Source organism: Bactrocera oleae, chromosome Y, assembly GCF_042242935.1.
Source record: "Bactrocera oleae isolate idBacOlea1 chromosome Y, idBacOlea1, whole genome shotgun sequence".
NCBI classification, from domain to species: Eukaryota; Metazoa; Arthropoda; class Insecta; order Diptera; family Tephritidae; genus Bactrocera; species Bactrocera oleae.
Window position 1 is genome coordinate 777,930 of NC_091542.1, and position 982,963 is coordinate 1,760,892.

General features: G+C 38.1%; 2 protein-coding genes and 6 pseudogenes across 2 annotated transcripts; 6 read left to right on the forward strand and 2 right to left on the reverse strand.

Annotated features, from left to right (window-relative positions):
- The first annotated feature begins 49,745 nt into the window (after positions 1-49,745).
- On the forward strand, positions 49,746-600,632 carry LOC138858277 (importin-4-like; annotated as a pseudogene).
- Positions 175,120-184,507, forward strand: LOC138858261 (uncharacterized; annotated as a pseudogene).
- Positions 298,330-307,549, reverse strand: LOC138858295 (uncharacterized). Its single transcript, XM_070112794.1, has 2 exons — positions 306,493-307,549; positions 298,330-299,309 (listed from the first exon to the last, which is right to left on the reverse strand). The coding sequence occupies exon 2, from the start codon at positions 299,301-299,303 to the stop codon at positions 298,686-298,688; it is 618 nt and encodes a 205-aa protein (XP_069968895.1). The 5' UTR covers positions 299,304-299,309; positions 306,493-307,549; the 3' UTR covers positions 298,330-298,685.
- Positions 600,633-600,953: 321 nt separating the features above from the next.
- Positions 600,954-671,361, forward strand: LOC118681692 (importin-4-like; annotated as a pseudogene).
- Positions 671,362-677,255: 5,894 nt separating this feature from the next.
- On the forward strand, positions 677,256-679,337 carry LOC106626056 (importin-4-like; annotated as a pseudogene).
- Positions 679,338-692,827: 13,490 nt separating this feature from the next.
- On the forward strand, positions 692,828-770,744 carry LOC138858278 (importin-4-like; annotated as a pseudogene).
- On the forward strand, positions 749,146-751,206 carry LOC138858262 (uncharacterized). Its single transcript, XM_070112770.1, has 3 exons — positions 749,146-749,646; positions 749,895-750,390; positions 750,458-751,206. Exons 1-3 carry the CDS (start codon positions 749,146-749,148, stop codon positions 751,204-751,206), a joined length of 1,746 nt encoding a protein of 581 aa, XP_069968871.1.
- Positions 770,745-843,530: 72,786 nt separating the features above from the next.
- Positions 843,531-923,510, reverse strand: LOC138858279 (importin-4-like; annotated as a pseudogene).
- Positions 923,511-982,963: the final 59,453 nt, after the last annotated feature.

Here is a 982,963-nt window from a genome sequence, read left to right on the forward strand (position 1 = left end):
CGCCAGCGTTCATGAATGAAAATGTTGTTGGTGTGTGATTTACTACAAATTTAGGATTTGTCAATTTGGCTGCCATATTGATTTCTGGTGCTGATGCTATTTGAGACAATTGTTCTTTTTTTGTACAACAATGTTTGTATTTTGCCTATTGCCTGACGTACTTACATTTCTACGCTTAAATGTATGTAGATTTGTGCATTGTATAAGCTTACAATTAGCCAAAGAATCAGCTGTTTTCTTATGTGTGTGAAACAGCCGTGATCACCTGATCGAATATTCCTTTTTTTGACACAGAGTTTTAAATAAAAGGATGTAGTTTAACAATTTGTTTATGAACATGTATTTGTAATGAAAATAATAATGAAAACTTTTAAGAAAATTTTCGGAACAAAAGATTATTATATATTTATTGCTTTTCCTCACCATGCAATATAGGCGCGTTACCGATCTTTTTTGGGTGTTCGGTTCCCCAGGAGGCCTATATTCACCCATATAATATATACAGTTCTAAAACAATCTACTTTTCATAACAATTATAACTCTAAAAGATATATACATAAAATCAGGTACATAATTCAGGTTCATGAATATTAATTACATTAACAATATAACATTAACAATATAAGTTGAAATATTCAACTTGATTTAAACAAAAAAGAAAATAAATATATAAAAATCAGGTACAATTCAATTATAAAATAATATATTTGATAAAATTGGAAACATTTAATAACATTTCAATAGAATAAATATTAATTTAAATAATAATATGTAAATTTAATCTTTAGAAATTAAAACAACCGAAAAATATTTGAATATGTAATAAAAACATTCTTAAAGTTATAAATTTTAAAACATAACACGGCAACACACTAGCAGATTTCTGTCATTTGGACGTTTTAGTAGCAGAATAATGGTTGGCAACCCGTACAAAGTGTGACTTTAGTAGCAGAATATTGGTTGGCAACCCGTACCAAGTGTGATTTTAGTAGTAGAATTTTCGAGGCAACCCGTACCAAGTGGGATATTTTTGCGTGTGTATTAGTGAAAATCTTAGGATTGGCTACTTGTAGATTTATACAATGGATTTGTGTATGCATTACTTATTTGCGCGGTCATACGCATATTTGTACATAAGTACATACTTACATACAGAGCAGTGCGCTCACATGTATTTATTGATAATTGCTAATATATTATTATATTATATAATATAACATTTGTGCAAAAAAATCATATTTTATTAATTTTTCATCATAAAAATCGTTTATATGGCAAAAAATAATTATGTATATATGAAGTGGCATTTGTATTTTTTGCGTGCTACACATATCTACATACATTTAAGCGTAGAAATGTAAGTACCATCGTAAAGGGGGAGTAGAGAAAGAATCAGCTGATGGATGTAAACAATGCTACAGCTGAGAGGGGTCCATGGAGAAACGTCAAGTCCGCCTAGGGGTTGAGTTTCTATTGATAGCCAAGATGGCCGACTTTTAACCGGAAAATGGTTGCATTTGGCTATTTTCTCTTAATTTATAAAAAAGTTGTCCAAAAAATATTGATTATATGTAAAACTTTAATATGTTTTCAAAATAGAATAAGTTTATTTTAATATATGTTCTTAAAAAAGCGACTATTATTGGCAAATTTCAGAGTAATTACGATATATATTTATGCCTTTTTTTAACTGTGGTAACTTAATAAATAATCACCACAGAGAAATGTAAGGTGCAATTAAGCAACCATGTCAAATAACAGGATGCGGAAAATGCTTATTCAACGAAACTGAGGGCAATGTTTAAAAATTTGCAATACAATCTTCGTAAAATAATGAATATTTCATATTGCTCCTGATAAAACTGCTCAAACAAGAATTTTTATCAATGAGCAGGTGTGTATTAATGCGTTTGACTAAAAGTTGTTAATAAATTCAAATGCCAGTATTGCTATTGAGCATTGCATAACATTGTTGCGCAAGCTAATTTTATAATACTTTTTAAAAAAGAAATATATCTACCGTATTTTATTTACCCTTATAAAATGTTTTATACTATAAAGATATTGCAACTTCAACAAATTATTTATTTTAGGAGTCTATATATTTGAAAACTAAATTTAGAACTATAGAACAATATGGTAATTGATTTATGTAAAGAGTTATATGTAAAATATTGTACATATTATAATGGCTACAGGCTGAAATACAGAGACAACTACCTGATATGTCTACCGTATTTTATACTATAAAGATATTGCAACTTCAAAAAATAATTTATTTTAGAAGTCTATATATTTAAAAACTAAACTAAGAACTATATAATAATATAGTAAGTTGTATAAACTATTGTACATATATCCACCCTTAATTGCTGATATATAAAACGTAAAAAAATTTGTGATTAAATAAATCTATACTTAAATTAGAGCACTAGTAAAATTTCTTGATATAATTACAATGATAAATTTTGCTTTATTGTTTAAATGAATTATTATCACTTGTATGGCAATGATAAGTTTTGCTTTTTTGATTATATAAATTATTATTACTTATAGTATCAAATTTTGTTACAATAGTTATTTCTTCCCGTCCACTCATAGTTAAATTGAATTTTCAGTTTGCCCATTAATAAGTTATTTAAATGCTTAAAAATATGCCGCATATTTACCTATATCAACATGGTATGATATTATATATTGTTAGCATTAAACATCAATTAATAACCAAAATTTAAAATATTTATAAATAATTATTTAGGCGTTTTCTGCTATGCGCAACCCGTTTTAACCCCTCGCCACCCTAACTCACCATGGCCGCCATGTTGGTTTTATTGTGAACGTACGCCTCAGAGGTGGCGAAACTACTGTGAATGGGACTTCCCTACTCCCTTATACCATGGTAAGTACGTCAGGCTGTATCGGTTGATTGTTTGCGACTTGCTGTGTCGCGATTATCGGCGGTTGGGAGAAAGCATAGCTTCACGAGCTGTCTAGTTAGCGTTCTGCTTCGCGTACGAAGATCAACTATTCGTATATGACCGTCGGAGCCATAATGTAGCTTTTCTATGCGCCCAAGCCGGCATTCGGTAGACAATCATCATGGATGATCACACAATCTCCAAGTTTTGGTGCTTGTTCAGGAGTCTTCCAACGGTATTGTTTATCCTTTATGCATTTGAGAATATGTGATGGAGAATTTTAATAGCGACTCCACACCTGGCTCAGGTATGGCCAGAATGCGTGTTCCTTTGAGAAAGTATCTTGGAGTTAAGGCTGTGAAACCGAAGGGATCTTGCCAGAGGATTGTGAGAGGCCGTGAATTGAGAACGAGAATTCTTCGTAATTAATTTGTAATTTCCAATAACCTCTTTGAAGCTTTTTACACCTGATTCCCAGACCACTCATATGAGGAGCGTTTGGGGATATAAATTGCCAATTAATGCTTTGGGGCGCGGACTTGTGTACAATCTCCGGTGTGACTTGTTTGATAAAGTCCACAAACTGTTTTTCGGTGGCTATTTGAGCGCCGATAAATGTTTTACCACTGTCGCTCATTATCTTGGATGGAAAGCCGCGTCGTCCGACGAATCGAGCAAATCCTGCACGGAAAGCCTCCTTTGTCAGATTAGTACAAAGCTCAAGGTGCACTGCTTTTGTCATAAAACAGACAAAGACAAGCTTGCACAAGAAATGCACTTCTTTATTTGGGGCTTAGGTCAGGGAATATAAAATTCCTGGCGGACCATATGTTGCATGAGGCGATGTTTAACAACAAGCATTAATATGTGGATATAACTGATGCGTAAGTCGATACTTCTCTGGTACAATTATGGGATGGCGTTCGCTCCAAGGCGTAATAATTGTTAGGCTTGAATTGGCAAGCCGACCATTCACATGAACTAGACCTTTCGTGTCGAGGAATGGGTTTAGAACCAATCTCTTATCAATAGGTTTTGATTCTCTCAATAGTGATATATCGCTGCTGAGGTAATGCACTTGAGTATTTGCTCGGTCGAGTCGGTTTGTTAACTCTCTGGGGCATTTATTTTACGCATGGGCAGTTGTGACCAATAATCGGGAGATCCTATCAACAAACGAGGGCCGTTACACCAGAGGTTGGTGGTGGCAAGGTGCAGGGCTTTGTACCCTCTTGTTTCTAGATCAGCTGGATTGTCAGCACTGGCTACGTGTCGCCAAGTGGCTGATCCTACTAGGTCAAGTATTTGAGACATTCGATTGGAAATATACGTCTTCCAGCCAGGCTAGTACAATTTCCGAATCGGACCACAGATATAGTTTGTATTTCGCCATTGGTTAAATGGGTAAAACCTCCCTTCATACACCACTCTACTCGGTAAAATAGTGTCGCACCCTAACGCGACGCATCACATCTGAGAAGACTCACGGGTTTTCGTCTACGAGCTAATCGCCACATCATTTTGTTCTCTTCGGTTGGTCAACCCGTGCGATAAAACTACGACAGGCTGCACCTTTCAGAACTCGTAATGCTGTTTCATTTCGGACATATGATTTATCAACATAAATAGGATAAATTTCATAATAATTAATAATAATATATTTATAACAATAATATTAAAGCCGTGTTAACCTTGTATATATCGCATTTTTATTTAAATTATCCACGCGATTATAAGTGAAGTGGTGAAATGTTTTATCATTGGTGGTGTGTGCTCTCAACGAATTGGGGAATTAGTCATGGTCCTTCGAGCATCACAGAAAGGCACTATTGGAAAAAATACATATCGAAAATATGCAAAGTGCGGTAACTAGCTAAAATAAAAAAAAATGTAGTGACGCAAACAAAAAAAAAAAACAAAACTACAGAACAAAAGTGTGTTGACAAAACAGAGAAGTGCAGTGACAATATATATGTACAAGTATATGTATACATACAAGTACATATCTTCACACATATGTATATACAGAAAACTCATATGCAATAATACCAAAAAAACAAAAACAGAGATGGCAATAAGTTCAATTGTTAAAACACAAATTAAGAAACACATTTACATATGTAAATACACAGTGCAAAATTTGCAAAACATTTAAAAAAAATTAAAAACTCACAAATCGGGCGCTAAATACAATCTGCCAGAAACACAAACGAGCTCGAAATACTAAAGTACCTAAATACAAAAACATAAATAAAAGTAATTTAAATGGGCGCGAAACAAACAACAATAAACAAAAACAACACTCACTAAAACCAGGCACAACTGGAAGCGGAGAAGGAATTAACAAAAATGGAATACACACACGGACATACAATACATATATATTATCCCCTCAGAAAACCCCTGAGGGAGTATAAAGTGAGTCGTATCGTTTTGCTATTCTCTTAGTTTATCATGCATATATGTATGTAAAAATTACAGTTTTATATACATATATAGAACCGGTTATAACAAATACGTTTACCAAAAAAACGGTTACCAAACTGTCTCAGTCTTACAGTGTTTTTTGGAGGGAAAAACTGACTACAGTCGGTATAACATATATTTCCTATTAGATACTTATATATTAAAACAAAAGAACACAAATTAATATTAAGTTATTGCCTAACTACACGCTCACCTTTATGTATTCCAACGCACCTATTAACAAACACAAAAAACAAATTCAAGTATATACTTGCACATTTCTCCAGCAATACACCTTAGGTTAAAATAAAAACAAACAAAAAGCAACAAGCAGGATTGCATAAAATACGTAAGCAAAAGAATTATAAAATATGAAAGGAAAAACAAAGACGGGAAAAACAAACAAAAAATACATATATGCTTACCTATTATATCTATACTTACTTTAACATAAGTATAATAGCATATAAACATAATTGCACAAGGACCTGCAAATTTGGTTTCGCGCTCTCTTTGTAATGCGAACATCTGTACGCATATTATATGTTCAAGTATATAATCATACGGCCTAGAATCTGCCTGTCTACCCTGCGCTGGGTAAAATTAAACTACTATATAAAATTTTAATTAACATTTTAATTTAACATTCACTAAAAAGTGATTTTCATATAAAAAAATCAACATTGTGGTAAAAAAATATATTAAATATTATATAAAATTTTCTTAATTGTATTGTTTATGTAAACGCAAACAAAAAAAAACTCTCAATAAAAAAGCACATTGATCTCTTCAACGAGCTCTCAAGTGCATTAGAAAATTAACATGCATACGCACAAACAATTCGTGAATACTTGTGTACAAAATGTTTTGATCTCTTCAACGAGCTCTCAATTTCATGAGCACATAAATTTATATATATTCACAAGTCAGTGTATTTGGTTTAGGTACGCCCTTATACATCAACATAAGGACATAATAAGTATTGTTAAATTAAAAGTGCGATTCTTAACAACTTAATTAAGAAAATTAAAATGACTCTCACAACAAAATATTCAAGACAAAATACAAATTAAAACATTTATTTCGCAAGTAATTATTTTTGTAGTCCGAAAAACAACTCTTATAAACGTAAAAGAGTATTCTGTATTAATTATCATTTATATATATCGAGGTGCCCGCATGTGACATAGAAACATTTTACAGAGGTTATGAAGAACGGTCGTCCTAGCTAGATACAACAACAATATAAACAGAAGCTTATAGAAAACGCAATCGTTCACAACCGAAAAAACATACGTCATGCGAACTATACATAAGAGGGTATAAATTACAATCGTGCGAGAAGTTCAAAAACTTAAAAGTTAACGAACGAAATAATTTTTCAAGCAAATTTAATTGCTTCTATTGTCATAAAAAACACCACTCAATGCTTCATTACAGCACATACCCAGCTCACCCCAAAGCAGCGCTTATAAGAGAAGGGTTTAATTGAAAAAGCAAATCCCGAAAATCAATACTGCGAAAATTGCCAAGAAGCACCATGCTGCTCAAAGGCATTAAAACCCAAACACTACACACCGAAAATCAAAGTAGAGTACTATTGTACTACCCACAGCAGTTGTCTCCATCGAACACCGAGGAGAACTGTTTAAGCTTAGGGCCTTAATAGACCAAGGATCACAACGATCATTTATAGCGTCTAGGGCACAAAACAGGCTACAACTGCCAACAAAACTTACCAGTTTTAAAATCAATAAATAGCAAGCATTGGCAAAAGTTTTCACACATAAAGCTATTAGGCCGCGATCTCATACCACAGATAATACTAGAAGGTATTGAGAAAATTTCAAACACACTTCTGGCACAAAATACTATATTCGATTGGATTCTAATTGGACTGGTTACAGAACCAGTTTCCACATCAACAACTTAAATTGATGAAAGTTCAAAAGAATCCCTTAATTTACAATTAAGAAAATTTCGGGAGTTAGAAAAACGCTCCCTCCTATCAAGTACAACCCCAGAAGATTAGTATTGTGGTGACTTCTACAAAGCCACAACTACTCGATGAAATAATGGCCGGTACATCGTATGACTACCATCAAAGCCACAATTTTCCAACATTCTACAAATTGGCACAAAAAACCAAGTCAGAAATTCTTCTGACTACTCCAGTGTTAAAAACATAAATATATATAATTCAACCAAAACATCCAAATATATTACTAAATATTCCAAAAGAAAACTTCTGGTACACTAAATTCCTTAAATTTGAAAAGGGCAACATAAAAATACAGGGGACTCAATGGAATGCGATATCTGATCAGTTTTCATATCCTACTGAGTAAATAATCCAAACAATATTCACATCTCCCGATTCTTGGCCACAATCGCCCACGTCCATACATAATATCGTTCGCAGCATAGTTGTCCTAAAAAGTCGAAAAATCGACACCCATGTTTTTATAGTGGCTCATATTGTATTGTCCAAATTTTTATAATTATGAAACAACTAAAAAATAATGTTAACGGATCACCATATTCCCAATACGATACAGTGAAGCACCTAGACTTACCGAAAGCAAAGGTCGTAGTTATGGCGTCGATCTAAGTGCTCCTCATATGACTGGTTTATGGGAATCAGCTATAAAAAGCTTCAAATCCTACTTTAAAAAAGTATATCTCAAACATAAATATATCGAATTTACCGCATTACCAACTCAAAAAAAAGCCATTCTCAATGATTAGCCGTCACTGTACTCTCGCAGGAGCCCTCTTCAAAGGTTTCAAAAGAGCATCCATTCTGGCCATATCTGAGTCAGGCGTGGAGTTGCTAACCTTAATAAGCCGACGGTAAAGAAATTTTAAATAAACGATACAAATAATAAAGTTATAAAGAAACAACCGCAGAATACAATAAATACGAAAAGCAACTACAACCTCATAAATCCGCACAATAACATTGCCTACCTTAAAGCACTTAAATAAGCATCAAAATGCATACAAATTATATTTTAAAAATCAGAGCCGTTTTATACACTACAGGTCAATATGGATATAACATTACTCCAACACCATGTGACCCACTGCGCGCTCGGCTACTTCAGAAGCAGTATGCCGAATAAATATATATACAGTTTTAGTAAACATGTGTAAAACTAGGAAAAATATTTGCCTAGGGGTCCAGAATGGTTAAATAGGTTAAGCCTTCCTCTACATGTACACTCCACTATACCCGGGAAAATAATGGCGCACCCTAGAGAACACTTACAGGTCCTCGCCACATACGACGCACCAAACACAAAACTCATTCGTTTTTGTCTACAGCCTTATCGCCACATCATTTTGTTCTTTTCGATTGGTCAACCCGTGTGATAAAACTACGTGAAGCTGCACCTTTCAGTACTTGTAATGCTGATTCTTTTCGGACATATGCGTTACCTACATAATCACGATAAATTTCATAATTATTTATAATTATATATTTATAACAATAATATTATATTAAAGCCGTGTTAACCTTGTATACGATAAAATTGGTGGTGGGAAAATTGCGGAATTAGTCAGCCATGTTTAAATGCATTCGCACCATAGATACTAGTTTGGCTAGTAGTAACGCTACACAGTTCAAGTCGTAATAGACTTATTACTTTTAAAGGACCTACTTTTGTTTTTGCTACTAGTAAGTGGCTTGTGGTCGCAATCTCGCTTTGTGTGCGTACGTATACAGAAGCCGTGTAGTTCGACTTTGTGCTCTGGGGCATAGTTTACCCATCGAGGGATTTGTATCTGTGAGACATCATTTAAATTGCTCGCAAACTGGGACCACTTTTCTAAACGAAATGGTTTTATTTGTTCATCGCAATCGGTTCCATCTATCCATAATTCTTGTATTAGTCTTTTGGCTTGTATCATAATTGGCGAAAGCCATCCTGCGGCGTCGAAAGGTATTGCCACAGATAATAAAATTTGTCGGTTTGTTATGGCGGATAATGCTGATATTGACTCTGTAGTATATGAAGACTGGTCAGATATCGCATTCCATTGTATCCCCAGAGTTTTTGTTCTAATTTCCTTTTCGAATTTAAGGAATTTACAGTCCAACAGATTTTCTTTAAGTATGTCCTTTAAGATATTAGGGCGGTTCGCCATTATCTTTTTGAAGACAACTCCGACCTAAATATTATAATTCAGCCACTAATTACCCAACTGAATTTTTAGACTCCTTGGATGTGCCTGGTTTACCACCGCACAATTTGCAACTTAGGGTTGGCTCGACAGTGATCATGATTAGAAATTTAAACCAACCAAAACTGTGTAATGGAACACGTTTGGTGATAAGAAAACTGATGACCAATGTGATTCCCGCGTTGATATTCAAAGAATTTTAAAGAAATTTAGAGACGAGGAAGTTCTTATTCCAATGCCCTTTGAATTTAAACGAATTCAATTCCCGATTCGTCTTGCCTTCGCCATTACGATTAACAAATCACAGGGTCACGTGGCATGTTTACGTGTCGGTAAGCCATCCGCTTTATTTGTTCTTGAGCCTGGCAAAATAAACAAAGAATGTCTTTTGCCACAAGGTGCTTGAATAAAAAGAGTTAATCCGAGTGCATCACATGCTACACAACATACTTTATTTTAATCTTTTTTTTTCTGACACGTGTTTGAAGTACTTAATTTTAATTTGTATTCTCTTTCTGTATGTATTGTTGATCATAATTAAATACTTTTATATATCTATCTATGTTCATATTTATTTTGTATCATTGTTTTACCTTCATCAGAGCCTAAATTAGTTCAGCTAAAAGATAACACGACATTAATTGACTGTTAGGCAGTACGAACTTCGCCGGGCCAGCTAGTATATATTGTATATATTATATTAACAAATTATTGATTGCCTTAACTTATGCGCTTACATTTGTATACATATACTCACAACAACCACAAACTAAAAATTAAAGTTCAAGTATTTACGTGCAACGAATTTCCGACAGTAGCCCTTAGGCTTAATAAAGCAACTAGCGGGACTGCGTAACAACAAGTAAGCTAAAGACACAATAACAATTAAAGCTAGAATCTACAGCAAAAAGACAAATATACAAACATACATACATATACATTCAATCGGCAAACAATACGCAAATTGCATTTACCGATAAACCTTATAAATAAAAATTATCTTATATATTTACATATATAATTATATCCGAATATATTAACAATAACTCTTATAAACGTAAAATAGTATTCTGTATTAATTATCATTTATATGTAGATATGAAAGTTTGGACCTACCACACAATTTTAAATCATCGGCTTACGCAATATACGAAAACTGCTTAAACCAGTACAAAGAAAGAAAATCTATGATTTCTGATCAATTAAAGCTAATAAGTATATGCAATTGTACCTATTCCACATCCGAGAGTAGAGCTGCCACAAATACAGAATCACGAGGCAAGTTTAGGCATTTACCTCGAGGTGCCCGTATCTGACATAGAAACATTTTACAGAGGTTATGAAGAACGGCCGTCCTTCCGGGACATGTTTACAGCCGTATACATCAACCATCCAAAATTATCACATGCACAAAAATTGTATCACCTTCGATACAAAACTAAAGGTCAAGCAGGCACAATAGTAAGACAGTTCGCACTAAATGACGACAATTTAAATTTTGCTTGGGAAGCTCTAAAATCTAGATATGAAAACGAAAGACACTAATAAACTGAATATTCTCACAGACAGCAGGGACCCTATACTGGTAAACATATGCATTACCAGAAAAATCGTTACTTTTATGGGAGCCTTTCTAACTACCCAGTACGAAATCGCTGAAAGGGTAGACACAAAAATTATTAAAACCTAAACCTATCAAAATGACCTCAATAGAATCTTCAACAGACCCCAAGCTAGATACAACAACAATATAAACAGAAGCTTATATAAAACGCAATCGTTCACAACCGAACATAAAAAACATACGTCATGCGAACTATACATAAGAGGGTATAAATTACAATCGTGCGAGAAGTTCAAAAACTTAAAAGTTAACGAACGAAATAATTTTCCAAGCAAATTTAATTGCTTCTATTGTCATAAAAAACACCACTCAATGCTTCATTACAGTACATACCCAGCTCACCCCAAAGCAGCGTTTATAAGAAAAGGGTTTAATTGAAAAAGCAAATCCCGAAAATCCCGAGGAGAACTGTTTAAGCTTAGGGCCTTAATAGACCAAGGATCACAACGATCATTTATAGCGTCTAGGGCACAAAACAGGCTACAACTGCCAACAAAACTTACCAGTTTTAAAATCAATAAATAGCAAGCATTGACAAAAGGTTTCACACTTAAAGCTATTAGGCCGCGATCTCATACCACAGATAATACTAGAAGGTATTGAGAAAATTTCAAACACACTTCTGGCACAAAATACTATATTCGGTTGGATTCTAATTGGACTGGTTACAGAACCAGTTTCCACATCAACAACTTAAATTGATGAAAGTTCAAAAGAATCCCTTAATTCACAATTAAGGAAATTTTGGGAGTTAGAAATACGCTCCCTCCTATCAAGTACAACCCCAGAATATTAGTATTGTGGGGACTTCTACAAAGCCACAACTACTCGATGAAATAACGGCCGGCACGTCGTATGACTACCATCAAAGCCACAATTTTCCAACATTCTACAAATTTGCACAAAAAACCAAGTCAGAAATTCTTCTGACTACTCCAGTGTTAAAAACATAAATATATATAATTCAACCAAAACATCCAAATATATTACTAAATATTCCAAAAGAAAACTTCTGGTACACTAAATTCCTTAAATTTAAAAAGGGCAACATAAAAATACAGGTTACTCAATGGAATGCGATATCTGATCAGTTTTCATATCCTACTGAGTCAATATCCGCATTATCCGCAATAATAATTTCGACCCCGCAGTATGACTTTCGCCAATTATGGTACAAGCGAAAATCCTGGTCACAATTCTCCAATAATCCAAACAATATTCACATCTCCCGATTCTTGGCCACAATCGCCAACGTCCATACATAATATCGTTCGCAGCATAGTTGTCCTAAATAGTCGAAAAATCAACACCTATGTTACTATAGTGGCTCATATTGTAGTTGTCTAAATTTTTATAATTATGAAACAACTAAAAAATAATGTTAAGGGATCACCATATTCTCAATGTGATACAGTGACGCACCTAGACTTACCGAAAGCAAAGGTCGCAGTTATGGCGCCGATCTAAGTGCTCCTCATATGACTGGTTTATGGGAATCAGCTATAAAAAGCTTCAAATCCTACTTTAAAAAAGTATATCTCAAACATATATATATCGAATTTACCGCATTACCAACTCAAAAAAAAGCCATTCTCAATTCACGGCTAATCACTGTACTCTCGCAGGATCCCTCTTCAAAGGTTTCAAAAGAGCATCCATTCTGGCCATATCTGAGTCAGGCGTGGAGTCGCTAACCTTAATAAGCCGACGGTAAAGAAATTTTAAATAAACGATACAAATAATAAAGTTATAAAAGAAACAACCGCAGAATACAATAAATACGAAAAGCAACTACAACCTCATAAATCCGCACAATAAAATTGCCTACCTTAAAGCACTTAAATAAGCATCAAAATGCATACAAATTATATTTTAAAAATCAAAGCCGTTTTATACACTACAGCTCAATATGGATATAACATTACTCCAACACCATGTGACCCACTGTGCGCTCGGCTACTTCAGAAGCAGTATGCCGAATAAATATATATACAGTTTTAGTAAACATATGTAAAACTAGGAAAAATATTCGCCTAGGGGTCCAGAATGGTTAAATAGGTTAAGCCAAAACGCATTCGTTTTCGTCTAAGGGCCTGATCGCCACATCATTTTGTTCTTTTCGATTGGTCAACCCGTGAGATAAAATACGGCAAGCTGCACCTTTCAGAACTTGTAATGCTGATTCTTTTCGGACATATGCGTTACCTACATAAACACGATAAATTTCATAATTATTTATAATTATATATTTATAACAATAATATTATATTAAAGCCGTGTTAACCTTGTATACGATAAAATCGGTGGTGGGAAAATTGCGGAATTAGTCAGCCATGTTTAAATGCATTCGCACCATAGATACTAGTTTGGCTAGTAGTAACGCTACACAGTTCAAGTCGTAATAGACTTATTACTTTTAAAGGACCTACTTTTATTTTTGCTACTGGTAAGTGGCTTGTGGTCGCAATCTCGCTTTGTGTGCGTACGTATACAGAAGCCGTGTAGTTCGACTTTGTGCTCTGGGACATAGTTTACCCATCGAGGGATTTGTATCTGTGAGATATCATTTAAATTGCTCGCAAACTGGGACCACTTTTCTAAACGAAATGGTTTTATTTGTTCATCGCAATCGGTTCCATCTATCCATAATTCTTGTATTAGTCTTTTGGCTTGTATCATAATTGGCGAAAGCCATCCTGCGGCGTCGAAAGGTATTGCCACAGATGATAAAATTTGTCGGTTTGTTATGGCGGATAATGCTGATATTGACTCTGTAGTATATGAAGACTGGTCAGATATCGCATTCCATTGTATCCCCAGAGTTTTTGTTCTAATTTCCTTTTCGAATTTAAGGAAATTATAGTCCAACAGATTTTCTTTAAGTATGTCCTTTAAGATATTAGGGCGGTTCGCCATTATCTTTTTGAAGACAACTCCGACCTAAATATTATAATTCAGCCACTAATTACCCAACTGAATTTTTAGACTCCTTGGATGTGCCTGGTTTACCACCGCACAATTTGCAACTTAGGGTTGGCTCGACAGTGATCATGATTAGAAATTTAAACCAACCAAAACTGTGCAATGGAACACGTTTGGTGATAAGAAAACTGATGAGCAATGTGATTCCCGCGTTGATATTCAAAGAATTTTAAAGAAATTTAGAGACGAGGAAGTTCTTATTCCAATGCCCTTTGAATTTAAACGAATTCAATTCCCAATTCGTCTTGCCTTCGCCATGACGATTAACAAATCACAGGGTCACGTGGCATGTTTACGTGTCGGTAAACCATCCGCTTTATTTGTTCTTGCGCCTGGCAAAAAAACAAAGAATGTCGTTTGCCACAAGTTGCTTGAATGAAAAGAGTTAATCCGAGTGCATCACATGCTACACAACATACTTTATTTTAATCTTTTTTTTTCTGACACGTGTTTGAAGTACTTAATTTTAATTTGTATTCTCTTTCTGTATGTATTGTTGATCATAATTAAATACTTTTATATATCTATTCTATGTTCATCTATCTATGTTCATATATATTTTGTATTTTGTATTTACATATATAATTATATCCGAATATATTAACAATAACTCTTATAAACGTAAAATAGTATTCTGTATTAATTATCATTTATATGTAGATATAAAAGTTTGGACCTACCACACAATTTTAAATCATCGGCTTACGCAATATACGAAAACTGCTTAAACCAGTACAAAGAAAGAAAATCTATGATTTCTGATCAATTAAAGCTAATAAGTATATGCAATTGTACCTATTCCACATCCGAGAGTAGAGCTGCCACAAATACAGAATCACGAGGCAAGTTTAGGCATTTACCTCGAGGTGCCCGTATGTGACATAGAAACATTTTATAGAGGTTATGAAGAACGGCCGTCCTTCCGGGACATGTTTACAGCCGTATACATCAACCATCCAAAATTATCACATGCACAAAAATTGTATCACCTTCGATACAAAACTAAAGGTCAAGCAGGCACAATAGTAAGACAGTTCGCACTAAATGACGACAATTTAAATTTTGCTTGGGAAGCTCTAAAATCTAGATATGAAAACTAAAGACACTAATAAACTGAATATTCTCACAGACAGCAGGGACCCTATACTGGTAAACATATTCATTACCAGAAAAATCGTTACTTTTATGGGAGCCTTTCTAACTACCCAGTACGAAATCGCTGAAAGGGTAGACACAAAAATTATTAAAACCTAAACCTATCAAAATGACCTCAATAGAATCTTCAACAGACCCCAAGCTAGATACAACAACAATATAAACAGAAGCTTATATAAAACGCAATCGTTCACAACCGAACATAAAAAACATACGTCATGCGAACTATACATAAGAGGGTATAAATTACAATCATGCGAGAAGTTCAAAAACTTAAAAGTTAACGAACGAAATAATTTTCCAAGCAAATTTAATTGCTTCTATTGTCATAAAAAACACCATTCAATGCTTCATTACAGTACATACCCAGCTCACCCCACAGCAGCGCTTATAAGAAAAGGGTTTAATTGAAAAAGCAAATCCCGAAAATCCCAAAGAGAACTGTTTAAGCTTAGGGCCTTAATAGACCAAGGATCACAACGATCATTTATAGCGTCTAGGGCACAAAACAGGCTACAACTGTCAACAAAACTAACCAGTTATAAAATCAATAAATAGCAAGCATTGGCAAAAGGCTTCACACCTAAAGCTATTAGGCCGCGATCTCATACCACAGATAATACTTGAAGGTATTGAGAAAATTTCAAACACACTTCTGGCACAAAATACTATATTCGGTTGGATTCTAAGTAAACTGGTTGCAGATCAAGTTTACATCAACAACTTAAATTGACGAAAGTTCAAAAGATTCCCTTAATTCACAATTAAGGAAATTTCGGGAGTTAGAAAAACGCTCCCTCCTATTAAGTACAACCCCAGAAGATTAGTATTGTGGGGACTTCTACAAAGCCACAACTACTCGATGAAACAATGGCCGGTACGTCGTACGACTACCATCAAAGCCACAATTTTCCAACATTCCACAAATTTGCACAAAAAACCAAGTCAGAAATTCTTCTGACTACTCCAGTGTTAAAAACATAAATATATATAATTCAACCAAAGCATCCAAATATATTACTAAATATTCCAAAAGAAAACTTCTAGTACACTAAATTCCTTAAATTTGAAAAGGGCAACATACAAATACAGGGGACTCAATGGAATGCGATATCTGATCAGTTTTCATATCCTACTGAGTCAATATCCGCATTATCCGGAATAATAATTTCGTCCCCGTAGGATGACTTTCGCCAATTATGGTACAAGCGAAAATCCTGGTCACAATTCTCAAATAATCCAAACAATTTTCGCATCTCCCTATTCTTGGCCACAATCGTCCACGTCCATACATAATATTGTTCGCAGCATAGTTGTCCTAAAAAGTCGAAAAATCGACACCTATGTTACTATAGTGGCTCATATTGTAGTTGTCTAAATTTTTATAATTATGAAATAACTAAAAAATAATGTTAAGGGATCACCATATTCCCAATGTGATACAGTGACGCACTTAGACTTACCGAAAGCAAAGGTCGCAGTTATGGCGTCGATCTAAGTGCTCCTCATATGACTGATTTATGGGAATCAGCTACAAAAAGCTTCAAATCCTACTTTAAAAAAGTATATCTCAAACATAAATATATCGAATTTACCACATTACCAACTCAAAAAAAAGCCATTCTCAATTCACGGCTAATCACTGTACTCTCGCGAGATCCCTCTTCAAAGGTTTCAAAAGAGCATCCATTCTGGCCATATCTGAGTCAGGCGTGGAGTCACTAACCTTAATAAGCCGACGGTAAAGAAATTTTAAATAAACGATACAAATAATAAAGTTATAAAAGAAACAATCGCAGAATACAATAAATACGAAAAGCAACTACAACCTCATAAATCCGCACAATAAAATTGATTACCTTAAAGCACTTACATGAGCATCTAAACGCATACAAATTATATTTTAAAAATCAAAGCCGTTTTATACACTACAGGTCAATATGGATATAACATTACTCCAACACCATGTGACCCACTGAGTGCTCGGCTACTTCAGAAGCAGTATGCCGAAATTAATACATATACCGTTTCAGTAAACATGTGTAAAACTAGGGAAAATATTCGCCAAGGGGTCCAGAATGGTTAAATAGGTTAAACCTTCCTCTACATGTACACTCCACTATACCCGGGAAAATAATGGCGCACCCTAGAGAACACTCACAGGTCCTCGCCACATGCGACGCACCACACACAAAACTCATTCGTTTTTGTCTACAGCCTTATCGCCATATCATTTTGTTCTTTTCGATTGGTCAACCCGTGTGATAAAATACGGCAAGCTGCACCTTGCAGATCTTGTAATGCTGATTCTTTTCGGACATATGCGTTACCTACATAAACACGATAAATTTCATAATTATTTATAATTATATATTTATAACAATAATATTATATTAAAGCCGTGTTAACCTTGTATACGATAAAATCGGTGGTGGGAAAATTGCGGAATTAGTCAGCCATGTTTAAATGCATTCGCACCATAGATACTAGTTTGGCTAGTAGTAACGCTACACAGTTCAAGTCGTAATAGACTTATTACTTTTAAAGGACCTACTTTTATTTTTGCTACTGGTAAGTGGCTTGTGGTCGCAATCTCGCTTTGTGTGCGTACGTATACAGAAGCCGTGTAGTTCGACTTTGTGCTCTGGGACATAGTTTACCCATCGAGGGATTTGTATCTGTGAGATATCATTTAAATTGCTCGCAAACTGGGACCACTTTTCTAAACGAAATGGTTTTATTTGTTCATCGCAATCGGTTCCATCTATCCATAATTCTTGTATTAGTCTTTTGGCTTGTATCATAATTGGCGAAAGCCATCCTGCAGCGTCGAAAGGTATTGCCACAGAGAATAAAATTTGTCGGTTTGTTATGGCGGATAATGCTGATATTGAGTCTGTAGTATATGAAGACTGGTCAGATATCGCATTTCATTGTATCCCCAGAGTTTTTGTTCTAATTTCCTTTTCGAATTTAAGGAAATTATAGTCCAACAGATTTTCTTTAAGCATGTCCTTTAGGATATTAAGGCGGTTCGCCATTATCTTTTTGAAGACAACTCCGACCTAAATATTATAATTCAGCTACTAATTACCCAACTGAATTTTTAGACTCCTTGGATGTGCCTGGTTTCCCACCGCACAATTTGCAACTTAGGGTTGGCTCGACAGTGATCATGATTAGAAATTTAAACCAACCAAAACTGTGCAATGGAACACGTTTGGTGATAAGAAAACTGATGAGCAATGTGTTTCCCGCGTTGATATTCAAAGAATTTTAAAGAAATTTAGAGACGAGGAAGTTCTTATTCCAATGCCCTTTGAATTTAAACGAATTCAATTCCCAATTCGTCTTGCCTTCGCCATGACGATTAACAAATCACAGGGTCACGTGGCATGTTTACGTGTCGGTAAACCATCCGCTTTATTTGTTCTTGCGCCTGGCAAAAAAACAAAGAATGTCGTTTGCCACAAGTTGCTTGAATGAAAAGAGTTAATCCGAGTGCATCACATGCTACACAACATACTTTATTTTAATCTTTTTTTTTCTGACACGTGTTTGAAGTACTTAATTTTAATTTGTATTCTCTTTCTGTATGTATTGTTGATCATAATTAAATACTTTTATATATCTATCTATGTTCATATTTATTTTGTATCATTGTATTATCTTCATCAGCCCCTAAATTAGTTCAGCTAAAAGATAACACGACATTAATTGACTGTTAAGCAGTACGAAGTTCGCCGGGTCAGCTAATATATATTGTATATATTATATTAACAAATTATTGATTGCCTTAACTTATGCGCTTACATTTGTATACATATACTCACAACAACCACAAACTAAAAATTAAAGTTCAAGTATTTACGTGCAACGAATTTCCGACTGTAGCCCTTAGACTTAATAAAGCAACTAGCGGGACTGCGTAACAACAAGTAAGCTAAAGACACAATAACAATTAAAGCTAGAATCTACAGCAAAAAGACAAAAATACAAACATACATACATATACATTCAATCGGCAAACAATACGCAAATTGCATTCACCGATAAACCTTATAAATAGAAATTATCTTATATATTTACATATATAATTATATCCGAATATATTAACAATAACTCTTATAAACGTAAAATAGTATTCTGTATTAATTATCATTTATATGTAGATATGAAAGTTTGGACCTACCACACAATTTTAAATCATCGGCTTACGCAATATACGAAAACTGCTTAAACCAGTACAAAGAAAGAAAATCTATGATTTCTGATCAATTAAAGCTAATAAGTATATGCAATTGTACCTACTCCACATCCGAGAGTAGAGCTCCCACAAATACAGAATCACGAGGCAAGTTTAGGCATCTACCTCGAGGTGCCCGCATGTGACATAGAAACATTTTACAGAGGTTATGAAGAACGGCCGTCCTAGCTAGATACAACAATAATATAAACAGAAGCTTATATAAAACGCAATCGTTCACAACCGAACATAAAAAACATACGTCATGCGAACTATACATAAGAGGGTATAAATTACAATCGTGCGAGAAGTTCAAAAACAGAAAAGTTAACGAACGAAATAATTTTTCAAGCAAATTTAATTGCTTCTATTGTCATAAAAAACACCACTCAATGCTTCATTACAGCACATACCCAGCTCACCCCAAAGCAGCGCTCATAAGAGAAGGGTTTAATTGAAAAAGCAAATCCCGAAAATCAATATTGCGAAAATTGCCAAGAAGCACCATGCTGCTCAAAGGCATTAAAAACCCAAACACTACACACCGAAAATCAAAGTAGAATACTATTGTACTACCCACAGCAGTTGTCTCCATCGAACACAGAGGAGAACTGTTTAAGCTTAGGGCCTTAATAGACCAAGGATCACAACGATCATTTATAGTGTCTAGGGCACAAAACAGGCTACAACTGTCAGCAAAACTAACCAGTTATAAAATCAATAAATAGCAAGCATTGGCAAAAGGCTTCACACCTAAAGCTATTAGGCCGCGATCTCATACCACAGATAATACTTGAAGGTATTGAGAAAATTTCAAACACACTTCTGGCACAAAATACTATATTCGGTTGGATTCTAAGTAAACTGGTTGCAGATCAAGTTTACATCAACAACTTAAATTGACGAAAGTTCAAAAGATTCCCTTAATTCACAATTAAGGAAATTTCGGGAGTTAGAAAAACGCTCCCTCCTATTAAGTACAACCCCAGAAGATTAGTATTGTGGGGACTTCTACAAAGCCACAACTACTCGATGAAACAATGGCCGGTACGTCGTACGACTACCATCAAAGCCACAATTTTCCAACATTCCACAAATTTGCACAAAAAACCAAGTCAGAAATTCTTCTGACTACTCCAGTGTTAAAAACATAAATATATATAATTCAACCAAAGCATCCAAATATATTACTAAATATTCCAAAAGAAAACTTCTAGTACACTAAATTCCTTAAATTTGAAAAGGGCAACATACAAATACAGGGGACTCAATGGAATGCGATATCTGATCAGTTTTCATATCCTACTGAGTCAATATCCGCATTATCCGGAATAATAATTTCGTCCCCGTAGGATGACTTTCGCCAATTATGGTACAAGCGAAAATCCTGGTCACAATTCTCAAATAATCCAAACAATTTTCGCATCTCCCTATTCTTGGCCACAATCGTCCACGTCCATACATAATATTGTTCGCAGCATAGTTGTCCTAAAAAGTCGAAAAATCGACACCTATGTTACTATAGTGGCTCATATTGTAGTTGTCTAAATTTTTATAATTATGAAATAACTAAAAAATAATGTTAAGGGATCACCATATTCCCAATGTGATACAGTGACGCACTTAGACTTACCGAAAGCAAAGGTCGCAGTTATGGCGTCGATCTAAGTGCTCCTCATATGACTGATTTATGGGAATCAGCTATAAAAATCTTCAAATACTACTTTAAAAAAGTATATCTCAAACATAAATATATCGAATTTACCACATTACTAACTCAAAAAAAAGCCATTCTCAATTCACGGCTAATCACTGTACTCTCGCGAGATCCCTCTTCAAAGGTTTCAAAAGAGCATCCATTCTGGCCATATCTGAGTCAGGCGTGGAGTCACTAACCTTAATAAGCCGACGGTAAAGAAATTTTAAATAAACGATACAAATAATAAAGTTATAAAAGAAACAACCGCAGAATACAATAAATACGAAAAGCAACTACTAAAGCACTTAAATAAGCATCAAAATGCATACAAATTATATTTTTAAAATAAAAGCCGTTATATACACTACAGGTCAATATGGATATAACATTACTCCATCACCATATGACCCACTGCGCGCTGGGCTACTTCAGAAGCAGTATTCCGAAATAAATACATATACCGTTTTAGTAAACATGTGTAAAACTAGGAAAAATATTCGCCTAGGGGTTCAGAATGGTTAAATAGGTTAAGCCTTCCTCTACATGTACACTCCACTATACCCGGAAAAATAATGGCGCACCCTAGAGAACACTTACAGGTCCTCGCCACATACGACGCACCACACCACACTCAAGTCACAAAACGCATTCGTTTTCGTCTACGGGCATGATCGCCACATCATTTTGTTCTTTTCGATTGGTCAACCCGTGTGATAAAACTACGGGAAGCTGCACCTTTCAGAACTCGTAATGCTGATTCATTTCGGACATATGCGTTACCTACACAAACACGATAAATTTCATAATTATGTATAATTATATATTTACTAGCAAACCCGGCAAACTCCGTTTCGCCACCAGATGGCTTTGTTTTATGTAACATTTCGTTTGGTAATTAAAAGATGAAGAAAAATTTTTTTTTTGTTTTATATTCAAAAAGAAAAAATTTTATTTCACTTCACAACAGTAATGAATTCATTTCGATGACAAATTTTGAAGTGTTATTTAGTTGAAATTCTCTAAGTAAATGAACGTGAATCCAAAGTGAATACTGAATCGAAGCGTTATACGTGTCCGCATATTATCCGTTTCATTGAAGTGCTCTCTGGTAAACCACATTTTTTGTTTTTTGGTCTGATGTTAACACAAACAAAGCGGATGGTTTCCCAACTCGTGAATACGCCACGTATATCTGCCCATGTGAAAAACAATAATTTTCTAAATTTATCCCGCAAACACTAAGCGATTGACCTTGCGACTTGTTAATTGTCATTGCGAACGCAAGGCGAACTGAAAGTTGCAATCGCTTGAAGTCAAACGGAAGATCAGTCGGAATCATTGGTATTCGAGGAATACATACATTTTCACCTGCGTACTTGCCGTTAATAATGGTTGCCTCAATCAAATTCGGCATAAGTCTTTTTACCGACAGTCGAGTACCGTTGCAAAGTCGCGTTGGATTCAAATTACGCAATATCATAATAACTGTACCAACTTTGAGTTGCAAATCATGTGGTGGAAATCCTGGTAACTCCAGAGGGTTCAAAAACTCCGTTGGATAATTTACTACATCATCGGGATTTGTTATGGAATCAACGGATTTGTATGTCACCAAATCGCTAGCAATTTTTAATTGAATGGTGAAATTTAGTGCGTGTACATCATTATTCTTTGCGGCAAGAATTGCTCGTTGACTCAACCAAGCATGATTCTGATAATTCTCACTAATGTTTGGGAAAACATTTTCAATAAGAGCTAATTGAGAGTCTACAAATCGGCAAAAGTCGTTGGTAAGAGTAATTAATCCAGATGTCGCATCAACTGGGACTTTCTCATTCCTAAAGCTAACAATTGTTTGGAAAATTGTTCCGCACTTTGATCATTTTGAAGTTGAACTCTCATATTAGTGGTTAGCGATAATGTTTTACGGTATTCCATAAGGGTGATGCCTTCAGGCAAGCATTCAATTCATCTGCAGGCGTTCCACGGGGAATTACTGGCAACGGCTGCCTGAAATCGCCTGCCAAAAATACCATCAAGCCGCCAAAGATGTTGTTATTTCGCCGAAGATCCTTCAGTGTGAAGTTAAGTGCTTCAAGTGACTTCTTATGTGCCATTGTGCACTCATCTCAAACAATGAGCTTGCATTGCATCAACAACTTTCCCATTGCACTGGATCGGGAAATATTGCATGTTGGAGTATCAATTGTTTTTAAATTGAGTGGCAACTTAAGCGCAGAATGTGCAGTACGACCGCCATCAAGAAGAGTCGCCGCAATTCCAGATGATGCTAACGCCAAAGCTATGTCACATCTTGATCGAATAGTGGCCAAAATCAATGATGACAAATGTTTTCCCTGTTCCTCCAGGTGCGTCCAGGAAGAATAGACCACCAGTATTATTGTCCACCGCTTGCATTAATATTTTGTATACTTGTTTTTGCTGTTCATTCAGCAACGGCACATTATTTCGAACGAATTCCTGCAATGTATCAACATTGTATTGCAGCTCTCGATTTAATTCTTGGTTGAATGCATCATGCATCGATCGATTTGGCGCAATCATTCCTACTTCAATCAGTAGCTTGTTTGCAATAGTCAAGCATTGATCCTCAATCAGCTTCAATCCTTCATTGTAGATTTGATCGGTTATTTGGATGTCAGGATTATTCGTTTGGATGCGCAAGCGATGCAAGATATCTTCACATATGTCGTCTTTGTATTTGTTCCATAACTGAATTGGTTGCGAAGGAAAACATGTGGTGATGATAATTGCGAACAGCGTTCGTATTTGGTACGCATTTGATGAAACAACTGAATCCGCAAGTGTTAAATCCCAATGAGAATCGTTCTCCAGCAAACCCAATAGTTGACATGCTTCTCGATATGTTTGGCATTGGTGGCCATTCACAGTTTTCAAATGCGTAAATGATTTTGGTCCACGTACATTTACCAACAGCAGTCGCAAATAAAAACATTCATCATTTCTAGGATGAACAGTATACATGCGACCTAGTGCATCAGCGGAAAACAGATGTTGCCAATCTGGAACTGGGGTTCCTTGTTTGCGACGTTGGAATTTCTTTGTTGATTGATTCCTAGTGTAATACTTGGGCATTTCAACGTACATCAGCGTCGCTGCGAAGAGATCTGCTTCACACATTGCAAAGAAGCTAGTCAATGTTGTCGATGGTGGTCTCTCAGCTCGTTGTGCCACATTAGCCTCAGTGAAGTAAACTCTTTGGCCATTTTCCAAATGCACTGCTAAATGTACAACTGTGGGATATCTTTCATGAATTTGAAATGAGAACACAGTGCTTCATTAGTACTGACGTATCTGCCCATTTGGAAGTTGCTGATTTCGTCATTCGCATTTGCCGACGCAATACCAAACACAGCCGTGTCGCTGCCTTTTGTGACGTACTTGTACAAATATTTGATTGATTTGGCCGAATGACAACTCTCAACGTTTGCATGTGTTTTGAAAATACGTGATAGCAGTGGGCAATATGGTTCAATGAATTCATATCCGATCTCAATCTCTTGATTTTGAACTTTAACTTTGATAGTTCGACCATTATCTTCTTTTGAACGCCGACGATAAACTGGATATCCATCGTTCCCTGTGACTATTTCGGTAACTAACGGTCGCGGATATCGTTTTGTGCACTTTCCATCAGCCATGCAAGGCGATATTGGATTTAATGCACCGCACGGTCCATGAACCATCTGTGTCGTCACAATGTCGTGTAGATGGGGATCAGTGACTGGATCTGGTATTTCAACTGATATGATGTCATCTACTTCATCTGAATGTAATTTGTTCAGCAACCAAATTAGGATATGAGCATGCGTTAGTCCACGCTGCTGCCATTCCACCGAGTACGAATAACAACGTGTGTCACCAAAAACTTGATACTTAGTAAGCACATTCATCATAACCTTGAGTTTTTGCTGAAATACTCTGCCGATTATGTCATGGCGATCTTGCGGTTTTTGGCCCGGTTCCAACTCACGTTCAATTTCCGTCCACTTTGGATTGCATGTGAGCGTAATAAATAAATCCGGAGTTCCATAATTTCGCACGTACGTCATAGCGTCTTGAGCGTATTCGTGCATGTGGCGAGGGCTTCCGATATAAGATGATGGGAGAATCATCAGACGTCCAATATTCTGAACATCACCATCTGAATGAATAGCATCACGCAAGTGTATATAGTCCTCAGATCGTAGCTTTGCCTGATTGAATCGGATGAACGCTAAACGTTTGGTCTCGACTTTGACATACATGTCGACAGCGAATTGCTGGAATAGCCGACGGAACTTCAGAATGACATTCTCCTCATGTGTGCGAATCATCATAGGATACGCATAGTAATTCATTGCGCTTAGATTTTTATTCGTTGTTACGCCTGAAAATGCAAAATTAAATGAATTGTTAATGGAAACCAATAATAGCAATAATTAGTGTGTGAATATTGTACCTGAAATTGGATCGACCGTCTTCAACATGATGTCGTACCCGTCTTGCCCTTGCCAATAAATGATTGGATATTGTAACGCATCGTTCAAACGATGTGTCTCGTTTACACGATGCATGATATTGCTTCTTCGCTGAACGACAATGTCACGCGATTTAGTTAGATCGCCAACAATAATTGCAGCAACATCATTAACGGTGGGTGCATTGAATCTTCGCACATGTTCTCCTGTTGGAGTACAATCCGCTCTTATGACAAATTTGTTCGTTCCAATGCTGTTTTGAACATATTAACCACAGCATTATTAGCGTGTAAAAATGATTGCAACTGTTCAATAATTCGTCTCTTTAATTGTTGTGTTCCCTGTATATTGCTCCGCACATTCAGCTGATCAAGCATCGACGAAATGAAATATATTTGCAGAAATTGATGCGGTTCATCTAGTGTTGGCACCATTGAACCATGCAAATGATACATTTGTCCTTGTATCTGTAATTGCAAACAATCATTTGTTAAAGAATACGGTGTAACTTCTGATCGTGTGATGGTGTAGTGTGTGGTGTATATGTAGTTGTTATGTGTTGCAATTTATTGTGTTGGTGTGAATGATTGGTTATGTGTGTTGTATCTTAACCTTGCAAGTCGGCATGAAGCCGCCTTCTCGATTGATATTAGCTCCAAAGGAAGTCATGCGAAAGCAGTTATTGTATTCAAGGATGTGTTGAAGAAAATGGCTGGAATCGGGATCACTTCCATCGAACAATGGTCTCAGTGGTTCTGGTGGTGTAAGTAATGGATCCAGTTTGACTTTTCCACTTGCGCAGCACAATCCAGCCGTTTCTCTTTTGAAATTTAACGCATTGCAATATCGGCATATAGTCGTCATTGGTCCAATATCTAAATTTTCATCATAACTGTAGTTCGCAGTGGGATCATATTGGAATGCCAAGCGATTGTATGAAGCTAATCAATCGGGCATGTTCTCTTATTATATTTTGTCTTTCTACGCTTAAGTTCTGTGAATACACTTGTTACTGACTTGCATGTCTTGTGCGACGGGCGATGTTTGCACGTCGGCCTCTAGGCATTTTGGACTATGGACAGAGCAGTGAATTTAACCTCAAATGCACGATCCACATAATTTACACAGTTCAACTTACCACCTGTCTATAAAAATACACGTTATTGATTTGATGGTTTCCAATTGAAATGTTAGGAAACGAATAACTTATGTTTTTTTAGTTTTTTTTCACAATTTCAAGTGAACACAATACCAGTTTGTCACATGAAATTAAATGAGCAGAGAACAATGAGTAGCTGTCAATCAATGTATCACGCACCGGCGCCATCTACTTAAAATATTGGTTTGTAGTACATGTTATGTATCAGAGATGGCGCTGAATGTGAAAAAAGATTTTCCCGCTTTTCTGTTGAAATTTTTCCTGAATTTTCTTTGCTATAAACCTCACGGAGCCCGAGACCTTTCCAACGAATGCGACACCGTGGAAATCGGTTCTTGCGTTCTGGAGTTATAGCGTCAGGAAGGAAAACCGGACTTATTTTTATATAGTAGATAACAATAATATTAAAGCCGTGTTAACCTTGTATATGATAAAATCGGTGGTGGGAAAATTGCGGAATTAGTCAGCCATGTTTAAATGCATTCGCACCATAGATACTAGTTTGGCTAGTAGTAACGCTACACAGTTCAAGTCGTAATAGACTTATTACTTTTAAAGGACCTACTTTTGTTTTTGCTACTAGTAAGTGGCTTGTGGTCGCAATCTCGCTTTGTGTGCGTACGTATACAGAAGCCGTGTAGTTCGACTTTGTGCTCTGGGGCATAGTTCACCCATCGAGGGATTTGTATCTGTGAGATATCATTTAGATTGCTTGCAAACTGGGACCACTTTTCTAAACGAAATGGTTTTATTTGTTCATCGGAATCGGTTCCATCTATCCATAATTCTTGTATTAGTCTTTTGGCTTGTATCATAATTGGCGAAAGCAATCGTGCGGCGTCGAAAGGTATTGCCACAGGGAATAAAATTTGTCGGTTTGTTATGGCGGATAATGCTGGTATTGACTCTGTAGTATATGAAGACTGGTCAGATATCGCATTCCATTGTATCCCCAGAGTTTTGGTTCTAATTTCCTTATCGAATTTAAGGAAATTACAGTCCAACATATATAAGTATGTCCTTTAAGATATTAGGGCGGTCCGCCATTATCTTTTTGAAGACAACTCCGACCTAAATATTATAATTCAGCCACTAATTACCCAACTGAATTTTTAGACTCCTTGGATATGCCTGGTTTACCTCCGCACAATTTGCAGCTTAGGGTTGGCTCGACAGTGATCATGATTAGAAATTTAAACCAACCAAAACTGTGCAATGGAACACGTTTGGTGATAAGAAAACTGATGAGCAATGTGATTCCCGCGTTGATATTCAAAGAATTTTAAAGAAATTTAGAGACGAGGAAGTTCTTATTCTAATGCCCTTTGAATTTAAACGAATTCAATTCCCGATTCGTCTTGCCTTCGCCATGACGATTACCAAATCACAGGGTCACGTGGCATGTTTACGTGTCGGTAAACCATCCGCTTTATTTGTTCTTGCGCCTGGCAAAAAAACAAAGAATGTCGTTTGCCACAAGTTGCTTGAATGAAAAGAGTTAATCCGAGTGCATCACATGCTACACAACATGCTTTATTTTAATCTTTTTTTTTCTGACACGTGTTTGAAGTACTTTATTTTAATTTGTATTCTCTTTCTGTATGTATTGTTGATCATAATTAAATACTTTTATATATCTACCTATGTTCATATTTACTTTGTATCATTCTATTATCTTCATCAGAGCCTAAATTAGTTCAGCTAAAAGATAACACGACATTAATTGACTGTTAGGCAGTACGAAGTTCGCCGGGTCAGCTAGTATATATTGTATATATTATATTAACAAATTATTGATTGCCTTAACTTATGCGCTTACATTTGTATACCCATACTCACAACAACCACAAACTAAAAATTAAAGTTCAAGTATTTACGTTCAACGAATTTGCGACAGTAGCCCTTAGGCTTAATAAAGCAACTAGCGGGACTGCGTAACAACAAGTAAGCTAAAGACACAATAACAATTAAAGCTAGAATTTACAGCAAAAAGAAAAAAATACAAACATACATACATATACATTCAATCGGCAAACAATACGCAAATTGCATTCACCGATAAACCTTATAAATAGAAATTATCTTATATATTTACATATATAATTATATCCGAATATATTGACATAAGCGCCAGCAGAGGAGGCCGATGAAAACGAAGATGATATCGATATTGAAAACTCGGATGGGGAGGATGACGATTTGAACAACATTGCGGGATACAGTGTTGAAAATTCATATTTAGAAGAAAAAGACGATGACATTTTATCATTGAAGAAATTTTCCGAGCATACCGGAGTCGCTTTCATCCCTTACTTGGAGAAATCTTATCCAAATGTTTACAAGAGTATCGATCATCCACAGGAAGACATACGTAACGTGTCAATTGACACATTGAGCTCCTTCATTGTGGCTCTACACAAACTACAAGATTTGCAAGACGTTTCCAATGCTATTACAATCTTGATACCCAAATTAGGCCAAATTGTGCATGAAGAAGTTTCTGTTGTGTTGTCTGCACTTGTAGATTTGAGTGATCTTTTGAAAAAGTTGAAACAAATCTATTTACCAACGGTTGAACTTCGTGATGTAGTCTTCTCTTGTATAACAGAAATGCTCCAGGGCAAGGTCGCTTGCCAGTTTGACGAGTCTACTGGAGATGAAGACGAAGATGCTGAGGAGAGTGAATAGGATGAGGCTATTGTAGAGTGTGCTGCCAATATACTTGGTTATTTATGATCCTTCGAGCCGGAACGGAACAAACAACGAAAGCAAGGCGAAATCAGGCACACAATATACAAGTAAAAGCTTTCAGTTAATTTTCTTATTAGCTGTTTTTATTCTATCATTCTTTGAAAATCATCTGCCAGCTGAGGTAGTACGGAGAATATTGGTGCAATTCACATAACGTTTTGCAAATAATTATATGCAAAAAGTAGAAATTGCGATACATTTCTTTGTATTACGTGTGAGTTCGGTTATAAGTGCGTCTAAAAAAACGAAGGAACATAAAGCAGTTGGTGCAAAGCCAAATAAGCAAATAATTGGCAACTCGGAATAAGAGTCTTCGGGAACAAAAAGAAATTTTTGGAATCCAAAATGCAGCAAATAATCCAAATTATTACAAATTTTCTTTCTTCGGCTAACGGTGTAATCAAAAAGGCCACCGCTGATTTACAGGAGGCCTACAAGCGTTCTGAGACTGTACCAGCTCTTTGCGAAATTGCCGTCTCGACAATGAAGCCACAGGTGCGTCAATATTCTGTTGCACTACTTAAGAAGCATTTTGCGAAACTGCGTCAATGGAACAAAGTGCCGGTTGAGCAACAGCAAATTATTAAGCAGGGTATGCTTTATGCCCTCATGCAGGAGCAGCAAAAGTCTGGGCGTAAAGCAATTGCTCAATTTGTTGGTGTTTTGGTTCGTCGCGAAGCCAAAGAGTTTGACTCATGGATGACCGAAGTGCTAAAGTTCACCTACAGCTACTGCTCTTCTACCGATCCTAAGCAAAGCGAGCTAGGTTCGTCTTCATTTCCTATTTTGGCTGATGCGGCCTCTGATCAATTTTTGCAGCACATGGAATCGGTTTCATATTGGAATGGAATGTTCACTGCTGCAGTGGTGACCACCGAAGCAACTGGCAACATGGCTACACCTGTTATTTTCAACATTCTAATTAATATGACTTCTTTGGTGCCGTTCACATTGGGCCACAGAACAGCCGAACAAAAGTTGCAGAAGTCCATACCGTTAATTGTTAAATCCCTTCAAGCAATTGCTGTGCAGCCTGAGGTCGACCAATTCGTTTATGTTTTTGATATTCTCGAGAGTATGGCAGATTTAAATGCTAAATTGCTGAACAATCACATAAAAAAGTTGTTGGAGTTCTGCTTGGAGGCAGCAGGTAATGCCCTATTTGATAGCGCTATGCGCATAAATTCGCGGCTTACGTTGGCTGGGTCGTTCGCTTACAGAAAAAACTGATTTTCAAACGAAAGTTGATCGAGCCCATAATTTGAATTTTTTTTTCAATTTGATGGCAACTGAACCCGAAAACGAAGACGATGATGAAGAATACTTTTTGGGTGAAGACAACACGAATCCGATGACAAGGGCTACTCAAACAATGGACCTTGCACTGAGCGTGCCACCAGAGAAATTGACTCCGCCATTATTGCACCTTTTGGAGCCCGCCTTGCAGGGTCAGGACCCACTTCCACGTTCTGTTGCCTACTTAGGCATGGCCGCTATAGCCGAAGGATGCTCGGAGGCTACTTGCAACAAATATCTCGAAACCATGCGCCGGAACATCTTTCGGTTTGAGCACCCGCTTCCCTAAATTCATTTCATTTTTATCAATTGATTTTACTAGCGGTGAGTGAAATCGAAATTAATTTCGAACTTGGTTATTATGGTGGTATGGCTAAATGACCACTCATTCCCCATCATCATAAGACACTGTCACACCACATTTACCACATCAATTCACATCCACATCACCACGCCTACCGCCCATACATTCCACATCACTACACCATGCACCAACACGCACACATATACAACATCGCCACGATCACACTACCATAAAGCCATCAATCAATAGATATATAAGGGGCTACAAAACGATCCCATACGCTTCTTTTTAGCATCGATTCGCTTACGAGAGAACATCTTTCGGTTCGAGCACCCGCTTTCCCAAAATTACTTCGTTTTTACCGACTGATTTTACTAGGGGTGAGTGAAATCAAAATTAATTTCGTACTTGGTTATTTATGGTCCTTCGAGTCCTAGTGAACGGAACTATTTAAACATAAAAGAAAAAATAATAATAATTAAATAACGTGAACAAAAACTAACAGCGTGAACAAAAAATAATGTGGCAAAAACTGAACAAATAGTGAAAAATAACCGGTTCATTTATTAGAAAACAAATAAAAAAAAAACCCGTGGAGTGACAAAAACTGAACAAAAAAAAACCAAAAAGGTACAGTGACAGTTCCTGGAAAAAAAAGTGCAGTGTAATATAAAGAAATATACAAATATATATATATATATATGTTATTTGTGTACATAAAGAAAATAAATGTACGTATATATAAGTATATACATACATATGCCAAAAGCGAATTTGAGAGTTGAGTGACCGAACATATGTTCGAACACATATATAACATAAAAGAGGAAAAGCGGATAAACATATTAAATGTCCCAAAAAACAAAAACATAAAATGAAAACATACTTAAACACAAAAATAAACGGGCGCGAAACCAAAAAACAAAAAATCGAAACGCGGCGCGAATCCCAAAAATATACATAAAAACCAAAACATTAATAATCAAATATCATAGGTGGCAACACTTCAAGCTCTTAAGCTGCAATTCTTTTAGCTATGTACATTTGTGTTTTTATTTTAAAAAATTCTAGAAGTTTAACTAATTTTTATTACCGTGTTAATACAAATTTTTAGTGATTAAACTCTCAGTTTCATGATAAGTATTTTATGTTCTGTTTTTTGCGGTATTAAAAAGTTTAAACTTTCCAAATTTTGGTACCGAGTCAGCCTTTCTTTCATTTTGTTTTATTTTATTCTATTTTCTCACTTTGTTTATCTTATCTACTTCTTTATTCACAGCTGTGTTGCGTTTAGCTTTTTATTTGTTACAGTGCTTCTAAAACTGCTCGCTATATTGCTTCTTCAAATTGTCTTGGTTTTAAACTTTGATAAAAAAAAATTGTTCTTAATTGAATTTATTATTATTAATATTTTATTAACACACTAATTTATTATTAATCTATTAAATTTTGTTCTACCTACTCTTTTATTTGATCTTCATTCTTGTGGTTTATTATGTCTTGTAACTTCCCCAATTGTAACATTAAAGGCGAGTCAGATCGCTACGTTTCATGCTGGCTTTGTGATGGGCTTGCCCATATTAAATGTGCTGGACTGACTGGTAGAATCTTAGATTCTATTATCGACTGTAAGGGATTGCGTTGGTCCTGTTTAAATTGTAGATCTATTGAAATCGATCTATTTAAAGTTTATAGGGAGACACGCAATGGCTTTAACGAAATCGGTCGTGATCTTGTAACCCTCACTGAAAAATTTAGGCACTATGAAAAATTGTTCAAATCTTTTAAGTGCCTGAATGATTCTCACGAATCCTCTAAACCTGCTCCTAAGCGTAAACGTCCTTCCGATGAAGTAACACTTAGTTCTTCTGTTCAGAAAAGAACGTCTCCTCCCAATGACCTAATAAATCTCTCTTCTCCTTGCCCTCAAGGTGATAAGCCGTCAACTTCCAAAGAGCTCAATTCCCCAAAAGCTCTATCTAATAGTAATAAGTGTCTCACAATTCCAGAGGCTCCCCCTATTAACTTAGTAGCATCAGTTAATAACTTGATAGTTATTCCACCTAAAAAGTCTATATTTATTTCGAGACTTGCCAAAGATACCTTGGTGGAGGACATTAAATCTTACATTTCGTCACGTTTAAAAATCGATGATATCAATATACGTAAATTTAACTTCAATTATGATAGAAGTATATCATCGTTTAAAATAGACGTATCTCTTGAAACATTCAAAAAGATCTTAGATAGTTCATTCTGGCCACCTGGGACTTTTGCATTTATTATCAAAATGTTAAAGGTCTTAATACAAAATTTACCGACTTGTATTTAAACAGTTCCAATTTTAATTTCAATATTATATAATTGGATTTACAGAAACATTTTAAAAACCTCACATATTTGATAATGAGATTTAAAACAGCAAATTTCAAGTTTTTAGATGTGATCGACTGAACAGAATCGGTGGAGGTGTTCTATTTGCCGTGCATTCCTCTATCCCATCTGAAAATATTCTTGTTCCAGGGACCGACTCATTTGAATTTAAATGTATTAGAGTATACGTTAATAGTTGCTTTATTTATTTAACCCTATCTTATATACCACCCCATTCCGGCTTATCTGTATACATGCAGCATGCTTCTTTAATAAATAGTGCTACCTCGATGGCAAATAATGCAGATTCAATAATTGTATTAGGTGATTTCAATTTACCGTGTGCTTCGTGGAAACCATTCGATGACTATATCGTGCCGATTTGCAATCGGTCATGTTTTAATGAGTTTTTCGAAAAAATGTCCGAGTTGGGTCTGAACCAAATTAATTTGATTCCGAATAAATTTGGTAAATGCTTAGATTTAGTATACGTTGATACCTCCGCAAAGTGTTCCGTTATTCAGAGTAATCCTCTTGTTCTACCAGAGGACTCATATCATCCTGCTTTGGAAATATCTGTCGAAATCTCAGGCATTGTACGGGATAATAATCATCAAACTTCGTGCTTCTGTACTCGGTTTAACTTTGCAAAAGCTAATTTAAAAAAATTAAATATAGAACTTTCTACAATAACATGGCCTAATTATAATGGTGACATTGAATTGAGTGTCTCTCATTTTAATAATATTATTATGAAATTATTTGAAAAGTATGTTCCAATAGTAATTGTTAACAAAAACAAAAGTATAAGTCCGTGGTTTTCGAAAGAGTTATATAAATTGAAAAACAGAAAAACTCGAGCCTTTAAACATTTTAAAAAAACCGGTTCACTTGTCGACTATTCTAAATATTCGCTATTGCGTCGACAATATTTTTTTGACCTAAATACGGGCGCGAGATTAACAACAAAATATATATGCAGCAGCAAAAACACAGGGAGAGAGATGCACAACAGGCATCGTAAAAGCTGGCGATAAGGCAAAAAGAGAAAACTACAAAATCCTCAAAAAAAAAACACACACATCTATTCTCCCCAAAACCCCTTGAGGCGAGACAAAGAAAGTGTATCGTTTTAATTTTTTTTATTAATTATATATGTATGTTGTAAATCCTGTATACTGTTAACGTTAACGGAAAATTCCAAAAAATTGATATATAAAAAAAATAAAAAATCCGGTGAATATACTTATATACATATGTACTTATATAATACTATATTTACATATATATGTGTATATATGTATTTTATATTAACAAACTATTGATTGCCTTAACTTATGCGCTTACATTTATATATATTATATATGCACACAACAACCACAAAAGAAAAAATAAAAGTTCAAGTATTTATTTGCAACGAATTTCCGGCAGTACCCCTTAGGCTTAATAAAGCAATTAGCAGAACTGCGTAACAACAATTCAGCTAAAGGCACAATAACAATTAAAGCTAGAATCTACAGTAAAAAGACAAACTACATACATATACATTCAATCGGCAAACAATACGTAAATTGCATTTATCGATAAATCTTATAAATAAACATTCACTTTAAAAGAGGAGGCCATTTTAGCAATTAAGAAATTTCCTGTTGTGTTGTCTGCACTTGAAGGTTTGGGTGATCTTTTGAAAACGATCGGTTGAACTTCGTGATTTTGTCTTCTCTTGTATAATGGACGTGCTCCAGGGCAAGGTCGCTTACCAATTTGACGAGGAGCGAATACGATGAGGCTATCGTAGAGGGTGCTGGCAATATACTTGGTTATTTATGGTTTTCAACATTGTAACTGGTATGACTTATTTGGTGGCGTTCACACTGGGTCACAACACAGCTGAACAAACGTTGCAGAAGTCCATACCGTTAATTGTAAATCCCTTCAAGCATTTGCTGTGCAGACTGAGGTCGACCAATTCGTTTATGTTTTTGATATTCTCGAGAGTATGGCAGATTTAAATGCTAAATTGCTGAACAATCACATAAAAATGTTGTCGAAGTTGTTCTTGGAGGCAGCAAGTAATGCCCTATTTGATAGCGCTATGCGCATAAAAGTCGCGGCTTACGTTGGCTGGGTCGTTCGCCTTAAGAAAAAACTGATTTTCAAACGAAAGTTGATCGAGCCCATAATTTGAATTGTTTTCAATTTGATGGCAACTGAACCCGAAAACGAAGACGATGATGAAGAATACTTTTTGGGTGAAGACAACACGAATCCGATGACAAGGGCTACTCAAACAATGGACCTTGCACTGAGCGTGCCACCAGAGAAATTGACTCCGCCATTATTGCACCTTTTGGAGCCCGCCTTGCAGGGTCAGGACCCACTTCCACGTTCTGTTGCCTACTTAGGCATGGCCGCTATAGCCGAAGGATGCTCGGAGGCTACTTGCAACAAATATCTCGAAACCATGCGCCGGAACATCTTTCGGTTTGAGCACCCGCTTCCCTAAATTCATTTCGTTTTTATCAATTGATTTTACTAGCGGTGAGTGAAATCGAAATTAATTTCGAACTTGGTTATTATGGTGGTATGGCTAAATGACCACTCATTCCCCATCATCATAAGACACTGTCACACCACATTTATCACTACACCATGCACCAACACGCACACATATACAACATCGCCACGATCACACTACCATAAAGCCATCAATCAATAGATATATAAGGGACTACAAAACGATCCCATACGCTTCTTTTTAGCATCGATTCGCTTACGAGAGAACATCTTTCGGTTCGAGCACCCGCTTTCCCAAAATTACTTCGTTTTTACCGACTGATTTTACTAGCGGTGAGTGAAATCAAAATTAATTTCGTACTTGGTTATTTATGGTCCTTCGAGTCCTAGTGAACGGAACTATTTAAACATAAAAGAAAAAATAATAATAATTAAATAACGTGAACAAAAACTAACAGCGTGAACAAAAAATAATGTGCCAAAAACTGAACAAATAGTGAAAAATAACCGGTTCATTTATTGGAAAACAAATAAAAAAAAACCCGTGGAGTGACAAAAACTGAACAAAAAAAAACCAAAAAGGTACAGTGACAGTTATTGGAAAAAAAAGTGCAGTGTAATATAAAGAAATATACAAATATATATATATATATGTTATTTGTGTACATAAAGAAAATATATGTACGTATATATAAGTATATACATACATATGCCAAAAGCGAATTTGAGAGTTGAGTGACCGAACATATGTTCGAACACATATATAACATAAAAGAGGAAAAGCGGATAAACATATTAAATGTCCCAAAAAACAAAAACATAAAATGAAAACATACTTAAACACAAAAATAAACGGGCGCGAAACCAAAAAACAAAAAATCGAAACGCGGCGCGAATCCCAAAAATATACATAAAAACCAAAACATTAATAATCAAATACGGGCGCGAGATTAACAACAAAATATATATGCAGCAGCAAAAACACACACAAAAAAAAACACACACATCTATTCTCCCCAAAACCCCCTTGAGGCGAGACAAAGAAAGTGTATCGTTTTAATTTTTTTTATTAATTATATATGTATGTTGTAAATCCTGTATACTTTTAACGTTAACGGAAAATTCCAAAAAATTGACATATAAAAAAAATAAAAAATCCGGTGAATATACTTATATACATATGTACTTATATAATACTATATTTACAGATATATGTGTATATATGTATTTTATATTAACAAACTATTGATTGCCTTAACTTATGCGCTTACATTTATATATATTATATATGCACACAACAACCACAAAAGAAAAAATAAAAGTTCAAGTATTTATTTGCAACGAATTTCCGGCAGTACCCCTTAGGCTTAATAAAGCAATTAGCAGAACTGCGTAACAACAATTCAGCTAAAGGCACAATAACAATTAAAGCTAGAATCTACAGTAAAAAGACAAACTACATACATATACATTCAATCGGCAAACAATACGTAAATTGCATTTATCGATAAATCTTATAAATAAACATTCACTTTAAAAGAGGAGGCCATTTTAGCAATTAAGAAATTTGCCGAGTATACCGGAGTCGCTTTCATCCCTTACTTGGCGAAATCTTATCAAAATGTTTATAAGATGATCGATCATCCACAGGAAATCATACGTAAAGTGCCAATTGACGCATTGAAATTGTTAATTGTGGCTCTATACAAACTACAAGATTTGCAAGACGTTTCCAATGCTATTACAATTTGGATTCCTAAATTGTGTCAAATTGTACATGATGACGAAGAAGTTCCTGTTGTGTTGTCTGCATTTGAAGGTTTGGGTGATCTTTTGAAAACGATCGGTTGAACTTCGTGATGTTGTCTTCTCTTGTATAATGGACGTGCTCCAGGGCAAGGTCGCTTACCAATTTGCGAGGAGCGAATACGATGAGGCTATCGTAGAGGGTGCTGGCAATATACTTGGTTATTTATGGTTTTCAACATTGTAACTGGTATGACTTATTTGGTGCCGTTCACATTGGGTCCCAACACAGCTGAATAAACGCTGCAGAAGTCCATACCATTAATTGTTAAATTTTTTCAAGCATTTGCTTTGCAGCCTGAGGTCGATCAATTTGTTCATGCTTTTGATATTCTCGAGAGTATGGCAGATTTGAATGCTAAATTGCTGAACAATCACATAAAAATGTTGTTGGAGTTCTGCTTGGAGGCAGGAAGTAATGCCCAATTTGATAGCGATGTGCGCATTAAAGCCGTGGCTTACGTTTGCTGGTTGGTGCGCCTTAAGAAAAAATTTATTATCAAATAAAAGTTGATCGAGCCCATAATTCGAGTTATTTTCAATTTGATGGCAACTGAACCCGAAAACGAAGACGATGAAGAAGAATACTTTTTGGGTGAAGACAACTCGAATCCGATGACAACGGCTATTCAAACAATGGATCTGCTTGCACTGAGAGTGTCACCAAAGAAATCAATTCTGCCATTATTGCAACTTTTTTTGCCCGTGTTGCAGGGTCAGGACCCACTGCCACATTGTGTTTCCTACTTAGGCATGGCCGCTATAGCCGAAGGATGCTCGGAGGCTACTTGCAACAAATATCTCGAAACCATGCGACGGAACATCTTTCGGTTCGAGCACCCGCCTTCTCTAAATTCACTTCGTTTCTTCAAGCAAGATGATATCGATAATGATAACTCGGATGGGGAGGATAATTATATGGACAACATTGCGGGATACAGTGTTAAAAATGCATATTTAGATGAAAAGATAGAGTACCGTTCATCCCTTACTTTGAGAAATATTATCGTAAAGTGTCAATAGACGTATTGAGCTCGTTTATTGTGACTAGGTATAAGGCCAAAATAGTAAATGTAGATGAATCTAGCTCGCTTTTTTTAGGATCGGTAAAAGAACAGTAGCTGTAGATGAACTTTATCACTTCGCTCATCCATGAATCAGACTCTTTGGCTTCGTGACGCACAAAACCATCAAGAAATTGAGCAATAACCTTACGTACAGACTTTTGTTTCTCCTGCATGAGGGCATTAAGCATACCCTGCTTAATAATTTGCTGTTTGTCAACCGGCACTTTGTTCCATTGACGCAATTTCGCTAAATGCTTCTTAAGTAGTGCAACAGAATATTGACGCACCTGTGGCTTCATTGTCGAGACGGCAATTTCGCAAATAGCTGGTACAGTCCCAGAATGCTTGTAAGCCTCCTGCAAATCAGCGGTGGCCTTTTTGATTACATCGTTAGCCGAAGAAAGTAAATTTGTAATTATTTGGATCATTTACTGAATTTTGAATTCCAAAAATTGCTTTCTGTTCCCAAAGACACTTATTCCAGTAGTTTTTCGTTCTTTTCGCTTAAATTACACGCTTACAAATTTCCAAATTATTTGTTTCTCTTGCTTTGCGCCAACTGCTTTATGTTGCTTCATTTTTTTAGACGCACATATAACCGAACTCACACGTGAATACAAAAAAATTTATCGCAATTTCTACTTTTTGCATGTAATTATTTGCAAAAGTTATGTGAATTTTCAAAGAATGATAGAATACAAATAGCTAATAAGCAAATTTACTTAAAGCTTTTTCTTGTATATTGCCCAAAAAATTATTCGAATTGTGATCCAAATATGTGACTGATTGCGCCTTGTTTCGTTGTTTTATCCGTTCCGGCTCGAAGGACCATATATAACCAAGTATATTGCCAGCACCCTCTACGATAGTCTCATCATATTCGCTCTATTCAGCGTCTTCGTCTTCATCTCCAGTAAACTCGTCAAATTGGACAAAGAGTACAACAGAAACTTCTTCGTCATGATGCATAATTTGACCCAATTTGGGTATCATAATTGTAATAGCATTGTAAACGCCTTGCAAATCTTGTAGTTTGTATAGAGCCACAATCGAAGATTTCAATGCGTCAATTGACGCTTTACGTATATCTTCCTATGGATGATCGATCATCTTGTAAACATTTTGATAAGATTTCTCCAAGTAAGGCATGAAAGCGACTCTGGTATGTACGGTGAATTTCTTCAATGCTAAAATGGCCTCCTCTTTTTCAACTCAATATGAATTTTCAACACTGTATCCCGCAATGAGGTTCAAATCATCATCCTCCACATCTGAGTTTTCACTCTTATGGCGCTTTTACCGACTGCGCTTATGTTAACCTGTTGCTCTCGCAACCTGTTGCTACAGAGTATAATAGTTTTGTTCACCTAACGGTTGTTGGTATCACCTAAAACTAATCGAGTTAGATATAGGGTTATATATATATAAATAATCAGGATAAAGAGACGAGTTGAAATCCGGGTGACTGTCCGTCCGTCCGTGCAAGCTCTAACTTGAATTAAATTAAGATATCTTTATGAAACTTGATAGACATGTTTCTTAGTACCGTAAGACGGTTGGTATTGCAGATGGGCGTAATCGGACCACTGCCACGACCACAAATCGCCAATAATCAAAAACAAATAAACTGCAATAACTAAGCTCCGCAATAAGATACAATAGTGTTATTTGGTAAACAGGATCACAGCCCGTCCCTGCATCTGCAGTTAAATTTTTTTTTTAAGTGGGCGTGGTCCCGCCCCTAATAAGTTTAATGTACATGTCTCCTAAACCACTAAAGCTGTAATAGCCAAATTCACTAAAAGCATATGGTTTTAGAACCATAGGGTGAAATCGGGTGACAAGCCCGGCCACTCTTTATATAACGGTACTGTTAAAAAATACTAAAAGCGCGATAAGCCAAGCACCAAACACGCCAGAGACGTTAAATTTTATTTCTGGGATGGTATGAGATGACTTTATAGGAACCGTAAATGTTCGGTTACATCCGAACTTATCCCTTCCTTACTTGTTTATTTTGGGGTTGTTGTGTGCTAATTGATTAATAAGGAATATTTAAAATTATTGAATATAAAGATTAGACTGAAGAAAGTGTAGAAGGAAAATTATATAAGTCACATTGATTCACTATTCACCCTAAATGGTTAACTGATGAAAATGCCATTAATTTTCGTAGGGAAGATTGGTTGAGCCCTCCTAATGAACCAATAATTTTGAGCCAATAATTATGAATTCCATAAAGTTGGTTTCTGTAAGATAAGAGATTTACATAAGAGGTAAAATTTTTGGTCAATTTATTGAAGCTATTGTATTTGTTCAGGAGAGCCCTTCTATTACATTAGGAAATCAGTAATGGAAGGGTGCTGCACCACTTTTTAATAATAACGATGAGATAATTATTGCACTGGGTTGGCAAATATGAAATTGCGGATTTCACTCATAGATGGCTTCAGTTGAATTTTTAGGTTTGCTGGCGTAGTCCAAATGTAAAACACATTTCGTTATTTGATAGTTGGTAATTCAGCTATCAATCAGTAAAAAAAAGTTCGATCGGTTGCGTAGTTTTCAAACGCGGTTCAAAAGGAACATTTTCGTCATATTTTGCGTTTTTAATTTCGAAAAAGGGAAAAACACACCACAAGTTCCCAAAGAGTTATGTGTCTTTATAGCGAAGCAACCATAAAAGAACGGCAGTGTCAAAATTGGTTTGCCAAATTTCATTCTGGTGATTTTTCACACAAAGATGAAAAACGCTCTGGTCGTCCAGTTGAAGTTGATGACGACCTGATCAAAGCAATAATCGATTCGGATCGTCACAGTATAACACGCGAGGTTACAAAGAAGTTTCAGGTTTCGCGAACTGAAAGAAACGCATTTAACGCAACGCATTAACAGTTGTGATTTGTTAAAGAAACTTAATGAAAATTATCCATTTTTAAAACAAATGATAACTGGCGATGAAAAATGGGTTTTTTACAACAATACCAGCCAAGTCCACACACATCTTTGGTCACTCGGCAAAAATTATTGCAGCTTGGTTAGGATGTTTTGCCACATCCACCATATAGTCCTGACCTTGCACCATCGAATTACTTTTTCTTTCGATCTTAACAAGGCTCCTTGATTGGGAAAAATTTCAATAATGATGATGATGTCAAATCGTACCTGATTCAGTTATTTGCAAATAAAAACCAGAAGTTTTATGAACGTGGAATTATGATGCTGCCTTAAAGATGGAAAAGGTCATTGACAAAATGTTAAAGTCTTAGTTGCTAACCCAATATATACAAATGTAACCGCATAAGTTAAGGCAATCAATAATTTGTTAATATAATATAGATATATATACATGTATATGTAAATACAAGTATTGTATAAGTACATATGTATATAAGTATAATCACCCCAATTTTTTAATTTTTTATGTATTGGTTTTTTGCAATTCGTTAAAGTTAGGAAAAATATAAGTATATAATGCTCAAATTTTTAGTTTTTATATTTTCCTTCAATGTTTCCATACGCGTGTTTTCAACCTTATAAAACGGATTTTCATAGTTTTAACGGTATACAGGTTCTACAAACATACATACATAATTAATAAAAAACTTAAAACGATACACTTACATTGTCTCGCCTCAAGGGGGTTTTCCCTTTTTTTGCTTAACGCCTGCTGTTCCGATGCCTGTAGTGCAGCTCTCTCTCTGTGTTTTTGCTGCTGTATATATTGTGTATTTTGTTGTGAATCTCGCTCCCGTGTTTGATTGTTAATGTCTTTTTTATACTCTCGCAACCTGTTGCTACAGTGTATAATAGTTTTGTTCACCTAACGGTTGTTTGTATCACCAAAAACTAATCGAGTTAGATATAGGGTTATATATATATAAATGATCAGGATGAAGAGACGAGTTGAAATCCGGCTGACTACCTGTCCGTCTGTCCGTCCGTCCGTCCGTGAGACCGTTGGTATTGCAGATGGGCTCAATCGGACCACTGCCACGCCCACAAAACGCCATTATTCAAAAACAAATAAATTGCCATAACTAAGCTCCACAACATGATACAAGACTCTTATTTGCTATACAGGATCACAATAGCGAGGGGCATCTGCAGTTAAAATTTTTTTTTAAAGTGACCGTGGTCCCGCCCCTAATAGGATTAATGTGTATATCTCCGAAACCGCTAATGCTATAATAACAAAATTCTCTGAAAGCAAATGTTTTTAGTACCTCTACCTACAGTGTGAAAATGAGTGAATTCGGGTGACAACTCCACCCACTCCCCATATAACGGTACTGTTGAAAAATACTAAAAGCGCGATAAGCCAATCACTAAACCGCCACAGACGTTAAATTTTATCTCTGGGATGGTATGAGATGACTTTATAGGAACCGCGTTCAAAATTAGTCAGTGAGCGTGGCACCACCCAATTTTAGGTGAAAACCCATATATTGGGATCTGCTTAACCGATTTTTATCAAATTCGGTGTATAACGTTCTTTTCATATTTCTATGTTATAGTGCGAAAATGAGCGAAATCGGACTACAACCATGTATATTTCCCATATAATACCATTTTCAATTCCATCTGATTCTTTCACTTTCCAATATGCATATCAAGCAACAATGATTATATCGGTGTAAAACTTTGCGTGAATAATACGTTTAAAGTATGCCACCTTGTGACCAAAAATTGTCTAAATCGAAGCAAAACTCTTCAAGCCCCTAAGTACTAAATATGTGGACCACAGTGCCTATAATTGACCTTCTACCGAAAATATTCAGTCAATCCACAAAGAAATCTCAAACGAGTATACCATTTGACTTTGCGAGAGTATAAAATGTTCGGTTACATCCGAACTTAGCCCTTCCTTACTTGTTTTTGTATATTTTTGGGTTTCACGGCGAGTTTAGATTTTTTGTTTTTGTGTTTCAGTATTTTTTGATTTTATGTTTTTTTTTTTTTGCACATTTAATATGTTTTGCCGCTTTTCTACTTTTATGTTATATATGTATGTGTATGTGTTCGAACATATCTTCGGTCACTCAACTCACAAATTCACCTTTTGCCTATGTAGGCATGTATGTATATATATATATAGGTACATATATTTTCTCTATGTACACATATAACATATATATATATTTATATATCTCTTTATATAACACTGCACTGTTTTATCCAATAACTGTCACTGCACCTTTTTGGTTTTTTGTTTTCACTGAATGTTCACTTCTTGGCACCGCACCTTTACCACTGCACCTGTTTTGTTTTTTCCAATAAATGCGCCTATGTTTTATTCACTGTTTGTTCATTTTTTGCCACATTATTTTTTTTTCATGTTGTTATTTTTTGTTCACGTTATTTAATTATTATTTTTTTTTTTCTTTAATGTTTAATGACCCATAGTTCCGTTCACTAGGGCTCGAAGGACCATAAATAACCAAGTACGAAATTAATTTTGATTTCACTCACCGCTAGTAAAATCAGTTGATAAAAACGAAGTGATTTTGGGAAAGCGGGTGCTCGAACCGAAAGATGTTCTCTCGTAAGTGAATCGATGCTATAAAGAAGCGTACGGGATCCTTTTGTTGTCCCTTATATATCTATTGATGGCTTTATGGTAGTGTGATCGTGGCGATGTTGTATATGTGTGCGTGTTGGTGCATAGTGTAGTGATGTGGAATGTAAGGGAGGTAGGTGCGGTGATGTGGATGTGAATTGATGTGGTGAATGAATAATAACCAAGTACAAAATTAATTTTGATTTAACTCACCGCAAGTAAAATCAGTTGATAAAAACGAAGTGAAGTTAGAGAAGGCGGGTGCTCGAATCAAAAGATCTTCCGTCGCTGGTCGTCTGGTTTCAAGATATTAGTTGCAAATAGCCTCCGAGCATCCTTCGGCTATAGCGGCAATGCTTAAGTAGGCAGCACGACGTGGCAGTGGGTCCTAAACCCTGCAAGGCCGGCTAAAAAAAGTTGCAATAATTGCGGAATCAATTTCTCTGCTGGCACGCTCAGTGCAAGCAGATCCATTGTTTGAGTAGCCGTTGTCATCGGATTCGAACTGTCTTGACCCAAAAAGTACTCTTCATCATCGTCTTCGTTTTCGGGTTCAGTTGCCATCAAATTGGAAACAACTCGAATAATGAGCTCGATCAACTTTTGTTTGATAATCAATTTTTTCTTAAAGCGCACCAACGAGCCAACGTAAGCCACGGCTTTAATGCGCACAGCGCTATCAAATAGGGCATTACTTGCTGCTTCCTAGCAGGACTTCAACAACATTTTGATGTGATTGTTCAGCAATTTAGCATTCAAATCTGCCACACTCTTGAAAATTTCAAAAACATAAACTAATTGATCGACCTCAGCCTGCAAATGCGTGAAGGGATTTAGCAATTAACGGTATGGACTTCTGCAACGTTTGTTTGGCTGTGTTGTGACCCAATGTGAACGGCACTAAATAAGTCATGCCAGTTACAATGTTGAAAACCATAAATAACCAAGTATACAACTTGGGTATTTAAATTTTAATAGCATTGGAAACGCCTTGCAAATCTTGTTGTTTGTATAGAGCAACAATGAACGTGTTCAATGCGTCAATTGACACTTTACGTATGTCTTTCTGTGGATGACCGACCATCTTGTAAACATTTTGATAAGATTTCTCCAAGTAAGGAATGAAAGCGACTCCGGTATGCTCGGCAAATTCCTTCAATGCTAAAATGGCCTCCTCTTTTTCATCTAAATGAATTTTCAACGTCATGGTATCTGTGGCGAACGGCGTGAAGCTTTGCTTGCCGAACGTGCGAGCCAAGGCAGCATGAGTGTCGATAGCCTATGGACGCAGACTGATAATACCCTCTTTTTCTGTTGGAGCCAAATATGATCGCAGACGAACCGAATTGTTGGGATTCAGAGCCTCGAATAAAATTTTAATAAGCACCGACAAATATGGCTTCATTTCGTCTTCCAAATTATCACAAAACGTTTCTAGCGCATACAACATACGATCAATGTGTTTGGCTTCAGCGCCGCCCCTTCGAGATTCATTGCAGAGCTGATGCAAAAATTCGCAAAGTATAGGTAGGTTTTGTGATGCGAATTTGGTGATGTCTGATTGTAAATGTTCGGAGAATTGTCCCAGCGCAAAGAAGGCTGCATTACGAACAAGTATTAGGTCGGTGATGCCTACTTTAACAGTATTCATAATAGCCATGCTTAAGTAGGCAGCACGACGTGGTAGTGGGTCCTGATCCATCAAGGCGGGCTCCAAAAGTTGCACGCTCAATGCAAGCAGATCCATTGTTTGAGTAGCCGTTGTCATCGGGTTCGAGTTGTCTTCACCCAAAAATTATTCTTCATCATCGTCTTCGCCTTCGGGTTCAGTTGCCATCAAATTGAAAACCACTCGAATTATTGGCTCGATCAACTTGTGGTGGATAATCAATTTTTTCTTAAGTCGCACCAACCAGCCAGCATAAGCAGAACTCCAACGATAATTTGATGTGATTGTTCAGCAATTTAGCATTCAAATCTGCCATACTCTCGAGAACATCAAAAGTATGAACAAATTGATCGACCTCAGCCTGCAAATGCGTGAAGGGATTTAGCAATTAACGGTATGGACTTCTGCAACGTTTGTTTGGCTGTGTTGTGACCCAATGTGAACGGCACTAAATAAGTCATGCCAGTTACAATGTTGAAAACCATAAATAACCAAGTATACAACTTGGGTATTTACATTGTAATAGCACTGGAAACGCCTTGCAAATCTTGTTGTTTGTATAGAGCAACAATGAACGTATTCAATGCGTCAATTGACACTTTACGTATGTCTTTCTGTGGATGACCGACCATCTTGTAAACATTTTGATAAAATTTCTCCAAGTAAGGAATGAAAGTGACTCCGGTATGCTCGCCAAATTCCTTCAATGCTAAAATGGCCTCCTCTTTTTTATCTAAATGAATTTTCAACACGGTATCCCGCAATGTTGTCCAACTCATCATCCTTCCCATCCGATTTTTCAATATTGATATCGTCTTCGTTTTCATCGGAATCCTCTGCTGCCGCTGATACTCCATCATCGGGTTTAAATTGTGGTACAACCTTCTCTGTAGAGAGTATAGAATCAAACATGCATTCAATCACCTTCGGGAAAACGGAGGACAGCTCCTCATTTACCACCCCAACCAATAAGGCAATCAAATTAAAAAGAGCACAACGTACATCGAGATCCTTAGCCTTCTCGAGTAAATTCAAAGCGAACGTCATGGTATCTGTGGCGAACGATATGAAGCTTTGATTGCCGATCGTGCGAGCCAAGGCAGCATGAGTGTCGATAGCCTATGGACTGATCCATCAAGGCGGGCTCCAAAAGTTACACGCTCAAGGCAAGCAGATCCATTGTTTGAGTAGCCGTTGTCATCGGGTTCGAGATGTCTTCACCCAAAAATTATTCTTAACCATCGTCTTCGCCTTCGGATTCAGTTGCCATCAAATTGAAAACCACTCGAATTATTGGCTCGATCAACTTGTGTTGGATAATCAATTTTTTCTTAAGTCGCACCAACCAGCCAGCATAAGCAGAACTCCAACAACAATTTGATGTGATTGTTCAGCAATTTAGCATTCAAATCTGCCATACTCTCGAGAACATCAAAAGTATGAACAAATTGATCGACCTCAGCCTGCACAGCAAATGCTTGAAGGGATTTAACAATTAACGGTATGGACTTCTGCAACGTTTGTTTGGCTGTGTTGTGACCCAATGTGAACGGCACCAAAGAAGTCATACTGGCTAGTATGTAGAAAATAACAGGTGTAGTTGCTTCGGTGGCCACCAGTGCAGCAGTGAACATTTCGCAAATCGATTTCATATGCTGCAAAAATTGATCCGGGGTCGCAGCAGCCAAAATAGCAAATGTAGAACCTAGCTCGCTTTGCTTAAGATCGGCCGAAGAGCAATAGCTGTAGATGAGCGTTAGCACTTCGATCATCCATGAGGCATACTTTTTATCTTCATGACGCACCAAAACACCGAAAAATTGCGCATTAAGCATACCCTGCTTAATAATTTGCTGTTGCTCAGCCGGTACTTTGTTCCATAGACGCAATTTTGGTCAGCACTTCTTAAGTAGTACAGCAGAATATTGACGCACCTGTTGCTCCGGTGCCGAGACGGCAATTTCACAAAGAGCTGGTACTGTCTCAGGATCGTTATCCGAAGTAAGCAAATTTGTAATAATTTGGATCATTTGCTGCATTTTGGATTCTAAAAATTGATTTCTGTTTTCAAAGACTTTTATTCCATTTTTTTTCGCTCTTTTCGCTAAAATTACACGCTTAAAAAGTTGCCAATTATTTGCTTATCTTGCTTTGTGCCAATTGCTTTATGTTCTTTCGTCTTCTACACGCAAATATAACCGAAATCACACGTGAGTACAAAGGAATGTAACACAATTTCTGCTTTTTGCATATAATTATTTGAAAAAAGTTATGTGAATTGCACCAGTATTCTCCGTACTACTTCACTAGGCAGATGATTTTCAAAAATTAGCTAATAAGAAAATTTACTGACAGCTTTTTCTTGTTTACTTGTATCAGAGAACGTTTATCAGAGAATGTAGATTATTACAGTAGTTGAGCAGAAATTTTAACAGTGGCACGTGAACAGAGCTGAGCACTGAATGTAAATTATGCTCAGAAGTTTGCATTGATATTACAGCCGCATGTTAGCTTATATTTTTTTACATTTATATGCAATCATATTCATAGATATGAAATTCCTTTTCTGAATATCTATGATATCATGAAAAATTTATTACATTTTAATTAAAATATATTACTTCAAAAGAATATTTGCTGTTGCTTTTTAAATATTGCTTATGTTTGATAATATGAAATACTTTCATATAAGTACATATATATGTATATGTATCTGCTATGCTTTACTATATATGTACATACATACATAAGTATATAACATACTAACATAATATCTTAAAAATCTTAATATATTTAAATAGTAATATAAGCAAATCACACCTTTCATGATTTAAAGCATATGTATGTACTTATGTAAGTACAATTCAAATTCAAATCCAGTTATTATCATTTATCAGTAATAACATTTGCGCGCACTGCTCTATATGTACATACATACATATGTGCTTATGACATTGCCACACAAATAATGGATACAAAAACCTACATATTTTTCAATTTTAAAACATTTTTCAATTTTAAAATATTTTTCTACGACAAAATCTGCGTCAATATGTATGCATGCTCATATATTATATAACCATACATATTTACGATGATTTGTAGGCAAAGCTGTTAGAGCGACAAGGGAAACGGTGACAATCGGCGGCCCTTCGTTATTTTTATTCAGCATAAGTCGGATTTTTACCAACAACACAATGTTGTGACGCTTTGTTGTCGCGTCAGTCCTTCGACATAGTGACTTTTTGACAAGAAAACAAAAAACGTGAGCTTCGGCCATTGGTTGTCCGTGGCAACGGAGATTTCGCATCAAACAATGAGTTACATATATATGTGCATGTAGACAAATTAATAATTATAATAGGTACTTTCATATTTGTTTACATGCACACAAATTTCGCAAAAGAGCGAAAAAAAGTGGAATAAGAGTCTTTGAAAGAGAAATCAATTTTTAGAATCCAAAATGCAGCAAATGATCCAAATTATTACAAATTTGCTTACTTCGGATAACGATCCTGAGACTGTACCAGCTCTTTGTGAAATTGCCGTCTCGGCACCGGAGCAACAGGAGCGCCAATATTCTGCTGTACTACTTAAGAAGCACTGACCAAAATTGCGTCAATGGAACAAAGTACCGGTTGAGTAACAGCAAATTGTTAAGCAGGGTATACTTAATGCTCAATTTTTCGGTGTTTTGGTGCGTCACGAAGCCAAAAAGTCTGACTCAAGGATGAGCGAAGTGCTAAAGCTCATCTACAGCTATTGCTCTTCGGCCGATCTTAAGCAAAGCGAGCTAGGTTCTACATTTGCTATTTTGGCTGCTGCGACCCCGGATCAATTTTTGCAGCATATGAAATCGATTTGCGAAATTTTCACTGCTGCACTGGTGGCCACCGAAGCAACTACACCTGTTATTTTCAACATACTAGCTAGTATGACTTCTTTGGTGCCGTTCACATTGGGTCACAACACAGCCAAACAAACGTTGCAGAAGTCCATACCGTTAATTGTTAAATCCCTTCAAGCATTTGCTGTGCAGGCTGAGGTCGATCAATTTGTTCATACTTTTGATGTTCTCGAGAGTATGGCAGATTTGAATGCTAAATTGCTGAACAATCACATCAAATTATTGTTGGAGTTCTGCTTATGCTGGCTGGTTGGTGCGACTTAAGAAAAAATTGATTATCCACCACAAGTTGATCGAGCCAATAATTCGAGTGGTTTTCAATTTGATGACAACTGAACCCGAACTACTCAAACAATGGATCTGCGTGCATTGAGCGTGCAACTTTTGGAGCCCGCCTTGATGGATCAGGACCCACTACCACGTCGTGCTGCCTACTTAAGCATGGCTATGCTGAATACTGTTAAAGTAGGCATCACCGACCTAATACTTGTTCGTAATGCAGCCTTCTTTGCGCTGGGACAATTCTCCGAACATTTACAATCAGACATCACCAAATTCGCATCACAAAACCTACCTATACGTTGCGAATTTTTGCATGAGGTCTGCAATGAATCTCGAAGGGGCGGCGCTGAAGCCAAACACATTGATCGTATGTTGTATGCGTTAGAAACGTTTTGTGATAATTTGGAAGACGAAATGAAGCCATATTTGTCGGTGCTTCTTAAAATTTTATTCGAGGCTCTGAATCCCAACAATTCGGTTCGTCTGCGATCATATTTGGCTCCAACAGAAAAAGAGGGTATTATCAGTCTGCGTCCATAGGCTATCGACACTCATGCTGCCTTGGCTCGCACGTTCGGCAAGCAAAGCTTCATGCCGTTCGCCACAGATACCATGACGTTCGCTTTGAATTTACTCGAGAAGGCTAAGGATCTCGATGTACGTTGTGCTCTTTTTAATTTGATTGCCTTATTGGTTGAGGTGGTAAATGAGGAGCTGGCCTCCGTTTTCCCGAAGGTGATTGAATGCATATTTGATTCTATACTCTCTACAGAGAAGGTTGTACCAGCATTTAAAGACGATGATGGAGTATCAGCGGCAGCAGAGGATTCCGATGAAAACGAAGACGATATCAATACTGAAAAATCGGATGGGAAGGATGATGAGTTGGACAACATTGCGGGATACAGTGTTGAAAATTCATTTAGATGAAAAAGAGGAGGCCATTTTAGCATTGAAGGAATTTGCCGAGCATACCGGAGTCGCTTTCATTCCTTACTTGGAGAAATCTTATCAAAATGTTTACAAGATGGTCGGTCATCCACAGAAAGACATACGTAAAGTGTCAATTGACGCATTGAACACGTTCATTGTTGCTCTATACAAACAACAAGATTTGCAAGGCGTTTCCAATGCTATTAAAATTTAAATACCCAAGTTGTATACTTGGTTATTTATGGTTTTCAACATTGTAACTGGCATGACTTATTTAGTGCCGTTCACATTGGGTCACAACACAGCCAAACAAACGTTGCAGAAGTCCATACCGTTAATTGCTAAATCCCTTCACGCATTTGCAGGCTGAGGTCGATCAATTAGTTTATGTTTTTGACATTTTCAAGAGTATGGCAGATTTGAATGCTTAATTGCTGAACAATCACATCAAAATGTTGTTGAAGTTCTGCTTGGAAACAGCAAGTAATGCCCTATTTGATAGCGCTGTGCGCATTAAAGCCGTGGCTTACGTTGGCTCGTTGGTGCGCTTTAAGAAAAAATTGATTATCAAACAAAAGTTGATCGAGCTCATTATTCGAGTTGTTTTCAATTAGATGGCAACTGAACCCGAAAACGAAGACGACGATGAAGAGTACTTTTTGGGTCAAGACAGCTCGAATCCGATGACAACGGCTACTCAAACAATGGATCTGCTTGCACTGAGCGTGCCACCAGAGAAATTAATTCCGCCATTATTGCAACTTTTTTAGCCTGCCTTGCAGGGTCAGGACCCACTGCGACGTCGTGCTGCCTACTTAAGCATTGCCGCTATAGCCGAAGGATGCTCGGAGGCTATTTGCAACTAATATCTTGAAACCAGGCGACCAGCGATGGAAGATCTTTCGATTCGAGCACCCGCCTTCTCTAAATTCACTTCGTTTTTATCAACTGATTTTACTTGCGGTGAGTTAAATCAAAATTAATTTTGTACTTGGTTATTATTCATTCACCGCATCAATTCACATCCACATCACCACACCTACTTACCATATATTTCACATCACTACACAATGCACCAACACGCAACACATACAACATCACCACGATAAGACTACAATAAAGCCATCAATAGATATATAAGGGACTACAAAAGGATCCCGTACGCTTCTTTTTAGCATCGATTCGCTTACGAGAGAACATCTTTCGGTTCGAGCACCCGCTTTCCCAAAATCACTTCCTTTTTAACACGCTTATATTAGTTTCACTTGTATGTCTGTTTGTAACTAAACTAAACTCGATTACAAAGTATGCGCAAAATGTTTGCATACTTTTAGGCATATTTTGACATCTCAATCGGAACAAATCAACTGAACAGACAGAACAAAAATTATGATATTTAGGATAAAATTTTTTAATGGCAGATCAAAATATGGAATTTAATAAAAAATAAACAAGAATTGAATAAATGAGAAGTTATTCATTATCAAATCAATATCATTATTCATTTTCAAATTCAATCTTTCCGAAAGGAAAGTTGTCAACCGCTCTGACTTATTATCAGCGAAGTTGATGTTGAAAACGCCACCGAAGATAAGTGGAAATTTGTTACCATTGATAATCCGATTAAAATACCTAATTTCAATTGTATTGTTCAATTCAAACGAGATACTATTCCAAAAGGTGGGGTAGCTATTTACCAAATAATAACGTTACATAATATTAGTATATTATGAATCCGAATATTGAATAATTTATTTTTTATTAAATTCCATATTTTGGTCTGGCATTAAAATTTTTTATCTTAGATATTATTATTTTTGTTCTATCTGTTCAGTTGATTTGTTCCGTTTGAGATGTCAAAATATGCCTAAAAGTATGCAAACATTTTGCGCATACTTTGTAATCGTGTTGGGTTTAGTTTGGTTGCGGAATTTTTTGATTCGGTACCGCGCTCAAAGCCCGCGGTGAAAGCTATTCAATAGCTTAAAAAAAATTGTTTGAAAGAATCATAACATGAAAATAAAAATTTTTATGCAAAATACTTTGTTTTCAATATTTACTGAAAGTAAGATTAGTGTTGCGATGGCTATCGAACAACTATCAATTAATATACAATAAATATAGTTTAAAATAAAAAAATTAAAAAAAACTAAAGACACACGCTTTTAAAGAATATCGAACTAAAAAGTTGAATATAATTTTAAAAATTAACTTAAACAAATAATATATAAAAAATACTAGTATAATTGAGGAAAAAGCGTGGAGCGCTCGATATACGAAAATTATGACACAAAGCGCCTTAAGCCTTTTCCTCAATTATACTAGTATTTTTTATATATTATTTGTTTAAGTTAATTTTTAAAATTATTTTCAAATTTTTAGTTCGATATTCTTTAAAAGCGTGTGTCTTTAGTTTTTTTAAACTATATTTATTTTCAACTTTTTAGTCCTCCGAGCATCCTTAGACTATAACGGCCATGCTTAAGTAGGCAGCACGGCGTGGCAGTGGGTCCAAGGCGGGCTCCAAAAGTTGCAATAATGGCGGAGTCAATTTCTCTGGTGGCACGCTCAGTGCAAGGTCCATTGTTTGAGTAGCCGTTGTCATCGGATTCGAGTTGTCTTCACCCAAAAAGTATTCTTCATCATCGTCTTCGTTTTCGGGTTCAGTTGCCATCAAATTGAAAACAATTCAAATTATGGGCTCGATCAACTTTCGTTTGAAAATCAGTTTTTTCTTAAGGCGAACGAACCAGCCAACGTAAGCCGCAACTTTAATGCGCATAGCGCTATCAAATAGGGCATTACCTGCTGCCTCCAAGCAGAACTCCAACAACTTTTTTATGTGATTGTTCAGCAATTTAGCATTTAAATCTGCCATACTCTCGAGAATAACAAAAACATAAACGAATTGGTCGACCTCAGGCTGCACAGCAAATGATTGAAGGGATTTAACAATTAACGGTATGGACTTCTGCAACTTTTGTTCGGCTGTTCTGTGGCCCAATGTGAACGGCACCAAAGAAGTCATATCAATTTGAATGTTGAAAATAACAGGTGTAGCCATGTTGCCAGTTGCTTCGGTGGTCACCAATGCAGCAGTGAACATTCCATTCCAATATGAAACCGATTCCATGTGCTGCAAAAATTGATCAGAGGCCGCATCAGCCAAAATAGGAAATGAAGACGAACCTAGCTCGCTTTGCTTAGGATCGGTAGAAGAGCAGTAGCTGTAGGTGAACTTTAGCACTTCGGTCATCCATGAGTCAAACTCTTTGGCTTCGCGACGCACCAAAACACCAACAAATTGAGCAATTGCTTTACGCCCAGACTTTTGCTGCTCCTGCATGAGGGCATAAAGCATACCCTGCTTAATAATTTGCTGTTGCTCAACCGGCACTTTGTTCCATTGACGCAATTTCGCAAAATGCTTCTTAAGTAGTGCAACAGAATATTGACGCACCTGTGGCTTCATTGTCGAGACGGCAATTTCGCAAAGAGCTGGTACAGTCTCAGAACGCTTGTAGGCCTCCTGTAAATCAGCGGTGGCCTTTTTGATTACACCGTTAGCCGAAGAAAGAAAATTTGTAATAATTTGGATTATTTGCTGCATTTTGGATTCCAAAAATTTCTTTTTGTTCCCGAAGACTCTTATTCCGAGTTGCCAATTATTTGCTTATTTGGCTTTGCACCAACTGCTTTATGTTCCTTCGTTTTTTTAGACGCACTTATAACCGAACTCACACGTGAATACAAAGAAATGTATCGCAATTTCTACTTTTTGCATATAATTATTTGCAAAACGTTATGTGAATTGCACCAATATTCTCCGTACTACCTCAGCTGGCAGATGATTTTCAAAGAATAATTGAATAAAAACAGCTAATAAGAAAATTAACTGAAAGCTTTTTCTTGTATATTGTGTGCCTGATTTCGCCTTGCTTTCGTTGTTTGTTCCGTTCCGGCTCGAAGGATCATAAATAACCAAGTATATTGCCAGCACACTTTCCGATAGCCTCGTCCTATTCACTCTCCTCAGCATCTTCGTCTTCATCTCCAGTAGACTCGTCAAATTGGCAAGCGACCTTGCCCTGGAGTACTTCTGTTATACAAGAGAAAACTACATCACGAAGTTCAACCGTTGGTAAATAGATTTGTTTCAACTTTTTCATAAGATCACTCAAATCTACAAGTGCAGACAATACAACAGAAACTTCTTCGTCATCATGCATAATTTGGCATAATTTGGGTATCAAGATTGTAATAGCATTGGAAACGTCTTGCAAATCTTGTAGTTTGTGTAGAGCCACAATGAAGGAGCTCAATGCGTCAATTGACACGTTACGTATGTCTTCCTGTGGATGTTCGATACTCTTGTAAACATTTGGATAAGATTTCTCCAAGTAAGGGATGAAAGCGACTCCGGTATGCTCGGCAAATTTCTGCAATGCTAAAATGTCATCCTCTTTTTCATGTAAATATGAATTTTCAACACGGTATCCCGCAATGTTGTTCAAATCATCATCCTCCCCATCCGAGTTTTCAATATCGATATCATCTTCGTTTTCATCGGCCTCCTCTGCTGGCGCTTTTATCCACCGCGCTTATGTTAATATATTCGAATGTAATTATATACGAAAAATATATAAGATAATTTTTATTTATAAGATTTATCGGTAAATGCAATTTGCGTATTGCTTGTCGATGGAATGTATATATATGTATGTTTGTATTTTTGTCTTTTTGCTGTAGATTCAAGCTTTAATTGTTATTGTGCCTTTAGCTTACTTGTTGTTACGCATTCCTGCTACTTGCTTTATTAAGCCTAAGGGATAATGTCGGAAATTCGTTGAACGTAAATACTTGAACTTTAATTTTTTTTTGTGGTTGTTGTGAGTATGGGTATTCAAATGTAAGCGCATAAGTTAAGGCAATCAATAATTTGTTAATCTAATATTTACAATATATACTAACTGACCCGGCGAACTTCGTACCGCCTAACAGTCAATTAATGTCGTATTATCTTTTAGCTGAACTAATTTAGGCTCTGATGAAGGTAATACAATGATACAAAATAAATATGAACATAGATAGATATATAAAAGTATTTAATTATGATCAGCAATACATACAGAAAGAGAATACAAATTAAAATTAAGTACTTCAAACACGTGTCAGAAAAAAAAAGATTAAAATATAGTATGTTGTGTAGCATGTGATGCACTCGGATTAACACTTTTCATTCAAGCACCTTGTGGCAACCGACATTCTTTGTTTTTTGGCCAGGCGCAAGAACAAATAAAGCGGATGGTTTACCGACACGTAAACATGCCGCGTGACCCTGTGATTTGGTAATCGTCATGGCGAAGGCAAAACGAATCGGGAATTGAATTCGTTTAAATTCAAAGGGCATATCCGTTGGGATCATCGGAATCCTTGGAATAAGAACTTCCCCGTCTCTAAATTTCTTTAAAATTCTTTGAATATCAACGCGAGAATCACATTGCTCATCAGTTTTCTTATCACCAAACGTGTTCCATTGCACAGTTTTAGTTGGTTTAAATTTTTAATCATGATCACTGCCAAGCCAACCCTAAGTTGCAAATTGTGCGGTGGTAAACCAGGCACATCCAAGGAGTCTAAAAATTCAGTGGAGTAATTAGTGGCTTCATCTGCGTTTGCTTCACAGTCGATAGATTTGAAAGAATACATAGTGCCTACGATTTGATTCTGAATTATAATATTTAGGTCGGAGTTGTCTTCAAAAAGATAACGGCGGACCGCCCTAATATCTTAAAGGATATACTTAAAGAAAATCTGTTGGGCAGTAATTTCCTTAAATTCGAAAAGGAATTTAGAACAAAAACTCTGGAGATGCAATTGATTGCGATATCTGACCAGTTTTCATATACTACAGAGTCAATATCAGCATTATCCGCATTAAAAAACCGACAAATTTTATTCTCTGTGGCAATACCTTTCGACGCCGCAGGATGGCTTTCGCCAATTATGATACAAGCCAAAAGACTAATACAAGAATTATGGATAGATGGAACCGATTTGGATGAACCAATAAAACCATTTCGTTTAGAAAAGTGGTCCCAGTTTGCGAGCAATCTAAATGATATCTCACGGATACAAATCCCTCGATGGGTAAACTATGCCCCAGAGCACAAAGTCGAACCATATATTGACCTGTAGTGTATAAAACGGCTTTGATTTTTAAAATATAATTTGTATGCATTTTGATGCGCATTTAAGTGCTTTAAGGTAGGCAATTTTATTGTGCGGGTTTATGAGGTTTCGTATTTATTGTATTCTGCGGTTGTTTCTTGTAGAAGTTTTTTATTTGTATCGTTTATTTAAAATTTCTTTACCGTTGGCTTATTAAGGTTAGCGACTCCACGGCTGACTCAGATATGGCCAGAATGGATGCTCTTTTGAAACCTTTGAAGAGGGATCTTGTGAGAGTACAGTGATTAGCCGTGAATTGAAAATGGCATTTTTTTTAGTTGGTAATGTGGTAAATTCGATATATTTATGTTTGAGATATTCTTTTTTAAGGATGTTTTGGTTGAATTATATATATTTATGTTTTTAACACTGGAGTAGTCAGAAGAAGCTCTGACTTCGTTTTTTGTGCCAATTTGTAGAATGTTGGAAAATTGTGGCTTTGATGGTAGTCGTACGACGTACCGGCCATTATTTTATCGAGTAGTTGTGGCTTTGTAGAAGTCCCCACAATACTAATCTTCTGGGGTTGTACTTGATAGGAGGGAGCGTTTTTCTAACTCCCGAAATTTCCTTAATTGTGAACTAAGGGATTCTTTTGAACTCTCGTCAATTTAAGTTGTTAGTGGAAACTGGTTCTGTAACCAGTCTACTTACAATCCAACCGAATATAGTATTTTGTGCCACAAGTGGGTTTGAAATTTTCTCAATACCTTCAAGTATTATCTGTGGTATGAGATCGCGGCCTAATAACTTTAGGTGTGAAACCTTTTGCCAATGCTTACTATTTATTGATTTTAAAACTGGTTAGTTTTGTTGACAGTTGTAGCCTGTTTTGTGCCCTAGACGCTATAAATGATCGTTGTGACCCTTGGTCTATTAAGGCCCTAAGCTTAAACAGTTCTCCTCGGTGTACGATGGAGACAACTGCTGTGGGTAGAAAAATAGTACTCTACTTTGATTTTCGCTGTGTAGTGTTTGGGTTTTTAATGCCTTTGAGCAGCATGGTACTTCTTGGCAATTTTCGCAATATTGATTATCGGGATTTGCTTTTTCAATTAAACCCTTTTCTTATAAGCGACACTTTGGGGTGAGCTGGGATATGTGCTGTAATGAAGCATTGAGTGGTGTTTGTTACAATAGCAGCAATTAAATTTGCTTACAAAATTATTTCGTTCGTTAACTTTTAAGTGTTTGAACTTCTCGCACGATTGTAATTTATACCCTCTTATGTATAGTTCGCGTGACGTATGTTTTTTATGCTCGGTTGAGAACGATTGTGTTTTATATAAGCTTCTGTTTATATTGTTGTTGTATCTACTTGGGGTCTGTTGAAGATTCTATTGTGGTCATTTTGATAGGTTTAGGTTTTAATAATTTTTGTGTCTACCCTTTCAGCGATTTCGTACTGGGTAGTTAGAAAGGCTACCATAAAAGTAACGATTTTTCTGGTAATGCATATGTTTACCAGTATAGGGTCCCTGCTATCTGTGAGAATATTCAGTCTATTAGTGTCTTTCGTTTTCATATCTAGATTTTAGAGCTTCCGAAGCAAAATTTAAGTTGTCGTCATTTAGTGCGAACTGTTTTACTATTGTGCCTGCTTGACCTTTAGTTTTGTATCGAAGGTGATAAAATTTTTGTGCAAGTGATAATTTTGGATGGTTGATGTATACGGCTGTAAACATGTCCCGGAAGGACGGCCGTTTTTCATAACCTCTGTAAAATGTTTCTATGTCACATGCGGGCACCTCGAGTTGGATGCCTGAACTTGCCTCGTGATTCTGTATTTGTGGCAGCTCTACTCTCGGATGTGGGGTAGGTACAATTGCATATACTTATTAGCTTTAATTGATCAGAAATCATAGATTTTCTTTCTTTGTACTGGTTCAAGCAGTTTTCGTATATTGCGTAAGCCGATGATTTAAAAGTGTGTGGTAGGTCCAAACTGTCATATCTACATATAAATGATAATTAATACAGAATACTCTTTTACGTTTATAAGAGTTGTTTTTTGGACTAGATAAGTAATTACTTGCGAAATAAATGTTTTAATTTGTATTTTATCGTGAATATTTTGTTGTGAGAGTCATTTTCATTTTCTTAATTAAGTTATTAAGAATCGCACTTTTAATTTAACAATACTTATTATGTCCTTATGTTGATGTATTTAGGTACACCCTAATACACGGACTTGGGAATATATATATATATTAATGTGCTCATGAAATTGTGAGCTCGTTGAAGAGATCAAAACATTTTGTACACAAGTATTCACGGATTGTTTGTGCGTATGTATGTTTATTTTCTAATGCAATTGAGAGCTCGTTGAAGAGATCAATGTGCTTTTTATTGTTTTTTTTTTATACGCAATACTGTTTATTTGTTACAAGGGGTATTGCGGGATATATGCCAATGTGGAATTTGAAAAGATGTACATATACATATGCACTTATGTTATTGTATTTTTTTTTTTCTTATTGAGAGTTTTTTTTTGTTTGCGTTTTAATAAACAATACAAATAAGAAAATTTTATATAATATTTAATATATTTTTATAACAATGTTGATTTATTTATATGAAAATCACTTTTAAGTGAATGTTAAATTAAAATGTTAATTAAAATTGTATATAAGAGTTTACTATTACCCAGCGGAGGGTAGACAGGCAGATTCTAGGCCGTATGATTATATACTTGAACATATTGATTAGATAGATTGTTTGTTTTTCCCCTCTTTGTTTTTCCTTTCATATTTTATAATTCTTTTGCTTACGTATTTTATGCAATCCTGCTTGTTGCTTTTTGTTTGCTTTTATTTTAACCTAAGGTGTATTGCTGGAGAAATGTGCAAGTATATACTTGAATTTGTTTTTTGTGTTTGTTAATAGGTGCGTTGGAATACATAAAGGTAAGCGTGTAGTTAGGCAATAACTTAATATTAATTTGTGTTCTTTTGTTTTAATATATAAGTATCTATTAGGAAATATATGTTATACCGACTGTAGTCAGTTTTTCCCTCCAAAAAACACTGTAAGACTGAGACAGTTTGGTAACCGTTTTTTTGGTAAACGTATTTGTTATAACCGGTTCTATATATGTATATAAAACTGTAAATTTTACATACATATATGCATGATAAACTAAGAGAATAGCAAAACGATACGACTCACTTTATACTCCCTCAGGGGTTTTCTGAGGGGATAATATATATGTATTGTATGTCCGTGTGTGTATTCCATTTTTGTTAATTCCTTCTCCGCTTCCAGTTGTGCCTGGTTTTAGTGAGTGTGGTTTTTGTTTATTGTTGTTTGTTTCGCGCCTATTTAAATTACTTTTATTTATGTTTTTGTATTTAGGTACTTTAGTATTTCGAGCTCGTTTGTGTTTCTGACAGATTGTATTTAGCGCCCGATTTGTGAGTTTTTAATTTTTTTTAAATGTTTTGCAAATTTTGCACTGTGTATTTACATATGTAAATGTGTTTCTTTATTTGTGTTTTAACAATTGAACTTATTGCCATCTCTGTTTTTGTTTTTTTGGTATTATTGCATATGAATTTTTTTGTATATACATATGTGTGAAGATATGTACTTGTATGTATACATATACTTGTACATATATATTGTCACTGCACTTCTCTGCTTTGTCAACACACTTTTGTTCTGTAGTTTTGTTTTTTTTTTTTTTGTTTGCGTCATTACATTTTTTTTTATTTTAGCTAGTTACCGCACTTTGCATATTTTCGATATGTATTTTTTCCAATAGTGCCTTTCTGTGATGCTCGAAGGACCATGACTAATTCCCCAATTCGTTGAGAGCACACACCACCAATGATAAAACATTTCACCACTTCACTTATAATCGCGTGGATAATTTAAATAAAAATGCGATATATACAAGGTTGACACGGCTTTAATATTATTGTTATAAATATATTATTATTAATTATTATGAAATTTATCCTATTTATGTTGATAAATCATATGTCCGAAATGAAACAGCATTACGAGTTCTGAAAGGTGCAGCCTGTCGTAGTTTTATCGCACGGGTTGACCAACCGAAGAGAACAAAATGATGTGGCGATTAGCTCGTAGACGAAAACCCGTGAGTCTTCTCAGATGTGATGCGTCGCGTTAGGGTGCGACACTATTTTACCGAGTAGAGTGGTGTATGAAGGGAGGTTTAACCCATTTAACCAATGGCGAAATACAAACTATATCTGTGGTCCGATTCGGAAATTGTACTAGCCTGGCTGGAAGACGTATATTTCCAATCGAATGTCTCAAATACTTGACCTAGTAGGATCAGCCACTTGGCGACACGTAGCCAGTGCTGACAATCCAGCTGATCTAGAAACAAGAGGGTACAAAGCCCTGCACCTTGCCACCACCAACCTCTGGTGTAACGGCCCTCGTTTGTTGATAGGATCTCCCGATTATTGGTCACAACTGCCCATGCGTAAAATAAATGCCCCAGAGAGTTAACAAACCGACTCTTTTCTCACAACATTGCAGGATAATGACATCCTCGAGCGAAAAGCAAATACTCAAGTGCATTACCTCAGCAGCGATAATCACTATTGAGAGAATCAAAACCTATTGATAAGAGATTGGTTCACGAAAGGTCTAGTTCATGTGAATGGTCGGCTTGCCAATTCAAGCGTAACGATTATTACGCCTTGGAGCGAACGCCATCCCATAATTGTACCAGAGAAGTATCGACCTACGCATCAGTTATATCCACATATTAATGCTTGTTGCTGAGCATCGCCTCATGCAACATATGGTCCGCCAGGAATTTTATATTCCCTGACTTAAGCCCCAAATAAAGAAGTGCATTTCTTGTGCAAGCTTGTCGTAGTTCTGCACCACGCATAAGCAAAAGATGCGAACACAGATTATGGCATCACTTCCCCGGAATGCTCCACTTTGGTCTGCCTTCTGCATTACAGGTGTCAATTTTGTTGGGCCGTTTCAAATAAAGGCGTCCAAGTTAAGGTCTCCCACTCTCATATAAAGCTGTGTGGCTGTCTTTGTCTGTATATAATTCTTTCCAAAGTTTTCAAAGAAAAACACTCACCACCATTCGCTTTTAATACAATTGTAATTTTATTTTGTAATTGAAAGTACGGGTTTTATACACTCCCTAAATACCACAATCACTTGCGACGCAGCGCAGAGAAGAGGAAAAAAAATGTATATAAATGCCTTTAATAGCAATTTAACTGGTTCGGATCAGATCCGCTGATGTGATGAATCCACGGATGACGGTGCTTCCGCTGCGAGTTCAAAACGAAGAAGAGCCAAGCCGATTCTCGTGTCCGTGGTTTTGTTGATGGTTGGTGGGGTGATCGCCCGGTGTGTTGTGTATCCTGGGTGGTAGGGTCGTTGTGTGAGGTGTATGTTGCGTGAGGTGAGGTGGTGAATGTTGCGAGAGGTGATGTGGTGAATGTTGCGTGTCAGTGATGTGTGAGGTGTGTTGGTGTAAGTTTTCGGGACGACGTAGGCTCATTTAGCCATCCCGGCCCCCCTAGGCGAATATTAGCCTAGCAGACGCTGAAGTTGTCGCAGCGTGTATACGACGCTGCTCAGCCCAGTGGCACGGCGGGGTGGTAGCCGAAGCTGGCTACGGCGCGTAATTGCTTCGTTGCGTGGGCGCCAGGAACGCGGCTCCGGAGGGGGGGCCAAACGGCGAGGTCGTGCTGATGTGTGTCTGGGGAGTCGCCTGACTACGCCGCGGCGGTGGGATTCAGTTAGTCGACCACTGTCGCGCCTCGCGGTGCGGTGAAGGAGTGTGTGATGTTGCTCACCGCACATCTGACGATGGCCCCTTGACTCACATGCGGTTGTTGCATGGGTGTGCGCCAGACAATTCAGGCAGTGGCCATGTGCCTGGGCGATTTGCTGTCGTTGGACTGGTGGCATACCTTTAAATATGCCGCAATGTTGCAAGCGGTGTGAGCGACGACATAGCGGGCATCGGAGGCGATGCTGCTCCGCAGACAGCGAGGATGACGGGGTTAGTGGCCGGGTGCCACTACGAGGAGCGATTGGAGGGGCTGTGGTAGCCGTTGTTCGGGGTGCAGGATTTGCCCCAGGGCGTGGCACAGTAATGGGCGAACGTATTGCTGGCGTTGGTGTTGGTGTATTTCCGTCCATAATGATCTATATGGGAAAAAGTTATTTAGATTATAAGTTTGTCGCATGATTGAGTTGGAAATTTGGGCCACGTTAAGTGGCATAAATGGGTCGTTTGGTCGATCGACCTTTTACCGGATTTAGGTTTTTTTTTGATTTATTAATTTTAGCGGTTTTTGGTTCTTATCGGGTTATTATTTACGTTTGTTCGGTATTATCGGCGGTGGGTAAAAAGCATAGCTTTACGAGCGATCTCGTTAGTGTTCCGGTTTGCGTACGGAGATCGACCACTCGGATGTGACCATCGGAACCATGGTGAAGGTTTTCTATGCGGCCAAGCCGCCATTCAGTAGGGGGGAGACAATCATCGTGTACTAGTACGCAATCTCCAAGCTTCGGCGCCTTTTCTGGAGCTTTCCAGCGGTACCTCTTGTGGAGGTCCTTTAGATAATCTTCTTTCCAGCGGCGACTAAAATTGTGATGGAGAATTTGGATTCTTTCCCATCGGTTTAATAAGGATAGCGACTCCATGTCTGGCTCAGGTATGGCCAGAATGGGTGCTCCTTTGAGAAAATGCCCAGGAGTTAGGGCGGTGAAATCGGAGGGATCTTGCGAGAGGGTTGTGATTGGCCGTGAATTGAGTACGGCTTCAATTCGAATTAATAAGGTCGAGAATTCTTCATAATTAAACTTGTAGTTTCCAGCTACTTTTTTGAAGAGGGATTTAAAGCTTTTCACAGCTGATTCCCATAAACCACTCATATGAGGAGCGCTTGGGGGGATGAACTGCCAATTAATGCCTTGGGGTGCGTACTTCTGTACAATCTCAGGTGAGACTTGTTGGATAAAGTCCACAAACTGTTTCTCAGTGGCTCTTTTGGCTCCAATAAACGTTTTGCCATTGTCACTCATAATTTTTGAAGGAAAACCACGCCGTCCGACGAAGCGAGGGAATGCCGCGAGAAAAGCCTCTGTCGTCAGATTTGTACATAGCTCAAGGTGAAGCCTTTCATTAAAGTGGGAGATCTTAACATTGAAGCCTTTATCTGGAAAGGCCCAGCAAAATCGACACTTGTTGTTGTGAAGGGCAGAGCAAAGTTGCAGCGTTCAGGTGGAAGTGCTGCCATTATCTGCGTTCGCATTTTTTGCTTGTACGTTGTGCAAACTTTGCACATGTAAATGCACTTCTTTATTTGAGGCTTAAGACGGGGAATATAAAACTCTAGGCGGACTATTTGTTGCATGAGGCGGTGCTCAGCGTGTAGCATCAGTATGTGGACATAATGCAAATATAATGTGGCAAGCCGTGCTTTTTCTGGTATGATTATTGGATGTCGTTCGTTGTATGTCAGGCTGGAGTTGACAAGCCGACCATTCGCACGAAGCAAACCCTTTGTGTCCAGAAATGGATTTAGTACTAAAAGTGAGCTCTTTTTATCGATTGGCTTCGAATCTTTTAGCAATGATATTTCTCGGCTGAAGTAGCGCGTTTGCGTAGATGCGATAAGAGCGCCTTTTGCTTTTTGTAAGTGTAGGTGCGTTAATGTATCGCATTGGGGGTATATTGGAGGTGTTCCGTTAACTTTAGTTTTGAGCTGCTCTATAAATTTGATCATGTATGCAACTACTCTGAGGGCTCGGGGGAACGATGAGAATCGCTCAAGGATGTCAGTATCATCCGATGTTGCATGAAAGGAGTCGATTTTTCGACTTTCTGGGGCAATTATATTGCGCATGGACGATTGTGGCCAATAATCGGAAGATTCTGTTAACCATCGGGGGCCATTCCACCAGAGGGTGGTGGTGGCAAGATGCAGGGGTTTGCATCCTCTTGTACCTAGATCAGCAGGATTGTCAGCACTGGCTACATGTCGCCAAGTGGCTGATCCTACTAAGTCAAGGATTTGAGACGTTCGATTGGAAATATACGTCTTCCATGCATGTGGTGGTTTTTCTAACCAGGCGAGTACGATTTCAGAATCGGACCACAGATATAGTTTGTATTGTGCCATGTTTAAATGCGTTTGTACGATGGACACGAGTTTGGCTAGTAGTAGCGCTCCACATAATTCAAATCGTGGTAGACTTATTGCTTTTAAAGGAGCCACTTTTGCTTTTGTTACTAGTAAGTGGCATGTGGTCGCATTGTCGCTTTGTGTGCGAACATATATAGTTGCGCAATATGCCTTTTCAGAAGCGTCACAGAAGCCGTGTAGTTCGACTTTGTGCTCTGGGGCATAATTTACCCATCGAGGGATTTGTGTCTGTGAGATATCATTTAGATTGCTCGCAAACTGGGACCACTTTTCTAAACGCAGTGGTTTTACTTGTTCGTCCCAGTCGGTTCCATCTAACCATAATTCTTGTATTAGAATTTTGGCTTGTATCATAACTGGCGAAAGCCATCCTGCGGGGTTGTTGTACTTTCCTTTTCGAATTTAAGGAAATTAGTATCTAACAAATTTTCATGTGGTATATTTTTTAGAATATTAGGGTGGTTCGCCGTTATCTTTTTCAACGGAAACCCTGCGGTATTTAAGGCTTGTATCACTTGTGATAGTGACTCGTATGATTGTGGAAGACTGTGACTTCCAGACAAGATATCGTCTACATACGTTTGTGTTTTTAGCACTTTGGTTGCCAGAGGGAATTCTGACTTTGTGTTTTCTGCCAATTCGTGCAGTGTTCGAATGGCTAGATATGGAGCACAATTGACGCCAAAGGTAACTGTTTTTTAATTTATAGTCGCGGAGTGGACTATTGGGAGATTTTCGGAAAATAATTCGCTGAAAATCTTGATCGTCTTTATGTACGACTATTTGTCTATACATTTTTTCGACGTCTCCGTTAAATACGTATTTGAATATACGCCAATTTAAAATTAGTAGCATTAAATCTGGTTGGAGCGTGGGTCCCGTAAATAGGATATCATTTAGGGAATTCCCCGAGCTGGTGGATCTTGATGCATTAAAGACAATTCTTACTTTAGTTGTTTTTTTGTCTGGCTTTACTACTGCGTGATGAGGCAAGTAAAATGAGTAATATTTGCCATTTAGGATTTTTTCGCATGGGCTTACTTCCTCCATGTGGTCTAAATGGAGGTATTCTTCTAACACGCTATCGTATTCTGGCTTAAGCTCACCTTTTTTAAGTAAGTTTTTTTCCATACTTAAAAACTGCTGTATAGCAGAGGTGCGAGAGTGACCTAAGGCGAGTGTGTTAGGAAATTGTTGTTTTAGTGGTAGTCGTACGACGTACCGACCATTATCTGATCTAGTAGTTGTGGCTTTGTAAAAGTCTTCACAATACTGATCTTCAGGGGTTGTGATTGGTATGGGGGGGAGTTCTTCTAACTCCCAAAATTTTTTCAATTGTGAATTGAGGTATTCGTTTGAGATTTCCTCAACCTGAGTGGTCATGGTGGTAACTGGTTCCGAAACTAGTCCACTTATGATCCACCCAAAAACAGTATTTTGTGCCAGAAGTGTATTTGAAATTTTCTCAATACCTTCGTATTATCTGTGGTATGAGATCGCTGCCTAATAGAAGGTCTATTTGAGCGGGAGTGTTGCAGTTGGGATCTGCTAGCTTTAGGTGTGAAACCTTTTGCCAATGCTTGCTATTTATGTGATAGCTTGGAAGCATATTTGTAAGTTGCGGTAAGACTATAGCTTCTGCTTGTATGTGCTTATCCGCTTGGGGGGAAATTAAGGTAATGGGGCAGATTTTATTAGAGTTTGTACAAAGTCTTTTCGTTTTTATAAAATTGTTTCGATCGAGTTAGTAGCGAGAGTCATAGTTCGCATGACGTTTGCTTGTACTGTTCGGATGTGAACGTTTGATTTTTGAAGAAGCTTCTATTTAAATTGTTGTTGGTACTGGCTTGGGGTCTGTGGAAGCTTCTATTTAGGTCATGTTGAACGGGTTTCGTTCTGACCATTTTTTTATCTACCCTTTCTGCGATTTCATATTGGGTAGTTAGGAAATCTTTCATTTGTTGCCACGTGGGGAATTTTCTTCGTGATGAGAGCGATTGTTCCCATAGAAGTAATGATTTTTCTGGTAATGTAACCGCACTTTGTTTTAAACTAAAGCATTTTTTTCCTTTTTTTTTTTCTTAACTGCACGTACTGTTACATTACTGTAATTTTGCTTCTTTTTTTTTTTTCTCTTTTTTGGTAACTGCACTGTATTTCTATATGTATATGTATATCACTTAAGGTTTTTTTTTTTTTTTTTTATAAATGTATTTTTTTTTTTTTTTGTTTTGTTTTAAACACCCATAGTGCCGTCCACTAGGGGTCGAAGGACCATATATAATTCTTTCCAAAGTTTTCAAAGAAAAACACTCACCACCATTCGCTTTTAGTACAATTGTAATTTTATTTTGTAATTGAAAGTACGGGTTTTATACACTCCCTAAATACCACAATCACTTGCGACGCAGCGCAGAGAAGAGGAAAAAAAATGTATATAAATGCCTTTGATAGCAACTGGTTCGGATCAGATCCGCTGATGTGACGAATCCACGGATGACGGTGCTTTCGCTGCGAGTTCAAAACGAAGAAGAGCCAAGCCGATTCTCGTGTCCGTGGTTTTGTTGATGGTTGGTGGGGTGATCGCCCGGTGTGTTGTGTATCCTGGGTGGTAGGGTCGTTGTGTGAGGTGTATGTTGCGTGAGGTGAGGTGGTGAATGTTGCGAGAGGTGATGTGGTGAATGTTGCGTGTCAGTGATGTGTGAGGTGTGTTGGTGTAAGTTTTCGGGACGACGTAGGCTCATTTAGCCAGTCTGTTATATGACAAAAGCAGTGCACCTGGAGCTTTGTACTAATCTGACAAAGGACGCTTTCCTCGCTCCACAAGTCCGCACCCCAAAGCATTAATTGGCAATTTATATACCCAAACGCTCCTCAAATGAGTGGTTTCTGGGAATCAGCTGTAAAAGGCTTCAAATTTTACTTCAAAAAGATTGTTGGAAATTAAAAATTAATTACGAGGAATTCTCGGGATTTTTAATCCGAATTGCCATTTCTCAAGTCACGGCCTCTCACAATCCGCTCGCAAGATCCCTCCGATTTCACAGCCTTAACTCCAAGATACTTTCTCAAAGGAACACCCATTCTGGCCATACGTGAACCAGGTGTAGAGTCGCTATCCTTATTAAATCGCTGGAAAAAATTAAAATTCTCCATCACATATTATCAAATACATAAAGGATCTCCATAAACAATACCGTTGGAAGACTCCTAAGCACCAAAACTTGGAGACTGTGTGATCATCCATGATGATTGTCTACCTCCTACCGAATGCCGGCTTGGGCGCATAGAAAAGCTACATTATGACTTCGACGGTCATATACGAGTAGTTGATCTTCGTACGCGAAGCAGAACGCTAACTAGACAGTTCGTGAAGCTATGCTTTCTCCCAACCGCCGATAATCGCGACACAGCAAGACGCAAACAATCAACCGATACTACCGCAATAAAATAAAATAATCAAATGCCGTGAGACGAGCATCCGTAGCGTGACAAATCTGCATAATCAAACAAATCTTTAATACAGATTAACATGAATGTACCCTACGCAGCTGCTCAACACGACCTCAACCCTCAACTCGTGTGGTACGCCCGCGGAATGGAGCATCAATACGGCATCGACAGCCTAGATCACAACCACGGTCGTTCCACGGCTCTTAGCAGCATTGTGGCAACGCTACAACAGCTGCAGCGACTACTAGGCTAGTCCTTTGCCTAGAGGGGCCGGGATGGCTAAATTATCACTCAGTCCCCCTCACCAGAAGACACTGTCACACCAGAGAACTGAAAACAACGAGAAGGTGCAGATTCGACAGCGAACAATTTGTAGAATTTTATCAAGGAGTTCACCTCACATGCACGAGAAACAAATAACATTTTTCGCTTTTATAACAGCGGTGAATCTGTAAACATACGCTCTCTTAACATGACCAACCGACTAAGATTGAAGATAATATAAAATGTAAGCAAAACTGGGAATATTGATATGTTATTTGAAATATATTTTCTTTTATTGAAATATTATTTATTATTACTTTTAAATTATTTTATGTTAATTCATTTTTACTTTATTGTGAGTTATTAATAATAATTTAAACATATTTTGATATATTTCTTAAAATCATTCATTTACTTGACACCATTATGGAGTCACAAAAGTACAGAATTGTGTTTTGCAGTCGGCATTTCACATTCATGCTTCAATTTTTCTTTTCAAATGCATGTGTAAAAGTAGTTATGTACGTAAATATGTACTTACATATATAATATTATGACATGCATATATTATGTCGTTTGCACATTTGTATGTATTTGTATGTATATATGCACACTCAATTCTTCATGTGAAATCTCCGTTGACACGTTTTTTGCTTTTATGTCAAAGAGTCAATCTGTCGAAGGACTGACGCGACGACAAAGCGTCACAACATTGTGTTGTTGGTAGAAAATCCGAGATGTGCCAAAAAATAAACGAACGCGAGCCGATTGTCTTCGCTTCCCTTGCCGCTTTAACAGCTTTGCCTACAAATTATTGTAGGTATGTATGGTTTTATATGAACATGTATACATATTGACGCAGAGTCTTGCGAATCACGGAAAAATATTTTAGAATTGTAAAATATTTTAAATCAACAAAAGCTTTGTTGCCACTTTTGTCACTTTTTTCTGTGTTTTGTGGGCTTGCAGGGTTATCACTTTTCCCTTCTAGAGGAAACATAAAAAAGTTGTTCAATTTATGATTTCTAGCTTTTGCCATCGTCACGAAAAGACGCTTGTAGAAAAACGTATGCTCGGGGAGATGTGTAAGGCGTTTGCTTTCATGAATGAAACGACTTAGCTTATTGCTTGTGCGCCAGCGTTCATGAATGAAAATGTTGTTGGTGTGTGATTTACTACAAATTTAGGATTTGTCAATTTGGCTGTCATATTGATTTCTGGTGCTGATGCTATTTGAGACAATTGTTCTTTTTTTGTACAACAATGTTTGTATTTTGCCTATTGCCTGACGTACTCACATTTGTACGCTTAAATGTATGTATATTTGTGTATGCATTACTTATTTGCGCGGTCATACGTATATTTCTACATAAGTACATACTTACATATAGAGCAGTGCGCTCACATGTATTTATTGATAATTGCTAATATATTATTATATTATATAATATAACATTTGTGCAAAAAAATCATATTTTATCAATTTTTCATCATAAAAATCGTTTATATGGCAAAAAATAATTATGTATATATGAAGTGGCATTTGTATTTTTTGCTTGCTAATTAATTTGTAATTTCCAATAACCTCTTTGAAGCTGAATTTGAAGCTTTTTACAGCTGATTCCCAGACCACTCATATGAGGAGCGTTTGGGGATATAAATTGCCAATTAATGCTTTGGGGCGCGGACTTTTGTACAATCTCCGGTGTGACTTGTTTGATAAAGTCCACAAACTGTTTTTCGGTGGCTATTTGAGCGCCGATAAATGTTTTACCACTGTCGCTTATTATCTTGGATGGAAAGCCGCGTCGTCCGACGAATCGAGCAAATCCTGCAAGGAAAGCCTCCTTTGTCAGATTAGTACAAAGCTCAAGGTGCACTGCTATTGTCATAAAACAGACAAAGACAGCCACACAGCCTTATATGAGAGTGCCGCCACTCACTTGGACGCCTTTATTTGAAAAGGCCCATCAAAATTGACACCTGTGATGGAGAAGGCCGACCCAAGTGCAGCATTCCGGGGGAAGTGATGCCATAATCTCTGTTCGCATCTTTTGCTTATGCGTGGTGCAGAACTACGACAAGCTTGCACAAGAAATTCACTTCTTTATTTGGGGCTTAATTCGGGGAATATAAAATTCCTGGCGGACCATATGTTGCATGAAGCGATGTTCAGCCAAAAGCATTAATATCTGGATATAACTGATGCGTAAGTCGATACTTCTCTGGTACACTTATAGGATGGCGTTCGCTATAAGGCGAAATATTCGTTATGCTTGAATTGGCAAGCCGACCATTCACATGAAGTAGATCTTTCGTGTCGAGGAATAGGTTTAGAACCAATCTCTTATCAATAGGTTTTGATTCTCTCAATAGTGATATATCGCTGTTGAAGTAGTGCACTTGAGTATATGCGATAAGAGCGCCCTTTGCTTTTCGCTTGAGGATGTCATTATCCCGCAATGTTGTGAGAACAGAGGATGGGAAGTTGTGACTAATAATCGGGAGATATGATAAAATTAATATTAATTAATATTAACTTATTGCCTAACTCCACGCTTACCTTTGTGTATTCCAGCGCACCTATTAACAAACACAAAAAACAAATTCAAGTTCACATTTTCTTAATTGTATTGTTTACTAAAACGCAAACAAAAAAACTCTCATTAAAAAAAAATACAATAACATAAGTGCATATGCATACAAGCATCTTTTCAAAGTCCACATTGGCATATATCCCGCAATACCCCTTGTAACAAATAAGCAGTATTGCGTATAAAACAAAAAAATAAAAAGCACATTGATTTCTTCAACGAGCTCTCAATTGCATTAGAAAATAAACATACATACGCACAAACAATCCGTGAATGCTTGTGTACAAAATGTTTTGATCTCTTCAACGAGCTCTCAATTTCATGAGCACATAAATATATATATATTACAGGTCCGTGTATTAGGGTGTACCTAAATACAGCAACATAAGGACATAATAAGTATTGTTAAATTAAAAGTGCGATTCTTAATAACTTAATTAAGAAAATTAAAATGACTCTCACAACAAAATATTCAAGATAAAATACAAATTAAAACATTTATTTCGCAAGTAATTATTTATCTAGTCCGAAAAACAACTCTTATAAACGTAAAAGAGTATTCTGTATTAATTATAATTTATCGCTGCGATTTTATCAGTTTACACTGAGAAAAATTTTAATCAACTTTGATACAGTAGAAAAAAAGTAGATAACATAACAAAAATGTTTAATGACGACAAAAATTAAATTACACCTGCAGAAGCTACACGCGCACAAAGCAAATAAAAGGAAAAGATATTTTTGCCACCAAATTTATTTCTGAGAGTGACAGATTAACACGATAGTTCACTCGATTTTCATTTTCACTGATTCAAGACATCTCTGAACCGTTATTGGAAATAAAAAACAAAATATTGACAATAATTGGACTCGTCTCCAAACGGCTCATGATGCCATAGTAGATTATGACAGTTTAGACCTACCACACAATTTTAAATCATCGGCTTACGCAATATACGAAAACTGCTTAAACCAGTACAAAGAAAGAAAATCTATGGTTTCTGATCAATTAAAGCTAATAAATGCAATTGCACCTACTCCACATCCGTGAGTGGAGCTGCCACAAATTCAAAGTCAAGAGGCAAGTTCAGGCATCTATCTCGAGGTGCCCGCATGTGACACAGAAATATTTTATGGAGGTTATGAAGAATACCCGTTCTTCTGGGACATGTTCACTGCCGTATACATCAACCATCCAAAATTATCAAAAGCGCAAAAATTGTATCACCTCCGATACAAAACTAAGGGGTCAAGCAGGCGCAATAGTTAAACAGTTCGCACTGTGAACCTTCTCTATAATCTACATTCTCTGTCAGAACCAAGAAAACAAAAAACGTGAGCTACGGCGTTTTGGCCCATTTTACATATTTATTAAAGCAAGTGTCAATAATTGCGCCAAAATCAAAGAAATACAATTTGCACCTTCTCGTTGTTCTAAGTTCTATGCTCCAACTACACCGCTTCATCAGGGTAAATAATGACACAACCTAATACAACACACCACACCTTGGAACACAACTCGCACTCACAACATACACGGCTACACTGCACACGATGTCACCACAAAAAACAGAGTGAGCTTATTGATTTCACCGTTTACTTATTGCATGTAAATATGTATGCTTACTGACTAAAAAACTATTAACAAAAAGCCGTTTTAACAACATATAGAACGGTTACCAAACCATCATACTTTCGGGCTTAATTTATAAGAAAAACCGAAAACAGTTTGGTACAATATAGGTATATCCAAATATATATACAATAAAAAATAAATAATTATCGGATGCCCTTATGCTTATCTTTATGTATACAAACACATCCATTCCACAAACACAAAAAATCGAAAAAATATTATTCAAGTATTTACCTGCAAATATTTTCCGGCAATACCCCTTATTTTTAAAAAAAATAGTAAGCAGGATTGCCTAAAAAGCCAAATAAAGAGAATCAAACATAAACAAATCAAACCAACATGTACATATATGCAAACCTATTATATCTATACTTACTTCACCATAGGTAGGTAGGTAGGTAAAGTGGCTGTCATTCGACACACTTAGGCCTTTAGGAGGCCCATTGTGATACCACTGGGACTGTGATCCCCTCACTCTATTGGCTCCTCTCTGAACCACCCCGTACTTCTGATGAACTTCATCAGTGAGACAAGTTTTATCTGTGCAACCTCCGAGACGTCGTCAAGAAACCCACGACCGATGGTTGCGATTCTTTTCCTATATAGTGCTGCGCAATCGCATAGCAGATGTTTAATGGTCTCCTCCTCTTCTACTTCCTGACAGCTTCTACAATAGTCGTTATATAGCGCGCCAAGTCTACTTGCATGTCTGCCTATTAGACAGTGGCCTGTTAGTACTCCTACGACAGTTCTTATATCATTCCTCTTGAATTTAAACAGTCGGCATGTGCGGCTCATATTCCATTCTTGCCACGTTTGCCTGCTGGTTGAGCAGGTCAGTGATTGATTCCACTGACACTCGGATATATTAATGACATGTTTGTCGATTAGGTATCTACACGTAGCCAGAGGCATATTTATGTCCACCTTACCAGGATCTAGTTGTAGGGTGGTACCTGTTCTGGCTAGTTCATCTGCTACGCAGTTCCCAGGGATGTCACTGTGTCCTGGAACCCATTGCAGATTTACCGTGAAATAGGATGACAGATCCGCTAGAAGATCATGGCAATCCTTCACTGTCTTCGACGAAATCCTATGAGACATCAGAGATTTCAAAGCCGCCTGGCTGTCTGTATATATAAATACACTTCTTGTTGTGATTACGCTTTTTGTTAGTACAAGAAGGCTTTCTTTAATTGCAGTGACTTCTGCTTGGAAGACACTGCAGTGGTCTGGTAACCGGAAGGCGATTTTGGTATCTAGTTTAGCTAGAGCTTAGAGAAAACACCGCCGCCTACCATGGTTATCCAGCTTGGAACCATCCGTATAGAAGCTTATCCCTGCTGCCTTGTCCACTACATCCCTTTACCACTCCTCTCTGGAGGGGAAGGCAATATTGAGGACCGGATTTAGGTTCAGCTCCCTAGGATTGCGAAAATCCGTAGTTATGGGAAGAAACGGGAACTTCCTAAGTATCATAGAATACCCCTTGTTGCTGTCGACTAATAGGGAGGATTTCCTCAGTCTCAGAGCTGAGTTCGCTGCCATTTGCTTGCAATACAAATCTGTTGGCAGCAAGTGTAAAATTATGTTGAGTGCCTGGCTTGGCGTAGTTCTGAGAGCTTTACTGATGCAAATACTAGCTGCTCTTTGTATACTTTCCATGCTTCTAATCGCATATTTCTTTTTTGTAATTGGCCACCATACTACTATCCCGTAGGTCATGATCGGCCTTACAATTGCTGTGTACAGCCAGTGAGCCACCCGAGGTGTCAGTCCCCACCATTCTTTTACATGTGTAAAGCGCTGTAGCAGCTTTCTTTACCCTCGCTTCCAAGTTTTGTTTCCAAGAAAGCTTCCTGTCCAAAATTAGTCCGAAGTAGCTTGCTTTATCTCCTATCGTTAGCCTGGTGCCATTTAAAAATTTAAATTCAGTCCGCATGATACGGCCCATCGATTAATCTCGTTTAATATTGTCTGCATAAGACTAGCGAGGGTGTTCGGGAACTTGCCCCTAACCGAGACAGCCACATCATCAGCGTAGGCCACAACATGTTCCCCCTTCTTTTCTAGATCCACAAGCATTTTATTCATTGTCAGGACCCAGAGAAGTGGGGATAACACGCCTCCTTGGGGTGTACACCTACGGACAGATCTGTGCATCGTTGAAGCTCCCAGCGTTGAAATAATTGACCTGCCCAAGAGCATCTGTTCAATTAATTTCCGGAGAGGCTCAGATATGCCCAGATCTTTAAGCGCGCTCACTATGGCCTTCGGCTGGATGTTGTTGAAGGCACCTTCTATGTCTAGAAAGGCTACGAGGGTGTATTCTTTTATTTCCAGAGACTTTTCAATCTCTGCTACCACTTCGAGTACGCATGCTGCGAAACTGCCATTTTTCTTGGGTTTAGTATGTCTTTTATATGTATTTCTATTAATCTTTCCAGCGTTTTTAAAAGAAATGATGAAAGACTAATTGGTCTAAAATCCTTTGGATTAATATGTGAGCTTTTGCCAGCTTTTGGGATATATATCACCTTAACTTCCCTCCATATCGAGGGAATATAGTTCAATTTCAGTGCCCGTCTAAACATGGTTGTTATCCAGTTTGTTGTGTAGCTCAGGGACTGCTGTAACTGAGTCGGGAATAAACCGTCTGGTCCCGGCGTTTTATAAGGCTTGAAGCTGCCTATTGCCCAATAAACATTGTCATCTGGCACTATGTCTAGCGGAGAAGCCTCTGAGCCTACTTCACTCTCCAATATATGCTCCGCTATGAGGTTCTCGGAACTGTCTGGGAAGTGAGTATCCATTAGTAGGCCCAGAGTCTCTTCACTGGATTCCGTCCAGCTGTGATCTGGCTTCTGAAGGTATCCGATGCTATGTTTCGACTGTGTCATTATCTTTCTCAGTCGGGACACTTCTGCCGTCTTTTCGATGTCATTACAAAAAGATTTCCACGAATTTCTTTTTGCTTTTCTTACCTCCTTTTGGTATGCCCGAAGGTGGTTATGATAGTTATCCCACTCTATATCTTCTTGGGATAGTTTGGAAAATTGAATTGCTTCCTGCAATTTTTCTGCATGTTCTTAAGTATTGGGGACCACCAAGGAGGTATAATTCTTCCCCTACTGTACGTTAATGGACAAGCTACCTCTAGTGCTTGACGACAAGAATCTGTGAATCGTTTAACGAGGATGTCTAGGTCCACTTTCTTTTCCGGTTGGAATGGTGGAATCATAGGAATACGCTTTTTTAGCTCCTGCATGTGCATCTGCCAGTTCGTTTTCCTATGATTCCTAAATTTCTCTTCTCTAACTACATTTTCTTCAATTATACACTCAATGTAGCGGTGGTCTGAGAAGGAGTGTTCTTCCAATACCCTCCAATGTGTTATTTTATCCACCAGTTCTTCCGATACCAGTGTTATATCTAATACTTCCTGTCGGTTTCTGGTTATAAATGTTAGCGTACTACCTTTGTTACATAACAAAAGTTTACTTCCTATTAAATAATTAAAGAGCAACTCACCCCTTTCATTAATATCCTTGCTTCCCCATAGAGTATGGTGCGCATTGGAGTCGCACCCAAGTATAATCGAACACTTGGATGCTTCGGCGTCTCGTACCAGCTCTTTGAACAGCTGCGATGGTACTACTACTAGGGCTAGAGACGCTAGTTTGCTGTGGTGTAGATTAATTTGGAGAAGACGCATTAGTTATTGTCTTCTCTGCATCTTCATGAGAGTCGCTTAAAAGCCCACTCTCAGTGTAAAGTTAAGAGAGTCTGTCCGCAAGCTCAGACCCCGAAGTACACTCACCTTGATCTGTGATCTCTGCGTCGCTCGAGGACTCCACTGGATCTTCCTCGACTTCGCACTCCGATTCCGATGCTAAGTTTTCTCCTGCATCGGCGTCTGATTTGTAGGTCATGACCTTTACTTTTGTGAATCCGTAGTTGATCTCTCCGCCACTTTTCGCTAGCGGTTCTACGGATTCTTTTGTAAGAAGCAGCAGAATCTGCATTGTGGCTCGTTTCGTCTCCACACCAGATTCCGCTGCGGGGTCGTCAAAGGCCTTGACGAATCTCTATCCCCCAGTTGGCAGATTTGGGTTGCAGGCTCTTATGAGCTGCATTATTTCGTCCGGCTGCGATGGTGTAGCCGGGATCCATACCCTTGCCCTCGGTCGGGATGGGATATCTTTTCTGTCTACCGCCACTAATTTGGCTTCGGGGTAGACCTCCCCTACCTTAGCTATTGCTGCTTTATATAGCTGGACTGATATCTCGTCGTCACACGCTATCATCTTAATCTGCCCTTGATACCATCCGGCATCCGCACATGACGGGGGTGGACCTGGATTGCTTAGTAGCACTTCCAAAGCCACATTCGTCAGTGCGGCTTGCACCCATTTCCATTGGGCTCTGGGAATTTTTCCTTCGGGGTCACCCTCATCCAGTACCCCAATGACAATGCGGTTCCGGGCCACATCAGCAAAAGATCTTACGGGCGTCACGCCCTTAGTTTTCGGTCTCTTAGCTGACGGCTTAGCCTCTTCAGCGGACCTTTGTCTTTTTGTTGCCACTATCTAGCTTGAAGTTAGGTAGAACAGCTCTCGCGCAATCAATGGATTTCTGGAGCTCCTTTGTGAGCTCCTCATTGGTTGGCGGTTGCAGCTCCACCTTCTTCACCTGCGTTGCTGTTTTCGTGGCGCCAGCCTTGCCTACTGCGCCCTTAGCATTTGCCTTTGCTCCAGGACCAAGCTTCGCTCTTGTCCTCGCTTTGGCTGTTGTCGAGCTCGTGCCAAACGCTGCTCTTCTCTGGTAACAACTCGCTCCCTCCGGTCTTTTTAAAGGAGGTCCGGACTCCTTTTTGTTTTGGTTACTATTGTTGTTATTATTTTGGCTCATATTTTGGACCCACGAGTGTAGGGGAAAGTATGTCCGCTTGCGCATAGCCCCCTACGCAAGTAAGGCTATCGTATTACGGAGGGCACCAGGTATCCGTAAGCTCCGTGCGAGACTGGGCTATTAAAGGTACCCCAGCCAGGTTGATCTTCGGCACGGGTCGCATGACACCTTGATCCAGCCCTTTATATATCTCCTACCATGGTAAGACCTCCTCTCTGGATGCTGCACTATTGAAGAGTCCCGAACACCCAGATAGGAAGCCTGACCTTAGCTAGATACCTCACTACTAACGTCGTGAACCTGTGGTATCTATTTCCAGTCGGCACCCTCGTGGAGGGTTCAGCGGAGGATTTTACCAACCTACTTTACCATAAGTACATATAATAACATATAAACATAATTGCATAAATTGCAGGTATTATGCACATTATTCATTTCGCGCTCTCTTCGCAGTGCGACCATACATATTTATACAAACGCCATATAATCTATGCCTATGCTTATATACCCTCTATACATAGGGTCAGTTATACATTGAAAATTTACAATATAAAAAGTTATAAAATTACATGAAAAATAAAACAATAAACGTTGTGGTAAAATGAACACTACTAGATATTAAAAAATTAAAAATAATATATAATTTATTAAAAACAAAAATACACATATTTTCACAGTCCACATTGGCATACATCCCGCAATACTCCTTGTAACAAAAAAGCAGGATTGCGTACAAAACAAAAAAAAAACTAAAAGCACATTTAACTCTTCAACGAGCTCTCAATTGTATTAGAAAATAAACATACATACGCACAAACAGTCCGTGCATACTTATGTACAAAGTGTATTGATCTCTTCAACGAGCTCTCAATTTCACGAGCACATAAATATTATATATACTAACAAGTCCGTGTATTAGGGTGTACCTAAATACATCAGCATAAGGAGATAAAAAATATTATTGAATTAAAAGTGCGATTTTTATCAATTAAATTAAACAAAGCAATATATTCAAAATAAAACCACAACAAAATCATATTGCAAGTAAATTCAGTTTACACTGAAAAAATAAATAAAAGGTTATATATTAATAATTCATTCAGACATTATATAAATAAAGTAACAAAAATGGTTAACGGCGACAAAAGTCAAACTACACCTGTAGGAGCTACACGCTCAAAACAGGTTGCCAATTTCATTTCTGAGAGCGACAGATTAACACGATACTGCACTCGATTTTCATCTTCACCGATTCAAGACATCTCTGAATCGTTACTGGAAATAAAAAAAACAAAATATTGACAATTTTTGGACTCGTCTCCAAACGGCTCATGACGCCATTGTAGATTATGACAATTCAGATCTACCACAAGATTTAAATCATCGGGCTACGCACTATACGAAAACTGCTTAGACCAGTACAAAGAAACAAAAGCTATGATTTCTGATCAATTAAAGCTAATAAAAGCTATGATTAAAGCGATGGCACCTACTCCACATCCGAGAGTAGAGCTGCCACAAATTCAAAGTCAAGAGGCAAGTTCAGGCATCTATCTCGAGGTGCCCGCATGTGACACAGAAATATTTTATGGGGGTTATGAAGAATACCCGTTCTTCTGGGACATGTTCACTGCCGTATACATCAACCATCCAAAATTATCAAAAGCGCAAAAATTGTATCACCTCCGATACAAAACTAAATGTCAAGCAGGCGCAATAGTTAAACAGTTCGCACTAAATAACGACAATTTCAATTTGGCTTGGGAAGCTTTAAAAGCAAGATATGAAAATGAAAGAATATTGGTCGATAAACATGTAACGACACTAATAAACTTGTCTAAAATTCAAAAAGAAACCAGCGAAGAATTTATAAGACTACAATCCACCGTTTGTCGGTTTTATCGACACAAAACATTCCCACAGAGAGCTGGGGCCCTATACTGGTAAACATATGCACTGCCGCATTACCAGAAAAATCATTACTTTTATGGGAGCAATCGCTCTCATCACAAAAGACATGCCCCACGTGGCAACAAATGAATGACTTTCTAACTACGCAGTACGAAATCGCTGAAAGGGTAGATAAAAAACTAATTAAAATAAAAATTGTTCAACACGACCTAAAAAGAAGCTTCAATAGACCCTAGCTAGTAGCAAAAAGAAATTAAACAGAAGCCTTTACAAAACGCAATCGCTCACATCCGAACAGTACAAACAAACGTCATGCGAACTATGTACAAGGGGGCATAAGCTCTAGCGAGAGATTAAAAAAATTGAATATAATCGACCGAAACGGTTTAGTGAAAACAAAAAGACTTTGTACAAATTGCCTATCACATGCGCATACACTTAAAGAGTGCGAAAGCAAATTTAATTACGTTTATTGTCATAAACGACATCATTCTATGCTTCATTATAGCAATTTTTCCAGCTCACCCCCTAACAGCGCAAATATGAAAAGAGCCACGGGTTTAGTTGCAACAGCAAATCCCGAAGTGCGAAATACCCAAAATTGCCAAGAAGCACCATGCTGCTCAAGGCAATAAAAACCCAAAAGCTACACAGCGAAAATCAAAGAAGGGTACTACTACCCACAGCAGTCGTTTCCATTGAACATCAAGGAGAACTGTTTAAACTTAGGGCCTTAATAGACCAAGGATCATAACGATCTTTCATACCGTCTAGGGCACAAAATAGGCTACAACTGCCAAACAAACAAAACAACTTTGAAATTACAGGAATGGGCGGAAGAGAAGTTCAAAAATGTTTTCTCCCCAAGTGGATAAGAGAATTAAAGCAGAAGCTATAGTCTTACCGCAGCTAACAAACATGCTTCCAAGCTATCATAGAAATAGCAAGCATTGGCAAAAGGTTTCACACCTGAAGCTAGTAGATCCCAAGTGCAACACCCCGGCTCAAATAGACATTCTATTAGGCAGCGACCTTATACCGCAAATAATACTTGAAAGTGTTGAAAAAATTTCAACCACCCTTCTAGCCCAAAACACTATATTTGGTTGGATTCTAAGTGGACTAGTTACAGAACCAGTTTCCACATCAACAACTAAAGTTGACGAACATTCCAAAGAATCTTAGCTTAATTCACAATTAAGCAAATTTCGGGAGTTAGAAAAACGCCCCCTCATAACGACTCCAGAAGATCAGTATTGTGAAAACTTCTACAAAGCCACAACTACTCGATCAAATAACTGCCGGTACGTCATACAACTACTACTAAAGGCTCAATTTTCCAACACTCCACATAATGGGACAAAAAACAAAGTCAGTGTTTCCTTTGCCAATGTTCGAAACACTAATATATGTAATCCAAACATATCACCCAAATATATTAATACCTATTCCGAAAGATAATTTTTTGTACACCAATTTCCTTAAATTTTAAAAGGACAGTACAACAAAAAAACAGAGGATCCAATGAATCTGTCTAATTTTAATATCCTACTGATTCAATATCTGCGTTATCCCCAATAACAAAGAGGCAAATTTTATCCTCTGTGGCAAAACTTCGACACCGCAGGATGGCTGTCGCCAATAATGATAAAAGTGCTGATTAAAAAACTATGGCTAGACGGAACCAACTGGGACGAACAAGCGAAACATATTCGCTTAGAAAATTGATCGCAATTTACACACAATTTTACCGCAATTTCGCAGCTACAAATACCATGTTGGGCGAACTATTCCCAAATTACCAACGCAAACCAGATTGCTTCGGCGACATCTCAGAAAATCCATACTGAGCACCAATTCAAATTGATCCAGTCCTTTTTGTTAAGTTGCTGTGTGGTATGTCATCATGTGTAGTGTTTTCAAATGTTGAGTGTGGTGTGGTGCGTTGCATGTGGCGAGGACCTCTGAGTGTTCTCTAAGGTGCGCCATTATTTTCTCGGGTATAGTGGAGTGTACATGTAGAGGAAGGCTTAACCTATTTAACCATTCTGGACGCCTAGGCGAATATTTTTCCTAGTTTTACACATGTTTACTAAAACGGTATATGTATTGATTTCGGCATACTGCTTCTGAAGTAGCCGAACGCGCAGTGGGTCACATGGTGATGGAGTAATGTTATACCCATATTGACCTGTAGTGTATAAAACGGCTTTGATTTTTAAAATATAATTTGTATGCATTTTGATGCTTATTTAAGTGCTTTAAGGTAGGCAATTTTATTGTGCGGATTTATGAGGTTGTAGTTGCTTTTCGTATTTATTGTATTCTGCGGTTGTTTCTTTAATAACTTTATTATTTGTATCGTTTATTTAAAATTTCTTTACCGTCGGCTCATTAAGGTTAGCGACTCCACGCCTGACTCAGATATGGCCAGAATGGATGCTCTTTTGAAACCTTTGAAGAGGGATCCTGCGAGAGTACAGTGACGGCTAATCATTGAGAATGGCTTTTTTTTTGAGTTGGTAATGTGGTAAATTCGATATATTTATGTTTGAGATATACTTTTTTAAAGTAGGATTTGAAGCTTTTTATAGCTGATTCCCATAAACCAGTCATATGAGGAGCACTTAGATCGACGCCATAACTGCGACCTTTGCTTTCGGTAAGTCTAGGTGCTTCACGGTATCATATTGGGAATATGGTGATCCATTAACATTATTTTTTAGTTGTTTCATTATTATAAAAATTTAGACAATACAATATGAGCCACTATAAAAACATGGGTGTCGATTTTTCGACCTTTTAGGACAACTATGCTGCGAACGATATTATGTATGGACGTGGGCGATTGTGGCCAAGAATCGGGAGATGTGAATATTGTTTGGATTATTTACTCAGAAGGATATGAAAACTGATCAGATATCGCATTCCATTGAGTCCCCTGTATTTTTATGTTGCCCTTTTCAAATTTAAGGAATTTAGTGTACCAGAAGTTTTCTTTTGGAATATTTAGTAATATATTTGGATGTTTTGGTTGAATTATATATATTTATGTTTGAGATATACTTTTTTAAAGTAGGATTTGAAGCTTTTTATAGCTGATTCCCATAAACCAGTCATATGAGGAGCGCTTAGATTGATGCCATAACTGCGACCTTTGCTTTCGATAAGTCTAGGTGCGTCACTGTATCACATTGGGAATATGGTGATCCTTTAACATTATCTTTTAATTGTTTCATAATTATAAATATTTAGGCAACTACAATACGAGCCACTATAGTAACATAGGTGTCGATTTTTCGACTTCTTAGGACAACTATGCTGCGAACGATATTATGTATGGACGTGGACGATTGTGGCCAAGAATAATTATTAGTGCGGATAATGCGGATATTGACTCAGTAGGATATGAAAACAGATCAGATATCGCATTCCATTGAGTCCCCTGTATTTTTATGTTGCCTTTTCAAATTTAAGGAATTTAGTGTACCAGAAGTTTTCTTTTGGAATATTTAGTAATATATTTGGATGTTTTGGTTGAATTATATATATTTATGTTTTTAACACTGGAGTAATGAGAAGAAGCTCTGACTTGGTGCCAATTTGTAGAATGTTGGAAAATTGTTGCTTTGATGGTAGTCGTACGAAGTACCGGCCATTATTTGATCGAGTAGTTGTGGCTTTGTAGAAGTCCCCACAATACTAATCTTCTGGGGGTGTACTTGATAGGAGGGAGCGTTTTTCTAACTCCCGAAATTTCCTTAATTGTGAATTAAGGGATTCTTTTGAACTTTCATCAATTTAAGTTGTTGATGTAAACTGGTTCTGTAACCAGTCCATTTAGAATCCAACCGAATATAGTATTTTGTGCCAGAAGTGTGTTTGAAATTTTCTCAATACCTTCAAGTATTATCTGTGGTATGAAATCGCGGCCTAATAGCTTTAGGTGTGAAACCTTTTGCCAATGCTTGCTATTTATTGATTTTATAACTGGTTAGTTTTGTTGACAGTTGTAGCCTGTTTTGTGCCCTAGACGCTATAAATGATCGTTGTGATCCTTGGTCTATTAAGGCCCTAAGCTTAAACAGTTCTCCTCGGGATTTTCGGGATTTGCTTTTTCAATTAAACCCTTTTCTTATAAGCGCTGCTTTGGGGTGAGCTGGGTATGTACTGTAATGAAGCATTGAGTGGTGTTTTTTATGACAATAGAAGCAATTAAATTTGCTTGGAAAATTATTTCGTTCGTTAACTTTTAAGTTTTTGAACTTCTCGCACGATTGTAATTTATACCCTCTTATGTATAGTTCGCATGACGTATGTTTTTTATGTTCGGTTGTGAACGATTGCGTTTTATATAAGCTTCTGTTTATATTGTTGTTGTATCTAGCTTGGGGTCTGTTGAAGATTCTATTGAGGTCATTTTGATAGGTTCAGGTTTTAATAATTTTTGTGCCTACCCTTTCAGCGATTTCGATTTTTCTGGTAATGCATATATTTACCAGTATAGGGTCCTTGCTGTCTGGGATAATATTCAGTTTATTAGTGTCTTTCGTTTTCATATCTAGATTTTAGAGCTTCCCAAGCAAAATTTAAATTGTCGTCATTTAGTGCGAACTGTATTCTATTGACCCTGCTTGCCCTTTAGTTTTGTATCAAAGGTGATAAAACTTTTGTGCATGTGATAATTTTGGATGGTTGATGTATACGGCTGTAGACATGTCCCGGAAGGACGGCCGTTCTTTATAACGTCTATAAAATGTTTCTATGTCACATGCGGGCACCTCGAGGTGAAAGCCTGAACTTGCCTCGTAATTTTGTATTTATGGCAGCTCTACTCACGGATGTGGAGTAGGTGCAATTGCATTTATTCGCTTTAATTGATCAGAAATCATAGATTTTCTTTCTTTGTACTGGTTTAAGCAGTTTTCCTATATTGCGTAAGCCGATGATTTAAAATTGTGTGGTAGATCTAAACTGTCATAATCTACTATGTCATCATGAGCCGTTTGAAGACGAGTCCAAAAGCTGTCAATATTTTGTTTTTTTTATTTCCAATAACGATTCAGAGATGTCTTGAATCAGTGAAAATGAAAATCGAGTGCACTATCGTGGTAATCTGTCACTCTCAGAAATAAATTTGGTGGCACAAGTATCTTTTCCTTTTATTTGCTTTGTGCGCGTGTAGCTTCTGCAGGTGTAATTTAATTTTTGTCGTCATTAAACATTTTTGTTATGTTATTTACTTTTTTTCTAATGTATCAAAGTTGATTAAAATTTTTCTCAGTGTAAACTGATAAAATCGCAGCGATAAATGATAATTAATACAGAATACTCTTTTACGTTTATAAGAGTTGTTTTTCGGACTAGATAAATAATTACTTGCGAAATAAATTTTTTAATTTGTATTTTATCTTGAATATTTTGTTGCGAGAGTCATTTTAATTTTCTTAATTAAGTTATAAAGAATCGCATTTTTAACTTAACAATACTTATAATGTCCTTATGTTGATGTATTTAGGTACACCCATAACACGGACTTGTAATATATATATATTTAAGTGCTCATGAAATTGAGAGCTCGTTGAAGAGATCAAAACATTTTGTACATAAGTATTCACGGATTGTTTGTGCGTATGTATGTTTATTTTCTAATGCAATTGAGAGCTCGTTGAAGAGATCAATGTGCTTTTTATTGTTTTTGGTTTATACGCAATACTGCTTATTTGTTACAAGGGGTATTGCGGGATATATGCCAATGTGGACTTTGAAAAGATGCTTGTATGCATATGCACTTATGTTATTGTATTTTTTTTTAATGAGAGTTTTTTTGTTTGCGTTTTAATAAACAATACAGTTAAGAACATGTGCACGTATATACTTGAATTTGTTTTTTGTGTATGTTAATAGGTGCGTTGGAATACACAAAGGTAAGCGTGGAGTTAGGCAATAAGTTCATATTATTTTTTTTTCTTTTGTTTTAATATATTATATAGTATCTATTTGGAAATATATGTTATATCTCCCGATTATTGGTCACAACTGCCCATCCTCTTTTCTCACAACATTGCAGGATAATGACATCCTCTAGCGAAAGGCAAAGGGCGCTCTTATCGCATATACTCCAGTGCACTACTTCAGCCGCGATATATCACTATTGAGAGAAAAACAGTTTAATTGGCAATTTATCCCCCCAAACGCTCCTCATATGAGTGGTTTCTGGGAAGCAGCTGTAAAAAGCTTCAAATTCCACTTCAAAAAGGTTGTTGGAAATTACAAATTAATTATGAAAAATTCTCGGGATTTTTAATCCGAATTGAAGCCGTTCTCAATTCATGGCCTCTCACAATCCTCTCGCAAGATCCCTCCGATTTCACAGCCTTAACTCCAAGATACTTTCTCAAAGGAACACCCATTCTGGCCATACCTGAGCCAGATGTGGAGTCGCTATCCTTATTAAATCGCTGGGAAAAAATTAAAATTCTCCATCACATATTCTCCAATACATAAAGGATCTCCATAAACAATACCGTTGGAAGACTCCTAAGCACGAACTCTTGGAGATTATGTGATCATCCATGATGATTGTCTACCTCCTACCGAATGCCGGCTTGGGCGCATAGAAAAGCTACATTATGGCTCCGAGGGTCATATACGAGTAGTTGATCTTCGTACGCGAAGCAGAACGCTAACTAGACAGCTCGTGAACCTATGCTTTCTCATACATATATTATGTCGTTTGCACATTTGTATGTATATATGTACACTCAATTCTTCATGTGAAATCTCCGTTGACATTTTTTTTGTTTTTATGTCACAGAGTCATTCTGTCTAAGGACTGACGCGACGACAAGGCGTCACAACATTGTGTTGTTGGTAGAAAATCCGAGATGTGCTAAAAAATAAACGAACGCGAGCCGATTGTCTTCGCTTCCCTTGCCGCTTTAACAGCTTTGCCTACAAATCATTGTAGGTATGTATGGTTTTATATGAACATGTATACATCTTGACGCAGATTTTTGCGAGTCACGGAAAAATATTTTAGAATTGTAAAATATTTTAAATCAACAAAAGCTTTGTTGCCACTATTGTCACTTTTTTCTGTGTTTTGTGGGCTTGCAGGGTTGTCACTTTTCCCTTCTAGAGGAAACATAAAAAAGTTGTTCAATTTATGATTTCTAGCTTTTGCCATCGTCACGAAAAGACGCTTGTAGAAAAACGCATGCTCGGGGAGATGTGTAAGGCGTTTGCTTTCATGAATGAAACGACTTAGCTTATTGCTTGTGCGCCAGCGTTCATGAATGAAAATGTTGTTGGTGTGCGATTTACTACAAATTTAGGATTTGTCAATTTGGCTGCCATATTGATTTGTGGTGCTGATGCTATTTGAGACAATTGTTTTTTTTGTACAACAATGTTTGTATTTTGCCTATTGCCTGACGTACTTACATTTCTACGCTTAAATGTATGTAGATTTGTGCATTGTATAAGCTTACAATTAGCCAAAGAATCAGCTGTTTTCTTATGTGTGTGAAACAGCCGTGATCACCTGATCGAATATTCCTTTTTTTGACACAGAGTTTTAAATAAAAGGATGTAGTTTAACAATTTGTTTATGAACATGTGTTTGTAATGAAAATAATAATGAAAACTTTCAAGAAAATTTTCGAAACAAAAGATTATTATATATTTATTGCTTTTCCTCACCATGCAATATAGGCGCGTTACCGATCTTTTTTGGGTGTTCGGTTCCCCAGGAGGCCTATATTCACCCATATAATATATACAGTTCTAAAACAATCTACTTTTCATAACAATTATAACTCTAAAAGATATATACATAAAATCAGGTACATGAATCAGGTTCATGAATATTAATTACATTAACAATATAACATTAACAATATAAGTTGAAATATTCAACTTGATTTAAACAAAAAAGAAAATAAATATATAAAAATCAGGTACAATTCAATTATAAAATAATATATTTGATAAAATTGGAAACATTTAATAACATTTCAATAGAATAAATATTAATTTAAATAATAATATGTAAATTTAATCTTTAGAAATTAAAACAACCGAAAAATATTTGAATATGTAATAAAAACATTCTTAAAGTTATAAATTTTAAAACATAACACGGCAACACACTAGCAGATTTCTGTCATTTGGACGTTTTAGTAGCAGAATAATGGTTGGCAACCCGTACAAAGTGTGACTTTAGTAGCAGAATATTGGTTGGCAACCCGTACCAAGTGTGATTTTAGTAGTAGAATTTTCGAGGCAACCCGTACCAAGTGGGATATTTTTGCGTGTGTATTACTGAAAATCTTAGGATTGGCTACTTGTAGATTTATACAATGGATTTGTGTATGCATTACTTATTTGCGCGGTCATAAGCATATTTGTACATAAGTACATACTTACATACAGAGCAGTGCGCTCACATGTATTTATTGATAATTGCTAATATATTATTATATTATATAATATAACATTTGTGCAAAAAAATCATATTTTATTAATTTTTCATCATAAAAATCGTTTATATGGCAAAAAATAATTATGTATATATGAAGTGGCATTTGTATTTTTTGCGTGCTACACATATCTACATACATTTAAGCGTAGAAATGTAAGTACCATCGTAAAGGGGGAGTAGAGAAAGAATCAGCTGATGGATGTAAACAATGCTACAGCTGAGAGGGGTCCATGGAGAAACGTCAAGTCCGCCTAGGGGTTGAGTTTCTATTGATAGCCAAGATGGCCGACTTTTAACCGGAAAATGGTTGCATTTTGCTATTTTCTCTTAATTTATAAAAAAGTTGTCCAAAAAATATTGATTATATGTAAAACTTTAATATGTTTTCAAAATAGAATAAGTTTATTTTAATATATGTTCTTAAAAAAGCGACTATTATTGGCAAATTTCAGAGTAATTACGATATATATTTATGCCTTTTTTTAACTGTGGTAACTTAATAAATAATCACCACAGAGAAATGTAAGGTGCAATTAAGCAACCATGTCAAATAACAGGATGCGGAAAATGCTTATTCAACGAAACTGAGGGCAATGTTTAAAAATTTGCAATACAATCTTCGTAAAATAATGAATATTTCATATTGCTCCTGATAAAACTGCTCAAACAAGAATTTTTATCAATGAGCAGGTGTGTATTAATGCGTTTGACTAAAAGTTGTTAATAAATTCAAATGCCAGTATTGCTATTGAGCATTGCATAACATTGTTGCGCAAGCTAATTTTATAATACTTTTTAAAAAAGAAATATATCTACCGTATTTTATTTACCCTTATAAAATGTTTTATACTATAAAGATATTGAAACTTCAACAAATTATTTATTTTAGGAGTCTATATATTTGAAAACTAAATTTAGAACTATAGAACAATATGGTAATTGATTTATGTAAAGAGTTATATGTAAAATATTATACATATTATAATGGCTACAGGCTGAAATACAGAGACAACTACCTGATATGCCTACCGTATTTTATACTATAAAGATATTGCAACTTCAAAAAATAATTTATTTTAGATATATTAAAAACTAAACTAAGAACTATATAATAATATAGTAATTTGGTATGTCAAAAGTTGTAATAAACTATTGTACATATATCCACCATTAATTGCTGATATATAAAACGTAAAAAAATTTGTGATTAAATAAATCTATACTTAAATTAGAGCACTAGTAAAATTTCTTGATATAATTACAATGATAAATTTTGCTTTATTGTTTAAATGAATTATTATCACTTGTATGGCAATGATAAGTTTTGCTTTTTTGATTATATAAATTATTATTACTTATAGTATCAAATTTTGTTACAATAGTTATTTCTTCCCGTCCACTCATAAATAAATTGAATTTTCAGTTTGCCCATTAATAAGTTATTTAAAATGCTTAAAAATATGCCGCATATTTACCTATATCAACATGGTATGATATTATATATTGTTAGCATTAAACATCAATTAATAACCAAAATTTAAAATATTTATAAATAATTATTTAGGCGTTTTCTGCTATGCGCAACCCGTTTTAACCCCTCGCCACCCTAACTCACCATGGCCGCCATGTTGGTTTTATTGTGAACGTACGCCTCAGAGGTGGCGAAACTACTGTGAATGGGACTTCCCTACTCCCTTATACCATGGTAAGTACGTCAGGCTGTATCGGTTGATTGTTTGCGACTTGCTGTGTCGCGATTATCGGCGGTTGGGAGAAAGCATAGCTTCACGAGCTGTCTAGTTAGCGTTCTGCTTCGCGTACGAAGATCAACTACTCGTATATGACCGTCGAAGCCATAATGTAGCTTTTCTATGCGCCCAAGCCGGCATTCGGTATACAATCATCATGGATGATCACACAATCTCCAAGTTTTGGTGCTTGTTCAGGAGTCTTCCAACGGTATTGTTTATTGAGATCCTTTATGTATTTGAGAATATGTGATGGAGAATTTTAATAGCGACTCCACACCTGGCTCAGGTATGGCCAGAATGCGTGTTCCTTTGAGAAAGTATCTTGGAGTTAAGGCTGTGAAACCGAAGGGATCTTGCCAGAGGATTGTGAGAGGCCGTGAATTGAGAACGAGAATTCTTCGTAATTAATTTGTAATTTCCAATAACCTCTTTGAAGCTGAATTTGAAGCTTTTTACAGCTGATTCCCAGACCACTCATATGAGGAGCGTTTGGGGATATAAATTGCCAATTAATGCTTTGGGGCGCGGACTTGTGTACAATCTCCGGTGTGACTTGTTTGATAAAGTCCACAAACTGTTTTTCGGTAATTTGAGCGCCGATAAATGTTTTACCACTGTCGCTCATTATCTTGGATGGAAAGCCGCGTCGTCCGACGAATAGAGCAAATCCTGCAAGGAAAGCCTCCTTTGTCAGATTAGTACAAAGCTCAAGGTGCACTGCTTTTGTCATAAAACAGACAAAGACAGCCACACAGCCTTATATGAGAGTGCCGCCACTCACTTGGACGCCTTTATTTGAAAAGGCCCATCAAAATTGACACCTGTGATGGAGAAGGCCGACCAAAGTGCAGCATTCCGGGGAAGTGATGATATAATCTGTGTACGCATCTTTTGCTTATCAGGTGGTGCAGAACTACGACAAGCTTGCACAAGAAATGCACTTCTTTATTTGGGGCTTAGGTCAGGGAATATAAAATTCCTGGCGGACCATATGTTGCATGAGGCGATGTTTAGCAACAAGCATTAATATGTGGATATAACTGATGCGTAAGTCGATACTTCTCTGGTACAATTATGGGATGGCGTTCGCTCCAAGGCGTAATAATCGTTAGGCTTGAATTGGCAAGCCGACCATTCACATGAAGTAGACCTTTCGTGTCGAGGAATGGGTTTAGAACCAATCTCTTATCAATAGGTTTTGATTCTCACAATAGTGATATATTGCGGCTGAAGTAGTACACTCTCTGCGCCCTTTGCTTTTCGCTCGAGGATGTCATTATCCCGCAATGTTGTGAGAAAAGAGTCGGTTTGTTAACTCTCTGGGCATTTATGTTACGCATGGGCAGTTGTGACCAATAATCGGGAGATTCTATCAACAAACGAGGGCCGTTACACCAGAGGGTGGTGGTGGCAAGGTGCAGGGATTTGCACCCTCTTGTTTCTATCAGCTGGATTGTCAGCACTGGCGTGTCGCCAAGTGGCTGATCCTACTAGGTCAAGTATTTGAGACATTCGATTGGAAATATATCCCTTCCGCGTTTTTGCTCTTCATTCAATGCTTTATAAAAAGTGTTACAGTGATCGGATTTAGTTAAAATATGCGCCGTTTTGTTCGATGATCTGTTTCCATCTAGACGGCAACTTCATAATACCTTCCTCGTAGAAGCCCCTCTCCTTATTTGCGAAGAATTCGGACAGCCTCTTTTGAGTTCAACTTCACACCACCAAGTTCATTCGCCATGGACAGGAGCAGGTGGTAATCACTTGGCGCTACGTCAGGGCTATATGGTGGATGCGATGAAACCTCCCACCCGAGCTCCCGTAGTTTCTGACGAGTCATCAACGAAGTGTGTGGTCTGGCGTTGTCCTGGTGGAACACTACACCCTTCCTGTTGGCCAATTCTGGACGCTTCTGGTCGATCGCCTGCTTCAAGCGGTCCAGTTGTTCGCAGTAGATGGTAGAATTAAGCGTCTGGCCATATGGGAGCAGCTCATAGTGGATGGTTCCCTTGCAATCCCACCAAACACACAGCAAAACCTTCCTGGCCGCCAATCCCGGCTTGGCCACTGTTTGGGACGATTCACCGGCCTTCGACCACGACCGTTTTCGCTGAATAGTGTCGTATGTGATCCATTTTTCGTCGCCAGTCACCATCCGCTTCAAGAATGGGACGAGTTCGTTCCGTTTCAGCAGCATATCGCAGGCGTTGATTCGGTCCAGAAGGTTTTTTTGCGTCAAATTATGCGGCACCCAAACATCAAACTTTTTTTGTATCCAGCCTTCTGCAGATGGTTCAAAATGGTTTGGTGACTAACTCCCATCTCCTCGGCGATGTCACGAGATGCCATATGCCGGTCTAGCTCGATGTATTCCATGATTTGATCGGTATTTGTCGTCAAAGGTCTTCCGCCGGCTGGCTTATCCATGGTGTCGTATTCACCGGCTCTGAATCGTCGAAACCATTCCTCCGCGGTTCGAAGTGATAGAGGACCATCCCCCAAAACACCATTAATCTCACGGAACGTTTTTCTAGCGGATTTGCCTTTAACGAAGGAAAACTTTAAAATAGCGCGAATTTCGGCGTTAGTGAACTCCATGTTTACACGTCTATAACTGTTGAACGCAATATCCAAACTAATCATGCATAGCATTGTTTTGTAGGTTATGTCAAGATCTTTCAAATTATGTATAGTGTTGCCAGATACGAGCTCTGTAGCGCTTTGTACATAGCCGTAGCGCTTTGTAGCGCCTTGTACATATAAATTCAAAAAGAGGAAGGGAGATATTTGACAACCTTGTATATGTCTTCCATCCAGGCTAGTACAATTTCCGAATCGGACGACAAATATAGTTTGTATTTCGCCATTGGTTACATGGGTTAAACCTCCCTTCATACACCACTCTACTCGGTAAAATAGTGTCGCACCCTAATGCGACGCACCACATCTGAGAAGACTCACGGGTTTTCGTCTACGAGCTAATCGCCACATCATTTTGTTCTCTTCGGTTGGTCAACCCGTGCGATAAAACTACGATAAGCTGCACCTTTCAGAACTCGTAATGCTGCTTCATTTCGGACATATGCGTTACCAACATAAATACGATAAATTTCATAATAATTTATAATAATATATTTTTAACAATAATATTAAAGCCGTGCCTACCTTGTATATATCGCATTTTTATTTAAATTATCCACGCGATTTTAAGTGAAGTGGTGAAATGTTTTAACATTGGTGGTGTGTGCTCTCAACGAATTGGGAAATTAGTCATGGTCCTTCGAGCATCACAGAAAGGCACTATTGGAAAGAATAAATATCGAAAATATACAAAATACACATATAGAAAGCACAAACGAGCTCGAAATACTAAAGTACCTAAATACAAAAACATAAATAAAAGCAATTTAAACGGGCGCGAAACAAACAATAATAAACAAAAACAACACTCACTAAAACCAGGCACAACTGGAAGCGGAGAAGGAATTAACAAAAATGGAATCCACACACGTACAACCAATACATATATATTATCCCCTCAGAAAACCCCTGAGGGAGTATAAAGTGAGTCGTATCGTTTTCCTATTATTTTATTTTTTCATGCATATATGTATGTAAAAATTACAGTTTGATATACATATATAGAACCTGTTATAACAAATACGTTTACCAACAAAACGGTTACCAAACTGTCACAGTCTCACAATGTTTTTTTGCGGAAAAAACCGAACACAGTCGGGTATAACATATATTTCCAAATAAATAATTATATATTAAAACAAAAGAAAACAAATTAATATCAACTTATAGCCTAGCTATATTACTACGCCTATTAACAAACACAAAAAACAAATAACCTTAGGTTATAACAAAAACAAAAAAAAAACAACAAGCAGGATTGCATTAAATATGTAAGCAAAAGAATTATAAAATATGAAAGAAAAAACAAAGAGGGAAAAAACAAACAAAAAATACATATATGCATACCTATTATATCTATACTCACTTTAACATAAGTATAATAGCATATAAACATAATTGCACAAGGACCTGCAAATTTGGTTTCGCGCTCTCTTCGTAATGCGAACATCTGTACGCATATTATATGTACAAGTATATAATCATACGGCCTAGAATCTGCCTGTCTACCCTACGCTGGGTAATATTAAACAACTATATAAAATTTTAATCAACATTTTAATTTAACATTCACTAAAAAGTGATTGTCATATAAATATCTCAACATTGTGGTAAAAATATATTATATTATAAGTGCATATGCATATACAAAACCTTTCAGAACTCGTAATGCTGATTCATTTCGGACATATGCGTTACCTACATAAACACGATAAATTTCATAATTATTTATAATTATATATTTATAACAATAATATTAAAGCCGTGTTAACCTTGTATACGATAAAATCGGTGGCGGGCAAATTGCGGAATTAGTCAGCCATGTTTAAATGCATTCGCACCATGGATACTAGTTTGGCTAGTAGTAACGCTACACAGTGCAAGTCGTAATAGACTTATTACTTTTAAAGGACCTACTTTGTTTTTGATACTAGTAAGTGGCTTGTGGTCGCTGCTCAAAGGCATTAAAAACCCAAACACTACACAGCGAAAATCAAAGTAGAGTACTATTGTACTACCCACAGCAGTTGTCTCCATCGAACACCGAGGAGAACTTTTTAAGCTTAGGGCCTTAATAGACTAAGGATCACAACGATCTTTTATAGCGTCTAGGGCACAAAACAGGCTACAACTGCCAACAAAACTAACCAATTTTAAAATCAATAAATAGCAAGCATTGGCAAAAGGTTTCACACCTAAAGCTATTAGGCCGCGATGTCATACCACAAATAATACTTGAAGGTATTGAAAAAATTTCAAACACACTTCTGGCACCAAATACTATATTCCGTTGGATTCTAAGTGGACTGGTTACAGAACCAGTTTCCGCATCAACAACTTAAATTGACGAAAGTTCAAAAGAATCCCTTAATTCGCAATTAAAGAAATTTCGGGAGTTAGAAAAACGCTCCCTCCTATCAAGTACAACCCCAGAAGATTAGTATTGTGGGGACTTCTACAAAGCCACAACTACTCGATCAAATAATGGCCGGTACTTCGTACGACTACCATCAAAGCAACAATTTTCCAACATTCTACAAATTGGCACCAAGTCAGAGCTTCTTCTCATTACTCCAGTGTTAAAAACATAAATATATATAATTCAACCAAAACATCCAAATATATTACTAAATATTCCAAAAGAAAACTTCTGGTACACTAAATTCCTTAAATTTGAAAAGGCAACATAAAAATACAGGGGACTCAATGGAATGCGATATCTGATCAGTTTTCATATCCTACTGAGTCAATATCCGCATTATCCGCAATAATAATTTCGACCCCGCAGTATGACTTTCGCCAATTATGGTACAAGCGAAAATCCTGGTCACAATTCTCCAATAATCCAAACAATATTCGCATCTCCCTATTCTTGGCCACAATCGTCCACGTCCATACATAATATTGTTCGCAGCATTGTTGTCCTAAAAAGTCGAAAAATCAACACCTATGTTACTATAGTGGCTCATATTGTAGTTGCCTAAATTTTTATAATTATGAAACAACTAAAAAATAATGTTAAGGGATCACCATATTCCCAATGTGATATAGTGACGCACCTAGACTTACCGAAAGCAAAGGTCGCAGTTATGGCGTCGATCTAAGTGCTCCTCATATGACTGGTTTATGGGAATCAGCTATAAAAAGCTTCAAATCCTACTTTAAAAAAGTATATCTCAAACATAAATATATCGAATTTACCACATTACCAACTCAAAAAAAAGCCATTCTCAATTCACGGCTAATCACTGTACTCTCGCAAGGTCCTTTTTCAAAGGTTTCAAAAGAGCATCCATTCTGGCCATATCTGGGTCAGGCGTGGAGTCGCTAACCTTAATAAGCCGACGGTAAAGAAATTTTAAATAAACGATACAAATAATCTATTTCTATATATATAAAAGAAAGTCGTGTTAGTTACTCCACTTATAACTCAAGAACGGCTGAACCGATTTAGCTGAAAATTGGCAGGGAGGTAGTTTAGAGCCAGGAGAAGGACATAGGACACATTTTTTGTTGAAAGTCAATACAATTCATAAATAAAAAAAATTATATTTCAAATCATAATCATGTGTTCAAAATTCATATTAGAATCATTTGAATATTTTATTACTTCAAAAAAGAAAAAATAATAATAATTGGTTAAAGAGGTAAGCGCATACCATTGTAAAGTTTTGATGTGGCACTTACACTCGCGGTTAATGTGACAAATGAAAAGCAGATTTTTTTCTGATCCGAAATAAGTGATAATTTATTTATTGTTAACGATATTTAATTAATTTATTAATTTATTATATATTAATTTATTAATTAAATATATTATTTTATTTATATTTAAGTAATTTATTTATCGAACGAAATGATTGACGGTTACAGGATCGAAGCGAATTATAGCGCACTTGATCGATTTCGTATTGATGTGACGAACGAAACGAATGTGTTGTTTACGCGGCGCAGTGTGAACGAAAGATGTTGATGTGGCGCTCAGGCCCGTAGACGATAAGAGAATGAAATGGTATGTTGTGTTGTCCTGTGTGGTGTCATCTGGTGTGGGGTGAAATTCCTTGAGTGTTCATAGGTGTGGTGTGTTTCACTAGGGTGTGTCAGTTTTTCCCGAGTAGAGTGGTGCACTTGAAGGAGGGAGTTTAAACTCATTTAAACAATAATATTAATATTGAAGTGAAGTTTAATCAATAATGCCGCGACCAAGACGATCGAATCTTTCCGGACAAAGCCGTGATGCAAGAAGAATACGAAATACTGAAAATGAAAGGACTGAAGAAGAACAAGAAATTGCACGTGAACAGCGCCGCGATAGTATGGCTCGAATTCGTGCTTCTCAATCACGAGAGCAAAGTGAAGCAGCCCGTAAAACAGCTCGGTTGGCAATACAGAATCGTCGAACGAACAACAGAGGTCAACAAATAGATAATTTGCGACGCAGAACAAGATATTTATCAAGTGCTGATTTGAATCGAGCAGCGTTTCAATACGATTGCAGCAATGATTACAGCTTGCATCCTAGCGTTTGCATTGGGCAAATGGACGTAGTTTGCGAGTATTGTGGTGCATTAAAGTTTTCCGGAGAAACGCCTGGATTATGCTGCCTTAATGGTAAAGTGAAATTGCCATTCTTGACTCCGCCACCTGAGCCATTGTATTCATTGCTTTGTGGCGAAACACAAGAATCACGCCACTTTCTTGCAAATACTCAAAATTACAATACAGAATAACTTACTTTATCTATTGGTACCTATGTAGTATATTTGCTAATTCTGAACTCTACTCTCCCATAGAAAAAAGTATTTATAACCCAGTTAGTACTGTCTGGTTTTTATTTTGTAGATACAAGGACAGATTCATCATCGAATTGTACCTTTCGAAGGTACAAATAATAAATTTTTACAAATATATTTCATGGGCAACATGGAAGAACAACTTGATCGACGCCTAGAGATCAATGCAGGAATGAATCGAGCAATTCTTCAAGACTTGTAGTGTTGTTGGTAGAAAATCCGAGATGTGCCAAAAAATAAACGAACGCGAGCCGATTGTCTTCGCTTCCCTTGCCGCTTTAACAGCTTTGCCTACAAATCATTGTAGGTATGTATGGTTTTATATGAACATGTATACATCTTGACGCAGATTTTTGCGAGTCACGGAAAAATATTTTAGAATTGTAAAATATTTTAAATCAACAAAAGCTTTGTTGCCACTTTTGTCACTTTTTTCTGTGTTTTGTGGGCTTGCAGGGTTGTCACTTTTCCCTGCTAGAGGAAACATAAAAAAGTTGTTCAATTTATGATTTCTAGCTTTTGCCATCGTCACGAAAAGACGCTTGTAGAAAAACGCATGCTCGGGGAGATGTGTAAGGCGTTTGCTTTCATGAATGAAACGACTTAGCTTATTGCTTGTGCGCCAGCGTTCATGAATGAAAATGTTGTTGGTGTGCGATTTACTACAAATTTAGGATTTGTCAATTTGGCTGCCATATTGATTTGTGGTGCTGATGCTATTTGAGACAATTGTTTTTTTTGTACAACAATGTTTGTATTTTGCCTATTGCCTGACGTACTTACATTTCTACGCTTAAATGTATGTAGATTTGTGCATTGTATAAGCTTACAATTAGCCAAAGAATCAGCTGTTTTCTTATGTGTGTGAAACAGCCGTGATCACCTGATCGAATATTCCTTTTTTTGACACAGAGTTTTAAATAAAAGGATGTAGTTTAATAATTTGTTTATGAACATGTGTTTGTAATGAAAATAATAATGAAAACTTTCAAGAAAATTTTCGAAACAAAAGATTATTATATATTTATTGCTTTTCCTCACCATGCAATATAGGCGCGTTACCGATCTTTTTTGGGTGTTCGGTTCCCCAGGAGGCCTATATTCACCCATATAATATATACAGTTCTAAAACAATCTACTTTTCATAACAATTATAACTCTAAAAGATATATACATAAAATCAGGTACATGAATCAGGTTCATGAATATTAATTACATTAACAATATAACATTAACAATATAAGTTGAAATATTCAACTTGATTTAAACAAAAAAAAAAATAAATATATAAAAATCAGGTACAATTCAATTATAAAATAATATATTTGATAAAATTGGAAACATTTAATAACATTTCAATAGAATAAATATTAATTTAAATAATAATATGTAAATTTAATCTTTAGAAATTAAAACAACCGAAAAATATTTGAATATGTAATAAAAACATTCTTAAAGTTATAAATTTTAAAACATAACACGGCAACACACTAGCAGATTTCTGTCATTTGGACGTTTTAGTAGCAGAATAATGGTTGGCAACCCGTACAAAGTGTGACTTTAGTAGCAGAATATTGGTTGGCAACCCGTACCAAGTGTGATTTTAGTAGTAGAATTTTCGAGGCAACCCTTACCAAGTGGGATATTTTTGCGTGTGTATTAGTGAAAATCTTAGGATTGGCTACTTGTAGATTTATACAATGGATTTGTGTATGCATTACTTATTTGCGCGGTCATACGCATATTTGTACATAAGTACATACTTACATACAGAGCAGTGCGCTCACATGTATTTATTGATAATTGCTAATATATTATTATATTATATAATATAACATTTGTGCAAAAAAATCATATTTTATTAATTTTTCATCATAAAAATCGTTTATATGGCAAAAACTAATTATGTATATATGAAGTGACATTTGTATTTTTTGCTTGCTACACATATCTACATACATTTAAGCGTAGAAATGTAAGTACCATCGTAAAGGGGGAGTAGAGAAAGAATCAGCTGATGGATGTAAACAATGCTACAGCTGAGAGGGGTCCATGGAGAAACGTCAAGTCCGCCTAGGGGTTGAGTTTCTATTGATAGCCAAGATGGCCGACTTTTAACCGGAAAATGGTTGCATTTGGCTATTTTCTCTTAATTTATAAAAAAGTTGTCCAAAAAATATTGATTATATGTAAAACTTTAATATGTTTTCAAAATAGAATAAGTTTATTTTAATATATGTTCTTAAAAAAGCGACTATTATTGGCAAATTTCAGAGTAATTACGATATATATTTATGCCTTTTTTTAACTGTGGTAACTTAATAAATAATCACCACAGAGAAATGTAAGGTGCAATTAAGCAACCATGTCAAATAACAGGATGCGGAAAATGCTTATTCAACGAAACTGAGGGCAATGTTTAAAAATTTGCAATACAATCTTCGTAAAATAATGAATATTTCATATTGCTCCTGATAAAACTGCTCAAACAAGAATTTTTATCAATGAGCAGGTGTGTATTAATGCGTTTGACTAAAAGTTGTTAATAAATTCAAATGCCAGTATTGCTATTGAGCATTGCATAACATTGTTGCGCAAGCTAATTTTATAATACTTTTTAAAAAAGAAATATATCTACCGTATTTTATTTACCCTTATAAAATGTTTTATACTATAAAGATATTGAAACTTCAACAAATTATTTATTTTAGGAGTCTATATATTTGAAAACTAAATTTAGAACTATAGAACAATATGGTAATTGATTTATGTAAAGAGTTATATGTAAAATATTATACATATTATAATGGCTACAGGCTGAAATACAGAGACAACTACCTGATATGCCTACCGTATTTTATACTATAAAGATATTGCAACTTCAAAAAATAATTTATTTTAGATATATTAAAAACTAAACTAAGAACTATATAATAATATAGTAATTTGGTATGTCAAAAGTTGTAATAAACTATTGTACATATATCCACCATTAATTGCTGATATATAAAACGTAAAAAAATTTGTGATTAAATAAATCTATACTTAAATTAGAGCACTAGTAAAATTTCTTGATATAATTACAATGATAAATTTTGCTTTATTGTTTAAATGAATTATTATCACTTGTATGGCAATGATAAGTTTTGCTTTTTTGATTATATAAATTATTATTACTTATAGTATCAAATTTTGTTACAATAGTTATTTCTTCCCGTCCACTCATAAATAAATTGAATTTTCAGTTTGCCCATTAATAAGTTATTTAAAATGCTTAAAAATATGCCGCATATTTACCTATATCAACATGGTATGATATTATATATTGTTAGCATTAAACATCAATTAATAACCAAAATTTAAAATATTTATAAATAATTATTTAGGCGTTTTCTGCTATGCGCAACCCGTTTTAACCCCTCGCCACCCTAACTCACCATGGCCGCCATGTTGGTTTTATTGTGAACGTACGCCTCAGAGGTGGCGAAACTACTGTGAATGGGACTTCCCTACTCCCTTATACCATGGTAAGTACGTCAGGCTGTATCGGTTGATTGTTTGCGACTTGCTGTGTCGCGATTATCGGCGGTTGGGAGAAAGCATAGCTTCACGAGCTGTCTAGTTAGCGTTCTGCTTCGCGTACGAAGATCAACTATTCGTATATGACCGTCGGAGCCATAATGTAGCTTTTCTATGCGCCCAAGCCGGCATTCGGTAGACAATCATCATGGATGATCACACAATCTCCAAGTTTTGGTGCTTGTTCAGGAGTCTTCCAACGGTATTGTTTATCCTTTATGCATTTGAGAATCTGTGATGGAGAATTTTAATAGCGACTCCACACCTGGCTCAGGTATGGCCAGAATGCGTGTTCCTTTGAGAAAGTATCTTGGAGTTAAGGCTGTGAAACCGAAGGGATCTTGCCAGAGGATTGTGAGAGGCCGTGAATTGAGAACGAGAATTCTTCGTAATTAATTTGTAATTTCCAATAACCTCTTTGAAGCTGAATTTGAAGCTTTTTACAGCTGATTCCCAGACCACTCATATGAGGAGCGTTTGGGGATATAAATTGCCAATTAATGCTTTGGGGCGTGGACTTGTGTACAATCTCCGGTGTGACTTGTTTGATAAAGTCCACAAACTGTTTTTCGGTAATTTGAGCGCCGATAAATGTTTTACCCCTGTCGCTCATTATCTTGGATGGAAAGCCGCGTCGTCCGACGAATAGAGCAAATCCTGCAAGGAAAGCCTCCTTTGTCAGATTAGTACAAAGCTCAAGGTGCACTGCTTTTGTCATAAAACAGACAAAGACAGCCACACAGCCTTATATGAGAGTGCCGCCACTCACTTGGACGCCTTTATTTGAAAAGGCCCATCAAAATTGACACCTGTGATGGAGAAGGCCGACCAAAGTGCAGCATTCCGGGGAAGTGATGATATAATCTGTGTACGCATCTTTTGCTTATCAGGTGGTGCAGAACTACGACAAGCTTGCACAAGAAATGCACTTCTTTATTTGGGGCTTAGGTCAGGGAATATAAAATTCCTGGCGGACCATATGTTGCATGAGGCGATGTTTAGCAACAAGCATTAATATGTGGATATAACTGATGCGTAAGTCGATACTTCTCTGGTACAATTATGGGATGGCGTTCGCTCCAAGGCGTAATAATCGTTAGGCTTGAATTGGCAAGCCGACCATTCACATGAAGTAGACCTTTCGTGTCGAGGAATGGGTTTAGAACCAATCTCTTATCAATAGGTTTTGATTCTCACAATAGTGATATATTGCGGCTGAAGTAGTACACTCTCTGCGCCCTTTGCTTTTCGCTCGAGGATGTCATTATCCCGCAATGTTGTGAGAAAAGAGTCGGTTTGTTAACTCTCTGGGCATTTATGTTACGCATGGGCAGTTGTGACCAATAATCGGGAGATTCTATCAACAAACGAGGGCCGTTACACCAGAGGGTGGTGGTGGCAAGGTGCAGGGATTTGCACCCTCTTGTTTCTATCAGCTGGATTGTCAGCACTGGCCAAGTGGCTGATCCTACTAGGTCAAGTATTTGAGACATTCGATTGGAAATATATCCCTTCCGCGTTTTTGCTCTTCATTCAATGCTTTATAAAAAGTGTTACAGTGATCGGATTTAGTTAAAATATGCGCCGTTTTGTTCGATGATCTGTTTCCATCTAGACGGCAACTTCATAATACCTTCCTCGTAGAAGCCCCTCTCCTTATTTGCGAAGAATTCGGACAGCCTCTTTTGAGTTCAACTTCACACCACCAAGTTCATTCGCCATGGACAGGAGCAGGTGGTAATCACTTGGCGCTACGTCAGGGCTATATGGTGGATGCGATGAAACCTCCCACCCGAGCTCCCGTAGTTTCTGACGAGTCATCAACGAAGTGTGTGGTCTGGCGTTGTCCAGGTGGAACACTACACCCTTCCTGTTGGCCAATTCTGGACGCTTCTGGTCGATCGCCTGCTTCAAGCGGTCCAGTTGTTCGCAGTAGATGGTAGAATTAAGCGTCTGGCCATATGGGAGCAGCTCATAGTGGATGGTTCCCTTGCAATCCCACCAAACACACAGCAAAACCTTCCTGGCCGCCAATCCCGGCTTGGCCACTGTTTGGGACGATTCACCGGCCTTCGACCACGACCGTTTTCGCTGAATAGTGTCGTATGTGATCCATTTTTCGTCGCCAGTCACCATCCGCTTCAAGAATGGGACGAGTTCGTTCCGTTTCAGCAGCATATCGCAGGCGTTGATTCGGTCCAGAAGGTTTTTTTGCGTCAAATTATGCGGCACCCAAACATCAAACTTTTTTTGTATCCAGCCTTCTGCAGATGGTTCAAAATGGTTTGGTGACTAACTCCCATCTCCTCGGCGATGTCACGAGATGCCATATGCCGGTCTAGCTCGATGTATTCCATGATTTGATCGGTATTTGTCGTCAAAGGTCTTCCGCCGGCTGGCTTATCCATGGTGTCGTATTCACCGGCTCTGAATCGTCGAAACCATTCCTCCGCGGTTCGAAGTGATAGAGGACCATCCCCCAAAACACCATTAATCTCACGGAACGTTTTTCTAGCGGATTTGCCTTTAACGAAGGAAAACTTTAAAATAGCGCGAATTTCGGCGTTAGTGAACTCCATGTTTACACGTCTATAACTGTTGAACGCAATATCCAAACTAATCATGCATAGCATTGTTTTGTAGGTTATGTCAAGATCTTTCAAATTATGTATAGTGTTGCCAGATACGAGCTCTGTAGCGCTTTGTACATAGCCGTAGCGCTTTGTAGCGCCTTGTACATATAAATTCAAAAAGAGGAAGGGAGATATTTGACAACCTTGTATATGTCTTCCATCCAGGCTAGTACAATTTCCGAATCGGACGACAAATATAGTTTGTATTTCGCCATTGGTTACATGGGTTAAACCTCCCTTCATACACCACTCTACTCGGTAAAATAGTGTCGCACCCTAATGCGACGCACCACATCTGAGAAGACTCACGGGTTTTCGTCTACGAGCTAATCGCCACATCATTTTGTTCTCTTCGGTTGGTCAACCCGTGCGATAAAACTACGATAAGCTGCACCTTTCAGAACTCGTAATGCTGCTTCATTTCGGACATATGCGTTACCAACATAAATACGATAAATTTCATAATAATTTATAATAATATATTTTTAACAATAATATTAAAGCCGTGCCTACCTTGTATATATCGCATTTTTATTTAAATTATCCACGCGATTTTAAGTGAAGTGGTGAAATGTTTTAACATTGGTGGTGTGTGCTCTCAACGAATTGGGAAATTAGTCATGGTCCTTCGAGCATCACAGAAAGGCACTATTGGAAAGAATAAATATCGAAAATATACAAAATACACATATAGAAAGCACAAACGAGCTCGAAATACTAAAGTACCTAAATACAAAAACATAAATAAAAGCAATTTAAACGGGCGCGAAACAAACAATAATAAACAAAAACAACACTCACTAAAACCAGGCACAACTGGAAGCGGAGAAGGAATTAACAAAAATGGAATCCACACACGTACAACCAATACATATATATTATCCCCTCAGAAAACCCCTGAGGGAGTATAAAGTGAGTCGTATCGTTTTCCTATTATTTTATTTTTTCATGCATATATGTATGTAAAAATTACAGTTTGATATACATATATAGAACCTGTTATAACAAATACGTTTACCAACAAAACGGTTACCAAACTGTAACAGTCTCACAATGTTTTTTTGCGGAAAAAACCGAACACAGTCGGGTATAACATATATTTCCAAATAAATAATTATATATTAAAACAAAAGAAAACAAATTAATATCAACTTATAGCCTAGCTATATTACTACGCCTATTAACAAACACAAAAAACAAATAACCTTAGGTTATAACAAAAACAAAAAAAAAACAACAAGCAGGATTGCATTAAATATGTAAGCAAAAGAATTATAAAATATGAAAGAAAAAACAAAGAGGGAAAAAACAAACAAAAAATACATATATGCATACCTATTATATCTATACTCACTTTAACATAAGTATAATAGCATATAAACATAATTGCACAAGGACCTGCAAATTTGGTTTCGCGCTCTCTTCGTAATGCGAACATCTGTACGCATATTATATGTACAAGTATATAATCATACGGCCTAGAATCTGCCTGTCTACCCTACGCTGGGTAATATTAAACTACTATATAAAATTTTAATCAACATTTTAATTTAACATTCACTAAAAAGTGATTGTCATATAAATATCTCAACATTGTGGTAAAAATATATTATATTATAAGTGCATATGCATATACAAAACCTTTCAGAACTCGTAATGCTGTTTCATTTCGGACATACGCGTTACCTACATAAACACGATAAATTTCATAATTATTTATAATTATATATTTATAACAATAATATTAAAGCCGTGTTAACCTTGTATACGATAAAATCGGTGGCGGGCAAATTGCGGATTTAGTCAGCCATGTTTAAATGCATTCGCACCATGGATACTAGTTTGGCTAGTAGTAACGCTACACAGTGCAAGTCGTAATAGACTTATTACTTTTAAAGGACCTACTTTGTTTTTGATACTAGTAAGTGGCTTGTGGTCGCACCATGCTGCTCAAAGGCATTAAAAACCCAAACACTACACAGCGAAAATCAAAGTAGAGTACTATTGTACTACCCACAGCAGTTGTCTCCATCGAACACCGAGGAGAACTTTTTAAGCTTAGGGCCTTAATAGACCAAGGATCACAACGATCTTTTATAGCGTCTAGGGCACAAAACAGGCTACAACTGCCAACAAAACTAACCAATTTTAAAATCAATAAATAGCAAGCATTGGCAAAAGGTTTCACACCTAAAGCTATTAGGCCGCGATCTCATACCACAAATAATACTTGAAGGTATTGAAAAAATTTCAAACACACTTCTGGCACCAAATACTATATTCCGTTGGATTCTAAGTGGACTGGTTACAGAACCAGTTTCCACATCAACAACTTAAATTGACGAAAGTTCAAAAGAATCCCTTAATTCGCAATTAAAGAAATTTCGGGAGTTAGAAAAACGCTCCCTCCTATCAAGTACAACCCCAGAAGATTAGTATTGTGGGGACTTCTACAAAGCCACAACTACTCGATCAAATAATGGCCGGTACTTCGTACGACTACCATCAAAGCCACAATTTTCCAACATTCTACAAATTGGCACCAAGTCAGAGCTTCTTCTCATTGCTCCAGTGTTAAAAACATAAATATATATAATTCAACCAAAACATCCAAATATATTACTAAATATTCCAAAAGAAAACTTCTGGTACACTAAATTCCTTAAATTTGAAAAGTCAACATAAAAATACAGGGGACTCAATGGAATGCGATATCTGATCAGTTTTCATATCCTACTGAGTCAATATCCGCATTATCCGCAATAATAATTTCGACCCCGCAGTATGACTTTCGCCAATTATGGTACAAGCGAAAATCCTGGTCACAATTCTCCAATAATCCAAACAATATTCGCATCTCCCTATTCTTGGCCACAATCGTCCACGTCCATACATAATATTGTTCGCAGCATTGTTGTCCTAAAAAGTCGAAAAATCAACACCTATGTTACTATAGTGGCTCATATTGTAGTTGCCTAAATTTTTATAATTATGAAACAACTAAAAAATAATGTTAAGGGATCACCATATTCCCAATGTGATATAGTGACGCACCTAGACTTACCGAAAGCAAAGGTCGCAGTTATGGCGTCGATCTAAGTGCTCCTCATATGACTGGTTTATGGGAATCAGCTATAAAAAGCTTCAAATCCTACTTTAAAAAAGTATATCTCAAACATAAATATATCGAATTTACCACATTACCAACTCAAAAAAAAACCATTCTCAATTCACGGCTAATCACTGTACTCTCGCAAGGTCCTTTTTCAAAGGTTTCAAAAGAGCATCCATTCTGGCCATATCTGGGTCAGGCGTGGAGTCGCTAACCTTAATAAGCCGACGGTAAAGAAATTTTAAATAAACGATACAAATAATCTATTTCTATATATATAAAAGAAAGTCGTGTTAGTTACTCCACTTATAACTCAAGAACGGCTGAACCGATTTAGCTGAAAATTGGCAGGGAGGTAGTTTAGAGCCAGGAGAAGGACATAGGACACATTTTTTGTTGAAAGTCAATACAATTCATAAATAAAAAAAATTATATTTCAAATCATAATCATGTGTTCAAAATTCATATTAGAATCATTTGAATATTTTATTACTTCAAAAAAGAAAAAATAATAATAATTGGTTAAAGAGGTAAGCGCATACCATTGTAAAGTTTTGATGTGGCACTTACACTCGCGGTTAATGTGACAAATGAAAAGCAGATTTTTTTCTGATCCGAAATAAGTGATAATTTATTTATTGTTAACGATATTTAATTAATTTATTAATTTATTATATATTAATTTATTAATTAAATATATTATTTTATTTATATTTAAGTAATTTATTTATCGAACGAAATGATTGACGGTTACAGGATCGAAGCGAATTATAGCGCACTTGATCGATTTCGTATTGATGTGACGAACGAAACGAATGTGTTGTTTACGCGGCGCAGTGTGAACGAAAGATGTTGATGTGGCGCTCAGGCCCGTAGACGATAAGAGAATGAAATGGTATGTTGTGTTGTCCTGTGTGGTGTCATCTGGTGTGGGGTGAAATTCCTTGAGTGTTCATAGGTGTGGTGTGTTTCACTAGGGTGTGTCAGTTTTTCCCGAGTAGAGTGGTGCACTTGAAGGAGGGAGTTTAAACTCATTTAAACAATAATATTAATATTGAAGTGAAGTTTAATCAATAATGCCGCGACCAAGACGATCGAATCTTTCCGGACAAAGCCGTGATGCAAGAAGAATACGAAATACTGAAAATGAAAGGACTGAAGAAGAACAAGAAATTGCACGTGAACAGCGCCGCGATAGTATGGCTCGAATTCGTGCTTCTCAATCACGAGAGCAAAGTGAAGCAGCACGTAAAACAGCTCGGTTGGCAATACAGAATCGTCGAACGAACAACAGAGGTCAACAAATAGATAATTTGCGACGCAGAACAAGATATTTATCAAGTGCTGATTTGAATCGAGCAGCGTTTCAATACGATTGCAGCAATGATTACAGCTTGCATCCTAGCGTTTGCATTGGGCAAATGGACGTAGTTTGCGAGTATTGTGGTGCATTAAAGTTTTCCGGAGAAACGCCTGGATTATGCTGCCTTAATGGTAAAGTGAAATTGCCATTCTTGACTCCGCCACCTGAGCCATTGTATTCATTGCTTTGTGGCGAAACACAAGAATCACGCCACTTTCTTGCAAATACTCAAAATTACAATACAGAATAACTTACTTTATCTATTGGTACCTATGTAGTATATTTGCTAATTCTGAACTCTACTCTCCCATAGAAAAAAGTATTTATAACCCAGTTAGTACTGTCTGGTTTTTATTTTGTAGATACAAGGACAGATTCATCATCGAATTGTACCTTTCGAAGGTACAAATAATAAATTTTTACAAATATATTTCATGGGCAACATGGAAGAACAACTTGATCGACGCCTAGAGATCAATGCAGGAATGAATCGAGCAATTCTTCAAGACTTGTAGCGTCTGCTTCATGAACATCATGCGTTGGTCAGGTTGTTTAAGAGTGCTTTGGAGCGCATGCCAAGTGATGACTATAAAGTTGTCATCAAAGCAGATAAACGACCATCTGGAACACACGAAAGGACATTTAATGCTCCAACAGTAGACGAAGTTGCCATCCTGATTGTTGGTGAACAACTGCAACAAATATCTGAAACTCATAGATCATATGACACATTACAATACCCGCTGATGTTTTGACAAGGAGATGATGGATATTATTTTAATATTAAAATGAAAAATCCATTGAATGGTGAGTATCAGTATCATAATTTATTTCATTTATTTGTGAAAGACACTGATTTTAAATAATGCTTATTCAAAAAATGGTTAATGTCTGTATTGTTTGCCTTTAAATTTTGCCTTTGAAATGGTTAATTATAAAATTTTTATTTTCAGGTGAAGAAACTACAAAGAAAGTTAGCTCAATGAATTATTACGCATATCGTTTGATGATTCGTCAAAATGCTGACAACTATTTGCTGCGGTTTCGTCGATTGTTTCAGCAGTATTGCGTTGACATGTATGTAAAAATAGAAACGGAACATTCATTAGGTTGAACCAAGCCAAACTGCGTTCTGAGGAGTACATCCATTTACGTGATGCAGTTAGTACTGAAGGAAATGCAGCTAATATTGGTCGATTAACTATTCTGCCGGCGACATACATTGGTAGTCCACGTCATATGCATGAATATGCACAAGATGCAATGACATATGTTCGTCATTACGGTCGGCTCGATCTCTTTATTACTTTTACCTGTAATCCAAAATGGATAGAAATTATACAATTGCTGCTTCCCGGACAAACAGCAAGTGATAGGCACGACATCACAGCACGTATATTTAGGCAAAAAATTCGGTCCCTGATGAACTTTATTGTTAAACAACGCGTCTTTGGAGATACTCGATGCTGGATGTATTCAATCGAATGGCAAAAGCGAGGCCTGCCCCACGCACACATTCTTATTTGGAAAGAATTCAGCCTGACCAAATAGATGATATCATATGTGCCGAGATTCCTGATTATGAAGTCGATCCAGACCTACATGATGTTGTTAGTACTAATTTGATTCATGGACCGTGTGGTGCCATCAATCCACAATCACAACGGTGGAGACTGTCACTGGCAATGATGGTTATCCGCTGTATCGGCGTCGATCACCAGATGACAACGGTCGAACTGTCACAACGAAAGTGAAAAGAATGGATTTCGTTGTCGACAACAGTTGGATTGTTCCATATTCGCCACTTATTTCTAAATCGTTCAAGACACATTGCAACATTGAATACTGCAATTCAGTTAAGCCCATAAAATATATTTGCAAATATGTCACGAAAGGCAGTGATATGGCGGTTTTTGGATTGCAATCCTCGAATACCAACGATGAAATTTCACGCTATCAAGTTGGTCGTTATGTGAACTGTGATGAAGCGATTTGGCGTATATTCGCATTTCCCATTCACGAACGTCATCCTATTGTTACGCATTTGGCGGTGCATCTGGAAATGGTCAACGAGTATATTTCACGGCATCGAATGCTACGCAACGCGCTGAAACACCTCCAGCAACTACATTGACAAGTTTTTTTGCGATCTGCCAAAGCGATCAGTTTGCACGAACTTTGCTTTACTCGGAGATGCCACGTTATTATACTTGGAATTTTTCATCGAAGAATTTTCAAAGACGGAAGCAAGGCGATGCGGTTCCTGGGTATCCAGATGTACGTTCTACTGATGCTCTTGGTCGTATGTATACAGTTCATCCAAAGAATAATGAATGTTTCTATTTGCGGTTGTTGCTGGTAAATGTGCGTGGGCCAACGTCATTTGAGTCACTACGAACTGTTAATGGTGTAATATTCCCAACATATCGTCCTGCATGTGAAGAATTGAAGTTATTAGAAAACGATAGTCATTGGGATACGACAATCGCTGAAGCCATTATCTATGCATCTCCAAGTCAGATACGCACATTATTCGCTATCATAATTTCGACATGTTCACCATCAAACCCATGTAACCTGTGGCACAAATACAAGGATAATATGTCAGAAGATATTTTACATCAAATTCGTGTCAGTTCCAGAAATCACGATATTGAGATGAATGAGGTGATACATAATCGTGCTTTACTCTCGATAGAAGATATGTGTTACCTCATGTGCGGTAATTTATTAATCAGATTAGGAATGCCAGCACCATATCGTGAAATGAATGACGCATTTAATCGAGAATTGTAACGGGAACATGAATATGATTACCAGGAATTAGATTTAGTAGTTCAAACGAATGTACCCCTGTTGAATTACCAACAAAAGGAAGTTTATGATACTTTAATGAAGGCAATCGATGATGAAAATGGTGGTTTATATTTCCTAGATGCCCCTGGTGGAACTGGCAAGACATTCCTCATGTCATTAGTTTTAGCAACTGTTCGGGCGAGATCTAACATAGCGGTTGCAGTTGATTCTTCTGAAATAGCAGCAACATTGTTAGAAGGTTACGTTAAATCTTCAAACTATTGAAGAACCAACGTGTAATATTGCAAAACACTCAGCAATGGCCAAAGTTTTAGCGGTATCGAAAATCATCATCTGGGACGAATGCACAATGGCGCATAAACGTGCATTAGAAGCACTTAACCGAAGATTAAAAGATTTACGCAATGACTCGAGATATTTTGGAGGAGCAATGATTTTACTGTCTGGTGATTTCCGCCAAATACTGCCAGTAATTCCAAGATCTACGGCTGCCGACGAAATAAACACTTGCCTCAAATCGTCAAATCTATGGCGCTATGTGAAGAAACTGCAACTGACAACAAACATGAGAGTTACATTGCTTAATGATACATCTGCTGAAGATTTCTCGGAGCAATTGCTAACTATCGGTAATGGTCAAGTACCTGTCGATGAATCGAGCGGATTAATATCATTTCCAAATAATTTCTGTAATTTTGTCTCATCAAAAGACGAACTTATCAACAATGTATTTCCAGAAATTATTTCTAACTACAAAAATAATGAATGATTGAGTGAGCGAGCAATTTTAGCGGCTAAGAATAAGGATGTAGATGACCTAAACTACATAATTCAAAATAAGATCATTGGAACAATGCATACATTCAAATCGATTGACTGCGTCATAAATGAAGATGAAGCCACCAACTATCCAATTGAATTTTTAAACTCTTTGGACGTGCCTGGCTTACCACCGCACAATTTACGCCTAAAGGTTGGCTCCGTAGTAATCATGCTTCGAAACATAAACCAACCAAAACTGTGCAATGGTACGCGTTTGGTGGTTAGAAAATTGATGAACAATGTAATTTACGCTACGATAATGATAGGAAAATTCAAAGGTGAGGAAGTTCTCATTCCGAGGATACCGATGATCCCAACCGATATGCCGTTTGAATTTAAAAGACTTCAATTTCCGATACGTCTTGCATTTGCCATGACCATCAACAAATCACAAGGCCAATCCGTAAAAGTTTGTGGTTTAAATCTAGAACATTCATGTTTTTCCCATGGTCAATTATACGTGGCATGTTCACGGGTCGGGAGACCATCTGCGTTGTTTGTTTTTGCGCCTGATAATAAAACAAAAAATGTCGTGTATCACAAGGTACTTAAATTAATAAATATCAATGATTAATGCAGGTATTTAATTTATTTGTATATTTTTCAATTTAAAAAAAAACTGCTTATTTATTTCCATTATTATGGCGGCACAAAGTTCGCCGGGTCAGCTACTAGTAAAGTTATAAAAGAAACAACCGCAGAATACAATAAATACGAAAAGCAACTACAACCTCATAAATCCGCACAATAAAATTGCCTACCTTAAAGCACTTAAAAAAGCATAAAAATGCATACAAATTATATTTTAAAAATCAAAGCCGTTTTATACACTACAGGTCAATATGGGTATAACATTACTCCATCACCATGTGACCCACTGCGCGTTCGGCTACTTCAGAAGCAGTATGCCGAAATCAATACATATACCGTTTTATTAAACATGTGTAAAACTAGGAAAAATAATCGCCTAGGGGTCCAGAATGGTTAAATAGGTTATGCCTTCCTCTACATGTACACTCCACTATACCCGGGAAAATAATGGCGCACCCTAGAGAACACTCACAGGTCCTCGCCACATACGACGCACCACACCACACTCAACATTTGAAAACACTACACATGATGCCATACCACACAGCAACTTAACAAAAAGGACGGGATCATCACCCACACATTCAATTCACAAAACGCATTCGTTTTCGTCTACGGGCCTGATCGCCACATCATTTTGTTCTTTTCGATTGGTCAACCCGTGTGATAAAACTACGGCAAGCTGCACCTTTCAGAACTCGTAATGCTGATTCATTTCGGACATATGCGTTACCTTCATAAACACGATAAATTTCATAATTATTTATAATTATATATTTATAACAATAATATTAAAGCCGTGTTAACCTTGTATACGATAAAATCGGTGGTGGGAAGATTGCGGAATTAGTCAGCCATGTTTAAATGCATTCGCACCATAGATACTAGTTTGGCTAGTAGTAACGCTACACAGTTCAAGTCGTAATAGACTTATTACTTTTAAAGGACCTACTTTTATTTTTGCTACTAGTAAGTGGCTTGTGGTCGCAATCTCGCTTTGTTTGCGTACGTATACAGAAGCCGTGTAGTTCGACTTTGTGCTCTGGGGCATAGTTTACCAATCGAGGGATTTGTATCGGTGAGATATCATTTAGATTGCTCGCAAACTGGGACCACTTTTCTAAACGAAATGGTTGTATTTGTTCATCGCAATCGGTTTCATCTATCCATAATTCTTGTATTAGTCTTTTGGCTTTTATCATAATTGGCGAATGCCATCCTACGGCGTCGAAAGGTATTGCCACAGAGATTAAAATTTGTCGGTTTGTTATGGCGGATAATGCTGATATTGACTCTGTGGTATATGAAAACTGGTCAGATATCGCATTCCATTGTAGTTTTGTTGTCTGCCATTGATCTTTTTTTTCTCGACCGATAACCACCGACCGATAAACCACACCAAACCGTTGTTTTTTCTGGATGAAATGGCCCTTGAATGTCTTCAGTTTACTCTTTGTCCCAAATGTGGCAAATTTACTTGTTTACATACCCATTGCGCCTGAAATGGGGCTCATCGCTGAACAAAATTTGGCTCCAAAGCGTCGGATCTTCTTTTTCAAGAGCCCATAGGACAAAGCGACGTCGCTTGGGAGGTTGAGCGGGTTCAGTTCTTACAAAAGCTGTATTTTGAACGCTTTCAATTTAGGATCTCGAAGTAAAATACGCCAAGTCAATACATACGTTAGTCCGAGTTGCAGCGAACGGCGCCGAATCGCGTCTCCACAGTCTTCGTGTACACTCTCGGCTTATGCCGCTATATTTTTTTCACTGACTGCTGAAGGTGGTCATTCGATTCAATAATGATTGCTGGGTTCCAAGATGGGTGATAGTGTTGCGAATTGTTCGCTTAGTTGGCCGATTATGTTGACCATAAGTTGAGCGAAGCGTGCGAAAACGTTCTTTTCAGAACGTTAATTTTCGTAATAAAGTTGAACGATTTGTTGTTCAGGCACAAGTCTAAACAAAAACAAAGTAACAGCTTGACACGATTTACACACGATCTTTAAAAAAAAGGCTATTGAAGAAAGTACCTTCACATTCAAAACTATAAATATAAAATTTTTCATTTTATCAAATGTTTTCAACTTTCTCATTTATTACAAAATTAAATATAAAATTATTAATATAAAAAAAAGTCAACATGGTATATTTTATGTTTATTTGTGCTTAATAACAAATCGAAGAAAATTAGTATCAATAATAATAATACACCGGAAATAACGTTTTCGTATTTATTCATAAATACAGTTTTACTGTATTGCATAGTTTATAATTAATGATACCGTAGCCACAGCAACACGTAGATGGGGTCCTTTAGTGTATAAATCTATATACAAGGTGCGTTCCAAAGTAAACAGGACTTAAAAAAAAAATACAAAACAAATGGTTTCATCGGCAAAATCAATTAATTTTATTTAAAATAGTCTCCATCTTCTTCAATACTGCTTTTTGCACGGTCCAAAAGCATGTCGAACGAGTGTTTTAGCTCGTTGCCCGGTATGGCCGCCAGTATGCCGGTGCAAGCCTTTTGAATGGCCTCCACGTCTGCATAACGCTTTCCTTTCATCGGCAAATGCATTTTTCCGAAAAGGTAGAAGTCGCACGGTGCCATATCAGTTGAATACAGAGAGTGGTTGATTGTTAAAATGTGATTTTTGGTCAAATAATCGGACACAAGCGTCGATCCATCTTCCATCTTCGCAATATACGGGCCGAACACGTCGAATACGGCGTTCCAAGCGCTTCAAAACTCCAAGGTAGCGATTTTTGGGGTTTTGGCTCATTTCTCATTTATGTCCTCACAGCCACTTTGAAAACGTTGGAACCACTCGTGCACTTTGCTACGGGATAGGCAATCATCGCCATAAACTTGTTTCATCAATTGAAACGTTTCGGTATAAGTTTTACCAATTTTAAAACAAAATTTAATGTTGGCTCTTTATTCGACAAAAACATACTGACACTTAAAACGCAATAACCTTACTTCCAATAGAATGTCATGAAATTTTTACTGGAAGTCGATAAAGAATAGCAGATTCTAACGCACTAGTCGACATATAGATGGCGCCATAACTTGAGAACGGCTAGACCGATTGGGCTGTTTTTTTTGCAGTTTTCTAATGCTCTGTAGAAGGTTCTTACAGAAAAAAAAATAAGAAAATGTCTCAGAAAGATTGAAAAAATACATTTAATTTAGCATATTTTAAAAAACGCGGGTAACGAATGTCATCTTGTCTTCACAGGCATAGACTATATTGAAACAGCAACGTTTGTTCGGAAATGTGATTACTTAATTAAATTCTATCGCACTAATTTACTCGTCACAATTAAAATTACCGACTTTGACGGTAATATTAATAATACCAGTGATGATTTCATTTTAAAATAAGTATTTAATAATAATAAAATATGTATGTTATGAGTTATATTTCAGAATAGAAGTTAGATTTCATATACTAACTGCAACCAAATACGAAATGCCCTAAACTTCCAGCCAATTTCAGCACTATTGTACACGGATAAAATTAATTAACTGACTCGGTATTCAAACTATATAGACAGAAAAAAATGCTGAAACTAGTTTTGATAATAGCATATTACTAAATTTAACTGCTTACTCAATATAATTTAATTATACCCCAGCAAGGCGGGGCCGGTGTCTTCCACATGTACTATATTATATATATCTCTATTAAGTAAGAAAAGGTTGTGAGGAAAATGAAATAATGAATCTACCTTACCTACCTCTTTCATTATATTAAAAGTTATGAATAAGAAGTTAATGTTAAAGTTGTTGTAATAAATAAAAATAAAACGTTATACAGAATTAATCACCATTCACTGCTGCTTTATTTTGCTTATACCTTATTGCGTTGAAGCAAATGTAAAATTGATAAGCTAAATCGCATTGGTCCAGATAGTCTACATAGGTGCAAACAAATGCGGCTTCGTTTATAAATTCCGGATATATCGCATCATAGTAGTTAATTATTCTCTTTGTATTTATTTCATGTACTTTAATGAACCCCAGAGCTTCCAGGAAGCATTTTATGAAGCACTTCATTCGTGAAAGTGTGTCCTCGAGCAGCACCTTTAAAATAAATATAAAATTAAGTTAATTAAAAGCGGTCAAAAGCAGAACAAGCCGAAAATAGCTCGCCCTTGCAATGTAAATTAAAATAAACGAAAATATTATAAAATCATTAATTATCTACATTTTAAACGCATTTTTTTTTAATATTAACTTTAAAATAAAATAAAATAATGTTAGAGAAATAACAAAATTGTATATATTTTTCAATTCGGAAATATACGCGTGTATCTGAAACAAGGTTATTACTTAACAATACCGCTTGAGGTTATAATACAACCTCATGTATAAAAAACATGTTGTCAAGGAAATTATAATCTTAAATTGTGCCATTACACATGTTCGGTGCATTAATATTCGGAAGTAAAATTATAAGATCCTGCAATTAAATACATTGATTGACTGAGAGGGAGCTGTCGCGATTTGTATCTAGTTATCTATCTCTAACATACCACCTAAAAATAGTTTACGTAATACCAACTCAATACATCGGGCAGTCAAATAGGTATGATAGGATATTTAAGTGTCGTTTCGACCATTTAATATGTCATGATCTGTAATTTTTTTTTTTTCATTGTATTCTGTAGTGTTTACAATTTCATCATGGGCAGATATTCGCAATAACACCGTTTACAAATTATTCAATTTCATTATCAAAATAGTCGTTTTCCAATAGCAACTTATCGTGTGCTTCTGTCATTTTATGGTCGTTATAGTTAAGGTGGGAAGCGCGGTAAATAAAAAAAACTGTCGATTCTGGTGCGAAGAAAATCCACATATTATTCATGAACAACCATTACATTCACCTAATAATAAGTTTAGTATGGTTTTTGGTCTTGTGGAATCATCGGTCCGTACTTCGTTCTAAATGAAACTGGCGACACCATTACTGTCAATGAAGAGCGGTAAAGATCAATAATAATCAACTTTTTATGGCCGTAGTTGGAAGAAGGTGATCTTGACAAGATCTGGTTCCAACAAGACGGGGCTACGTGCCACAAAGCACGTGCAACAACCGATTATTGCAAGAAAAGTTTAGAGATTCGATAATTTCAAGAAATTATTGCATTTAATGGCCGATAAGAAGTTGTGATTTATCGCCATAGATCGCGGTCGTCGACGCGCAACATGTAGTGCGTTCAAGCGTCGTTTGCGCTTTACATTTTTTGCTTTTGCGCTCTGTTTCCTTTTATTTGCCACGCATTCCATGCGTATGTGTCCTATTAGGCCAAGTAAAAAGTTCGTTAGGCTTTTATCTAAAAGATGGCACTGAAAACGTGTTTATTCGCGCTAAAATTTGTCTTTAACAGTTTTTCGATTGATTGACTCAGTACGTTGTGAGCGCTCGTCAAAGATGGACACCAGCAAAGAAAAAATTCGCTACATTTTAAAATTTTGCTTCGATCAAGGCGAAAAAGCAGCCAAAGCGGCTGAAAAAATTAATTTGTGCATGTATGGTGTATGCATTAATTCGTGCGTTTTTTCCGTTAATTAAGACTTTCTTGTGAAAATATTGTTGCTAATGTTCAAAGTATTGCCCGTCGGAAGCTACGATGTTTGCCCATCTTTCTGGTAGTTTGTGGATCCCATCCCAAAAGAACTTCTCCGGCTTGGAGGTCAAGAAAGAATAAATTAAATTTCTGATACCCTGTTCTGAAGAGAAGCGTACTCCAGTGTGGGCATTCTGCATTGATCTGAACAAGTGGTAATCGGAAGGTGCTATGTCTGGGCTATAAGGTGGGTGAGGTAGAACTTCCCACCCACAGTTTTCCAAATAGTTTTTAACTGACCTTGCAACATGTGGCCGAGCGTTGTCATGATGAAAAATTATTGATTCTTGTCTGGTCGCATATTCTGGCCGTTTTTCCGCGATGGCCTTTTTCAAACGAATCAATTGTTTTCGGTAGAGGTCCCCATTGGATATTTGGCTTTGCCGTGGATGTCGATGGTTAGCCGGGCTTCACATACCATCTCTTGCGATTTGGGTTATGATAATGAATCTATTTTTCATCGCCAGTGACAATCCGATGCAAAAATTACTTCTTTTGGTGGCGTTGAAGCAACATTTCCGACATACAAAATCGACGTTCGACGTCTCTTGGCTTTAATTCATAAGGCACCCAATTTCAAAGCTTCTCGATGTAATAAGTAAAATACGATGGCTTTCGGTAGCACTTTTCTTCATGTTAAAGTAATGACTTCCCGCAAAAACACTTTATCTGGTACAAATTTCGACATTTTCAAATGAATGAAACAAATTGTTGTTCACGCTAAAACAAATGACATCTACTGAAAACGACGCGAAATGCCACAGATAAACACGACGCGAAATAATACTAGTTGATTATATAATTTGTGGACCCGATACTGTAAACGAACGTGTAGCACAAAAGTGGTTTGCTAGGTGAGGTGAGTGGTTTGCTTGCTGAGGAACTAAACATAAGCCAGAAAACCGTTTAGAACCATTTGGATAACCTTGGATTCAAAAAGAATCCGATGTGATGGACCGAATTTCCATCTGCGAATCGCTGCTCAATCGCAACAAAATCGACCCGTTTCTGAAGCGGATTGGGACTGGCGATGAAAAATGGGTCACTTACGACAACATCGAGTGCAAACGGTCGTGGTCAAAGCTCGGAATAGCGGCCCAGACGGTGGCCAAGACCGGATGGACGGCCGGGAAGGTTTTGCTGTGTGTTTGGTGAGATTGGCAAGGAATCATCTACTACGAGATGCTCCCCTATAGCCAAAGGCTCAATTTGGCCCTCTACTGTCAACAACTGAACCTCTTGAAGGCAGCACTTTAGAAGAGGCCATCTTTGATCAACAGAGGCCGAATTGTGTTTTATCAGGACAACGCCAGGCCACACACGTTTTTGGTGACGCGCCAGAAGCTCCGGGAGCTCAGATGGGAAGTCCTAATGCACTCACCTTATAGTCCGGACCTGGCAGCAAGTGATTACCATCTTTTCCTGTCCATGACGAACGCGCTTATTGGGGAGAAGTAGGTCTCAAGAGAGGCCTGTGAAAATTGGCTCTCCGAGTTTTTTGCCAATAGGAACGCAGCCTTCTACTCGTTGCCAACAAGTTTACGACTTTGACTTAAATCGGACAAATGTATACAAAGTTATATTCTTTTGAAAAATCAATAAAAAACCGAGCGAAGTTTTTACTTGACCTAATATAAATATTTGCTGCAAGGCAAGCCGTTATGTGTGATAGTAGTACAGCCGTGGGCAATACTGTTGCACTCATTTCGTGTTGTTGTGTTTTTGCGTAGGTGGTGGTGTGCAGCATGCTTTGCTTTTTCCTTAATATTTCATTAATTTCATCGTGTCATACCCTTTTCCACCACACATGGACCTACAAATATTTGCATTCGCTCCTGTATTTGTGTTTATGCGTTGAAGACCAGCCTGTTTATGCGACTCTGTCGTTACTGTACATACATTCATATGAACTATGTATGTGTGTGTGCTACTTTGCATTTGGGCGCGATTGGACTCAAACGGCGCGTTTGCTTATGCACACCAATTACACGCAGATCAACATTTTCCCACTTCGTTTGGTTGTTTTTGACTATTTTAACTAAATTGGCAAAACCTTTTCCAGATTTTTTTTTGATGTACGAAACAAATATTATATGTTCATTAGTTATGCTCTTTGTCACTTTGGCAGCAAAGTTTGTGCATTTCACATCCACTGGTATATCCGTTTGTCGCAAGCTTCTGGCGGAAGTATCTATTTAAGAAAAAAGGTTAATTACGGTTGCACAGAAACTATAGTACCCTTCTCAAGTACAAAGGCTTTTTACAAGAACTTGATTTTTCAATGTCAGTTTGTATGGCAACTATATGCTATAGTGGTCTAAACAATTTCTTCGGAGATTGCATTATTGCCTTAAGTAATAATCCATGCTAAATTTTGTGAAGATACCTCGTCAAATGAAAGAGTGTTCGATACAAGAACTGGATTCCGATCATTAAGTTTGTATGGCAGCTATATGCTATAGTGACTTGGTCTGAGCAATTTCTTCGGAGCTTTTCGTTGCCTTTAGGAATACGCCACGCCAAATGTGGTACCGATATCCCGTCAAGTCAGAAAGTTTTTCGTGCAAGCACTTATTAGCAGTTCAGACAAATGAGCAGCTTCTTGAAGAGAAACCGATGTGAGCAAAATTTTAGAACGATATCTGAAGGACTTAGGCTAAATTGATTCAGTTCATCATGCTGATCATTTATGTAAATATTATATTATATAAGGTATCCAACTTTTCCTGCTGGGTATTACCAATTTCGTGGCAAACTTAATACACCCTCTTAAGGTAAAATGAGGATCAAAAACATCACCTTGTGTTTTTTTATCAGACCAGCACCATGTGTATTTAAAAAAAAAATTTAAGAGACAGGAGAGGAACAGGTCAAACTTTGGAGAGTATCGAATCTAAGCATCAACTAGCATATATTAAATCGAGTTATTATAAAAGGAAGTAAGTCTGATTAAAATATATCTAAATGCTCCTTCCTAAGGAGTTTAATTGAATATCGTTATTGTTGTTGTAAAATTTGTAAAATTTATTATAATATTAAATGTTATTAAAGTATACATTTGTGTTAATAACTGAATAACGCTGGCAACTCGCGCTGCGTTCCTGTCCTTTCTCGTTGCTTCGTTTCGATTGACTACTCGTTGTTTCCCTTGCCACAACGTTCGTCAGCTAACGTATTGCCATCTAACGTTGACAGCTCGGCCACTCCTGATGGATCGTCTCTCCGGGACGATTTCCGTGGGCGTCGTCGTTGATGCTCTTAAATGAACATTTTGTTTCGTAATCGTCATCAGTCATACTCAAAGCGCACCATGGCTTCATGTTGTCATTCGTAAATATTCCTACGTAGCGCTTTCGCTGGTTCGGTATATCTGGTAGATCTTCTACCACATAACGATCGTTGGGTAAAACCTTCGTTACCAAATACGGACCTTTGTATGACGGATTGAGCTTATGAGATGTACCAGTTGGAGGAGGTACGTAATCGATTACTACCAGATCTCCTTCGTTATACTATCTGGGTTTATGATGTTTGATGTCGAAACGTTGTTTCCATTTAGCCCTTTCTAAGTTAATTCGTTCGGCCGCTGATTTCAGTCGGAAGTCTTCATGTTGAGTGTTTTCGTCGTCGTCGTCTGTGATAGCTTGGATTAATCGATTCGTTGTGACTTCGCGTGGCTTATAATTGAAAACTAAGCTATTGGGGCTTTGTTTCGTAGTTGCGTTGCTTTGGTAGTTTATGCTCCATTGAAGTTGTGGTAGTGCTTCGCCCCATTCTTTATCGGCTTTAATGCTGCATTTGAGTGATGCCAAAATTGTTTTATTGACACGCTCGCCCTGACCGTTGGCGCGGGGTGTGCGCACTGCTACTTTGACATGCTTGATGTCATACCTGTCGGTGAAGCTCTGAAACTCCTTTGATGTGAAAGCCGTGCCTCTGTCGGAAACTATTTGCCTCGGGCACCCATAGATTGTAATGTAATCTCGTAGTGTACTAACAACGGGAGTTGTTTTCGTATTACGTAATGCTTTTAGTATAACATATTTCGTAAAAGCACACACCATGACCAAGATGTATACATTGCTATGTTTACTTCGTATAAAAGACCCTACATGGTCAACATGTATGCATCTAAATGGTAGTAGCATCACTTCGCTAACATGGAGCTGTGCTTCCTTCTTCCCACCCGATGCCTTGTTAATGCAACATTCTGGACACGATGCAATATAGGATTTCACATACGGTCGCATACGATGTTTTCCTGTACTTTGCGATATAACCGCTGACCTTGCCATATATAGTCATCTTTCAGTTGCTTCTTTGCCGTTAAAAACTTCGATGATTTCTTTTAATGTCTCGTCTTGTCTTTGCATCGCCGATATCCAATCGTTGTCAATTTTCACTACGGGATAAATTGATTCGGCGATCCTTGTTGGTTCTACTGGTGGAAGCGTTGGACATCTGCTTAACCCATCAGCTAACGTATTCCTTGAACCTGCGCGGTGAATGCATTGAAAGTCAAACTCCTGTAATTTGAGCCACCACCTCGCCACTCGCGGGAGCAGTGGTGTTGTCGCTTTAGTGACCGCCACGGCGTTGCAGTCCGTGATCACCTTAAACCTATGTCCAATCAAATACATTCGGTAACGTTGCAGTGTTTCAACTATCGCCAGAACTTCTAATTCGTGGCTGGCGTATTTGCGTTCTGCGTCATTACACTGTCTGCTGAAATAAAATACAGGTTTCCACTCGGACCCCTCGTCGTTCTGCATTAGCACTCCGGATAACCCTGCGGAACTGGCATCCATGTGCACCTCGAGGGCTTTTGTTGCGTCATATATAGTTAAGACTGGCTTGGTTGTTATTAGACTTTTAAGCTTTTCAAATGCGTCGTTTTGTTCTTCATTCCAAACAAACTCTGCGTTCTTCTTTAGTAACAATGTCAATGGTTGTGCCAAAATGCTGTACCCTTTAACAAACTTCCGGAAGTAACCAGTTATACCCAGAAATTGTCGAAGGGCTTTTGTTGTTGTTGGTTTCGGAAACTCTTCAATTACTTTGTTTTTAATTTTCCCTGGTCGTATGCCTTTACTGTCTATATCATGTCCCAGGAAACGGACATGCTGCGCTAAAAATGTACATTTGGATGGTCTAAGCGTAAGACCTGACGCTTTCACGGCTTCAAGAAATTCTTGAAGTACCTCGATACCTTCGTCGACCGTTTTTGTGGCTATGATGAGCTCATCTACATAGTTGACCACTTTGTCCCGATGCTTAAGTGTCTTGATTAAAAGGCCAATAATTTCCTGGAAAACCATGGGAGCGTTTACCAACCCAAAAGGCATAACGTTATGCTCGAGCAATCCCTCAGGTGTTAAAAATGCTGTGAATTTTTTTGATTCTTCGTTCATTGGTACTTTATAGTAACCGGATGTCATGTCCAGTGTTGAAAAGAACTTATTGCCCGATAATCGTGAAAGTTGCTCTTCGACTATCGGCATTACATAGTTTTTCTTAACAGTGACATTCATTGCTCGGTAATCAATACACATTCGACTTTCGCCGTTGGACTTCTTCACTAAGAGGTGGTGCGTGTGGTGTATTACTCGGACTGATGATGTCGTTGTCTAGCAGTTCCTTTAAAACCTTTGACAACATTGGTGGCTGTGAGAACGGAACTTGATAACGTTTGCCCAGAATAGGCCCTGGTACAGTAACTTTTATCGTCATATGCGCATTGTTGCATCTACCGATTTGGTTGATACTTTCTGCAAAACAATTTTTATAAGTCAACAAAATATTCATTGCCTTGCCTCGTTCCTGCTCCGATAAATCGCTGGATACGTTAAGGTCTACTCTTTTAGCTTCTTGTAGATGTAGCACCCCCTTTCCATTTACCATTTGATAACCGTTACTTTGTAGAACGTCTTGACCCACTAAAATATCGTAGAGTAATAACTCGTCCTGAACTAGGTATAATGTCACTTCATGTTTGACGTTGTCGATTGTTGCAACTACGTTGACCTGACGTGTCACCTTTACTTTAGACTCGCCGAAACTCATGAAGCATCTGGTAGCTTCCTGAGTCTGCATCCTTTTGGCTGCCGTTTCCCGTATCAACGAGCATACGCTGCCCGTATATGAACGCTTCAAGTTTATTCCCATTAAGCTTCACTATTTTCATAACTGGAGGAGCCCCGTCGTCTTCCTGGTGATTGGTAATATTTGCAACTGATGCCTTTTTACTGCATATTTTAGCTTCAAGACCCATTTTTGAACATATCGTGCATCGTAGTTTCCGTTGTGGTTGCGGGCACTTGGCTGCCCAACTCGTTGCAATTGAAGCACTTTATTTGTGTGTACTTCCCATTGTATTTAATTTCGGTCTTCGTTGGCTGATTTGGTGGTATTGATATTACCGATGCACTACTGATTGCTGATATATTCTTTAATGCACCCATAGTTCAATACACATTGTAAAATTCATCGTTGCTAATGGCTTAGTTAGTGCGCTATCATTTAGACCGCTGATGATGTGCATGTTGATAGATACGTCATCCACCCTACCTTGCTTACCTATGGTTAGCATAGAGTAAAAATACTCTACATAGTCTTCGCCGTTTTTACGTTTGCGTTTCATAAGCAATTTATGAATCTCCGCTGCCTTGTGCGTTGTTGGAAAATCCGCTTTAAATGCATACACAAATTCTGACCAGGTCTGAAAAACTGATTGTGCATCCAGCCAACGTTTGGTCATGCCTTTCATTTTGTGTTGCACTGCGATCAAAACTCTGTTTTCCTTCCAGCCGTAGCATTGTTGCAATTGTTCAGTTCGCGTTATAAATTGTGTTGCTGACGTTGAACCTTTTATTGGGTCGAATTGAGGCATAATCCCTATCATATCCTGAATCGACATCCCTAACTGTATTGGTCTTCTTAAATCGTGAGCTGATTCCCAAGTTGATACACTTGACCCTGGTGACTCTAAGTCGTTGTTGATTGCAGCTTGTTGAATTTCCTCCCTATTCGGTACCGCTGTTGTGTTTTGGGTGATCGCCGCCATATCTGACGTTAAACCTGCGATAACTTCTCTTAAACTGTTGATTTGCACTTGTAGATCACTTGTAGGACTGGAACTTTCAGCTTCAATCTCGATTGAGTCTACTTCGTCGACACCTAGAACCTCTTGCAGTTTTGATAACTTGATTGCCTTGGTACCCGTCAGTGGTAAATCGTTTGCTCTTAGAAGTGTATTAAGCTGACTGACGACCTTTAGCGTATTTAATTTGATCATCTTGCGTCTTTTGTTTTGAGCTTCTAACCCGTTGCTCTTCTAACGTCGCCTTACTCGTACTCGATATTGATGTTTCGTTTTACTTTCTTGTGTTTGTACTCTTGAGTACCTTGCTCTCTCTTCTAACCAGATGCTTGCACCCGCTAATACGTTGCGTGTGTATTTCTCTTAAAATTTTATCCGTTAACTCGCTGATATAGTGACGTTGAATTGGCGTCGTTTCGCCGCTTCGGTTCAAAACTTCGTAGCAGCGCAGTTGATATTTTATAAGCAGAGAAGTTCGCGTTGCACGTTCGAGCTTGCTCATTTTCTTCTGCTTAATCGTTGTGTGCAAAAATGCCTGTCCTTTGTTGTTGCGTGTCTGAACTTGCACGCTGTACGTATGATAACCAATGTACTGTTTGTTGATTTGCGCGCGTTGCAAATACTTCGTTTGTCTTATTTCGTAAGACGTTGATATTTCGCTGTGGTGCCTTTCGCAGAATTTGCTGCTCCGTTGAAAATTCTGCAGAACAAGGGACGTTACCGTTGCGCCGTTTTGTAATTCGTGCCGTTTTGCGCTGCTCAACCCTTGGATCGCTGAAAAACCTTCCTCTCTTTTACGCCATTGCACCACTGCTACGTTTTATTTCTCTCTTTTGTAGACTATTGGATACACTGATCCCACTTCTGAGATGTACAATGACTAATATATGTTATTGATTTTATTTATTTAAAATTTGTTTATTAAAGTATACATTTGTAATAATAACTGAATAACGCTGGCAACTCGCGCTGCGTTGCCTGTCCTTTCTCGTTGCTTCGTTTCGACTGACTACTCGTTGTCTCCCTTGCCACAACGTTCGTCAACTGCCGTATTGCCATTTAACGTTGACAAATCTAAAATTATTATTAAGAGTGAGATATGTTCCATCCAGACTATCACGTTCCAACAGTTTCAACTCTTACTTCCTGTGTCGATAATTCAAAACACGGGACTTGTGTTAGAACCAAAAAGGATCACCAAGAAAGGCAACTCTTGGACCATTTACCTACTGCAAGCGAAAACAGATTAGTATAAAGTGTTTGGGGTTTAAGTTTAAGTACCCATATATCGGCAATGCAATAATTTATACCCTCAGGTAACTTGTGTATATAATTAAATATTAATTGAACGTTAATATAAGTTTTTTGATAAGGTTATGAGATTATTATGCAGAGGTTTATGAACTAATTAATTTTGGCTTATTGAAAGTCAAGTGTTTGAATGAGCTTTATTCAAGTAAATATTATTAGTCCGTTAGATTTTTTGAGAAAATTTTCAAGTCAAGGAACATAATGATAATATAAGATTTTGACGAGACATAACTATCTATGGCGGAGAAACAGTACAAAATTGGGTGGATACGGTGGCGTTATACGCAGGTGGTCTGAAATTAGGTTCAAGGAGTAAATGACATAAAAATGCCGTAATAAATAGTAAAGTCCAAGCAATGCTTTTAGTAAACTATTATGAATTCCACTATAACAACACATAACACATATGACGAGCACGTGTTTAAAATATTTAACTTTCCAATAGAAAAAATAAACCATTTCGGGCTTAAGTTTTTAATTTTAGGAGCTATTATTGGAAAACCTTTAATTGCTTTTATATTTATTATTTCGGTGCGATTGTTTATATTGTACCTAATTTTGAACTTTATGCCGCCGACCACAAATCGTATAACTGAATATTAAGTAACCGAGGGTTAGCGCAGCAAACTTGTGGGGTTATTTGAAGTCATTGGTCTTTGTCAATATTGAACATGCAATTCATGACATACGACTGGATTTAGTAGAAAAAGGTCTCGAAAATTGGATTCACCCAGTTCGTTCTTGAAAAAGAATAAATAATAATGATATATTCAGAACTTAAGTGTATCGACTGTACTTCACAAGAAAAAAAATCATTTGAAGTTCCTCAAAGCGTTGTCTTGTTACACATGGCTTCGGTATTTGTATCGGTTTTAAATAAATATTTAAGTGCTGGAGTTGAATCCATCAACCCTTACTTAAGGTTGGTACAATACCTGATCAAACAATTTCCCTTTTAATATGATTTTTTTATTGAAAGCATATAAGTATCAGTGAAAGAAATGTGTTACCAATTTCAACTGGAGGGTCCAAAAATCATAATTTACTTTGTCATACCGCAATTGAATTCTCGCTAAACATTGAAGTTGATGATATTTGCTGTTTTTTGTTAAAATATATACTTGATCTACTTTTGCACGGTTAACTGGAATCGTAAAATCCACGTTATTTTTAACAAAAACTTGCACAAAATTCGAAGGAATGAGTTATTTTAAGTATGTAAAGTAACTGTTACTATTCAAACTTCCTATCGTGTTAAAAAACTTAAAAAAATAAAATTTTCATATAAAGCACACTATTAGGATCAATTAAGAAAAGAATCCATCCAAAAACAGGAAAACGTGTCAAATATATATTCTTTTGCATGTAAATATATTTATTCGTATCTATTTATTGTCATGGTATTCTATATGTATGTACAAGTATTACTTTTAAAAGGAAAAAATTAAAAATATTTTGAGAATGTTAATAGTAAATATGTTACTTTACTTTTTTATACAGTTCCGTTCTGTGATTGAGCCCAAATTCAGAAAATAATTTTCGACCCATTTTTAACCAATTTTAGATCAGGGTCTCATTAAGACCAGTAACGCTGGAATGTTCTTACCTTTTCTAATTCTATTTGTTGTCATTACCATCGTTTTCATCAAAACTTTGCAAATTCTCATCGTCAGAAATAACAACATTTTCGAAAAGTTCATGGATATCTTCATTGTTTATGTAGTGGAATCCTTTTCCTGCGAATGTGTGGGAAACTTGGAAAAAAGTAGCATATGCAGATAATATCTCATTCATATATTCAAGCTTTTCGAAAAGGCTTTCCTATCGCCTATTTAAAGTGGTTTTTATTAATTTCTCTTACAGAGGAAGTAATGCGGTCTTTGTAGTTCTTTATTATAAACTTAACTTTCTTTTATTTCTTAATACTTATCAACTTTCGTATATTATAATTAAAATGAATTCTTCACATAATAACTTTTATATGCAGCAATGATCATCTGATCCAGCGGCTGAATTAACGATGTTGTATTTGGATGAAGAAGCATTAACATAACTTCACAGATGTGGCTATTGGTGGGGAAGTAGCTTATTATCAGAGGATGGACACATCATTACTTTTTTGTTAAAAGTGTATGCAATCCTTAACATATAAAATTTTATATTTCCTCAAACAAAATTCAAGTTCAGATTCTTTCGTTTACATAATAATCCGAGTTTTATATTATAGTCAGCACAGTACAAATACAAACGGAAACGTTATAGCCGTTAACTTCAAAATGATTGATGACATTTTTGTAGATATGAAGTGTAGTATATGAGCGCAAATCAACATAACATAGCACATGTTAAATTTGTTATTTTACTAATCATACTAGCCGACAAACGTTGTTTTGCCATACACGTTCTTTTTATACTCTCGCACCTTGTTGCTACATAATATAATAGTTTTGTTCACCTAACGGTTGTTTGTATCACCTAAAACTAATCGAGTTAGATATAGAGTTATATATATTAGGTAAAGTAAAAAGTTCGTTCGGTTTTTTTTATTGATTTTTCAAAAGATGATAACTTTGTGTACATTTGTCCGATTTAAGTCAAATATGCGCCGTTTTGTTCGTAAACTTGTTGCCAACGAGATGTCAATTTCACTATACCCCTCTCGTAGAAGACTGCGTTCCTATTGCCAAAAAACTCGGAGAGCCAATTTTCACAGGCCTCTCTTGAGGCCAACTTCTCACCATTAAGCGCCTCTTCTGGATGAGTGCTGCCTTCAAGAGGTCCAGTTGTTTGCAGTGGAGGGCCGAATTGAGCGTTTGGCCACAGGGGAGCAGCTCGTAGTAAATGATTTCTTGCGAATCCCACCAAACATGCAGCAGAACCTTCTTGGCCGTCAATCAGGTCTTGGCCACCATCTGGGCCGCTTCCCCGAGCTTTGACCACGACCGTTTGCGCTCGATGTTGTCATAAGTGACCCATTTTTCATCACAATCCGCTTCAGAAACGGGTCGATTTTGTTGCGATTCTGCAGCGATTTGCAGATGGAAATTCGGTCCATCATGTTTTTTGCGTTAGTTCGTGTGACACCCAAACATCGAGCATCCAAGGTTACGCAAATGGTTCCAAACGGTTTTCTGGCTTATCTTTAGTTCCTCAGCAATTAAATAAGTGCTCACGTGACGGTCTGTTTCCACTATTTCCATGATTTTATCGCAATTTTCGACGACAGGCCTCCCGACGCGTGGTACATCTTTGACATCGAAATTACCGGAATGGAACCTAGCAAATCACTTTTGTGCTACACGTTCGTTTACAGTATCGGGCAAAAACAAATAAATTGCCATAACTTAGCTCCACAACAAGATACAACACTCTTGTTTGGTATACAGGCTCACATTAGATAGGGGTTTAAAATTATGTCACAGTGCGAAAATGGATTAAATCCAGTAAAAATATAGAGCTCCAATTAATATAAAGGTACAAAACTTTGCACGAAAAGGACTACGACTGTTCTATCCCATCGGTGCCGAATATGTGGACTCCAGTGTTTTTTTTTGAAAATATCGGTCAATGTGCGAGATATATAATTTAAATTCAGAGATAATCCTTTCCTAATAATGATATGTCTCAATAACCAAAATGCGTTGGTTTTGTACATAACATGGATAAAATTGAGTGAAAACTTGACCTAGCCTAAAATTCCCTCGATACTAACCCCAACTACCATATCTATATGTACAAGTATATATAAAAGAAATACAAAAATTATATTTCAAATCATAAGCACGTGTTCAAAATTCATGTACGAATCATTTGAATATTTTATTACTTCAAAGAAAAAAAAAATTATAAAAACAACACATACTTAGCTACTGCATGTAACATAGGTAAGAGTAAAACAAACGTTTGTTGAAATTATGAAAATGATGATAATAAAACCAAAGCACAAATAAAAATGACGAATACAACGAAAAAAGTTATTACGGTTTTTTTTGTAGTTTGTGAGCCCTTGTTTATAATAAATATGTGTCTTGGTGTTTATTGCGAAACTCCTCCGAAATGGCTGAACTGATTTTGATGTGCTTATCTGCTAGGTCTAGGGGTGGTCCACCCTTAATATTACTTACTTTTATTTTTGGGACACTTTTTTTTATTTAAATTTTTCTTGACTTTTTCTGAAGGCTGCTGACGGCAGGCAGCATCTGTCAAACATTAAAATACACACGTTCTTATGGGCACTGTTATGTAGACAACAATAGGATTTCTCGGCAGCAGGCTTGCAGTTGTCGCAAAATTAAAATTATTTCCAATTTTTCCGCCTACAATTGACTGCGGTAGTGATTTCAATAATATGTGAAATGTAAAGTTAAGCTCTAAAAAGTCCAACTTTTTTTTCATCATAAAATATTGTAGCTCTGATATATCATATGTTATTACAAATGATAATTTTAAACAAATGATTTGAACTGTGGTCTTCAAAATTTCGCTAATTTCTTTCTCATAGCGAATTTAATATTATTTCTTTGTGCGTATCGAAAACGGCCAAAGCCGTTCACTAACGAAACAGTGCTTGATGGTATTATAAATCCATCAAGAGCTACGCTTATCGATGGAACGGTCTTGTTACGATACTTAAAAATTTGGTAATCATCTTTACCAACCTCATAATGATCCATCTACTCGGGGGTGCGCCGCCAAAATCCCGAATTATCTTTCATTTTTAAAAAACTTATATAATAAAAATTTATTACGGTTTGTTTTATTAGTATTATTCGTGAGACACTCTGTATTAGATAACGTACACACTGACCCAAATATTCATCTTAAGGTTTGTTAGAATAACGAAAATCATTGTAAAGATCTAGTATATAGGAGTGGGGATAATTCGTATATATGGTATAAGGCTAATTCGAAGTTTAATAATTGTAACGGGTGTTTTTTCTTATAGGTAAAGAACTTTAAATTTCAATAAAACAACGATGGATTATTCGATTGACATGGCCACGGCTGGCTCGGATTTAGTCCAATCTGGACGTCCTATTTTCGAAGGACTTTTTCCAACATATGTGGCCGTATATCGGCAATAACACGGCGAATGTTGTCTTCCAAATGGTTAAGCGTTTCTGGCTTATGCGCATAGACCAATGATTTTACATAACCCCACATTAAGTAGTCTAGCGGTGTTGAATCACAAGCTTTGGGGGCCAACTCACAGATCCAAAAAGTGAAATTAGGCGGTCACCAAACGTGGCTTTCAATAAATCGATTGTGGCACGAGCTGTGTGACGTGTTGCGTCGTCCTGTTGGAACCACAGCTTCTGGACATCATGGTTGTTCAATTCAGGAATGAAAAAGTTAGTAATCATGGCTCTATACCGATCACCATTGACTGTAACGTTCTGGCCATCATCTAATGCCAACTTAAAGTTCTATACCTCGAAAAAAAACACCTTTTATATACAAGGTGCAATTCGAAAATTTCAGGACTTTTATTAAAAAAAGAATATATATTTTTTTTTTTTTTTTTAATTTATTGGCCTTCGCCTATTCGTCTTCAAAATAGTCTCGTTCCGCCTGAATACAACGCTTTGAACGTTCAAGAAGGTTGTCGAATGACTTTTTTAGGTCATATGTCGGTATAGCGTTGAGGATGGCGGTCGTCGGCTTATGGATGGCATCAACGTCAGCATAGCGGTTTCCTTTCATGGCCAAATGTAGTTTTCCGAAAAGATAAAAATCGCAGAGTGCCATATCAAGTGAATAGGGTGAATGGTTGATGAAATGAATGCGATTTTTGGTCAAATTGAATGTTGAATACTGAGGTCTTTTTCGTGTTGTTTCAAAGTGTGCAGGACAAATCGAGCACAAACCTTTCTGAGGCCCAAATTTGATGTCAAGATACGATAAATCCACGCTGCGGATATTGATAATTCCGATTCCATATATTTAAGCGATGATTTCGGCTCTTTTTTAATGAATTCACGCACAATTTATGTGTTGTTTTCGTTCACAACATCTTTTGGCCGGCCCGAACGTTCGTCGTCTTCCAAGTCCTCCCGTCCCTCTTGAAAACGCTTAAACCACTCGTGAATACGGCTACGGGATAGACAATCATCGTCATAAACTTGTTTCATCATTTGATGAGTTTTGAAAAAAGTTTTACCAAGTTTAAAACAAAACTTAATGTTGGCTCTTTGTTCGATGCTCATTTTCCGACCGACACTACAAATATAATGTAACATGTAGCGCGATATCTCAGCTGTTATACAAGTCAGCTGTTATATAAATTTTATACGACAACACTGACGAACACACAATTGAGGGATAACAATTTCAGACAGATGGCGCCACTAGAAGCCGCGTTGTTTAAAAAGTCCTGGAACTTTTGAGTTGTACCTTCTATGCTCATGCTCATGCTAAGAAGTTTGATGTATTATACATATCTGTGGAATCGGGCTGCAGTGCCAACACTGATACCGAATTCCATTAGCGTACTAACACAACAAATACCTCTACACATTGTACATTCGCTGAAATCTGGATCGTTTCTAAAGAAACCTCTCATATCTCAGCTGTTATACAAGTCAGCTGTTATATAAATTTTATACGACAACACTGACGAATACACAATTGAGGGATAACAATTTCAGACAGATGGCGCCACTAGAAGCCGCGTTGTTTAAAAAGTCCTGGAACTTTTGAATTGTACCTTCATGCTCATGCTCATGCTAAGAAGTTTGATGTATTAAACATATCTATGGAATCGGTCTGCAGTGCCAACACTGATACCGAATTCCATTAGCGTACTAACACAACAAATACCTCTACACATTGTACATTCGCTGAAATCTGGATCGTTTCTAAAGAAATCCACATACAAGTACATATATATAAAAAAATACATACTTATATTAATTTTAAACATAGATTACCCTTGCATTTCTTTTGTTATATGTATGAAAGTGGTGGTAACAACAGAGCCAAGATATTTTCTAAAGAAACCCACATATTTCTTAAATTATTTAAGATACAATAACCCAACGCACATTCATAAGCACCCGTATCACTGTGTTATAATACAAGTAGATGAAGTCAGATTATAATCCCTCCCTCTCTCCATACTTGTATAATGGTTTTGTTAAACCGGTAAAATTTTACACTTGCAATGAAACGAGAGGGCTTGATAGGAACCGGTGTCAAATTTGGGCACATGCACCTACCTTATACCTACATATGTATATACATTAAAGCGGATGGATTTTTTTCTATAAAATCGCGTATGTGGAAAATAATCTATGGATAATTCTGAATAACTTTGCCCACAAGACTAAGGGTCTAAAATCAGTTTCTTAGCTTATAAATATATTGAACTCAATATATCAATCAATCGGTTGCACCGAAGCTATAAGAACTTTCAGATGGTTCCTTACAAGAAGTTAATTCCTATCATTTAGTTTGTATGGCATCTATATGATATAGTCATCTGATCTGAACAACTTTTTTGGAAATTATATTGTTGCATTAAATAATAATCCATACAGAATTTCGTGAAAATATCTCGTCAAATGAAAAAGTTTTCCATGCAAGCACTCGATTCCGATCTCAAAATAACTCATGGCAAATTTTGTGATTTCGATCGTTCAGTTTGTATGGCAGCTACATGCTATAGTGATCTGATTTGTACAATTTTTGCGGAGATTATATTGTTGCTACAAACAATAATTCATGCAGAATTTCGTGAAGATACCTCGTCAAATGGAAGAGTTTTCATAACAAGCACTTTATTCCGATCCTTCAGTTAATATGGCAGCAATAGGCTATAGTGATCCGACCTAAACAATTACTTTGGTGATTCCATTTCTGCCTTAAATAATGATCCATGCCGAATTTCGTGAAGATATTTCGTCAAATAAAAAAGTTTCGTATACAAGTACTTGATTACGATCGTTCAGTTTGTATGGCAGCTACTTGTATACTTGTATGTTATAGTGGTCCGATAAGGGTTCCAACACATAGGCAGCTTCTTTTTAAGGAAAGGACAGGTGCAAAATTTCTGATCGATCCCAAAAAATACCGACGGACGGACGAGAAGACAGTTTGACGGGCACGGCTAAATCAACTCTGATTATCATGCTCACCATTAATATAACGTATATATTATATTTTATAGGGTTTCCAAAGTTTCCTTCTGGGTGTTACAAACTTAGTGGAAAACTTAATATACCTTCTGCTCAACGCAAAACGAGACTTTATCCATAACTCGACAAGGACATGACATATGGCCATACTTTTTTTTGCTTGGGTTGGCTGGACTGTTATATGTTTACATGTCAAATTTGAGCGCGATCTGTCACATAGTTTTTTTTTTAAGGCACTATAAACAAGTCAACCTCGAGTGTGTTTTTCGAATTTTACTATGGAAATTAACGTTGAGCAAAAAGTGCTTGTTTGAAATTTTGTTATTCCAATGGAATAAGTGCGACGGACGCAATGAAAATGTTGCAGAAGGCATATGGGGAGTCTTGCCTATCAGGTGCACGTATTTTTGATTGGTATAAGTCGTTCAAGGACGGCCGTACATCGCTGAAGAACTTGCCCCATGATCTGCCAACTGAAGAGTGGAGATTCCTTAAAGACTTCGAGAACACCGCAGTAGAATCTGACGGGAGGACTAAAAGCGCCGTGATGCTACTACAAAGGGATCCATAGAACTGCTGACTGAAAGTGTCACGGACATGATGTATAGATTCAGGATTCAGATTAACATCGGAAAAAGAGATGGGTGAAGTCGATGAAGATCTCACGGAGTCCCCGAGTGACTCTTCTAATTATATACTGAGAGGGAGCTTCTGAGCGACTATCTAGATGCAGATAAGACGACAATTGTTATTACATTTTCTACATATGAATCACAGTCATAGCAAATTAGCTTCTCTAGCCCTAATTGACCGCAGGGTCACCAAAATACAAACTGTGCAAGAGTAATTCCGAAGCAAAGGTTAGGGTATGTATACTGCCTAAGAATATCCTTACGAAGAAGGAAAAAGTACCACCATCGCAGCTAATTAAAGAGCTGGTACGAGACAGCGAAGTTTCCAAGTGCTCAATTATACTTGGACGGGACTCCAACGCACAATACAAATTATGGGGTAGCAGTGACATCAACAAAAGGGCTCTTTAAGTACTTACTTTGCGTTTGTTGTTCAACAAAGGCAGTATGCCAACACTTGTGTCGGAAAAACTGATAGATAAAATAACTTTTTTTCGGATTACCTGCAAAAAATTACACAAGGATTGCAGGAAAGAGTTTAATCAAGCTAAAATATCCCAAGGCCCCAATATTACCTTTCCAGAGAAGAGTAGAAAAGGGCGAGAGGGACAAGGAGGCATTAACAAGCATTTATACGGATGGTTCCAAATTTGATAACCGAGTGGGCGGCGGAGTCTTCTTTGCTAAACTAGATACTAAAATTGGCTTCCGTCTTCCAGACCACTGCAGTGTCATCCAAGCGGAGGTTACAACAATTAAAGAAAGCCTTCTAGTAGTGACAAGGAGTGTGTAATAGGAGTGCTAACAGGTCACTGTCTAATTGGCAGACATGCAAGCAGATTAGGTGCATCATACAATGACTATTGTAGAAGCTTTCAGGGAGTAGAAGAAGGGGAGACGGTAGAAAATCTTCTATACGAATGTAAGGGTCTTTACTATCGCAACTATCGGTCGAGGGTTTCTTGACGATGTTTTAGAGGTTGCAAAAATAAAACTTTTTGTTCTGATGAACTTCATCCGAAAAACCGGGTGGTTTAGAAAGAAGGCTAGAGAGTGAGGGACTTTATTCCCGGTGGTATCACAATGGGCCTCATAAAGGCCTAGGTCCGTCGTCAGAAAGACACTCTCCAAAAATATTGTATATTTCATTGCGTTAAGCGATTAGTTTTTGGTTATTTTTAATTGCGAGAATTAGTAGTAGAAAAATATTTACATCCCCCAAACACTTAGTTATTTTTAAAAATCTATCCTTGTACACTGAATACTTCGGATTACAAAATTGAACTCAAGAACTTTAATGAAAAAAATTTATTTTTATACAAATTCGCTTGTTTACTATGAATTTATGACGATAACGTAAATAATAATTGGGTTTGATCAAGAATTTGATTTGAAATATGAAATGTGTTTTTATTATTATTACTATTATTGGAAATTTACTTTATTGAGCAATGTTGATATTGTAGTAAAGCTAATTCTGTTATATTTTATTTGCAAAATATTGCTAAGTTGAATTTCGGATTACAGTTGTAACATTCATGCCAGTATATTTTCCTAGTTGAACCAACTTTGGTGTTTGTATATTCTGCTAGTTATGCTAACTCTCCTTTTCTTAAGCATCCACGTCTCGCTGAAAACATTTTATTGGCCTACTGAAAACTGTGGGTATTCTGTTATTAGTGGGATATAATATGAAAGTCTATTTTTTTGTTTAAGTGTGATATACAAAGCTAGTGATACAATAGTATTACTGAAACAAGAACTGCTACGAAGCTTGAGCTAATTAAATTGTTTTTTGATGTTATGCGTTTTAGTTCATTTATATTGTTTAAATGAAGTTGAGGTAAATAGTTTAGACAAATCAAATTTAATTTTAATTTTCTGTTAGGTTATTTTAAAGTATTGTGGGATAGACGTGGTAGGAATTTGTTTGCCAGTTTGTATAACTAGCGTTATTCAAGGTTACGGTTTTGTAATAAGTAATATACTATTTAGTTTAAGAGATATATTATTGTAAGTGGAATTTCCAATAAAACTTTAAAGAAATATTTTTTCTTCTCTAACTAATTTAATTATATCTTGATTTACGTATTGGTAATCGCAAAGCGTTTTTTCTGCGCAAAGAATTGGTGCGATATAATGGGATTTGTCAAATTTTTGAAGTTGATTCCTCTTGCCTATTTTATTATCATCTATTTCTATGCACTTTCGAAGAATGCCGTATTTGTCGGTTTAGGATATGAAGAGGTTGGTGAATTCTAAGTAAACTCCTTTGAGATATTTTACGGTTGAACTTATAACAATATTATTGTATAGGGTATTTCCGAAGCAAATATTTTACAATCAAAAAGTTCTGCGTATTTAAGTGTTTGTAGCTCATTATAGAAAAGTAGTGTTTCAGTTTGAGATAGATTAGTAGCGAAGTCTTTCTTATTTAAAATTTGAAAATAAATGATTCCTTGTTTTGCTAATTAGTTTGCCATTATAATTTTCGCAATTTCGTCTTTAACTATACTTAACTTATTATAAATATAATGTCTGTGCGAATAATTTTTTGTTTTCCTTACTTATTTCATTTACAATCGTACGTTACTCTTTTCAGTCTGTTCATGTGTTGTGGAAAGAATTCGGTACCAGTCAGTGCCATCGGGGTCTCCTGCTATTTCGGAAAGTTGATGCTTTAATTGTGAAATTAAAATACTTGTTTTACCAATTTGGTGGTATATAGTAATACAGCCACAGTTGTGCCGAATGGGAGCCGCTTATAGTAGATAATTCCCTGCCAATCCCACCAAACACACAGCAAAATCTTTCTCGTCGTCAATCCTGTCTTGACCACCGTTTCCGCCGGCTCACCGCTTTTCGACCACGACCGTTTTAATTCAGCAGCGATTTGCAGATAGAAATTCGGTCCATGAGCTTCTTTGCGATAATTTCAAAACTGTCTGAAAAGATTTTGAAAGAAATGTGATCTTTCCAACGCCATCTAGCAGAACCCGATCGGACTTATGCAACGCGAGATATAAACAAAAATGCCATATATTGGAAAAATAATGGATTTATTTTTACTACACCTAATATTTTATATTATTAAATGATTTTAAGCCCTTCTCTATTAGAGAAATTTGTATCCTTTAAGATGGAGTTGCTTTTATTTGAGCATTTTCGTCTTTTGTTAAATTTGGAAGGGGCTTGACAACTTTCGCAAACACTTTTATAGATCTCCTGTAATATGATGCAAAACCTAGGAAACCTTTTAATTCCTTAAAGTTAGCAGGTGGAGCGATTTTTTTAAAAGCGGATCTTTTTTTAGGATCGGGCAAAATACTTTTTCCTGTAAAGATATGGCACAAAAAATTTACTTCTGTTCTGAAAAATATAGATTTTTCTAGACTACCATTTGAATTTGCTTTATACAAAAGCGCTAACACATCTTCAATATTTTTAAATGTTCTTCCTTAGTTTTTCCAATTATTATAATGTCATCGATATAAACGTAGGATTTCCCTATAATCGATTTGAAAATGTCATTGTTCATTTTTGAAAAATCGAAGGGGCATTTTTAAGGCCAAACGGTAACCTAGTAAATTAATTTTACCAGCGGCTGTTTTTTTCATATTCTTTTCCTTCATCCCGTTTTGGTGGAATGTGGATGTAAGGTCGAGTGTAGTAATGGTTTTCCACAGTGGGGATTTATACGGACTCTTTAAAGGCCTTATTGTTTAGAAGTTATGTTATCTGTTTCTACTTATAGATCGGTTCTTCACTTTTTATTCTTATTTCTGCTAATACGGTTGTGTCGATTGTCCCACTGTTGGAGGCTGGTCCAAAGAGATCCGAATATTTATTTATTATTTCCCTAACCTCTTGTTTAGAAATGTTTTGTTTTAGTGGCAGTACCACATCCTTGAGGGATATTATGTAATTTTTCCTATTTATAACTGCTTCGAACTCCTTGAGGGTATCATCACCTATGATGTCATCAAATGACTTCGAATTTGGTAAAATAAAGAAATCAACGTTACCTGATACTTGATAACTATTTTTCCGAAGATGGAAAAAGAAGTATACAGTGTGCAGCTGTTCAAAATTCCAGATTCGATCAGGTGATCATGGCTGTTTCACACACATAGGACAGCTGATTCTTTGGTTACTTGTACGCTTATACAGTGGTTACAACCACCGACTAATTTGGATTGTCAGCTGTTTGCAGACTTTTTGGCACCTAAAGGTATGTAATACTTTTTTCCTAGTTACGTTAGGAAACTAGAATTGTCAGTCGGTTGCAAAGTTAAATATAATTAGGCAATTCACAAGCTTCGCCTTATGTCTTATGTCGTATTTCAATAATCTTAAAAAATACGACACTTGTGAGCATCTCTTAATTGATGTATGTCATAAAATGTAATATTTCTACACTTCACCAGCTGGTAGTGAAAAATTAAGAATACAAAAATGCCACGAAAAAGTGAAAAAATAAAATTAAAGCTTCTTTATGTTGAAAAGGCAGCATTTTGTTCACTTTGCAACCACAGAAACAACAAAATATTTTAATATCAACACTAAAAAATGTGGAAAACGGTTGGCCTCAAGGGTTCAAATTTCGTTTTTTTCACTGATTTTGAGCTCTTCGAAATTTTTCGTTTTCGATATCTAGCAAGTAAATCAACCGATTTCGACCCGGTTTGCGGCAAACGATGTGTTTCTTCAAGGTTTAGAACTGATTAGTTTTTGGTGTTGATCGGTACGGAACGATTTTATTTTTGAGATTTCTCAAAATCTACTGGTCCGATTGGGTCCAAACTCACACAAAATTCAAGTGCAATGAAACCCTTTGGAATGCCGTTTAGTTTATTCAAATCGGTTGAGCCGTTTAAAAGTTATAAGAGGGTCACATACATCCACACACACACACATACATCCACACATACATACAGACATACGGACATCATCGTAGAAATGTTCGGGGAAGCTTCCTCGACCCTCAAAACGTCGAGATCTGTTGAGAACTCGATTTTTGCAAAATGGGGTGAAACCAATATCTTCCCGATTTTTAGAAAATTTTCAATTTTCTTAGCGGGAAGTTAAAAAAAGTAAACAGATACGCTGATAGAATAGCGCACTCTAAAACATACCTCGCCGTATTATATAATATTTATCGTATTTCAATTTTGTATGGAAAACAACAACAGTGTCGATATAACAGTCATCATAAAATAAGACAATATGACGATATGACACAATATGACACCTTGTGAATACCCTAAATATTTCACTTTTGTAGAAAAATTTTCCGATGTAAGGGCGCATAAATATAGAAAAATTAAAAATAAGTGAATAAAATAATAATAATGATAAATAAATAAATAGCGAAATATACTACGAAAAAAGCTGCAACCTCACTATACAAAAATAGATTCGCGGCACTTACGAACGAACGGTGACGAAGATTAGATATTCAAAAGTTCGACTGAGAAAGGTAGCTTATAAGTGAGAACTGCTAATCCGCCAGCAAACTATCTACGTTACGGAGCTCAAATGAATTAATAACTTAAGCTTAGCGTAATTTAAATTTCCCATTGGTCCCTTTAAGCAGGGCAATATAGACAAGACTAAAATTCAAATACCTATACAGTGAGAAAAGTTGTCGTCAAGTATTAACATTTCTGTCGGATAAAAATAAAAATAATTATTCTTATCAGTTATAAAGCTCGAAAAGTCTTGTAGAGTTCTTGAACGATATTGAAGCTGAAGTAGGTTCGGTAGAAGTAAAAGAAGCTTTAGAAGATCAGGGTTTTGGTGTAGGATCCTTGATTAATATTATCAACAAAAGCAAAGTGCACGCGAAGTACACGCCATTTAAAAATTGAAATATTTGCTACACTGTAGAATTTCAGTCGAAGATCCACATAAAAGAAATGGACCTCCTATACATGAATTGCCAAGAATTCGGTCAAACAAAATCTTACTGTACGCTTTGTACTGTGTGCATAGTTTGTGGTGAATTATATCACTCAAGATTTAACTGCTAAGAAATGTAGTAATTGTGCTGGTAATCGCACTGCACTATCGAGGTTGCCCAGTTTATAAAGAACTCATGACTAAACTAAATCAGGGCATACACAGATGGCTAATATAGTGCCAGCACCTCCAGCATAAGAAACTGCTTCTTCCTAAAACATTCCAACATTCTTAAGGAATAAGTCTTCTTATGCAGATGCATTAAAAACCAATCCCGAAAAAATGTGCTCAAGCGCGAATATGGGTAGTGTAGAAGCTATGATACTTAATCTGATACTTAATTAGAATTAGTGAAAGTTCTTATACGCAAGCAGCTTCAGTCTGTCTCAAAAATCGAGAAAAAAATATAGCACTTTGCGCTTACAATGCTAAAAATACATACTTATTTTCCGTCTTATGAACCCAAAAGGTCGGCAATTATATAACAAAATTACATGTAGGAAAAATTACCAACTGATTCAAATAAAATACCTGATCTGATCGATTTTGCAATCACCAAAATATTGATAGAACCCTTATAAACGCAGTAGTCGGTTTCGACTTGTCCTTCAATCATTCGCCAGTCATGATCGAATTATTTGAAGCTTGAAAGAAACTTGAACTTGAAAGAAAAGAAACTTCTTTATAGACCTCTCTCGAGTATGTACTAGCCTCATCCCCAATTTTCAATATATACTATTTTTAAAAAATATGAGAAAAACATTTTTTTATTGCCCATTTTTACGATACTTTAAAAATTCCTAAAATTCATGTCTCTAGACTAAAATACCCCCCAACTTATTCAATTGCTTGCTCTCAACAGCGGCTACAGTAACAACATCAAAAGATATAGTCTCCGAAATACAATACGAACCACTAACAGCTTAGTTGACTGCCTAGTAAATGAAGAACGAAAACTGCATTATCTAAATTAAAACTAAAAGATGTCGAGAAAAAATTGAGGAAAGCTTTAAATCGCCACCTTTTAAAGCGCACTTAAAAATATTTAGCTCCACCTTGACGCCAAAATCTTCTCAAAAGTATTGCCGCATCACTACCTCACATTCTCGATACCCTCACTACCCCATAAGGTATTGAGGACTATTCCCAAAGGGATAAATGAGAGAGTTGAAAGAGTATTGCTCAGCGATATTTATTGACGTCGCTAAAGCATTTGATGAAGTATGGCGTGATGAACTCATACATAAAATTATAATAAGTTTGCTAAAGAACTTCTATCAGTTGTTCCTATCATACCGTATTAACTGGTTTAAAATTAAAGTAAAAGAATTTATCTCAGAGGAGGAATTTATAGCTAGAGTTCCTCAAGGCAGCGTTTTGGGATCAATACTGTATGTGTTATTTTCCGTAGACATTCCAACGAGTGAAAAAGTACTAAACTCAACATTCGCAGACAACACCGTCATTTTATGTCGAGGCAAGTGCCCAATCAAAGCCATCAACAGACTAGAAAATCACATAACACTCGTTGGCAATGGACTGCCAAACTGACCATAAAAGTGAAAGAGGAAAAGTGCCTGCATATCAGATTCACTCTAAAGAGAGAAACATTCCCAACACTGAAATTAAACAGCATAATAATCCCTCAAGCGAGCGAAGTTAAATACATACAAATCACATACCAAATTTGGTTGACATTAGTTGGATAGTTTCTGAGATATAGCAGTTCACCTAAAGGTTGGTGGTATCACCCCTATTTTTCAATTTTTACACCTCCTCCAATAAAGCTCCTCCCTACCATCTTGTTTGGGAAATTGAATGCCTATGGCGCATTTATTTCGTCAGTTATCGCACTTTTAGCATAAATGTTATATGGGAAGTGGGCGTGGTTATTGTTTGATTGTGCCCATTTTCACAGCGTATGAAAAAGGGCTAAAAGGACTTCCTCTCAGCAAGTATGGTTGAGTTAGCTTCAGCGGTTTGGAAAATATATACATTAAACCATTTAGGGGGCGGGGTCACGCCCATCTTCAAAATAATGGGAAACTGTTATCAAATTATAGCATTGTCATCAATCCTTCACACGTCTGCAAAGTTTTAAGTTGATCAGACATTTGGAAAAATTGAGCTCTAAAATTCCATTACATATATACAACCCAGCTAATAAAAGCTTATTAAAAAGAAGGTGATCACATAAAGTGTTCAAGTTAATGAAAAAACGAATAAGTGTACGAAAGCTAAAAAGACAAAAGGTCCATACATACATACAAGCAGAGAATGTAGATTATAGAGAAGGTTCACAGTGCGGCCATTAGCAAAATATTTAATTTTTTGCAGGGGAACTGAAAACGATGAGCGTATTTCACCACCTAAAATTATTGGCCACAGTTAACATCAGGGGACTGAAAAATAGCAGAATTGAGCATTTTCAATGTTAATTGAGAAAAGTAATGCTAATTTCAATGTTAAGAAATGTACGCTTACAGATTCGTATATTTACAATACGAAAACGACTTTGCATATAATTTTAAGATAATTTCCCTATACAGGGTGACTAACGAAAGGTGCTATTGTCTAGAAAATTTTGTTTAATTTTATATGCGACACCTAATTCGGGATTACCTCAATTATCTATTTAATGGACTGCTTCAATTCAGTCAGATTTCTGGGTTTGACTTTGTACACCTCTTGCTTGACATAACCCGATAAGAAAAGACCAAGCGGTCCCAAATATTCTTATACAAATATATATGTATAATTCTGTGTGCATGTAAACAAATATTATTATAATTGTTAATTTGTCTATATGCAACGTATACAAGTATATGTAAATATGTACACCCATTGTTTCATCAGAGAACGTATATCAGAGAACTTAGAAGAACGAGAAGGTGCAAGTTCGACAGCGAACATTTGTAAAATTTTATCAAGGAGTTCACCTCACACGCAGGAGAAACAAATAACATTTCTCGCTTTTATAACAGCAGTAAATCTGTACACATACGCTCTCTTAACATAACCAAACGGCGAATATTGAAGAGAATATAATATGTATGCCAAACCGGGAATATTGATATGTCATTTGAAATATATTCCCTTTTAATGAACTATTATTTATTAATTTTTAAATTATTTTATGTTAATTAATCTTTACTTTATTATGAGAAATATATCAAAATAATTTTATATTATTACTAATAAAGTATTTTGATATATTTCTTAAAATAATTCATGTACTTGACACCACTATGGAATCATAAAAGTGTAGAATTGTGTTTTGCCGTCGGTATTTTTATATCATGTGTACATGTAAAGAAATATGAAAGCAAAATAAATAACAGCAAATATTACAGAAGATGGTGAACTCCTCGATCTCAATTTTTCAGCTCTGTTAGCCGTCCAATCGAGCATCATACAAAATTCAATTTGCTCCTTCTCGTTCTTCTAAGTTCTCTGGAGTAAGAGGAGCATTTTGACACACCATGAAACAACAAAAAACATGATACATGATTTTAATTTTTCGTTGTTAAAAAGAAGTAATATGGTATTTTTTTCGCCGTTAGCTTAAGATTTAGGTCAAGTGACTTATGAACTGCAATAAAGAATTCAATTGCATGAAAACTGGAATCGCGATAGCACGTCTTTTTCTTTATCGGTCGCATAATCACACATATAATTAATTTTCGGAACAGGCAATAGGTAATTTCATAGTACAGTCGCGCATCTCAATTTGATTTCTTTTTCTCAAAAACGCTTGAGAGTTTTCAAAAGGATTAACAAAGTTCTAAAAATTCTACGGGAAGTACGAGTTTCATCAATAATAATCAAGGTATAAATCCTGAAACAGCGGATAATCCTTAAAAAAACCCAAATTAAAAAAAAAGAAAAGCTGGAGAAAATAAAAAGTCGACGTTCTTTTAAAAAGCAGATCAATTGCGACGGTAACAGAAATAAACAAATTAATATAAAGCAACGTAATGGCCGAGCTTCATGCACAGATTGCTAACTTGATGACAACAATGCAAAGGCAACAGGAAGACACAGGATACAGCCACAATCCGAGTAACTTGGAAGAAGCATATGCAATAGCATCTACAATTCATCATCAATTTCATCGAGATTCAGTAAAAACCATCAGGGATACAATGCGCGATATAGCCAAAATAATCATCCACACCGAAAAGAGAAGTATCAAAATCAGTATAGACCGAACTTCAGTATGCTGAGAAATCAACATCATCAAGTAAAACAGCTAAAACTATAACCTTCACCAATACACATGGACGTGGATAACTCCACGCAATACATGCAGACAACCAGGAATAATAATGCTGTAAGTGCTAATTATAATAATAATTATAGTAATAAATAAAAGAGAAATAATGCAGACAGTGAAAAAAATTTTACCTCACCAAATAGAATACAAAGAATTAATCAAACAAAACAAAAGGATTTAGAATCTGTAGATTTTTTCAACTGTGAAGAACAATTTGAATCAGGCAGTAATTTTTTATGCGAATGAACGGGATGCATTGCATTCAAACAAAATGCGGCCTTACAGGTACGCCCGTAACATTGTTAGTGGACAAAGATATGAAAATCAATAAAAATAAACCTTCCAAAAAAAAAAAACACTAAATGGATATTCAGTTATAAATTCTAAAAAATAGTTACGATGTATGTTACATCATTTAACGTTTTTTGAAATTAATGAACTTAATGAATTTGATATGATTCTTGGGAAAGAAAGATTACGCCAGATAAAAGCAAAAATACATTTTTTTCATTATAGTTTAAAGTATAAAGAGAAAAAATATAAAGTAGGGCAAAAAATTAATTAAAAGAAATAGTTATACTAGGGAAACATTTCCTTTCACTATAGGAATACAGGCATCAATAAGGATCGTATCAGAAGATCCGATATGGACAACTATATATCCCATGTCTGATAACTATTTGGTCAGAAAAGAAATTGAGAAGTTATTAAATGATGGTGTAATATAACCAAGTAGGGTTCCTTTATTTCACCTATATGGACTGTCGCAAAAAAGGGCACCGATGACAAGGGTAGACCCAAAAGACGAATGGTTGTTGATTTCAAAAACTAAACTTTTACTGACAGGTATCCTGTCCCAGATGTCAACATGACTATTCAGAATTTAGGAAAGGCAAAGGTTTTTTTTAACAATAGATTTAGAATCAGATTTTCCTCAGGTATAAATTAAGGAATCTGATTGAGAAAAGACAGCGTTTTCTGTCAACGGTGCAAATTATGAATTTGTTAGGATGCCCTTCGGATTAAAGAATGCTCAATCTATTTTTCAACGATTCGTCCACGACATCCTTAGAGAATATAGAGGTACATTTGCGCATGTTTATATAAACGACGTGTTAATATATTTTCCTACACCAGAAGAACATATTAAACACCTTCACATTATACTCAACGCCTGACAAAACAAATATGAAAATTTCTGACGAAAAATCATATTTCTTCCAAGATTAAGTCGAATACCTTGTACATATTATAAAACATAATAGGATAACAGTTGATCCTAAAAAATTTTAAACAATAGAAAATTACACACAACCAAAAAATTTAAAAGAATTTAAATATTTTCTAGGACTTGCTAGTTATTACAGAAACTTTATTAAAGACTTTGGAAAAATCACTAAATTATTAACTTAATCAAAGTAATAAGATACTTATGAATTTATTGTACAAGTAGATACAGCAGCTGTAGAAGCTTTAGACAAAATAAAAAATGCATTACAAGAACAGGTTGAACATTTCCAAGCAGATTTCTCTAAACCTTTTAGTTTGACGACAGATGCTGTCATTGCAAAATTATAGTACTAATGAGAAGGGATTATTATATTCAGCACTTATATCTTTGTTTCTTTTGTCGTTTGCAACTCGAGCCGTTCAGACGTACGCCGACCGTAGTAACTTTTCGCCCGAGTATCCAGATATTAATTGGGATTTTGTGATCTATACTTATACCCTGAACAGGGTATATTAAGTTTGCCACGATGAATTGATTTAGCCATGTCCGTTTGTCTGTATATATATAAACTAGTTCCTCAGTTTTAAAGCTATCGATCTAAAATTTTGCACCTATCCTTTTCTCACAAACAAGTTGCTCATTTGTCGGAATGGCCGATATCGGACCACTATAGCATATAGCTGCCATATAAACTTAACAATCGGAATGAAGTGCTTGCATGGAAAACTCTTTCATTTGACGAGGTATCTTCACGAAATTTGGCACATATTGTTATTTAAGGTAGTTATTCAATCTCTGTAGAAATTGTATAGAAGGATGTCTATAGCATATAGTTTCCATACAAATTAAACAATCGGAATCAAGTGCTTGAATGGGAAACTCTTTCATTTGACGAGGTATCTTCACGAAATTTGGCACAGTTAATTATTAAGGCAACAATGTAATCTCCGAAGAAATTATTCAGATCGGATGACTATAGTTCTTCTGTACAGAAAAGAACGTCTGCGCCCAATGACCTAATAAATCTTCTTCTCCTTGCCCTCAAGGTGATAAGCCGTCAACTTCCGAAGAGCTCAATTCCCCAAAAGCTCTATCTAATAGTAATAAGTGTCTCACAATTCCAGAGGCTTCCCCTAATAACTTAGCAACATCTATTAAAAATTTGATAGTTATTTCACCTAAAAAGTCTATACTTATTTCTAGACTTGGCAAAGATACCTTGGGGGAGGACATTAACTCTTACATTTCGTAAAGCTCGTTAAAAAATTGATGATATCAATATCCGTAAATTTAACTTCTAATATGATAGAAGTATATATATCATCGTTTAAAATAGACGTATCTCTTCAAACATTCAAAAAGACCTTAGATAGTTCATTCTGGCCACCTGGGGCTTTTGTACGCGAATTTAAGCCTAAACTTAGAAGTCAAATTGAGGAAAACATTGCTAAATTAGCAAAAGCAACCACCGATATAAAAAACTGATTGGTAAAAATTCGCTAAGCATTTATTATCAAAATGTTAAAGGTCTTAATACAAAATTTACCGACTTGTATTTAAACAGTTCCAATTTTAATTTCAATATTATATAATTGGATTTACAGAAACATTTTAAAAACCTCACATATTTGATAATGAGATTTTAAACAGCGATTTTCAAATATTTTAGTGTGATCGACTGAACAGAATCGGTGGAGGTGTTCTATTTGCCGTACATTCCTCTATACCATTTGAAGATGTTCTTGTTCCAGGAACCGACTCATTTGAATTTAAATGTATTAGAGTCTACGTTAATAGTTGCTTTATTTATTTAACCCTATCTTATATACCACCCCATTCGGAGTTATCTGTATACATGCAGCATGCTTATTTAATAAATAGTGCTACTTCGATGGCAAATAATGCAGATTCAATAATCGTATTAGGAGATTTCAATTTACCGTGTGCTTCGTGGAAAGCTTTCGATGACTATATCGTACCGATTTGCAATCGGTCATGTTTTCATGAGTTTTTCGAAAAAATGTCTGAGTTGGGTCTGAACTAAATTAATTTGATTCCGAATAAATTTGGTAAATGCTTAGATTTAGTATATGTTGGTACCTCTTCAAAGTGTTCCGATATTCAGAGTAATCCTCTTGTTCTACCAGAGGACTCGTATCATCCTGCTTTGGAAATATCTGTCAAAATCTCAGACAATGTACGGGATAATAATTATCAAACTTCGTGCTTCTTTACTCGGTTTAACTTTGCAAAAGCTAATTTTAAAAAGTTAAATACAGAACTTTCTACAATAATATGGCCTAATTATAATGCTGACATTGAATTGAGTGTCTCTTATTTTAATAACATTACTACGAAATTATTTGAAAAGTATGTTTCAATAGTAATTGTTAATAAAAGTAAAAGTATAAGTCCGTGGAGTTATATAAATTGAAAAACAGAAAAACTCGAGCCTTTAAACATTTTAAAAAAACCGGTTCACTTATCGACTATTCTAAATATTCTGTATTGCGTCGACAATATTTTGACCTAAACAAAAAATGTTATAATAATTACTTAATTAAAATAAAAAGGAATGTTGTAAGTAATCCAGGATCGTTTTATGATTTCGTCAACTCCAAACGCAGGATTTCCAAATTTCCGTCCGCGATGAAATACAAATCTATCATTTCAAGTGACAATGATATTATACCCAATATGTTTGCAGAATTTTTCAAGCCAAACTACTGGAATAATTCTTCCGAAACTTTTTCTTATCAGCACGTGCTGTGTTCGAATACTTTAATTAACGCTCCAATTATTTCTGAAGAAGACGTCCTACTTAATTTAAATAAGTTAAAACCATCTTTTAGTTATGGCCGAGACGTGATACTCTTTCTAAAAAATAGTCCCAAATATATTTACTTGCCTTTGACAAGGATATTTAATTCCTCTCTTAAACACGGTATATTTCCTTCAATATGGAAACAGTCATTTATAATTCCTTTGCATAAAAGTGGATTTAGATCCAACATTGAAAACTATAGAGGTATCACAAAACTATCAGTTATACCTAAACTTTTTGAAGGTATCAGTACTGACTATATAACATTTTCGATTTCTCCGTTAATTTCCTCATCTCAGCATGGATTTCGTAAAGGGAAATCGACTCTAACAAACTTGCTTGAATTTGTAAACCATGTATCATTGGGTTTTAGGGAACATAAGCATACGGATGTTATATACACAGGCTTTAGCAAATCTTTCGATAAAGTAAACCTCTCGATTCTCATACATGAACTTGATGTGCTGGGCTTTTAGCCAAGATTCTTTCAATGGGTATCTTCCTATCTTTTTAAACACAACGAGTGATATTTGAGGATACACCTTCAGATACAATTAATGTTTCTTCACGTGTTCCGCAAGGTAGTCATCTTGGCCCGATTCTGTTTTTGTTGTTTATTAACGATATCCCTTCAGTAATTCAATTCTCAAAAATTTTATTATACGCTGTCGACGTAAAGCTTTTTAAATCATACACTTCAATTGAGGAAAGGTGTCTGTTGCAAACAGACTTAAACAATTTGGTTGCATGGTGTGATAGAAATGATGAGTTAATATGGACCCTAAGCTTAATTTTAGTCTTCATATTGATACTATGGTTTTGAAAGCAAAAGCTGTCCTCAGTTTTGCTAAACGTTGGTCTAAAGAATTTAGAGATCCGTATATTACTAAAACACTTTATACAACTTTGGTTAGTCCTATATTGGAATATGGCTCTGTTGTATGGAACCCTAGCTACCAAATCCATTCTGACAACTTAGAGTCTGTTCAAAAACAATTTTTACTTTTCGCCTTAGCACATTTCCGATGGGATTCTAGGGTAAGTCTACCTCCATACACTAGTCGTTTAAAACTTATTAATCTACCTACACTTTCTAGTCGTAGGGAAATGCTTGGCATAATATTTTTAGTGAAAATTTTGAATGGAACAGTTTGCAGTTCTTTTCTCCTGTCTGAAATTAAATTTAATATCCCGATATCTTTTCGAGGCAGTTTAGACCTTTACTTCTAAAATCCTGTAGATCAAAATTGGAACTAAACGAGCCATTCCGCCGTATATGTCATGATTTTAATTCTCATTCCAGCACATTTGACTTATCTGACTCACTTTTCAAAATTAAAAAGACTTTATTGTTTTCTCTTAATGAATGAAAATGTAACAATTTGTATGGAAGGTATATTCACGAAATTTGGCATATATTATTATTTAAGGCATTTATTCAATCTCTGTAGAAATTGTATAGATCGGATGACTATAGTATATAGCTTCCATACAAACTGCACAATCGGAATCAAGTGCTTGTATGGAAAACTCTTTCACTTGACGAGATATCTTAACGAAACTTGGCATGGATAATTATTTAAATAACAATGTAATCTCTGAAGAAATTATTGAGATCGGATTACTAGAGCATATATCTGCCATACAAACTGAACAACCGCAATGAAGTGCTTGTGTGGAAAACTCTTTCATTTGACGAGGTATCTTCACAAAATTTGTCATATATTATTATTTGAGGTATTTATTCAATCTCCGAAGATTCTATTCAGATCGGATGACTATAACATATATCTGCCATACAAATTGAAAATCGGAATGAAGTGCTTGTATGGAAAACTCTTTCATTTGACGAGGTGTCTTCACGAAACTAGTCATGGATTATTATTTAAGGCAATAATCTAATCGGCAAAGAAATTGTATAGATCGGATGACTATAGCATATCGGAGTAAAGTGCATAGAAGATTTATTTGACGAGGTATCTTCATGAAATTAGGAAAGAGTTATCGCTTAAGGCAACAAATTATTCTCCGCAGAAATTGATCAGATCAGATCACTATATCATATAGTTACCATACAAATTGAACGTTCGGAATCAAGTTCTTGTAAGGAGCCTTTGTATTTGTGAAGGGTTTTATAGCTTCGGTGCAACCGAATTTAACGTTTTTTCTTGTTTTGTTTTTTTTAAATTTGTTTTAATAAACATAGCGGATACCGCCGGATAACCTACATTAGATTTCGAATATATTTTCATTTTTTGGCTTGCACCAAACGCATTTAAAACGATGAGTTCAAACGGGTGTAATATTCAGTATGGTCTTTACAAAGACTTAGGAATTATATATATGGTGTGGCAGATTTAACAATCTATCAACAAATTGTTCAGATCATTCGCAGCATAGGTCATCAAATGAAATTATTAAAACAGTTAAACAACCGCTCAATTCATTCAAGAATCAAATAATCTTATTTCAAGATAATGAAAAGAATTAAGTAATTACTCAAACAATATTGTTAGATTTAGGCACACAATATTTTATAAAGACACAGTAGACTTATTAAGTAAATTAAAAGATATCATTAAACCAAACGTCACTAATGCGTTAAAAATAGAGAAATAATATTCCATTTAAAATATGAAATTATCACTACGTTTCCCAACTATAAGTTTGTGTTAACCCAAAACCAATCTCTATAAAATAGCAAAAAGAATATGTTGAAAAATATGTTTACAACACTAATATGATCGAAAACCAAATAAACAATCTATAGGGAAAACTCCAATACCAACTCGAGTAGGAGAATATATACAAATGGACATATTCCATATAAACAATATGCTGTATCCATCTCAATAGATAGGTACTCCAAATATTGTTATTGACAAAAACTAAACACAAAGATAGATTTTCATGAATAAATAGAAGAAATACTCACATAAGTTTACCCAAATGCTAAATATCTCACGTAACGTACAATGAAAAGCAGCTGGAAATAAAACCGCGCCTGGTGAAGAAATTTTCTACGCTGTTGGTGAATACAATAGGACTATTCACTCTTCCACAGGACACAAACCTGAATACGTATTTTTCAATAGGGAAAAACATACCGATATTAAGGATATTTTGGAGCAAAAACGGGATAAACTATTAGAATATCATAACAAAAACAGAAAATATACAAGTATAACATATAAAACAGGTGATATTATAGATAGCAGGACAGATCGACGTAATAAGCTTGCAACAAAATATAACAAACACAAAGTGAAAGAAGCTCGCGGGGATATGATGATCATTGACCCCCCTACTATTATACATAAAGATAGCATTAGGGCGCAAAGTACACAATACAAAGGATCAGAGTCATAAACCTTTGCTTATAAATTTAATTGGTTTAATATGCATTTGCTGAAATGATAAAAATCTTTCATCTTTATAACAAACCTTTATAACAAACCTTTCGAAAATATTAGTGCCTTATAAAAATATAATGGGAACAAGATACAGGTGCATACAATACCGTCCGAGCATCGTATCAAACGTGCCCTTAATTTTTTTGGCTCAACTTTGAAATTTATAACAGGTATGCCAGACCATGACGACGTCATAGAAATAAAATCAGGTCTTAACCAGTTTATAGAAAATAATAATCTATAAAGACAAATTAATTCACAGTTTGATAAAATCGTAGAAACTCTAGATCCAAAATCCATAATAGAAACCTTAATTATTAGGGAAGTATATAAAGAATTAAAATCAATAACAAACACAATTAATTTTGCGAAAATAGGTAAAGGAACTCTTAATTTTAAAAATATTAAAGAAATCATTAAAACAGAATCATATGAAACTCCAATAATAAATATTTTAGGATGTTCCACTATTCATGTGCGTATTACTAGTAGTGCCATTGTAACGATTTATAAATATCCAATTAATGTAAAATTTATAATTTAATTCCATAAGCATTTAAACACGGAAATTATGAACTAAAAAGTAAAATTTTTTAATGTAATGTAATAATAATTTCACAAATCCATCAAATTGTAAAAAGTATAGGTATAGGAAATAATATTTGTAAAATAGAATTAAAAGATAAATGTATAATTCCATTATTATTGAACCAAAAACTCGATGTAATGTGATAAAAGGCAATAATAATCCCTTACATATATTAGATCCTGGTAATATAATATTATAATTGATAATGTTCATATATGAAATGGACAGAAAATAAATGGTCCACATTTAATCAAATATGACCATATCACCGACATTGATAATAAAACATTTAGCCATGAACTAGAAATAAAAGATATAATATATTCCATGCTCATGAAAATGAAAAAAAAGAAATATTGAATATTTTATCTTCTGCAAGTAATTATAAATTTAGTAATATATAAAAAATGTAAAAGTTCTTAATACCTGTAGAAGAACATCCCTTTAAATTTATTTTATATCTTATTTTAATCAGTATATTTAAATATGCTAATATCTTCTGAACAAATCAAAAACTTATAACGTCACTAGGATAATATAAAGGTATAATCGGCGTATGTTCAGCCTAGCAGTCGCTGGAGTTGTTGCAACGTTGCCACGACGTTGCTGAGGCCTGTACTGCGACGAGGATGCGGCCTTAAGGAGCTGACGCCAAGTACGTGGTGCGGCGAGAGCTTGTCGTCGACGGGGTCGTGCTGCATGGCATGGCTGTGGTGTACTGAGGGCCGTGCTCTTCAAGCTCACAACGCACGCAAGGGGTAAGGTACCGCTAGTGGTAGCCGGCGATTTTAATGCGGAAGTACAGTTACAAATGGGAGGGGTACAGCTCTACTATCATCATTCGGAAATCTCGACCTAGTACTTCTTAACAACGGACGCAAATCAACTTTTATTAAAGGCAGGGCGTCGTCTTATATTGACCTCACCTTTGTAAGTTCATCCATTGTTTTACAGATATCATGGCAAGTCTCCGAAATACATACTCATAGTGACCACCAAGCCATAACGTTCGATATAAATCCGCGACAAAGGCAAAGTCCCAGTAGTGCGATGCCCAAAAATATGACAAAACGTTGGAAGATAAAAGCTTGCGATCGGGAAATGCTTGAATATGCCATTGGGCAAATCAATGAAGACACACGAGGTAACGCACAGAGCAAAACGGAGAACATAACGATATTCCTTACAATGGTCTGCAATGCCGCAATGCCACGAAAGAAAAACAGAGTAAACAAAGCATCCTCATACTGGTGGTCCGAAGAAATCGCTCATCTGAGAACTGAATGCTTCAGGCTTCGACGTAGGCAACAACGGGCTAGAGGAAGACATGACTTTGAGGAACTCCTTGTCAATTTCCGGAAAAAGCGGAAAGGACTTCATAAAGCAATAGTGAAGAAAAACGCTTTCAATCTGCTCCTGTCACAAGTAGAAAATGACCCTTGGGGAAAAGCTTACCAGATAGTGATGAGGAAACTGGGAAGATCAAGAAGACCCCCTATATCACCCATCATCCTGCGCGAGATAGCTACTGCCCTGTCTCCAAGATGTGAACCCATGCGAGTGCCAGTCTTTCGTATAAACATGGATGAAATCCCGGAAGTGTCCCATGAGGAACTGAAACATGCTGTGACAAGAATAAAGGTAGGAAAAGCACCTAGCCTGGACGGAATACCCAATTTCGTTATCAAGCACCTCACAAAAAGACAACCCGAACTGATTCGTCAAGCGTATACAAGTTGTTTGAGGGAAAGGATTTTTCCCCAAGACTGGAAGCGGCAACGGGTAGTTCTTCTACCAAAGGGTGACAAACCTCCGGAGGAACCCTCATCATATCGCCCTCTCTGCATGCTCAATACGGCAGGAAAGGTCCTTGAAACCATAATATATAAACGGCTTGAGAAATATACCGAAGGAGACTGTGGATTGGACCCAATGCAGTTTGGTTTCCGGAAAGGACGAAGCACCGTGGATGCCATAGACACTGTCACAAAATTAGCAAAAAAATTACTGGAAGGGAGTAGATGGCGATGGGGTAATAAGCAATACTGCGTTGTCATTACCCTCGACATAAAGAACGCCTTCAACTCGGCCAAATGGACGCTAATTATAAGGGCCCTGAAAGAGCTAAAGGTCCCGGATTACCTTTGTCGAATTGTTACGAGCTATTTCGAAAACAGAGTTCTGGTTTACGATATCGAACACGGTCCCGAAACATACAAAGTTATTGGCGGTGTCCCAAAGGGATCAGTTCTTGGTCCTATCTTGTGGAACATAATGTATGTCGGAGCTCTGAGAGTAGCGGTGCCGGACACAGTAAAAATAGTAGGATACGCGGACGATATTGCGGTCGTAGTAGTAGCGAAAACTCTAAGTGAAGCGAAAAACAATTGCAGTGAAGCCATAAGCCATGTTAAAAACTGGCTGGATAACGCCGGTTTAGAACTAGCAACACACAAAACTGAGGTGGTGCTAATAAGTAGTCGAAAGAAAGTTGAAAGCACTGAGATCAGCATTGATAGGCATACGATAAAATCGAGCCCTCACCTCAAATATTTGGGAGTGATAATGGACCACAGACTTTCATTCAAATAGCACCTAATCGCCACACATAACAAAGCGGCGCGGTCTGTGTCGGCAATCGCTAGGATAATGCCCAATAAGCGGAGCCCCAGACAGCAGGTGCGAAAGCTACTGACATGTGTCAGTAATTCAATAATTTTGTATGCGCTACCAATAGGGAATAGAAATGCCCTGCGAAGGAAAGCCTAACGGTAGTTCCGCAGGGAAACACAGGTCTGAGAGCAAGGGGGGGATTTAGCACGTATGCGCTGTACACTTTATATTGTACAGTGAATCGAGCATAATTGATGGTACGGGCCATCACTATCTTTCGAAGAGTAGGCATTGGGCGCATGTCACGTCGTGGAGCTGTCGGTGCGGTTGTTGCTGGTGTTGTTCGTGGCGCTGCTACGGGGGTAGCCCCAGGGCGCGGCACAGTGACAGCCGAACGCATGGTTGGCGTAGGTGTAACTGGCATTTCAGCGTCCATAACTACCTGTATGGAAAAAAGTGGACATAGTTAAGGTATAAGGTGGCAAGTTGCGATTTCTCTGGGATAACTATGGGATGACGTTCGTTATACGTCAGGCTTGAATTGGCAAGCCGACCACTCGCACGGAGTACTCCTTTCGTGTCAATGAATGGATTTCAGACTAAGAGTGAGCTCTTTTTATCTATCGGCTTCGATTCTCTTAGTAATGATATTTCTCGGCTGAAGTAACGCGCTTACGTAGATGCGATAAGAGCAACCTTTACTTTTTGTAAGTCTAGGTGCGTCTTTGTATCGCATTGGGACTCTAACGAAGACACTCCCTTAATTTTAATTTTGAGTCGCTCTATGAACTTGAGCATGTAAGCGATTGCCCTGAGGGCGCGGGGATACGAGGAAAATCGCTCAAGGATGTCATTATTCTGCAATGTTGCGTGAAAGGAGTCGATTTTTCGACTTTCTGGGGCAATTATATTGCGCATAGATGATTGGGGCGAAGAATCAGGAGATTCTGTTAACCATCGGGGGCCATTCCACCAGCGGGTGGTGGTGACAAGGTGCAGGGGTTTGCACCCTCTTTTACCTAGATCAGCAGGATTGTCAGCACTGGCTACACATAATTCAAGTCGTGGCGGACTAATTGTTTTTAAAGGAGCCACTTTTGCTTTTACAATAGTTACGCAATATGCCTTTTCAGAAGCGTCACAGAAGCCGTGTAGTTCGACTTTGTGCTCTGGGGCATAATTTACCCATCGTGGGATTTGTATCTGTGAGATATCATGTAGATTGCTCGCAAACTGGGATCACTTTTCTAAACGCAGTGGTTTTACTTGTTCGTCCCAGTCGGTACCATCTAACCATAACTGGCGAAAGCCATCCTGCGGGGTCGAAAAGTTTCGCCACAGAGGATAGAATTTGTCGCTTTGTTATGGCGGATAACGCAGATATTGACTCTGTCGTGTATGAAAACTGGTCAGATATCGCATTTCATTGGATCCCCAGAGTTTTTGTTGTACTTTCCTTATCGAATTTAAGGAAATTAGTATCTAAGCAATTTTCATGTGGTGTATTTTTTAAAATATTAGGGTGGTTCGCCGTTAACTTTTTCAACGGAAACCCTGCGGTTTTGAGGGCTTTTACCACTTGTGATAGATACATATGGAGGACAGTTGACGCCAAAGGTAACTGTTTTCAATTTTTAGTCGCTGAGTGAACTACTGGGAGATTTTCGGAAAATAATTCGCTGAAAATCTTGATCGTCTTTATGTATGACTATTTGTCTATAAATTTTTTCGACGTCTCCGTTAAATACGTATTTGAATATACGCCAATTTAATATGAGGAGCATTAAATCTGGTTAGAGCGTGGGTCCCTTAAATAGAATATCATTTAGGGAATTCCCCGAGCTAGTGGATCTTGATGCATTAAAGACAACTCTTACTTTAGTTGTTTTTTTGTCTGGCTTTACTACTGCATGGTGCGGCAAGTAAAATGAGTAGTATTTGCCGTTGATGATTTTTTCGCATAGGCTTATTTCCTCCATGTGGTCTAAATGGAGATGTTCTTCCAACACACCATCATATACTGGTTTGAGTTCGCCTTTTTTAAGTAGGTTTTTTTCCATACTTTGAAACTGCTGTATTGCAGAGGTGCGAGAGTGACCTAAGCCGATTGTGTTGGGAAATTGTTGTTTTAGTGGTAGTCGTACGACGTATCGACCATTATCTGATCTAGTTGTTGTGGCTTTGTAAAAGTCTTCACAATACTGGTCTTCTGGGGTTGTAATTGAAATGGGGGGCAGTTCTTCTATTTCCCAAAATTTTTTTAATTGTGAATTGAGGTATTCGTTTGAGATTTCTTCAACTTGAGTGGTCATAGTGGTAACTGGTTCCGTAACTAGTCCACTTAGGATCCAACCGAAAATGGTATTTTGGGCCAATAGGGTATGTGAAATTTTCTCAATACCTTCGAGAATTATCTGTGGTATGAGATCGTTGCCTAATAGAAGGTTATTTGAAGGGGAGTGTTGCAGCTTTAGGTGTGAAACCTTTTGCCAATGCTTGCTATTTATATGATAGCTTGGAAGCATATTTGTTAGTTGCTGTAAGACTATAGCTTCTGCTTGTATGTGCTTATCCGCTTGGGGGGATATTAAGATAATGGGGCAGATTTATTAGAGTTTTGCACTACTCCTCCGCCCATTCCTGTAATTTCAAAATTGGCTAGTTTTGTTGGCAGTTGTATACTATTTCGAGCCCTAGACGCTATGAAAGATCGTTGTGGTCCTTGGTCTATTAAGGCCCTAAGTTTAAACAGCTCTCCTCGGTGTTCGATGGAGATGACTGCTGTGGGTAGTAGTATTCTACTTTCGATTTCGCTGTGTAGCGTTTGTAAACGAATGACCACCCTGTGGCAAATCAATGACCATCCAGCAGTCAGCATTCAGGAGTCATCAAAGATCGACAACCTGATAAAAACGTTACTTTAACTAGCACCACTTATTTTTGTTCTTTTTATATATATCAATAAATATATCTCAATAAAGTTAAAAACGTTCGCCTTTTAACTTTCAGTTCAGAAGTGGGATGAATCTGAGTGCTAAAAGTATACGTGAACGCATAAAGGCATGTAAAGTTGTTCAAATAGGAAAAGTATAGCCATAAAAGTGCAGGAGCCCTAGCGCTCCGACATTCCCATTACGTGCAAACAAGCGGCGATTCAGCAGTTACATTTAAAAGGCTAATTTGACAATGAGTGCGAAAGAATCAGTCATGTAATCAGGCAAAACCAATCAACGTCAACTAAAATGAAGCATCAAGGCGAAACGGAAAGCTATCACATTTGTGTAAATATGTATCTACGATCTACAGCGACAACGAACCACTAAACGATCAACGAAGAGAGGAAGCAATGATAAACGATAACAGCGAACGAGTAACGTTATATCAGAGAACTTAGAACAACGAGAAGGTGCAAATTGAATTTTGTATGATGCTCGATTGCTTGGCTGAAAAATTGAGATCAAGGAGTTCACCATTTTCTGTAATATTTGCTGTTATTTAACAGAAATGAGATTTTATAACAACGTTCTCTGACAAATTACGTATCTCCCAATATAAAGAGAAAAATGAAGCGAAATGAATGAGAAAACAAAAAATACAAATGCCACTTTACATATGCATGATTATTTTTTGCCATATAAACGATTTTTATGATAAAAAATTGATAAAATATGATTTTTTTTGCACAAAGGAGGATTGATAAAATGCGAAAGATTATGCAAAAAATGATATTTTACTATTTTCATAACTTTCTAATTTCAATTGTTACAGAACTAATAATTTATGTATGTACATATGCACATCAATATGTTATATAATATAATAAAATAATATATTATCACTTATCAATAAATACATGTGCGCGCACCGCTCTATATGTAAGTATGTATGGACAAATTATAAATTTGTAGTAAATCAGACACCAACAACATTTTCATTTATGGCGCACAAGCAATAAGCTAAGTCGTTTCATTCATAAAAGCAAACGCCTTACACATCTCCCCTAGCATGCGCTTGCCTAATAGCGTCTTTTCGCGACGATGGCAAAAGCTAGAAATCATAAATTGAACATCTTTCTGATTTTCCCTCTAGAAGGGAAAAGTGACAACCCTGCAAACACAGAAAAAATTACAAAAGTGGCAACAAAGCTTTTGTCGATTTAAAATATTTCATAATTCTAAAATATTTTTTCGTGGCTCGCAAAAATCTTCGTCAATATGTATGCATGATCATATAAAAACATACATACCTATAACGATTTGTAGGCAAAGCTGTTAGAGCGGCAAGGGAAGCGATGACAATCGGCGAGCGTTCGTTTATTTTTCGGCACATCTCGGATTTTCTACCAACAACACAATGTTGGGACGCTTTGTCGTCGCGTCAGTCCTTCGACAGATTAACTCTGTGACATAAAAGCAAAAAACGTGTCAACGGAGTTTTCACATGAAGAATTGAGTGTACATATATACTTGTACATACAAATACATACAAATGTGCAAACGACATAATATATGTAAGTACATATTTACGTACATAATTACTTTTACACATGCATTTGAAAAGAAAAATTGAAGCATGAATGTGAAATGCCGACGACAAAACACAATTCTGTACTTTTGTGACTCCATAATGGTGTCAAGTAAATGAATGATTTTAAGAAATATATCGAAATATTTTTAAATTATTATTAATAACTAACAATATAGTGCCTTATAGTTGACAAAAATGTTTATAGAAAATTCAGCTAGACTTACAAAAAACAAAGGTCGCACTTATCGCATCTATCCAAGCCCTCCTTATATGGGTAGTTTATGAGAATCATCTATAAAAGCTTCAAATGTACGCTCACAAAGATCCCTCTAATTTCATAGCCCTAACCCCAGGGCATGTTTTCAAAGGAGCATCCATTCTAGCCACCACTCTACGCCAAAAGAACTGGCACACCCTAATGAAACAAACCACTGCTAAGAACACTATAGGAATTTAATATTTTATTGTCCTGTCTTAAGGGTTCAGATTTGGAAACTGTTTGACTCGTTCAGGTAACCAGCGAATATCACCCGAAAGCTTTAGATAGACTCAGGGAACGCTTCCATAATCCCAACCTGATTTTTTTGGAAGGTATTACCTCGTTATTGCTGGGCACAAGCTCCAATATTGCTTAAGCAATGCTGATTTCCATTGTCATTCCATAACAAATGGAACGAACCGCTAGACTAAAAATTGCTTCTAACTTGGCTACAATGCACCCCAGTTTTATAACGCCACTGTCAGTTTCTGCAATCTTTCGACTCCACCATAAGTCGGATTTCACCAAACAGATTCGTATATCTACCCGTTGACAAATTTCATCGTTCGCAATCACTAAGCCTTCTGGTGTTCCCTTTTCTAGCGATAAACACAAAATTATTGATTATTCTCAATTTATGGACGATGCCGCCTAGAAATACGACCTCTGTAATAATTGTCTGAGCAAAGGTCACAGAGTAGCTCAGTGTGCATCGAAACATCGCTGTCGCACCTGTAATATAACGCATCATGACAACGCAACTCTGCCTACACTTCAATTTCAAATCCTTCTCCCATTTTGCAATCGTTTCAAGCTTTGTTGACATCGTATTCAAACCAAACTCATACATACAACAACCTAGCAGCCACGCATTCGTATATGGTGACGGGCAGTTCATTTTAGCAACAGCTTTAGCTCTAGTTACAGATTTCATGTATTCGTACAAGCTTGGAAGATCTCTTCTTGACTCATGTTCCCAAGTGAACTTCATGACTGAGGAATTCGCACAAAGGCTTCACCTTCGACGAGAAAAGTATACATTGGCATTCACAGTAATTCAGTTGCCAACCGTAAAGTTCAAACAACCACAAAAATTAAGTCACGCACATCATCATATCAACTTTTGCTCCAGTTTGGAAGAATATTTTGAAGTCCTCGCTGTTTGCAAAGTTAAACTTGGCCAACATTTATTTACATTCCAACAGACATTATATGGCTGGGTTGTTTCTGAAAAATACCAGTTGAAGCACTCTACACCTTCAAAGTCATATCTGTTTTAGCGAAGACTCTATCGACACAAACGTGCACCGCCATTGTCGCCTGGCCACGCAAACCTATTAAACTTGATTATCAGATTTGTGAACGCCACTTTATAGTCACTTTATAGCCACAACACATCATATTAATATACTACTGGACGCATAATTCTGAGGCTGCAATTTAAGGCCAATCCTGCTGTACTTAGAGCCTCATTCGACATCGCTCGTCGCTGATTCCATGTAATCAAACGCCGGCTTTTGCGTTCAACACTTTATCCCACTACGTCTCGTTCATGGAAGAATACCAACGGCTTGGTCCCATGTCTGTAGTAAAGACGCATCAACACAGTTTCGAGTAGTATTCGGTGCCTTTTGGCGAACTACGACACGCTATCACCGCGGATTTCACTAAAATGTACATGCAAGGTTCCTATATTACTAAAAACAGAAGTTATTGAGATATTTCGACGAGGTCAGCCAAACTATGAACAAGGTAAGTATTACCGATAGCTCCATAGCAAATGCACTTGGCGTGACAACGAATCAGCGTAGCTACACGTTGTTGTTCACCTTCACACCAAAACAAGGATACAAGTCTGTTACAAAGCGCACAATACTGTCCATTACTCGTGCTAACCTCAAAATTAATTATGCAAGATTTATGGCTACTAAAATTAGGATGAGACGAGTCGGTGCCTCCATATGAACATTAAGCTTGGAATAGCTGTTTACCATCTCTTAACTCGCTTCCAATCTTCAATCACCAATGCCTCGCTATTGTCCACTACTAAATGCCCGCGACATTTAGTTACATGGTTTTGCGATGTACTAATTTATGCATACGGATCAGCGATTTACATACACACAGAGGACTCCGACGGACAGGTTGCAGTACATTTACTTACGTCGAAATCAAGTCGCACCAGTAAAAAGACAGTCTCTTCCAAAACTTCCACCTTCTCGCTCGCCTGTATGCTAAGGTAAAGGATACATGCACCTCTGTTCCCGTAAATAAAACAACACTATGTTACGCTTTCAACGTTCGGGCGCAATGTACTTGTAAGATGTATGTAAGATGACAAGAACTGACTGCAAGTGGACAATGGAGGTACGTGCCTTCCAAGGAGAATCCAGCCGACTTAGTATCTCGAGGCTGCCCTGCTGCTGAGTTGAAATCTTCGATATGGTCTTCTGGCCCGGGAATGTTTTTTGCTAAATGCACTGAAATGGTCAAAGCACACATAAGATATTGAGCTTGACATGGACATTGTTAACGCAGATAAACGCAAGAAGACATTTGCTATAGTTAAGAAGGCAAATTACTTGATCGATGTCATTGATGGCATAAGCTCCGTCTGGCTCTTTTTGTTCAGTGACAAATGCAGACAAAAACTTACGCCATCTGCTGACGAATTACGACGCGCATCATGTAGCATTATCTTCAATATTCAGTAACAATATTTTTCAAATGACATTCAATTGCTTCGCAAAAACCAAGCTATTGTATAAAAAGTAACTTGAAGTTTCTCACTACATTCCTGGATAATGTAAACGGTTTTGAGCTCGTGAAGGTTGGTGGACGTCTAGATTATGCAGACTTACCAAACTCTCAGAAGCAACCGATTATACTACCAAGCGATTCTCATTTTGTACTAAACATACGTTTGAAATCTACATTCGCCCTTAACAGATTATAACTTTGGATTGTCAACGTTAGATATGTTGCTCGTCGCATCGTGCGTTCCTACGTACATTGTGTTGGTTATTAGCCAGTGCTGTTACATCAGGTAATGGGACCACTGCCAGCTGCACGCCCTAAAGAACGTTGCGGAATCGACTTTTGTAAACCAATAAACACATTTCTTCGAATTCGAGGAAAACCACTTACCAAGTGGTCTCCAACTTATCAACCAACTACCATAAGCTAAAGGCCGTTAAAATAGAAGTAGAAGCCATTCTTAATTCACGTCTGCTATACTCAGCGTCTTCAGATCCTAAGGACTTTGGGGCACTGACTGCTGGATATTTTGGTCGGTGATTTATTGCGTGGCTTACCTAAGCGCTCACTAGATCTGGAGACCGTCTCAGATCTTGATCGCTACAACACAATCCCTGTTTTTGGCGACGCTGGTCGGCAAACTATATCAATGAACTGCGAGCCCATACCAAATGGACAACACCTTGAACCGATCTCATTGAGGGTACTTTAGTAATCATACATGACGACAACCTGCTACCGCAACGCTGGAGACTAGGTCAGCCGTGCTTGGACGAGACGGTCATCTTAGAATGGTGAATCCCCGAAATGCTAATGGAACCCTTTGTAGGCCAATACACAAATTAGCCATTCTTCTGATTTCTTGAAAGATAGTTCTTTTAACGGGGTATATTGGGTCATCCTAATGACATTTACCTGAGCTCCGGATAAAATTCTATCATAGTTCTCATTTGATTGAATAAATTCAGTTCACTGCTTACATGCATACACACATACATGCATTGTAGTCATAAATGTCTTGTTATTATTTTCTTAAACTTTGTAAAGAGAACAATATAGATAAACATATGATCAACTATTAAAATAAATCATTCGGTCGGTCGATGGATATCTGGTACGGTTTTTATATTTTGGTTCTTTGAACGTTGCCGTTGACTGCACACCCTCAATTATTAAAAAATTAAAAAAAGGAAAGAAAAACGCTTCTTGCTGCAACAGGAAGTGTTGAACTGCTTTAACACATTTTTTACAGAAGTTATAGGCCAATTTCGACAATTTTTGGACATAAGCAATATCTTAATGTGCAAATATTTACTCTGTAATTATTATTGATGTTTAATTTGTATACTGTAAAGTCAAAGAATCAGACGGAAAGTTTGTTATATGAAAATTAGGCGTGGTTGTCATCCTATTTTTGCAATGTCTAATAGGAACGTTTGGATAACTCCACAAATAAAATTTGAAATCGGTAGAGTAGTTCCAGATTTTGACATTTCACCTAAAGGTAGGCGGTTTGCCCTGGCACCAGATCCTAAATAAAATACATTAAGCCATTGAGGGCGGAGCTACTCCCACTACTAAAATATTTTTAGCCCACAACTGTCTATGATTACTGTGATCTCCTTTACCAAATTACAGTTTTGCATCTTAATTTGCAGTTTACTTATGTCACTATAAATATTTTATTTTATGTCGATTTGTGGACGTGGCAATGATCTGATTACGCCTATCTACGAACTCGTCATCAGTTTTTTCCCAAGGAACATGTTTTCATCTCACTTTTTACTCAAGTTATCACTTGAACGAACAGACGGATAGACGGACAAAGACATACCCATATTTGAACTACTCTCGCTATCTTGATCATTTATATATATGCACATATATAACCACAACCGTTAGGTGAACAAAACTTTTATACTCTGTAGCAACATACTGCAATAATATAACAAACACACTACCAAAACAAAAAAAATTCTAAGTTTTTATAATCCAACAACAACATATAATCCAATAGTCTTATTACAAGCAATAACGATCAAGTCAATATAAATAAAAAATAGAGAATAAAATTAACGATTTAACTACAGTCTCAAATATTTTAAAAAATACGATCAAGAAAAGATAATTTGTTTAATAAAGAAATACATAGCAACAAGTCCCCAAAATCAAGTCAGACTAATTAATGAAGAAATAATATACGGTAAATACGCAATGGGCAAAACTGAATATAATAAATGCTTTACTTCTAAACGAAATAGATCTACAAGAAGTCCATAAAATTACAAAAAAAAAATATATAACAATTCCGAGCTCGTTGAAGTAAAAATTCCGGAATTAGAACCAACCTCCCATAAAAATCTATTAATAAAGCCAGTAGTAAAAAATAAACTTATAGTTCACTTAGAAATAAATTAAAAACATGAAACCCGACATCTGAAATTCACATACCTCATATATTATTGGAATGAGACCATAGCTATAAACAACAAAAAGTACAAAAATAAGAAGAAAACTATATCGAAACCGGAAGAACCAATCATCCAAATGACACTAATAGAATTAGAGCGTCTTTAAATACTATCATTGGAATCCCTACAGGCACTAAACATAAAAAAATAGAAAACAATTTGACCAAATAAATACAGATTCCTTCTCGAGAATGGCGTTGATCCACAGCTAGTTTAGGGTAAATTTAAGAAACTATTTTCAGTCATAATTTTGTATTCAATAAAGGAAAACACAATACTTTAAAATTCAGTCATCACCTAGCTCTCGCACCGATAAAACGTCTCTTTCGCATTCCGAGTGTTTTTTCGAGTTTATTTACATTTAGTTTTTCGTACATTTGTTTCCTCTTCTCGGACTTTTGCTATACGTTCAATCCGGTTTTTTTTTCTAATTTTTTCTTTTCTACTGTTCGCTTACGGAAACTTTTTAAATAAGTGCGCATCTGTTTACACGTCGAGGCGAATCGTTTGGCCATACTAGATACGTGCCCTGGTAAAAAGAAACGGAAAACTAGTAAAAGCGTCTTGATTATGAATTTTCCAGAGCTTTCTGAGTTAAAAGTTGACAACCCAAAATTCGTAGTGATTGAAGCTACTAACACGACCAAACCACTTTCTTCCTATTCTTGATTTGCCATTTATCGTGCTATTAAGTAATTTATCAGTCGAATCCACTCTATATCTACCTCTCGAGATGGAAAGTTGCTTCTGCTTGTTAAGAATAAGCCTTACGCGAATCTCTCAACCACGTAAAGGGCACGATATTTACACAGAGGAGGAAACAGTAAATGAGCACTGCACTCAAGGTGTTGTGCCAGTGTTTAAATTTATTAAGTTTATTGAAGATAAGCCGCGGGGTTTTGTTACTAACTTTTAACCCTTACAAGTTACCGAATAAAATCGACGCTGTCTTGTGTAAACTTTTGGTACGTTAATTTATCAATTCGCCAATGCGTTGCAAAATCTGCCAACTTCTTGATCCCAATAAAAATATCATTAGCAACAAACAACACCGGCTGTTTCATCCAATAACTTATATGCTTCAATAGCATCCAATTTAACTGTTAACGCCAACAAAATTAATCCCCTAGCAACACTCAAAAAACCAATTCAGCAAAACACATCAAAAATATCACTCAATTTACAAACTCTCCGTCTTTAGAGCAAATCATTATTTCCGTTGCCAATTGGGAAATCCGCTCTAGCATTACTTAAACACGTCTCAGCGACACCAAAAACAAACGCAACTAATATCTCTCTCCACAGACTCTGATATCTCACTTGGACTCTCTTCCTACAATGAAATCACCTCTAACATGACGTCTTATATTAGCTCACCTTTGTCTTAAATAGTTTCCCCATACTCCCAAATGAACTCACCTTTCTTTCCGTCTTCCAAATTCTAATCTCCACCTTTCGAACCTCTCCCATCCCTTTCAAAATACTTTCAAAATACTTTCCAAGACTCAAGAACTAACAACATCCGAAGATGAAATTTAATACACACAAATAACAAATTTTTTTTTGTCTGCCTTATTAATGACGCTGGAACATAAACGGGTACAACAATAATTACGATGAACTCCTATTACTCATAAAAGAGCAAAATCCAGATGTTATGTGTATTCAAGAAACACATATCCCAGCTACTCCCAGCAACAACATTTACTTTCCTAACCAATACAGTGGTTATCTTTTATTTAATTTATTTATTGTACATACCATCCAAACCAATAAGCAAGGCGTTTGTATTTTAATAAAAAAATCATATCACATGAAATAATATATTTAAATTCCACACTACCAATAATAGCTCTTAAAATCCACTTAAATTTTAGCTTTACTATCAATAATACATACATACCATCCCAGCAAGTTTTTAACGAAATTTACCTAAAATATTGATTTTATCAATTATCCCGACAGATTTTGTAGGCAGGGGACTTCAATGCGCGGGTCCCACAAATCAAATACCAGTAGTTTAATAATTACTAATTTCATTTTAAACAGCAATCTATTCCTAATTAACAATGACGCCCCTACAAAGTTTTCCACCCATTCGTCCCTAACGAACGTCGACCTTTCTCTATCCTCTCCCCAGCTCTCCCCCATAACCAGTTGGAAAGCTTCCTCTATTCTTAGAGGTAGTGACCACTTCCCCATATCAATTTCCCTTCAAACAAACTTCAACTTTGACAAATATAAACACCTCCCAAAATTTATAATTTCACGCGCAAACTGGAATGTGTTTCAAAGTGAAATCCTAAAAATCTTAGCCATCCAATCGACAACATTAACCAAGCAACATCTGCGTTTACGAAACTTGTTCGCTCTGCTGCAAATAAGTCGATTCCTCAAACCAAACGCAGGTTTTCAAGCGACTTGCCTATCTGGTGGAACAAGGATATTCAATATATGCGTGATAAAAAAAATTTATACTGGAATACTTTCAAGAGATCAATGTCTGAATATAACCTTAATAATTATACAATAGCAAGCGCTCCTTTTAAAAGAGCTGTACAGATTGTTAAAAGGAAAAGTTTTGAGGTATTCACTTCAAGAGTTTCCCCTGCTTCGACTACCGCAAAGATATGGTCAGACATTGAACTTTTGACTGGAATCCCTCACAATATTGAAACAAATCAAGGTCTTTTGACCAACTCCGCAGACGTCTCGGCAACTTTCTTTTTCTTTCAACATTGGTTATCTGCCACCTATATAGCAACGAATCAAAAGTTTAGCGTGAGAAATTACTTTCTGCGAATTAGAGTTCGCTTTACAACATGCTAAAGGCAAAACACCAGGCATCGATAAGATATCTTACCCGAGCTGCCAAAAAAAGGCTATTCAGCCTGTACAAAACAATTTTCCACCAAGGACCATACCCACATAACTGGCGAATAGCTACCATTGTCCCAATTATTAAAAGTCAAGCAATGAATCTGAATAGTTCTTATAGACCCATTGACCCCCAAAAACTATTGCTAGACACTTTCATGGTTCGCAACAAAAAACTATTTTATAAGTCACAACTAAACGGATTTCAAACATCAGCACAGTACAATGGATTCACTTATTCAACTCCAACACTATGTATCTGACGCTTTCTTCACTAAAAATCACGGCACTATCCTGGTCACTGATTTGTAGAAAGCTTTTGATTGCGTAGGAATCCATGTAGTGCTAAGTCAATTAGCATCTTGGAAGACTGGTCCAAAAGTTTTTAAAATAATAAAAGCTTTCATGACCGTAAGAAAATTTTAGGTTCGCATAAACAATATTTTATCTTGTTTGCATCCTCTTTAAAATGGTATACCGCAGGGCTCACCGCTATCGGTGGTGCTATTTATTATTATTATTTGCTTTTGATAAGCTAACTGAATTAATACTCAAGGCATTAAATTCACAATGTACGCAGATAATGCTATTATTTATTTATCGGACAGCTTTTCTCGCTTATCTGCTGTTTGGAACATCCGCAACACTGCTACAATTATTTCGAATATCCGTGACCTTTGTATTAAATACAGCCATAAAGTCGCACTACTCTGGGTACCAGGACATGTTGGTATTATGAGAAATGAACATGCAGATCACGCAGCTCGGCTTTTTGAATCAGCACCAACCTTTCTAAATGAGCCACATGAAAGAAACGACCTCTGTAATATGCTACCTCTGATCGCTACGTTCACGAAATTAGACACACGGAATGGAGACATTTTGACCATCGATACTCAACCTTCAACTTTACAAAGACAAAAGTTGTATATCCTAAGAAAATATCTCGCCCACAAACTGCCATCTTCACACGCTTCAGGATTGGCCACACACAACTCATACATCAGCACCTCTTTACTGGCAAAGTAAAACCATCATGCCCTTTCTGCACATGTACGTTATCTCTTCACCACATCTTCAACGAATGCTTGGCTTTAGCGAGTATTAGGCAAAATCACAACCTTTTTCCAAATTATCAAGAAATGTTAAAAATTCTTCCATTTGTAAATATAATATTATGAGTATTTATAACCGATTGTAACCTACAAAATGAAATATAACTGAATATTTAGTTTATAACCTTAGATTTTTTCTCAGACTCGATGGCTTTAACAGCTCGTAAATTTAATACTACTTTGTATATTTCTAATAAATAATGTATATACATTCAGTTACTTAAGAGATATTTAACCGAACATTTTATACTTGGCTAGATAAGTCAAATTAATTTTTAAATAAAGTGATACAAATACCGAATTTACATCGGAAACATCAAAAAACACGGGTATTTTTTTAAGTTAGTGAAAAATACATAGTTCTTCGATCTACAAGTATAACGAATGGCACCTTTGGTTGTAATTTAAAACGAAAAAAAAACTGTCCAAAAAATTAACAGAAATGTATATATTGTACATACGAGGGCATACATTCTTTAAAGTGCTGTGGCAATAAACGTAGTATAGTGTATAAAGAAAAAAATATGGTGGTCCATTTCGAGGTTCCTTTTTTTTTAAAGAATCAAACAGAGGAAAAAGGCTAACGGTGTGGCCAAACGACCGGCCCAAAACGTAAAATTATATACTCACCGAAGTGTTCTCTCAAGAAATCCATTGACTGATGCGATGTGGAGGAAGTGGCGCCGTCTTGGTGAAATCAAATGTCGCCGAGATCACAAGCTTCAATTTCAGGCGCCAAATAGTCGGTTATCATGGCGGTATAACGGTCGCCATTGACGGGCGCCACAATAAGATACATGACTGTGATTTGGTATACAGGATCACTCAGAGAGAGACAGGATCAGGCGTGGTCCCGCCCCCTAATAGGTTTAATGTGCATATCTCCTAAACCACTAAAGCTATAATAACAAAGTTCACTAGGAGCAAATGTTTTTAGCACAGCTATTGACGGTGTAGAATTGAGTGAAATCGGGTGACAACCCCGTCCACTCCCCATATAACGGTACTGCATGCCAGACATTAAATTTAATCTCTGGGATGGTATAAGATGACTTTATAGAAACCGAATTCAAAATTTAACAGTGGGGTGGCACCGCCACCCATATCTTGGAATCTGTTTAACCGATTTCAACCAAATTTGGTACAGAACATTCTTTTCATATTTGTATATTATAGTACGAAAAGGGGCGAAATCGGATTACAACCACGCCTATTTCCCATGTAATATCATTTTGAATTCCATCTGATTTTTTCACTTTCAAGTATGCAAATCAAGCAACAATGATTATATCGGCGTAAAACTTTGTGTGAATAATACGTTTAAAGTATGCCACCTTGTGACCAAAAATTGTATGTTAAATATTTTACAGTGCCTTTGTATTCGGCTCGAAGGCCACAATTTAAACCTTCAATAAAAAATTCTGTTTTGTTTTACACTCGCTCGAATTATAGTATTTATTGGGATTTTTTCCCCCTTTTTATCAAAGTAATCACAATGTTTTCGCACAAGGTTTAAGAAAAAAAATAATAACTAAGACGCCACTAAAAGTATGCCGTTGAGTCGCGCCAAACAATATTTGCAAGAAGCGGATTTTGGTTGGTGGATCGATGAGGTTCAGAAAAAATTCTAAGGTTAGTAAGCAAAAGGAAAGCACATTGACTGCGCGTTTTAATTATTTGTAATGGTTAAACAAAAAACAATAATTTGCGAAAATTATATAACTGTATAATTACTAATACTGAATAACTGTGTATATCATAAAACGAAACTAATTCATACACCCTGGTTAAAAAACAAAAATATAAATTGAAAAATTAAATAACTGTGTGCGATCATAAAGCGAATGGAACAGATTGAGCGCTTTCCCTCAACTCTTGCAGAGATTTTGAAGAATTACTAGATAGAGCAGTTTAGGAATACAATTTTACAATCCACTCCACAACTAAACAAAAACCAATAGAATACTTTATCAAACGCAAAGTTTACATAAACCCCGAACAATATGAGGAAGCCAGACAAAATAACATTCAACTTTAACCAAGAACAAGACTTAGACGACAATACAATTCGACGCGTAGAGACTTCAATTAACGAACAAATACCAAACCATCCCTTCAAAACCACACTGCTGTCGTTCCTCGGTGAAGCAAATAATTATTTAAGTAGAGTTAGGATAAATAAAGCCATTCACAAAATATCATTAAATTTTATAGGATTCACTTGAAAATGACTATAGAGATTATAATATTTTGATAGAAAATATGAACAATGTCTTGGAAAACAACCACAGGCAAGTTGTTATGAAATGAAAATGGTTTAATACTTCAAATTAAATACAAATTAGAAATAATAAAAAGAGAATAAACTATCATTGCTTATGTCAAACATTAAGCAAAATCAAATATAATAAATTCGTGTATAATATCAGACAAAGAAATCGAAATTATGAAACAATTTCTAGAAAACGAAAACATACTATTTATGAATAAAAGCGATAGCTAGTAAAATTGCCAACTGCACAAAAATAAATAACCAACATGTTAAAAGAATCAAAAAAATAACAAATAGTATAATATTTTTAAATAAATTCAATGGATATGTAAAATTTTAAAATAAAAATAAAGAATTAAATGGATCATATTTGATCAAACATTGTAATACGAGTATTGAGATTGAAAACAAAATGTATTTTCGAAGAGAAATAAAAGAATATAAGCCATTACCAGTAATATTACAACCAAAGCAAAATAAGAGAAATTTTGTCTTTGATTCGGAGGAAATACATATAAAACAGGCTGAGTGCGCGGAAGAAGTGAAACTTCATTGGATACATAAAAGGATTAAGATCAATGTTATTATCTTATATATAAAATTCTTGTGTCATGGTGTTTGTTGCCAAACTCCTCCGACACAGATGAGCCGATTTACAAAATTACCTTTTTATTCTTATCGATTCTATACACAGATCCACAAGATGGCAATAGCATATGGTAAGTACTACTACTACATTCATTAGTAGTATAATCTCGGGTGTGCTTCTTCTTGCGAAAAATTTCTTAATCCATAATGTCCAAAAACATGTTTATGTTTTATTCATGATTTTCTATTTACATTTTGATGATTTTGTATGATTTACAATCTACTAATATTCAGTTATCCCTCAAAAAACACATTTTCATTGGTTGAAATATATGAAAATAATGTTTTTGAATCACAAAAAATTCTGATTTTGTCATTACATGTGTACATTGAATAAAAACACTCTTGACGAACTTTCGTTTTGGACTATATAATTGAATCATAAGGTTACACGGGTTGCGCCGAGTAAAGCGCGATCTATTTTCAATAAGTTTTTTTTTATATAAAAAATGAAATATTTTATCCAAATTTTTTATTAATCCCAATATACATATTTGTTAAAAAAATATTGAAAATTCGGAAAAAAGTTGCTTCCGCGTTGACAGCAAAACTTCTGACAAGATCATCAAAAGTAGAAAACAAAAATTGAACTAAGACCATTAACTAAGTATTGGACGGAGAAAAAACAAATAAAGTGAAAATTGTATTTTTGGTAGACGTTTTTACCAAAAAAGGTAAATTTCTTCGTGCAAGACTTTCCAAATTGTATCTCAAAGACCTGTGTATAAGTTCATAAAGATCGGTTGAGTAGTTCATGAGAAATCTTGACAACCGACTTTGAAAACACAGTTTTGAGAAAAACGGGTTTAAAATTTTAAGTGACTGTATACCTAACCTCGAGCGCAAAGCTTTTCAAAGATGTACTTCCAAATGTATTACTGGGCTCAACTTGAAAATTTATGTAACCCCTTAAGTTAATATTTTGTCATATTGGATTCATTCAATATTAACGACACTTTTCTCTTATAATTGATTACAAAATCTGATATAAGTCAACACGTGTTTCGAACTCCGACAACAACGGTAGTTGTTAGTATAATGTTGGTTTTTAATTAAAGCTAAAACGTTTACGTGTTTAATAAATATACGTGTTTTATTATTTTATTTAAACGTTAAGTCTAATTAATAATAATAATCGATGGTAGGTTCTGCCCCTACCATAGTTGCAAAGGATAACGACAAATCAGCGTTCGATTTCGGAGAGGGAACCTGAGCAACGGCTACTACATTCAAGGAAGGCAGCAGGCGCGCAAATCACCAATATGTTCTTAATGTCGGTCACTTATATTTAAAAATGCGGCAGACGGGATGTGTTGCTTATCAGGAAAAGTGCAAATATTGGACATTGAAACACCACCTGAACTATTGAACGACTTACTTATCGGTACAGATCCAGATTCTAGCCTGTTCCTATGGTCAATTCGTGCATTCAATTCATGTTTCCAAATGACATCGTTCGGAGCAACAGAAATTGTTCAAACTATTGCTGCAGACGTTCAACTATTTAATTCTATTTTCAAAATCAAAGGCCAAGTTTATCCCAAAGTGGGTTATTTGCTGCCAAAGCCAGCCGAATCTCATACATTTTTACAATTCTATTTTATGGGTGGCGAGGACTCCGAAAGCCCACTCGCCAATCGCGTGAATGCACGATCTGATTACAATAACCTCATTTCCTCTTTTGCCAGGCGAATTATCGGCGAGGTGGACGCTCTGTTACATGAGCACAATGATTTGTTTAAATTATTCAAATCACAAATTCTCAAGCTACAAAATGACAACCGAGCTATTGTAATCAATCCTAATACAACACCAGCTGAAGAGCATATACGTATGTTCAACACCCCTGTTGCTGATAACGTTGCTGAAGTCGTGATTGGAGACAAATCGTGATTCGAAAAAGAGATGATAGTCTTAACTTTATTACTGATACCCACCGTTCATATGACGATCTTCAATATCCGCTAATTTTCTGGAAGGGACACACCGGTTATTGCATAAACATTAAACAACCAAATCAGGTAACGGGTAATTCATTCATTATTAGGGCCATAATTAAGTTATTATTAAAGAAGAAACTGTCAAATAATTAGAAAATTTATTATTACAGATTATTAAGCGTATCATTTTACGATGTCATGAGCTTTGTCAATAATTTATGATGGACATTTATGGAAGACAGAGAGTGAACGACTACGATACTTGCGACATAACGTGCAGAAGAATATATTCCCCTGCGAGATACCATTGCGAACAACACTGATACTGCCCAAATTGGTAACTCTGTCATTCTACCTTCATCGTACGTAGGTAGTTCAATTCACTAAAATTACGTCATTGCTATTGCTACCACAAAATGCAATACGTCATTTTGACATTACAGCACGTGTTTTTTTTTTTAATTTAAGTCTTTAATAAACTCACATTTTGATTTGCCCATGGACAAAATACGTGCTGAAGACATTGATAGTTTAAGCTGAGTATAACATTCAATGCTCATATTAATGTTGAGTTATTTAGCTATGCATCTCGAAAACGGTCAACGCGTATTTTTCACGAACGAAACAGTGCTGGAATATTTTGAATTTTGTAATTGTGTGGATGCTTTTGGTGCCTTTGCACAAATACTGCTCTATTCGAAAGTACCGCGCTATTTTACATGGTTTCAATGGTGCTTTTATCTGTGACTGTTGCTGGTTAATGTCACCGTAACACTGTCATTTCAAGATAGACATATGAACGTAAAGTAAGTGGACAACGGTATCCAACCTATAAAGATGCATGCCTTGCACTAGGCTTGATAGAAGATGACAATCATTGTGACAGTATGCTTGCTAAAGCAGCATTAAACTGCACAGGAACCCAAATTCGTCTACTATTTGCTATAGTACTGACGACGAGTTTCCCAATCCGATCACAAATGTTGTGGAAGAATCAAAAAAAATCGATGAATGATTATTTATTGTATGACGCAGTGTACAGTGAAGCGTTGATTGCTATTGACGATCATTGCATTGTCATCGCAAATTTGTCCAGCAGTCATTGCAGCATGAATTCACCAAATCAAAGTACAACTGATTTAAACAATACAGATATAAATCGTGAATGTATGATACTGGCGAATTGGCAGGGATGGTCACCTGCATGTTTCACTACTAAATTATGAACAAACAACTATTTACGACCGTATTATGCTGACAGTTTCGGCGGGGCAAAGGGGATTCGTTTTGGCTAAATGAGTCTTAGTGCCTCCTCACCATAAGAACTGCCATACCACATCTACGTACATCCACATCACAACACCTACTTACCATTTATTCCACATCAAACCACCACGATCACACCACCCATAAAGATATCATATTGTACACCACACCAAAAGAAGGACAGAACTGCGGCTATTCGCAGGAGCACTCGCCTTCCATCAATTCGAATTCAGATTTCTATATGCGGCAATTAGACATTCCCTTTAATAAAATTAAAGAAATTAGTGCGGTATACCGAATTTATTGAGTTTTATAAAAGAAAATAATACTTCCAGAAAAAATTAACGGTGAGTGAAAATAATTGGAAACAAGAACACACGTTTTTTTGGACGCACCAGATGGAACTGTTAAAACACTTCTTATTTGTTAATTAATGCTGAGCTACGATCAAAAAATGATATCGCCTTGGGTGTTGTATCATCTGGCATTGCAGCAACTTTATTAGACGGAATCAAAACAACTCATTCAGCATTTAAACTCCCGCCCAACCGACGCGAGGGGCGCAATCCACATACGTGCGGAATTAGCCGAGTCAGAAAAGGCAAGAAAGTTTTTTAAGTGTTGAGATCTAAAACTGCTCAGCTACAGAAACAAAAATTTCAACAGCTAAGATTTATAGTTACGATATAATAAATTGTTACATTTTCATTTATTAAGAGAAAACAATAAAGTCTTTTTAATTTTGAAAAGTGAGTCAGATAAGTCAAATGTGCTGGAATGAGAATTAAAATCATGACATATAGCGGAATGGCTCCTTTAGTTCAAAATTTGATCTACAGGATTTTAGCAGTAAAGGTCTAAACTGCCTCAAAAAGCGAACCGGGATATTAAATTTATTTTCAGACAGGAGAAAAGAACTGCAAACTGTTCCATTCAAAATTTTCACTAAGAATATTATGCCAAGCATTTCCCTACGATTAGAAAGTGTAGGTAGATTATTAAGTTTTAAACGACTAGTGCATGGAGTTAGACTTATCCTAGAATCCCATCGGAAATGTGCTAAGGCGAAAAGTAAAAATTGTTTTTGAACAGACTCTAACTTGTCAGAATGGATTTGGTAGCTAGGGTTCCATACAACAGAGCCATATTCCAATATAGGTCTAACCAAAGTTGTATAAAGAGTTTTAGTAATATACGGATCTCTAAATTCTTTAGACTAACGTTTAGCAAAACTGAGGACAGCTTTTGCTTTCAAGACCATGGTGTCAATATAAAGGCAAAAATTAAGCTTAGGGTCCATATTAACTCCCAAATCAACATAGATAAAAACTTGCTCCAGAATAAGGTGTCTTATTACATAAGAAGAGGGGTGCACAGATCTACGGGAAAAGCACATCGTCTTACATTTATTCAGATTGAATGGCAAATCATTTCTAACACACCATGCAACCAAATTGTTTAAGTCTGTTTGCAACAGACACCTTTCCCCAATTGAAGTGTATGATTTAAAAAGATTTACGTCGACAGCGTATAATAAAATTTTTGAGAATTCAATTACTGAAGGGATATCGTTAATAAACAACAAAAACATAATCGGGCCAAGACGTGAAGAAACATTAATTGTATCTGAAGGTGTATCCTCAAATATCACTCGTTGTGTTTAAGAAGATAGGAAGATGCCCATTGAAAGAATCTTGGCTGAAAGCCCAGCACATCAAGTTTATGTATGAGAATCGAAAGATTTACTTTATCGAAAGCTTTGCTAAAGTCTGTGTATATAACATCCGTATGCTGATGTTCCCTAAAACCCAATGATACATGGTTTACAAATTCGAGCAAGTTTGTTAGAGTCGATTTCCCTTTACGAAATTCATGCGGAGATGAGGAAATTAACGGAGAAATCGAAAAGGTTATATGGTCAGTAATGATAGCTTCATAAAGTTTAGGTATACCTGATAGTTTTGCGATACCTCTATAGTTTTCAATGTTGGATCTAAATCCACTTTTATGAAAAGGAATTATAAATGACTGTTTTCATATTGAAAGAAATATACTGTATACTATATACATTTGGCACTATTTTTTAGGAAGCATGAGGGTATCATGTCTGGGCCGTAACTAAAAGATAGTTTTAACTTATTTAAATTAAGTAGGACGTCTTCTTCAGAAATAATTGGAGCGTTAATTAAAGTATTTGAACACAGCACGTGTTGATAAGAAAAATTTTTGGAAGAATTATTACAGTAGTTTGATTTGAAAAATTCTGTAATCATATTAGATATAATATCATTATTACTTTAAATTATAGATTTGTATTTCATCGCGGACGGAAATTTGGAAATCCTGCGTTTGTAGTTGACGAAATCATAAAACGATTTTGGATTACTTACAGTGTTCTGTTTTACTTTATTTAAGTAATTATTATAACATTTTTTGTTTAGGTCAAAATATTGTCGACGGCATAGAGAATATTTAGAATAGTCGACAAGTGAAGGTTTTTTTTTAAAATGTTTAAAGGCTCTAATTCTGTGGCACCCATTGGTCGTCATATTGAACGACCATTTTTGTTGGTTGGTGATTGTTGTTAACGTGGTTTTTTTTTATTATTTATTTGCGGGTTTATTAACTCGATTTATTTGAATTGAATATCATTTTAGTTTTGCTAGTATAGTCGATGGACAGGAAGCATACTTTTACGAGCGGTCTGGTTAGCACTCCGGATTGTGTGCGTGGATCTACTATTTGGATATGACCATCGGACCCGAAATGAAGCTATTCTAGGCAGCCAAGCCGCCATTCTGTAGGCGGAAGACAATCGTCATGGATTAGGACGCAATCTCCAAGTTTTGGCGCTTTGTCTGGAGTTTTCTATCCGTACCTCTTGGGAAGGACCTCTAAATATTCTTCGTTCCATCGGCGGCTGAATTATGATGGAGAATTTTAATTCTTTTCCATCTGTTTAGTAGGATAGCGTCTTCCCGTCTGGCTCAGGGATGGCTTGAACGGGTGCTCCCATGAGAAAAGGCCTGGAGTTAGGGTTGTGAAGTCGGAGGGATCCTGCGAGAGTGCGTTAGTTGCCGTGAATTGAGAACGGCTTCAATACGAATTAGTAATGTTGTGAACTTTTCGTTATTTGTAATTTCCATCCACCTTTTTGAAGTAAGATTTTAAGTTTTTTACAGCTGATTCCCATAAACCACCCTTATGAGAAGCGCTTGGGAGGATAAATTGTCAATTAGTGCCTTGGGACGTATACTTTTGTACAATCTCAGATCTTCGACGGGAAGTCGGGTCGTCCGAAAACGCGAGCAAATGGCGCAAGGAATTCCTCCTTTGTCAGATTAGTACAAAGCTCAAGGTGTACTGCTTTTGTGGTAAAACAGGCAAAAACACCCACACCACCCACCTTTCATCAGAGCGGGGGAAAGATCCAGCAAAATCGACTCCTATGATGGAGAAAGGCAGAGCGAAGTTGCAGCGTTCCGGTGGAAGTGCTAAAATAATCTGTGTTCGCATCTTCTGTTGGGGAATATAAAATTCCTAGCGGACCATATGTTGAATTAGGCGATGTTCTGCATGAAGCATTAATATGTGGATAATGTGGCAAGTCGAGACTTCTCTAATATTATTATGGGATGGTGTTCGTGTCTATGAATGGATTATTTTAGTAACGAAATTTCTCGGCTGAAGTAACGCGCTTGAGTAGATGCGATAAGAGCGACCTTTGCATTTTGTAAGTCTAGGTGCGTCTGTATCGCATTGGGAGTATACTGAGGTTACTCCCTTAACTTTAATTTTGAGTTGTTCTATGAACTTGAGCATGTAAGCGATTACCCTGGGGGCTTGCTGGTACGAGAAAAATCGTTCAAGGATGTCATTATCCTGCAATATTGTGTGAAAGGAGTCGATTTTTCGACATTAATGCTTATTTAGTTAGGTGTTTTCCCATGCTTTAAAACTGCTGTATTGCAGAGGTGCGAGAGTGACCTAAGGCGATTGTGTTGGGAAATTGTTGTGTTCAGATAATGGTAGGTATGCCATACGACCATTATTCGATCTAGTAATTGTGGCTACGTAAAAGTCTTCACAATACTGATATTCAGGGGTTGTAATTGATATTTCTTTAATTGTAAATTCAGGTATTCATTTGAGATTCCCAGATTTTACAATATTAGAGTTTTGAACTACTCTTCCGCCCATTCTGTGCTTCCTATTTTGTGCCTTGCCTTAGACGCTATAAATTATCGTTGCGATCCTTGGTATATTAAGGCCCTAAGCTTAAACAGTTCTCCTCGGTGTTCGATGGAGCGACTGCTGTGGGTAGTAGTACTCTACTTTGAATTTCGCTGTGTAGCGTTTGAGTGTTTGGTGCCTTTGAGTAACTTGGTGTCTTTTATAAATTTTCGGGATTTTGGTTTTTGGGAGTTGTTGTTACCACTAATCCTGTGGTTCTTCTTTCGGGTGATATCGGGAATTTGCTGTAATGAAGCAAGATTGTAGCTTATGCCCTCTTTTTTGGGTTTGAGTTTTTAATGCTTTTGAGCAGCATGGTGGTTCTGAGCAATTTTTGGGGTTTGCTAATGCACATAACCCTTTCATATTTACGCTGTTTGGTGGTGAACTGGAAAAATTATTTATATAAAGCATAGAAGGATGCCGTGCATGACAGTAAACGTAATTGAACTTGCTTTTGCAATCTTTGAGTGAATGCGCACTTGACAAACAGTTTGTACAAAGTCTTTGTGTTATTACAAAATTGATTCAAATTGTAATATTAATTTTTTTGAAGTTCTCGCAAAATTTGAGCTTATGCCCTCCTGTACACAGTTCGCATGACGTTTTATTTTTTTGCCTACACTTTTTGGTATTCACACTGGGTAGTTAGGAAATCTTTCATTTGTTGCCACTTGGAACATTTTCTTTGTGATGAGAGCGATTGCCCGCATAGTAGTATCCATTTTTCTGGTAATGCGGCGGTGCATATGTTTACTAGTATAGGGTCCCAGCTGTCTTTGAAATAAAATTTACAAACAATTTGAAGCAGTGGACTGAAGTAAGATCAATTCCTCACTTGTTTCTTTTTTAATCTTTGGAAAGTACATTAATATCGATATTTGTTTATCGACCAATATGCTTTCGTTTTCGTATCTTGATTTAAGAGGTTCCTAAGCCTAATTGAAATAAGCTTGTAGCTTCTGCAGGTGTTCATGGACTCTTTCGTCCGGAATCATTTTTGGTACTTTGAGATATTGAGTTGGTTTCGATTCCTTAGAATCTGCGTTCATTTAAGTAAAATTAAAAAAAATTTTATTTTGTTTCTCTCACTATACACTGATAATATTAGATAAATAAAGAGATTACCTTTTAGATAAATGATGGTAAATATATACAGTCTATATGCAGTAGTGTGTACGGTGTGGCGACGCGATGCGTAATCGACTCTCTACACTGAGCTCGGATACATGCATTTATCTGTGCATCAAGCGTATATTTGGTGTGTTTTGAATGCCAGTAAATGTAAAATCTACTCTGTTGGTAGATTAAAATTCACATAAATTTGATTGTATATAATGTTTTTAAATTAATTTTTAATTTTAATTTCTTTCTTATTGAAATTAATGCATTAAAAAAATTGAAATTAATGCATTAAAAAAATGTTTTAAGACTGACAGAATTGTATTTCAAAATCAGCTGATGGCGTGCTGCGCACGAATCTTTTTCTCATGTGTTATTAATATGAACACTAAACAATTAATTTTTCTAATCATAGTGGAATTTATATTGAAACATTCATTATTGATATTTATAATTTACGATTTTTAGTAATATTGTACGATTTTTAGTAATAATATAAATAAATACTTGAAAATAGCTCGTATTGTTTGGAGCACTGCTCAACGCATTGTACTGATACACTGTACTTTTGAGACTGTGAGGTTACTCCGTCGCCTTCAGGTACTCATGTAAATTACAACGAAAGTTGTCCCTATCTAGTCGACTCATTTGTTGGCGTTCGAAGTGCACGTACATGTTAGCGTATAATTTGCAGTTTGTTTCAAATATTTCGATAGTTGGGTACATGTGAATTTTCATAGTGTGAGTAAATAATTTTTCGTGAAGAATATATGTTCCATATTGTGTGTGCTCGCAGGTGTTTTTACAAATTTCTACGTAAACTTGCCGTAGTAGGCTTTGGCACATATATTATGTATGTATTTACAAATTTGTGAGATTTTGATGTGAAACATCTATAGCCGCACGTAAAACCGATTTTTGGCGTGGCGACGCATGCCGTGGTTTTTTACTACAGTACACATAACCTGTGTTTTACTTGAAAATAAATTATTTTTCTGATAATCAAATGTCTGACCGTGATAATTTAGAGAGTGAAAGTGATCAGCCTACTGCAAAGAAAGCAAAATCACACTATGACACTATCAAGTCATCTTAAGTTAATTATATTTTTATAATTAAAGTATATGCATTTATCTGTGCATCAAGCACACAGTAAATGTAAAATCTACTCTCTTGGTAGATAAAAATTCACATAAATTTGATTGCATATATTGTTTTAAATTAATTATTAATTTTAATTGCATTCTTATTAATTTTAATTGCATTCTTATTAAAATTAATGCATTAAAACAATTGCTTCGAGAATAAATTTATTAGGACTGACAGAATTGCCTTTCAAAATCAGCTGATGGCCTGCAGGGCACGAGTCTTTTTCTTATTTGTTACTAATATGAACATTAAAAAATTAATTAATTTTTCTAATCATAGTGGAATTTATAGTGAAACATTTAGTAATATATTGAAATAACTTGCTAAGATTCTTGAGCTTACTAATATATTAAAGCCATTTAAAATATTTTACTATTTTTCTGATTTTATTTTAATAACATATTTTCTATAAATATTTCAAATCCCAATAATCATTACAGGGATCACAAAATATTATTATTGAAACCGGACATCTTTTAACACATATATATATTTTTAGAGTAAATAATAATAAAAAAGAACGTCAAAAACGATACAGGGAGCAGAACAGTGACAAGTTGAAGCAGCGTGAAGCGGAAAGAAGTGAACGCATACATATTTCACAACGTATTGTTGGGCCATCTACCTCTTCAAACACGAGTATAATAGAACTGAATAATGAAGAAATAGATACGGCTCAAAGTTCATCTGGTTCGGAAAAAATACAACCATCATCCATTCAAAGAAACGATCATGGTAATGATCTAGATAAATTGAAGCAACGTGAAGCGGATAGAAGGAGGTGTCTACAAACTGCAGATGTGATTGCAGAATTATCTACTTCTTTAAACATCGAATTTACAAGAATAATTAACGATCCAATAATAGATGAAATAAGTACAAATTCTGGAAATATAGCTGGTTTACAAGAAATGCAGCATGTAGTAGTTGAAGTATCTCAGCAAATGGACGAAGTCAATCAAGTGCAAATACTACAGTCAATTTAGATACCATAAATCATGAATATTTTAACGATAACTTTAAAAATAATGAATTTGGACATGCTTGCTTAATCTTCGATCGACTTTGGTTTGAAAAAGATTTAAGGAAACCATCTGCATCTGGAAATATTATTAACCCAATAACTAATGAGCAAAATGTGGGTGCACTCAAAATTTGTTCTACTTGTAAATCAGCCTTAGATAAAAATAACATTCCTAATTTTTCAGTTTATAATGGATTTCACTATCCAAAAATACCGCAACATTTAAAAAAATAGATTTCATCACTGAAAGGCTTATTTCTCTTCGAATTCCCTTTATGCAAATAAAAAGATTAAGGCACGTTCAAGGACAATGCGGCATATACGGACAAATTATCAATGTTCCTGTGTATGTTGATACAATGGTACGGAACTAAGTTTTATCCAAAAAAGTACATTAATTAACAACGATGCTGTAACATGTGCTATTTATTTTAACAAATTAGTTAATGTATTAATGACAATTTTACAATCAAAGAAGTTCAGCCCTTTTGGTAAGTTTAAAGTTATTAACTACTTTTTGAGGATCGAATTTCAACATCGAGGAAGTCCACATGCGCATATTATTTTATGGCTTTATGGTAATGCTCCCACATATATTCTTGGAGAAGAGCAAAAACAAGCAATAGAAATGATTAACAGTTTAGTATCAGTATCAACGCCGGAAACATTGGGAAACATAAAATTACTTACGCATAAGCATAAATTTACGTGCTACAAAAAAATTGGCTCCGACTCTAGTCAAAAGTGTCGATTTGAAGCACCAGATTGTAAATCTACAATGATTTTAATACCGATGGAAAAAATGAGTCCACTTTACAAAGAACACTTGAAAAGATATAATGAAATTAGAATTAACTTAGAAAGTAATGACTATGACAGTATTAATGATTATTATGAAAGTAATAATTTCAGATCAGATGAAGAATACAAAGATACTTGTAAACTAAAATCTGGTGTTACAAGTAGTAGACTAAAAATATTCTATAAACGACAGGCGTCCGAAAAATGGCACAATACTTTCAGTCCATTTGTTTTTAATGCCTTAAAGACAAATATGGATTTCAGATAAATACTGAAGAATATTCTGGCGCGTCATATGTCGTCGAATATGTAAATAAAACCAACAAAGGCATTAGCAATTTACAACGCAAAATAATAGAAGTTATGAATGAGAATCAAGAATTCGATATTGTTAAAATAACTCGTAAAATAAGCGTTGACATGCTGAATAGTATTGCGATGAGTAGTCAAGAAGCTGCCTGGTATCTTTTAAGGTTACCAATGTCTAAATCGTCAGTAGCGGTTCAGTATATTAACACTTGTTGGCCTATTGAACGACAGAGGATAAGAAAAACACAAAAACAAATTGATAAACTTGATGACGGCTCTACTGATATTTGGAAGGAAGATTGGTGTTTGGTCAGAAGTATGAAACTGTGCACAATCGGATGACCGTGACCGTGAATTAGGCTATTCACCTCTGTGAGAGTACCGCTTATGCATATGCACACAAATTCTTACATTTACATACATATGGCATTCACAAGGCTAGCTTATGCTCACAAGGCTAGCTTATGCTCACAAGGCTAGCTTATACTACTGTGGGGGTCAGCAGGTGGCGGATAGCTGAACGGCCTCCAGATATGAAGGTTAGCTGCGAATATTCAATAAGCAGTCCCCGACCAAAGCAGCAGAGATGAAGGGTATAGCCTAAAAAGCTATATCTGCCCTACGAAGTTTCTGTGATAGGGTGAATCGACCCCGCCCATAAATAAGTGTCAAACACAAAAACCCCGAAAGCGTCTGACTCAGATTGAGCGGCTTACTGGGTAGCGTCTGCCTCCAGGTTAGGAGCGGCTGAGCAAACCACCTTCCAGTAGGTATAAAATGGTACGAGTAGGATCCCGGAAAAACAAAACATGTCTGGGAATAGTACAGGAAAATTAAAAGTTACGGTGCAGGGTGTAAAAAGCCCAGTGCCGGCGGTTTTGGGGGGTGAGCAAGCAGGCTCCCGACCGTCGATATCCAACGAATGCAATGATGCAATGGTGGACCACTTGGCCATTGCATCAGATACAACTACAAGTTTGAGCAAACCAGCAGAAACTGATCCATTCAGGCGAGCACCAAAACTAGCCCCGACCGCCAGAGAAAACGCCCGTCGAAAAACAAGCACGAGCTCGGTCTTCTCCGCCCGCGCTACAAAAGGAAATCCCGACGCTGCTCCAAAAAAATGATGTTGTGCAAGATTACATGCACGAATTGGGAGAAAACATAAATAAATTAACAGGTATGATGAGTCTCCCACAACGCTCCATTAATAACCAAATGAGGGAGCTTCTAAACACGATTTTGAAGCTGCATGCAAGTGCACAGAAGGATCTCGCTAAACTGAAGATTTCCAGTACACAAAACCAGCCCATACGGAATGCTGTAGTAGCCACACCGAAAAGGCTACGTGATGAGAGACAAGTGACGCGAAACACCCCCCCAAAAAGGACCAAAAGGTCGCAGGATGAAGACTTGCAAAAGGAAAAGGAGAGCGTAGAGGAAATATGCGAGAAGCCAGCTAATGTAGGGAAAAAAGAAACACCAAGAGACGAAGCTTGGGTTACAGTAAAATACAAAACCCCCAAAAACAAAAAAGCGAAGAAAGAAAATGCCAAGCTACCGCAGCCACCACGACCGGATGCGAGTGCAAACCATCAAATTGGGTGCCGGAGATGTCCCATTTTCTTAGAAGCCTGCCAAAAGAAAAGGAAATGAAAATATTACAGATCAACCTAAACCACTGCGAAGCCGCACAAGAACTGTTGACGCAAACCGTGTACGAAAGGAACGTCGATGTTATAATAATATGTGAGCAAAACAAAAACCTTCAGGTACAAGCTGAAGGGTGGAAGGAAAACACAATCGATGAGGATTTTTTCAAACTCGTATTGAATGAAGACATACCCGAATCAGAAGACACCAACCAACAGGCTAAGTTGCTTGTTCAACATATCTGGAGAGCCTGTGACGCCGCCATGAATCGAAGGAAACAACACCCCAAATGAAAGCCAGCATACTGGTGGAATAATGATATCCAACAATTGCGAGCTGATTGTAATAAAGCGAGGCGACAGTACCAGAGAAGTACAGGCACGGCAGGTCAAGATGGTTTACCCGAAAACTTCAAGGCCAAACGCAAGCAACTGAAAAAAGCTATTAAAAATAGCAAAGCTGTGTGTTTCAAAGAGCTTTGTAACAAACTCGATGAAAATCCCTGGGGCGGTGCGTACAAGCTGGTCATGTCTAAAGTTCGAGGTCCTAAAGGAAAAGCGCCAACCTGCCCAGCCCTTCTGAAAAGTGTTGTGGAAACACTCTTTCCAACACAGCCCACGCGAGAAGAAGAGCGGTTTCTCCCCGAGGAATCAAACCGCATAGCTATACCAGTAGTTACCGATATGGAGGTTATAAATGCTGCTACACGTTTCGGCAATGCTAAAGCACCGGGGCTGGATGGCATCCCAAATCGTGCTCTGAAGATTGCACTAAAGCAAAACCTAAAATGCTTCACCCAGCTATATACGAAGTGCTTAACCGATGGTATTTTCCCAAAAATATGGAAAAAACAACGTTTGGTCTTATTACAGAAGCCAAACAAAACAGTAGGATATCCTAGTGCATATCGACCACTGTGCATGATAGACACAATAGGGAAAATTCTGGAGCGGTTGATCTGTGAACGTCTTGAAGCACACCTGGAAGAAGTTGAAGATGGCTTATCTAGCAACCAATACGGGTATCGCAGGAAGCGCTCGACTATCGACGCATTCAAGAAGCTGACCGCAATAGCAGATAAAGCAATTGAAGGTACTAGGTGGATGCATGGCACAAAAGAATACTGCGCAATCATCACTTTTGACGTGAAAAATGCGTTTAATTCAGCATACTGGCCACACATAATACGAGCCTAAGAGAACCTCAATACTCCGGTATATTTATTGCGGATTATAAGATGTTACTTGTCCGACAGGCTGTTGTTATACGACACTGAGGAGGGGGTGAAAAGTTATGCAGTAGCTGGTGGAGTTCCACAAGGCTCTGTTTTGGGCTCAATGTTATGGAATATCTTATACGATGGAATATTGCGCCTCCCTCTACCAAAAGAAGCGAAAATAATTGGATATGCGGATGACATTGCTGTGGCAATGGTAGCAAAAGAGCTGCACCAAATCCAAAGCGTTTGTGTAGCTACGTCTCAGAAAATTAAAAACTGGCTCGACGCGTCAAAACTACAAACGAAAAACGAGCAGAAAAAAACTAGAGACCATTACTCTGAACATTGACGGGCATGAAATTAGAACTCAGCCATCTCTAAAGTACCTGGGTGTCATAATCGATGCGAGACTCAACTACAAGATGCATATTGAAAAAACCTGCAAAAAAGCTGCCCGAGTGATTTCGGCACTAGCGCGAATTATGGCTAACATAGGTGGACCAAATCAAGCGAGAAGGTTACTTTTAGCAAAAGCCAGCCAATCAGTTATGTTGTATGCGGCACCTGTATGGGCACAAGCACTGACCCATAAAATATATGCCAAAATGGTGATTTCAATGTTCAGACTAAGCGCCATCAGAGTAGCCAGTGCATTCCGCACAGTATCGCAAGAAGCTGTTAGCATTATATCCGGTATAATGCCACCAGATATAATGGCACTTGAGCTCAAACGAATATACGATACCAGCAAAATACTCGGCAGGTCATTGACAATAGAGGAACAAAAAGAAGAAAGACAATAGAGTCTAAACGAGTGGCAAAACCGTTGGGACGAAACAACCAAAGATCGGTGGACGCACCGGCTTATCAAAAATGTGAAAACCTGGGTGGAAAGAAAGCACGGACAAACGGACTTTTATATGACGCAATTATTAACTGGCCATGGCTGCTTTAGAGAGTACCTGTACAAGTATGGCCATGATAACGGAGTGACGTGTTCCTTTTGTGGTAATAGTAATGAGAATGCTCTACACATTTTTTTCTATTGCAAGGTACATACGAAGCTGACGGAGTTAAGGGTTTAGCACGTAAGCGTACCGCTGCGCGAGTTCGGCATATTAAAAAATATGGACCGGGCGTGGTCCCGAAAGAGGTGCACTTAGCGCACGGTATGAATCGTACATGCTGTCACTTGTGGCAGTATCTTTCAGAAGATTCCCCTTTCGGATACCAAAAAAAAAAAAAAAAAAACATACATATGTTACGATTTGCTGTGATTTGTACATAATTGCATTTTTTATGTTCTTACTTTTTGCCCTGCAATTTGTAAGTAGGTGTATATATACATACACATGTACACATACAGAATACATATTTTCATAAAAAAATTAAATTAAATTAAATCAAACTTGTTAATTGGACATTAATCTATTTTTGGGCTGGAACAATTAGCATGCCAAGTATCAAAAACGGCCAGAAGAATTGGAAGGAATTTCTTTAGTCCAATTTGTTTCCAACTATACTAAAAAACAGAAAGGGAGAGTACATCAGAAAGAAGCAGTCTCAATTTATTCGTTATAGAAATTATGACATGACTCAGGATTACAACGAGTACAGAAGAGAAATGGTGACCTTACATATACCATTTAGAAATAAAAACACAGAAATATTAGCAGATATGAAATTCACAACTATATATGATGAACACGAAAATGAAATTTTAGAAAAAAAGAAAGAATTTGAGTCAAATATTGATATTCAAAAGGCAATTGATATACAAGTATGCCGACAATTATGTCATGAAGATGAGCTAATAGATGATGAATCAGAAGTCGAGACATTACTACAAGATTTCCAAAGCCAAAAGAAAAGAAAATATCATGAGTAATGATCGTTTTTGGGATCTCGTGAGAAGCGCTAATGAAAAAGAGAAAGATTTGGTGCTACATGTCATTCATCATTTATTATCTGCAGAGAGATCACCTTTACAATTATTTTTTACTGGGCCAGCTGGATATGGAAAAACCTTTGTAATAAAATTGATAATGGAAGTATAAAACAGATTTACATACATTGCGTGTGCATCGACTGTTAAAGCTGCAATAACGGAACTAATGTTCATACTATTAACGGAACTACTGTTCATACTGCATTGAAAATATCATTGTTAAAACTAATTCCGTTGTCAATAGAAACAGCACAAAAATATCGATGCTTATTTCAATATGTCAAAGTTTTAATAATTGACGAAATCAGTATGATTGGTGCCGAGCTTTTGATCCAAATAGACGCAAAACTAAAGCAAATAACACGAAATTTTTATGAAAATTTTGGTGGTCTAGACATTTTTTTTATTGGAGATTCGCGACAACTACTTCCAGTCCGTGCAACTCCAATCTATAAGCAGTCTAAACAACGGATGATTGGACCCTTACTTTGGCGAGGATTTAAATTCTAAAAGTTAACTCAAATAATGCGTCAAGATAACGAAATGTTTGCTTCTATTCTCACCTAAATTGGCAATGCATTCATGATAATGCATCAGTTAACACATGTAACGAACACGAATATGTGAACCCCAGTGCCTATAGTTGACTTTTTACCGAAAATATCGGTCAACATAGAACAAGGCGGCTAGATCCAAAAAGAAATCTAAAACGAGTGTACCATTTGACTTTGCGAGAGTATAATATGTTCGGTTACATCCGAACTTAGCCTTTCCTTACTTGTTTTTATTTATGCTTTATTATTTATTGTTACGTACTCGTTTGTATGCATGTTAATTGTGTATATAACCGCTTTTAAAAAGAGGTTTTTAACCTTTGTACATATGTGCGTATTCATGTGCATATCTAATATGTTTTATTTGCTTGTATTTTAACAAGAACAAGGGGTATTGCCAGAAAAGTGCCAATATGAAATTTGATTATATGTACAACTGTGTGTGTGTGTCACTAACTGTGCCCTATTCCCACCAAGTATAACTTTTTTTTTGTTTTTTCGCAAGTAAATCGATTGCTTTTGTGGACTTCTTTATTTTTTTATACTCTCGCAAATTGCTACAGAGTATAATAGTTTTGTTCACTTAACGGTTGTTTGTATCACCTAAAACTAATCGAGTTAGATATAGGGTTATGTATATATAAATGATCAGGATGAAGAGACAAGTTGAAATACGGGAGACTGTCTGTCCGTCCGTCTGTGCAAGCTGTAACTTGAGTAAAAATTGAGATATATTTATGAAACTTAGTGCACATTTTTCTTGGTACCGTAAGACTGTTTGTATTGCAGATGGGCGTAATCGAACCACTGGCACGCACACAAAACGCCATTAATCAAAAAGGTATAAATTGCCATAACTAAGCTCCACAACAAGATACAAAACTTTTATTTGGTATACATGGTCACATTAGGGAGGGGCATCTGCAGTTTAAATTTTTTTTAAAGTGGGCGTTGTGCCGCCTCTAATAATTTTAATGTGCATATCTCCTATACCACTGAAGCTATAATAACAACATTCACTGGGCACAAAAGTTTTTAGCATCTTTATCGACGGTGTGAAAATGGGTGAAATCAAGTGACATTCCCGCCCACTCCACATATAACGGTACTGTTAAAAACTACTAAAAGCGCGATAAATCAAGCACTAAACAAACCAGAGACATTAAAAATAATCTCTGGCATGGTATAAGATGATTTTACAGGAACTACGTTCAAAATTAGATAGTGGGCGTGGCACCGCCACCCATATCTAGGGATCTGCTTAACCTATTTCAACCAAATTCGTATATAATATTCTTCGTATATTTCTATGTTATAGTACAAAAATGGGCGAAATCGGATTACAACCACGCCTATTTCCCATATAACATAATTTTACATTCCATCTGATTTTTTCACTTTCCAGTAATCAAATCAAACAACAATGGTTATATCGGCGTAAAACTTTGCGTGAATAATACGTTTAAGGTATGCCACCTTGTGACCAAAAATTATCTAAATTGAACAAAAAGTGTTCAAGCCCCTAGGTACTGAGTATGTGGACCCCAGTGCCTACAGTTGACTTTTTACCGAAAATATCGGTCAACAGAGAACAAGGCACCAAGATCCACAAAGAAATCTAAAACGAGTATACCATTTGACTTAGGGATAGTATAAAATGTTGTTACATCCGAACTTAGTCCTTCCTTACTTGTTTTGAATAAATTTTATTTCAATTTAAAAATTTAATAATTCCTACTTATTTACTGCAACGGTTAGTTTTTAAAATTTTTTATTATTAAGTTTAAGCCCTTTTTTAATCTATATATAATATAATATATAAAAATGAAACCCGTTTCCCGTTGTCATGCCATAACTTGAGAACGGCTAGACCGATTTGGCTGTTTTCATATTAGGAAAATGTCTCAAAAAGATTGAAAAAATTCATTTAATTTTGCATATTTTAAAAAACGCGTGTAACAAATATCGTCGTCATTCACAGCCATAAACTATATTGAAAGAGCATCAGTTGCTCGGAAATGTGGTTACTGAATTGAATTTAATCGCACTATTTTACTAATTTTTGAAAATTACTTGCCATAATTACCGACTTTGACGGTAATACTAATAATACCAGTGATGATTTCATTTTAATGTATGTATTTAATAATAATGAAATATGTATACCATGAGTTAGATTTCAGAACGCAGTATACAAACTTCGTATAACCTATTTAGTAATCTGTGGTAATCTGACACACATAACCTAACATAGCGCAAACAATTATTTTATTAAGTTTTTTATAAAGTTTGTTTTGTTTTAAAGACTAAGAAGTTTGTTGTTTGCTAATAAGTCTTTGTTAATCACGGTAAGTTCACAGCTTAATAAGGAATAAGGTGAGGAAATATCATAGAATCGTCTATTTTAAATAATTCACTTCTGTTGTTAATGTGAATGAAAACGTTAATTATCTAGATATACTCGAAATGACATCACATAATCTTTGGTTGAAAATTATTCAGAGCGATTTCAATTCACCTCAATTATGTAACAGTACACCTTTCATAATCAAAAAGATTACAAGAAATATTATTGTAGCAAGTTTTATAGAGATTAGTTAATTGAATTTGGAAATGTTTATAATTAAAAATTAAAAATATTAGTGTTAAAAATTAAGACGATCAACCTCTTTCATTATTTCAAACGTTATCTAGTACCAACTCATTTGTTTCATAATTAATGAAATAAAAAAAATCAACTTATTATATTTTAAGTTTATTTGTGTTTAATAACAAATCGAAGGAAATTAGTATTAATCATTTTCAACTTTGGAAGTGCTCTGCTTAGTTATTCTTACATTGGAATTAACGTTTTCGTTTTATTTCATAAATACAATTTTACTGTATTGAATAGTATGTAATTAATGTATAGCTTAGCGACAGCAATGCGTGGACGGGGTCCTCTAGTTAGCAATGATTTTAAATCTTAGCATTAATTTTAAATATTGTACCCATGTACAGGCGTAGGCAAAATTTAAGCCGTGTGTATGTATGTATTTCCTCGTTAGTTTCGCTATAGGAATGATGCGGGAAAAGATGTACTTTTCTGTTTATATCGTTCGTGTATTAGGTCAAGTAAAAAGTTCGTTCGGTTTTTATCTATCATGTCCTACTATACGGCGCTGAAAACGTGTATATTTGCGCTAAAAGTTTGTCTTTGACAGTTTTTCGATTGACTTACTCAGTTTGTTGTGAGCGCTCGTCAAAGAGGGACACCAACAAAGAGAAAATTCGCTATATTTTACAATTTTTCTTCGATCAAAGCGAAAAAGCAGCCAAAGCGGCTGAAAACATTAATTTAGTTTATGGGCCCGATATTGTAAACGAACGTGTAGTACAAAAGTGATTTGCTAGGTTCCGTTCCGGTAATTTCGATGTCAAAGATGCACCACGCGTCGGGAGGCCTCTCGTCGAAAATTGCGATAAAATCATGGAAATAGTGGAAACAGACCGTCACGTGAGCACTTATTTAATTGCTGAGGAACTAAAGATATGCCAGAAAACCGTTTGGAGCCATTTGCATAACCTTGGATTTAAAACGGAGCTCGATGTTTGGTTGTCACACAAACTAACGCAAAAAACATGATGGACCGAATTTCCATCTGCAAATCGCTGCAGAATCGCAACAAAATCGACCCGTTTCTGAAGCGGATTGTGATGAAAAATGGGTCACTTATGACAACATCGAGCGCAAACGGTCGTGGTCAAAGCTCGATGAAGCGGCACAGATGGTGGCCAAGACCGGATTGACGGCCAGGAAGGTTTTGCTGCGTGTTTGGTGGGATTCGCAAGAAATCATTTACTACGAGCTGCTCCCCTATGGCCAAACGCTCAATTGAGCCCTCTACTACCAACAACTAGACCGCTTGAAGGCAGCACTCATCCAGAAGAGGCCATCTTTGATCAACAGAGGGCGAATTGTGTTCCATCAGGACAACGCCAGGCTACACACGTCTTTGCTGACTTGCCAGAAGCTCGGAGCTGGCACCAAGTGATTACCATCTTTTCCTGTCACGTCCGAACGCGCTTAATGGTGAAAAGTTGGCCTCAAGAGAGGCCTGTGAAAATTGGCTCTCCGAGTTTTTTGGCAATAGGACGAAGTCTTCAACGAGAGGGGTATAATGAAGTTGGCATCTCGTTGGCAACAAGTTTACGAACAAAACGGCGCATATTTGACTTAAATCGGACAAATGTACACAAAGTTATCATCTTTACTTACCTAATATATAATGTGTAGTAAGTTTGAGACTTGATAACCTCTAAACATCTGGAAAATAACGCGTCAATGGTGGTCCCACATTTTGTTGTGGATTCTAGTGGATCACTATTCAGTTTTAAATCCAATTTTTCCGAAAGAAAATCTGATTTTTTATCAGCGAAGTTGATGTTGAAATCGTCAGCCAAGATAAGTGGAAATGTCCTAACCATTGCTAATCCGATTGAAATACCTAATTTTAATTGTATAGTTCAATTCAAACGAGATACTCTTCCAACAGTTGCGGTAGCTATTTACAAAAGTAACACTAACAGTTTTTTTTGTTTTTATTACATTATTTTTTTTATTTTTACAATTTTACCTAGTAAAATAAAAATAAAATACTTAAAAGCAAATAGTTGCTACTGTTTCCTTGGTAGGTCGGAAGGCTCTCTCCAAGCAGTTTCGATGAGTCTGCAGGCCTCCTCATTAACATGCTGTCTAAGCATGAATTCACGCCTAGATCACGGTGTAAATCAGCAGACCTAACATACTAAGGAGCATTAACTAAAATCCTTAGTACCTCACATTGAAAGTGTTGAGGCAATAGAGATATGACTTGAGCAACCCGATAGTTAGGTGTGTCATCCGCAAAGGTCGTTGTTAATAACTTGGGACAGTGGCGATATCACTGGCAATGAAAATAAAGCATTGTCCCCAACACGCTTTCCTGGGGAACACTCGTATCTATCTTTTAAGTAGGAAGCAATTATTTCGCAACATTGTTTAGGTACCATGCTTTGATATGTACTTTGTTAAAAGCTTTAGATATTTCTTTCTATTCACCGTATTTTCAACGAAATTAACAATTCGGTGCACCTGATCAATTGTTGAATGGTGGTTGCGAAAGCTAAATTGATGTGCTGATGTGAGATATTTACGATCGATTATTGGTTTGGGCCTCTTTATAAGTACATTCACAAAGATTTTGGATAAAGCTGGACCCAGATCCTTTTTTGAGCCTTGTGTTCCCGATAATATTTTTAATTTCCTTACTGGTAATTGGAGAAATGCTGATGTGTGGATCCAATCAACTATTTTCACAGTTTATCTCATACGTTGGGCATAAATAAGGTTCTCAAATGATTTGAAAATACGGCAGCTTTATGTTTATGTCCATGTACTCTCGTTTAGTTTTATTGGTGCGACATGTTTTGTTTGCTTATGCATATTTCTTGCAGCTTTCCATAGAGAATACTCAGTGAATTTATCAGCTGTAAGTCTAGATAGATAAGTTCTAAATGAATAATTTTTAAACTGTTTAATTAAATTTTTAATTAGATGCGCTGTACATTTATTAAGCTCAGTTTTGAAAGCAGAGGACCTAGTTTGCTGCCATCTCCGTCGAAGTTTTCGCTATTTACAGATAATAATAATAAGCGTAGGCAAGTAGGCCGAAATTATTGGCTTTTCGTACAGGGTTAATAGGACTCGTGAATGGTCAGATCTTAGTTTGCGCTATCTTTAATACATAAGTTGATTTTTGGCAGTTTATTGATTATAAAGATGTCAAAAAGGTCTGGTAATATCCTACCATCTGTAAGCCAATAAGTCAGTCTACCTGTAGAAACAATTGCGTCCTACTGCTTGTATAGCTTTAAGAAGTTATCGGCCTTTGGTTATAGTTAAACGAGATCCCCAATGAGTGCGATTTGTGTTAAAGTCGCCACCCATTATGTACGTATTTCGTCATATTTTTTAAATTAATTCATATACGTATCTGCTTTAATAATATGTCTAGGGGGACTATACAGAACAGTAACAAATAAAGGGTATTTTAATCTCTTCCGCCTTAATCAGTTTTTCCTCGCAGTGTTAAATATTGCTTTTGATTAATATCGCGGTCGCTCTTCGGGCTGAGTGTGGATTTTGATACAATTTATAATTTTTAAATTTTAAAAATTAATGGTTCGTGTAATGCGTTTCGGACAACATACATAGATGGTACTCAAGGGCGTTGAACCGCTGATTTATTTTAATTCTATAATCATTGTTTCTCTTTCTGTTTTAGTTTATGTTTGGGATAACGTACTACTTTTTTAATTGTATTAACATTACAGGCTCCTATACAACATTTAGCAGGCTCCTTTTCAGCATTTCTGCATTCAATAATAGAATGTTTGCCTCCACATTTCACACACCCCAGTGGTTTACTGTATGTCCAAAAGCCTGACAGTTTTTGTACTGTGAATTAATTTTTACTACACGCTTTACTAGGCTCAACTTTGACATTGGTACTAAGAATGGTTTTGATCTGGTGGGTTTTCCTATTGCCTTCGGTAGCATTGAATACTAATAAAAAATATCTAGCGGTTCCTTAGTCTTCGATTTAAGTTCATTACTTGCATTTAATACATTTAAGCCTTGAGCTTTTAGATCAATTAAAATGCATTGTGTATCACATGAATGATGCAGATTTTTTATAATTACCTTTTTTAGCCTATTATGTTTACTATCGTAGCTAAACCAAGGTATATTTTCATTTGCCAAGAATAGGAGGTGTATTTTAGAATCATTGTTCGAATATTGGATAATTTATTTTTTTTAAATTAAATTTTTATTAAGTTCCATATTTTTTTTTTGCCATTAAAAAAATTGTATATTAAGTATTATTATTTGTGATTCAGCCTCGGTTTCTTCAACTAATTTGGTCCGCTTGAGATATGCGAAAATGCGCCTAAAATTATGCAATCATTTTGCGAATACTTTAGGATTGTGTTAGGTTTAATTCCGTTACGGAATTTCTTGATTTGGTCTTTGAATAGGAGTGTTTGTGCAAAGACACCAAAACCCTTCATACGATTATACAATTCAAAAAATTAGCTGATACTAGTTTTTGATAGATTTATAACTGGCTAAATGACCACTCAATCCCCCCTCACCGTAAGACACTGTCACACTACACCAATTCACACCACACATTCCACACCTACTTACCATACATTCCACATCACTACACCATGCACCAACACGCGTACAAATACAACTTAACACCGATCACACCACCATGAAGACATCAGCCGATATATAAGGGACTGACAGAAGGATCCCGCCCGCTTTTTAGCTTTTCGATTTCGCTAGCGAACCGAGCACCCGTATCAATCGACTCCCTTTTTTTTCTTTACTACTTGTGCCAACGCGATCAGTTCTCCGAGCACCCGTAGCAATCGACTCCGACTTTTTTTTCTTCAATAATTGTGACCAAGGTAAGATGGTAAAATTAACTTATTAATTCGTTTAAATATGGTCCTTCGAGCCCTAGTGGACGGCACTAGGGGAAATTAAACATAAAAAGAAACAAAAAAAAAACAGGTGCAGTGCCAAAAAGTGAACAAAAACGAAAAAGATGATGTGACAGAAATTGAACAAAAAAAAAAAAGAAAAATATATGTATATATTTCAATAAAAACAACAAAAACCAAAAAGGTGCAGTGACAAAGGTGCGGTGCCAAGAAGTGAACAAACAAAAAAACAAAAAATTAAAAAAAAAAAAAAATTTCAAATGTGAACATAAGCGAAGTGTACCGTACAGTGTACCGTACAAAAAGAAATATTTGTACATATATACATACATACATACATATGTATAAATAGATTAGTGAAGTTGAGTGACCGAACATGTGTTCGTACATACGTACATATACACATATGAAAAAAAAAAAAAAGTGGAAAAGAGGCTAAACATATTAACTGTGCTACAAAAACATAAAAGCAAAAATTACTTCAACACAAAAACAAACGGGCGCGAAACCAAAAAACAAAAAAACTAAACGCGGCTCGAAACCCGAAAATATACAACATAAAAACAAAAAAATATTAATCTAAAACGGGCGCGAGACTAAAACAAAATATATAGCAGCCAACAACAACAAAACACAGGAAGAGAGCTGCACAATAGGCATCAGGACAGCTGGAGTGAAGGAAGTTGGGAAATAAGAAACCCAAAAAACCCTCTAAATTAAACCGCTTACATTCTCCCCAAAACCCCCTTGAGGCGAGACAAAGTGAGTGTATCGTTTTCATTTTTCTTATTAATTATATATGTATGTTTGTATTTAAATCCTGTATACCCTTAAAACTAGGAAAATCCGTTGTAACAGTGTGAACCCACGGGTACAGGAAACGTTAACGGAAAGTATATATAAAAAAAAAAAAACGGAACTAAAAATTTAAGTACTATATACTTATAAATTTTCCTAACGTTAACGGAAAATTTTAAAAAACCGATACATAAAAAACAAAAAATTGGGTTAATACACTAATATACATATATACTTATATTTACACATATATGTATATATGTATTATATTAACAAATTATTGATTGCCTAAACTTATGTGCTTACATTTGTATATATATATATACACAACAACCACAAAATAAAAAATAAAAATTCAAGTTTACTTGCGAGGAATTCCGGCAGTACCCCTTAGGCTTAATAAAGCAATAAGCAGGACTGTGTAACGATAAGTAAGCTAAAGGCACAATAACAATTACAGCAAAGAGACAAACATACAAACATACATATATATACATTCAATCGGCAAACAATATGCAAATTGCATTTGCCGATAAATCTTATAACTAAACACTCACTTATATTTTTACATATATATTATATCAGAATAAAATAACATAAGCGCAGTCGGCAAAATACCTGCGTATTACAATTTTTACTTTTCTCCACATTCTTCTCTCACCACGAGAAATATCACGCGTGCACAGTCGTACATATACGCACTTGTACATACGGCATCCGATCTGCCTATGCACATAACTCACATACAGTGGGTACAAATACATAGTTTTAATTCATTTAATTATTTAAATATCGATTATTTTAAAACTGATTAAACAGCGCGGCATACCCCTACATAAGGACATAAAAACATAAAATAAATACAAGATCGATAATTAATAAAATAAAAACAAATACGACCAGTAATTATAAAAAACTAAATTCGCGTATTTAAGAAACTTTATTCGAATTAAACACTCTTATTAACTAAAAGAGTTTGCGGTTATACACATATACGAAAGCTAAAATTAATTTTGTAAAAACAAAAAAAAAAAACTCTATTTACCTAAAAGAGTTTAGTTACATACAAGCATATAGCTTGAATTCCATCGGTAGACACTGAGGAATTTTAAATTTATTTCTTTATTTTCTAAATGAGCTCAGATTCAAAAGAATCCAAATCAACACAGTCGCTAAAAGTACCTAAAATGATTTCGGAAGAAAAGAGTCCATGTACACCTGCAGAAGCTACACGCTCAAAGCAAGGTGCTACAAAACAAAAACGGGTGAAAGATATTTCATACACCAAATTTATCTCTGAGAGTGACAGTCTAATACGATACTGCACTCGATTTTCATCTTCGCCGATTCAGGACAATTCTGAATCGGTATTAGAAATCAAAAAGGAAAATCTTGATAATTTCTGGACACGTCTCCAAGCTGCATATGACGCAATAGTAGAATCTGACGACTCAGATCTACCTGAAAATTTTAAATCCTCGGCTTACGCCAAGTACGAAAACTGCTTAGACCAGTTTGAAGAAACAAAAGCAATGATTTCGGATCAATTAAAATTAATTAAAGCCATATCACCTGCTCCACATCCGAGAGTAGAGCTGCCACAAATTCAATGTCAAGAGTTAAATTCAGGCATCCATCTCAAGGTGCCCACATGTGATACCGAAATCTTTCATGGTGGTTATGAACAATGGCCGTCCTTCCGGGACATGTTTACAGCCGTGTACATAAACCACCCAAAATTAACAAATGCACAAAAATTGTATCACCTCCGATACAAAACAAAAGGTCAAGCAGGCGTCATAGTCAAAAACTTCGCACTAAATGACGATAATTTCAATCTGGCTTGGGAAGCTCTAAAAGCGAGATACGAAAATGAAAGAATATTGGTCGATAAGCAAGTAACGATACTAATGAACTTGCCTAAAATTCAGAAAGAAACAAGTGAGGAATTTATTAGACTACAATCCACTGTTTCTAATTGTTTGTCGATTTTATCGACACAAAATATTCCCACAGACAGCTGGGACCCTATTCTGGTAAATATATGCACCGCGGCATTACCAGAAAAATCGTTACTTTTGTGGGAGCAATCGCTCTCATCTCGGAAAAAATGCCCAACGTGGCAGCAAATGAAAGAATTTCTAACTACCCAATATGAAATAGCAGAAAGGGTAGACAAAAAACTAGTTAGAGCTAAAAACGTTCAAAACGACCTCAATAGAAGCTTTAATAGACCCCAAACCAGTAGCCATAACAATTTAAATAGAAGTTTTTTTAAAAATCAATCGTTCACATCCGAACAGTATAAACAAACGTCATGCGAACTGTGTACAGGAGGGCATAAACTTAAATCTTGCGATAAATTCAAAAAATTAAATATTGTCGATAGGAAAAATTTTGTGAGAACAAAAAGACTTTGTACAAATTGCCTATCACATGCACATACTCTTAAAGAGTGCGAAAGCAAATTTAATTGCGTTTATTGTCATAAACGACATCATTCAATGCTGCATTACAGCACATTTTCCAGCTCACACCCAAACAGCGCAAATATGAAAAGAGAAACGGGTTTAGTTGCAACAGCAAATCCCGAAGTGCGAAATCCCGAAAATTGCCAAGAAGCACCATGCTGCTCAAAGGCATTAAAAACCCAAACGCTACACAGCGAAATTCAAAGTAGAGTACTACTACCCACTGCAGTCGTCTCCATCGAACACCGAGGAGAGCTGTTTAAACTTAGAGCCTTAATAGACCAAGGATCACAACGATCTTTCATAGCGTCTAGGGCTCAAAATAGGCTACAACTGCAAACAAAACTAGCCAATTTTGAAATCACGGGAATGGGCGGAAGAGTAGTCCAAAACTCAAATAAAATCTGCCCCATTACCCTAATTTCCCCCCAAGCGGATAAGCACATACAAGCAGAAGCTATAGTCTTACCGCAACTTACAAATATGCTTCCAAGCTATCACATAAATAGCAAGCATTGGCAAAAGGTTTCACACCTAAAGCTGGCAGATCCCAACTGCAACACTCCCGCTCAAATAGACCTTCCATTAGGCAGCGATCTCATACCACAGATAATACTCGAAGGTATTGAGAAAATTTCAAATACACTTCTGGCACAAAATACTATTTTCGGTTGAATCCTAAGTGGACTAGTTCCGGAACCAGTTACAACCATGACTACTCAGGTTGAGGAAATCTCAAACGAATACCTCAATTCACAATTAAAGAAATTTTGGGAGTTAGAAGAGCTCCCCCCTATATCAATTACAACCCCAGAAGATCAGTATTGTGAAGACTTTTACAAAGCCACAACTACTAGATCAGATAATGGTCGGTACGTCGTACGACTACCACTAAAACAACAATTTCCCAACACAATCGGCTTAGGTCACTCTCGCACCTCTGCAATACAGCAGTTTCAAAGTATGGAAAAAAACCTACTTAAAAAAGGCGAACTCAAACCAGTATATGATAGTGTGTTGGAAGAATATCTCCATTTAGACCACATGGAGGAAATAAGCCCATGCGAAAAAATCATCAACGGCAAATACTACTCATTTTATTTGCCGCACCATGCAGTAGTAAAGCCAGACAAAAAAACAACTAAAGTAAGAGTTGTCTTTAATGCATCAAGATCCACTAGCTCGGGGAATTCCCTAAATGATATTCTATTTACGGGACCCACGCTCCAACCAGATTTAATGCTCCTCATATTAAATTGGCGTATATTCAAATACGTATTTAACGGAGACGTCGAAAAAATGTATAGACAAATAGTCGTACATAAAGACGATCAAGATTTTCAGCGAATTATTTTCCGAAAATCTCCCAATAGTCCACTCCGCGACCATAAATTAAAAACAGTTACCTTTGGCGTCAACTGTGCTCCATATCTAGCCATTCGAACACTGCACGAATTGGCAGAAAACACCAAGTCAGAATTTCTTCTGGCAACCCAGGTGTTAAAAACACAAACGTATGTAGACGATATCTTGTCTGGAAGTCACAGTCTTGCACAAGCATACGAGTCACTATCACAAGTGATACAAGCCCTCAAAACCGCAGGGTTTCCGTTGAAAAAGATAACGGCGAACCACCCTAATATTCTAAAAAATATACCACATGAAAATTTGTTAGATATTAATTTCCTTAAATTCGAAAAGGAAAGTAAAACAAAAACTCTGGGGATCCAATGGAATGCGATATCTGACCAGTTTTCATACACTCAATATCTGCATTATCTGCCATAACAAAGCGGCAAATTCTATCCTCTGTGGCGAAACTTTTCGACCCCGCAGGATGACTTTCGCCAGTTATGATACAAGCCAAAATTCTAATACAAGAATTATGGTTAGATGGTACCGACTGGGACGAACAAGTAAAACCACTGCGTTTAGAAAAGTGGTCCCAGTTTGCGAGCAATCTACATGATATCTCACAGATACAAATCCCACGATGGGTAAATTATGCCCCAGAGCACAAAGTCGAACTACACGGCTTCTGTGACGCTTCTGAAAAGGCATATTGCGCAACTATATATGTTCGCACACAAAGCGACATTGCGACCACAAGCCACTTACTAGTAGCAAAAGCAAAAGTAGCTCCGTTAAAAACAATAAGTCTGCCACGACTTGAACTGTGTGGAGCGCTACTACTAGCCAAACTAGTATCCATGGTGCGAATGCATTTAAACATGGCAAAATACAAACTATATCTGTGGTCCGATTCTGAAATCGTACTCGCCTGGTTAGAAAAACCACCACATGCATGGAAGACGTATATTTCCAATTGAACGTCTCAAATCCTTGACCTAGTAGGATCAGCCACGTGGCGACATGTAGCCAGTGCTGACAATCCGGCTGATCTAGGTACAAGAGGATGCAAACCCCTGCATCTTGCCACCACCACCCTCTGGTGGAATGGCCCCCGTTGGTTAACAGAATCTCCCGATTCTTGGCCACAATCGCCCATGCGCAATATAATTGCCCCAGAAAGTCGAAAAATCGACTCTTTTCACACAACAGTGGATGATACTGACATTCTCGAACGATTTTCATCGTTCCCACGAGCCCTCAGAGTAATCGGTTATATGCTCAAGTTCATAGAGCGACTCAAAATAAAACTTAAAGGAGTAACTTCAGTACATTCCCAATGCGATACAGTGACGCACCTAGACTTACAAAAAGCAAAGGTCGCTCTTATCGCATCTACACAAGCGCGCTACTTCAGCCGCGATATATCACTTTTGAGAGAATCAAAACCTATTGACAAGAGAAGTCCCCTCTTAGTTCTAAATCCATTCCTCGACACGAAAGGGCTTCTTCGTGTGAATGGTCGGCTTGCCAATTCAAGCCTAACGTATAACGAACGCCATCCCATAATTGTACCAGAGAAGTCTCGACTTGCCACACTACTCATCAATTATATCCACATATTAATGCTGCATGCCGAACATCGCCTCATGCAACATATGGTCCGCCAGGAATTTTACATTCCCCGACTCAAGCCCCAAATAAAGAAGTGCATTTTCTTGTGCAAAATCTGTACAACGTACAAGCAAAAGATGCGAACACAGATTATGGCAGCACTTCCTCCGGAACGCTGCAACTTTGCTCTCGCTTTCTCCATCACAGGTGTCGACTTTGCTGGGCCTCTTCAAATAAAGGCGTCCATGTTAAGGTCTCCCACTCTGTTGAAAGGCTATGTGGCTGTTTTTGTATGTTTTACGACAAAAGCAGTGCACCTTGAGCTTTGTACTAATCTGACGAAGGAGGCTTTCCTTGCGGCATTTGCCCGCTTCGTCGGTCGACGCGGCTTTCCATCGAAGATCATGAGCGATAATGGTAAAACATTTATCGGTGCTCAAAGAGCCACCGAAAAACAATTTGTGGACTTTATCAAACAAGTCTCACCTGAGATTGTACAAAAGTACGCGCCCCAAGGCATTAATTGGCAATTCATCCCCCCAAGCGCTCCTCATATGGGTGGTTTATTGGAATCAGCTGTAAAAAGCTTCAAACCCCACTTCAAAAAAGTAGCTGGAAATTACAAATTCAATTACGAAGAATTCACGACATTATTAATTCGAATTGAAGCCGTTCTCAATTCACGGCCTCTTACAATCCTTTCGCAAGATCCCTCCGATTTCACAGTCTTAACTCCAGGGCACTTTCTCAAAGGAACACCCATTCTGGCCATACCTGAGCCAGGCGTGGAGTCGCTATCCTTACTAAATCGCTGGGAAAGAATTAAAATTCTCCATCACGATTTCAGCCGTCGATGGAAAGAAGAATACATAAAGGATCTCCATAAACGATACCGTTGGAAGACTCCTGAACAAGCACCAAAGCTTGGAGGTTGTGTCATTATCCATGATGATTGTTTACCTCCTACCGAATGGCGGCTTGGGCGCATAGAAAAGCTACATTACGGCTCCGACGGTCACATACGAGTGGTTGATCTTCGTACACAAAGCGGAATGCTAACCAGACCGCTCGTGAAGCTATGCTTTCTTCCAACCATAATAGTGACACAGCAAATCGCACACAATCAACCGATACTACCGCAATTCAATAAAATAACCAAATCAATAAGCAAAAAACCGAAAAACTCGTTAATAACCGTTTAAATAACAAATACCTAATAAAAAAATGGTCGATCAATACGATGACCCATTCATGCCACATAACGTGGCACGATCATCCATATCCTTTCTATGACAAGTCTGCATTATTAAACAACTTTTTCATACAGATTAACATGGATGTCGATACGCCAACTACTCCCACGCCAACTGTGCGGTCGGCTACCAACGTGCCACGCACGGGGCCTACCCCAACGCCCCGATCTGCAGCTGCAACTGCCCCTGCAAGTGCACCTGCAACGACACCTAGGTCAGCACCAGTTCCTCGCGGTGGCACGCGACCTTCACCGACGCTATCATCGCCGCCTTCAGAGGCACATCGTATACGATGTCCCATTTGTCGGCGCCCACATCGTCTGCAACATTGTGGGATTTTCAGGAGTATGCGACCATAGCAACGACAACAAGTTGCCCAGGCACATGGGCACTGCCTAAATTGCCTATCGCATACGCATGGGACTCAAGAGTGTGTGTCCACGGGTCTGTGCCAAATTTGCAGCAGACCACATTTGCAAAAACCGTTTCGTATGCTCTGACACAGGAAACTGCATCTCTGCTTTGCAATCAAACATTTAAAGCTCACAAAGTAGAAATAGAGGAACATAATGGGTGAACCAGTTATTTGAAAAAATTGGCAACATGCGGAAAGCACTGGAATAATTTACGGAAACGCATAAAAAAAATGATGGTGTGCTTAAATGTTTCAACTGCGGAAAAAGGGACCATATTGCACGCAACTGTAACCAGCCCAATAATCCAGTTGGACGTAAATGCAAAGCTGAGGAAGATCAAGCAAATATCAAATCAAACCAATCGGTAAAATAAAGCGAGCCAGCCGAAAAGGGCACGGGCTGGATCCGGCAAGCAAATGTCCTGTAATCTCCATTTCACAAATAAACAGGAACACGAGTAACGTTGCCATTAGTGGATATGTAGACGATAAAAAGCGCATACTGACTGTGGATACGGACGCATCACATTCCATAATTCGATCTGATCTGGTTGAGAAAGAAGTGAGATCGTTAGCTGGGGCAAAGTTGCGTACTGTAACTGGAGAAGATACCCTAGTTTTCGGAAAGGTAACGTGCGAGATCGTAATTGGAAAGGCAGCCGTGCTACACAATTTTATAGTGGCAGATACTGACTGTGGATACGGACGCATCACATTCCATAATTCGATCTGATCTGGTTGAGAAAGAAGTGAGATCGTTAGCTGGGGCAAAGTTGCGTACTGTAACTGGAGAAGATACCCTAGTTTTCGGAAAGGTAACGTGCGAGATCGTAATTGGAAAGGCAGCCGTGCTACACAATTTTATAGTGGCAGATATTTCTGACGAAGTCATAATTGGAGTAGACTTTCTATCAAATCTAGGAATCAAAATTGACATGAAAAACAGGGTTATGCCGTATAGAAATATGGAAGTACCACCTATGTTCGGTTACGATAATAAGTACAACGTTAGACGTGATAAGAACAGAGATCCGGCAGGTTCCACCAACATCAGAAGTAGTTATTTGGGCAGAAATAGATGGAGACTATGGGCCAAACAAATGGTGGATTATTGGGGTCACAAAAGAATCTACACCAAACTTACTTATAGGCAAATAATATGGCTATGACAAGACAAGATAAACTTGTACCAGTAAGAGTACTTAATGAGTGCAAGTTACCAATCAAACTCTGCAAAGGAGCTGAATTAGGGCAGTGTCAAGAAACTGAGGTCGTGATAAATTGCGAAATAGGTCTTGAGGAAGATTCCATTGGCGAAAACGATAGATCGAGCGAAATTAACGCATGGACCGAGGAACTAGAGGCAAACAATCAAACTACGGCTAAACAACTTATTTTCAGATACTCATCCATATTTGATAAAGGCGATGCCAAACCAGGAAGAACCAAAGTTGTGAAACATTTTATTAACACAGGTGATGCATCCTTTAGCCAAACTTGAAGTTGTAAGCCAGACCATACGTGATATGAGCGAATGCGGCGTAATTGAACCGTGAGTCCGTGGAGCTCACCTGTAGTAGAAGAAGAAAGATGGCAACATGAGATTTTGTGTGGACTATAGAAGGTTGAATGATGTAACGAAGAAAGGCAGTTATCCACTACCTAGAATCGATGACACACTGGACTCGTTATCAGGCACAAAATGGTTCTCAACACTTGATTTAAAAAGTGGTTATTGGCAAGTGGAGGTAAACGAAGAATACAAAAAAAAAGACGGATTTCAGCGTTGGAGATGGTCTATGGCAATTTACCGTTATGCCCTTTGGATTATGTAATGCTCCTGATACTTTTGAGAGACCTATGGACCAGGTATTAAAAGGGTTATAATGGAATACCTGTTTGGTATAAATCGGCGATATATCGTGTTGGGTAAAAGCTTCGATGAACACCTTAAGAACTTGGAAGAGGTTTCCCAATGGATAGCTAGCGCTGGTCTGAAGCTGAGTCCAAAGAACTGTTCACTTTTCAAAAAGGAAATAAGCTACTTAGGACACAAAATGACAACGGAGGGCATTTGCACACCTAATGAAAAGATGGAGGCAGTAAGTGATTAGTCCGCTCCTAAAAATTTACATGAATTGCGGAGTTTCATTGGACTGTGTACTTTTTATAGACGATTCGTTTCAAATTTTGCCAGCGTAGCTAGTAGCCTCCATGAACTCACCAAAAAGAATAGAGTTTTTAATGGAATAAAGAACAGGAAGTGGCTTTCCAAACTCTGAAGAAATGGTTAAGTACTGGGCCAATGTTAGCATACCCGGTTCCAGGATCAACGTTTATTTTGGCTACGGATGATAGTGGCTTTGCAGAGGCTATCAGAGTCATTGATGGGCATGAGAAAGTGGTTTCGTATTAGAGCCAGATCATAAGCAACCCAGACAGAAATTATTGTGTTACTCGAAGGGAATTAATGGAGTTGGTGAAGTGCATCAAACATTTTCAGAAGTACCTTTATGGCCAGCGATTTCGGGTGAGGACATATCATGCAGCATTAAAATGGCTTCTACAATTTAGAAACCCAGAAGGATCAAAGGTTGTAGTCATGGAAATGCTGATGCCATGTCCCGCCGTCCCTCTAACTGGAATGCGATCCAAGTGGAGGACACATGGGTATCACTAAAACCTTGGAGATTTTATTGGGTTGGTTGTCGTCAATCAGTTACGGAGTGGATCGCCAATTGTTTGAGTGCATTGCTCCTAAAGGGCCGCGGTCCAGAAGTCATGATCAGATGAAGCAGTATAATTCAGGTGCGCCTTTTGAGCGAGTAGCCATGGATGTAGCTGGTCAATTTCCTATTAGTAAATTAAGAAACAGATATGTTTTGGTAGTCATGGACTATTTCAGCAAATGGCCAGAGGTATACGCAATTCCTAACCAAGAGGCAGGAACAGTAGCGGATGTATTCATCAACAATGGTTTTTCAATTGAATTACATTCTGACCAAGGGAGAAATTTTGAATAAGCTCTAATACAGTAGATATGCCAGAATCTGGGTATCCGGAAAACCCGAACAACTGCACTATTGGACAGATTCCAGCAAAGGTAATTTTTGGTAATGATCTTCGACTACCGATTGATTAAAAATTTGGAATTAACGCCAACGAAGGAAGGAGTACTAAGGAATTCAATAGCATCCTAGAAGACGAGATGAGGGATATACATGCTATGGTGATACAGCGCACCAAAATTATGAGCGATAAGATGAAAGCAAAATACGACAAGGCAATAAACTCTGAGGGTTTTATTGAAGGCGATTGGGTATTGTTATATAACCCACAACGAAAGAAAGGGTTATCTCCCAAATTACAGTGTAATTAGGAAGGACCATACCAGGTTATTAAACGACTCAATGATGTAGTGTATCGCATACAAACCATTGGAAGACCAAGGAATAAAATGAAGGTGGTTCATTTGGAACAGCTTGCAGCGTTTGGTACCGCAAATAAGTCTAAATGTTCTAGTAGCGAACTTTTGTTAAAAATTTACTATATAAGGGCTGCCGGATTGTGGAGCAGACACAGTTCTAATTAGAGTGTTGCCGTGTAAAAAGTAATTAAGCTATGAGCAATAAGTTGTAAACTCGTATATCGAGCAATAAGTGTTAAGTTGATGGAATAAATAAGAGTGTATAACCATTAAATTGGGACTTTAATTTAACAATCCAGTGATCGAACTCAAGAGGACGGTAGACGATTTATCGAGAAATCCGTTACAATATTTATCACAATCTGACCAATCGACAGGTGTCAATATCTACATTTGAATGCTTTCAGAGGTTTTCCTACTCTCGAGCACGCAGCGTATAATTGGCCACGGATTTTCTAAATCTAATACACAAATCGTCATTGTTTTACCTTGTGCCTTATTATTAGTCGTCGTGAATGCCAAGCAAATGGGTAATTGTAAATGTTTAAATGGTAACGGCGAATCTGAAGGAATCATTGGAATCCGTGGTAGAAGTACAACTTAACGTTCAAATTTTCCACTCAAAATAGGGGCATCAAAAATGTTACCCATGATTTTATTTCATAGTATTTTATTTCTACAAAAAATGCCACGTCTTCACGGAACAGCAAGAAATATAAAAAAAAATATTATTTATTTATTCACATATTTCTTAGTTTTGTATATTCTCTATTTCCGTAGTAGCGTAGCAGTATGAAAGTTTAGACACTTTACACCATACACATGTCTAAAGTCTTAATAATTTCAACTATACTTATGCTATCTTAGAATCTGATCTCAGCGCCATCCACCAGGCTCAAATATATTTTTGAATATCTGTCACGACTGCAGGGCAGTCTGCCGGAATTCTATTTCAAACCGGATTCAATGTAAAACGTTCCAAAATTAACAACTACTTAAAATTAGTTAAATAAACATTTTCCAGTGGACCAAATTTTGAACATACACACGCACACAAGAAATTTATATATATATATTATAAGATTTATATAAAACTAGCCTTTCGATTTTTTAAAGCTGCTATTTGCGATGAATCGCGGACTTGTTGCATTTTTTGCAGGATATGTATACGTTTTTTCATATCTACGTTAGCTTTTGTCAACATGATGATAATAGAAAACTTGTAACTGCGTCAATTCATATTGAAAAAAATCAAAAAATGAAGCGCGAAATTTCACTTTATCTATAAAACCCGTAAAAAATAAAAGCTGATGCGATAAAAGTCATTCCAGGGATCAGTAAGACAGGTAATTCATTTACATTTATATACATATGGTAAATCATTTACTTTTTTCAGATTTTATTAAATTGATATTGAATATCTTCTTTCCAAAATAGGACAACCGCAAACATTAATGGAAGTGCAGAACGTAGAACTTTAAGTTGACATTACAATTCAAGATGGCGACCGATTTAACCGCTGTCAAGTGATCTATTCTCAGTTTCGTTTGGCAACTCATTATGAATAGACTCACTCGCGAACAACACTTGCAAATAGTGCAATTTTATTTGTAAACTAAAGGTTCTGTGTGGAATACGTATCGCGCATTACATTCATTTTATGATGAAGCGCACTTCTGGTTAAATGGCTACGTCAACAAACAAAACTGCCGCATTTGGAGGGAAACTAGACCTCAAGTGTATTTCGAAACACCGCTACATCCAGAAAAACTGACTGTTTGGTGCGCTTTATGGGCTGGTGGAATCATTGGTCCATACTAATTCAAAAACGATGATGGCCAGAACATTACAGTCAATGGTGATCGGTATACAGCCATGATTACTAACTTTTTCATTACTGAATTGAACAATCATGATATCCAGGAGCTGTGGTTCCAACAAGATGGCGCAACATGTCACACAGCTCGTGCCACAATCGATTTATTTTAGTTTTGGACCTGTGAATTGACCTCCAAGATCTTGTGATTTAACAGCGCTAGACTACTTTCTGTGGTGCTAGACTACTTTTCCATCGTTGTTTTATTGCAATTTAAGTTCTATACCTCTAAAAAAACACCCTTATTAGATTATTTCCCCTAACACCGTTTAATGAAAACATATGTATATGAAGTGCAGAAGCCTTTGAAAATGATAAAAAAAAAGAAAGAAATACATAGTAGATTGAAATATGTATCAATTATGGACGTTCTGAGGTTACTAAAAGAAGGGAGGGCCGTATTTTCTACCTTACTGCGATTACCTGTACGAAATTAATTAGTATCTTAATTTAAAGCTTAGTTATAGTATTTTATAGGAAAATATGTACTAAGTTTCATCAAGGTATCTTAGTTGGTACTATTGTTGTCACACTGAACGGTAAACGGGTCAGATCAAATGCATGTGTATTTTTGTTGGTTGAAAAGTTTCTGCGCTCGAAATGAAAAGAATCCGGGTTTTTGTTATGAAATATATTTTTTTATTCAATATAATCTTCCTTAACTTCAATACACTTATTCCAATAATTTTATACCCGTCTACGGCTATAATTGCTTCTTCATTCGACGAAAAACGTTTGCCACGAAGGAAATGTTTCAGGTTTTTGAAGAGGTAGTAGTCGCTGGGAACCCAATCTGGTGAATTCGGTGGATGCTCAAGCAATTAGTACTTTAATTCGTTAAATTTTGTCATTGTTCAAACACCTTTTTGAGCAGGTGCACTGTCTTGATGAAAATTAGTTTTTCTGTGCTGCAAACTAGGTCCTTTCTCACGTATTTTTTAATCCAACTGATCCAAAAGGCTGCAATAATATTTAGAGTTGATTGTTTTACCTTCCTGCAGATAATCAATCAACAAAATTTCTTTGCATCCCAAAAAACTGATGCCATAATCTTTTTTATGCTTCTTCTTTCTGATCGTTGTGACTTCATCTGCTTTGTAGCTGAACAACCATCGTAAACGTTATTGTTCCAATTTAATATCATGGTGGTAAATCCAGATCTCATCCATATTTATAAAACGATGCAAGACGATTTATCGAGATTTCTGCAAGAAATCGGTTTTTATCTGCGTAAACGCTCCAAATTTGGCTAAGAAATTTGTTTTCGATCCAGTTTTTGTTGAGTTGTTAACGTGTGCGGCATTAACTTTACAAACAGCTGTTTCAATAATAAGGAATAAGGTATCGTTCGCCTGAGATGCCTATGACATTAGAAATTTCACGCTTAGTCAAACCTGTGTCTTCTTGATCAACTTGAGAAAAAAATTTTGGAGCTAGTAATGTTATTTCTGAATGAGAGAGCAGAAATTTTTAAAGCAACCTTTATATACAAGTATAAGACAAAAACGTTATTTTCGGTTTAAGAGTAACACCGTGTATTTATTCCAAATTTGAAAATAATTCGTAATAATTTTCTTCAATTCTTATTAACCACGGTTAAATGTAAAATATATAATTTTGATTTTTTTATTATATTAATATTATATTCAGGTTTGCTACAAAAGAGTAGTTTTCAAAGTTATTGGTTGATAATATTTGAGATTATGAAAGACGGTATATCATTCTTCAATAATATTTATAGATTTTAATTAATTATTTTTACATGAATTTTAAAGACATAATATAATTTTTGTATTTATGAATTGTATTGACTTTTAATATAAAAAGATATCCTGTGTATGTCCCCTGGTTCTTAGCTATCTTCCACCAATTTTCAACCAAATCGGTTCAGCCGTTTTAAGTTAAAAATAGTGTAACTAACACTACTTTCTTTTATATATATATTTAAAATAAAATATATTTTAACGTATTTCTCGGTAAATCGTCTACCTTGTAACTCACAACAAGTCCCAACGTATATTTATTTCTAATCAATTCCTAACCTAATTTCAGTCAGGTCAGGTGACCTTGGGGGTCAGCGGAGAGTGGATTTTCTTGAAATTAATTTGTTTTAAAAATTTCGTTGGAGTTCCGCAATAGCTGGCTATGTGTTCAGATCCTCCGTCTTGCTGAAACATGAATTATCCGTTTTAATGACCGTCTACTAACTCTAAGTTGCGCCCATAAGTTGCAAGTCGAAAGATTTGCCTGAATTACCGTTGCAACAGCCGCGGTCATCTTTTGATACTTCAAAATTCGGCAAACATATTTACCAACATCATAATGTCCCATTTACTCGGTGTGTGCTGCCTAAATCCCGTTTGAATTCCTTTTGGAACGAAATGATGGATATCAAGGCATGGTACCGCTGGTATGGTGATTACTCACACAAAAAAAAGTTATAACGGCTTGTAAAATAAAAATAAAACTGTTTATTTACTGTTTTTTGTAGTTAAAAATATTTATTATATTATATTTATTTTAAAATTTAAATTTTTAACGAACTGTAATTTCAGCGTTGGAGATGGTCTATGGCAATTTACCGTTATGCCCTTTGGATTATGTAATGCTCCTGATACTTTTGAGAGACCTATGGACCAGGTATTAAAAGGGTTATAATGGAATACCTGTTTGGTATAAATCGGCGATATATCGTGTTGGGTAAAAGCTTCGATGAACACCTTAAGAACTTGGAAGAGGTTTCCCAATGGATAGCTAGCGCTGGTCTGAAGCTGAGTCCAAAGAACTGTTCACTTTTCAAAAAGGAAATAAGCTACTTAGGACACAAAATGACAACGGAGGGCATTTGCACACCTAATGAAAAGATGGAGGCAGTAAGTGATTAGTCCGCTCCTAAAAATTTACATGAATTGCGGAGTTTCATTGGACTGTGTACTTTTTATAGACGATTCGTTTCAAATTTTGCCAGCGTAGCTAGTAGCCTCCATGAACTCACCAAAAAGAATAGAGTTTTTAATGGAATAAAGAACAGGAAGTGGCTTTCCAAACTCTGAAGAAATGGTTAAGTATACCCGGTTCCAGGATCAACGTTTATTTTGGCTACGGATGATAGTGGCTTTGCAGAGGCTATCAGAGTCATTGATGGGCATGAGAAAGTGGTTTCGTATTAGAGCCAGATCATAAGCAACCCAGACAGAAATTATTGTGTTACTCGAAGGGAATTAATGGAGTTGGTGAAGTGCATCAAACATTTTCAGAAGTACCTTTATGGCCAGCGATTTCGGGTGAGGACATATCATGCAGCATTAAAATGGCTTCTACAATTTAGAAACCCAGAAGGATCAAAGGTTGTAGTCATGGAAATGCTGATGCCATGTCCCGCCGTCCCTCTAACTGGAATACGATCCAAGTGGAGGACACATGGGTATCACTAAAACCTTTGAGATTTTATTGGGTTGGTTGTCGTCAATCAGTTACGGAGTGGATCGCCAATTGTTTGAGTGCATTGCTCCTAAAGGGCCGCGGTCCAGAAGTCATGATCAGATGAAGCAGTATAATTCAGGTGCGCCTTTTGAGCGAGTAGCCATGGATGTAGCTGGTCAATTTCCTATTAGTAAATTAAGCAACAGATATGTTTTGGTAGTCATGGACTATTTCAGCAAATGGCCAGAGGTATACGCAATTCCTAACCAAGAGGCAGGAACAGTAGCGGATGTATTCATCAACAATGGTTTTCCAATTGAATTACATTCTGACCAAGGGAGAAATTTTGAATAAGCTCTAATACAGTAGATATGCCAGAATCTGGGTATCCGGAAAACCCGAACAACTGCACTATTGGACAGATTCCAGCAAAGGTAATTTTTGGTAATGATCTTCGACTACCGATTGATTAAAAATTTGGAATTAACGCCAACGAAGAAAGGAGTACTAAGGAATTCAATAGCATCCTAGAAGACGAGATGAGGGATATACATGCTATGGTGATACAGCGCACCAAAATTATGAGCGATAAGATGAAAGCAAAATACGACAAGGCAATAAACTCTGAGGGTTTTATTGAAGGCGATTGGGTATTGTTATATAACCCACAACGAAAGAAAGGGTTATCTCCCAAATTACAGTGTAATTAGGAAGGACCATACCAGGTTATTAAACGACTCAATGATGTAGTGTATCGCATACAAACCATTGGAAGACCAAGGAATAAAATGAAGGTGGTTCATTTGGAACAGCTTGCAGCGTTTGGTACCGCAAATAAGTCTAAATGTTCTAGTAGCGAACTTTTGTTAAAAATTTACTATATAAGGGCTGCCGGATTGTGGAGCAGACACAGTTCTAATTAGAGTGTTGCCGTGTAAAAAGTAATTAAGCTATGAGCAATAAGTTGTAAACTCGTATATCGAGCAATAAGTGTTAAGTTGATGAAATAAATAAGAGTGTATAACCATTAAATTGGGACTTTAATTTAACAATCCAGTGATCGAACTCAAGAGGACGGTAGACGATTTATCGAGAAATCCGTTACAATATTTATCACAATCTGACCAATCGACAGGTGTCAATATCTACATTAGAATGCTTTCAGAGATGTTAATTGTAGAAGATATAAACAAATAAACTAGATGGTTTTCCTACTCTCGAGCACGCAGCGTATAATTGGCCACGGATTTTCTAAATCTAATACACAAATCGTCATTGTTTTACCTTGTGCCTTATTATTAGTCGTCGTGAATGCCAAGCAAATGGGTAATTGTAAATGTTTAAATGGTAACGGCGAATCTGAAGGAATCATTGGAATCCGTGGTAGAAATACAACTTGACGTTCAAATTTTCCACTCAAAATAGGGGCATCAAAAATGTTACCCATGATTTTATTTCATAGTATTTTATTTCTACAAAAAATGCCACGTCTTCACGGAACAGCAAGAAATATAAAAAAAAATATTATTTATTTATTCACATATTTCTTAGTTTTGTATATTCTCTATTTCCGTAGTAGCGTAGCAGTATGAAAGTTTAGACACTTTACACCATACACATGTCTAAAGTCTTAATAATTTCAACTATACTTATGCTATCTTAGAATCTGATCTCAGCGCCATCCACCAGGCTCAAATATATTTTTGAATATCTGTCACGACTGCAGGGCAGTCTGCCGGAATTCTATTTCAAACCGGATCCAATGTAAAACGTTCCAAAATTAACAACTACTTAAAATTAGTTAAATAAACATTTTCCAGTGGACCAAATTTTGAACATACACACGCACACAAGAAATTTATATATATATATTATAAGATTTATATAAAACTAGCCTTTCGATTTTTTAAAGCTGCTATTTGCGATGAATCGCGGACTTGTGGCATTTTTTGCAGGATATGTATACGTTTTTTCATATCTACGTTAGCTTTTGTCAACATGATGATAATAGAAAACTTGTAATTGCGTCAATTCATATTGAAAAAAATCAAAAAATGAAGCGCGAAATTTCACTTTATCTATAAAACCCGTAAAAAATAAAAGCTGATGCGATAAAAGTCATTCCAGGGATCAGTAAGACAGGTAATTCATTTACATTTATATACATATGGTAAATCATTTACTTTTTTCAGATTTTATTAAATTGATATTGAATATCTTCTTTCCAAAATAGGACAACCGCAAACATTAATGGAAGTGCAGAACGCAGAACTTTAAGTTGACATTACAACTCAAGATGGCGACCGATTTAACCGCTGTCAAGTGATCTATTCTCAGTTTGGTTTGGCAACTCATTATGAATAGACTCACTCGCGAACAACACTTGCAAATAGTGCAATTTTATTTGTAAACTAAAGGTTCTGTGTGGAATACGTATCGCGCATTACATTCATTTTATGATGAAGCGCACTTCTGGTTAAATGGCTACGTCAACAAACAAAACTGCCGCATTTGGAGGGAAACTAGACCTCAAGTGTATTTCGAAACACCGCTACATCCAGAAAAACTGACTGTTTGGTGCGCTTTATGGGCTGGTGGAATCATTGGTCCATACTAATTCAAAAACGATGATGGCCAGAACATTACAGTCAATGGTGATCGGTATACAGCCATGATTACTAACTTTTTCATTACTGAATTGAACAATCATGATATCCAGGAGCTGTGGTTCCAACAAGATGGCGCAACATGTCACACAGCTCGTGCCACAATCGATTTATTTTAGTTTTGGACCTGTGAATTGACCTCCAAGATCTTGTGATTTAACACCGCTAGACTACTTTCTGTGGTGCTAGACTACTTTTCCATCGTTGTTTTATTGCAATTTAAGTTCTATACCTCTAAAAAAACACCCTTATTAGATTATTTCCCCTAACACCGTTTAATGAAAACATATGTATATGAAGTGCAGAAGCCTTTGAAAATGATAAAAAAAAAGAAAGAAATACATAGTAGATTGAAATATGTATCAATTATGGACGTTCTGAGGTTACTAAAAGAAGGGAGGGCCGTATTTTCTACCTTACTGCGATTACCTGTACGAAATTAATTAGTATCTTAATTTAAAGCTTAGTTATAGTATTTTATAGGAAAATATGTACTAAGTTTCATCAAGGTATCTTAGTTGGTACTATTGTTGTCACACTGACCGGTAAACGGGTCAGATCAAATGCATGTGTATTTTTGTTGGTTGAAAAGTTTCTGCGCTCGAAATGAAAAGAATCCGGGTTTTTGTTATGAAATATATTTTTTTATTCAATATAATCTTCCTTAACTTCAATACACTTATTCCAATAATTTTATACCCGTCTACGGCTATAATTGCTTCTTCATTCGACGAAAAACGTTTGCCACGAAGGAAATGTTTCAGGTTTTTGAAGAGGTAGTAGTCGCTGGGAACCCAATCTGGTGAATTCGGTGGATGCTCAAGCAATTAGTACTTTAATTCGTTAAATTTTGTCATTGTTCAAACACCTTTTTGAGCAGGTGCACTGTCTTGATGAAAATTAGTTTTTCTGTGCTGCAAACTAGGTCCTTTCTCACGTATTTTTTAATCCAACTGATCCAAAAGGCTGCAATAATATTTAGAGTTGATTGTTTTACCTTCCTGCAGATAATCAATCAACAAAATTTCTTTGCATCCCAAAAAACTGATGCCATAATCTTTTTTATGCTTCTTCTTTCTGATCGTTGTGACTTCATCTGCTTTGTAGCTGAACAACCATCGTAAACGTTCTTGTTCCAATTTAATATCATGGTGGTAAATCCAGATCTCATCCATATTTATAAAACGATGCAAGACGATTTATCGAGATTTCTGCAAGAAATCGGTTTTTATCTGCGTAAACGCTCCAAATTTGGCTAAGAAATTTGTTTTCGATCCAGTTTTTGTTGAGTTGTTAACGTGTGCGGCATTAACTTTACAAACAGCTGTTTCAATAATAAGGAATAAGGTATCGTTCGCCTGAGATGCCTATGACATTAGAAATTTCACGCTTAGTCAAACCTGTGTCTTCTTGATCAACTTGAGAAAAAAATTTTGGAGCTAGTAATGTTATTTCTGAATGAGAGAGCAGAAATTTTTAAAGCAACCTTTATATATAAGTATAAGACAAAAACGTTATTTTCGGTTTAAGAGTAACACCGTGTATTTATTCCAAATTTGAAAATAATTCGTAATAATTTTCTTCAATTCTTATTAACCACTGTTAAATGTAAAATATATAATTTTGATTTTTTTATTATATTAATATTATATTCAGGTTTGCTACAAAAGAGTAGTTTTCAAAGTTATTGGTTGATAATATTTGAGATTATGAAAGACGGTATATCATTCTTCAATAATATTTATAGATTTTAATTAATTATTTTTACATGAATTTTAAAGACATAATATAATTTTTGTATTTATGAATTGTATTGACTTTTAATATAAAAAGATATCCTGTGTATGTCCCCTGGTTCTTAGCTATCTTCCACCAATTTTCAACCAAATCGGTTCAGCCGTTTTAAGTTAAAAATAGTGTAACTAACACTACTTTCTTTTATATATATATTTAAAATAAAATATATTTTAACGTATTTCTCGGTAAATCGTCTACCTTGTAACTCACAACAAGTCCCAACGTATATTTATTTCTAATCAATTCCTAACCTAATTTCAGTCAGGTCAGGTGACCTTGGGGGTCAGCGGAGAGTGGATTTTCTTGAAATTAATTTGTTTTAAAAATTTCGTTGGAGTTCCGCAATAGCTGGCTATGTGTTCAGATCCTCCGTCTTGCTGAAACATGAATTATCCGTTTTAATGACCGTCTACTAACTCTAAGTTGCGCCCATAAGTTGCAAGTCGAAAGATTTGCCTGAATTACCGTTGCAACAGCCGCGATCATCTTTTGATACTTCAAAATTCGGCAAACATATTTACCAACATCATAATGTCCCATTTACTCGGTGTGTGCTGCCTAAATCCCGTTTGAATTCCTTTTGGAACGAAATGATGGATATCAAGGCATGGTACCGCTGGTATGGTGATTACTCACACAAAAAAAAGTTATAACGGCTTGTAAAATAAAAATAAAACTGTTTATTTACTGTTTTTTGTAGTTAAAAATATTTATTATATTATATTTATTTTAAAATTTAAATTTTTAACGAACTGTAACTAAAAAAGATTTGACACATTACTTATCTTATAGCAAGAAATGATGACCTAAAAATTGCTTTTACTTACCTTTGAAACTCTGTTAGGTATAAATTCAGGGTACGGCTTTTCACACCACCGTAGATTAATTGGCTAACCGCATCAACTAAAATATTTAGTAGACCTACAAGTTTCGGTGCTGGTGTTTTCATAATCTAAAAACAGAAAGGAATTTTTAGCAATCAAGCAAAAACTATATTAATACCAAAGTGTATTCAACAAAGTGAAGTAAGTATGTACCCTTACATTTATCCAAAAATTCACATTTTTTATTTCAAAAGTCAAAACGAATAACAATCTTTCTTGTAAATAAATAAAAGAAAATGCCGAATACTTACTCCTTGTGCAAAACAACTGAAGGAGCAACTTACCAATGTTTTATGCTCCAATTTTCAAATCGTACTGAATTGGAAAAAAGATGTGGCGGGCAACTCAGTTTGTCATCGATAATATGTGACTTACATTTTAAGGCGGAGGAAATAAAAGAATCTACCCTCAAAAGAAGACGACTAAGCCCCGATGCAGTACCTTCATTAAAATTACTTCCCACTCCTAAAGAAAATATGTAAGACACGTCATCTTATGATAAATAGAAATTTTATGTTTTTATCATTGACGTAAGTCAAGTACATATGTACTTATTTCACTTTGTTGAATAGAGCAAACGTTGTTTTGCCATTGACGTCGTATTTAGGAACTATTTTAAAATAATAATATATAATATAATAACTAACACTGAAAAAGGAATTAAAATGAAATAAACATACATACATTAAATAACAATTATTATTATTACATATATTAAATAACAATTATTGATAGCTACCTTGAATCGAAAATTGTTCATATTTCTACTACTAATTATTTCAATTTAAAATAAACAGATATTAATCACTCATCGCGATGGAGTATGTAATATTTTTAGTCAGTACGTGTTTAGCGTATACCTACAAACGAACTGGAAGGTTTGCCCGCGACAGCAATACATTTTCGACTCGGAACTTGCCATTCAAATGGTAGTTCGATAATGTTTATCATTTATTTTAAAATTACTAATCTTGTGCAATTGCAAAGCCGAGGTGGCTTCAAATTAGTAAGCACAATATCCGGAGATCTCCCTTTTAGTTGTAAATAATGCGATATCATGGCCTGCAAATCCAATAAAAAATCAATTGGATAATTCACAGATCCTTGGAATAGCAACAACATCGATAGATTGGTTTGGAATCAAATACGCTGGCAACAACTTCGAATTTAATCCGTAGACGTCCACATTTTTTTCTGTCAAAATTAATACTTCTGCCAGCCAATCACATTGTTTGCGTGTACATCGTGAAGTATATTGTCGGTGATAGTATTTTGTGAGATCATGATTGTGCCAAAGTCGTAATGATTTTAAGCAAGATGGGACTTCGTCAGCGTACGTTGAACGTGGAATAACGAGAAGTGTGTGTTCAAATTACCCACAAATATCCCTTACAATACTTCAAGCTAATGTTTGTGTGCCTTCAACCTAAATGAAAACGTTGCATCTTTCAGTATTGTGGCCATGGATGCATGTGTTTTTATACCCCGAGCAGGGTATATTAGTTTGCTAGGAAGTTAGAGCATATAGCTGCCGTATAAACCGAACAATCGGAATCAAGTTGCACACTTCATCTGGATTATTTTGAAATTTTAATGGTGCCCTTTTTGATCGTGTCATAGCGACCAATACGATACCATCTTTGATCGTATCTCAGCAATAGTAGTGAAATAAGGAATGCTTGCCAGTTCAACTATGTGTGTTAAAAACAAAATAATTCCACTTGCCTGAAACTGACAACATAATGTGGTCGTAAGTCTTTTTGTTCTTCATTTAGTTGTCTATCCATCAAAATGCTGAAGGATCAGCCATTTAAACTAATCTAACTTAAGCTAATAGTGGAACATAGCAAAAAACAATCGTTGCAAATTCGAGAATATCATACTTCATTTCACGATTTATATCAGTGTTTATTAAATCAGATGTACTTCGATAGGGTGAACTCATACCGAAATTACTGATTGTCTTAGTTGTTGCATAGAATCTTTGTGACTATTTCACAACATTTGTGACCGGGCCAGAAAACATGTCGTCGGTACTATAGCAAGTGTATACGAATTTGTTTTCCTGCGCAATGCTGCTGCAGCAAGCATACTTTGCCAAAGGTTGTTAATTTCCAGCAAGCTTAGTGCAAGGCATTCAAGGCAAGTTGCAGGTATGCTTTGCTTGTGGGGCATCCATAAAGTAGAGTATTTGTTTATTGACTTCAAAAACATCCGCAGTATTACACGTAGCGTAGTTTTTGGTAAAATACCTTGATCAACCGCGGAGAAGTATATGTTGAAAAAAGAGTAATGTTAAATTCACTATGAGAATAAAATTAACCTGACTAGATGAGAATAAAAAAGGCAATTTTTTTCCATCCCCACTCCGTAATATTTACTGGTTTAGAAGTGCCGACGGGAAACCCCAGGTGGGGATAATTGATTGATTGATAGAACTATACAAGAAAATTATAATGTACTACAATTATTATATTCAATTACCATGGTAATCCTGACAATTCCAATGAATAAATTCAATGGAATAATTGACTACCTTTTTTGTATCGATAAAGGAATCGATCGGCTTAAATGAATGTATTTGTTCATTAATTTTAATCTGAATGTTTATATTTTAATCATTCATATGCTAATTTGTTGCTGCTAAAATGGCTCGTTTGCTTAACTAAGCATGATTTTTATAATTCACACCAATATTTAATATTAATTATTTCTTAGAATTTGTGATTTGACAAAAATTTGGTGGAAATGGAAAAAGGTAAGTAGAAGCGTCAACAAGAAATTTCCCATTGTAAAAATCTACTAATGCATTTGGAAACATTCTTGCATTTGGAAACAATCCTGCAGATACTTGTATATCATTTTGCAACTCCACTCGTTAATAACGTTATGGCTTTTTACGTATCTCTATAAATTTGAAGCCTTCAGGCACCTCGGAAGAGGTTCTGACTACTACGTAACTCCTTTAATGCTCGATCGAGTTCCTCTAATGCTCCTTTGTGCGACATCGTACACACATTGTTATGTGCGCTTAAGCGCAGAATAAGCAGTACGTCAACCACTAACTATGTAGCAGCCATTGAGTCTGAATTGTATACAAAATTAATGAAATCAAAAAAGTTGTACCGTTTCCTTCTATTTATATCAATACCTCATTATGTATTTCTGCGCAAATTGCAATATCGGGATTTTCCGTTGCTAAGCGTAACCTATGAAAAATGTTTTCGACCACAAATAATGTGAAAACAGTTTGAAATAAGGATAGTAAAAAGTAATCAAATTTAATAAAAATAAATGAAATAACAGCATCAGCAAGTGTATGATCCCAATGATTATCATCATCCAGTAATTTTAAACGTTGGCAGACTTCACGGTATGTGGCGCAGATTTCACCATTGATTGTTCGTAGACAGGCGAATGAAGTTGGTTCACGGACATTAACAAACGTAAGTAAAAACATACACCATTGCTTGGGTTAACTGTGTAAATACGCTCCAAATCATCGATTGAATAAAGATCCAGATATTTTAGTGCAGGTTGTCCTTGTTTCTGACGTTGAAAATATGTAATACGACATGTAAAATATTTTGGCATTTCAGGGTAAAAATTGTTCAGCATATGTCTCGAAAGATCAATGTCGGTGGTCGTTCAGTTCTTTGCACTGCTTTTGCTGCTGTAAAATACACTCTTTGTCCATTTTCCAGGTGAAGAGCTAAATGGACTACTGGGAAGGACGTTCATGTATTGGAAATTAATATCTTCCAATCTGATATTGTGAAACATGCATACTTGCAAACATATATAATTGATTTGATCGAATTACAGTACTCCACATTACAATTTGATTTGAATGTTTCAGAAAGTAGCGCCGTATATGGAACAATCAAACTGTTGTTGACTACTACAGATTTATTTTTGACTTGCAAAGTTATTGTTTTTTTTTCCAAAGACTTTATAATCGACAATGAAGTCCATTAGCGCTTTGAGTTTCTGCTGGAATACTCGTGCTGTTATGTTGTGACGATCGCTGGCTGATTGACCTCGTAATAATAGATTAGTGAATTCGGTTCATTTCTGGTTACATGTGACACGTTGCTGGTAAAATAGAATAAATCAGACCACATTATTTCCATTTACAAATGTGTTTGTAGCAATGCGTATTTTATGATTTAATAATTTAACTAAACTTAGAGTTAGCTTACATATCCATTTGGTTTTCACACATACAATTTACTGGATTAATCTTCTTGATCATAAAATGATTTCCCTCTTCTCCTCTGCAAAATTGTAACTCTAAAGGGAATGATCAATACCTTAAAATCTGTATTGAAATCACGATGTTTTTTAACATTTGCTCAAAATTATGTCATTTAGAACAAGCTGTTATAATTTTGAATAGTCTGCAAGAAATTATTTGATATAGGATCTTCCTGAAGGTGATGAATTCAGTAGCCACCTGATTTCATTAGTTTCGGTAATTTGACCTTTCCGTTACATTCATGCAACTTAATCCTTTCGATTCTAGTAAGAACCTCAAATCATTACAACATGGACAAATAGTATTCATTGTTCCAAAATCAACCAGAGTAATCGATTGTTGCATCATGTCTAAACGCCAAACGTCAATAGGTAATTGTTTTATTTGATCATCTGGTGGTCGCTCAAAATTGATGGTATGGGTTCTTCCTGATGGGTGGTAGATCTTGCTTGAAAAATTATCATATTTATTTCCAAACGGTGACATCGCTTCTTCCGTCTCTATATTTCGAAAATTATACACCAGACTTGCTTTATGCGTACGACGACCGATATTTTGACGATTTACTGATGACATTTTTAACAATAAGCACGACCCAACTTCTAAACTCACATCCAATAAAACAAATCACGATTTAGGCTCAAAACAATGGACATCAGCTGCGTCCAATAGTTTTTATACGCTGAACAGGGTATATTAAGTTTGCCACGAAGTTTGTAACACCCAGAGGAAAACATCGGAGACCCTGTAAAATGTATATATAAATGATCAGCACGATGAGCTGAGTTGATTTAGCCATGTCCGTCTGTCCGTCCGTCCGTCTGTATATATGCAAACTAGTCTTTCAGTTTTTAAGCTATCGATCTGAAATTTGCACCTGCCCTTTTCTCACCAAGAAGCTGCTCATTTGTCGAAACGGCCGATATATAGCATATAGCTGCCATACAAACTGAACAATCGGAAGCAAGTGCTTGTATGGGAAACTTTTTTATTTGACGTAATAACTTTACGAAATTTGATCGGATGACTATAGCATATAGCTGCTATACAAACTGAACGATCGGAGTAAAGTGCTTGTATGGAAAACTTTTTCATTTGACGAGGTATCGTGACGAAATTTGGCATGAGTTATTTTCTAAGACAAGAATATAATCTCCAAAAAAATTGTTTAGATCGGATCACTATGTCATACAGCTATCATATAAACTGAACGATCGGAGTAAAGTGTCGGCTCGGAAAAAAATTTTATTTTTTATTGCTGATTCACGAAATTAGATCTGAATCAAGTTATTGTAAGGAACCTTTGTATCCGTGAAGGGTATTATAGCTTCGGTGCAACCGAAGTTAACGTTTTGTCTTGGTTTTGATTTAAAACAGACGAAAACAATTAATCAATCAAATACATTTTTTTGTTATTTGGTTTTTTTAATATGTTTGATTTTACCGACATATCCTTCTTTGTTACCGTAATATTATTGAAATTATATTTTTGTGTATGCAATCCTTACCGTGACAATAACGAACAAAACAAAAAATAATTATCCAATTTGTTATTTGGGTTTTTTAATATGTTTGATTGTACCGACATATCCTTCTTTGTTACAGTAATATTATTAAAATTATATTTTTGTGTATGCAATCCTTACCGCGACAATAACGAACAAAACAAAAAATAATTATCCAATTTGTTGCCGGCGTTCTGAAGTATTCTTATAATTATTATTATATACTTGTATGTGCGGTAACCACATGTTTAATCAATTTTTTTTTTCGAAAAACCGGAAGCATGTGTTCTTGGTTGAAAATTATTTATTTGTAAAATGGATTAGTAAGCCGGCGAAAGATTAAACGCCGACAAGTATCTGTAAATTGCTCTTCAACTTAATTATCGTAGGAGCAACCTAAAAGTGTTTTTTATTGTTTACACTTATTATTATGATAAAAAGTATCAGTTTTGTCATTAAGATATATACTAAAATGTATCAGTTCTTGTGAAAAGCATGGGAAGTTCTTCTAAATAAAGTAAAAGAATTCGCAAAGGTGCTGAAAGATGACTTTGATCCTGTCCACAACCGATTAAGCTACGGCATTAAATTTAAAAGATTTCATAATTAAGGAAAAGCAAATGACGATCTGACATCTTTAATGCCGAGGAAAGTGCACTTTTGTACAAAATTCACTATTGCGATTTACTCTGCAAAAAAATGTTATTCGTTGACAACGCTTGGTGGTTTGTGAAAACTGGTTTGTGAAAACTGAAACAATTTTTACTTGCAAATGTAAAAAGTTGGTCATATGTATGTAAGGGTGTATCAGTAAATAATATTTCCTTTCTTTCAGGGAGCAATATTTAATTCAAACTCTGAGCTGCGGAGTAGAGCTAGACGTTTAGAAGGAATACGATTTCCTTTCTTTCAGGGAGCAATATTTAATGCAAACTCTGATAGAGTGGAGGGAATACCAAACCCAGAAGGATATATCCTATGTTATGATGAACTATGAACAACATGTTTACAAATGATGAAATTGCTGCAGACCTATGCTTTACCTTTATCTGAAATTAGTCGTGCCAATGAGAATGGTAAAAAAGGTTTTTAGTCATCCCGGACCCCGGCTGAAATCATGATGGAGAATTTTAATTCTTTCCCATCTATTTTGTAAATATAGCGACACCACGCCTGGCTGAAGTATGGCCAGAATGCGTACTCCTTTGAAAAAGTGCCCTGTAGTTAGGGCTGTGAAGTCAGAGGGATCTGGCAAGAGTGTCGCTAGTTGCCGTGAATTAAGAACGGGTTCAATTCGAATTAATAAGATAATGAGTTCTTCATAATTGATTTTGTAATTTCCAGATACTTTTTTGAACTGGGATTTTTACAGCCGATTTCCATAAACCACCCGTATGAGGAGCCCTTGGAGGGATCAACTGCCAGTTAATACCTTAGGGAGCGTACTTTTCTACAACTTCGGCTAAGAAGTTTGACAAAATTCACCAACTGTTTTTCTGTGGCTCTTTGAGCTCCTATAAATGTTTTGCCATTTTCGCTCATGATTTTTGACGGAAAACCGCGTCGTCCGACGAAGCAAGCAAATGCTACGAGAAAAGCCTCCTTACTGTTGTAAAACAGACAAAGACAGATACATAGCCTTCATGAGGGTGGGAGACCTTAACAAGGATGCCTTTATCTGAAAAGGCCTAGCAAAGTCGACACCTGTAAAATAATAGGCAGAGCGAAGTTACAACGTTCCGGTGGAAATGCTGCCATAATCTGCGTTCTCATCTTCTGCTTATGCATAGTGCAGATCTTGCACATGAAAATGCACTTCTTTATTTTGGGCTTGAGTCTTGGAATATAAAACTCTGGACGGACTATTTGTTGCATGAGGCGATGTTCTGGGTGTAGCAATAGCACGTGAATATAGTTAAGGTATAAGGACATAACTATGGGATGACTTTCGTAACACGTCAGGCTTGATTTGGCAAGCCGACCATTCGCACGAAGTAGACATTTCGTGTCTATGAATGCTCTTTGCTTCTCTTAAGTCTAAATGCATCACTGTATCGCATTGGGAGTATACTGAGTTTACTCCCTTAACTTTAATTTTGAGTTGCTCTATGAACTTGAGCATGTAGACGATTACCATGGGTGCTTGGGGGTACGAGGAAAATCGCTCAAGGATGTCATTATCCTGCAATATTGTGTGAAAGAAGTCGACCAATGTTCTTGCCAATGTTTGTCCATTTTCCAGGTTAAGAGCTAAAAGAACGTAGTACAGAGGGATGACGTTAATTTATTGGATATGAAAAAATTCGCCAAATAGCTTCATTGGTACTAACATATCTTAGAGTCTAATATTGTGATACTTCATCATAATACAGTACTCAACATTGCAATGGGCTTAGAATGTTTTAGAATGTAGCCCCGAATATAGAACAATCCAGCTCTTGTTGACTACTATAGATTTATATTTGACTTCAAAACTTTGACAATGAAGTCCATTAGCGCTTTGAATTTCTGCTGGAATACTCATACTGTTATTTCGTGACGATCGCTGGCTGATTGGGGAGATAATAACAGATTAGTGATTTCAGTCCATTTTGCGTTGCATGTGTAAGTAATAAATAAATCTGATCTACCATATTGGCACACGTAGGTCATAGCATCTTGAGCATATTCATAAATAGAGTGAATCGGTTCACATTATTTCTATTTCCATCTGTGTTTATGGTATCCCGCAAACTAATATACTCCTCTGAACATAATTTTTTCTGTTTGAAACGTATGTAATTTAAACGTTCTGTTTTTATCTTAATATACATATCAACAGGAAACTGTTGAGATAATATACGACACTTCAAAATATGACTCTTCTCTTTTACACGTTTCATGAACGTAAAAATTGATTGAGGTGAACTTCTTGTTAATTTCTTGAGCTTTAAAAAAAAAAACAGCATAGAAAGCTAGGCGATAGAAGTGAAACTTCATGGATCTCGATGGGCACTTGAAATGAAAATACTCACCATAACCAGCAAGTTTTATGAGATTGAAATATTTCCCCGATAGCAGAAGCCACATTCATTATTATGGAATTTTTAAGGGTGTTAGGTTAATGAAAAAAGATAGTTGATATTTTCGCCTTCATTTATAAAAAATATATTGATTAACTTCCATACTTTCATGTTCAAGAAAAGATACAATTGATTTGTGGTATGATAATTATGAAATAATAACTCGTGATTGTAATTTTTTTTAATATCTTGAGAAAGTTGCATCTACTGTCGTGCCTGATCTGGTTGTTAAGTTTTTGGGATTATTATTCATTATTAAATTGAATTTACTTTCTAAAAATTGTACAATTGGTTGAGCTTCTTCTAAAGCAATATTGGCATTAAAATCAATTAACAATATTTATTCTGTCAGTAGAGTTATGGTAGAAAGCTACCCCACTAGCTCTTACATTGGTACGTTTGAAATGGACGACACAATCGAAGTTCAGCACATCCGTTTCCGACAATAATAAGATATAATCACATAATTGCTTAAGATATGTTTTATTTATCGAGTTTATTTTAAAAACGTTTAAGTAAAACGTATAAACTTATGTGTATTTATATTTTTAGGTAAATATTATAATATTTTATAAAATATCAGTATTTTTCTATACAAATTAAGCAAAATAATAATATGATATAAATCATCCGTTGAAACGCCTCTGTCCATGGTGGCACGCAATGGAAGTAAAGTTGAAAAAAAAACAAATGACAACTTTGCCGACAAAGAAACATACATAGGAGCTTGTATATATATTGACGCCGAATTTTGCGCAGCGTTGCAAAGTTGACAAAATTTGTTTGAATCCACAATTTTGCGACAATGTCGGTTGGGCTTTTCATAGCGTCATATTTAGATAAAATGGGCTAAATCGAAAAACTATGAAATAATGATAATAAGTAAACACATGGAGTGTGCTTAGAACATACAAAAGTAATTAAAAATTTCATATGAATGACAATTTTATAATATAATGTCAGATATAATGAATTATACGAAGTAAATTAAAATAATATTTTAAGTCTCTAATAGGCCATGTTGTCAATCCTCCTTTCTGAAGGGAGAAATTCTTCAATTTCTGATTTTTAGCATCATCGTGAAGAAGCAGCTTGTGAGCAACATACAAATGCGAGAGGATAGATGGTAAGCTTTTCAGTGGTACAAATTGTTAAATTTAAATTTTGGCTGATCTTAAATTTACTGACAACATTCATTTCATTTAAATTCATTTTTGTTTGTATCCTCGCGCATTTGCGGTAAGAATTCCATATGAAAACCAAATGTGGTTGACCAGGCTCACAAAAAAATCAGCGCAGTGCAAAATTATAAACGATCGCATTTCGTTTTGTAGCATATGCGCGTCCCTTATGAATGAATTGGTTGTCGTTGTAATAAGAAATATTTAGAAAATATGGCGTGTGCTTGGTGGAATCTTAATGGCTTTAATTTTTACAAATACCAAATCAGGTCATATCACGCATGCCAAAGAACATCTGTGCATACATACATTTGCCGTTCCCTTATAATGTGGAGAAAATTTGCTTGATTTCTTTTTAGAGTGATGTAGTTTGTTGATTTCGCTTATAGAGGGGAGGGTTCTTTTTTGACGTGGTGTAATTTAATTTTCGAATTTGTGCATTTTTGATGTTCCCTTTTAATAATTTACATTTTAGCACATCTAACATTTGCGCATTCTTTATTTATTAACATTCTGCATTAACATTAACATTATTTTAACATTAACATTAATATTAACATTTCCTGTCGCTATTTCGTTTCATTCTATACTGGAATTAAGCTCAACGAGCGCAAAGAATTTTCACTTAAAAAACTAATACAACACTAAAAGGGTATTTCTGCCATTACCTATTTCGCTCTTGGATAATATAACTAAATTTAGTGTTAGCTTACATATCCATTTAGTTTTCACACATACCATTTACTGAATTAATCCTCTTGATCATAAAATAATATCCTCCATCTGCTCTATTTGGATGAATAAACAGAGTTTATTAATTTGCTTGTTTTTCCTCGTCGCCCATAAAATAAATTTGTAAGAATTTTGGATCGGTGTCAGGTATTGGAAGTAAGGAACCTTCTTCAATGTAGATTCAAAATGGCGACCATCTTCATTATGAAAATGTTGCTTCAAATAATGTCATTTGGAAGTAAGAATAAAATTTACGGATTTTACAACTTTTATTGATATGTATCGTATAGAATAGCATAGCAGTATGAATGTTAAACACCATACACATGTCTATAGTCTTAATACTTTAAACTATAGGTACTTATGCTATCTTAGAATCTGATCTCAGCGCCATCTACCAGGCTCAAATATATGCTTTTGAATATCTGTCACGATTGCAGCGCAGTTTCCCGGTATTCTATGTAAGACGTTCTATTATCAACAACAATATACAAATAAATAAATTCGTTGTTAAAACACTATTTAGTTGATCGAATTGTGAATCAAACTAACTTCAATATACACAAAAAATGTCATAAGAATGGTCCAGCCGTTTAGAGGGAGTTCAATTACAAACACACGTACATAAGATTTATATATTATATATAAAGATTAGTATGGATTAACTTAGTATGGATATATACTAGCTTACCCGGCAAATATTGTTGTGCCATTTTCGTTATTATGCTCTTGCAACATTTAGATACAGAGTATAATAGTTTTGTTCACCTAACGGTTGTGCGTAACACTAATCGAAATAGATATAGGGTTATATAGGTATATAACGCGTTATCCAAGTAGAGATACATTTTTCAATAGCCTTCCTTTGCCAGATAACGCGTGGGTATGTCAAGCTGTTATTTTAGTTTTGTTTAGTATTCTTTTGCATTTCATCACAAAAATACTTATGCCTAAACAACCTTTACAAATTGTTCAAATTTATTACAAATATTCACGTTCGGTAAAAAATTTGTTTCGCGCGCTTAGCTCAACTTATGTACTACTTGCGTTCTATTCGCAACACAATCACCCAGTTTGTGCAAGAACTGCAGTCGCTCGACCTTCCTAAACGACATCGCTTTGCTCTATCAGCTCTTGAAAAGTTTTGAGAAGATCCCACGTTTTCGAGCCAAACTTTGTTCAGCGAAGAGACCCATTTCTGGCTCAATGGGTATATAAACAAGCAAAATTGCCGCATTTAGGACGAGGAGCAACCTGAAGAGATTCAAGAGTCATTTCATCCAGAAAAAACCACAGTTTGGTGTGGTTTGTGAGAATCAGCGATCCATATTTTTTCAAAAATGATGCGGGTGAGAACGTAACCGTCAATGGCGATCGTTATCGCACCATGATAACCGACTATTTGATATTTGAAATTTAAGATCGTGATCTCGGCGACATTTGGTTTCCCACACTTCAAATCAATCAATAGATTTATAATTATAATAATAATAATATAATAAGATAATTTCACGTTTTGGGCCTTCTGATTGGCCAACAAGATCGTGTGATATCTCACGCTTAGACTTTTTCCTGTAGAGATATGTAAAGTCTAGGCAGACAATCCCGCTTTGATTCAGTTCTTCGAGCAAAACATCACGCGAATTAGGTCGAATGTACCGGCGGGAACCAAAAAAAACAATTATTTGATTGTTGTGAATGGTTATACTTTATTTTACATTCTCCCTGTGTGATATTACAATTATTCGCTTATATTCTACAATAATGCTTACTTAGCTAAATATGCGATTTGGTAATGCGAATGAATTTGAAAGTTGAGAATACAATTAGGAAATACGGGTTGCTGACACTTTGTGTTTACGTTGCTAAAAATGCATTTGTATTCATTCTGACGAAATCAGAATTATTGGTGCAATTGGGTCAGTGGCTCCAACAAACTTGTAGTTTTTCATCATTGCTTATTTTGGTTTTGGAACGTTGCGGTGACGTAACCCCTCCCCCTCTTGATTGGAGACTCCCCTGAGTTTCCATAAGTATATTAATGTCTGAAACTTTACGATTTTTAAAAATGTAGATATAAACTATTACGGCAAAAATTATTGCAACGATAATGACAGTAGTAGCGAATGTTGTCCAAATTATTGGCTTATGTGTATTTCTGTGATATTCCAATTCTTTTATTTTATTTTATTTATATTTTCGATTTGTTGCACCATTAATTCTTCGAATGTCAGTTTGGTTTTAACGTTATTAACTTTGAAATTATTAGGTATTATAAAATGTCCTTCCAATTGAATTCTCGTATTTTCAAAAATATTTTCATTAATTTTTACATTGCAATTGTTAAATATTACTAAATTATGGCCCGATATATGCAGAGTTCTTTGATCACATGTACTATTAATGAATGTTTTTCCATAATTTTTTAATAACAATAATCCGTCTTTTATTGCAATTAACTCTGTTTTTTTATTTCTTATACTTTCACAATTGTTTCTTAGGATACATAGGTTTGATTCTTTTAGTTTCTTTACATTTATATTTTCTTGAAATGAATAATATGTATTATTTATTTTTACAACTTCTTCTGTACTGAACATTAACTCTTGTGATATATTATTAGGAAGTGGTGAAAACATTGATTTTCTAACATTTATAACTTCATTAGGTATTTGAATAACAAAAGTTATTTTACTATTTTTATACTGTGCTGTGTATAACTTTATATTTTGTAATTTAAACATGTCTATATCGTATTTTATGATTTCTTCTTTTGTTAAAATATTTTCATTCATTATATTGAGCCTAGAGGCGGCAATATTATTTTGTAATTGATCAATTTTGTCTTTTAAGATTCTTACTTTTAACAATAAATCGAAATAAATGAGTTGTTTCTCCAAGCGTCTATTTTCTACGCCTAGTCCGTTTATACTAGCTTCAATTTTTTTCCTATCATTTAAGTGTGTCCAGTTCGTAGTTTTCGTTGTGTGTTAAAATTTCAATGTTTGATTCTAAGGTGTTTATAATATTTTTTATTTCGGATAGGTCTATGATGTGTAATATTGTGTTGTAATTATGAATTAAATTTATGTTTTCTAAAAAGATTTCTGTGTAGCCTTCGTTGCTTTCGATTTTTTCCACGATGAGTGTAGCCTTAATTGTCTGTGGTGGTGTTATTAGTGTGAAAAGCATTAGTGTCCAGAGTACCTGAAAATTTAGTTGGTCTTTTTATATTTGCTGGGTGTATATTATCTAAGTGTAACTTCCTATATTTGGGTTCATTTTTATGCCTAAGTGCTCTGTAATTCTTAACATATTCTTCTTCATTTGTTCGATTGTAATCTTCTCTTTTTTTATTTCTATTATCAATTATACGTTTTTTGTGTCTTCTATAAGTTTTTGAATTTTTTCTTTGTATGGCTATTTGGTTTTGTATAGTGTACCTCAATTGATTGTTCGTTTAAAAAATCTTTAATGTTTACAGAGTTGAATTCGTTGTCCATTATAAACTTTCTTGGCTTTCCTTTTAGTGAAAAATATAGCCGTAGTTTTTCTATTATGGTGATATGATTTCGATCATCCAAGTACAGTATTACAGCGTGTTTAGAAAATTTGTCAATGAACGTTAGGAAACTGTGTTTTTTGTTAATATAAATATCTACGTGAACTATCTGATTGCATTCACTTGGGGTGTCTGTATACTTAAATTTTGGTTTAATCGGCCTTCTGTCATATTTTGCCCAACTACATATGTCACAATTGTTAATATATTTTTGAATCAGTTTCTTCAGATCCTTTTAGAATATTGCTCTCTTCAGCCCTTCATAGTTTTCTACTATTCCGGCGTGTCCTGTTTCCTTTTTGTGGTAGTTCGCTATCCACTTATAGGTTTCTTGTTCGGTTTCTAAGTCTACAGCGTGATACGAACATTTGTAAAATTTTATGCTTGCTGGGAAGAGTTCTAGTAATTTCTGCTGAACCTTGTTGTATTCGCTATCTGGTAATTCTGAAAAAATGCCTACTTTTCCGTTTTTTAGGAATCTTTTAAATATATCTGCCATATTATTTCCATCTATATTTTCCTGATTTAAGAAAATTTTGCGTTTTAAATTTATGATTTTTATTTCCTGACTTTTGTGTTGCGTAAGTATTATTTGTGTGTGGAAACGATTTACTACTGTGTCTAGGATGGGGAAATGGTCGTTTTGCTCCTCCACTTGCGAATGTATAGTGGCATTGGTACTAATGTTGTCTTCTTCTATTGAGGGATACTGATTGTTATTGTTATGAGTTGTGTTATCAGATATTGCATTGATTTCGCCAGTATTTACGTCTATTCAGATCAAAAAGTCTGCTACTTTATTTTGTTTTCCTTTGACATAACTTATATTAAAGTCATACTCACCCAATTTTAAAAGCCATCTCTGGAGTCTCGGATTTATGTCCTTGCCATTGTATTTGGACTTAAGCCAAACCAACGGTTGATGATCTGTTTCCAATTCGAATTTTCTGCCATAAACGAAAGGCCTAAAGTAATTTACTGCCCAAACTATTGCTAGGAGTTCTTTTTCTATGGTGGCACATCTTTTTTCATCTTCATTCAGTGTTCTACTAGTGAAACTGACTGGATGATTATCTTGGAGTAAGACAGATCCGATAGCATGATTACTTGCGTCGGTGGAAATTTTAAACTTTTAATGGAAATCTGGGTATTTTAATATTGGTGGGTTTACTAAAAGGGATTTTAATTTTTTAAATGAGTCGACATATTGTGGGTCTTTCAAATTTATTTTGATGTCTTTCTTTAGATATCTAGTCAAGCCGTAGGCAATTTTTGCATAGTCCTTCACGAATTTCCTAAAATATCCGGTGATACCTAGAAAAGATTTTATTTGCCTCTGTGTTTTTGGTAATTGGAGTTTTTGAATGGCCTGTATTTTTGCTGTGCCTGGTTTAACTCCCTCTGTAGTCAATACGTGCCCTAAATATTCTGTTCTTTTAGCGAAGAAGTTACATTTATCTATTTGTAATTTTAAATTATGTTTTCTCAACCTTTCGAAAACTTTATTTATGCTTGTTACATGCTCTTCTATAGAAGTGCTAAATATTAGGATATCGTCTAGGTATACGACGCATATCACGCCAATTAAATCTCTTAAAATCGAGTTCATTAATCGTTGAAAGGTTGGCGGGGCATTCTTTAATCCGAAAGGCATCCTTTTGAATTCGTAATGCCCAAACGGTGTGGAAAATGCCGTTTTCTTTCGGTCATTTTCATTTATTAGGATTTGGTGGAATCCTTTTGCTAAGTCGAGTGACGTGAAGTACTGAGCTCGGCCTAATTTTTCGAGAATAGTTTCTATGTTTGGCATTGGAAACTTATCGTCTACTGTAACTTCGTTCAGTTTCCTGTAATCAATAACGATGCGCCACTTTTTTTGTGCTGAATTATCTAATTTTTTGGGCACAATCCACAAGGGTGAATTGTAAGGTGAGTTACTCTCTGTGATTATACCGTGATCGAGCATTTCGGCTATTTGCCTTTTTATTTCCTGCTCGTGTATTTGGGGATATCTGTATATTTTGGAATATATGGGTTTATCGGTTGTTGTAACTATTTCGTGCTGTATTGTGTGGGCATGGGATAGTTTTTGCCCTTCGCTATTTTTAGATATGATAGTTTTGAGGTATTCTGCTTCTTCGGAATTCGTATCCTCTCTAATTAACTTTTTATAAAGTTTTTCGTCGGCATTAATTATTGTTTCTAGTGCATGTAGTTCGTTGATATTAAATGGGCATGTACCAACGAATTTTGTTCGTATGTTATTGATTTCAAGGTATTCGTCCTCGAGGTTTATATGTGCTTTTAAGGGCGTAAGGATATTAATACCTATTATCCCTTCAAAATTTTTTGCCTTGAACTCTGTGAGCTTCCAGCTCATTAGGTGTTCGTCATTAAATTCTTTCGGTAATTCCGTTATAATTTCATATTTAACTTGTGTTTGCCCGCTTAAGGTATTAAATGTAAAAATATTTTCTAGTTTTACTCGCTTATATTGCGGTAAACAGGATTTGTTTAATAATGATGTCGTTGAGCCAGTGTCTAGTAAACATCTAATTTTATCTTTGCCTATAGTGAGTTCTACTATCGGTAAACATGTCGATGGGTGGCTAAGTGAAAATTTGTCTGCTCGATATGTTCTACCTCCATCGGCTCTGGTGCGGTGTAATTATTAACTCTCATTTGTCTGGATAAATGATCGGGTTGCCTATATTGCCTGGAGAAGCGATCTTGTTGTATTGAGTTATGATAATTTTGCCTGTATTGTTCTGAGAAACGGTCCTGTTGTCCTGAATTATAATTGTTTTGTCTATATTGTCCAGAAGAACGGTCTTGTTGTCCTGAATTATAACTGTTTTGTCTATATTGTCCAGAAGAACGGTCTTCTTGTCCTGAATTATAACTGTTATGTCTATATTGTCCAGAAGAACGGTCTTGTTGTCTTGAATTATAGTGATTTTGGCTGTGTTGTCCTAGGGACTGATCTTGTTGGCCTGAAGTTCCAAAATTCTGCCTAAATTGTATTGAGGTACGTGGCTGTCTATTGTAGTTATTATCGTATCGTGAAATTAAACCTGTTTCTTCGAGTGTATAATAAGCTTCCCTCAGATTATTTATATTCCTACTATGAATGATACTACTCAATGTGGGTCTAAAAATGTTTTTAGAATTAGTGATTCATTGATGCTAGGAGAAAACTCTACAGGTTTTGTTTGATCGAATTCGTACTTATTGTTTAACTTATCTAAAATAAACTTTAAAGTATTGTAATAATTACTCACGTTGGTATATTTGGTGCGAATGGCTTGGTTGTAAAGCCCATGATATGTTTCCTTGACTCCGAAGTTTTTTATTAATTCCGCTTTAATTTCGTTCCGTGTTGCAGATGGACCAAGTGTCCTGATGACTTGAAGCGCTGCTCCCTGAATTTTTGTCCAGATGTGTCTCTCGAATATGAATTGCTTAAGCGCTGGGTTGTCATCGAACAGAGGAAGAATAATTTCGACTTCTCTCAAGAAGGATGAGAGATCGTATTCTTTGTTTATGCCATAGTAGGGTTTAATCCTTGCGGCTTCCTTTATAAGCTCTGTTGCCGGGACTTGGTTGGCCATTTTTATACTCTCGCAACCTGTTGCTACAGAGTATAATAGTTTTGTTCACCTAACGGTTGTTTGTATCACCTAAAACTAATCGAGTTAGATATAGGGTTATATATATATAAATGATCAGGATGAAGAGACGAGTTGAAATCCGGGTGACTGTCTGTCCGTCCGTCCGTCTGTCCGTCCGTCCGTCCGTGCAAGCTCTAACTTGAGTAAAAATTGAGATATCTTTATGAAACTTGGTAGACATGTTTCATGGTACCGTGAGACGGTTGGTATTGCAGATGGGCGTATTCGGACCACTGCCACGCCCACAAAACGTCATTAATCAAAAACAAATAACTTGCCATAACTAAGCTCCGCAATAAGATACAAGACTGTTATTTGGTACACAGGATCACATTAGGGAGGGGCATCTGCAGTTAAAACTTTTTTTTAAAAAGTGGGCGTGGTCCCGCCTCTAATAGGTTTAATGTGCATATCTCCTAAACCGCTAATGCTATAATAACAAAATTCACTGGAAGCAAATGTTTTTAGCACTTCTATTGACGGTGTGAAAATAGTTGAAATCGGGTGGCAACTCCGCCCACTCCCCATATAACGGTACTGTTAAAAACTACTAAAAGCGCGATAAATCAAGCACTAAACACGCCAGAGACATTAAATTTTATCTCTGAGATGGTATAAGATGGCTTTATAGGAACCGCGTTCAAAATTAGACAGTGGGCGGGGCACAGCCCACTTTTAGGTGAAAACCCATATCTTGAGATCTGCTCAACCGATTTCAACCAAATTCGGTGCGAAACGTTCTTTTCATGTTTCTATGTCATAGTGCGAAAAAGGGCGAAATCGGATTACAACCACGCCTATTTTCCATATGACACCATTTTAAATACCACTTGATTCTTTCACTTTCCACTATGCAAATCAAGCAACAATGATTATATCGGCGTAAAACTTTGCGTGAATAATACGTTTAAAGTATGCCACCTTGTGACCAAAAATTTTCTAAATCGAACCAAAAGTGTTCAAGCCCCTAAGTACTAAATATGTGGACCTCAGTACCTATAGTTGACCTTCTACCGAAAATATCAGTCAATCCACAAAGAAATCTCAAACGAGTATACCATTTCACTTTGCGAGAGTATAAAATGTTCGGTTACATCCGAACTTAGCTCTTCCTTACTTGTTAGTTATATATTTCACTTATTTGGTTTTTTATATATTTTATATATATTTTACTTATATAAATTTTTTTTCTATATATAATATAATATATTATTTCTTTTTATTTTGTTTTTCACTAGGATATAATTTTGATTATTGTCCTTTCGCTATGTTTTTTCCACTCGGGCTAAATTTTGATTGCAGTCCTTTTGTATACCTTAGGATATATTTTCCGCACTGGACATAACTTCGGTTAGTGTCCTTTCTTATGTTTTTTAACTCGGACTAAATTTTGATTGTAGTCCTTTTGTACTTGTATATCTTAGGATATATTTTTTGCACTGGACATAACTTCGGTTAGTGTCCTTTCTTATGTTTTTTAACTCGGACTAAATTTTGATTGTAGTCCTTTTGTACTTGTATATCTTAGGATATATTTTCCGCACTGGACATAACTTCGGTTAGTGTCCTTTCTTATGCATCTTTAGACACATTATTATTATTTTTTTTTTTAACCGACTGCGCCAATTAGATCGAATGTACCGGCGGGAACCGAAAAAAACAATTATTTGATTGTTGTGAATGGTTATACTTTATTTTACATTCTCCCTGTGTGATATTACAATTATTCGCTTATATTCTACAATAATGCTTACTTAGCTAATATGCGATTTGGTAATGCGAATGAATTTGAAAGTTGAGAATACAATTAGGAAATACGGGTTGCTGACACTTTGTGTTTACGTTGCTAAAAATGCATTTGTAGTCATTCTGACGAAATCGGAATTATTGGTGCAATTGGGTCATTGGCTCCAACAAACTTGTAGTTTTTCATCATTGCTTATTTTGGTTTTGGAACGTTGTGGTGACGTAACCCGCGTGGCATACGCCAGTCGAGATGCTCTAACGAGACATCGAAAATTGGACCCAACGGATGTACCATCTGAGACATAGCCGCGGCCAACATTTAAAAGAGATAATCTAAAATAATAAAAAATACATTCCAAAGATTGTTTTTTCAAATGATAATAAACATTTCCAATTAAAAGCTTGGTAGCTCAACATTTGGTGACCACGACGTGATCGATGGGTGTGCTTTTCATTAAAAAAGTAAAAATTACATTAAATATCAGACTAATTAGTTCGTGTGCTGCAGTGTTAGTGTTTGACAAATTTGGCGTACCGTAAACGGTCGATTCATCAAATACGTGTTTTAATTTCAATATGATTTATGACGAAAACGTGATGTGATTTTTTAAATAGCGCTACTACAGTAAATTTGAAAGCTTAAGCAAAGTAAATCGGGCGCTTCATAATGTGGTTTCTAAAAGCAGTTATTACGGTATACTGATATATTTAACCATCATCACCAGTTATTAACTACACGTTACCGCGCTGATCACCTAACCTGGTTTTACAGTTTAATTACCTAAACTATTTTGAGATGTCCTTAAATCATTCCAGTGGTTCTCCAGCTGGAGAAATTCCTGTAAATGAGAGCCCCATAAGTCAGCATTCACCTAGGGGCAGGGTTACCTTTTAGAAGTTAAAGACCCAGGCTATGTATGAGCGCCTTGAATGCATGAGTACAAATTTGGTTAATTTGAAGGCTAGTCTACAACGCGAAATTGGAAAACGTAGCGCTTCGCAACATTGCTCCACATTCAAGATGAACAACAACGAATCCCAGTATACTTTTGTGAATACAAATCAATCAGGTTTGCCACTATTATCATTACCTAAATTCAGCGGATTCTATACAGAGTTGAACAATTTTTATTCGATGTTCACATCAGTCATCTTATTTCTCAGGCACATATCTGGAGTTTTTTACTGATGAACAAGCTCACTTCACATAAACGTACGTTGCAGTCACTTGGTTACAAATAGGTTTTTACGAAAAAATTAGACAAAGTAACTTAAACAAAACAGAAAGAAAGTTGTTCAATAAACGAGTTGCTATCATGGAAATTATTGACTGCATTTTTAAAGCATTTGTCGCACCCTCGATACGAGACTGCAAATTAAGTTCTTGTCAAAATTGTCATTCAAAGCATCACACGGTTTTATATTTTAATCGTTTACCATCAGCGCCAGCTAATAGACCCGAGTTATCATTAATAAAAACTTTTGTATAAGCTAATGTCATAACTGCAACGCTACCAGCGCAGTCTGACACCTCTGCTTCCTGATCTCCATCTGATTTTGGGCTTTTAGCTACTGCAATCGTTTTACTAAAGAATTGTGTCGGAACTTTAATACTTTATCGCTCCCTATTGGACTCTAACATACAGATTTACCTTAACTGAGGTTTCAAAAATTGGAGGTGCAAACTTTCCGAAGAAAGGATACTCAGTCGATCTTGTAGTGAAGTCGCGGACTTCTGATTACTCAACAAACATTCTTGCTCTTGTCGCTCAAACGATCAGCGATAATCAACCTGGTACTTCAGTCGCCACCGATGATTGGAATGCTCCTTCGAATATCCAACTAGCCGACCCATATTTCAATATACCACAGCGCATTGAGATGCTCATCGGAGCAGGACTTTTCTTTGATCACATTTGTGTGGGGCAGATAAAGTTGGCACCTGGGTTGCCCATTCTTCAAAAAACTCGATTGGGATGGGCCCTATCAGTTGGCAACAAAGCGCTCAATTATCAACATTTATTGTAAGCTAAAGATCATCAAGTGCAATTGACCACGATACACAGTTAGACAAATTAGTACGTCAATTTTGGGAAATTTAACATGCTCATGAACCAATCACCAAAGAAGACCTCGAGTGTGAGAAACATTTTAAAGATAATAATTCACGTTTGTCATCCGGTGGGTATTCAGTTCACTTGAGCATACTTATATTAGGTAAAGTAAAAAGTTCGTTCGGTTTTTTATTGATTTTTCAAAAGATGATAACTTTGTGTACATTTGTCCGATTTAAGTCAAATATGCGCCGTTTTGTTCGTAAACTTGTTGCCAACGAGATGCCAACTTCATTATACCCCTCTCGTAGAAGCCTGCGTCCCTATTGCCAAAAAACTTGGAGAGACAATTTTCACAGGCCTCTCTTGAAGCCAACTTTTCACCATTAAGCGCGTTCGCCATAAACAGGAAAAGACGGAATTCACTTGGTGCCAGGTCCGGACTATAAGGTGGGTGCATTAGAACATCCCCTCCGAGCTCCAGGAGCTTCTGGCGAGTCACCAAAGACGTGTGTGGCCTGGCGTTGTCCTGATGGAACACAATTCGGCCTCTGTTGATCAAAGATGGCCTCTTCTGGATGAGTGCTGCCTTCGAGCGTTCCAGTTGTTGGCAGTAGAGGGCCGAATTGAGCGTTTGGCCATAGGGGAGCAGCTCGCAGTAGATGATTCCTTGCCCATCCCACCAAACACACAGCAAAACCTTCCTGGCCGTCAATCCGGTCTTGGCCACCATCTGGGCCGCTTCCCATAAGTGACCCATTTTTCATCGCCAGTCACAATCCGCTTCAGAAACGGGTCGATTTTGTTGCGATTCTGCAGCGATTTGCAGATGGAAATTCGGTCCATCATGTTTTTTGCGTTAGTTTGTGTGACAACCAAACATCGAGCTCCGTTTTAAATCCAAGGTTATGCAAATGGCTCCAAACGGTTTTCTGGCATATCTTTAGTTCCTCAGCAATTAAATAAGTGCTCACGTGACGGTCTGTTTCCACTATTTCCATGATTTTATCGCAATTTTCGACGACAGGCCTCCCGACGCGTGGTGCATCTTTGACATCGAAATTACCGGAACGGAACCTAGCAAATCACTTTTGTGCTACACGTTCGCTTACAGTATTGGGCCCATAAACTAAATTAATGTTTTCAGCCGCTTTGGCTGCTTTTTCGCTTTGATCGAAGAAAAATTGTAAAATATAGCGAATTTTCTCTTTGTTGGTGTCCATCTTTAACAAGCGCTCACAACGAACTGAGTAAATCAATCGAAAAACTGTCAAAGGCAAACTTTTAGCGCGAATAAACACGTTTTCAGCGCCGTATAGTGTGACATGATGCGACACGTAACACTAGTACTATGGACAATAACGCCATCTTTTAGATAAAAACCGAACGAACTTTTTACTTGACCTAATATTTAACTGCTAGACGCAGATTCGAGAATATTAAACGCAAACTTGGGAGAAATCCTAACCTAAAGGTAAAATACACCACATCAATGAAACCATCTGACATTCTATCCCAGAGCGCTACACTAAAGAAGCTCTTGAGGTCAAAGCTTTGGAGACATGGTCCTCAATTTTTGGAAAACGTTGAAGCGCAGTTGGGGCCTGAAATTGGCGCATTAAAAAATAATAACTTTGTTCACTCACGTCATCTAATGTTTTTACCAAAAGATCATCCATTAACGTCATTAATAATCACTCATTTTCATCGAAAGTATCACTACGTAGGTTCTCAGTGTCTACTTGTCTCAATTCGTATGCAATTTTGTCCTCTAGGTGGCAGAAAAACTATTACGCGTGTTCTACGTAAATGTATCATATACTGCAGATCGAAACAACGACTCGTCGAGCACATCATGGTTGAATTGCCTGTAAAACGCATCCACGCATCGCAGCCTTTTATGGTTAGAGAAATTGGGATTAATTTTTTGTTGTTAATGGTTATACTTTATTTTACATTCTTCCGTTTTGTTATTACAATTATTCGCTTATATTTTACAATAATACAATAAATATGCGATTTGGTAATGTAAATAAATTTGAAAGTTGAGAATACATTTATTTAGGTTGTGTCAGCGACATTAGAAAATGCGGTTCGATTACACTTTGTGTTTACGTCCTAAAAAATGCATTTGAACGTTGCGGTGGCGTCTCCTCCCCCTCTTGATTGGAGACTCCCCTGAGTTTCCCCAAGTACATTAATGTCTGAAACTTTACGATTTTTAAAAATGTAGATATAAACTATTACGGCAAAAATTATTGCAACGATAATGACAGTAGTAGCGAATGTTGTCCAAATTATTGGCTTATGTGTATTTCTGTGATATTCCAATTCTTTTATTTTATTTATATTTTCGATTTGTTGCACCATTAATTCTTCGAATGTCAGTTTGGTTTTAACGTTATTAACTTTGAAATTATTAGGTATTATAAAATGTCCTTCCAATTGAATTCTCGTATTTTCAAAAATATTTTCATTAATTTTTACATTGCAATTGTTAAATATTACTAAATTATGGCCCGATATATGCAGAGTTCTTTGATCACATGTACTATTAATGAATGTTTATTGCAATTAACTCTGTTTTTTTATTTCTTATACTTTCACAATTGTTTCTTAGGATACATAGGTTTGATTCTTTTAGTTTCTTTACATTTATATTTTCTTGAAATGAATAATATGTATTATTTATTTTTACAACTTCTTCTGTACTGAACATTAACTCTTGTGATATATTATTAGGAAGTGGTGAAAACATTGATTTTCTAACATTTATAACTTCATTAGGTATTTGAATAACAAAAGTTATTTTACTTTTTATTTATTTTATGATTTCTTCTTTTGTTAAAATATTTTCATTCATTATATTGAGCCTAGAGGCGGCAATATTATTTTGTAATTGATCAATTTTGTCTTTTAAGATTCTTACTTTTAACAATAAATCGAAATAAATGAGTTGTCTCTCCAAGCGTCTATTTTCTACGCCTAGTCCGTTTATACTAGCTTCAATTTTTTTCCTATCATTTAAGTGTGTCCAGTTCGTAGTTTTCGTTGTGTGTTAAAATTTCAATGTTTGATTCTAAGGTGTTTCTAATATTTTTTATTTCGGATAGGTCTATGATGTGTAATATTGTGTTGTAATTATGAATTAAATTTATGTTTTCTAAAAAGATTTCTGTGTAGCCTTCGTTGCTTTCGATTTTTTCCACGATGAGTGTAGCCTTAATTGTCTGTGGTGGTGTTATTAGTGTGAAAAGCATTAGTGTCCAGAGTACCTGAAAATTTAGTTGGTCTTTTTATATTTGCTGGGTGTATATTATCTAAGTGTAACTTCCTATATTTGGGTTCATTTTTATGCCTAAGTGCTCTGTAATTCTTAACATATTCTTCTTCATTTGTTCGATTGTAATCTTCTCTTTTTTTATTTCTATTATCAATTATACGTTTTTTGTGTCTTCTATAAGTTTTTGAATTTTTTCTTTGTATGGCTATTTGGTTTTGTATAGTGTACCTCAATTGATTGTTCGTTTAAAAAATCTTTAATGTTTATAGAGTTGAATTCGTTGTCCATTATAAACTTTCTTGGCTTTCCTTTTAGTGAAAAATATAGCCGTAGTTTTTCTATTATGGTGATATGATTTCGATCATCCAAGTACAGTATTACAGCGTGTTTAGAAAATTTGTCAATGAACGTTAGGAAACTGTGTTTTTTGTTAATATAAATATCTACGTGAACTATCTGATTGCATTCACTTGGGGTTTTTGTATACTTAAATTTTGGTTTAATCGGCCTTCTGCCATATTTTGCCCAACTACATATGTCACAATTGTTAATATATTTTTAAATCAGTTTCTTCAGATCCTTTTAGAATATTGCTCTCTTCAGCCCTTCATAGTTTTCTACTATTCCGGCGTGTCCTGTTTCCTTTTTGTGGTAGTTCGCTATCCACTTATAGGTTTCTTGTTCGGTTTCTAAGTCTACAGCGTGATACGAACATTTGTAAAATTTTATGCTTGCTGGGAAGAGTTCTAGTAATTTCTGCTGAACCTTGTTGTATTCGCTATCTGGTAATTCTGAAAAAATGCCTACTTTTCCGTTTTTTAGGAATCTTTTAAATATATCTGCCATATTATTTCCATCTATATTTTCCTGATTTAAGAAAATTTTGCGTTTTAAATTTATGATTTTTATTTCCTGACTTTTGTGTTGCGTAAGTATTATTTGTGTGTGGAAACGATTTACTACTGTGTCTAGGATGGGGAAATGGTCGTTTTGCTCCTCCACTTGCGAATGTATAGTGGCATTGGTACTAATGTTGTCTTCTTCTATTGAGGAATACTGATTGTTATTGTTATGAGTTGTGTTATCAGATATTGCATTGATTTCGTCAGTATTTACGTTTATTCAGCTCAAAAAGTCTGCTACTTTATTTTGTTTTCCTTTGACATAACTTATATTAAAGTCATACTCACCCAATTTAAAAACCATCTCTGGAGTCTCGGATTTATGTCCTTGCCATTGTATTTGGACTTTAGCCAAACCAACGGTTGATGATCTGTTTCCAATTCGAATTTTCTGCCATAAACGAAAGGCCTAAAGTAATTTACTGCCCAAACTATTGCTAGGAGTTCTTTTTCTATGGTGGCACATCTTTTTTCATCTTCATTCAGTGTTCTACTAGCGAAACTGACTGGATGATTATCTTGGAGTAAGACAGATCCGATAGCATGATTACTTGCGTCGGTGGAAATTTTAAACTTTTAATGGAAATCTGGGTATTTTAATATTGGTGGGTTTACTAAAAGGGATTTTAATTTTTTAAATGAGTCGACATATTGTGGGTCTTTCAAATTTATTTTGATGTCTTTCTTTAGATATCTAGTCAAGCCGTAGGCAATTTTTGCATAGTCCTTCACGAATTACCTAAAATAATATTACATTTATCTATTTGTAATTTTAAATTATGTTTTCTCAACCTTTCGAAAACTTTATTTATGCTTGTTACATGCTCTTCTATAGAAGTGCTAAATATTAGGATATCGTCTAGGTATACGACGCATATCACGCCAATTAAATCTCTTAAAATCGAGTTCATTAATCGTTGAAAGGTTGGCGGGGCATTCTTTAATCCGAAAGGCATCCTTTTGAATTCGTAATGCCCAAACGGTGTGGAAAATGCCGTTTTCTTTCGGTCATTTTCATTTATTAGGATTTGGTGGAATCCTTTTGCTAAGTCGAGTGTCGTGAAGTACTGAGCTCGGCCTAATTTTTCGAGAATAGTTTCTATGTTTGGCATTGGAAACTTATCGTCTACTGTAACTTCGTTCAGTTTCCTGTAATCAATAACGATGCGCCACTTTTTTTGTGCTGAATTATCTAATTTTTTGGGCACAATCCACAAGGGTGAATTGTAAGGTGAGTTACTCTCTGTGATTATACCGTGATCGAGCATTTCGGCTATTTGCCTTTTTATTTCCTGCTCGTGTATTTGGGGATATCTGTATATTTTGGAATATATGGGTTTATCGGTTGTTGTAACTATTTCGTGCTGTATTGTGTGGGCATGGGATAGTTTTTGCCCTTCGCTATTTTTAGATATGATAGTTTTGAGGTATTCTGCTTCTTCGGAATTCGTATCCTCTCTAATTAACTTTTTATAAAGTCCCGTTCCGTTATAATTTCATATTTAACTTGTGTTTGCCCGCTTAAGGTATTAAATGTAAAAATATTTTCTAGTTTTACTCGCTTATATTGCGGTAAACAGGATTTGTTTAATAATGATGTCGTTGAGCCAGTGTCTAGTAAACATCTAATTTTATCTTTGCCTATAGTGAGTTCTACTATCGGTAAACATGTCGATGGGTGGCTAAGTGAAAATTTGTCTGCTCGATATGTTCTACCTCCATCGGCTCTGGTGCGGTGTAATTATTAACTCTCATTTGTCTGGATAAATGATCGGGTTGCCTATATTGCCTGGAGAAGCGATCGTGTTGTATTGAGTTATGATAATATTGCCTGTATTGTTCTGAGAAACGGTCCTGTTGTCCTGAATTATAATTGTTTTGTCTATATTGTCCAGAAGAACGGTCTTCTTGTCCTGAATTATAACTGTTTGTTATGATAATATTGCCTGTATTGTTCTGAGAAACGGTCCTGTTGTCCTGAATTATAATTGTTTTGTCTATATTGTCCAGAAGAACGGTCTTCTTGTCCTGAATTATAACTGTTATGTCTATATTGTCCAGAAGAACGGTCTTGTTGTCTTGAATTATAGTGATTTTGGCTGTGTTGTCCTAGGGACTGATCTTGTTGGCCTGAAGTTCCAAAATTCTGCCTAAATTGTATTGAGGTACGTGGCTGTCTATTGTAGTTATTATCGTATCGTGAAATTAAACCTGTTTCTTCGAGTGTATAATAAGCTTCCCTCAGATTATTTATATTCCTACTATGAATGATACTACTCAATGTGGGTCTAAAAATGTTTTTAGAATTAGTGATTCATTGATGCTAGGAGAAAACTCTACAGGTTTTGTTTGATCGAATTCGTACTTATTGTTTAACTTATCTAAAATAAACTTTAAAGTATTGTAATAATTACTCACGTTGGTATATTTGGTGCGAATGGCTTGGTTGTAAAGCCCATGATATGTTTCCTTGACTCCGAAGTTTTTTATTAATTCCGCTTTAATTTCGTTCCGTGTTGCAGATGGACCCAGTGTCCTGATGACTTGAAGCGCTGCTCCCTGAATTTTGGTCCAGATGTGTCTCTCGAATATGAATTGCTTAAGCGCTGGGTTGTCATCGAACAGAGGAAGAATAATTTCGACTTCTCTCAAGAAGGATGAGAGATCGTATTCTTTGTTTATGCCATAGTAGGGTTTAATCCTTGCGGCTTCCTTTATAAGCTCTGTTGCCGGGACTTGGTTGGCCATTTTTATACTCTCGCAACCTGTTGCTACAGAGTATAATAGTTTTGTTCACCTAACGGTTGTTTGTATCACCTAAAACTAATCGAGTTAGATATAGGGTTATATATATATAAATGATCAGGATGAAGAGACGAGTTGAAATCCGGGTGACTGTCTGTCCGTCCGTCCGTCTGTCCGTCCGTCCGTCCGTGCAAGCTCTAACTTGAGTAAAAATTGAGATATCTTTATGAAACTTGGTAGACATGTTTCATGGTACCGTGAGACGGTTGGTATTGCAGATGGGCGTATTCGGACCACTGCCACGCCCACAAAACGTCATTAATCAAAAACAAATAACTTGCCATAACTAAGCTCCGCAATAAGATACAAGACTGTTATTTGGTACACAGGATCACATTAGGGAGGGGCATCTGCAGTTAAAACTTTTTTTTAAAAAGTGGGCGTGGTCCCGCCTCTAATAGGTTTAATGTGCATATCTCCTAAACCGCTAATGCTATAATAACAAAATTCACTGGAAGCAAATGTTTTTAGCACTTCTATTGACGGTGTGAAAATAGTTGAAATCGGGTGGCAACTCCGCCCACTCCCCATATAACGGTACTGTTAAAAACTACTAAAAGCGCGATAAATCAAGCACTAAACACGCCAGAGACATTAAATTTTATCTCTGAGATGGTATAAGATGGCTTTATAGGAACCGCGTTCAAAATTAGACAGTGGGCGGGGCACAGCCCACTTTTAGGTGAAAACCCATATCTTGAGATCTGCTCAACCGATTTCAACCAAATTCGGTGCGAAACGTTCTTTTCATGTTTCTATGTCATAGTGCGAAAAAGGGCGAAATCGGATTACAACCACGCCTATTTTCCATATGACACCATTTTAAATACCACTTGATTCTTTCACTTTCCACTATGCAAATCAAGCAACAATGATTATATCGGCGTAAAACTTTGCGTGAATAATACGTTTAAAGTATGCCACCTTGTGACCAAAAATTTTCTAAATCGAACCAAAAGTGTTCAAGCCCCTAAGTACTAAATATGTGGACCCCAGTACCTATATATATATTTTCCGCACTGGACATAACTTCGGTTAGTGTCCTTTCTTATGTTTTTTAACTCGGACTAAATTTTGATTGTAGTCCTTTTGTACTTGTATATCTTAGGATATATTTTTCGCACTGGACATAACTTCGGTTAGTGTCCTTTCTTATGTTTTTTAACTCGGACTAAATTTTGATTGTAGTCCTTTTGTACTTGTATATCTTAGGATATATTTTCCGCACTGGACATAACTTCGGTTAGTGTCCTTTCTTATGCATCTTTAGACACATTATTATTATTATTTTTTTCTAACCGACTGCGCCAATTAGATCGAATGTACCGGCGGGAACCGAAAAAAACAATTATTTGATTGTTGTGAATGGTTATACTTTATTTTACATTCTCCCTGTGTGATATTACAATTATTCGCTTATATTCTACAATAATGCTTACTTAGCTAATATGCGATTTGGTAATGCGAATGAATTTGAAAGTTGAGAATACAATTAGGAAATACGGGTTGCTGACACTTTGTGTTTACGTTGCTAAAAATGCATTTGTAGTCATTCTGACGAAATCGGAATTATTGGTGCAATTGGGTCATTGGCTCCAACAAACTTGTAGTTTGTCATCATTGCTTATTTTGGTTTTGGAACGTTGCGGTGGCGTAACCCGCGTGTCATACGCCAGTCGAGATGCTCTAACGAGACATCGAAAATTGGACCCAACGGATGTACCATCTGAGGCATAGCCGCGGCCAACATTTAAAAGAGATAATCTAAAATAATAAAAAATACATTCCAAAGATTGTTTTTTCCAATGATAATAAACATTTCCAATTAAAAGCTTGGTAGCTCAACATTTGGTGACCACGACGTGATCGATGGGTGTGCTTTTCATTAAAAAAGTAAAAATTACATTAAATATCAGACTAATTAGTTCGTGTGCTGCAGTGTTAGTGTTTGACAAATTTGGCGTACCGTAAACGGTCGATTCATCAAATACGTGTTTTAATTTCAATATGATTTATGACGAAAACGTGATGTGATTTTTTAAATAGCGCTACTACAGTAAATTTGAAAGCTTAAGCAAAGTAAATCGGGCGCTTCATAACGTGGTTTCTAAAAGCAGTTATTACGGTATACTGATATATTTAACCATCATCACCAGTTATTAACTACACGTTACCGCGCTGATCACCTAACCTGGTTTTACAGTTTAATTACCTAAACTATTTTGAGATGTCCTTAAATCATTCCAGTGGTTCTCCAGCTGGAGAAATTCCTGTAAATGAGAGCCCCATAAGTCAGCATTCACCTAGGGGCAGGGTTACCTTTTAGAAGTTAAAGACCCAGGCTATGTATGAGCGCCTTGAATGCATGAGTACAAATTTGGTTAATTTGAAGGCTAGTCTACAACGCGAAATTGGAAAACGTAGCGCTTCGCAACATTGCTCCACATTCAAGATGAACAACAACGAATCCCAGTATACTTTTGTGAATACAAATCAATCAGGTTTGCCACTATTATCATTACCTAAATTCAGCGGATTCTATACAGAGTTGAACAATTTTTATTCGATGTTCACATCAGTCATCTTATTTCTCAGGCACATATATTTCGATGATTTGGTTGAATTATAGATATTTGTGTTTTTAACACTGGGGTTGTCAGAAGAAACTCTGACATGGTTTTTTGTGCCAATCTGTAGAGTGTTGGAAGGTTGTGGCTTTGGCGGTAGTCGTACGACGTACCGGCTATTATTTGATCGAGTAGTTGCGGCTTTGTAGAAGACTTTACAATACTGATCTTCTGGGGTTGTAATTGATATGAGGGGGCGTTTTTCTAACTCCCGAAGTTTCCTTAATTGTGAATGAAGGTATTCTTTAGAGTATTCGTCAACTTGAGTTGTTGTTGTGGAAACTGCTTCTGGAACTAGTCCACTTAGGATCCAAACAAATATAGTGTTTTGGGCTAAAAGGGTGGTTGAAATTTTTTCAACACCTTCAAGTGTTATTTTCGGTATAAGGTCGCTGCCTAATAGAAGGTCTATTTGAGCGGGAGTGTTGCAGTTGGGATCTGCTAGCATTAGGTGTGAAACTTTTTGCTTGGAAGCATATTTGTTAGTTGCGGTAAGACTATAGCTTCTGCTATAATTTGCTTATCCGCTTGGGAGGAAATTAGGGTAATGGGGCAGATTTTATTTGAGTTTTGGTCTACCCTTCCGCCCATTCCCGTGATTTCAAGGCTGGCTTGTTTTGTTGGCAGTTGTAGCCTATTTTGTGCCCTAGACGCTATGAAAGATCGTTGTGATCCTTGGTCTATTAAGGCCCTAAGTTTAAACAGCTCTCCTCGGTGTTCGATGGAGATGACTGCTGTGGGTAGTAATACCCTATTTTGTATTTCGCTGTGTAGCGTTTGAGTTCTTTGTGCCTTTGAGCATCATGGTGTCTTTTGGCAATTTTCGGGATTTTGGTTTTTAGGAGTTGTTGTTACAACTAAACCTGTGGTTCTTTTTGTATAAGCGCTTGTTTGGGGTGATATGGGAAATTTGCTGTAATGAAGCATTGAGTGGTGTCTTTTGTGACAATATAAGCAATTGAATCTATAATTTTTAATTTTTTTAATTTCTCGCAAGATTGTAGTTTATGCCCTCTCGTGCATAGTTCGCATGACGTATTATTGTTCTGTTCAGATGTGAAAAATTGCGTTTCGTACAAGCTTCTGTTTAATTTGTTTTTGCTACTAGCTTGGGGTCTATTGAAGCTTCTTTTTAGGTCGTGTTGTACAATTTTTGTTTTAATTAGCTTTTTGTCTACCCATTCAGCGATTTCGTACTGGGTAGTAAGAAAGTCTGTCATTTGTTGCCACGTGGGGCATTTCTTTCGTGATGAGAGCGATTGCTCCCATAAAAGTATCGATTTTTCTGGTAATGCGGCAGTGCATATGTTTACCAGTATAGGGTCCCAGCTGTCTGTGGGAATATTTTGTGTCGATAAAACCGACAAACAGTTTGAAACGGTTTATTTTAGTCTTATAAACTCTTCACTGGTTTCTTTTTGAATCTTAGGCAAGTTTATTAGTGTAGTGTCATTTAGTGCGAAACGGTTTGATTATGACGCCTACTTGACCTTTTGTTTTGTATCGTAGGTGATACAATTTTTGTGCTTTTGTTAATTTTGGATGGTTGATGTATACGGCAGTGAACATGTCCCGGAAGGACGGCCATTCTTCATGACCTCCATAAAATATTTCTGTGTCACATGCGGGCACCTCGAGATGGATGCCTGAACTTGCCTCTTGACTTTGAATTTGTGGCAGCTCTACTCTCGGATGTGGAGTAGGTGCCATCGCTTTTATTAGCTTTAATTGATCAGAAATCATAGCTTTTGTTTCTTCGTACTGGTCTAAGCAGTTTTCATATAGTGCGTAAGCCGATGATTTAAAATCGTGTGGTAGATCTGAATCGTCATAATATACTATGGAGTCATAAGCAGTTTGGAGACGAGTCCAAAAATTGTCAATATTTTGTTTCTTTATTTCCAATAACGACTCAGAGATGTCTTGAATCGGTGAAGATGAAAATCGAGTGCAGTATCGTGTTAATCTGTCACTCTCAGAAATGAATTTGGTGACACAAATATTTTTGCCTTTTATTTGCTTTGTGGTAACCTGTCTTGCGCGTGTAGCTTCTGCAGGTGTAATTTGATTTTTTATCGTCATTAACCATTTTTGTTATATTATTTATTACTATATACTGTAAACTGATTTAAACGCAGCAATAAATGATAATTATTACCGAATACTCTTTTACGTATATACGAGTTTTTTTCGGACTAGATAAATATTTAAATGCGAAATAAATTTTTTAATTTGTATTTTATTTTAAATATTTTGTTGTGAGTGTAATTTAAATTTTCTTAATTTTATTATTAAGAATCGCACTGTTAATTTAACAATACTTTTCTGTCCTTATGTTGTTGTATTTAGGTACACCCTAAAACACGGACTTGTGTGTACATATATATATGGGCTCGTGAAATTGAGAGCTCGTTGAAGAGATCAATACACCTTGTACATAAGTATGCACGAATTGTTTGTGCGTATGTAATATTTTTATTTTCTAGCGCAATTGAGAGCTCGTTGTAGAGATCAATGTGCTTTTACTTATTTGTACGCAATCCTGCTTGTTTGTTCAAGGGGTATTGCGGGATGTATGCCAATGTGGATTTTGAAAATATGTGTATTTTTGTTTTAATAAATTATTTATTATTTTTAATTTTTTAATATCTAGTAGTGTTATCTTTGCCACAACGTTTATTGTTTTATTTTTCATTTAATTTTACAACTTTGTAATTTTGTAAATTTTCAATGTGTAATTGACCCAATGTATATAGGGTATATAAGCATAGGCATAGATTATATGCCGTATGTATATATATGTATGTTCGCACTGCGAAGAGAGCGCGAAAGCGAAGTGAATAATGTGCAGGTATTTTCCCTTATGCACTTTGTAAATATATTTTTGCCTATATATATTTGTTTAGTAAATATATATATAACGACATATATAGATATAATATGTAAACGTTAATTCGATATGCATATATGTATATTTGTCTGTTGTATTTTTATTTCTTTTTCTGTTTGTTTTATGTTTGATATTTAGCCTTTGCTTACTTATTGAATGCAATCCTGCTTATTGCTATATTAAGCATAAGGGGTATTGCTGGATTAATGTGCAAGTGTATACTTGAATTGGTTTTTTTTTTTTTGGTTCTTGATGGTGGGTTCTTTTAAGTTAAGATCCACTGTGTAGGGTATAAGGTTTTTACATATATATATTCCTTTTGTGCCAATTCGTGTGTTTATTCTCCAGTTGCTTACAGGTATGTTTTGTTGTTGTTTTTTGGTTAAAACTTCGCGCCCGTTTGTTCTATTTATGTTTTGTGCTAAGGTTTCGCGGCCGGTTTTGTGAATTTTTGTTTGTTTAAGATGTTTATATGTTTGTTGAAATACATATATATATTTATTAGCACTGTATATTTGGTGAGTTTTGTGTCTACATTTTAAAATTTAATACTTGTTTGTAATAATTATTAATTGTGTTTCTTAACACAGTTTTGTAAAAATCTGAAGGTGCCTTTCGGTAAGGCTCGAAGGACCATGAATAAAGCGATACACAATTTGTATGGGAGCACCCACCACTGTCTTTAAAATGCTGACACTCAATACACTCGCGTTTAAAATTATAATAAAAATGCGATTTTTCTCGTTTACCATGTACGATATTTTATTACATATAAAAGCTAGTTATTATATTGCTTTTAATACATATCTGTAAGATGGTATGTTGTGTTGTCCTGTGTGGTGTCATCTAGTATGGTCTATTGGTGAGTATGTGGTGGGCATTATTAGGGAGCGCCAGTTTTTCCCGAGTAGAGTGGTGTAATTGGAGGAAAGAGTTTAACTCATTTAAACACTCATGAACCAATCACCAAAGAAGACCTCGAGTGTGAGAAACATTTTAAAGATAATAATTTACGTTTATCATCCGGTGGGTATTCAGTTCACTTGAGCATACTTATATTAGGTAAAGTAAAAAGTTCGTTCGGTTTTTTATTGATTTTTCAAAAGATGATAACTTTGTGTACATTTGTCCGATTTAAGTCAAATATGCGCCGTTTTGTTCGTAAACTTGTTGCCAACGAGATGCCAACTTCATTATACCCCTCTCGTAGAAGCCTGCGTCCCTATTGCCAAAAAACTTGGAGAGACAATTTTCACAGGCCTCTCTTGAAGCCAACTTCTCACCATTAAGCGCGTTCGCCATAAACAGGAAAAGACGGAATTCACTTGGTGCCAGGTCCGGACTATAAGGTGGGTGCATTAGAACATCCCCTCCGAGCTCCAGGAGCTTCTGGCAAGTCAGCAAAGACGTGTGTAGCCTGGCGTTGTCCTGATGGAACACAATTCGCCCTCTGTTGATCAAAGATGGCCTCTTCTGGATGAGTGCTGCCTTCGAGCGTTCCAGTTGTTGGCAGTAGAGGGCTCAATTGAGCGTTTGGCCATAGGGGAGCAGCTCGTAGTAAATGATTTCTTGCGAATCCCACCAAACACGCAGCAAAACCTTCCTGGCCGTCAATCCGGTCTTGGCCACCATCTGTGCCGCTTCATCGAGCTTTGACCACGACCGTTTGCGCTCGATGTTGTCATAAGTGACCCATTTTTCATCACAATCCGCTTCAGAAACGGGTCGATTTTGTTGCGATTCTGCAGCGATTTGCAGATATAAATTCGGTCCATCATGTTTTTTGCGTTAGTTCGTGTGACACCGAAACATCGAGCTTCTTTTTGAATCCAAGGTTAAGCAAATGGTTCCAAACGGTTTTCTGGCTTATCTTTAGTTCTTCAGCAATTAAATAAGTGCTCCCGTGATGGTCTGTTTCCACTATTTCCATGATTTTATCGCAATTTTCGATGACAGGCCTCCCGACGCGTGGTGCATCTTTAACATCGAAATTACCGGAACGGAACCTAGCAAATCACTTTTGTGCTACACGTTCGCTTACAGTATTGGGCCCATAAACTAAATTAATGTTTTCAGCCGCTTTGGCTGCTTTTTCGCTTTGATCGAAGAAAAATTGTCAAATATAGCGAATTTTCTCTTTGTTGGTGTCCATCTTTAACAAGCGCTCACAACGAACTGAGTAAATCAATCGAAAAACTGTCAAAGGCAAACTTTTAGCGCGAATAAACACGTTTTCAGCGCCGTATAGTATGACATGATGCGACACGTAACACTAGTACTATGGACAATAACGCCATCTTTTAGATAAAAACCGAACGAACTTTTTACTTGACCTAATATTTAACTGCTAGACGCAGATTCGAGAATATTAAACGCAAACTTGGGAGAAATCCTAACCTAAAGGTAAAATACACCACATCAATGAAACCATCTGACATTCTATCCCAGAGCGCTACACTAAAGAAGCTCTTGAGGTCAAAGCTTTGGAGACATGGTCCTCAATTTTTGGAAAACGTTGAAGCGCAGTTGGGGCCTGAAATTGGCGCATTAAAAAATAATAACTTTGTTCACTCACGTCATCTAATGTTTTTACCAAAAGATCATCCATTAACGTCATTAATAATCACTCATTTTCATCGAAAGTATCACTACGTAGGTTCTCAGTGTCTACTTGTCTCAATTCGTATGCAATTTTGTCCTCTAGGTGGCAGAAAAACTATTACGCGTGTTCTACGTAAATGTATCATATACTGCAGATCGAAACAACGACTCGTCGAGCACATCATGGTTGAATTGCCTGTAAAACGCATCCACGCATCGCAGCCTTTTATGGTTGGAGAAATTGGGATTAATTTTTTGTTGTTAATGGTTATACTTTATTTTACATTCTTCCGTTTTGTTATTACAATTATTCGCTTATATTTTACAATAATACAATAAATATGCGATTTGGTAATGTAAATAAATTTGAAAGTTGAGAATACATTTATTTAGGTTGTGTCAGCGACATTAGAAAATGCGGTTCGATTACACTTTGTGTGTACGTCCTAAAAAATGCATTTGAACGTTGCGGTGGCGTCTCCTCCCCCTCTTGATTGGATACTCCCCTGAGTTTCCCCAAGTACATTAATGTCTGAAACTTTACGATTTTTAAAAATGTAGAAGTAAATTATTACGGCAAGAGTTATTGCAACGATTATGATAGTAGTAGCGAATGTTGTCGAAATTATTGGTTTGGTGTATTTCTGTGATATTCCAATTTTTATACTCTCGCAACCTGTTGCTACAGAGTATAATAGTTTTGTTCACCTAACGGTTGTTTGTATCACCTAAAACTAATCGAGTTAGATATAGGGTTATGTATATATAAATGATCAGGATAAAGAGACGAGTTGAAATCCGGATGACTTTCTGTCCGTTCGTCCGTCTGTCCGTCCGTCCGTCCGTGCAAGCTCTAACTAGAGTAAAAATTGAGATATCTTTATGAAACTTGGTAGACATGTTCCTTGGTACCGTGAGACGGTTGGTATTGCAGATGGGCGTAATCGGACCACTGTCATGCCCACAAAACGCCATTAATCAAAAACAAATAAATTGCCATAACTAAGCTCCGCAATAAGATACAAGACTGTTATTTGGTACTCAGGATCACATTAGGGAGGAGCATCTGCAGTTAAATTTTTTTTAAGTGGGCGTGGTCCCGCCTCTAATAGGTTTAATGTGCATATCTCCTAAACCGCTAATGCTATAATAACAAAATTCACTGGAAGCAAATGTTTGACGGTGTGAAAATAGTTGAAATCGGGTGGCAACTTCGCTTACTCCCCATATAACGGTACTGTTAAAAACTACTAAAAGCGCGATAAATCAAGCACTAAACACGCCAGAGACATTAAATTTTATCTCTGGGATGGTATGAGATGACTTTATAGGAACCGTGTTCAAAATTAGACAGTGGGCGTGGCACATCCCACTTTTAGGTGAAAACCCATATCTTGAGATCTGTTCAACCGATTTCAACCAAATTCGATGCATAACGTTCTTTTCATGTTTCTATGTCATAGTGCGAAAATGGGCGAAGTCGGACTACAACCACGCCTACTTCCAATATAACACCATTTTAAATTCCATCTGATTCTTTCACTTTCCACTATGCAAATCAGGCAGCAATGACTGTATCACGATAAAACTTTGCGTGAATAATGCGATTAAAGTATGCCACTTTGTGGCCAAAAATTGTCTAAGTCGAACCAAAACTGTTTAAACCCCTAAGTACTAAATATGTGGACCCCAGTGCCTATAGTTGGCCTTTTACCGAAAATATCAGTCAATCCACAAAGAAATCTCAAACGAGTATACTATTTGACTTTGCGAGAGTATAAAATGTTCGGTTACAACCGAACTTAGGCCTTCCTTACTTGTTTTATTTTATTAATATTTTCAATTTGTTGTACCATTAATTCTTCGAATGTTAGTTTGGTTCTTACGTTATTTACTTTGAAATTAGTAGGTATTATAAAATGTTCTTCTAATTGAATTCTCGTATTTTAAAAAACATATTCATTCATTTTTACGTTGCAATTGCTAAATATTATTATGGCCTGATATATGCAGGATTCTTTGGTCAAATGCACTATTAATAAATGTTTTTCCAATTATATCTGTTGTATTATTTCTTATAATTTCATTACGTATTATTTATTTTTACAAGTTCTTCTGTACTGAACACTAGCTTTTGTGATTTATTATTAGGAAGTGGTGTAAACATTGATTTTCTAACATTAATAATTTCATTAGGTATTTTAATAACAAAAATTAGTTTACTCTTTTTATACTGCGCTGTATATAACTTTATATTTTGTAATTTGTACATGTCTATATCGTATTTTTTAATTTATTTTTTTTGGTTGAATATTTTCATTCATTATATTGAACCTAGAAGCAGTAATAGTATGTTGCAATTGACCACCTGAAGTACAGAGCTCGGCCTAATTTTTTAAGAATAATTATTATGTTTGGCATTGGAAATTTATTGTCTACTGTAACTTCGTTCAGTTTCCTGTAATCAATAACGTTGCGCCACTTATTTTGTGCTGAATTTTTTTTGGACACAATAAGTGAGTTACTCTCTGTGGTTATACCGTGATCAAGCTATTTGCCTTTTTATTTCCTGCTCGTGTATTTGGGGATATATGTATATTTAGCTTTAGTTGTAACGATTTCGTGCTGTATTGTGTGGGCATCGGATAGTTTTTGCCCTTCCTGAAAGAATAAATAGCTACTTTTTGGATATGATACTTTTGAGATATTCTGCTTCCTCAGAATTCGTATCCTCTGTAATTTACTTTTTATAAAGTTTTTCATCAGTATTAATAGTTTCTAGTGTATGTACTTCGAATAAAATGGGCATGCACCAACGAATTCCGTTGATACATTATTGATTTCGAGGTTATCCCTTCCAAATTTTTTCCTTGAAAATCTGTGAGCTTTCAGCTCATTAGGTTTTCGTCATTAAATTCTTTCGGTAATTCCGTTATAATTTCCTATTTAACTTGTGTTTATCCGTTTAAGGTATTAAATGTAAAAATATTTTGTAGTTTTAATCGCTTATATTGTGGTAAACAGAATTTTTTAAATAAAAAAATATGTCTAGTAAACACATAACTTTATCGTTTCCTATAGTGAGTTCTACTATCGGTAAAAATGTCGATGGGTTGCTAAGTGAAAATTTGTCTGCTCCATGTGGTCTGCCTCCATCGGCTCTGGTGCGGTATAATTATTGTGTCTCATTTGTCTGGATAAACGAGCGGGTTGTCTATATAGTTTAGGCTACGCAGTCTGACCGGAGACTTTCCGGTACCACGGGGAGCAGAAAGCCCTTGGACTTCTGTTCAATCTGCTCATTGGGTTTGGCCCTTTGGGGAGTATCGTGGTGGCTGTGGTTTAAACCTAAATGCTGGAAGAACTGAATTTTCAGTTCGAAAAAAGAAGTTACACAAGTAACTGGGTGCCGTACCCGAAAACGGAAGAGGTTTTAGGTCGGCCTCGAATCATACCAAGATGGTAGTGTGGACCCAGACACACTGCCACTGGTATCCAAATAAATACTTGCATAAGCTCGTTTTGTTTGGGGCGCTGATCAACGCATTGTATTGATCCGTTGTGTTTTGAACACCGTGAGGTAAGGCCGTCGCCGGCAGGTACTCACGTAAATCTACAACGAAAGTTGTCCCTATCTACTTTCCCCTGCGGGTTTGGGGAAAGAATATGCCCGCGGCAAGGCATGCCTGTCGTAAAAGGCGACTAAAAGCCAATATGCACTATGACTGTTATTATATTCTTTGCCCAGTAATATCAGCATAGTATATGGAGTGATAGTGCTATAATACTCAGCTTGAACTGATATTAGAAACACTTTAAATGAAAAAGCGAATAAAAAGACATTTGAAGTTCAAGCGACAAATGTCACCAGTCATTTGAGTAATGGATAGCTCAACTGGCAGTAGTTTAGGCTACGCAGTCTGACCGGAGACTTTCCGGTACCACGGGGAGCAGAAAGCCCTTGGACTTCTGTTCAATCTGCTCATTGGGTTCGGCCCTTTGGGGAGTATCGTGGTGGCTGTGGTTTAAACCTAAATGCTGGAAGAACTGAATTTTCAGTTCGAAAAAAAGAAGTTACACAAGTAACTGGGTGCCGTACCCGAAAACGGAAGAGGTTTTAGGTCGGCCTCGAATCATACCAAGATGGTAGTGTGGACCCAGACACACTGCCACTGGTATCCAAATAAATACTTGCATAAGCTCGTTTTGTTTGGGGCGCTGATCAAGGCATTGTATTGATCCGTTGTGTTTTGAACACCGTGAGGTAAGGCCGTCGCCGGCAGGTACTCACGTAAATCTACAACGAAAGTTGTCCCTATCTACTTTCCCCTGCGGGTTTGGGGAAAGAATATGCCCGTGGCAAGGCATGCCTGTCGTAAAAGGCGACTAAAAGCCAATATGCACTATGACTGTTATTATATTCTTTGCCCAGTAATATCAGCATAGTATATGGAGTGATAGTGCTATAATACTCAGCTTGAACTGATATTAGAAACACTTTAAATGAAAAAGCGAATAAAAAGACATTTGAAGTTCAAGCGACAAATGTCACCAGTCATTTGAGTAATGGGTAGCTCAACTGGCAGTAGTTTAGGCTACGCAGTCTGACCGGAGACTTTCCGGTACCACGGGGAGCAGAAAGCCCTTGGACTTCTGTTCAATCTGCTCATTGGGTTCGGCCCTTTGGGGAGTATCGTGGTGGCTGTGGTTTAAACCTAAATGCTGGAAGAACTGAATTTTCAGTTCGAAAAAAGAAGTTACACAAGTAACTGGGTGCCGTACCCGAAAACGGAAGAGGTTTTAGGTCGGCCTCGAATCATACCAAGATGGTAGTGTGGACCCAGACACACTGCCTTTGGTATCCAAATAATACTTGCCATTTATTCTTGTATTATTTGGGGCGTTTATCAGACGCGTGTATTGATACGCCGTGCTCTTGAGCACCGTGAGGTAAGGCCGTCGCCGGCAGGTACTCACGTTAATCTACAACGCAAGTTGTCCCTATCTACTCGACTCAGTTGTAGACACTCGAAGTGAACGGTTTTAATATAGTAAATTTTCTGTTAACAGAAATCGAACGAAAGCATACAATTGCCTGGCCCGAGTTAAATCGAAGGCCATAGACAGATAAAGCATTACCGCGAGTAATTGCTTGTAAAAATTGAAGTGCTAGTGTTGTGACAAAACAAACAATAGACTGTGTTATTGCCTGGTGCGAAGGCCAGTGACAATTTAGGCACGTTTAAGATTGCTTAAAAACAATAGGCAGTGTTTTTTGCCTGGTGTGAAGTTTTGTGTGTATAGAACAAAAGACAGTGACCGCATTGTCCACAAACAGTTCGGGCACCGGTTTTGTGTGGACCGCAATAAACTGAAGGCCACTGACAACATTGTTGTAGTGCAGGTACGCGTTCGCGAGTGCCGATTACAAACTTTTGTAGTTTTACGTGCTTGTGTAGTAGGTACGCGATCGCGAGTGTACCGGACGGTCGGAGAAGAATGTCTCCACCACGAAGGCGAGGAGCGAAGGCACCCGCCGAAAGCGATGACTCGGAAGTCGTAATGATTACGGCAGCGTCATCGGCGGGTGAAGAGGAAGTGGAGAAGCCCCCACCGCGCAGAAAGGCTCGCCTGGCCACTCCACCGTTGGGGAGGTCGTGCGAGAGCGCCAGCGAGACGGGAGCGTCGAAACCCGTAGCCGGAGCAGCGAAGGAGGCAGGCGGAGGCAAAAAGAGTGAAGGAGAAAAAAGAGAAAAGAAGAAAGGTATAAAAGGGGAGCGTATTTCAAATAAGGGGGGTGTTGTTGGGGGTGGCGCTATCACCCATGTTGCAGCTATGAAAGCTGTAACAGCGGAGGTTAGCGCGTTGGTTTTCGGGGGGAAAAACATAGAGGCTTCCGAGATGAAGGGTCTTATGGAGCTTGCCTCGAAGTACGAGGCACTCCTGATGACCATAATTGCGGAGAACGCTCACCTTCGCGGGCAGGTGGATGCCCTTACGGGAGGTTGTGGGGGATCGCGTCCGACCAAACCAATGGCGGCTCCCGCGACTTCGGCGCCTGCCCCTCCAGCACCCGTGCTGAAGGCAATAGCGCCGATGTCGCTGAAGCCGGTGGAGACCTGGTCAGTTGTGGTCAGGAGTAAGGGGCCTGCAACTTCCTCTAAGGAAGTAATCAAAAAGGTGGTCAAGGAGGTGGGTCCTTCACTCGGCGTAAGGATCCATGATGTTAGGCCGATAAAGGGTGGTGGGGCGGTCATCCGCACTCCCTCCGTATTAGAGAGGGAGAAAGTGGCGACTAACGCAAAATTCGGGGAGGTAGGGTTGGACGTCAGTGTCAACCGGAAGTTGGGGCCAAGGGTTGTGGTGCAAGGAGTACACACCGAGATCTCCCATGAGGAATTCATGGAAGAACTGTTCAGTACGAATTTAAGTCCTGAGGCAAAGAAATCCGACGTTAGGTTGGTCAGTCGCCCCTGGAAGGTGGCGCCAGATGGTAAAACTAACGTCGTTCTGGAGGGTTCGGAGGAAGTAATGTCCGCCCTTTTAGAAGCGGGAAGGTGCTACATTAAGTGGTTTTCCTTCCGAGTGCGACCAGACAGCCCTGTTGCCGGCTGTTTTCGGTGCATGGGTTTTGACCATCGAGTGGCGCAATGTAAGGCCAAGTCCGATGTCTGCCGTAGGTGTGGTCAGGAAGGCCACAGAGCTGCTAGTTGCGTCAATGCACCACATTGTCTAGAGCCTTACCTGCTGTACATGGATAAGCTACTGCTACTTGCCAGTAGTAGCTCGCTTATCCTAGGAATGGATGCTAATGCCTCGTCCTCTATGTGGTTTAGTAAGGTATCCCGACATTCGTCAGGATATCAAAGCCACACTAGAGGCGAGGTATTAAGCGAATGGGTGGAGGCAAATAGTCTTCACATATTAAACGAGCCAAGCGAGTGGTATACGTTTGATGGGCCTGGGGGTGTGAGCGACATCGATGTGTCCTTCATCAATGAGGCAGCAAATAGGACCTTTAATGTTAGGTGGGAGATTAGGGGAGGGTGGGGATTGAGTGACCATAACTTGATTCAAATTACGGTTACTCCTAAATCTCCTCCCTCGGTGTATGAGAGTCCATTGCGGCGATGGCGTACCTCTGGTATCGACTGGAACCAATATGGACGATCTGTCAGGGAAGCGGTATTAGAAATACCGCTTAGTGAGTTTGAAGACTTTGGGGTGGACGAGCAAATTTCTCGGCTATACGATGTAGTGTGGGAAGTGAACAACAGTGTTCTCGGAAAGTTCGAAAGCTTCAGAGTGAGAAAACTTAAGTGGTGGACGAAAGAGCTAACGATGAAGAGGAGAGCTGTCCGGCGATTGAGACGAAAGTTTCAACGCGCTAGACAGTCAAACTCTGATGGGCTGTCCCAGATTAGGTGTGAATTTAGTTGTGTAATGAGGGATTACAAACAAATGCTAGTCAAAACTAAGGAAGAGGAATGGAGGAATTTTATAGGGGAAAATAGGAACGACCCATGGGGTCAGGTCTACAAGATCTGTAGGGGTCGTAAGAGGGAGGATATCACCTCTCTCCGCGTTGGTGATACTGTATTATCAACGTGGAGAGACTGTGCTGGGGTTCTGCTAGGAGCGTTCTTTCCTAGGGCGGAGGCTCGGGTATCTCAAACGTGTGAGGTACCTGTTCCTCCACTAGATGAAGGGGAGCTGGGATACGCCTTTGGCCTGGTCAGGTGTAAAAGATCCCCAGGTTTTGATGGTTTGAACGGAGAGATGTGTAAAAGCATGTGGAAGTTCATTCCGGAATACTTGGAGGCCATTTACAATAAGTGCGTGTGGGAGGGATATTTTCCACGGGAGTGGAAAAGGGCTAGGGTCGTTCCTCTCCTGAAGTCCCCTGATAAGATCAGGAGTGATCCTCGTTCTTATCGGGGCATCAGTCTCCTTCCAGTGCTGGGAAAAGTACTGGAGAGAGTTATGGTAGAACGACTTCAGGATCTAACGCGGGATATGTGGTCGGATAGGCAGTATGGTTTCAGGAAAGGACGCAGTGTAGAGGATGCTTGGATGTATGTCCAGAGTGCCGTTAGGGAGAACGTCAACGAATATGTCCTTGGCATATTTGTTGACTTTAAGGGAGCTTTTGACTACCTAATCTGGGATAGGGTGATTGAACGATTGGAGGAGCTCGGCTGCCCGGAAGTTACTCTCTGGCGCAGCTACTTTTCGGACAGAAAAGCCTCAATCGTAGGAATGAATGGGAGTGTTGAGATTGGGGTGGCTCGGGGCTGCCCGCAGGGATCCATCTGTGGTCCATATATTTGGAACCTTATGATGGACTGTCTGCTTGGACAACTTGAACCAGTATGCAAGTGTTGTGCGTACGCGGACGACCTTCTTCTTTTAGTTGAAGGTCACTCAAGGTCCGAAATAGAGCGAGCGGGAGGACGATTCTTAGAAATTGTCCACAGCTGGGGTGTAGGTGTTGGTGTGGACATATCAATGGACAAAACGGTTACAATGCTGCTTAAGGGCAGATTGTCGCCGGCTCGTCCACCGATTGTCCGTGTAAATGGGGTCAGCATCAAGTACATGACGCAAGTCAAATACTTGGGGTTGACCATGAGGGAAAGGATGTGTTTCACACCACACTTGGTTAGCGTGAAAGAAAGACTGCTGGCGACTGTCGGCAAGGTCAGGCGCGTTTTACGGAGTGATTGGGGCCTCGGACGTCGTGCGGTTCGCACCATATATCGTGGCTTATTTGTGGCCTGTGCCACTTATGGAGCTGCAGTATGGTGGGAATTAGCCACGACGGTCTTCGGTCGCCAAAAACTACTCTCCGTGCAGCGCTGTATGATGCTAGCCTGTTTGCCAGTGTGTCGCACCGTTTCAACGGATGCGATGTAAGTTTTGTTAGGTGCACCCCCTCTTGACCTGATTGTCATACAGCGTGCTGTTGCATTCAGGTTAAGAAGAGGCTTGAGTGTGTCCTTGCTGCAGAATAACCTGATTTCCGACCTTGACGTAGAGAGGGAAGGATATCTAGGAAGCAAGAGACTTCTAGAGGCCAGGGTTAAGATAAGGTGGCAAGACCGTTGGGACAATAGCCCTAACGGTAGGGTGGCCTATGGGTACATCCGGGACGTTAGGTTTGTAGAAGAAAACCCAGACTTCCGATTCTGTCTGAGCCTGGGTTTTCTGCTTACTGGACATGGTCCTCTGAACGCATTTCTGCATCAGAGGCACCTTTCTGACACGCCAGAGTGTATGTGTGGGGCGCGTGTTGAAGATTGGGCGCATGTTATTGCGCTCTGCCCGATGTACTCGGACATTAGAAACCTTGAAGGAATGGGGATTAGTTGGACTAATGGACGATTAGACGTCAGCGGTGTGATCTTCACTAGTCCAAATACCGAACAGTTAGGGTCGTTTGATAGGTTTGCGCGTGAATTGTTCAGGCGGCGGAGACAATTAGCTGAAAATAGGGGTTAGATTAAGGGTGAAAGATAAGGGGTAGGGATTTAATCCCTGGTCACCAGTACAGAGCAGAATGGAAGCTCAACTGGTAGTAGCTTCGGCTACGAGGTCTGACCGGAGACTTAATTCTGGTACCACGGGGAGCAGGGGCCCTTGGAGTTCGCTCCAACCTGCTCATGCGGACTGGCCCTTCGGGGAGTATCGTGGTGGTTGTGGTTGATGCCCAAATGCGGGAAGAGTGTTTTGTTCACTCAATGTGGAGTTGCACTGCAACCGGGTGCCGGACCCAATGTACGGCAGAGGTGTTAGATAGGCCTCGAACCTCACCAAGGTGTGTAGTGTGTCCATTCCACACTACCAATCGGTACTGAAAAATGCCTGGCATTTTCGGGGCGCTGATCAACGCATTGTATTGATACGCCGTGCTTTTGAGCACCGTGAGGTAAGGCCGTCGACGGCAGGTACTCACGTAAAACACACCGGACGCTGTCCCTATCTACTACCCCTGCGGGCAGGGGATAGAATATGCCCGCGGCAAGGCATGCCTGTCGTAAAAGGCGACTAAAAGCGTTTTTAAGAGAGGAAGAGGTTTTAGGTCGGCCTCGAAACACACCAAGATGGTAGTGTGGACCCAGACACACTGCCACTGGTATCCAAATAAATACTTGCAAAAAGCTCGTATTGTTTGGGGCGCTGATCAGCGCATTGTATTGATACGTTGTGTTTTTGAACACCGTGAGGTAAGGCCGTCGCCGGCAGGTACTCACGTAAATCTACAACGAAAGTTGTCCCTATCTACAACCCCTGCGGTCAGGGGATAGAATATGCCCGCGGCAAGGCATGCCTGTCGTAAAAGGCGACTAAAAGCCAATATGCACTATGACTGTTATTATATTCTTTGCACAGTAATATCAGCATAGTATGTGGAGTGATAGTGCTATAATACTCAGCTTGAACTGATATCAGAAACACTTTAAATGAAAAAAGCGAATAAAAAGACATTTGAAGTTCAAGCGACAAATGTCACCAGTCATTTGAGTAATTGTATTCTGTGCAAACAAACGGTCGTAGTAGTGTGCGGTTAGCCCACGGATCGGTCTTGTCTGAACGAGCGCCATCTGCGTCAGTGGTACGCTCGGCGGATCAGCCTACCGAAAGGCGTCTGAGGTGAAGGTGCCTCCATTACGGAGGAGGAGGGTTAAGTCCCTCGCTGGGAGCGAAGAGTCGGGGCCATCAACCGTCACGATAGACACTTCGGGAGACGAGGTGGCGAGGTCTTCGGCAAGGTGGTAGCGGTTGCGGTAAGTGTGACACCGCTGAAAAAGCGGCTGTTCACCCCGCAAAGTCGGGCAAAGGTGAGAAGGGTGTTGCGGGCGTGAATGTGGGCGCGAAAAAATCGGGCGCGAGAAAAGTGAGTTCGGGCAAGGGTGGTGTGAGCATCCGTGAAGCTCCTAAGGGGGGTGTTGTTGTCGGGGGCGGTGCCACGTTGCTGCCGAAAAACGAATTACGGGCGAATTTTGAAGTAGGAACTGCAAAGGGACTGACGGAGTTTGCCTCGAAGTACGAGGCACTCTTGGTGACGGTGCCCACCTTCGCGGTCAGGTTGACGAACTTAGAGTAGGTTGTGGAAGACATTCCTCGCTACCGGGCAGGTCAATGGCGGCTCCGCCAGCACCGATGCCTGCGCCCCCAGCACCTGTACTGGAGGCGATTGCACCGGTGACGCCGAAGCCTGTTGAGACCTGGTCTGTTGTGGTCAGGAGTAAGGGGCCCGCAACTTCCTCTAAGGAAGTCATACAGAAGGTAGTAAAAGAGGTGGGTCCTTTTCTGGGAGTAAGGATTCACGAAGTTAGGCCTATTAAGGGTGGTGGGGCGGTTATTCGCACTCCCTCTGTTTTAGAGAGGGAGAAAGTGGCGACTAACGCGAAATTCGGGGAGGTGGGGTTGGACGTGACTGTCAACCGGAAGTTGGGTCCCCGGGTTGTTGGTCAGGGGATTCATACGGAGATCTCCCATGATGAATTCATGGAAGAGTTACTTCGCTGAATCTTCAGCATGTCAGCCCGGCGTCCCTGGGGTCAGAGTGTAGGGCTAGGTCAGGGTTGCTAGTTGCGTCAATGCACCTCATTGCCGTAACTGTGCATTCAAGGGTAGGCCAGCTGGGCATTTTATGATGTCGGCTGTCTGCCCGATATATTTTGGGATTGTTGAGCGCGCCCTCGCCAGACACTGATGGGGGGGATTATTAAGATAAACTGTCAGGGGTCGTATGCCGTAATGTGCAAGTTAGGGGGGTATATGACTGAGGGGGGTTGCGGCATTGTCTTACTCCAGGAGCCCTACGCCACCAATGGTGTGGTTCGAGGTTTTCCAGGTGGTTTCAGGGACTTTTTGGACGTTAGGGCTAATGCTGCAATTGTTGTGAGTGATCCCAACTATGATTGTGTAGTTGTGGATTCCTCACAACTGGGTGTATGTGTTTCTATAGAGGGGGGGTTTGGTAGAATACTTGTTGCTAGTATCTATTGTAAATTTGGTAAGCCCTTAGAGCCTTATCTGAGTTACATGGATAAGGTACTACTACTTGCGAGTGGTAGTCCTCTTATACTTGGCATGGACGCGAATGCCACGTCTTCGATGTGGTTTAGCAAGGTATCCCGGCATACGTCTGGATACCAAAGCCACAGTCGTGGAGTGGTATTAAGTGAATGGGTGGTGGGTAAAAACCTTCACATTCTAAACGAGCCGAGCGAGTTGTATAATTTTGATGGGCCTAGGGGTGTCAGTGACATTGACGTGACTTTGATGAACTAGGCAGCAAATAGAGTGTTTCGTGTTGGGTGGGAAATTAAGGGAGGGTGGGGATTGAGTGATCATGATTTGATTCAAATTATGGTTTCTTCTCAGTCCCCCCATTTACAGTATGTAAGTCCGTTGCGGCGATGGCGTACCTCTGGTATCGACTTGAACCAATATGGACGGTGTGTTAGGGAAGAGGGCTTGGGGGTTGATGAGCAGATTGCTCGTCTTTATGAGATAGTGTGGGTGGTTAATGATAGGGAACTTAAGAAGTGTGAAAGTTTGAAGCTTAGAAAATTAAAATGGTGGACGCGTGAGTTAACCTTGAAGAGGAGGACTGTCAGGCGATTGAGGCGAAAGTGTCAACGTGCTCGACGGTCCAATTCTGACAGGTAAGCTCAGGTCAGGTATGATTTTTGTTGTGGGATAAGAGAATATAAAGATTTGTTAGTTAGGGTTAAAGAATATGAATGGAGGACTTTTGTGGGTGAAAATAGGGTTGACCCCTGGGGTCAGATCTATAAGATCTGCAGGGGTCGTAAGAGAGACGATATCACCTCTCTTTTCGTAGGTGACACTGTGTTATCTACGTGGAGAGAGTGTGCGGGGGTTCTATTAGGTGCCTTCTTTCCTAGGGCGGAGGTTCAGGTACCCCAAGCACAGGAGGTACCTGTCCCTCTATTAGATGATGGGGAGTTGGGGTATGCCTTTGGCCTGGTTAGGTCTAAACGGTCCCCAGGTTTTGATGGTTTAAACGGAGAGATGTGTAAAAGCTTGTGGAAGTTCATTCCGGAATACTTGGAGGCCATTTATGATAAGTGCGTGTGGGAGGGTTATTTTCCACGTGAGTGGAAAATTGCTATGGTTGTACCTCTTCTGAAGTCTTCTGATAAGATCAGGAGTGATCCTCGCTCTTATCGGGGCATCAGTCTCCTTCCAGTACTTGGAAAAGTATTGGAAAGAGTTATGGTGGAACGGCTTCAGGAGCTAACGCGGGGTATATGGTCGGATAGGCAGTATGGGTTCAGGGAATGACGCAGTACAGAAGATGCTTGGTTTTATGTTCAGAGTGTTGTTAAGGAGAATGTCAACAAATATGTCGTTGGCATAGTTTGATTATTTAAGGTGGGAGCGTGTGTTGCAGCGGCTGGAGGAGCTTGGCTGTCCGGAAATTACTCTTTGGCGGAGTTACTTTTCGGACAAAAAAGCTTCTCTAGTAGGTATGAATGGAAGTGTTGAAATTGGAGTGGTTCGTGGCTGCCCGCAGGGATCCATCTGCGGTCCATATATTTGGAACCTCATGATGGAGTCTCTGCTTGGACAGCTCGAGCCTCTCTGTAAATGTTGTGCGTATGCGGACGACCTTCTTCTTCTCGTTGAGGGTCGATCGCGGTTTGAGTTAGAACGGTTGGGGGGACAATTTTTAGAAATTGTAAATAGTGAAGATAGGTGAACGGGGTCAACATCAGGTATGTGAAGGAACTTAAGTACCTGGGGTTGACTATAGGGGAAAGATTATGTTTCACTCCACATTTGGTGCGTGTGGGGGAGCGGCTGCAGGCAGTTGTTGGCAAAGTGCGACGCATTTTGAGGAGTGATTGGGGCCTTGGACGTCCTGCTGTTCGCACCATTTATCGTGGCTTATTTGTGGCTTGTGCCACTTATGGAGCTGCTGTATGGTGGGAATCAGCGATGACGGTCTCTGGTCGCCGAAAACTCCTCTCGGTGCAACGTTGCATGATGCTTGCATGTTTGCCTGTTTGTCGCACTGTTTCGACGGATGCAATGCAAGTGTTGTTGGGTGCACCCCCTCTTGATCTGATTGTTATACAGCGTGCTGTTACATTCAGATTAAGAAGGGGCTTGAGTATTTCTATGCTGCGGACAGATTGGACAGACGATATTGATGTTGAGAGGATGGGCTTTCTAGAGAGCAAGAGGCTCCTGGATTTAAAGGTTAGGGGTAGGTGGCAAGACCGTTGGGATAATAGCCCTAACGGTCGGGTGACATATGAGTACATCCGGGATGTTACGTTTGTTGAGGATAACCCAGACTTCAGATTTTGTTTGAGTCTGGGATGTTTGCTTACGGGGCATGGGCTTCTGAATGCAATTTTGTATCGGAGGCACCTTTCTGATAGTTCGGGGTGTTTGTGTGGGGCGCGTGTAGAGTATTGGGGGTGTGGGGATTAGTTGGACAGATGGACGTTTAAGTGTAGGTAATGTAGTTTTTAGCAATGAGTATACTGAACAGTTAGGTATGGTTGCTCCTGAGTTATTTTAGCGGCGAAGGCGTTTAACTGAAGGTTAGGGTTAGCTTGCAGTGCGTAAGCTGAGTGATTGTATGGAGTGAATGTGGTCTAGCCCCTGGTCACCAGTCCACAGCAGTATGGATGCTCAACTGGTAGTAGTTTCCGCTAAGAGGTCTGACCGGAGACTCAATTCTAGAACCACGGGGAGCAGGGGCCTTTGGAGTTCGCTCTATGTGTTTGTGGAGAGAGGTGATTTTTTGGAAACATACGTGAAATTGCCGTGGTAGGCTTTGGCATATATATATGTGAGTATATGTATGTATTTACAAGTTTTTGTGAATTTTATCGAGTAGGTTTTGCAGTTAAAACAAGTGTTATTGGTGTAATAATATTAATTGTAATTAAATTAATTGTTTTTAAAATGAAAATGAACTCTGTGGTTTTAGTTTATAATTAATAATTTTAAAAAAAATAAAAAAATTTTTTAAGCGGAAAGATATGATTTAAGAACAAAAAAAATTTCTCTAATGGTCAATTGGTCAAATTTTTATTTTAGTTCAAAAGATATTGTACCCAGTGTGCGGAGACTTTTTTTACCTGGTATGCATACTTATGTATGTATATATGTACATTCATAGACATTTCGCCTGAATCAATTCATGTACATATTTACATACATATTTTGCATGCAGACTGATATGCAAACATTATGCGTGTTCGGTTTATTTTCGTTACTGAATTTCTTGATTCAGTCGCCGCGCTCAAAACCCGCGATAAAAATTATGCACTTTTTAATTATGTTACTAATAATATGACTACAACTATGACTGATTAGCTTATTTTTTACTAATTAAATTTTTATTAAATTCCATATCTCTATTTGCCATTAAAAAAATGGTATATTAAATATTATTATTTTTGAATCTTCAATTGATTTCTTCTGAACATATGCCTAAAAGTATGCAAACATTTTCCGCATACTTTGAGAATACTTCATATGTGAACGAAATTTTATTGTGAGTGACAAGCTTAGTATTTCCTTAACAAAAAAAAAAAAAACAGCATACGTGTGGCACTCTGAGACTGATGCGGTCAAATATTGCATACGATTTTTTTTATCAACTTTTATTAAAAATTAAAAGTGAATTGTACTTAAAATATTTTTATAATCTTACAATACATGTAGGTTATTCAGGCATTTTTATCATTGAGATTATAGGTTTATGGTAACTAAAATAAGAAACATAAGTTTAAGATTTTATATCCACTAAATATCTAGAAAATACAGCGTTAATGGTGGTCCGATATTTTGTTGTGGAATCTTGTGGATCATTATTCATTTTCAAATTAATTTTGTCCAAAAAAAAAGTTGTCAACCTCTCTAATTTTATCACCCAATTTTTCAATACTTCGGAGCAAATTTTCTTTTAAAATGTTTAGATAATCTATTTAGTTCATTGTGCTATCAATAAACACCAGCCTTTACACTCCACTTGCCGCCATGTACCCCCAAACCCCCCCCTTGCTACACAGTGGATGTAATATTTTTCTGTTCAAACTCTTGATTTTTGTTTCTCCAAACTTTAGTACTTTTTTTTCTTCCTGAAAACTTCGAACTTGTTTTCGTCAGAAAAAATTACGTTATTCCAGAACGATTTGTCCTTATTTTTATATTTTTCAGCAAATTGCAATCATAGCTTTTGGTTCTGTGTAGAGATGTGTGGTTTTTTCTCCGGTACCCAGCCATAGAGACCACTGGCATGCAACGCTCGCCTGATCGTGCTGGCACTTACGTTCAGTTCGGATGTTCTGGACATTTCCTCAGACATTTTAACAGAAGAATCTTCGTTATTCTTTTCCAGAGTGACTCTTGTAATTAATCAATACCAAAGGAAAATTTATGTTTTCTCTAGAAGTCAAAACTCTCATACCCCCTGCCTTTTAAAATATTACAAGACACAGGTGTTGAAAATCAGCACTATGTGGCTTGAGTGAGTCAGTTTACCTCTCACTAGGTCATCAGTTGATTTTTGTACAAATTAAATGGTTCCATTTAAACTCTTAAGGGATTGAAATCGTAGCCTGTAGTCTGGTTCTTATTGAACAAGTCTGTGTTTAAATTGACTGAGTAAAGATTACCTAGAATTTATTTAGTATAAATGAGTTATCATTAATGATTGATTGTTATAAAAGTAGAGTGAAAGTATTACCTGTAGGATTAGGAGCAAACCTGGTACACTTATGGCTTGTGCTGTGTACATACTCACATATATCCTCCATCACGTGGGTATTAACTTTTTAGCTTTCATTTAATTTATGAATACATATAATTGATCTAAATGATAAGAACCATTTACCTGCAATAAAAAAATAGAATTAGATAAGAAAAAAAGTATAAAAATTAATAATTCTATTTTTAAATTTTAAATCATTTATATCGAAATTTTTCATGTTTTATTTATAATAAATTGACAATTTATAACAAGCTGTCACTAAAAATCAAAAATGTCATTGATTATTTTAAATTGAATATTATTTTAAAATGGGTAATTATTTATTAACTTTAATTTATTTCAAAATTATATTTGAACAAAATGATTTAAGTTTTATTATTAATATAAAATGTTTAAAAGCACGCAATGAAAATAATACAAATAATTCTTCCACGGATGAAGAAACAAGCGAAGAAGAAGAGGAAGTAATCAAACAGACGGAGAACAACAGAATGAAGATGCGATTGGATTGGATAAGGAAGATGAAGCCTCTAATGAAAATTCCTTGATATAAGGTGACACGTTTGAATCATTTAAGAAGTTAGATGAAAACTTTCAACGTTTCCAAGAAAACCAATACTCGGTTTTTTACCATCGAGATGTGATAACGATCAAACGTTGTCGTAAAAAAGGTATCAAAATTATTTCAATTGCCCATCGAAATCTTATCGATGTTTAATTTCTATCGCATAAGTTTCTAGGCTGTTTGGTTTTTTTTTATCTAGAATATTTTCTTCTTATATAGCAAATCCTTTTTAATTGTTTATTTATTACCTCGCCTTTTGGAACAGTATCTCGTTTGAATTTAACAATCCAACTGAAATTATGTAAGTATTTCATTCGTATTATCAAAGGTGATAAATTTCCACTTATCTTGGTTGGCGATTTCAACATCAACTTCGCTGATAAAATCAGAGCGGTTGACACCTTTTTTTTTTGGAAAAAATTAATTTGAAAATTAATAATGATCCACAAGAATCCACAACAAAATATCGGACCAACATTGACGCTGCATTTTCTAGATATTTAATGGTATGATAAAAATTCCTGAATAACCTACATGTATTGTAAGATTATAAAAATATTTTAAACATAATTCCTTTCTAAATTTTAATAAAAGAACATGACTTGTTTTCTTATTGGTCACCACGCTCTAAACGTGTAACTTGAATTATTATCAAACGAAAATAATATTGCATAAAAAATAAATAAATAATTATAATTGCATAAGTTGATAAAAAATTATATGCAATAGTTGTACCGCGGCAGTCTCAGAGTGCCACACGTATGCTTTTTTTTTTTTAAGGGAATACTAAAATTCTCACTCATAATAAAATTTCGTTCATATATGAAGTATTCACAAAGTATGCGCAAAATGTTTGCATACCTTTAGGCATATCTTCAGAACAAATCAATTGAAGATTCAAAAATAATAATATTTAAGATCAAACTTTTAATATCGTTATTTTTGTTTAGATTTTTTTGAATAAATTACCGTAAAGTGGGGCTATTTGGCACAATTTTATACAAGTTTTTTTTTAAAGTGAAACTTATTTGCGCTCGTTGCGCTGTAATTCCAGTATCGAATGAAACAAAAACGCGACAGGAAATGTTAATGCAGAGAATAGTAAAAAATAGAGAATATTTGCGCTTTCTGTTGTGCTAAAATGAAAATTATTCAAAGGGACACAGCTAACCACGCGACCCCCTACAACAACAGCCTCCTTAGCAAGTTCCCAGTTGCCACCCTTGTTCCCGTAGGTCTTACACATGTTAGGAATACCACTCGATTTCTTCGCGTCTCTTATTAGCGTGCACGACACTCACTTAACTTCAGCACCCTTAGCAACACTGAACTTAAGATCACCCACTTTCTACTAGCACTTTTTCTAGCCCCAATCGCCATCTTCATCACACCCGGTGTATCTACAGGATGAACAACTTCTGTTTCAGCAGTGTCACCTTCTTACTGCTACTACTTTCATTACAATCAGTAAAGCACATAAAATCCCCCGATTTCAATAAAGGAGGTGACCTCAACCTCATCGTCTTACGCAGCGGTGACCTGTCAAAAAGCAACCCTCCCCTCTTTATAAGTGAACTCAACAAACTACACCATTCTGAAAAGAAAGCAAGCCAATTTTCACCACCTTATAAGGGAACGTCAAATGTATGTATGCGCTAATGTTCTGTGGCATGCGTGATAACGAAAATTAGAATAACAATAAGAAATAAGAAATTTTGAAGAACATTTATATAATAAGGGGAAAAGTAAAGTTAAATTAAAATAAATAATAAATAAAAAACGGTTTAATAGAAACCATACAATAAATCACCCTAGACTGTAAGTTTTATGAGATATAAATATGTCGCCGATAACAGAAGCCACTATTCATTATTCTAGAATTTTGAAGGATGTTAGGTTTATGAAAACGACAGCTGATATTTTCTCCTCCATTTATAAACTTAGAGGAAGTTGCAGGTCCTTTACTCCTGACCACAACCGATCACGTCTCAACAGGTTTCGGCGTCACGCAATCGTAGTTGGGATCACTCACAACAATTCCAGCATTAGCCCTAAGGCACAGAAACCACCAGGAAGTCCCCGAATCACACCATTATTTGCGTGGGGCTCCTGGAGTAAGGCAATGCCGCACCTCCTCTCGGTCATACACTCCCCTAACTAATAACACTAATTTGGTGAGCCCCTAGAACCCTATCTGAGTTACATGGATAAGGTACTACTACTTGCGAATGGTAGTCCTCTTATGCTCATCTCAATTTAGAACTAGCACGGACTTGGGGAATCCGACTGTCTAATTAAAACAAAGCATTGTGATGGCCCTAACTGGGGTTGACACAATGTGATTTCTGCGCAGTGCTCTGAACGTCAAAGTGAAGAAATTCAAATAAGCGTGGGTAAACGGCGGGAGTAACTATGACTCGCTTAAAGTAGCCAAATGCCTCGTCATCTAATTGGTGACGCGCATGAATGGATTAACGAGATTCCCTCTGTCCCTATCTACTTCCCCTGCGGGTTTGGGGAAAGAATATGCCCGCGGCAAGGCATGCCTGTCGTAAAAGGCGACTAAAAGCCAATATGCACTATGACTGTTATTATATTCTTTGCCCAGTAATATCAGCATAGTATATGGAGTGATAGTGCTATAATACTCAGCTTGAACTGATATTAGAAACACTTTAAATGAAAAAGCAAATAAAAAAGACATTTGAAGTTCAAGCGACAAATGTCACCAGTCATTTGAGTAATGGGGAGCTCAACTGGCAGTAGTTTAGGCTACGCAGTCTGACCGGAGACTTTCCGGTACCACGGGGAGCAGAAAGCCCTTGGACTTCTGTTCAATCTGCTCATTGGGTTCGGCCCTTTGGGGAGTATCGTGGTGGCTGTGGTTTAAACCTAAATGCTGGAAGAACTGAATTTTCAGTTCGAAAAAAGAAGTTACACAAGTAACTGGGTGCCGTACCCGAAAACGGAAGAGGTTTTAGGTCGGCCTCGAATCATACCAAGATGGTAGTGTGGACCCAGACACACTGCCACTGGTATCCAAATAAATACTTGCATAAGCTCGTTTTGTTTGGGGCGCTGATCAACGCATTGTATTGATCCGTTGTGTTTTGAACACCGTGAGGTAAGGCCGTCGCCGGCAGGTACTCACGTAAATCTACAACGAAAGTTGTCCCTATCTACATTCCCCTGCGGGTTTGGGGAAAGAATATGCCCGCGGCAAGGCATGCCTGTCGTAAAAGGCGACTAAAAGCCAATATGCACTATGACTGTTATTATATTCTTTGCCCAGTAATATCAGCATAGTATGTGGAGTGATAGTGCTATAATACTCAGCTTGAACTGATATTAGAAACACTTTAAATGAAAAAGCAAATAAAAAGACATTTGAAGTTCAAGCGACAAATGTCACCAGTCATTTGAGTAATGGGTTGCTCAACTGGCAGTAGTTTAGGCTACGCAGTCTGACCGGAGACTTTCCGGTACCACGGGGAGCAGAAAGCCCTTGGACTTCTGTTCAATCTGCTCATTGGGTTCGGCCCTTTGGGGAGTATCGTGGTGGCTGTGGTTGAAACCTAAATGCTGGAAGAACTGAATTTTCAGTTCGAAAAAAAGAAGTTACACAAGTAACTGGGTGCCGTACCCGAAAACGGAAGAGGTTTTAGGTCGGCCTCGAATCATACCAAGATGGTAGTGTGGACCCAGACACACTGCCTTTGGTATCCAAATAATACTTGCAAAAAGCTCGTATTATTTGGGGCGTTTATCAGACGTGTGTATTGATACGCCGTGCTCTTGAGCACCGTGAGGTAAGGCCGTCGCCGGCAGGTACTCACGTTAATCTACAACGCAAGTTGTCCCTATCTACATTCCCCTGCGGGTTTGGGGAAAGAATATGCCCGCGGCAAGGCATGCCTGTCGTAAAAGGCGACTAAAAGCCAATATGCACTATGACTGTTATTATATTCTTTGCCCAGTAATATCAGCATAGTATATGGAGTGATAGTGCTATAATACTCAGCTTGAACTGATATTAGAAACACTTTAAATGAAAAAGCAAATAAAAAGACATTTGAAGTTCAAGCGACAAATGTCACCAGTCATTTGAGTAATGGGTAGCTCAACTGGCAGTAGTTTAGGCTACGCAGTCTGACCGGAGACTTTCCGGTACCACGGGGAGCAGAAAGCCCTTGGACTTCTGTTCAATCTGCTCATTGGGTTCGGCCCTTTGGGGAGTATCGTGGTGGCTGTGGTTTAAACCTAAATGCTGGAAGAACTGAATTTTCAGTTCGAAAAAAGAAGTTACACAAGTAACTGGGTGCCGTACCCGAAAACGGAAGAGGTTTTAGGTCGGCCTCGAATCATACCAAGATGGTAGTGTGGACCCAGACACACTGCCACTGGTATCCAAATAAATACTTGCATAAGCTCGTTTTGTTTGGGGCGCTGATCAACGCATTGTATTGATCCGTTGTGTTTTGAACACCGTGAGGTAAGGCCGTCGCCGGCAGGTACTCACGTAAATCTACAACGAAAGTTGTCCCTATCTACATTCCCCTGCGGGTTTGGGGAAAGAATATGCCCGCGGCAAGGCATGCCTGTCGTAAAAGGCGACTAAAAGCCAATATGCACTATGACTGTTATTATATTCTTTGCCCAGTAATATCAGCATAGTATGTGGAGTGATAGTGCTATAATACTCAGCTTGAACTGATATTAGAAACACTTTAAATGAAAAAGCAAATAAAAAGACATTTGAAGTTCAAGCGACAAATGTCACCAGTCATTTGAGTAATGGGTAGCTCAACTGGCAGTAGTTTAGGCTACGCAGTCTGACCGGAGACTTTCCGGTACCACGGGGAGCAGAAAGCCCTTGGACTTCTGTTCAATCTGCTCATTGGGTTCGGCCCTTTGGGGAGTATCGTGGTGGCTGTGGTTTAAACCTAAATGCTGGAAGAACTGAATTTTCAGTTCGAAAAAAAGAAGTTACACAAGTAACTGGGTGCCGTACCCGAAAACGGAAGAGGTTTTAGGTCGGCCTCGAATCATACCAAGATGGTAGTGTGGACCCAGACACACTGCCACTGGTATCCAAATAAATACTTGCATAAGCTCGTTTTGCTTGGGGCGCTGATCAACGCATTGTATTGATCCGTTGTGTTTTGAACACCGTGAGGTAAGGCCGTCGCCGGCAGGTACTCACGTAAATCTACAACGAAAGTTGTCCCTATCTACATTCCCCTGCGGGTTTGGGGAAAGAATATGCCCGCGGCAAGGCATGCCTGTCGTAAAAGGCGACTAAAAGCCAATATGCACTATGACTGTTATTATATTCTTTGCCCAGTAATATCAGCATAGTATATGGAGTGATAGTGCTATAATACTCAGCTTGAACTGATATTAGAAACACTTTAAATGAAAAAGCAAATAAAAAGACATTTGAAGTTCAAGCGACAAATGTCACCAGTCATTTGAGTAATGGGGAGCTCAACTGGCAGTAGTTTAGGCTACGCAGTCTGACCGGTGACTTTCCGGTACCACGGGGAGCAGAAAGCCCTTGGTCTTCTGTTCAATCTGCTCATTGGGTTCGGCCCTTTGGGGAGATTCATGGTGGCTGGTGGTGGAAGAACTGAAAATTCAGCCTAACTGTTTTATCAGTTCTAAAATAAAGTTGCAAAAAGCAACTGGGTTCCGTACCCGAAAACGGAAGATGTTTTAGGACGGCCTCGAATTAGACCAAGATGGTAGTGTGGACCCAGACACACTGCCACTGATATCTAAATAAATACTTGCAAATAGCTCGTATTGTTAGGGGCGCTTATCAACGCATTGTATTGACACGTTGTGTCTTGGAACACCTTGAGGTAAGGCCGTCTCCGGCAGGTACTCACGTAAATCAACAACGAAAGTTGTCCCTATCTACCGATTCATTCGTAGGCATTCATAGCGAGCAGACGTGCTAGCGCATAATTTGAATTTTAATTCAGTCGTGTTAGTATTTGTGTGAATATTCAGTGTAGAGTCAGTGTAGTGAGAGTATATACGTGTATATGTGTTGGTAGGGTGAAGTGGTTTTTCGGAAACACACGTAAAATTGCCGTAGTAGGCTTTGACATATATATATGTAAGTATATGTATGTATTTACGAGTTTTTTTGTGAATTTTGTTGATTTATCAAGTAGGTTTTTAGATAAAACAAGTGTTTTTTGTGTTTGTTTGATTATATGTACAAGCACTCTAGCTTGTGCTAGTTTTTATTCGTATTAGAAGGCTTTGAAATTTCGTTAGGATTTCAACGCCTGCTTACTGCAAGTAGGATTTTTAGTTACAGCAGGTGTTTTCAGTGTTCATGTGATTGTGTATACTAGCACTCTAGCTGGTATTAGTTTTTTATTCGGGTTGGCAGGCTTTGACACCCATTAGCATTTCAACGCTTGCTTAGGGCAATTGTTTTGTTATAGGTAGCAGGTAGATTTGTTCAAAGTGGTTTTTGAAAATTTTTTTTTGTAAATTTCGTAGCAGGCAACTACAACGCCTGCTTGTGGGTGCGTGTAGGGTTAGTGGCGTGTCTAATACTTAAATTTTTTTTTTTTTTTATACTGTGTACAGTAGTTGTTGTTGTAGGGGATTCTTTGCACAGTCCCAGTTTAGTGCCGCGTGGGTGGTATTTTTTACCGGCTATTTGGAGTGCTGTGTTGGGCATCTGGCGACCAGTTGGTCAGTGTCAGCAAGTCCTGACCAGGATTGTTCGACAGGTACCTGCGGCTGTCCCAGTGTTGGAGTTTGTGTATCCTGTGCAAACAAATGGTCGTAGTAGTGTGCTTTTAGCCCACGGATCGATTCGGTTCAGCGCCACATCGGTTAACTCGCAACCGTTACGGGGACTTGTTCCGTCCGGCGGTCATTTGAGTGACCTTTGTCCAGACCATTTGGCTGGAGTTGTGGGCTGTACCTTTGCGAGAACGCCTTAATCGTCCGCTTGGGTCGTCGCTGCTATAAAGCGAGTCTGCGCTTGTGACACTTTTTTCAACGCGTTCAGTCGCACGTACGTGGCGGGCAGCTGTTTCAGGGTCTTGTCTGAACGAGGAGGGTTAAGTCCCTCGCTGGGAGCGAAGAGTCGGGGCCATCAACCGTCACGATAGACACTTCGGGAGACGAGGTGGCGAGGCCTTCGGCAAGGTCGCCGCCACGGCGGAAGGCGCGTTTTGGTTGCGGGGAGAAACGAGGGGTGAAGAGGGCGGGAGCGGTAGTGGTAGCGGTTGCGGTAAGTGTGACACCGCTGAAAAAGCGGCTGTTCACCCCGCAAAGTCGGGCAAAGGTGAGAAGGGTGTTGCGGGCGTGAATGTGGGCGCGAAAAAATCGGGCGCGAGCAAAGTGAGTTCGGGCAAGGGTGGTGTGAGCATCCGTGAAGCTCCTAAGGAGGGTGTTGTTGTCGGGGGCGGTGCGGTCAGCCACGTTGCTGCCGTAAAACGAATTACGGGCGAATTTAGCGGCCTAGTTTTTGGGGCCGCGAATTTTGAAGTAGGAACTGCGAAGGGGCTGATGGAGCTTGCCTCGAAGTACGAGGCACTCTTGATGACGGTTATTACCGAGAATGCCCACCTTCGCGGTCAGGTTGACGAACTTAGAGTAGGTTGTGGAAGACATTCCTCGCTACCGGCCAGGTCAATGGCGGCTCTGCCAGCACCGATGCCTGCGCCCCCAGCACCTGTACTGGAGGCGATTGCACCGGTGACGCCGAAGCCTGTTGAGACCTGGTCTGTTGTGGTCAGGAGTAAGGGGCCCGCAACTTCCTCTAAGGAAGTCATACAGAAAGTATTAAAAGAGGTGGGTCCTTCTCTGGGAGTAAGGATTCACGAAATTAGGCCTATTAAGGGTGGTGGGGCGGTTATTCGTACTCCCTCTGTTTTAGAGAGGGAGAAAGTGGCGACTAACGCGAAATTCGGGGAGGTGGGGTTGGACGTGACTGTCAACCGGAAGTTGGGTCCCCAGGTTGTTGGTCAGGGGGTTCATACGGAGATCTCCCATGATGAATTCATGGAAGAGTTACTTCGGCTGAACCTTCAGGATGTCAGCCCGGCGTCCCTGAGGTCAGATGTGAGGATGGTCAGTCGTCCCTGGAGGGTGGCCCCTGATGGTAGCACCAATGTCGTTCTTGAGGGTACGGACAAAATGATGTCCGCCCTCCTGGAGGCAGGTAGGTGCTAAATCAAGTGGTTCTCCTTCCGGGTGCGACCGGATAGCCCCGTTGTTGGCTGCTTGTCCGATGTATGAGTTTTGACCATAGAGTGGCAGAGTGTAGGGCTAGGTCAGATGTCTGCCGGAGGTGCGGTCAGGAAGGCCACAGGGCTGCTAGTTGCGTCAATGCACCTCATTGCCGTAACTGTGCATTCAAGGGTAGGCCAGCTGGGCATTTTATGATGTCGGCTGTCTGCCCGATATATTGTGGGATTGTTGAGCGCGCCCTCGCCAGACACTGATGGGGGGGATTATTCAGTTAAACTGTCAGGGGTCGTATGCCGTAATGTGCGAGTTGGGGGGGTATATGACTGAGGGGGGTTGCGGCATTGTCTTACTACAGGAGCCCTACGCCACCAATGGTGTGGTTCGAGGTTTTCCAGGTATTATTATTTATATTAAATATTCCTCCCACACGCACTTATCATAAATGGCCTCCAAGTATTCCGGAATGAACTTCCACAAGCTTTTACACATCTCTCCGTTTAAACCATCAAAACCTGGGGACCGTTTAGACCTAACCAGGCCAAAGGCATACCCCAACTCCCCCTCATTTAATAGAGGGACAGGTACCTCCTGTGCTTGGGGTACCTGAACCTCCGCCCTAGGAAAGAACGCACCTAATAGAACCCCCGCACACTCTCTCCACGTAGATAACACAGTGTCACCTACGAAAAGAGAGGTGATATCATCTCTCTTACGACCCCTGCAGATCTTATAGATCTGACCCCAGGGGTCAACACTATTTTCACTCACACAACTCCTCCATTCATATTCTTTAACCCTAACTAACATATCTTTATATTCTCTTATCCCACAACAAAAATCATACCTGACCTGAGCTAACCTGTCAGAATTGGACCGTCGAGCACGTTGAAACTTTCGCCTCAATCGCCTGACAGTCCTACTCTTCAAGGTTAACTCACGCGTCCACCATTTTAATTTTCTAAGCTTCAAACTTTCACACTTCTTAAATTCCCTATCATTAAGCACCCACACTATCTCATAAAGACGAGCAATCTGCTCATCAACCCCCAAGCCCTCAAACTCACTAAGCGGTATTTCCAATACCGCTTCCCTAACACACCGTTCATATTGGTTCAAGTCGATACCAGAGGTACGCCATCGCCGCAACGGACTTACATACTGTAAAGGGGGGGACTGAGAAGAAACCATAATTTGAATCAAATCATGATCACACAATCCCCACCCTCCCTTAATTTCCCACCCAACACGAAACACTCTATTTGCTGCTTGAGTGAGTCAGTTTACCTCTCACTAGGACATCAGTTGATTTTTGTACAAATTAAATGGTTCCATTTAAACTCTTAAGGGATTGAAATCGTAGCCTGTAGTCTGGTTCTTATTGAACAAGTCTGTGTTTAAATTGACTGAGTAAAGATTACCTAGAATTTATTTAGTATAAATGAGTTATCATTAATGATTGATTGTTATAAAAGTAGAGTGAAAGTATTACCTGTAGGATTAGGAGCAAACCTGGTACACTTATGGCTTGTGCTGTGTACATACTCACATATATCCTCCATCACGTGGGTATTAACTTTTTAGCTTTCATTTAATTTATGAATACATATAATTGATCTAAATGATAAGAACCATTTACCTGCAATAAAAAAATAGAATTAGATAAGAAAAAAAGTATAAAAATTAATAATTCTATTTTTAAATTTTAAATCATTTATATCGAAATTTTTTATGTTTTATTTATAATAAATTGACAGTTTATAACAAGCTGTCACTAAAAATCAAAAATGTCATTGATTATTTTAAATTGAATATTATTTTAAAATGGGTAATTATTTATTAACTTTAATTTATTTCAAAATTATATTTGAACAAAATGATTTAAGTTTTATTATTAATATAAAATGTTTAAAAGCACGCAATGAAAATAATACAAATAATTCTTCCACGGATGAAGAAACAAGCGAAGAAGAAGAGGAAGTAATCAAACAGACGGAGAACAACAGAATGAAGATGCGATTGGACTCACATATATCCTCCATCACGTGGGTATTAACTTTTTAGCTTTCATTTAATTTATGAATACATATAATTGATCTAAATGATAAGAACCATTTACCTGCAATAAAAAAATAGAATTAGATAAGAAAAAAAGTATAAAAATTAATAATTCTATTTTTAAATTTTAAATCATTTATATCGAAATTTTTTATGTTTTATTTATAATAAATTGACAGTTTATAACAAGCTGTCACTAAAAATCAAAAATGTCATTGATTATTTTAAATTGAATATTATTTTAAAATGGGTAATTATTTATTAACTTTAATTTATTTCAAAATTATATTTGAACAAAATGATTTAAGTTTTATTATTAATATAAAATGTTTAAAAGCACGCAATGAAAATAATACAAATAATTCTTCCACGGATGAAGAAACAAGCGAAGAAGAAGAGGAAGTAATCAAACAGACGGAGAACAACAGAATGAAGATGCGATTGGATTGGATAAGGAAGATGAAGCCTCTAATGAAAATTCCTTGATATAAGGTGACACGTTTGAATCATTTAAGAAGTTAGATGAAAACTTTCAACGTTTCCAAGAAAACCAATACTCGGTTTTTTACCATCGAGATGTGATAACGATCAAACGTTGTCGTAAAAAAGGTATCAAAATTATTTCAATTGCCCATCGAAATCTTATCGATGTTTAATTTCTATCGCCTAAGTTTCTAGGCTGTTTGGTTTTTTTTTATCTAGAATATTTTCTTCTTATATAGCAAATCCTTTTTAATTGTTTATTTATTACCTCGCCTTTTGGAACAGTATCTCGTTTGAATTTAACAATCCAACTGAAATTATGTAAGTATTTCATTCGTATTGACGCTGCATTTTCTAGATATTTAATGGTATGATAAAAATTCCTGAATAACCTACATGTATTGTAAGATTATAAAAATATTTTAAACATAATTCCTTTCTAAATTTTAATAAAAGAACATGACTTGTTTTCTTATTGGTCACCACGCTCTAAACGTGTAACTTGAATTATTATCAAACGAAAATAATATTGCATAAAAAATAAATAAATAATTATAATTGCATAAGTTGATAAAAAATTATATGCAATAGTTGTACCGCGGCAGTCTCAGAGTGCCACACGTATGCTTTTTTTTTTTTAAGGGAATACTAAAATTCTCACTCATAATAAAATTTCGTTCATATATGAAGTATTCACAAAGTATGCGCAAAATGTTTGCATACCTTTAGGCATATCTTCAGAACAAATCAATTGAAGATTCAAAAATAATAATATTTAAGATCAAACTTTTAATATCGTTATTTTTGTTTAGATTTTTTTGAATAAATTACCGTAAAGTGGGGCTATTTGGCACAATTTTATACAAGTTTTTTTTTAAAGTGAAACTTATTTGCGCTCGTTGCGCTGTAATTCCAGTATCGAATGAAACAAAAACGCGACAGGAAATGTTAATGCAGAGAATAGTAAAAAATAGAGAATATTTGCGCTTTCTGTTGTGCTAAAATGAAAATTATTCAAAGGGACACAGCTAACCACGCGACCTCCTACAACAACAGCCTCCTTAGCAAGTTCCCAGTTGCCACCCTTGTTCCCGTAGGTCTTACACATGTTAGGAATACCACTCGATTTCTTCGCGTCTCTTATTAGCGTGCACGACACTCACTTAACTTCAGCACCCTTAGCAACACTGAACTTAAGATCACCCACTTTCTACTAGCACTTTTTCTAGCCCCAATCGCCATCTTCATCACACCCGGTGTATCTACAGGATGAACAACTTCTGTTTCAGCAGTGTCACCTTCTTACTGCTACTACTTTCATTACAATCAGTAAAGCACATAAAATCCCCCGATTTCAATAAAGGAGGTGACCTCAACCTCATCGTCTTACGCAGCGGTGACCTGTCAAAAAGCAACCCTCCCCTCTTTATAAGTGAACTCAACAAACTACACCATTCTGAAAAGAAAGCAAGCCAATTTTCACCACCTTATAAGGGAACGTCAAATGTATGTATGCGCTAATGTTCTGTGGCATGCGTGATAACGAAAATTAGAATAACAATAAGAAATAAGAAATTTTGAAGAACATTTATATAATAAGGGGAAAAGTAAAGTTAAATTAAAATAAATAATAAATAAAAAACGGTTTAATAGAAACCATACAATAAATCACCCTAGACTGTAAGTTTTATGAGATATAAATATGTCGCCGATAACAGAAGCCACTATTCATTATTCTAGAATTTTGAAGGATGTTAGGTTTATGAAAACGACAGCTGATATTTTCTCCTCCATTTATAAACTTAGAGGAAGTTGCAGGTCCTTTACTCCTGACCACAACCGATCACGTCTCAACAGGTTTCGGCGTCACGCAATCGTAGTTGGGATCACTCACAACAATTCCAGCATTAGCCCTAAGGCACAGAAACCACCAGGAAGTCCCCGAATCACACCATTATTTGCGTGGGGCTCCTGGAGTAAGGCAATGCCGCACCTCCTCTCGGTCATACACTCCCCTAACTAATAACACTAATTTGGTGAGCCCCTAGAACCCTATCTGAGTTACATGGATAAGGTACTACTACTTGCGAATGGTAGTCCTCTTATGCTCATCTCAATTTAGAACTAGCACGGACTTGGGGAATCCGACTGTCTAATTAAAACAAAGCATTGTGATGGCCCTAACTGGGGTTGACACAATGTGATTTCTGCGCAGTGCTCTGAACGTCAAAGTGAAGAAATTCAAATAAGCGTGGGTAAACGGCGGGAGTAACTATGACTCGCTTAAAGTAGCCAAATGCCTCGTCATCTAATTGGTGACGCGCATGAATGGATTAACGAGATTCCCTCTGTCCCTATCTACTTCCCCTGCGGGTTTGGGGAAAGAATATGCCCGCGGCAAGGCATGCCTGTCGTAAAAGGCGACTAAAAGCCAATATGCACTATGACTGTTATTATATTCTTTGCCCAGTAATATCAGCATAGTATATGGAGTGATAGTGCTATAATACTCAGCTTGAACTGATATTAGAAACACTTTAAATGAAAAAGCAAATAAAAAAGACATTTGAAGTTCAAGCGACAAATGTCACCAGTCATTTGAGTAATGGGGAGCTAAACTGGCAGTAGTTTAGGCTACGCAGTCTGACCGGAGACTTTCCGGTACCACGGGGAGCAGAAAGCCCTTGGACTTCTGTTCAATCTGCTCATTGGGTTCGGCCCTTTGGGGAGTATCGTGGTGGCTGTGGTTTAAACCTAAATGCTGGAAGAACTGAATTTTCAGTTCGAAAAAAGAAGTTACACAAGTAACTGGGTGCCGTACCCGAAAACGGAAGAGGTTTTAGGTCGGCCTCGAATCATACCAAGATGGTAGTGTGGACCCAGACACACTGCCACTGGTATCCAAATAAATACTTGCATAAGCTCGTTTTGTTTGGGGCGCTGATCAACGCATTGTATTGATCCGTTGTGTTTTGAACACCGTGAGGTAAGGCCGTCGCCGGCAGGTACTCACGTAAATCTACAACGAAAGTTGTCCCTATCTACATTCCCCTGCGGGTTTGGGGAAAGAATATGCCCGCGGCAAGGCATGCCTGTCGTAAAAGGCGACTAAAAGCCAATATGCACTATGACTGTTATTATATTCTTTGCCCAGTAATATCAGCATAGTATGTGGAGTGATAGTGCTATAATACTCAGCTTGAACTGATATTAGAAACACTTTAAATGAAAAAGCAAATAAAAAGACATTTGAAGTTCAAGCGACAAATGTCACCAGTCATTTGAGTAATGGGTTGCTCAACTGGCAGTAGTTTAGGCTACGCAGTCTGACCGGAGACTTTCCGGTACCACGGGGAGCAGAAAGCCCTTGGACTTCTGTTCAATCTGCTCATTGGGTTCGGCCCTTTGGGGAGTATCGTGGTGGCTGTGGTTGAAACCTAACTGCTGGAAGAACTGAATTTTCAGTTCGAAAAAAAGAAGTTACACAAGTAACTGGGTGCCGTACCCGAAAACGGAAGAGGTTTTAGGTCGGCCTCGAATCATACCAAGATGGTAGTGTGGACCCAGACACACTGCCTTTGGTATCCAAATAATACTTGCAAAAAGCTCGTATTATTTGGGGCGTTTATCAGACGTGTGTATTGATACGCCGTGCTCTTGAGCACCGTGAGGTAAGGCCGTCGCCGGCAGGTACTCACGTTAATCTACAACGCAAGTTGTCCCTATCTACATTCCCCTGCGGGTTTGGGGAAAGAATATGCCCGCGGCAAGGCATGCCTGTCGTAAAAGGCGACTAAAAGCCAATATGCACTATGACTGTTATTATATTCTTTGCCCAGTAATATCAGCATAGTATATGGAGTGATAGTGCTATAATACTCAGCTTGAACTGATATTAGAAACACTTTAAATGAAAAAGCAAATAAAAAGACATTTGAAGTTCAAGCGACAAATGTCACCAGTCATTTGAGTAATGGGTAGCTCAACTGGCAGTAGTTTAGGCTACGCAGTCTGACCGGAGACTTTCCGGTACCACGGGGAGCAGAAAGCCCTTGGACTTCTGTTCAATCTGCTCATTGGGTTCGGCCCTTTGGGGAGTATCGTGGTGGCTGTGGTTTAAACCTAAATGCTGGAAGAACTGAATTTTCAGTTCGAAAAAAGAAGTTACATAAGTAACTGGGTGCCGTACCCGAAAACGGAAGAGGTTTTAGGTCGGCCTCGAATCATACCAAGATGGTAGTGTGGACCCAGACACACTGCCACTGGTATCCAAATAAATACTTGCTTAAGCTCGTTTTGTTTGGGGCGCTGATCAACGCATTGTATTGATCCGTTGTGTTTTGAACACCGTGAGGTAAGGCCGTCGCCGGCAGGTACTCACGTAAATCTACAACGAAAGTTGTCCCTATCTACATACATCAAGTACATGACGCAAGTCAAATACTTGGGGTTGACCATGAGGGAAAGGAGGTGTTTCACACCACACTTGGTGAGCGTGAAAGAAAGACTGCTGGCGATTGTCGGCAAGGTCAGGCGCGTTTTACGGAGCGATTGAGGCCTCGGACGTCGTGCGGTTCGTACCATATATCGTGGCTTATTTGTGGCCTGTGCCACTTATGGAGCTGCTGTATGGTGGGAATCAGCCACGACGGTCTTGGGTCGCCAAAAACTACTCTCCGCTCAGCGTTGTATGATGCTAGCCTGTTTGCCAGTGTGTCGCACCGTCTCAACTGATGCGATGCAGGTATTGCTAGCTGTGCCACCTCTTGACCTGATTGTTATACAGCGTGCTGTCACATTCAGGTTAAGAAGAGGCTTGAGTGTGTCCTTGCTTCAGAATAATCTGATTTCCGACCTTGACGTGGAGAGGGAAGGATATCTAGGAAGCAAGAGACTTCTAGAGGACAGGGTTAAGATAAGGTGGCAAGACCGTTGGGACAATAGCCCTAACGGTAGGGTGACCTATGAGTACATCCGGGACGTTAGGTTTGTAGAAGAAAACCCAGACTTCCGATTCTGTCTGAGCCTGGGTTTTCTGCTTACGGGACATGCTCCTCAGAACGCATTTCTGCATCAGAGGCGCCTTTCTGACACGCCGGAGTGTATGTGTGGGGCGCGTGTTGAAGATTGGGCGCATGTTATTGCGCACTGCCCGATGTACTCGGACATTAGGAACCTTGAGGGAATGGGGATTAGTTGGACTAATGGACGATTAGACGTCAGCGGTGTGATCTTCACTAGTCCAAATACCGAACAGTTAGGGTCGTTTGATAGGTTTGCGCGTGCATTGTTTAGGCGGCGGAGACAATTAGCTGAAAATAGGGGTTAGATTAAGGGTGAAAGATGAGGGGTAGGGATTTAATCCCTGGTCACCAGTACAGAGCAGTATGGAAGCTCAACTGGTAGTAGCTTCGGCTACGAGGTCTGACCGGAGACTTAATTCTGGTACCACGGGGAGCAGGGGTCCTTGGAGTTCGCTCCAACCTGCTCATGCGGACTGGCCCTTCGGGGAGTATCGTGGTGGTTGTGGTTGATGCCCAAATGCGGGAAGAGTGTTTTGATCACTCAATGTGGAGTTGCACTGCAACCGGGTGCCGGACCCAAAGTACGGCAGAGGTGTTAGATAGGCCTCGAACCCCACCAAGGTGTGTAGTGCGTCCATTCCACACTACCAATCGGTACTGAAAAATGCCTGGCATTTTCGGGGCGCTGATCTACGCATTGTATTGATACGCCGTGCTTTTGAGCACCGTGAGGTAAGGCCGTCGACGGCAGGTACTCACGTTAAACACACTGGACGTTGTCCCTATCTACAACCCCTGCGGGCAGGGGATAGAATATGCCCGCGGCAAGGCATGCCTGTCGTAAAAGGCGACTAAAAGCCTACATGCACTATGACTGTTATTATATACCTTGCTTAGTAATATCAGCATAGTATGTTGAGGAATAGTGCTATAATACTCAGCTTGAACTGATATTAGAAACACTTTAAATGAAAAAAGCGAATAAAAAGACATTTGAAGTTCAAGCGACAAATGTCACCAGTCATTTGAGTAATGGGGAGCTCAACCGGCAGTAGCTTAGGCTACGCAGTCTGACCGGAGACTTTCCGGTACCACGGGGAGCAGAAAGCCCTTGGTCTTCTGTTCAATCTGCTCATTGGTTTCGGCCCTTTGGGGAGATTCATGGAGGCTGGTGGTGGAAGAACTGAAAATTCAGCCTAACTGTTTTATCAGTTCTAAAATAAAGTTGCAAAAAGCAACTGGGTTCCGTACCCGAAAACGGAAGATGTTTTAGGACGGCCTCGAATTAGACCAAGATGGTAGTGTGGACCCAGACACACTGCCACTGATATCTAAATAAATACTTGCAAATAGCTCGTATTGTTAGGGGCGCTTATCAACGCATTGTATTGACACGTTGTGTCTTGGAACACCTTGAGGTAAGGCCGTCTCCGGCAGGTACTCACGTAAATCAACAACGAAAGTTGTCCCTATCTACCGATTCATTCGTAGGCATTCATAGCGAGCAGACGTGCTAGCGCATAAATTGAATTTTAATTCAGTCGTGTTAGTATTTGTGTGAATATTCAGTGTAGAGTCAGTGTAGTGAGAGTATATACGTGTATATGTGTTGGTAGGGTGAAGTGGTTTTTCGGAAACACACGTAAAATTGCCGTAGTAGGCTTTGACATATATATATGTAAGTATATGTATGTATTTACGAGTTTTTTTGTGAATTTTGTTGATTTATCAAGTAGGTTTTTAGATAAAACAAGTGTTTTTTGTGTTTGTTTGATTATATGTACAAGCACTCTAGCTTGTGCTAGTTTTTATTCGTATTAGAAGGCTTTGAAATTTCGTTAGGATTTCAACGCCTGCTTACTGCAAGTAGGTTTTTTAGTTACAGCAGGTGTTTTCAGTGTTCATGTGATTGTGTATACTAGCACTCTAGCTGGTATTAGTTTTTTATTCGGGTTGGCAGGCTTTGACACCCATTAGCATTTCAACGCTTGCTTAGGGCAATTGTTTTGTTATAGGTAGCAGGTAGATTTGTTCAAAGTGGTTTTTGAAAATTTTTTTTTGTAAATTTCGTAGCAGGCAACTACAACGCCTGCTTGTGGGTGCGTGTAGGGTTAGTGGCGTGTCTAATACTTAAATTTTTTTTTTTTATACTGTGTACAGTAGTTGTTGTTGTAGGGGATTCTTTGCACAGTCCCAGTTTAGTGCCGCGTGGGTGGTATTTTTTACCGGCTATTTGGAGTGCTGTGTTGGGCATCTGGCGACCAGTTGGTCAGTGTCAGCAAGTCCTGACCAGGATTGTTCGACAGGTACCTGCGGCTGTCCCAGTGTTGGAGTTTGTGTATCCTGTGCAAACAAATGGTCGTAGTAGTGTGCTTTTAGCCCACGGATCGATTCGGTTCAGCGCCACATCGGTTAACTCGCAACCGTTACGGGGACTTGTTCCGTCCGGCGGTCATTTGAGTGACCTTTGTCCAGACCATTTGGCTGGAGTTGTGGGCTGTACCTTTGCGAGAACGCCTTAATCGTCCGCTTGGGTCGTCGCTGCTATAAAGCGAGTCTGCGCTTGTGACACTTTTTTCAACGCGTTCAGTCGCACGTACGTGGCGGGCAGCTGTTTCAGGGTCTTGTCTGAACGAGGAGGGTTAAGTCCCTCGCTGGGAGCGAAGAGTCGGGGCCATCAACCGTCACGATAGACACTTCGGGAGACGAGGTGGCGAGGCCTTCGGCAAGGTCGCCGCCACGGCGGAAGGCGCGTTTTGGTTGCGGGGAGAAACGAGGGGTGAAGAGGGCGGGAGCGGTAGTGGTAGCGGTTGCGGTAAGTGTGACACCGCTGAAAAAGCGGCTGTTCACCCCGCAAAGTCGGGCAAAGGTGAGAAGGGTGTTGCGGGCGTGAATGTGGGCGCGAAAAAATCGGGCGCGAGCAAAGTGAGTTCGGGCAAGGGTGGTGTGAGCATCCGTGAAGCTCCTAAGGAGGGTGTTGTTGTCGGGGGCGGTGCGGTCAGCCACGTTGCTGCCGTAAAACGAATTACGGGCGAATTTAGCGGCCTAGTTTTTGGGGCCGCGAATTTTGAAGTAGGAACTGCGAAGGGGCTGATGGAGCTTGCCTCGAAGTACGAGGCACTCTTGATGACGGTTATTACCGAGAATGCCCACCTTCGCGGTCAGGTTGACGAACTTAGAGTAGGTTGTGGAAGACATTCCTCGCTACCGGCCAGGTCAATGGCGGCTCTGCCAGCACCGATGCCTGCGCCCCCAGCACCTGTACTGGAGGCGATTGCACCGGTGACGCCGAAGCCTGTTGAGACCTGGTCTGTTGTGGTCAGGAGTAAGGGGCCCGCAACTTCCTCTAAGGAAGTCATACAGAAAGTATTAAAAGAGGTGGGTCCTTCTCTGGGAGTAAGGATTCACGAAATTAGGCCTATTAAGGGTGGTGGGGCGGTTATTCGTACTCCCTCTGTTTTAGAGAGGGAGAAAGTGGCGACTAACGCGAAATTCGGGGAGGTGGGGTTGGACGTGACTGTCAACCGGAAGTTGGGTCCCCAGGTTGTTGGTCAGGGGGTTCATACGGAGATATCCCATGATGAATTCATGGAAGAGTTACTTCGGCTGAACCTTCAGGATGTCAGCCCGGCGTCCCTGAGGTCAGATGTGAGGATGGTCAGTCGTCCCTGGAGGGTGGCCCCTGATGGTAGCACCAATGTCGTTCTTGAGGGTACGGACAAAATGATGTCCGCCCTCCTGGAGGCAGGTAGGTGCTAAATCAAGTGGTTCTCCTTCCGGGTGCAACCGGATAGCCCCGTTGTTGGCTGCTTGTCCGATGTATGAGTTTTGACCATAGAGTGGCAGAGTGTAGGGCTAGGTCAGATGTCTGCCGGAGGTGCGGTCAGGAAGGCCACAGGGCTGCTAGTTGCGTCAATGCACCTCATTGCCGTAACTGTGCATTCAAGGGTAGGCCAGCTGGGCATTTTATGATGTCGGCTGTCTGCCCGATATATTGTGGGATTGTTGAGCGCGCCCTCGCCAGACACTGATGGGGGGGATTATTCAGTTAAACTGTCAGGGGTCGTATGCCGTAATGTGCGAGTTGGGGGGGTATATGACTGAGGGGGGTTGCGGCATTGTCTTACTACAGGAGCCCTACGCCACCAATGGTGTGGTTCGAGGTTTTCCAGGTGGTTTCAGGGACTTTTTGGACGTTAGGGCTAATGCTGCAATTGTTGTGAGTGATCCCAACTATGATTGTGTAGTTGTGGATTCCTCACACCTGGGTGTATGTGTTTCTATAGAGGGGGGGTTTGGTAGAATACTTGTTGATAGTATCTATTGTAAATTTGGTAAGCCCTTAGAGCCTTATCTGAGTTACATGGATAAGGTACTACTACTTGCGAGTGGTAGTCCTCTTATACTTGGCATGGACGCTAATGCCCGGCATACGGAGCTTAATGATAGGGAACTTAAGAATTCTGACAGGTAAGCTCAGGTCAGGTATGATTTTTGTTGTGGGATAAGAGAATATAAAGATATGTTAGTTAGGGTTAAAGAATATAAATGGAGGAGTTTTGTGAGTGAAAATAGGGTTGACCCCTGGGGTCAGATCTATAAGATCTGCAGGGGTCGTAAGAGAGACGATATCACCTCTCTTTTCGTAGGTGACACTGTGTTATCTACGTGGAGAGAGTGTGCGGGGGTTCTATTAGGTGCCTTCTTTCCTAGGGCGGAGGTTCAGGTACCCCAAGCACAGGAGGTACCTGTCCCTCTATTAGATGATGGGGAGTTGGGGTATGCCTTTGGCCTGGTTAGGTCTAAACGGTCCCCAGGTTTTTATGGTTTAAACGGAGAGATGTGTAAAAGCTTGTGGAAGTTCATTCCGGAATACTTGGAGGCCATTTATGATAAGTGCGTGTGGGAGGAATATTTTCCACGCGAGTGGAAAATTGCTAGGGTTGTACCTCTTCTGAAGTCCCCTGATAAGATCAGCAGTGATCCTCGTTCTTATCGGGGCATCAGTCTCCTTCCAGTACTTGGAAAAGTGTTGGAAAGAGTTATGGTGGAACGGCTTCAGGAGCTAACGCGGGGTATGTGGTCGGATAGGCAGTATGGGTTCAGGGAAGGACGCAGTACAAAAGATGCTTGGTTTTATGTTCAGAGCGTTCTTAAGGAGAATGTCAACAAATATGTCCTTGGCATATTCGTTGACTTCAAGGGAGCGTTTGATTATTTAAGGTGGGATCGTGTGTTGCAGCGGCTGGAGGAGCTTGGCTGTCCGGAAATTACTCTTTGGCGGAGTTACTTTTCGGACAAAGAAGCTTCTCTAGTAGGTATGAATGGAAGTGTTGAAATTGGAGTGGTTCGTGGCTGCCCGCAGGGATCCATCTGCGGTCCATATATTTGGAACCTCATGATGGAGTCTCTGCTTGGACAGCTCGAGCCGCTCTGTAAATGTTGTGCGTATGCGGACGACGTTGAGGGTCGATCGCGGTTTGAGTTAGAACGGTTGGGGGACAATTTTTAGAAATTGTAAATAGCTGGGGTTTAGATGTGGGTTACAATGCTGCTTAAGGGCAGATTGTCGCCGGTTCGTCCACCGATTGTCAAGGTGAACGGGGTCAACATCAGGTATGTGAAGGAAGTTAAGTACCTGGGGTTGACTATAGGGGAAATATTATGTTTCACTCCACATTTGGTGCGTGTGGGGGAGCGGCTGCAGGCTATTGTTGGCAAAGTGCGACGCATTTTGAGGAGTGATTGGGGCCTTGGATGCCCTGCTGTTCGCACCATTTATCGTGGCTTATTTGTGGCTTGTGCCACTTATGGAGCTGCTGTATGGTGGGAATCAGCGATGACGGTCTCTGGTCGCCGAAAACTCCTCTCGGTGCAACGTTGCATGATGCTTGCATGTTTGCCTGTTTGTCGCACTGTTTCGACGGATGCAATGCAAGTGTTGTTGGGTGCCAAGGACATATTTGTTGACATTCTCCTTAACAACACTCTGAACATAAAACCAAGCATCTTTTGTACTGCGTCCTTCCCTGAACCCATACTGTCTATCCGACCACATACCCCGCGTTAGCTCCTGAAGCCGTTCCACCATAACTCTTTCCAACACTTTTCCAAGTACTGGAAGGAGACTGATGCCCCGATAAGAACGAGGATCACTGCTGATCTTATCAGGGGACTTCAGAAGAGGTACAACCCTAGCAATTTTCCACTCGCGTGGAAAATATTCCTCCCACACGCACTTATCATAAATGGCCTCCAAGTATTCCGGAATGAACTTCCACAAGCTTTTACACATCTCTCCGTTTAAACCATCAAAACCTGGGGACCGTTTAGACCTAACCAGGCCAAAGGCATACCCCAACTCCCCCTCATTTAATAGAGGGACAGGTACCTCCTGTGCTTGGGGTACCTGAACCTCCGCCCTAGGAAAGAACGCACCTAATAGAACCCCCGCACACTCTCTCCACGTAGATAACACAGTGTCACCTACGAAAAGAGAGGTGATATCATCTCTCTTACGACCCCTGCAGATCTTATAGATCTGACCCCAGGGGTCAACACTATTTTCACTCACACAACTCCTCCATTCATATTCTTTAACCCTAACTAACATATCTTTATATTCTCTTATCCCACAACAAAAATCATACCTGACCTGAGCTAACCTGTCAGAATTGGACCGTCGAGCACGTTGAAACTTTCGCCTCAATCGCCTGACAGTCCTCCTCTTCAAGGTTAACTCACGCGTCCACCATTTTAATTTTCTAAGCTTCAAACTTTCACACTTCTTAAATTCCCTATCATTAAGCACCCACACTATCTCATAAAGACGAGCAATCTGCTCATCAACCCCCAAGCCCTCAAACTCACTAAGCGGTATTTCCAATACCGCTTCCCTAACACACCGTCCATATTGGTTCAAGTCGATACCAGAGGTACGCCATCGCCGCAACGGACTTACATACTGTAAAGGGGGGGACTGAGAAGAAACCATAATTTGAATCAAATCATGATCACTCAATCCCCACCCTCCCTTAATTTCCCACCCAACACGAAACACTCTATTTGCTGCTTGAGTGAGTCAGTTTACCTCTCACTAGGACATCAGTTGATTTTTGTACAAATTAAATGATTCCATTTAAACCCTTAAGGGTTTGAAATCGTAGCCTGTAGTCTGGTTCTTATTGAACAAGTCTGTGTTTAAATTGACTGAGTAAAGATTACCTAGAATTTATTTAGTATAAATGAGTTATCATTAATGATTGATTGTTATAAAAGTAGAGTGAAAGTATTACCTGTAAGATTGGTACACTTATGGCTTGTGCTGTGTACATACATTCATACTTACATATCCGCCATCACGTGGGTATCAACTTTTTAGCTTTCATTTAACTTATGAATACATATAATTGATCTAAATGGTAAGAACCATTTACCTGCAATAAAAAAATAGAATTAGATAAGAAAAAAAGTATAAAAACTAATAATTCTATTTTTAAATTTTAAATCATTTATATCAAAATTTTTCATGTTTTATTTATAATAAATTGACAATTTATAACAAGCTGTCACTAAAAATCAAAATTGTCATTGATTATTTTAAATTGAATATTATTTTAAAATGGGTATATAATCTTATTCCAACCTCTTGGAATTAAATCACACTCACCACTTCCTTTGTGTTAAAAATGCAACAGTTTTATTAATTTTTTGTTTTAAAATATTAAACGCCACTCAATAAAACCAAAACACTTGCGACGCAGCGCAAAGAAAAGGTATAAAAAAAAATGTAAATGTGTACAGAGAAAAAATGGATTGTCCGGCTCAGGTCCGCTGATGTATTATATTGCGACGGGAATACAACGTTGACGAGGTGTCCGCTTCGACTTCGATACGCAAAAGAGTGCCGCCGCTTCGAGTGTCCGTGGTTTTTGTTGATGGTTGGTGGGGTGATCGCCTAGTGTGTTGTGTATCCTGGGTGGTAGTGTCGTTCTGTGAGGTGTATGTTGCGTGAGGTGAGGTGGTGAATGTTGCGAGAGGTGATGTGGTGAATGTTGCGTGTCAGTGATGTGTGAGGTGTGTTGGTGTAGGTTTTCGGGACGACGTAGGCTCATTTAGCCATCCCGGCCCCCCTAGGCGAATATTAGCCTAGCAGACGCTGAAGTTGTTGCAGCGTGTAGACGACGCTGCTCAGCCCAGTGGCACGGCGGGGTTGTGGCCTAAGCTGACTACGGCGCGTAATTGCGTTGTGGCGTGGGCGCCAGGAACGTGGCTCCGGAGGGGGTGCCGATCGGCGGGGTCGTGCTGATGCCTGCCTTGGGAGTCGCCTGACTACGCCGCGGCGATGGGAGGCAGTTAGTCGACCATTGTCGCGCCTCGCGGTACGGTGAAGGAGTGTGTGATGTTGCTCACCGCACATCTGACAAAGCCCCCTTGACTCACATGCGGTTGTTGCATGGGTGTGCGCCAGACAATTCAGGCAGTGTCCATGTGCCTGGGCGATTTGCTGTCGTTGGACTGGTGGCATACCTTTAAATATGCCGCAATGTTGCAACCGGTGTGGGCGACGACATAGCGGGCATCGGAGGCGGTGCTGCTCCGCGGACAGCGATGTTGACGGGGGTAGTGGCCGCGTGCCACTACTTGGAGCGATTGGAGGGGCTGTGGTAGCCGTAGTTCGGGGTGCAGGATTTGCCCCAGGGCGTGGCACATTAACGGCCGAACGTATTGCTGGCGTTGGTGTTGGTGCATTTCCGTCCATAATGATCTATATGGGAAAAAAGTTATTTAGATTATAAGTTTGTCGCATGCTTGTGTTGGAAATTTGGGCCACGTTAAGTGGCATAAATGGGTCGTTGGTTCGATCGACCTTTTACCGGATTTAGGTTTTTTTTTGATTTATTAATTTTAGCGGTTTTTGGTTCTTATCGGGTTATTATTTACGTTTGTTCGGTATTATCGGCTGTGGGTAAAAAGCATAGCTTTACGAGCGGTCTAGTTAGTGTTCCGGTTTGCGTACGGAGATCGACTACTCGGATGTGACCGTCGGAACCATGGTGAAGGTTTTCTATGCGGCCAAGCCGCCATTCGGTAGGGGGGAGACAATCATCGTGTACTAGCACGCAATCTCCAAGCTTCGGCGCCTTTTCTGGAGCTTTCCAGCGGTACCTCTTGTGGAGGTCCTTTAGATAATCTTCTTTCCATCGGCGGCTAAAATTGTGATGGAGAATTTTGATTCTTTCCCATCGGTTTAATAAGGATAGCGACTCCACGTCTGGCTCAGGTATGGCCAGAATGGGTGCTCCTTTGAGAAAATGCCCAGGAGTTAGGGCGGTGAAATCGGAGGGATCTTGCGAGAGGATTGTGATTGGCCGTGAATTGAGTACGGCTTCAATTCGAATTAATAAGGTCGAGAATTCTTCATAATTAAACTTGTAGTTTCCAGCTACTTTTTTGAAGTGGGATTTGAAGCTTTTTACAGCTGATTCCCATAAACCACCCATATGAGGAGCGCTTGAAGGGATGAACTGCCAATTAATGCCTTGGGGTGCGTACTTCTGTACAATCTCAGGTGAGACTTGTTGGATAAAGTCCACAAACTGTTTCTCAGTGGCTCTTTTGGCTCCAATAAACGTTTTGCCGTTGTCACTCATAATTTTTGAAGGAAAACCACGCCGTCCGACGAAGCGAGCGAATGCCGCGAGAAAAGCCTCTGTCGTCAGATTTGTACATAGCTCAAGGTGAACAGCTTTTGTCGTAAAACAAACAAAAACTGCCACATAGCCTTTCATTAAAGTGGGAGATCTTAACATTGAAGCCTTTATCTGGAAAGGCCCAGCAAAATCGACACCTGTTGTTGTGAAGGGCAGAGCAAAGTTGCAGCGTTCAGGTGGAAGTGCTGCCATTATCTGCGTTCGCATTTTTTGCTTGTACGTTGTGCAAACTTTGCACATGTAAATGCACTTTTTTATTTGAGGCTTAAGACGAGGGATATAAAACTCTTGGCGGACTATTTGTTGCATGAGGCGGTGCTCGGCGTGTAGCATCAGTATGTGGACATAATGCAGATATAATGTGGCAAGCCGTGCTTTTTCTGGTATGATTATAGGATGTCGTTCGTTGTATGTCAGGCTGGAGTTGACAAGCCGACCATTCGCACGAAGCAAACCCTTTGTGTCCAGAAATGGATTTAGTACTAAAAGTGAGCTCTTTTTATCGATTGGCTTCGAATCTTTTAGCAATGATATTTCTCGGCTGAAGTAGCGAGTTTGAGTAGATGCGATAAGAGCGCCTTTTGCTTTTTGTAAGTGTAGGTGCGTTAATGTATCGCATTGGGGGTATATTGGAGGTGTTCCGTTAACTTTAGTTTTGAGCTGCTCTATAAATTTGATCATGTATGCAACTACTCTGAGGGCTCGGGGGTACGATGAGAATCGCTCAAGGATGTCAGTATCATCCGATGTTGCATGAAAGGAGTCGATTTTTCGACTTTCTGGGGCAATTATATTGCGCATGGGCGATTGTGGCCAAGAATCGGGAGATTCTGTTAACCATCGGGGGCCATTCCACCAGAGGGTGGTGGTGGCAAGATGCAGGGGTTTGCATCCTCTTGTACCTAGATCAGCAGGATTGTCAGCACTGGCTACATGTCGCCAAGTGGCTGATCCTACTAGGTCAAGGATTTGAGACGTTCGATTGGAAATATACGTCTTCCATGCATGTGGTGGTTTTTCTAACCAGGCGAGTACGATTTCAGAATCGGACCACAGATATAGTTTGTATTGTGCCATGTTTAAATGCGTTTGTACGATGGACACGAGTTTGGCTAGTAGTAGCGCTCCACATAATTCAAGTCGTGGTAGACTTATTGTTTTTAAAGGAGCCACTTTTGCTTTTGCTACTAGTAAGTGGCATGTGGTCGCATTGTCGCTTTGTGTGCGAACATATATAGTTGCGCAATATGCCTTTTCAGAGGCGTCACAGAAGCCGTGTAGTTCGACTTTGTGCTCTGGGGCATAATTTACCCATCGTGGGATTTGTACCTGTGAGATATCATGTAGATTGCTCGCAAACTGGGACCACTTTTCTAAACGCAGTGGTTTTACTTGTTCGTCCCAGTCGGTACCATCTAACCATAATTCTTGTATTAGAATTTTGGCTTGTATCATAACTGGCGAAAGCCATCCTGCGGGGTCGAAAAGTTTCGCCACAGAGGATAGAATTTGCCGCTTTGTTATGGCAGATAATGCAGATATTGACTCTGTAGTGTATGAAAACTGGTCAGATATCGCATTCCATTGGATCCCCAGAGTTTTTGTTGTACTTTCCTTTTCGAATTTAAGGAAATTAGTATCTAACAAATTTTCATGTGGTATATTTTTTAGAATATTAGGGTGATTCGCCGTTATCTTTTTCAACGGAAACCCTGCGGTTTTGAGGGCTTGTATCACTTGTGATAGTGACTCGTATGCTTGTGGAAGACTGTGACTTCCAGACAAGATATCGTCTACATACGTTTGTGTTTTTAACACCTGGGTTGCCAGAGGAAATTCTGACTTGGTGTTTTCTGCCAATTCGTGCAGTGTTCGAATGGCTAAATATGGAGCACAGTTGACGCCAAAGGTAACTGTTTTTAATTTATAGTCGCGGAGTGGACTATTGGGAGATTTTCGGAATATAATTCGCTGAAAATCTTGATCGTCTTTATGTACGACTATTTGTCTATACATTTTTTCGACGTCTCCGTTAAATACGTATTTGAATATACGCCAATTTAAAATTAGTAGCATTAAATCTGGTTGGAGCGTGGGTCCCGTAAATAGAATATCATTTAGGGAATTCCCCGAGCTAGTAGATCTTGATGCATTAAAAACAACTCTTACTTTAGTTGTTTTTTTGTCTGGCTTTACTACTGCGTGATGAGGCAAGTAAAATGAGTGATATTTGCCATTTGTGATTTTTTCGCATGGGCTTACTTCCTCCATGTGGTTTAAATGGAGGTATTCTTCCAACACGCCATCGTATTCTGGCTTAAGCTCACCTTTTTTAAGTAAGTTTTTTTCCATACTTAAAAACTGCTGTATAGCAGAGGTGCGAGAGTGACCTAAGGCGATTGTGTTAGGAAATTGTTGTTTTAGTGGTAGTCGTACGACATACCGACCATTATTTGATCTAGTAGTTGTGGCTTTGTAAAAGTCTTCACAATACTGATCTTCAGGGGTTGTGATTGATATGGGGGGGAGTTCTTCTAACTCCCAAAATTTTTTCAATTGTGAATTGAGGTATTCGTTTGAGATTTCCTCAACCTGAGTAGTCATGGTTGTAACTGGTTCCGGAACTAGTCCACTTAGGATCCAACCGAAAATAGTATTTTGTGCCAGAAGTGTATTTGAAATTTTCTCAATACCTTCGAGTATTATCTGTGGTATGAGATCGCTGCCTAATAGAAGGTCTATTTGAGCGGGAGTGTTGCAGTTGGGATCTGCTAGCTTTAGGTGTGAAACCTTTTGCCAATGCTTGCTATTTATGTGATAGCTTGGAAGCATATTTGTAAGTTGCGGTAAGACTATAGCTTCTGCTTGTATGTGCTTATCCGCTTGGGGGGAAATTAAGGTAATGGAGCAGATTTTATTAGAGTTTTGAACTACTCTTCCGCCCATTCCTGTAATTTCAAAGTTGGCTTGTTTTGTTGGCAGTTGTAGCCTATTTTGTGCCCTAGACGCTATGAAAGATCGTTGTGATCCTTGGTCTATTAAGGCCCTAAGTTTAAACAGTTCTCCTCGGTGTTCGATGGAGACGACTGCTGTTGGTAGTAGTACCCTACTTTGGTTTTCGCTGTGTAGCGTTTGAGTTTTTAATGCCTTTGAGCAGCATGGTGCTTCTTGGCAATTATCGGGATTTCGCACTTCGGGATTTGCTGTTGCAACTAAACCCGTGGCTCTTTTCATATTTGCGCTGTTTGGGGGTGAGCTGGAAAAATTGTTATAATGCAGCATAGAATGATGTCGTTTATGGCAATAAACGCAATTAAATTTGCTTTCGCACTCTTTAAGTGTATGCGCATGTGACAAGCAGTTTGTACAAAGTCTCTTTGTTTTTACAAAATTGTTCCGGTCGATAATATTCAATTTTTTGAATCTCTCGCAAGATTTGAGCTTATGCCCCCCTGTACATAGTTCGCATGACGTTTGTTTGTACTGTTCGGATGTGAACGTTTGATTTTTGAAGAAGCTTCTATTTACATTGTTGTTGGTACTGGCTTGGGGTCTGTGGAAGCTTCTATTTAGGTCATGTTGAACGGGTTTCGTTCTGACCATTTTTTTATCTACCCTTTCTGCGATTTCATATTGGGTAGTTAGGAAATCTTTCATTTGTTGCCACGTGGGGCATTTTCTTCGTGATGAGAGCGATTGTTCCCATAGGAGTAATGATTTTTCTGGTAATGCGGCAGTGCATATGTTTACCAGTATTGGATCCCAGCTGTCTGTGGGAATATTTTGTGTCGATAAAACCGACAAACAATTTGAAACAGTGGATTGAAGTTTGATAAATTCTTCACTAGTTTCCCTTTGAATTTTTGGCAAGTTCATTAATATCGATATTTGTTTATCGACCAATATTCTTTCGTTTTCGAATCTTGATTTAAGAGCTTCCCAAGCCAGATTGAAATTATCGTCATTTAGTGCGAACTGTTTTACTATGACGCCTGCTTGACCTTTTGTTTTGTATCGGAGGTGATACAATTTTTGCGCATTTGTTAATTTTGGGTGGTTTATGTAAACGGCTGTAAACATGTCCCGGAAGGACGGCCATTGTTCATAACCACCATGAAATATTTCTGTATCACATGTGGGCACCTTGAGATGTATGCCTGAACTTGCCTCATGACTTTGTACTTGTGGCAGCTCTACTCGCTGATTTGGAGTAGGTGCAATTGCTTTTATTAGCTTAAGTTGATCGAAAATCATTGCTTTAGTTTCTTCGAATTGGTCTAAGCAGTTTTCGTATTTTGCGTAAGCCGAAGATTTGAAATTTTCGGGTAGATCTGAGTCGTCAGATTCTACAATTGCGTCATATGCCGCTTGGAGACGTGACCAAAAATTGTCAAGATTGTCTTTTTTGATTTCTAATACCGATTCAGAATTATCCTGAATCGGCGAAGATGAGAATCTAGTGCAGTATCTTATTAAACTGTCACTTTCCGAAATGAATTTTGTGTAAGAAATGTCTCTACCCCTTTTTTGTTTTGTCGCACCTTGTTTGGAGCGTGTAGCTTCTGCAGGTGTGCATGGACTTTTTTCGTCCGAAATCATTTTTGGTACTTTTAGAGACTGTGTTGTTTTTGAATCTTTTGAGTCTGAGCTCATTTAGAAATTGTATGAAATAAATTAAAAATTCCTCAGTGTCGACTGATGGATAATTCAGAAAATATCTTCGTATATACTCGTATAAATGTGTGAACGAAAGCTATTGTTAGTGAATAGAGTTTTTCACTTCGAACCAAATTAATATTAATTTCCGTATATACTTGTATGTATAACCGAAAAAATTTTTTTTTTTTTTTTTTGTTGATTAGCGCTCTTAATTTCAAATAAATAACTGAAATTCCCGGATTTAGTTGTTATAGATACCGGTTCGTATTTATTTTTAATTTAATTTTATTTACCAATTTATTGAATAAATTTTTTATCTAATTTATTTTTTATTTTTTGATGTCCTTATTTAGGGGTATATAGGTATACCCTAATGCACGGACTTGTAGTTATGTATATATGTACTTGTGCAATTGAGAGCTCGTTGAAGAGATCAATGCACTTTGTACCTATGTTCTAGTAAGCACGAATTATTTGTGCTGAAAAATTTTGTACGCAATCCTGCTTGCTTGCTGCAAGGGGTATTGCGGGATATATGCCAAAGTGGACTTTGAATATAAATATAAATTTAGTTTGAACCAATATGTATGTATATTGTTCAAAATTTAGTATTATTTATATAAGATAGTATGATTTTTATTAAATAATCCGCGTTTTATTTACCGAACCGTATTTACCCTATGTACATATATAGGGTATATAAGTATAAGCGTATTGTATACTGTAAGTAATGCAAAAAAGCGAATCAAGTGTAATCGTAAAAGAGCGCGAGAGAGAAATTGGCAATAGCAGGTAATGTCGCAATTTTCAATAAGCACTGTATGTACGTATGTAAGGTTTTTATTGTATGTATAAATGATGTATAAGATATATACATATGTATGAAAAATACGATATGTTGTATACGATATTAATGATTAATATTTAATATTTAGAATACATATGTATGTATACGTAACTATGCACTGTATATAATTTTACATATATAATTGTTATATATATGTTAGAAGTAAATGAAGTACTCCTTTTGGTACTTATATATATATATATATATTTTGTTTTTTTTTTCTTTTTTTCCGTTTAACTTCGTTTATTGTATGTATGTATGTATATTTATTTTGCCTTTTATGCTTTAAGTTTGACTATACCTTTGCTCACATATATTACGCAATCCTGCTTACTGCTTAATTAAGCGTAAGGGGTATTGCCGGAAAAATTTGTAAGTATTGAAATACTTAAATTTGGGTTTTTTTTTTGTTTTTTGTATATTGTGTTTGGATACACGAAAGTAAGCAGGTACAAGTAGTCAATTATTATATTATATATATATATATATATACATCTATCGTATATATGTATGTGTATGACTGTACATATATATTACAATAAACGGTTTTTCGTTATTTGAACCCGCAATTAAAACCGGTAAGTTATACCAAATTGCCAACCGTTACCAAGATATTGAACGGTTTCTTTTGGTGTTTTATTACAGTATCTTGTATAAAATGTAAACTGTACTTCTCAATAAATATACATAAGTATGTTCATAAATATAAAAAGGGAATCGAATTGACTCACTTGATTTCCTCCAAGGGCTTTTGGGGAATTTATGTATATTTGTAATTACGTGTTTGTACGTCTACGTGTGCTTCTGCGTTTCTTCCAATTCCTGTCCTTTCCTTAGGATTTTGTGTGTGCTAGGTGTTGCTTTTTGTGGTGTTTTTTGTAACTCCGCGCCCGAATGTATATTTGTATATTATATTAAATTTGTTGTTAGGATCGCGCCCGTTTTGTTTTTATTGTTGTTATTTAAATGTAATTTAAGCTTTTATCTCTTTTTTTTTTTTTTTTATTTTTTGGTTTTAGTCACACCAATTTTTAGCCACTCTTTATTTTTTGTTGTCAATATGCACCTTTTGTATATTCAATTCACAATTCACAGCACTTTGGATGTTTTTTGTTTTTCCTTTTTGTTTGTTAAACACAGCACTGCGATTGTTCTTCTCTTTAGATAGCTATTTTTTTTTTTTTTTTCACTGTTCCACTCCACTTGCGTTTTGTTCACTTTATACATATAGCCTTTTTTTTTTTTTTTTTTAAATGTTTTTTCCTTCCATAGTGCCTCTCACTATGGCTCGAAGGACCATATATAATCTTATTCCAACCTCTTGGAATTAAATCACACTCACCACTTCCTTTGTGTTAAAAATGCAACAGTTTTATTAATTTTTTGTTTTAAAATATTAAACGCCACTCAATAAAACCAAAACACTTGCGACGCAGCGCAAAGAAAAGGTATAAAAAAAAATGTAAATGTGTACAGAGAAAAAATGGATTGTCCGGCTCAGGTCCGCTGATGTATTATATTGCGACGGGAATACAACGTTGACGAGGTGTCCGCTTCGACTTCGATACGCAAAAGAGTGCCGCCGCTTCGAGTGTCCGTGGTTTTTGTTGATGGTTGGTGGGGTGATCGCCTAGTGTGTTGTGTATCCTGGGTGGTAGTGTCGTTCTGTGAGGTGTATGTTGCGTGAGGTGAGGTGGTGAATGTTGCGAGAGGTGATGTGGTGAATGTTGCGTGTCAGTGATGTGTGAGGTGTGTTGGTGTAGGTTTTCGGGACGACGTAGGCTCATTTAGCCAATGGGTAATTATTTATTAACTTTAATTTATTTCAAAATTATATTTGAACAAAATGATTTAAGTTTTATTATTAATATAAAATGTTTAAAAGCACGCAATGAAAATAATACAAATAATTCTTCCATGGATGAAGAAACAAGCGAAGAAGAAGAGGAAGTAATCAAACAGACGGAGAACAACAGAATGAAGATGCGATTGGATTGGATAAGGAAGATGAAGCCTCTAATGAAAATTCCTTGATATAAGGTGACACGTTTGAATCATTTAAGAAGTTAGATGAAAACTTTCAACGTTTCCAAGAAAACGAATACTCGGTTTTTTACCATCGAGATGTGATAACGATCAAACGTTGTCGTAAGAAAGGTATCAAAAAGTATTTCAATTGCCCATCGAAATCTTATCGATGTTTAATTTCTATCGCCTAAGTTTCTAGGCTGTTTGGTTTTTTTTTATCTAGAATATTTTCTTCTTATATAGCAAATCCTTTTTAATTGTTTATTTATTACCTCGCCTTTTGGAACAGTATTTCGTTTGAATTTAACAATCCAACTGAAATTATGTAAGTATTTCATTCGTATTATCAAAGGTGATAAATTTCCACTTATCTTGGTTGACGATTTCAACATCAACTTCGCTGATAAAATCAGAGCGGTTGACACCTTTTTTTTTTTGGAAAAAATGATTTTGAAAATTAATAATGATCCACAAGAATCCACAACAAAATATCGGACCAACACTGACGCTGCATTTTCTAGATATTTAATGGTATGATAAAAATTCCTGAATAACCTACATGTATTGTAAGATTATAAAAATATTTTAAACATAATTCCTTTCTAAATTTTAATAAAAGAACATGACTTGTTTTCTTATTGGCCACCACGCTCTAAACGTGTAACTTGAATTATTATCAAACGAAAATAATATTGCATAAAAAATAAATAAATAATTATAATTGCATAAGTTGATAAAAAAATTATATGCAATAGTTGTACCGCGGCAGTCTCAGAGTGCCACACGTATGCTTTTTTTTTTTAAGGGTATACTAAAATTCTCACTCATAATAAAATTTCGTTCATGTATGAAGTATTCACAAAGTATGCGCAAAATGTTTGCATACCTTTAGGCATATCTTCAGAACAAATCAATTGAAGATTCAAAAATAATAATATTTAAGATCAAACTCTTAATATCGTTATTTTTGTTCAGATGTTTTTGAATAAATAAATTACCGTAAAGTGGGGCTATTTGGCACAATTTTATACAAGTTTTTTTTAAAGTGAAACTTATTTGCGCTCGTTGCGCTGTAATTCCAGTATCGAATGAAACAAAAACGCGACAGGAAATGTTAATGCAGAGAATAGTAGAAAATAGAGAATATTTGCGCTTTCTGTTGTGCTAAAATGAAAATTATTCAAAGGGACACAGCTAACCACGCGACCCCCTACAACAACAGCCTCCTTAGCAAGTTCCCAGTTGCCACCCTTGTTCCCGTAGGTCTTACACATGTTAGGAATACCACTCGATTTCTTCGCGTCTCTTATTAGCGTGCACGACACTCACTTAACTTCAGCACCCTTAGCAACACTGAACTTAAGATCAGATCACCCACTTGCTACTAGCACTTTTTCTAGCCCCAATCGCCATCTTCATCACACCCGGTGTATCTACAGGATGAACAACTTCTGTTTCAGCAGTGTCACCTTCTTACTGCTACTACTTTCATTACAATCAGTAAAGCACATAAAATCCCCCGATTTCAATAAAGGAGGTGACCTCAACCTCATCGTCTTACGCAGCGGTGACCTGTCAAAAAGCAACCCTCCCCTCTTTATAAGTGAACTCAACAAACTACACCATTCTGAAAAGAAAGCAAGCCAATTTTCACCACCTTATAAGGGAACGTCAAATGTATGTATGCGCTAATGTTCTGTGGCATGCGTGATAACGAAAATTAGAATAACAAAAAGAAATAAGAAATTTTGAAGAACATTTATATAATAAGGGGAAAAGTAAAGTTAAATTAAAATAAATAATAAATAAAAAACGGTTTAATAGAAACCATACAATAAATCACCCTAGACTGTAAGTTTTATGAGATATAAATATGTCGCCGATAACAGAAGCCACTATTCATTATTCTAGAATTTTGAAGGATGTTAGGTTTATGAAAACGACAGCTGATATTTTCTCCTCCATTTATAAACTTAGAGGAAGTTGCAGGTCCTTTACTCCTGACCACAACCGATCACGTCTCAACAGGTTTCGGCGTCACGCAATCGTAGTTGGGATCACTCACAACAATTCCAGCATTAGCCCTAAGGCACAGAAACCACCAGGAAGTCCCCGAATCACACCATTATTTGCGTGGGGCTCCTGGAGTAAGGCAATGCCGCACCTCCTCTCGGTCATACACTCCCCTAACTAATAACACTAATTTGGTGAGCCCCTAGAACCCTATCTGAGTTACATGGATAAGGTACTACTACTTGCGAATGGTAGTCCTCTTATGCTCATCTCAATTTAGAACTAGCACGGACTTGGGGAATCCGACTGTCTAATTAAAACAAAGCATTGTGATGGCCCTAACTGGGGTTGACACAATGTGATTTCTGCGCAGTGCTCTGAACGTCAAAGTGAAGAAATTCAAATAAGCGTGGGTAAACGGCGGGAGTAACTATGACTCGCTTAAAGTAGCCAAATGCCTCGTCATCTAATTGGTGACGCGCATGAATGGATTAACGAGATTCCCTCTGTCCCTATCTACATTCCCCTGCGGGTTTGGGGAAAGAATATGCCCGCGGCAAGGCATGCCTGTCGTAAAAGGCGACTAAAAGCCAATATGCACTATGACTGTTATTATATTCTTTGCCCAGTAATATCAGCATAGTATATGGAGTGATAGTGCTATAATACTCAGCTTGAACTGATATTAGAAACACTTTAAATGAAAAAGCAAATAAAAAGACATTTGAAGTTCAAGCGACAAATGTCACCAGTCATTTGAGTAATGGGGAGCTCAACTGGCAGTAGTTTAGGCTACGCAGTCTGACCGGAGACTTTCCGGTACCACGGGGAGCAGAAAGCCCTTGGACTTCTGTTCAATCTGCTCATTGGGTTCGGCCCTTTGGGGAGTATCGTGGTGGCTGTGGTTTAAACCTAAATGCTGGAAGAACTGAATCTTCAGTTCGAAAAAAGAAGTTACACAAGTAACTGGGTGCCGTACCCGAAAACGGAAGAGGTTTTAGGTCGGCCTCGAATCATACCAAGATGGTAGTGTGGACCCAGACACACTGCCACTGGTATCCAAATAAATACTTGCATAAGCTCGTTTTGTTTGGGGCGCTGATCAACGCATTGTATTGATCCGTTGTGTTTTGAACACCGTGAGGTAAGGCCGTCGCCGGCAGGTACTCACGTAAATCTACAACGAAAGTTGTCCCTATCTACATTCCCCTGCGGGTTTGGGGAAAGAATATGCCCGCGGCAAGGCATGCCTGTCGTAAAAGGCGACTAAAAGCCAATATGCACTATGACTGTTATTATATTCTTTGCCCAGTAATATCAGCATAGTATATGGAGTGATAGTGCTATAATACTCAGCTTGAACTGATATTAGAAACACTTTAAATGAAAAAGCAAATAAAGAGACATTTGAAGTTCAAGCGACAAATGTCACCAGTCATTTGAGTAATGGGTAGCTCAACTGGCAGTAGTTTAGGCTACGCAGTCTGACCGGAGACTTTCCGGTACCACGGGGAGCAGAAAGCCCTTGGACTTCTGTTCAATCTGCTCATTGGGTTCGGCCCTTTGGGGAGTATCGTGGTGGCTGTGGTTTAAACCTAAATGCTGGAAGAACTGAATTTTCAGTTCGAAAAAAGAAGTTACACAAGTAACTGGGTGCCGTACCCGAAAACGGAAGAGGTTTTAGGTCGGCCTCGAATCATACCAAGATGGTAGTGTGGACCCAGACACACTGCCACTGGTATCCAAATAAATACTTGCATAAGCTCGTTTTGTTTGGGGCGCTGATCAACGCATTGTATTGATCCGTTGTGTTTTGAACACCGTGAGGTAAGGCCGTCGCCGGCAGGTACTCACGTAAATCTACAACGAAAGTTGTCCCTATCTACATTCCCCTGCGGGTTTGGGGAAAGAATATGCCCGCGGCAAGGCATGCCTGTCGTAAAAGGCGACTAAAAGCCAATATGCACTATGACTGTTATTATATTCTTTGCCCAGTAATATCAGCATAGTATATGGAGTGATAGTGCTATAATACTCAGCTTGAACTGATATTAGAAACACTTTAAATGAAAAAGCAAATAAAAAGACATTTGAAGTTCAAGCGACAAATGTCACCAGTCATTTGAGTAATGGGTAGCTCAACTGGCAGTAGTTTAGGCTACGCAGTCTGACCGGAGACTTTCCGGTACCACGGGGAGCAGAAAGCCCTTGGACTTCTGTTCAATCTGCTCATTGGGTTCGGCCCTTTGGGGAGTATCGTGGCGGCTGTGGTTTAAACCTAAATGCTGGAAAAACTGAATTTTCAGTTCGAAAAAAGAAGTTACACAAGTAACTGGGTGCCGTACCCGAAAACGGAAGAGGTTTTAGGTCGGCCTCGAATCATACCAAGATGGTAGTGTGGACCCAGACACACTGCCACTGGTATCCAAATAAATACTTGCATAAGCTCGTTTTGTTTGGGGCGCTGATCAACGCATTGTATTGATCCGTTGTGTTTTGAACACCGTGAGGTAAGGCCGTCGCCGGCAGGTACTCACGTAAATCTACAACGAAAGTTGTCCCTATCTACATTCCCCTGCGGGTTTGGGGAAAGAATATGCCCGCGGCAAGGCATGCCTGTCGTAAAAGGCGACTAAAAGCCAATATGCACTATGACTGTTATTATATTCTTTGCCCAGTAATATCAGCACAGTATGTGGAGTGATAGTGCTATAATACTCAGCTTGAACTGATATTAGAAACACTTTAAATGAAAAAGCAAATAAAAAGACATTTGAAGTTCAAGCGACAAATGTCACCAGTCATTTGAGTAATGGGTAGCTCAACTGGCAGTAGTTTAGGCTACGCAGTCTGACCGGAGACTTTCCGGTACCACGGGGAGCAGAAAGCCCTTGGACTTCTGTTCAATCTGCTCATTGGGTTCGGCCCTTTGGGGAGTATCGTGGTGGCTGTGGTTTAAACCTAAATGCTGGAAGAACTGAATTTTCAGTTCGAAAAAAAAGAAGTTACACAAGTAACTGGGTGCCGTACCCGAAAACGGAAGAGGTTTTAGGTCGGCCTCGAATCATACCAAGATGGTAGTGTGGACCCAGACACACTGCCACTGGTATCCAAATAAATACTTGCATAAGCTCGTATTGTTTGGGGCGCTGATCAACGCATTGTATTGATCCGTTGTGTTTTGAACACCGTGAGGTAAGGCCGTCGCCGGCAGGTACTCACGTAAATCTACAACGAAAGTTGTCCCTATCTACAACCCCTGCGGGCAGGGGATAGAATATGCCCGCGGCAAGGCATGCCTGTCGTAAAAGGCGACTAAAAGCCAATATGCACTATGACTGTTATTATATTCTTTGCCCAGTAATATCAGCATAGTATATGGAGTGATAGTGCTATAATACTCAGCTTGAACTGATATTAGAAACACTTTAAATGAAAAAGCGAATAAAAAGACATTTGAAGTTCAAGCGACAAATGTCACCAGTAATTTGAGTAATGGGTAGCTCAACTGTCAGTAGTTTAGGCTACGCAGTCTGACCGGAGACTTTCCGGTACCACGGGGAGCAGAAAGCCCTTGGACTTCTGTTCAATCTGCTCATTGGGTTCGGCCCTTTGGGGAGTATCGTGGTGGCTGTGGTTTAAACCTAAATGCTGGAAGAACTGAATTTTCAGTTCGAAAAAAGAAGTTACACAAGTAACTGGGTGCCGTACCCGAAAACGGAAGAGGTTTTAGGTCGGCCTCGAATCATACCAAGATGGTAGTGTGGACCCAGACACACTGCCACTGGTATCCAAATAAATACTTGCATAAGCTCGTATTGTTTGGGGCGCTGATCAACGCATTGTATTGATCCGTTGTGTTTTGAACACCGTGAGGTAAGGCCGTCGCCGGCAGGTACTCACGTAAATCTACAACGAAAGTTGTCCCTATCTACATACATCAAGTACATGACGCAAGTCAAATACTTGGGGTTGACCATGAGGGAAAGGATGTGTTTCACACCACACTTGGTGAGCGTGAAAGAAAGACTGCTGGCGATTGTCGGCAAGGTCAGGCGCGTTTTACGGAGCGATTGGGGTCTCGGACGTCGTGCGGTTCGTACCATATATCGTGGCTTATTTGTGGCCTGTGCCACTTATGGAGCTGCTGTATGGTGGGAATCAGCCACGACGGTTTTGGGTCGCCAAAAACTACTCTCCGCTCAGCGCTGTATGATGCTAGCCTGTTTGCCAGTGTGTCGCACCGTCTCAACTGATGCGATGCAGGTATTGCTGGTGTGCCACCTCTTGACCTGATTGTTATACAGCGTGCTGTCACATTCAGGTTAAGAAGAGGCTTGGGTGTGTCCTTGCTTCAGAATAATCTGATTTCCGACCTTGACGTGGAGAGGGAAGGATATCTAGGAAGCAAGAGACTTCTAGAGGACAGGGTTAAGATAAGGTGGCAAGACCGTTGGGACAATAGCCCTAACGGTAGGGTGACCTATGAGTACATCCGGGACGTTAGGTTTGTAGAAGAAAACCCAGACTTCCGATTCTGTCTGAGCCTGGGTTTTCTGCTTACGGGACATGGTCCTCTGAACGCAGAGGCGCATGTTATTGCGCACTGCCCGATGTACTCGGACATTAGGAACCTTGAGGGAATGGGGATTAGTTGGACTAATGGACGATTAGACGTCAGCGGTGTGATCTTCACTAGTCCAAATACCGAACAGTTAGGGTCGTTTGATAGGTTTGCGCGTGCATTGTTTAGGCGGCGGAGACAATTAGCTGAAAATAGGGGTTAGATTAAGGGTGAAAGATGAGGGGTAGGGATTTAATCCCTGGTCACCAGTACAGAGCAGTATGGAAGCTCAACTGGTAGTAGCTTCGGCTACGAGGTCTGACCGGAGACTTAATTCTGGTACCACGGGGAGCAGGGGCCCTTGGAGTTCGCTCCAACCTGCTCATGCGGACTGGCTCTTCGGGGAGTATCGTGGTGGTTGTGGTTGATGCCCAAATGCGGGAAGAGTGTTTTGATCATTCAATGTGGAGTTGCACTGCAACCGGGTGCCGGACCCAAAGTACGGCAGAGGTGTTAGATAGGCCTCGAACCCCACCAAGGTGTGTAGTGTGTCCATTCCACACTACCAATCGGTACTGAAAAATGCCTGGCATTTTCGGGGCGCTGATCAACGCATTGTATTGATACGCCGTGCTTTTGAGCACCGTGAGGTAAGGCCGTCGACGGCAGGTACTCACGTTAAACACACTGGACGTTGTCCCTATCTACAAACCCTGTGGAGGAATAGTGCTATAATACTCAGCTTGAACTGATATTAGAAACACTTTAAATGAAAAAAAGCTAATAAAAAGACATTTAAAGTTCAAGCGACAAATGTCACCAGTCATTTGAGTAATGGAGAGCTCAACTGGCAGTAGTTTAGGCTACGCAGTCTGACCGGAGACTTTCCGGTACCACGGGGAGCAGAAAGCCCTTGGACTTCTGTTCAATCTGCTTATTGGGTTCAGCCCTTTGGGGAGTATCGTGGTGGCTGTGGTTTAAACCTAAATGCTGGAAGAACTGAATTTTCAGTTCGAAAAAAGAAGTTACACAAGTAACTGGGTGCCGTACCCGAAAACGGAAGAGGTTTTAGGTCGGCCTCGAATCACACCAAAATGGTAGTGTGGACCCAGACACACTGCCACTGGTATCCAAATAAATACTTGCAAAAAGCTCGTATTGTTTGGGGCGCTGATCAACGCATTGTATTGATACGTTGTGTTTTTGAACACCGTGAGGTAAGGCCGTCGCCGGCAGGTACTCACGTAAATCTACAACGAAAGTTGTCCCTATCTACATACATCAAGTACATGACGCAAGTCAAATACTTGGGGTTGACCATGAGGGAAAGGATGTGTTTCACACCACACTTGGTGAGCGTGAAAGAAAGACTGCTGGCGATTGTCGGCAAGGTTGGCGCGTTTTACGGAGCGATTGGGGCCTCGGACGTCGTGCGGTTCGTACCATATATCGTGGCTTATTTCTGGCCTGTGCCACTTATGGAGCTGCTGTATGGTGGGAATCAGCCACGACGGTCTTGGGTCGCCAAAAACTACTCTCCGCTCAGCGCTGTATGATGCTAGCCTGTTTGCCAGTGTGTCGCACCGTCTCAACTGGTGCGATGCAGGTATTGCTAGGTGTGCCACTTCTTGACCTGATTGTTATACAGCGTGCTGTCACATTCAGGTTAAGAAGAGGCTTACGTGTGTCCTTGCTTCAGAATAATCTGATTTCCGACCTTGACGTGGAGAGGGAAGGATATCTAGGAAGCAAGAGACTTCTAGAGGACAGGGTTAAGATAAAGTGGCAAGACCGTTGGGACAATAGCCCTAACGGTAGGGTGACCTATGAGTACATCCGGGACGTTAGGTTTGTAGAAGAAAACCCAGACTTCCGATTCTGTCTGAGCCTGGGTTTTCTGCTTACGGGACATGGTCGCTACCGTGAAGGTCGGAGCTGACTTCCCAGTTCATTCTGGGGGAGATTTGTGATGACGAAAGAGTTATGTCAACATTTGTTAAAGATGAGTGTGTTGAAATGTGGGTTGGGGAATCATTATTTAATATGGTTAGATTATGGTTTGAGACAAAGTTTTAAATTAAAAGTCCTCTTCTGTTGGAGTTGCGCGAGCCCCAAAGTCGGTTCCAGGCATTAAAATCGCCGGTCCACAACAGAGGCTCAGGTAGTTGCAGGAATAAATTAATAAGTTCAGCATCATTATAATCTTGTGAGGGAGGGATATATGTATTTGCAATACAGAGTGTAGAATTAAGTTTTACTTTTAAAGCTATTGTAGACAGGGTAGAGTTTATGTGTATCAATTCGTGTGGAATTACCCGTTTTATGATTATTCCAACACCTTGTTTGTTTGTATATCAGAGGACTGAACGCATTTCTGCATCAGAGGCGCCTTTCTGACACGCCGGAGTGTATGTGTGGGGCGCGTGTTGAAGATTGGGCGCATGTTATTGCGCACTGCCCGATGTACTCGGACATTAGGAACCTTGAGGGAATGGGGATTAGTTGGACTAATGGACGATTAGACGTCAGCGGTGTGATCTTCACTAGTCCAAATACCGAACAGTTAGGGGCGTTTGATAGGTTTGCGCGTGCATTGTTTAGGCGGCGGAGACAATTAGCTGAAAATAGGGGTTAGATTAAGGGTGAAAGATGAGGGGTAGGGATTTAATCCCTGGTCACCAGTACAGAGCAGTATGGAAGCTCAACTGGTAGTAGCTTCGGCTAAGAGGTCTGACCGGAGACTTAATTCTGTTACCACAGGGAGCAGGGGTCCTTGGAGTTCGCTCCAACCTGCTCATGCGGACTGGCCCTTCGGGGAGTATCGTGGTGGTTGTGGTTGATGCCCAAATGCGGGAAGAGTGTTTTGATCACTCAATGTGGAGTTGTACTGCAACCGGGTGCCGGACCCAAAGTACGGCAGAGGTGTTAGATAGGCCTCGAACCCCACCAAGGTGTGTAGTGTGTCCATTCCACACTACCAATCGGTACTGAAAAATGCCTGGCATTTTCGGGGCGCTGATCAACGCATTGTATTGATACGCCATGCTTTTGAGCACCGTGAGGTAAGGCCGTCGACGGCAGGTACTCACGTTAAACACACTGGACGTTGTCCCTATCTACAACCCCTGCGGGCAGGGGATAGAATATGCCCACGGCAAGGTATGCCTGTCGTAAAAGGCGACTAAAAGCCTATATGCACTATGACTGTTATTATATACCTTGCTCAGTAATATCAGCATAAAATGTTGAGGAATAGTGCTATAATACTCAGCTTGAACTGATATTAGAAACACTTTAAATGAAAAAAGCGAATAAAAAGACATTTGAAGTTCAAGCGACAAATGTCACCAGTCATTTGAGTAATGGGGAGCTCAACTGGCAGTAGTTTAGGCTACGCAGTCTGACCGGAGACTTTCCGGTACCACGGGGAGCAGAAAGCTCTTGTACTTCTGTTCAATCTGCTCATTGGGTTCGGCCCTTTGGGGAGTATCGTGGTGGCTGTGGTTTAAACCTAAATGCTGGAAGAACTGAATTTTCAGTTCGAAAAAAGAAGTTACACAAGTAACTGGGTGCCGTACCCGAAAACGGAAGAGGTTTTAGGTCGGCCTCGAATCACACCAAGATGGCAGTGTGGACCCACACACTGCCACTGGTATCCAAATAAATACTTGCAAAAAGCTCGTATTGTTTGGGGCGCTGATCAACGCATTGTATTGATACGTTGTGTTTTTGAACACCGTGAGGTAAGGCCGTCGCCGGCAGGTACTCACGTAAATCTACAACGAAAGTTGTCCCTATCTACATACATCAAGTACATGACGCAAGTCAAATACTTGGGGTTGACCATGAGGGAAAGGATGTGTTTCACACCACACTTGGTGAGCGTGAAAGAAAGACTGCTGGCGATTGTCGGCAAGGTCAGGCGCGTTTTACGGAGCGATTGGGGCCTCGGACGTCGTGCGGTTCGTACCATATATCGTGGCTTATTTGTGGCCTGTGCCACTTATGGAACTGCTGTATGGTGGGAATCAGCCACGACGGTCTTGGGTCGCCAAAAACTACTCTCCGCTCAGCGCTGTATGATGCTAGCCTGTTTGCCAGTGTGTCGCACCGTCTCAACTGATGCGATGCAGGTATTGCTAGGTGTGCCACCTCTTGACCTGATTGTTATACAGCGTGCTGTCACATTCAGGTTAAGAAGAGGCTTGGGTGTGTCCTTGCTTCAGAATAATCTGATTTCCGACCTTGACGTGGAGAGGGAAGGATATCTAGGAAGCAAGAGACTTCTAGAGGACAGGGTTAAGATAAGGTGGCAAGACCGTTGGGACAATAGCCCTAACGGCAGGGTGACCTATGAGTACATCCGGGACGTTAGGTTTGTAGAAGAAAACCCAGACTTCCGATTCTGTCTGAGCCTGGGTTTTCTGCTTACTGGACATGGTCCTCTGAACGCATTTCTGCATCAGAGGCACCTTTCTGACACGCCAGAGTGTATGTGTGGGGCGCGTGTTGAAGATTGGGCGCATGTTATTGCGCTCTGCCCGATGTACTCGGACATTAGAAACCTTGAAGGAATGGGGATTAGTTGGACTAATGGACGATTAGACGTCAGCGGTGTGATCTTCACTAGTCCAAATACCGAACAGTTAGGGGCGTTTGATAGGTTTGCGCGTGCATTGTTTAGGCGCCGGAGACAATTAGCTGAAAATAGGGGTTAGATTAAGGGTGAAAGATGAGGGGTAGGGATTTAATCCCTGGTCACCAGTACAGAGCAGTATGGAAGCTCAACTGGTAGTAGCTTCGGCTACGAGGTCTGACCGGAGACTTTATTCTGGTACCACGGGGAGCAGGGGTCCTTGGAGTTCGCTCCAACCTGCTCATGCGGACTGGCCCTTCGGGGAGTATCGTGGTGGTTGTGGTTGATGCCCAAATGCGGGAAGAGTGTTTTGATCACTCAATGTGGAGTTGCACTGCAACCGGGTGCCGGACCCAAAGTACGGCAGAGGTGTTAGATAGGCCTCGAACCCCACCAAGGTGTGTAGTGTGTCCATTCCACACTACCAATCGGTACTGAAAAATGCCTGGCATTTTCGGGGCGCTGATCTACGCATTGTATTGATACGCCGTGCTTTTGAGCACCGTGAGGTAAGGCCGTCGACGGCAGGTACTCACGTTAAACACACTGGACGTTGTCCCTATCTACAACCCCTGCGGGCAGGATATAGAATATGCCCGCGGCAAGGCATGCCTGTCGTAAAAGGCGACTAAAAGCCTATATGCACTATGACTGTTATTATATACCTTGCTCAGTAATATCAGCATAGTATGTTGAGGAATAGTGCTATAATACTCAGCTTGAACTGATATTAGAAACACTTCAAATGAAAAAAGCGAATAAAAAGACATTTGAAGTTCAAGCGACAAATGTCACCAGTCATTTGAGTAATGGGGAGCTCAACTGGCAGTAGTTTAGGCTACGCAGTCTGACCGGAGACTTTCCGGTACCACGGGGAGCAGAAAGCCCTTGGTCTTCTGTTCAATCTGCTCATTGGGTTCGGCCCTTTGGGGAGATTCATGGTGGCTGGTGGTGGAAGAACTGAAAATTCAGCCTAACTGTTTTTTCAGTTCTAAAATAAAGTTGCAAAAAGCAACTGGGTTCCGTACCCGAAAACGGAAGATGTTTCGGACGGCCTCGAATTAGACCAAGATGGTAGTGTGGACCCAGACACACTGCCACTGATATCTAAATAAATACTTGCAAATAGCTCGTATTGTTAGGGGCGCTTATCAACGCATTGTATTGACACGTTGTGTCTTGGAACACCTTGAGGTAAGGCCGTCTCCGGCAGGTACTCACGTAAATCAACAACGAAAGTTGTCCCTATCTACCGATTCATTCGTAGGCATTCATAGCGAGCAGACGTGCTAGCGCATAATTTGAATTTTAATTCAGTCGTGTTAGTATTTGTGTGAATATTCAGTGTAGAGTCAGTGTAGTGAGAGTATATACGTGTATATGTGTTGGTAGTGTGAAGTGGTTTTTCGGAAACACACGTAAAATTGGCGTAGTAGGCTTTGACATATATAGTGTTTTTTGTGTTTGTTTGATTATATGTACAAGCAATCTAGCTTATGCTAGTTTTTATTCGTATTAGAAGGCTTTGAAATTTCGGTAGGATTTCAACGCCTGCTTACTGCAAGTAGGTTTTTTAGTTACAGCAGGTGAACGCTTGCTTAGGGCAATTGTTTTGTTATAGGTAGCAGGTAGATTTGTTCAAAGTGGTTTTTGAAAAAATTTTTTTGTAAATTTCGTAGCAGGCAACTACAACGCCTGCTTGTGGGTGCGTGTAGGGTTAGTGGCGTGTCTAATACTTAAATTTTTTTTTTTTATACTGTGTACAGTAGTTGTTGTTGTAGGGGATTCTTTGCACAGTCCCAGTTTAGTGCCGCGTGGGTGGTATTTTTGACCGGCTTATTTGGAGTGCTGTGTTGGGCATCTGGCGACCAGTTGGTCAGTGTCAGCAAGTCCTGACCAGGATTGTTCGACAGGTACCTGCGGCTGTCCCAGTGTTGGAGTTTGTGTATCCTGTGCAAACAAACGGTCGTAGTAGTGTGCTTTTAGCCCACGGATCGATTCGGTTCAGCGCCACATCGGTTAACTCGCAACCGTTACGGGGACTTGTTCCGTCCGGCGGTCATTTGAGTGACCTTTGTCCAGACCATTTGGCTGGAGTTGTGGGCTGTACCCTTGCGAGAACGCCTTAATCGTCCGCTTGGGTCGTCGCTGCTATAAAGCGAGTCTGCGCTTGTGACACTTTTTTCAACGCGTTCAGTCGCACGTACGTGGCGGGCAGCTGTTTCAGGGTCTTGTCTGAACGAGCGCCATCTGCGTCAGTGGTACGCTCGGCGGATCAGCCTACCGAAAGGCGTTTGAGGTGAAGTTGCCTCCATTAGGGAGGAGGAGGGTTAAGTCCCTCGCTGGGAGTGAAGAGTCGGGGCCATCAACCGTCACGATAGACACTTCGGGAGACGAGGTGGCGAGGCCTTCGGCAAGGTCGCCGCCACGGCGGAAGGCGCGTTTGGGGTTGGGGTTGGCGGGCGGATCAGCCTACCGAAAGGCGTTTGAGGTGAAGTTGCCTCCATTACGGAGGAGGAGGGTTAAGTCCCTCGCTGGGAGCGAAGAGTCGGGGCCATCAACCGTCACGATAGACACTTCGGGAGACGAGGTGGCGAGGCCTTCGGCAAGGTCGCCGCCACGGCGGAAGGCGCGTTTTGGTTGCGGGGAGAAACGAGGGGTGAAGAGGGCGGGAGCGGTAGTGGTAGCGGTTGCGGTAAGTGTGACACCGCTGAAAAAGCGGCTATTCACCCCGCAAAGTCGGGCAAAGGTGAGAAGGGTGTTGCGGGCGTGAATGTGGGCGCGAAAAAATCGGGCGCGAGCAAAGTGAGTTCGGGCAAGGGTGGTGTGAGCATCCGTGAAGCTCCTAAGGAGGGTGTTGTTGTCGGGGGCGGTGCGGTCAGCCACGTTGCTGCCGTAAAACGAATTACGGGCGAATTTAGCGGCCTAGTTTTTGGGGCCGCGAATTTTGAAGTAGGAACTGCGAAGGGGCTGATGGAGCTTGCCTCGAAGTACGAGGCACTCTTGATGACGGTTATTACCGAGAATGCCCACCTTCGCGGTCAGGTTGACGAACTTAGAGTAGGTTGTGGAAGACATTCCTCGCTACCGGCCAGGTCAATGGCGGCTCTGCCAGCACCGATGCCTGCGCCCCCAGCACCTGTACTGGAGGCGATTGCACCGGTGACGCCGAAGCCTGTTGAGACCTGGTCTGTTGTGGTCAGGAGTAAGGGGCCCGCAACTTCCTCTAAGGAAGTCATACAGAAAGTAGTAAAAGAGGTGGGTCCTTCTCTGGGAGTAAGGATTCACGAAGTTAGGCCTATTAAGGGTGGTGGGGCGGTTATTCGTACTCCCTCTGTTTTAGAGAGGGAGAAAGTGGCGACTAACGCGGAATTCGGGGAGGTGGGGTTGGACGTGACTGTCAACCGGAAGTTGGGTCCCCAGGTTGTTGGTCAGGGGGTTCATACGGAGATCTCCCATGATGAATTCATGGAAGAGTTACTTCGGCTGAACCTTCAGGATGTCAGCCCGGCGTCCCTGAGGTCAGATGTGAGGATGGTCAGTCGTCCCTGGAGGGTGGCCCCTGATGGTAGCACCAATATCGTTCTTGAGGGTACGGACAAAATGATGTCCGCCCTCCTGGAGGCAGGTAGGTGCTAAATCAAGTGGTTCTCCTTCCGGGTGCGACCGGATAGCCCCGTTGTTGGCTGCTTGTCCGATGTATGAGTTTTGACCATAGAGTGGCAGAGTGTAGGGCTAGGTCAGATGTCTGCCGGAGGTGCGGTCAGGAAGGCCACAGGGCTGCTAGTTGCGTCAATGCACCTCATTGCCGTAACTGTGCATTCAAGGGTAGGCCAGCTGGGCATTTTATGATGTCGGCTGTCTGCCCGATATATTGTGGGATTGTTGAGCGCGCCCTCGCCAGACACTGATGGGGGGGATTATTCAGTTAAACTGTCAGGGGTCGTATGCCGTAATGTGCGAGTTGGGGGGGTATATGACTGAGGGGGGTTGCGGCATTGTCTTACTACAGGAGCCCTACGCCACCAATGGTGTGGTTCGAGGTTTTCCAGGTGGTTTCAGGGACTTTTTGGACGTTAGGGCTAATGCTGCAATTGTTGTGAGTGATCCCAACTATGATTGTGTAGTTGTGGATTCCTCACAACTGGGTGTATGTGTTTCTATAGAGGGGGGGTTTGGTAGAATACTTGTTGCTAGTATCTATTGTAAATTTGGTAAGCCCTTAGAGCCTTATCTGAGTTACATGGATAAGGTACTACTACTTGCGAGTGGTAGTCCTCTTATACTTGGCATGGACGCGAATACCCGGCATACGGTGCTTAATGATAGGGAACTTAAGAATTCTGACAGGTTAGCTCAGGTCAGGTATGATTTTTGTTGTGGGATAAGAGAATATAAAGATATGTTAGTTAGGGTTAAAGAATATGAATGGAGGAGTTTTGTGAGTGAAAATAGGGTTGACCCCTGGGGTCAGATCTATAAGATCTGCAGGGGTCGTAAGAGAGACGATATCACCTCTCTTTTCGTAGGTGACACTGTGTTATCTACGTTTAGAGAGTGTGCGGGGGTTCTATTAGATGCCTTCTTTCCTAGGGCGGAGGTTCAGGTACCCCAAGCACAGGAGGTACCTGTCCCTCTATTAGATGATGGGGAGTTGGGGTATGCCTTTGGCCTGGTTAGGTCTAAACGGTCCCCAGGTTTTGATGGTTTAAACGGAGAGATGTGTAAAAGCTTGTGGAAGTTCATTCCGGAATACTTGGAGGCCATTTATGATAAGTGCGTGTGGGAGGGATATTTTCCACGCGAGTGGAAAATTGCTAGGGTTGTACCTCTTCTGAAGTCCCCTGATAAGATCAGCAGTGATCCTCGTTCTTATCGGGGCATCAGTCTCCTTCCAGTACTTGGAAAAGTGTTGGAAAGAGTTATGGTGGAACGGCTTCAGGAGCTAACGCGGGGTATGTGGTCGGATAGACAGTATGGGTTCAGGGAAGGACGCAGTACAAAAGATGCTTGGTTTTATGTTCAGAGTGTTCTTAAGGAGAATGTCAACAAATATGTCCTTGGCATATTCGTTGACTTCAAGGGAGCGTTTGATTATTTAAGGTGGGATCGTGTGTTGCAGCGGCTGGAGGAGCTTGGCTGTCCGGAAATTACTCTTTGGCGGAGTTACTTTTCGGACAAAAAAGCTTCTCTAGTAGGTATGAATGGAAGTGTTGAAATTGGAGTGGTTCGTGGCTGCCCGCAGGGATCCATCTGCGGTCCATATATTTGGAACCTCATGATAGAGTCTCTGCTTGGACAGCTCAAGCCGCTCTGTAAATGTTGTGCGTATGCGGACGACGTTGAGGGTCGATCGCGGTTTGAGTTAGAACGGTTGGGGGGACAATTTTTAGATATTGTAAATAGCTGGGGTTTAGATGTGGGTTACAATGCTGCTTAAGGGCAGATTGTCGCCGGTTCGTCCACCGATTGTCAAGGTGAACGGGGTCAACATCAGGTATGTGAAGGAAGTTAAGTACCTGGGGTTGACTATAGGGGAAATATTATGTTTCACTTCACCTTTGGTGCGTGTGGGGGAGCGGCTGCAGGCTATTGTTGGCAAAGTGCGACGCATTTTGAGGAGTGATTGGGGCCTTGGACGCCCTGCTGTTCGCACCATTTATCGTGGCTTATTTGTGGCTTGTGCCACTTATGGAGCTGCTGTATGGTGGGAATCAGCGATGACGGTCTCTGGTCGCCGAAAACTCCTCTCGGTGCAACGTTGCATGATGCTTGCATGTTTGCCTGTTTGTCGCACTGTTTCGACGGATGCAATGCAAGTGTTGTTGGGTGCCAAGGACATATTTGTTGACATTCTCCTTAACAACACTCTGAACATAAAACCAAGCATCTTTTGTACTGCGTCCTTCCCTGAACCCATACTGTCTATCCGACCACATACCCCGCGTTAGCTCCTAAAGCCGTTCCACCATAACTCTTTCCAACACTTTTCCAAGTACTGGAAGGAGACTGATGCCCCGATAAGAACGAGGATCACTGCTGATCTTATCAGGGGACTTCAGTAGAGGTACAACCCTAGCAATTTTCCACTCGCGTGGAAAATATTCCTCCCACACGCACTTATCATAAATGGCCTCCAAGTATTCCGGAATGAACTTCCACAAGCTTTTACACATCTCTCCGTTTAAACCATCAAAACCTGGGGACCGTTTAGACCTAACCAGGCCAAAGGCATACCCCAACTCCCCCTCATTTAATAGAGGGACAGGTACCTCCTGTGCTTGGGGTACCTGAACCTCCGCCCTAGGAAAGAACGCACCTAATAGAACCCCCGCACACTCTCTCCACGTAGATAACACAGTGTCACCTACGAAAAGAGAGGTGATATCATCTCTCTTACGACCCCTGCAGATCTTATAGATCTGACCCCAGGGGTCAACACTATTTTCACTCACACAACTCCTCCATTCATATTCTTTAACCCTAACTAACATATCTTTATATTCTCTTATCCCACAACAAAAATCATACCTGACCTGAGCTAACCTGTCAGAATTGGACCGTCGAGCACGTTGAAACTTTCGCCTCAATCGCCTGACAGTCCTCCTCTTCAAGGTTAACTCACGCGTCCACCATTTTAATTTTCTAAGCTTCAAACTTTCACACTTCTTAAATTCCCTATCATTAAGCACTCACACTATCTCATAAAGACGAGCAATCTGCTCATCAACCCCCAAGCCCTCAAACTCACTAAGCGGTATTTCCAATACCGCTTCCCTAACACACCGTCCATATTGGTTCAAGTCGATACCAGAGGTACGCCATCGCCGCAACGTACTTACATACTGTAAAGGGGGCGACTGAGAAGAAACCATAATTTAAATCAAATCATGATCACTTAATCCCCACCCTCCCATAATTTCCCACCCAACACGAAACACTCTATTTGCTGCCTCGTTCATCAAAGTCACGTCAATGTCACTGACACCCTTAGGCCCATCAAAATTATACAACTCGCTCGGCTCGTTTAGAATGTGAAGGTTTTTACCCACCACCCATTCACTTAATACCACTCCACGACTGTGGCTTTGGTATCCAGACGTATGCCGGGATACCTTGCTAAACCACATCGAAGACGTGGCATTCGCGTCCAAGCCAAGTATAAGAGGACTACCACTCGCAAGTAGTAGTACCTTATCCATGTAACTCAGATAAGGCTCTAAGGGCTCACCAAATTTACAATAGATACTAGCAACAACCAAACCCCCCCTCTATAGAAACACATACACCCAGGTGTGAGGAATCCACAACTACACAATCATAGTTGGGATCACTCACAATAATTGCAGCATTAGCCCTAACGTCCAAAAAGTCCCTGAAACCACCTGGAAAACCTCGAACCACACCATTGGTGGCGTAGGGCTCCGGGAGTAAGACAATGCCGCAACCCCCCTCAGTCATATACCCCCCCAACTCGCACATTACGGCATACGACCCCTGACAGTTTAACTTAATAAACCCCCCCATCAGTGTCTGGCGAGGGCGCGCTCAACAATCCCACAATATATCGGGCAGACAACCGACATCATAAAATGTCCAGCTGGCCTACCCTTGAATGCACAGTTACGGCAATGGGGTGCATTGACGCAACTAGCAGCCCTGTGGCTTTCCTGACCGCACCTCCGGCAGACATCTGACCTAGCCCTACACTCTGCCACTCTATGGTCAAAACTCATACATCGGACAAGCAGCCAGCAACGGGGCTATCCGGTCGCACCCGGAAGGAGAACCACTTGATATAGCACCTACCTGCCTCCAGGAGGGCGGACATCATTTTGTCCGTACCCTCAAGAACGACATTGGTGCTACCATCAGGGGCCACCCTCCAGGGACGACTGACCATCCTCACATCTGACCTCAGGGACGCCGGGCTGACATCCTGAAGGTTCAGCCGAAGTAACTCTTCCATGAATTCATCATGGGAGATCTCCGTATGAACCCCCTGACCAACAACCTGGGGACCCAACTTCCGGTTGACAGTCACGTCCAACCCCACCTCCCCGAATTTCGCGTTAGTCGCCACTTTCTCCCTCTCTAAAACAGAGGGAGTACGAATAACCGCCCCACCACCCTTAATAGGCCTAACTTCGTGAATCCTTACTCCCAGAGAAGGACCCACCTCTTTTACTACTTTCTGTATGACTTCCTTAGAGGAAGTTGCGGGCCCCTTACTCCTGACCACAACAGACCAGGTCTCAACAGGCTTCGGCGTCACGGGTGCAATCGCCTCCAGTACAGGTGCTGGGGGCGCAGGCATCGGTGCTGGCAGAGCCGCCATTGACCTGGCCGGTAGCGAGGAATGTCTTCCACAACCTACTCTAAGTTCGTCAACCTGACCGCGAAGGTGGGCATTCTCGGTAATAACCGTCATCAAGAGTGCCTCGTACTTCGAGGCAAGCTCCATCAGCCCCTTCGCAGTTCCTACTTCAAAATTCGCGGCCCCAAAAACTAGGCCGCTAAATTCGCCCGTAATTCGTTTTACGGCAGCAACGTGGCTGACCGCACCGCCCCCGACAACAACACCCTCCTTAGGAACTTCACGGATGCTCACACCACCCTTGCCCGAACTCACTTTGCTCGCGCCCGATTTTTTCGCGCCCACATTCACGCCCGCAACACCCTTCTCACCTTTGCCCGACTTTGCGGGGTGAACAGCCGCTTTTTCAGCGGTGTCACACTTACCGCAACCGCTACCACTACCGCTCCCGCCCTCTTCACCCCTCGTTTCTCCCCGCAACCAAAACGCGCCTTCCGCCGTGGCGGCGACCTTGCCGAAGGCCTCGCCACCTCGTCTCCCGAAGTGTCTATCGTGACGGTTGATGGCCCCGACTCTTCGCTCCCAGCGAGGGACTTAACCCTCCTCCTCCGTAATGGAGACAACTTCACCTCAAACGCCTTTCGGTAGGCTGATCCGCCCGCCAACCCCAACCCCAAACGCGCCTTCCGCCGTGGCGGCGACCTTGCCGAAGGCCTCGCCACCTTGTCTCCCGAAGTGTCTATCGTGACGGTTGATGGCCCCGACTCTTCGCTCCCAGCGAGGGACTTAACCCTCCTCCTCCGTAATGGAGGCAACTTCACCTCAAACGCCTTTCGGTAGGCTGATCCGCCGAGCGTACCACTGACGCAGATGGCGCTCGTTCAGACAAGACCCTGAAACAGCTGCCCGCCACGTACGTGCGACTGAACGCGTTGAAAAAAGTGTCACAAGCGCAGACTCGCTTTATAGCAGCGACGACCCAAGCGGACGATTAAGGCGTTCTCGCAAGGGTACAGCCCACAACTCCAGCCAAATGGTCTGGACAAAGGTCACTCAAATGACCGCCGGACGGAACAAGTCCCCGTAACGGTTGCGAGTTAACCGATGTGGCGCTGAACCGAATCGATCCGTGGGCTAAAAGCACACTACTACGACCGTTTGTTTGCACAGGATACACAAACTCCAACACTGGGACAGCCGCAGGTACCTGTCGAACAATCCTGGTCAGGACTTGCTGACACTGACCAACTGGTCGCCAGATGCCCAACACAGCACTCCAAATAAGCCGGTCAAAAATACCACCCACGCGGCACTAAACTGGGACTGTGCAAAGAATCCCCTACAACAACAACTACTGTACACAGTATAAAAAAAAAAAAATTTAAGTATTAGACACGCCACTAACACTACACGCACCCACAAGCAGGCGTTGTAGTTGCCTGCTACGAAATTTACAAAAAAAATTTTTCAAAAACCACTTTGAACAAATCTACCTGCTACCTATAACAAAACAATTGCCCTAAGCAAGCGTTCACCTGCTGTAACTAAAAAACCTACTTGCAGTAAGCAGGCGTTGAAATCCTAACGAAATTTCAAAGCCTTCTAATACGAATAAAAACTAGCACAAGCTAGATTGCTTGTACATATAATCAAACAAACACAAAAAACACTTGTTTTATCTAAAAACCTACTTGATAAATCAACAAAATTCACAAAAAAACTCGTAAATACATACATATACTTACATATATATATGTCAAAGCCTACTACGCCAATTTTACGTGTGTTTCCGAAAAACCACTTCACACTACCAACACATATACACGTATATACTCTCACTACACTGACTCTACACTGAATATTCAATATATTTGAGTACCTGCCGGAGACGGCCTTACCTCAAGGTGTTATATTCTATATCCTGCCCGCAGGGGTTGTAGATAGGGACAACGTCCAGTGTGTTTAACGTGAGTACCTGCCGTCGACGGCCTTACCTCACGGTGCTCAAAAGCACGGGGTATCAATACAATGCGTAGATCAGCGCCCCGAAAATGCCAGCCATTTTTCAGTACCGATTGGTAGTGTGGAATGGACACACTACACACCTTGGTGGGGTTCGAGGCCTATCTAACACCTCTGCCGTACTTTGGGTCCGGCACCCGGTTGCAGTGCAACTCCACATTGAGTGATCAAAACACTCTTCCCGCATTTGGGCATCAACCACAACCACCACGATACTCCCCGAAGGGCCAGTCCGCATGAGCCGGTTGGAGCGAACTCCAAGGACCCCTGCTCCCCGTGGTACCAGAATTAAGTCTCCGGTCAGACCTCGTAGCCGAAGCTACTACCAGTTGAGCTTCCATACTGCTCTGTACTGGTGACCAGGGATTAAATCCCTACCCCTCATCTTTCACCCTTAATCTAACCCCTATTTTCAGCTAATTGTCTCCGCCGCCTAAACAATGCACGCGCAAACCTATCAAACGACCCTAACTGTTCGGTATTTGGACTAGTGAAGATCACACCGCTGACGTCTAATCGTCCATTAGTCCAACTAATCCCCATTCCCTCAAGGTTCCTAATGTCCGAGTACATCGGGCAGTGCGCAATAACATGCGCCCAATCTTCAACACGCACCCCACACATACACTCCGGCGTGTCAGAAAGGCGCCTCTGATGCAGAAATGCGTTCAGTCCTCTGATATACAAACAAACAAGGTGTTGGAATAATCATAAAACGGGTAATTCCACACGAATTGATACACATAAACTCTACCCTGTCGACAATAGCTTTAAAAGTAAAACTTAATTCTACACTCTGTATTGCAAATACATATATCCCTCCCTCACAAGATTATAATGATGCTGAACTTATTAATTTATTGCTGCAACTACCTGAGCCTCTGTTGTGGACCGGCGATTTTAATGCCTGGAACCGACTTTGGGGCTCGCGCAACTCCAACAGAAGAGGATTTTTAATTGAAAACTTTGTCTCAAACCATAATCTAACCATATTAAATAATGATTCCCCAACCCACATTTCAACACACTCATCTTTAACAAATGTTGACATAACTCTTTCGTCATCACAAATCTCCCCCAGAATGAACTGGGAAGTCAGCTCCGACCTTCACGGTAGCGACCATGTCCCGTAAGCAGAAAACCCAGGCTCAGACAGAATCGGAAGTCTGGGTTTTCTTCTACAAACCTAACGTCCCGGATGTACTCATAGGTCACCCTACCGTTAGGGCTATTGTCCCAACGGTCTTGCCACCTTATCTTAACCCTGTCCTCTAGAAGTCTCTTGCTTCCTAGATATCCTTCCCTCTCCACGTCAAGGTCGGAAATCAGATTATTCTGAAGCAAGGACACACCCAAGCCTCTTCTTAACCTGAATGTGACAGCACGCTGTATAACAATCAGGTCAAGAGGTGGCACACCAGCAATACCTGCATCGCATCAGTTGAGACGGTGCGACACACTGGCAAACAGGCTAGCATCATACAGCGCTGAGCGGATAGTAGTTTTTGGCGACCCAAAACCGTCGTGGCTGATTCCCACCATACAGCAGCTCCATAAGTGGCACAGGCCACAAATAAGCCACGATATATGGTACGAACCGCACGACGTCCGAGACCCCAATCGCTCCGTAAAACGCGCCTGACCTTGCCGACAATCGCCAGCAGTCTTTCTTTCACGCTCACCAAGTGTGGTGTGAAACACATCCTTTCCCTCATGGTCAACCCCAAGTATTTGACTTGCGTCATGTACTTGATGTATGTAGATAGGGACAACTTTCGTTGTAGATTTACGTGAGTACCTGCCGGCGACGGCCTTACCTCACGGTGTTCAAAACACAACGGATCAATACAATGCGTTGATCAGCGCCCCAAACAATACGAGCTTATGCAAGTATTTATTTGGATACCAGTGGCAGTGTGTCTGGGTCCACACTACCATCTTGGTATGATTCGAGGCCGACCTAAAACCTCTTCCGTTTTCGGGTACGGCACCCAGTTACTTGTGTAACTTCTTTTTTCGAACTGAAAATTCAGTTCTTCCAGCATTTAGGTTTAAACCACAGCCACCACGATACTCCCCAAAGGGCCGAACCCAATGAGCAGATTGAACAGAAGTCCAAGGGCTTTCTGCTCCCCGTGGTACCGGAAAGTCTCCGGTCAGACTGCGTAGCCTAAACTACTGCCAGTTGAGCTACCCATTACTCAAATGACTGGTGACATTTGTCGCTTGAACTTCAAATGTCTTTTTATTCGCTTTTTCATTTAAAGTGTTTCTAATATCAGTTCAAGCTGAGTATTATAGCACTATCACTCCATATACTATGCTGATATTACTGGGCAAAGAATATAATAACAGTCATAGTGCATATTGGCTTTTAGTCGCCTTTTACGACAGGCATGCCTTGCCGCGGGCATATTCTATCCCCTGCCCGCAGGGGTTGTAGATAGGGACAACTTTCGTTGTAGATTTACGTGAGTACCTGCCGGCGACGGCCTTACCTCACGGTGTTCAAAACACAACGGATCAATACAATGCGTTGATCAGCGCCCCAAACAATACGAGCTTATGCAAGTATTTATTTGGATACCAGTGGCAGTGTGTCTGGGTCCACACTACCATCTTGGTATGATTCGAGGCCGACCTAAAACCTCTTCCGTTTTCGGGTACGGCACCCAGTTACTTGTGTAACTTCTTTTTTTTCGACCTGAAAATTCAGTTCTTCCAGCATTTAGGTTTAAACCACAGCCACCACGATACTCCCCAAAGGGCCGAACCCAATGAGCAGATTGAACAGAAGTCCAAGGGCTTTCTGCTCCCCGTGGTACCGGAAAGTCTCCGGTCAGACTGCGTAGCCTAAACTACTGCCAGTTGAGCTCCCCATTACTCAAATGACTGGTGACATTTGTCGCTTGAACTTCAAATGTCTTTTTATTAGCTTTTTTCATTTAAAGTGTTTCTAATATCAGTTCAAGCTGAGTATTATAGCACTATCACTCCATATACTATGCTGATATTACTGGGCAAAGAATATAATAACAGTCATAGTGCATATTGGCTTTTAGTCGCCTTTTACGACAGGCATGCCTTGCCGCGGGCATATTCTATCCCCTGCCCGCAGGGGTTGTAGATAGGGACAGCGTCCGGTGTGTTTTACGTGAGTACCTGCCGTCGACGGCCTTACCTCACGGTGCTCAAAAGCACGGCGTATCAATACAATGCGTTGATCAGCGCCCCGAAAATGCCAGGCATTTTTCAGTACCGATTGGTAGTGTGGAATGGACACACTACACACCTTGGTGAGGTTCGAGGCCTATCTAACACCTCTGCCGTACTTTGGGTCCGGCACCCGGTTGCAGTGCAACTCCACATTGAGTGATCAAAACACTCTTCCCGCATTTGGGCATCAACCACAACCACCACGATACTCCCCGAAGGGCCAGTCCGCATGAGCAGGTTGGAGCGAACTCCAAGGACCCCTGCTCCCCGTGGTACCAGAATTAAGTCTCCGGTCAGACCTCGTAGCCGAAGCTACTACCAGTTGAGCTTCCATACTGCTCTGTACTGGTGACCAGGGATTAAATCCCTACCCCTCATCTTTCACCCTTAATCTAACCCCTATTTTCAGCTAATTGTCTCCGCCGCCTAAACAATGCACGCGCAAACCTATCAAACGACCCTAACTGTTCGGTATTTGGACTAGTGAAGATCACACCGCTGACGTCTAATCGTCCATTAGTCCAACTAATCCCCATTCCCTCAAGGTTCCTAATGTCCGAGTACATCGGGCAGTGCGCAATAACATGCGCCCAATCTTCAACACGCACCCCACACATACACTCCGGCGCCTCTGATGCAGAAATGCGTTCAGTCCTCTGATATACAAACAAACAAGGTGTTGGAATAATCATAAAACGGGTAATTCCACACGAATTGATACACATAAACTCTACCCTGTCTACAATAGCTTTAAAAGTAAAACTTAATTCTACACTCTGTATTGCAAATACATATATCCCTCCCTCACAAGATTATAATGATGCTGAACTTATTAATTTATTGCTGCAACTACCTGAGCCTCTGTTGTGGACCGGCGATTTTAATGCCTGGAACCGACTTTGGGGCTCGCGCAACTCCAACAGAAGAGGATTTTTAATTGAAAACTTTGTCTCAAACCATAATCTAACCATATTAAATAATGATTCCCCAACCCACATTTCAACACACTCATCTTTAACAAATGTTGACATAACTCTTTCGTCATCACAAATCTCCCCCAGAATGAACTGGGAAGTCAGCTCCGACCTTCACGGTAGCGACCATGTCCCGTAAGCAGAAAACCCAGGCTCAGACAGAATCGGAAGTCTGGGTTTTCTTCTACAAACCTAACGTCCCGGATGTACTCATAGGTCACCCTACCGTTAGGGCTATTGTCCCAACGGTCTTGCCACCTTATCTTAACCCTGTCCTCTAGAAGTCTCTTGCTTCCTAGATATCCTTCCCTCTCTACGTCAAGGTCGGAAATCAGGTTATTCTGCAGCAAGGACACACTCAAGCCTCTTCTTAACCTGAATGCAACAGCACGCTGTATGACAATCAGGTCAAGAGGGGGTGCACCTAACAAAACTTGCATCGCATCCGTTGAAACGGTGCGACACACTGGCAAACAGGCTAGCAGCATACAGCGCTGCACGGAGAGTAGTTTTTGGCGACCGAAGACCGTCGTGGCTAATTCCCACCATACTGCAGCTCCATAAGTGGCACAGGCCACAAATAAGCTACGATATATGGTGCGAACCGCACGACGTCCGAGGCCCCAATCACTCCGTAAAACGCGCCTGACCTTGCCGACAGTCGCCAGCAGTCTTTCTTTCACGCTAACCAAGTGTGGTGTGAAACACATCCTTTCCCTCATGGTCAACCCCAAGTATTTGACTTGCGTCATGTATTTGATGCTGACCCCATTTACACGGACAATCGGTGGACGAGCCGGCGACAATCTGCCCTTAAGCAGCATTGTAACCGTTTTCTCCATTGATATGTCCACACCAACACCTACACCCCAGCTGTGGACAATTTCTAAGAATCGTCCTCCCGCTCGCTCTATTTCGGACCTTGAGTGACCTTCAACTAAAAGAAGAAGGTCGTCCGCGTACGCACAACACTTGCATACTGGTTCAAGTTGTCCAAGCAGAGAGTCCATCATAAGGTTCCAAATATATGGACCACAGATGGATCCCTGCGGGCAGCCCCGAGCCACCCCAATCTCGACACTCCCATTCATTCCTACGATTGAGGCTTTTCTGTCCGAAAAGTAGCCGCGCCAGAGAGTAACTTCCGGGCAGCCGAGCTCCTCCAATCGTTCAATCACCCTATCCCAGATTAGGTAGTCAAAAGCTCCCTTAAAGTCAACAAATATGCCAAGGACATATTCGTTGACGTTCTCCCTAACGGCACTCTGGACATACATCCAAGCATCCTCTACACTGCGTCCTTTCCTGAAACCATACTGCCTATCCGACCACATATCCCGCGTTAGATCCTGAAGTCGTTCCACCATAACTCTCTCCAGTACTTTTCCCAGCACTGGAAGGAGACTGATGCCCCGATAAGAACGAGGATCACTCCTGATCTTATCAGGGGACTTCAGGAGAGGAACGACCCTAGCTCTTTTCCACTCCCGTGGAAAATATCCCTCCCACACGCACTTATTGTAAATGGCCTCCAGGTATTCCGGAATGAACTTCCACATGCTTTTACACATCTCTCCGTTCAAACCATCAAAACCTGGGGATCTTTTACACCTGACCAGGCCAAAGGCGTATCCCAGCTCCCCTTCATCTAGTGGAGGAACAGGTACCTCATACGTTTGAGATACCCGAGCCTCCGCCCTAGGAAAGAACGCTCCTAGCAGAACCCCAGCACAGTCTCTTCACGTTGATAATACAGTATCACCAACGCGGAGAGAGGTGATATCCTCCCTCTTACGACCCCTACAGATCTTGTAGACCTGACCCCATGGGTCGTTCCTATTTTCCCCTATAAAATTCCTCCATTCCTCTTCCTTGGTTTTGACTAGCATTTGTTTGTAATCCCTCATCACACAACTAAATTCATACCTAATCTGGGACAGCCCATCAGAGTTTGACTGTCTAGCGCGTTGAAACTTTCGTCTCAATCGCCGGACAGCTCTCCTCTTCATCGTTAGCTCTTTCGTCCACCACTTAAGTTTTCTCACTCTGAAGCTTTCGAACTTTCCGAGAACACTGTTGTTCACTTCCCACACTACATCGTATAGCCGAGAAATTTGCTCGTCCACCCCAAAGTCTTCAAACTCACTAAGCGGTATTTCTAATACCGCTTCCCTGACAGATCGTCCATATTGGTTCCAGTCGATACCAGAGGTACGCCATCGCCGCAATGGACTCTCATACGCCGAGGGAGGAGATTTAGGAGTAACCATAATTTGAATCAAGTTATGGTCACTCAATCCCCACCCTCCCCTAATCTCCCACCTAACATTAAAGGTCCTATTTGCTGCCTCATTGATGAAGGACACATCGATGTCGCTCACACCCCCAGGCCCATCAAACGTATACCACTCGCTTGGCTCGTTTAATATGTGAAGACTATTTGCCTCCACCCATTCGCTTAATACCTCGCCTCTAGTGTGGCTTTGATATCCTGACGAATGTCGGGATACCTTACTAAACCACATAGAGGACGAGGCATTCGCATCCATTCCTAGGATAAGCGAGCTACTACTGGCAAGTAGCAGTAGCTTATCCATGTACAGCAGGTAAGGCTCTAGAGGTTCGCTGTATTTGCAATAAACACTAGCGACTACCAATCTACCGAACTCCCCCTCTATGGATACACAAACACCCAGCTGTGACGAATCCAGAACTACGCAGTCGTAGCTCGGATTATTCACAACTATTGCGGCATTTCTCCTAAGGTCTGTGAAGACCCTAAATCCTCCAGGGAGACCCCGAACCACACCATTAGTGGCGTAGGGCTCCTGGAGTAATGCGATGCCGCACCCACCCTCTAGCATACAACCCCCTAACTCGCACATTACGGCATAACAACCCTGACAATTTGGCTGTAAAATCGTCCCCATTAGTGTCTGGAAAGGGCACGCTCTACTATGCCACAGTAGACTGGACAAGCAGCTGACATCATAAGATGCCCAGCTGGTCTACCCTTAAATGCACAGTTGCGACAATGTGGTGCATTGACGCAACTAGCAGCTCTGTGGCCTTCCTGACCACACCTACGGCAGACATCGGACTTGGCCTTACATTGCGCCACTCGATGGTCAAAGCCCATGCACCGAAAACAGCCGGCAACAGGGCTGTCTGGTCGCACTCGGAAGGAAAACCACTTAATGTAGCACCTTCCCGCTTCTAAAAGGGCGGACATTACTTCCTCCGAACCCTCCAGAACGACGTCAGTTTTACCATCTGGCGCCACCTTCCAGGGGCGACTGACCAACCTAACGTCGGATTTCTTTGCCTCAGGACTTAAATTCGTACTGAAGAGTTCTTCCATGAATTCCTCATGGGAGATCTCGGTGTGTACTCCTTGCACCACAACCCTTGGCCCCAACTTCCGGTTGACACTGACGTCCAACCCTACCTCCCCGAATTTTGCGTTAGTCGCCACTTTCTCCCTCTCTAAAACGGAGGGAGTGCGGATGACCGCCCCACCACCCTTTATCGGCCTTACATCATGGATCCTTACGCCGAGTGAAGGACCCACCTCCTTGACCACCTTTTTGATTACTTCCTTAGAGGAAGTAGCCGGCCCCTTACTCCTGACCACAACTGACCAGGTCTCCACCGGCTTCGACGACATCGGCGCTATTGCCTTCAGCACGGGTGCCGGAGGGGCAGGCGCCGACGTCGCGGGAGCCACCGTTGGTCTGTTCACTCGCGGTCCCCCACAACCTCCCTTAAGGGCATCCACCTGCCCGCGAAGATGCGCGTTCTCTGCGATTATCGTCATCAGGAGTGCCTCGTACTTCGAGGCAAGCTCCATTAGACCCTTCATTTCGGAATTCTCCATAATCTTACCCCCGAAAACCAAGGCGCTAACCTCAGCGGTTACAGCTTTCATAGCTGCAACATGGGTGATAGCGCCACCCCCAACAACACCCCCCTTATTTGGATTCAACTCCCCTTTCATACCTTTCCTCTTTTCCTTTTTGCCTCCTCCTGCCTCATTTGCTGCTCCGGCTACCTGTTTCGCCGCTCCAGTCTCGCTGGCGCTCTCGCATGATCTCCCCAACGGTGGAGTGCCCAGGCGAGCCTTTCTGCGCGGTGGGGGCTTTTCAACTTCCTTTTCGCCCGCCGATGACGCTGCCGTAATCATATCGGCTTCCGACTCCTCGCTCTCGGCGGGTGCCTTTGCTCCTCGCCTTCGTGGTGGAGACATTTTTCTCCTGCACTCGCGATCGCGTACCTACTACCCAAGTACGTAACTCGCGATCCGACAAAGTTCGAAATAGGCACTCACGAACGCGTACCTGCACTACAACAATGTTTTCAGTGGCCTTCAGGTTTCTTGCGGTCCACACAAAACCGGTGCCCGAACTGTTTGTGGACAATGCGGTCACTGTCTTTTTTTCTGCACACACAAACTTCACGCCAGGCAACAACACTGCCTATTGTTTGTAAGCACACACCAGGCAAAAGCACTGCCTATTGTTTGTAAGCAGTTTCAAACGTGCCTAAATTGTCACTGGCCTTCGCACCAGGCAATAACACAGTCTATTGTTTGTACGCACACCAGGCAAAAACACTACCTACTGTTTGTAAGCAATTTTTAAAAGTGCCTGAATTGTCACTGAACTTCGCACCAGGCAATAACACTGCCTATTGTTGTATTGTCACTGTACACTTGCACTAAAATTTTTTTTAGAAGCAATTACTCGCTTATTTGTCTCTGGCCTTCGTTTTACCACGCGCTAGGCAATTTTATTCTATTCTTATTTTTAACTGTTTACAGATATTTTACTAAGCTGTAACTAAATTGCTTCCACTATGCGCGAACACGTCCGTACACTTCGAGTGTTTACAACTGAGTCTGTAGATAGGGACAACTTTCGTTGTAGATTTACGTGAGTACCTGCCGGCGACGGCCTTACCTCACGGTGTTCAAAACACAACGGATCAATACAATGCGTTGATCAGCGCCCCAAACAAAACGAGCTTATGCAAGTATTTATTTGGATACCAGTGGCAGTGTGTCTGGGTCCACACTACCATCTTGGTATGATTCGAGGCCGACCTAAAACCTCTTCCGTTTTCGGGTACGGCACCCAGTTACTTGTGTAACTTCTTTTTTTCGAACTGAAAATTCAGTTCTTCCAGCATTTAGGTTTAAACCACAGCCACCACGATACTCCCCAAAGGGCCGAACCCAATGAGCAGATTGAACAGAAGTCCAAGGGCTTTCTGCTCCCCGTGGTACCGGAAAGTCTCCGGTCAGACTGCGTAGCCTAAACTACTGCCAGTTGAGCTACCCATTACTCAAATGACTGGTGACATTTGTCGCTTGAACTTCAAATGTCTTTTATTTGCGGGATGTAGATAGGGACAGAGGGAATCTCGTTAATCCATTCATGCGCGTCACCAATTAGATGACGAGGCATTTGGCTACTTTAAGCGAGTCATAGTTACTCCCGCCGTTTACCCACGCTTATTTGAATTTCTTCACTTTGACGTTCAGAGCACTGAGCAGAAATCACATTGTGTCAACCCCAGTTAGGGCCATCACAATTCTTTGTTTTAATTAGACAGTCGGATTCCCCACGTCCGTGCTAGTTCTAAATTGAGATGAGCATAAGAGGACTACCATTCGCAAGTAGTAGTACCTTATCCATGTAACTCAGATAGGGTTCTAGGGGCTCACCAAATTAGTGTTATTAGTTAGGGGAGTGTATGACCGAGAGGAGGTGCGGCATTGCCTTACTCCAGGAGCCCCACGCAAATAATGGTGTGATTCGGGGACTTCCTGGTGGTTTCTGTGCCTTAGGGCTAATGCTGGAATTGTTGTGAGTGATCCCAACTACGATTGCGTGACGCCGAAACCTGTTGAGACGTGATCGGTTGTGGTCAGGAGTAAAGGACCTGCAACTTCCTCTAAGTTTATAAATGGAGGAGAAAATATCAGCTGTCGTTTTCATAAACCTAACATCCTTCAAAATTCCAGAATAATGAATAGTGGCTTCTGTTATCGGCGTCATATTTATATCTCATAAAACTTACAGTCTAGGGTGATTTATTGTATGGTTTCCATTAAACCGTTTTTTTATTTATTATTTATTTTAATTTAACTTTATTTTTCTTCTTATTATATAAATGTTCTTCAAAATTTCTTATTTCTTATTGTTATTCTAATTTTCGTTATCACGCATGCCACAGAACATTAGCGCATACATACATTTGACGTTCCCTTATAAGGTGGTGAAAATTGGCTTGCTTTCTTTTCAGAATGGTGTAGTTTGTTGAGTTCACTTATAAAGAGGGGAGGGTTGCTTTTTGACAGGTCACCGCTGCGTAAGACGATGAGGTTGAGGTCACCTCCTTTATTGAAATCGGGGGATTTTATGTGCTTTACTGATTGTAATGAAAGTAGTAGCAGTAAGAAGGTGACACTGCTGAAACAGAAGTTGTTCATCCTGTAGATACACCGGGTGTGATGAAGATGGCGATTGGGGCTAGAAAAAGTGCTAGTAGCAAGTGGGTGATCTTAAGTTCAGTGTTGCTAAGGGTGCTGAAGTTAAGTGAGTGTCGTGCACGCTAATAAGAGACGCGAAGAAATCGAGTGGTATTCCTAACATGTGTAAGACCTACGGGAACAAGGGTGGCAACTGGGAACTTGCTAAGGAGGCTGTTGTTGTAGGGGGTCGCGTGGTTAGTTGTGTCCCTTTGAATAATTTTCATTTTAGCACAACAGAAAGCGCAAATATTCTCTATTTTCTACTATTCTCTGCATTAACATTTCCTGTCGCGTTTTTGTTTCATTTGATACTGGAATTACAGCGCAACGAGCGCAAATAAGTTTCACTTTAAAAAAAACTTGTATAAAATTGTGCCAAATAGCCCCACTTTACGGTAATTTATTTATTCAAAAACATCTGAACAAAAATAACGATATTAAGAGTTTGATCTTAAATATTATTATTTTTGAATCTTCAATTGATTTGTTCTGAAGATATGCCTAAAGGTATGCAAACATTTTGCGCATACTTTGTGAATACTTCATACATGAACGAAATTTTATTATGAGTGAGAATTTTAGTATTCCCTTAAAAAAAAAAGCATACGTGTGGCACTCTGAGACTGCCGCGGTACAACTATTGCATATAATTTTTTTATCAACTTATGCAATTATAATTATTTATTTATTTTTTATGCAATATTATTTTCGTTTGATAATAATTCAAGTTACACGTTTAGAGCGTGGTGACCAATAAGAAAACAAGTCATGTTCTTTTATTAAAATTTAGAAAGGAATTATGTTTAAAATATTTTTATAATCTTACAATACATGTAGGTTATTCAGGAATTTTTATCATACCATTAAATATCTAGAAAATGCAGCGTCAGTGTTGGTCCGATATTTTGTTGTGGATTCTTGTGGATCATTATTAATTTTCAAAATCATTTTTTCCAAAAAAAAAAAGGTGTCAACCGCTCTGATTTTATCAGCGAAGTTGATGTTGAAATCGTCAACCAAGATAAGTGGAAATTTATCACCTTTGATAATACGAATGAAATACTTACATAATTTCAGTTGGATTGTTAAATTCAAACGAAATACTGTTCCAAAAGGCGAGGTAATAAATAAACAATTAAAAAGGATTTGCTATATAAGAAGAAAATATTCTAGATAAAAAAAAACCAAACAGCCTAGAAACTTAGGCGATAGAAATTAAACATCGATAAGATTTCGATGGGCAATTGAAATACTTTTTGATACCTTTCTTACGACAACGTTTGATCGTTATCACATCTCGATGGTAAAAAACCGAGTATTCGTTTTCTTGGAAACGTTGAAAGTTTTCATCTAACTTCTTAAATGATTCAAACGTGTCACCTTATATCAAGGAATTTTCATTAGAGGCTTTATCTTCCTTATCCAATCCAATCGCATCTTCATTCTGTTGTTCTCCGTCTGTTTGATTACTTCCTCTTCTTCTTCGCTTGTTTCTTCATCCATGGAAGAATTATTTGTATTATTTTCATTGCGTGCTTTTAAACATTTTATATTAATAATAAAACTTAAATCATTTTGTTCAAATATAATTTTGAAATAAATTAAAGTTAATAAATAATTACCCATTTTAAAATAATATTCAATTTAAAATAATCAATGACATTTTTGATTTTTAGTGACAGCTTGTTATAAATTGTCAATTTATTATAAATAAAACATGAAAAATTTCGATATAAATGATTTAAAATTTAAAAATAGAATTATTAGTTTTTATACTTTTTTTCTTATCTAATTCTATTTTTTTATTGCAGGTAAATGGTTCTTACCATTTAGATCAATTATATGTATTCATAAGTTAAATGAAAGCTAAAAAGTTGATACCCACGTGATGGCGGATATGTAAGTATGAATGTATGTACACAGCACAAGCCATAAGTGTACCAATCCTACAGGTAATACTTTCACTCTACTTTTATAACAATCAATCATTAATGATAACTCATTTATACTAAATAAATTCTAGGTAATCTTTACTCAGTCAATTTAAACACAGACTTGTTCAATAAGAACCAGACTACAGGCTACGATTTCAAACCCTTAAGGGTTTAAATGGAATCATTTAATTTGTACAAAAATCAACTGATGTCCTAGTGAGAGGTAAACTGACTCACTCAAGCAGCAAATAGAGTGTTTCGTGTTGGGTGGGAAATTAAGGGAGGGTGGGGATTTAGTGATCATGATTTGATTCAAATTATGGTTTCTTCTCAGTCCCCCCCTTTACAGTATGTAAGTCCGTTGCGGCGATGGCGTACCTCTGGTATCGACTTGAACCAATATGGACGGTGTGTTAGGGAAGCGGTATTGGAAATACCGCTTAGTGAGTTTGAGGGCTTGGGGGTTGATGAGCAGATTGCTCGTCTTTATGAGATAGTGTGGGTGCTTAATGATAGGGAATTTAAGAAGTGTGAAAGTTTGAAGCTTAGAAAATTAAAATGGTGGACGCATGAGTTAACCTTGAAGAGGAGGACTGTCAGGCGATTGAGGCGAAAGTTTCAACGTGCTCGACGGTCCAATTCTGACAGGTTAGCTCAGGTAAGGTATGATTTTTGTTGTGGGATAAGAGAATATAAAGATATGTTAGTTAGGGTTAAAGAATATGAATGGAGGAGTTGTGTGAGTGAAAATAGTGTTGACCCCTGGGGTCAGATCTATAAGATCTGCAGGGGTCGTAAGAGAGATGATATCACCTCTCTTTTCGTAGGTGACACTGTGTTATCTACGTGGAGAGAGCGTGCGGGGGTTCTATTAGGTGCGTTCTTTCCTAGGGCGGAGGTTCAGGTACCCCAAGCACAGGAGGTACCTGTCCCTCTATTAAATGAGGGGGAGTTGGGGTATGCCTTTGGCCTGGTTAGGTCTAAACGGTCCCCAGGTTTTTATGGTTTAAACGGAGAGATGTGTAAAAGCTTGTGGAAGTTCATTCCGGAATACTTGGAGGCCATTTATGATAAGTGCGTGTGGGAGGAATATTTTCCACGAGAGTGGAAAATTGCTAGGGTTGTACCTCTTCTGAAGTCCCCTGATAAGATCAGCAGTGATCCTCGTTCTTATCGGGGCATCAGTCTCCTTCCAGTACTTGGAACAGTGTTGGAAAGAGTTATGGTGGAACGGCTTCAGGAGCTAACGCGGGGTATGTGGTCGGATAGACAGTATGGGTTCAGGGAAGGACGCAGTACAAAAGATGCTTGGTTTTATGTTCAGAGTGTTGTTAAGGAGAATGTCAACAAATACCGCGATCGACCCTCAACGTCGTCCGCATACGCACAACATTTACAGAGCGGCTCGAGCTGTCCAAGCAGAGACTCCATCATGAGGTTCCAAATATATGGACCGCAGATGGATCCCTGCGGGCAGCCACGAACCACTCCAATTTCAACACTTCCATTCATACCTACTAGAGAAGCTTTTTGTCCGAAAAGTAACTCCGCCAAAGAGTAATTTCCGGACAGCCAAGCTCCTCCAGCCGCTGCAACACACGATCCCACCTTAAATAATCAAACGCTCCCTTGAAGTCAACGAATATGCCAAGGACATATTTGTTGACATTCTCCTTAAGAACACTCTGAACATAAAACCAAGCATCTTTTGTACTGCGTCCTTCCCTGAACCCATACTGCCTATCCGACCACATACCCCGCGTTAGCTCCTGAAGTCGTTCCACCATAACTCTTTCCAACACTGTTCCAAGTACTGGAAGGAGACTGATGCCCCGATAAGAACGAGGATCACTGCTGATCTTATCAGGGGACTTCAGAAGAGGTACAACCCTAGCAATTTTCCACTCGCGTGGAAAATATCCCTCCCACACGCACTTATCATAAATGGCCTCCAAGTATTCCGGAATGAACTTCCACAAGCTTTTACACATCTCTCCGTTTAAACCATCAAAACCTGGGGACCGTTTAGACCTAACCAGGCCAAAGGCATACCCCAACTCCCCATCATCTAATAGAGGGACAGGTACCTCCTGTGCTTGGGGTACCTGAACCTCCGCCCTAGGAAAGAACGCACCTAATAGAACCCCCGCACACTCTCTCCACGTAGATAACACAGTGTCACCTACGAAAAGAGAGGTGATGTCATCTCTCTTACGACCCCTGCAGATCTTATAGATCTGACCCCAGGGGTCAACCCTATTTTCACTCACAAAACTCCTCCATTCATATTCTTTAACCCTAACTAACATATCTTTATATTCTCTTATCCCACAACAAAAATCATACCTGACCTGAGCTAACCTGTCAGAATGCTTAAGTTCCCTATCATTAAGCACCGTATGCCGGGCATTCGCGTCCATGCCAAGTATAAGAGGACTACCACTCGCAAGTAGTAGTACCTTATCCATGTAACTCAGATAAGGCTCTAAGGGCTTACCAAATTTACAATAGATACTAGCAACAAGTATTCTACCAAATCCCCCCTCTATAGAAACACATACACCCAGTTGTGAGGAATCCACAACTACACAATCATAGTTGGGATCACTCACAACAATTGCAGCATTAGCCCTAACGTCCAAAAAGTCCCTGAAACCACCTGGAAAACCTCGAACCACACCATTGGTGGCGTAGGGCTCCTGTAGTAAGACAATGCCGCAACCCCCCTCAGTCATATACCCCCCCAACTCGCACATTACGGCATACGACCCCTGACAGTTTAACTGAATAATCCCCCCCATCAGTGTCTGGCGAGGGCGCGCTCAACAATCCCACAATATATCGGGCAGACAGCCGACATCATAAAATGCCCAGCTGGCCTACCCTTGAATGCACAGTTACGGCAATGAGGTGCATTGACGCAACTAGCAGCCCTGTGGCCTTCCTGACCGCACCTCCGGCAGACATCTGACCTAGCCCTACACTCTGCCACTCTATGGTCAAAACTCATACATCGGACAAGCAGCCAACAACGGGGCTATCCGGTCGCACCCGGAAGGAGAACCACTTGATTTAGCACCTACCTGCCTCCAGGAGGGCGGACATCATTTTGTCCGTACCCTCAAGAACGACATTGGTGCTACCATCAGGGGCCACCCTCCAGGGACGACTGACCATCCTCACATCTGACCTCAGGGACGCCGGGCTGACATCCTGAAGGTTCAGCCGAAGTAACTCTTCCATGAATTCATCATGGGAGATCTCCGTATGAACCCCCTGACCAACAACCTGGGGACCCAACTTCCGGTTGACAGTCACGTCCAACCCCACCTCCCCGAATTTCGCGTTAGTCGCCACTTTCTCCCTCTCTAAAACAGAGGGAGTACGAATAACCGCCCCACCACCCTTAATAGGCCTAACTTCGTGAATCCTTACTCCCAGAGAAGGACCCACCTCTTTTACTACTTTCTGTATGACTTCCTTAGAGGAAGTTGCGGGCCCCTTACTCCTGACCACAACAGACCAGGTCTCAACAGGCTTCGGCGTCACCGGTGCAATCGCCTCCAGTACAGGTGCTGGGGGCGCAGGCATCGGTGCTGGCAGAGCCGCCATTGACCTGGCCGGTAGCGAGGAATGTCTTCCACAACCTACTCTAAGTTCGTCAACCTGACCGCGAAGGTGGGCATTCTCGGTAATAACCGTCATCAAGAGTGCCTCGTACTTCGAGGCAAGCTCCATCAGCCCCTTCGCAGTTCCTACTTCAAAATTCGCGGCCCCAAAAACTAGGCCGCTAAATTCGCCCGTAATTCGTTTTACGGCAGCAACGTGGCTGACCGCACCGCCCCCGACAACAACACCCTCCTTAGGAGCTTCACGGATGCTCACACCACCCTTGCCCGAACTCACTTTGCTCGCGCCCGATTTTTTCGCGCCCACATTCACGCCCGCAACACCCTTCTCACCTTTGCCCGACTTTGCGGGGTGAACAGCCGCTTTTTCAGCGGTGTCACACTTACCGCAACCGCTACCACTACCGCTCCCGCCCTCTTCACCCCTCGTTTCTCCCCGCAACCAAAACGCGCCATCCGCCGTGGCGGCGACCTTGCCGAAGGCCTCGCCACCTCGTCTCCCGAAGTGTCTATCGTGACGGTTGATGGCCCCGACTCTTCGCTCCCAGCGAGGGACTTAACCCTCCTCCTCCGTAATGGAGGCACCTTCACCTCAAACGCCTTTCGGTAGGCTGATCCGCCGAGCGTACCACTGACGCAGATGGCGCTCGTTCAGACAAGACCCTGAAACAGCTGCCCGCCACGTACGTGCGACTGAACGCGTTGAAAAAAGTGTCACAAGCGCAGACTCGCTTTATAGCAGCGACGACCCAAGCGGACGATTAAGGCGTTCTCGCAAAGGTACAGCCCACAACTCCAGCCAAATGGTCTGGACAAAGGTCACTCAAATGACCGCCGGACGGAACAAGTCCCCGTAACAGTTGCGAGTTAACCGATGTGGCGCTGAACCGAATCGATCCGTGGGCTAAAAGCACACTACTACGACCATTTGTTTGCACAGGATACACAAACTCCAACACTGGGACAGCCGCAGGTACCTGTCGAACAATCCTGGTCAGGACTTGCTGACACTGACCAACTGGTCGCCAGATGCCCAACACAGCACTCCAAATAAGCCGGTAAAAAATACCACCCACGCGGCACTAAACTGGGACTGTGCAAAGAATCCCCTACAACAACAACTACTGTACACAGTATAAAAAAAATAAAAAAAATTTAAGTATTAGACACGCCACTAACCCTACACGCACCCACAAGCAGGCGTTGTAGTTGCCTGCTACGAAATTTACAAAAAAAAAATTTTCAAAAACCACTTTGAACAAATCTACCTGCTACCTATAACAAAACAATTGCCCTAAGCAAGCGTTGAAATGCTAATGGGTGTCAAAGCCTGCCAACCCGAATAAAAAACTAATACCAGCTAGAGTGCTAGTATACACAATCACATGAACACTGAAAACACCTGCTGTAACTAAAAAACCTACTTGCAGTAAGCAGGCGTTGAAATCCGAACGAAATTTCAAAGCCTTCTAATACGAATAAAAACTAGCACAAGCTAGAGTGCTTGTACATATAATCAAACAAACACAAAAAACACTTGTTTTATCTAAAAACCTACTTGATAAATCAACAAAATTCACAAAAAAACTCGTAAATACATACATATACTTACATATATATATGTCAAAGCCTACTACGGCAATTTTACGTGTGTTTCCGAAAAACCACTTCACACTACCAACACATATACACGTATATACTCTCACTACACTGACTCTAAGACGATGAGGTTGAGGTCACCTCCTTTATTGAAATCGGGGGATTTTATGTGCTTTACTGATTGTAATGAAAGTAGTAGCAGTAAGAAGGTGACACTGCTGAAACAGAAGTTGTTCATCCTGTAGATACACCGGGTGTGATGAAGATGGCGATTGGGGCTAGAAAAAGTGCTAGTAGCAAGTGGGTGATCTTAAGTTCAGTGTTGCTAAGGGTGCTGAAGTTAAGTGAGTGTCGTGCACGCTAATAAGAGACGCGAAGAAATCGAGTGGTATTCCTAACATGTGTAAGACCTACGGGAACAAGGGTGGCAACTGGGAACTTGCTAAGGAGGCTGTTGTTGTAGGGGGTCGCGTGGTTAGCTGTGTCCCTTTGAATAATTTTCATTTTAGCACAACAGAAAGCGCAAATATTCTCTATTTTCTACTATTCTCTGCATTAACATTTCCTGTCGCGTTTTTGTTTCATTCGATACTGGAATTACAGCGCAACGAGCGCAAATAAGTTTCACTTTAAAAAAAACTTGTATAAAATTGTGCCAAATAGCCCCACTTTACGGTAATTTATTTATTCAAAAACATCTGAACAAAAATAACGATATTAAGAGTTTGATCTTAAATATTATTATTTTTGAATCTTCAATTGATTTGTTCTGAAGATATGCCTAAAGGTATGCAAACATTTTGCGCATACTTTGTGAATACTTCATACATGAACGAAATTTTATTATGAGTGAGAATTTTAGTATTCCCTTAAAAAAAAAAAGCATACGTGTGGCACTCTGAGACTGCCGCGGTACAACTATTGCATATAATTTTTTTATCAACTTATGCAATTATAATTATTTATTTATTTTTTATGCAATATTATTTTCGTTTGATAATAATTCAAGTTACACGTTTAGAGCGTGGTGACCAATAAGAAAACAAGTCATGTTCTTTTATTAAAATTTAGAAAGGAATTATGTTTAAAATATTTTTATAATCTTACAATACATGTAGGTTATTCAGGAATTTTTATCATACCATTAAATATCTAGAAAATGCAGCGTCAGTGTTGGTCCGATATTTTGTTGTGGATTCTTGTGGATCATTATTAATTTTCAAAATCATTTTTTCCAAAAAAAAAAAGGTGTCAACCGCTCTGATTTTATCAGCGAAGTTGATGTTGAAATCGTCAACCAAGATAAGTGGAAATTTATCACCTTTGATAATACGAATGAAATACTTACATAATTTCAGTTGGATTGTTAAATTCAAACGAAATACTGTTCCAAAAGGCGAGGTAATAAATAAACAATTAAAAAGGATTTGCTATATAAGAAGAAAATATTCTAGATAAAAAAAACCAAACAGCCTAGAAACTTAGGCGATAGAAATTAAACATCGATAAGATTTCGATGGGCAATTGAAATACTTTTTGATACCTTTCTTACGACAACGTTTGATCGTTCTCACATCTCGATGGTAAAAAACCGAGTATTGGTTTTCTTGGAAACGTTGAAAGTTTTCATCTAACTTCTTAAATGATTCAAACGTGTCACCTTATATCAAGGAATTTTCATTAGAGGCTTCATCTTCCTTATCCAATCCAATCGCATCTTCATTCTGTTGTTCTCCGTCTGTTTGATCACTTCCTCTTCTTCTTCGCTTGTTTCTTCATCCATGGAAGAATTATTTGTATTATTTTCATTGCGTGCTTTTAAACATTTTATATTAATAATAAAACTTAAATCATTTTGTTCAAATATAATTTTGAAATAAATTAAAGTTAATAAATAATTACCCATTTTAAAATAATATTCAATTTAAAATAATCAATGACATTTTTGATTTTTAGTGACAGCTTGTTATAAATTGTCAATTTATTATAAATAAAACATGAAAAATTTTGATATAAATGATTTAAAATTTAAAAATAGAATTATTAGTTTTTATACTTTTTTTCTTATCTAATTCTATTTTTTTATTGCAGGTAAATGGTTCTTACCATTTAGATCAATTATATGTATTCATAAGTTAAATGAAAGCTAAAAAGTTGATACCCACGTGATGGCGGATATGTAAGTATGAATGTATGTACACAGCACAAGCCATAAGTGTACCAATCCTACAGGTAATACTTTCACTCTACTTTTATAACAATCAATCATTAATGATAACTCATTTATACTAAATAAATTCTAGGTAATCTTTACTCAGTCAATTTAAACACAGACTTGTTCAATAAGAACCAGACTACAGGCTACGATTTCAAACCCTTAAGGGTTTAAATGGAATCATTTAATTTGTACAAAAATCAACTGATGTCCTAGTGAGAGGTAAACTGACTCACTCAAGCAGCAAATAGAGTGTTTCGTGTTGGGTGGGAAATTAAGGGAGGGTGGGGATTGAGTGATCATGATTTGATTCAAATTATGGTTTCTTCTCAGTCCCCCCTTTACAGTATGTAAGTCCGTTGCGGCGATGGCGTACCTCTGGTATCGACTTGAACCAATATGGACGGTGTGTTAGGGAAGCGGTATTGGAAATACCGCTTAGTGAGTTTGAGGGCTTGGGGGTTGATGAGCAGATTGCTCGTCTTTATGAGATAGTGTGGGTGCTTAATGATAGGGAATTTAAGAAGTGTGAAAGTTTGAAGCTTAGAAAATTAAAATGGTGGACGCGTGAGTTAACCTTGAAGAGGAGGACTGTCAGGCGATTGAGGCGAAAGTTTCAACGTGCTCGACGGTCCAATTCTGACAGGTTAGCTCAGGTCAGGTATGATTTTTGTTGTGGGATAAGAGAATATAAAGATATGTTAGTTAGGGTTAAAGAATATGAATGGAGGAGTTGTGTGAGTGAAAATAGTGTTGACCCCTGGGGTCAGATCTATAAGATCTGCAGGGGTCGTAAGAGAGATGATATCACCTCTCTCCACGTAGATAACACAGTGTCACCTACGAAAAGAGAGGTGATGTCATCTCTCTTACGACCCCTGCAGATCTTATAGATCTGACCCTGTTTCACTCACAAAACTCCTCCATTCATATTCTTTAACCCTAACTAACATATCTTTATATTCTCTTATCCCACAACAAAAATCATACCTGACCTGAGCTAACCTGTCAGAATGCTTAAGTTCCCTATCATTAAGCACCGTATGCCGGGCATTCGCGTCCATGCCAAGTATAAGAGGACTACCACTCGCAAGTAGTAGTACCTTATCCATGTAACTCAGATAAGGCTCTAAGGGCTTACCAAATTTACAATAGATACTAGCAACAAGTATTCTACCAAATCCCCCCTCTATAGAAACACATACACCCAGTTGTGAGGAATCCACAACTACACAATCATAGTTGGGATCACTCACAACAATTGCAGCATTAGCCCTAACGTCCAAAAAGTCCCTGAAACCACCTGGAAAACCTCGAACCACACCATTGGTGGCGTAGGGCTCCTGTAGTAAGACAATGCCGCAACCCCCCTCAGTCATATACCCCCCCAACTCGCACATTACGGCATACGACCCCTGACAGTTTAACTGAATAATCCCCCCCATCAGTGTCTGGCGAGGGCGCGCTCAACAATCCCACAATATATCGGGCAGACAGCCGACATCATAAAATGCCCAGCTGGCCTACCCTTGAATGCGCAGTTACGGCAATGAGGTGCATTGACGCAACTAGCAGCCCTGTGGCCTTCCTGACCGCACCTCCGGCAGACATCTGACCTAGCCCTACACTCTGCCACTCTATGGTCAAAACTCATACATCGGACAAGCAGCCAACAACGGGGCTATCCGGTCGCACCCGGAAGGAGAACCACTTGATTTAGCACCTACCTGCCTCCAGGAGGGCGGACATCATTTTGTCCGTACCCTCAAGAACGACATTGGTGCTACCATCAGGGGCCACCCTCCAGGGACGACTGACCATCCTCACATCTGACCTCAGGGACGCCGGGCTGACATCCTGAAGGTTCAGCCGAAGTAACTCTTCCATGAATTCATCATGGGAGATCTCCGTATGAACCCCCTGACCAACAACCTGGGGACCCAACTTCCGGTTGACAGTCACGTCCAACCCCACCTCCCCGAATTTCGCGTTAGTCGCCACTTTCTCCCTCTCTAAAACAAAGGGAGTACGAATAACCGCCCCACCACCCTTAATAGGCCTAACTTCGTGAATCCTTACTCCCAGAGAAGGACTCACCTCTTTTACTACTTTCTGTATGACTTCCTTAGAGGAAGTTGCGGGTCCCTTACTCCTGACCACAACAGACCAGGTCTCAACAGGCTTCGGCGTCACCGGTGCAATCGCCTCCAGTACAGGTGCTGGGGGCGCAGGCATCGGTGCTGGCAGAGCCGCCATTGACCTGGCCGGTAGCGAGGAATGTCTTCCACAACCTACTCTAAGTTCGTCAACCTGACCGCGAAGGTGGGCATTCTCGGTAATAACCGTCATCAAGAGTGCCTCGTACTTCGAGGCAAGCTCCATCAGCCCCTTCGCAGTTCCTACTTCAAAATTCGCGGCCCCAAAAACTAGGCCGCTAAATTCGCCCGTAATTCGTTTTACGGCAGCAACGTGGCTGACCGCACCGCCCCCGACAACAACACCCTCCTTAGGAGCTTCACGGATGCTCACACCACCCTTGCCCGAACTCACTTTGCTCGCGCCCGATTTTTTCGCGCCCACATTCACGCCCGCAACACCCTTCTCACCTTTGCCCGACTTTGCGGGGTGAACAGCCGCTTTTTCAGCGGTGTCACACTTACCGCAACCGCTACCACTACCGCTCCCGCCCTCTTCACCCCTCGTTTCTCCCCGCAACCAAAACGCGCCTTCCGCCGTGGCGGCGACCTTGCCGAAGGCCTCGCCACCTCGTCTCCCGAAGTGTCTATCGTGACGGTTGATGGCCTCGACTCTTCGCTCCCAGCGAGGGACTTAACCCTCCTCCTCCGTAATGGAGGCACCTTCACCTCAAACGCCTTTCGGTAGGCTGATCCGCCGAGCGTACCACTGACGCAGATGGCGCTCGTTCAGACAAGACCCTGAAACAGCTGCCCGCCACGTACGTGCGACTGAACGCGTTGAAAAAAGTGTCACAAGCGCAGACTCGCTTTATAGCAGCGACGACCCAAGCGGACGATTAAGGCGTTCTCGCAAAGGTACAGCCCACAACTCCAGCCAAATGGTCTGGACAAAGGTCACTCAAATGACCGCCGGACGGAACAAGTCCCCGTAACAGTTGCGAGTTAACCGATGTGGCGCTGAACCGAATCGATCCGTGGGCTAAAAGCACACTACTACGACCATTTGTTTGCACAGGATACACAAACTCCAACACTGGGACAGCCGCAGGTACCTGTCGAACAATCCTGGTCAGGACTTGCTGACACTGACCAACTGGTCGCCAGATGCCCAACACAGCACTCCAAATAAGCCGGTAAAAAATACCACCCACGCGGCACTAAACTGGGACTGTGCAAAGAATCCCCTACAACAACAACTACTGTACACAGTATAAAAAAAATAAAAAAAATTTAAGTATTAGACACGCCACTAACCCTACACGCACCCACAAGCAGGCGTTGTAGTTGCCTGCTACGAAATTTACAAAAAAAAATTTTCAAAAACCACTTTGAACAAATCTACCTGCTACCTATAACAAAACAATTGCCCTAAGCAAGCGTTGAAATGCTAATGGGTGTCAAAGCCTGCCAACCCGAATAAAAAACTAATACCAGCTAGAGTGCTAGTATACACAATCACATGAACACTGAAAACACCTGCTGTAACTAAAAAACCTACTTCCAGTAAGCAGGCGTTGAAATCCTAACGAAATTTCAAAGCCTTCTAATACGAATAAAAACTAGCACAAGCTAGAGTGCTTGTACATATAATCAAACAAACACAAAAAACACTTGTTTTATCTAAAAACCTACTTGATAAATCAACAAAATTCACAAAAAAACTCGTAAATACATACATATACTTACATATATATATGTCAAAGCCTACTACGGCAATTTTACGTGTGTTTCCGAAAAACCACTTCACACTACCAACACATATACACGTATATACTCTCACTACACTGACTCTACACTGAATATTCACACAAATACTAACACGACTGAATTAAAATTCAAATTATGCGCTAGCACGTCTGCTCGCTATGAATGCCTACGAATGAATCGGTAGATAGGGACAACTTTCGTTGTTGATTTACGTGAGTACCTGCCGGAGACGGCCTTACCTCAAGGTGTTCCAAGACACAACGTGTCAATACAATGCGTTGATAAGCGCCCCTAACAATACGAGCTATTTGCAAGTATTTATTTAGATATCAGTGGCAGTGTGTCTGGGTCCACACTACCATCTTGGTCTAATTCGAGGCCGTCCTAAAACATCTTCCGTTTTCGGGTACGGAACCCAGTTGCTTTTTGCAACTTTATTTTAGAACTGAAAAAACAGTTAGGCTGAATTTTCAGTTCTTCCACCACCAGCCACCATGAATCTCCCCAAAGGGCCGAACCCAATGAGCAGATTGAACAGAAGACCAAGGGCTTTCTGCTCCCCGTGGTACCGGAAAGTCTCCGGTCAGACTGCGTAGCCTAAACTACTGCCAGTTGAGCTCCCCATTACTCAAATGTCTGGTGACATTTGTCGCTTGAACTTCAAATGTCTTTTTATTCGCTTTTTTCATTTAAAGTGTTTCTAATATCAGTTCAAGCTGAGTATTATAGCACTATTCCTCAACATACTATGCTGATATTACTAAGCAAGGTATATAATAACAGTCATAGTGCATACAGGCTTTTAGTCGCCTTTTACGACAGGCATGCCTTGCCGCGGGCATATTCTATCCCCTGCCCGCAGGGCTTGTAGATAGGGACAACGTCCAGTGTGTTTAACGTGAGTACCTGCCGTCGACGGCCTTACCTCACGGTGCTCAAAAGCACGGCGTATCAATACAATGCGTAGATCAGCGCCCCGAAAATGCCAGGCATTTTTCAGTACCGATTGGTAGTGTGGAATGGACACACTACACACCTTGGTGGGGTTCGAGGCCTATCTAACACCTCTGCCGTACTTTGGGTCCGGCACCCGGTTGCAGCGCAACTCCACATTGAGTGATCAAAACACTCTTCCCGCATTTGGGCATCAACCACAACCACCACGATACTCCCCGAAGGGCCAGTCCGCATGAGCAGGTTGGAGCGAACTCCAAGGATCCCTGCTCCCCGTGGTACCAGAATTAAGTCTCCGGTCAGACCTCGTAGCCGAAGCTACTACCAGTTGAGCTTCCATACTGCTCTGTACTGGTGACCAGGGATTAAATCCCTACCCCTCATCTTTCACCCTTAATCTAACCCCTATTTTCAGCTAATTGTCTCCGCCGCCTAAACAATGCACGCGCAAACCTATCAAACGACCCTAACTGTTCGGTATTTGGACTAGTGAAGATCACACCGCTGACGTCTAATCGTCCATTAGTCCAACTAATCCCCATTCCCTCAAGGTTCCTAATGTCCGAGTACATCGGGCAGTGCGCAATAACATGCGCCCAATCTTCAACACGCGCCCCACACATACACTCCGGCGTGTCAGAAAGGCGCCTCTGATGCAGAAATGCGTTCAGAGGACCATGTCCCGTAAGCAGAAAACCCAGGCTCAGACAGAATCGGAAGTCTGGGTTTTCTTCTACAAACCTAACGTCCCGGATGTACTCATAGGTCACCCTACCGTTAGGGCTATTGTCCCAACGGTCTTGCCACCTTATCTTAACCCTGTCCTCTAGAAGTCTCTTGCTTCCTAGATATCCTTCCCTCTCCACGTCAAGGTCGGAAATCAGATTATTCTGAAGCAAGGACACACTCAAGCCTCTTCTTAACCTGAATGTGACAGCACGCTGTATAACAATCAGGTCAAGAGGTGGCACAGCTAGCAATACCTGCATCGCATCAGTTGAGACGGTGCGACACACTGGCAAACAGGCTAGCATCCTACAGCGCTGAGCGGAGAGTAGTTTTTGGCGACCCAAGACCGTCGTGGCTGATTCCCACCATACAGCAGCTCCATAAGTGGCACAGGCCACAAATAAGCCACGATATATGGTACGAACCGCACGACGTCCGAGGCCTCAATCGCTCCGTAAAACGCGCCTGACCTTGCCGACAATCGCCAGCAGTCTTTCTTTCACGCTCACCAAGTGTGGTGTGAAACACCTCCTTTCCCTCATGGTCAACCCCAAGTATTTGACTTGCGTCATGTACTTTATGTATGTAGATAGGGACAACTTGCGTTGTAGATTAACGTGAGTACCTGCCGGCGACGGCCTTACCTCACGGTGCTCAAGAGCACGGCGTATCAATACACACGTCTGATAAACGCCCCAAATAATACGAGCTTTTTGCAAGTATTATTTGGATACCAAAGGCAGTGTGTCTGGGTCCACACTACCATCTTGGTATGATTCGAAGCCGACCTAAAACCTCTTCCGTTTTTGGGTACGGCACCCAGTTACTTGTGTAACTTCTTTTTTTCGAACTGAAAATTCAGTTCTTCCAGCATTTAGGTTTCAACCACAGCCACCACGATACTCCCCAAAGGGCCGAACCCAATGAGCAGATTGAACAGAAGTCCAAGGGCTTTCTGCTCCCCGTGGTACCGGAAAGTCTCCGGTCAGACTGCGTAGCCTAAACTACTGCCAGTTGAGCAACCTATTACTCAAATGACTGGTGACATTTGTCGCTTGAACTTCAAATGTCTTTTTATTCGCTTTTTCATTTAAAGTGTTTCTAATATCAGTTCAAGCTGAGTATTATAGCACTATCACTCCATATACTATGCTGATATTACTGGGCAAAGAATATAATAACAGTCATAGTGCATATTGGCTTTTAGTCGCCATTTACGACAGGCATGCCTTGCCGCGGGCATATTCTTTCCCCAAACCCGCAGGGGAAATGTAGATAGGGACAGAGGGAATCTCGTTAATCCATTCATGCGCGTCACCAATTAGATGACGAGGCATTTGGCTACTTTAAGCAAGTCATAGTTACTCCCGCCGTTTACCCACGCTTATTTGAATTTCTTCACTTTGACGTTCAGAGCACTGCGCAGAAATCACATTGTGTCAACCCCAGTTAGGCCATCACAATGCTTTGTTTTAATTAGACAGTCGGATTCCCCAAGTCCGTGCTAGTTCTAAATTGAGATGAGCATAAGAGGACTACCATTCGCAAGTAGTAGTACCTTATCCATGTAACTCAGATAGGGTTCTAGGGGCTCACCAAATTAGTGTTATTAGTTAGGGGAGTGTATGACCGAGGGGAGGTGCGGCATTGCCTTACTCCAGGAGCCCCACGCAAATAATGGTGTGATTCGGGGACTTCCTGGTGGTTTCTGTGCCTTAGGGCTAATGCTGGAATTGTTGTGAGTGATCCCAACTACGATTGCGTGACGCCGAAACCTGTTGAGACGTGATCGGTTGTGGTCAGGAGTAAAGGACCTGCAACTTCCTCTAAGTTTATAAATGGAGGAGAAAATATCAGCTGTCGTTTTCATAAACCTAACATCCTTCAAAATTCCAGAATAATGAATAGTGGCTTCTGTTATCTGCGACATATTTATATCTCATAAAACTTGCAGTCTAGGGTGATTATTTTCATTTCAAGTGCCCATCGAGATCCATTAAGTTTCACTTCTATCGCCCAGCTTTCTAACCTGTATGGTTTCTATTAAACCGTTTTTTATTAATTATTTATTTTAATTTAACTTTACTTTTCCCCTTATTATATAAATGTTCTTCAAAATTTCTTATTTCTTTTTGTTATTCTAATTTTCGTTATCACGCATGCCACAGAACATTAGCGCATACATACATTTGACGTTCCCTTATAAGGTGGTGAAAATTGGCTTGCTTTCTTTTCAGAATGGTGTAGTTTGTTGAGTTCACTTATAAAGAGGGGAGGGTTGCTTTTTGACAGGTCACCGCTGCGTAAGACGATGAGGTTGAGGTCACCTCCTTTATTGAAATCGGGGGATTTTATGTGCTTTACTGATTGTAATGAAAGTAGTAGCAGTAAGAAGGTGACACTGCTGAAACAGAAGTTGTTCATCCTGTAGATACACCGGGTGTGATGAAGATGGCGATTGGGGCTAGAAAAAGTGCTAGTAGCAAGTGGGTGATCTGATCTTAAGTTCAGTGTTGCTAAGGGTGCTGAAGTTAAGTGAGTGTCGTGCACGCTAATAAGAGATGCGAAGAAATCGAGTGGTATTCCTAACATGTGTAAGACCTACGGGAACAAGGGTGGCAACTGGGAACTTGCTAAGGAGGCTGTTGTTGTAGGGGGTCGCGGCGTTAGCTGTGTCCCTTTGAATAATTTTCATTTTAGCACAACAGAAAGCGCAAATATTCTCTATTTTCTACTATTCTCTGCATTAACATTTCCTGTCGCGTTTTTGTTTCATTCGATACTGGAATTACAGCGCAACGAGCGCAAATAAGTTTCACTTTAAAAAAAAACTTGTATAAAATTGTGCCAAATAGCCCCACTTTACGGTAATTTATTTATTCAAAAAAATCTGAACAAAAATAACGATATTAAGAGTTTGATCTTAAATATTATTATTTTTGAATCTTCAATTGATTTGTTTTGAAGATATGCCTAAAGGTATGCAAACATTTTGCGCATACTTTGTGAATACTTCATATATGAACGAAATTTTATTATGAGTGAGAATTTTAGTATTCCCTTAAAAAAAAAAGCATACGTGTGGCACTCTGAGACTGCCGCGGTACAACTATTGCATATAATTTTTTATCAACTTATGCAATTATAATTATTTATTTATTTTTTATGCAATATTATTTTCGTTTGATAATAATTCAAGTTACACGTTTAGAGCGTGGCGACCAATAAGAAAACAAGTCATGTTCTTTTATTAAAATTTAGAAAGGAATTATGTTTAAAATATTTTTATAATCTTCCAATACATGTAGGTTATTCAGGAATTTTTATCATACCATTAAATATCTAGAAAATGCAGCGTCAATACGAATGAAATACTTACATAATTTCAGTTGGATTGTTAAATTCAAACGAGATACTGTTCCAAAAGGCGAGGTAATAAATAAACAATTAAAAAGGATTTGCTATATAAGAAGAAAATATTCTAGATAAAAAAAAACCAAACAGCCTAGAAACTTAGGCGATAGAAATTAAACATCGATAAGATTTCGATGGGCAATTGAAATAATTTTGATACCTTTTTTACGACAACGTTTGATCGTTATCACATCTCGATGGTAAAAAACCGAGTATTGGTTTTCTTGGAAACGTTGAAAGTTTTCATCTAACTTCTTAAATGATTCAAACGTGTCACCTTATATCAAGGAATTTTCATTAGAGGCTTCATCTTCCTTATCCAATCCAATCGCATCTTCATTCTGTTGTTCTCCGTCTGTTTGATTACTTCCTCTTCTTCTTCGCTTGTTTCTTCATCCGTGGAAGAATTATTTGTATTATTTTCATTGCGTGCTTTTAAACATTTTATATTAATAATAAAACTTAAATCATTTTGTTCAAATATAATTTTGAAATAAATTAAAGTTAATAAATAATTACCCATTTTAAAATAATATTCAATTTAAAATAATCAATGACATTTTTGATTTTTAGTGACAGCTTGTTATAAATTGTCAATTTATTATAAATAAAACATAAAAAATTTCGATATAAATGATTTAAAACTTAAAAATAGAATTATTAATTTTTATACTTTTTTTCTTATCTAATTCTATTTTTTTATTGCAGGTAAATGGTTCTTATCATTTAGATCAATTATATGTATTCATAAATTAAATGAAAGCTAAAAAGTTAATACCCACGTGATGGAGGATATATGTAAGTATGTACACAGCACAAGCCATAAGTGTACCAGGTTTGCTCCTAATCCTACAGGTAATACTTTCACTCTACTTTTATAACAATCAATCATTAATGATAACTCATTTATACTAAATAAATTCTAGGTAATCTTTACTCAGTCAATTTAAACACAGACTTGTTCAATAAGAACCAGACTACAGGCTACGATTTCAATCCCTTAAGAGTTTAAATGGAACCATTTAATTTGGTAGAGAGGTTTTTTTGGACAAAATTAATTTGAAAATGAATAATGATCCACAAGATTCCACAACAAAATATCGGACCACCATTAACGCTGTATTTTCTAGATATTTAGTGAATATAAAATCTTAAACTTATGTTTCTTATTTCAGTTACCATAAACCTATAATCTCAATGATAAAAATGCCTGAATAACCTACATGTATTGTAAGATTATAAAAATATTTGAAGCACAATTCACTTTTAATGGTTAATAAAAGTTGATAAAAAAAATCGTATGCAATATTTGACCGCGTCAGTCTCAGAGTGCCACACGTAGGCTGTTTTTTTTTTTTTTTTTTTTTTTTTTTTTTTTTTTTTTTAGGAAATACTAAGCTTGTCACTCACTATAAAATTTCGTTCACATATGAAGTATTCTCAAAGTATGCGGAAAATGTTTGCATACTTTTAGGCATATGTTCAGAAGAAATCAATTGAAGATTCAAAAATAATAATATTTAATATACCATTTTTTTAATGGCAAATAGAGATATGGAATTTAATAAAAATTTAATTAGTAAAAAATAAGCTAATCAGTCATAGTTGTAGTCATATTATTAGTAACATAATTAAAAAGTGCATAATTTTTATCGCGGGTTTTGAGCGCGGCGACTGAATCAAGAAATTCAGTAACGAAAATAAACCGAACACGCATAATGTTTGCATATCAGTCTGCATGCAAGATATGTATGTAAATATGTACATGAATTGATTCAGGCGAAATGTCTATGAATGTACATATATACATACATAAGTATGCATACCAGGTAAAAAAAGTCTCCGCACACTGGGTACAATATCTTTTGAACTAAAATAAAAATTTGACCAATTGACCATTAGAGAAATTTTTTTTGTTATTAAATCATATCTTTCCGCTTAAAAAAAATTTTTATTTTTTTTTAAATTATTAATTATAAACTAAAACCACAGAGTTCATTTTCATTTTAAAAACAATTAATTTAATTACAATTAATATTATTACACCAATAACACTTGTTTTAACTGCAAAACCTACTCGATAAAATTCACAAAAACTTGTAAATACATACATATACTCCCATATATATATGCCAAAGCCTACCACGGCAATTTCACGTACGTTTCCAAAAAATCACCTCTCTCCACAAACACATAGAGCGAACTCCAAAGGCCCCTGCTCCCCGTGGTTCTAGAATTGAGTCTCCGGTCAGACCTCTTAGCCGAAACTACTACCAGTTGAGTATCCATACTGCTGTGGACTGGTGACCAGGGGCTAGACCACATTCACTCCATACAATCACTCAGCTTACGCACTGCAAGCTAACCCTAACCTTCAGTTAAACGCCTTCGCCGCTAAAATAACTCACGAGCAACCATACCTAACTGTTCAGTATACTCATTGCTAAAAACTACATTACCTACACTTAAACGTCCATCTGTCCAACTAATCCCCACACCCCCAATACTCTACACGCGCCCCACACAAACACCCCGAACTATCAGAAAGGTGCCTCCGATACAAAATTGCATTCAGAAGCCCATGCCCCGTAAGCAAACATCCCAGACTCAAACAAAATCTGAAGTCTGGGTTATCCTCAACAAACGTAACATCCCGGATGTACTCATATGTCACCCGACCGTTAGGGCTATTATCCCAACGGTCTTGCCACCTACGCCTAACCTTTAAATCCAGGAGCCTCTTGCTCTCTAGAAAGCCCACCCTCTCAACATCAATATCGTCTGTCCAATCTGTCCGCAGCATAGAAATACTCAAGCCCCTTCTTAATCTGAATGTAACAGCACGCTGTATAACAATCAGTTCAAGAGGGGGTGCACCCAACAACACTTGCATTGCATCCGTCGAAACAGTGCGACAAACAGGCAAACATGCAAGCATCATGCAAGCATCTTCTGTACTGCGTCATTCCCTGAACCCATACTGCCTATCCGACCATATACCCCGCGTTAGCTCCTGAAGCCGTTCCACCATAACTCTTTCCAATACTTTTCCAAGTACTGGAAGGAGACTGATGCCCCGATAAGAGCGAGGATCACTCCTGATCTTATCAGAAGACTTCAGAAGAGGTACAACCATAGCAATTTTCCACTCACGTGGAAAATAACCCTCCCACACGCACTTATCATAAATGGCCTCCAAGTATTCCGGAATGAACTTCCACAAGCTTTTACACATCTCTCCGTTTAAACCATCAAAACCTGGGGACCGTTTAGACCTAACCAGGCCAAAGGCATACCCCAACTCCCCATCATCTAATAGAGGGACAGGTACCTTCTGTGCTTGGGGTGCCTGAACCTCCGCCCTAGGAAAGAAGGCACCTAATAGAACCCCCGCACACTCTCTCCACGTAGATAACACAGTGTCACCTACGAAAAGAGAGGTGATATCGTCCCTCTTATGACCCCTGCAGATCTTATAGATCTGACCCCAGGGGTCAACCCTATTTTCACTCACAAAAGTCCTCCATTCATATTCTTTAACCCTAACTAACATATCTTTATATTCTCTTATCCCACAACAAAAATCATACCTGACCTGAGCTTACCTGTCAGAATTGGACCGTCGAGCACGTTGACACTTTCGCCTCAATCGCCTGACAGTCCTCCTCTTCAAGGTTAACTCACGCGTCCACCATTTTAATTTTCTAAGCTTCAAACTTTCACACTTCTTAAGTTCCCTATCATTAACCACCCACACTATCTCATAAAGACGAGCAATCTGCTCATCAACCCCCAAGCCCTCAAACTCACTAAGCGGTATTTCCAATACCGCTTCCCTAACACACCGTCCATATTGGTTCAAGTCGATACCAGAGGTACGCCATCGCCGCAACGGACTTACATACTGTAAATGGGGGGACTGAGAAGAAACCATAATTTGAATCAAATCATGATCACTCAATCCCCACCCTCCCTTAATTTCCCACCCAACACGAAACACTCTATTTGCTGCCTAGTTCATCAAAGTCACGTCAATGTCACTGACACCCCTAGGCCCATCAAAATTATACAACTCGCTCGGCTCGTTTAGAATGTGAAGGTTTTTACCCACCACCCATTCACTTAATACCACTCCACGACTGTGGCTTTGGTATCCAGACGTATGCCGGGATACCTTGCTAAACCACATCGAAGACGTGGCATTCGCGTCCATGCCAAGTATAAGAGGACTACCACTCGCAAGTAGTAGTACCTTATCCATGTAACTCAGATAAGGCTCTAAGGGCTTACCAAATTTACAATAGATACTAGCAACAAGTATTCTACCAAACCCCCCCTCTATAGAAACACATACACCCAGGTGTGAGGAATCCACAACTACACAATCATAGTTGGGATCACTCACAACAATTGCAGCATTAGCCCTAACGTCCAAAAAGTCCCTGAAACCACCTGGAAAACCTCGAACCACACCATTGGTGGCGTAGGGCTCCTGGAGTAAGACAATGCCGCAACCCCCCTCAGTCATATACCCCCCTAACTCGCACATTACGGCATACGACCCCTGACAGTTTATCTCAATAATCCCCCCCATCAGTGTCTGGCGAGGGCGCGCTCAACAATCCCACAATATATCGGGCAGACAGCCGACATCATAAAATGCCCAGCTGGCCTACCCTTGAATGCACAGTTACGGCAATGAGGTGCATTGACGCAACTAGCAGCCCTGTGGCCTTCCTGACCGCACCTCCGGCAGACATCTGACCTAGCCCTACACTCTGACCTCAGGGACGCCGGGCTGACATCCTGAAGGTTCAGCGAAGTAACTCTTCCATGAATTCATCATGGGAGATCTCCGTATGAATCCCCTGACCAACAACCCGGGGACCCAACTTCCGGTTGACAGTCACGTCCAACCCCACCTCCCCGAATTTCGCGTTAGTCGCCACTTTCTCCCTCTCTAAAACAGAGGGAGTGCGAATAACCGCCCCACCACCCTTAATAGGCCTAACTTCGTGAATCCTTACTCCCAGAAAAGGACCCACCTCTTTTACTACCTTCTGTATGACTTCCTTAGAGGAAGTTGCGGGCCCCTTACTCCTGACCACAACAGACCAGGTCTCAACAGGCTTCGGCGTCACCGGTGCAATCGCCTCCAGTACAGGTGCTGGGGGCGCAGGCATCGGTGCTGGCGGAGCCGCCATTGACCTGCCCGGTAGCGAGGAATGTCTTCCACAACCTACTCTAAGTTCGTCAACCTGACCGCGAAGGTGGGCACCGTCACCAAGAGTGCCTCGTACTTCGAGGCAAACTCCGTCAGTCCCTTTGCAGTTCCTACTTCAAAATTAGCCCGTAATTCGTTTTTCGGCAGCAACTTGGCTGACCGCACCGCCCCCGACAACAACACCCCCCTTAGGAGCTTCACGGATGCTCACACCACCCTTGCCCGAACTCACTTTTCTCGCGCCCCATTTTTTCGCGCCCACATTCACGCCCGCAACACCCTTCTCACCTTTGCCCGACTTTGCGGGGTGAACAGCCGCTTTTTCAGCGGTGTCACACTTACCGCAACCGCTACCACCTTGCCGAAGACCTCGCCACCTCGTCTCCCGAAGTGTCTATCGTGACGGTTGATGGCCCCGACTCTTCGCTCCCAGCGAGGGACTTAACCCTCCTCCTCCGTAATGGAGGCACCTTCACCTCAGACGCCTTTCGGTAGGCTGATCCGCCGAGCGTACCACTGACGCAGATGGCGCTCGTTCAGACAAGACCGATCCGTGGGCTAACCGCACACTACTACGACCGTTTGTTTGCACAGAATACAATTACTCAAATGACTGGTGACATTTGTCGCTTGAGCTTCAAATGTCTTTTTATTCGCTTTTTTCATTTAAAGTGTTTCTGATATCAGTTCAAGCTGAGTATTATAGCACTATCACTCCACATACTATGCTGATATTACTGTGCAAAGAATATAATAACAGTCATAGTGCATATTGGCTTTTAGTCGCCTTTTACGACAGGCATGCCTTGCCGCGGGCATATTCTATCCCCTGACCGCAGGGGTTGTAGATAGGGACAACTTTCGTTGTAGATTTACGTGAGTACCTGCCGGCGACGGCCTTACCTCACGGTGTTCAAAAACACAACGTATCAATACAATGCGCTGATCAGCGCCCCAAACAATACGAGCTTTTTGCAAGTATTTATTTGGATACCAGTGGCAGTGTGTCTGGGTCCACACTACCATCTTGGTGTGTTTCGAGGCCGACCTAAAACCTCTTCCTCTCTTAAAAACGCTTTTAGTCGCCTTTTACGACAGGCATGCCTTGCCGCGGGCATATTCTATCCCCTGCCCGCAGGGGTAGTAGATAGGGACAGCGTCCGGTGTGTTTTACGTGAGTACCTGCCGTCGACGACCTTACCTCACGGTGCTCAAAAGCACGGCGTATCAATACAATGCGTTGATCAGCGCCTCGAAAATGCCAGGCATTTTTCAGTACCGATTGGTAGTGTGGAACGGACACACTACACACCTTGGTGAGGTTCGAGGCCTATCTAACACCTCTGCCGTACATTGGGTCCGGCACCCGGTTGCAGTGCAACTCCACATTGAGTGAACAAAACACTCTTCCCGCATTTGGGCATCAACCACAACCACCACGATACTCCCCGAAGGGCCAGTCCGCATGAGCAGGTTGGAGCGAACTCCAAGGGCCCCTGCTCCCCGTGGTACCAGAATTAAGTCTCCGGTCAGACCTCGTAGCCGAAGCTACTACCAGTTGAGCTTCCATACTGCTCTGTACTGGTGACCAGGGATTAAATCCCTACCCCTTATCTTTCACCCTTAATCTAACCCCTATTTTCAGCTAATTGTCTCCGCCGCCTGAACAATTCACGCGCAAACCTATCAAACGACCCTAACTGTTCGGTATTTGGACTAGTGAAGATCACACCGCTGACGTCTAATCGTCCATTAGTCCAACTAATCCCCATTCCTTCAAGGTTTCTAATGTCCGAGTACATCGGGCAGAGCGCAATAACATGCGCCCAATCTTCAACACGCGCCCCACACATACACTCTGGCGTGTCAGAAAGGTGCCTCTGATGCAGAAATGCGTTCAGAGGACCATGTCCAGTAAGCAGAAAACCCAGGCTCAGACAGAATCGGAAGTCTGGGTTTTCTTCTACAAACCTAACGTCCCGGATGTACCCATAGGTCACCCTACCGTTAGGGCTATTGTCCCAACGGTCTTGCCACCTTATCTTAACCCTGGCCTCTAGAAGTCTCTTGCTTCCTAGATATCCTTCCCTCTCTACGTCAAGGTCGGAAATCAGGTTATTCTGCAGCAAGGACACACTCAAGCCTCTTCTTAACCTGAATGCAACAGCACGCTGTATGACAATCAGGTCAAGAGGGGGTGCACCTAACAAAACTTGCATCGCATCCGTTGAAACGGTGCGACACACTGGCAAACAGGCTAGCATCATACAGCGCTGCACGGAGAGTAGTTTTTGGCGACCGAAGACCGCCGTGGCTAATTCCCACCATACTGCAGCTCCATAAGTGGCACAGGCCACAAATTAGCCACGATATATGGTGCGAACCGCACGACGTCCGAGGCCCCAATCACTCCGTAAAACGCGCCTGACCTTGCCGACAGTCGCCAGCAGTCTTTCTTTCACGCTAACCAAGTGTGGTGTGAAACACATCCTTTCCCTCATGGTCAACCCCAAGTATTTGACTTGCGTCATGTACTTGATGCTGACCCCATTTACACGGACAATCGGTGGACGAGCCGGCGACAATCTGCCCTTAAGCAGCATTGTAACCGTTTTGTCCATTGATATGTCCACACCAACACCTACACCCCAGCTGTGGACAATTTCTAAGAATCGTCCTCCCGCTCGCTCTATTTCGGACCTTGAGTGACCTTCAACTAAAAGAAGAAGGTCGTCCGCGTACGCACAACACTTGCATACTGGTTCAAGTTGTCCAAGCAGAGAGTCCATCATAAGGTTCCAAATATATGGACCACAGATGGATCCCTGCGGGCAGCCCCGAGCCACCCCAATCTCAACACTCCCATTCATTCCTACGATTGAGGCTTTTCTGTCCGAAAAGTAGCTGCGCCAGAGAGTAACTTCCGGGCAGCCGAGCTCCTCCAATCGTTCAATCACCCTATCCCAGATTAGGTAGTCAAAAGCTCCCTTAAAGTCAACAAATATGCCAAGGACATATTCGTTGACGTTCTCCCTAACGGCACTCTGGACATACATCCAAGCATCCTCTACACTGCGTCCTTTCCTGAAACCATACTGCCTATCCGACCACATATCCCGCGTTAGATCCTGAAGTCGTTCTACCATAACTCTCTCCAGTACTTTTCCCAGCACTGGAAGGAGACTGATGCCCCGATAAGAACGAGGATCACTCCTGATCTTATCAGGGGACTTCAGGAGAGGAACGACCCTAGCCCTTTTCCACTCCCGTGGAAAATATCCCTCCCACACGCACTTATTGTAAATGGCCTCCAAGTATTCCGGAATGAACTTCCACATGCTTTTACACATCTCTCCGTTCAAACCATCAAAACCTGGGGATCTTTTACACCTGACCAGGCCAAAGGCGTATCCCAGCTCCCCTTCATCTAGTGGAGGAACAGGAACCTCACACGTTTGAGATACCCGAGCCTCCGCCCTAGGAAAGAACGCTCCTAGCAGAACCCCAGCACAGTCTCTCCACGTTGATAATACAGTATCACCAATGCGGAGAGAGGTGATATCCTCCCTCTTACGACCCCTACAGATCTTGTAGACCTGACCCCATGGGTCGTTCCTATTTTCCCCTATAAAATTCCTCCATTCCTCTTCCTTGGTTTTGACTAGCATTTGTTTGTAATCCCTCATCACACAACTAAATTCACACCTAATCTGGGACAGCCCATCAGAGTTTGACTGTCTAGCGCGTTGAAACTTTCGTCTCAATCGCCGGACAGCTCTCCTCTTCATCGTTAGCTCTTTCGTCCACCACTTAAGTTTTCTCACTCTGAAGCTTTCGAACTTTCCGAGAACACTGTTGTTCACTTCCCACACTACATCGTATAGCCGAGAAATTTGCTCGTCCACCCCAAAGTCTTCAAACTCACTAAGCGGTATTTCTAATACCGCTTCCCTGACAGATCGTCCATATTGGTTCCAGTCGATACCAGAGGTACGCCATCGCCGCAATGGACTCTCATACGCCGAGGGAGGAGATTTAGGAGTAACCATAATTTGAATCAAGTTATGGTCACTCAATCCCCACCCTCCCCTAATCTCCCACCTAACATTAAAGGTCCTATTTGCTGCCTCATTGATGAAGGACACATCGATGTCGCTCACACCCCCAGGCCCATCAAACGTATACCACTCGCTTGGCTCGTTTAATATGTGAAGACTATTTGCCTCCACCCATTCGCTTAATACCTCGCCTCTAGTGTGGCTTTGATATCCTGACGAATGTCGGGATACCTTACTAAACCACATAGAGGACGAGGCATTCGCATCCATTCCTAGGATAAGCGAGCTACTACTGGCAAGTAGCAGTAGCTTATCCATGTACAGCAGGTAAGGCTCTAGACAATGTGGTGCATTGACGCAACTAGCAGCTCTGTGGCCTTCCTGACCACACCTACGGCAGACATCGGACTTGGCCTTACATTGCGCCACTCGATGGTCAAAACCCATGCACCGAAAACAGCCGGCAACAGGGCTGTCTGGTCGCACTCGGAAGGAAAACCACTTAATGTAGCACCTTTCCGCTTCTAAAAGGGCGGACATTACTTCCTCCGAACCCTCCAGAACGACGTTAGTTTTACCATCTGGCGCCACCTTCCAGGGGCGACTGACCAACCTAACGTCGGATTTCTTTGCCTCAGGACTTAAATTCGTACTGAACAGTTCTTCCATGAATTCCTCATCTGAGATCTCGGTGTGTACTCCTTGCACCACAACCCTTGGCCCCAACTTCCGGTTGACACTGACGTCCAACCCTACCTCCCCGAATTTTGCGTTAGTCGCCACTTTCTCCCTCTCTAATACGGAGGGAGTGCGGATGACCGCCCCACCACCCTTTATCGGCCTAACATCATGGATCCTTACGCCGAGTGAAGGACCCACCTCCTTGACCACCTTTTTGATTACTTCCTTAGAGGAAGTTGCAGGCCCCTTACTCCTAACCACAACTGACCAGGTCTCCACCGGCTTCGGCGACATCGGCGCTATTGCCTTCAGCACGGGTGCTGGAGGGGCAGGCGCCGAAGTCGCGGGAGCCACCATTGGTTTGGTCGGACGCGATCCCCCACAACCTCCCGTAAGGGCATCCACCTGCCCGCGAAGATGAGCGTTCTCCGCAATTATGGTCATCAGGAGTGCCTCGTACTTCGAGGCAAGCTCCATAAGACCCTTCATCTCGGAAACCTCTATGTTTTTCCCCCCGAAAACCAACGCGCTAACCTCCGCTGTTACAGCTTTCATAGCTGCAACATGGGTGATAGCGCCACCCCCAACAACACCCCCCTTATTTGAAATACGCTCCCCTTTTATACCTTTCTTCTTTTCTCTTTTTTCTCCTTCACTCTTTTTGCCTCCGCCTGCCTCCTTCGCTGCTCCGGCTACGGGTTTCGACGCTCCCGTCTCGCTGGCGCTCTCGCACGACCTCCCCAACGGTGGAGTGGCCAGGCGAGCCTTTCTGCGCGGTGGGGGCTTCTCCGACCGTCCGGTACACTCGCGATCGCGTACCTACTACACAAGCACGTAAAACTACAAAAGTTTGTAATCGGCACTCGCGAACGCGTACCTGCACTACAACAATGTTGTCAGTGGCCTTCAGTTTATTGCGTTCCACACAAAACCGGTGCCCGAACTGTGTGTGGACAATGCGGTCACTGTCTTTTGTTCTATACACACAAAACTTCACACCAGGCAATAACACTGCCTATTGTTTGTAGCACACACCAGGCAAAAAACACTGCCTATTGTTTTTAAGCAATCTTAAACGTGCCTAAATTGTCACTGGCCTTCGCACCAGGCAATAACACAGTCTATTGTTTGTTTTGTCACAACACTAGCACTTCAATTTTTACAAGCAATTACTCGCGGTAATGCTTTATCTGTCTATGGCCTTCGATTTAACTCGGGCCAGGCAATTGTATGCTTTCGTTCGATTTCTGTTAACAGAAAATTTACTATATTAAAACTGTCACTAAATTGTTTCTTCAATGCGCGAACACGACCGTTCACTTCGAGTGTCTACAACTGAGTCGAGTAGATAGGGACAACTTGCGTTGTAGATTAACGTGAGTACCTGCCGGCGACGGCCTTACCTCACGGTGCTCAAGAGCACGGCGTATCAATACACGCGTCTGATAAACGCCCCAAATAATACAAGAATAAAAGGCAAGTATTATTTGGATACCAAAGGCAGTGTGTCTGGGTCCACACTACCATCTTGGTATGATTCGAGGCCGACCTAAAACCTCTTCCGTTTTCGGGTACGGCACCCAGTTACTTGTGTAACTTCTTTTTTCGAACTGAAAATTCAGTTCTTCCAGCATTTAGGTTTCAACCACAGCCACCACGATACTCCCCAAAGGGCCGAACCCAATGAGCAGATTGAACAGAAGTCCAAGGGCTTTCTGCTCCCCGTGGTACCGGAAAGTCTCCGGTCAGACTGCGTAGCCTAAACTACTGCCAGTTGAGCAACCCATTACTCAAATGACTGGTGACATTTGTCGCTTGAACTTCAAATGTCTTTTTATTAGCTTTTTTCATTTAAAGTGTTTCTAATATCAGTTCAAGCTGAGTATTATAGCACTATCACTCCATATACTATGCTGATATTACTGGGCAAAGAATATAATAACAGTCATAGTGCATATTGGCTTTTAGTCGCCTTTTACGACAGGCATGCCTTGCCGCGGGCATATTCTATCCCCTGCCCGCAGGGGTAGTAGATAGGGACAACGTCCGGTGTGTTTAACGTGAGTACCTGCCGTCGACGGCCTTATCTTACGGCGCTCAAAAGCACAGCGTATCAATACAATGCGTTGATCAGCGCCCCGAAAATGCTAGGCATTTTTCAGTACCGATTGGTAGTGTGGGATGGACACACTACAAACCTTGGTAAGGTTCGAGGCCTATCTAAAACCTCTGCCGTACTTTGGGTCCGGCACCCGGTTGCAATGCAACTCCACATTGAACTGACAAAACGTCAGCTCTTCCCGCATTTGGGTATAAACCACAACCACCACGATACTCCCCGAAGGGCCAGTCCGCACGAGCAGGTTGGAGCGAACTCCAAGGGCCCCTGCTCCCCGTGGTACCAGAATTAAGTCTCCGGTCAGACCTCGTAGCCGAAACTACTACCAGTTGAGCATCCATACTGCTCTGGACTGGTAACCAGGGGCTAGACCCCATTCACTCCACACAATCACTCATCTTACACACTAAAAGCTAACCCTAACCTTCTGTTAAACGCCTTCGCCGCTTAAATAACTCACGCGCAAACATTCCTAACTGTTCAGTATACTCATTGCTAGAAACTACATTACCTACACATAAACGTCCGTCTGTCCAACTAATCCCCACACCCCCAATATTCCTAATGTCTGAATACATCGGGCATTCTGCAATAACATGCACCCAATCCTCCATACGTGCCCCACACAAACACCCCGAACTATCAGAAAGGTGCCTCCGATACAAAAATGCATTTAGAGGCCCATGCCCCGTTAACAAAAATCCCAGACTCAAACAAAATCTGAAGTCTGGGTTACCCTCAACAAACGTTACATCCCGGATGTATTCATATGTCACCCGACCCATAGGGCTATTATCCCAACGGTCCTGCCACCTACGCCTAACCTTTAAATCCAGGAGCTTCTTGCTCTCTAGATAACCCACCCTCTCAACATCAATACCATCTGTCCAATCTGTCCGCAGCATAGAAACACTCAAGCCCCTTCTTAATCTGAATGTAACAGCACGATGTATAACAATCAGATCAAGAGGGGGTGCACCCAACAACACTTGCATTGCATCCGTCGAAACAGTACGACAAACAGGCAAACATGCAAGCATCATGCAACGTTGCACCGAGAGGAGTTTTCGGCGACCAGAGACCGTCATCGCTGATTCCCACCATACAGCAGCCCCATAAGTGGCACAAGCCACAAACAAGCCACGATATATGGTGCGAACAGCACGGCGTCCAAGGCCCCAATCACTCCTCAAAATGCGTCGCACTTTGCCAACAATTGCCTGCAGCCGCTCACCCACACGCACCAAATGTGGGGTGAAACACATTCTTTCTCCTATAGTCAACCCCAGGTATTTAACTTCCTTCACATACCTGATGTTGACCCCATTCACCTTGACAATCGGTGGACGAACCGACGACAATCTGCCCTTAAGCAGCATTGTAACCGTTTTGTCCACCGATATGTCAACCCCCACATCTAAACCCCAGCTATTTACAATTTCTAAAAATTGTCCCCCCGACCGTTCTAACTCAGACCGCGATCGACCCTCAACGAGAAGAAGAAGGTCGTCCGCATACGCACAACATTTACAGAGGGGCTCGAGCTGTCCAAGCAGAGAGTCCATCATAAGGTTCCAAATATATGGACCGCAGATGGATCCCTGCGGGCAGCCACGAACCACTCCAATTTCAACACTTCCATTCATACTTACTAGAGAAGCTTTTCTCTCCGAAAAGTAACTCCGCCAAAGAGTAATTTCCGGACAGCCAAGCTCCTCCAGCCGCTGCAAAACTCTATCCCACCTTAAATAATCAAACGCTCCCTTGAAGTCAACAAATATGCCAAGGACATATTTGTTGACATTCTCCTTAACAACACTCTGAACATAAAACCAAGCATCTTCTGTACTGCGTCCTTCCCTGAACCCATACTGCCTATCCGACCATATACCCCGCGTTAGCTCCTGAAGCCGTTCCACCATAACTCTTTCCAATACTTTTCCAAGTACTGGAAGAAGACTGATGCCCCGATAAGAGCGAGGATCACTCCTGATCTTATCAGGAGACTTCAGGAGAGGTACAACCCTAGCAATTTTCCACTCGCGTGGAAAATAACCCTCCCACACGCACTTATCATAAATGGCCTCCAAGTATTCCGGAATGAACTTCCACAAGCTTTTACACATCTTTCCGTTCAAACCATCAAAACCTGGGGACCGTTTAGACCTGACCAGGCCAAAGGCTTACCCCAACTCCCCATCATCTAATGGAGGGACAGGTACCTCCTGTGCTTGGGGTACCTGAACCTCCGCCCTGGGAAAGAACGCACCTAATAGAACCCCCGCACACTCCCTCCACGTAGATAACACAGTGTCACCTACGCAAAGAGAGGTGATATCATCTCTCTTACGACCCCTACAGATCTTATAGATCTGACCCCAGGGGTCATCCCTATTTTCACTAACAAAATTTCTCCATTCATATTCTTTAACCCTAACTAACATATCTTTATATTCCCTAATTTCACAACAAAAATCATACCTAACCTGAGCTAACCTGTCTGAATTGGACCGTCGAGCGCGTTGAAACTTTCGCCTCAATCGCCTGACAGTCCTCCTCTTCAAGGTTAACTCACGCGTCCACCATTTTATTTTCCTAAGCTTAAAACTTTCACACTTCTTAAGTTCCCTATCATTAACAACCCACAATATCTCATAAAGACGAGCAATCTGCTCATCAACCCCCAAGCCCTCCAACTCACTAAGCGGTATTTCCAATACCGCTTCCCTAACACACCGTCCATATTGGTTCAAGTCAATACCAGAGGTACGCCATCGCCGCAACGGACTTACGAACTGTAAAGGGGGGGACTGAGAAGAAACCATAATTTGAATCAAATTATGATCACTCAATCCCCACCCTCCCTTAATTTCCCACCCAACACGAAACACTCTATTTGCTGCCTCGTTCATCAAAGTCACGTCAATGTCACTGACACCCCTAGGCCCATCAAAAGTATACCACTCGCTCGGCTCGTTTAGAATGTGAAGGTTTTTACCCACCACCCATTCACTTAATACCACTCCACGACTGTGGCTTTGATATCCAGACGAATGCCGGGATACCTTACTAAACCACATCGAAGACGTAGCATTCGCGTCCAAGCCAAGTATAAGAGGACTACCACTCGCAAGTAGTAGTACCTTATCCATATAACTCAGATAAGGCTCTAAGGGCTCACCAAATTTACAATAGATACTAGCAACAAGTATTCTACCAAACCCCCCCTCTACAGAAACACATACACCCAGTTGTGAGGAATCCACAACTACACAATCATAGTTGGGATCACTCACAACAATTGCAGCATTAGCCCTAACGTCCAAAAAGACCCTGAAACCACCCGGAAAACCTCGAACCACACCATTGGTGGCGTAGGGCTCCTGGAGTAAGGCAATGCCGCACCCCCCCTCAGTCATATACCCCCCCAACTCGCACATTACGGCATACGACCCCTGACAGTTTAACTGAATAATCCCCCCCATCAGTGTCTGGCGAGGGCGCGCTCAACAATCCCACAATATATCGGGCAGACAGCCGACATCATAAAATGCCCAGCTGGCCTACCCTTGAATGCACAGTTACGGCAATGGATTGCATTGACGCAACTGGCAGCTCTGTGGCCTTCCTGACCGCACCTCCGGCAGACATCTGATTTGGCCCTACACTCAGCGACCCTATGACCAAAACCCATACACCGGAAGCAGCCAGCAATGGGGTTATCCGGTCGCACCCGGAAGGAGAACCACTTGATGTAGCACCTACCTGCCTCCAAGAGTGCGGACATCATTTTGTCCGTACCCTCAAGAACAACATTAGTGCTACCATCAGGAGCCACCTTCCAGGGACGACTGACCATCCTTACTTCCGACTTCTGGGACGCCGAGCTAAATTCTGGAAGGTTCAACCGGAGAAGTTCTTCCATGAATTCCTCATGGGGGATCTCCGTGTAAACCCCCTGAACCACAACCCGAGGACCCAACTTCCGGTTGACACTCACGTCTAACCCCACCTCCCCAAACTTTGCGTTAGTCGCCACTTTTTCCCTCTCAGAAACAGAAGGTGTGCGGATCACCGCTCCACCACCCTTGATAGGCTTCACCTCATGGATCCTCACACCGAGTGAAGGACCCACCTCCTTAACTACCTTTCTAATTACTTCCTTAGAGGAAGTTGCAGGCCCCTTGCTCCTGACCACAACAGACCAGGTTTCCACAGGCTTTGGCGCCACCGGTGCAATCGCCTCCAGTACAGGTACTGGGGGCGGAGGCATCGGTGCCGATGGAGCCGGCATTGACCTGCTCGGTGGCGAGGAGTGTCCCCCACAGCCTCCTCTAAGGGCATCAACTTGCTCGCGAAGATGGGCATTCTCGGTAATAACCGTCATTAGGAGTGCTTCATATTTAGAAGCAAGCTCCATCAGCCCCTTCACGGTTTCCATCTCAAACGTCTTGTCTCCAAAGACCAACCCGCTTAGCTCCCCAGTAATCCTCTTAACAGCACCAACATGGCTTACCGCACTACCACCACCAGCAACAGCGCCCTTGGCTAATTCACGGTTGCCACCCTTATTATTTTTCTTCTTCACCATGTTGGAACTAACACCTATTTCTTTTCCACCCTCACTAACACGCCCAACACCTCTTGCAGCCTTAACCTCACCACCTTTATCAACACTCATCTTAGTGTCGCCCCCCTTCTTAACTGTGTCAGCAGTATCCCCTGTCTCACACGAACTACTGCTTTCACTGGAGTCAGTGAAGCGCACAAAGCCCCCCGATTTCGCCAAAGGTGGTGACCTCAACCTAACCTTTCTGCGCACCGGTGACCCATCAGTAGATGACACTGCACTATCCTCACCGGATGACGCCCCTACAACCATTTTTGCAGGGGGAGGCATTTGGGGGAGGCATCTTCAACCTAGATCCCCTACCAGGCAGGCTGATCCGCCGGTAAAAAACACTGGCGCAGAAGCCCCTGTTCCGGAAAGATCAAACAGTCGCTTACCAGGCACGTGCGATTTAACGCACTGAAGAAGCTAACTCGCGCGTAAACCCGCTCAATAGCAGTTACCACCCAAACAGTCGATTATCGCGTTATCGCAGGGACACAACTCACACCTCCAGCCAAAGGCGTGGAAGAGGTCACTCAATTAACCGCCGGACAGAACAAAGTCCCCGTAACGGTTGCGAATCGACCGATGTGACGTTGTATCAATCGCATCGTGGGCTAAAAGTCAACCACTATGACCTTAATTCACCCTGGAGTCAGCGCCTCCAATACTAGGACAACCACTAACACCCTAGAAGCAAAACTGGCGAAATCCCCTAGAAAACAGCAGCAACTGAAAACCAGACACTCAACACAGCACTCCTGAATAGGCAACCCAAGCCAAAAACACCACCACGGCACAGTCACTGAGACTACGGACGGGTCCACCTACAAAACCTGCTGTACCCTAATCTACGAATCTAATCCAGAAAAAAAAAATTTTTACAACTATCCCACACCCTAACACACCCACTTGCACAAACGCAGGCGTTGTAAGCGCCAACTACAAAATTTACAAAAATTTCTCAAAAAACCACTGTACACAAATCTACTTGCAAGCTAAAATAAAATTTTCACTCAAGTAGGCGTTGTATTCGTATTCAAAGCCAACTGAGTAATTTTGAAAAAATTTCCCAACAAAACCACTGTGCGCAAATCTACCTGCAAGCTAAAAATAAAATTTTTACTCAAGTAGGCGTTGTAATCATATACAAAGCCTACTACAATATACAAAAAGGCTCTAGTATATAAAGTACCTGAGCACCAAAAAAAACTACTCTTCAATACACTACTACACCAGTAGGCGTAGCAAATATGTATCGAAGTACCAAAGCCTACTAAGACAAGTTAAAAGGCACAAAGCCCAAAGTGCTTGTACACACAAGCAAACAAACACGAAAAACACTTGTTTTATTTAAAAGCTACTCGATAAATTCACAATTTCTCAAACAAAAACTCGTAAATTCATATATATATACTTACATATATATATGGCAAAGCCCACTACGGCAATTTTGTGTGAGTTTTCGAAAAACCACTTCACACTACCAACACATATGCACGTATACACTCTCACTACACCGACTCTACACTGAAAAATTCACAAATACTCACACGACCGAATTAAAAATTCAAATTATGCGCTAGCACGTCTGCTCGCTATGAATGCCTACGAATGAATGAGTAGATAGGGACAGCGTCCGGTGTGTTTTACGTGAGTACCTGCCGTCGACGGCCTTACCTCACGCTGCTCAAAAGCACGGCGTATCAATACAATGCGTTGATCAGCGCCCCGAAAATGCCAGGCATTTTTCAGTACCGATTGGTAGTGTGGAATGGACACACACCTTGGTGAGGTCCAGTAGATAGGGACAACTTTCGTTGTAGATTTACGTGAGTACCTGCCGGCGACGGCCTTACCTCACGGTGTTCAAAACACAACGGATCAATACAATGCGTTGATCAGCGCCCCAAACAAAACGAGCTTATGCAAGTATTTATTTGGATACCAGTGGCAGTGTGTCTGGGTCCACACTACCATCTTGGTATGATTCGAGGCCGACCTAAAACCTCTTCCGTTTTCGGGTACGGCACCCAGTTACTTGTGTAACTTCTTTTTTTCGAACCGAAAATTCAGTTCTTCCAGCATTTAGGTTTAAACCACAGCCACCACGATACTCCCCAAAGGGCCGAACCCAATGAGCAGATTGAACAGAAGTCCAAGGGCTTTCTGCTCCCCGTGGTACCGGAAAGTCTCCGGTCAGACTGCGTAGCCTAAACTACTGCCAGTTGAGCTACCCATTACTCAAATGACTGGTGACATTTGTCGCTTGAACTTCAAATGTCTTTTTATTTGCTTTTTCATTTAAAGTGTTTCTAATATCAGTTCAAGCTGAGTATTATAGCACTATCACTCCACATACTATGCTGATATTACTGGGCAAAGAATATAATAACAGTCATAGTGCATATTGGCTTTTAGTCGCCTTTTACGACAGGCATGCCTTGCCGCGGGCATATTCTTTCCCCAAACCCGCAGGGGAAGGTAGATAGGGACAACTTTCGTTGTAGATTTACGTGAGTACCTGCCGGCGACGGCCTTACCTCACGGTGTTCAAAACACAACGGATCAATACAATGCGTTGATCAGCGCCCCAAACAAAACGAGCTTATGCAAGTATTTATTTGGATACCAGTGGCAGTGTGTCTGGGTCCACACTACCATCTTGGTATGATTCGAGGCCGACCTAAAACCTCTTCCGTTTTCGGGTACGGCACCCAGTTACTTGTGTAACTTCTTTTTTCGAACTGAAAATTCAGTTCTTCCAGCATTTAGGTTTAAACCACAGCCACCACGATACTCCCCAAAGGGCCGAACCCAATGAGCAGATTGAACAGAAGTCCAAGGGCTTTCTGCTCCCCGTGGTACCGGAAAGTCTCCGGTCAGACTGCGTAGCCTAAACTACTGCCAGTTGAGCTCCCCATTACTCAAATGACTGGTGACATTTGTCGCTTGAACTTCAAATGTCTTTTTATTTGCTTTTTCATTTAAAGTGTTTCTAATATCAGTTCAAGCTGAGTATTATAGCACTATCACTCCATATACTATGCTGATATTACTGGGCAAAGAATATAATAACAGTCATAGTGCATATTGGCTTTTAGTCGCCTTTTACGACAGGCATGCCTTGCCGCGGGCATATTCTTTCCCCAAACCCGCAGGGGATGTAGATAGGGACAGAGGGAATCTCGTTAATCCATTCATGCGCGTCACCAATTAGATGACGAGGCATTTGGCTACTTTAAGCGAGTCATAGTTACTCCCGCCGTTTACCCACGCTTATTTGAATTTCTTTACTTTGACGTTCAGAGCACTGCGCAGAAATCACATTGTGTCAACCCCAGTTAGGGCCATCACAATGCTTTGTTTTAATTAGACAGTCGGATTCCCCAAGTCCGTGCTAGTTCTAAATTGAGATGAGCATAAGAGGATTACCATTCGCAAGTAGTAGTACCTTATCCATGTAACTCAGATAGAGTTCTAGGGTCTCACCAAATTAGAGTTATTAGTTAGGGGAGTGTATGACCGAGGGGAGGTGCGGCATTGCCTTACTCCAGGAGCCCCACGCAAATAATGGTGTGATTCGGGGACTTCCTGGTGGTTTCTGTGCCTTAGGGCTAATGCTGGAATTGTTGTGAGTGATCCCAACTACGATTGCGTGACGCCGAAACCTGTTGAGACGTGATCGGTTGTGGTCAGGAGTAAAGGACCTGCAACTTCCTCTAAGTTTATAAATGGAGGAGAAAATATCAGCTGTCGTTTTCATAAACCTAACATCCTTCAAAATTCCAGAATAATGAATAGTGGCTTCTGTTATCGGCGACATATTTATATCTCATAAAACTTGCAGTCTAGGGTGATTATTTTCATTTCAAGTGCCCATCGAGATCCATTAAGTTTCACTTCTATCGCCCAGCTTTCTAACCTGTATGGTTTCTATTAAACCGTTTTTTATTAATTATTTATTTTAATTTAACTTTACTTTTCCCCTTATTATATAAATGTTCTTCAAAATTTCTTATTTCTTTTTGTTATTCTAATTTTCGTTATCACGCATGCCACAGAACATTAGCGCATACATACATTTGACGTTCCCTTATAAGGTGGTGAAAATTGGCTTGCTTTCTTTTCAGAATGGTGTAGTTTGTTGAGTTCACTTATAAAGAGGGGAGGGTTGCTTTTTGACAGGTCACCGCTGCGTAAGACGATGAGGTTGAGGTCACCTCCTTTATTGAAATCGGGGGATTTTATGTGCTTTACTGATTGTAATGAAAGTAGTAGCAGTAAGAAGGTGACACTGCTGAAACAGAAGTTGTTCATCCTGTAGATACACCGGGTGTGATGAAGATGGCGATTGGGGCTAGAAAAAGTGCTAGTGGCAAGTGGGTGATCTGATCTTAAGTTCAGTGTTGCTAAGGGTGCTGAAGTTAAGTGAGTGTCGTGCACGCTAATAAGAGATGCGAAGAAATCGAGTGGTATTCCTAACATGTGTAAGACCTACGGGAACAAGGGTGGCAACTGGGAACTTGCTAAGGAGGCTGTTGTTGTAGGGGGTCGCGTGGTTAGCTGTGTCCCTTTGAATAATTTTCATTTTAGCACAACAGAAAGCGCAAATATTCTCTATTTTTTACTATTCTCTGCATTAACATTTCCTGTCGCGTTTTTGTTTCATTCGATACTGGAATTACAGCGCAACGAGCGCAAATAAGTTTCACTTTAAAAAAAAACTTGTATAAAATTGTGCCAAATAGCCCCACTTTACGGTTATTTATTCAAAAAAATCTGAACAAAAATAATGATATTAAGAGTTTGATCTTAAATATTATTATTTTTGAATCTTCAATTGATTTGTTCTGAAGATATGCCTAAAGGTATGCAAACATTTTGCGCATACTTTGTGAATACTTCATATATGAACGAAATTTTATGATGAGTGAGAATTTTAGTATTCCCTTAAAAAAAAAAATTGCATACGTGTGGCACTCTGAGACTGCCGCGGTACAACTATTGCATATAGTTTTTTATCAACTTATGCAATTATAATTATTTATTTATTTTTTATGCAATATTATTTTCGTTTGATAATAATTCAAGTTACACGTTTAGAGCGTGGTGACCAATAAGAAAACAAGTCATGTTCTTTTATTAAAATTTAGAAAGGAATTATGTTTAAAATATTTTTATAATCTTACAATACATGTAGGTTATTCAGGAATTTTTATCATACCATTAAATATCTAGAAAATGCAGCGTCAATACGAATGAAATACTTACATAATTTCAGTTGGATTGTTAAATTCAAACGAGATACTGGTCCAAAAGGCGAGGTAATAAATAAACAATTAAAAAGGATTTGCTATATAAGAAGAAAATATTCTAGATAAAAAAAAACCAAACAGCCTAGAAACTTAGGCGATAGAAATTAAACATCGATAAGATTTCAATGGGCAATTGAAATAATTTTGATACCTTTTTTACGACAACGTTTGATCGTTATCACATCTCGATGGTAAAAAACCGAGTATTGGTTTTCTTGGAAACGTTGAAAGTTTTCATCTAACTTCTTAAATGATTCAAACGTGTCACCTTATATCAAGGAATTTTCATTAGAGGCTTCATCTTCCTTATCCAATCCAATCGCATCTTCATTCTGTTGTTCTCCGTCTGTTTGATTACTTCCTCTTCTTCTTCGCTTGTTTCTTCATCCGTGGAAGAATTATTTGTATTATTTTCATTGCGTGCTTTTAAATATTTTATATTAATAATAAAACTTAAATCATTTTGTTCAAATATAATTTTGAAATAAATTAAAGTTAATAAATAATTACCCATTTTAAAATAATATTCAATTTAAAATAATCAATGACATTTTTGATTTTTAGTGACAGCTTGTTATAAATTGTCAATTTATTATAAATAAAACATGAAAAATTTAGATATAAATGATTTAAAATTTAAAAATAGAATTATTAATTTTTATACTTTTTTTTCTTATCTAATTCTATTTTTTTATTGCAGGTAAATGGTTCTTATCATTTAGATCAATTATATGTATTCATAAATTAAATGAAAGCTAAAAAGTTAATACCCACGTGATGGAGGATATATGTGAGTATGTACACAGCACAAGCCATAAGTGTACCAGGTTTGCTCCTAATCCTACAGGTAATACTTTCACTCTACTTTTATAACAATCAATCATTAATGATAACTCATTTATACTAAATAAATTCTAGGTAATCTTTACTCAGTCAATTTAAACACAGACTTGTTCAATAAGAACCAGACTACAGGCTACGATTTCAATCCCTTAAGAGTTTAAATGGAACCATTTAATTTGTACAAAAATCAACTGATGACCTAGTGAGAGGTAAACTGACTCACTCAAGCCACATAGTGCTGATTTTCAACACCTGTGTCTTGTAATATTTTAAAAGGCAGGGGGTATGAGAGTTTTGACTTCTAGAGAAAACATAAATTTTCCTTTGGTATTGATTAATTACAAGAGTCACTCTGGAAAAGAATAACGAAGATTCTTCTGTTAAAATGTCTGAGGAAATGTCCAGAACATCCGAACTGAACGTAAGTGCCAGCACGATCAGGCGAGCGTTGCATGCCAATGGTCTCTATGGCTGGGTACCGGGGAAAAAACCACACATCTCTACACAGAACCAAAAGCTATGATTGCAATTTGCTGAAAAATATAAAAATAAGGACAAATCGTTCTGGAATAACGTAATTTTTTCTAACGAAAGCAATTTCGAAGTTTTCAGGAAGAAAAAAAGTACTAAAGTTTGGAGAAACAAAAATTAAGAGTTTGAACAGAAAAATATTACATCCACTGTGTAGCATGGTGGTGGTTTGAGGGTACATGGCGGCAAGTGGAGTGTAAAGGCTGGTGTTTATTGATAGCACAATGAACTAAATAGATTATCTAAGCATTTTAAAAGAAAATTTGCTCCGAAGTATTGAAAAATTGGGTGATAAAATTAGAGAGGTTGACAACTTTTTTTTTGGACAAAATTAATTTGAAAATGAATAATGATCCACAAGATTCCACAACAAAATATCGGACCACCATTAACGCTGTATTTTCTAGATATTTAGTGGATATAAAATCTTAAACTTATGTTTCTTATTTTAGTTACCATAAACCTATAATCTCAATGATAAAAATGCCTGAATAACCTACATGTATTGTAAGATTATAAAAATATTTTAAGTACAATTCACTTTTAATTTTTAATAAAAGTTGATAAAAAAAATCGTATGCAATATTTGACCGCATCAGTCTCAGAGTGCCACACGTATGCTGTTTTTTTTTTTTTTTTGTTAAGGAAATACTAAGCTTGTCACTCACAATAAAATTTCGTTCACATATGAAGTATTCTCAAAGTATGCGGAAAATGTTTGCATACTTTTAGGCACATGTTCAGAAGAAATCAATTGAAGATTCAAAAATAATAATATTTAATATACCATTTTTTTAAAGGCAAATAGAGATATGGAATTTAATAAAAATTTAATTAGTAAAAAATAAGCTAATCAGTCATAGTCGTAGTCATATTATTAGTAACATAATTAATAAGTGCATAATTTTTATCGCGGGCTTTGAGCGCGGCGACTGAATCAAGAAATTCAGTAACGAAAATAAACCGAACACGCATAATGTTTGCATATCAGTCTACGTGCAAGATATGTATGTATATATGTACATTCATAGACATTTCGCCTGAATCAATTCATGTACATATTTACATACATATCTTGCACGTAAGTATCATACCAGGTAAAAAAAGTCTCCGAACACTGGGTACAATATCTTTTGAACTAAAAGAAAAATTTGACCAATTGACCATTAGAGAAATTTTTTTTGTTATTAAATCATATCTTTTCGCTTAAAAAAATTTACTTTTTTCTAAATTATTAATTATAAACTAAAACCACAGAGTTCATTTTAAAAACAATTAATTTAATTACAATTAATATTATTACACCAATAACACTTGTTTTAACTGCAAAACCTACTCGATAAAATTCACAAAAACTTGTAAATACATACATATACTCACATATATATATGCCAAAGCCTACCACGGCAATTTCACGTACGTTTCCAAAAAATCACCTCTCTCCACAAACACATAGAGCGAACTCCAAAGGCCCCTGCTCCCCGTGGTTCTAGAATTGAGTCTCCGGTCAGACCTCTTAGCGGAAACTACTACCAGTTGAGCATCCATACTGCTGTGGACTGGTGACCAGGGGCTAGACCACATTCACTCCATACAATCACTCAGCTTACGCACTGCAAGCTAACCCTAACCTTCAGTTAAACGCCTTCGCCGCTAAAATAACTCACGAGCAACCATACCTAACTGTTCAGTATACTCATTGCTAAAAACTACATTACCTACACTTAAACGTCCATCTGTCCAACTAATCCCCACACCCCCAATACTCTACACGCGCCCCACACAAACACCCCGAACTATCAGAAAGGTGCCTCCGATACAAAATTGCATTCAGAAGCCCATGCCCCGTAAGCAAACATCCCAGACTCAAACAAAATCTGAAGTCTGGGTTATCCTCAACAAACGTAACATCCCGGATGTACACATATGTCACCCGACCGTTAGGGCTATTATCCCAACGGTCTTGCCACCTACGCCTAACTTTTAAATCCAGGAACCTCTTGCTCTCTAGATAGCCCACCCTCTCAACATCAATATCGTCTGTCCAATCTGTCCGCAGCATAGAAATACTCAAGCCCCTTCTTAATCTGAATGTAACAGCACGCTGTATAACAATCAGATCAAGAGGGGGTGCACCCAACAACACTTGCATTGCATCCGTCGAAACAGTGCGACAAACAGGCAAACATGCAAGCATCATGCAACGTTGCACCGAGAGGAGTTTTCGGCGACCAGAGACCGTCATCGCTGATTCCCACCATACAGCAGCTCCATAAGTGGCACAAGCCACAAATAAGCCACGATAAATGGTGCGAACAGCAGGACGTCCAAGGCCCCAATCACTCCTCAAAATGCGTCGCACTTTGCCAACAACTGCCTGCAGCCGCTCCCCCACACGCACCAAATGTGGAGTGAAACATAATCTTTCCCCTATAGTCAACCCCAGGTACTTAAGTTCCTTCACATACCTGATGTTGACCCCGTTCACCTATCTTCACTATTTACAATTTCTAAAAATTGTCCCCCCAACCGTTCTAACTCAAACCGCGATCGACCCTCAACGAGAAGAAGAAGGTCGTCCGCATACGCACAACATTTACAGAGAGGCTCGAGCTGTCCAAGCAGAGACTCCATCATGAGGTTCCAAATATATGGACCGCAGATGGATCCCTGCGGGCAGCCACGAACCACTCCAATTTCAACACTTCCATTCATACCTACTAGAGAAGCTTTTTTGTCCGAAAAGTAACTCCGCCAAAGAGTAATTTCCGGACAGCCAAGCTCCTCCAGCCGCTGCAACACACGCTCCCACCTTAAATAATCAAACGCTCCCTTGAAGTCAACAAATATGCCAACGACATATTTGTTGACATTCTCCTTAACAACACTCTGAACATAAAACCAAGCATCTTCTGTACTGCGTCATTCCCTGAACCCATACTGCCTATCCGACCATATACCCCGCGTTAGCTCCTGAAGCCGTTCCACCATAACTCTTTCCAATACTTTTCCAAGTACTGGAAGGAGACTGATGCCCCGATAAGAGCGAGGATCACTCCTGATCTTATCAGAAGAATTCAGAAGAGGTACAACCATAGCAATTTTCCACTCACGTGGAAAATAACCCTCCCACACGCACTTATCATAAATGGCCTCCAAGTATTCCGGAATGAACTTCCACAAGCTTTTACACATCTCTCCGTTTAAACCATCAAAACCTGGGGACCGTTTAGACCTAACCAGGCCAAAGGCATACCCCAACTCCCCATCATCTAATAGAGGGACAGGTACCTCCTGTGCTTGGGGTACCTGAACCTCCGCCCTAGGAAAGAAGGCACCTAATAGAACCCCCGCACACTCTCTCCACGTAGATAACACAGTGTCACCTACGAAAAGAGAGGTGATATCGTCTCTCTTACGACCCCTGCAGATCTTATAGATCTGACCCCAGGGGTCAACCCTATTTTCACTCACAAAAGTCCTCCATTCATATTCTTTAACCCTAACTAACATATCTTTATATTCTCTTATCCCACAACAAAAATCATACCTGACCTGAGCTTACCTGTCAGAATTGGACCGTCGAGCACGTTGACACTTTCGCCTCAATCGCCTGACAGTCCTCCTCTTCAAGGTTAACTCACGCGTCCACCATTTTAATTTTCTAAGCCCACACTTCTTAAGTTCCCTATCATTAACCACCCACACTATCTCATAAAGACGAGCAATCTGCTCATCAACCCCCAAGCCCTCTTCCCTAACACACCGTCCATATTGGTTCAAGTCGATACCAGAGGTACGCCATCGCCGCAACGGACTTACATACTGTAAAGGGGGGGACTGAGAAGAAACCATAATTTGAATCAAATCATGATCACTCAATCCCCACCCTTCCTTAATTTCCCACCCAACACGAAACACTCTATTTGCTGCCTAGTTCATCAAAGTCACGTCAATGTCACTGACACCCCTAGGCCCATCAAAATTATACAACTCGCTCGGCTCGTTTAGAATGTGAAGGTTTTTACCCACTACCCATTCACTTAATACCACTCCACGACTGTGGCTTTGGTATCCAGACGTATGCCGGGATACCTTGCTAAACCACATCGAAGACGTGGCATTCGCGTCCATGCCAAGTATAAGAGGACTACCACTCGCAAGTAGTAGTACCTTATCCATGTAACTCAGATAAGGCTCTAAGGGCTTACCATATTTACAATAGATACTAGCAACAAGTATTCTACCAAACCCCCCCTCTATAGAAACACATACACCCAGGTGTGAGGAATCCACAACTACACAATCATAGTTGGGATCACTCACAACAATTGCAGCATTAGCCCTAACGTCCAAAAAGTCCCTGAAACCACCTGGAAAACCTCGAACCACACCATTGGTGGCGTAGGGCTCCTGGAGTAAGACAATGCCGCAACCCCCCTCAGTCATATACCCCCCTAACTCGCACATTACGGCATACGACCCCTGACAGTTTATCTCAATAATCCCCCCCATCAGTGTCTGGCGAGGGCGCGCTCAACAATCCCACAATATATCGGGCAGACAGCCGACATCATAAAATGCCCAGCTGGCCTACCCTTGAATGCACAGTTACGGCAATGAGGTGCATTGACGCAACTAGCAGCAACTAGCGGCCTTCCTGAGCGCACCTCCGGCAGACATCTGACCTAGCCCTACACTCTGACCTCAGGGACGCCGGGCTGACATCCTGAAGGTTCAGCGAAGTAACTCTTCCATGAATTCATCATGGGAGATCTCCGTATGAATCCCCTGACCAACAACCCGGGGACCCAACTTCCGGTTGACAGTCACGTCCAACCCCACCTCCCCGAATTTCGCGTTAGTCGCCACTTTCTCCCTCTCTAAAACAGAGGGAGTGCGAATAACCGCCCCACCACCCTTAATAGGCCTAACTTCGTGAATCCTTACTCCCAGAAAAGGACCCACCTCTTTTACTACTTTCTGTATGACTTCCTTAGAGGAAGTTGCGGGCCCCTTACTCCTGACCACAACAGACCAGGTCTCAACAGGCTTCGGCGTCACCGGTGCAATCGCCTCCAGTATAGGTGCTGGGGGCGCAAGCATCGGTGCTGGCGGAGCCGCCATTGACCTGCCCGGTAGCGAGGAATGTCTTCCACAACCTACTCTAAGTTCGTCAACCTGACCGCGAAGGTGGGCATTCTCGGTAATAACCGTCACCAAGAGTGCCTCGTACTTCGAGGCAAACTCCGTCAGTCCTAGCCTTTCGGTAGGCTGATCCGCCGAGCGTACCACTGACGCAGATGGCGCTCGTTCAGACAAGACCGATCCGTGGGCTAACCGCACACTACACTTTGCACAGAATACAATTACTCAAATGACTGGTGACATTTGTCGCTTGAACTTCAAATGTCTTTTTATTCGCTTTTTTCATTTAAAGTGTTTCTGATATCAGTTCAAGCTGAGTATTATAGCACTATCACTCCACATACTATGCTGATATTACTGTGCAAAGAATATAATAACAGTCATAGTGCATATTGGCTTTTAATCGCCTTTTACGACAGGCATGCCTTGCCGCGGGCATATTCTATCCCCTGCCCGCAGGGGTAGTAGATAGGGACAACTTTCGTTGTAGATTTACGTGAGTACCTGCCGGCGACGGCCTTACCTCACGGTGTTCAAAACACAACGGATCAATACAATGCGTTGATCAGCGCCCCAAACAATACGAGCTTATGCAAGTATTTATTTGGATACCAGTGGCAGTGTGTCTAGGTCCACACTACCATCTTGGTATGATTCGAGGCCGACCTAAAACCTCTTCCGTTTTCGGGTACGGCACCCAGTTACTTGTGTAACTTCTTTTTTTGAACTGAAAATTCAGTTCTTCCAGCATTTAGGTTTAAACCACAGCCACCACGATACTCCCCAAAGGGCCGAACCCAATGAGCAGATTGAACAGAAGTCCAAGGGCTTTCTGCTCCCCGTGGTACCGGAAAGTCTCCGGTCAGACTGCGTAGCCTAAACTACTGCCCGTTGAGCTACCCATTACTCAAATGACTGGTGACATTTGTCGCTTGAACTTCAAATGTCTTTTTATTCGCTTTTTCATTTAAAGTGTTTCTAATATCAGTTCAAGCTGAGTATTATAGCACTATCACTCCATATACTATGCTGATATTACTGGGCAAAGAATATAATAACAATCATAGTGCATATTGGCTTTTAGTCGCCTTTTACGACAGGCATGCCTTGCCGCGGGCATATTCTATCCCCTGCCCGCAGGGGTAGTAGATAGGGACAACTTTCGTTGTAGATTTACGTGAGTACCTGCCGGCGACGGCCTTACCTCACAGTGTTCAAAACACAACGGATCAATACAATGCGTTGATCAGCGCCCCAAACAAAACGAGCTTTTGCAAGTATTTATTTGGATACCAGTGGCAGTGTGTCTGGGTCCACACTACCATCTTGGTATGATTCGAGGCCAACCTAAAACCTCTTCCGTTTTCGGGTACGGCACCCAGTTACTTGTGTAACTTCTTTTTTCGAACTGAAAAATTCAGTTCTTCCAGCATTTAGGTTTAAACCACAGCCACCACGATACTCCCCAAAGGGCCGAACCCAATGAGCAGATTGAACAGAAGTCCAAGGGCTTTCTGCTCCCCGTGGTACCGGAAAGTCTCCGGTCAGACTGCGTAGCCTAAACTACTGCCAGTTGAGCTCCCCATTACTCAAATGACTGGTGACATTTGTCGCTTGAACTTCAAATGTCTTTTTATTTGCTTTTTCATTTAAAGTGTTTCTAATATCAGTTCAAGCTGAGTATTATAGCACTATCACTCCATATACTATGCTGATATTACTGGGCAAAGAATATAATAACAGTCATAGTGCATATTGGCTTTTAGTCGCCTTTTACGACAGGCATGCCTTGCCGCGGGCATATTCTTTCCCCAAACCCGCAGGGGAAAGTAGATAGGGACAGAGGGAATCTCCGTAATCCATTCATGCGCATCACCAATTAGGTGACGAGGCATTTGGCTACTTTAAGCAAGTCATAGTTACTCCCGCCGTTTACCCACGCTTATTTGAATTTCTTCACTTTGACGTTCAGAGCACTGCGCAGAAATCACATTGTGTCAACCCCAGTTAGGGCCATCACAATGCTTTGTTTTAATTAGACAGTCGGATTCCCCAAGTCCGTGCTAGTTCTAAATTGAGATGAGCATAAGAGGATTACCATTCGCAAGTAGTAGTACCTTATCCATGTAACTCAGATAGGGTTCTAGGGGCTCACCAAATTAGAGTTATTAGTTAGGGGAGTGTATGACCGAGGGGAGGTGCGGCATTGCCTTACTCCAGGAGCCCCACGCAAATAATGGTGTGATTCGGGGACTTCCTGGTGGTTTCTGTGCCTTAGGGCTAATGCTGGAATTGTTGTGAGTGATCCCAACTACGATTGCGTGACGCCGAAACCTGTTGAGACGTGATCGGTTGTGGTCAGGAGTAAAGGACCTGCAACTTCCTCTAAGTTTATAAATGGAGGAGAAAATATCAGCTGTCGTGTTCATAAACCTAACATCCTTCAAAATTCCAGAATAATGAATAGTTGCTTCTGTTATCGGCGACATATTTATATCTCATAAAACTTGCAGTCTAGGGTGATTATTTTCATTTCAAGTGCCCATCGAGATCCATTAAGTTTCACTTCTATCGCCCAGCTTTCTAACCTGTATGGTTTCTATTAAACCGTTTTTTATTAATTATTTATTTTAATTTAACTTTACTTTTCCCCTTATTATATAAATGTTCTTCAAAATTTCTTATTTCTTTTTGTTATTCTAATTTTCGTTATCACGCATGCCACAGAACATTAGCGCATACATACATTTGACGTTCCCTTATAAGGTGGTGAAAATTGGCTTGCTTTCTTTTCAGAATGGTGTAGTTTGTTGAGTTCACTTGTAAAGAGGGGAGGGTTGCTTTTTGACAGGTCACCGCTGCGTAAGACGATGAGGTTGAGGTCACCTCCTTTATTGAAATCGGGGGATTTTATGTGCTTTACTGATTGTAATGAAAGTAGTAGCAGTAAGAAGGTGACACTGCTGAAACAGAAGTTGTTCATCCTGTAGATACACCGGGTGTGATGAAGATGGCGATTGGGGCTAGAAAAAGTGCTAGTAGCAAGTGGGTGATCTGATCTTAAGTTCAGTGTTGCTAAGGGTGCTGAAGTTAAGTGAGTGTCGTGCACGCTAATAAGAGATGCGAAGAAATCGAGTGGTATTCCTAACATGTGTAAGACCTACGGGAACAAGGGTGGCAACTGGGAACTTGCTAAGGAGGCTGTTGTTGTAGGGGGTCGCGTGGTTAGCTGTGCCCCTTTGAATAATTTTCATTTTAGCACAACAGAAAGCGCAAATATTCTCTATTTTTTACTGTTCTCTGCATTAACATTTCCTGTCGCGTTTTTGTTTCATTCGATACTGGAATTACAGCGCAACGAGCGCAAATAAGTTTCACTTTAAAAAAAAACTTGTAGAAAATTGTGCCAAAAAGCCCCACTTTACGGTTATTTATTCAAAAAAATCTGAACAAAAATAACGATATTAAGAGTTTGATCTTAAATATTATTATTTTTGAATCTTCAATTGATTTGTTCTGAAGATATGCCTAAAGGTATGCAAACATTTTGCGCATACTTTGTGAATACTTCATATATGAACGAAATTTTATTATGAGTGAGAATTTTAGTATTCCCTTAAAAAAAAAAAATTGCATACGTGTGGCACTCTGAGACTGCCGCGGTACAACTATTGCATATAATTTTTTATCAACTTATGCAATTATAATTATTTATTTATTTTTTATGCAATATTATTTTCGTTAGATAATAATTCAAGTTACACGTTTAGAGCGTGGTGACCAATAAGAAAACAAGTCATGTTCTTTTATTAAAATTTAGAAAGGAATTATGTTTAAAATATTTTTATAATCTTACAATACATGTAGGTTATTCAGGAATTTTTATCATACCATTAAATATCTAGAAAATGCAGCGTCAATACGAATGAAATACTTACATAATTTCAGTTGGATTGTTAAATTCAAACGAGATACTGTTCCAAAAGGCGAGGTAATAAATAAACAATTAAAAAGGATTTGCTATATAAGAAGAAAATATTCTAGATAAAAAAAAACCAAACAGCCTAGAAACTTAGGCGATAGAAATTAAACATCGATAAGATTTCGATGGGCAATTGAAATAATTTTGATACCTTTTTTACGACAACGTTTGATCGTTATCACATCTCGATGGTAAAAAACCGAGTATTGGTTTTCTTGGAAACGTTGAAAGTTTTCATCTAACTTCTTAAATGATTCAAACGTGTCACCTTATATCAAGAAATTTTCATTAGAGGCTTCATCTTCCTTATCCAATCCAATCGCATCTTCATTCTGTTGTTCTCCGTCTGTTTGATTACTTCCTCTTCTTCTTCGCTTGTTTCTTCATCCGTGGAAGAATTATTTGTATTATTTTCATTGCGTGCTTTTAAACATTTTATATTAATAATAAAACTTAAATCATTTTGTTCAAATATAATTTTGAAATAAATTAAAGTTAATAAATAATTACCCATTTTAAAATAATATTCAATTTAAAATAATCAATGACATTTTTGATTTTTAGTGACAGCTTGTTATAAATTGTCAATTTATTATAAATAAAACATGAAAAATTTCGATATAAATGATTTAAAATTTAAAAATAGAATTATTAATTTTTATACTTTTTTTCTTATCTAATTCTATTTTTTTATTGCAGGTAAATGGTTCTTATCATTTAGATCAATTATATGTCATAAATTAAATGAAAGCTAAAAAGTTAATACCCACGTGATGGAGGATATATGTAAGTATGTACACAGCACAAGCCATAAGTGTACCAGGTTTGCTCCTAATCCTACAGGTAATACTTTCACTCTACTTTTATAACAATCAATCATTAATGATAACTCATTTATACTAAATAAATTCTAGGTAATCTTTACTCAGTCAATTTAAACACAGACTTGTTCAATAAGAACCAGACTACAGGCTACGATTTCAATCCCTTAAGAGTTTAAATGGAACCTTGTAATATTTTAAAAGGCAGGGGGTATGAGAGTTTTGACTTCTAGAGAAAAAATTAATTTTCCTTTGGTATTGATTAATTACAAGAGTCACTCTGGAAAAGAATAACGAAGATTCTTCTGTTAAAATGTCTGAGGAAATGTCCAGAACATCCGAACTGAACGTAAGTGCCAGCACGATCAGGCGAGCGTTGCATGCCAGTGGTCTCTATGGCTGGGTACCGGGGAAAAAACCACACATCTCTACACAGAACCAAAAGCTATGATTGCAATTTGCTGAAAAATATAAAAATAAGGACAAATCGTTCTGGAATAACGTAATTTTTTCTAACGAAAGCAAGTTCGAAGTTTTCAGGAAGAAAAAAAGTACTAAAGTTTGGAGAAACAAAAATCAAGAGTTTGAACAGAAAAATATTACATCCACTGTGTAGCATGGGGGTGGTTTGGGGGTACATGGCGGCAAGTGGAGTGTAAAGGCTGGTGTTTATTGATAGCACAATGAACTAAATAGATTATCTAAGCATTTTAAAAGAAAATTTGCTCCGAAGTATTGAAAAATTGGGTGATAAAATTAGAGAGGTTGACAACTTTTTTTTTGGACAAAATTAATTTGAAAATGAATAATGATCCACAAGATTCCACAACAAAATATCGGACCACCATTAACGCTGTATTTTCTAGATATTTAGTGGATATAAAATCTTAAACTTATGTTTCTTATTTTAGTTACCATAAACCTATAATCTCAATGATAAAAATGCCTGAATAACCTACATGTATTGTAAGATTATAAAAATATTTTAAGTACAATTCACTTTTAATTTTTAATAAAAGTTGATAAAAAAAATCGTATGCAATATTTGACCGCATCAGTCTCAGAGTGCCACACGTATGCTGTTTTTTTTTTTTTGTTAAGGAAATACTAAGCTTGTCACTCACAATAAAATTTCGTTCACATATGAAGTATTCTCAAAGTATGCGGAAAATGTTTGCATACTTTTAGGCATATGTTCAGAAGAAATCAATTGAAGATTCAAAAATAATAATATTTAATATACCATTTTTTTAAAGGCAAATAGAGATATGGAATTTAATAAAAATTTAATTAGTAAAAAATAAGCTAATCAGTCATAGTCATAGTCATATTATTAGTAACATAATTAATAAGTGCATAATTTTTATCGCGGGCTTTGAGCGCGGCGACTGAATCAAGAAATTCAGTAACGAAAATAAACCGAACACGCATAATGTTTGCATATCAGTCTACGTGCAAGATATGTATGTAAATATGTACATGAATTGATTCAGGCGAAATGTCTATGAATGTATATATATACATACATAAGTATGCATACCAGGTAAAAAAAGTCTCCGAACACTGGGTACAATATCTTTTGAACTAAAAGAAAAATTTGACCAATTGACCATTAGAGAAATTTTTTTTGTTATTAAATCATATCTTTTCGCTTAAAAAAATTTACTTTTTTCTAAATTATTAATTATAAACTAAAACCACAGAGTTCATTTTAAAAACAATTAATTTAATTACAATTAATATTATTACACCAATAACACTTGTTTTAACTGCAAAACCTACTCGATAAAATTCACAAAAACTTGTAAATACATACATATACTCACATATATATATGCCAAAGCCTACCACGGCAATTTCACGTACGTTTCCAAAAAATCACCTCTCTCCACAAACACATAGAGCGAACTCCAAAGGCCCCTGCTCCCCGTGGTTCTAGAATTGAGTCTCCGGTCAGACCTCTTAGCGGAAACTACTACCAGTTGAGCATCCATACTGCTGTGGACTGGTGACCAGGGGCTAGACCACATTCACTCCATACAATCACTCAGCTTACGCACTGCAAGCTAACCCTAACCTTCAGTTAAACGCCTTCGCCGCTAAAATAACTCACGAGCAACCATACCTAACTGTTCAGTATACTCATTGCTAAAAACTACATTACCTACACTTAAACGTCCATCTGTCCAACTAATCCCCACACCCCCAATACTCTACACGCGCCCCACACAAACACCCCGAACTATCAGAAAGGTGCCTCCGATACAAAATTGCATTCAGAAGCCCATGCCCCGTAAGCAAACATCCCAGACTCAAACAAAATCTGAAGTCTGGGTTATCCTCAACAAACGTAACATCCCGGATGTACACATATGTCACCCGACCGTTAGGGCTATTATCCCAACGGTCTTGCCACCTACGCCTAACTTTTAAATCCAGGAACCTCTTGCTCTCTAGATAGCCCACCCTCTCAACATCAATATCGTCTGTCCAATCTGTCCGCAGCATAGAAATACTCAAGCCCCTTCTTAATCTGAATGTAACAGCACGCTGTATAACAATCAGATCAAGAGGGGGTGCACCCAACAACACTTGCATTGCATCCGTCGAAACAGTGCGACAAACAGGCAAACATGCAAGCATCATGCAACGTTGCACCGAGAGGAGTTTTCGGCGACCAGAGACCGTCATCGCTGATTCGCACCATACAGCAGCTCCATAAGTGGCACAAGCCACAAATAAGCCACGATAAATGGTGCGAACAGCAGGACGTCCAAGGCCCCAATCACTCCTCAAAATGCGTCGCACTTTGCCAACAACTGCCTGCAGCCGCTCCCCCACACGCACCAAATGTGGAGTGAAACATAATCTTTCCCCTATAGTCAACCCCAGGTACTTAAGTTCCTTCACATACCTGATGTTGACCCCGTTCACCTATCTTCACTATTTACAATTTCTAAAAATTGTCCCCCCAACCGTTCTAACTCAAACCGCGATCGACCCTCAACGAGAAGAAGAAGGTCGTCCGCATACGCACAACATTTACAGAGAGGCTCGAGCTGTCCAAGCAGAGACTCCATCATGAGGTTCCAAATGTATGGACCGCAGATGGATCCCTGCGGGCAGCCACGAACCACTCCAATTTCAACACTTCCATTCATACCTACTAGAGAAGCTTTTTTGTCCGAAAAGTAACTCCGCCAAAGAGTAATTTCCGGACAGCCAAGCTCCTCCAGCCGCTGCAACACACGCTCCCACCTTAAATAATCAAACGCTCCCTTGAAGTCAACAAATATGCCAACGACATATTTGTTGACATTCTCCTTAACAACACTCTGAACATAAAACCAAGCATCTTCTGTACTGCGTCATTCCCTGAACCCATACTGCCTATCCGACCATATACCCCGCGTTAGCTCCTGAAGCCGTTCCACCATAACTCTTTCCAATACTTTTCCAAGTACTGGAAGGAGACTGATGCCCCGATAAGAGCGAGGATCACTCCTGATCTTATCAGAAGAATTCAGAAGAGGTACAACCATAGCAATTTTCCACTCACGTGGAAAATAACCCTCCCACACGCACTTATCATAAATGGCCTCCAAGTATTCCGGAATGAACTTCCACAAGCTTTTACACATCTCTCCGTTTAAACCATCAAAACCTGGGGACCGTTTAGACCTAACCAGGCCAAAGGCATACCCCAACTCCCCATCATCTAATAGAGGGACAGGTACCTCCTGTGCTTGGGGTACCTGAACCTCCGCCCTAGGAAAGAAGGCACCTAATAGAACCCCCGCACACTCTCTCCACGTAGATAACACAGTGTCACCTACGAAAAGAGAGGTGATATCGTCTCTCTTACGACCCCTGCAGATCTTATAGATCTGACCCCAGGGGTCAACCCTATTTTCACTCACAAAAGTCCTCCATTCATATTCTTTAACCCTAACTAACATATCTTTATATTCTCTTATCCCACAACAAAAATCATACCTGACCTGAGCTTACCTGTCAGAATTGGACCGTCGAGCACGTTGACACTTTCGCCTCAATCGCCTGACAGTCCTCCTCTTCAAGGTTAACTCACGCGTCCACCATTTTAATTTTCTAAGCCCACACTTCTTAAGTTCCCTATCATTAACCACCCACACTATCTCATAAAGACGAGCAATCTGCTCATCAACCCCCAAGCCCTCAAACTCACTAAGCGGTATTTCCACTACCGCTTCCCTAACACACCGTCCATATTGGTTCAAGTCGATACCAGAGGTACGCCATCGCCGCAACGGACTTACATACTGTAAAGGGGGGGACTGAGAAGAAACCATAATTTGAATCAAATCATGATCACTCAATCCCCACCCTTCCTTAATTTCCCACCCAACACGAAACACTCTATTTGCTGCCTAGTTCATCAAAGTCACGTCAATGTCACTGACACCCTTAGGCCCATCAAAATTATACAACTCGCTCGGCTCGTTTAGAATGTGAAGGTTTTTACCCACTACCCATTCACTTAATACCACTCCACGACTGTGGCTTTGGTATCCAGACGTATGCCGGGATACCTTGCTAAACCACATCGAAGACGTGGCATTCGCGTCCATGCCAAGTATAAGAGGACTACCACTCGCAAGTAGTAGTACCTTATCCATGTAACTCAGATAAGGCTCTAAGGGCTTACCATATTTACAATAGATACTAGCAACAAGTATTCTACCAAACCCCCCCTCTATAGAAACACATACACCCAGGTGTGAGGAATCCACAACTACACAATCATAGTTGGGATCACTCACAACAATTGCAGCATTAGCCCTAACGTCCAAAAAGTCCCTGAAACCACCTGGAAAACCTCGAACCACACCATTGGTGGCGTAGGGCTCCTGGAGTAAGACAATGCCGCAACCCCCCTCAGTCATATACCCCCCTAACTCGCACATTACGGCATACGACCCCTGACAGTTTATCTCAATAATCCCCCCCATCAGTGTCTGGCGAGGGCGCGCTCAACAATCCCACAATATATCGGGCAGACAGCCGACATCATAAAATGCCCAGCTGGCCTACCCTTGAATGCACAGTTACGGCAATGAGGTGCATTGACGCAACTAGCAGCCCTGTGGCCTTCCTGACCGCACCTCCGGCAGACATCTGACCTAGCCCTACACTCTGACCTCAGGGACGCCGGGCTGACATCCTGAAGGTTCAGCGAAGTAACTCTTCCATGAATTCATCATGGGAGATCTCCGTATGAATCCCCTGACCAACAACCCGGGGACCCAACTTCCGGTTGACAGTCACGTCCAACCCCACCTCCCCGAATTTCGCGTTAGTCGCCACTTTCTCCCTCTCTAAAACAGAGGGAGTGCGAATAACCGCCCCACCACCCTTAATAGGCCTAACTTCGTGAATCCTTACTCCCAGAAAAGGACCCACCTCTTTTACTACTTTCTGTATGACTTCCTTAGAGGAAGTTGCGGGCCCCTTACTCCTGACCACAACAGACCAGGTCTCAACAGGCTTCGGCGTCACCGGTGCAATCGCCTCCAGTACAGGTGCTGGGGGCGCAGGCATCGGTGCTGGCGGAGCCGCCATTGACCTGCCCGGTAGCGAGGAATGTCTTCCACAACCTACTCTAAGTTCGTCAACCTGACCGCGAAGGTGGGCATTCTCGGTAATAACCGTCACCAAGAGTGCCTCGTACTTCGAGGCAAACTCCGTCAGTCCTAGCCTTTCGGTAGGCTGATCCGCCGAGCGTACCACTGACGCAGATGGCGCTCGTTCAGACAAGACCGATCCGTGGGCTAACCGCACACTACACTTTGCACAGAATACAATTACTCAAATGACTGGTGACATTTGTCGCTTGAACTTCAAATGTCTTTTTATTCGCTTTTTTCATTTAAAGTGTTTCTGATATCAGTTCAAGCTGAGTATTATAGCACTATCACTCCACATACTATGCTGATATTACTGTGCAAAGAATATAATAACAGTCATAGTGCATATTGGCTTTTAGTCGCCTTTTACGACAGGCATGCCTTGCCGCGGGCATATTCTATCCCCTGCCCGCAGGGGTAGTAGATAGGGACAACTTTCGTTGTAGATTTACGTGAGTACCTGCCGGCGACGGCCTTACCTCACGGTGTTCAAAACACAACGGATCAATACAATGCGTTGATCAGCGCCCCAAACAATACGAGCTTATGCAAGTATTTATTTGGATACCAGTGGCAGTTTGTCTAGGTCCACACTACCATCTTGGTATGATTCGAGGCCGACCGCCGACCTAAAACCTCTTCCGTTTTCGGGTACGGCACCCAGTTACTTGTGTAACTTCTTTTTTTGAACTGAAAATTCAGTTCTTCCAGCATTTAGGTTTAAACCACAGCCACCACGATACTCCCCAAAGGGCCGAACCCAATGAGCAGATTGAACAGAAGTCCAAGGGCTTTCTGCTCCCCGTGGTACCGGAAAGTCTCCGGTCAGACTGCGTAGCCTAAACTACTGCCCGTTGAGCTACCCATTACTCAAATGACTGGTGACATTTGTCGCTTGAACTTCAAATGTCTTTTTATTCGCTTTTTCATTTAAAGTGTTTCTAATATCAGTTCAAGCTGAGTATTATAGCACTATCACTCCATATACTATGCTGATATTACTGGGCAAAGAATATAATAACAATCATAGTACATATTGGCTTTTAGTCGCCTTTTACGACAGGCATGCCTTGCCGCGGGCATATTCTATCCCCTGCCCGCAGGAGTAGTAGATAGGGACAACTTTCGTTGTAGATTTACGTGAGTACCTGCCGGCGACGGCCTTACCTCACAGTGTTCAAAACACAACGGATCAATACAATGCGTTGATCAGCGCCCCAAACAAAACGAGCTTTTGCAAGTATTTATTTGGATACCAGTGGCAGTGTGTCTGGGTCCACACTACCATCTTGGTATGATTCGAGGCCAACCTAAAACCTCTTCCGTTTTCGGGTACGGCACCCAGTTACTTGTGTAACTTCTTTTTTTCGAACTGAAAATTCAGTTCTTCCAGCATTTAGGTTTAAACCACAGCCACCACGATACTCCCCAAAGGGCCGAACCCAATGAGCAGATTGAACAGAAGTCCAAGGGCTTTCTGCTCCCCGTGGTACCGGAAAGTCTCCGGTCAGACTGCGTAGCCTAAACTACTGCCCGTTGAGCTCCCCATTACTCAAATGACTGGTGACATTTGTCGCTTGAACTTCAAATGTCTTTTTATTTGCTTTTTCATTTAAAGTGTTTCTAATATCAGTTCAAGCTGAGTATTATAGCACTATCACTCCATATACTATGCTGATATTACTGGGCAAAGAATATAATAACAATCATAGTGCATATTGGCTTTTAGTCGCCTTTTACGACAGGCATGCCTTGCCGCGGGCATATTCTATCCCCTGCCCGCAGGGGTAGTAGATAGGGACAGAGGGAATCTCCGTAATCCATTCATGCGCATCACCAATTAGGTGACGAGGCATTTGGCTACTTTAAGCAAGTCATAGTTACTCCCGCCGTTTACCCACGCTTATTTGAATTTCTTCACTTTGACGTTCAGAGCACTGCGCAGAAATCACATTGTGTCAACCCCAGTTAGGGCCATCACAATGCTTTGTTTTAATTAGACAGTCGGATTCCCCAAGTCCGTGCTAGTTCTAAATTGAGATGAGCATAAGAGGATTACCATTCGCAAGTAGTAGTACCTTATCCATGTAACTCAGATAGGGTTCTAGGGGCTCACCAAATTAGAGTTATTAGTTAGGGGAGTGTATGACCGAGGGGAGGTGCGGCATTGCCTTACTCCAGGAGCCCCACGCAAATAATGGTGTGATTCGGGGACTTCCTGGTGGTTTCTGTGCCTTAGGGCTAATGCTGGAATTGTTGTGAGTGATCCCAACTACGATTGCGTGACGCCGAAACCTGTTGAGACGTGATCGGTTGTGGTCAGGAGTAAAGGACCTGCAACTTCCTCTAAGTTTATAAATGGAGGAGAAAATATCAGCTGTCGTGTTCATAAACCTAACATCCTTCAAAATTCCAGAATAATGAATAGTTGCTTCTGTTATCGGCGACATATTTATATCTCATAAAACTTGCAGTCTAGGGTGATTATTTTCATTTCAAGTGCCCATCGAGATCCATTAAGTTTCACTTCTATCGCCCAGCTTTCTAACCTGTATGGTTTCTATTAAACCGTTTTTTATTAATTATTTATTTTAATTTAACTTTACTTTTCCCCTTATTATATAAATGTTCTTCAAAATTTCTTATTTCTTTTTGTTATTCTAATTTTCGTTATCACGCATGCCACAGAACATTAGCGCATACATACATTTGACGTTCCCTTATAAGGTGGTGAAAATTGGCTTGCTTTCTTTTCAGAATGGTGTAGTTTGTTGAGTTCACTTGTAAAGAGGGGAGGGTTGCTTTTTGACAGGTCACCGCTGCGTAAGACGATGAGGTTGAGGTCACCTCCTTTATTGAAATCGGGGGATTTTATGTGCTTTACTGATTGTAATGAAAGTAGTAGCAGTAAGAAGGTGACACTGCTGAAACAGAAGTTGTTCATCCTGTAGATACACCGGGTGTGATGAAGATGGCGATTGGGGCTAGAAAAAGTGCTAGTAGCAAGTGGGTGATCTGATCTTAAGTTCAGTGTTGCTAAGGGTGCTGAAGTTAAGTGAGTGTCGTGCACGCTAATAAGAGATGCGAAGAAATCGAGTGGTATTCCTAACATGTGTAAGACCTACGGGAACAAGGGTGGCAACTGGGAACTTGCTAAGGAGGCTGTTGTTGTAGGGGGTCGCGTGGTTAGCTGTGCCCCTTTGAATAATTTTCATTTTAGCACAACAGAAAGCGCAAATATTCTCTATTTTTTACTGTTCTCTGCATTAACATTTCCTGTCGCGTTTTTGTTTCATTCGATACTGGAATTACAGCGCAACGAGCGCAAATAAGTTTCACTTTAAAAAAAAACTTGTAGAAAATTGTGCCAAAAAGCCCCACTTTACGGTTATTTATTCAAAAAAATCTGAACAAAAATAACGATATTAAGAGTTTGATCTTAAATATTATTATTTTTGAATCTTCAATTGATTTGTTCTGAAGATATGCCTAAAGGTATGCAAACATTTTGCGCATACTTTGTGAATACTTCATATATGAACGAAATTTTATTATGAGTGAGAATTTTAGTATTCCCTTAAAAAAAAAAAATTGCATACGTGTGGCACTCTGAGACTGCCGCGGTACAACTATTGCATATAATTTTTTATCAACTTATGCAATTATAATTATTTATTTATTTTTTATGCAATATTATTTTCGTTAGATAATAATTCAAGTTACACGTTTAGAGCGTGGTGACCAATAAGAAAACAAGTCATGTTCTTTTATTAAAATTTAGAAAGGAATTATGTTTAAAATATTTTTATAATCTTACAATACATGTAGGTTATTCAGGAATTTTTATCATACCATTAAATATCTAGAAAATGCAGCGTCAATACGAATGAAATACTTACATAATTTCAGTTGGATTGTTAAATTCAAACGAGATACTGTTCCAAAAGGCGAGGTAATAAATAAACAATTAAAAAGGATTTGCTATATAAGAAGAAAATATTCTAGATAAAAAAAAACCAAACAGCCTAGAAACTTAGGCGATAGAAATTAAACATCGATAAGATTTCGATGGGCAATTGAAATAATTTTGATACCTTTTTTACGACAACGTTTGATCGTTATCACATCTCGATGGTAAAAAACCGAGTATTGGTTTTCTTGGAAACGTTGAAAGTTTTCATCTAACTTCTTAAATGATTCAAACGTGTCACCTTATATCAAGAAATTTTCATTAGAGGCTTCATCTTCCTTATCCAATCCAATCGCATCTTCATTCTGTTGTTCTCCGTCTGTTTGATTACTTCCTCTTCTTCTTCGCTTGTTTCTTCATCCGTGGAAGAATTATTTGTATTATTTTCATTGCGTGCTTTTAAACATTTTATATTAATAATAAAACTTAAATCATTTTGTTCAAATATAATTTTGAAATAAATTAAAGTTAATAAATAATTACCCATTTTAAAATAATATTCAATTTGAAATAATCAATGACATTTTTGATTTTTAGTGACAGCTTGTTATAAATTGTCAATTTATTATAAATAAAACATGAAAAATTTCGATATAAATGATTTAAAATTTAAAAATAGAATTATTAATTTTTATACTTTTTTTCTTATCTAATTCTATTTTTTTATTGCAGGTAAATGGTTCTTATCATTTAGATCAATTATATGTCATAAATTAAATGAAAGCTAAAAATGACTGGTGACATTTGTCGCTTGAACTTCAAATGTCTTTTTATTCGCTTTTTCATTTAAAGTGTTTCTAATATCAGTTCAAGCTGAGTATTATAGCACTATCACTCCATATACTATGCTGATATTACTGGGCAAAGAATATAATAACAATCATAGTACATATTGGCTTTTAGTCGCCTTTTACGACAGGCATGCCTTGCCGCGGGCATATTCTATCCCCTGCCCGCAGGAGTAGTAGATAGGGACAACTTTCGTTGTAGATTTACGTGAGTACCTGCCGGCGACGGCCTTACCTCACAGTGTTCAAAACACAACGGATCAATACAATGCGTTGATCAGCGCCCCAAACAAAACGAGCTTTTGCAAGTATTTATTTGGATACCAGTGGCAGTGTGTCTGGGTCCACACTACCATCTTGGTATGATTCGAGGCCAACCTAAAACCTCTTCCGTTTTCGGGTACGGCACCCAGTTACTTGTGTAACTTCTTTTTTTCGAACTGAAAATTCAGTTCTTCCAGCATTTAGGTTTAAACCACAGCCACCACGATACTCCCCAAAGGGCCGAACCCAATGAGCAGATTGAACAGAAGTCCAAGGGCTTTCTGCTCCCCGTGGTACCGGAAAGTCTCCGGTCAGACTGCGTAGCCTAAACTACTGCCCGTTGAGCTCCCCATTACTCAAATGACTGGTGACATTTGTCGCTTGAACTTCAAATGTCTTTTTATTTGCTTTTTCATTTAAAGTGTTTCTAATATCAGTTCAAGCTGAGTATTATAGCACTATCACTCCATATACTATGCTGATATTACTGGGCAAAGAATATAATAACAATCATAGTGCATATTGGCTTTTAGTCGCCTTTTACGACAGGCATGCCTTGCCGCGGGCATATTCTATCCCCTGCCCGCAGGGGTAGTAGATAGGGACAGAGGGAATCTCCGTAATCCATTCATGCGCATCACCAATTAGGTGACGAGGCATTTGGCTACTTTAAGCAAGTCATAGTTACTCCCGCCGTTTACCCACGCTTATTTGAATTTCTTCACTTTGACGTTCAGAGCACTGCGCAGAAATCACATTGTGTCAACCCCAGTTAGGGCCATCACAATGCTTTGTTTTAATTAGACAGTCGGATTCCCCAAGTCCGTGCTAGTTCTAAATTGAGATGAGCATAAGAGGATTACCATTCGCAAGTAGTAGTACCTTATCCATGTAACTCAGATAGGGTTCTAGGGGCTCACCAAATTAGAGTTATTAGTTAGGGGAGTGTATGACCGAGGGGAGGTGCGGCATTGCCTTACTCCAGGAGCCCCACGCAAATAATGGTGTGATTCGGGGACTTCCTGGTGGTTTCTGTGCCTTAGGGCTAATGCTGGAATTGTTGTGAGTGATCCCAACTACGATTGCGTGACGCCGAAACCTGTTGAGACGTGATCGGTTGTGGTCAGGAGTAAAGGACCTGCAACTTCCTCTAAGTTTATAAATGGAGGAGAAAATATCAGCTGTCGTGTTCATAAACCTAACATCCTTCAAAATTCCAGAATAATGAATAGTTGCTTCTGTTATCGGCGACATATTTATATCTCATAAAACTTGCAGTCTAGGGTGATTATTTTCATTTCAAGTGCCCATCGAGATCCATTAAGTTTCACTTCTATCGCCCAGCTTTCTAACCTGTATGGTTTCTATTAAACCGTTTTTTATTAATTATTTATTTTAATTTAACTTTACTTTTCCCCTTATTATATAAATGTTCTTCAAAATTTCTTATTTCTTTTTGTTATTCTAATTTTCGTTATCACGCATGCCACAGAACATTAGCGCATACATACATTTGACGTTCCCTTATAAGGTGGTGAAAATTGGCTTGCTTTCTTTTCAGAATGGTGTAGTTTGTTGAGTTCACTTGTAAAGAGGGGAGGGTTGCTTTTTGACAGGTCACCGCTGCGTAAGACGATGAGGTTGAGGTCACCTCCTTTATTGAAATCGGGGGATTTTATGTGCTTTACTGATTGTAATGAAAGTAGTAGCAGTAAGAAGGTGACACTGCTGAAACAGAAGTTGTTCATCCTGTAGATACACCGGGTGTGATGAAGATGGCGATTGGGGCTAGAAAAAGTGCTAGTAGCAAGTGGGTGATCTGATCTTAAGTTCAGTGTTGCTAAGGGTGCTGAAGTTAAGTGAGTGTCGTGCACGCTAATAAGAGATGCGAAGAAATCGAGTGGTATTCCTAACATGTGTAAGACCTACGGGAACAAGGGTGGCAACTGGGAACTTGCTAAGGAGGCTGTTGTTGTAGGGGGTCGCGTGGTTAGCTGTGCCCCTTTGAATAATTTTCATTTTAGCACAACAGAAAGCGCAAATATTCTCTATTTTTTACTATTCTCTGCATTAACATTTCCTGTCGCGTTTTTGTTTCATTCGATACTGGAATTACAGCGCAACGAGCGCAAATAAGTTTCACTTTAAAAAAAAACTTGTAGAAAATTGTGCCAAAAAGCCCCACTTTACGGTTATTTATTCAAAAAAATCTGAACAAAAATAACGATATTAAGAGTTTGATCTTAAATATTATTATTTTTGAATCTTCAATTGATTTGTTCTGAAGATATGCCTAAAGGTATGCAAACATTTTGCGCATACTTTGTGAATACTTCATATATGAACGAAATTTTATTATGAGTGAGAATTTTAGTATTCCCTTAAAAAAAAAAAATTGCATACGTGTGGCACTCTGAGACTGCCGCGGTACAACTATTGCATATAATTTTTTATCAACTTATGCAATTATAATTATTTATTTATTTTTTATGCAATATTATTTTCGTTAGATAATAATTCAAGTTACACGTTTAGAGCGTGGTGACCAATAAGAAAACAAGTCATGTTCTTTTATTAAAATTTAGAAAGGAATTATGTTTAAAATATTTTTATAATCTTACAATACATGTAGGTTATTCAGGAATTTTTATCATACCATTAAATATCTAGAAAATGCAGCGTCAATACGAATGAAATACTTACATAATTTCAGTTGGATTGTTAAATTCAAACGAGATACTGTTCCAAAAGGCGAGGTAATAAATAAACAATTAAAAAGGATTTGCTATATAAGAAGAAAATATTCTAGATAAAAAAAAACCAAACAGCCTAGAAACTTAGGCGATAGAAATTAAACATCGATAAGATTTCGATGGGCAATTGAAATAATTTTGATACCTTTTTTACGACAACGTTTGATCGTTATCACATCTCGATGGTAAAAAACCGAGTATTGGTTTTCTTGGAAACGTTGAAAGTTTTCATCTAACTTCTTAAATGATTCAAACGTGTCACCTTATATCAAGAAATTTTCATTAGAGGCTTCATCTTCCTTATCCAATCCAATCGCATCTTCATTCTGTTGTTCTCCGTCTGTTTGATTACTTCCTCTTCTTCTTCGCTTGTTTCTTCATCCGTGGAAGAATTATTTGTATTATTTTCATTGCGTGCTTTTAAACATTTTATATTAATAATAAAACTTAAATCATTTTGTTCAAATATAATTTTGAAATAAATTAAAGTTAATAAATAATTACCCATTTTAAAATAATATTCAATTTGAAATAATCAATGACATTTTTGATTTTTAGTGACAGCTTGTTATAAATTGTCAATTTATTATAAATAAAACATGAAAAATTTCGATATAAATGATTTAAAATTTAAAAATAGAATTATTAATTTTTATACTTTTTTTCTTATCTAATTCTATTTTTTTATTGCAGGTAAATGGTTCTTATCATTTAGATCAATTATATGTCATAAATTAAATGAAAGCTAAAAAGTTAATACCCACGTGATGGAGGATATATGTAAGTATGTACACAGCACAAGCCATAAGTGTACCAGGTTTGCTCCTAATCCTACAGGTAATACTTTCACTCTACTTTTATAACAATCAATCATTAATGATAACTCATTTATACTAAATAAATTCTAGGTAATCTTTACTCAGTCAATTTAAACACAGACTTGTTCAATAAGAACCAGACTACAGGCTACGATTTCAATCCCTTAAGAGTTTAAATGGAACCATTTAATTTGTACAAAAATCAACTGATGACCTAGTGAGAGGTAAACTGACTCACTCAAGCCACATAGTGCTGATTTTCAACACCTGTGTCTTGTAATATTTTAAAAGGCAGGGGGTATGAGAGTTTTGACTTCTAGAGAAAAAATTAATTTTCCTTTGGTATTGATTAATTACAAGAGTCACTCTGGAAAAGAATAACGAAGATTCTTCTGTTAAAATGTCTGAGGAAATGTCCAGAACATCCGAACTGAACGTAAGTGCCAGCACGATCAGGCGAGCGTTGCATGCCAGTGGTCTCTATGGCTGGGTACCGGGGAAAAAACCACACATCTCTACACAGAACCAAAAGCTATGATTGCAATTTGCTGAAAAATATAAAAATAAGGACAAATCGTTCTGGAATAACGTAATTTTTTCTAACGAAAGCAAGTTCGAAGTTTTCAGGAAGAAAAAAAGTACTAAAGTTTGGAGAATCAAAAAATCAAGAGTTTGAACAGAAAAATATTACATCCACTGTGTAGCATGGGGGTGGTTTGGGGGTACATGGCGGCAAGTGGAGTGTAAAGGCTGGTGTTTATTGATAGCACAATGAACTAAATAGATTATCTAAGCATTTTAAAAGAAAATTTGCTCCGAAGTATTGAAAAATTGGGTGATAAAATTAGAGAGGTTGACAACTTTTTTTTTGGACAAAATTAATTTGAAAATGAATAATGATCCACAAGATTCCACAACAAAATATCGGACCACCATTAACGCTGTATTTTCTAGATATTTAGTGGATATAAAATCTTAAACTTATGTTTCTTATTTTAGTTACCATAAACCTATAATCTCAATGATAAAAATGCCTGAATAACCTACATGTATTGTAAGATTATAAAAATATTTTAAGTACAATTCACTTTTAATTTTTAATAAAAGTTGATAAAAAAAATCGTATGCAATATTTGACCGCATCAGTCTCAGAGTGCCACACGTATGCTGTTTTTTTTTTTTTGTTAAGGAAATACTAAGCTTGTCACTCACAATAAAATTTCGTTCACATATGAAGTATTCTCAAAGTATGCGGAAAATGTTTGCATACTTTTAGGCATATGTTCAGAAGAAATCAATTGAAGATTCAAAAATAATAATATTTAATATACCATTTTTTTAAAGGCAAATAGAGATATGGAATTTAATAAAAATTTAATTAGTAAAAAATAAGCTAATCAGTCATAGTCATAGTCATATTATTAGTAACATAATTAATAAGTGCATAATTTTTATCGCGGGCTTTGAGCGCGGCGACTGAATCAAGAAATTCAGTAACGAAAATAAACCGAACACGCATAATGTTTGCATATCAGTCTACGTGCAAGATATGTATGTAAATATGTACATGAATTGATTCAGGCGAAATGTCTATGAATGTATATATATACATACATAAGTATGCATACCAGGTAAAAAAAGTCTCCGAACACTGGGTACAATATCTTTTGAACTAAAAGAAAAATTTGACCAATTGACCATTAGAGAAATTTTTTTTGTTATTAAATCATATCTTTTCGCTTAAAAAAATTTACTTTTTTCTAAATTATTAATTATAAACTAAAACCACAGAGTTCATTTTAAAAACAATTAATTTAATTACAATTAATATTATTACACCAATAACACTTGTTTTAACTGCAAAACCTACTCGATAAAATTCACAAAAACTTGTAAATACATACATATACTCACATATATATATGCCAAAGCCTACCACGGCAATTTCACGTACGTTTCCAAAAAATCACCTCTCTCCACAAACACATAGAGCGAACTCCAAAGGCCCCTGCTCCCCGTGGTTCTAGAATTGAGTCTCCGGTCAGACCTCTTAGCGGAAACTACTACCAGTTGAGCATCCATACTGCTGTGGACTGGTGACCAGGGGCTAGACCACATTCACTCCATACAATCACTCAGCTTACGCACTGCAAGCTAACCCTAACCTTCAGTTAAACGCCTTCGCCGCTAAAATAACTCACGAGCAACCATACCTAACTGTTCAGTATACTCATTGCTAAAAACTACATTACCTACACTTAAACGTCCATCTGTCCAACTAATCCCCACACCCCCAATACTCTACACGCGCCCCACACAAACACCCCGAACTATCAGAAAGGTGCCTCCGATACAAAATTGCATTCAGAAGCCCATGCCCCGTAAGCAAACATCCCAGACTCAAACAAAATCTGAAGTCTGGGTTATCCTCAACAAACGTAACATCCCGGATGTACACATATGTCACCCGACCGTTAGGGCTATTATCCCAACGGTCTTGCCACCTACGCCTAACTTTTAAATCCAGGAACCTCTTGCTCTCTAGATAGCCCACCCTCTCAACATCAATATCGTCTGTCCAATCTGTCCGCAGCATAGAAATACTCAAGCCCCTTCTTAATCTGAATGTAACAGCACGCTGTATAACAATCAGATCAAGAGGGGGTGCACCCAACAACACTTGCATTGCATCCGTCGAAACAGTGCGACAAACAGGCAAACATGCAAGCATCATGCAACGTTGCACCGAGAGGAGTTTTCGGCGACCAGAGACCGTCATCGCTGATTCCCACCATACAGCAGCTCCATAAGTGGCACAAGCCACAAATAAGCCACGATAAATGGTGCGAACAGCAGGACGTCCAAGGCCCCAATCACTCCTCAAAATGCGTCGCACTTTGCCAACAACTGCCTGCAGCCGCTCCCCCACACGCACCAAATGTGGAGTGAAACATAATCTTTCCCCTATAGTCAACCCCAGGTACTTAAGTTCCTTCACATACCTGATGTTGACCCCGTTCACCTATCTTCACTATTTACAATTTCTAAAAATTGTCCCCCAACCGTTCTAACTCAAACCGCGATCGACCCTCAACGAGAAGAAGAAGGTCGTCCGCATACGCACAACATTTACAGAGAGGCTCGAGCTGTCCAAGCAGAGACTCCATCATGAGGTTCCAAATATATGGACCGCAGATGGATCCCTGCGGGCAGCCACGAACCACTCCAATTTCAACACTTCCATTCATACCTACTAGAGAAGCTTTTTTGTCCGAAAAGTAACTCCGCCAAAGAGTAATTTCCGGACAGCCAAGCTCCTCCAGCCGCTGCAACACACGCTCCCACCTTAAATAATCAAACGCTCCCTTGAAGTCAACAAATATGCCAACGACATATTTGTTGACATTCTCCTTAACAACACTCTGAACATAAAACCAAGCATCTTCTGTACTGCGTCATTCCCTGAACCCATACTGCCTATCCGACCATATACCCCGCGTTAGCTCCTGAAGCCGTTCCACCATAACTCTTTCCAATACTTTTCCAAGTACTGGAAGGAGACTGATGCCCCGATAAGAGCGAGGATCACTCCTGATCTTATCAGAAGAATTCAGAAGAGGTACAACCATAGCAATTTTCCACTCACGTGGAAAATAACCCTCCCACACGCACTTATCATAAATGGCCTCCAAGTATTCCGGAATGAACTTCCACAAGCTTTTACACATCTCTCCGTTTAAACCATCAAAACCTGGGGACCGTTTAGACCTAACCAGGCCAAAGGCATACCCCAACTCCCCATCATCTAATAGAGGGACAGGTACCTCCTGTGCTTGGGGTACCTGAACCTCCGCCCTAGGAAAGAAGGCACCTAATAGAACCCCCGCACACTCTCTCCACGTAGATAACACAGTGTCACCTACGAAAAGAGAGGTGATATCGTCTCTCTTACGACCCCTGCAGATCTTATAGATCTGACCCCAGGGGTGAACCCTATTTTCACTCACAAAAGTCCTCCATTCATATTCTTTAACCCTAACTAACATATCTTTATATTCTCTTATCCCACAACAAAAATCATACCTGACCTGAGCTTACCTGTCAGAATTGGACCGTCGAGCACGTTGACACTTTCGCCTCAATCGCCTGACAGTCCTCCTCTTCAAGGTTAACTCACGCGTCCACCATTTTAATTTTCTAAGCCCACACTTCTTAAGTTCCCTATCATTAACCACCCACACTATCTCATAAAGACGAGCAATCTGCTCATCAACCCCCAAGCCCTCAAACTCACTAAGCGGTATTTCCACTACCGCTTCCCTAACACACCGTCCATATTGGTTCAAGTCGATACCAGAGGTACGCCATCGCCGCAACGGACTTACATACTGTAAAGGGGGGGACTGAGAAGAAACCATAATTTGAATCAAATCATGATCACTCAATCCCCACCCTTCCTTAATTTCCCACCCAACACGAAACACTCTATTTGCTGCCTAGTTCATCAAAGTCACGTCAATGTCACTGACACCCTTAGGCCCATCAAAATTATACAACTCGCTCGGCTCGTTTAGAATGTGAAGGTTTTTACCCACTACCCATTCACTTAATACCACTCCACGACTGTGGCTTTGGTATCCAGACGTATGCCGGGATACCTTGCTAAACCACATCGAAGACGTGGCATTCGCGTCCATGCCAAGTATAAGAGGACTACCACTCGCAAGTAGTAGTACCTTATCCATGTAACTCAGATAAGGCTCTAAGGGCTTACCATATTTACAATAGATACTAGCAACAAGTATTCTACCAAACCCCCCCTCTATAGAAACACATACACCCAGGTGTGAGGAATCCACAACTACACAATCATAGTTGGGATCACTCACAACAATTGCAGCATTAGCCCTAACGTCCAAAAAGTCCCTGAAACCACCTGGAAAACCTCGAACCACACCATTGGTGGCGTAGGGCTCCTGGAGTAAGACAATGCCGCAACCCCCCTCAGTCATATACCCCCCTAACTCGCACATTACGGCATACGACCCCTGACAGTTTATCTCAATAATCCCCCCCATCAGTGTCTGGCGAGGGCGCGCTCAACAATCCCACAATATATCGGGCAGACAGCCGACATCATAAAATGCCCAGCTGGCCTACCCTTGAATGCACAGTTACGGCAATGAGGTGCATTGACGCAACTAGCAGCCCTGTGGCCTTCCTGACCGCACCTCCGGCAGACATCTGACCTAGCCCTACACTCTGACCTCAGGGACGCCGGGCTGACATCCTGAAGGTTCAGCGAAGTAACTCTTCCATGAATTCATCATGGGAGATCTCCGTATGAATCCCCTGACCAACAACCCGGGGACCCAACTTCCGGTTGACAGTCACGTCCAACCCCACCTCCCCGAATTTCGCGTTAGTCGCCACTTTCTCCCTCTCTAAAACAGAGGGAGTGCGAATAACCGCCCCACCACCCTTAATAGGCCTAACTTCGTGAATCCTTACTCCCAGAAAAGGACCCACCTCTTTTACTACTTTCTGTATGACTTCCTTAGAGGAAGTTGCGGGCCCCTTACTCCTGACCACAACAGACCAGGTCTCAACAGGCTTCGGCGTCACCGGTGCAATCGCCTCCAGTACAGGTGCTGGGGGCGCAGGCATCGGTGCTGGCGGAGCCGCCATTGACCTGCCCGGTAGCGAGGAATGTCTTCCACAACCTACTCTAAGTTCGTCAACCTGACCGCGAAGGTGGGCATTCTCGGTAATAACCGTCACCAAGAGTGCCTCGTACTTCGAGGCAAACTCCGTCAGTCCTAGCCTTTCGGTAGGCTGATCCGCCGAGCGTACCACTGACGCAGATGGCGCTCGTTCAGACAAGACCGATCCGTGGGCTAACCGCACACTACACTTTGCACAGAATACAATTACTCAAATGACTGGTGACATTTGTCGCTTGAACTTCAAATGTCTTTTTATTCGCTTTTTTCATTTAAAGTGTTTCTGATATCAGTTCAAGCTGAGTATTATAGCACTATCACTCCACATACTATGCTGATATTACTGTGCAAAGAATATAATAACAGTCATAGTGCATATTGGCTTTTAGTCGCCTTTTACGACAGGCATGCCTTGCCGCGGGCATATTCTATCCCCTGCCCGCAGGGGTAGTAGATAGGGACAACTTTCGTTGTAGATTTACGTGAGTACCTGCCGGCGACGGCCTTACCTCACGGTGTTCAAAACACAACGGATCAATACAATGCGTTGATCAGCGCCCCAAACAATACGAGCTTATGCAAGTATTTATTTGGATACCAGTGGCAGTGTGTCTAGGTCCACACTACCATCTTGGTATGATTCGAGGCCGACCTAAAACCTCTTCCGTTTTCGGGTACGGCACCCAGTTACTTGTGTAACTTCTTTTTTTGAACTGAAAATTCAGTTCTTCCAGCATTTAGGTTTAAACCACAGCCACCACGATACTCCCCAAAGGGCCGAACCCAATGAGCAGATTGAACAGAAGTCCAAGGGCTTTCTGCTCCCCGTGGTACCGGAAAGTCTCCGGTCAGACTGCGTAGCCTAAACTACTGCCCGTTGAGCTACCCATTACTCAAATGACTGGTGACATTTGTCGCTTGAACTTCAAATGTCTTTTTATTCGCTTTTTCATTTAAAGTGTTTCTAATATCAGTTCAAGCTGAGTATTATAGCACTATCACTCCATATACTATGCTGATATTACTGGGCAAAGAATATAATAACAGTCATAGTGCATATTGGCTTTTAGTCGCCTTTTACGACAGACATGCCTTGCCGCGGGCATATTCTATCCCCTGCCCGCAGGGGTAGTAGATAGGGACAGAGGGAATCTCCGTAATCCATTCATGCGCATCACCAATTAGGTGACGAGGCATTTGGCTACTTTAAGCAAGTCATAGTTACTCCCGCCGTTTACCCACGCTTATTTGAATTTCTTCACTTTGACGTTCAGAGCACTGCGCAGAAATCACATTGTGTCAACCCCAGTTAGGGCCATCACAATGCTTTGTTTTAATTAGACAGTCGGATTCCCCAAGTCCGTGCTAGTTCTAAATTGAGATGAGCATAAGAGGATTACCATTCGCAAGTAGTAGTACCTTATCCATGTAACTCAGATAGGGTTCTAGGGGCTCACCAAATTAGAGTTATTAGTTAGGGGAGTGTATGACCGAGGGGAGGTGCGGCATTGCCTTACTCCAGGAGCCCCACGCAAATAATGGTGTGATTCGGGGACTTCCTGGTGGTTTCTGTGCCTTAGGGCTAATGCTGGAATTGTTGTGAGTGATCCCAACTACGATTGCGTGACGCCGAAACCTGTTGAGACGTGATCGGTTGTGGTCAGGAGTAAAGGACCTGCGACTTCCTCTAAGTTTATAAATGGAGGAGAAAATATCAGCTGTCGTGTTCATAAACCTAACATCCTTCAAAATTCCAGAATAATGAATAGTTGCTTCTGTTATCGGCGACATATTTATATCTCATAAAACTTGCAGTCTAGGGTGATTATTTTCATTTCAAGTGCCCATCGAGATCCATTAAGTTTCACTTCTATCGCCCAGCTTTCTAACCTGTATGGTTTCTATTAAACCGTTTTTTATTAATTATTTATTTTAATTTAACTTTACTTTTCCCCTTATTATATAAATGTTCTTCAAAATTTCTTATTTCTTTTTGTTATTCTAATTTTCGTTATCACGCATGCCACAGAACATTAGCGCATACATACATTTGACGTTCCCTTATAAGGTGGTGAAAATTGGCTTGCTTTCTTTTCAGAATGGTGTAGTTTGTTGAGTTCACTTGTAAAGAGGGGAGGGTTGCTTTTTGACAGGTCACCGCTGCGTAAGACGATGAGGTTGAGGTCACCTCCTTTATTGAAATCGGGGGATTTTATGTGCTTTACTGATTGTAATGAAAGTAGTAGCAGTAAGAAGGTGACACTGCTGAAACAGAAGTTGTTCATCCTGTAGATACACCGGGTGTGATGAAGATGGCGATTGGGGCTAGAAAAAGTGCTAGTAGCAAGTGGGTGATCTTAAGTTCAGTGTTGCTAAGGGTGCTGAAGTTAAGTGAGTGTCGTGCACGCTAATAAGAGATGCGAAGAAATCGAGTGGTATTCCTAACATGTGTAAGACCTACGGGAACAAGGGTGGCAACTGGGAACTTGCTAAGGAGGCTGTTGTTGTAGGGGGTCGCGTGGTTAGCTGTGCCCCTTTGAATAATTTTCATTTTAGCACAACAGAAAGCGCAAATATTCTCTATTTTTTACTATTCTCTGCATTAACATTTCCTGTCGCGTTTTTGTTTCATTCGATACTGGAATTACAGCGCAACGAGCGCAAATAAGTTTCACTTTAAAAAAAAACTTGTAGAAAATTGTGCCAAAAAGCCCCACTTTACGGTTATTTATTCAAAAAAATCTGAACAAAAATAACGATATTAAGAGTTTGATCTTAAATATTATTATTTTTGAATCTTCAATTGATTTGTTCTGAAGATATGCCTAAAGGTATGCAAACATTTTGCGCATACTTTGTGAATACTTCATATATGAACGAAATTTTATTATGAGTGAGAATTTTAGTATTCCCTTAAAAAAACAAAATTGCATACGTGTGGCACTCTGAGACTGCCGCGGTACAACTATTGCATATAATTTTTTATCAACTTATGCAATTATAATTATTTATTTATTTTTTATGCAATATTATTTTCGTTAGATAATAATTCAAGTTACACGTTTAGAGCGTGGTGACCAATAAGAAAACAAGTCATGTTCTTTTATTAAAATTTAGAAAGGAATTATGTTTAAAATATTTTTATAATCTTACAATACATGTAGGTTATTCAGGAATTTTTATCATACCATTAAATATCTAGAAAATGCAGCGTCAATACGAATGAAATACTTACATAATTTCAGTTGGATTGTTAAATTCAAACGAGATACTGTTCCAAAAGGCGAGGTAATAAATAAACAATTAAAAAGGATTTGCTATATAAGAAGAAAATATTCTAGATAAAAAAAAACCAAACAGCCTAGAAACTTAGGCGATAGAAATTAAACATCGATAAGATTTCGATGGGCAATTGAAATAATTTTGATACCTTTTTTACGACAACGTTTGATCGTTATCACATCTCGATGGTAAAAAACCGAGTATTGGTTTTCTTGGAAACGTTGAAAGTTTTCATCTAACTTCTTAAATGATTCAAACGTGTCACCTTATATCAAGAAATTTTCATTAGAGGCTTCATCTTCCTTATCCAATCCAATCGCATCTTCATTCTGTTGTTCTCCGTCTGTTTGATTACTTCCTCTTCTTCTTCGCTTGTTTCTTCATCCGTGGAAGAATTATTTGTATTATTTTCATTGCGTGCTTTTAAACATTTTATATTAATAATAAAACTTAAATCATTTTGTTCAAATATAATTTTGAAATAAATTAAAGTTAATAAATAATTACCCATTTTAAAATAATATTCAATTTAAAATAATCAATGACATTTTTGATTTTTAGTGACAGCTTGTTATAAATTGTCAATTTATTATAAATAAAACATGAAAAATTTCGATATAAATGATTTAAAATTTAAAAATAGAATTATTAATTTTTATACTTTTTTTCTTATCTAATTCTATTTTTTTATTGCAGGTAAATGGTTCTTATCATTTAGATCAATTATATGTCATAAATTAAATGAAAGCTAAAAAGTTAATACCCACGTGATGGAGGATATATGTAAGTATGTACACAGCACAAGCCATAAGTGTACCAGGTTTGCTCCTAATCCTACAGGTAATACTTTCACTCTACTTTTATAGCAATCAATCATTAATGATAACTCATTTATACTAAATAAATTCTAGGTAATCTTTACTCAGTCAATTTAAACACAGACTTGTTCAATAAGAACCAGACTACAGGCTACGATTTCAATCCCTTAAGAGTTTAAATGGAACCATTTAATTTGTACAAAAATCAACTGATGACCTAGTGAGAGGTAAACTGACTCACTCAAGCCACATAGTGCTGATTTTCAACACCTGTGTCTTGTAATATTTTAAAAGGCAGGGGGTATGAGAGTTTTGACTTCTAGAGAAAAAATTAATTTTCCTTTGGTATTGATTAATTACAAGAGTCACTCTGGAAAAGAATAACGAAGATTCTTCTGTTAAAATGTCTGAGGAAATGTCCAGAACATCCGAACTGAACGTAAGTGCCAGCACGATCAGGCGAGCGTTGCATGCCAGTGGTCTCTATGGCTGGGTACCGGGGAAAAAACCACACATCTCTACACAGAACCAAAAGCTATGATTGCAATTTGCTGAAAAATATAAAAATAAGGACAAATCGTTCTGGAATAACGTAATTTTTTCTAACGAAAGCAAGTTCGAAGTTTTCAGGAAGAAAAAAAGTACTAAAGTTTGGAGAAACAAAAATCAAGAGTTTGAACAGAAAAATATTACATCCACTGTGTAGCATGGGGGTGGTTTGGGGGTACATGGCGGCAAGTGGAGTGTAAAGGCTGGTGTTTATTGATAGCACAATGAACTAAATAGATTATCTAAGCATTTTAAAAGAAAATTTGCTCCGAAGTATTGAAAAATTGGGTGATAAAATTAGAGAGGTTGACAACTTTTTTTTTGGACAAAATTAATTTGAAAATGAATAATGATCCACAAGATTCCACAACAAAATATCGGACCACCATTAACGCTGTATTTTCTAGATATTTAGTGGATATAAAATCTTAAACTTATGTTTCTTATTTTAGTTACCATAAACCTATAATCTCAATGATAAAAATGCCTGAATAACCTACATGTATTGTAAGATTATAAAAATATTTTAAGTACAATTCACTTTTAATTTTTAATAAAAGTTGATAAAAAAAATCGTATGCAATATTTGACCGCATCAGTCTCAGAGTGCCACACGTATGCTGTTTTTTTTTTTTGTTAAGGAAATACTAAGCTTGTCACTCACAATAAAATTTCGTTCACATATGAAGTATTCTCAAAGTATGCGGAAAATGTTTGCATACTTTTAGGCATATGTTCAGAAGAAATCAATTGAAGATTCAAAAATAATAATATTTAATATACCATTTTTTTAAAGGCAAATAGAGATATGGAATTTAATAAAAATTTAATTAGTAAAAAATAAGCTAATCAGTCATAGTCATAGTCATATTATTAGTAACATAATTAATAAGTGCATAATTTTTATCGCGGGCTTTGAGCGCGGCGACTGAATCAAGAAATTCAGTAACGAAAATAAACCGAACACGCATAATGTTTGCATATCAGTCTACGTGCAAGATATGTATGTAAATATGTACATGAATTGATTCAGGCGAAATGTCTATGAATGTATATATATACATACATAAGTATGCATACCAGGTAAAAAAAGTCTCCGAACACTGGGTACAATATCTTTTGAACTAAAAGAAAAATTTGACCAATTGACCATTAGAGAAATTTTTTTTGTTATTAAATCATATCTTTTCGCTTAAAAAAATTTACTTTTTTTTAAATTATTAATTATAAACTAAAACCACAGAGTTCATTTTAAAAACAATTAATTTAATTACAATTAATATTATTACACCAATAACACTTGTTTTAACTGCAAAACCTACTCGATAAAATTCACAAAAACTTGTAAATACATACATATACTCACATATATATATGCCAAAGCCTACCACGGCAATCTTACGTACGTTTCCAAAAAATCACCTCTCTCCACAAACACATAGAGCGAACTCCAAGGGCCCCTGCTCCCCGTGGTTCTAGAATTGAGTCTCCGGTCAGACCTCTTAGCGGAAACTACTACCAGTTGAGCAGCCATACTGCTGTGGACTGGTGACCAGGGGCTAGACCACATTCACTCCATACAATCACTCACCTTACGCACTGCAAGCTAACCCTAACCTTCAGTTAAACGCCTTCGCCGCTAAAATAACTCACGAGCAAACATACCTAACTCAGTATACTCATTGCTAAAAACTACATTACCTACACTTAAACGTCCATCTGTCCAACTAATCCCCACACCCCCAATATTCCTAATGTCTCAATACATCGGGTATTCTGCAATAACATGCACCCAATCCTCTACACGCGCCCCACACAAACACCCCGAACTATCAGAAAGGTGCCTCCGATACAGAAATTCATTCAGAAGCCCATGCCCCGTAAGCAAAAATCCCAGACTCAAACAAAATCTGAAGTCTGGGTTATCCTCAACAAATGTAACATCCCGAATGTACTCACGCTGTATAACAACCAGATCAAGAGGGGGTCCACCTAACAACACTTGCATTGCATCCGTCGAAACAGTGCGACAAACAGGCAAACATGCAAGCATCATGCAACGTTGCACCGAGAGGAGTTTTCGGCGACCAGAGACCGTCATCGCTGATTCCCACCATACAGCAGCTCCATAAGTGGCACAAGCAACAAATAAGCCACGATAAATGGTGCGAACAGCACGGCGTCCAAGGCCCCAATCACTCCTCAAAATGCGTCGCACTTTGCCAACAACTGCCTGCAGCCGCTCCCCCACACGCACCAAATGTGGAGTGAAACATAATCTTTCCCCTATAGTCAACCCCAGGTACTTAACTTCCTTCACATACCTGATGTTGACCCCGTTCACCTTGACAATCGGTGGATGAACCGGCGACAATCTGCCCTTAAGCAGCATTGTAACCCACATCTAAACCCCAGCTATTTACAATTTCTAAAAATTGTCCCCCCAACCGTTCTAACTCAAACCGCGATCGACCCTCAACGAGAAGTAGAAGGTCGTCCGCATACGCACAACATTTACAGAGAGGCTCGAGCTGTCCAACCAGAGACTCCATCATGAGGTTCCAAATATATGGACCGCAGATGGATCCCTGCGGGCAGCCACGAACCACTCCAATTTCAATACTTCCATTCATACCTACTAGAGAAGCTTTTTTGTCCGAAAAGTAACTCCGCCAAAGAGTAATTTCCGGACAGCCAAGCTCCTCCATCCGCTGCAACACACGATCCCACCTTTAATAATCAAACGCTCCCTTGAAGTCAACAAATATGCCAAGGACATATTTGTTGACATTCTCCTTAACAACACTCTGAACATAAAACCAAGCATCTTCTGTACTGCGTCCTTCCCTGAACCCATACTGCCTATCCGACCACATACCCCGCGGTAGCTCCTGAAGCCGTTCCACCATAACTCTTTCCAACACTTTTCCAAGTACTGGAAGGAGACTGATGCCCCGATAAGAACGAGGATCACTCCTGATCTTATCAGGGGACTTCAGAAGAGGTACAACCATAGCAATTTTCCACTCGCGTGGAAAATATCCTGTGCTTGGGGTAATTGAACCTCCGCCCTAGGAAAGATCGCACCTAAAAGAACCCCCGCACACTCTCCACGTAGATAACACAGTGTCACCTACGAAAAGAGTGGTGATATCATCTCTCTTACGACCCCTGCAGATCTTATAGATCTGACCCCAGGGGTCATCCCTATTTTCACTCACAAAACTCCTCCATTCATATTCTTTAACCCTAACTAACATATCTTTATATTCTCTTATCCCACAACAAAAATCATACCTGACCTGAGCTAACCTGTCTGAATTGGACCGTCGAGCGCGTTGAAACTTTCGCCTCAATCGCCTGACAGTCCTCCTCTTCAAGGTTAACTCACGCGTCCACCATTTTATTTTCCTAAGCTTCAAACTTTCACACTTCTTAAGTTCCCTATCATTAAGCACCCACACTATCTCATAAAGACGAGCAATCTGCTCATCAACCCCCAAGCCCTCTTCCCTAACACACCGTCCATATTGGTTCAAGTCGATACCAGAGGTACGCCATCGCCGCAACGGCCTTACATACTGTAAAGGGGGGGACTGAGAAGAAACCATAATTTGAATCAAATCATGATCACTCAATCCCCACCCTCCCTTAATTTCCCACCCAACACGAAACACTCTATTTGCTGCCTCGTTCATCAAAGTCACGTCAATGTCACTGACACCCCTAGGCCCATCAAAATTATACAACTCGCTCGGCTCGTTTAGAATGTGAAGGTTTTTACCCACCACCCATTCACTTAATACCACTCCACGACTGTGGCTTTGGTATCCAGACGTATGCCGGGATACCTTGCTAAACCACATCGAAGACGTGGCATTCGCGTCCATGCCAAGTATAAGAGGACTACCACTCGCAAGTAGTAGTACCTTATCCATGTAACTCAGATAAGGCTCTAAGGGCTTACCAAATTTACAATAGATACTAGCAACAAGTATTCTACCAAACCCCCCCTCTATAGAAACACATACACCCAGTTGTGAGGAATCCACAACTACACAATCATAGTTGGGATCACTCACAACAATTGCAGCATTAGCCCTAACGTCCAAAAAGTCCCTGAAACCACCTGGGAAACCTCGAACCACACCATTGGTGGCGTAGGGCTCCTGGCGTAAGACAATGCCGCAACCCCACTCAGTCATATACCCCCCTAACTCGCACATTACGGCATACGACCCCTGACAGTTTATCTGAATAATCCCCCTCATCAGTGTCTGGCAAGGGCGCGCTCAACAATCCCACAATATATCGGGCAGATAGCCGACATCATAAAATGCCCAGCTGGCCTACCCTTGAATGTACAGTTACGGCAATGAGGTGCATTGACGCAACTAGCAGCCCTGTGGCCTTCCTGACCGCACCTCCGGCAGACATCTGACCTAGCCCTACACTCTGCCACTCTATGGTCAAAACTCATACATCGGACAAGCTGCCAGCAACGGGGCTATCCGGTCGCAGCCGGAAGGAGAACCACTTGATATAGCACCTACCTGCCTCCAGGAGGGCGGACATCATTTTGTCCGTACCCTCAAGAACGACATTGGTGCTACCATCAGGGGCCACCCTCCAGGGACGACTGACCATCCTCACATCTGACCTCAGGGACGCCGGGCTGACATCCTGAAGGTTCAGCCGAAGTAACTCTTCCATGAATCCAACATGGGAGATCTCCGTATGAACCGCCTGACCAAGAACCCGGGGACCCAACTTCCGGTTGACAGTCACGTCCAACCCCACCTCCCCGAATTTCGCGTTAGTCGCCACTTTCTCCCTCTCTAAAACAGAGGGAGTGCGAATAACCGCCCCACCACCCTTAATAGGCCTAACTTCGTGAATCCTTACTCCCAGAAAAGGACCCACCTCTTTTACTACTTTCTGTATGACTTCCTTAGAGGAAGTTGCGGGCCCCTTACTCCTGACCACAACAGACCAGTTCTCAACAGGCTTCGGCGTCACCGGTGCAATCGCCTCCAGTACAGGTGCTGGGGGCGCAGGCATCGGTGCTGGCGGAGCCGCCATTGACCTGCCCGCTAGCGAGGAATGTCTTCCACAACCTACTCTAAGTTCGTCAACCTGACCGCGAAGGTGGGCATTCTCGGTAATAACCGTCACCAAGAGTGCCTCGTACTTCGAGGCAAACTCCGTCAGTCCCTTTGCAGTTCCTACTTCAAAATTCGCCCGTAATTCGTTTTTCGGCAGCAACGTGGCTGACCGCACCACCTCCGACAACAACACCCCCCTTAGGAGCTTCACGGATGCTCACACCACCCTTGCCCGAACTCACTTTGCTCGCGCCCGATTTTTTCGCGCCCACATTCACGCCCGCAACACCCTTCTCACCTTTGCCCGACTTTGCGGGGTGAACAGCCGCTTTTTCAGCGGTGTCACACTTACCGCAACCGCTACCACCTTGCCGAAGGCCTCGCCACCTCGTCTCCCGAAGTGTCTATCGTGACGGTTGATGGCCCCGACTCTTCGCTAACCGCACACTACTACGACCGTTTGTTTGCACAGAATACAATTACTCAAATGACTGGTGACATTTGTCGCTTGAACTTCAAATGTCTTTTTATTCGCTTTTTTCATTTAAAGTGTTTCTGATATCAGTTCAAGCTGAGTATTATAGCACTATCACTCCACATACTATGCTGATATTACTGTGCAAAGAATATAATAACAGTCATAGTGCATATTGGCTTTTAGTCGCCTTTTACGACAGGCATGCCTTGCCGCGGGCATATTCTATCCCCTGCCCGCAGGGGTAGTAGATAGGGACAACTTTCGTTGTAGATTTACGTGAGTACCTGCCGGCGACGGCCTTACCTCACGGTGTTCAAAACACAACGGATCAATACAATGCGTTGATCAGCGCCCCAAACAAAACGAGCTTATGCAAGTATTTATTTGGATACCAGTGGCAGTGTGTCTGGGTCCACACTACCATCTTGGTATGATTCGAGGCCGACCTAAAACCTCTTCCGTTTTCGGGGACGGCACCCAGTTACTTGTGTAACTTCTTTTTTCGAACTGAAAATTCAGTTCTTCCAGCATTTAGGTTTAAACCACAGCCACCACGATACTCCCCAAAGGGCCGAACCCAATGAGCAGATTGAACAGAAGTCCAAGGGCTTTCTGCTCCCCGTGGTACCGGAAAGTCTCCGGTCAGACTGCGTAGCCTAAACTACTGCCAGTTGAGCTCCCCATTACTCAAATGACTGGTGACATTTGTCGCTTGAACTTCAAATGTCTTTTTATTTGCTTTTTCATTTAAAGTGTTTCTAATATCAGTTCAAGCTGAGTATTATAGCACTATCACTCCATATACTATGCTGATATTACTGGGCAAAGAATATAATAACAGTCATAGTGCATATTGGCTTTTAGTCGCCTTTTACGACAGGCATGCCTTGCCGCGGGCATATTCTTTCCCCAAACCCGCAGGGGAAAGTAGATAGGGACAACTTGCGTTGTAGATTAACGTGAGTACCTGCCGGCGACGGCCTTACCTCACGGTGCTCAAGAGCACGGCGTATCAATACCCACGTCTGATAAACGCCCCAAACAAAACGAGCTTATGCAAGTATTTATTTGGATACCAAAGGCAGTGTGTCTGGGTCCACACTACCATCTTGGTATGATTCGAGGCCGACCTATAACCTCTTCCGTTTTCGGGTACGGCACCCAGTTACTTGTGTAACTTCTTTTTTTCGAACTGAAAATTCAGTTCTTCCAGCATTTAGGTTTCAACCACAGCCACCACGATACTCCCCAAAGGGCCGAACCCAATGAGCAGATTGAACAGAAGTCCAAGGGCTTTCTGCTCCCCGTGGTACCGGAAAGTCTCCGGTCAGACTGCGTAGCCTAAACTACTGCCAGTTGAGCAACCCATTACTCAAATGACTGGTGACATTTGTCGCTTGAACTTCAAATGTCTTTTTATTCGCTTTTTCATTTAAAGTGTTTCTAATATCAGTTCAAGCTGAGTATTATAGCACTATCACTCCATATACTATGCTGATATTACTGGGCAAAGAATATAATAACAGTCATAGTGCATATTGGCTTTTAGTCGCCTTTTACGACAGGCATGCCTTGCCGCGGGCATATTCTTTCCCCAAACCCGCAGGGGAAAGTAGATAGGGACAGAGGGAATCTCCGTAATCCATTCATGCGCATCACCAATTAGGTGACGAGGCATTTGGCTACTTTAAGCAAGTCATAGTTACTCCCGCCGTTTACCCACGCTTATTTGAATTTCTTCACTTTGACGTTCAGAGCACTGCGCAGAAATCACATTGTGTCAACCCCAGTTAGGGCCATCACAATGCTTTGTTTTAATTAGACAGTCGGATTCCCCAAGTCCGTGCTAGTTCTAAATTGAGATGAGCATAAGAGGATTACCATTCGCAAGTAGTAGTACCTTATCCATGTAACTCAGATAGGGTTCTAGGGGCTCACCAAATTAGAGTTATTAGTTAGGGGAGTGTATGACCGAGGGGAGGTGCGGCATTGCCTTACTCCAGGAGCCCCACGCAAATAATGGTGTGATTCGGGGACTTCCTGGTGGTTTCTGTGCCTTAGGGCTAATGCTGGAATTGTTGTGAGTGATCCCAACTACGATTGCGTGACGCCGAAACCTGTTGAGACGTGATCGGTTGTGGTCAGGAGTAAAGGACCTGCAACTTCCTCTAAGTTTATAAATGGAGGAGAAAATATCAGCTGTCGTGTTCATAAACCTAACATCCTTCAAAATTCCAGAATAATGAATAGTTGCTTCTGTTATCGGCGACATATTTATATCTCATAAAACTTGCAGTCTAGGGTGATTATTTTCATTTCAAGTGCCCATCGAGATCCATTAAGTTTCACTTCTATCGCCCAGCTTTCTAACCTGTATGGTTTCTATTAAACCGTTTTTTATTAATTATTTATTTTAATTTAACTTTACTTTTCCCCTTATTATATAAATGTTCTTCAAAATTTCTTATTTCTTTTTGTTATTCTAATTTTCGTTATCACGCATGCCACAGAACATTAGCGCATACATACATTTGACGTTCCCTTATAAGGTGGTGAAAATTGGCTTGCTTTCTTTTCAGAATGGTGTAGTTTGTTGAGTTCACTTATAAAGAGGGGAGGGTTGCTTTTTGACAGGTCACCGCTGCGTAAGACGATGAGGTTGAGGTCACCTCCTTTATTGAAATCGGGGGATTTTATGTGCTTTACTGATTGTAATGAAAGTAGTAGCAGTAAGAAGGTGACACTGCTGAAACAGAAGTTGTTCATCCTGTAGATACACCGGGTGTGATGAAGATGGCGATTGGGGCTAGAAAAAGTGCTAGTAGCAAGTGGGTGATCTAATCTTAAGTTCAGTGTTGCTAAGGGTGCTGAAGTTAAGTGAGTGTCGTGCACGCTAATAAGAGATGCGAAGAAATCGAGTGGTATTCCTAACATGTGTAAGACCTACGGGAACAAGGGTGGCAACTGGGAACTTGCTAAGGAGGCTGTTGTTGTAGGGGGTCGCGTGGTTAGCTGTGTCCCTTTGAATAATTTTCATTTTAGCACAACAGAAAGCGCAAATATTCTCTATTTTTTACTATTCTCTGCATTAACATTTCCTGTCGCGTTTTTGTTTCATTCGATACTGGAATTACAGCGCAACGAGCGCAAATAAGTTTCACTTTAAAAAAAAACTTGTATAAAATTGTGCCAAATAGCCCCACTTTACGGTTATTTATTCAAAAAAATCTGAACAAAAATAATGATATTAAGAGTTTGATCTTAAATATTATTATTTTTGAATCTTCAATTGATTTGTTCTGAAGATATGCCTAAAGGTATGCAAACATTTTGCGCATACTTTGTGAATACTTCATATATGAACGAAATTTTATTATGAGTGAGAATTTTAGTATTCCCTTAAAAAAAAAAAATAGCATACGTGTGGCACTCTGAGACTGCCGCGGTACAACTATTGCATATAGTTTTTTATCGATTTATGCAATTATAATTATTTAGTTATTTTTTATGCAATATTATTTTCGTTTGATAATAATTCAAGTTACACGTTTAGAGCGTGGTGACCAATAAGAAAACAAGTCATGTTCTTTTATTAAAATTTAGAAAGGAATTATGTTTAAAATATTTTTATAATCTTACAATACATGTAGGTTATTCAGGAATTTTTATCATACCATTAAATATCTAGAAAATGCAGCGTCAATACGAATGAAATACTTACATAATTTCAGTTGGATTGTTAAATTCAAACGAGATACTGTTCCAAAAGGCGAGGTAATAAATAAACAATTAAAAAGGATTTGCTATATAAGAAGAAAATATTCTAGATAAAAAAACACCAAACAGCCTAGAAACTTAGGCGATAGAAATTAAACATCGATAAGATTTCGATGGGCAATTGAAATAATTTTGATACCTTTTTTACGACAACGTTTGATCGTTATCACATCTCGATGGTAAAAAACCGAGTATTGGTTTTCTTGGAAACGTTGAAAGTTTTCATCTAACTTCTTAAATGATTCAAACGTGTCACCTTATATCAAGGAATTTTCATTAGAGGCTTCATCTTCCTTATCCAATCCAATCGCATCTTCATTCTGTTGTTCTCCGTCTGTTTGATTACTTCCTCTTCTTCTTCGCTTGTTTCTTCATCCGTGGAAGAATTATTTGTATTATTTTCATTGCGTGCTTTTAAACATTTTATATTAATAATAAAACTTAAATCATTTTGTTCAAATATAATTTTGAAATAAATTAAAGTTAATAAATAATTACCCATTTTAAAATAATATTCAATTTAAAATAATCAATGACATTTTTGATTTTTAGTGACAGCTTGTTATAAATTGTCAATTTATTATAAATAAAACATGAAAAATTTCGATATAAATGATTTAAAATTTAAAAATAGAATTATTAATTTTTATACTTTTTTTCTTATCTAATTCTATTTTTTTATTGCAGGTAAATGGTTCTTATCATTTAGATCAATTATATGTCATAAATTAAATGAAAGCTAAAAAGTTAATACCCACGTGATGGAGGATATATGTAAGTATGTACACAGCACAAGCCATAAGTGTACCAGGTTTGCTCCTAATCCTACAGGTAATACTTTCACTCTACTTTTATAACAATCAATCATTAATGATAACTCATTTATACTAAATAAATTCTAGGTAATCTTTACTCAGTCAATTTAAACACAGACTTGTTCAATAAGAACCAGACTACAGGCTACGATTTCAATCCCTTAAGAGTTTAAATGGAACCATTTAATTTGTACAAAAATCAACTGATGACCTAGTGAGAGGTAAACTGACTCACTCAAGCCACATAGTGCTGATTTTCAACACCTGTGTCTTGTAATATTTTAAAAGGCAGGGGGTATGAGAGTTTTGACTTCTAGAGAAAACATAAATTTTCCTTTGGTATTGATTAATTACAAGAGTCACTCTGGAAAAGAATAACGAAGATTCTGCTGTTAAAATGTCCAGAACATCCGAACTGAACGTAAGTGCCAGCACGATCAGGCGAGCGTTGCATGCCAATGGTCTCTATGGCTGGGTACCGGGGAAAAAACCACACATCTCTATACAGAACCAAAAGCTATGATTGCAATTTGCTGAAAAATATAAAAATAAGGACAAATCGTTCTGGAATAACGTAATTTTTTCTAACGAAAGCAAGTTCGAAGTTTTCAGGAAGAAAAAAAGTACTAAAGTTTGGAGAAACAAAAATCAAGAGTTTGAACAGAAAAATATTACATCCACTGTGTAGCATGGGGGTGGTTTGGGGGTACATGGCGGCAAGTGGAGTGTAAAGGCTGGTGTTTATTGATAGCACAATGAACTAAATAGATTATCTAAGCATTTTAAAAGAAAATTTGCTCCGAAGTATTGAAAAATTGGGTGATAAAATTAGAGAGGTTGACAACTTTTTTTTTGGACAAAATTAATTTGAAAATGAATAATGATCCACAAGATTCCACAACAAAATATCGGACCACCATTAACGCTGTATTTTCTAGATATTTAGTGGATATAAAATCTTAAACTTATGTTTCTTATTTTAGTTACCATAAACCTATAATCTCAATGATAAAAATGCCTGAATAACCTACATGTATTGTAAGATTATAAAAATATTTTAAGTACAATTCACTTTTAATTTTTAATAAAAGTTTATAAAAAAAATCGTATGCAATATTTGACCGCATCAGTCTCAGAGTGCCACACGTATGCTGTTTTTTTTTTTTGTTAAGGAAATACTAAGCTTGTCACTCACAATAAAATTTCGTTCACATATGAAGTATTCTCAAAGTATGCGGAAAATGTTTGCATACTTTTAGGCATATGTTCAGAAGAAATCAATTGAAGATTCAAAAATAATAATATTTAATATACCATTTTTTTATTTTATTTATTTCATTTAATAAAAATTTAATTAGTAAAAAATAAGCTAATCAGTCATAGTCGTAGTCATATTATTAGTAACATAATTAATAAGTGCATAATTTTTATCGCGGGCTTTGAGCGCGGCGACTGAATCAAGAAATTCAGTAACGAAAATAAACCGAACACGCATAATGTTTGCATATCAGTCTACGTGCAAGATATGTATGTAAATATGTACATGAATTGATTCAGGCGAAATGTCTATGAATGTACATATATACATACATAAGTATGCATACCAGGTAAAAAAAGTCTCCGAACACTGGGTACAATATCTTTTGAACTAAAATAAAAATTTGACCAATTGACCATTAGAGAAATTTTTTTTGTTATTAAATCATATCTTTTCGCTTAAAAAAATTTACTTTTTTTTAAATTATTAATTATAAACTAAAACCACAGAGTTCATTTTAAAAACAATTAATTTAATTACAATTAATATTATTACACCAATAACACTTGTTTAAACTGCAAAACCTACTCGATAAAATTCACAAAAACTTGTAAATACATACATATACTCACATATATATATGCCAAAGCCTACCACGGCAATCTTATGTACGTTTCCAAAAAATCACCTCTCTCCACAAACACATAGAGCGAACTCCAAGGGCCCCTGCTCCCCGTGGTTCTAGAATTGAGTCTCCGGTCAGACCTCTTAGCGGAAACTACTACCAGTTGAGCAGCCATACTGCTGTGGACTGGTGACCAGGGGCTAGACCGCATTCACTCCATACAATCACTCACCTTACGCACTGCAAGCTAACCCTAACCTTCAGTTAAACGCCTTCGCCGCTAAAATAACTCACGAGCAAACATACCTAACTCAGCATACTCATTGCTAAAAACTACATTACCTACACTTAAACGTCCATCTGTCCAACTAATCCCCACACCCCCAATATTCCTAATGTCTCAATACATCGGGTATTCTGCAATAACATGCACCCAATCCTCTACACGCGCCCCACACAAACACCCCGAACTATCAGAAAGGTGCTTCCGATACAGAAATTCATTCAGAAGCCCATGCCCCGTAAGCAAAAATCCCAGACTCAAACAAAATCTGAAGTCTGGGTTATCCTCAACAAATATAACATCCCGGATGTACTCACGCTGTATAACAACCAGATCAAGAGGGGGTCCACCCAACAACACTTGCATTGCATCCGTCGAAACAGTGCGACAAACAGGCAAACATGCAAGCATCATGCAACGTTGCACCGAGAGGAGTTTTCGGCGACCAGAGACCGTCATCGCTGATTCCCACCATACAGCAGCTCCATAAGTGGCACAAGCCACAAATAAGCCACGATAAATGGTGCGAACAGCAGGACGTCCAAGGCCCCAATCACTCCTCAAAATACGTCGCACTTTGCCAACAACTGCCTGCAGCCGCTCCCCCACACGCACCAAATGTGGAGTGAAACATAATCTTTCCCCTATAGTCAACCCCAGGTACTTAACTTCCTTCACATACCTGATGTTGACCCCGTTCACCTTGACAATCGGTGGACGAACCGGCGACAATCTGCCCTTAAGCAGCATTGTAACCCACATCTAAACCCCAGCTATTTACAATTTCTAAAAATTGTCCCCCCAACCGTTCTAACTCAAACCGCGATCGACCCTCAACGAGAAGAAGAAGGTCGTCCGCATACGCACAACATTTACAGAGGGGCTCGAGCTGTCCAAGCAGAGAGTCCATTATAAGGTTCCAAATATATGGAGCGCAGATGGATCCCTGCGGGCAGCCACGAACCACTCCAATTTCAATACTTCCATTCATACCTACTAGAGAAGCTTTTTTGTCCGAAAAGTAACTCCGCCAAAGAGTAATTTCCGGACAGCCAAGCTCCTCCATCCGCTGCAACACACGATCCCACCTTTAATAATCAAACGCTCCCTTGAAGTCAACAAATATGCCAAGGACATATTTGTTGACATTCTCCTTAACAACACTCTGAACATAAAACCAAGCATCTTCTGTAGTGCGTCCTTCCCTGAACCCATACTGCCTATCCGACCACATTCCCCGCGTTAGCTCCTGAAGCCGTTCCACCATAACTCTTTCTAACACTTTTCCAAGTACCGGAAGGAGACTGATGCCCCGATAAGAACGAGGATCACTCCTGATCTTATCAGGGGACTTCAGAAGAGGTACAACCCTAGCAATTTTCCACTCGCGTGGAAAATATCCTGTGCTTGGGGTACCTGAACCTCCGCCCTAGGAAAGAACGCACCTAAAAGAACCCCCGCACACTCTCTCCACGTAGATAACACAGTGTCACCTACGAAAAGAGTGGTGATATCATCTCTCTTACGACCCCTGCAGATCTTATAGATCTGACCCCAGGGGTCATCCCTATTTTCACTCACAAAACTCCTCCATTCATATTCTTTAACCCTAACTAACATATCTTTATATTCTCTTATCCCACAACAAAAATCATACCTGACCTGAGCTAACCTGTCAGAATTGGACCGTCGAGCACGTTGAAACTTTCGCCTCAATCGCCTGACAGTCCTCCTCTTCAAGGTTAACTCACGCGTTAACCATTTTAATTTTCTAAGCTTCAAACTTTCACACTTCTTAAGTTCCCTATCATTAACCACCCACACTATCTCATAAAGACGAGCAATCTGCTCATCAACCCCCAAGCCCTCAAACTCACTAAGCGGTATTTCCAATACCGCTTCCCTAACACACCGTCCATATTGGTTCCAGACGATACCAGAGGTACGCCATCGCCGCAACGGACTTACATACTGTAAAGGGGGCGACTGAGAAGAAACCATAATTTAAATCAAATCATGATCACTCAATCCCCACCCTCCCATAATTTCCCACCCAACACGAAACACTCTATTTGCTGCCTCGTTCATCAAAGTCACGTCAATGTCACTGACACCCTTAGGCCCATCAAAATTATACAACTCGCTCGGCTCGTTTAGAATGTGAAGGTTTTTACCCACCACCCATTCACTTAATACCACTCCACGACTGTGGCTTTGGTATCCAGACGTATGCCGGGATCCCTTGCTAAACCACATCGAAGACGTGGCATTCGCGTCCAAGCCAAGTATAAGAGGACTACCACTCGCAAGTAGTAGTACCTTATCCATGTAACTCAGATAAGGCTCTAAGGGCTCACCAAATTTACAATAGATACTAGCAACAACCAAACCCCCCCTCTATAGAAACACATACACCCAGGTGTGAGGAATCCACAACTACACAATCATAGTTGGGATCACTCACAATAATTGCAGCATTAGCCCTAACGTCCAAAAAGTCCCTGAAACCACCTGGAAAACCTCGAACCACACCATTGGTGGCGTAGGGCTCCGGGAGTAAGACAATGCCGCAACCCCCCTCAGTCATATACCCCCCCAACTCGCACATTACGGCATACGACCCCTGACAGTTTAACTTAATAAACCCCCCCATCAGTGTCTGGCGAGGGCGCGCTCAACAATCCCACAATATATCGGGCAGACAACCGACATCATAAAATGCCCAGCTGGCCTACCCTTGAATGCACAGTTACGGCAATGGGGTGCATTGACGCAACTAGCAGCCCTGTGGCTTTCCTGACCGCACCTCCGGCAGACATCTGACCTAGCCCTACACTCTGCCACTCTATGGTCAAAACTCATACATCGGACAAGCAGCCAGCAACGGGGCTATCCGGTCGCACCCGGAAGGAGAACCACTTGATATAGCACCTACCTGCCTCCAGGAGGGCGGACATCATTTTGTCCGTACCCTCAAGAACGACATTGGTGCTACCATCAGGGGCCACCCTCCAGGGACGACTGACCATCCTCACATCTGACCTCAGGGACGCCGGGCTGACATCCTGAAGGTTCAGCCGAAGTAACTCTTCCATGAATTCATCATGGGAGATCTCCGTATGAACCCCCTGACCAAGAACCCGGGGACCCAACTTCCGGTTGACAGTCACGTCCAACCCCACCTCCCCGAATTTCGCGTTAGTCGCCACTTTCTCCCTCTCTAAAACAGAGGGAGTGCGAATAACCGCCCCACCACCCTTAATAGGCCTAACTTCGTGAATCCTTACTCCCAGAAAAGGACCCACCTCTTTTACTACTTTCTGTATGACTTCCTTAGAGGAAGTTGCGGGCCCCTTACTCCTGACCACAACAGACCAGGTCTCAACAGGATTCGGCGTCACCGGTGCAATCGCCTTCAGTACAGGTGCTGGGGGCGCAGGAATCGGTGCTGGCGGAGCCGCCATTGACCTGCCCGGTAGCGAGGAATGTCTTCCACAACCTACTCTAAGTTCGTCAACCTGACCGCAAAGGTGGGCATTCTCGGTAATAACCGTCATCAAGAGTGCCTCGTACTTCGAGGCAAGCTCCATCAGTCCCTTCGCAGTTCCTACTTCAAAATTCGCGGCCCCAAAAACTAGGCCGCTAAATTCGCCCGTAATTCGTTTTACGGCAGCAACGTGGCTGACCGCACCGCTCCCGACAACAACACCTCCCTTAGGAGCTTCACGGATGCTCACACCACCCTTGCCAGAACTCACTTTGCTCGCGCCCACATTCACGCCCGCAAACGCGCCTTCCGCCGTGGCGGCGACCTTGCCGAAGGCCTCGCCACCTCGTCTCCCGAAGTGTCTATCGTGACGGTTGATGGCCCCGACTCTTCGCTCCCAGCGAGGGACTTAACCCTCCTCCTCCGTAATGGAGGCACCTTCACCTCAGACGCCTTTCGGTAGGCTGATCCGCCGAGCGTACCACTGACGCAGATGGCGCTCGTTCAGACAAGACCCTGAAACAGCTGCCCGCCACGTACGTGCGACTGAACGCGTTGAAAAAAGTGTCACAAGCGCAGACTCGCTTTTTAGCAGCGACGACCCAAGCGGACGATTGAGGCGTTTTCGCAAAGGTACAGCCCACAACTCCAGCCAAATGGTCTGGACAAAGGTCACTCAAATGACCGCCGGACGGAACAAGTCCCCGTAACGGTTGCGAGTCAACCGATATGGCGCTGAACCGAATCGATCCGTGGGCTAAACGCACACTACTACGACCGTTTGTTTGCACAGGATACACAAACCCCAACACTGGGACAGCCGCAGGTACCTGTCGAACAATCCTGGTCAGGACTTGCTGACACTGACCAACTGGTCGCCAGATGCCCAACACAGCACTCCAAATAAGCCGGTAAAAAATACCACCCACGCGGCACTAAACTGGGACTGTGCAAAGAATCCCCTACAACAACAACTACAGTACACAGTATAAAAAAAAAAAAAATAAAAAATTTAAGTACTAGACACGCCACTAACCCTACACGCACCCACAAGCAGGCGTTGTAGTTGCCTGCTACGAAATTTACAAAAAATTTTTTTCAAAAACCACTTTGAACAAATCTACCTGCTACCTATAACAAAACAATTGCCCTAAGCAAGCGTTGAAATCCTAATGGGTGTCAAAGCCTGCCAACCCGAATAAAAAACTAATACCAGCTAGAGTGCTAGTATACACAATCACATGAACACTGAAAACACCTGCTGTAACTAAAAAACCTACTTGCAGTAAGCAGGCGTTGAAATCCTAACGAAATTTCAAAGCCTTCTAATACGAATAAAAACTAGCACAAGCTAGAGTGCTTGTACATATAATCAAACAAATACAAAAAACACTTGTTTTATCTAAAAACCTACTTGATAAATCAACAAAATTCACAAAAAAAAACTCGTAAATACATACATATACTTACATATATATATGTCAAAGCCTACTACGGCAATTTTACGTGTTTCCGAAAAACCACTTCACACTACCAACACATACACACGTACATATACACAATACGAGCTATTTGCAAGTATTTATTTAGATATCAGTGGCAGTGTGTCTGGGTCTACACTACCATCTTGGTCTAATTCGAGGCCGACCTAAAACCTCTTCCGTTTTCAGGTACGGAACCCAGTTACTTTTTGCAACTTTATTTTAGAACTGAAAAAACAGTTAGGCTGAATTTTCAGTTCTTCCACCACCAGCCACCACGATACTCCCCAAAGGGCCGAACCCAATGAGCAGATTGAACAGAAGTCCAAGGGCTTTCTGCTCCCCGTGGTACCGGAAAGTCTCCGGTCAGACTGCGTAGCCTAAACTACTGCCAGTTGAGCAACCCATTACTCAAATGACTGGTGACATTTTTCGCTTGAACTTCAAATGTCTTTTTATTCGCTTTTTCATTTAAAGTGTTTCTAATATCAGTTCAAGCTGAGTATTATAGCACTATTCTTCAACATACTATGCTGATATTACTGAGCAAGGTATATAATAACAGTCATAGTGCATATTGGCTTTTAGTCGCCTTTCACGACAGGCATGCCTTGCCGCGGGCATATTCTATCCCCTGCCCGCAGGGGTACCGTAGATAGGGACAACGTTCGGTGTGTTTAACGTGAGTACCTGGCGTCGACGGCCTTATCTCACGGTGCTCAAAAGCACAGCGTATCAATACAATGCGTTGATCAGCGCCCCGAAACTGCTAGGCATTTTTCAGTACCGATTGGTAGTGTGGAATGGACACACTACACACCTTGGTAAGGTTCGAGGCCTATCTAAAACCTCTGCCGTACTTTGGGTCCGGCACCCGGTTGCAATGCAACTCCACATTCAACTGACAAAGCGTCAGTTCTTCCCGCATTTGGGTATAAACCACAACCACCACGATACTCCCCGAAGGGCCAGTCCACATGAGCAGGTTGGAGCGAACTCCAAGGGCCCCTGCTCCCCGTGGTACCAGAATTAAGTCTCCGGTCAGACCTCGTAGCCGAAGCTACTACCAGTTGAGCAACCCATTACTCAAATGACTGGTGACATTTGTCGCTTGAACTTCAAATGTCTTTTTATTCGCTTTTTCATTTAAAGTGTTTCTAATATCAGTTCAAGCTGAGTATTATAGCACTATTCCTCAACATACTATGCTGATATTACTGAGCAAGGTATATAATAACAGTCATAGTGCATATTGGCTTTTAGTCGCCTCTTACGACAGGCATGCTTTGCCGCGGGCATATTCTATCCCCTGCCGGCAGGAGTATGTAGATAGGGACAACTTGCGTTGTAGATTAACGTGAGTACCTGCCGGCGACGGCATTACCTCACGGTGCTCAAAAGCACAGCGTATCAATACAATGCGTTGATCAGCGCCCCGAAAATGCTAGGCATTTTTCAGTACCGATTGGTAGTGTGGAATGGACACACTACACACCTTGGTAAGGTTCGAGGCCTATCTAAAACCTCTGCCGTACTTTGGGTCCGGCACCCGGTTGCACTGCAACTCCACATTCAACTGACAAAGCGTCAGTTCTTCCCGCATTTGGGTATAAACCACAACCACCACGATACTCCCCGAAGGGCCAGTCCACATGAGCAGGTTGGAGCGAACTTCAAGGGCCCCTGCTCCCCGTGGTACCAGAATTAAGTCTCCGGTCAGACCTCGTAGTCGAAGCTACTACCAGTTGAGCTTCCATACTGCTCTGGACTGGTAACCAAGGGTTGAACCCCATACGCACATTACACACACGCACCTTTCACACAAGAAGCTAACCCTAACCTTCAGTTAAACGTCTTCGCCGCTTAAATAACTCACGCGCAAATATTCCTAACTGGTTAGTATACTCATTGCTAGAAACTACATTACCTACAATTAAACGTCCGTCTGTCCAACTAATCCCCACACCCCAATATTCCTAATGTCTGAATACATCGGGCATTCTGCAGTAACATGCACCTAATCCTCCATACGCGCCCCACACAAACACCCCGAACTATCAGAAAGGTGCCTCCGATACAAAATTGCATTCAGAAGCCCATGCCCCGTAAGCAAACATCCCAGACTCAAACAAAATCTGAAGTCTGGGTTATCCTCAACAAACGTAACATCCCGGATGTACTCATATGTCACCCGACCGTTAGGGCTATTATCCCAACGGTCTTGCCACCTACGCCTAACCTTTAAATCCAGGAGCCTCTTGCTCTCTAGATAACCCACCCTCTCAACATCAATACCATCTGTCTAATCTGTCCGCAGCATAGAAATACTCAAGCCCCTTCTTAATCTGAATGCAACAGCACGCTGTATAACAATCAGATCAAGAGGGGGTGCACCCAACAACACCTGCATTGCATCCGTCGAAACAGTGCGACAAACAGGCAAACATGAAAGCATCATGCAACGTTGCACCGAGAGGAGTTTTCGGCGACCAGAGACCGTCATCGCTGATTCCCACCACACAGCAGCCCCAAAAGTGGCACAAGCCACGATATATGGTGCGAACAGCACGGCGTCCAAGGCCCCAATCACTCCTCAAAATGCGTCGCACTTTGCCAACAATTGCCTGCAGCCGCTCCCCCACACGCACCAAATGTGGGGTTAAACACATTCTTTCTCCTATAGTCAACCCCAGGTACTTAACTTCCTTCACATACCTGATGTTGACCCCATTCACCTTGACAATCGGTGGACGAACCGGCGACAATCTGCCCTTAAGCAGCATTGTAACCGTTTTGTCCACCGATATGTCAACCCCCACATCTAAACCCCAGCTATTTACAATTTCTAGAAATTGTCCCCCCGTTCGTTCTAACGCAAACCGCGATCGACCCTCAACGAGAAGAAGAAGGTCGTCCGCATTCGCACAACATTTACAGAGGGGCTCGAGCTGTCCAAGCAGAGAGTCCATTATAAGGTTCCAAATATATGGAGCGCAGATGGATCCCTGCGGGCAGCCACGAACCACTCCAATTTCAACACTTCCATTCATACTTACTAGAGAAGCTTTTCTCTCCGAAAAGTAACTCCGCCAAAGAGTAATTTCCGGACAGCGAAGCTCCTCCAGCCGCTGCAAAACTCTATCCCACCTTAAATAATCAAACGCTCCCTTGAAGTCAACAAATATGCCAAGGACATATTTGTTGACATTCTCCTTAACAACACTCTGAACATAAAACCAAGCATCTTCTGTACTGCGTCCTTCCCTGAACCCATACTGCCTATCCGACCATATGCCCCGCGTTAGCTCCTGAAGCCGTTCCACCATAACTCTTTCCAATACTTTTCCAAGTACTGGAAGGAGACTGATGCCCCGATAAGAGCGAGGATCACTCCTGATCTTATCAGGAGACTTCAGAAGAGGTACAACCCTAGCAATTTTCCACTTACGTGGAAAATAACCCTCCCACACGCACTTATCATAAATGGCCTCCAAGTATTCCGGAATGAACTTCCACAAGCTTTTACACATCTCTCCGTTCAAACCATCAATACCTGGGGACCGTTTAGAACTGACCAGGCCAAAGGCATACCCCAACTCTCCATCATCTAATGGAGGGCAGGTACCTCCTCTGCTTGGGGTACCTGAACCTCCGCCCTATCAAAGAACGCACCTAATAGAACCCCCGCACACTCTCTCCACGTAGATAACACAGTGTCACCTACGCAAAGAGAGGTGATATCATCTCTCTTACGACCCCTGCAGATCTTATAGATCTGACCCCAGGGGTCATCCCTATTTTCACTAACAAACCTTCTCCATTCATATTCTTTAATCCTAACTAACATATCTTTATATTCTCTTATTTCACAACAAAAATCATACCTAACCTGTCTGAATTGGACCGTCGAGCGCGTTGAAACTTTCGCCTCAATCGCCTGACAGTCCTCCTCTTCAGGGTTAACTCACGCGTCCACCATTTTATTTTCCTAAGCTTCAAACTTTCACACTTCTTAAGTTCCCTATCATTAAGCACCCACACTATCTCATAAAGACGAGCAATCTGCTCATCAACCCCCAAGCCCTCTTCCCTAACACACCGTCTATATTGGTTCAAGTCGATACCAGAGGTACGCCATCGCCGCAACGGACTTACATACTGTAAAGGGGGGGACTGAGAAGAAACCATAATTTGAATCAAATCATGATCACTCAGTCCCCACCCTCCCTTAATTTCCCACCCAACACGAAACACTCTATTTGCTGCCTCGTTCATCAAAGTCACGTCAATGTCACTGACACCCCTAGGCCCATCAAAATTATACAACTCGCTCGGCTCGTTTAGAATGTGAAGGTTTTTACCCACCACCCATTCACTTAATACCACTCCACGACTGTGTCTTTGGTATCCAGACGTATGCCGGGATACCTTTCTAAACCACATCGAAGACGTGGCATTCGCGTCCCATCCAAGTATAAGAGGACTACCACTCGCAAGTAGTAGTACCTTATCCATGTAACTCAGATAAGGCTCTAAGGGCTCACCAAATTTACAATAAATACTAGCAACAAGTATTCTACCAAACCCCCCCTCTATAGAAACACATACACCCAGTTGTGAGGAATCCACAACTACACAATCATAGTTGGGATCACTCACAACAATTGCAGCATTAGCCCTAACGTCCAAAAAGACCCTAAAACCAGCAGGAAGACCCCGAACCACCCCATTAGTGGCATAGGGCTCCTGGAACAAGGCAATGCCGCACCCCCCCTCAGTCATATACCCCCCAACTCGCACATTACGGCATACGACCCCTGACAGTTTAACTGAATAATCCCATTAGTGTCTGGCGAGGGCGCGCTCAACAATCCCACAATATATCGGGCAGACAGCCGACATCATAAAATGCCCAGCTGGTCTACCCTTGAATGCGCAGTTGCGGCAATGGAGTGCATTGACACAGCTGGCAGCCTTGTGGCCTTCCTGACCGCACCTCCGGCAGACATCCGATTTGGCCCTACACACAGCCACTCTATGGTCGAAACTCATACACCGGAAACAGCCAGCCACGGGGCTATCCGGTCGCACCCGGAAGGAGAACCACTTGATGTAGTACCTACCAGCCTCCAAGAGGGCGGACATAACTTTGTCCGTACCTTCAAGGACGACATTGGTGCTACCATCAGGGGCCACCTTCCAAGGACGACTGACCATCCTCACATCTGACCTCAGGGACGCCGGGCTGAAATCCTGAAGGTTCAGCCCAAGTTACTCTTCCATGAACTCATCATGGGGGATCTCCGTGTGAACCCTCTGGATTGCAACCCGAGGACCCTGCTTCCGGTTGACAGTCACGTCCAACCCCACCTCCCCGAATTTCGCGTTTTTCACCACTTTCTCCCTCTCTAAGACAGAGGGAGTGCGGATAATCGCCCCACCACCCTTAATTGGTCTAACCTCATGCATCCTTACCCCCAGAGAAGGACCCACCTCCTTAACAACTTTTTTGACAACTTCCTCAGAGGAAGCTGCAGGCCCCTTACTCCTAACCACAACGGACCAGGTCTCAACAGGCCTCGACGCCACCGGTGCAATCGCCTCCAGTACAGGTGCTGTGTCCCCCACAGCCCCCTCTAAGGGCGTCAACTTGACCGCGAAGATGGGCATTCTCGGTAATAACCGTCATTAGGAGTGCTTCATATTTAGAAGCAAGCTCTATCAGCCCCTTCACGGTTTCCAACTCAAACTTCTTGTCTCCAAAGACCAACCCGCTTAGCTCCCCAGTAATCCTCTTCACAGCAGCAACATGGCTTACCACACTACCACCAACAGCAACAGCGCCCTTGGCAAATACACGGTTGCCACCCTTATTACCTTTCCACCCTCATTAACACGCCCAACACCTCTTCCAGCCTTAACCTCACCACCTTTATCAACACTCATCTTAGCGTCACCCCCTTCTTAACTGTGTCAGTAGTATCCCCTGTCTCACTACTCGAACTACTGCTTTCACTAGAGTCCGTGAAGCGCACAAAGCCCCCCGATTTCGCCAAAGGTGGTGACCTCAACCTAACCTTTCTGCGCAACGGTGACCCATCAGTAGGTGACACTGCACTATCCTCACCGGACGACGCCTCTACAACCATTTTTGCAGGCACAGACCCATCGCTCTCAGCAAGGGACTTAACCTTCCTCATCCGTGGGGGAGGCATCTTCAACCTAGATCCCCTACCAGGCAGGCTGATCCGCCGGTAAAAAACACTGGCGCAGAAGCCCCTGTTCCGGAAAGATCAAACAGTCGCTCACCAGGCACGTGCGATTGAACGCACTGAAGTAGCTAACTCGCGCGTAAACCCGCTCAATAGCAGTTACCACCCAAACAGTCGATTATCGCGTTATCGCAGGGACACAACTCACACCTCCAGCCAAAGGCGTGGAAGAGGTCACTCAATTAACCGCCGGACAGAACAAAGTCCCCGTAACGGCTGCGAATCGACCGATGTGACGTTGTATCAATCGCACCGTGGGCTAAAAGTCAACCACTATGACCTTAATTCACTCTGGAGTCAGCGCCTCCAATACTAGGACAACCACTAACACCCTATAAGCAAAACTGCCGAAATCCCCTAGAAAAGAGCAGCAACTGAAAACCAGGCACTCAACACAGCACTCCTGAATAGGCAACCCAAGCCAAACACACCACCACGGCACAGTCACTGAGACTATGGACGGGCCCACCTACAAAAACTGCTGTACCCTAATCTACGAATCTAATCCAGAAAAAAAAAAAAATTTTTTTTCACAACTATCCAACACCCTAACACACCCACTTGCACAAACGCAGGCGTTGTAATCGCCAACTACAAAATTTACAAAAATTTCTCAAAAAACCACTGTACACAAATCTACTTGCAAGCTAAAATAAAATTTTCACTCAAGTAGGCGTTGTATTCGTATTCAAAGCCAACTGAGTAATTTTGAAATAATTCCCCAACAAAACCACTGTGCGCAAATCTACCTGCAAGCTAAAAATAAAACTTTCACTCAAGTAGGCGTTGTAATCATATACAAAGCCTACTACAATATACACAAAAAGGCTCTAGTATATAAAGTACCTGAGCACCAAAAAACTACTTCAATACACTAGTACACCAGTAGGCGTAGCAAATATGTAAATAAGTAAAAGCCTACTAAGACAAATTAAAATACACAAAGCCCAAAGTGCTTGTACACACAAGCACACAAACACTAAACACATTTGTTTTAGTTCCAAACCCTGCTCAATAACAATCTGCCAATTTTATTAATACATACATACACTCACATATATAAATATAGAACACCTGCGTGCACACACACTATTAAATATATACTATTCCCGAATCGCTCACTAACAATGAAAAACTCACATGTACACTACGAATTAACTGAAATTAATTTCAAACACGCGCTAATACGTCTGCTCGCTACGAATGCCTACGATTGAATGAGTAGATAGGGACAACTTTCGTTGTAGATTTACGTGAGTACCTGCCGGCGACGGCCTTACCTCACGGTGTTCCAAAACACAACGTATCAATACAATGCGTTGATAAGCGCCCCAAACAATACGAGCTTTTTGCAAGTATTTATTTGGATACCAGTGGCAGTGTGTCTGGGTCCACACTACCATCTTGGTGTGATTCGAGGCCGACCTAAAACCTCTTCCGTTTTCGGGTACGGCACCCAGTTACTTGTGCAACTTCTTTTTTCGAACTGAAAATTCAGTTCTTCCAGCATTTAGGTATAAACCACAGCCACCACGATACTCCCCAAAAAGCCGAACCCAATGAGCAGATTGAACAGAAGTCCAACGGCTTTCTGCTCCCCGTGGTACCGGAAAGTCTCCGGTCAGACTGCGTAGCCTAAACTACTGCCAGTTGAGCTCCCCATTACTCAAATGACTGGTGACATTTGTCGCTTGAACTTCAAATGTCTTTTTATTTGCTTTTTCATTTAAAGTGTTTCTAATATCAGTTCAAGCTGAGTATTATAGCACTATCACTCCATATACTATGCTGATATTACTGGGCAAAGAATATAATAACAGTCATAGTGCATATTGGCTTTTAGTCGCCTTTTACGACAGGCATGCCTTGCCGCGGGCATATTCTTTCCCCAAACCCGCAGGGGAAAGTAGATAGGGACAACTTTCGTTGTAGATTTACGTGAGTACCTGCCGGCGACGGCCTTACCTCACGGTGTTCAAAACACAACGGATCAATACAATGCGTTGATCAGCGCCCCAAACAAAACGAGCTTATGCAAGTATTTATTTGGATACCAGTGGCAGTGTGTCTGGGTCCACACTACCATCTTGGTATGATTCGAGGCCGACCTAAAACCTCTTCCGTTTTCGGGTACGGCACCCAGTTACTTGTGTAACTTCTTTTTCGAACTGAAAATTCAGTTCTTCCAGCATTTAGGTTTAAACCACAGCCACCACGATACTCCCCAAAGGGCCGAACCCAATGAGCAGATTGAACAGAAGTCCAAGGGCTTTCTGCTCCCCGTGGTACCGGAAAGTCTCCGGTCAGACTGCGTAGCCTAAACTACTGCCAGTTGAGCTCCCCATTACTCAAATGACTGGTGACATTTGTCGCTTGAACTTCAAATGTCTTTTTATTTGCTTTTTCATTTAAAGTGTTTCTAATATCAGTTCAAGCTGAGTATTATAGCACTATCACTCCATATACTATGCTGATATTACTGGGCAAAGAATATAATAACAGTCATAGTGCATATTGGCTTTTAGTCGCCTTTTACGACAGGCATGCCTTGCCGCGGGCATATTCTTTCCCCAAACCCGCAGGGGAAAGTAGATAGGGACAGAGGGAATCTCGTTAATCCATTCATTCGCATCACCAATTAGATGACGAGGCATTTGGTTACTTTAAGCGAGTCATAGTTACTCCCGCCGTTTACCCACGCTTATTTGAATTTCTTCACTTTGACGTTCAGAGCACTGCGCAGAAATCACATTGTGTCAACACCAGTTAGGGCCATCACAATACTTTGTTTTAATTAGACAGTCAGATTCCCCAAGTCCGTGCTAGTTCTAAATTGAGATGAGCATAAGAGGACTACCATTCGCAAGTAGTAGTACCTTATCCATGTAACTCAGATACCGTTTTAGGGGCTCACCAAATTAGTGTTATTAGTTAGGGGAGTGCATGACTGAGGGGAGGTGCGGCATTGCCTTACACCAGGAGCCCTACGCAACTAATGGTGTGGTTCGGCGACTTCCTGGTGGTTTCTGTACCTTAGGGCTAATGATGGAATTGTTGTGAGTGATCCCAAATACGATTGCGTGACGCCGAAACCTGTTGAGACGTGATCGGTTGTGGTCAGGAGTAAAGGTCCTGCAACTTCCTCTAAGTTTATAAATGGCGGAGAAAATATCAGCTGTCGTTTTCATAAACCTAACATCCTTCAAAATTCCAGAATAATGAATAGTGGCTTCTGTTATCGGGGACATATTTATATCTCATAAAACTTGAAGTCTACGGTGATTATTTGCATTTCACGTGCTCATCAAGATCCATTAAGTTTCACTTCTATCGCCCAGCTTTCTAACCTGTATGGTTTCTTATAAACATTTCTTTATATATTATTTATTTTAATTTAACTTTACTTTTCCCCTCATTATATAAATGTTCTTCAAAATTTCTTATTTCTTTTTGTTATTCTAATTTTCGTTATCACGCATGCCACAGAACATTAGCGCACACATACATTTGACGTTCCCTTATAAGGTGGTGAAAATTGGCTTGCTTTCTTTTCAGAATGGTGTAGTTTGTTGAGTTCACTTATAAAGAGGAGAGGGTTGCTTTTTGACAGGTCACCGCTGCGTAAGACGATGAGGTTGAGGTCACCACCTTTATTGAAATCGGGGGATTTTATGTGCTGTACTGATTGTAATGAAAGTAGTAGCAGTAAGAAGGTGAAACTGCTGAAACAGTAGTTGTTCATCCTGTAGATACACCGGGTGTGATGAAGATGGCGATTGGGGCTAGAAAAAGTGCTAGTAGCAAGTGGGTGATCTTAAGTTCAGTGTTGCTAAGGGTGCTGAAGTTAAGTGAGTGTCGTGCACGCTAATAAGAGACGCGAAGAAATCGAGTGGTATTCCTAACATGTGTAACACCTACGGGAACAAGGGTGGCAACTGGGAACTTGCTAAGGAGGCTGTTGTTGTAGGGGGTCGCGTGGTTAGCTGTGTCCCTTTGAATAATTTTCATTTTAGCACAACAGAAAGCGCAAATATTCTCTATTTTTTACTATTCTCTGCTTTAACATTTCCTGTCGCGTTTTCGTTTCACTCCATACTGGAATTACAGCGCAACGAGCGCAAATAAGTTTCACTTAAAAAAAAACTTGTATAAAATTGTGCCAAATAGCCCCACTTTACGGTAATTTATTAAAAAAATCTGAACAAAAAATAACGATATTAAGAGTTTGATCTTAAATATTATTATTTTTGAATCTTCAATTGATTTGTTCTGAAGATATGCCTAAAGGTATGCAAACATTTTGCGCATACTTTGTGAATACTTCATATATGAACGAAATTTTATTATGAGTGAGAATTTTAGTATTCCCTTAAAAAAAAAAAAAGCATACGTGTGGCACTCTGAGACTGCCGCGGTACAACTATTGCATATAATTTTTTATCAACTTATGCAATTATAATTATTTATTTATTTTTTATGCAATATTATTTTCGTTTGATAATAATTCAAGTTACACGTTTAGAGCGTGGTGACCAATAAGAAAACAAGTCATGTTCTTTTATTAAAATTTAGAAAGGAATTATGTTTAAAATATTTTTATAATCTTACAATACATGTAGGTTATTCAGGAATTTTTATCATACCACTAAATATCTAGAAAATGCAGCGTCAATGTTGGTCTGATATTTTGTTGTGGATTCTTGTGGATCATTATTAATTTTCAAATTCATTTTTTCCAAAAAAAAAGGTGTCAACCGCTCTGATTTTATCAGCGAAGTTGATGTTGAAATCGCCAACCAAGCTATGTGGAAATTTATCACCATTGATAATACGAATGAAATACTTACATAATTTCAGTTGGATTGTTAAATTCAAACGAGATACTGTTCCAAAAGGCGAGGTAATAAATAAACAATTAAAAAGGATTTGCTATATAAGAAGAAAATATTCTAGATAAAAAAAAACCAAACAGCCTAGAAACTTATGCGATAGAAATTAAACATCGATAAGATTTCGATGGGCAATTTCAATACTTTTTGATACCTTTTTTACGACAACGTTTGATCGTTATCACATCTCGATGGTAAAAAACCGAGTATTCGTTTTCTTGGAAACGTTGAAAGTTTTCATCTAACTTCTTAAATGATTCAAACGTGTCACCTTATATCAAGGAGTTTTCATTAGAGGCTTCATCTTCTTCCGTATCCAATCCAATCGCATCTTCATTCTGTTGTTCTCCGTCTGTTTGATTACTTCCTCTTCTTCTTCGCTTGTTTCTTCATCCGTGGAAGAATTATTTGTATTATTTTCATTGCGTGCTTTTAAACATTTTATATTAATAATAAAACTTAAATCATTTTGTTCAAATATAATTTTGAAATTTAATGAAAGTTAATAAATAATTACCCATTTTAAAATAATATTCAATTTAAAATAATCAATGACATTTTTGATTTTTAGTGACAGCTTGTTATAAATTGTCAATTTATTATAAATAAAACATGAAAAATTTTGATATAAATGATTTAAAATTTAAAAATAGAATTATTAATTTTTATACTTTTTTTCTTATCTAATTCTATTTTTTTATTGCAGGTAAATGGTTCTTACCATTTAGATCAATTATATGTATTCATAAATTAAATGAAAGCTAAAAAGTTGATACCCACGTGATGGAGGATATATGTAAGTATGTACACAGCACAAGCCAATAGTGTACCAGGTTTGCTCCTAATCCTACAGGTAATACTTTCACTCTACTTTTATAACAATCAATCATTAATGATAACTCACTTATACTAAATAAATTCTAGGTAATCTTTACTCAGTCAATTTAAACACAGACTACAGGCTACGATTTCAATCCCTTAAGAGTTTAAATGGAATCATTTAATTTGTACAAAAATCAACTGATGATCTAGTGAGAGGTAAACTGACTCACTCAAGCCACATAGTGCTGATTTTCAACACCTGTGTCTTGTAATATTTTAAAAGGCAGGTGGTATGAAGTTTTGACTTCTAGAGAAAACATAAATTTTCCTTTGGTATTGATTAATTACAAGAGTCACTCTGGAAAAGAATAACGAAGATTCTTCTGTTAAAATGTCTGAGGAAATGTCCAGAACATCCGAACTGAACGTAAGTGCCAGCACGATCAGGCGAGCGTTGCATGCCAATGGTGTCCATGGCCGGGTACCGGGGAAAAAACCACACATCTCTACACAGGACCAAAAGCTATGATTGCAATTTGCTGAAAAATATAAAAATAAGGACAAATCGTTCTGGAATAACGTAATTTTTTCTAACGAAAGCAAGTTCGAAGTTTTCAGGAAGAAAAAAAAGTACTAAAGTTTGGAGAAACAAAAATCAAGAGTTTGAACAGAAAAATATTACATCCACTGTGTAGCATGGGGGTGGTTTGGGGGTACATGGCGGCAAGTGGAGTGTAAAGGCTGGTGTTTATTGATAGCACAATGAACTAAATAGATTATCTAAACATTTTAAAAGAAAATTTGCTCCGAAGTATTGAAAAATTGGGTGATAAAATTAGAGAGGTCGACAACTTTTTTTTTGGACAAAATTAATTTGAAAATGAATAATGATCCACAAGATTCCACAACAAAATATCGGACCACCATTAACGCTGTATTTTCCAGATATTTAGTGGATATAAAATCTTAAACTTATGTTTCTTATTTTAGTTACCATAAACCTATAATCTCAATGATAAAAATGCCTGAATAACCTACATGTATTGTAAGATTATAAAAATATTTTAAGCACAATTCACTTTTAATTTTTAATAAAAGTTGATAAAAAAAATCGTATGCAATATTTGACCGCGTCAGTCTCAGAGTGCCACACGTATGCTGTTGTTTTTTTTTTTTTGAAGGAAATACTAAGCTTGTCACTATAAAATTTCGTTCACATATGAAGTATTCTCAAAGTATGCGGAAAATGTTTGCATACTTTTAGGCATATGTTCAGAAGAAATCAATTGAAGATTCAAAAATAATAATATTTAATATACCATTTTTTTAATGGCAAATAGAGATATGGAATTTAATAAAAATTTAACTAGCAAACCCGGCAAACTCCGTTTCGCCACCAGATGGCTTTGTTTTATGTAACATTTCGTTTGGTAATTAAAAGATGAAGAAAAATTTTTTTTTTGTTTTATATTCAAAAAGAAAAAATTTTATTTCACTTCACAACAGTAATGAATTCATTTCGATGACAAATTTTGAAGTGTTATTTAGTTGAAATTCTCTAAGTAAATGAACGTGAATCCAAAGTGAATACTGAATCGAAGCGTTATACGTGTCCGCATATTATCCGTTTCATTGAAGTGCTCTCTGGTAAACCACATTTTTTGTTTTTTGGTCTGATGTTAACACAAACAAAGCGGATGGTTTCCCAACTCGTGAATACGCCACGTATATCTGCCCATGTGAAAAACAATAATTTTCTAAATTTATCCCGCAAACACTAAGCGATTGACCTTGCGACTTGTTAATTGTCATTGCGAACGCAAGGCGAACTGAAAATTGCAATCGCTTGAAGTCAAACGGAAGATCAGTCGGAATCATTGGTATTCGAGGAATACATACATTTTCACCTGCGTACTTGCCGTTAATAATGGTTGCCTCAATCAAATTCGGCATAAGTCTTTTTACCGACAGTCGAGTACCGTTGCAAAGTCGCGTTGGATTCAAATTACGCAATATCATAATAACTGTACCAACTTTGAGTTGCAAATCATGTGGTGGAAATCCTGGTAACTCCAGAGGGTTCAAAAACTCCGTTGGATAATTTACTACATCATCGGGATTTGTTATGGAATCAACGGATTTGTATGTCACCAAATCGCTAGCAATTTTTAATTGAATGGTGAAATTTAGTGCGTGTACATCATTATTCTTTGCGGCAAGAATTGCTCGTTGACTCAACCAAGCATGATTCTGATAATTCTCACTAATGTTTGGGAAAACATTTTCAATAAGAGCTAATTGAGAGTCTACAAATCGGCAAAAGTCGTTGGTAAGAGTAATTAATCCAGATGTCGCATCAACTGGGACTTTCTCATTCCTAAAGCTAACAATTGTTTGGAAAATTGTTCCGCACTTTGATCATTTTGAAGTTGAACTCTCATATTAGTGGTTAGCGATAATGTTTTACGGTATTCCATAAGGGTGATGCCTTCAGGCAAGCATTCAATTCATCTGCAGGCGTTCCACGGGGAATTACTGGCAACGGCTGCCTGAAATCGCCTGCCAAAAATACCATCAAGCCGCCAAAGATGTTGTTATTTCGCCGAAGATCCTTCAGTGTGAAGTTAAGTGCTTTAAGTGACTTCTTATGTGCCATTGTGCACTCATCCCAAACAATGAGCTTGCATTGCATCAACAACTTTCCCATTGCACTGGATCGGGAAATATTGCATGTTGGAGTATCAATTGTTTTTAAATTGAGTGGCAACTTAAGCGCAGAATGTGCAGTACGACCGCCATCAAGAAGAGTCGCCGCAATTCCAGATGATGCTAACGCCAAAGCTATGTCACATCTTGATCGAATAGTGGCCAAAATCAATGATGACAAATGTTTTCCCTGTTCCTCCAGGTGCGTCCAGGAAGAATAGACCACCAGTATTATTGTCCACCGCTTGCATTAATATTTTGTATACTTGTTTTTGCTGTTCATTCAGCAACGGCACATTATTTCGAACGAATTCCTGCAATGTATCAACATTGTATTGCAGCTCTCGATTTAATTCTTGGTTGAATGCATCATGCATCGATCGATTTGGCGCAATCATTCCTACTTCAATCAGTAGCTTGTTTGCAATAGTCAAGCATTGATCCTCAATCAGCTTCAATCCTTCATTGTAGATTTGATCGGTTATTTGGATGTCAGGATTATTCGTTTGGATGCGCAAGCGATGCAAGATATCTTCACATATGTCGTCTTTGTATTTGTTCCATAACTGAATTGGTTGCGAAGGAAAACATGTGGTGATGATAATTGCGAACAGCGTTCGTATTTGGTACGCATTTGATGAAACAACTGAATCCGCAAGTGTTAAATCCCAATGAGAATCGTTCTCCAGCAAACCCAATAGTTGACATGCTTCTCGATATGTTTGGCATTGGTGGCCATTCACAGTTTTCAAATGCGTAAATGATTTTGGTCCACGTACATTTACCAACAGCAGTCGCAAATAAAAACATTCATCATTTCTAGGATGAACAGTATACATGCGACCTAGTGCATCAGCGGAAAACAGATGTTGCCAATCTGGAACTGGGGTTCCTTGTTTGCGACGTTGGAATTTCTTTGTTGATTGATTCCTAGTGTAATACTTGGGCATTTCAACGTACATCAGCGTCGCTGCGAAGAGATCTGCTTCACACATTGCAAAGAAGCTAGTCAATGTTGTCGATGGTGGTCTCTCAGCTCGTTGTGCCACATTAGCCTCAGTGAAGTAAACTCTTTGGCCATTTTCCAAATGCACTGCTAAATGTACAACTGTGGGATATCTTTCATGAATTTGAAATGAGAACACAGTGCTTCATTAGTACTGACGTATCTGCCCATTTGGAAGTTGCTGATTTCGTCATTCGCATTTGCCGACGCAATACCAAACACAGCCGTGTCGCTGCCTTTTGTGACGTACTTGTACAAATATTTGATTGATTTGGCCGAATGACAACTCTCAACGTTTGCATGTGTTTTGAAAATACGTGATAGCAGTGGGCAATATGGTTCAATGAATTCATTTCCGATCTCAATCTCTTGATTTTGAACTTTAACTTTGATAGTTCGACCATTATCTTCTTTTGAACGCCGACGATAAACTGGATATCCATCGTTCCCTGTGACTATTTCGGTAACTAACGGTCGCGGATATCGTTTTGTGCACTTTCCATCAGCCATGCAAGGCGATATTGGATTTAATGCACCGCACGGTCCATGAACCATCTGTGTCGTCACAATGTCGTGTAGATGGGGATCAGTGACTGGATCTGGTATTTCAACTGATATGATGTCATCTACTTCATCTGAATGTAATTTGTTCAGCAACCAAATTAGGATATGAGCATGCGTTAGTCCACGCTGCTGCCATTCCACCGAGTACGAATAACAACGTGTGTCACCAAAAACTTGATACTTAGTAAGCACATTCATCATAACCTTGAGTTTTTGCTGAAATACTCTGCCGATTATGTCATGGCGATCTTGCGGTTTGTGAATCTTCGCACATGTTCTCCTGTTGGAGTACAATCCGCTCTTATGACAAATTTGTTCGTTCCAATGCTGTTTTGAACATATTAACCACAGCATTATTAGCGTGTAAAAATGATTGCAACTGTTCAATAATTCGTCTCTTTAATTGTTGTGTTCCCTGTATATTGCTCCGCACATTCAGCTGATCAAGCATCGACGAAATGAAATATATTTGCAGAAATTGATGCGGTTCATCTAGTGTTGGCACCATTGAACCATGCAAATGATACATTTGTCCTTGTATCTGTAATTGCAAACAATCATTTGTTAAAGAATACGGTGTAACTTCTGATCGTGTGATGGTGTAGTGTGTGGTGTATATGTAGTTGTTATGTGTTGCAATTTATTGTGTTGGTGTGAATGATTGGTTATGTGTGTTGTATCTTAACCTTGCAAGTCGGCATGAAGCCGCCTTCTCGATTGATATTAGCTCCAAAGGAAGTCATGCGAAAGCAGTTATTGTATTCAAGGATGTGTTGAAGAAAATGGCTGGAATCGGGATCACTTCCATCGAACAATGGTCTCAGTGGTTCTGGTGGTGTAAGTAATGGATCCAGTTTGACTTTTCCACTTGCGCAGCACAATCCAGCCGTTTCTCTTTTGAAATTTAACGCATTGCAATATCGGCATATAGTCGTCATTGGTCCAATATCTAAATTTTCATCATAACTGTAGTTCGCAGTGGGATCATATTGGAATGCCAAGCGATTGTATGAAGCTAATCAATCGGGCATGTTCTCTTATTATATTTTGTCTTTCTACGCTTAAGTTCTGTGAATACACTTGTTACTGACTTGCATGTCTTGTGCGACGGGCGATGTTTGCACGTCGGCCTCTAGGCATTTTGGACTATGGACAGAGCAGTGAATTTAACCTCAAATGCACGATCCACATAATTTACACAGTTCAACTTACCACCTGTCTATAAAAATACACGTTATTGATTTGATGGTTTCCAATTGAAATGTTAGGAAACGAATAACTTATGTTTTTTTAGTTTTTTTTCACAATTTCAAGTGAACACAATACCGGTTTGTCACATGAAATTAAATGAGCAGAGAACAATGAGTAGCTGTCAATCAATGTATCACGCACCGGCGCCATCTACTTAAAATATTGGTTTGTAGTACATGTTATGTATCAGAGATGGCGCTGAATGTGAAAAAAGATTTTCCCGCTTTTCTGTTGAAATTTTTCCTGAATTTTCTTTGCTATAAACCTCACGGAGCCCGAGACCTTTCCAACGAATGCGACACCATGGAAATCGGTTCTTGCGTTCTGGAGTTATAGCGTCAGGAAGGAAAACCGGACTTATTTTTATATAGTAGATTAGTAAAAAATAAGCTAATCAGTCATAGGCGTAGTCATATTATTAGTAACATAATTAATAAGTGCATAATTTTTATTGCGGGCTTTGAGCGCGGCGACTGAATCAAGAAATTCAGTAACGAAAATAAACCGAACACGCATAATGTTTTCATATCAGTCTACATGCAAGATATGTATGTAAATATGTACATGAATTGATTCAGGCGAAATTTCTATGAATGTACATATATACATAAGTATGCACACTGGGTACAATATCTTTTGAACTAAAATAAAAATTTGACCAATTGACCAATAGAGAAATTTTTTTTCTGTTATTAAATCATATCTTTTCGCTTAAAAAAATTTCCTTTTTTTTAAATTATTCAAAAAACTAAAACCACAGAGTTCATTTTCATTTTAAAAACAATTAACTTATAGTGCTATTAGCATGCGCATCTAATATTCTGAAAAGAACTTCAAAAACGCATATAGTTTATTCATATTTTTTATTGAATCACATACCACGGATTGGATTACAGACTTTTTCTACCTAGTGTATGTACATACATACATACTTTTTATTATTATCAATGCAGGCGAAATTCGATGATCAAACTCTTATTATCGTTATTTTTGTTCACATTTTTGAATTAATAACCCTAATGTGGGGCTATTTGGCACAATTTTATAAAAATTTTTGAAGTGGAACCATACAGGTTAGAAAGCTGGGCGATAGAAGTGAAACTTAATGGATCTCGATGGGCACTTTAAATGAAAATTATCACCCTAGACTGCAAGTTTTATGAGATATAAATATGTCCCCGATAACAGATGCCACTATTCATTATTCTGGAATTTTTAAGGGTGTTAGGTTTATGAAAGCGACAGCTGATATTTTCTCCTCCATTTATAAACTTAGAGAAAGCCGCAGGCTCTTCACTCCTGACCACAACCGATTACGTCTCAACAGGTTTCGGCGTCACCTAAAACCAAACACTTGTACATTAGGAGTGCTTCATATTTGGAAGCAAGCTCTATCAGCCCCTTCGCAGTTCCCACTTCAAACGTTTTGTTTCCAAGACCCAACCCGCTTAGCTCCCCGGTGATGATCTTTCCAGCCGCAACATATCTCACCGCACCACCCCCAACAGCAACAGCGCCTTTGACAAGTTCCCGATTGCCACCCTTGCTCACATTGGTCTTACCCGTGTTGGAAATAGTGCTCGTTTTCTTCACGCCCGCATTAACACCCACTTTCACCCTCCTTCTCAGCCTTACCTTCACCACTCTTAGCAATACTCAACTTGCGCTCAGCCCCCTTGCTAACTACACCCTTGCCAGCACCAACCACCATCTTAGTTACACCCAAGTTATCCACAGGATTAACAACCACTTCTTAGCAGGCGTTGTAATCGCCTACTACGAAATTTACAAAAATTGTCCCAAAAACCACTGTGTACAAATCTACCTGCAACCTAAAACCAAACACTTGCCCTAAGCAAGCGTTGAAATCCTAATGAAATGTCAAAGCCTACTAACGCGAATTAAAGCTAACATTACTACCTACTAATACACTATCACGTGAACACCAAAAACACTTGTTTCAACTACAAAACCTACCTGCACTTAGCAGGCGCTGCAATCACAACGTAATGGCACAACTTACTAATGCCAATAAAAACTAACACAAGCTGGAGTGCTCGCACATACAATCAAACAAACACCAATAATACTTGTTTTAACTGCAAAACCTACTCGATAAAATTCCCAAAAACTTTGTAAATACATACATATACTCACATATATATATGCCAAAGCCTACCACGGCATTTTTACGAAAATCACCTCTCTCCACAAACACATAGAGCGAACTCCAAGGGCCCCTGCTCCCCGTGGTTCTAGAATTGAGTCTCCGGTCAGACCTCTTAGCCGAAACTACGACCAGTTGAGCATCCATACTGCTGTGGACTGGTGACCAGGGGCTAGACCACATTCACTCCATACAATCACTCACCTTACGCACTGCAAGCTAACCCTAACCTTCAGTTAAACGCCTTCGCCGCTAAAATAACTCACGAGCAAGCATACCTAACTGTTCAGTATACTCATTGCTAAAAACTACATTACCTACACTTAAACGTCCATCTGTCCAACTAATCCCCACACCCCCAATATTCCTAATGTCTCAATACATCGGGTATTCTGCAATAACATGCACCCAATCCTCTACACGCGCCCCACACAAACACCCCGAACTATCAGAAAGGTGCCTCCGATACAAAAATGCATTCAGAAGCCCATGCCCCGTAAGCACAAATCCCAGACTCAAACAAAATCTGAAGTCTGGGTTATCCTCAACAAACGTAACATCCCGGATGTACTCATATGTCACCCGACCGTTAGGGCTATTATCCCAACGATCTTGCCACCTACGCCTAACCTTAAAAAAAATTTAAACAATAAAAAATTACCCACAACCAACAAATTTAAAAGAATTGAGATCTTTTCTAGGACTTGCTAGTTATTACAGAAAATTTATTAAAGACTTCGCAAAAATCACTAAACCATTAACTATTCATTTAAGAGGAGAATTAGGTAGGATAAAAAAGAACCAAAGTAATAAGATACTTGTGAATTTAGATTCAGCTGCTGTAGAAGCTTTAGAAAAAATAAAAAATGCATTACAAGAACAGGTTGAACTTTTCCAACCAGATTTCTCTAAACCTTTTAGTTTAACAACAGATGCAAGCAATGTTGCCATTGGTGCAGTTTTAGCACAAAATCGTCAACCAATTGCATTTATTTCACGCACATTAAATAAAACGGAGCAAAATTATAGTACTAATGAGAAGGAATTATTAGCAAATTCACGGTTGCCACCCTTATTATCCTTCTTCTTCTCCATGTTGGAACTAACACTTATTTTCTTCCCACCCTCATTAACACGCCCAACACTTTTTCCAGCCTTAACATCACCACCTTTATCAACTCAACTTAGCGTCACCCCCCTTCTTAATTGTAACAGTAGTATCCCCTATCTCACTACTAGAACTACTGCATTCACTAGAGTCAGTGAAGCGCAGAAAGCCCCCGATTTCGCCAAAGGTGGTGACCTCAACCTAACTTTTCTGCGCAGCGGTGACCCATCAATAGGTTCTGCACTATCCTCACCGGACGACGCCTCTACAACCATTATTGCAGGCGCAGACCCATCGCTCTCAGCAAGGGACTTAACCTTCTTCCTCCGTGGGGGAGGCATTTCCAACCTAGATCCCCTACCAGGCAGGCTGATCCGCCGGCAAAAACACTGGCACAGAAGTCCCTGTTCCTGACAGATCCAACAGTCGCCCACCAGGCACGTACGATTGAACGCACTGAAGTAGCTAACTCGCGCGTAAACCCGCTCAATAGCAGTTACCACCCGAACAGTCGATTAAAGCGTTATCGCAAGGATACAACTCACAACTTCAGCCAAGGGCGTGGAAAAGGTCACTCAGTTAACCGCCGGACAAAACAATGTACCCCGTAACGGTTGCGAATCGACCGATGTAACGTTGTATCAAATCGCACCGTGGGCTAAAACTCAACCACTATAACCTTAATTTACACTGGAGTCAGCGCCTCCAATACTAGGACAACCACCAACACCCTATAAGCAAAACTGCCGAAATCCCCCAGAAAACAGCAGCAACTGAAAACCAGACACTCAACACAGCACTCCTGAATAGGCAACCCGAGCAAAAACACCACAACCATGACACAGTCACTAAGACTACGGAAGGGTCCACCTACAAAAACTGCTGTACCTAAATCTATTGAGAAAAAAAAAATTATTTTTTAGTACTAAACACTCAACTAACACTACACGCACCCACAAGCAGGCGTTGTAATTGCCTGTTACGAAATTTACAAAAATTTTCTCAAAAACCACTGTGTATAAATCTACCTGTTACTTACAACCAAACACTTGCCCTCAGCAAGCGTTGAAATCTTAATGAACGTCAAAAGTCTCCTAACCCGAATAAAACAAATATCAGCTAGAGTGCTTGTATACACAATCACGTGAACACAATAAAACACTTGCTGTAACTAAAAGCCTACTTGCAGTAAGCAGGCGTTGAAATCTCAATGAAATATCAAAGCCTACTAACGCAAATAAAAATTTAACACAAGCTAGAGTGCTCGTACATAAAATCACGTGAACACAAAAAAAAAAACACTTGCTATAACTAAAAGCCTACTTGCAGTAAGCAGGCGATGAAATTCTAATGAAATATCAAAGCCTACTAACGCAAATAAAAATTTAACACAAGCTAGAGTGCTCGTACATACAAACACACAAACACGAAAAACACTTGTTTTTATCTAAAAACCTACTCGATAAATTCACAAAATTCACAAAAAACTCGTAAATACATACATATACTTACATATATATATGTCAAATTCAAACTATGCGCGTTGATTTGATTTACGTGAGTACCTGCCGGAGACGGCCTTACCTCACGGTGTTCCAAAACACAACGTATCAATACAATGCGTTGATATCTGGGTCCACACTACCATCTTGGTCTAATTCGAGGCCGACCTAAAACCTCTTCCGTTTTCGGGTACGGAACCCAGTTGCTTTTTGCAATTTTATTTTAGAACTGAAAAAACAGTTAGGCTGAATTTTCAGTTCTTCCACCACCAGCCACCATGAATCTCCCCAACGGGGACATAACCCAATGAGCAGATTGGACCGAAATCCAAGGGCTTTCTGCACCCCTCGGTACCAGAAAGTCTCCGGTCAGACTGCGTAGCCGAAACTACTGCCAGTTGAGCAACCCATTACTCAAATGACTGGTGACATTTGTCGCTTGAACTTCAAATCTCTTTTTATTCGCTTTTTCATTTAAAGTGTTTATAATATTAGTTCAAGCTGAGTATTATAGCACTATTCCTAAACATACTATGTTGATATTACTGAGCAAGGTTCATAATAACAGTCATAGTGCATATTGGCTTTTAGTCGCCTCTTACGACAGGCATGCCTTGCCGCGGACATATTCTATCCCCTGCCCGCAGGGATTGTAGATAGGGACAACGTCCGGTGTGTTTAACGTGAGTACCTGCCGTCGACGGCCTTACCTCATGGTGCTCAAAAGCACGGCGTATCAATACAATGCGTTGATCAGCGCCCCGAAAATGTCAGGCATTTTTCAGTACCGATTGGTAGTGTGGAATGGACACACTACACACCTTGGTGGGGTTCGAGGCCTATCTAACACCTCAGCCGTACTTTGGGTCCGGCACCCGGTTGCAGTGCAACTCCACATTGAGTGATCAAAACACTCTTCCCGCATTTGGGCATCAACCACAACCACCACGATACTCCCCGAAGGGCCAGTCCGCATGAGCAGGTTGGAGCGAACTCCAAGGGCCCCTGCTCCCCGTGGTACCAGAATTAAGTCTCCGGTCAGACCTCGTAGCCGAAGCTACTACCAGTTGAGTTTCCATACTGCTCTGTACTGGTGACCAGGGAGTAAATCCCTACCCCTCATCTATCACCCATGAAAAACCTAACCCCTATATTCAGCTAATTGTCTCCGCCGCCTAAACAATTCACGCGTAAACCTATCAAACGACCCTAACTGTTCGGTATTTGGACTAGTGAAGATCACACCGCTGACGTCTAATCGTCCATTAGTCCAACTAATCCCCATTTCCTCAAGGTTCCTAATGTCCGAGTACATCGGGCAGTGCGCAATAACATGCGCCCAATCTTCAACACGCGCCCCACACACACACTCTGGCGTGTCAGAAAGGTGCCTCTGATGTAGAAATGCGTTCAGAGGACCATGTCCCGTAAGCAGAAAACCCAGGCTCAGACAGAATCGGAAGTCTGGGCTTTCTTCTACAAACTTAATGTCCCGGATGTACTCATAGGTCACCCTACCGTTAGGGCTATTGTCCCAACGGTCTTGCCACCTTATCTTAACCCTGTCCTCTAGAAGTCTCATGCTTCCTGGATATCCTTCCCTCTCCACGTCAAGGTCGGAAATCAGATTATTCTGAAGCACGGACACACCCAAGCCTCTTCTTAACCTGAATGTGACAGCATGCTGTATAACAATCAGGTCAAGAGGTGGCACACCTAGCAATACCTGCATCGCATCAGTTGAGACGGTGCGACACACTGGCAAACAGGCTAGCATCATACAGCGCTGAGCGGAGAGTAGTTTTTGGCGACCCAAGGCCGTCGTGGCTAATTCCCACCATACAGCAGCTCCATAAGTGGTACAGGCCACAAATAAGCCACGATATATGGTACGAACCGCACGACGTCCGAGGCCCCAATCACTCCGTAAAACACGGCTCCCTGCGGGCAGCCCCGAGCCACCCCAATCTCCACACCACCTACGATTGAGGCTTTTCTGTCCGAAAAGTAGCTTCGCCAGAGAGTAACTTCCGGGCAGCTGAGCTCCTCCAATCGTTCAATCACCCTATCCCAGATTAGGTAGTCAAATGCTCCCTTAAAGTCAATAAATATGCCAAGGACATATTCGTTGACGTTCTCCCTAACGGCACTCTGGACATACATCCAAGCATCCTCTACACTGCGTCCTTCCCTGAAACCATACTGCCTATCCGACCACATATCCCGCGTTAGATCCTGAAGTCGTTCCACCATAACTCTCTCCAGTACTTTTCCAAGCACTCCAAGTATTCCGGAATGAACTGCCACATGCTTTTACACATCTCTCCGTTCAAACCATCAAAACCTGGGGATCGTTTACACCTGACCAGGCCAAAGGCGTATCCCAGCTCCCCTTCATCTAGTGGAGGAACAGGTACCTCATACGTTTGAGATACCTGAGCCTCCGCCCTAGGAAAGAACGCTCCTAGCAGAACCCCCGCACAGTCTCTCCACGTTGATAATACAGTATCACCAACGCGGAGAGAGGTGATATCCTCCCTCTTACGACCCCTACAGATCTTGTAGACCTGACCCCATGGGTCGTTCCTATTTTCCCCTACAAAACTCCTCCATTCCTCTTCATTGGTTTTGACTAGCATTTCTTTGTAATCCCTCATCACACAACTAAATTCATACCTAATCTGGGACAGCCTATCAGAGTTTGACTGTCTAGCGCGTTGAAACTTTCGTCTCAATCGCCGGACAGCTCTCCTCTTCATAGTTAGCTCTTTCGTCCACCACTTAAGTTTTCTAACTCTGAAGCTTTCGAACTTTCCGAGAACACCGTTGTTCACTACCCACACTACATCGTATAGCCGAGAAATTTGCTCGTCCACCGCAAAGCCTTCAAACTCACTAAGCGGTATTTCTAATTCCCTGACAGATCGTCCATATTGGTTCCAGTCGATACCCAGAGGTACGCCATCGCCGCAATGAACTCTCATACGCCGAGGGAGGAGATTTAGGAGTAACCATAATTTGAATCAAGTTATGGTCACTCAATCCCCACCCTCCCCTAATCTCCCACCTAACATTAAAGGTCCTGTTTGCTGCCTCATTCATGAAGGACACATCGATTTCGCTCACACCTCCAGGCCCATCAAACGTATACCACTCGCTTGGCTCGTTTAATATGTGAAGACTGTTTGCCTCCACCCATTCGCTTAATACCTCGCCTCTAGTGTGGCTTTGATATCCTGACGAATGTCGGGATACCTTACTAAACCACATAGAGGACGAGGCATTCGTATCCATTCCTAGGATAAGCGAGCTACTACTGGCAAGTAACAGTAGCTTATCCATATACAGCAGGTAAGGCTCTAGAGGTTCGCTGTATTTGCAATAAACACTAGCGAGTGGATAAAATTCAAATTACACCTGCAGAAGCTACACGCGCAAGACAGGTTACCACAAAGCAAACAAAAGGCAAAAATATTTGTGCCACCAAATTCATTTTTGATAGTGACAGATTAACACGATACTGCACTCGATTTTCATCTTCACCGATTCAAGACATCTCTGAATCGTTATTGGAAATAAAAAAACAAAATATTGACAATTTTTGGACTCGTCTCCAAACGGCTCATGACGCCATTGTAGATTATGATAATTCAGATCTACCACACGATTTTAAATCATCGGCTTACGCACTATACGAAAACTGCTTAGACCAGTACGAAGAAACAAAAGCTATGATTTCTGATCAATTAAAGCTAGTAAAAGCGATTGCACCTACTCCACATCCGAGAGTGGAGCTGCCACAAATTCTAAGTCAAGAGGCAAGTTCAGGCATCCATCTCGAGGTGCCCGCATGTGACACAGAAATATTTTATGGAGGTTATGAAGAATAACCGTCCTTCCGTGACATGTTCACTGCCGTTTACATCAACCATCCAAAATTATCAAAAGCGCAAAAATTGTATCACCTCCCATACAAAACTAAAAGTCAAGCAGGCGCAATAGTAAAACAGTTCGCACTAAATGACGACAATTTTAATTTGGCTTGGGAAGCTCTAAAATCCAGATATGAAAATGAAAGAATATTGGTCGATAACCAAGTAACGACACTACTAAACTTGCCTAAGATTCAAAAAGAAACCAGTGAAGAGTTTATAAGACTACAATCCACTGTTTCAAACTGTTTGTCGGTTTTATCGACACAAAATATTCCCACAGACAGCTGGGACCCTATACTGGTAAACATATGCACTGCCGCATTACCAGAAAAATCGTTACTTTTATGGGAGCAATCGCTCTCATCACGAAAGAAATGCCCCACGTGGCAACAAATGAAAGACTTTCTAACTAGCCAGTACGAAATCGCTGAAAGGGTAGATAAAAAACTAATTAAAACCAAAATTGTTCAAAATGACCTAAAAAGAAGCTTCAATAGACCCCAAGCTAGTAGCAAAAACAAATTAAACAGAAGCTTTTACAAAACGCAATCGTTCACATCCGAACAGAATATACTTGCGTCATGTGAACTATGCACGAGAGGGCATAAACTATAATCTTGCGAGAAGTTTAAAAACTTAAAAGTTAACGAACGAAATAATTTGGTCAGATCAAAAAGACTTTGTACAAATTGCTTGTCACATGCGCATAAGTATAAAAATTGCAAAAGCAAGTTCAATTGCTTATATTGTCACAAAAGACACCACTCAATGCTTCATTACAGCGAATTTCCCATATCACCCCAAAGAAGCGCTTATACAAAAAGAATCACAGGTTTAGTGGTAACAACAACTCCCAAAAACCGAAATCCCGAAAATTGCCAAGAAGCACCATGCTGCTCAAAGGCATTAAACACCCAAACGCTACACAGCGAAATTCAAAGTAGAGTACTACTACCCACAGCAGTCGTCTCCATCGAACACCGAGGAGAGCTGTTTAAACTTAGAGCCTTAATAGACCAAGGATCACAACGATCTTTCATAGCGTCTAGGGCTCAAAATAGGCTACAACTGCCAACAAAACTAGCCAATTTTGAAATCACGGGAATGGGCGGAAGAGTAGTCCAAAACTCAAATAAAATCTGCCCCATTACCCTAATTTCCCCCCAAGCGGATAAGCACATACAAGCAGAAGCTATAGTCTTACCGCAACTTACAAATATGCTTCCAAGATATCACATAAATAGCAAGCATTGGCAAAAAATTTCACACCTAAAGCTAGCAGATCCCAACTGCAACACTCCCGCTCAAATAGACCTTCTATTAGGTAGCGATCTCATACCACAGATAATACTCGAGGGTGTTGAGAAAATTTCAAACAAACTATTGGCACAAAATACTATTTTCGGTTGAATCCTAAGTGGACTAGTTACAGAACCAGTTTCCACAACAACAACTCAAGTTGACGAATACTCTAAAGAATACCTTCATTCACAATTAAGGAAACTTCGGGAGTTGGAAAAACGCCCCCAACCAAATCATCAAGATATATTACTAAGTATTCGAAAAGAAAATTTGTTGTACACTAATTTCCTTAAATTTGAAAAGGGCAGTACAACATAAAAATACAGGGGATCCAATGGAATGCGATATCTGATCAGCTTTCATATCCTACTGAATCAATATCCGCATTATCCGCAATAACATTTTTGACCCCGCAGGATGGCTTTCGCCAATTATGATACAAGCGAAAATCCGAATTCTTCTTCACTTAGAAAAATGGTCACAATCCTCAAACAACCTTAACGATATCCGAATCTACCGATTCTTGGCCACAATCGCCCACTTCCATACATAATATCGTCCGCAACATACGAGTAATTGTCATAGAATGTTCAAAAATCGACACTTCTCTTACTATAGTGCCTCATAGTTGCCTAAATTTTCATAATCAAATACAATTCAAAATTAAAGTTAAGGAATCACCATACTTGCAATGTGATACAGTGACGCACCCAGACTTACAAAAAGCAAAGGTCACACTTATCGCATCTATCTAAGCGCTCATTATACGGGTAGTTTATGGGAAACACTTGTAAAAGTTGTAAATCTCACTTCAAAAAAGTGAGCGAAAATCACAAATCTCACTCTCGCAAGATCCCTCTTCAAAGGTTTGAAAGGAGCACCCATTCTGGCCATATCTGAGCCAGGCGTGGAGTCGCTATCCTCATAAGCCGATAATAAAGAGATTGCAAATAATTGCTGATAATACAGAAAAGGCAAATCATAAACAAACCGCATAAAAAATTGATAAAAGAAAAAATCGTAAGTACAAACACTACTTATTGTATTGCCAACTTTAAAACCAAAATTGCTTCTTACAGCTAATATTCTCGCCCTCGGCTACTTCATCAACAGCACGCCGAAATGCATAATACAGCCCATATGTGTTATACTAGGCAAAATATTCGCATAGGGTGCCCAGGATGTTTAAATGAGTTTAAACTCCCTCCTTCAAGTGCACCACTCTAAGCGAAATGCAAAATCCCGAAAATTGCCAAGAAGCACCATGCTGCTCAACGGCATTAAAAACCCAAACGCTACACAGCGAAAATCAAAGTAGAGTACTACTACCCACAGCAGTCGTCTCCATCGAACACCGAGGAGAACTGTTTAAACTTAGGGCCTTAATAGACCAAGGATCACAACGATCCTTTATAGCGTCTAGAGCTCAAATTAGGCTACAACTGCCAACAAAACTAGCCAATTTTGAAATCACGGGAATAGGCGGAAGAGTAGTCCAAAACTCAAATAAAATCTGCCCCATTACCCTAATTTCCCCCCAAGCGGATAAGCACATACAAGCAGAAGCTATAGTCTTACCGCAACTTACAAATATGCTTCCAAGCTATCACATAAATAGCAAGCATTGGCAAAAGGTTTCACACCTAAAGCTAGCAGATCCCAACTGCAATACTCCCGCTCAAATAGACCTTCTATTAGGTAGCGATCTCATACCACAGATAATACTCGAAGGTATTGAGAAAATTTCAAATACACTTCTGGCACAAAACACTATTTTTGGGTGGATCTTAAGTGGACTAGTTTCCGAACCAGTTACCACCATGACCACTCAGGTTGAGGAAATCTCAAACGAAGACCTCAATTCACAATTGAAAAAATTTTGGGAGTTAGAAGAACTCCCTCCATATCAATCACAACCCCTGAAGATCAGTATTGTAAAAACAACAATTTCCCAACACCATCGCCTTAGGTCACTCTCGCACCTCTGCAATACAGCAGTTTTAAAGTATGGAAAAAAACCTACTTAAAAAAGGCGAACTCAAACCAGTATATAATGGTGTGTTGGAAGAATATCTCCATTTAGACCACATGGAGGAAGTAAGTCCATGCGAAAAAATCGTAAATGGCAAATATTACTCATTTTACTTGCCTCATCACGCAGTAGTAAAGCCAGACAAAAAAACAACTAAAGTAAGAGTTGATTTTAATGCATCAAGATCTACTAGCTCGGGGAACTCCCTAAATGATATCCTATTTACGGGACCCACGCTCCAACCAGATTTAATGCTACTCATTTTAAATTGGCGTATATTAACGGAGACGTCGAAAAAAGGTATGGACGTACATAAAGAAGATCAAGATTTTCAGCGAATTATTTTCCGAAAATCTCCCAATAGTCCACTCCGCGACTATAAATTAAAAACAGTTACCTTTGGCGTCAACTGTGCTCCTTATCTAGCCATTCGTTGCCATTGCACGAATTGGCAGAAAACACCAAGTCAGAATTTCCTCTGGCAACCCAGGTGTTAAAAACACAAACGTATGTAGACGATATCCTGTCTGGAAGTCACAATCTTCCACAAGCATACGAATCACTATCACAAGTGGTAAAAGCCCTCAAAACCGTAGGGTTTCCGTTGAAAAAGATAACGGCGAACCACCCTAATATTTTAAAAAATATACCACATGAAAATTTGTTAGATACTAAGTTCCTTAAATTCGAAAAGGAAAATACAACAAAAACTCTGGGGATCCAATGGAATGCGATATCTGACCAGTTTTCATACACTACAGAGTCAATATCTGCGTTATCCGCCATAACAAAACGACAAATTCTATCCTCTGTGGCGAAACTTTTCGACCCCGCAGGATGGCTTTCGCCAGTTATGATACAAGCCAAAATCCTAATACAAGAATTATGGTTAGATGGAACCGACTGGGACGAACAAGTAAAACCACTTCGTTTAGAAAAATGGTCCCAGTTTGCGAGCAATCTAAATGATATCTCACAGATACAAATCCCACGATGGGTAAATTATGCCCCAGAGCACAAACGGCTTCTGTGATGCTTCTGAAAAGGCATATTGCGCAACTATATATGTTCGCACACAAAGCGACATTGCGACCACAAGCCACCTACTAGTAGCAAAAGCAAAAGTAGCTCCGTTAAAAACAATAAGTCTGCCACGACTTGAACTGTGTGGAGCGCTACTACTAGCCAAACTAGTATCCATGGTGCGAATGCATTTAAACATGGCAAAATACAAACTATATCTGTGGCCCGATTCTGAAATCGTACTCGCCTGGTTAGAAAAACCACCACATGCATGGAAGACGTATATTTCAAACCGAACGTCTCAAATACTTGACCTAGTAGGATCAGCCACTTGGCGACATGTAGCCAGTGCTGACAATCCTGCTGATCTAGGTACAAGAGGATGCAAACCCCTGCATCCTGCCACCACCACCCTCTGGTGGAATGGCCCCCGATGGTTAACAGAATCTCCCGACTCTTGGCCACAATCGCCCATGCGCAATATAATTGCCACAGAAAGTCGAAAAATCGATTCTTTTCACACAACCGTGGATGATACTGACATCCTCGAACGATTTTCATCGTATCCCCGAGCACTCAGGGTAATCGCTTACATGCTCAAGTTCATAGAGCAACTCAAAATTAAACTTAAGGGAGTAACTTCATTACACTCCCAATGCGATACAGTGACGCATCTAGACTTACAAAAAGCAAAGGTCGCTCTTATCGCATCTACGCAAGCGCGCTACTTCAGCCGCGATATATCACTTTTGAGAGAATCAAAACCTATTGACAAGAGAAGTCCCCTCTTAGTTCTAAACCCATTCCTCGACACGAAAGGTCTTCTTCGTGTGAATGGCGTCACGCAATCGTAGTTGGGATCACTCACAACAATTCCAGCATTAGCCCTAAGGTACAGAAACCACCAGGAAGTCCCCGAACCACACCATTAGTTGCGTAGGGCTACTGGTGTAAGGCAATGCCGCACCTCACCTCAGTCATGCACTCCCCTAACTAATAACACTAATTTGGTGAGCCCCTAAAACCGTATCTGAGTTACATGGATAAGGTTCTACTATTTGCGAATGGTAATCCTCTTATACTCATCTCAATTTATAACTAGCACGAACTTGGGGAATCCGACTGTCTAATTAAAACAACGCATTGTGATGGCCTTAACGGGTGTTGACACAATGTGATTTCTGCGCAGTGCTCTGAACGTCAAAGTGAAGAAATTCAAATAAGCGTGGGTAAACGGCGGGAGTAACTATGACTCGCTTAAAGTAGCCAAATGCCTGGTCATCTAATTGGTGACGCGCATGACACACTGCCACTGGTATCCAAATAAATACTTGCAAAAAGCATATATTTTAAACCACAGCCACCACGATACTCCCCAAAGGGCCGAACCCAATGAGCAGATTGAACAGAAGTCCAAGGGCTTTCTGCTCCCCGTGGTACCGGAAAGTCTCCGGTCAGACTGCGTAGCCTAAACTACTGCCAGTTGAGCAACCCATTACTCAAATGACTGGTGACATTTGTCGCTTGAACTTCAAATGTCTTTTTATTCGCTTTTCATTTAAAGTGTTTATAATATCAGTTCAAGCTGAGTATTATAGCACTATTCCTCAACATACTATGCTGATATTACTGAGCAAGGTATATAATAACAGTCATAGTGTATATTGGCTTTTAGTCACCTTTTACGACAGTCATGCCTTACCGCGGGCATATTCTATCCCCTGCCCGCAGGAGTACCTTGTAGATAGGGACAACTTTCGTTGTAGATTTACGTGAGTACCTGCCGGCGACGGCCTTACCTCACGGTGTTCTAAAACACAACGTATCAATACAATGCGTTGATAAGCGCCCCAAACAATACGAGCTTTTTGCAAGTATTTATTTGGATACCAGTGGCAGTGTGTCATGCGCGTCACCAATTAGATGACGAGGCATTTGGCTACTTTAAGCGAGTCATAGTTACTCCCGCCGTTTACCCACGCTTATTTGAATTTCTTCACTTTGACGTTCAGAGCACTGCGCAGAAATCACATTGTGTCAACACCCGTTAGGGCCATCACAATGCGTTGTTTTAATTAGACAGTCGGATTCTCCAAGTTCGTGCTAGTTATAAATTGAGATGAGTATAAGAGGACTACCATTCGCAAATAGTAGAACCTTATCCATGTAACTCAGATACGGTTTTAGGGGCTCACCAAATTAGTGTTATTAGTTAGGGGAGTGCATGACTGAGGTGAGGTGCAGCATTGCCTTATACCAGGAGCCCTACGCAACTAATGGTGTGGTTCGGGGACTTCCTGGTGGTTTCTGTACCTTAGGGCTAATGCTGGAATTGTTGTGAGTGATCCCAACTACGATTGCGTGACGCCATTCACACGAAGAAGACCTTTCGTGTCGAGGAATGGGTTTAGAACTAAGAGGGGACTTCTCTTGTCAATAGGTTTTGATTCTCTCAAAAGTGATATATCGCGGCTGAAGTAGCGCGCTTGCGTAGATGCGATAAGAGCGACCTTTGCTTTTTGTAAGTCTAGATGCGTCACTGTATCGCATTGGGAGTGTAATGAAGTTACTCCCTTAAGTTTAATTTTGAGTTGCTCTATGAACTTGAGCATGTAAGCGATTACCCTGAGTGCTCGGGGATACGATGAAAATCGTTCGAGGATGTCAGTATCATCCACGGTTGTGTGAAAAGAATCGATTTTTCGACTTTCTGTGGCAATTATATTGCGCATGGGCGATTGTGGCCAAGAGTCGGGAGATTCTGTTAACCATCGGGGGCCATTCCACCAGAGGGTGGTGGTGGCAGGATGCAGGGGTTTGCATCCTCTTGTACCTAGATCAGCAGGATTGTCAGCACTGGCTACATGTCGCCAAGTGGCTGATCCTACTAGGTCAAGTATTTGAGACGTTCGGTTTGAAATATACGTCTTCCATGCATGTGGTGGTTTTTCTAACCAGGCGAGTACGATTTCAGAATCGGGCCACAGATATAGTTTGTATTTTGCCATGTTTAAATGCATTCGCACCATGGATACTAGTTTGGCTAGTAGTAGCGCTCCACACAGTTCAAGTCGTGGCAGACTTATTGTTTTTAACGGAGCTACTTTTGCTTTTGCTACTAGTAGGTGGCTTGTGGTCGTAATGTCGCTTTGTGTGCGAACATATATAGTTGCGCAATATGCCTTTTCAGAAGCGTCACAGAAGCCGTTTGTGCTCTGGGGCATAATTTACCCATCGTGGGATTTGTATCTGTGAGATATCATTTAGATTGCTCGCAAACTGGGACCATTTTTCTAAACGAAGTGGTTTTACTTGTTCGTCCCAGTCGGTTCCATCTAACCATAATTCTTGTATTAGGATTTTGGCTTGTATCATAACTGGCGAAAGCCATCCTGCGGGGTCGAAAAGTTTCGCCACAGAGGATAGAATTTGTCGTTTTGTTATGGCGGATAACGCAGATATTGACTCTGTAGTGTATGAAAACTGGTCAGATATCGCATTCCATTGGATCCCCAGAGTTTTTGTTGTATTTTCCTTTTCGAATTTAAGGAACTTAGTATCTAACAAATTTTCATGTGGTATATTTTTTAAAATATTAGGGTGGTTCGCCGTTATCTTTTTCAACGGAAACCCTACGGTTTTGAGGGCTTTTACCACTTGTGATAGTGATTCGTATGCTTGTGGAAGATTGTGACTTCCAGACAGGATATCGTCTACATACGTTTGTGTTTTTAACACCTGGGTTGCCAGAGGAAATTCTGACTTGGTGTTTTCTGCCAATTCGTGCAATGTTTGAATGGCTAGATAAGGGGCGCAGTTGACGCCAAAGGTAACTGTTTTTAATTTATAGTCGCGGAGTGGACTATTGGGAGATTTTCGGAAAATAATTCGCTGAAAATCTTGATCGTCTTTATGTACGTCCATACCTTTTTTCGACGTCTCCGTTAAATACGTATTTGAATATACGCCAATTTAAAATGAGTAGCATTAAATCTGGTTGGAGCGTGGGTCCCGTAAATAGGATATCATTTAGGGAGTTCCCCGAGCTAGTAGATCTTGATGCATTAAAATCAACTCTTACTTTAGTTGTTTTTTTGTCTGGCTTTACCACTGCGTGATGAGGCAAGTAAAATGAGTAATATTTGCCATTTACGATTTTTTCGCATGGACTTACTTCCTCCATGTGGTCTAAATGGAGATATTCTTCCAACACACCATTATATACTGGTTTGAGTTCGCCTTTTTTAAGTAGGTTTTTTTCCATACTTTAAAACTGCTGTATTGCAGAGGTGCGAGAGTGACCTAAGGCGATGGTGTTGGGAAATTGTTGTTTTTACAATACTGATCTTCAGGGGTTGTGATTGATATGGGGGGGAGTTCTTCTAACTCCCACAATTTTTTCAATTGTGAATTGAGGTATTCGTTTGAGATTTCCTCAACCTGAGTGGTCATGGTGGTAACTGGTTCGGAAACTAGTCCACTTAAGATCCACCCAAAAATAGTGTTTTGTGCCAGAAGTGTATTTGAAATTTTCTCAATACCTTCGAGTATTATCTGTGGTATGAGATCGCTGCCTAATAGAAGGTCTATTTGAGCGGGAGTGTTGCAGTTGGGCTCTGCTAGCTTTAGGTGTGAAACCTTTTGCCAATGCTTGCTATTTATGTGATAGCTTGGAAGCATATTTGTAAGTTGCGGTAAGACTATAGCTTCTGCTTGTATGTGCTTATCCGCTTGGGGGGAAATTAGGGTAATGGGGCAGATTTTATTTGAGTTTTGGACTACTCTTCCGCCTATTCCCGTGATTTCAAAATTGGCTAGTTTTGTTGGCAGTTGTAGCCTAATTTGAGCTCTAGACGCTATAAAGGATCGTTGTGATCCTTGGTCTATTAAGGCCCTAAGTTTAAACAGTTCTCTCGGTGTTCGATGGAGACGACTGCTGTGGGTAGTAATACTCTACTTTGATTTTCGCTGTGTAGCGTTTGGGCTTTTAATGCCGTTGAGCAGCATGGTGCTTCTTGGCAATTTTCGGGATTTGCTGTTGCAACTAAACCCGTGGCTCTTTTCATATTTGCGCTGTTTGGGGGTGAGCTGGAAAATGTGCTGTAATGCAGCATTGAATGATGTCGTTTATGACAATTGAATAATTGGGGACCCAATTTGTTGGAAAACTTCTCAATATATTTCAAATGTTTTATTACACTCACTATCGCACTGAATATGTTAGGGAAAATCTCCAAGTATTTATATTATTATTTATATGTATTTTCGCATAATTACAATATTATTCAGTAACACAATTATTATAAACTTGATGTCGAAAGATATCCGGGATTGCTTTTACGAAACGATGTGACGTGTCGGTCCAATCGCCGGTGTATCTGGAAACGCTGCCGGTGTATCGGATGCCTGCTCTAGTTAGACGCGTGCGGTGGGAAGCTGTATCGAATGATGTTGATGTGGCGCTCAGGCCCGTAGACGATAAGAGAATGAAATGGTATGTTGTGTTGTCCTGTGTGGTGTCATCTGGTGTGGGGTGAAATTCCTTGAGTGTTCACAGGTGTGGTGTGTTTCACTAGGGTGTGTCAGTTTTTCCCGAGTAGAGTGGTGCACTTGAAGGAGGGAGTTTAAACTCATTTAAACATCCTGGGCACCCTATGCGAATATTTAGCCTAGTATAACACATATGGGCTGTATTATGCATTTCGGCGTGCTGTTGATGAAGTAGCCGAGGGCGAGAATATTAGCTGTAAGAAGCAATTTTGGTTTTAAAGTTGGCAATACAATAAGTAGTGTTTGTATTTACGATTTTTTCTTTTATCAATTTTTTATGCGGTTTGTTTATGATTTGCCTTTTCTGTATTATCAGCAATTATTTGCAATCTCTTTATTATCGGCTTATGAGGATAGCGACTCCACGCCTGGCTCAGATATGGCCAGAATGGGTGCTCCTTTCAAACCTTTGAAGAGGGATCTTGCGAGAGTGAGATTTGTGATTTTCGCTCACTTTTTTGAAGTGAGATTTACAACTTTTACAAGTGTTTCCCATAAACTACCCGTATGATGAGCGCTTAGATAAATGCGATAAGTGCGACCTTTGCTTTTTGTAAGTCTGGGTGCGTCACTGTATCACATTGCAAGTATGGTGATTCCTTAACTTTAATTTTGAATTGTATTTGATTATGAAAATTTAGGCAACTATGAGGCACTATACTAAGAAAAGTGTCGATTTTTGGACTTTCTATGACAATTACTCGTATGTTGCGGACGATATTATGTATGGAAGTGGGCGATTGTGGCCAAGAATCGGTAGATTCGGATATCGTTAAGGTTGTTTGAGGATTGTGACCATTTTTCTAAGTGAAGAAGAATTCGGATTTTCGCTTGTATCATAATTGGCGAAAGCCATCCTGCGGGGTCAAAAATGTTATTGCGGATATTGATTCAGTAGGATATGAAAGCTGATCAGATATCGCATTCCATTGGATCCCCTGTATTTTTATGTTGTACTGCCCTACTACTTAGGATCCAACCGAAAATAGTATTTTGTGCCAATAGTTTGTTTGAAATTTTCTCAACACCCTCGAGTATTATCTGAGGTATGAGATCGCTGCCTAATAGAAGGTCTATTTGAGCGGGAGTGTTGCACTTGGGATCTGCTAGCATGAGGTGTGAAACCTTTTGCCAATGCTTGCTATTTATGTGATATCTTGGAAGCATATTTGTAAGTTGCGATAAGACTATAGCTTCTGCTTGTATGTGCTTATCCGCTTGGGGGGAAATTATTGTAATGGGGCAGATTTTATTTGAGTTTTGGACTACTCTTCCGCCCATTCCCGTGATTTCAAAATTAGCTAGTTTTGTTGGCAGTTGTAGCCTATTTTGAGCCCTAGACGCTATGAAATATCGTTGTGATCCTTGGTCTATTAAGGCTCTAAGTTTAAACAGCTCTCCTCGGTGTTCGATGGAGACGACTGCTGTGGGTAGTAGTACTCTACTTTGAATTTCGCTGTGTAGCGTTTGGGTGTTTAATGACTTTGAGCAGCATGGTGCTTCTTGGCAATTTTCGGGATTTCGGTTTTTGGGAGTTGTTGTTACCACTAAACCTGTGATTCTTTTTGTATAAGCGCTTCTTTGGGGTGATATGGGAAATTCGCTGTAATGAAGCATTGAGTGGTGTCTTTTGTGACAATATAAGCAATTGAACTTGCTTTTGCAATTTTTATACTTATGCGCATGTGACAAGCAATTTGTACAAAGTCTTTTTGATCTGACCAAATTATTTCGTTCGTTAACTTTTAAGTTTTTAAACTTCTCGCAAGATTATAGTTTATGCCCTCTCGTGCATAGTTCACATGACGCAAGTATATTCTGTTCGGGTGTGAACGATTGCGCTTTGTAAAAGCTTCTGTTTAGTTTGTTTTTGCTACTAGCTTGGGTCTATTGAAGCTTCTTTTTAGGTCATTTTGAACAATTTTTGTTTTAATTAGTTTTTTATCTACCCTTTCAGCGATTTCGTACTGGCTAGTTAGAAAGTCTTTCATTTGTTGCCACGTGGGGCATTTCTTTCGTGATGATAGCGATTGCTCCCATAAAAGTAACGATTTTTCTGGTAATGCGGCAGTGCATGTGTTTACCAGTATAGGGTCCCAGCTGTCTGTGGGAATATTTTGTGTCGATAAAACCGACAAACAGTGTTATCGACCAATATTCTTTCATTTTCATATCTGGATTTTAGAGCTTCCCAAGCCAAATTAAAATTGTCGTCATTTAGTGCGAACTGTTTTACTATTGCGCCTGCTTGATCTTTAGTTTTGTATGTGAGGTGATACAATTTTTGCGCTTTTAATAATTTTGGATGGTTGATGTAAACGGCAGTGAACATGTCACGGAAAGACGGCCATTCTTCATAACCTCCATAAAATATTTCTGTGTCACATGCGGGCACCTCGAGATGGATGCCTGAACTTGCCTCTTGACTTAGAATTTGTGGCAGCTCCACTCTCGAATGTGGAGTAGGTGCAATCGCTTTTACTAGCTTTAATTGATCAGAAATCATAGCTTTTGTTTCTTCGTACTGGTCTAAGCAGTTTTCGTATAGTGCGTAAGCCGATGATTTAAAATCGTGTGGTAGATCTGAATTATCATAATCTACAATGGCGTCATGAGCCGTTTGGAGACGAGTCCAAAAATTGTCAATATTTTGTTTTTTTATTTCCAATAACGATTCAGAGATGTCTTGAATCGGTGAAGATGAAAATCGAGTGCAGTATCGTGTTAATCTGTCACTCTCAGAAATGAATTTGGTGGCACAAATATTTTCGCCTTTTGTTTGCTTTGTGGTAACCTGTCTTGCGCGTGTAGCTTCTGCAGGTGTAATTTGAATTTTATCCACATTCATCATTTTTTTTTGTATGTTAAAATATTTGTCAAAATTTATTAAAATTTTCTCAGTGTAAACTGTATTTGCTAGCAATATGATTTTGTTGTGGTTTTATTTTGAATGTATTGCTTTAATTTATTTAATTATTAAAAATCGCACTTTTAATTCAATAATACTTTTTATGTCCTTATATTGATGTATTTAGGTACACCCTAATAAACGGACTTGTTAGTATATATTTATGTGCTCGTAAAATTAAGAGCTCGTTGAAGAGATCAATTGGTTGTGCGTATGTATGTATACTTTCTAATGCAATTGAGAGCTCGTTGAAGAGATCAATGTGCTTTTAGTTTTTTATGTACGCAATCCTGCTTGTTTGTTACAACGGGTATTGCGGGGTGTATGCTAATGTGGACTTTGAAAATATGTACAACTATAATTGTATATGTTTTAATATGTGTATATTTAAATATTATTTTTGTTTGTGTGCAATTGAGAGCTCGTTAGAGAGATCAATGCGTTTTTGTGTGGTTCGCAATCCTGCTTGCTTGTGTTTTAACAAGAACAAGAGGTTTTGCTTGAATAGTATGCGTATGTACTTTAGTTCTTGTTAATATTTTATGTATTTATATATATATATTTTTTTTTTTTTTTAAGAGTTTGTTTGCGTTTTAATAAAAAATAAAATTAAGGAAATTTTATTTCACTTTGTTTATTCATTCGCAATTTGAAAATCACTTTTTAGTGAATGTTTAAAATTTTAATAATTTAATATTACCCAATGTTGAGTATGGTATAAAAATATAGGTAGATTGTATGCCGTATGTATGTATAAACTGGGCTTCTACAATATATTGCAATAGAAAGAGAGCGCGAAAAAGGAATTGATAATGTGCAATTCTCCGCATGCACATATATGGATGTAAATATGTACTTGGTTTTTGAAAATATATAAATATGTCGTTTGTATTTATTTTGTTTCTCTATGGATGTAAATATGTACTTGGTTTTTGAAAATATATAAATATGTCGTTTGTATTTATTTTGTTTCTCTTTCTTTGTCTTTAAATTTTTGTTATATGTTTGTGCCTTTGCTAACTTATTTTAGGCAATCCTGCTTACTGTTTTTGTTAAAAATAAGAGGTATTACCGGAAAATATTGCAAGTAAATACTTGAATTCTGTTTTTGTTTTTTGTGTTTGTGAAATATGTGTGTTTGAAAACACAAAGGTAAGCTTATAGGCATACATCAATTATTTACATAATATTTATTTGGATATATATATTGTACCAAACTGATTTTAATGTCAGCGGTATTTCGATTTTTACCGTGATCTACACCAGTTTGGTAATCTTTTTTTATATTAGTATTTAAAATATTAAGTGAAATAAATACGCTCACTTTGGTTTTCCTCAAGGGGCTTTTGGAGGGCGTATTTCTGTATATATAAATATACGTGCTTGTGCGTTTGTCCCAGTGTCTGTCCTCTTCGGCATCCAGCTGGCTAGCTCCTTATGCGTGTTTGTTGTTTGTATTTTTGTGGATAAATTTGCGCCCGTTTGCTTTGTTTTTATTTATGTTATTGTGTATACTGTGTTTTTAAGTTTCGCGCCCGTTTATTGCTTTATCTTTTGGTTTCGCGCCCGATTGTATTGTTTTTTATTTGTTTAAGATGTTTAGCAAACTTTGCACTGTATATTTATGTATTTGTTATTTTCACCGCACTTATTTTTGTCACAGCACTTCAACCTTTTCGATAAGTTATATAGGTATGTATGTTTATGTTTATTTTGTTTGGTTCGTATTTGGTCACCGCACTGTGTATATGTAACTAAATTTTTTAATGTTTTTTCACTCCATAGTGCCTCTCACTATCCGGCTCGAAGGACCATGAATAATTGGGGACCCAATTTATTGGAAAACTTCTCAATATATTTCAAATGTTTTATTCCACTCACTATCGCACTGAATATGTTAGGGAAAATCTCCAAGTATTTATATTATTATTTATATGTATTTTCGCATAATTACAATATTATTCAGTAACACAATTATTATAAACTTGATGTCGAAAGATATCCGGGATTGCTTTTACGAAACGATGTGACGTGTCGGTCCAATCGCCGGTGTATCTGGAAACGCTGCCGGTGTATCGGATGCCTGCTCTAGTTAGACGCGTGCGGTGGGATGCTGTATCGAATGATGTTGATGTGGCGCTCAGGCCCGTAGACGATAAGAGAATGAAATGGTATGTTGTGTTGTCCTGGTGTGGGGTGAAATTCCTTGAGTGTTCACAGGTGTGGTGTGTTTCACTAGGGTGTGTCAGTTTTTCCCGAGTAGAGTGGTGCACTTGAAGGAGGGAGTTTAAACTCATTTAAACAACAATAAACGCAATTAAATTTGCTTTCGCACTCTTTAAGTGTATGTGCATGTGATAGGCAATTTGTACAAAGTCATTTTGTTCTCACAAAATTGTTCCTATCGACAATATTTAATTTTTTGAATTTATCGCAAGATTTAAGTTTATGCCCTCCTGTACACAGTTCGCATGACGTTTGTTTATACTGTTCGGACGTGAACGATTGATTTTTAAAAAAACTTCTATTTAAATGGTTATTGCTACTGGGTTGGGGTCTATTAAAGCTTCTATTGAGGTCGTTTTGAACGTTTTTAGTTCTAACTAGTTTTTTGTCTACCCTTTCTGCTATTTCATATTGGGTAGTTAGAAATTCTTTCATTTGTTGCCACGTTGGGCATTTTTTCCGAGATGAGAGCGATTGCTCCCACAACAGTAACGCTTTTTTTTTATAATAGTGCCGCGGTGCATATATTTACCAGAATAGGGTCCCAGCTGTCTGTGGGAATAGTTTGTGTCGATAAAACCGACAAACAATGAGAAACAGTGGATTGTAGTCTAATGAATTCATCACTTGTTTCTTTTTGAATTTTAGGCAAGTTCATTAGTATCGTTACTTGCTTATCCACCAATATTCTTTCATTTTCGTATCTTGCTTTTAGAGCTTCCCAAGCCAGATTGAAATTATCGTCATTTAGTGCGAACTGTTTGATTATGACGCCTGCTTGACCTTTTATTTTGTATCGGAGGTGATACAATTTTGGTGCATTTGTTAATTTTGGGTGGTTTATGTAAACGGCTGTAAATATGTCCCGGAAGGACGGCCATTGTTCATAACCACCATGAAAGACTTCGGTATCACATGTGGGCACCTTGAGATGGATGCCTGAATTTGACTCTTGACATTGAGTTTGTGGCAGCTCTACTCTCGGATGTGGAGCAGGTGCTATGGCTTTAATTAATTTTAATTGATCCGAAATCATTGCTTTTGTTTCTTCAAACTGGTCTAAGCAGTTTTCGTACTTGGCATAAGCCGAGGATTTAAAATATTCAGGTAGATCTGAGTCGTCAGATTCTACTATTGCGTCATATGCAGCTTGGAGACGTGTCCAGAAATTATCAAGAATTTCCTTTTTGATTTCTAATGCCGATTCAGAATTATCCTGAATCGGCGAAGATGAAAATCGAGTGCAGTATCGTATTAGACTGTCACTCTCAGATATAAATTTGGTGTATGAAATATCTTTCACCCGTTTTTGTTTTGTAGCACCTTGCTTTGAGCGTGTAGCTTCTGCAGGTGTACATGGACTCTTTTCTTCATATATCATTTTAGGTACTTTTAGAGACTGTGTTGCTTTGGATTCTTTTGAATCTGAGCTCATTTAGAAAATAGTGAAATAAATTTAAAATTCCTCAGTGTCGACCGATGGAATTCAAGCTATATGCGTGTATGTAACGAAACTCTTTTAGGTAAATAGAGTTTTTTTTTCGAAAAAATTAATTTTAACTTTCGTATATGTGTATAACCGCAAACTCTTTTAGTTAATAAGAGTTTTTAATTCGAATTATGTTTCTTAAATACGAGGATTTAGGTTTTTATAATTACTGGTCGTATTTGTTTTTATTTTATTAATAATCGAACTTGTATTTATTTTATGTTTTTATGTCCTTATGTAGGGGTATGTAGGTACACCCTAATGCGTGGACTTGCAGATATGTAGTTATGTACTTGAGCAATTGAGAGCTCGTTGAAGAGATCAATGCACTTTGTACCTAGGTATACATGAATTATTGTGCTGAAATGATTGTGCGCAATCCTGCTTGTGTTTGTTTGCCAAAGAACAAGGGGTATTGCGGGATATTTGCCAAAATGGACTTTGAAGCAATTTTTAGTTGATAATTTTTTATATTATTAAAGTGAAACTTTTATTACATCGTCTCAAATTTTTTGGGCTGCGTTTGCATGTCGTTTTTGTAATGCTCTATACATATGTGTATATGTACATACATATGTGCCGAACAAATAATGCATACACAAACCTACGTACACATATGCGTACACATGTAAATACGTCACCGGCAAAAATTACAAACATTGTTCTACAAAAACAATAATCGTCTCAAGTAGCATAAGCAGCACACACACATGTCAATATGACAGCCAAATTGCTATAGCGACTCACGCGACGACAAAGCGTCACAACATTGTGTTGTTGGTAGAAAATCCGAGCTGTGTCGGAAACAACAAACGAACGATTGCCGATTGTCACCGCTTCCCTTGCCGCTCTAACAGCTTTGCCAATAAACCATCGTAAATATGTATGTTTATGTATGAGCATGCATATATGTATATCGACGCAGATTTTTGCGAGCCATATAAAAATATTTTAAATTGTAAAATATTTTAAATCGACAAAAGCTATGTTGCCATTTTTGTCACTTTTTCCTGCGTTTGCCGGGTTGACTTTTTTCCTTTCAAGAAGGAACATCAGAAAGTTTTTCAATTTATGATTTTTAGCTTTTGCCATCGTCGCGAAAAAACGCTTGTGGGCAAACACATGCTCGGAAAGATTTGTATAACGTTTACTTTTATGAATGAATCAACTTCGCTTGTTAAGAGTAAGCCTGCGTTCATGAATGAAAATGTTGTTGTTGTGTGATTTACTATAAATTTGGCTTCGACACATTGATTCTTTGAAATGAAACCAAAAAAACGTGAGATTTCGCATGAAGCAATTAGTATACATATTTACATACATATGTACATATGTTGTAGGTAGACAGATATACATAAAGTATGCGTTCTTTCATATTTGTTTAGATGCACACATAATTATATAGATATATTTATATATATATGAGCATATGTGCGACCGCTTGGTCTTTTCAGATGTTATCAAAGCTTTTAATGATCATGCCATTTCAATACCCTTAATAGAATATTATTCCAAAAATTATTAATTTAATGTCTACGATATTAAAATAAGCTTCACTTTTACCGTGGTTTCATAAAACCACACAATAGTTTTTTGTGTTTAGCTTTCTTTTACCAAAAACATTTTTTTTTTTTTTTTAATTATTAATTATTTGTTGCTATTTAACCGCACTGTTTAATCAGTTTTAAAATAATCGATATTTAAATAATTAAATGAATTAAAAATATGTATTTCTACCCACTGTATATGGGGTATGTGAGCCAGAGAACTTAAAACAACGAGAAGGTGCAGGTTCGACAGCGAACAATTTGTAGGAATTTATCAAGGAGTTCACCACACATGCACGAGAAACAAATAACATTTCTCGCTTTTATAACAGCGGTGAATCTGTAAACATACGCTCTATTAACATAACCAAACGGCGAATATTGCAGAGAAAATAATGTGTATATATGCAAAACTGGGAATATTGATATGACATTTGAAATTTGAAATATATTCCCTTTTATTGAACTATTATTTATTATTATTTTTAAATTATTTTATGTTAATTAATTTTTACTTTATTGTGAGTTATTATTATTATTAATATTTTGATATATTTCTTAAAATCATTCATTTACTTGACACCATTATGGAGTCACAAAAGTACAGAATTGTGTTTTGCCGTCGGCATTTCCCATTCATGCATGTGTAAAAGTAATTATGTACGTAAATATGTACTTACATATATTATGTCGTTTGCACATTTGTATGTATTTGTATGTATATATGTACACTCAATTCTTCATGTGAAATCTCCGTTGACACGTTTTTTGCTTTTATGTCAAAGAGTCAATCTGTCGAAGGACTGACGCGACGAGAAAGCGTCACAACATTGTGTTGTTGGTAGAGAATCCGAGATGTGCCGAAAAATAAACGAACGCTCGCCAATTGTCATCGCTTCCCTTGCCGCTCTAACAGCTTTGCCCACAAATCATTGTAGGTATGTATGTTTTTAACATGTATACATATTGACGAAGATTTTTGCCTGCCACGGAAAAATATTTTAGAATTGTGAAATATTTTAAATCGACAAAAGCTTTGTTGCCACTTTTGTCATTGTTTTCTGTGTTGCAGGGTTCTCACTTTTCCTTTCTATAGCGAACATCAAAAATATGTTAAATTTATGATTTCTAGCTTATGCCATCGTCGCAAAAAGACGCTTGTTGGCAAACGCCTGCTCGGGGAGATGTGTAAGGCGTTTGCTTTTATGAATGAAACGACTTAGCTTATTGCTTGGGCGCCAGCGTTCATGAATGAAAATGTTGTTGGTGTGCGATTTACTACAAATTTAGGATTTGTCAATTTGGCTGCCATATTGATTTGTGGTGCTGATGCTATTTGAGACAATTGTTGTTTTTGTACTTTACTTATTTTGCGCGGTCATACGCATATTTGTACATACATACTTACATATAGAGCAGTGCGCTCACATGTTTTCATTGATAATTGGTAATATATTAATACAAGTATATTATATAATATAACATATTGATGTACACACATATGTACATATATAAATTATTAATTCTGTAACAATTGAACTTAAACAAGTAAGGAAGGGCTAAGTTCGGATGTAACCGAACATTTTATACTCTCGCAAAGTCAAATGGTATACTCGTTTGAGATTTCTTTGTGAATTGACTGATATTTTCGGTAGAAGGTCAACTATAGGCACTGGGGTGCACATATTTAGTACTTAGGGGTTTGAACAGTTTTGGTTCGATTTAGACAATTTTTGGCCGCAAGGTGGCATACTTTAATTTTTTTATTCACGCAAAGTTTTACCCCGATATAATCATTGTTAACTGATTTGCATAGTGGAAAGTGAAAGAATCAGATGGAATTGAAAATGGTGTTACATGGGAAGTAAGCGTGGTTGTAGTCCGATTTCGCCCATTTTCACACTATGAAATAGAAACATGAAAAGAACGTTACGCACCGAATTTGGTTGAAATCGGTTGAGCAGACCTCAAGATATGGGTTTTCACCTAAAAGTGGGCTGAGCCACGCCCACTGACTAATTTTGAACGCGGTTCCTATTAAGCCAATTTATACCATTTCAGAGATAAAATTTAATGTCTCTGGCGTGTTTAGTGCTTGATTTATCGCGCTTTTAGTAGTTTTTAACAGTACCGTTATATGAGGAGTGGGCGGAGTTGCCACCCGATTTCAACTATTTTCACACCGTCAATAGAAGTGCTAAAAACATTTGCTTCTAGTGAATTTTGTAATTATAGTGTTAGCGGTTTAGGAGATATGCACATTAAACCTATTAGAGGCAGGACCACGCCCACTTTTAAAAAAACAGTTTTAACTGCAGATGCCCCTCCTTAATGTGATCCTGTGTACCAAATAACAGTCTTGTATCTTATTGCGGAGCTTAGTTATGGCAAGTTATTTGTTTTTGATTAATGGCGTTTTGTGGGCGTGGCAATGGTCCGATTACGCCCATCTGCAATACCAACCGTCTCACGGTACCAAGAAATATGGCTACCAAGTTTCACAAAGATATCTCAATTTTTACTCAAATTAGAGCTTGCACGGACGGACGGACAGACAGTCACCCGGATTTCAACTCGTCTCTTCATCCTGATCATTTATATATATATAACCCTATATCTAACTCGATTAGTTTTAGGTGATACAAACAACCGTTAGGTGAATAAAACTATTATACTCTGTAGCAACAGGTTGCGAGAGTATAAAAATTATGAAAATAGTAAAATATAATTTTTTGCATAATCTTTCACATTTTATCAATGTAGCATTTGTGCAAAAAAGTCATATTTTATTAATTTTTCATCATAAAAGTCGTTTATATGGCAAAAAATAATCATGCATATGTGAAGTGGCATTTGTATTTTTTGTTTTCTCATTCATTTCATTTAATTTTTCTCTTTATGTTGGGAGATACGTAATTTGTCAGAGAACGTTGTTATGAATTCTCATTTCTGTTAACTAACAGCAAATATTACAGAAAATGGTGAACTCCTTGATCTCAATTTTTCAGCCAACCAATCGAGCATCATACAAAATTCAATTTGCACCTTCTCGTTGTTTTAAGTTCTCTGGTGTGACAGTGTCTTACGGTGAGGGGGGAGTGAGTGGTCATTTAGCCAGTAACTGAAATAAGAAACACAAGTTTAAGACTTGGTATCCACTAAATATCTAGAAAATACAGCGTCAATGTTGGTCCGATATTTTGTTGTGGATTCTTGTGGATCATTATTCATTTTCAAATTCATTTTTTCCAAAAAAAATGGTGTCAACCGCTCTGATTTTATCATTTCGATGGGCAATTGAATCAGGTAAATGGTTCTTACCATTTAGATCAATTATATGTATTCATAAATTAAATGAAAGCTAAAAAGTTGATACCCACGTGATGGAGGATATATGTAAGTATGTATGTAAGTACACAGCACAAGCCAATAGTGTACCAGGTTTGCTCCTAATCCTACAGGTAATACTTTCACTCTACTTTTATAACAATCAATCATTAATGATAACTCACTTATACTAAATAAATTCTAGGTAATCTTTACTCAGTCAATTTAAACACAGACTACAGGCTACGATTTCAATCCCTTAAGAGTTTAAATGGAATCATTTAATTTGTACAAAAATCAACTGATGATCTAGTGAGAGGTAAACTGACTCACTCAAGCCACATAGTGCTGATTTTCAACACCTGTGTCTTGTAATATTTTAAAAGGCAGGGGGTATGAAGTTTTGACTTCTAGAGAAAACATAAATTTTCCTTTGGTATTGATTAATTACAAGAGTCACTCTGGAAAAGAATAACGAAGATTCTTCTGAATCTGAAATAATTGAAGCTTTAAGAAAGAAGAAATTTAATCAACTAAACAAGTGTTCTGGTGATATGAAGAGCACAAATTTTTTTTATGTAACCATACTTGTAATAATTGAAACTAATAAATGTACTTATACACTTATACTACTTTTTTTTATTATATTGAAATTTTTTTACGCATCCTAGAATAATTAGTCATTTTAATTAATATAGAATAATATAAAAAAAAAGTTCACTTGAAAAAACTGAAAATAATGAATTAATCCTGTATTTCCTCGTAAAATAAATTAATTCATTAATAAATAATTATCTAAAAAAATTTATTAAATTATTATTGTATGAGACTTGTGTATCACTTTTAGAATAGAATGAATATTTAAATTATAATTCACTCCGTTTTCCAGCAACTTAATATATGTATGTACTGTTAGCGTCAAAAGAAAGTGTACACCTTTTTCTCATACATTTCAGTCTTTATCTCTGTATGAAATTATATAAAAATTTTTAAATAAATTAAATATCATTTATGATGATTAAATATTGTTCTTACAAAAAATTAACAGCAATCGAAAAAAAAATCCATAAATACAAAAACGTTATGGTAATAGACCTCGCATATTTATTTTACGCAAAATAATATACCGTTATCCATAATTCTTTCTTTGAAATTTATTCATTCTAATGTTATTTAGTATCCTTGTGTAGATAGAATTTTATTTGCGTTTCTTTACGCGAAATTGTTTCGATAATTGGAAGAAGCCATAACACAGTGAAAAAAATTATTGATAAGCAAAAAGAAAAGTTTGGAGAATTAGAAGATCGGACACGTTCGGGTAGGCCAAAGCGGCTCAGTGATACAGAAATGCGATCAGTTGTGAGAGGTAAAGATAGATCCAACTGTCAGTGCCGTAAAAATGTCTGAGGAAATGTCCAGAACATCCAAACTGAACGTAAGCGCCAGCACGATCAGGCGAGCGTTGCATGCCAATGGTCTCTATGGCCGGGTACCGGGGGAAAAACCACACATTTCTACACAGAACCAAAAGCTATGATTGCAATTTGCTGAAAAATATAAAAATAAGGACAAATCGTTCTGGAATAACGTAATTTTTTCTGACGAAAGCAAGTTCGAAGTTTTCAGGAAGAAAAAAAGTACTAAAGTTTGGAGAAACAAAAATCAAGAGTTTGAACAGAAAAATATTACATCCACTGTGTAGCATGGAGGTGGTTTGGGCGGTACATGGCGGCAAGTGGAGTGTAAAGGCTGGTGTTTATTGATAGCACAATAAACTAAATAGATTATCTAAACATTTTAAAAGAAAATTATGAAGTATTCACAAAGTATGCGGAAAATGTTTGCATACTTTTAGGCATATGTTCAGAAGAAATCAATTGAAGATTCAAAAATAATGATATTTAATATACCATTTTTTTAATGGCAAATAGAGATATGGAATTTAATAAAAATTTAATGAGTAAAAAATAAACTAATCAGTATTCGTAGTCATATTATTAGTAACATAATTAATAAGTACATAGTTTTTATCGCGGGCTTTGAGCGCGGCGACTGAATCAAGATATTCATAATGTTTGCATATCAGTCTACATGCAAGATATGTATGTACATGAATTGATTCAGGCGAAATGTCTATGAATGTACACATACATATATACATAAGTATGCATACCAGGTAAAAAAAGACTCCGCTCACTGGGTACAATATCTTTTGAACTAAAATAAAAGTTTTACCAATTGACCATTAGAGAAATTTTTTTTGTGTTATTAAATCAGAGAATGTTAATGAATAGAGAAGGAGCAAATGTTAAATGAAATCTTTTTGAGTACTAATTTGTAGTTCCAGATGAGGGAACATCGAAAAATATAACTTCGAAAAAGAAAAATACACCACACAATATGCGAAATGCTATAAATAGACACAACGAATATTCCTATATGAAAAATCGTTGGGCATACCTATTTAGATTTATGTTTTCAATTTCTATGATATGACGAATTTATAATCATGAAAAGCCTTCTGAATGAATACACAAATGACAAATGTGATAACCACACATACATTCTTAAATAAACGTACGCAGATGCTTGCTTGTTCTTGCCCCGCACAAGCAATGACTTTTGTCTACGCTTTTTGCGGATTGAACGATCACAGGCAAGGAGGGATTGGGGCGCACTGCCGCATAATTATTTCAGATATATATTTTATTTATCGAATTTAGTTTAAAAACGATTATAGATATGAATTTATGTGTATTTATATATATACATATATATAATATATATTATATTACGAAAATAATTTATAAATGCATCAGTATTTTTCAATACAAATTAAGCAACATAATAATATACTAAGAATCCTCAGTTAGAACGCCTCTGTGTATGGTGGCAAGCCAACGAAATAACGGCGAGTTCGCGCAGACATTGTGTTGTTGAAAAAAGCCAAATGACGATTTTGTCGACAAATATACATATGAGCTCGCATACATATTGACGCCGAATTTTGCGCATCGTGGCAGAGTTGACAAAATTTGTTTGAATCGACAATTTTACGACAATGTCGATCGGCTATGTTGTCTCGTTTGTCCTTTTTGCAGTGGTTTGCTATTGAAAGTTGACTTATGCTCTTTTGAAATATTGCGATTACCGATTGGGCTGCATTTTCATAGCGTCGTATTTAGATAAAATGGGCTAAATCGACAAACTATGAAATAATGATAATAAGTAAACATATAAAAGTACTATATGCAGTGTGCTTAGAATATATAGAAGTAGTTAATGATTTCATATGAATGGCAATTTTATATAAATTTTATAATTTAATGCCATATATAGTGTATAATATGCAAAAATATAAATATTATTTAAACTCGCTAATAGGTCATGTTGGCAATTCTCCTTTCTGAAGTGAACATCAGACAAATTCTTCAATTTCTGATTTTTAGCAAATGTTGTGAGGCAGCAGCTTGTGGGCAACATACAAATGCGAGGGGGATGGTAGGATTTTCAGTGGTGGCTGTCAAATTGTAAAATTGAATTTTTCTCGTTTTACTCAATTTCGTTCATTCATTCATTTTATAAACTAATTTCGCATATGCGTAGGAATTCTATATGAAAACCAAATGTGGTTTACTAGGCGCACAGAAAAAATAGCGCGGCGCAAAATTATGAACGAGCGAACTTTGCTTTGAAGCAGACGCACGTTCCTTATGAATGAATGTAATGTCGTTGTAATATGAAATACTTAGAAAATAATATGTCACTTGCGCGAGTGTTTGATTTTTTGCGGAAGACATATTGAGGGACATACATATGTACATATGTGTACATATATGCAAATATATTTGGACATGCGAATGAAGGAAGGCAATTTCAAGAATATTCACATATAGATATATGAACATTGAAGCAAGTAAACAACTATAGCTGTTTCAGTTCACAGATTAGACAAAGTAGCTTGAATATCATCTGTGGTGCTGCTTGTATAGCACACTTCCTTATTGCAATGAAATGTTTTGCCTAAGTTCAAATCCTATCATATTTTTATATACTATTTTTAATTTTTAATAACCCTTTTTTATTGAATAATATTTTAATTCTATTTTCATATTATTTCCCTCATTATTTATATTTTCTTGTCGGAAGTCAATTACTTTCGTTTTTATTATTTCAATTTTTGTTTATGCGCATACCAATGAACATCTGTGCATATGTATGTATATACATTTTGCTTATAGAGTGGTGTAGTTCGTTGCGTACGCTGATAGGTGTGGTGACATTTTATTTTCGAACTTGAGCGTTTTCGATGTTCCTTCATCGTAATTAACATTTTATTACAGCTAACATTTGCTCCTTCTCTAGTCATTTACATTCTGTGATTAAATCATATCATTTCGCTTAAAAAATTTTACTTTTTTTTAAATTATTCAATAAACTAAAACCACAGAGTTCATTTTCATATTAAAAACAATTAGCTTATAGTGATATTAGCATGCGCATCTGATATTCTGAAAAGAACTTAAAAACGCATATATTTTATTAATATTTTTTATTGAATCACATACTACGGATTGGATTACAGACTTTTTCTACCTAGTGTATGTACATACAAACATACTTTTTTTTATTATCACAAATGCAGGCGAAATTCGATGATCAAATTCTTATTATCGTTATTTTAGTTCACATTTTTGAATGAATAACCCTAATGTCGGGCTATTTGGCACAATTTTATAAAAAATTTTGAAGTGGAACCATACAGGTTAGAAAGCTGGGCGATAGAAGTGAAACTTAATGGATCTCGATGGGCACTTTAAATGAAAATTATCACCCTAGACTGCAAGTTTTATGAGATATAAATATGTCCCCGATAACAGATGCCACTATTCATTATTCTGGAATTTTAAGGGTGTTAGGTTTATGAAAGCGACAGCTGATATTTTCCCCTCCATTTATAAACTTATAGAAAGTCGCAGGCCCTTCACTCCTGACCACAACCGATTACGTCTCAACAGGTTTCGGCGTCACCTAAAACCAAACACTTGCACATTAGGAGTGCTTCATGTTTGGAAGCAAGCTCCATCAGCCCCTTCGCAGTTCCCACTTCAAACGTTTTGTTTCCAAGACCCAACCGGCTTAGCTCCCCGGTGATGATCTTTACAGCCGCAACATGGCTCACCGCACCACCCCCAACAGCAACAGCGCTTTTGACAAGTTCCCGATTGCCACCCTTGCTCACATTGGTCTTACCCGTGTTGGAAATAGCGCTCGTTTTCTTCACGCCCGCATTAACACGCACAACACCCACTTTCACCCTCCTTCTCACCCTTACCTTCACCACGCTTAGCAATACTCAACTTGCGCTCAGCCCCCTTGCTAACTACACCCTTGCCAGCACCAACCACTATCTTAGTTACACCCAAGTTATCCACAGGATTAACAACCACATCTTAGCAGGCGTTGTAATCGCCTACTACGAAATTTACAAAAATTGTCCTAAAAACCACTGTGTACAAATCTACCTGCAACCTAAAACCAAACACTTGCCCTAAGCAAGCGTTGAAATCCTAATGAAATGTCAAAGCCTACTAACGCGAATAAAAACTAACATTACTACCTACTAATACACTATCACGTGAACACCAAAAACACTTGTTTCAACTACAAAACCTACCTGCACTTAGCAGGCGCTGCAATCACAACGTAATGGTAAAAACTAATACAAGCTAGAGTGCTCGCACATACAATCAAACAAACACTAATAACACTTGTTTTAACTGCAAAACCTACTCGATAAAATTCACAAAAACTTGTAAATACATACATATACTCACATATGTGTATCTATGCCAAAGCCTACCACGACAATTTTACGTACGTTTCCAAAAAATCACCTCTCTCCACAAACACATAGAGCGAACTCCAAGGGCCCCTGCTCCCCGTGGTTCTAGAATTGAGTCTCCGGTCAGACCTCTTAGCCGAAACTACTACCAGTTGAGTATCCATACTGCTGTGGACTGGTGACCAGGGGCTAGACCACATTCACTCCATACAATCACTCACCTTACGCACTGCAAGCTAACCCTAACCTTCAGTTAAACGCCAAACATACCTAACTGTTCAGTATACTCATTGCTAAAAACTACATTACCTACACTTAAACGTCCATCTGTCCAACTAATCCCCACACCCCCATTATTCCTAATGTCTCAATACATCGGGCATTCTGCAATAACATGCACCCAATTCTCTACACGCGCCCCACACAAATACGCCGAACTATCAGAAAGGTGCCTCCGATACAAAAATGCATTCAGAGGCCCATGCCCCGTAAGCAAAAATCCCAGACTCAAACAAATTCTGAAGTCTGGGTTATCCTCAACAAACGTAACATCCCGGATGTACTCATATGTCACCCGACCGTTAGGGCTATTATCCCAACGGTCTTGCCACCTGCGCCTAACCTTAAAATCCAGGAGCCTCTTGCTCTCTAGATAGCCCATCCTCTCAATATCAATATCATCTGTCCAGTCTGTCCGCAGCATAGAAATACTCAAGCCCCTTCTTAATCTGAATGTAACAGCACGCTGTATAACAATCAGATCAAGAAGGGGTGCACCCAACAACACTTGCATTGCATCCGTCGAAACAGTGCGACAAACAGTCAAACATGCAAGCATCATGCAACGTTGCACCGAGAGGAGTTTTCGGCGACCAGAGACCGTCATCGCCGATTCTCACCATACAGCAGCTCCATAAATGGCACAAGCCACAAATAAGCCACGATATATGGTGCGAACAGCACGACGTCCTAGGCCCCAGGTACTTAACTTCATTAACATACCTGATGTTGACCCCATTCATCGTAACATCGGACAATCTGCCCTTAAGCAGCATTATAACCGTCTTGTCCATCGATATGTCAACCCCCACATCTAAACCCCAACTATTTACAATTTCTAAAAACTGTCCCCCGACCGTTCTAACTCAAACCGCGATCGACCCTCAACGAGAAGAAGAAGGTCGTCCGCATACGCACAACATTTACAGAGGTGCTCGAGCTGTCCAAGCAGAGAGTCCATCATGAGGTTTCAAATATACGGACCGCAGATAGATCCCTGCGGGCAACCACGAACGACTCCAATTTCAACACTTCCATTCATACTTACTAGAGAAGCTTTTCTGTCCGAAAAGTAACTCCTCCAAAGAGTAATTTCCGGACAGCCAAGCTCCTCCAGCCGTTGCAACACTCGATCCCACCTTAAATAATCAAACGCTCCCTTGAAGTCAACAAATATGCCAAGGACATATTTGTTGACATTCTACTTAACAACACTCTGAACATAAAACCAATCAATCTATCCGACCACATACCCCGCGTTAGCTCCTGAAGCCGTTCCATTATAACTCTTTCCAGCACTTTTCCAAGTACTGGAAGGAGACTGATGCCCCGATAAGAGCGAGGATCACTCCTGAGCTTATCAGGAGACTTCAGGAGAGGAACAACCCTAGCAATCTTCCACTCACGTGGAAAATATCCCTCCCACACACACTTATCATAAATGGCCTCCAGGTATTCCGGAATATACTTCCACAAGCTTTTACACATCTCTCCGTTCAAACCATCAAAATCTGATCCTGACCAGCCAAAGGCATACCCCAACTCCCCGTCATCTAATGGAGGGACAGGTACCTCCTGTGATTGGGGTACCTGAACCTCCGCCCTTGGAAAGAACGCACCTAAAAGAACCCCCGCACAATCTCTGCACGTAGATAAAACAGTGGCACCTACGCAAAGAGGTGATATCATCTCTCTTACGACCCCTGCAGATCTTATAGATCTGACCCCAGGGGTCATCCCTATTTTCACTCACAAAACTCCTCCATTCATATACTTTAACCCTCACTAACATATCTTTATATTCTTTCATCTCACAACAAAGTCATACCTGACCTGAGCTAACCTGTCTGAATTGGACCGTCCAGCGCGTTGAAACTTTCGCCTCAATCGCCTGACAGTCCTCCTCTTCAAGGTTAACTCACGCGTCCACCATTTTATTTTCGTAAGCTTGAAACTTTCACACTTCTTAAGTTCCCTATCATTTACCACCCACACTACCTCATAAAGACGAGCAATCTGCTCATCAACTTTCAAGTCCTCAAACTCACTAAGCGGTATTTCCAATACCGCTTAGCTAACTCTCCAGTGATGAGCTTTAAAGCCGCAACATGGCTCACTGAACCATCCCCAACAACAACATCGCCCATAGTACCTTCCCGGTTGCCACTCTTATTCCTGTTGGGTTTACCCATGTTAGGACTACCACTCAATTTCTTCACAGCCTCAGAGCCGCGCGCAACACCCACTTTCCCCCCTTTACCTTCACTAACCTTAGCAACACTCAACTTCAATTCACCCCCCTTGCTAACTACACCCTTGCCATTTACAATCTTAACATCACCAACCCCCATTTTCATAGCACCCGAGTTATCTACAGGGTCGACAACCACTTTTTCAGCGATGTCACCTGTCTCACTACAACTACTATTTTCATTAGAGTCACTGGAACACATAAAATCCCCCAATTTCATCAAGGGTGGTGACTTCAACCTAGCCTTCCTACGCAACGGTGACCTATCTTCACATGATGACACATCCACTACCACTTTTGAGGGCGAAGACTCATCACTTTCAGCGAGTGACCCTCATCACCCTCCTCCTCCGTGGGAGAGGCATATTCACCTTGGATCCCCTACCAGGCAGGCTGATCCGCCGGCAAAAACACTGGCACAGAAGTCCCTGTTCCTGACAGATCCAACAGTCGCCCACCAGGCACGTACGATTGAACGCACTGAAGTAGCTAACTCGCGCGTAAACCCGCTCAATAGCGGTTACCATCCAAACAGTCGATTATCGAGTTATCGCAGGGATACAACTCACACCTGGAGAGGTCACTGGTGGAAGAGGTCACTCAATTACCCGCCGGACAGAACAAAGTCCCCGTAACGGTTGCGAATCGACCGATGTGACGTTGTATCAAATCGCACCGTGGGCTAAAAGTCAACTACTATGACCTTAATTTACTCTGGAATCAGCGCCTGCAATACTGGGAAAATCACCAGCACCCTACAAGCAAAACTGCCGAAATCCCCAAAAACAGCAGCAACTGCACACCAGACACTCGACACAGCACTCCTGAAGAAATCCTGTCAGCAGAAAAACCAATACCACGGCACAATCACTAAGATTGTGCAATGAAAACCCACCAACAAGAGCTACACTACTGTGCCTACTACCGAAAAAAGAAAAATTAAGTACTAAACACTCAACTAACACTACACTAACCCACAAGCAGGCGTTGTAACTAAAAGCCTTCTTGCAGTAAGCAGGCGTTGAAATTCTAATGAAATATCAAAGCCTACTAACGCAAATAAAAAACTAATACAACCTAGAGCTCGTTCATAAAATCAAACAAACACCAAAAACACTTGTTTAACCTAAAAACCTACTCGATAAAATTCACAAAAAATTCGTAAATCCATATATATACTCACATATATATATGCTAAAGCCTACTACGGCAATTTTGCACTTCTCACTACAAACACATATGCACGCATAAACTCTCAAATATTATTTTTTTTACACACACTACAATATTCATATATACACAAATACTTAAACGACTGAATTAAATTTTAAACTATGCGCTAACACGTCCGTTCACTACGAATGCCTACGAATGAGTCGGTAGATAGGGACAACTTTCGTTGTTGATTTACGTGAGTACCTGCCGGCGACGGCCTTACCTCACGGTGTTCCAAAACACAACGTATCAATACAATGCCTTGATAAGCGCCCCAACCAATACGAGCTATTTCCACGTATTAATTTAGATACCAGTGGCAGTGTATCTGGGTCCACACTACCATCTTGGTATGATTCGAGGCCGACCTAAAACCTCTTCCGTTTTCGGGTACGGAACCCAGTTGCTTTTTGCAACTTTATTTTAGAACTGAAAAAACAGTTAGGCTGAATTTTCAGTTCTTCCAGCATTTAGGTTTCAACCACAGCCACCACGAATCTCCCCAAAGGGGCCATAACCCAAAGAGCAGATTGGACCGAAATCCATGAGCTTTCTGCTCCCCGCGGTACCAGAAAGTCTCCAGGAAGACTGCGTAGCCGAAACTACTGCCAGTTGAGCCACCCATTACTCAAATGACTGGTGACATTTGTCGCTTGAACTTCACATGTCTTTTTATTTGCTTTTTCATTTAAAGTTTATAATATCAGTTCAAGCTGAGTATTATAGCACTATTCCTGACATACTATGCTGATATTACTGAGCAAGGTACGTAATAACAGTCATAGTGCATTTGGCTTTTAGTCGCCTTTTACGACAGGCATGCCTTACCGCGGGTAAATTCTTACCCCCACCCGCAGGGGAAGGTAGATAGGGACAACTTCCGTTGTTGATTTTCGTGAGTACCCGCCGGCGACGGCCTTACCTCATGGTGTTCCAAAACACAACGTATCAATACAATGCGTTGATAAGCGACCAAACAATACGAGCTATTTGCAAGTATTTATTTGGATACCAGTGGCAGTGTATCTGGGTCCACACTGCCATCTTGGTGTGATTCGAGGCCGACATAAAGCCTCTTCCGTTTTCGGGTACGGAACCCAGTTGCTTGTGCAACTTCTTTTTTCGAACTGAAAATTCAGTTCTTCCAGCATTTAGGTTTAAACCACAGCTACCACGATACTCCCCAAAGGGCCGAATCCAATGAGAAGATTGAACCGAAGTCCAAGGGCTTTCTGCTCCCCGTGATACCGGAAAGTCTCTGGTCAGACTGCGTAGCCTAAACTACTGCCAGTTGAGCAACCCATTACTCAAATGACTGGTGACATTTGTCGCTTGAACTTCACATGTCTTTTTATTTGCTTTTTCATTTAAAGTTTATAATATCAGTTCAAGCTGAGTATTATAGCACTATTCCTGACATACTATGCTGATATTACTGAGCAAGGTACTTATAACAATCATGGTGCATTTGGCTTTTAGTCGCCTTTTACGACAGTCATGCCTTGCCGCGGGCATATTCTAACCCCTACCCGCAGGGGGAGGTAGATAGGGACAACGTCCGGTGTGTTTAACGTGAGTACCTGCCGGCGACGGCCTTACCTCACGGTGTTCCAAAACACAACGTATCAATACAATGTCTTGATAAGCGCCCCAAACAATACGAGGTATTTGCAAGTATTTATTTGTATACCACTGGCAGTGTGTCTGGGTCCACACTGCCATCTTGGTGTGATTCGAAGCCGACCTAAAACCTCTTCCGTTTTCGGGTACGGAACCCAGTTGCTTTTTGCAACTTTAATTTTGAACTGGAAAAACAGTTAGGCTGAATTTTCAGTTCTTCCACCACCAGCCATCACGAATCTCCCCAAAGGGGCCATAACCCAATTAGCAGATTGGACCGAAATCCAAGGTCTTTCTGCTCCCCGCGGTACCAGAAAGTCTCCGATAAGACTGCGTAGCCGAAACTACTGCCAGTTGAGCTAACCCATTACTCAAATGGCTGGTGACATTTGTCGGTTGAACTTCACATGTCTTTTTATTTGCTTTTTCATTTAAAGTGTTTATAATATTAGTTCAAGCTGAGTATTATAGCATTATTTCTGACATACTATTCTGATCTTACTGAGCAAGGTACATAATAACTATGACTGTTATTATATGCATATTGGCTTTAAGTCGCCTCTTACGACAGGCATGCCTTGCCGCGGGCATATTCTAACCCCTACCCGAAGGGGGAGGTAGATAGGGACAACGTCCGGTGTGTTTAACGTGAGTACCTGCCGTCGACGGCCTTACCTCACGGTGCTCAAAAGCACGGCGTATCAATACAATGCGTTGATCAGCGCCCCGAAAATACCAGGCATTTTTCAGTACCGATTGGTAGTGTGGAATGGACACACTACACACCTTGATGGGGTTCGAGGCCTATCTAACACCTCTGCCGTACTTTGGGTCCGGCACCCGGTTGCAGTGCAACCCCACATTGAGTGATGAAAACACTCTTCCCGCATTTGGGCATCAACCACAACCACCACGATACTCCCCGAAGGGCCAGTCCGCATTAGCAGGTTGGAGCGAACTCCAAGGGCCCCTGCTCCCCGTGGTACCAAAATTAAGTCTCCGGTCAGACCTCGTAGCTGAAGCTACTACCAGTTGAGCTTCCCTACTGCTCTGTACTGGTGACCAGGGATTTAAATCCCTACCCCTCATCTTTCACCCTTAATCTAACCCCTATTTTCAGCTAATTGTCTGCGCCGCCTAAACAATTCACGCGCAAACCTATCAAACGACCCTAACTGTTCGGTATTTGGACTAGTGAAGATCACACCGCTGACATTGATTCGTCCATTAGTCCAACTAATCCCCATTCCTTCAAGGTTCCTAATGTCCGAGTACATTGGGCAGAGCGCAATAACATGCGCCCAATCTTCAACACGCGCCCCACACACACACTCTGGCGTGTCAGAAAGGTGCCTCTGATGTAGAAATGCGTTCAGAGGACCACGTCCCGTAAGCAGAAAACCCAGGCTCAGACAGAATCGGAAGTCTGGGTTTTCTTCTACAAACCTAACGTCCCGAGTGTACTCATAGGTCACCCTACCGTTAGGGCTATTGTCCCAACGGTCTTGCCACCTTATCTTAACCCTGTCCTCTAGAAGTCTCATGCTTCCTGGATATCCTTCCCTCTCCACGTCAAGGTCGGAAATCAGATTATTCTGAAGCACGGACACACCCAAGTCTCTTCTTAACATGAATGTGACAGCACGCTGTATAACAATCAGGTCAAGAGGTGGCACACCTAGCAATACCTGCATCGCATCAGTTGAGACGGTGCGACACACTGGCAAACAGGCTAGCATCATACAGCGCTGCGCGGAGAGTAGTTTTTGGCAACCCAAGGCCGTCGTGGCTAATTCCCACCATACAGCAGCTCCATAAGTGGCACAGGCGCATGACGACCGAGTCTCTCTTTCACGCTCACCAAGTGTGGAGTGAAGCACATCCTTTCCCTCATGGTCAACCTCAAGTATTTGACTTGCGTCACGTACTTGATGCTCACTCCATTTACGCGGACAATCGGTGGACGAGCCGGCGACAATCTGCCCTTATGTCCACACCAACACCTACCCACACCAACACCTACACCCCAACTGTGGACAATTTCTAAGAATCGTCCTCCCGCCCGCTCTATTTCGGACCTTGAGTGACCTTCAACTAAAAGAAGAAGGTCGTCCGCGTACGTACAACACTTGCATACTGGTTCAAGTTGTCCAAGCAGAGAGTTCATCATAAGGTTCCAAATATATGGACCACAGATGGATCCCTGCGAGCAGCCCCGAGCCACCCCAATCTCCACACCACCTACGATTGAGGCTTTTCTGTCCGAAAAGTAGCTCCGCCAGAGAGTAACTTCCGGGCAGCCGAGCTCCTTCAATCGTTCAATCACCCTATCCCAGATTAGGTAGTCAAATGCTCCCTTAAAGTCAACAAATATGCCAAGGACATATTCGTTGACCTTCTCCCTAACGGCACTCTGGACATACATCCAGGCATCTTCTACACTGCGTCCTTTCCTGAAACCATACTGCCTATCCGACCACATATCCCGCGTTAGATCCTGAAGTCGTTCCACCATAACTCTCTCCAGTACTTTTCCAAGCACTCCAAGTATTCCGGAATGAACTGCCACATGCATTACACATCTCTCCGTTCAAACCATCAAAACCTGGGGATCGCTTACACCTGACCAGGTCAAAGGCGTATCCCAGCTCCCCTTCATCTAGTGGAGGAACAGGTACCTCACACGTTTGAGATACCCGAGCCTCCGCCCTAGGAAAGAACGCTCCTAGCAGAACCCCAGCACAGTCTCTCCACGTTGATAATACAGTATCACCAACGCGGAGAGAGGTGATATCCTCCCTCTTACGACCCCTACAGATCTTGTAGACCTGACCCCATGGGTCGTTCCTATTTTATCCTACAAAACTCCTCCATTCCTCTTCATTGGTTTTGACTAGCATTTCTTTGTAATCCCTCATCACACAACTAATTTCATACCTAATCTGGGACAGCCTATCAGAGTTTGACTGTCTAGCGCGTTGAAACTTTCGTCTTAATCGCCGGACAGCTCTCCTCTTCGTCGTTAGCTCTTTCGTCCACCACTTAAGTTTTCTCACTCTGAAGCTTTCGAACTTTCCGAGAACACTGTTGTTCACTTCCCACACTACATCGTATAGCCGAGAAATTTGCTCGTCCACCCCAAGGCCTTCAAACTCACTAAGCGGTATTTCTAATACCGCTTCCCTAACACACTGACCATATTGGTTCCAGACGATACCTGAGGTACGCCATCGCCGCAACGGACTTACATACACCGAGGGAGGAGATTTAGGAGTAACCATAATTTGAATCAAGTTATGGTCACTCAATCCCCACCCTCCCCTAATCTCCCACCTAACATAAAAGGTCCTATTTGCTGCCTCAATCATGAAGGGCACATCGATGTCGCTCACACCTCCAGGCCCATCAAACGTATATCACTCGCTTGGCTCGTTTAATATGTGAATACTATTTGCCTCCACCCATTCGCTTAATACCTCGCCTCTAGTGTGGCTTTGATATCTTGACGAATGTCGGGATACCTTACTAAACCACATAGAGGACGAGGCATTCGCATCCATTCCTAGGATAAGCGAGCTACTACTGACAAGTAGCAGTAGCTTATCCATGTAAAGCAGATAAGGCTCTAGACGTTCGCTGTATTTACAATAAACACTAGCGACTACCAATTTCTCCTAAGGTCTGTGAAGACCCTAAAGCCTCCAGGGAGACCCCGAACCACACCATTAGTGGCGTAGGGCTCCTGGAGTAATGCGATGCCGCACCCACCCTCTAGCATAAAACCCCCTAACTCACACATTACGGCATAACAACCCTGACAATTTAGCTGTAAAATCGTTCCTATTAGTGTCGAGAAAGGGCGCGCTCTACTATGCCACAGTAGACTGGGCAAGCAGCTGACATCATAAGATGCCCAGCTGGTCTACCCTTAAATGCACAGTTGCGACAATGTGGTGCATTGACGCAACTAGCAGCTCTGTGGCCTTCCTGCCCACACCTACGGCAGACATCGGACTTGGCCTTACATTGCGCCACTCGATGGTCAAAGCCCATACACCGGAAACAGCCGGCAACAGGACTATCCGGACGCACTCGGAAGGAAACCCACTTGATATAGCACCTTCCCGCTTCCAAGAGGGCGGACATTACTTTCTCCGAACCCGCCAAAACGACGTTGGTTTTACCATCCGGCGCCACCTTCCCGGGGCGACTGACCAACCTAACAGCGGATTTCTTTGCCTCAGGACTTATATTTGTATTGAAGAGTTCTTCCATGAATTCCTCATGGGAGATCTCTGTGTGTACACCTTGCACCACAACCCTTGGCCCCAACTTCCGGTTGACACTCACGTCCAACCCTACCTCCCGAATTTTGCGTTAGTCGCCACTTTCTCCCTCTCTAAGACAGAGGAAGTGCGGATAACCGCCCCACCACCCTTTATCGGCCTAACCTCATGGTTCCTTACGCCGAGTGAAGGACCTACCTCCTCAACCACCTTTCTGATTACTTCCTTAGAGGAAGTTGCAGGCCCCTTACTCCTGACCACAACTGACCAGGTCTCCACTGGCTTCGGCGACATCGACGCTATTGCCTCCAGCTCGGGTGCCGGAGGAGCAGGCGCCGAGGTCGCGGGAGCCACCGTTGGTCTGCTCACTCGCGGTCCCCCAACCACCCGTAAGGGCATCCACCTGCCCGCGAAGATGCGCGTTCTCCGCTATTATTGTCATAAGGTGTGCCTCGTACTTCGAGGCAAGCTCCATAAGACCCTTCATCTCGGAAACCTCTATATTTTTCCCCTCGAAAACCAAAGCGCTAACCTCAGCTGTTACCGCTTTCATAGCTGCAACATAGGTGATAGCGCCACCCCCAACAACACCCCCCTTATTTGTATAAATCTCCCCTCTCATACCTTTCCTCTTTTCCCCTTCTCGCCTTTTGCTTCCTCCTACCTCCTTCGCTGCTCCGGCTACGGGTTTCGCCGCCCCAATGGTGGAGTGCCCAGGCGAGCCTTGCTGCGCGGTGAGGGCTTCTCCACTTCCTCTTCGCCCGCCGATGATGCTGCCGTAATCATAACGACTTCCGAGTCATCGCTCTAGGCGGGTGCTTTCGCTCCTCGCCTTCGTGGTGGAGACATTCTTCTCCGACCGACCGGTACGCTCGCGATCGCGTACCTGCACTACACAAGCACGAAAAAACTCGCGATCCGACAAAAAATTGTAATCGGCACTCACAAACGCGTACCTGCACTACAACAATGTTGTCAGTGGCCTTCAGGTTTATTGCGGTCCACACAAAAACCGGTGCCCGAACTGTTCGTAGACAATACGGTCACTGTCCTTTGTTATACACACAAAACAGGCTGTCTGTCTTTCACACCAGGCAAAAACACTGCCTATTGTGTGTAAGCAATTTTAAACGTGCCTAAATTGTCACTTGCCTTCGCACCAGGCAATAACACTGCCTGTTGTTTGTATTGTCACTGTACACATGCACTACAATTTTTAAAAGCAATTACTCGCGGTAATGCTTTATGTGTCTCCGGCCTTCGATTTAACTCGCGCCAGGCAATTGTATGCTTTCTACGATTTCTGTTAACAGAAAAATTCACTATATTCAACTGTCACTAAATTGTTTTATCAATGCGCGAACACGACCGTTCACTTCGAGTGTCTACAACTGAGTCTGTAGATAGGGACAACTTTCGTTGTAGATTTACGTGAGTACCTGCCGGCGACGGTCTTACCTCACAGTGTTCCAAAACACAACGTATCAATACAATGCGTTGATAAGCGGCCCAAACAATATGAGCTATTTGCAAGTATTTATTTGGATACCAGTGGCAGTGTGTCTGGGTCCACACTACCATCTTGGTATGATTCGAGGCCGACCTAAAACCTCTTCCGTTTTCGGGTACGGCACCCAGTTGCTTGTGCAACTTCATTTTTCGAATTGAAAATTCAGTTCTTTCAGCATTTAGGTTTAAACCACAGCCACCACGATACTCCCCAAAGGGCGAACCCAAAGAGCAGATTGAACAGAAGTCCAAGGGCTTTCTGCTCCCCGTGGTGTAGATAGGGACAACTTTCGTTGTAGATTTACGTGAGTACCTGCCGGCGACGGCCTTACCTCACGGTGTTCAAAAACACAACGTATCAATACGATGCGTTGATCAGCGCTCCAAACAATACGAGCTTTTTGCAAGTATTTATTTGGATACCAGTGGCAGTGCGTCTGGGTCCACACTACCATCTTGGTGTGATTCGAGGCCGACCCAAAAACTTCTTCCGTTTTCGGGTACGGCACCCAGTTACTTGTGTAACTTCTTTTTTCGAACTGAAAATTCAGTTCTTCCAGCATTTAGGTTTAAACCACAGCCACCACGATACTCCCCAAAGGGCCGAACCCAATGAGCAGATTGAACAGAAGTCCAAGGGCTTTCTGCTCCCCGTGGTACCGGAAAGTCTCCGGTCAGACTGCGTAGCCTAAACTACCGCCAGTTGAGCTCCCCATTACTCAAATGACTGGTGACATTTGTCGCTTGAACTTCAAATCTCTTTTTATTCGCTTTTTCATTTAAAGTGTTTCTAATATCAGTTCAAGCTGAGTATTATAGTACTATCACTCCACATACTATGCTGATATTACTGTGCAAAGAATATAATAACAGTCATAGTGCATATTGGCTTTTAGTCGCCTTTTACGACAGGCATGCCTTGCCGCGGGCATATTCTATCCCCTGCCCGCAGGGGTTGTAGATAGGGACAACTTTCGTTGTAGATTTACGTGAGTACCTGCCGGCGACGGCCTTACCTCACGGTGTTCAAAAACACAACGTATCAATACGATGCGTTGATCAGCGCCCCAAACAATACGAGCTTTTTGCAAGTATTTATTTGGATACCAGTCGCAGTGTGTCTGGGTCCACACTACCATCTTGGTGTGATTCGAGGCCGATCTAAAACCTCTTCCGTTTTCGGGTACGGCACCCAGTTACTTGTGTAACTTCTTTTTTCGAACTGAAAATTCAGTTCTTCCAGCATTTAGGTTTAAACCACAGCCACCACGATACTCCCCAAAGGGCCGAACCCAATTAGCAGATTGAACAGAGGTCCAAGGGCTTTCTGCTACCCGTGGTACCGGAAAGTCTCCGGTCAGACTGCGTAGCCTAAACTACTGCCAGTTGAGCTCCCCATTACTCAAATGACTGGTGACATTTGTCGCTTGAACTTCAAATCTCTTTTTATTCGCTTTTTCATTTAAAGTGTTTCTAATATCAGTTCAAGCTGAGTATTATAGCACTATCACTCCACATACTATGCTGATATTACTGTGCAAAGAATATAATAACAGTCATAGTGCATATTGGCTTTTAGTCGCCTTTTACGACAGGCAGCCCTGCCGCGGGCATATTCTATCCCCTGCCGGCAGGGGTTGTAGATAGAGACAGTAGATAGGGACAGCGTCCGGTGTGCTTTACGTGAGTACCTGCCGTCGACGACCTTACCTCACGGTGCTCAAAAGCACGGCGTATCAATACAATGCGTTGATCAGCGCCCCGAAAATGCCAGGCATTTTTCAGTACCGATTGGTAGTGTGGAATGGACACACTACACACCTTGGTGAAGTTCGAGGCCTATCTAACACCTTTGCCGTACTTTGGGTCCGGCACCCGGTTGCAGTGCAACTCCACATTGAGTGAACAAAACACTCTTCCCGCATTTGGGCATCAACCACAACCACCACGATACTCCCCGAAGGGCCAGTCCGCATGAGCAGGTTGGAGCGAACTCCAAGGGCCCCTGCTCCCCGTGGTACCAGAATTAAGTCTCCGGTCAGACCTCGTAGCCGAAGCTACTACCAGTTGAGCTTCCGTACTGCTCTGTACTGGTGACCAGGGATTAAATCCCTACCCCTCATCTTTCACCCTTAATCTAACCCCTATTTTCAGCTAATTGTCTCCGCCGCCTGAACAATTCACGCGCAAACCTATCAAACGACCCTAACTGTTCGGCATTTGGACTAGTGGAGATCACACCGCTGACGTCTAATCGTCCATTAGTCCAACTAATCCCCATTCCTTCAAGGTTCCTAATGTCCGAGTACATCGGGCAGAGCGCAATAACATGCGCCCAATCTTCAACACGCGCCCCACACATACACTCTGGCGTGTCAGAAAGGTGCCTCTGATGCAGAAATGCGTTCAGAGGACCATGTCCAGTAAGCAGAAAACCCAGGCTCAGACAGAATCGGAAGTCTGGGTTTTCTTCTACAAACCAAACGTCTCGGATGTACCCATAGGTCACCCTACCGTTAGGGCTATTGTCCCAACGGTCTTGCCACCTTATCTTAACCCTGTCCTCTAGAAGTCTCTTGCTTCCTAGATATCCTTCCCTCTCTACGTCAAGGTCGGAAATCAGGTTATTCTGCAGCAAGGACACACTCAAGCCTCTTCTTAACCTGAATGCAACAGCACGCTGTATGACAATCAGGTCAAGAGGGGGTGCACCTAACAAAACTTGCATCGCATCCGTTGAAACGGTGCGACACACTGGCAAACAGGCTAGCATCATACAGCGCTGCACGGAGAGTAGTTTTTGGCGACCGAAGACCGTCGTGGCTAATTCCCACCATACTGCAGCTCCATAAGTGGCACAGGCCACAAATAAGCCACGATATATGGTACGAACCGCACGAGGTCCGAGGCCCCAATCACTCCGTAAAACGCGCCTGACCTTGCCGACAGTCGCCAGCAGTCTTTCTTTTACGCTAACCAAGTGTGGTGTGAAACACATCCTTTCCCTCATGGTCAACCCCAAGTATTTGACTTGCGTCATGTACTTGATGCTGACCCCATTTACACGGACAATCGGTTGACGAGCCGGCGACAATCTGCCCTTAAGCAGCATTGTAACCGTTTTGTCCATTCATATGTCCACACCAACACCTACACCCCAGCTGTGGACAATTTCTAAGAATCGTCCTCCCGCTCGCTCTATTTCGGACCTTGCACAACACTTGCATACTGGTTCAAGTTTTCCAAGCAGAGAGTCCATCATAAGGTTCCAAATATATGGATCACAGATGGATCCCTGCGAGCAGCCCCGAGCCACCCCAATCTCCACACCACCTACGATTGAGGCTTTTCTGTCCGAAAAGTAGCTCCGCCAGAGAGTAACTTCCGGGCAGCCGAGCTCCTCCAATCGTTCAATCACCCTATCCCAGATTAGGTAGTCAAAAGCTCCCTTAAAGTCAACAAATATGCCAAGGACATATTCGTTGACGTTCTCCCTAACGGCACTCTGGACATACATCCAAGCATCCTCTACACTGCGTCCTTTCCTGAAACCATACTGCCTATCCGACCACATATCCCGCGTTAGATCCTGAAGTCGTTCCACCATAACTCTCTCCAGTACTTTTCCCAGCACTGGAAGGAGACTGATGCCCCGATAAGAACGAGGATCACTCCTGATCTTATCAGGGGACTTCAGGAGAGGAACGACCCTAGCCCTTTTCCACTCCCGTGGAAAATATCCCTCCCACACGCACTTATTGTAAATGGCCTCTAAGTATTCCGGAATGAACTTCCACATGCTTTTACACATCTCTCCGTTCAAACCATCAAAACCTGGGGATCTTTTACACCTGACCAGGCCAAAGGCGTATCCCAGCTCCCCTTCATCTAGTGGAGGATCAGGTACCTCACACGTTTGAGATACCCGAGCCTCCGCCCTAGGAAAGAACGCTCCTAGCAGAACCCCAGCACAGTCTCTCCACGTTGATAATACAGTATCACCAACGCGGAGAGAGGTGATATCCTCCCTCTTACGACCCCTACAGATCTTGTAGACCTGACCCCATGGGTCGTTCCTATTTTCCCCTATAAAGTTCCTCCATTCCTCTTCCTTGGTTTTGACTAGCATTTGTTTGTAATCCCTCATCACACAACTAAATTCATACCTAATCTGGGACAGCCCATCAGAGTTTGACTGTCTAGCGCGTTGAAACTTTCGTCTCAATCGCCGGACAGCTCTCCTCTTCATCGTTAGCTCTTTCGTCCACCACTTAAGTTTTCTCACTCTGAAGCTTTCGAACTTTCCGAGAACACTGTTGTTCACTTCCCACACTACATCGTATAGCCGAGAAATTTGCTCGTCCACCCCAAAGTCTTCAAACTCACTAATCGGTATTTCTAATACCGCTTCCCTGACAGATCGTCCATATTGGTTCCAGTCGATACCAGAGGTACGCCATCGCCGCAATGGACTCTCATACGCCGAGGGAGGAGATTTAGGAGTAACCATAATTTGAATCAATCCCCACCCTCCCCTAATCTCCCACCTAACATTAAAGGTCCTATTTGCTGCCTCATTCATGAAGGACACATCGATGTCGCTCACACCCCCAGGCCCATCAAACGTATACCACTCGCTTGGCTCGTTTAATATGTGAAGACTATTTGCCTCCACCCATTCGCTTAATACCTCGCCTCTAGTGTGGCTTTGATATCCTGACGAATGTCGGGATACCTTACTAAACCACATAGAGGACGAGGCATTCGCATCCATTCCTAGGATAAGCGAGCTACTACTGGCAAGTAGCAGTAGCTTATCCATGTACAGCAGGTAAGGCTCTAGAGGTTCGCTGTATTTGCAATAAACACTAGCGACTACCAATCTACCGAACTCCCCCTCTATGGATACACAAACACCCAGCTGTGACGAATCCAGAACTACGCAGTCGTAGCTCGGATTATTCACAACTATTGCGGCATTTCTCCTAAGGTCTGTGAAGACCCTAAATCCTCCAGGGAGACCCCGAACCACACCATTAGTGGCGTAGGGCTCCTGGAGTAATGCGATGCCGCACCCACCCTCTAGCATACAACCCCCTAACTCGCACATTACGGCATAACAACCCTGACAATTTAGCTGTAAAATCGTCCCCATTAGTGTCTGGAAAGGGCACGCTCTACTATGCCACAGTAGACTGGACAAACAGCTGACATCATAAGATGCCCAGCTGGTCTACCCTTAAATGCACAGTTGCGACAATGTGGTGCATTGACGCAACTAGCAGCACTGTGGCCTTCCTGACCACACCTACGGCAGACATCGGACTTGGCCGTACATTGCGCCACTCGATGGTCAAAGCCCATGCACCGAAAACAGGGCTGTCTGGTCGCACTCGGAAGGAAAACCACTTAATGTAGCACCTTCCCGCTTCTAAAAGGGCGGACATTACTTCCTCCGAACCCTCCAGAACGACGTTAGTTTTACCATCTGGCGCCACCTTCCAGGGGCGACTGACCAACCTAACGTCGGATCTCTTTGCCTCCGGACTTAAATTCGTACTGAAGAGTTCTTCCATGAATTCCTCATGGGAGATCTCGGTGTGTACTCCTTGCACCACAACCCTTGGCCCCAACTTCCGGTTGACACTGACGTCCAACCCTACCTCCCCGAATTTTGCGTTAGTCGCCACTTTCTCCCTCTCTAAAACGGAGGGAGTGCGGATGACCGCCCCACCACCCTTTATCGGCCTTACATCATGGATCCTTACGCCGAGTGAAGGACCCACCTACTTGACCACCTTTTTGATTACTTCCTTAGAGGAAGTTGCAGGCCCCCTACTCCTGACCACAACTGACCAGGTCTCCACCGGCTTCGGCGACATCGGCGCTATTGCCTTCAGCACTGGTGCCGGAGGGGCAGGCGCCGAAGTCGCGGGAGCCACCATTGGTTTGGTCGGACGCGATCCCCCACAACCTCCCGTAAGGGCATCCACCTGCCCGCGAAGATGAGCGTTCTCCGCAATTATGGTCATCAGGAGTGCCTCGTACTTCGAGGCAAGCTCCATAAGACCCCTCATCTCGGAAACCTCAATATTTTCCCCCCCGAAAACCAAAGCGCTAACCTCGGCTGTTACAGCTTTCATAGCTGCAACATGGGTGATAGCGCCACCCCCAACAACACCCCCCTTATTCGCAATACGCTCCCCTTTTTTACCTTTCTCCTTCACGCTTTTTGCCTCCTCCTGCCTCCTTCGCTGCTCCGGCTATGGGTTTCGACGCTCCCGTCTCGCTGGCGCCCTCGAACGACCTCCCCAACGGTGGAGTGCCCAGGCGAGCCTTTCTGCGCGGTGGGGGCTTCTCGACTTCCTTTTCGCCCGCCGATGACGCTGCCGTAATCATATCGGTTTCCGACTCCTCGCTCTCGGCGGGTGCCTTTGCTCCTCGCCTTCGTGGTGGAGACATTTTTCTCCTACCCTCGCGATCGCGTACCTACTACACAAGTACGTAACTCGCGATCCGACAAAGTTCGAAATCGGCACTCACGAACGCGTACCTGCACTACAACAATATTGTCAGTGGCCTTCAGGTTTCTTGCGGTCCACACAAAACCGGTGCCCGAACTGTTTGTGGACAATGCGGTCACTGTCTTTTGTTTTACACACACAAAACTTCACCCCAGGCAATAACACTGCCTATTGTTTGTAGCACACACCAGGCAAAAACACTGCCTATTGTTTGTAGCACACACCAGGCAAAAACACTGCCTTTTGTTTTTTTTAAGCAAACTTAAACGTGCCTAAATTGTCACTGGCCTTCGCACCAGGCAATAACACTGTCTATTGTTAGTTTTGTCACTGTACACTTGCACTACAATTTTTAAAGCAATTGCCCGCGGTAATGCTTTATGTGTCTCTGGCCTTCGATTTAATTCGCGCCAGGCAATTGTATATTTTCTGTTAACAGAAAAAATTCACTGTTTTCAACTGTCACTAAATTGTTTTATCAATGCGCTAACACGACCGTTCACTACGAGTGTCTACAACAGAGTGAGTAGATAGGGACAACTTGCGTTGTAGATTAACGTGAGTACCTGCCGGCGACGGCCTTACCTCACGGTGCTCAAGAGCACGGCGTATCAATACACGCGTCTGATAAACGCCCCAAATAATACAAGAATAATGACAAGTATTATTTGGATACCAAAGGCAGTGTGTCTGGGTCCACACTACCATCTTGGTATGATTCGAGGCCGACCTAAAACCTCTTCCGTTTTCGGGTACGGCACCCAGTTACTTGTGTAACTTCTTTTTTCGAACTGAAAATTCAGTTCTTCCAGCATTTAGGTTTCAACCACAGCCACCACGATACTCCCCAAAGGGCCGAACCCAATGAGCAGATTGAACAGAAGTCCAAGGGCTTTCTGCTCCCCGTGGTACCGGAAAGTCTCCGGTCAGACTGCGTAGCCTAAACTACTGCCAGTTGAGCTACCCATTACTCAAATGACTGGTGACATTTGTCGCTTGAACTTCAAATGTCTTTTTATTAGCTTTTTTCATTTAAAGTGTTTCTAATATCAGTTCAAGCTGAGTATTATAGCACTATCACTCCATATACTATGCTGATATTACTGGGCAAAGAATATAATAACAGTCATAGTGCATATTGGCTTTTAGTCGCCTTTTACGACAGGCATGCCTTGCCGCGGGCATATTCTATCCCCTGCCCGCAGGGGTAGTAGATAGGGACAACGTTCGTTGTAGATTTACGTGAGTACCTGCCGGCGACGTCCTTACCTCACGGTGTTCAAAACACAACGGATCAATACAATGCGTTGATCAGCGCCCCAAACAAAACGAGCTTATGCAAGTATTTATTTGGATACCAGTGGCAGTGTGTCTGGGTCCACACTACCATCTTGGTATGATTCGAGGCCGACCTAAAACCTCTTCCGTTTTCGGGTACGGCACCCAGTTACTTGTGTAACTTCTTTTTTCGAACTGAAAATTCAGTTCTTCCAGCATTTAGGTTTAAACCACAGCCACCACGATACTCCCCAAAGGGCCGAACCCAATGAGCAGATTGAACAGAAGTCCAAGGGCTTTCTGCTCCCCGTGGTACCGGAAAGTCTCCGGTCAGACTGCGTAGCCTAAACTACTGCCAGTTGAGCTACCCATTACTCAAATGACTGGTGACATTTGTCGCTTGAACTTCAAATGTCTTTTTATTCGCTTTTTCATTTAAAGTGTTTCTAATATCAGTTCAAGCTGAGTATTATAGCACTATCACTCCATATACTATGCTGATATTACTGGGCAAAGAATATAATAACAGTCATAGTGCATATTGGCTTTTAGTCGCCTTTTACGACAGGCATGCCTTGCCGCGGGCATATTCTTTCCCCAAACCCGCAGGGGAAAGTAGATAGGGACAACTTTCGTTGTAGATTTACGTGAGTACCTGCCGGCGACGGCCTTACCTCACGGTGTTCAAAACACAACGGATCAATACAATGCGTTGATCAGCGCCCCAAACAAAACGAGCTTATGCAAGTATTTATTTGGATACCAGTGGCAGTGTGTCTGGGTCCACACTACCATCTTGGTATGATTCGAGGCCGACCTAAAACCTCTTCCGTTTTCGGGTACGGCACCCAGTTACTTGTGTAACTTCTTTTTTCGAACTGAAAATTCAGTTCTTCCAGCATTTAGGTTTAAACCACAGCCACCACGATACTCCCCAAAGGGCCGAACCCAATGAGCAGATTGAACAGAAGTCCAAGGGCTTTCTGCTCCCCGTGGTACCGGAAAGTCTCCGGTCAGACTGCGTAGCCTAAACTACTGCCAGTTGAGCTACCCATTACTCAAATGACTGGTGACATTTGTCGCTTGAACTTCAAATGTCTTTTTATTTGCTTTTTCATTTAAAGTGTTTCTAATATCAGTTCAAGCTGAGTATTATAGCACTATCACTCCACATACTATGCTGATATTACTGGGCAAACAATACAATGCGTTGATCAGCGCCCCGAAAATGCCAGGCATTTTTCAGTACCGATTGGTAGTGTGGAATGGACACACTACACACCTTGGTCAGGTTCGAGGCCTATCTAACACCTCTGCCGTACTTTGGGTCCGGCACCCGGTTGCAGTGCAACTCCACATTGAGTGAACAAAACACTCTTCCCGCATTTGGGCATCAACCACAACCACCACGATACTCCCCGAAGGGCCAGTCCGCATGAGCAGGTTGGAGCGAACTCCAAGGGCCCCTGCTCCCCGTGGTACCAGAATTAAGTCTCCGGTCAGACCTCGTAGCCGAAGCTACTACCAGTTGAGCTTCCATACTGCTCTGTACTGGTGACCAGGGATTAAATCCCTACCCCTTATCTTTCACCCTTAATCTAACCCCTATTTTCAGCTAATTGTCTCCGCCGCCTGAACAATTCACGCGCAAACCTATCAAACGACCCTAACTGTTCGGTATTTGGACTAGTGGAGATCACACCGCTGACGTCTAATCGTCCATTAGTCCAACTAATCCCCATTCCTTCAAGGTTCCTAATGTCCGAGTACATCGGGCAGAGCGCAATAACATGCGCCCAATCTTCAACACGCGCCCCACACATACACTCTGGCGTGTCAGAAAGGTGCCTCTGATGCAGAAATGCGTTCAGAGGACCATGTCCAGTAAGCAGAAAACCCAGGCTCAAACAGAATCGGAAGTCTGGGTTTTCTTCTACAAACCTAACGTCCCGGATGTACCCATAGGTCACCCTACCGTTAGGGCTATTGTCCCAACAGTCTTGCCACCTTATCTTAACCCTGTCCTCTAGAAGTCTCTTGCTTCCTAGATATCCTTCCCTCTCTACGTCAAGGTCGGAAATCAGGTTATTCTGCAGCAAGGACACACTCAAGCCTCTTCTTAACCTGAATGCAACAGCACGCTGTATGACAATCAGGTCAAGAGGGGGTGCACCTAACAAAACTTGCATCGCATCCGTTGAAACGGTGCGACACACTGGCAAACAGGCTAGCAGCATACAGCGCTGCACGGATAGTAGTTTTTGGCGACCGAAGACCGTCGTGGCTAATTCCCACCATACTGCAGCTCCATAAGTGGCACAGGCCACAAATAAGCTACGATATATGGTGCGAACCGCACGACGTCCGAGGCCCCAATCACTCCGTAAAACGCGCCTGACCTTGCCGACAGTCGCCAGCAGTCTTTCTTTTACGCTAACCAAGTGTGGTGTGAAACACATCCTTTCCCTCATGGTCAACCCCAAGTATTTGACTTGCGTCATGTATTTGATGCTGACCCCATTTACACGGACAATCGGTGGACGAGCCGGCGACAATCTGCCCTTAAGCAGCATTGTAACCGTTTTGTCCATTGATATGTCCACACCAACACCTACACCCCAGCTGTGGACAATTTCTAAGAATCGTCCTCCCGCTCGCTCTATTTCGGACCTTGAGTGACCTTCAACTAAAAGAAGAAGGTCGTCCGCGTACGCACAACACTTGCATACTGGTTCAAGTTGTCCAAGCAGAGAGTCCATCATAAGGTTCCAAATATATGGACCACAGATGGATCCCTGCGGGCAGCCCCGAGCCACCCCAATCTCGACACTCCCATTCATTCCTACGATTGAGGCTTTTCTGTCCGAAAAGTAGCTGCGCCAGAGAGTAACTTCCGGGCAGCCGAGCTCCTCCAATCGTTCAATCACCCTATCCCAGATTAGGTAGTCAAAAGCTCCCTTAAAGTCAACAAATATGCCAAGGACATATTCGTTGACGTTCTCCCTAACGGCACTCTGGACATACATCCAAGCATCCTCTACACTGCGTCCTTTCCTGAAACCATACTGCCTATCCGACCACATATCCCGCGTTAGATCCTGAAGTCGTTCCACCATAACTCTCTCCAGTACTTTTCCCAGCACTGGAAGGAGACTGATGCCCCGATAAGAACGAGGATCACTCCTGATCTTATCAGGGGACTTCAGGAGAGGAACGACCCTAGCTCTTTTCCACTCCCGTGGAAAATATCCCTCCCACACGCACTTATTGTAAATGGCCTCCAGGTATTCCGGAATGAACTTCCACATGCTTTTACACATCTCTCCGTTCAAACCATCAAAACCTGGGGATCTTTTACACCTGACCAGGCCAAAGGCGTATCCCAGCTCCCCTTCATCTAGTGGAGGATCAGGTACCTCACACGTTTGAGATACCCGAGCCTCCGCCCTAGGAAAGAACGCTCCTAGCAGAACCCCAGCACAGTCTCTCCACGTTGATAATACAGTATCACCAACGCGGAGAGAGGTGATATCCTCCCTCTTACGACCCCTACAGATCTTGTAGACCTGACCCCATGGGTCGTTCCTATTTTCCCCTATAAAGTTCCTCCATTCCTCTTCCTTGGTTTGGCTAGCATTTGTTTGTAATCCCTCATCACACAACTAAATTCATACCTAATCTGGGATAGCCCATCAGAGTTTGACTGTCTAGCGCGTTGAAACTTTCGTCTCAATCGCCGGACAGCTCTCCTCTTCATCGTTAGCTCTTTCGTCCACCACTTAAGTTTTCTCACTCTGAAGCTTTCGAACTTTCCGAGAACACTGTTGTTCACTTCCCACACTACATCGTATAGCCGAGAAATTTGCTCGTCCACCCCAAAGTCTTCAAAGTCACTAAGCGGTATTTCTAATACCGCTTCCCTGACAGATCGTCCATATTGGTTCCAGTCGATACCAGAGGTACGCCATCGCCGCAATGGACTCTCATACGCCGAGGGAGGAGATTTAGGAGTAACCATAATTTGAATCAAGTTATGGTCACTCAATCCCCACCCTCCCCTAATCTCCCACCTAACATTAAAGGTCCTATTTGCTGCCTCATTGATGAAGGACACATCGATGTCGCTCACACCCCCAGGCCCATCAAACGTATACCACTCGCTTGGCTCGTTTAATATGTGAAGACTATTTGCCTCCACCCATTCGCTTAATACCTCGCCTCTAGTGTGGCTTTGATATCCTGACGAATGTCGGGATACCTTACTAAACCACATAGAGGACGAGGCATTCGCATCCATTCCTAGGATAAGCGAGCTACTACTGGCAAGTAGCAGTAGCTTATCCATGTACAGCAGGTAAGGCAGTAGATAGGGACAGAGGGAATCTCGTTAATCCATTCATTCGCGTCACCAATTAGATGACGAGGCATTTGGTTACTTTAAGCGAGTCATAGTTACTCCCGCCGTTTACCCACGCTTATTTGAATTTCTTCACTTTGACGTTCAGAGCACTGCGCAGAAATCACATTGTGTCAACACCCGTTAGGGCCATCACAATGCTTTGTTTTAATTAGACAGTCGGATTCCCCAAGTTCGTGCTAGTTATAAATTGAGATGAGTATAAGAGGACTACCATTCGCAAGTAGTAGTACCTTATCCATGTAACTCAGATACCGTTTTAGGGGCTCACCAAATTAGTGTTATTAGTTAGGGGAGTGCATGACTGAGGGGAGGTGCGGCATTGCCTTACACCAGGAGCCCTACGCAACTAATGGTGTGGTTCGGCGACTTCCTGGTGGTTTCTGTACCTTAGGGCTAATGCTGGAATTGTTGTGAGTGATCCCAACTACGATTGCGTGACGCCATTCACACGAAGAAGACCTTTCGTGTCGAGGAATGGGTTTAGAACTAAGAGGGGACTTCTCTTGTCAATAGGTTTTGATTCTCTCAAAAGTGATATATCGCGGCTGAAGTAGCGCGCTTGCGTAGATGCGATCGATGTATCCTTGCGATAACGCTTTAATCGACTGTTCGGGTGGTAACTGCTATTGAGCGGGTTTACGCGCGAGTTAGCTACTTCAGTGCGTTCAATCGTACGTGCCTGGTGGGCGACTGTTGGATCTGTCAGGAACAGGGACTTCTGTGCCAGTGTTTTTGCCGGCGGATCAGCCTGCCTGGTAGGGGATCTAGGTTGGAAATGCCTCCCCCACGGAGGAAGAAGGTTAAGTCCCTTGCTGAGAGCGATGGGTCTGCGCCTGCAATAATGGTTGTAGAGGCGTCGTCCGGTGAGGATAGTGCAGAACCTATTGATGGGTCACCGCTGCGCAGAAAAGTTAGGTTGAGGTCACCACCTTTGGCGAAATCGGGGGCTTTCTGCGCTTCACTGACTCTAGTGAATGCAGTAGTTCTAGTAGTGAGATAGGGGATACTACTGTTACAATTAAGAAGGGGGGTGACGCTAAGTTGAGTTGATAAAGGTGGTGATGTTAAGGCTGGAAAAAGTGTTGGGCGTGTTAATGAGGGTGGGAAGAAAATAAGTGTTAGTTCCAACATGGAGAAGAAGAAGGATAATAAGGGTGGCAACCGTGAATTTGCTAATAATTCCTTCTCATTAGTACTATAATTTTGCTCCGTTTTATTTAATGTGCGTGAAATAAATGCAATTGGTTGACGATTTTGTGCTAAAACTGCACCAATGGCAACATTGCTTGCATCTGTTGTTAAACTAAAAGGTTTAGAGAAATCTGGTTGGAAAAGTTCAACCTGTTCTTGTAATGCATTTTTTATTTTTTCTAAAGCTTCTACAGCAGCTGAATCTAAATTCACAAGTATCTTATTACTTTGGTTCTTTTTTATCCTACCTAATTCTCCTCTTAAATGAATAGTTAATGGTTTAGTGATTTTTGCGAAGTCTTTAATAAATTTTCTGTAATAACTAGCAAGTCCTAGAAAAGATCTCAATTCTTTTAAATTTGTTGGTTGTGGGTAATTTTTTATTGTTTAAATTTTTTTTAAGGTTAGGCGTAGGTGGCAAGATCGTTGGGATAATAGCCCTAACGGTCGGGTGACATATGAGTACATCCGGGATGTTACGTTTGTTGAGGATAACCCAGACTTCAGATTTTGTTTGAGTCTGGGATTTGTGCTTACGGGGCATGGGCTTCTGAATGCATTTTTGTATCGGAGGCACCTTTCTGATAGTTCGGGGTGTTTGTGTGGGGCGCGTGTAGAGGATTGGGTGCATGTTATTGCAGAATACCCGATGTATTGAGACATTAGGAATATTGGGGGTGTGGGGATTAGTTGGACAGATGGACGTTTAAGTGTAGGTAATGTAGTTTTTAGCAATGAGTATACTGAACAGTTAGGTATGCTTGCTCGTGAGTTATTTTAGCGGCGAAGGCGTTTAACTGAAGGTTAGGGTTAGCTTGCAGTGCGTAAGGTGAGTGATTGTATGGAGTGAATGTGGTCTAGCCCCTGGTCACCAGTCCACAGCAGTATGGATGCTCAACTGGTCGTAGTTTCGGCTAAGAGGTCTGACCGGAGACTCAATTCTAGAACCACGGGGAGCAGGGGCCCTTGGAGTTCGCTCTATGTGTTTGTGGAGAGAGGTGATTTTCGTAAAAATGCCGTGGTAGGCTTTGGCATATATATATGTGAGTATATGTATGTATTTACAAAGTTTTTGGGAATTTTATCGAGTAGGTTTTGCAGTTAAAACAAGTATTATTGGTGTTTGTTTGATTGTATGTGCGAGCACTCCAGCTTGTGTTAGTTTTTATTGGCATTAGTAAGTTGTGCCATTACGTTGTGATTGCAGCGCCTGCTAAGTGCAGGTAGGTTTTGTAGTTGAAACAAGTGTTTTTGGTGTTCACGTGATAGTGTATTAGTAGGTAGTAATGTTAGCTTTAATTCGCGTTAGTAGGCTTTGACATTTCATTAGGATTTCAACGCTTGCTTAGGGCAAGTGTTTGGTTTTAGGTTGCAGGTAGATTTGTACACAGTGGTTTTTGGGACAATTTTTGTAAATTTCGTAGTAGGCGATTACAACGCCTGCTAAGAAGTGGTTGTTAATCCTGTGGATAACTTGGGTGTAACTAAGATGGTGGTTGGTGCTGGCAAGGGTGTAGTTAGCAAGGGGGCTGAGCGCAAGTTGAGTATTGCTAAGAGTGGTGAAGGTAAGGCTGAGAAGGAGGGTGAAAGTGGGTGTTAATGCGGGCGTGAAGAAAACGAGCACTATTTCCAACACGGGTAAGACCAATGTGAGCAAGGGTGGCAATCGGGAACTTGTCAAAGGCGCTGTTGCTGTTGGGGGTGGTGCGGTGAGATATGTTGCGGCTGGAAAGATCATCACCGGGGAGCTAAGCGGGTTGGGTCTTGGAAACAAAACGTTTGAAGTGGGAACTGCGAAGGGGCTGATAGAGCTTGCTTCCAAATATGAAGCACTCCTAATGTACAAGTGTTTGGTTTTAGGTGACGCCGAAACCTGTTGAGACGTAATCGGTTGTGGTCAGGAGTGAAGAGCCTGCGGCTTTCTCTAAGTTTATAAATGGAGGAGAAAATATCAGCTGTCGTTTTCATAAACCTAACATCCTTCAAAATTCCAGAATAATGAATAGTGGCTTCTGTTATCGGCGACATATTTATATCTCATAAAACTTGCAGTCTAGGGTGATTATTTTCATTTCAAGTGCCCCTCGAGATCGCAAATATTCTCTATTTTTTACTATTTTTTGCATTAACATTTCCTGTCGCGTTTTTGTTTCATTCGATACTAGAATAACAGCGCAACGAGCGCAAATAAGTTTCACTTTAAAAAAACTTGTATAAAATTGTGCCAAATAGCCCCACTTTACGGTAATTCATTCAAAAAATCTGAATAAAAGTGACGATATTAAGAGTTTGATCTTAAATCAGAGAGCGTAAATGAATAGAGAAGGAGCAAATGTTAGCTGTTCTAAAATGTTAATTACGATTAGGGAACATCGAAAACGTGCAAGTTCGAAAATAAAACAACGAACTACACCACTCTATAAGCAAAATGTATATACATACCTATGCACAAACGTTCTTTAGTATGCGCATAAACAAAAATTTAAATAATAAAAACGAAAGAAATTGACTTCTGACAAGAAAATATAAGTAATGAGGGAAATAATATTAAAATAGAATTAAAATACCATTCAATATAAAAGGGTTATAAAAATAATAAAATATTATATAACAAGTAAGGAAGGGCTAAGTTCGAAACTAACTGAACATTTTATACTCTTGCAAAGTTAAATGGTATATTCGTTTGAGACTTCTTTATATATTTTTATAATTAGAAGTAGGAACTGTTGCCTTAGTTATTTACATTCACAGTGAAAATAATTTGAGCAATTTGTAAACTAAATTTACTCAAATTATGAGAAATCGTTCTTGTGCCTTTTGTATACGCTTATAATTGATTTTATATAGAATGAATTACAACTGTATTGAGAAGTAGGAAAAGAAATCGTTTTTGAACAATGAATAACATTTTTTATTTATTATATCGATATTATTATACATGTTTAGCTTAAAAATAATAAATATTAACAACTTTAAAAATGATATAATAGTATTATATTAATTTGTATATAATATTTACAATATTAAACATTAATTTTTGTAGAGATTCTTATACATATATCCAAATACTATATTTCTTTTTTCCTTATACTATTTAATTTCTATCATATATTTATACAATAATGTCATATGTATATAATAACAAATTATATACATATGTTATTTAAATTTTCTTAATTAGATTATTTACATATTTTTCTTTAAATTGTCTTAAGACAATGACTACTGTCAAAATTCCTATACCATTCCAATTCGATTATATTTGGAACAAAAAAATGAAGAACTATTGCACTAAGTCTGAAAACTTTAGTTCGAAATAGAGACACAAATACTATCATGGTAGCTGTGTACTGTCTCAAAAGTAATAGCATTTACATGGGAAGGATCCATGTTTGAAAATGCCCAATCAATTTGTGAACCGGCAGGTGTAGTTGAATACTCTGCACCAAGCAGGGAACTAAAGTTTTTTTCTTGGAGAAGATTTCTTATTGCAGTCCCTGTAGACATAAAAATAATGTTAAAATCTCCAACAATTAGCACATTTTGATTGCCTAACTCAGAAGTAAGGACCTCCTGAAGTTCTACAATTAATTGTCTGACAGAGAAAGCTGAATTTCTATATAGAACCATAATATTAATATTGAAACATTTAAACAAAACCGCTTCTAAAACTTTGCGGCCTGATAAATTTTCTTTACAGCCTTTGATTCTATAGAGCAAGCAATACTATGCTTTGCATATATTATAATGACCCGTTTATTTCTATTGGTTGTTTCCGTGCTATCTATCCTCAGCTCGTTAATTGGAGTAAATCCTTGTATATCAAAACTTTCGCAAGGATAACTCCAAGTTTCTACAAAACATAAAATATCTGAAGATAGCATCAAACAGTCGCTTTTTATATCACTAATGTGAGCGTGAAGACTCTGAACATTATGGAATAAAATTTGATGTCCTGATGTTCGGGAAATCATAAAATTGAAACTTGTTGTCAAAGCTTTATTTGTGTTCAATTCCCTCAGTTCCCTAAATACGGGCTCCGATTCAGAAAATTTGTTAGGAGGAAAAAAATTTCCTTTGATGAATCGACCTTCTGCAGAAGTAGCTCGACTACAAGCGACATATATTGAAGCATTAGGCATTCTGGGTCGAGTATGAACTATAACTTTGTTATATGTGGCACCCTGACTTTTATGAATAGTTATTCTCTCAGCCGGAACAACTGGAAACTGATTTCTTTCAATTGAAATTTATTCATTTCTTTTATATTGAAAAGATTTTAGAACTTTTTCAATTGGTGTCCAAGAACTTTCTAGAGGATGAGGCTGGTTTGATCGTGCTATCAAATCAACAGAAGGTTCCAAAAATTGAATCCACAGAATTGTTGGAAAAGAACCACGGAAATCAATTTGCATAAGTTGTCCAGCTGCCCCATTAACCAAGCCATCACACTTGTTTATGTTCACTGTAATCATATTATATATTTGGCGGAGGTTTTTAGTGTCAATTCATAGAGCAGTCCCTGCGTTTCAGAAGTTTTGAAAAGTTTAACTCTTTCCCAAATATTATCATTTTCATTTATACCAATTCCTTTAACTGAGTCTTTTGCAGTTGAAAGGAAAGCTTCTGTTTTGATTCGACTGAGCTTAAGGGTATTGAAATTATTTGTCTCTTCATTGGACCAAAATAAATGTATGGCATCATCGGGAACTTCTTCGAAATTAACTACTCGAGTTTCAATGATTGATATGTCCTCATTTGTCATAGTACCAGATGCCATATCGTTTAATGCAAATGCACAGGCCTGATCCTCCCGTTGTCTCATTATCTTTGTTAATTCAAAGTATTTAACTCCCACAAAGGGGAAACAACTAAAGTGATGCATGCACCATTGGGATTAAGAGAGAATATCCACCTATCTCCAACAAGTGAGAGTTGCTTCAAATCACCAAACACGATGATCGGTATACCCCCGAAGGGGCTGCCTGTTTTGAAAATTTGTTTTAATCTCTCATCAACAGAGCTAAACATACGAGCACCTACCAGCGATATTTCATCAATTATGATTAATTTTAAATCGATAAGTCTGGAATACAATGAATTCACTGTGTCATTGCTAAGTGGCCTTAACTCTCTATTCAACTGATTAACAGGTAAAGAGAATATTGAATGAAGGGTCATTCCACCTATTCCGAATGCTGCTTTACCCGTAGGTGTGCAAAGAAGTACTTTTAAGGAACTTGGATTGGATCCAGGTGTAGAATTGTAACGATGGTTAAGAGCTTGATTTATTGCAGATATCAAAAGACTTTTTCCTACACCTGCACCGCCGCCAATGAACTCATAAAATGGGCGATTTGTTTTCAGCTGGTGCATCAAATGTGTCAAATAGGTTCGTTGCTTAGTATTTAGACTTTGAACTAAAGAAAATAATTCCTCAACTGGAATTAAAGGCGGTAGTTTAATAAGTCTAATATTACAATCAGATTCAGTGCCATTATCTGTTGAATCTTCGCCATGCAAGTCTAGCAAATTTATATTTGGGTTTATTTCTGGAAGTGCCAACACTCGCAACTCATTTTCCACGATAGGTAGTTCATTTTGAGCACTTTCGTTCAAGTCTATTTCTTTATAAAGACTTTCTAGAACATTTACAAGTTCTCTTTGCTCAAAAACATCATATTTTCTTTAATTTTCCTCAATTATAATACGATGTGTTATGCAAGTCTGCTCATTATCGTTTTCAATGAGATCTTGCTGTTCATTCCGCCAAGGATAGTAAAGCATTAACATTTCGCGGAAATACTCAACTCTGGCCAAATCTGGGTTAAACCTTCTATACCGAATAATACAAGGTTTGGTACGTTTTTTCACAAAACCGCTACCGTCTTTAAGAGGTATGACAACCCCGCTTTCTGGTAAATTATCGTCTTCCCTCTCTTCTTCTTCATGATCACTATCTTGTGCTCTTCTACTAGATTTAAAATATTTATACCTAGATGCAAAATCAGCTAAACAAAGAGTTTCTAACTGATCGCATCTTTGAACATAACGGTCTAAACTACCGCCTACATGAAGGAAGGTTCTGAAGTTCCGCTCTAGGTTTTACCATTCGAACACGTTCCTCAGGTCGAGAGGTATTTATAAATATTTCTGCATTACTTGCTTCCGAAAGATGGAGCCCAATGCAGTAATATACTGCTTCTTGTGCAGATATTTCTCTGACTGATATAAATTTGTGACCTATATGTTTAAGTTTTTGCTTAATAGTATAATTTCCAGCATTTACCTCTGATATAGCTTCATTTAAGAGCCTAGAAATTCCCCTGTTGGACTTGTTAATATAATTAATTATATATGAACAGCAAGCATATGCATCCAGTATATATTGGATATCCATATTTGCTCTATGGAGTTCCAAAATCAGAGGATTATAAGCGTTTATAAAACGATCCTGTAATTTTCTTTTTAGAAAAATTTTGGGATTTGTTAAACTTGACCTAAGGGCTAACAAATAATCATCAAAAGATATAATATATTTATTCTACTATCAGATAGGAAGTGTTCAAAATCGTTTAAATTAGAAATGTCTTCTGTAGTCATATTTGAATTTAAAACGTTTTGAATTTTGAAAAAGTTTTCCTTGTGTCTTTCTGAATTTTGACTTGTTTCTGTAAGAGGTAACAGTATTTGCGTTGAAGGCATTGGTGGATATGGTATACCAAAACGACAAAACTGTTGTCCTCTTATTTCCCTGGTACTAGACCGACTGCGGTTATGCTTTTGATAACCCAAATAATTTTCTAAGTGGCTGATCGAACCATCGGTAGAAATATAATTGTCAATAAAACTAATGACATCAGGGAATGTCTGAGGATCTTGAAGGTTGATCCTGGGTGAATTATTAAGCCAATACATGCCATGTACATGCGGGAAACCTCTCTGTTGAAACTCCACTCTCCAGTAGAAATTTGTAACAAAATGCTCTCCAAAAATGCCGGCGTTATCTTTAAAAAGCTTAAGAATTTGTCGATAGTCAAAATATCTAGCACAAGTAACCGCGTCTGAACGAATTAAGCGATTTCTATCTTGGGTTGTTAAACTGTTGGCTTCCTCTTGCGAAATATCTTTAGAATCAACAGTTTTAGAGAGGATGACCAAAAACTCAACCCACTGAGATTCTGCAGCCAATAAAGTGATAAAGAAGGTTGGAAGCCCAAATTGGAGAATCATAGCGATTGCCTTTTCCTTCTTCGCTTTACAGTGCGCAGGTGAGGATCTAACGCCTTTCAAAACTTTGTAACCATCATTGTGTTGAATCAAGTTTTGAACAAAGTTTTCGTTTAATAGATTTTGGGCCGTAACTCGGTTGCGACCTGAAAACTTTCTAAGGCAAATGGATGTACTATTCTTAATTTGTAGCAGTTCTAATTTTTTGTAATCATAGAACAACTTTGGAATGGTACACGCCCCTCTGTCAAAACGGCGAATTTTAGAACGTATTATCTTGCTATACGTTTCAGAGCATGTACGCTTCTGCCCAACATATATTGTTCCAAATGACAACTCTTCTGAATTATTATGTTGAATTATGTCAATTATAGTCTAAGTTTTCTACAGGAATATTGTCCAAAAGAGTTTCTTGACCGCCTGGATTTAGCTCTGAAGGCAAAAGACCCGTGGGAATATTATTACCTAATGGATTATCATGAGAAGTTTGTGCCGCATGAAAAGATTGAACCAATCGGGAATCCTCTACAGATGAAACAAACGGAACTTCTTCTTGGTTATTAAATTCTGAAATCCAGTTTTCATTAATATGTATATTGTGCTCACGATACAGAGGGGTATTCAATAAGAACTGCAAAGCTTCCATAATCTTTGCGGGGTGTATGGTATCGATCATGTAATCATGATTTTATTCCAAATGCCTTCTTAAGTGAATTTGTATAACATGAGCCTCATCAAAGGACCTTAGTAGAGATGTCACAATATTGTTAACAGAAATTTGTATATTAACAGCACCCCTGAGGGAACTCTGACCTTGATATCCTAACGGACGGATTGTCGTAAAAGACAATCTAGGCATTATGAGACGTTCTTCAATTGGGGTTAAACCTTTCAAACAATCCGGTATTTCAGGAAAGTCTAGACCGTTAGCTAAACATATTTTTGGAACGTTCTTTTTAACAATCGCATTTTTGCAAGTAGCACAAAAATTGTAATTTCCATCTTCTGAAGGAAATTTTTGCTTTAAAAAGAAGGGGATGTAACATTCGGGTGACCTTGCGCAATAGTTTCGAAATTTATTCTGCGAACTTGGTGTGAAAACCATAAGCCGCCGCAGCAAATACATATTTCAGTAGGGCACTATTATCAGTTTCTATAACATTATTTTCTCTCGTTAATCGGATTCGTTGGGACTGCCTTTGGTTTTCAATTTGTCTATTGAGTGGGCTATCTCTACGAAGGCGAACTTGACATTGTCTAAGACGTCTCTGATTCAAAATTTCTTCCCTCATACCCCTCCTACTAAGCTATCGACGTTGTGTTTCTCTATCACGCTCCTCTCTCCTTATTTCAGGATTTCTGCTTGTATGTTCCCTTTGCATTTAATCACGAATGCGCTCTAAATTCCTATACTCAGGATTTCTTGCGCGACGTTCTCTATGATCCCTAGTGTTCGTACTTTGTTCATCATAACGTACCTCAGGATTTTCTCGACGAGATCTATGACCTCGAGTATTTCTTATTTACTCTTCAGAGCGAATTTGGGGATCTTACCGCCTTGTTCTATGTTGAACAGTATTTGCAACTTGCTCAACAGATCAAACCTCGGGGTCTTCACACCGAGATCTATGACCTCGAGTATTTCTTATTTACTCTTCAGAGCGAATTTGGGGATCTTACCGCCTTGTTCTATTGCAACTTGTACAACTTTGTATTTGCAACTTGCTCAACAGATCGAACCTCGGGGTCTTCACGCCGAGACCTATGACCTCGAGTATCTCTTATTTGCTCTTCAGAGCGAATTTGCGGATTTTCCCGCCTGGTTCTATGTTGATTTGTATTGATCATTTGTTCGGACAGACGTACATCGGAATCTAATCTACGATTAGCGTGACTTACTGTATTTTGTGACTCTCTATATAAAGAGTTTGCACGAAGAACTCTCTTACGTCTTCTGTTCTGAAGACGACTTAGTAATATAGATTTTCTACTTAATCTAGGCATGATTAATTAATAATAAGTGGATTAATATATAAAATACTTATAGATAATACTTATATAAATCAGTCCGTCCGGGTGTTAAAAGTTGGGTCCTAGGTGCTGCTCTCTTTCACTGTTTCCATGTAAGTCCTTTCTATGCTATTGCTCGTCACTGTGCATTGTACTGTGTAATACACTAAAATTAGTTTGAATAAAGCACTTTGCTTGTTAAGAAATCTAGTGAAACTGAAACTACAAACACAGTGTACTGATATTTATTATACTCTTGCAACATGTTGGTACAGCTTACGTACTTTTGTATACCTATATATTACCAGAGAACTTAAAACAATGAGAAGGTGCAATTTGAATTTTGTATGATGCTCGATTGGTTGGCTGAAAATTTGAGATCAAGGAGTTCACCACTTTCTGTATAGTTTTGCTGTTATTTAACAGAAATGAGAATTTTTAACAACGTTCTCTGACAAAATTCGTATCTACCAATATAAAGAGAAAAATGAAATTAAATGAATGAGAAAACAAGAAATACAAATGCCACTTCACATATGCATGATTATTTTTTGCCATATAAACGATTTTTATGATGAAAAATTGATAAATTATTATTTTTTTGCACAAATGATACATTGATAAAATGTGAAAGATTATGCAAAAAATGATATTTTACTATTTTCATAATTTTCTAATTTCAATTTTTACAGAATTAATAATTTATGTATGTACATCAATATGTTATATTATATAATATAATAATATCAATTATCAATAAATACGTGTGAGCGCACTGCTCTATATGTAAGTATGTATGTACAAATATGCATATGACCGCGCAAAATTATTAATGCATACACAAATCTACATACATTTAAGCGTACAAATGTAAGTACGTCAGCCAATAAGAAAAATACAAACATTGTTGTACAAAAACAACAATTGTCTCAAATAGCATCAGCACCAGAAATCAATATGGCAGCCAAATTGACAAATCCTAAATTTGTAGTAAATCACACACCAACAACATTTTCATTCATGAACGCTGGCGCACAAGAAATAAGCTAAGTCGTTTCATTCATAAAAGCAAACGCCTTACACATCTCCCCGAGCATGCGTTTGCCTACAAGCTTCTTTTCGCGACTATGCCAAAAGCTAAAAATCATAAATTGAACAAATTTCTGATATTCCCTCTAGAAGGGAAAAGTGACAACCCCTCAAATATGAGTATTAAAATATTTTAGAATAAAAGTGACAACATAGTAAATTTGTCGATTTACAATTCAAGAGACTTTTTAGAGAAAATATTCAATATTCCTCTGATTTATGTATACAGTAAACCCCGGTTAAGTATCACTCCTCCAATCCCTCTTATCTGCCGGTGTCTTGCTGCATCTCACTTTTTTTTTCTTAATTTTTTAAAGAAAACGGTAATTTTTTTTAAATACATAGAAATAATTTTTTTTGGTACCACTCGCTTAAGTACCACAATCGCTTATGTACTACAAAGCACAAAAAATCTGCATCTTTGGTTTTGGCACTTAACCGGGATTGACTGTATTTGTCAAAGAATTTACGTAAGTACGTTTGAATTTTTTGTACACACATTGACTTTACACTTGCCCATATGCGATGTATGTTTGTAAGAGTGTGTATGGCACATCTCAGATTTTCTACCAACAACACAATGTTGTGACGCTTTGTCGTCGCGTCAGTTCTTCGACAGATTGACTCTTTGACATAAAAGCAAAAAATGTGTCAACGGAGATTTCACATGAAGTAATGAGTGTACATATCTACATAAAAATACATACAAATGTGTAAACGACATAATATATGTATGTCCTGTTACATATGTTTACACATGCATTTGAAAAGAAAAATTGAAGCATGAATGTGAAATACCGACGGCAAAACACAATTCTGTACTTTTATGACTCCATAATGGTGTCAAGTACAATTAATGAATTATTTTAAGAAATATATCAAAATACTTTATTAGTAATAATTTAAAAGTATTTTGATATATTTCTCATAATAAAGTAAAAATGAATTAACATAAAATAATTTAAAAAATAATAAATAATTGTTCAATAAAAGGAATATGTTTCAAATAGCATATCAATATTCCCAGTTTGGCATACATAGTATATTCTCTTCAATATTCGCCGTTTGGTTATGTTAAGAGAGCGTATGTTTACAGATTCACCGCTGTTATAAAAGCGAAAAATGTTATTTGTTTCTCGTGCATCTGTGGTGAACTCCTTGATAAATTCCTACAAATTGTTCGCTGTCGAACCTGCACCTTCTCATTGTTTTAAGTTCTCTGATATTACTTAGCTATTCAGTAACATAATAATACATAATATTTCGTTATATTTATATTTTAGAAATTAGTAGTTTATTTCATTGTATTGAAATTAAGTTCTCGGAAAATCCCTCCGTAAATTACTTTTGTTAAACGCTTTCTAAAACAGGGGGATCTATGGTACCTATTTTGAAGGGTCTACCCATGAAGGCTAAATTAACAATAACTTACATATAATTAAGTATAGTATACACATATGTATGTAGAGCAGGTATGTAGGTTTTCTTCTTTCTGTCTTAATATCTAAACCTTACATAAGCTGCCAACGGCGCTGGGTAAAAATGTAATTTTCTTGAGTTTACAGTTCACTTCATGACCTTCATATTAAAATGTGACGTAAAACTGAAATAATAGACAGTAGCATGTAAACTGATGGGGTCGCAGTTTATCTATAACTACATAAAAAGGGTCTTTAGACTTTGTGATACTACACTACTAATATTTATTTCATGCGATTTTTTCTAGAAAGATATATTTGCTCTATACAAAGTCCAGCACTCTAAGAAACTTTTTTAGCATTGTTGTCTGGTATATTTTATAATAAGTTCAACACGATGGCTGAGAAAATATACCTAACCACTGATTATCAATATAATTAATAATATTAGAAGAGATATATGTATATAGAAATCTATATCTATCACTTTAGGTGATGCAAGCAACTCTTTGGTGAACAAAACTATACTCTGTTGCAACATAATGCGAAAGTATAAAAATGTTGCGAAAGACTTCAACATTCATTACTCGATTATAATTTGGTATCTTATTAACTTATGTTATTGATCATAGATTTATTTTGTGTCAATACTATTTTTTTCTCCGAAATGTTAACTTTTATAAAAAGAAGCTATTTAACTCAAACATAATATATGTGATATAAACTGAACCAAAAGGGTTAGATTTAATATATGGGGTTATGAGGTTGCTGTTGTACCAGAGAAGCGGAAATCAGTATATTAGGCTTATAAGGTTTAAACAAAGTCTAGATCAATTTCATTCATATGCAGTGATATACATTATTTTTAAGAAAAACCGTCCATTTAATTTCATTATATTATCAAATCGACGAAAAAAAGTATACCATAAGTAGTACATATGAGCTGGGAAAATCAAAGAACAGAAAATTCCTCCAAACCGTATATTAAAAAATGTTGAATTAAACATCCATTATTAAATGATATCGTGATTAAATTACAATCAAATTTGGTATCTTCTTGACTTATATTAAAGGCCATAAACTTAGTCTCAGTTTTATTGCTTGAAGTGGCTAAATTTTATATTATAAAGGTGTGAGGTTTAGACTTAGTATATACTAATTTCATTCTAATTCAGCGTCAAACCACATAATTTTTAAGACATCTTTTCCACTTAATTTCGTTAAAATATCACGTTGATCAACCGGAACGGTGGAAAGACGGAAATCATATATGTATATATTGGGGATAGAGAAATATATTAATTTTGACATTGCTCAGCTATACTCGAGAACATATTTTGAAGCAATTTTATATAAGTATAAAAAAAAAATTAATACTCACTGACCGACATATTCGGCATAAAACTGGTTAGAATAACGAAAAGCATTATAATTAGTATATGGAATTTGAGGGCAGTATTAACCCGATTTTATTAATTTTTTCCAATACCACATACTACTAACATGCCACAGACTAATAAAAATGCTCCCACTGTTTCATTACGGTACCTCACATATCATCACCAATCAAAGTCAGACGAATGTTCGAAAATCCTGATACTTGTATTAGTTACATGGGGGCTAAGGAAAATTTTCACCCGATTTGATCTCGTTATTAGTAAAACACGCTCTCTCATTATCATTGAGATAACTCACATATGCGGTATAAAGTCACGCGGAAGTTCAAAAATATTTATATTAGATATATGAGGGCTACAAGAACTATTGATCCGATTCAACCCTTTTTTGAAACAAAGACATACTATTATCGTTAATTTCATTTATTTATTCTATTATATGAATTTCAATTATATATCTTACACAATGGCCGATATTTACGGTAAAATGTCAACTAGAGGTACTGGGGTCAGTTTTGGTTCGCTTTAGAGAATTTTTGGTTACAAGATGGCATACTTAAACGTATTACTCACACACAATTTTACCCCGATATAATCATTCTTGCTTAAAGTGACAAAAAAAAACGTAGACGCACATTCATCGGCCAATAATATTCAAGCGAACTCGCGGCTTATTTTCTAAGCCTTTCATATTACAACGACAACAAATTCATTCATAAGGAACGTGCGTCTACTTCAAAGCAAAGTGTATTCGTTCATAACTCTGCGCCGCGCTATTTTTTCTGTGCGCCTGGAAAACCACATTTGGTTTGCATATAAAATTCCTACCGCAAATGCCCGAAAATAAAAATGAATGAAATTGAATCTGAATGTCTTCAGTAAAATTGAAGAAGTTTCAATTTTACAACAGATCCTACCATTCCCCTCGCATTTGTATGTTGCACACAAGCTGCTGCCTCACAACATTTGCTAAAAATCAGAAATTAAAGGATTTGTCTGGTGTTCCCTTCAGAAAGGAGAATTGGCAACATGACCTCTTAGCTGAAAAGCTCTTGAAATATTATTTTAATTTTTTTCATATTATGCACTATTTATGGCAATTAATTATAAAATTTATATAAAATTGACATTCATATGAAATCATTAACTACTTCTATATATTCTAAGCACACTGCATATAGTACTTTTATATGTTTACTTATTATCATTATTTCATAGTTTGTCGATTTAGCCCATTTTATCTAAATACGACGCTATGAAAATGCAGCCCAATCGGTAATCGCAATATTTCAAAAGAGCATAAGTCAACTTTCAATAGCAAACCACTGCAAAAAGGACAAACGAGACAACATAGTCGATCGGCATTGTCGTAAAATTGTCGATTCAAACAAATTTTGTCAACTCCGCCACGATGCGCAAAATTCGGCGTCAATATGTATGCGAGCTCATATGTATATTTGTCGACAAAATCGTCATTTGGCTTTTTTCAACAACACAATGTCTGCGCGAACTCGCCGTTATTTCGTTGGCTTGCCACTATACACAGAGGCGTTCTAACTGAGGATTCTTAGTATATTATTATGTTGCTTAATTTGTATTGAAAAATACTGATGCATTTATAAATTATTTTCGTAATATAATATATATTATATATATGTATATATATAAATACACATAAATTCATATCTATAATCGTTTTTAAACTAAATTCGATAAATAAAATATATATCTGAAATAATTATGCGGCAGTGCGCCCCAATCCCTCCTTGCCTGTAATCGTTCAATCCGCAAAAAGCGTAGACAAAAGTCATTGCTTGTGCGGGGCAAGAACAAGCAAGCATCTGCGTACGTTTATTTAAGAATGTATGTGTGGGTATCACATTTGTCATTTGTGTAATTACGCATAATAAGAAAATATTCAATAAACCTAATCATATGAACATATTTTCCTGATATATTTTAATTATATTAGGAAGTAAAATATGCTATTAAAAAAATTGAATTATGATATGCTTAGACTCCAATTAATAAAATAAAAAATGCACATACATAAGTTAGAAAACTAGCCTATTAAATGTTTATTTTATTATGAATTCTGGGGTTTTTACCGATAATACGGATTTTTAATTCAGAAGGCTTTTCATGATTATAAATTCGTCATATCATAGAAATTGAAAACATAAATCTAAATAGGTATGCCCAACGATTTTTCATATAGGAATATTCGTTGTGTCTATTTATAGCATTTCGCATATTGTGTGGTGTATTTTTCTTTTTCGAAGTTATATTTTTCGATGTTCCCTCATCTGGAACTACAAATTAGTACTCAAAAAGATTTCATTTAACATTTGCTCCTTCCTTTATGTAGTTTTATTATAAAATCTTTTAAATCATTGTTCTCTACCACGCGGCGCCATGAGGCGCCACAAGGCGATGTTATGTGTAATTGTTATTATAAAAAACACGAAAAGTTTTATTTTTATTTTGCAATTGAAATTACTTTTTTTACGCACATACGTAGTGCATACTTATTTTTGTGATACACTGTAGGTAAGTATACAAGTTTTTGATTTGACCACCAGGGTTAGTGTTCACTTCGTTTACACAAAGCAGCCAAAAATAGAAACACATACATAAATACGTGAATTGCCACGGTCTGTCTGTCCATGCAAACAATTCAATATGCCTACATACATGAATACGTGAATTTGCCACGGTCTGTTTGTATTGTATGTACACACGTCATATGGCATATATTCATAATTACAACAAGAGCAAATTGATTCATATATATATTTACGTATTCATTCACAAAAATAAGCACAAATGCAAATTCAAATAACACCAACAACAAATTCATTCATAAGATCGCGCGTATTCTACAAGTTGCCCAAGAGCTGCTTCTTCATAGTGATACTAAAAATCAGTCGAATCAAGTCGAAGAATTTTCTGATGTTCACTTCAGAAGAGGAAAATGGCAACTTGGGTCATTGCCGATTTAATATTTTTGTTTTTTGATTTTCATATATTATACCACATATATATAGATTTAAATTATAAAATTCATGTTAAATTGCCATTCATATGAAATCCTTTATTACTGTTATGAGTTCTAATCACATTTCATAAAATGATTTTGTATGTTTACTTAATACCATAATTTCATTGATTTTCTATTTAGCCCATTTCAATTAAATTCAATGGGGTTCATTGGCACAACCAGCAGCTCTGTGGCCTTCCTGACCGCACCCATATACCAGCCAGCAACGAGGCTATCCGGTTGCAGCCGGAAGGAGAACCACTTAATGTAGCACCTACCTGCCTCCCAGAGGACGGACATCATTTTGTCCGTACCCTCAAGAACAAAATTAGTGCTACCATCAGGAGCCACCTTCCAGGGACGACTGACCATCCTTATTTCTGACCTCTGGGACGCCGGTCTAAAGTCCTGAAGAATCAGCCGGAGTAGTTCTTCCATGAATTCTTCACGGGAGATCTCCGTGTGAACCTACTGGACACAAACCCAAGGACCAAATTTCCGGTTGACACTAACGTCTAACCCCACCTCCTCGAATTTTGAATTAGTCGTCACTTTTTCACGCTCCAAAGCGAGTGCGGATAAGTGCCCCTCCGACCTAGCCTCGTGAATCCTCAAAGTGGAGGACCCACCTCTTTAACAACTTTTTGTATGACTTCCTTAGAGGAAGTTGCGGGCCCCTTACTCCTTACCACAACCATTGAGACGATAGCGTATTTCTGGTAGTGACTAGAGCCAATATGGACGATGTGTTAGGGAAGCGGTATTAGGTAAACCGCTTAGAATGTTTGAGGGTTTGGTCCAAGGCAGTATCGTATGTCTCCTTCACTGTGTATTCCTTTTTGTATAGCACGTGTATGGCGCCATCGGTGGAGGGTAGTGCGGAATCTCTTGATAGGTCACCGCTGTGTAAGACGATGAGATTGAGGTCACCACCTTTGATGAAATCGTGGGATTTTATGTGCTTTACTGATTCTAATGAAAGTAGTAGCAGTAAGAAGGTGACACTGCGGAAACAGTAGTTGCTCATCCTGTAGATACACCGGGTGTGATGAAGATGGCGATTGGGGCTGGAAAAAGTTCTAGTAGCAAGTGGGTGATCTTAAGTTCAGTGTTGCTAAGGGTGCTAAAGTTAAGGGCGGGGGCTAAGTGAGTGTGTTGCACGCTAATGAGAGACGCGAAGAAATCGAGTGGTATTTCTAACATATGTAAGACCTACGGGAAGAAAGGGTGGTAACTGGGAACTTGCTATGGAGGCTGTTGTTGTAGGGGGTCACGTGGTTAGCTGTATTCCTTTGAATAATTTTCATTTTAACACAACAGAAAGCGCAAATATTCTGTTTTTATTACTATTCTCTGCATTAACATTTCCTGTCGCGTTTTTGCTTCATTCGATACTGGAATTACAGCGCAACGAGCGCAAATAAGTTTCACTTGTATAAAATTGTGCCAAACAGCCCCACTTTACGGTAATTCATTCAAAAAATCTGAACAAAAATAACGATATTAAGAGTTTGATCTGAAATATTATTATTTTTGAATCTTCATTCAGTCATGTTTTTTTTTAGTAAAATCAGAGAACGTATATCATAGAGAAGGTTCAATTGCGGACCAGCGTGTGAATTGTCAAAACCTAACAAGTTTTTAATAGTGGACTTCACCACTTTTGGCTCGGAAGGGGAAATTTTAACAGTGGAGAGTGAACAGAGCTGAGCATTGTATGAAAATTATGCTCAGAGACTTGCTTTGATATTACAGCTGCATGTTAGCCTTCTGGCTTATATTCTTATACGCTTATATGCAAACATATATATTGATATGAATATCATTTTGCGAATTTTTATAAATGCATGCAAAACTGATAAGACTCTAATTAATTAATTAAATCTAAGTAATTTTAAAAATATTATATATAGTCAATTTTGGAATTTAATGGTTTTATTTAGTTTTTACATAATATACTTTCCTAATAGAGATTAAATTTATTACAATATATGTATATGTACATATGTACATCTTTTATCATATTAATCTTATATATACTCATATGTATATCTGCACAAGCGCATTTGAATGTACGCATTCAGAAATTCAAATCATGATTTTATCACTTATCAATACACTTAATGTGCGCGCATTGATTTATATCTAAACGCAGATATCTATGTATACATAAAATTGCCGAACAAATAATGCATACACAAACCAACATACATACATATGTATATGCGTACACATGTAAATATGTCACCCGCAAAAACTACAAACATTGTTCTACAAAAACAACAATCGTCACAAGTTAATATGTCAGCCAAATAGGCGAAGCCCAAATTTATAGTAAATTGCACAACAACAACATTTTCATTCATGAACGCAGGCGTAGTTTTAACAAGCAACCTCGCTTCATTCATAAAAACAAATACCCTCACATCTCCCCGAGCATGCTTTTGTCTACATGCGTCTTTTCACGACGATGGCAAAAGCTAAAAATCATAAATTGAACAAATTTCTGATATTCCCTCTAGAAGGGAAAAGTGACAACCCCTTAAATATGAGTATTAAAATATTTTAGAATAAAAGTGACAACATAGTATATTTGTCGATTTACAATTCAAGAAACTTTTTAAAGAAAATATTCAATATTCCTCTGATTTATGTATACAGTAAACCCCGGTTAAATATCACTCCCCCAATCCCTCTTATCTGCCTGTGTCTTGCTGCATCTCACGTTTTTTTCTTAATTTTTTAAGGAAAACGTTAATTTTGTTTTAAATACATAGAAATTATTTTGTTTGGTACCACTCGCTTAAGTACCACAATCGCTTATGTACTACAAAGCACAAAAAATCTCCATCTTTGGTTTTGGCACTTAACCGGGTTTGACTGTATTTGTCAAAGTATGTGCGTATGTAAATATTCGAATTTTTTGTACACACATCTGCCCGTATATATGCACATGACTTGTTGACTTTGTTTCCATTTACGCATGCCACGTTGTATATGAATAAGGGTTGATTTTGCACTTGCCATATGCGATGTATGTTTGTAAAAGTATGTATGGTTCTGATTTCCCATGAAACAATGAGTGTACATATTTAGATACATACGTTGCATATAGACAAATTAACAATTATAATGGGTACTTTCATATTTGTTTACATGCACACATAATTATAAGAATATTTGCGACCGCGACAAAATCAAACCCAGAAATCTGACTGAACTGAAGCAGTGCATTAAATAGATATTTGAGGCAATCCCGACTTGAACCCTCCAGCCCGCATTAATTTTCTAATTAGGTGTCCAATATGCATAGCTGAGCATGGAGGAATAATTAATTGTATAAAATAAAATTAAAATTTTTTATACAATACAAAAAAGATTGATAAAAAGAAACTTATTACGGTTAATTTTTGTAGCACGATTCGTGAGCCGCCCTGTATATGCAGAATATCTTAAAATTATATGCAAAGTCGTTTGCGCATTGTAAATATACGAATTTGTAAGCGTACATTTCTTAACATTGAATTTAGCACTATTTTCCTCATTTAACATTCAAAATGCTCAATTCTGCTATTTTGCGCTCCGCAGGGGTAAAATTCTGGTGAAATCCGCTTATAATTTGTTTGAGGTGAGATCCTTTTAAGTTGGCGAGTCAAGAGGAACATTTTGACAATCGGCACACCATGAACCTTCTCTATGATATACGTTCTCTGGTAAAATTTAGAAGAGAATTATCAGAGAACGGAAATGAATAGAGAAGGAGCAAATCTTAAAGGAAATCTTTTTAAGTACTAATTTGTAATTCCAGATGAGGGAACATCGAAAAATATAACTTCGAAAAAGAAAAATACACCACTCAATGTGCGAAATGCTATAAATAGACACAACAAATATTCCTAAATGAAAAATCGTTACGCATACCTATTTAGATTTATGTTTTCATTTTCTATGGTATGACAAATTTATAATTATGAAAGCCTTCTTAATTAAAAAGCTGTATTACCGGTAAAAAACCCAGAATTCAAATGTAAATGTCCAGATGGAATTTAGCCCACACAACACATGAAGACGCACCCTATTAAATAAAATCAACGCAACGAGTATTGGGCTGCAACGGGAAAATCACGCCACTTCTAGCGACACACGCCATCCTAAAGCAACATGTTGCGACGTTAAATCACGCCACTTCTAGCAACACACGCCATCCTAAAGCAACATTTTGCGACACAACAGTTAAATCACGCCACTTCTAGCAAAACACGCCATCGTAAGCATCATGTTGCGAACGGGCGAGCAAGCAACACACGGCTTGGCGGAAAGCAAGCAGGCCGATCAGCAGTCATTCAGGACAGGACTGTGAAGGCGAGCACAACGCTTGACGGATGATTGAGGACAGGACTGCGAAGGCGAACACAACGGTCATCAACGGAGCTGGACACGAAGGTAAGTCACCCCGGGACGCGTAGCACACTGGCAGGGTAGTATACGCGATAGTATACCAATTATTAAACGGGAGCGCGGAAAGGTAAGTGACGTTTCGTGCGGTAAGGAGTGAATGTCTCGCAGTGAGTCGATCCTCTGGCAGGCATTTCACTCCTTAACGGGGGAGGGCCGGAAGTCACGCGTGAAGTGGGTAGTGAGTCGATCCTCTGACCTGCTCAACGCTTGGCATCGCGGCCGCTGTCACTACCCTACGTAATTCCGCGTGATAGTGACGCGCTAACGAGTTATGTGAACCACTACCCTGTCGGCACGCCAGCAACGGGTGACGCTCTTACAACGCAGTTCCAGAGATTGTGGAAGTGAAACTGTCGAAACGCCAGCAACGGGCGACGCTCCTACAACGCAGTTCCAGAGATTGTGAAGTGAAACTGTCGGAACGCCAGCAACGGGCGACGCTCCTACAACGCAGTTCCAGAGATTATGAAGTGAAACTGTCGGAACGCCAGCAACTGGTGACGCTGTTTGTGCAATTACAATAAAGTACGTGTGGTAGTGTGCAATTCTAAATAAAGTACGATTTGTAAAGAGCCCCATAGTTTACAAATTTATTGTAACGAACCCTGGACACGGCGAGTATACCTCAGCAAACCATAAGAAGCAGGGGCAGCAAAAAGCTTCGTTACAATTGGCGCCCGATCAGGGACTCGGCAAATCGTATTACAAGAGGAAGATTTCAAAACGGAAATGACAGATCTGGTGTGGTTGGACAACGTAACTAAGGAGCAACTAATCTCCTTCGCGGTAAATTTAGGCGTTGACCACATAGGCACCACGCGGGAAATTTGGAAGCGCATAACTGCACTGGCAGCCAAGGCGCACGAGGAATGAAAGTAACGTACAAAACAAAGGAGTTCGCTACACGAGACGAAGGCGATCAGAAGACACCACTTCCACCAGATCAAGGCAGAGGAACCGCGGACTTTTTCGCGGAATCATTACGACGACTGCCGCCACCAATAAGCATGCCAAATAACGGCATGTCAGTGCAACACAACCAGATGTTTACATTCGCACCTATCATCGACCAGGTGAGGAAGTGGTCCGTAAACTACGACGGCGGGAGAGACCCATTAGCGTTCATCGAACGATTGGAAGAGCTCTCCGAAGTATACGTGATAGACACAGACCTTCTTCCAAGAACCATGCCTGAGTTACCGTGCGGTACCGCTCTCCAATGGTATCGCAACAACAACTAACATTGGAAGAGTTGGAGTACCTTCAAAAGGGATTTTTTGCGATTCTTCTTACAAGCACGCTACTTCGGACGCCTCGAAGATGACATACGGCAACGAAGACAACACGTGCGGGAAAAGTACAAAGACTGGGTCCTCGCTATGCAGAACCTAATGAGACACGCTGGATATAATCAGGAGCAGCGGTTGGAAAGGATCTTCCGAAACAGCCACACCGATTACCTACTCTACATTCGGCGTCGAGATTTCGAGACACTAGCCGAACTTATTACGCTGGCAGAAGTGTACGAGGGCATCCATGAAGGACATCGGAGAACTGTACAGACGTTGCGCCGCGAGATGACGAGACACATCATAGGTATCCACGAGGTAAGAAGTGCATCACGGCCAGACCATCCACCCGTCCAGTCCGCATCAGCACGTTCACAACAGCGTCACACGGTTGCTCAACACGATACGACGGTAAACGCGCATCACCAACAACCATCCACGAACCAAACCTTTATGCCTGGAAACACATGCAGGAGATGTGGCCAGGAAGGACACTACGCTAGGAGGTGCCGTAATCCCAGAAAGATATTTTGCTGGGAGTGTGGTCGAGCGGGTGTGCTAACCAAAGAATGTTGCGGCCAACGACAGGGAAACGGGCACTGAGAAATGCGAGTTTTTTAAGAAGGAACTTCGGTATTTAGGTCACGTGATCAGTGACAAAGGCATCCACACCGACCCCGAGAAAGTAGCAGCAATCCAAGAGCTGAGGCCGCCAACTAACGTAAAAGAAGTACGACAATATCTTGGGATAGCCTCCTGATATCGCCACTTTGTACCCGACTTCGCGACGACGAGCCAGCCGCTCACCGCTTTATTAAAGAAAGGGAGACACTGGAAATGGGGAGCTGAACAACGAAAAGCGTTTGAAAGCATCAAGTGTGAGCTAAAAGAGGCTCCTGTCCTCGCATGTCCGGATTTCAGCCAGACATTTACCTTGCAGACGGACGCTAGCAACATCGGCCTTGGTGCAGTGCTGACACAGAAACTGGAAGGAGGTGAACGCGTAATAGCTTACGCTAGCCGCAAATTGAATAAGGCGGAGACCAACTATTCGGCAACCGAAAAGGAGTGCCACGCCATAGTCTGGGGAATCCGGAAAATGAGACCCTACCTAGAGGGATATAAATTCAAGGTGATAACGGATCACATGTCGCTGAATTCCATACAAAGCCCTTCCGGCCGTATAGCACGATGGGCTTTAGAATTACAGCAACATACTTTCGACATCGAGTATCGCAAAGGGAAACTCAACTTAGTAGCGGACGCACTGTCTCGTCAGCCGCTAGAGACCATACGACAAGCGACGACGGTGGCGCCACAATGCAACTGGTTGCGAAAACGAGCAGAGGAAATACGCCCGAACCCCGAGAAGTACGCGGACTACATGGAAAAGGATGGCCAACTCTATCGCCGCATTCCGTATCTATCCCAGGATGAAGAGGCTGTACCCTAGAAGCTATGTGTGCCTAAACACCTCCGCCCAGCATTCCTCGTACAAGGACGAGAGCAGCGACTGCCAAAGGCACTCTTCGAATAAATTAATATCGGCACCGGCATGACATCCACGACGTCTGAGGAAAAGTCCAATAGGATGCAGGAGACCTTCAAAATTGTTCGGCAAAATATGGAGAGGGCGACAACGGATCAAGCCCGGCATTATAACCTGAGACGCAGAAAATGGACCCCCGTGATCGGAGAACTAGTTCTCGCGAAAGAACATCACCTCTCTAAAGCCACTGAGGGCTTCGCCGCAAAGTTAGCCCCGAAGTATGATGGGCCTTATCAAATTCTCAGGTATGCCTCCCCAGTGATCGTAGAACTTCGAAAAATTGACGGTGGAAAGGAGAAAACGGTGAACATCAGCGAATTGAAACCATACCACATAGCTGTAACCGTTTAAAATAAAAAAAATAAAAAAAGAATAATAATAGAAAAAAAACTATTGTGTGGTTTTATGAAACCACGGTAAAAGTGAAACTTATTTTCATATCGTAGACATTAAATTAATAATTTTTGGAATAATATTCTATTAAGGGTATTGAAATGGCATGATCAATTTCAATTTTATTTTTGGAAAATCGGAATGGTAATGGAAAATAATGCAAGCAGATTAGTTTTCCCAGTAACACTTTCTTTATTCAACTCTGTGTTTTAGGATACCCTTAAATTAAATAATTCTTAACATATAATTAGATGATATACAAATATTAGGGAGTGAAAACAAAATTAATTACAGTCGTTAAGTCAATTTGATCTATTTTTAATTATTGTCAATTATTCTATTGTCAATACCATCTTCATCCTGAGTTTCACAGTTCATAAATGTAACCAATATTTTATGGTAACTAAAATACGTAAACAGTGACTTACATTCAATTTTTTCAATCTAGTAAAAACCGCATCGATCGTTGTACCATATCTCGTGGTGGGTATATTTCTAACATTTAACATTTGGAGATTAAATACTTCTTTTAAGTATTCAATAAGTGGAGCAGATTCTTCTTTCTTAAAGTCTGTATTGAAATCACCAGACAAAATAATGGACATTCGTGAATATATTTCTCGAGAACAGAAGTTTTGTGCTGATAACGTAGCAAATGGAGCTAGTGGAAACCCAGGAAATCCATCACATCATCTATTTTTTGATTTACTTTAATATAAATTGACGCAATTACGAATTTTCTGTTTTCATCAAATTAACAAATAGATGCACAAAAATCTCCTAATGCAGATTCGGAAGCAGTTTGACTTACACTCATGTTACTAATGTATGCTTGCATTTCTGAATAAACCCTCAATGAATTATCATTGTTTTTTAGTATAGCTACTCCACCATATCGAGAAGTACTATGTTTCTGTCTACTCACGCATTGAAAATTAGGGATATTTATTTGCTCATTATTTCTCAAATTAGTTTCACATAAAACAAGTGTGTTAATTGATTTTGTCAGACTTGCAGAAATATCTTCTGAATGAGTTCGTAAGCTTTTTACATTGAATGATACCATCGAGAATCCCCGTCGACTCATAATAAAATTTGAGAAAGTCGCTCCAATTCTATTCTCAAATTTTGTGTTTGTTTAGTAACTCGACAACCAGTGTGATGAAATTTTTTGTTACCATTTTCTGACACAATGTAAAAACCGTTTAAATCAGTGACGCGGCTAAGAGCTACGTAAACTAAATCTTGAGCATGAATTTTTTCGTAATGATAAACAACTTCACTATACGTTCCCCCTTGCGCTTTATGAATCGTTGATGCATTGAAATCTGATAATGGAAAATGTGTTCGTTTTGTTACAGTATTACGTTGACGAGAGTTAATTGGTGATGAAGTTAATAATAACTTGATTGGCACGGAGTATCTATTAATATTTAATTTCTCGATGCGATGAGCAAATTTTTTTCGGATTTTTTTCCCCACATACTTGTCCGGGAACAGTAACCACACTCTTATTAATATAGTATTGTCAAATTCAAGATGTATCAATTTCCATACATAACCGTTAGCGATTCCATCTGAAACGTTAATATTTTTTGTTATGACGTACGGTAAATCATAAAGCTGATGGACACATTCGTTTAGCTTCGTCTTCAGTAAACATCCTTGATTCGATAATATTTGTTTCCTCTAAACTTAGCTCTGATCCACTACCAATTTTTGTTAAAATAGACGAAAACACTCGATCTTCTTGACGCATAACTTCATGTAACGGATAAAATTGTAGTTTTCGCCAGAGCATATGCCCTGCGATACTTTGTTTTGGTTGCTTGTAAATTGCAGTGTCGCGTACAGGTGGAACGAGCAGTGGAAGGGAGCGAAGGGAGTTACATATATATATTTGGTATCACAGGACATACATAAGTATATAGCACATATCCAAACAAATATGAAAGAACGCATACTTTTTGTATATCTGTCTACCTACAACATATATGTACATGTATGTGTATGTGTACAGTGTATGTAAATATGTACACTAACTGCTTCATGCGAAATCTCACGTTTTTTGCTTTCATTTCAAAGAATCAATGTGTCGAAGCCAAATTTTTAGTAAATCACACAACAACAACATTTTCATTCATGAACGTAGGCTAAAAGTAAACGCCATACACATCTTCTCGAGCATGTGTTTGTCCACAAGCGTTTTTTCGCGACGATGGCAAAAGCTAAAAATCATAAATTGAACAACTTTCTGATGTTCCTTCTTGAAAAGAAAAGTGTCAACCCGGCAACACAGAAAAAAGTGACAAAAATGTCAACATAGCTCTTGTCGATTTAAAATATTTTACAATTTTAAAATATTTTTATATGGCTCGCAAAAATCTGTGTCGATATACATATATGCGTGCTCATACATAAACATACATATTTACGATGGTTAATTGGCAAAGCTGTTAGAGCGGCAAGGGAAGCGGTGACAATCGGCAATCGTTCGTTTGTTGTTTTCGACACAGCTCGGATTTTCTACCAACAACACAATGTTGTGACGCTTTGTCGTCACGTGAGTCGCTATAGCAATCTGGCTGTCATATTGACATGTGTGTGTGCTGCTTATGCTACTTGAGACGATTGTTGTTTTTGTAGAACAATGTTTGTAATTTTTGCCGGTGACGTATTTACATGTGTACGCATATGTGTACGTAGGTTTGTGTATGCATTATTTGTTCGGCACATATGTATGTACATATACACATATGTATAGAGCATTACAAAAACGACATGCAAACGCAGCCCAAAAAATTTGAGACGATGTAATAAAAGTTTCACTTTAAAATATTTGAATGAGTAAATTTGGTGACCAATCGAGACAGTCACATTCATTCAACCGCGAGCTGTCAGCAAGGCAAGACGTACCGGACATTTTAAAGACGGTAAAATTAAAATATAAGATATGAATAACGACGAGAAGTGGGAAAATAGTTTGAAGCGGTTCCGTAAACGGATGGAGGAGGAGAAGGTAAAGCTCCCCAGGACACAGGCACTGGACGCAGCCAGCACCACAGGCACTAGAAGTGCTTGCTCAGCGCGTGCAGACGCTATGCACGCGGTGTCGCGACACCTAAAACTGATACATGTCGCGACAGCGACATTCGAAGCTAACGCTAGCACCGCCAATGTATTTAAGGCCGTCAACACCACTACACAACTAACCGATACAAACCCACTGCAAGTGAAATTAAAGCACGAAAAAAACAGCCGCCATGAGACGCACTATCGCGGCCCACGTAGCCACGACGCCATGCATCGTCGGCTGAGTGGTTGTTCAGGAAATAAGTGAACCAAATCACGAAGAAGCCCACGGGAGTCCGACGAGTGGAAGAACACCACACGACAGCAGCGTCTAGCTCAGATGATGCCAGGGTACCACGACAATCACCGGTGATCGAACTCTCCTCGGACCAGGAACTGACCTTCCCACCGGGACAAGGTAGCGTCTCCCTGTACCGAGCGGACTTATGCTTCCTGGAAGATGGATCCTGGCTAACAGACACCGTGATCGACGTCTGGGCGAAGCACCTGAAGACCGAATTTGGACCAAAAGGCACGATACTCAGCCCCTTTGTTGTCTGGCAGTTGAACCAACCTGTGGGACGAGAAGAAAATTTCCGCCGCATTCACCGCTGGATCCGAAACATCGACATCTTCGGACAGCGTGTAGTTCTGGTACCACACAACATCGCTCATCACTGGTATGTGCTCGCCCTATCCAATCGCGAGCTTACGCACCACATTCCCGACACAGTGTGTTGCCAACCGCACCAGTTATGGACACCAGATTCCTGGACGAGGGGCAAGGTCACCCATGCAACCACGGCCTGGCGCGAATTCCTCCAGTGGTAATATAAGGAGAGGTACGGCCAGGAAAAACTCGATTTCCGGGAACTGCTTTTAGAGGTGCCACAACAAGAAAATACGGAGCGCCCGGATACATCTCAGAGCCTTTCACAGCGGAGATGGCAGCAAAGAAGCACGCTCACATGTTAGCTACCTTCAGACACCATCAAGACGCAACGACGACCAATGACGCAGAAGTAACAAACTCACCAACTTTGTCACAACCACCCGCGGAGGAACAGCTTCCCCAGAAGGCATAAAAGTACCCATCAATGACGCACTCGGAACAGGACTCGAGGCCTTCCCACAAATCGCCGAAAGAGTCAGGAGGAGCTTCATAGACCTCACAACCGGCACAGGAAAGCACCGGCTGAAATTTAGTACCACCTGATATCAAGTGGCCATGTATCGGTGGGGCGTACACATTCGGAGGAATAAAATCAACGCAACGAGTATTGGGCTGCAACGGGAAAATCACGCCACTTCTAGCAACTCACGGCATCCTAAAGCAACATGTTGCGACACAACAGTTAAATCACGCCAAGGTGAAACTGTCGGAATGCCAGCAACTGGTGACGCTGTTTGTGCAATTACAATAAAGTACGTGTGGTAGTGTGCAATTCTAAATAAAGTACGATTTGTAAGGAGCCCCATAATTTACAAATTTATTGGAACGAACCCTGGACACGGCGAGTATACCTCAGCAAACCATAAGAAACAGGGGGCAGCAAAAAGCTTCGTTACATCACAATAAAATAAACATTTAATAGGCTAGTTTTCCAACTTATGTATGAGCATTGCGTGAGCAATTGCTTATTGAGCAAAGGATAACATGAAACTGAAATATTATTTAATTTTTTATTGTATTAATTGGAGTCTAAGCATATCTCAATTCAATTACTTAAATAGCATATTTTACTTCCTGATATAATTAAAATATATCAGGAAAATATGTTCATATGTTTAGGTTTATTGCATATTCCCTTATTTATGCGTATTTACACAAATGCGATAATCACACATACATTCTTAAATACACGTATGTTGATGCTTGTTTCTGCTTGCCCCGCCCAAACAATTACACTTTTTGCTTTTTGCGATCGCAGGCAAGGAGGGGTTGGGGCGCACCGCCACATAATTATTTCAGATATATATTTTATTTATCGAATTTAGTTTAAAAACGATTATAGGTATGAATTTATGTGTATTTATATTTTTACGTATATTATTATCATATTACGAAAATAATTCATAAATGCATCAGTATTTTTCAATACAAATTAAGCAACATAATAATATATTAAGAGTCCTCAGTTAGAACGCCTCTGTGTATGGTGGCAAGCTAACGAAATAACAGCGGGTTCCCGCGGACTTTGTGTTGTTTAAAAAAAAAAATGAGGACTTTGTCGACAAATATACATACATACATATGAGCTCGCATACATATTGGCGCCGAATTTTGCGCATCTGGCGAAGTAGACAAAATTTGTTTCAATGGACAATTTTACGACAATGACGGTCGGCCATGTTGTCCCGTTTGTAATTTTTGCAGTGGTTTGCTATTGAAAGTTGACTTATGCTCTTTTGAAATATTGCGATTACCGATTTGGCTGCATTTTCATAGCGTCGTGTTTAGATAAAATGGGCTAAATTGAGAAACTATAAAATAATGATAATAAGTAAACATATAAAAGTACTAAATGGAGTGTGCTTAGAATATATAAGTAGAAGTAGTTAATGATTTCATATAAATGGCAATTTTATATAAATTTTATAATTTAATGCCATATATAGTGCATAATACGAAAAAAATTAAAATATTATTTTAACTCGCTAATAGGTCATGTTGCCAATTCTCCTTTTTGAAGGGAACATCAGACAAATTCTGATTTTTAGCAATTTCTGATTTTTAGCAAATGTTGTGAGGCAGCAGCTTGTGGGTAACATACAAATGCGAGGGGAATGGTAGGATCAGTTGTAAAATTGAAACTTCTTCAATTTTACTGAAGACATTCAAATTAAATTTCATTCCTTATGAATGAATTTGTTGTCGTTGTAAAATGAAATACTTAGAAAATAAGCCGGGAGTTCGCTTGAATATTATTGGCCGATGATGGCGTCTACGTTTTTTTGTCACTTGCGCGAATGTTTGATTTTTTGCGAAAGACATAATGAGGGACATACATATGTACATATATGCATATATATTTGGACATGCGAATGAAGGAAGGCAATTTCAAGAATATTCACATATAGACATATGAACATTGAAGCAAGTAAACAGCAATAGCTGTTTGAGTTCACAGATTAGACTAAATAATTTGAATATTGTCTGTGGTGCTGCTTGTATAGCACACTCAATTATTGCAATGAAATATTTTGCCTAAGTTCAAATCCTATCATATTTTTGTATACAATTTTTTTATTTTTATAACCCTTTTATATTGAATGATGTTTTAAATCTAATTTCATATTATTTCCCTCATTATTTATATTTTCTTGTCGGAAGTCAATTACATTCGTTTTTATTTCAATTTTTGTTTATGCGCATATCAAAGAACATCTGTGCATATGTATGTATGTATATACATTTTGCTAATAGAGTGGTGTAGTTCGTTGCGTACCCTGATAGGTGTGGTGAAATTTTATTTTCGAACTTGCGCGTTTTCGATGTTCCCTCATCGTAATTAACATTTTAGAACAGCTAACATATGCTCCTCTATTCATTTACGTTCTCTGGAATTATGTTTCAAATATTTTTATAATCTTACAATACATGTAGGTTATTCAGGAATTTTTATCATTGAGATTATAGGTTTATGGTAACTGAAATAAGATACATAAGTGTAAGACTTGATATCCACGAAATATCTAGAAAATACAGCGTCAATGTTGGTCCGATATTTTGTTGTGGATTCTTGTGGATCATTCATTATTCATTTTCAAATTAATTTTTTCAAAAAAAAAAAATTAGTCAACCGCTCTGATTTTATCAGCGAAGTTGATGTTGAAATCGCCAACCAAGATAAGTGGAAATTTATCAACATTGATAATACGAATGAAATACTTACATAATTTCAGTTGGATTGTTAAATTCAAACGAGATACTGTTCCTAAAGGTGAGGTAATAAATAAACAATTAAAAAGGATTTGCTATATAAGAAGAAATAAAAATATAAAAAAAGTGTGTGTGTCAGCTCCGACGCACGACTGGAGTTTACTCCTCACAAATAGTTTTTACAAATAGGCACAAAACAAGTGAAAAGTATCGGTTACAAACAGCATACAGCAGAAGCTAATTAAAGCGTATTCAAAAAGACCATCACATGTTAGGGTAAATAACCGCACTCATAAAAATACTTAGAGAATATTTATATTTTTACTTTATTTATAATTTAAATAATAATCGGTGCAATATTATACATCGAACATTTTACATTCAAATAGATGTGCAAGATTTATTTTTGAAATATTCCTTAATATAAACTAATAAAAGATCAAAAATCAGTGTTTTTTGAAGCAATAATTTATTTAGTTTGTAATTTGATGGCTTTTATGATAATAAAAACAACAAAACTAACCAAAATAGCACAAAAACTAAATTACCCCGAAAATTGAAGCAAAAAAAATATTCGATAATTATGCAAAAGAGCGAATTCCAATGATTAACGGTAAAAAATAACGATCGGTTTGAATATTTTGCTTAACGTTGTTTTGCAGCAATCAATTTTAAAGCGATATTTAAAGTAAAAAAGTAAAGTATTAAACATGGGTCGTACAAAGAAAGAAGTGTCTGCAGAAATAAAAAATTTTATCGTAAAGTACTTTAAAAGTGGATTAGCCGAAAGCAAAATAGCCGAATTAGTTGATAGGCCACGTACAACTATTCATTATATGAATAAAAAATGGAAAGATAAGAAGTCGGTTGAAAATCATCCAAGGTGTGGTCGACCTAAGGTCTTTTGTAAAACAGACGAACGTTGAAAGTAAAGAAAGCCTAAATATAGATGTGACACCCCAAACCATTCGAAATTATTTGAAAATTAATGACTACAGGGGAAGAGTTGCGCGGAAAAAGCCACATATCTCTAAAAAAAAAATAGATTGGAAATATTAAGCTTTGCAAAAACGTACATAAACAAGCCCGCTGAATTTTGGAGTAATGTGATCTTTGCAGATGAGTGAAAATTTAATCTTTTTGGATGTGATGGCAAAGTAATTGTGTACAGGAAACCCAATACAGAGCTGGAATAGCGAAATACAGTGGCAACTGTGAAACACGGAGGTGGAGGCGTTATGATTTGGGGGTGTATGTCGGCAGCAGGAGTTGGAAAAATGGAACCAATTCGCCAAATCATGGACCACGTGCAATATATTGGTATTTTAAAGAGCAACTTGCGAACTAGTGCAGAAAATCTTGGAATCGGAGCGACTTTCCAGTTTTACCAAGATAAATACAAAGCTTTGGCTTTTATACAATTGCCCTGGAGTAATTAAAACGCCTGCTCAAAGTCCAGATCTAAATCCCATAGAGCATCTATGGGATCATTTAGAAAGAAGACTAAGACAGCGTCATTTTACGAGCAAAACCCAAATGGAACAGATACTAATGGAAGAGTGGTACAGTATAGACACATCCATAACAAGAAAGTTGGTCGAATCAATACCAAGAAGTAGTCCGAAGAAAAAAAGAGCTACGCGATATTAAAAAGTGATTTTTTTGTTTTTTAACTTGGATTTTACATGAATTGTCGAATATTTTTTTTGCTTTTAATTTTGAAGTAATTCAGTTTTTTTGCTTTTTCTGTTAGTTTTGCTGTTCATCAGGTTGCAAACTAAATAAATTATTGCTTTAAAAAACACTGGTTTTTGGTCTTTTATTAGTTTATATAAAGGAATATTTCAAAAATAAATAAACAAAATGCATATGTCGAATACTTTCTTTGGCCAGTGTATATATCATTAGAAAGATTGATTCATTTATTTTATTAATATTATTGTTTTATTATCATGAAATATTAATTAAATTTATAGTGACATTATTATTAATCACTGTAACAAGAGGTTTATGGTAACTAAAATATGACACGTGAACTTCAGTAGATACATGGTTCACGAATCGTGAAAACACCGGATCAATGGTTGTACCATATCTCGTCGTCCCTAGTGTTCTATTAGAAGCAATATCTAAATCAAATTCAGATTTTAAAATTTCAACACCTGTGTCTTTTAATATTCTAAAAGGCAGGTGGTTTTGACTTCTAGAGAAAACAGATAAATTTTCCTTTGGTATTGATTAATTACAAGAGACACTCTGGAAAAGAATAACGAAGATTCTTCTGTTATTATCTGAAATAATTGAAGCTTTAAGAAAAAAGGAATTTAATCAACTAAACAAGTGTTCTGGTGATATGAAGAGCACAAATTTTTTTTATGTAACCATACTTGTAATAATTGAAACTAATAAATGTACTTATACACTTATACTACTTTTTTTTATTATATTAAAATTTTTTAACGCATCCTAGAATAATTAGTCATTTTAATTAATATAGAATAATATAAAAAAAAATTCACTTGAAAAAACTGAAAATAATGAATTAATACTGTATTTTCTCGTAAAATAAATTAATTCATAAATAAATAATTATCTAAAAAAATTTATTAAACTATTATTGTATGAGACTTGAGAGAATAGAATGGTTATGAACTAAATAGATTATCTAAACATTTTAAAAGAAAATTTGCTCCCCAATATTGAAAAATTGGGTTTAGATCAATCCTGGATCTTCGAACAGGATAACATTTCAACATCAACTTCGGTGATAAAATTAGAGCGGTTGACAACTTTTTTTTTTAGCAAAATGAATTTGAAAATGAAGAATGATCCACAAGATTCCACAACAAAATATCGGACCTACATTGACGTTGTATTTTCTAGATATTTAGTGGATATAAAGTATTAAACTTATGTTTCTTATTTCAGTTACCATAAACCTATAATCTCAATAATAAAAATTCCTGAATAACCTACATGTATTGTAAGATTATAAAAATATTTTAAACACAATTCACTTCTAATTTTTAATAAAAGTTGATAAAAAAAATCGTATGCAATAGTTGACCGCGTTAGTCTCAGAGTGCCACACGTATGCTTTTTTTTTAAGGAAATACTAAGTTGTCACTCATAAAATTTCGTTCACATATGAAGTATTCACAAAGTATGCGCAAAATGTTTGCATACTTTTAGGCATATGTTCAGAAGAAGTCAATTGAAGATTCAAAAACAATAATATTTAATATAAAATTTTTTAATGGCAAATAGAGTTAAGGAATTTAATATTAAAAAATTAATTAGTAAAAAATAAACTGATCAGTATTCGTAGTCATATTATTAGTAACATAATTAATAAGTTGCATAGTTTTTGTCGCGGGCTTTGAGCGCGGCGACTGAATCAAGAAATTCAGTAACGAAAATAAACCGAACACGCATAATGTTTGTATATCAGTTTACATGCAAGATATGTATGTAAATATGTACATGAATTGATTCAGGTGAAATGTCTATGAATGTACATATATACATATGTATGTATACCAGGTAAAGAGTCTCCGCTCACTGGGTACAATATCTTTTGAATTAAAATAAAAGTTTGACCAATTGACCATTAAAGAATTTTTTTTTGTGTTATTAAATCATATCTTTTCGCTTAAAAAAATTTACTTTTTTTTCAAATTATTCAATAAACTAAAGTCACAGAGTTCATTTTCATTTTAAAAACAATTAACTTATAGTGCTATTAGCATGCGCATCTGATATTCTGAAAAGAACTTCAAAAACGCATATATTTTATTAATATTTTTATTAAATCACATACCACGGAATGGATTAGAGACTTTTTCTACCTAGTGTATGTACATACATACATACTTTTTATTATTATCACAAATGCAGGCGAAATTCGACGATCAAACTCTTAATATCCTTATTTTTGTTCATATTTTTGAATGAATAGCCCTAATGTGGGGCAGTTTTATACAAGTTTTTGAAGTGAAACTAATTCCAGTACCGAATGAAACAAAAACGCTACAAGAAATGTTAATGTTAATGCGGAGAATGATAATAAATAGAGAAGGCGCAATTGTTAGTTGTGCTAAAATGAAACTTATTATAAGGAAGCATCGGAAATGCAAATTCAAAAACTAAATTACACCACGTCAAAAAGGAACCCTTCCATCTTTATAAGTGAACTCAACAAACTACATTACTCGGAAAATAAACCAAGCCAATTTTCACCACCTTACAAGGGAACGGTAAATGTATGTACGCGCTGATGTTCTTTGGCATGCGTGGTAACGAAAATTAGAATAATATAAAGAAATAATAAATTTTGATGAACATTTATATAATTAGGGGAAAAGTAAAGTTAAATTAAAATAAATAATATATAAAGAAATGTTTATAAGAAACCATACAGGTTAGAAAGCTGGGCGATAGAAGTGAAACTTAATGGATCTTGATGAGCACGTGAAATGCAAATAATCACCGTAGACTTCAAGTTTTATGAGATATAAATATGTCCCCGATAACAGAAGCCACTATTCATTATTCTGGAATTTTTAAGGATGTTAGGTTTATGAAAACGACAGCTGATATTTTTTCCTCCATTTATAAACTTAGAGGAAGTTGCATGTCCTTTACTCCTGACCACAGTTAGGTGCTGGGAGCGCAGGCAACGGTGCCGATGAAGTCGGCATTGAGGAGGAGTGTCTCCCACATCTTTCTCTAAGGACGTCAACCTGATCACGAAGATGGGCATTCTCGGTAATTAGCGTCATCAGGAGTGCTTCATATTTGGAAGCAAGCATCATCAGCCCCTTCGCAGTTCCCACGTCAAACGTTTTGTCCCCAAAACCCAACCCATTTAGCTCCGAGGTGATGCTCTTTACAGCCGCAACATGGCTCATCGCACAAAGTCCCCCGATTTCACCAAAGGTGGTGACCTCAACCTAACCTTTCGACGCAGCGACTCAACCCTATTCCTCCGTGGAGGAGCCATCTCCACCTTGGATCCCCTACCAGGCAGGCTGATCCGCCGGCAAAAACACTGGCGCAGGAGTTCCTGTTCAGGCAAGATCCAACAGCTACCCACCAGGCACGTGCGACTAAACGCACCGAAGTATCTTCCTCACGCGTAAACCCGCGCAATAGCAGTTAACACCCAAAACGGTCTATTAACGCGTTGTCGCAAGGACACAGCTCAGAACTCCATCTAAGAGCGTGAATGAAGTCACTCAATTAACCGCCGCACAGAACAAAGTCCCCGTAACGGTTGCGAATCGAACCTCCAATACTTGGACAATCGCCAACACCCTACAAGCAAACTGCCAAAATCCCCCAAACACAGTAGCAATGAACATCAGACACTCGACACAGCACTCCTAAATAGGCAACCCAATGAGCCGAAACCCCACCACCACGGCTCAAACACTAAGACTACGGAAGGGCCCACCTACAAAAACTGCTGTACCCAAATATACGTATTCCAAGAAAAAAAAAAGTTTTTTTTTTACAACTCTTCAATACCCTAACACACCCACTTGCACAAAAGCAGGCGTTGTAATCGCCAACTAGAAAATTTACAAAAATTCCTCCAAAAACCACTACACAAATCTACCTGCAAGCTAAAATAAAACTTTCACTCAAGTAGGCGTTGTAATCGTACAATATACACAAAAAAGCTCAAGTATATAAAATGCCTGAGCACCAAAAAACTACTCTTCAATACACTAGTACACCAGTAGGCGAGGCAAATATGGATCGAAGTATCAAAGCCTACTAACATAAATAAAAATGCACAAAGCCTAAAGTGCTTGTTTTTGCTCCACAGCCTGCTCAATCAAAATCTGACAAATTTATAATTACACACATATACTCACATATATACAAATCCACAGAAACACCTGCGTGCACACACGCTATTAAACATGTTATATGTATATTCTTTACGAACACTTAGCTTAGGTTAGGTTAGGTTAGCGGGTCGATCCTAAGAAGGATCACACTTGGACAGCTTAAACGCCGGTCCGTTGTGGTACCCAAAACTCCTATGAGCCGGATCAATAGACCCTTACATGTCGACAAAGCGCTTTGTGCCTATGACAAACTTGTTGAGATGGCCAATAACTGTTTCGGCCAGATCTTCTGGACCGCCAAAAGTATGATAGCCGAGATGTTTCAATCTCAACCTAGCAAAAGCTTTGCTAGGCATACAGCTTTGAAACTGCCATCGGGTAGTATTCTAAGCCGACCAGCGTCTGCTGAGCTCCTGCGAGGTCCATTGGTCCAGAGCGAGAATGCAAGACGTTAGTGGAGAACCAACTCGATCCCATTCCGATGTGAGCGGGGCAAGGGTACCCCCCTGGCCAGCTCATCGGCCTTGCAATTCCCAGCGACACTTACTAACACTATAAAAAATTCACATGTACGCAACGAATTGACCGAAATAAGCAGCAAACTATACGCTAACACGTCTGTTCACCACGAATGACAACAAATGAATGGTAGATAGGGACAACGTCCGGTGTGTTTTACGTGAGTACCTGCCGTCGACGGCCTTACCTCACGGTGCTCCAAAGCACAACGTATCAAACCAATGCGTTGATAAGCGCCCCAAATAATACGAGCTTTTTGCAAGTATTAATTTGGTTACCAGTGGCCAGTGTGTAGGGGCACACCGACTATCTTGGTAAGATTCGAGGCCGACGCAAAATCTCTTCCGTTTTCGGGTACGGAACCCAGTTGCTTGTGCAACTTCTTTTTCGAACTGAAATTTAGTCCTTCCAGCGTTTAGGTTTAAACCACAGCCAGCACGATACTCCCCAAAGGGCCGAACCCAATGAGCAGATTGAACCGAAGTCCAAGGGCATTCTGCTCCCCGTGTGGTTTCAACCACAGCCAGCCACCACGAATCTCCCCAAAGGGGCCATAACCCAATGAGCAGATTGGACCGAAGTCCAAGGGCTTTATGCTCCCCGTGGTACCGGAAAGTCTCTGGTCAGACTGTGTAGCCGAACTACTGCCAGTTGAGCACCGCCTTACTCAATGACTGGTGACATTTGTCGCTTGAGCTTCAAATGTTTTTTTATTTGGAATCTCATTTAAAGTCTATAATATAAGTTCAAGCTGAGTATTATAGCACTGTTTCTGACATCATTTACTATGCTGATAATTCGGGACAAAATAAATTAACAGTCATAGTGCATTTGGCGTTTAGTCGCCTTTTTCGACAGGCATGCCTTACCGCGGGTAAATTCTTACCGCTACCCTCAGGGGGAAGTAGATAGGGACAACGTCCGGTGTGTATTACGTGAGTACCTGCCGGCGACGGCCTTACCTCACGGTGTTCCAAAACACAACGTATCAATACAATGCGTTGATAAGCGCCCCAAACAATACGAGCTATTTGCAAGTATTTATTTGGATACCAGTGGCAGTGTGCCTGGGTCCACACTACCATCTTGGTATGTTGCGGGGCCGACCTAAAACCTCTTCCGTTTTCGGATACAGAACCCAGTTGCTTGTGCAACTTTGGTTTTCGAACTGAATATTCAGTCCTTCCAGCATTTAGGTTTAAACCACAGCCACCACGATACTCCCCAAAGGGCCGAAACCAATGAGCAGATTGAGCCGAAGTCCAAGGGCTTTCTGCTCCCCGTGTGGTTTCAACCACAGCCAGCCACCACGAATCTCCCCAAAGGGGCCATAACCCAATGAGCAGATTGGACCGAAGTCCAAGGGCTTTATGCTCCCCATGGTACCAGAAAGTCTCCGGTAAGACTGCGTAGCTGAAACTACTGCCAGTTGAGCAACCCATTACTCAATGACTGGTGACATTTGTCGCTTGAGTTTCAAATGTCTTTTTATTTGCTTTTTCATTTAAAGTCTATAATATCATTTCAAGCTGAGTATTATAGCACTATTTCTGACATACTATGCTGATATTACTGAGCAAGGTACATAATAACAGTCATAGTGCATATTGGCTTTTAGTCGCCTCTTACGACAGGCATGCCATACCGCGGGTAAATTCTTACCCCTACCCGCAGGGGGAAGTAGATAGGGACAACGTCCGGTGTGTTTACCGTGAGTACCTCCCGTTGACGGCCTTACCTCACGGTGCTCCAAAGCACAACGTATGAAAACAAAGCGTTGATAAACGCCCCAAATAATACGAGCTTTTTACAAGTATTAATTTGGTTACCAGTGGCCAGTGTGTAGGGTCAATACAGAGCTGGAAGAGCGAAATACAGTGGCAACTGTGAAACACGGAGGTGGAGGCGTTATGATTTGGGGGTGTATGTCGGCAGCAGGAGTTGGAAAAATGGAACCAATTCGCCAAATCATGGACCACGTGCAATATATTGGTATTTTAAAGAGCAACTTGCGAACTAGTGCAGAAAATCTTGGAATCGGAGCGACTTTCCAATTTTACCAAGATAAATACAAAGCTTTGGCTTTTATACAATTGCCCTGGAGTAATTAAATCGCCTGCTCAAAGTCCAGATCTAAATCCCATAGAGCATCTATGGGATCATTTAGAAAGAAGACTAAGACAGCGTCATTTTACGAGCAAAACCCAAATGGAACAGATACTAATGGAAGAGTGGTACAGTATAGACACATCCATAACAAGAAAGTTGGTCGAATCAATACCAAGAAGTAGTCCGAAGGAAAAAAGAGCTACGCGATATTAAAAAGTGATTTTTTTGTTTTTTAACTTGGATTTTACATGAATTGTCGAATATTTTTTTTGCTTTTAATTTTGAAGTAATTCAGTTTTTTTGCTTTTTCTGTTAGTTTTGCTGTTCATCAGGTTGCAAACTAAATAAATTATTGCTTTAAAAAACACTGGTTTTTGGTCTTTTATTAGTTTATATTAAGGAATATTTCAAAAATAAATAAACAAAATGCATATGTCGAATACTTTCTTTGGCCAGTGTATATATCATTAGAAAGATGATTCACTTATTTTATTAATATTATTGTTTTATTATCATGAAATATTAATTTAATTTATAGTGACATTATTATTAATCACTGTAACAAGAGGTTTATGGTAACTAAAATATGACACGTGAACTTCAGTAGATACATGGTTCACGAATCGTGAAAACACCGGATCAATGGTTGTACCATATCTCGTCGTCCCTAGTGTTCTATTATAAGCAATATCTAAATCAAATTCAGATTTTAAAATTTCAACACCTGTGTCTTTTAATATTCTAAAAGGCAGGTGGTTTTGACTTCTAGAGAAAACAGATAAATTTTCCTTTGGTATTGATTAATTACAAGAGTCACTCTGGAAAAGAATAACGAAGATTCTTCTGTTATTATCTGAAATAATTGAAGCTTTAAGAAAAAAGAAATTTAATCAACTAAACATGTGTTCTGGTGATATGAAGAGCACAAATTTTTTTATGTAACCATACTTGTAATAATTGAAACTAATAAATGTACTGTACTGTAATTTTTTAACGCATCCTAGAATAATTAGTCATTTTAATTAATATAGAATAATATAAAAAAAAAAGTTCACTTGAAAAAACTGAAAATAATGAATTAATACTGTATTTCCTCGTAAAATAAATTAATTCATTAATAAATAATTATCTAAAAAAATTTATTAAATTATTATTGTATGAGACTTGTGTATCACTTTTAGAATAGAATGGTTTTGAACTAAATAGATTATCTAAATATTTTAAAAGAAAATTTGCTCCCCAATATTGAAAAATTGGGTTTAGATCAATCCTGGATCTTCCAACAGGATAACATTTCAACATCAACTTCGGTGATAAAATTAGAGCGGTTGAATACTTTTTTTTTAGCAAAATGAATTTGAAAATGAAGAATGATCCACAAGATTCCACAACAAAATATTGGACCACCATTGACGTTGTATTTTCTAGATATTTAGTGGATATAAAGTATTAAACTTATGTTTCTTATTTCAGTTACCATAAACCTATAATCTCAATAATAAAAATTCCTGAATAACCTACATGTATTGTAAGATTATAAAAATATTTTAAACACAATTCACTTCTAATTTTTAATAAAAGTTGATAAAAAAAAATCGTATGCAATAGTTGACCGCGTTAGTCTCAGAGTGCCACACGTATGCTTTTTTTTTAAGGAAATACTAAGTTGTCACTCATAAAATTTCGTTCACATATGAAGTATTCACAAAGTATGCGCAAAATGTTTGCATACTTTTAGGCATATGTTCAGAAGAAGTCAATTGAAGATTCAAAAACAATAATATTTAATATAAAATTTTTTAATGGCAAATAGAGTTATGGAATTTAATAAAAAATTAATTAGTAAAAAATAAACTGATCAGTATTCGTAGTCATATTATTAGTAACATAATTAATAAGTTGCATAGTTTTTGTCGCGGGCTTTGAGCGCGGCGACTGAATCAAGAAATTCAGTAACGAAAATAAACCGAACACGCATAATGTTTGTATATCAGTTTACATGCAAGATATGTATGTAAATATGTACATGAATTGATTCAGGTGAAATGTCTATGAATGTACATATATACATATGTATGTATACCAGGTAAAGAGTCTCCGCTCACTGGGTACAATATCTTTTGAATTAAAATAAAAGTTTGACCAATTGACCATTAAAGAATTTTTTTTTGTGTTATTAAATCATATCTTTTCGCTTAAAAAAATTTACTTTTTTTTCAAATTATTCAATAAACTAAAGTCACAGAGTTCATTTTCATTTTAAAAACAATTAACTTATAGTGCTATTAGCATGCGCATCTGATATTCTGAAAAGAACTTCAAAAACGCATATATTTTATTAATATTTTTATTAAATCACATACCACGGATTGGATTAGAGACTTTTTCTACCTAGTGTATGTACATACATACATACTTTTTATTATTATCACAAATGCAGGCGAAATTCGACGATCAAACTCTTAATATCCTTATTTTTGTTCATATTTTTGAATAATAACCCTAATGTGGGGCAGTTTTATACAAGTTTTTGAAGTGAAACTAATTCCAGTACCGAATGAAAAAAAAACGCTACAAGAAATGTTAATGTTAATGCGGAGAATGATAATAAATAGAGAAGGTGCAATTGTTAGTTGTGCTAAAATGAAACTTATTATAAGGAAGCATCGGAAATGCAAATTCAAAAACTAAATTACACCACGTCAAAAAGGAACCCTCCCATCTTTATAAGTGAACTCAACAAACTACATTACTCGGAAAATAAACCAAGCCAATTTTCACCACCTTACAAGGGAACGGTAAATGTATGTACGCGCTGATGTTCTTTGGCATGCGTGATAACGAAAATTAGAATAATAAAAAGAAATAATAAATTTTGAGGAACATTTATGTAATGAAAGGAAAATTAAAGTTAAATTAAAATAAATAATATATAAAGAAATGTTTATAAGAAACCATACAGGGTAGAAAGCTGGGCGATAGAAGTGAAACTTAATGGATCTTGATGAGCACGTGAAATGCAAATAATCACCGTAGACTTCAAGTTTTATGAGATATAAATATGTCCCCGATAACAGAAGCCACTATTCATTATTCTGGAATTTTTAAGGATGTTAGGTTTATGAAAACGACAGCTGATATTTTTTCCTCCATTAATAAACTTAGAGGAAGTTGCAAGACCACAGTTAGGTGCTGGGAGCGCAGGCAACGGTGCCGATGAAGTCGGCATTGAGGAGGAGTGTCTCCCACATCTTTCTCTAAGGACGTCAACCTGATCACGAAGATGGGCATTCTCGGTAATTAGCGTCACCAGGAGTGCTTCATATTTGGAAGCACGCATCATCAGCCCCTTCGCAGTTCCCACGTCAAACGTTTTGTCCCCAAAACCCAACCCATTTAGCTCCGCGGTGATGCTCTTTACAGCCGCAACATGGCTCATCGCACAAAGTCCCCCGATTTCACCAAAGGTGGTGACCTCAACCTAACTTTTCGACGCAGCGGTGACCCATCAAGAGGTTCGGCACTATCCTCCCCCGATGACGCAACAATTACTCTTGCAGGTAAAGGTTCATCACTCTTAGCGAGAGACTTAACCCTATTCCTCCGTGGAGGAGCCATCTCCACCTTGGATCCCCTACCAGGCAGGCTGATCCGCCGACAAAAACACTGGCGCAGGAGTTCCTGTTCAGGCAAGATCTAACAGCTACCCACCAGGCACGTGCGACTAAACGCACTGAAGTATCTTCCTCACGCGTAAACCCGCGCAATAGCAGTTAACACCCAAAACGGTCTATTAACGCGTTGTCGCAAGGACACAGCTCACAACTCCATCTAAGAGCGTGAATGAGGTCACTCAATTAACCGCCGGACAGAACAAAGTCCCCGTAACGGTTGCGAATCGAACCTCCAATACTTGTACAATCGCCAACACCCTACAAGCAAACTGCCAAAATCCCCCAAACACAGTAGCAATGAACATCAGACACTCGACACAGCACTCCTAAATAGGCAACCCAATGAGCCGAAAACCCACCACCACGGCTCAATCACTAAGACTACGGAAGGGCCCACCTACAAAAACTGCTGTACCAAAATCTACGTATTCCAAGAAAAAAAAAAGTTTTTTTTTTTACAACTCTTCAATACTCTAACACACCCACTTGCACAAAAGCAGGCGTTGTAATCGCCAACTAGAAAATTTACAAAAATTCCTCCAAAAACCACTACACAAATCTACCTGCAAGCTAAAATAAAACTTTCACTCAAGTAGGCGTTGTAATCGTTTACAAAGCCTACTACAATATACACAAAAAAGCTCAAGTATATAAAATGCCTGAGCACCAAAAAACTACTCTTCAATACACTAGTACACCAGTAGGCGAGGCAAATATGGATCGAAGTATCAAAGCCTACTAACATAAATAAAAATGCACAAAGCCTAAAGTGCTTGTTTTTGCTCCACAGCCTGCTCAATCAAAATCTGACAAATTTATAATTACACACATATACTCACATATATACAAATCCATAGAAACACCTGCGTGCACACACGCTATTAAACATGTTATATGTATATTCTTTACGAACACTTAGGTTAGGTTAGATTAGGTTAGCGGGTCGATCCTAAGAAGGATCACACTTGGACAGCTTAAACGCCGATCCGTTGTGGTACCCAAAACTCCTATGAGCCGGATCAATAGACCCTTACATCTCGACAAAGCGCTTTGTGCCTATGACAAACTTGTTGAGATGGCCAATATCTGTTTCGGCCAGATCTTCTGGACCGCCAAAAGTATGATTGCCGAGATGTTTCAATCTCAACCTAGCAAAAGCTTTACTAGGCATACAGCTTTGAAACTGCCATCGGGTAGTATTCTAAGCCGACCAGCGTCTGCTGAGCTCCTGCGAGGTCCATTGGTCCTGAGCGAGAATGCAAGACGTTAGTGGAGAACCAACTCGATCCCATTCCGATGTGAGCGGGGCAAGGGTACCCCCAGTGGCCAGCTCATCGGCCTTGCAATTTCCAGCGACACTTACTAAAACTATAAAAAATTCACATGTACGCAACGAATTGACCGAAATAAGCAGCAAACTATACGCTAACACGTCTGTTCACCACGAATGACAACAAATGAATGGTAGATAGGGACAACGTCCGGTGTGTTTTACGTGAGTACCTGCCGTCGACGGCCTTACCTCACGGTGCTCCAAAGCACAACTTATCAAACCAATGCGTTAATAAGCGCCCCAAATAATACGAGCTTTTTGCAAGTATTTATTTGTTTACCAGTGGCCAGTGTGTAGGGGCACACCGACCATCTTGGTAAGATTCGAAGCCGACCTAAAACCTCTTCCGTTTTCGGGTACGGAACCCATTTGCTTTTTGCAACTTCTTTTTAGAACTGAAAAAACAGTTAGGCTGAATTTTCAGTTCTTCCTGCATTTAGGTTTCAACCACAGCCAGCCACCACGAATCTCCCCAAAGGGACCATAACCCAATGAGCAGCTTGGACCGAAGTCCAAGGACTTTATGCTCCCCATGGTACCAGAAAGTCTCCGGTAAGACTGTGTAAGCGAAACTACTACCAGTTGAGCTACCCATTACTCAATGACTGGTGTCATTTGTCGCTTGTACTTCAAATGTTTTTTTATTTGGAATCTCATTTAAAATCTATAATATAAGTTCAAGCTGAGTATTATAGCACTGTTTCTGACATCATTTACTATGCTGATATTACTGAGTAAGGTACATAATAACAGTCATAGTGCATATTGGCTTTTAGTCGCCTCTTACGACAGGCATGCCTTAACGTGGGTAAATTCTTACCCCTACCTGCAGGAGGAGCAGGTAGGGACAACTTTCGTTGTTGATTTACGTGAGTACCTCCCGTCGACGGCCTTACCTCACGGTGCTTCAAAGCAGAACATATCAATCCAATGCGTTGATAAGCGCCCCAAATAATACGAGCTTTTTACAAGTATTAATTTGGTTACCAGTGGCCAGTGTGTAGGGTCACACTGACCATCTTGGTAAGATTCGAGGCCGACCTAAAACCTCTTCCGTTTTCGGATACAGAACCCAGTTGCTTGTGCAACTTTGGTTTTCGAACTGAATATTCAGTCCTTCCAGCATTTAGGTTTAAACCACAGCCACCACGATACTCCCCAAAGGGCCGAACCCAATGAGCAGATTGAACCGAAGTCCAAGGGCTTTATGCTCCCCATGGTACCAGAAAGTCTCCGGTAAGACTGCGTAGCTGAAACTACTGCCAGTTGAGCAACCCATTACTCAATGACTGGTGACATTTGTCGCTTGAGTTTCAAATGTCTTTTTATTTGCTTTTTCATTTAAAGTCTATAATATCATTTCAAGCTGAGTATTATAGCACTATTTCTGACATACTATGCTGATATTACTGAGCAAGGTACATAATAACAGTCATAGTGCATATTGGCTTTTAGTCGCCTCTTACGACAGGCATGCCATACCGCGGGTAAATTCTTACCCCTACCCGCAGGGGGAAGTAGATAGGGACAACGTCCGGTGTTTTTACCGTGAGTACCTCCCGTTGACGGCCTTACCTCACGGTGCTCCAAAGCACAACGTATGAAAACAAAGCGTTGATAAACGCCCCAAATAATACGAGCTTTTTACAAGTATTAATTTGGTTACCAGTGGCCAGTGTGTAGGGTCAATACAGAGCTGGAAGAGCGAAATACAGTGGCAACTGTGAAACACGGAGGTGGAGGCGTTATGATTTGGGGGTGTATGTCGGCAGCAGGAGTTGGAAAAATGGAACCAATTCGCCAAATCATGGACCACGTGCAATATATTGGTATTTTAAAGAGCAACTTGCGAACTAGTGCAGAAAATCTTGGAATCGGAGCGACTTTCCAATTTTACCAAGATAAATACAAAGCTTTGGCTTTTATACAATTGCCCTGGAGTAATTAAATCGCCTGCTCAAAGTCCAGATCTAAATCCCATAGAGCATCTATGGGATCATTTAGAAAGAAGACTAAGACAGCGTCATTTTACGAGCAAAACCCAAATGGAACAGATACTAATGGAAGAGTGGTACAGTATAGACACATCCATAACAAGAAAGTTGGTCGAATCAATACCAAGAAGTAGTCCGAAGGAAAAAAGAGCTACGCGATATTAAAAAGTGATTTTTTTGTTTTTTAACTTGGATTTTACATGAATTGTCGAATATTTTTTTTGCTTTTAATTTTGAAGTAATTCAGTTTTTTTGCTTTTTCTGTTAGTTTTGCTGTTCATCAGGTTGCAAACTAAATAAATTATTGCTTTAAAAAACACTGGTTTTTGGTCTTTTATTAGTTTATATTAAGGAATATTTCAAAAATAAATAAACAAAATGCATATGTCGAATACTTTCTTTGGCCAGTGTATATATCATTAGAAAGATGATTCACTTATTTTATTAATATTATTGTTTTATTATCATGAAATATTAATTTAATTTATAGTGACATTATTATTAATCACTGTAACAAGAGGTTTATGGTAACTAAAATATGACACGTGAACTTCAGTAGATACATGGTTCACGAATCGTGAAAACACCGGATCAATGGTTGTACCATATCTCGTCGTCCCTAGTGTTCTATTAGAAGCAATATCTAAATCAAATTCAGATTTTAAAATTTCAACACCTGTGTCTTTTAATATTCTAAAAGGCAGGTGGTTTTGACTTCTAGAGAAAACAGATAAATTTTCCTTTGGTATTGATTAATTACAAGAGTCACTCTGGAAAAGAATAACGAAGATTCTTCTGTTATTATCTGAAATAATTGAAGCTTTAAGAAAAAAGAAATTTAATCAACTAAACATGTGTTCTGGTGATATGAAGAGCACAAATTTTTTTATGTAACCATACTTGTAATAATTGAAACTAATAAATGTACTGTACTGTAATTTTTTAACGCATCCTAGAATAATTAGTCATTTTAATTAATATAGAATAATATAAAAAAAAAAGTTCACTTGAAAAAACTGAAAATAATGAATTAATACTGTATTTCCTCGTAAAATAAATTAATTCATTAATAAATAATTATCTAAAAAAATTTATTAAATTATTATTGTATGAGACTTGTGTATCACTTTTAGAATAGAATGGTTTTGAACTAAATAGATTATCTAAATATTTTAAAAGAAAATTTGCTCCCCAATATTGAAAAATTGGGTTTAGATCAATCCTGGATCTTCCAACAGGATAACATTTCAACATCAACTTCGGTGATAAAATTAGAGCGGTTGAATACTTTTTTTTTAGCAAAATGAATTTGAAAATGAAGAATGATCCACAAGATTCCACAACAAAATATTGGACCACCATTGACGTTGTATTTTCTAGATATTTAGTGGATATAAAGTATTAAACTTATGTTTCTTATTTCAGTTACCATAAACCTATAATCTCAATAATAAAAATTCCTGAATAACCTACATGTATTGTAAGATTATAAAAATATTTTAAACACAATTCACTTCTAATTTTTAATAAAAGTTGATAAAAAAAAATCGTATGCAATAGTTGACCGCGTTAGTCTCAGAGTGCCACACGTATGCTTTTTTTTTAAGGAAATACTAAGTTGTCACTCATAAAATTTCGTTCACATATGAAGTATTCACAAAGTATGCGCAAAATGTTTGCATACTTTTAGGCATATGTTCAGAAGAAGTCAATTGAAGATTCAAAAACAATAATATTTAATATAAAATTTTTTAATGGCAAATAGAGTTATGGAATTTAATAAAAAATTAATTAGTAAAAAATAAACTGATCAGTATTCGTAGTCATATTATTAGTAACATAATTAATAAGTTGCATAGTTTTTGTCGCGGGCTTTGAGCGCGGCGACTGAATCAAGAAATTCAGTAACGAAAATAAACCGAACACGCATAATGTTTGTATATCAGTTTACATGCAAGATATGTATGTAAATATGTACATGAATTGATTCAGGTGAAATGTCTATGAATGTACATATATACATATGTATGTATACCAGGTAAAGAGTCTCCGCTCACTGGGTACAATATCTTTTGAATTAAAATAAAAGTTTGACCAATTGACCATTAAAGAATTTTTTTTTGTGTTATTAAATCATATCTTTTCGCTTAAAAAAATTTACTTTTTTTTCAAATTATTCAATAAACTAAAGTCACAGAGTTCATTTTCATTTTAAAAACAATTAACTTATAGTGCTATTAGCATGCGCATCTGATATTCTGAAAAGAACTTCAAAAACGCATATATTTTATTAATATTTTTATTAAATCACATACCACGGATTGGATTAGAGACTTTTTCTACCTAGTGTATGTACATACATACATACTTTTTATTATTATCACAAATGCAGGCGAAATTCGACGATCAAACTCTTAATATCCTTATTTTTGTTCATATTTTTGAATGAATAACCCTAATGTGGGGCAGTTTTATACAAGTTTTTGAAGTGAAACTAATTCCAGTACCGAATGAAAAAAAAACGCTACAAGAAATGTTAATGTTAATGCGGAGAATGATAATAAATAGAGAAGGTGCAATTGTTAGTTGTGCTAAAATGAAACTTATTATAAGGAAGCATCGGAAATGCAAATTCAAAAACTAAATTACACCACGTCAAAAAGGAACCCTCCCATCTTTATAAGTGAACTCAACAAACTACATTACTCGGAAAATAAACCAAGCCAATTTTCACCACCTTACAAGGGAACGGTAAATGTATGTACGCGCTGATGTTCTTTGGCATGCGTGATAACGAAAATTAGAATAATAAAAAGAAATAATAAATTTTGAGGAACATTTATGTAATGAAAGGAAAATTAAAGTTAAATTAAAATAAATAATATATAAAGAAATGTTTATAAGAAACCATACAGGGTAGAAAGCTGGGCGATAGAAGTGAAACTTAATGGATCTTGATGAGCACGTGAAATGCAAATAATCACCGTAGACTTCAAGTTTTATGAGATATAAATATGTCCCCGATAACAGAAGCCACTATTCATTATTCTGGAATTTTTAAGGATGTTAGGTTTATGAAAACGACAGCTGATATTTTTTCCTCCATTAATAAACTTAGAGGAAGTTGCAAGACCACAGTTAGGTGCTGGGAGCGCAGGCAACGGTGCCGATGAAGTCGGCATTGAGGAGGAGTGTCTCCCACATCTTTCTCTAAGGACGTCAACCTGATCACGAAGATGGGCATTCTCGGTAATTAGCGTCACCAGGAGTGCTTCATATTTGGAAGCACGCATCATCAGCCCCTTCGCAGTTCCCACGTCAAACGTTTTGTCCCCAAAACCCAACCCATTTAGCTCCGCGGTGATGCTCTTTACAGCCGCAACATGGCTCATCGCACAAAGTCCCCCGATTTCACCAAAGGTGGTGACCTCAACCTAACTTTTCGACGCAGCGGTGACCCATCAAGAGGTTCGGCACTATCCTCCCCCGATGACGCAACAATTACTCTTGCAGGTAAAGGTTCATCACTCTTAGCGAGAGACTTAACCCTATTCCTCCGTGGAGGAGCCATCTCCACCTTGGATCCCCTACCAGGCAGGCTGATCCGCCGACAAAAACACTGGCGCAGGAGTTCCTGTTCAGGCAAGATCTAACAGCTACCCACCAGGCACGTGCGACTAAACGCACTGAAGTATCTTCCTCACGCGTAAACCCGCGCAATAGCAGTTAACACCCAAAACGGTCTATTAACGCGTTGTCGCAAGGACACAGCTCACAACTCCATCTAAGAGCGTGAATGAGGTCACTCAATTAACCGCCGGACAGAACAAAGTCCCCGTAACGGTTGCGAATCGAACCTCCAATACTTGTACAATCGCCAACACCCTACAAGCAAACTGCCAAAATCCCCCAAACACAGTAGCAATGAACATCAGACACTCGACACAGCACTCCTAAATAGGCAACCCAATGAGCCGAAAACCCACCACCACGGCTCAATCACTAAGACTACGGAAGGGCCCACCTACAAAAACTGCTGTACCAAAATCTACGTATTCCAAGAAAAAAAAAAGTTTTTTTTTTTACAACTCTTCAATACTCTAACACACCCACTTGCACAAAAGCAGGCGTTGTAATCGCCAACTAGAAAATTTACAAAAATTCCTCCAAAAACCACTACACAAATCTACCTGCAAGCTAAAATAAAACTTTCACTCAAGTAGACGTTGTAATCGTTTACAAAGCCTACTACAATATACACAAAAAAGCTCAAGTATATAAAATGCCTGAGCACCAAAAAACTACTCTTCAATACACTAGTACACCAGTAGGCGAGGCAAATATGGATCGAAGTATCAAAGCCTACTAACATAAATAAAAATGCACAAAGCCTAAAGTGCTTGTTTTTGCTCCACAGCCTGCTCAATCAAAATCTGACAAATTTATAATTACACACATATACTCACATATATACAAATCCATAGAAACACCTGCGTGCACACACGCTATTAAACATGTTATATGTATATTCTTTACGAACACTTAGGTTAGGTTAGATTAGGTTAGCGGGTCGATCCTAAGAAGGATCACACTTGGACAGCTTAAACGCCGATCCGTTGTGGTACCCAAAACTCCTATGAGCCGGATCAATAGACCCTTACATCTCGACAAAGCGCTTTGTGCCTATGACAAACTTGTTGAGATGGCCAATATCTGTTTCGGCCAGATCTTCTGGACCGCCAAAAGTATGATTGCCGAGATGTTTCAATCTCAACCTAGCAAAAGCTTTACTAGGCATACAGCTTTGAAACTGCCATCGGGTAGTATTCTAAGCCGACCAGCGTCTGCTGAGCTCCTGCGAGGTCCATTGGTCCTGAGCGAGAATGCAAGACGTTAGTGGAGAACCAACTCGATCCCATTCCGATGTGAGCGGGGCAAGGGTACCCCCAGTGGCCAGCTCATCGGCCTTGCAATTTCCAGCGACACTTACTAAAACTATAAAAAATTCACATGTACGCAACGAATTGACCGAAATAAGCAGCAAACTATACGCTAACACGTCTGTTCACCACGAATGACAACAAATGAATGGTAGATAGGGACAACGTCCGGTGTGTTTTACGTGAGTACCTGCCGTCGACGGCCTTACCTCACGGTGCTCCAAAGCACAACTTATCAAACCAATGCGTTAATAAGCGCCCCAAATAATACGAGCTTTTTGCAAGTATTTATTTGTTTACCAGTGGCCAGTGTGTAGGGGCACACCGACCATCTTGGTAAGATTCGAAGCCGACCTAAAACCTCTTCCGTTTTCGGGTACGGAACCCATTTGCTTTTTGCAACTTCTTTTTAGAACTGAAAAAACAGTTAGGCTGAATTTTCAGTTCTTCCTGCATTTAGGTTTCAACCACAGCCAGCCACCACGAATCTCCCCAAAGGGACCATAACCCAATGAGCAGCTTGGACCGAAGTCCAAGGACTTTATGCTCCCCATGGTACCAGAAAGTCTCCGGTAAGACTGTGTAAGCGAAACTACTACCAGTTGAGCTACCCATTACTCAATGACTGGTGTCATTTGTCGCTTGTACTTCAAATGTTTTTTTATTTGGAATCTCATTTAAAATCTATAATATAAGTTCAAGCTGAGTATTATAGCACTGTTTCTGACATCATTTACTATGCTGATATTACTGAGTAAGGTACATAATAACAGTCATAGTGCATATTGGCTTTTAGTCGCCTCTTACGACAGGCATGCCTTAACGTGGGTAAATTCTTACCCCTACCTGCAGGAGGAGCAGGTAGGGACAACTTTCGTTGTTGATTTACGTGAGTACCTCCCGTCGACGGCCTTACCTCACGGTGCTTCAAAGCAGAACATATCAATCCAATGCGTTGATAAGCGCCCCAAATAATACGAGCTTTTTACAAGTATTAATTTGGTTACCAGTGGCCAGTGTGTAGGGTCACACTGACCATCTTGGTAAGATTCGAGGCCGACCTAAAACCTCTTCCGTTTTCGGATACAGAACCCAGTTGCTTGTGCAACTTTGGTTTTCGAACTGAATATTCAGTCCTTCCAGCATTTAGGTTTAAACCACAGCCACCACGATACTCCCCAAAGGGCCGAACCCAATGAGCAGATTGAACCGAAGTCCAAGGGCTTTATGCTCCCCATGGTACCAGAAAGTCTCCGGTAAGACTGCGTAGCTGAAACTACTGCCAGTTGAGCAACCCATTACTCAATGACTGGTGACATTTGTCGCTTGAGTTTCAAATGTCTTTTTATTTGCTTTTTCATTTAAAGTCTATAATATCATTTCAAGCTGAGTATTATAGCACTATTTCTGACATACTATGCTGATATTACTGAGCAAGGTACATAATAACAGTCATAGTGCATATTGGCTTTTAGTCGCCTCTTACGACAGGCATGCCATACCGCGGGTAAATTCTTACCCCTACCCGCAGGGGGAAGTAGATAGGGACAACGTCCGGTGTTTTTACCGTGAGTACCTCCCGTTGACGGCCTTACCTCACGGTGCTCCAAAGCACAACGTATGAAAACAAAGCGTTGATAAACGCCCCAAATAATACGAGCTTTTTACAAGTATTAATTTGGTTACCAGTGGCAGTGTGTCTGGGTCCACACTACCATCTTGGTATGATGCGGGGCCGACCTAAAACCTCTTCCGTTTTCGGATACAGAACCCAGTTGCTTGTGCAACTTTTGTTTTCGAACTGAATATTCAGTCCTTCCAGCATTTAGGTTTAAACCACAGCCACCACGATACTCCCCAAAGGGCCGAACCCAATGAGCAGATTGAACCGAAGTCCAAGGGCTTTATGCTCCCCATGGTACCAGAAAGTCTCCGGTAAGACTGCGTAGCTGAAACTACTGCCAGTTGAGCAACCCATTACTCAATGACTGGTGACATTTGTCGCTTGAGTTTCAAATGTCTTTTTATTTGCTTTTTCATTTAAAGTCTATAATATCATTTCAAGCTGAGTATTATAGCACTATTTCTGACATACTATGCTGATATTACTGAGCAAGGTACATAATAACAGTCATAGTGCATATTGGCTTTTAGTCGCCTCTTACGACAGGCATGCCATACCGCGGGTAAATTCTTACCCCTACCCGCAGGGGGAAGTAGATAGGGACAACGTCCGGTGTTTTTACCGTGAGTACCTCCCGTTGACGGCCTTACCTCACGGTGCTCCAAAGCACAACGTATGAAAACAAAGCGTTGATAAACGCCCCAAATAATACGAGCTTTTTACAAGTATTAATTTGGTTACCAGTGGCCAGTGTGTAGGGTCAATACAGAGCTGGAAGAGCGAAATACAGTGGCAACTGTGAAACACGGAGGTGGAGGCGTTATGATTTGGGAGTGTATGTCGGCAGCAGGAGTTGGAAAAATGGAACCAATTCGCCAAATCATGGACCACGTGCAATATATTGGTATTTTAAAGAGCAACTTGCGAACTAGTGCAGAAAATCTTGGAATCGGAGCGACTTTCCAGTTTTACCAAGATAAATACAAAGCTTTGGCTTTTATACAATTGCCCTGGAGTAATTAAAACGCCTGCTCAAAGTCCAGATATAAATTCCATAGAGCATCTATGGGATCATTTAGAAAGAAGACTAAGACAGCGTCATTTTACGAGCAAACCCCAAATGGAACAGATACTAATGGAAGAGTGGTACAGTATAGACACATCCATAACAAGAAAGTTGGTCGAATCAATACCAAGAAGTAGTCCGAAGAAAAAAAGAGCTACGCGATATTAAAAAGTGATTTTTTTGTTTTTTAACTTGGATTTTACATGAATTGTCGAATATTTTTTTTGCTTTTAATTTTGAAGTAATTCAGTTTTTTTGCTTTTTCTGTTAGTTTTGCTGTTCATCAGGTTGCAAACTAAATAAATTATTGCTTTAAAAAACACTGGTTTTTGGTCTTTTATTAGTTTATATTAAGGAATATTTCAAAAATAAATAAACAAAATGCATATGTCGAATACTTTCTTTGGCCAGTGTATATATCATTAGAAAGATGATTCACTTATTTTATTAATATTATTGTTTTATTATCATGAAATATTAATTTAATTTATAGTGACATTATTATTAATCACTGTAACAAGAGGTTTATGGTAACTAAAATATGACACGTGAACTTCAGTAGATACATGGTCCACGAATCGTGAAAACACCGGATCAATGGTTGTACCATATCTCGTCGTCCCTAGTGTTCTATTAGAAGCAATATCTAAATCAAATTCAGATTTTAAAATTTCAACACCTGTGTCTTTTAATATTCTAAAAGGCAGGTGGTTTTGACTTCTAGAGAAAACAGATAAATTTTCCTTTGGTATTGATTAATTACAAGAGTCACTCTGAAAAAGAATAACGAAGATTCTTCTGTTATTATCTGAAATAATTGAAGCTTTAAGAAAAAAGAAATTTAATCAACTAAACAAGTGTTCTGGTGATATGAAGAGCACAAATTTTTTTTATGTAACCATACTTGTAATAATTGAAACTAATAAATGTACTTATACACTTATACTACTTTTTTTTATTATATTAAATTTTTTTAACGCATCCTAGAATAATTAGTCATTTTAATTAATATAGAATAATATAAAAAAAAAAGTTCACTTGAAAAAACTGAAAATAATGAATTAATACTGTATTTCCTCGTAAAATAAATTAATTCATTAATAAATAATTATCTAAAAAAATTTATTAAATTATTATTGTATTAGACTTGTGTATCACTTTTAGAATAGAATGGTTATGAACTAAATAGATTATCTAAACATTTTAAAAGAAAATTTGCTCCCCAATATTGAAAAATTGGGTTTAGATCAATCCTGGATCTTCCAACAGGATAACATTTCAACATCAACTTCGGTGATAAAATTAGAGCGGTTGACAACTTTTTTTTTTAGCAAAATGAATTTGAAAATGAAGAATGATCCACAAGATTCCACAACAAAATATCGGACCACCATTGACGTTGTATTTTCTAGATATTTAGTGGATATAAAGTATTAAACTTATGTTTCTTATTTCAGTTACCATAAACCTATAATCTCAATAATAAAAATTCCTGAATAACCTACATGTATTGTAAGATTATAAAAATATTTTAAACACAATTCACTTCTAATTTTTAATAAAAGTTGATAAAAAAAAATCGTATGCAATAGTTGACCGCGTTAGTCTCAGAGTGCCACACGTATGCTTTTTTTTTAAGGAAATACTAAGTTGTCACTCATAAAATTTCGTTCACATATGAAGTATTCACAAAGTATGCGCAAAATGTTTGCATACTTTTAGGCATATGTTCAGAAGAAGTCAATTGAAGATTCAAAAACAATAATATTTAATATAAAATTTTTTAATGGCAAATAGAGTTATGGAATTTAATAAAAAATTAATTAGTAAAAAATAAACTGATCAGTATTCGTAGTCATATTATTAGTAACATAATTAATAAGTTGCATAGTTTTTGTCGCGGGCTTTGAGCGCGGCGACTGAATCAAGAAATTCAGTAACGAAAATAAACCGAACACGCATAATGTTTGTATATCAGTTTACATGCAAGATATGTATGTAAATATGTACATGAATTGATTCAGATGAAATGTCTATGAATGTACATATATACATATGTATGTATACCAGGTAAAGAGTCTCCGCTCACTGGGTACAATATCTTTTGAATTAAAATAAAAGTTTGACCAATTGACCATTAAAGAATTTTTTTTTGTGTTATTAAATCATATCTTTTCGCTTAAAAAAATTTACTTTTTTTTTCAAATTATTCAATAAACTAAAGTCACAGAGTTCATTTTCATTTTAAAAACAATTAACTTATAGTGCTATTAGCATGCGCATCTGATATTCTGAAAAGAACTTCAAAAACGCATATATTTTATTAATATTTTTATTAAATCACATACCACGGATTGGATTAGAGACTTTTTCTACCTAGTGTATGTACATACATACATACTTTTTATTATTATCACAAATGCAGGCGAAATTCGACGATCAAACTCTTAATATCCTTATTTTTGTTCATATTTTTGAATGAATAGCCCTAATGTGGGGCAGTTTTATACAAGTTTTTGAAGTGAAACTAATTCCAGTACCGAATGAAACAAAAACGCTACAAGAAATGTTAATGTTAATGCGGAGAATGATAATAAATAGAGAAGGCGCAATTGTTAGTTGTGCTAAAATGAAACTTATTATAAGGAAGCATCGGAAATGCAAATTCAAAAACTAAATTACACCACGTCAAAAAGGAACCCTCCCCTCTTTATAAGTGAACTCAACAAACTATATTACTCGGAAATTAAACCAAGCCAATTTTCACCACCTTACAAGGGAACGGTAAATGTATGTACGCGCTGATGTTCTTTGGCATGCGTGATAACGAAAATTAGAATAATAAAAAGAAATAATAAATTTTGAAGAACATTCATATAATGAGGGGAAAAGTACAGTTAAATTAAAATAAATAATATATAAAGAAATGTTTAGAAGAAACCATACAGGGTAGAAAGCTGGGCGATAGAAGTGAAACTTAATGGATCTTGATGAGCATGTGAAATGCAAATAATCACCGTAAACTTCAAGTTTTATGAGATATAAATATGTTCCCGATAACAGAAGCCACTACTCATTATTCTGGAATTTTTAAGGATGTTAGGTTTATGAAAACGACAGCTGATATTTTTTCCTCCATTTATAAACTTAGAGGAAGTTGCATTTCCTTTACTCCTGACCACAGTTAGGTGCTGGGAGCGCAGGCAACGGTGCCGATGAAGTCGGCATTGAGGAGGAGTGTCTCCCACATCTTTCTCTAAGGACGTCAACCTGATCACGAAGATGGGCATTCTCGGTAATTAGCGTCATCAGGAGTGCTTCATATTTGGAAGCAAGCTCCATCAGCCCCTTCGCAGTTCCCACGTCAAACGTTTTGTCCCCAAAACCCAACCCATTTAGCTCCGAGGTGATGCTCTTTACAGCCGCAACATGGCTCAACCTAACCTTTCGACGCAGCGACTTAACCCTATTCCTCCGTGGAGGAGCCATCTCCACCTTGGATCCCCTACCAGGCAGGCTGATCCGCCGGCAAAAACACTGGCGCAGGAGTTCCTGTTCAGGCAAGATCCAACAGCTACCCACCAGGCACGTGCGACTAAACGCACTGAAGTATCTTCCTCACGCGTAAACCCGCGCAATAGCAGTTAACACCCAAAACGGTCTATTAACGCGTTGTCGCAAGGACACAGCTCACAACTCCATCTAAGAGCGTGAATGAGGTCACTCAATTAACCGCCGGACAGAACAAAGTCCCCGTAACGGTTGCGAATCGAACCTCCAATACTTGTACAATCGCCAACACCCTACAAGCAAACTGCCAAAATCCCCCAAACACAGTAGCAATGAACATCAGACACTCGACACAGCACTCCTAAATAGGCAACCCAATGAGCCGAAAACCCACCACCACGGCTCAATCACTAAGACTCCGGAAGGGCCCACCTACAAAAACTGCTGTACCAAAATCTACGTATTCCAAGAAAAAAAAAAGTTTTTTTTTTTACAACTCTTCAATACTCTAACACACCCACTTGCACAAAAGCAGGCGTTGTAATCGCCAACTAGAAAATTTACAAAAATTCCTCCAAAAACCACTACACAAATCTACCTGCAAGCTAAAATAAAACTTTCACTCAAGTAGGCGTTGTAATCGTTTACAAAGCCTACTACAATATACACAAAAAAGCTCAAGTATATAAAATGCCTGAGCACCAAAAAACTACTCTTCAATACACTAGTACACCAGTAGGCGAGGCAAATATGGATCGAAGTATCAAAGCCTACTAACATAAATAAAAATGCACAAAGCCTAAAGTGCTTGTTTTTGCTCCACAGCCTGCTCAATAAAAATCTGACAAATTTATAATTACACACATATACTCACATATATACAAATCCATAGAAACACCTGCGTGCGCACACGCTATTAAACATGTTATATGTATATTCTTTACGAACACTTAGGTTAGGTTAGATTAGGTTAGCGGGTCGATCCTAAGAAGGATCACACTTGGACAGCTTAAACGCCGATCCGTTGTGGTACCCAAAACTCCTATGAGCCGGATCAATAGACCCTTACATCTCGACAAAGCGCTTTGTGCCTATGACAAACTTGTTGAGATGGCCAATATCTGTTTCGGCCAGATCTTCTGGACCGCCAAAAGTATGATTGCCGAGATGTTTCAATCTCAACCTAGCAAAAGCTTTACTAGGCATACAGCTTTGAAACTGCCATCGGGTAGTATTCTAAGCCGACCAGCGTCTGCTGAGCTCCTGCGAGGTTCATTGGTCCTGAGCGAGAATGCAAGACGTTAGTGGAGAACCAACTCGATCCCATTCCGATGTGAGCGGGGCAAGGGTACCCCCAGTGGCCAGCTCATCGGCCTTGCAATTCCCAGCGACACTTACTAAAACTATAAAAAATTCACATGTACGCAACGAATTGACCGAAATAAGCAGCAAACTATGCGCTAACACGTCTGTTCACCACGAATGACAACAAATGAATGGTAGATAGGGACAACGTCCGGTGTGTTTTACGTGAGTACCTGCCGTCGACGGCCTTACCTCACGGTGCTCCAAAGCACAACTTATCAAACCAATGCGTTAATAAGCGCCCCAAATAATACGAGCTTTTTGCAAGTATTTATTTGGTTACCAGTGGCCAGTGTGTAGGGGCACACCGACCATCTTGGTAAGATTCGAGGCCGACCTAAAACCTCTTCCGTTTTCGGGTACGGAACCCATTTGGTTTTTGCAACTTCTTTTTAGAACTGAAATTTAGTCCTTCCAGCATTTAGGTTTAAACCACAGCCAGCACGATACTCCCCAAAGGGCCGAACCCAATGAGCAGATTGAACCGAAGTCCAAGGGCATTCTGCTCCCCATGGTACCAGAAAGTCTCCGGTAAGACTGTGTAGCCGAAACTACTACCAGTTGAGCTACCCATTACTCAATGACTGGTGTCATTTGTCGCTTGAACTTCAAATGTTTTTTTTATTTGGAATCTCATTTAAAATCTATAATATAAGTTCAAGCTGAGTATTATAGCACTGTTTCTGACATCATTTACTATGCTGATATTACTGAGCAAGGTACATAATAACAGTCATAGTGCATATTGGCTTTTAGTCGCCTCTTACGACAGGCATGCCTTACCGCGGGTAAATTCTTACCCCTACCCGCAGGGGGAGTAGATAGGGACAACTTTCGTTGTTGATTTACGTGAGTACCTCCTGTCGACGGCCTTACCTCACGGTGTTTCAAAGCAGAACGTATCAAACCAATGCGTTGATAAGCGCCCCAAATAATACGAGCTTTTTGCAAGTATTAATTTGGTTACCAGTGGCCAGTGTGTAGGGGCACACCGACAATCTTGGTAAGATTCGAGGCCGACCTAAAATCTCTTTCGTTTTCGGGTACGGAACCCAGTTGCTTGTGCAACTTCTTTTTTTAACTGAAATTTAGTCCTTCCAGCATTTAGGTTTAAACCACAGCCACCACGATACTCCCCAAAGGGCCGAACCCAATGAGCAGATTGAACCGAAGTCCAAGGGCATTCTGCTCCCCGTGGTACCAGGGTTGAGTCTCTGGTCAGACTGTGTAGCCGAACTACTGCCATTTGATCACCGCCTTACTCAATGACTGGTGACATTTGTCGCTTGAGCTTCAAATGTTTTTTTATTTGGAATCTCATTTAAAGTCTATAATATAAGTTCAAGCTAAGTATTATAGCACTGTTTCTGACATCATTTACTATGCTGATAATTCTGGACAAAATAAATTAACAGTCATAGTGCATTTGGCTTTTAGTCGCCTTTTACGACAGGCATGCCTTACCGCGGGTAAATTCTTACCGCTACCCTCAGGGGGAAGTAGATAGGGACAACGTCCGGTGTGTTTTACGTGAGTAGCTCCCGTCGACGGCCTTACCTCATGGTGCTCCAAAGCACAACGTATGTAAACAAAGCGTTGATAAACGCCCCAAATAATACGAGCTTTTTACAGGTATTAATTTGGTTGCAGTCGCCAGTGTGTAGGGTCACACTGACCATCTTGGTAAGATTCGAGGCCGACCTAAAACCTCTTCCATTTTCGGGTACGGAACCTAGTTGCTTTTTGCAACTTCTTTTTTGAACTGAAAAAACAGTTAGGCTGAATTTTCAGTTCTTCCTGCATTTAGGTTTCAACCGCCGCCAGCCACCACGATACTCCCCAAAGTGGCCATAACCCAATGAGCAGATTCCAAGGGCTTTCTGCTCCCCGTGGTACCAGAAAGTCTCCGGTAAGACTGTGTAGCCGAAACTACTACCAGTTGAGCTACCCATCACTCAATGACTGGTGACATTTGTCGCTTGAGCTTCAAATGTTGTTTTATTTGCTTTTTCATTTAAAGTCTATAAAATCAGTTCAAGCTGAGTATTATAACACTATTTCTGACATACTATGCTGATATTACTGAGCAACATAATAACAGTCATAGTGCATTTGGCTTTTAGTCGCCTTTTACGACAGGCATGCCTTACCACGGGTAAATTCTTACCCTTACCCGCAGGGGGAAGGTAGACAGGGACAACTTTCGTTGTTGATTTACGTGAGTACCTGCCGGCGACGGCCTTACCTCACGGTGTTCCAAAACACAACGTATCAATACAATGCGTTGTCGCTTGAACTTTGTATCAAACCAATGCGTTGATAAGCGCTCCAAATAATACGAGCTTTTTGCAAGTATTAATTTGGTTACCAGTGGCCAGTGTGTAGGGGCACACCGACCATCTTGGTAAGATTCGAGGCCGACCTAAAATCTCTTCCGTTTTCGGGTACGGAACCCTGTTGCTTGTGCAATTTCTTTTTCGAACTGAAATTTAGTCCTTTCAGCATTTAGGCTTAAACCACAGCCACCACGATACTCCCCAAGGGGCCGAACCCAATGAGCAGATTGAACCGAAGTCCAAGGGCTTTATGCTCCCCATGGTACCAGAAAGTCTCCGGTAAGACTGCGTAGCTGAAACTACTGCCAGTTGAGCAACCCATTACTCAATGACTGGTGACATTTGTCGCTTGAGTTTCAAATGTCTTTTTATTTGCTTTTTCATTTAAAGTCTATAATATCATTTCAAGCTGAGTATTATAGCACTATTTCTGACATACTATGCTGATATTACTGAGCAAGGTACATAATAACAGTCATAGTGCATTTGGCTTTTAGTCGCCTTTTACGACAGGCATGCCTTACCACGGGTAAATTCTTACCCTTACCCGCAGGGGGAAGGTAGACAGGGACAACTTTCGTTGTTGATTTACGTGAGTACCTGCCGGCGACGGCCTTACCTCACGGTGTTCCAAAACACAACGTATCAATACAATGCGTTGTCGCTTGAACTTTGTATCAAACCAATGCGTTGATAAGCGCTCCAAATAATACGAGCTTTTTGCAAGTATTAATTTGGTTACCAGTGGCCAGTGTGTAGGGGCACACCGACCATCTTGGTAAGATTCGAGGCCGACCTAAAATCTCTTCCGTTTTCGGGTACGGAACCCTGTTGCTTGTGCAATTTCTTTTTCGAACTGAAATTTAGTCCTTTCAGCATTTAGGCTTAAACCACAGCCACCACGATACTCCCCAAAGTGCCGAACCCAATGAGCAGATTGAACCGAAGACCAAGGGCATTCTGCTCCCCGTGGTACCAGGGTTGAGTCTCTGGTCAGACTGTGTAGCCCCAAATAATACGAGCTTTTTACAAGTATTAATTTGGTTACCAGTGGCCAGTGTGTAGGGTCACACTGACCGTCTTGATAAAATTCAAAGCCGACCTAAAACCTCTTCCGTTTTCTGGTACGGAACCCAGTTGCTTTTTGAAACTTCTTTTTAGAACTGAAAAAACAGTTAGGCTGAATTTTCAGTTCTTCCTGCATTTAGGTTTCAACCACAGCCAGCCACCACGAATCTCCCCAAAGGGGCCATAACCCAATAAGCAGATTGGACCGAAGTCCAAGGGCTTTATGCTCCCCATGGTACCAGAAAGTCTCCGGTAAGACTGTGTAGCCGAAACTACTACCAGTTGAGCTACCCATTACTTAAGGACTGATGACATTTGTCGCTTGAACTTCAAATGTCTTTTTATTTGCTTTTCCATTTAAAGTCTATAATATCATTTCAAGCTGAGTATTATAGCACTATTTCTGACATACTATGCTAATAATTAATTTTGATTTCAATCACCGCTAGTAAAATCTGAGAACTTAAGAGGATCTCACCACAAACAAATTATAAGTTGATTTCACCAGAATTTTCCCCCTGCGGAACGCAAAATAGCTGAAGTAAGCATTTTGAATGTTAAATGAGAAAAATAATGCTAAATTCAGTGTTAAGAAATGTAGGCTTACAGATTCGTATATTTACAATGCGCAAACGACTTTCCATATAATTTTAAGATATTCTGCATATACAGGGCATCTCACGAATCGTGCTACAAAAATAAACAATTCTTTTTTATCAATTTTTTTTTTATTGTATAGAAAATTTTAATTTTATTTTATACAATTAATTATTTTTCCATGTTCAACCACGTATACGCGACACCTAATTAGAAAATCAATGCGGGCTGAAGGGTTGAAGTCGGGATTGCCTCAAATATGTATTTAATGTACTGCTTCAGTTAAAACAAGTATTATTGGTGTTTGTTTGATTGTATGTGCGAGCACTCTAGCTTGTGTTAGTTTTTATTAGCATTAGTAAGCTGTGCCATTACGTTGTGATTGCAGCGCCTGCTAAGTGCAGGTAGGTTTTGTAGTTGAAACAAGTGTTTTTGGTGTTCACGTGATAGTGTATTAGTAGGTAGTAATGTTAGTTTTAATTCGCGTTAGTAGGCTTTGACATTTCATTAGGATTTCAACGCTTGCTTAGGGCAAGTGTTTGGTTTTAGGTTGCAGGTAGATTTGTACACAGTGGTTTTTGGGACCATTTTTGTAAATTTCGTCGTAGGCAATTACAACGCCTGCTAAGATGTGGTTGTTAATCCTGTGGATAACTTGGGTGTAACTAAGATGGTGATTGGTGCTGGCAAGGGAGCTGAGCGCAAGTTGAGTATTGCTAAGGGTGGTGAAGGTAAGGGTGAAAGTGGGTGTTGTGCGTGTTAATGCGGGCGTGAAGAAAACGAGCGCTATTTCCAACACAGGTAAGACCAATGTTAGCAAGGGTGGCAATCGGGAACTTGTCAAAGGCGCTGTTGCTGTTGGGGGTGGTGTGGTGAGCCATGTTGCGGCTGTAAAGATCATCACCGGGGAGCTAAGCGGGTTGGGTCTTGGAAACAAAACGTTTGAAGTGGGAACTGCGAAGGGGCTGATGGAGCTTGCTTCCAAACATGAAGCACTCCTAATGTGCAAGTGTTTGGTTTTAGGTGACGCCGAAACCTGTTGAGACGTAATCGGTTGTGGTCAGGAGTGAAGGGCCTGCGACTTTCTCTAAGTTTATAAATGGAGGAGAAAATATCAGCTGTCGCTTTCATAAACCTAACACCCTTAAAAATTCCAGAATAATGAATAGTGGCATCTGTTATCGGGGACATATTTATATCTCATAAAACTTGCAGTCTAGGGTGATAATTTTCATTTAAAGTGCCCATCGAGATCCATTAAGTTTCACTTCTATCGCCCAGCTTTCTAACCTGTATGGTTCCACTTCAAAAATTTGTATCAAATTGTGCCAAATAGCCCCACATTAGGGTTATTCATTTAAAAATGTGAACAAAAATAACGATAATAAGAGTTTGATCATCGAATTTCGCCTGCATTTGTGATAATAATGAAAAGTATGTGTGTATGTACATACACTAGGTAGAAAAAGTCTGTAATCCAATCCGTGGTATGTGATTCAATAAAAATATTAATAAAATATATGCGTTTTTGAAGTTCTTTTCAGAATATCAGATGCGCATGCTAATAGCACTATAAGTTAATTGTTTTTAATATGAAAATGAACTCTGTGGTTTTAGTTTATTGAATAATTTAAAAAAAAGTAAATTTTTTTAAGCGAAAAGATATGATTTGATCATAGAATGTAAATGACTAGAGAAGGAGCAAATGTTAGCTGTACTAAAATGTTAATTACGATGAAGGAACATCGAAAACGCTCAAGTTCGAAAATAAAATGTCACCACACCTATCAGCAGCAACGAACTACACCACTCTATAAGCAAAATGTATATACATACATATGCACAGATGTTCATTGGTATGCGCATAAACAAAAATTGAAATAATAAAAACGAAAGTAATTGACTTCCGACAAGAAAATATTTATATGAGGGAAATAATATGAAAATAGAATTAAACTATTATTCAATAAAAAAGGGTTATGAAAAATAAAAAATAGTATATAAAAATATGATAGGATTTAAATTTAGGCAAAACATTTCATTGCAATAAGGAAGTGTGCTATACAAGCAGCACCATAGATGATGTTCAAGCTACTTTGTCTAATCTGTGAACTGAAACAGCTATTGTTGTTTACTTGCTTCAATGTTCATATGTCTATATGTGAATATTCTTGAAATTGCCTTCCTTCATTCGCATGTCCAAATATATTTGCATATGTGTACACATATGTACATATGTATGTCCCTCAATATGTCTTCCGCAAAAAATCAAACACTCGCGCAAGTGACACAAAAAAAACGTAGACGCACCATCATCGGCCAATAATATTCAAGCGAACTCGCAGCTTATTTTCTAAGTATTTCATATTACAACGACATTACATTCATTCATAAGGAACGTGCGTCTGCTTCAAAGCAAAGTTCGCTCGTTCATAATTCTGCGCCGCGCTATTTTTTCTGTTCGCCTGGTAAACCACATTTGGTTTTCATATAGAATTCCTACGCATATGCGAAATTAGTTTATAAAATGAATGAATGAACGAAATTGAGTAAAACGAGAAAAATTCAATTTTACAATTTGACAGCCACCACTGAAAATCCTACCATCCCCCTCGCATTTGTATGTTGCCCACAAGCTGCTGCCTCACAACATTTGCTAAAAATCAGAAATTGAAGAATTTGTCTGATGTTCACTTCAGAAAGGAGAATTGGCAACATGACCTATTAGCGAGTTTAAATAATATTTATATTTTTGCATATTATACACTATATATGGCATTAAATTATAAAATTTATATAAAATTGCCATTCATATGAAATCATTAACTACTTCTATATATTCTAAGCACACTGCATATAGTACTTTTATATGTTTACTTATTATCATTATTTCATAGTTTGTCGATTTAGCCCATTTTATCTAAATACGACGCTATGAAAATGCAGCCCAATCGGTAATCGCAATATTTCAAAAGAGCATAAGTCAACTTTCAATAGCAAACCACTGCAAAAAGGACAAACGAGACAACATAGCCGACCGACATTGTCGATTCAAACAAATTTTGTCAACTCCGCCACGATGCGCAAAATTCGGCCTCAATATGTATGCGAGCTCATATGTATATTTGTATGTTTGTCGACAAAATCGTCATTTGGCTTTTTTCAACAACACAATGTCTGCGCGAACTCGCCGTTATTTCGTTGGCTTGCCACCATACACAGAGGCGTTCTAACTGAGGATTCTTAGTATATTATTATGTTGCTTAATTTGTATTGAAAAATACTGATGCATTTATGAATTATTTTCGTAATAAAATATATATTATATATATGTATATATATAAATACACATAAATTCATATCTATAATCGTTTTTAAACTAAATTCGATAAATAAAATATATATCTGAAATAATTATGCGGCAGTGCGCCCCAATCCCTCCTTGCCTGTGATCGTTCAATCCGCAAAAAGCAAAAAGCGTAGACAAAAGTCATTGCTTGTGCGGGGCAAGAAGAAGCAAGCATCTGCGTACGTGTATTTAAAAATGTATGTGTGGTTATCACATTTGTCATTTGTGTAAATACGCATAATAAGAAAATATTCAATAAGCCTAATCATATGAACATATTTTCCTGATATATTTTAATTATATTAGGAGGTAAAATATGCTATTAAAGAAATTGAATTATGATATGCTTAGACTCCAATTAATAAAATAAAAAAATTAAATAAAATTTTTAGTTTATGTATTTTACGATTCGAACGTATACGCTCGTATTCGGATTGAGCTTAACTCCTTCACGCCTATGACCTAAGCCACTATATAAATGGAAACGCGGCCGCTTAGCCACTGTTTTATTATCTTTTGTTCAATAAGCAATTACTCACTCAACGTACTTACATAAGTTGAAAATCTAGCCTATTAAATGTTTATTTTGTTATGAATTCTGGGGTTTTTACCGATAATACAGATTTTTAATTCAGAAGGCTTTTCATGATTATAAATTCGTCATATCATAGAAATTGAAAACATAAATCTAAATAGGTATGCCCAACGATTTTTCATATAGGAATAATCGTTGTGTCTATTTATAGCATTTCGCATATTGTGTGGTGTATTTTTCTTTTTCGAAGTTATATTTTTCGATGTTCCCTCATCTGGAACTACAAATTAGTACTCAAAAAGATTTCATTTAACATTTGCTCCTTCTCTATTCATTAACATTCTCTGATTTAATAACACAAAAAAAATTTCTCTAATGGTCAATTGGTAAAACTTTTATTTTAGTTCAAAAGATATTGTACCCAGTGAGCGGAGTCTTTTTTTACCTGGTATGCATACTTATGTATATATGTATGTGTACATTCATAGACATTTCGCCTGAATCAATTCATGTACATACATATCTTGCATGTGGACTGATATGCAAACATTATGAATATCTTGATTCAGTCGCCGCGCTCAAAGCCGGCGATAAAAACTATGTACTTATTAATTATGTTACTAATAATATGACTACGAATACTGATTAGTTTATTTTTTACTCATTAAATTTTTATTAAATTCCATATCTCTATTTGCCATTAAAAAAATGGTATATTAAATATTATTATTTTTGAATCTTCAATTGATTTCTTCTGAACATATGCCTAAAAGTATGCAAACATTTTCCGCATACTTTGTGAATACTTCATAATTTTCTTTTAAAATGTTTAGATAATCTATTTAGTTTATTGTGCTATCAATAAACACCAGCCTTTACCAGAGAACTTAAAACAATGAGAAGGTGCAAATTGAATTTTGTATGATGCTCGATTGGTTGGCTGAAAATTTGAGATCAAGGAGTTCACCACTTTCTGTATAGTTTTGCTGTTATTTAACAGAAATGAGAATTTTTAACAACGTTCTCTGACAAAATACGTATCTACCAATATAAAGAGAAAAATGAAATGAAATGAATGAGAAAACAAGAAATACAAATGCCACTTCACATATGCATGATTATTTTTTGCCATATAAACGATTTTTATGATGAAAAATTGATAAATTATTATTATTTTGCACAAATGCTACATTGATAAAATGTGAAAGATTATGCAAAAAATGTTATTTTACTGTTTTCATAATTTTCTAATTTCAATATTTACAGAATTAATAATTTATGTATGTACATCAATATGTTATATTATATAATATAATAATATATTATCAATTATCAATAAATACATGTGAGCGCACTGCTCTATATGTAAGTATGTATGTACAAATATGCATATGACCGCGCAAAATAAGTAATGCATACACAAATCTACATACATTTAAGCGTACAAATGTAAGTACGTCAGCCAATAAGAAATGTACAAAAACAACAATTGTCTCAAATAGCATCAGCACCAGAAATCAATATGGCAGCCAAATTGACAAATCCTAAATTTGTAGTAAATCACACACCAACAACATTTTCATTCATGAACGCTGGCGCACAAGCAATAAGCTAAGTCGTTTCATTCATAAAAGCAAACGCCTTACACATCTCCCCGAGCATGCGTTTGCCTACAAGCGTCTTTTCGCGACGATGGCAAAAGCTAAAAATCATAAATTGAACAAATTTCTGATATTCCCTCTAGAAGGGAAAAGTGACAACCCCTCAAATATGAGTATTAAAATATTTTAGAATAAAAGTGACAACATAGTAAATTTGTCGATTTACAATTCAAGAAACTTTTTAAAGAAAATATTCAATATTCCTCTGATTTATGTATACAGTAAACCCCGGTTAAGTATCACTCCTCCAATCCCTCTTATCTGCCGGTGTCTTGCTGCATCTCACTTTTTTTTCTTAATTTTTTAAAGAAAACGGTAATTTTTTTTTAAATACATAGAAATAATTTTTTTTGGTACCTCTCGCTTAAGTACCACAAACGCTTATGTACTACAAAGCGCAAAAAATCTGCATCTTTGGTTTTGGCACTTAACCGGGATTGACTGTATTTGTCACACAGTAAGTACGTTCGAATTTTTTGTACACACATTGACTTTGCACTTGCCCATATGCGATGTATGTTTGTAAGAGTGTGTATGGCACATCTCGGATTTTCTACCAACAAAACAATGTTGTGACGCTTTGTCGTCGCGTCAGTTCTTCGACAGATTGACTCTTTGACATAAAAGCAAAAAATGTGTCAACGGAGATTTCACATGAAGTAATGAGTGTACATATCTACATAAAAAGACATACAAATGTGTAAACGACATAATATTATATATGTATGTCCTGTTACATATGTTTACACATGCATTTGAAAAGAAAAATTGAAGCATGAATGTGAAATACCGACGGCAAAACACAATTCTGTACTTTTATGACTCCATAATGGTGTCAAGTACAATTAATGAATTATTTTAAGAAATATATCAAAATACTTTAATAGTAATAATTTAAAAGTATTTTGATATATTTCTCATAATAAAGTAAAAATGAATTAACATAAAATAATTTGAAAAATAATAAATAATAGTTCAATAAAAGGGAATATATTTCAAATGGCATATCAATATGCCCAGTTTTGCTCACATATTATATTCTCTTCAATATTCGTCGGTTGGTTATGTTAAGAGAGCGTATGTGTACAGATTCACCGCTGTTATAAAAGCGAAAAATGTTATTTGTTTCTCGTGCATCTGTGGTGAACTCCTTGATAAATTCCTACAAATTGTTCGCTGTCGAACCTGCACCTTCTCATTGTTTTAAGTTCTCTGCCTTTACACTCCACTTGCCGCCATGTACCGCCCAAACCACCTCCATGCTACACAGTGGATGTAATATTTTTCTGTTCAAACTCTTGATTTTTGTTTCTCCAAACTTTAGTACTTTTTTTTCTTCCTGAAAACTTCGAACTTGCTTTCGTCAGAAATAATTACGTTATTCCAGAACGATTTGTCCTTACTTTTATATTTTTCAGCAAATTGCAATCATAGCTTTTTGTTCTGTGTAGAGATGTGTGGTTTTTCCCCCTGTACCCGGCCATAGAGACCATTGGCATGCAACGCTCGCCTGATCGTGCTGGCACTTACGTTCAGTTTGGATGTTCTGGACATTTCCTCAGACATTTTTACGGCACTGACAGTTGGATCTATCTTTACCTCTCACAACTGATCGCATTTCTGTATCACTGATCCGCTTTGGCCTACCCGAACGTGTCCGATCTTCTAATTCTCCAAACTTTTTTTTTGCTTATCAATAATTTTTTTCACTGTGTTATGGCTTCTTCCAATTATCGAAACAATTTCGCGTAGAGATTTTCCGTCTCTCTTAAAATTGATCACTAATTTTCTTACATCCAATGAAGTTTGTTTACCCATTGTCAAATTGATGTGCTCTTGGCAAATTTCCAAACGCAAATAAAATTCTATCTACACAAGGATACTAAATAACATTAGAATGAATAAATTTCAAAGAAAGAATTATAACGGTATATTATTTTGCGTAAAATAAATATGCGAGGTCTATTACCATAACGTTTTTGTATTTATGGATTTTTTTTCGATTGCTGTTAATTTTTTGTAAGAACAATATTTAATCATCATAAATGATATTTAATTTATTTAAAAATTTTTATATAATTACATACAGAGATAAAGACTGAAATGTATGAGAAAAAGGTGTACACTTTCTTTTGACGCTAACAGTACATACATATATTAAGTTGCTGGAAAACGGAGTGAATTATAATTTAAATATTCATTCTATTCTAAAAGTGATACACAAGTCTCATACAATAATAATTTAATAAATTTTTTTAGATAATTATTTATTAATGAATTAATTTATTTTACGAGGAAATACAGGATTAATTCATTATTTTCAGTTTTTTCAAGTGAACTTTTTTTTTATATTATTCTATATTAATTAAAATGACTAATTATTCTAGGATGCGTTAAAAAATTTTAATATAATAAAAAAAAGTAGTATAAGTGTATAAGTACATTTATTAGTTTCAATTATTACAAGTATGGTTACATAAAAAAAATTTGTGCTCTTCATATCACCAGAACACTTGTTTAGTTGATTAAATTTCTTCTTTCTTAAAGCTTCAATTATTTCAGATAATAACAGAATAATCTTCGTTATTCGTTTCCAGAGTGACTCTTGTAATTAATAAATACCAAAGGAAAATTTATCTGTTTTCTCTAGAAGTCAAAACTCTCATACTCCCTGCCTTTTAGAATATTACAAGACACAGGTGTTGAAAATCAGCACTAAGTGGCTTGAGTGAGTAAGTTTACCTCTCACTAGATATTCATCAGTTGATTTTTGTACAAATTAAATGATTCCATTTAAACTCTTAAGGGATTGAAATCGTAGCCTGTAGTCTGGTTCTTATTGAACAAGTCTGTGTTTAAATTGACTGAGTAAAGATTACCTGGAATTTATTTAGTATAAATGAGTTATCATTAATGATTGATTGCTATAAAAGTAAAGTGAAAGTATTACCTGTAGGATTAGGAGCAAACCTGGTACACTTATGGCTTGTGCTGTGTACATACATACATACTTACATATATCCTCCATCACGTGGGTATCAACTTTTTAGCTTTCATTTAATTTGTGAATACATTAATTTATTTCAAAATTATATTTGAACAAAATGATTTAAGTTTTATTATTAATATAAAATGTTTAAAAGCACGCAATGAAAATAATACAAATAATTCTTCCACGGATGAAGAAACAATCGAAGAAGATGAGGAAGATAATCAAACAGACGGAGAACAACAGAATGAATATGCGATTGGATTGGATAAGGAAGAAGATGAAGCCTCTAATGAAAGCTCCTTGATATAAGGTGACACGTTTGAATCATTTAAGAAGTTAGATGAAAAATTTCAACGTTTCCAAGAAAACGAATACTCGGTTTTTTACCATCGAGATGCGATAACGATCAAACGTTGTCGTAAAAAAGGAATCAAAAATTATTTCAATTGCCCATCGAAATGATAAAATCAGAGCGGTTGACACCATTTTTTTTGGAAAAAATGAATAATGATTCACAAGAATCCACAACAAAATATCGGACCAACATTGACCAGAGAACTTAAAACAACGAGAAGGTGCAGGTTCGACAGCGAACAATTTGTAGGAATTTATCAAGGAGTTCACCACACATGCACGAGAAACAAATAACATTTCTCGCTTTTATAACAGCGGTGAATCTGTAAACATACGCTCTCTTAACATAACCAAACGGCGAATATTGAAGAGAATATAATGTGTATATATGCAAAACTGGGAATATTGATATGCCATTTGAAATTTGAAATATATTCCCTTTTATTGAACTATTATTTATTATTATTTTTAAATTATTTTATGTTAATTAATTTTTATTTTATTGTGAGTTATTATTATTATTAATATTTTGATATATTTCTTAAAATCATTTATTTACTTGACACCATTATGGAGTCACAAAAGTATAGAATTGTGTTTTGCCGTCGGTATTTCCATTCATGCTTCAATTTTTCTTTTCAAATGCGTGTGTAAAAGTAATTATGTACGTAAATATGTACTTACATATATTATGTCGTTTTCACATTTGTATGTATTTGTATGTATATATGTACACTCAATTCTTCATGTGAAATCTCCGTTGACACGTTTTTTGCTTTTATATCAAAGAGTCAATCTGTCGAAGGACTGACGCGACGACAAAGCGTCACAACATTGTGTTGTTGGTAGAGAATCCGAGATGTGCCGAAAAATAAACGAACGCTCGCCGATTGTCATCGCTTCCCTTGCCGCTCTAACAGCTTTGCCCTCAAATCATTGTAGGTATGTATGTTTTTATATGAACATGTATACATATTGACGAAGATTTTTGTCCGCCACGGAAAAATATTTTAGAATTGTGAAATATTTTAAATCGACAAAAGCTTTGTTGCCACTTTTGTCATTGTTTTCTGTGTTGCAGGGTTCTCACTTTTCCTTTCTATAGCGAACATCAAAAATATGTTAAATTTATGATTTCTAGCTTATGCCATCGTCGCAAAAAGACGCTTGTTGGCAAACGCCTGCTCGGGGAGATGTGTAAGGCGTTTGCTTTTATGAATGAAACGACTTAGCTTATTGCTTGGGCGCCAGCGTTCATGAATGAAAATGTTGTTGGTGTGTGATTTACTAAAAATTTAGGATTTGTAAATTTGGCTGCCATATTGATTTCGGGTGCTGATGCTATTTGAGACAATTGTTGTTTTTGTACTTTACTTATTTTGCGCGGTCATACGCATATTTGTAAATACATACTTACATATAGAGCAGTGCGCCCACATTTTTTTATATATTATAACATATTGATGTACATATGTACATACATAAATTATTAATTCTGTAACAACTGAAATTAGAAAATTATGAAAAAAGTAAAAAATCATTTCTTGCATAATCTTTCACATATTATCAATGTATCATTTGTGCAAAAAAATCATAGTTTATCAATTTTTCATCATAAAAATCGTTTATATGGCAAAAAATAATCATGCATATGTGAAGTGGCATTTGTATTTTTTGTTTTCTCATTCATTTCATTTCATTTTTCTCTTTATGTTGGGAGATACGTAATTTGTCAGCGAACGCTGTTATAAATTCTCATTTCTGTTAAATAACAGAAAATGGTGAACTCCTTGATCTCAAATTCTCAGTCAACCAATCGAGCATCATACAAAATTCAATTTGCACCTTCTCGTTGTTTTAAGTTCTCTGATTGAACCTTCTCTATAATATAGGTAATCAGTTGACAAAAACGAAGTGAATTTAGGAATGGCGGGTGCTCGAGATGAAAGATGTTCCGTCGTAAGCGGAGCGATGCTAAAAAGAAGCGTACGGGATCCTGGTGTAGTGCCTTATGTATCTATTGATGTCTTCATGGTAGTGTGGTCGTGGTGTAGTGATGTGGAATGTATGGATGTGGTGAATGTGGTGTGACAGTGTCTTATGGTGAGCGGGACTGAGTGATCATTAATCCATCCCGGCCCCTCTACGCAAAGGACTAGCCTAGTAGTTCCAGCAGCTGTTGTAGCGTTGCCACAATGCTGCTAAGACCCGTGGAACGACGTGGTTGTGGTCCAGGCTGTCGATGTTTTTTTATTAGTTATTTGATATTTTTAACGATTGTTATCGAGTTTTTCGGTTTTTTTCTCCTTGATTTGTTTATTTTATTGTATTGCGGTAGAATCGGTTGATTGTTTGCGACTTGCTGTGTTGTGATTATCGGCAGCCGGCATTCGGTAGGAGGTAGACAATCATCATGGATGATCACACAATCTCCATGTTTTGGTGCTTGTTCAGGAGTCTTCCAACAGTATTGTTTATGAAGATCCTTTATGTATTGGAGAATATATGATCGAGAATTTAAATTTTTTCCCAGCGATTTAATAAGGATAGCGACTTCATACCTGGCTCAGGTATGGCCAGAATGAGTGTTCCTTTGAGAAAGTATCTTGAAGTTAAGGCTGTGAAATCGGAGGGATCTTGCGAGAGGATTGTGAGAGGCCGTGAATTGAGAACGGCTTCAATTCGGGTTAAAAATGCCGAGAATTCTTCGTAATTAATTTGTAATTTCCAACAACCTTTTTGAAGTGGAACTTGAAGCTTTTTACAGCTGATTACCAAAAACCACTCATATGAGGAGATATTTGGGGGGATAAATTGCCAATTAATGCTTTGGGGTCCATACTTGTGTACCATCTCCGGTGAGACTTGTTTTATAAAGTCCACAAACTGTTTTTCGGTGGCTATTTGAGCGCCGATAAATGTTTTACCACCGTCGCTCATTATCTTGTATGGAAAGCCGCGTCGTCCGACGAATCAAGCAAATGCTGCGAGGAAAGCCTCCTTTGTCAGATTAGTACAAATCTGAAGGTGCACTGCTTTTGTCATGAAACACACAAAGACAGCCACACAGCCTTTCATCAGAGTGGGAGACCTTAACTTAACTTAAAAGGCCCATCAAAATTGACACCTGTGAAGGAGAAGGAAGATGCCATAATCTGTGTTAGCACAAGCATTAATATGTGGATAAAACTGATGCGAAGGTTGATACTTCTCAGGTACAATTATGGGATGGCGTTCGCTACAAGGCGTAATATTCGTTAGGCTTGAATTGACAAGCCGACCATTCACATGTTGTAGACCTTTAGAACCAATCGCTTATCAATAGGTTTTGATTCTCTCAATAGTGATATATCGTGGCTGAAGTAGTGCACTTGAGTATATGCGATAAGAGCGCCCTTTGCTATTCGCTCGAGGATATCATTATCCTGCAATACTGTGAGAAAAGAGTGGGTTTGTTAACTTTCTGAGGCATTTATGTTACGCATGGGCAGTTGTGACCAATAATCGGGAGATTCTATCAACCAACGAGGGCCGTTACATCAGAGAGTGGTGGTGGCAAAGTGCAGGGCTTCGCACCCTCTTGTATCTAGATCAGCTGCGTTGTCAGTACTGGCTACTTGTCGCCAAGTGGCTGATCCTACTAGGTCAAGTATTTGAGACATTCGATTGGAAATATACGTCTTCCAGCCAGGCTAGTACAATTTTCGAATCGGACCACAGATATAGTTTGTATTTCGCCATTGGTTAAATGGGTTAAACCTCCCTTCATACACCACTTTACTCGGGAAAATAGTGTCGCACCCTAATGCGAAGCACCACATCTGAGAAGACTCACAGGTTTTCGTCTACAAGGCTAATCGCCACATCATTTTGTTCTCTTCGGTTGGTCAACCCGTGCGATAAAACTACGACAAGCTGCACCTTTCAGAACTCGTAATGCTGTTTCATTTCGGACATATGCATTACCAACATAAATACGATAAATTTCATAATAATTTATAATTATATATTTATAACAATAATATTAAAGCCGTGTCAATCTTGTATATGATACAATCGTATTTTTATTTAAATTATCCACGCGATTATAAGTGAAGTGGTGAAATGTTTTAACATTGGTGGTGTGTGCTCACAACGAATTGCGGAATAAGTCATGGTCCTTCGAGCATCACAGAAAGGCACTATTGGAAAAAATACATATCGAAAATATACAAAGTGCGGTAACTAGGTTAGGTTAGGTTAGGTTAGAGGGTCGATCCCAAGAAGGATCACACTTGGGCAGCTTAAACGCCGGTCCGTTGTGGTATCCAAAACTCCTATTAGACAGATCCTTACATGCCGACAAAGCGCTTTGTGCCTATGACAAACTTGTTGAGACGGCCTATATCCGTTTCGGCCAAATCTTCTGGTCCGCCAAAGGTGTGATTGCCGAGATGTTTCATTCTCGGCCTAGCAAAAGCCGGACAGTGGAGTAGAAAGTGTCGGGATGTTTCCACTTCACCCTCCTCTATACAGCTTTGACAACTACCATCGGGTTGTATTCTAAGACGCACCACATAAGTTCCCATTGGACAGTGCCCAGTGAGAACTCCTACCATGGCGGCGAGGTGGACTTTGTTCAAGACGAGAAGATCCCCCTACCTCCTGCGATCCACTCTCGGCCAGAAGGATCGAGCAGTCGCACAGGAGTTGGTCGTCGACCAGCGTCTGCTGAGCGCATGCGAGGTCCAATGATCCAGAGCCAGAATGCAAGACGTTAGCGGAGAACTAACTCGATCCCATTCCGATGTGAACGGGGCAAGGGTGCCCCCCCTAGCCAGCTCATCGGCCTTGCAATTCCCAGTGATTCCGCTGTGACCAGGCACCCAAACGAGCCTGATATTGAAGTAGCCTGATGCTAATTCTAGTGAGGACAGACACTCCTTAAGATTAGCTTTGAATGCACGGTTCGCGCACTCAGGGCTTGTATTGCCGTTCTGCTGTCGGAGTGAATGCTCGCCTCTATAAACGAAGCTGTACTTCGTAACAGTACTTCTACCGTCACCTTAATCGCGGCCACTTCCGCCTGAAAAACGCTACAGTGGTCCGGTAGCCTGAAGCAAAGAATGACGGAGAGTTCTTTACAGACCCTTCCAACTTTCGCTCCTAGCTTCGACCCATCCGAAAAAAAGCTCACCGCGCCTCTTCTCCAGCGGCTTCATCCCCTCCACATCTCCCTCGTCCCTCCGCCTCGAGTGGCCGCTGTGACGCAGTGATCCAAATTTTCAGGAATGCAGCTGAAGGAGGAGAGAATTGTGGCGTGTCCTTGTTCGAACCTCTTCAAGAGCCCAGCTTCCTTGAGCCTAATAGCACACCTCGCAGCAATACAGCCACCGGCAATGTCCACAGGTGCTATATTTAATGTAGCGTTGAGAGCTATCGTTGGTGTGGTTCGCAGTGCACCGGAGATTCCAATGAGCGCCGCTCTTTGGACTCGCTCAAGCTTTTTAGCCAGGGTGGTCTTTTCGAGCGCCCTCCACCAGACGAACACACCATAGAACAGTATTAGCTTTCAAGCAAGGATGAGCCCTAGGTATTTCACCTTCTGCGGTAACCAGCTAAAATAAAAAAAAATGTAGTGACGTAAACAAACAAAAAAAAAGTACTGAACAAAAGTGTGTTGACAAAGCAGAGAAGTGCAGTGGCAATATATAATATATGTATATGTATGCATACAAGTACATATCTACACACAGATATACAGAAAACTCATATGCAATAATACCAAAAAAACAAAAACAGAGGTGGCAATAAGTTAAAATTGTTAAAACATAAATAAAGAAACACATTCACATATGTACAATACATACAATACACAGTGCAAAATATACAAAACATTTTAAACAAATAAAAAACTCACAAATCCGGCGCCAAACCTAAATACAATCTGCCAGAAACACAAACGAGACCGAAATACTAAAGTACCTAAATACAATAACATAAATAAAAACAATTTAAACGGGCGCGAATTTAAAACAAACAATAATAAACAAAAACAACACTCACTAAAACCAGGCACAACTGGAAGCGGAGAAGGAATTGACAAAAATGGAATACACACACGTACATAAAGTACATATATATTATCCCCTCAGAAAACGCCTGAGGGAGTACAAAGTGAGTCGTCTCGTTTTCCTATTCTTTTATTTTATCATGCATATAAGTATGTATGTAAAAATTACAGTTTTATATATAATATGTATATAGAACCTGTAATAACAAATACGTTTACCAAACTGTCTCAGTCTTACAGTGTTTTTTGAGGGAAAAACTGAACACAGTCGGGTATAACATATATTTCCTAATAGATACTTATATATTAAAACAAAAGAACACAAATTAATATTAACTTATTGCCTAACTACACGCTTACCTTTATGTATTCCAACGCACTTATTAACAAACACAAAAAACAAATTCAAGTATATACTTGCACATTTCCAGCAATACCCCTTAGGTTAAAATAAAAACAAACAAAAAACAACAAGCAGGATTGCATAAAATACGTAAGCAAAATAATTATAAAATATGAAAGGAAAAACAGAGGGAAAAAACAAACAAAAATAATAACAAGAGAAAACGTTATCTTCACAGGTGCATTTCTTTTAGTAACCACTATATGTATGATTACATTTGAAAACGTGACTTGCCAACGGTTTGCATCCAAGCATTTTGCCAGTTCTTTCTAGGCAGGTTTTTTGCTATAAGCAATCTTCTATTCGAATTAACGTTAGTTATTGAGGTAAATAGATCTTTCAGACATTTACATAAATTTTAATTTTTTAAGCTGATTGATTATTCACGTTAAAAAATGGAAAACAAAAAATTGCATTTTTAATGCGCTCCAACTCGTAGAACTTATAAATATACTGGAACACGTCCACGCGCACACAACGCCGATCATAGCGTCGAATTTCAGAACGTGTAATTTTACTATAAGTTGTTGTAGTTGTCCTCTTTTTTCCGCAGTAAATCCTTGGATACGACAATTCCTGAGCATCGTCGTCGGTTGAAACGTTCCTTGGGCATCTACCTTGTCCTGGTGCCATTGCAACCCGTTCAATGGATCGATTTTCAACGGGTTCATTGTCCATTAAAGTCTCCTGACCACCTGGATTTAAATCCTCTTCCATTTCAAGTGGTACATTTTCCTGACGGGCATTAAGAAGGTCTCTTACTTCTGCCTCATCTGCAGGATCCGCAATAAATGGCACAGTTTCCTCGTTTCGAGCATTTCCCAGCCAATCACTTGACATTTGGATATTATGCTTGACGTAGAGCTCTGTACCCAGCAGATAGTTTAGTGCCTCCAATATTTTTGCTGGTTGCACTGTCTCTGTCATAAAATTTTGTTCATATTCCAATCGACGTTTCAAGTGCACTTGAATAATATGGCTGTTATCAAATCTTCGTGGAAGCATGGTGGAAGCACTGCTCCACGAATAGCACATTGTCGTTCATATCCTAAGGAGATGATGCGCATAAATGGGATCCTCGGTGATATCAGTCTTTCTTCTAGACCCGTTAAATCCTGAAGGCATTCCGGAATATCAGGAAACTCCAATCCTTCCGATAGGCAGATATTTGGTATCTTGCCCTGACAGATAAAACACTTTTCTAGCATCTTCTGAGCGCGCAAATTTTGTTGAAGTCTGACATTTTTCTAGTTTTTTCACTTGATGAGGGAACCAAGTGCCACCGCAACAGACGCATATTTCAGTGGGTCCTTTCTTTATCAACAATGCGTACATATCAAAGATATTGGCAGCTCGACGTTGACGTTCTTGTTCTTCTAGCTGTACATCAGGAGAAAGTTCACGACGTCTTCTTATATTCCTCCTGGTTTGTCTCTCGCTTTCTGAATGACGATTTGCGGGATCCGATCTATGCAATTGTACTCTTTCCAACGTTGATTCCTGCTCGTTTGCTAGTTGTTGCCTGGTTTGCTGGCGGGTCACTCTTCTTTGAGAAGAATTTAAAATTTGCTCACGACGTCTTCTTATTGGATTTTCTCGACGACTTCTCCTCAATGCTGCATCTCGTTGCCCCTCTTCTTCTCTTATTATTGCATTCTGGCGCCGTACAGAACGTTAAATTGTGTCGCGCTCCTACTCCGCTGCTTTATATTCCGGATCCCAGCGCCTGTTTGAATGACCCATTGTGTTGCGCTCCTGCTCCGCTGCTCTATATTCCGGATTGGTTCTCCTATTTAAATGTTCCGCGGTGTTGCGTTCCTGCTCCGCTGCTCTATGTTCTGGATTCAAACGTCTATTTGAATGACCTACTGTATTACGCTGCTGCTCTGTTGCTCTGTGAAGTAGGTTCTGTCGTCTAGTGGAACATGCAGAACTATCACGAGTTCTCTCCTCATTGCGGTACTCCAAATTTGAGCTGCGTAATTCTGCAATATAGTCAGCGTTCCTTTGTCTATTATTTTCCAAATTTTGACTATATTGTCGTCGGCTTCGATTCAGAGCATTGCGACGTCTTTGTTTCTGCGATTGCCTAGATACTCTTGGCATTTTCAAAAATTATTAAAAAATATTATACAAATAAAAAATATACTAAAATATTAATAACTTAAGTAATAATAATATAATTAAAAGTGTGCGTATTATTTATTGAATGTTTTAGAGCCCGACTTCACATCTGTAAACTCTTTTGCCCTTCTTGGTATCATCAAGCAACTATCGTAGGAATACTAATGTGTTAATTACAGAAAGTGCATTGTAGAGGTTCTTTTTTACCTAGGATATACTTTCTACCTAACTTGCAAACTATGTTTACTTCCTACCTACTCTTCTACCTAGGTTTTGTTTTGTACCTACCCATCAGTTAATTAGGTTTTTAAAACTGAATAATTATCTTTAGATAGTTCTCTATTATTATTAATAAATAATAATATATCTTGAATAATTAGGGATTTATTTATTTTATGGGTAATTAAATAATATTTTTGCTACTTACTCTTATGTATATAATATATTCTTAACATAATTTTCTACTTTACAAATTTATTTAGATCGATCAGTTTGTACGGCAACTATGTGATACAGTAGTCAGATCTGAAAAATTTCTTAGGATATTTTATTGTTACCGTGGCCAATAATCCATGCCAAATTTGACCAAGTAATTTTAGTTGAAATATTAAGGCGTTAACTACAAAAGGGGCATTATCGACGTTTTTTTTTTTACCTAGGTTATGTTTTCTACCTACGTTTCGAACTATTTATTTCCTACCTATTATTCTACCTAGATTTGGTTTGTACCTACCAATCAGTTAATTAGGGTTTTAAAACTGAATAATTATCTTTACAAAGGTAGTTCTCTATTATTATTAATAAATAATAATATATCTTAAATAATTAGGGATTTGTTTATTTTATGGTTAATTAAATAATATTTTTGCTCCTTACTCTTATGTATCTATTCTTAACACATTTTTTAACTTATTGTCCCAATTAGCTACATGTCACACCTTACTTTTGGCACAAGCAAAACAGTTTTTGGCAGATATAAGATAATTTTTATTGAAAGCTCAAATAATTAATTAATCTGATTTGTTTATAATATATTATTTGTAAAGTGGTTAAATCTGACAGCTGTATGCTATAGTGGTCCGATCTTAACAATTCGTTCGAAGATTGAAGTCACATTTTTATTGAAAGCTCAAATAATTAATTAATCTGATTTGTTTATAATATATTATTTGTAAAGTGGTTAAATCTGACAGCTGTATGCTATAGTGGTCCGCTCTTAACAATTCGTTCGAAGATTGAAGTCACATCTTAAGCAATAATCCATACGAAAAACTTCCATACTAAAATTTATTTTGATCGGTCAGTTTCTATGATAGCTGTTTAATATAGTGGTCTGATATGAACAATTCGTTCGAAAATTGTAGCGATATCTTGGACAATCATCATCCATGCCATATTTCGTGAAGATAACTTGTCATAAACAATTTTTTTCATATAAGAACTTTATTTAGATTGTAAGTTTGTATGGCAGCTATATGCCATTGAGAGAAATCGATGCCGGATTTCGTGAAGAACAATTTTATCTAATGAACAATTTTTCCATGCAAGAACTTGATTCCGATCGTTCAGTTTATATGGCAGCTATATGCTATAGTAATCCGATGTGAAAAATTTCTTTGGAGATTGCATTACTTCTTCTAGCAAAAACTTATGCCAAATATTGTGAACATATCGCGTCGAATGAAAAAGTTTTCCATGCAAGCACTTGATTCCGATCGTTCAGTTTGTATGGCAGATATATGCTATAGTGATCCGATCTGAACAATTTCTTCGGAGATTGCATTACTTCTTCTAGCAATAACCCGTGCCGAATTTCGTGAACATACCTCGTCAAATAAAAAAGTTTTCCATACAAACACTTGATTCCGATTGTTCAGTTTACATGGTAGCTATATGCTATAGTGATCCGATATCGGCGGTTCCGACAAATGAGCAGCTTCTTGGGGAGAAAAAGAAGTGTTCAAAATTTCAGATCGATATCTCAAAAACTGAGGGACTAGTTCGCGTATATACAGACGGACAGACGGACGGACGGACAGACAGACGGACATGGCTAAATCAACTCAGCTCGTCACGGTGATCATTTATATATATACTTTATATGGTCTCCGACGTTTCCTTCTGGGTGTTACAAACTTCGTGGCAAAATTAATACACCCGTTCAGGGTATAAAATACATATATGCATACCTATTATATCTATACTTGCTTTAACATAAGTATAATAGCATATAAACATAATTGCACAAGTACCTGTAAGTTTGGTTTTACGCTCTCTTCGTTTTGCGAACATCTGTACGCATATCATATGTACAAGTATAATATATAATCATACGGAATAGAATCTGCCTGTCTACCCTACGCTGGGTAATATTAATCTACTACAATATATAAAATTTTAATTAACATTTTAATTTAACTTTCACTAAAAAGTGATTTTCATATAAATAAATCAACATTGTGGGAAAAATATATCAAATATTATATACAATTTTCTTAATTGTATTGTTTATTAAAATGCAAACAAAAAAAACTCTCAATAAGAAAAAAAAAATACAATAACATAAGTGCATATGCATATGTACATCTTTTCAAAGTCCACATTGGCATATATCCCGCAATACCCCTTGTTACAAATAAGCAGTACTGCGTATAAAACAAAAGCAATAAAAAGCACATTAATCTCTTCAACGAGCTCTAAAATGCATTAGAAAATTAACATACATACGCACAAACAATCCGTGAATACTTGTGTACAAAATGTTTTGATCTCTTCAACGAGCTCTCAATTTCATGAGCACATAAATATATATATATTCACAAGTCCGTGCATTAGGGTGTACCTCAATACATAAATATAAGGACATAATAAGTATTGTTAAATTAAAAGTGCGATTCTTAATAACTTAATTAAGAAAATTAAAATGACCCTCACAACAAAATATTCAAGATAAAATACAAATTAAACAATTTATTTCGCAAGTAATTATTTATCTAGTCCGAAAAACAACTCTTATAAACGTAAAAGAGTATTCTGTATTAATTAGCATTTATCGCTGCGATTTAATCAGTTTACACTGAGAAAAATTTAGTCAACTTTGATACATAAGAAAAAAAGTAGATAACATAACAAAAATGGTTAATGACGACAAAAATCAAATTACACCTGCAAAAGCTACACGCGCACAAAGCATATAAAAGCCAAAGATATTTGTGCCACCAAATTTATTTCTGAGAGTGACAGATTAACACGATAGTGTACTCGATTTTCATCTTCACCGAATCAAGACATCTCTGAATCGTTATTGGAAAAAAAAAAACAAAATATTGACAATTTTTGGACTCGCCTCCAAACGACTCATGATGCCATAGTAGATTATGACAGTTTAAACCTACCACACCATTTTAAATCATCGACTTACGCAATATACGAAAACTGTTTAAACCAGTACAAAGAAAGAAAATCTATGATTTCTGATCAATTAAAGCTAATAAATGCAATTGCCCTACTCGACATCCGAGAGCAGAGCTGCCACAAGTACAGAATCACGAGGCAAGTTCAGGCATCTACCTCGAGGTGCCCGCATGTGACATAGAAACATTTTATAGTGGTTATGAAGAACGGCCGTCCTTTCGGGACATGTTTACAGCCGTATACATCAACCATCCATATTATCACATGCTCAAAAATTGTATCACCTTCGATACAAAACTAAAGGTTAAGCAGGCACAATAGTAAGACAGTTCGCACTAAATGACGACAATTTAAATTTTGCTTGAGAAGCTCTAAAATCTAGATATAAAAACGAAAGACACTAATAAACTGAATATTCTCACAGACAGCAGGGACCCTATACTGGTAAACATATGCATTACCAGAAAAATCGTTACTTTTATGGGAGCCTTTCTAACTACCCAGTACGAAATCGCTGAAAGGGTAGACACAAAAATTATTAAAACCTAAAACTATCAAAATGACTTCAATAGAATCTTTAACAGACCCCAAGCTAGATACAACAGCAATACAAAGAGAAGCTTATATAAAACGCAATCGTTCACAACCGAACATAAAAAACATACGTCATGCGAACTATGCACAAGAGGGCATAAATAACAATCGTGCGAGAAGTTCAAAAACTTAAAAGTTAATGAACGAAATAATTTTGCAAGCAAATTTAATTGCTTCTATTGTTATAAAAGACACCACTCAATGCTTCATTACAGCACATATCCCAGCTCACCCCAAAGCAGCGCTTATAAGAAAAGGGTTTAATTGAAAACGCAAATCCCGAAAATCAATATCGCGAAAACTGCCAAGAAGCACCATGCTACTCAAAGGCATTAAAAACCCAAACACTACACAGCGAAAATCAAAGTAGAGTACTATAGTACTACCCACAGCAGTTGTCTCCATCGAACACCGAGGAGAACTGTTTAAGCTTAGGGCCTTAATAGACCTAGGATCACAACAACCATTTATAGCGTCTAGGGCACAAAACAGGCTACAACTGCCAACAAACCTAGCCAATTTTGAAATCAATAAATAGCAAGCATTGGCATAAGGTTTCACACCTAAAGCTATTAGGCCGCGATCTCATACCACAGATAATACTTGAAGGTATTGAGAAAATTTCAAACACACTTCTTGTACAAAATACTATATTCGATTGGATTCTAAGTGGACTGGTTACAGAACCAGTTTCCACATCAACAACTTAAATTGACGAAAGTTTAAAAGAATCCCTTAGTTCACAATTAAGGAGATTTAAGGAGTTAGAAAAACGCTCCCTCATATCAAGTACAACCCCAGAAGAGTAGTATTGTGGGGACTTCTACAAAGCCACAACTACTCGATCAAATAATGGCCGGTACGTCGTACGACTACCACCAAAACCACAATTTTCCAACATTCTACAAATTGGCACAAAAACCCAAGTCAGAGCTTTTTCTGACTACTCCAGTGTTAAAAACATAAATATATATAATTCAACCAAAACATCCAAATATATTACTAAATATTCCAAAAGAAAATTTGTTGTACACTAATTTCCTTAAATTTGAAAAGGGCAACATAAGAATACAGGGGACCCAATGGAATGCGATATCCAACCAATATTCGCATCTCCCGATTCTTGGCCACAATCGCCCACGTCCATACATAATATCGTTCGCAGCCTAATTGTCCGCAGCATAATCGACACCTACATATGTTACTATAGTGGCTCATATTGTAGTTGCCTAAATTTTTATAATTATGAAACAATTAAAAAATAATGTTAAGGGATCACCATATTCTTAATGTGATTCAGTGACGCACCTAGACTTACCGAAAGCAAAGGTCTCAGTTATGGCATCGATCTAAGCGCTCCTTATATGATTGGTTTATGGGAATCAGCTATAAAAAGCTTCAAGTCCTACTTTAAAAAAGTGTATCTCAAACATAAATATATCGAATTTACCACATTACCAACTCAAAAAAGAGCCATTCTAAATTCACGGCTAATCACTGTACTCTCGCAAGATCCCTCTTCAAAGGTTTCAAAAGAGCATCCATTCTGGCCATATCTGAGTCAGGCGTGGAGTCGCTAACCTTAATAAGCCGACGGTAAAGAAATTTTAAATAAACGATACAAAAATAAACTCATAAAAGAAACAACCGCAGAATACAATAAATACGAAAAGCAACTTCATAAGTAAAACCTTAAAGCACTGCACTGATGCGCATGTACATCAAAATGCATACAAATTATATTTTAAAAATCAAAGCCGTTTTATACACTACAGGTCAATATGGATACAACATTACTCCATCACCATGTGACCCACCTCGCGCTCGGCTACTTCGGAAGCAGTATGTCGAAATAAATACATATACCGTTTTAGTAAACATGTGTAAAACTAGGAAAAATATACTCAAAACCACACTCAACATTTGAAAACACTACACATGATGACACACCACACAGCAACTCAACAAAATGGACGGGATCATCGCCCACACATTCAATTCACAAAACGCATTCGTTTTCGTCTACGGGCCTGATCGCCACATCATTTTGTTCTTTTCGATTGGTCAAACCGTGTGATAAACTTCATAATAATTTTTAATTATATATTTATAACAATAATAATAGAGCCGTGTCAACCTTGCATACGATAAAATCAGTGGTGTGTGCTCCCTAACAAATTGGGGACTTAGTCAGCCATGTTTAAATGCATTCGCACCATGGATACTAGTTTGGCTAGTAGTAACGCTACACACAGTTCTAGTCGTAATAGACTTATTACGTCTAAAGGGCCTACTTTTGATTTTGCTACTAGTAAGTGGCTTGTGGTCGCAATGTCGCTTTGTGTGCGTACGTATACAGAAGCCGTGTAGTTCGACTTTGTGCTCTGGGGCATAGTTTACCCATCGAGGGATTTGTATCTGTGAGATATCATTTAGATTGCTCGCAAACTGGGACCACTTTTCTAAACGAAATGGTTTTACTTGTTCATCCCAGTCGGTTCCATCTATCCATAATTCTTGTATTAGTCTTTTGGCTTGCATTATAATTGCCGAAAGCCATCCTGCGACGTCGAAAGGTTTTGAAGCAGAGAATAAAATTTGTCGGTTTGTTATGGCGGATAATGCTGATATTGACTATGTAGTATATGAAAACTTGTTAGATATCTCATTCCATTGTATATCCAGAGTTTTTGTTGTAATTTCCTTTTCGAATTTAAGGAAATTACTGTCCAATAGATTTTCTATAGGTATGTCCTTTAAGATATTAGGGCTCTGACCTAAATATTATAATTCAGAATTAAATCGTAGACAATCTGTATTCTTTCAAATCTATCGACTGTGAAGCAAACGAAGATGAAGCCACTAATTACCCAACTGAATTTTTAGACTCCTTGTATGTACCTGGTTTACCACCGCACAATTTGCAACTTAGGGTTGCCTCGACAGTGATCACGATTGGAAATTTAAACCAACCAAAACTGTGCAATGGAACACCTTTGGTGATAAGAAAACTGATGAGCAATGTGATTCCCGCGTTGATATTCAAAGAATCTAAAAGAAATTTAGAGACGAGGAAGTTCTTATTCCAAGGATTCCGATGATCCCAACGGATATGCCCTTTGAATTTAAACGAATTCAATTCCCGATTCGTCTTGCCTTCGCCATGACGATTAACAAATCACAGGGTCAATCATTGACTATTTGTGGCCTCAATCTAGAAAATGTATGTTTTGTACATGGCATGTTTACGTGTTGGTAAACCATCCGCTTTATTTGTTCTTGCGCCTGGGAAAAAAACAAAGAATGTCGTTTACCACAAGGTACTTGAATGAATAGAGTTTATCCGAGTGCATCACATGCTACACAACATACTTTAATTTAATCATTTTTTTTCTGACTCGTGTTTGAAGTACTTAATTTTAATTTGTATTCTCTTTCTGTATGTATTGTTGATCATAATAAAATACTTTCATATATCTATCTATGTTCATATTTATTTTGTATCATTGTATTACCTTCATCAGAGCCTAAATTAGTTCAGCTAAAAGATAACACGACATTAATTGACTGTTAGGCGGTACGAAGTTCGCCGGGTCAGCTAGTATATATTGTATATATTAGATTAACAAATTATTGATTGCCTTAACTTATGCGCTTACATTTGAATACCCATACTCACAACAACCACAAAAAAAAAATTCAAGTTCAAGTATTTACGTTCAACGAATTTCCGACATTATCCCTTAGGCTTAATAAAGCAAGTAGCAGGACTGCGTAACAACAAGTTAGCTAAAGGCACAATAACAATTAAAGCTTGAATCTACAGCAAAAAGACAAAAATAGAAACATACATACATATACATTCAATCGACAAACAATACGCAAATTGCATTTATCGATAAATCTTATAAGTAAAAATTATCTTATATATTTACGTATATAATTACATTCGAATATATTAACATAAGCGCGGTGGGTAAAAGCGCCAGCAGAGGAGGCCGATGAAAACGAAGATGATATCGATATTGAAAACTCGGATGGGGAGGATGATGATTTGAACAACATTGCGGGATACCGTGTTGAAAATTCATATTTACATGAAAAAGAGGATGACATTTTAGCATTGCAGAAATTTGCCGAGCATACCACCACAAGATTTGCAAGGCGTTCAAGATGATCGATCATCCACAGGAAGACATACGTAGAGTGTCAATTTACGCATTGAGCTCCTTCATTGTGGCCCTATACAAACCACAATATTTGCAAGGCGTTTCCAATGCTATTACAATCTTGATACCCAAATTGGGCCAAATTGTGCATATGACGATGTTTCTGTTGTGTTGTTTGCACTTGTAGGTGTGAGTGACCTTTTGAAAAAGTTGAAGCAAATCTCTTTACCAACGGTTAAACTTCGTGATGTTGTCTTCTCTTGTATAAGAGAAGTGCTCCAGGGCAAGGTCGCTTGCCAATTTGACGAGTCACTGGAGATGAAGACGAAGATGCTGAGGAGAGCGAATACGATGAGGCTATCGTAGAGTGTGCTGGCAATATACTTGGTTATTTATGATCCTTCGAGCCGGAACGGAACAAACAACGAAAGCACGGCGAAATCAGTCACACAAGAAAAAACTTCCAGTTAATTTTCTTATTAGCTGTTTTTATTCAATCATTCTTTAAATCACATCTGCCAGCTGAGGTAGTACGGATAATATTGGTGCAATTCACATAACGTTTTGCAAATAATTATATACAAAAAGCAGAAATTGCGATACATTTCTTTGTAATAAGAAAATAATTGGGAACTTTGTAAGCGTGTAATTTTAGTGAAAAGAGCGAAAAACTACTGGAATAAGAGAGAGAGAACAAAAAGAAATTTTTAGAATCCCAAATGCAGCAAATAATCCAAATTATTAAAAATTTACTTTCGGATAAAGATTTAATCAAAACGACCACCGTTGATTCACAGGAGGCTTACAAGCATCCTGAGACTGTACCAGCTTTTTGTGAAATTGCCGTCTCGGCACCGGAGCCACAGGTGTGTCAATATTCTGCTGTACTACTTAAGAAGCACTTAACAAAATTGCGTCACTGGAACAAAGTGCCGGTTGAGCAACAGCAAATTATTAAGCAGGTTATGCTTAGTGCACTCATGCACGAGCAGCAAAAGTCTGTACGTAATTTTTTGGTGGTTTGGTGCGTCACGAAGCCAAAAAATCTGACTCATGGATGAGCGAAGTGCTAAGGTTCATCTACAGCTACTGCTCTTCTACCGATTCTGAGCAGAGCGAGCTAGGTTCCTTTTCATTTGCTATTTTGGCTGATACGGCCCCGGATCAATTTTTGCAGCATATGGAATCGGCTTCATATTGGAACGGAATGTTCAACATTCTAACTGGTATGACTTCTTTGGTGCCGTTCACATTGGGTCACAATACAGCCGAACAAACGTTGCAGAAAGTCCACACCGTTAATTGTTAAATCCCTTCAAGCATTTGCTGTGCAGCCTGAGGTCGATCAATTCGTTTATGTTTTTGATATTCTTGAGAGTATGGCAGATGTAAATGCTAAATTGTTGAACAATCACATAAAAATGTTGTTGGAGTTCTGCTTGGAGGCAGCAAGTAATGTCCTGTTTGATAGCGCCTATGCGCATAAAAGTCGCGGCTTACGTTGGCTGATTGGTTCGCCTTAAGAAAAAACTGATTATCAAACGAAAGTTGATCGAGGCCATAATTTGAATTGTTTCCAATTTGATGGCAACTGAGCCCGAAGATGAAAACGATGAGGAATAGTTGTTGGGTGCAGACAACTCGAGTCCGATGACAAGGGCTACTCAAACAATGGACCTTGCACTGAGCGTGCCACCAGAGAAATTGACTCCGCCATTATTGCACCTTTTGGAGCCCGCCTTGCAGGGTCAGGACCCACTTCCACGTCGTGTTGCCTACTTAAGCATGGCCGTTATAGCCGAAGGATGCTCGGAGGATATTTGCAACCAATATCTCGAAACCATGCGACGGAACATCTTTCGGTTTGAGCACCCGCCTTCCCTAAATTCATTTCGTTTTAATCAATTAATTTTACTAGCGTTGAGTGAAATCGAAATTAATTTCGTACTTGGTTATTATGGTGGTATGGCTAAATGACCACTCATTCCCCATCCCCATAAGACACTGTCACACCACATTCACCACATCAATTCACATCCACATCACCGCACCATGAACCAACATGAACAAAAATACAACATCACCACGATCACACAACAATAAAGCCATCAATAGATATATAAGGGACTACAAAAGGATCCCGTACGCTTCTTTTTAGTATCGATTCGCTTACGACGGAACATCTTTCGGTTCGAACAGCCGCGTTCTTTTAATTCACTTCGTTCTTATTAACTGATTTCTAGAGGTGAGTGAAATCAAAATAATTTCGTACTTGGTTATTTATGTCCTTCGAGCCCTAGTGAACAGAACTATGGGTCATTAAACGTAAAAGAAAAAAATAATAATAATTAATTAACGTGAACAAAAAATAACAGCGTGAACAAAAAATAATATGCCAAAAAATGAGCAAATAGTGAAAAATAACCGGTTCATTTATTGGAAAACAAATTAAAAAAAACCCGTGGAGTGACAAAAAGAGAACAAAAAAAACCAAAAAGGTACAGTGACAGTTATTGGAAAAAAAAGTACAGTGTAATATAAAGAAATATACAAATATATCTATATGTTATTTGTGTACATAAAGAAAATATATGTATGTGTATATATATATACACTAGCTTCTACCCGCGGCTTCGTTCGCATCGAATCCATCAAATAAATAACTGATATCATTATAGTAGATATGGATCCATATAAAGAATATGTTTTATATATATTCCAATTCTTAGTTATGAAATTACGACGACGCGTGGTTCTTACTTCTGCATCATTAATTCTTCTTGCCTGCAATTGTTCTTGCGTTTCCGTTGCTCTTCTAGCTTCCTGCTGCTAAGCTTGTCTTTTCGAACGTACTCGTGCCTGATGAGAAGTTTCAGCTGCTCTCAAAACACGTTGTCGATCTGCTTGCTGTTGCCTTCTCAGCTCTGCTTGAACTTCACATTTTTTATTTCGTGTAACTTTAGCCTTACGCACCGGCGTAGAATTTCTTGACAGCGCCGATTTCCGCTTTCGAGGCATTTTTATATTTAATAAGAGTAACTAATAATATTTGTGTTATTTCTCTGATTTACGTTTTTATACATTTATGTTTTCTTTCATTTTTAATTTTTTCGACAAACAATCATTTCTGCCAAACTTTTTTTTTTCAATTTCAAAATTTTCAAATAATCTTCCAAAATACTTTTTTTAATAATCCGTAAAAAATTTATAAATTTTGTAATAAAAAGTATCCTATGTTCATTCTGACACCTCTAAGAGTATATGTACAAAATTTCATGATGATCTGTTAAATAGTTTTTGCGTGAAAGCTTAACAAACAAACGGACTTTCGCATTTATAATATTAGTATAGATATATACATACATATGCAAAAAGCGAATTTGAGAGTTGAGTGACCGAACATATGTTTGAACACATAAACATACATATATAACATATAAGTGGAAACGCGGATAAACATATTAAATGTGCCAAAAAACAAAAACATAAAACAAAACATACTTAAACACAAAAATAAACGGGCAAGAAACCAAAAAACAAAAAATCGAAACGCGGCGCGAATCCCAAAAATATACATAAAACACAAAACACTAATAATCAAATACGGGCGCGAGATTAACCACCAAATATATATTCAGCAGCAAAAACACAGAGAGAGAACTGCACAACAGGCATCGGAAAAGCTGGCGATAAGGCAAAAAGGGAAAACCACAAAACCTTCAAAAAAAAAACACACACACATCCATTCTCCTCAAAAGAGAGGCGAGACGAAGTAAGTGTATCGTTTTAATTTTGTTTATTAATTATATATGTATGTTTGTAAATCCTGTGTACTGTTCAAATTAGGAAATTTAAAACGCGGGTACAGGAAACGTTAACGGAAAATATAAAAAAAACCGAACGAATAATTTTAGTGCTATATACTTATATTTTTAACGTTAACGTAAAATTCCTAAAAACCGATATATAAAATAAATCAAAAATCGGGTGAATATACTTATATACATATACAAATCTTATAAATAAACATTCACTTAAGAGGCCATTTTAGCAATTAAGAAATTTGCCGAGCATACCGGAGTCGCTTTCATCCTTTACTTGAAGAAATCTTATCTAAATGTTTACAAGATGATCGATCATCCACAGGAAGATACATATACGTAAAGTGTCAATTGACGCATTGAAATCGTTCATTGGCGCTCTATATAAACTACAAGATTTGCAAGGCGTTTCTAATGCTGTTCATGCGACTTCTAATCCCGCGACATTTTTACAACTAAGTGCCGTTTCAGACAGGGATGCAAAAGAGTCTGATGTTTTTCAAATTTTCTTTTGGTGTCGCTCTGGGCATTCACACGGTCAAAAAGAGTCCAGCAACTCGAGTCTAGTTTTTCTGCATTCCTTTTCACAAAATGTTCGTAAATATTTGTGCGGTTCGACTGCGCAACACCGCGCAACACTGCATGCTGCGTATTTCATTTGTATGTTGAGATGATGGTCACACATTTTGCTTGCAATGAATTACCATGAATATGGTAGAACAATATGCATAATACAAGTACCTACCCGCTAAATAGTTTCAAAAAAATACTAAAAACGGGAATTCCCTAATCCACAAGAATGTATTGAATATCCGCTACTAATATTTTCAAGGCCAAATTTATAATAGGAATTTCCTAATCTTTAAGTATTAAAAACTCATAATTTCTTTACTCCGTATTAAAAATTCATAATTTCTTTACTCCATAATCTATATCTTAATTTTCTCCTTATTTACAATTTGTCATAATATTTCTATTATTCTATGCATACGTATTTGCATATTACATACAAAAATAGATAACAGAACTCAAATTTGCGATCGAATTCATTTGAAACCGAGCGCTCTTGCAACCATTCAAAGGATTTGAAAGTGAAAAGGAATGCTGAAAAGGGTAGCAGCGAGCTGTTACGAACAAGAACACAAAGCGTGCCACCCGAACACGAGTGGCACGGTCCCTTCGTCTTTCCTCGTCGTCCCCTCGCCCACAATAAACTGGTATGAGACTCTTTTGAGTCCCTGTCTGAAACGGCACTAAGCTCACAACCACCGCACAACATCATACAACACAACATAATACAATGCAACATCATACACCACCTACAACACACCATATCACCCACCAACACAACCATATACTTGTACAACTAACCAACCACACTATACACCGACACTTCAAGCAACATCTTTTTCGCCACCCAAAGAAACAAAAGGGATTGTAGGGACCAAAATGGCCTCCTTTTGTTTCTCGACACCCGTCCGAATAGAAAAAAACCGTAGCAGCGCAGTTGTCCGGAAGTGCCCCAAACTCAAGATTTTTCTTTAACGTTGAACAATTTAAAGTGTTATAGTGGATAAAGTGTATTTAACGTTGAAAAAAAACATTCAAAATATTATTGTATATAAGTGAAATTTTATTTCGGAAAGTATAAAAGAAAGAATAGAAGCAAAGTGAGTAACTAAATGGTCCGTCGAGCCTCCTTGAAAGGCACCTATCAAGAAAAAAAATGAAATAATAAACTGAAATCTTTTCAAAACATAAGTACTGATATACATACTATACTAAGTGGTTAAGTTAAATTACAACAAACGCGCGCGAAACCAACTAAAATATAAACCAAAAAAAAAAAACAACAGACCTAAAAATAAAAAGCGGGCGCGATACAATACTACATAAGTGAAATAACCAAACTGACAATTACTTAAAACAAAAAAAAAGATAAAACTATTGTGTGGTACGCTAAAAGTGAAACTTATTTTCATATCGTAGACATTAAATTAATAATTTTTGGAATAATATTCTATTAAGGGTATTGAAATGGCATGATCATTAAAAGCTTTGATAACATCTGAAAAGACCAAGCGGTCGCACATATGCTCATATATATATAAATATACGTATATAATTATGTGTGCATCTAAACAAATATGAAAGAACGCATACTTTATGTATATCTGTCTACCTACAACATATGTACATATGTATGTAAATATGTATACTAATTGCTTCATGCGAAATTTCACGTTTTTTTGGTTTCATTTCAAAGAATCAATGTGTCGAAGCCAAATTTATAGTAAATCACACAACAACAACATTTTCATTCATGAACGCAGGCTTACTCTTAACAAGCGAACTTGACTCATTCATAAAAGTAAACGTTATACACATCTTTCCGAGCATGTGTTTGCCCGCAAGCGTTTTTTCGCGACGATGGCAAAAGCTAAAAAGCATAAATTGAACAACTTTCTGATGTTCCTTCTTGAAAGGAAAAGTGTCAACCCGGCAAACGCAGGAAAAAGGAACAAAAATGTCAACATAGCTCTTGTCGATTTAAAATATTTTACAATTTTAAAATATTTTTATATGGCTCGCAAAAATCTGTGTCGATATAAATATATGCATGCTCATACATAAACATACATATTTACGATGGTTTATTGGCAAAGCTGTTAGAGCGGCAAGGGAAGCGGTGACAATCGGCAATCGTTCGTTTGTTGTTTCCGACACAGCTCGGATTTTCTACCAACAACACAATGTTGTGACGCTTTGGCGTCGCGTGAGTCGCTATAGCAATTTGGCTGTCATATTGACATGTGTGTGTGCTGCTTATGCTACTTGAGACGATTGTTGTTTTTGTAGAACAATGTTTGTAATTTTTGCCGGTGACGTATTTACATGTGTACGCAAATGTGTACGTAGGTTTGTATATGCATTATTTGTTCGGCACATATGTATGTACATATACACATATGTATAGAGCATTACAAAAACGACATGCAAACGCAGCCCAAAAAATTTGAGACGATGTAATAAAAGTTTCACTTTAAAAAAACAAAAAAAAATCCAACTCAGTACGAAATAGCTGAGCGAGTAGATAAAAAGGTAGTTAAGCCAAAAGGTCAGCGAAATGACTCAAATAAAAACTTTTTAAATCCCAATTCAGTAATAACACACAATATAATAGACACGTTAATAGAAGCCAAACATTCGTGTCAAATCAAACAAACCATTGGCAATCATTATGTGAAATCTGTAAGATCTTGCGAGAAATTTAAAAAAATGTACGTTTCAGATAGAAACAATCTTGTCCGACAACATAAACTTTGCATCAACTGTCTGTCCAATTCTCACGGGACAAAAGACTGTGAAAGCAAATTCAGTTGTGTGTACTGTCAACGACGACATCACTCATTGCTTCACATAACCAATTTTACAAATATGAAGCAAACTCATATACATAAGACCACGGGCCTAGTCGCGGTAACCAAATCAGCTAATCCCGAAATCCCGAATCCCGAATCTCGAAAATAAAGAGGAACACCCATGTTGCTCAAAAGCAGCAAAAGTTCAAGCGCTTCATTCAGACAATGAATACAAAATTCTTTTACCCACAGCGGTCATTGCTATAGAACATAAAGGAGATTTATTCAAATTAAGAGCATTAATAGATCAAGGCTCTTAAAGATCCTTTATATCATCAAAAGCTCAGAATCGGCTACAATTGCCAGTCAAAAATTCTAGTTTTCAAATTTCGGGAATGGGCGGAAGAATTATACAAAATTCAAATAAAGTTTGCCCAATCACCATAGTCTCTCCAAACGCGGATATACGAATAGATGCACAAGCCATTGTTCTACCGCAGCTCATTAATTTGCTTCCAAGCTATGAAGTAAATAAAAATCAGTGGGAAAAATGCTCATATCTCAAATTAGCATATCCCAACTGCCATACCCCATCACAAATCGACATATTATCGGGAAGCGACTTAATACCTCAAATAATTCTTGAAGGTATAGAGAAAATCTCTAATAAATTGTTAGCCCAAAACACAATCTTTGGATGGATATTAAGTGGCCAAGTCATAGACAAAATTAACTCCTTCACAACTCAAGTTGAAAATATTTCAAACGAATATTTAAATAATCAACTCAAAAAATTCTGAAAAGTACCCAAATCACAAAACCTTCAGAAGAAGACCTGGCATGCGAAGCCTATTACCAGTCCAGAACAACAAGAAACGAACATGGTCGTTATGTTGTGCAACTCCCATTCAAACCCACCTTTCCAGAAACGATAGCTCTAGGCCACTCGAGAATATCAGCAGTCCAGCAATTCCTAAGCTTGGAAAAAAGCTTGATAAAGAAAAGCGAGCTTAAATCAGCATATGATGACGTGATGGATGAATATCTTGACCTCAATCATATGGAAGAAGCTGCACCATATGATAAAATATCTAAAGGTAGATATTTATCTTTTTATCTTCCGCATCACGGGGTAATAAGACCAGATAAAATCACAAAAAAAGTACGAGTTGTTTTTAATGCTTCAAAGTGTACGAGCTCAGGCAAATCACTCAATGATGTACTATACACAGGGCCAACATTACAACCTGATCTCATGCTGCTAATACTAAATTGGCGCATGTTTAAATATGTTTTCAATGGAGATGTAGAGAAAATGTATAGGCAAATTTTAGTACATAACGATGAGCAAGATTTCCAGCGGATAGTCTTCCGAAAAGCAAGTAATGGTCCAATCAGCGACTACAAACTTAAAACAGTTACCTTTGGCATCAATTGTGCACCCTATTTAGCCATTAGGCTATTACATGAAGTAGAAGAAGTGGCAAAAACAAATTTGGCTTTAGCAACTTCTGGGCTACAAAAACAAACATACGTTGATGATATTCTATCAGGTAGCCACAGTTTCTCATTAGCTTGCGAATCACTATCTCAAGTGATCAAAGCACTAAATTCAGCCGGGTTCCTCCTAAAGAAAATTACATCAAATCATCCGGAGATAATAAAAAACATAAAAGGGGAAGACTTATTAGATACTAACTTCCTCAAATTTGAAAAGGCCAGTACTACAAAATCTACCAGGATTCAATGGAATGCGATAACAGATCAATTCTCATTTACAATTGAGTCAATATCTGCAATATCCGCCATAACCAAACGTCAAATACTTTCCTCGGTGGCAAGACTTTTCGACCCCGCAGGATGGCTTTCGCCAATAATGATTTAAGCAAAAATCCTCATTCAAGAACTGTGGCAAGACAGCACTGAATGGGATGAGCAAGTAAGACCCATACGTTTAACAAAGTGGGTTCAATTTGCAAACAATATACATACCATCTCGGAAATTCGAATTCCTCGATGGGTAAATTTCGCACCTGACTATAATTAAGAATTACATGGCTTTTGTGATGCCTCTGAAAAGGCCTATTGTGAAACAGTTTACGTATGAACAAAAGATCTTCGCGTTTTTGGTAGCCAAAGCCAAAGTTGCTCCCCTGAAGACACTAAGCCTGCTACGGCTCGAACTGAATGGTGCACTTCTGTTAGCAAAACTAGTCTCAATTGTCCAAACCCATCTGAAATTAACCAATCACAAAATATACCTTTGGTCAGATTCAGAAATAGTTTTAGCATGGCTAGAAAAACCACCATATACCTGGAAGACTTATGTATCTGACCGTATATCTCAAATATTAGACTTAGTTGGCCCAGCACAATGCCAACATGTTGCAAGCGCAGATCATCCATCGGATCTTGGGACAAGAGGCTGCAAACCACTTCATTTCACCAGCACTACACTCTGGTGGAACGGTCCTACGTGGTTAACAGAATCACAAGAAGTCTGGCCAAAGTCTCCCGCTCGCAATATAATAGCTCCTGAAATTCGGAGAATTGAAAACTTTCATATCACTCCTGATGAAGATGATATATTACATCGATTTTCATCATTCTCAAAAGCAGTAAGAAGAGTCGCTTACATTTTTAAATTTATCCAAAGACTCAAACAAAAGGTTAAAGGAATAACAAATGATCCTTCCATACAACTAACGCATTCCGAACTGCAACATGCCAAGGTCAGCCTTATTACATATACACAAACTCGCTATTTCATTCGGGAGAAATCAAAGTTAGTTGAAAGACGACCCCTCCATAAGGGAAGCTCACTTCTCGTTTTAAATCCTTTTTTGGACACTAAAGGATTAATCCGGGCACATGGAAGACTGGTGAATTCCAGCCTTAGTTATAACGAACGACAACCCATTATAATTCCCGAGAAATCCCGGTTTACTTATTTATTTTTAATATATCTTCACCAACTTACATTACATGGTGAGCATCGCTTGATGCAACAAATGGTCCGACTAGAATTTTTATACAAGCACAAAATACTCACGCAGATCATGGCAGTTTTGCCACCTGAACGCTGCAATTTTGCTCTTCCCTTTACCATTACTGGGGTCGATTTTGCTGGACCTTTCCAGATAAAGGCCTCTATGTTAAGGTCTTCCTCATTCAGAAAAGGGTATGTGGCTGTCTTTGTATGTTTCATGACAAAGGCAGTACACCTCGAGCTATGTTCGGATCTGTCTACTGCGGCTTTTCTCGCAGCATTTGCACGCTTTGTTGGACGACGCGGATTTCCATCAAAAATTATGAGCGACAAAAAGGAAAAACTTTATCGGAGCTCAAAGAGCCACAGAGAAAGAGGTTGTAAAATTTATTTATTAAGATACTTCATCATGAATTCAGCCATAGATGGAAGGAAGATTACCTTAAAGATCTCCATAAGAGACATCGGTGGAAAACGATCCAGAAGGAACCAAATACGGGCGAATGCGTCATCATACATGATGAATGCCTTCCTCCAACAGAATGGCGACTAGGCCGCATTGAAAAGGTCCATCGGGGACGAGATGGTCACATAAGAATAGTAGACGTACGAACACAAACTGGTATACTAACTCGACCATTACACAAACCACGCCAAGACAAGTGCATAAATAAAATCAAAATCGACAATTAATTCGTTTAACTCGAAATACTACCGTTTTATAATCCGTACATGTAAATCTAATACTAACAAACGCGATTAAAAATTAACCACAACATATATAGTTACATATACATATGTACATATGTATATATATATATCTATTCAAACCAAGGAACCAATATCATAATTCAAAATTATGAGCCAACCCATATTTTAATATATTCCTATTCCAATAGAAATGGACGTAGAAGATATCCACAGCGCTCCCAAGACTGTGAGGTCCGTAATTGCTTCGCCTAGAGCATCTGGTCCACCCGTCGCAGCACCAAGGATGCAAAGCGCCACGGCTCCGCACAGCCAATCATCTGCAGCAGCAGTCAGAGATGCAAACGAGGAGCAGTTTGATGAGCATCTGCCTCCACGAGCAGTCTATGCCGACGACCTCACGTCCTGAAGAGGTGCACTATCTTCAAGAGCATGAAGCCCGCTCAACGCCAACAGATCGCCAGAGCCCACGGACACTGTATGACTTGCTTGGCAGATAGTCACTACACCTTTGACTGTATGACCGACGGATCGTGTCAATATTGCCAACGAACGCATCATACTTTGTTCCATCGATTCCCTCGACGAGCGAATCCGTCCACACCACAGACCAGTCACCGGCACAGACAACAAGGGAATCCCGTCCAGCGCCAAAGAGTACATCGCCCGAAGCCATCCAGAGGGGCACGCTCACGGCCACCTCCACCACCCTATGGCCTTCGCAACCAGCGGCAAAGGGCAACCGGATTGAACGCCGTAGTGAGCACTCTGCAACAGTTGCAAAGCCTGCTAGGCAATTAATTCGCCTAGGGGGGCCGGGATGTTCATGCGACTTCTAATCCCGCAACATTTTTACAAGTAAGTTCACAACCACCGCACAACATCATACAACACAACATAATACAATACAACATTATACACCACCTATAACACACCATATCACCCACCAACACAACCATATACTTGTACAACTAAGTGCACTTTTACACAGGCACTCAAAAGAGTCTCATTTTTTTCAAATTTTCTTTTGGTGTCGCTCTGTGCATTCACACGGTCAAAAAGAGTCCAGCAACTCGAGTCTACTTTTTCTGCATTTCTTTTCACAAATATTTGTGCGGTTCGACTGCGCAACACTGCATCAGCCAAAATAGCAAATGAAAAGGAACCTAGCTCGCTTTGCTTAGGATCGGTAGAAAAGCAGTAGCTGTAGATGAACTTTAGCACTTCGCTCATCCATGAGTCCGACTTTTTGGCTTCGTGACGCACCAAACCACCAAAAAATTACGTACAGCCTTTTACTGCTCGTGCATGAGTGCACTAAGCATAACCAGAGAACTTAAATGAACGAGAAGGTGCAGGTTCGACAGCGAACAATTTGTAGGAATCTATCAAGGAGTTCACCACGCACGCAAGAGAAACAAATAACATTTCTCGCTTTTATAACAGCGGTGAATCTGTAATCATACGCTCTCTTAACATAACCAACCGACGAATATTGAAGAGAATATATTATAATATGTATGCCAAACTGGGAATATTTATATGCCATTTGAAATATATTCCCTTTTATTGAACTATTATTTATTATTATTTTTAAATTATTTTATGTTAATTCATTTTTACTTTATTGTTAGTTATTAATAATAATTTAAAAATATTTTGATATATTTCTTAAAATCATTCATTTACTTGACACCATTATGGAGTCACAAAAGTACAGAATTGTGTTTTGTCGTCGGCATTTCACATTCATGCTTCAATTTTTCCTTTCAAATGCATGTGTAAAAGTAATTATGTACGTAAATATGTACTTACATATATTATGTCGTTTGCACATTTGTATGTATTTGTATGTACAAGTATATATGTACACTCAATTCTTCATGTGAAAACTCCGTTGACACGTTTTTTGCTTTTATGTCAAAGAGTTAATCTGTCGAAGGACTGACGCGACGACAAAGCGTCCCAACATTGTGTTGTTGGTAGAAAATCCGAGATGTGCCGAAAAATAAACGAACGCTCGCCGATTGTCATCGCTTCCCTTGCCGCTCTAACAGCTTTGCCTACAAATCGTTATAGGTATGTATGTTTTTATATGATCATGCCTACATATTGACGAAGATTTTTGCGAGCCACGAAAAAATATTTTAGAATTATGAAATATTTTAAATCGACAAAAGCTTTGTTGCCACTTTTGTAATTTTTTTCTGTGTTTTCTGTGTTGCAGGGTTGTCACTTTTCCCTTCTAGAGGGAAAATCAGAAAGATGTTCAATTTATGATTTCTAGCTTTTGCCATCGTCGCGAAAAGACGCTATTAGGCAAGCGCATGCTCGGGGAGATGTGTAAGGCGTTTGCTTTTATGAATGAAACGACTTAGCTTATTGCTTGTGCGCCATAAATGAAAATGTTGTTGGTGTCTGATTTACTACAAATTTAGGATTTGTCCATACATACTTACATATAGAGCAGTGCGCGCACATGTATTTATTGATAAGTGATAATATATGATTTTATTATATTATATAACATATTGATGTACATATGTACATACATACATAAATTATTAGTTCTGTAACAATTGAAATTAGAAAATTATGAAAATAGTAAAATATCATTTTTTGCATAATCTTTCGCATTTTATCAATCCTCATTTGTGCAAAAAAAATCATATTTTATCAATTTTTTATCATAAAAATCGTTTATATGGCAAAAAATAATCATGCATATGTGAAGTGGCATTTGTATTTTTTGTTTTCTCATTCATTTCATTTCATTTTTCTCTTTATGTTGGGAGATACGAAATTTATCAGAGAACGCTGTTAGAAATTCTCATTTCTGTTAAATAACAGCAAATCCTACAGAAAATGGTGAACTCCTTGATCTCAAATTCTCAGCCAAGCAATCGAGCATCATACAAAATTCAATTTGCACCTTCTCGTTGTTCTAAGTTCTCTGGTTTGACTATATTTGTCAAAGAATGTGCGTATGTAAATATGCGAATTTTTTGTACACACATCTGCCCGTATATATGCACATGACTTGTTAACTTTGTTTCTATTTACGCATGCCACGTTGTATATGAAAAAGGGTTGATTTTGCAATTACCATATGCGATGTATGTTTATAAGAGTGTGTATGGTTCTGATTTCCCATGAAACAATGAGTGTACATATTTACATACATACGTTGCATATAGACATATTAACAATTATAATGGGTATAGGAGGACTCCCCCCCATTTCAATTACAACCCCAGAAGATCAGTATTGTGAAGACTTTTACAAAGCCACAACAACTAGATCAGATAATGGTCGGTACGTCGTACGACTACCACTAAAACAACAATTTCCCAGCACAATCGCCTTAGGTCACTCTCGCACCTCTGCAATACAGCAGTTTCAAAGTATAGAAAAAAACCTACTTAAAAAAGGCGAACTCAAACCAGAATATGATGGTGTGTTGGAAGAATACCTCCATTTAGACCACATGGAGGAAATACAGTACATAAGGACGATCAAGATTTTCAGCGAATTATTTTCCGAAAATCTCCCAGTAGTACACTCAGCGACTATAAATTGAAAACAGTTACCTTTGGCCTCAACTGTGCTCCATATTTAGCCATTCGAACACTACACGAATTGGCAGAAAATACCAAGTCAGAATTTCCTCTGGCAACCCAAGTGTTAAAAACTCAAACATATGTAGACGATATCTTGTCTGGAAGTCACAATCTTCCACAAGCATACGAGTCACTATCACAAGTGGTAAAAGCCCTCAAAACCGCAGGGTTTCCGTTGAAAAAGATAACGGCGAACCACCCTAATATTTTGAAAAATATACCACATGAAAATTTGGTAGATACTAATTTCCATTGAGCCAATAACAATTAAGGGATGATTAGAATACTCAACTAAAGGATCATATTGAAAACCAATACCATTATTTTTTTTCTTTCATTTTCATTTATTTTTGTTTTCTTTCATTTTTAATTTTTTCGACAAACAATCATTTCTGCCAAACTTTTTTTTTTCAATTTCAAAATTTTCAAATTTATTTTCCAAACATACATCCTCCAAAATAATTTTTTTTAATAATCCGTAAAAAATTTATAAATTTTGTAATAAAAAGTATCCTATGTTCATTCTGACACCTCTAAGAACATATGTACAAACTTTCATGATGATCTGTTAAGTAGTTTTTGCGTGAAAGCTTAACAAACAAACGGACTTTCGCATTTATAATATTAAGTATAGATTACATTGTAAATTGCATTAAACGTTTGCAACCGGAACAAATTGGGTGACATTTTTTTTTCCTAATTTTTACAAATACGTGAGTGTTTAGTGGAACGAAAAAGTGGAGCGGAAAGGTGAGAGCAAAGTTACAAAGCTAACTATGGTCCTTCGAGCCTAAAAGAAAGGCACTATCGATTTATAAAAAAAAAAAAAATACATATGTGACCTAAGTGCAGTGAAACAGTGACAAAACCAATAAATTACATATAGAGACATGTATATAAAGTGACAAAGCGGCAGTGAAACAAAAAAAGTACCGGAAAATCAAAACCGGCGTGAAGTGTAAAAACGAAAGAAGTGCATTTATAAAAAATTTAAAAAAAAATATATTTACATATGGACATATAACCAGTGCAGTTATTGAAAGGAACTGAATTATGGATATACATATGTACCGGTGAAAAGTTTCGTGCGTTTGGTCGGCAACAAAGGTCTTTTAACTTTGTGGAAAAAAAAACAACAAACAGAAAACCAAAAAAAAAATGTGGAAAATACACATATTTAATATATACTTAAAAAAGCACACAAATAAAGTGAAGAGAAAATAAAAAATAAAATAAAATAAAAGCTGGCGCGAAATCAAACCAATTAAATCATATGCAGGCGCGAAAATAACAACAATATTAACAATAAACCTAAACGGGCGCGAGCTAAAATAAAACCTAACATCCAAACAAATAGGTGCGGAGGTTACACCAATTACTACAGCAAAATCTGGAACAAAGAGGAAAGGACTACAACCCAGATAGGCTAAATAAATATGGGTATTATATATTAGCCTAAAGCCCCTGGAGGAAGGCCAAGTGAGTTGTATCGTTTCCATTATTCATTATTGTATATATAATACATATGTATGTAGTATGTTGATGTCCGATTTTATATCAGCATGTACAGTAATGTATAATGTATATTAATATATACATAATAAATCAATGCCTATAAGCTTACCATTTTGTTTTAAAAACACATCAATTTCCCAAATACAAAAAAAAAAAATTTTTCAAGCATTTACTTGCGAAAAATTTCCGGCAGACCCCTTAGGCTTAACAAAGCAATAAGCAGGTCTTCGTAAAAAAAAAAGTAAGCGAAGGCAAAATAACAACCTAAATACAATAAAAGAAAATAAAGAAGGGAAAAGAGGCAGATTTGAGTATACTTACATAATCATACGTTTATACATATACATACATACCTACATACAGTATCTAATGCACTTAGGCCTGCATACCCTAAATACATAGGGTACAATCGTGCGAAAAAGTAATCGTAACATTTCGCAAATTAAAAATATAGAACGCTTTAATAATAAATAAAAATAAAATAATTTATATATATACTCATATATGTATATTGGTTGAGCAACAACTAAATTATATTTAAAGTCCACTTCGGCATCTATTCGGCAATACCCCTTGCAGCAAGCAAGCAGGATTGCATACAATAAATCAAAGCACAAGCAAATCGTGCATACCTTTGTATACAGTGATCTCTTCACGAGCGCTCATTCGTACATTAATCCAATATATATAAACTGAACTATAGGTATACCCTACAGGACTTCCGGACAAAAAAAATAAAAAATTATTATAAATAAATAATTGCGGTTATTAATAAACTTTTGTAATTATTACAAATAACAAAATATAATACAAATACTTATTTGATAACTCAAATAAAAAATCGGTCTTAATTATATAAAAAAAAATTTTAATTCACGCACCTTTGTTTATTGTATCCGAATTAAAAACTCGTATTTATGTAAAAGAGTTTCGGTTGCAGTTATAATTTACAAAGTAGCACTTATTGTATAAAATATACATTGAGAAAATTTATTTTTTTTTAATTTTCTATTTTTCTAAATGAGCACAAATTCAAAAAAATCTAAATCTTCACAACTAAACTATTAAAAGTACCAAAACTGATTTCGGGCGAAAAAAGTCCATGTGCACCTGCAGAAGCTACACGCTCCAATCTAGGTGCGACAAAACAAAAAAGGGGTTGAGACATTTCTTACACAAAATTCATTTTGGAGAGTAACAGTTTAATAAGATACTGCACTAGATTCTCATCTTTGCCGATTCAGGACAATTCTGAATCGGTATTAAAAATCAAAAAAGACAATCTTGACAATTTTTCGTCACGTCTCCAAGCTGCATATGACGCAATTGTAGAATCTGACGACTCAGATCTACCAGAAAAATTCAAATCTTCGGCTTACTTAGACCAATTCGAAGAAACTAAAGCAATGATTTTCGATCAACTTGAGCTAATAAAAGTAATTGCGCCTACCAGGCATCCATCTCAAGGTGCCCACATGTGATACAGAAATCTTTCATGTTGGTTTTTAACAATGGCCGTCCTTCCGGGACATGTTTACACCCGTTTACATAAACCACCCAAAATTAACAAATGCGCAAAAATTGTATCACCTTCGATACAAAACAAAAGGTCAAGCAGGCATAATACTTAAACAGTTCGCACTAAATGACGATAATTTCAATTTGGCTTGGGACGCTCTTAAATCTAGATATGAAAATGAGAGAATATTGGTCGATAAACAAATATCGATATTAATGAACTTGCCCAAAATTCAAAAGGAAACAAGTGAAGAATTTATCAAACTTCAATCCACTGTTTCAAATTGTTTGTCGATTTTATCGACACAAAATATTCCCACAGACATCTGGGACCCTATACTGGTAAACATATGCACTGCCGCATTACCAGAAAAATCATTACTTCTATGGGAGCAATCGCTCTCATCACGAAGAAAATGCCCCACGTGGCAACAAATGAAAGATTTCCAAACTACCCAGTAGCAACAACAATTTAAATAGAAGCTTCTTCAGAAATCAAACGTACACAACAGAACAGTACAAACAAACGTCATGCGAACTGTGTACAGGGGGCATAAGCTCAAAGCTTGCGAGAAATTCAAAAAAATTAATATTACCGATCGAAACAATTATGTAAGAACAAAAAGACTGTGTACAAACTGTATGTGACATTCGCATTCACTCAAAGATTGCGAAAGCAATTGCGTTTATTGTCATAAATGACATCATTCTATCTTCATTTAAATAATTTTTACAGTTCACCCCCAAACAGCGCTAATATGAAAAGAGCCACGGGTTTTGTTGCAACAACAAATCCCGAAGTGCAAAATCCCGTCTTTGATGACTGCTGGATGGTCATTGATTTGCCACAGGGTGGTCATTCGTTTACAGTCGGCCTTTCTTGACCAACTTGAGCGACCTCGATCAATTCGTTGTTGTCGATATCTTCTTCTTCGGCATCGTCATCTTCTGGTAACTGACACCAGCGTTTTAACTTGTCAATTGAATAAACAGAAGAATAATGCTTTCTAGTTCGTCGAGTTTGGGGAAGATCTTCGACCACATAACGATCGTGATCAAGAACTTTGGTAACTACGAATGGTCCGTTGAATCGTGGCTTGAGTTTTCTTGACGTGCCTGTACTCGGTGGTTCATTTTCAGCTAAGACTAAGTCACCTTTTTGGAAAATACTCGGAGATCGAAGCTTTGCGTCAAAACGAGATTTCGCAGCTGCCCGTATTTCGTTAATTTGGCTTCCGTTTCACGAAGATTCGTTAATTGTATTTCATCTAATACTTCATCGTTTGCTTGTAAACTAAGAATAATTCTGTTGCGTAAAATATCACGTGGTTTATACCCATATAGCAACTCATGAGGAGTGCAACCCGTGGTACTGTTCTTCATCGTGTTTATGCACCACTGTACACAGCGTATGTTTTCGTCCCATTTTTTATCGGTAGAATTCGTCGTTTGCTCTCGGTGTACAAACTGCCGTAAGAATGTGTTTTATGTCATTTTCGAAACAATACTTTTCGAACTCTCGGGAGGTAAAAGCGGAACCTCTGCCCGTCACGATACGTAATGGCATACCAACATAACTACTTGCTTCATTTAATGCTTCGGTTACGTACCTAGTTGATGTATTTTTAACAGGATATAACATTGTAAATTTTGTGAACGAATCGACGATAACCAGGAGATGTTCCTTTACTTTTGAGCTTTTTGGAAACGGGCCCAAGTGACCCATATGAATAGTTCTGAACAGAATCGGTTCTATTTCGTTGAATGATACTGCATTTCGGTTTTCCCACCTTTACGTTTATTGTACGCGCAATCCATACACGATAAAATGAATTGTTTGACGAAGTTGCGCATTCGTGGAAACCACATGTAAGATTTCAATCGTTCTAACGCTTTTTCGACACCCATGTGTCCTGCTTTTGTATGACAATCTTGAACCACTCTATAGCGTAGTGCTCGCAGTACAACCCATAGAAGTGTCAACCTTTCGCAAAAGTCTTTCGTTCTGCAACATATACTCCTTATCTTCAACTTTACTATTTGTTTTAAGATTGTGTACAATTTTACATATGCGCTCATCTTGTAATTGCATACTAAAAAGCCAGTCATCCTCATCGATAACTGCTTTATCAGTACGCAAATCTGCTACTTCGATTGTTTGTGATTCTTCATACGGAGTTCGACTCCGTGCATCCACATGTTCCATACGACTGCCCGGTCGATGTTCTATTTCGATTTCAAAATCTTGGATTCGTAGCCACCATCTGGCAATTCGTCGTATAAGCTCTTTCTTTTGCATAATCGTTCTTAATGCGCTACAGTCTGTCTTGACTGTAATTTTTTTACCGTAGATACAATATCGGAAACGTTCTAGAGATCCTACAACAGCCAGAGTCTCGAGTTCATAACTGTGAAACTTTTGTTCGTCAACGCTAGTGGCTCTACTATAATACACTACCGGTTTAAAATCATATTTTTCGCGCTGTAATAATACACCAGCCAAACCTACTGCACTTGCATCTGTGTGTATTTAATGTTCTGTGTCGATACGATATGCTGCTAGCACTGTTCGTGACACTAATTTGGATTTTAGTTGTTCAAATGCGGCTTCTTGTGCTTTTGTCCACTAAAATTTTTCGACTTTGCGTAACAGTTTGCGCAATGGTTCTAAAATTACAGCGTATCCAGGGACAAATTTTCTAAAATAACCACTTAAACCTAAAAGTCGTCGTATAATAGCTACATTAGCTGGTGTAGGAAATTTCGATACGGCTTGCGTTTTGATTTTACCAGGTAAAATACCATTTGGCATCAACTCATGACCCAGAAATGTAATCGTGATTTTCATAAATTCACATTTTCTGATATTTAGGGTTAAGCCCGCTTTTCGTAAAACTGTTAAAACTCTGTTTAACTTTTCTAACATTTCGTCGAATGTTTGGCTACCTCATCCATGTAAATTATAAGATCATCTTCTTGTACTTGTCCTTTAATTTTTTGCATTAAGCGTTGAAAAACAATAGGCACGTTTTTTAACCCAAAAGGCATGCGCTTGAATTCATACAAGCCATCCGGAGTTATGAATGCTGTATATTTTCGACTACCAGGTGCGATTGGGATCTGATAATATCCACTATTCAAATCTAATATCGTGAAAAATTTATATTGTTTAGCTTGGTGCAATCGCTCCTCTGTATTTGAAACAGGAAAATTATCTTTTTCAATTATAGAATTCAACCGACTGTAATCTACGCAAAGTCTATCGCTTCCATTTTTCTTTTTAACTAATACAATAGGGCTTGCGAATTCGGATGAGGTTTTTGTTATAATATCGTTATCTTCGAGGTCTTTGATCATTTGCGTTACTATAATTCGCCTTGGAGCTGGCACTCGATGAGGCGCTTGCGCAATAACCTTTTTCGATTGTACGACAATTTCAAATTCAATTAAGTGTGACTTACCGATGCCCTTCAATCCATCTGAGAATACATGATTGTAGTTGTTTAGTAAATTTTGAAGTTTTAGTTGCTGATCTTCTTCACTCACATTTTCCGTTATCTTGGTCATTAACTCATCATTAGGAAAAACAGCACCATAATGACAATCGGCTATGAACTTCGATTCACCACTTTCCACCGTGAACAATAAACCTTTACGCGCTATCACGTCCTGACCCAGTAGGAAATCCGTATTTAACATGTTATCAGCAACAATATATACCAACGTATTAACCTTTACTTCTCCAATCACTATATTGAGCATACACCTCTCTTTATCATTTTTTTTTTCATTGTATATCTTCCACCGCTTATACCGTTTAAATGTATACAACACTCTTCATACTTCAGTTTCAATATATCAGCTGTTGACTTTCGAACTAAACTGCACTCACTACCGGTATCGATGAATGCTTCAAATATTATGCCATTTATGTTAATCCTCTTCATTTTGCTTCATTTCAGCTTTTCGAACGTTATGCGTAGACTGCTTAAGACCACAATTGACCGGTTCCCCTCGTTTGTGTACTGTACCACAATCAGGACATCTCGAACGCTTCTGTTTTTTTGTACATTTATTTGAGAGTGGCCTAACTCACCACAATTATAACATAACAAGCAAATTGTTTTCATCAATCGTTACTCTCTGAGGCGGTGCGTTCACTACTTTAGCTTGACTTTCAAAATAACGTTTAGGGTGGTACTTTTGATACGATTTGTTAGCCATTCTTCAACTATTTCGCGCATTTGTTTAGCATTTTCAAATCTTTGCGCCGCTATAGCAATTTGCAAATCACGATGATTTAGCCCCTGCCTTGTATATTGAATAATAGCAGGCTCACTCAGTTGAAAACGTTTTCCTAATGCATAAACTCTTAAACAGTAGTCAAATATACGTTCACCTGTTTTGCGTACCGATTCATTCATAATTCGATGCACTTGATCATTCCATGTCGTGTGTACAATTGGTAATGCATCTCACCATATGCGAGCTACTCCTTTTAATCGACCATAAACTGCTAATAAAACACATTTTTCGTCTAACTGGTAAGCGCTCATAACGCTACTGACTCGATCAATAAACTGTTGTACTGGTAACGACTATGTATTTGTTGGACCAAACTCCGGAATCATGTCTGATATTTCTTTATTTGACTGAAAACCCCTAACATACGTATTTGTAGGGCTTAATGGCGTTACGACTTGTCTATCATTTTCGTTTTGGTATTGATTATTTACGCTCGGTTGTATTACAATTGGGTCACTTATCTGCTGCCTGTTTTGCTGTAACATGCTTACCACGGAAGTCATTGATCTGCTCCTGCAACCCAGAATTCATAACTATTGGCGCTTCTATTTCATCATTCCCATATAGTTCCATTAAACGTAGTTCCAATTCCGCTCTGGTACCAGACGTAGATAACCCTTTTTCCCGCAAGATAACTTTTAATTGATCAGTTTTTAGTATTCGGCATTGTTGATTTTTATATTTGTATCGTAGATTTATATCAGTTTCGTTTTTAATATCTATTGTAACTTCTCGTTTACCATATGTTCACTCGTTCTTATGTTTTAGATTTGTTTTGACTACAAACAGAGAACGTATATGATAGAGAAGGTTCATGGTGTGCCGATTGTCAAAATGTTCCTCTTGACGGAGGGTTACTCGCCAACTTAAGAGGATCTCACCTCAAACAAATTATAAGCGGATTTCACCAGAATTTTACCCCTGCGGAGCGCAAAATAGCAGAATTGAGCATTTTGAATGTTAAATGAGAAAAATAATGCTGAATTCAATGTTAAGAAATGTACGCTTACAGATTCGTATATTTACAATGCGCAAACGACTTTGCATATAATTTTAAGATATTCTGCATATACAGGGCGGCTTACGAATCGTGCTACAAAAATTAACCGTAATAAGTTTCTTTTTAGTCAATGCATTACATACATTTTTTTTTATTGTATAGAAAATTTTATTTTATTTAAACAATAAATTATTCCTCCATGCTCAACCACGCATATGCGACACCTAATTCGGGATTGCATCATCTATCTATTTAATGGACTGCTTCAGTTCAGTCAGATTTATGGGTTTGATTTTGTACACCTCTTGCTTGACATAACCCGATAAGAAAAGACGAAGCGGTCACAAATATTCTTATTCAAATATATTATACTAGCTTTTGCCCGCGACTTCGCCCGCGTGGAATAGTGACTTCCGGCAGATTTTTGGTTCTTCCCACATAGTTCCCGTTCTTGCGGGATTTTCGGAATGGTCGAGTTCGCGCAGAATTTTCAGGATAAAACCTATGTTTTTTTTCGAGTTCCAAACTATATCTGTACAATTTTTAAACTAAATTTAATTATTTTAAAGAACTTCTGCATATACTACATTTTTTGTTTTATTATCATGTGGCAGAAGAACATATTGATTTTCGCCACAACCCGATCTTGATAACGCGACATATAACTGGCCGTGCGAAAAACAGTCTTGGCGTAAATCGATCCCCACGTGTTTGAATGTTTGCCCCTGTGATTCATTTATTGTGACTGCGAAAGATAATTTAAGCGGAAATTGTATTCTTTTAAAATTGAAAGGTAAGTCGTTGGGTATCATTGGGATGCGGGGTATGAGGACTGTTTGACCAACTGCTGGACCAGTCAAAACTATTGCAACGATGACGTTATTGCGCAGACATTTTACTTGAAGTCGGGTCCCGTTGCATAAATTTGGTGGTTTGAGATTTCTTAGTAAAATTATTGGGGCACCTATTTTTAACTTAAGAGAATGTGGGGGAAGGCCGCTTGGGTTCAAAGAATTGAGGAACTCCTGTGGGTAATGAACTACATCTTCTTGATCCATCACGGTATCAATGGATGTGTAGGCTACAATATCTCCTGGGAGTTTACTCAAAATGATATCATTTATTTCGTCAACGCTACTATTTCTTGCCGCCAATATTGCTCTTTGACACATCCATTGATGGTCCTTGTTTTCTATTTGGCTGATGTCAGGGTATACCTTAGTTACTAATTCCTCGATGTTACCCACTTTTACTCCTAAATCGCAATCAATTTCAATTTTATTATTAGAATGAGGTATTTTCCCGTCTCCTACAGAAAGTAATTTTGAAGGGAAATTATACTACCTCCCCCCAAATGTGCTCTCATATTTGTCGATAATTTTAAAATATTTACAAATTTCCATAATGGAGAACTTTTAAGGCAAGCCTTCACAATGTCTGCTCTAGTTCCCCTTACTATTACCGGTAAAGTTTGGCGAAAGTCCCCAGCAAACATAACAGTAATCCCACCCATGATTTTATCACAGCTTCTAAGATCTCTAAGAGTTCTGTCTAGAGCTTCTACGTGAGTTCTATGTATCATGGTACATTCGTCCCAGATTATTAGACTGACGTCTTGTAAAATTTTCCCTAAAGGGCCATTTTTGCGTATAGAGCACACGCTATCTTTCTCTAAAGACACAGTTAGGGGCAGTTTAAAAGTGGAATGAGCTGTGCGTCCACCTGCTAATAAGGTTGCAGCAATACCTGACGACGCTACTGCCAAGGCTAGCTTTCCTAGAGACCTTACTTTTGCTAATATAAGATTAGTAATAAACGTCTTGCCGGTCCCACCGGGAGCATCCAAAAAGAAAATTCTTCCTTCATTAAAACGAACACTTTTCATGACACAAGTATACGTTGCCACCTGGTCATTAACTATTCTTGGTTCATTTTGTGTGATATACTCATTTAATTCATTTATGTTATATGGTTTTCGCAACGCTACTTCTAACGGGTCCAGAAGCGAATTATTTCTTTTTGCTGCAGGAAGCCCATAGTCGGTTAGGGATTTATCTGAAATCTTATGAATTTTATCTTCAATTATGATTAGTCCATCATTGTATATATCATCATTATATGCTAATGTCATATCCTGATTCTCATTACGCATTCTGTTTAATATATCTTCACATAAAGCATCACGAAATTTATTCCATAACTCTAAGGGGTCAGATGGTTGGCAAAATATAAGGATAGTGGTAAATAATTCTCTTAATTTTGTAGCTGGCTCGGATATGATAGCATCGGATATGGTATTTTGCCAATGTTCATCTCCCTCCAGTAAACCTAATTCCTTTCAAGCGCCTTGGTACGTTTGGAAAATAACACCATTCACGGTTCTTAGATGTTGAAATGACATTGGACCGCGAACATATTGCAATAACATTCTTAAATAAAAACATTCAGTTTGAGTTGGATGAATGTTATAAACACGGCCTAAATTTGTGTCTTTTTTTACACCGGGATATCCCTCAACATCTTGCCCGCGTCTTCTTCTAGAAAATGAATTTCTTTGCCAAACGTAATACTGGGGAACTTCGCGATATAAAAGGGTTTTTGCAAAATCGTCGCTTTTGCAGAGATCAAAGAACGCTGTAAGTGTCGTTGATGAAGGATTGTTCACACGATCTTGGAGATTTTCATTATTATAAAAATATACTCTTTGTCCATTTTCCAAATGAACGGCTAAATGAACTACTGCCGGTAAACGTTCATGAATAGAAAATTGGAAAATTCTCCAAAACGCCTCCGAGGAACTTATATAGCGACCATTTAGGTGGATTATAGGGAACCACCCAACGATTATCCACGCTCATTTCTGTACCTTTTACACGAATTATAGCTGTGTTTCCACCATATTCTGGAGACCTGCGGGTGTAGGTTGGATAACCGTCATCTCCCGTTTGTGTTTCCGAAATAAAATGCCTAGGGAACTTTTTAGAACAAACGTTTTCTTTCATACATGGTGATGTAGAATTATGAAATCCGCAAGGACCATGTATCATATTTTTTATGACAATATTATGAAGAATCGAATCTTGTTGTATGTCAGGTATTTCAGCCGATATTATTGCATCTATAGAATCTGTTTGAACTTTGTTAGCCAGCCACAATAAAATGTGGGCGTGAGGTAAACCTCTTTTTTGCCATTCTACACTGTAAACAAAGGCTTTCGATGGGCCAAAAATATTTTTCTTCGTTAATAGGTCTATCATTTTCTTGAGTTTTAAATGAAATACCCTAGAAATTAAATCATGTCTATCATAGGATGTTGATTGGGCAATAACTCACTTTTTATTTCTGGCCATTCGGGGTTACATGTAAATGTAATGAAGAGGTCAGGTCTTCCAAATTTCCTGACATATGTCATGACATCTTGACTTTTTTCATTCATGAATCTGGGGGATCCTGTAAATGACGACGGCAATATAACGTGCTGGCCAATATTAGAAGCGTTTATATGTCCATCATTTACGATGGCATCTCTTAAATGAATGTACTCTTCTGCTCTCAATTTTTTTTGATTTCTTTTGATGAAGTCTAGCCTCTCAGAGATCATTTTTGCCGCCATATCAACACAATATTGGTTGAATAATCCTTTGAAATAATATATACTGTTAAAGTCATTTATTCTCACCATGAATCTAAATGCATAAAACTGCATACATGAAACAGTTTTAAATGTAGCCGTAGTATTCTGCTGTGGAATATTAATACAGTATCCGTCGTTTCAAAAGGGAAACAGTAAGGGATATTGAAGCGGGTCATAAGATCTATGAATTTCAGAAACTCGTTGAAGTCGACCATCTCTCGCAGTCAATACAATATCACGGGGACCTTTGTCTCCATCTATCATAAGAACAGCTACTTCATCTACTACCGGCGCATTATACCGACCTCTATGCTCATTAGGAGGTTTTACATCAGCATGAATGATAAGTTTTAAATCATTCGGTGGTCTATTTTCTAGATTGTACTTAAAACTTTGAATATACGTATTATGATCATGAAGATATGTTTGGAGAACGTCGATAAGATCGATTTGCAAGCTTGGGTTTAAATTTGAGGAATGGGAAACAAAGTATATTTGCAGGAATTCGGGTTGTGCCCCTACAGCTGGAAGTAAGTCACCGATTAAATGATAAACTTGCCCTTGGACTTTAAAAGTGGGCATAAATTTTCCCTCACGAATTTCTTTGGCAGCAAATGAAGTCATCTGAAATAATCTATTATATTGTCTTGAGTGATTTAAGAAATGCTTAGATGATGGATGTGAGCCTGATATCAGTTCCTTTAAAACGGATGTTGGTTCCGGAATTATAGGTATATTTACTTTGTCACCACTACAACACAGTCCAGGAGTTTCAGCTGCCCATTTTTTTGCTTGGCATAAGTTGCATATTTTATCCATTCTACCAATATCAATATCATTTAGCTCAGAATAGTCAACGGTACAATCATAAGCAATAGCAGCATTTAATAAATTATGTTGTCTGCGAGTTCTATTCCTAGTTGATCGGGCATTTTGCTGTGCTAATCGATGGGATCGTTCAGCGCTTGATTCCCGATCGCGGTTAGCCAATGTTCGGGCATTCTGTAAGGCCAAACGTTGAGAACGTTCAGCACTCGATTCCCGATCGCGGTTAGCCAATGTGCGGGCATTCTGTGAGGCCAAACGTTGAGAACGTTCAGCACTCGATTCCCGATCGCGGTTAGCCAATGTTCGGGCATTCTGTGAAGCCAAACGTTGAGAACGTTCAGCGCTCGATTCCCGATCGCGGTTAGCCAATGTGCGGGCATTCTGTGAGGCCAAACGTTGAGAACGTTCAGCACTCGATTCCCGTTGCCGGTTCGCCAAAGTTCGGAAATTTTGTGAGGCTAAACGCTGCGAACGTTCAACGCTTGATTCCCTTGCACGGTTTTGTTCAGTAATTGCTCGTTGTGTAACCAACCTGTGCATATTTTCATGCTCAGTTTCATTGCTGCGCAAAACTCGCAGCCGCTTTGCAGTAGCAGTCTGCCGAGAAAGCGGAGTTCTTTTTCTCGGCATTATAGTGATGAAGAAAAAAAGTAGAAAATGAAAACTTAACTAAAGCGTATCTCGTAATAAAAAAAAAGAAACGTAAGATTAAGAAGATTAATAATTATTAACCTAATTGCTTTTATTTTTAACGATTATGTCAAAAGAACAACCGTAAAATGAAAATAAGGTAAACTAACTTTATGCTTGAACTTAACCCTAATCTAATGAGAATACCTACAGGTATTATGTACCACAAAAAAAAATATTAGAAACTAAATACTATTTTTAAAACAAACAATACTATACTTATAGAAAACACATACTTATAAATTAATAATCTACATGAAAACAAAAAAGTGTTATTATTGTGTAACTAAATACTATCCTAAAACAAATAAAGTACCTACTATATAGAAAACAACTACAAAATGAAACTGTGTTTAAAAAGTAATATTACGATGATAATTATATCGCATAAACAAATTAGCGCTGCATTCAACCGTTCAGTATCATACTTTATTTCTCTGATATTTCTTCGTTTATTCTGGACGCCATTACGCTTCAATGTTTCCTTACGACTGGAAAAATATACTGCGTGCATTAGCCCTTTTAAACAAATACTCTTTTGAATCCCAAAAATATGGAGTAAAGAAATTATGAATTTTTGATACATAAATATTAGGAAACTCCTGTTATAAATTTGGCCTTGAAAATATTTAGCCCTTTTAAACAAAGATTTTTGAATCCTAAAAATATTGAGTAAAGAAATAATGAATTTTTGATACATAAATATTAGGAAATTCCTGTTATAAATTTGGCCTTGAAAATATTTAGCCCTTTTAAACAAAGACTTTTGAATCCCAAAAATATTGAGTAAAGAAATTATGAATTTTTGATACATAAATATTAGGAAATTCCTATTATAAATTTGGCCTTGGAAATATTAAGCAGGTAGGTATTATGCATATTGTTCTACCACATTCATGCTAATTCATTGCAAGCAAAATGTGGGACCACCATCCCAACATAAAAATGAAATATGCAACATAATCTAAGTGTTGCGCATTCGAACGGCACAAACAGACAGAAAAACTATACTCGAGTCGCTGGACTCTTTTTGCTCGTGTGAAAGCAGAGAATGATGCAAGCGTTTACACCATAAAACATGTTCATAACAACATCATGTTTTTAAATTTTTTAAAAACCATCACACATGTATGAGATACACGAATTTATTATGTTTACACGCTCATTCTTCTCATCACGCCGCACATGCTTGCATACAAAAATTACCGTGTAAAGGCCGCTTACGGGAAAAATCCAATTTTCGCGGATATCACCGTACGGTCTGTTGTAGCGGACGGTAGAAGCGGTGGTGACTGATCATTTACATTGCGCTCTCATAAGATAGGTCGCAACAGCTGATGCGGGGCACGGTTTTGCGTCGGTGACTGTTTGTGCCTTGAGCCGCGCGGCATGGTATCTCGTTGAGCTACACCCCCCTCCCGGCTTGCCCGCAAGTAAGTTGAAATTAAGTTATGTCAAAGACAATTTTATTCACAATGAAGTACTCTTAACCAACAACATATTTATTTGAATAAAGATTAATATTATTATGTTGATACAACTTAAACAAATTATTTCGACCAAATTAGGTACCATAAAAACGGTTTTTGTGAGTTAATCTTAAAAGATAGACATATACTATCGCAGACTGTTTTTTAGATCATTAAAAGAGCTATTATTCTTTAATACATATTTTTTGTGTATCTTGAACCGTTTTCACAGCGCAGGCAACGGAAGGCTTCAAAGATGAAATAATTTCTCCCGTTTTTTACACATTTACCACTATATCTTTGCTCCTATTGGTCGTAGCGTGATGTTATATAGCCTATAGCCTTCCTCGATAACTGGACTATCCAACACAAAAATTATTATTCAATTCGAACCAGTAGATTATAAATATTATATTATAAATATTATTTCGAAATTTCATAATTTAAAAGATCTTATCAGTTTTGCATGCATTCATAAAAATTCGCAAAATGATATTCATATCAATAAATATGATTGCATATAAACGTATAAAAATATAAGCCAAAAGGCTAACATGCAGCTGTAATATCAAAGCAAGTCTCTGAGCATAATTTTCATACAATGCTCAGCTCTGTTCACTCTCCACTGTTAAAATTTCTCCTTCCGAGCCAAAAGTGGTGAAATCCACTATTAAAATCTTGTTAGGTTTTGACAATTCACACGCTGGTCCGCAATTGAACCAGAGAACTTAGAACAACGAGAAGGTGCAAATTGAATTTTGTATGATGCTCGATTGCTTGGCTGAAAAATTAAGATCAAGGAGTTCACCATTTTCTGTAGGATTTGCTGTTATTTAACAAAAATGAGAATTTCTAACAGCGTTCTCTGACAAATTACGTATCTCCCAACATAAAAAGAAAAATGAAATGAAATGAATGAGAAAACAAAAAATACAAATGCCACTTCACATATGCATGATTATTTTTTGCCATATAAACGATTTTTATGATAAAAAATTGATAAAATATGATTTTTTTTTGCACAAAGGAGGATTGATAAAATGCGAAAGATTATGCAAAAAATGAAATTTTACTATTTTCATAATTTTCTAATTTCAATTGTTACAGAACTAATAATTTATGTATGTACATATGTACATCAATATGTTATATAATATAATAAAATCATATATTATCACTTATCAATAAATACATGTGCGCGCACTGCTCTATATGTAAGTATGTATGGACAAATCCTAAATTTGTAGTAAATCAGACACCAACAACATTTTCATTTATGGCGCACAAGCAATAAGCTAAGTCGTTTAATTCATAAAAGCAAACGCCTTACACATCTCCCCGAGCATGCGCTTGCCTAATAGCGTCTTTTCGCGACGATGGCAAAAGCTAGAAATCATAAATTGAACATCTTTCTGATTTTCCCTCTAGAAGGGAAAAGTGACAACCCTGCAACACAGAAAACACAGAAAAAAATTACAAAAGTGGCAACAAAGCTTTTGTCGATTTAAAATATTTCATAATTCAAAAATATTTTTTCGTGGCTCGCAAAAATCTTCGTCAATATGTAGGCATGATCATATAAAAACATACATACCTATAACGATTTGTAGGCAAAGCTGTTAGAGCGGCAAGGGAAGCGATGACAATCGGCGAGCGTTCGTTTATTTTTCGGCACATCTCGGATTTTCTACCAACAACACAATGTTGGGACGCTTTGTCGTCGCGTCAGTCCTTCGACAAATTAACTCTTTGACATAAAAGCAAAAAACGTGTCAACGGAGTTTTCACATGAAGAATTGAGTGTACATATATACTTGTACATACAAATACATACAAATGTGCAAACGACATAATATATGTAAGTACATATTTACGTACATAATTACTTTTACACATGCATTTGAAAAGAAAAATTGAAGCATGAATGTGAAATGCCGACGACAAAACACAATTCTGTACTTTTGTGACTCCATAATGGTGTCAAGTAAATGAATGATTTTAAGAAATATATCAAAATATTTTTAAATTATTATTAATAACTAACAATAAAGTAAAAATGAATTAACATAAAATAATTTAAAAATAATAATAAATAATAGTTCAATAAAAGGGAAAGACTGGCGACGAAATGGATCACATACGACAATATCAAGGGAAAACGGTCGTGGTCGAAGGCCGGTGAATCGTCCCAAACAGTGGCCAAGCCGGGATTGACGGCCAGGAAGGTTTTGCTGTATGTTTGGTGGGATTGGAAGGGAATCATCCACTATGAGCTGCTGCCATATGCCCAGACGCTTAATTCTACCATCTACTGCGAACAACTGGACCGCTTGAAGCAGGCGATCGACCAGAAGCGTCCAGAATTGGCCAACAGGAAGGGTGTAGTGTTCCACCAGGACAACGCCAGACCACACACTTCGTTGATGACTCGTCAGAAGCTACGGGAGCTCGGATGGGAGGTTTTATCGCATCAACCATATAGCCCGGACGTAGCGCCAAGTGATTACCACCTGTTCCCGTCCATGGCGAATGCCCTTGGTGGTGTGAAGTTGAACTCAAAAGAGGCTTATGAAAAGTGGCTGTCCGAATTCTTCGCAAATAAGGAGGGGGGCTTCTACGAGGAAGGTATTATGAAGTTGATGTCTAGATGGAAACAGATCATCGAACAAAACGGCGAACAGCTGATAACTTCATCGTAGTCAATCTGCCATCAACACAAAGCAACACTAAAACTGACCCCATCATAAACATGAGCGAAGGAGAGAACGTGCTCACTGCATTGGGAGTGCTCATAGATGAACTAATTGCTCTCACACATGGCCAAAAACAAAGGCATGTGAACCAGAATATGAAAAATATCATTGATAGGATATCGCAGCTACAAAAACAAGCACTAGCTGAATTCAAAGAGTCAACCACCCTCTCAATCATTCAGCCGAAAAGAGGCCGCACTATGCACACTGATGAACCAATAGAAGATGAGCACACGCAGCAACAAATTAAGCGAACATGCACAAACTCGCCAAAAAGTCGCGCAAATAAAAATTTGATTGGTCAAGCTAAGCGATCAATAATAACAAATGACCGCGCTATACCTCACATTTTGAAGGCGCTGTAAACCCACCATCAAAGAGACCTAAGGAAACCCAACAAAATAAAGGTAATAACCCAAATGACCCTCAAAGTCCAAAAACACTGCCGTGGAATATTGTAGCTAGAAAAGCTAAACCGCAAATCGCAAAACCTCCAAAAACAAAACCCCAGGCGATATTAATTTCTAAGAATGGAAATCTTACTTATGCCGAAATTCTTAGGAAAATTAAGTCCGATTCTACTCTCAGCGAATTCGAAAAGAAAGTTACCCGAATTCGTAAAACACAAGGCGGTGAAATGCTGCTGCAACTAAGTGGTTCAGCAATGTCAGCCAACTCGCAGGAAAGAATGAGGAAATGCCTTGGTGACCAAACAAATATAAAAGTTCTGACCCAGGAGACACTTATAGAGTGTAAAAACTTGGATGAAATTACAACCAAGGAAGAAGTACTTTATGCTCTACAGAGACAGTTGGGTAACAACGATCTGACGATTTCAGCTATAAAGAGCCTAAGAAAGTCCTACAGAGACACCCAAACAGCGCTTATTAAACTCCCAGTTGAGAATGCTAGAAAACTGCTTCAATCCAAGAAATTAAAAGTAGGGTGGGTTATATGCCGTATCAGAGAATATAGGCAGCCACAACGGTGCTACAGATGCCTCGATTATGGCCACACAGCGAAAAGCTGCGAAAACGAGGACAGGTCTAAACTATGTAGAAGATGTGGTGAAGGTGAACACCAGGCTACGGACTGTGCCAAGAAGCCAAAATGCATGCTTTGCTTGAAAGCTGGCTCCAGTGAAACTGATCACTTTACTGGGAGCGTCAGATGCCCGGTATACAAGAAAGCGGCTCAAACTCAAAAATTAATATGAGGTGTTTACAACTTAACCTAAACCACTGTCAAGCAGCACATGACCTATTAAAACAGTCAGTGCTTGAGAAGCAGATCGATGTGGCCTTACTCAGTGAACCCTATAAAATAGTTGAAGGTGCCAACTGGACGTGCGATTCGAGGAATAAAGCGGTGATATGGAAATGCAACCCTAAGTCTCCACAGCTGGAAAACCCTTACCCTTAAAATGGCTTTGTTCGAGCAACAATTAGTGATGTTAATATCTATAGTTGCTGTTTGCCTCCCAGTATCAATGACGAAGAATTTAAGAACATCATCGACTGTCTAGTGACTGATGCCAGAAGTAAAACTAATCTAGTAATAGCCGGCGGCTTTAATGCCTGGGCTATTGAATGGGGATGCAAAAGAACTAATAGTAGGGGTAAAGCCTTACTAGAAGCCTTTGCTTCCCTTGACCTTGTGCTCTTAAACACCAACCAACCCACATTCAACAAAGATGGGCGGCAGTCGGTGATAGATCTGACTTTCACTATGCCATTATATTTGAAATAAATGTCGCACACATACGGCAGAATGTACAAAATCATGAAAACCCAAAGAGCCCGAGAGCAGCAGCGGAGAAGAGAACTCCAAAACTTAACGGACCACTAGAACGCGGACCAAACAAATGCAATAAAACAAAAGTAAAAAAAAGCATAAGGGAAGGGTTTGGCGACAAACATTGCACGGGGCGGGTTTAATACCAACAGAGGTGGGGCCAAGTAAATGCAACTTGTTACTGAATGCATTGAGACTACTACAAACGTATGAGCACTCAATTCAACCATCCTCCCGACGGAATACTTGACGGTGGTACCGGGGGGAAAGGTACATGACGGTAGGAGGTTTAGTTGGATTAAAGTTCCACACTGACGTGGGGTTCAGGCTTTCGATGCTTCCTCCTCGTAAAAAAAAAAAAAAAAAAAATATGTACATACATATGTACATACATAAACTATTAATTCTGTAACAACTGAAATTAGAAAATTATGAAAATAGTAAAATATCATTTCTTGCATAATCTTTCACATTTTATCAATGTAGCATTTGTGCGCAAAAATCATATTTTATCAATTTTTCATCATAAAAATCGTTTATATGGCAAAAAATAATCATGCATATGTGTAGTGGCATTTGTATTTTTTGTTTTCTCATTCATTTCGCTTCATTTTTCTCTTTATATTGGCAGATACGTAATTTGTCAGAGAACGTTGTTATAAAATCTCATTTCTGTTAAATAACAGCAAATATTACAGAAAATGGTGAACTCCTTGATCTCAATTTTTCAGCCAAGCAATCGAGCATCATACAAAATTCAATTTGCACCTTCTCGTTGTTCTAAGTTCTCTGGCATAACCTGCTTAATAATTTGCTGTTGCTCAACCGGTACTTTGTTCCATTGACGCGATTTTGTTAAGTGCTTCTTAAGTAGTACAGCAGAATATTGACGCTCCTGTGGCTCCGGTGCCGAGACGGCAATTTCACAAAAAGCTGGTACAGTCTCAGGATGCTTGTAAGCCTCCTGTGAATCAGCGTTGGTCGTTATGATTAAATCGTTATCCGAAAGTAAACTTTTAATAATTTGGATTATTTGCTGCAGTTTGGATTCTAAAATTTTTTTTTTTGTTTTCGAAGACTCTTTATTCCAGTAGTTTTTCGCTCTTTTCGCTAAAATTACACGCTTACAAAGTTGCCAATTATTTGCTTATTTGGCTTTGCACCAACTGTTTTATGTTCCTTCGTTTTTTTAGACGCACAAATAACCGAACTCACACGTGAATACAAAGAAATGTATCGCAATTTCTGCTTTTTGCATATAATTATTTGCAAAACGTTATGTGAATTGCACCAATATTCTCCGTACTACCTCAGCTGGCAGATGATTTTCAAAGAATGATTGAATAAAAACAGCTAATAAGAAAATTAACTGGAATTTTTTTCTTGTGTGACTGATTTCGCCTTGCTTTCGTTGTTTGTTCCGTTCCGGCTCGAAGGATCATAAATAACCAAGTATATTGCCAGCACCCTCTACAATAGTCTCATCATATTCGCTCTTCTCAGCGTCTTCGTGTTCAGTAGACTCGTCAAATTGGACCAAGAGTTCAACAGAAACTTCTTCGTCATGATGCATAATTTGACCCAATTTGGGTATCATAAATTACTCACTTTGCTTTTATTATTTGTTTTATTCTTTCCGAAATAAAATTTCACTTATATATAATATAATTCATTTAGTTTCTCACTTTGCTTTTATATTGTTTTTTCGAAATACAATTTCACTTATATACAATAATATTTTGAATGTTTTTTTTTAATGTTAAATACACTTTATCCACTATAACACTTTAAATTGTTCAACGTTAAAGAAAAATCTTGAGTTTGGGGCACTTCCGAACAACTGCGCTGCTACGGTTTTTTTCTATTCGGACGGGTATCGAGAAACAAAAGGAGGCCATTCTGGTCTGTACAATCCCTTTTGTTTCTTTGAGTGGTGAAAAAGATGTTGCTTGAAGTGTCGGTGTATAGTGTGGTTGGTTAGTGCACTTTTACACAGGGACTCAAAAGAGTCTCAAACCAGTTTATTGTGCGCGAGGGGACGACGAGGAAAGACGAAGGGACCGTGCCACTCGTGTTCGGGTGGCACGCTTTGAGTTCTTGTTCGTAACAGCTCACTGCTACCCTTTTCAGCATTCCTTTTCACTTTCAAATTCTTTGAATGGTTGCAAGAGCGCTCGGTTTCAAATGAATGATCGCAAATTTGAGTTCTGTTATCTATTTTTGTATGTTATATGCAAATATGTATGCATAGAATAATAGAAATATTATGACAAATTGTAAATAAGGAGAAAATTAAGATATAGATTATGGAGTAAAGAAATTATGAATTTTTAATACGGAGTAAAGAAATTATGAGTTTTTAGTACTTAAAGATTACGAAATTCCTATTATAAAATTGGCCTTGAAAATATTAGTAGCGGATATTCAATACATTCTTGTGGATTAGGGAATTCCCGTCTTTAGTATTTCTTTGAAACTATTTAGCGGGTAGGTACTTGTATTATGCATATTGTTCTACCATATTCATGGTAATTCATTGCAAGTAAAATGTGTGACCATCATCTCAACATACAAATGAAATACGCAGCACGCAGTGTTGCGCATTCTAGCTGGTATGACTTCTTTGGTGGCGTTCACATTGGGCCACACCATAGCCGAACAAACGTTGCAGAAGTCCATACCGTTAATTGTTAAATCCCTTCAAGCATTAAATTCGTTTATGTTTTTGATATTCTCGAGAGTATGGCAGATTTAAATGCTAAATTGTTGAACAATCACATACAAATGTTGTTGGAGTTGTGCTTGGAGGCAGCAGGTAATGCCCTGTTTAATAGAGCTGTAAAAGTCGCGGCTTACGCAGGCTGGCTGGTTCGCCTTAAGAAAAAACTGATTTTCTAACGAATGTTGATTGAGCCCATAATTTGAATTGTTTTCAATTTGATGGCAACTGAACCCGAAAATGAAGACGATGATGAAGAATACTTTTTGGGTGAAGACAACACGAATCCGATGACAAGGGCTACTCAAACAATGGACCTTGCACTGAGCGTGCCATTAGAGAAATTGACTTCGCTATTATTGCACCTTTTGGAGCCCGCCTTGCAGGGTCAGAACCCACTGCCACGTCGTGTTGCTTCCTTAAGCATGCCCGATATAGCTGAAGGATGCTCGGAGGCTACTTGCAACAAATATCTCGAAACCAAGCGACGGAACATCTTTCTGTGCGAGTACCCGCCTGCTCTAAATTCAATTCGTTTCTTCAAGCAAGATTATATCGATAATGGTAACTCGGATGGGGAAGATAATGATTTGGACAACATTGCGGGAAACAGTGTTAAAAATTCATATTTAGATGAAAAGATGGAGTCCCGTTCATCCCTTACTTTGAGAAATATTATCGTAAACTGTCAATTGACGTATTGAGCTCGTTTATTGTGGGTAGGTTTATGGCCAAAATAGCAAATGTAAACGAATCTAGCGCGGTTTGCTTAGGATCGGTAGAAGAATAGTAGCTGTAGATGAACTTCATCACTTCGCTCATCCATGAATCAGACACTTTGGCTTCGTGACGCACGAAGCCATCACCAAATTGAGCAATAGCCTTTCGTACAGGCTTTTGCTGCTCCTGCATGAGTGCACTAAGCATGCCCTGCTTAATAGTTTGCTGTTGCTCAACCGGTTTTTCGTTCTATTGACGCAAATTTGGTCAGTGCTTCTTAAGTAGTACAGCAGAATATTGGCGCACCTGCGGCTCCAGCGCCGAGACGGCAATTTCGCAAAGAGCTGGTACAGTCTCAGGATTCTTGTAAGTCTCCTGTTAATCAGCGGCGGCCCTTTTAATTACATCATTAGCCGAAGAATGTAAATTTGTAATAATTTGCCTCATTTGCTGCATTTTGGATTGTAAAAATTGCTTTCTGTTCCAAAAGACTCTTATTCCAGTAGTTTATCGCTCTTTTCGCTAAAATTACACGCTACAAATTTGCCACTTATTTCCTTATCTTGCTCTGTACCAATTTCTTTATGTTCCTTTGTTTTTTACACGCACATATAACTCACACGTGTATACAAAGAAATGTATCGCAATTTTTGCAGATATTGATACAAGTATACAAGGTTTATGATTGAATCAAAATAACTAATAAGAAAATTAACTGAAAGCTTTTTCTTGTATATTGCCCAAAAAATAATTCGAATTGTGATCCGAGTGTGCGATTGATTTCACCTTGTACTCGTTGGTTGTTCCGATCCGACTCGAAGGATTATAAATAACCAAGTATATTGCCAGCACCCTCTACGATAGCCTCATCCTATTCGCTCCTCAGTATCTTCGTCTTCATCTCCAGTAGACTCGTCAAATTGGCAAGCGACCTTGCCCTGGAGCACGTCCATTATACAAGAGAAGACAACATCACGAAGTTCAACTAATCTTTTTAAAAGGATCACCCAAACCTTCAAGAGCAGACAACACAACAGAAACTTCTTCGTCATCATGTACAATTTGACACAATTTGGGGATCCAAATTGTAATAACATTGGAAACATCTTGCAAATCTTGTAGTTTGTATACAGCTACAATGAACGATTTCAATGCGTCAATTGGCACTTTACGTATGTCTTCCTGTGGATGATCGATCATCTTGTAAACATTTTGATAAGATTGCTCCAAGTAAGGGATGAAAGCGACTCCGGCATGCTCGGCAAATTACTTAATTGCTAAAATGGCCTCCTCTTTTTAAGTGAATGTTTATTTATAAGATCTATCGATAAATGCAATTTGCGTATTGGTTGCCGATTGAACGTATATGTACGTAGTTTCTCTTTTTACTGTAGATTCTAGCTTTAATTGTTATTGTGCCTTTAGCTGAATTGTTGTTACGCAGTCCTGCTACTTGCTTAATTCATTGCACGTAAATACTTGAAAATTAATTTTTTATTTTGTGGTTGTTGTGAGTATATGTATACAAATGTAAGCGCATAAGTTAAGGCAATCAATAATTTGTTAATATAATATATACAATATATACCAGCTGACCCAGCGAACTTCGTACCGCCTAACAGTCAATTAATGTCGTGTTTTCTTTTATCTGAACTAATTTAGGCTCTTATGAAGGTAATACAATGATACAAAATAAATATGAATATAGATAGATATATAAAAGTATTTTATTATGATCAACAATACATACAGAAAGATAATACAAATTAAAATTAAGTACTTCAAACACGTGTCAGAAAAAAAATGATTAAATTAAAGTATGTTTTGTAGCATGTGATGCACGCGGATAAACTCTATTCATTCAAGCACCTTGTGGTAAACGACATTCCTTTTTTTTTGCCAGGCGCAAGAACAAATAAAGCGGATGGTTTACCAACACGTAAACATGCCATGTACAAAACATACATTTTCTAGATTGAGGCCACAAATAGTCAATGATTGACCCTGTGATTTGTTAATCGTCATGGCGAAGGCAAGACGAATCTTGAATTGAATTCGTTTAAATTCAAAGGGCATATCCGTTGGGATCATCGGAATCCTTGGAATAAGAACTTCCTCGTCTCTAAATTTCTTTTAGATTCTTTGAATATCAACGCGGGAATCACATTGCTCATCAGTTTTCTTATCACCAAAGGTGTTCCATTGCACAGTTTTGGTTGGTTTAAATTTCCAATCGTGATCACTGTCGAGGCAACCCTAAGTTGCAAATTGTGCGGTGGTAAACCAGGCACATACAAGGAGTCTAAAAATTCAGTTGGGTAATTAGTGGCTTCATCTTCGTTTGCTTCACAGTCGATAGATTTGAAAGAATACAGATTGTCTACGATTTAATTCTGAATTATAATATTTAGGTCAGAGTTGTCTTCAAAAAGATAACGGCGAACCGCCCTAATATCTTAAAGGACATACCTATAGAAAATCAGTTGGACAGTAATTTCCTTAAATTCGAAAAGGAAATTACAACAAAAACTCTGGATATAAAATGGAATGCGATATCTAACAAGTTTTCATATACTACATAGTCAATATCAGCATTATCCGCCATAACAAACCGACAAATTTTATTCTCTGCTTCAAAACCTTTCGACGTCGCAGGATGGAACCGACTGGGATGAACAAATAAAACCATTTCGTTTAGAAAAGTGGTCCCAGTTTGCGAGCAATCTAAATGATATCTCACAGATACAAATCCCTCGATGGGTAAACTATGCCCCAGAGCATAAAGTCGAACTACACGGCTTCTGTATACGTACGCACACAAAGCGACATTACGACCACAAGCCACTTACTAGTAGCAAAATCAAAAGTAGGCCCTTTAGACGTAATAAGTCTATTACGACTAGAACTGTGTGTAGCGTTACTACTAGCCAAACTAGTATCCATGGTGCGAATGCATTTAAACATGGCTGACTAAGTCCCCAATTTGTTAGGGAGCACACACCACCGATTTTATCGTATGCAAGGTTGGCACGGCTCTAATATTATTGTTATAAATATATAATTAAAAATTATTATGAAGTTTATCGCACGGGTTGACCAATCGAAAAGAACAAAATGATGTGGCGATCAGGCCCGTAGACGAAAACGAATGCGTTTTGTGAATTGAATGTGCGGGCGATGATCCCGTCCATTTTGTTAAGTTGCTGTGTGGTGTGTCATCATGTGTAGTGTTTTCAAATGTTGAGTGTGGTTTTGAGTATATTTTTCCTAGTTTTACACATGTTTACTAAAACGGTATATGATTTATTTCGACATACTGCTTCTGAAGTAGCCGAGCGCGCGGTGGGTCACATGGTGATGGAGTAATGTTATATCCATATTGACCTGTAGTGTATAAAACGGCTTTGATTTTTAAAATATAATTTGTATGCATTTTGATGCGCATTTAAGTGCTTTAAGGTAGGCAATTTTATTGTGCGGGTTTATGAGGTTTCGTATTTATTGTATTCTGCGGTTGTTTCTTGTAGAAGTTTTTTATTTGTATCGTTTATTTAAAATTTCTTTACCGTCGGCTTATTAAGGTTAGCGACTCCACGCCTTACTCAGATATGGCCAGAATGGATGCTCTTTTGAAACCTTTGAAGAGGGATCTTGCGAGAGTACAGTGATTAGCCGTGAATTTAGAATGGCTCTTTTTTGAGTTGGTAATATGGTAAATTCGATATATTTATGTTTGAGATATACTTTTTTAAAGTAGGATTTGAAGCTTTTTATAGCTGTTATATGTTGCAAGAGTATAATAAATATCAGTACGCTGTGTTTGCAGTTTCAGTTACACTAGATTTCTTTACCAGTAAAGTGCTTTATTTAAACTAATTTTAGTGTATTAGTTATATAGCGTTTAAAGTATTATTATATACAGTGGCGCACAAAACCGTATTAAAAACAGTGGCGTATGTGTTTGCTATATGCATATGTGCACCAGTATACCATAGTACCTATACACCGAACAGGAAAGGAGTCATAGCAAGGACTTACAAGGAATTACAGTGAAAGAGAGCAACACCTAGGATCCAACTTTTCACACCCGGACTGACTGAATTATATAAGTATTATCTATAAGTATTTTATACATTAATTCATTTATTATTAATTAATTATGACTGGATTAAATAGAAAATCTGTATTACTAAGTTCTTCGTGCAAACACTTTATATAGATATAGTGAGCAGTCACAAAATACTGTAAGTCACGCTAATCGTAGGTTATTATCAATACAAATCAACATAGAACCAGTCGGGAAAATCTCGAGGTACGGTCTTTTGAACAAAATTTAAATACTGCTCAACATAGGGCAAGACGTCTAAATCCCCAAATCCGCTCTGAAGAGCTAAGCAGAAATACTCGGGGACATAGGACCCCGAGGTGCGATCTGTTGAGCAAGTCCTAAATACTGTTCAACAAAGAACAAGGCGGCAAGATCCACAAATTCGCTCGATCTCGTCGAGAAAATCCCGAGGTACGTTATGATGAACAAAGTAGGAACACTAGGGATCATAGAGAACTTCGCGCAAGAAATCCTGAGTATAGGACCTTAGAGTTCATTCGTGATCAAATGCAAAAGGAACATGAAAGGAGAAATCTTGAAATAAGGAGAGAGGAGCGTGATAGAGAAACACAACGTAGACAACTTAGTAGGAGGGGTAGGAGGGAAGAAATTTTGAATCAAAGACGTCTGAGATAGGTTGAAGTTCGCCTTTGTAGAGATAACCCACTCAATAGGCAAATTGAAAACCAAAGGCAGTCCCAACGAATCCGATTAACGAGAGAAAATAATGTTATAGAAACTGATAATATTGGCAATTTAACAGATTTCAAAAACATTTATTTCCAAAATATGAATAAGGACCCTACTGACGGCGGCTTATGGTTTTCACACAAAGTTCGCATATTAAATTTCGAAACTATTGCGCAAGGTCACCCGAATGTTGCATCCGCCTTCTTTATAATGCAAAAATTTCCTTCAGGAGATGGAAATTAAAATTTTTGTGCTACTTGCAAAAGTGCGATTGTTAAAAAGAACGTTCCAAAAATATGTATAGCTAACGGCCTAGACTTTCCTGAAATACCGGATTGTTTGAAAGGTTTGACCCCAATTGAAGAACGTCTCCTAATTCCTAGATTGCCTTTTATGACAATCCGTCCGTTAAGACATCAAGATCAGAGGTTGCTCAAAGGTGCTGTTGTTAATATACCAATTTCTGTTAACAATATTGTGACATCTCTACCAAGGTCCTTTGATGAGGCTCATGTTATACAAATTCAATTATACAAATTAAGAAGGCGTTTGGAATACAATCTTTGCAGTTCCTAGTGAATACCCCTCTGTATCGTGAGCACAATATACATATTAATGAAAACTGGATTTCAGAATTTAATAACCAAGAAGAAGTTCCGTTTGTTTCATCTGTAGAGGATTCCCGATTGGTTCAATCTTTTCATGCGGCACAAACTTCTCATGATAATCCATTAGGTAATAATATTCCCACGGGTCTTTTGCCTTCAGAGCTAAATCCAGGCGGTCAAGAAACTCTTTTGGACAATATTCCTGTAGAAAACTTAGACTATAATTGACATAATTTAACATAATAATTCAGAAGAGTTGTCATTTGGAACAATATATGTTGGGCAGAAGCGTACATGCTCTGAAACGTATAGCAAGATAATACGTTCTAAAATTCGCCGTTTTGACAGAAGGGCGTGTACCATTCCAAAGTTGTTCTATGATTACAAAAAATTAGAACTGCTACAAATTAAGAATAATACATCCATTTGCCTTAAAAAGTTTTCAGGTCGCAACCAAGTTACTGCCCAAAATCTATTAAACGAAAACTTTGTTCAAAACTTGATTCAACGCGATGATGGTTACAAAGTTTTGAAAGGCGTTAGATCGTCACCTGCGCACTGAGAAGCTGAGAAGGAAAAGGCAATCGCTATGATTCGCCAATTTGGGCTTCCAACTTTTTTTATCATTTTATCGGCTGCAGAATCTCAGTGGGTTAAGCGTTTGGTCATCCTCTCTAAAACTGTTAATTCTAAAGATATTTCGGAAGAGGAAGCCAACAGTTTAACAATCCAAAATAGATATCGCTTAATTCGGTCAGACGCAGTTACTTGTGCTAGATATTTTGTTACCGCTATCGACAAATTCTTAAGCTTTTTAAAGATAACGCCGGCATTTTTGGAGAGCATTTTGTTACAAATTTCTGCTGGAGAGTGGAGTTTCAACAGAGAGGTTCCCCGCATGTACATGTCCCAGGATCAACCTTCAAGATGGCATTAGCTTTATTGACAATTACATTTCTACAGATGGTGCGATCAGCCACTTAGAAAATTATTTGGGTTATCAAAAGCATAACCACAGTCGGTCTTGTACTAGGAAAATAAGAGAACAACAGTTTTGTCGTTTTGGTATACCATATCCGCCAATGCCTTCTACGCAAATACTGTTACCTCTTACAGAAACAAGTCAAAATTCAGAAAGACACAAGGAAAACTTTTTCAAAATTCAAAACGTTTTAAATTAAAATATGACTACAGAATCCATTTCTAATTTAAACGATTTGAATCTGATAGTAGAATATATATGTATTTTGAAGACTATTTGTTAGTGTAACAAAACCCAAAATTTTTCTAAAAAGAAAATTACAGGATCGTTTTATAAACGCTTATAATCCTCTAATTTTGGAACTTCATAGAGCAAATATGGATATCCAAAATATACTGGATGCATATGCTTGCTGTTCATATATAATCTATATATAGGTATAAAAGAAAGTCGTGTTAGTTACTTTACTTATAACTCAAGAACGGCTTAACCGATTTAGCTGAAAATTGGCAGGGAGGTAGTTTAGAGGCAGGAGAAGGACATAGGATACTTTTTATCCTGATAGACAGCATTCCCGTGTGACTTGACATGAAACGTCAGCCACTATAAAACGTGGTATAACAAAAAAGAATCAGACTTGGAATAACAAAACGCAAATGACAGCTATGTAATGACGTATGGATGACAATTTGATATTTGTAAGAAATCAATAATAAAACTATTTCTATTATATAAATAATTAACAATTATAATGATAGTGCCAGTGCCCTCGGTATGATTGAAAATTTGTGTTGGAGTTTGAGTGAAGTGAAGTTTAATTAATAATGCCGCGACCAACACGATCGAATCTTTCCCGACAAAGCCGTGATGGAAGAAGAATACGAAATACTGCAAATGAAAGGGCTGAAGAAGAACAAGAAATTGCACGTGAACAGCGCCGCGATAGTATGGCTCGACTTCGTGCTTCTCAATCACGAGAACAAAGTGAAGCAGGCCGTGAAACAGCTCGGTTGGCAATGCAGAATCGTCGAGCGAACAACAGAGGTCAACAAATAGATAATTTGCGACGCAGAACAAGATATTTATCAAGTGCTGATTTGAATCGAGCAGCATTTCAATACGATTGCAGCAATGATTACAGCTTGCATCCTAGCGTTTGCATTGGGCAAATGGACGTAGTTTGCGAGTCTTGTGGTGCATTAAAGTTTTCCGGAGAAACGCCTGGATTATGCTGCCTTAATGGTAAAGGGAAATTGGCATTCTTGACTCCGCCACCTGAGCCATTGTATTCATTGCTTTGTAGCGAAACACAAGAATCACGCCACTTTCTTGCAAATACTCAAAAATACAATGGTTGTTTCCAGATGACGTCATTTGGGGCAGATATTATCGAAGAACGAAGATTTAATCCGACATTTTTGTACTTATATAGAATGTAGTTAAATAATAACTTACTTTATCTATTGGTACCTATGTAGTATATTTGCTGATTCTGAACTCTACTCTCCCATAGAAAAAAGTATTTATAACCCAGTTAATACTGTCTGGTTTTTATTAGAAAACGATAGTCATTGGGATGCGACAATCGCTGAAGCCATTATCTCTGCATCTCCAAGTCAGATACGCACATTATTCGCTATCATAATTTCGACATGTTTTAAATCAAACTCAGGTAACCTGTGGCACAAATACAAGGATAATAAGTCAGAAGATATTTTACATCAAATTCGTGTCAGTTCCAGAAATCATGATATTGAGATGAATGAGGAGATACATAATCGTGCTTTACTCTTGATAGAAGATATGTGTTACCTCATGTGCGGTAATTTATTAATCAGGTTAGGAAAGCCAGCACCATATCGTGAAATGAATGACAAAGCGTGTTCACTCACCTGTTCAACCTATATCTTAGATTGATGTCTCTAATTAACGTGCACCTTTGCGGCTACATGAATCAAATAGTTGGCGCCATCTTAGCTCACCCTGTATAAGCGCTAATGGCCGCAAAAGGGTGACACGTTAAGTTCCAAAGTTTTTTTTGGTCAATTGTTTTAAAACGAAAACGACAACGGGAATAGGGCCACTTATATCGACAACGTACAAGGTGCAACAATCTAATGATATTATTCAGTGACGCGGACAGGGGTAGGCGAACCTTTATGCATCAACGTGCCATTTTTTCTAAAAAAAAAGTTTAATGGGGTCATTTGCGTGCCATCAAATAATTTTGATTTTCTGATTATTGGGAAAATAATAATTATAAATACTATCAAAACTCTTTATTAAATAAAGTAAGCAAAATAGGTACATTTTGGTATGTTTATGTTATGGTTGTAAGATGTTACTTTTAGCAAAATGCATGCTGAACTAGATTCATCTGTCAAACGGTTTCTAACCGAGTTTTTAATGTGATTCATCTCTGAAAATAATGACTCGCAGGCATATGTAGATGAAAACATGGTTAAAATAGCATGAGCCAGCTTCTTCAAACAGTTAAATGTGTCTGGTAACGCATTCCATGTTTCCAGAATTTTATTATTAGCATTTTTACTTTAATTACTTGTCGATCTTTCAGTTTCAATTAATTTAAACTCTTTCCTTGTTTCAATAAATTTTTGAATCCATATTGAACTAGATTGGAAATCAATCAGCTGCATTTCAAATTCTTCAATTTCCAACCAATCAAATCGAGAGAAGTTCAGTTTATGAAATGACGTCACATCTGGGTAGATAATGAACTTGAGTATTTCCGACAATTCTTTGAACTGAGAAAATCTCCCTAAAAATTCCTTGATTAAAGAATCGATCACAGAAATAAATTCTTCAGTAATTTTTTCTTTGTCTGCTGTCTCGTGAATATCTAAATCATTCATATATTTTTTCAAGTTTGGAAAATACTTGTAGTTTCTTGTGATAATATCGTTTCTAAAAACTTGCAGTTTTGCCTCAAAAGCGCGAACGAGATCTATCATGGCAATAATTGTATTGTTTGTCCCTTGAAGCTTTACGTTTAATGTGTGGCATATGTCTGTAAAAAACATCAATTTTGAAAGCCACATAACGTCCAATAACTGTGGGTATTGTTCAATTTTTCCCTCATTTTGCAAAAACAGTCTGATTTCTTCCAAGCAATCAACAAATCTTTCAAGGACATTCCTGCGACTCAACCAGCGAACACTATTATACATCAGTAAGCCATTATACACCGAGTTGACTTCGTCCAACAAAGCATCGAATTTTCTCTTGTTTAAAGCCTGTGACGAGATGAGGTTGACTATTTTTGTAACTACCGCCATTACATACACAAGGGATATTAAACCACTCTAAGCACACAAGACTTGTTGGTGAATGATGCAGTGGATTTCAAGAATCGAATGTCCGTCAGCTTGAAATAAACTTATGAAACCGTTTTTTTTACCCACAATACTTGGAGCACCATCAGTTGTTACAGAAACAATTTTTTTTATATCAACTTCTTTTTCAGCAAGCGAATTTTTAACTGCCGTACTTATATCTGTTCCCTTTGTAGTTGTTAGCAACGATTTTATTGCAACTAATTCTTCCTTAATGACGTTTTCTACGCAATACCGAGCAAAAACAGCTAAACGTGCAGATTTAGTGACGTCAGTGCTTTCGTCAAGACATAGCGATATAAAAGAAGCACTTTAATGTCAATTTTTTATTGATCTGTTATATTTTCGGCCAGTTTTAAGATTCTTTCTTTTATTGTATTTCTTGATAGAGGAGTATCTTTGATGCGCTGAATTATCTTATCTTAATTGTCGAAATCTTCAAAAAGAGAGGGCGCGCATGCTGACCAGGCTTCCTTCAAAAACTCACCTTCTTGAAAAGGTTTACCATGCCGAGCAATGACATTTGCAGCCGCGTAACTTGCCGCGCTTGTATTACAATTTTTGCCAACAAATTTAATCATAGACGTTGACTGTTTATTTCTGTCATTCAATGCACTTGCAATTAATTCTTTTTGTTCTGCCTCGTTTTTTTGACTAACAGATTTATGATTTGTTTCAAAATGTCGTTTAACAGACGATGTTCAACATACCACTGTTCCAGAACATAAAGCACACACCGCTTTGTCACCTTTACTAATCATGCCATATTTCTCAGTCCACCAAGTTTGAAATTCTCTGTTAAACTTAGTATCATGAACTTTTTGTTTTTTTGCTGAGCTGGCCATATTAAAATTTAATAATAATAAGAAAAATATTTAATATCAGTTTAAAATCACTCGAATAAACTTTACAATACAATTATGTCATCAAAACTCACTATTACTTTATGCGTAAGCAAACAATGCGTCATTCGCAATTGAAATCCACGGCATTATAAAAACAAAACAAACTAGCGCCGTGCAGCGCTTCCTGCTTGCCGCCGCGCTGTCCCCACCCCGCGCACCGAACACTCCGCAGCGTAGGAGCATCGCGTTCGATCGTCTTAAAATACCTAATTCTGCGACGTGCCCAAAATATTGTGCCATTGGTTCGCCTACCCTGTTATAGAGACTCATTGCATTGTCATCAGCAAGATGTAGGCGGAGAAGCTCATTCAGCATTTAAGCTACTATTAGACATTCAAAATAACAAATATGAAGGGTGAAATAAAAAAAAAACCATTGGTCCATGGCCAGAGTGTAAAATTATCATTTGTGATGAATGCACTAGGGCGCACAAACTTTCGTTTGAGGCATTGGATAGAATTTTGAAAGATATAAAAAACAACGACAAACTATTTGGTGGAACTCTTTACTTCTTTCAGGTGATTTCAGACAGATGTTTCCCGTTATTCCACGTACAACGTATGCAAATGAAATCAACGCTAGCTTAATATCATCGCGACTATGGCGTAATATTGAAAAAGTACATATGACAGTAAACATGCGCGTTCATATGCTTCAAGATTCATCTGCCGAAACTTCTTATAACAACTGTTAGATATTGTCAATGGAGGAATTGCTATGCGTTAAAATACTGGATGCATAAAATTACCGACGAATTTTTGCACATTCATTAACTCACAAAATATTCGCACTTAACTTTAGATATAGATTCGCAATGATGATAAATAAGTCACAAGTCCAAACGTTGACTGTTTGTGGCTAAGATTTGGATACAATATTCTTTTCCCACGGACAAATCTTTGTGACATGTTCTCGAGTGGGCAAAGCCTCCAGTTTGTTTCTATTAGCTAAGTACGGACTGAGCAAAAATATTGTTTACTCGATTTCGTTGGGAAATTAATCTTTGTTTATTTTTAATTAAGAATAATTTATAAACATAAACAAAGTAAACTTATTAACATAAATAAAGTGAACTTTAATCGTCTACAACTCTTCATTCCTTTTTCAATTATATTTACATCCCCAACACACAAATACTTTTAAAAAATAACGTATATGACAGATCAACGTTTGCCGGGTCAGCTAGTTAATTATATTAACCAGTCTAACAGGGGAGTTTCTAGGCTCTTAAATGAAGCTATATCAGAGGTAAATCCTGGAAATTATACTATTAAGTAAAACCTTAAACAATAGGTCACAAATTTATATCAGGCACAGAAATATTTGCACAACAAGTAGTATATTGCTGCATTGGGCTCCATCTTTCGGAAGCAAGTAATGCAGAAATATTTATAAATACCTCTCGACCTGAGGAACGTGTTCGAATGGTAAAACTTACAGCGGACCTTCAGAATCTTCCTTCAGGTTCGACTGAAATATTCGTAGCCGGTATTTAAAACCGTTATGTTCAAAGATCCGATCAGTTAGAAACTCTTTGTTAAGCTGATTTTGCATCTAGGTATAAATATTTTAAATCTAGTAGAAAAGCACAAGACAGTGATCATGAAGAAGAAGAGAGGGAAGACGATAATTTACCAGAAAGCGGGGTTGTCATGCCTATTAAAGACGGTAGCGGTTTTGTGAAAAAACGTACCAAACCTTGTATTATTCGGTATAGAAGGTTTATCCCAGATTTGGCCAGAGTTGAGTATTTCTGCAAAATGTTAATGCTATACTATCCTTGGCGGAATGAACAGCAAGATCTCATTGAAAACGATAATGAGCAGACTTGCATAACTCATCGTAATATAATTGAGGAAAATCTAAGAAAATATGATGTGTTTGAGCAAAGGAAACTTGAAAATGTTCTAGAAAGTCTTTATAATGAAATAGGCTTGGAGGAAGGTGCTCAAAATGAACTACCTATCGTGGAAAATGAGTACAGAGTGCTGGCACTTCCAGAAATAAACCTGTTTAAATTACGATAAACTCCCCCTCCAACTACACCGCTTCATCAGGGTAAATAATGACACACCCTAACACAACACACCACACCTGGAACACAACTCGCACTCACAACATAGTACACTTTTTTACAGGGACTCAAAAGAGTCTCATTTTTTTCAAATTTTCTTTCTCTCTGTGCATTCACACGGTCAAAAAGAGTCCAGCAACTCGAGTCTAGTTTTTCTGCATTCCTTTTCACAAATATTTGTGCGGTTCAACTGCGCAACACTGCGTGCTGCGTATTTCATTTGTATGTTGAGATGATGGTCACACATTTTGCTTGCAATGAATTACCATGAATATGGTAGAACAGTATGCATAATACCGAACACGAGTGGCACGGTGCCTTCGTCTTTCCTCGTCGTCCCCTCGACCACAATAAACTGGTTTGAGACTCTTTTGAGTCCCTGTGTAAAAGTGCACATACACGAACACACTGCAGACGATGTCACCGCAGAAGTTACCACCACACGCCATGACACCCCACACAATCAACAATAAAAAGGGTTATATCTTCAATTCAACACATTCGACAAAATAGCGATCTAGCGCGCAAATCATATTTTTCGCAAACCCACACTCGTTTCGCGAACGTAATTTTTGGATCCTCACCGCCTCCAGTTCTCTGCCCGAACATTTGTAGCGTCAATTTAATATATTAATATATGAATAAATAATTTAAAGTTTGTAAACTCGAACAATCATAAATTAAATTAGTTTGTTAATACTCATTACTCGGACATTTTCATTTACGATGGTTTGTGCAAGTGTTTAATTTATTCATGGTCCTTCGAGCCATTCCGAATGGCACTATTGGTTTTGTCCAGCAAAAAAAGACATTTAAACAATGGTGACAAAAAATTGAAAATACAAGACACAATAAAACAAAAACAAAAAAAGTGCAGTGCGGTGAAGCAAACAAAGTAACAAATATACAACAAAGCACAAAAATATACACATATTTGTATGTATAAACAGTGCGGTGTTATAAAGTTCAGTGACCCAAAAATATATAATATATATGTACATGCATAGCTACATATATGCATATTTTAAAATAGCCAACTTCAAAACAAAAAAGTATTCACCAATAGCCTAACACATAGGCCTAACAAGTGCAGTAAAAGACAAAAAAAAAAAACATGATAACGAACGATTTTAAATAAAGTGCGTCTAAACACAAATAAATACAAGTAAGGAGGTGCTAAGTTCGGATGTAACCGAACATTTTATACTCTCGCAAAGCAAATGGTATACTCGTTTGAGATTTCTTTGTGGATTGACCGATATTTTCGGTAGAAGGTCAACTATAGGCACTGGGGTCCACATATTCAGTACCTAGGGGCTTGAACAGTTTTGGTTAGATTTAGACAAATTTTGGTTACAAGATGGCATACTTCAACGTGTTACTCTCACACAATTTTACCCCGATATAATCATTCTTGCTTGATTTGCATACTAGAAAGTGAAAGAATTAGATGGAATTAAAATTGGTGTTATATGGGAAACAGGCGTGGTTGTGGTCCGATTTCGCCCATTTTCGCACTATAACATAGAAATATGAAAAGAATACTATATACCGAATTTGGTTGAAAGCGGTTAAGCAGATCCCAAGATATGGGTTTTCACCTGGGCGTGGCACCGCCCACTGACAAATTTTGAACGCGGTTGCTATAAAGTGTTACTAAGTGTCATCTCATATAACTCCAGAGATAAAATTTAATGCCTCTGGCGTGTTTAGTGCTTGGTTTATCGCGCTTTTAGTATTTTTTAACAGTACCGTTATATGGGGAGTGGGCGGGGTTGTCACCCGATTTCACCTATTTTCTCACCGTATGTAGAGGTTCTAAAAACATTTGCTTCCAGTGAATTTTGTTACTATAGCATTAGCGATTTAGGAGATATGCACACTAATCCTATTAGGGGCGGGGTTACGCCCAGTTTAAAAAAACATTTTTAACTGCAGATGCACCAAGAAACATGTCTACCAAGTTTCAAAAAAACACAAATGCGTACATACAAACAGAAACCTCCCCCTGCAAAACCAAAGTGAGCATATTCATTTCACTTACTATTTTATATATGTAAATACTTGTATGTATGTTTTAATACGGTTTTATATAACATTAAACCTGTAGCAGTAGAACCTTTTTACTAATATAAAAAACGATTATCAAACTTGTATAAATCACGGTAAAAATTGAAATACCTCTGACATTAAAACCTGTTTGGTACAATATATAATATATATTCAAATATAAAATATGTAAATAATTATTGTATGCCTTGTATTTTCAAACACACATATTTCACAAACACAAAAAACAAAAACATAATTCAAGTATTTACTTGCAAATATTTTCCGGCAATATCCCTTATTTAACAAACACAGTAAGCAGGATTGCCTAAAATAAGTAAACAAAGGCACAAACATATAACAAAAATTAAAAGACAAATAAAGAGAATTAAACATAAACAAAATAAACCAAACATACATATATGCATACCTATTATATCTATACTTACTTTAACATAAGTACATATAATAACATATAAACATAATTGCATAGAGATAATACCTGAACATTATTCACTTCGCTTTCGCACTATCTTCGCAGTGCGAACATACATATTTATAAAAACGGCATATAATCTATGCCTATGCTTATATACCCTATATACATTAGGTCAATTTCACATTGAAAATTTACAATATAAAAAGTTGTAAAATTACATGAAAAATAAAACAATAAACGTTGTGGTAAAATTAACACTACTAGATATTAAAAAATTAAAAATAATAAATAATTTATTAATAACGAAAATACACATATTTTCAAAGTCCACATTGGCATACATCCCGCAATACCTCTTGTAACAAACTAAAAGCACATTGATCTCTTCAACGAGCTCTCAATTGTATTAGGAAATAAAAATACATACGCACAAACAATCCGTACATACTTATGTACATAGTGTATGATCTCTTCAACGAGCTCTCAATTTCACGAGCACATAAATATTATATATACTAACTAGTCCGTGTATTAGAGTAATTAGAAGTGCGATTTTTAACAACTAAAATAAGCTACACGCTTTAAACAGGTTGCCAAATTCATTTCGGAGAGTGACAGATTAACACGATAGTGCACTCGATTTTCATCTTCACCGATTCAAGACATCTCTGAATCGTTATTGGAAATAAAAAAACAAAATATTGACAATTTTTGGACTCGTCTCCAAACGGCTCATGACGCCATAGTAGATTATGACAATTCAGATCTACCACACGATTTTAAAACATCGGCTTACGCACTATACGAAAACTGCTCAGACCAGTACGAAAAAACAAAAGCTATAATTTCTGATCAATTAAAGCTAATAAAAGCGATGGCACCTACTCCACATCCGAGAGTAGAGCTGCCACAAATTCAAAGTCAAGAGGCAAGTTCAGGCATCCATCTCGAGGCGCCCGCATGTGACACAGAAATATTTTATGGAGGTTATGAAGAATGGCCGTCCTTCCAGTTATTAAAAGCGGTTCTATCGACACAAAACATTCCCACAGACAGCTGGGACTCTATTCTGGCAAATACTTGTATATGCACCGCAGCATTACCAGAAAAATCGTTACTTTTGTGGGAGAAATCGCTCTCATCTCGAAAAAAATGCCCAACGTGGAAGCAAATGAAAGAATTTCTAACTATCCAATATGAAATAGCAAAAAGGGTAGACAAAAAACTAGTTAGAACTAAAAACGTTCAAAACGACCTCAATAGAAGCTTCAATAGACCCCAAGCCAGTAGCAACAACAATTTAAACAGAAGCTTTTACAAACCGCAATCGTTCAACCGAACAGAATAAACATACGTCATGCGAACTATGCACAAGAGGGCATAAACTACAATCTTGCGAGAAGTTTAAAAACTTAAAAGTTAACGAACGAAATAACTTGGTCAGATCAAAAAGACTTTGTACAAATTGCTTGTCACATGTGCATAAGTGTAAAAATTGCAAAAGCAAATCCAATTGCTTATATTGTCACAAAAAACACCACTCAATGCTTCATTACAGCAAATTTCCCATATCACCCCAAAGCAGCGCTTATAAGAAAAGGGTTTAGTTGAAAAAGCAAATCCCGAAAATCAATATCGTGAAAATTGCCAAGAAGCACCATGCCAACCCAAACACTACACAGCCAAAATCAAAGTAGAGTACTATTGTACTACCCCGAGAAGAACTGTTTAAGCTAAGGGCCTTAATAGACCAAGGATCACAACGATCATTTATAGCGTCTAGGGCACAAAACAGGCTACAAACTAGCCAATTTTGAAATCAATAAATGGCAAGCATTGGTAAAAGGTTTCCCACCCAAAGCTAGCAGATCAAAACTGCAACACTCCCGCTCAAATAGATCTTCTATTAGAACTCGAAAGTATTGAGAAAATTTCAAATAAACTCAGCACAACAACTCAAGTTGACGAAAATTCCAAAGAATATCTTAATTCACAATTAAGTAAATTTTGGGAGTTAGAAAAACGCCCCTCATAACAACCCCAGAAGATCAGTATTGTGGGGACTTCTACAAAGCCACAACTACTCGATCAAATAATGGCCCGTACGTCGTACGACTACCACTAAAGCCACAATCTTCCAACACTCTACAAATTGGCACAAAAACCATGTCAGAGTTTCTTCTGACAACCCCAGTGTTAAAGACACAAATATATATAATTCAACCAAGTCATCAAGATATATTACTAAATATTCGAAAAGAAAATTTGTTGTACACTAATTTCCTTAAATTTGAAAAGGGCAGTACAACATAAAAATACAGGGGATCTAAAGGAATGCGATCAGCTTTCATATCATACTGAGTCAATATCCGCATTATCCGCAATAATATTTTTGACCCCGCAGGATGGCTCTCGCCAATTATGATACAAGCGAAAATCCTGGTCTCAATTCTCAAACAATCTAAACGATATTCGAATCTCCCATTCTTGACCACAAGCGCCCACGTCCATACATAATATCGTTCTCAGCATAGTTGTCCTAGAAAGTCGAAAAATCGACACCTATCTTACTATAGTGGCTAATAGTCGCCTAAATATTTATAATTATGAAACAATTAAAAAATAATGTTAAGGGATCACCATATTCCCAATGTGATGCAGTGACGCACCTAGATTTACCGAAAGCAAAGGTCGCAGTTATGGCATCGATCTAAGCGCTCCTCATATGGGTGGTTAATAGGAATCAGCTATAAAAGCATCAAATCCTACTTCAAAAAGTAGCTGGATATTTCAAACATAAATATGTCGAATTTACCACATTACTAACTCGAAAAAAGCCATTATTCATTCACGGCTAATCACTGTACTCTCGCAAGATAACTCTTCAAAGGTTTGAAAGGAGCACCCACTCTGGTCATATCTGAATCAGGCGTGGAGTCACTATCCTATATCGATAATACAGAAATAATAAATAACCGCCAATAAATATAATGTATCTACAAGTATCACGTAATAATAAGTCGTCAAGCCAGAAAATTCATCGTAAGGGTATATCAATATAACCCCGTTATGCACAATGAAGATGCTTATCTTATCTGAGCACTAGTACCAACATAAAAATACAAAATTTTATGTAAAACCAAATTCGCCTCTTATGTTATACCTACAGATAAATATGGATATATAATTACTTCCTTATCATGCATTCCGCGCCCTCGGCTACTCCAAATGCAAGACGCCGTGATACCTGGGACATTTACAGCATATCCGTACTACTAGGCAAAGTACTCGCCTAGGGGGATGTTTAAATGACTATAAACTCCTCCTCCAACCACACCGCTTCAACAGGGTAAATAATGACACACCCTAATACAACACACCACACCTTGGAACACAACTCGCACTCACAACATACACGACCACACTGCACACGATGTCACCACAGAAGTTACAACCACACACGATGACACCCCACACAATCAACAATAAAAAGGGTTATATCTTCAATTCAACACATTCGACAAAATAGCGATCCTGCGCGCAAATCATTTTTTTCGTAAACCCACACTCGTTTCACGAACGTAATTTTTGGATCCTCACCGCTTCCAGTTTTCGGCCCAAACATTTGTAGCGTCAATTTAATATATTAATATATAATAATTTAAAGTTTGTAAACTCGAACAATCATAAATTAAATTAGTTTGTTAATACTCATTACTCGAACATTTTCATTTACGATGATTTGTGCAAGTGTCTAATTTATTCAAAACACAAATATAAATTTGCTGGACTTGCACGGGGAAGATTCAACAGATAATGGCACTTAATCTGATTGCAATATTTGACTTATTAAACTACCGCCTTTAATTCCAGTTGAGGAATTATTTTCTTTAGTTCAAAGTCTAAAAACTAAGCAAAGAGCCTATTTGACACATTTGATGCACCAGCTAAAAACAAATTGCCCATTTTATGAGTTCATAGCCGGCGGTGCAGGTGTAGGAAAGCATCAGAACAACATTCGGAATAGGTGGAATGACCCTTCATTCAATATTCTCTTTACCTGTTAATCAGTTGAATAAAGAGTTGAAGCAACTTAGCAATGACACAGTTAATTCATTGTACTCCAGACTTATCGATTTAAAATTAATCATAATTGATGAAATATCGATGGTAGGTGCTCGTATGTTTAGCTCTGTTGATTCGAGATTAAAACAAATTTTCAAAACAGACAGCCCCTTTGGTGGTATACCGATCATAGTGTTTGGTGATTTGAAGCTACTCTCACCTGTTAGAGATAGGTGGATATTCTCTCCTAATCCCAAGGATGCATACGGCACTTTAGTAGTTTCCCCTTTGTGGGAGTTATTTAAATACTTTGAATTAACAAAGATAATGAGACAACGGGTGGATCAGGCCTTTGCATTTGCATTAAATCATATAGCATCTGGTACTATGACAAATGAGAACTCATTGCAACTCGAGTAGTTAATTTCGAAGAAGTTCAAGATGATGCCATACATTTATTTTGGTCAAATGAAGAGACAAATAATTTCAATCCCAACTGAATCTATCCTTTCAACTGCAAAAGACTCAGTTAAATGAATTGATATACGACAAAATGATAATATTTTGGAAAGAGTTAAACTTTTCAAAACTTCTGAAACGCAGGGACTACCCTATGACCAGACCAGAATGCCTAGAGCTTCAATAAATGTCGCTCGTAGTCGAGCTACTTCTGCAGAAGGTCTATTCATCATAGTAAATTTTATTCCTTCTAGCAAATTTCCTGAATCGGATCCTGTCTTTAGGGAACTGAGAGATGTTCAAATATCTTTAAACATGCTTATTTTTAGCATCGACAATGCCAAGGCAGTGAAAGACACTTATACATAAAAAACACATAAATGCAATACACATGCAATATGCATGCATTCTATTCAATAGTGAATAGTAAAACCCTATTGATTTAAGATAAGAACATACACATATTTATATGTACATATTGAACACAATTGGTTCTAAAAATACATTTAGGCAATTGCTTGTGTGCATCGAAAACAACCCTTATCTCGTAAGATAAACAATGAGTAACATTTCATACACACATACACATGTATTTAGTTAGTTAAGATATTTTTTCAACACTATAATTGAACCCCACCAGTTATAAGGACTTTTAGCATTTACATACGGTTTAACATTGGTCCTTCGAGTATTAATAAAGACCTCAGCCAAAGTATTAAGCTTTGCTATTTATAAAAATTTCAAAAAACAGGGAAGAAATCCTTAATAAATAAAAATTGTAAGACGGGTGTATATTCCCGCATATTAAACTGATCACAGAAGCCGTATTAGTAAGAAACTAAACACTGTCATCATAAACTGTCATCCAAAGAAATACTCAATGGCTGTGAAGGTCAACAAGGCGACCAAATCAATATACCTCCAACGATTTCTGTGGATAATATAAAACAGTTATACACAAAAATACATACACATACGAGAAGTGTTACAAAAAAAAACAAAAAAAAAATCCAACATGGGAATAAATAGACAAAAAGTTCTTGAAGCCCAAGGGGATTTATCTGAAAATGTGTTGCACACATACAGCACTATTTCACTAAAGCCATTGAGAAAACATAAAGCTGAAGACAATATCAAAACTCTTGGAAAATACCAAAAAGAGTTCGATGCGAATCATGAAAAACTAATGGTAGATGGCATTGGAGAAGAAGACTACTTAATAAAAGATGTATATAACAATACAGTAAACAAAATTGAAGACAATGTCAAGACAATTAATGCGAGTAGTCCAGAAGACAAATCTTTAATTGAAAAAGATAAAACCAATCAAGAATTTCATGTTCAACCCCACGGCCTAGATCAAAAAACTTCCATTTTCATGAGGAAAATTGAAAATCTCAGAAGAATAATGGATGATCTAAGTATGGAAGAACAGATCAACAACAATCAGAAAAAGCATATGGAAACTGTCTTCCTGGACATTCAAAATAGTCACAGTAAATCAGACTTCAATAATGCAGAAGTTGAGGACATGTACGAAGAGATGTTTCGAGATTATTTTCGGGAACTTGACAACTGTGAAAAAATACTACAAAAAGAAGAGCCCAAAATTAATTACCGCTCTAATTTGGAATTAGAAAAATTAAAAATCCCATTATTCTACGGCGATATTAACGAATGGGCAAATTTTTCTAACGTGTTCCAAGATATGGTACATAATAACGTCTTTGCTTAAAAGGCGCAGCTGCGCGATTAATACAGGACCTGCAAGTATCGACAAAAAATTATGAAGCAGCGTGGAGTCTACTAAAGCAAAGGTATGACAACAAAAGAATTTTGTTCACAACACAGTGGGACAGAATATTGGATGAACCAAATGTAAATAGCAACAATGCGGAAAGTGTAAGACTATTATTAGATACTACAAAAGAGTGAAGATGCTGATCCATTCATTGCACGTATAATTGTTCTTAAATTAGACAAAGGAGGTCTGAAATTATACGAGCAAACAGTAAAGAAGACGAGAGAAATCCAGCAATTATCAGATATAAGATATTTTTTGGATCAACACTTTCAAACATTAAAAGCAGTGGCTGATAAAGAACAAATTTATAGCAATCGTAAACAACATATGTTCAAAGCCAGCAACACAGTGACTAATATAAGACAGTCTATCTACTGTAAAATGTTAGGTCACACTTTACAACAATGCAGGAGATTCAAAAATATATCCATTGATAACAGGCGTAAATATGTAAAGGATAACAAAGTCTGCTACAAGTGCCTAAATCATTATTGGGGAGAAATTTGCAACAGCAACATCAAGTGCAATAGATGTTATAAAAATCATCATGAAATATTACATTTCGAATCCGAAGAGAAAAATAAAACTATGTCCACAAAAAATAGTTCAAAAGGCGTTATTCTAACTACTGCTCAAACAGCAGGTGGAGACTATATATTACAACATGCACTCATAGATCAAGAATCCCAAATAACCATAATATCTGAAGAAGCAGCGCAGATATTAAAGCTGCCAAGGATTTAAAAAAATACAAAGCTCTATGGTTTAAGTGATGCTGTAGTAGGCGAATCAAAATCTACAATTCAAGTAGAAATTGAACCAAGATTTCTAAGCACACATACAGAAAACATAAATGCCGTAGTTTTACCAACGCTAACGGTTACAAAGATTTGAAAGGCGTTAGATCGCCACCTGCGCACTGAGAAGCTGAGAAGGAAAAGGTAATCGCTATGATTCGCCAACTTGGGCTTCCAACATCCTTTATCACTTTATCGGCTGCAGAATCTCAGTGGGTTGAGCTTTTGGTCATCCTCTCTAAAACTGTTAATTCTAAAGATATTTCGGAAGAGGAAGCCAACAGTTTAACAACCCAAGGTAGACATCGCTTAATTCGGTCAGACGCGGTTACTTGTGCTAGATATTTTGACTACCGCTATCGACAAATTCTTAAGCTTTTTAAAGATAATGCCGGCATTTTTGGAGAGCATTTTGTTACAAATTTTTGCTGGAGAGTGGAGTTTCAACAGAGAGGTTCCCCGCATGTACATGGCATGTATTGGCTTAATAATGCTCCCAGGATCAACCTTCAAGATGTCATTAGTTTTATTGACAATTATATTTCTACAGATGGTTCGATCAGCCACTTAGAAAATTATTTGGGTTATCAAAAGCATAACCACAGTCGGTCTTGTAACAAATATGGATATCCAATATATACTGGATGCATATGCTTGCTGTTCATATATAATTAATTATATTAACAAGTCTAACAGGGGAGTTTCTAGGCTCTTAAATGAAGCTATATCAGAGGAAAATGTTGGAAATTATACTATTAAGCAAAAACTTAAACAATAGGTCACAAATTTATATCAGGCACAGAAATATCAGCACAAGAAGTAGTATATTGCTGCATTGGACTCCATCGTTCGGAAGCAAGTGATGCAGAAATATTTATAAATACCTCTCGACCTGAGGAACGTGTTCGAATGGTAAAACCTAGAGCGGAACTCCAGAACCTTCCTTCAGGTACGACTGAAATATTCGTAGCCGGTATTTAAAACCGTTATGTTCAAAGATCCGATCAGTTAGAAACTCTTTGTTAAGCTGATTTTGCATCTAGGTATAAATATTTTAAATCTAGTAGAAAAGCACAAGACAGTGATCATGAAGAAGAAGAGAGGGAAGACGATAATTTACCAGAAAGCGGGGTTGTCATGCCTATTAAAGACGGTAGCGGTTTTGTGAAAAAGCGTACCAAACCTTGTATTATTCGGTATAGAAGGTTTAACCCAGATTTGGCCAGAGTTGAGTATTTCCGCGAAATGTTAATGCTTTACTATCCTTGGCGGAATGAACAGCAAGATCTCATTGAAAACGATAATGAGCAGACTTGCATAACAATCGTATTATAGTTGAGAAAAATCAAAGAAAATATGATGAGTTTCAGCAAAGAAAACTTGAAGATGTATTAGAAAGTCTTTATAATGAAATAGGATTGGAGAAAGGTGCTCAAAATGAACTACCTATCGTGGAAAATGAGTTCAGAGTGTTGGCACTCCCAGAAATAAGCCCAAATATAAATTTGCTGGACTTGCACGGGGAAGATTCAACAGATAATGGCACTTAATCTGATTGCAATATTAGACTTATTAAACTACCGCCTTTAATTCCAGTTGAGGAATTATTTTCTTTAGTTCAAAGTCTAAATACTAAGCAACGAACCTATTTGACACATTTGATGCACCAGCTGAAAACAAATCGCCCATTTTATGAGTTCATTGGCGGCGGTGCAGGTGTAGGAAAAAGTGTAGGAACTACACCTGGATACAATCCAAGTTCCTTAAAAGTTATTCTTTGCGCACCTACGGGTAAAGCAGCATTTGGAATAGGTGGAATGCCACTTCATTCAATATTCACTTCACCTGTTAATCAGTGGAATAGAGAGTTGAAGCCCACTTAGCAATGGAACAGCTAATTCATTGTATTACAAACTTATCGATTTAAAATTAATCATAATTGATGAAATATCGCTGGTAGGTGCTCGTATGTTTAGCTCTGTTGATGAGAGATTAAAACAAATTTTCAAAACAGGCAGCCCCTTCGGGGGTATACCGATCATCGTGTTTGGTGATTTGAAGCAACTCTCACTTGTTGGAGATAGGTGGATATTCTCTCTTAATCCCAATGGTGCATGCATCACTTTAGTTGTTTCCCCTTTGTGGGAGTTAAATACTTTGAATTAACAAAGATAATGAGACAACGGGAGGATCAGGCCTGTGCATTTGCATTAAACGATATGGCATCTGGTACTATGGCAAATGAGGACATATCACTCATTGAAACTCGAGTAGTTAATTTAAAAGAAGTTCCCTTATATTTTATATAATTTCAATGCCCTTAAGCTCAGTCGAATCCCAATTGAAGCTATCCTTTCAACTGCAAAAGACTCAGGTAAAGGAATTGCTATAAGTGACAATGATAACATTTTGGAAAGAGTTAAACTTTTCAATACTTCTGAAACGCAGGGACTGCCCTATGAATTGACACTAAAAACCTCCGCTAAATATATGATTACAGTGAATATAAACACATGCTACGGCTTGGTTAATGGGGCAGCTGGACAATTAATGCAAATTGAGTTTCATTGTTCTTTTCCAACAATGCTGTGGACTAAATTTTTGGAACCTTCTGTTGGTTTGATGCACAATCAAAAAAGCCTCATCCTTTAGAAAGTTCTTGGACACCAATTGAAAAAGTTCAAAAATGTTCAATATAAAAGAAATGAACAAATTTCAATTGAAAGAAATTAATTTCCAGTTGTTCCGGCTGAGGGAATAACTATTCATAAAAGTCAGGTTGCCAAATAAAATGCCTAGAGCTTCAATATATGTCGCTCGTAGTCGAGCTACTTCTGCAGAAGGTCTATTCATCATAGGAAATTTTATTCCTCCTAACAAATTTTCTGAATCGGATCCTGTAGTTAGGGAACTGAGGAAATTGAGCACAAATAAAACTCTGACAACAAGTTTCAATTTTATGATTGCCTGAACATCAGGACATCAAATTTTTTTCCATAATGTTCAGAGTCTTCACGCTCACATTAATGATATAAAAAGCGACTGTTTAATGTTATCTTCAGATATTTTATGTTTTGTAGAAACTTGGAGTTATCCTTGCGAAAGTTTTGATATACCATTTACTCCAATTAACGAGCTGAGGATAGATAGCACGGAAACAAGCAACAGAAATAAACGGGGCATTATAATATATGCAAAGCATAGTATTGCTTGCTCTATAGAATCAAAGGCTGTAAAGAAAATGTATTCAGGCCGTAAAGTTTAAGAAGCGGTTTTGTTTAAATGTTTCAATATTAATATTCTGGTTCTATATAGAAATTCAGCTTTCTTTGTCAGACATTTAATTGTAGAACTTCAGGAAGTCCTTACTTCTGAGTTAAGCAATCAAAATGTGCTAATTGTTGGAGATTTTACCACTTGTTTAATGTCTACAGGGACTGCAATAAGAAATCTGCTCCTAAAAAAACTTGAGTTCCCTGCTTGGTGCAGAATGTGTAAATGCAATTACTTTTGAGACAGTGCTCAGCTCTCATGACAGTATTTGTGTCTCTATTTCGAACTAAAGTTTTCAGACATAGTGCAATAGTTCTTCATTTTGTTTCCCAAATATAAGCGAATTAGAATGGTATAGCAATTTTGACAGTAGTTTTTAAGAAAATTTTTAGAAAAATATGTAAATAATATAATTAAAAAAATTTTAATTATATCTATAATTTGTTATTATATATGACATTATTGTATAAATATATGATAGAAATTAAATAGTATAAGGTAGTGAGCTTTGTAACTTTGTTCTCACCTTTTCGCTCCACTTTTCGTTCCACTAAACACTCACGTATTTGTAAAAAGTAGGAAAAAAATATTACCTAATTTATTCCGGTCGCAAATGTTTAACGCAGTTTACAATGTAATATATTTATAAATATGTTAATATTTTCTTAACAAATCAAAAATTTATAACGTCATTTGGATAATATAAAGGTATAATCGGGATGTACGACCGTGGAAAAAAGCGAAACTTCAAACTGCGACTTCCCTGTTGACGCTTTCGATGGAAAAATAGGGTCGTCGCGATCGCCCTCCCTAGTTTTGTTTATGTTGGTGTGTAGAGTTATTCTGCTGTGTGTGGGTGTATGCTGCTGCTTCCAGCAAGGTTGTGTTGGTGCGTGGTGTGTGGGTGTGCTGATGTTTCCAGGTGTGGTGTGCCAGTGGTGTGTTGTGCGGTGTTGTTGACTGCATTAGGGCGGGAAGCTGACCTCATTTAGCCATCCCGGCCCCCCTAGGCGAATGTTCAGCCTAGCAGTCGCTGGAGTTGCTGCAACGTTGCCACGACGTTGCTGAGGCCTGTCCTGCGGCGAGTATGCGGCCTTAAGGATTGGTGTCGTGTTGAGGTGTTATTGAGCTGACGACAAGTACGTGGTGCGGCGAGTGCTTGTCGCCGACGGGGTCGTGCTGCATAGCTTAACTGTGGACGACGGCTTGCATCATGGCTGCGAGGTACTGAGGGCTGTGTGACAGGGCGTCTTGGGTTTCGATGCAGCAAGGTATGATGCGGCCTGTCGCAGAGTTGGCACATGATATCGGACACGCATTCCTGCGTGTCGTGCGTCTGGGCCAAACAATTCAAACAATGCCCATATGCCTGGGCCACCTGCTGAGGTTGATTGGGTGTCATAGCCTTAAAAATGGGGCAGTGCTGCAGCCGCTGTGAACGGCAACAGAGCGGGCAGCGGAGGCGAGGCGGCTCCGAAACTAAAGTAGGAGTTGGGCGCATGGCACGTCGAGAAGCTGTCGGTGCAGTTGTTGCTGGTGTTGTTCGTGGCGCTGCTACTGGGGTAGCCCCAGGGTGCTGGCATTTCAGCGTCCATAACTACCTGTATGGGAAAAAAGGGCGAGTTTAGTTACGACTCAGTGATATAGATAATGAATCCTTTAAAATGTAACCAACTTTATTTGGTTGGTAGGGGTCGTATTAGGCCATCCATTATTGTATTAGTATATATTGTGGTGATTTATCATATTTGCGGTTTATTTCGGTTTTAGGTTATTAGACGGATATTTTTTTTTCTGCGTGTATATAATACTAGCTTTTACCCGCGGCTTCGCTCGCATCGAATCCATCAAATAAATAACTGATATCATTATAGTAGATATGGATCCATATAAAGAATATATTTTATATATATTCCAATTCTTAGTTATGAAATTACGACGACGCGTGGTTCTTACTTCTGCATCATTAATTCTTCTTGCCTGCAATTGTTCTTGCGTTTCCGTTGCTCTTCTAGCTTCCTGCTGCTTAGCTTGTCTTTTCGAACGTACTCGTGCCTGATGAGAAGTTTCAGCTGCTCTTAAAACACGTTGTCGATCTGCTTGCTGTTGCCTTCTCAGCTCTGCTTGAACTTCACATTCTTTATTTCGTGTAACTTACGCACCGGCGTAGAATTTCTTGACAGCGCCGATTTCCGCTTTCGAGGCATTTTTATATTTAATAAGAGTAACTAATAATATTTGTGTTATTTCTCTGATTTACGTTTTTTGTTTTCTTTCATTTTAAATTTTTTCGACAAACAATCATTTCTGCCAAACTTTTTTTTTTCAATTCCAAAATTTTCAAATTTATTTTCCAAACATATATAATCTTCCAAAATAATTTTTTTAATGATCCGTAAAAGATTTATAAATTTTGTAATAAATAGTATCCTATGTTCATTCTGACACCTCTAAGAGTATATGTACAAAATTTCATGATGATCTGTTAAGTAGTTTTTGCGTGAAAACTTAACAAACAAACGGACTTTCGCATTTATAATATTAGTATAGATTACTGTACGGATGCTTTATTACTTGCGTTTTCGCTGTTGTCTGCGATTGGTAGGAAGCATAGTTTAATGAGCGGCCTGGTTAGCGTACCGGTTCGAGTACGGAGGTCAACTACTCGTATATGACGTCTCGTCGGAACCATGATGTACCTTCTCTATGCAACCAAGTCGCCATTCTGTAGGGGGGAGACAATCGTCATGGATTAAGACAAAATCTCCCAGCTTTTAATTCTTTCCCATCTATTATGTAAGGACTGCGACTCCACGCCTGGCTCAGGTATGGGCAGAATGGGTGCCCTTTTAGAAAGTGCCCTGGAGTTAGGGCTGTGATCTTGCGAGAGTGTCGCAAGTGGCCGTGAATTGAGAACGGCTTCAATGCGAATTAATAATGTTGTAAATTCTTCATAATTAAATTTGTAGTTTCCAGCTACTTTTCTAAAGTGGGATTTGAAGCTTTTTACAGCTGATTCCCATAAACCACCCTTATGAGGAGCGTTTGGAGGGATAAACTGCCAGTTAATACCTTGAGGAGCGTACTTTTGTACAATTTCAGGTGAGACTTGTCTGACAAAATTCACGAACTGTTTTTCTGTGGCTCTTTGAGCTTCTATAAAGGTTTTGCCATTGTCGCTCATGAGTTTTGACGGAAAACCGCGTCGTCCGACGAAGCGAGCAAATGCCGCGAGAAAAGCCTCCTTTATCAGATTCGTACATAGCTCGAGGTACACTGCTTTTGTCGTGAAACAAACCAAGACAGCCACATAGCCTTTCATGAGGGTGGGAGACCTTAACATGGATGCCTTTATCTGAAAAGGCCCAGCAAAGTCGACACCTGTAATGGTGAAAGGCAGACCGAAGTTACAGCGTTCCGGTGAAAGTGCTGCCATAATCTGCGTTCGCATCTTCTGGTTATGCATAGTGCAGATCTTGCACATAAAAATGCATTTCTTTATTTTAGGCTTGAGTATTGGAATATAAAACTCTTGACGGACTATTTGTTGCATGAGGCGATGTTCTGCGTGTAGCAATAGCACGTGGACATAGTTAAGGTATAAGGTGGCAAGTTGCGATTTCTCTGGGATAACTATGGGATGAGGTTCGTTATACGTCAGACTTGAATTGGCAAGCCGACCATTCGCACGGAGTATTCCTTTCGTGTCAATGAATGGATTAAAGACTAAGAGTGAGCTCTTTTTATCTATCGGCTTCGATTCTCTTAAGACCGATTTTTTATTTGAGTTATCAAATAAGTATTTGTACTATATTTTATTATTTGTAATAATTACAAAAGTTTATTAATAACCGCAGTTATTTATTTTTAATAATTTTTTTTTTGTGTCCGGAAGTCTTGTAGGGTATACCTATAGTTCAGTTTATATATTGGATTAATGTACGAATGAGCGCACGTGAATGAGATCACTTTATACAAAGGTATGCACGATTTGTTTGTGCTTTGATCTTCTGTATGCAATCCTGCTTGCTTACTGCAAGGGGTATTGCCGAATAGATGACTTTGAATATAATTTAGTTGTTGCTCAACCAATATACATATATTAGTATATATTATATATAAATTATTATTTTTTTTTTATACTCTCGCAACCTGTTGCTACAGAGTATAATAGTTTTGTTCACCTAACGGTTGTTTGTATCACCTAAAACTAACTAAGGTTATATATATATAAATGATCAGGATGAAGGGACGAGTTGAAATTCGGGTGACTCTCTGTCCGTCCGATTGAGATATCTTTATGAAACTTGGTAGACATGTTTCTTGGTACCGTGAGAGGGTTGGTATTGCAGATGGGCGTAATCGGACTACTGCCACGCCCACTAAACGCCATTAATCAAAAACAAATAAATTGAAATAACTAAGCTCCGCAATAAGATACAAGACTGTTAGTTGGTACACAGGATCATATTAGAGAGGGGCATCTGCAGTTAAAATTTTTTTTTAAGTGGGCGTGGTCCCGCCTCTAATAGGTTTAAAATATTAAGAAAACACGTGAGATGCAGCAAGACACAGGCAGATAAGATATATTGGAGGAGTGATACTTAACCGGGGCTTACTATATACATAAATCAGAGGAATATTGAATATTTTCTTTACAAAGTTTCTTGAATTGTAAATCGACAAATATATTATGTTGTCACTTTTATTTTAAAATATTTTAATACTCCATTTTGAGGGGTTGTCACTTTTCCCTTCTAGAGGGAATGTCAGAAATTTGTTCAATTTATGATTTCTAGCTTTTGCCATCGTCGTAAAAAGACGCTTGTTGGCAAAAACATGCTCGGGGGGATGTGAGGGTATCTGTTTTTATGAATGTAGCGAGGTTGCTTGTTAAAAGTACGCCTGCGTTCATGAATGAAAATGTTGTTGTTGTGTAATTTACTATAAATTTGGGCTTCGCCTCTTTGGCTGACATATTGACTTGTGACGATTGTAGTTTTTGTAGAACAACGTTTGTAGTTTTTGCGGGTGACATATTTACATGTGTACGCATACATATGTATGTATGTGGGTTTGTGTATGCATTATTTGTTCGGCAATTTTATGTATACATAGATATATGCGTTTAGATATAAATCAATGCGCGCACATTAAGTGTATTGATAAGTGATAAAATCATGCTTTGAATTTCTGAATGCGTACATTCAAATACATACGTAGAAACATATGACTATATAAGATTAATATGATAAAAGATGTACATACATACATATATTGTAATGAATTTGATCTCTATTATTTTAATATAAAATATTTATTAGGAATGTATATTAGGTAAAAACTAAATAAAATTATTAAATGCCCAAATTGACTATAAATATTATTTCGAAATTCCATAATTTAATAGATTTTATCAAGTTTGCATGCATTCATAAAAATTCGCAAAATGATATTCATATCAATAAATATCTTTGCATATAAGCGTATAAGAATATAAGCCAAAAGGATAACATGCAGCTGTAATATTAAAGCAAGTCTCTGAGCATAATTTTCATTGAATACTCAGCTCTGTTCACTCGTTACTGTTCAAATTTATCCTTCTGAGCCAGATGTGGTGAAATTCACTAGTAAAATCTTGTTAGGTTTTGACAATTCACACGCTGAACCACAATTGAACCTTCTCTATGATATACATCCATACGTTCTCTGCTTCGAGCCGGAACGGAACAAACAATGAAAGCAAGGCGAAATCAGTCACATATTTGGATTACAATAATTATATGCAAAAAGCAGAAATTGTGTTACATTTCTTTGTACTCATGTGTGATTTCGGTTACATTTGCGTGTAGAAGACGAAAGAACATAAAGCAATTGGAACAAAGCAAGCTAAGCAAATAATTGGCAACTTTTTAAGCGTGTAATTTTAGCGAAGAGAGCAAAAAACCTGGAATAAGAGTCTTTGGGAAACGAAAGCAATTTTTAGAATCCGAAATGCAGCAAATAATCCAAATTATTACAAATTTGCTTTCTTCGGATAACGATCCTGAAACTGTACCAGCTTTTTGTGAAATTGCCGTCTCGGCATCGGAGCCACAGGTGCGTCAATATTCTGCGGCACTACTTAAGAAGCACTTAAAAATTTTGCGTCAATGGAACAAAGTACCGGTTGAGCAACAGCAAATTATTAAGCAGGTTAGTGCACTCATGCACGAGCAGCAAAAGTCTATACGTAATTTTTCATGGACGAGCGAAGTGCTAAAGTTCATCTACAGCTACTGCTCTTCTACTGATCCTAAGCAAAGCGAGCTAGGTTCGTTTTCATTTCCTATTTTGGCTGATGCGGCCCCGGATAAATTTTTGCAGCATATGGAATCGGTTTCATATTGGAATGGAATTTTCACTGCTGCATTGGCGGCCACCGCAGTAACTGGCAACATCGCTACACCTGTTATTTTCAACATACTAGCTAGTATGACTTTTTTGGTCATTGGGTCACACCACAGCCGAACAAACGTTGCAGAAGTCCATACCGTTAATTGTTAAATCCGTTCAAGCATTTGCAGTGCAGCCTGCAGTCGATCAATTCGTTTATGCTTTTGATATTCTCGAGAGTATGGCAGATTTGAATGCTAAATTGCTGAACAATCACATCAAATTGTTCTTGGAGTTCTGCTTACGCTGGCTGGTTGGTGCGACTTAAGAAAAAATTGATTATCAAACACAAGTTGATCGAGCCAATAAGTCGAGTGGTTTTGAATTTGATGACACCTGAACCCGAAGGCGCAGACGATGATGAAGAATAATTTTTGGGTGAAGACAACTCGAACCCGATGACAACGGCTACTCAAACAATGGATCTGCTTGCATTGAGCGTGCAACTTCTGGAGCCCGCCTTGATGGATCAGGACCCACTACTACGTCGTGCTGCCTACTTAAGCTAGGCCGTTGTAGCCGAAGGATTCTCGGAGGCTGTTTGCAACAAATATCTCGAAACCATGCTGAATATTGTTAAAGTAGGCATCCCCGACCGAATACTTGTACGTAATGCCGCCTTCTTTGCGCTGGGATAATTCTCCGAACATTTACAATCAGACATCACCAAATTCGCACCACAAAATCTACCTATACTCTGCGAATTTTTGCATCAGCTCTGCAATGAATTTCGAAGCTGCGGCGCTGAACGCAAACATATTGATCGTATGTTGTATGCGCTAGAAACGTTTTGTGATAATTTGGAAGACGAAATGAGGCCATATCTGCCGGTGCTTATTAAAATTTTATTCGAAGCTCTGAATCCCAACAATTCGGTTCGTGTGCAATCATATTAGGCTCCAACAGAAAACGAAGGTGTTACCAGTCTGCGTCCATAGGGTATCAAAACTCAAGCTGCTTTGGCTCGCACGATCGGCAAGCAAAGCTTTATGCCGGTCGCCACAGATACCATGACGTTCGCTTTGAATTTACTCGAAAAGGCTGAGGATCTCAATGTAGGTCGTGCTCTTTATATTTGATTGTCTTATTGGCCGAAGGTGATTGAACGCATGTTTGATTCTATACTCTCTACAGAGGAGGTAGTACCAGAATTGAAAGACGATGATGGAGTATCAGCGCCAGCAGAGGAGGCCGATGAAAACGAAGATGATATCAATATTGAAAACTCAGATCGGAAGGATGATGATTTGGACAACATTGCGGGATACAGTGTTGAAAATTAATTTAGATGAAAACGAGGAGGCCATTTTAACATTGAAGGAATTTGCATCCGGACTCGCTTTCATTCCTTACTTGGAGAAATCTTATCAAAATGTTTACAAGATGATCGATCATCCACAGAAAGACATACGTAAAGTGTCAATTGACGCATTGAACCCGTTCATTGTGGCTCTATACAAACAACAAGATTTGCAAGGTGTTTCGAATGCTATTACAATTTAAGTACCCAAGTTTGGTTAAATTCTACATGATGACGAAGAAGTTTCTGTTGTGTTGTCTGCACTTGTAGGTTTGGGTGATCTTTTAAAAGTGTTGAAGCAAATCACTTTTCCAACGGTTGAGCTTGAGCGAATACGATGAGGTTATCGTAGAGGGTGCTGGCAATATAATTGGTTATTTATGGTTCTTCAACATTGTAACTGGTATGACTTATTTGGTGCCGTTCACATTGGGTCACAACACAGCCGAACAAACGCCTGAGGTCGATCAATTTGTTTATGTTTTTGAAATTTTCAAGAGTATGGCAGATTCAAATGCTAAATTGCTGAACAATCACATCAAATAATTGTTGGAGTTCTGCTTGGAAGCAGCAAGTAATGCCCTATTTGATAGCGCTGTGCGCATTAAAGCCGTGGCTTACGTTGGCTTGTTGGTGCGCTTTAAGAAAAAATTAATTATCAAACAAAAGTTGATCGAGCTCTTAATTCGAGTTGTTTGCAATTTGACGGCAACTGAACCCGAAAACGAAGACGATGATGAAGAATACTTTTTGGGTGAAGACAGCTCGAATCCGATGACAACGGCGATTCAAACAATGGACCTTGCACTGAGAGTGTCACCAGCGAAATCGATTCTGCCATTATTGCAACTTTTTTGGCTCGCCGTGCAGGATCAGGACCCATTGCCGCGTCGTGTTGCTTACTTAAACATGGCCGCTATAGCCGAAGGATGCTCGGAGGCTACTTGCAACAAATATCTCGAAACCATGCGACGGAACATCTTTCAGTGCGAGCACCCACCTTCTCTAAATTCACTTCGTTTCTTCTAGCAAGATGATATCGATAATGGTAACTCGGATGTGCAGGATAGTGATTTGGACAACATTGCAGAATACAGTGTTAAAAATTCATATTTAGATGAAAAGATGGAGTCCCGTTCATCCCTTACTTTGAGAAATATTATCGTAAAGTGTCAATTGACATATTGAGCTCGTTTATTGAGGCTAGGTTTATGGCCAAAATAGCAAATGTAGACGAATCTAGCTCGCTTTGCTTAGATCGGTAGAAGAACAGTAGCTGTAGATGAACTTTATCACTTCGCTCATCCATGAATCCGACTCTTTGGCTTCGTGACGCACGAAACCACCACCAAATTTAGCAATTGCCTTACGCTCAGACTTTTGCTGCTCCTGCATGAGGGCATTAAGCATACCCTGCTTAATAATTTGCTGTCGCTCAACCGGCACTTTTTCCATTGACGCAATTTTGGTCAGTGGTTGTTAAGTAGTGCAGCAGAATATTGATGCACCTGTGGCTCCGTTGTCGAGATGGCAACTTCACAAAGAGCTGGTACAGTCTCAGGATGCTTGTAAGCCTCCTGTAAATCAGCAGTGGCCTTTTTGATTACATCGTTAGCCGAAGAAAATAAATTTGTAATAATTTGGATCATTTACTGCATCTTGAATTCCAAAAATTGCATTCTGTTCCCAAAGACACTTATTCTAGTAGTTTTTCGCTCTTTTTGCTAAAATTACACGCTTGCCCTTCTTCTCGTGCTTTGCGCCAATTGCTTTAGGTTCCTTCGTTTTTTCAGACGCACATAGAACCGAACTCACACGTGAATACAAAGAAATGTATCGCAATTTCTGCCTTTTGGATATTTTTATGTGAATTGCACCAATATTCTCCGTACTACCTCAGCAGGCAGATGATTTTCAAAGAATGATTGAATAAAAATAGCTAATAAGAAAATTAACTGAAAGCTTTTTCTTGTATATTGTGTGACTTATTTCGCCTTGCTTTCGTTGTTCGTTCCATTCCGGCTCGATGGACCAATAATAAGCAAGTATATTGCCAGCACCCTCTACGATAGGAGCACTTCCGTTATACAAAAGGAGACAACATCACGAAGTTCAACCGTTGGCAAAGAGATTTGTTTCAACTCCTTCAAAAGATCACCCAAACCTTCAAGTGCAGACAACACAACAGAAACTTCTTCGTCAACATGTACAATTTGAGACAGTTTGGGGATTCAAATAGTAATAGCATTGGAAACGTCTTGCAAATTTTGTAGTTTGTATACAGCTACAATGAACGATTTCAATGCGTCAATTGACACTTTACGTTTGTCCTCCTGTGAATGATCGATCATCTTGTAAACATTTTGATAAGATTGCTCCACGTAAGGGATGAAAGCGACTCCGGCATGCTCCGCAAATTACTTAATTGCTAAAATGGCCTCCTCTTTTTAAGTGAATGTTTATTTATAAGATTTATCGATAAATGCAATTTGCGTATTGGTTGCCGATTGAATGTATATGTATGCAGTTTCTCTTTTTACTGTAGATTCTAGCTTTAATTGTTATTGTGCCTTTAGCTGAATTGTTGTTACGCAGTTCTGCTAATTGCTTTATTAAGCCTAAGGGGTACCTCCGGAAATTCGTTGCAAGTAAATACTTGAACTTTTATTTTTTATTTTGTGGTTGTTGTGTGCATATATATATAAATGTTAGCGCATAAGTTAAGGCAATCAATAATTAGTTAATATAATATACATATATAAACATATATATGTAAATATAAGTATATTCACCCGATTTTTGGTTTTTTATACTCTCGCAACCTGTTGCTACAGAGTATAATAGTTTTTTTATATATCGGTTTTTACTAAAATTGTTCGTTGGTTTTTTTTATATTTTCCGTTAACGTTTCCTGTACCCACGTTTTCCTTGTGTTAAAATGGATTTTCCTAGTTTTAACAGTATACAGGATTTACAAACTTACCTATTTCATTAATAAAAAAAATTAAAACGTTACACTTTCTTTGTCTCGCCTCAAGGGGGTTTTGGGGAGAATGGATGTTTGTGTTTTTTTTTTTGAGTGTTTTCTGACTTTCCCTTTTTGCCTTATCTCCAGCTTTTCCGATGCCTGTTGTGCAGCTCTATCCCTGTGTTTTTGCTGCTGCATATATATTTTGTTGTTAATCTCGCGCCCGTATTTGGTTATTAATGTTATGTTTTTATGTATATTTTTGGGACTCGCGCCGCGTTTCGATTTTTTGTTTCGCGCCCATTTATTTTTGTGTTTAAGTATGTTTTGATTTTATGTTTTTCTTTTTTGGCACATTTAATATGTTTATCCGCTTTTCCACTTTTATGTTATATATGTATGTTTATGTGTTCGAACATATGTTCGGTCACTCAACTCTCAAATTCGGATGTGAACGATTGCGTTTTGTACAAGCTTCTACTTGATATGGATGCCTGAACTTGCCTCGTGATTCTGTATTTGTGGCAGCTCTACTCGCTGATGTGGAGTAGGTGCAATTGCTTTTATTAGCTTTAATTGATCGGAAATCATTGCTTCAGTTTCTTCGAATTAATCTAAGCAGTTCTCATATTTGGCGTAAGCCGAGGAGGCAATTCAGAATTGTCCTGAATCGGCGAAGATGAGAATCTAGTGCAGTATCTTATTAAACTGTCACTTTCCGAAATGAATTTTGTTTAAGAAATGTCTCTACCCCTTTTTTGTTTTGTCGCACCTAGCTTGGAGCGTGTAGCTTCTGCAGGTACACATGGACTTTTTTCGTCCGAAATCGTTTTTGTGAAGATTTAGATTCTTTTGAATCTGTGCTCATTTAGAAACAATAGAAAATTTAAAAAAAATAAATTTTCTCAATGTATATTTAATAAAATATGCGATACTTTGTAAATTATAACTGCAACCGAAACTCTTTTACGTAAATACGAGTTTTTAATTCGGATACAATAAACAAAGGTGCGTGAATTCAATTTTTTTTTTTATAATTAAGACCGATTTTTTATTTGAGTTATCAAATAAGTATTTGTACTATATTTTATTATTTGTAATAATTACAAAAGTTTATTAATAACCGCAGTTATTTATTTTTAATAATTTTTTTTTTTGTGTCCGGAAGTCTTGTAGGGTATACCTATAGTTCAGTTTATATATTGGATTAATGTACGAATGAGCGCACGTGAATGAGATCACTTTATACAAAGGTATGCACGATTTGTTTGTGCTTTGATCTTCTGTATGCAATCCTGCTTGCTTACTGCAAGGGGTATTGCCGAATAGATGACTTTGAATATAATTTAGTTGTTGCTCAACCAATATACATATATTAGTATATATTATATATAAATTATTATTTTTTTTTTATACTCTCGCAACCTGTTGCTACAGAGTATAATAGTTTTGTTCACCTAACGGTTGTTTGTATCACCTAAAACTAACTAAGGTTATATATATATAAATGATCAGGATGAAGGGACGAGTTGAAATTCGGGTGACTCTCTGTCCGTCCGATTGAGATATCTTTATGAAACTTGGTAGACATGTTTCTTGGTACCGTGAGAGGGTTGGTATTGCAGATGGGCGTAATCGGACTACTGCCACGCCCACTAAACGCCATTAATCAAAAACAAATAAATTGAAATAACTAAGCTCCGCAATAAGATACAAGACTGTTAGTTGGTACACAGGATCATATTAGAGAGGGGCATCTGCAGTTAAAATTTTTTTTTAAGTGGGCGTGGTCCCGCCTCTAATAGGTTTAAAATATTAAGAAAACACGTGAGATGCAGCAAGACACAGGCAGATAAGATATATTGGAGGAGTGATACTTAACCGGGGCTTACTATATACATAAATCAGAGGAATATTGAATATTTTCTTTACAAAGTTTCTTGAATTGTAAATCGACAAATATATTATGTTGTCACTTTTATTTTAAAATATTTTAATACTCCATTTTGAGGGGTTGTCACTTTTCCCTTCTAGAGGGAATGTCAGAAATTTGTTCAATTTATGATTTCTAGCTTTTGCCATCGTCGTAAAAAGACGCTTGTTGGCAAAAACATGCTCGGGGGGATGTGAGGGTATCTGTTTTTATGAATGTAGCGAGGTTGCTTGTTAAAAGTACGCCTGCGTTCATGAATGAAAATGTTGTTGTTGTGTAATTTACTATAAATTTGGGCTTCGCCTCTTTGGCTGACATATTGACTTGTGACGATTGTAGTTTTTGTAGAACAACGTTTGTAGTTTTTGCGGGTGACATATTTACATGTGTACGCATACATATGTATGTATGTGGGTTTGTGTATGCATTATTTGTTCGGCAATTTTATGTATACATAGATATATGCGTTTAGATATAAATCAATGCGCGCACATTAAGTGTATTGATAAGTGATAAAATCATGCTTTGAATTTCTGAATGCGTACATTCAAATACATACGTAGAAACATATGACTATATAAGATTAATATGATAAAAGATGTACATACATACATATATTGTAATGAATTTGATCTCTATTATTTTAATATAAAATATTTATTAGGAATGTATATTAGGTAAAAACTAAATAAAATTATTAAATGCCCAAATTGACTATAAATATTATTTCGAAATTCCATAATTTAATAGATTTTATCAAGTTTGCATGCATTCATAAAAATTCGCAAAATGATATTCATATCAATAAATATCTTTGCATATAAGCGTATAAGAATATAAGCCAAAAGGATAACATGCAGCTGTAATATTAAAGCAAGTCTCTGAGCATAATTTTCATTGAATACTCAGCTCTGTTCACTCGTTACTGTTCAAATTTATCCTTCTGAGCCAGATGTGGTGAAATTCACTAGTAAAATCTTGTTAGGTTTTGACAATTCACACGCTGAACCACAATTGAACCTTCTCTATGATATACATCCATACGTTCTCTGCTTCGAGCCGGAACGGAACAAACAATGAAAGCAAGGCGAAATCAGTCACATATTTGGATTACAATAATTATATGCAAAAAGCAGAAATTGTGTTACATTTCTTTGTACTCATGTGTGATTTCGGTTACATTTGCGTGTAGAAGACGAAAGAACATAAAGCAATTGGAACAAAGCAAGCTAAGCAAATAATTGGCAACTTTTTAAGCGTGTAATTTTAGCGAAGAGAGCAAAAAACCTGGAATAAGAGTCTTTGGGAAACGAAAGCAATTTTTAGAATCCGAAATGCAGCAAATAATCCAAATTATTACAAATTTGCTTTCTTCGGATAACGATCCTGAAACTGTACCAGCTTTTTGTGAAATTGCCGTCTCGGCATCGGAGCCACAGGTGCGTCAATATTCTGCGGCACTACTTAAGAAGCACTTAAAAATTTTGCGTCAATGGAACAAAGTACCGGTTGAGCAACAGCAAATTATTAAGCAGGTTAGTGCACTCATGCACGAGCAGCAAAAGTCTATACGTAATTTTTCATGGACGAGCGAAGTGCTAAAGTTCATCTACAGCTACTGCTCTTCTACTGATCCTAAGCAAAGCGAGCTAGGTTCGTTTTCATTTCCTATTTTGGCTGATGCGGCCCCGGATAAATTTTTGCAGCATATGGAATCGGTTTCATATTGGAATGGAATTTTCACTGCTGCATTGGCGGCCACCGCAGTAGCTGGCAACATCGCTACACCTGTTATTTTCAACATACTAGCTAGTATGACTTTTTTGGTCATTGGGTCACACCACAGCCGAACAAACGTTGCAGAAGTCCATACCGTTAATTGTTAAATCCGTTCAAGCATTTGCAGTGCAGCCTGCAGTCGATCAATTCGTTTATGCTTTTGATATTCTCGAGAGTATGGCAGATTTGAATGCTAAATTGCTGAACAATCACATCAAATTGTTCTTGGAGTTCTGCTTACGCTGGCTGGTTGGTGCGACTTAAGAAAAAATTGATTATCAAACACAAGTTGATCGAGCCAATAAGTCGAGTGGTTTTGAATTTGATGACACCTGAACCCGAAGGCGCAGACGATGATGAAGAATAATTTTTGGGTGAAGACAACTCGAACCCGATGACAACGGCTACTCAAACAATGGATCTGCTTGCATTGAGCGTGCAACTTCTGGAGCCCGCCTTGATGGATCAGGACCCACTACTACGTCGTGCTGCCTACTTAAGCTAGGCCGTTGTAGCCGAAGGATTCTCGGAGGCTGTTTGCAACAAATATCTCGAAACCATGCTGAATATTGTTAAAGTAGGCATCCCCGACCGAATACTTGTACGTAATGCCGCCTTCTTTGCGCTGGGATAATTCTCCGAACATTTACAATCAGACATCACCAAATTCGCACCACAAAATCTACCTATACTCTGCGAATTTTTGCATCAGCTTTGCAATGAATTTCGAAGCTGCGGCGCTGAACGCAAACATATTGATCGTATGTTGTATGCGCTAGAAACGTTTTGTGATAATTTGGAAGACGAAATGAGGCCATATCTGCCGGTGCTTATTAAAATTTTATTCGAAGCTCTGAATCCCAACAATTCGGTTCGTGTGCAATCATATTAGGCTCCAACAGAAAACGAAGGTGTTACCAGTCTGCGTCCATAGGGTATCAAAACTCAAGCTGCTTTGGCTCGCACGATCGGCAAGCAAAGCTTTATGCCGTTCGCCACAGATACCATGACGTTCGCTTTGAATTTACTCGAAAAGGCTGAGGATCTCAATGTAGGTCGTGCTCTTTATATTTGATTGTCTTATTGGCCGAAGGTGATTGAACGCATGTTTGATTCTATACTCTCTACAGAGGAGGTAGTACCAGAATTGAAAGACGATGATGGAGTATCAGCGCCAGCAGAGGAGGCCGATGAAAACGAAGATGATATCAATATTGAAAACTCAGATCGGAAGGATGATGATTTGGACAACATTGCGGGATACAGTGTTGAAAATTAATTTAGATGAAAACGAGGAGGCCATTTTAACATTGAAGGAATTTGCATCCGGACTCGCTTTCATTCCTTACTTGGAGAAATCTTATCAAAATGTTTACAAGATGATCGATCATCCACAGAAAGACATACGTAAAGTGTCAATTGACGCATTGAACCCGTTCATTGTGGCTCTATACAAACAACAAGATTTGCAAGGTGTTTCGAATGCTATTACAATTTAAGTACCCAAGTTTGGTTAAATTCTACATGATGACGAAGAAGTTTCTGTTGTGTTGTCTGCACTTGTAGGTTTGGGTGATCTTTTAAAAGTGTTGAAGCAAATCACTTTTCCAACGGTTGAGCTTGAGCGAATACGATGAGGTTATCGTAGAGGGTGCTGGCAATATAATTGGTTATTTATGGTTCTTCAACATTGTAACTGGTATGACTTATTTGGTGCCGTTCACATTGGGTCACAACACAGCCGAACAAACGCCTGAGGTCGATCAATTTGTTTATGTTTTTGAAATTTTCAAGAGTATGGCAGATTCAAATGCTAAATTGCTGAACAATCACATCAAATAATTGTTGGAGTTCTGCTTGGAAGCAGCAAGTAATGCCCTATTTGATAGCGCTGTGCGCATTAAAGCCGTGGCTTACGTTGGCTTGTTGGTGCGCTTTAAGAAAAAATTAATTATCAAACAAAAGTTGATCGAGCTCTTAATTCGAGTTGTTTGCAATTTGACGGCAACTGAACCCGAAAACGAAGACGATGATGAAGAATACTTTTTGGGTGAAGACAGCTCGAATCCGATGACAACGGCGATTCAAACAATGGACCTTGCACTGAGAGTGTCACCAGCGAAATCGATTCTGCCATTATTGCAACTTTTTTGGCTCGCCGTGCAGGATCAGGACCCATTGCCGCGTCGTGTTGCTTACTTAAACATGGCCGCTATAGCCGAAGGATGCTCGGAGGCTACTTGCAACAAATATCTCGAAACCATGCGACGGAACATCTTTCAGTGCGAGCACCCACCTTCTCTAAATTCACTTCGTTTCTTCTAGCAAGATGATATCGATAATGGTAACTCGGATGTGCAGGATAGTGATTTGGACAACATTGCAGAATACAGTGTTAAAAATTCATATTTAGATGAAAAGATGGAGTCCCGTTCATCCCTTACTTTGAGAAATATTATCGTAAAGTGTCAATTGACATATTGAGCTCGTTTATTGAGGCTAGGTTTATGGCCAAAATAGCAAATGTAGACGAATCTAGCTCGCTTTGCTTAGATCGGTAGAAGAACAGTAGCTGTAGATGAACTTTATCACTTCGCTCATCCATGAATCCGACTCTTTGGCTTCGTGACGCACGAAACCACCACCAAATTTAGCAATTGCCTTACGCTCAGACTTTTGCTGCTCCTGCATGAGGGCATTAAGCATACCCTGCTTAATAATTTGCTGTCGCTCAACCGGCACTTTTTCCATTGACGCAATTTTGGTCAGTGGTTGTTAAGTAGTGCAGCAGAATATTGATGCACCTGTGGCTCCGTTGTCGAGATGGCAACTTCACAAAGAGCTGGTACAGTCTCAGGATGCTTGTAAGCCTCCTGTAAATCAGCAGTGGCCTTTTTGATTACATCGTTAGCCGAAGAAAATAAATTTGTAATAATTTGGATCATTTACTGCATCTTGAATTCCAAAAATTGCATTCTGTTCCCAAAGACACTTATTCTAGTAGTTTTTCGCTCTTTTTGCTAAAATTACGCGCTTGCCCTTCTTCTCGTGCTTTGCGCCAATTGCTTTAGGTTCCTTCATTTTTTCAGACGCACATAGAACCGAACTCACACGTGAATACAAAGAAATGTATCGCAATTTCTGCCTTTTGGATATTTTTATGTGAATTGCACCAATATTCTCCGTACTACCTCAGCAGGCAGATGATTTTCAAAGAATGATTGAATAAAAATAGCTAATAAGAAAATTAACTGAAAGCTTTTTCTTGTATATTGTGTGACTTATTTCGCCTTGCTTTCGTTGTTCGTTCCATTCCGGCTCGATGGACCAATAATAAGCAAGTATATTGCCAGCACCCTCTACGATAGGAGCACTTCCGTTATACAAAAGGAGACAACATCACGAAGTTCAACCGTTGGCAAAGAGATTTGTTTCAACTCCTTCAAAAGATCACCCAAACCTTCAAGTGCAGACAACACAACAGAAACTTCTTCGTCAACATGTACAATTTGAGACAGTTTGGGGATTCAAATAGTAATAGCATTGGAAACGTCTTGCAAATTTTGTAGTTTGTATACAGCTACAATGAACGATTTCAATGCGTCAATTGACACTTTACGTTTGTCCTCCTGTGAATGATCGATCATCTTGTAAACATTTTGATAAGATTGCTCCACGTAAGGGATGAAAGCGACTCCGGCATGCTCCGCAAATTACTTAATTGCTAAAATGGCCTCCTCTTTTTAAGTGAATGTTTATTTATAAGATTTATCGATAAATGCAATTTGCGTATTGGTTGCCGATTGAATGTATATGTATGCAGTTTCTCTTTTTACTGTAGATTCTAGCTTTAATTGTTATTGTGCCTTTAGCTGAATTGTTGTTACGCAGTTCTGCTAATTGCTTTATTAAGCCTAAGGGGTACCTCCGGAAATTCGTTGCAAGTAAATACTTGAACTTTTATTTTTTATTTTGTGGTTGTTGTGTGCATATATATATAAATGTTAGCGCATAAGTTAAGGCAATCAATAATTAGTTAATATAATATACATATATAAACATATATATGTAAATATAAGTATATTCACCCGATTTTTGGTTTTTTATACTCTCGCAACCTGTTGCTACAGAGTATAATAGTTTTTTTATATATCGGTTTTTACTAAAATTGTTCGTTGGTTTTTTTTATATTTTCCGTTAACGTTTCCTGTACCCACGTTTTCCTTGTGTTAAAATGGATTTTCCTAGTTTTAACAGTATACAGGATTTACAAACTTACCTATTTCATTAATAAAAAAAATTAAAACGTTACACTTTCTTTGTCTCGCCTCAAGGGGGTTTTGGGGAGAATGGATGTTTGTGTTTTTTTTTTTGAGTGTTTTCTGACTTTCCCTTTTTGCCTTATCTCCAGCTTTTCCGATGCCTGTTGTGCAGCTCTATCCCTGTGTTTTTGCTGCTGCATATATATTTTGTTGTTAATCTCGCGCCCGTATTTGGTTATTAATGTTATGTTTTTATGTATATTTTTGGGACTCGCGCCGCGTTTCGATTTTTTGTTTCGCGCCCATTTATTTTTGTGTTTAAGTATGTTTTGATTTTATGTTTTTCTTTTTTGGCACATTTAATATGTTTATCCGCTTTTCCACTTTTATGTTATATATGTATGTTTATGTGTTCGAACATATGTTCGGTCACTCAACTCTCAAATTCGCTTTTTGCTATATGTATATGTATGTATGTATATATATATATAGGTACATATATTTTCTTTATGTACACAAATAACATATATATATATTTGTATATTTCTTTATATTACACTGCACTTTTTTTCCAAAAACTGTCACTGTACCTTTTTGGTTCTCTTTTTGTCACACCACGGGTTTTTTTAGTTGCTTTCTAATAAATTAACCGGTTATCTTTCATTATTTGATCATTTTTTGGCACATTATTTTTTGTTCACGTTATTTAATTATTACTATTTTTTTCTTTTATGTTTAATGACCCATAGTTCCGTTCACTAGGGCTCGGAGGACATAAATAATCAAGTACGAAATTATTTTGATTTGATTCACCTCTAGCCAAATCAATTGATAAAAACGAAGCGAATTAAAATAACGCGGGTGTTCGAACCGAAAGATGTTCCGTCGTAAGCGAATCGATGCTAAAAAGAAGCGTACGAGATCCTTTTGTAGTCCCTTATATATCTATTGATGGCTTTATTGTGGTGTGACCGTGGTGATGTATTTTTGCGCGTGTTGCAATAATGGCGGAACCAATTTCTCTGATGGCACGTTTAGTGCAAGCAGATTCATTGTTTGAGTAGCCGTTGTCATCGGATTCGAGCTGTCTGTACCTGTGGCTCCGGTGCCGAGACGGCAATTTCACAAAAAGCTGGTACAGTCTCAGGATGCTTGTAAGCCTCCTGTGGATCAGCGGTGGTTGTTTTGATGAAATCTTTATCCGAAAGTAAATTTTTAATAATTTGGATTATTTGCTGCATTTTGGATTCTAAAAATTTCTTTTTGTTCCCGAAGACTCTTATTCCAGTAGTTTTTCGCTCTTTTCGCTAAAATTACACGCTTACAAAGTTGCCAATTATTTGCTTCTTTGGCTTTGCACCAACTGCTTTATGTTCCTTCGTGTTTTTATTCTCCGTACTACGTGAGCTGGCAGATGATTTTCAAAGAATGATTGAATAAAAACAGCTAACAAGAAAATAACCTCAAAGCTTTTTCTTGTATATTGTGTGACTTATTTCGCCTTGCTTTCATTGTTTGTTCTGTTCCGGCTCGAAGGATCATAAATAACCAAGTATATTGCCAGCACACTCTACGATAGGCTTATCGGATTCGCTGTCCTCAGCACATTCGTCTTCATGTCCAGTAGACTCGTCAAATTGGCAAGCGACCTTGCCCTGGAGCACTTCTGTTATACAAGAGAAGGCAACATCGCGAAGTTCAACCGTTGGTAAAGAGATTTGCTTAAACTTTTTCAAAAGATCACTCAAACCTACAAGTGCAGAAAACACAACAGAAACTTCTTCGTCATCATGCACAATTTGGCCTAATTGGGGTATCAAGATCGTAATAGCATTGGAAACGCCTTGCAAATCTTGTAGTTTGTATAGAGCCACAAGGAAGGAGCTCAATGCGTCAATTGACACTTTACGTATGTCTTCCTTTGGATGATCGATCATCTTGTAAACATTTAGATAAGATTTCTCTAAGTAAGGGATGAAAGCGACTCCGATATGCTCGGCAAATTTCTTCAATGCTGAAATGTCATCCAAATATGAATTTTCAACACGGTATCCCGCAATGTTGTTCAAATCATCATCCTCCCCATCCGAGTTTTCAATATCGATATCATCGGCCTCCTCTGCTGGCGCTTTTACCGACCGCGCTTATGTTAAAATATTCGGATATAATTATATATGTAAATATATAAGATAATTTTTAGTTATAAGATTTATCGGTAAATGCAATTTGCGTATCCTTTGCCGATTGAATGTATATGTATGTATGTTTGTATTTTTGTCTTTTTGTTGTAGATTCTAGCTATAATTGTTATTGTGCCTTTAGCTTACTTGTTGTTACGCAGTCCTGCTACTTGCTTAATTCGTTGCACGTAAATACTTGAAAATTAATTTTTTATTTTGTGGTTGTTGTGAGTATATGTATACAAATGTAAGCGCATAAATTAAGGCAATCAATAATTTGTTAATATAATGTATACAATATATACTAGCTGACCCGGCGAACTTCGTACCGCCTAACAGTCAATTAATGTCGTGTTATCTTTTAGCTGAACTAACTTAGACTCTGATGAAGATAACACAATGGTACAAAATAAATATGCACATAGATGGATATATAAAAGTATTTTATTATGAACAACAATACATACAGAAAGAGAATACAAATTAAAATTAAGTACTTCAAACACGCGTCAGAAAAAAAAAATTAAATTTAAGTATGTTGTGTAGCATGTGATGCTCTCGGATTAACTCTATTCATTCAAGCACCTTGTGGTAAACGACATTCTTTGTTTTTTTGCCAGACGTAAGAACAAATAAAGCGGATGGTTTACCGACACGTAAACATGCCACGTATAAAAAATGCATTTTCTAGATTGAGGCCACAAATAGTCAATGATTGACCCTGTGATTTGTTAATCGTCATGGCGAAGGCAAGACGAATCGGGAATTCTATGCGTTTAAATTCAAAGGGCATATCCGTTGGGATCAACTAAATCCTTGGAATAAGAACTTCCTCGTCTCTAAATTTCTTTAAACAATTTTTGAATATCAACGCGGGAATCATATTGCTCATCAGTTTTCTGTGTTCCATTGCACAATTTTGGTTGGTTTAAATTTCTAATCATGATCACTGTCGAGCTAACCCTAAGGTGCAAATTGTGGGGTGGTAAACCAGGCATATCCGAGGAGTCTAAAAATTCAGTTGGGTAATTAGTGGCTTCATCTTCGTTTGCTTCACAGTCGATAGATTTGAAAGAATATAGAGTGCCTATGATATGATTCTGAATTATAATATTAGGTCAAGTAAAAAGTTCGTTCGGTTTTTTATTGATTTTTCAAAAGATGATAACTTAGTGTACATTTGTCCGATTTAAGTCAAATATGCGCCGTTTTGTCTGTTAACTTGATGCCAACGAGATGCCCGTAGAAGACTGCGCTGCAGCACGCTACGCTTCTAAGTGCCGACGTGCATTCCCCACTCCACCCTCTACAAATAGCTTCAACATATGTACATATGTATGTAAACTCATACATACAAATATGTTTTCATTCATCAATGTCCCGCTTGTATTCCATCTGCGTTTCACAGGCCTCTCGTGAGGCCAACTTCTCACCATTAAGCGCGTTCGCCATGGACAGGAAAAGATGGTAATCACTTGGTGCCAGGTCCGGACTATAAGGTGGGTGCATTAGAACCTCCCATCCGAGCTCCAGGAGCTTCTGGCGAGCCACCAAAGACGTGTGTGGCCTGGAGTTGTCCTGATGGAACACAATTCGGCCTCTGTTGATCAAAGACGGCCTCTTCTGGATGAGTGCTGCCTTCAAGCGGTCCAGTCGTTGGCAGTAGAGGGCCGTTGGCCATAGGGGAGCAGCTTGCAGTAGATGATTCCTTGCCCATCCCACCAAACACACAGCAAAACCTTCCTGGCCTTTAATCAGGTCTTGGCCCACCATCTGGGCCGCTTCCCCGAGCTTTGACTACGACCGTTTTCGCTCGATGTTGTCATAAGTGACCCATTTTTCCTCGCCAGTCACAATACGCCTCAGAAACTGGTCGATTTTGTTACGATTTTGCAGCGATTTGCAGATGGAAATTCGGTCCATTATGTTTTTTGCGTTAGTTCGTGTGACACCCAAACATCGAGTTCCTTTTTGTATCCAAGGTTATGCAAATGGTTCTAAACGGCTTTCTGGCTTATTTTTAGTTCCTCAGCAATTAAATAAGTGCTCATGTGACGGTCTGTTTCCACTATTTCCATGATTTTATTTGACATCGAAATTACCGGAACGGAACCTAGCAAATCACTTTTGTGCTACACGTTCGTTTACAGTATCGGACCCATAAACTAAATTAATGTTTTCAGCCGCTTTGGCTGCTTTTTCGCTTTGATCGAAGAAAAATTGTAAAATATAGCGAATTTTCCCTTTGTTGGTGTCCATCTGTGACGAGCGCTCACAACGACAAACTTTTAGCGCGAATAAACACATTTTCAGCGCCGTATAGTATGGCATGATGCGACACGTAACACTAGTACTATGGACAATAACGCCATCTCTTAGATAAAAACCGACCAAACTTTTTACTTGACCTAATATTTAGGTCAGAGCTGTCTTCAAAAAGATACCGGCGAACCGACCTAATATCTTAACGGAGACACATAAAGAAAATCTGTTGGACAGTAATTTCTTTACATTCGAAAAGGAAATTACAAAAAAAACTCTAGAGACACAATGGAATGCGATATCTGACCAGTTTTCATATACTACATAGTCAATATCAGCATTATCTGCTATAACAAACCGACAAATTTTACTCTCTGTGGCAAAACTTTCGATGCCGCAGGATGGCTTTCGCCAATTATGATACAAGCCAAAAGACTAATACAAGAATTATGGATAGATGGAACCGATTGCGATGAACAAATAAAACCATTTCGTTTAGAAAAGTGGTCCCAGTTTGCGAGCAATTTAAATGATATCTCACAGATACAAATCCCTCGATGGGTAAACTATGCCCCAGAGCACAAAGTCGAACTACACGGCTTCTGTGACGCCTCTGAAAAGGCATATTGCACCACTATATACGTACGCACACAAAGCGACATTGCGACCACAAGCCACTTACTAGTAGCAAAATCAAAAGTAGGTCCTTTAAAAGTAATAAGTCTATTATGACTTCAACTGTGTAGCGTTACTACTAGCCAAACTAGTATCCATGGTGCGAATGCATTTAAACATGGCTGACTAATTCCTCAATTTGTTAGGGAGCACACACCACCGATTTTATCGTATACAAGGTTGACACGAGTTTAATATTATTGTTAAAAATATATGTCCATATGTCCGAAATGAATCAGCATTACGAGTTCTGAAAGGTGCAGCTTGCCGTAGTTTATCACACCGGTTGACCAATCGAAAAGAACAAAATGATGTGGCGATCAGACCCGTAGACGAAAACTAATGCGTTTTGTGAATTGAATGTGTGGGCGATGATCCCGTCCATTTTGTTGAGTTGCTGTGTGGTGTGTCATCATGTGTAGTGCTTTCAAATGTTGAGTGAGGTTTTGAGTGTATTTTTCCTAGTTTTACACATGTTTACTAAAGCGGTATATGTATTTATTTCGGCATACTGCTTCTGAAGTAGCCGAGCGCGCGGTGGGTCACATGGTGATGGAGTAATGTTATATCCATATTGACCTGTAGTGTATAAAACGGCTTTGATTTTTAAAATATAATTTGTATGCGTTTTGATGCTCATTTAAGTGCTTTAAGGTAGGCCATTTTATTGTGCGGGTTTATGAGGTTGTAGTTGCTTTTCGTATTTATTGTATTCTGCGGTTGTTTCTTGAGTTTATTATTTATATCGTTTATTTAAAATTTCTTTACCGTCGGCTTATTAAGGTTAGCGATTCCACGCCTGACTCAGATATGGCCAGAAGGGATGCTCTTTTGAAACCTTTTAAGAGGGATCTTGCGAGAGTACAGTGATTAGCCGTAAATTGAGAATGGCTTTTTTTTGAGTTGGTAATGTGGTAAATTCGATATATTTATGTTTGAGATATACTTTTTTAAAGTAGGATTAGAAGCATAAGCTTAACATTATTTTTTAATTGTTTCATAATTATAAAAATTTAGGCAACTACAATATGAGCCACTATAGTAACATAGGTGTCGATTATGCTGCGGACAACTATGCTGCGAACGATATTATGTATGAACGTGGGCGATTGTGGCCAAGAATCGGGAGATGCGAATATTGGTTGGATATCGCATTCCATTGGGGCCTATTCTTATGTTGCCCTTTTCAAATTTAAGAAATTAGTGTACAACAAATTTTCTTTTGGAATATTTAGTAATATATTTGGATGTTTTTTTTTGAATTATATATATTTATGTTTTTAACACTGGAGTAGTCAGAAAAAGCACTGACTTGGGTTTGGCGCCAATTTGTAGAATGTTGGAAAATTGTGGTTTTGGTGGTAGTCGTACGACGTACTGGCCATTATTTGATCGAGTAGTTGTGGCTTTGTGGAAGTCCCCACAATACTAATCTTCTGGGGTTGTACTTGATATGAGGGAGCGTTTTTCTAACTCTTGAAATTTCCTTAATTGTGAATTAAGGGATTTTTTTGAACTTTCGTCAATTTAAGTTGTTGATGTGGAAACTGGTTCTGTAACCAGTCCACTTAGAATCCAACCGAATATAGTATTTTGTGCCAGAAGTGTGTTTGAAATTTTCTCAATACCATCAAGTATTATCTGTGGCATGAGATCGTGTCCTAATAGCTTTAGGTGTGAAACCTTTTGCCAATGCTTGCTATTTATTGATTTCAAAATTGGCTAGTTTTGTTGGCAGTTGTAGCCTGTTTTGTGCCCTAGACGCTATAAATGATCGTTGTGATCCTTGGTCTATTAAGGCCCTAAGCTTAAGTAGTTCTCCTCGGTGTTCGATGGAGACAACTGCTGTGGGTAGTACAATAGTACTCTACTTTGACTTTCGCTGTGTAGTGTTTGGGTTTTTAATGCCTTTGAGCAGAATGGTGCTTCTTGGCAATTTTCGCGATATTGATTTTCGGAATTTGCTTTTTCAATTAAACCATTTTCTTATAAGCGCTGCTTTGGGGTGAGCTGGGATATGTGCTGTAATGAAGCATTGAGTGGTGTCTTTTATGACAATAGAAGCAATTAAATTTGCTTGCAAAATTATTTCGTTCGTTAACTTTTAAGTTTCTGAACTTTTTGCACGATTGTAATTTATACCCTCTTGTGCATAGTTCGCATGACGTATGTTTTTTATGTTCGGTTTTGAACGATTGTGTTTTATATAAGCTTCTGTTTATATTATTGTTGTATCTAGCTTGGGGTCTCTTGAAGATGCTATTGAGGTTATTTTAATAGTTTTAGGTTTTAATAATTTTTGTGTCTACCCTTTCAGCGATTTCGTACTGGGTAGTTAGAAAGGCTCCTATAGGGTCCCTGCTATCTGTGAGAATATTCAGTTTATTAGTGTCTTTCGTTTTCATATCTAGATTTTAGAGCTTCCCAAGCAAAATTTAAATTGTCGTCATATAGTGCGAACTGTATTCTATTGAGCCTGCTTGCCCTTTAGTTTTGTATCGAAGGTGAAACAATTTTTGTGCATGTGATAATTTTGGATGGTTGATGTATACGGCTGTAAACATGTCACGGAAGGACGGCCGTTCTTCATAACGTCTATAAAATGTTTCTATGTCACATGCGAACACCTCGAGGTGGATGCCTGAACTTGCCTCGTGATTCTGTATTTGTGGCAGCTCTACTCTTGGATGTGGAGTAGGTGCAATTGCATTTATTAGCTTTAATTGATCAGAAATCATAGATTTTCTTTCTTTGTGCTGGTTTAAGCAGTTTTCGTATATTGCGTAAGCCAATGATTTAAAATTGCGTGGTAGGTCTAAACTGTCATAATCTACTATGGCATCATGAGCCGTTTGGAGACGAGTCCAAAAATTGTCAATATATCGTTTTTTTATTTCCAATAACGACCCAGAGATGTCTTGAATCGGTGAAAATGAAAATCGAGTGCACTATCGTGTTAATCTGTCACTCTCAGAAATAAATTTGGTGGCACAAATATCTTTGCCTTTTATTTGCTTTGTAGCTTTGTGTGTAGCTTCTGCAGGTGTAATTTGATTTTTTTCGTCATTAACCATTTTTGTTATGTTATCTACTTTTTTTCTTATGTATCAAAGTTGATTAAAATTTTTCTCAGTGTAAACTGATTAAATCGCAGCGATAAATGATAATTAATACAGAATACTCTTTTACGTTTATAAGAGTTGTTTTTCGGACTAGATAAATAATTACTTGCGAAATAAATTTTTTAATTTGTATTTTATCTTGAACTAGCTTTTGCCCGCGACTTCGTCCGCGTGGAATAGTGACTTCCGGCAGATTTTTGGTTCTTCCCACGTAGTTCCCGTTCTTGCGGGATTTTCGGAATGGTCGAGTTCCCGCAGAATTTTCAGGATAAAACCTATGTTTTTTTTTCGAGTTCCAAACTATATCTGTACAATTTTTAAAGTAAATTTAATTATTTTAAAGAACTTCTGCATATACTACATTTTTTGTTTTATTATCTTGTGGCAGAAGAACATATTGATTTTCGCCACAACCCGATCTTGATAACGCGACATATAACTGGCCGTGCGAAAAACAGTCTTGGCGTAAATCGATCGTCACGTGTTTGAATGTTTGCCCCTGTGATTTATTTATTGTGACTGCGAAAGATAATTTAAGCGGAAATTGTATTCTTTTAAAATTGAAAGGTAAGTCGTTGGGTATCATTGGGATGCGGTGTATGAGGACTGTTTGACCAACTGCTGGACCAGTCAAAACTATTGCAACGATGACGTTATTGCGCAGAAATTTTACTTGAAGTCGGGTCCCGTTGCATAAATTTGATGGTTTGAGATTTCTTAGAAAAATTATTGGGGCACCTATTTTTAACTTAAGAGAATGTGGGGGAAGGCCGCTTGGGTTCAAGGAATTGAGGAACTCCTGTGGGTAATGAACTACATCTTCTTGATCCATCACGGTATCAATGGATGTGTAGGTTACAATATCTCCTGGGAGTTTACTCAAAATGATATCATTTATTTCGTCAACGCTACTATTTCTTGCCGCCAATATTGCTCTTTGACACATTCATTGATGGTCCTTGTTTTCTATTTGGCTGATGTCAGGGTATACCTTAGTTACTAATTCCTCGATGTTACCCACTTTTACTCCTAAATCGCAATCAATTTCAATTTTATTATTAGAATGAGGTATTTTCCCGTCTCCTACAGAAAGTAATTTTGAAGGGAAATTATACTACCTCCCACCAAATGTGCTCTCATATTTGTCGATAATTTTAAAATATTTACAAATTTCCATAATGGAGAACTTTTAAGGCAAGCCTTCACAATGTCTGCTCTAGTTCCCCTTACTATTACCGGTAAAGTTTGGCGAAAGTCCCCAGCAAACATAACAGTAATCCCACCCATGATTTTATCACAGCTTCTAAGATCTCTAAGAGTTCTGTCTAGAGCTTCTACGTGAGCTCTATGTATCATGGTACATTCGTGCCAGATTATTAGACTGACGTCTTGTAAAATTTTCCCCAAAGGGCTATTTTTGCGTATAGAGCACACGCTATCTTTCTCTAAAGACACAGTTAGGGGCAGTTTAAAAGTGGAATGAGCTGTGCGTCCACCTGCTAATAAGGTTGCAGCAATATCTGACGACGCTACTGCCAAGGCTAGCTTTCCTAGAGACCTTACTTTTGCTAATATAAGATTAGTGATAAACGTCTTGCCGGTCCCACCGGGAGCATTCAAAAAGAAAATTCTTCCTTCATTAAAACGAACACTTTTCATGACACAAGTATACGTTGCCACCTGGTCATTAACTAATCTTGGTTCATTTTGTGTGATCTACTCATTTAATTCATTTATGTTATATGGTTTCCGCAACGCTACTTCTAACGGGTCCAGAAGCGAATTATTTCTTTTTGCTGCAGGAAGCCTAAAGTCGGTCAGGGATTTATCTGAAATCTCATGAATTTTATCTTCAATTATGATTAAACCATCATTGTATATATCATCATTATATGCTAATGTCATATCCTGATTCTCATTACGCATTCTGTTGGAAAAAAGGAACTTATTACGGTTTATTTTTGTAGCACGATTCGTGAGCCGACCTGTATTTACAGAATATCCTAAAATTATATGCAAAGTCGTTTGCGCATTGTAAATATACGAATCTGTAAGCGTACATTTCTTAACATTGAATTTACCATTATTTTTCTCATTTAACATTCAAAATGCTCAATTCTGCTATTTTGCGCTCCGCAGAGGTAAAATTCTGGTGAAGTCAGCATATAATTTGTTTGTGGTGAAATGCTCTAATGGTGGCGAGTAACCCTCCGTCAAGAGGAATATTTTGACAATCGGCACACCATGAACCTTCTCTATGATATACGTTCTCTGATACAAGTAATCAAGAAAAAGCTGTCAGTAAATTTTCTTATTAGCTATTTTTTTAAAATTATTTTTAAAAAATCATCTGCCTAGTGAAGTAGTACGGAGAATACTGGTGCAATTCACATAACTTTTTGCAAATAATTAAATGCAAAAAGCAGAAATTGTGTTACATTTCTTTGCACTCACGTGTGATTTCGGTTATATTTGCGGGTAGAAGACGAAAGAACATAAAGCAATTGGCACAAAGCAAGATAAGCAAATAATTGGCAACTTTTTAAGCGTGTAATTTTAGCGAAAATAGCGAAAAAAACCTGGAATAAGAGTCTTTGGAAACAGAAATCAATTTTTAGAATCCAAAATGCATGAAATGATCCAAATTATTACAAATTTACTTTCTTCGGATAACGATCCTGAGACTGCACCAGCTCTTTGTGAAATTGCCGTCTCGGCACCGGAGCCCCAGGTGCGTCAATATTCTGCTGTACTACTTAAGAAGCACTGACCAAAATTGCGTCAATGGAACAAAGTACCGGTTGAGACACAGCAAATTATAAAGCAGGGTATGCTGCAATTTTTCGGTGTTTTGGTGCGTCACGAAGCCAAAACGTCTTACTCATGGATGAGCGAAGTGCTAAAGCTCATCTTCACCTATTGCTCTTCGTCCGATCTTAAGAAATGCGAGCAGGGTTCTACATTTGCTAGTTTGGCTGCTGCGGCCCCGGATAAATTTTTGCAGCATATGAAATCGATTTGTGAAATGTTCACTGCTGCACTGGTGGCCACCGAAGCAACTGGGAACAAGAGCCGAACAAACGTTGCAGAAGTCCATACCGTTAATTGTTAAATCCCATCAAGCATCGCTGGCTGGTTGGTGCGACTTAAGAAAAATTGATTATCAAAAACAAGTTGATCGAGCCAATAATTCGAGTGGTTTTCAATTTGATGACAACTGAACCCGAAGGCGAAGATGATGATAAAGAATAACTTTTGGGTGAAGACAACAACAATGGATCTGCTTGCATTGAGCGTGCAACTTCTGGAGCCCGCCTTGATGGATCAAGACCCACTACGACGTCGTGCTGCCTACTTAAGCATGGCCGTTGTAGCCGAAGGATTCTCCGAGACTATTTGCAACAAATATCTCGAAACCATGCTGAATATTGTTAAAGTAGGCATCACCGAACTAATACTTGTACGTAATGACGCCTTCTAGGCGCTGGGACAATTCTCCGAACGTTTACAACCAGACATCACCAAATTCGCACCACAAAATCTACCTATACTCTGCGAATTTCTGCATCAGCTCTGCAATGAATTTCGAAGCGGCGGCGCTGAACCCAAACACACTGATCGTATGATGTATGCGCTAGAAATGTTTTGTGATAATTTGGAAAACGAAATGAGGCCATATCTGCCGGTGCTTATTAAAATTTTATTCGAAGCTCTGAATCACAACAATTTGGTTCGTGTGCAATCATATTTGGCTCCAACAGAAAACGAGGGTTTTATCAGTCTGCATCCATAGGCTATCAACACTCAGGCTGTCTTGGCTCGCAAGATCGGCAAGCAAAGCTTCATGCCGTTCGCCACAGATACCATGACGTTCGCTTTGAATTTACTCGAGAAGGCTGAGGATCTCAATGTACGTCGTACTCTTTATATTTGATGGCCTTATTGGCTAAGGTGGTAAATGAGGAGATGGCCTCCGTTTTCCCGAAGGTGATTGAACGCATGTTTGATTCTATACTCCTACTAGTACCAGAATTTAAAGACGAAGATGGAGTATCAGCGCCAGCAGAGGAGGCCGATGAAAACGAAGATGATATCAATATTGAAAACTCGGATCGGAAGGATGATGATTTGGATGCTATTAGCAATTGCTATTACAATTTAAATACCCAAGTTGGGTCAAATTGTGCATGATGACGAACAAGTTTCTGTTGTGTTGTCTGCACTTGTAGGTTTGGGTGATCTTTTGAAATAGTTGAAGCAAATCTCTTTTCCAAAGGTTGAACTTTCGTAGAGGGTGCTGGCAATATACTTGGTTACTTATGGTTTTCAACATTGTAACTGGCATGACTTATTTGGTGCCGTTTACATTGGGTCACAACACAGCCGAACAAACGCTGCAGAAGTACATACCGTTAATTCTTAAATTTCTTCAAGCATTTGCTTTGCAGCCTGAGGTCGATCAATTTGTTTATGTTTTTGAAATTTTCAATAGTATGGCAGATTTGAATGCTAAATTGCTGAACAATCACATCAATATGTTGTTGGAGTTCTGCTTGGAAGCAGCAAGTAATGGCCTATTCGATAGCGCTGTGGCTTACGTTGGCTGGTTGGTGCGTCTTAAGAAAAAATTTATTATCAAACAAAAGTTGATCGAGCTCATTATTGGTTTTGTTTCGGAGTTATTTATCATTGTAATCTTTAAAGTTTTTTGTTGAAATTAAGTTATGTCAAAGACAATTTTATTCACAATGAAGTACTCTTAACCAACAACATATTTATTTGAATAAAGATTAATATTATTATGTTGATGCAACTTAAACAAATTATTTCGACCAAATTAGGTACCATAAAAACAGTTTTTGTGAGTTAATCTTAAAAGATAGACATATACTATCGCGGACTGTTTTTTAGACCATTAAAAGAGCTATTATTCTTTAATACATATTTTTTGTGTATCTTGAACCGTTTTCACGGCGCACGCAACGGAAGGCTTCAAAGATGAAATAATTTCTCCCGTTTTTTACACATTTACCACCATATCTTTGCTCCTATTGGTCGTAGCTGGACTATCCAACACAAAAAGAATTATTCAATTCGAACCAGTAGTTTCGGAGATTAGCGCGTTTAAACAAACAAACTCTTCAGCTTTATAATATTAGTATAGATATTTTGTTGTGAGAATGATTTTAATTTTGTTAATTAAGTTATTAAGAATCGCACTTTTAATTTAACAAGACTTATATTAATCAAAACATTTTGTACACAAGTATTCACGGATTGTTTGTGCGTATGTATGTTTATTTTCTAATGCAATTTGAGAGTTTTTTTGTTTGCATTTTAATAAACAATACAATTAAGAAAATTTTATATAATATTTAATATATTTTTACCACAATGTTGAATTATTTATATGAAAATCACTTTTTAGTGAATGTTAAATTAAAATGTTAATTAAAATTTTATATAGTATTATGATTATATACATATAATATGCGTACAGATGTTCGCATTACGAAGAGAGCGCAGGTGCTTGTGCAATTATGTTTATATCCTAGTATACTTATGTTAAAGTAAGTATAGATATAATAGGAATGCATATACTTATGTATTTTTCGTTTGTTTTTTCCTTCATTGTTTTTCCTTTCATATTTTATAATTCTTTTGCTTACGTATTTTATACAATCCTGCTTGTTGTTTTTTTTTGTTTTTGTTATAACCTAGGGTTATTTGTTTTTTGTGTTTGTTAATAGGCGCGTTGGAATACACAAAGGTAAGTGTGTAGCTAGGCTATAAGTTAATATTAATTTGTTTTCTTTTGTTTTAATATATAAGTATCTATTTGGAAATATATGTTATACCCGACTGTGTTCGGTTTTTCCCGCAAAAAAACATTGTGAGACTGTGACATTTTGGTAACCGTTTTTTTGGTAAACGTATTTGTTATTACAGGTTCTATATATTATATATAAAACTGTAATTTTTACATACATATATGCATGATAAAATAAAAGAATAGGAAAACGATACGACTCACTTTATACTCCCTCAGGGGTTTTCTGAGGGGATAATATATATGCATTGTATGTATGTGTGTGTATTCCATTTTTGTCAATTTCTTCTCCGCTTCCAGTTGTGCCTGGTTTTAGTGAGTGTTGTTTTTGTTTATTATTGTTTGTTTTAAATTCGCGCCCGTTTAAATTGTTTTTATTTATGTTATGGTATTTAGGTACTTTAGTTTTTCGCGTTCGTTTGTGTTTCTGGCAGATTGTATTTAGGTTTAGCGCCCGATTTGTGAGTTTTTTATTTGTTTAAAATGTTTGCAAATTTTGCACTGTGTATTTACATATGTGTTTCTTTATTTGTGTTTTAACGATTTTAACTTATTGCCACCTCTGTTTTTGTTATTTTGGTATTATTACATATGAGTTTTCTGTATATATGTGTGTAGATGTGTACTTGTATGTATACATATACTTGTACATATATATTGCCACTGCACTTCTCTGCTTTGTCAACACACTTTTGTTCTGTAGTTTTTTTTATTGTTTGCGTCACTACATTTTTTTTTTATTTTAGCTAGTTACCGCACTTTGTATATTTTCGATATGTAATTTTTCCAATAGTGCTTTCTGTGATGCTCGAAGGACCACGACAAATTCCCCAATTTGTTGAGAGCACATACCACCAATGTTAAAACATTTCACCACTTCACTTATAATCGCGTGGATAATTTAAATAAAAATGCGATTGTATCATATACAAGGTTGACACGGCTTTAATATTATTGTTATAAATTTATAATTATAAATTATTATGAAATTTATCGTATTAATGTTGGTAACGCATATGTCCAAAATGAAACAGCATTACGAGTTCTGAAAGGTGCAGCTTGTCGTAGTTTTATCGCACGGGTTGACAAATCGAAGAGAACAAAATGATGTGGCGATTAGTCTCGTAGAAGAAAACCTGTGAGTCTTCTTAGATGTGGTGCGTCGCATTTTTTGGGCGACACTATTTTTCCCAGTAGAGTGGTGTATGAAAGAGGTTTAACCCATTTAACCAATGGCGAAATACAAACTATATCTGTGGTCCGATTCGGAAATTGTACTATGCCCATGCGTAACATAAATGCCCAGAGAGTTAACAAACCGACTCTTTTCTCACAACATTGCAGGATAATGACAATTTCGAGCGAAAAGCAAAGGGCGCAGAGAGTGCACTACTTCAGCCGCGATATATCACTATTGAGAGAATCAAAACCTATTGATAAGAGATTGGTTCTAAACCCATTCCTCGACACGAAAGGTCTACTTCATGGCTTGCCAATTCAAGCCTAACGAATATTACGCCTTGTAGCGAACGCCATCCCATAATTGTATCAGAAAAGTATCGACTTAAGCCTCATTTATGTCCACATATTAATGCTTTTTGCTGAACATCGGCTCATGCAACATATGGTCTGCTAGGAATTTTATATTCCCCGACTTAAGCCCCAAATATAGAAGTGCATTTCTTGTGCAATATCTGCACCACGCATAAGCAAAAGATGCGAACAGAGATTATGGCATCACTTCCCCCGGAATGCTGCACTTGGGTCGGCCTTCTCCATCACAGGTGTCAATTTTGGCCTTTTCAAATAAAGGCGTCCAGGATAAGGTCTCCCACTCTGATGAAAGGCTGTGTGGCTGTCTTTGTCTGTTTTATGACATAAGCAGTGCACCTTTAGCTTTGTACTAATCTGACAAAGGAGGCTTTCCTTGCAGCGTTTGCTCGATTCGTCGGACGACGCGGCTTTCCATCCAAGATAATGAGCGACAGTGGTAAAACATTTATCGGCGCTCAAATAGCCACCGAAAAACAGTTTGTGGACTTTATCAAACAAGTCTCATCGGAGATTGTACACAAGTACGCGCCCCAAAGCATTAATTGACAATTTATATCCCCAAACGCTTCTCATATGAGTGGTTTCTGGGAATCAGCTGTAAAAAGCTTCAAATTCCACTTCAAAAAGATTGTTGGAAATTACAAATTAATTACGAAGGATTCTCCGCATTTTTCATCCGAATTGAAGCCGTTCTCAATTCACGGCACCTCACAATCCTCTCGCAAGATCTCTCCGACTTCACAGCCTTAACTCCAAGATACTTTCTCAAAGGAACATCCATTCTGGCCATACCTGAGCCAGGTGTGGAGTCGCTATCCTTATTCAATCGCTATGAAAAAATTAAAATTCTCCATCACATATTCTCCAATACATAAAGGATCTCTATAAATAATACGGTTGGGAGACTCCTGAACAAGCACCAAAAGTTGGACATTGTGTGATCACCCGTGATGATTGTCTACCTCCTACCGAATGCCGGCTTGGGCGCATAGAAAAGCTACATTATGGCGCCGACGGTCATATACGAGTAGTTGATCTACGTACGCGAAGCAGAACGCTAACTAGACAGCTCGTGAAGCTATGCTTTCTCCCAACCGCCGATAATCGCGACACTGCAAGTCGCAAACAATCAACCGATACTACCGCAATACAATAAAATAAACAAATCAAGGAGCAAAAAACCGAAAAACTTGCTAACAATCGTTAAAAATAACAAATAACTAATAAAATAACGGTCGATCAATACGACGACCGATTCCTGCCACATACCGTGACACGATCATCCGTAGCCTTTGTATGACAAATCTGCATAATCAAACAACTCTTTAATACAGACGTCAACCCTCAAATCATGTAGTACGCACGCGGAATGGAGCATCAATACGGCATCGCCAGCCTAGACCACAACCACGTCGTTCCACGGGTCTTAGCAGAATAGTGGCAACGCTACAACAGCTGCAGCGACTACTAGGCGAATGCTTTGCCTAGAGGGGCCGGGATGGCTAAATGGTCACTCAGTCCCCGTCACCATAAGACACACCACATCCATACATTCCACATCACTACACCACGCACCAACACGCACACAAATACAACATCACCACGATCACACTACCATGAAGACATCAATAGATATATAAGGGACTACACAAGGATCTCGTACGCTTCTTTTTAGCATCCATTCGCTTACGCCAGAACAACTTTCAGTTCGAGCACCCGCCTTTCCTAAATTCACTTCCTTTTTATCAACTGATTTTACCAGCGGTGATTGGAAGCAAAATTAATTTCGTACTAGGTTATTTATAATACTTCGAGCAGAGAACATATATCATAGAGAAGATTTATGGTGTGCCGATTGTCAAAATGTTCCTCTTGACGGAGGGTTGCTCGCCAACATTAGAGCATTTCACCACAAACAAATTATAAGCAGATTTCACCAGAATTTTATCCCTGCGGAGCACAAAATAGCAGAATTGAGCATTTTGAATGTTAAATGAGAAAAAGCTATTGTGTGGTTTTATGAAACCACGCTAAAAGTGAAACTTATTTTCATATCGTAGACATTAAATTAATAATTTTTGGAACAATATTCTATTAAGGGTATTGCAATGGCATGATCAATTTCAATTTTATTTTTGGAAAATCGGAATGGTAATGGAAAATGATACAAGCAGATTAGTTTTCCCAGTAACACTTTTTTTATTCAACTCTGTGTTTTAGGATACTCTTAAATTAAATAATTCTTAACATTTATTTAGATGATATACAAACATTAAAGAACTGAAAACAATATTAATTACAGTCGTTAAGTCAATTTGATCTATTTTCAATTATTGTCAATTATTCTATTGTCAATACCATCTTCATCCTGAGTTTCACAGTTTATAAATGTAACAAATATTTTATGGTAACTAAAATACGTAAACAGTGACTTACATTCAATTTTTTCAATGTATCTAGTAAAAACCGCATCGATCGTTGTACCATATCTCGTGGTGGGTACATTTCTAACATTTAACATTTGGAGATTAAATACTTCTTTTAAGTATTCAATAAGTGGAGCAGATTCTTCTTTCTTAAAGCCTGTATTGAAATCACCAGACAAAATAATAGGCATTCGTGAATATATTTCTCGAGAACGGAAGATTTGTGCTGATGACGTACCAATTGGAGCTAGATGAAAACCCAGGAAATCCATCACATCATATATTTTTTGATTTACTTTAATATAAATTGAAGCAATTACGAATTTTCTGTTTTCATCAAATTGACAAATAGATGCACAAAAATCTCCTACAGCAGATTCGGAAGCTGTTGTTTGACTTACACTCATGCTACTAATATATGCTTGCATTTCTGAATAAACCCTCAATGAATTATCATTGTTTTTTAGTATAGCTACTCCACCATATCGGGAAGTACTATGTTTCTGTCTACTCACGCATTGAAAATTGGGGATATTTATTTGCTCATTATTTCTCAAATTAGTTTCACATAAAACAAGTATGTTAATCGATTTTGTCAGACTTGCAGAAATATCTTCTGAATGAGTTCGTAAGCTTTGTACATTGAATGATACCATCGAGAATCCCCGTCGACTCATAATAAAATTTGAGATTTCATTAATGATAGTAATCAGTGGATTTAACGAAAGTCGCTCCAATTCTATTCTCAAATCTTGTGTTTGTTTAGTAACTCGACAACCAGTGTGATGAAATTTTTTGTTACCATTTTCTGACACAATGTAAAGACCGTTTAAATCAGTGACGCGGCTAAGAGCTACGTAAACTAAATCTTGAGCATGACTTTTTTCGTAATGATAAACAACTTCACTATACGTTCCCCCTTGCGCTTTATGAATTGTTGATGCATTGAAAGCTGATAATAGAAAATGTGTTCGTTTTATTACAGTATTACGTTGACGAGAGTTAATTGGTGATGAAGTTAATAATAACTTGAATGGCACGGAGTATCTATTAATATTTAATTTCTCGATACGATGAGCAAATTTTTGTCGAATTTTTTTCCCCACATTCTTGTCCGGGAACAGTAACCACACTCTTATTAATGTAGTATTGTCAAATTCAAGATGTATCAATTTCCCTACATTACCGTTAGCGATTCCATCTGAAACGTCAATATTTTTTGTTATGACGTACGGTAAATCATAAACAAAAATTATTTTATGAGGCAGTCCACCAGCATCAACGCGTGTTTTTTGTGCAAATGCATCTAAATATTTCTGACCAAGTACCGGGTCATCACAGTTCATAATTATGTCCTCAGCAATTGACACGTATTTTTCATCATACGTCGATTAGATTGAATTGTTATAATTTTCAACTTTCTTAACTTGAAAAAATAATCGTATTCCTGATGGACACATTCGTTTAGCTTCGTCTTCAGTAAACATCCTTGATTCGATAATATTTGTTTCCTCTAAACTTAACTCTGATCCACTACCAATTTTTGTTAAAATAGACGAAAACACTCGATCTTCTTGACGCATAACTTCATGTAACGGATAAAATTGTAGTTTTCGCCAGAGCATAGGACCTGCGATACTTTGTTTTGGTTGCTTGTAAATTGCAGTGTCGCGTACAGGTGGAACGAGCAGTGGAAGGGAGCGAAGGGAGTTACATATATATATTTGGTATCACAGGACATAAGTATATAGCACATATTCACATAATATATTTATTTGCTTTGATCATTAAAAGCTTTGATAACATCTGAAAAGACCAAGCGGTCGCACATATGCTCATATATATATAAATATATGTATAATATATAATTATGTGTGCATCTAAACAAATATGAAAGAACGCATACTTTTTGTATATCTGTCTATCTACAACATATGTACATATGTATGTAAATATGTACACTAATTGCTTCATGCGAAATCTCACGTTTTTTGCTTTCATTTCAAAGAATCAATGTGTCGAAGCCAAATTTATAGTAAATCACACAACAACAACATTTTCATTCATGAACGCAGGCTTACTCTTAACAAGCGAAGTTGACTCATTCATAAAAGTAAACGCCATACACATCTTCCCGAGCATGTGTTTGTCCACAAGCGTTTTTTCGCGACAATGGCAAAAGCTAAAAATCATAAATTGAACAACTTTCTGATGTTCCTTCTTGAAAGGAAAATTGCCAACCCGGCAAACACAGAAAAAAGTGACAAAAATGGCAACATAGCTCTTGTCGATTTAAAATATTTTACAATTTTAAAATATTTTTATATGGCTCGCAAAAATCTGCGTCGATATACATACATATATGCATGCTCATACATAAACATACATATTTACGATGGTTTATTGGCAAAACTGTTAGAGCGGCAAGGGAAGCGATGACAATCGGCAATCGGTTGTTTGTTGTTTTCGACACAGCTCGGATTTTCTACCAACAACACAATGTTGTGACGCTTTGTCGTCGCGTGAGTCGCTCTAGCAATTTGGCTGTCATATTGACATGTGTGTGTGCTGCTTATGCTACTTGAGACGATTGTTGTTTTTGTAGAACAATGTTTGTAATTTTTGCCGGTGACGTATTTACATGTGTACGCATATGTGTACGTAGGTTTGTGTATGCATATGTATAGAGCATTGCACAAACGACATGCAAACGCAGCCCAAAAAATTTGAGACGATGTAATAAAAGTTTCACTTTAAAAATAATGATAATGATAATGAATAATAATAATAAATAATAAATGGAAAGATATGTGAGAGACAGCCAACGAAGGGAAATGCTAATATACAAGATATGTATGTATTACCATATATGCAGGTTCTTTTTTCAAACTATTTCTAATACATGTATGTTTTAGTGAGGAAATCCCGCCAAACGAACCACAGAAGCTAATACAAGAGTATTTACAATATATGCAACCTATTGCTATAGAGTATAATAGTTTTATTACCTAACGGATGTTTGTAACACCTAAAACTAATCGAGTTAGATATAGGGTTATATAAATTTATATAAATGATCAGGATGAAGAGACGAGATGAAATCCGGGTGACTGTCTGTCCGTCCGTGCAAGCTCTAACTGAAATTCTTTATGAAACTTGGTAGACATGTTTCTTGGTACCGTGAGACGGTTGGTATTGCAGATGGGCGTAATCGGACCAATACCACGCCCACAAAACGCCATTAATCAAAAACAAATAAATTGCCATAACTAAGCTCCGCAATAAGATACAAGAGGATCATATTTGGTACACAGGATCATATTAGGAAGGGGCATCTGCACTTAATTTTTTTTTTTAAGTGGGCGTGGTCCCGCCTCTAATAGGTTTAATGTGCATATCTTCTAAGCCGGTAACGCTATAATAACAAAATTCACTGGAAGCGAGTTTTAGAATCTCTACCTACAGTGTGAAAATAGTTGAAATCGGGTGGCAACTTCATCCACTCCCCATATAACGGTACTGTTAAAAACTACTAAAAGCGCGGTAAATCAAGCGCTATCCACACCAGAGACATTAAATTTTATCTCTGGGATGGCGTGAGATGACTTTATAGGAACCGTGTTCAAAATTAGAGAGTGGGCGTGGCACAGCCCACTTTTAGGTGAAAACCGATATCTTGAGATCTGCTTAACCAATTTCAACCAAATTCGGTACATAACATTAATAAAATCGGGTTAATACTACCCTCAACTTCCATACACTACTTATAATGCTTTTCGTTATTCTAACCAGTTTTATGCCGGATATGTCGGTCAGAGAGTATTAATATTTTTTTATATATAAAATTGCTTCCAAATATGTTCTCGAGTATAGCTGAGCAATGTCAAAATTAATATCTTTCTCTATCCCCAATATATATATGATTTCCGTCTTTCCACCTGACTTTAAGCCGTCCCGGTTGATCAAAATGTGATATTTTAATGAAATTAAGTGGATAAGATTTCGTAAAAATTATGTAGTTTGACGCTGAATTAGAATGGAATTAGTATATACCTTGGTCTAAACCTCACACCTTCATATAATGAATTCCGATTCTCTGGTAGATGTTTGCAACATAAGCTTATAACATAAAATTTAGCCACTTTGGTAGAGTTAATATCACATTCATACTTATGTATATCTCACTTCAAGCAATAAAACTGAGACTAAGTTTATGTCCTTTTATATAAGTCAAGAAGATACCAAATTTGATTGTAATTAAATCACTATTTAATTTAATAATGCATGTTTAATACTTTCTCAACATTTATTTTAATATAAGATTTGAAGGAATTTCCTGGCCTTTGAATCTATCTCCAACATATTTAATGTAGATCACACATACTACTTATGGTATAATTTTTTTCGCTAATTTGATAATTTAATGAATTTAAATGGACAGTTTTTCTAAAAATAACGTGGTATATCGCTGCATATGAATGAAATTGGTCTAGACCTTTGTTTAAACCTTATAATCCTAATATACTGATTTCCGCTCCTTTGGTACAACAGCAACCTCATATACCCCACATATTAAATCTTACCCCTTTGGTTCAATTTATATCACATATATTATGTTTGAGTTAAATAGCTTCTTTTTATTAAAGTTTACATTTCGGTGAAAAAAATAATATTGACACTAAATAAAGCTATCATCAATAATATAAGTTAATTAGATACCAAATAATAATCGAATAATGAATGTTGAATTCTTTCGCAACATGTGGCAACAGAGTATAGTTTTGTTCAACAATCGGTTGTTTGCATCACATAAAACTAACCGAGATAGAAATAGATTTCTATATACATATATTTCTTCTAATATTTTGTGATAATCAGTGGATAGGTATATTTTCTCGGCCATAATGTTGAACTTATTACAAAATATACGAGACAACAATGTAAAAAAGTTTCTTAGAGTGCTGGCCTTTGTATAGAGCAAAAATATCTTTCTAGAAAAAATCGCATGAAATAAATATTAGTAGTGTAGTATCAAAAGAAAAGACCCTTTTTATGTGGTTATAGATAAACTGCGACCCCATCGGTTTAAATGCTACTGTCTATTATTTCAGTTTTACGTCACATTTTAATATGAAGGTCATGAAGTGAACTGTAAACTCAAGAAAATTACATTTTTACCCAGCGCCGTTGGCAGCTTATGAAAGGTTTAGATCTTAAGATAGAAAGAAGAAAATCGACATACCTGCTCTACAGATGTGCATACCATACTTACTTATATGTAAGTTATTGTTAATTTAGCCTTCATGGGCAGACCCTTCAAAGTAGGTACTGTTTTAAAAGTGTTAGACAAAAGCAATTTAAAGAGGGGTTTTCCGAGTACTTAATTTCAATACAATGAAATATACTACTAATTTCTCAAATCTAAATATAACTAAATATTATGTATTTTATGTTAGTGAATATAAAAGTAATATATAGATATACAAAAGTACGTAAGCTGTGTGTACAAATTTATACCATCACAAAACTATTATACTCTGTAGCAATATGTTGCAAGAGTATAATAAATATAAGTACATTGTGTTTGTAGTTTCAGTTACACTAGATTTCTTTACCAACAAAGTGTTTTGTTCAAGCTAATTTTAGTTTACTAGTTATATAGTGTTTAAAGTATTATTAAATATAGTGGCGAGCACAACCGTATTAAAAACATTGGCGAGCAAACACATATACATATGTGCACCAGTATACCATAGTACCTATAGACCGAACAGGAAAGGAGTCATAGCAAGGACTTACAAGGAATTACAGTGAAAGAGAGCAGCACCTAGGATCCAACTTTTCACACCCGGACGGACTGAATTATATAAGTATTATCTATAAGTATTTTATACATTAATTCATTTATTATTAATTAATTATGACTGGATTAAATAGAAAATCTGTATTACTAAGTTCTTCGTGCAAACACTTTATATAGAGATAGTGAGCAGTCACAAAATACTGTAAGTCACGCTAAGCGTAGGTTAGTTTCCGATGTACGTCTTTCCGAACAAATTATCAATACAAATCAACATAGAACCAGTTCGCCTTTGTAGAGATAACCTACTCAATAGGCAAATTGAAAACCAAAGGCAGTCCCAACGAATCCGATTAACGAGAGAAAATAATGTTATAGAAACTGATAATAGTGGCAATTCAACAGATTTCAAAAATATTTATTTCCAAAATATAAATAAGGGCCCTACTGAAATATGTATTTGCTGTGGCGGCTTATCGTTTTCACACCAAGTTCGCAAATTAAATTTCGAATCTATTGCGCAAGGTCACCCGAATGTTGCATCCGCCTTCTTTTTAATGTAAAAATTTCCATCAGGAGATGGAAATTACAATTTTGGTGCTACTTGCAAAAATGCGATTGTTAAAAAGAACGTTCCAAAAATATATTTAGCTAACGGTCTAGACTTTCCTAAAATACCGGATTGTTTGAAAGGTTTGACCCCAATTGAAGAACGTCTCAAGATTGCCTTTTATGATAATCCGTCCGTTAGGATATCAAGGTCAAAGTTTGCTCAAAGGTGCTGTTCTTAATATACCAATTTCTGTTAACAATATTGTGACATCTCTACCAAGGTCCTTTGATGAGGCTCATGTTATACAAATTCAATTATACAAATTAAGAAGGCGTTTGGAATACAATCTTTGCAGTTCCTAGTGAATACCCCTCTGTATCGTGAGCACAATATACATATTAATGAAAACTGGATTTCAGAATTTAATAACCAAGAAGAAGTTCCGTTTGTTTCATCTGTCGAGGATTCCCGATTGGTTCAATCTTTTCATGCGGCACAAACTTCTCATGATAATCCATTAGGTAATAATATTCCCACGGGTCTTTTGCCTTCAGAGCTAAATCCAGGCGGTCAAGAAACTCTTTTGGACAATATTCCTGTAGAAAACTTAGACTATAATTGACATAATTTAACATAATAATTCAGAAGAGTTGTCATTTGGAACAATATATGTTGGGCAGAAGCGTACATGCTCTGAAACGTATAGCAAGATAATACGTTCTAAAATTCGCCGTTTTGACAGAAGGGCGTGTACCATTCCAAAGTTGTTCTATGATTACAAAAAATTAGAACTGCTACAAATTAAGAATAGTACATCCATTTGCCTTAGAAAGTTTTCAGGTCGCAACCGAGTTACGGCCCAAAATCTATTAAACGAAATCTTTGTTCAAAACTTGATTCAACACAATGATGGTTACAAAGTTTTGAAAGGCGTTAGATCCTCACCTGCGCACTGTAAAGCGAAGAAGGAAAAGGCAATCGCTATGATTCTCCAATTTGGGCTTCCAACCTTCTTTATCACTTTATTGGCTGCAGAATCTCAGTGGGTTGAGTTTTTGGTCATCCTCTCTAAAACAGTTAATTCTAAAGATATTTCGGAAGAGGAAGAAGAGTTTAACAACCCAAAATAGATATCGCTTAATTCGGTCAGACGCGGTTACTTGTACTAGATATTTTATTACCGCTATCGATAAATTCTTAAACTTTTGGAGAGAATTTGGTTACAAATTTCTATTGGAGAGTAGAGTTTCAACAGAGAGGTTCCCCGCATGTACATGGCATGTATTGGCTTAATAATGCTCCCAGGATCAACCTTCAAGATGTCATTAGTTTTATTGACAATTATATTTCTACAGCCACTTAGAAAATTATTTGGGTTATCAAAAGCATAACCACAGTCGGTCTTGTACTAGGGAAATCAGAGGACAACAGTTTTGTCGTGTTAGTATACCATATCGGCCAATGCCTTCAATGCAAATAATGTTACCTCTTACAGAAACAAGTCAAAATTCAGAAAGACACAAGGAAAACTTTTTCAAAATTCAAAACGTTTTAAATTCAAATATGACTACAGAAGACATTTATAATTTAAACGATTTTGAACATTTCCTGTCTGATAGTAGAATAAATATGCCTTTTGAAGACTATTTGTTAGCCCTTAGGTCACGTGTAACAAAACCCAAAATTTTTCTAAAAAGAAAAATACAGGATCGTTTTATAAACGCTTATAATTCTCTGATTTTGGAACTCCATAGAGCAAATATGGATATTCAATATATACTGGATGCATATGCTTGCTGCTCATATAATATATAACTAATTATATTAAGAAGTCTAACAGGGGAATTTCTAGACTCTTAAAAGAATCTATATCTATTAAGCAAAAACTTAAACATATAGGTAGGTCACAAATTTATATCAGGCACAGAAATATCTGCACCAGAAGCAGTATATTGCTGCATTGGGCTCCATCTTTCGGAAGCAAGTAATGCAGAAATATTTATAAATACCTCTCGACCTGAGGAACGTGTTCGAATGGTAAAATCCAAGAGCGGAACTTCAGAACCTTCCTTCAGGTTCGACTGAAATATTCGTAGCCGGTATTTTAGACCATTATGTTCAAAGATCCGATCAGTTAGAAACTCTTTGTTTAGCTGATTTTGCATCTAGGTATAAATATTTCAAATCTAGTAGAAGAGCACAAGACAGTGATCAGGAAGAAGAAGAGAAGGAAGACGATAATTTACCAGACTGCGGGGTTGTCATGCCTCTTAAAGACGGTAGCGGTTTTGTGAAAAAACGTACCAAACCTTGTATTATTCGGAATTGAAGGTTTAACCCAGATTTGGCCAGTGTTGAGTATTTCCGCGAAATGTTAATGCTTTACTATCCTTGGCGAAATGAACAGCAAGATCTCATTGAAAACGATAATGAGCAGACTTGCATAATATATCGTATTATAATTGAGGAAAATCAAAGAAAATATGATGTTTTTGGCAAAGAGAACTTGAAAATGTTCTAGAAAGTCTTTATAATGAAATAGGCTTGGAGAAAGGTGCTCAAAATGAACTACCTATCGTGGAAAATGAGTTCAGAGTGTTGGCACTTCCAGAAATAAGCCCAAATATAAATTTGCTGGACTTGCACGGGGAAGATTCCACAGATAATGACACTGAATCTGATTGCAATATTAGACTTATTAAACTACCGCCTTTAATTCTTAGTCGAATCCCAACAGAAGCTTTCCTTTCAACTGCAAAAGACTCAGTTAAAGGAATTGGTATAAATGAAAATGATAATATTTTGGAAAGAGTTAAACTTTTCAAAACTTCTGAAACGCAGGGACTGCTCTATTAATTGACACTAAAAACCTCCGCCAAATATATAATATGATTACAGTGAACATAAACAAGTGTGATGGCTTGGTTAATGGGGCAGCTGGACAACTTATGCAAATTGATTTCCATTGTTATTTTCCAACAATTCTGTGGATTAAATTTTTGTCTGTTGGTTTGATAGCACGATCACAAAAGCCTCATCCTCTAGAAAGTTCTTGGACACCAATTGAAAAAGTTCTAAAATTTTTTCAAAATAAAAGAAATGAACAAATTTCAAATTGATCAGTTTCCACTTGTTCCGGCTGAGGGAATAACTATTCATAAGAGTCAGGGTGCCACATATAATAAAGTTGTAGAAGAGAACGTATATCATGGAGAAGGTTCACAGTGCGGCCATTAGCAAAATATTTCATGCTTCGCAGGGGAACTGAAAAAGATGAGCGTGTTTCACCAGAGAACTTAGAACAACGAGAAGGTGCATTTTCGACAGCGAACAATTTGTAGGAATTTATCAAGGAGTTCACCACACATGCACGAGAAACAAATAACATTTCTCGCTTTTATAACAGCGGTGAATCTGTAAACATACGCTCTCTTAACATAACCAAACGGCGAATATTGAAGAGAATATAATGTGTATATATGCAAAACTGGGAATATTGATATGCAATTTGAAATTTGAAATATATTCCCTTTTATTGAACTATTATTTATTATTATTTTTAAATTTTTTATGTTAATTCATTTTTACTTCATTGTGAGTTATTATTATTATTAATATTTTGATATATTTCTTAAAATCATTCATTTACTTGACACCATTATGGAGTCACAAAAGTACAGAATTGTGTTTTGCCGTCGGCATTTACCATTCATGCATGTGTAAAAGTAATTATGTACGTAAATATGTACTTACATATATTATGTCGTTTGCACATTTGTATGTATTTGTATGTATATATGTACACTCAATTCTTCATGTGAAATCTTCGTTGACACGTTTTTTGCTTTTATGTCAAAGAGTCAATCTGTCGAAGGACTGACGCGACGACAAAGCGTCACAACATTGTGTTGTTGGTAGAGAATCCGAGATGTGCCGAAAAATAAACGAACGCTCGCCGATTGTCATCGCTTCCCTTGCCGCTCTAACAGCTTTGCCCACAAATCATTGTAGGTATGTATGTTTTTATATAAACATGTATACATATTGACGAAGATTTTTGCCTGCCACGGAAAAATATTTTAGAATTGTGAAATAGTTTAAATCGACAAAAGCTTTGTTGCACTTTTGTCATTGTTTTCTGTGTTGCAGGGATCTCACTTTTCCTTCCTATAGCGAACATCAAAAATATGTTAAATTTATGATTTCTAGCTTATGCCATCGTCGCAAAAAGACGCTTGTTGGCAAACGCCTGCTCGGGGAGATGTGTAAGGCGTTTGCTTTTATGAATGAAACGACTTAGCTTATTGCTTGGGCGCCAGCGTTCATGAATGAAAATGTTGTTGGTGTGTGATTTACTAAAAATTTAGGATTTGTAAATTTGGCTGCCATATTGATTTCGGGTGCTGATGCTATTTGAAACAATTGTTGTTTTTGTACTTTACTTATTTTGCGCGGTCATACGCATATTTGTACATACATACTTACATATAGAGCAGTGCGCTCACATGTTTTCATTGATAATTGGTAATATATTATTACAAGTATATTATATAATATAACATATTGATGTACATACATATGTACATATATAAATTATTAATTCTGTAACAATTGAACTTAAAAAATTATGAAAATAGTAAAATATAATTGTTTGCATAATCTTTCACATTTTATCAATGTAGCATTTGTGCAAAAAAGTCATATTTTATTAATTTTTCATCATAAAAGTCGTTTATATGGCAAAAAATAATCATGCATATGTGAAGTGGCATTTGTATTTTTTGTTTTCTCATTCATTTCATTTCATTTTTCTCTTTATGTTGGAGATACGTAATTTGTCAGAGAACGTTGTTATAAATTCTGTTAACTAACAGCAAATATTACAGAAAATGGTGAAATCCTTGATCTCAATTTTTCAGCCAACCAATCGAGCATCATACAAAATTCAATTTGCACCTTCTCGTTGTTTTAAGTTCTCTGCTTCAACTAGCTCTCAATTGTATTAGAAAATAAACATACATACGCACAAACAATCAGTACATACTTATGTACAAAGTGTATTGATCTCTTCAACGAGCTCTCAATTTCACGAGCACACATATATATACTAACATGTCCGTGTATTAGGGTAATTATAAGTGCGATTTTTATCAATTAAATTAAATAAAGCAATATATTCAAAATAAAACCACAACAAAATCATATCGCAAGTAAATTCAGTTTACACTGAAAAAATAAATAAAAGGTTATATATTAATAATTCATTGAAACATTATATAAATAACATAACAAAAATGGTTAATGACGACAAAAGTCAAACTACACCTGTAGGAGCTACACGCTCAAAACAGGTTGCCAAATTCATTTCTGAGAGTGACAGATTAACGATAGTGCACTCGATTTTTATCTTCACCGATTCAAGACATCTCTGAATCGTTACTGGAAATAAAAAAACAAAATATTGACAATTTTTGGACTCGTCTCCAAACGGCTCATTACGCCATAGTAGATTATGACAATTCAGATCTACCACACGATTTTAAATCATCGGCTTACGCACTATACGAAAACTGCTTAGACCAGTACGAAGAAAAAAAATCTATGATTTCTGATCAATTAAAGCTAATAAAAGCGATGGCACCTACTCCGCATCCGAGAGTAGAGCTGCCACAAATTCAAAGTTAAGAGGCAAGTTCAGGCATCCATCTCGAAGTGCCCGCATGTGACACAGAAATATTTTATGGAGGTTATGAAGAATGGCCGTCCTTCCAGTTATTAAAAGCGGTTCTATCGACACAAAACATTCCCACAGACAGCTGGGACTCTATTCTGGCAAATACTTGTATATGCACCGCAGCATTACCAGAAAAATCGTTACTTTTGTGGGAGAAATCGCTCTCATCTCGAAAAAAATGCCCAACGTGGAAGCAAATGAAAGAATTTCTAACTATCCAATATGAAATAGCAAAAAGGGTAGACAAAAAACTAGTTAGAACTAAAAACGTTCAAAACGACCTCAATAGAAGCTTCAATAGACCCCAAGCCAGTAGCAACAACAATTTAAACAGAAGCTTTTACAAAACGCAATCGTTCAACCGAACAGAATAAACATACGTCATGCGAACTATGCACAAGAGGGCATAAACTACAATCTTGCGAGAAGTTTAAAAACTTAAAAGTTAACGAACGAAAAAATTTGGTCAGATCAAAAAGACTTTGTACAAATTGCTTGTCACATGTGCATAAGTGTGAGGATTGCAAAAGCAAATTCATTTGCTTATATTGTCACAAAACTCACCACTCAATGCTTCATTACAGCAAATTTCCCATATCACCCCAAAGAAGCGGTTATACAAAAAGAACCACAGGTTTAGTTGTAACAACAACTCCTAAAAACCAAAATCCCGAAAATTGCCAAAAGACACCATGTTGCTCAAAGGCACAAAAAACTCAAACGCTACACAGCGAAATACAAAATAGGGCATTATTACCCACAGCAGTCATCTCCATCGAACACCGAGGAGAGCTGTTTAAATTTAAGGCCTTAATGTCTATTAAGGATCACAATGATCTTCCATAGTGTCTATGGCACAAAATAGGCTACAACAGCCAACATAACAAGCCAATTTTGAAATTACAGGAATGAGCGGAAGAGTAGTGCAAAACTCTAATAAGATCTGCCCCATTATCTTAATTTCCCCCCAAGTGGATAAGAGAATTAAAGCAGAAGTTATCGTCTTACCGCAACTTACAAATATGCTTCCAAGCTATCACATAAATAGCAAGCATTGACAAAAGGTTTCACACCTAAAGTTAGCAGATCAAAACTGCAACACTCCTGCTCAAATAGATCTTCTATTAGGCAGCGAGCTCATACCACAGATAATACTCGAAGGTATTCAGAAAATTTCAAATCAACTTCCGGCACAAAATACTATTTTTGGTTGGATACTAAGTGGATTAGTTATGGAACCAGTTACCACCACAACAACTCAAGTAGACGAAAATTTCAAAGATTACCTTAATTCACAATTAAGGAAATTTCGGGAGTTAGAAAAACGCCCCCTCATAACAACCCCAGAGGATCAGTATTGTGAAGACTTCTACAAAGCCACAACTACTCGATTAAATAATGGCCGGTACGTCGTACGACTACCACCAAAGCCACAATCTTCCAACACTCTACAAATTGGCACAAAAAACCATGTCAGACTTTCTTCTGACAACCCCAGTGTTAAAAACACATATATATATATAATTCAACCAAATCATCAAGATATATTACTAAATATTCGAAAAAAAAATTTGTTCTATACTAATTTCCTTAAATTTGAAAAAAGCAGCACAACATAAAAATACAGGGGATCCAATGGAATGCGATATCTGATCAGCTTTCATATCCTACTGAGTAAATATCCGCATTATCCGCAATAACATTTTGACCCCGCAGGATGACTTTCGCCAATTATGGTACAAGCGAAAATCCTGGTCACAATTCTCAAATAATCCAAACAATATTCGCATCTCCCTATTCTTGGCCACAATCGTCCACGTCCATACATAATATCGTTCGCAGCATAGTTGTCCTAAAAAGTCGAAAAATCGACACCTATGTTTTTATAGTGGCTCATATTGTAGTTGCCTAAATTTTCATAATTATGAAACAATTATAAAATAAAGATAAGGGATCACCATACTCCCAATGTGATACATTGTCTTAAAGTAAAATATAATATGTTGCCAAATTGCATTGTTAGAATAAAAGATGATTGCCAGCTTTTATCTCAGTTTGAAGAGGAATCCAAAGTCATATCCTTATCTCTAGGAAAGCGTTATGAAGACTTAAGTCACAATCATAATTTGATTGTAGACAATAAAAGGCATAAAAGAACCCCATTGGAATGGGTTGTATCTATTTATAATATGATATTTGGATTAATGGATAACGACGACCAAGAAGCAATATAAAGTAATTTCAAAACGTTACTTCCTAATCAACATCAGATCAACAATAGATTAAGATCGCAAATTTCTATAATCAATTCTACAGCAAACATCATAAATAAGAATTTATTTGAAGTCAACTCACAGTTCTTTAAAATTTAAATACAAATAAACAAATATCAATCAGAGATTATATAGGACATAAACCGTGACAAAATGGCCATTCAATTTCAAATGTTAGTGACATAAATTACGATATTAATGAACGAATGTGAAAAAATGCAAAAAGCAGTAATAGAATTACTGATAGATTTAAATCACGCTGTTGACTCCAACGCAGTTACAAACAGAACTGATGTTAATAAAAGACAAATTGCCAGTAAAACTCTTAATACCTGGACAACAAACCAACACACAACTAAGGGATGTATATAATGTAATGAAAACGCCTGGACTATTTGTGCATAAAAAATTAGTCATAAAGGCGGAACTATCTTTAATACAAAGTGAATCATCAGAAATATACAAATTAATAGTAATTCCATATGAATACAATAGAAGAATATTAAGAGCAAAATTAAGAAAAGAATTTTAAGTCTACAACTTTGGACTTAGTTCATACTTTTTAATATCACAAGCAGAAGTAAACAGGTGTTCGAAAAGTCTTAACAACTATTTAATATGCAAAGGAAAATCACCATGGCAACCTGCTTTAGATCAAACATGCAAACTTTCAGCATTATTAAAAAGCGGACATATCAATTGCAAATATGAAGAAGTAAATAAATCAATATTCTGGACAGAACTCTTTGAAGAAAATACATGGATCTTTAAGGTGTTTAAAAAGTCCACCATCCATTTAGACTGTCAAACAGGCAAAACTCAGATATTGAATATTCCACCACAAGTGACCCTTTCAATCAAAGCGGGCTGAACAGCAAAATATGAAGGTATCACCATATTCGGCATGCAAATATTTAAGATGCAGAGCGACATAAATCTGAAGCTGGACCCGATTGTGACAGCTATAAAAGCCATAGCAGAAGACCACATAACAACTCTTCAAATAAGCAGTATAATCCACAAAGAAAATCAAAGAAGGCTACGAAAGACATTGCGAAGATCACCAACGACGAACTAGATTTAAGGGAATTAAATTTAAGAAATCATAGCGGACACCTCTCTTTAGTGTTAATAATAATTGTAATATTATGCCTTGTAATAATATATTGCCGTTATAAATGTAAAGCGAATCATGCTGATAGAATCATTGTCAATATTCTTAATCAGTAGTAGAATATTCATAACAAAAATCCACTAAATTTAAATAATTAATTTCTTTCCCTCGGCAATATGTTCAAATCGCTTTGAACATGCTTATTTTTAGCATCTACAATGCTAAGGCAGTGAAAGCCTCTAATACATAAAAAACACATAAAATGCATTGACATGCAATACGCATGCATTCTATTCAATAGTAGTAAAACCCTATTGATTTAAGATAAGAACAAACACATATTTATATGTACAAGTTAACACGGTATACGCCGAAATACCTTTCCCACGATCTACCTAAGCTTATGCAACAACATAACTTTCGCCGTGGACAATATCCCACAGGCAAACGACACCACACGCGCAATTGTCAAAATGCTGACTCCACACCGCCGCTGCATGGGAACGTTTGGCCAGCCAGCCCACAACAACAACAATATGCAATTGCACCTGTTTTGCAACGTGACTTATTAGCATAAATTAGCTGTAAGACAAAAATGTAGTTTCTGTTCTAATTTGAATTCTGACAATAAAGGGAGCAAAACCGCTCTTCAAATCTCTATTAATGCAATAGATTAACTGGCGCCCAACGTGGGGCAGTCGCGTTCGCTCGTGTAAAAGTAGCAAATCGGTGTTTTTCGACCGTCGCGTGTGATTGTGTTGCGAAAAGGCCCTGATAAGTGCCAAAAACCCGGTTTTGTGAAACGAGAAGGCCCTCAAGTAGTGCCAGGAGCGCGACAGGACCCTTACAACAGGGATAACTTCGATTGAAGAACGCCCGCACCCACGAAGAGTGCGCAACGTTGAACCCCTAGTAGCAGTTAGCAAAAACGGACCATCCACATGCGCCGTGGGATACCCTTATTGTAAGGATAATTTATAAGCTATTTTAGTTATTAGTGCAAAAATAATAGTAATTAAATTTTTTAGAATATTTGTTTTTTCTCAAGTTATAAAGTGAAATTTTTATATCTTTCGCTTGTGTTATTTAAAACAAAAAAAAGGAGAGAAGCAAAACTCTATATTATAAAGCTAGTTTTAAGTTCATAACACATTGATAATACCTAAGGCTTGTACAGCCAATAAATTAAAACAAAGGCCGTGATTCACAACCTTTAAGGGGGACCCTCCGGTCATATAACTTAAACACAGCTCTGCGATTCACCACAAAAGGGATCCTCCAGAGACTGATCAAAATGAAACAAAATATATAAAATTTTTTTAAGTGAAGGAAAAAACGTTTGAAATGAATCAAGATTCGATTATTAGACCTCCTGTCCTTAGACAACCCCCCAGTGCGCAAGCACCACCCAATCCATCCCAGCCTGTTAATGCCACCCCAGAATTTAGGGAGATCATAAGAAATCTCATGACAGAAATCCTCCAGACAGACAGTTCAATTCTACACAGAGATAATATACGACGAACGCTTTAGGGACAATATTTCAGTAATGGACAAAGTGCCAGATGTTGTTCGTTCCTTACGGGAATTTAATGGCAAGCATACTGAATTTAGTAGTTGGAAAAAAAGCGTAGAGAGGATACCTAAAATCTACGAACAATCAATAGGTACGCCAAAATACTTCGGTATTTTGAACGTCATAAGAAATAAAATAGTTGGAAGTGCGGATGCTGCACTTGAAGCTTATAACACTCCACTGAATTGGAAAGCGATCTCTCGCTGCCTTACAACCCACTATGCAGATAAGAGAGACCTTAGCACCCTTGAATATCAGATGACCTGCTTGATACAAGGACGAAAAACAATTCAAGAGTTTTACGCCGAGGTCTACACACACCTTTTCCTCATCCTTAACAAGATATCATGCATGGAAATCAACACCGAAGCTATGCATGTACTCACCAATACATACCGCGACAAAGCACTGGATACCTTTCTAAGAGGACTATCAGGTGATCTTTCAAGGCTTCTCGGAATGAAAGAACCCTCCGACTTACCCGAAGCTCTCCACCTCTGTACAAAACTGGAGAATCAAAATTATAGATCAATCCACGCCAATAACCAATACAATATGCCAAAAGGAACAAATTTTCGCCAAATTCCACTTCAACAAAAACCCTTCATTCCTCCAAGGAAATTCCAACCACAGAATTATCCTTTTTATCCAAATCTTGCCTACATCCCTCAACCAAAGTTCCCTTCACAATCTCAGAACCAGCAAAACTTTTATCAACAGCCATCTTACCAACAACAATTCTACCAACAACCCACATACAGACAATCTCAACATTTACAACCATTTTACTTTAATAAACCTTTCAACAACCAGACATTTAATAACCCACCGCCAAGACCAATAGAACCAAAACCACCCGTACCCATGGAAGTTGATCAATCACTACAGACTAGGAACGCAAATTATATTAATAGACCAAATAACAATAATTACCCGCAAAAGCGACCACCACCGGCACAGTCGCACCAATATAACAAAAATGTTCCAAACAAGATTCAAAGAGTAAACCACATCTCTCAGAGTATTGAACCCACTACAACTGAAACTTATAATGACTATAACAACCAAGATTACAACCCCGGATACCAAGACCAACAATGGCAGGACTACTATAACACATATGAACAACAAGATCAACACGATCAGTACAACGAAAATGAATACGCAGACGTCCATTTTTTAGATTAGCCTCCTCATCGCTTCCTTATTTCGAATGCAAGACAAGCGATGGAAGAATCCTTAAATTTCTCATTGACACCGGCTCAAATAAAAATTATATACAATCTTCTCTAGTAAAAAACCCTAAACCAAACGATAACGTATTTTTTGCAAACTCCGTAGGCGGAAAAATCAGTATATCACACCACACAGAACTTAACCTATTTGGTCTTAAGGATAAAAAAATGAAATTTTTTGTCTTACCAACCCTCAAATCCTTTCATGCTATTATAGGTAACGATAGTTTGAAAGCCCTCAAAGCCGTTATTTACACTTCAAACGACTATATGCTAATCGAAAATAAAATTAAAGTCCCCATCAAACAACAAATGTCCAAATCAGTTAATAATATAGAGATTAAAACAGGACATATGACTCCAGAACAAAGAACCATTATCGAAAATCTAGTGCACCAATTTACCACACTATTCGCCGAGCCCGACAAAAAATTAACATATACTACGAGAATCGTTGGTGAAATTCGGACAACCAACAACTCTCCAGTTTATACCAAATACTATCCTTATCCAATGTCCTAAAAAAACGAAGTAGAATAAACAATATAGACTAGTAATTGATTATCGAAAACTCAACGCAGTTACCATTACAGATAGATACCCTATTCCAGAAATAAACGAAGTCCTTGCACAATTAGGGCGCAATAAATTCTTCTCAGTTATTGATCTTAAGAGTGGATTCCATCAAATACCACTAAAGGAATCAGATATTGAAAAGACTGCATTTTCTATCAATAATGGTAAATACGAATTTACCCGGCTCCCCTTCGGACTAAAAAACGCACCATCTATTTTTCAACGTACCCTGGACGACATCTTAAGACTATTGGAAAATTATGCTATGTCTATATAGACGACATCATAATTTTCAGCAAAACAGAACAAGAACACGCAAATAACTTAAAAACAATTTTTGATACATTAAGAAAGGCTAACATGAAAATTCAGCTTGACAAATGCAAATTCTTTGCACAAGAAGTCGAATTTTTAGGATTTATAGTTACAGCGAACGGAATAAAAGCAAACCCACAAAAAGTAGAAGCAATAGAAAAAGTACCCTTACCAGTAACACTAAAGGACCTTAAATCGTTCTTAGGAATGTCAGGATTCTACAGACGTTTCATTAAGGACTACGCAGAGATAGTAAAACCTCTAACTCTTATTTTAAGAGGAGAAGAAGGACGATTAAGCAGACACCTATCAGCCAAAACATCAATAACCTTAAATAAAGAAGCAATCGAAGCTTTCAATAAAATTAAAAATTCACTTACATCCAACGAAGTAATGTTACAGTACCCCAATTTCAATAAGGAGTTCCACTTGACAACCGATGCTTCCAACTATGCTATAGGAGCAGTGCTCGAACAGGACAGTAAACCCATTCTCTTTATATCAAGAACATTGTCAAAGACCGAAGAAAATTACGCTACCAACGAGAAAGAAATGTTAGCGATAATTTGGGCCTTAAAGACATTAAGAAGCTACCTCTACGGCCATGCCGCAGTCAAAATTTTTACAGACCATCAACCTCTAACTTACGCACTCAGCAATAGGAATAACAATAGTAAACTAAAAAGATGGAAAGCCATCTTAGAAGAGTACAATTACGAATTAAAATATAAGCCCGGCAAAACGAATGTTGTCGCAGACGCGTTATCTAGGACTCCCCAAAACTCACAAGTTAACTCTTTGACCGCAACTCGTCATAGCGACGAAAGTTTTTCCCAATCATTCATACCATACACAGATGCCCCCGTAAATGTATTTAAAAACCAATTAATTTTTTCAATAGGCGAAACATCCTCATATCAGTTCAAAATAATTTTTCCAACCTACCACAGACACCTCATAGTTGAACCCCAATATAACGAAGGAAAGCTGGTAAGCATTCTTAAACGTTATCTTAATCCGTCCGTAATAAATGGCATAATCCCTACCCTATTTTAGGCCAAATTCAAACAATCTACTCTACCCATTTTAACCGCTATAAAACAATATATTCAAGAAAATTGGTAACAGATTTAACCCAGGAAATAAAACAGGAGACAGAAGTAATAAAAGAACACAAAAGAGCACATAGAAATGCTACCAAAAACAAAGCACAGCTATTAGAAAAATTTTATTTCCCCCATATGAACGCAAAAATTAAAAAAATTGTAAGACAATGCAAAGTCTGTTTAGAAAATAAATACGAAAGACATCCAGTGAAACCCATATTAAAAGCCACTCCCATTCCCAACTATCCAGGCCATATTGTTCATATAGATCTTTATTTAACCAACAAAAAAGTAATATTAACGGCAATAGACAAATTTTCGAAATACGCACAGCAAAAGTCATACCCTCCAGAGCTTGTGAAGACATAAAAACCCCTTTAAGAAACATTTTAACCTCATTCGGAATTCCCGAAAAAATTGTAATAGACAATGAAAAATCATTAAGCGCAGCTCCCATAACCTTCATGTTAGAAAACCAGTACGGTATAGAAATTTTTAAAACCCCACCATACAAAAGCTCGGTAAACGGACAAATAGAACGTTTCCACTCAACCCTTTCGGAATTATTACGTTGTACTAAAGCGGAAAACACACACACCGATTTTGAAGACCTCCTAAACAGATCCTTACATAAATACAATTATTCCATTCACTCCACAACTAAACGAAAACCCATAGAAGTATTTTTCGGAAGAACGGTAGGACCAAACCCAATAAAATTAGACAGACAGGAAAATATACAAAACTTAAAAAATAAACAAGAAAAGGATCTAGCACTTCATAACAAAAACAGACAAGACTTTAAGACATTCCAAACCGACGACGTTATTTACGTAAAGACTAACAGACGATTAGGAAATAAATTATCACCCCGCTACAGAAAGGAAATAGTTAAGGAAGATAAAGGCAATACAGTAATAACAATATCAGGACGAACAATTCATAAAAGCCATATTAAACAGTAAATTTAACACATATCCATTTACAGGATTTTGCTTGCCTCGTGCAATGCAGAAACACAAATCTTTGATTATACGAACAGTAACATAGTGACAATAGAGACAGGACTTGCAAAGGTGCAGACTGGTACATTTAGACTGATACACGTTATTGACCTAGACCAATATGACAGCATACTTGACGAGATACACAATACAATAGAGCATTACGTAACCAAGAAAATCCAAAATTATCGATTCCTTTCCCAGGAAGAAAAATCCGTCCGAACATTCTTATCCCAACTTAGACCCAGGAAAATAAAAAGAGCAATAAATTCCCTCGGCACAGCCTGGAAATGGTTAGCCGGCTCCCCGGATCACGACGATTTTAAAATAATAAATGATGAAATAGATAACTTGCTAAATAATAATAACCAACAAATAATAATTAATAAATCTATATTAGAGAGAATAAATAACTTAACACATATTACAAATATAATCCTAAGCGAAGTAAAATCGAATGATGCTATAAAGTTAGAATTAGAAAGAAATATTGAAAGAAAATTAAATTATATTAAGGAAGAGTTAAAAAATATAGACTATTCAATTCAATGGGCAAAAGCCAAAATTGTAGATTCATTTATACTATCGAACGAAGAAATTAATGTTATTAAGGGAAAAGTGGAAAGACAAAAAATACCTTACATAAATATAATAGAAGCCATCGAATTTTGTGATGCAAAAATTGCATCAAATTTATCATCCATTATTTACATTGTAAAAGTTCCTATTACAAGCGAAGATAATTGTAAATCATTAATAATAAGACCTGTAAAACAAAATAATAAAGTTATTAAACTAGAATATGAGAATCTAATTGTTTGTCAGAAAAATATATTTAATATAAAGAATAGTTGTAAGAATCTAAATGATGTATCTTTATGTAAACAAGCAAACATAGAAGAAGTCACACAAAGCAGCTGCATACCGAATTTACTAAAGGGATATTCAGCAAACTGCACAACCATCAATGGGCATCATATACCAGCAATAGAAGAGATAAATCATGGCCTTATACTTATTAACAGTTACAATGGCACGTTAGAAGTAGATCAAGACGTCATCAATCTACAGGGCACATTTCTACTCAAATACGATAACGCAACCGTAACAATTAATGGTAAAAGCTACATATATAAAAGTCAATTTTTTGCAAAACCACTACCAGCAGTCGTTAATTCCGCAAATGCCACAGCAAATTTGGAAGAAGTTCTCTCGCTACAATATTTGAAAGAGCTTAATGTTGCAAACATCAGAGAAATCAATGCCATCAACACGAAGCATAAAATCAGCGTTTTTACTGAATCCATTATAATCATATTCCTATTAGCAATGGTCCTAGCAATGACACTAAAAAGGATAATTGCAAACCGAAAAGGAAAAATCCACATCCAAGTTGAGACGAAAAGCTTTCCCACGATCTACCTAAGCTTATGCAACAACATAACTTTCGCCGTGGACAATATCCCACAGGCAAACGACACCACACGCACAATTGTCAAAATGCTGACTCCACACCGCCGCTGCATGGGAACGTTTGGCCAGCCAGCCCACAACAACAACAATATGCAATTGCACCTGTTTTGCAACGTGATTTATTAGCATAAATTAGCTGTAAGACAAAAATGTAGTTTCTGTTCTAATTTGAATTCTGACAATAAAGGGAGCAAAACCGCTCTTCAAAAAACAAAACATTGTTTTTTTGTTTTTATATCTATTAATGCAATAGATTAACTTACATATTGAACACAATTGGTTCTAAAAATGCATTTAAGCAATTGCTTGTGTGAGTAACATACATATTCACATACACACATACACATATATTTAGTTAGTTAAGATAGTTTTAAAAATTGTATATAAAGCCTTCAAAATTAAATAAAAATTAGAATGCATTTATTATCACTGAATTTAACACTATAATTGCCCCCCACCAGTGGTAAGGAATTTTAGCAATCACATGCGGTTTAACATTGGTCCTTCGAGTATTAATACAGAGCTCAGACAAAATAATAAGCTTTGCTATTTATAAAAATTTCAAAAAAAGGGAAGAAATCCTTAATAAATAAAAATTGTAAGACGGGTGTATATTCCCGCATATTAAACTGATCACATAAGCCGTATTAGTAAGAAACTAAACGCTGTGTCATCATAAATTGTCATCCAAAGAAATACTCAACGGCTGTGAAGGTCAACAAGGCGACCAAATCAATATACCTCCAACGATTTCTGTGGAGAATATAAAACAGTTATACACAAAAATACATACACATACGAGAAGTGTTACAAAAAAAAACAAAAAAAAAAAAATCCAACATGGGAATAAATAGACAAAAAGTTCTTGAAGCCCAATCAGATTTATCTGAAAATGTGTTGCACACATACAGCACTATTTCACTAAAGCCATTGAGGAAACATAAAGCTGAAGACAATATCAAAACTCATGGAAAATACCAAAAAGAGTTCGATGCGAATCATGAAAAACTAATGGTAGATGGCATTGGAGAAGAAGACTACTTAATAAAAGATGTATATAACAATACAGTAAATAAAATTGAAGACAATGTCAAGACAATTAACGCGAGTAGTCCAGAAGACAAATCTTTAATTGAAAAATATAAAACCAATCAAGAAGTTAATATTCAACCCCACGGCTTAGATCAAAAAACTTCCATTTTCATGAGGAAAATTGAAAATCTCAGAAGAATAATGGATGATCTAAGTATGGAAGAACAGATCAACAATAATCAGAAAAAGCATATGGACTCTGTCTTTCTGGACATTCAAAATTGTCACAGTAAATCAGTCTTCAATAATGCAGAACTTGGAGGAGCTTGACAACTGTGAAAAATGACTACAAAAAGAAGAGCCCAAATTAATTACCGCTCTAATTTGGAATTAGAAAAACTAAAAATCCCATTATTATACGGCGATATTAAAGAATGGGCAAATTTTTTTAACGTGTTCCAAGATATGGTACATAATAACGAGCAGCTATCAAGCGCAGAAAAAATGCTACGTCTTCGTCTTTGCTTAAAAGGCGAAGCTGCGCGATTAATACAGCACCTGCAAGTATCGACAAAAAATTATGAAGCAGCGTGGAGTCTACTAAAGCAAAAGGCATTATTCCAGCTACTGCTCAAATAAGAGCAAAGACAGCAGGTGGAGACTATATGTTAGGTAAAGTAAAAAGTTCGTTCGGTTTTTTATTGATTTTTCAAAAGATGATAACTCTGTGCACATTTGTCCGATTTAAGTCAAATATACACCGTTTTGTTGCCAACGAGATGCCAACCTCATTATACACCTATCGTGGAAGGCTGCGTCCCTATTGGCAAAAAACTCGGAGAGCTAATTTTCACAGGCCTCTCTTGAGGTCAACTTCTCACCATTAAGCGCGTTCGCCATGGACAGGAAAAGATGGTAATCACTTGGTGCCAGGTCCGGACTATAAGGTGGGTGCACCAGGACCTCCCATCCGAGCTCTCGCAGCTTCTGGCGCGTCACCAAAAACGTGTTTGGCCTGGCGTTGTCCTGATGGAACACAATTCGGCCTCTGTTGATCAAAGACGGCCTCTTATGGGTAAGTGCTGCCTTCAAGCGGTCCAGCGGACAGTAGAGGGCCGAATTGAGCGTTTGGTCATAGGGGAGCAGCTCGTAGTAGATGATTCCTTGCCAATCCCATCAAACACACAGCAAAACCTCCTGGCCGTCAATCCGGTCTTGGCCACCGTCTGGGCCGCTTGATTGTATTCCAAACGCCTTCTTAAGTGAATTTGTATAACATGAGCCTCATCAAAGGACCTTGGTAGAGATGTCGAAATATTGTTAACATTGAGCAAACTCTGATCTTGATATCCTAACGGACGGATTGTCATAAGAGACAATCTAGGAATTATGAAACGTTCTTCAATTGGGGTCAAACCTTTCAAACAATCCGGTATTTGAGGAAAGTCTAGACCGTTGGCTAAACATATTTTTGGAACGTTCTTTTTAACAATCGCATTTTTGCAAGTAACACCAGAATTGTATTTTCAATCTCCTGATGGAAATTTTTGCATTAAAAAGAAGGCGGACGCAACTTTCGGGTGACCTTGCGCAATAGTTTCGAAATTTAATTTGCGAACTTGGTGTGAAAACCATAAGCCTCCACAGCAAATACGTATTTCATTAGGGTCCTTATTTGTATTTTGGAAATAAATGTTTTTGAAATCTGTTAAATTACCACTATTATCAGTTTCTATAGCATTATTTTCTCGTTAATCGGGTTCGTTGGGATTACCTTTGGTTTTTAATTTGCCTAATGAGAGGGTTATCTCTACAAAGGCGAACTTGAGCTTGCCTAAGACGTCTCTGATTCAAAATTTCTTCCCTCCTACCCCTCCTACTAAGCTGTCGACGTTGTGTTTCTCTATCACGCTCCTCTCTCCTTATTTCAAGATTTCTCCTTACATGTTCTCTTTGTATTTGATCACGAATACGCTCTAAGGTCCTATACTCAGGCGCGAAGTTCTCTATGATCCCTAGTGTTCCTACTTTGTTCAGAGTGAATTTGGGGATCTTGCCGCCTTGTTCTATGTTGAACAGTATTTACTACTTGCTCAACAGATCGAACCTCCTATGTTGAACCAGAGAACTTAAAACAATGAGAAGGTGCAAATTGAATTTTGTATGATGCTCGATTGGTTGGCTGAAAATTTGAGATCAAGGAGTTCACTACTTTCTGTATAGTTTTGCTGTTATTTAACAGAAATGAGATTTTTTAACAACGTTCTCTGACAAAGTACGTATCTACCAATATAAAGAGAAAAATGAAATGAAATGAATGAGATGATTTATGATGAAAAATTGATAAATTATTATTTTTTTGCACAAACATTTTTGCTACATTGATAAAATGTGAAAGATTATGCAAAAAATGATATTTTACTATTTTCATAATTTTCTAATTTCAATTTTTACAGAATTAATAATTTATGTATGTACATCAATATGTTATATTATATAATATAATAATATATTATCAATTATCAATAAATACATGTGAGCGCACTGCTCTATATGTAAGTATGTATGTACAAATATGCATATGACCGCGCAAAATAAGTAATGCATACACAAATCTACATACATTTAAGTGTACAAATGTAAGTACGTCAGCCAATAAGAAAAATACAAACATTGTTGTACAAAAATAACAATTGTCTCAAATAGCATCAGCACCAGAAATCATTATGGCAGCCAAATTGACAAATCCTAAATTTGTAGTAAATCACACACCAACAACATTTTCATTCATGAACGCTGGCGCACAAGCAATAAGCTAAGTCGTTTCATTCATAAAAGCAAACGCCTTACACATCTCCCCGAGCATGCGTTTGCCTACAAGCGTCTTTTCGCGACGATGGCAAAAGCTAAAAATCATAAATTGAACAAATTTCTGATATTCCCTCTAGAAGGGAAAAGTGACAACCCCTCAAATATGAGTATTAAAATATTTTAGAATAAAAGTGACAACATAGTAAATTTGTCGATTTACAATTCAAGAAACTTTTTAAAGAAAATATTCAATATTCCTCTGATTTATGTATACAGTAAACCCCTGTTAAGTATCACTCCTCCAATCCCTCTTATCTGCCGGTGTCTTGCTGCATCTCACTTTATTTTTCTTAATTTTTTAAAGAAAACGGTAATTTTTTTTTAAATACATAGAAATAATTTTTTTTTGGTACCACTCGCTTAAGTACCACAATCGCTTATGTACTACAAAGCACAAAAAATCTGCATCTTTGGTTTTGGCACTTAACCGGGATTGACTGTATTTGTCAAAGAATTTACGTAAGTACGTTCGAATTTTTTGTACACACATTGACTTTGCACTTGCCCATATGGGATGTATGTTTGTAAGAGTGTGTATGGCACATCTCGGATTTTCTACCAACAAAACAATGTTGTGACGCTTTGTCGTCGCGTCAGTTCTTCGACAGATTGACTCTTTGACATAAAAGCAAAAAATGTGTCAACGGAGATTTCACATGAAGTAATGAGTGTACATATCCAGAGAACTTAAAACAATGAGAAGGTGCAGGTTCGACAGCGAACAATTTGTAGGAATTTATCAAGGAGTTCACCACAGATGCACGAGAAACAAATAACATTTTTCGCTTTTATAACAGCGGTGAATCTGTACACATACGCTCTCTTAACATAACCAACCGACGAATATTGAAGAGAATATAATATGTGAGCAAAACTGGGCATATTGATATGCCATATGAAATATATTCCCTTTTATTGAACTATTATTTATTATTTTTCAAATTATTTTATGTTAATTCATTTTTACTTTATTATGAGAAATATATCAAAATACTTTTAAATTATTACTATTAAAGTATTTTGATATATTTCTTAAAATAATTCATTAATTGTACTTGACACCATTATGGAGTCATAAAAGTACAGAATTGTGTTTTGCCGTCGGTATTTCACATTCATGCTTCAATTTTTCTTTTCAAATGCATGTGTAAACATATGTAACAGGACATACATATATAATATTATGTCGTTTACACATTTGTATGTCTTTTTATGTAGATATGTACACTCATTACTTCATGTGAAATCTCCGTTGACACATTTTTTGCTTTTATGTCAAAGAGTCAATCTGTCGAAGAACTGACGCGACGACAAAGCGTCACAACATTGTTTTGTTGGTAGGAAATCCGAGATGTGCCATACACACTCTTACAAACATACATCCCATATGGGCAAGTGCAAAGTCAATGTGTGTACAAAAAATTCGAACGTACTTACGTAAATTCTTTGACAAATACAGTCAATCCCGGTTAAGTGCCAAAACCAAAGATGCAGATTTTTTGTGCTTTGTAGTACATAAGCGATTGTGGTACTTAAGCGAGTGGTACCAAAAAAAAATTATTTCTATGTATTTAAAAAAAAATTACCGTTTTCTTTAAAAAATTAAGAAAAATAAAGTGAGATGCAGCAAGACACCGGCAGATAAGAGGGATTGGAGGAGTGATACTTAACAGGGGTTTACTGTATACATAAATCAGAGGAATATTGAATATTTTCTTTAAAAAGTTTCTTGAATTGTAAATCGACAAATTTACTATGTTGTCACTTTTATTCTAAAATATTTTAATACTCATATTTGAGGGGTTGTCACTTTTCCCTTCTAGAGGGAATATCAGAAATTTGTTCAATTTATGATTTTTAGCTTTTGCCATCGTCGCGAAAAGACGCTTGTAGGCAAACGCATGCTCGGGGAGATGTGTAAGGCGTTTGCTTTTATGAATGAAACGACTTAGCTTATTGCTTGTGCGCCAGCGTTCATGAATGAAAATGTTGTTGGTGTGTGATTTACTACAAATTTAGGATTTGTCAATTTGGCTGCCATATTGATTTCTGGTGCTGATGCTATTTGAGACAATTGTTGTTTTTGTACAACAATGTTTGTATTTTTCTTATTGGCTGACGTACTTACATTTGTACGCTTAAATGTATGTAGATTTGTGTATGCATTACTTATTTTGCGCGGTCATATGCATATTTGTACATACATACTTACATATAGAGCAGTGCGCTCACATGTATTTATTGATAATTGATAATATATTATTATATTATATAATATAACATATTGATGTACATACATAAATTATTAATTCTGTAAATATTGAAATTAGAAAATTATGAAAACAGTAAAATAACATTTTTTGCATAATCTTTCACATTTTATCAATGTAGCATTTGTGCAAAATAATAATAATTTATCAATTTTTCATCATAAAAATCGTTTATATGGCAAAAAATAATCATGCATATGTGAAGTGGCATTTGTATTTCTTGTTTTCTCATTCATTTCATTTCATTTTTCTCTTTATATTGGTAGATACGTATTTTGTCAGAGAACGTTGTTAAAAATTCTCATTTCTGTTAAATAACAGCAAAACTATACAGAAAGTGGTGAACTCCTTGATCTCAAATTTTCAGCCAACCAATCGAGCATCATACAAAATTCAATTTGCACCTTCTCATTGTTTTAAGTTCTCTGACATATCTACATAAAAATACATACAAATGTGTAAACGACATAATATATGTATGTCCTGTTACATATGTTTACACATGCATTTGAAAAGAAAAATTGAAGCATGAATGTGAAATACCGACGGCAAAACACAATTCTGTACTTTTATGACTCCATAATGGTGTCAAGTACAATTAATGAATTATTTTAAGAAATATATCAAAATACTTTATTAGTTATAATTTAAAAGTATTTTGATATATTTCCCATAATAAAGTAAAAATGAATAAACATAAAATAATTTAAAAAATAATAAATAATAGTTCAATAAAAGGAATATGTTTCAAATGGCATATCAATATTCCCAGTTTTGCATATATACACATTATATTCTCTTCAATATTCGCCGTTTGGTTATGTTAAGAGAGCGTATGTTTACGGATTCACCGCTGTTATAAAAGCGAAAAATGTTATTTGTTTCTCGTGCATCTGTGGTGAACTCCTTGATAAATTCCTACAAATTGTTCGCTGTCGAACCTGCACCTTCTCATTGTTTTAAGTTCTCTGGTTGAACAGTATTTAAATTTTGTTCAAAAGACCGTACCTCGAGATTTCCTTGCCTGGTTCTATGTTGATTTGTATTGATAATTTGTTCGGACAGACGAACATCGGAATCTAACCTACGATTAGCGTTACTTACAGTATTTTGTGAGTGCTCACTATCTCTATATAAAGTGTTTGCGCGAAGAACTCTCATACGTCTTCTATTCTGAAAACGACTTAGTAATACAGATTTTCTACTTAATCTAGGCATAATTAATTAATGTATAAAATACTTATAGATAATACTTATATAATTCAGTCCGTCCGGGTGTAAAAAGTTGGATAATAGGTGCTGCTCTCTTTCACTGTAATTCCTTGTAAGTCCTTGCTATGACTCCTTTGCTGTTCGTTGTGTAGGTAGTATGGTATACTGGTGCACATATGTATATGTGTTTGCTCGCCACTGTTTTTAATACGGTTGTGCTTGCCGCTGTATATAATAATACTTTAAACACTATATAACTAATGCACTAAAATTAGCTTGAATAAAACACTTTGCTGGTGAAGAAATCTAGTGTAACTGAAACTACAAACACAATGTACTGATATTTATTATACTCTTGCAACATATTGCTACAGAGTATAATAGTTTTGTGATGGTATATTTTTGTACACACAGCTTACGTAGTTTTGTATATCTATATATTACTATTATATTCACTAACATAAAATACATAATATTATATTTAGTTATATTTATATTTTAGAAATTACTAGTTTATTTCATTGTATTGAAAGTACTCGGAAAACCCCTCCTTAAATTGATTGTGTCTAACACTTTTAAAACAGTACCTTTTTTGAAGGGTCTGCCCATGAAGGCTCAATTAAAAATAACTTACATATAAGTTAGTATGGTATACACATCTGTAGAGCAGGTATGTAGATTTTCTTCTTTCTGTCTTAAGATCTAAACCTTCCATAAACTGCCAACGGCGCTGGGTAAAAATATAATTTTCTTGAGTTTACAGTTCACCTCATGACCTTCATATTAAAATGTGACGTAAAACTGAAATAATAGACAGTAGCATTTGAACCGATGGGGTCGCAGTTTATCTATAATCACATAGAAAGGGGTTTAGTACTTTTGATACTACAGAAACTTTTTTACATTGTTGTCTCGTATATTTTGTAATAAGTTCAACATAATGGCTGAGAAATTATACCTATCCACTGATTATCACAAAATATTAGAAGAAATATATGTATATAAAAATCTATATCTATCTCGATTAGTTTTAGGTGATGCAAACAATCGTTTGGTGAACAAAACTATACTCTGTTGCAACATTTTGCTAAAGAATTCAACATTCATTATTCGATTATTATTTGGTATCTAATTACCTTATATTATTGATGATAGCTTTATTTAGTGTCAATATTATTTTTGTTCCTGAACTTGTTGACAACGAGATGCCAACTTCATTATACCATTCTCGTAGAAGACTGCGTCCCTATTGCCAAAAAACTCGGAGAGCCAATTTTCACAGGCCTCTCTTGAGGTCAACTTCTCACCATTAAGCGCGTTCGCCATGGACAGGAAAATATGGTAATCACTTGGTGCCTGGTCCGGACTATAGGGTGGGTGCACTAGGACCTCCCATCCGAGCTCTCGGAGCTTCTGGCGCGTCACCAAAGACGTGTGTGGCCTGGCATTGTTCTGATGGAACACAATTCGGCCGCTGTTGATCATAGATGGCATTTTCTGGATGATTTCTGATAGAGGGCTCAATTGAGCGTTTGACCATAGGGGAGCAGCTCGTACTAAATGATTTCTTGCGAATCCCAGCAAACACGCAGCAAAACCTTCCTGGCCATCAATCCGGTCTTGGCCACCGTCTGGGCCGCTTCCCCGAGCTTTGACCACGACCGTTTGCGCTCGATATTATCGTAAGTGACCCATTTTTCATCGCCAGTCACAATCCGCTTCAGAAACGGGTCGATTTTGTTGCGATTCAGCAGCGATTCGCAGATGGAAATTCGGTCCATCATGTTTTTTGCGTTAGTTCGTGTGGCACCCAAACATCGAGCTTCTTTTTGAATCCAAGGTTATGCAAATGGTTCCAAACGGTTTCCTGGCTTATCTTAATTTCTTCAGCAATTAAATAAGTGCTCACGTGACCGTCTGTTTCCACTAATTCCATGATTTTATCGCAATTTTCTACGACATGCCTCCCGACGCGTGGTGCATCTTTGACATCGAAATTACCGGAACGGAACCTAGCAAACCACTTTTGTGCTACACGTTTGTTTACAGTATCGGGCCTTGATCGAAGAAAAATTGTAAAATATAGCGAATTTGCTCTTTGCTGGTGTCCATCTTTGACGAGCGCTCACAACCTACTGAGTCAATCGATCGAAAAATAGTCAAAGACAAACTTTTAGCGCGAATAAACACGTTTTCAACGTAATATAGTATGACATACTGCGACACGAAACACTAATACTATTGACAATAACGCCACCTCTTAGATAAAAACCGAACGAACTTTTTACTTTACCTAATATTACAACGGGCACTCAAAGATCAAGGATCGCAAATAACCACAATATCCGAAGAAGCAGAGCAGATATTAAAGCTGCCAAGGATTTAAAAAAATACAAAACTCTATGGTTTAAGTGATGCTGTAGTAGGCGAATCGAAATCTACAATTCAAGTAGAAATTAAACCAAGATTTCTAAGCACACATACAGAAAACATAATGCCGTAGTTTTAATAATGCTAAGGGTCTAGAATTTCCGGAAATACCGAATTGTTTGAAAGGTTTGTCCCCAATTAAAGAACGTCTCATAGTTCCTAGATTGCCTTTTATGACAATCCGTCCGTTAGGACATCAAGATCAGAGTTTGCTCAAAGGTGCTGTTGTTAATATACCAATTTCTGTTAACAATATTGTTACATCTCTACCAAGGTCCTTTGATGAGGCTAATGTTATACAAATTCACTTAAGAAGGCGTTTGGAATACAATCATTACTACATGATTGATACCATACGCCCCGCAAAGATAATGGAAGCTTTGCAGTTTCTAGTGAATACCCCTTTGTATCGTGAGCACAATATACATATTAATGAAAACTGGATTTCAGAATTTAATAACCAAGAAGAAGTTCTGTTTGTTGCATCTGCAGAGGATTCCCGATTGGTTCAATCTTTTCATGAGGCACAAACTTCTCATGATAATCCCTCAGGTAATAACATTCCCACGGGTCTTTAAGCTTCAGAGCTAAATCCAGGCGGTCAAGAAACTCTTTTGGACAATATTCCTGTAGAAAACTTAGACTATAACCGTTTAGTTATAGCGCCAGGTGAAGGACAAAGACCAATTGACATAATTCAAGATAATAATTCAGAAGAGTTGTCATTTGGAACAATATACGTTGGGCAGAAGCGTACATGCTCTGAAACGTATAGCAAGATACTACGTTTTAAAATTCGCCGTTTTGACAGAAGAGCGTGTACCATTCCAAAGTTGTTCTATGATTACAAAAAATTAGAACTGCTACAAATTAAGACTAGTTCATCCATTTGCCTTAGAAAGTTTTCAGGTCGCAACCGAGTTACGGCCCAAAATCTATTAAACGAAAACTTTGTTCAAAACTTGATTCAACACAATGATGGTTACAAAGTTTTGAAAGGCGTTAGATCCTCACCTGCGCACTGTAAAGCGAAGAAGGAAAAGGCAATCGCTATGATTCTCCAATTTGGGCTTCCAACCTTCTTTATCACTTTATTGGCTGCAGAATCTCAGTGGGTTGAGTTTTTGGTCATCCTCTCTAAAACAGTTAATTCTAAAGATATTTCGGAAGAGGAAGAAGAGTTTAACAACCCAAAATAGATATCGCTTAATTCGGTCAGACGCGGTTACTTGTACTAGATATTTTATTACCGCTATCGATAAATTCTTAAACTTTTGGAGAGAATTTGGTTACAAATTTCTATTGGAGAGTAGAGTTTCAACAGAGAGGTTCCCCGCATGTACATGGCATGTATTGGCTTAATAATGCTCCCAGGATCAACCTTCAAGATGTCATTAGTTTTATTGACAATTATATTTCTACAGCCACTTAGAAAATTATTTGGGTTATCAAAAGCATAACCACAGTCGGTCTTGTACTAGGGAAATCAGAGGACAACAGTTTTGTCGTGTTAGTATACCATATCGGCCAATGCCTTCAATGCAAATAATGTTACCTCTTACAGAAACAAGTCAAAATTCAGAAAGACACAAGGAAAACTTTTTCAAAATTCAAAACGTTTTAAATTCAAATATGACTACAGAAGACATTTATAATTTAAAAGATTTTGAACATTTCCTGTCTGATAGTAGAATAAATATGCCTTTTGAAGACTATTTGTTAGCCCTTAGGTCACGTGTAACAAAACCCAAAATTTTTCTAAAAAGAAAAATACAGGATCGTTTTATAAACGCTTATAATTCTCTGATTTTGGAACTCCATAGAGCAAATATGGATATTCAATATATACTGGATGCATATGCTTGCTGCTCATATAATATATAACTAATTATATTAAGAAGTCTAACAGGGGAATTTCTAGACTCTTAAAAGAATCTATATCTATTAAGCAAAAACTTAAACATATAGGTAGGTCACAAATTTATATCAGGCACAGAAATATCTGCACCAGAAGCAGTATATTGCTGCATTGGGCTCCATCTTTCGGAAGCAAGTAATGCAGAAATATTTATAAATACCTCTCGACCTGAGGAACGTGTTCGAATGGTAAAATCCAAGAGCGGAACTTCAGAACCTTCCTTCAGGTTCGACTGAAATATTCGTAGCCGGTATTTTAGACCATTATGTTCAAAGATCCGATCAGTTAGAAACTCTTTGTTTAGCTGATTTTGCATCTAGGTATAAATATTTCAAATCTAGTAGAAGAGCACAAGACAGTGATCAGGAAGAAGAAGAGAAGGAAGACGATAATTTACCAGACTGCGGGGTTGTCATGCCTCTTAAAGACGGTAGCGGTTTTGTGAAAAAACGTACCAAACCTTGTATTATTCGGAATTGAAGGTTTAACCCAGATTTGGCCAGTGTTGAGTATTTCCGCGAAATGTTAATGCTTTACTATCCTTGGCGAAATGAACAGCAAGATCTCATTGAAAACGATAATGAGCAGACTTGCATAATATATCGTATTATAATTGAGGAAAATCAAAGAAAATATGATGTTTTTGGCAAAGAGAACTTGAAAATGTTCTAGAAAGTCTTTATAATGAAATAGGCTTGGAGAAAGGTGCTCAAAATGAACTATCTATCGTGGAAAACGAGTTCAGAGTGTTGGCACTTCCAGAAATAAGCCCAAATATAAATTTGCTGGACTTGCACGGGGAAGGTTCAACAGATAATGGCTAGACTTATTGAACTACCGCCTTTAATTCCAGTGGAGGAATTATTTTCTTCAGCTCAAAGTCTAAATACTAAGCAAAGAACCTATTTGACACATTTGATGTACCAGCTGAAAACAAAACGCCCATTTTATGAGTTCATTGGCGGCGGTGCAGGTGTAGGAAAGAGTCGTTTGATATCTCCAATAGATCAATTCTACACCTGGATCCAATCCAAGTTCCTTAAAAGTTATTCTTTGCGCACCTACGAGTAAAGCAGCATTCGGAATAGGTGACACAGTTAATTCATTGTACTTCAGACTTATGGATTTCAAATTAATCATAATTGATGAAATATCGATGGTAGGCGCTCGTATGTTTAGCTCTGTTGATTCGAGATTAAAACAAATTCTCAAAACAGACAGCCCCTTTGGTGGTATACCGATCATAGTGTTTGGTGATTTGAAGCAACTCTCACCTGTTGGAGATAGGTGGATATTCTCTCCTAATCCCAATGATGTATACAGCACTTTAGTTGTTTCCCCTTTGTGGGAGTTATTTAAATACTTTGAATTAACAGAAATAATGAGATAACGGGAGGATCAGCCCTTTACAATTGCATTAAACGTTATGGAATCTGGAACAATGGAAATGAGGACATATCCCGCATTGAAACTCGAGTAGTTAATTTCGAAGACGTTCCCGATGATGCCATACATTTGTTTTGGTCCTAATTTCAATGCTCTTAAGCTTAGTCGAATACCAACTGAAGCTATCCTTTCAACTGCAAAAGACTCAGTTAAAGGACTTTGTATAAGTGACAATGATAATATTTTGGAAAGAGTTAAACTTTTCAGAACTTCTGAAACGCAGGGAGTGCACTATGAATTGACACTAAAAACCTCCGCTAAATTTATGATTACAGTGAATATAAATACGTGCTACGGCTTGGTTAATGGGGCAGCTGGACAACTTATGCAAATTGATTTCCATTGTTCTTTTTCAACAATTCTGTGGACTAAATTTTTGGAACCTTCTGTTGGTTTGATAGTACAATCAATATATAAGAAAATCAATATAAATCCGGCTGAGGGAATAACTATTCATAAAAGTCAGGGTGCCACGTAATAAAGTTGTAGTTCATGTATGACCCAGAATGCCTAGAGCTTCAATATATGTCGCTTGTAGTCGAGCTACTTCTGCAGAAGGTCTATTCATCATAGGAAATTTTATTCCTCCTAACAAATTTTCTGAATCGGATCCCGTAATTAGGGAACTGAGGGAATTGAACACAATTAAAGCTTTAACAACAAGTTTCAATTTTATGATTTCCCGAACATCAGGACAACTTGGAGTTATCCTTGCGAAAGTTTTGATATACCAGGATTTACTCCAATTAACGAGCTGAGTATAGATAGCACGCAAACAACCAACAGAAATAAACGGGGCATTATAATATATGCAAAGCTTAGTATTGCTTGCTCTATAGAATCAAAGGCTGTAAAGAAAATTTATTCGGGCCGCAAAGTTTTAGAAGCGGTTTTGTTTAAATATTTCAATATTAATATTCTGGTTCTATATAGAAACTTCTGAGTTAAGCAATCCTAATTGTTGGAGATTTTAACATTTGTTTAATGTCTACAGGGACTGCAATAATATATCTGCTCCAAGATAAAAACTTTAGTTCCCTGCTTGGTGCAGAATATTCAACTCGACCTGCCGGTACACAAATTGATTGGGCATTTTCAAACATGAATTCTTCCCGTGTAAATGCAATTACTTTTGAGACAGTGCGCAGCAGACAGTGGTATAGCCATTTTGACAGTAGTTTTCAAGACAATTTTAAGAAAAATATGTAAATAATCTAATTAAGAAAATTTAAATTATATGTATAATTTGTTATTATATATGACATTATTGTATAAATATATGATAGAAATTAAATATTATAAGCAGAAAAGAAATATAATTTGGATATATGTATAAGAATCCTTATAAAAATTTATGTTTAATATTGTAAATATTATATACTAATTAATATATAATGTTAATTTTTAAAATTGTTAATATTTATTATTTTTAAGCTAAAGATATATAATAATATCGATATAATAAATAAAAAATGTTATTCATTGTCCAAAAACGATTTCTTTTCATACTTCTGAATACAGTTGTAATGCATTCTATATAAAATCAATTATGAGCGTATACAAAAAACACAAGAACGATTTCTCATAATTTGAGTAAATTTGGCTTACAAATTGCTCTAATTACTTTCACTGTGAATGTAAATAACTAAGGCAAAACAGTTCCTACTTCTAATTATTAAAATTATAAAGAAATCTCAAACGAGTATACCATTTAACTTTGCGAAAGTATAAAATGTTCGGTTACATCTGAACTTAGCTCTTCCTTACTTATTGGTCTATAAATTTGTTTAAATATCAAAAAAAATTAAAATGTCCGGGAGAAGGAAGTGCCGCGTTCACGAGTGTATTGCACAATCGGAAAGATTTTTTTCCTTTCCGAAAAACGAGGAGGACTTTCAAAAGTGGGTGGAAAATCTTAAAATCCCACCACCGCTGGTTTTACCCGCCCACAATGCAGTCGTTTGCATTAAACACTTCGAGCGAAGTGCAGTGGGCGAGAGAAAATTGAAAGCACATGCTGTGCCCACCCTCAACCTTGGTAAGTTCTTCTTCAATAATATAAAATTATATAGAGTAGTTTATATAAATATACATTTGTTTAACTTTATTAGGATTAGAAAAACTTTAAAACTTTATTTTAATTAGAAACATGTGTATAATTTATAATATAATATTAGTATGGTAGCAATATAATATATTACATACATATAGTTGTATGTGTATGTAGGCATGTATGTACAAGTATATTGAGAGTATAATTTTAGTAGCAAATATACTAATGTTCATATACATAAGTACATATATTAACAGATGTACATATATGAACATTAGTATGTTTGCTGGTACTTCTCATATAAGTACATACAGTGATGTGCGATGAAATAAAGCCAGCCCTATAGATATCTTTTAAATCAATATATTTCAAGAAATTTTCTTTTTTCAGTTTTGTTTTTATTTGTAAAAAAAATAACCCATGAATTATATATTAAGATACCAATTAAAAGACTTAAGTGTAAAATCAAAATTAAAAAATTAAAAACTTATTGAAAACTGTAATTTTGAAATCTAAAACGAGTATGGTATACTTTGCGAGAGTATAAAATGTTTGGTTACATCCGAACTTAACCCTTCCTTACTTGTTAGTTTCACTGATATATTTTAGTTCGAGTCAGCTAAAATTATATAAAATAAATAAAATAATACGATATAACATTTATATTTTAATGTAATTATATGCGTTTATATATAGGTGTTGAATATAAAATTTTTATGTAATTAGGTAATTTTGGTTACCACTGCCCCGAAGAAGATACTGCGTTAGCAGCTGGGTTTCTAGGCAGGCGATGCTGTTCGAGTTCCCTAAAAAGGACGATGTTCGTCAAAGTTGGGCAGAGGCTTGCAACATAGTCGTGTCGCCTTCCGATACCCTATTTATTTGTCGTAACCATTTTGACCCAGAGTACGTCTCTAGATTCAAAATTCTGCCTGGGGCTATCCCATGTTTCAGATTAGAGTCAGAAATAAATCGTAGCTCTTCGAGTACTGACTCTGATTGGGTGTGCCCGCCCGTCACTATCACTTATCAACGTCCTAAGATAGCTGTAGGTAGGGAGGACGATATAACCTTGAGGGAATTCAAAGAATATTCCATTTTAGAGGAAAATATATTAGGATTAGGATCAGAAAATAACAACGTAGGCTCTGCATTAGACAGCCGCGAACGCTTTTCTCGATCCGCACGGTTTTATCAAAGTAATTCGCTCAAACTTAATAAAATGATCGAAGAGTTAGAGGGGGTTATAAAACAGCTAGAAACAGAGTATAAAGAACTTAAAGATCGTGCAATAGTTGCGGATGAAACGACAAGCCCAGATGCTGTAACATTCGCTAGGATGATCGTCACAAAACGCACTTTCTTTAGTGACAATGAAAAGGCATTGGCACAAAATATTAACTATATGTCAACCAAATCTTACAGCGTGACGATTTAGGTTTCGCTTTACCAAGCAAGAGCTCCCTTTTGCGATGGCGCCCCATTAGGTATGTTGTCTCTGACGTCGATGCCAATGTCATGGGAATTTTAGGCAAAATTGCCAAAAATATGTCCGTTCTAGATCGTAATTGCGTTCTCTTATTTGATGAAATCATCATAAAGTCCGATCTAACTAATAATCGAGTTAGAGATATCATTTATGGGTTTGTAAATTACGGGGAAGGCCATCGCGAAATGAAAATAGCTAGTAAATGTTGTTTTTTTATGCTAAAAAGGTTGAGTTCAAGTTGGAAATATTTGTTTTCTTACTATATTTCCAAAGGTGGACTTCTCAGTCAAAATTAATTTGAAATTTTGATTATAAATATCGCAGCACTGAAGTCGATTGGCCTTAACGTAAAGGCTTTAATCTGCGATCAAGGTACACCAAACTCTTCAATTTTGAATTTAATGCAAATTAGTGAAGAAAACCCCTGTTACATGCACGAAGGTTCTAAAGAGTATTGCTTATATGACTGTTGCCACCTATTTAAGTCTGTCCGCAATACGTTAATGAAATATGATATTTCGAGTCCCGATGGAATAGTCAGTTTCAATGTTATTAAAAAACTATACTCTTTCGATCAGAGTAATTCACATTTTAAGATTTGTCCGAAACTAACAGAGTCCCACATATATCCCGGCGCCTTTGAAAAAATGTCTGTAAAACGTGCAACTCAAGTTCTGAGTAATTCGGAAAATAAAAATGCCAGCCAAAATCTATTCGGCGCTGACGAATATTTGAAAAAAGGTGTCACGCCTTCGCAGTTATTTGTGAAGAGAATGAACGATCTCTTCGATGATTTAGACTGCAAAAATTTTCCATCAAAAAATCCATTGAAATATCCGCTTTTAAGAAATGATTCCGGAAAGGTGCCACGCCTCTCCGAGTCAGTCTGGGTATGAATACCCATCCCACTGCCCATGAAATTCAATATATAGTGGGACGATTAATATCGTTGAAAATTTTAAGGCAGAACTTCGAAAATAAGGGGGCTAATTATGAGGATGATGACGATGTAAATTTAGATTGGAACCTAGGTCCCGAAAATCGTCATGTAGATGTGCAGGAAAGCGATCAGAAATATGAGCAACTCGGTTTGGAAAATTCCAGACGAAAATTTCGTTGAAGAGGAGGACGAAGCTGACGTCCAAGTCAAGCGGTATTACACAGGCTATGGTATCTACCAGAAAATTCTGTCTAAAATTCATTGCGATAAATGTACTGAGGCAATGACAAAGACACAGAGCGATTTCACGCTCTATTCGGAGGCCCTAATCAGAGCAAAAAACTATAGGGATGACGGTGATTTAAGGCTGGTCAATCTTAGTGATAGGGTCTTCGAAGTGTGTCGACTGCAAATGATGTGGTTCGTCAAGCTCTTCAACGAATATGCTCATTATTCTAATGTTCGTTGTCTGATGTTGTCTGCTATACAACAAAACACCGAAAAAGTTTTTCATCAATGGTTTAATAAGTCCGACAGTGTTATGCTCATAAAACCAAACTTTTAGAATATTTAGTAACAGTTCTTCTGTTTAAAAATTTCAAAATGGTTGGTGAAAGACGAAATAAATAGGGAACGACATCGTAAGCGTGATGATAAAATAAAAATACTTTAATAAGTTGCAAGTTAGGGCCCGTTGATTAACGAACATCTTACTTTCGGGTAAGTAATGAATTAACAAAATGAAAAGAATATTTACGTTTTTTACTGTTTTGCTATTTATTCTATTTACAGGTTATTTTTAATTTTCAGCTTTTCTCCTACTTTCAGTTTTATTTTATATTTCCCAGTTTTTTTAATTTTTGTTTTTATTAGTGTTGCAACTGAGCCTAGGTTTTTTAAACATTAATATTGCACTTAATCAAGATGGATTAAATTGTGTTTAAAAAAGCAGGTGAAATTAATTGACTTAATTTAGTTATTAATTTCGTAAATCAGTTTTAATTTTTTTAAATTTTATTTAATTTTTATTTAAATCCTACAATTTTATTAAAATCCTTCAATTGTTAGTTTTAAGTAAAAATATAAGTAATAAAAGTCACATATTTTATTTTAAAACAATAACGTTGTCTTTACTTTAGAAGGAATAATCATTTTGGATTGAATTCAATTCAATTTCGTGCATATACCAATATGCAAAAAAAAAAAACCTACATAAAAATAAACAGAAAAATACACATTTTTACAAACATACATCACAGGTACATATGTGCAAGTGCAAAATCAACCCCTTCATATAGAACGTAGCTTGCGTAAATGGAAACAAAGTCCACAAGTCATGTGCATATTATATGGGCACATTCTTTGACAAATATACAGTCAATCCCGGTTAAGTGCCAAAACCAAAGATGCTGATTTTTTGTGCTTTGTAGTACATAAGCGATTGTGGTACTTAAGCGAGTGGTACCAACAAACATAACTTCTATGTATTTAAAAAAAATTACCGTTTTCTTTAAAAAATTAAGAAAAAACGTGAGATGCAGCAAGACACAGGCAGATAAGAGGGATTGGAGGAGTGCTACTTAACCGGGGTTTACTGTATACATAAATCAGAGGAATATTGAATATTTTCTTTACAAAGTTTCTTGAATTGTAAATCGACAAATATATTATGTTGTCACTTTTATTCTAAAATATTTTAATACTTATATTTGAGGGGTTGTCACTTATCCCTTCTAGAGGGAATATCAGAAATTTGTTCAATTTATGATTTTTAGCTTTTGCCATCGTCGTGAAAAGACGGTTGTTGGCAAAAGCATGCTCGGGTTAATGTGAGGGTATCTGCTTTAATGAATGAAGCGAGGTTGCTTGTTAAAAGTACGCCTGCGTTCATGAATGAAAACGTTGTTGTTGTGTAATATACTATAAATTTTGCTTCGCCTCTTTGGCTGACATATTAACTTGTGACGATTGTTGTTTTTGTAGAACAATGTTTGTAGTTTTTGCGGGTGACATATTTACATGTGTACGCATATACATATGTATGTATGTTGGTTTGTGTATGCATTATTTGTTCGGCAATTTTATGTATACATAGATATATGAGTTTAGATATAAATCAATGCGCGCACATTAAGTGTATTGATAAGTGATAAAATCATGACTTGAATTTCTGAATGCGTACATTCAAATACATACGTACATACATATGACTATATAAGATAATATGATAAAAGATGTACATATGTATGTACATATAAATATATTGTAATAAATTTAATCTCTGGTATTATAATACAAAATATTTATTAGGAATGTAGGTATATTAGGTAAAAACTAAATAAAATTGTTAAAGGCCCAAACAGACTATAAATATATTTATATTTATAAGTATCACTCCCCAAATCCCTCTTATCTGCCTGTGTCATGCTGCATCTCACGCTTTTTTTCTTAATTTTTTAAGGAAAACGGTAATTTTTATATACAATTTTCATTATACATAGAAATTCTTTTTTTGGTACCACTCGCTTAAGTACCACAATCGCTTATGTACTACAAAGCACGAAAAATCTGCATCTTTGGTTTTGGCACTTAACCGGGATTGACTGTATTCAATGTCAAAGAATGTGCGTATGTAAATATTCGAATTTTTTGTACACTCATCTGCCCGTATATATGCACATGACTTGATGACTTTGTTTCCATTTACGCATGCCACGTTGTATATGAATAATGGTTGATTTTGCACTTGCCATGTTCGATGTATGTTTCTAAGAGTGTGTATGGTTCTGATTTCACATGAAACAATGAGTGTACATATTAACATACATAGTTGCATGTAGACAAATTAACAATTATATATAATGGGTACTTTCATATTTGTTTACATGCACTCATAATTATACATATATATATGTACTAGCTTTTGCCCGCGACTTCGTCCGCCACATAGTTCCCGTTCTTGCGGGATTTTCGGAATGGTCAAGTTCCCGCAGAATTTTCAGGATAAAACCAATTTTTTTTTTCGAGTTCCAAACTATATCTGTACAATTTTTAAAGTAAATTTAATTATTTCAAAGAACTTCTGCATATACTACATTTTTTGTTTTATTATCTTGTGGCATAGAACATATTGATTTTCGGCACAACCCGATCTTGATAACGCGACATATAACTGGCCGTGCGAAAAACAGTCTTGGCGTAAATCGATCGTCACGTGTTTGAATGTTTGCCCCTGTGATTTATTTATTGTGACTGCGAAAGATAATTTAAGCGGAAATTGTATTCTTTTAAAATTGAAAGGTAAGTCGTTGGGTATCATTGGGATGCGAGGTATGAGCACTGTTTGACCAACTGCTGGACCAGTCAAAACTATTGCAACGATGACGTCATTGCGCAGAAATTTTACTTGAAGTCGGGTCCCATTGCATAAATTTGGTGGTTTCAGATTTCTTAGTAAAATTATTGGGGCACCTATTTTTAACTTAAGAGAATGTTGGGGAAGGCCGCTTGGGTTCAAGGATTTGAGAAACGCCTGTGGGTAATGAACTACATCTTCTTGATCCATCACGGTATCAATGGATCTGTAGGTTACAATATCTCCTGGGAGTTTACTGAAAATGATATCATTTATTTCGTCAGCGCTACTATTTCTTGCCGCCAATATTGCTCTTTGACACATCCATTAATGGTCCTTGTTTTCTATTTGGCTGATGTCAGGGTATACCTTAGTTGCTAATTCCTCGATGTTACCCACTTTTACTCTTAAATCGCAATCAATTTCAATTTTATGATTAGAATGAGGTATTTTCCCGTCTCCTACAGAAAGTAACCTCCCCCCAAATGTGCTCTCATATTTGTCGATAATTTTAAAATATTTACAAATTTCCATAATGGAGAACTTTTAAGGCAAGCCTTCACAATATCTGCTCTAGTTCCCCTTACTATTACCGGTAGAGTTTGGCGAAAGTCCCCAGCAAACATAACAGCAATCCCACCCATGATTTTATCACAGCTTCTAAGATCTCTAAGAGTTCTGTCTAGAGCTTCTACGTGAGCTCTATGTATCATGGTACATTCGTCCCAGATTATTAGACTGACGTCTTGTAAAATTTTCCCCAAAGGGGCTATTTTTGCGTATAGAGCACACGCTATAATTCTCTAAAGACACAGTTAGGGGCAGTTTAGAAGTGGAATGAGCTGTGTGTCCACCTGCTAATAAGGTTGCAGCAATACCTGACGACGCTACTGCCAAGGCTAGCTTTCCTAGAGACCTTACTTTTGCTAATATAAGATTAGTGATAAACGTCTTGCCGGTCCCACCGGGAGCATTCAAAAAGAAAATTCTTCCTTCATTAAAACGAACACTTTTCATGACACAATTATACGTTGTCACCTGGTCATTAACTAATCTTGGTTCATTTTGTGTGATATACTCATTTAATTAATTTATGGTATATGGTTTCCGCAACGCTACTTCTAACGGGTCCAGAAGCGAATTATTTCTTTTTGCTGCAGGAAGCCCAAAGTCGGTTAGGGATTTATCTGAAATCTCATGATTTTTATCTTCAATTATGATTAGTCCATCATTGTATATATCATCATTATATGCTAATGTCATATCCTGATTCTCATTACGCATTCTGTTTAATATATCATCATATAAAGCATCACGAAATTTATTCCATAACTCTAAGGGGTCAGATGGTTGGCAAAATATAAGGATAGTGGTAAATAATTCTCTTAATTTTGTAGCTGGTTCGGATATGATAGCATCGGACATGGTATTTTGACAATGTTCATCTCCCTCCAGTAAACCTAATTCCTTGCAAGCGCCTTGGTACGTTTGAAAAATAACACCATTCACGGTTCTTAGATGTTGAAATGACATTGGACCGCGAATTATGCAATAACATTCTTAAATAAAAACATTCAATTTGAGTTGGATGAATGTTATAAACACGGCCTAAAGTTGTGTCTATTTTTACACCGGGATATCCCTCAACATCTTGCCCGCGTCTTCTTCTAGAAAATGAATTTCTTTGCCAAACGTAATACTGGGGAACTTCGTGATATAAAAGGGTTTTTGCAAAATCGTCGCTTTTGCAGAGAGCAAAGAACGCTGTAAGTGTCGTTGATGAAGGATTGTTCACACGATCTTGGAGATTTTCATTATTATAAAAATATACTCATTGTTCATTTTCCAAATGAACGGCTAAATGAACTACTGCCGGAAAACCTTCATGAATGGAAAATTGGAAAATTTTCCAAAACGCCTCCGAGGAACTTATATAGCGACCATTTAGATATTTTTCTACTTCATCGTTATTACTTTGTAACGAAAATGTGGCTTGATCAGAACCTTTATGAATATACTTACAGATGTATTTAATAGCTTTGACCGATTGACAAAACTCTACGTTAATGTGTGCATTGAAAATTCGTCATAGCAGTGGATTATAGGGAACCACCCAACGATTATCCACGGTCATTTCTGTACCTTTTACACGAATTATAGCTGTGTTTCCACCATTATCTGGAGACCTGCGTCTGTAGGTTGGATAACCGTCATCCCCCGTTTGTGTTTCCGAAATAAAATGCCTAGGGAACTTTTTAGAACAAACGTTTTCTTTCATACATGGTGATGTAGGATTATGAAATCCGCAAGGACCATGTATCATATTTTTTATGACAATATTATGAAGAATCGGATCTTGTTGTATGTCAGGTATTTCAGCCGATATTATTGCATCTATAGAACCTGGTTGAACTTTGTTAGCCAGCCACAATAAAATGTGGGCGTGAGGTAAACCTCTTTTTTGACATTCTACACTGTTAACAAAGGCTTTCGATGGGCCAAAAATATTTTTCTTCGTTAATAGGTCTATCATTTTCTTGAGTTTTAAATGATTTACCCTAGAAATTATATCATGTCTATCATAAGAATGTTGATTGGGCACTCTTTTTATTTCTGGCCATTCGGGGTTACATGTAAATGTAATGAAGAGGTCAGGTCTTCCAAATTTCCTGACATATGTCATGGCATCTTGACTTTTTTCATTCATGAATCTGGGGGATCCTGTAGATGACGACGGCAATATAACGTTCTGGCCAATATTAGAAGCGTTTATATGTCCATCATTTACGACGGCATCTCTTAAATGAATGTACTCTTCTGCTCTCAATTTTTTTTGATTTCTTTTGATGAAGTCTAGCCTCTGAGAGATCATTTTTGCCGCCATATCAACACAATATTGGTTGAATAATCATTCAATTGAAATAATGTATACTGTTAAAGTCATTTATTCTCACCATGAATCTAAATGCATAAAACTGCATACATGAAACAGTTTTAGATGTAGCCGTATTATTCTGCTGTGGAATATTAATACAGTATCCGTCGTTTCCAAAGGGAAACAGTAAGGGATATTGAAGCGGGTCATAAAATCTATGAATTTCAGAAACACGTTGAAGTCGACCATCTCTCGCAGTCAATACAATATCACGGGAACCTTTGTCTTCATCTATCATAAGAACAGCTACTTCATCTACTACCGGCGCATTATACCGACCTCTTTGCTCATTAGGAGGTTTTACATCAGCATGAATGATAAGTTTTAAATCATTCGGTGGTCTATTTTCTAGATTGTACTTAAAACTTTGAATATACGTATTATGATTATGAAGATATGGTTGGAGAACGTCGATAAGATCGATTTGCAAGCTTGGGTTTAAATTTGAGCGCAAGGATACCTGTTCTGCATGGGAAACAAAATATATTTGCAGGAATTCGGGTTGTGCCCCTATAGCTGGAAGTAAGTAACCGATTACATGATAAACTTACCCTTGGACTTTAAAAGTGGGCATAAAGTTTCCCTCACTAATTTCTTTGACACCAAATGAAATTATCTGAAATAATGTATTATATTGTCTTGAGTGATTTAAGAAATGCTTAGATGATGGATGTGAGCCTGATATCAGTTCCTTTAAAACGGATGTTGGTTCCGGAATTATAGGTATATTTACTTTGCCACCACTACAACACAGTCCAGGAGTTTCAGCTGCCCATTTTTTTGCTTGGCATAAGTTGCATATTTTATCCATTCTACCAATATCAATATCATTTAGCTCAGAATAGTCAACGGTATGATCATAAGCAAAAGCAGCATTTAATAAATTATGTTGTCTGCGAGTTCTATTCCTAGTTGATCGGGCATTTTGCTGTGCTAATCGATGGGATCGTTCAGCGGTTGATTCCCGATCGCGGTTAGCTAATGTTCGGGCATTCTGTGAGGCCAAACGTTGAGAACGTTCAGCACTCGATTCAAAAGAACAACCGTAAAATGAAAATAAGGTAAACTAACTTTATGCTTAAACTTAACCCTAATCTAATGAGAATAAATAGGTAGACCATACCTATTTACAGTTTTTATCTAAAGCAAAAAAAAAATTAGAAACTAAATACGTTAAACTAAACCCTAATCTAATAAGAATAATTAAGTAGGCGACACCTATTTAGGTACCTACAGGTATTATGTACCACAAAAAAAAATATTAGAAACTAAATACTATTTTTAAAACAAACAATACTATACTTATAGAAAACACATACTTATAAATTAATAATCTACGTGAAAACAAAAAAGTGTTATTATTGTGTAACTAAATACTATCCTAAAGCAAATAAATTACCTACTATATAGAAAACAACTACAAAATGAAACTGTGTTTAAAAAGTAATATTACGATGATAATTAGATCGCATAAACAAATTAGCACTGCATTCACCGTTCGGTAGGGAGTCGACCGCGCGAGTGAGCCGCGCGGCATGTTATCTCGTTGAGCTACACCCCCCTCCCGGCTTGCCCGCAAGTACCGCCTCTCTCCCGTCGCGCCGGCCAGCGCAGAGAGCGAGGTGGTTTTGTTTCGGAGTTATTTATCATTGTAATCTTTAAAGTTTTTTGTTGAAATTAAGTTATGTCAAGGACAATTTTATTCACAATGAAGTACTCTTAACCAACAACATATTTATTTGAATAAAGATTAATATTATTATGTTGATGCAACTTAAACAAATTATTTTGACCAAATTATCTATAATATAAAAATGAATCGCAAAATGTGTTGGTAAGCGCATAACTCAACAACGCCTGGACCAATTTAGCTAAATCTTTTTTTTAAATTTTCGTTGAAGTTCAAGGATGGTTTTTACGGCGATAAAAATTAGAATTATTGCTGGAAAAACCCTAAAAATAGCCCTTTTCTTTTTCCCATACAAATGATTTGTAACTAAAACGTAGTCAGTTTGAGCTTTATTGCTATGGTATAAAGTTCATATTAAATTACAAGCACTCACTGTTGTCTAAGCAATGTAGGTGTGTTCCTAACGTCAAAGATCATATCTATCAAAACAATGTGCGTGTGTGCGTTGGAGCTCAGAATATATAGTTGGAGGAGTTTAATGTGGCGTTCCGAAACTCGCGGACCAACAGTGTTTTATTATTTTTAATATCCAAATTTTAAGTACGGCTTAAAAGGATTTGACTTCAAGTCATATAAAATTTAAAAAGAAAAAAGTTGGCTGTTACCTAATCTACTGAGTTTGCTTTTGACGACTGATACATGAAACAAATTCGTATATAGTTTTTTGTGCAGAGTGTTTACTTAGTTAGTGTTTGTTTAGTTCGTGATTAGTGAAAAAATAATTTATATTTGATATGCCTCCTATAAGACGAAGCAATTTAGGTAGAAGAACCAGAAATGCTACAAACCAAGCTAATTACCGATCTAATCGTACTGCACAAGAACGTGACGACGGAAATGAACGTGAAAGAATTCGGATAACACAAACGCGTGAAGCGCGAGCGCGACATTCAACTAATAATCGCGCAAGTTTGAATCGAGCTGCTTTCAGTTACGATGTGTCAATTGACTACAGTAACTACCAATGTGTTGTTATTGGTTCTATGAACTCGGTTTGCTCACACTGTAAGGCATTAAAATACAAAAACGAAGCCAATGGATTGTGTTGCGCAAATGGTAAAGTGAAATTGATACCATTGGATCCACCACCAGAACCATTGTACTCATTGGTTTCAGGAATAGGAACAGATTCTATACACTTTTTGACACATATCCAACAATATAACAATTGCTTTCAAATGACTTCATTTGGGGCAACAAATGTAGTTCGGGAAAATTTTATGCCAACTTTCAAGGTATGTATTATAGCAGTTACTCATAATTATTTTAGCGAACAAAATTTTTTGGCACCAAAGTTAAGATGTGTCACTAATCTTCAATTTCTTAATCACTTATATATCACTTAGTCATCATATTATATGGGGATTTAGTTTCAGTGACACTTTTATTATATTTTATATTTAATAGATATTAGTTAAAACTAAATATATACATCCAATCCATTAATTTATACCACACCATAATATTTTTTTTTTATTTACAGATACAAGGGCAAATATATCACAGAGCAGGTTCACTGTTACCAGTGTCAGATAACGACAACAAATTCCTGCAAATTTATTTTATGGGCAATTCACCACAAGAAATTGATCTGCGTTGTGCACATAACAATTTAGTAAAGAGGTCTATTGTAGAACAATTACAAACTTTATTTCATCAACACAATCAATTGATTATATTGTTTAAAACTGCCTTGGATCTGATGCCATCCGATAATCACAAAATTGTAATCAGAGCTGATAAAACACCTGCAGGTCAACATACAAGACGTTTTAATGCACCAACTATTGATGAAGTTGCTATCGTTGTAGTTGGAGAAAACTTGGAATCCCGTGATATTGTTTTACATCGTCGGAATGATCAATTACAACGTATAAAGGAAACACACCGCTCATATGATGCACTGCAATATCCCATTATATTTTGGCAAGGTGAAGATGGCTACGATTTCTCAATAAAAATGATAAATCCCATTACAGGTAACTAAAATATCTCAGTCATTATATTATGTATTTTGAATGTTATTAAAATAAAATCTATTTACAGGTTCTGAAACCAACAAAAAAGTCAGTTCAATGAACTATTATTCATACCGCCTAATGATTCGGGAAAATGAAGATAATCACATATTGAAATGTCGGCGATTATATCACAAATATGTTGTTGATATGTATGTTAAAATTGAAACGGAGAGATTAACATTCATCAGGTTGAATCAAACTAAACTCCGATCTGAAGAGTATGTTCACCTTCGAGATGCGATTAATACTGATGGAAATGCACAGAATGTCGGTCGGATGACTATTCTTCCAGCAACATACATCGGAAGCCCTCGGCATATGCACGAATATGCTCAAGATGCCATGTCGTATGTTCGTCATTATGGTACAGCAGATTTGTTCATCACATTTACATGCACTCCACAATGGATAGAAATCAAGCAGGAGTTATTCCCTGGGCAATCACCCATTGATCGTCATGATATTACAGCCAGAGTCTTTAGACAAAAGTTGAAATCTTTAATGGATTTTATCGTAAAACATAATGTGTTTGGTGAGACACGCTGCTGGATGTATTCTGTGGAGTGGCAGAAACGAGGATTGCCACATGCACACATTTTGATTTGGTTGGTTGAAAAGATAAGGCCAAATGAAGTTGATGCAGTGATATCAGCTGAAATCCCTAATGTACAAGTAGATCCTGGATTGCATGAGGTAGTTATCAAAAACATGATACATGGTCCCTGTGGAACTCTTAATCAAAATTCACCATGTATGATGGATGGTAAATGTTAAAAACGATATCCACGGACATTAATATCGGAAACAATTACTGGTAATGACGGTTATCCATTGTATCGTCGCAGATCGACAGCAGACAATGGAAAATCAACAATTGTCAAATTAAATCAACAAGATATTGAAATAGATAATCGTTGGATTGTAAATATATGTAACCAAAGGGAGTGATATGGCTGTGATTGGAATTGGTGCAGAGAATTCCAATGATGAAGTTACCCAATACCAAATGGGCCGCTACGTCAGTAGTAATGAAGCAGTTTGGCGAATATTTTCTTTTCCTATTCATGAGAGACACCCTTCTGTTGTTCACTTAGCTGTGCATTTAGAAAATGGACAAAGAGTGTATTTTACAGCACAGAACGCAGTACAAAGAGCTGCTCAGCCACCATCTACTACATTAACCAGTTTTTTTGAGACATGCCAAAACGATTATTTCGCACAAACATTGCTATATTCTGAAATGCCAAAATATTATACCTGGAATCAATCCTCAAGGAGATTTATACGACGGAAACAAGGAAAACCAGTTCCAGGATATACAGATGTATATTCCACCGATGCGATTGGCCGGATTTATTCAGTACATCCAAGCAATGATGAATGTTTTTACTTACGACTGCTATTAGTCAATGTACGTGGCCCAACATCATTCCAACAGTTACGAACTGTTGATGGTGAATTGTGTGGATCCTACAGAGAAGCCTGTCAACGTTTGCAATTGCTTGAAAATTACGCTCATTGGGATCAAACTCTCAATGATGCTGTAATATCATCACACGCTCACCAAATAGTCTAAAGTCAAAGTACTTCATTTAAGTAAGAATATGCGTGTCGAATTGCAAAATGACCAATCTGGAAACATATTCTCTAAACAACTCATTGACATTGGTAATGGCAAATTTCCTATAGACATGTTGACTGGCTGCATTAACTTTCCTCAAAGTTGATCAAAAGATGAACTTATTCAGAAGGTGTTTCCAGATGTTTCTCAAAATTACAGAAACCATGATTGGTTGAGCGAACGAGCTATACTGGCTGCAAAAAACATAGATGTAAATGAATTAAATTTCAAAATTCAAGAACAAATTACAGGCGAATTGAGGATATATAAATCAGTTGATTCGGCTACTAATCAAGATGATGTAGTCAACTATCCACCGGAATTTTTAAACTCGCTGGATTTGCCAGGATTGCCACCTCACAATCTTCAATTAAAGGTTGGATCGGTGGTTATAATGTTGCGAAATATCAACCAACCGCGTCTTTGCAACGGTACACGGTTAGCGATAAAAAAATTACTAAACAATGTGATAGAAGCAACTATACTCAAAGGAAAGTATAAAGGAGAAGATGTTCTTATACCGCGCATCCCAATGATTCCGACTGATGTGCCATTTGAGTTTAAACGACTACAGTTTCCAGTGCGGCTTGCTTTTGCTATGACTATAAACAAGTCCCAGGGGCAATCATTAAGTGTTTGTGGTATTAATCTAGAAAACCCATGTTTCTCACATGGTCAATTGTATGTTGCCTGTTCCCGTGTTGGAAAACCATCAGATTTGTTTATCTATGCGCCAGGTAATCAAACAAAAAACATCGTATACCACAAGGCACTACAATGATAATAATAATAATTATGATTCACATGATTAACAATAAAGCGATTACTTATTTTTAAATCCTTATATATGTTTTATTTAATTATTTTTTATTCACAACGCCCTATCACCAGGGTGACGGTTCTGTTCAGGAGAATTTTTTAAAATACGTAGGCGAAAAAAATGCCAAATTACAAATCTTTTTGACAGGACGAAGTCTGTCGGGTCAGCTAGTTTACCATAAAAATGGTTTTTGTGAGTTAATCTTAAAAGATAGACATATACTATCGCGGACTGTTTTTTAGATCATTAAAAGAGCTATTATTCTTTAATACATATTTTTTGTGTATCTTGAACCGTTTTCACGGCGCACGCAACTGAAGGCTTCAAAGATGAAATAATTTCTCCCGTTTTTTACACATTTAACACTTTATCTTTGCTCCTATTGGTCGTAGCGTTATATAGCCTATAGCCTTCCTCGATAACTGGACTATCCAACACAAAAAAAAATATTCAATTCGAATCAGTAGTTTCGGAGATTAGCGCGCTCAAACAAACAAACTCTTCATCTTTATAATATTAGTATAGATAAGAATATTTGCGACCGCTTTGTCTTTTCTTGTCGGGTTATGTCAAGCAAGAGGTGAACAAAATCAAACCCAGAGATCTGACTAAACTGAAGCAGTACATTAAATACATGTAATATTTGAGGCTATCCCGACTTCAACCCTTCAGCCCGCATTGATTTTCTAATTAGGTGTCGCATATGCGTGGCTGAGCATGGAAGAATAATTAATTGTATAAAATAAAATTAAAATTTTCTATACAATACAAAAAAAATTATTAAAAATGGAACTTATTACGGTTTATTTTTGTAGCACGATTCGTGAGCCGCCCTGTATTTGCAGAATATCCTAAAATTATATGCAAAGTCGTTTGCGCATTGTAAATATACGAATCTGTAAGCGTACATTTCTTAACATTGAATTTAGCATTATTTTTCCATTTAACATTCAAAATGCTCAATTCTGCTATTTGCGCTCCCCAGGGGTAAAATTCTGGTGAAATCAGCTTATAATTTGTTTGTGGTGAAATGCACTAATGTTGGCGAGTCAGAGAACTTAGAACCAGAGAACTTAGAACAACGAGAAGGTGCAGGTTCGACAGGGAACAATTTGTAGGAATTTATCAAGGAGTTCACCACACTTGCACGAGAAACAAATAACATTTCTCGCTTTTATAACAGCGGTGAATCTGTAAACATACGCTCTCTTAACATAACCAAACGGCGAATATTGAAGAGAATATAATGTGTATATATGCAAAACTGGGAATATTGATATGCAATTTGAAATTTGAAATATATTCCCTTTTATTGAACTATTATTTATTATTATTTTTAAATTATTTTATGTTAATTAATTTTTATTTTATTGTGAGTTATTATTATTATTAATATTTTGATATATTTCTTAAAATCATTCATTTACTTGACACCATTATGGAGTCACAAAAGTACAGAATTGTGTTTTGCCGTCGGCATTTCCATTCATGCTTCAATTTTTCTTTTCAAATGCATGTGTAAAAGTAATTATGTACGTAAATATGTACTTACATATATTTTGTCGTTTGCACATTTGTATGTATTTGTATGTATATATGTACACTCAATTCTTCATGTGAAATCTCCGTAGACACGTTTTTTGCTTTTATATCAAAGAGTCAATCTGTCGAAGGACTGACGCGACGACAAAGCGTCACAACATTGTGTTGTTGGTAGAGAATCCGAGATGTGCCGAAAAATAAACGAACGCTCGCCGATTGTCATCGCTTGTAGGTATGTATGTTTTTATATGAACATGTATACATATTGACGAAGATTTTTGTCTGCCACGGAAAAATATTTTAGAATTGTGAAATATTTTAAATCGACAAAAGCTTTGTTGCCACTTTTGTCATTGTTTTCTGTGTTGCAGGGTTCTCACTTTTCCTTTCTATAGCGAACATCAAAAATATGTTAAATTTATGATTTCTAGCTTATGCCATCGTCGCAAAAAGACGCTTGTTGGCAAACGCCTGCTCAAGGAGATGTGTAAGCAGAGAACTTAGAACCAGATTTCACCACAGTCGGCTCGGAAGGAGAAATTTTAACAGTGGCGCGTGAACAGAGCTGAGCATTGAATAAAAATTATGCTCAGGACTTGCATTGATTTTACAGCCGCATGTTTCTCTTTTGGTTTATATTTTTATACGCTTATACCTATGCAATCATATTTATTGATATGAATATGCGAAATTTTTATGAAAACATGCTAAAGTGATAACATTCTAATTAAATATTGAAATTTTCAAAATAATATTTATAGTCAATTTGGTCATTTAATAATTTTATTTAGTTATTACATAATATACATTCTTAATAAATATTTTGTATTATAATTGTTACTAATAGTGATTAAATTTATTACAACATATACATACATCTTTTATCAAATAAATCTTATATAGTCATATGTATGTATATCTGCACATGCACATTTGAATGTGCGGATTCAGAAATTCAAATCATAATTTTATCATATATCAACACAATATATGTTCGCGCATTGATTTATATGTACACACATATACATATGTATGTATAAATGACATTGCCGAACAAATAGTGTATACACAAACCAACCTACATATGTATGTCTATGCGTACATATGTATATATGTCCCCCGCAAAAACTACAAACATTGTTCTACAAAAACAATAATCATGACAAGTCAATATGTCAGCCAAACAGCCGAATCCCAAATTTATAGTAAAATATACAACAACAACATTTTCATTCATGAACGCAGGCGTACTTTTAACAAGCAACCTCGCTTCATTCATTAAAACAGATACCCGCACATCCCCCCGAGCATGCTTTTGCCAACAAGCGTCTTTTCACGACGATGGCAAAAGCTAAAAATCATAAATTGAACAAATTTCTGATATTCCCTCTAGCAGGGAAAAGTTGCAACCACGCAAGCCCACAAAACACAGAAAAAATTGACAAAACTGGCAACAAAGCTTTTGACGATTTAAAATATTTTTCCGTGTCTGACAGAAATCTGCGTCAATATGTATGCATGCTCATACAGAAACATACATATTTACGATAGTTTGTAGGCAAAACTGTTAGAGCGGCAAGAATCGGTGGCAATCGGCGGCCGTTCGTTATTTTTTTTCGGCACAATGTTGTGACGCTTTGTCGTCGCGTCAGTCCTTCGACACAGTGACTCTTTGACAAGAAAACAAAAAACGTGAGCTTCGGCCATTGGTTGTCCAGGGCAACGGAGATTTCCAATGAAACAATGAGTGTACAAAATAGCGTAATTTGTAATTTTTGTAATTACGCGCAACAGAACCGATTTCACGGCAGAAATGAGACTGAATTTACTAATTGAAATATTAAATTAATATAACTTGAATTTAGTTGCAGAAGGCAACAACAACTTGCCTCTTCCTATTGTTCTAGACGCTGACATCAGCACTTAGCATTCTACCGGATGCGCGTGCAGTTGGTTGGTAACCAATAATTTAGCTGTTGCGCTAATTCTTTGAATTAGTGCAACTTCGATTGAAAAACAGGAAATGTGAAATAATATTAGTCAGCAATTAAAATTTCACCTGTGGGAATTTTTATTGCGGAGTAAGAATCTAAATATGTAATTTGTTATATTTCAGCGGAAACAAAAGGTAAGCAAGTTATTGTGGCGATTGCCGAAAATATGTAAGTATGTAATTTTAAAGCAAAGGCAAAATGATAGGTAATTTATTATGTGTTAACTCCTCCGCCCTTAAAATCGAGCGTCCTCGATCGATGAGTTAACGTAAAATTTTGGTACGTCTTCTACTCCTATTTCTATCGTGTTTCGGTTGGGTAATTTCTCTTTATTTATTTTTCGTAAAAATCTTAATTTTAACATTGTACTAATAATAACTACTATAATAATTCCTATGGAGATTACATTAATAGCGAAATATAATTGATTACGGTTTTTTAATATTCCTAGTTCTCTTAGTTCATTTGTTTGCAACTCTTTAATTGACTTTAATGATAACATTTCTTCAATTTTCTTATGTTCGGCCATAGGCTGTAAAATAGCAGGCAAGGGTTTTTTCCCTGTTATGTCTTTAGAAAAGTAAAACTTATTACCTACTTCTATAGTTGTATTAACATGTTTTATTAAGTATGTTCCATTAATTTCTATACTTTTATTTTCGAATTTAACAAAACCTTGGTATTGGTTTAAAAAGATTAAATCATTTGACATTTCTTCTATTATATTTACCGTTTGTAATATTTTCTACTGAATCTTTTGAACATATTGATAAATTATTATATGATTTACAATTTTTAGTTTTTCCATATACTTCGTTCTTACATACTAGTATAGATTCATATTCGATTTTATTTATGAATTTTCCTTTCTTTATTGGCCTAATTTCTAATGATTTGCAATCTTCTATTCTTGTTTTAGGTAAGTTTATTATGTAAATTAAGCTCTCTTTATTAGAGGCGATTTTTATATCGGCGAATTCTAGTGCTTCGTCAATATTTATAAAAGGAATATTTTCATCTTCTAAGAATTTCCTTGTTATTTCCATTTCTTTATCAGATAGAATATACGAATTTATTATGTTTGATTTTGCCCAATGAGTAGCATAAACAATGTTTATTAATTCTTCTTTTATTGTTTCTAGTTTAAACTTTGTTTCTAGTAGTAATTCATTATCAATTTCTTTCTTTTCTTGAACTAGTTTAGATATTTTATTAGTATTCTCTATTACCTCATTAATTTTTTCATTGGTTAATTTATTTATTATTACTTGCCTATTATTATTCTCTAAAACGTTATTTATTTTCTCGACTATTATATTAAAGTCGCTATGGTCCGGATTTCCCGCGATCCATTTCCATGCGGATCCTATAAAATCTAATGATCTTTTGCTGAGGAGTAGTCCAGAAGTTGTACGTTTGCTGAGGTTATCGTTATGATCGCAATCAATCTAAAAATTTCATAGTAAAAATAATACAATAATGTGCAATATTCATTATTTTGACTATTTTTTCTTACTTTCTACGTTATGCTTATTTCATATTTCTTTTCCCCTTTTTTGCTTCGAAAGGAAAAATGGAAAAAAAAATGTTGAATTGTTTTAAAAAATGGAATCAAAAATTATTGTTATTATTTTTTTCTTTTTTTGTTTTCTTTTGTTAATTTTTTTATTTTATTAGGCTTTTTTGAACCACTTTACCCGATTCTGTTAGGACTGTTGATGAGTTATTTTCTTTGACTATTTCTTTTTTGTAGCGAGGTGTAAGCTTTGTTTCATATCTCTTGTTAATTTTTACGTAGATGGTCTGTCCAGATTTGTAGTTCTTACAGGGTGTCTTGTTTTTGTTATGGTGTTCTAAGTCTTTTTCCTGCTTCAGTTTTAGTCTTTGTATATTATTTTGTCTAGTTGCTTCATACTGTTCGGGGTTAATGTAGACTTTGCGTCCAAAAAAGTTCTCTATTGGTTTCAGTCCAGTTGTAGAGTGGATTGAGAAGTTGTATTCATAAACGGCTCTGTCAAGCAATTCCTCAAAGGTCCTGTCTATTTTTTCGTTTTTTAAACATCTTAGAATTTCTGCAAGGGTTGAATGGAAGCGTTCAACCTGTCCATTTGCAGAATGAGTGTGTGGTGGGGTTTTGTAAATTTTTATTCTTAACTGGTCCTCGACCATGAAAGCTATTGAGTGCGAATTGAGGGATTTTTCGTTGTCAATTATAATCATTTGGGGTATTCCAAATGTAAAGAGAATTTGCCTTAGTGGTTCACGAATGTTTTCTGTTGATTTTGATTTAATAACTCTCGCTTGTGCGTATTTTGAATATTTATCTATGGCTGTTAGCACTAGATTTTTTTCTGCTATGAAAATGTCAATGTGGACGATTTGTCCTGGGTACTCTGGAATAGGTGTTTTTCGTATTTCTGGTTTATTAGGGTGCTTATCGTATTTATTTTCTGCACAAATTTTACACTGTTTCACGATTTTGTTAATTTTTGACTGCTTTTGTGGGAAATAAAATTTTTGAATAATTTGTTTTTTGTTCTCTATTGCGTTCCTATGTGCTCTTTTATGTTCGACTAAAATTTGATGTTCCTGTTGTTCGATTGTGTTTAAGTCCTTGAATTTTTTACTTGATTGAAAGCTTCGATGGCTTCCTTGTTCAATTGGATGAGCCTATTTTTTGATTGGTTTTTAGAAATTCTTCCTGCTTCTCCTCTCAGGAGATTAGTGAGGGGTTCGGTTATTTTGGCATAATCTTTTATGAATCTTCTGTAATAACCAGAGAGACCAAGAAATGATCTCAAATCTTTTAGTGTTTTTGGGCTTGGAAAGTCTACTATTGCTTGAACTTTTGTGAAAAATTTTTGAAAAATTCGCACTTGTCTATTTGTACTTTCATGTTAGCTTCCCTTAAGGTTTCAAAAACTTCACGGATGTTCTGCGCGTGTGTTTCCTCGTCCTTGCTGAATATGATTATATCGTCTATATAAACATAACAGGTCTTTCCTATAAGTTTTCTTAGGATATCATCTAAAGTTCTTTGAAAAATTGCGGGAGCGTTTTTGAGACCGAAAGGCAAACGTGTAAATTCGTATTTGCCATTTTTCACTGAGAAAGCAGTTTTCTCGATGTCAGATTCTTTCAGCGGAATCTGATGGAAACCGCTTTTCAGATCTATAACTGAAAATAGGCTGTTTTTACCTAGTTGGGATAGGACTTCGTTTACGTCGGGGATTGGGTAACGGTCGGCTATTGTGGTTGAGTTAAGTTTCCTGTAATTTATTACCAGTCTGTATTTTTTTTCGAGGGAAGCATCTTGTTTTTTTGGGACTATCCATATGGGTGAGTTATACGGGGACCGTGAAGGTCTTATTATGCCATCGTCTAATAATTTCTGAATTTGTTTTTCGACTTCTCCTTTTAAGGACTGGGATAAGGGTAATATTTTGTGTAAACTGGTTCGTTTGAGTTCGTCCTAATAGACGCGACAACTTTGGTGGTATAAGTTAATTTCTCATAGGGGTCAGAAAAAAGGTCATTATTTTGATGCACTATTGAGCTCATTGCTTGTTTTTGAAAATTGTTCATGTGTTCGTTTCGTATGGCTGACAATTCCTTCAAACTGTCATTACCTAGTATTGCATGGAATGACACGAGGGATGGCAAAAGATAGAATTTTAAGTTGATATTTGGCAAGTTAAAAAGATTTACATACGTAAATTTCTATTTTTCCCCCTACTGAATTTGCAAAAAAAATGTTGTTATTTTGAATTTTCTTCTTTGCTAGTTGGGGTTGTATGTAGTTTTTGTTTGACCCAGTGTCGACCAAAATTTTTAAAATTTGTCCACTCTTCGTCCTGCAGTTAAAATAGGGTAACGAAGAGTTTCTTATTCTAAAAAATAAATCTCAGTAAAATCTGCATTTTCGTAGTTATAGGGATAATAATTGGGATTTTCGACTTCGTATTGTTCGTAGGTGATAGGTGGAGTATTATCTTTATTGTCGAACGAAGTTTCGGCTTCTTCTGGACTAGCGCTTAAATGGAAATTTCTATGGGCTTTCATAGGCGGGTTTGTTAGGTTTGAATCGTCTTTTCCCAGCGTATTTGAAGTTGGGTCTATTTGCATAGTTGATGGCATTTGTCCTAATGCTAGGGTCAATGTCCATCGGCTCCGGTTTTGGTTGTGGCTTCTGGGCTATAGGCCTAGGAGGTGGGTTATAGTATTGATTTCTCTGTGTCTGCTGCTGATTATAATTGTGGTATCCCTGTGGGTATTGGTATAATCCTGTTGGTTGGTTCGGTCCATGTTGATATTGTGGTCTGTTGAAAATATTTGGTCTTTGAGGGTGTAGTTGTGGTCTTTGAGCTACTTGCTAAGACATAAATCGTTGTTGAGGTTGTGGTAAATGTGCAAGTTCCGGATAGAACTGTGGTGCTTTCGGATAATTTCGAGGTGGCAGTGGTGGTCTAAAGTTGTAATTGTTGAATCCGTTCTGTTGGTTAGCGTGAGCACTCCTAAATTTTTGGTTTTCCAATTTTAAGCACAAATGAAGCGCCTCTGTAAGGTCTTTGGGTTCCCTCATTCCTAATAAACGTGGTAGGTCGCCGTTAAGGCCTCGAACCAATGTGTCTAGGGCTTTTATCCTGTACGTTTCCGTAAGGAGTCTAATGGATTCCTGGCTCACTTCCATGCATCCGATTTTGTTTAAGATTAATGAAAGGTGGGAATATACTTTTTGGTAAAAGTCCTGCACGGAGTTTCTGCCCTGAATCAGACCTGTCATTTGGTATTCTTTTGTCCGCGTAATGTGTTGTGAGACACATTGAAATTGCCCTCCAATCTAGTGGCGTATTGTATGATTCAAGCGCGATGTCAGCGCTACCTACAATCTTATTTCTTATAACGTTTAATATTCCGAAGTATCTTGGTGTTCCTCTTGTGTGTTCGTAAATGTGGAGAATCCTTTCTACGCTTTTCTTCCAAGAGTTGAATTCGGCTGGTTGATTTTTAGTTATTTGTAGCACTATTATTTATATAGTGGCACTTTTTAGAGTCGATTTTTAGTTATTTGTGGCACTTTTATTATTTATATAGTGGCACTTTTTAGAGTTGATTTTTAGTTATTTGTGGCACTTTTATTTATATAGTGGCACTTTTTAGAGTCGATTTTTAGTTATTTGTGGCACTTTTATTATTTATATAGTGGCACTTTTTAGAGTCGATTTTTAGTTATTTGTGGCACTTTTATTTATATAGTGGCACTTTTTAGAGTTGATTTTTAGTTATTTGTGGCACTTTTATTTATATAGTGGCACTTTTTAGAGTCGATTTTTAGTTATTTGTGGCACTTTTATTATTTATATAGTGGCACTTTTTAGAGTCGATTTTTAGTAATTTGTGGCACTATTATTTATATAGTGGCACTTTTTAGAGTTGATTTTTAGTTATTTGTGGCACTTTTATTTATATAGTGGCACTTTTTGGAGTCGATTTTTAGTTATTTGTGGCACTTTTATTATTTATATAGTGGCACTTTTTAGAGTCGATTTTTAGTTATTTGTGGCACTATTATTTATATAGTGGCACTTTTTAGAATTGATTTTTAGTTATTTGTGGGACTATTATTTATATAGTGGCACTTTTTAGAGTCGATTTTTAGTTATTTGTGGCACTTTTATGATTTATATAGTGGCACTTTTTAGAGTCGATTTTTAGTTATTTGTGGCACTATTATTTATATAGTGGCACATTTTAGAGTCGATTTTTAGTTATTTGTGGCACTTTTATTATTTATATAGTGGCACTTTTTAGAGTTGATTTTTAGTTATTTGTGGCACTTTTATTTATATAGTGGCACTTTTTAGAGTCGATTTTTAGTTATTTGTGGCACTTTTATTATTTATATAGTGGCACTTTTTAGAGTTGATTTTTAGTTATTTGTGGCACTTTTATTTATATAGTGGCACTTTTTGGAGTCGATTTTTAGTTATTTGTGGCACTTTTATTATTTATATAGTGGCACTTTTTAGAGTTGATTTTTAATTATTTGTAACACTATTATTTATAGTGGCACTTTTTAGAGTTGATTTTTAGTTATTTGTGGCACTATTATTTATATAGTGGCACTTTTTAAAGTTGATTTTTAATTATTTGTAGCACTATTATTTATAGTGGCACTTTTTTTAGACTTAAGTTTTATTAATTTTGTGGCACTACTATTTTTGTAGTGGCACTTTTTTAGACTTAAGTTTTATTAATTTTGTGGCACTATTATTCTTGTAGTAGCACTTTTTTAGACTTAAATTTTAGTAACTTTGTGGCACTATTATTCTTGTAGTAGCACTTTTTTAGACTTAAATTTTAATAACTTTGTGGCACTATTATTCTTGTAGTAGCACTTTTTTAGATTAAAATTTTATTAACCGTGTAATTTCTTTTTGATCGGGCGCCAAATAGCGTAATTTGTAATTTTTGTAATTACGCGCAACCGAACCGATTTCACGGCAGAAATGAGACTGAATTTACTAATTGAAATATTAAATTAATATAACTTGAATTTAGTTGCAGAAGGCAACAACAACTTGCCTCTTCCTATTGTTCTAGACGCTGACATCAGCACTTAGCATTCTACCGGATGCGCGTGCAGTTGGTTGGTAACCAATAATTTAGCTGTTGCGCTAATTCTTTGAATTAGTGCAACTTCGATTGAAAAACAGGAAATGTGAAATAATATTAGTCAGCAATTAAAATTTCACCTGTGGGAAGTGTTAAGTGTAATTTTAGCGAAAAGAGCGAAAAAAACCTGGAATAAGAGTCTTTGTAAACAGAAATCAATTTTTAGAATCCAAAATGTATGAAATGATCCAAATTATTACAAATTTCTTCGGATAACGATCCGATCTTAAGCAATGCGAGCTAGGTTCTACAGTTGCTATTTTGGCTGCTGCGGCACCGGATAAATTTTTGCAGCATATGAAGTCGATTTGTGAAATGTTCACTGCTGCACTGGTGGCCACCGAAGCAACTGGGAACAAGAGCCGAACAAACGTTGCAGAAGTCCATACCGTTAATTGTTAAATCCCATCAAGCATCGCTGGCTGGTAGGTGCGACTTAAGAAAAATTGATTATCAAAAACAAGTTGATCGAGCCAATATTTCGAGTGATTTTCAATTTGATGACAACTGAACCCGAAGGCGAAGATGATGATGAAGAATAACTTTTGGGTGAAGACAACAACAATGGATCTGCTTGCATTGGGCGTGCAACTTTTGGAGCCCGCCTTGATGGATCAAGACCCACTACGACGTCGTGCTGCCTACTTAAGGATGGCCGTTGTAGTCGAAGGATTCTCCGAGACTATTTGCAACAAATATCTCGAAACCATGCTGAATATTGTTAAAGTAGGCATCACTGAACTAATACTTGTACGTAATGTCGCCTTCTATGCGCTGGGACAATTCTCCGAACGTTTACAATCAGAAATCACCAAATTCGCACCACAAAATATACCTATACTCTGCGAATTTTTGCATCAGCTCTGCAATGAATTTCGAAGCGGCGGCGCTCCAAACACATTGATCGTATGTTGTATGCGCTAGAAACGTTTTGTGATAACTTGGAAAACGAAATGAGGCCATATCTGCCGGTGCTTATTAAAATTTTATTCGAAGCTCTGAATCACAACAATTCGGTTCGTATGCAATCATATTTGGCTCCAACAGAAAACGAGGGTTTTATCAGTCTGCATCCATAGGCTATCAACACTCAGGCTGTCTTGGCTCGCAAGATCGGCAAGCAAAGCTTCATGCCGTTCGCCACAGATACCATGACGTTCGCTTTGAATTTACTCGGGAAGGCTGAGGATCTCAATGTACGTCGTACTCTTTATATTTGATTGCCTTATTGGCTGAGGTGGTAAATGAGGAGATGGCCTCCGTTTTCCCGAAGGTGATTGAACGCATGTTTGATTCTATACTCCTACTAGTACCAGAATTTAAAGACGAAGATGGAGTATCAGCGCCAGCAGAGGAGGCCGATGAAAACGAAGATGATATCAATATTGAAAACTCGGATCGGAAGGATGATGATTTGGATGCTATTAACAATTGCTATTACAATTTAAATACCCAAGTTGGGTCAAATTGTGCATGATGACGAACAAGTTTCTGTTGTGTTGTCTGCACTTGTAAGTTTGGGTGATCTTTAGAAATAGTTGAAGCAAATCTCTTTTCCAAAGGTTGAGCTTTAGCGAATACGATGAGGCTATCGTAGATGGTGCTGGCAATATACTTGGTTACTTATGGTTTTCAACATTGTAACTGGCATGACTTATTTGGTGCCGTTCACATTGGGTCACAACACAGCCGAACAAACGCTGCAGAAGTCCATACCGTTAATTCTTAAATTTCTTCAAGCATTTGCTTTGCAGCCTGAGGTCGATCAATTTGTTTATGTTTTTGAAATTTTCAAGAGTATGGCAGATTTGAATGCTAAATTGCTGAACAATCACATTAAAATGTTGTTGGAGTTCTGCTTGGAAGCAGCAAGTAATGCCCTATTTGATAGCGCTGTGGCTTACGTTGGCTGGTTGGTGCGTCTTGATTCTGCCATTATTGCAACTTTTTAGCCCGCCTTGCAGGGTCAGGACCCACTGCCACGTCGTGCTGCCTACTTAAGCATTTCCGCTATAGCCGAAGGATGCTCGGAGGCTATTTGCAACTAATATCTTGAAACCAGGCGACCAGCGACGGAAGATCTTTTGATTCGAGCACCCGCCTTCTCTAAATTCACTTCGTTTTTATCAACTAATTTTACTTGCGGTGAATTAAATCAAAATTAATTTTGTACTTGGTTATTATTCATTCATCACATCAATTCACATCCACATCACCACACCTACTTACCATACATTTCACATCACTACACCATGCACCAACACGCAACATATACAACATCGCCACGATCACACTACCATAAAGCCATCAATAGATATATAAGGGACCACAAAAGGATCCCGTACGCTTCTTTATAGCATCAATTCGCGTACGAGAGAACATCTTTCGGTTCGAGCACCCACTTTCCCAAAATTACTTGGTTATTTATGCTCCTTCGAGTCCTAGTGAACGGAACTAAAAAAAATAATAATTAAACAACGTGAACAAAAAATAACAACATGAATAAAAAATAATGTGGCAAAAAATTAACAAACAGTGAATAAAACATAGGCGCATTTATTGGAAAAAACAAAACAGGTGCAGTGGTAAAGGTGCGGTGCCAAGAAGTGAACATTCAGTGAAAACAAAAAACCAAAACGGTGCAGTGACAGTTATTGGATAAAAAAGTGCAGTGTTATATAAAGAGATATATAAATATATATATATATATATATATATATATATATATATAGAGAGAAAATATATGTACCTCTATATATATACATACATACCTACATAGGCAGGTGAATTTGTGAGTTGAGTGACCGAAGATATGTTCGAACACATACACATACATATTATATATAACATGAAAGTAGAAAAGCGGCAAAACATATTAAATGTGCCAAAAACCAAAAACTCGCCGCGAAACCCAAAAATATACAAAAACAAGTAAGGAAGGGCTAAGTTCGGATGTAACCGAACATTTTATACTCTCGCAAAGTCAAATGGTATACTCGCTTGAGATTTCTTTGTGGATTGACTGATATTTTCGCTAGAAGGTCAATTATAGGCACTGGGGTCCACATATTTAGTATTTAGGGGCTTGAAGAGTTTTGCTTCGATTTAGACAATTTTTGGTCACAAGGTGGCATACTTTAAACGTATTATTCACGCAAAGTTTTACCCCGATATAATCATTGTTGCTTGATATGCATATTGGAAAGTGAAAGAATCAGATGGAATTGAAAATGGTATTATATGGGAAATATACGTGGTTGTAGTCCGATTTCGCTCATTTTCGCACTATAACATAGAAATATGAACGTTGTGCACCGAATTTGATAAAATTGGTTAAGCAGATCCCAATATATGGGTTTTTACCTAAAAGTGGGCGGTGCCACGCTCAATGACTAATTTTGAACGCGGTTCCCATGAAGTCATCTCATACCATCCCAGAGATAAAATTTAACGTCTGTGGCGAGTGTAGTGCTTGGCTTATCGCGCTTTTAGTATTTTTTAACAGTACCGTTATATGGGGAGTGGGCGGAGTTGTCACCCGATTTCACCTATTTTCTCACTGTATGTAGAGGTTCTAAAAACATTTGCTTCCAGTGAATTTTGTTATTATAGCATTAGCGGTTTCGGAGATATGCACATTAATCCTATTAGGGGCGGGACTAGGTCACTTTAAAAAAAAATTTTAACTGCAGATGCCCCTTGCTATTGTGATCCTGTATACCAAATAAGAGTCTTGTATCTTGATGTGGAGCTTAGTTATGGCAATTTATTTGTTTTTGAATAATGGCGTTTTGTGGGCGTGGCAGTGGTCCGATTGGGCCCATCTGCAATACCAACGGTCTCACGCTACCAAGAAACATGTCTATCAAGTTTCATAAAGATATCTCAATTTTTACTCAAGCTAGAACTTGCACGGACGGACGGACGGACGGACAAACGGACAGGTAGTCAGCCGGATTTCAACTCGTCTCTTCATCCTGATCATTTATATATATATAACCCTATATCTAACTCGATTAGTTTTAGGTGATACAAACAACCGTTAGGTGAACAAAACTATTATACTCTGTAGCAACAGGTTGCGAGAGTATAAAAAAGACATAATTAATCAAACACGGGAGCGAGATTCACAACAAAATACACAATATATACGGCAGCAAAAACGCAGAGAGAGCTGCACTACAGGCATCGGAACAGCAGGCGTTAAGCAAAAAAAGGGAAAACCCCCTTGAGGCGAGACAATGTAAGTCTATCGTTTTAAGTTTTTTTTATTAATTATGTATGTATGTTTGTAAAACCTGTATACCGTTAAAACTATGAAAATCCGTTTTATAAGGTTGAAAACACGCGTATGGAAACATTGAAGGAAAATATAAAAATTAAAAATTTGAGTATTATATACTTATATTTTTCCTAACTTTAACGGAAAATTTCAAAAAACCAATACATAAAAAATTAAAAAATCGGGTGAATATACTTATATACATATGTACTTATATAATACTTGTATTTACATATATATGTATATATATATATATTATATTAACAATTTATTGATTGCCTTAACTTATGCGCTTACATTTGTATATTTTGGGTTAGCAACTAAGATTTCAACATTTTGTCAATGACCTTTTCCATCTTTCAGGCAGCATCATAATCCCACGTTCATAAAACTTCTGGTTTTTATTTGCAAATAACTGAATCAGGTACGATTTGACATCATCATGATTATTGAAATTTTTACCATTCAAGGTGGATGTGGCAAAACATCCCATCCAAGCTGCAATAATTTTTGCCGAGTGACCAAAGATGTGTATGGCCTTGGCTGGTTCACCTGGCCTGCTCCACGATCTTTTCGGCTCGATATTGTTGTAAACAATTCATTTTTCACCGCCAGTTATCATTCGTTTTAAAAATGGATAATTTTCATTAAGTTTCTTTAACAAATCGCAGCTGTTAATGCGTTGCGTTAAATGCGCTTCTTTCAGTTCGCGAAACCTGAAACTTCTTTGCAACCTCACGTGTTATACTGTGACGATCCGAATCGATTATTGCTTTGATTAGGTCGTCATCAACTTCAACTGGACGACCAGAGAGTTTTTCATCTTTGTGTGAAAAATTACCAGAACGAAATTTGGCAAACCAATTTTGACACTGCCGTTCTTTTATGGCTGCGTCGCCATAAACAGCACATAACTTTGTGGGAGCTTGTGGTGCGTTTTTCCGTTTGCGAAAATAAAAACGCAAAATATGACGAAAATGTTCCTTTTGATCTTACCTTTATCAACGAACGCCAAACGAAAACTACGCAACCGATCAAACTTTTTTTTACTAATTGACAGCTGAATTACCAACTATCAAAAAACAAAATGTGTTTTACATTTGGGCTAAGCCAGCAAACCAAAAATTCAACTGGAGCCATCTATGAGTGAAATCCTCAATTACATAGTTGCAAACCAATACAATAATTATCTCATCACTATTATTAAAAAGTGGTGCAGCACTCTTCCATTTCTGATTTCCTAATGTAATAGAAGGGCTCTTCTGAATAAATACACTAACTTCCATCTCACCAAAATTGCACCTCTTATGTAAATTTCTTATCTTACACAAACCAACTTTATTGTATTCATAATTGTTGCTTCAAAATTATTGGTTCATTAGGAGGGCTCAACCAATCTTCCCTACGAAAATTAATGGCATTTTTATCAGTTAACCATTTAGGGTGAATACTAGCAGCTATACAAGCAAGTGAATCAATGTGACTTATATAATTTTCTTTCTACACTTTCTTCGGTATAATCTTTATATTCAATTAATTTAAAATATTTCTTATTAATCAATTAGCACACAACAACCCCAAAATAAACAAGTAAGGAAGGGCTTAGTTCGGATGTAACATTTTATACTCTCGCAAAGTCAAATGGTATACTCGTTTGATATTTCTTTGTGGATTGACTGATATTTTCGGTAGAAGGTCAACTATAGGCACTGGGGTCCACATATTTTTACTTAGGGGCTTGAAAAGTTTTGGTTCGATTTAGACAATTTTTGGTCACAAGTTTGCATACTTACGTATTATTCAAACAAAATAGTTTTACCCCGATATAATCATTGTTGCTTGATATGCATGGTGGAAAGTGAATGAATCAGATGGAATTGAAAATGGTGTTATATGGGAAATAGGCGTGGTTGTAATCCGATTTCGCTCATTTTCGCACTATAACATAGAAATATAAAACAAACGTTATGTACCGAATTTGGTTGAAATTGGTTAAGCAGATCTCAAGATATGGGTTTTCACCTAAAAGTGGGCGGTGCCACTCCCACCCTCTAATTTTGAACGCGGTTCCTCTAAAGTCATCTCATACCATCCCAGATGTAAAATTTAATGTCTCTGGCGTTTTTAGTACTTGTAATAGCGCGCTTTTAGTATTTTTTAACAGTACCGTTATACCGATTTCAACTATATTCATACTGTAGGTAGAGGTTCTAAAAACATTTGCTTCCAGTGCATTCTGTTATTATAGCATTATCGGTTTAAGAGATATGCACATTAAACCTAGTAGGGGCGGGACCACGCCCACTTAAAAAAAATTTAACTGCAGATGCCCCTCCTTATTGTGATCCTGTATATTAAATAAGAGTATTGTATCTTGTTGTGGAGCCTAGTTATGGCAATTTATTTGCTTTTGAATAATGGCGTTTTGTGGGCGTGGCAGTAATCCGATTACGCCCATCTGCAATACTAACCGTCTCACGGTACCAAGAAACATGTCTACCAAGTTTCATAAAGATATCTCAATTTTTACTCAAGTTAGAGCTTGCACGGACGGACGGACGGACAGACAGTCACCCGGATTTCAACTCGTCTCTTCATCCTGATCATTTATATAAATTTATATAACCCTATATCTAAATCGATTAGTTTAAGGTGATATAAACAACCGTTAGGTGAACAAAGCTACTATAATCTGTAGCAACAGGTTGCGAGAGTATAAAAATAAAAGTTAAAGTTTTTACTTGCAACGAATTTCCGGCAGTACCCCTTAGGCTTAATATAGCAAAGAGCAGGTTTACGTAACACAATAACAATTAAAGCTAGAATCTACAGCAAAAAGACAAAAATACAAACATACATACATATACATTCAATCAGCAAACAATACGCAAATTGTATTTACCGATAAATCTTATAAATAAAAATTCACCTATATATTGATATATATAATTATATCCGAATATATTATATTAACATAAGCGCAGTCGGTAAAACCGCCAGCAGAGTGAAAACTCGGATGGGGAGGATGATGATTTGAACCACATTGCGGGATACTGTGTTGAAAATTCATATTGAGATGAAAAAGGGGAGGCCCTTTTAGCATTGAAGAAATTTACCGTGCATACCGGAGTCGCTTTCATCCCTTACTTGGAGAAATCTTATCAAAATGTTTACAAGATGATCGATCATCCATAGGAAGATATACGTAAGGTGTCAATTGACGCATTGAAATCTTTCAGTGTGGCTCTATACAAACTACAAGATTTGCAAGGCGTTTACAATGATATTACAATTATGATACCCAAATTGGGTCAAATTATGCATCACAATCGATCATCTTGTAAACATTTTGATAAGATTTCTCCAAGTGCGGGATGAAAGCGACTCCAGTATGCAAATTCCTTCAATGCTAAAATGACCTCCTCTTTTTTATCTAAATGAATTTTCAACACTGTATCCCGCAATGTTGTCCAAATCATCATCTTTCCCATCCGAGTTTTCAATATTGATATCATCTTCGTTTTCATCGTCCTCCTCTGCCGAAGGCCATCTCCTCATTTACCACCTCAGCCAATAAGGCAGTCAAATTGTAAAGAGCACGACGTACATCGAGATGCTCAGCCTTCTCGAGTAAATTCAAACCGAACGTCATGGTATCAGTGGCCAAAGGCCTCAAGTTTTGCTTGCCGATCGTGCGTGTCAAGGCAGCCTGAGCGTCGACGACCTGTGGACGCTGATTGATAATATCCTCGTTTTCTGTTGGCGCCAAATATGATTGCAAAATTGTGATTAAGCATGGGAAATAAGGTAACATATTCTTTTTGTGTCATTCGCGGCAGCTGAAATGGTACTAAAAGCCATTTTACGCACCCGAACCGAATTGTTGGGATTCACCAACTGCGCCGGCAGATGTGGCACCAATTCGTCTTCTAAATTATCGCAAAACGTTTCTAGCGTATAGAACCTACAATCAATGTGTTTGGATTCAGTGCCGCCGCTTCGAAATTCATTGCAGATGCAAAACTTCAAAGAGTATTGGTAGAATTTGGTGATGTCTGGTTGTAAATGTTCGGAGAATTGCACCAGCGCAAAGAAAGCGGCATCGCGTAAAAGTATTAGGTCGGGGATCCGACTTTAACAATATTGAGCATGGTTTCGAGATATTTGTTGCAAATAGAATCCGAGAATCCTTCGGCTATAACGGCCATCCTTAAGTAGGCAGCAAGATGTGGCAGTGGGTTCTGCTCCTGCCAGGCGAGCTAAAAAGATGCAATAAGGGCGGAACCAATTTTTCTGGTGGCACGCTCAACGCAATCAGATCCATTGTTTGAGTAGCCGTTGTCAACGGATTCGAGCTGTCTTCACCCAAAAAGTATTCTTCATCATCGTCTTCGTTTTCGGGTTCAGTTGCCATCAAATTGAAAACAACTCGAATAATGAGCTCGATCAACTTTTGTTTGATAATCAATTTTATCTTAAGGCGCACCAGCCAACGTAAGCCACGGCTTTAATGCGCACATCGCTATCAAATAGGGCATTACTTGCTGCCTCCAAGCAGAACTCCAACAACATTTTTTTATAATTGTTCAGCAATTTAGCATTAAAATCTGCCATACTCTCGAGAATATCAAAAATATAAACGAAGTGATCGACCTCAGGCTGCACAGCAAATGCTTGAAGGGATTTAACAATTAACGGTATTTACTTCTGTAACGTTTGTTCGGTTGTGTTGTGGCCCAATGTGAACTGCACCAAAGAAGTCATACCAGTAAGAATGTTAGAAGTAACGGTGTAGCTAAGTTGTCAGTTGTTTCGATGGCCACCAATGCAGCAGTGAACATTCCGTTCCAATATGAAACCGATTCCATATGCAGCAAAAATTTATCAGGGGCCGCATCAGCCAAAATAGCAAATGAAGACGAACCTAGCTCGCTTTGCTTAGGATCGGTAGAAGAGCAGTAGTTGTAGATGAACTTTAGCACTTCGGTCATCCATGAGTCAGACTCTTTGGCTTCGTGACGCACCAAAACACCAACAAATTGAGCAATTGCCTTACGCCCATACTTTTGCTGCTCCTGCATGAGGGCATTAAGCATATCCTGCTTAATAATTTGCTGTTGCAGTTTTAGAATGTTTGTAAGCCTCCTGTAAATCAGCGGTGGCCTTTTTGATTACATCGTTAGCCGAAGAAAGTAAATTTGTAATAATTGGATCATTTACTGCATTTTGAATTCCAAAAATAGCTTTCTGTTCCCAAAGACACTTGTTCCAGTAGTTTTTCGCTCTTTTCGCTAAAATTACACTTTTTCGTCATCATGTAAAGCATTGGAATAGCATTGGAAACGTCTTGCAGATCCTGTTGTTTGTATAGAGCCACAATGAACAATTTCAATGTGTCAATTGTCACTTTACGTATGTCTTCCTGTGGATGATCGATCATCTTGTAAACATTATGATAAGATTTCTCCAAGTAAGGGATGAAAGCGACTGCTCCGACGGTCTCCTCTTTTTAAGTGAATGTTTATTTATAAGATTTATCGATAAATGCAATTTGCGTATTGTTTGCCGATTGAATGTATATGTATGTAGTTTGTCTTTTTACTGTAGATTATAGCTTTAATTGTTATTGTATCTTTAGCTGAATTGTTATTACGCAGTTCTGCTAGTTACTTTAATAAGCCTAAGGGTTACTGCCAGAAATTCGTTGCAAGTAAATACTTGAACTTTTATTTTTTATTTTGTGATTGTGCATATATATATAAATGTAAGCGCATAAGTTAAGGCAATCAATAATTTGTTAATATAATATATATAATATATATACACTAGACTGCTTTTTTTTCTGAACTATTTTTTTTCGATCCCATGGTGAATTTTGTTGGAAATACCAAAAAAAAAATTCCTTAAAAATTTGGGACTTTAATTTTAATATTAAGTACTAGACCAAGGCCTGTAAAGATTTCCCATATAAAATACACGTAAAACTTGATTTTTTTTCTTTTTAATTTTATAACTCAGCGGCAGTTGATAGGATTATCTCACCCGTCATTAGGTATTCCTCAGAATTGAACGCTCTACAAAAGTCTCCATTGCGGTAAAGTTATAACTTGCACCTGCGGGGTAGTACGGACCCCAAACCTAATTTTTCCATGAAATTCGCGTTTTTTTTGGAACTATCTCGTAAACAACACTAGCTACACAAAATTGTAGGACATTTAATTTCCTTCAAAAAAGTCTTTGGCACCAAATCGATAATATTAATACTCTTTGAGATACAGAGATTTTAAGTTGAAGTGGTATGGAATTCTTAAGTTAAATTGTTAAATAAATTAATTTCACTATAAATTGTCATTTAAATCACCAAATATTTATATTTTACATTGCAAACGATTGAAAAATTGTATTATTGAACATTTTGATGCTGAAATAAAAATTTGTTTTTGGAATTTTCAAATTTTTTTTCCTTTTACTTAAAATTTTATGTCAACTCTCTCCTGGTTTTTATTTTATCTGTTAATCATCTACTGCACTTAAAGTTTTTATAAAAAGTGGGATAAAAATAAGCAAAACAAAGATGGGATGATTTGTACTTCTTCACTCTTTGTATTATGATACTGATAAATTTTTGTTTACGTAAAATACCAAGGCATTGTATATTATTACTCCACCTCACCTGAGTTTTACAAATTTGCCGTTTAATTGCAGCGCTTTCTTTGTTATCGCGTTCGAGTTCCGCGAGAGTAAGAACAAAGCTTCGCGACTACTGAGCGGCCTAACGTCGTTAAACGTTTTTTGCATTAAATTTGAGGTTAGGTAAACTAATTGTGCTAAAAAAATGTGTGAACAAGATAATAAAAGTATTTACCATTATTTAATTGGATTTGAAACAACTCAAATAAATATTAATAAGTTACCATCCTATCGTGACGTGTTAAGTTTATTTATTTATAAGCATCAGTCTTTGAAAATAACTATACGAAGCAGTGCTTCTAGTGTTATCAGTAATACTAACGCTGTTTGGAAAAATTTTATGATGCCGACAATTCGTCCTCAGCATAGTATTCAAAAGTTAGAAACATTTTTCTCTGACTATTTATTAATTAAAAAACATCGTCAGAGAGAGAAAAGGTCAAAAAAACAACAAATGAATGTTGAAAAGTTCAGTCAAAAACTTGATAAATTGTTCAACATCTCGAGTTCTATGGCGGTTAAAAAATTACCAGAAGGTCTTCAACAATTTTTGTGTGAATGTCAAAATGGAAAAGTAAATATCCACTCACCAGATACTTCTTTTTTGTCAGAACAGCAGGGAATTACGGAAGATAAGGAGGACTATGACAAAAATGATATTGGTAAGAAATCAAATATTTATTTAACTGTCACAATAATTTTTCACGCATAAAGGAGAGAGTTTGCTTATAATAATTTTTTCGAATCCGAAATTTTTGCAACAATAATGGCCGGGTTATAAAAAAATTACTTTCTTTTATATTGTGACGAACACGGATGATAGAACAAAATCGAATCGACGATAATTTGCAAGAAGCAACTAATTAGCGAATTCGTAATTACCAGAATGTTCTAGAAGCGATGTTTTATTGAAAATCTACTATATAAGAGCTGCCAGACTGTGCAGCATACACAGTTCTAGTTAGAGTGTTGTCGTGATAAGAACAATTGAGACATAAGCAAGAAATGGTAAGATCGAATAACGAGCAATAAGGGTTAAGTTGTTGGAATTAGAAATAAAGATAAGTGTATAGTCATTAAATTGGGAGTTTTATTTAACGATCCAGTGATCGAACTCAAGAGTGAGTTATATTTAGACGATTTATAGAGAAATCCGTTAGAATATTTTAGTTGAACTATTCTTGCGGCAATAAAAAGAAAATTATATTAAAATTAGTTATATTTATAAATTCAACTTCGGTAATATTTTATTTCAGGCTTAAAACTATCTCAAAACTCGGTGATATCAAGTCTTCTTAGTCAGATATCACATTCGAGTGGGTTAAAACGGACTTATTCGGATTTTGAGGACGAACTCCCTGTACCTCCTAAAATGAAAAAAATCAACATTTTAACTCCAGAGCTGGTATCAGCCCTAGATCGTACTCAAATTAGTGATAGAAACGCAATGTTCATTATTTCAGCTGTCATTACGAGTTTAGGACTAGATATTGATAGATCCAACGTTAGTTATTCCTCAATACGAAATGCCCGCATTTGTAAGCGAGATGAAATTGTTGATTTAATAAAAAAAAAAGAAATTGTAGAACCTTGCATAGTTCATTGGGATGGGAAAAATTTGTCTACAGGACAAAGAGTATTAAAAGCAGAACGGCTTTCGATACTCATATCAGGAACAACCACTGAAAGAATATTAGAAGCCCCGTTTCTTTCTGATGGTACAGGGATAAGTCAAGCTTCAACAGTTTTTGCAACTCTGACGAAATGGAATATTTGCGACAACATAAAAGGAATGTGTTTTGATACCACTGCCACAAATACTGGTAAATCATTATACTGTTAAAATAAATTTTTGAGATAACATCTAATACTATTTTATCAAAACATGAATTGTTGTAGGTGATTATAACGGTGCTTGTACATTACTAAAGCAAAAAATAGATCGTGATTTATTGTATCCCGCTTGTCGTCATCATATGTCCGAATTAATGTTACGGAATGTCGTAGAAGTTGCGTGGCCAGTCACAAGTGCCCCAAATATACCTATCTTAAAACGATTTCGAGATAATTGGGACAAAATTGATACTTCCGTTTACGAAATCGGTACAAATGATGAAGAAATTGCCGATATCTTGAATGTCAAAAGAGAAGATATTCTTGAATTTATTGAGAATCAGTTAAAGGTATAAATGATTTTAATTTCATATGAAGAATTTTACACTTTCGAAATTTATTATTTACCTATAATCAGTTATTAACTAGTTGTTGACATTATTTTGCGCGGATTGAGAACACATACGAAGTAATAACTTTTTAATTTTCTACTTTTTATTCAATTGACACATTTTAGATCTATTTTTGCTTGAATATTTTGTAAATTCTATCCCTTTTTTAACATTATCGAAAAACTTATTAACCGATAAAAGTTTTATTCGCGTATCTGGTTTACTTTCCAAAAAATTACATTAACTGTTGAAAGTAATTACAATTTTCTCACATTTTATTCCTTTCTCTGTTTTCCAATTAGAATAATCAACCAAGAAACGAATATAAAGAGTTGCTAGTGCTGAGCAGTATCTTTTTGGGTGGTGTTAACAATCAAGACGTAAAATTTAAAGCACCTGGGGCTTGTCATTATGCAAGATGGCTCTCAAAAGCACTTTATTGTTTAAAAATATATTTATTTCTTAAACAGTTCAAAGTATCAGCAGCAGTACTAGATATTCTACGTAAAGTCTGTTTTTTTATTGTATTATTTTACGTTAAAATATGGTTTAATGCTCCAAATGCAGTAAAAGCCCCAAATTCTGATTTGCAACTGATAAAAGATCTCATCGAATATCGAAAAATACATCCAGAAATTGCCAATGCAGCACTTGAAAAACTATCAAGATATTTGTGGTATTTGCACGAACAACTAGCTTGCTTGGCTTTGTTCGATAATACGGTGTTACCAGAAGAAAAATTGAAAATGGTTAAAAACTTAAACAGTAATGAAGTTTTCGAGAAATCGAATAAGCATTTTTCAGTGCCTTACAACCTAATTTCTTCAATTGCTGACAACAACATCAGTGACTTCGTTACTCCAAACTCAACGTTCATTTTTAAACAGTTTGACCTTTCTTATGAATTTTTAAGTACTGAACTACATACATGGGAATCAAATCCTGATTACCAAAAATGTCTTGACAAATTTAAAAACTTGAAAGTGGTAAATGATATCGCTGAACGGGGAGTCGCCCTTACTCAGAAATTCAATGAAGCTTTGACTCATAATGAAGACGAAAGACAAAAAATTTTTCAAACAGTACAAAATCATCGCTCGCAGTATCCATTGTGCACAAAATCTACTTACTCGAGGAAAAAAGTTTTATAGTACAATAATTGTGTTTATAGATGAGACTTTACTTAAGATTAGATTTTTTGTTGTTTCCCACAGTTTTGTAATTCATTGAAAACATCATTAAATGAATTGTTTTTTTTTTTTAATGAAAATTATACTTGAAAATAGTCATTTTTATTAACAACTATTTATTTTGATGAAAAATTCATAATTTATAATAAAAAGCTGATAATTTAACAATTAAGCTCAGAAATCCATAAAAAGTAATTACCACTTCAATTTAAAATCTCTGTATCTCAAAGAGTATTAATATTATCGATTTGGTGCCAACGACTTTTTTGTAGGAAATTAAATGTCCTACAATTTTGTGTAGCTAGTGTTGTTTACGAGATAGTTCCAAAAAAAACGCGAATTTCATGGAAAAATTAGGTTTGGGGGCCCGTACTACCCCGCAGGTGCAAGTTATAACTTTACCGCAATGGAGACTTTTGTAGAGCGTTCAATTCTGAGGATAGGTGAGATAATCCCATCAACTGCCGCTGAGTTATAAAATTAAAAAGAACAAAAATAAAGTTTTACGTGTATTTTATATGGGAAATCTTTACAGGCCTTGGTCTAGTACTTAATATTAAAATTAAAGTCCCAAATTTTTAGGAAATTTTTTTTTTTGGTATTTCCAAGAAAATTTCACCATGGGATCGAAAAAAAAAAATAGTTAAAAAAAAAACAAGCAGTCTAATATACACATATATATGTAAATATAAGTATTATATAATATAAGTACATATGTATATAAGTATATTCACCCGATTTTTTATTTTTTTTTATGTATCGGTTTTTTGGAATTTTCCGTTAACGTTAAGAAAAATATAAGTATATAGTACTAAAATTATTCGTTTGCGTAATTTGCGTTTTCGACGTGTTAAAAAGGATTTTCCTAGTTTTAACAGTATACAGGATTTACAAACATACATATATAATTAATAAAAAAAATTAAAACGATACACTTTCTTTGTCTCGCCTCAAGGGGGTTTTGGGGAGAATGGATGTGTGTTTTTTTTTGAGGGTTTTCTGATTTTCCCTTTTTGCCTTATCGCCAGCTTTTCCGATGCCTGTTTGCAGCTCTCTCTCTATGTTTTTTGATGTTGATTATTAATGTTTTGTTTTTTATGTATATTTTTGGGATTCGCGCCGCGTTTCGATTTTTTGTTTTTTGGTTTCGCGCCCGTTTAATTTTGTGTGTAAATATGTTTTGATTTTATGTTTTTGTTTTTTGGCATATTAATATGTTTATCCGCTTTTCCACTTTTATGTTATACTAGCTTTTGCCCGCGACTTCGTCCGCGTGGAATAGTGACTTCCGGCAGATTTTTGGTTCTTCCCACATAGTTCCCGTTCTCGCGGGATTTTCGGAATGGTCGAGTTCGCGCAGAATTTTCAGGATAAAAACTATGTTTTTTTTTCGAGTTCCAAACTATATCTGTACAATTTTTAAACTAAATTTAATTATTTTAAAGAACTTCTGCATATACTACATTTTTTGTGTTATTATCTTGTGGCAGAAGAACATATTGATTTTCGCCACAACCCGATCTTGATAACGCGACATATAACTGGCCGTGCGATAAATAGCCTTGGCGTAAATCGATCCCCACGTGTTTGAATGTTTGCCCCTGTGATTTATTTATTGTGACTGCGAAAGATAATTTAAGCGGAAATTGTATTCTTTTAAAATTGAAAGGTAAGTCGTTGGGTATCATTGGGATGCGAGGTATGAGCACTGTTTGACCAACTGCTGGACCAGTCAAAACTATTGCAACGATGACGTCATTGCGCAGAAATTTTACTTGAAGTCGGGTCCCATTGCATAAATTTGGTGGTTTCAGATTTCTTAGTAAAATTATTGGGGCACCTATTTTTAACTTAAGAGAATGTTGGGGAAGGCCGCTTGGGTTCAAGGATTTGAGAAACGCCTGTGGGTAATGAACTACATCTTCTTGATCCATCACGGTATCAATGGATGTGTAGGTTACAATATCTCCTGGGAGTTTACTGAAAATGATATCATTTATTTCGTCAGCGCTACTATTTCTTGCCGCCAATATTGCTCTTTGACACATCCATTAATGGTCCTTGTTTTCTATTTGGCTGATGTCAGGGTATACCTTAGTTACTAATTCCTCGATGTTACCCACTTTTACTCTTAAATCGCAATCAATTTCAATTTTATGATTAGAATGAGGTATTTTCCCGTCTCCTACAGAAAGTAACCTCCCCCCAAATGTGCTCTCATATTTGTCGATAATTTTAAAATATTTACAAATTTCCATAATGGAGAACTTTTAAGGCAAGCCTTCACAATATCTGCTCTAGTTCCCCTTACTATTACCGGTAAAGTTTGGCGAAAGTCCCCAGCAAACATAACAGCAATCCCACCCATGATTTTATCACAGCTTCTAAGATCTCTAAGAGATCTGTCTAGAGCTTCTACGTGAGCTCTATGTATCATGGTACATTCGTCCCAGATTATTAGACTGACGTCTTGTAAAATTTTCCCCAAAGGGCTATTTTTGCGTATAGAGCACACGCTATCATTCTCTAAAGACACAGTTAGGGGCAGTTTAAAAGTGGAATGAGCTGTGCGTCCACCTGCTAATAAGGTTGCAGCAATACCTGACGACGCTACTGCCAAGGCTAGCTTTCCTAGAGACCTTACTTTTGCTAATATAAGATTAGTGATAAACGTCTTGCCGGTCCCACCGGGAGCATTCAAAAAGAAAATTCTTCCTTCATTAAAACGAACACTTTTCATGACACAATTATACGTTGTCACCTGGTCATTAACTAATCTTGGTTCATTTTGTGTGATATACTCATTTAATTCAGTTATGTTATATGGTTTTCCGCAACGCTACTTCTAACGGGTCCAGAAGCGAATTATTTCTTTTTGCTGCAGGAAGCCCAAAGTCGGTTAGGGATTTATCTGAAATCTCATGAATTTTATCTTCAATTATGATTAAACCATCATTGTATATATCATCATTATATGATAATGTCATATCCTGATTCTCATTACGCATTCTGTTTAATATATCTTCACATAAAGCATCACGAAATTTATTCCATAACTCTAAGGGGTCAGATGATTGGCAAAATATAAGGATAATGGTAAATAATTCTCTTAATTTTGTAGCTGGTTCGGATATGATAGCATCGGACATGGTATTTTGACAATGTTCATCTCCCTCCAGTAAACCTAATTCCTTGCAAGGGCCTTGGTACGTTTGGAAAATAACACCATTCACGGTTCTTAGATGTTGAAATGACATTGGACCGCGAATTATGCAATAACATTCTTAAATAAAAACATTCAGTTTTAGTAAATGAAGTACTGCCGGAAAACCTTCATGAATGGAAAATTGGAAAATTCTCCAAAACGCCTCCGAGGAACTTATATAGCGACCATTTAGATATTTTTCTACTTCATCGTTATTACTTTGTAACGAAAATGTGGCTTGATCAGAACCTTTATGAATATACTTACAGATGTATTTAATAGCTTTGACCGATTGATAAAACTCTACGTTAATGTGTGCATTGAAAATTCGTCATAGCAGTGGATTATAGGGAACCACCCAACGATTATCCACGGTCATTTCTGTACCTTTTACACGAATTATAGCTGTGTTTCCACCATTATCTGGAGACCTGCGTCTGTAGGTTGGATAACCGTCATCCCCCGTTTGTGTTTCCGAAATAAAATGCCTAGGGAACTTTTTAGAACAAACGTTTTCTTTCATACATGGTGATGCAGGATTATGAAATCCGCAAGGACCATGTATCATATTTTTTATGACAATATTATGAAGAATCGGATCTTGTTGTATGTCAGGTATTTCAGCCGATATTATTGCATCTATAGAATCTGTTTGAACTTTGTTAGCCAGCCACAATAAAATGTGGGCGTGAGGTAAACCTCTTTTTTGCCATTCTACACTGTAAACAAAGGCTTTCGATGGGCCAAAAATATTTTTCTTCGTTAATAGGTCTATCATTTTCTTGAGTTTTAAATGAAATACCCTAGAAATTAAATCATGTCTATCATAAGAATGTTGATTGGGCAATAACTCACTTTTTATTTCTGGCCATTCGGGGTTACATGTAAATGTAATGAAGAGGACAGGTCTTCCAAATTTCCTGACATATGTCATGACATCTTGACTTTTTTCATTCATGAATCTGGGGGATCCTGTAAATGACGACGGCAATATAACGTGCTGGCCAATATTAGAAGCGTTTATATGTCCATCATTTACGACGGCATCTCTTAAATGAATGTACTCTTGTGCTCTCAATTTTTTTTGATTTCTTTTGATGAAGTCTAGCCTCTCAGAGATCATTTTTGCCGCCATATCAACACAATATTGGTTGAATAATCCTTTGAAATAATGTATACTGTTAAAGTCATTTATTCTCACCATGAATCTAAATGCATAAAACTGCATACATGAAACAGTTTTAGATGTAGCCGTAGTATTCTGCTGTGGAATATTAATACAGTATCCGTCGTTTCCAAAGGGAAACAGTAAGGGATATTGAAGCGGGTCATAAGATCTATGAATTTCAGAAACACGTTGAAGTCGACCATCTCTCGCAGTCAATACAATATCACGGGGACCTTTGTCTTCATCTATCATAAGAACAGCTACCTCATCTACTACCGGCGCATTATACCGACCTCTATGCTCATTAGGAGGTTTTACATCAGCATGAATGATAAGTTTTAAATCATTCGGTGGTCTATTTTCTAGATTGTACTTAAAACTTTGAATATACGTATTATGATCATGAAGATATGTTTGGAGAACGTCGATAAGATCGATTTGCAAGCTTGGGTTTAAATTTGAGCACAAGGATACCTGATCTGCATGGGAAACAAAATATATTTGCAGGAATTCGGGTTGTGCCCCTACAGCTGGAAGTAAGTCACCGATTAAATGATAAACTTGCCCTTGGACTTTAAAAGTGGGCATAAAGTTTCCCTCTCGAATTTCTTTGGCACCAAATGAAGTTATCTAAAATTTTTTATTTTTTTTTTATTTTGTAAAAACACCCCTTTGGGGAATTTATTTTATAGCAATCTAGTAAATTAATACTAATAAACTATTTGTTTCTGACTTAAATTTATACGGTTTTAAAATTACAAAATGCTTATCCTATGATATTCATTTCAGATGTTAAACTTATACATATGTATGTATTATAGTCACTATTTTAGTGAGACCTGAACAATGATTATTTTATTTTATAGTTCATTTTTTTTTTTTTTGTTTTTTTTTTTGTTTTACAAAAGTTCGAAAGGTTTTACTCGCTTTAATCTTCTGGTAAGGCCATCATTATTAAGGAGCTGGAGAGCCTCAATGTTGATATGTTGTTGAAGTCGTTGTGCATGACTTTGAGCATACTTTTTGATGACGGTGTCAACAGTTTCTACATTCAGATCCGTATGCAAGTTGTCATTGCGAATGTACCAGGGTGCATTAACAATACCACGAAGTACTTTGTTTTGAAATCTTTGGATAATTAATCTGTTGCTTTGACTGGTACATCCCCAGAGTTGAATACCATAAGTCCAGATCGGTTTAAGGACTTGTTGATACAAGAGTAGCTTGTTGTATATTGACAAGGCAGAATATCTGCCTAATAGCCAGTACATTTTTCTGTACTTAAGTTTTAGTTCTTCTCGTTTTTTTTTGACATGTGATTTCCACCTAAGTTTAGTATCAAGGGTCATACCAAGATATTTTGCTGTATTCTCATACGGAACTATTTTTTGGTTCATAAATATTGGTTTGTGCTGTATACGTTTATTGGTGAAATCGATATGCACTGATTTGGTTTCATTCAGCTTAATGCGCCAAGTAGTTGTCCAGCGTTGTACTTCTGCAATGCCTTTTTGTAATTTTTCTGTTGACTCAATATTATTGTCGCCAACGGCTAAAATTGCAGTATCATCAGCAAATGTAGCAACAATATTTTCGTAAAATGTTGGTAGGTCACTAGTATATAAGAGATAAAGAACTGGTCCCAATACACTACCTTGCGGAACTCCCGCTTGGATTTTTTTTAGGACAGAAAAAGCGTCCTCTTGTTTGATTCTGAAATAGCGTTCTGATATATATGATTTCAGAATTTTCGAGAATTGTGTTGGAAGTAACATTTTAAGTTTATAGTTCAATCCTGCATGCCAAACTTTATCGAAAACTTATGCTACATCAAGGAATATTGCTGAGCACACTTTTTTTTCTTCTAATGTTTTTTCTATTGTATCAGTTATTCGATGAACCTGATCAATTGTAGAGTGTTGATTCCGAAAACCAAATTGATGATTTGGAATAAGATCTTTTTCATCAATTATTGGTTTTAATCTTTTCAATAAAAGTTTTTCAAACAATTTGGACATAACCGGAAGCAGAGAAATTGGTCGGTATGATGTGGTTTCATGGGGTGGCTTTCCAGGTTTGGGTATCATAATAACTTCAGCCACTTTTCATAATGACGGTACATATTGTAGTCTGAATGATGCATTAATCAGATTGGTTATTTTAAGTAATGCTTTCCTTGGTAGTTCTCTAAGTATCTGGCCGGTGAGGTTCATGGTATTTTTAATTTCTTTTTTGATTTCAGCTAGAGTGACCCGTGGTATTTCCATATTTTCTTGTGCAATAATGTTTGGTAACAGTGTAGTGTCATCCATCGTGTTGGGTTGAAAAATCGTTTCAAGGTGTTCAGCAAATCTGGATGCTTTCTCATAGTTATTTCTAGCAAAGCTACCATCAATGTTTTTAATTGGAGGGGTTTGCATAATTGGTCTTTTCAGTCTTTTGGTAGACTTCCAAAGTGAATATTCAGTACTTGAGTCATTTGTAAGTTCACATAGAAACGCACTCATGGTATCGTTTTAAATTGTTTAATTTCGTTTCTCAATTGAGACGTTAAGTTATTCAGTCTAGTTTTATCTAGTGGGACTCTGGATTGTTGCCATTTTTTCCTCGTTTTTCTTTTTTCAAAAATTAGTTCCAATATTTCTTTAGGATAATTGTTACCTTTTGGTCTTAAACAAACTTCAGATGTATTTTGCCACGCTGAATACTGGATATCATTGGTCAGTTTTTCTACATCCAGATCTAACTGTTCTTCAGATTGTAATGGAACTGCTAATTCAATTCTTTGGTCAAGTAAAATTCTAAAGCTTTCCCAATCAGTCCATTTGTTAGTCAGATATGGGTTAGCTGGCTTCATTATAATGTTTTCACTTAAAGTTAGAACAATCGGCGAATGATCTGAATTTAAATCGAAAAGATCTTCTATTTTCATGTAATTGCTTGAAACATCTTTTATGATAAAGAAATCAATAAGATCAGGAACCTTGTTTGGGTCGGTAGGCCAGTATGTGGGTTTGCCCGTTGATAAGGTTTCACCCCCATATATTTGAACCGCTTTTAATAACTCCCTTCCTTTAGTTGTGATGAGCCTCGATCCCCAGTGCGTGTGTTTAGCATTAAAATCACCACCAATGATGAATCGTTTTCCTATGTTTTTGAAGAACTCTTCATATCTATCACACTTAATATTGTGTTTCGGGGGGCTGTACAAGCTAACTACCGTAATGTTACCATTCTTTGTTTTAATGTTTATTGCCGTTGCTTGTATATCTTCCGCTTCCAGTTTCATTTGCTCATTATGGTTGAGATTTTCATTGATTATTACCGCACTTCCTCCCCTTGCTGCATTTTCTGGATGTATAGTGTGGTAGACTTTATATCCTTTAAATCTAATGAAAGATTGTTTAGTAAAGTGCGTTTCTGATATCAGGCACACTTCTAGTTTATTTATGTCCAGGATTGTCTGTACTTCTTGGTGATGGTTGAGCAACCCATTTGCATTCCATGACATAATTTTAATTGTTTTAGCCATCAAGACCTTCTTTTTTGATTAGGTGCAGTCTTTTTAGTACAGACCTCAAGTTTATTAACCCTTTTATTGATTTTAGAAAAAGAGTCTTCTAGGTTGGTCATTTTATCAAGAATGAGTTGAAGGTTTTGGCTAATATCCCCTTTTTTGGTATCAATACCTTGCATTTTAGTACCTGATGCAGCTACAGAGGCATAAGTTGGTTTTTTTTGAACGTTGTCCGTTTTATTTTGAACGCTGGCAGCTTTTTGGGATATGTTTGTTCAAATTGGGATTATCAATCTTTTTATTTTTGATTTTTTGCAGTTCTTTGGCTACAACGCATCCCCTGTAATTCGCTGGATGTGGCTCGCCACAATTGACGCATTTTACTCTTTGGTTGTGAGGTTTTTCACAATTTACTGTAAGATGATTGCCTGCACATTTAACACATCTTGGCCCTTTGCAGCAATAATTTTGCGTGTGACCAAAGGCCTGGCATTTTTTACATTGGGGGATCAGTTTATTTCCTATCATTGGTTGGATTTCCACTTTACACCCAAGTATATGACTTATTTTCATTATTTTTTCTATGTTTTCTTCGTTGCTAAATGTCAACATAAACATATTCAATGGCTTTTTTTCTTTCCATGACAATTTATTGATAGCAGAGATAATTTTAAACCCTTTTTCAGCTAAAAATGATCCAACAACGATAGGATTACATGAGTGGTGCAAGTTTTTAGCCATTACCCTTACTGGTCTTTTTTGTTTATTTTCATATGAATAAAAATCCAAATGATTTTCTTTAAGTAGCTTAATTGCTTCTTTATAATCATTTGACTCTCTACAATTCATTTTGACTGTTGAGTCGTTGATTAATTTCATTTGAAAGGAACTTTCATTTATATGTTCTTTCATCAAGCAGTATAAGGTTTCATACGATTTGATTCCATTTACTGAAATAATGTATTATATTGTCTTGAGTGATTTAAGAAATGCTTAGATGATGGATGTGAGCCTGATATCAGTTCCTTCAAAACGGATGTTGGTTCCGGAATTATAGGTATATCTACTTTGCCACCACTACAACACAGTCCAGGAGTTTCAGCTGCCCATTTTTTTGCTTGGCATAAGTTGCATATTTTATCCATTCCAATATCAATATCATTTAGCTCAGAATAGTCAACGGTACAATCATAAGCCAAAGCAGCATTTAATAAATTATGTTGTCTGCGAGTTCTATTCCTAGTTGATCGGGCATTTTGCTGTGCGACCGCGGTTAGCTAATGTTCGGGCATTCTGTGAGGGCAAACGTTGAGAACGTTCAGCACTCGATTCCCGATCGCGGTTAGCCAACGTTCGGGCATTCTGTGAAGCCAAACGTTGAGAACGATCAGCACTCGATTCCCGTTGCCGGTTCGCCAAAATTCGGAAATTTTGTGAAGCTAAACGCTGCGAACGTTCAACGCTTGATTCCCTTGCACGGTTTTGTTTAGTAATTGCTCGTTGTGTAGCCAACCTGTGCATATTTTCATCCTCAGTTTCATTGCTGCGCAAAACTCGCAGCCGCTTTGCAGTAGCAGTCTGCCGAGAAAGCTGAGTTCTTTTTCTCGGCATTATAGTGATGAAGAAAAAACGTAGAAAATGAAAACTTAACTAAAGCGTATCTCGTAATAAAAAAAAAGAAACGTAAGATTAAGAAGATTAATAATTATTAACCTAATTACTTTTATTTTTAACGACTATGTCAAAAGAACAACCGTAAAATGAAAATAAGGTAAACTTACTTTATGCTTAAACTTAACCCTAATCTAATGAGAATAAATAGGTAGACCACACCTATTTACAGGTTTTATCTAAAGCAAAAAAAAAATTAGAAACTAAATACGTTAAACTAAACCCTAATATGATAAGAATAATTAAGTAGGCGACACCTATTTAGGTACCTACAGGTATTATGTACCACAAAAAAAAAATATTAGAAACTAAATACTATTTTTAAAACAAACAATACTCTACTTATAGAAAACACATACTTATAAATTAATAATCCACATGAAAACAAAAAAGTATTATTATTGTGTAACTAAATACTATCCTAAAACAAATAAATTACCTACTATATAGAAAACAACCACAAAATGAAACTGTGTTTAAAAAGTTATATTACGATGATAATTAGATCGCATAAACAAATTAGCGCTGCATTCAACCGTTCGGTAGGGAGCCGACCGCGCGAGTGAGCCGCGCGGCATGGTATCTCGTTGAGCTACACCCCCTCCCGGTTTGCCGGCCAGCGCAGAGAGCGAGTTGGTTTTGTTTCGGAGTTATTTATCATTGTAATCTTTAAAGCTTTTTGTTGAAATTAAGTTATGTCAAAGACAATTTTATTCACAATGAAGTACTCTTAACCAACAACATATTTATTTGAATAAAGATTAATATTATTATGTTGATACAACTTAAACTAATTATTTCGACCAAATTAGGTACCATAAAAACGGTTTTTGTGAGTTAATCTTAAAAGATAGACATATACTATCGCGGACTGTTTTTTAGGTGATTAAAGGGGCTATTATTCCTTAATACATATTTTTTGTGTATCTTGAACCGTTTTCACGGCGTACGCAACGGAAGGCTTCCAAAATGAAATAATTTCTCTCGTTTATAGCCTATAGCCTTCCTCGATAACTGGACTATCCAACACAAAAAAAATTATTCAATTCGAACCAGTAGTTTCGGAGATTAGCGCGTTCAAACAAACAAACAAACTCTTCAGCTTTATAATATTAGTATAGATATGTATGTTTATGTGTTCGAACATATGTTCGGTCCCTCAACTCTCAAATTCGCTTTTTGCATATGTATGTATGTACATACATAGATATCTATATATATATATATATATACGTACATATATTTTCTTTATGTACACAAATAACATATATATATATATTTGTATATTTCTTTAATTACACTGCACTTTTTTTTCCAATAACTGTCACTGTACCGTTTTGGTTTTTTTTTGTTTTGTTCACTTTTTGTCACTCCACGGGTTTTTTTTATTTGTTTTCCAATAAAAGAACCGGTTATTTTTCACTAATTGTTCATTTTTTGGCACAATATATTTTCTTCAGGCTATTATATTTTGTTCACGTTATTTAATTATTATTATTTTTTTTTTATGTTTAATGACCTATAATTCCGTTCACTAGGGCTCGAAGGACATAAATAACCAAGTACGAAATTATTTTGATTTCAATCACCTCTAGCAAAATCAGTTGATAAAAACGAAGTTAATTAAAAGAACGCGGGTGTTCGAACCGAAAGAAGTTCCGTCGCAAGCGAATCGTTGCTAAAAAGAAGCATACGGGATCCTTTTGTAGTCCCTTATATATCTATTGATGGCTTTATGGTAGTGTGATCGTGGTGATGTTGTATTTTTGTGCGTGTTGGTGCATGGTGTAGTGATGTGGAATGTATGGGAGGTAGGTGTGGTGATGTGGATGTGAATTGATGTGGTGAATGTGGTGTGACAGTGTCTTATGGTGATGGGGATAAGTGGTCATTTAGCCATACCACCATAATAACCAAGTACGAAATTAATTTCGATTTCACTCACCGCTAGTAAAAACAATTGATAAAAACGAAATGAATTCAGGGAAGGCGGGTTCTCAAAGCGAAAGATGTTCCGTCGCATGGTTTCGAGATATTTGTTGCAAATAGCCTCCGAGCATCCTTCGGCTATAACAGCCATTCTTAATTTGGCAACACGACGTGGCAGTGGGTCCTGACCCTGCAAGGCGGGCTCCAAAAGGTGCAATAATGGCGGAGTCAATTTCTCTGGTGGCACGCTCAGTGCAAGGTCCATTGTTTAAGTTGCCCTTTTCATCGGATTCGAGTTGTCTGCACCCAACAACTATTCTTCATCATCGCCTTCATCTTCGGGTTCAGTTGCCATCAAATTGAAAACAATTAAAATTATGGGCTTGATCAACTTTCGTTTGATAATCAGTTTTTTCTTAAAGCGAACCAACCAGCCAACGTAAGCCGCGACTTTTTTTTTTTGTGCTTGTTGAGAGTATATGTATTCAAATGTAAGCGCATAAGTTAAGGCAATCAATAATTTTTTATTTGTTGTATTGTAATATATACAATACTAGCTTTTACCCGCGGCTTCGCTCGCATCGAATCCATCAAATAAATAACTGATATCATTATAGTAGATATGGATCCATATAAAGAATATATTTTATATATATTCCAATTCTTAGTTATGAAATTACGACGACGCGTGGTTCTTACTTCTGCATCATTAATTCTTCTTGACTGCAATTGTTCTTGCGTTTCCGTTGCTCTTCTAGCTTCCTGCTGCTAAGCTTGGCTTTTCGAACGTACTCGTGCCTGATGAGAAGTTTCAGCTGCTCTCAAAACACGTTGTCGATCTGCTTGCTGTTGCCTTCTCAGCTCTGCTTGAACTTCACATTCTTTATTTCGTGTAACTTTAGCCTTACGCACCGGCGTAGAATTTCTTGACAGCGCCGATTTCCGCTTTCGAGGCATTTTTATATTTAATAAGAGTAACTAATAATATTTGTGTTATTTCTCTGATTTACGTTTTTTATACATTTATGTTTTCTTTCATTTTTAATTTTTTCGACAAACAATCATTTCTGCCAAACTTTTGTTTTTCAATTTCAAAATTTTCAAATTTATTTTCCAAACATATATAATCTTCCAAAATAATTTTTTTAATAATCCGTAAAAAATTTATAAATTTTGTAATAAAAAGTATCCTATGTTCATTCTGACACCTCTAAGAGTATATGTACAAAATTTCATGATGATCTGTTAAGTAGTTTTTGCGTGAAAGCTTAACAAACAAACGGACTTTCGCATTTATAATATTAGTATAGATGTACTAGCTGACCAGGGAACTTCGTAGCGCCTAACAGTCAATTAATGTCGTGTTATCTTTTAGCTGAACTAATTTAGGCTCTGATGAAGGTAAAACAATGATACAAAATAAATATGAACATAGATAGATATATAAAAGTATTTAATTACGATCAACAATACATACAGAAAGAGAATACAAATTAAAATTAAGTACTTCAAACACGTGTCAGAAAAAAAAGATTAAAATAAAGTATGTTGTGTAGCATGTGATGCACTCGGATTAACTCTATTCATTCAAGCACCTTGTGGCAAACGACATTCTTTGTTGTTTTGCCAGGCGTAAGAACAAATAAAGCGGATGGTTTACCGACACCTAAACATGCCACGTGACCCTGTGATTTGTTAATCGTCATGGCGAAGGCAAGACGAATCGGGAATTGAATTCGTTTAAATTCAAACGGCATTGGAATAAGAACTTCCTCGTCTCTAAATTTCTTTAAAATTCTTTGAATATCAACGCGGGAATCACATTGCTCATCAATTTTCTTATCACCAAACGTGTTCCATTGCACAGTTTTAGTTGGTTTAAATTTCTAATCATGATCACTGTCGAGCCAACCCTAAGTTGCAAATTGTGCGGTGGTAAACCAGGCACATTCAAGGAATCTAAAAATTCAGTGGGGTAATTAGTGGCTTCATCGTCGTTTAACGGCGAACCGTAATATCTTAAAGGATATACTTAAAGAAAATCTGTTGGGCAGTAATTTCCTTAAATTCGAAAAGGAAATTAGAACAAAAACTCTGGGGATACAATGGATTGCGATATATGACCAGTTTTCATATATTACAGAGTCAATATCAGCATTATCCGCCATAACAAACCGACAAATTTTATTCTCTGTGGCAATACCTTTCGACGCCGCAGGATGGCTTTCGCCAATTATGATACAAGCCAAAAGACTAATACAATAATTATGGATAGATGGAACCGACTGGGATCAACAAAAAAAACCATTTCGTTTAGAAAAGTGGTCCCAGTTTGCGAGCAATCTAAATAATATCTCACAAATACAAATCCCTCGATGGCAAAATAAAAAGTAGGCCCTTTAGACGTAGTCTATTACGACTTGAACTGTGTGTAGCGTACTACTAGCCAAACTAGTATCCATGGTGCGAATGCATTTATACATGGCTGACTAAGTCCCCAATTTGTTAGGGAGCACACACCACCGATTTTATCGTATACAAGGTTGACACGGCTCTAATATTATTGTTATAAATATATAATTATGAAGTTTATCACACGGGTAGTTGACCAATCGAAAAGAACAAAATGATGTGGCGATCAGGCCCGTAGACGAAAACCAATTCGTTTTGTGAATTGAATGTGTGGGCGATGATCCCGTCCTTTTTGTTAAGTTGCTGTGTGGTGTGTCATCATGTGTAGTGTTTTCAAATGTTGAGTAGGTGTGGGGCGTCGTATGTGGCGAGGACCTGTGAGTGTTCTCTAGGGTGCGCCATTATTTTCCCGGGTATAGTGGAGTGTACATGTAGAGGAAGGAAAAACCTATTTAACCATTCTGGACCCCGAAGCGAATATTTTTCCTAGTTTTACACATGTTTACTAAAACGATATGTGTATTTATTTCGGCATACTGCTTTTGAAGTAGCCGAGCACGCAGTGGGTCACATGGTGATGGAGTAATGTTATATCCATATTGACCTGTAGTGCATAAAACGGCTTTGATTTTTAAAATATAATTTGTATGCATTTTGATGCTCATTTAAGTGCTTTAAGGTAGGCAATTTTATTGTGCGGATTTATGACGTTGTAGTTGCTTTTCGTATATATTGTATTCTGCGGTTGTTTCTTTTATAAGTTTATTATTTGTATCGTTTATTTAAAATTTCTTTACCGTCGGCTTATTAAGGTTAGCGACTCCACGCCTCACTCAGATATGGCCAGAATGGATGCTCTTTTGAAACCTTTGAAGATGGATCAGGCGAGAGTAAAGTGATTAGCCGTGAATTGAGACTGGCTTTTTTTTGAGTTGGTAATGTGGTAAATTCGATATATTTATGTTTGACATATACTTTTTTAAAGTAGGATTTGAAGCTTTTTATAGCTGATTCCCATAAACCAGTCATATGAGGAGCGCTTAGATCGATGCCATAACTGTGACCAGGATTTTCGCTTGTACCATAATTGGCGAAAGTCATACTGCGGGGTCGAAATTATTATTGCGGATAATGCGGATATTGACTCAGTAGGATATGAAAACTGATCAGATATCGCATTCCATTGAGTCCCCTGTATTTTTATGTTGCCCTTTCAAATTTAACGAATTTAGTGTACCAGAAGTTTTCTTTTGGAATATTTAGTAATATATTTGGATGTTTTGGTTGAATTATATATATTTATGGTTTTAACACAATTTGTAGAATGTTGGAAAATTGTGACTTTGATGGTAGTCGTACGACGTACCGGCCTTTATTTGATCGAGTAGTTGTGGCTTTGTAGAAGTCCCCACAATACTAATCTTCTGGGGTTGTACTTGATATGAGGGAGCGTTTTTCTAACTCTAGAAATTTCCTTAATTGTGAATTAAGGGATTTTTTTGAACTTTCGTCAATTTAAGTTGTTTGTGTGGAAACTGGTTCTGTAACCAGTCCAGTTAGAATCCAACCGAATTTTATGCAAGAAGTGTGTTTGAAATTTTCTCAATACCTTCAAGTATTATCTGTGGTATGAGATCGCGTCCTAATAGCTTTAAGTATGAAACCTTGCTATTTATTGATTGTAAAATTGGCTAGTTTTGTTGGTAGCCTGTTTTGTGCCCTAGACGCTATAAATGATCGTTGTGTTCCTTGGTCTATTAAGGCCCTAAGCTTAAACGGTTCTCCTCGGTGTTCGATGAAGACAACTGCTGTGGGTAGTACAATAGTACTCTACTTTGATTTCCGCTGTGTAGTGTTTGGGTTTTTAATGCCTTTCAGTAGCATGGTGCTTCTTGGCAATTTTCGCGTTATTGATGTTCGGAATTTGCTTTTTCAATTAAACGCTTTTCTTATAAGCGCTGCTTTGGGGTGAGCTGGGATATGTGCTGTAATGAAGCATTGAGTGGTGTCTTTTATGACAATAGAAGCAATTAAATTTGCTTGCAAAATTATTTCGTTCGTTAACTTTTAAGTTTTTGAACTTCCCGCACGATTGTAATTTATACCCTGTTGTGCATAGTTCGCATGACGTATGTTTTTTATGTGCGGTTGTGAACGATTGTGTTTTATATAAGCTTCTGTTTATATTGTTGTTGTATCTAGCTTGGAGTCTGTTGAAGATTCTATTGAGGTTATTTTGATAGTTTTAGGTTTTAATAATTTTTGTGTCTACCCTTTCAGCGATTTCGTACTGGGTAGTTGGAAAGGCTCCCATAAAAGTAACGATTTTTCTGGTAATGCATATGTTTACCAGTATAGGGTCCCTGCTGTCTGTGAGAATATTCAGTTTATTAATGTCTTTCGCTTTCATATCTAGATTTTAAAGCTTCCCAAGCAAAATTTAAACTGTCGTCATTTAGTGCGAACTGTTTTACTATTGTGCCTGCTTGACCTTTAGTTTTGTATCGAAGGTGAAACAATTTTTGTGCATGTGATAATTTTGGATGGTTGATGTATACGGATGTAAACATGTCCCGGAAGGGCGGCCGTTCTTCATAATCTCTATAAAATGTTTCTATGTCACATGCGGACACCTCGAGGTGGATGCCTGAACTTGCCTCGTGATTCTGTATTTGTGGCAGCTCTACTCTCGGATGTGGAGTAGGTGTAATTGCATTTATTAGCTTTAATTGATCAGAAATCATAGATTTTCTTTTTTTTGGGACTGGTTTAAGCAGTTTTCGTATATTGCGTACGCCGATGATTTAAAATTGCGTGATAGGTCTAAGCTGTCATAATCTACTATGGCATCATGAGCCGGTTAGAGACGAGTCCAAAAATTGTCAATATTTTGTTTTTTTATTTCCAATAACGATTCAGAGATGTTATCGGTGAAAATGAAAATCGAGTGCACTATCGTGTTAACCTGTCACTCTCAGAAATAAATTTGGTGGCACAAATATCTTTGCCTTTTATTTGCTTTGTAGCTTTGTGTGTAGCTTCTGCAGGTGTAATTTGATTTTTTTCGTCGTTAACCATTTTTGTTATGTTATCTACTTTTTTTCTTATGTATCAAAGTTGATTAAAATCGCAGCGATAAATGATAATTAATAAAAAATACTCTTTTACGTTTATAACAGTTGTTTTTCGGACTAGCTAAATAATTACTTGCGAAATAAATTTTTTAATTTGTATTTTATCTTGAATATTTTGTTGTGAGAGTCATTTTAATTTTCTAAATTAAGTTATTAAGAATCGCACTTTTAATTTAACAATACTTATTATGTCCTTATGTTGATTTATTTAGGTACACCCTAATATACGGACTTGTGAATATATATATATTTATGTGCTCATGAAATTGAGAGCTCGTTGAAGAGATCAAAACATTTTGTACACAAGTATTCACGGATTGTTTGCGCGTATGCATGTTTATTTTCTAATGCAATTGAGAGCTCGTTGAAGGAATCAATGTGCTTTTTATTGTTTTTGTTTTGTACGCAATACTGCTTATTTGTTACAAGGGGTATTGCGGGATATATGCCAATGTGGACTTTGAAAAGATGTACATATGCATATGCACTTATGTTATTGTATTTTTTTTCTTATTGAGAGTTTTTTTGTTTGCGTTTTAATAAACAATACAATTAAGAAAATATTATATAACTTTTAATTCTTTTTTTACCACGATGTTGATTTATTTATATGAAAATCACTTTTTAGTGAATGTTAAATTAAAATGTTAATTAAAATTTTATATAGTAGTGTAATATTACCCAGCGTAGGGTAGACAGGCAGATTCTATGCCTTATGATTATATACATATAATATGCGTACAGATGTTCGCATTACGAAGAGAGCGCGAAACCAAAATTGCAGGTACTTGTGCAATTATGTTAATGTGCTAGTATACTTATGATAAAGTAAGTATAGATATAATAAGAATGCATATATGTATTTTTTTTTGTTTTTTCTCTCCTTGTTTTTCCTTTCATATTTTATAATTCTTTTGCTTACGTATTTTATGCAATCCTGCTTGTTGTTTTTTTTTGTTTTTGTTATAACCTAAGGTTATTTGTTTTTTGTGTTTGTTAATAGGCGCGTTGGAATACACAAAGGTAAGTGTGTAGCTAGGCTATAAGTTAATATTAATTTGTTTTCTTTTGTTTTAATATATAAGTATCTATTTGGAAATATATGTTATACCCGACTGTGTTCGGATTTTCCCGCAAAAAACATTGTGAGACTGTGACATTTTGGTAACCGTTTTTTTGGGTAAACGTATTTGTTATTACAGGTTCTATATATTATATATAAAACTGTAATTTTTACATACATATATGCATGATAGAATAAAAGAATAGGAAAACGATACGACTCACTTTATACTCCCTCAGGGGTTTTCTGAGGGGATAATATATATGTATTGTATGTACGTGTGTGTATTCCATTTTTGTCAATTCCTTCTCCGCTTCCAGTTGTGCCTGGTTTTAGTGAGTGTTGTTTTTGTTTATTATTGTTTGTTTTAAATTCGCGCCCGTTTAAATTGTTTTTATTTATGTTATGGGAATTAGGTACTTTAGTTTTTCGCGTTCGTTTGTGTTTCTGGCAGATTGTATTTAGGTTTTGCGCCCGATTTGTGAGTTTTTTATTTGTTTAAAATGTTTTGCAAATTTTGCACTGTGTATTTACATATGTGTTTCTTTATTTGTGTTTTAACGATTTGAACTTATTGCCACCTCTGTTTTTGTTATTTTGGTATTATTGCATATGAATTTTCTGTATATATGTGTGTAGATATGTACTTGTACCTATACATATACTTGTACATATATCTTGCCACTGCACTTCTCTGCTTTGTCAACACAATTTTGTGCTGTCGTTTTTTTTTTTGTTTGTTTGCGTCACTACCTTTTTTTCGCTAGTTACCGCACTTCGTATATGTTCGATATGTATTTTTACCAATAGTGCTTTTATGTGATGCTCGAAGAACCATGACTAATTCCCCAATTCGTTGAGAGCACACACCACCAATGTTAAAACATTTCACCACTTCACTTATAATCGCGTGGATAATTTAAATAAAAATGCGATTGTATCATATACAAGGTTGACACGGCTTTAATATTATTGTTTAAATATATAATTATAAATTTATATGAAATTTATCGTATTTATGTTGGTAACGCATATGTCCGAAATGAAACAGCATTACGAGTTCTGAAAGGTGCTGCTTGTCGTAGTATTATCTCACGGGTTGACCAATCGAAGAGAACAAAATGATGTAGCGAGCCTCGTAGACGAAACCCTGTGAGTCTTCTTAGATGTGGTGCGTCGCATTAGGGTGCGACACTATTTTTCCCAGTAGAGTGGTGTATGAAGGGAGGTTTAACTCATTTAACCAATGGCGAAATACAAACTATATCTGTGGTCCGATTCGGAAATTGTACTAGCCTGGCTGGAAGACGTATATTTCCAATCGAATGTCTCAAATACTTGACCTAGTAGGATCAGCCACTTGGCGACAAGTAGCCAGTGCTGGCAATCCAGCTGATCTAGAAACAAGAGGGTGCAAAGCCCTGCACCTTACCACCACTACCCTCTGATGTAACGGCCCTAGTTGGTTGATAGAATCTCCCGATTATTGGTCACAACTGCCAATGCGTAACATAAATGCTCAGAAAGTTAACAAACCCACATTGTCTTCCAGTATTGCAGGATAATGATATCCTCGAGCGAATAGCAAAGGGCGCTCCTATCGCATATACTCAAGTGCACTACTTCAGCCGCGATATATCACTATTGAGAGAATCAAAACCTATTGATAAGAGATTGGTTCTAAACCCATTTCTCGACACGAAAGGTCTACTTCATGTGAATGGTCGGCTTGCCAATTCAAGCCTAACGAATATTTCGCCTTGTAGCGAACGCCATCCTATAAGTGTACCAGAGAAGTATCGACTTACGCATCAGTTATATCCAGATATTAATGCTTGTGGCTGAACATCGCTTCATGCAACATATGGTCCGCCAGGAATTTTATATTCCCCAACTTAAGTCCCAAATAAAGAATTGCATTTCTTGTGCAATATCTGCACCACGCATAAGTAAAAGATGCGAACACAGATTATGGCATCACTTCTCCCGAAATGCTGCACTTTGGTCTGCCTTCTCCATCACAGGTGTCAATTTTGGGCCTTTTCAAATAAAGGCGTCCAAGTTAAGGTCTCCCACTCTGATGAAAGGCTGTGTGGCTGTCTTTGTCTGTTTTATGACGTAAGCAGTGCACCTTTAGCTTTGTACTAATCTGACAAAGGAGGCTTTCTTTGCAGCATTTGCTCGATTCGTGGGACGACGCGGCTTTCCATCCAAGATAATGAGCGACAGTGGTACCACATTTATCGGCGCTCAAATAGCCACCGGAAAACAGTTTGTGGACTTTATCAAACAAGTTTCATCGGAGATTGTACACAAGTACGCGCCCCAAAGCATTAATTGGCAATTTATATCCCCAAACGCTTCTCATATGAGTGGTTTCTGGGAATCAGCTGTAAAAAGCTTCAAATTCCACTTCAAAAAGATTGTTGGAAATTACAAATTAATTACGAAGAATTCTCCGCATTTTTAATCCGAATTGAAGCCGTTCTCAATTCACGGTACCTCACAATCCTCTCGCAAGATCCCTCCGATTTCACAGCCTTAACTCCAAGATACTTTCTCAAAGGAACACCCATTCCGGCCATACCTGCGCCAGGTGTAGAGTCGCAATCCTTATTCAATCGCTATGAAAAAATTAAAATTCTCCATCACATATTCTCCAATACATAAAGGATCTCCATAAACAATACCGTTGGAAGACTCCTGAACAAGCACCAAAAGTTGGAGATTGTGTGATCACCCGTGATGATTGTCTACCTCCTACCGAATACCAGCTTGGGCGCATAGAAAAGCTACATTATGGCTCCGACGGTCATATACGAGTAGTTGATCTTCGTACGCGAAGTAGAACGCTAACTAGACAGCTCGTGAAGCTATGCTTTCTCCCAACCGCCGATAATCGCGACACTGCAAGTCGCAAACTATCAACCGATACTACCGCAATACAATAAAATAAACAAATCAAGGAGCAAAAAACCGAAAAACTTGCAAACAATCGTTAAAAATAACAAATAACTAATAAAATAACGGTCGATCAATACGACGACTGATTCCTGCCACATACCGTGACACGATCATCCGTAGCCTTTATATGACAAATCTGCATAATCAAACAACTCTTTAATACAGATTAACATGAATGTACCCTACGCAGCCGCTAAACACGACCTCAACCCTCAAATCGTGTAGTACGCCCGCGGAATGGAGCATCAATACGGCATCGACAGCCTAGACCACAACCACGTCGTTCCACGGGTCTTAGCAGAATAGTGGCAAGGCTACAACAGCTGCAGCGACTACTAGGCTAGTGCTTTGCCTAGAGGGGCCGGGATGGCTAAATGGTCACTCAGTCCCCCTCACCATAAGACACACCACATTCACCACATCCATACATTCCACATCACTACACCACGCACCAACACGCACACAAATACAACATCACAACGATCACACTACCATGAAGACATCAATAGATATATAAGGGACTACACAGGATCTCGTACGCTTCTTTTTAGCAACCATTCGCTTACGACAGAACATCTTTCGGTTCGAGGACTCGCCCTTTCCTAAATTTACTTCATTTTTATCAACTGATTTTACCAGCCGTGATTGGAATCAAAATTAATTTCGTACTTGGTTGTTTATAATACTTCGAGCAAAGAACGTATCATAGAAAAGGTTCATGCTGCTCGCCAACATTAGAGCATTTCACCTAAACAAATTATAACCTGATTTCACCACAATTTTACAACTGCGAAGCACAAAATTACAAAATTTAGCATTTTGATTGTTAAATGAGAAAAATAATGCAGAATAATAGTAAGATAATACATATTGAAGCTAATACATGAGTATTTACAATATATGCAGGTGGGTTTTAATTGGAAAAGTACTTGTATATTATAAATATTTAAGTGCAGAAATTGCGCCAAAACGCAAGTAGTTAGATTTTTCTCTAATTGTAGTTAATATATGTTTTAGTTGGGAAATTACACCAAAATGAAAGAAAAGGAAGAAATTGTCAACTGAATTTTAGTTTTAAAAGATTTTCGACGCGAGTACATGAATTCGTTTCCGTTTTTCCGGTGTTATACCCTCGCAACCTGTTGCTACAGAGTATAATAGTTTTGTTCACCTAACGGTTGTTTGTATCACCTAAAACAATCTAGTTGGATATAGGGTTATGTATATATAAATGATCAGGATGAAGAGACGAGTTGAAATCCGAGTGACTGTCTGTCCGTCCGTCCGTCCGTGCAAGCTCTAACTTGAGTTAAAATTGAGATATCTTTATGAAACTTGGTAGACATGTTTCTTGGTACCGTGAGACGGTTGGTATTGCAGATGGGCGTAATCGGACCAATACCACGCCCACAAAACGCCATTAATCAAAAACAAATAAATTGCCATAACTAAGCTCCGCAATAAGATACAAGAGGATCATATTTGGTACACAGGATCATATTAGGAAGGGGCATCTGCACTTAAATTTTTTTTTTAAGTGGGCGTGGTCCCGCCCCTAATAGGTTTAATGTGCATATCTTCTAAGCCGGTAACGCTATAATCACAAAATTCACTGGAAGTGAGTGACGAGTTTTAGAATCTCTACCTACAGTGTGAAAATAGTTGAAATCGGGTGGCAACTTCGTCCACTCCCCATATAACGGTACTGTTAAAAACTACTAAAAACGCGGTAAATCAAGCACTATCCACACCAGAGACATTAAATTTTATCTCTGGGATGATGTGAGATGACTTTATAGGAACCGCGTTCAAAATTAGAGAGTGGGCGTGACACAGCCCACTTTTAGGTGAAAACCCATATCTTGAGATCTGCTTAACCAATTTCAACCAAATTCGGTACATAACATTAATAAAATCGGGTTAATACTACCCTCAACTTCCATATACTACTTATAATGCTTTTCGTTATTCTAACCAGTTTTATGCCGAATATGTCGGTCAGTGAGTATTAATATTTTTTTATATATAAAATTGCTTCAAAATATGTTCTCGAGTATAGCTGAGCAATGACAAAATTAATATCTTTCTCTATCCCCAATATATATATGATTTGCGTCTTTCCACCTGACTTTAAACCGTCCCGGTTGATCAAAATGTGATATTTGAATGAAATTAAGTGGATAAGATTTCGTAAAAATTATGTAGTTTGACGCTGAATTAGAATGGAATTAGTATATACCTTGGTCTAAACCTCACAGCTTCATATAATGAATTCCGATTCTTTGGTAGACGTTTGCCACATAAGCTTATAACATAAAATTTAGCCACTTTGGTAGAGTTAATATCACATTCATACTTATGTATATCTCACTTCAAGCAATAAAACTGAGACTAAGTTTATGGCCTTTTATATAAGTCAAGAAGATACCATATTTGATTGTAATTAAATCACTATTTCATTTAATAATGCATGTTTAATACTTTCTCAACATTTATTTTAATATAAGATTTTAAGGAATTTCCTGGCCTTTGAATCTATCTTCAACATAGTTTATGTAGAAAATTAAAACTTCCGTTTGGCGAAATTAGTCCACGAATTTTCCAGCTCACACATAATACTTATGGTATAATTTTTTTCGTTAATTTGATAATTTAATGAATTTAAATGGACAGTTTTTCTTAAAAATAACGAGGTATATCGCTGCATATGAATGAAATTGGTCTAGACCTTTGTTTAAACCTTATAACCCTAATATACTGATTTCCGCTCCTTTGGTGCAAGAGCACCCTCATATACCCCACATATTAAATCTTACCCCTTTGGTTCAATTTATATCACATATATTAGGTCAAGTAAAAAGTTTGTTCCGTTTTAACTAAGAGATGGCGTTATTGTCCATAGTACTAGTGTTGCGTGTCGCATCATGCCATACTATACGGCGCTGAAAACGTGTTTATTCGCGCTAAAAGTTTGTCCTTCAAAGTTTTTCGATTGATTGACTCAGTACGTTGTGAGCGCTCGTCAAAAATGGACACCAGCAAAGGGAAAATTCGCTATATTTTACAATTTTTCTTCAATCAAGGCGAAAAAGCAGCCAAAGCGGCTGAAAAAATTTATTTAGTTTATGGGCCCGATACTGTAAACGAACGTGTAGCACAAAAGTGATTCGCTATTTTCCGTTCCGATAATTTCGATGTCAAAGATGCACCACGCGTCGGGAGGTATGTCGTAGAAAATTGCGATAAAATCATGGAAATAGTGGAAACAGACCGTCACGTGAGCACTTATTTAATTGCTGAAGAAATTAAGATAAGCCAGGAAACCGTTTGGAACCATTTGCATAACCTTGGATTCAAAAGAAGCTCGATGTTTGGGTGCCACACGAACTAACGCATGATGGACCGAATTTCCATCTGCGAATCGCTGCTGAATCGCAACAAAATCGACCCGTTTCTGAAGCGGATTGTGACTGGCGATGAAAAATGGGTCACTTACGACAATATCGAGCGCAAACGGTCGTGGTCAAAGCTCGGGGAAGCGGCCCAGACGGTGGCCAAGACCGGATTGACGGCCAGGAAGGTTTTGCTGCGTGTTTGCTGGGATTCGCAAGAAATCATTTAGTACGAGCTGCTCCCCTATGATCAAACGCTCAATTGAGCCCTCTATCAGAAATTATCCAGAAAATGCCATCGATGATCAACTGCGGCCGAATTGTGTTCCATCAGAACAATGCCAGGCCACACACGTCTTTGGTGACGCGCCAGAAGCTCCGAGAGCTCGGATGGGAGGTCCTAGTGCACCCACCTTATAGTCCGGACCTGGCACCAAGTGATTACCATATTTTCCTGTCCATGGCGAACGCGCTTAATGATGAGAAGTTGGCCTCAAGAGAGGCCTGTGAAAATTGGCTCTCCGAGTTTTTTGGCAATAGGGACCCAGTCTTCTACGTGAGGGGTATAATGAAGTTGGCATCTCGTTGTCAACAAGTTCAGGAACAAAACGGCGCATATTTGACTTAAATCGGACAAATGTACACAAAGTTATCATCTTTTGAAAAATCAATAAAAAACCGAACGAACTTTTTACTTTACCTAATATTATGTTTGAGTTAAATAGCTTCTTTTTATTAAAGTTAACATTTCGGAGAAAAAAATAATATTGACACTAAATAAAGCTATCATCAATAATATAAGGTAATTAGATACCAAATAATAATCGAATAATGAATGTTGAATTCTTTAGCAAAATGTTGCAACAGAGTATAGTTTTGTTCACCAAACGATTGTTTGCATCACCTAAAACTAATCGAGATAGATATAGATTTTTATATACATATATTTCTTCTAATATTTTGTGATAATCAGTGGATAGGTATAATTTATCAGCCATTATGTTCAACTTATTACAAAATATACGAGACAACAATGTAAAAAAGTTTCTGTAGTATCAAAAGGATTAAACCCCTTTCTATGTGATTATAGATAAACTGCGACCCCATCCGTTTAAATGCTACTGTCTATTATTTCAGTTTTACGTCACATTTTAATATGAAGGTCATGAGGTGAACTGTAAACTCAAGAAAATTATATTTTTACCCAGCGCCGTTGGCAGTTTATGGAAGGTTTAGATCTTAAGACAGAAAGAAGAAAATCTACATACCTGCTCTACAGATGTGTATACCATACTAACTAATATGTCAGTTATTTTTAATTGAGCCTTCAGGGGCAGACCCTTCAAAAAAGGTACTGTTTTAAAAGTGTTAGACATAATCAATTTAAGGAGGGGGTTTCCGAGTACTTAAAATCAATACAATGAAATAAACTAGTAATTTCTAAAATATAAATATAACTAAATATAATATTATTTATTTTATGTTAGTGAATATAATAGTAATATATAGATATACAAAACTACGTAAGCTGTGTGTACAAAAATATACCTTCACAAAACTATTATACTCTGTAGCAATATGTTGCAAGAGTATAATAAATATCAGTACATTGTGTTTGTAGTTTCAGTCACACTAGATTTCTTTACCAGCAAAGTGTTTTATTCAAGCTAATTTTAGTGCATTAGTTATATAGTGTTTAAAGTATTATTATATACAGTGGCGAGCACAACCGTATTAAAAACAGTGGCGAGCAAACACATATACATATGTGCACCAGTATACAGCAAAGGAGTCATAGCAAGGACTTACAAGGAATTACAGTGAAAAAGAGCAGCACCTATTATCCAACTTTTTACACCCGGACGGACTGAATTATATAAGTATTATCTATAAGTATTTTATACATTAATTAATTATGCCTAGATTAAGTAGAAAATCTGTATTACTAAGTCGTTTTCAGAATAGAAGACGTATGAAAGTTCTTCGCGCAAACACTTTATATAGAGATAGTGAGCAGTCACAAAATACTGTAAGTAACGCTAATCGTAGGTTAGATTCCGATGTTCGTCTGTTCGAACAAATTATCAATACAAATCAACATAGAACCACGCAAGGAAATCTCGAGGTACGGTCTTTTGAACAAAATTTAAATACTGTTCAACATAGGAGGTTCTATCTGTTGAGCAAGTAGTAAATACTGTTCAACATAGAACAAGGCGGCAAGATCCCCAAATTCACTCTGAACAAAGTAGGAACACTAGGGATCATAGAGAACTTCGCGCCTGAGTATAGGACCTTAGAGCGTATTCGTGATCAAATACAAAGAGAACATGTAAGGAGAAATCTTGAAATAAGGAGAGAGGAGCGTGATAGAGAAACACAACGTCGACTGCTTAGTAGGAGGGGTAGGAGGGAAGAAATTTTGAATCAGAGACGTCTTAGGCAAGTTCAAGTTCGCCTTTGTAGAGATAACCTACTCATTAGGCAAATTAAAAACCAAAGGTAGTCCCAACGAACCCGATTAACGAGAGAAAATAATGCTATAGAAACTGATAATAGTGGTAATTTAACAGATTTCAAAAACATTTATTTCCAAAATACAAATAAGGACCCTAATGAAATACGTATTTGCTGTGGAGGCTTATGGTTTTCACACCAAGTTCGCAAATTAAATTTCGAAACTATTGCGCAAGGTCACCCGAAAGTTGCATCCGCCTTCTTTTTAATGCAAAAATTTCCATCAGGAGATGGAAAATACAATTCTGGTGCTACTTGCAAAAATGCGATTGTTAAAAAGAACGTTCCAAAAATATGTTTAGCTAACGGTCTAGACTTTCCTCAAATACCGGATTGTTTGAAAAGTTTGACCAAAATTGAAGAACGTTTCATAATTCCTAGATTGGCTCTTATGACAATCCGTCCCTTAGGATATCAAGGTCAGAGTTTGCTCAATGTTAACAATATTTCGACATCTCTACTAAGGTCCTTTGATGAGGCTCATGTTATACAAATTCACTTAAGAAGGCGTTTGGAATACAATCATTACTACATGATCGATACCATACGCCCCGCAAAGATAATGGAAGCTTTGCAGTTCTTAGTGAATACCCCTCTGCATCGTGAGCACAATATACATATTAATGAAAACTGGATTTCAGAATTTAATAACCAAGAAGTAGTTCTGTTTGTTGCATCTGCAGAGGATTCCTGATTGGTTCAATCTTTTCATGCGGCACAAACTTCTCATGACAATCCATCAGGTAATAATATTCCCACGGGTCTTTTACCTTCAGAGCTAAATCCAGGAGGTCAAAAAACCCTTTTGGACAATATTCCTGTAGAAAACTTTGACTATAACCGTTTAGTTATAGCGCCAGGTGAAGGACAAAGACCAATTGACATAATTCAACATAATAATTCAGAAGAGTTGTCATCTGCAACAATATACGTTGGGCAGAAGCGTACATGCTCTGAAACGTATAGCAAGATAATACGTTCTAAAATTCGCCGTTTTGACAGAAGAGCGTGTAACATTCCAAAGTTGTTCTATGATTACTAAAAATTAGAACTGCTACAAATTAAGAATAGTACATCCATTTGCCTTAGAAAGTTTTCAAGGTCGCAACACGATGATGGTTATTATTTGGGTTATCAAAAGCATAAATACAAAAAAAAAAAAAACATATTAACAAACGATCTGAAATAAAGTGCGTCAAAACACAAAAAAAAGGGTTCAACAAACTAATACAACACAAATCGAGCGCGAAAACTAAAACCTAAATACCTAATTGCAAACATAAACACCAACAACTTAAACGGGCGCGAATTTAAAAGAAATGATAATAAACTCACTAAAAACCAAGCACGACTGGAAGCAGAGGAAAAGGAATTGACAACTAAGAAAGACACATGCGTACATACAAACAGAAGCCTACCCCTGCAAAACCAAAGTGAGCGTATTCATTTCACTTACTATTTTATATATGTAAATACTTGTATGTATGTTTTAAAAAGGGTTTATATAACATAAAACCTGTAGCAGTAAAACTGTTTCACTAATATAAAAAACGATTATCAAACTGGTATAAATCACGGTAAAAATCGAAATACCGCTGACATTAAAACCAGTCTGGTACAATATATAATATATATTCAAATATATAATACGTAAATAATTATTGTATGCCTAAAAGCTTCCCTTTGTGTTTTCATACACACATATTTCACAACCACAAAAAACAAAAACATAATACAAGTATTTACTTGCAAATATTTTCTGGCAATACCCCTTATTTTTAACAAAAACAGTAAGTAGGATTGCTTAAAACAAGTAAGCAAAGGCACAAACATATAACAAAAATTAAAAGACAAATAAAGAGAATCAGACATAAAGAAAACAAACCAAACATGCATATAAGTTAACACGGGTAATCAATATATAAGAAATATCACTTCAACGTAATCACATATCGCTTCAACGTAATCTGCTGACGGCGCGTCTACAGTTTTGCACATAACACCATAGAAAAGTTCAGTACTGCAATAATAACGCTTCCGGCCATATTGCTGATCGAACACTTATAGTCTTGCGCGTGACAACAATAAAAATACAAGACAATAAGCGGAATTGGTTCTCGCGGCAAATAACGTGCAGCAACTAAAGTTAGCAAGCAGTGTAGGTATTTAGACGCTAGCGTCGCCTTTGTATAAATTAGTTGTAATAACTCTCCGCTGAGACCGGCTGCCCTTGTAAAGGAAAATAAAAAATTCAAAACGAAATTAACAGATCGTTTCACTTATATGCATACCTATTATATCTATACTTACTTTAACATAAGTACATATAATAACATATAAACATAATTGCATAGAGATAATACCTGCATATAATCTATGCTTATGCTTATATACAATATATACATTGGGTCAATTACACATTAAAAATTTACAATATAAAAAGTTGTAAAATTACATGAAAAATAAAACAATAAACGTTGTGGTAAAATTAACACGACCAGATATTAAAAAATTAAAAATAATAAAAAATTTATTAAAAACAAATATACACATATTTTCAAAGTCCACATTGGCATGAATCCCGCAATACCCCTTGTAACAAACAAGCAGGATTACGTACAAAAAAAAACTAAAAGCACATTGATCTCTTCAACGAGCTCTCAATTGTATTAGAAAATAAACATACATACGTACAAACAATTCGTACATACTTATGTACAAAGTGTATTGATCTCTTCAACGAGCTCTCAATTTCACGAGCACATAAATATATACTAACAAGTCCGTGTATTAGGGTGTATCTAAATACATCAACATAAGGACATAAAAAATATTATTGAATTAAAAAGGAGAACTGTTTAAACTTAGGGCCTTAATAGACCAAGGATCACAACGATCTTTCATAGCGTCTAGGGCACAAAATAGGCTACAACTGCCAACAAAACAAACCAACTTTGAAATTACAGGAATGGGCGGAAGAGAAGTTCAAAACTCTAATAAAATCTGCCCCATTACCCTAATTTCTCCCCAAGCGGATAAGAGAATTAAAGCAGAATCTGTAGTCTTACCGCAGCTAACAAACATGCCTCCAAGCTATCATACAAATAGCAAGCATTGGCAAAAGGTTTTACACCTGAAGCTAGCAGATCCCAACTGCAACACCCCCCTCAAATAGACATTCTATTAGGTAGCGACCTTATACTGCAAATAATACTTGAAGGTGTTGAAAAAATTTCAACCACCCTTTTAGCCCAAAACACTATATTTGGTTGGATTCTAAGTGGACTAAAAAGGACAGTACAACACAGAGGATCCAATGAATCTGTCTAGTTTTAATATCCTACTGTTTCAATATCTGCATTATCCCCAAAAACAAAGAGGCAAATTTAATCCTCTGTGGCAAAACTTCGACCCCGCAGGATGGCTTTCGCCAATAATGATAAAAGTGCTGATTAAAAAACTATGGCTAGACGGAACCAACTGGGACGAACAAGCGAAACATATTCGCTTAGAAAACTGATCCCAATTTACACAATTTACGGCAATTTCGCAGCTACAAATACCATGTTGGGCGAACTATTCCCAAATTACCAACGCAAACCAGATTACTTCGGCGACGCCTCAGAAAATCCATATTGCGTACCAATTCAAATTGTTCTATGTGGTAGTGCCAAATAAGTATACACAGTGAACACGCATTTCAACATGGCAAAATATAAATTATCTCGATACTCCGATTACGAAATTATTCTAACCTGATCGGAAAAAACACTGTATGCTTAGAAAACATGTATCCAATTGCACACACACTCGTCCATGCGCGACGCAATACAAATAATTAGATGATACTCACATCCTTGAGCGATTGACCGATCCCCCGAGCACTCAGAATAGTTACACACATTCTCAAATACAATTCGACAATAGAGTTTCGGGATTACCATATTACCATTAAAATAATAAACACAAAAACGCATAAAGCTTTACTATAATAACCAGTCATCGGAATAGTAAATCAATAAACACGCAAAATAAGGTTGCTTACACCGCTCATCAATACCTATGGTAGATCAAAATCCATATCGACTAAAACCAAAATCTCTTATTACACTTAACATTCTGCCCCCTCGGCTATTCTACCAGCAGCAAGCCGAAATAATGTCAACCTTTACCGCCAATATGTGTAATACTAGGCAAAATATTCGCCTAGGGGGCCCAGGATGTTAAATTGAGCTGCACACCATAACACGGCACCTGTACACCTAACAAAAAGGGCGGGATCATCGCCCTCACATCTTCATTCGCTTATCGTCCACGGGGCTGAGCGCCACATCATAACATTCGCAAAATCACATCCGTCTCGTCAACATGCCTAAGCGAGCTGCTTCCTTCTTCGTTGATACGAAACCTCCTGCGCGCAACTGCATTCGATCGACACCGCTCCGGATTCTTCTGGGATACTTCAACGGTCCTGCATGACACGTGTTCGAAGCCGGTTGCTTCATCGCATCCCCAGTCATTTCACCCACCATCGAATCTTCATCGACAATGCCAAGGCAGTGAAAGACCTACATAAAAAACACATAAAATGCATTGACATGCAATACACATGCAATACGCATGCATTCTATTCAATAGTGAATAGTAAAACCCTATTGATTTAAGATAAGAACATACACATATTTATATGTACATATTGAACACAATTGGTTCTAAAACTGCATTTAGGCAATTGCTTGTGTGCATCGAAAACACCATTATCACGTAAGATAAATAATGAGTATCATACATATTCACATACACACATACACATATATTTAGTTAGTTAAGATAGTTTTAAAAATTGTATATAAAGCCTTCAAAAATAAAAATTAGAATGCATTTCTTCTCTCTGAATGAAACACTATAATTGCCCCCCACCAGTGGTAAGGAATTTTAGCATTTACATACAGTTTAACATTGGTCCTTCGAGTATTAATAAAGAACTCAGCCAAAGTAATAAGCCCTGCTATTTATAAATTATATATAGAAGGTCTGAAATTATATGAGCAAACAGAGAACAATTATCCAACAATTATCAGATATAAGAGATTTTTTGGATCAACACTTTCAAACATTAAAAGCAGTGGCTGATAAAGGACAAATTTATAGCAATCGTAAACAACAAAAAGATCAATTTCAATTTAAGATAAATTTGAAAAACTCAAAAAGTGTCACAAAAAGGAGTGTTCTTTCTCAACTTGCACAAATATTTGACCCACTGGGTTGGCTTTCAACAATAATTATAGATGCAAAGTTATATATTCAAAAGCTTTGGTGTCTGCAATCCAACTGTGATAACCAACTCACAGAAGATCTACAGAAGAAATGGATGCACTTCATTGAAAAATTGTGTTTAATATAAAACGTACGGATTCCAAGATGGATAGGATCTTGTATGGATTCTCAGATTCAAATACATGGGTTCTATGATGATTCAGAAAGGGCTTATGCAGCAGCAATATACACAGCAAAAACAAAAGTAAACCCGATAAAAAATCGGAAAACAATTCCGAAATTACAATTAGAACTCTGCGCAGCACACTTATTAGCTAAATTGTTCAGTAAAGTGATAAAATCATACTATTAATCATACAATCTATTCTGCTATAACCTTGGGTTGGATTGAAAATTCAAAGAACAAGGACAAATTTATACGAAATCGTGTTGGAGACATCAAACAACTTACTTCTCAAGTAAAATGTAACATGTAAGCTCTAAATGCAGACATTTGGTGGTATGGTCCAAAATGGCTTCAATTATCTGAAAATCACTGAGCAAGAACATTGTTAACGACAAATAATGGAACATCGGAATTTATGGAGAATTTAATTAACAGATATTCTAATTAGTTGAAGCTACAAAGAGTTGTAGCGTACATACTACGATTTGGGAAAAAACAAAGAAATCATCAAACCACAAATTTATCTGCAGAAGAACTTCAATCAGCAAGAAACGTAATCATTAGAGAAACTCAAAAGCAGTTATTCAAAGACGAAATGAATAAATGAGTGAATGACAAACACATAAGCATATGCAAGTCAAATCATCAACCTCAATCCATTTTTAGATAAAAATGGCATTATGAGATTTGGAGGAAGACTAACAAACGCAGAGTTATCGTATTGCAAAAAACATCCTGTAATTCTAAGCAAATCCTATTTGAGTTCGCTAATAATCAAAGATGCTCATCATTCCACTCTACATGGTGGAAACAGATTAACAGAAGCAGTAATAAGGAGGCAATATTGAATTATAGGATTAAAAAATGCAGTCAAAAGTTACATACGGAAATGCTGCAAGTGCATACGATACAACCAAGTTACAGCAACACAAATGATAAGCGACTTACCAGACTTCAGAGTATCACCATCAAGTCCTTTTACCTACACCGGGGTTGACTATGCTGGGCCGTTCCAGATGAGATGTTCCAAAGGACGCGGACAAAAAACATTCAAAGGATATGTTGCCGTTTTTGTATACCTTTCACCAAAACCAAAACATCTAGAAGCTGTAAGTGATTTCTCAACAGAAGCCTTTTTAGCAGCGTTAAGACGATTTTTTTCCAGAAGAGGAAAAAGTCTTCACATTTACTCCGACAACGGAACAAATTTTGTGGGTGCCAATAGATGGATTGATAAAAAGTATCATCTATTTTGGCTAATGAACAAATAACTTGGCATTTTTCGCCCCCGGCAGGCACACATTTTGGAGGAATGTGGGAAGCAGGAGTTAAAGGGATGAAGCACCACTTAAAAAGAGCAGTTGCAGACACTAAGCTAACTTTTGAAGTAATGTCAACAGTTCTAGCTCAAATAGAAGCTTCGTTAAATTTGCGTCCTTTATATGCAGGACATTTCTTAATAGGAAAACCAATAATATCTACCCCGTCTTCGGGAACAGATGTCAATGTTTCCACGCTAAATAAATCGAAATTAACAACAAAAATGCATCGTGATTTTTGGAATCGGTGGCAAAATGAGTATTTGCACACATTCCAACAAATAATATAAAAGAAGGAGATGTTGTAATTATAAAAGATGAAAATACACAGCCTACCATATGGAGTAAAGTTGTAAAAACTTCAACAAATACTCTCGGTATGAACATACATTATTCCCAAGAAAGAAGTGCAACAGTCAGTAAACTTCCTGAAAATAGTACAATTTACCTGGACTTACTAGGAAAAATGGATGTAATTACATCTACCTGGGATTTGCTCATATATTATGATCTGAATGCATATTTCGAACAATATAATATGTTGCCAAATTGCATTGTTAGAATAAAAGATCATTGCCAGCTTTTATCTCAGTTTGAAGAGGCATACAAAGTCATATCCTTATCTCTAGGAAAGCGCTATGAAGATTGTAGCCAATAAAAGGCATAAAAGAGCCCCATTAGAATTGGGTTGGATCTATTTATAAAATGCTATTTGGATTAATGGATAACGACGACCAAGAAGTAATAGAAAGTAATTTCAAAACGTTACTTTCTAATCAACATCAGATCAAGAATAGGTTAAAATCACAAATTTCTTTAATCAATTCTACAGCAAACACCATAAATAAGAATTTATTTGAAGTCAACTCACAGTTCTTTAAAATTCAAACACAAATAAACAAATATCAATCAGAAATTATAAAGGACATAAACCGTGACCAAATGGCCATTCAATTTCAAATGTTAGCAGAGAACGTATATGACAGAGACGGTTCATGCAGAGAACTTAAAACAATGAGAAGGTGCAAATTGAATTTTGTATGATGCTCGATTGGTTGGCTGAAAATTTGAGATCAAGGAGTTCACCACTTTCTGTATAGTTTTGCTGTTATTTAACAGAAATGAGAATTTTTAACAAAGTTCTCTGACAAAATACGTATCTACCAATATAAAGAGAAAAATGAAATGAAATGAATGAGAAAACAAGAAATACAAATGCCACTTCACATATGCATGATTATTTTTTGCCATATAAACGATTTTTATGATGAAAAATTGATAAATTATTATTATTTTGCACAAATGCTACATTGATAAAATGTGAAAGATTATGCAATAAATAATATTTTACTATTTTCATAATTTTCTAATTTCAATATTTACAGAATTAATAATTTATGTATGTACATCAATATGTTATATTATATAATATAATAATATATTATCAATTATCAATAAATACATGTGAGAGCACTGCTCTATATGTAAGTATGTATGTACAAATATGCATATGACCGCGCAAAATAAGTAAAGCATACACAAATCTACATACATTTAAGCGTACAAATGTAAGTACGTCAGCCAATAAGAAAAATACAAACATTGTTGTACAAAAATAACAATTGTCTCAAATAGCATCAGCAGCAGAAATCAATATGGCAGCCAAATTGACAAATCCTAAATTTGTAGTAAATCACACACCAACAACATTTTCATTCATGAACGCTGGCGCACAAGCAATAAGCTAAGTCGTTTCATTCATAAAAGCAAACGCCTTACACATCTCCCCGAGCATGCGTTTGCCTACAAGCGTCTTTTCGCGACGATGGCAAAAGCTAAAAATCATAAATTGAACAAATTTCTGATATTCCCTCTAGAAGGGAAAAGTGACAACCCCTCAAATATGAGTATTAAAATATTTTAGAATAAAAGTGACAACATAGTAAATTTGTCGATTTACAATTCAAGAAACTTTTTAAAGAAAATATTCAATATTCCTCTGATTTATGTATACAGTAAACCCCGGTTAAGTATCACTCCTCCAATCCCTCTTATCTGCCGGTGTCTTGCTGCATCTCACTTTTTTTTTCTTAATTTTTTAAAGAAAACGGTAATTTTTTTTTAAATACATAGAAATAATTTTTTTTGGTACCACTCGCTTAAGTACCACAATCGCTTGTGTACTACAAAGCAAAAAAAATCTGAATCTTTGGTTTTGGCACTTAACCGGGATTGACTGTATTTGTCAAAGAATTTACGTAAGTACGTTCGAATTTTTTGTACACACATTGACTTTGCACTTGCCCATATGCGATGTATGTTTGTAAGAGTGTGTATGGCACATCTCGGATTTTCTACCAACAACACAATGTTGTGACGCTTTGTCGTCGCGTCAGTTCTTCGACAACGGAGATTTCACATGAAGTAATGAGTGTACATATCTACATAAAAATACATACAAATGTGTAAACGACATAATATATGTATGTCCTGTTACATATGTTTACACATGCATTTGAAAAGAAAAATTGAAGCATGAATGTGAAATACCGACGGCAAAACACAATTCTGTACTTGCATGACTCCATAATGGTGTCAAGTACAATTAATGAATTATTTTAAGAAATATATCAAAAAACTTTATTAGTAATAATTTAAAAGTATTTAGATATATTTCTCATAATAAAGTAAAAATGAATTAACATAAAATAATTTAAAAAATAATAAATAATAGTTCAATAAAAGGGAATATATTTCAAATGGCATATCAATATTCCCAGTTTGGCATACACATTATATTCTCTTCAATATTCGCCGTTTGGTTATGTTAAGAGAGCGTATGTTTACAGATTCACCGCTGTTATAAAAGCGAGAAATGTTATTTGTTTCTCGTGCATGTGTGGTGAAATCCTTGATAAATTCCTACAAATTGTTCGCTGTCGAACCTGCACCTTCTCATTGTTTTAAGTTCTCTGGTTCATGGTGTGCCGATTGTCAAAATGTTCCTCTTGACGGAGGGTTACTCGCCAACTTAAGAGGATCTCACCTCAAACAAATTATAAGCGGATTTCACCAAAATTTTACCCCTGCGGAGCGCAAAATAGCAGAATTGAGCATTTTGAATGTTAAATGAGAAAAATAATGCTAAATTCAATGTTAAGAAATGTACGCCAACAGATTTGTATATTTACAATGCGCAAACGACTTTGTATATAATTTTAAGATATTCTGCATATACAGGGCGGCTCACGAATCGTGCTACAAAAATTAACCGTAATAAGTTTCTTTTTAGTCAATGCATTTCATACATTTTTTTTTATTGTATAGAAAATTTTATTTTATTTAAACAATTAATTATTCCTCCATGCTCAACCACGCATATGCGACACCTAATTCGGGATTGCATCATCTATCTATTTAATGGACTGCTTCAGTTCAGTCAGATTTCTGGGTTTGATTTTGTACACCTCTTGCTTGACATAACCCGATAAGAAAAGACGAAGTGGTCCCAAATATGCTTATTCAAATATATATGTATAATTATGTTTGCATGTAAACAAATATGAAAGTACCCATTATAATTGTTAATTTGTCTATATGCAACGTATGTATGTAAATATGTACACTCATTGCTTCATGGGAAATCTCCGTTGCCCTGGACAACCAATGGCCGAAGCTCACGTTTTTTGTTTTCTTGTCAAAGAGTCACTGTGTCGAAGGACTGACGCGACGACAAAGCGTCACAACATTGTGTTGTTGGTAGAAAATCCGAGCTGTGCCGAAAAAATATTAACGAACGGCCGCCGATTGTCACCGCTTCCCTTGCCGCTCTAACAGCATTGCCCACAAATCATCGTAAATATGTATGTTTATATATGAGCATGCATACATATTGACGCAGATTGTTGTGAGCCACGGAAAAATATTTTAAAATTGTAAAATATTTTAAATCGACAAAAGCTTTGTTGCCAGTTTTGTCAATTTTTTCTGTGTTTTGTGGGCTTGCGTGGTTGCAACTTTTCCCTTCCAGAGGGAATATCAGAAATTTGTTCAATTTATGATTTTTAGCTTTTGCCATCGTCGCGAAAAGAAGCTTGTTGGCAAACGCATGCTCGGGGAGATGAGAGGGTGCCTGTTTTTATGAATGAAGCGAGGTTGCTTGTTGAAAGTACGCCTGCATTCATGAATGAAAATGTTGTTGTTGTGTAATTTACTATAAATTTGGGCTTCGCCTATTTGGCTGACATATTGACTTGTGACGATTGTTGTTTTTGTAGAACAATGTTTGTAGTTTTTGCGGGTGACATATTTACATGTGTACGCACACACATATGTAGGTTGGTTTGTGTATGCATTATTTGTTCGGCAATTTTATGTAGATATATGCGTGTACATATAAATCAATGCGCGCACGTATAGTGTATTGATAAGTGATAAAATCATGATTTGACTTTCTGAATGCGTACATTCAAATACATACGTACATACATATGACTATATAAGATTAATATGATAAAAGATGTACATACATACATATATTGTAATAAATTTAATCTCTATTATTATAATATTAAATATTTATTAGGAATGTATATTAGGTAAAAACTAAATAAAATTATTAAATGCCCAAATTGACTATAAATATTATTTCGAAATTTCATAATTTAAAAGATCTTATCAGTTTTGCATGCATTCATAAAAATTCGCAAAATGATATTCATATCAATAAATATGTTTGCATATAAGCGTATAAGAATATAAGCCAAAAGGCTAACATGCAGCTGTAATATCAAAGCAAATCTCTGAGCATAATTTTCATACAATGCTCAGCTCTGTTCACTCTCCACTGTTAAAATTTCTCCTTCCGAGCCAAAAGTGGTGAAATCCTCTATTAAAATCTTGTTAGGTTTTGACAATTCACACGCTGGTCCGCAATTGAACCTTCTCTATGATATACGTTCTCTGATGTTAGTGACACAAATCACGATATTAATGAACGAATGTGAAAAAATACAAAAAGCAGTAATAGAATTACTGATAGATTTAAATCACGGAATAATAAATCCAACGCTGTTGACTCCAACGCAGTTACAAAAACAAAACTGATGTTAACAAAAGACAAATTGCCAGTAAAGCTCTTAATACCTGGACAACAAACCAACACACAGCTAAGGGATGTATATAATTAAGTGAAAACACGTGGATTAATTGTGAACAAAAAATTAGTCATAAAGGCGGAACTACCTTTTATACAAAGTGAATCATCAGAAATATACAAATTAATAGTAATTCCATATGAATACAATGGAAGAATATTAAGAGCAAAACTAAGAAAAGAATTTTTAGTCTACAACTTTGGACTTAATTCATACTTTTTAATATCACAAGCAGAAGTAAACAGGTGTTCAAAAAGTCTTAACAACCATTTAATATGCAGAGGAAAATCACCTTGGCAACCTGCTTAAGATCAAACATGCAAACTTTCAGCATTATTAAAAAGGAAGTAACTAAATCAATATGCTGGACAGAACTCTTTGAAGAAAATACATAAATCTTTAAGGTGTTTCCTAGAGCTTCAATATATGTTGCTTGCAGTCGAGCAACCTAACAAATTTTCTGAATCGGATCCCGTATTTAGGGAACTGAGGGAATTGAACACAATTAAAGCTTTGACAACAAGTTTAAATTTTATGATTTCCCGAACATCAGGACATCAAATTTTATTCCATAATGTTCAGAGTCTTCACGCTCACATTAATGATATAAAAAGCGACTGTTTGATGCTATCTTTAGACATTTTATCTTTTGTAGAAACTTGGAGTTATCCTTGCGATCGATCAACTTTCGTTTGATAATCAATTTTTTCTTAAGGCAAACCAACCAGCCAACGTAAGCCGCGACTTTTATGCGCATAGCGCTATCAAACAGGGCATTACTTGCTGCCTCCAAGCAGAACTCTAACAATATTTTTATGTGATTGTTCAACAATTTAGCATTTAAATCTGTCATACTCTCAAGGATATCAAAAACCAATAAACGAATTGATCAACCTCAGGCTGCACAGCAAATGCTTGAAGGGATTTAACAATTAACGGTATGGACTTCTGCAACGTTTGTTCGGCTGTGTTGTGACCCAATGTGAACGGCACCAAAGTAGTCATACTAGCTAGTATGTTGAAAATAACAGGTGTAGCCATGTTGCCAGTTGCTTCCGGGCCACCAGTGCACCAGTGAACATTTCGCAAATCGATTTCATACGCTGCAAAAATCGATCCGGGGCCGCAGCAGCCAAAATAGCAAATGTAGAACCTAGCTCGCTTTGGTTAAGATCGGCCGAAGAGCTTTAGCACTTCGCTCAGCCATGAGTCAGACTTTTTGGGTTCGTGGCGCACCAAAACACCGAAAAATTGAGCTTAAGCATACCCTGCTTTATAATTTGCTGTTGCTGAACCGGTACTTTGTTCCATTGACGCAATTTTGTTCAGTGCTTCTTAAGTAGTACAGCAGAATATTGACGCACCTGTGGCTCCGGTGCCAATACGGCAATTTCACAAAGAGCTGCTACAGTCTCAGGATCGTTATCCGAAGAAAGTAAATTTTTTAATAATTTTGATCATTTGCTGCATTTTGGATTATAAAAATTTATTTCTGTTTCCAAAGACTCTTATTCCAGGTTTTTTTCGATCTTTTCGCTAAAATTACACGCGTAAAAAGTTGCCAATTATTTGCTTATCTTGCTTTGTGCCAATTGCTTTATGTTCTTTCGTCTTCTACCCGCAAATATAACCGAAATCACACGTGAGTACAAAGAAATTTAACACAATTTCTGCTTTTTGCATATAATTACTTGCAAAAAGTTATGTGAATTGCACAAGTATTCTCTGTACTACTTCACTAGGCAGATGATTTTTTAAAAATGATTTTCAAAAAATAGCTAATAAGGAAATTTACTGACAGCTTTTTCTTGATTACGTGTATCAGAGAACGTATATCATCAGAGAACGTATATCACAGAGAAGGTTCAATTGCGGACCAGCGTGTGAATTGTCAAAACCTAACAAGATTTTAATAGAGGATTTCACCACTTTTGGCTCGGAAGGAGAAATTTTAACAGTGGAGAGTGAACAGAGCTGAGCATTGTATGAAAATTATGCTCAGAGATTTGCTTTGATATTACAGCTGCATGTTAGCCTTTTGGCTTATATTCTTATACGCTTATATGCAAACATATTTATTGATATGAATATCATTTTGCGAATTTTTATGAATGCATGCAAAACTGATAAGATCTTTTAAATTATGAAATTTCGAAATAATATTTATAGTCAATTTGGGCATTTAATAATTTTATTTAGTTTTTACCTAATATACATTCCTAATAAATATTTAATATTATAATAATAGAGATTAAATTTATTACAATATATGTATGTATGTACATCTTTTATCATATTAATCTTATATAGTCATATGTATGTACGTATGTATTTGAATGTACGCATTCAGAAAGTCAAATCATGATTTTATCACTTATCAATACACTATACGTGCGCGCATTGATTCATATGTACACGCATATATCTACATAAAATTGCCGAACAAATAATGCATACACAAACCAACCTACATATGTGTGTGCGTACACATGTAAATATGTCACCCGCAAAAACTACAAACATTGTTCTACAAAAACAACAATCGTCACAAGTCAATATGTCGGCCAAATAGGCGAAGCCCAAATTTATAGTAAATTACACAACAACAACATTTTCATTCATGAATGCAGGCGTACTTTCAACAAGCAACCTCGCTTCATTCATAAAAACAGGCACCCTCTCATCTCCCCGAGCATGCGTTTGCCAACAAGCTTCTTTTCGCGACGATGGCAAAAGCTAAAAATCATAAATTGAACAAATTTCTGATATTCCCTCTGGAAGGGAAAAGTTGCAACCACGCAAGCCCACAAAACACAGAAAAAATTGACAAAACTGGCAACAAAGCTTTTGTCGATTTAAAATATTTTACAATTTTAAAATATTTTTCCGTGGCTCACAACAATCTGCGTCAATATGTATGCATGCTCATATATAAACATACATATTTACGATGATTTGTGGGCAATGCTGTTAGAGCGGCAAGGGAAGCGGTGACAATCGGCGGCCGTTCGTTAATATTTTTTCGGCACAGCTCGGATTTTCTACCAACAACACAATGTTGTGACGCTTTGTCGTCGCGTCAGTCCTTCGACACAGTGACTCTTTGACAAGAAAACAAAAAACGTGAGCTTCGGCCATTGGTTGTCCAGGGCAACGGAGATTTCCCATGAAGCAATGAGTGTACATATTTACATACATACGTTGCATATAGACAAATTAACAATTATAATGGGTACTTTCATATTTGTTTACATGCAAACATAATTATACATATATATTTGAATAAGCATATTTGGGACCACTTCGTCTTTTCTTATCGGGTTATGTCAAGCAAGAGGTGTACAAAATCAAACCCAGAAATCTGACTGAACTGAAGCAGTCCATTAAATAGATAGATGATGCAATCCCGAATTAGGTGTCGCATATGCGTGGTTGAGCATGGAGGAATAATTAATTGTTTAAATAAAATAAAATTTTCTATACAATAAAAAAAAATGTATGTAATGCATTGACTAAAAAGAAACTTATTACGGTTAATTTTTGTAGCACGATTCGTGAGCCGCCCTGTATATGCAGAATATCTTAAAATTATATACAAAGTCGTTTGCGCATTGTAAATATACGAATCTGTTGGCGTACATTTCTTAACATTGAATTTAGCATTATTTTTCTCATTTAACATTCAAAATGCTCAATTCTGCTATTTTGCGCTCCGCAGGGGTAAAATTTTGGTGAAATCCGCTTATAATTTGTTTGAGGTGAGATCCTCTTAAGTTGGCGAGTAACCCTCCGTCAAGAGGAACATTTTGACAATCGGCACACCATGAACCAGAGAACTTAAAACAATGAGAAGGTGCAAATTGAATTTTGTATGATGCTCGATTGGTTGGCTGAAAATTTGAGATCAAGGAGTTCACCACTTTCTGTATAGTTTTGCTGTTATTTAACAGAAATGAGAATTTTTAACAAAGTTCTCTGACAAAATACGTATCTACCAATATAAAGAGAAAAATGAAATGAAATGAATGAGAAAACAAGAAATACAAATGCCACTTCACATATGCATGATTATTTTTTGCCATATAAACGATTTTTATGATGAAAAATTGATAAATTATTATTATTTTGCACAAATGCTACATTGATAAAATGTGAAAGATTATGCAATAAATAATATTTTACTATTTTCATAATTTTCTAATTTCAATATTTACAGAATTAATAATTTATGTATGTACATCAATATGTTATATTATATAATATAATAATATATTATCAATTATCAATAAATACATGTGAGAGCACTGCTCTATATGTAAGTATGTATGTACAAATATGCATATGACCGCGCAAAATAAGTAAAGCATACACAAATCTACATACATTTAAGCGTACAAATGTAAGTACGTCAGCCAATAAGAAAAATACAAACATTGTTGTACAAAAATAACAATTGTCTCAAATAGCATCAGCAGCAGAAATCAATATGGCAGCCAAATTGACAAATCCTAAATTTGTAGTAAATCACACACCAACAACATTTTCATTCATGAACGCTGGCGCACAAGCAATAAGCTAAGTCGTTTCATTCATAAAAGCAAACGCCTTACACATCTCCCCGAGCATGCGTTTGCCTACAAGCGTCTTTTCGCGACGATGGCAAAAGCTAAAAATCATAAATTGAACAAATTTCTGATATTCCCTCTAGAAGGGAAAAGTGACAACCCCTCAAATATGAGTATTAAAATATTTTAGAATAAAAGTGACAACATAGTAAATTTGTCGATTTACAATTCAAGAAACTTTTTAAAGAAAATATTCAATATTCCTCTGATTTATGTATACAGTAAACCCCGGTTAAGTATTACTCCTCCAATCCCTCTTATCTGCCGGTGTCTTGCTGCATCTCACTTTTTTTTTCTTAATTTTTTAAAGAAAACGGTAATTTTTTTTTAAATACATAGAAATAATTTTTTTTGGTACCACTCGCTTAAGTACCACAATCGCTTGTGTACTACAAAGCAAAAAAAATCTGAATCTTTGGTTTTGGCACTTAACCGGGATTGACTGTATTTGTCAAAGAATTTACGTAAGTACGTTCGAATTTTTTGTACACACATTGACTTTGCACTTGCCCATATGCGATGTATGTTTGTAAGAGTGTGTATGGCACATCTCGGATTTTCTACCAACAACACAATGTTGTGACGCTTTGTCGTCGCGTCAGTTCTTCGACAACGGAGATTTCACATGAAGTAATGAGTGTACATATCTACATAAAAATACATACAAATGTGTAAACGACATAATATATGTATGTCCTGTTACATATGTTTACACATGCATTTGAAAAGAAAAATTGAAGCATGAATGTGAAATACCGACGGCAAAACACAATTCTGTACTTGCATGACTCCATAATGGTGTCAAGTACAATTAATGAATTATTTTAAGAAATATATCAAAAAACTTTATTAGTAATAATTTAAAAGTATTTAGATATATTTCTCATAATAAAGTAAAAATGAATTAACATAAAATAATTTAAAAAATAATAAATAATAGTTCAATAAAAGGGAATATATTTCAAATGGCATATCAATATTCCCAGTTTGGCATACACATTATATTCTCTTCAATATTCGCCGTTTGGTTATGTTAAGAGAGCGTATGTTTACAGATTCACCGCTGTTATAAAAGCGAGAAATGTTATTTGTTTCTCGTGCATGTGTGGTGAAATCCTTGATAAATTCCTACAAATTGTTCGCTGTCGAACCTGCACCTTCTCATTGTTTTAAGTTCTCTGCATGAACCTTCTCTATCATATACGTTCTCTGATATCATAGAGAAGGTTCATGGTGTGCCGATTGTCAAAATATTCCTCTTGACGGAGGGTTACTCGCCAACATTAGAGCATTTCACCACAACCAAATTATATGCTGATTTCACCAGAATTTTACCCCTGCGGAGCGCAACATAGCAGAATTGAGCATTTTGAATGTTAAATGAGAGAAACAAATAACATTTCTCGCTTTTATAACAGCGGTGAATCTGTAAACATACGCTCTCTTAACATAACCAAACGGCGAATATTGAAGAGAATATAATGTGTATATATGCAAAACTGGGAATATTGATATGCCATTTGAAATTTGAAATATATTCCCTTTTATTGAACTATTATTTATTATTATTTTTAAATTATTTTATGTTAATTAATTTTTACTTTATTGTGAGTTATTATTATTATTAATATTTTGATATATTTCTTAAAATCATTCATTTACTTGACACCATTATGGAGTCACAAAAGTACAGAATTGTGTTTTGCCGTCGGCATTTCCCATTCATGCATGTGTAAAAGTAATTATGTACGTAAATATGTACTTACATATATTATGTCGTTTGCACATTTGTATTAAATTCAATTTGCACCTTCTCGTTGTTCTAAGTTCTCTGGCATAAGCTAGAAATCATAAATTTAACATATTTTTGATGTTCGCTATAGAAAGGAAAAGTGAGAACCCTGCAACACAGAAAACAATGACAAAAGTGGCAACAAAGCTTTTCACAATTCTAAAATATTTTTCCGTGGCAGGCAAAAATCTTCGTCAATATATATACATGTTCATATAAAAACATACATACCTACAATGATTTGTGGGCAAAGCTGTTAGAGCGGCAAGGGAAGCGATGACAATTGGCGAGCGTTCGTTTATTTTTCGGCACATCTCGGATTCTCTACCAACAACACAATGTTGTGACGCTTTGTCGTCGCGTCAGTCCTTCGACAGATTGACTCTTTGACATAAAAGCAAAAAACGCATCAACGGAGATTTCACATGAAGAATTGAGTGTACATATATACATACAAATACATACAAATGTGCAAACGACATAATATATGTAAGTACATATTTACGTACATAATTACTTTTACACATGCATTTGAAAAGAAAAATTGAAGCATGAATGGAAATGCCGACGGCAAAACACAATTCTGTACTTTTGTGACTCCATAATGGTGTCAAGTAAATGAATGATTTTAAGAAATATATCAAAATATTAATAATAATAATAACTCACAATAAAATAAAAATTAATTAACATAAAATAATTTAAAAATAATAATAAATAATAGTTCAATAAAAGGGAATATATTTCAAATTTCAAATTGCATATCAATATTCCCAGTTTTGCATATATACACATTATATTCTCTTCAATATTCGCCGTTTGGTTATGTTAAGAGAGCGTATGTTTACAGATTCACCGCTGTTATAAAAGCGAGAAATGTTATTTGTTTCTCGTGCATGTGTGGTGAACTCCTTGATAAATTCCTACAAATTGTTCGCTGTCGAAAATGCACCTTCTCGTTGTTCTAAGTTCTCTGGTGAAACACGCTCATCTTTTTCAGTTCCCCTGCGAAGCATGAAATATTTTGCTAATGGCCGCACTGTGAACCTTCTCCATGATATACGTTCTCTGCTACAACTTTATTATATGTGGCACCCTGACTCTTATGAATAGTTATTCCCTCAGCCGGAACAAGTGGAAACTGATCAATTTGAAACAGAGAACTTAAAACAATGAGAAGGTGCAAATTGAATTTTGTATGATGCTCGATTGGTTGGCTGAAAATTTGAGATCAAGGAGTTCACCACTTTCTGTATAGTTTTGCTGTTATTTAACAGAAATGAGAATTTTTAACAAAGTTCTCTGACAAAATACGTATCTACCAATATAAAGAGAAAAATGAAATGAAATGAATGAGAAAACAAGAAATACAAATGCCACTTCACATATGCATGATTATTTTTTGCCATATAAACGATTTTTATGATGAAAAATTGATAAATTATTATTATTTTGCACAAATGCTACATTGATAAAATGTGAAAGATTATGCAATAAATAATATTTTACTATTTTCATAATTTTCTAATTTCAATATTTACAGAATTAATAATTTATGTATGTACATCAATATGTTATATTATATAATATAATAATATATTATCAATTATCAATAAATACATGTGAGAGCACTGCTCTATATGTAAGTATGTATGTACAAATATGCATATGACCGCGCAAAATAAGTAAAGCATACACAAATCTACATACATTTAAGCGTACAAATGTAAGTACGTCAGCCAATAAGAAAAATACAAACATTGTTGTACAAAAATAACAATTGTCTCAAATAGCATCAGCAGCAGAAATCAATATGGCAGCCAAATTGACAAATCCTAAATTTGTAGTAAATCACACACCAACAACATTTTCATTCATGAACGCTGGCGCACAAGCAATAAGCTAAGTCGTTTCATTCATAAAAGCAAACGCCTTACACATCTCCCCGAGCATGCGTTTGCCTACAAGCGTCTTTTCGCGACGATGGCAAAAGCTAAAAATCATAAATTGAACAAATTTCTGATATTCCCTCTAGAAGGGAAAAGTGACAACCCCTCAAATATGAGTATTAAAATATTTTAGAATAAAAGTGACAACATAGTAAATTTGTCGATTTACAATTCAAGAAACTTTTTAAAGAAAATATTCAATATTCCTCTGATTTATGTATACAGTAAACCCCGGTTAAGTATCACTCCTCCAATCCCTCTTATCTGCCGGTGTCTTGCTGCATCTCACTTTTTTTTTCTTAATTTTTTAAAGAAAACGGTAATTTTTTTTTAAATACATAGAAATAATTTTTTTTGGTACCACTCGCTTAAGTACCACAATCGCTTGTGTACTACAAAGCAAAAAAAATCTGAATCTTTGGTTTTGGCACTTAACCGGGATTGACTGTATTTGTCAAAGAATTTACGTAAGTACGTTCGAATTTTTTGTACACACATTGACTTTGCACTTGCCCATATGCGATGTATGTTTGTAAGAGTGTGTATGGCACATCTCGGATTTTCTACCAACAACACAATGTTGTGACGCTTTGTCGTCGCGTCAGTTCTTCGACAACGGAGATTTCACATGAAGTAATGAGTGTACATATCTACATAAAAATACATACAAATGTGTAAACGACATAATATATGTATGTCCTGTTACATATGTTTACACATGCATTTGAAAAGAAAAATTGAAGCATGAATGTGAAATACCGACGGCAAAACACAATTCTGTACTTGCATGACTCCATAATGGTGTCAAGTACAATTAATGAATTATTTTAAGAAATATATCAAAAAACTTTATTAGTAATAATTTAAAAGTATTTAGATATATTTCTCATAATAAAGTAAAAATGAATTAACATAAAATAATTTAAAAAATAATAAATAATAGTTCAATAAAAGGGAATATATTTCAAATGGCATATCAATATTCCCAGTTTGGCATACACATTATATTCTCTTCAATATTCGCCGTTTGGTTATGTTAAGAGAGCGTATGTTTACAGATTCACCGCTGTTATAAAAGCGAGAAATGTTATTTGTTTCTCGTGCATGTGTGGTGAAATCCTTGATAAATTCCTACAAATTGTTCGCTGTCGAACCTGCACCTTCTCATTGTTTTAAGTTCTCTGATTGAAATTTGTTCATTTCTTTTATTTTGAAAAAATTTTAGAACTTTTTCAATTGGTGTCCAAGAACTTTCTAGAGGATGAGGCTTTTGTGATCGTGCTATCAAACCAACAGACAAAAATTTAATCCACAGAATTGTTGGAAAATAACAATGGAAATCAATTTGCATAAGTTGTCCAGCTGCCCCATTAACCAAGCCATCACACTTGTTTATGTTCACTGTAATCATATTATATATTTGGCGGAGGTTTTTAGTGTCAATTAATAGAGCAGTCCCTGCGTTTCAGAAGTTTTGAAAAGTTTAACTCTTTCCAAAATATTATCATTTTCATTTATACCAATTCCTTTAACTGAGTCTTTTGCAGTTGAAAGGAAAGCTTCTGTTGGGATTCGACTAAGAATTAAAGGCGGTAGTTTAATAAGTCTAATATTGCAATCAGATTCAGTGTCATTATCTGTGGAATCTTCCCCGTGCAAGTCCAGCAAATTTATATTTGGGCTTATTTCTGGAAGTGCCAACACTCTGAACTCATTTTCCACGATAGGTAGTTCATTTTGAGCACCTTTCTCCAAGCCTATTTCATTATAAAGACTTTCTAGAACATTTTCAAGTTCTCTTTGCCAAAAACATCATATTTTCTTTGATTTTCCTCAATTATAATACGATATATTATGCAAGTCTGCTTATTATCGTTTTCAATGAGATCTTGCTGTTCATTGCGCCAAGGATAGTAAAGCATTAACATTTCGCGGAAATACTCAACTCTGGCCAAATCTGGGTTAAACCTTCTATACCCAATAATACAAGGTTTGGTACGTTTTTTTCACAAAACAGCTACCGTCTTTAAGAGGCATGACAACCCCGCAGTCTGGTAAATTATCGTCTTCCCTCTCTTCTTCTTCCTGATCACTGTGCTCTTCTACTATATTTAAAATATTTATACCTAGATGCAAAATCAGCTAAACAAAGAGTTTCTAACTGATCGGATCTTTGAACATAATGGTCTAAAATACCGGCTACGAACATTTCAGTCGAACCTGAAGGAAGGTTCTGAAGTTCCGCTCTTGGATTTTACCATTCGAACACGTTCCTCAGGTCGAGAGGTATTTATAAATATTTCTGCATTACTTGCTTCCGAAAGATGGAGCCCAATGCAGCAATATACTGCTTCTTGTGCAGATATTTCTGTGCCTGATATAAATTTGTGACCTACCTATATGTTTAAGTTTTTGCTTAATAGTATAATTTCCAGCATTTACCTCTGATATAGATTATTTTAAGAGTCTAGAAATTCCCCTGTTAGACTTCTTAATATAATTAATTATATATGAACAGCAAGCATATGCATCCAGTATATATTGGATATCCATATTTGCTCTATGGAGTTCCAAAATCAGAGAATTATAAGCGTTTATAAAACGACCCTGTATTTTTCTTTTTAGAAAAATTTTGGGTTTTGTTAAACTTGACTTAAGGGCTAACAAATAGTCATCAGAAGACATATTTATTCTACTATCAGACAGGAAGTGTTCAAAATCGTTTAAATTAGAAATGTCTTCTGTAGTCATATTTGAATTTAAAACGTTTTGAATTTTGAAAAAGTTTTCCTTGTGTCTTTCTGAATTTTGACTTGTTTCTGTAAGAGGTAACAGTATTTGCGTTGAAGGCATTGGTGGATATGGTATACCAAAACGACAAAACTATTGTCCTCTTATTTCCATAGTACAAGACCGACTGTGGTTATGCTTTTGATAACCCAAATAATTTTCTAAGTTACTGATCGAACCATCTGTAGAAATATAATTGTCAATAAAACTAATGACATCTTGAAGGTTGATCCTGGGAGCATTATTAAGCCAATACATGCCATGTACATGCGGGGAACCTCTCTGTTGAAACTCTACTCTCCAATAGAAATTTGTAACCAAATTCTCTCCAAAAGTTTAAGAATTTATCGATAGCGGTAATAAAATATCTAGTACAAGTAACCGCGTCTGACCGAATTAAGCGATATCTATTTTGGGTTGTTAAACTCTTCTTCCTCTTCCGAAATATCTTTAGAATTAACTGTTTTAGAGAGGATGACCAAAAACTCAACCCACTGAGATTCTGCAGCCAATAAAGTGATAAAGAAGGTTGGAAGCCCAAATTGGAAAATCATAACGATTGCCTTTTCCTTCTTCGCTTTACAGTGCGCAGGTGAGGATCTAACGCCTTTCAAAACTTTGTAACCATCATTGTGTTGAATCAAGTTTTGAACAGAGTTTTCGTTTAATAGATTTTGGGCCGTAACTCGGTTGCGACCTGAAAACTTTCTAAGGCAAATGGATGTACTATTCTTAATTTGTAGCAGTTCTAATTTTTTGTAATCATAGAACAACTTTGGAATGGTACACGCTCTTCTGTCAAAACGGCGAATTTTAAAACGTAGTATCTTGCTATACGTTTCAGAGCATGTACGCTTCTGCCCAACGTATATTGTTCCAAATGACAACTCTTCTGAATTGTCTTCTTGAATTATGTCAATTGGTCTTTGTCCTTCACCTGGCGCTATAACTAAACGGTTATAGTCTAAGTTTTCTACAGGAATATTGTCCAAAAGAGTTTCTTGACCGCCTGGATTTAGCTCTGAAGCTTAAAGCCCCGTGGGAATATTATTACCTGAGGGATTATCATGAGAAGTTTGTGCCTCATGAAAAGATTGAACCAATCGGGAATCCTCTGCAGATGCAACAAACGGAACTTCTTCTTGGTTATTAAATTCTGAAATCCAGTTTTCATTAATATGTATATTGTGCTCACGATACAAAGGGGTATTCACTAGAAACTGCAAAGCTTCCATTATCTTTGCGGGGCGTATGGTATCAATCATGTAGTAATGATTGTATTCCAAACGCCTTCTTAAGTGAATTTGTATAACATGAGCCTCAACAAAGGACCTTGGTAGAGATGTCACAATATTGTTAACAGAAATTGGTATATTAACAACAGCACCTTTGAGTAAATTCTGACCTTAATATCCTAACGGACGGATTGTCATAAAAGGCAATCTAGGCATTATGAGACGTTCTTCAATTGGGGTTAAACCTTTCAAACAATCCGGTATTTCAGGAAAGTCTAGACCGTTAGCTAAACATATTTTTGGAACGTTCTTTTTAACAATCGCACGTTTGCAAGTAGCACAAAAATTGAATTTCCATCTTCTGAAGGAAATTTTTACATTAAAAGGAAGGCGGATGCAGCATTCGAGTGACTTTGCGGAATAGTTTCGAAATTTAATTTGCGAACTTGTTGTGAAAACCATAAGCCGCCGCAGCAAATACATATTTCAGTAGGGCCCTTATTTATATTTTGGAAATAAATGTTTTTGAAATCTGTTAAATTACCACTATTATCAGTTTCTATAACATTAGTTTCTCTCGTTAATCGAATTCGTTGGAACTGCCCTTGGTTTTCAATTTGTCTATTGAGTGGGTTATCTCTACGAAGGCGAACTTGACCTTGTCTAAGACGTCTCTGATTCAAAATTTCTTCCCTCATATCCCTCCTATTAAGCTGTCGACGTTGTGCTTCTCTATCACGCTCCTCTCTCCTTATTTCAGGATTTCTTCTTGCATGTTCCCTTTACATTTGATCACGAATGCGCTCTAAATTCCTATACTAAGGATTTCTTGCGTGAAGTTCTTTATGATCCCTAGTGTTCCTACTTTGTTCATCATAACGTACCTCAGGATTTTCTCGACGAGATCTATGGCCTCGAGTATTTCTTATTTGCTCTTCAGAGCGAATTTGGGGATCTTGCCGCCTTGTTCTATGTTGAACAGTATTTGCAACTTGCTCATCAGATCGAACCTCGTGGTCTTCACGCCGAGACCTATGACCTCGAGTATCTCTTATTTGCTCTTCAGAGCGAATTTTCGGATCTTGCCGCCTTGTTCTATGTTGAACAGTATTTGCAACTTGCTCAACAGATCGAACCTCGGGGTCTTCACGCTGAGATCTATGACCTCGAGTATTTCTTATTTGCTCTTCAGAGCTAATTTGGGAATCTTGCCGCCTTGTTCTATGTTGAACAGTATTTGCAACTTGCTCAACAGATCAAACCTCGGGCTCTTCACGCCGAAACCAATTACCTCGAGTATCTATTATTTGCTCTTCAAAGCGAATTTGTGGATCTTGTGGATGTTGAACAGTATTTAAATTTTGTTCAAAAGACCGTACCTCGAGATTTTCCGGCCTGGTTCTATGTTGATTTGTTTTGATAATTTGTTCGGACAGACGTACATCGGAATCTTATTTACGATTAGCGTGGCTTACAGTATTCTGTGACTGCTCACCATCTCTATATAAAGAGTTTGAACAAAGAACTCTCATACGTCTTCTATTCTGAAGACTACTTAGTAATATAGATTTTCTACTTAATCTAGGCATAATTAATTAATAATAAATGGATTAATATATAAAATACTTATAGATAATACTTATATAATTCAGTCCATCCGGGTGTGAAAAGTTGGATCCTAGGTGCTGCTCTCTTTCACTGTAATTCCTTGTAAGTCCTTGCTATGACTCCTTTCCTGTTCCGTGTATAGGTACTATGGTGTACTGGTGCACATATGTATATGTGTTTGCTCGCCACTGTATATAATACGCTTTTGCTCTTCACTGTATATAATAATACTTTAAACACTATAGGTATAACTAATACACCAAAATTAGTTTGAATAAAGAAATATAGTGAAACTGAAACTACAAACACAATGTACTGATATTTACTATACTCTTGCAAGATGTTGGTACAGCTTACGTACTTTTGTATACCTATATATTACTTAGCTATTCACTTACATAATAATACATAAAATTTAGTAATATTTATATTTTAGAAATTAGTAGTTTATTTCATTGTATTGAAATTAAGTTCTCGGAAAACCCCTCCGTAAATTACTTTTGTTAAACGCTTTCTAAAACAGGGGGTCTATGGTACCTATTTTGAAGGGTCTACCCATGAAGGCTAAACTAACAATAACTTACATATAACTAAGTATGGTATACACATATGTAGAGCAGGTATGTAGATTTTCTTCTTTCTGTCTTAATATCTAAACCTTTCATAAGCTGCCAACGACACTAGTTAAAAATGTAATTTTCTTGAGTTTACAGTTCACCTCATGACCTTCATATTAAAATGTGTCGCAAAACTGAAATAATAGACAGTAGCATGTAAACTGATGGGGTCGCAGTTTATCTATAACTACATAAAAAGGGTCTTTAGACTTTGTGATACTACACTACTAATATTTATTTCATGCGATTTTTTCTAGAAAGATATATTTGCTCTATACAAAGTCCAGCACTCTAAGAAACTTTTTTACATTGTTGTCTCGTATATTTTGTAATAAGTTCAACATGATGGCCGAGAAAATATACCTATCCACTGACTATCACAAAATATTAGAAGAAATATATGTATATAGAAATCTATATCTATCACTTTAGGTGATGCAAACAACTCTTTGGTGAACAAAACTATACTCTGTTGCAGCATGTTGCGAAAGTATAAAAATGTTGCGAAAGAATTCAACATTCATTACTCGATTATTATTTGGTATCTTATTAACTTATGTTATTGATCATAGATTTATTTTGTGTCGGTACTATTTTTTTCTCCGAAATGTTAACTTTTATAAAAAGAAGCTATTTAACTCAAACATGGTATATGTGATATAAACTGAACCAAAAGGGTTAGATTTAATAGTTGTAGCAGAGGAGCGGAAATCAGTATATTAGGGTTATAAGGTTTAAACAAAGTCCAGACCAATTTCATTCATATGCAGCGATATACATTATTTTTAAGAAAAACTGTCCATTTAATTTCATTAAATTATCAAATTGACGAAAAAAATTATACCATAAGTAGTACATGTGAGCTGGGAAAATCAAAGACCAGAAAATTCCTCCAAACCGTATATTAAAAAATGTTGAATTAAACATCCATTATTAAATGATATCGTGATTAAATTGCAATCAAATTTGGTATCGTGGCGATATACCACGTTATTTTTAGAAAAACTGTTCATTTAAATTCATTAAATTATCAAATTAACGAAAAAAATTATACCATATGTAGTATGTGTGAACAACATTAAATATGTTGAAGATAGATTCAAAGGCCAGGAAATTCGTTCAAATCTTATATTATTATTATTATTGAGAAAGTATTAAACAGGCATTATTAAATGAAATAGTGATTTAATTACAATCAAATTTGGTATCTTCTTGACTTATATTAAAGGCCATAAACTTAGTCTCAGTTTTATTGCTTGAAGTGAGATATACATAATTATGAATGTGATATTAACTCCACCAAAGTGGCTAAATTTTATATTATAAGCTTAGGTGGCAAACGTCGACCAGAGAATCGGAATTCATTATATGAAGGTGTGAGGTTTAGACTTAGTATATACAAATTTCATTCTAATTCAGCGTCAAACCACATAATTTTTAAGAAATCTTTTCCAATTAATTTCGTTAAAATATTACATTTTTATCACCCGGAACGGTGTAAAGTCAGGTGGAAAGACGGAAATCATTTATATAAGGTTGACCGTTATTTCCCTTCCGCTTTTTTGCTCTTAATTCAATGCTTTATAAAAAGTGTTACAGTGATCGGATTTAGTTAAAATATGCGCCGTTTTGTTCGTAAACTTGTTGCCAACGAGATGCCAACTTCATTATACCCCTCTCGTAGAAGGCTGCGTCCCTATTGGCAAAAAACTCGGAGAGCCAATTTTCACAGGCCTCTCTTGAGGCCAACTTCTCACCATTAAGCGCGTTCGCCATGGACAGGAAAAGATGGTAATCACTTGGTGCCAGGTCCGGGCTATATGGTGGATGCGATAAAACCTCCCATCCGAGCTCCCGTAGCTTCTGACGAGTCATCAACGAAGTGTGTGGTCTGGTGTTGTCCTGGTGGAACACTACACCCTTCCTGTTGGCCAATTCTGGACGCTTCGGGTCGATCGCCTGCTTCAAGCGGTCCAGTTGTTCGCAGTAGATGGTAGAATTAAGCGTCTGCCCATATGGGAGCAGCTCATAGTGGATGATTCCCTTCCAATCCCACCAAACACACAGCAAAACCTTCCTGGCCGTCAATCCCGGCTTGGCCACTGTTTGGGACGATTCACCGGCCTTCGACCACGACCGTTTTCACTTGATAGTGTCGTATGTGATCCATTTTTCGTCGCCAGTCACCATCCGCTTCAAGAATGGGACGAGTTCGTTCCGTTTCAGCAGCATATCGCAGGCGTTGATTCGGTCCAGAAGATTTTTTTGCGTCAAATTATGCGGCACCCAAACATCAAACTTTGTTTGTATCCAGCCTTCTGCAGATGGTTCAAAATGGTTTGGTGACTAACTCCCATCTCCTGGGCGATGTCACGAGATGCCATATGCCGGTCTAACTCGATGTATTCCATGATTTGATCGGTATTTGTCGTCACAGGTCTTCCGCCGGCTGGCTTATACATGGTGTCGTTTTCACAGGCTCTGAATCGTCGAAACCATTCCTCCGCGGTTCGAAGTGATAGAGTACCATCCCCCAAAAAAACCATTATTCTCACGGAACGTTTCTCTACCGGATTTGCCTTTAACGAAGGAAAACTTTAAAATAGCGCGAATTTCGGCATTAGTGAACTCCATGTTTACACGTCTATAACTGTTGAACGCAATATCCAAACTAATCATGCATAGCGTTGTTTTGTAGGTTATGTCAGGACCTTTCAAATTATGTATAGTGTTGCCAGATACGAGCTCTGTAGCGCTTTGTACATAGCCGCGAAATTCAAAAGCCAAAAAAACGGAAAGGTGGATAGAGAAATATATTAATTTTGACATTGCTCAGCTATACTCGAGAACATATTTGGAAGCAATTTTATATAAAAAATAAATATTAATACTCACTGGCCGACATATTCGGCATAAAACTAGTTAGAATAACGAAAAGCATTATAAGTAGTATATGGAATTTGAGGGTAGTATTAACCCGCTTAATTTATTTTTTCCAATACAACATACTACTAACATGCCACAGACTAATAAAATGCTCCCACTGTTTCATTAAGGTACTTCACATACCATCACCAATCAAATGGAGTAAAGTCAAACGAATGTTCGAAAATCCTGATATTAGTTACATGGGAGCTGAGGAAAATTTTCACCCGATTTGATCTTGTTATGAGTAAAACACGCTCTCTCATTTTCATTGAATTAACTCAGATATGCGGTGTAAAGACACGCGGAAGTTCAAAAATATTTATATTAGATATATGAGGGCTACAAGAACTATTGATCCGATTCAACCCATTTTTGAAACAAAGACATACTATTATCGATAGTTTCATTTATTTCTTCTATTATATAAATTTCAATTATATATCTTACACAATGGCCGATATTTACGTTAAAAAGTTAACTATAGGTACTGGGGTGCACATATTCAGTACCTAGGGGCTTGAACAGTTTTGGTTTTGGGCATACTTTAAACGTATTATTCACGCAAAGTTTTACGCCGATATAATTATTGTTGCTTGATTTGCATAGTGGAAAGTGAAATAATCAAGTGGAATTTAAAATGATGTCATATGGAACATAGGCGAGGTTGTAATCCGATTTCGCCGATTTTCCCACTATAACATAGAAATATAAAAAGAATGTTATGTACCGAATTTGGTTGAAATCGGTTAAAAAGATCCCAAGATATGGATTTTCACCTGAAAGTGGGCGGTGTCACGCCCACTGTCTAACTTTGAAAGCGGTTCCCATAAAGTCATCTCATACCATCCCTAAGATAAAATTTAATGTCTCTGGCGTGTTTAGTGCTTGATTTATCGCGCTTTTAGTAGTTCTTAACAGTACCGTTACATGGGTAGTGGGCGGGGTTGTCCCATTTTCACACAGTAGGTAGAGGTGCTAATAGCATTTGCTTCCAGTGAATTTTGTTATTATAGCTTAAGTAGTTTAGGAGATATGCACATTAAACCTATTAAGGGCGGGACCACGCCCACTTAAAGATAAAAATTTTAACTGCAGATGCCCCTCCCTAATGTGATCTCGCGTACCCAAGAACAGTCTTGTATCTTATTGCGGAGCTTAGTTATGACAATTTATTTGTTTTTTATTAATGGCGTTTTGTGGGCGTGGCAGTAGTCCGATCACGCCCTTCTGCAATACCAACCGTCTTACTGTACCAAGAAACATGTGTACCCAGTTTCATAAAGATATCTCAATTTTTACTCAAGTTCTCGTCTCTTTATCCTGATTATTTATATATATATAACCCTATATCTAACTCGATTAGTTTTAGGTGATATAAACAACCGTTAGGTTGCAACAGGTTGCGAGAGTATAAAAATTCACTTATATATTGATATATATAAATATATCCGAATATATAATATTAACATAAGCGCAGTCGGTAAAACCGCCAGCAGAGTGAAAACTCGGATGGGGAGGATGATGATTTGAACCACATTGCGGGATACAGTGTTAAAAATTAATATTGAGATGAAAAAGCGGAGGCCATTTTAGCATTGAAGAACTTTACCGTGCATACCAGAGTCGCTTTCATCCCTTACTTGGAGAAATCTTATCAAAATGTTTACAAGATGATCGATCACCCACATTTGCGTCTAACAAAGGAAAAAATATTAAGCAATTGGTACAAAGCAAGATAAGGAAATAATTTGTAAGCGTGTAATTTTAGCGAAAAGAGCGATAAACTATTGAAATAAGAGCCTTTTGGAGCAGAAAGCAATTTTTACAATCCAAAATGCAGCAATTGACGCAAATTATTACAAATTTACTTTCTTCGGCTAACGCTGATTTACAGGAGGCTTACAAGCGTTCTGAGACTGTACCAGCTCTTTGTGAAATTGCGGTCTCGACAACGGAGCCACAGGTGCGTCAACATTCTGTTGCACTACTTAAGAAGCACGTAGCAAAATTGCGTCAATACGAAAATTATTAAACAGAGTATGCTTAATGCACTCATGCACTCGCAGCAAAAGTCTGTACGTAAGGCCATTGCTCAATTTGTTGGTGTTTTGGTTCGTTACGAAGCCAAAAAGTCTGATTCATGGATGAGCGAAGTGCTAAAGTTCATCTACTGTTATTTTTAACATTCTAACTGGTATGATTTATTTGGTGCCGTTCACATTGGGCCACAACACAGCCGAACAAACGTTGCAAAAGTTCATACCGTTAGTTGTTAAATCACTTCAAGCATTTGCTGTGCACCTGAGGTCGATCAATTTGTTCATGCTTTTGATATTATCGAGAGTATGGCAGATTTGAATGCTAAATTGCTGAACAATCACATCAAAATGTGGTTGGAGTTCTGCTTGGAGGCAGCAAGTAATGCCCTATTTGATAGCGATGTGCGCATTAAAGCCGTGGCTTACGTTGGCTGGTTGGTACGCCTTAAGAAAAAATTTATTATCAAATAAAAGTTGATCGAGCCCATAATTCGAGTTATTTTCAATTTGATGGCAACTGAACCCGAAAACGAAGACGATGATGAAGAATACTTTTTGGGTGAAGACAACTCGAATCCGATGACAACGGCTATTCAAACAATGGATCTGCTTACACTGAGAGTGTCACCAGAGAAATCAATTCTGCCATTATTGCAACTTTTTTAGCCCGCCTTGTAGGGTCAGGACCCACTGCACGTTGTGTTGCCTACTTAAACATGACCGCTATAGCCGAAGGATGCTCGGAGGCTACTTGCAACAAATATCTCGAAACTCACTTCTCTAAATTCACTTCGTTTCTTCAAGCAAGATGATATCGATAATGGTAACTCGGATGGGGAGGATGGGGAGGATGGGGAGGATAATTATTTAGATGAAAAGATGGAGTCCCGTTCATCCCTTACTTTGAGAAATATTATCGTAAAGTGTCAATTGACGTATTGAGCTCGTTTATTGTGGCTAGGTTTATGGCCAAAATAGCAAATGTAGACGAATCTAGCTCGCTTTGCTTAGGATCGGTAGAAGAACAGTAGCTGTAGATGAACTTTATCACTTCGCTCATCCATGAATCAGACACTTTGGCTTCGTGACGCACGAAACTACCAACAAATTGAGCAATAGCCTTACGTACAGATTTTTGCTGCTCCTGCATGTTGCTCAACCGGTTTTTCGTTCTATTGACGCAATTTTGGTCAGTGCATCTTAAGTAGTACAGCAGAATATTGACGCACCAGCGGCTCCAGTACCGAGACGGCAATTTCGCAAAGAGCTGGTACAGTCTCCGGATGCTTGTAAACCTCTTTTTAATCAGCGGCCCTTTTGATTACGTCATTAGCCGAAGAAAGTAAATTTGTAATAATTTGCGTAATTTGCTGCGTTTTGGATTGTAAAAATTGCTTTCTGTTCCAAAAGAGTCTTATTCCAGTAGTTTATCGCTCTTTTTGCTAAAATTACACGCTTACAAATTTGCCAATTATTTCCTTATCTTGCTTTGCTCCAACTGCTTTATGTTCCTTCGTTTTTTAGACGCACATATAACCGAACTCACTATACAAAGAAATATATCGCAATTTTTGCTTCTTACAGATATTGATACAAGTAAATACGATTGAATAAAAATAACTAATAAGAAAATTTACTGAAAGCTGATTGATTTCGCCTTGTACTCGTTGTTTGTTCCGATCCGTCTCGAAGGATTATAAATAACCACGTATATTGCCAGCACCCTCTACGATAGCTTCATCGTATTCGCTCCTCAGTATCTTCGTCTTCATCTCCAGTAGACTCATCAAATTGGCAAGCGACCTTGCCCTGGGGCACGTCCATTATACAAGAGAAGACAACATCACGAAGTTTAACCGATCTTTTTCAAAAGATCACCCAAACCTTCAAGTGCAGACAACACAACAGAAACTTCTTCGTCATCTTGTACAATTTGACACAATTTGGGGATCCAAATTGTAATAGCATAGAAAACGTCTTGCAAATCTTGTAGTTTGTATAGAGCCACAATTAACAATTTCAATGCGTCAATCGACACTTTACGTATGTCTTCCTGTGGATGATCGATCATCTTGTAAACATTTTGATAAGATTTCTCCAAGTAAAGGACGAAAGCGACTCCGGTATACTCGGCAAATTTCTTAATTGCTAAAATGGCCTCCTCTTTTAAAGTGAATGTTTTTTTATAAGATTTATCGATAAATGCAATTTGCGTATTGTTTGCTGATTGAATGTATATGTATGTAGTTTGTCTTTTTACTGTAGATTCTAGCTTTAATTGTTATTGTGCCTTTAGCTGAATTATTGTTACACAGTTCTGCTAATTGCTTTATTAAGCCTAAGGAGTACTGCGGGAAAATCGTTGCAAATAAATACTTGAACTTTTATTTTTTATTTTGTGGTTGTTGTGTGCATATATAATATATATAAATGTAAGCGCATAAGTTAAGGCAATCAATAATTTGTTAATATAATATACATATATACACATATATATGTAAATATAGTATTATATAAGTACATATGTATATAAGTATATTCACCGGATTTTTAATTTTTTTTATATAAATTTTTAGGGATTTTCCGTTAACGTTAACAGTATACAGGATTTACAACATACATATATAATCTATTATATAAAAATAAGTCGGGTTTTCCTTCCTGACGCTATAACTCCAGAACGCACGAACCGATTTCCACGGTTTTGTATTCGTTGGAAAGGTCTCGGGCTCCGTGAGGTTTATAGCAAAGAAAATTCAGGAAAAATTTCAACAGAAAAGCGGGAAAATATTTTTTCTCATACAGCGCCATCTCTGATACATAGCATGTACTACAAACCAATATTTTAAGTAGATGGCGCCGGTGCGTGATACATTTTTTGACAGCTACTCATTGTTCTCTGCTCAGTTAATTTCATGTGACAAACCGGTATTGTGTTCACTGTGCAATTGTGAAAAATAAGTTATTCGTTCCCTAACATTTCAATTGGAATCCATCAAATCAATCACGTGTATTGTGCAAATTTTTATTCAATTTCAACAACACGCATTTGTCTTTAAGGTGGTAAGTTGAACTTTATAAATTATGTGGAGCGTGCATTTGAGGTTAAATTCACCACTCAAGTGTATTCACAGAACTTAAGCAAAGAAAGACAAAATATTATATAATAAGTGAAAATGCCCGATTGAGAAACGCGTGAGCACACGAAGATCATTGGTATCATACAATCGCTTGGCATTCCAATCTGATCCCACTGCGAACTACAGTGATTCAAATTTAGATATTGGACCAATGACGACTATATTGCGATATTGCAATGCGTTAAAGTTCAAAAGAGAAACGGCTGGATTGTGCTGCGCAAGTGGAAAAGTCAAACTGGATCCATCTATTAAATGGAAAGCAGTCAGCGAAGCGTCAGCTTTGATAATGAAAAGATTGAGACACTTACAACAGTTTAGGAGTCAGTTAGCCGTATCGTATTAGTATTATCGTAGAGGAGACTTAAATGTCTTCTTCTCTCCCATGAAGTAATACTTTGTCCAGTGGTTCCGTGGGAGAGATTTGGGTTGAAAGTAGGTTAGGTTTAGCGGATTAAAGTTTCGCACTTCGGCTTTCGATGCTTCCCCCTACTATAAAAAACAAAAAATAAAACAAAAAAAACACCACACGATCAGAAGTTACACCGTATTCTTCAACAAATGATTGTTTGCAATTAAAGATACAAGGACAAATATATCATTTGCATGGTTCAATGGTGCCAACACCAGATGAACCGCATGAATTTTTGCAAATATATTTCATTTCGTCGATGGTGGATCAGCTGAATGAGCGATGATCAAATCGCTGCACAATTTTCCAAACAATTGTTAGCTGTTGGAAATGGAAAAGTCCCAGTTGATGCGACATCTGGATTAATTACTCTTACCAACGACTTTTGCCGATTTGTAGACTCTCAATTAGCTATTTTTGAAAATGTTTTCCCAACGATTACTGCGAATTATCAGAATTATGCTTGGTTAAGTCAACGAGCAATTCTTGCCGCAAAGAATAATGATGTACAGGCACTGAGTTTCACCATTCAATCAAAAATTGCTGGCGATTTGGTGACATACAATTCCGTTGATTCCATAACAAATCCCGATGATGTAGTAAATTATCCAACGGAATTTTTGAACTCTCTGGAGTTACCAGGATTTCCACCACATAACTTGCAACTCAAAGTTGGTACAGTTATTATGATATTGCGTAATTTGAATCCACCGCGACTTTGCAACGGTACTCGATTTTCGGTAAAAAGACTTATGCTGAAATTGATTGAGGCAACCATTATTAACGGAAAGTACGCAGGTGAAAATGTATATATTCCTCGGATACCAATGATTCCGACTGATCTTCCGTTTGACTTCAAACGATAGCAATTTCCAGTTCGCCTTGCGTTCGCAATGACAATTAACAAGTCGCATGGCCAATCGCTTAGTGTTTGCGGGATAAATTTAGAAAATCATTGTTTTTCACATGGGCAGTTATACGTTGCATGTTCACGAGTTGGGAAACCATCCGCTTTGTGTGTGCTAACGTCAGACCAAAAAACAAAAAATGTGGTTTTTCAAAGAGCACTTCAATGAAACGGATAATTTGCGGACACGTATAACGCTTCGATCCAGTATTTATTTTGGATCCCCTTTCATTTACTTAGAGAAGTTCAACTAAAAAACACTTCATTTTTGTAATCGAAATGAATTCATTACTGTTGTGAAATGAAATAAATTTTTTCCTTTCCAAATATAAAACAAAAAAAAAATGTTCTTCATCTTTTAATCACCAAACAAAATATTACATAAAACGAAGCCATCTGGTGGCGAAACGGAGTTCGCCAGGTTTGCTAGTTAATAAAAAAAATTAAAACGATATACTTTCTTTGTCTCGCCTCAAGGGGGTTTTGGGGAGAATGGATGTGTGTGTGTGTTTTTTTTTTTTTGAGGATTTTGTGGTTTTCCCTTTTTGCCTTATGGCCGATGCCTGTTGTGTATCTCTCTCCCTGTGTTTTAGCTGCTGCATACATATATATTTTGTTGTTAATCTCGCGCCCGTATTTGATTATTAACGTTTTGTTTTTTATGTATAATTTTGGGATTCGCGCCGAGTTCTGAATTTTGGTTTTTTGGTTTCGCGCCCGTTTATTTTTGTGTTTAAGTATGTTCTGATTTTATGTTTTTGTTTTTTTGGCACATTTAATATGTTTATCCGCTTTTCCACTTTTATGTTATATATGTATGTTTATGTGTTCGAACATATGTTCGGTCACTCAACTCTCAAATTCGCTTTTTGCATATATATATTTGTATATTTCTTTAGATTACACTGAATTTTTTTTCCAATAACTGTCACTGTACCTTTTTGGTTTTTTTTGTTCACTTGTTGTCAATACACGGTTATTTTTTTATTTGTTTTCCAATAAATGAACCGGTTATTTTTCACTATTTGTTCATTTATTGGCACATTATTTTTTATTCACGCTGTTAGTTTTTGTTCACGTTATTTAATTATTATTATTTTTTTCTTTTATGTTTAATAACCCATAGTTCCGTTCACTAGGGCTCGAAGGACATAAATAACCAAGTACGCAATTATTTTGATTTCACTCACCTCTATCAAAATCAGTTGATAAAAACGAACTTAATTAAAGGAACGCGGGTGTTCGAACCGAAAGATGTTCCGTCGAAAGCGAACCGGTGCTAAAAAGAAGCGTACGGGATCCGTTTGTAGTCCCTTATATATCTATTGATGGCTATATTGTAGTGTGATCGTGATGATGTTATATTTGTGTTCGTGTTGGTGCATGGTGTAGTGATGTGGAATGTATGGGAGGTAGGTGTGATGATGTGGATGTGAATTGATGTGGTGAATGTGGTGTGATAATGTCTTATGGTGATGGGGATAAGTGGTCAGTTAGCCATACAACCATAAAAACCAAGTACGAAATTAATTTTGATTTCACTTACCTCTAGTAAAATCAATTGATAAAAACGAAATGAATTTAGGGAAGGCGGGTGCTCAAACCGAAAGATTTTCCTTCGCATGGTTTCGAGATATTTGTTGCAAATAGCCTCCCAGCATTCTTCGGCTATAACAGCTATGCTTAAGTAGGCAGCACAACGTGGCAGCGGGTCTTGACTCTGCAAGGCGGGCTTCAAAAGGTGCAATAATGGCGGAGTCAATTTCTCTGGTGGCATGCTCAGTGCAAGGTCCATTGTTTAAGTAACCCTTGTCATCGGATTCGAGTTGTCTTCACCCAAAAAGTATTCTTCATCATCGTCTTCGTTTTCGGGTTCAGTGGCCATCAAATTGAAAACAATTCAAATTATGGGCTTGATCAACTTTTGTTTGAAAATCAGTTTTTTCTTAAGGCGAATGAACCAGCAAACGTAAGCCACGACTTTTATGCGCATAGCGCTATCATACTCTCGAGAATATCAAAAACATAAACGAATTGATCGACCTCAGGGTGCACAGCAAATGCTTGAAGGGATTTAACAATTAACGGCATGGACTTCTGCAACGTTTGTGCTGTGCTGTGGCCCAATGTGAACGGCACCAAAGAAGTCATATCAATTGGAATGTTGAAAATACCAGGTGTAGCCATGTTGCCAGTTGCATCGGTGGTCACCACTGCAGCAGTGAACATTCCATTCCAATATGAAACCGATTCCATGTGCTGCAAAAATTGATCAGGGGCCGCATCAGCCAAAATAGCAAATAAAGACGAACCTAGCTCGCTTTGCTTAGGGTAGAAGAGCAGTAGCTGTAGGTGAACTTTAGCACTTCGGTCATCCACGAGTCAAACTCTTTGAATTCGTGACGCACCAAAACACCAACAAATTGAGCAAAAGCTTTGCGCCCAGACTTTTGCTGCTCCTGCATGAGGGCATTAAGTATACCCTGCTTAATAATTTGCTGTTGCTCAACCGGCACTTTGTTCCATTGACGCAATTTCGCAAAATGCTTCTTAAGTAGTGCAACAGAATATTGACGCACCTGTGGATTCATTGTCGAGACGGCAATTTCACAAAGAGCTGGTACAGTCTCAGAACGCTTGTAAGCCTCCTGTAAATCAGCGGTGGATTTTTTGATTACATCGTTAGCCGAAGAAAGTAAATTTGTAATACTTTGGATTATTTGCTGCATTTTGGATTCTAAAAATTTCTTTTTGTTCCCGAAGACTCTTATTCCAGTAGTTTTTCGCTCTTTTCGCTAAAATTACATGCTTACAAAGTTGCCAGTTATTTGCTTATTTGGCTTTGCACCAACTGCTTTATGTTCCTTCGTTTTTTTAGACGCACTTATAACCGAACTCACACGTGAATACAAAGAAATGTATCGCAATTTCTGCTTTTTGCATATAATTATTTTCAAAACGTTATGGGAATTGCACCAATATTCCCTGTACTACCTCAGCTGGCAGATGATTTTCAAAGAATGATTGAATAAAAACAGCTAATAAGAAAATTAAATGAAAGCTTTTTCTTGTATATTGTGTGACTGATTTCGCCTTGCTTTCGTTGTTTGTTCCGTTTCGGCTCGAAGGATCATAAACAACCAAGTATATTGCCAGCACACTCTACGATAGCCTCATCGTATCCGCTCTCCTCAGCATCTTCGTCTTCATCTCCAGTAGACTCGTCAAATTGGCAATCGACCTTGCCCTGGAGCACTTCTGTTATACAAGAGAAGGCAACATCAAGAAGTTCAACCGTTGGTAAAGAGATTTGCTTAAATTTTTTCAAAATATCACTCAAACCTACAAGTGCAGACAACACAACAGAAACTCTTCGTCATCATGCACAATTTGGCCCAATTTTGGTATCAAGATTATAATAGCTTTGGAAACGCCTTGCAGATCTTGTACTTTGTATTGAGCCGCAATGAAGGAGCTCAATGCGTCAATTGACACTTTACGTATGTCTTCCTGTGGTTCATCTTGTAAACATTTGGATAAGATTTCTCCAAGTAAGGGATGAAAGCGACTCCGGTATGCTCGGAAAAATTCTTCGATGCTAAAATGTCATCCTCTTTTTCATCTAAATATGAATTTTCAACACTGTATCCCGCAATGTTGTTCATCGGCCTCCTCTGCTGGCGCTTATGTTCATATATTCGGATATAATTTTATATGCAAATATATAAGATAGATAGATTCTAGCTTTAATTGTTATTGTGTCTTTAGCTTACTTGTTGTTACGCAGTCCCGCTAGTTGCTTTATTAAGCCTAAGGGCTACTGTCAGAAATTCGTTGCACGTAAATACTTGAACTTTAATTTTTTATTTTGTGGTTGTTGTGAGTATATGTATACAAATGTAAGCGCATAAGTTAAGGCAATCAATAATTTTTTAATATAATATATACCATATATACTGGCTGACCCGGCGAACTTCTTACCGCCTAGCAGTCAATTAATGTCGTGTTATCTTTTAGCTGAACTAATTTAGGCTCTGATGAAGGTAATACAATGATACAAAATAAATATGAACATAGATAGATATATGAAAGTATTTAATTATGATCAACAATACATACAGAAAGAGAATACAATTAAAATTAAGTACTTCAAACACGTGTCAGAAAATAAATGAATAAATTAAAGTATGTTGTGTAGCATGTGATGCACTCGGATTAACTCTATTCATTCAAGCACCTTGTGGTAAACGACATTCCTTGTTTTTTTGCCAGGCGCAAGAACAAATAAAGCGGATGGTTTACCGACACTTATACATGCGACGTACAAAACATGCATTTTCTAGATTGAGGCCACAAATAGTCAATGGTTGAGCCTGTGATTTGTTAATCGTCATGGCGAAGGCAAGACGAATCGGGAATTGAATTCGTTTAAATTCAAAGGGCATTGGAGTAAGAACTTCCTCGTCTCTAAATTTCTCTAAAATTCTTTGAATATCAATACGGGAATCACATTGCTCATCAGTTTTCTTATCACCAAACGTGTTCCATTGCACAGTTTTGGTTGGTTTAAATTTCTAATCATGATCACTGTCGAGCCAACCCTATGTTGCAAATTGTGCGGTGGTAAACCAGCCGCATCCAAGGAGTCTAAAAATTCAGTTGGGTAATTAGTGGCTTCGTCTTCGTTTGCTTCACAGTCGATAGATTTGAAAGAATACAGAGTGCCTACGATTTGATTCTGAATTATAATATGTAGGTCGGAGTTTTCTACAAAAAGATAACCACGCTAATATCTTAAAGGACATACTTAAAGAAAATCTGTTGGACAGTAATTTCCTTAAATTCGAAAAGGAAATTAGAACAAAAACTCTGGGGATACAATGGAATGCGATATCTACCAGTTTTCATATACTACAGAGTCAATATCAGCATTATCCGCCATAACAAACCGACAAATTTTATTCTCTGTGGCAATACCTTTCGACGCCGCAGGATGGCTTTCGCCAATTATGATCCAAGCCAAAAGACTAATACAAGAATTATGAATAGATGGAACCGATTTGGATGAACAAATAAAACCATTTCGTTTAGAAAAGTGGTCCCAGTTTGCGAGCAATCTAAATGATATCTCACAGATACAAATCCCTCGATGGATAAACTATGCCCAGAGCACAAAGCCGAACTACACGGCTTCTGTGACGCCTCTGAAAAGGCATATTGCGCCAATATATACGTAGGCGACATTGCGCCCACAAGACTAGTAATTATATAATTATAAATAATTATGAAATTTATCGTGTTAATGTAGGTAACGCATATGTCCGCAATGAATCAGCATTACGAGTTTTGAAAGGTGCAGCTTGCCGTAGTTTTATCACACGGGTTGACCAATCGAAAAGAACAAAATGATGTGGCGATCAGGCCCGTAGACGAAAACGAACGCGATGCTCCCGTCCTATTTGTTAATTTGCTGTGTGGTCTGTCATCATGTGTGGTGTTTTCAAATGTTGAGTGTGGTGTGGTGCGTCGTATGTGGCGAGAACCTGTGAGTGTTTTCAGGTGTTGTGCGTTGCATTAGGGTGCGCCATTATTTTCCCGGGTATAGTGGAGTGTACATGTAGAGGAAGGCTTAACCTATTTAACCTTTCTGGACCCCTAGGCGAATATTTTTCCTAGTTTTACACATGTTTACTAAAACGGTATACGTATTTATTTCGGCATACTGCTTCTGAAGTAGCCGAGTGAGTTAAGGAAGATCATTCTCACGTACTTAAACACCTCAACAAATCCTTATCAGCTGTAAACATAAAAACATGTCTCATGACATATACACATAATAATGTATTGTAATTATCAGTAATAAAAAGTTCATAAGAACTTATCCAAATATATTTATCAGCTTAAAATAAGAACACAACAGAACAACATGAATGTTCTGTCGATAGTACAAATAGTTGTAAGCAAACCTAATGTCTTTTAGTCTTAGTATTGCCATCAAACGTAAAGGTTCAATAAATAAATAAAAATAATAAACCCAATATTATTATTATTTAACTGGGGGCTCAACCGGGATAGCAAATCAACTTGCTTTCCAGTCAGTCTTTGAAATATAAGACTTAAAAAATAAAAATCTACAGTCTTAAAGAAATACACATCAGGTTCCTGAAAAATTGGAACAAAAACAGAATTCTGAGGAACCACTAAAAACTGGAGCACAACTACGCGCACACATCGACGTACTAACTCAAACTTTGCAGCAGCAAAGCATTGAGATGCAGAATCTACTATCAGTGATTGAATCAAGCCAATCGTTTAAAGGAGTATCGATGGTCCACCCTAGATACTACAGTGCACTTCGTATAGTACTCACAAAAATAACAGGAGCAGCAGCAGATATTCTTACAAACCACAACACGAAGATGAATTTTTATTCCATAATAAATAGATTGGATTACACGTTTGCGGACCAAAGGCCACTATACGTCCTTTTAGAGGAAATGAAAAAGATCGTACAAGGAAGGAAAACCTTAGCCGAATTCCACAGTGAAGTGAGCAAAGCGCTTAATTTGGCACTATCAAAAATTGAGATGTCCGAAAACCAAAACAGTGGTTCTATGAAAGACTATGCAAACCAGGAAGAAGTAAGGACCTTCATCCTAGGGTTAAATAGCCAATATACAAGTGGGACATTGTATAGTCATAACCCTAAAGATTTGGCTTACGCAGTAGCTAGTACTATTTACCACGACAATGTGAATCGCCAATTCGAGATACATTCTAACCTGCCCAGGAGGAATGAGCAACAACGATTCCATCAACCTGATGATAAAAGGAAGGCCAAGTTTATTCACATAGAGAGGACGGACAACATCATCAATACAGACCAAACGTCAGAGTACAGAGGAATTATCAACCGCAACAACAACTTGCACCAGAATCAATGGAAGTGGACAGTTCGCAGCAGTATCAGAGGCCAACATATTACTTCAATCAACCAAGGAATCCGCCTCACCAACAAAATCCATTCGAAAGAGATAGGAACGTCTCGTCACAAAACTTCCATCAACAAAAAATGCAACGCATAAATCAAACCGCACAAGCAGACTACGATGGACATCTTGAGACACGGAGTACTTTTTTAGGCGAGTAAACAGGTTGCCTTGTATCAAAACAAAATGTGGATTAACCGACACACCCGTTACAATTTTAGTGGAAAAAGGATCAACTAATAATTATATTAGCAACAAATGTAAAATCGTTAAGTCAATACAAATTATACCTTTTAAAACAAAAACTTTACATGGCTTTTCAGTCATTAATTAAAAAAAAGGGATTGGGACATATGGATATGATTTAGTATATTATGAAATATATAAGCTAAATGAATTCGATATGATGTTAGGAGAACAGGGACTTAGAACTCTTAAAGCAGAAGTGAATTTATTTGATTATAGTTTAAAGTACCAGAAGGAAGTGACCCATAACGTAGAACAAAAAATTAATTTTACTATCAATAACCCTCAATACGAAGAAGACGTAAGAAGAAAAAAAACGTTCAAATAAGTGAAACTCTTCCTTTTACTACAACTATTCAGGCGACAATTAGGACCCAGACAGAGGAACCAATATGGACAAAACAATATCCATATCACATTGCGGATAACGACTAATTAATTCACCCACATGGACTGTTCCAAAAAAATGCGCTGACGAACAAGGTAAGCCAAAAAGGAGAATGATAGTTGATTTTCAAAAAATTAATGCTCAGACAATCACAGATAGATATCCAATACCTGATGTAAATATGACTATCCAAAATTTAGGAACAGCAAAAGTATTTTCAACTATAGATTTAGAATCAGGATTCCATCAAATTTTAATAAAGGAATCCGATAGAGAAAAGACCGCTTTTGCAGCCAATGGAACAAAGTATGAATTTGTTAGGATGCCGTTTGGGTTGAAAAACGCACCTTCAATCTTTCAACGATGCGTAGACGATATCTTACGATAATATATTGGTAAATTTGCATATGTATATATAGACGATGTATTAATATTCTCTTCCTCACCCGAAGAACGTATTGAACACGTTTCAACTATAATAAATGGACTACATAAAGCCAATATGAAAATTTCAGACGAAAAGTCACATTTTTTTCAAGACTGAGTGGAGTATCTTGGCCACATCAGTAAGCATAATAGGATTACTAGGGATCCAAACAAGATTGAAACAATAAAAAATTTCCCAGTTCCAAAAACGCTTAAAGAACTAAGGTCATTTTTAGGATTAGCTAGTTATTATAGAAAAATTTATTAGGAATTTTGCATCTATCACTAAACCCTTAATTATTCATTTAAGAGGAGATCAAGGAATGATAAGAAAAAATCAGAGCTTCAAAGTATACATAAAATTAGCACTGGATGCACTGCAAAAAATATAAATAGCACTTCAGGAACAAACAGAACTCTTTCAACTATTATGGCAGTCTTATCTCAAAATAAACAACCAATTGCCTTAATTTCAAGAACATTAAATGATACTGAACAGAATTATAGCACAAATGAAAAAGAATTATTAGCTATAGTTTGGTCACTTCAAAAGTTACGAAACTATCTATATGGGATAGCAAATTTAACTATTTTCACAGACCATCAGTCCCCCATATATTCTATATCAGACAATAATTCGAATACGAAATTAAAAAGGTGGAAAAATTTAATTGAAGAATATGGAACAAAACTTGTTTATAAACCATGACACCAAAATGTTGGAGCAGACGCTTTATCAAGACAACAAATAAATGCGACTACTGATTGTTCTCAACATTCGGCAGAAAGTTCACCTGTAGAACATTTCATAAGGGTAAAACAACCATTGAATTCATTTAAAAATCAAATTATACCTATTTATGATCCAGCCAACGTAGGCGTATCAACGAAAACAATTTTTCCAAAATAGAGTACGTCATACAATCCACTACAAAGACAAGAATTACTTAATAGAAAAATTAAAAGAAGTTGCAAGACCAACTGTCACGAACGCTTTAAAAATAGACGAGGAAATATTATTTCATGTCAAAGATGACATTATTGCTAATTTTCCAACTTGCACATTTGTAATATCACCAAATCTATTTATAGATGTTATAAACATAGACGAACAAAAGGAACTAGTAGTAAAGACACACAGACGTGCTCGCCGCAATTATAAACATAACACACAAGAAATTTTACTTAGTGTGCTTTTACACGGGGACTCAAAAGAGTCTCAAACCAGTTTATTGTGGGCGAGGGGACGACGAGGAAAGACGAAGGGACCGTGCCACTTGTGTTCGGGTGGCACGCTTTTTGTTCTTGTTCGTAACAGCTCGCTGCTACCCTTTTCAGCATTCCTTTTCACTTTCAAATCCTTTGAATGGTTGCAAAAGCGCTCGGTTTCAAATGAATTCGATCGCAAATTTGAATTCTGTTATCTATTTTTTGTATGTAATATGCAAATATGTTTGCATAAAATAATAGATATATTTTCAAAAATTGTAAATAACGAGAAAATTAAGATATAGATTATGGAGTAAAGAAATTATGAATTTTTAATACGGAGTAAAGAAAGTATGAGTTTTTAATACTTAAAGATTAGGAAATTCCTATTATAAATTTGGTCTTGAAAATATTAGTAGCGAATATTCAATACATTCTTGTGGATTAGGGAATTCCCGTCTTTAGTATTTCTTTGAAACTATTTAGCGGGTAGGTACTTGTATTATGCATATTGTTCTACCATATTCATGGTAATTCATTGCAAGCAAAATGTGTGACCATCATCTCAACATACAAATGAAATACGCAGCACGCAGTGTTGCGCAGTCGAACCGCACAAATATTTACGAAAATTTTGTGAAAAGGTATGCAGAAAAACTAGACTCGAGTTGCTGGACTCTTTTTGACCGTGTGCATGCGCAGAGCGACACCAAAAGAAAATTTGAAAAAAATGAGACTCTTTTGAGTCCCCGTGTAAAAGCACACTTACACATTTTTGGCCCAACGTGAAGGAAATGTGTAGAACAGAAACAATAAAATGTGAAATTTGTTTACAACACAAGTATGAAAGACATCCAAACAAACAACCTAAAGGAAAATCTCCAATTCCAACAAAAGTAGGGGAATACATGTAGGATTTTATTCAATATAATAGCGAACACACACGTCCGCTCGCTTTCGCGGTTACAATGCTTCTCTCTTAAAACTATAAGTATCGACCGTTACTATCCTATGATGGACGCTTCGTTCAGTCAGTAGTGCCAATAGTCTTTGTCGAGCTACCGTATTGTTCCTACAATCGGCCGTCCTGACCTATTATTCGACCTCGAATAATTAAGTCCACTTCTTTATATTTTCCGCAACTGTCATCGTTTTCTTTGGTCCTTCCGTATTTCCTACCTTTTCGACCTCGTATCTGTCATGGTTTAGTTTAGCGACTATCTTGTACGGTCCCAAATACTTCGGTCTCAATTTTGTAGATACTCCAAACTGAGTTTTCTTAATAGCTACAATATCCCCTATGCTGTATTCAAATCCTTGTTTCCGTGTTCAATTAAATGTCTTACAATTTTCTTTCTGAATTTTCTCTATACTTTCGTGAGCACTTTGTCGTATTGAGTCGCGTTCTACATTTAACTCTTCTATTTCAAGGTCTCTTATAATTTCTTGTAAATCTGGGTAGTCTGTCACACGCATGTTCAATCCTGTGAGAATTCTAAAGGGTGTCATTTTGGTGCTGCGAGGTGCAGTGTTGTTTAAAATCTGTTGTACTTTTGCGACGTGGTTATACCACTGAGTTGGGTTACTTTGACATTTCTTAGATAGCATTGGAACCACGGTCCTATGAACGCGTTCCACCTGTCCATTACCTCGTGGGACACCGGTTGCAATCAACAGGTGTTGTATTCCCTCTTTGGTGCAGTACTCGTTGAAAACGTTTGATGTGAAAGCCGCCCCTCTATCCGTTACAATTCTTTTCGGGTTGCCGAAAACTGTCGATTGTTTCTCTAATTTATCAATTACCTCTCCCACCCCGGTTGATTTCGTTGGGTACAGCCAAACGAACTTCGAAAACGCGTCTATAATAACTAAAATATGGTTATACCTTTTACATGTTTCAGTTAAAGGACCCACATGGTCGATATGGTAAGTCCCTAATGGTTCACAGGTTTTGCCGATTGGCGTCAACAAGCCCTCTTTCTTACCCCTCTTCGAATTTACAATTATGCACTCCACACATGAACTTACTACATTTTGCACTTTTTTGTTCAAGTTTGGTATGTAATAATTTCTTTCCACCAGTTCCTGTGTCTTTTTTGCTGCAAAATGACCCTGGCTATGTGCTAGCTTAATAATTTCGTCTTCCATACTGGCCGGTACTACTAACAATTCCTTAACAGGGTCACTGTACAGTAACTCATTCCTCAAAAAAAACTTCTCGTATGGTCCTACTTCCATAACTTTCCTTACCGCTCTTATCCAGTTATCCTGCATTAGCGCATCCCTTATCCTATACTTTAACGAGTTTTCTACTAACAAACAGTATGCGCGACTAAGAGCATCTACGTGTCTCATGCGAGTTCCTGACCTATGTTCAACTACATAATTGTATTCTTGCAGGTACATTGCCCACCTCATAATTCTGTCAGGTATGTCTTGTTTCTTGACCGTCATAGTGAAAGCTTTACAATCGCTTACTATTTTGAACCTAATATCTTTTAAGTATATCCGCCATTTTTTAAGGGCTTTCATAGCTGCCAGAACCTCAAGTTCAAACGTACTGTACTTTTCTTCTGTCCTCAATGTTTTACGACTCATATATTCAATGGGGTGCAATAGATTGTCTTCTGGGTCCCTTTGCAATAACACTGCGCCATACCCGAATTTTGACGCATCCGAATGTACTTCTGTTTCTGCATTTGGATCGAAAAGTTTCAAAGTGGGCGCGTTTAACAACGCCCGCTTTAGTTCTTGAATGGCTAAGAGTTGTTCCTCTCCCAGCCTAAATTTTTCTACCTGGCGAAGCATATCTGTTAGCGACTTAGCAATAACTGCATAGTTTTGTATGAACCGTCTGAAATATGAAGTCAAGCCTAAGAATCGCTGTAATTCCTTCTTGCTTTTTGGTACTGGAAACTCCCTGACTGCCCTAGTCTTTTCTTTTGAAGGAAGAATTCTACCGTTTTCTACGATGAACCCCAAGAAATTAATTCTTTTACTTAAAATTTGACATTTATCCCATCTGATGTGTAAACCGTTTTTACTTGCATGCTTTAGCACTCTTCCTAATTTCTCTCGACCTTCTATCTCATCCTTGGCGGGAATGACGATATCGTCCATGTATATTATAACGATTCCATCCGCAAGCATGTCCTGGAATATCGCTCGTATGTAGCGACAAAATACCGCCGGTGAATTATTGATGCCAAAAGGCACAAAGCAAAACTCATATTGGCCGTTTTGGGTTGCGAAAGACGTGTACTTTCGGGAACCCGGTTCTATTGGCACATGATAAAATCCGTTCTTCAAATCCAATGTATTTGTTCGTTAATTTTACGAAAATCACAACAAAACCGTTTTGTTCCGTTTTCTTTGTAACTAACACAACTGGCGATGCGTATTCCGACACACTATTCTGTATAATACCCTCCTTAAGCATCCGTGCGACCTCTTCGTCAATACGTTGCTGATCCGCCTGCGACACCCTACGTGGTCGCTGAAATACCGGTTTTTCGTTTTTCAATATTAACTTCATCTCTACTGGCCTATGACTAGGCTTCTTAGGGCAGTAACAATGAATCCTACCGCTTACTACTTTAGCATCGTGCGCTGACAGATGCGATAGATCCACTCGATCTGTCTCCTCGCATATTCCAGTTTCAATTGAACACAGTACTTCAAACTCTTCAATTAACCTTTTGTCATCCATGACTTCAGGTCCTGTTTCTACTACGGATTTAGTAATGTCCTTTTGTTCCCTGAAAACCTTACCCTGACTATCCCCGTAGTCTCTTAACTCACGGTGAGTTGACACTACCCCTTCAACACCACCATACACACCCTCAGAAGCCATCCCAATTCCGGTGTGCCTCGCTGCTATCCCAGCAGCCTTCATAGGTTTTCTGAACTCAACACTACCTTTCCTAAAAACTAACTCAACCTCCTGAAGTACGTCATTTCCGATCATTGCTGCATACGGAATATCACGTTCCCTAACCACGTGAAATGTTACGTTCCATGACAGTCCCTCTACTGTCATTTCGGCCGTAAAGCTGCCTAATGTCGTAAGCACGCCTTTGCCAATACCAAACAATCTCTGTTTTTCCCCAGTTAGATCTATCTCTCCTAACATCAATAGGGTATCATACCTCATGATACACGCAATGCATCCTGTATCTACTAATGCATAAAAGGTAAAGCCATTGATAGTGGCATCAACGAAAATCATTTCACCTTTACTGGCAGACGTTTCCACTTTGCTATCAACCGTATTTACCCGCTCACTTTTAATCATTCGGGGTCTCTGCTCTTTACACTGCTGCGCATAATGCCCCTTTTTATTACACTTAAAACAAATAATCTTACTCGATCCGGCTTCCGGACAGTCCCTCGCTATATGACCTTCTTTGTCACATTTAAAACACTTCTTTTTAATCAACCCTTTACTTTCGGTCGCAATCTGTCCCCCGTATCCTTTGGTTGCAGAAATTTGTACACCCCTAACTTTCTCGTATATGCGAATTTGTTCCTTCAATTCGCCCACTGTCTTTGCTTGATATAAAATTCCCTTGTTTGTTTTAGCGTCAGGTATACCATCTACAAAATATTCTATTATACTCTTTTCATCCAGCGATATTGGCTTACCGATTTCGATGATTGAGTATAAATATTCTTGTAAACTTTCTTTTGTTTGTTTACGTTTATTTCTTAATACCCGATGCACTTCGAACGCACATAATTTTTGCCCAAACTCATCAATAAGAGAGCGCTTCAAACTACTCCAGTCTCTTACACCCACCAATCCACGCACAAACCATTTCGCTGCCCCCTTGAGCAACTGCTTCGCATATACAAACCGTTGTAGATTATTCCACCCTACCGTGTCAGCTATCTCGTCAAATTCTACAACCCAGTGGTGAACGTCACAAGTATCATTTCCATAAAAATCTGAAACGCTGTCTTGAACGTCGCCTAGTGTAAACAACATCTTTTGCGCATTTGATGAAGCAGCTACGGCGTCCGAGTAAGATGAATTTGTCGATTCATTCTCGCTTTCGTCCTCATCTTGCTCGTCCCCAAAAACTAAATGTTGTAGCAGGCGCAATTGCAACTCTTTTTTTCTGCCTGTAACGTTCAACCCTAGCTCTCTTAACTTTTCTTTTAGCGTCTCTACCGTCATTGCCCTAATCGTCTCAGCGTCCATCTTACAATTGTTAAAAATCGGCGATTTACACTTCAATTTTATATCCGAACAACCGTATTTTTTAGGTATATACTTTTACAAACTCAAATTAGCATTTCTCATTCCATCTAAACAATTAATCAAAACTTAAATAATTTAAAATAAGTGATACTAATCTGCAGTTACTACTATCGGCTATTCCACCGCTGCCACCACTATCGGTTGTTGACTGTACTCGTTGCTGATGCCACTTGCTCGTCCCCTCTGCTTTTTAGCGATATAACCGTTGCTTTACTGTTGGTCTGCGCGTCGCTTATAGTGCGCAGCGTCGTAACCGTTACTTTACTGTTGGTCTGCGCGTCGCTTATAGTGCGCAGCGTCGTTACCGTTACTTTACTGCTGGTCTGCGCGTCGCTTATAGTGCGCAGCGTCGTAACCGTTACTTTACTGTTGGTCTGCGCGTCGCTTATAGTGCGCAGCGTCGTAACTGTTGCTTTACCACTGGTCTGCGCGTAGCTTATAGTTATTATTTCGACTTTTTAATAATTTTGGTCGTTTGTCATCTTTAAACACTTTCTTTAGTTTTTTATGCACTCAATTTTTATTTGTTACACCTTCGTTTTTTACTTTGTATTCCGCTTTTCATTTTTAACACTATAACCAGTGTGCATTTAGTACATTGACAAACACTCACAACTCTGTCGACGTTTACGATCGATAGAAAGAACAGCGGCGCGTGAGAGTATGAACACTTTTATTATTTTTTTATTGTTTTTTTGTTGTTTATTAAATTTTCCACTGCTTGCTCAAATGTTTTGTGTAGACACTTTTCTTTTCATCGCGGACGAGCCCCCAAATTTGTAGGATTTTATTCAATATAATAGCGAACACACACGTCCGCTCGCTTTCGAGGTTACAATGCTCCTCTCTTAAAACTATAAGTATCGACCGTTACTATCCTATGATGGAAGCTTCGTTCAGTCAGTAGTGCCAATAGTCTTTGTCGAGCTACCGTATTGTTCCTACATACATACAGATAGATATATTTCACATGAACAACAATATATATATTAGCTCTATTGATAAGTACTCAAAATATTGTTACTTACGAAAACTAGAAAACAAACTAAATTGTCATGAGTACATAGAGGAAATATTATCTCAAGTGTACCCCAACGCCAAACATCTTGTGACTGATAACGAATATGTGTTCGTAGACAACGTAACGAAGGCAGAGTATAACAGACTTCAAATTACACATGCATTGACTCCAATACACCATTCAACAACGAACGGTCAAGTTGAACGAGTTCACAGTACGCTAATCGAAATGTCGACAAGTTTAGCTATCGAAAACAAAACAGCTCCTGGCGAAGAATTGTTTAACGCGGTACGACAGTACAATAAAACTATCCATTCAACTACAGGATACAAACCCGAAGACGTATTTTTCAATCGGGACAAGTATCCGGAAATAGAAAATATTTTACTCAAAAATCAAGGAAGAGTATTAAATGATCACAATAAAGGTAGAAAGACAATCACATATAAGTCAGGAGATATAATTTATTCCCGAACGGACAGACGGAATAAAAGTGCCAATAAATATAATAAACATACTGTAAAAGAAGATCGCGGTGCAACCATTCTAACTGACAGAGGAAAAATTATCCATAAGGACAGCATTCGAAGACAAACTACAACATGTACAGCGGTATTATAATATTATTTACAATTTACTCCTCTTTTGCAGATTTAGTGACTGACCTAAGTAATAAAAAATTTGTTTTGACTGAGACAGACATAGTGTATTTATTTGAAGACACACAATTTTTGTACGATGTAGCCAATTTAACGACTATGCTTACACCCTACGAAAATATAATGAGGAACAGGTATAATGCAAATCCGAATGAAGAAGAGGCTTTTCTTGTCAGTAAAATAGCGGCTTTAAAATCACTATTAATACCCACAAACTATAGGGCACGACGTTCACTAAATTTTTTAGGCTCAATTATAAAATTCGTCACAGGAACACCAGACCATGACGATTTAATAGAAATAAAAACAGGATTAAATTACTTAATTGAAAACAATAACAAACAAAGGAAGATTAACTCTCAGTTTGAAAAATTATTAGAAAAATTAGATCCGAAATCTGTTGTAGAAGAATTTGTAATCAGAGAAGTTTACAAAGAGTTAGAGACAATTACAAATACAATTAATTTTGCTAGAAATACCCTATCGTTAATAATAAATGTAAATTATACAATTTAATTCCCTTAGCCTACAAACATGGAAAATTACAAATGGAAAGAAAAATAGCAAAATGTGAAAATAAACTTATAAGAGTATCTAAGTGTAAAAATAATGTAGGAATAAATATTTGTAAACAAGAATTGCAAGATAATTGTACCATCCCTTTACTAAATAAGGACAAAGCATATTGTAATATTGTTCAAGAAAACCATGTGCCATTATTAATATTAGATCACGGAAATATTATAATTGACGGAAACCATACATGGAACGGCCAAAATATTACAGGCACAAAATTAATTCAGTTTAATATTAGCACTACTTTAGATAATACGACATATTTTAACCATGACCAAGCAATAAAAAATGTAATACATGGTCATCAAAATGAACAAATCAGAATTATGAAAATACTAGAATCCAAATCGAATTATAAATTTTCTAATATACAAGAAATGAACAAATACCCAATTCCTGTTGAGGAACGTCCTTTACAATTTTTATGCTATGCTATTATTTTAGTAATAATATTAGGATTATTTATATACGCCTCACTAAAGGCATGTAAATGTTATCAGATTAAACAAGAAGCCAAAAAACGCCAAGTTTTCGAGCAAGGAAATGGAAGTACAGCGACTCCAAACACAGCGCCTTTGAAATTAGGACATTTCATTTTAACAGAGGGAAAAGTAAAGGAAGATAACATTCCTTATCATACTCACGAACCCAAATACACCAACAAATCCTTATCAGCTGTAAACATAAAAACATTTCACATTGACATATACACATAATAATGTATTGTAATTATCAGTAACAGATGAGAACTTATCCAAATATATTTATCAGCTTAAAATAAGACATGAACAACATGAATGTTCTGTCGATAGTACAAATAGTTGTAAGCAAACCTAATGTCTTTTAGTCTTAGTATTGCCATCAAAAGTAAAGGTGAACTCAATAAATAATTAAAAATAATAAACCCAATATTATTAGTATTTAACTAGCGCGCAGTGGGCCACATGATGGAGTAATGTTATATCCATATTGACCTGTAGTGTATAAAACGGTCACTGATCCCTTAACATTATTATACTCTCGCAACATGTTGATACAGAGTATAATAGTTTTGTTCACCTAACGGTTGTTTGCATCACCTAAAACTAATCGAGTTAGATATACGGTTATGTATATATAAATGATCAGGATGAAGAGACGAATTGAAATCCGGGTGACTGTGTGTCCGTCCGCCCTTGCAAGCTGTAACTTGAGTAAAAATTGAGATATCATTATGAAACTTGGTACACATGTTTCTTGGTACAGTAAGATGGCTAGTATTGCAGATGGGCGTAATCGGACCCACAACACGCCATTAATCAAAAACAAATAAATTGTCATAACTAAGCTCCGCAATAAGATACAAGACTGTCCTTTGGTACGCGAGATCACATTAGGGAGGGGCATCTGCAGTTAAAATTTGTATCTTTAAGTGGGCGTGGTCCCGCCCCTAATAGGTTTAATGTGCATATCTCCTAAACTACTTAAGATATAATAACAAAATTCACTGCAAGCAAATGTTTTTAGCACCTCTACCTACGGTGTGAAAATGGGTGAAATCGGGTGACAACCCCGCCCACTACCAATGTAACGGTACTGTTAAAAACTACTAAAAGCGCGATAAATCAAGCACTAAATACGCCAGAGACATTAAATTTTATCTCAGGGATAGTATGAGATGACTTTATAGGAACCGCGTTCAAAATTAGACAGTGGGCGTGACACCGCCGACTTTTAGGTGAAAACCCATATCTTGGGATCTTTCTAACCGATTTCAACCAAATTTGGTACAACATTCTTTTTATATTTCTATGATATGGTGCAAAAATGGGCGAAATCGGATTACAACCACGACTATTTTCCATATGACACCATTTTAAATTCCACTTGATTCTTTAACTTTCCACTATGCAAATCAAGCAACGATTATATCGGCGTAAAACTTTGCGTGAATAATACGTTTAAAGTATGCCACCTTGTGACCAAAAATTCTCTAAATCGTACCAAAACTGTTCAAGCCCCTAGGTACTGAATATGTGCACCCCAGTACCTATAGTTGACTTTTTACCGGAAATATCGGCCATTGTGTAAGATGAATTTCATATAATAGAATAAAAAAATGATACTATGGATAATAGTATGTTTTTGTTTCAAAAATGAGATGAATCGGTTCAATAGTTCTTGTAGCCCTCATATATCTAATATAAATATTTTTGAACTTCCGCGTGACTTTATACCGTATATGTGAGTTATCTCAATGAAAATGAGAGAGCGTGTTTTACTCATAACAAGATCAAATCGGGTGAAAATTTTCCTTAGCTCCCATGTAACTAATATCAGGATTTTCGAACATTCGTTTGACTTTACTCCATTTGATTGGTGATGGTATGTGAAGTACCTTAATGAAACAGTGGGAGCATTTTATTAGTCTGTGGCATGTTAGTAGTATGTGGTATTGGAAAAAATTAATAAAATCGGGTTAATACTACCCTCAAACTCCATATACTACTTATAATGCTTTTCGTTATTCTAACCAGTTTTATGCCGAATATATCGGTCAGTGAGTATTAATATTTTTTTATATATAAAATTGCTTTCAAATATGTTCTCGAGTATAGCTGAGCAATGTCAAAATTATTATCTTTCTCTATCCCCAATATATATATGATTTCCGTCTTTCCACCTGACTTTAAACCGTCCCGGTTGATCAAAATGTGATATTTTAATGAAATTAAGTGGATAAGATTTCGTAAAAATCTCTCTCTCGAAATCGACTCTCTGGTTGACGTTTGCCACCTAAGCTTATAATATAAAATTTAGCCACTTTGGTGGAGTTAATATCACATTCATACTTATGTATATCTCACTTCAAGCAATAAAACTGAGACTAAGTTATACTGATTTCCGCTCCTCTGGTACAACAGCAACCTCATAACCCCACATATTAAATCTAACCCCTTTGGTTCAGTTTATATCACATATACCATGTTTGAGTTAAATAGCTTCTTTTTATAAAAGTTAACATTTCGGAGAAAAAAATAGTATTGACACAAAATAAATCTATGATCAATAACATAAGTTAATAAGATACCAAATAATAATCGAGTAATGAATGTTGAATTCTTTCGCAACATTTTTATACTTTCGCAACATGTTGCAACAGAGTATAGTTTTGTTCACCAAAGAGTTGTTTGCATTGTTGATAGATATAGATTTCTATATACATATATTTCTACTAATATTTGGTGATAACCAATGGTTGGGTATATTTTCTCGGCCATCATTTTGAACTTATTATAAAATATACCAGACGACAATGCTAAAAAAGTTTCTTAGAGTGCTGGACTTTGTATAGAGCAAAAATATCTTTCTATTAAAAATCACATGAAATAAATATAATATTAGTAGTGTAGTATCACAAAGTCTAAAGACCCTTTTTATGTGGTTATAGATAAACTGCGACTCCATCGGTTTACATGATACTGTCTTTTATTTTAGTGTTGCGACACATTTTAATATGAAGGTCATGAGGTGAACTGTAAATTCAAGAAAATTACATAGCTAGCGCCGTTGGCAGCTTATGAAAGGTGTAGACAGAAAGAAGAAAATCTACATACCTGCTCTACATATGTGTATACCATACTTAATTATATGTAAGTTATTGTTAATTTAGCCTTCATGGGTAGGTTAGGTTAGGTTAGGTTAGGTTAGGAGGTCGATCCCAGAAGGGATCCCACTTGGACAGCTTAAGACGCCAGTCCGTTGTGATACCTACGACTCCTATAGTCCGGATCAAAAGACCCTTACAAGTCGACAAGACGTCTTGTGCTGACTACAAACTTGTTAAGATGGCCAATATCCATTACGGATAGGTATTCAGGACCGCCAAACGTGTGATTGCCGAGATATTTCAATCGCAGCCTAGCGAATGCCGGACATTGGAGGAGAAAGTGCTGGGATGATTCCACCTCGCCCTCCTCCATACAACTTTGGCAACTGGCATCGGGTAGTACACCAAGCCGTACCGCATGAGTGCCCATTGGACAGTGTCCAGTGAGAACTCCTACAATAGCGGCTAGATGCACTTTGCTCAGGGCGAGAAGTTCCCCAGCCCTCCTGCGATCCACTCTTGGCCAGAAGGATCTCGCGGTCGCACAGGACCTAGTCGTCGACCAACGTCTGCTGAGTGCACGCGAGGTCCATTGATCCAAAGTTAGAGCGCAGGACGCTAACGGAGATCCTACCCGATCCCATTCCGATGTGAGCGGGGCAAAGGTGCCCCCCCTGGCTAGCTCATCGGCTTTGCAGTTTCCAGCGATTCCGCTGTGACCGGGCACCCAAACGAGCCTGATGATGAAATAGCCAGACGCTACCTCTAAAGAGGACAGACACTCCTTGACTAGCTTTGATTGCACGGTACGCGCGCTCAAAGCTAGTATTGCTGCCCTACTATCAGAGTGAATGCTCACTTCTACAAACGAGGCTGCACTACGCAGCAGTACTTCTACCGCCGCCTTAATAGCAGCCACTTCCGCCTGAAAAACACTACAGTGATCCGGTAGCCTGAAGCTAAGACTGACGGAGAGCTCCTTACAGAAAACCCCCCCTCCAACCTTCCCTCCTAGCCTCGATCCATCCGTGAAAAAGCTCACCGCGCCTCTTCTCCAACGGCTTCTTCCCACCCACGTGTCCCTCGTTGGGATATGAGCGGAGAAGGAACCGCCTCGAGTGACTACAGTGACGCAGTGATCTATATTTTCCGGGATGCCGCTGAAGGAGGAAAGAATTTCGGAGTGCCCTTGTTCGGACCTCTTCAAAAGCCCAGCTTCCCTGAGCCTTAGAGCACACTTCGCGGCAATGCACCTACCGGCAATGTCCACAGGTGCTATATTTAAAATAGCATTAAGAGCTAGTGTCGGTGTGGTCCGCAGTGCACCGGAGATTCCGATGAGCGCCGCTCTTTGGACCCTTTTAAGCTTTTTACCATAGAACATTATTGGCTTAACTACGGTTTCGTAGAGCCAGAACACCACCTTAGGTGAGAGTCCCCACCTTTTCCCAATAGCCCCTTTGCAGCAGTATAAGGCGACCGAAGCCTTCTTAACTCTCTCCTCTATATTTGGCCTCCAGGAAAGTTTGCTATCGAGGATGAGACCTAGGTATTTCACTTTCTCAGCAGGCTGAAGAAGTGAACCCCCGAAGGAAGGGAGAGGCACATTTGGTATCTTATACCTCCTGGTAAATAAAACCAATTCGGTTTTACTTGGGTTGACGGCTAGGCCGCTTCTATTCGCCCACCTAGATGCCACGTTCAGGTACCCTTCGGTGAGCTCGTAAACGATATTCAGGAACTTACCCTTAACCATAAGAACCACATCGTCAGCGTATGCTGTCACCCGACAGCCTTGCGTCTCGAGTTCTATAAGTAGGTCGTTAACCACCATTATCCAGAGCAGTGGGGAGAGTACTCCCCCCTGCGGAGTTCCCCTATTCACTTTTCTGGTGGCCTTGGCACCACCCCACTCCGCTGCGACAGTTCTGTCGCAAAGAAGACTAAAAATAAGGTGCTTGAGGTTAGATTCCACCTCAAACTTTTCGAGGGCTTTAACCACTGCCTCTGGTCGCACATTGTTGAAGGCCCTCTCGATGTCGAGGAAGGTGCCCACAGCAAATTCCTTGTGCTTGAGAGCTATCTCCAGCCATGACACTACATCATGCGCCTTCATGGGTAGACCCTTCAAAATAGGTACCATAGACCCCCTGTTTTAGAAAGCGTTTAACAAAAGTAATTTACGGAGGGGTTTTCCGAGAACTTAATTTCAATACAATAAAATAAACTGCTAATTTCTAAAATATAAATATAACTAAATATTATGTATTATTATGTTAGTGAATAGCTAAGTAATATATAGGTATACAAAAGTACGTAAGCTGTACCAACATGTTGCAAGAGTATAATAAATATCAGTACATTGTGTTTGTAGTTTCAGTTTCACTAGATGTCCTTACCAGCAAAGTGCTTTATTCAAACTAATTTTAGTGAATTAGTTATATAGTGTTTAAAGTATTATTATATATAGTGACGAGCAAAATCGTATTATATACAGTGGCGAGCAAACATATGTGCACCAGTATACCATAGTACCTATACACGGAACAGGAAAGGAGTCATAGCAAGGACTTACAAGGAATTACAGTGAAAGAGAGCAGCACCTAGGATCCAACTTTTAACACCCGGACAGACTGAATTATATAAGTATTATCTATAAGTTTTTTATATACTAATCCATTTATTATTAATTAATTATGCCTAGATTAAGTAGAAAATCTATATTACTAAGTCGCCTTCAGAATAGAAGACGTATGAGAGTTTTTCGTGCAAACTCTTTATATAGAGATAGTGAGCAGTCATAAAATACTGTAAGTCACGCTAATCGTAGATTAGATTCCGATGTACGTCTGTCCGAACAAATTATCAATACAAATCGCATAGAACCAGGCGGGAAAGTCTCGAGGTACGGTCTTTTGAACAAAATTTAAATATTGTTCAACATAGAACAAGGCGGCAAGATCCGCAAATTCGCTCTGAAGAGCAAATAAGAGATACTCGAGGTCATAGGTCTCGGCGTGAAGAGCCCGAGGTTCGATCTGTTGAGCAAGTTGCAAATACTGTTCAACATAGAACAAGGCGGCAATATCCCCCAATTCGCTCTTATGACAAATTTGTGCGTATCCGATGGCATTCGTTCCAATGCTGTTTTGAACATATTAACCACAGCATTATTAGCGTGTAAAAATAATTGCAACTGTTCAATAATTCGTCTCTTTAATTGTTGTGTTCCCTGTATAGTGCACCTCACATTCAGCTGATCAACCATCGACGAAATGAAATATATTTGCAGAAATTGATGCGGTTCATCTGGTGTTGGCACCATTGAACTATGCAAATGATATATTTGTCCTTGTATCTTTAATTGCAAACAATCATTTGTTAAAGAATACGGTGTAACTTCTTATCGTGTGATGGTGTAGTGTTATTGTATTCAAGGATGTGTTGAAGAAAATGGCTGGAATCGGGATCACTTCCATCGAACAATGGTTTCAGTGGTGTAAGTAATAGATCCAGTTTGACTTTTCCACTTGCGCAGCATAATCCAGCCGTTTCTCTTTTGAAATTTAACGCATTGCAATATCGGCATATAGTCGTCATTGGTCCAATATCTAAATTTTCATCATAACTGTAGTTCGCAGTGGGATCATATTGGAATGCCAAGCGATTGTATGAAGCTAATGATCTTCGTGTATTCACGCGTTGTCTCAATCGGGCATTTTCTCTTATTATATTTTGTCTTTCTTCGCTTAAGTTCTGTGAATACACTTGTTGCTGACTTGCATGTCTTGTGCGACGGCCGATGTTTGCACGTCGTCCTCTAGGCATTTTGGACAGAGTAGTGAATTTAACCTCAAATGCACGATCCACATAATTTACACAGTTCAACTTACCACTTTAAAGACAAATGCTTTTCTGTTAAATTTTTCCTAAATTTTATTTGCTATAAACCTCACAGAGCCCGAGACCTTTCCAACGAATGCGACACCGTAGAAATCGGTTCTTGCGTTCTGGAGTTATAGCGTCAGGAAGGAAAACCCGAATTATTTTTATATATTAGATTATTGTATAAATATATGATAGAAATTAAATAGTATAAGGAAAAAAGAAATATAATTTGGATATATGTACAAGAATTTGTACAAAAATTTATGTTTAATATTGTAACTATTATATACAAATTAATATAATAATATTATATCATTTTTAAAGCTGTTAATATTTATTATTTTTAAGCTAAACATGTATAATAATATCGATATAATAAATAAAAAATGTTATTTATTGTCCAAAAACGATTTCTTTTCATACTTCTCAATACAGTTGTAATGCATTCTATATAAAATCAATTATAAGCGTATACAAAAAGCACAAGAACGATTCCTCACAATTTGAGTAAATTTAGTTTACAAATTGCTCTAATTATTTTCACTGTGAGTGAAAAGTAAATAACTAAGGCAACAGTTCCTACTTCTAATTATTACAATATATAAAGAAGTCTCAAACGAATATACCATTTAACTTTGCGAGAGTCTAAAATGTTCGGTTACATTCGACCTTTGCCCTTCCTTACTTGTTTTTGTTTCATATTGTATGGACGTGGGCGATTGTGGCCAATAATCGGGAGGTGCGAATATTGTTTGGATTGTTTGAGAATTGTGACCAGGATTTTCGCTTGTAGCATAATTGGCGAAAGTCATCCTGCGGGGTCGAAATTATTATTGCGGATAATGCGGATATTGACTCAGTAGGATATAAAAACTGATCAGACATCGCATTCCATTGGGTCCCCTGTATTTTTATGTTGCCCTTTTCAAATTTAAGGAAATTTTGATGGTTTGGTTGAATTATATATATTTATGTTTTTAACACTGGAGTAGTCAGAAGGAGCTCTGACTTGGTTTTTTGTGCCAATTTGTAGAACGTTGGAAAATTGTGACTTTGGTGGTAGTCGTACGTCGTACCGGCCATTATTTGATTGTTGGGTTGTACTTGATATGAGGCCCGAAATTTCCATAATTGGGAATTAAGGGATTCTTTTGAACTTTCGTTAATTTAAGTTGTTTATGTGAAAACTGGTTCTGTAACCAGTCCACTTAGAATCCAACCGAATATAGTATTTTGTGTGTTTGAAATTTTCTCAATACCTTCAAGTATTATATGTGGTATGAGATCGCAGCCTAATAGCTTTAGGTGTGAAACCTTTCGCCAATGCTTGCTATTGATTGATTTCAAAATTGGTTAGTTTTGTTGGCAGTTGTAGCCTGTTTTGTGCCCTAGACGCTATAAATGATCGTTGTGATCCTTGGTCTATTAAGGCCCTAAGCTTAAGTAGTTCTCCTCGGTGTTCGATGGAGACAACTGCTGTGGGTAGTACAATAGTACTCTACTTTGATTTTCGCTGTGTAGTGTTTGGATTTTTAATGCCTTTGAGCAGCATGGTGCTTCTTGGCAATTTTCGCGATATTGATTTTCGGGATTTGCTTTTTCAATTAAACCCTTTTCTTATAAGCGCTGCTTTGGGGTGAGCTGGGATATGTGCTGTAATGAAGCATTGAGTGGTGTCTTTTATGACAGAAGCAATTAGATTTGCTTGCAAAATTATTTTGTTCGTTAACTTTTAAGTTTTTGAACTTCTCGCACGATTGTAATTTATACCCTCTTATGTATAGTTCGCATGACGTAAGTATGTGTTTTATGTTCGGTTGTGAACGATTGCGTTTTATATAAGCTTCTGTTTATATTGTTGTTGTATCTAGCTTGGGGTCTGTTGAAGATTCTATTGAGGTCATTTTGATAGGTTTAGGTCTTAATAATTTTTGTGTCTACCCGTTCAGCGATTTCGTACTGGGTAGTTAGAAAGGCTCCCATAAAAGTAACGATTTTTCTGGTAATGCATATGTTTACCAGTATAGAGTCCCTGCTGTCTGTGAGAATATTCAGTTTATTAGTGTCTTTCGTTTTCATATCTAGATTTTAGAGCTTCCCAAGCAAAATTTAAACTGTCGTCATTTAGTACGAACTGTCTTACTATTGTGCCTGCTTGACCTTTAGTTTTGTATCGGAGGTGATACAATTTTTCGCTTTTTATAATTTTGGATGGTTGATGTATACGGCTGTAAATGTGTCCCGGAAGGGCGGCCGTTCTTCATAACCTCTCTCTATAAAATGTTTCTATGTTGCATGCGGGCACCTCGAGGTGGATGCCTGAACTTGCCTCGTGATTCTGTATTTGTGGCAGTTCTACTCTCGGATGTGGAGTATGTGCAATTGCTTTTATTAGCTTTAATTGATCAGAAATCATAGATTTTCTTTCTTTGTACTGGTTTAAGCAGTTTTCGTATATTGCGTAAGCCGATGATTTAAAATTGTGTGGTAAGTCTAAACTGTCATATTATATGATAATTAATACAGAGTACTCTTTAACGTTTATAAGAGTTGTTTTTCGGACTAGATAAAAAATTATTTGCGAAATAGATTTTTTAATTTGTATTTTATCTTGAATATTTTGTTGTGAGAGTCATTTTAATTTTCTTAATTAAGTTATTAAGAATCGTACTTTTAATTTAACAATACTTATTATGTCCTTATGTTGATGTATTTAGGAACATCCTAATACACGGACTTGTGAATATATGTGCTCATGAAATTGAGAGCTCGTTGAAGAGATCAACGTGCTTTTTATTGTTTTTGTATTATACGCAACACTGCTTATTTGCTACAAAGGGTATTGCGGGATATATGCCAATGCGGACTTTGAAAAGATGTACATATGCATATGCACTTACGTTATTGTATTTTTTTTTTTCTTATTGAGAGTTTTTTTTTGTTTGCGTTTTAATAAACAATACAATTAAGAAAATTTTATATAATATTTAATATATTTTTTCCACAATGTTGATTTATTTATATAAAAATCACTTTTTAGTAAATATTAAATTAAAATTTTAATTAAAATTTTATATAGCAGTTTAATATTACAAAGCACAAAAGAACAAAACGATGTGGCAATTAGCTCTTAGCAAAAACCCGTGAGTCTTCTCAGATGTAGTGCGTCGCATTAGGGTGCGACACTATTTTGCCGAGTAGAGGGGTGTATGAAGGGAGGTTTAACCTATTTTACCAATGGCGAAATACAAACTATATCTGTGGTCCGATTCGGAAATTGTACTAGCCTGGCTGGAAGACGTATATTTCCAATCGAATGTCTCAAATACTTGACCTAGTACGATCAGCCACTTGTCGACACGTAGCCAGTGCTGACAATCCAGCTGATCTAGAAACAAGAGGGTGCAAAGCCCTGCACCTTGCCACCACCACCCTCTGGTGTAACGGCTCTCGTTTGTTGATAGAAATTCCCGACTATTGGTCACAACTGCCCATGCGTAACATAAATGTCCAGAGTGTTAACAAACCGACTCTTTTCTCATTACAGAATAATGACATCCTCGAGCGAAAAGCAAAGGGCGCAGAGAGTGCACTACTTCAGCCGCGATATATCACTATTGAGAGAATCAAAACCTATTGATAAGAGATTGGTTCTAAACCCATTCCTCGACACGAAAGTCTACTTCATGTGAATGATCGGCTTGCCAATTCAAGCGTAACGATTATTACGCCTTGGAGCGAACGCCATCCCATAATTGTACCAGAGAAGTATCGACTTACGCATCAGTTATATCTAGATATTAATGCTTGTGGCTGAACATCGCCTCATGCAACATATGGTCCGCCAGGAATTTTATATTCCCCGACTTAAGCCCCAAATAAAGAAGTGAATTTATTGTGCAATATCTGCACCACGCATAAGCAAAAGATGCAAACAGAGATTATGGCATCACTTCCGCCGGAATGCTGCACTTTGTTCTGCCTTCTTCATCACAGGTGTCAATTTTAATGGGCCTTTTCAAATAAAGGCGTCCAAGATAAGGTCTCCCACTCTGATGAAAGGCTGTGTGACTGTCTTTGTCTGTTTTATGACAAAAGCAATGCACCTTGAGATTTGTACTAATCTGACAAACCAGGCTTTCCTTGCAGGATTTGCTCGATTCGTCGGACGACTCGGCTTTCCATCCAAGATAATGAGCGACAGTGGTAAAACATTTATCGGCGCTCAAATAGCCACCGAAATACAGTTTGTGGACTTTATCAAACAAGTCTTAAATTCCACTTCAAAAAGGTTGTTGGAAATTACAAATTAATTACACGGAATTCTCGGCATTTTTAATCCGAATTGAAGCCGTTCTCAATTCACGGCCTCTCACAATCCTCTCGCAAGATCCCTCCGATTTCACAACCTTAACTCCAAGATACTTTCTCAAAGGAACACCCATTCTGGCTATACCTAAGCCAGGTGTAGAGTCGCTATCCTTATGAAATCGCTGTAAAAAAATTTAAATTCTCCATCACATATTCTCTAATACATAAAGGATCTCAATAAACAATACCATTGGAAGACTCCTAAGCACCAAAACTTGGAGATTGTGTGATCATCCATGATGATTGTCTACCTCCTACCGAATGCCGGCTTGGGCGCATAGAAAAGCTACATCATTTGTATTTTTTGTTTGCTACACATATCTACATACATTTAAGCGTACAAAGGTAAGTACGTCAGGCAATAGGCAAAATACAAACATTGTTGTACAAAAACAAACAATTGTCTCAAATAGCATCAGCACCAGAAATCAATATGGCAGCCAAATTGACAAATCCTAAATTTGCAGTAAATCACACACCAACAACATTTTCATTCATGAACGCTGGCGCACAAACAATAAGCTAAGTCGTTTCATTCATGAAACCAAACGCCTTACACATCTCTCCGAGCATGCGTTTTCCTACAAGCGTCTTTTCGCGACGATGGCAAAAGCTAGAAATCATAAATTGAACAACTTTTTTATGTTTCCTCTAGAAGGGAAAAGTAACAACCCTGCAAAAGTGGCAACAAAGCTTTTGTCGATTTAAAATATTTTATAATTTAAAAATATTTTTCCGTGACTCGCAAAAATCTGCGTCAATATGTATACATGTTTATATAAAAACATACATAGCGTTCGTTTATTTTTCGGCACATCTCGGATTTTCTACCAACAACACAATGTTGTGACGCTTTGTCGTCGCATCAGTCCTTCGACAGATTGACTCTTTGACATAAAAGCAAAAACGTGTCAACGGAGATTTCGCATGAAGAATTGAGTGTACATATGTATGTATATACATACAAATGTGCAAACGACATAATATATGTATGTCATAATATATGTAAGTACATATTTACGTACATAACTACTTTTACACATGCATTTGAAAAGAAAAATTGAAGCATGAATGTGAAATGCCGACGGCAAAACACTATTCTGTACTTTTGTGACTCCGTAATGGTGTCAAGTAAATGAATGATTTTAAGAAATATATCAAAATATGTTTAAATTAATATTAATAACTCACAATAAAGTAAAAACGAATTAACATAAAATAATTTTAAAATAATAATTGATAATAGTTCAATAAAAGGGAATATATTTCAAATGGCATATCAATATTCTCACTTTTGTTTACATATTATATTATCTTCAATATTCGTCGGTTGGTCATTTTAAGAGAGCGTATGTTTACAGATTCACCGCTGTTATAAAAGCGAAAAAGGTTATTTGTTTCTCGTGCATGTGAGGTGAACTCCTTGATAAAATCCTACAAATTGTTCGCTGTCGAACCTGCACCTTCTCGTTGTTTTAAGTTCTCTGGTGTGACAGTGTCTTATGGTGAGGGGGACTGAGTGATCATTTAGCCATCGCGGCCCCTCTAGGCAAAGGACTAGCCTAGTAGTCGCTGCAGCTGTTGTAGCGTTGCCACAATGCTGCTAAGACCCGTGGAACGACGTGGTTATGATCTAGGCTGTTGATGCCGTATTGATGCTCCATTCCGGGGCGTACCACAAAAGTTGAGGGTTGAGGTCGTGTTGAGCGGCTGCGTAGGGTACATTCATGTTAATCTGTATTAAAGAGTTGTTTGATTATGCAGATTTGTCATATAAAGGCTACGGATGATCGTGTCACGGTATTTGTTTATTTTATTGTTTTGCGGTAGTATCGGTTGATTGTTTGCGACTTGCTGTGTCGCGATTATCGGCGGTTGGGAGAAAGCATAGCTTCACGAGCTGTCTAGTTAGCGTTCTGCTTCGCGCACGAAGATCAACTACTCGTATATGACCGTCGGAGCCATAATGTAGCTTTTCTATGCGCCCAAGCCGGCATTCGGTAGGAGGTAGACAATCATCACGGGTGATCACACAATCTCCAACTTTTGGTGCTTGTTCAGGAGTCTCCCAACGGTATTGTTTATGGCGATCCTTTATGTATTGGAGAATATGTGATGGAGAATTTTAATTTTTTCATAGCGATTTAATAAGGATAGCGACTCCACACCTGGCTCAGGTATGGCCAGAATGGGTGTTCCTTTGAGAAAGTATCTTGAAGTTAAGGCTGTGAAATCGGAGGGATCTTGCTAGAGGTTTGTGAGGTGCCTTGAATTGAGAACGGTTTCAATTCGGATTAAAAATGCCGAGAATTCTTCGTAATTAATTTGTAATTTCCAACAATGTTTTTGAAGTGGAATTTGAAGCTTTTTACAGCTGATTCCCAGAAACCACTCATATGAGAAGCGTTTGGGGATATAAATTGCCAATTAATGCTTTGGGGCGCGTACTTGTGTACAATCTCCGATGAGACTTGTTTGATAAAGTCCACAAACTGTTTTTCGGTGGCTATTTGAGCGCCGATAAATGTTTTACCACTGTCGCTCATTATCTTGGATGGAAAGCCGCGTCGTCCGACGAATCGAGCAAATGCTGCAAGGAAAGCCTGGTTTGTCAGATTAGTACAAAGCTAAAGGTGCACTGCTTTTGTCATAAAACAGACAAAGACAGTCACACAGCCTTTCATCAGAGTGGGAGACCTTAACTTGGACGCCTTTTTTTGAAAAGGCCCATTAAAATTAACACCTGTGATGAAGAAGGCAGAACATTTGCTTATGCGTGGTGCAGATATTGCACAATAAATTCACTTCTTTATTTGGGGCTTAAGTCGGGGAATATAAAATTCCTGGCGGACCATATGTTGCATGAGGCGATGTTCAGCAACAAGCATTCATATGTGGATATAACTGATGCGTAAGTCGATACTTCTCTGGTACAATTATGGGATGGCGTTCGCTCTAAGGCGTAATAATCGTTACGCTTGAATTGGCAAGCCGACCATTCACATGAAGTAGACTTTCGTGTCGAGGAATGGGTTTAGAACCAATCTCTTATCAATAGGTTTTGATTCTCTCAATAGTGATATATCAAAATGTTATAACAAAAACAAAAAAAAAAGCAACAAGCAGGATTGCATTAAATATGTAAGCAAAAGAATTATAAAATATGAAAGGAAAAACAAAGAGGGAAAAAACAAAAAAAAAAATACATATATGCATACCTATTATATCTATACTTACTTTAACATAAGTATAATAGCATATAAACATAATTGCACAAGGACCTGCAAATTTGGTTTCGCGCTCTCTTTGTAATGCGAACATCTGTACGCATATTATATGTACAATTATATAATCATACGGCCTAGAATCTGCCTGTCTACCCTATGCTGGGTAAAATTAAACTACTATATAAAATTTTAATTAACATTTTAATTTAACATTCACTAAAAAGTGATTTTCATATAAATAAATCAACATTGCGGTAAAAATATATTAAATATTATATAAATTTTTCTTAATTGTATTGTTTATTAAAACGCAAACAAAAAAAAACTCTCAATAAAAAAGCACATTGATCTCTTCAACGAGCTCTCAATTGCATTAAAAAATTAACATGCATACGCACAAACAATTCGTGAATACTTGTGTACAAAATGTTTTGATCTCTTCAACGAGCTCTCAATTTCATGAGCACATAAATTTATATATATTCACAAGTCCGTGTATTAGGTTTAGGTACGCCCATATATATCAACATAAGGACATAATAAGTATTGTTAAATTAAAAGTGCGATTCTTAATAACTTAATTAAGAAAATTAAAATGACTCTCACAACAAAATATTCAAGACAAAATACAAATTAAAACATTTATTTCGCAAGTAATTATTTTTCTAGTCCGAAAAACAACTCTTATAAACGTAAAAGAGTATTCTGTATTAATTATCATTTATATGTAGACATGACAGTTTGGACCTACCACACAATTTTAAATAATCGGCTTACGCAATATACGAAAACTGCTTAAACCAGTACAAAGAAAGAAAATCTATGATTTCTGATCAATTAAAGCTAATAAGTATATGCAATTGTACCTACTCCACATCCGAGAGTAGAGCTGCCACAAATACAGAATCACGAGGCAAGTTTAGGCATCTACCTCGAGGTGCCCGTATGTGACATAGAAACATTTTACAGAGGTTATGAAGAACGGTCGTCCTAGCTAGATACAACAACAATATAAACAGAAGCTTATAGAAAACGCAATCGTTCACAACCGAACATAAAAAACATACGTCATGCGAACTATACATAAGAGGGTATAAATTACAATCGTGCGAGAAGTTCAAAAACTTAAAAGTTAACGAACGAAATAATTTTTCAAGCAAATTTAATTGCTTCTATTGTCATAAAAAACACCACTCAATGCTTCATTACAGCACATACCCAGCTCACCCCAAAGCAGCGCTTATAAGAAAAGGGTTTAATTGAAAAAGCAAATCCCGAAAATCAATATTGCGAAAATTGCCAAGAAGCACCATGCTGCTCAAAGGCATTAAAACCCAAACACAACACACCGAAAATCAAAGTAGAGTACTATTGTACTACCCACAGCAGTTGTCTCCATCGAACACGAGGAGAACTGTTTAAGCTTAGGGCCTTAATAGACCAAGGATCACAACGATCATTTATAGCGTCTAGGGCACAAAACAGGCTACAACTGCCAACAAAACTTACCAGTTTTAAAATCAATAAATAGCAAGCATTGGCAAAAGTTTTCACACATAAAGCTATTAGAACGCGATCTCATACCACAGATAATACTAGAAGGTATTGAGAAAATTTCAAACACACTTCTGGCACAAAATACTATATTCGATTGGATTCTAATTGGACTGGTTACAGAACCAGTTTCCACATCAAAAACTTAAATTGATGAAAGTTCAAAAGAATCCCTTAATTTACAATTAAGGAAATTTCGGGAGTTAGAAAAACGCTCCCTCCTATCAAGTACAACCCCAGAAGATTAGTATTGTGGTAACTTCTACAAAGCCACAACTACTCGATGAAATAATGGCCGGTACGTCGTATGACTACCATCAAAGCCACAATTTTCCAACATTCTACAAATTGGCACAAAAAACCAAGTCAGAAATTCTTCTGACTACTCCAGTGTTAAAAACATAAATATATATAATTCAACCAAAACATCCAAATATATTACTAAATATTCCAAAAGAAAACTTCTGGTACACTAAATTCCTTAAATTTAAAAAGGGCAACATAAAAATACAGGTTACTCAATGGAATGCGATATCTGATCAGTTTTCATATCCTACTGAGTAAATAATCCAAACAATATTCACATCTCCCGATTCTTGGCCACAATCGCCCACGTCCATACATAATATCGTTCGCAGCATAGTTGTCCTAAAAAGTCGAAAAATCGACACCCATGTTTTTATAGTGGCTCATATTGTATTGTCTAAATTTTTATAATTATGAAACAACTAAAAAATAATGTTAACGGATCACCATATTCCCAATATGATACAGTGAAGCACCTAGACTTACCGAAAGCAAAGGTCGTAGTTATGGCGTCGATCTAAGTGCTCCTCATATGACTGGTTTATGGGAATCAGCTATAAAAGCTTCAAATCCTACTTTAAAAAAGTATATCTCAAACATAAATATATCGAATTTACCGCATTACCAACTCAAAAAAAAGCCATTCTCAATGATTAGCCGTCACTGTACTCTCGCAGGATCCCTCTTCAAAGGTTTCAAAAGAGCATCCATTCTGGCCATATCTGAGTCAGGCGTGGAGTTGCTAACCTTAATAAGCCGACGGTAAAGAAATTTTAAATAAACGGTACAAATAATAAAGTTATAAAAGAAACAACCGCAGAATACAATAAATACGAAAAGCAACTACAACCTCATAAATCCGCACAATAAAATTGCCTACCTTAAAGCACTTAAATAAGCATCAAAATGCACACAAATTATATTTTAAAAATCAGAGCCGTTTTATACACTACAGGTCAATATGGATATAACATTACTCCAACACCATGTGACCCACTGCGCGCTCGGCTACTTCAGAAGCAGTATGCCGAATAAATATATATACAGTTTTAGTAAACATGTGTAAAACTAGGAAAAATATTCGCCTAGGGGTCCAGAATGGTTAAATAGGTTAAGCCTTCCTCTACATGTACACTCCACTATACCCGGGAAAATAATGGCGCACCCTAGAGAACACTTACAGGTCCTCGCCACATACGACGCACCAAACACAAAACTCATTCGTTTTTGTCTACAGCCTTATCGCCACATCATTTTGTTCTTTTCGATTGGTCAACCCGTGTGATAAAACTACGTGAAGCTGCACCTTTCAGAACTTGTAATGCTGATTCTTTTCGGACATATGCGTTACCTACATAATCACGATAAATTTCATAATTATTTATAATTATATATTTATAACAATAATATTATATTAAAGCCGTGTTAACCTTGTATACGATAAAATCGGTGGTGGGAAAATTGCGGAATTAGTCAGCCATGTTTAAATGCATTCGCACCATAGATACTAGTTTGGCTAGTAGTAACGCTACACAGTTCAAGTCGTAATAGACTTATTACTTTTAAAGGACCTACTTTTGTTTTTGCTACTAGTAAGTGGCTTGTGATCGCAATCTCGCTTTGTGTGCGTACGTATACAGAAGCCGTGTAGTTCGACTTTGTGCTCTGGGGCATAGTTTACCCATCGAGGGATTTGTATCTGTGAGATATCATTTAAATTGCTCGCAAACTGGGACCACTTTTCTAAACGAAATGGTTTTATTTGTTCATCGCAATCGGTTCCATCTATCCATAATTCTTGTATTAGTCTTTTGGCTTGTATCATAATTGGCGAAAGCCATCCTGCGGCGTCGAAAGGTATTGCCACAGATAATAAAATTTGTCGGTTTGTTATGGCGGATAATGCTGATATTGACTCTGTAGTATATGAAGACTGGTCAGATATCGCATTCCATTGTATCCCCAGAGTGTTTGTTCTAATTTCCTTTTCGAATTTAAGGAATTTACAGTCCAACAGATTTTCTTTAAGTATGTCCTTTAAGATATTAGGGCGGTTCGCCATTATCTTTTTGAAGACAACTCCGACCTAAATATTATAATTCAGCCACTAATTACCCAACTGAATTTTTAGACTCCTTGGATGTGCCTGGTTTCCCACCGCACAATTTGCAACTTAGGGTTGGCTCGACAGTGATCATGATTAGAAATTTAAACCAACCAAAACTGTGCAATGGAACACGTTTGGTGATAAGAAAACTGATGAGCAATGTGTTTCCCGCGTTGATATTCAAAGAATTTTAAAGAAATTTAGAGACGAGGAAGTTCTTATTCCAATGCCCTTTGAATTTAAACGAATTCAATTCCCAATTCGTCTTGCCTTCGCCATGACGATTAACAAATCACAGGGTCACGTGGCATGTTTACGTGTCGGTAAACCATCCGCTTTATTTGTTCTTGCGCCTGGCAAAAAAACAAAAAATGTCGTTTGCCACAAGTTGCTTGAATGAAAAGAGTTAATCCGAGTGCATCACATGCTACACAACATACTTTATTTTAATCTTTTTTTTTCTGACACGTGTTTGAAGTACTTAATTTTAATTTGTATTCTCTTTCTGTATGTATTGTTGATCATAATTAAATACTTTTATATATCTATCTATGTTCATATTTATTTTGTATCATTGTTTTACCTTCATCAGAGCCTAAATTAGTTCAGCTAAAAGATAACACGACATTAATTGACTGTTAGGCAGTACGAAGTTCGCCGGGCCAGCTAGTATATATTGTATATATTATATTAACAAATTATTGATTGCCTTAACTTATGCGCTTACATTTGTATACATATACTCACAACAACCACAAACTAAAAATTAAAGTTCAAGTATTTACGTGCAACGAATTTCCGACAGTAGCCCTTAGGCTTAATAAAGCAACTAGCGGGACTGCGTAACAACAAGTAAGCTAAAGACACAATAACAATTAAAGCTAGAATCTACAGCAAAAAGACAAAAATACAAACATACATACATATACATTCAATCGGCAAACAATACGCAAATTGCATTCACCGATAAACCTTATAAATAAAAATTATCTTATATATTTACATATATAATTATATCCGAATATATTAACATTTATATGTAGATATGACAGTTTGGACCTACCACACAATTTTAAATCATCGGCTTACGGAATATACGAAAACTGCTTAAACCAGTACAAAGAAAGAAAATCTATGATTTCTGATCAATTAAAGCTAATAAGTATATGCAATTGTACCTATTCCACATCCGAGGGTAGAGCTGCCACAAATACAGAATCACGAGGCAAGTTTAGGCATTTACCTCGAGGTGCCCGTATGTGATATAGAAACATTTTACAGAGGTTATGAAGAACGGCCGTCCTTCCGGGACATGTTTACAGCCGTATACATCAACCATCCAAAATTATCACATGCACAAAAATTGTATCACCTTCGATACAAAACTAAAGGTCAAGCAGGCACAATAGTAAGACAGTTCGCACTAAATGACGACAATTTAAATTTTGCTTGGGAAGCTGTAAAATCTAGATATGAAAACGAAAGACACTAATAAACTGAATATTCTCACAGACAGCAGGGACCCTATACTGGTAAACATATGCATTACCAGAAAAATCGTTACTTTTATGGGAGCCTTTCTCACTACCCAGTACGAAATCGCTGAAAGGGTAGACACAAAAATTATTAAAACCTAAACCTATCAAAAAGACCTCAATGGAATCTTCAACAGACCCCAAGCTAGATACAACAACAATATAAACAGAAGCTTATATAAAACGCAATCGTTCACAACCGAACATAAAAAACATACGTCATGCGAACTATACATAAGAGGGTATAAATTACAATCGTGCGAGAAGTTCAAAAACTTAAAAGTTAACGAACGAAATAATTTTCCAAGCAAATTTAATTGCTTCTTTTGTCATAAAAAACACCACTCAATGCTTCATTACAGTACATACCTAGCTCACCCCAAAGCAGCGCTTATAAGAAAAGGGTTTAATTGAAAAAGCAAATCCCGAAAATCCCGAGGAGAACTGTTTAAGCTTAGGGCCTTAATAGACCAAGGATCACAACGATCATTTATAGCGTCTAGGGCACAAAACAGGCTACAACTGTCAACAAAACTAACCAGTTATAAAATCAATAAATAGCAAGCATTGGCAAAAGGTTTCACACCTAAAGCTATTAGGCCGCGATCTCATACCACAGATAATACTTGAAGGTATTGAGAAAATTTCAAACACACTTCTGGCACAAAATACTATATTCGGTTGGATTCTAAATGGACTGGTTACAGAACCAGTTTACATCAACAACTTAAATTGATGAAAGTTCAAAAGAATCCCTTAATTCACAATTAAGGAAATTTCGGGAGTTAGAAAAACGCTCCCTCCTATCAAGTACAACCCCAGAAGATTAGTATTGTGGTGACTTCTACAAAGCCACAACTACTCGACGAAATAATGGCCGGTACGTCGTATGACTACCATCAAAGCCACAATTTTCCAACATTCTACAAATTGGCACAAAAAACCAAGTCAGAAATTCTTCTGACTACTCCAGTGTTAAAAACATAAATATATATAATTCAACCAAAACATCCAAATATGTTACTAAATATTCCAAAAGAAAACTTCTGGTACACTAAATTCCTTAAATTTGAAAAGGGCAACATACAAATACAGGGGACTCAATGGAATGCGATATCTGATCAGTTTCATATCCTACTGAGTCAATATCCGCATTATCCGCAATAATAATTTCGACCCCGCAGTATGACTTTCGCCAATCCTGGTCACAATTCTCCAATAATCCAAACAATATTCACATCTCCCGATTCTTGGCCACAATCACCAACGTCCATACATAATATCGTTCGCAGCATAGTTGTCCTAAATAGTCGAAAAATCAACACCTATGCTACTATAGTGGCTCATATTGTAGTTGTCAAAATTTTTATAATTATGAAACAACTAAAAAATAATGTTAAGGGATCACCATATTCCCAATGTGATACAGTGACGCACCTAGACTTACCGAAAGAAAAGGTCGCAGTTATGGCGTCGATCTAAGTGCTCCTCATATGACTGGTTTATGGGAATCAGCTATAAAAAGCTTCAAATCCTACTTTAAAAAAGTGTATCTCAAACATTACCAACTCAAAAAAAAGCCATTCTCAATTCACGGCTAATCACTGTACTCTCGCGAGATCCCTCTTCAAAGGTTTCAAAAGAGCATCCATTCTAGCCATATCTGAGTCAGGCGTGGAGTCACTAACCTTAATAAGCCGACGGTAAAGAAATTTTAAATAAACGATACAAATCATAAAGTTATAAAAGAAACAATCGCAGAATACAATAAATACGAAAAGCAACTACAACCTCATAAATCCGAACAATAAAATTGCCTACCTTAAAGCACTTAAATAAGCATCAAAATGCATACAAATTATATATTAAAAATCAAAGCCGTTTTATACACTACAGGTCAATATGGATATAACATTACTCCATCACCATGTGACCCCACTGCGCGCTCGGCTACTTCAGAAGCAGTATGCCGAAATAAATACATATACCGTTTTAGTAAACATGTGTAAAACTAGGAAAAATATTCGCCTAGGGGTCCAGAATGGTTAAATAGGTTAAGCCTTCCTCTACATGTACACTCCATTATACCCGGGAAAATATTGGCGCACCCTAGAGAACTCTCACAGGTCCTCGCCACATACGACGCCCCACACCACACTCAACATTTGAAAACACTACACATGATGACATACCACACAGCAACTTAACAAAAAGGACGGGATCATCACCCACACATTCAATTCACAAAACGCATTCGTTTTCGTCTACGGGCCTGATCGCCACATCATTTTATTCTTTTCGATTGGTCAACCCGTGTGATAAAACTACGCCAAGCTGCACCTTTCAGAACTTGTAATGCTGATTCTTTTCGGACATATGCGTTACCTACATAAACACGATAAATTTCATAATTATTTATAATTAAATATTTATAACAATAATATTATATTAAAGCCGTGTTAACCTTGTATACGATAAAATCGGTAGTGGGAAAATTGCGGAATTAGTCAGCCATGTTTAAATGCATTCGCACCATAGATACTAGTTTGGCTAGTAGTAACGCTACACAGTTCAAGTCGTAATAGACTTATTACTTTTAAAGGACCTACTTTTGTTTTTGCTACTAGTAAGTGGCTTGTGGTCGCAATCTCGCTTTGTGTGCGTACGTATACAGAAGCCGTGTAGTTCGACTTTGTGCTCTGGGGCATAGTTTACCAATCGAGGGATTTGTATCTGTGAGATATCATTTAGATTGCTCGCAAACTGGGACCACTTTTCTAAACGAAATGGTTTTATTTGTTCATCGCAATCGGTTCCATCTATACATAATTCTTGTATTAGTCTTTTGGCTTGTATCATAATTGGCGAAAGCCATCCTGCAGCGTCGAAAGGTATTGCCACAGAGAATAAAATTTGTCGGTTTGTTATGGCGGATAATGCTGGTATTGACTCTGTAGTATATGAAGACTGGTCAGATATCGCATTCCATTGTATCCCCAGAGTTTTTGTTCTAATTTCCTTTTCGAATTTAAGGAAATTATAGTCCAACAGATTTTCTTTAAGCATGTCCTTTAAGATATTAAGGCGGTTCGCCATTATCTTTTTGAAGACAACTCCGACCTAAATATTATAATTCAGCCACTAAGTACCCAACTGAATTTTTAGACTCCTTGGATGTGCCTGGTTTACCACCGCACAATTTGCAACTTATGGTTGGCTCGACAGTGATCATGATTAGAAATTTAAACCAACCAAAACTGTGCAATGGAACATGTTTGGTGATAAGAAAACTGATGAGCAATGTGATTCCCGCGTTGATATTCAAAGAATTTTAAAGAAATTTAGAGACGAGGAAGTTCTTATTCCAATGCCCTTTGAATTTAAACGAATTCAATTCCCGATTCGTCTTGCCTTCGCCATGACGATTAACAAATCACAGGGTCACGTGGCATGTTTACGTGTCGGTAAACCATCCGCTTTATTTGTTCTTGCGCCTGGCAAAAAAACAAAGAATGTCGGTTGCCACAAGTTGCTTGAATGAAAAGAGTTAATCCGAGTGCATCACATGCTACACAACATACTTTATTTTAATCTTTTTTTTTTCTGACACGTGTTTGAAGTACTTTATTTTAATTTGTATTCTCTTTCTGTATGTATTGTTGATCATAATTAAATACTTTTATATATCTATCTATGTTCATATTTATTTTGTATCATTGTATTATCTTCATCAGAACCTAAATTAGTTCAGCTAAAAGATTACACGACATTAATTGACTGTTAGGCAGTACGAAGTTCGCCGGGTCAGCTAGTATATATTGTATATATTATATTAACAAATTATTGATTGCCTTAACTTATGCGCTTACATTTGTATACATATACTCACAACAACCACAAACTAAAAATTAAAGTTCAAGTATTTACGTGCAACGAATTTCCGACAGTAGCCCTTAGGCTTAATTAAGCAACTAGCGGGACTGCGTAACAACAGCTAGAATTTACAGCAAAAAGACAAAAATACAAATATACATACATATACATTCAATCGGCAAACAATACGCAAATTGCATTCACCGATAAACCTTATAAATAAAAATTATCTTATATATTTACATATATAATTATATCCGAATATATTAACAATAACTCTTATAAACGTAAAAGAGTATTCTGTATTAATTATCATTTATATGTAGATATGATAGTTTGGATCTACCACACAATTTTAAATCATCGGCTTACGGAATATACGAAAACTGCTTAAACCAGTACAAAGAAAGAAAATCTATGATTTCTGATCAATTAAAGCTAATAAGTATATGCAATTGTACCTACTCCACATCCGAGAGTAGAGCTCCCACAAATACAGAATCACGAGGCAAGTTTAGGCATCTACCTCGAGGTGCCCGCATGTGACATAGAAACATTTTACAGAGGTTATGAAGAACGGCCGTCCTAGCTAGATACAACAACAATATAAACAGAAGCTTATATAAAACGCAATCGTTCACAACCGAACATAAAAAACATACGTCATGCAAACTATACATAAGAGGGTATAAATAATTAGGGCCTTAATAGACCAAGGATCACAACGATCATTTATAGCGTCTAGGGTACAAAACAGGCTACAACTGCCAACAAAACTTACCAGTTTTAAAATCAATAAATAGCAAGCATTAACAAAAGGTTTCACACATAAAGCTATTAGGCCGCGATCTCATACCACAGATAATACTTGAAGGTATTGAGAAAATTTCAAACACACTTCTGGCACAAAATACTATATTCGGTTGGATTCTAAGTAAACTGGTTGCAGATCAAGTTTACATCAACAACTTAAAATGACGAAAGTTCAAAAGAATCCCTTAATTCACAATTAAGGAAATTTCGGGAGTTAGAAAAACGCTCCCTCCTATTAAGTACAACCCCAGAAGATTAGTATTGTGGGGACTTCTACAAAGCCACAACTACTCGATGAAACAATGGCCGGTACGTCGTACGACTACCATCAAAGCCACAATTTTCCAACATTCCACAAATTGGCACAAAAAACCAAGTCAGAAATTCTTCTGACTACTCCAGTGTTAAAAACATAAATATATATAATTCAACCAAAACATCCAAATATATTACTAAATATTCCAAAAGAAAACTTCTGGTACACTAAATTCCTTAAATTTGAAAAGGGCAACATACAAATACAGGGGACTCAATGGAATGCGATATCTGATCAGTTTTCATATCCTACTGAGTCAATATCCGCATTATCCGGAATAATAATTTCGTCCCCGTAGGATGACTTTCGCCAATTATGGTACAAGCGAAAATCCTGGTCACAATTCTCAAATAATCCAAACTATATTCGCATCTCCCTATTCTTGGCCACAATCGTCCACGTCCATACATAATATTGTTCGCAGCATAGTTGTCCTAAAAAGTCGAAAAATCGACACCCATGTTTTTATAGTGGCTCATATTGTATTGTCTAAATTTTTATAATTATGAAACAACTAAAAAATAATGTTAACGGATCACCATATTCCCAATATGATACAGTGAAGCACCTAGACTTACCGAAAGCAAAGGTCGCAGTTATGGCGTCGATCTAAGTGCTACTCATATGACTGGTTTATGGGAATCAGCTATAAAAAGCTTCAAATCCTACTTTAAAAAAGTATATCTCAAACATAAATATATCGAATTTACCGCATTACCAACTCAAAAAAAAACCATTCTCAATGATTAGCCGTCCCTGTACTCTCGCAGGATCCCGCTTCAAAGGTTTCAAAAGAGTATCCATTCTGGCCATATCTGAGTCAGGCGTGGAGTCGCTAACCTTAATAAGCCGACGGTAAAGAAATTTTAAATAAACGATACAAATAATAAAGTTACAAAAGAAACAACCGCAGAATACAATAAATACGAAAAGCAACTACTAAAGCACTTAAATAAGCATCAAAATGCATACAAATTATATTTTTAAAATAAAAGCCGTTATATACACTACAGGTCAATATGGATATAACATTACTCCATCACCATGTGACCCACTGCGCGCTCGGCTACTTCAGAAGCAGTATTCCGAAATAAATACATATACCGTTTTAGTAAACATGTGTAAAACTAGGAAAAATATTCGCCTAGGGGTCCAGAATGGTTAAATAGGCTAAGCCTTCCTCTACATGTACACTCCACTATACCCGGAAAAATAATGGCGCATCCTAGAGAACACTTACAGGTCCTCGCCACATACGACGCACCACACCACACTCAATTCACAAAACGCATTCGTTTTCGTCTACGGGCATGATCGCCACATCATTTTGTTCTTTTCGATTGGTCAACCCGTGTGATAAAACTACGGGAAGCTGCACCTTTCAGAACTCGTAATGCTGATTCATTTCGGACATATGCGTTACCTACACAAACACGATAAATTTCATAATTATTTATAATTATATATTTACTAGCAAACCCGGCAAACTCCGTTTCGCCACCAGATGGCTTTTTTTTATGTAACATTTCGTTTGGTAATTAAAAGATGAAGAAAAATTTTTTTTTTGTTTTATATTCAAAAAGAAAACATTTTATTTCATTTCACAACAGTAATGAATTCATTTCGATGACAAAAATGAAGTGTTATTTAGTTGAAATTCTCTAAGTAAATGAACGTGAATCCAAAGTGAATACTGAATCGAAGCGTTATACGTGTCCGCATATTATCCGTTTCATTGAAGTGCTCTCTGGTAAACCACATTTTTTGTTTTTTGGTCTGATGTTAACACAAACAAAGCGGATGGTTTCCCAACTCGTGAATACGCCACGTATATCTGCCCATGTGAAAAACAATAATTTTCTAAATTTATCCCGCAAACACTACTCGATTGACCTTGCGACTTGTTAATTGTCATTGCGAACGCAAGGCGAACTGAAAATTGCAATCGCTTGAAGTCAAACGGAAGATCAGTCGGAATCATTGGTATTCGAGGAATACATACATTTTCACCTGCGTACTTGCCGTTAATAATGGTTGCCTCAATCAAATTCGGCATAAGTCTTTTTACCGACAGTCGAGTACCGTTGCAAAGTCGCGGTGGATTCAAATTACGCAATATCATAATAACTGTACCAACTTTGAGTTGCAAGGCATGTGGTGGAAATCCTGGTAACTCCAGAGTGTTCAAAAACTCCGTTGGATAATTTACTACATCATCGGGATTTGTTATGGAATCAACGGAATTGTATGTCACCAAATCGCCAGCAATTTTTGATTGAATGGTGAAACTCAGTGCGTGTACATCATTATTCTTTGCGGCAAGAATTGCTCGTTGACTCAACCAAGCATGATTCTGATAATTCTCACTAATGTTTGGGAAAACATTTTCAATAAGAGCTAATTGAGAGTCTACAAATCGGCAAAAGTCGTTGGTAAGAGTAATTAATCCAGATGTCGCATCAACTGGGACTTTCCCAATTCCTAAAGCTAACAATTGTTTGGAAAATTGTTCCGCACTTTGATCATTTTGAAGTTGAACTCTCATATAAGTGGTTAGCGATAATGTTTTTACGTTATTCCATAAAGGTGATGCCTTCAGGCAAGCATTCAATTCATCTGCAGGCGTTCCACGGGGAATTACTGGCAACGGCTGCCTGAAATCGCCTGCCAACAATACCATCAAGCCGCCAAAGATGTTGTTATTTCCCCGAAGATCCTTCAGTGTGAAGTTAAGTGCTTCAAGTGACTTCTTATGTGCCATTGTGCACTCATCCCAAACAATGAGCTTGCATTGCATCAACAACTTTCCCATTGCACTGGATCGGGAAATATTGCATGTTGGAGTATCAATTGTTTTTAAATTGAGTGGCAACTTAAGCGCAGAATGTGCAGTACGACTGCCATCAAGAAGAGTCGCCGCAATTCCAGATGATGCTAACGCCAAAGCTATGTCACATCTTGATCGAATGGTGGCCAAAATCAATGATGACAAATGTTTTCCCTGTTCCTCCAGGTGCGTCCAGGAAGAATAGACCACCAGTATTATTGTCCACCGCTTGCATTAATATTTTGTATACTTGTTTTTGCTGTTCATTCAGCAACGGCACATTATTTCGAACGAATTCCTGCAATGTATCAACATTGTATTGCAGCTATCGATTTAATTCTTGGTTGAATGCATCATGCATCGATCGATTTGGCGCAATCATTCCTACTTCAATCAGTAGCTTGTTTGCAATAGTCAAGCATTGATCCTCAATCAGCATCAATCCTTCATTGTAGATTTGATCGGTTATTTGGATGTCAGGATTATTCGTTTGGATGCGCAAGCGATGCAAGATATCTTCACATATGTCGTCTTTGTATTTGTTCCATAACTGAATTGGTTGCGAAGGAAAACATGTGGTGATGATAATTGCGAACAGCTTTCGTATTTGGTACGCATTTGATGAAACAACTGAATCCGCAAGTGTTAAATCCCAATGAGAATCGTTCTCCAGCAAACCCAATAGTTGACATGCTTCTCGATATGTTTGGCATTGGTGGCCATTCACAGTTTTCAAATGCGCAAATGATTTTGGTCAACGTACATTTACCAACAGCAGTCGCAAATAAAAACATTCATCATTTCTAGGATGAACAGTATACATGCGACCTAGTGCATCAGCGGAAAACAGATGTTGCCAATCTGGAACTGGGGTTCCTTGTTTGCGACGTTGGAATTTCTTTGTTGATTGATTCCTAGTGTAATACTTGGGCATTTCAACGTACATCAGCGTCGCTGTGAAGGGATCTGCTTCACACATTGCAAAGAAGCTAGTCAATGTTGTCGATAGTGGTCTCTCAGCTCGTTGTGCCGCATTAGCCTCAGTGAAGTAAACTCTTTGGCCATTTTCCAAATGCACTGCTAAATATACAACTGTGGGATATCTTTCATGAATTTGAAATGAGAACACAGTGCTTCATTAGTACTGACGTATCTGCCCATTTGGAAGTTGCTGATTTCGTCATTCGCATTTGCCGACGCAATACCAAACACAGCCATGTCGCTGCCTTTTGTGACGTACTTGCACAAATATTTGATTGATTCGGCCGAATGACAACTCTCAACGTTTGCATGTGTTTTGAAAATACGTGATAGCAGTGGGCAATATGGTTCAATGAATTCATTTCCGATCTCAATCTCTTGGTTTTGAACTTTAACTTTGATAGTTCGACCATTATCTTCTTTTGAACGCCGACGATAAACTGGATATCTGGAGCTTAGACTTTTATTCGTTGTTACGCCTGAAAATGCAAAATTAAATGAATTGTTAATGGAAACCAATAATAGCAATAATTAGTGTGTGAATATTGTACCTGAAATTGGATCGACCATCTTCAACATGATGTCGTACCCGTCTTGCCCTTGCCAATAAATGATTGGATATTGTAACGCATCGTTCAAACGATGTGTCTCGTTTACACGATGCATGATATTGCTTCTTCGCTGAACGAAAATGTCACGCGATTTAGTTAGATCGCCAACAATAATTGCAGCAACATCATTAACGGTGGGTGCATTGAATCTTCGCACATGTTCACCTGTTGGAGTACAATCCGCTCTTATGACAAATTTGTTCGTTCCAATGCTGTTTTGAACATATTAACCACAGCATTATTAGCGTGTAAAAATGATTGCAACTGTTCAATAATTCGTCTCTTTAATTGTTGTGTTCCCTGTATATTGCTCCGCACATTCAGCTGATCAACCATCGACGAAATGAAATATATTTGCAGAAATTGATGCGGTTCATCTGGTGTTGGCACCATTGAACCATGCAAATGATACATTTGTCCTTGTATCTGTAATTGCAAACAATCATTTGTTAAAGAATACGGTGTAACTTCTGATCGTGTGATGGTGTAGTGTGTGGTGTATATGTAGTTGTTATGTGTTGCAATTTATTGTGTTGGTGTGAATGATCGGTTATGTGTGTTGTATCTTAACCTTGCAAGTCGGCATGAAGCCGCCTTCTCGATTGATATTAGTTCCAAAGGAAGTCATGCGAAAGCAGTTATTGTATTCAAGGATGTGTTGAAGAAAATGGCTGAAATCGGGATCACTTCCATCGAACAATGGTCTCAGTGGTTCTGGTGGTGTAAGTAATGGATCCAGTTTGACTTTTCCACTTGCGCAGCACAATCCAGCCGTTTCTCTTTTGAAATTTAACGCATTGCAATATCGGCATATAGTCGTCATTGGTCCAATATCTAAATTTTCATCATAACTGTAGTTCGCAGTGGGATCATATTGGAATGCCAAGCGATTGTATGAAGCTAATGATCTTCGTGTGTTCACGCGTTGTCTCAATCGGGCATGTTCTCTTATTATATTTTGTCTTTCTACGCTTAAGTTCTGTGAATACACTTGTTACTGACTTGCATGTCTTGTGCGACGGCCGATGTTTGCACGTCGTCCTCTAGGCATTTTGGACTATGGACAGAGTAGTGAATTTAACCTCAAATGCACGATCCACATAATTTACACAGTTCAACTTACCACCTGTGTATAAAAATACACGTTATTGATTTGATGGTTTCCAATTGAAATGTTAGGAAACGAATAACTTATTTTTTTTTAGTTTTTTTTTCACAATTTCAAGTGAACACAATACCGGTTTGTCACATGAAATTAAATGAGCAGAGAACAATGAGTAGCTGTCAATCAATGTATCACGCACCGGCGCCATCTACTTAAAATATTGGTTTGTAGTACATGCTATGTATCAGAGATGGCGCTGTATGTGAAAAAAGATTTTCCCGCTTTTCTGTTGAAATTTTTCCTGAATTTTCTTTGCTATAAACCTCACGGAGCCCGAGACCTTTCCAACGAATGCGACACCGTGGAAATCGGTTCTTGCGTTCTGGAGTTATAGCCTCAGGAAGGAAAACCCGACTTATTTTTATATAGTAGACTAGCAAACCCGGCAAACTCCGTTTCGCCACCAGATGGCTTTGTTTTATGTAACATTTCGTCTGGTAATTAAAAGATGAAGAAAAATTTTTTTTTTGTTTTATATTCAAAAAGAAAACATTTTATTTCATTTCACAACAGTAATGAATTCATTTCGATGACAAAAATGAAGTGTTATTTAGTTGAAATTCTCTAAGTAAATGAACGTGAATCGAAAGTGAATACTGAATCGAAGCGTTATACGTGTCCGCATATTATCCGTTTCATTGAAGTGCTCTCTGGTAAACCACATTTTTTGTTTTTTGGTCTGATGTTAACACAAACAAAGCGGATGGTTTCCCAACTCGTGAATACGCCACGTATATCTGCCTATGTGAAAAACAATAATTTTCTAAATTTATCCCGCAAACACTACTCGATTGACCTTGCGACTTGTTAATTGTCATTGCGAACGCAAGGCGAACTGAAAATTGCAATCGCTTGAAGTCAAACGGAAGATCAGTCGGATTCATTGGTATTCGAGGAATACATACATTTTCACCTGCGTACTTGCCGTTAATAATGGTTGCCTCAATCAAATTCGGCATAAGTCTTTTTACCGACAGTCGAGTACCGTTGCAAAGTCGCGTTGGATTCAAATTACGCAATATCATAATAACTGTACCAACTTTGAGTTGCAAATCATGTGGTGGAAATCCTGGTAACTCCAGAGGGTTCAAAAACTCCGTTGGATAATTTACTACATCATCGGGATTTGTTATGGAATCAACGGATTTGTATGTCACCAAATCGCTAGCAATTTTTGATTGAATGGTGAAATTTAGTGCGTGTACATCATTATTCTTTGCGGCAAGAATTGCTCGTTGACTCAACCAAGCATGATTCTGATAATTCTCTCTAATGTTTGAGAAAACATTTTCAATAAGAGCTAATTGAGAGTCTACAAATCGGCAAAAGTCGTTGGTAAGAGTAATTAATCCAGATGTCGCATCAACTGGGACTTTCCCAATTCCTAAAGCTAACAATTGTTTGGAAAATTGTTCCGCACTTTGATCATTTTGAAGTTGAACTCTCATATAAGTGGTTAGCGATAATGTTTTTACGTTATTCCATAAAGGTGATGCCTTCAGGCAAGCATTCAATTCATCCGCAGGCGTTCCACGGGGAATTACTGGCAACGGCTGCCTGAAATCGCCTGCCAACAATACCATCAAGCCGCCAAAGATGTTGTTATTTCCCCGAAGATCCTTCAGTGTGAAGTTAAGTGCTTCAAGTGACTTCTTATGTGCCATTGTGCACTGATCCCAAACAATGAGCTTGCATTGCATCAACAACTTTCCCATTGCACTGGATCGGGAAATATTGCATGTTGGAGTATCAATTGTTTTTAAATTGAGTGGCAACTTAAGCGCAGAATGTGCAGTACGACTGCCATCAAGAAGAGTCGCCGCAATTCCAGATGATGCTAACGCCAAAGCTATGTCACATCTTGATCGAATGGTGGCCAAAATCAATGATGACAAATGTTTTCCCTGTTCCTCCAGGTGCGTCCAGGAAGAATAGACCACCAGTATTATTGTCCACCGCTTGCATTAATATTTTGTATACTTGTTTTTGCTGTTCATTCAGCAACGGCACATTATTTCGAACGAATTCCTGCAATGTATCAACATTGTATTGCAGCTCTCGATTTAATTCTTGGTTGAATGCATCATGCATCGATCGATTTGGCGCAATCATTCCTACTTCAATCAGTAGCTTGTTTGCAATAGTCAAGCATTGATCCTCAATCAGCATCAATCCTTCATTGTAGATTTGATCGGTTATTTGGATGTCAGGATTATTCGTTTGGATGCGCAAGCGATGCAAGATATCTTCACATATGTCGTCTTTGTATTTGTTCCATAACTGAATTGGTTGCGAAGGAAAACATGTGGTGATGATAATTGCGAACAGCGTTCGTATTTGGTACGCATTTGATGAAACAACTGAATCCGCAAGTGTTAAATCCCAATGAGAATCGTTCTCCAGCAAACCCAATAGTTGACATGCTTCTCGATATGTTTGGCATTGGTGGCCATTCACAGTTTTCAAATGCGCAAATGATTTTGGTCAACGTACATTTACCAACAGCAGTCGCAAATAAAAACATTCATCATTTCTAGGATGAACAGTATACATGCGACCTAGTGCATCAGCGGAAAACAGATGTTGCCAATCTGGAACTGGGGTTCCTTGTTTGCGACGTTGGAATTTCTTTGTTGATTGATTCCTAGTGTAATACTTGGGCATTTCAACGTACATCAGCGTCGCTGTGAAGGGATCTGCTTCACACATTGCAAAGAAGCTAGTCAATGTTGTCGATAGTGGTCTCTCAGCTCGTTGTGCCGCATTAGCCTCAGTGAAGTAAACTCTTTGGCCATTTTCCAAATGCACTGCTAAATATACAACTGTGGGATATCTTTCATGAATTTGAAATGAGAACACAGTGCTTCATTAGTACTGACGTATCTGCCCATTTGGAAATTGCTGATTTCGTCATTCGCATTTGCCGACGCAATACCAAACACAGCCATGTCGCTGCATTTTGTGACGTACTTGCACAAATATTTGATTGATTTGGCCGAATGACAACTCTCAACGTTTGCATGTGTTTTGAAAATACGTGATAGCAGTGGGCAATATGGTTCAATGAATTCATTTCCGATCTCAATCTCTTGGTTTTGAACTTTAACTTTGATAGTTCGACCATTATCTTCTTTTGAACGCCGACGATAAACTGGATATCTGGAGCTTAGACTTTTATTCGTTGTTACGCCTGAAAATGCAAAATTAAATGAATTGTTAATGGAAACCAATAATAGCAATAATTAGTGTGTGAATATTGTACCTGAAATTGGATCGACCATCTTCAACATGATGTCGTACCCGTCTTGCCCTTGCCAATAAATGATTGGATATTGTAACGCATCGTTCAAACGATGTGTCTCGTTTACACGATGCATGATATTGCTTCTTCGCTGAACGAAAATGTCACGCGATTTAGTTAGATCGCCAACAATAATTGCAGCAACATCATTAACGGTGGGTGCATTGAATCTTCGCACATGTTCACCTGTTGGAGTACAATCCGCTCTTATGACAAATTTGTTCGTTCCAATGCTGTTTTGAACATATTAACCACAGCATTATTAGCGTGTAAAAATGATTGCAACTGTTCAATAATTCGTCTCTTTAATTGTTGTGTTCCCTGTATATTGCTCCGCACATTCAGCTGATCAACCATCGACGAAATGAAATATATTTGCAGAAATTGATGCGGTTCATCTGGTGTTGGCACCATTGAACCATGCAAATGATACATTTGTCCTTGTATCTGTAATTGCAAACAATCATTTGTTAAAGAATACTGTGTAACTTCTGATCGTGTGATGGTGTAGTGTGTGGTGTATATGTAGTTGTTATGTGTTGCAATTTATTGTGTTGGTGTGAATGATCGGTTATGTGTGTTGTATCTTAACCTTGCAAGTCGGCATGAAGCCGCCTTCTCGATTGATATTAGTTCCAAAGGAAGTCATGCGAAAGCAGTTATTGTATTCAAGGATGTGTTGAAGAAAATGGCTGGAATCGGGATCACTTCCATCGAACAATGGTCTCAGTGGTTCTGGTGGTGTAAGTAATGGATCCAGTTTGACTTTTCCACTTGCGCAGCACAATCCAGCCGTTTCTCTTTTGAAATTTAACGCATTGCAATATCGGCATATAGTCGTCATTGGTCCAATATCTAAATTTTCATCATAACTGTAGTTCGCAGTGGGATCATATTGGAATGCCAAGCGATTGTATGAAGCTAATGATCTTCGTGTGTTCACGCGTTGTCTCAATCGGGCATGTTCTCTTATTATATTTTGTCTTTCTACGCTTAAGTTCTGTGAATACACTTGTTACTGACTTGCATGTCTTTTGCGACGGCCGATGTTTGCACGTCGTCCTCTAGGCATTTTGGACTATGGACAGAGTAGTGAATTTAACCTCAAATGCACGATCCACATAATTTACACAGTTCAACTTACCACCTGTGTATAAAAATACACGTTATTGATTTGATGGTTTCCAATTGAAATGTTAGGAAACGAATAACTTATTTTTTTTTAGTTTTTTTTCACAATTTCAAGTGAACACAATACCGGTTTGTCACATGAAATTAAATGAGCAGAGAACAATGAGTAGCTGTCAATCAATGTATCACGCACCGGCGCCATCTACTTAAAATATTGGTTTGTAGTACATGCTATGTATCAGAGATGGCGCTGTATGTGAAAAAAGATTTTCCCGCTTTTCTGTTGAAATTTTTCCTGAATTTTCTTTGCTATAAACCTCACGGAGCCCGAGACCTTTCCAACGAATGCGACACCGTGGAAATCGGTTCTTGCGTTCTGGAGTTATAGCCTCAGGAAGGAAAACCCGACTTATTTTTATATAGTAGACTAGCAAACCCGGCAAACTCCGTTTCGCCACCAGATGGCTTTGTTTTATGTAACATTTCGTCTGGTAATTAAAAGATGAAGAAAAATTTTTTTTTTGTTTTATATTCAAAAAGAAAACATTTTATTTCATTTCACAACAGTAATGAATTCATTTCGATGACAAAAATGAAGTGTTATTTAGTTGAAATTCTCTAAGTAAATGAACGTGAATCGAAAGTGAATACTGAATCGAAGCGTTATACGTGTCCGCATATTATCCGTTTCATTGAAGTGCTCTCTGGTAAACCACATTTTTTGTTTTTTGGTCTGATGTTAACACAAACAAAGCGGATGGTTTCCCAACTCGTGAATACGCCACGTATATCTGCCTATGTGAAAAACAATAATTTTCTAAATTTATCCCGCAAACACTACTCGATTGACCTTGCGACTTGTTAATTGTCATTGCGAACGCAAGGCGAACTGAAAATTGCAATCGCTTGAAGTCAAACGGAAGATCAGTCGGAATCATTGGTATTCGAGGAATACATACATTTTCACCTGCGTACTTGCCGTTAATAATGGTTGCCTCAATCAAATTCGGCATAAGTCTTTTTACCGACAGTCGAGTACCGTTGCAAAGTCGCGTTGGATTCAAATTACGCAATATCATAATAACTGTACCAACTTTGAGTTGCAAATCATGTGGTGGAAATCCTGGTAACTCCAGAGGGTTCAAAAACTCCGTTGGATAATTTACTACATCATCGGGATTTGTTATGGAATCAACGGATTTGTATGTCACCAAATCGCTAGCAATTTTTGATTGAATGGTGAAATTTAGTGCGTGTACATCATTATTCTTTGCGGCAAGAATTGCTCGTTGACTCAACCAAGCATGATTCTGATAATTCTCACTAATGTTTGGGAAAACATTTTCAATAAGAGCTAATTGAGAGTCTACAAATCGGCAAAAGTCGTTGGTAAGAGTAATTAATCCAGATGTCGCATCAACTGGGACTTTCCCAATTCCTAAAGCTAACAATTGTTTGGAAAATTGTTCCGCACTTTGATCATTTTGAAGTTGAACTCTCATATTAGCGGTTAGCGATTATGTTTTACGTTATTCCATAAAGGTGATGCCTTCAGGCAAGCATTCAATTCATCTGCAGGCGTTCCACGGGGAATTACTGGCAACGGCTGCCTGAAATCGCCTGCCAACAATACCATCAAGCCGCCAAAGATGTTGTTATTTCCCCGAAGATCCTTCAGTGTGAAGTTAAGTGCTTCAAGTGACTTCTTATGTGCCATTGTGCACTCATCCCAAACAATGAGCTTGCATTGCATCAACAACTTTCCCATTGCACTGGATCGGGAAATATTGCATGTTGGAGTATCAATTGTTTTTAAATTGAGTGGCAACTTAAGCGCAGAATGTGCAGTACGACCGCCATCAAGAAGAGTCGCCGCAATTCCAGATGATGCTAACGCCAAAGCTATGTCACATCTTGATCGAATAGTGGCCAAAATCAATGATGACAAATGTTTTCCCTGTTCCTCCAGGTGCGTCCAGGAAGAATAGACCACCAGTATTATTGTCCACCGCTTGCATTAATATTTTGTATACTTGTTTTTGCTGTTCATTCAGCAACGGCACATTATTTCGAACGAATTCCTGCAATGTATCAACATTGTATTGCAGCTCTCGATTTAATTCTTGGTTGAATGCATCATGCATCGATCGATTTGGCGCAATCATTCCTACTTCAATCAGTAGCTTGTTTGCAATAGTCAAGCATTGATCCTCAATCAGCATCAATCCTTCATTGTAGATTTGATCGGTTATTTGGATGTCAGGATTATTCGTTTGGATGCGCAAGCGATGCAAGATATCTTCACATATGTCGTCTTTGTATTTGTTCCATAACTGAATTGGTTGCGAAGGAAAACATGTGGTGATGATAATTGCGAACAGCGTTCGTATTTGGTACGCATTTGATGAAACAACTGAATCCGCAAGTGTTAAATCCCAATGAGAATCGTTCTCCAGCAAACCCAATAGTTGACATGCTTCTCGATATGTTTGGCATTGGTGGCCATTCACAGTTTTCAAATGCGCAAATGATTTTGGTCAACGTACATTTACCAACAGCAGTCGCAAATAAAAACATTCATCATTTCTAGGATGAACAGTATACATGCGACCTAGTGCATCAGCGGAAAACAGATGTTGCCAATTTGGAACTGGGGTTCCTTGTTTGCGACGTTGGAATTTCTTTGTTGATTGATTCCTAGTGTAATACTTGGGCATTTCAACGTACATCAGCGTCGCTGCGAAGGGATCTGCTTCACACATTGCAAAGAAGCTAGTCAATGTTGTCGATAGTGGTCTCTCAGCTCGTTGTGCCGCATTAGCCTCAGTGAAGTAAACTCTTTGGCCATTTTCCAAATGCACTGCTAAATATACAACTGTGGGATATCTTTCATGAATTTGAAATGAGAACACAGTGCTTCATTAGTACTGACGTATCTGCCCATTTCGAAGTTGCTGATTTCGTCATTCGCATTTGCCGACGCAATACCAAACACAGCCATGTCGCTGCCTTTTGTGACGTACTTGCACAAATATTTGATTGATTTGGCCGAATGACAACTCTCAACGTTTGCATGTGTTTTGAAAATACGTGATAGCAGTGGGCAATATGGTTCAATGAATTCATTTCCGATCTCAATCTCTTGGTTTTGAACTTTAACTTTGATAGTTCGACCATTATCTTCTTTTGAACGCCGACGATAAACTGGATATCTGGAGCTTAGACTTTTATTCGTTGTTACGCCTGAAAATGCAAAATTAAATGAATTGTTAATGGAAACCAATAATAGCAATAATTAGTGTGTGAATATTGTACCTGAAATTGGATCGACCATCTTCAACATGATGTCGTACCCGTCTTGCCCTTGCCAATAAATGATTGGATATTGTAACGCATCGTTCAAACGATGTGTCTCGTTTACACGATGCATGATATTGCTTCTTCGCTGAACGAAAATGTCACGCGATTTAGTTAGATCGCCAACAATAATTGCAGCAACATCATTAACGGTGGGTGCATTGAATCTTCGCACATGTTCACCTGTTGGAGTACAATCCGCTCTTATGACAAATTTGTTCGTTCCAATGCTGTTTTGAACATATTAACCACAGCATTATTAGCGTGTAAAAATGATTGCAACTGTTCAATAATTCGTCTCTTTAATTGTTGTGTTCCCTGTATATTGCTCCGCACATTCAGCTGATCAACCATCGACGAAATGAAATATATTTGCAGAAATTGATGCGGTTCATCTGGTGATGGCACCATTGAACCATGCAAATGATACATTTGTCCTTGTATCTGTAATTGCAAACAATCATTTGTTAAAGAATACTGTGTAACTTCTGATCGTGTGATGGTGTAGTGTGTGGTGTATATGTAGTTGTTATGTGTTGCAATTTATTGTGTTGGTGTGAATGATCGGTTATGTGTGTTGTATCTTAACCTTGCAAGTCGGCATGAAGCCGCCTTCTCGATTGATATTAGTTCCAAAGGAAGTCATGCGAAAGCAGTTATTGTATTCAAGGATGTGTTGAAGAAAATGGCTGGAATCGGGATCACTTCCATCGAACAATGGTCTCAGTGGTTCTGGTGGTGTAAGTAATGGATCCAGTTTGACTTTTCCACTTGCGCAGCACAATCCAGCCGTTTCTCTTTTGAAATTTAACGCATTGCAATATCGGCATATAGTCGTCATTGGTCCAATATCTAAATTTTCATCATAACTGTAGTTCGCAGTGGGATCATATTGGAATGCCAAGCGATTGTATGAAGCTAATAATCTTCGTGTGTTCACGCGTTGTCTCAATCGGGCATGTTCTCTTATTATATTTTGTCTTTCTACGCTTAAGTTCTGTGAATACACTTGTTACTGACTTGCATGTCTTTTGCGACGGCCGATGTTTGCACGTCGTCCTCTAGGCATTTTGGACTATGGACAGAGTAGTGAATTTAACCTCAAATGCACGATCCACATAATTTACACAGTTCAACTTACCACCTGTGTATAAAAATACACGTTATTGATTTGATGGTTTCCAATTGAAATGTTAGGAAACGAATAACTTATTTTTTTTTAGTTTTTTTTCACAATTTCAAGTGAACACAATACCGGTTTGTCACATGAAATTAAATGAGCAGAGAACAATGAGTAGCTGTCAATCAATGTATCACGCACCGGCGCCATCTACTTAAAATATTGGTTTGTAGTACATGCTATGTATCAGAGATGGCGCTGTATGTGAAAAAAGATTTTCCCGCTTTTCTGTTGAAATTTTTCCTGAATTTTCTTTGCTATAAACCTCACGGAGCCCGAGACCTTTCCAACGAATGCGACACCGTGGAAATCGGTTCTTGCGTTCTGGAGTTATAGCCTCAGGAAGGAAAACCCGACTTATTTTTATATAGTAGACTAGCAAACCCGGCAAACTCCGTTTCGCCACCAGATGGCTTTGTTTTATGTAACATTTCGTCTGGTAATTAAAAGATGAAGAAAAATTTTTTTTTTGTTTTATATTCAAAAAGAAAACATTTTATTTCATTTCACAACAGTAATGAATTCATTTCGATGACAAAAATGAAGTGTTATTTAGTTGAAATTCTCTAAGTAAATGAACGTGAATCGAAAGTGAATACTGAATCGAAGCGTTATACGTGTCCGCATATTATCCGTTTCATTGAAGTGCTCTCTGGTAAACCACATTTTTTGTTTTTTGGTCTGATGTTAACACAAACAAAGCGGATGGTTTCCCAACTCGTGAATACGCCACGTATATCTGCCTATGTGAAAAACAATAATTTTCTAAATTTATCCCGCAAACACTACTCGATTGACCTTGCGACTTGTTAATTGTCATTGCGAACGCAAGGCGAACTGAAAATTGCAATCGCTTGAAGTCAAACGGAAGATCAGTCGGAATCATTGGTATTCGAGGAATACATACATTTTCACCTGCGTACTTGCCGTTAATAATGGTTGCCTCAATCAAATTCGGCATAAGTCTTTTTACCGACAGTCGAGTACCGTTGCAAAGTCGCGTTGGATTCAAATTACGCAATATCATAATAACTGTACCAACTTTGAGTTGCAAATCATGTGGTGGAAATCCTGGTAACTCCAGAGGGTTCAAAAACTCCGTTGGATAATTTACTACATCATCGGGATTTGTTATGGAATCAACGGATTTGTATGTCACCAAATCGCTAGCAATTTTTGATTGAATGGTGAAATTTAGTGCGTGTACATCATTATTCTTTGCGGCAAGAATTGCTCGTTGACTCAACCAAGCATGATTCTGATAATTCTCACTAATGTTTGGGAAAACATTTTCAATAAGAGCTAATTGAGAGTCTACAAATCGGCAAAAGTCGTTGGTAAGAGTAATTAATCCAGATGTCGCATCAACTGGGACTTTCCCAATTCCTAAAGCTAACAATTGTTTGGAAAATTGTTCCGCACTTTGATCATTTTGAAGTTGAACTCTCATATTAGCGGTTAGCGATTATGTTTTACGTTATTCCATAAAGGTGATGCCTTCAGGCAAGCATTCAATTCATCTGCAGGCGTTCCACGGGGAATTACTGGCAACGGCTGCCTGAAATCGCCTGCCAACAATACCATCAAGCCGCCAAAGATGTTGTTATTTCCCCGAAGATCCTTCAGTGTGAAGTTAAGTGCTTCAAGTGACTTCTTATGTGCCATTGTGCACTCATCCCAAACAATGAGCTTGCATTGCATCAACAACTTTCCCATTGCACTGGATCGGGAAATATTGCATGTTGGAGTATCAATTGTTTTTAAATTGAGTGGCAACTTAAGCGCAGAATGTGCAGTACGACCGCCATCAAGAAGAGTCGCCGCAATTCCAGATGATGCTAACGCCAAAGCTATGTCACATCTTGATCGAATAGTGGCCAAAATCAATGATGACAAATGTTTTCCCTGTTCCTCCAGGTGCGTCCAGGAAGAATAGACCACCAGTATTATTGTCCACCGCTTGCATTAATATTTTGTATACTTGTTTTTGCTGTTCATTCAGCAACGGCACATTATTTCGAACGAATTCCTGCAATGTATCAACATTGTATTGCAGCTCTCGATTTAATTCTTGGTTGAATGCATCATGCATCGATCGATTTGGCGCAATCATTCCTACTTCAATCAGTAGCTTGTTTGCAATAGTCAAGCATTGATCCTCAATCAGCATCAATCCTTCATTGTAGATTTGATCGGTTATTTGGATGTCAGGATTATTCGTTTGGATGCGCAAGCGATGCAAGATATCTTCACATATGTCGTCTTTGTATTTGTTCCATAACTGAATTGGTTGCGAAGGAAAACATGTGGTGATGATAATTGCGAACAGCGTTCGTATTTGGTACGCATTTGATGAAACAACTGAATCCGCAAGTGTTAAATCCCAATGAGAATCGTTCTCCAGCAAACCCAATAGTTGACATGCTTCTCGATATGTTTGGCATTGGTGGCCATTCACAGTTTTCAAATGCGCAAATGATTTTGGTCAACGTACATTTACCAACAGCAGTCGCAAATAAAAACATTCATCATTTCTAGGATGAACAGTATACATGCGACCTAGTGCATCAGCGGAAAACAGATGTTGCCAATTTGGAACTGGGGTTCCTTGTTTGCGACGTTGGAATTTCTTTGTTGATTGATTCCTAGTGTAATACTTGGGCATTTCAACGTACATCAGCGTCGCTGCGAAGGGATCTGCTTCACACATTGCAAAGAAGCTAGTCAATGTTGTCGATAGTGGTCTCTCAGCTCGTTGTGCCGCATTAGCCTCAGTGAAGTAAACTCTTTGGCCATTTTCCAAATGCACTGCTAAATATACAACTGTGGGATATCTTTCATGAATTTGAAATGAGAACACAGTGCTTCATTAGTACTGACGTATCTGCCCATTTGGAAGTTGCTGATTTCGTCATTCGCATTTTCCGACGCAATACCAAACACAGCCATATCGCTGCCTTTTGTGACGTACTTGCACAAATATTTGATTGATTTGGCCGAATGACAACTCTCAACGTTTGCATGTGTTTTGAAAATACGTGATAGCAGTGGGCAATATGGTTCAATGAATTCATTTCCGATCTCAATCTCTTGATTTTGAACTTTAACTTTGATAGTTCGACCATTATCTTCTTTTGAACGCCGACGATAAACTGGATATCCATCGTTCCCTGTGACTATTTCGGTAACTAACGGTCGCGGATATCGTTTTGTGCACTTTCCATCAGCCATGCAAGGCGATATTGGATTTAATGCACCGCACGGTCCATGAACCATCTGTGTCATCACAATGTCGTGTAGATGGGGATCAGTGACTGGATCAGGAATTTCAGCTGATATGATGTCATCTACTTCATTTGAATGTAATTTGTTCAGCAACCAAATTAGGATATGAGCATGCGTTAGTCCACGCTGCTGCCATTCCACCGAGTACATATAACAACGTGTGTCACCAAAAACTTGATACTTAGTAAGCACATCCATCATAACCTTGAGTTTTTGCTGAAATACTCTGCCGATTATGTCATGGCGATCTTGCGGTTTTTGGCCCGGTTCCAACTCACGTTCAATTTCCGTCCACTTTGGATTGCATGTGAGCGTAATAAATAAATCCGGAGTTCCATAATTTCGCACGTACGTCATAGCATCTTGAGCGTATTCGTGCATGTGGCGAGGGCTTCCGATATAAGATGATGGGAGAATCGTCAGACGTCCAATATTCTGAACATCACCATCTGAATGAATAGCATCACGCAAGTGTATATAGTCCTCAGATCGTAGCTTTGCCTGATTGAATCGGATGAACGCTAAACGTTTGGTCTCGACTTTGACATACATGTCGACAGCGAATTGCTGGAATAGCCGACGGCACTTCAGAATGACATTCTCCTCATGTGTGCGAATCATCATAGGATACGCATATTAATTCATTGCGCTTAGATTTTTATTCGTTGTTACGCCTGAAAATGCAAAATTAAATGAATTGTTAAATGGAAACCAATAATAGCAATAATTAATGTGTGAATATTGTACCTGAAATTGGATCGACCGTCTTCAACATGATGTCGTACCCGTCTTGCCCTTGCCAATAAATGATTGGATATTGTAACGCATCGTTCAAACGATGTGTCTCGTTTACACGATGCATGATATTGCTTCTTCGCTGAACGACAATGTCACGCGATTTAGTTAGATCGCCAACAATAATTGCAGCAACATCATTAACGGTGGGTGCATTGAATCTTCGCACATGTTCTCCTGTTGGAGTACAATCCGCTCTTATGACAAATTTGTTCGTTCCAACGCTGTTTTGAACATATTAACCACAGCATTATTAGCGTGTAAAAATGATTGCAACTGTTCAATAATTCGTCTCTTTAATTGTTGTGTTCCCTGTATATTGCTCCGCACATTCAGCTGATCAAGCATCGACGAAATGAAATATATTTGCAGAAATTGATGCGGTTCATCTGGTGTTGGCACCATTGAACCATGCAAATGATACATTTGTCCTTGTGTCTGTAATTGCAAACAATCATTTGTTAAAGAATACGGTGTAACTTCTGATCGTGTGATGGTGTAGTGTGTGGTGTATATGTAGTTGTTATGTGTTGCAATTTATTGTGTTGGTGTGAATGATTGGTTATGTGTGTTGTATCTTAACCTTGCAAGTCGGCATGAAGCCGCCTTCTCGATTGATATTAGCTCCAAAGGAAGTCATGCGGAAGCAGTTATTGTATTCAAGGATGTGTTGAAGAAAATGGCTGGAATCGGGATCACTTCCATCGAACAATGGTCTCAGTGGTTCTGGTGGTGTAAGTAATGGATCCAGTTTGACTTTTCCACTTGCGCAGCACAATCCAGCCGTTTCTCTTTTGAAATTTAACGCATTGCAATATCGGCATATAGCCGTCATTGGTCCAATATCTAAATTTTCATCATAACTGTAGTTCGCAGTGGGATCATATTGGAATGCCAAGCGATTGTATGAAGCTAACGATCTTCGTGTGTTCACGCGTTGTCTCAATCGGACATGTTCTCTTATTATATTTTGTCTTTCTACGCTTAAGTTCTGTGAATACACTTGTTACTGACTTGCATGTCTTGTGCGACGGGCGATGTTTGCACATCATCCTCTAGGCATTTTGGACTATGGACAGAGCAGTGAATTTAACCTCAAATGCACGATCCACATAATTTACACAGTTCAACTTACCACCTGTCTATAAAAATACACGTTATTGATTTGATGGTTTCCAATTGAAATGTTAGGAAACGAATAACTTATTTTTTTTTAGTTTTTTTTCACAATTTCAAGTGAACACAATACCGGTTTGTCACATGAAATTAAATGAGCAGAGAACAATGAGTAGCTGTCAAACAATGTATCACGCTCCGGCGCCATCTACTTAAAATATTGGTTTGTAGTACATGTTATGTATCAGAGATGGCGCTGTATGTGAAAAAAGATTTTCCCGCTTTTCTGTTGAAATTTTTCCTGAATTTTCTTTGCTATAAACCTCACGGAGCCCGAGACCTTTCCAACGAATGCGACACAGTGGAAATCGGTTCTTGCGTTCTGGAGTTATAGCGTCAGGAAGGAAAACCCGACTTATTTTTATATAGTAGGTAACAATAATATTAAAGCCGTGTTAACCTTGTATATGATAAAATCGGTGGTGGGAAAATTGCGGAATTAGTCAGCCATGTTTAAATGCATTCGCACCATAGATACTAGTTTGGCTAGTAGTAACGCTACACAGTTCAAGTCGTAATAGACTTATTACTTTTAAAGGACCTACTTTTGTTTTTGCTACTAGTAAGTGGCTTGTGGTCGCAATCTCGCTTTGTGTGCGTACGTATACAGAAGCCGTTTAGATTGCTCGCAAACTGGGACCACTTTTCTAAACGAAATGGTTTTATTTGTTCATCGCAATCGGTTCCATCTATCCATAATTCTTTTATTAGTCTTTTGGCTTGTATCATAATTGGCGAAAGCAATCGTGCGGCGTCGAAAGGTATTGCCACAGAGAATAAAATTTGTCGGTTTGTTATGGCGGATAATGCTGGTATTGACTCTGTAGTATATGAAGACTGGTCAGATATCGCATTCCATTGTATCCCCAGAGTTTTGGTTCTAATTTCCTTTTCGAATTTAAGGAAATTACAGTCCAACAGATATAAGTATGTCCTTTAAGATATTAGGGCGGTCCGCCATTATCTTTTTGAAGACAACTCCGACCTAAATATTATAATTCAGCCACTAATTACCCAACTGAATTTTTAGACTCCTTGGATGTGCCTGGTTTACCTCCGCACAATTTGCAGCTTAGGGTTGGCTCGACAGTGATCATGATTAGAAATTTAAACCAACCAAAACTGTGCAATGGGACACGTTTGGTGATAAGAAAACTGATGAGCAATGTGATTCCCGCGTTGATATTCAAAGAATTTTAAAGAAATTTAGAGACGAGGAAGTTCTTATTCCAATGCCCTTTGAATTTAAACGAATTCAATTCCCGATTCGTCTTGCCTTCGCCATGACGATTACCAAATCACAGGGTCACGTGGCATGTTTACGTGTCGGTAAACCATCCGCTTTATTTGTTCTTGCGCCTGGCAAAAAAACAAAGAATGTCGTTTGCCACAAGTTGCTTGAATGAAAAGAGTTAATCCGAGTGCATCACATGCTACACAACATACTTTATTTTAATCTTTTTTTTTCTGACACGTGTTTGAAGTACTTTATTTTAATTTGTATTCTCTTTCTGTATGTATTGTTGATCATAATTAAATACTTTTATATATCTATCTATGTTCATATTTACTTTGTATCATTGTATTATCTTCATCAGAGCCTAAATAAGTTCAGCTAAAAGATAACACGACATTAATTGACTGTTAGGCAGTACGAAGTTCGCCGGGTCAGCTAGTATATATTGTTTATATTATATTAACAAATTATTGATTGCCTTAACTTATGCGCTTACATTTGTATACATATACTCACAACAACCACAAACTAAAAATTAAAGTTCAAGTATTTACGTTCAACGAATTTGCGACAGTAGCCGTTAGGCTTAATAAAGCAACTAGCGGGACTGCGTAACAACAAGTAAGCTAAAGACACAATAACAATTAAAGCTAGAATTTACAGCAAAAAGACAAAAATACAAACATACATATACATTCAATCGGCAAATAATACGCAAATTGCATTCACCGATAAACCTTATAAATAAAAATTATCTTATATATTTACATATATAATTATATCCGAATATATTGACATAAGCGCCAGCAGAGGAGGCCGATGAAAACGAAGATGATATCGATATTGAAAACTCGGATGGGGAGGATGATGATTTGAACAACATTGCGGGATACAGTGTTGAAAATTCATATTTAGAAGAAAAAGACGATGACATTTTATCATTGAAGAAATTTGCCGAGCATACCGGAGTCGCTTTCATCCCTTACTTGGAGAAATCTTATCCAAATGTTTACAAGAGTATCGATCATCCACAGGAAGACATACGTAACGTGTCAATTGACGCATTGAGCTCCTTCATTGTGGCTCTACACAAACTACAAGATTTGCAAGACGTTTCCAATGCTATTACAATCTTGATACCCAAATTAGGCCAAATTGTGCATGAAGAAGTTTCTGTTGTGTTGTCTGCACTTGTAGATTTGAGTGATCTTTTGAAAAGGTTGAAACAAATCTATTTACCAACGGTTGAACTTCGTGATGTAGTCTTCTCTTGTATAACAGAAATGCTCCAGGGCAAGGTCGCTTGCCAGTTTGACGAGTCTACTGGAGATGAAGACGAAGATGCTGAGGAGAGTGAATAGGATGAGGCTATCGGAGAGTGTGCTGCCAATATACTTGGTTATTTATGATCCTTCGAGGCGGAAAGGAACAAACAACGAAAGCAAGGCGAAATCAGGCACACAATATACAAGTAAAAGCTTTCAGTTAATTTTCTTATTAGCTGTTTTTATTCTATCATTCTTTGAAAATCATCTGCCAGCTGAGGTAGTACGGAGAATATTGGTGCAATTCACATAACGTTTTGCAAATAATTATATGCAAAAAGTAGAAATTGCGATACATTTCTTTGTATTACGTGTGAGTTCGGTTATAAGTGCGTCTAAAAAAACGAAGGAACATAAAGCAGTTGGTGCAAAGCCAAATAAGCAAATAATTGGCAACTCGGAATAAGAGTCTTCGGGAACAAAACGAAATTTTTGGAATCCAAAATGCAGCAAATAATCCAAATTATTACAAATTTTCTTTCTTCGGCTAACGGTGTAATCAAAAAGGCCACCGCTGATTTACAGGAGGCCTACAAGCGTTCTGAGACTGTACCAGCTCTTTGCGAAATTGCCGTCTCGACAATGAAGCCACAGGTGCGTCAATATTCTGTTGCACTACTTAAGAAGCATTTTGAGAAACTGCGTCAATGGAACAAAGTGCCGGTTGAGCAACAGCAAATTATTAAGCAGGGTATGCTTTATGCCCTCATGCAGGAGCAGCAAAAGTCTGGGCGTAAAGCAATTGCTCAATTTGTTGGTGTTTTGGTGCGGCGCGAAGCCAAAGAGTTTGACTCATGGATGACCGAAGTGCTAAAGTTCACCTACAGCTACTGCTCTTCTACCGATCCTAAGCAAAGCGAGCTTGGTTCGTCTTCATTTCCTATTTTGGCTGATGCGGCCTCTGATCAATTTTTGCAGCACATGGAATCGGTTTCATATTGGAATGGAATGTTCACTGCTGCAGTGGTGACCACCGAAGCAACTGGCAACATGGCTACACCTGTTATTTTCAACATTCTAATTAATATGACTTCTTTGGTGCCGTTCACATTGGGCCACAGAACAGCCGAACAAAAGTTGCAGAAGTCCATACCGTTAATTGGAAATCCCTTCAAGCATTTGCTGGGCAGACTGAGGTCGACCAATTCAGATGGCATTCAGTTGGCAGATTTAAATGCTAAATTGCTGAACAATCACATAAAAATGTTGTCGAAGTTGTTCTTGGAGGCAGCAAGTAATGCCCTATTTGATAGCGCTATGCGCATAAAAGTCGCGGCTTACGTTGGCTGGGTCGTTCGCTTAAAGAAAAAACTGATTTTCAAACGAAAGTTGATCGAGCCCATAATTTGAATTTTTTTTAAATTTGATGGCAACTGAACCCGAAAACGAAGACGATGATGAAGAATAATTTTTGGGTGAAGACAACACGAATCCGATGACAAGGGCTACTTAAACAATGGACCTTGCACTGAGCGTGCCACCAGAGAAATTGACTCCGCCATTATTGCACCTTTTGGAGCCCGCCTTGCAGAATCAGGACCCACTTCCACGTTCTGTTGCCTACTTAGGCATGGCCGCCACAACCGAAGGATGCTCGGAGGCTACTTGCAACAAATATCTCGAAACCATGCGCCGGAACATCTTTCGGTTTGAGCACCCGCCTTCCCTAAATTCATTTCGTTTTTATCAATTGATTTTACTAGCGGTGAGTGAAATCGAAATTAATTTCGAACTTGGTTATTATGGTGGTATGGCTAAATGACCACTCATTCCCCATCATCATAAGACACTGTCACACCACATTTACCACATCAATTCACATCCACATCACCACGCCTACCGCCCATACATTCCACATCACTACACCATGCACCAACACGCACACATATACAACATTGCCACGATCACACTACCATAAAGCCATCAATCAATAGATATATAAGGGACTACAAAAGCATCCCATACGCTTCTTTTTAGCATCGATTCGCTTACGAGAGAACATCTTTCGGTTCGAGCACCCGCTTTCCCAAAATTACTTCGTTTTTACCGACTGATTTTACTAGCGGTGAGTGAAATCAAAATTAATTTCGTACTTGGTTATTTATGGTCCTTCGAGTCCTAGTGAACGGAACTATTTAAACATAAAAGAAAAAATAATAATAATTAAATAACGTGAACAAAAACTAACAGCGTGAACAAAAAATAATGTGACAAAAACTGAACAAATAGTGAAATATAACCGGTTCATTTATTAGAAAACAAATAAAAAAAAACCCGTGGAGTGACAAAAACTGAACAAAAAAAAACCAAAAAGGTACAGTGACAGTTCTTGGAAAAAAAGTGCAGTGTAATATAAAGAAATATACAAATATATATATATATATATGTTATTTGTGTACATAAAGAAAATAAATGTACGTATATATAAGTATATACATACATATGCCAAAAGCGAATTTGAGAGTTGAGTGACCGAACATATGTTCGAACACATAAACACACATATATAACATAAAAGAGGAAAAGCGGATAAACATATTAAATGTCCCAAAAAACAAAAACATAAAATGAAAACATACTTAAACACAAAAATAAACGAGCGCGAAACCAAAAAACAAAAAATCGAAACGCGGCGCGAATCCCAAAAATATACATAAAAACCAAAACATTAATAATCAAATATCATAGGTGGCAACACTTCAAGCTCTTAAGCTGCAATTCTTTTAGCTATGTACATTTGTGTTTTTATTTTAAAAAATTCTCGAAGTTTAACTAATTTTTATTACCGTGTTAATACAAATTTTTAGTGATTAAACTCTCAGTTTCATGATAAGTATTTTATGTTCTGTTTTTTGCGGTATTAAAAAGTTTAAACTTTCCAATTTTTGGTGCCGAGTCAGCCTTTCTTTCATTTTGTTTTATTTTATTCTATTTTCTCACTTTGTTTATCTTATCTACTTCTTTATTCACAGCTGTGTTGCGTTTAGCTTTTTATTTGTTACAGTGCTTCTAAAACTGCTCGCTATATTGCTTCTTCAAATAGTCTTGGTTTTAAACTTTGATAAAAAAAAATTGTTCTTAATTGAATTTATTATTATTAATATTTTATTAACACACTAATTTATTATTAATCTATTAAATTTTGTTCTACCTACTCTTTAATTTGATCTTCATTCTTGTGGTTTATTATGTCTTGTAACTTCCCCAATTGTAACATTAAAGGCGAGCCAGATCGCTACGCTTCATGCTGGCTTTGTGATGGGCTTGCCCATATTAAATGTGCTGGACTGACTGGTAGAATCTTAGATTCTATTATCGACTGTAAGGGATTGCGTTGGTCCTGTTTAAATTGTAGATCTATTGAAATCGATCTATTTAAAGTTTATAGGGAGACACGCAATGGCTTTAACGAAATCGGTCGTGATCTTGTAACCCTCACTGAAAAATTTAGGCACTATGAAAAATTGTTCAAATCTTTTAAGTGCCTGAATGATTCTCACGAATCCTCTAAACCTGCTCCTAAGCGTAAACGTCCTTCCGATGAAGTAACACTTAGTTCTTCTGTTCAGAAAAGAACGTCTCCTCCCAATGACCTAATAAATCTCTCTTCTCCTTGCCCTCAAGGTGATAAGCCGTCAACTTCCAAAGAGCTCAATTCCCCAAAAGCTCTATCTAATAGTAATAAGTGTCTCACAATTCCAGAGGCTCCCGCTATTAACTTAGTAGCATCAGTTAATAACTTAATAGTTATTCCACCTAAAAAGTCTATATTTATTTCGAGACTTGCCAAAGATACCTTGGTGGAGGACATTAAATCTTACATTTCGTCACGTTTAAAAATCGATGATATCAATATACGTAAATTTAACTTCAATTATGATAGAAGTATATCATCGTTTAAAATAGACGTATCTCTTGAAACATTCAAAAAGATCTTAGATAGTTCATTCTGGCCACCTGGGACTTTTGTACGCGAATTTAAGCCTAAACTTAGAAGTCAAATTGAGGAAAACATTGCTAAATTAGCAAAAGCAACCACCGATATAAAAAACTGATTGGTAAAAATTCGCTAAGCATTTATTATCAAAATGTTAAAGGTCTTAATACAAAATTTACCGACTTGTATTTAAACAGTTCCAATTTTAATTTCAATATTATATAATTGGATTTACAGAAACATTTTAAAAACCTCACATATTTGATAATGAGATTTAAAACAGCAAATTTCAAGTTTTTAGATGTGATCGACTGAACAGAATCGGTGGAGGTGTTCTATTTGCCGTGCATTCCTCTATCCCATCTGAAAATATTCTTGTTGCAGGGACCGACTCATTTGAATTTAAATGTATTAGAGTATACGTTAATAGTTGCTTTATTTATTTAACCCTATCTTATATACCACCCCATTCCGACTTATCTGTATACATGCAGCATGCTTCTTTAATAAATAGTGCTACCTCGATGGCAAATAATGCAGATTCAATAATTGTATTAGGTGATTTCAATTTACCGTGTGCTTCGTGGAAACCATTCGATGACTATATCGTGCCGATTTGCAATCGGTCATGTTTTAATGAGTTTTTCGAAAAAATGTCCGAGTTGGGTTTGAACCAAATTAATTTGATTCCGAATAAATTTGGTAAATGCTTAGATTTAGTATACGTTGATACCTCCGCAAAGTGTTCCGTTATTCAGAGTAATCCTCTTGTTCTACCAGAGGACTCATATCATCCTGCTTTGGAAATATCTGTCGAAATCTCAGGCATTGTACGGGATAATAATCATCAAACTTCGTGCTTCTGTAGTCGGTTTAACTTTGCAAAAGCTAATTTAAAAAAATTAAATATAGAACTTTCTACAATAACATGGCCTAATTATAATGGTGACATTGAATTGAGTGTCTCTCATTTTAATAATATTATTATGAAATTATTTGAAAAGTATGTTCCAATAGTAATTGTTAACAAAAACAAAAGTATAAGTCCGTGATTTTCGAAAGAGTTATATAAATTGAAAAACAGAAAAACTCGAGCCTTTAAACATTTTAAAAAAACCGGTTCACTTGTCGACTATTCTAAATATTCGCTATTGCGTCGACAATATTTTTTTGACCTAAATACGGGCGCGAGATTAAAAACAAAATATATATGCAGCAGCAAAAACACAGGGAGAGAGATGCACAACAGGCATCGTAAAAGCTGGCGATAAGGCAAAAAGAGAAAACTACAAAATCCTCAAAAAAAACACACACATCTATTCTCCCCAAAACCCCCTTGAGGTGAGACAAAGAAAGTGTATCGTTTTAATTTTTTTTATTAATTATATATGTATGTTGTAAATCCTGTATACTGTTAACGTTAACGGAAAATTCCTAAAAATTGATATATAAAAAAAATAAAAAATCCGGTGAATATACTTATATACATATGTACTTATATAATACTATATTTACATATATATGTGTATATATGTATTTTATATTAACAAACTATTGATTGCCTTAACTTATGCGCTTACATTTATATATATTATATATGCACACAACAACCACAAAAGAAAAAATAAAAGTTCAAGTATTTATTTGCAACGAATTTCCGGCAGTACCCCTTAGGCTTAATAAAGCAATTAGCAGAACTGCGTAACAACAATTCAGCTAAAGGCACAATAACAATTAAAGCTAGAATCTACAGTAAAAAGACAAACTACATACATATACATTCAATCGGCAAACAATACGTAAATTGCATTTATCGATAAATCTTATAAATAAACATTCACTTTAAAAGAGGAGGCCATTTTAGCAATTAAGAAATTTGCCGAGTATACCGGAGTCGCTTTCATCCCTTACTTGGAGAAATCCTATCAAAATGTTTATAAGATGATCGATCATCCACAGGAAGACATACGTAAAGTGCCAATTGACGCTTATTGTGGCTCTATACAAACTACAAGATTTGCAAGACGTTTCCAATGCTATTACAATTTGGATCCCCAAATTGTGTCAAATTGTACATGATGCCGAAGAAGTTCCTGTTGTGTTGTCTGCACTTGAAGGTTTGGGTGATCTTTTGAAAACGATCGGTTGAACTTCGTGATTTTGTCTTCTCTTGTATAATGGACGTGCTCCAGGGCAAGGTCGCTTACCAATTTGACGAGGAGCGAATACGATGAGGCTATCGTAGAGGGTGCTGGCAATATACTTGGTTATTTATGGTTTTCAACATTGTAACTGGTATGACTTATTTGGTGCCGTTCACACTGGCTCACAACACAGCTGAACAAACGTTGCAGAAGTCCATACCGTTAATTGTAAATCCCTTCAAGCATTTGCTGTGCAGACTGAGGTCGACCAATTCGTTTATGTTTTTGATATTCTCGAGAGTATGGCAGATTTAAATGCTAAATTGCTGAACAATCACATAAAAATGTTGTCGAAGTTGTTCTTGGAGGCAGTAAGTAATGCCCTATTTGATAGCGCTATGCGCATAAAAGTCGCGGCTTACGTTGGCTGGGTCGTTCGCCTTAAGAAAAAACTGATTTTCAAACGAAAGTTGATCGAGCCCATAATTTGAATTGTTTTCAATTTGATGGCAACTGAACCCGAAAACGAAGACGATGATGAAGAATACTTTTTGGGTGAAGACAACACGAATCCGATGACAAGGGCTACTCAAACAATGGACCTTGCACTGAGCGTGCCACCAGAGAAATTGACTCCGCCTTTATTGCACCTTTTGGAGCCCGCCTTGCAGGGTCAGGACCCACTTCCACGTTCTGTTGCCTACTTAGGCATGGCCGCTATAGCCTAAGGTTGCTCGGAGGCTACTTGCAACAAATATCTCGAAACCATGCGCCGGAACATCTTTCGGTTTGAGCACCCGCCTTCCCTAAATTCATTTCGTTTTTATCAATTGATTTTACTAGCGGTGAGTGAAATCGAAATTAATTTCGAACTTGGTTATTATGGTGGTATGGCTAAATGACCACTCATTCCCCATCATCATAAGACACTGTCACACCACATTTACCACATCAATTCACATCCACATCACCACGCCTACCGCCCATACATTCCACATCACTACACCATGCACCAACACGCACACATATACAACATCGCCACGATCACACTACCATAAAGCCATCAATCAATAGATATATAAGGGACTACAAAACGATCCCATACGCTTCTTTTTAGCATCGATTCGCTTACGAGAGAAAATCTTTCGGTTCGAGCACCCGCTTTCCCAAAATTACTTCGTTTTTACCGACTGATTTTACTAGCGGTGAGTGAAATCAAAATTAATTTCGTACTTGGTTATTTATGGTCCTTCGAGTCCTAGTGAACGGAACTATTTAAACATAAAAGAAAAAATAATAATAATTAAATAACGTGAACAAAAACTAACAGCGTGAACAAAAAATAATGTGCCAAAAACTGAACAAATAGTGAAAAATAACAGGTTCATTTATTGGAAAACAAATTAAAAAAAACCCGTGGAGTGACAAAAAGTGAACAAAAAAAAAACCAAAAAGGTACAGTGACAGTTATTGGAAAAAAAAGTGCAGTGTAATATAAAGAAATATACAAATATATATATATATATGTTATTTGTGTACATAAAGAAAATAAATGTACGTATATATAAGTATATACATACATATGCCAAAAGCGAATTTGAGAGTTGAGTGACCGAACATATGTTCGAACACATAAACACACATATATAACATAAAAGAGGAAAAGCGGATAAACATATTAAACGTCCCAAAAAACAAAAACATAAAATGAAAACATACTTAAACACAAAAATAAACGGGCGCGAAACCAAAAAACAAAAAATCGAAACGCGGCGCGAATCCCAAAAATATACATAAAAACCAAAACATTAATAATCAAATACGGGCGCGAGATTAACAACAAAATATATATGCAGCAGCAAAAACACACACATCTATTCTCCCTAAAACCCCCTTGAGGCGAGACAAAGAAAGTGTATCGTTTTAATTTTTTTTATTAATTATATATGTATGTTGTAAATCCTGTATACTGTTAACGTTAACGGAAAATTCCTAAAAATTGATATATAAAAAAAATAAAAAATCCGGTGAATATACTTATATACATATGTACTTATATAATACTATATTTACATATATATGTGTATATATGTATTTTATATTAACAAACTATTGATTGCCTTAACTTATGCGCTTACATTTATATATATTATATATGCACACAACAACCACAAAAAAAAAAATAAAAGTTGAAGTATTTATTTGCAACGAATTTCCGGCAGTACCCCTTAGGCTTAATAAAGCAATTAGCAGAACTGCGTAACAACAATTCAGCTAAAGGCACAATAACAATTAAAGCTAGAATCTACAGTAAAAAGACAAACTGCATACATATACATTCAATCGGCAAACAATACGTAAATTGCATTTATCGATAAATCTTATAAATAAACATTCACTTTAAAAGAGGAGGCCACTTTAGCAATTAAGAAATTTGCCGAGTATACCGGAGTCGCTTTCATCCCTTACTTGGCGAAATCTTATCAAAATGTTTATAAGATGATCGATCATCCACAGGAAATCATACGTAAAGTGCCAATTGACGCATTGAAATTGTTAATTGTGGCTCTATACAAACTACAAGATTTGCAAGACGTTTCCAATGCTATTACAATTTGGATCCCCAAATTGTGTCAAATTGTACATGATGACGAAGAAGTTCCTGTTGTGTTGTCTGCATTTGAAGGTTTGGGTGATCTTTTGAAAACGATCGGTTGAACTTCGTGATGTTGTCTTCTCTTGTATAATGGACGTGCTCCAGGGCAAGGTCGCTTACCAATTTGACGAGGAGCGAATACGATGAGGCTATCGTAGAGGGTGCTGGCAATATACTTGGTTATTTATGGTTTTCAACATTGTAACTGGTATGACTTATTTGGTGCCGTTCACATTGGGTCACAACACAGCTGAATAAACGCTGCAGAAGTCCATACCGTTAATTGTTAATTTTTTTCAAGCATTTGCTTTGCAGCCTGAGGTCGATCAATTTGTTCATGCTTTTGATATTCTCGAGAGTATGGCAGATTTGAATGCTAAATTGCTGAACAATCACATAAAAATGTTGTTGGAGTTCTGCTTGGAGGCAGGAAGTAATGCCCTATTTGATAGCGATGTGCGCATTAAAGCCGTGGCTTACGTTGGCTGGTTGGTGCGCCTTAAGAAAAAATTTATTATCAAATAAAAGTTGATCGAGCCCATAATTCGAGTTGTTTTCAATTTGATGGCAACTGAACCCGAAAACGAAGACGATGAAGAAGAATACTTTTTGGGTGAAGACAACTCGAATCCGATGACAACGGCTATTCAAACAATGGATCTGCTTGCACTGAGAGTGTCACCAAAGAAATCAATTCTGCCATTATTGCAACTTTTTTTGCCCGTGTTGCAGGGTCAGGACCCACTGCCACATTGTGTTTCCTACTTAGGCATGGCCGCTATAGCCGAAGGATGCTCGGAGGCTACTTGCAACAAATATCTCGAAACCATGCGACGGAACATCTTTCGGTTCGAGCACCCGCCTTCTCTAAATTCACTTCGTTTCTTCAAGCAAGATGATATCGATAATGAAGATCCATTGTTTGAGTAGCCGTTGTCATCGGATTCGAACTGTCTTGACCCAAAAAGTACTCTTCATCATCGTCTTCGTTTTCGGGTTCAGTTGCCATCAAATTGGAAACAACTCGAATAATGAGCTCGATCAACTTTTGTTTGATAATCAATTTTTTCTTAAAGCGCACCAACGAGCCAAGGTAAGCCACGGCTTTAATGCGCACAGCGCTATCAAATAGGGCATTACTTGCTGCTTCCTAGCAGGACTTCAACAACATTTTGATGTGATTCAGCAATTTAGCATTCAAATCTGCCATACTCTTGAAAATTTCAAAAACATAAACTAATTGATCGACCTCAGGCTGCAAAGCAAATGCTTGACGAAATTTAACAATTAACGGTATGGACTTCTGCAACGTTTGTTCGGCTGTGTTGTTACTTAATGTGAACGGCACTAAATAAGTCATGCCAGTTACAATGTTGAAAACCATAAATAACCAAGTATACAACTTGGGTATTTAAATTGTAATAGCATTGGAAACGCCTTGCAAATCTTGTTGTTTGTATAGAGCAACAATGAACGTGTTCAATGCGTCAATTGACACTTTACGTATGTCTTTCTGTGGATGACCGGCCATCTTGTAAACATTTTGATAAGATTTCTCCAAGTAAGGAATGAAAGCGACTCCGGTATGCTCGGCAAATTCCTTCAATGCTAAAATGGCCTCCTCTTTTTCATCTAAATGAATTTTCAACACGGTATCCCGCAATGTTGTCCAACTCATCATCCTTCCCATCCGATTTTTCAATATTGATATCGTCTTCGTTTTCATCGGAATCCTCTGCTGCCGCTGATACTCCATCATCGGGTTTAAATGCTGGTACAACCTTCTCTGTAGAGAGTATAGAATCAAATATGCATTCAATCACCTTCGGGAAAACGGAGGCCAGCTCCTCATTTACCACCTCAACCAATAAGGCAATCAAATTAAAAAGAGCACAACGTACATCGAGATCCTTAGCCTTCTCGAGTAAATTCAAAGCGAACGTCATGGTATCTGTGGCGAACGGCATGAAGCTTTGCTTGCCGAACGTGCGAGCCAAGGCAGCATGAGTGTCGATAGCCTATGGACGCAGACTGATAATACCCTCTTTTTCTGTTGGAGCCAAATATGATCGCAGACGAACCGATTTGTTGGGATTCAGAGCCTCGAATAAAATTTTAATAAGCACCGACAAATATGGCTTCATTTCGTCTTCCAAATTATCACAAAACGTTTCTAGCGCATACAACATACGATCAATGTGTTTGGCTTCAGCGCCGCCCCTTCGAGATTCATTGCAGAGCTGATGCAAAGTATAGGTAGGTTTTGTGATGCGAATTTGGTGATGTCTGATTGTAAATGTTGGGAGAATTGTCCCAGCGCAAAGAAGGCTGCATTACGAACAAGTATTAGGTCGGTGATGCCTACTTTAACAGTATTCAGCATAGCCATGCTTAAGTAGGCAGCACGACGTGGTAGTGGGTCCTGATCCATCAAGGCGGGCTCCAAAAGTTGCACGCTCAATGCAAGCAGATCCATTGTTTGAGTAGCCGTTGTCATCGGGTTCGAGTTGTCTTCAGCCAAAAATTATTCTTCATCATCGTCTTCGGGTTCAGTTGCCATCAAATTGAAAACCACTCAAATTATTGGCTCGATCAACTTGTGTTGGATAATCAATTTTTTCTTAAGTCGCACCAACCAGCCAGCATAAGCAGAACTCCAACAACAATTTGATGTGATTGTTCAGCAATTTAGCATTCAAATCTGCCATACTCTCGAGAACATCAAAAGTATGAACAAATTGATCGACCTCAGCCTGCACAGCAAATGCTTGAAGGGATTTAACAATTAACGGTATGGACTTCTGCAACGTTTGTTTGGCTGTGTTGTGACCCAATGTGAACGGCACCAAAGAAGTCATACTGGCTAGTATGTTGAAAATAACAGGTGTAGTTGCTTCGGTGGCCACCAGTGCAGCAGTGAACATTTCGCAAATCGATTTCATATGCTGCAAAAATTGATCCGGGGTCGCAGCAGCCAAAATAGCAAATGTAGAACCTAGCTCGCTTTGCTTAAGATCGGCCGAAGAGCAATAGCTGTAGATGAGCGTTAGCACTTCGCTCATCCATGAGTCATACTTTTTATCTTCATGACGCACCAAAACACCGAAAAATTGCGCACTAAGCATACCCTGCTTAATAATTTGCTGTTGCTCAGCCGGTACTTTGTTCCATAGACGCAATTTTGGTCAGCGCTTCTTAAGTAGTACAGCAGAATATTGACGCACCTGTTGCTCCGGTGCCGAGACGGCAATTTCACAAAGAGCTGGTACTGTCTCAGGATCGTTATCCGAAGTAAGCAAATTTGGATTATTTGCTGCATTTTGGATTGATAAAATTGATTTCTGTTTTCAAAGACTTTTATTCCATTTTTTTCGCTCTTTTCGCTAAAATTACACGCTTAAAAAGTTGCCAATTATTTGCTTATCTTGCTTTGTGCCAATTGCTTTATGTTCTTTCGTCTTCTACACGCAAATATAACCGAAATCACACGTGAGTACAAAGGAATGTAACACAATTTCTGCTTTTTGCATATAATTATTTGAAAAAAGTTATGTGAATTGCACCAGTATTCTCCGTACTTCTTCACTAGGCAGATGATTTTCAAAAAATGATTTTCAAAAATTAGCTAATAAGAAAATTTACTGACAGCTTTTTCTTGTTTACTTGTATCAGAGAACGTTTATCAGAGAATGTAGATTATTACAGTAGTTGAGCAGAAGGAGAAATTTTAACAGTGGCACGTGAACAGAGCTGAGCACTGAATGTAAATTATGCTCAGAAGTTTGCATTGATATTACAGCCGCATGTTAGCTTATATTTTTTTACATTTATATGCAATCATATTCATAGATATGAAATTCCTTTTCTGAATATCTATGATATCATGAAAAATTTATTACATTTTAATTAAAATATATTACTTCAAAAGAATATTTGCTGTTGCTTTTTAAATATTGCTTATGTTTGATAATATGAAATACTTTCATATAAGTACATATATATGTATATGTATCTGCTATGCTTTACTATATATGTACATACATACATAAGTATATAACATACTAACATAATATCTTAAAAATCTTAATATATTTAAATAGTAATATAAGCAAATCACACCTTTCATGATTTAAAGCATATGTATGTACTTATGTAAGTACAATTCAAATTCAAATCCAGTTATTATCATTTATCTGTAACAACATTTGCGCGCACTGCTCTATATGTACATACATACATATGTGCTTATGACATTGCCACACAAATAATGGATACAAAAACCTACATATTTTTCAATTTTAAAACATTTTTCAATTTTAAAATATTTTTCTTCGACAAAATCTGCGTCAATATGTATGCATGCTCATATATTATATAACCATACATATTTACGATGATTTGTAGGCAAAGCTGTTAGAGCGACAAGGGAAACGGTGACAATCGGCGGCCCTTCGTTATTTTTATTCAGCATAAGTCGGATTTTTACCAACAACACAATGTTGTGACGCTTTGTTGTCGCGTCAGTCCTTCGACATAGTGACTTTTTGACAAGAAAACAAAAAACGTGAGCTTCGGCCATTGGTTGTCCGTGGCAACGGAGATTTCGCATCAAACAATGAGTTACATATATATGTGCATGTAGACAAATTAATAATTATAATGGGTACTTTCATATTTGTTTACATGCACACAAATTTCGCAAAAGAGCGAAAAAAAGTGGAATAAGAGTCTTTGAAAGAGAAATCAATTTTTAGAATCCAAAATGCAGCAAATGATCCAAATTATTACAAATTTGCTTATTTCGGATAACGATCCTGAGACTGTACCAGCTCTTTGTGAAATTGCCGTCTCGGCACCGGAGCAACAGGTGCGCCAATATTCTGCTGTACTACTTAAGAAGCACTGACCAAAATTGTGTCAATGGAACAAAGTACCGGTTGAGTAACAGCAAATTGTTAAGCAGGGTATACTTAATGCTCAATTTTTCGGTGTTTTGGTGCGTCACGAAGCCAAAAAGTCTGACTCACGGATGAGCGACGTGCTAAAGCTCATCTACACCTATTGCTCTTCGGCCGATCTTAAGCAAAGCGAGCTAGGTTCTACATTTGCTATTTTGGCTGCTGCGACCCCGGATCAATTTTTGCAGCATATGAAATCGATTTGCGAAATTTTTACTGCTGCACTGGTGGCCACCGAAGCACCTACACCTGTTATTTTCAACATACTAGCTAGTATGACTTCTTTGGTGCCATTCACATTGGGTCACAACACAGCCAAACAAACGTTGCAGAAGTCCATACCGTTAATTGTTAAATCCCTTCAAGCATTTGCTGTGCAGGCTGAGGTCGATCAATTTGTTCATACTTTTGATGTTCTCGAGAGTATGGCAGATTTGAATGCTAAATTGCTGAACAATCACATCAAATTATTGTTGGAGTTCTGCTTATGCTGGCTGGTTGGTGCGACTTAAGAAAAAATTGATTATCCACCACAAGTTGATCGAGCCAATAATTCGAGTGGTTTTCAATTTGATGACAACTGAACCCGAACTACTCAAACAATGGATCTGCTTGCATTGAGCGTGCAACTTTTGGAGCCCGCCTTGATGGAGCAGGACCCACTACCACGTCGTGCTGCCTACTTAAGCATGGCTATGCTGAATACTGTTAAAGTAGGCATCACCGACCTAATACTTGTTCGTAATGCAGCCTTCTTTGCGCTGGGACAATTCTCCCAACATTTACAATCAGACATCACCAAATTCGCATCACAAAACCTACCTATACTTTGCAAATTTTTGCATCAGCTCTGCAATGGATCTCGAAGGGGCGGCGCTGAAGCCAAACACATTGATCGTATGTTGTATGCGTTAGAAACGTTTTGTGATAATTTGGAAGACGAAATGAAGCCATATTTGTCGGTGCTTATTAAAATTTTATTCGAGGCTCTGAATCCCAACAATTCGGTTCGTCTGCGATCATATTTGGCTCCAACAGAAAAAGAGGGTATTATCAGTCTGCGTCCATAGGCTATCGACACTCATGCTGCCTTGGCTCGCACGTTCGGCAAGCAAAGCTTCATGCCGTTCGCCACAGATACCATGACGTTCGCTTTGAATTTACTCGAGAAGGCTAAGGATCTCGATGTACGTTGTGCTCTTTTTAATTTGATTGCCTTATTGGTTGAGGTGGTAAATGAGGAGCTGGCCTCCGTTTTCCCGAAGGTGATTGAATGCATATTTGATTCTATACTCTCTACAGAGAAGGTTGTACCAGCATTTAAAGACGATGATGGAGTATCAGCGGCAGCAGAGGAGGCCGATGAAAACGAAGACGATATCAATATTGAAAAATCGGATGGGAAGGATGATGAGTTGGACAACATTGCGGGATACAGTGTTGAAAATTCATTTAGATGAAAAAGATGAGGCCATTTTAGCATTGAAGGAGTTTGCCAAGCATACCGGAGTCGCTTTCATTCCTTACTTGGAGAAATCTTATCAAAATGTTTACAAGATGGTCGGTCATCCACAGAAAGACATACGTAAAGTGTCAATTGACGCATTGAACTCGTTCATTGTTGCTCTATACAAACAACAAGATTTGCAAGGCGTTTCCAATGCTATTACAATTTAAATACCCAAGTTGGGTCAAATTGTGAATGATGACGAAGAAGTTTCTTTTGTGTCGTCTGCACTTGTAGGTTTGGGTGATCTTTTAAAAGAGTTGAAGCAAATCTCTCTTCCAAAGGTTGAGCTTGAGCGAATACGATGAGGCTATCGTAGAGGGTGCTGGCAATATACTTGGTTATTTATGGTTTTCAACATTGTAACTGCTATGACTTATTTGGTGCCGTTCACATTGGGTCACAACACAGCCGAACAAACGCTGCAGAAGTCCATACCGTTAATTGTTAAATTTGAGGTCGATCAATTTGTTCATGCTTTTAAAATTTTCAAGAGTATGGCAGATTTGAATGCTTAATTGCTGAACAATCACATCAAAATGTTGTTGAAGTTCTGCTTGGAAACAGCAAGTAATGCCCTATTCGATAGCGCTGTGCGCATTAAAGCCGTGGCTTACGTTGGCTCGTTGGTGCGCTTTAAGAAAAAATTGATTATCAAACAAAAGTTGATCGAGCTCATTATTCGAGTTGTTTTCAATTAGATGGCAACTGAACCCGAAAACGAAGACGACGATGAAGAGTACTTTTTGGGTCAAGACAGCTCGAATCCGATGACAACGGCTACTCAAACAATGGATCTGCTTGCACTGAGCGTGCCACCAGAGAAATTAATTCCGCCATTATTGCAACTTTTTTAGCCTGCCTTGCAGGGTCAGGACCCACTGCGACGTCGTGCTGCCTACTTAAGCATTGCCGCTATAGCCGAAGGATGCTCGGAGGCTATTTGCAACTAATATCTTGAAACCAGGTAGTAGTTTTTATATATTATTTGTTTAAGTTAATTTTTAAAATTATTTTCAAATTTTTAGTTCGATATTCTTTAAAAGCGTGTGTCTTTAGTTTTTTTAAACTATATTTATTGTTTTTTTGGGACATTTAATAAGTTTATCCGCTTTTCCACTTTTATGTTATGTATGTATGTTTATGTGTTCGAACATATGTTCGGTCACTCAACTCTCAAATTCGCTTTTGGCATATGTATGTATGTATGTATATACTTATATATACGTACATATATTTTCTTTATGTACGCAAATAACATATATATATATTTGGATATTTCTTTATATTACACTGCACTTTTATTTCCAATAACTGTCACTGTACCTTTTTGGTTTTTGTTTGTTCACTTTTTGTCACTCCACGGGTTTTTTTATTTGTTTTCCAATAAATGAGCCGGTTATTTTTCACTATTTGTTCATTTTTTGGCACATTATTTTTTGTTCACGTTATTTAATTATTATTTTCTTTTATGTTTAATGGCCCATAGCTCCGTTCACTAGGGCTCGAAGGACCATAAATAATCAAGTACGAAATTAATTTTAATTTTACTCACCGCTAGCAAAATGAGTCGATAAAAACAAAGTGATTTTGGGAAAGCGGGTGCTCGAACCGAAAGATGTTCTCTCGTAAGCGAATCGATGCTAAAAAGAAGCGTATGGGATGCTTTTGTAGTCCCTTATATATCTATTGATTGATGGCTTTATGGTAGTGTGATCGTGGCGATGTTGTATATGTGTGCGTGTTGGTGCATAGTGTAGTGATGTGGAATGTAAGGGAGGTAGGTGCGTTGATGTGGATGTGAATTGATGGGGTGAATGTGGTGTGACAGTGTCTTATGGTGATGGGGAATGAGTGGTCATTTAGCCATACCACCATAATAACCAAGTACGAAATTAATTTCGATTTCACTCACCGCTAGTAAAATCAATTGATAAAAACGAAATGAATTTAAGGAAGGCGGGTGCTCAAACCGAGAGATGTTCCATCGCATGCTTTCGAGATATTTGTTGCAAATAGCCTCCGAGCATCCTTAGACTATAACGGCCATGCTTAAGTAGGCAGCACGGCGTGGCAGTGGGTCCAAGGCGGGCTCCAAAAGTTGCAATAATGGCGGAGTCAATTTCTCTGGTGGCACGCTCAGTGCAAGGTCCATTGTTTGAGTAGCCGTTGTCATCGGATTCGAGTTGTCTTCACCCGAAAAGTATTCTTCATCATCGTCTTCGTTTTCGGGTTCAGTTGCCATCAAATTGAAAACAATTCAAATCATGGGCTCGATCAACTTTCGTTTGAAAATCAGTTTTTTCTTAAGGCGAACGAACCAGCCAACGTAAGCCGCAACTTTTATGCGCATAGCGCTATCAAATAGGGCATTACCTGCTGCCTCCAAGCAGAACTCCAACAACTTTTTTATGTGATTGTTCAGCAATTTAGCATTTAAATCTGCCATACTCTCGAGAATATCAAAAACATAAACGAATTGGTCGACCTCAGGCTGCACAGCAAATGCTTGAAGGGATTTAACAATTAACGGTATGGACTTCTGCAACTTTTGTTCGGCTGTTCTGTGGCCCAATGTGAACGGCACCAAAGAAGTCAAATCAATTTGAATGTTGAAAATAACAGGTGTAGCCATGTTGCCAGTTGATTCGGTAGTCACCAATGCAGCAGTGAACATTCCATTCCAATATGAAACCGATTCCATGTGCTGCAAAAATTGATCAGAGGCCGCATCAGCCAAAATAGGAAATGAAGACGAACCTAGCTCGCCTTGCTTAGGATCGGTAGAAGAGCAGTAGCTGTAGGTGAACTTTAGCACTTCGGTCATCCATGAGTCAAACTCTTTGGCTTCGCGACGCGCCAAAACACCAACAAATTGAGCAATTGCTTTACGCTCAGACTTTTGCTGCTCCTGCATGAGGGCATAAAGCATACCCTGCTTAATAATTTGCTGTTGCTCAACCGGCACTTTGTTCCATTGACGCAGTTTCGCAAAATGCTTCTTAAGTAGTGCAACAGAATATTGACGCACCTGTGGCTTCATTGTCGAGACGGCAATTTCGCAAAGAGCTGGTACAGTCTCAGAACGCTTGTAGGCCTCCTGTAAATCAGTGGTGGCCTTTTTGATTACACCGTTAGCTGAAGAAAGAAAATTTGTAATAATTTGGATTATTTGCTGCATTTTGGATTCCAAAAATTTCTTTTTGTTCCCGAAGACTCTTATTCCGAGTTGCCAATTATTTGCTTATTTGGCTTTGCACCAACTGCTTTATGTTCCTTCGTTTTTTTAGACGCACTTATAACCGAACTCACACGTGAATACAAAGAAATGTATCGCAATTTCTACTTTTTGCATATAATTATTTGCAAAACGTTATGTGAATTGCACCAATATTCTCCGTACTACCTCAGCTGGCAGATGATTTTCAAAGAATGATAGAATAAAAACAGCTAATAAGAAAATTAACTGAAAGCTTTTTCTTGTATATTGTGTGCCTGATTTCGCCTTGCTTTCGTTGTTTGTTCCGTTCCGGCTCGAAGGATCATAAATAACCAAGTATATTGCCAGCACACTTTCCGATAGCCTCGTCCTATTCACTCTCCTCAGCATCTTCGTCTTCATCTCCAGTAGACTCGTCAAATTGGCAAGCGACCTTGCCCTGGAGCACTTCTGTTATACAAGAGAAGACTACATCACGAAGTTCAACCGTTGGTAAATAGATTTGTTTCAACTTTTTCATAAGATCACTCAAATCTACAAGTGCAGACAATACAACAGAAACTTCTTCGTCATCATGCATAATTTGGCATAATTTGGGTATCAAGATTGTAATAGCATTGGAAACGTCTTGCAAATCTTGTAGTTTGTGTAGAGCTACAATGAAGGAGCTCAATGCGTCAATTGACACGTTACGTATGTCTTCCTGTGGATGATCGATACTCTTGTAAAAATTTGGATAAGATTTCTCCAAGTAAGGGATGAAAGCGACTCCGGTATGCTCGGCAAATTTCTGCAATGCTAAAATGTCATCCTCTTTTTCATGTAAATATGAATTTTCAACACGGTATCCCGCAATGTTGTTCAAATCATCATCCTCCCCATCCGAGTTTTCAATATCGATATCATCTTCGTTTTCATCGGCCTCCTCTGCTGGCGCTTTTATCCACCGCGCTTATGTTAATATATTCGAATGTAATTATATACGTAAATATATAAGATAATTTTTATTTATAAGATTTATCGGTAAATGCAATTTGCGTATTGCTTGTCGATGGAATGTATATATATGTATGTTTGTATTTTTGTCTTTTTGCTGTAGATTCAAGCTTTAATTGTTATTGTGTCTTTAGCTTACTTGTTGTTACGCATTCCTGCTACTTGCTTTATTAAGCCTAAGGGATAATGTCGGAAATTCGTTGAACGTAAATACTTGAACTTTAATTTTTTTTGTGGTTGTTGTGAGTATGGGTATTCAAATGTAAGCGCATAAGTTAAGGCAATCAATAATTTGTTAATCTAATATTTACAATATATACTAACGGACCCGGCGAACTTCGTACCGCCTAACAGTCAATTAATGTCGTGTTATCTTTTAGGTGAACTAATTTAGGCTCTGATGAAGGTAATACAATGATACAAAATAAATATGAACATAGATAGATATATAAAAGTATTTAATTAGGATCAACAATACATACAGAAAGAGAATACAAATTAAAATTAAGTACTTCAAACACGTGTCAGAAAAAAAAAGATTAAAATAAAGTATGTTGTGTAGCATGTGATGCACTCGGATTAACACCTTTCATTCAAGCACCTTGTGGCAAACGACATTCTTTGTTTTTTTGACAGGCGCAAGAAGAAATAAAGCGGATGGTTTACCGACACGTAAACATGCCGCGTGACCCTGTGATTTGGTAATCGTCATGGCGAAGGCAAGACGAATCGGGAATTGAATTCGTTTAAATTCAAAGGGCATATCCGTTGGGATCATCGGAATCCTTGGAATAATAACTTCCCCGTCTCTAAATTTCTTTAAAATTCTTTGAATATCAACGCGAGAATCACATTGCTCATCAGTTTTCTTATCACCAAACGTGTTCCATTGCACAGTTTTAGTTGGTTTAAATTTCTAATCATGATCACTGCCAAGCCAACCCTAAGTTGCAAATTGTGCGGTGGTAAACCAGGCACATCCAAGGAGTCTAAAAATTCAGTGGAGTAATTAGTGGCTTCATCTGCGTTTGCTTCACAGTCGATAGATTTGAAAGAATACATAGTTCCTACGATTTGATTCTGAATTATAATATTTAGGTCGGAGTTGTCTTCAAAAAGATAACGGCGGACCGCCCTAATATCTTAAAGGATATACTTAAAGAAAATCTGTTGGGCAGTAATTTCCTTAAATTCGAAAAGGAAATTAGAACAAAAACTCTGGAGATACAATTGATTGCGATATCTGACCAGTTTTCATATACTACAGAGTCAATATCAGCATTATCCGCATTAAAAAACCGACAAATTTTATTTTCTGTGGCAATACCTTTCGACGCCGCAGGATGGCTTTTTCCAATTATGATACACGCCAAAAGACTAATACAAGAATTATGGATAGATGGAACCGATTTGGATGAACCAATAAAACCATTTCGTTTAGAAAAGTGGTCCCAGTTTGCGAGCAATCTAAATGATATCTCACGGATACAAATCCCTCGATGGGTAAACTATGCCCCAGAGCACAAAGTCGAACTACACGGCTTCTGTATACGTACGCACACAAAGCGAGATTGCGACCACAAGCCACTTACTAGTAGCAAAAACAAAAGTAGGTCCTTTAAAAGTAATAAGTCTATTACGACTTGAACTGTGTAGCGTTACTACTAGCCAAACTAGTATCTATGGTGCGAATGCATTTAAACATGGCTGACTAATTCCGCAATTTTCCCACCACCGATTTTATCGTATACAAGGTTAACACGGCTTTAATATAATATTATTGTTATAAATATATAATTATAAATAATTATGAAATTTATCGTGTTTATGTAGGTAGCGCATATGTCCGAAAAGAATCAGCATTACAAGATCTGAAAGGTGCAGCTTGCCGTATTTTATCACCTCATCGAAAAGAACAAAATGATGTGGCGATCAGGCCCGTAGACAAAAACGAATGCGTTTTGTGTGTGGTGCGTCGTATGTGGCGAGGACCTGTGAGTGTTCTCTAGGGTGCGCCATTATTTTCCCGGGTATAGTGGAGTGTACATGTAGAGGAAGGTTTAACCTATTTAACCATTCTGGACCCCTTGGCGAATATTTTTCCTAGTTTTACACATGTTTACTGAAACGGTATATGTATTAATTTCGGCATACTGCTTCTGAAGTAGCCGAGCGCGCAGTGGGTCAGATGGTGATGGAGTAATGTTATATCCATATTGACCTGTAGTGTATAAAACGGCTTTGATTTTTAAAATATAATTTGTATGCATTTTGATGCGCATTTAAGTGCTTTAAGGTAGGCAATTTTATTGTGCGGGTTTATGAGGTTTCGTATTTATTGTATTCTGCGGTTGTTTCTTGTAGAAGTTTTTTATTTGTATCGTTTATTTAAAATTTCTTTACCGTCGGCTTATTAAGGTTAGCGACTCCACGGCTGACTCAGATATGGCCAGAATGGATGCTCTTTTGAAACCTTTGAAGAGGGATCTTGTGAGAGTACAGTGATTAGCCGTGAATTGAAAATGGCATTTTTTTTAGTTGGTAATGTGGTAAATTCGATATATTTATGTTTGAGATATTCTTTTTTAAGGATGTTTTGGTTGAATTATATATATTTATGTTTTTAACACTGGAGTAGTCAGAAGAATTTCTGACTTGGGTTTTTGTGCCAATTTGTGGAATGTTGGAAAATTGTGGCTTTGATGGTAGTCGTACGACGTGCCGGCCATTGTTTCATCGAGTAGTTGTGGCTTTGTAGAAGTCCCCACAATACTAATCTTCTGGGGTTGTACTTAATAGGAGGGAGCGTTTTTCTAACTCCCGAAATTTCCTTAATTGTGAATTAAGGGATTCTTTTGAACTTTCGTCAATTTAAGTTGTTGATGTAAACTTGATCTGCAACCAGTTTACTTAGAATCCAACCGAATATAGTATTTTGTGCCACAAGTGGGTTTGAAATTTTCTCAATACCTTCAAGTATTATCTGTGGTATGAGATCGCGGCCTAATAACTTTAGGTGTGAAACCTTTTGCCAATGCTTGCTATTTATTGATTTTAAAACTGGTTAGTTTTGTTGACAGTTGTAGCCTGTTTTGTGCCCTAGACGCTATAAATGATCGTTGTGACCCTTGGTCTATTAAGGCCCTAAGCTTAAACAGTTCTCCTCGGTGTACGATGGAGACAACTGCTGTGGGTAGAAAAATAGTACTCTACTTTGATTTTCGCTGTGTAGTGTTTGGGTTTTTAATGCCTTTGAGCAGCATGGTACTTGGCAATTTTCGCAATATTGATTATCGGGATTTTCTTTTTCAATTAAACCCTTTTCTTATAAGCGATACTTTGGGGTGAGCTGGGATATGTGCTGTAATGAAGCATTGAGTGGTGTTTGTTACAATAGAAGCAATTAAATTTGCTTACAAAATTATTTCGTTCGTTAACTTTTAAGTGTTTGAACTTCTCGCACGATTGTAATTTATACCCTCTTATGTATAGTTCGCGTGACGTATGTTTTTTATGTTCGGTTGAGAACGATTGTGTTTTATATAAGCTTCTGTTTATATTGTTGTTGTATCTACTTGGGGTCTGTTGAAGATTCTATTGTGGTCATTTTGATAGGTTTAGGTTTTAATAATTTTTGTGTCTACCCTTTCAGCGATTTCGTACTGGGTAGTTAGAAAGGCTCCCATAAAAGTAACGATTTTTCTGGTAATGCATATGTTTACCATTATAGGGTCCCTGCTATCTGTGAGAATATTCAGTCTATTAGTGTCTTTCGTTTTCATATCTAGATTTTAGAGCTTCCGAAGCAAAATTTAAGTTGTCGTCATTTAGTGCGAACTGTTTTACTATTGTGCCTGCTTGACCTTTAGTTTTGTATCGAAGGTGATAAAATTTTTGTGCAAGTGATAATTTTGGATGGTTGATGTATACGGCTGTAAACATGTCCCGGAAGGACGGCCGTTTTTCATAACCTCTGTAAAATGTTTCTATGTCACATGCGGGCACCTCGAGTTGGATGCCTGAACTTGCCTCGTGATTCTGTATTTGTGGCAGCTCTACTTTCGGATGTGGGGTAGGTACAATTGCATATACTTATTAGCTTTAATTGATCAGAAATCATAGATTTTCTTTCTTTGTACTGGTTTAAGCAGTTTTCGTATATTGCGTAAGCCGATGATTTAAAATTGTGTGGTAGGTCCAAACTGTCATATCTACATATAAATGATAATTAACAATACTTATTATGTCCTTATGTTGATGTATTTAGGTACACCCTAATACACGGACTTGGGAATATATATATATATATTTATGTGCTCATGAAATTGAGAGCTCGTTGAAGAGATCAAAACATTTTGTACACAAGTATTCACGGATTGTTTGTGCGTATGTATGTTTATTTTCTAATGCAATTGAGAGCTCGTTGAAGAGATCAATGTGCTTTTTATTGTTTTTTTTTATACGCAATACTGTTTATTTGTTACAAGGGGTATTGCGGGATATATGCCAATGTGGAATTTGAAAAGATGTACATATATATATGCACTTATGTTATTGTATTTTTTTTTCTTATTGAGAGTTTTTTTTTTGTTTGCGTTTTAATAAACAATACAAATAAGAAAATTTTATATAATATTTAATATATTTTTATAACAATGTTGATTTATTTATATGAAAATCACTTTTAAGTGAATGTTAAATTAAAATGTTAATTAAAATTGTATATAAGAGTTTACTATTACCCAGCGGAGGGTAGACAGGCAGATTCTAGGCCGTATGATTATATACTTGAACATATAATATGCGTACAGATGTTCGCATTACGAAGAGAGCGCGAAACCAAACTTGCAGGTACTTGTGCAATTATGTTTATATGCTATTATACTTATGTTAAAGTAAGTATAGATATAATAGGTAAGCATATATGTATTTTTTGTTTGTTTTTCCTTCTTTGTTTTTCCTTTCATATTTTATAATTCTTTTGCTTACGTATTTTATGCAATCCTGCTTGTTGCTTTTTGTTTGTTTTTATTTTAACCTAAGGTGTATTGCTGGAGAAATGTGCAAGTATATACTTGAATTTGTCTTTTGTGTTTGTTGATAGGTGCGTTGGAATACATAGAGGTAAGCGTGTAGTTAGGCAATAACTTAATATTAATTTGTGTTCTTTTGTTTTAATATATAAGTATCTATTAGGAAATATATGTTATACCGACTGTAGTCAGTTTTTCCCTCCAAAAAACACTGTAAGACTGAGACAGTTTGGTAACCGTTTTTTTGGTAAACGTATTTGTTATAACCGGTTCTATATATGTATATAAAACTGTAATTTTTACATACATATATGCATGATAAACTAAAAGAATAGCAAAACGATACGACTCACTTTATACTCCCTCAGGGGTTTTCTGAGGGGATAATATATATGTATTGTATGTCCGTGTGTGTATTCCATTTTTGTTAATTCCTTCTCCGCTTCCAGTTGTGCCTGGTTTTAGTGAGTGTTGTTTTTGTTTATTGTTGTTTGTTTCGCGCCCATTTAAATTACTTTTATTTATGTTTTTGTATTTAGGTACTTTAGTATTTCGAGCTCGTTTGTGTTTCTGGCAGATTGTATTTAGCGCCCGATTTGTGAGTTTTTAATTTTTTTTAAATGTTTTGCAAATTTTGCACTGTGTATTTACATATGTAAATGTGTTTCTTTATTTGTGTTTTAACAATTGAACTTATTGCCATCTCTGTTTTTGTTTTTTTGGTATTATTGCATATGAGTTTTCTGTATATACATATGTGTGAAGATATGTACTTGTATGTATACATATACTTGTACATATATATTGTCACTGCACTTCTCTGCTTTGTCAACACACTTTTGTTCTGTAGTTTTGTTTTTTTTTTTTTGTTTGCGTCACTAAATTTTTTTTTATTTTAGCTAGTTACCGCACTTTGCATATTTTCGATATGTATTTTTTCCAATAGTGCCTTTCTGTGATGCTCGAAGGACCATGACTAATTCCCCAATTCGTTGAGAGCACACACCACCAATGATAAAACATTTCACCACTTCACTTATAATCGCGTGGATAATTTAAATAAAAATGCGATATATACAAGGTTGACACGGCTTTAATATTATTGTTATAAATATATTATTATTAATTATTATGAAATTTATTATATTTATGTTGATAAATCATATGTCCGAAATGAAACAGCATTACGAGTTCTGAAAGGTGCAGCCTGTCGTAGTTTTATCGCACGGGTTGACCAACCGAAGAGAACAAAATGATGTGGCGATTAGCTCGTAGACGAAAACCCGTGAGTCTTCTCAGATGTGATGCGTCGCGTTAGGGTGCGACACTATTTTTCCGAGTAGAGTGGTGTATGAAGGGAGGTTTAACCCATTTAACCAATGGCGAAATACAAACTATATCTGTGGTCCGATTCGGAAATTGTACTAGCCTGGCTGGAAGACGTATATTTCCAATCGAATGTCTCAAATACTTGACCTAGTAGGATCAGCCACTTGGCGACACGTAGCCAGTGCTGACAATCCAGCTGATCTAGAAACAAGAGGGTACAAAGCCCTGCACCTTGCCACCACCAACCTCTGGTGTAACGGCCCTCGTTTGTTGATAGGATCTCCCGATTATTGGCACAACTGCCCATGCGAAAAATATTTCCCAGAGAGTTAACAAACCGACTCTTTTCTCACAACATTGCAGGATAATGACATCCTCGAGCGAAAAGCAAATACTCAAGTGCATTACCTCAGCAGCGATATATCACTATTGAGAGAATCAAAACCTATTGATAAGAGATTGGTTCTAAACCCATTCCTCGACACGAAAGGTCTAGTTCATGTGAATGGTCGGCTTGCCAATTCAAGCCTAACGATTATTACGCCTTATGGCATCACTTCCCCGGAATGCTCCACTTTGGTCTGCCTTCTGCATTACAGGTGTCAATTTTGTTGGGCCGTTTCAAATAAAGGCGTCCAAGTTAAGGTCTCCCACTCTCATATAAAGCTGTGTGGCTGTCTTTGTCTGTATATAATTCTTTCCAAAGTTTTCAAAGAAAAACACTCACCACCATTCACTTTTAATACAATTGTAATTTTATTTTGTAATTGAAAGTACGGGTTTTATACACTCCCTAAATACCACAATCACTTGCGACGCAGCGCAGAGAAGAGGAAAAAAAATGTATATAAATGCCTTTGATAGCAATTTAACTGGTTCGGATCAGATCCGCTGATGTGACGAATCCACGGATGACGGTGCTTTCGCTGCGAGTTCAAAACGAAGAAGAGCCAAGCCGATTCTCGTGTCCGTGGTTTTGTTGATGGTTGGTGGAGTGATCGCCCGGTGTGTTGTGTATCCTGGGTGGTAGGGTCGTTGTGTGAGGTGTATGTTGCGTGAGGTGAGGTGGTGAATGTTGCGAGAGGTGATGTGGTGAATGTTGCGTGTCAGTGATGTGTGAGGTGTGTTGGTGTAAGTTTTCGGGACGACGTAGGCTCATTTAGCCATCCCGGCCCCCCTAGGCGAATATTAGCCTAGCAGACGCTGAAGTTGTCGCAGCGTGTATACGACGCTGCTCAGCCCAGTGGCACGGCGGGGTGGTAGCCGAAGCTGGCTGCGGCGCGTAATTGCTTCGTTGCGTGGGCGCCAGGAACGCGGCTCCGGAGGGGGGGCCAAACGGCGAGGTCGTGCTGATGTGTGTCTGGGGAGTCGCCTGACTACGCCGCGGCGCGTGCCACTACGAGGAGCGATTGGAGGGGCTGTGGTAGCCGTTGTTCGGGGTGCAGGATTTGCCCCAGGGCGTGGCACAGTAACGGGCGAACGTATTGCTGGCGTTGGTGTTGGTGCATTTCCGTCCATAATGATCTATATGGGAAAAAGTTATTTAGATTATAAGTTTGTCGCATGATTGAGTTGGAAATTTGGGCCACGTTAAGTGGCATAAATGGGTCGTTTGGTCGATCGACCTTTTACAGGATTTAGGTTTTTTTTTGATTTATTAATTTTAGCGGTTTTTGGTTCTTATCGGGTTATTATTTACGTTTGTTCGGTATTATCGGCGGTGGGTAAAAAGCATAGCTTTACGAGCGGTCTCGTTAGTGTTCCGGTTTGCGTACGGAGATCGACCATTCGGATGTGACCATCGGAACCATGGTGAAGGTTTTCTATGCGGCCAAGCCGCCATTCAGTAGGGGGGAGACAATCATCGTGTACTAGTACGCAATCTCCAAGCTTCGGCGCCTTTTCTGGAGCTTTCCAGCGGTACCTCTTGTGGAGGTCCTTTAGATAATCTTCTTTCCAGCGGCGACTAAAATAGTGATGGAGAATTTTGATTCTTTCCCATCGGTTTAATAAGGATAGCGACTCCACGTCTGGCTCAGGTATTGCCAGAATGGGTGCTCCTTTGAGAAAATGCCCAGGAGTTAGGGCGGTGAAATCGGAGGGATCTTGCGAGAGGGTTGTGATTGGCCGTGAATTGAGTACGGCTTCAATTCGAATTAATAAGGTCGAGAATTCTTCATAATTATACTTGTAGTTTCCAGCTACTTTTTTGAAGAGGGATTTAAAGCTTTTCACAGCTGATTCCCATAAACCACCCATATGAGGAGCGCTTGGGGGGATGAACTGCCAATTAATGCCTTGGGGTGCGTACTTCTGTACAATCTCAGGTGAGACTTGTTGGATAAAGTCCACAAACTGTTTCTCAGTGGCTCTTTTGGCTCCAATAAACGTTTTGCCGTTGTCACTCATAATTTTTGAAGGAAAACCACGCCGTCCGACGAAGCGAGCGAATGCCGCGAGAAAAGCCTCTGTCGTCAGATTTGTACATAGCTCAAGGTGAAGCCTTTCATTAAAGTGGGAGATCTTAACATTGAAGCCTTTATCTGGAAAGGCCCAGCAAAATCGACACTTGTTGTTGTGAAGGGCAGAGCAAAGTTGCAGCGTTCAGGTGGAAGTGCTGCCATTATCTGCGTTCGCATTTTTTGCTTGTACGTTGTGCAAACTTTGCACATGTAAATGCACTTCTTTATTTGAGGCTTACGACGGGGAATATAAAACTCTTGGCGGACTATTTGTTGCATGAGGCGGTGCTCAGCGTGTAGCATCAGTATGTGGACATAATGCAGATATAATGTGGCAAGCCGTGCTTTTTCTGGTATGATTATAGGATGTCGTTCGTTGTATGTCAGGCTGGAGTTGACAAGCCGACCATTCGCACGAAGCAAACCCTTTGTGTCCAGAAATGGATTTAGTACTAAAAGTGAGCTCTTTTTATCGATTGGCTTCGAATCTTTTAGCAATGATATTTCTCGGCTGAAGTAGCGCGTTTGCGTAGATGCGATAAGAGCGCCTTTTGCTTTTTGTAAGTGTAGGTGCGTTAATGTATCGCATTGGGGGTATATTGGAGGTGTTCCGTTAACTTTAGTTTTGAGCTGCTCTATAAATTTGATCATGTATGCAACTACTCTGAGGGCTCGGGGGAACGATGAGAATCGCTCAAGGATGTCAGTATCATCCGATGTTGCATGAAAGGAGTCGATTTTTCGACTTTCTGGGGCAATTATATTGCGCATGGGCGATTGTGGCCAATAATCGGAAGATTCTGTTAACCATCGGGGGCCATTCCACCAGAGTGTGGTGGTGGCAAGATGCAGGGGTTTGCATCCTCTTGTACCTAGATCAGCAGGATTGTCAGCACTGGCTACATGTCGCCAAGTGGCTGATCCTACTAAGTCAAGGATTTGAGACGTTCGATTGGAAATATACGTCTTCCATGCATGTGGTGGTTTTTCTAACCAGGCGAGTACGATTTCAGAATCGGACCACAGATATAGTTTGTATTGTGCCATGTTTAAATGCGTTTGTACGATGGACACGAGTTTGGCTAGTAGTAGCGCTCCACATAATTCAAATCGTGGTAGACTTATTGCTTTTAAAGGAGCCACTTTTGCTTTTGTTACTAGTAAGTGGCATGTGGTCGCATTGTCGCTTTGTGTGCGAACATATATAGTTGCGCAATATGCCTTTTCAGAAGCGTCACAGAAGCCGTGTAGTTCGACTTTGTGCTCTGGGGCATAATTTACCCATCGAGGGATTTGTGTCTGTGAGATATCATTTAGATTGCTCGCAAACTGGGACCACTTTTCTAAACGCAGTGGTTTTACTTGTTCGTCCCAGTCGGTTCCATCTAACCATAATTCTTGTATTAGAATTTTGGCTTGTATCATAACTGGCGAAAGCCATCCTGCGGGGTTGTTGTACTTTCCTTTTCGAATTTAAGGAAATTAGTATCTAACAAATTTTCATGTGGTATATTTTTTAGAATATTAGGGTGGTTCGCCGTTATCTTTTTCAACGGAAACCCTGCGGTATTTAAGGCTTGTATCACTTGTGATAGTGACTCGTATGATTGTGGAAGACTGTGACTTCCAGACAAGATATCGTCTACATACGTTTGTGTTTTTAGCACTTTGGTTGCCAGAGGGAATTCTGACTTTGTGTTTTCTGCCAATTCGTGCAGTGTTCGAATGGCTAGATATGGAGCACAATTGACGCCAAAGGTAACTGTTTTTTAATTTATAGTCGCGGAGTGGACTATTGGGAGATTTTCGGAAAATAATTCGCTGAAAATCTTGATCGTCTTTATGTACGACTATTTGTCTATACATTTTTTCGACGTCTCCGTTAAATACGTATTTGAATATACGCCAATTTAAAATTAGTAGCATTAAATCTGGTTGGAGCGTGGGTCCCGTAAATAGGATATCATTTAGGGAATTCCCCGAGCTGGTGGATCTTGATGCATTAAAGACAATTCTTACTTTAGTTGTTTTTTTGTCTGGCTTTACTACTGCGTGATGAGGCAAGTAAAATGAGTAATATTTGCCATTTAGGATTTTTTCGCATGGGCTTACTTCCTCCATGTGGTCTAAATGGAGGTATTCTTCTAACACGCTATCGTATTCTGGCTTAAGCTCACCTTTTTTAAGTAAGTTTTTTTCCATACTTAAAAACTGCTGTATAGCAGAGGTGCGAGAGTGACCTAAGGCGAGTGTGTTAGGAAATTGTTGTTTTAGTGGTAGTCGTACGACGTACCGACCATTATCTGATCTAGTAGTTGTGGCTTTGTAAAAGTCTTCACAATACTGATCTTCAGGGGTTGTGATTGGTATGGGGGGAGTTCTTCTAACTCCCAAAATTTTTTCAATTGTGAATTGAGGTATTCGTTTGAGATTTCCTCAACCTGAGTGGTCATGGTGGTAACTGGTTCCGAAACTAGTCCACTTATGATCCACCCAAAAACAGTATTTTGTGCCAGAAGTGTATTTGAAATTTTCTCAATACCTTCGTATTATCTGTGGTATGAGATCGCTGCCTAATAGAAGGTCTATTTGAGCGGGAGTGTTGCAGTTGGGATCTGCTAGCTTTAGGTGTGAAACCTTTTGCCAATGCTTGCTATTTATGTGATAGCTTGGAAGCATATTTGTAAGTTGCGGTAAGACTATAGCTTCTGCTTGTATGTGCTTATCCGCTTGGGGGGAAATTAAGGTAATGGGGCAGATTTTATTAGAGTTTGTACAAAGTCTTTTCGTTTTTATAAAATTGTTTCGATCGAAAATATTCATCTTTTTGAATCTCTCGCAAGATTTGAGCTTATGCCCCCTGTACATAGTTCGCATGACGTTTGCTTGTACTGTTCGGATGTGAACGTTTGATTTTTGAAGAAGCTTCTATTTAAATTGTTGTTGGTACTGGCTTGGGGTCTGTGGAAGCTTCTATTTAGGTCATGTTGAACGGGTTTCGTTCTGACCATTTTTTTATCTACCCTTTCTGCGATTTCATATTGGGTAGTTAGGAAATCTTTCATTTGTTGCCACGTGGGGCATTTTCTTCGTGATGAGAGCGATTGTCCCATAGAAGTAATGATTTTTCTGGTAATGCGGCAGTGCATATGTTTACCAGTATTGGATCCCAGCTGTCTGTGGGAATATTTTGTATCGCGCCCGCATTTTTGAGTTATGTTTTGTATTAAGCTTCGCGCCCGTTTTGTTAATTTTATTGTTTTATGTGTTTTTAATATTTATTGAACTTTTATTTATTTTTTTTTTTATTGTTTACCAGCATTCTATATGCACTGCACTGCACTTATTGTGCACTTATATGTACATATGAGTAATTATACTTTGTAATTAATTTTTTTTTTTTTTTTTTATTGTTTAACAGTATTCCAGTAATGTGGCTATATGCACTGCACTGCACTTATTGCACTTAGAGATGTACATATGTATTTTTCGTTTGTAACCGCACTTTGTTTTAAACTAAAGCATTTTTTTCCTTTTTTTTTTTCTAACTGCACGTACTGTTACATTACTGTAATTTTGCTTCTTTTTTTTTTTTTCTTTTTTGGAAACTGCACTGTATTTCTATATGTATATGTATATCACTTAAGGTTTTTTTTTTTTTTTTATAAATGTATTTTTTTTTTTGTTTTGTTTTAAACACCCATAGTGCCGTCCACTAGGGCTCGAACGACCATATATAATTCTTTCCAAAGTTTTCAAAGAAAAACACTCACCACCATTCGCTTTTAATACAATTGTAATTTTATTTTGTAATTGAAAGTACGGGTTTTATACACTCCCTAAATACCACAATCACTTGCGACGCAGCGCAGAGAAGAGGAAAAAAAATGTATATAAATGCCTTTGATAGCAATTTAACTGGTTCGGATCAGATCCGCTGATGTGACGAATCCACGGATGACGGTGCTTTCGCTGCGAGTTCAAAACGAAGAAGAGCCAAGCCGATTCTCGTGTCCGTGGTTTTGTTGATGGTTGGTGGGGTGATCGCCCGGTGTGTTGTGTATCCTGGGTGGTAGGGTCGTTGTGTGAGGTGTATGTTGCGTGAGGTGAGGTGGTGAATGTTGCGAGAGGTGATGTGGTGAATGTTGCGTGTCAGTGATGTGTGAGGTGTGTTGGTGTAAGTTTTCGGGACGACGTAGGCTCATTTAGCCAGTCTGTTTTATGACAAAAGCAGTGCACCTGGAGCTTTGTACTAATCTGACAAAGGACGCTTTCCTCGCTCCACAAGTCCGCACCCCAAAGCATTAATTGGCAATTTATATACCCAAACGCTCCTCAAATGAGTGGTTTCTGGGAATCAGCTGTAAAAGGCTTCAAATTTTACTTCAAAAAGATTGTTGGAAATTAAAAATTAATTACGAGGAATTCTCGGGATTTTTAATCCGAATTAAAGCCGTTCTCAAGTCACGGCCTCTCACAATCCGCTCGCAAGATCCCTCCGATTTCACAGCCTTAACGCCAAGATACTTTCTCAAAGGAACACCCATTCTGGCCATACGTGAACCAGGTGTAGAGTCGTTATCCTTATTAAATCGCTGGGGAAAAATTAAAATTCTCCATCACATATTCTCAAATACATAAAGGATCTCCATAAACAATACCGTTGGAAGACTCCTAAGCACCAAAACTTGGAGACTGTGTGATCATCCAAGATGATTGTCTACCTCCTACCGAATGCCGGCTTGGGCGCATAGAAAAGCTACATTATGGCTTCGACGGTCATATACGAGTAGTTGCTCTTCGTACGCGAAGCAGAACGCTAACTAGACAGCTCGTGAAGCTATGCTTTCTCCCAACCGCCGATAATCGCGACACAGCAAGACGCAAACAATCAACCGATACTACCGCAATAAAATAAAATAATCAAATGCCGTGACACGAGCATCCGTAGCCTGACAAATCTGCATAATCAAACAAATCTTTAATACAGATTAACATGAATGTACCCTACGCAGCCGCTCAACACGACCTCAACCCTTAACTCGTGTGGTACGCCCGCGGAATGGAGCATCAATACGGCATCGACAGCCTAGATCACAACCACGGTCGTTCCACGGCTCTTAGCAGCATTGTGGCAACGCTACAACAGCTGCAGCGACTACTAGGCTAGTCCTTTGCCTAGAGGGGCCGGGATGGCTAAATTATCACTCAGTCCCCCTCACCAGAAGACACTGTCACACCAGAGAACTGAAAACAACGAGAAGGTGCAGATTCGACAGCGAACAATTTGTAGAATTTTATCAAGGAGTTCACCTCACATGCACGAGAAACAAATAACATTTTTCGCTTTTATAACAGCGGTGAATCTGTAAACATACGCTCTCTTAACATGACCAACCGACTAAGATTGAAGATAATATAAAATGTAAGCAAAACTGGGAATATTGATATGTCATTTGAAATATATTTTCTTTTATTGAAATATTATTTATTATTACTTTTAAATTATTTTATGTTAATTCATTTTTACTTTATTGTGAGTTATTAATAATAATTTAAACATATTTTGATATATTTCTTAAAATCATTCATTTACTTGACACCATTATGGAGTCACAAAAGTACAGAATTGTGTTTTGCAGTCGGCATTTCACATTCATGCTTCAATTTTTCTTTTCAAATGCATGTGTAAAAGTAGTTATGTACGTAAATATGTACTTACATATATAATATTATGACATGCATATATTATGTCATTTGCACATTTGTATGTATTTGTATGTATATATGCACACTCAATTCTTCATGTGAAATCTCCGTTGACACGTTTTTTGCTTTTATGTCAAAGAGTCAATCTGTCGAAGGACTGACGCGACGACAAAGCGTCACAACATTGTGTTGTTGGTAGAAAATCCGAGATGTGCCAAAAAATAAACGAACGCGAGCCGATTGTCTTCGCTTCCCTTGCCGCTTTAACAGCTTTGCCTACAAATTATTGTAGGTATGTATGGTTTTATATGAACATGTATACATATTGACGCAGAGTTTTGCGAGTCACGGAAAAATATTTTAGAATTGTAAAATATTTTAAATCAACAAAAGCTTTGTTGCCACTTTTGTCACTTTTTTCTGTGTTTTGTGGGCTTGCAGGGTTATCACTTTTCCCTTCTAGAGGAAACATAAAAAAGTTGTTCAATTTATGATTTCTAGCTTTTACCATCGTCACGAAAAGACGCTTGTAGAAAAACGCATGCTCGGGGAGATGTGTAAGGCGTTTGCTTTCATGAATGAAACGACTTAGCTTATTGCTTGTGCGCCAGCGTTCATGAATGAAAATGTTGTTGGTGTGTGATTTACTACAAATTAAGGATTTGTCAATTTGGCTGCCATATTGATTTCTGGTGCTGATGCTATTTGAGACAATTGTTCTTTTTTTGTACAACAATGTTTGTATTTTGCCTATTGCCTGACGTACTTACATTTGTACGCTTAAATGTATGTATATTTGTGTATGCATTACTTATTTGCGCGGTCATACGTATATTTCTACATAAGTACATACTTACATATAGAGCAGTGCGCTCACATGTATTTACTGATAATTGCTAATATATTATTATATTATATAATATAACATTTGTGCAAAAAAATCATATTTTATCAATTTTTCATCATAAAAATCGTTTATATGGCAAAAAATAATTATGTATATATGAAGTGGCATTTGTATTTTTTGCTTGCTACACATATCTACATACATTTAAGCGTAGAAATGTAAGTACGTCAGGCTGTATCGTTTGATTGTTTGCGACTTGCTGTGTCGCGATTATCGGCGGTTGGGAGAAAGCATAGCTTCACGAGCTGTCTAGTTAACGTTCTGCTTCGCGTACGAAGATCAACTACTTCTATATGACCGTCGGAGCCATAATGTAGCTTTTCTTTGCGCCCAAGCCGGCATTCGGTAGACAATCATCATGGATGATCATACAATCTCCAAGTTTTGGTGCTTGTTCAGGAGTCTTCCAACGGTATTGTTTATTGAGATCCTTTATGTATTTGAGAATATGTGATGGAGAATTTTAATTTTTCCCAGCGATTTAATAAGGATAGCGACTCCACACGTGGCTCAGGTATGGCCAAAATGCGTGTTCCTTTGAGAAAGTATCTTGGAGTTAAGGCTGTGAAATCGGAGGGATCTTGCGAGAGGATTGTGAGAGGCCGTGAATTGAGAACGAGAATTCCTCGTAATTAATTTGTAATTTCCAATAACCTCTTTGCAGCTGAATTTGAAGCTTTTTACAGCTGATTCCCAGACCACTCATATGAGGAGCGTTTGGGGATATAAATTGCCAATTAATGCTTTGGGGCGCGGACTTGTGTACAATCTCCGGTGTGACTTGTTTGATAAAGTCCACAAACTGTTTTTCGGTGGCTATTTGAGCGCCGATAAATGTTTTACCACTGTCGCTCATTATCTTGGATGGAAAGCCGAGTCGTCCGACGAATCGAGCAAATCCTGCAAGGAAAGCCTCCTTTGTCAGATTAGTACAAAGCTCAAGGTGCACTGCTTTTGTCATAAAACAGACAAAGACAGCCACACAGCCTTATATGAGAGTGCCGCCACTCACTTGGACGCCTTTATTTGAAAAGGCCCATCAAAATTGACACCTGTGATGGAGAAGGCCGACCCAAGTGCAGCATTCCGGGGGAAGTGATGCCATAATCTCTGTTCCCATCTTTTGCTTATGCGTGGTGCAGAACTACGACAAGCTTGCACAAGAAATTCACTTCTTTATTTGGGGCTTAAGTCGGGGAATATAAAATTCCTGGCGGACCATATGTTGCATGAAGCGATGTTCAGCCACAAGCATTAATATCTGGATATAACTGATGCGTAAGTCGATACTTCTCTGGTACACTTATAGGATGGCGTTCGCTACAAGGCGAAATATTCGTTAGGCTTGAATTGGCAAGCCGACCATTCACATGAAGTAGATCTTTCGTGTCGAGGAATAGGTTTAGAACCAATCTCTTATCAATAGGTTTTGATTCTCTCAATAGTGATATATCGCTGCTGAAGTAGTGCACTTGAGTATATGCGATAAGAGCGCCCTTTGCTTTTCGCTTGAGGATGTCATTATCCCGCAATGTTGTGAGAACAGAGGATGGGAAGTTGTGACTAATAATCGGGAGATATGACATATATTTCCAAATAGATACTATATAATATATTAAAACAAAAGAAAAAAAATTAATATTAACTTATTGCCTAACTCCACGCTTAGCTTTGTGTATTCCAGCGCACCTATTAACAAACACAAAAAACAAATTCAAGTTCACATTTTCTTAATTGTATTGTTTACTAAAACGCAAACAAAAAAACTCTCAATAAGAAAAAAAAATACAATAACATAAGTGCATATGCATACAAGCATCTTTTCAAAGTCCACATTGGCATATATCCCGCAATACCCCTTGTAACAAATAAGCAGTATTGTGTATAAAACAAAAACAATAAAAAGCACATTGATCTCTTCAACGAGCTCTCAACTGTATTAGAAAATAAACATACATACACACAAACAATCCGTGAATACTTGTGTACAAAATGTTTTGATCTCTTCAACGAGCTCTCAATTTCATGAGCACATAAATATATATATATTACAGGTCCGTGTATTAGGGTGTACCTAAATACAGCAACATAAGGACATAATAAGTATTGTTAAATTAAAAGTGCGATTCTTAATAACTTAATTAAGAAAATTAAAATGACTCTCACAACAAAATATTCAAGATAAAATACAAATTAAAACATTTATTTCGCAAGTAATTATTTATCTAGTCCGAAAAACAACTCTTATAAACGTAAAAGAGTATTCTGTATTAATTATAATTTATCGCTGCGATTTTATCAGTTTACACTGAGAAAAATTTTAATCAACTTTGATACAGTAGAAAAAAAGTAGATAACATAACAAAAATGTTTAATGACGACAAAAATAAAATTACACCTGCAGAAGCTACACGCGCACAAAGCAAATAAAAGGAAAAGATATTTGTGCCACCAAATTTATTTCTGAGAGTGACAGATTACCACGATAGTGCACTCGATTTTCATTTTCACTGATTCAAGACATCTCTGAATCGTTATTGGAAATAAAAAACAAAATATTGACAATATTTGGACTCGTCTCCAAACGGCTCATGATGCCATAGTAGATTATGACAGTTTAGACCTACCACACAATTTTAAATCATCGGCTTACGCAATATACGAAAACTGCTTAAACCAGTACAAAGAAAGAAAATCTATGGTTTCTGATCAATTAAAGCTAATAAATGCAATTGCACCTACTCCACATCCGTGAGTGGAGCTGCCACAAATTCAAAGTCAAGAGGCAAGTTCAGGCATCTATCTCGAGGTGCCCGCATGTGACACAGAAATATTTTATGGAGGTTATGAAGAATACCCGTTCTTCTGGGACATGTTCACTGCCGTATACATCAACCATCCAAAATTATCAAAAGCGCAAAAATTGTATCACCTCCGATACAAAACTAAGGGGTCAAGCAGGCGCAATAGTTAAACAGTTCGCACTGTGAACCTTCTCTATAATGTACATTCTCTGTCAGAACCAAGAAAACAAAAAACGTGAGCTACGGCGTTTTGGCCCATTTTACATATTTATTAAAGCAAGTGTCAATAATTGCGCCAAAATCAAAGAAATACAATTTGCACCTTCTCGTTGTTCTAAGTTCTATGCTCCAACTACACCGCTTCATCAGGGTAAATAATGACACAACCTAATACAACACACCACACCTTGGAACACAACTCGCACTCACAACATACACGGCCACACTGCACACGATGTCACCACAAAAAACAGAGTGAGCTTATTGATTTCACCGTTTACTTATTGCATGTAAATATGTATGCTTACTGACTAAAAAACTATTAACAAAAAGCCGTTTTAACAACATATAGAACGGTTACCAAACCATCATACTTTCGGGCTTAATTTATAAGAAAAACCGAAAACAGTTTGGTACAATATAGGTATATCCAAATATATATACAATAAAAAATAAATAATTATCGGATGCCCTTATGCTTATCTTTACGTATACAAACACATCCATTCCACAAACACAAAGAATCGAAAAAATATTATTCAAGTATTTACCTGCAAATATTTTCCGGCAATACCCCTTATTTTTAACAAAAATAGTAAGCAGGATTGCCTGAAAAGCCAAATAAAGAGAATCAAACATAAACAAATCAAACCAACATGTACATATATGCATACCTATTATATCTATACTTACTTCACCATAGGTAGGTAGGTAGGTAAAGTGGCTGTCATTCGACACACTTAGGCCTTTAGGAGGCCCATTGTGATACCACTGGGACTGTGATCCCCTCACTCTATTGGCTCCTCTCTGAACCACCCCGTACTTCTGATGAACTTCATCAGTGAGACAAGTTTTATCTGTGCAACCTCCGAGACGTCGTCAAGAAACCCACGACCGATGGTTGCGATTCTTTTTCTATATAGTGTTGCGCAATCGCATAGCAGATGTTTAATGGTCTCCTCCTCTTCTACTTCCTGACAGCTTCTACAATAGTCGTTATATAGCGCGCCAAGTGTACTTGCATGTCTGCCTATTAGACAGTGGCCTGTTAGTACTCCTACGACAGTTCTTATATCATTCCTCTTGAATTTAAACAGTCGGCATGTGCGGCTCATATTCCATTCTTGCCACGTTTGCCTGCAGGTTGAGCAGGTCAGTGATTGATTCCACTGACACTCGGATATATTAATGACATGTTTGTCGATTAGGTATCTACACGTAGCCAGAGGCATATTTATGTCCACCTTACCAGGATCTAGTTGTAGGGTGGTGCCTGTTCTGGCTAGTTCATCTGCTACGCAGTTCCCAGGGATGTCACTGTGTCCTGGAACCCATTGCAGATTTACCGTGAAATAGGATGACAGATCCGCTAGAAGATCATGGCAATCCTTCACTGTCTTCGACGAAATCCTATGAGACATCAGAGATTTCAAAGCCGCCTGGCTGTCTGTATATATAAATACACTTCTTGTTGTGATTACGCTTTTTGTTAGTACAAGAAGGCTTTCTTTAATTGCAGTGACTTCTGCTTGGAAGACACTGCAGTGGTCTGGTAACCGGAAGGCGATTTTGGTATCTAGTTTAGCCGAGAAAACACCGCCGCCTACCATGGTTATCCAGCTTGGAACCATCCGTATAGAAGCTTATCCCTGCTGCCTTGTCCACTACATCCCTTTACCACTCCTCTCTGGAGGGGAAGGCAATATTGAGGACCGGATTTAGGTTCAGCTCCCAAGGATTGCGAAAATCTGTAGTTATGGGAAGAAACGGGAACTTCCTAAGTATCATAGAATACCCCTTGTTGCTGTCGACTAATAGGGAGGATTTCCTCAGTCTCAGAGCTGACTTCGCTGCCATTTGCTTGCAATACAAATATGTTGGCAGCAAGTGTAAAATTATGTTGAGTGCCTGGCTTGGCGTAATTCTGAGAGCTCCACTGATGCAAATACTAGCTGCTCTTTGTATACTTTCCATGCTTCTAATCGCATATTTCTTTTTTGTAATTGGCCACCATACTACTATCCCGTAGGTCATGATCGGCCTTACAATTGCTGTGTACAGCCAGTGAGCCACCCGAGGTGTCAGTCCCCACCATTCTTTTACATGTGTAAAGCGCTGTAGCAGCTTTCTTTACCCTCGCTTCCAAGTTTTGTTTCCAAGAAAGCTTCCTGTTCAAAATTAGTCCCAAGTAGCTTGCTTTATCTCCTATCGTTAGCCTGGTGCCATTTAAAAATTTAAATTCAGTCCGCATGATACGGCCCATCGATTAATCTCGTTTAATATTGTCTGCATAAGACTAGCGAGGGTGTTCGGGAACTTGCCCCTAACCGAGACTGCCACATCATCAGCGTAGGCCACAACATGTACCCCCTTCTTTTCTAGATCCACAAGCATTTTATTCATTGTCAGGACCCAGAGAAGTGGGGATAACACGCCTCCTTGGGGTGTACACCTACGACAGATCTGTGCATCGTTGAAGCTCCCAGCGTTGAAATAATTGACCTGCCCAAGAGCATCTGTTCAATTAATTTCCGGAGAGGCTCAGATATGCCCAGATCTTTAAGCGCGCTCAATATGGCCTTCGGCTGGATGTTGTTGAAGGCACCTTCTATGTCTAGAAAGGCTACGAGGGTGTATTCTTTTATTTCCAGAGACTTTTCAATCTCTGCTACCACTTCGAGTACGCATTGTTCTTAAGTGCTTCCTGCATTTTTTCTGCATGTTCTTAAGAATTGGGGACCACCAAGGAGGTCTAATTCTTCCCCTACTGTACGTTAATGGACAAGCTACCTCTAGTGCTTGACGACAAGAATCTGTGAATCGTTTAACGAGGATGTCTAGGTCCACTTTCTTTTCCGGTTGGAATGGTGGAATCATAGGAATACGCTTGTTTAGCTCCTGCATGTGCATCTGCCAGTTCGTTTTCCTATGATTCCTAAATTTCTCTTCTCTAACTACATTTTCTTCAATTATACACTCAATGTAGCGGTGGTCTGAGAAGGAGTGTTCCAATACCCTCCAATGTGTTATTTTATCCACCAGTTCTTCCGATACCAGTGTTATATCTAATACTTCCTGTCGGTTTCTGGTTATAAATGTTAGCGTACTACCTTTGTTACATAACAAAAGCTTACTTCCTATTAAATAATTAAAGAGCAACTCACCCCTTTCATTAATATCCTTGCTTCCCCATAGAGTATGGTGCGCATTGGAGTCGCACCCAAGTATAATCGAACACTTGGATGCTTCGGCGTCTCGTACCAGCTCTTTGAACAGCTGCGATGGTACTGCTACCTCGTCGTACGGCATGTAGCATGATGCCAGCCGGTATTTCTTCTTGCCCGTCTCCCAGCTTACCACCGTAGTGTCGTTACTACTGTAACTGTGTAATAAAAAGACATTAAGCTTTTTGCTAGCCAATATACATGTCCTAGGCTTACCTACACAACCATTCGCGTATAGGTTATATCCTGGTGTCCTCAGACCGCAAATACGCCCTCCGTTAACCCATGGCTCCTGAATGAGGACAAAGTCAGGCCGTTCTTCTGCCATGCGGTTAACTAGGGCTAGAGACGCTAGTTTGCTGTGGTGTAGATTAATTTGGAGAAGACGCATTAGTTATTGTCTTCTCTGCATCTTCATGAGAGTCGCTTAAAAGCCCACTCTCAGTGTAAAGTTTAGAGAGTCTGTCCGCAAGCTCAGACCCCGAAGTACACTCACCGTGATCTCTGCGTCGCTCGAGGACTCCACTGGATCTTCCTCGACTTCGCACTCCGATTCCGATGCTAAGTTTTCTCCTGCATCGGCGTCTGATTTGTAGGTCATGACCTTTACTTTTGTGAATCCGTAGTTGATCTCTCCGCCACTTTTCGCTAGCGGTTCTACGGATTCTTTTGTAAGAAGCAGCAGAATCTGCATTGTGGCTCGTTTCGTCTCCACACCAGATTCCGCTGCGGGGTCGTCAAAGGCCTTGACGAATCTCTATCCCCCAGTTGGCAGATTTGGGTTGCAGGCTCTTATGAGCTGCATTATTTCGTCCGGCTGCGATGGTGTAGCCGGGATCCATACCCTTGCCCTCGGTCGGGATGGGATATCTTTTCTGTCTACCGCCACTAATTTGGCTCCGGGGTAGACCTCCCCTACCTTAGCTATTGCTGCTTTATATAGCTGGACTGATCTCTCGTCGTCACACGCTATCATCTTAATCTGCCCTTGATACCATCCGGCATCCGCACATGACGGGGGTGGACCTGGATTGCTTAGTAGCACTTCCAAAGCCACATTCGTCAGTGCGGCTTGCACCCATTTCCATTGGGCTCTGGGAATTTTTCCTTCGGGGTCACCCTCATCCAGTACCCCAATGACAATGCGGTTCCGGGCCACATCAGCAAAAGATCTTACGGGCGTCACGCCCTTAGTTTTCGGTCTCTTAGCTGACGGCTTAGCCTCTTCAGCGGACCTTTGTCTTTTTGTTGCCACTATCTAGCTTGAAGTTAGGTAGAACAGCTCTCGCGCAATCAATGGATTTCTGGAGCTCCTTTGTGAGCTCCTCATTGGTTGGCGGTTGCAGCTCCACCTTCTTCCAGTCGGCACCCTCGTGGAGGGTTCAGCGGAGGATTTTACCAACCTACTTTACCATAAGTACATATAATAACATATAAACATAATTGCATAGAGATAATACCTGCACATTATTCATTTCGCGCTCTCTTCGCAGTGCGACCATACATATTTATACAAACGCCATATAATCTATGCCTATGCTTATATACCCTCTATACATAGGGTCAGTTATACATTGAAAATTTACAATATAAAAAGTTATAAAATTACATGAAAAATAAAACAATAAACGTTGTGGTAAAATGAACACTACTAGATATTAAAAAATTAAAAATAATATATAATTTATTAAAAACAAAAATACACATATTTTCACAGTCCACATTGGCATACATCCCGCAATACTCCTTGTAACAAAAAAGCAGGATTGCGTACAAAACAAAAAAAAAACTAAAAGCACATTTAACTCTTCAACGAGCTCTCAATTGTATTAGAAAATAAACATACATACGCACAAACAGTCCGTGCATACTTATGTACAAAGTGTATTGATCTCTTCAACGAGCTCTCAATTTCACGAGCACATAAATATTATATATACTAACAAGTCCGTGTATTAGGGTGTACCTAAATACATCAGCATAAGGAGATAAAAAATATAATTGAATTAAAAGTGCGATTTTTATCAATTAAATTAAACAAAGCAATATATTCAAAATAAAACCACAACAAAATCATATTGCAAGTAAATTCAGTTTACACTGAAAAAATAAATAAAAGGTTATATATTAATAATTCATTCAGACATTATATAAATAAAGTAACAAAAATGGTTAACGGCGACAAAAGTCAAACTACACCTGTAGGAGCTACACGCTCAAAACAGGTTGCCAATTTCATTTCTGAGAGCGACAGATTAACACGATACTGCACTCGATTTTCATCTTCACCGATTCAAGACATCTCTGAATCGTTACTGGAAATAAAAAAAACAAAATATTGACAATTTTTGGACTCGTCTCCAAACGGCTCATGACGCCATTGTAGATTATGACAATTCAGATCTACCACAAGATTTAAATCATCGGGCTACGCACTATACGAAAACTGCTTAGACCAGTACAAAGAAACAAAAGCTATGATTTCTGATCAATTAAAGCTAATAAAAGCTATGATTAAAGCGATGGCACCTACTCCACATCCGAGAGTAGAGCTGCCACAAATTCAAAGTCAAGAGGCAAGTTCAGGCCTCTATCTCGAGGTACCCGCATGTGACACAGAAATATTTTATGGGGGTTATGAAGAATACCCGTTCTTCTGGGACATGTTCACTGCCGTATACATCAACCATCCAAAATTATCAAAAGCGCAAAAATTGTATCACCTCCGATACAAAACTAAATGTCAAGCAGGCGCAATAGTTAAACAGTTCGCACTAAATAACGACAATTTCAATTTGAAATTGAATGAAAATGAAAGAATATTGGTCGATAAACATGTAACGACACTAATAAACTTGCCTAAAATTCAAAAAGAAACCAGCGAAGAATTTATAAGACTACAATCCACCGTTTGTCGGTTTTATCGACACAAAACATTCCCACAGAGAGCTGGGGCCCTATACTGGTAAACATATGCACTGCCGCATTACCAGAAAAATCATTACTTTTATGGGAGCAATCGCTCTCATCACAAAAGAAATGCCCCACGTGGCAACAAATGAATGACTTTCTAACTACGCAGTACGAAATCGCTGAAAGGGTAGATAAAAAACTAATTAAAATAAAAATTGTTCAACACGACCTAAAAAGAAGCTTCAATAGACCCCATGCTAGTAGCAAAAAGAAATTAAACAGAAGCCTTTACAAAACGCAATCGCTCACATCCGAACAGTACAAACAAACGTCATGCGAACTATGTACAAGGGGGGATAAGCTCTTGCGAGAGATTCAAAAAATTGAATATAATAAAAACAAAAAGACTTTGTACAAATTGCCTATCACATGCGCATACACTTAAAGAGTGCGAAAGCAAATTTAATTACGTTTATTGTCATAAACGACATCATTCTATGCTTCATTATAGCAATTTTTCCCGCTCACACCCTAACAGCGCAAATATGAAAAGAGCCACGGGTTTAGTTGCAACAGCAAATCCCGAAGTGCGAAATACCCAAAATTGCCAAGAAGCACCATGCTGCTCAAAGGCAATAAAAACCCAAACGCTACACAGCGAAAATCAAAGAAGGGTACTACTACCCACAGCAGTCGTTTCCATTGAACATCAAGGAGAACTGTTTGAACTTAGGGCCTTAATAGACCAAGGATCATAACGATCTTTCATACCGTCTAGGGCACAAAATAGGCTACAACTGCCAAACAAACAAAACAACTTTGAAATTACAGGAATGGGCGGAAGAGAAGTTCAAAAATCTTTTCTCCCCAAGTGGATAAGAGAATTAAAGCAGAAGCTATAGTCTTACCGCAGCTAACAAACATGCTTCCAAGCTATCATAGAAATAGCAAGCATTGGCAAAAGGTTTCACACCTGAAGCTAGTAGATCCCAAGTGCAACACCCCGGCTCAAATAGACATTCTATTAGGCAGCGACCTTATACCGCAAATAATACTTGAAGGTGTTGAAAAAATTTCAACCACCCTTCTAGCCCAAAACACTATATTTGGTTGGAATCTAAGTGGACTAGTTACAGAACCAGTTTCCACATCAACAACTAAAGTTGACGAACATTCCAAAGAATCTTAGCTTAATTCACAATTAAGCAATTTTCGGGAGTTAGAAAAACGCCCCCTCATAACGACTCCAGAAGATCAGTATTGTGAAAACTTCTACAAAGCCACAACTACTCGATCAAATAACTGCCGGTACGTCATACAACTACCACTAAAGGCTCAATTTTCCAACACTCCACATAATGGGACAAAAAACAAAGTCAGTGTTTCCTTTGCCAATGTTCGAAACACTAATATATGTAATCCAAACATATCACCCAAATATATTAATACCTATTCCGAAAGATAATTTTTTGTACACCAATTTCCTTAAATTTTAAAAGGACAGTACAACAAAAAAACAGAGGATCCAATGAATCTGTCTAGTTTTAATATCCTACTGATTCAATATCTGCGTTATCCCCAATAACAAAGAGGCAAATTTTATCCTCTGTGGCAAAACTTCGACCCCGTAGGATGGCTGTCGCCAATAATGATAAAAGTGCTGATTAAAAAACTATGGCTAGACGGAACCAACTGGGACGACCAAGCGAAACATATTCGCTTAGAAAATTGATCGCAATTTACACACAATTTTACCGCAATTTCGCAGCTACAAATACCATGTTGGGCGAACTATTCCCAAATTACCAACGCAAACCAGATTGCTTCGGCGACATCTCAGAAAATCCATACTGAGCACCAATTCAAATTGATCCAGTCCTTTTTGTTAAGTTGCTGTGTGGTATGTCATCATGTGTAGTGTTTTCAAATGTTGAGTGTGGTGTGGTGCGTTGCATGTGGCGAGGACCTCTGAGTGTTCTCTAGGGTGCGCCATTATTTTCTCGGGTATAGTGGAGTGTACATGTAGAGGAAGGCTTAACCTATTTAACCATTCTGGACGCCTAGGCGAATATTTTTCCTAGTTTTACACATGTTTACTAAAACGGTATATGTATTGATTTCGGCATACTGCTTCTGAAGTAGCCGAGCGCGCAGTGGGTCACATGGTGATGGAGTAATGTTATACCCATATTGACCTGTAGTGTATAAAACGGCTTTGATTTTTAAAATATAATTTGTATGCATTTTGATGCTCATTTTAGTGCTTTAAGGTAGGCAATTTTATTGTGCGGATTTATGAGGTTGTAGTTGCTTTTCCTATTTATTGTATTCTGCGGTTGTTTCTTTTATAACTTTATTATTTGTATCGTTTATTTAAAATTTCTTTACCGTCGGCTTATTAAGGTTGGCGACTCCACGCCTGACTCAGATATGGCCAGAATGGATGCTCTTTTGAAACCTTTGAAGAGGGATCCTGCGAGAGTACAGTGACGGCTAATCATTGAGAATGGCTTTTTTTTTGAGTTGGTAATGCGGTAAATTCGATATATTTATGTTTGAGATATACTTTTTTAAAGTAGGATTTGAAGCTTTTTATATCTGATTCCCATAACCCAGTCATATGAGGAGCACTTAGATCGACGCCATAACTGCGACCTTTGCTTTCGGTAAGTCTAGGTGCTTCACTGTATCATATTGGGAATATGGTGATCCATTAACATTATTTTTTAGTTGTTTCATTATTATAAAAATTTAGACAATACAATATGAGCCACTATAAAAACATGGGTGTCGATTTTTCGACCTTTTAGGACAACTATGCTGCGAACGATATTATGTATGGACGTGGGCGATTGTGGCCAAGAATCGGGAGATGTGAATATTGTTTGGATTATTTACTCAGTAGGATATGAAAACTGATCAGATATCGCATTCCATTGAGTCCCCTGTATTTTTATGTTGCCCTTTTCAAATTTAAGGAATTTAGTGTACCAGAAGTTTTCTTTTGGAATATTTAGTAATATATTTGGATGTTTTGGTTGAATTATATATATTTATGTTTGAGATATACTTTTTTAAAGTAGGATTTGAAGCTTTTTATAGCTGATTCCCATAAACCAGTCATATGAGGAGCGCTTAGATTGATGCCATAACTGCGACCTTTGCTTTCGATAAGTCTAGGTGCGTCACTGTATCACATTGGGAATATGGTGATCCTTTAACATTATCTTTTAATTGTTTCATAATTATAAAAATTTAGGCAACTACAATACGAGCCACTGTAGTAACATAGGTGTCGATTTTTCGACTTCTTAGGACAACTATGCTGCGAACGATATTATGTATGGACGTGGACGATTGTGGCCAAGAATAATTATTAGTGCGGATAATGCGGATATTGACTCAGTAGGATATGAAAGCTGATCAGATATCGCATGCCATTGGGTCCTCTGTATTTCTATGTTGCCCTTTTCAAATTTAAAGAAATTAGTGTACAACACATTTTTTTTGGAATATTTAGTAATATATTTGGATGTTTTGGTTGAATTATTAAATATATATATTTATGTTTTTAACACTGGAGTAGTCAGAAGAAGCTTTGACTTGGTTTTTTATGCCAATTTGTAGAATGTTGGAAAATTGTGACTTTGGTGGTAGTCGTACCAGAGAACTTAAATGAATGAAAAAATGAAAATGTTGTTTTAAGTTCTCTGCTCGTACGACGTACCGGCCATTATTTGATCGAGCAGTTATGGCTTTGTAGAAGTCCCCACAATACTAATCTTTCGTTTTTCTAACTCCCGAAATTTCCTTAATTGTGAATTAAGGGATTCTTTTGAACTTTCGTCAATTTAAGTTGTTGATGTGGAAACTGGTTCTGTAACCAGTCCACTTAGAATCCGACCGAATATAGTATTTGGTGCCAGAAGTGTGTTTGAAATTTTTTCAATACCTTCAAGTATTATCTGTGGTATGAGATCGCGGCCTAATAGCTTTAAGTGTGAATCCTTTTGCCAATGCTTTCTATTTATTGATTTTAAAACTGGTTAGTTTTGTTGGCAGTTGTAGCCTGTTTTGTGCCCTAGACGCTATAAATGATCGTTGTGATCCTCGGTCTATTGAGGCCCTAAGCCTAAACAGTTTTGGGGTAAACTGGGATATGTGCTGTAATGAAACATTGAGTGATGTCTTTTATGGCAATTGAAGCAATTGAATTTGCTTGCAAAATTATTTCGTTCGTTAACTTTTAAGTTTTTGAACTTCTCGCACGATTGTAATTTATACCCTCTTATGCATAGTTCGCATGACGTATGTTTTTTATGTTCGGTTGTGAACGATTGCGTTTTATATAAGCTTCTGTTTATATTGTTGTTGTATCTAGCTTGGGGTCTGTTGAAGATTCTATTGAGGTCATTTTGATAGGTTCAGGTTTTAATAATTTTTGTGCCTACCCTTTCAGCGATTTCGATTTTTCTGGTAATGCATATATTTACCAGTATAGGATCCTTGCTGTCTGGGATAATATTCAGTTTATTAGTGTCTTTCGTTTTCATATCTAGATTTTAGAGCTTCCCAAGCAAAATTTAAATTGTCGTCATTTAATGCGAACTGTATTCTATTGACCCTGCTTGCCCTTTAGTTTTGTATCAAAGGTGATAAAACTTTTGTGCATGTGATAATTTTGGATGGTTGATGTATACGGCTGTAGACATGTCCCGGAAGGACGGCCGTTCTTTATAACGTCTATAAAATGTTTCTATGTCACATGCGGGCACCTCGAGGTGAAAGCCTGAACTTGCCTCATAATTTTGTATTTGTGGCAGCTCTACTCACGGATATGGAGTAGGTGCAATTGCATTTATTCGCTTTAATTGATCAGAAATCATAGATTTTCTTTCTTTGTACTGGTTTAAGCAGTTTTCCTATATTGCGTAAGCCGATGATTTAAAATTGTGTGGTAGATCTAAACTGTCATAATCTACTATGTCATCATGAGCCGTTTGAAGACGAGTCCAAAAGCTGTCAATATTTTGTTTTTTTATTTCCAATAACGATTCAGAGATGTCTTGAATCAGTGAAAATGAAAATCGAGTGCACTATCGTGGTAATCTGTCACTCTCAGAAATAAATTTGGTGGCACAAGTATCTTTTCCTTTTATTTGCTTTGTCCGCGTGTAGCTTCTGCAGGTGTAATTTAATTTTTGTCGTCATTAAACATTTTTGTGATGTTATCTACTTTTTTTCTAATGTATCAAAGTTGATTAAAAATTTTCTCAGTGTAAACTGATAAAATCGCAGCGATAAATGATAATTAATACAGAATACTCTTTTACGTTTATAAGAGTTGTTTTTCGGACTAGATAAATAATTACTTGCGAAATAAATTTTTTAATTTGTATTTTATCTTGAATATTTTGTTGCGAGAGTCATTTTAATTTTCTTAATTAAGTTATAAAGAATCGCATTTTTAACTTAACAATACTTATTATGTCCTTATATTGATGTATTTAGGTACACCCATAACACGGACTTGTAATATATATATATTTAAGTGCTCATGAAATTGAGAGCTCGTTGAAGAGATCAAAACATTTTGTACACAAGTATTCACGGATTGTTTGTGCGTATGTATGTTTATTTTCTAATGCAATTGAGAGCTCGTTGAAGAGATCAATGTGCTTTTTATTGTTTTTGTTTTATACGCAATACTGCTTATTTGTTACAAGGGGTATTGCGGGATATATGCCAATGTGGACTTTGAAAAGATGCTTGTATGCATATGCACTTATGTTATTGTATTTTTTTTCTTATTGAGAGTTTTTTTGTTTGCGTTTTAGTAAACAATACAATTAAGAAAATGTGAACTTGAATTTGTTTTTTGTGTTTGTTAATAGGTGCGCTGGAATACACAAAGCTAAGCGTGGAGTTAGGCAATAAGTTAATATTAATTTTTTTTCTTTTGTTTTAATATATTATATAGTATCTATTTGGAAATATATGTCATATCTCCCGATTATTAGTCACAACTTCCCATCCTCTGTTCTCACAACATTGCGGGATAATGACATCCTCAAGCGAAAAGCAAAGGGCGCTCTTATCGCATATACTCAAGTGCACTACTTCAGCAGCGATATATTACTATTGAGAGAATCAAAACCTATTGATAAGAGATTGGTTCTAAACCTATTCCTCGACACGAAAGATCTACTTCATGTGAATGGTCGGCTTGCCAATTCAAGCCTAACGAATATTTCGCCTTGTAGCGAACGCCATCCTATAAGTGTACCAGAGAAGTATCGACTTACGCATCAGTTATATCCAGATATTAATGCTTGTGGCTGAACATCGCTTCATGCAACATATGGTCCGCCAGGAATTTTATATTCCCCGACTTAAGCCCCAAATAAAGAAGTGAATTTCTTGTGCAAGCTTGTCGTAGTTCTGCACCACGCATAAGCAAAAAATGCGAACAGAGATTATGGCATCACTTCCCCCGGAATGCTGCACTTGGGTCGGCCTTCTCCATCACAGGTGTCAATTTTGATGGGCCTTTTCAAATAAAGGCGTCCAAGTGAGTGGCGGCACTCTCATATAAGGCTGTGTGGCTGTCTTTGTCTGTTTTATGACAAAAGCAGTGCACCTTGAGCTTTGTACTAATCTGACAAAGGAGGCTTTCCTTGCAGGATTTGCTCGATTCGTCGGACGACTCGGCTTTCCATCCAAGATAATGAGCGACAGTGGTAAAACATTTATCGGCGCTCAAATAGCCACCGAAAAACAGTTTGTGGACTTTATCAAACAAGTCACACTCCAAGTTTTGGTGCTTGTTCAGGAGTCTTCCAACGGTATTGTTTATTGAGATCCTTTATGTATTTGAGAATATGTGATGGAGAATTTTAATTTTTTCCCAGCGATTTAATAAGGATAGCGACTCCACACGTGGCTCAGGTATGACCAGAATACGTGTTCCTTTGAGAAAGTATCTTGGAGTTAAGGCTGTGAAATCGGAGGGATCTTGCCAGAGGATTGTGAGAGGCCGTGAATTGAGAACGAGAATTCTTCGTAATTAATTTGTAATTTCCAATAACCTCTTTGAAGCTGAATTTGAAGCTTTTTACAGCTGATTCCCAAACCACTCATATGAGGAGCGTTTGGGGATATAAATTGCCAATTAATGCTTTGGGGCGCGGACTTGTGTACAATCTCCGGTGTGACTTGGTTGATAAAGTCCACAAACTGTTTTTCGGTATTTGAGCGCCGTTAAATGTTTTACCACTGTCGCTCATTATCTTGGATGGAAAGCCGCGTCGTCCGACGAATCGAGCAAATCCTGCACGGAAAGCCTCCTTTGTCAGATTAGTACAAAGCTCAAGGTGCACTGCTTTTGTCATAAAACAGACAAAGACAGCCACACAGCCTTATATGAGAGTGCCGCCACTCACTTGGACGCCTTCATTTGAAAAGGCCCATCAAAATTGACACCTGTGATGGAGAAGGCCGACCAAAGTGCAGCATTCCGGGGAAGTGATGATATAATCTGTGTACGCATCTTTTGCTTATGCGTGGTGCAGAACTACGACAAGCTTACACAAGAAATGCACTTCTTTATTTGGGGCTTAGGTCAGGGAATATAAAATTCCTGGCGGACCATATGTTGCATGAGGCGATGTTTAGCAACAAGCATTAATATGTGGATATAACTGATGCGTAAGTCGATACTTCTCTGGTACAATTATGGGATGGCGTTCGCTCCAAGGCGTAATAATCGTTAGGCTTGAATTGGCAAGCCGACCATTCACATAAAGTAGACCTTTCGTGTCGAGGAATGGGTTTAGAACCAATCTCTTATCAATAGGTTTTGATTCTCTCAATAGTGATATATTGCGGCTGAAGTAGTACACTCTCTGCGCCCTTTGCTTTTCGCTCGAGGATGTCATTATCCCGCAATGTTGTGAGAAAAGAGTCGGTTTGTTAACTCCCTGGGCATTTATGTTACGCATGGGCAGTTGTGACCAATAATCGGGAGATTCTATCAACAAACGAGGACCGTTACACCAGAGGGTGGTGGTGGCAAGGTGCAGGGCTTTGCATCCTCTTGTTTCTTTCAGCTGGATTGTCAGCACTGGCGTGTCGCCAAGTGGCTGATCCTACTAGGTCAAGTATTTGAGACATTCGATTGGAAATATATCCCTTCCGCTTTTTTGCTCTTCATTCAATGCTTTATAAAAAGTGTTACAGTGATCGGATTTAGTTAAAATATGCGCCGTTTTGTTCGATGATCTGTTTCCATCTAGACGGCAACTTCATAATACCTTCCTCGTAGAAGCCCCTCTCCTTATTTGCGAAGAATTCGGACAGCCTCTTTTGAGTTCAACTTCACACCACCAAGTTCTTTCGCCATGGACAGGAGCAGGTGGTAATCACTTGGCGCTACGTCAGGGCTATATGAAGGATGCGATGAAACCTCCCATCCGAGCTCCCGTAGCTTCTGACGAGTCATCAACGAAGTGTGTGGTCTGGCGTTGTCCTGGTGGAACACTACAATCTTCCTGTTGGCCAATTCTGGACGCTTCTGGTCGATCGCCTGCTTCAAGCGGTCCAGTTGTTCGCAGTAGATGGTAGAATTAAGCGTCTGGCCATATGGGAGCAGCTCATAGTGGATGGTTCCCTTCCAATCCCACCAAACACACAGCAAAACCTTCCTGGCCGTCAATCCCGGCTTAGCCACTGTTTGGGACGATTCACCGGCCTTCGACCACGACCGTTTTCGCTGAATAGTGTCGTACCCTCACGCGACGCATCACATCTGAGAAGACTCACGGGTTTTCGTCTACGAGCTAATCGCCACATCATTTTGTTCTCTTCGGTTGGTCAACCCGTGCGATAAAACTAGGACAGGCTGCACCTTTCAGAACTCGTCATGCTGTTTCATTTCGGACATATGATTTATCAACATAAATAGGATAAATTTCATAATAATTAATAATAATATATTTATAACAATAATTTTAAAGCCGTGTCAACCTTGTATATATCGCATTTTTATTTAAATTATCCACGCGATTATAAGTGAAGTGGTGAAATGTTTTGACATTGGTGGTGTGTGCTCTCAACGAATTGGGGAATTAGTCATGGTCAATATATATATATATAAAAATATATTTCAAATGACATATCAATATTCCCAGTTTTGCTTACATTTTATATTATCTGCAATCTTAGTCGGTTGGTCATGTTAAGAGAGCGTATGTTTACAGATTCACCGCTGTTATAAAAGCGAAAAATGTTATTTGTTTCTCGTGCATGTGAGGTGAACTCCTTGATAAAATTCTACAAATTGTTCGCTGTCGAATCTGCACCTTCTCGTTGTTTTCAGTTCTCTGGTGTGACAGTGTCTTCTGGTGAGGGGGACTGAGTGATAATTTAGCCATCCCGGCCCCTCTAGGCAAAGGACTAGCCTAGTAGTCGCTGCAGCTGTTGTAGCGTTGCCACAATGCTGCTAAGAGCCGTGGAACGACCGTGGTTGTGATCTAGGCTGTCGATGCCGTATTGATGCTCCATTCCGCGGGCGTACCACACGAGTTAAGGGTTGAGGTCGTGTTGAGCGGCTGCGTAGGGTACATTCATGTTAATCTGTATTAAAGATTTGTTTGATTATGCAGATTTGTCAGGCTACGGATGCTCGTGTCACGGCATTTGATTATTTTATTTTATTGCGGTAGTATCGGTTGATTGTTTGCGTCTTGCTGTGTCGCGATTATCGGCGGTTGGGAGAAAGCATAGCTACACGAGCTGTCTAGTTAGCGTTCTGCTTCGCGTACGAAGATCAACTACTCGTATATGACCGTCGAAGCCATAATGTAGCTTTTCTATGCGCCCAAGCCGGCATTCGGTAGGAGGTAGACAATCATCATGATTGATCACACAGTCTCCAAGTTTTGGTGCTTAGGAGTCTTCCAACGGTATTGTTTATGGAGATCCTTTATGTATTTGAGATATGTGATGGAGAATTTTAATTTTTTCCCAGCGATTTAATAAGGATAGCGACTCTACACCTGGTTCACGTATGGCCAGAATGGGTGTTCCTTTGAGAAAGTATCTTGGAGTTAAGGCTGTGAAATCGGAGGGATCTTGCGAGCGGATTGTGAGAGGCCGTGACTTGAGAACGGCTTCAATTCGGATTAAAAGTCCCGAGAATTCCTCGTAATTAATTTTTAATTTCCAACAATCTTTTTGAAGTAAAATTTGAAGCCTTTTACAGCTGATTCCCAGAAACCACTCATTTGAGGAGCGTTTGGGTATATAAATTGCCAATTAATGCTTTGGGGTGCGGACTTGTAGAGCGAGGAAAGCGTCCTTTGTCAGATTAGTACAAAGCTCCAGGTGCACTGCTTTTGTCATAAAACAGACTGGCTAAATGAGCCTACGTCGTCCCGAAAACTTACACCAACACATCTCACACATCACTGACACGCAACATTCACCACATCACCTCTCGCAACATTCACCACCTCACCTCACGCAACATACACCTCACACAACGACCCTACCACCCTGGATACACAACACACCGGGCGATCACCCCACCAACCATCAACAAAACCACGGACACGAGAATCGGCTTGGCTCTTCTTCGTTTTGAACTCGCAGCGAAAGCACCGTCATCCGTGGATTCGTCACATCAGCGGATCTGATCCGAACCAGTTAAATTGCTATCAAAGGCATTTATATACATTTTTTTTCCTCTTCTCTGCGCTGCGTCGCAAGTGATTGTGGTATTTAGGTAGTGTATAAAACCCGTACTTTCAATTACAAAATAAAATTACAATTGTATTAAAAGCGAATGGTGGTGAGTGTTTTTCTTTGAAAACTTTGGAAAGAATTATATATGGTCGCTCGAGCCCTAGTGGACGGCACTATGGATGTTTAAAACAAAACAAAAAAATAAAAAATACATTTATAAAAAAAAAAAAAAACCTTAAGTGATATACATATACATATCGAAATACAGTGCAGTTACCAAAAGAGAAAAAAAAAAAAAAGAAGCAAAATTACAGTAATGTAACAGTACGTGCAGTTAAGAAAAAAAAAAAAAGGAAAAAAATGCTTTAGTTTAAAACAAAGTGCGGTTACATTACCAGAAAAATCATTACTTCTATGGGAACAATCGCTCTCATCACGAAGAAAATTCCCCACGTGGCAACAAATGAAAGATTTCCTAACTACCCAATATGAAATCGCAGAAAGGGTAGATAAAAAAATGGTCAGAACGAAACCCGTTCAACATGACCTAAATAGAAGCTTCCACAGACCCCAAGCCAGTACCAACAACAATTTAAATAGAAGCTTCTTCAAAAATCAAACGTTCACATCCGAACAGTACAAGCAAACGTCATGCGAACTATGTACAGGGGGCATAAGCTCAAATCTTGCGAGAGATTCAAAAAGATGAATATTTTCGATCGAAACAATTTTATAAAAACGAAAAGACTTTGTACAAATTGCCTATCACATGCACATACACTTAAAGAGTGCGAAAGCAAATTTAATTGCGTTTATTGTCATAAACGCCATCATTCAATGCTGCATTACAGCACATTTTCCAGCTCACCCCCAAAATACAAAAAGAGCCACGGGTTTAGTTGCAACAGCAAATCCCGAAGTGCGAAATCCCGATAATTGCCAAGAAGCACCATGCTGCTCAAAGACATTAAAAACCCAAACGCTACACAGCGAAAATCAAAGTAGAGTACTACTACCAACAGCAGTCGTCTCCACCGAACATCGAGGAGAGCTGTTTAAACTTAGAGCCTTAATAGACCAAGGATCACAACGATCTTTCATAGTGTCTAGGGCTCAAAATAGGCTACAACTGCCAACAAAACAAGCCAACTTTGAAATTACAGGAATGGGCGGAAGAGTAGTTCAAAACTCTAATAAAATCTGCCCCATTACCTTAATTTCCCCCCAAGCGGATAAGCACATACAAGCAGAAGCTATAGTCTTACCGCAACTTACAAATATGCTTCCAAGCTATCACATAAATAGCAAGCATTGGCAAAAGGTTTCACACCTAAAGCTAGCAGATCCCAACTGCAACACTCCCGCTCAAATAGACCTTCTATTAGGCAGCGATCTCATACCACAGATAATACTTGAAGGTATTGAGAAAATTTCAAATACACTTCTGGCACAAAATACTATTTTTGGGTGGATCATAAGTGGACTAGTTTCGGAACCAGTTACCACCATGACCACTCAGGTTGAGGAAATCTCAAACGAATACCTCAATTCACAATTGAAAAAATTTTGGGAGTTAGAAGAACTCCCCCCATACCAATCACAACCCCTGAAGATCAGTATTGTGAAGACTTTTACAAAGCCACAACTACTAGATCAGATAATGGTCGGTACGTCGTACGACTACCACTAAAACAACAATTTCCTAACACACTCGCCTTAGGTCACTCTCGCACCTCTGCTATACAGCAGTTTTTAAGTATGGAAAAAAACTTACTTAAAAAAGGTGAGCTTAAGCCAGAATACGATAGCGTGTTAGAAGAATACCTCCATTTAGACCACATGGAGGAAGTAAGCCCATGCGAAAAAATCATAAATGGCAAGTATTACTCATTTTACTTGCCTCATCACGCAGTAGTAAAGCCAGACAAAAAAACAACTAAAGTAAGAATTGTCTTTAATGCATCAAGATCCACCAGCTCGGGGAATTCCCTAAATGATATCCTCTTTACGGGACCCACGCTCCAACCAGATTTAATGCTACTAATTTTAAATTGGCGTATATTCAAATACGTATTTAACGGAGACGTCGAAAAAATGTATAGACAAATAGTCGTACATAAAGACGATTAAGATTTTCAGCGAATTATTTTCCGAAAATCTCCCAATAGTCCACTCCGCGACTATAAATTAAAAACAGTTACCTTTGGCGTCAACTGTGCTCCATATCTAGCCATTCGAACACTGCACGAATTGGCAGAAAACACAAAGTCAGAATTCCCTCTGGCAACCAAAGTGCTAAAAACACAAACGTATGTAGACGATATCTTGTCTGGAAGTCACAGTCTTCCACAATCATACGAGTCCCTATCACAAGTGATACAAGCCTTAAATACCGAAGGGTTTCCGTTGAAAAGATAACGGCGAACCACCCTAATATTCTAAAAAATATACCACATGAAAATTTGTTAGATACTAATTTCCTTAAATTCGAAAAGGAAAGTACAACAAAAACTCTGGGGATCCAATGGAATGCAATATCTGACCAGTTTTCATACACTACAGAGTCAATATCTGCAATATCCGCCATAACAAAGCGGCAAATTCTATCCTCGGTGGCGAAACTTTTCGACCCCGCAGGATGGCTTTCGCCAGTTATGATACAAGCCAAAATTCTAATACAAGAATTATGGTTAGATGGAACCGACTGGGACGAACAAGTAAAACCACTGCGTTTAGAAAAGTGGTCCCAGTTTGCGAGCAATCTAAATGATATCTCACAGATACAAATCCCTCGATGGGTAAATTATGCCCCAGAGCACAAAGTCGAACTACACGGCTTCTGTGACGCTTCTGAAAAGGCATATTGCGCAACTATATATGTTCGCACACAAAGCGACAATGCGACCACATGCCACTTACTAGTAGCAAAAGCAAAAGTGGCTCCTTTAAAAACAATAAGTCTACCACCACTTGAATTATGTGGAGCGCTACTACTAGCCAAACTCGTGTCCATCGTACAAACGCATTTAAACATGGCACAATACAAACTATATCTGTGGTCCGATTCTGAAATCGTACTCGCCTGGTTAGAAAAACCACCACATGCATGGAAGACGTATATTTCCAATCGAACGTCTCAAATCCTTGATCTAGTAGGATCAGCCACTTGGCGACATGTAGCCAGTGCTGACAATCCTGCTGATCTAGGTACAAGAGGATGCAAACCCCTGCATCTTGCCACCACCACCCTCTGGTGGAATGGCCCCCGATGGTTAACAGAATCTTCCGATTCTTGGCCACAATCGCCCATGCGCAATATAATTGCCCCAGAAAGTCGAAAAATCGACTCCTTTCATGCATCGGATGATACTGACATCCTTGAGCGATTCTCATCGTTCCCCCGAGCCCTCAGAGTAGTTGCATACATGATCAAATTTATAGAGCAGCTCAAAACTAAAGTTAACGGAACACCTCCAATATACCCCCAATGCGATACATTAACGCACCTACACTTACAATAAGCAAAAGGCGCTCTTATCGCATCTACGCAAACGCGCTACTTCAGCCGAGAAATAAAATAGTCCGCCAAGAGTTTTATATTCCCCGTCTTAAGCCTCAAATAAAGAAGTGCATTTACATGTGCAAAGTTTGCACAACGTACAAGCAAAAAATGCGAACGCAGATAATGGCAGCACTTCCACCTGAACGCTGCAACTTTGCTCTGCCCTTCACAACAACAAGTGTCGATTTTGCTGGGCCTTTCCAGATAAAGGCTTCAATGTTAAGATCTCCCACTTTAATGAAAGGCTTCACCTTGATCTATGTACAAATCTGACGACAGAGGCTTTTCTCGCGGCATTCGCTCGCTTCGTCGGACGGCGTGGTTTTCCTTCAAAAATTATGAGTGACAACGGCAAAACGTTTATTGGAGCCAAAAGAGCCACTGAGAAACAGTTTGTGGACTTTATCCAACAAGTCTCACCTGAGATTGTACAGAAGTACGCACCCCAAGGCATTAATTGGCAGTTCATCCCCCCAAGCGCTCCTCATATGGGTGGTTTATGGGAATCAGCTGTGAAAAGCTTTAAATCCCATTTCAAAAAAGTAGCTGGAAACTACAAGTATAATTATGAAGAATTCTCGACCTTATTAATTCGAATTGAAGCCGTACTCAATTCACGGCCAATCACAACCCTCTCGCAAGATCCCTCCGATTTCACCGCCCTAACTCCTGGGCATTTTCTCAAAGGAGCACCCATTCTGGCCATACCTGAGCCAGACGTGGAGTCGCTATCCTTATTAAACCGATGGGAAAGAATCAAAATTCTCCATCACTATTTTAGTCGCCGCTGGAAAGAAGATTATCTAAAGGACCTCCACAAGAGGTACCGCTGGAAAGCTCCAGAAAAGGCGCCGAAGCTTGGAGATTGCGTACTAGTACACGATGATTGTCTCCCCCCTACTGAATGGCGGCTTGGCCGCATAGAAAACCTTCACCATGGTTCCGATGGTCACATCCGAGTGGTCGATCTCCGTACGCAAACCGGAACACTAACGAGACCGCTCGTAAAGCTATGCTTTTTACCCACCGCCGATAATACCGAACAAACGTAAATAATAACCCGATAAGAACCAAAAACCGCTAAAATTAATAAATCAAAGAAAAACCTAAATCCTGTAAAAGGTCGATCGACCAAACGACCCATTTATGCCACTTAACGTGACCCAAATTTCCAACTCAATCATGCGACAAACTTATAATCTAAATAACTTTTTCGCATATAGATCATTATGGACGGAAATGCACCAACACCAACGCCAGCAATACGTTCGCCCGTTACTGTGCCACGCCCTGGGGCAAATCCTGCACCCCGAACAACGGCTACCACAGCCCCTCCAATCGCTCCTCGTAGTGGCACGCGGCCACTAACCCCGTCATCCTCGCTGTCTGCGGAGCAGCATCGCCTCCGATGCCCGCTATGTCGTCGCTCACACCGCTTGCAACATTGCGGCATATTTAAAGGTATGCCACCAGTCCAACGACAGCAAATCGCCCAGGCACATGGCCACTGCCTGAATTGTCTGGCGCACACCCATGCAACAACCGCATGTGAGTCAAGGGGCCATTGTCAGATGTGCGGTGAGCAACATCACACACTCCTTCACCGCACCGCGAGGCGCGACAGTGGTCGACTAACTGAATCCCACCGCCGCGGCGTAGTCAGGCGACTCCCCGGACACACATCAGCACGACCTCGCCGTTTGGCCCCCCCTCCGGAGCCGCGTTCCTGGCGCCCACGCAACGAAGCAATTACGCGCCGTAGCCTGCTTCGGCTACCACCCCGCCGTGCCACTTGGCTGAGCAGCGTCGTATACACGCTGCGACAACTTCAGCGTCTGCTAGGCTAATATTCGCCTAGGGGGGCCGGGATGGCTAAATGAGCCTACGTCGTCCCGAAAACTTACACCAACACACCTCACACATCACTGACACGCAACATTCACCACATCACCTCTCGCAACATTCACCACCTCACCTCACGCAACATACACCTCACACAACGACCCTACCACCCAGGATACACAACACACCGATCACCCCACCAACCATCAACAAAACCACGGACACGAGAATCGGCTTGGCTCTTCTTCGTTTTGAACTCGCAGCGAAAGCACCGTCATCCGTGGATTCGTCACATCAGCGGATCTGATCCGAACCAGTTAAATTGCTATCAAAGGCATTTATATACATTTTTTTTCCTCTTCTCTGCGCTGCGTCGCAAGTGATTGTGGTATTTAGGGAGTGTATAAAACCCGTACTTTCAATTACAAAATAAAATTACAATTGTATTAAAAGCGAATCGTGGTGAGTGTTTTTCTTTGAAAACTTTGGAAAGAATTATATACAGACAAAGACAGCCACACAGCTTTATATGGGAGTGGGAGACCTTAACTTGGACGCCTTTATTTGAAACGGCCCAACAAAATTGACACCTGTAATGCAGAAGGCAGACCAAAGTGGAGCATTCCGGGGAAGTGATGCCAAAATCTGTGTTCGCATCTTTTGCTTATGCGTGGTGTAGAACTACGACAAGCTTGCACAAGAAATGCACTTCTTTATTTGGGGCTTAAGTCAGGGAATATAAAATTCCTGGCGGACCATATGTTGCATGAGGCGATGCTCAGCAACAAGCATTAATATGTGGATATAACTGATGCGTAGGTCGATACTTCTCTGGTACAATTATGGGATGGCGTTCGCTCCAAGGCGTAATAATCGTTACGCTTGAATTGGCAAGCCGACCATTCACATGAACTAGACCTTTCGTGTCGAGGAATGGGTTTAGAACCAATCTCTTATCAAAGGTTTTGATTCTCTCAATAGTGATATATCGCTGCTGAGGTAATGCACTTGAGTATTTGCTTTTCGCTCGAGGATGTCATTATCCTGCAATGTTGTGAGAAAAGAATCGGTTTGTTAACTCTCTGGGGCATTTATTTTACGCATGGGCAGTTGTGACCAATAATCGGGAGATCCTATCAACAAACGAGGGCCGTTACACCAGAGGTTGGTGGTGGCAAGGTGCAGGGCTTTGTACCCTCTTGTTTCTAGATCAGCTGGATTGTCAGCACTGGCTACGTGTCGCCAAGTGGCTGATCCTACTAGGTCAAGTATTTGAGACATTCGATTGGAAATATACGTCTTCCAGCCAGGCTAGCACAATTTCCGAATCGGACCACAGATATAGTTTGTATTTCGCCATTGGTTAAATGGGTAAAACCTCCCTTCATACACCACTCTACTCGGTAAAATAGTGTCGCACCCTAACGCGACGCATCACATCTGAGAAGACTCACGGGTTTTCGTCTACGAGCTAATCGCCACATCATTTTGTTCTCTTCGGTTGGTCAACCCGTGCGATAAAACTACGACAGGCTGCACCTTTCAGAACTCGTAATGCTGTTTCATTTCGGACATATGATTTATCAACATAAATAGGATAAATTTCATAATAATTAATAATAATATATTTATAACAATAATATTAAAGCCGTGTCAACCTTGTATATATCGCATTTTTATTTAAATTATCCACGCGATTATAAGTGAAGTGGTGAAATGTTTTATCATTGGTGGTGTGTGCTCTCAACGAATTGGGGAATTAGTCATGGTCCTTCGAGCATCACAGAAAGGCACTATTGGAAAAAATACATATCGAAAATATGCAAAGTGCGGTAACTAGCTAAAATAAAAAAAAATGTAGTGACGCAAACAAAAAAAAAAAAACAAAACTACAGAACAAAGCAGAGAAGTGCAGTGACAATATATATGTACAAGTATATGTATACATACAAGTACATATCTTCACACATATGTATATACAAAAAAATTCATATGCAATAATACCAAAAAAACAAAAACAGAGATGGCAATAAGTTCAATTGTTAAAACACAAATAAAGAAACACATTTACATATGTAAATACACAGTGCAAAATTTGCAAAACATTTAAAAAAAATTAAAAACTCACAAATCGGGCGCTAAATACAATCTGCCAGAAACACAAACGAGCTCGAAATACTAAAGTACCTAAATACAAAAACATAATTAAAAGTAATTTAAATGGGCGCGAAACAAACAACAATAAACAAAAACAACACTCACTAAAACCAGGCACAACTGGAAGCGGAGAAGGAATTAACAAAAATGGAATACACACACGGACATACAATACATATATATTATCCCCTCAGAAAACCCCTGAGGGAGTATAAAGTGAGTCGTATCGTTTTGCTATTCTTTTAGTTTATCATGCATATATGTATGTAAAAATTACAGTTTTATATACATATATAGAACCGGTTATAACAAATACGTTTACCAAAAAAACGGTTACCAAACTGTCTCAGTCTTACAGTGTTTTTTGGAGGGAAAAACTGACTACAGTCGGTATAACATATATTTCCTAATAGATACTTATATATTAAAACAAAAGAACACAAATTAATATTAAGTTATTGCCTAACTACACGCTTACCTCTATGTATTCCAACGCACCTATCAACAAACACAAAAAACAAATTCAAGTATATACTTGCACATTTCTCCAGCAATACACCTTAGGTTAAAATAAAAACAAACAAAAAGCAACAAGCAGGATTGCATAAAATACGTAAGCAAAAGAATTATAAAATATGAAAGGAAAAACAAAGAAGGGAAAAACAAACAAAAAATACATATATGCTTACCTATTATATCTATACTTACTTTAACATAAGTATAATAGCATATAAACATAATTGCACAAGTACCTGCAAGTTTGGTTTCGCGCTCTCTTCGTAATGCGAACATCTGTACGCATATTATATGTTCAAGTATATAATCATACGGCCTAGAATCTGCCTGTCTACCCTCCGCTGGGTAATAGTAAACTCTTATATACAATTTTAATTAACATTTTAATTTAACATTCACTTAAAAGTGATTTTCATATAAATAAATCAACATTGTGGTAAAAATATATTAAATATTATATAAAATTTTCTTAATTGTATTGTTTATTAAAACGCAAACAAAAAAAAACTCTCAATAAAAAAGCACATTGATCTCTTCAACGAGCTCTCAATTGCATTAGAAAATTAACATGCATACGCACAAACAATTCGTGAATACTTGTGTACAAAATGTTTTGATCTCTTCAACGAGCTCTCAATTTCATGAGCACATAAATTTATATATATTCACAAGTCCGTGTATTAGGTTTAGGTACGCCCTTATACATCAACATAAGGACATAATAAGTATTGTTAAATTAAAAGTGCGATTCTTAACAACTTAATTAAGAAAATTAAAATGACTCTCACAACAAAATATTCAAGACAAAATACAAATTAAAACATTTATTTCGCAAGTAATTATTTTTCTAGTCCGAAAAACAACTCTTATAAACGTAAAAGAGTATTCTGTATTAATTATCATTTATATATAGACATGACAGTTTGGACCTACCACTCAATTTTAAATCAGTTTAAACCAGTACAAAGAAAGAAAATCTATGATTTCTGATCAATTAAAGCTAATAAGTATATGCAATTGTACCTATTCCACATCCGAGAGTAGAGCTGCCACAAATACAGAATCATGAGGCAAGTTTAGGCATCTACCTCGAGGTGCCCGCATATGACATAGAAACATTTTATAGAGGTTATGAAGAACGGTCGTCCTCGCTAGATACAACAACAATATAAACAGAAGCTTATAGAAAACGCAATCGTTCACAACCGAACATAAAAAACATACGTCATGCGAACTATACATAAGAGGGTATAAATTACAATCGTGCGAGAAGTTCAAAAACTTAAAAGTTAACGAACGAAATAATTTTTCAAGCAAATTTAATTGCTTCTATTGTCATAAAAAACACCACTCAATGCTTCATTACAGTACATACCCACCTCACCCCAAAGCAGCGCTTATAAGAAAAGGGTTTAATTGAAAAAGCAAATCCCGAGGAGAACTGTTTAAGCTTAGGGCCTTAATAGACCAAGGATCACAACGATCATTTATAGCGTCTAGGGCACAAAACAGGCTACAACTGCTAAAAAAACTTACCAGTTTTAAAATCAATAAATAGCAAGCATTGGCAAAAGTTTTCACACATAAAGCTATTAGGCCGCGATCTCATACCACAGATAATACTAGAAGGTATTGAGAAAATTTCAAACACACTTCTGGCACAAAATACTATATTCGATTGGATTCTAATTGGACTGGTTACAGAACCCGTTTCCACATCAACAACTTAAATTGATGAAAGTTCAAAAGAATCCCTTAATTCACAATTAAGGAAATTTCGGGAGTTAGAAAAACGCTCCCTCCTATCAAGTACAACCCCAGAAGATTAGTATTGTGGTGACTTCTACAAAGCCACAACTACTCGATGAAATAATGGCCGGTACGTCGTATGACTACCATCAAAGCCACAATTTTCCAACATTCTACAAATTGGCACAAAAAACCAAGTCAGAAATTCTTCTGGCTACTCCAGTGTTAAAAACATAAATATATATAATTCAACCAAAACATCCAAATATATTACTAAATATTCCAAAAAAAACTTCTGGTACACTAAATTCCTTAAATTTGAAAAGGGCAACATAAAAATACAGGGGACTCAATGGAATGGGATATCTGATCAGTTTTCATATCCTACTGAGTAAATAATCCAAACAATATTCACATCTCCCGATTCTTGGCCACAATCGCCCACGTCCATACATAATATCGTTCGCAGCATAGTTGTCCTAAAAAGTCGAAAAATCGACACCCATGTTTTTATAGTGGCTCATATTGTATTGTCCAAATTTTTATAATTATGAAACAACTAAAAAATAATGTTAACGGATCACCATATTCCCAATATGATACAGTGAAGCACCTAGACTTACCGAAAGCAAAGGTCGTAGTTATGGCGTCGATATAAGTGCTCCTCATATGACTGGTTTATGGGAATCAGCTATAAAAAGCTTCAAATCCTACTTTAAAAAAGTATATCTCAAACACAAATACATCGAATTTACCACATTACCAACTCAAAAAAAAGCCATTCTCAATTCACGGCTAATCACTGTACTCTCGCGAGATCCCTCTTCAAAGGTTTCAAAAGAGCATCCATTCTGGCCATATCTGAGTCAGGCGTGGAGTTGCTAACCTTAATAAGCCGACGGTAAAGAAATTTTAAATAAACGATACAAATAATAAAGTTATAAAAGAAACAACCGCAGAATACAATAAATACGAAAAGCAACTACAACCTCATAAATCCGCACAATAAAATTGTATACCTCAAAGCACTTAAATAAGCATCAAAATGCATACAAATTATATTTTAAAAATCAGAGGCGTTTTATACACTACAGGTCAATATGGATATAACATTACTCCAACACCATGTGACCCACTGCGCGCTCGGCTACTTCAGAAGCAGTATGCCGAATAAATATATATACAGTTTTAGTAAACATGTGTAAAACTAGGAAAAATATTCGCCTAGGGGTCCAGAATGGTTAAATAGGTTAAGCCTTCCTCTACATGTACACTCCACTATACCCGGGAAAATAATGGCGCACCCTAGAGAACACTTACAGGTCCTCGCCACATACGACGCACCAAACACAAAACTCATTCGTTTTTGTCTACAGCCTTATCACCACATCATTTTGTTCTTTTCGATTGGTCAACCCGTGTGATAAAACTACGTGAAGCTGCACCTTTCATAATCGCGATAAATTTCATAATTATTTATAATTATATATTTATAACAATATAATTATATTAAAGCCGTGTTAACCTTGTATACGATAAAATTGGTGGTGGGAAAATTGCGGAATTAGTCAGCCATGTTTAAATGCATTCGCACCATAGATACTAATTTGGCTAGTAGTAACGCTACACAGTTCAAGTCGTAATAGACTTATTACTTTTAAAGGACCTACTTTTGTTTTTGCTACTAGTAAGTGGCTTGTGGTCGCAATCTCGCTTTGTGTGCGTACGTATACCGAAGCCGTGTAGTTCGACTTTGTGCTCTGGGGCATAGTTTACCCATCGAGGGATTTGTATCTGTGAGATATCATTTAGATTGCTCGCAAACTGGGACCACTTTTCTAAACGAAATGGTTTTATTTGTTCATCGCAATCGGTTCCATCTATCCATAATTCTTGTATTAGTCTTTTGGCTTGTATCATAATTGGCGAAAGCCATCCTGCGGCGTCGAAAGGTATTGCCACAGATAATAAAATTTGTCGGTTTGTTATGGCGGATAATGCTGATATTGACTCTGTAGTATATGAAGACTGGTCAGATATCGCATTCCATTGTATCCCCAGAGTTTTTGTTCTAATTTCCTTTTCGAATTTAAGGAATTTACAGTCCAACAGATTTTCTTTAAGTATGTCCTTTAAGATATTAGGGCGGTTCGCCATTATCTTTTTGAAGACAACTCCGACCTAAATATTATAATTCAGCCACTAATTACCCAACTGAATTTTTAGACTCCTTGGATGTGCCTGGTTTACCTCCGCACAATTTGCAGCTTAGGGTTGGCTCGACAGTGATCATGATTAGAAATTTAAACCAACCAAAACTGTGCAATGGAACACGTTTGGTGATAAGAAAACTGATGAGCAATGTGATTCCCGCGTTGATATTCAAAGAATTTTAAAGAAATTTAGAGACGAGGAAGTTCTTATTCCAATGCCCTTTGAATTTAAACGAATTCAATTCCCGATTCGTCTTGCCTTCGCCATTACGATTAACAAATCACAGGGTCACGTGGCATGTTTACGTGTCGGTAAGCCATCCGCTTTATTTGTTCTTGAGCCTGGCAAAATAAACAAAGAATGTCTTTTGCCACAAGGTGCTTGAATAAAAAGAGTTAATCCGAGTGCATCACATGCTACACAACATACTTTTTTTAAATCTTTTTTTTTCTGACACGTGTTTGAAGTACTTAATTTTAATTTGTATTCTCTTTCTGTATGTATTGTTGATCATAATTAAATACTTTTATATATCTATCTATGTTCATATTTATTTTGTATCATTGTTTTACCTTCATCAGAGCCTAAATTAGTTCAGCTAAAAGATAACACGACATTAATTGACTGTTAGGCAGTACGAAGTTCGCCGGGCCAGCTAGTATATATTGTATATATTATATTAACAAATTATTGATTGCCTTAACTTATGCGCTTACATTTGTATACATATACTCACAACAACCACAAACTAAAAATTAAAGTTCAAGTATTTACGTGCAACGAATTTCCGACAGTAGCCCTTAGGCTTAATAAAGCAACTAGCGGGACTGCGTAACAACAAGTAAGCTAAAGACACAATAACAATTAAAGCTAGAATCTACAGCAAAAAGACAAAAATACAAACATACATACATATACATTCAATCGGCAAACAATACGCAAATTGCATTCACCGATAAACCTTATAAATAAAAATTATCTTATATATTTACATATATAATTATATCCGAATATATTAACAATAACTCTTATAAACGTAAAAGAGTATTCTGTATTAATTATCATTTATATGTAGATATGACAGTTTGGACTTACCACACAATTTTAAATCATCGGCTTACGCAATATACGAAAACTCCTTAAACCAGTACAAAGAAAGAAAATCTATGATATATCCACAATTACAGAATCACGAGGCAAGTTTAGGCATTTACCTCGAGGTGCCCGTATGTGATATAGAAACATTTTACAGAGGTTATGAAGAACGGCCGTCCTTCCGGGACAGTTCGCACTAAATGACGACAATTTAAATTTTGCTTGGGAAGCTCTAAAATCTAGATATGAAAACGAAAGACACTAATAAACTGAATATTCTTACAGACAGCAGGGACCCTATACTGGTAAACATATGCATTACCAGAAAAATCGTTACTTTTATGGGAGCCTTTCTAACTACCCAGTACGAAATCGCTGAAAGGGTAGACACAAAAATTATTAAAACCTAAACCTATCAAAATGACCTCAATAGAATCTTCAACAGACCCCAAGCTAGATACAACAACAATATAAACAGAAGCTTATATAAAACGCAATCGTTCACAACCGAACATAAAAAACATACGTCATGCGAACTATACATAAGAGGGTATAAATTACAATCGTGCGAGAAGTTGAAAAACTTAAAAGTTAACGAACGAAATAATTTTCCAAGCAAATTTAATTGCTTCTATTGTCATAAAAAACACCACTCAATGCTTCATTACAGTACATACCCAGCTCACCCCAAAGCAGCGCTTATATAAAGGGTTTAATTGAAAAAGCAAATCCCGAAAATCCCGAGGAGAACTGTTTAAGTTTAGGGCCTTAATAGACCAAGGATCATCACGATCATTTATAGCATCTAGGGCACAAAACAGGCTACAACTGTCAACATAACTAACCAGTTATAAAATCAATAAATAGCAAGCATTGGCAAAAGGTTTCACACCTAAAGCTATTAGGCCGCGATCTCATACCACAGATAATACTTGAAGGTATTGAGAAAATTTCAAACACACTTCTGGCACAAAATACTATATTCGGTTAGATTCTAAATGGACTGGTTACAGAACCAGTTTACATCAACAACTTAAATTGATGAAAGTTCAAAAGAATCCCTTAATTCACAATTAAGGAAATTTCGGGAGTTAGAAAAACGCTCCCTCCTATCAAGTACAACCCCAGAAGATTAGTATTGTGGTGACTTCTACAAAGCCACAACTACTCGACGAAATAATGGCCGGTACGTCGTATGACTACCATCAAAGCCACAATTTTCCAACATTCTACAAATTGGCACAAAAAACCAAGTCAGAAATTCTTCTGACTACTCCAGTGTTAAAAACATAAATATATATAATTCAACCAAAACATCCAAATATATTACTAAATATTCCAAAAGAAAACTTCTGGTACACTAAATTCCTTAAATTTGAAAAGGACAGTTTTTATATCCTACTGAGACAATATCCGCATTATCCGCAATAATAATTTCGACCCCGCAGTATGACTTTCGCCAATTATGGTACAAGCGAAAATCCTGGTCACAATTCTCCAATAATCCAAACAATATTCACATCTCCCGATTCTTGGCCACAATCGCCAACGTCCATACATAATATCGTTCGCAGCATAGTTGTCCTAAATAGTCGAAAAATCAACACCTATGTTACTATAGTGGCTCATATTGTAGTTGTCTAAATTTTTATAATTATGAAACAACTAAAAAATAATGTTAAGGGATCACCATATTCCCAATGTGATACAGTGACGCACCTAGACTTACCGAAAGCAAAGGTCGCAGTTATGGCGTCGATCTAAGTGCTCCTCATATGACTGGTTTATGGGAATCAGCTATAAAAAGCTTCAAATCCTACTTTAAAAAAGTATATCTCAAACATAAATATATCGAATTTACCACATTACCAACTCAAAAAAAAGCCATTCTCAATTCACGGCTAATCACTGTACTCTCGCGAGATCCCTCTTCAAAGGTTTCAAAAGAGCATCCATTCTGGCCATATCTGAGTCAGGCGTGGAGTCACTAACCTTAATAAGCCGACGGTAAAGAAATTTTAAATAAACGATACAAATAATAAAGTTATAAAAGAAACAATTGCAGAATACAATAAATACGAAAAGCAACTACAACCTCATAAATCCGAACAATAAAATTGCCTACCTTAAAGCACTTAAATAAGCATCAAAATGCATACAAATTATGTATTAAAAATCAAAGCCGTTTTATACACTACAGGTCAATATGGATATAACATTACTCCATCACCATGTGACCCCACTGCGCGCACGGCTACTTCAGAAGCAGTATGCAGAAATAAATACATATACCGTTTTAGTAAACATGTGTAAAACTAGGAAAAATATTCGCCTAGGGGTCCAGAATGGTTAAATAGGTTAAGCCTTCCTCTACATGTACACTCCATTATACCCGGGAAAATATTGGCGCACCCTAGAGAACTCTCACAGGTCCTCGCCACATACGACGCCCCACACCACACTCAACATTTGAAAACATTACACATGATGACATACCACACAGCAACTTAACAAAAAGGACGGGATCATCACCCACACATTCAATTCACAAAACGCATTCGTTTTCGTCTACGGGCCTGATCGCCACATCATTTTGTTCTTTTCGATTGGTCAACCCGTGTGATAAAACTACGCCAAGCTGCACCTTTCAGAACTTGTAATGCTGATTCTTTTCGGACATATGCGTTACCTACATAAACACGATAAATTTCATAATTATTTATAATTAAATATTTATAACAATAATATTATATTAAAGCCGTGTTAACCTTGTATACGATAAAATCGGTGGTGGGAAAATTGCGGAATTAGTCAGCCATGTTTAAATGCATTCGCACCATAGATACTAGTTTGGTTAGTAGTAACGCTACACAGTTCAAGTCGTAATAGACTTATTACTTTTAAAGGACCTACTTTTGTTTTTGCTACTAGTAAGTGGCTTGTGGTCGCAATCTCGCTTTGTGTGCATACGTATACAGAAGCCGTGTAGTTCGACTTTGTGCTCTGGGGCATAGTTTACCAATCGAGGGATTTGTATCTGTGAGATATCATTTAGATTGCTCGCAAACTGGGACCACTTTTCTAAACGAATTGGTTTTATTTGTTCATCGCAATCGGTTCCATCTATACATAATTCTTGTATTAGTCTTTTGGCTTGTATCATAATTGGCGAAAGCCATCCTGCAGCGTCGAAAGGTATTGCCACAGAGAATAAAATTTGTCGGTTTGTTATGGCGGATAATGCTGATATTGACTCTGTAGTATATGAAGACTGGTCAGATATCGCATTCGATTGTATCCCCAGAGTTTTTGTTCTAATTTCCTTTTCGAATTTAAGGAAATTATAGTCCAACAGATTTTCTTTAAGCATGTCCTATAAGATATTAAGGCGGTTCAACATTATCTTTTTGAAGACAACTCCGACCTAAATATTATAATTCAGCCACTAAGTACCCAACTGAATTTTTAGACTCCTTGGATGTGCCTGGTTTACCACCGCACAATTTGCAACTTATGGTTGGCTCGACAGTGATCATGATTAGAAATTTAAACCAACCCAAACTGTGCAATGGAACACGTTTGGTGATAAGAAAACTGATGAGCAATGTGATTCCCGCGTTGATATTCAAAGAATTTTAAAGAAATTTAGAGACGAGGAAGTTCTTATTCCAATGCCCTTTGAATTTAAACGAATTCAATTCCCGATTCGTCTTGCCTTCGCCATGACGATTAACAAATCACAGGGTCACGTGGCATGTTTACGTGTCGGTAAACCATCCGCTTTATTTGTTTTTGCGCCTGGCAAAAAAACAAAGAATGTCCTTTGCCACAAGTTGCTTGAATGAAAAGAGTTAATCCGAGTGCATCACATGCTACACAACATACTTTATTTTAATCTTTTTTTTTCTGACACGTGTTTGAAGTACTTAATTTTAATTTGTATTCTCTTTCTGTATGTATTGTTGATCATAATTAAATACTTTTATATATCTATCTATGTTCATATATATTTTGTATCATTGTTTTACCTTCATCAGAGCCTAAATTAGTTCAGCTAAAAGATAACACGACATTAATTGACTGTTAGGCAGTACGAAGTTCGCCGGGCCAGCTAGTATATATTGTATATATTATATTAACAAATTATTGATTGCCTTAACTTATGCGCTTACATTTGTATACATATACTCACAACAACCACAAACTAAAAATTAAAGTTCAAGTATTTACGTGCAACGAATTTCCGACAGTAGCCCTTAGGCTTAATAAAGCAACTAGCGGGACTGCGTAACAACAAGTAAGCTAAAGACACAATAACAATTAAAGCTAGAATCTACAGCAAAAAGACAAAAATACAAACATACATACATATACATTCAATCGGCAAACAATACGCAAATTGCATTCACCGATAAACCTTATAAATAAAAATTATCTTATATATTTACATATATAATTATATCCGAATATATTAACAATAACTCTTATAAACGTAAAATAGTATTCTGTATTAATTATCATTTATATGTAGATATGAAAGTTTGGACCTACCACACAATTTTAAATCATCGGCTTACGCAATATACGAAAACTGCTTAAACCAGTACAAAGAAAGAAAATCTATGATTTCTGATCAATTAAAGCTAATAAGTATATGCAATTGTACCTACTCCACATCCGAGAGTAGAGCTGCCACAAATACAGAATCACGAGGCAAGTTTAGGCATCTACCTCGAGGTGCCCGCATGTGACATAGAAACATTTTACAGAGGTTATGAAGAACGGCCGTCCTAGCTAGATACAACATCAATATAAACAGAAGCTTATATAAAACGCAATCGTTCACAACCGAACATAAAAAACATACGTCATGCGAACTATACATAAGAGGGTATAAATTACAATCGTGCGAGAAGTTCAAAAACAGAAAAGTTAACGAACGAAATAATTTTTCAAGCAAATTTAATTGCTTCTATTGTCATAAAAAACACCACTCAATGCTTCATTACAGCACATACCCAGCTCACCCCAAAGCAGCGCTCATAAGAGAAGGGTTTAATTGGAAAAGCAAATCCCGAAAATCAATATTGCGAAAATTGCCAAGAAGCACCATGCTGCTCAAAGGCATTAAAAACCCAAACACTACACACCGAAAATCAAAGTAGAATACTATTGTACTACCCACAGCAGTTGTCTCCATCGAACACAGAGGAGAACTGTTTAAGCTTAGGGCCTTAATAGACCAAGGATCACAACGATCATTTATAGCGTCTAGGGCACAAAATAGGCTACAACTGTCAGCAAAACTAACCAGTTATAAAATCAATAAATAGCAAGCATTGGCAAAAGGTTTCACACCTAAAGCTATTAGGCCGCGATCTCATACCACAGATAATACTTGAAGGTATTGAGAAAATTTCAAACACACTTCTGGCACAAAATACTATATTCGGTTGGATTCTAAGTAAACTGGTTGCAGATCAAGTTTACATCAACAACTTAAATTGACGAAAGTTCAAAAGAATCCCTTAATTCACAATTAAGGAAATTTCGGGATTTAGAAAAACGCTCCCTCCTATTAAGTACAACCCCAGAAGATTAGTATTGTGGGGACTTCTACAAAGCCACAACTACTCGATGAAACAATGGCCGGTACGTCGTACGACTACCATCAAAGCCACAATTTTCCAATATTCCACAAATTGGCACAAAAAACCAAGTCAGAAATTCTTCTGACTACTCCAGTGTTAAAAACATAAATATATATAATTCAACCAAAGCATCCAAATATATTAGTAAATATTCCAAAAGAAAACTTCTGGTACACTAAATTCCTTAAATTTGAAAAGGGCAACATACAAATACAGGGGACTCAATGGAATGCGATATCTGATCAGTTTTCATATCCTACTGAGTCAATATCCGCATTATCCGGAATAATAATTTCGTCCCCGTAGGATGACTTTCGCCAATTATGGTACAAGCGAAAATCCTGGTCACAATTCTCAAATAATCCAAACAATATTCACATCTCCCTATTCTTGGCCACAATCGTCCACGTCCATACATAATATTGTTCGCAGCATAGTTGTCCTAAAAAGTCGAAAAATCGACACCTATGTTACTATAGTGGCTCATATTGTAGTTGCCTAAATTTTTATAATTATGAAATAACTAAAAAATAATGTTAAGGGATCACCATATTCCCAATGTGATACAGTGACGCACTTAGACTTACCGAAAGCAAAGGTCGCAGTTATGGCGTCGATCTAAGTGCTCCTCATATGACTGATTTATGGGAATCAGCTATAAAAATCTTCAAATACTACTTTAAAAAAGTATATCTCAAACATAAATATATCGAATTTACCACATTACCAACTCAAAAAAAAAAGCCATTCTCAATTCACGGCTAATCACTGTACTCTCGCAAGATCCCTTTTCAAAGGTTTCAAAAGAGCATCCATTCTGGCCATATCTGAGTCAGGCGTGGAGTCACTAACCTTAATAAGCCGACGGTAAAGAAATTTTAAATAAACGATACAAATAATAAAGTTATAAAAGAAACAACCGCAGAATACAATAAATACGAAAAGCAACTACTAAAGCACTTAAATAAGCATCAAAATGCATACAAATTATATTTTTAAAATAAAAGCCGTTATATACACTACAGGTCAATATGGATATAACATTAGTCCATCACCATGTGACCCACTGCGCGCTCGGCTACTTCAGAAGCAGTATTCCGTAATAAATACATATACCGTTTTAGTAAACATGTGTAAAACTAGGAAAAATATTCGCCTAGGGGTCCAGAATGGTTAAATAGGTTAAGCCTTCCTCTACATGTACACTCCACTATACCCGGAAAAATAATGGCGCACCCTAGAGAACACTTACAGGTCCTCGCCACATACGACGCACCACACCACACTCAATTCACAAAACGCATTCGTTTTCGTCTACGGGCATGATCGCCACATCATTTTGTTCTTTTCGATTGGTCAACCCGTGTGATAAAACTACGGGAAGCTGCACCTTTCAGAACTCGTAATGCTGATTCATTTCGGACATATGCATTACCTACACAAACACGATAAATTTCATAATTATTTATAATTATATATTTACTAGCAAACCCGGCAAACTCCGTTTCGCCACCAGATGGCTTTGTTTTATGTAACATTTCGTTTGGTAATTAAAAGATGAAGAAAAATTTTTTTTTGTTTTATATTCAAAAAGAAAAAATTTTATTTCACTTCACAACAGTAATGAATTCATTTCGATGACAAATTTGAAGTGTTATTTAGTTGAAATTCTCTAAGTAAATGAACGTGAATCCAAAGTGAATACTGAATCGAAGCGTTATACGTGTCCGCATATTATCCGTTTCATTGAAGTGCTCTCTGGTAAACCACATTTTTTGTTTTTTGGTCTGATGTTAACACAAACAAAGCGGATGGTTTCCCAACTCGTGAATACGCCACGTATATCTGCCCATGTGAAAAACAATAATTTTCTAAATTTATCCCGCAAACACTAAGCGATTGACCTTGCGACTTGTTAATTGTCATTGCGAACGCAAGGCGAACGCAAGGCGAACTGAAAATTGCAATCGCTTGAAGTCAAACGGAAGATCAGTCGGAATCATTGGTATTCGAGGAATACATACATTTTCACCTGCGTACTTGCCGTTAATAATGGTTGCCTCAATCAAATTCGGCATAAGTCTTTTTACCGACAGTCGAGTACCGTTGCAAAGTCGCGGTGGATTCAAATTACGCAATATCATAATAACTGTACCAACTTTGAGTTGCAAGGCATGTGGTGGAAATCCTGGTAACTCCAGAGTGTTCAAAAACTCCGTTGGATAATTTACTACATCATCGGGATTTGTTATGGAATCAACGGAATTGTATGTCACCAAATCGCCAGCAATTTTTGATTGAATGGTGAAACTCAGTGCCTGTACATCATTATTCTTTGCGGCAAGAATTGCTCGTTGACTCAACCAAGCATGATTCTGATAATTCTCACTAATGTTTGGGAAAACATTTTCAATAAGAGCTAATTGAGCGTCTACAAATCGGCAAAAGTCGTTGGTAAGAGTAATTAATCCAGATGTCGCATCAACTGGGACTTTCCCAATTCCTAAAGCTAACAATTGTTTGGAAAATTGTTCCGCACTTTGATCATTTTGAAGTTGAACTCTCATATTAGTGGTTAGCGATAATGTTTTTACGTTATTCCATAAAGGTGATGCTTTCAGGCAAGCATTCAATTCATCTGCAGGCGTTCCACGGGGAATTACTGGCAACGGCTGCCTGAAATCGCCTGCCAACAATACCATCAAGCCGCCAAAGATGTTGTTATTTCGCCGAAGATCCTTCAGTGTAAAGTTAAGTGCTTCAAGTGACTTCTTATGTGCCATTGTGCACTCATCCCAAACAATGAGCTTGTATTGCATCAACAACTTTCCCATTGCACTGGATCGGGAAATATTGCATGTTGGAGTATCAATTGTTTTTAAATTGAGTGGCAACTTAAGCGCAGAATGTGCAGTACGACTGCCATCAAGAAGAATCGCCGCAATTCCAGATGATGCTAATGCCAAAGCTATGTCACATCTTGATCGAATGGTGGTTTTCCCTGTTCTTCCGCTTCATTAATATTTTGTATACTTGTTTTTGCTGTTCATTCAGCAACGGCACATTATTTCGAACGAATTCCTGCAATGTATCAACATTGTATTGCAGCTCTCGATTTAATTCTTGGTTGAATGCATCATGCATCGATCGATTTGGCGCAATCATTCCTACTTCAATCAGTAGCTTGTTTGCAATAGTCAAGCATTGATCCTCAATCAGAATCAATCCTTCATTGTAGATTTGATCGGTTATTTGGATGTCAGGATTATTCGTTTGGATGCGCAAGCGATGCAAGATATCTTCACATATGTTGTCTTTGTATTTGTTCCATAACTGAATTGTTTGCGAAGGAAAACATGTGGTGATGATAATTGCGAACAGCGTTCGTATTTGGTACGCATTTGATGAAACAACTGAATCCGCAAGTGTTAAATCCCAATGAGAATCGTTCTCCAGCAAACCCAATAGTTGACATGCTTCCCGATATGTTTGGCATTGGTGGCCATTCACAGTTCTCAAATGCGCAAATGATTTTGGTCCACGTACATTTACCAACAGCAGTCGCAAATAAAAACATTCATCATTTCTAGGATGAACAGTATACATGCGACCTAGTGCATCAGCGGAAAACAGATGTTGCCAATCTGGAACTGGGGTTCCTTGTTTGCGACGTTGGAATTTCTTTGTTGATTGATTCCTAGTGTAATACTTGGGCATTTCAACGTACATCAGCGTCGCTGCGAAGGGATCTGCTTCACACATTGCAAAGAAGCTAGTCAATGTTGTCGATGGTGGTCTCTCAGCTCGTTGTGCCACATTAGCCTCAGTGAAGTAAACTCTTTGGCCATTTTCCAAATGCACTGCTAAATGTACAACTGTGGGATATCTTTCATGAATTTGAAATGAGAACACAGTGCTTCATTAGTACTGACGTATCTGCCCATTTGGAAGTTGCTGATTTCGTCATTCGCATTTGCCGACGCAATACCAAACACAGCCGTGTCGCTGCCTTTTGTGACGTACTTGTACAAATATTTGATTGATTTGGCCGAATGACAACTCTCAACGTTTGCATGTGTTTTGAAAATACGTGATAGCAGTGGGCAATATGGTTCAATGAATTCATTTCCGATCTCAATCTCTTGATTTTGAACTTTAACTTTGATAGTTCGACCATTATCTTCTTTTGAACGCCGACGATAAACTGGATATCTGGAGCTTAGACTTTTATTCGTTGTTACGCCTGAAAATGCAAAATTAAATGAATTGTTAATGGAAACCAATAATAG

What these genes read in the sequence shown, in the direction of transcription:
- LOC138858295 (XM_070112794.1), bottom strand. Translation starts at nt 299,303, where the DNA reads ATGGACGGAAATGCACCAACACCAACGCCAGCAATACGTTCGGCCGTT.
- LOC138858262 (XM_070112770.1), top strand. Translation starts at nt 749,146, where the DNA reads ATGCCTCCTATAAGACGAAGCAATTTAGGTAGAAGAACCAGAAATGCT. An exon ending in ATTTTATGCCAACTTTCAAG is followed by an intron (nt 749,647 to 749,894) that starts GTATGTATTATA and finishes TTTTATTTACAG; the next exon opens with ATACAAGGGCAAATATATCA. An exon ending in AATGATAAATCCCATTACAG is followed by an intron (nt 750,391 to 750,457) that starts GTAACTAAAATA and finishes ATCTATTTACAG; the next exon opens with GTTCTGAAACCAACAAAAAA.